Here is a 1,138,983-nt window from a genome sequence, read left to right on the forward strand (position 1 = left end):
TAACTTATGTTTACAATTGTTTCATTTTTGCTTAATGATATTGAATCCAATCATTAAAATCCTTTCAATATTTTGTTTTGGAAATTTCTTCTCTTTTAATCTCTTAATGGATTTCTTGTCATTTCTTTATTACAGTTTTTTCTGTGATTTTCTCGCTTGGAAAAAAATTTCCAGCTACCAGACTTTATAGAGTAGTTGGGAATCTGATGAAAATCTACGAAAGTTTGATTATTTTCAGAGACATTTCCTTGAAATTTCTTTATGTTTTAAAATGTTTAATGTTAAATGATCCCTAGGGAACTCCACTGCATACCTAGCTAGAAGTTCAATTTAGAATACTCAAGTTAACCACATTGGAGGCATGCATCCAAAAGAGAACGAATCACGAAAAGATGCAATTTTTAATCCAGGTCAGTGGGATGCTAGCCCTCAATTCCAAATCCCTCCTCTCCCTGAAAGAGTCCAAGGACGGTTCACACACTCTCTCTGTGATCATTTGAGTCACCCCCCGAGGCTTGTGGCTCTGCTCTTCCCTTCCTCAGTCTCTTGACATAGACAGCTATTGTTCTCGTGGCAGCATAGACCAAAATTAGCCTCTGTCTGGTGGTCGGGCATTTTTCCAGGGACACCCTTGGGGTGACTCGCTAGTGGAGATTTAATGTGAGGAAGTACAGGGAGAGAAGAAGGTCAGACAGCAGCCCCAACTCTGGGCCTCATGGCAAAAAGGAGCATTTTTAGGATGCAACATCACTCCGGCAGCTGTCCCCTACAGAAGTGGGTGTCTGCTGCTTTGTATACATATCTGCAGTGGCCGCAAGTGTTTTGAATTATTCACCAGTGAAAACATTTGAACCTGCTTTCCCCAATGATTGTTTTTTTTTTTAAGATTAAAAAAATTTATTTGAGAGAGAGAGCAAGCAGGGGGAAGGGCAGAGGGGGAGGGAGAGGAAGAGGGAAAGAATCCCAAGCAGACTCTCCACACTCAGAGTGGAGCCTGACCTGGGGCTAGATCTCATGACCCTGAGATCATGACCTGAGCCGAAACCAAGAGCCAGATGCTCAACCAAGTGAGCCACCGAGGTGCGCCAATATATGTATTTTTTAAATGTACATAAATAATAACAACGAAGAAACCATGAGATAAAGAAATGTAAATAGGTTTTCTAATATTTTCTTCTAATGCCTCCGCGGCTCCTCTTGTAAACTTCACCTTGGTCATCATTGCTTGGTTAGGGGTAACTCCATGGTTACGGTGTCTCAATTACCATCTGCCTCTTCCGCTGCTCCCGCAGCTAATAGCGAACTTCCTTCTATGTTATGCCTTCTCCTTACTGTGCTCTCTGTTTCTCTCCACTTTTGCTTTGCCTCCTTTGGTGCTGATTCCCTCTGGGTCACACACAAACTTCCTAAGAAACAGATCCAGTGAGGCCCGTCAATCACTGTCCTGTGACAGAGCTTTCTTGTCAGGCCCCAGGAGAACAGCTGAGCAGCCTAGAAAGCTCTGTGAATTGTGTGTTCAGCCCCAGTCCAGCACCTATGGGAAGCAGGACTACATTTTAGAATGAGGGCCACAGGTGTGGAGGGGTCCATGGGTGTGACGGCTGCTGATGGGGACCATGCAGGCTCCATACATGGTGATGGCTCCCCTTCTTCTCAGAGCCATTCTCCTGTGAGTCACCACTGGGGTTGTTGGTGACAGATCCTGATTAATTCTTTCTTTCTTGTACGGTCTTCCTCCCCAAACACCCCCAAGCCCCTCAACTTCAGAGTCACAATTTACATCCTAAGCCCTCAGTGGTAATGCCCTGCTACTTCTGTCTTCTGATGTCCCCAGTAAAGAAACATTCATTTAACCCACTCTTTGTAAATACAAGTCCCTGTATTGAGGAAGGCAATAATGAGTTTTCAGGACAATGTGGCACATCTCAGGGTGAGTCCTCTTTGCATATTGAACCCTTCCCAGGAAGTATAGGGGTGATTTTTTGCCCACCTCTTCCACCATGTTGGACAAGTTTAAATCTAGAACCAGCTGATAGCAATCATTTGTCTGGGTCTTCTTTCCTGGAGCCTCTGGACATTTGTCAACAAGGTATCCACGGCACTGGGCACAACATGCTTACTTGTCCTATGTGCACTGGAGGCCAAGAAGACAAGGCTGCTTCTGGGCCTCGATCTACCTGTGCAAAACAGCATAGAATGAAGGCTAAGAGCCAGGGCTTTGCAGCCAGACCACCGGGGTCCATAATCCAAGATTGGCCATATATTCACCCTGTGTTGTGAACAAATCACTTAATCTCTTTGAACCTTGGTTTCCTCCTCTGTAAAATGGCAATAATGATAGACCTGCCTCATAGTATAATTGTGAGGAACAGTTGAGTTAGTCCATAAATTCTTATTATAGTTAGCATTCAGTAAATTCAGGTTTTTATCATCTAAAAGGAATAATATAGAGTTGACCCTTAAACAACGCAGGGGTTAGAGACACAGATCCCCTGTGCTGTCAGACAGCCGTGTATAACTACTGATTTCCCCAAAAGCTAACTGCTTGGAGCCTACTGTTGACCGAAAACCTTGCTAATAACATAGTTGACTGACACATATTTTGTATGTTATGTGTATTATATACTGCACTCTTACAAAAAAGTAAGCTAGAGAAAAGAAAATGTGATTACAAAAATCATAAGGAAGAGAAAATACGTTTACAGGACTGTACTATATTTATCGAAAAAATCCATGTATAATTGGACCCACAGAGTTCAAACCCATGTTGTTCAAAGGTCAATTGTACTTTTTGTGACTTTTTAGATTAGTGGGGCTTATTACACTTCTTGCTGAAACAATTGAAGATGAACAAAGTGGATGGTTTCATTACCCGTGAAATGCATGAACAACAAGCGAGTATCTATCTCGTTCACTACTCTGTCTTCAGTACTGAACCCCATCCCTGATGCCATGTAGACACTCAGTTAATATTAGTTATTGGTTTAGAAAATGTTAGAAAATAAAATTATATAAAAGTGAGTATTTTTAAAGGTATTTCAGTACGTTTTTATTTGTTAAAAGAAAATGTGGTGATGTTCATAGACTCTAGGAACGTGCAGCAGTGATCATTTCTGCTTCTTGAAGACTTCCCCCTCCCCCAGCCAGTGTCTTATGTACGCCTCATAAAATTCTCAGAGGTGGTTGTTAGTAATCACATTGTCCATGGGAAACTGATCTTCCCAGAATTTGTGAACTTCATGAAGGTCGCAGGGCATTAAGTGGCATAAAGAGGATTTGAACCAGGGCCTCATGGATGGTTCTGAAGTCTGTGCCCTTTCTGCTGCTCTATTTTCACAGCAGTGAGGACAGCTCAGAGGAAGAGCTGCTGTCCAGTACCTCAAACGTCTACAAACTTGAGAGTGAAGAGCCACTCTGGAATGTAGAGTTCTCAGGCTTCCTAGATGTGTCACTTAAACCACCCTTATCATTCAGTTCCTAAACTGGTCATCAGAAACTGTTCATCTGATTAGAATTAAGAGACAGACAAATTACTGTACTAAATGCAAGTGCTTGATGAAGTTCTCACCAAAGTCTTGTCTTGTTTGATATTTCTTTTTTTTTTTGCCTTATTTCCACATTTTATTTTATTTTTATTTTTTTTATTATGTTCAGTTAACCACTGCATATTACATCATTAGTTTTTGATGAGTGTTCAGTGATTCATTCGTTAAGTATAACACCCAGTGCTCATCACAGCACGTGCCCTCCTCAATACTCATCACCCTGTTACCCCCTCCCCCACCCTCCTCCCCTCTGAAACCCCCAGATTGTTTGATATTTCTCATTTAAAAAAAATGCCAAATCTAGTTGATGTATTATGCAAGAAGGATCAGGAACTCAAAGGCAGATATTTGGGAGCCCGGGGGAAAATTGCAGAGAGTGTGGAATGGGGCAGTTAATTTCAAGCTTTTGTTGTCATCTGCAATAAGAGTTAATGCCTACTTACCTTCTAAACCAAAGGGGAATTTGCAGGAACAATTATTTAATGCTTAAAAATAGGTTTTTAAATAATTAAGATAAATGCTAAAAATAGCGAGGCAATAAACTTCTTTTAAATATTTTACCATAGTATATTGCTAACATGACTTACATTCAGACTATATCCTGATTTGGATATTTCGTGTTTCTACAGTTTATTTTGTAGATCACTAATCAGAATTAAATAGTGACTATGCCTAATTATGATAATAAGTTTTCACAGGCCACAAAAAGAATGACAATTTTAGAAATAAATGCTTTTGTTCTGAATGAATTCTCTCTGAAATAATTTGTTTCTTAGATGAGTAATTTGTTGAGATAGTTATGATTTAAAGGGGTTACAACCAGAAGTAATGAGATGAAATGAAACAACAGAAAACTTGGGGAAAATATCAAGAAAATATAAGGTTTTAAACATTTAGACTGGGTGAAAGTCTTCTTGGGGAACAGGTAAATGTCCTAAGTATTTATATCTGCTAAGCCCCAATGTGATTATGAGGCTGTTTATTCAGCAGGAAATATCCCAGTGCTTCTTAAATACCATTCAAGAATATTATCAAGCACACTTCTAATGTTATCTCTTAGATCCTGAGCAGGTTAGACTTTGGTGTCTGTGAGTAAACAAGTAATTATTTCCCAAAGTAATTTTCTTTAGAAGTATAAATTGTCCTATTCTATCTACTGGGAGGGATGGGGATGTTTATCTTGAGCTATCACCTGATCTGTTATCGGAGTGGAGAACTGAAGGTGGAAACGACCCCTCTAGGTGAATCTGCTCAAGGTTCTCTTATTGGGAATCGTTAAGTGACATAAATGCAAACACCTCCAACCTAGATAATAATGCGGTCGTATTTGATTTGCCTGGGTGTTTTTCTGGGCATCAGGAATTTTTCTACATTCCCCAGAAGTGCTACAGGACAGCCAAGATGGAAAACCCTGACAGAATAGCTGAGATCTACATCCCATCTCTTAGCTCTTACCTACAGTATGAATCTCCCTCTACTCTTGTGATTCTTGTGAGTCTCTGATGGCTGCGTCCATGGTTTTGCCTGAACTCAAGGAAAATGCCTATAAAACCTCTACCACGGTTCTTAACTGTGATGGTTAATTTTATGTGTTAATTTGAGTGGGCCTTGGGTGCCCAGATTAGACATTGTTCCTGGGTGTGTCTGTGAGGGTGCATTTAAACCAGTAGAGTCAGTAAAGTAGATTGCTCTCCTCAAGGGGTTGGGCTTTATCCAGTCTTTTGAGGAATTGAATAGAACAGAAGGCAGAGGAAGGAGGAATGTGTCTCCCTTTGTCCTGCCTCACCAATTGACCTGGTACGTCTCATCTCATAGCCTCCTGCCTTCCAACTAGGATTTATGTCATTGGCCCTCCTGATTCTCAAGACTTCCGACTTGGGCTGAATTACACCACCAACTTTCCTGAGTTCCATATTGTGGAACTTATTAGCCGTAATAATTATGTAAGCCAATTCTTCCTTGTATATATCTCCTACTGCTTCTGTATCTCTGGAGAACCCTGACTGATACAGTAATACTTTTAAATTCATTGACACCTTGGAGAATCTGATAAAAACAATAAACCCTCTCCCAAGAAAATACACATATCTTGGGTATAATTCAAGCATGTTTTAGAACCCCAGAATCCCATCCCTAAAAACCCAAATTAAAGTCCCTATCTTATCTAGATAGTGCCTGAAACCAGATGCCCCATTCTTATCTAATTGGAGTTGTTGCCTCTGAAGTCAGCACTTGAGCCCAGGAGACTACGAAATTGCCATGTCCTTTCACAAAGAAGCAGGAGAGACCACTAGTGAAGCCCAATGCTGAATTTCACTGATGAGGCTGTTCAAATATTATCCGGAACCCTAGAGGTACAGACACAAACATATAATTCAAGACCAGAGCAGAATTGCAAAAATTCGGCCCCATAAATGTTACATAAAAATGCCATGGGTTGAATTGCTTTGGTCTGGTTATCAGAACTAATCTTAGCAGCAGAGCAGATGGGACTGACTTGATTGGTTTATTGGGTCTCACCCCTGCAGCCAGAAGAAAGTGGATGGACACTACAGGGGCCACTGTGGAAACAGCCACAAAGTCAACACATGTTCTCTGTGGTGACACAACAGCTCTAGGGCATGGCAGATACACTGCAGAACCTCTGACCACATGCTCTTGGAGCTTGTGACTCCAATAAGATGGCCACATCTCTAAAGTGTTCATCATTTGTCAGGAATCCCAATGTCTGCATCTACTTTCAAGCGCTTTTTAAAAATTGTTTCTTCATTATTAAAGGGCTTAATTTTTTACTTAAAATTTAAGAAACTATAGGATCAGGACATACAGGTTCATCTCACGCCAATTTGAACACAATTTAGTACTGAGCAAGAAGCATTTGAAACTGGATTGTTTTGTTTTATAAGTTGCTTAATAGAGAAATATGGTTTGAATCATAGCTCCTCCATCTATTCATCCGAACTGGGATTTTTTTTTCCATTGTAAAGAAGAAAGAAACAATGTCATCCCTATTCCTCCCCACACCCGCCCCGGGGCCAAAATGCTCATTGGTTCATTTATTTGAAACATTTTCTCTTTAGTTTTTTGCATACTTGGAAGTACTTAAAGTTAGAAAATCCAGCTGAAGTGAAGGATAACCTAAAAGACATTGGTTCAAAAAAGAGAAAAATTTGTTTAGATCATTAACTATAGTAGATAGTGAAAAGTAGACAAATATCAACATGTCCCAAAAGGCAATAGATCCTGTTTATGGATGAATTCTGCCAAACTGTCAAGTAACAGGTAATTAATATTTTAAACTGTTGAAGAGTATTAAAAAAGAAAAGGAGAGGCTTCCTTATTTACTCTGCATAACTAGTATAAACCTGATTTCAAAATTGGAAAGGCAGGGCATTCAAAAATTACAATCCAATTTAAAAATACAGATGCAAATACACAAATAAAGTATTAAGAAATCAAATCCAGTAGTATTTAAGAAAATGCATGGTGACCAAGTAGGTTTCATCTCATGAATAGAAAGGTGGTTCAACATCAGGATACCTATTAATCTAATTCATGATATAGCAAATGAAAAAAGAGACCAAATTCAACCCTAAATCATGATAATGATTATTTGAAACACAATAAAAAGAATAGAAGGGAACTTCCTTAAATCCCCATATAAACGTGATGATGGAACATTAAAAACCCATTTTCACTATAATCGGCAAAAAAGATGAGGCTAACCACTGTCACTGTCACTATTCAATATTTTTTGGTCATTCTAATTATTGGAATAAATCAAGAAAAAAATCAAGTAAATGATCTGGAAAAAATATTAAGGAGGACTTATAAGAGAATTAAAAACGTGGATAAAAACAAGACATACAAAATTGATGGCATCTACAATTACCAATTAGAAAATGTAATGAATAAAATAATACATCTTTAAAATACCTGATAAGAAATGTTAGAACTATATTAATAAAATGAAAAAAAAGTATAAGACATAAGTCAAGGTGTATATATATATTGTTATATAGAGGTATCTATATAGTTGTATCAAGGCATATCAAAGCATCTATCAATCTATCTATCTATCTATCTATCTATCTATCTATCTATCTATCTATATCCTGGATGGGAATATCCAACATTATAAAGACATCAATTCTACCTCAAATTTATTGATTAATAAATATGACACTAATCAAAATACCATCCAAATTTTTGTTAGAAATCTGAAGTTTATTCTAAATATCACATGAAAGAGAAAAAATGCACAAGAGTAACAGAAAAATTTATGGAAAAGAAGAACAGAGAAAGGGTAGCTCTTCCCTGCCAGGCAGGAAAACATGCCTAGTAAAGCTATTGTAAATAAAACAGTGAGGCAGTGCACAGAAATAGACACAACAATCAATGAAACACAGGAATCCTAAGACAGACTCCTCCTATAAATATGGAGATTAAGTTTTGATATAGATAGCAGTTTAAATAGGAGATAAAGGGCAAGCAATTTAATAAATGGCTACTGGATAATTTACCACAATTTGAAAAAATATAAAGCTATAAAGTCCATACATTTACAAGTTAGGTATTTAAGAAGGAAACAAAATCCCTCTTGGAAGGCAATTTCTCACTTTGCATAAAAAATGAGAAAACAAAATTACAAAGCAAAATTCTAAAATTATTAGGAGGAAATACAGGAAAAAGTTTTTTTAAAGATTTCATTTCTTTATTTTAGAGAGAGAGAGAGAGAAAGAGAGAGAGCGGGCACATACACATGGGGAGGGGCAGAGGGAGAAAGAGAAAGAAACTCAAGCAGACTCCATATGGAGTACAGAGCTGAGGTGGGGTTTGATCTCAGGACCTCAAGACTCTGAGACCATGACCTGAGCTGAAACCAAGAGTCGGATGCATAACAGATTGGGCGCCCCCAGAAAATGTTTTTTAAGTAGGCTCCATGCCCAGCATAGAGCCCAACACAGGGCTTGAACCCATGACCCCAAGATCAAAACCTTAGTCAAGGTCAAGAGTTGGACGCTTACCCCACTGAGCCACTAAAGCGCCCCGGAAAATGTTTTTATAATATTGAGTTGAGGTAGACCTTCCTAGACAAGACAAAAATTTTAGAAACACAAAGTTAAATCAGAGAATCTCTTCTTAAAAATTAATATAAAAAAGACAGTATAAGCAGAATTAAAATATGAACAGTAAGACTAAGAACATATTTACAACATATTTACTAGGTAAAGATTACTATCCAGAACATGTAAGGAGAATATATAAATCAATAAAAAAAACTCAAATTAGTTGAAATATATAAACAATTCATGGAAGTGGAAATAAAAAGGGATAAATGAAAAAATTCTTAATGCCACAGGTAATCAAGGAAATACAGATAAAACCTTAAAATAGATTTTAACCATCCAAATGTCCAAATTGGAGAAAATGCTCATCTCCACTATTTGGTGTGGATGCAGGAAAATATACATTTCTATAAACTGTAGGTGAAAGTATAACTTGATATAGTCTTCTGGAAGGCAATTTGCCATTTACATAAATGATAGAAAGTTCCTAGGATTTGGCCCATCCGTTCTATTTCTGGGATTCAAGTCTTCAGGAATATTTACACTTAAGTGTAGAAACATATGTACAAAGATGTTCCAGTATTGCTTTTTAGCATAAAGAATTGGAAATAATCTAAATCTTCAGCAAAATATGGTATTTCTGCTACTATTGGATACTATGCGGCCTTTGAAACCAACACTAGAAAATCATCAAGTCACAAAATATATAGCTAGTAGATCCCATTTATAAATCTTCCACCACCTAAATATCTGTGTGTGTCTGTTTGTCTGGGTATGTATATCTCTGGGTGGGTGGGTGTCTGTGTATACATTCACAGGAGGGGTTTAAGAAGGATCCACAAATATTGGCAACCAATATTACGTTATGAGCAGAAGAGAGGGAAGATGCATTGTTACATTTTTTCATTTATTTCTTTTTCATTTTAGTTTTTTTAATAATGAGAGTGTATTCATATATTGAGTAATAAAAATATGAACATAAAATAACATGATATGAAGAATTTTAATCATACCACATAGTACGATGACCAGGAATTCCCACCCTTTTCTACTTGAGCCAATAGATACTCTTGACTACCTGGCAGGAGAATGGAAGTGCTTAATCTTCCTCTATATGACAAAATGTTTTGATTGAGCAGCAAAGTACAAGGTGAGCAGCAAAGTGAAAGGTGAGACATGAACTGGGAGAAGATAGTCACAATGCATATATTTAACTAAGGACTTGTATCCAGAATCAATTAAAAAGTTAAATGGAGAAGTCCTATAAATCAATAAGAATTAAAATAAATGGCAGAAACACATCTAGAATGATAGATTAAGGATCTCAAAACATTTACTCCTCCATAAAAGCAGGTAGATTAAAATTGTCAAAATCAAACTTTTTTCAGAACTCTGGAAATTAATTAAAGGATTACAACAATCCAAGGATTATCCAAAGACACCACAAAAAAAGAAAACTATGGATCAATATACCTTATAATATTGACACAAAGTCTCAAGGAAATATAAACAAACACATAAAATTGAACATAAAAAATATAAAATGAAAGCAACACATAAAATGAATTATAGACCATGGCCAAGTGGGCTGATCCCAGAAATGTGAGGTCGATTTAACAAACAAAAATCAACCAATGTAACACACCAAAGTAATACAATAAAAGACCAAGAATCACATGATATTCTTAATAGAAGCAAGAAAAAAAAAAACATTCAACAAAATTCAATACCTTTTCATGATAGAAACACTCAAACACTCAACAAACTAGGAGTAGAAGGAAATTTCTGAAACTGATGAAGTCCACCTATGAAAATCCCACAGCTTAACACTTAATGGTGAAAAAACAATTCTTTCTCCTTTGGATCAGGAACAAGACAAGAATATCCACTTTCATCACTTCCATCCAACACTGTACTCAAGGTTCTAGCCACTGCATTTAAGTAAGAAAAGACAAAAGCCATCCAGATTAGAATGGAAAAAAATGAAACTATCTCCATATATAGATGACACCAGCTTACATAGAGACAATCCTAAGGAGTTACACACACAAAAAATGTTAGTACTATTAAACAGGTTAGCAAGGTTGCAAGATACAAGATATAGAATCAATATGCAAACATCAATTGTATTTCTACTTGTTAGCAATGAAGAATCTGACAATGAAATTGAAAAAGCAATTCCATTTACAAAAGAATAAAATACTTAGGAATAAACTTAACAGAAGAAATGCAATATCTGTACAATCAAAACTAAAAATCTTGTGGAAAGAAATTAAAGAAAACTAAGTAAACAGAAAGACATCCTATTTGTATGGGGTAGAAGTTTTAATCTTCAGATGGCAATACTCCTCAAATTAATCTACAGATTCAACACAATCCCTATCAAAATCCCAGCTAAATTTTTCCAGGTACCAAACTAATCTTAAAATTCATATGGAAATGCCAGGGATCTAGACTAGCCAAGATGATCTTGGGAAAGTTGGAGGACTCACACTTCCCCATTTCAAAACTGACTTCAATACTACTATAGTCAAGAAAATGGGGTACTAGCATAAGGATAGGCATACAGATTAATAGAATAAATTGAGAGCACAGAAATAAACCCTTATATTTGTGGTCAATCAGTTTTTGATAAAGATACTGAGAAAATTCAAAAGGGAAAGAACAGTTTTGTTTTTTTTTTTCAACAATTGGAGTTGTAGCAACTATATCTATAAACAAAATAATGAACTTTGGACGCCCATTATACCATATACAAAAACTAACTCACAATGGATCATAGAAATACATGTAAGAACTAAAACTTCAGAACTCTTACAAGAAAACTTGGGAGTAAATCTTAAGATCTTAAATTATGCAATGGTTTCTTAGGTATAATACCCAAGGCACAGAAGACAAAAGGAAGATCAAATAAATTGGACTACATAAAAATCAAAAACGTGTGTGTGTCAAAGGACACTATCGAGTGACAAGACAACCCACTGAATAGGAGAAAAATATTTGCAAATTATTCATCTGTCAATATAGATATATTGATATATTATCTGTATATAGATATACACATATATATTATATATATATTATCTGTCAATATATAGATTTAACTCAACAGTGAAAAGAAAAACAACCCAAGTTAAAAATGGGCTAAGAATTTGAATAGACATTTCTGTCAAGAAAGTATACAAATGGTCACTAAGCACGTGGGAAGATGTTCAAATCATTAGTCACTGAGGAAAGAAAAGTGAAAATCACAATGAGATACTAGGTCAAACTCTCTAGGATGGCAACACTTTTTTAAAAAAAGACAGGTAATAACAAGTGCTGATGAGCATGTAGGAAGAATTGCTTGTGGGTTTTTTTTTTTAACTTTATTTATTTATTTGAGAGAGAGAGCAGGAGCGGGGTGGGGGGCATAGAAGGAGAGGGAGAAGCAGACTCCCCACTGAGCAGGGAGCCTGAGGGGGAGCTCAAGGGTGGCTGAGCTAAAGGCAGACGCTTAACTGATTGAACCTCCCAGGTGTCCCTGCTTGTGGTACTTTAAAATAGTGCAGTTGCTTTGGAAGTTTGGCAGTTCCCCAAAATGGTAAACATAGAGTCACGATATGACCCAGCAATTTTTCTCCTAGGTATATATCCGAGAGAATTGAAAATATATGTTCATTTAAAAACATGTATACAGGAGCGCCTGGGTGGCTCAGTTAGTTGGGCATCTGTCTTTGGCTCAGGTCATGATCCCAGGGTCCTGGGATCAAGCCCCATGTTGGGCTCCCTGCTCAGCGTGGAGCCTGCTTCTCCCTCTCCCTCTGCTCCTCTCCCCTGCTCACTCTCTATTCTACTCTCTCTCTCTCTCTCAAACAAATAAAGTCTTTAAAAAAATAAAAATAAATAAAAACATGTATACAAATGTCCATAGCAATATTATCAATAACAGCCAAAAAGAGGAAACAATCCAAATGTCCCTCAAGTAATGATAAAAATTAAAAAAGTGACATGTTCTATCTCTTCAACCAGGTGGTAGAGCAGCCGCAGAGATGCAGATCTTTGTGAAGACCTTGACAAGCAAGACCATCACCCTCAAGGTCAAGCCCAGTGACACCACTGAGAATGTCAAAACCAAAGTCCAAGGCAAGGAGGGCATCTCGCTTGATCAGCAGCATCTGATTTTTGCAGGGCAACAGCTGGAGGATGGCCGTGCACTCAGACTATAATATCCAGAAAGAGTCCACCCTGTAGTTGGTGCTTCACCTGCAGGGTAGCATCATCCAGCCTCCCTCCACCAGCTCACCCAGAAATACAACTGCAACAAGATGATCTGCCCCAAGTGTTATGCTCACCTGTATTCCCATGCTTTCACAAGGAGTGAGGCCATACTAGCAAACTGCGCCCCAAGAAGAAGGTCAAATAATGCCCCTCCACCTACTTTTCCTTTGCCTAAAGGAGGCCCAAGGCCCAAGGTAGCTTCAATAGTTTCCCTTTCATTGAAAAAAAAATGTGGCATAACCATATAAGGGAATATTGTTCAACAATAAAAAGGAATAAAATATGGGTACATGGTACAACATGGTTGAACTTTGGGCGCCTGGGTGGCTCAGTTGGTTAAGCCACTGCCTTCAGCTCAGGTCATGATCCTAGAGTCCCGGGATCGAGTCCCACATCAGGCTCCCTGCTCAGCAGGGAGTCTGCTTCTCCCTCTGACCCTCTTCCCTCTCGTGCTCTCATTCTCTCTTTCTCAAATAAATAAATAAAATCTTTACAAAAAAAATGGTTGAACTTTGAAGACATTATGTTCAGTAAGAAACACCAAAATCCTCCAAAACTAGTCACAAAGTGTCACACATGGCATGATTTTTTTTTTTTAAATATGAAATGTCTAGAATAGGGATATAGACTGAAAGTAAATCACTGGTTGCCAGGGGCGGGGGGTGGGGCAGACACAGAGTGACTACTAATGGGAATACGGTTTCTTTTTGGGGTGATGAAAATATTCTGAAATTAGATGATGCTGATAATGGTACAACTCCGTAAAATACTAATACCTAATGGATTTGTACTTGAATACCATGAAATTTATGGTATGTGAATTAAATCTCAGTAAAGCTGTTATGAAAAAAATGGGCAAAAGACTTTCACAGGCACTTTCTAAAAGAGCATATCTAACTGACGGTAAGCATATGAGAAGATGCTTAACATCATTAGTCATGGAGAAAATGAAAATTAAAACCACAACAAGATACCACTACACACCCACTAGAATGGCTAAAATAAAAAAAGATTGACAACACCCAGTTTGGCAACAACATGAACCAACTGGAACTCTCATCCATAGCCGGTGGGAGTATAAATTGGTACAAACACTTTGGAAGATAGAATTCTATACTCAAACTAAATGGATACCTACTTTTGGATTCCCAGTAATTCTATTCCGAAGTCTTTGTCCAACAGATACGAGTAGAAATCTCCACAAAAAGACACATACAAAAATACTCAGAAGAGGTTTTTTGGGGGGCACACTTTTACCATTCTCCCCGTATCTCTCTCACTCCCCAGGTCCTGTCAACCACCTTCCTACTTTTTTCCATGAGTTCGACATTTTTTTTTTTTAGATTCCACATACAAACGATGTCCTATCTGGTTTATTTCAGTGAGTATAATTGCCCTCCAGTTTTTTTCCAGGTTGTCACAAATGACAGGATTTCTTTCTTTTTAAAAGCTGACTAATATTCCATAAATATTTCAATCTCATCTTTTCTTTATCCATTCACAGGTCCATGGACACTGAGGTTGTTTCCATACTTTCTTTGGCTATGTGAATAATGCTGCGGTGAACATGAGAGTGCAGATATCTCTTCAAGGTAATGATTTGGTTTCCTTTGGATCTATCCCCAGAAGAGGAAGTGCTGGATCAGATGGGAGTTCTGTTTTCAGTTTCTGCAGGGATGTCCACCCTGTTCACCACAGTGGCTGTACCAGTCTGCATTCCCACCACCAACGCACGACTGTTCCCTTTGCTCCGCATCCTTGCCAACATTTGCTATTCCTTGTCTTTTTTGTAACAGACATTCTAACTGGTGTGAGGTGATGATCTCTCATTGTGGTTTGGATTTGTGTTTCCCTGATCCGTGGTGTTGAGCTCCTCTTGCATCTGTTGACATTTTGTCTGTCTTTGACAAAAATGTCTGTTCAGGTGCTTTGCCATTTCCTCATTGGGTTCTTTGTTTTTGCTTTCTTTAAATTGTTTTTTAAATTAATCTTTTATCAGGTATGTGGTTTACAAATATTTTCTCTCATTCCAGAGGTTGCAGAAGCTTTTTAGTTTGATGTAGTCCCACTTGCGTATTTCACTTCTGTTACCTTTGTTTTTGGTGTAAAATCCAAAAAAAAGTATTGCTGAGGCCAATGTCAAATAGCTTACTGCTTATGTTTTCTTTTATAAGTTCTATAATTTCAGGTCTTACATTCGAGCCTTTAAACCATTTTGAGTTGATTTTTGTGTATGGGGTAAGAGAGGGGTTCAGTTTCATTCTTTTGCATGTCCAGTTTTCCCAACACCATTTATTGAAGAGACTATCCAGAACAGCTAGACATTCTTTTCTGATTTTTTCCCCAAAAGACAGAAAGAAGAATTTATTTTGGTAAGCTCTCCTACTTTTTAAATGTTGAAACTATTTCATATTTGGTTTTAAAATCACTCTGCCTACCTAAAAAAGCACACTGGGCATGTTCCATTCAGACCCACGGACAGCCATTTTGCAGCAGGTCAGTGACACTATTCTTGTCCTCTTCTCCGGCCTTAAGTAATTATAATAGATTTCTGGATCTAAATGCCTTATTTAAAATGCCTTTGTAAGTAGCTACTTTACAGTAATATATAATTAGTAAAATTCAATAGTGAGAGTTTTAGTTCAGTAAGGTGACATAAAATTAACAGATAATCCATTTGTCTGGGAGTTAATCTATTGTGGAGCAAAGTAATATTCTTTTTTTGTGAAAGATTGTGGTAAAATATGATATATTCTTAGAAGCATTACTGGCAAGCGAAATAGGGAATAAGAAGGAATAATAAGATAGGAATGCATCTAAAATGATAGCACATAGAGAATTAGAGAAAAGATGGATCTAATGACAGAATATCAGACTTGTAAAAAGCATATGAATATATAATCTCCCGAACACAATAAAATACTAATTCTTTCTTGTTTTTACTGATTTCATCTACAAATACTACAGTTTTCTCTGAAGTAGGCTGTAGTTTCCATGAGTGTGTAAATACAACAGACCTTGGCAGTTACAATATATCATGCAGGTAGAATTTACCGCCTGATAAGAAGAAAAAAGTTCTTCAGGGTCACATTTCAGGGAAATGATTGAGTCTGGGATAAACAGAAGCCTCTGGGATGAGGCTGGGTTGGACTTGGACTGAGTTCAAGATTGAGTAAAACTTGTAGGTGCTGAGGAAGATGCTTTCTGACGGATGAGGCAAACTGTTGAAAAATAGTGAGGCTGCAAGGCTGATGAAACTTACTTCTAATTAGAAGAAAGCGAGCCAGTCCTTTTTGTATTTGAGCAGCAGAGAGAACACACTTGAGAAGAGGAAAATGTTGGGTTCCATCACTGAAGCATTCGTGGGTAAACGTAAGGGCTCTAAATGACAGTGCTCTGTATGATTACCTAGAGAAATGAAATCGCCTGGTTTAAGTGACAGCCGCCTTAACAAAGGGCCACGAACTGTGTCACTTAAAACAACAGAATTTATCACCCAGTCACCCCATCCCTCCCTGGGGAGGGTATGTGTTCTGGTAAGCGCTGTGAATTGTGCAAGACTGTTGAATCTCAGATCTGTACCTCTGAAACAAATAATGCAATATATGTTAAGAAAGAAAAAAAGAAGAAGAAGAATGTAGCAGAAGGGGAAGAATGAAGGGGGGGAAATCGGAGGGGGAGAAGAACCATGAGAGACAATGGACTCTGAAAAACAAACTGAGGGTTCTAGAGGGGAGGGGGTTGGGAGGATGGGTTAGCCTGGTGATGGGTATTGAGGAGGGCACGTTCTGCATGGAGCACTGGGTGTTATGCACAAACAGTGAATCATGGAACACTATATCTAAAACTAATGATGTAATGTATGGGGATTAACATAACAATTAAAAAAATTAAAAAAAAAAATAAAGCTAGTACGAGTAAAAAAAAAAAAAAAAAACAAAAAACAACAGAATTTATCATGCCATGGTTCTGGAGGCTAGAAGTCTGAACCTAAAGTGTCACCAGGGCTGTGCTATCTCGGAAGGCTTTGGGAAAGATGTCTTCCTTGCCTCTTCCTAGCTTCTGGTGCCTCCTGGCACCAATTTATCTCTCTGTCTTTACATGGGCTTCTTCCCTGGGAGTGTGTCTCCAAATCTCTGTCTCCTTTAGGGACTCCAGTCTTTGGATTTAGGGCTCACCCTGATTCAATATGATCTCATCTTAACTTGATGACATCTGCAGAGACCCTATTTCCAAGTAAGGTCACACTCACAGGTGCCCAGGGTTGGGACTTCACCATGTCCTTTCTTGGGGACACAATTCAATTCGCAACAATGACCACAGCTGGGGTAACTGTGTAGAAGGCACACAGAAGTGAAATAGCAATCTTGCCCTCAAGGAGTTTCCATTATATGAAAGATGCAACATGGACACGGGCACAATTTAAGTCCAATCATATGCATAAAATATGGAGAATCATCATTTCAGAGCTTGAAGAGATATCCAAAATCATCTATCCAAAGCCCTTATTTTCCATATGAAGGGACGTGCAATAGAGCACTGGAATGATCAGTGTTTTGTTATGATATAGGACACTTTAATTTAAAAACAGGCTAAGTTTTTTATCTTTATTTCCTTTGCTATATCCAGCAAGGTATTTCCCAGCACAGAATTATAATATTATGAATTGATATTACTTTATGATTTTATTTATTTACACTTAAACTTTTGGGTATTTCATAACGTAGAATGCCAATTAATGCTTTTCTCCAAATCACCATTGTTCATCTCATTTACTATATCTATACTGACTATAAATACTACAATATTCTTCAATCTGTTTCTTTAATCTCTTTGTTTTTCATGAATTTGTCTATTCCTGAGTCAGCATCTAATTGTTTTAATTTCTGTGGTTTTACAATATATGATAAAGTAAGTCTTTTCAGTCTTTTTCAAATATATCTTTGCTCATCTCAAGTTGCTCTTCAAGTAGAATCTTAGCATCCTTTTTTAAAGCTCTAAATAGATTTTGTTTGAAATTACGAATGAGATTGCATTACATTTATAGAGTCCTTCCAAGGATAGCAGAGCCGGAGCAGGGTACGGATGATGTTCATATGGCGGGGGGGAGGGGAGTCTGGAGTGGGTTGTCAGGGCGCAAGTAGGGTAAAGAGGGAAATCATGCAGAACCATCTCTTGGTATTAGGTGTTAAAGCCTGAGTAGGGCCTGGGGGACAACCACAAAGGTGGGACAGCCTAGCGGGGGAATTAAAAGCCCATGGTTCATATCTATGGCATTCCTGCTAAGGATGCATGACTTGGATTCCATCATGAGGAAACCTCTGACAAGGCCAAATTGAGGTACATTCTGCAAAAAACTGGCCTATCGTCTTCTAAAGTATCAAGGTCATGAAAGTCAAAGGAACACTAAGGAACTGTTAAGACTGAAGGAGATTAAGAGAGATAACTAGGGCGCCTGGGTGGCTCAGCCGGTTAAGCGTCTGCCTTCGGCTCAGGTCATGATCCCAGAGTCCTGGGATCGAGTCCCACATCGGGCTCCCTGCTCAGCAGGAAGCCTGCTTCTCCCTCTCCCTCTCCCTCTCCCACTCCCCCTGCTTGTGTTCCCTCTCTCGCTGTGTCTCCCTCTGTCAAATAAATAAAAAATAAAATCTTTAAAAAAAAAAAGAGAGATAACTAAATGACATGCATGATTCTGAACTAGATATCTTTGCTGCAAAAGATTACTGAGACAATTGATGAAATTTGATTATGAGGTTTAACAATTAGATGGCAGTAATATATCAGTAATAATTTCCTTATTTGAATGGTTGTATTCACAATTTGTAGAATGCCCTTGTTTGTAGGAAACACACATGCGAGTCTTAGATGATAGGGAAAGCAATTTACTTCAAATAATTTGGAAAAAAAGCAGGTTTTCCATAACTACACAATTACCTCAAAAATAATTTTCAAACAGGAAACAATTATGTGCTGACAATTAATTTATAGACTAAATTGAAAGAGAATTCAGTGTTTTCAAGATTGAATCTTCCCATTTAGGAACATCTAACGTATCTTCATTAATTCAAGTTTTTTTGCTTTTTGCTTCTATATTGTCCAGGAAATTATTATTTCTTCTGTATAGGCCTTATTTTATTCTTCGGCATTTTATAATGGTTTTTGCTATTGTGAATTTGTGAATGGGATCTTTTTTCCATCCCCCCCTTTTTTATGCTGATACATAAGAAATCTATTGAGATTTATATGTTTATTTTTATCTTTGGCACTCAGCAGGCTTCTGACCTTTTATTCCATTTTCAGTTGTTTCCCTTGTATTTTCTTAGTAATAAATCATATCTACAAATAATTTTGGTTTTGTCGCTTTATTTTATGATTTTTTACCTTATTTATTTTCTTATCTTATTGCTGATAATTCCAGAATGAGGTAACATATAGTCTTAAAAGCTGATATGCTTGTCTTAATCATGGCTTCAGTGGGGGTGCCACTAATATTTTACTCTGAACTATGATTTGACTACTTGTTTTTAATAGATTCTCTTTATTATACTAAGGGAATATCCTCTTATTCCTTAATTTGTGAAGATTTTTTTCCCCCTAAGGATTGGATATTGAATTTTATCAAGTATTTTTGTGGCAATATTCATAGGATTTTTCTCACTTAAGCCATTTAAGTAATGAGTTGCCTGAGCAGATTTCCTAAAGTTGACTGATTAATAAATTCTCAGAAAAAATTCAACTTTGGAATTAATATAATGTTGGATTTACCGTGATAATGTTCCATATAAGATTTTACAACTATAAAGTAGCTTTAAAATTTTCTTTTATAACTATTTATTGATAGTGTATCCAATATTATTTTTAAATATATTGATATTAGATCTGCTTAACCCTTGCTAGCTTCCCTTATTAATTTAATTATTTTTCTGGAGAATCTTTTGGCTTTTCTATAGACTGATGAATCACAGACCTGTACCTCTGAAACAAATAATACATTATATGTTAAAAAAAAAAAAAAAAGAAGATAGTAGGAAGAGAAAAGTGAAGGGGGGGCAATCGGAGGGGGAGACGAACCATGAGAGGCTATGGACTCTGAGAAACAAACTGAGGGTTTTAGAGGGGAGGGGGGTGGGGGGGATGGGTTAGCCCGGTGGTGGGTATTAAGGAGGGCACTGGGTGTTATACACAAACAATGAAGCAAGGAACACTACATCAAAAACTAATCATGTAATGTATGGTGACTAACATAACATAATAAAATAAAATTTAATAAAAAAAAGGTGAACTAGGAGTTGAGAGAGTCAAACCAATCTATCACAGTGTAAATCTTTGCCTACTCCATATCCATAAGCAAGTAGTTATGCATTTGGAGCCTTCCAGACAGCCACAATAGCAACAACTTACTCCTACCTAACATGCAACTATGCCTCATGCCAATAAAACACACTCTCTACCCAAAGAAAAGGCACAAATCCCATTAAATGCTCTATCCACCCCTGAAGACGTTCAGTCCTTTTCTAGTTCAGTCACGTACCCATCTTGGTATGCAATAACCTCAAAACTAAATTACAGTTAACCATCACCTCATAGATATAGAAGTGAAAAGGAGACGAGAAAATAGAAAATTGGTTACCACATACAAATACACACATAATAAAGCAAGCAGGAAAAACATGTACAGCTATGGTAGTCCTCCAGTCCTGCAACAGGTCAGAAAAACATAACTGGTGTTTATAACTTTCTTTGTCTACTAACAATCTTATGGGTCACTTTGCTCTCAGTCATCAATTCAATGTTCTATATCTTAGTGGGGGTGACCCGAGCCTTCCTTCCATAAGTGTCTGAGTTTTGTCTGTGTTGTGTTGCTGTGGTCCTCCATTAATCTTTAGTATTGGATATAGAAGTATTAGGAGACACCCCAGGGGATTCTCTGGGTTATAAATACTCCTCCCTGCCCTTGATATGTACCAGTAACTCTATTTCTGCTTTATAATCAAGGTCAATCACTCAAGCTAGAGCAGAAAATCCCTTTTTTGTCTTTGTTCTTTGTTCTTCAGTAGCAAGAGCATCCAAAGGTGGCCAGCTGGCTAACTCATCTTTTAGTTCAGTGAAATCATTGTTGTATCATAGGTGGAAGTAGCCATCCATGGGGAAATAAGAAATTTAAGCCAGCAGAGTTCAAAAATCATGGCAAAGAGAAGTAAACATTTTGCAAGTGAGTTTTATAATAGTGAGAGGAACCACTCACACTTTGCCCTCTTGATTCCCAGACCCTCATATTTTATTGACAGGGGAATCAGCACCATATTATAAGACATCCCCAATATCAGGGAGTTATCTTTCAGCTGATGCGTAGATGAGTTTTCAGTGGGCCATCTCACCATTGTATAAGGTGTTGGGATACAGAGTTAAGATCCATAAATCTTGTACAAATAAGTCCATTGTCTCATTTAAAAATATATAAAATGAATTCCTTGGTCAGAGGAATATCAGGTGAAATACTATGACAACAAAAATGACATCTGGGAAGATCATGGATGATTATTTGTAGCAAAAGCACTTGGACAGAGAAGGCAAATCCATACCCAGAAGTAGATTATTTTCTGAGTTATATATCAAAGGCTAGACCCAAGCAGGTCATGAGAAAAATTTCATGGGCTTCACTTGCTGACTGCCCGCTCACAGACCTGAGCCAGTCTGCTGGCTCACAGAGGTAGGCCATACCTGAGGTCAGAATATTTGAATGCCTCTGTATGGTTAGTAAATACTGCTTCCAGAGCTTCCTTCTCTGAACTCCCTGGCTGCCTCAGCTCCTCTTTTCAGATCTAGGCAGTAAGATGAGGAAAGGTATAAGTGATCCCGCTTTTGATTTTGTTATTGTTGTCTTAGGGACCAAAAAAGAGGCAGGGAAGGACCTTCACGTTTGCTCACATACTATCCTTGGCATTCCAAATTTGGCTGAGATAGACACCTTCTCCTTAATGAGTAATAACCACTACAGCTTTTCCTGCTCCACATCAGTATCTTGTGAATACATAGTACGCCTCACTATATTTAGTTTGATAAATTAAAATGTCTTAAATTAAACTTTGATTTGAAACGTTTCCCCTGTGAGTTCCAACTTGAGACTGAAGTTCAGGACTCAACTTTAACCTTGTCTTGGGTTTGTCCTGGCCCATGTTAATGAGCTTGTGGAGAGGGAAGGGCAGCGCCCCTTAACTGACCTGACAGACTCCAAGGCAACAGACAGCGGTGGGCTGGCCGTGGTTTTGTCTCACTATGTCCCTCCCTGCTTTCACCGGCTGATCTCCCTGAGAAGCCCTCAGTCCCTGCACAGAGGCTGGCCTCGTGCTCTGGTTTATGTCAGAGCCCTGAAGTTTATCCTTCTATATGGCTCCCTCATCCCAGTGGAAAAGTAGGAGAGGGAAGCAATGAGATGGATAGGCTCACGCTGCAATATTTGCCTCAAAAATTCTCTAATGAAGGGGCACCGGGGTGGCTCAGTTGGTTAAGCAACCACTCTTGATCTCAGCTCAGGTCTTGATCTCATGGTGGCGAGTTCAAGCCCTTGTGTTAGGCTCCACGCTGGGGTGGAAACTGGTTTTTTTGTTTGTTTGTTTGTTTGTTTGTTTTACAGTCTCGAATGAAGTTTCTTTAAAAACCTTTAATATTTAGGGGTGCTTGGGTGGCTCAGTCGGTTGGGTGGCTGACAATTGGTTTCTGCTCAGGCCATGATCTCAGGGTTGTGAGATCGAGCCCCGCATTGGGCTCCATGCTCAGCATGGAATCTGCTTGAGATTCTCTCTCCCTCTCCCTCTGCCCCTCCTGCTTGTGCCCTCTCTTTCTAAAATAAATAAATAAATCTTTTTAAAAACCCCTTTAATATTTATTCTGATTATAAAAATAATACACGGTCATTTAAAAATGGTATCATACAAAAATATATGGGAACTAAGATTCTCTTTTATTCTCACACACCCCTCTTCCAGTGATAACCCTTGGTATCAACTTTATATTTTATGCACACACACACACACAAATATGCATGTATATACACCATACTATAATAATTTATTTGTATTTTTACTAAAAGGAGTATTAGTATGCATTTTAAAAATTTTAATAATATATTTATTCATTTATCCTTAACAGATCATCTTATTCATCTTATTCCTTTTCAGCAATGAGTGGTGTGATATTCCACAGCTGGTCTGCATCATAATTTATTTAATCAATGCAGTATGAGTGGAAACTTAGTAGCTTATATATTGTGCTCTTTTATATCTATGTGCCTATGGTGATGATTTTTTAAAAGTAGAAATTTCACCTTTTCCTCCTTGGATTTGGACTCTTTACAAAAGTTTGCAAAATATAGAGGCCACCTAAGCTTATGGATTCACCAATGCATTTGGAAAGCTGGACTTGCTGGTGAGTGCTAATTCAGAATCATTTCTGAGCAAAACAGCCTTCTCTGTTTTTGTTTGGAGAGGAGGGAGTTGGAGCATGAAGTGTTAGTAAATGTAGTTTGTGTACAATTGTTCCTTAAATAAATGTGTGACACAGAAAGCTCTCTAAAGAACGTATGTATCTGTAAGGCACAGTAAAAATAGCCTTTATTTTTGTCTTTAAAGACAATAAAAGTAATCTGCATAATGATATTTTAACTGAGCACCCCCCCACACACACACACTGACACATCCCCACATACATACACCCCAGAAGTTGCAACTGCTTGGATTAGAGAGGTTTTTATACTCTATTTGTAATAACTTTAAGTTTTTTAGTCACTGAACCGTTCTATCATCAATTTTCATTTCTTTTTATTTTACTTTGAGGTGGACTGGCTCCAAGCTGACTAAGTCATGCATTTAAAATAATTAAAAGTTTCATATGGCCGAAGAAAAATATACTCTTTCCTCCATCTTGGTGTGTGTCCTTTTCTCCGTTCATTTATCACTGTAATGCTGAAAAATAGTAAACCACAGCAGCATTTCATGTCTAACCTTCTTGCCTCCAACATCCAAGATGAAACTCGTGAGTCTTTACAAGCTCCTGTGTATGGGGCCTTCTATGGTCTTAGCAAAGACACTGAAACAACTAAGTGGTTTCAAAACTATATTTACAAATAATGTTTGTATATTTGTAATATTTTTAAAAGAGTACTTCATGCTAGAAACGTGACTTTCTACGAACAGTAAACCAAGGTGAACCAGAGAAGTGCTATGTACTGCTAAAGGCTAATGCATCTTATTTGGAGACAGATAGCAATGCCCACTGGTATTAATGAGGTCACACCAGCCTGGGAATTCTCTTCTCTTGCAATCTCCTCTTCCTACACCCCTCCCTCCCCATCTCCCTAAACTGCTCTTGTAGATGCATTGCACTCATGTTTATTTCTCTAATTTTAGGTGATGGAGACTCCAGAATTTCTCAGCACAAAGAATTAAGTGGTGGCCATCGGGTAAGGAGAACTGGAAGCTGGATTTATAGCGCTCTTTACAAAAATCTGAGAAATTATTAATTATATTAAAGAATGCCCTTTCCCCACCTAAAAGCCAACAATACCAGTGTTTTTACCTTATTTTTTAAAGACTTTATTTATTTATTTGAGAGAGAGAGAAAGACAACATGAGTGGAGGGTAGGGCCACAGGGAGGGGGAGAAGCAGACTCCCTGCTGAGCAGGGAGGCTGATGCGGGGCTCGATCCCAGGACCTCAAGATCATGACCCGAGCCGAAGGCAGACGCTTAACCAACTGAGCCACCCAGGTGCCCCAATACCATTGCTTTTAGAGTGGAAAAGGAACATAGAGAGAACCGGTTCTGATTCTCTTACTTCATACATTAGCTGTGCCAGCTAATAGCACAGCCAGTTTCCCGTCTCTTACTCCAGTTTGGTATTTACGAAGCATATTCAAAGTGATAAGTAATTACCACAAACTTGATATTTGGTTTTTGGAATTGGCTTCATACTTGTGTTTAAATGTTGCTGTCCCTGGTTTTTATTTACTGGTGCATTTAGGAATCCACTTTAAATGAAGAATGAAGTCATACAGCCAAGACCGGACTTAGGGGGATACACAGAAGTTGAAAAAAATCACTTGTTTCCTCTTTCTCATTGCAACTTCCCTTGAAATTTTCCTAAAATAGTGTTGCAGTTGAATGTCCAAGTGTTCTTTCTGCTGCATGACAATTTAATCATTTGGATGCACTAAAAACAAAGTTTCAGCAAAGATAATTAGGGAGTTTATTGTAGGTTCTTTTTTTAAAAGCACTGAAAAAAGATTTTCTAAGGAGAAGCTGTAATAAGCTTGAAGGTAAGATGATCGCTTTATCTACAATGACAGTTTAATTTGTGATTATGTGGAGATTTTGAAAGACTGGCACGATGGGATCTAAAAGCCCTTCTTGCTGTATAATGTTCCATCTCCCTATTAGTACATCTTCCTAGTCTTTACTTTCACCCAAACAGAAAAACACATGTGTGCCTTAAGGGTACACTACCCACCCCACAAAGATCGCTGTTAAGAATTTCCATGTTTGTTGGTGACAACACCAAAATTGCTTCTGGAAGTGGATGTCCATAGAACAATATGTGTTGGATGCCAGAGTGAGTGCTGCGACGTAGAAATGGTTGCTGCATTTTGTGTGTGCAAAGAAAGGTCCAGAGATATGAGAAAACTTGGTTCTTTCAAAAAAAGGGCAAACAACGAATCGTTGAGCACTACATCAAAAACTAATGATGTACTGTATGGTGACTAACATAACACAATAAAAAAAAGTGCAAAATGTTCAGTAAAAGTGAACAATGCTGTCTTCAGTGATGGGAGTGTTTTATGTCTGTGTTGTCCAATACAGTAAGCACTTGCCCAATGTGGCTACTAGGTGCTTGAAAAATGACTGGTATAACTAAGTAACTGAATTTTAATTAATTAATTCTAATTAATTTACATTTAGATAGCCACATGTGGCGAGTGAATACGATGTTGGTCAGTGTAGTTCTAGAGCATAAAGGAATGGATGAGAGTGAGATGAGGGTGGAGTAAGCCATGATAGGAAGTATGGCTTTTGTCCTGTAGGTAACAAAGAAGAACGAAATGGCTGATGGCTCAGGGTCCTGAAGTTAGCATGAAAAAAAATAAGCTCAAGGGCACAGGTAGAGAGGTTGGCCATGGACTACGACATCTCATTGACTGGGATGAGAGGAAATGGGGCCAGGGTGGGTGTGAGAGAAGCTACAACTTAAAAAGGCAATGGGAAGGGAAGGAAAATTAAGGCAAGTCATATCAGATTCATTTGTTCCAAGTAGCAAGAGACCAGTTTGTCTACTGAAACTGAGGGCTTGGGAGATGAGTAGAGTGCTAGGAAGATAGCAAGAGGAGAGTAGTGTTGGTCTGAAATATCACTTGGGACTGACCAATGATAAGTGATGGGATTTCCTGGTGGCGGGACTGACGCACAGCTGAGGTTGAACACTGGCTTTAAATAGCTCCAATCTGCAGTTCCAGAAGGGTTTATTCATGTGGGTATGAAATGGAAGAAAGTGTATTGTAGTAGGAATCCAGAGTTGTAGCCCCAAGCAGTTGCTGCCAAAGGCCTGGAGTGCAAGGAAATTAAGTAAGCTGGTGAGGGAGTGCTTCGGATAATAACTTGAGGTTCTGAAAGACCTAGAAGAGTAAGTTAGATTAAAAAGTAGAAGATCGGAGTTGAAGACTTCAGAAGCATGCTTGTAGATGACCACAAGATCCATGGTGTGGCCACGGTGATTGATACAGGGCTGCAAAGGAGTAGGGAAAGGCAATGGAGTTGAGGTGTTGAGGGGCATCTATATTAACAATAAACAATATGGCAAGACTTGGGCTAGGGAAAGATGATGTGAGCCAGATGTCACTGATAAGTGAGAGAAGTTAAAAAAAAAAATGAGAGACATTATCAGGACCTCAGAAATAAACATGCAGAGGAAGGAGAAGAAGGAGGAGGCACTGTAAGGTGACAGGAGCATTAAAGAAAGACTTTTTTTATGTGAAAGTGGAAAAATCATGCCAACTCTGCCTCCTGACTCTGGAGCAACACTGCTGGGAGATGCGAGGTCTCCAGCAGCTAGGTGGGGAAGCAGTGTCCTTCAGAGTAGCAGCAGGTTTCAGTTAAGGAAGGAGATGGAGTGAGTGGTCACCAACTTAATGATGTCAGGGAGCTTATTTACTGGATATGGAGATTCAAGAGGGCCTGTGGGCTATATAGCAGTGAGGGGACCAGTGAGAAATAGGAGAAATGATGGCAGAGGGACAGTCTTTTGGTAGAGTGACAAATTTGCTAGTATGCTATGTAATCATTTTTGCTGACTTTGGAAACGTTTTAGGAAAAAAAACAGAATTTAGACCCTATCACCAGTTAGATACCAGGGCAAACAGCTTTCACCACAGGTAGGGGATGAATAGGTCAAAGATTTTACTTTTTCTTTCATCCAGCTCAGGGCTATGCATTCAAAGAGGGAGGGTGTAATGGAAGAAGTTTGTTGATCTGCTTTTCTGACCATCTTGAGAAACAGGATAAATTCTCATTAGTCTCGGATGATTCGGGTGTGACTGCTTACCTGAAGGAGAAGGATAAATTATATTACCTTACAAGTGCTTTTACATTCCAGTGATTTTGTGAATCTAAGCTAAATTAGCTTAGATTTCTAAATATTGTAAACATAGCAGAATGTCACTACAACATTTTTCTGAGGGTTCATGTGACCTTATTTTATAAACTTAAAATCAGAACATGTGGTCCAGCAATAGATGTTTTCTAATCTCTAGATTGAATAATATGAAGCCACACTTGGCTAAACATTGAATGCACTGCCTTTGTAGAAAAGAATAAAATAAATTTACACTGGAATTGTCCCAGAAAAGCCTAAGATATATGACTACCATGCTTATAAGTGAGAATAATTTATCAGGTGGATATTTCAGTAACTATACCTTTTTGGTTATAGTTTAACAAACTCTGATCTAGGGCACAGAATGTCCCAGTGAGGTTCCAGAGAAGTGGTCCAAATCCAAGAAATGAAAGATATAACTTTAATGGAATGATTTAGACTTTTCTTCTCTACTTTAAAGTCCTCTGGTCTTATCTTTCTCCTGTTTTTCCAAGTATTCATGCCTTATACAGTTTCCTTGTTTAATTTTACTGCTCAGAAACACATTATCTCACTTAAAATGTGGAAGCCAGTGAGAGTAAGTTAGCTCTATTTGCAGCACTGTAACTCAATGAAAATTCCTTCCTCTGCAAATGATAAAGAATTCTCAGCATGTTTAGCCACAGCTAATCCTATTCCTCCGGGTGTAGTGTGGTGCTGTACTTTGGAACATTTTAAGAGCATTACCCAGCTAAGCAATAAACATGCTTTTAAAGGCTTATAGGTAATATGCTAACTCAAAGCAGAAATGATATCATTTTAAGTTGCTACATTCTCATTCATTCTTTCTAAAGACCCGTGTACGCTTTTCAAGGTCTTTCGCCCCCTCTGCGACAGTCTGCTTATGTAAGAGGCGTCTCAGGTTTCAGTTTGTTCTATGATCTTACAACAGAACAAACCAAACACAAACAAGAAAATCTCAATATTCATTTGAAATTTCATGAGGTGGAGCCTTCTCAGTCCAGGGATCAAGGCCAGCCTCTTCTTATTGGTGACAGACCTGGAGTCGCCGACGAGCTACGGCTGGGACTTGCCTATGCTGCCAAAACCACTTTTTGGTGACAAGAACTTTGGTTGGGCTTATAGGAACTGGAGGAGAAGAAAAATAAAGAAGCGAGAAGAGAATGAGAGGAAAGATACCCCATTAGGGTTGAAGTGGGCAAAAGAAGGCAAGGTCAGAGCTAAACTAGGAGTTTCTGAGAATCAGACCATGGGAACAGAAAGGAATTTTCCATAACTTCTAGAATCTGAGGAAAAAGGGTGTTTAAAATATTCTTGAAAACTTGGGAGTTTTTTCTGAAGTTCCCGGATATTAAGAATGGGAGGTAGGAGCTATAGTCCATGGGACCTTGTAAGAGTCTCTGAACCTCATATAATGACCCCAAGTTATTGTTATTACAGTAATACGGTAGACTAGATATGTCAAAATCTTGCAACAACAAATCACTTAAAAATACCAGGAGATTTTTATTTAAAAAAAAAAAAAAACCATATCAAAGGAAAGTCAAGAAAAGCACCGTGGTCAGAGACAAAGGGAGAAAGCCAGTCCTAGGAGAGCAGGGATTGCTGAAACTGCTACAATCCCCGGGAAATCTAGACAGCCTCATGCTTAGCACTTTCCTGAAAGGAGTTTTAGGAACAGTTACTACCTGAGAAAAACAAGAAGAAAATAAGTCTGGAAGACTCAGACAGCAAGGAACCTATCTCAGCCTCAATTCGAAGTAGGGATGAAAAAGAATCTCCCTCAAGATTTCAGGGCCCCCAGCCATGACAATCGGCTTAAGTTTTGAACATGTACTATTTGTGTGATGTATAAAATCCCAAGATAAAGGCGGCCCTGGTTAGACATTACCTCAAATGACCTCAGAAGTAAAGTCAAATTCTTTCTCTGGGAATGCACCCTCCACTTAGGACTTGCACTCCCAAAAAGGGAGTTCCCACAACCATGAGCCCTTAAACACACTCAGCAGAAACAACACGCACAAAACTGCACCCACAAAGAATTATCAGAGGCAATAAAGCAGGTAGGCTTAATACTTTTAAAGAAATAAAATAGTACCTTTTTTTTAATTAGGCTCCACGCCCAGCATGGTTAAGACCTGAGCCGAAATCAAGAGTTGGATGCTTAACTAAGCCACCCAGGCACCCCAACAGAGTAACTTTTTTAAAGGAGTGAGGAAAGAGAGGTTATACAATGATCAGTCAGATTAGAAAAGGAACCAGACTACAATTCTAGAAATGAGAAAAGTAATATTTGAATGAGACACTTAATGGAAAGATTAAATCACCAAATAGACATAGCTGAAGAGAGAATTATGAGGAATACATATTATTAAAACAGCAGAAAATATGAAAGGGAGGTCAAAATGCCCGATAATTTTCCAGGATTGTTGCAAAACACATCTCCAGTCCAGAAGAGCAACACATCTCTACCTAGATAATAGAAAGAAATTCATACCTAAACTCATTTTAGCAAAACTGCAGATGACAAAAAATAAAGAGAAGCAGTAACGGCTGCCAGAGGAAAAAAAGGCAATTTACCCAAAAAGGAATAATAAGCAGACGGAAGTCTGAGTCCCTCCACAGCAGCGACGGGGACTGCAGACGGCAGAATATTAAAATTTCCAAGTACTGACAGAAAGCAACTGTAAGACAGGAATTGTGTTCCTTGAAAAATTATCTTTATAAACAAGAGGGAAATATTTTCTGTAATATAAAACTGGGAGGATTTACCACCAACAAATTGTCACTTCTGGAATTTGCCAAGGGTGTTTTTCAAGTGGAAGGAAGAGATCTCCAAAAGAACATCCGAGCTATAGGAAAAATGGCACATGAATAAAATCATAAATATATCACTGAATCTACTCAGTATTAAGAGTATAAAGCAAGAATGCCTAATTTGTGAGGTTCACAATAAACGATATAGAGCTAAGAGACTGGACAAAAATTGAATGTAAGCTGGGAGATGGGTTGGCAGAGGTTGGAAATAAAATAAACCTCTGTGTATTATTTAGAAAGTTGGTAAGTAGATCCACTAGAAAGTTACAACAGCTCTAAATATATATACACCTAATATAACAGACTAAAAATATGTAAAGGAAAAATTAATGGAACTATAAGAACAAATTGACATTTACAACTGCAGTGGAAAATTTCAACATACTTCTCATTATTTATAGATCATGAATTACAGCAAAAATACAAAAACTTGAACAACACAATTATCAAGCTTGATTTAATGGACAATATGAAATTAAGTTAAATAATATGAATATTCTTTAACAACATGGACATTTACAAATTGATCACATACTAGGGCATAAAACAAGTCTCAGTGAATTTTATTTTATTTATTTTTTTAATTAAAGATTTATTTATTTATTTATTTGAGAGAGAGAGTAAAGTGAGAGAGAGCGCGAGTTGTGGGGAGGAGCAGAGGGAGAGGGAGAAGCAGGTTCCCCACTGAGCACGGAGCCCTACGCAGGACTTGACCCCAGGACCATGGGATCGTGACCTGAGCAAAGGCAGATGTTCAAATGACTAAGCCATCCAAAAGTCCTATTTTATTTTATTTTTAAAGATTTATTTATTTATTTATTTGAGTGGGGGCCAGGTAGGGACAAAGGGAGAGGGAGAAAGAGACTCTCCGGCAGACTCCCTGCTGAGTACAGAGTCCAACACGGGGCTCTATCTCATAACCCTGAGATCATGACCTGAGCTGAAATCAAGAGTTGGATGCTTAACCAACTGAGCGACCCAGGTGCCCCTCAATGAATTTTAATAAACAGTTATCATATAAACCACGTTCTCTGACTACACTTAAATAAGTAAAAAGTTAACAACAAAAAAATGAATTTAAAAATCTCAATGTATTTGGAAATTTTAAATAACTCAATAACTCATGGATCAAGGATGGATCAAAATGGAAATTTAAACATAGAAACGAAATGATATGAAAACCCCATATATTGAAACTTGGACAATGCAACCAAAGAGAGGTTTCAAGAGACATTTATAGCCAAAAATGTATATAAGAAGAGGAGAGAGTTAAAAACTAATGTGATTTCCAATTTCAAAAGTTAGGAAATGCAATAGCAGATGACAGCAGTAAAGATAAGAGCAGGAGTCAATGAAAAAGAAAACAAAGATACAGTAGAGAGAATAAAAAAAGTGAAATGCTGGTTGTCTGAAAAATAAAAACAGAGAAATCTTATTAAAGAAAAGGTGAGAAAACACACAGAAATAATATTCTGAATGAAAAAGGGACACAACTAGAGAGATACAGAAAGATAGAGAAGATGGAACAATACCACCAATAACATTTTTTCCAATAAATTTTAACAACAGATAAAATGGGAAAGTTCCTAGAAAAGTATAACTTACTGAGTGAGTATTGCAGAACTGAGTATTAAAGAGTGAGTGAATATTAAAGAAATTAAAGCAATAGCTAAAGCTCTTCTCAGAACCAGAAAGGTTTTTAGATGAGCTCTACCAAACTTTGAAGAACAGACCATTCCAATCTTCTGCTAACTCTCCCAGATACCAGAGAGGGAAGGACAGCACTCCCAAATTCATTCTGTGAGCCCAGTTTAGCCTTGTATCTAAACCAGATATGAACAATAAATAAGTATAGTTATGAAAATAAATCAAATAAAACACAACAAGCTAGATGACCATGGCACATAAGCTTTGACATCGGTTACTAGACTAAAGCATCCTAAGCCTTTATATTATTCAGTATGCAGCTAAAGATATTGATTACTGTTAGAGTTTTAAATGTAAGCATGTTAGGGTCACCTGGGTGGCTCAGTCGGTTAAGCTTTCAACCCTTGATCTACTCAGGTCATGATCTCAGGGTCGTGAGATCAAGCCCGGCAGTGGGCTCCTTGCTCAGTATGGAGACTGCTTCAGATTCTTTCTCCCTCTCCCTCTGTCCCTCCACCTCCTCAGGCTCTCTCTCTCTAAATAAATAAAAAATATATTTTTTTAAAAAATGTAAGCATGTTAAAATTTCAAGGACAACCACCTGAAGACTAGAAATAAATGTGTATCTTCCGGATCATCGTAGGGGAGAAAAAAAATGAAATGAAAAGAAAAAAATCAACTCAGAAGGCTAGAAAGAGAAAAGGTGAACTTTAGAAAAAAAAATGGACAAAATAAGATAGAAGAAATAAAGCCAAATATATGAAGAACCACAGTGAATGTTAAAAGCATAGATTGATAGTCTAATTGTCCAAAAGTCCACTTACATATTGCTTATAAGTAAAAGTTGATGGAAATTTTCTTCACCTGTCTTGCCTGTGCAAAACTATCCTAATTATGTCTACTCCGTATATTTCAGGTACCTAACATAATAGAAATTCACAGATGTCTGAGCCAACAAATGTCACACGAGTCAGAATTAATTTGCCTCCAAGTTTCTTGGAGACCTTCAGAAGCATGTTTTTATTTCATCAGTCACTGTCTTGGGAGTGTGAGATATTTTAGGTCAGCTCACAGTTCTTTGAATAGTCTCTCTGGATCTCAAAAAATTGACCACTTGACCAAATACTTGTACAAAGCTCTTCGCTATTAGAACACCGTGGATCTTGGCATAGGATTTCAGCCTCAAGATGTTATTCTAGGACCTTTCCTGAGGGCTGAATTCTTTCTTGGAGAGCCTAAGGGCTGACTTTACTAGAATCTGATTCCACATTTTCTGTCTGTAGTGACATTTAGTTATGTCAATTTCCTAATGTCAGGACCAATCTTATTATATAGGCTAGTCGTCAGCTGTCTAGGGCAGCAAAATATTACTGGCATTAAAGTGCTGGGTGGACTATTTATATTGGCAGAAAAAAATTCTCTTTGAAAGACCACAAAAAAGAAAATAGAGTTAAAAAGAAAACTTTAAAATATAGGAGTTCTTATGCTTTTGTTTCCTTTAAAAAAAAATGCTGTAAGAAGATGCAGGTCTGAAGCTTAAGAATCATGCTGTGCTTCTTTCCTTCCCCAGAAGGAAACTCAGAGGGCCAGCTCTAGATCTAGGCAGATTTGAAAAACAGAAAACAGCTTCCCTTTTCTCCAAAAAATATTATCCTGCAGACTTCCACTCTGACATTCTCACTATAGGCAATGGCTGCTAAAAATGTTTAAATTATTTTTTTATCAAAGTAAAACAGGCATGGAGTTTTAAAAAATTAACATGCCCAATCAAAAAGAGTACTCTTTTGCCCCAGTACCTGAGTTGGGTTTCTTAAAAGCACCCTGTTCATTTTTTTCAACTCTTTCTACCAGTAATTACCTATATAACTTTAGATACTACTCTCACTTTGATTTTTCAGCTTTACACATTGTCTATTGACTTCTTTGTATGAAGGATGAGCATTTGGAGCTCTTACGAGACCACTCCCGCCCAGCTTCCTCCTTTCTCTATACTCCCAATATGTTTATATAACACTTTTTAATAAAATCAATAATCAATATTACATTTTGGTGGTTATAAAAGTTTTATTTACTGCTGAGCAAAATCTCGTTCTGATTGTGTTTTTTTTTTTTTTATCAAACTTTCCATTTTCCTTGGAATTGACACTGCTTCATTTTTATTTGCTAGATTATTTTTTTATGTTCCTATCACAAATCCTTTTCAAACTCTTCACAAGGTCTATAATACCTGTGCTACTATTTAAAATACTTTCCTACATGGTAAAACATTGCAGATAATCTATCAATTCCAGTTTGCTTCCCCCTGGAGACATATTTCTTGAATCCTTCTATTCTCCTCTTCTAATCTGGGTGGGGTGATCTGGCTATTGCAGAGATGGGACTCCCCTTTTCTTCTCTTCTGTACTAGATCCCTTGTACCTTAGATTTCCTTTTTTTGTTTTTCTTATTTACTCTCTGATTTTACTGTGTAACATCATCCTGTAGCTTCCTGAGATATAGTGCATGGGAATTGCCATGTAACATTGCTGAGAACTCAGATGTCTAAAAATGTGTTTATATTACCTTTGTGCTTTTGATAGGTTGGCTGGATATGGATCTTAATTTTTTTTTCATAATTCTGGAGATTTCTCCATCGTCTTCTAGCTTCTAATGTCTCTAATAAGAAGTCTAATGTGAAGAAGAAGAAGGAAGAAGAAGAAGAAGAAGAAGAAGAAGAAGAAGAAGAAGAAGAAGAAGAAGAAGAAGAAGAAGAAGAAAAAGAAGAAGAAGAAGAAGAAGTCATCTAATGTCATTCTGATTCTTTAGCTTTTGAAGGTAACTAATCTTTTTTCCTGGACGCTTTTGGATTTTTAAGAAAATCTCTGGTGTTTTCTAAATTTGTTTTTTTTTTTTTTTTAAAGATTTTATTATTTATTTGACAGAGAGAGACACAGCGAGAGAGGGAACCCAAGCAGGGGGAGTGGGAGAGGGAGAAGCAGGCTTCCCGCCGAGCAGGGAGCCTGATGCGGGGCTCCATGCAGGGCTCGATCCCAGAACCCTGGGATCATGACCTGAGCTGAAGGCAGACGCTTAACGACTGAGCCACCCAGGTGCCCCTGTTTTTTAAATTTGTAATGACATGCTTTGCTTAGGTCCTTTGTTACTCATTTTGCTGGACTTATCATTTCAATGCTAGGAAATTATCTTGAATTTTTTTTTTAAAGATTTTATTTATTTGTCAGAGAGAGAGAGAGAGAGCGTGCACAAGCAGGGGGAGCGGCAGGCAGAGGGAGAAGCAGGCTCCCTGTTGAGCAGGGAGCCCAATGTGGGACTGGATCCCAGGACCCTGAGATTATGACCTGAGCTGAAGGCAGACACTCAACTGACTGAGCCACCCAGGTGTCCCTATTTTGCATTTTTTTATTAACCAAAGCTCCTCTCTGTTTTTTGTTGTTTGTTTGCTTGTTTTGATTGTGGTTGTTCTTCTTTTCTGCATTACCTATTATTTAGATGTGGAATTTTGAATTAATCATGCAATTTTCCAAAATTTCCTTTCATGTTTTACTTATCTTTTTCTTAGGTTCTATGTTCTGGGAAGTATTCCTCAATTTATCTTCTAGCCTTTCTGATATTTTTTATTTTGTTGACCCTGTTTTTAATTTCCAAGAATTATTTATTTTTCTCTGATTGTGTTTTTATTATTATTATTTTTTAAAGATTTATTTATTTTAGAGAGAGAGTGCGTGCATAAGCTGGGGGAGGGGCAGAGGGAGAGGGAGAGTCTTAAGCAGACTCCCCCGAAGCTCAACAGGGGTGGAGCTTGATCTCACCACCCTGAGATCATGACCTGAACCAAAATCAAGAGTTGGATGCTTAACTGACTGATCCACCCAGATGCCCCTATTATTATTATTATTATTATTTTTATCAAGTCAATATCTTCTCTTAGCTATTTGTGGATATTAAATGCAGGTTTAAATTTTTTTTCAACTTTTTGCATTTTTTCAATTCCCCTGAATGCCTATGGCTTCTTGGATGTCTCTTTATATTAAGAAGCTATTTGGAATATATGTGTGTACAGGTAGGACATATCTACCGGGGCTTCAGGCAAGCTGCATAGCAGAGGCCCACCTCTTCCAGTGAGTAGTATCAAATGTCAGTATATGCAAATCTTTCCCTCATCCTCCACTCAATCTTTTTATATCTCAAGAGAAGAGTATTATCTAGTCTCCAGCCTTGGGGAATATGCCTAGTTGCCTGCATTCTTGGGGTTGAGTCATGGAAAAGTGGTGGGTGTCTCAATATTCAGTATATAGGTTTTTAAATTTTATTTTTAAATTTACATACAGTAGCATTCACTTTTTTTGGTTTATAGTTTTATGAGTTTTGACAAATGCAAAGAGTCACAAACCACCACCACCATCGCAATAGAAATAGAACAGTTTCATCATCCTCCAAAATACCCTCATGCTTGCCCTTTGTAGTCAATCTCTCCTCCAAGCCCTAACCATTAGCAACCACTGATCTCTTAAACATTCCTAAGGTTTTGCTTTGCCAGAATATCATATTCATGGAATCATTCATTTTTTACCTTTTCATTTGGCATAATGCATTTGCGATTCATCCATCTTATTACACGCATCAGCAGCTCATTTTTTTTTCACTGATTAGTATTCCATTCTATGGATGTATCACTGATTGTTCATCCAATCCCCTGTTGAAGGACACTTGGATTGGTTCTAGTGTTTGGTGATGATAAATAAAGCTTTTATAAACATTTGCCTACAGGTCTATGTATGAAAAATTCCATTTAAATCCCACCTTCTAGAAGTAAGATCATATGGTAAATGCATATTTAACTTTGTAAAAAACTGACAACTGTTTTTTCAAAGTGACTGTACTATTTTGCATTTTTCATGAGCAATGTATGAGTTTCAGTTGCTCCACAACCTCACCAGAATTGGTATTAAGATTTGTTCGATTTTTAAATCATTCTTATAGGTGAATAGTGATATCACATAGTGATTTTAATTTGCATTTCCTAAATGACTAATCATGCTGATCATCTTTTCACATGCCTATTTGTAATCTATATATCTTAGTTGGTGGAATAGCTTTTGAATATTTTGCCCATGTTTCCTAGGATGTTTGTTTCCTTATTGTTGAGTTTTAAGACTTCTTTATGTGTTCTGGATGTATCACTGCTTTTTCAGATATCTGGTTTGCAGATAGTTTCTCCTAGTCTGTGGCTTGTCTTTTCAAACTTTTAATAGTGGCTTTCACAGAGCATAAGTTCTTAATTTTAGTGAGGTTCAATTTATCAATTTTGTCTTATATGAATTGTGCTTTTAGTACCATATCTAAGGTTTCTTTGCCTAACCAATGTCATAAATGTTTTCTTCTATGTTTTCTTATACAAATTGTATTGTTTTACATGCATTTCAATCTATAACCCACTTTGAATTAATTTTTGTAAAGATGTGAAGTATAAGACAGTGTTTATTTTTTTCGTATATGTATGTCTAATTTTTCCAGCAACATTTGTTGAAAAGATGATTCTTTCTCCATTGGATTTCCTTGCCCCTTGGTCAAAAATAAATTGACCATATCTGTATGAGTCTATTTCTGACTTTATGTCTTATTCCATTTATCTATCCTTGAACCAATATCTCACTGTTTTGTTGGTTTATAGTGAAATTTAAGGTCAGATTGTATGTGGCCTCCAACTTTTTCTGTGTCTTCAAAATTGTTGTGGTCCTTCTCTTTTTGTTCTTTTTACAGAAATTTTAAATCACCTTGTTGATGTCTACAAAAGTTCCTCTGGGATTTTGATTGGGATTGCAGTACAAATATTTGTGGAGGACACACGTAAGATACCTCTCAGAGGCTCTTAGATATAGTCAAGAAAATTTTGCAGAAAAGTCCTAAATCAGCATGCATTTCCAACAAATTTTGACTTAGGACTCCTGCTTCTGGTCATGATGGAGTAACAGGAATTATTTCCTGGTAGAAACAACATCAACAAAAAAACTGGAAAAATATGTTAAACAATGGGTTCCAAGACATTGTGCATCAATGAATGAAGAGCAGTTTCCCCTGAGAAATGGGCAACAAATGAGGTGAGCACTATGCATGATGGAGTTCAGTATCTGGGGATGTGAAGTCTGCTAAAATTTGCAGAATAGAATGCTAGAGAGGAGAATGCTGCATTGAGAGGGAAGTCCAGAGATCTCCAGATATTACCTTTTCAGTATTCTTTAGGGTATGGATAAACACATGCATATGAGAAAACTACTCTAGGCAGGGAAAAGGACCACTTAAAAAGATTAAAATGAATGTACTTAGTGTTTACATGGGGCCTGAAATAGTGCCTGTTGCTACCAGCCAAAATGGAAAAACTCAATTCTGGGAGAGATGATAGAACGCTCAGGCAGCTCCTGCTAAGAATTTGGGTAAATAATTAGCCTTAGACTGGCACTACTCTGAACCTGCTAATAAATCAGGAAGGCCAGATCCAAACAAATCTAACAGTTTTGCAATAACTTAACTGCATCCAAGAACAAAGCTTAAGAAGATTTATGGGAATGCAAAAATATCCAGTACCCAACAAGATAAAATTCTTAACACCTGGCATCAAATCAAAAATTACCAGGCATGCAAAGAAGCAGGAAAATATGATTCATAATGAGGATAAAAACCTGAATCAATCAAAGTGGACCCAGAACTGAAACAGATGCTAGAATTAGCAGACAAAGACATTAAGACAGTTATTATAACTGTATGCCAGATGTTCGAAAAGCTAGAGGAAAGATTGAACAAGTAGAGACATGATATAAATAAAAAGCCTAAATCATACTTTTAAGATGATAACTAAAATCTCAGAGATGGAAAAAGTCACTGATAGAACTATTGGCAGATTAGACATTGCAAAAGAAATAATTATTAAACTTGATGACACAGCAATAGAAACTAGGCAAAATGAAAAAAAAAAAAAAAAAAGAAGAGTAAGAGAATCACTAAGATGTGGAATTACTCCAGTAGTTCAATATGTGAACTTGAAGTCTACAGAAGAAAAGACAATGAAGTTGAGACAGAAAATATTTGAAAAAATAATGACTGAAAGTTTTTCAAATTTGAAGAAAACTAAAAACCCATATGCCCAAGATGACCGATGAATCCCAAACAAACTAAAACACACAAACAAAATAACAAAAACTACATCAAAGCACATAAAATCACATTCTTCAAACCATGATAAGGACAAAATCTCAAAAGGAGCCAGAGGGAAAAAAGACATATTAAGTAGAGAGAAACAAAGATAGAGATTGCAGCAGATTTTTTTTTCACAAAAACAACACAAAAGAAAAGGCAGTGGAGCAACATCTGGAAAGTTTACTGGAAGAAAAACTGTCAACTGAGAATTCTATACTCAGTAAAAATAACTTTTAAGTTCACATATGAAGTAAAGATTTTTTCCAATATATGAATGCTGATAGAATTCATCACCAACAGAAACACAGTACAAAAAATATTAAAAGAAGGCCTTTAGACAGAATGAAAGTACCAGATGGAAATATGGATATACACAAAGGAATGAAGAACATTGGAAATAGTAACTATGTTTGTAAATGTAAAAGGACTTTTTCTTGTTTACTTAAATGTCTGTAAAGGATAATTGACTACACAAAAACAATAACAATAACAAGGCACTATGGAGTTTAAAACATATGTAGAAATAGAACGTATGATAAAAGACAGGTTGGCTGATTGGCTGAAATGAAATATACTGCTATTTTTTTTTTTATAATATGTGATGTGGTATAACATCACTTAAGGTTAAAGATAAGTTAAAGGTATATACTAAAGATAAGTTAAAGATGAGTACTAAAGCCCCTAAAGCAAGTGCTAAAATAACAAAGTGAAGAGTAATATCTAATAAGCCAACAAAGGAGATAAAATAGAACTATAAAAATATTTTATTAATTCAAAAATATGAGAAATGAAGAAAATGGGAACAAATAAGCTGGGACAAATAACAAGATTTAAATCTAACCATATAATCAATCACATAACAATAAAGGGTTTAAAAACCTTAGTTGAAAGGCAGAGACTTTCAGATTGGCCAAAAAGCATGACCTACCTTTTGGTGGCCTACAAAAAACCCACTTTAAATATGTTAGAGTCAAGTTAAGAGTAAAAGAATGGAAAAGGATATACCATGCTAATACTAATCTAAAGACAGCTGGAGTGGTTTATTAATAACAGACAAGGTAGACCTCAGAACAAAGACTATTATGTTGGATAAATGATCATTTCACAAAGATAAAGACTTCAATTCATCAAGAGGACATGGAAATCCTAAAATTGTATGTACTTAGTAGAAGAGTTTCAAAATACATGAAGCAAAAAACTGCATAGAGATAGAGACAAATCCACAAATGTAATCAGAGAATTAAATCTAGCTGATAGGATAAGTAGACAAAATATTAGTAAGGCTGTAGAACGTTTGAATAACACTATAAATCAACCTGACCTAACTGATATTTATAGAAAACTTTAGCAGCAACAGAATACACATTCCTTTCAAATGCGTGTGGAACATTTGCCAAGATAGATTGAGTTTTGGGCCATAAAAATGTCTCAACAAGTTCTCAGACCATAGTGGAATTAAGTTAGAAATCAATAACTGGAAGTTTCTGAAAAATTTCGGAATATTTAGGAACTAAGTAACATACTTCTAAATAACTCATGGGTTAATTAAGAGATCAAAAAGAAATGATAAAGTATTTTATACTGAATGAAAGTGAAAACAGAAAATATCAAAATATGTGGGATGCTATTCAGGCAGTTATTAGAGGGTGATTTATAGCACTAAATGTCTATATTATTAGATAATAAATTTCTCAAATCATTGACTTCAGTTTTCACTTTAACAAACTAGAAAAAGAACAAATTAAACCCAAAGTAAACAGAAGATAGGACATGATTAAAGATTAGAATGGAAAACAAAGAAACAATAAAAAAAAAAATCAGTGAAATCAAAAGCTGGTTCTTAGGAAAAAAAATAAAATTCATAACCTTATTTATTAGAAACAAAAAAGAGAAGAAAAGAGAAGACACAAGTTACCAGTATCAGGAATAAAAGAGGAGATGTAACTACAGATTTTACAGATAGTAAGTGGGTAATAAGAAATATTATGAAGAACTTTATGCCAATAAATTTGACAACTTTGAAGAAATGAACAAATCCTTTGAAAGACACAAAGCACTAAAGCTCTTACTCAAGAAGAAATCGTTAACCTGAATAGCCTTTTATCTATCAAAGTAATTGAAGGTATAGTTAAAATCCTCCCTAAAAAGAAAAATCCTATTTTCATTGGTAAATTTTACTGAACATTTGGGGAAAAAACAATACAAATTTTATATGAACTCTTCCAGAAAACTGAAATATAGGGTATACTTTCCATCTCATTCTGTGTGGATGACATGCTTGTACTAAAACCAGACAAATAAATCACAAGAAAAAAAATACGAAGCAATATACCTAGAGGCCATACATGTAAAATTCTTAAGCAAACTAGCAAATCAAATCTAACAATGTATATATATTTAAAAAGATACATTATGACCAAGCAAGGCTTATCCCAGGAATACAGGGGTTGGTTTAACATTTGAAAATCTATCAATATAATTCATCATATTAATAAACTGAGAAAGAAATGCCATATGAATATCTCAATATACACAGAAAAAGTATTTGACAAAATTCCATTTCTGGTTGAAATTTTTTTTTCTCAACTTGATAAAAGGCACATATGACAAATCTATGGCTGAAATCACACTTAATGGTGAACTGAACGCTTTCCCCCTAAGATAAAAAACAAGGCAACGATGAGCAATCTCACCACTTTTGTAGATCATCATATGGAGTTTCTAGCCAGTGCAACCAGGCAAGGAAAAGAAATAAAAGGCATCAAGATCAGAAAGGAAGAAGTAAAACTAGTTTTTTTGGTTTTTTTTTTCCAAACATGATATGGTTGTCTATGGGGAAAGTTTGAGGGAAATGTACAAAAAAGTTACTAGAACTAATAACAACTTAGAAAAGTTGCAGGATACAACACTAATATACAAAAGTCAATGTGTTTCTGTGTATTAGCAATGAGCTATCCGAAATTGAAATAAAAAAAATATCATCACAGCAGTACCAAAATTATGAAATATTTGGGATGAGTCTGATTAGCAAAGTTCAAGACTACAAACCATGCTAAAAAGATTTCTGGGGAGATTTAAGTAAAAGGAGAGATAGATTGCCCCAATATGTTGAAAGACTAAAACCAATCAGATATCAGTTCTCTTCAAATTGATCTATGGATTCCACATAATCCCAGCATAGAACAACAAGGTCTGGGCTAACATTCCACTAACACGTTTAAGCCACACCGTAGAATGTGCTAGAGGAGAAATATGGCCATTGTTGCCACGACACTAGACACCCGACTTGGCAAGGCGGCCTGCAACTTAACTTGGCCTCAACTGTTCCTCCTGCCAGCACTGATGCCACTTGTAAAGACTTTGCCTTGCAATCATAGCTTTGGCTAAAAGCCAAAAGGCTCTGCCACCACACTCTCCAGTAATGGATGCTCTGCACAGAGGTGGTTTCTCACGTTGCTCACTTTTGGACTGAAGTCTCCTGGGGGTGTAACACACTACCAGCACCAAGTTATCTGCCTGTGCTCTAGCTGTGAAGGAGGCTGAGCAAGGGATACATCCACATGCTTAATCTTGAAAAGGTGAAACTCATAAAGTGGAACATTTCCCAAATTAGAAAGGTGTTGGAAAGTTTTGGGAAGCCAGAAACGTGACATATGTCCCATATATAAGCCAAATACTAAAAATAATCACCATAAAATAATTGGACTTTAGCTGTATTTTAAAAGAAACTGACTACATTAGAAGTATGTGAGTCCTTGTGTTAGTCCTCAAGACAAGAAAAGCCTGTATTTTGATCCAGGGTGTATGTCCATCTCCGCTTCCAAGAATGTGTGTGCAGGTGGCAGTCAGAAAGACAGCATATAAGAACAAAACATAGCCTAAGGGATGTGGAGAGTTTTCAGCAAAAATCTAAGAAGGAAAGACCTATTTCCCCTCATCTGATCTACATTGCTTTCTAGGGAGTCATAGAGACAATGGAGACAGGGGACCATATGCAGTTAGCCCATGAGCAGACATGGAAATCTTGTAGGGGGTGTATCTATCAGTGAGCCCTACCTTGAATCCTGAAGCTTAGGTAAAGGAATGGTGGGAAATGAAGTTTGTAGCTTTTCAGCCTCTCTAGCTCTTTGGGGGTGGGATGATGGATGAGTGAGTCAATGGACAGTACCAACCACCAGTGGCCAAGAAGGAACTCATACATATGCTCACCCCATTCTCAGAGAGAGGAGGGGGTCCAAAAGAGCTGCGCTGTAGCAAGGAAGGGGTCATTTTGAGAACCATAAATGTCTATCACTCAGATGATCCTCTTGCCCACGTCCCCTTGTGTCAGTGACTTGGAGAGTATTCTAGTAAAAATGAATGAGCCGTTTCATGGAACCCTCTCCAAGTCCCTAGGCACACAAAGCAGCCCTGCTATAAGCCTCAGTAATGAGGTGTATATACATGAGGGAGGGAACTTCCCTTCACAGGAAACACAGCAGAACTAGGATTGACTACGAACACCATCGGCAAGAGAGAGCACCAGCCATATTTGCCAAGGCAGCATGGCAGATCTGACAAACTGGGAGGTGAGTCCAGCACCATCAACAGAGGTTCAGAGGACACTTCCCCGGCCCCCTGGACCACCCAGGAATCAGGGAAGAGGGAAACCACATGCTCCCCAAGGTAGCTGAGAGTAGCTTTCATGAAGGAACCCTGCAGAAGCTTAGAAATAATTGTGGCATATAGGGTCAGGGACTGCCGATTGGAGGTGGGGGGAAGCTAGGTTCACTGTTGAGGAGCCCGGAACAAAAGGTTTCTCCCTTTCTAGTCACCCACGGGCGAGGACGAGGAAGGGGAGGACGGACCAGGAATGGAAAAGTACTGACTCAGAGTTGAGAACAGTGCCTCAGTTGGAGTCCCCATAAGGAAGCTTCTACATGGAGGGGCTTACACGAGGAATACAGATATGAGGGTGGGCATGGCTGGCCTTGGGGGCCCTGAGTCTTAGATTGCAACTCCTTCTGGAAAACTGCAATGCAGTGGCTGTGCACCCAGTCTGGTGTGGACAGGGCAGCACCCCCTCCATGGGGCCCGCCCGGCAGAGCCTTTGTAATCTCCTCTGATTGGCCCTGCAAGATCCCACATAGGATTTGGGCCTAGAGCTGGACCCCTCAGGACGATGCAAGGAATGCTCTTCAGGTGGAGGATTAAAGTCTTGTAATAGAGTGTGGGGGTGGAATTATATAAATGCTGGGTGTGTGTGCGCACGCGCACCTATTAAGTCTCTACTCTTATGGTGGTCTGGACATACAGATTACGTATTTTTAGACTACATCCACTTAAAGCTATATAAAAAAATTTTTTTAAGCCAAGAGGCTTTTTTAAAGTCAAGATACCCATAAAGAAATGTACTATTCTTTCAAAGCCTACTTGCTTATTTGTTCCCCAAGACTGCCAGTAATGCCTTAAATTATAACAGCGATGTTGACAATGACTCCCATGCCTGAATTTTTTTTTCTAGAACTTCTGAAATCTTTTAAAAACAACAATATCAAGAAACCAGGCAAGGGAAAAGCCCAAAGAGCCAAGCCCTAACTCTTCTTGAAACATGTCCAGAGAGGTGACCCGTGAGCCAGGAGCCACCTTCCTCCCAGCTTTGGGTATTTCTGCTGGCAGGAAAAGGCATGGAAATGACCATTTCCCTGCATTGGCCATCTCCTGCTTTCTTAATGTCCAGAAACACCTGCAGGGGTACGGCAGAGGAGGAACAGAGTTTTGAACTCATCACTCCAGTGACAGCCTCCGAAGTCATGGCTGGCCTGGAAGTTCGGTTCTGTACTTTTTTATGGCATTTCTGGAATCTCAGGTCAGAACTTTTTCCTCTAGATCTTCCACTGATTTTGTGAGCCCCTAATTCCGGACATTGGGTCACTGCTTTCTCAAAACATCCAGAGTAATTTTTGTTTCTACATCCATCTTGTAAGTCAACCGCTGGGATGCAAGTTTAAACTCAAGCTGGAACGTGTTTCACCTTAAACCTACCTATCCTTTGCCACTATAAATATTTCTCCTTGGATATATATACATTTTTTCCTGCCCAGCACTGAGTAGTATATATCCTCTGATGGTGTTGTAAATAAGAGTATATATAGTTTAAAACTTCAGAAGCTATTGCTACCTTTAATCATTTTAATGGGAATGTTCCAGAGGGCATTTTGACTTGCGTTTCTCATTTGCCATGGTCTTTTACACACAAGTTTGAGGATTAGGTCAAGACGGCTCTTTATTATTAAAAAAAAAATTTTTTTTAAGCAGCTGCAAGTGAAGACATACACACCTAATGATTATTTTGGTAGATTGGATAATGTTTCAAATGATAACATCTTCCAAAGCCAGCTCTGTGTACTGTAAAAATCAATGGGTTTTGCTCTGCTGGAGAGAACTTGGAGAGCCAGGATTGTTGAGTGCAGGTTTCGGGGGCTTTGCCAGACAGAACCTCTCAGCTCTGTGGCCAGCCAGTGGTTCTTTCTGGGAACTATGCCTTAGGTATTTCTGCGGCAGTGTCAAAGGGATTTTTACTATAGGGTGCTATATCCAATTAATTCAGAAGACTAAAAATACAGCCCGAGACACTGGAATTTTTGACGGCAGAAGCCTCTGGCCAAGGTTCCCATTCTGGCACATTAAAATAACATTACTGGATTAGAAGAAAACCCCTGGGCAAAAAAGCAAGCAAGGCAGGGAGCTCCCTCTTCTTAGGTAGTGGAATGGTGTGAGGTTTTCAATTTTATGTAGTACTGCTCTTTCAACACTATTTTCAAATGCCATGGGTATTTTGGGCATGTAACCTGTCTGCCTAATGATTGAAGCTGTGGGACTAACTCAATTACCTCAACCTGGTAAGTTTGTTGCAGGAAGAGATCAGCAATGCTTATTGCAAACCAAGAGGTATTTATCAACTATGTTTTCTACAATTTCTTTGCTCTTTTCCTCTGAGTTTGAAAATGCAAGGCAGGGCGCCTGGGTGGCTCAGTCGGGTAAGCATCTGCCTTTGGCTCAGGTCATGATCCCAGAGTCCTGGGATCCAGTCCCTGCTCAGCGGGGAGTCTGCTTCTCTGCCCCTCCCCCAGCTCCTGCGCGCTCTCTCTCAAATAAATAAATAAAATTTTTAAAAAGAAAGAAAATGCGAGGCAGTTCACTGTTTTTACAACAAAGTCAGACTAATTTTCTGGTTGCTGTTTAATCAGACAGTGAAACCTCAAGGAGCTTACAGCTGTGGCTGTTGGCAGTTACCAATGGTTAAAGCTTATAGGAATGCCCCAAGGCCCTAGATTTCCTGCAATAAGTGAGTATGGCAATCTATAACTCTCATCCTGTCCTTTATGTGGGGCAAATTATACATTCCTATCTTCTTGTTCAAGTTACTCCTTTAGGACCCATATATCTTAGCCATACTTAATGCTGGCTGGCTTTTGGGGAGGAAAAGGCTGAAAAGGAGATTACTTTGAATAGTTTACAACATGAATACAACTTAAGTATCACCCTGCCATTTCTGGATCTTAGAGGTGGGTGGAGGAAAACCACAGGTGCATCTCTCTGCCAGAATATATAGGAACATATTTTTGGAAGATTGTATAATGTAGTGCCCATTATACCATTGGTTTCATGAGATAATTATGAAGCACTAAAGCAAATCAGCACACTAGACTGGTTGAATATGTTAACATTCTAATTTTGTATAGAGGGTGATTACTGTTATTATTATTTATAAAGTGCTCTAAGTATACATAATGCTTTATAAACACATAGGCAGACAAGAGCTCTGCCCAGGGGTACCTAAGTTCTAATTGCTTGCATTAGACAATCTAAATGAAAACAAAACAAAACAAAACAAAAAAAACAAAACTACTCTGTGCAAAAGTCGGAGGAGACCAGACAGAAAATGGGGTTAAAGAAATAAGTGCTCTAGCTGTGAATTGTGCAAGACTGTTGAATCACAGATCTGTACCTCTGAAACAAATAATACATTATATGTTAAAAAGAAGAAGAAGAAGAAGAAGATAGCAGGAGGGGAAGAATGAAGGGGGGAATCGGAGGGGGAGATGAACCATGAGAGATGATGGACTCTGAAAAACAAACTGAGGATTCTAGAGGGGAGGCGGGTGGGAGGATGGGTTAGTCTGGTGATGGGTATTAAAGAGGGCATGTTCTGCATGGAGCACTGGGTGTTATATGCAAATAATGAATCATGGAACACTACATCAAAAACTAATGATGTAATGTATGGTGATTAACATAACATAAAAAAAAAAGGAAAGAAAAAGGAAGAAACTTCCCTGGTTTCCATAAGATTAAAGTAATACAAAAATAAATAAATAAATAAGTGCTCTAGAAGTACTGAAGGATTAAAGCAAGTGCACTTTCAGACATAGATTGAAGCTGCTCCACACAGTTCAGGGAGAATCAAAGCACTGTAACTATATCCACTTAAAAAGACTTCCTGACACCTCTTAAGAAATTCTAATTGGTTCTTATAAATTCAGTCCTCCCCTACTTGTCCAGGTACAAATGTTTGAATTCCTAGATCCCAGCATAACTCACAGAGAGTCGCATGGAAAGCAGAAAAGTTACCAGATGGTAGGCTCTTTGAGGGCAGGAACCAAGTCTGATAGGTACTTGACCTTCTAAATCTATTCTCTTGGCCAAGACTTTTCTTGACTTGATACCAGTGATGGGAAAAATGAAAACTGTAGCTAGCAGTATTGTGTTCATATATAAGCCAATCTACATATAAAAGCACCCTTTATAAAAACCCTTAAAACCTACCCTTTGAGGAAGCCCTCCCCAAAATTTGAATGGAAAACAACAAACTGAATCTTTACTATTCCTCATTAGGTTTTATAATGTGACAAAAATGTTCTTTGATGTCAATGTAGTCCATTTAGGATGAGTAGTCCATAATTCATGAAAAAGCAGATCCAGGGGATGGTCTAAATCCTATTTGAAAAGCTATGGTAGAGTAGCATTATAACATATGAACACATGTGTAAGTTAAATGTTATAATATTTTATATACATATATAATACATATAAATATATATTATGTAAAAATACATATATAATATAAATATAATATATAATAACACCAGCCAAATCCAATTTGTATCACAAAGTTATTATTGATCTGCAATAGTACTTTAGAAGTACTATTTATAACTATATTATGCCAACTGCTTGTTTTGGTTATGATATTTTTAAAATTTGAATTTATCAGTTTAGGACTTTAACTTCTTAAAAGAAATCAGCACTTAGATTTTGTTTTTGAGGTTAACTCTACCAAGATTAGAAGGTACTATATAAAACTATACAGTTCAAATACAAAGCTATTAATATATCATGAGGCATAAAATATTAAGAGCAAATCCAAGTCCTGAGAGAAGTTACAGGAAAATTCCAGTGTTTTATAGCAATTTTACTATGTCCTGAAAACAAATGTTTACAATTTTTGATGCCCTTTATCATGGGCTATTTTAGGCTCTTTTTATGTATTTTAAAAATGTATCTACATAATTGGATGGATTTGTTAAAATTATTTTGACCATAATTTCTCTTTATAAATGCATAGAATAAATATATAAGAGCTATATGTGGGTTTTTTTAAAAAAGATTTTATTTGAAGAGAGAGAGAGACAGAGAAGGCGCGAATGAGTGGGGGGGGAGGGGCTGAGGAAGAGGGACAAACAGACACCATGCTGAGCACAGAGCCCAATATGGGACTCAATCCCAGCACCCTGGGATCATGACCTGAGCTGAAGGCAGATGCTTAACTGACTGAGCCACCCAGGCACCCCACAAGATATATGTGTTAACTGGCTTTTTAGGTAAGCCCTATGTGAAATAATTTTTTTTATTTTTATTTTTTTACGTTTTTATTTCAATCCCAGTTAGTTAAAATACAGTGTTCTATTAGTTTCAGGTGTACAATATAGTGACTCAACACTTCCATACATCACCCTGTGCTCATCAGAACAAGTGCACTCCTTAATCCCCATCACCTATTTCACCCATCCCCCTGCCAACCACCCCTCTGGTAACTATCAGTTTCTTCTCTCTAATGAAGAGTCTGTTTCTTGGTTTATCTCTCTCTTTCTCTTATTTTCTTCCCCTTTGCTCGTTTGTTTCTTAAATTCCACATACAAGTGAAATCATATGGTATTTGTCTTCTCTGACTTATTTTCCTCAGCATTATACTCTCTAGCTCCATCCATGTCGTTGCAAATGGCAAGTTTTCATTCTTTTTTTATGGTTGAGTAACATTCCACTGTGTGTGTGTGTGTGTGTGTGTGTGTGTGTGTGTGTGTATCCCACATCTTCTTTATCCATTCATCAAACAGTGGACATTTGGGCTACTTTCATATCTTGGCTATAGTAAATAATTCTGCAATGTTTATAGGGGTGCATGTATCCCTTTGAATTAGTGTTGTTTTATTCTTTGAGTGAATACCCAGTAGTGCAACTGCTGGGCCATAAGGTAGTTCTATTTTTAACTTTTTTAACCTCCATACTGTTTTCCTATATGAAATATTTTTAATCTTCATTCTTGTCCCCTTTTCCCCCTTTCCCTTCCTTCCTTCCTTTCTTCTTCCTTTTTTTTTTTTTGTTGTTGTTGTTGTTGAAGAAAATGAGAAGTTGAATCACAGAGCTTGTTTTGGTCAGGAGATGGCTTCCAGTAAAACAGAATTATGAGTCTCCATAGTTTTACCAACATTTATTTGCTAAAGGGTTTGGTTTAGAGGCTTTAATGGCTACAAGAGTGTGTGATAAAAAGACACTGTTATATTTAGAAAGTGCCCCCTCTGAAAAACCCCCACCCTGACTCCCAACAGAGCTATTCCTTCTTTGTAAACATGATATTCTGCTCTATAATAGCTATGGATTGGTGTATACATGTAGATAATTTTCCACCTGGTCCCTGGACTGTGCCTGATGATTGAACTGCCTGGCCATAGGTGTTCTGTGCTTGAGAGCATGGACACAGAAGCATTGGCCTACAGCCTATTGGACCATACTAGCAGTGCCTGGACCTGTGTAAGCTGTCCTCACACTGATCAGGGCAAAGTCCAGGGCCAGCTGAGCTAACAATTCTTAACGTATCAGAAATGCATACACCCAACTTCAATGATTTGTTGCTTTCTGACCAGTGGGAAAATATTTGTAACGCACTTTGGACAGTGCTTCTGTGCTCCACACACCAAACTTAAAACATGTAAATGTCAATTGACAAACATGAAAGGATTCTCATAGGATAAGATCAGCAAGGAATGTTTCTCTGGACAATTTAAACTCCAACTCAGCCATTGACAGTTATCCTTTTGAGAAATGATTTTGTCCTTTCCTTTTCATTTCATATATAAATATGAAATATTCTGTTTCATATAGCTGGCATGAGACAGTTTGGAACACATAGATTTAACATGCAGTTATTTTATACTCTTTAAAAAGCAGTTAAGTCAGTCAATATGTATTTATTAAGTGCCTATCATTTACCAGGCACTGTGCTGGGTCCTGTGGAAAGAAAGACAAAATTCCTGCTCTGAAAGAGATTTTAAATCTCGAAGGGTGACAGACCTGCAAACAACCAATCACATTAGAATGTGAAAAAAAGTTATCTTGGAGCTGTGAACAGAATATAATAGGAAATCAAGGAAGGAGTACTTAGGCCTGCCCCATTAAATAGCCATTACTTACCTTGGCTATGTCAGCCAGCTTCCATACCTGCTAAGATAGCATTACTAATTAGCTGTTGACATTGAACACTAGGAAGAAAAATTGTGCCCCAACTTAGAAGGTTAATACGTACCAGTTTAGCTGTCACTTCACAATCTTGTTTTCAAACCATTTCCTTTGACAATGACTAGCTCATTCCCACACTGTTAATCTGAATTAACATTTTCAGGAACAGTCATTCCTACTGAGGAATCACTTTGTCTGAAACATGCATAATTAGGATCTAGTTATGTAATTGCTTTGTGATGACAGGGTGTTTTCCAACTTATATATTTAAAAAAAGGACCATTTCAAGAGGACCTGGAGGCTGATACCCTATGTCCTTCTCTGAAAACTTCCTGTTCTTTTAATTAGGAACATGCTGCATCTTTAGTTATTTTAATTATTCTATTTGTTAAATCCGACTCACAGTTAAGAATATCCATATATTGTCTGATTAGCTAGAATTCTGATTTTCAAATGTGGGAATTCCTGAGACTTTTAAATCTAAGGCAGTAGACCAAGATCCCAAACTTTCTTCTATTCTGATAAGCTTCCATTTGAGATTCAAGAATGCAATGAAACTTTCTGCCGCTTCAAGTAGGGCTGAGCCTACTTTTAGTAACTTTAAGAAGCTGAAGTTAAAAAAGTATTTGTGGACAGGGGATCTTTTTCTCCCATTCTGTTTACTTCCAGCTTCCCACCTTCATCCTTTCCATTTTAAACAAGTATTTTAATGAATACCAGGCATCTCAGAAATCAGTGTTCAGGAAGGAAGTCGCTGGCGTTAAAAATCACCGCCACTCAACTGGGGGCAAAATTGCTGGGGGCTGCTGCGGTCACTGCAGTGCGCACCTGACGTCTCCCTGCTGACAGCGGATCCGGCCTCCTTGGAGGGAGCGCATTGCACATTTTGCTCCAGCCGGGAGGCGGCGGGCGGCGGGCACTCCCAGCACGGCACAACCTCGCGGTGCAGAGCGCTGCAGAGCGCTGCAGGCGCACGGAGCCAAGCACTGCCCCAAAGATGGCTGGGACAAACGCTCCAGGGACAACTTCAGCCATCCCAGAACCGCCTGAAGATCCCTCATGGGGTTCCTCCGCAGAAATTGTCTTCTATTTTTGGTCCCCAGGAGAACTTCAGAGAACGGGGAAAGTTGGGTGGCTACTGAGGTCTCTTTCAAGAGTAAGGATTTGGAGTATGGCAAAGACTCAAACTGTGGGCCTAACACTGATGATCTCTAGGATCTCTGCGCAGAGTTCTGACCATCGCAGCCTCAGACCCAGAACCCAAGGGCAGGGTATCGCGCATCTAGAGCCCAGTCTGGGCCTTGACCCCCTTCTCTGGTTCCGGGAGCCTTCGTCCAGCCGTGGCGGAAAATCCCCCAGGTTCACGCAGGGCGGGGAATTCGGTGGAGAAGGCCCGGTCCCTTTGATTCTTTTGCAGCAACTTCTCAGTACACACGGCGGCGGGCTGGACGTCTGCTCAGAGTAGGCGACAGGCACCCTTGGCGGACCAAAGCGGACTCCTTCCTAGGACCTGTCGGCGGGAGTGGAGGACCCTGAGAGGACCCTTCCTTTCCCCACCCCGCCTCCTTCCTATAGGAGGTGAAAATCAGCCCTCCGGCAGGGTTTACTCCTCTCCTTCTCCTAAACCTCCAGCTCAGCTTTTTAAAGGCGTCCAGAGCATCCTGCAACTTTGGGGAAAGAGAGTGCGCAACTCTCGCTCTCCCACGGCCCCATCACGTTAATCCGTTTCCTTCAAACTCGCGGTGGGTAGTATCCTCGCCCCAACCTGGAAGCGAGCGCCCCCGGCTGTTCACGGCAGCCCCTCGGCGCCTGTTTGCAGGGAGCTCGGTTTCTGGCTCGTCGCAGATCCAGCTGCGGTTCTGACCAGTCCCCAGCCTCTCGAGGCACACGGGCGCGTGCACACACACGCGCTCACACTCCCGCTCACACTCCCGCGTCCTCGCTCCCGGCACCCCACCCTCCGAGCCGCTCCTCCGCCGGGTGGGGGTGGGGGGTGGGGTGACGTCAGGACTGCAGTCCCGAGGAGAGCGGCTGGAGAGGGTTGCGCGCTCCTCGCCTAGGAAGCTGGAGGCGCACTCCAGCAGGCGCCGCTCCCGCGCTCCTCCCTCTCCTCTGCACCCGCTGTCACGCTGCCCGCCGGCGGGGAAGCATCGCGAGCCTCCAGGTGAATTGAAAGTCGTTTCCGGGGGAGGACGGAGAGGGGTGCTGCAGTCCTGGCATGCACTGAAAACTGCAACTCGGACAGAAACGACCCGGCGGAGGAGCGGGCGCGCGGCGCCGTGCGCAGCCTCCCCGGGCTGCTGGAGGCGGCCGCTGCACAGCTCGCAGCCGAGCGCGGCGGCAGGACCTCGGCCCCGGGACTCCGGCCCTGGGCGCGCTCGCCCGGGAGAGACCCCCAGTCCTGCGCATTTCGCAGCTGCGCCGGTGTGGGGAATGCGCGCGCGGTGGCTCCAGGTCGCCGCCGAGCAGCTGCCTGTGGGAGAGAGAGGCGAGGCGAGGGGGCGGCAGCTTCGGCCCGAAGTAAGTGCAGCAGAAGTTTGCGTCGTTTTCCCCGCCGCTCCCCTTGAGCGAGTGGGAAGCACATCTCCTCCCCTCGTTCTCTGAGGATACGGAGGGCAGACTTACGAGACAGTCTCGCCCGGGAGAGAAAGTGAGCGTTACCAGAGGGGGGGAGGACCCCGGGAGGGCAAAGGCAGGGAGGGACCCCGATAGGGTGAGGGGTGCCAGAGGAGGAGACCCCAGCTGGGGTGAGGGACGCGAAAGGAACCCGACCCAGGAGATCTCAGAATGGGAGGGATCGGGGGGACGGGGGAGGGGAGTGAAGGTGGAGGTAGTCACGCCTATTCTGGTGACCTTGGCGTGCCCCCCTGGAATGGCGAGCCGGGGGCTTGTCCGAGGTTGCAGACAGTGCGACTAGGATATTGCGTGGCTTCTCACCCGGGGCTGCGCTGAGGCCATCGCGCTTCCGGACGCTGGACGGCGGGGGCAAGAGGAGCGAGAAGCCGGCGCGAGGCGGCGACGCTGGAGGGTGGGGACGCCGGCGAGTCCGGACCCGCCGCTCGGAGCGCGAGGTTTGGGGTCCTCTGAGACGCTCCAGCCTCGACGGAGGAGACCCCGGTCGAGGGAGGAGGCGGGTGTGAAGCTTCAGGTCGCTGCAGTTGCTGTTGGGCGTCTCGGGAGCCTCGGTGGCGAGTGCTCGTAATCGGGCGGCTTCTCCGAGGGCGAACGCGCTCGGAGCAGGCTGACCGGCGGCGGCGGGCCCCCGGCTGCTCCCCGCTGCGCCTCCGCCGGTCCCCCCGAGTCTGCAGGCTCTTCCGCGCCGCGACGAGGGCCGGGCGCCCCCGGGGTTGCCGGAGACCCTAGCTTTCTGCTCGCTCGTTCTCGGGGCACGTTCAGCTCTTTTGGGCTCTCTCATCTCTAACCGGACTCCCGAAGGAGGTTCTGTCCTTTAACGGACCAAACTTCTAATGGGGAAAAAAAGTTCATGGAAGCCGCGCGCCTCCCTCGGCGCAGAGCCCCGCAGAGGGCAGGCGAGGGCGCCACGGGCCGGCTCGTCCACCCTCTTCTCACCTGGGGAGGGCTCTCAGGGAATTTTGTACAAAATGTGATGCGATTATTCTGGGAAGGCAACGGAGGCATCTTCTTCCAGAGTAGGACTGTTTGTGCCTAGGAAACCGGGATCCCACCCAGCTTCTGGGACCAAGGGTAGATCCACTTTGGGGGAAGAAGGAGATGGTTAACTAAATCCCATCTTTTAAAAAGTCATTCCCGATGCATCCTGATTATCCAGTTTCATTTACTCAGATTCATTTATTTATTCATGCAAAACACTTTATGAGGCTCAATGTGTGCCAGGCATTGTGTTAGATGCCGGGGCAATAGAAATGACTGATGTATGGTTCCAGTACTCAGGGAGCTCACAGTCTGTGAGAGCAGTGATCGGGAAAGAAGATGGGAAAAATACATGTCCTACAGAAAAGGGCAGGTGCTACCTGGTTTTCATCACAGTGACTCACTCCGGGCTCATTAACTGTGGAGCCCAGCATCTGCTATATTTCAACCTCCCTGAAGGCAGGGACACTATCATTCATGTTTGATGCTCAGAGGCCAACACTGTGCCAAGCACATAGTAGGTCATTGATAAAGTCTGTTAAATGAATGGATGAAAGGACAAATTATTCATAGTGAAAAGTGTCTTAAAGGTAATCATGCTGTATAGTAGTCCCCCCTTATCAGCAGAGGAGGGGATACTTCCCAGAGCCCCAGTAGATGTCTCAAACTTTGGAGATAGTACTGAACCCTATATATACTGTGTTTTTTTCTATACATAATACTTATGATAAAGTTTGATTTGTAAATTATGCAAGTAAGAGATTAACAATAACATGATAAAATAGAACACTTATAACAGTATACTGCAATAAAGTTATGTGAATGTGGTCTCTCTCTCTCAAAATATCTTACTGTACTGTTCTCACCCTTCTTCTTGGGGAGATGTGAGATGATAAAATACCTACCTAATGAGATGAAGTCATTGTGACGTGGCATTAGGCTCCTACTGACCTTTTGACCAAACCTCTGTGGGTAACTGAAGCCTTGGAAAGTGAACCTATGTGTAAGGGGTGGGAGGTTACCGTCTGGGGGGACATTAAAGAAGAAAAAGAATGAGTTGAAAGGGAAAGAAATCAAGGGAGCTGGGGAGGGCAAGAGAAAAAGATAAAGGCAGGGCTCGTGAACATTTGGAAGTATATATTCTTTAACAAACACCTTTTGTCTTCCATGTTAACCCAGTGGAAATTAGCAGCACCCAACTCATTGCGCTCTCTCTCTGAGATACATGCATCTCTGTGGATATTTGGATTATAACTTCTTTAGAGCAAGTCCTCTGTTAATTACTGTGTGGAGGTCATGATGCCGTGTTCATGTGGATATGTTGATAGTATGGTGATTTGGATGTGTCTAGCATAGTGGAACAGGTTGATGAAAGCATACATTAGAATTACCAAAATAATTCCTTCAAACGTTTTATAATATTTTGCTATTTAATGTGCAAATTTCTACTTGTGTATTTTAACCTATTTAATTTAAACTTGATTAAAATACTTATACATAGATTTTACCAATGAAGATTAAACACATATGCACACTCTCCTTGGCTTAAGTCATTGAACTCATTACACAGGTAGAAGGTGGGAAATTCCCAGGTGAATGATAAGGGTTTTATCCCCATTAATTTAATTTTACTATTTTTACCAGGAAACTAAAACTTCATATTTTTTAATGATGTGTACAACAGAATTACTTACTTTTTTTAAAACCAGTATTTGTCAACAGTAATAATTATTTGTTGATTTGAGTCAAGAGTTTATAGGCAATAATCCTGGATTTAGTTATTGAAACCTTTTTACTGCAATGTGAGTTGGGGCCATCCTAGAATTTTTATAAACTTCATTTTCTCTACTTAGGAAACAAGATTATTTTACTTAAATGATTTAATTAGGCATTTAGAATCAGAATATGTCAATGTAGAGCATGCTATTTTTAGACATTGTATTCTGTGGTTGATGTCATTAATTTAGTATACCAAACTGACAAGCAATTTGTAATTAATAAATAGAAAATAACCCATATTTTCCATTATTCGGTATTTTGAAGGTATTTTAGGACGTTATCAGAGTTCTAGGAAGAGTATTGTGATTGTGGACAATGTACGGTGATTAAAAATTGTATTTTAGAAGTAAATATAAATAAATACTAAAAAAGGGTAGCTCAACTTTGGGATTCTTTAACCAAACACAGAAATGTTTCTTCTGTGGTGGATATCTGACTTGAATTATTATAAGAATTGCATTGTTAGATCAAGTGACTCTTAGACTGAAACTTGCAGATTTGACAAGGAGTACATTCTAGAAGGCAGGACTTTATTTTGGAAATGTAGTTAGGGTACCAAGATGCTGAGGTTACAGGAGTGTGAGGTCATAGATTACTGAGCTTAGAAATTATCTAGCTTTGTTTTCACAGATGAGAAAATTGGGGCCTAGAAAGGTGAAGGATCTAAATTTCCCAGTATCACACTCATATGCCTAGGAGTCCCATATATTGTCCACTGTAGGCTTGACAAGAAGTCATGCCCTCAGGGCATCTCAACACAGGGGCAACTTCATGGGTCTGCTATCCTTGGATTTCCTCTTTTCTCTCCCTCCAGCTCACATCCTCTCCTTGGTCCCACCTCTGAGAGGGGTCCCACCTGCTAACCTCCTCCTTACCCTGTTCCTGCTGCTTTTCCAGGTCCTTCACAGGACAGAGCAGTGAAGGACTTGGTCAGGGGTCCATGACTTCCAGCCTCACACACAGGTCTAGACCCAGACAAAACTGTGGAGTGAGTCAGGTTTGGATTGGGTGCTTCTCACATCTACTTTCCTACATTTTGACCCCACTGCGCATCGTAGATCATAGTTTCAGAGCCAGAAGGGGCTTTAGAGATCATCTGGTCTTTACATAGATGGTTTTATGGATGAGGGCACTCTGTCCTGGAAAAGGTTCTGTGACAGTCCTATCACAGCCATTGTGCAGGACTTCAGGTCGAGTTCTGATTCTCCTTGGCTGCTATGTTCTGTCTCCACTGAACAGCACCGGCTGGTGTTTTATCGCTCGGTTAACATAAGCGTGTGGGCTCTCGAGAGAGACAACTTGCGTTTACCTTCTAACCCTGTCTCTCCCCAGCTCTGCAACTGCGGGCAATTACTTGAGTTCCCAACGCCTTTGTTTATTTATTAGCAGATTTTTGTTTTGTTTTGTATATAGGTATGGATGTTTGCATAATTGTTTGTTTATTGCTTCCACTTTAGGTTGTAAGTTTTATAAGGAATGGAACCAAGTATTTCTTGCTTGCTGCATGTCCAAGACAAAATGTACTGTTTGGCACACGAAAAACACTCAGTAAACATTTGTTGAATAAAGGAATGAATGAATGACTGAGTAAGTGAGTGAGTGAGTATATAATGACAGAGTGAAGGAGGGAGGTATCACTTAGGTAGAATTGGAATTCTTAATATGAGAGCCATGTCCTTCTGAAGATTCTAGATGTAAAATGCCGTCCTCTTTGCATATCACTTTCTGGATAGATGGGACCCTGAAATGCCCCTTCCCCAAGCCCACTTCTGTCCCTCACTCTTTCTTTCATCAAATGGCAGCTCCATTTTCCTGGTGGCTTGGGCCAAAACCTTTGGAGTCAGCCTTGACTCCTCTTTCTTTCCCAGCCAGCATTTAATGCATTCCCAAATGTTGCAGCCGTGCCTTCAAGATATATTCCAAATCTGACCAGTTCTCACCACCTGCCTTGCTACCAGCTTAGATAAAGCCTCTACCATTTCTCACCTGGATTATTGCAGTGGCTCCTTCTTTCTCTGCTTCCATCCTTGCCCCAGGCCAAAGTCTAGGTTCAACACACAGCCAGAGCAATATTACCAACACTGAAGTCAGGTCACGCTACTCCTCTGCTTACATTTTACATCCTCCCATCTTACTCTTACATTTCATTTACACCTTCCCATTTCTTTTAGACTAAAGAAAATGATCTAGCCCCTTCTAGCCCTTCTGACTTCTGCTTCCCCACAATCACAATGTTTCTGCCATACTGATGTCTAATGTCTTCCTGCCTCCTGTTCCTACAACACACCACATATGCTCTCTCCTAAGCATCTTTGAACTTGTTCTACCCTTTGCCTGGAATGCTCTCCCTTAAACACCTGCTTGGCACTTTTTCACTCCCTTCAAATCTTTTTTTTTTTCTTTTTGAGAGAGAGAGTGGGAGAGAGCACGTGAGCTGGTGGCGTGGGGTACAGAGGGAGAAGAGAGAAAGAATCTTTAAGCAGCCTCCATCTCAGCGTGGAGCCCCTCCTGGGGCTTGACCTCACGACCCTGAGATCATGACCTGAGCTGAAACCAAGAGTCAGTTGCTTAACTGACTGAGCCCAGGTGCTCCGCTTCAAATCTTTCCTTAAATTCCTCTTCTCACTAGGGCTTCTCTTGTCTACGCTATTTAAGATTACACCCCTCTAAGTTTCAATCCCTCATTCTTGCACGAATTTCCCTTTAACTTTTGTGACTATAAATACCATATATCCTATTCAAGTATGTTTTGTGTTTCTCTGTGCACCTGGTATGCAGTACATGCTTAATTAGTATAAGACATTATTCTTATGGTGTCATCTATGGTCTCCTGGCCTTTTAGTCTCTCCTTTGACCAAGTCCTTCCTAAATGGGGCAAGGGTCTTCTTTTAAGGGATCACATTGTATTTCTTAAATGGCAGTGTCAGTGGGAGACTGGGAAGAGTGGCATTCCAGGTGTCAAAAGTGGAGATCAGGGCCAAATTAGAAAACAGAACTGTTTCTGGAACATTATTTCTTAATGGAGTCACCTACTGAAGTCAGGATTAAGAACAGGAACATGAGGGATACCTGGGTGGCACAGTCGGTTAAGCATCTGCCTTCAGCTCAGGTCATGATCCCAGGGTCTTGGGATCAAGTCCCAATTTGGGCTCCTTGCTCAGCGGGGAGCCTGCTTCTCCCTATACCTGCTGCTCCCCCTGCTTGCTCTCTCTCTCTCTCTCAGTCTCTGACAAATAAATAAATAAATAAATAAAATCTTAAAAAAAGAACAGAAACATAAGAGGAAACTGAAAGAGATTTCATATGTCATCTAGTTGACCACCCAGTTGGATTTTCACTACTTCTCTTTTTCTTATCTCTTGCTACTGGGTTTTCTTCTTGCTTGTCTTGACAGGACTATTCTCTCTGGTTGTCCTGAGGAGGACTTATGAAGCCATATCAATTAACCAATGAGACACTACATGAAAAAATAATAATTAAATAAAACGATTCCTGTAAAGCTATCCCAAGGGCTAGGAACAGCCTCTGCTCAGTAACGTTCCTTAATTGCTTGAAAATAGGCTGTACCTGTTTAATGCAGTGTTGGCTGAACTGATAGGATACTTTTATGGGTTCTACCAGGATACTGTGAGCAGATACAGTGCCTGTGTGTTAAAGTTGGGTACCCTATTATATTTCTATAAAATTACCATACTAAACTCTGCAGCTTGTAATACCTACTAGCTCAGAGCAGTCTTGAGCTCAGGGCAACTTGTAAAGTTGACTTAACAGGCAGTCTTTTCAGTCCTAAGTGCTCATAATGGTTTTGCTTTAACAGAGAAAGATGTTATATTGTGCCCATTTTTTTGCTCTAGAAATAGAAAGAGAGCCTTGGGTTTAGTGCTTGTAGGTTACCAGTTCTGTTCTTAGCACTCTCTGTGACCTTGTCCAATTTACATTAGTTTAGAGTAGCTTTTCTGGAGCCAGGAAAAGTTACCACAGCAGCAAAAATGGGGCCAACAACCTTGAACTATAGCCATAGGAAATCCATTTTCTTTTAACTATGAAAGATGCAGCCAAAGCAGCTCTTCAGAAGAGACTGTGTATGTGTGTGTGTTGTGGGGCGGGGGCAGTTGGTGGTGGTTCGAACTCAAGGTTAGAAACGCAAACTATCATAACAATGAAAATAGAGAGGGAGTGACTTTTAGCTTTTCAAACAACTGGTATACACCTAATTTTTTGCCTAGCTTACAAACACATTTTGTTCTTTTTTTAAAAATTTTTTTATTGTTATGTTAATCCCCATACATTACATCATTAGTTTTAGATGTAGTGTTCCATGATTCATTGTTTGTGCATAACACCCAGTGCTCCATGCAGAACGTGCCCTCTTTTAATACCCATCACCAGGCTAACCCATCCTCCCCCCCTCCCCTCTAGAACCCTCAGTTTGTTTTTCAGAGTCCATCGTCTCTCATGGTTTGTCTACCCCTCCGATTTCCCCCCTTCATTCTTCCCCTCCTGCTATCTTCTTCTTCTTTTTTTTTCTTAACATATATTGCATTATTTGTTTCAAAACACATTTTGTTCTTAATGGTTTTCATAAGTAGGTTGTTTGGAAATGTTTTTCTCATAGAAACAATGTTAGGTGTGGAATTTAGGTTCCCAGATGCCTTGGGAAAAGCCTATTTAATTCATTGCTAAGTGTTAAAAAATGATAACTATAGTTCAATTTTTTTATATGGGAAAATGAGTATTAATTTCTAATGAACAAAATCCTAATTTCTATCATGTTACACCATGAAGATCTAGGTTGGGAGTTTTTAAGTAGTCTCTCTCTTGGCTCCTTATAGGTTTGTTCAGCAGAACAGAATACAGTTGGCCCTTGAACAATGTGGGGTTAGGGGTACTGACCCCCATGTAGTAAAAAATCTGCATATAACTTTTGACTCCCCCAAAACTTAACCATTTGACTCCCCCAAAACTTAACCAATAGCCCGCTGTTGGATGGAAGCCTTACCTATAACATAAAGTCAATTAACACATATTTTGTATGTTATATGTATTATGTACTGTATTCTTATAATAAGGAAGCTAGAGAAAAGAAAATGTTATTAAGGAAATCATAAGGAAGAGAAAATACACTTACAGTACTATACAGTACAAAATCCATGTATAAGGGGATCCACACAGTTCAAGCATACGTTGTCCAAGGGTCAACTGTGTGTCTTATTTATTTATAAGTTTTTAAAAACAAATTTATAAAATCATGTTAAATTAACAAAGCGTAAATAAATTTTAAAAATGCCTATCGACACGAAGTATGTAGACATCGTTGAGAATTAAGATTCGTGCAAGGCAAATATCAGTGTTGATGTTCTCCTAGCCTCCCACTCTGAGGCCTCTGCTGTGACCCCATTCTGCACAGGATAAGGGTGCTTAGTTTGTTAAAAACTCGTTGAAAGTTTTGATGCCAGTTTTCTCAATCTCACCTGTGTCCTTTGCTCACCAGATCTGTAAGATTGGACGCTGGCGTCTAGGACCCCTTGTAGAAGACATAAAGCAATTATCCTTTTCTCTTCCTTCTCTGTCCTTCTCTCTACTTTGTCCTCCTTCCCTCTGTCCTGCAGTCTTCCTCTCCTTCCTTTTGGCTTCATTTTCTAGTTAAACCTCAGCATCCTGGTCCTTCAAATACCTTTATGCAAAGTGGGATCTGCCCTCCCTCTAGTGGTGATCAGGAAATCTTCCCTTCCCATTGCCTCCCCCTCTGCCCCCAGATTTATTGAGATGTTATTGACATAACATTGTGTAAGTTTCAGATATACAAAGTATAACATCTTCATCATGCCACATAATTACCATTTCTTTTTTTGTAGTGAGAACATTTTAAAATGGACTTTCTTAACAATCCATTGCCTAGGTTAACACCAGGAGCTTGTTTTTACCTACTTCAGTCTTGGCAATGGCTGGGTCCTTCAACTAACAGCAGCGTCCAGAGACCTGGGCCTGGAGATTCTCCCGGCAGACACTCATGCATAGAATGGGTGTCCCAGCAGAGTAGGGGAACGGGGCAGGGGGATCAGAGACAGTCACTGTGAGGACCCCAAACATCACCTTATGTACTTCCCTATCTATTCCATTTCTAGCTTTGTACCATGGTGTCCTACCTACACATTCCCAGTGGACCAGAAAGCAGGTTCAAAGCTTCTTCCTTACCCTCTCTTTTCTGAAAAAGAGATTTTCAGAAGGTTTTCATTTAGACGTGTGCTTGGTTTCTGGAAGAGGGAAAATTGTAAATATTTTTATGATAGTCGACTTCACCATGCTATCAACTGGCTCACAAAACTCTTGAAAATATAATAATTAGCTCCCATGAATCTGTACAAGCTGGCTTCCACAGTCTACTTTTTTCATTGTGAACAGTCATGTATAGGATATAAGTTTTCTTCTTGTCTTCTCCCTCTCCTAACTGCCCCCCCACCGGACCCTTGCCTTTTTCACTCAGTGAATCATAGAAAAAAATTGTATAGATCCAAGAGTCATCACATTTGTTCTATAAAGGTCCAGATAATAAATAAATATTTTGGACTTTGCAGTCCACATTTAGTTTTTGTCACATACTTTTTTTTTTTTTTTTTAAACAGCCCTTTGAAAATGTAAAAACTATTCTAAACTACAGGGCAGGACAAAAACCAAAAACAATTTAAAAAAAGCTGAAGTTTAGACTGGGCCTATGGGTTTTAGTTTGCTGACCCCTGGAATAGATGATCAGGGTAGATCTTTGGAAATTTTAATTTCAGAAATTTGAAATTTATAATTTATAAATGTATAATTTAAAAATAATATATAATGTACATTAGATTGTATATATTTCAGAGAAAAAATCCAGACTGGGTGAAGTTATCCTGAGCATTTCACTATAGGACCCAAGCTTGGGTCTCTGTTGGAAGAATGAGGTCTCTGGGAATTGGGGGTGGGAAGAGGTGAGGACACTGAAGATGGTGAGCTCAATGGTAAATAAGGAAAAGCATGGCCTCTGGGAATGTTTTTTTCTTCCCTCTTTCTAAAAAAAACAAAAACAAAAACAAAACCCAGTTTTTATTGAGATATAATTCATATATTATAAAATTCATCCATTTAGAGTATACAGTTCAGTTTTTTTTAGTGTATTCATAGGCTTATGTAGTGATCACCACCATCTCATTTTAGAACATTTCCATCTCCCCTAAAAGAAATTCATACCCTTTGCCATTCCCTTCCTACCTGCCTGCTCGGCCTGCTCTGCCAGGTCCTGGAAACCACTTACCTACTTTCTGTCTCTATGGATTTGCCCATTCCGGATACTTCATATAAATGGAATCATAAATATGTGGCCTTTTGTGACCGGCTTCTTTCACTTAGTGTAATGTTTTCAAGGCCCATCCATGTTGTATCAATACTTCATTTCTTTTTATTGCCAAATAATAGTCCATTACATGGATAGACCACATTTTATTTATCCATTCATCAGTTGATGGATATCAGGGTTATTTCCAATTTTTGGCTATTACAAATTATGCTGTTAGGAAGAGTTGTATACAAGTCTTTGTATGGATATACATTTTCATTTCTCTTGGATGGATATCTAGGAGTGGAATTGTTGGGTGATATGATAACTTAGGTTTAGCATTTTGAGGAACTGCCAAACTGGTTTCCAAAAAGGCTGCATCATTTTACATTCTCACCAGCAGTATACGAGGGTTCCATTTTCTCCATATTCTCGCCAATACTTGGCTCTTGTTTTTGATTACAACCATCCCAATGGTGTGAAATGTATCTCATTGTGGTTTTGATTTGCCTTTCCTTAATGACTAATGGCAATAGATAAATGTCTATTTAAATACATTATCCATTTTTTAATGATTTATTTATTTATTTACGTATTTGAGAGAGAGAGTGGGGAGAGTGGGCAGAGGGAGAGGGAGAAGAAGGAAGCAGACTCCCTGCTGAGCGGGGAGCCTGATGCAGGCTCGATCCCTCAACCGACCTGAGACCCAGACCTGAGCAGAAATCAAGAGACTGATGCTCAACAGACTGCGCCATCCACATGATCCACATGGTCCATTTTGCAATAGAGTTGTCTTTTTATTTTTGGTTTGTAAGTTGTCTAGATATAAGTTCCTTGTCAGATGATATGATTTGCAATATTTTCTCCTTTTATGTGGGTTGTCTTTTCACTTTAATGATGGTTTAGTTTACAGAAGTTTTGATATTTTGATTAAGTACAATTTATCTATTTTTTTCTTTTGTCCTTCCTTCCTTCCTTCCATCTTTTTCTATTGCCCTGGCTAGAACCTGCAGAACAATGTTAAATAGAGGGATGATATTGGATATCTTTGTCTTGTTTTTGATTTTAGGGGGAAAGCATTCAGTCTTTTGCTGTTAAGTATAATGATATCTGTGGGTTTTGCATAGATGCCTTTTATCAGGTTGAAGAAGTTCCTTTTCCCTTCCTGGTTTGTTGAGTGTTTCCATTATAAAATGGTATTGGATTTTGGGAAATGCTTTTTCTGTGTTTATTGAGATGATCATATGATCTTTGTTCTTTATTCTATTAAAGTGATATATTACATTAATCAGATGTTAAGCCAACATTGCATTCCTGGGATAAATTCCACTTGGTCATGTTGTACGATCCTTTTTATATGTTGCTGCATTTAGTTTGTTGGTATTTGTTAAGGATTTTTGTGTCTATATTCATAAGGGATATTGGTCTGTAATTCTCTTTCCTAGTGATATCTTCATCTCGTTTGGGTATCAGCGTAATAGTGGCCTCTCCTCTCCTGTCCTTCATTCTCAATACTGCTATTCTAGCTACTTCAGGGACAGTACAAATGCAAGATGAGAAGAAGAGGAGGGAGTCAGGGGTGTTGTGGATCCCAGGCAGCAGCATGGATATGAGGAAGAAAACCCCAACAAGATCTACAGAGGACACAGGATTCTTGGTTGCCACATGGACACCAAGCTCGGGCCTTACTTTTGGGAATATCTTATGTATAGGATGTGTTCTATTCTGTTCTCTTTATGCATATATTCACTCAGAATATTAATAGGTGTGAGAGAAGTACATTTATTTATAAGTTTAAATAGGTGTGGTTCCTATCCTATGAGGACACAGAGGTTAAAGGGGTAGGCAGATACAATAAAATAATCACAAATTAAATATAACAGTACAGCTGTATTCAAGACGATGAAGGGGAGGGTTCTGGTGCCTTGAGAGTGGGTAATCAGGGAATTTGGTTGAGTGTTCTGGCGGTTGGAACAATGTGCCTGAGGGCTCCTCTTGGGGAATGAGTGAAGGAGGCCAGTGTGGATGGAGTGCACAGAGCAGGAGGAATAATGGGCAGGAGGCAGGTAGAATGAGCCAGACCACCATGGCCTGCAAGTCCAGGCTGCAGGCCTGCATCATTATCCTCATAGCAAGTGGTATGTTTTCACTTTTTAAATTTCCTTGTCTGGATTCATCACTCATATTTTGGTTTCATGTTTTCCTGAAAGAAGGAGATGCCACTCATTATTTCTGCTCTTTCCATTTATTTTAGGTTTTTACTTTTATGAGGCTCAGAGTGAAGACAAGGGGGAAATGGAATAGAATGAGGGATGGAAAGATGGTTTCAGGCTGGTCTTAGAAGGAAGGGAGAAAGAGAAGATGACAAGGTTATGTTTGTTTAAGGGTAGAAGAAAAAGGATGGGAGCTGGAAGGAAGAATGAGCATGCATCTGGCCCACTCCCCTGATTTTACAGGTGGACATATAGGCCCAGAAACATCGGGTGACTTCCCTGCTCATCTAGCCTGAGGCAGCAGAGCTGGGACACCTGCTCCACCTGCCTGCCTCCCTTTTGAGTGCTTTTTCCTCTGATGGGCACTGTTTCTCAAGCTGAGCTCTAAAGGAAAAGAAGCTGTTGGTCAGGTAGAGAATGCAGGGAAGGAGGCTTCAGGTAGAGGGGCTGATATGCAAAGTCCTTGGGGGAGGAGAAAGCTTAAATGCAGACATCAAAGATGGCCACTCTGTTTGGAGCACAGGCGGGGAGACATGAGGGGAGAAATGAGGTAGGGGCCTCCTCACAAAGAGTCTTGGAGGTTGGTAAGGAGTGTGGATCTAGTCGGAGCCCAGCGTGAATAGTTTTAAGGAGAGGAGTAACGTGAAAAGATTGATGTATTGGGAAGATGACTTGCTACTTTGTGGAGAAGTTAAATGGGGCCAGAGCAGAGGTAAACCATCCAGGTATGACTCTGTGGAAGGTGACGTGGGCAAGAAGTGGACAGAAGAGAGATTTGGTTTGCAGTTAGAATTGATAGGACTTATCGACAGATGAATGGATAAAGAAGATGTGGTATATATATAATGGAATATTATGCAGCCATCAAAAGGAATGAGATCTTGCCATTTGCAACGACGTGGATGGAACTGGAGGGTGTTATGCTGAGCGAAATAAGTCAATCAGAGAAAGACATGTATCATATGACCTCACTGATATGAGGAATTCTTAATCTCAGGAAACAAACTGAGGGTTGTTGGAGTGGGGGGCGTGGGAGGGATGGGGTGGCTGGGTGATAGACATTGGGGAGGGTATGTGCTATGGTGAGCGCTGTGAATTGTGCAAGACTGATGAATCACAGACCTGTACCTCTGAAGCAAATAATACATTATATGTTAAAAAAAAAAAAAAAAAAAAGAAGATGGAAGGGAAAATTGAAGGGGGGGAATCAGAGGGAGAGATGAACCGTGAGAGACTATGGACTCTGAGAAACAAACTGAGGGTTCTAGAGGAGAAAGGGTGGGGGGGATGGGTTAGCCTGGTGATGGGTATTAAAGAGGGCACGTTCTGCATGGAGCACTGGGTGTTATATGCAAACAATGAATCGTGGATCACTACATCAAAAACTAATGATGTAATGTATGGTGATTAATATAAAAAAAAAAGAATTGATAGGACTTGCAGATGTTACCTTTAAGGCATCAGGGAACTTCCCAGAGGAAGTTGAATGTGCTTAGACTAGAGAAAGAGGCAGTGCGGATCCTCCCGAGGGAGCTGGGTTTTTCTGGAAGTAGATGTATGAGCTCTCCCTGAAGCTGCCCCACCAGCAGTGGGGGAAAATTCCCAGGGAAAAAGAAACTTCGGTCCACCTGAAATGCCCTTCTTTCTTTTGTGATGGACAAATGTTTACTTGTTCTTCAAAGCCTGTCTCAAATATTACCTCTCTGTGAAACTTCAAGTTAGTTATGTAACACTTCTATAGCATTTATGATGCCTATCTAGCCCTTGTTACTATGTCTATATAGCTCTTACTGTGCCTAAAGTGCTATCATGATTTCTGTTTAACACACAGCAATATGGGGACTCCTGGGTGGCTCAGTCAGTTGAGTTTCTGACTTTGGCTTAGGTCATGATCTCAGGGCCCTGGGATCAAGCCCCACATCTGGCTCTGGGCTCTGTGCTGAGTGCAGAGTCGGCTTGTCCCTCTCCCTGTGCAACCCCCTCCCCATGCACTCTCTCTCTAAAATAAATCAATAAAATCTTTAAAAAAATACACAGCCATATGAAGCACAGAGAGATTAGTCACCAAGAAGTGGCCTGGTTCCACAGACCCATGCTTAGCCACTTGGCTGTGTTGCTTCTTGCTGGGAGCTCTCTGTGTAGAATTACTGACTCCTTCTCTCGCTTCCAGTGACCTCTTGGCATATTGTGTGAAGAGTTAATTTTTTGAATGTTTTTCTGTGAACAAATTGAAGGCAGGGACTGTGTTATTTACTTTCACGTCTTCAGGTTTGGGCATATAATAGATGCAGAATGAGGGAATGAATGAATGAACGAACATGAATGAATGAATGATGTCTGAGGGAATAAGAAAGTAAAGTAGCAGGAGTAGAATAGGGCCTTTCCGTAACCTTCTGCAGCCTGCATTTTTCTAGGGCAAAGAATCCCTGAGCTGCATTATAATTCAGGCCAGCATAATTTCTGGCTTTTCCTCATATTGTTTTAGAATTTCCATTAATGCTTTGTTGTGTTCTAATCAAATAATGCTATTCTCATTTAAACAGATGATGAAGGTCCTGCTCTGGCAGGTATTATGCTCTTTAAACACAGTTGCTCTGTTGTCACCAAGGACATTTCTGCATCTGATATTGATTTAAATATTCAGTTATGAATGTCATGAAGACAACTTTATTTATAGCTAATGAGGATTGTATTGGCTGAAGAAACTGGCAATGTGAACAATGTAGTGTATGCTTGTTAATTCAATATGAATGAAGAGAATAGCCTCGATCAGCATTCACAGGCTTTTTGTTCTGTACTGATACGAAATTGAAAAATATTGTGTGTTATGATTTTACTGTATTTTGGTGTCAAATAGTGAAAGTGTTTTTGGAAAACTCATTATATTTTGCAGATGATTCATGTTGTGTTGAACTTTCACTCAAATTCAGATTTATACAGATTTATACAATATATATATTTATAAATACAGATTTGTACAGGTTGAACTTTCACTCAAATTCAGATTTATACAGGTGCCTTGATTTTGAGAAGTATGTTTTACAAAACCCGAATTGCAGAATAGATACATTAGAAACAAAGTCTGTTACAAAAGAATAGTTGGGTAGTTCATCAAATATCTATGGAGTGGGTATGAGTTTAAGAGACTGGGTCACCATCTACTCTTCTCATTCTCCAGGATTCTGATCAATAATGCAAACCAACCGGGTAAGATTGCTGGTCAGATGGAAAATAAAAGTAGGGATTTTGTTTGTGTAATCTTCAATGCAGAGTTTTGTGAAATCTGTATTAGAGTATGTGCTTTAGGCTTCATTCCAAGTGGGACTTTTTACTTCTACTCTTTATTAAGAATTAGGCCCCACAAGCTCAAGTGTGCTTGCAGAGGGATGGAGGGACTAGATATTCAGAGCGGACCCTGATACCACCTGCTTGGATGTGGAAGAGACTGACAGGCTCTTTCCAGAGGAAGATGTGGCAGAACAATGCCCCTTCCCTGCCCGCCCAGTGTCCACATCCTAATTCCCAAAAGCTGTGAATATTTTACCTTACATGGCAAAAGAGACTTTGTGGATATGATTATGTTAAAGATCTTGAGGGGGGATATTATCCTGGATTATTCAGGTGGCCCCATTATAATCACAAGGGTCTTTTTAAGAGGGAGCAAGAAGGTCACAGAGAAAGATGTGATGACAGAAGCAGACATTGAAGTGATGGAGGGCCACAAATTGCGTGATGTGGACCATCTATAGGAGATGGAAAAGGGAAGGAAGCAGATTCTTTCCTAGAGCCTCTGGAAGGAACACAGCCCTGCCAACACCCTGATTTAGCCCTCTGAGACTTCTGACCTACAGAACTCTAAGATAATGAAGTTCTGTTGTTTTAAGCCACTCACTTTGTGGTCATTTTTTACAGCAGCGATAAAAAACCAATACAGAAGGTTTGGTGGGGGGGGGGGGGGGGTTGTCCAGATGTGCCTACCACATGGAAGAAGAAGTAAGGAAGAGTCCTCTGGGTCCATGTGAAAGATGATGTACCCCTACCCACTAGTGAAACATTGTCCAGTGAATAGCAAGCTTCAACAGATCAAACCAACCACTCTTCCCTCTTGGGAAAGAATGAGTGAGAAAACGGAAGCTGATTAAGACATCTTAATGGGGACAAATTAAACTCCGGGAATTAAAGACTTACACGACCATTAGAAGATGGGAGAGCCAAGCCCAGGATGATCACTATCAGGAAATCTGGAAATGGCAGATCTGTGGGTCAAATGTCACTTCTGTTGTCTGCCGACACCCATGAGCCAGCCTATGGCTGCCATCCAAAGGCAATACCTCGCACTTTCCAAATTTCACCTGAGGTCCTCTCAGTGGTAAACTTTTCATAGGGACTTCGCAGGCAAGGGAGAAGTGTAGCTTCTAGGCTTTACCCCTCTGAAGCTCAAGGGCTAAAGCGTACAAGGTTATCCACACTATCTGGCACAGAGGGTGAAGGCAAAATGGTGGCAGAAGTTTGTTTGCCTCTGTATAGTTTGAGGGAGGAACGTGGAAAAAGGAGCATAAATATCCCTCCCTCCAACCCCCAGCTCCTTTGTTCTCTTGACCTGTTGGGGTGGGGCTGTAGCCACCATTATGGGACCAGTGAATGAACGGGCTGGCAAATTCTTTGTTACTGCAAAGCTGTGCAGTAAACTCCGTCCCAAAGAGAGAGGAGGTGGATGTGAAATTGAATACTAGTGGGTAAATTTAAAATGATTGTGTTGTAATGTAACCGCAACTTAGCAGGTATCTATTCTGAACCTACATTATTTCAAGGGCATTTTTCTTTGAAGCTTTTAACAAATAATTTAAGCCAAATTAATATTCATTGCAAGTGTCAGAAGCAGTTGAATTTTATTTTCATAGGGCCTTTGAACTTCTGTGTTTACTGTGAAAGATCAAATGTTATGCCATTATTTCTACTTTTAAAATTTGATGAAGTTGCACATGTAACTGTAATCTAATTATTAATAGTTATAAATACCATTTAATTAAATAACGCATGCCTTATTTCTTATTGCTCTCAATCGACTATTTTCAGATGATTTGCATATTACCTATTCAATCTTTAATTGCCTCTTAAGAGTATAGAATTGCTCCTGTTATGCTAAAAGCAGCAAAGAAAGGGGTGGTTGGGGTGGAGGGCAGCAGGTAGGCATTTGGTTCTGTATGTAATCTCTGAGGATGAAGGTGTGGAACAGCCAATGTTAACAACAGGAGGTCAGTAGGAGTCTCTACAAATTGGGCAGGGAGGGAAGCCAAGTCAAGCCAGGGTTTCTAATTGTGGTCTAAGGGTTTGGAAAAGAGTGAGGGAAGGATATATCATGGATTAATTGACATAGCAGATGATAGGAGTGCAGAGAGCAAGCTGCTAGGGGATCACTGAATAGTACTGTTTGAAGCTATCATACTTTGGACTGCGTTTACCTGCTCAGGTACCTGGGATGGCTCTTGCAAGCCCATCGGGCACCGGTTCTGGTCTGTAAAACCATGCTCATTTGGCTTTTTGCCCTTGGCTCTCATACTGAGACATTTCTCCATTTCTAAGACCATGAGGCCAGTATCAAGAGCTGTTGGTTTCCATGCACAGTCACTAATCATTTCAGTTTTATTTTATCATCAGAAATTCTGTTTTTGTACTTCCAGCAGATTCATTTGATTCTTACCCAGGTGGACTATCATGGACCAGAAGGCAGATCCAAATACCATTCTTCTCAAAAAATGCATCAATCAGCAAACATTTTAAAAGCCCTTTTCCTGTTTACCAGCATCATAGGAATGATCATTTCAATAGTCATGACCGTTCTACAGATCATGTTTTCAGTTAATATTGAAGTTCTGCTCTTCTATGGTCTAATTATTAAGGTTCTGCCAGATTTTTCTCCTTCTAGGAGCTTGTGTTGATTTGCATGGTGATATTTTTGTCATTATCATCATTAGCAGTAGGAGTTATTCTTACACAAGGCACCTATTAAAACTCTTCAGTATCTCTAATAAAGTTTGGCTTTAATTCCCACTAGAATATGTGATGTGATTCTGGGGTTGAAAATATTCTAAAAAAATAGTCAATTTAGATTGTTCCAGTCCTCCACAAAATTAATGCTTCATGATCTCCTATGTCTGGTACTTCTAAGCAATTTCCTTTATATCCTTGGCTTCAAACTTACTCTCAAATCTGTTCGGCTTAGAATTCTCTTCTGAAGCCAGACCTGCATATACACTGATGATTAGGTACCCCACCTGGCTGTGTCACAGGTACCTCATACTCAATACATACAAATCGGAAATATCACCCCTTCTTCCGTTTCTCCAGATCTTCTCCCCATTCTATATTTGCTTACTCAGAGACGCCAGCTAGTTGTCCAAGTCAGATATCTGCACTTCTCTTAGATTTCTTTTTTGTCCTTATCCATGTACAACCAGTAGCTGAGACCTGTCAGTTAAGGCATGGGGTGGTTCTTCTATCCCCAGGGTAGCTTCTTCTCATATGTCCTCCCAGCATAAGTAAGCACTTCTAGTATAACAGTTATTTTATTATATTGTAACTGTTATTTGCATGTCTGTCTCTCCCTTTTGATGGTAGAGGAGAGAGACGAGGTCTGTTCATTTTTATCCCTTTGGCGGTTAGCCCAATATTTATTTAGTCAATGAAGTGAGTGAAGAAGTAAATAAATTTGATGAAAGGATTAAGACCAGAGTTTGTACATAGAATGTCCTAAATAATTTATTTATGATGAGCCTGTGATTCCTTATTTTACCTTACTTCCTCTTTACTATTGAATATTATGTGACCTAATGGTAAAAATTGATTAATTTTGGAGTCTCTTCGATGTAGCTATAAGATTTTACGTTTATTTTATGCTTCACAATGTGAATATACCAGGGAGATTTAAAATGAGCGTGAAGCAGATGACCATCATGTAACTTTGGGAATTTCAGTGTCAAAACGAATATATTCATTTTCTCTCCTCTGTAGACATTACCTTTACAAAAAAAATAAGGTAAAACTGATTCTAAAGGAAGTAATCACATTACCTAAATTTTAACATGAGAGGAAAGCAAACCTGACGTGACACTTTAACTTTTACAATATTTTATTTAAAGGATAAATGGCATTATTAAGTTCACCAAAATGACCTTTGAAGGACATGATCTTTAAAAAAAAAAAAGTTTTGTTTTAAAGGGAAACACTTTCCCATAATTTGCAAGTTAATGGTTGTATGTTTGCTTTAACAGTGATAAGAAGGCAGAAATTGTGGCACAAATTATACAAATGGTGTGTTTCTGTTTTGAAAGGCATTATTGTTCTTTTCATTTCTTTTTTTTTTTTAATTTTTTTTTATTGTTATGTTAATCCCCATACATTACATCATTAGTTTTAGATATAGTGTTCCATGATTCATTGTTTGTGCATAACACCCAGTGCTCCATGCAGAACGTGCCCTCCTCAATACCCATCACCAGGCTAACCCATCCTCCCAACCCCCTCCCCTCTAGAACCCTCAGTTTGTTTTTCAGAGTCCATCGTCTCTCATGGTTCTTCTCCCCCTCCAATTTCCCCCCCTTCATTCTTCCCCTCCTGCTACATTCTTCTTCTTCTTTTTTTCTTTCTTAACATATATTGCATTATTTGTTTCAGAGGTACAGATCTGAGATTCAACAGTCTTGCACAATTCACAGCGCTTACCAGAACACATATCCTCCCCAGTGTCCATCACCCAGTCACCCCATCCCTCCCACCCCACCCCCCACTCCAGCAACCCTCAGTTTGTTTCCTGAGATTAAGAATTCCTCATATCAGTGAGGTCATATGATACATGTCTTTCTCTGTTTGACTTATTTCGCTCAGCATAATACCCTCCAGTTCCATCCACGTCGTTGCAAATGGCAAGATCTTATTCCTTTTGATGGCTGCATAATATTCCATTGTATATATATACCACATCTTCTTTATCCATTCATCTGTTGATGGACATCTTGGCTCTTTCCACAGTTTGGCTATTGTGGACATTGCTGCTATAAACATCGGGGTGCACGTAGCCTTTCGGGTCCCTACTTTTGTATCTTTGGGGTAAATACCCAGTAGTGCAATTGCTGGATCATAGGGTAGCTCTATTTTCAACTTTTTGAGGAACCTCCATACTGTTTTCCAGAGTGGCTGCACCAGCTTGCATTCCCACCAACAGTGTAGGAGGGTTCCCCTTTCTCCGCATCCCCGCCAACATCTGTCATTTCCTGACTTGTTAATTTTAGCCATTCTGACTGGTGTGAGGTGGTATCTCATTGAGGTTTTGATTTGGATTTCCCTGATGCCGAGCGATATTGAACACTTTTTCATGTGTCTGTTGGCCATTTGGATGTCTTCTTTGGAAAAATGTCTGTTCATGTCTTCTGCCCATTTCTTGATTGGATTCTTTGTTCTTTTGGTGTTGAGTTTGATGAGTTCTTTATAGATTTTGGATACTAGCCCTTTATCTGATATGTCATTTGCAAATATCTTCTCCCATTCTGTCGGTTGTCTTTTGGTTTTGTTGACTGTTTCCTTTGCTTTGCAAAAGCTTTTTATCTTGATGAAGTCCCAAGAGTTCATTTTTGCCCTTGCTTCCCTTGCCTTTGGCGATGTTTCTAGGAAGAAGTTGCTGCGGCTGAGGTCGAAGAGGTTGCTGCCTGTGTTCTCCTTTAGGATTTTGATGGACTCCTGTCTCACATTGAGGTCTTTCAACCATTTGGAGTCTATTTTTGTGTGTGGTGTAAGGAAATGGTCCAGTTTCATTCTTCTGCATGTGGCTGTCCAATTTTCCCAACACCATTTGTTGAAGAGACTGTCTTTTTTCCACTGGACATTCTTTCCTGCTTTGTCAAAGATTAGTTGACCATAGAGTTGAGGGTCCATTTCTGGGCTCTCTATTCTGTTCCATTGATCTATGTGTCTGTTTTTGTGCCAGTACCATACCGTCTTGATGATGACAGCTTTGTAGTAGAGCTGGAAGTCTGGAATTGTGATGCCGCCAGCTTTGCTTTTCTTTTTCAACATTCCTCTGGCTATGCGGGGTCTTTTCTGGTTCCATACAAATTTTAGGATTATTTGTTCCATTTCTTTGAAGAAAGTGGATGGTATTTTGATGGGGATTGCATTGAATGTGTAGATTGCTCTAGGTAGGATTGACATCTTCACAATATTTGTTCTTCCAATCCATGAGCATGGAACGTTTTTCCATTTCTTTGTGTCTTCCTCAATTTCTTTCATGAGTATTTTATAGTTTTCTGAGTACAGATCCTTTGCCTCTTTGGTTAGATTTATTCCTAGGTATCTTATGGTTTGGGGTGCAATTGTAAATGGGATCGACTCCTTAATTTCTCTTTCTTCTGACTTGTTGTTGGTGTATAGGAATGCCACTGACTTCTGTGCATTGATTTTATATCCTGCCACTTTACTGAATTCCTGTATGAGTTCTAGCAGTTTTGGGGTGGAGTCTTTGGGATTTTCCACATAAAGTATCATATCATCTGCAAAGAGTGAGAGTTTGACTTCTTCTTTGCCAATTTGGATGCCTTTGGTCTTTTCATTTCTTAAGTAAGTTATATGGGAGCATTCTGACTAATGCCGTATATAGGAAATTTATGCTTATACTTCCGTTGGATGAGAATGTATCATTAAAATATATGAACTGTGCACAAAAATAAAGCAAAAGTATGCTCAGGGCATTTGGAAAGTTTCTCCTCATGAAATAAATGAACAATACCTTTATTTAAATCCATCTAAAACAAAACGCTGATTTACGATATAGGGCTTAGTTTGATTATCAAATTCCCTTTGTATTGAATTCTTATGCATACATTTTGTCATGATTCTAAATAGGTAAACTCATCATCCTTTTGCCCTAGGCATCCCTTGTGCTAAATCAACTCAATATGTAAAAATTTTGGATTACAAGTTACAAATTAAAACAAATTCAGTATACACAATTAGGATTTCCTGCCCTTACAGGGTGAACCTGCTTTGTTTTTTCCTGAATGAAATGAAATTTGCTGGACCTTCCCAAGTAGGAGGAATTTACAACAAACTTCTCCATTTGGAGACTCTCTCCCCTCCCCACCTCCAGTCTGGCCCAGCATTGGACACACATAGCAAAATTTGATGTTGTAAGCCAATGGGGAAAGCTGATCTAGCTTACTAGGAGCAGCTTTTTACATCTGCATCTACTGTGTATATTAAAAGGATACAAATGGACATGTGGCTTTTTTTTTTTAATCTTTGACATAATTTGTAGTTCTTTTAGCTCTTATTTTTCATTTTCTTTACATTTTCAACTTCTCATATGTAAAGTTTGTTTATACTTGTTGTCATTGTCCCAGCACCTGTCATGGTGTATATTCATGTTTCACCCTTTTTTTTTTTTTCAGTGGGGGAGAGAGAGAGAGCACGAGCATGGTGGGGGAGGGGCAGAGGAAGAGGGAAGGAAAGAGAGAATCTCAAGCAGACTCCTGGCTGAGGGCAGAGCCTGAGACAGGGCTGATCCCACGACCCTGAGATCATGACCTGAGCCAAAATCAAGAGTCCGCCTCTTCACGGACTGAGCCACCCAGGCGCCCCTCATGTTTCAACCGTCTGAAACATGCACACATGCACAAACACACATTAAACAAATAAACAAAAACCATGCACAAAATAGCATTTCTCCTTCAATACTAAACTCTTTGTCTATTTTGCCCTTCTTTTTGCAACTTGTCTTTTTGAGAGAGTTGCCTGCACTCACTGTCTTTACCTCTTCACCTTATCTTCACCTCCAGATTTCTCTGAACTCAAACACTTCTTGGTATTAAGAAATACTTGGTTACCCCCATACCAGTGCATTTTTAAATGAAGTAAATTGGATTCTGCTTTCAGATTCTTTTTAATTTGCTCTAAATTAAGCTAACAGGAGGACTTGTTAATATATAGTAGCTAACAAGAGCTGGTTTTTTATTGAGCACTTAGTATGGTCCAGGCAGAGTGCTAAACTCTTTGCATGGAATGTGTAAGTTCTGCATCACAACCACATGATGAGGTAGGAATTTTTGCCCACTGATTACTGAGGAAAAATGAAGCCCAGTAAGTTGTGCCCATGCTTTCAAGCTCAACAGTAAAGGTCACCCTAAGATCGCCCCAAACTTGTATCATTATAGATTGCTGGAAATATACCAAATAAGGTTAGAGTCCTAAAATCACAAGTCTGGTTTGGAGTGGGATGGCTAGAGATGCTGATTTCTTTATGTTCTTGCATTCTTCCTATTAGGTTTTAAGTCAGAGCAATAAAGATACATACAATGAGAGCGGAAACAGGAATAAGAAGAAAGTGACCCGAAGATGAGATTAGTATACAAAATGTATGCTCTGAAATCCTCCTCCTTGGATATGTGGGTCAGAAAATTGGGCTCTGAGCTCATTAGCAGCCAATGCAAAGGTAAAAGCATCATCAGCGACATGATTCGCTGTGTCTACAATCTAAAAACAATCCAGTTGTTCAGAAAAGTGCAGCTAATCCTCATAAGACCCAGACCTCCATAGAGGGGATCATAGAGAATTACATGTAAATACCATTAAAATATGTGTGTCTTCTTAAAACATTTTTCATATGGGTTTCTTAACTTTCTTGAGCTGTGTTTTAGTGCCAGAGTCATTATGATCAAGCTTTCCTGTTGGTTAGCATAAATTCTCTTTGTTTCCATTTTAGCCTCATCAGGGTATGATGATTCAGTAGGTGTAGAATAAATGTGAGTGTTCTGTCCTTCCTCACCCAGTATCCTCAATAGTGTGGTGCCAGGAGTTAACATAAAGGACTGCCTCTGAAATGGCCCTTCGTCTATTAAATATCTTTGTATCTAGAAGAACAGTTTTCTTTTTCAAAATAATTAAATGTGGTATATAGGATAGCAGGAAATAGTCTGAAGAGCCATTTGTTTATAAGCAAGTTTTGTTGTCACGGGGAAATATTTTATGATTCAGGATTTGTCTCAAGTTTGTTTTTTCCACGTTTAAATAATTCTTTTTTGCTTGCTTTGTTATTCATCACAAGCTTAAAGCAGTTTTAAAATTGCATTATTTTTTAGTTACTGATAAATCCTTTATCTGGGGAGAAGAGTATGTGGGTGGAGAAGCATCAAGACTAGTCTGATACGGAATAAATGTACAGAGATGGAAAGTAAGGAAAATCTATACTTTTTTAAAACCTGAAATCTGTTTAGCGAAAGAAGATAAATGATAGGATTTCTCTTTGTTAAAAAGGACCATATTGTTTACAATATTTTCTTATAGCAGTCTCTAGGTTTATGTAGATGAAGTAACTATTGAATAAGTAGTTTTGGAGCATCGAGGAAGGTATATCAGGAGCCATATAAGTTGGGGAGAAAGAGAGAGAAGGAAGGAAGGAAAACAAGCAAGAAAATGTAAACTTAAATTACAAATCAGGCCTTCCCTTCAATATATTTAGTTAGAATGTGCACACAAGATAGTGCTTGTGCTTGCTGGTTCCTCCAAAAGCTAAACATAGAATTACCTTATATCCCTGCAATTCCACTCCTAAGTATATACCCAAAAGAATGGAAACAGGTATTCAAACAAGTACATGTATTTGCACAGGTGTATGCAAGCAGTGGAATAGTATTCAGCCATGCTAAGGAGTGAGGTCATGATCCATGCTACCACATGGATGAACCTCCAGAACGTTATGGTAAGAAGCCAGACAGAAAAAGTTATATATTGAATGACTTTATTTAAAGGAAATATTCAGAATGGATAAATCCATAGAGACCAAACACAGATTGGTGGTTGCCATGGACTGGGGCAGGGGGGAGAGGGAATGGGGAGAAATTGCTTAATGGGTAAGAGCTTTTACTTGGGGATGATGGAACTGTTTTGCAACTGGATAGAGGTGGTGGTTGTACAACACTGGGAATGTACTAAATTTCACTCAGTTACTCACTTTACATCCAAATGGCCAACAGACACATGAAAAAGTGCTCAACATCGCTCGGCATCAGGGAAATCCAAATCAAAACCTCAATGAGATACCACCTCACACCAGTCAGAATGGCTAAAATTAACAAGTCAGGAAATGACAGATGTTGGCAGGGATGCGGAGAAAGGGGAACCCTCCTACACTGTTGGTGGGAATGCATGGTGCAACCACTCTGGAAAACAGTATGGAGGTTCCTCAGAAAGTTGAAAATAGAGCTACCATACGATCCAGCAATTGCACTACTGGGTATTTACCCCAAAGATACAAATGTAGGGATCCGAAGGGGTATGTGCACCCCGATGTTTATAGCAGCAATGTCCACAATAGCCAAACTGTGGAAAGAGCCAAGATGTCCACTGACAGATGAATGGATAAAGAAGATGTGGTATATATACAATGGAATATTATGCAGCCATCAAAAGGAATGAGATCTTGCCATTTGCAACAACGTGGATGGAACTGGAGGGTGTTATGCTGAGCGAAATAAGTCAATCAGAGAAAGACATGTATCATATGACCTCACTGATATGAGGAATTCTTAATCTCAGGAAACAAACTGAGGGTTGCTGGAGTGGGGGGTGGGGTGGGAGGGATGGGGTGACTGGGTGATAGACATTGGGGAGGATATGTGCTATGGTGAGCGCTGTGAATTGTGCAAGACTGTTGAATCACAGATCTGTACCTCTGAAACAAATAATGCAATATATGTTAAGAAAAAAAAAAGAAGAAAAAGAAGAAGATAGCAGGAGGGGAAGAATGAAGGGGGGGAATTAGAGGGGGAGAAGAACCATGAGAGATGATGGACTCTGAAAAACAAACTGAGGGTTCTAGAGGGGAGGGGGGTTGGAGGATGGGTGGTTAGCCTGGTGATGGGTATTAAAGAGCACACGTTCTGCATGGAGCACTGGGTATTATGCACAAACAATGAATCATGGAACACTACATCAAAAACTAATGATGTAATGTATGGTGATTAACATAACAATAAAAAATAACAAATAAAATGGTTAATTTTGGTGTTATGTGAAGTTCACCTCATTAAATCAAGAAATAGCCATATATACATATTATGTGGAAATGAGGAGATAAGTAAATGCCAGATCAAACAGCTGAGAAATTCAAAAGTGTTTGCCTCCAGGGCAGAAGAGGGGCGGTTTGGGGAGTTGGTGAGATAGTGTCTTAGCATTTTTGTTTTTAAACCTTGCAATAGCATTTAACCTATTTAGCCTATGCATGTGACTTGATAAAATAAAATTAATATTTTAAAGAAGTGTTGCTTACCAAGATTTTGTGATAATATACAGGAAACAGTAATGAAATATCTAGATCCTGGAGAAGTGTTGAGTAAAGGAACCAGTTAGAATACCGAGGGTTATTTTTTAAAATCTCTTTGTGGAAATGACCTTTGAGCTGGACTTTCAGGGTGAGCTGAATAGAGGGATGAAACAAATTGCTGAATTGCCGGGGGCAACAGAAGGAGGTGGGACAGGCAGAGGGACTGGGCTGAAGTACTATAGCATCACAGAAACGACTTCCCAAAGGCGAAAGTAGAGGTAACAGGAATCCAAAAACCCATTAGCTCCTTTCTACTTTGTGTTCTTACCTGCCCTAAACATTGCTCTTTGCCTTCAATTTTCCATTTGATTAAACAGAAAAAGGATATTGGAATCTCAAAGCTACCTCTTGGACATACTGTAAGAATACTCTGTTCTGGGATGGAAAACCCATCCAAAAATTCAGAGATAAAAATTCAGTGTAAGTATATTAACCACTTTAAGCCTAGAATTATTACACTAGCATTCACAAGTCACTCATATAGAAATGGCTCATGTTCTCTAAGGGATGAAAAACCTGTGAGTCTGGGTTTTGCTTAGAAAATTAAAATGAAAAGGTATGAATTCCACTGACACCTTTTTAACTTATCAAACACCCTAGGAATATTTTTGGATTCAGGGCATTAATAATAGCTTCTATGCACCCAATTTTGTGTGGGCTTTTGTTGTCTTTAAGTCCTAGTTTTTAAGGCCCATTAAAAAATCATTTTTAGGATGAAATGTGTGAGAATTTCATAAAACATCTGGGAAATTAGCCAGTTTCTCTGAGGGACTGCCCTTGAAAAGCCAGATAGAACTTCCAAATTGCCATCAGAATCCACTCCTTCATCCCATCCTGACCACTTCTGCCCAGAAAGTGCAACCATGAGGCAAATTTGAAAGTGGGTTAGGGCTTCCTGTTACCAGTATTATTTTAATTTAATGTCTTAGAGTTGTCACCTTTCACCTGCCTGACTCTGACAGACCCCATGCACTGCCCAGCATGTGGGTAAAATAATAGGTAAAGCATTATTATCTGTTGGAGTCAGGGTCACTATTATAAATAACATCTTTTATTCCTTTTTGAAAAAAAACATGATGAAATCCTGCTATTACTTTCACTGCTGGGGCATGCTATTCCTTTTAGTGCTTATAAGTATAAGTAAATCAATAATCCCTGTTCTTGATTACCTAAACCGATCCAAACCAACAAAGGTTCTCTGAGTATGTTACCTTTAGTATAAATAAAGTGTTAAAAATTTCCAGAAAAATCTCCCTCATTTAGGAATCAGAGTATTTGCCTTCTGGGACAATGGGAGAAATTAGTATAAATCCACCTGTTCAGAGTTGAGAAGAAATCAACCCTGATGCCTAAACACACACAGTGGGTGCTTCTAATAAAAATTTTGTCATTTTCCTTTGCATTAAATCAGGTACACAAGGTTTCCTATATTTTCTTTTATTATTCTTGTTTCTATTCAGATTTCCTATCTTTTTTGCTTTAAAAATATTTTGTCATTGCAACCCAAGTGTCCACTTACAGATGAATGGATAAATAAAATGTAATACACACACACACACACACACACACACACACACACACACAGTGGAATATTATTCAGTCTTAAAAAGGAAGAGAATTCTGACACATGCTACAACAGGCATGAACCTTGAGGACATTATGCTAAGGGCAAGATGCCAGTTACAAAAAAAAAAAATCAATTATAAGGCACCTAGAGTGGTCAGATTCATAGAGACAGAAGTAGAATGGTGGTTGCCAAGGGCTGGGGGGGAGGGGGAGTGGGGAGTTAGTGTTTAATGGGTACAGAGTGTCAGCTTTGCAAGATGAAAAGAGTTCTGGGGATAAATGGTGGTGATGATAACCGAACAATGTGAAGGTACTTGTGTGCTACTGAATAGTACACTTAAAATGGTTAAGATGGTTGGGGTGCCTTGGTGGCCCAGTCAGTTAAGCATCCCACTCTTGGTTTCTTCTCAGGTCATGATCTCAGGGTCTTGAGAGCAAGCCCCACATCAGGCCCCAGGCTCGGTGTGGAGTCTGCTTGAGACTCTTTCTTCTTCTCCCTCTGCCCCCCTCATGCTCGTGCTCTCTCTCTCTCTAAAATAAATAAATCTTCTAAAAAAGTGGTTCAGATGGTAAATTCTGTTATATATTTTACCACAATTAGAATTACATGTATATAAATTTTAAAAAATACGTATATATATAAATAGTTTTAGCACTTGCCATTAAATTTATTATTAGCTCTTAGATTAGGATACTCATTGTAATGTTTAAGAAAAAACTCCCTAGTATTTGTTATTAATTACCTTAAAATTAAAATAAATCTGGATAAAAATATTTTCCAAATGATCTATCTTCTTAAATATAGTCTATTTGTAGTCTTGATTTTTGGGATGTGCCAGCCTTTGGAGGAACACACCTCCATATGATGCAGTATGCTTTCACTCTGTTTTCTCCTTAAATTTTCGCAATGATCAATGAGAAAACTTTTATCAATGAAAAAGCTGAGGCTCAAAGAAATTAAGTACCTTACTCCAAGTCACCCCGTGCTGTAGCCAGGTCTTGAGTTTAGTCTGTGTAATGAGAAGGTTTGGACTGCATGGAATGGAAATCCCAGTTGAAAAAGTCTTCAACAAGTAGATACTATAGTTCATATATTACAGGTCCTGATGGGCAGGTTTTGCGTCTCGTATCTTGGGTCTAGCTGTTCTTCCGTTCCTTGTTTAATTCTGCCCTACCCATTGTGTTTGGCACCATTCTCTGTGACAAATGCAATGAATTCTTGGGGGCACACAGACCTCATCACAGAACTCAGGATTGGTTCACATGTCCATTTTTAGATCAGCCACTGGTCAGTAGAGAGTGATGAACTTGTTATAATTTGGGGTCAAGTGGATATTGAGGAATCCTCCACCAGGACCATCAGCCTGCCTGATGTTCATGGACCATGCCACTTTCTTAGGGCTATTGATGTCTTTGATCTGTTTCTGCACTGAATGGCCCTACACTTTTTTGCCTTTTGATGATTGTATCTGGTTGATTAGTTTCTGACTCTTGCTGTCACTGTTTCTAACTCTTGCTTCCACTTTCTGTCTGTGCACTTGTTGCTGGCACTATTCCCATCACCCCTCTGATTATTTAATTATCTGCTTCTTAACTGCTGTGTCCTGGGAAAATGAAAAAAAAAAAGTCACCTTATTAGGGCTTTATGTACAAATATAAAAATAGACAAATAGTAATGGCACATTGGTGTCTTCTAAAACAAAAATGTGTGAGCTTTAATTTGCATCATCTCTTTTTGCTGTGCACATTCATTTTTGCATGTTTATTCCTGCTTCATAAGTTTCTCAATAGTTGAGACTGGCTCATGAGTAACTTCTAATTGTGAATATTTGAAGTTGTAGAAAGGAGAACATAATACTTGTACATTTAAAAAAATTTTAAAGATTTTATTTATTTATTTGAGAGAGAGAGAGACAGCAGGAGTGGGGTGGATATGCAGAGGCAGAAGGAGAAGCAGACTCCCCGCTGAGCAGGGAGCCCGATGTGGGGCTCGATCCCAGGACCCTGAGATCATGCATGACCTGAGCGGAAGGTAGACACTTAACCGACTGAGCCACCCTGGCACCCCAATACTTGTACATTTTTTACACAGAATTAATAGAATTAGAATTTTTAGCATTCTTAAGATGTTGTCCAAGTTTCTTTCCACAGTGTTATTAGATCTATCTATCAGCTATCTATCTATCTATCATCTATCAATCATATATTACAGGGGAAGATTTATTTATTATAGGGGAAGATACGGTTGAAACGTGGACAATAAGCTGATTGTGGAAGATTTTTATTGTCATGTTGGGTAACTTAGCAGATTCTCTCAAATTTTACCCCTAAGTAAGTATCCCTAAAGGAGGAAGAGAATGAAGGCATAATCCCAAACTTGGGTAGTTAGCCCTAAATGGTCCAAAAATAAAAAATAAAAATTTATTTAAGCCCTTGTGTTGCAACTTAAAAATTCATGTAATTTTGTATTCCCCTCCATAATATGTGTGTAATTATTTTAATATGAGTTATGCTTTGATTACTTGTCATTGAGTTATTTGATGCACCAGAAAGACATGCCCTGTTTATCTGATAACTTTGCCTTCAGACTGTCCCACACCCAGGAGAACTTGCACATCTGGCCATGACCTTGGTCCTGGGTGGAAGTTGAAGCCCTCCAAGTCCATTCTTCCAGCTACTTGTGTCTGCCTCAGTTTAACCCAGTGGGATCCCTCCTATACCCAATATTTTAACCAGCTTTTCTCGCAAAGTGCTTGCCTCCAGCCTGCTGACCTCACCAATCTTCCTTCCCTCTTATGTCTTCAACTATAACTGCTTCTATGTTTCTGGCATTTTTTCTACCCTTCTAAACCCTGGATTTGGACTCTAGCTACCTTGCTGTCTGCACCCTAGCTCAGCCCATTCCATAGAGCAGTACTGAAAATTGAAGGTTTTCATAAAATGGTGCGACTGACTCAGAGTCTTTCTGGAAATAGCCCTGAGAATGGTCTCTGAGAACGGCTTCAGTGGGCAACAGCATAATTAGGGACACCCATTAAAAGGCACATAGAAAACCTCTTTGGCAGGAAGACTGGCATGATTTGATGTTACTATGTAAGGACTATAGAGAGACTGTGAACTAGGTCTTGAATCAGACTTTTTCCCTCTTTAGATTAAAGATGGTTATGTGGGCGAAATGTCGATTCATGTCAAATGTTTAGATATTTCCCTGTGTTTAACTTTATGATTGCAATCATGTATGGATCTATGAGAATAAGACATAATTAGATATAACACAACAAATGAGCTAGTTTCCCTCTTTCTTCCAAGTAGAATAAAATTAAGAACACTGTAGTTAATGGAATAATTAGTGTCCACCACTGATTAGAGTGAATTCCTTGGTTCGGAACAATAAATGTCATTCTGCTTACATACAGGACTTATTTATTCATTGAACTTTTGACTTACGGAAACTAACATTTTACTGTAATAAACACTTGGTTACATCTGTTATAAATTGAACACAATTGGTTATTCCAAGAATAGTGTTCCAACTCTAAACCAAAATTATAAGCAGCTGTCTGCTAATAGATATGCACACTAACTCCCCACCTTTGTGTCCTATTGTTTAAAAATGTGTGTACCTTAAAAGTCAAGGTCGAATGGATGCACTTTCTCATTTGAAAAATATGTTTTAGGGGTTTGTGTTCTTTTCTTTGCTCACTCTGAAAAAATGAACCACTGTATGTGGAGAGAAAAAGTCTGTTGCAACTTTTTTTCTTTGTGTTGTCCTTTTATATGAATTCAAGGAAATATTTCTTTATTAATTTTATCCACCATTCCAACTAAATTTAGCTTTCTTTTTTTGAATTCTTGTGGGGTTTTAAATTCACTTTGTTAGGTTTTCTTTTTATTCTTTATTTTTTGATGTTTGCTTTTTTTTAGTACCAATTTTGATAATGTTCCTATGACTTTGGGGAAGGTTAATTTGTTTGTAAATGGTAAGCCTAATATTTAAGCATTAGTTTTTCATTTTCTTTCTTAAATTAGAAAAGAAATTTAATTCACATACGAAAACCTTGGAATATAGAGAAAAGTGAAAATTACTTGTAGTGTTATCAACCCAACAAAACTAGTGTTATAATTCTGGAGTATTTAATTCCATGACTGTTTATAGGCTTGTTTCTTTTTAAAAGCATAGTTGTCATCATGGTGTGTATACATCCTTATGTTTTTTTCATCTAATGTTTATTAACATTGCTTTTTTGTTATATAATATTCAAAACTGTCAACTTTTATGCCTTTGAGGAGATATATGATGATTTTCTTAATATTGTTTATGTTGTTGAATATTTACTTTTCACTATGATGAATAAACTATAAAAATAAAGATTATCAAAAGTAAGATATTTGGCTTAAAGTGTAAGAATATTTTCAGATTCTAAAATGTTTTGATAATTGACTTTTCAATAGTATCTTAGTATATAAAACTGCCAGGATTTTAAGCACACAATAGAATTATAACTATACAATAGCTGATAATTTAATTGGCAGTATTATGTGGCTTCAAGAGGCAATTTTCTGGATTTTAGGTGAGATTGAATCTTTTTTCAAGTTTATTTTTTGGGTGCACTTCGTCTTTTGTAAATTATTCTTTGTTACCTGGCAATTTATCTACTGCATTTCTAACATTTTTCTTATATATCTATATATTAACTGACTGTTCCTTATCATACTAAGAAATGTAAAATTTTTCTTTCAAATGTTTTTATCATGTAGCATTTGATACATACAAAATATTGAAGCACACATGTAAGTTATAAAAGTAAATCTGTGTTATTATATTACCACGGTAACTGGAACCATGCAACTTAACTGGAACCCAGCTTAACCAGAACATCAGCATTCAACCTAATGGCATCTTACCCCAATCAATCCACTGGTATGTTCTTCCTAGCCTTCCCTTTGTTGGTAAGCACTAGTCTCTGGGACTTATCATTCTCTTAGACTAAGTCAGAAGAAATAGAAAATCTGAACAGCTTGATTACTAGTAATGAAATTGAATCAGTAATCAAAAAACTCTTGGGGCCCATGTGTGACATAGTCAGTTAAGCATCCGACTCTTGGTTTCAGCTCAGGTCGTGATCTGGAGGATCATGGAATCAAGCCCCATATTGTGCTCTAAGCTCAGTAAGGAGTCTGCTAAAGTTTCTGTCTCCCTCTCCCTCTGCCCCTCTGCTCTCTCTCTCTAAAATAAATAAATAAATCTTAAAAAACCAAAAACTCCCAACAAACAAAAGTCAAAAGTCAAAGACCAGATGGCTCTACAGGTGAATTCCACCAAACATTTAAAAAAGAATTAATGTCTATTCTCAAATTTTTCAAAAAAATTGAAGAGGTTGGAATGCTTCCAAATTCATTCTATGAGGCCAGTATTACCCTGAAACCAAAAACAGACAACGACCGTACAGAAAAAAAAGAGTACAGGTCAATATCACTGATGGAACATAGATACAAATATTAGCAAACTGAATTCTACAATCCCTTAAAGGGATCGTATGCCATGACCAGATGAAATTTATTCAGGGATGCAAGTATGGCTCAATATCCACAAATCAATCAATGTAATACATCACATTAGTAAAATGTAAAATGGATAAAAATGAGGGATTAGTAAAATGAGGGGTAAAAATCATATGATCATCTTAATTGATGCAGAAAAAGCATTTGAAAAAATCCGACATCAATTTATGATAAAAATTCCAAATTATGATAAAAACTGAACAAAGTGGGTATAGGGTGAATATATCTCACCATAATAGAGACCATACATGACAAACCCACAGCTAACTTCATACCCAAAGACGAAAAGCTGTAAGCTTTTCTGCTAAGATCAGGAACAAGACAAGAATGCACATTCTTGCCTCTTTTATTCAACATAGTATTGGAAGTCCTGGCCACAGCAATCAGATAAGAATAAGAAATAAATGGCATTCAAATCAGTGAGTAAGGAGTAAAACCATCAGTACTTACAGGTGACATGATGCTATATATATAGAAAACCCTAAAGACTCCACCAAAAAATGATTAGAACTAATAAATGAATTCAGTGAAATCACAGGATACAAAATTAATATACAGAGATCTGTTGCATTCCTATACACTAATCAACCAACAGAAAGAGAAATTAAGAAAACAGTCCCATTTATAAAAGCATCAAAAAGAATAAAATACCCAGGAATAAATTTAACCAAGGAGGTGAAAGACTTGCACATTGAAGTTATTTTTCAAGTTTTGTCACATATGTTTGCATTTTAAAGTAATGCTTTGTTTGCTTTTGCTTTTTTTAACTTTTAAAAATTGTATCCCACTCTATGCAACTTGGTACTTCTTCTGCACTATGATATTTCTATGAATTACCTGTGTTGCTGCATTTAGATATAGTATATCCATATTTATCCTGATAAACTTTTGGTTGAGAGAATATACTATAATTTATTCATCTTTCTCTGGTTGATGAGCATTTGAGTTTTTTCCAATTTGTGACTATTATAAATTACGCTGCTATGAATGCTGCTGTAGGCGTCTACTAATGTGCATGTGCAGGAATTCTCTAAAGTGTGTTCCTGAGAACAGAATTAGTGTGTTTGGGGTATGAAGATCTTCAATTTCAATGTTAAGGCTGCCCTGGTTTTTGAAGTGGCATACCTTTTGACTTTCCCACTGATGTGTAAGAGTTCTTATTGATCTGCATCCTTGCCTATGCTTTGTATTGTTAGGCTTTTAATTGTTTATAAATATACAGAAGTAAAATAGTACATTATTATGATTTTAAAATTACATTTTCCTGATTACTAATCGATTGAGCATCTTCTTATTAGTTTATTTACCATTTATGGTCCCTTTTCTGTGAAATGTCTGTTGTGTCTTTTGCCTGTTTTTCTACTGTATTACTTGTTTTATTCTCATTGGGTTCGAGGAGTTTAAAAAATACATATTGTGAGTACTATTCCTTTGATGGTTATATGTGTTGCATATAGTCTTCTTCCAGTGTTTGGCTAGTCTTTCTACTTTCTTTATGATACCTTTTTTTTAAAAAAACAGCTTAATTTAGTTTCGATTAACCTACAATAAACTTCACATATTTTAAATGTGCAACTAAATAAAATTTGACATCTGCATACATTTGAATTCTTCAACACAATCAGGATAGTGAACTTATTCAGCACTCCCAAAAGTTTCCTTGTACTTCTTAGTAATCCTTCTCTCATTCCCTGCACTCCCCATCTCCAGATACCCACTGATCTACTTTCTGTCACTGTAGATTAATTTACATTTTTAAGAGTTTTATACAAGTGGAATCATATGGTGTCCATTCAGTTTTGTCTGGCTCCATTCACTTAGCGCAATTATTTTGGATTCATCCATGTTGTTGCATATATAGTTAATTCATTTTTATTGCTGAGTAATATTCAATTATATGGATATGCTACAATTTGCTTATCCATTCTCCCCTTTTTAAATAAGATTTTATTTATTTATTTGAGAGAGAGAGAGAGAGCATGTGTATGAGCGGGGCCAGGGGGAAGGACAGAGGGAAAAGGAGAAGACTCCCCGCTGAGCAGGGAGCCCCATGCGGGGCACGATCCCAGGACCCCGGGATCGTGACCTGAGCTGAAGGTAGACGCTTAACCAACTGAGCCACCCAGGTGCCCCTATCCATTCCCTTTTTGTTGTATATTTGCATTGTTTCCATTTTTAAGTTATTAAAAACAAAGCCATTCATAGAAGCCTTTGGATGAACATGTATTTCTTTCTGTCTTAGCATACCTTGCAGTAGAATGGCTGGGTGTATGATCGGTGTACATTTAAATTTTAAGAGAGTGCCCAGCTGTTTTCCAAAGTAGTTGTACCATGTTACACTCCAGCTAGCAGTGTATGAGGGTTTCTTCATGGTATATTTCTATGAACAGAAGTTCTTAATTTTAAGATAGTTGGATGTATTGATAATTTCTTTCATTACCTCTTTTTTCATGTTATTTAAGAAGTTCCTCCCTACCTGACACCATAATGATATTCTCCTATATGTTTAAGTTTTGTAGGTTTTGACTTTTGAATTCAAGTCTTTAATCCTTTGGTGTGGTGAGTGTGCTGTGATGTGGATTCCAATTTTATTTTTCCCATGTGGATCACGAGTTGTTTTAGCATCATATATTAAACATCTATACTTTCTTTAAAGATCTTGGATACCAGCCCCTTATCTGTAGTGTCATTTGCAAATATCTTATCCCATTCTGTGGGTTGCCTCTTTGTTTTGTTGACTGTTTCCTTTGCTGTGCAGAAGCTTTTCATCTTGATGAAGTCCCAAAAGTTCATTTTTGCTTTTGTTTCACTAGCTTTTGGAGATGTATCTTGAAAGAAGTTGCTGTGGCCGATGTCAAAGAGGTTACTGCCTGTGTTCTCCTCTAGGATTTTGACGGATTCCTGTCTCACATTGAGGTCTTTCATCCACTTTGAGTTTATCTTTGTGAATGGTGTTAGAGAATGGTTGAGTTTCATTCTTCTGCATGTGGCTGTCCAATTTTCCCAGCACCATTTATTGAAGAGACTTTTTTCCATTGCATGTTTTTTCCTGCTTTGTCAGATTATTTGACCATAGAGTTGAGGGTCCATATCTGGGTTCTCTATTCTGTTCCATTGGTCTGTATGTCTGTTTTTGTGCCAGTACCATGCTGTCTTGGTGATCACAGCTTTGTAATATAGCTTGAAATCGGGCAACGTGACGCCCCCAGCTTTGTTTTTCTTTTTCAACATTTCCTTGGCGATTCGGGGTCTTTTCTGATTCCATACAAATTTTAGGATTGTTTGTTCCAGCGCTTTGAAAAATGTCCTGGGAATTTTGATCGGGATGGCATTGAAGGTATAGATTGCTCTGGGTAGCATAGACATTTTAACAATGTTTATTCTTCCGATCCATGAGCATGGAATATTTTTCCATCTTTTTGTGTCTTCTTCAATTTCTTTCATGAGTGTTCTGTAGTTCCTAGAGTATAGATCTTTTACCTCTTTGGTTAGGTTTATTCCAAGGTATCTCATGGTTTTTGGTGCTATTGCAAGTTATCTTATGGTTTTTGGTGCTAATTTCTCTTTCTACAGTTGCGTTGTTAGTGTATAAGAAAGCAACTGATTTCTGTGCATTTTGTATCCTGCCATATTACTGAATTGCTGTATGAGTTCCAGTAATTTGGGGGTGGAGTCTTTTGGGTTTTCCACATAAAGTATCATGTCGTCTGCGAAAAGAGAGAGTTTGACTTCTTCTTTGCCAATTTGAATACCTTTTATTTCTTTTTGTTGTCTGATTGCTGTTGCTTCTCAAACTCAACACCCAAAAAACAAATAATCAAGTCAAAAAATGGGCAGAAGATATGAAAAGACGCTTCTCTGAAGAAGACATACAAATGGCTAACAGACACATGAAAACATGTTCATCATCATTAGCCATCAGGGAAATCCAAATCAAAACCACATTGAGATACAACCTTACACCAGTTAGAATGGCAAAAATGGACAGGGAGAGAAACAACAAATGTTGGAGAGGTTGTGGAGAAAGGGGAACCCTCTTACACTGTTGGTGGGAATGCAAGTTGGTACAGCCACTTTGGAAAACAGTGTGGAGGTTCCTCAAAAATTAAAAAATAGAGCTACCCTATGACCCAGCAATTGCACTCCTCGGTATTTACCCCAAAGACACAGATGTAATGAAAAGAAGGGCCATATGCACCCCAATGTTCATAGCAGTAATGTCCGCAATAGCCAAACTGTGGAAAGAGCCGAGATGCCCTTCAACAGATGAATGGATAAAGAAGATGTGGTCCTTGGGGCGCCTGGGTGGCTCAGTTGGTTAAGCGACTGCCTTCGGCTCAGGTCATGATCCTGGAGTCCCGGGATCGAGTCCCACATCGGGCTCCCTGCTCAGCGGGGAGTCTGCTTCTCCCTCTGACCCTCCCCACTCTCATGCTCTCTCTATCTCATTCTCTCTCTCTAATAAATAAATAAAATCCTTAAAAAAAATTAAAAAAAAAAAAAGAAGATGTGGTCCATATATACAATGGAATATTACTCAGCCATCATAAAGGATGAATACTCAACTTCTACATCAACATGGATGGGACTGGAGGAGATTATGCTAAGTGAAATAAGTCAAGCAGAGAAAGTCAATTCTATGATTTCACTCATTTGTGGAACATAAGGAATAGCATGGAGGACATTAGGAGAAGGAAGGGAAAAATGAAGGGAGGGAAATCGGAGGGGGAGACGAACCATGAGAAACTATGGACTCTGAGAAACAAACAGGGTTTTAGAGAGGAGGGGGGTGGGGGGATGGGTCAGCCCAGTGATGGGTATTAAGGAGGGCACGTATTGCATGGAGCACTGGGTGTTATAAGAAAACAAGGGATCATGGATCACTACATCAAAAACCAATGATGTATTGTATGGTGACTAACATAACATAATAAAATTAAAAAAGAAAAATAAATAAAAAAAGAAAAATAAATAAAAATAAAAATAAAAAAATAAACATCTATCCTTTCTCTTGTGATCTTCAATGCCACCTCTGCCATACATCACGTTTTCATGTATGAGAGCTCAGAGTGTCATCTCTGTTCTGTTTCATTTGTCTATCCCTTAGTGCCACACTTTGGTGATCAATCACTACAGTTTTATTATAAGTCCTAAGATCTGATAGTGCAAAACCTTTTACCTTTTTTGTCTTCAAGGGCTGTTCTTGATTTTTGCTCTTCCATATGCAGTCTGGAATTGACTTTCCAAGTTCTATTAAAAAAGGCATTTCTGAGATTTTGATTGAATTTCATTTAATTCAAAGTTTAATTTGAGAAGAAACAAAATGTGTCAAAAAATTGAGTATTCTGATCCATGGACATGACATTTCTTTCTCTTTATTTTAGTCTTTAGTGTCTTTCAAAAGAGTTTTACATTTTTTTCCATGCATGTTTTGCACACGTTTGTTAGGTTTATTCCAAAATTTTGTCTATTGAAGGAAGATAGTCTCTTTTAAATTCTACTAGTACTTATCATTTTAATAAGAATTTTGTCTCTTGCTTTTCAAATTTCCCTCCCATTATCCACTCCCTCAGTGCACACACAGATTTACACTTCCATGAATTTAATCTGGAAGTTAACACACAAAAAAACAAATCTTTTGGAATAACATGTCCTTTTTTTCAATAAATGTATGTTTTGCATTCTGTTCCAGTTACTCTGATTATATTAAAATTATATTTGTTAGACTATATTATTTTTCTCATAACTATTAATGTATTTTTTGAACTACCTCTTGGCAGTTAACCAGTTTTGATATCTACTGGTAATTATTTTCTATTAAATGCCTTCATTTTTTGAACTTAGAGTTTTATTAACCTCTTGGTGAGCTGGAATATATCATCAATCAGTTTTTGTAAAAAAAGTATTGGGTGGTAAATTTATCAGCTTTTTTTATCTGATAGCTGAGGTTTGTTTTTTTTTAATAACATTCCTCATTTGCAGGTGTAGTTACTTAACAGATGTTGTCCTAACATATGAACAACACATAGATATTTATAAAATTCCTAAATCATAACTTTCCTCTTCCATGTGCTGTAAACTGCCTTGTTGTCTGGCATTTATTAATATAGAGAAGATAATGGAAAAGAAGCTATAGTCGATTTTTCCCCCCAGTTTGGTTGATTTTAAGACTCCTTAAACATATTCTTTAAGTTTTAAATTTTTATGAGGCTATGCCATAATATTTATTTCTGCTCATTAAGTTTCTCTGGAAGATGTTAAACTATCAATTTCTGATGTCAAGTTTGCTTTTTTAGGTCTGGAATATTTTGTCCTCTCCTACCTCCTATTATTGCTTCTCATCCATACATTTATTCTTTTACTAGTGGGTTTTCTCTCTAAGACTTGTCCTTCAAGTATGCTATTCCCTTTGTGCATAATTTTTTACAACTTTATTCATTTGGCCTTTATTCTGGGGATGCTTCTCAAGTTTATTCTCTATGATATGAATTGATTTTATGTATACCTACTGATTTTATTTCAGTTACTACATATTTCATTTTGCTATGCTTGTATCTTATTTCAAACAGTTCTTACTTAATTCTTTTATCATATTGGGCTCAAAAAGCAGATACTCTTGAAAATGTTTTTCTGTTTCTTAAAGTCCGTGTGAGGGAGAGGATGAGGAGGAGGCAATAGAGGATTTTTCTTTAAGCCATATACTTTGCTTTTTCTTTTCTTGGGCAAGAGAAATTTGTGGATAGATAATTGATTAATTTAGCACATATTTACTGTGCATCTACTACATCCCAGGCACAGTTCCAGGCACAGGGTATATAGCGGTGAACAAAATAGGCACACACACATCCCCATTGTCATGGAGGTTATAGTCTATCAGGGAGACACAGGCAATAAGCAAACAAAACATTTACACATCAGTGGAGAGATGTGATCTAGAGAAAAAATAAAGTGAAGAAATGAGAGAGGAAGTGTTGCATGGGGGTGCGTGGGGGGCTGCTTTCAAACTAAGAAGGTGAAGATTTTTAGGGAAGACGATTCCAGTGGAAAAAACTGCTAGTCCAAAAACCTTCAGCAGGAGCATGCCTGGAATATAGGAGGACTGACAAGAATGCCAAGGTGACTTGAGTAGAACCAGTGAGGGCCCCAGTAGCAGGAAGTGATGTCAGGAAGGCACCAGGGACCAGATCACACAGGGCTCCCAGGCTTTGACTTTTGTCTTCATGAGATTGGCATGCAGCAGAGAATTTGAGAACTGATGTGTGACATGATCTTACTTTTTTGTGTTTTTTTTTTTTTTTTTTAACAGGATCACTCTGGCTTCTGGGTTGGACATTGAGTGCAGAGGCCAGAAGACCAGCTGAGAGGCTGCTGCAGTGGCCCAGGTAAGGGATGCTGGTGACTCGGGCCAGGTGGTAGCGGTGGAGAAGTGCCAGCTCGATTTTTTATATATTTTGAAGCAGAGCTAACATGATTGGCTGAAGCTTTGGATGTCAGGTGGAGGAGAGAAGAAATCAGGATAAGTTCAAGTTCAAGGCTATTTGCCTGAGAAGTGAAATGGCGTTGCCACCTCTGAGCAGAAGACAGAGAGAGGATAAGGTTTGGGAAGAGGAGGGCTTCTGTTTTATATGTCATAGGTTTGAGATGCCTCTTGGATATGTAAGCAGAGCTGACATGTAGACAATTGGACTCACCAGTGTGAAGTTCAAGGGAGAGGTCAGTCTAGAGAAGTGACTGGAGAGTTATCAGTGGATGAATGGTCTTTAAAACACCAAAGGGGGAACTGTAGATAAATAAGTGTGCTGACATTTTTCACCTGTTTAATTCACTTTTGAGTTTGACTTGTTGATCTTTACTTATGTAAAAAAATCCTGGGAGATTGGCTTTAGGGCTTCTCTGGCGTTTGTGAGCATGTTGGGTGGTTCTGTTTTGTTTTTTGTTTTGTGAACATAGAAGGTCCATCTGGATCTATGTGGGAGCAGATACAGAGTGGGAGGTTTGTGCTCACCTCATCACTGCTGAGTGCAAAGATTTTCTTCTAGACCTAAAGACTGTGCAGGTTGATATGAAAAACATCTATCGTACTTGGGATAAAAGAGACATTGCCAAATCCTGGATTGTTCTACTAGATATGGATTTCCCACTCCTTCAGTTTGGTTGCTTAGCACATTGTCCAGCCCCAGCTCTGTTGCTCTTCAGCTAGACCATGGGGCTGAGCAATGCACTCAGGCTTGTATCCCTGGACAAGGAATTTGTCCAGTGGTGGACATACAGGCCCCTCGAGTCATTCCTGGGATTGATAAAAGGCTCTTGGAAGAAAGAAATCCTCTTTCCACTGGAATTACTTAATTAATACAGTCCTGGAATTGACAGTTGTTACTCCCTTACTGCATAGAGGGAGCATATTTATAACAGGAGAGAATACAGCTTTCGTAAAGAGGAGAAGTGAGGTGAGAGATAGGAGAGAAATGTGCCCTAACAACATTGTTTAAAGATCTTGCTCTGAGCCATATCTGAAGTCACCGTTGGACAGCTGCTTGCTTGCTTGCTTCCTTCCTTTCTTATTCCTCTCCTTTCTTCCTTCCTTTCCTTTCCTCCTTGCCTCTCTTCCTTCCTTCCTTCTTTCTGGAATATGCTTTTTGGAATTGGCTTTCTGTGCATTTGCAATTGGAATAGTAATAGTTTCATGCCTGTTCAATCCTTCAGGCAATCCTCAGGCACAGGTGTGGGAAATAAAGGTCCTTACAAATGGTTCATTGAACTAAAGAAACACATTCAGATGCTCAAATAAACTCTTTTTTCTGTATCTCAGAGATGCCATCACTAAGGAGCATCAGGATATGTTTTTCTGTAGACATATAGGCTGGGTGTGCAGAGGCAGCTCTGGGCAGCTTGAGCTGCCAGCCAAGACTGGAATGGGGGTCAGCGGTGAATGAGTTCGTAGAAATCCTTTCCTCCCTGTTTTTATTTTAGTGGAGGAGACAGATATCAAAGAAATAAATGTAATTTAAATAATAAAGCAGAAAAGGGGACAGGGAGCTCAGGCCCAATTATGGATAGGAAGGGCCACTCTGAGGAGATGTCTTCGAAGATCATAAGAGCAAAGTGTGTGAACACGTGGTGATCTGGGGGGATGCATTCCAGGCAGAGGAAATAAGGCCCTGAGATGGAATGAGCTTGTGTGAGCAACTGCCAGAAGGCTGGTGTGTGTGTGGGGAGAATAGGGTGAAGGATGGGAAGAATGGCAGTCCGAGTTGTAAAGGGACCTGGTCCTGTCCAGCCTCGGGGTGTGAAGGTAAGGATTTGGGATGTTCTGCAGAGATGAACTCCATATGGGTAAAATTAGGGAGGACTGCTGGGAGGAAGCAGCAGGGCCAGGAATGCTGGCCTGAGCTCTTCCCTCCCCATCTAGGCCTCTTTCTGCTTCACTAGAGCCTTGGGGGGCTTGGTGGAGGGAGGAGGGGAATGGAGCAGGGTCTGCAGGCTACAGCAGGATTTTGGTATTTGTCCAAGAGCAATGAGGAGCCACAGAAGGGTTTTAAACTGCAACAGGATATTGTTGGGTCTCCATCTCCATATAGTACTTGGAACCAGAGGAAGGGAGGATTATATAGTAGAAGTGTCTATTATTCCCCCCTAAAAAATATGTTTAAGATTGTCAACAACAAAAATAAAATTCCTTGTAATCCACACCTTCCCCCACCTCCTCAAAAAAAGAAACCAAACCACTTCTGAGTGTAATGAGGAGCTTTAGGTTGGTGCTTTTTTTTTTTTTTTTTAAGATTTATTTATTTATTTGAGGCAGGGCGGGGCAAAGGGAGAGGGAGAGAGAGTCCCAGGCAGACTCCGTGCTGAGCATGGAGCCTCGAGGCAGGGCTTGATCTCACAACCCTGAGCTGAAACCAAGAATTGGCACTCAATTCACTGCACCACCCAGGCACCCCTGGACTGGCTTTGAACAGGGAAGTGATGTGATTCGATTTATGCTTTAAAACCATCACTAATGTTAGGGGCTGACGCCGTGGTCCAGGGGAGAAGCAGTGGTGACAGAGAGTCATCAGAAAGCTGGAGATAAAGTTGATGGGATTTGCTGATGGAATAGTCATGGGGTTTGAGCACATGACATAAGTCTCATATTGCCTGAGTGAGTAAGTCATTGTGCCCCTTACGGATATGGGGAAGTCAAAGGGGCGCATTCTGAGAGAGGATGTAAAAGAGTTCTGTTCGAGTGCTGTTTGTGCTAACATAGTATGATTGCACGGAGCTGCTCCATATGTCCGGCTGGAAGGGGATGTCTGCTGTGTGGATTTGTCTGGAGCTCTGGGGAGAGGCCAGAGAAGGAGATACTTGAAGAAGTCAGTGACGTGAAGATGGATTTAAGGCAGTCGAACTGGATGAGAGGTCCTGGGGTGTGAGTGTGGGGAAGTTGGAAGCCTGAGCCCCAGGAAGTTCTGAAAGAAGAGGCTTCTAGATTTGAGAAGGGCTGCTATAAATCAGGACACTCGGGCAGTGTGGTGCCCTGGGGACCAGGTGCCTGAGTGTTTTCAGGAGAAGGGAGATTTGTATAAAATATTGCTGAGTGGCCAGGTATAATCGGAGTGGGAAATAGTCATTGGATTTACCTTTATCATCATAAACATCAAGGCCAAGGTTTGAGAGGGGTGGAAGAAGCAGCCAGGGACTGATTCTTGACCAAGCATAGAAGGGGCAGTCCCTCTTCTCTGCCAACAGCTAATGCAAAGCAGGACGTACGGAAGCTGCCCGGACCCAGTGCCGCCTCTGGATAAGTATTACGAGTGATGAGTTGGCTTATCTGGTGGAAAAGCCAAAATGGTACCACTAGTGCTGTGGTGGAGAAAAACACAGATTGCTGGGAGTTTCAGTAAGATTAAGATTATTTTATTACATCAATGTAATGTTTGAATGTGACCTGCCCCGGAAACCTGAATGTTAAGCTGGGCACCGAATTGAGGCTGCCTCCCCAGGGGCTCCAGGCAACAGATGAACTTTGCAAAAATCAGGGAGTGTTTATGGTAGTTGTTAGCACAGTCTGTTGGCAGTCCTATCCAACATCTATTTCTATGATTAGCTCATATTTATTGCTTCTTTTGCACATCACCTTTTTTTTTAAAAGATTTTATTTATTTATTTGACAGATAGAGACATAGCGAGAAAGGGAACACAAGCAGGGGGAGTGGGAGAGGGAGAAGCAGGCTTCCCGCTGAGCAGGGAGCCCGATGCGGGGCTCGATCCCAGGACCCCGGGATCATGACCTGAGCCGAAGGCAGATGCTTAACGACTGAGCCACCCAGGCGCCCCTGCACATCACCTTTAAGTTGAGCATGTGATATGTGCTAAAGTTAGCCCGGGGGAAAAAAAAACTTCTCTGGCATTTAAATGGATTTGACATGTGTTTGTTTGGAAAGTTTGGGGGACATTTTATTAGGATATTCCACTGGAATAAATTAATAGCTACTTGAACTATTTTGAAGACAGTACAATTTCATTTACTCTTGATGAAGGATCTAAGGAATAGAGGTAACGAGGGTGGTTATAATATAAACAATTATAATTGTGGAGTTCACACCAGGACTTACCTCGTGAACACTGCACAATAAGTTTTTATATTTTGGAGTTCTAATATTTGAGGGTTATGTCTGATTTATGAACTAACTAATCTCTGGAAAGTAGCCTGCTACTGAGCTATCTGGTGCTGTGAGCCTCTGTTTACAAATTACATTTTTAAAGACTGGTCCTGAGAGAATAGAACAGAACCAGTAAAACTTGCACCTTTTCATATTTAGACTAGTTTTCTCGAACAGCTTTCATTGGGCTGATGTCTGAATATTTGGTTAATATGACCATGTTTTTGAGGTGTCCTTTCTAATCTTCAGAAGAAATTTAAATGTCTCTGGGAACAGAGTTAAAGGAGTAATTAACTTTTCCTGGCAGGGGTCAGGAAAGACTTCAGAAAAAAATGTAGCATTTGAGGCCAGGCTGGAAGAATGGATAATTTTATGGTAGAAAAATGGAAGAAAGCATACCCCGCAGAGGGGAATCATGAGCAAAGTTGAGGCCATGTGGAAGTGCCCAAGGTGCTTGGATCCAGGCCAATCCCAATGAGAAAAAGTATACTTTGGAATTAAGGACTTTAAAGACAGGAGCAGACCTCTGTGGTGTCCACAGTTTCTAGTTAGCAAGTACATGAGCTGCTAGATGGCCTGCTGTCTCTGGGGCAGGATTGATTGCCATTTCCTACTGTGGCATTTTCCTGCTGCTTTGACATTTGCATGAACCCAGCAGAGGATGCACACTGGTGTGGCTCAGAACTAAGGATTGATTTTCAGTCCTGCGAAAGTCTGTAGGTGACCTTCAGAGCCAGCTAAACTGGGTGACCTCTCTGAGAACACACTGGAATGAGTGAGGTTAAGGAGGTACCAGGGGTAGGTACGCAGGTCCGACTTCCGTAGACCCGGTGGGGTTCACACCCAGAGTGTATCATGAAGGCTGTCAGGGGAGAGGCAGGTATAACCAGTTCCGCATCAGCACTGGGAAGTATGTAAGGGATGCCAGCATGGACATTAATATGAGTATGGGTATGTTAGGACTGGAGAGTTTCCCATCAAAATCAGAATACCCCTGTATTAGTCAGGGTTCTCCAGAGACAGAGAATCAATAGAACTGTGTGTGTGTGTGTGTGTGTGCGTGCGCGTGTGTGTATACATATACATATATATACATATATATATATAGAGAGAGAGAGAGAGAGATTTTTAGGAATTGGCTCGTGTGATTACTGAAATTGACAAATCCAAAATCTGCAGGTCAGGCAGAAGACTCAGGACAGAGCTCATATTGTGGTTCAGATCTGAAGGCCGTCATCTACTGCAGGTCCATCTTGTTTGGGGGAGGTCAGTCTTTGTTTCTTCAAGGCTTTCAACTGGTGGGGTGAGGCCCACCTACATTATGGAGGGTAATCCGCTTTACTCAATGTTCAGTGATTTCAGTGTCAATATTTGGGTGCTTGGGTGGTGCAGTTGTTTGAACGTCTGACTCTTGATTTTGGCTCAGGTCATGATCTCAGGGTTGTGGGATCAAGCCCCAGGTTGGACTCTGCACTTAGAAAGGAGTCTGCCTGTCTCTCTACCTCCCCCTCTTCCCTTCCAGCTCTCTCTCTCTCAAACAAACAAACAAATAAATAAATAAAATCTTTAAAAATAAATTAAAAAAATATTAATATTATCCAAAAAACACCCTCACAGAAACATTCAGAGTAATGTTTGACAAAATATCTGGGCACCGTTAACCATCCCAACCTCTAAAGACTGATGTAGAATGAGGATTCTCTAACTCAGTATGTGTTTATCATCTTGTTGCCAACAAAACAGCAGGGATTCTTTATTATTTTTTCCACGTTGCTGTATCCCCGGTACCAATAGTATTCCCTGGTACATAGTACATGCTTAAGAAGTGTTATATAAATGAATGAATAATAGAATAAACATTTGATTTCAATTATTTGGAAACACAGAAACTGATCGTTATTTCCATCCTGGCTAGAGTGTTTGTGCTAATGTAATACGACTGCATGGAGCTGCTCCGTATGTTGGGCTTGAGCCTCTGCATCTTCCCCGACGTAAATTAGGCATCTATAGAAATTGATTGTAACTTTTTGCATGTTGCTGATTACCATGGAGACACTGGGAATAGACTTCCTTGCATTGTGGTTTGGCAGGTCCCATTGAACAGCTCTCCACCCACTGAGAAACCCCAATGAACAGTCTGAGGAATTTCAGTGATTTTAGCTGTGTATATATTATAGCACTTTGAAACACAAAGAGAGATGATCTCTTTTCCTCACCAGCAAAGCTTGTGAAGGCTTTTTGTAACTGTACTTGGCCTGCTCATGGGTAGCCTTGGAACACAAGATGGACGAGGGGGAAACTCTCACAGAGCCCAGGGTAAAATGAGTGCTAAGTTGCAGCCCGTGCACGGATGGTTAAGCACAGGGAGAGCGTGCTGGAAAGAGGAAGTTCATCAGGCAGTGGGTGCCAATGCAAAGGGCAATGAATAAAAACATCTGCTTCTGATTTTGTCTACAAGTGAATGAAGAGAAGACTGATGCATGCTTATATTTCTCTTGTGGTTCAGATTTTCCCATTATTTTACACCCTTTGTCAACACTGACATTATTCTAAGGACTGCACTGAACAGTCACGCACCCTGTTGCCTGCCTTCCATTCATCTACATCCCAGATAGGTGTTTGGGGCAGAGGTGTGTGTTCACCTTTTCTACCTGGTGTGGCAACATTATTTGTATGGGTTAGAATTTGTGTGAGAACTTCTGTGGGAAAACAGAGGGGCTGGGGTGATGGATCAGGGGATTGTTCTCTGCCAGCTGCAGTGGGGAAGGAGGTCTGGAGATGGGGTTGGAAGGGTGAAACAAAGTGCCAAAGAATATTTGTTTGGTTGGAGTGAAGGAAAGTGAAAGACAATAAGCACAGCAGGAAAGCTTGCAGAAGGCCTTGAAGCCACCTGAGGAAGCCACTTAGGAAGCTAAGACTCCAGGGGGCAGAGGACTATCCTGACTCATAAGAATATCTCTTTTGAAGAGCACTTTATAGTGCTCATAGGGATGTGATATGATCAAAATATTTGGCAAGAAAAAAGACCTCTTTGTGTCTCTGCAGATGAAACTAGCAAGAAACAAGGGGGCAGCTGAGGGGATGGCAGTAGCTAGAGTTTTATCTTGAGGAATAAAAGAGAAAAGAAGGTAATGAAGGTGTTGGAGGAAGTATTGGCATTTTATTTCTTCTAGAATTTGGATGAGGATGGTGATGCATCTTTTTTTTATTTTTATAAAGATTTTATTTATTCATTTGAGAGAGAGAGAGAGAGACAGAGAGCACAAGCAGGGGGGAGGGGCAGAGAGAGAAGCAGACTCCCCGCTGAGCCGGGAGCCCTATAGGGGGCTCAATCCCAGGACCTGGAGATCATGATGTGAGCCAAAGGCAGATGCCCAACCATCTGAGCCACCCAGGAGCCCCAGTACTGCATCTTTTATTTTCTGGCCTTCTGACCCTGAGGGACTGGGGTGGCCCTCAGAGATTTTATGAGATGAGCAGTGTGGTGGGCTAAAGATTGTGGTCTTTAGGCAACAAAGAAGATTTCAAGAAAATATACTACCAACACAACTGCAGATCAGCATCTTGGGTGAGGCGAGAACATGTCAGGATGGGGTGACTATTAAGACCATGGTAGTGGAGATAATTATGGGAGCATATTCCTCATTAGGAAAGAATCAAAACTGGATCCCAGAGGAAGAGTCACATATCATGAGGAAAATGATGAAGATGAGCATCAAGGAGATACAAAGGTTTGAAAGATACCGAGGTCAGAAGTGGATTCCTTAAGAACCACAATCTAGAACTGGCTGGCTCTTTTGCAAAAGGTCCAGCTTCCTTCCGAGCACCAGGGCTATTTCTGTAATGGACATTGGGGAAAAAATCCTCATGCCTCCCAGTGTCCTACATTCAGGTTCCCTGGGTCCCCAGTCTAACCAGGTCTAGGCTGGTTTTGTAATGAGAACCAAGTGCCGGAAGCTACAGTTGTGTTGCCCATTTGAATTCCCCAAGAAACCCTATTAATCAGGACCTGCCCATTTGGGATGAATTCCACTGGAGACCCCAAGGCCTATTAGCCAGTTCCTCTAGGCTGCACACCCCTGATGTTCTTAGTTGCTTTACAAAATGAAAGTCCCTAGAAGGGTAGGTTGCCTTTTCTGTGCAGTCCAGCCTGCTCTGTACTTCCTCCTCCTGACCAGACCTCCGCCACTGTCTCCTCCAAAACCTATGCACTGAGCCTTATGAAGAACAAGTTTCCTAGTGAACAAAAGTCCCTTCTTTTGCCATCCTTTTCAATGGAAGCTATTACCTTTGGGTCTTTTCTTTTTTTAAGATTTATTTTTTTATTTGAAAGAGAGTGAGTGAGAGAGAACACAAGCAGGAGAAGTGGCAGGCAGAGGGAGAAGCTCACTCCCCACTGAGCAGGGAGCCCGACGCAGGGCTCGATCCCGGGACCCTGGGATCATGACCTGAGCCAAATGCAGACGCTCAGCTGACTGAGCCACCCACGCACCCCTACCTTTGGGTCTTCACTGACATTTTCCTCCATCTCAAGCCTTCCACATTTACAGCAGCCTCCCTACTGTGGGTTCTGGGAGAGCGGGAAGCATATGTGGTTGTTTATTCAAGAATCTTCCTAGCATCTAGCATAGCCCCCAAAGTTGCAGCTACTCAAGAAATACTTCTTGAATGAATGAATGAAAGAATGAATGTAGAATTTGCTCATTTGCCACAGTGTGTGTTCTGAGACCCAGGAGTGGGGGTTGAGACCCCTTTGTTCCCCCATCATTGTCAACAGCTGTCCTCACTTTGTCCCCCGTGTCATCAAGTCTTTGCTCTCTGGCTCCTGCCTTGCTGCTACACCAAGTCTAAAAAGTGATTTCAGTGCCCCACCGTCACTTGGAATTATGCCACAGCTGACATTTTTGTTTTCATTGGTGGAAATTTCTAGAAGTGGACATTCACAGTTCATGAAAATGTTCTTTACACTCATCTCAAATCCCTCACCTCCAAGTACATCCTAATTCAGTCCAATTGAGCATTTGTACAACCAAGATTCCCAACTCATCTATCATCCTTCTCCTTTTTATTAAATCCACTGTACTTTTCTATTTCAATTGACAACTTGGCAGCACTTGCCAATTCTGACCATGACTGCCTTCTTGAAGTCTTTGTCTTTGGCTTTCTCTATATGTACTCTTATAGTTTCTTCCTTCTCTCTTTGAATTCTCTTCCCGCTGTGCCCATTTCTAAAATGTGGGTGCTTTCTTAGTGTTTAGTCTTCTGTGCTTTTTTTCCTTAACCCTGAAGTTTCTACCTGTGCTGTCTCTGCCATCCCTTGAATAATCATTTGTATTAGAGATGTCTTCCAAATTTAGATCCCCCTTCCACCAGCTTCTGAGGTCCAGATAGATATCTCACTGTTATGCACTGACTAACTATACATTTGACTTTAAATGCAACCAGTTATAAATTGAACACATCATTTCCCAACCATCTCTCCAAATTTGCTTTGTTCCTCTTTTTTTTTTTTTTTTTTTTTGGTAACCTTCCTTGTATGTCTTGATTCTATTTCATTCTCTCGAATCTCACTCCCACAGATTTCTGGCCATCAACATTTATTGCCTGGGCTAGTGCAGTCCTTCTTAAGCTGCTTTCCAGGTATCTACTTCTAACTGCATCCTAGCTGCATCTACTCCTAATATCCAAACTGTCATCTTTCTTTATTTTTATTTTTTAAAATTTTTAAAAAGATTTTATTTATTTATTTGACAGAGAGAGAGAGCACAATTAGGCAGAGCAGCAGCAGAGGGAGGAGAAGCAGACTCCCTGCTAAGCAGAGAGCCCAATGTGGGGCTCGATCCCAAGACCTTGGGATCTTGACATGAGCCGAAGGCAGACACTTGACCAACTGAGCCACCCAGGAACCCCAGCTGTCATCTTTCTAAAATAAAATTCTGATCATGTCATTCTCCTACTTAAGACCCTTCACTTCCTCTGCATTGCCCTTCGTAAAAGTCAACTTTTTGGCCTCACCTGCAACAATCGTTCAAAATCTAACCCAGAGTATACTTGCTGAATAAATGAATGACTAATTTAAGAGCATGAATGAGAAACTATGACGGACTAATGGTGTCATAAATGCAGGAGGGTTCCAGTAGCAGCATCCTGGCAGAATGAACTTGGTCTTGTTTTATATTAACATTAATATGTTCAAGGACTTCCTGAGCTGGGAAATATTTGAGGTTTAGTGCTTCATCAGCAAGCATGCACCTTGTCTTTCTTACCCATAACAGGCTGGGTGTTATTAGAGTGCCTCTTGCAATGCTGTGTGTGGCATCCTGTGCCCAGGAACGGATGTATTGTTTGGGAGGTTTATTCATTCACAGATTTTAATAATTTAAACCAATGAGAGTTCTATGTGCTGAGGCATTTTGAAATGTAAGCGGAAACCGTGTCTTCTAGTTTCCATTTCCCCACATTATGAGTCATGAGGTCCTTACAGGAGCTAAAATGTCTTTTGGATAAGATACCATTTCTCCATCTCTTCCCTAGTGCCCTTGAATTTACTTTCAGTATGAAAAAAAAATACTCAATTTCATCCCATTTTACCATGATTGATGAAATTAATTTGTCAGTGTGGCTAATGGTCTTGCAAATCAAATAATTTCCTTGGTTTAACAAATCTGGTTGAAGAAAAATGTGAAGAAGGAGTTTTAACATCCTGGCTTCCTTTACTATATTAAGAGCCATCTCCAGGGGCTTCCTGTCAGATTATGTGTCTTGAAAGTATTTGTAACTAATTATGGGCAATGGAAACTCAGGTTCAGGTTTTGAAAAATGTTGAGAGGAAGGAACATCAGCAGACCTATTTTATTGTGTCTGCTTTTTAAATAAATTTTCTGGAAAATTGTCTTTATAGGCAAAAAGTGGGTCTGCTGTGTTATTATTTGTTTTGCTTTTGACAGCGGATTCTGTGTTTCCTATCCCTCAGGTTAGAGGGAAGACAGAAGCAGTTTGTGGGTATTTGTGAGCCCTTGCTAGAGCCAGCTGGATGCTGGCTATCTGTGTTCAATTATCCTATGGTGTATGTTAAGCACAAGATAGTTTATTCATAAAGAAACAGAATGAATTTCACTGTGAACATTTTCATCAATTCCTGAAATCTCAGAATGTCATTATTTAGCAGTTGGAAGTGTTGTGTTATGTGTCAGGAGCGATTTAATGAAATGAAATAGTATTAACTTTGACTTTTGTTTTTTGTTTTTGGTTCCTAAGAAATTTACATTTTATTTACTCTTTAGCTGTGGGCTTAAGCAAGCCCCCCCCTTTCTTTTAAGAGTGGAAATCATTGAACAAAATATTTGTTTGCTTCAAAGGTAGGTTTATTTTATTGCTTTGAATTGCATGGGGGGAAATTGTACTTTGATCCAAATGTTAATTGAATGCTGAAGAATTGTTTCTGAAAATTTGACTATTTTTAACCACCTTGATATAAACTCTAATTAAAATAACCACATATGACATTCACCTTTATTTTCGTTAACTCAGAATTAAGAAGCATGTTATAGATATAATTTTCCACTATTCATGCAATATTCCACTTTCTCTATTTCCCTGAGGTATTTTATGTTTGATTACATTTATTTTGAAATGATTTTTCATCCTCTTATTTCAAAAGCATTAGTTATGACATGTTACTAATGAATGTAAGCATAAAGGAGAGACATTTTTATTAAATCCTAAGCATTAGATTTTATTCAGTGCCTTTAGGTTGTTGGCTTTAAAAAAAAACCTCATCATGAGCCAAAGTAAATAGGTTATTTGCTGGGTGCCTTCAGTGGTTCAGCCCTGTGCTAAGCTATGTATGCTACATATATTATTGCATTAAACCATATAAGAGCCCTATAAAGTATTAATCATCTCCACTTTCCATAGAAGGTAGCTGAGGCACAAAGAGGTTGAGTACCTAACCCAGGTTTGCATATTGATGGGTTTGGGGTCATAGAGCTTTGACATTAGTGATAAATGCTTCGCAAACCTATTCACCAGTTAAATGCTTCTTATTTTTTAAGGGAGCTCAAATCTTATATAGAAAGTATTTTTGCTTATTTGAAAAAGATTACAGATTTGATAAACAGTGGTGCCAATGAAGTAGATAATAAAGGAACAATAATAGAGGAAAAACTGGCTAAGACTAGTGTCACTGGTTATAATCAGAGTGCCTATGGTCATCATTTAAAAGGCTTATAGAAATAAAAGGTGAAATCCTCAGTACAAGGAATAGGAGATCATTGTACCCAAAGAAGCATGACCACTAAATTCACAATTGATAGAAATAATTTGAGAGCTTTGGATTGCAACACATTCTATCTATTATGCCTATTTCATCTGTATATTTGCTTGTGAACATAACCAAAAGTCAAATGGCTATCCATCTGTTTCTTGGTTGAAGTAACAGCATAGTTTTAGAAAATTTAGGATGCAAGCTGGGAATTAAATTTGGAGTTTTGCAGTTTGCATGTGCCTGAGTTGACCCAACTCTCTATAATATACTCTCAAAACATTTGAGAACAGGAATTTCATTGATTGAAGCAAGAGTCATCCATGCTTCCAGGTTCTAGAAGAATGTTGGAGAACAGAATGGTGGTCTAATTCATTATAAGCAAATTAATCTTTTTTAAGGATTGAAAGCACCATATATCCAAACTCTAACTAATCTCAACAGCTGATCAAAGAAAAATAATAAAGATCTTTTGATATACCAACCTAACATGAGTTTTAAGATGTCTATTTTTCAGAACATAAAGGAAATCATAGATCATAAAACTTACAGACTTTCAACTTCACCTTTGCAGCTTAATTTTTCTATCCCCTCCTTGTCTTCCTTGCAAACTGTTACTTACCTGCAAGACCCAGCTTAAGTGTCCTCATCTATGAATTCTCTCCCCAACTATTTGCTCACTGTTCCCTCCTCCCTGCCCCCATCAGAGTTAATGCCTCCCAGATGTCCTCTATACTATTTAATGACCAGCCTTCCTGGATATCTCCTCTGCTGAGCTGGAAGTGCCTGGAGAGGAGTGGGATTCATTTCAGAAACGTCAGGGTATGGTACGGTGCCTGGAACATAAGAGGCATTCAATGTTTGTTGAATAAATGAATCAGTGGCACAAGGTAGCCAAAGTGTGTGTGTGTACTGGAGACAATCATATCAAAGAAGAGAGAGAAAAGGAAGGGGAAGTTAGTTTCCCAGAAGAACTACAAAGACAGAAGGATCCCATTACTGATTAATCTCTGTTTTGAAGGATACCTGGTAATCGCTCATGGCAGAGTGCTCCTGGCACCATGTGACCCACGGAAGGAGTTTCTTTAGATTGAAGCTTCTCTAAAATGCAGAGTTTTGATGTTCTGCTCAGGGACCTTCCCAGTATTTTCCCAGATAGCCTAATAGACAGACTCTCCCTCCTTTCTTGTTACGATCTTTGACGAATCTTGTTGGATATTCTGATCCTGACAGCCTTTAATGGGGCACAGTTGAGGCCTCAGGGGGCGGGGGGTAGATGTCAAGGCTGCTGTCTCCATATCCTCCTCCTCCCTCTATCCCTTTCATCCTTTATGTCCCCATGTCCCAAGCATATAACATCCCTCCCCTTGTGATTCTGCTCTCCATCTTCTCTTTGGGGCCCTTAAATTCTGACATTCAGCTTCCAAATGTTCCTTTTTTGTTGCTTTCTCATGTTTCCTTGATATCTGGGCATCCTCTGAGGGAAGGAGCTGTTGGGTCCATTTTACCATTCCCTACAATTTTTTTTAATGAGGATTGCTAATTTTTTCCACTTGTGAGCCATAATAGGTGGTATTTAATGGCTGCATTAAGAGGAAGGATAGAATCAAAGGAAAAGGAATTTTAAAATACCATTGGCAAATGATTTAGAACCACGAAATTATCAAAACAATAATTAAATACAAACTGAATTTCATCCTCGTTATACAAATACTCAGGCAAATCACAGGCTGTATAACTGCCAGGGTTGACACTTCCGATCCAGAGGTCTGCAGCTGTACCACCCCCACGCAGACTCTTCAAGGCCCAGCTGCCTCGGGCTGTGGCCCACATTCTTTCCTGAGCTGCAGAGCAAACGGAACAAAAAAGTTTGGAAAAGAAAATAGCTTGGATCCTTGGAATTGGCTAAGAGAAATTAAAATCCTGAAGAAATCTTCAGAACCCGAATCTATGGATAGAGAAACAAATTTTTAAGTGTATATATGCAGTTCCTAACCTTGGATCTTTTGCCATGATCCAGTGGATGAAGACTCCTGGTGTAGTCCCAATACAGCTGAGTAATTCAGTTTTATTACCCAACTGGCCATATAATTTTATCTGAGTCTCTCAATCTCTGTCATCTTCAGTGATCATAATAGTCCCTAATAGTGCCGAAGTTCAATACCTCTGTGATCCTATTGGTGAGAGCATTCAGAATGTGCAATGTAGAGATGAATGGAGATTACCTTTTCTCCCCAGTGGCCTCGAGTGAGGAGTGAAATACTCACAACCACGTGAATGCAAAGCAAAAACAAATGAAGAATAAAAAAAAAGAGGAGAAACAGAAAATAATAAGCCTAGAGGGAGAAGATTTAATATGTTTTGTAGAAAGTACCAATACCGGCAGGGAAAAAATAGAAAAGTCAATAGTCAACACAAGAAGTTTGGCTGTGCTGTGTGTCACTGAGAGCCTGATGGACTGATTGTGAGCTAATGATTACAAAAAGCATTTCAGTTTGCCTCAAGTAACCATCTACACCTCCTGTCATTTACGATTGTGAAGCAGTATATTAGCACATTGATATTTCTTTTTACTTTCTATTGGTTCACATGGATTCGTATTACCTGTGGTTACTATGTGATTCTGAGGCCTGCTTTAAAGACGTACAAGGTTAAAAAAAATGGAAACATTGTGAATTAGTGTTTTCATTTTCTTTGGCTAAATACCCAGACGTGGAATTACTAGACTGTATGGTACTTCTATTTGAGTCTTATTGCAGCATTATTTACAATGGAATGATGAAGGGACAAACAAGAAGTGGCATATATACACAAGGGAATATTAATGGAATACTACTCAGCCACAAAAAGAATGAGATCATCCCGTTCACAACAACATGGATGGGACCTGGGCTGTATTATGCTAGGTGAAATAGATCAGACAGAAAGACAAATACCAGAGGTTTCACTTATATGTGAAATCAAAACAACAAAACAAATGAATGAACAAACAAACAAAGATATCAACTCATAACTGTAGAGAACAAACTGGTGGTTGGAACAGATGAAACAGGTGATGGGCATGAAGAAGTACAAACTTCCAGTTATAAAATAAGTAAGTCTGTACTTGCTGACAAGTACAGCATTGGGAATATAATCAATTATACTGTAATGACTTTGTATGGTAACACAGATAGTAACTACACTTATCATGGTGAGCATTTTGTAATGTATATAATTGTCAAATCACTATGTTGTACACCTGAAACTAATATAATACTATGTGTCAACTATGCTTCAATGAAAAATTTTAGAAAAGAACAAAAAAGTAGAAACCTGTAGATAAATAGGAATTGGTGTGGGTTAATATTTTGAAAAGTTGTATTGGGAATGCTAAAGATAAGTTTGATGGTCAAATATATGGTGTTTGTAGTGTTTGTTTTTTAAAGGATTGCTGTCGATTTTCAGATTATAAATGTTGAAATTTTTTTACATTTTCCGGTTTTTATTGGAAAATACACATAATGTAGAATTTATCTTAACCATTTTTAAGTGTACAGTTCAGTGGCATTAATACACTTATATTGTTATGCAACCATCTCCACCATCCATCTCCAAAATGGTTTTTATCTTGCAAAACTGAAACTCTATACTTATGAAACAATAACTCCCCAATTTCCTCCTTCCTCCAGCCCCTGGCAACCACCAATTCTACTTTCTGTCTCTGTCGTTGTGACTGCTCCAAGTCCCTCTTATCGGTGGAATCATACGGTGTTTGTCTCTTCTTGACTGGCCTAGTTCACTTAGCATAAAGTCCTCAAGTTTCATCCATGTTGTGGTCCACAGCAGGATTTCCTTCTTTTATTAAGGTTGAATAGTACGCCATTGTACTTACATACCACATTTTGTTTATCTGTTCGTTGGACACTTGAATTATCTCCACATTTTAGCTATTGTGAATCATGCAGCTTGAACATGGGTATACAGATATCTCTTCCAGACCCTGCTTTCACTTCTTTTGGTTATATATCTGGAATAGGAATTACTAGATCATGTGGTCATTCTATTTTAAATTTTTTGAAGAGACACCGTGCTGTTTTCTACAATGGCTGTACCATTTTACATTCTTAACAATGCACAAGGATTCCTTTCTTCATATCCTTGCCAAAACTTTTCTTTTTTTTTCTTTTTTCTTAATGTAATAGTCATTCTAATGGGTCTGAGGTGGTATCTCATTATAGTTTTGATTTGCATTTCCCTGGTGATTAGTGATGTCGAGCATCTTTCCATGTGCTTATTGGCCACTTGTATATCTTCTTTAGAGAAATGTCCATTCAAATTCTTTGGCCATTTTTGAATCAGGCTGTTTATTTTTGTTGCTGTTGTTGAGTTTTAGTAGTTCTCTCTTATATATATGATTTGCAAATACTTTCTCCTATTCAGTCTGTTGCCTTTTTATTCTATTGATAGTGTTTTCTGATGCACATTTTAAAATTTTCATGAAGCCCAACCTGTTTACTTTTCTTTTGTTGTCTGTGTCTTTGGTATCATATCCAAGAAATCTAATATTGTGAAGCTTTTGTTCTCTATTGTCTTCTTTTATTTATTTATTTATTTATTTAAAGATTTTATTTATTTATTTGACAGAGAGAGATAGTGAGAGCAGGAACACAAGCAGGGGGAGAGGGAGAGGGAGAAGCAGGCTTCCCGCTGAGCAGGGAGCCCAATGTGGGGCTCGATCCCAGGACCCTGGGATCATGACCTGAGCCGAAGGCAGATGCTTAACGACTGAGCCACCCAGGCCCCCTGTTCTCTATTGTCTTCCAAGAGTTTTTTTTTCTCTTTTGGGGTCTTACATTTAGGTCATGGATCCATTTTAGGTTGATTTTTATATACAGTTTTAGGTAAAGGTCTAACTTCATTTGTTTGCATATGGAAATCCAGGTTTCCCAGCACCATTTGTTGAAAAGATTTCTTATGGTCTTGACATCCTTTGTCAAAAATCATTGGACCATATGAGTGCGGGTTTATTTTTGGACTCTATTCTATATCCTTGGTATGTATGTCTCTCTTTATGCCATTACCACACTGTTTTGATTACTGTAGTTTTGTGGTAAGTTGAAGTCAGGAAGTATGAGAACTCCAATTTTGTTCTTCTTTCAGGATTGTTTTGGCTATTCAGGGTCCCTTATGATTCCATGTGAATTAGGATGGATTTTTCTATTGTAAGAAATGTCTTCGGGATTTTGATATGGATTGCACTGAATCTGCAGTGCAGATTGACTAGTATTAACAACACTGTTAACCTGTTCAACCCGTAAATAAATGGAATGTCTTTTCATTTGTTCATGTCTTGTTTAATTTCTTTCAAAAGCTTTCATTGAGCAAGTCTTTCACATCCTTTGTTCAGTTAGTAGGAGGGAAATTCTTTTTGATGCTACTGTAGATGGAAATAATTTTTTTAATCTTCCTTTCAGATTGTTCATTGTTAGTGTTTAGAAATGCAACTGATTTTTGTGTGTTGAATTTTTATTCTGCTACTTTGCTGAATTTTTTTTTATTAATTCTAACTTTTTTGCATGGAATCTTTAGAGTTTTCTATATATAAGATAAAAACACGTGAACAGAGATATTTTTACTGCTTCCTTTCTAATTTGGATACCTTTTATTTCTCTTTCTTGCCTAATTTCTCTGGCTAGGAGTTCCAGTACTGTTTTTTTTTTTTTTAAATCCCCCCCTCCATTTTATTGAGAAATAATTGACTTACATCACTGTGAAGTTTAAGGTGTAGAGCATGATGGTTTGATCCAGAAATATTGTGAAATGATTACCCTAATAGATTTAGTTAACATCCATCATCTCATATAGTTACAGTGAAAAGAAAAGAAAAATAAACTTCTTGTGTTGAGAACTCTAAGGATCTACTCTCATAATAACTTTCCTGTATACCAAAGAGCAGTGTTGGTTATAGACACCATTATATCACTAATACTTATTTATCTTACAACTGGAAGTTTGTACCTTTTGACCACCTTCCTCTAATTCTCCCTTCTCCCACACCCCACCTCTGGTAACCACAAATCTGCAAATCTGATCTCTTTTTCTATGAATTTGGTATCTATTTTTTTTTTTTTAGATTCCATATATAAGTGAGATCATGTAGTATTTATCTTTCTCTGTCTGATTTATTTCATTTAACATAATGCCTTCAAAGTCCATCTTTATTGTCACTAGTGGTAGGATTTCCTCATTTTTTAATGGCTGAACAATAGTCCCTTGTACATGTGTACCACAACTTCTTTTTTATTTTATTTTGTTTTATTATGTTATTAGTCACCATACAATACATCATTAGTTTTTGATGTAGTGATCCACGATTCATTGTTTTCGTATAACACCCAGTGCTCCATGCAGTACGTGCCCTCTTTAATACCCATCACCTGGCTAACCCATCCCCCCACTCCCCTCGCCTCTAAAACCCTCAGTTTGTTTCTCGGAGTCCATAGTCTCTCATGGTTCTTCTCCCCCTCTGATTTCCCCTCCTTCATTTTTCCCTTCCTTCTCCTAATGTCCTCCATGCTATTCCTTATGTTCCACAAATAAGTGAAACCATATGATAATTGACTTTCTCTGCTTGACTTATTTCACTTAGCATAGTCTCCTCCAGGCCCATCCGTGTTGATGTAAAAGGATGAGTACCACAGCTTCTTTATCCATTCATCTGGTGATGGACACTTATGTTGTTTTCATGTCTCAGCTATTGTATATAATGCTACTGTAAATGTAGAGGTGCAGATATCCTTTTCGAGCTAGTGCTTTTATTTCCTTTGGATATGTTCCCAGAAGTGGAATTGCTGAATCATATGACAGTTCTATTTTAATTTTTGAGGGACCTCCAAATTGTTTTCCATTATGGGTCTACCAATTTATAATCCCACCAACAGTGCACAGGGGTTACCTTTCCTTCACATCTAGGCCAGCATTTGTTATCTCTTATCTTTTTAATGATGGCCATTCTAATAAGGTGATATGCTAATGAGTTGATATCTTATTATGGTTTTAATTTGCATTTCCCTAGTGGTGTTGGACATCTTCATATACCTATAGCCATTCATATATTTTCATTGGAAAAATTCTATTTAGATCCTTTGCCCATTTTCCACTCACAAAAGATTAACTCAAAATGGATTAGAGACTTAAATGTAAGACCAGAAACCATGAAACTCTAAAAGAAAATATAGGAAAAACACTCCTTGACATGGCTCTTGGTCATGATTTTTTGGAAATCACACCTAATGCACAGGCAACAAAATAAAAAATAAACAAGTGGGACTACATCAAAATAAAAAGGTTCTGCACAGCAAAAGGAACCATCAGCAAGGTGAAAAGACAACCTACAGAATGGGAAAAAATATCTTCAAATCATATTTCTGATAGGGGATTAATACCCAGAATATATAAAGAACTCATACAATTAAATAGCAAAAAAGCAGGACTATGTTGAATAGAAGTGGCAACAGTGGGCATCCTTGCATTGTTTCTGATCTTAGAGAAAAGCTTTCTGACTTTCACCATCAATATGATGTTTGCTGTAGGTTTTTAATGTATGGCTTTTATTGTGTTGAAGTATATTAATGCTTAATTTTGAATGTTACAATGTCTCTGAAGGCCTGATTTCAGAACAGGTAGCTTTACTGAGTAGAAGGCAACAACAGAAACAACAGTAATACTAATAATGATTTGACAATGGTGTAGAGAGAGGATAATTATGTCTGACAGACCATGGGCTGATTCACAACTCTTCTGTTTTCTGGATATCAGATTGGAACAAGGTGCTTAACTTCTGTGAGCCACAGGTTTCCTGTCTGTGGAATTTCCCTCAAAAAGTTGTACGTGTGCTTCAAAAGTCTCCATCCGTACCTGCAATGCATGTATGAAGAGTGCATTACTTTCCTGTGCTTCTTGAGTAGAAAGAGGAGGAAATTATTTCCTTTTATTTGATACCATATTCCCATTTAGCTCCCTTCTCCCATTGCCTCATGAACACCTTATTAAGGAACTAGCTAATTTTATTTTATTCTGAGCTCTGCATATGCTTATGTTGAGGCAGTTTACCAGTTGGTAAGGAAAGAAAAGTTCAAGGATTTGAATAAGTATCCACGTTCAAAGCTGATCTAGTCTCAAATTCAGTCACTAAAACTTTAATGTGATTTTAAAAAATTTAATTGGGCAAGCCATGTACTTTGAACTTCCTTATTAATAGTTGTTGCAGTGTTAGTTGTGATAAACACTGCAGGACAGTTGGATAGAAAACTCTTTTCCTTCTTTTCTCTTTTCCTTCTCTTTATCACTTTTTTCCAACCCCAGAAATACGTATTAAACATTGGAATAAAAAGCATTCACTTGCTATCCTACCTAACATCTGCAACTTTCAAATTTCCATGTCTTATCAGGGTTACTCAGTAATTTAATTTTTTTGAATATTTACAGTAAGGGAGAATTTGAAGGCGACTTGCCGAAGAAAATGTGGCTAATAAGAAGTAGAAAGCAATTAAATTTCTTTAATTAGCAATGATTTCAGTATTATTCTAATCTGTAGGAGATTGGAGTCAGATGACAAGTTGAAAATCATGTATTGTGAAAGAAAACTGGGTCCTTCCCCAAGAGACATTTACAGCTTCTAAATCAAGGGTGGTTTCTAGAAGAAATAGATGCCCTGTAATCATCACTAGTGGTGTGGTAGGGTGAATATGGCAAATACTGGTTTTGCTTTTGTAATATTTAAAGAATAGCTTTTATTTATGGCAGTGATCTTGACATTCAAACAATTACCATAGTTTGATCAAGTTTATTATGATGTGATTTCCTCTAGGCACTGCTTAACAGCAAAGAACAATAATTTATTTTTCAACCCCAATGTTAACTGGAAGTTGATTCAGCAAATATTTAGGTTCGCAGAAGCCATTGACGGCAGAAGCATGGTTATCACTCTGTGCTCATGTGGCCTCTCCGGAAACATGCCATTCTTATTCACATTTCTGTTAGTCATTCTTTCAACAAACATTCATCCAGAGCCTATCCTGTGCTAAGCAGAAGAGATCCAGAGGTAAGCATACAGAATCCTAGCTCCTTAGGACCTTATGGATTAGCCAGGAGATGCAGGAACATTCAGGGTTCTGTGGGAACACAGAGAAGCAGTGAATAATTAGGGTATTGGTGAGCAAGGATGGTCAGAAGTGGTTTCTAAAAAGAGATGGACAAAGAGGGTGGTGAGTGAGTGGGAAGAGGCTGAACATGTGTGTAATGTCCCCCGAAACTTACAGTTGAGAGAGAGAAGATGGGACAAGAGAGGCGTGTCACGTGAAGAAGCTGGGCTTTGCTCTGAAAGCTTTGGGGAGACAGAAGGTTCCAAGCAAGAGAGTGATATGATCAGGTTTGCACATTCCTGGTGAGAGGTGCTAAAGCCCCAACGAAGGAAACAGAAATGAGAAGGACATATTTACATTCTACCAGGAAAGAATTGGAAGGGCAAGGTAACCTACTGAGAGTAAGGGAAAAGAAGGACACGAGGACCACTTGGGTTGGGCACTGGGGAGGCACGGTTTACTGAGAAAACAAAGGGCTGGCAATGAATTGGGGGGGGGGAATGGCATTTTAATGCCCTTCTCCCTTCTGTAGTTCCCTAACATAGAAGTGTATACATAAGGAAAAAATGCAAATGAGACATAAAGCACTGCTTTAGTAATAATCAGGTAAGCAACTTACACCCCAAAGTAAGCCCGGACACGAGGCCTAAGTCTGGGACTCTAAGAAGGACTTTCTCCTTCCTCCTCGAACAGGGATGGCTGAATCTGGGAAGCAGATGCTGGGTCTTCTATTTCGGGAGACCAGAGGAAGTGGGCTGGCTTGTTGCCCCCAGGGAGTACTAACCTTGGGAGAGCAAGACTTAGGAGTAAAGTTACCTCTGAAGTAGAAAGTGATAACGATGTGAATGAAGCCTCATTCTGTCTCCAAAGAACAGAAATCCCACACATCCTCAAAAATGAGTCTCAATTAGTATTTCAAGAGCTGACCAATAAGATTTGTAACTTTTCCCTCCGGGAAGAACTAGTGAGGGGGTGGAACAGTGCAGCGGGGACATTATGTCTTCTACGGTCAGAAGTACAAGCCTAAGGACTGTGACAGAAGCATGTTCCTTTTCATCCAGCTGCCCCCAGCACTGGACACAGTGACTCTGGAGGCTCTGACGAAGCCAAGAGGAAACGTGGCAGGGATTTTTGCTCTGGAGAGAAAGCTGCTTAGCAAGTCATCCAAATGTTCGTCGTAGTGAAGTGTGGGAATGGGAGAGGTCACAGGAGAAGAATGTTTCATGAATGAGAAGGGAAGTGTGTTGAGGGTGGAACATGGGAGCGCCAGTATTTAAGGGACAGACAAAAGTAATGGTGTCTCAGTAGGTAATTAAAAGCAGGAGAAAACATCATCCCTGAATCCAAGATATGAGGAAGTGTCCAAAAGTGTCAAGAGGAAGGGGGCAAACTACTGTCGACAGATCAAAAGTGCCCATTGAAGTTCTCAAGTAGGGGCTACAGGTAACTGTTAGGGTGTGGATGGATAGTGGGAGGGAGAGGACAGATTGTGTGCACACCAAAGGGAAGAAGAGAAGGAAAGGCTGGAAGTGCAGGGGGCAGTGGAGATAAAAGGAGCCAAGTTCCTCGATGCTGGGAAAGATGGATGGGAGCTGGAGCCTCATGAGCACCAGCCTCCTTCCTGCCTCAGGGACTTGACATCTGTGCTCAGACTTCTTTTTATTTTTATTTAAATTCATTTAGCCAACATACAGTACATCATTAGTTTCAGATGTAGTGTTCGATAATTTATCAGTTGCCTATAACACCCAGTGTTCATCACATCATGTGCCCTCCTTAACGCCCATCATCCAGTTACCCCATCCCCCAACCCACCTCCCCTCCAGCAACCCTCAGTTTGTTTCCTATAGTTAAGAGTCTCTCATCGTTTTTCTCCCCTCATACTTCTGATTCTTTACCTGCTAACACCTGCTTATCTTACATGTCACTTCCTCAAAGAACATTCCCCAGAAACCTCAATCTAAATTAAGTATCTCTATTTTTTTTTTTAAAGATTTTATTTATTTATTTGAGAGAGAGAGAATGAGAGAGAGCACATGAGAGGGGGGAGGGTCAGAGGGAGAAGCAGACTCCCTGCTGAGCAGGGAACCCGATGCGGGACTCGATCCAGGGACTCCAGGATCATGACCTGAGCCGAAGGCAGTCGCTTAACCAACTGAGCCACCCAGGCGCCCTAAGTATCTCTATTTTATTCCTTCATCAACACCTTACATCTATTCTTGAATTTCAGAGCACTTGCCACTGTTGGCAATTACATAGTTTTCTCCATGCTTATTTGTTTAATTCTTGCCTCTCTTACTAGACCAAAAGCCACATGAGGGCAAGGATCAGATCTGGTTTTGCTCATGGTTGTGTTTTTGGCTCTTAGGATGGTCTCAGGCACATATTTAATGCTCCGTAAACATTTGTTGAATCTATGAGTAAAGTTTCTTGGACTACTCCTGTCTACTGAAAGATACTTCGATTTTAATTGTTCCAGAACAAAAGTATATTTGTGAACTCTGTATAAGGAAAGCATAAGCTGCCATTTTAAGACTATAGGGAAAATTAGTCCTGATTTTTTAACAGAGCAGTTGACTTTCACTGTGCTCAGTATCACAAGAGATGAAGGGTTGAAAAAAAATACATGAACATGTCTCTTTACTATTTACTACAGCCCAGAAATGGGGTAATTCAAGGATCATTGACTTGCCCATGGGCTGCTGTGCTGGGCTGAACTTGCTGGAGCCGAAGGTGGTGCAGGTTTGCCTGAAATTTCTGGAGTCACACAGAACTACAGCAAACAATCTTCCAGACCCAGCCCAGAGAGGTCAGTGAGCACTGATCTCTGCACTGGGTGGTACCCACTGCTAAGGGCTGGGTATCCTCAGCTGAACAATGCATAAGCCCCCATTCCCACAGAATTTCAAGTCTGGTCAGGACTGAGGGTAATGGAGAAGGAGGTGAGCCAGCAAGTGTGTTTTATCAAAGGAGTGGGATTGAATACTACTACATCATTCTTTCATCCCAGCTCTCTCACAGGTTTTGCTTTAATGACTTTGGAGTCTAAGAAGCTCTATTCAGAACACCAGAGCACATTTGGCTCTGACATATGCAATCAGTGCATGCCATGGGAGCTTGGCTCCCTTTAAACTCAAAATTAATTATAGGCATTTATATTTTCAGAAACCAAAATGGGTAATCAGACTTAATTAACTGGTAATCAATCAATGCTTCTTTTCTTCCCCATGTACAATGGCAAGTAAGTGAAGATAATTTTGATTCTGAGAAGATTAAAAACCCTTTGGAGACTGGGGAGAACTATTCTAACATCATGCATGGGGAACCTGCTGTGTGGGTTTCCACTATTATTAATGACGTATGGTAGAGACATAGCTATCTTTCTCATTGTGCTCCAAACCCTGTGCCAGAGGCTGTACTAAAATTTGCAAATCCCGTTTCTCAAGTAGTTACATGCTGGAGAGTCGTGATACTTGCTATCTTCCTCGTTCAGGTTGCAGTTGAGTTAAATTGAGTTGAGTTTCACATTGTTGCAAAGATCCTTTCATCTAAGCTTAATTTTCACCAACTACTCACTAGAGGCAACATTCAATGAGTTCAGATGTGGCGATGGAAGGGAAAAAGACAGGAGTGGGTGACATATCCCTTCAAGAACAAGAGCAAAATATTGCTGCATTAGCCTTCAAGGATGGAGAAGACCCTTTGAAGAAAGTTATATTTTATCAGCAATCTAAAATGTTATTTTCTAAAAGAAAGTTATTGTATTGAAGCACCAATCTAAAAAGTTTCTAAAAGAAGAGATCTAAAAAGTTCTTATATCAAGAAAAAAAATTGTAACTATGTTTTAAAAAAAAGTCAGTTTCCAATGATCTTTTTGAGAAAATGATAGTGGTTTTCCTCTTATTCACCACTGAGTCAATCTAGATCATCTAGAATCTCCATGATGCATGGGGCTTCCAATTTCCCCAAACAAATGGAAAGACAGGACTAGCTTCTGTGCATAGATTGCCTATTGTGTGTCTCCAGAGTTTTCCAAGAGCCCATCTGTTTTTCCAATGTCGTGGAACTCAGTGGAGCGGGAAGCCTGATAGGATTAAGGAATATACTGGTTATAGAACACAAGTCACCTTTTTATGACTGGCAATATTAGTGCTGCACATTCAAGGTACTTCTAGTCAAGTTTGAGTCACTTCCTTAATATGACAGCATAAATTAGCATATTATCAACCCAGCATTCTTTTGGTGATCAGCCTTTCACTTCTTTCATCGCCTTGATAGAAGTCCTTGAGTTTTTCAAAGTTCTAAGGAACTGTACTCTGTAAGAGCTGAAGTATTACTATTGTAAGGATGCCAGTCCATATGATAATGGTTTTTCTTATGCCACTGTTAGATCTACTCCAGGGATGGTTTCCAAAGACATAGTTTTGCCTCCTACGTAGTGCAGGTTGAATAAAGCTCTCTTCTAATTCAAATTACCCAATTTGTAGAGTTTCTGCAGTGAATTGTAGAACTTAGTTGTACTTCCTCTTCATATAGGGTGCTTTTGAACCGCTTCTTTGTGCTAGAGGTTTTGATTTAGGAAATGCAAGAAAACTTTTAATATTAGCATGAATAAGATAGAGTTGGAAAAATATATGTTTTACTACCAGATCCTCCAAATCATATTACTCTACTTCGGGCCATTAATTTGTGCATCGAGGGTAATGGTGCTTCTTGATGATACTTTGTAATGTTTATGTTATATATGGCAACCCTGACCACTGTACAAAAGATAAAATTGAAAATCTTAAGGGCTGAACAAGATACAGTTTATTTCTCAGTCACATAGTGTGCGTTCCTGATTAGCGGATAGTACCCATCCAAGTAGTGATTTGGAAACTCTGCTTTTTCTCTTCTTGTGGCCATGTTATCATGAAAGAGGAAAGAGCTCAAAGGATTGCATGTGTTCAAGGACCAGGCTTGCAAGAAGCACACATAATTTCTGACTCACATTTCCTTGGCCAGAATTCAGTCAAGTGCGAGGAAAACTGAGACTGGAGTCCAGCTGTAGAAGACACAGCCGCAGTCCGTGACTGGCCTGTCTCTGTCACAATTGTTTCCTCTTTTCCTTTATATCCTCTCCATTCCTTTGCAATTTGTCTTTTTTGCTTCTACAGTGTAAAACTTGGCAGAGTAGCCCAAGTGTTGAAAATTTAAGACAGCTTTTAGAAATATACAATCTGTCAAATTTTATGAATTTTAAACTATGCGAATTTAAAAAGTGTGATTTAAATGTTAGTAAATATTAGCAGAATCTCATTTTATGTGTAAAATTTGAAAAAAACAAAATATACCAAATTTAAAAATAATCTAAATTGTATAATTTCAAAGTTGGCTGGCAAAGCGAATCGTAAAGTATTTCTGCCATTGACACAGTGGATGCTCTCTACCTTATATGGTAACAGAAATATCCACCATCCTCGGCAAGTGTATCCTCAATCACAAATTTCTTTACATGCATTAGAATCTCTAATGATGATTTTAATGACTGATGTGCTTTCATCTTAATGTCCATGGTTATTTCTAATTTAAAATCTTTTTTATATTCTAAAACAATATTAAACACCCATTAAGTGGTGGTATTAGGGGCAGTGCTGGAAATGTACTTAAAAGTCAATACCACTGAAATGGAAAGTGAATAATAGTAATCAGGAGGTGGAAGAGGATAAGAAGAAACAAAGGAAGAACAGAAGGAAAAGATTAGCTAACATTTATGAGCACCTGGCATCGTTCTAAGCCCTTGCATTGTATTGATTCTTTTAATTCTCACACTAACCCTCTGAGGTAGGTAGGAATGTACTATTATCATTCTCATTTTCTAAGTGTAGAAACATACCACTCTGGGTAGAAGGCCACACACTACCATATTGTGCCATTCCACAGTGCTAATTTAGAATGAACATTCTACAAACTATTAGAGATATTGCAGAAAAGAATTCTGCAAGAATTTTGTCAGAATTCATAAGAGAATGAAAGCAATCTTTTTACCCTGCCCCATTCTAGAATTAATCATTTAGGATAATTAACAATTATCTGTTGTGACAATATAACCCTTTAGAAACTCATCTCTGGTATACAAGCAGCTGCCTTCTAACTTTCTTTACATACAACCAAGAAGACACACCCTTGTGAGTTCTTCATACTTTTGGAACTAGAGCCCTAATTTACTTTCTAGTTTCCCTTTCCTCCATGTCCTCTTGTAAACAGCCTGTTTCACTCCCATCAGTGTAGTGCAGTTTTATTTTTCCCTCCTGGAACCCCAGATGGATTTAGAAATCCAAATATGAGAATGGAAATTAAGGAGGCAAGCAACAAGGATGGGCTGAGATAGGGGCATAATTGATCAATTCATTCATTAATTTCCTCTTTCGTTCATTAAACTGTTACCAAGGGTGCTATGTACCAGGCCTTTTGGTAGACTTGGGAGATTCAAAGAGGAAGGAACAGGCAAGGCCTGGGAGTCTACTAGGGAAGAGGACTGTTAGAATATATAAAAAAAGAACTACAAAATGTTTCTAACTTCCTTGGTAAAAGACTTCACATACAGCTTGTCCAGACAGGAAGAAGTGAAAGGACTTGCTATATTCCAGGAATCAAGAGGCTTTCCATGTTGCTGGTGTGTGGGGTGTGCTGGAGAATGGCACTGCCCTTATAATTAGGTGACAGGCACCCTTCCTTGATTTAGGTCTTACACTTTAGAGGGTGTTACTCTGGCAAGAGGTTCATGGGGCTTGGGGTAACCTGCCAACCTGGAGCATGCTCCCTATGCTCCAGGTACTGGGTACCCCAGGATGCCCTGCTCAGACAGCCCATGCTCACTTCCAAGGTCTGTGTAGACCTCTACTGGCAGTTCTCCTGTGGGTGGGAATGTACGGTGGATGTAAGCCTCTCTAGGCCTAGGTGGCTGTTTTCAGGGGTGTGTGGTTGAGCTCTGACATCAGCCAGGGGTGTCCACACCCTGCCCACAAGATCGTTCATGGAGGAAACCCAGGAGTGGAAGCAAAGGGGAATGAAGTGATGGGGTGCAGCCTGGGGGCCCAGAGTATTCTTATGCTGCTCTTTTCCATGCAAGACTCTTTTTCATGTGAGGACTTCAAGCATTCTAAATCCCACCCCCCTGGTCTCCAAGTCCTTTAAGCAGTTTTGTTTGTTAAGATAGAAGCCTTGAGTATATTTAACAGTTTATAAACTTGATTTATAAGTTTTAATCTTCATACCTATGGTGTATGGGCCCCCATTTCTGCTCTTGCCTAGGCCTGCAAGTAGAAAGAGTGGGCTTCTTGCAGAACATGAAGCTGATAAGATAGATTGCTGCAAAATGATGAAAATCTTCTGTATCATGCCAAGTAGCAACAGGGAGTCAACAGACATTTTTAAGAAGATAAATTTTTGTAAAAGACATCCCTGGAGTCCGGGTGAGGTATGGATGGGGAAGACCTTCAGGCAATGAGCCAATTAGAAGCTGTTGCAGTTGATTAGCTCACAGATGAGGAGGAACTGAGGAAAGGCTGTGGGAGAGGCCGGGAATGTGAAGGTATGATGATGCGGAGATTCTGGGTTTAAGGGACATTTATGAGGTGGAATCAGTGAGCTTTGCTGATGGATTAATAGGTTTATGGGTGGAGTGACAGAATGGGAGTCGGGCTGTTAGAAAAACAGCACTCAGGGGGGATTGAGAGGGCCTATTTTAGTTGCTGTCCGGGAAACTGCAAGGATGGCAGTGCCATTGGTGGAAACTGGAAAGCAGAGCAGGTTTAGGAGGAGATATACGAGTTCAGTTTCAGGAACCCCGAGTTGGAGGTGTCGCTAAGACATGCAGGGGCAGGCGTGATGCAGTCAGTGAGCAGTATGGAGCACGTACTGGGGGAGAGGTCAGCGCTGCACCCAGACCTTCATCTTGTCTCGTTCCTTAAACCACATCTACGTTGTTGCATGTGAGGGTAGACCAACATTTCATATAAAACGAATGGCCAGCATTAATGATCACTTTGACTAAATAGACTATAAATGCTTGAGTTAATTCAAGATTTTCAACTTATTTTTTGATGGACTTAACATTTTAGGTCATGCTAGTATTTCATGTTATATGGAGCTTCAGTGTGATTGAATTAACTTTCTATAAGTATTGCATGAAAATAGGATATATCTGCATTTTCTTCCTTTGATGTAACTGATATAATTGATGCAAGGCATTTCCATCACAGACTTTTTCCCACTAATCAGTGGTTTCTCTCTGTATTTTATATAGTCTTAATTTAAACCATTTTATTATGTTAGCTTCTATAACTATAAAACATAATTATCCCTCAGACATATCAGATAATGTTATGAAAGTAACATTGAATCAAAATTACTTTCACTGAGTCAGGTAAAGATCTCTAATGATTTCTTTTAAAATTATAGGGCAGGCCATGTTGGGGAAAGAATCAAATATTAAGTAGAGGAATTACATTGGATCAGTGCCCAGATTTTTTTTTTTTTAAATTTTATTACGTTATGTTACTCACCATACAATACATCATTGGTTTTTGATGTGGTGATCCACGATCCATTGTTTTCATATAACACCCAGTGCTCTATGCAGTAACCCATCCCCCCTCCCTCCTCCCCTCTAAAACCCTATTTGTTTCTCAGAGTCCATAGTCTCTCATGGTTCATCTCTCCCTCCAATTCTTGCCCCCCATTTTTCCCTTCCTTCTCCTAATGTCCTCCATGCTATTCCTTATGTTCCACAAATGAGTGAAACCATATGATAATTGACTTTCTCTGCTTGACTTATTTCACTTAGCATAATCTCCTCCAGTCCCATCCATGTTGATGTAAAAGTTGGGTATTCATCCTTTCTGATGGCTGAGTAATATTCCATTGTATATATGGACCACATCTTCTTTATCCATTCATCAGGTGAAGGGCATCTCGGCTCTTTCCACAGTTTGGCTATTGTGGACATTGCTGCTATTAACATTGGGGTGCATATGGCCCTTCTTTTCACTACATCTGTGTCTTTGGGTAAATACCAAGGAGTGCAATTGCTGGGTCATAGGGTAGCTCTATTTTTTAATTTTTGAGGAACCTCCACACTGCTTTCCAAAGTGGCTGTACCAACTTGCATTCCCACCAACAGTGTAAGAGGGTTCCCCTTTCTCCACAACCTCTCCAACATTTGTTGTTTCTTTCCCTGTCCATTTTTGCCATTCTAACTGGTGTAAGGTGGTATCTCAATGTGGTTTTGATTTGGATTTCCCTGATGGCTAAAAAAGCTTCTGCACAGCAAAGGAAACAGTCAACAAAACAAAGAGGCAACCCACAGAATAGGAGAAGATATTTGCAAATGACACTACAGATAAAGGGCTGGTATCCAAGATCTATAAAGAACTTCTCAAACTCAACACCCAAAAAACAAATAATCAAGTCAAAAAGTGGGCAGAAGATATGATAAGACACTCCTCTGAAGAAGACATACAAATGGCTAACAGACACATGAAAAAGTGCCCAGATTCTTAAGAGAGACCACTGAAGATGATAATCTGGTTTCCTTTGGAGCTTGAATCTAAATCATGTCTCCTTGATATAGCAGTCCCTGACAGCAAGCTTGAGGATGAGTCTGATTCTTCAGATTCTTTTCTAAAGGGTCCTGGTAATAGTGTGGTTTATAACTTGATTCTTTAAGGAATTTAGTCAATGCTAAAGATATGAACTTTGGGGAACTATTGGGTTCCCCCCATATATATATATATATATGTATATATATATATATATATATATATATATATATATATATAGTACACATAAATAAATGTTTATACATTTAAAACTTTTCACCTAGGAAAATGTAGATGATGATATTCCTGTGCTTAGCTCATTATTGCTTTATTCACACATTTATTTCATACACTTATTCATAATATTCTCTTATGTTAGGCTCTTCTTCCAGGTGACAATTATATACACCACAAGGGGCATATTTGGATATAGACATTACCTGGGGCTAGTATCTCAATAAAATATTAATATTCATAAACTCTAAAGACCTACTCGTATTTTAAGATGTATAGATAAAATTACTAGGAAAAATACATTGGAATTACTAGTATGTACACTGAATGGAATGACAATAGGTACTTTTCTTTTCCTTTATACAATGTCCTATATTTTCCAAAATTTCTCCAGTGAACCTACTATTCTTACATTTGGGAAAAGGAAATCTATCATTTAAAAAGAAAGAAACAAGATGCGTAAGGGACACATATGGTTGAGGAACCGAGTGATGAAATCACAAGAAATCATATGAAGGCTCATGCATTCACTAAAAGGAAATAAAGGCAAGAAAAAAAAAAGAAAGAGAACAACTATAAATATCTCACCATCCTTGTAGGGTGGAAAAAAGTTGAATTACAGAAAATACTTGCTTTCTGTCTTTAAAAAGTCACCAACTACCAATATTAACTAAGGATGTATTTGTGGTAAGTAGAAGCATCAATTCCTGCATGAGAAATATTTTCACTTCATGACTGGAAGAGTTACCATTACAATTGCTTTTTAGTATCATTAAAGATTTAAGCACAAGAAAAAGTATAGAGAAAAATGGAACAACCATCAGCCCATAATCCAGCTTTGTCAAAATGTGGCATTTTGCTAGATTTGCTTCAGATACTGTGTTTGCGTTAAGTAAAATATCACGTTTTTATCCTGGGAAAAGAGAGTTCAGGTATGCCCCGATTGGAAACTGTTGGCAGGGGGGGAATTGTAGGTGGGCTGAGTAGTAGTGGGGCACCCTCTGTGATTGGTTAGAGGTGTATATTTGACTTTCTTTGGTCTGTCCTAAGTTGGAAGCAAGACAGAAATTAGAGAAGTTATTAATCAAGTCCTGGCCATCATGGGCTGACTGTTATAGAAATTATTGTGCAGCCTTGTGGATGGTCCCTATGGAGAGCAGTCTGGCTTCCTGAAAGTCTGACTTAAAGCAGACTGGCTTCCTTGGTTGTTTATAGGAGATAAGGGGTTGTTTAGCTGGGTTGTTGGTCAGAGATCTATTTTTATATATGGTTTGGCCATTGTCTCTTGATATGATCTGTCTCTCATGATACACAAGCCTCAAATTCATGCCTGTGTACCTGTTGAATGATAGTTCAGTGTGTGAGTATACAATAATGTTTATCCATCATGCGGTTGATAAATTCGGACCCCAGCTTTTTACCATTATGAATACCGCTGCAATTAATATTCGTGTCTGTTTGTAGAAAGAATGTTTCATACCATGACTTTCCTGCTATATGTCTCCTTTTGGTTTTTGGACATGAAAGACATGATGACTTCTTGTCTTTCCCTTTGGTCAAATCTAATGTTCAGGATCACTAGAATTAGTAAACACTATCTGGGACTTCTAGAGCCTACAGAGGTAGGCCAGCAAATCACATTTGCCTGGTGTTTACATTCTTCTGGTAAAAAAAAAAAAAATCACAGTTTCTCCTCCTTCTGCAAAAATACGAGTCCCACTTTCTCTTCCTCCTTCTCTTCTTTTCATCTGAAATTAATTAGGATGGCAACTCCACCACTTTACCAGCATAGGTATCTCTTTAAGCTAGCCATTATAAATAGCCTACAGTGTGACGAATACAGGACATTATCACATAAAGCTTACTGAGTGTGAATGTTTTCAGTCAAGGCCATGTGACTAGTAGATACTTAACTAGAAGTTAAATTGACTGCAAGTTCTAAGATGAACCCTTTGTACTAAATAATTGTCAACACACTTATTTTATGTTTACCCTCTCCTTGAAAAGCTCTACTGTGTATTGAGTATTAATATTGTATTACAACCTTTTATATGTATATACAGCTTTCTAGGATTTTCATAGTTTTTCTCTTCACTCCAGATAATCGCTTATGTAAACAGAAAATATTTATTTCAAAGAAATAGTAAAAAAATAAATAAAACATACCCGATAGGAAAAATATGAACTTACGATCCTTATTTATGTGACCAAGTTTTAAAAATCCAATCTCTTACCCGACAAACCTGTTCCCTTTTTTATATTCCATTGCCTCCATTATTTCTTGCCTGAATTTTCAAAACAAAAAGGCACTTTATAAGGAATCTCGCTGTCTCTGGGCTTGTGCCCTTCAGTCTATTCTTCCAACTGCTATCAGAGTGATCTTTCTAAAATGAAAATATAATTATTCCCCTACTTAAAATTCATTAAGGTCTTTTATCACCTGTAAGATAAATTAACAACTACTTAGTCTGATATGAAAGGCCCTTTGTGACCAGATGCTTTTTCTGGAAGCTCCCCTTCTGGCACTCTCCAGTGTAGCCGCACACCAGGCGGCCCTATTCCCCAGCTGCACCCCTTGATACCATAGGGAGGGCCCTAGACCCCTTGCCTGGAATATTCCTCTTTCCCCTATTCATCTGAATAACTCACCTTTCAGGACTCACCTCCAGACTGACTTGTTCTGTGAAGCTGTTCCAGAGCCTACTCCCTTGCCCACTGATCAGGATCCCCCCTCCCACTCTGTGCCCTGGGCCTACATGTGCCAAAGACTTTTGTAATTGAGAACGTGTTTGCTTCCCCCAGCTAGACTGTGGGCTCTTTCAGGGCAGAACCTGTCTTGAAATGTTAATCTATTTTTGTTTTTCATAGTTTGGAATTTTAATTTTAAAAATATATACACATATATACATGTATACAAACACACACACACACACACACTCACATACACATACCTGGCTTTAGCTCCTCTCTGCCACTTGGTTTCTGCACTTGGACATGCTACTTAACCTCAAGGCTTCAGTTTTCTTATGAAGAAGTTGAGCCTAGTTAGATTTGGAGACTTTGGAAAAGTCATTGAAAATCTGAACCAAAGATCTACCAAGAATAAGTCCATTTCTCTAGATTCCTTTTTCTATCCATAGCACCCAGGGAATACCTAGCTCGGTAAGTGTTTATTGACCAATCTGAAGGAAGAAAGAAATGAACGAGGAAGAAGAGTGGGGAGGGAAGGAGGAAGGAAAAAGGGAACAGAGGAAGGAGAAGGGGACAGAAGGGGTGAGGGGGTAGGAAAAGGAACATATAACAGTATGAAGCACTTCTTGAGATCTGTACAGGTGAGGGGGATTCCTAACCCACACTGGAATTCTGTTGGAATGAGGAAACTGATGCTGGGTAGGCAACTAACAGTGCCTACACCAAAAATATTTCTGGGATATAAAACTAAATCAGACATGAAACTTGCCCCCGAGGAACTTTCTCTTTAGTAAGGGTGATTAAAACATGAGTCTACACAGAACTGCAAAGCAAGTGGTGAGAATTGTCTGGGGCAATAAGGCCTTCTATAAAAGTCTATTGAATGAATAAATAAATGAGCAAACAGAAGAACAGTTAAAGTTCTTCTTTTAACTGTTCTTCTGGGATTTCAGAGGAGGAATAAATTCCACCTAGCTGAAAGGCTCTGGGAAGGGAAAAACAAACTTACTTGGGCCTTGAGGACGGGGAGGATTCAGAGAAAGTGGGTAAGGGTCAAGGTTTTGGGGTGAACGAGGATGAGGAGGGGAACATTCCAGGTAAAGTGAAGAGTGGAGAGGAGTATATGGGGACTGGGATGAATTCTGTTTGGCCAAACAACTCGGTTTTGATGGCTCACAATGAGGATGGGCATGCCATTGTTGCCAAAAATCCTACAAATTAAACATGCATTATTCTCTCATCTTGGCTTTTCTACTGCTATGGTGACCACCAGGCACCATTTTCACCCCTCCAAAATCTTAAAAATATAATCAGAAGTAACCAAAAGAATAGTAGTCAAAATGTGATAGGTGACTATTGTAACTCCAGCCTTTTTACATGCACCAAACCTGGGGACTAGGAGGAGAGCTCCCAAGTGTTGGCGGTGACAGAGTTTTCATACCCTTGTTGCCTAATGGATGATTGGAAATTCTTTAGCCAGAGTAAACCAAAGGCTAAATGGGGTGCTGAGATCAGCAGGTGCAGCAAACCCAGATAGAGACTGAAATGGGACCACACTTGATCACATGGCATCGCACTTTCTGCTAGTGCTGCTCAGAAGCCTGAGTTCCTAAAAAAATAAATAAATAAAGAATACTTTACCAATCATCAAAGTTTAACCTTAAATGGTCATGACAGCTATGTTTGTGTACCACTCACAGGTCCTGGATAGAGGAGGTTGAGTATGACAATGAGAAAGGAAAAAATGTTTTGTTTTATAGACATTTAAAAAGTCAACATTTAATAGGATGATCTTTTTCTTTCTAGTAACATTTTAAAAATTTGAAATGGATTCCTGAATCATTTTGTACTATAAGCAATTGTATAAGAAACAGTAAAAGGGGAAGTTCAATATATTTTTTAAATGTTAGGAAAGAAAACAATTTCCTGATTATCATGGATTATCTCATATTTCTAAATGTTCAACAATCACATTGATTCTCTGGGGCAGTTTAAATATAGGACTTGATAAATGGAAAATCCTCTTGCTTGACAATAGAATGAGAGTATATGAGATTCTAAGAGATTTATGTTATTCAGCTTTCGATAATTCCGAGTTACCTGCTGCTGTGTCTGCTACTAGGCTGACTGTTGGGGATATAATACTGAAACTTCCCTCAATGTCATGGGAAGGTCAGGAGAAGCAAGCAGGGCCACACAATTCTGGCCCATGCAGGTAAAGAGAGTGGGAAACACGAGTGTTTAGGAGCTTGCGCAAGGGCACGTAACCCAATCTTGAGGGTCAACGAAGGATCCTGGAAGACACCCCATTGAGAGGGAATGCTCTGGGACAGAAGAAACAGCACATTCGGAGGCTCAGAGGTGATAAAAAGCAATATTGTAAGGAGCTGTGAGAAAACCAAAGCAACCAAACCAGAACCCATCATGTTGCCCATGCTCCATGTTCAATGTGCCATATACATATTGTATTTTCTGAAACAGAAATAGCCTTCCTTGACTGATATTTTGCTTCTAAACTAATTGGTGAAGCAATGATTTTTAAAATGTTAATCTACTATAATTCATTCCTTCTGGAGCATATTCTTTAAGACAGAAATTTGTGAAAAGTCAGTTAACTTGTGTTTAGGATTTTGTCACTGGTAAATCCTCTTTTAAACATAGTTGGCTATTTTAGGAAAAATTAAGATCCTTTCCTCACCACTTGTAGATAGCCTGATGGGAGAAACATGGAATATCTGAGCCAGAATTCCTCATGGAATTCACAGGCCTCGGCTCACTGAGAAAGCCACTGAGTTCCAGATGGAGAAAACACCTTGCCCAAGGTCACTCAGTTTCTGTAGCTAGAGTGAGATCCATCTACATACAGCTCAGGGTTTTAAATCCCCATCCAGTGCTGTTTCCTTCCCTAACACCTGAAGTTTAGTCCTAAATGTTCCTACTAAGGCTTTGTAGGGATCTGCTAGTTCTTTTGTTAGGTGTCTATCATGACGTTATTCTTTGCTCCCAACTTCCCTCCTCCCCCATGCGGAGCTTTCAATTAATTAATGAAAGGTCAGGTGACAAATGATTTGCTTTCTGATGGGATTTTGATAGGAATTGTTGAGCATGATTATGTGTGCATATTTTGGGGACAGTGGTTCCCCTACAGCTCTCATTTACATGGCTAATTTACCACGTGCGGCACTTGCCAGCCAACTCTGTCAGGTAGGGCAGGACAGGGACAGGGAGAAACCACCAAGGACATAACACAAAACACCCAAATTATGCTGTTTCATAACTGAACAATCAGAGGCACATCTTAGATAAAGCTGAGTGAATTGTTATTACAATTCTCAAGGTCCTTTTACTTGAGGCTGCAGATGACCATAGAATGCAATGGCATGAAAGAGATGAGCTGCAGATCACAGGGGGCTACTTTTGATAAATTTCTTTACAGTGCGAGGGGGTAAGTGAGCTCTCAATTACCAATAAAATGCAAAGCTCTTTTTTACATCTCTCTAATTCTCAATAAAACTCTTACAGAGACCAGATGAGAAAGACTTGTTTTTTTCTATTTCCCTCCCTCTGATTGCCAAATAAATTTATAAGAGAAAGGAGGAATGACTTAAATTTTATTCTTTTTTTTTTTTTTTTTGGTATTTTATTACACTGGACCTAGTTAAGTCATCAAAATTAGACCTTTGTGATTCTTACCAGTGTTGGTGACTTTTGTTTATAATCTTTGGTGATTAAACTTTTGTATCTTGATTTCTGAAGCAGACCACTGTGTGAGTCATCTGGGATCACACAGTACACTGATCACCTGCAGCAGAAAACTGCCATTTCTTAGCTTCTCCTTTTTATGTGGACATATGGTTCAGAATCTCCTTTGAATGCAGGCTCTGGAATCTGATATTTTTTCATTCCTCTCTGAGCTGAGCTTCTCAACCTCTGAAAGACATTAGGTAAGTTTACTTAAACTTTCTAAGGCTCAGTTTTCCTACCTGTACAATTGGCTTGACAATAGTGTCTGTATTAAAAAAAAAAATTCCCTAGCATCTTTGCTGTCATATGAACATTTGCATGTTGTTACATATAAACACATATTTTATTTTATTTTATTTTAAAGATTTTATTTATTTATTTGACAGAGAGAGAGCCAAGCATGAGCAGGCTCCTCACTGAGCAGGGAGCCAGATGCGAGGCTGGATCCCAGGACCCTGGGATCATGACCTGAGCCGGAAACAGACGCTTAACCGACTGAGCCACCCAGGCACCCCTAAACACATATTTTAAATGAATCTTAGTACTTTTCTAAGCAGAGTGCGTATTTTTAAAAATCTCGGGTTTTGTTTTTTAGTTGGAAAGAATTACATTGTGCATATTCTTTAAATTACTGTAGCACAATATTGAAGACAAAATTTGAATTTGCTTTGCAACTAACTATCAGTCAATGAAATAAAATGCAACTTTGTTTTTCTCTTTGGTTAAAAAAAATAGTGTCCATATCACAGGCTCGGAGGATTCAATGAGATAAAGTGGATAAGGCCCCTCAGCAAGGTACCTAGACAGACCGTCATAAGAACTCAGTAAATGCTATCAAACTATAATGTGACTGGCAAGGTAGAATTTTTAAAACTTTCGAGATTGCATTTGATATTTTAAGCTGTCATAACTGCAGTGACCCTGAATTCCGTTACTGAGAAATGGCCAACTTCAGTTATAAATGCTGAAGCATCTATTTCTCTAACATTTACTAAGTTGTCAGTAAGTGATCATATTAGTGATATTTGTAGTAAATTGTATGCAGAAATTTTGGGGGTGAAAATAGCTCATTTTTATTTTTATTTATTTATTTATTTTTAAAGTAGGCTCCACGCCCAGCATGGAGCCCAACATGGGGCTTGAACTCATGACTCTGAGATCAAGACCTGAGCTGAGATGCTTAACTGACTGAGCCACCCAGGTACCTCAGGGTGAAATAGCTCATTTTTAAAGAATAAGTGATATTTTCTCATTGTACTACCAAGTAAAATGAGGGAGAAAGGACTGCTTGATAAATCTGTAAATCTCTTGATGCATAGCTTTCTTTCAAGGGTCCTGGTTAATTTGTTTTATTGATATAGACATCCTTAAGCTAATAATATTATGACTTCTGCTCATAATAATAATCAAATCTTTTTTTAAAAGATTTTATTTATTTATTTGACAGAGAGAGAGAGAGCACAAGCAGGTGGAGTGGCAGGCAAAGGGAGAGGGAGAAGCAGACTCCCCGCTGAGCAGAGAGCTGGACATGGGGCAATAAACAAATCTTCGAATGCTGCTTTTAAAAACTTTGCAGCATGAAAAGTTCAAACATATGCAGAAATGGACAGAATAGTAAAATAAACCTCCATATATATATCATCCAGCCTCTATAATTAATACATGGACTGTTTTAAAAAATTTTTTATTGTTTTTTTTTCTAGCTTTTAATATTGTGTAGGTTTAACATGTGCAATGTGATGATTTGATACATGCATATATTGTGAAATGACTACCCTAATAAGATTAGTTAACACCTCCATCATGTTACGTAATTATTATTTTCTTGTGTGTGCGTGTGTGTGGGGGGGTAAGAACAGTTAAGATTTAAAAGTCAAGCACGTAATACAGTATTGTTAACTATAGTCACCATGCTGAGCATTATATCCCCAGAACTTATTCATGTCGTAGGTGTAAGTTTGATGAACATCTTCTTGTTTCCCCAACCCCCAGCCCCTGGCATCCACCAGTCTACTCTCCCTTGCTATGAGTTTGGCTTTTTTAGGTTTCACGTATTAAGTGAGATCGTACAGTATTTGTCTTTCTCTATCTGACTTACTTCACTGAACATGATACCCTCAAGTTCCATCCATGTTGTTGCAAAAGGCAGAATTTCCTTCTTTTTATAGCTGAATAATGTGTGTGTGTGTGTGTGTGTGTGTGTGTGTGTGTTTATTCTTTATCCATTCATCTGTCCATGGACACCTAGATTGCTTCTATGTCTTGGCTCTTATAAATAATGCTGCAATGAGCATAGGGGTGCATATATCTCTTCAAGTTAGTGTTTTTGTTTCCTTTGATTTTAGGTCTTGCATTTAAGTCTTTAAGACATTTCGAGTTAGTTTTTGTGTGTGGCATAGGATAGGATTCCAATTTCATTCTCTTGCATGTGAAAATCCAGTTTTCTCATCACTATTTATCAAAGAGACTATCTTTTCCCCATTGAGTATTCCTGGCTCCCTTGTCAAACATTAGTTGGTCCTATGTGCATGGGTTTATTTCTGTTCTATTGGTCTGTGTGTCTGTTTTTATGCCAATATCATTCTGCTTTGATTACTATAGCTTTGTAATATAATTTGAAATCAGGAAGTGTGATGTCTCCAGCTTTGTTCTTTCTCAGAATTGCGTTGGCTGTTCAGGTCTTTTGTGATTCTGTACAAATTTTAGTATTGTTTGCTCTATTTCTGGAATAAATGCCATTGGAATTTTGATAGAGATTGCTCTGAAACTATAGATAGCTTTGGACAGTATGGACATTTTAACAACATTAATTTTTCTGACCCATGAACAAAGGATATCTTTCCATTTATTTATATCTTCTTCAATTTCTTTCACCAATGTCTTACAATTTTCAGTATACAGATCTTTTACCTCCTTGGCCAAGTTTATTTATAAGTATTTATTATTTATATATATATATGAGTGTTTCTGAAAGTACTCTAAATGGGATTGTTTTCTTTATTTTTCAGATAGTTTGTTGTTAGTGTATAAAAACACAACTGATTTTTGTATGTTGATTTTATATCCTGCAATTTTACTGAATGTGTTTATTAATTCCAGCAGGTTTTTGGTGGAGCCTTTAGGATTTTCTACATAAAAGATCATGTCATCTACAAACAGACAATTTTACTTCTTCCTTTCCAATTTAGATGTCTTTTATTTCTTTTTCTTGACTAATTGTTCTGGCTAGGACTTCCAGTGCTATGTTGAGTAGGAGAGGTGAGAGCTGGTACTTTTGTTCTTTATTGCAGAGGGAAAGCTTTTAACCTTCATAGAGTATGGTGTTAGCTGTGGGCTTGTCATATATGGCCTTTATAATGTTGAAGTACCTTTCTTCTGTATCTAATTTGTTGAGAGTTTTTATTATGTAAGGATGTTGAATTTTGTCAAATGCTTTTTCTGCATCTATTGACATGATCACATGATTTTGACCTTTCATTCTGTTAATTTTGTGTATCACATTGTCTTATTTGCATATGTTGAACCATCTTTGTGTTCCATGGATAAATCCCACTTGAACATGGTGTATGATCATTTTAATGTGCTGTTGAATTCATTTCACTAACATTTTTCTTCAGGATTTTTGCATCTATATTCATCAGGAATACTGGCCTATAGTTTTCTTTTCTTGCAGTGTCCTTATTTAGTTTTGGTATCAGGGTAATTCTGGCTTCATAAAATGAATTTGGAAGTGATCCCTCTTCAATTTTTTGGAAAAGCTAGAGAATAATTGGCATTAATTCTTCTTTTTAAAATTGAAGTATAATTAACATACAGTGTTATCTTAGTTTCAGGTATCTAATATAATGACTCAACAATTGCTCATCATAAGTGTACTTTTAAAACCCTTTTAACTATTTCACCCATCCCCCCACCCACCTCTCCAGTAACCACCAGTTTGTTCTCTGTATTTTTGTTTTTGGTTTTTTTTTTTCAGTTTGTTCTCTGTATTTAACAGTGTTTTTCTGTTTGTTTCATTTTTTCTTTGTTCATTTGTTTTGTTTCTTAAATTCCACATATGAATGAAATCATACGGTATTTGTCTTTCTCTGACTGACTTATTTCACTTAGCATAATACCCTCTATCTAGTTCCATCTATGTTGTTCCAAGTGGCAAGATCTCATTTTTTTTATGGCTGAGTTATATTTCATATTTACAAACCACATTTTTGTATTTTGTATATTTTGTATTTTTGTATATTTAAAAATCACATCTTCTTTGTCTATTCATCTATGGATAGATACTTGGATTGCTTTCATACTTTGGCTTTTGGAAATAATGTTACACTAAGCATAAAATGCTGCATATATTTTTCAAGTTAGTGTTTTTGGTTTTTTTGGGTAAATACCCAGTAGTGAAATTACTGGATCATATGGTAATTCTATTTTTAATTTTTTGAGGAATCTCCATCCTGTTTTCCACAGCGGCTACTCCAATTTGCATTCCCACCAACAGTGTACAGGGTTCCTTTTTCTCCACATCCTTGCCAATAACTTGTTATTTCTTGTCTTTTTGATTCTAGCCATTCTGACAGGTGTAAGGTGATATCTCATTGTGGTTTGGATTTGCATTTTTCTGATGATTAGTGATGTTGAGCAATTTTTCATGTGTTTGTTGGCCATCTGTATGTCTTTGGAAAAATGTCTATCCAGGTCCTCTGCCCATTTTTAAATCAGATTATTTTTTTTTCTTTAGTGTTCAGTTGTATAAGTTCTTTATATATTTTGGATATTTTAAAAATATATTTTTAAGATTTTTACTTATTTGTCAGAGAGAGAGAGCACAAGCGGGGGAGTGGTGGCAGAGGGAGAAGCAGGGTCCCTGCTGAGCAAGAAGCCCAAAGTGAGACTCAGTCCCAGGACCCTAGGATCATGACCTGAGCCATTTAACTGACTGAGCCACCCAGGCATCCTTATATATTTTGGATATTAACCACTTATCAGTTACTTCATTTACAAATATCTTTTCCCATTAAGTAAGTTGCCTTGTCATTTTGTTGATGGTTTTATTTGCTGTGCAAAAGCTTTTTATTTTGGTGTAGTCCTAATAGTTTACTTTTGCTTTTGTTTCCCCTTGCTTAAGGAGATATATCTAGAAAAATGTTTCTATAGCCAATGTCAAGGAAATTACTACTTGTGTTTTCTTCTAGGAGTTTTTAATCACATTTATGTTTTTAATCCATTTTGAGATCTAAGAAAGTGGTTCAGTTTTATTTTTATGCATGAAGCTGTCTAGTTTCCAAATGCCATTTGTTGAAGAGACTGTCTTTTCCCCATTGTATGTTCTTAACTTCTTTGTTATAGATTAATTGGCCATATAAATATGGGTTTATTTCTGGGCTCCCTATTCTGTTCTATTGATCTATGTGTCTATTTTTGTGCCAGTACCATACTGTTTTGATTATTACAGCTTTGCAGTATATCTTGAAATCTGGGATTGTGATACCTCTAGCTTTGTTCTTTTTCTCAAGATTGTTCTGGCTCTTTGGGGTCTTTTGTGGATCAGTGCAAATTTTAGTATTATTTAGAAAGCTAAGGCCAATATCTCTGATAAAGATAGATGCAAAAATCCTCAACAAAATATTAGTAAACTAAATTCAACAATACATTAAAAAATTAATTCACCATGATCAAGTGGGATTTATTCCAGGGATGCATGGGTGGGTTAATATTTGCAAATCAATCAACATGATACATCACATTAATAAGAAAAAGGATAAAAATCATATGATCATCTCAATAGATGCAGAAAAAGCATTTGACGAAGTACGACATCCATTCATGATAAAAACTCTCAACAAAGAAGGTTTAGAAGGAACATACCTCAATGTAATAAAGGCCATATATGAAAAACCCACAGCTAACATCATACTCAATGATGAAAACCTGAGATTTTTTTTTCCCTCTAAGATCAGGAACAAGACAAGGATGTCTACTTGCACTACTTCTATTCAATATAGTATTGGAGGTCCTAGCCACAGCAACCAGGCAAGAAAAAGAAATAAAAAACACCTAAATTGGTAAGTAAATAAATTAAATTGGTAATTAAAATAAGTGAAGTAAACTCACTGTTAGCTGATGACATGATACTATATATAGAAAACTCCAAAGTCTCCACCAAAAAACTACTAGAACTGGTAAATAAATTCAGGAAAGTCACAGGATAAAAAATTAATACACAGAAATCTTTAGCATTTCTTTACACTAATAATGAAGTAGAAGAAAGAGAAATTAAGAAAACAGTCCCATTTCCAAATGCACCAAAACAATAAAATACCTAGAAATAAATTTAACCAGGGAGGGGAAAGACCTGTACTCTGAAAACTATAAAACACTGATGAAAGAAATTGAAGGTGACACAAACAAATGGAAAGATATTCCATACTTATGGATTGGAATAACTAATATTGTTAAAATGTCCATACTACCCAGAATCTACAGATTTAATGCAATCCTTACCAAAATACCAACAACATTTTTCCTAGAACTAGACCAAACAGTACTAAAATTGGCATTAATTCTTTAAATATTTGGTAGAATTCACCTTTGAAGCCAGTTGGACCTGGGCTTTTCTTTGTTGGGAATTTTTGATTACTGATTCAATCTCCTTGACATTATTGGTCTCTTCAGATTTTCTGTTTCTTCATGAATAATCTCAATAGGTTGCATGTTTCTAGGAATTTATCCATTTCTTTTAGGTTTTCCAATTTGTTGGTGTGTAATTGTTCCTGGTGGTCTCTTATGATCTTTTGTATTTCTGCGGTATCATTTGTAATGTCTCCTCTTTCCTTTCTGAGTTTATTTACTTGAGTATTCCCTTGTCCCCTAGTTTAGCAGAGGGTTTGTTTATTTTCTTCATTTTTTTCAATAAACCAGCTCTTAGTTTTGTTGATCTTTTCTATTGTTTTTCTGTTCTCTATTTGATTTATTTATGCACTGATCATTGTTATTTTCTTCATTCTGCTAACTTTGGGTTTAGTTTCTTCTTTTTCTAGTTTCTTAAGATGTCAAGTTAGGTTGTTTATTTGAGATCTTTTTTTTATTCTTAATGTAGGCATTTATCAGTATAAACTTCCTTCTTACAATTGCTTTTGCTGCATCCCAGACAGTTTGGTATGATGTATTTCCACTTTGATTTATTTCAAGATGTTTTTTGATTCCCTTTTTGATTACTCTTTTGACTCACTGGTTGCTCAGGAATGTGTTGTTTAATTCCGTATGTTCATGAATTTTCCTCCTGTTATTGATAATAATATTGACTGCATGCCGTTATGACTGGAAAAGATACTTGATGTGATCTCATCTTCTTAAATTTGCTAATACTTGTTTTGTGATCTAACATGTGATTTATCCTGGAGAATTTTCCCTATGTGTTGAGAAGAATGTGTATTCTGCTACTGTTGGATGAAATGCTCTGTATATGTCTTTTAGGATCATTTTGGCCTAAAGTATGGTTCAAGTCCAGTGTTTCTTTATTGATTTGCTGTCTTGATAATTTATCCACTGTTGAAAGTGGGGTACTGCAGTTTCACTATTATGGTATTGTTGTCTATATCTCCCTTCAGATCTGTATCTTTGTCTCTTATTGCCATTTTTTGGCTTAAAATCAATTTTACTTGATATAAGTATAGCTACCCTTGTTCTCTTTTAGTTTCCATTTGCATGGAATATCTTTTCATCCCTTCACTTTGAACCTGTCTGTGTCCTTAAAGCTGAAGTGATTCTCTTGTAGGCAGCATATAGTTGAGTCTTGTTTTTTAATCCATTTGGTCACTCTGTACCTTTTGGTTGGAGACTTTAATCCATTTACATTTAAAGTAATTACTGATAAATAAGGACTTACTAATGACATCTTAATTGTTTTCTGGCTGTTTTGTCGTTCCCTTGTTTCTTTCTTATTTGTTGTTTTCCTTTGTGAATTGATGATTTTTCATATCTCTGCTTCACACATTTTATGTTTTTGATATCAGTTTACCTCTTTTTATATTGTATATTCTTTAACAAATTATTATAACTACAGTTAGCTTTAATACTTTCATCCTTTAACATTTACACTATAATTAAGTAGTTAACACACTGCAATCTTACAGTATTAGAGCACTCTGAATTTGACTATATAGTAACCTTTACCAGCATGTTTTATATTTTCATGATAGTGATTAACATCCTTTTATTTCAGCTTGAAGAACTACCTTTAACTTTTCTTGTAAGGCATGGTGATGAACTCTTTCAACCTTTTACTTTTTTGGAAAACTCTTTATCTCTCCTTCAGTTCTGAAGGACAACTTTGCCAGGTAAAGTATTATTGATTGGCAGGTGTCTTGTTTTGTTTTATTTTGTTTTGTTTTCAGCACTTTGAATATATCATTCCACTCTCTTCTGGCTTCCTTCATTGCTGAGAAATCTGCTGATAGCCTTATGGCGATTCTTGTATGTGTGAGGAATTTTTTTCTCTTGGTGCTTTTAAATTTTTCACTTTGTCTTTGATTTTAATTATGCGTTTGAGAAGATTGTTTTGGGTTGAAATTTTGGGGTGACTAATTACCTTCATGAACATGGATGTTCAAACACCTTCTCAGATTTGGGAAGTTCTCCTTCATTATCTCTTTAAATAAGTTTTCTTCCCCTTTCTCCCTCTCTTTGCCTTCTGGGATTCCAATAATGTATAGATTGTTTTGCTTAATAATATCCTGTAATTCTTAAACTCTAGAATTTCCATTCAAGTTTTTTTTTTTAATGTTTTCGTTTCTTTGTTGAACTTCTCATTTTGTTCATGCATTGTTTTCCTAATTTCTTCTAGTGGTCTACCTGTGTTTTCTTGTAGTTAACTCAATTTCTTTAAAAAGATTATTCTGAATTCTTTGTCAGTTCATAGATCCGCATTTCTTTAGAGTCAGTCATCGGAGCTTTATTAGTTTCCTTTGGTGTTTTCTTGATTATTTATGATCCTCATGGCCTGTGTTGGTTTCTGTTTGAGGAAGTAAGCACCTCTTCCAGTTCTTACAGACTGGATTCAGTAGGGAAAGCCCTTCACCAATCAATGGGCTGTCTGGTGGTGTCTGTGGGCAGGCTTACTGATGGAGTTCTCAGGTGGGCAGGTCTGATGCCTGGGTCAGCAGTTGGGCAGGCCTGGTACCTGGAAGCTTGGAGGCAGGCCTGGAGCCTGTAATTACTAGAGTGGGCCAGGTGCTTGAATCTATGGTGATAGAATCTGGGCCTGTGTGGCTCACCTGGACCCTGGCTCCATGGGGCTGGCCCAGTGCTGGCATAGCCCTGGACCTCCATGCTGAGGCCATAGAGGCTGGTCTGAAGCCTGGGTATGCAGGAGCAAGTCTAGAGGCTAAGTCTGTGGGGGCTGGCCTGGCACTGGGTTGAACTGGGCGCCTGGGTTCATGGGAGCTGCCTGGGGCCTGGGGCTGCAGGAACTGGCCTGGAGCCTGGTCTGCCAGGGCTGGCTTGCAGCTACAGTGGGTTGGGAGCCTGGGTTCACAGGATCTGGTCTGGAAGTTAAGTCTGTGGATACCAGCCTGGTGCTGGGGTGGGCTGTGAGCCCAGGTTGTAGGAGCCTGCATAGATCCTAGGGCCTGGGTCCATGGGAACTGGCCTGGTGCTGGGGTGGGCTGAGAGACTGGGGCTGCAGGAGTTTGCCTGGAACTGGTGTGGGTTCTGTGGTGAAGTCAGGTGTTTACTTCAGTCTCCTTTCCCTATGGGAACAGGATCTCTCTCCACTCTGGACTCCCTGGGCTTGGGGGAGGGGATGGGAGAAATACAAACTCTTTCCTACCCTCTTCAATGCATCTTTTCTTATTTCTGTGCTTTACTCAGGTGCTGTAATCCCTCACTTGGAATACTTAGCTCTTGTGAAAGTATTTTCGTGCATAGATAGTTGTTTAAATTGATGTTTCTGAGAGAAGACAAGAGATAGAAATTTCTATACCACCATTTTGCTGACATCACTCCACTACATTGGGGGCTGTCTTGTTTCATCTAAATCCCCACTCATTTCCCTCCTGCCCATCATACTGGGTTCTTTTGAAACAAATGTCAGATACCATATCATTTCATTCCTAGATAATTAGGAATTTATAACCAGAGGATAAAGACTCTTTGATGGTAATATAATTACAATACCATTATCACACCTTAAAGCCATTAAGTTTTAAAGTCTTTAACATCATCAAATATCCAGTCAGTTCTCAAATTTCTCCAAATTATTTTATGCGTATTGTTTGACAGTTTGAGAATACCACTTTTGAATAAAGGAAAATTTAAAAATATACTGCATAAAAATAATTTTACTGTGAATTTATGTTCATGTGATATACCATAGTAATTTCTGGCAATTGCCTCTTAGAGAGTAAAATTATACCACCTAAAGTATGGAAAAATATATCTTAGTACATGAATTTTACAATTCTATGGAAGGTTTCATGACTTTCATCTCTAAAAGTGCTGAGTATCCTAGGAATGAATTGAACACAAACTCTTATCTTTTGGGTGATTATTTTAGGATACTTTATCTTTGCAAACTATGACACTAGAGGGCAAAACAAACATTTAACCTGTCCAGCAGGGCTAGGAAAAGGGCCAACCTCTTCACTTTCTGCCATAGATATTCCGGAATGGTTGCAGGTAAATCATACTTTCAGAGTAAAGCCATGCTTTCAATGTCTACAGAAGCTGGCTTTTTATGGAGAACTACAGAGAAATCTTTCATGAAGTGAGGAATACATTGTTCTGAACCTTGAACAAATATTATTAATTTAATTCTCTTACAGTAAGCTTTCATATATTAGGCTTTTCCAAATGGATCTTATTTGAATGACATTGCTATTAAATTATTACCCTATTCTTACTGTTTGTCCTGAAGTGAAAATGGATATGGATAAAAATTCTAAGCTTCTATGGTGTTGGAACTGCTCCATCTTACAGAATTGCATTTCCCTGAGAACAGTTTGCTTTCTTTTCTCTGTGCCAGTGATAGACTGTCGTGGCGCCAATGCATGTTCTTTATTTCTGGATGCCTTAAGATGTTAGACCCTTGATTTGAGTGATTGTCCAGAAACCATTACTTCCACATAGGAGAAGTAATGGCAGGAGGGATGCAAGGTCATTTAGGCTCTAGACCAAGTCATGGAAGAAATGAGTGAAGTCTTGTGGACAGTTCTCTTCCACTGTTTAATAACTGTGTGTATTATATTCCCATCAGCCTACATATCCTACCATCAGAATAAGACCCCTAACTCTATTCAGTTGTACCACTGTCGTCACAGAGGGAACCCTTGGGCACGGCTGGCCCAAGGAACGCACTTCCACTCATGGGAAAGCAGCTCACAGGGTGAGCTAATCGGGCATTGGCATCACCTGGAGTTCCTATGCCATCCCCAGATAGCATCTGCCCAATATCTGTTTGGTGCTCTTGCTTGTTGTTTATTCCAAGGAGCTTCTGACTTCCTCGCTAAGGGTTAGATGTATGTGTGAGCCAGTAGCCACATTCCCTTTCATGCCTTCTGTCCTCTTTCCCTTCTTTTCTTCCAGTCGTGGTGCCATTTTCTTCCTTGATGGTATGGACTGCTTCCAGGAGAAAATTCAGTCATTCAGTGAAGGTTTAGCACTGTTAAATGTACTTCTACTGAGAACATTCTTGGCAAGAGAAACAGTGACTTGGCCGGCAATTCACTGCCTGAAACACTCTGATGGTTCCTAACCATGCACAGTTTTGCATATAAAGTGTCTAGTTTGGAAGCACCTGCTTCTGGGTCTGGCTTCTTTGCTCTCTCTGGTGCAGGAGCTGCTGCCGCCGTCTTCTGACCTGCTGCACAGACTAGCCGTGGACAAATATGACGCATAGCCTGTGTGAGCTGTGGTCTCAAAGCCGGCAGAGGTAATTTAGGCTTCTGTCAGTAAAAGCACTTAAAAGCAAAGGAGATTATTTCATTTTGACCTTTTCTCCCCATGGTTCAAATCAGGTGAAATTAATTTGTATAGTCATTCATCAAAGGCATTTTGACTATTATAATAAAATCATTGCTTTTAAAAGTAAGCAAATGTCTATTAAGAGGAAATTATTGGGCTTTCAAAGTCTTCAATTTAAAAACCATCCTTTAGGGGTGCCTAGGGTCATGATCCCGGGGTCCTGAATCCAGCCCCGCATCCGGCTCCCTGCTCGGTGGGGAGCCTGCTTCTCCCTCTCCCTGTTCCCCTCCCCTCTTCTCATGCTCACTCTCTCTCAAAAAATAAATAAAATCTTTCAAAAAATCCCTTAACGGGGCGCCTAGGTGGCTCAGTCGGTTAAGCGTCTGCCTTCGGCTCAGGTCATGATCCCAGGGTCCTGGGATCGAGCCCCGCATCGGGCTCCCTGCTCGGCGGGAAGCCCGTTTCTCCCTCTCCCACTCCCCCTTGCTTGTGTTCTCTCTCTCTGTCAAATAAATAAATAAAATCATTTAAAAAAAAATCCCTTAACAACATAAAATCATAGAACTTCTGGAGCTTCTTAAACTCTGCTTCACAACTTGCTTTTAAGCCATTCATTTATAGTCCAGGGTGCAGAGAGAAATACATCACTTCTTCCCAACTATTTGGGAGGTTCCTTTTTTAAATGGGTGCTTATGCATTGTCCAGTTCTTCTGAGGTGCCCGTTTCTTGTTGATGGTCATTATCACTAATAAAGTACTTAAATATTTAGGGGAATATCCTAACACATATGAAATGAATGTTGGGGGGAGATAAAAATCTTTTATACAATAGCTTGACTTGTGGGTAAGTTGAGTAGTAAGGCATCTGCCTGGCTGGTTCTGCTTTCTACCTCCTTGTGATTATAAGGGACCAAGCAAAGCTCAAGTTTTCACTAAAGAGGAACACATTTTTCCTTAACTTTTGCTTACAAAAGCAGAAAAAGCTGTTGTTCGTGTTTTCATGTAGCTGACAAAATTGCAGTTATCTATTTTAGGGAGTATTTGATTTTTGTTAACAACTGTGAGTCATTTCATATATAATACATGCTTTGGTTTTCATTTTGTCAAATTTCAGAACAAAATTTTAGATTTCCTGAAATAAACATGGAATGCATGATTTATTCAATGTAGTATAAACCAGACATATAAAGGTGATGAAGTTAAAATAAATGTGTAATGACTTACCTTCACCTGGGAACTAGGGATCCCTGGATGATCTGAAAATGCTCTGGGAAATGTGTGCTGATTTTAATGGATATGTGCATGTCTCTTTTGCTGATAAGAATATAAAGATATATTCTTTTATCTAATTGTCAGAGGACACTTGACTATCACTTGATTTTACCCCCCTCCCTTTGCAACACCATGTCAGTGGGGCCTCATACTCTCTGAAGAGCTGCTTATGCTGGCCTGACTCACTCCCCAGCTTGTGACACCCCAAAATCTATGGGAGAGCTGGGAGGCCCTGGGGCTTTCTTCCTCAGGGGACCCTCAGCCTTGGAGCTCCCAGGTTTGTGCAGCAGTTCCTGCTTCACCTGGCCCTGCCTGGCCACAGAACACAGCCTCTTTCCCATCAGGTTATATGAGAAGAGCCCCACTGATAACATTTCCTGATTTGAGTAGCCCTTATTGTGATTTGGGGGAAGTGGGGAGGGATCATTCAAGAAGATCTCCCTCTGTGTCTTCCTGGCTCCACCTCACCCTCTCCCAATCCATTTCCTCTGCTCTTATCGAAGAAGCAGATTCCTCTACTCAGGCCTCACTAGTCCCCTTGAGGTTCTCAACCTCTACCCTTGGTGTTTATCTAGATATTTTCCAAGGAAACATGTAATATAAAATGATCTCCATCTTGTTACATGCTGCACAAAGATATTGGCTTGGGTTCCCAAGGGGCACGGTGGTGGGTTAGGGAAGAGCATTTCGTCTCTCTAATCCTCAGTTTCTCCATTTGTCCAGTGGAGGTAACATCACAGGCTTCGCCTTCCTTAGAAGCTGCCTACCATGTTTGTTTCTCCTGCCCCACCCTCCCCCTGCCCCTGTCCTATATCCTGGAGGGTAGATCTGTTCCAGAGTCTCCTCCTTCAGCCCAATGCCCACAGGATTACAGAACAGCTGTACCCTTGATGTCCTTAGGACAGGAGCCTTCCTTAGAGGAGCAGAGTACTTTGAGTACAATGACTTGAGCATTTTGTAAAGTGTATATTTTAATACAAATACTGGCCATGCTATCATGTATGTCCGGAATATTTTAGCCATATCACCCTTCCCTGTGAGGGTGCTGAATAGACATAAGGGTATTATCAGGCTTGATGGATTGAGAGGGAAGAACTTTGTCCCCCTGGATGATGATAGGGATGTCTTTATTGAACACCCTTGGTGTTACTGGGCACTTTATATTCATTTTGCATTTACTACTCAACAACCACCTTGAAGATAAAATATTTTTATCTCTAGTTCAGAAAGAAGGAAACCAGAATTTCTGAGAGATTAAGCAACTTGCTCAAGGTCACACAATTTAGAAGTATGTCTGATTCCAAACTTATGTATGCCTGACTCCAACTCATGGTCATCTTATTCCAAGTTAGGGTAGAGATTGGCATTCATCTTAGCAGACAAATAGCATCTGTACTTCCTACAGCCACTGGTTCTCTTGAACCACAGAAGGAAATTTAAACTCAGAGGAGCAATATATTAAGAAGACCTTTCAGTTCACACTCACTTACAGCATTCTGAGGGGTTATGAATCCAGTTCTTCAGCCACAAGTTAACCTGGGTGCTCATGAAAGGGATTTCTTTATTCCTTGCTTTGTCCCTTCCTTTAGAACAATGGTCTCTGGAGTGTGACGTGAAAACAACCCATTAGCTTGTGGGAATAAAATACCAGGCCAGAAGAGGAAGTTTCCAGGCTCTTAAGGCCTGGCTTGGAAACCAGCATTCTGTATTCTGTTGGTCAGATGTTCACAGCACTCATTCGGACTCAAGAGGCGGAGGGAGGCCCCACCTGTAGATAGAAGCAGTGTCACAGAACGTCTTGCAGAGAACCATTTGTTGGAGCTACGTGCCGTGCTCCTGTTCTCCACCACCTCCATGCATTGGCTGGAGCAACTGACCCTCTGATCACTCCAGGGTATTTTAAAAAGATGTATCCCAAGTTGTTGGAGCTAAAGATGTAAGCTATCCCTTGAATTTAGCAATTTTCAGCTATGAACCAAACAGAAAACTTAATGGTGTGGTGAAGGTAGGCTCCCTAGAGTTTGTGGTCTATCTCATGATACTGGAAAAAACAGGTACAGATTATGTGTCCCCAAGTCTTCTGAAACATGTAGTGATCCCTGCTGAGCAGAGCATTCTACTTCTATGGATTAACATCATAGTAACAGGTAGCAGATTCTTTGCAGACAGAGTCCTGACTAGGATGTTCAGGTTGGCTAGAATGTAGAGTCCACTGGATGGAGTGATGAGTGATGATGAGAAAGAAAAGAGGGACAGATCATGGGGAACCTTTGTATTAGTTTGCAAGGGCTGCTGTAACAAAGTACCACAAACTGCAGATTACACAACAGAAAATTACTGTCTCATGGTTCTGGACACTACAAGGCCAGGATCAAGGTGTTGGCAGGGTTGGCTCCTTGTGAGGGCCGTGAGGGAGGATCTGTTCCCTGCCTCCCGCCCAGCTCTTGTGTTGGCAATCTTTGGCATTCCTTGCCTTGTAGAAGTGTCGCCCCAATCTCTGCCTTCGTCATCACATGGCATTTCCCCTTGTGTATGCGTCCGTCCCCAGATTTCTTCTTTTGGTAAGGACACCAGTCATATTGGATTAGAGCTCACCCTGTTGACCTCATTGTAACTTGATTACCTCCCTAAACCCCTATCTTCCAATGAGGTCATATTCTGAGGTACTGGGGGTTAGGATTTCAACATATGGATTATTGGGGGGGGCAGAATTCAACCCATAGCAGCCTTGTAAACCAGCAGGGGAATTTAAACTTTGTCATCAGAGCTTTTATTAAGATTATGTAAGATAATGTTTATGAAAGCACTTCACAAACTGTGAAATACAACACAGATGTGAGCTATTGCTATTGTAATTGCTATGTATTTAAGTTTCTCAGCCTATTTCTTCCAATTTTCCTCTGATTTTTGGACATTGCAGAGCAGGCTGGCGCTCTCTAGAAAATGTGAAGAAGGCAAAAATGCTTCTGCTACCATAGGATTATTGAGAGAGAGAGAGAATGCTGCCTTTAGCATATTCTTTTAAGAATTAGGATCTACTAATTAATTTCTGATTTTCTAAGGGAATTCAAGAAACTTCCTCCAGAATTTTTATTGGACTTATTAAGACTCACTCTTATACTCAAGGCCACTGGGCTTATGTATGAAATTGAAATGTTCTGTTAAAGGAAACCTAGCAGCTTCCATTCTCTGCTTAAATGAAAAAGCCTGAGGACCACCTTTTTTATAATGTCAGATTGAAAATATAGGAAAGGATTTATATTAAAAGAAGCAACAAAGAGGATAGTGTTATAGTAGACTAAGAATTAAGAATATATTAGCCCTACAAGAAATGCCTTTCTAAGATATAAACAAGATTAATTTTAAAGTGATTTCTTTTTCTTTGCCTGTACAATATTTTTTTGGGAGCAGTTTTGTTTGCTTTGAAAACTATCACCACCGGGTGTCTTAGAAATTTCTTGATTGCTTTTTCATCTGCTTATAGCCCACCAGTCCTCCACCCTAGCCTCTTATATTTTCACAATAGATGATCCAAATTCATTAAACAGGATGGAGAACACCCATAAAACAGAGCAAATAGCATAATAGGAAACAAGACACTCATCTGTTCTATATAGATTTGTTGCTCTGTTTAGGTGCATAATGTCTTTATTACTCAATAGATTTGTTGTGGTTCATAAAACCACATAAATTACAAGATTAAATAACAACTGAGGTAACAAGGGCCAAGGAGGGAAAATGGGGGATGAAATTATAAACTAGGGATAGGTTTAATATAGTGAAATGCATAACACAGGGTCATGCGTCCTTGCTGGAGCTCCCCTCCGATGGTCCCGGCTTCTCAGAGGTCATGGCATTCATCACAAGGTGGCTGGACTCTTTAAGATAATAAAGCTAATGAGCTCTTCATTGGATCAGCTTCCCTGTTTCTTGGCCTACAGAGAGATTTCTCTTGAAGACGGGCAGGGCCAATAGATAAGTAGCAGGTGCCATGTGGTTGGCTGACAGTATAATTCTAAGGCCTAATTAAAAAAAAGCAAGAGCTATAAGAATATAGTCCAAATCAAAACTTTCTGATGGCCTAACTCCATCAAAGTTTTAACCGAGAATATCCAGAGCAGTGTTTCTGAATCTTTTTGGAGTTATGGACTCCTTCAATAAGAGGAATAATGGCAAATACAAACTGAGCACCTACCATGGTAGGGCATTGTTTGAGGTGGCTCACCCAGATACCTGAGATTATCTTGTTAATTCTGCACAACAACCCCAAGCATAGGTACTATTATTATCCTCCTGTTACAAATTAGGTATTTGAGGCCCTGAAAGATAAGTAACTCGCCCAAAGACACACAGTAGTGGAAGTAGGTATAATTCAGGCAGTCTGAGTTCAGCCTGCCCTTAACCACCATACAGAACTGCCTATAACAAGCCCTTTGATAACCTGGTGAAAATCGTCACTCTGTCTCTCTAGAAAAATACATACATGGACATAAACACAAAAACGCACACCTCATTTTTACGGTGTTCACATATTCCCTGAATTTCCCCCAAATACAGTAAAAGCCCCCACTTGAGAAGACTGAATGATGACTGTCATTCAAATATTTTCAGGAATATTTGTCTCATTAGGACTTTGTAACTGGGGAGAAGAAAGCCAAGGGCTCTGGTCAATGGCAGGCCTCATGAAATAGACATGCTAAGTTGCAGATTGACAGGTCCATGAGCATTTACAGTCAGGTAAGATATGGGGAAGGGGAGAGCTCTCTCAGGAAAGTTGAGGATGGTCATTGAGTGGGTGGTCATTCTTGCTCCATAAGTGGAGATAGTTGGTCCAGGAATACCTGCATCAACATGTGCAGCGTCTTCCTCAATGCATGGATGAAGGAGGAATTGAGGCCTGGCACTTTTTTTGCCAACATAATCATTTTAGCCAGGAAATATTGCTCCAGTAGCACAAGGTGGCCATAAGAAAATTTAAAAAAAAACAGCCACAGTGTATCTTCCTTTTAAATGGTGCTATTTCCTGGCAACCTCCCTAGATAACTCTCTCCAAATTGGGCCCTCAGGTATCTGATTGACTTGACCTGTTGCATAAAATTAGTGCATATGAGCATTCAAGGTTGGGGGACATCTGACAGTGATGATGGGTTTTGGCTTTAAAATAGTTGACCTGATGCTATCGTTTCTTCTATTCTCAATTATCTATTGAAGCCATGTCTCCTGACAATAAAACTAAGAACAGAGGAGAAACTTACCTTTTTTCTTATTAGTGCCATGGAAGTCAACCAAAGGCAGTGTGCAATCATTGGGCTACCACCAGAAAAGAGGTGGGTGGGAAACACATCACAGGAATGTAAAATGCTAGGAGACTGAGCAGACTTCTGACTCTGACCCTTGAAGTGGCTTGTGAAGCAGATTCTGAATAAGCATTAGTAACCATGAAGTGATATTGAGCTCAGAGAGTTTTCCAAAAATAATAATGCTGGTTATAGCTGTGTGACAGGTGCTCTTCTAAGACCTTTGCATGGATAATTTAATTCATTCTGCACACCCCATGAAGTAAGGACTATTATTACCAACCCTATTTTACAGATAAAGGAACTGAAGCCCATTCCACAAAGTGGGCGAGCATTTTATGCCAGTCAGATTTCCCTACAAGGTGATCGAGGGCACTTTTCCATGTGGAAAATCTGGATTACAGTTGACTCACTAATCTAAGAAGCAAGATTATCAAGAAGAAAAATCATAAAGTTTAGGAGGGATATTTCATAGAAGAGTGGACTTATAATTTGGGGTAAGAAGTAATGGCCCTCATAAAAAAGTAAGATGGGGGCACCTGGGTGGCTCAGTCAGTTAAGCATCTGCCTTCGGCTTGGGTCACGATCCCAGGGTGATGGGATTGAGCCCCACGCTGGGATCCTTATGAGGGTGGGGAATCTGCTTCTCCCTCTCCCTCTCCATCTGTCTCTCCCCATCTCATGTGCACGTGCTCTCTCTCTCTCTCTCAAATAAATAAATTTTAAAAATCTAAAAAAAAAAATGAGATGGGCCATGAATGTCTTGTAGTGATGCTGTGGTACACCACCCATGTCTCCCCCACCCCCTTTCAGGCCCAAAGCTTGCATTTTTCCAGCTGCTTGGTGTGTCACTGCCAATGGCTCAGAACTGAGTCAATCCCCAAGCATTGCCAAGGTTGTGCCCCATCACCAAGGACAGCCAACATCTGAAGACTGGCCAAGACAGGGGTGCAGGAACCCAGCCCCCTTTTGAAACTGAATGGCCATTCACTTCCAACCTCTCCCTATCCTGGTGTCTTCACTCCCCATGAAGTGCTACTCCCAAGGGCACTCTGCAGTAAACATCACACAGACACATTTTAATCTCAGAATCTGCTTCTTGGGGAACCTAACCTATGACATCTGTCTTTGTTTACAATACTCCCTTCTTCAATTTTAAATCAATGAAAGATTGCTTTCTCATTTCACATAGGATGTCTCTTAAATCAGTTTTTTATGGATAAATTTATTTTTCTTGTATTCCACTGCTTTGTGGAAGAAATACATCTTCAATTGCAGCTTAATAAGACTTACCATGAGAATACTGTGATTTTACTCGGTGATTTGTACACACACACACACACACACACACACATACACGCACCCCTAAAGGACCAAGACAGTGATACAGATTCATACAAATATATGTGTGTGTATATAAAATGAAAATTATTATATATAACTTCATGAACTAGTGATATAAACATGGACAAAAATATAGACATAAAAATAAAAATGTTTTGCAAACACAAAACCATTGTGTGTGGTTCTATAGACATATAGATGTGATATAAACAAAATGTTGACTTATAAACAAGAGTATTGCCAAGGATATAGATATGGCTTTTTGTTGTTGGCCCATACTCCTTTTTCTCTTCACTGCTGGTACTTCACCTTTATTAAGAGAACAGGTGAAGTGAAACTGTTCAAATATGGCTTAAATCAACTGCTGGGATACTTCAGAGAAGGGTATAATTATATGCGGTAGATATGCTGCAAAATCCTGCAGGGCAGTGAGTAAATCTTCCTGAACCCCTTGTCAAGTGGCTTGGTTTCTGTAGAGGTAAGGGTGATAGGGAGTTGGGTGAGAGGTGCTATTAAACATTCTGAATTTCTTTTCTTTGTGTGAGTGCAGGCCAGAGGAACCAGTCACTCGATGCTTTGTCTTTGTTAACATGACACACAACCAGATTTCTTGCCTATATGAATAAATGTTGGCCTTTTCACTTAGGCAAACTTAAAAAAAAAAAATTTAAACAGAGACTATGTGCTTGGGCACATGAACACGACTCTTGTCCTTGGTGCTCCTGTCAGTTGGCTTTGTGCTCTGAATTACTTTTCCAGGGCAGTGCTGCAGGTATCCACCCTCGCCAGTGTCTCCTGAACTGATGGTATGTGTTGGGAGGTAGCTGTCTGGATGCAAGTGTGTAGTCTCAGACCGTGGACCAGATAATGTCATTCCCATTAGTCCTCTAGTCAACTAACCAATCCTCATGCATTGAATGAAACCTCCGTTTGAACTCAAGACCAGGTCCCTGAAAGAAGACACTGTAAGGCAAATAATTTTAGTTAAATCTCTGATCATCTGGGGGTCCCTAGGTGGCACAGTTGGTTGAGCATCTGTCTCTTGGTTTTGGCTGGGGTGGTGATCTCAGGGTCGTGAGTTCGAGCCCCCTGTCCAGCTCCACATTCAGCGTGGGGTCTGCTTGAGATGCTCTCCCTCCCTCTCCCTCTGCCCTTCCTGCTTGTGCTCTTTCTCTCTCTCTAAAATAAATAAATAAATCTTTTAAAAAAAATCTCTAGTCATCTGATCAGATGGAATTCACCATCTTGGGAATTCCTAAGATTTTCAACCCAGAGATGCCTGAGAGTGGATTGAAGTGTGTGTGTGTGTGTGTGTGTGTGTGTGTGTGTGTAAGAAGAGTGAGAAGGAATGGAATGGAAATGTGTGTTGAAAAGAATCTTGTCATTGATGAGTTATACGACAATATTCCCCCAGGTAAAGAGCATGCATATCTAAGTGCAAATTAAAAGTGTTGGATAAACAGGTCCAAATAGTAAAATAAATAAGAAATGAATGATAAATGGGAATAATTTTTTTACACGAAATTGACTCTACTTTTAGGTAATAGCATAAAACTGGAGCCCCAGTCAGTAATTTTTCATTTCTTCAGATTCTGCTCTAATTACTAAAGCTCTGTTTACCTTCTGTTGACCTTCTATTTTAACATTCATCAGCCTTCCTAAGAATACCATTCTGCATTCTTATGAATCATGCTATGAAAAAAATTCTCAAAACAAACATCTGGGTGTTTTTATTTATTTTTTTTTAGTATTCACATTTCATATTCTATTACTTTCCTCTGTCATCTTTTCTAGGAATAATGATTTTTTGCTGGCCTAGTTGAATCTTCTTAGGTTTCAACCAACTGTCTTTACTTTTTTGAATGAGTTTAATTTGCACTGCTACTTTTTCTTTTTGCCGACTCTTTGAAGATTGCAATCAACTCCTTTTTGGCCTTCACTGTACATTTTCAAGTTATTGATTCACTTGCTATGTGGTATATAAATGAAGCTTACAAATGCAATTTTTTTCTTAAGGTGTTTTTTCCCCCTTTAGTTCACTGATGTCCCAGCATTTCTAACTCCACATTCACAACATCTTGGCCCATTAGCAGCTAGGATTTGTTTGCACACAGTGAACTATATTTCCTTGCTCTAATGAAGGACACAAAATATAACTGCTATCTCCTCAGCAGGCTGCCCTTTCTAAGGAGGGCAGAATGAATATTTGCCGAGAACAGGGAGCTCAGCCCTGAGAACTTAATGAACTCCAAGGTACTGTCTACATGGGACGATTGCATCTGAATGAAACTCAGCAACTCACTTTGGCTGGGTCAGCTGCTCCTGTCAGCTCACCACCTTCCTGGCCTTTTGAATGGACACTCTCACTGTCCTGTTTGGGTTTTGTTTAGTTTTACTGCATTGGTGACCTCGATGACACGGTCAGCTGTGCTTTTAAACCCCAATTTATATTTTCTGGAATGGAAGATTAACAGAGTTTGAAAGTTCACAGTCTCGATGAAGGTAACAAAATATCATTATTAGAAATAGAAATTGGACCTACAAGCCACCCTTCAATGACATTTCTTAAAGATGTGATGTTACATGGAATATTGGGGAATGAGCTCTGGGTTATTATTGCTGAAGTAAGGGGTGTGGGAGTTAGAGATATGGTTGCAGGTGAAGTTTGGGAGCCAGAATCCTACCTGGATGTGGAGTTTTTAAAATAGCCAGAAAAAGAGGTTGACTTTATTCTTCAAACAAATGGGTACCCATTAAAGGCAATGTGATCACATTGTGTTTAGAAAGCTAGGATGGATATGATGCAGTTGATGTGAAACAGCTTCCTGGCCTTTCACTTCAACACACAGGAATCTCAGCAAAATATAAAAATGTAAATAACTAGCCCAGGTTCAAAATCAAGAAATGGAAATCCTGAGCTGTCAAAAATAAAGAACTCAAAGCCAGATCAGTGAGCAGGAACTGAAGCTTAAATGGGCCATGAGAGAAAGCAATAAGGATGTAGGCCTTAACTGTTGTCAACTGAAGTTTTAAGTCCCGTGGAGAGGTAAGTCAGGCCACAGTCTCAGATCGAAGCTACATGTACCAAACCAGGAATCACAAAGGGCTGCCTAGCCCATTAAAAAAGGACTAAGAAAACTGTACACAGTCTCAGAGAATTTGTGACAAAGCTTGCTGTACATTGGGGGGCACAGAGAAAAATATCACCCAAGAAAACTGAGAACTCCAGGCTATTGTTATTACAGATTTACACTATTCATGGGGTAGAGAACCCAATATTGAGAAGGTAACATGAAAACTTCTGGAGCAGGAGGAATTAGTAGACCTTTGGCAGAGGTTTCCACAACCATCACATTGGTATTCTTCCCAAAAGAACTCTGACGGAAAACAACTCCCACTGAAAATGAGCTCATAAAAAGTACAAACCATACAAGTAACAAAGTGCTTCAGAGAGAACTAGAAGACCCAACAAATGGGACAATGTAAGCTCTAAAAACTAGAAATGATAAAATAACCAGGAACATCAGTATAAATATATTTAGAATGTTCAAAGAAATAAAGGAACTCAGAAACACCATAGGGCAAGTACAGAACTGTATACAAGTAGGCCTATTTGAAAATAACCAATAGACTTTCTAAAACTAGAACTGCAGCCATTTCAGTAAAAAGTGGGTTGCATAATCAAAAAAGATACAAAAAAGGGGTGAACAGGGATATTAATTGGAGGAAATCATGGAGAAATTCAGTGCAGAAAGACAGAGATGAAAAATATATAATAGAAGTTTAGAGAAATGGTGGCCACATTGAGAAAAGTCAACACACATTTAATACAGGTACCAGGAGGAGAGAAAATAAAGAATGAGAAAGAAGCAATATTCAAAGTAGGAGTGGTAAGAATATTCCAGATTTAAAGTGAAGGAGCACTGAATATGGAGAGCAGATAATAAAATAAAAATATAAACCCACACAAGTTCCATGACTGTGAAAATACAGAACATCAATAGCATAAAGAGAATTTTATAAAGTTCTAGAGAGAAAAGTAAACATCTAACAAGGAAGGGCAGTTAGAATAACAGGACACTTTGCATCTGCAATAAGACATGTCATAAAACAATGAAATAATGTCTTCAAAGTGCAGAGGAAAAATAATTGTCAGCTTAGAATAATATGCCCAGATAAATTATTTAATAGTGATGGTAAAATAAAGATAATTTCTGATTTACAAAGAAAAAAGCATTTACTACTTTCACTCCACAGTTGAAAGATATCATTCAGAAAGAAGGAAATTAAATCCAAAAAAGATTGGTGAATGAGGAATTTTATAAACAGGCATGCAAATAAAGTAATATTTAAAACATCTAATTATGGGGATTTAACAAAAAAGGTAGACATTGAACAGTAATAACATAAGATGTTGGGGATGGACAGAAAATCAAGTCCTTTGTTACTCAGAAGGGGAGATTTAGAGACACAGGTTAAATATAGACATACAAAGATCAAGATTATATGTGAAAACTTTAAAGGTAAATATTATAAGAAGTAGGATGTATAAATTTGGGAAACAAGATTGTAGCAGAAAAATAAAAAGGAATAAAGAAAAAATTCAACAAAGAAAGAAAGGAAAGAAAAAGCAAGGTAAGTTCAAAACACAAAATAAAATGGCACAGTAAGGCTAAATGTGTAAGCAATCACAGTAACTATACATACTTTAAGCAGACTTTGTAAAATATAAAATCTCTCAGAAAGAATTACAAATTATTAGGACTTTAAAAGGTCACTAAATTGAAGTTCAGTATACAAAAACTGTATTTATATAATACATAATGGCAACAAAATACATTTTGCAAGATAATATAGACAATGGTTGCTAGGAAGAGGACAGAGTAGGGAGCACCGAGACTGTCTTCCCACCTGGACAACAAACTACACTGGCAGGATCTGTCTAATGCAACTATTTTGGGACTCTGGAGTCTGTGGAAGGCTTACAACTTCCAGGGGAAGTTGTGTGATAAAATTTGGTCATTTTTGATCAATTTCAGCTCTTGGCACGGTAGCAGCTACCTACCCGATGGCAGGCATGTGTTCCATGAGCAGCTTGCTTCCAGCTTGTGGCAGCCAGTGTGGGTGGAAAAGGACCCTTCCTCCAAATATCAGGGATCTGTGCTATGATGCTAATTGTTGCTTCTTATCTCAGAGATATAAATAAAGAGGCAGGCAGTCATTGTTCTTGTATCTCCTCTCATTGTTGCAAGCCCTTCCTCTCTGGCCCAAGTGATTTCCAGGGGGTTTAAAGGGGCAGATCCTTTTTATTTCCCTTCCCTTTGTTTTTCTCTTTTTCCCCTTTTGGGAGTCAGACATTGAAGACTAAGACATTCAAAAGTAACTGCATATAGAGGGGAAATTAGAAAGTCACTGTGCTTGCCCATGGAAAGGCATAGGCTCAGAAAAGACCTGAGAAGGCCTTAAATTTCATCTCTGGCTAATCCTCAGCACAGAGACAACCTACAAAAAACAAACACAATAATCAAAAAACAGCAAACCCTGGAGAAGTTTACCCTTGATTGATAAGATGATTTCTAGATTTACCATATTATTAGGTGCAAATGTCCAGTTTTTAACAACAACAACAAAAAATCACAAGACATACAAAGAAACAGCTAAGTGTGGCCTATTCAAAAGAAAACAAAAAGATTAATGGACACTATACCTGAAAAAGACCTGATAATGGATCTACTAGGAAAGACTTTAAAACAATTGTCTTAAGGAGGCTAAAGGTCTAAAAGAAGATGTGGAGAAAGCCAAGAAAATGATGTGTGAACAAAATGGAAATGTCAATAAAGAGAAAACTTAGAAAGAAACCAAAAAGAAGTCTGAAGCTGAAAAGTACAATAACTGAAATGAAAATTTCACTAGAGGGAATGAAAGGCAGATGTGAGCAGGCAGAAGAAGGAATCAGCAACTTGAAGATAAGAATGGAAATGATAAGGGCGCCTGGGTGGCTCAGTCATTGGGCATCTGCCTTTGGCTCAGGTCATGATCCCAGGGCCCTGGGATCGAGCCCCGCATTGGTCTCTGTGCTCCGTGGGAAACCTGCTTCTCCCTTTCCCACTCCCTTTGCTTGTGTTCCCTCTCTCGCTGTCTCTCTCTCTGTCGGATGAATAAATAAAACCTTAAAAAAAAAAAAAGGAAATGATCAAATCTGAGGAATAGAAAAAAAAAATCAAAGAAAAGTGAACGGAACTGAAGGAACCCATAGAACACCATCAAGGGGGCCAATATACACATTGTGGGAGTCCCAGAAGGAGAAGAGAGAGAGAAAGGGGCAGAGAGAATATTTGAAAAAAATAATGACTGAAAACATCCCAAATTTGATGAAATACATGAATATAAACATCCAAGAAGCTCAATGAACTCCAAATAAGATGAATGTAAAAAGACTCACACTGAGACACATTTTAATCAAAATTTTAAAAGCCAAAGACAAAAAGGGGCACCTGGGTGCCTTAGTCAGTTAAGTGTCCGACTCTTGGTTTTGGCTCAGGTCATGATCTCATGGTCGTGAGATCGAGCCCTGTGTTGAGCTCCACACTCACCAGAGAGTCTGCTTGGGATTCTCTCCCTCTCCCTCTGCCCATCCCCCTGCTCTCCCTCTCTCTCTCTCTTTCTCTCCCCCCCCAAAAATAAATAAAGAAATAAAGAAAGAAATAAATAAACAAATAAATAAAGAGGAAGGAAGAAAGGAAGGAAGAAGAAAGAAAGAAAGAAAGAAAGAAAGAAAGAAAGAAAGAAAGAAAGAAAGAAAAAGAAAGAAAGTAAAGAAAGGAAATCTTTAAAAAAGAAAAAGTGCCAATGACAGAGAGAGAATCTTGAAAGCAGCAAGAAAGAAGTGACTCATCACATACAAGGGATCCTCAATAAAATTATCAACAGAGTTCTTTTCCTCAGAAGTCTGGAGGCCAGAGGCAGTGGGCCAATATATTTGAAGTGCTAAAAGAAACAACTATGAACCCAGAACCTCTTATCTGACATAACTGTCCTTCAGAAGTGAAGAAAAAAAAAACGAAAGCATTCCCAGATAAGCAAAAACTAAGGGATTTCACTACCATTAGAGTGCCCTGCAAGAAATGCTAAAGAAGTATTACCAGTTGGAATGAAAGGACACTAGACAAAACCTCAAAGCCATATGAAGAAATAAAGATCCCATAGAGGTAAACACAAAAAAGGTAAAGGTTACACAAAGGTAAAAACCCACTAGTATTGTAACAGTGGTTTGCAACTCTACTTTTCATTTTCTACATGATTTAGGAGACTAATATATTTTTTTTAAAGAAATGTTTCTAAAGCAGTTTCTTCTTCCTTTGGGAACCGACAAATTACACAAATATTTCTGCTTTGTCAGGTTCTTCTGAATCTGTTTATTCCTTCAGCTTAGCTCTCAAATTCCACTGAATTCTACTCCCCACCAAACTCATATCTCTGCCTTCAACTCTTAGGAATGTCCCTGTTTCTTATCCCTGACCTCACTGTATTATAAAATTCTACTTCTTAGCCACCCCTTACATGTGCTATTCTCTTTTTCATTCCCTCTCACCTAGGCAAAACTTACTCTTATTTTTTGTGAACAAAGTTGTTCTGAACTTTTATGCTTTCTTCAGAAATTATCTATTACAAATTTCATCAGTAACTTTCTCCAACCTTTCCTATTAATGACACTGGCCTCCTCTTCTTTCTGTGCATGAAGCTCTGAAGGGTGATCCTAGCCACATTTAGTTGCTTGTTAATGATGAATCCTGATTTCAAATTCATCTCCCCCCATATTTCAGTTTACAGTTTCTTCTGGAAAGTACAGACCCACTTAATAATATCATTGCTATATTTTACATGTCTAATCTGAAGAACCAAAAGCTCTCTATGTGGAGATATTTGCACAACATTGTAAATGTAATTAATACCACAGAGTCATACACTTAAAATAGTTAAAATGGTAAATTTTGTATTATGTATATTTTATTACAATAAAAAATACAAAAATGTTAAAAAAGCCAATTTACAATAGTATCAAAAAATCAAATACCAAGGAATAAGTCTAATAAAGGTATGCTCGACATTCACTTAGAAAACTATTAAACATTATTTAGAAAAGTTAAAGAAAAACTAAATAAATGAAAAGCTATTTCAAGTTCATGGATTTGAAAACTCAATATTGTACAGAAGTGAGAACTTCCTCAACTGATCTATAGATTCAGTGCAATACCAAATAATAATCCTAGTAAGTATTTTTATGGAAATGGAATTAACTGATTTCAAAAGTTATATAAAAATGCAAATGGGAAAGGCTATATAAAACAGTTTTGAAGAACAAATTTGGAGAACTAATAATACTAGATATCAAGACTTTTTATAAAGTTATAGTAAATGAAAGAGCTTGATGTTGACACAACATAGATAAATAGACTAATGCACAGAAAAGAGAGTCAGAAACAGATTCTATATATCAGTCACCTGATCTACAACGAAGGTGCTGCTTCAGTGTAGTGCAGTAAAGATGCACCTGTCTTTGATGGAAAAATAGACATTGATCTCTATTCATACCATATGCCAAAATGAATTTGAAGTCAATCATATATCTACATAGTACAACAATAAAATTTCTTGAGGAAAACAGCCTGATAATATAGATGAAAAGTTTTTGAACAGGGTACAGAAAAACAGCATAAGGAAAGATGGATTAGACGTCATTACAATTAAGAATTTGTTTACTCTTATGATTAAGAAAATGAAAAGTGAGGAAGATGTTTATAATTCATATATTTCTTAAATGTCTAATATCTAAAATGTATCACGAACACCCACAAATCAGTATGAAAAGGAAAACAACCCAATAAATGCTGAGCAAAAACTAGAACAGGCACTTTGCCAAAGAGGATCAACATGGCCAATAAGTATACAAAAAAGTGTTTAATATAATTTATCAGGGAAATAAATAGACCCACCATAATGGCTTTTTAAAAAGGGAGGGGCAATGCCAAATATTGGTTATGATGAAGAGCAACTAGAACTTTCATTTACTACTGTTGGGATTGTAAAGGTAGAAACTGGAGGTGTCTGCTTAACACTGAACATGCATAGACTTAATGACACACCAGTTCCATTCTAGGTCTATGCTCACCAGAATTATATACATATAAGTTTCAAAAGACATGTATAAGAATATTCATGGCAAAATTATTATTATAGTTCAAACTGGGAATGACCCAAATGCCCACCATGGAGTATATACATAAAATGGAACGCTATACAGCAATGAAAAATAGCTACTATCTACTACACTTAGCAGCATGGGTAAAACTCACAGATGTGTTGAATGAAAGAAGTCAAATACAAAAGAGAATACATACACTTTATTAATTTATTTCCACTCCGGTAGCATTCAAAAATAGGCAAAATTTGTCTATAGTTGCTAGAGGTTAAAATAATGGTGATGGAAAGTAATGACCAGGGCCAGGGGCAGGTGCAAAGGAAGCTTCTAAGGTTCTTGATCTGAGAGATGGTGATACAAGCATGTTCATTTGGTAAATTCATCAAGACATACCCTTAAGATATGTACCATTTATTGTACTTATGTTACACCTCAATGAAAAAGTTAAAAAATTTAAAACATACAAAGCAATATATATTGTACATGTATGTGTGTGTGTGTATTAAAAGTATGTACTGGAATTATGCACCCACATTCATAAAAACGTCTTTGGGGCAGGAGGGAAGTGAGGGAGACTGGAAAGGGAGCAAAGGTAAATGCAGTTTTGGCTGAAATCTCCATTTCTTCTTAGAAAAAATATTATTTAGAGCAAAAGTTACATTGGGTTAAGATGTGTTAGTTCTCTGGTTCTTATATGATTTTCTGTATTTAAGTGTGTTTTCACCTTTAAAAAATAAAGTTTACAGAGAAGGGAATTAACTGTTACTGTAACCTGGGAACAAGAATTGGAGGGAGAGGCTAGAATGAGAGGTGTGATTTAGGAAATTGTTGGCCTGTCCTAGGTGAAGATGGGGAAGGCACGAACCAGGCAGTGCGAGAGAGTGGAGCCTTACCTGCAGCAACATTTTTGAGGTAGGATTATAAAACCTTGGTGATGGCCTGGGTTGGGAGCTGAGGCAGTGAGCAGATTCAGGTGATTCTGAGATTTCTAGACCCGATTTCTGGGAGGATGCCATGCCAGGCTCTACCCGAGAGGTAGAAAAGGGAAGAGGTGTGCATTTGGTAGAGCAAGAAGGGGGCAGGAATGGAGAATTAAAATATTGTTTAAAACTTCTGTGTGAGATGTTAGCTGGACACCCAAGTGGATATTTACAGAAGAAAGTTGGAAATACAGTTCTGATTCGGTAGAAATCTACAATAAGTGACAAAGTTATGTATGAGCGCTTAGAAAAAGTGGAGTGAGAAATGATAATCCCCATTCTTTATTCTTTGTAATATTGTGACAACATATGTGTAATCTATATAAGTAGATATATATATATACACATGTATAATGTATATACATATATGTATATGTATATACATTAGGTATATATATACATATATATGTGTGTGATTGTGTATATATATATATATATATATATATATATATATATATATATATCTCATAGCATTATTACTTCTAGCATGGATTAGAGTTAATCATGTAAACTTGAAAACAAAGGGGTTGATTTTATTTGTGAATCTTTCATTGCGTTTAGCACAGGCCGTGGTAAGAGCTTATTGTAGGACTGATGGATGAAATAATGAGAATAATTAGTCTTGCTCCCTTGGTTTTTTAAATCCGTTTTATTGAGATATAGTTCACATATCATATGATTCACTCATTTAAAGTTCAGAGAAATATACAGAAGGAATTGTTGATTCATCATATTTTATGAGGTACTGTGTTATACATGACACTAACATTGTATGTTAATTATACTTGAATAAAAAAATTTAAAATATTAAAAACAATTAAAAATTAAAAGTTCCAATTAAGAAAAACAAAAACCAAAAAAGTAAAGTGCCCAATTCAGTGGTTCTTAATATATTTACAAAATTGTGCAACCATCACTGTCATCACTCTTAGAACTTTTTCATTACTCCCAAAAGAAACCCATACCCATTTGCTCTCACTTCCCCCAACACCCCTTCCCTCCATCCACCTTCCACCATAGTCTTATTAACCACCAACCTATTTCCCATCTCTCTAGATTTGCCTATTCTCGATATTTTGTATAGATAGACTCATGCAATATATAGTTCTTTACAGACTGACTTCTTTCACTTAGCATAATGTTATTGAGATTTACCCATTTTGTAGCATGGATCATTACTTAATTTCTTTTTATTGTCAAGTAATAGTTCATTACATGGCCATAGCACATTTTATTTATCCATTCATCAGTTGATGAATAATTGGGTTGTTTCCCAATTACTCATTCATGAATAATGCTGTTATGAATAATACTGTTATGAACATTCATGTATGAATAATGCTGTTATGAGCATTCATGTACAAGTTCTTGTGTGGATTTATGTTTTTATTTCTCTTGGGTAGATACCCAGGAGGGGAATTCCTGGGCCAGATGGTAACTTACTGCTAAAGCATTTGAGGAATTGCCAGATTGTTTTCTAAAGTAGCTTTACCACTTTACATTCCCAACAGCAGTGTATGAGGCTTCCAATTTCTTTGCATCCTCCCCAATATTTGCTATTATCTGACTTTTTGATTATAGCATCCTAGTGGGTGTGAAGTGGTATCTCATTGTGGTTTGGGTTTGTATTTCCTTGATGGCTAATCATTTGCATATATTTTCATGTGCCTATCATACATTTATATATCTTCTTTGGACAACTCAGTTTCTTGGGCTATTTTAAAAATTGGGCTGTCTTTTTATTAATGAGCTTCAATAGTTTTTTAGATATTCTAGATACAATTCCCTTATGAGACATGATTTGCAAAAATTTCCTCCCATCCTGTGGGATGTCTTTGCACTTTGTTGATGGTATCTTTTGAAGCACAAAATATTGCTGATGTTTATTTTTTCATTTGTTGCTGGTGCTTTTGGTGTTATATCTAAAAAATATTGCCTAATCCAAATTAATTCTCCTTTGATTTTTAAGAAATAAATTTTATTACTTTTGGTTACTTTTTTTAAAAAGATTTTATTTATTTATTTTTGAGAGAGAGAGAACACACCAGCACCTGAGCAGGGGGAGGAGCAAAGGGAGAGGGAGAGGAAAAAAAAAAAGATAGTAGGAAGGGAAAAATGAAGAGGAGGGAATCGGAGGGGGAGAGGAACCCTGAGAGACTATGGACTCTGAGAAACAAACTGAGGGTTCTAAAGGGGCGGGGGTGGGGGGATGGGTTAGCCTGGTGATGCGTATTAAAGAGGGCACATATTGAGGGGGGGAAAGATGGCAGAGGAGTAGGGGACCCTATTTCAGCTGGTCCCCAGAATTGAGCTGGATATCTACCAGACAACTCTGAGCACCCACAAAACCAGCCTGAGATGTAAGATCTGGATCTCTACAAACAGAATATCGCAGGTGGTTGGTTTTGAGGTACGAAGCGGGGAGCCGTGATTCCACAGGCAGATATCGGAGGATAAACGGCAGCGGGAGGGTACCTGGCCGTGGGGATCCTACACCGCAGGTGAGCGACAGCCTCGGGCGCTGCGGAGGGGAACAAATTCACAGACCGGTAGCAGCGGGGAAAGGACTTCAGGGCAGCCCCTGGGGTGGAAACCCGGAGTGGGGGTGGGGGGGTCGCGCCTGTGAACTGCAGCCCCCGGGGCGGAAACCCGGAGCAGTGGGGTCATGCCTGTGAACTGCAGCCCCCGGGACGGAAACTCGGAGCAGCAGGGTCGCGCATGCAGGAACTGGGAGCAGCTGGCGGTTTAAGAAGCACAAAGGGCAGAGATGTGCCCCCACCTGGAGGCAGGACTGGGGCACTGCAGAGGGGCACACAACCCAGGCTGCTGCAGTTTATAACAGTACGGAGAGAAACGGAGACGGTGTGGCCTGGAGAGCTCACTGAAGAACAGACAGCAATCTCTCTGCTCTGAGGCAGAGGGTTGGAAACGGTCTCTTCTGCTCTGACTCTCGGAAGAGATGCAGAAAGCCACCAGGGAAAGCCACCAGAGAACAAAAGCCCCAAAGACTGATTCCCGCTGAGCCCATCCCCACCACAGGGGGGCAGGGCAATTCCGCCCAAACAGGGTTGCCTGAGTAACAGCGCGGCAGGCCCCTCCCACAGAAAACAGGCTGGGGAAACAAGAGGCCAGCAACCCTAAGGTCCCAAGAAAACAGGTGCATCTTGCTTGGGTTCTGGTCAATAATTTCGACTCTATACATTCCCTCAAACACCCATCAACAGAATGACTAGGAGGAGGAGCCCCCAAAATAGAAAAGACTCAGAGATTATGACTTATGCTGCAGATTTACAAATGGAGGCAGATATAACCAAGATGTCGGAGATGGAATTCAGGCTAGCAATCGTGAAGACAATGGCTAGGATGGAGAAATCAATTAATGGCAACATAGAGTCTCTAAGGGCAGAAATAAAAGGTGAATTGGCAGAACTTAAAAATGCTATCAATGAGATCCAATCCAATTTAGATAATCTAACAGCTAGGGTAACTGAGCCAGAAGAGCGAATAAGCGACCTAGAAGACAATATAATAGATAAAAAGGGAAAAGAGGAGGCCAGGGAAAAACAATTCAGAATCCATGAAAATAGAATTAGAGAAGTAAGCGACACCATGAAGCGTTCCAATGTCAGAATAATTGGAATCCCGGAGGGAGTGGAGAGACAGAGAGGACTAGAAGATGTATTTGAGCAAATCATAGCTGAGCACTTCCCTAATCTGGGGAATGAAACAAACATTCGAGTCCTAGAGGCAGAGAGGACCCCTCCTAAGATCAAGGAAAACAGGCCAACACCCCGGCATGTAATAGTAAAACTTGCAAATCTTAGAACCAAGGAAACCATCTTAAGGGCAGTTAGGAGGAAGAGATTCCTTATGTACAGAGGGAGGAACATCAGAATAACGTCAGACCTATCCACAGAGACCTGGCAAGCCAGAAAGGCCTGGCAAGACATATTCAGGGTACTAAAGGAGAAGAACATGCAGCCAAGAATACTTTATCCGGCAAGGCTTTCATTTAGAATGGATGGAGAGATGCAGAGCTTCCACGACCGGCAGAAACTGAAAGAATATGTGACCACTAAGCCGGCCCTGCAAGAAATATTAAGGGGGGTTCTATAAAAGGAGAAAGAACCCCAAGAGTGATATACAACAGAAATTTACAGCGACAATCTATAAAACCAACGTCTTCACAGGCAGCATGATGACAATTAATTCATATCTTTCAATAATCACTCTCAACGTGAATGGCCTAAACACTCCCATAAAACGGCACAGGGTGGCAGATTGGATAAAAAGACAGGACCCATCCATATGCTGTCTACAAGAGACTCATTTTGAAGCTAAAGATACATCCAGACTGAAAGTGAAGGGATGGAGATCCATCTTCCATGCCAGCGGACCTCAAAAGAAAGCTGGGGTAGCAATTCTTATATCAGACAAATTAGATTTTAAACTAAAGTCTGTAATAAGAGACACAGAAGGACACTCTATCATTCTTAAAGGGTCTATCCAACAAGAAGATCTAACAATTGTAAATATCTATGCCCCCAGCATGGGAGCAGCCATCTACATAAGCCAACTGTTAACCAGAATAAAGAGTCACATTGATAACAATACGTTAATTGTAGGAGACCTCAATACTCCACTCTCAGCAATGGACAGATCATCTAAGCAGAAAATCAACAAGGAAACAAGAGCTTTGAATGATACATTGGACCAGAGTGACCTCATAGATATATACAGAACATTCCACCCTAAAACAACAGAATACTCATTCTTCTCGAGCGCACATGGAACTTTCTCCAGAATAGACCATATACTGGGTCACAAATCAGGTCTCAACCGATACCAAAAGATTGAAATTATTCCCTGCATATTCTCAGACCGCAATGCTCTAAAACTGGAACTCAATCACAAGAAAAAAATTGGCAGAAATTCAAACACTTGGAAGCTAAAGACCACTCTGCTCAAGAATGTTTGGGTCAACCAGGAAATCAAAGAAGAACTTAAACAATTCATGGAAATCAATGGGAACAAAAACACATCGGTCCAAAACCTATGGGATACTGCAAAGGCGGTCCTAAGGGGGAAATACATAGCCATCCAAGCCTCACTCAAAAAAATAGAAAAATCCCGAATTCGCCAACTAACTCCACACCTTAAAGAACTAGAGAAAAAGCAACAAACGATGCCTAAACCACGCATTAGAAGAGAAATAATTAAAATTAGAGCAGAGATCAATGAATTAGAAACCAGAAACACAGTAGATCAGATCAACGAAACTAGAAGTTGGTTCTTTGAAAGAATTAATAAGATCGATAAACCACTGGCCAGACTTATTCAAAAGAAAAGAGAAAAGACCCAAATTAATAAAATTATGAATGAAAGGGGAGAGATCACGACTAACACCAAGGAAATAGAAACAATTATTAGAAATTATTATCAACAACTATGTGCCAATAAACTGAGCAATCTGGATGAAATGGAGGCCTTCCTGGAAACCTTTAAGCTGCCAAGACTGAAACAGGAAGAAATTGACAACCTGAATAGGCCAATAACCAGTAACGAGATTGAAGCAGTGATCAAAAACCTCCCCAAAAACAAGAGTCCAGGGCCTGATGGATTCCCTGGGGAATTCTACCAAACATTCAAAGAAGAAATAATACCTATTCTCCTGAAGCTGTTTCAAAAAATAGAAACAGAAGGAAAACTTCCAAACTCATTCTATGAGGCCAGCACTACCTTAATCCCCAAACCAGGCAAAGACCCCATCAAAAAGGAGAATTTCAGACCGATATCCCTGATGAATATGGATTCCAAAATCCTCAACAAAATCCTAGCTAATAGGATCCAACAATACATTAAAAGGATCATCCACCACGACCAAGTAGGATTTATCCCCGGGATGCAAGGGTGGTTCAACATTTGCAAATCAATCAATGTGATAGAACACATTAATAAGAGGAGGGAGAAGAACCATATGGTCCTCTCAATTGATGCAGAAAAAGCATTTGACAAAATACAACATCCTTTCCTGATTAAAACTCTCCAGAGTATAGGGATAGAGGGAACATTCCTCAAGTTCATAAAATCCATCTATGAAAAACCCACAGCAAATATCATCCTCAACGGGGAAAAGCTGAGAGCCTTTCCCTTAAGATCAGGAACACATCAAGGATGCTCACTCTCACCACTATTGTTCAACATAGTACTAGAAGTCCTAGCAACAGCAATCAGACAACAAAAAGAAATAAAAGGTATTCAAATTGGCAAAGAAGAAGTCAAACTCTCTCTTTTCGCAGACAACATGATACTTTATGTGGAAAACCCAAAAGACTCCACCCCCAAATTACTAGAACTCATCCAGCAATTCAGTAATGTGGCAGGATACAAAATCAATGCACAGAAATCAGTTGCTTTCTTATACACTAACAACGCAACTGTAGAAAGAGAAATTAGAGAAACGATTCCATTTACAATAGCACCAAAAACCGTAAGATACCTCAGAATAAACCTAACCAAAGAGGTAAAGGATCTATACTCTAGAAACTACAGAACACTCATGAAAGAAATTGAAGAAGACACAAAAAGATGGAAAGATATTCCATGCTCATGGATCGGAAGAATAAACATTGTTAAAATGTCTATGCTACCCAGAGCAATCTATACCTTCAATGCCATCCCGATCAAAATTCCCAGGACATTTTTCAAAGCGCTGGAACAAACAATCCTAAAATTTGTATGGAATCAGAAAAGACCCCAAATCGCCAAGGAAATGTTGAAAAAGAAAAACAAAGCTGGGGGCGTCACGTTGCCCGATTTCAAGCTATATTACAAAGCTGTGATCACCAAGACAGCATGGTACTGGCACAAAAACAGACATATAGACCAATGGAACAGAATAGAGAACCCAGATATGGACCCTCAACTCTATGGTCAAATAATCTTCAACAAAGCAGGAAAAAACATGCAATGGAAAAAAGACAGTCTCTTCAATAAATGGTGCTGGGAAAATTGGACAGCCACGTGCAGAAGAATGAAACTCAACCATTTTCTAACACCATTCACAAAGATAAACTCAAAGTGGATGAAAGACCTCAATGTGAGACAGGAATCCATCAAAATCCTAGAGGAGAACATAGGCAGTAACCTCTTTGACATCGGCCACAGCAACTTCTTTCAAGATACATCTCCAAAAGCTAGTGAAACAAAAGCAAAAATGAACTTTTGGGACTTCATCAAGATGAAAAGCTTCTGCACAGCAAAGGAAACAGTCAACAAAACAAAGAGGCAACCCACAGAATGGGAGAAGATATTTGCAAATGACACTACAGATAAAGGGCTGGTATCTAAGATCTGTAAAGAACTTCTCAAACTCAACACCCAAAAAACAAATAATCAAGTCAAAAAGTGGGCAGAAGATATGAAAAGACACTTCTCTGAAGAAGACAGACAAATGGCTAACAGACACATGAAAAAATGTTCATCATCATTAGCCATCAGGGAAATCCAAATCAAAACCACATTGAGATACCACCTTACACCAGTTAGAATGGCAAAAATGGACAGGGAGAGAAACAACAAATGTTGGAGAGGTTGTGGAGAAAGGGGAACCCTCTTACACTGTTGGTGGGAATGCAAGTTGGTACAGCCACTTTGGAAAACAGTGTGGAGGTTCCTCAAAAATTAAAAAATAGAGCTACCCTATGACCCAGCAATTACACTCCTGGGTATTTACCCCAAAGACACAGATGTAGTGAAAAGAAGGGCCATATGCACCCCAGTGTTCATAGCAGCAATGTCCACAATAGGCAAACTGTGGAAAGAGCCGAGATGCCCTTCAACAGATGAATGGATAAAGAAGATGTGGTCCATATATACAATGGAATATTACTCAGCCATCAGAAAGGATGAATACCCAACTTTTACATCAACATGGATGGGACTGGAGGAGATTATGCTAAGTGAAATATGGTTTCATTTATTTGTGGAACATAAGGAATAGCATGGAGGACATTAGGAGAAGGAAGGGAAAAATGGGGGGTTGGAATTGAAGGGAGAGATGAACCATGAGAGACTATGGACTCTGAGAAACAAACAGGGTTTTAGAGGGGAGGGGGGAGAGGGGATGGGTTACTGCACAGAGCACTGGGTGTTATACGAAAACAATGGATCGTGGAGCACCACATCAAAAACCAATGATGTATTGTATGGTAACTAACATAACATAATAAAATTTAAAAAAAAGAAAAGGAATTCTAAACACACACACACACACACACACAAGAGGGCATGTATTGAGTGGAGCACTAGGTGTTATACTCAAACAATGAATCATGGAACCTTACATCAAAAACTAAAGATGTACTGTATGGTGATTAACATAACAATAAAAAAAATCTCCAGCAGAGTCTGTGCTGATCCCAACGTGAGGCCCCATCTCACAACCCTGAGATCATGACCTGAGCCGAAATCAAGAGTTGAACGCTTAAGCGACTGAGCCACCCAGGCACCCCACTTTTTGGTTACTTTTATACTTTTTTGTTTTGTTTAATTAGTTTTTTTAATGCATATGAACCTTGTCCTTTTCCCTCTCTGTAATAATCTTTGGAAAAGGTCTTCATGCATACAATGGTTTGTATGTTTTTGTATATTTTGTCACTTAAAATTTTGTAGTGAATGTTTTCCCTACATTAAAAATATTTGGAAAGAGCACATAAATGGCTGTAAATCCTGCTATGTAAATTATACATTATAATGTATTTAATCATTTCCATATTCTTACACATTTATAAACTACTTTCAATGTTGTGGTATTTCTATAAAGAGTTAGAGAACATGCATATAAATATACCTTGGTGCAAATATCTAATTCTTTCCCTAGAATAGATTCTAGTTAAGAGATGGAGTTACTGGGGCAAAGGGCATGAACCATCTTTTTAGACTGAATGCAAATTGCTTTCCAGAAAGTTGTGTCAGTTTACCCTCTCCTAGTCAGTGCCTGCTTCATTGTATCTTCATCAGTATGAATGTTATTTTTAAAAATCAAGTGGTGACTATAGGATACTTCTTTTCTTTGCAGTCCCTTCCTTTATTTAAAGCTGAGAATGCAAGTGCCAATTCCAGTATGATGCAGTCCCCCTGGGAAGCCATAAATTCTGCCAAAGCTTTTACAGTATTTCCGTGACTTTTTGGTGACTTCACACTTCATTTAAAAAGGCATAAAACAATTACCAGGTCATTAGCAAGCACTTTTTTCAAGGAGTTTCAAAAAAGCTTTTCTAGAAATGGCTTGTGAGCTGGTGTTTTATTTTGGAGAGAGAGGTGGAGGATGGGACAGGGATAGTTAACAGAAATGAACAATTTAAAGGCAAGTATTGGGTTATGGCAAGAATGAGTGGATCATCCTGCTCACTAGATCTGGGTGATTCTTCTCAAGGCAGGGGTACTAGTTTACTCTTATAATGAGAGGCCCTTAACAACATAGCCTCTGGGCAGGCAGATCCATGTTTTAGAACCAGACACAACTATTTTCTGGCTGTGTGACCTTATTTTGGCCTTAACTATATACAAAGCGCTTAGCATAGCTAAGCACATACTACCTTCTCATAAATATTAGCTATTTTTTATTATTCTTCATCTCTGTATCCCCAAAAGGACAACAAGCACTGGAGATAGCTGATAACAGTACAATTATTGAATGAATAAATGAATAAGTTATGAAAAATCTAAAAAGAGTATGTATGGAAGAAACCTTCCAATTTCCATATTATAGGCCACTCATAATCCTCCATTCCAAATTTGAGCCATCTCACATTTGAAGCTTCCCTAGGCTATTACCCACTTAGGGTCTGTGATGAGATTTTATTCTTAAATAAACCATTATTTGTAGCCTGTTGTGTTTCTGTTCTTGCAGGGGTATGCATTTTGTTTTAGTTCTTCTATTTTAAATCATTTAACAGTTAACACCAAAAAAAAAAAAAAATCACTTAAGAGTCTGATTTAATCAAGAGGCACAGGATGAAGTGTGAAAAATCCAGTGTTGTTCTGATCCTCGGCTTTATTGAGGACTGCAAAAAGGTATAAATTAAGTGACCTTTCCAGGTCAGGATTTTATGGCTCTGATAAATTCCCCAGGTTTAGCAGTTGTCAGTGAAAAACATGGAGTGAGAATATGAAGATCCTCTCTCCCAACCACATCTTTTCAATGAGTAGTGAGATAATGGATTTGAAAGTGCCTCAAGAAAAGTAGTTTTATAAATTTAAAACATGATTATTATAATGTAGATGATATAAGCACAACAGAAATTTGAAGGAGTTAGAATTGAGGCAAAGTTTTGTTTTTTTTTTTTTTTTTGGAATCATAAGATCTTACAACTAAAGGGATTGTTAGGGGTTTTGTGGTCCCAATATCTTATTTTTATATATGAAAAAAGAGTAAAGTTACTTTGTCAAGATCACATTATGTAAAACTAAAGTCCTATTACTTTATATAAAAATAATGGATGGTAAGAATTAAAATTTAAAGTGTTCCTAAAAGATTATTATTTATCTTCACAATGCAAGAAAATATAAACTTACGTTAATATAGTTTATTTATAATGAGTTTGAGTGCATTTTAAATATTACTGTCCTAAGGTAAATTTAAAAATCTGAAATGAGAAATTTCAATTATGAAGGCTTCCTTGGAATCGATCATTTCAGTGTTTTGCAAATGTTTTTGCTGCATAAGCCCCACAAAGTTTAAGTTTCCAGTCTCCACGCTCATGGTCAGTTAACTGAACAGCCTCTTCCTTTGGAGAACTGCTTATAAGGAGGGTGTGATCTTTCCTGGAGTTAATTTACACTGGAATTAATAAAGGTTAATGAAGTCTTTTGGGAACTCCTTTTTCCTGTGGGGTCCCATATTTAAAGTTAAGCTGCTGTTTCCCTTAAGCAAAAGTTTAAGAAAGTGATTTCCCAGTAGCAAGCATTCACATTACCTTCAGCTATAAAAGTACTGTATGCAAGGTATGGAGTGACATTTTGAACGTACAAAAGCAAACACTAAGTTGCAATTTTATTTTTGCAAATATTGATCCTTAGGAGGAGCAGTTTCCCACACTCAGTTTTGGATGGTACTCTGTTTAAAATACAGCTCTTTTTTTGTCCAGCTCTATTTGGAGGAACTGAAGGGGGGTGGGGGGTGAGAAATCTAAACCACTTTAGAGAGCTCTAGAAAAACTACATTTTACCATTGTAATTTGAAGGATAAATGGACAAGTGATTGGAGGTTAAAGCTTTTGTATCACTTGTCATAACTGAAGAGGCCCTACTCAAGAGGGGAGCACTGAATCATCCAGTTGGGCACTATTCTTTCTGCATCTGAGTGGGGCACTCACAGATTCTGGAAAGGAAGCATAAGCAAAGAAAGGGAAATGGAAAAAAAAAAAAAAAAAAAGATGACTGTGCTCTTCTCAGGCTACCACCTATACTGCTTTCCCTGCTCTATGAACTTGAAATAATGAATGCTGCAGAGTATATATTGCATAAGCGCTTGACATCAGATTACCTTGCATAGTTGGGAAGCAAGATGATTTTTTTCCCCTTGCAAAAAGACAGAGTACTTGTTCTTCCAAAGCAGTACTCTAAGACTATTACATAACACTCAATTTTAAATGATTTGAAATAATTTTAATTGGTACTTACCTGGGAGTCTATATCACTTTCATTTCACCAACTCCCCCAAAATGGCTTCAAGAATTGCCACTCATCAGCAGCTGTGAAAGTATGATAAGACAGGATGATGTATACAAATGAATTCATCCAGAAGAATCGTCAAATTATTTTTAAATGGCTGTAGTTCTTATTGAAACATTGCAAGAGAAGTTTAAAGCTTCACTTGCATTCTGTGACCTTGCTATTTGGGAATCCTATGGTAGAATCGTGGGATATGTTTGAGCCGGGGACTATCTTTTATAAAGCGTTCAGTTTTTGCAAATGAGATAGCATCCAGAGAGGTTAGGTAACTTGAAGACTATAAAGTCAGTTCGGGGCTAAAAGGAACCTTCAGAAATCCGAAAGATCATAGTCACTCATAGAATTGATTGTGAAGCAGATTGAAGGATTTTTAGTTTCTTCAGTATTGACAGGGGGACATTGGAGATGGGAGCAAGAGAGAAAAGGAACCAGGTTGATAGGAGAAAGAGTACTTCATTGATTTTGGTTACAATGTTGAAATAATACTAGTCTCATTTTGAGATAATATTTCAGCAGTTTTTTGGCTGATAATAATGTGGGTTTTCTATATGAAGTATGGGGGGTCAGGCTCTTATGCTGAACAGCTATCTGGGAAGGGCTCAAAGGGACTGATTAGGTCCAATGTGGAAAATATTTTGTTATTTATTTAAAACCTAAATTTTGAGTAACATAGTTTCCAGACCCCTCTTGGTAGTATCCCCAGCATGAGGAATAGGAAAGAAGAATCCAGTCTCAGTCTCTGTAGTTTGGATGTGGACACCAAGACACAGGGCATTCTGTGACAGAGGCAGAAACCAAATCTCAGTCTGTGACTTCTTGCTTTGAAGTGCTTGTCTGATCTGGACATGAGCGACCAGAATCAGCTGAGGAGAATGAAGAGCCTCGGTTGCCTTGGCAATGATTTGGCCTTTGGCAGGGTTGAAGGGAGTAGGAAAGAGGCAGACGAGGTGGGTGGAAGGGGCTGGCCAGACTCTTGAAGAAATTGCACACTCCTGGAAGCTCTCTTGACAAATGTCATGACCTGGTGAATAATTTCTTGCCCTATGAACGATTTTCTAATAGCCCTGGGATTATTTTGCTACTGTTAGTATCAATAAGGTAAAGATGTGAGCTTATAATAATTGCATTCTAATAAAATATTCCTTATGTACTAAATGTGTTTCAAATGATTGTTATTATGCTAGTTCATATTACTTTATCCCTATAAATCATAGCATTCTATTTTAGTACCTGGATTATTTGCATAATATTAAGGTATTCTTTGAATTTGTCAAGAAGGGGATTGCTGAGCAGAAATTCTGTGAAAAAGGATCCTGGTAGCTCCTCCTATTTATTCTTTCCTTCTTGCCTAGTAACAGAACCCTGATATTAGTGGGGCACGTGACCACCATGATAAAAGACTACATGGTCCAGGATCCTTTGCAGCCAGGTGGGGCCACATGACTAGGTTATAGTTAAGATGATGTAAACAGAACTGTTGTTCACGAACTCCAAGAGATCTTCTCAAAGACCGAGGTGTGCCTTTTCTCTGCCCCTTCTCCTTCTTGCTGGCTGAATTTAGAGGACATGGATGAAGCTCCAGGAACAACTGAAGCTCAAGTAAAATATGAGAAAGACCTGGAGCGGAAGGGACATGGCTCAGACCAGTCTTGGGTCCCCTGCTGCTGGACTTCTTTAGGTGACAGAAAAATGAATGTCATTTTTAATTATTACTTGTGGATCTCTGGATATGTTCAGCCAAAGATAATCTAAACAATAAACATCTTAAAATATTATGCAAAGATATTTAGCCCATATCAAAAAATCATCAAGCAAAAGGCTTTGCCAACAGACGCAGAAAAAATCATGACATCATTTAAGTATCAATTTGCCCTAGAGGCTTGAAAGTTTTTATGACATAATATTGAGTGTTTGAACCTGACTTCCTCTTACATGCTGTAAGGGGAGTCTTGAGAGGGTTCAGGAGCCTGAATTCTGTGCCATCTGTGTCACTTATTTGTGCTATGCTCTTGAATAAGACATCCTGACCTCAGTTTCTCCCTCTAAAATAAAAATTCTTGGCTAAGTATTCTCCATAATTCTTCCAAGCTCTGTAAGCTATAAATTTATAAAATTGCCTGTGTCCTTTTAAGTAGCCTCCACGCCCAATGTGGAACCCAACTCAGGGCTCAAACTCCCAACCGTGAGATCAAGAGTTGGACACTTAACTGACTGATTCACCCAGGTTCCCCTTGCTTGTTTCTTTTTAAAACCACTAAAACTGATTGGCCCTAGCTACATATGCAAATATGTGGTAACAAAGACTTACTGATGCTTGGTATATGCCGATGATCAACCAGCTTTGCATTGTATGAGATATGTGTGTGTGTTGTTGGGAGAGGAGGGCCACAAGCTTATTTTCAAGGTATTTACTTTCCAATTGTGTAGAAAAACTGGGCAAACATCAAGCCACAGGATTTTGAATGACCTATGTCTCCTAGCTCCTTGTTCAATGCTATTTCATGCTATCTCATCTCAGGGCTATCTTGTCTCAGTGCTACCTCATCTCGTCTATGTTCCGTCTCTAACAGAACTCCACATATTTAATTGACAGAGGTCTACTAGCTTTGTGGTTTATAGAGCTCTTGTTAAACCCCCAAAATTTTATTTGTGCCACAAGATACAATTCTACTCTGTTATACTCATGTAAGATTGATCTGTTTGCTGTGATAACAGTCATTCAACCTCTCTCTAATTAACATTAGCTGTGCTTTATCTTGCTTATAAAGCTACATGTCAACAAGGGCAAAAGATTCTGTTCTTAACCGGATACTCACGTGTTGGAAGAATTCATGGAACAGTTAAATCAGAAAAAAAGGCTTTCTGGAGAAGGTTAGTTTTGATCCAGAGTTCTAGAGAGGTGACAAATGTGAGTTGTTAGAGAAGTGGTCAAGTCGTTATAAAGGGGCTGCATGGTAGTTGCAAAGAGACTGAGTAAAAATGATCAAGTGGTGTGGGCAGATGGCGGCCAGGTTGGCTGCAGTGGGGTGTAGGATGGATCTGTGAGGAGTACCACCTGAGAATTTCCCTGCCGTTCTTTTTCTGCCCTTACTCTCTTGTTGTCATGAAATACTCCCTTTTAGCCCAGCGTTTGTTTGGAGTATGAAAAGAGCTCATGTAAAAGAGAGATGAATGAGAGTATGACTCTGGTGGAAGTCATTTTAAAGAAACAGAGCAGAGGATGGCAAAATCATCACTGCAAGAATGTGTCCCCTTTGCACAAAAGATATTCCATTTGCATATTTAGGTTTCATGCTTCACTGTGTGCTTATGTGGTGGGGATGAGATAAAGTTGTAGAAGGAACTTAGAATTCCCTGACTTTTGAAAGTTAAGTCAACTGTGACTTTCTACTAATAAAGTATCTTCATGGGCTTAATTTTCTTGAGGGGGTGTGTGTGTGTGTGTGTATGCTATTTAATGAAGAAAATAAGTAGGCAGCTGATTTATCACAAGCAGTGTATTTACCTGGGTGTATCATCACCAAAATTATCATTGACATTGGAAATGGAAAAAACATCATGGTGTTTAGTGTCAGCTCCAACCTCTTCTGTTTGCAGCACAAACCAGCCCAACAGAGTCATGACAGTTCCTAAGCACTGATTTGGACATTGTCACAGGAATAAAGCACATAGCCACATGTTCCCATAACACATCACAAATTGTCTCCAGCAAACTGGATTGGCCAAATGGAAAGGGTTGCATGCACACTACAAATCAATGTTAGAATTGCTTTGTGTTTTCTATCAGAGCCATGGAAGTTTTTCTTCCTTGGTCTTCTTTCAAGCTTCTCTGCAATCTTGTTTGAATGTGCCTAGTAAATATCCATGCATAGCAGCAAACACAAACAACAGAGAAAAATTTGATAAGAAGAAGAAAGCAGGGCCCTTTCCACTTTCCTTTTTTTTTTTTTTAAATAGCTAATTTCTTGGATTCCTTTCATTTACTCATTCTCATCTACCCATCCATGCATACCAACATAGCTGACATGAATTTCTCTGCAATAGTCATATACAAAAACACCACATTGCTTTATGTTTCTATTTCTAATTAAATCTTTGTTTTAGCATCTGTTGGCTAGGGTAGCCAGAGACCCAATACCAGTCATCATTGGAGGCCCCTGCCCCTAATAATGGCCCAAGAGACCAATGGTCTTGTGCAGTTTAAAAAAATTGAGGAGGGCCTCCAACTCTTTAGGCAGTTTTGATTACTGCTGAGATGCATGCTGTTCAAGCCCTTGTGGTCAATTCCAAGGCAGGAGGCCCTTCCCCTGCAGTACCAAATATGGGCATCATTCTCCACTTCAACCAAGGCCATAGCTCCTGTGCTCAGACTCCAGCATCCCAGACCATCCCATCAGACATCCTGGACAGTAAACAGGAATTGGGGGCAGCTCCTTGTACTTACCACTTCCTTCTTTTAGTTTTGATGTCATGTTCACCATCTAAACTCAAAGCCACATCCATCTTTTTAGCTAGTAACAGACTCCAAGGCCTGAGTAGGGGTTCTAGCAGTTTCTGTTTTCATCTCCTAATCCTAAAATCTCTGAAAGCCCTGAATTCAGAACTCAAGAGTTTGTTCTGTTTAGAAAATGGGGGGAGGGTGCAAAATTTGCCTTATTTCTCCTAGGTCCTATTGCAGTAGCAGGAATGAGAATATAAATTCCTATTTTAATAGACTATTTTGCCATATATCTATTACATGAATTTGGGGCAGATGAGAAGGAAAACAAGATTGTTTTTACTAGAGAAAATTGGCAAAGTTTTTGATTTGTTTTTATTATTGCTGTTGATGTTGTTTGATGTTATAAGGCACAAGAATTCTCTTAAGGTCAATGTGACTGAAAAATTGAGTCAATAGACAGAATCAACTAGTTGTTTCTGCATCATGGATCTAACAACCTGTTGTTCTATTTATAAATTTAGGTTAAATATTCTTCCACTTTGGTAGTGTGGTGGAGGATAGTATATCCCTTGAATGCTTGAAGAAGCAAAATGTTTTTCTTACATCTCTTAAAAGTTTGAAGAGATATTTAGAAAAAGCCAAATGAGGAAGTTTTTCCAAAAAAATTTTGTGAGAATGATAATCAACTAAGTGTTGACAGTAATGATATGTGTTTTGAGAATGAGTCCCTTTAGATTACTAAGTTTATCCTTTGATCTGAAAACATGACAGTGATCGTAAAATCAATTAGCACGTGCACCATATGTCCAAACAGCCTAAAATAAAGATGAGAGAGGCAATTCTTTTATTTATGGGAGCCACTAACCATGAGCCACTCCTCCCCAAATTAAACAGGGTAAATATAATGTATAAATACTCTATTAGTTTTCAGTTGCTGCTGTAACACATTGCTACAAGTTATAGTGGCTTAAAACACCCATCTGTTATCTCACAGTTCTTGGAAGTCCTGATACAGCCTGCTTCAACTGGGTCATCCACTTAGAGTCTCCCAAAGCCAAAATCAAGGTGTTGGCAAGGCTGTGTTCCTTTCTGCTTTCAAGCACATTCTGGTTGTTGGTAGAATCCAGTTTCTTGTGGTTGTAAGACTGGGGTCTTGTCTCCTTGCTTGCTGTCAACTGGGGTCCACCCTTAGCTCCTAGAGGCTCTCTCTGGTCCTTGCACATGGCCAATCCCATCATGTGACCGTCTCCAGCAACAGCTTTGAATCCTTCTCAAGCTTAGACTATCTTTAGCTCTCTCTTTTTCTGTGTCTCTTCTGTTTCTAGCTGGAGAAATTTCTCCACTTTTACAGGCTCATGTAAGTGAGTTGGGTTTACCCAGATAATCCAACATAATCTTTTAAAATCTATAACCTTAATCATGCCTGCAAAGTCCCTTTTGCCATGTAATTTAGCATATTCATAGGTTCCAGAGATTTGGGTATAGATATCTTTGGGGGGTCATTCTACCTACCAAAATGCCTTTTTTTTTTTTTAGAAAAAGAAATGTGAAACATTCAATTCAGCTGCTTTCAAGTTAAAAAGCAAAGAACACAAAACTATTCCATAAAAGTGAAAAATTTTAGATACTCGGGGAAAGATGGCAGAGGAGTAGGGGACCCTATTTCAACTGGTCCCCAGAATTGAGCTGGATATCTACCAGACCACTCTGAGCACCCACAAAACCAGCCTGAGATGTAAGAAGATCTGGATCTCTACAAATAGAATAGTCGCAGGTGGTTGGTTTTGAGGTACGAAGCGGGGAGCCGTGATTCCGCAGGCAGATATCGGAGGATAAATGGCAGCCTGGCTGTGGGGATCCTACACCGCCGGTGAGCGACAGCCTCGCGCCCTGCGGACGGGGCACAGACTCGCAGACCAGTAGCAGCAGGGAAAGGGCTCTAGGGCAGCCCCCGGGATGGAAACCCGGAGCATAGCGGTCGTGCCTGCGAACTGCAGCCCCCAGGATGGAAACCCGGAGCGGCGGGGTCCCGCGCACAAACTGGGAGCAGCTGGCGGTTTTAGAAGCACAAAGAGCAGAGACGTGCTCCGACCTGCAGGCAGGACTGGGAGCGCTGCGGAGGGGCGCACAACCCAGGCCGCTGCAGTTTATAACAGCATGGACAGAAACGGAGATGGTGTGGCCTGGAGAGCTCACTGAAGAACAGACTGCAATCTCTCTGCTCTGAGGCAGAGGGTTGGAAACAGTCTCTTCTGCTCTGACTCGCAGAAGAGACTCAGAAAGCCGCCAGGGAAAGCCGCCAAAGAACAAAAGCCCCAAAGACTGATTCCCGCTGAGCCCATCCCCACCACAGGGGGGCAGGGCAACTCCGCCCAAACAGGGTTGCCTGAGTAACAGCGTGACAGGGCCTCCCACAGAAGACAGGCTGGGGAAACAAGAGGCCAGCAACCCTAAGGTCCCAAGAAAACAGGTGCATCTTGCTTGGGTTCTGGTCAATAATTTGGACTCTATATATTCCCTCAAACACCCATCAACAGAATGACTAGGAGGAGGAGCCCCAAAATAGAAAAGACTCAGAGATTATGACTTATGCTGCAGATTTACAAATGGAGGCAGATATAACCAAGATGTCGGAGATGGAATTCAGGCTAGCAATCGTGAAGACAGTGGCTAGGATGGAGAAATCAATTAATGGCAACATAGAGTCTCTAAGGGCAGAAATAAAAGGTGAATTGGCAGAACTTAAAAATGCTATCAATGAGATCCAATCCAATTTAGATAATCTAACAGCTAGGGTAACTAAAAAGGCAGAAGAGCAAATAAGTGACCTGGAAAACAATATAATAGATAAAAAGGGAAAAGAGGAGGCCAGGGAAAAACAATTCAGAATCCATGAAAATAGAATTAGAGAAGTAAGTGACATCATGAAGCGTTCCAATGTCAGAATAATTGGAATCCCGGAAGGAGTGGAGAGACAGAGAGGACTAGAAGATGTATTTGAGCAAATCGTAGCTGAGAGCTTCCCTAATCTGGGGAATGAAACAAACATTCAAGTCCTAGAGGCAGAGAGGACCCCTCCCAAGATCAAGGAAAGCAGGCCAACACCCCGGCATGTAGTAGTAAAACTTGCTAATCTTAGAACCAAGGAAACCATCTTAAGGGCAGTTAGGAGGAAGAGATTCCTTATGTACAGAGGGAGGAACATCAGAATAACATCAGACCTATCCACAGAGACCTGGCAAGCCAGAAAGGCCTGGCAAGACATATTCAGGGTACTAAATGAGAAGAACATGCAGCCAAGAATACTTTATCTGGCAAGGCTTTCATTTAGAATGGATGGAGAGATGCAGAGCTTCCACGACTGGCAGAAACTGAAAGAATATGTGACCACTAAGCTGGCCCTGCAAGAAATATTAAGGGGGGGTTCTATAAAAGGAGAAAGAACCCCAAGAGTGATATACAACAGAAATTTACAGGGACAATCTATAAAAACAACGTCTTCACAGGCAGCATGATGACAATTAATTCATATCTTTCAATAATCACTCTCAACGTGAATGGCCTAAACACTCCCATAAAACGGCACAGGGTTGCAGATTGGATAAAAAGACAGGACCCATCCATATGCTGTCTACAAGAGACTCATTTTGAAGCTAAAGATACATCCAGACTGAAAGTGAAGGGATGGAGATCATCTTCCATGCCAGCGGACCTCAAAAGAAAGCTGGGGTAGCAATTCTTATATCAGACAAATTAGATTTTAAACTAAAGTCTGTAATAAGAGACACAGAAGGACACTCTATCATTCTTAAAGGGTCTATCCAACAAGAAGATCTAACAATTGTAAATATCTATGCCCCCAGCATGGGAGCAGCCATCTACATAAGCCAACTGTTAACCAGAATAAAGAGTCACATTGATAACAATACGTTAATTGTAGGAGACCTCAATACTCCACTCTCAGCAATGGACAGATCATCTAAGCAGAAAATCAACAAGGAAACAAGAGCTTTGAATGATACATTGGACCAGAGTGACCTCATAGATATATACAGAACATTCCACCCTAAAACAACAGAATACTCATTCTTCTCGAGCGCACATGGAACTTTCTCCAGAATAGACCATATACTGGGTCACAAATCAGGTCTCAACCGATACCAAAAGATTGAAATTATTCCCTGCATATTCTCAGACCGCAATGCTCTAAAACTGGAACTCAATCACAAGAAAAAAATTGGCAGAAATTCAAACACTTGGAAGCTAAAGACCACTCTGCTCAAGAATGTTTGGGTCAACCAGGAAATCAAAGAAGAACTTAAACAATTCATGGAAATCAATGGAAACAAAAACACATCGGTCCAAAACCTATGGGATACTGCAAAGGCGGTCCTAAGGGGGAAATACATAGCCATCCAAGCCTCACTCAAAAAAATAGAAAAATCCCAAATTCGCCAACTAACTCCACACCTTAAAGAACTAGAGAAAAAGCAACAAACGATGCCTAAACCACTCATTAGAAGAGAAATAATTAAAATTAGAGCAGAGATCAATGAATTAGAAACCAGAAACACAGTAGATCAGATCAACGAAACTAGAAGTTGGTTCTTTGAAAGAATTAATAAGATCGATAAACCACTGGCCAGACTTATTCAAAAGAAAAGAGAAAAGACCCAAATTAATAAAATTATGAATGAAAGGGGAGAGATCACGACTAACACCAAGGAAATAGAAACAATTATTAGAAATTATTATCAACAACTATGTGCCAATAAACTGAGCAATCTGGATGAAATGGAGGCCTTCCTGGAAACCTTTAAGCTGCCAAGACTGAAACAGGAAGAAATTGACAACCTGAATAGGCCAATAACCAGTAACGAGATTGAAGCAGTGATCAAAAACCTCCCCAAAAACAAGAGTCCAGGGCCTGATGGATTCCCTGGGGAATTCTACCAAACATTCAAAGAAGAAATAATACCTATTCTCCTGAAGCTGTTTCAAAAAATAGAAACAGAAGGAAAACTTCCAAACTCATTCTATGAGGCCAGCACTACCTTAATCCCCAAACCAGGCAAAGACCCCATCAAAAAGGAGAATTTCAGACCGATATCCCTGATGAATATGGATTCCAAAATCCTCAACAAAATCCTAGCTAATAGGATCCAACAATACATTAAAAGGATCATCCACCACGACCAAGTAGGATTTATCCCCGGGATGCAAGGGTGGTTCAACATTTGCAAATCAATCAATGTGATAGAACACATTAATAAGAGGAGGGAGAAGAACCATATGGTCCTCTCAATTGATGCAGAAAAAGCATTTGACAAAATACAACATCCTTTCCTGATTAAAACTCTCCAGAGTATAGGGATAGAGGGAACATTCCTCAAGTTCATAAAATCCATCTATGAAAAACCCACAGCAAATATCATCCTCAACGGGGAAAAGCTGAGAGCCTTTCCCTTAAGATCAGGAACACATCAAGGATGCTCACTCTCACCACTATTGTTCAACATAGTACTAGAAGTCCTAGCAACAGCAATCAGACAACAAAAAGAAATAAAAGGTATTCAAATTGGCAAAGAAGAAGTCAAACTCTCTCTTTTTGCAGACAACATGATACTTTATGTGGAAAACCCAAAAGACTCCACCCCCAAATTACTAGAACTCATCCAGCAATTCAGTAATGTGGCAGGATACAAAATCAATGCACAGAAATCAGTTGCTTTCTTATACACTAACAACGCAACTGTAGAAAGAGAAATTAGAGAAACGATTCCATTTACAATAGCACCAAAAACCGTAAGATACCTCAGAATAAACCTAACCAAAGAGGTAAAGGATCTATACTCTAGAAACTACAGAACACTCATGAAAGAAATTGAAGAAGACACAAAAAGATGGAAAGATATTCCATGCTCATGGATCGGAAGAATAAACATTGTTAAAATGTCTATGCTACCCAGAGCAATCTATACCTTCAATGCCATCCCGATCAAAATTCCCAGGACATTTTTCAAAGCGCTGGAACAAACAATCCTAAAATTTGTATGGAATCAGAAAAGACCCCAAATCGCCAAGGAAATGTTGAAAAAGAAAAACAAAGCTGGGGGCGTCACGTTGCCCGATTTCAAGCTATATTACAAAGCTGTGATCACCAAGACAGCATGGTACTGGCACAAAAACAGACATATAGACCAATGGAACAGAATAGAGAACCCAGATATGGACCCTCAACTCTATGGTCAAATAATCTTCAACAAAGCAGGAAAAAACATGCAATGGAAAAAAGACAGTCTCTTCAATAAATGGTGCTGGGAAAATTGGACAGCCACGTGCAGAAGAATGAAACTCAACCATTTTCTAACACCATTCACAAAGATAAACTCAAAGTGGATGAAAGACCTCAATGTGAGACAGGAATCCATCAAAATCCTAGAGGAGAACATAGGCAGTAACCTCTTTGACATCGGCCACAGCAACTTCTTTCAAGATACATCTCCAAAAGCTAGTGAAACAAAAGCAAAAATGAACTTTTGGGACTTCATCAAGATGAAAAGCTTCTGCACAGCAAAGGAAACAGTCAACAAAACAAAGAGGCAACCCACAGAATGGGAGAAGATATTTGCAAATGACACTACAGATAAAGGGCTGGTATCTAAGATCTGTAAAGAACTTCTCAAACTCAACACCCAAAAAACAAATAATCAAGTCAAAAAGTGGGCAGAAGATATGAAAAGACACTTCTCTGAAGAAGACAGACAAATGGCTAACAGACACATGAAAAAATGTTCATCATCATTAGCCATCAGGGAAATCCAAATCAAAACCACATTGAGATACCACCTTACACCAGTTAGAATGGCAAAAATGGACAGGGAGAGAAACAACAAATGTTGGAGAGGTTGTGGAGAAAGGGGAACCCTCTTACACTGTTGGTGGGAATGCAAGTTGGTACAGCCACTTTGGAAAACAGTGTGGAGGTTCCTCAAAAATTAAAAAATAGAGCTACCCTATGACCCAGCAATTACACTCCTGGGTATTTACCCCAAAGACACAGATGTAGTGAAAAGAAGGGCTATATGCACCCCAATGTTCATAGCAGCAATGTCCTCAATAGCCAAACTGTGGAAAGAGCCGAGACGCCCTTCAACAGATGAATGGATAAAGAAGATGTGGTCCATATATACAATGGAATATTACTCAGCCATCAGAAAGGATGAATACCCAACTTTTACATCAACATGGATGGGACTGGAGGAGATTACGCTAAGTGAAATAAGTCAAGCAGAGAAAGTCAATTATCATATGGTTTCACTTATTTGTGGAACATAAGGAATAGCATGGAGGACATTAGGAGAAGGAAGGGAAAAATGGGGGGGGGAATTGGAGGGAGAGATGAACCATGAGAGACTATGGACTCTGAGAAACAAACAGGGTTTTAGAGGGGAGGGGAGAGGGGGTTTGGGTAACCGGGTGATGGGTATTAAGGAGGGCATGTACTGCATGGAGCACTGGGTGTTATACAAAAACAATGGATCGTGGATCACCACATCAAAAATCAATGATGTATTGTATGGTGACTAACATAACATAATAAAATTTTTTTAAAAAGTGAAAAATTTTAAACTTTATTTCAGTCCCAGGTAATGGCAAATTGGGATGGGCTTGGCAGGATGGAGGCAACATAGAATCTAGAAGAGAGAATTTGTTTTAAAATGAAGAAAAGGGTTGGGGTGCCTGGCTGGCTCAGCCAGTAGAGTGTGCAACTCTTTTTTTTTTTTTTTTTAAGTAAACTCCATACTTAGTGTGGAGCCCAGTGCAGGGCTTGAACTCACAACCCTGAGTTCAAGACTTGAGCTGAGGTCAAGAGTCAGACACTTAACCCACTGGGCCACCCAGGTGCCCCTAGAGCATGTGACTCTTGATCTCTGTGTTGTGAGTTTGAGCCCCATGTTGGGTGCAGAGATTACTTTAAAAAGAATAAAATCTTTAAAAATAAATAAATAAAACGGAGAAGAGGGAAGAATGAGAGAGCTTCATTGATGGAGAAAGGCAGAGCCATGGAAAGAGAGGAGAGAAAAGGAAGGAGAAAGAAAGGGAAAGGAAGGGGTGGAGCTAGAAGTAAAGGTGAAGAGAAGATGAAAAGGAGGGACAATATATAAAGGTTAAGAAAGATACGTAATTATCCAAAAGAAATAAAATCTGGATGTCAAGGACCTATCTGCACTCCTTTGTCCACTTCAACATTATTGTAAATAGCCAAGACACGGAAAAAACCTAAATATCTGTTGACAGATGAATGGAGAAAGAAGATATGGTTTATATATACAATGGAGTATTAGCCATCAGAAAGGATGAATACCCACCATTTGCATTGACATGGCTGGAACTGGAGGGGATTAAGCTAAATGAAATAAGTCAAGCAGAGAAAGACAATTATCATACAGTTTCACTCGTATGTGGAACATAAGGAATAGCATGGAGGACTATAGGGGAAGGGAGGGAAAACTGAAGGGGAAGAAATCAGAGAGGGAGACAAACCATGAGAGACTCTGGACTCCGGGAACCAAACTGAGGGTTACAGAAGGGAGGGGGGTGGGGGGATGGGGTAACTGGGTGATGGGTATTAAGAAGGGCACGTGTTGTACTGAGCACTGGGTGGTATATGCAGCTAATGAATCATTGAACACTACATCAAAAACTAATGATGTACTATATGTTGGCTCACTGAACATAATAAAAAATTTAAAAAGTATTGAAAAAGAAATAAAGAGGAATGAAATTAAAAAATAGAAAAAAAAAAGAAGGAAATCCTGCCATTTGTGACAACATGAATGAACTGGAAGTACATTATGTTAAGTGAGATAAGCCAGACAGAGACAAATACTACATGATCTCATTTATATGTAAAATCTAAAAACATCAAGTTCATAGAACTAGAGAATGGAACAGTGGTTACCAGAGGGTGGGAGCATGGGGTGGGGAAAATGGAAAGGGGTTGGTCAAAGGATACAAACTTTGGTATAGGATGAGAAAGTTCTGGAGCTCTAATGTAAGGCATGGTGAGTAGTGTTGATACTGTATTATATATTGAAGTTGCCAAGAGAGTAGGTCTTAACCATTCTCACCACACCAAAAAAAAAAAAAAAAAAAAAAGGTAACTACGAGGTGATGGATGTACTAATCAACCTGATTGTGGTAATAACTTCACAAACGTATACATACATCAAGCCATCCTATTTTACACCTTAAAAATACACAATTTGCTTTTGTCAATTATACCTCAATAAAACTGAAAAAAGAGAAAGATCATATAAAAATATTTAAAGGAGAAAGATGTCTGAAGGCATGTAAATAAAGTTCAATAGGCTGTAAAGGGAAGGTCAGTTGAAGATCTTTTGGGCATTTAGGGCATTTGTCATCTATTAAGGTGACCGTACCAAGACAGTTCCAGGTTACACTGGTTGTCCTGGCATATTTGCTTAGTAGCATCCCTTCACGCTCATAAGTGTCCTGATTTGGACCACGTATTACATAGTAATCTTCCCTTAATAGGATTCCATCTGAAAGGTACATTAGCTTTTTACCACTTTTTGTAGCTTTTAACATGGTATCAGGACATCTGTTCCACGTGCATTTGGTCTCAGAATTCTGCAAAATGCATGACATTCATTAATGATTGACTCAGGTCCCTGAATCAAGTTTCTAATTCCTGACTTCATCTATTGTTTGTTTGTCTCTAACATTAATAGTCTGTAAGCTCTATTAGTGGTATTAGAAAATGGCTGTGTTTTTTTCTTTAAACATATTTCCTCTCCTCAGTATATCATCGTGTAACACACAATTTACAATGTAATCTTATGCTTTTTGGAAGGAGAAAAATGAAAATTATTATCTCTTAGATATTAAAATATGTTTCTAGTTTTTTGGTTTTTCCACATTAAAATCTCAGCTTTTCCTTAACATTTGGATGCACTTTAAATGATTTAAGTTCTTAGAAGCCATATTCATGTTTGCCTGCTAGTTAATATGTATTGATGAACACATGTATAAATCATGATGATAAATAAAAGAGCAGGTGACCAACAGAAAAATTAACTCTGGCTTTAATGAGGCTGTTTTTCAGGTTGCTTTTGGTTATTAAACAACATATAAAGCTCTTGCCTTACAGTTATTACACTCAGCAAGACTGGTTATTTGATTATGAGATGGTTTCAATATTGGTTTAAGTAAAATTGATTTTTGCAGTTTAGTTATGAATAATCTGGGTATTATTCTGATTTGTAATGTGTTTAGGAAATAGCAGATAAAGGAAATATCCAATTTGCCATAGATTATCATGGTATGCTTTGCCCAGGTCTGGTAACAAGGCAATGTGGTAAAATAAAGCAAACGTGGCAATCAGGCAGATAGATCAAATGCTAGCTTGGGTCCTTAGCAGTTATGTGACTTGAGACTAACAAATTGCTTATCTTCTCTGATACTCAATATCTTTATGTGGAAAATGAGGATATCAGTTTCAACCTGGGCAGGGGGGGTTGATATGGGTTAAATGACATTAATGAGGAATCCCTAGTACTGTTGCTGATAGTCAGGGCTCAAAAATTATTGGTTATCATCTTGTCTTTTGGGGTGGCTAGTATACTAGTATGTTAACTTCTTTTTGTCACCCAATGTGAACTGAAACCCTAATTTTGTGATGAAAAAATTGGTCTATTTAGATTTAATATCCTTTTAATTTAATATAGTTTTACCGTATTTGAATTTTTTCTTTCAGTTACACCCTCAGGGTCTACTAAAAGAAGTTTAAGTGTTTTATATGATCATTTGCTAAATCAGTAAAAAGTGCATTTTTAAAAAGATTAGAAATTTGAAATCTTATAACAGGGCCAGAAACAATAGAATTTTATTATTTACTTTAGATTTGTCAATTCAATAGCAAATGCTCCTCATTGATGTCTTACCATGAAGAGCTTAGCGTTAGTCATTCTTCTGAAGAGTAGCAAAAATCTGTTGCATGTTTTTTGGAATAAAAGAAAATTGTTTTGATTGGTGATTTGGGAGCAGGGCCCTAGTCTCCCTATGTTCTTTTGGTGCCTCTTTTATCACGCCTTTGAGATGCTCTTGTCCATGGTACTGACCTCCAGATAGGCTGTGCTCCAGTTTAAATATTTGCTGGCCCAGAGTGCCAGGCACATAAATAGTGCCCTTAAGTTTGTAGCTGCTGTTCTTCTGTGCTGGGTCTGTTGTCATTTTAAAGCTCTTCTTAGACATCTCAAACGCTCAAAGGGCCCATTTGTTCCTGGTTACTATTTTTTAAACACTCTTATTCAGTGTCTTGATTCGTGCTATGATTCAGAGTTTTTTGAAATGTTTCTTGGCCCAGCTCATTCCTGGTTGTTGAAATTCAAGTCCCCTACAGTGGTATCCATTCATTTATTCCACAAAATTGTACTAATCCCCTCCTATTTAGTAAAATCTCAGTCATCCTCCTGTGTTTCTCTTTTACTCTCACACTACTACTGTACTCACAATGCTTCAGATGCCAAATGCCAACAGCAAATCCAAATTGTCACCTGTGCTTCTGACCAGCTGGCTACAGATCCCAGGTTCCAATGACTCCACTCCTTGGGTTCCATTAATTTGCTAGAGCAGTTCACAGAACTCAGAAGAAAAGTATAGATTATTGGTTTGTTATAAAAAGATATAACTCAGGGATGGCAAATGGAAGAGGTGCATAGGGCAAGGTATAGGAAAAGGGCAGGGAACTTCCATGCCCTCTCTGAGTACATCTCTCTCCAAGCATCTCCATGTGTTCACCAACTTGGAAGCTCTCCTAACCTGTCCTATTGGGTTTTTATGGAGGCTTCTTCACATAATCATGATTGATTAAATCACTGGCCATTGACAGTTGATTCAACCTGCAGCTCCTCTTCCCTTCCTGAGGTCAGGGGGTGGGACTGAAAGTTCCAAACCTCTAATCACATGGTGGGGTCCCAGGCAATTAGTTACCATGCTTGGTTTACCTAGCAGCTTTCCAAAAGTCACATCATTAACATAACAAAGGACACATTTATCACTCTCATCACTTAGGAAATTCCAAGGATTTGGGGGGCTCTGTGCCAGAAATGGGGATGAAGACAAAATATGTATTTCTCCTTATATATCATACCCCTTAAGTAGGCACTATAGGGAAATAAAAGGTGGAGATGATTTGTTAACTGACTACAAGAAGCTTAGAATCTGGGGAGAGGTATGTGTGTTGCAGGGGAATTAGGAAACAGATTCAGGAAAGTGAGGCAAATAAACTAAGTACTGTAGGAGAGATACAAGTGGTGTGTTGTGTGAGCCTACAGTAGTGCCTCTCAACCCTGGCTATCCAGAAGAATCACTTGGGGGAGGGGAGGCTTTTAAAAATCTTGGTCCACATGCTCAATCCCAGATATATTCAGAAACTCTAGGGATGGAGGTCAAGGCATCAGTAGTTTGAAGTCCCCAGGTGATTCCTGTGTGCAGATCTAGTTGAGAAATACTGACCTAAACATGGACCTCACATATTTAATTCTAACTGGCTCTGCAGCAGGACAATATTAAAGTCTTAGACACCTTTGTTTTTGTTGATTTCATGCACCTGTGTTCATGCTTCATATTGGATTTTGATGGCTACCCACTTCAGTGTTGGTAGGACCTTGTATAATTAGGATATGCTTAATAAACATTTGTTGATAGAGGAATACCCACTTTTTAAATGCTCCTGCCCCTTAACAACAAACATTTATTGAACAGCCACTATGTTTGGGCCACTGTACTAAGTGGTGGGATAGGGCAGCAAGTGCAACCCAGTTTCTGCCTGGATACATTCTATTTTCCACACCATGCTTTCCCTTCCATCAGAACCATGTGGGAAGCTTGTTAACAGAGCACACTCTTGGATCCCTACCCAGCCTATTACTGAGTCTCTGAAGTTGAAGTCCAGGGATCTTCTCTGTTCACAAACTGCCTGGATGATTCCTGTGCACACGAAAGCCTGAAAGTGCTAAGTTATGGTGCTTGCAAGGAGCGCTGCAGGTGCCACAACAGAGAGGCTGACTTCTGAGGAGCCAAAAGACGGTGCTGGGATGGGGTGGCCTTTGAAATGGGTCTTCAAGGATAGCTGTGCTCACACAGTGGGAAAAGGAGAAAGAGCATTTCAGGCAAAAGAAGACTCTGAGTCAAGTCATGGAGACATGAAAGAATAGGGCACATTGAGGAGATTGGAGGCCAACTGTGAGCGGCCTTTTGTAAATTTAAGTTAATTAACTTTTATTGATTTCCTACAATGTTCTAAGTATTGAGCACAAAGAGGGTGGCAAACTGCTCAAGGTACAAGGTGTTCCTGGGTCTGGCTCTGAGCTCTTATTTGGTTCAGCAGAGTGGTGCCAAGCTCTGGAAGTCTCCCAAGAGCCCAGAGGCCTTTTCAACTCAGTGTTCTGAAGCCACACCCTGGTGTGGCAGTGTCTCTGCAGGAAAGGCACAGAGTTCTGGCTTATGTAGTCAAGATGACCTCTCCCTGATGCAGCCCTGGCAGGTGGGCAGGGACTTCCCATCTCCAAGCATCCAGAGGCTCTAGAAGGAGGTAGAGTCTGGTCTGGGAGATTGGACATGGGGGTTGGCTCTCAGAGGTAACAGCTGGTGATCCTAAGAAATTGGTAGGTTGTTCTTATAATACTATCAATGCCAGGCTATAAACACTATGAGTAAAATATGCTTTGGTATCCTAACCTGGAATTTTAACCACCACTTACAACTTGTCTAAAGCAAAGAGTAAACCATGTTCCAAATTCTAAAATTTTTTGAGTTACAGTAGTAAATGCTCTGAGTTTTATCTTCTCATTACTACTTACCTACTTTTCTCACCAACCTTCTGAAATATGCCGTATTATTCTAGAATAATCTGCTTTACAGATTGTGTGGCTTGTAACTGGCAGAGTTGGGATTTGAACCCAGTGTGTAGCATTGGAAACCAAGTGTGTAACAACCTTGCTGGGCCATTTTTGGAAGGGGGCTTTTTATTAAATTGATAATTTTCTCTGCTTTCTTATTTTACATACATATCTCATAGTGTCTGTAGAGGATTTGGTGAATAGTTAAGGTAAAACAGATTGAAAATAAATAAAATGCCCCAAATAACTAGGAAGAAAAATACTATCCCCTTTTTTCTATTCTTCTATAATGCTTATTGCTATACATGAAATCCTTCCTCCTGAGTACTTTTGCTTTAAGAATGCCGGATAAAGGGGTAAGAAAATATAAAGCTATTCAATTTGGCAGGAATTTCAGCTAAGGCTGCATATCCGATTACTCAGCTCCAAGGAATGTTTTTAGACATAGTGGCTATAAGATGATTCTGCTTCTGTGAAACAAAACTTAGAAGGTTAGGATGAATTCAACAGAGTTATGAAAACAAGTGTTGGGATTTGCTAAGTATGTTCCTTGGTCATCTACTTTTGCCCCTGATACCTAGACAATTGCATGGGGCTTGAATCAATTTACACCTAGCCATTTGATTGTCCAAAGTACCTGAAGGGAAAGGTAAACTATTGGCTCCGTGGATTCTATTTGAAGGTATCATCTCCACAGGAGAAACACAGAGACTTCTTTGATGAGAACTTGTAGTTCAAATACACAAAAGGGGAGAACTGCAGAAACAAAATGCCTTCACAGCGATCTGGAGTTTCAGTAATATTCAGTTATGATCTATTTGCTCCTTTTTATTCAAAAGTTGAATTATTCACACATTTACAATTTTCTGCATGGCTTGACATCTAATCCAACTGTTTCATGTTTATTCATTGGATTGTCTAAACATGTTCTCCCTTTCTAAACTATTGCTGATATTTATAGTAATTTGATATGATTAAATTATATCATATAATTTAAATAACACTCTATTGAGTGCCTTCTATGTACCAAGTATTGTATTTGTAATTTTTTTGTACATGTGGTGATTTCTGGTACCAAAGGGTTAACAAAGCATTACATAGTTGTTAACATCTCAAAATATTTTTAGTGAAGATATGAATTCACACAACCTCTTAGTAAAAAGAAATTAATTGAACTCTTGCTGTGAAACCAAATAAATCAGTAGGAAGAAAAATGGCCGGGTTTACTAGCGGAAGTAATTAGATCAAAAGAATCTTCTCCATTGTACTAAGTTGCCTCTGTTTGTTTCTGAACGGCTGCTAATGTTTAAAACTCTGGGCAGCCAGATTTTCACTATTTTGCCAACAACATTTTCTCTACTCCAAGTGTTACTGGAAAACTAATCAGATGCAGTAATTGATTTAACGACAGAATGATTCAATAGTTGCAATCTTCTGTAAAGTCTCCCTTCTTTATTCTTAAGGTAAATTATCAATTCATGGGTCTTCACAGAAAAGCAGTTTTCTTTGCTCCCTTAAAAAGAAGAGTTGTCAGCACTCAAATTTTTGGGGGGTAAAATGTTCCACCTATGGAGCCCTGTGCTGGGGTGCAAATTCTTCATTAACGATTGAGTCAAAGATTGTAGTCCCATGTGATAATTAGAGAGTTGTTTCCAATTGCATGTAATCAAAATGATGCAGCCTTGATAGAAAGATGACCTTGTCCAGGGATGTCTGAGAAAAATTCAGTGGTAGAAGTTTGTGTGCTTGCCTGTTTCTGTAATAAAGGGTCTGGGGTTTTGTTTTTGGGAGCCTCCACTCTGTCTGAACACCCATCTGTACCCCTAGTGCCAGTCTTCGGATGGCCAGCATGCAGTCCTCCCCTTACAGGCATGTGTAATGTAAGGTGTATGTACGCACATATCCACATAGATGTATATATGATTCGTATGTATGTATATATGTTTAATGACCAGAGAAAGTACCAAACAGACATGACAATTGCAGATTTCATGTCAATGCTTCTCCATGTCAAGTGTCCTCCAATGTCCACAGGTACTGAGTGTGGCACAGGGCTGCAGTGAGGGAAAGGGGCAGGAGACACTACTCTCTAGAGCCCTGAGCTGAGTTGACCCCCCTGTTTCTCGAACTTGCTTCTGTGCTGATTCCTGGGTAATTTGGCATCTTTTCTCCTGGCAACCAGGGACCCTCTTGCTTTCTGCATGCCTCTACTGTCCCCACAGCTGCTCTTTTATATCCGGCTTGTACACTTGAAGGATTTTATTATAAATGTCATGTGCACACTGATAGTAAAATTTGAATAGTACAGAAACGAGAACACAGAAAGTAAATATCCCTCCCCCAGCCTTATCCTCCATCTCCTCCCATTTCTGTTTTTAGTTCTTCTTGTGGTTAAATCTGTAGTGATCCCAGATAATGTGCTGATACTTCCACCTTTTGATTTATCAACTTTAAACAGTAGATATTGATTTCCTGCTATGAAAGATTACAAATTTAGCATACTTGTACTATTGCTTCCATCTCTTAAGAAGATTTTATTCATATTAATGATCCATTTATTAATTGACTTTATAACTCTAAATAACATACTTAAATCTCTTTCTCCTAATGCACCCACCTTAGGCACTATATCTAGACTCCTCAATGTATCTGTAAAATGGGGATAATTATTTTATAAGGCTGTTATGAGGATAAAATGAGAGAATACATTTAAAGTATTTAGCAAGAGCCTGGCACTTAGTGAATTCTCAGTAAATTTGGCCAGTAGTGTTCTGTGAGGACAGTTGCTAACTTTCAGCTCTTCACTACCTTCACTAAACATCTGCCTTAGTCAGCCAGGGAGCCTGACTTACACGTTATCAATGTGAATGTCATTTACATTGCAAACTGCAGCATTTCTTGTTGACATAAAAACAATCAGCTGCTTTCACCTGATTTCTAGCATCATCCAGCTCACTAATAGCCCAGTTTGTTACACCTGAAGACATTTCCCTTTGGGTCCTTTGTTTTCCTACTGGAGTTTGGACTGGTAACTTTCTAGGTCTGATAGATGGTCCTCATCTGGTTATCTTAGATAAAATGCTTAGGGAATACCTAATTAGAAAAGTGATATTTTGAGCAAAGAACAAAGGAGGGAAGAATTCTAGGCAGAGGAAACAAGTAAGACGCCCTGGGGCAGGAGCACTTTGTCTACTTGGGGCACAGCAAAGGGGTCAGTGTGACTGGAGTGAAGTGAGCAATCAGGCTGGAAGCAATGAAGGTAAAATGAGAAGTACATTGAAGACCAAACTAAATGGATTAGATGTAGAAGAAGGTAGAGAGGAATCCAGGACAACTCTAATAATTGTGTTCTAAGCTATTGGAATGATTGGGTTGCTGTTTACTATGAAAACTTTGGGAAGAACAGGTTTGGGCCATGTGAGGTTGGGCCACATGAGACAGGAAGGGGCAGAGAGCATGAGCTCCATTTTGGAAATATTCATTTAGAATGCCTACTAGATATCCAAGTGGAGATGTGACTTGCGAGGCTGGGTGTGTGCCCTGGAATTCGAACATGTGGTAGTTAAGCCATGAGAGGGGTGAAGCCATGGGAGGGGAGAATGAAATCAGAGACGAGAGTAACTAGAGCTGAGGGTCAAGCTCTGGGTTATGCCTAAGTGTAGAGGTGATCAATGAAGAAGACGAGAAGGAGAGGCCAGTGAAGTACAAGTAGGAAGGGGTGGTCTTTTGGGAAGTCAAGTAAAGAAAGCATTTCAAGAGGAGAGAGTAAAAGAATTGCAAGGAAGATTAAGTATGGAAGAAGTAGAAGAAGAGAGAGTGATCAAACAGATCGAATGCTAATAATAGGAAAAAGACTGGGGAGTTTTGAGAACTGACTGCTGGATTTAGTTAAGTGGAGAGCTCATTGGTAAACTTCATAAAAGCTAAGTGATTTTTTTTAACTTTTCTAAGGAGAGGAAGGGGACCATCCCCAGTCCTTGGAGCATTTTTATTCCCAGAGGTGATGAACACCCCACTGCCTGCTAGCATCTGCATTAGCACTCAGCAGGGCTGGGCTTTAGCCATTGATGTTTCTGTTCTGTTCCTGGTCCAGAGTGATACTTATTTCTTTAAAAACCTGCCTGTGTTGTCTTTGTTTGCTCTTTTTCTATTTGATCACATTGGCATGTGTTTAGAGAAGTGGGAGTGTTAGAAAGTATGAACCTACTAGGCTATTTTGGCTGAAATTTCTTTCTGCTAAATCTTTAACTTCTTTACTAAATATCCCTTTCATCTTTTGGCCTTACCTGACTCACCATTGAGGATGTGATTTTTGTAGTCACTTTCTCACTTTTTCTTCCCCACTCCATGTACAATTGGATTAGTGAAATTTGTGTCTCACTCCACCACAGTGCCGCTAAAAGTCATTTCTCCTTCATTTATGCTCATCTCATTTGATACTGCCCCCTCTGTTCCTCCTAGTTTTTGTCACTTATCAACCTCCTGGTCACTGCCTGTTATGGGCTGAATTATGTCCCCCTCCCCAAATTCAAATGGTGAAGTCCTAACCCCAGCATTTTAGAATGTGACTGTATTTGGATATAGCGTCTTTAAAGAGGTAATTAAGGTTAAATGAATTCATTCAGGTGGGCCCTAATCCATATGACTGGTGTTTTTCCAAGAAAAAGAAAATAGGACACACATATACAAAGAGAAGACCATGTGAAGATCCAGGGAGATGACAGCCATCTGCAAGCCAAGGACAGAGGTCCCAGAAGAAGCCTGTCCTGTCAACACCTTGATCTTGGACTTCTAGCCTCCAGAATTGTGAGAAAACAAATTCGTGTTTTTTAACCTACCCAGTATAGGGTACTTTGTTATGGCAGCTCTAGCAGATTAATATACCACCCCCCCTCCCCATTCACAAAAGATTTTGGCACTTAGTTCACAGACCTTCTTAACACCCAATGTCCTGCCTTCCTCTTGGCTAACTACAAGGGCAGTAACAATGGTTCATTCAATTTAATCATCCTGAGGCCACTCTTCCACTCTACTGAAGCCAAGTACTACCAAGGTAGTCCATGACTTCCTCCTTACCCAGCTTAGACTCCATGACCATTCCTTCAACCAAGCTCTACTAGCAGCCCTCACCCTCTTGTTCTGTTGTCTTTCTGTTGCACCTGCATAGCAAACATCAAACATGGATGGATCTGAATGCCCATGTTCTCTATTTTGGCAACTGAGACACATTATAATTTGTTTAATGATGATTGAACATACGGAGATTATTTCCCTTTTTACTATTAAATGAGACTATGGTGAGTATCATTCATTGTACATATATCTTTGTGTATTTCTTTGATTACTTAAACTAAATTCCTAGAAGTGTAGTTATAGGATCGAAAGGTTTAAGACTTTCAAAATAGATCTGATTGCCTCTCAGTGAGTTTGTAATGATTTTTCATCATTGATGTATGAAAATACATATTTCACTATAAATTTCCCAGAGTTGAGAAAAGTGAGTTTAAATTTTTTTAATCAACTAACTGAATGAAAAATAATACCTATGAGATATTATTTTCTTTTATTGCTAGGAAGATAATAGGTTTGTATGTTTATTGACAATTCATTTTCTTGGGTTTTTTTTTGTTTCATTCTATTTCAGGTGTGTGGGTTTTTTATTGATTTTATGAGATCTTTTTCTCATTAATTATTTGATGTATTGGTGACTCAGGACTTTCTTAAATTCATAAATGTTCTATTCTAGTATGAGTTTGATTGTTTCAATAATCTATTATTTGCTTATTGCATCTTTAGGACTACTGATTGTACATACATAAGGGATTTTTTTCTATTTCATATTTGTCATACTCTTTATCAGTGTTCATCTCCATCCTTTTCCTCTGTATTCTGGAAGATCATCTCCATTTTTTTTTCATGTTACCTTGATGTTTTTGTATTTTTTAATTCTTTTTTTTATAATGTCACAAGCAGATTTTTAATTCTGCCAATACATTGCTAGTTTTCTTATAACATCTCCTTATTTTATCTAGTCCTCTTTTCTTTTCTTCTTATGTCTTAAAGAGCTTCTTATTAATTTCTCGATGTCTTACTCATTTCTTTTCTTGTTTCACAGTCTGTTTAAATTTTGGCAACACAAAGCTATATTGCTGGAAATCTTGTGAGTCTTATAGCTGACCTTTTTCTGAAGTATGTAGTTCCTCTTGATTTTAAATAGGACATTGCTCTTATTTCGAGGTGCAGAATTTTTTATTCTGGTTTTATTCTTTTCCTGTTTGCTTATGTTTAATGAGGAGTTCACTCTTTAGGTCTGATTTTGTCAAGACAGGGTGAATGAGTTCTTTTTGGTGTCTCGCACTGTTCACTCTGTCAGACTTAGAATTTCTCTGTCACATAATAATAGCCTGGATATTTTACACAGATCCTTTCCTAATTTCCTGAGTTTGGTGGTCATTTGTATACAGTATGATTGTGCTGCACTGCAAGAGGATCTTCTGTTCTCCCATTGTCTATTAATGTGCAGAAGAATTTATTCTTAGATTCTCTGGTGATCATCCCTTTCCAGAAATAGTGTGAGAAAACTATCACCTCCCCAGTTTGCATGGCTCCTGAAAACTCTCTCTTCTCCTTGTACAATAGATTTTGTATCCCAGGATTGATGCTCCGCAAATCTGTCCTTTCCATCCCAGTCCAATAGTTTTATTGAAAATGCATGTGTCCAAACAAGTGTGAAAAGCTGTACTTTTAATTGATAGAAATGGGTGGGGAAAGGGATCCTGGGGCTGCACACCACAGCTTCTGCATTTAGCTGATGAATTCCCTCATTTTGTCCAGAGAATGTTCCTAAACCTGAGGCAGTTCTGCTCCATGGGCAATGGCGGAAATCACCTAATATCTTCTCCTTGGGTTCTGTCAATGCTTGGGCAGTATATCTGATATATTATTGACCAGTATTCCTTACTGCCAGTGCTCTTGTAATGATGTTTCTTACAGTGTGGTTGCATTTCAACAAGAAGTTTTTTTAACATGGAAGTCTGTTTTTATTAGAAGTTATAGAATTTGTTTTTATTTTATTTTATTATGTTATGTTAGTCACCATACAATACAAAAGTAAGTTTAATAAGAGAAAGAAACATAGAATGAAGAATTAGTGATCATTTTACATTAGCTTCCATGTAACAAAAAACTTAAACATGATTGAACTTTTATGGATGAAAGTTTTTCACTTATTAGTACATTTTTAAAATTTTATTTTAATTCCTGTGTAGTTAACATACAGAGTTATATTAGTTTCAGGTGTAGAGTATAGTGATGCAACAATTTTATACATTACTCAGTGCTCATCATGCTAAGCTCATCTCAATCCTCTTAAAGTACATTCTAGATTTTTTTAGTTGATGAAGGTACATTTATTGTAAGTTATAATACATTATCTCTAATTCTTAAGTATTTGCAGACCATCTTCAATCTGTAAGGAAATTCATGGGAATGGACATAATCATTAAGACAATATGAAATATTTAAGTTTCCTAGATAGGAAGAATTCAAGAAAGCTGATAATAGTTGACTTTCTTCATATTACTCTACTGGTAGTCACATTTTAGCCATATTTCATTTTAAGAGGAAACAGCATAGTAATCAAGAGCATGAACTCCAGAACCAGACTCCCTGAATTCAACTTTCATGTCCCCCAATTACTAGCTATAGGTCCTTGAGCAATTTTACTTAACCTGTGTGTATTTCCATGTGCTCATGTACAATGTGGAAATAATAATGGTATATGTACATAAAGTTGATAGGAAGATTAAGTAAGTACGTGGGTATAGAATTTAGCTATGGTAAGCACAATGTACATGACTTTTATTAGTATTAGTTCTTTGTGATAAATGTAGGACTATTTAACAATTCTTATAAATGTAATTTTTTTCATAAGGTTGAGTCATTGAATATTGGGAAGGAGGCTGTAATATGAGACTAGAGGGAAAACCATGTCTAGAAGAAACAACTGCAAAGTTTCAGGGATAGGGGTGAACTTGCCAGGTTTTTGTCTACCATGTTCTTCAGTGTAGGATAACATTAGTTGACATTTTTCCTTCTGGAAAACCAATGTCAGTTTCTGTGGGCTTTTTTTCATGGGCTGGGCAGATTTCCCAAAGAAGGCTCAACTAATCTCTTCCTAACCACACGAGCCTGGCAACAATATATAAATCAAGGAAGAGGGCTTTCCATAAATTTTGACTCAAGTCTTCTTTTATTCAACATGGTACTCTATTTCCAGTTTTGAGTGGAGTCCACCAGTCCAGAGTTCTTGTTTTACTCTGCAGAGAATAAATATCTCCTTGTGTGTTGGCATGGGGAAGGGACAGCTGTATAGCTACATGATGTGAAAAGGGCAAATGAAGATTTAATTGCTTTTAAATTATTTTCCACCAATTCTTCTATGTTTAGCAATCCTTTCATCCTTACTTCCAAGGGGACCCAGTGTCATAATTTCTTGAGACTTCTGGCATGATCTGAGATGTAATTTCTGTTGCTATTTTGCTTTTCCTACCAGGTTAGGGTCCAGATTTTTAGAGTATCCAATGGTTTCTATCTTCTCTCCTTTTCTCTTTGTGTTTTATGCCTTTTAAAAAAATTGTTTTAGGGGCGCCTGGGTGGCTCAGTTGGTTAAGCGACTGCCTTCGGCTCAGGTCATGATCCTGGAGTCCCGGGATCGAGTCCCACATCGGGCTCCCCGCTCAGCGGGGAGTCTGCTTCTCCCTCTGACCCTCCCCCTCTCATGCTCTCTGTCTCCCATTCTCTCTCTCAGATAAATAAATAAAACCTTTAAAAAAAATTGTTTTACTTCTGTTTTAGTGGGGTTTTGGAAGAGAGTGGGATAAAAGTCTGTTTCAACCCACCACCTTTAACTGGTGGTCTCTCACTCTCTTTCACCTTATTCAAGATACCATTTCTGTCTCCATTATACCACTAAAATATCCCTTGCTAAGTTACTAATGACTTGTGTCATATCAGAAATGCAGACCTAATTCTCATTTTACTTGATATTTTAGCAGCATTTAATTATGTTGACAGCTCTTCTTTGAAAGAGTCTATCTTATGAATTTCAAGATAGCACACTCTTCTGGTTTTCTCTCTTTCTTTGCTCCTCTCCTTCTCAATATCCTAAGCTAATAAATGTTGGAGTGCCTCAAGGCTCAGTTCCAGGCCCTCTTCTGAGCTCACTATATACCATTTCCATAGACATCCTAATCCATGATTCTGCCTTTAGTTTTCTCCCATTTCCTCATGACTCTCAAATTTATCTCTCTAACTAGGTATCACCTCAGAACTCCAAATGCCCACCCAGCATGTCTATTTGAATGTCTCAAGAGAACCCAAAATCAACATGTCCAAAACTAAACTTAGCATCTCTTGCAACATGCATGAAACACATGTACTATCTGTCAACAAATCAAAGATGTCTTGTAGCTTTTCATATTTTAGTAGATGACAATATCAGCCATGTAGCTTGACAAGTCTCTGGGAGTCATCCTTGACACCACCCTATTTCTCACCCTGCATGTCTAATACATCTCCATTTTCTCTTGTTTTACCTCCCATCTATATAGCGAGTTGCCATTTAGAGGACACTTGTCTGCCTGGAGAATTGAATGGTTCCATAGCAGATTTTTGTGAACAAGAAATTACCTTTGTTGTTGCAAGCAATGAGATATGGAGATTGTTTGTGGTCAGAACATAATTTAGCCCATCCTGACTAATATGATACATGTCATAGTTGGTAATTATACATTCCTTTTAGTTATTAACCTAATGTCTTCCTCCCTTTCAATTGTTAGCTTGAGTAGGGGAGAAATTGTGTCTATTTTTTGTATCCCCAGTACAATCCTAGCACATAGAAGGGACTCGAAAGTATATGTTCATTAAAAGACACTAAAAGACAACATAAAGCCTAACGTTATTGTTGATACAGTTCCTCAAATAGGTAGCCATAAGTATTGGTAGAAATGCTATAATTTATAGCATTTTACAAATGGAAGCCTTAAAATATGTAAATTTTAAATCAAGAAGTAGAAATTAATGTTGGAAATGAGCAAGAGCCAGGCTTGAGTTGAATTTTCTGGGAACCAGTTCTCATTTACACATGCAATCGGCATCCATCTAAATTCTGATGTTTAGGGAACTTCAATAGCAGCTAGTTCTTGTGAAAAATTCTTTGCTCACCCTCTTCTCAGGACAAGCACTCTGGGTCTGTGTTGAAATAAGGGGAAGTGAGGCATTTGTTCTAAAATCACCTAGGGTAGCACTTGGTTAATAGCATGTTACTCCATCAATCCCTCATAAGGGATATTCTGAAAGTTCATATCAAGATAGCATTCTCTAAAATACAGCTGAGCCTCACACCTCACTAATGCTTAAGAATTGCTCTTGCTGGCTTTTCTTAACCTTCCAGCTCTGCTAACTCCCCTCTCATTCCCTAGATCAGTCAGGAGGCTTTCTCTTCAAATTCACTCTCTGCTATGATGGCCTAAGGTCTTCTGATGTGACAGTCTCTTCTTAGTTGGTCTTTCTCTCTTCTCTCAGGAGTCTTCTGCTAATTTCTAGGCACTTATGAACATTCATGCCTACAACAGACACATTGCAATCTTGCTTGCTTTCTCATCTGAAGGGCCTGTATATCCAACCTTCAGGGACTACTGTGATTTTTTTATTGTGTGCTCAAACCTGGAAGCTATTTTTAAACACAATTTACAAATTGGACTTTGGAAAATGAGGTGGACCAAATTTTAGAATTTACCCTAAGTAAATGCCTTAAAGTCCATTCCATTAAAGAGTTTTTAATTAAAAAGAACAACCCACAGATGCCTCATTGTTCTAGCGTACAGGATCATTCAGCAGCCTTTGGAGGAAACAGAAGAGTTGGCTCCATGGTTAATGTCCTCCTGACAGAATTAACCCTAGGAAAGAGCTAGGATGGCTATTAGAGGCCAAGGTAATTTTGTTTGAAGTGTTACCAGCTCCTCACTTTCATTTCTTTAAGTTTCCTAGAATAACAAAGGAAAAAGTAATTATGGTCTCAATTCTTTTATTTTCTCCAGACACTATTTTAATATGAATCTCAAAGGACACCAGCTGACAATACCACCATAAGAGAAAACCAATGCAAAAGTGTAAATAAAAATATGAGCCTTCTTTTTACTACTAAGCTGTGATCTTCATGAAGGAGGGCCAAAGATTAACACACCTTATACAGTACATCAAATGTAATAAGCTTTCAATCAATATTTGTTGAATGAAATTCACATAAGATTTTGCAATGTTTTCAATTAATAAATTATGATCTCAGATGGATAAAGTCCCAATGCCTTATTAACTTATGATGGACTTCAGGGATCAGTAAATTTTATTCTTCAAGCTTTGAGAGTTTCCTCTGTCACTTCTACTGAACATATTGTCCAATAGAGTCGATCAGCTCACTTTATTTATTAGAGGAACAATGACAGGACTGAATTCGGGAGGCCAGAGATAGAAAGGAGTGGGAATCAAATGACCAACTAAAGAAGGCAGTTGCTGGAAACAAAGTTCTGTCATTAATAATGATGATCTTTATTTGATCGAAACTGCTTTGTAGATTTATTCACACCTGTGTGCTTTGGAGTAGAGGTCCCCAAGCCTGTGTCTGTATCAGAATCACCTGAGGAGTGATGGATTCAAGTAAAAGATGCTGAATCAGAAGATCTAGTGCTAGGACCCAGGAATCTGCATTTTATAAGTGGCTCACATGTCTCTGATGCACAGCTAGTTAGGAAACTCCATGCCTCTAAACATATCCAGTATGAGTGGAGTGCCATACCCTCCCCTTAAGGAAAGGGTGGTGAGTCTTTCCTCAAGAACTTCACATTGATGGATGAATGAATAAAGAAAATGTGGTTATATATACACAATGGGATAGTATTCAGGCATAAAAAAGAAAGAAATCTTGCCATTTGTGACAACATGGATGGAACTTAAGGGCATTATGCTAAGTGAAATAAGTCAGGCAGAGAAAGACAAGTACCATACAATCTCACTTATATGTAGAATCTTAAAAAAAAAGGTCATGGGGATGTAATGTACAGCATGACTATAGTTAATAATACTCTATTGTATATTTGAAAGTTTCTAAGAGAGTAGATCGTACGTCACAGGAAAAAATGTAATTACGTGAAGCAATAGATGTTTAACTAGACATATTGTGGTGATCATTTTGCAATATAAACAAATACCAAATCATCATGGTGTACACTAACTAATATAATGTTATATGTCAATTATATCCAAATAGAAAAAGAAAACTTCACAAAGAATCAATTGTAATACACTGAAAGAGAAAAGCAATTTCATGATTGATTGAGAGAAAGCTATGCGTATGGTAAAAATTCTTCTGATGTAAAAGTTCAGGGAAAATAAAAATTTTATTAAGTTTATGTCAAAGAATTTTAAACTTTAATCTGGTTGAAGGAAGGCAGTAGTTCAAAAGACTTCAAGCAGGAGGCAGTAGAGATAAGACAGGGCAAGACAATCAGGGAGTGCCACTGGTAGCTTTTTCTTGGATGCAGCAGGAAGAACGATCAGAGAAGGATCTCCCTGACCACTCACAGAGGGGCAGCCAGGGCCAAATCCCCTTCTTCCTCTGACTCCACCTATGATGTAGTGGGACAAACTGGGCTCCGTGACAGCTCAGACTGTAGTTTGCCAGATTGTTCAGGGAAAATAACTTAATCTTGCCAAGTCTGTCTCCTCTCCTAAAAAATGAGAGGGACTGAGAAAAGCAGTGATTTTCAATTCAGCATGAGAATCTGTTTTTCCACATCATTGTTTTTATGTCCTCGTGAGGAAACCAGCATGATGGTCATTGTCATTTTAGTGACAATTGATTGAAAAATTCACAGTATTGCAGCCACGCTGGAAAACAGTATGGAGGTTCCTCAAAAAGTTAAAAATAGAGCTACCTTAGGACCCAGCAATTACACTACTAGGTATTTATCCATAGGATACAAGCATAGTGATTCGAAGAAGCATATGTGCCCCAATGTTTATAGCAGCAATGTCCACAATAGCCAAAATATGAAAAGAGCCCAGATGTCCATCAACAGATGAATGGATAAGGAAGATGTGGAGTGTATATATATATAATGGAATATTACTCAGCCATCAAAAAGAATGAAACCTTGCCATTTGCCATGACGTGGATGGAACTGGAGGGTATTATGCTAAGCGAAATAAGTCAGTCAGAGAAAGACAAATACCATATGATTTCACTCATATGTGGAATTTAAGAAACAAAACAGATGAACATAGGGGAAGGGAAGGAAAAATAAAATAAGACAAAAACAGAGAAGAAAGCAAATCATAAGAGACTCTTAACTATAGGAAACAAACTGAGGGTTGTGGAGGGGTGGAGGGTGGGGGGATGGGGTAACTGGGTGATGGGCATTAAGGAGGGCACTTGAAGTAATGAGCACTGGGTGTTGTACGCAACTGATGAATCACTAAATTCTACCTCTGAAACTAATAATACAGTATATGTTAATTAAATTGAATTTAAATAAAAATTAAAAAAAAAGAAAAATTCATGATACCTGAAGAATGACAAACATAGCACTTCTTTTAATTAAATTTCATTTCATTTACCACAATATCATCTATATACATTGTCAGAGAGGTTGTATAATGTGTTTATAGCAGATACCAGTATTATTCCAAAAACTCTGGTACATATGAAATGTCACTTTTTAAAAACAACTTAAATCTGGCTCTGAATATCACAAAAATGATTTTTCCAGAATAGTAATTTATCTAATTTCAGTCATTGTTGGGGCTCCCCCCTCCAATCCTAGGATCCCTCCAATCTTTTACCATACTGGTTACCACTGAAGTCTCAGTGTCCAAAACCACTTAGTCCTCTTACAGTTGTATCATTTGCTGGTTCTTGGGAATGGTCAACCTTGCCAAGCCTAAAAGTCCTGGTTGTCAGTTGGCATGCCTTCCCAGACACACCAGCCATATTAGAAAACTAGAAAATGTCCCTACCACATTGATTCTATTGCTCTCCCAGTCTACTGTCCAATCTCAAAAGACGTTCATATCTTTATCAGGATAGAAAACCTTCCTTTGAGTTAAAGCTCCCGCCTCTCTCCCCTGCTTATAACTTAATTCATTCAGGGAGCTTAGGGTTTCAGAAATAAAAAACCTGGAAGAAATTCAAACCTATTCTGAGCCAATGTTGTACAAAGAGCCTGACTACCATCTTGGAAAGAAGAGAACACAAATGATTTCAATGTCTTGTAATTGAAAATGTAATAAGTACGTGTGGATGTATTTGTGTGTGCGTGCGTGTGTGTGTGTGTGTGCTCATGTGCTATGTATATATGAGGCTTGTTGCATTTATAGATTTATAGTTCCTTTCTTATGATAGCAGCTGGAAGCCCATGGACTGGGATCCTCTGGGTTAGAGGATCTTAGTGCTCTTAGGATCTCTTTGCCCTTTGTCATTGACCTTGACTGAGAGCTGCTGCAACCTACCGCTTCCAAAAATAAGCACTGAGCTTTCCATGTGTAATGACAGGAGCAACTTTGGATAGAATTGTCATTGTTGGTTGGTTGAATGGTTTTCTAACCTGAGGTGAAATAAAAATATATTCAGAATGATATCTGGAAAAATAATGGCAACAACCTTCCACTAACCACATGCCTTGGGGCATTCTTTGCTCCCATACCCAAGGGATAACCACTGCCTACAACAGTCAGACTGTGGCTTAGTGCTTCATGGGTTCTTCCACATATAAGCAGCTGTTTAATATTTCACATTTAAATCTGAACTTTATTACTTTTGGTCATGGCATGTTGCCAGGCTTTCAATCCAAAAAACAAGTACAGTGTGTACTTCAGAAAAGGTTATATGCTTACCGCAGCATTTCCAAAGACACCTATTTACAACATTTTAGAGATGGGTTTATTAGCCTCATAAAAGCATCACTGTGGTTGGACTGAAGTGCCTAAAATGACTTTACTCTGATTTTTTTTGGCAGCCAGTACGAAAACAATTACTCAGGGTCACAGACGTATCAGGCTTTTGCTTCTGATTTAGAATAGCATATAGACTTTCAGCAGCAGATATGCTCACCGCCATATGCTCATTTGCCTAATGGCACTCACAGCCACTGTGCTGAGTGTCATTCGTCTAAGGATAAGAAGGGGGAGGGTGAGTGGAGGCCTGAGGCACACAAGCAGCCCTGCCTCTCCCACGTCCCCACTTCCACGGCCTTTTCCTTTCAACCTAGGGAGAAGCACACACTAGGTCTCACGGCCCAGCACAGGGTCCTGCTTGCTTTAGTTCTCTGTTGCCTGACTTTCTTCTCTTTGGTGCAGCTGAAGTAAGTGCATGTTTTTATCTTGACAGTAAACTCTAACTGACCTTAGTGGTGAAACCTTTAAAAGTTTATGCCTCTGGTTTCCTAGGTGATAATTTAATATCATTCCTCCTTGTTTCCACCCTACCTGGAAACTATTCCCTTTCACTTTGGTCCTTTTTTTAGTGTGGTTTCCATGATATTACCCTCTTCAAAGCTGGCAGGATTCCTTTGCCACCTGTAAGAAGTATATCGTTTAATGACATTAATATTACACGTAGTAATGGAATGTCTATATGCAGGACTAACCACGTATAAAATAAATAGATTAAACAAGTAGAGTTTTAGGGTTAAGAATTCTTATTCTAAGTACTCTGGATGTTCCTTTATTTATAAACAATTTAGGCATCCATTTTTTTTAACTATTCAAATACATTACAGCTATAGTAATTAAAGTAATAAAATAGCACCAATCATGCAGACTATAACTATCTTTATGGTTTGCTTTCAACTTGCTATGGGCAAAATAAAGGGCAAGAAACATTAATTTTTTTAAAAATGTTCTTTCTTATCTCCCCCCACACCGCCACCCCCCAGGTAAGTGTTCACTATTCCTGTGTTATACAAAGAATCTGACTCTTCAAAGTTCTTGGTAGGATTCATAGATAGAATGTTTGTGTCCTCCTAAAATTCATGTGTTGAAACCTAATCCCCACTGTGATGGTATCTGGAGGTGGGGTCTTTGGGAGTGATCCCTCATGAATGGGATTAGTGCTCTCATATATAGACTCCAGCGAGCTCCCTCATCCCTTAGTGCTCTCATAAAAGAGACTCCAGAGATCTCCCTCCCCGCTTTGGCCAGGTAAGGACACAGAGAACAGACGGCCATCTATGCAGGAAGCAGGCACCAGATCTGCCAGGGCCTTGATCTTGGACTTCCAGCATCCAGACTATAAGAAATAAATGTTATTTAGGCCGCCCAGTGTATGGTATTCTATCATAGCAGCCCTAGCAGATGAACCATGGAATGGATCTTGTCTGATAACACAGGCATGAAACCTGCATGAAGGAAGGCACACTTTGCAAATTTCAAGTTAACTGGAGTTGAGTGATGACACACAGAGACACGGGGTGGGGGAGGGACTATGGTCATCATTTATGGGCTGGAGCAGTGAGTAGGCAGAATCGATTCCAAAAATGTCCATGCTCCAATCCCTGGAAAATGTGAATATGTCCTATTACGTGACAATGCAGATTTTGCAGATATAATTAAGGTTATAGACTTTGCAATAGGGAGATTCCCCTGGATTATCTGAGTGGGCCCAATTTAATTGCATTAATCTTTAAAAGCAGAGGACTTGATCTGGCAGGAGTCAGAGAGACGTTGCAGAAGGGAGAGTCAAAGTATCAGGAGAGAGCCTGGGGCACCTGGGTGGCTCAATCGGCTAAGCGTCTGACTCTTGGTTTCGGCTCAGGTCATGATCTCATTGGTCCTGGGATCCACCCCCACGTCTGGCTCCCCGCTCAGTGGGGAGTCTGCTTAAAGATTCTCTCCCTCTGCTCCTTTCCTCCCTCCTCTCAAATAAATAAATAAATCTTTAAAAAAGATAGAGAGAGAGCCTGCTGTTGCTGGCTCTGAGATGGAGGGGGTTTTATGATGGGGGTATAGCATGGAAAGGAGGGCCCTAATCCTGCAGCCACATGGAAATGAGCTCTTCCTATAATGGGAATGAGCCTGGAAGTGGATTCTCCCCCCGCCCCCAAGCTTCCAGGTAAGAGTCTAGACCAGCTGACACCTTGATTTCCACCTTTGGAAACACAAAGCAGAGAAACCAATCAAGCCACTAGGATTTCCGACCATGAGCACCAAGGGAATCAAATGGAACCGTAAGAAACAAACTGTGTTGTTTAAAGCTACTAAAGTATCGTCATCTTTGGGTGCTCGGGAATTCCATTTGGGGTGAATGCACTAGCCCTGTGGTTCTCAGTCTGGATGCATTTTATTAGCATCTGAGGAACTCTGTGAACCTATTGGTGCCCAGACCACACTCTAAGTTTCTGAATTAATTGGGTGGGGCAGGGCCTGGCCATAAGTATTCGTTAAAGCTCTCCCAGTGACTATAAAGTGAAGTTAGAATTGCGAAGCAGGGGCTGAGCCAGGAGCTAAGGCATTAGGTGACATGAGAGTGACTTAGATGGGCTTTCCATGCCTCTTAAGTACAAGCGATGGAAAACGTCATCAGTGTTTTTTAAATCACATCAATGCTGAATGATCCGCCGTAAAATTTCTTGAAACTTGTTGGAGGAAAACATATATAAATAAAACTAAAGGGCAAATCCCAGTTTTGCTAGAGGAATTTCTTCGATGTTGTGTGTGTGTAAGAGAGAAAGAGAGAGAAATATCATTAATAATGTATTTTGAGCCCTCCAGAGAATTATCTCCACATGACTTTCTCTTTTAATCTTCCTTCACCCCCTGTCTTCAGATAAAACATTACTCATTCTTCACTTATACTTCCCTTCTTGCAAATGCAACTTCCTGTCTTCTTCCCCCTAAATCTGACTTGAGCCCCATTACTGGTTGATCTCAACCTACTGTCTATTCTATGAGACTTGTGTGCTCTGTTTTTGTACTACATTAACTTGTGGTACTTCAATATTTTGTGTGTGTGCACATTATATACACACAATTAAATTATGGGCTTCCTGAAAAGTACACAGTCTCTCAGATTCATTCAATACCCCTAACAAATCTTTATTGAGCTTCTATCATGTATTAACAACTGTTTCAGTTGCTGAGGATACTATAAGGAACAAAGTCCCTCTTCTCATGAAGCTCATATTTGGTGTTGGAAGGCAAATGCTAAACAAATAAATATATGGTAATGGTGATGAGTGCTATGAAGAAAAACAAAACAAAAAGAACAATGGAGGGGCGCCTGAGTGGCACAGTCGGTTAAGCAACTGAGTCTTGGTTTCGGCTCAGGTCGTGATCTCAGGGTGGTAAGATCAAGCCCCGAGTTGGGCTCCACACTCAGCACAGAGTCTGCTTGTGACTCTCTATCTCCCTCTGTCCCCACCCCCACCTCTGCTCTTGCTCTCTCTCAAATAAATAAATAAATCTTTTTTTTATAAGAACAATGGAAAAATGATGGGATAGAAGGAATGCTGTTTTGAATAAGTTGATCAGGGGAGGTTTCTGACAAGGAGACATAACAAACATCCTGGGGAACAGTGGTTCAGGCCAAGGGGATAGTGGAGTGTAAAGCGTCCCCATGACAGGAGGGTTGTGTGTGCCAGGAGCAACGAGGAGGCCAGTGAAGCTGGAGCACAGTTGGTCAGAGGGAGATTGGCAGGTGATGGAACCAAAGAGATAGGGGGGGGCCAGATCAGACAGGACCTTGTAGGCTAATGTAAGGATTTTATTTTATTCTGAGGGAGTTACGGAGCCTTTGGAGGGTTTCGGGCAGAGGCAAGACATTATAACTGCCTTCCTATCTAGCTTCTGTCCTTGGCTGTTATATTCTTTGAAAAAATTAGTCACTATTAACCATTTCCTTTTACGTATGCTCTGCTCTTAAAGCTATCGAACTCAGACCCTAGTAAGGATAAGGTTGCCTCCCAATTGCCAAATCCAGTGTCTTTTTTCAATATTTTTTCTTCCAGACTTCTGGCAACCCTAATGCCTTTGACTATGGCCTCCATTTTGAAACTCTCATCTATTCATAACCCAATTCCAGGGATTGTTAGTTCTGTGACCCTGAGCAAGTTGTTTAATGTCTCTGTTCTTCAGTTTTGTCATCTGTGAAATGGGGAAAGTAATTGTAACAACTGTGTAGAGTGTGGTCAGGGTCATAAGAAATAAGCATTCAATAAATATTAGTTATCATTGTGTCCCAAACCAAACTTTTTTCTTCTTTTTTCTTTTCTTAAAGATTTATTTATTTATTTTAGAGAGTGAGCAAGGGAGGGGCAGAGAGAGAGAGGCATGGAGCCTGACACGGGGCTGTATCTCATCATCCTGAGATCATGATCTGAGTCAAAATCAAGAGTTGGTCACTTAACAGATTGAGCCACCCAGGTGCCCCCCAAACTCTTTATCTTATACCCTTCTCCCAAACCTGCTTCTCGTCCCTTGTTAACAATGCTATCTACTCCAGGAACCTCGGCGGCATCTTTAATATTGAATTAATCTTGCAGATTTTGCCTCTGAGGTCCTCCCTTCCACTCATTCCCTCTGCCACCACCTCTTCCCTCTAAGTGTGTTGGCTGTGTGTACACACACACATACACACACACACACATCCCTTTCCTTATGTAGCTCTGGCTGTATTGAACTACTCTACCAACCACTGAACTACTCTTTGCAAATTTTGATGGACTCTTTCCATGGTCCCCCAGTAATCTCACACTATCTCTAATAACAATAACAAAAGCTATGGGAGTAATAAAGGTAACTACTTTGTGTCAGCATACAGCATACTGAGTGCCTTTCATATATAATCTCATTGGATACTCACCCACAAAGGTTTGTGAAGGAGGTATTATTATTAATCCCATTTTATAGATAAGGCACTGGAATCATACACAACAGATCACACTCAAGTAAGTCTGCTCATTTAAATGTTAATCACACCTAAAAAAAGATCTTCACGGCAATGTCTAGACTGCTGTTTGACCAAATATCCAGGCACCATAGCCTAGTCAAACTGACACAGAAAATTAACCATCACAGTGCATTTCTTTATAACTGGATCTTTCTCACAAACAAGGTCTCATTGGCATCCTTCCATGTCAGTAGTTACAGATCTCACTTATTCTTCTTAATAACTACACAACATTTCATGTTTTACATATTTTTAACAATATCATGCACCATAATTTATTTAACCTTCTGTCAGTTGATGGATATTCAGGTTATTTTAACTGAGTACGTTCCTCTATTTTCAGGGAGGGAGTTCACTACAAATAATGCTACACATTGCAATTATTTTGCTAGATGTCATCATTTTTTTAAACTATAGTATCCATGTTTCCACCAGCCATATATAAGACTGGCACAGGGGATTAGTGTTCTTTGTAATTACTGCCAATCTAATGGATGGGATGTGACATCTTGCAGTACATTTAATTTGTATTTTCCAGACTATAGTGAAGTCGAGCATTTTTTTATGTTTATTAACCGTTTAGATTGTCTTTTGTGAATTGTATTTTGAGAATTGCGTTATATTCCTTTCCCATTTTTGGACTGATTTATATGCCCTTTTAAAAATCAATTTATATACTATAGAATTGAACTCTCAATCTCTCATGTGGTTTGCAAATAATTTTTATAGTCTGTCATTTGTCTTTTGACACTGTGGAATCATTTATCATCCCAAATATTTTTTTAAATTTCTTTTTATAATCAAAACTGCTTTTATAGCTTTGGATTATAGCTTTGGAGATCCCCGTGCTGCTGAAGAACTCTAAGTTTCATCTTCCTTTTTTTTTTTTTTTTTTTTTTAAAGATTTTATTTATTTATTTGACAGAGAGAGGTAGAGACACAGCGAGAGAGGAAACACAAGCAGGGGGAGTGGGAGAAGGAGAAGCAGGCTTCCCGCGGAGCAGGGAGCCCGACGTGGGACTTGATCCCAGGACCCTGGGATCATGACCTGAGCCGAAGGCAGGCGCTTAACGACTGAGCCACCCAGGCGCCCCTCATCTTCCTTTTTAATTTTTAAACATTTAAGTCTTTAATTCATCTAGAATTTATTTTTTTATTTGGTGTGGGATCAGAACTAAATTTGTTTTCCTCAAAATGGTTAGTCATTTATGCTAGCCAAATTCATCAAAAAATTGAAGTTCTCTGAAAAGAAATTATTAAATTTTAACTTAGAGGAGACAAGGCTAAGTAAGCCATCCTTTCTCCTCTAAATTAAAATACCATTTTTGTTCCATGTCAATTTCCCAAAGATATTCAGATCTTTTTCTGGACTCTCTATTGATTTACTTGTCGCTTCTATGTTGGTTTGATCAAAGAAACTTTAAAATAAGTTTTATAGCTGGTAAGGCAAATCAACAATTTCTTCAGCCTCAAACACATTATGTTTTATTTCTATTTCTTTAATTTCATAATACTATCGGAGGTTTATGCCTCCATGCAAACATCAAATTACTTCACCCAGTTCCAAAAATAAAATAAATAAAATAACCCTTATTCTACTAAACCAAACATGCAACCCTCTAGGATTCTACTTAGAATTGCGTTACATGTTATTTCAGGGAGAAACCCTACTGTCTTCATGATATTAAGTTTTCTCATCTCAATAAGAGTTGCTTATTTGCTGAACCAGTATCATAATAGTTACTTCAAGTTGATCAAGTCTCAAGGAGGACTACCCCATTGGGTCTGGATGATTCTATTTCACTGATTTAAAAGCACTAAAATAAAAATAGGTGAAATTTAGTAAAATAAAATTTTATATTTTCACAAGTTTCTCTCTTTGCTAGGTAAGGACCCAACATTTCCTGCCAGTATATCCACTCTTTAGTATTCCAAAGAGTAAGAAATCCCCAAGATGTCACAGGATATCAAGGGCAGGGGTGGGGGTGTGTGGGGGGAGGCTGCTGATTTCCTCTGTGCAGCTGCACCCTTGCCCCAGGCATGTCTTCCTCCAGTGGGAGGGGACCCCACCCTCCTGTGTACCCTACCCAGGCTTAGAAGGGAAGGTGCCATGAGAGGTTCTTGGATGCTGCTCTCCCTCACCTTCCTGGTTCACCTGAGCCTCCTGGCCTGGCCACACTGTTTTCAGAGCTTTGCGTGCTGTAGGTCCTAAGCCATCGTGCTGCAGCAGAGGCAACGGGAGCAAGCCTGGCACCCCGGAGCTCCTGTCCTTGGTGCCATCTTGGTATGCACTTCCTTGTGTTTCCTCATTTCCCTCAGGTTCAGGCCCATTTGTTTTTGTGTTCTTTTTACCCTTTCTCAACCCATAAAATAACTTCGGACAACATGGTTTTCTTCGTCACTGAGAAAGCAACCAGAGAGATGGCTGCTCAGCTAAAACCAGTCTTGGCATGAAGGATTCCAAGACAGACCAGCAAATAGTCTGAGCAAAGCCTAGGCAAAGATTGCCCTGACCCAAGGGCACCATGACATTCAACCCACTGCTTACATTGCGCCCGAGGCTCTGGGAAGAATGGGCAAGAGTATTTGCCTAAATCTCTGTCCTTGTCTGTATTCTCTTTTTATGGATATTAAAAAAAATGTCCATCTGTCACCAAACCATGCATGGCTCTCCTGGCAGCCTGCCTGAGTCAAGCTGCAGTGGTTACTCCTTGTTCCTTCTGCAGGTTGACATTTTCTAACATCTGCAGCCTCGATGTTGAGCAAATAACTGGCTGTCAATTCACTCAGAGGGAATATCCTTCATTTCTCTCGTGACCTCTGTCTAAGACACATGGCAGGGCCTGAGCTGTCTATCCTCATTATTAGCAGAGTCTTCCAGCAATCAGGCCTGCTGCATGGTCCGGATGTTTGAAAAGGCACTTTACTGGATGTAGTAGCTAATAAAAAGTTAGCTCTTGGTATCACAAGTTGGGGCTACACTTTGAGTGCATATTTTTGAATAACATTTGAAAAAGCGTCTTTCCTTTGGAAAAGCTAGAATGCCTTTTATAAAAATAGACCTATTCTAATGTCAATTTTCTGCCTGAATAAAAGTGAATGAATATTAAACATTGCTGCAGGCCATCTTGTCATTGAAATTAAAGATTCTCTGTTATAATAAATAATTCTGTGAAAACACAAATCTTGTCTAAGCAACGTTCAGCCCCAATTTTTTGTAAATGTATTTTCAGTCCAGGGTACATATATTTGCAACTTAATGTATGAACATGAAACGGACGTTTTAGCATGAGTAGCATATATTTTGAAATAGTTGTATAGCCCTGTAAAAACGTGGTTCACTGGCTTAATGGAGAGTTAGATGATTCTTCCTAGTGGGAAGGAAGTATATATCTTGGAGGAACAGTGAGTCACATCCAGCACTCCTAAATGGTTATTCACTTGAATAACACATCAGGTGTGTGATGAGGGAAATGTGATGTGTCATGTAAAAAGAGCATTGGACTCAAATCATCAGCTTTGGTTTCGAGTGGGTGGTGGCTTTGTTACTTGCTAGCTGTGTAACCTCGGGCAACTTATTTATGCTTTCTGAGCATCACTTTTATCGACTACAAAAGGGAAGAATCCGACTATGCGGGAGCTCTAAACCACATTATTTTACACATTGGCATGTCTCAGTCGATTCTGAGGTAAGTAATTTATGCTACTAGAAATAAAGTCCTGACGTTTGCAAACAATTTATGGTTGTAGCACAGATAAGTTTAGTTAGCCCTGTGATGTCATTCTCACCAACGTGGCTTCTGAAGTGGCTTCTTGAGAGAGAGAAGAGTGTGAGTTGTGGCTGCCACACTGGTAAGACAAGTGTTACTGTCACCAGAAACTTCCAAATGGCCAATTTCATTATTTACATGCCCATAAAATGTTTTCATGGAATCCACACCCATAAAGTTTCGGGTCATCTGCCTTGCTTTCATACAAATATTTCTTGTGCATGTTTTCTCAGTATTTGTCAACATCTGGGCACAGCATGAGGAGGGCAGCGCCTCTTAAATGTGGTCCACCGTGTGTGGACTTCTGGGCTGGATTCTCCCCTGTATTCGTTCCAGTTAACTACCCTCTACACAGTAACAAGCGAGGACTTTCATACATCCAGAGTTGGGTGGCTGAGGGAGAAGATGCTAACTAGGTCCAGAGGTGGGAATGTATCTGGAGGCAGACACATCTCTGGAATGTTTCTGCTGCTCTGATTCTGGGTTTGAGCTGCTGGCTGCTTGATCACAGACACGGACTTCCTTGCATTTTAGTACTTTCAGTTTCACATTCCATATTTTCACATTCTAGATTTTCTTTGCCTCGAGGCATCATCATAAAGTTATGTGATATGAACTGAACCGTGATGAATCTCCTTCGTACCCCACCCCACGACACCCCTAGCCCACCTGCTCCCACCAAATACACATACTTAGAGAAACAACAGTAAAGGGACACGACAACACCAAGGAGTGGTGCTAATAGCCAGCATAGTGAGAACTCAGCCCAAGTTGGGCCAGGGCTTACTTATTGCTTCTTCTGTGCCAGACAGGGGGCTAAGTTTTTCCATACATTAATTCATTAATTTGCATAACTCTGTGAGATAGGCATTAATAGCCACATTTTATAGATGAGAATTCTGAGGCTCAGAGAATTTAAGTAACTCACCCAACAGGTGGCTGTTGGCTGAGAGTTACACTCAGTCAGTCTGGCTCCAAAATCAAGGCTCTCGACCACTCTTCTCTGCCACATCATCTGCACTATAAGTTAACAGCATTTCTGCAACTACTTTCACATCACCATCCCATGAAGTCTCTCTTATTATCTCAGTGTTCTCTTTGAAGAAGCCAGGGATCAGTGAAATTAAATAATGTGACTAGGGTCTCATGGCTGGAAATAGTGACAGGCAGTGAAGGAGCCCGGATTTGAATCATGATCTCTTCGATCTAGGAAATATAAGAGGAGCATAGGAAAGTGAGCATCAGTACCTTCAAAAAGGCAAACACGTCCCAGGAGCAGATGAAAGGAGAAGAACATTCTTGGAATGAACCTGGAAAGGACTACTAGATTTAGTCTAGGAGAAATACTTAGGAGAAGTAGATAGAAAATGAAAGGCATTTAAACATTATTACTAATCCTCATTCTCAACTTATAGGAGAAAAAGTTTGCCCTCAGCTTCTGGAGAGCAAAAGCTGCAGGGGCCGACTGTACCATCAGCCTCGCGGGGACAATCCCCTCAAGACTGTGTTGTGCCAGCCTTGCTAAGACCACAGAGAGCTTCATTTACCACTGCTTAAATACCTCCACTAGCTAATGTTCAGATTAAGGGAGACAGTTAGCGAGTTAATTATTTTTTTTCCTGGCTTTTCTATTTTCAAAGCTGCTTTGCCTTGATCAGTAGCCTAAGCACTTTTATATGCTCACCAACCTTGATTCCAGGGTTCTCAATGCAAGGTTTGTGAAAATATAGCATTGCAGAAAAAAGCTAGTCAACTAAAGTGAAAGTTTAATTTCTAAAGACTGTACTCAGTGGAGGCTCTTTACACATGTACTCACAATTAATTTTTAGAATAGAAATGGAGTCATATTTTCAGTTGTTCTTCCTGGAGTTTGTCAATGACATTCAGTATTCGAGATCAGATTTCCAGCATTTGCAGAATGAAGCAAACCAGAATAAGCAAGTGAACAGTCTAAAGTGAAGTACCAGTAAGTGACAAAAATCTGTTAAAAAGCTCATGCATTTCATCCCACCAGGAATGTAGAGCCTCTTATGGGTTAGAAATCATGTAAAAGAAAGAAAGAACCAAATTAAAAGCAGGATATTCTGATAGTGGAAATCAGGATCAGAACAACACAGTATAAGGACAATAATCTGAGGCCATTAAATGCAAGGACAAATAACTTTCCATACCTTAACATCCTTTCCGAGCACCACATCTTTTAAATAAAATAATTGCTAATCATACTCTTCTCAAGAATAAAATCAAATTAGGTTTAGCATAGACTAAGAAAAACAGGGTCATGATTAATGTTCTTTATACATAATTCAATAAAAATAATAATATTTTTCTGAAAGATTACTTAAAGGTATAAAATTTATCTGAAAAATGGATTTGTGTGGAATAGTTCTGTGAAGATGCTAGATGATGCATTAGGATATATCATGGAGCATGGTGCATCCTATCTTATAAGTTAGGTATTATACTCCCAATTTTAAGATGGGGCAATGCATTTTCGTAAGGTGAATGGACTTGAGCAGTGTTTGAGCATGCCAGGACCAATCCAAGATGTCAACCCCTCTTCTCCAGTTACTAATCTCATTCTATGCAAGTTCAACCTAGAAGGTTGGAGGGAAAAAAGGGAGAGCCCCATTGCTATCCTCTTTTGGTCCTCTGACCGATCTTTCTGTCTCTTTCTTTTTCTCTCTCATTGCTCAAAATTGAATTGAAAGTTAAAATATTCTTTGCCTTAGGTCAATGGAGATTACAAATTTTCAGTCTTATGCCACTGTAAGGCAAGAAAACTTGGGTACATACCCAGTATGATAGTAATGCTTTCCAATTATATGAACTACCACCATCCAATTCAGTTGGATTTTACATAGTGGTAGCAGTGAAGTGAAGCAGCACCTATCATTAATTGAGCACTTACTGTATGCCAAGCACTACACTGTACATGGTAAGATCATATCCAACATGACCTTTACTTACATGGTGAGAAAATATGCAAAATTTATGGAATCATTTTTGTAATTCATCCAAACCTGTATTCTGTTTGATATATTTTTTTTAAGATTTTATTTATTTTTCCACAGAGAGATACAGTGAGAGAGGGAACACAAGCAGGGGGAGTGGGAGAGAGAGAAGCAGGCTTCCCGCCGAGCAGGGAGCCCGATGCGGGCCTCAATACCAGGACCCCAGGACCATGACCTGAGCCGAAGGCAGACGCTTAATGACTGAGCCACCCAGGCGCCCCAAAACCTGTATTCTGTTTGATATTAACCAAATCATGTTTGGTTTTTACCTTGACTTTCACCACTCATAGTTTGCTATCATATGTCAAGCCCCCAGCTTCTCCTAGGAGTCTGCTGTGAGCCATAATGGATTTATCTAATAATATATCCTTGAATGGTGTTATGACGGTCACCTCTTGATTGCCATGTTTTATATTTTCTGAGTAAAGCTATAACTTCCTTTTATTATATTCTAAATGTTCTCTCCTAGCTGTCAAGGAAGATCTCTTCACTGTTTAGTCAGTTCATGAGGTCATGTGACCAGAGTTCGGGCTATGCCACTAGTTTTGAGATCTTGATTTTTTTTTTTTTTTTAGACAGAGTGTGTGCGCGCATGCATAAGGGGTGGGGGCAGAGGGAGACAGAGAGACAGATCTTAAGTAGGATCCATGCCCAGGGGGAGCCTGAGGAGGAGCTCAATTGATCTCATGACCCTGAGATCATGATCTGAACCAAAATCAAGAGTCAGACACTTAACAGACTGAACCACCAAGGTGCCCCTGAGACCTTGACTTATTCAGTTAGTATCCCTTGACTTCAGTTTCCTCATCATTATAATAAAGGGTGGTCCTTAAGCCTCTAATGTCCCTTCCAGCTCTAAAATTGTGTTATTTTATGGTTCAATTCATACCCATCATGATTCCATAATCCCTGCTCATATTTCCTTTATCTAGAAAAGTGTTGTAATTATATATACCAACATGTATATGCGTGTGTGTGTGTGTATGTATATATATATATATATATATATATATATATATATACCATCATTTGGAAAATACCTGATACTGGGCCCCCACTCCAGACCAATTAAATCTGGGGATGGAATCCAACATCATATTTTCAAAAATTCTCCAGATTATTCGAACATGCAGCTGGAACCAAGAACTACTGGTCTTCACTAAAGCATCCTGATTTTATCTTTGATGTCTCCACTGGTCACTACTACAAATAAACAGCCAGAAGAGAAAGGGGAAGATGTCCTCAGATCCTTCTTTATAGAAGTAAGGGGCCAGGAGTCTGAAAGGAGGAAGGTAGCCAATAGCAGAAGAGATCATGGCTTCATATAAAGGAGCCATTATTATTTAGGTACAAAATATAATCCTTCAAAGGCTTGGCTGGTGGAGTTCCAGAATAACCAAGAAAAAGAGTGTTTGGTCTCCATTTTAACCACTGTTTAAATTTGAGTATTCCCCATGAAAACACACCTCTGGTTTTATAAGGCACAGTGGTGGACATGGAGTATGCTTTATGAATATGTTATGGGGTCAACATTGTTGGAACGGAGCTCCATAAACATGAGGCATGCACACATCTGTTACAACACTGACCTGTGTCCCATGTCGTATGGCCTCCCCTTTCATAAATTCCACTTCCTTGGAAAGCCATCTTGTAGCACTTGAACTGGGATCTATAATTCAGTGCTTTTTTTCTTGACTGAAACGTTTACCTTTCTTCCCATAAAAAAGAAATGGTTGGATTTAAAGCAATATGGGCTCAGGGCTGAGACCATCATGAAATTCTACAGCTATATTTGATGACAACAATAAGGGGTGAGTTATGAAGAGTTAGTTTAGGGTGAGAGATGGCATAGAGCAGGAGACACTGGCTTATGCGTCCCTCTTTCTGGAAATTAGACTCACTCTGCCACTGAGCGATTTGATCCTGCAACCTTCTTTTTAACTTGTAAAAGCTCTCCATTTTCAGAACTGTGGAATGGGAGCAGGTGACACGATCTTCTCCAGGGTCCCTTTCATCAGTCAGGTTCTACAGTTTTCACTAGCTGTGTTTCTTTGGCTAACAGATGAATTGTCTAATTTTCCTCTTTAATTGGTACTGAACTTTCTAAGACTTCTATGAGATGGGGTCACACGGGAGGCAGAGAGCCCAGTGACTGTCTTCCCCAGAGCAGGCATTAGACCAAGGAACTTAATAAGTCCCAGCCATGGTGCTGCATCCTGATTGATTCCTCACTTTAATTTCATATAGGCTTCTGTATCTACAGGACAAAATTTGGTTTTTATATGGGCGCCTGGGTGGCTCAGTTGGTTAAGTGACTGCCTTCGGCTCAGGTCATGATCCTGGAGTCCCAGGATCGAGTCCCGCATTGGGCTCTCTGCTCAGCAGGGAGTCTGCTTCTCCCTCTGACCCTCCCCAGTCTCATGCTCTCTCTCTATCTCATTCTCTCTCTCAAATAAATAAATAAAATCTTAAAAAAAAAATTTTGGTTTTTATACGTCCTGATGTGTGAAGTTCTATTTATCATGTTTAACATTTCTAGGACAGTTCCCCTTGACCTTCAGTCTAACATTTTCCATCCATGAGCAAAACTTTTCATAGCTAGAGATATTGAATCTGGGTGAGGGAGACAACTCCATATCGACATGTTTGTATAACAATGTGCATGGCGTGGTGTCTTGAGAAGTTAATATATTTTTGCCTAAAGTAATTACAGTTTCCCTATGAGTACATGGACAGGTTTCCATGATCTGTGTATCTTTTTCCCTGTCAGATATGTACAATTGTCTTTAAAAATTAGGAAGCTAATTCTCTTTGATAGCTTCTGAATAAATGTTCACTATGAAAGGCTTTAACATTAGCTATAAATTGACACTGGAATATAAAATAGGCTTTAAAAATTTCTCTTCTTAGTCGGCTATCATCTGTTTTGTTACATACCAAATAAACACGGGTATATAAAAGATTCACATTGGGATGCCAGTGTTCCTGATAGAGGGGTTCACGGAGACAGAGAAATCTTGATTTGCAGCCACATAAAGGCACAGGTTTTCCACTGTTTCTTGTCCATCTTCTGCAGAGGCACCGTGGGAACCAGATTGCCCAGGGCACACAGTTCAGCTGCATCTACAGCAAGTGCAGGGGAGTTACCGTAACACAGATACATATTGTCACAGTAAAGAGCCACATTTGCCCTTTGCTTTTTTCCTGGCAGGAAGGCTCTAAAACATGAAGACTGACTTATGAGACAGCTTGGCTCTGAGCAGCGTGAGACGTTGAGTCAGATCACAGCAAGAAAAAACCCAGACATGATTTAGATTGAAATAACATACTCTTCACATATGACATTTTTTTGGAGGAGGCATTTTTACGTGCCAGAATGTTTATTTGGTATCTCCAAACCACTGGATGGCATCAAAAGGTGGTGTTCCAACCACAGTTTGGGTCAACTCTTCCTTCTTGCTTAAAATGATCACACTGTTTTTCTCTTGATTTAGTTATAGAAGTTTATTTCCAGAGGGGTTTGTTTGCTAGGATATAAAAGATTCAATGGTTCATTCAACAAATATTTATGTTCATGTTCTAGGTTCTATTTCGGATGTTGGGCCCTCTTGAGTCTGTATTTGAAGAGAGTGACAGAATTAATAAACAAATAAATAAAAGATGTGGTATGTCACATTGTGATAAATGCAATCGAATAAAATAAAGCAGAGAGCAGGAATAGGGCATGCAGGGTGGGAGAAGGTGCCTTTTAAAACAGAGTGGTCAGGGAAGGTCTCCCTGAGTAGATGATATTTGGGCAATATGCTGAAAGAAGTAGGGAACAAGCCACGTGCATGTCTGGGAGAAAGTGATGGGGTTTGGAGCAGGGTGGTAATAACAGAGGTGGTGGGAAGTGACAGGTTCTCCTACTATTTTGGAGGTGAAAATGACAGAATTTCCTTCCAGATTGCATGTAGGGTATGAGAGGAAAATGATCAAGGATAACTCCAAGGATTTTGGCTGGAGCAACTGTAAGATGGAATTGTCCTTTACTGGCATGGAGAAGACCACAAAAGCAAGTTTGGAGAGGGTAGGATTAAGCATTCTGCTTTAGCTCTATAAAGTTTGATATACTTATTAGACATCCAGGTACAGAAGTCATGTGGGCAGTTGGATACTCAAGTGTGGAGTCCTGGGGTAAGTTCTGTGAAGACATATATTCCAAGGTATCAGTTCTTAGATGGCATTCAAGGCTACGAAACTGGATGAGATCATCTAAGGTAGTGATTTTCAATCAGTGCCTACCTCCACCCTTAGAAATTCTTCCCTAATTGGTCTGTGATGGGTCCCAGACATTGTAAAACCTCTCCAGATGATTAGTATGTGCAGAGTAGGTTAGAGAATAAGTGTGGCTAGAGAAGGTTAAGACAGAGTCCAGGGCATGCTAACATTTAGAGTCCAAGGAGATGAGGAAGACCCAGCAAAGAGAAGGAGCTACTATGAGGCAGGAGGAAAATTGGGAGAGTGAGGGGTTCTGGAAGCCGAGTGAACAGAGTATTGAGGAGGAGGGAGTGACCAACTTTATCAAATGCTATGGACAGTGGTTAAATTAGTGAAGACTGAGACCTGACGATTAGATTTAGCAATATGAGGCCACTATGGCTTTCATAGGAGCTGTGTCAGTGGCTCAGCAAGGGTGATAGTTTGATTGGAATGGATTCAAGAAAGAAAAGAGGAAGAAAAATTGGAGTGAGTCCTTATAGACTGCCCTTTTGACAAGTTTATCTGTAAAAGGGAGCAGAGAAGTGGGGACTTAGCTGGAGGGAGAGATGAGAGTAAGAGAGTTTTATTGTTTTAAGATGGGAAAAATAATAGCACATACAAATAGGACATTTGTATGCTCTTAGAAATGATCCAGTAGAGAAGGGAAATGATGATGTAGGAGAAAGAAGGAAGAATTGTTGGAACAATCCCATTGGGTAGGGAAGAAGGGGATGTTTGTGCAGTGGATGGTTTACTCTGGATGGAAGCATGGCTGGTTGCTCCATAGTGACAGGGAATGTTAGAGTTTGTGGACCATTTGCAGATAGGTGGATGCTTCTGGTGACAGGTGTGAATGACATTGTCTTCTGAGTGCTTCCATTTTCTCAGAAAAATAGGAAGCAAGTTCTTCAGATGAGAGAGGGAATGGGAAAAAAGGATAAGAGGCTTAGGGAGAGAGCAAAGCATGAAATACACGTAGGGAAAATAAGTCAATGGACAAGGGAAATGACTAGATTGGCAGTTTAAGGATCACAGGTTGGGGTAAGACCAGAAACATGGCAGCGTGTGTGTTTTCCAGCCATATTCAGCTGCTTGCCTGATGCAGATGACCTGGAGCACTGGACTCAAGTAAGGTGGAGTTTTTGCCAGATGAATAAAAAGAAGAGACAGTGGGCCACAAAGTTGAGTTATTTGTAATGGTGCAATTATAATGATGAAGCCTCCAAATTAGGCTAGTTGGAGTAAAGTGAGGACACCATGGAGAAGTATAATGAAAATGAGGTAGGATTAATGGATTAGAGGTTTGAATAGGGTCAGGAAATTGCTGAAGACATAGTTCTAGTAGTTCTTTTATGCCACAAAACCACTGTCTATTTTGATGGAAGGTAAGCACATTCATCACTGAAGCTGATTTCACTTTGAATCTACTTAATTAAGTTTTCAACCATTAAAATTAGTTAAGTTATGCAAAAGGACCACAGCTTTGAACATTAGTATGCATTCTTTCACTTACAATTATGAAATGAATATATTAGTGTATAATCTAAAAACAATTAGTGATTGCTAGAATACATCTCAGTAATCTGTCTCTTGTAAAGTAATAAATTGCCAAAGACAGAATTAAACTATCCTGAGCACTTTTTAAATATTTATGCTTCTTTGTAACCCCAGTGGTTTGGGAAAATGATGACAACATAATGTATCTCTCCGTCTATTTTGTAAATCACTTTAATTTTGCTAAATTGCTGAAAAGGGATTTACTATGGTTAAGAAACACTTTTCAAAAATGTAATTGATGAAATTGTGTTATATAAGACTGATGCCAGAGCTATAAAATGCTTGACTTTGAGAAGAGTTTGTCCATTACACTTCAGAATTTTTATGTGTGAATGGGGATTTAGCCGTCAGACAACCTAATCTAATGACCTTTCACTCCACTGACTGGAGAGGGTGGCTTGGGGGTTTTGCTCCATGCCCTGCTTCCCTGATTGGATGAAGAGTGCCAACTTCTTCTACATGAGGACCTTGCATGGTGGGCCCATGTACAGCTGCCCTCCTGTGACACAATCTTGTGGCCAGGTCAGTTTCCACCAATTCTGTGTTGACTGGTCCTGGCTTATGTTCTCACGTCTGCTACTGAAACCGCCCCCCACCCCCATCCATTCACCAAGATATAATCACCTGACAGGTGTGAGGGAAACATGAATTTGTGCTCTTTACCTCTTTCTTTAGGATAAAATATGGTTTCCAATTCTGAAAAATGAAATGCTTCTTCATGGTCTCAAAAATGTTGTAACTTTCACCCCCATCAATATTAGACAAAAACTCTGAACACGTTTTAAAACAATAACATCACATACAATCCCCACCCCCCCCCCACACACACACACAATTTTGAGGTTTACTGGATTCCTGGCTAGGATGAGATGACTCATTGTTTGCTTGAGATGACTCAGTGTTTGCTTCTGTTTCTCAATTTTGGAGTTTTGTGCCCTCCGTCTTCTCCCACACTCATTTTCTTGGCCCATCCATACCAATGGCACTATGTTCGAGATGAAATTAAAAGTACTCATTATTGTTCTCCAGATTCTCAAGTCCAGGTCTTTTAACCATTCTTTTGTCTTCAAATAAGATCAGTCTGGAGCAGCAAATGGCATTTTGGAGAATTACTCCCAGAAATATTTCTCATGCTAAGTATTAAGTACTGGAACACCTCCTACTTCATTTTGGGCTTAAGCATGTTTATAAATTCTTCTTTGTGAGGCATCGTATAGATTGGAAAACATCTGTGTGATTCTTCATGACAGTGGGCTGAAGAATAAAAAACTGTGATGAATGCCACAATTAAAAAATTAATTAGAAAATAATTCAAAAAGTTTGGGCAGAGACGATGAGACAGAGTAACAGTCTCGTCGGTAGAGTTTACTCTTTCAGAATGGATTTCTCTGATAAGCCATATGATGTTTTTACCGACAGTGTTTTGCATTATAGTAATAGCTGCTTCAGCTCATGTTCCCTTTAAAAAAAAAAAAAAACATATCAAAGCATCAAAGGCAGGGACAGATGTATTCCTTGAATTATTATGGTCACTTCAAGAGCCAATCAAATAATACTATGCTTTATTAAAATCACAGAATCTTGAACTGAGCCAAATTAAGAGGCACAGTCTGTTCTAAGTTAAACTTTCCAGCAACGAGTTGAAGATGGAGTGCTAGGGTTAATGAGTAACTGTGGAGACCTGGGATTATTAGCAACCTGGGGAAACCAGCAGATGCCAAACCCTTTACTATTCCAATTCCATTGTCATTGTCATAGTCATTGTCCAGTCATTGTCTTAACTCATTTTTGACCTCAGGCAAATAACCTAAAGGAAGGGCATGAGACTAGTTAATATTTCAGATTCTAACTTTTACATTTTAAATTGTGCAGAATAAAAGGTAGGAGGCAGGTGAGCCATTTTTACCTCTAGCTTAAAAAATTAAATTAAAGTAAAAAAATGTTGTACCCGAGTATCGGTTGCTAGATACAAAAGAAAATATTGGTGTGCTTTTCTTACCCATTTTTGATTACTCTGAAGCCTTAAAGTGTCTCTGTCGGTGATCAGAGATGCCTGACCATTGGAAACACGTTGACAACAGGAAAGGGGAATGTGCTGTCAGTCTAGTGACTGCCTACTTGTCCCTTCTCAGAGCAGCAAAGTGGGCATGCCATAGCTTTCATTCACTTGGTCATCTTTTAAACCAATTTACCCTGGTAATGCATTGTCAGTTCTATAGTCTCAGAAGCAAAATTATTTTTCAAGGTAAGGAGGCCTCTTTCTCACCAGTGGCCAGGCTGTTATCCAGGGAAAAATAAAATTCAGCCACTATAATACATAATCTCTTGCTTTTGCAATTGCCTCTTTAATTATCCTATCACAGACACTGATACGTGGTAGAATTAGAGGAATTATTCCAGCAGATTTGCCCTTCACTGCAGGCTTCAGGTTTGTTCCAAGTAATTCGTATATTTTATATCCTGTTCTTTGGAATAGTAAAGGGTCTGGCACCTGCTGGTTTCCCCGGGATGCTAATAATCCCAGGTCTCCACAGTTACTCATTAACCCTAGCACTCCATCTTCAACTCATTGCCTGGAAGTTTAACTTAGAACAGAGCTCTTTAGGGTGGGTCACCCCTGCCACCTTTCCCTCTCTCCTCTCTGTCTTATCATGCCACACTATTCTCTCCTGGTTGCTTAAATTGCTATTTTGTGGAAGAAAGCATTTCTGCTTCCTCCTGTCAAAGAAACTGGGTGGTTTTCTGAGTTTTATACTTCACAGTGTACTGTTTTAAGCACCTAAGCTGAAATTTCTAGATGAGGACAAGGATGGAAAGTAGACTTGAAGATGAGGGACCTCACCAAGGAGGAGGGTTAGGCGGAAGCAATATAGGGAGCAAATAAGAATGACAAATGCTTCTCTATAGACAGATGATCCTTTATAGACTTGACCTCCGTAAGTTCAGGAAAAGTGCCTTTTTCATTTTGTATCTTCAGCATGTAGTCCTGTGTTTGGCCCTTAGGAAGTACTTGATAAATATTTGTTGCACTGAATAGAACACAAATGCACACAGCTGAACCAGGCATGGTGGACAATTAGTGACTGAGTACAATTGAAAATGGAGCGATGGGAGAAAGAAGGAAATAAATTTCTCATCCCGGCTTCTGTCTCCAAATATCTCTCTGCTGTATCCCTGTTGGAAGCTGTGTGCTTATACAACCCATTTGCACAATTAGCTCTAAATTGAGTTGTCTTTCAAATCATTGAGATATTAGCAGTTGTTGTACCCATGTTTAGTGGATTATTTGTGTAACCAAAGGGGCTCAGACAAAATAGCTATTTCCTGTGGTCGCTTCACAAATGTGAAGCATTGCTGCTATTTGAAATGTAATGACTTGTATTTCTGATTCCACTCTGGATATGTTAGCAATGGTGAAGCCTGTGCCGAGGGTGGCTGTAGCGTCTGTGGCTGTTAGTAGATAAAGCATTATTGTGATGTTGGCTCGTGTTTATCATCTGCCTAGATTTTACAAAGAGTCAAAAAAAAGAAGAAAAGCTGACACTTTAGTGACACTGTAGTGAGTGTTCCTGATTTCTAATAGCCGGGAGCAGCAAGTGTTGCTTTTATAGTTTTTATTGCTTACTGAGTGGATGTCAACATAGGTATCTTTGTATTTGAATCAGAAAACGGTATTTCTCTAAAACACATTTCTTTGAAAATCTGGTGTCTCATATTTCATTCAAAAGCATGTCACCAGTTTACATGGGTGCCTGAGTCGACCAGTCATTGTTATTTATTCAAAGCCCTACCCGAAAGACAAAAGCTCTGTGTTAAGCATGGTTGGGAGAAGTGATTGCAGGAGAAGCCCTATCAGTCTAGTATTAGGAGGTCTGACCAAGGAATCCGCCAGGCTTTGGTAAATTTAATTCATTTTCACCGTGCTCGCTAGGGTGCAGCAGTGAGAAATTGTGTGCGTTCCCTGGAACTGATGTTCTCCACCACTGGAAGCCAAATAAATGACTTAAATCAAGGACAGCCGAATGACTGGAGGAGACTCAAAGTTCAGATTCAGATTCATGTTACATGTGTTCATTATCTGAAAAGATAAGTCTTCTGTTACTAATTTCACTTCTCTGAGATGGGGCGGTTATATCTTTGTTATAATTTAAAAGTATTTTTCCCCCTAAAAAGGTGATTTGTTAACAAATTAGTTGTTATTAGGGTACTAGGAGCTAGGAGAACTTTTTAATTTTTTTTTAATTTTGTAAGAAAAGTGTAGCCGGAATGTTAACCACCTTGAATTTTCGACTCAAGTTCCTCAACTGCTGGACCAGTAGAGAACATGTTCCAATGCCTCATCTTATAAGTCTACTAGTAATGGAAGGGATTTGAGGTCCCTCCTAACTTAATCTTTGCCATTAAGATATTTCTGGTTATATCTGAAAGAGAAATAGATTCAAATTCAGGAGTCCTAGATTTTAGGCTTGGTATTGCCAGTTTCTAGCTTTCTTGCACTGGGGACATCATTTAACTCCACTGAACTCAGTTTCCCCAATTGTAAAAGACAGAAGGATAATGGTATCTCACCCATTGATGATCACATCCAATAAAGTATGTCAGAGTAGTTCTTAAAAGTATAAAGCATTATGTAAGTGTTTCTATTTAAGACAGGATATGGATGCAGAAAATACATTGTGTAACTGATGGGGGGTGGTGTTTGTTTTTAGTCTCTACATCACTTTCCCTTCAAATTTTTCCATTACTGATGTTCTTACAACAGAGTTTCAAAAAAACAAAGTAAAGAAAGAAAGAAAGAAACACAGCTATAGGCAGCCATTAGGATAAATTAGAATCTGTGTCTCAAGAATATAAGGCTTTCGCATCTCTGTCCTGAGGGGTCAATATCTAGTTACCCAAGAAAAACAAAATTATATCTGTGAATATAAGGCAGTCCTGAAATTTACTTATACTGATTATAATCAGGATGTAAGAGCACTCATTTTTGGTTATCTTTTTTATATCACATTTCTTAGTTTCTGTTAAAAAAAAAAAAACTACCTTGTCTGGCTTCCATGAAGATCCAGATGTTGTATGTGCACACCTGCTTGCTCTCTTGCTCTCTCTCTCTCTCAAAAAAAAAATAAAAAATAAAAAAAATCATCTGGGCGCCTGGGTGGCTCAGTTGGTTAAGCGACTGCCTTCGGCTCAGGTCATAATCCTGGAGTCCCGGGATCGAGTCCCGCATCGGGCTACCTGCTCAGCAGGGAGTCTGCTTCTCCCTCTGACCCTCCCCTCTCTCATGCTCTCTGTCTCATTCTCTCTCTCAAATAAATAAATAAAATCTTTTTTAAAAAAATCATCTGTCTGGATTTTGAAATTTAGGGATAATATTAAGTATATTGTTTCACATTTAATTTTCAGCTAGGCTTTTTCTTACAATTTGAGTATAGAAAGCCAGGTAATGTGCAGAGGCAGATGAGAATGAGACTATTTTTAAGTGTATAATTTAATGAATTTTGCCAACTATATAGGTCCATGTAAGCAACACCCATATCAAGATATAGAATGTTTCTATCACCCAGAAAGTTCTTTCTTGCAGAGTTTCAGTCAGTCAACTGCCTCTCCCCACCCCCAGCAATTACTGAACTGATTTCTAGCACTATGGATTAGTTTTTCTCTGTTTTAGAGCATCATGTACTTGGAGTCTCACAGTAATGTACATATTCAACTATGTCTGACTTCTTTTAGTCAGTATTACTCTTTTGAGATTCATCCATTTTGTGACATGTATCACTAGTTTGTTCCTTTTTATTGTTGATTAGTTGCTATAGATTGAATCTTTGTGCCCACCCCACCCCCAAAATTCACAGGTTGCAACCTAATCCCCAAAGTGATGCTATTAAGAGGTGGGGGCCTTTGGGAGGTGATCAGGTCATGAGGGTGGAGTCCTCATGAATGGGATTAGTGCCCGTATAAAAGAGGCCCTAAGCACTTATCACTACCTTCCTACAGTGTACGGTTGCAAAGAAAAGACAGTGGTCTGTGAACCAGGAAACAGTTTCTCACCAGACACAGAATTTCCCCAGTGCTGTGACCTTGGACTTTCCAGCCTCCAGAACTATAAGAAATAAATTTCTGTTGCTTTTAAGCCACTTAGTCTATGATAATTCTGTTATCGCAGCCTGAAGAGACCAAGGCAGTAGTATAGCTGTCCCCACTAATCTATAGTCTTGCTTTCTGGGATTTCAGTTACCCACAGTCAACCACAGTCTGGAAGCAGATGATCCTCTGTATGACTTATTGCCAGAAGGTCAATAATAGCTAATGCTACATCATAATGCCTATGTCGTTCACTTCACTTCATCTCATCATGTGGGCATTTTATCTCATCATCACAAGAAAGGTGAATACAGTTCAGTAAGATATTTTGAGAGAGAGAGTGACCACATTCACATAACTTTTATAATAGTATATCATTATAATTGTGGTGTTTTATTATTAGTTATTGTTGATAAACTTTTATTGTCCCTAATTTATAAATTAAACTTTATAATAGGTATATAGGTATAGGAAAAACATAGTGTGTATATATATATATATATATATATAGATAGATAGATAGATAGATATAGATATAGATATAGATATATATATATGGTTTGTACTACCCACGGCTTCAGGCATCCACTGGAGGGGGGAGGCCTGGAATGTATTTTCTGCAGATTAGGAGGGGGACTACTGCATTCTGTCTTATGAAAATACCACAGTTCACCTTTTCTGGACATTTGAGTAGTTGACAATTTGGGGCTATTATGATTAAAGCCACTCCGAATCGTTAGCGCAAGCTATGGTTTTGACGTGTTTTTACTTCCCTTGGGTGAATACTCTTGGTCATAGAGTAAGTGCACATACAACTTTAAAAGAAATTATCAAATTGTTCTAAAGTTATGATACCATTTTACACCCCTACTTCTAATGTATGAGAGTTGAGTTGCTCTGCATCCTTGTCAACACTTGGTATGATTGGTTTTTTTGATTATAGACATTCTAATGAGTATATACTGGTATCTCATTGTGGTTTTATCTTGCATTACCTGGTGACTAAAGATGATGGGTATTGTTTTTGGCTATTATCCATTTAACAAGCCTTCTTTTGTGTAATGTCTTTTCTCATCTTTTCTCCATTTATCAGGTTGTCTTCATATTACATATTTGTAAGAGTTCTTTATATATTCTAGATACAAATTATGTGGTAGATTGGGACACCTGGGTGGCTCGGTCGTTAGGCATCTGCCTTTGGCTCAGGTCGTGATCCCAGGGTCCTGGGATCGAGCCCCGCATTGGGCTCCCTGCTCAGTGGGAGGCCTGCTTCTCCCTCTCCCACTCCCCCTGATTGTGTTCCTGCTCTCGCTGTCTCTCTCTCCGTCAAATAAATAAATAAAATCTTAAAAAAAAAAACACAAATTATGTGGTAGATGTGTTTTGCAAATATTTCATCCCAGATTGGGATTTGCATTTAATTTTCTTAAAAATACCATTTGAGGAGCAGAAGCATTTAATGTTAATGAAGTCCACTATATCAAGTTTTCTTTTATGGTAACATTTTATCTTATTTTTTTTCCCTATCTAAGAAACATTTGTCCACCTCAGATTAAGTCAAAAGGGTTTTGACCCCTTTGTTTTGTTCAGAAATACAATTGTTTTTTGTTTATCTTGTATATATACTTGGAATCACACAGTAATGTACATATTCTTATATGATTCAAAGCTACAAAATTCAATAATTAATTCTTATTAAAAATTTTTTGGGGCGCCTGGGTGGCTCAGTCGTTAAGCGTCTGCCTTCGGCTCAGGTCATGATCCCAGGGTCCTGGGATCGAGTCCCACATCGGGCTCCCTGCTCAGTGGGGAGCCTGCTTCTCCCTCTCCCACTCCCCCTGCTTGTGTTCCCTCTCTCGCTGTCTCTCTCCCTCTGTTGAAAAATAAATAAAATCTTTAAAAAAAAAAAAAAAATTTTTTTGGCTTTTTATCTTTATGATTAAAGATTTATGTGATATTTTATGTGATTTATCTTTATTCTCTTCTTTGTGATTCCAATGACATACTATTTTATATTGTTCCATAGGTTCTTGAAACTCTGTTCATTTTTTTACTTAAATCTTTTCATGCTCTGTTCCTTCAGTTGGATCATTTCTACTGGTCTCTCTTCAACTTCACTAACCCATTTATTCTTCCATCTCCAATGCTGTGAATATTTCATCTGGTGAATTTTTAATTTTGGTCATTGTATTGTTCTGTTTTACAACTGCACTTAACATATAATTTCCATTCCTCTTCTGATATTCCTCTTCAGTTGACTTATTATGATCATCTTTTTCTTATGTTCTTGAATGTATTTTTAAAAAGTGGCTATAAAATCTTTATCTGCTAATTTCAACATATAGGTGGCCTGAGGGTCTGTTTGTATTGGTTATTTTTTCTCTTGACAATGGGAGCCATTTTCCTCTTTCTTCAATAAATTCTGACTGATACTGGAAACTGTAAACAATATGCTGTAGAAACTGGATTCTATTTTCTTTCTCTAAAATATATAGATTTTTGGTCTTGTACAAAGTTTAATTTCTGAATAATCATTTTGGACTTGTATTAAACTCTCTTACACTCTGTAAGATTGGATCTTTGGAAAGCTCAGAGTGTTTCCTAAGTTCTTCAAATTGGCAAACCTCTGAACTCTGTCTCCCCTTTGGATCTTGATGAGTTGTAGTTTTAGTTTGTAAAGACAGGCATAATGGAAGCCTTATTTAAAGTTTTGGTACTTTCTCCTAAGACATAGCCTTTCTAGTGTTTCAGCAGTGTCAATATTGTACGTCAGGGTGTCACCAAGGTCTTTCTCATCTGATTGAGCCAGAATAGCAAAATTTCCCAGCACTGCTTGATTTCACTGTCTGTGTTTGGCTCTCAACTTGGTAACAACAGCCTTCTGATAAGCCTTGAGTATTGCTCTGTGCATGCACAGAGCAACCCTGATCAAAGAACTTGTGGGAAACATATATTTGGAATTCTGAGTCTATTTCCCCACATCCTGGCAGTTCTCTGCCCTCCAGGACCCAGCAATTCAAATTTCAACAGTTTAAACAACCTCAAACTCTGATCTTTGCCTTCTCAGATCAGCAGAACTGCTGTGCTTTCCTTGGGCTTCAGCCCCTCATATAAGTCAGGAAATTGTTCCCAGGCAGAATCCCAGGGTAATTAGGGGCTCACCTCATGGGTTTCTCTTCTTTCAGGTATTGCATTCCTGTGATTCCTACTGTCCATTGCCTAGATATTATTGCCTGCGTATTTTGGCTAGTTGTTTGTGGAAGAAGACCTGGTCCTGTTGAGGTTAGAAGTTGAGGTCCTTAAATTTTTCTATAAGTTCCTTTTATCTGTTTTCCCTTTACCTCTACGTGTTATTTTTCTCTTATGTATTACTTTTCCATTGTTTTTCTATTCTCGGAACTATTTATTTTTACACTTCTTAACTTAAAAATTTATTTCCCTCTGAATTCTTATTTGCTTGATTTAAAAACTGAAAACCATATATATGTGTGTGTGTGTGTATAATTTGATATATATAATTTGATTTTTGGAAAGTAAATGTCATTCATTTACACAAGTCATTAATCAAAATATAAAGAAAATATAATCATTAAATGCTTTAATGTCTGTTCTATTTGAAAATTACCTTTTAAATATTGCTTGTCAGGTAACAATATATAAAGGTTTCTTTTATGAGAAAATGGGTAACATTTAAGCAAATAGTACCTTTTATGAGATTTTCCTTTAGTCTGGTTTCTTCTAACTAATGGAAATAAAATTATCATTACAGTAAGCTGGAAAGCTGTTTTTAGTCCCCAATGGCATGCTTCAGAAGCCTTGTTGGGTTTTGTGGTACATCTGGTATAGCCAAGTGAGTCATCTTTCATAATATGTTCAGTGTCTGTTGGCCTCAGGACTAGGAGTCTGCTGACAAATGTTAGCCTCTCAGTAACAGAAATCAGCCTTTGAATTAAGAGTTATTAATGACATGCATTAAGCATCAGTTTTCATTTCCTCGAGGGAGGAGAAATCTCATGGACAATTTCCACAGTGTACCTCATTTATTGTGTTAAATGTCTTTTAATAATGATGGCTTAGTTTTTAATTTTATTCATTTGTTCAGTGTTATAAGTAAAAGAAAAGATGCCTCAGTTAAGAATTTTAATAGAACTGGGAAAAAGAAAATAAACCTACAACTTAAAATAAGTAATGCCGTCATCAACAAACCATGACCTTGCAGTAAAAGAAATAGAATCCCTATTCCTCCTGACTGATTTATGGTATAGAAAACATAACATGACATTGAAGTCTCTTTGAAAAGTGGAAGAATAATCAAAGACAAATGACTCTATATATCTTTATTCAATTTACAGGACCATTTGTGTCCATTTTCCAATTCACTTTGTGTTGTTTTTGTTAATGGTATAATCATCATCCACACTATCCAGTGTACATTAGATGCAACTTTAGATTTTATTTCAACAAGTGAAAAAAATACTTCTGAATGAATTTGTCACACTTTCATCAGCACTCATACACCACATACTGTAAGTTCTTGCTGTACACCTATATCCTCTTCCTTCCCCTACCCTCATCTCACCCCAAGAAAGTCATTACCTGACTATAATGTCTTAGCTTCAGGCTGTGAATAGTGCTCTTGCTGGTGACCTCCACCGTGCTGTTTATTCTTTGAAAATCATATCTGATTTCATTTTGGCCTCTTGATATCTTTGACCTAATATACAGTTTGATGATGAGGACTTGTGAAGAACAATTTTAAAACAAACTCATGTTTTAGTGCTGCAGTAGATTATTTTGGGAGTAGCATCCTAAAGATTGGGGGAAGCCTTGAGTAGCTGAACCTGGACAACACTTGCATCTCTGCAAAAACATCTTTGGACTTGAGATGTTTTCCATGATCAGTTATTATTTTCAAATTTTTGAGGTTGCCCCAGACCTGGGTTTTTGTTTTATTTTGTTTTTGCAAAGTTGAATCAAATGAGAATAGACTTTGTACATTGAAGCTTTGACTAAGGGTGGGTGGTGATTTATAAGTTAGAGGTTAGAAACTCATAACTAAGAATTATGCTGCTTTAAGTTTTTGACTGGCCTCTCTCCATTTTGATAGAAACAGTTGTGGTCAGTGTAGTACTTTAGAGACATTTCTACATTTCCTTAATAACATTTTTGGAAATAAGTGGTGAATTTTTGGAAGGTAAGTATATGAACCTTCCTAGATGTTCATGTAGTTAAAATTTTCAGGATTGATTTTAAGACCTCATTGCTAGAAATAAAGTTCTGATGTAAATAATACCACTCTTTATTAACAGATACCATAGATTTAAAATGACCTGGTCAGCTCATCAAGTCAAGCATGTGATCTGGGGGTTTCCATCAACTTCTTTCATTCTCATTTTACTTATAAATGAAAATAAAATTGTTTTGCTTCTTTATTTGCAACAGTGGCCCAAGTCGTCTGACATGCCTAAAATTTTCTCAATGTCACTTCTTGATTTGATTTTCCCCTTGTATATCTGCTGCCCTGTCTTTCTGCTCTTGGCTGCCCTCTGAACCATCCACAGGCTTTGTTAATGCTCATCCATGTAGGAGGAACAGCGGACTTAGGTTTCAGCTGATGAGGCTTTCATGGTGGCCAGGGCCGAGGGTGGAAGTTGTGAACCCTTGCAGATTTGACCAGCTATGGAGCCAGGGTGCATGGGTGGATCGCAATCCTTTCTATCTTGAAGAGGTTTCCCATCAGGCCCCTGGAACCAAGAGGAATGAAAGCTAACTGGCAGCATGGAGTCCTGCCATTGTCTTCAACCTTCACAAAAATCTGAATAATAGTAGAGCAATGATTTTTAGTTTTATTTGACATGAGGACAAATCACTGTTCTATGTGTAACCAAAAGGTTATTCTTTTCTAAGTATACAAACTCTTTGAATTTCTATAGAGTATTACAAAAATCTAATTTACTAAGAAAAATCTGACATGACATTTACTGAATAGTAAACAGTCTTTAAATTGTTTTTTTTTAAAAAGTTCCTCTTGGATCCTCAATTCCTCTTCTTTTACAAATAGAATTCTATTTTGGGTTAGGCTAACAGTAATGGTTTAGAAAGAAACTGCCAGAGCATCTGTGATATGGCTGGCTTTTTGTTTTTTTGTTTTTTTTTTTCAGTGCCAGTGCTTAGCTGTTGCTAAGCGAGTATAAGAAAACAGTGGCTACTCATATTTTATTGAACAGGCTGCACATAAATTCTGACTCTAACCAGGAGATCGGGCACTTTATTGCAAATAGAATGACTTTCTAACCTGGAACTTGGTTTCATATACTCCATCATACTGATCTCAATTCTGACGTTCAGACCAGAGCTTTCTGGCTAGGAAAAACTTTATATATTCATAAGATGTATGTATGAAATATGTACAACCATAAAACTGTATCCAATACCCAATTCAAGGGTTTGAACACAGCAATCATCATTGAAGACCCCATGTGCTCTTTACTTTTTATTATAGCTTTACCATGAATGTTTGTATCTCTAAGAATTATATGGTAAGTTTTCAGGTGTTTGAGATTCATAAAAATCAAATTATACCCTGTTCATTCTTCTGAAACTTACAAAAAAATTTAATTGTGGTGAAATACATATAATGTAAAATTTAACATTTTAAGCATTTGCAAGTGAACAGATCAGTATTCTTAAGTACATTCTATTCATATTATTGTGCAACTGATCTTCAAAACTTTTTCATCTTGCAAAACTGAAATTCTATACACATTAAACAACTCCTCATTTTCTTCTCCTTCCAGCTCCTAGAAACCATCATTCTACTTTCTGTGTCTACGAATGAGACTACTTTAGATCGCTTATATAAGTAAAATCATATAATATTTGTCCTTTTGTGACTCACTTATTTCACTTAACCGTGATATCATCGAGGTTCATCCACATTGTAGCCTGTGTCAGAATTTTCTTCCTTTTTAAGGTTGAACACAACTTTATTTTGGTCCACTCAACATTATATTCATGGGCTAAACCGTGTTGATAAATATAGTTCCTCTTGATTTATTTTCACTGCTGTATGTTATTACGTTATGGAACCATTCCATAACTTATTTACCCATTCTCTTTTTTCTGGACTTTGAGTTGTTTCCAGAGTTCTTAAAATTTACTTTATAACCAATTCCCCTGGAGCCATTTGCTCATGGCATCTTGTTCATGTTGTGTGTGCCTGTGCAAGACTTTCTCTAAAGTATAAACCTAGGGAAGTGCTGAGTGATAGGGTAGATGCATGCTACCTTTACTAGAAATGCCATATTGATGTCCCAAAATGTTTATACTGATTTACAATTTTATATGAGAGTTCTTGTTGCTTCATATCATTGCCAGTACATGGTATTGTCAAAAATTTTAGTATCTGCCAATTTGATGAGTGGGAAATAACCTCATTTTGGCTTTATTGTGCATTTCCCTGATTGCTGATGAAGTTGGGGTATTTTTTGTATGTCTAATTTGAATTTTCGAATTTATTTTTGGATTAATGGAGAAGAAATACAAGTCACGGGAGAAAAAGTAAGTATTCTATATCCAAACCTTAACTCTATAACTCCATAACTGACCATAACTCTGGCAGCTTTGTTCCCCATTAGAGCAGTCTACATATATAAAATGAGCACTGCCTCTAAGTCCCCTGTTGAATGACTTCTTTATTTAATTGAGATATAATTGACATATAAAATTATATTAGCTTCAGGAATAGAGCTTAGTAATTCAATATCTGTATATACTGTGAAATGATCAGCACAATAAGTCTAGTTAACATCCATCACCACATATAGTTACAAACATTTTTTTCTTGTGATGAGACTTTTTAAGATTTACTCCCTTAGCAACTTTCAAATATGCAATACAGTATTATTAACTATAGTCACCATGTTGTACATTATATTCTTATGACTTATTTATTTTATAACTGGAAGTTTGTACCTTTTTACCCCCTTCACCCATTTCACCCTTCCTCCATGCCCTCCTCTACTTCTGTTCTTCTGATGCTGCTCAGAACCTTTGAATAAAAAGAATCACAATGGTTTACTAGGCAGGCCATGAGAAAACTCAGAGCATCAGAGTGTAACTTTTTTGACTGTATGTGAATGTGTAAGTGTGTGTGTGCAAATTTATGTAAAACATGTAGAAAAATAACACACAAAATAAAACAAAATTTCATAAAGTAATACATTTACTAAGTATTATATATTTTGATATTTTTACTTTAATTTATTCTAGCCTTTCTTTTTTTCTTCCTCCCTCTCTCTCTCTCTCTCTCTCTTTCTTTCTTTCTCTCCCCCCTCCCACCTCCCCCCTCACTCCTTCCCTCCTTTCCTTCCTTCCTTCCTGGTTGGCACCAACTATATTGATTTCACAATCCAAAAATGCAACAGTTCTCAATGAGGACAATACTGCTTCCAGGGAATGTGTTGGACATTTGTGAGGGCTTTCATGCATTTATTGGCCAGGAACCAGAGATGTGACGTATGTCACAGTCCCAAACAATGAAGAATTATTGCAAATATCACAGAACTTTTGATATTGCTACAGGTGATCACTGGATATTCATGTCGGTTTACAAAAAAACAAAAACAAAACTGTTTACCTAAGAACTTCCTTTCACAAAGTTCATTTTGCATAGTTTTAGTATGTCAGTCTTATGTCAGACATAAGTTGGACTTATGTCAGTCTATCTTATAAAATTATGAGGTCTGCCACCTGCTGAAGTGGAAGCTCCTTGAAGGCAGGAGTGGTGTAGTATTCATCTGGGTAACATCTGCAAGTGCTTGACAATGGGCCTTATGTCTAGGAGGTAGGGAGGAGTGAGCGCACAGGCCTTGGTTAGAGAAAGATGTGGTTTATTGTTAGTCACCATACAGTACATCGTTAGTTTTTGATGCAGTGTTCCATGATTCATTATTTGCTTATAACACCCAGTGCTCATTACAACACATGCCCTCCTTAATACCCATCACCGGGTTACCTCATCCGCCTCCCCCCCCCTCTGAAACCCTCAGATTATTTCCCAGAGTCCATAGTCTCTCATGGTTTGTCTTCCCCTCTGATTTCCCCCCTTTCAGTTTTCCCTTTCTTCCCCTAATGTCCTCTGTGCTATTGAGAAAGACATGGCTTAAATTCTAGCCATATCATGTCTGGTTGGTGTGGGTAAGTCACAAAGCTTCTCTAACCATCAACCAGTCCTCTGCAAAATGAATCAATAATGCACATATCATGAAATTTCTGTGGGGGATTAAGTAAAATAATGTTTGTATTATTTTAACTATTGTGAGTGGTAACAATTATTTTCATTGAAGAAATATTTGTTCCATTTTGACCCATCTTGTTCTAATACGTTTTTTTAACCATGATAATGAGCACTAATATTTATTGAATGCTTGCTTTGTGTCAGACATAAAAGCTTTGTAGGATATTGTACTTCAGTTAATATTTGCTACAACCCTGTAAGATAATTATATATATCTAGTTGAGGAAATTTAGGTAACTTGCTCAAAATCTAACCACAGTGCAGAAGGGTGTGTACCCAGGGAGTTTGATGTCTTAACCGTTTTGCTATCTTGTTTGTTAATATAAAGAACTTTAAAAAAATTCCACAAGACCATCTTCACTTCAACTGGTTTCAAGTTTGATAAATCTTTGATATTGTCCTTCAGAAATTAAAGTGTACTGATACAAAGCAGGAATAAAAGCCTGTGCCCAAGAACACAAACATGAGAAACTGTATGTAAGTGTTGCAGAACTAACATGTTGGAAATCAAACCTCTAGCTCCAAAATTTAATGTACGACTTAGGATTGAATCTATTATAGAACCTTGTTTCTCTAACTGTGCTATTTCACTAATCAACTAAGAAGGGAAATATTAAAGAGCTAGCGTATTTAGGTGCAATTCAAGCTAATGGAGGCAACCATAAGGGTAATATGGTTATAATAGTAATATTATATATAATATGATATAATTATAAATTTATCTCATATTAATATTAATACGATTTAATAGGGTTTATAGATATAGATTAATATATAAGGGTAAACTTCAGGTGAATATAAAGAGTTTCTGTACTGAGTCATGAAGTATAGTACTTGTGGGCCTTACCTATCTCTTCTCAGTTCTCTGTGTACTGGTCTACAGCCCTCTGACCCATGGCCGTGAGGGAGTTGTATTTTTACCTGCAGCTAAGTATCAAATGTAAGCCTCTAATCTCGTAGAGATGGAGTGAGAAGTCAGGATGGGTTGGCATGAACATCTCGCCGTTACTGGAAACACAACACAGAGCACCTGGCCATCCTGGGCTGGGGTCAGCTGATGCTTCTTGTTTATGATGTATTCTCTGCATATAATGAATTTATACATGAGTGTGAGAAGGAGGACATGAATGCCATGCTGAGTTCCTGAAGTTTATAGCATTCCTTAAGAGGCTGCATCAGACGGCAGACAAGGCTTTGCCTTACACTCAGTCCAACAATATTGCAAAAGAGCTCATTTACAATTTAATTTTGCTGACAACAACACACAACCAGCTGTTGAAGTGCGGTAGAGTTAAGACAGGAAGAAAGAATCACTCAGCAGAGCTAGGGTCTGGGTATAGCTGCAGAACAGCCCCACTGATTTGACAATATGGTCTTTGAGCTCAGCTTCATCCTAAGGCACAAATGGCCCATAGATGAGAGGATGTTGTGGAAGGAGGATGTTAGCAGAACAGCTGAGGAAAAGACTGAAGTTGTGCCAGAGAGAAAGCCTTGAGGGGCAGGGGCGGGGGTGTTAGTGACAGGAGGAACCTTAAAGTAATGTGGAGCACTTGCAATTGGAGCCAGTTTCTATGTGGCTTTGAAAGAATATATGTGCACAGGAAAATGATGACCCTCATTTTCTTACCGTAAAGTGATTTTTGTCACCAGGCCACACAAATGCCAGAAATAAGGAATGAAGATAAGGAAGATCGCTCTCCCAACCCTTTAGTTTGTTGCTGTTTTTGTTAATTTATAAAATGGAGTCATTTTAAGTTTTGGTGTTCCTTAAAACCTTCACACATGGTGAACTTAGTTTCTATCAGGTGTGGGTGATTTGATGGATATTAGGAAAAAACTTCCAGAAACTTTCTAGTCCTGGGATTTGGGGACATGGTGTATGGTGCCTCCTTTAGATTAAATGAAGGAGAAATAACTCCATACAAAATCATCCAAATATCTTCAAATTATCAGAAGTTGTCAGACTAATTTGTTCAAATAAAGTTTAAAATTCCTGTGCTAGAATATACAAATTCATTTCCACGTAGTTCTTGAAGGACAATGTTTCTGTATATTCTGAAATATTTTTTTCAGCTCTTCTCCACCCAACAGTAACCTAGAATGTTCTACAAAGTGAAAGTCTTTTTAGTATGAGTCTTTTGTTTGAAGATGCACCATCATTATGTTTTCAAAAGGTATGCCAAATGTAAATGCACCTGGTATTTAAGACATTTTAAAATCAAAAATAAAATATTGCATATATATTGCCTGGAATAATATCAGAAACATGGTGGGTGCTTTATAGACTTTTGATGATGGCAATGAGATGATGAGAATGACCTACTTTAGCTATAGTCCAGATATGTTATCATGCTACCATGCTATCATGTTATGATGTTATGAAGCTATCATGTATGTTTTCTGTTAGTGTTTTTAACATCATCTTAATAGATACCTGTAATAACCGAATTCACTTTTTTTGAGTGTGTTGTATTTAGCAAAATTTTTCTTATATGTATTTGTCAAGATAGGGTAAGTTTTGTTGTACATATAACAATCTCCAAAATATTCTTGGTTTAACACAACAAAGATTTACGCCTCATTCTTGCAAAGTCAGCTGCAGGGCGAGATGGCCCTCTAGACAGTTGGTCAGGACTGCTTTTGCCTGGGGCACTCCCATATCCATGTGTGCTACCAGAGTCCTACCAGAGTCGTCACAGCAGGCAAAGAGAGAACATGAAAAATCATGCATTGGCTTTTGAATGCTTCCACCTAGAAGTGCCACGTGGACTTTCTATTCAGATTTCATTGGCCAAAGCAAGCCATGTAGCTACATCTAACCTCATGAAAGTGGGCAAGTACCATCCTGTGACACAGAAGGAAATGAGAAAATGAAATATTAGCGAGCAGCAGTAACATCACCACACCTACATCATCTTATATGTCATGTCATCTTTCAAAGAATTCTATGAGGTTCAAAATTTTGGTAATCTTGTTTTGCAGATGAAAGAAAAAAGAATCAGAAAGGTGAAGTAACCTACCCACAGCCAGCCAACTAATAGAAATGGGCCGGCATTTGACCCCAGCCTTCAAACTCCATAGCTCTTATTTTTCCCATCCAATAGACAGTGATGAGTCTATGGCTGAGAGAGTGTGTTTAGGAACAGACTTCACATCACTTTGGGTTTTTTGCAGAGTCACCACCATATTGCCAAGTATGTAGTTGTACCTGAAACTGATGTCAGGAAGGGGCTGCTTACTATGTTGTTGCCGAGAAAGTTCCTAGGTGGAGTGGGAGAAAATGTGCCCAGGTCTCTGGAACACATGCACTGGCTGCTAAGGGTCTGAGTAGAATGAGTCTCTGTAGGTCTCCCCACTTAGAGACTGGCTTTCTAAGTGTCTTGTGGCACCTGTTCCACTCCCACAGCCTAGGATCCTGGATATGAAGGAGTGCAGTCATTAGTTGACCTCTCTTGACCTTCCTTCAGGGGCCTGAAGGGTGCTTTCTACTTTACAGATAATGATAGCAGGTTCTTGAAAAGGTGCAGTCATTAGCCCAAGGTCAAAGAGCTAAGGGGTTGGGGAGATCTCAGGACTCCACGAGCTCAGGGAGACTCTTTCCATTTGCACCACAGGGGCTCTTGAAAGGGGCCCCACAAAATGCTTTGCCACAGACTTCTGAGAGCAGATAAGAGGTAGAGGCAGGGTTACACCCATCAGCTGGAAAGAGCCTATTCTTTGCTGAAAATGGGGAGGAGTTAGTGACTATCTCATTAATTAGATAGCAGTGTCATTATCAGCCCCCAACAACTTTGAAATATTGAAAAGCAAATATGAGCCATTCTTCCAAAATTCCAAGACAGATCACCACGGCAGGGAAGTACCAATAAATGTGCACATGCACACACACACACACACACACACACAAACAAAACATGTAATCAAGGCTTTTCTCATGATCTCTTATGTTCCTAATCTCTTCATTACTCACTACTTTCTTAGAATAGCCACATGTGAAATGGAGTGTGCTTAAACAACAAATGGAAAGTGGAGAAAGAAATTACTTTTGTTGATGTTTGGGATTTTTTTATGGTTATGTATGATCTTAGTTTTTTTGTTTGGAGTAAAACCATAATTAGGGTGAACTTTTATTTTGATTTGTGCAAAGTAGTCCTACTACCAAAAATATTTCATAAGCTCCCCACTTTACAATTTCTTATAGAATTGTGTCTAGGAAAATAGTTCTGGGTGGACTCCTTAAGAAAATTCATCTTCTCCAGGACTAAATCCCAGCATGCATTTCATTTCATGATTGCTAAGAGGTAATGAGCCTGGAGTGTATGAGAGAGCATGTAGGAGAAGATAAGAAAAACTGCACACAGTTCTTGTTACTGGAGCCCAACAGGTGTGTGACGTCAACAGAGGAGAGAAGTCTTGCTGTAGGGCTGATGTCAAATCCCCCCACCCTGTTTCCGTTTCTTTGTTATTAATGATCATACACACAAGGGCCACCATGACGGTGTTCTCTTACATTTTATGAATACCTTCCTTGAGAACATGTGCAATGTAATGGGATAAATTCTATTACAGAGAGAATGTTTATGAGGAAAGAAACCTGCCTTTCTCAATGACTCAAATATTTGTACACTGAGGTACTGAGAACACCAGTGTATATGAAGCCGTCTGAGGCAACGTAAAGCCCTTTATGGATTTTTATATATAAATAATTGACATGAAAACTGCACACCATTCTCCCATGTGTATTTAAGCAAATGGCCTAAGGGCCTTTTATTGGGCTGCTGCTTTGCTTGAGTTCTTCAGCAAATAGGCTGCATCTATATTCTTTTCTTCCCTTTTTCTTTTCTCCTTACAGCTTTCCTCCTTCCTTCTTTTCTTCAACAAATAATTACCGAGGGCTACTATGGGCCCTCCCCTCTTTTAGGCCCTGGGGAAACAGCCATGAACAAGGTGTAACTCTCTTCTCATGGAGGTAACATTTGAGGGTGAAGGGGAAGCACAGCATCACATGTCTGAAGATCATTTTAGGGGGTGGGGAGTGCCGTGTGGTTGATGACTTAGGGCTTGGCAGTGATGCCAGGTTGGTTAGTCAGGGAAGGAACCTCTGAGGAGTTTGCATTTGAAATGTGAGCCAAGACCACAAGAAAACCTGGGGAAAGAGGATCCCAGGAGGAGTGAAGAGCAGAAGCAAAGGCAGAAGGCAGGGGACAAGATTAGTTGAGACCTGGAGCAAAGACAGGAGCAATGGCAGGGCCAGGATGAGGGGTGGGCAGGATCCATATCACATGGTGGTATCCGCTGCTAAGGAATTCAGGTTTAAGAAGTTCTTGGTATAATGTTTTGTTTCAGCATTTTTTCACAATTTGGATTTCATCTTCTTAGCTCTACGTCCTCCAGTTTCAAAAGCCAATACTCTCCCCTTCAGAACTGGTCCTACCCCCCGATGGTGGTGGCATCATTCTCTCCTTTTCTTCCCACCTCTCTAACTCTTTACCTCTTCTTCTTCACTGACTCTCTTCCTTTCTCTAAACACCTTCTCTGGGTGACCTCTTTTGAACCATGGTTTCTACACCATTAGTTCTCCAACCCAGTCTTGACTTCTCAGCTGCGCTTATGGGCCAGCTCCACTGGGAGATGTCCACTCTTTTCAGTGTCAACCTTTCCAATGTCCTCCTACTCCTAAAGGAGCTAGAGCTCCTGAGTGACCCTTATGCTCTGTCCTTGCTTCATCTCAACCATATACCTGCCTCTTCCTCCCAAGGCTGTGAGACACAAGTAGGGCATCTTGTGGGTTACTGTCACCAATCCAGCTCTTCCCCAGAGGTAGCTTCACTGAAGAGCTTGTTCTAAGAATTTGGCCACCTGCAGTGTGTCAGATGGTGCCCTAAGCTCTGCACATGAAGGTGAATGGGACATCCTGGATTCACCCTCAAGGTGGAGGAAGTCCAAGATGAGGATGACAGAGTTTGGGACAACCAACAAGCACTCAGAGGAAATAAGTGAAAGTGAAAAATGTGCTTAAGATTTTTTAAAGGTCAAATTTTTTTAAAGACAGGAAAGTGAGCAAAGGTATGACTTGAAGGGATGGGGAGGAATAGAAAGCCCCTACAAGCAAGATGCTCTAATCTGATGGGTCCAGCAGCACAGATTTGCAGATAGTAAACTTCAAGACTCCTCCAAAGGTCTTTTGATCTGTACTACTTGGGATCAGAGTTGGAAATGTACAAGTTAAAGATGGTCAAGAAGACTATTCAAGAGAATTATTGCAGTGGGGTTTTGCAGTAGAAGGGGAGAGAGGGGGTTCAACTCCAAATACAAGGAAAAGTAGAGATTTATGCCTAAGGAACAGGGTAGGGGTTTGGTGGATGGAACATTTCTTGTCATATGTAGCCTAGAATTTCAGGGATATGGATGGCCATTTCTGGGCCCTGACACAATGTAGATAGATTCAACCAACACTTAAAGAATATCAAAACTAGTGGCGCCTGGGTGGCTCAGTCGTTAAGTGCCTGCCTTCGGCTCAGGTCCTGGGATCGAGCCCCGCATCGGGCTCCCTGCTCGGCGGAAAGCCTGCTTCTCCCTCTCCCACTCCCCCTGCTTGTGTTCCCTCTCTCACTGTGTCTCCCTCTGTCAAATAAATAAATAAAATCTTTAAAAAAAAGAATATCAAAAATATGCAGGGTACTATGTCGAGTACTTCCACAGATTATTTGATTTCATCTACACAAGTATCCATCCCTGTGATGTATCAGGATCCCATTCAAAATTGAGAACATTGGAAGTTGAAGAAGCAACCAGCCCACGGTCATATCTCCGAATAAAAAGCCAGGAGTCAGGTCATCTGACTTCAGGTTCAGAAGTATTTCCATGGCTATGTAACTGTCAGGGCTGACCTTACTATTTGCCTGCCTCTGGGCCCTTTATCACTTTTAAATGGTAAGAAGGCACCCCAAACAACTTCAGTTCTCCGCTCCTGCCCAGGGGGTATTTCAAATGAGAACTGTTTTAATCACTGTCAGCTTCACAGCCTCTACCATTGAAATGCATAAGACTCGCCCTTTTCATTTTACCTTCACATGTAAGAACAGATGCTGTAAGAAACAAAGGTGTGTGTGTGTGTGTGTGTGTGTGTGTGTGTGTGTGTGTATTTAGGCGTTTTGTTTCTCTGTCACACCATTCTCTTTCCCACCTGCCCCCTAGATTAAAAATAAATTCATAGTAAGCTTGAGAATGGAATTTTATTACAGGTGTGGTAAAACTGGACTGCCATCACCTGGTGGTCCAGCAAGGCTGGTCCTGCCTTCCACGGTGAAGGTGAACATCGAGGCACAACGTTAATGATGACCCAGGAAGGTCAGTTGAGGCCTTCAGCTCTGACGTCTGTGCAAAACAGCACTTTGGAGTCGGTGGGTAGCTGGGACAGGATTTCTTTGTCCATAACCACCTAGCTCTGCGCATTCACAAGCTGAGTTGCAGTAGCACTGGCTGCTTCAGGTAATGATGAACAGTGGGCAGGATGGGCACAAATCAAACCCTCCACCACGCCACTCCCATCTTCATAGGAGGTAGCCCTTTGCTCCCTTCTGGGAGGTGTGGTTCCTTGCCAGGCTTCTTCCCCCATCTACTTTACTATTTACTATTTACTATCACTGCTTTAAGTGCAGATGCCCTTGAGGAAGGTAACACATTGACCTAAATTGACAACAGAGGTGATGGTTCCCAGAGGATTAGGCCTCAGGTTCTGAGCCTTTGGAAGCTGTTGCCCACCTTTCTGCATCCAGATGGAAATGAGCCCATTAAAGAAGGTCTGGCAGCACCAGGATGAACTGCTATGAGTCTTTAAGGTAAAGTTTAAGGCAGTGCATAATAAAATAGAGAAGACTTCAATGTGATTGGAGGAACATAATACACATTTCGCTGGAAAGAATTTGAGAGGCAGAAACACAGAGCAGACATTTAGGCACTGGCAGCAAGAGGAGACTGGAATGCCAACCCTCTTAGATCCCCTTTGCTGTCCTTCATAAATACAGTGACACCGTCTCGGCCTGCTACGGCCAGTGTGTCACTGGTGTTTTCCTTAGAGCGTCACTTTCTCTCCTGAGTCGTCTATAGTGCATCCAACACAGCATGACCAGCAGGAGAAAAATGAAAGCAATGTGATTTTTATTCATTTATCCTCAGAAACAAAGGTCACCCTTGGTAACTGTTCTTTCTTAAGACAGCTTGTGTATTCACAATGACTTGTGACAGTCAGCCAGAGTCTTAATGTAGACCTTCCTTTTACTGAGGAGTACTCCCCCAAAGGCTCCGCATTAGCCTCCTTCACTACAGGGCAGATAAAGGAGTTGTCATACTGAATCATGCCCAGAGAACAGACATCCTATCAAGTACATGAATTTACACTGGCAAGGAAGACTAACAAAGCTCCGTCGCACTAGTTTTTTTACCCAATGCCTTTTTGTTCTTGCATAAAGAAAAGGAGGCTCTCCCCTGCTCCATTATTACCCCTGGCCCCACAACCTGCCTTATGAACTTGCATGGACACCTGGAGGTTCTTCTTAGATGACGGTGGGGTGCAGGGAGAGTGGGGAAATGTATTTAATTAGAAGACTAGGGGCTGGAATGGAGAGATAAGTGAGGGCATATCCAGAGGCTGCTGGAGAGTCTGGGGTTGATAGAGCCTTAGGCAGGCTGCCAGGGAGATTCCAGCTTCCAAAATAGTGCTGGCACTCTTGGTTGGCATACACAGGCGTACCTCAGAGATATTGGGGGTTTGGTTCCAGACCACCGTAATAAAACAAATTGATTTTTTTTGTCTCCCAGTGCATATAAAGTTATGTTTATACTGTACTGTAGTCTATTAAGTGTGCAATAGCATTATGTCTGAAGAAACAATGTACATTCCTTAATTAAAAATTACTTTAGGGGCGCCTGGGTGGCTCAGTCGGTTGAGCATCTGACTCTTGGTTTCCGCTCAGGTTGTGATCTCATGGGTGGGGGATTGAGCCCCGGATGTGGCTACCCGCTCAGCAGGGAGTCTGCTTGAAAGATTCTTTCCCTCTGCCTCTCCCCTCACTAACTTTCTCTCTCTCTCTCTCAAATAAATAAACAAATCTTAAAAAAAAGTAAAAAATACTTTATTGCTTAAAAATGCTAACCATCATCTGAGCTTTCGGTGAGTCATAATCATTGATATCAGATCACCATAATGATATAATAATAATAATAATAATAATAATAATAATAATGAAAAAGCTTGAAATATTGGGAGAATTACCAAAATGTGACACAGAGACACAAATTGAGCAAATACTATTGGAAAAATGCCTCTGAGCGACCCATTTGCTTCAGGTTGCCACAGACCTTCAATTTATAAAAAACACAGTATCTGTGAAGTGAAATAAAACGGGGTATGCCTGTACTCCAAGAGAGAAAAAAAATCGGGCAGATTCTTCAAATAGACTAAAAAATATATTATTTCTATCCCTCTTCTAATTCTGCCTTTACACACTTGGGAGGCAGATAGGCCAACAGACAAACATCTTCAGGATTGGGGGGAGGAGATTGCTGCTTCTGGCTCCTTTGGTCTGTTGTCCTCACCTACATGGAAGGCAGAGCTGGCCAGTCTGTACCCACCCATTTTGCCCTTCATTCATTTAATCAAAATTCACTAGAACCTCCCCAGAGCCCCAGACACTTTGTAGCTGCTGGTGACATATCAGTTAACATGGAAATATTCCCTGCACTGCTGGAAGGCTGGGACCCAATGCTAACCTGGAAGGAGAGCTAAGTTAGAGGAGAGGGGACCCAAACTAGCCTCAGGACTTAAGACTGCCTTGGGAAGGAGAAACTTGGGTCAAGTTCTGTAGGATGGGTGGGCCTTGGCCAGGATTCTTGATAGGGAAGATCTTTCCAGATGCAAGAAAACTTTTTAAAGGCAGGATGCAACTTGCATGAGGATGTGACAGGCCAGTCACCAGTGTATAGACTTCCACATTTTTCTTCCATCATAGTACAAAACCCTGATGTCACCTCTTAGCCACCATGGCTTTGAGGGCATAATCAGATGCCACAGCAAGTTATCCACCTTTGCCCCTCAGTGACCCCAGCCTGGGCTTTGGACAGTGTGAATACCTGTGCAACCCTCTGTGCTTAGGTCCAGCATGAGTCTCCTTTTGGGTCAAATCCATTCAGACAAGGAGGAAATAATTTCCTGGTGAGCTGCCTGTTTTGTTATGTGTGGCAGCCACTGTATCTAACTTAGATACAATCTAAACTCCCAACCCAATGCAGGACAGGGCATGGCAAAATATCTCAGTTTAGGGGGCAGTGGGACTTGGACCCAGGAAGGGAGCAGGCAGATGAGGGGGCAGAGCTGGGCCTACTTGGAGAACAGGTGGGGTCTATGGAGCTATACTCTGATGCCCTGATGCTCAAGGGAGATTAGGGGTGTGAACTAGGTTTGAGTCATTTGATCTATTTATTAATTGGAGAATTAAGGAAGTTCTTGCAGCTAAAATGAGTTGAGTGAGAAGTAAAGAAATTACAGATCCGACCTGAGATAACCAATACTGAAGGGAAGGCAGGAGAAGAGGAACCTCACAAGAGAAAAGAGAAGGGAAGGGAGGGGTGGCGGTACTGGGGAGGGGAGACAGAGAGAGAGGAGGGAAGGAGAGAGGAAGAAAAAGAAATACAGGTATCCCCCATTTTTTCAAAGTTCATACTGGGCCACTTTGTTTTCACAAAAGAGTTACATTAGTACCATTTTCACTAACCAAAAGAAATCCGAAGAGGATTTTTGCTTTTACGAAAAAAGGTGAAAAGCAAAAATAGCGTTCAGTGTTGGTTTTGCAGCAAGTCATCATAGAGGTACCATGCACCCTGGGCACTGCTAAGCTCCTTCCCCTGGGAACTCCACTCAGCATGAACCCACCACAGCTTTGACCAGTGTCTGTGAGCATCTGTGCTTTATCTCGGTATATTTTATGCATCCATTAACGAAATGTGTCCTAAGGTATCAGAAAAGCCTCAGAGACATTATTTTGGGGGTCTGGGAATGCTCAAAATTTTTTTTCATATAAGTGAAAGGTAATTGTTTCTTTGCTTTACCCCATTGCAGTTTACCGAAGTTTTCATAGAACGCTTTGCTTTCTGGATAGCAGGGGAAACCTGTAGCTGGAAGGGAGGATGCAAATAGCTAAGGGAAGTGGTCCAGGCTGCAGAGAAGTCATGTAGCTAAGGAAAAGGGAGCGTTCCCTGGATTTAGAAACACATGGGTCATCCACAACCTGGGAAAGGCCATTCGTTTGTTTTAGCGGTGGCAGTGGGCCGACGTGTGAACAGCAGTTAATCTGTGAGGGAGAAGGGAGACAGGGCCATAACCAAAGGAAGTCATGGATTTGGGACAGTTTTTGTTATTTGTTTTTAATATTGTATGGACTTGGATATGTTAAAATGCTATTGGGGGACAGAAAAAAGAGATGAGGGGAGACTGGCGAAATCGGAGTCAAGTCTGGAGTTTAGTTCATAGTAACAGACCAATGTCTTCAGTCCCTTAATTTTGACAGGCATGCCCCTGTAATGTAAGATGTTAGCATCAGGGAAAGCGGGGTGAAGGGTATGCGGGAACTCTCTGTGCTATTTCTGCAACTTTCCTGGAAATCTAAACCAATTTCAAAACAAAAGTTTATTTTGAAAATGAGCTATTGGGAAGTTGCCTCTAATAAGAGACCAAGAAGAGAGAAAGGAGCAAGACCAGTAGGAAGGCAGGGCCACGAGCAGACAGAGGAGGGAGGTCTGGGCAGAGGGACAAGTGCATTTATAGAAGTGGGAAGTTCAAGGCCATCTCTAGATGGCATCTTTCTCTGACAAAGGAAAGGTCCTATTGTTGGCTAAATTGAGGGAGGAAGGAAATGGAAGATTTAAACAGTGGAGATTCTTTTAAAAGCCACAGAATATAATGGGACAGAAAGAATGCCTTGGGCAATGTGGAGAATATCTGAGTGCCATGGGTGGCTTTTAGGAACTTTATTGTTTGCCGATTACTGATACTCTATTCTGCCACTTAAGAATATTCAGGCATTGGTTGTATAGACCACAGTCCAAGGTGCTGCTGTCAGATTGTGGACTGACTCAATTCTAATGAAAAAGTTCACTGAAAGTAGCTTTTAGAGAAAAGCAGCATTATTTACATTAGCCATACGATGGGAGCAGCCCAAGAGCCCATCAATCGATGAATGGATAAAGAAGATGTGGTCTATATACACAATGGAATGTTACTCAACCATAAAAAGGAATGAGATCTTGCCATTTGCAACGACATGGATGAACCTAGAGGGTACTATGCTAAGTGAAACAAGTTAGTCAGAGAAAGACAAATACCATATGGTTTTACTCATATATGGAATTTAAGAAATTTAAGAAACAAAACAAATGAGCAAAGAAAAAGAAAAAGAGAGAGACAAACCAAGAAACAGACTGTTAACTATAGAGAACAAACTGGTAGTTACCAGGGGGGAGGTGGAGGGGGATAGGGGAAATGGGAGATGGGGATGAAAAAGTACATTTATCATGATGATGAAAAAATAAAATAAAACGATAAAAAATAAATATAGTCAATTATAGATTGACTAATGTCTAATGAGGGTGAGCTAAACTTTCAATTGTCTGGATTCATAGTAACTGGTACAGAGTGCATCTATTAAACTTCACTAAAACTGTGGGTTTGAGGAAAGTTAAATTAATGCTCATCATCCCTTGCTTTCCTCTTTGGCTCTGAGCAGTTCTGACCCAACCACACTTAGAGGGACCCCCCGCCGCCCAACCTCCCCAACATCCTACCCAGGCAGTGTTAGTCACTTTCTTCACTGAACACCAACATTTATATGCTTCAATGAGAAGTCACATTATCTCATTGCATTGCAATCACATGTTTATTTAATACTTTGTAGGTAGAATAAAATAAATACATCATACCTTTCAAAAGCTCAATATAAAAGCACTTCCTTATAAAAGTTACTAGAAGTGGTGCCTGGAGAGTTTGTTACCCATGTAGCTTAAAACCATATCCTTACACCCTAGTAAAGTAGAATTGGAAATCTTTGGCTTAATATTCCTTTTTTTTCCCTCTCTCTCTCTTCTTATAGAATAGAATATGTGTATACTAGTGGGACCCTAAATTTTAACATTTAAAAAATTTAGGTCATACTTCCAGTTCATTTTAGTATGTTAATGATCATGTGGTGGCTATCATGCCCAGATTAAGCAGGAAATACTGGAGGAAAATGCAGATAAAGACAGCATTGCACAGAGACCCTAAAATTAATTCAATATGCAGAATGAAAGTTGTTGAATTGCACTTTCCAAAACCACTGTTACTTACCAAAAAGGAGCCAGTATGATTTCAATCCAGCCAGTGGCTAGATCAATAGGGCTCCCAGGACAGGGGGATACATAGATCCTTATTTCTCCCTGTACAATTCTTAAGAGTGCTTTTCCTGTGAGAGTACTTGCAACAAGCCTACAGTCTGGTCAAAGGAGAACAGTAGAAACAGGAAGTGGAGATTCTGGCTTGCCCAGAAGCGGGGGCAAGGAACAGGTGTATTTGAGAGCCTCTACCCACAGAGAGAAAGAGGGGCAGCAAGACTGAGTAGCAGATTGGAGACTGTGTGCGAGTGGTAAGTGACTTGAGTTTTAGCTGTGAGATGTTCTTTCCTAGAGCTTGTCTGTCACAGCTAATAGGAAAGGTCAACAAAAAAGAGCCAGCTAGAGAGTCCCAAGGAGGTAACACAGGACTCTCCCCAACTGTCCACCCAGCTGTCACTGACAAGTGATGTCTGGCACCTGCTCCCGAAGCTCATCCCAAGTATGATCAACAAGAGAGGATGAAGAGGCCTATTCCATTGCCTAAAGCTAAGGGGGCCTGTGACTCTCTCTTGCCTTTGGTGAGGTTTGATCACTTGACTACTTTGTTTTTAGGTTGAGGTGTGTATTATGTATACCTGTATAGATAATGTGTACATATAATCAGCTGGATCAGTTTTAGTTTGAGTGTTTTTAAATAGGATTTATTCTTTTCAGTTGAGAGACAATATGCTTTTTTTTTGAGAGAGAGAGAGAGAGAGTATGCTTACGTGAGTTGGGGGAAGAGGGTGGTGTAGAGGGAGAGGGAGAGAGAGAATCTCAAGCAGACTCCCCATTGAGCATGGAGCCTGACTCGGGGCTCCATCTCACGACCCTGAGATCATGACCTCAGCCAAAATCAAGAGTCGGACTGTCAACCAACTGAGCCACCCAGGCGCCCCTGGATATGCTTTTTATCCTGCAATTAGAGAAAAATCCCAAGAGGCTAAGGAGAAATTGGCTCATCTCATCCAAGTGAAAAGTAAATGGAAGAACAACCAGCTGTAAATGGATCTTGTCATAATAATGTAGCATAAATGACCCTTGGCCAGTCCCTTCAGGAAGCTGATTTAAGCCATGGTAACCTTTGCATATGGTCTGCTCCAGTGCTGGGTCATGGCTGAGACCCCTTGGGAAAGTCACCATTCCCACTGTGGCTTCAGCAGGAAGGCCACCTGAGTCCTTCTCCATCGCAGACCTACTGCCATTATGAGGCTGCCATCAGCTTCCACTCCTAGTTCCTTCATGGCTTCTCCAGGGCAGAACTCTTTCTAGAATTTGCTGAGCTCTCAGAAGCAGGGAGTTTCCTGGGACATGTCCAGAATGAAAGAGTTTCCAAGAAAGAGCAATCCAGGGCTCTGTCCTCCAAGAGAAGACTCCAAATGGAGTGACCTTAAGGAGGCCTTGCCACATGGACCAAAAGTCATTAACCCTACTCCACATTCAACAACTCTAGCACAGGAAGGTACTTGGTTTTGACCCTGCCTCATGAAGTGCTCCCACTAACATGGCCATTTCTGCCTTGATCCACTTTTGGGAGGATTCACATGAGGAGGAGAGGGCCTACATGTTCTCTTCCAGGATCTCACTTGGGCCAACCTTGGGGATGCAGATTCAGGTGTGGCAACTGGACCCTTTCTCTGTTAGCCTCTATCCACTTTGTCCCACCGTATCCTCTCCCTTGGGAAGGTCCCTGACTGGCTGGATTGCTAAAGTGCACTCTCTTTCTGGACCTATAACATTTTGCTTTGAAGGCACCTTGAGCTTTTTGGCTGACTGCAGAATTCACTGGTCTCTCTGAGGTCTTTCAGGTTGATACTAAAAATGAGTCATCAGACCCCTTTAGAGTCATCCTTAGAATAATTAAACATCAAGCTTGCAAGAACCTTTGAGAACATTAAAAGCTGATCGTCTCCTCCATCCCCCTATTTGTCGCTTAAATCACTTTCCAAGAGGTAGTGATTTGGCTTCTTTTATTTTTTTTATTTTTTAAAGATTTTATTTACTTATTTGAGAGAGAGTAACTGGGAGGGAGAGGGAGAGAGAATCTGAAGCAGACTCCGAGCTGAGCGCAGAGCCCCATGCAGGGCTCGATCCCACGACTGTGTGACCGTGACCTGAGCTGAAATCAAGAGTTGGACACTTAACAGACTGAGTGAGCCAGGCACCCCTGATCTGGCTTCTTTTGAACACAGTCAGTGGTGGCGACTTTTCTACCTTAAGAAGGCCCAATCCACTGATAGCTCTAATGTAAGTTCTGTTGTTATGGGAACCCAGTTTCAGTATATACTTGTTTCCATTTTAATGACAATGCACCTTCATCTTTATGGAGGACCATTTTAGCAACTGGCCCATTTGTCTCTGGTGAAGTGCATGTGTTAGGATTCCTGCACCCCACAGGAAATGACTGATTTCTCTAAGGCATTGGGTCAGAAAGACAGAACACTCCTTCTCGGCAGCTGGAGTCCAAAGCAGTCAACTCTGGGCTCTTTTTTGGCCCAATTTTCTGATCCAGTGAGCAGATGCCATCAGAGAGAGCATTTTGGTTTTTCCTGGCTCCGTCTGCTTGAAAGATTTAGTTTGAGATGCATGCACCTTGTCGTCACTTCCTTCTCTCGTGGTTGGAATAGTGTTGCCTATTTGCTGTTCTATAGATATTTCATGCATAGTGCAAGGAGACCTCTTAAACTTTGCCAGGGAAATCAGAGTCCAGGTGCCAGAATGTTCAAATAGCCTCTGTTTAAAATATGTGATATTTTGAGATGGATGCCTAGCATAGTTTTTGTGGAGTTCAGTGATTTTCTTCTGGGGGGGTGCCTACAGAAGAGCAGATTTTCCCAACTGGCTGTTTGGTTACAGAGACATGCCTGCTCCTTATCAGAACAGGTGCCAGGGCATTCAGTTTATAGCTCTACTCCTAACTTGTTATTAGCTAAATGTTGTTATTTGCCAGGTTGTGACTATGTGTATCCTTGACTCAAGAGATGAGAACATCAGAATTTAACAGGTACTAAAGACTCTAAGGGGGTTATTTTAACGACAGAAGTTGCTAAAAATATGTCTGGAGGGGACAAAGTAAAGATAAACAGCCAAAACTAAGGGTGCTACCTACAATAACAAAAATATCATAAACTAGGTTGGCTTATAAAGAGCAGAAATTTATTGCTCACAATTCTGGAGGCTAGAAGTCCAAGATCAGGGTTGCAAAATACTGACTTCCCCTTGTGTCCTCACATGGCAGAAGGGGCAAGGGAACTTTCTTGGGCCTCTTTTATAAAGACACTAATCCTATTAATGAGGGCTCTGACCTAATCACCTCCCAAAGACCCGACCGCCTAATATCACCACCTTGGGGGTTAGGATTTTGGTGTATGAATAACAGAATAAGCAACAATACTTTTGAAAATAGTGTAAAGCACTTATTTTTAATGCAGACTATCAGGTAAACTGAGTAAGTCTTTTTAAAATAAGAACCCTGCCCAGAATAATGAGAACAGCATACTCTGGTAGGCTGAATCATGATCTGTACAGATGTCTACACCCTCATCCTAGAACCTGTGATTGTTAGTATATATGGCAAAAGGGACTTTGCAGCTATGTTTAAATGAGGGATTTTGAGAGGGAGAGATTATCCTGGATTATCTGGGTGAGCCCTAACTGTTATCTTGACAGTTCTATAAGAGGGAGACTGAGGGAGCTGTGACCATACAGAGGATGTGCAGACATGGGTGATATGCTTTGAAGATGGAGGGAGGGGTTACAAGCCAAGGAATACAGGTGACCCCTAAGAGCTAATAAGCAAGGAAATGGCTTTTCCTCCAGAGCTTCCAGAAGAAACCAGCCCTCCTGATACCTTGACTTTAGCCCAGTGAAACTGATTCCAGCTTCTGACCTCTACAGCTGGGAGATAATAAATTGGCATTGGTTTAAGCTACTAAGTGTGTGGTATAATTTGTTACAGCAGCAATAGGAAAACAATACACATACCTTCATGTACTTTTTTCTGGTGATCAGAGGAAAGTTAAAAATCTTGGAGCCTGATCAGAGAAAATTAATTACCAGAAAGACCAAATGGAAAATTCTAATCATGAACATAAGATGTGCTAAGTGAATTAAGAAACGTCTGCATGAGAAGACACTGTAAGATTGTTTAGTACCTTACACTGTAAGAGGAAGGTGTAAAGATGATACACATTTTGTGACAAAGCGAGACCAGAGAACAGTGGTAGAATCAGAGTATTTCAGAAGGAAAGTGATCTTGAAGGTCCAAATTCTTCAACTTTACCTTGAATGTCACTTTGTTCATCCTCCTGTACTGAGGATGAAAGAATTTGGACATGGAGAGCTTCAGGAAATAGTCCAAAGTTACACAACCAGGCCACTGTGAGCTGGGACCACACTTCTGCTTCCTGACTCCACATCCCTCCAGGGACTTCGTTCCTGATCCATGACATTTGAAAGTTTGCAAATAACCTATAATGAAAGGAAAAATGCTATAGATGAGTCAGTGCACAGTGCTCGGTAATAGTCATCACGTCTTCATTATTCTTGTCTTCATTATAACTGTTATTGGATCTGAAAAAGGGAGTGGCAGGACATTATTGCCCTTTGCAAATGCTACTAAATCAGGGTATGAAGTTGGGCTGTTAGGGGAAAAGTGAATAGCAAAGAATTTTGAAATATTCTTCAAATTTAGACATTTAAAAAAGCAGATTTACCGAGAGAAGACTTTTTTTTTAATCCAGTAGGCATAATAGCATTATTCTGAGAGATCTGGAAACTTGACATGTTTTTCCCATTCTCTTGACCTGAAATGTCTTTGGGGTAAAATATCTCTCAAGGTTTTGGCCCCCAAAATGTTAAAATTATTTAGAAATGTGGAAGAAAGAGAAGGAGAGGGAGGGAAGGAGGGGCAGAGCCAGAAGAAGAGGAGGAAGAAGAGGAGGAGAAGTAGAATCAGTGGCAGCAGAAGGAGAAGGAAAAGAAATGGAAGGAAACAACTTACAAAGAATGGTATGGCCCACTTTCTTTCTTCTCCTCCAGCAAACACAGGCACGTGCCCTGGGTCAGGCCCTGGGGAGGCATCCATGAGCAAAACTGCTGCAGCTTCTCTCCATTTACCTGCAATAAATCACAGACGTGGTAAGAGAAGCTAGACACTAAGTCCTTCCTTCCTCTCCCACCCCACCTCCTCCCTACCTTTTGCCAGGATCAGTATCTTCTGACTGGCTCTGGCTTTTTCCAGTTTGTTTAATCATTTCCTAAGTTTTTGAAAGAACTTCTTGAGTGAATTGTTGCTTAACATTAGCCTTGATGCTGTTTCATGTTTCATAGGCATAAGCATTATCTTCTCAGGAGCCCTGGACAGTCTTTCAGAATTTGTCATCTCTGATGGCAACTCTGCCCTTGCCTAGCCCTGGAGTGAAAAAGCAGAAGGAACCCTGGGCGAGTTTAACCGGCTCGATTAATGTCTGATCCCTCTCTATTTCTAGCTGTGTGAACTTGGGCAAGTTATTGAATATCCCTAAGCCTAGGGCTTGGGATTTGAGGAGGGCCCATAAAATAGCACTCCTCTTTTCTGCCTGAGTTTTTTTTTTCTTAACTTTATTTATTAATTTATTTCCTAGAGAGAGAGAGAAAGTGGGGGAAGGTGCAGAGGGAGAGGGAGAGAGAGAATCTCAAGCAGACTCTGTGCTGAGCAGCGAGCCCAACACGGGCCTCAATTCCATGACCCCGAGATCATGACCCGAGCCGAAATCAAGAGTTGGATGGTCTGGGATGCCTGGGTGGCTCAGTCGTTAAGCGTCTGCCTTCGGCTCAGGTCATGATCCCAGGGTCCTGGGATCAAGCCCCGCATCGGGCTCCCTGCTCTGCGGGAAGCCTGCTTCTCCCTCTCCCTCTGCACCTGCTTGTGCTCTCCCTCTCTCACTGTGTCTCTCTCTGTCAAATAAATAAATAAAAATCTTTATAAAAAAAAAAAGAGTTGGATGCTCAATGGACTGAGCCACCCAGGTGCCCCTCTGCCTGAGTTTTGATCAGTTGAGAATTGAAACAAAGTGGTAAAGCAGATGGGTGTCAAAGCAACACCTAAGTTCTGGATAAAGATGATACAAGATTATTTGGCTTATATCTTCGGGCTGGGAGACTGTCTGGTATTGAATCTCAGAATGTGTCTACTTACCCACAACCCATCACAGCAGCGCTGGACCCAGCCAGCCTCCTCCCCCTGAGACAGAGCCTGCTCCTGGGCAAGAAGGGTAAAACCTGTGCTTAGGCACATCAGTCCTCAGGAAAGAGAAGGAAGAAGGGGCGGATCCAGACAGGCCTAGTGTCTCTTCCCTGCCTCTCAATTAGCCTGAATCACCTCTCCTCCGCATGGCCAGGTGAGGGATGGGGCGTAGGGGGAAGGGGTATTCACAAACCAGGAGAGTAACCATTGTAGTTTCCTGCACATAGAAGGAAGCAGAAGTCCACAGAAATCTAATACCTGAGTTTCTCATCTTTAAAATGAGGTTAATACTCATCTCCCAGGGATATGATGACCATGAGGCACCTAGGAAATACTCCCTATTGAAGTACCTGAAAAATTGTCACCTGCCTGTGTCCCTTCCCCACTCCCTCTGCTCTCCCTGTTTTCCTTCAATCCCTCTCTTTCTTCCTCTCTGTTTAGAGGAAGTTATTTGAGAAAAGAATTTTTCCTATTTATTTTAACTCCCTGGAAATTTTTACTCCAAATTTATTTCTGCTCTAGCAATAGTACCATTTTCTCTTAACTGGCTTTCCCTAGCAAGTCACAAGAAAGGGGTGTGTGTGTGTGTGTGTGTGTGTTTAGCCAAATGTGATCTGTTAAGTTAAGGTTCTCCTCTTGTAATACTACTGATAATTATTTTTTTAAAGATTTTATTTATTTATTTGAAAGAGAGAGAGAGCACGAGCTGGGGGGTGGGAAGGGGCAGAGGGAGAGGGAGAAGCAGACTCTCTGCTGAGCAGGAACATGGGGCTCCATCGCAGGACTCTGGGATCATGACCTGAGCCGAAGGCAGATGCTTAACTGACTGAGCCACCCAGACGCCCTGATAATTATTTTATTTAATTTTATTTTTATTTAATTTTATTTTTTTAAAGATTTTTCTTTATTTGACAGAGAGATAGCGAGAGCAGGAACACAAGCAGGGGGAGTGGGAGAGGGAGAAGCAGGCTTCTGGGCGAGCAGGGAGCCCGATGCGGGGCTCGATCCCAGGACCCTGGGATCATGACCTGAGCCAAAGGCAGACGCTTAACAACTGAGCCACCCAGCCGTCCCCTGATAATTATTTTATTTAAGGTGTAACATGGAAATCATCTGAGAATTAATGTTGTATAAAACTTCTAATAAATTAGAGATAGAATTTTGAGGCATCAAAACCAAATTTTACTAAGAAAGAAGGATGGTACCATGCTGAGATGCTCATATGTGATCCACAGTGAGTATGAGTTCACGAAAGTAAAATCCAAGGGAAGATAAAATGGTGAGGCACTAAGCTTTGGGGCAAAGCTTTTCAAGATGGGATTTACAAATCCTCTATATTTTGCCAGAATAAATACTTCTGAATGTTTTCTTGCTTTGTGTCCCCTGAATGTCTCCTGTTTTTGGTATCGTGGGTTTTGTAGCACAGATGCAGGTATAAACAGATGTGTTGTCCTGGCCTCTGGAGACTATGAGCTCTGTATTCAGGCTTAGTTCTGAAACTAGTGTGCAATCGACCAAATGTCACATTTTAAGACTGGGAACTCACATATGAAAATGAATATCATGATAACCACTAATTAAATGGTAAAAACAATTTTTTTTTAACCATAAACCTGCATAATCCAATCACTGAGGACTGGTGCTGCTGAACATTAAGGCAGATGCAGCAACTGGTTCCCAGCAAACCAGCCACACGAGTTCCTGGCATGGTGTCTTGCTCTCTGTTTAAAAGCATCACTTAAAAGAAAAAAATGGTTCAACTGTCTACCTTTGTAGGCTTAGCTGGCTTTTGCATAGTCATCAAGCAATCCAGTGCCTCTTTGAGACACTGTGCTTTTGTATTTCGCAAACAAGCCACATCTGGAATCTCTTGCCGAGCTGCACAGGGTCCCATGGGAGCAGGTTAAGCTTGGGAGGGCCACGATCCAGATCTACGTGGTTGCCAGCTCTTCATTTTCGAAACAAATGACACATTCTAGTTGAAATCATTGCCTTGAAAACCAGATACCTGATAAAGTAGCTTCCCAGAAATTGCAGTGCAATTCTAGTTTTCATTATCCCGATAGAGCTTTCTGTTCACAAGTGGCCACATATTTAGTGGTCAGTTTGTTTGTTTATTAATTTATTTATAAAAATGTATACAGTTTAAGTTAGTAAGTAGTTATGCCTACTATGTGCCGGCATTATTCTAGGTCCTGGGGATAGAGTATTGAACAGGACATAAGAAGGTCCTTGTTCTCGTGGAACTTAAGAGCCTTCAGGTGTAGAAAACAGTCAATGAACCATGAATTACACACACACACACACACACACACACACACACACACACACACACAATGCTTGCCATGTGTCAAGCTCCCAATAACCTTATGAGGTAGCTACCATCATCATCTGCACTTGATAGAGGAGAGAATGGAGGTCCTTGCCACTCAAGGGCTCACACAGGTAGTAAGGAACTTGAACACAGGTGTGGTGGAGCTTCAGACTCCCATTTTCTTCACCTCACATGGAAAATTGAAATATGGTGAGGCAAGAGCCCCTGAGTGGCCCTTTTGGATTGAGAGGTCTTAGCAGGCTTCTCCACCTGAGGAGCTGACCTGTCAGCGGAGGTCTGAATAACAAGAAGTCAGCTGTGCAAAGCCCTGAGCACAGAACAGCATGTGCAAAGGCCCTAAGGCACTAACAGCTCAGCACGATGGAGCACCAAGAAGGTGGCCCAGTGTGGCTAGCAAGTCGGAGGGAAAGAACACAAGATGAGGGGTTTATGCAAAGGCCAAAATCAGATAAGGCTTTGTAAGCCAAGAAAAGGAGCGTGAACATTTTTTTTTAAAAAATTGCTATGCCTCCCAAAATAAAATAAACTTGAAAATACAAAAACCTTTCATTTGTTGTTGGTTATTCATACAGTTTCTCTTCATGGCTAAGCACTATGAAGTCTGCACCAGTGAGAAAGGAAAAAAATGGACACACTGAAATAAGGCATTTTATTTATGTATTTATATATTTTTAATATTTTGTTTATTTATTTGAGAGAGAGAGTGCATAAGCAGGGGGAGGGGCAGAGGGAGAGAGAGAGAGCATCTCAAGCAGACTCCTCTCTGAGTGTGGAGCCTCATGCGGGGCTTGATCCCATGACCCTGAGATCATGAACTGAGCCAAAATCAAGAGTTGGATGCTTAACTGACTGAGCCACCCAGGTGCCCCTGAAATAAGGCATTTTAAAACCAACCCCTGGATCTTTCAAAATAAATACAGAAAGATGTCACAGAAGCCTGTGACGTCTGCTTCCACGTCATCTTACATAGTTATTATCTGAACATTCCCACCAGAGAATGGTTGGCATTCCTAGTGCACGGTGGAATGCCTCATAAGAGCAGTTGTTCTGTATCGTACACTCTCTGCTATCAGTTCTACGGCAGACGTTTTCTCACATTTGAATGTTTTTGAAATTGGTTTGCATCTTGCAATCAAGACGTGTATGTAGATGCCACCAAAATAACTGTCAGAGTCTTTTAGAAGTTGCAATTTCTGCAATCTTGCTGGGCAGTATGAAAATTGAGCTCTTCACAGTTTCAGCAGAAGCCAGAGTCGGTGAAATAGATCCTTCCGGTGTATGCATGGCTCCTTGGGAAGGAGTTAGACACTTAAAGATGTTCCGCCTTTTTCTTCATTACACTTTCGCTCTGTCTGATTCCTGCAAGTTAACTCAGTGTGAAGATGGTGTTCCTAAAATTAAAGCCTGGATTCCCTGCCTTCAACAGTCACTTGCCCTTGGGCGCCTGGGTGGCTCAGTCGTTAAGCGTCTGCCTTCGGCTCAGGTCATGATCCCGGGGTCCTGGGATCGAGTCCCACATCGGGCTCCCTGCTCGGCGGGAAGCCTGCTTCTCCCTCTCCCACTCCCCCTGCTTACATTCCCTCTCTCACTGTGTCTCTCTCTGTCAAATAAATAAATAAAATCTTTAAAAAAAAAAAAAAAAAAACAGTCACTTGCCCTGTGTGCTTCACCGCCATCCATGGCCCCTTGGGATTGACCCTGTCCTTCCCCAGATGTGTCCCTCCCTTTGTTCTCTGAAGGATCCAGCCAATTATATGGAACTTCTGCTTCAAATACTTCACTCTCTTTTTCAAAATTAAAAGGCAAATAAGATGTCTTAAGTCTGGGGGGGAGCATCATTGCATAGAATGTAGCAGCAGGGGGTGCCTGGGTGGCTCAGTCGGTTGGGCGTCTGCCTTCAACTCAGGTCATGATCCCCGTGTCCTGGGATCAAGCCCCACATCAGTTCCCTGCTCAGCCTGGAGTCTGCTTCTACCTCTGTCCCTCCCCCCCGTTTGTGCTCTCTCTCTCTCCCCCTCTATAAGTAAATAAATAAAATCTTTAAAAAAAAAAGAATGTAGCAGCAGAATATTATACTAAATGCTTTTCTGTACTTTTCCATAGTCCTTATTTCTAGGCTGTGAGATAACCCACTCCGCCTACTCCTATTAGGTATCACTTATAACAACAAGTAGCATTTATAGTGTGCTTCTTAAGGGTCAAACACCATGTTAAGTTCTCTTCTTGTCTGCCTTGAGTAATTCCTACAACAGCCCTGGATGACTTTAGCATCTATCTCCATTTTATAGATCAACAAACTGAGTCTCAGACAGAATGAGTAACTTATCTTTGGTCACATATCCAGTCAATAGCAAAGCTGGGATTTGAATCTACACAATCTTATTCACCTAATGTTCTTGCCTTTCATCCCTGTTCCTAGAGATACTAAAAGAAAGAAGACTCACTGCCTCAAGGCTACTCTATCTAACACTTACCTAGAGCATCAACTAGACTGTAAACTCCTTGAGACAGAAATTATGGGTTATAGTTTTTCTGTGCCCTGCCCAGTGCCTGACACAAAATCTGTACAGGATAATTATTGGTGGATGGATTATCTCTGTCCAAGTATAGGAAAGGTTATCAGACTGACCTGAAAGTATTAGTTTGCCTACAAAAAATGAGCACCATTTTCCTTTCTTACTGGTGATCTGAGATTTATCTTCTAATATTTTATTTGACTATATGGCAGATTTGCAAAGTCTTGCTTACTCAACCAGAATAACTGAGGACTGTTTACTCAAGGGCTCTTTGCAAAAGGGTGGGCAGGGTTTCAAGGAATACAGTGAAGGGTCATGCAGTCCTCCAGAGCTAGAGGTTTGAAGGGGCTGTCATCACCCCTTTGCCTGAAAAGGCACCAGGGGAAGAGGGCAGGTGCTAGACTCCAGAGAGAGAGCTGAATGGAGAAGACGAGCTGGCAAGAGCCATGGCTGGCCGTTGAGGGAAGAAAACCACAGGGAAAGAGCAGACGGATGACCACTTTGGCCTCTTCTTTCTCCCGCCTCTGTCTCCACTGCTCCTCTTATTGGCTGAAGGTAACTGGAAGCCAAGGCACATGGGATCCCTTACTGCAGCTCTAAAGTCAGTCTTCTGGATGCAGATAAGGTGCAGAGAGGTGAGAGTGCAGAAAGCAGGGCCTGTACCTATATATTCAAAACTGTGCTGATGACATAAGATAGCTCTCGCTTACTCCATTCAGTATTCATTCATTCAACAACCAGTTGTCGATAGTCTCCTATGTGCTAGGCAAAGTATATAAATTGAGCCAGATTCTTCTGGTCTTTAAAGTGCAACTTAAGAGAATTTTGGAAACATTAACTTTTCAAAGATGCTTGAGTCATATAATGCATCATCAATTCCGGGAACCTAACATGCAACTTTGAAGAAATTTATACGTGGGGAGTGTGGAATAACTGTAAAATTTTACACACACAGAACTCCGTCAGAGACCATTGAATCCTACCTCATGGAGAATTTTCTTTATGATTTTTAGATAGTAATATTTTAGCATCATTTTTACCTTTTACCCTTTATATAATTTTTTTCCACTAAAAAACATGAGTTCTGAACTCATTAGGTGTTATTTTTCTTCAAAATAGACAAATAGATGGTATTAACCATTACTGTCTGGTTCACAGGTTGTTGCACATTGAAATGATTCCCTTTAAAGTGTGTTGGCCTAAATTAACACTTGTGATAATGATGAAGTAAAAATAAATAAGTGAATATAGTTGTGTAGAAGAATTAATAAATATTAGGGTAAAATTCAGGCTATTTATAAGTAATGCCCTTGTTTTTTTTGTTTTTTTTGTTTTTTTTAAAGATTTTATTTATTTATTTGACAGAGAGATAGCGAGAGCAGGAACACAAGCAGGGGGAGTGGGAGAGGGAGAAGCAGGCTTCCTGCCGAGCAGGAAGCCCGATGTGGGACTCGATCCCAGGACCCTGGGATCATGACCTGAGCCGAAGGCAGACGCTTAACGACTGAGCCACCTAGGCGCCCTGCCCTTGTTTTTTTTGATTGTTACTTTGACAAATTGAATATCATAAGAAACTGTTACAAACAATTAGTTAGTCAATTACCTAGAACTACTGGCGACTTATAATGGAAGTGCTGTAGAGACACTGTATTAGCATTTCAACATTGCTTATGATTGCTATTATTTGCCCATTCCACTTCCTGTATAATAAAATCAGCATATTCTTTGCTGAATATTGTGGAGCTAGGGTCTGTTAGCACATATTCTGTGTTTACATCTTCCCTGAAAGCTGTTTAATGACACTCTGAAGGGAGAGCTGATGACTGAAGTTGATAGAATTTCAGACTAAAGGATATTGTTTGAAAAGCCTCAAAGGGCAACAGTCTCTTCAACAGGATGGCTGAGTTAGTTTCTGAAATGAACATTCTGCTTTGGACTGGGGTTCTGGGGATACAGGATATGCTCTTTGCTAGGTAACCAACTCTTGTGCCTAGAGCAAGTCTCTCATCTCTCTATATTTCTTCAGTTGTAAAATCATTACACTTTTAATGATCATCAGGTTTCTAAGGACCTAAAGTTCCATAAATTTCTGCTCACCAAACTATTAAGTCATCTTTGAATGTATTTTTTGAGTTCTCTAGGATAAAACATATTCAGAATGAATGCACATTAATCCATCCAACCTCCAAAGATAATGTCTACTGTGAATATTGACCAGAGTATGGAATTGATTACTCTAAGAGTCCATGGACTATTCATATATTCTCCTGTCACATTGGTGGCCTATCTTGTTAAGATAAGTAAGGTCTATATTCTATAAGGAAATGAGTGACAGTGCAGAGAGGGTGATGATACCTCTTGTGTGTTGAATTCTTGGCCTGTCTCAAAGCTGAGAAAACCAAAAGATAGATAGTGCGACATTTAATGACTATGGACTTATTGCTAATTATTAATCTGACTTCAAGTTGATAGAAATGGATATGTTTATCCAAATATCAGACTTCTATCAACCCCAGGCCACTGAGGGAAAAACGTCTGAGCATTCAGAATAGTTGCCAGCAAACCTCTGCATTAAGCTTTACACTTTATTTTGTCTGCCTTTACTCATCATTTCTCAGATCAAATTTAACCTGGGATTCTCAAATTAACATGTAGTATAACCTGAAATTCTATAAACTAGGTTATTTGATCCTTCAGACCAAAGTATATTAGCAACAAATTAGGAGCTAGGTAAAGGGAGACCCAGAAATAACCATAATAGAGGCAAGGGAAGTGAGTCTTCAGAGCCTGGATGCCAGGAATAGATAAAATAAATAAAAGATAGAAAATTATATAATTACAACTATGACAAATATTCATAATAAAGTTCCTGTATTATTAACTTTATTAATTGTACATTAATTATATATAACATTATTATATATTATAACAATATTATATACCATTAATTATATATTAAGTTTTTTGCACCACTACTCATTGAAGACGCAGTACATAACATTATTTCTACAGGTTTTCATCAAAATGGTTAATTTTTTTTTATGTTTTGGTGCTATAAGAGATGAGTTACAAACACATTTTAAAAAAGTAATCACTAGTTTAGAAGAACTGAAGCCCAACTGATGTCAGGGTCTCAACAGGAAACAGATGGCACACACAAATTAGGATAATTCTAGATGGCTTGTTAATAAAGGGACTGATTACAAAGGAGACTGTAAGATAGATTGCAGGAGCTATCAGAAGCCAAGCCCTTGGTACAAAGAGCAAGAGGAAGAGTTTACTGGAGGTGGGAACAAGCCAGAGTCAAACAGAGCAGGTGGCCTGGCAACCTTCTGTCAAGGTACACAGCAAGGCTGGGATCACCTCAGAGAAGGGAACCAGGTAAATAAATTCTCTGGCCTTACTCTTCTCAGTCTCTCCAATCTATTTCTGGGGGCCCCCATTTCACTGAACCCAACTAGAAGCCAGAGGTTATGGGAATCCATTGATGTAGCCCATATAAGTCAGCCTCCAGGGTCTGAGAGAACAGTAAAGGATGGAGTGTAGAACTGAAGGTCAAAGGAAGATATCTGACACACTACATGTAGTGGATTGAATTGTGTCCCCCCAAAATGTATGTTAAAGTTCAAATCCTGGTACCTGTGAAGATGGCCTCATTTGGAAACAGGGTCTTTGTAGGTGTAATGCTCCCTTACCCAGCAGCCTTGTGGCACATTGACCAGCCAGCTTCTCCTGGTTTCCCTGGGCCTCACTCTTAGAACCTGTCCTCCCATTTCTTGTGGCTGACCTGGCTTATACGTGTCCTTTCATATTCCACCCTCTTCACCATAAACATCAGGCAATAATGCCTCAATTCTGTTCATCAGAGTCTGCATCTCACCCAGCCTCACCATCGAAGGTTTCATATGTTGCTTTGAAAAAAACCGAAACAAAACAAAAACCCACCACCAACAACAAAAACCAAGTTACAAAAGACTGCTGACAGGAAGATCCATGGAACAGCCAATTAATCCCTTCTTTGCTTCCTTACAGCACATTGCTAAATTTGGCATCATCATAAATAAATAGAAACTTCTGCTTTAAGCCAAATTGGAGTAACAGGGCCCAAGTTTTCCTTCTCTTCTGAAACAACAAATAAACTGAAAAAATATAAGAAACAATGGTTTTCAGACATTGAGCAGGAGGCAATGTAGGGCAGTAATTCCTGAGAGAGAGGAAACAAAGAAATGAGCCCTATTGTTGCCCCAGTTTGTTTATCTCCTGGAGTGAGTTTCCAGACTCCAGCATGAATTCCCGAGGAATCCTTGAGGTGAGAAAATGGAGTTGGGAGCTCAGGGCAGACAAGGTGGTCAGTGTTTCCAGGGCTGAGGGAAGACCTGCTCAGAGACAGAGCACTGGAGATCTGGAGAAGGTCCTTCCCAAGTCAGCACATATGTGTGAAGAAACTTCCTAAGACTGGAGAATGAACCACTCAAAACAGCAAACAGAATTTTCTTCAGCACTCACATAAGACTTGGAATAGTTGGTGTTTTACCAGGCAGGGTAGGAATATTTCATAACACATGGGAAATTAGATAGAGTACTTAAAGGAGTATTGATTCAGTACTGGGGAAGAAAATCAGCCCTAACTGAAGTTTGCCTTGATCCTATTAATTAATCTTAAATGTAAGTCTGAAAAAAATCAAACTGTTTCCAAATAACTAAAATATATCCTTAAAGGTCGTACATGTGTGTATAAAATATGTGTAGTACTCAACCCAGTAAAATTACAATGTGTGATATTCAATCAAAAATTAATAGGCATACAAGAAAGTAGGAAAATATGACATATAATGAGGGGAAAAAAACCATTTAAGCTAACCTATAAATGACACAGATGATAGAATTAGGATAAGGATATTAAAACAGTGATAGCTGTGTCCTGTAAGTCTTTCTGATGACTGTCATGATATTTCAATTTCTTATTTCTATTTCTGTTCAAGAATATGCCAAACTAAATGAAACAATGGAAACATAATAAGCCTCTAAAATATAAGTAAGCAACTTCTCCTAAGGTTTTTGACAAAGCAGATACATATTTCTGCAGGTTTCTGCATATGAAAATGGTTCAGGTGCCTACAGTCTTGCTGGAGGTATAAGCAGTTACAGCTCTGTTATTTAGGCATAGACAAAAATCTGGAGGTGAAAACTTCAAATTTTTAACGATTGTTGTTTGGGGTAGTGAAATTATAGATAATTTTTTTTCCTTACTCTATTTTTTGAATTTCAACATTATTCCATAATAGATTGAAAATATATTAATAAAAAACAAAAAAGGGAAAAATCATCCTTATTAAACATATATATGGAAGACTTCTAGAGCTACTAATGGTGGAATGAATTAGATTGGACTAATCATACAGTATATTAACAAGTTTAGCTACTGACAAAATATGAACAATAGCTGTTCAGAGTCCTTACAGAGAGACCAAAAGCAGGCAGAAACTGGAGGAGATTTGATCTTGGATAAAGGGAACCATATTGAACCAGATCAACATTTATACAGCTTTTGGCCTAAGGCTACTCCCCTGCCTGTATAGCATTAGACAACTGAAACTCAAATTTAGCTGTATTCATACTGGCTTGATTTGTCACAGAGTTTGAAAACAGAGAGAGAAAATTCCAGGAGGAGGCAGTCATAGGATGTGCAGCTTGCATATTTGTGTATAAAATCTCCTTAAATTCTTGGTTGACTCCGAACCTGAACATGGATAAAGGAAATTCCAAGTATCCCAGTGGAAAGTAACAGTGAAAGGCTGAGTAGTTCAAATACTTCCTGGCACAGAGGTGACAGTTTGTGACTTAAATTCAGTTATATTAGAGGGTTTTGGTAAACATAAAAAAATTCTACTGAGAGACGCCTGGGTGGCTAAGTTGGTTGGGCACCCGACTCTTGGTTTTGGCTCAGGTCATGATCTCAGGGTCATGAGATCAAGCCCCATGATGGGCTCCACGCTCAGTGCATAGTCTGCTTGGGATTCTTTCCCTCTTCCTCTCCTTTCCCCTCTGCCCCTCTCCCCATTTATGTGCTCTCTCTCTCTCTCTCTCAAATAAATAAAATCTTTTTTAAAAATTCTGTTGAAACTCCAAAAAAGCCAAGCTTTAGGAGTCAAGTCTATATCCCAAGACTAAGGAATCATCCTAAAAGTAAGGGTAAAAACTAAAACAAACCTTTCCTAAAAAAATGAAAAAACAATGCTTCATAATGTTGACAGTCAACCAGTAATGTAACTGCCCACTAGAACAAAGATCTACCATCTTCAGAGGAAGAAAACAGAATTCAGATTCTCTGTAATATGTCTTTGGCAATGCCCAGTATATAATGAAAATTTTTACTAAACACATGAAAAAAACAAGAAAATGTAGTCAGGAATCAAGAGAAAGGGTCATGAATAGAAACAGTCACTGAGATGACATGGATATGAAGATTGGCAGAAAGGGACAGCTTTTATAAATATGTTAAAGAACATAAAGGAAAAGATGGTAATAATGAATGTGTAAATGAGGAATATCAGAAGAGAAAATGAAAACTTAAAGAAAACAACCAAATGGAAATTCTAGAACTGAAAACTATAATAACAGAAATAAAAGAATTCACTGGATAGGCTTAACAGCAGATTGGAAACTGAAGATGAGGTCTATTAACTTGATTTCAGGTCAGCAGAAATTATACATTATGAAGAGAAGAGAGGAAAAAAAAAAAACTTTGGTGAGAGAAAAAATGGAGCAGAAACAGTATTTGAAGAAATGATAGCCAAAAATTTCCTAAATTTATGAAAAACATTACCTACAGATCAATAAATCTAAGGAAACTCAACTCTGATAAATCAAACACATGCATACCTAAGCTCATCATAGTACCAATGCTAAGTATCAAATACAAATATCCTAAAAGCAACCAAAGGAAAATGATACATTATATACAAAGGAACAAGAATAAACAAGAATGTTTATTGTGCTGGAGACCCTAGCCAAAGAAAATTTATTTATATGTATGTATGTATAAGGAAAGTAAGGGAAAAATAAGAGAAGGGAAAATGAGAAGCAAAAGCTGTCTATATTTACAGATGATATGATTGATTTTTAGAAATTTTTGAGCACTATACAAATCAACTGCTAGAACAAATAAATTTATCAAGTTTTCAGAATTCTAGGTCAGTATATAAAAATCAATTATAGGGGCATCTGGGTGGCTCAGTCGGTTAAGCGTCTGCCTTTGGCTCAGGTCATAATCCCAGGTTTTCAGAATTCTAGGTCAGTATATAAAAATCAATTATAGGGGCATCTGGGTGGCTCAGTCGGTTAAGCGTCTGCCTTTGGCTCAGGTCATAATCCCAGGGTCCTGGAATCAAACCCCAAGTCGGGGCTCCTTCTCCTTCTCCCTGTGCCCTTCTCCCCCCATGTTCTCTCTCTCAAATAAATAAATAAATAAATAAATCTTTATAAAAACTCAATTATATATCTATATAGTAGCAGCAAACAGGTGTAATGTGAAATTTTTAAAATAAATATAAAATAATTAGGAACAAATTTAATAAAAAATGTATAATACTTATATACTGAAAATGTAAATTATTGCTGAGAGAATTTATAGAGGATCTAAATAAATGAAGAGATATACATGTTTGTGGATTAGAAAGTCAATATTGTTAAGATATCATTTCTTTCAAAATCTATCCATAGGTTAAGTGCAGTTCAGGTCAAAAGCACAATAGACCTTTTTTGAGTAGAAATTGACAGGTTGCTTCTAAAGTTTATATGGAAAAGCAAAGACTCTAAAATAGTTTAATACATCTTGAAGATCAAAGTTGGAAGAACCATAATACCTGATTTCAAGACTTCTATAAAGACAAAATAATCAGGACAGTCTGGTACTACACTAAGGATATATAAATAGAAAATTGATCTCATTACAAGAAAAAAATTGTTAACTATGTATGGTGATGGATGTTAACTAGACTTAATATTGTGATCATTTTACAATGAATGCAAATATTGAATCATCATGTTGTACATCTGAAACTAATATAGTTATATATCAATTATACCTCAGTAAAAACTAATGAATGGAATAGAATAGTCCAGAAATAGACCCATACATATATAGTTGGTTGATTTTTTTACCAAGGTGCTAAGATAGTTCAATAAAGAAAGAAAATTATTCACATATAATGTGGGGAAAAACTGGATACACAGTGGAAATTATACTTTGACACATACTTTATCCTGCACAGAGGAAGTAATATTAGATGTATCTAAAAATAAAAGCTAAAACTATAAGAATCTAAAAACAAGCATAGGTCAATCTCTTTACCATTTTGTTTGGCAAGGATTTTTTTTAAGAAAAGACACTAAAAGCTCTAAATATGGAAGACAGGAAATTGAAATTAAACTTGTGCTCCTCAAAAGATAACAGGTATTAAAAAATGAAAAACTATATTCCCAATATATAATAAACTCTAGAAAATGATAATAAATAGACAAAAACCCAGTTACAATGTTGGGGAGAAAAACCTTGGACACATAACGTCATCAAAGATGGCATACAAATGACCAGTAAACACATATAAAAGTAGTCAACATTGGGTCATCAGGGAAATGCTGAATGATTCCACAGTAAGATATTATTTCACACCAACAAGGATTGCTAAATTTGGAAAGATCAATGATACCAGCTGGAACTGGCATGCTTTGCTAATGCACACTGGGGCAAGGAGTTTGGCAGCTTCTTATAAAGTTAAAGGTCCATCTAGTCTATGATCCAGTAAGTATTTAACCAAGAAAAACAACATATATCCACAGAAAACATTTCTATAAGAATATTCATAATGGCTTTATTCATTATATCCACAATTATTAGTATTTTCATTAATAAAAGAATAAACTAACAAATTGTGATATGCTCATACAATGGAACACACTTCAGCAATAAAAAGGAATGAAATATTGACACCACAACCACATGGGTGATTTTCAAAACCATTAAGTAAAGAAGCCAGGTACAAAAGACTGAATCCTATATGAATCCATTAATGTGAGTTTCCAAAAAAGGACAAAACTAATTTGTGGTGTAGAAATTAGAACAATGGTTGCAGGGTGCCTGGGTGGTTCAGTCAGTGAAAAGTCCAACGCTTAGGTGAAAACTCTTCAGGTGAAAAATGAAGAACTGGGAAAATATGTGCAAATAAAATATGCAAATAATGTATTAATATTCCTGACATATTGAGAGCTCCTACCAATCATTAAGATAATGCTGAATAAGGGCACCTGGGTGGCTCAGTCATTTAAGCGTCTGACTGTTGATCTCAGCTCAGGTCATGATCTCAGGGTCATGAGATGGAGCCCTGCATCCGGCTCTGAGTTCAGCTCAGCGTCTGCTTGAGATTCTCTCTCTCCCTCTCCCTCTGCCCCTCCACATGCTTGTGCTCTCTCTCAAATAAATAAATAAATAAATAAAACCTTTTAAAAAAAGAAATTAGAACAGTGGTTGCTTATGGGGAGGAGGTGGGGATTGGCTGCAAAGGGGGCATAAGGGAATTTCTGGGGTGATGGAAAGGTTTCATATTTCAATTGAGAAGATAGTTACAGGAGTGTAAACGTTTACCAAGACACAACAAATTTTACATTTAAGATCTGTGCAATGTGAATTTTACCTCAAGAAAAAGACCCCACAAAACCTCATCTCATGGAACTCTAAGAAGCTATCCAAAATCTTTCATAATGCAGGATATATTTTTAAAATTACATATTTCTGAATTTAAAATAAGTGGTGCATTTGCTGGAATTTAGAAGTGATTCTCCTGTATATTTAGTTTCTAATAGTAGTAGGGATAGTGATTATTTTAAGAGTCCACCTCTGTAAGATTCCACACATACGAAACGATAGGACTATTAGCAAGAAAGAAGTAGAATGTCTTTTGTGACGGATGAAGGCTATTCGCAGCTGCAGAAGGGCTCTGCAAATCCTTCTACATATTTTTAGCTCTTGGGTAAATGTAAAGCCTGATTTTTACACCCCGAGAATATTTGACTATGGAACTTCGTCTTGTAGTTAGTAAAGCTCTATGTAGATAATAGTTATAAACCACACAGAATTCATTTTGGCCATACCCATTTTATGAAACCTGACTCACCCTTCTCAGCAGCTTCCCATCCTTCTCCACTGGTTTCTGTCTGCAGCCTGTGTGCTTCCAGTGTCTGTTCTGTTAGAAAGAAAAAAAAGGAAGGAAGCTATTTGGCATGTAGACGAAAAGATCATGTAGGAAAACAACCTGACTAAAATCTCATTAAGGCTTACTGATTTATTTCAGGGGCTCAGATTGTGTAAGTGTTTCCTTAATTATGTATGTATTTCTTTTAAATTCCTATTTTACCCATACACGCAGCCACTGTCAAGTTTAAATTCACTTGCCCATAAACAAACAACAAAGTTTCAAGCAAATACAACTGATGTCTTCACCTTCCGGAGAAATGAAAAAGCAGTAATGTAGAATAGAATGTGGAGAAATGATCACGGCTAAGTATTGTTGTTGATGTTTTAAGATTTTTATTTATTTATTTATTTTGAGAGAAAGAGAGAGTGCGCCTGTGCAAGCGGGGGAGGATCAGAGGGAGAGGGGCAAGCAGACTCTGCATGGAGTGCAGAGCCCACTGTGGGGTTGGATCCCACGACCTGAGATCACAACCTGAGCCAAAACCAAGAGTCGGCTGCCCAACCGACTGAGCCACCAGGCGCCCCTGCGCCTGGTGTTGTTTTTATCTTTCTTTTCTTTTATTATTCTAATGCTTACCTGCAGGACAAAAGTATCATCACATAATCACAGGCTATATATATAGACTCTTCAGGAGTCCATAAGAACCCACCTTGCCAATGGATAAAATGTTGGGATAATATTCTAGTTTGAAGAGATGGGTGTAGGAGGAACTTTAGAAAGGCCACTTTCTTTATTCCTAGTAGAATTAAAATAGAAGGATCAGAGTGTAGATACGTATCGTGAAACATTTATGACTGGAAAAAAATGTAGTTAAATAAAAATATTTCAAAAGACCCCTTGTTTAGCTGGCCAAAACCAGGATTATGACTTTTATGCAATGAATAAGTGCAATGCATAGATGAACATTTCGAACTTTTAGCCAATCCTATACATTTCATCCCCTACCAAAGCTTTTCACCTAATTACTCAAGGCAGTAAAAGTAGACTTTTTGCATTTTATGATCTTTCTTCTCCTCCTGTCTTTTTTCACCAAGAGATATTAATAGCTGGTGACTGTAGTAAAGTTACAATTGTAAGATTACCATTAAATTCCTCCATTTATTCAGTAAGTTTTTATTGAGTGCCTTACTATGTGGCAGGCGCTGTTCTTGGCAAGGAGGTAGAGCAGGAGACCACATAGACAGAAATTCTGCCTTCGTGGAGCTTGCACTCTAGTGCGGGGTACAGACGATAAGCAAGACAAGCACGTAGATGACATCATAGATGGTGATGATTAATAAGAGGGAAAGTTAGGAGGAAACACCTAGATATGGGGAAATGCACCTAATCCAGTTTTATAGAACAGAAATTCCTGCGTTCTCACCAGCTCCCAGCCCTGACAGAAAAGAGGATCATTTTCCTTAACTCATAAACTTAGATCCTTCCAACCCTGGTCATTTCCTGAGTTAACCTTTCACCCATTGCTGTGTGAATGCAGAGACTTTCCAGCATGTCTGTGACTGATCTGGTATCTGCATCATGTATATTTTATATACAAAGTTATGTATTGCCGATTTGCTTGCCTTTGGGAGTTTGCTTGGGCTGTTTGCTGGTGGGGCCAATGGCAACCTGTAGAAACGGAGGAAGTTAGTTTGTTAGTAGATAAGGGCATAGACTCTAGAGAAAACTGCCTTTGCTCAAATCCCAGTGCTCACAAGCTGTGTGAACACCACAATATACTGAACTTCTCAGTGCTTCATTCTCTTCAGCTATAGAGTGAGAATGATAATGGCACTTACTTCATAGAACTGTTGTGTTAATGTATACATAAAGCACTCAGAACAGTGTCTGGTAAATTCTTAATTAAGTAAAACAATACAAAGACCACTTTTGGCATCTGTTCCCTAGGGTTTCAGATTTAGGTTGGGTTGAATGTTGTATTTGATGCCACACCCACTCCTCAAACATTGCGGGTAAATGCCATTTTGTTTAAATACCTTGCAGTGACACTAGATTTAGTAAAGTTTTCTTTGAGACTCAAAGAGAAGGGAGAGGTTGTGTCTCCTACGTATGCTGTGGTTTTGAAAAGAAAACAGAGTCCCTGGGGCACCTGGGTGGCTCAGTCGTTAAGCGTCTGCCTTCGGCTCAGGTCATGATCCCAGGGTCCTGGGATCGAGCCCCGCATCAGGCTCCCTGCTCAGTGGGAAGCCTGCTTCTCCCTCTCCCACTCCCCCTGCTTGTGTTCCCTCTCTCACTATGTCTCTCTGTCAAATAAATAAATAAAATCTTTAAAAAAAAAAAAAGAAAGAAAGAAAACGGAGTCCCTGTATATCAGAAAAGCTGCATTTGTTGTTTACTCTTTATTGTCTTTGTCTTCCACTGAAAAGCAAGCTCCGTGAGGGCACGGATTTTTGTTTTGTTTTGCTTTGGCTTTTGCTTTTTGTTGTTGTTGTTATTTTTGTTGTTGTTTACAGATGTATTCCAAGTGCCTAGAATAGTGTTCGGCATATGGCAGGCATCCAATACATTGCATCAATAAGTGAACAAAAGAATGAGTGAATGAATGAACGATGAATGAATGAATGAATGAATGAGTGAAATACAATGTAAACAGAAGTCTCAGGAGCCTGGTTTAATTCTGGCTTAGTCACTAATCCCAGTAAGGTTTTGTGACTTATCTATCTGTAAAATTTACTCATTTTTGGAACTTTTATAGAAGGCCAGTCTATGTAAGGTAATCTGCTCAACTATGAGCCCTCAGCAAGTTCACAATTTGGCAGCATAGATAGGAAAGGGACATAAATAAATAACACAGAGTAAAAAGAGCTAGGTATTCTGAAAGAACAAATAGAATGTAGGAATTGTAAAATGAGAGAGAGACCTGGAAGAATCAGAGATTTCTTACCGGTCTTTTACCTTTTAGGGTTACTTGGGCTGATTCAGGCAGTCCCGCCATGAAGTATTCTTACACAAATCTTTTGAAAATTAAGATATTTGTCAAGTTAACAAACCCTGTGAAACCCTGACAGAGAATGCATGGGGAGTTCAAGTGTATTAAGATGCCCTCGTGTACAAAAGCAAATAAGCAGTGAGAGAGGACAGTTGTTCTCCAGGGCCCTCTGATGAGATTTTGTAAGTCTGATTATTTTTTAGTTGATTCATATATATATTTACATTTCCAGTTGCTTTGTTACTTCTCAGAGTTATGTATGTTATTTAATTTGTAGAAATACAAAAGATTGTTTGATATATGCATAGTGAGAATTTTTTTCTCTGACAATGATTACTTATATTTGTACGGAATAACATTACACATGCATTAAATCCAGATACCCAAAAGAAATTGCAGCTATAAATTTCATTTACCAGAAAAGTAGACATCAACAGTTCTTTATTTTTTCCTTTTTTTAGATTTAATCTTTATAATATTGAAGACAAGATCGTCTAGTTTTTTTCTTAAAAGCAATTCTACTGAAAGTCATTTATGATCATGATAATGCAAGTACTGTGAAGGAATTTTTTATTTTATTTATTTTTTTTTTTAAAGATTTTATTTATTCATTTATTTGAGAGAGTGAGAGAGAGAGAGAGAGCACATGAGAGGGGGGAAGGTCAGAGGGAGAAGCAGACTCCCTGCCGAGCAGGGAGCCCGATGCGGGACTCAATCCCGGGACTCCAGGATCATGACCTGAGCCGAAAGCAGTTGCTTAACCAACTGAGCCACCCAGGCGCCCAGGAATTTTTTATTTTAAAAAGCTTTTTGAAAAGTGTTCAATTTCATACATATAAAGTCATCGAGAAATACCAAAATGAGAAAATAATAACTTCTTGATAATTAAAATTCTCTAGTTTGTTTGCTAAAGCATCTCCAGTCTCATTATGAAGGGCGTAAAGTGGGACAGCATGACAATCTTGAATCAGAACAATAACAGCCAACCTTTACTGAACACCTCTTATATGTCAGACACTCTTCTAGACATGTTTTAATTCACTGGATCCTTATAATAACTATGGGAAGTTAATGATTTGATTATCTCAATCGTAGAGATTAATAAGTCCAATGAAAGGCATGAAGGGAATTGCAATCTTCAGGGCCAATAATTGGCAGAGCAGAAATTTGAACCAAGCCCCTCTCCCTATAAAACCCCACCACCCTGAAGAACCCTGGACCCAGTCTGTTGACCCACCAGGCAGATAGTGGTTACATAGTAGTTGTAAGCATGGCAATGATCCAGGCTATGTCCACATGTCTTGGGGCTTATCCCCCATAAGATTACCAGGATTTTTTGGGTAATCATTACATTTTTTTAAAGATTTTATTTATTTATTTGTCAGAGAGAGAGAGAAAGAGCACAAGCAGGGGGAGTGGCAGGGAGAGGGAGAAGCAGGCTCCCCACTGAGCAAGGAGACTGCTGAGCAAGGAGCCTGATGCAGGACTCGATCCCGAGACCCTGGGATCATGATCAGAGCCGAAGGCAGATGCTTAACCAACTGAGCCACCCAGGCGTCCCTGGTAATCATTACATTGAAGAGCTGTGAGAATTCTATGAATGCTCTATGAGAAAATAGCAGCTAAGATAAATTCAAATGCTGAATATTGGAGTCTTTCAACAGTTTTTTCTTATATGTTTTTATAATGTTAGCTTTAAACCTCATTATTTCTGACTCCCTGAAGGCTTTTAAGAGGTAAATGGCAAGACTCAATCGCAGACAGGAGGATGGGGAAGGGGAGGGGACATTTATTGAGTACATAATAGGGCCAGGCCTGTGCTGGAGCCTTTCCTAGCATTAACTCAAACAACACACAAAATAATTCTGTTATTCATTCATTCATTCATTCATTGGTTGGTTGGGGATAGTGATGGAAATGAATTTCAAATTGGAGAAGTGTAGATGAAAATGCAATAGGGTTAGAGACTGGGATGGGGGCTGAAGTTGGGCCCAAAGATGTGGAAAAGGATGGGATGGAGATGGCTTTGAGTTGGGGTGAAGATGGAATGAAGTTGGAGACAGTGTATCACCATCTGACATACTGTGTATTTTACTTATTTGTTGATTGTCTCATTCTCCCTACTAAAATGTAAGCTTCCTGAGGGTTCAGATTATTTGTTTTCTCATTTTTTTCTTTTTTGAGAGAGAGAGAAAGAGCAAGCGAGCTGGGGGAGGGGCAGAGGGAGAGAGAGAATCTCAAACAGACTCTGCGCTCAGCACAGAGCCTGACACGGGGCTCAATCTCAGGACCCTGAGATCATGACCTGAGCCAAAATCAAGTTTTAAGACGCTTGACTGACTGAGCCACGCAGGGGCCCCTATTTCTTGTTTTCTCTACTGTTAACATTTCTAGGATCTAAAACAAGGCCTAACATATAGTAGGTATAAATACTGATCTACTGAATGAAGGAAGGAAGGAAGGAAGGAAGGATGGAAGGAAGGGTTTCTTAATATTCATTTTGCTGTGCCAGTCATTTCACTAGTGCTGGGGTGTCTGTGATGAATGACACTGCCCTTGCTCTTAATAAATTTGCAGTGGAAGGATGAACACATAAGCAGGATACTACCATTGATGTGAAAGGTACTACTGTGAAGGAGGAATTCAAGAAGCACCTGTGTGATCCCGTGAACCTAATCCTAGGGATTAGGGAAGCAGTCCTAGGGAGGGAGAATGGCCTTCCTAGAAGAGACAAGAGCATCTAAGCCGAGACCTAAAGCAACACAGGAGCAGCCAAAAAGTTGAGGGGAAGGATGTTCCAGGCAAAGGAAACAATGAGGAAATATATAACTGTCCGTAAGTCATGCTGAATCAAAAGTCCAGCTCAGTTCTGTCTGCACAGAATGCCACAGCTCCTCCAATCTGCCACATGTGTGTGACCTCATGGACCAGAGTCTCCTCGTGTCTCAAATGCCCTCCTCCTGCTTATGTAGCAATAGTTTTCCAAATGGAAAACATTAGTCTCATTTCTTACTATTTAACATATTCCTCAGAGAGCCACAAAGTTAATAACTTTTCTGTTTTTTCTCATGTGCTATAGACTGGGACCAAGCTAAACATACAGGAAGTTGTGTTCACTTTCTTAGGACCCCAGAGATTTACTGTGTGGACTGGTATGTCCATTTAATGAATGTTGCTTAAAAGGATAAAAGAACTCATGCACCATCCAAAAAGCTCATTTTCTCCTGGGAAATAGTTTGTACACAGGGATTACCATCCCTGTTCCAAGAGAATAATTGCTTAACAATTGTTGGAGCAAATGCCATACAGGCATACCTCAGAGATATTATGGGTTCACGTCCAGACTACTGCAATAAAGCAAATATTATGATAAGGTGAGTCAAACGAATGTTTTGGTTTCCCAGTGCATATAAAAGTTATGTTTACATTATACTGTAGTCTAGTAATTGTGCAATAGCAGTATGTCTTAAAAAACAATGTATATATCCTAATTAAAAATACTTTATTGCTAAAAATGCTAGCCATCATCTGAGCTTTCAGCAAGTTGTAATCATTGATCAAGATCCCCATAACAAATGTGATAATAATGAAAAAGTTTGAAATATTGTGAGAATTACCAAAATGTGACTCAGAGACACAAAGTAAGCAAATGCTGTTAGAAAACGGTGCCGATAGACTTGCTTGCCACAAACCTCCAATTTGTAAAAAATGCAGTGTCTGCAAAACGCAATAAAACAAGATATGCCTGTAATAAGCAGAGACTAATTGGTGGAAGTTTGGGCGTGTGTCCAGCCACTATCATCTGTATATACAACACTCATCATACGTTACCTGTTAGCCAGCTTTGCCTTCTTCCGAAGACTTTATTTGCTCTTGCCCATGGAACCACATTTTTTTTTTTTTGAGTTGGAAATATTTCTACCCTCTTATTTTACATCTCTGCCTTAACTGTCACCTCTCATGTGCTCTAGACTTTTCTGTCTCCCCTTCATCTTTGTGCGCTCAGCAGGTATCTCACAAAGGTAGACCATAGTGAACTTCAGGTCTTTAGAAGGCAACCCTATTGTGATCTGTTCCTGAAACCGTGGGGTACTGTAATAACACCCACTGCTGGGACAAGTTGCCTCTGACCAAATGCTACAAACAGGGCTATTCTAAATATGTGGAGTAACCTGGTGGTGATTCAAGAGCTCTTCTATTATGGCAGTATTAACAAGACTCTTCAGTACTCTTCTTGGCCATTTTCACCTACCTGGGAGCAAGGTACTAGGGTTTGGAAAATCAGAGTCTCAGCTTTAGCTCTGCAGTTCAGGATTCCTTAGACTTTTTAAGCCTCAGTTTCCTGATCTGTGAAATGGATATAGTAACACTGGACTTCCTACTTCATAGTGCTGTCATGAGGAAAATAGGAGATAATGTGTGAACATAACTTGTAAGCCACAGACATTCTGTAATCGTAAGCTGTTAATATTATTATTGTCATCATCCATCGCTTGAGATACAATTAATTGAGTGTTCTCATTTAAAGTCCTCCTTTCAAACAGGAGGACTTGGTTCAATGATGTAGAAATATATTGCAGAGTGTCAGTAATACCTCCAGATCACTTTGACTGCCTTAATTCACAAAAGTGAAGAAGGGCAACCACACTGATTCCAGTGATTTCACGGGAGGGGTTCCATTAACATCACTTCTTGTCTACTTTCTTTTTTTTTTAAGATTTTATTTATTTATTTGACAGAGAGAGACACAGCAAGAGAGGGAACACAAGCAGGGGGAGTGGGAGAGGGAGAAGCAGGCTTCCTGCTGAGCAGGAAGCCTGATGCAGGGCTCGATCCCAGGACCCCGGGATCATGACCTGAGCTGAAGACAGATGCCTAATGACTGAGCCACCAAGGTGCCCTTCTTGTCTACTTTCTGATAGGCGATGCATTCTATATTCCTATTCAAGCATATCTTAAATATTATTTAAAAAACTAACTTTGGGACTGGGCTCTTGACGGACATGAGGTAAGTGGTCCAGAAGGTATCACATAATGCTTGAGAGTTTGGGCTGGGAAGTCTGCCCAATGTTCTAACGTGATGTTTTAGCTGGGTTTGTACTAACTTATACCTACAGGATATTTCAAGTTAACCTTGAAATATCAGTGGCTTAACATACTGTAAGTTTATTTATCTTTCATGTAAAGTCTTTTTTGTACAATCATTAATGGTTTTCCATTCAATGTCTCAGGAATTCAGCTTAAGACATTGCCATCTCAACATGTGTCTTCCAAATGTGCCAGGGCAAGGAACAGACTTACTGGATAATTGACACTCCAGCATGTGAATGCCTTGGCCTCCATGTGTCACCCAGCATTTTCATCCATGTTTCATTGGCTAGGAAAGTCTTGTGGCTTTGCCTAACTACCAGAGTTTGGGTAGTGTAGTCTTTCCACGCCAGAAAGAAGGGGAGAGCCAACAAGGAGAAGCATTAGGGGTCTCTACCATACCCAGTTCCACCCCCTTCTTAGCCAAGTGAGTTTTGGCAAGTTAGATTTCCTTAGGTATAAAGTAGAAGTAAAATAGTTTCTACCTTATGTGACTATTGTGCAGATCAAATGAGATAATGTACATAAAATGCTTAGCATAATGCCTGGCCCAGAATAAGTACATAATAAATGTTAGGTGTTATTATTTTTGCTACTGATTAACCTATTGACCTATTAGTCAACTGTATTTGGAGTTGATGAAGACATTCCATAGCTGATCTCTGAATTACATGATGGAAAGCCTTCAGCACAAGAATCAGTTTATTTCCAGGAGGCTTTGAGTTCTTTCCCCAACAACTGTTAAAACGTGATGAGGGGCGCCTGGGTGGCTCAGTCGTTAAGCGTCTGCCTTTGGCTCAGGTCATGATCCCAGGGTCCTGGGATCGAGTCCCACATCGGGCTCCCTGCTCGGCAGGAAGCCTGCTTCTCCCTCTTCCACTCCCCCTGCTTGTGTTCCTGCTCTCGCTATATCTCTCTCTGTCAAATAAATAAATAAAATCTTTAAAAAAACAAAAACAAAAACGTGATGAGTTTTATAATGTCTAGGCAAAATTCTTCTCTTGCTGTGAAACCAATGCTCCCTAGGTCAATTTTATCCAAAGGCCAGATGAAATTGCATTTGTGTGATAAGATGTCAGCTATTTGAAGGGTTGGTCATTTTTCTACATCTATCTAACAAGATCACGATGGGACTTTTTTTTTTTTTTTCCAGATGGCTGTTTTGTTTGTAGTTAAAACCATCTGGATCTTCTTCTAGTGAATCAATTGCCACAAAGATTAAGCAGATATACACAGCAGGCAGGAAAATTCTTAGGAGACCTGGTCACTGGCTCAAGAGCCTCAGTGAACATATACTGATTACCTGCTCTGCACTGAGCACCTGACACGTTCTTTCATTTAATCAGCATAGCAAATCTGTGAGATCAGTACTATCCCTCAGTTTAGACATGAGAAAAAGTCTCAGGAGGGTCCAGTAACTCGACCAAAGTCTCAAAGATAGTAATTGGCATGGTTTAGATTTGAACCATGCTTTTGAGGGAAGGGAGGAAAATAACAGAAAGAATATATACTTTGTAGTAAGAATGAGCTGAGTTTGAATCTTGGCTTTGCCACTCACCAACACAGCATCTCAATTAACTTACACAATCCAGTTTATCCACCTGTATAATGAAGATAATAATGCTAACAATAACAACTAACACTTACGTAGGACTTTGGGGCAGCGTTTTTTTCTAAGATTTATTTATTTATTTGAGAGAGGATGAGAGGAGGACGGAGGGGCAGAAGGAGAGGGAGAGAGAGCCTTAAGCAGACTCTGTGCTGAGTGCAGAGCCTGACACAAGGCTCAATCTTACCACCTTGGGATCACTACCTAAACCAAAACCAAGAGTCAGATGCTTAACTGACTATGCCACCCAGGTGCCCCTGGGCAGGGATTTTTACATAGAGCTTACTATGTCAAGTTCTCTGCATGTACCTTATGCATATTAACCCACTTACTCTATACAACTATCTGACTGAGATGGTGAACATTATTATCCCTATTTTACAAAAGACAAAACCGAAATACTCAATGATTAGGCAACTTGCCCAAGGTCACACTGCTAGTAAGGAGCAGAACGTGAATTCAAACCCAAGCATTCTGGCTACCCAGTCTGAGTCTTTAGCCACTAGCTGTGCTCTCCTCAAGGTAATAATGCTTCAAGGAACGAACAAGAGAACTCTTAAAGTACAGTGCTTGCTCATGCCAGGGCACATTATCATTATCACTTTTGTACTCTGCAATACTGAGATGGTACTTCTAAGGGGGTGTCTTCTCTCCAAGAAGGGGTGATCTAGCCCAAGGACCTCTGACCATTGGCTCAACTATGAATGACTCCTCACTCCCTTTTTCCGTCCAAAGGCTCCTCTCCCACCCTTCCTATTGTCTTGGATTCTATTCTTCCATGGAACAGGCATTTGCAATTTCTCTAATCTAAAAGAAATCAAATTTGGGATGAGACTGTCCAGTCTCCATTGGTCTGTAGCAGGTAAATTGTCTACTGTGGGAAGTCTGTGGGTGATGACATGCAAAGAGATTAGAGTCAAAGCATGGCATTTGAGAAGACCATCCATCAAAGGGTAAGTTAGCTGGATGGTATAATTGCTTAAAGATTTTATCATATATTTGGTTTTTGCTAATAGAGAGCTTAACTATAATTCCCTTAAATTGATTAGCCTTTTATTCCTGTTGTTAGGCCAAGTTGTTAAGAGTGGTTCTCATTTCCTTTCTGTTCATCTTATCACAGAAATCTAAGAGATGAAGAGAAGGTCTATTTTCGGATGAGCAGTTAAATGGTCAGGAACAAAGAGAGAAAATGTGAAAGGCCTGAAATCTTTAGATTAGATATGGCATATAATGAATTTGGAGGAAACACTGAAAGAGGGAACTAGTTGCTAGCTGAACAGAAAGATGATGAACTACATTGACTGCAGAGAGCAGTCATGGTAAGTTACTGCGAAAATATTTTCCAAACCTCCAGGCAAAAGCGCAGACTCAGTAAAGACAAATAACTCCCAGAGTCATTTTGTTAGGTGAATCCATAAGGGAGCTACAACTTACCAATGTTCTCTAATGGCCCCATTTTAATCTTCTTCCTCTTGAACACTGAATAAAACAAGTAAAAGTTGGGGTTCGGTGAGAAAGCAGTCTTTCAGGATATTTTTGTGTTCATATATCTTTTGACATGTTCTTACCCCAAATTTAAGACCTAAAAATATATACAGTACACACATGTTCATGCATGCACACACGCACATGTTTTTAGCATAATTGCACATCATATGAATTGCTGGGTGCCCTTGGTAACTTATGGGAACATTACAGGAGTTTAATTCAGTATATATCACTGAAGATGTATTACGTGCAAAGCAGTAGGTTAATTACCTCACTGCATTAAAAAGGATGTCTGCAGCAGTCACCTTGATTCTCTTTCTAAACCCCATCTAATCTGTTACCAAATCCCGTGGACTCTACTAAGAGGACCCCTGCCCTCACCCGCTGCCACCCCACTGTCTTCTAGTTGTCACCATCATCCCAGGTCTGTAGCACCCCACCAGCTTCTCACCTGCCTCCCCATGCCTTGTCCCTTCCTTTAAATAGCAGTCTGTCCTTCAAGATGTAAATCTCATCCTGCTGCTCCCCCATTGAGAACTCAGCTGCTCTCAGCATAATACCCAAACTCACCTCCTACCCCACAGGGCTCTGCATACGCTGCCCTCAGCACCCCAGCCAGCATGCCTATGTTCCCTTTCCAGCTGCACGGTTCTCCAGATCCATTGCTCTTAGTCATTTCCCGCCAAGAGCCCCTGCTTTCTGCCCCATAGCCTTCCACATCTGCTGCTTCTGCATGCACAGCTTCGCACCCTGGCCTCACCTGGAGCACTCTGTACTTTTTCACCTATGACTCTATGCTCCCAGTTTATTTACATACTTAGTTGTAGAAGGAAATTGCAAGTTCCACAAAAGCAAACTCACAAACCTTCATGAGAAGGTGGGGATTGCTGTATTCTCGTGTCAAGCGCAGTGCCCCCTACACAGAGATGCTAAATATCTGTTGAATTCTTAGAGAGAAGAAGAATATTTGCAACTAACATAAATCAGAAATAAAGAAACAATGTGGAGGAGAGATAAGACAACCATTCATTCCTTTAGTGGGGCTGGAGAAATCTCCATAGATTAAAATGGATTTTTAAGGATAAGCAAAATTAAGATACACAGAATTGAGGGAAAGTCCTTCCCATTCAAAGAAAAGCATGAGGCTTAAGACAGACAGCCCATGTCATCTTAAGGAATGGTGAGAGGGCAAGTAGAGCTCAAAGCTAAGGGGCTTTGGTGGATATAGAGCAGGAAGGGAGTGTGGAATGGAAGGTGGCCTTGAATGACACACCAAAGAGTAGGAGCAAGCCTGTAGATAAAAGGCTTCATTGTCTTTGTGAAGGAGAACAGCATGACCCCAGATGATTTCAGCAACACTTTATGGGTGGGTAGGAAAAATCTAGGCAAAAACATTTAAACCTGAACCAGGCAAACTGTGAGAATAACAAAAGCAGGGAACCAATTCAAGAGATAGTGCAAAAGTCATGTGTTCTTTTCACATTGAAATCAAATACAAGTTTAAAATAAGAGCTTTTTTTTTTTAGAACAACTGTAACTTTTCCCTTGTGAACGATTCATTCATCTGAAATGGCTCTTCCTAACTTCTATAGGAAATGAGAGAAAGAGAGAGAAAAAGATTGTTTGGTTGATTGTTCTGGTTGCAAGAGAGATGACCTTAACCCAACTACTTTAGGCAAAATTGGGGATTTATTGGCTGTCATGCCATATAAAGGCCAGTTCACTGCTGGAGGCTCTCTTTCCTTCTTGTCATCTTTCATGTTTGCTTTACTTTGGGTATCAGTTTTACTTTCTCAGACAGGTACTTTTTGAGCTTTTTCTTGCAAAGGTTGTCACCATGCTAACTGTAGATGCTATTAGGAAGGGGCTAAAGACGGACTCTCAGCGACACAGCTGGGCAGCACATTCACTCCTGGGGCCTGGAAGGTGTTCTGTGCTAGCTCCTCCCTAGGACCATAGACCTGACGTTGTCTGCTGGGGTGGACCTCTAATAAAAAGCGGTTCCATTATAGAAAGAAGGAAAAAGTCTGGTCAGACAAAACAATAGATGTCTATTACATATACCATGGGCATATAGTATCTGAAGTGCTGAATGTTGATACATATCTGGTGACCACACAGAGCTATTCACATACCTCTTCTTGGTATTCATTCCCTTGTCTTCTAATAACCCAAAATATCATCTCCAGCATGCCCTGCTTGCAACTGGAAGAAAACAGACAACTTCTCTTTTTTCCCTCTTATGGATCTTGGGTTTGGTTAACCGAAAGATTATGTTCTTTTAATGAAGTTGGAGAGCACTCTTCATTCCAGAAATAAAAGAATATTTGTGTAGAAAAGGAAATAGCTGAACACAATGTTTCTGCTTCTTCTGATTCTACCTTGCTTCATGGTTGAATAATGTCCTAGCTAGCCAAGGGGAAATAAATAAATGGAACCAATATTTCTCTTAAGAAATTTAAACAGAGCAAAACAAATACCCATTACAGTTCTGGGAATCTAACTCAGTGACACACCCTAATGGCTTCATTAAGTCTTTGTTCCAAAGAAGTTCAAAATAATCTATTAAAAAAAAAAAACAGATGAATATGGACTAACTGCTTAATAGTTCATCTTACGTTTCCTGTAACCACTCTTACATTATTTATTTTATAATAGTAAAATAGGGCTCAACAGCTGTGGATTTGAGCAGCTATAACCTGATGGCAGATCATGTAAAGCAGATTATATTTAAAAGAGATATCTTGATATTCTTAGGAAATCAAAGCCACTGAAATATGAAATTACAGTGCATTAAGAATGTTCAAATTATATTTTTATAGAGTATAAATTGTAAGATTTTTACAAAGCCTCCGGGGAATTTTAGAATTTGTGTTGGAAGCCACTCTGTGGAATTCCATAAAACATTTTAAAGGTAGGAATTTTCATGGGTCACTAAGGACTTCTGTAGAGCCCCATAAAAATGCAATTTGTATAAAATATTATATTAATACATTTTAGTTTATTTATGTTTGTGCCTTTCCTCTAGCCATAACCTAACAATCATCTCATCTTTTATTTTTTATGTTACTTTCTTAGGGTTATATTCAGATATAAATCTGCACATTCATTATATTTCATGTGGCCTTTTGAGGACCATGTTATCCAAAAATAATATTTGAAATGGCACGGAGAAACATTTTTGTGAAGCTATCAGCCAACCATGCCCTGGGTTGAGAGCAGGTTGAAATGGAGACTTTCAAACATTTCTAAATAAGACGATTACATAGCAACAAATCTCATGACAGCTTCTATAATTTAAAAAAATTGGCAAGCATTGCAGTCCTCATTCTCCCTGTGTGTACTGCAGGTTGGCTGGTAAAAGCACACTTTCTCACGTGTTATTATACCTATAACCTATCTTAAAAATAACCCTTACCCTTCTTATTTTGACATAGTGAATCAAATTAAACGGACCTAATTATGCCTAGAAAAACTATACAATTTGGCAGCAGCTGAGCTAAGATGGTGTATTAGTTTGCTAAAGCTGTATAACAAAGTAGTGCTGACTCGGTGGTATAAACAACAAGAAATTTATTGTTTCAGCTCTGGAGGGTAGAAATGCAAAATCATGGTGCCAGTGGGGTTGGATCCCTCTGAGGGCTGTGCCTGAAAGGTCTATTTCAGGTCACCCTCCTTGGCTTGCAAATGGTCGTCTTCTTCTGTCTCTTTGCATTGCCTTCCCTCTGTTTGTCTGTCTCTGAGTCCAAGTCTCCCCTTATTATAAGGACACCAGTCATACTGGATTAAAGGCCCCCCTAATGACCTCATTTTAACTTGATTACCTCTGTAAAGACCTTATCTCCAAATATAGTCATATTTTGGGCCACCCAATTAGATTCATAATAGATAGGTTGACCTGCCTGTCTGACCCTGTAGGTCTGCACTGGTCAAAAATCTTGTTGCCATTACTCTCATGGACAGTGGTTAAGAGTATAGGTCCCAATATTATGCAGCCATCAAAAGGAATGAAATCTTGCCATTTGCAATGACGTGGATGGAACTGGAGGGTGTTATGCTGGGCGAAATAAGTCAATCAGAGAAAGACATGTATCATATGACCTCACTGATATAAGGAATTCTTAATCTCAGGAAACAAACTGAGGGTTGTTGGAGTGGGGGGTGGGGTGGGAGGGATGGGGTGGCTGGGTGATAGACATTGGGGAGGGTATGTGCTATAGTGAGCGCTGTGAATTGTGCAAGACTGATGAATCACAGATCTGTACCTCTGAAACAAATAATGCAATATATGTTAAGAAAAAAAAAAAGAAGAAGATAGCAGGAGGGGAAGAATGAAGGGGGGGAAATCGGAGGGGGAGATGAACCATGAGAGATGATGGACTCTGAAAAACGAACTGAGGGTTCTAGAGGGGAGGGGGGGTGGGAAGATGGGTTAGCCTGGTGATGGGTATTAAAGAGGGGCACGTTCTGCATGGAGCACTGGGTGTTATGCACAAACAATGAATCATGGAACACTACATCAAAAACTAATGATGTAGGGGCACCTGGGTGGCTCAGTCCTTAAGCATCTGCCTTCGGCTCAGGTCATGATCCCGGGGTCCTGGGATCGAACCCCGCATTGGGCTCCCTGCTCCGCGGGAAGCCTGCTTCTCCCTCTCCCACTCCCCCTGCTTGTGTTCCCTCTCTCGCTGTGTCTCTTTCTGTCACATAAATAAATGAAATCTTTAAAAAAAAAAAAGATCTTTAAAAAAAAAAAACTAATGATGTAATGTATGGTGATTAACATAACAATAAAAAAATTTTTAAAAAAGAGTATAGGTCCCAGAGTTCCAGGGCCTAGATTGAGCTATCGCTTCTGACACTTGTTACCTGTCTGATGGGAACTAATACTTAACCTCACCTGATCTCAGCTTCCATATCTTTCTAATAGGGGTGAAAAAGAACCTACCTCATGGGGTGTTCTGAGGCTTACATAACATAATCCATAAAAGTGTTTAGTAACTGGAATAAATAGCCACTCATATAAATAGAGTACCTCCTCTTATGATTTTTATTATCATGTTGTTTGCCTATTGTTAATGCTGCCTTCCTTTATTGGAAATTTTCTATGATAACACCTTTCATAATTGTGTTAACAAAAAAAAAAGGGTCCGCTTCGTCTGTTTCAGTATTTGTAGCTTGGATGTGCCTCAAGGAACTTTGAATGAAAGGTACTATGTACAGTGCCTAAAATCTGATGATATTTAGAAAACTAGTGGCAGACCCGATGGCTTCCTCCCCCACCCCAGGAAGTACATATAAACAATTCTGATTCCATCTATGACTTAAAAAATTATTTTGTGCACACAAGATTGGACCATAAGTTAATTGGACTAGATATTCTAGTCTAGATTCTACTACTTCTCTGTGCCTGTTATCCCTTCTCTGTGTCTGTTACAAAAGAAGATGCCTGGCTTGAGGTTAAGATTTTGTCGTTTAGATCTGAGAAACAATGGATCCCCTTCAAACATGGCTGCTAGTTGCCTGTCATCAGACAGGACATACGAGGAAGTGAGTCCAGGCTCAAATCTTGCCTTGTTTGTACTGAGTATTTTACAGACAAAATTTGATTAAAATATATCAAAAACTAATGATGTGCTGTATGGTGACTAACATAACATAATAAAATTAAATTAAATTTAAAAAATAAAATAAATTAAAATATATATATATATATATATATATATATATATGTAATTTCTAAAGACAAAACAGAAAAGATTTTCAGGTCCCAGGTAATGATCTTCTTCATTTAAGTAGTAACTTGAACTATAGTGAAACTTAGAATAGTTGACCTCTTTTGACCTACAACAATTGCAGTTTCATGGTTACGTGGGATCACTTCTTTTAGTGGCAAAGGGACAAAAATAGTTTCAAACCCACCTCTGTGTTAAAGGGGGGGAATACAGGAACATGAACTCTCACTGTTGTGTTTGAAACTTCCTCAAACTGAGACTTTTAAATATTGTAAAAATGATTTCTGTGATTAGGAACAACCTGAATTAGTAAAGATAAAATGACTCACACACACACATTTATAATTTTAGAACATCTTTTCAGGAAGAACTTAAACTGTGCCTAGAAGCTTGAGCAAGCATCATGCCCCATCCAGGAAAGAGCCTCTGCGCATGTCGTCTGGTAACCTGTGACCTGTAGATGCTGGGGACTGTACTGACGTATGTCCCATACCTACCTGTGTGTGTTCTCATCGGCACAAGCTCTACAAGGCCTCCTGCTCCTAGGTCAGTCAATGGCAGCAGAATAGAGGTTGGTTTAGTCGTTGTGAATAGAAGGGCTTGTGTTTTGGGTGCCTTTCCTTGTTTCCAGCTGATTTCTAGCTTATCACCTGGGCCTGGATATCAACCTATAGCTGTGTGTGAAAGAGGCTGGGATTGCACTGAGGTATAAGCAGCCAGCACTCTTCAACGTATGGGCGTGATCTCATCAGAAACTCACAACAAGGGTGCTTATGAGGGAGTAAAGGAAGAGAGCAAAGGCAATAGTAACAAGTGGGCTTTTAAAATAATCCACAACTGCGGCGCCTGGGTGGCTCAGTCGGTTAAGGGTCCAACTCTTGATTCTGGCTCAGCTCATGACCTCAGGGTTGTGGGATTAAGCCCCACATTGGACCCCTCACTCAGCGAGGAGTCTGCTTGAGATTCTCTTTCTCCCTCTGCCCCTCCCCCCAAATAATAAATAATAAATAAATAAATAAATAAAATCTTATAATCCACATCTAGACATCTTCAGCACAGTGTAGGTGGGAGTGCTGCCTTCCAGAGTGACTACAGTTACATAGAACTAAAAATATGTGGGAAGGAAACACCCTGCTTTGTGCCCACTGGACCTCTGGAGTATTTGTCATCTGTTACCCTAATGTCTTTAAAAGATGCCCATTCATTTACAGCAAGGGCAGGTAACAGTGTCCTAGTAACAGACATTGATCTAATGGCTTATCGTGGACACACCAGGATCCTTTCTGAACCTTGGCATCAGGGCATGTTTTAACCAACATGGTTCCTAGGACGTTGTTTGTTAGCAGAGCAGGTGGGGAGGCCTGTGGCAGCAGAGCTGGCTTCCTAGGCGTGTGATCTGAGCAGTCTCACAGAGCTCTGTGCTTAAAAAGATCCAGTGCCTGGTTTAATGCTCTGCTGTCTCCATCTGAAGATTCTTAATTTTTTCACAAGGGTCTCACGTCCTCATATCCCACTGGGGCCTGCAGATTACGTTGCTGACACTGACTGACAGACAACAAGGCTCTGCGGGGACCATCTCTAAGGAGGTCTGAAGAAAAGCTGGAAGCATTGTTTATGGAATTGAAATGAAGCTCAGAGATGAGGTGTGTGGATAATGTGACTCTGAAGTCTGTCAGAGGGGAGTGTCTTGTGGAAGCTTCACAGAAGAGCTCATGTGGGAAAAGAAGTGTGGTCAGGGTACCCACCCAACTCATCAGAGTGGATTGGGGCCAGCAGGACCCCCTCGAGCCTGCTCTGCCTTCTCAAGAAGTAGCAGTCAGACCACCCTGATTGTCTTCAGCTTATGGCATACTCTCTTCTGCTGCCCCGCCCTGCTGTCTGTGGCCTCCATTCTTGTTAACCGGGAGGTGAATGTTTGAAGCAAGAGAATCAAAAAGGCGCTCTCGTCCCTTCTCATATGCAGTAATGACCATTGACCCATCTCCTTTCTTCCCTAGCTAGACCTTCTTGAGGCTTCCAGAGAAATGTGAAGAAGGCTGGACATTATGGTGAAGTCCTCTCAACAGTTCATCCCACTGAAAGTGATGGTGTAGTAAAAACTTATGAAATGACCACATAATTACATAATGAATCCTCGCAGGGATGGTAGTGAATTGAATAATATTAAACCATCACCAGCAGTTTCTTTTTTATTCTTTTCAATAGGCAGGCCATGTACCTCTTTAAAAGATGTATAGTACTTGATTTTGCAGATGACCCCTCTATTTTAAAACTAAATAAATATTGAAAAAGTTGTCAGTCTGGTGTTTTCACAAAATCTGATTTTGTGGAAAGCAAACAATCATACATTTTTAAAAGAACAACTACTTGAAATGTAGAAAACCCTCTTGCAAACAACTGTTCAAAGAAAAAAAAGAAAACAAATTACAAAATAGGTAGAAAATAAAAATCATAAAGACATTTATAATCCTAATGCTTACACATATATGTCAAGTAAAGGAAAATAAGTGAATTAAGAGTCCAAATCAAAAAATAGAAAAATAACTATAAATGAACCTAAGAAAATGGTAGGAAAGCAGAAATGGATGAATAAGAAAACAGAAAATAATAGAATTAATAAATAAGCCCAAGAATAGATTTTTTAAAAAGATAAAAGACAAGGATAAAGCAATGGCTGGCCTAATCAAGAAAAGAAAGAAAGATGTATAATTGAAAAGATTAGAAATGAAAAAAAGAGAAATAAAGCACACAGAAAAATAACCAGCTAATCAAAAAGTAATTTACATGACTTCAAATGGTGCTTGGCTGGCTCATTTGGTAGAGCATTCGGCTCTTGATCTTAGGATCATGAGTTCAAGCCCACATTGGGTATGGAGCCTACTTAAAAAATAGAATAAAATAAAAAATACATGGCTTCACAAATAAATATGAAAGGTAGGATGAAGTTTTCTAGGAAAATAAATGCTACCAAAATTGACCTCAGGAAAAATAGACCAACACACTCAGAAGAGATTAATATTATCCAAGCATCTCCCTCTCCTCCAAACACATGAATATCATCACACTAAATTTGAATGAATTCACACTTATGTTCTTCAAACCTTATAAAAATATGTAATATGGATGCTCTATAAGTTTTTTTAAAGCATAGAAAAAGAACTACCAATTCTTCTCATAAGGACAAGAACTAAAACCTGTACATAATGTCAAACCCCAAAAAGAAATCTGTAGACCATTTATCTTTATACACATGAATGTACAATATGAACTACAATCTTACCAAATGTAAGTCAGTGGTGCATTAAAGAAATAACTCATCACGGGAGGCCTGGTTGGCTCTGTGGGTAGAGCATGTGACTCTTGATCTCAGGGTTGTGAGTTCAAGCCCCATGTAGGGTGTAGAGATTACTTAAAAATAAAATCTTTAAAAAAAAAATAAAGAAGAAGAAAGAACTCACCAGAACCAAATGAAATTCATCCCAGGATTGCAGGGATGGTTCAATATTATAAAACCTAAGCAAACAAAACTTAGTTTTGCCTTTTATCATATACATGAAAAGGTTATAAGATTTTTACTGAATTTAAAGGGTATGTTTGGGATTCAGATGACTACACTATAAGCTATATACTTCCAGGGAGATACCCCAAGGAGAAGGCAGTCATCTTCCAGAACAGTTGTAAAAACAAACAATGGTTTCAAAAATATGCCTTACATCAATGCAAAGGCATGAGAGTGAAAGTTATATCTCATAGGGCAACTTTCTCATGTTCTGCAGGGTGAGAAGCTGAAGTTTGTATAACAACAGTTGAAGATTTTCCAGAACAACACTGATACTAAGCTGATTTTATGATTAATATAAAATGTAGTGGGATTTTTATCAAAGACTGAAACAATTCAAGAAATTCCATACTACTACTACTACTTCAGAAAAATTAGCCAAGGTAGCTAGACCGAAGAACTTAAATATTACATATATATGTATATGTGTGTAAATAATGTATAAATATGTATATATGTCATCTATTATATATAAATAATATATATATTAGGATGGAGAATAATTCTTAATTATTTAATGGATGTGTAGTATATGACTATAAAACTTGATTACACAGAAAATCAACAGAAAAACATTAACATCAATAAGGTAATTCAGAAAGAGGACTGGTTGTACATTTAACCTATAAAACATTAGTTTGCATGTGACTTCCCCATATTCAAACCAATCACCAGAGGATAAATATAATGGATAAATGGAAAATATTTCATTTGCAATAACAACAAAAAAAATAGTTAAGAACAAACTTCAAAAGAAATATGCTGGATTTAGAGGAAGGAAACCTTACCAATTCTATTGAGGGTTATTTAAGAAAACTTGAATACATGAAAGACACAACCTGTTTTTAGGACAAATCATTATTTAAAAATATCAATTCTTCTCAAATACCAGTATACAAGCAAAATATTTTTCTGGGACCTTAACAAAATGAATCTGGAGAAATAAACATGTGATCTTAGCTAGGATATCTTCGGAAAAGAATAATGAGAACAATCAAATAGTCATATTTGGAAATCAAGTAATTAAAGAATTAAAACTAATTTTACTTAATTTGCTTAATTTCAAAATATGTAAGTAATTAAAATACTTTAGTGCTGAAAACAAAGTTGTTAGAAAATCATTGGAATAGAATAGTTGAGAAATAGAACCAAATTTATGGAGTTTATGAAATGTTCTTCAGACTAAAAGCAAAATTTCAAATAATTGAGTAAAGTTGAAATAGACGTTAAGCATTTTAAAAAATAAATAAAGCTAAATATCCCATTTATTATCTCACAGCAAATTCCATATGCATCAAAGTTTTAACTATAAAAAGTAAAACCACAAAGTATCAATAGAAAGTTTAGGTTTGTTTATTTCTAATCTTGAAGTGGAGAAACCATTGTTAAAGAAGATACAAAACTCACAACCATAAAGGAAAAGATGAACAAAAAACAAAAAACAAAGTTTTAGAAATTTATATGGCAGATGACAAAAAAAAAAAAATGAGACGTATTTGCAATGCATATATCAGGGAATGCATTAATTTCTTTAATTTTCCATAAAAATTAATTAAAAACTAGAAGTTCACAAACAAAGAAATACAAACGGTCAGTAAATAAGTGGAATGATGCTTGGACTTTTTCATAACTAAAGAAATTCCATTTAAAACAGAAATATATTGATTTCACTTATTAGAATTCTAGATAGTATTGGCAAAGATGTAAGGAAATAGGCATTCTCCTCTATTGCTGGTAGGAATGTAAATTGGTGCAACCTTAGAGGACAATTTGGCACTATAATTCCCTTTCAAAGAACTTATCCTATGGATATACTCATAAATAGATGCTGCCCAAAGTATACCAAAGTATGTATGTATAAATGTATAAATAAATATGAATACAAGTATATATACATATATTTACTGCAACATCAAATTCAAGGCTGGAAGCATTCCATGTCCATGACAAGGAAAATAGTTAAATATATGATGATGCGCTTATAGACAAGAATAACAAAGCTGTTTAACAATGAATGAAGCTGGTATGTAAATGCCTAATGGGGAAGGCTCTCCAAGAGATACGGCTCATTTCCTTTCATTTCTTGGCTCATGTAGATTGGCCTTAGGTAATTTGACTTCTGGAAAGCACCCGGCACTATCTTCTTTTTTGTTGTTCTTTTTAATAGCTTTATTGAGATATAATTCATATGTCATACAATTCACTCATTTAAAGTGTACAATTCAGTGATTTTTAGTATATTGACAAAATTGTGCAACCATCACCACAATTTTTGTCTCCCTTAAAATAAGCCCCATAGCCATTAACAGTCACTCCCATTACCAACCAGCAGCCCTAGACAACCACTAATTGACTTTCTGTCTCCATAGATGTGCTTATTGTGGACCTTTTATATAAATGGAGTTATACATACACACCTAAGAGTGGAATTTCTGGGTCACAAAGAAACTCTATGTTTTGAGGAACTGGGAAAATGTTTTTTCCAAAATGGCTATGCCATTTTACATTCTCATCACAATGTATGAGTGTTCTAATTTCTCCAAATCCTCACCAACACTTACTATTTGTTATCCTTTATTTTGATGATCCTCTTGTGTGTGAAGGGATAGCTCATTGTGGTTTTGACTTGCATTTCCATGATGCATGTTGAACATCTTGTCAGGTGCTTATTGGCCATTTTTATATCTTTTGGTTAAATGTCTAATTAGAACCTTTGCTCATTTTTCAATTAGATTATTTATCTTTTCATTATTGGATTGTAAGAGTTCTTTATATAATCTGGATATAAGTGCCTATCAAGCATATGATTTTCAAATATTTACTCTTATTTTCTGCATTGTCTTTTCACTTTCTTCATGGAACCATTTGCAGCACAAAAGTTAGCTTTGCTGAACTCCAATTTATCTATTTTTTTTCTTTTGTCATTTATGCTTTGATGTTGTATCAAAGAATGTTTAAACCCTGGTCAGAAAGATTTGCTTCTATGTTGTTTTTTTTTAGATTTTATAGTCTTAGCTCTTTAGATCTATGAACCATTTTAATTTAAGTTTTACTTATGGGGAAAGAAAGGGGCCCCACTTCATTCTTTGCATGTGAATATCCAGTTAATCCAACACCATTTGTTGAAAAATCTATTCTTTCCCACATTGAATTATCTTGCCAGTATTACCTACTGAATATTCTAGAATCAAATGTTGATTGATAGTTGATGAATTTTTATGACTTTTTCATTAAACAAAATTTTTCTTCTTTGTGAGTGAATTTACATAGAATTTACATTACATTTCATCAAAAATTTACCAGTTAACTTTTTGTTACCCTCCAGTTTTCAGACACATTTGTCAGTTGTAAGGTTCTGTTCGAATTGAAAAGGCTCAATTTGAAAGGCTATATATGTTTTTGATTTTTCTCTCTTGTAAAATTATGATATCACTTTGTTAGCTGATGATGATGACTTAAATGTTTTTTTAGATCCTTGTCATTTAGGTATTGGAGAATTAAGTGGAGGGGGAAAAATAGCTCTAGAGAAGGAAAATGGAATTATTGAAGAATTTTATCCTGATTATCAGATTATCGTAATCACAGCTACTGTTTATTGAGCACTTACTCTTCACTACTTTACTACTATCTGATTTAGTCCTCGAAGCAACCTATTTTACAGTTTAGGAAACTAAGATTATAAAGAGTCAGTAATATCCCCGAAATCACACTATTTATAGATGGTAGAGCTGGGCTTCAAAGCCAGGTCTACCTGGATTTCAAGTTCAAAGACAGTTCCATTCCTGGAACGGTGCCCAGCATTACGGATGACTCATGCTGAAATTCGATAAAATGACATCATGTCCTAGGAGAATAAATTCATGTATTTGTCCAGATAAAAGACAACTGTTTTACCTGATCTAGGCAGACCAGTTAGCAAATTCATAACTTGTTAAGTGCTTCAAACAAGCACACTTCTCCCTTCCGCAAAGCTTTTTCCTTTTCCCAGGCAATCAGAGGTAACGAGAAACTGTGATTCATGTTGGCAGGCTATTTGCTTCTCAGCCGAATCTCAGTCAGCATTTTTTTTTTCCTATGAGACCAACTTCTGATGAAGACAGAAAGCATGACATGGAAAAAACTCCTATTTCAACTCTGGAAGGGAATGCAGTCCCATTTCCTGTTGGTTTTGCATATTCAACTCTATGGAACAATCCTAGAATCAGATGTTGATCAAATAGTCTCTAAATGCATAAGCAATTTTTTAAAAGTTGAAAATGAAAAAAGATGTGACTGAATATAGAAGGTAGTTTGGGGTTAATTCATTGATGAAAAGACAGAAAAACATTTTCATTGACTATGTGAATGAGACTGAAAACCACAGATTAGTGTCAGGGCTTAGCCCTTGGCATTAAGGCATCTCAATTTTAAGTGTACTGCATAGTGAAGATTTTATATTGTGTGGAGGAGTAAAAGTGTAGGTTCTGAAGGACTGGGCTTGAAGTCTATGTTTGACAATTTCTAAGAGGCTAGCCTTGGAGAAATTACAAAACTCCAAATTTCAGTTCCTTGTCCATAAAATGAAGGTGATTTAACTGTTAAATATGTAGTCTGATGCAGAGATCAGGGGCCTGGGCTTCACACTTATTTATATCAGGGTCCAAATCCTATTTCCTTCCCTTATCAGCTGTGTGATATTGGATAAACAGGTAGCCTCTCTGAACCTCAGATTTTTCTTCTACAAATGGGATTATTAATATGAAGGGTTTGTGAAGATTAAGTGAGATAACATGTATAAAACACATAAAAGTGAACTTGGCTCATACTCTATGCTAAAAAATATATGCACCATTTGTTCATTATCATTATTGTACCTACTAGGTGAGACACCTACTATAATGCCTACCATGTAGCAGGAATTCCGTACAGATTACTCCTCTCTCTTCACTTTTAGTTTGAAAGAATATTCATGTTTAATGATTATCCTTCCCCACGAGGACAGGCATTTCCCCTCTGGCCATAATGTAATTGTAGAAAACTTCTGGCTCCTTTTCATGAGTTCCGGGTGTAGCTGTGTTATTACTTTCTGCTTAGAAGTGTTTCAGTTTAATTACTCAAAGCCCATTGCAGAAAGTATGCCTTTCCTGGGTCAGTGACTCTCATAGCTGATACACACAGAAGTAAAGGAGCTGGGGCAATGGCTTGCTAACACCCCTTCTCCCTACATGGAAAATGTGCATTTTCAATTAAGAATCTCCTTGGAAGCCACTGGTTCCAGAGGCAGAGACTATGTTTATCAGGAGAAGTCAGCCCCTAAAACTTTCTTTGCCAGCTGATTTTACCAGAACTTCACTCCTCTTGTCTGGTTCCCCACATCCCTTTCCAACTGGAAATGAGAACTACTTTCAGGGAAATGCTTGGAGGCAGGCAGGCAGGCAGGACATGTTTTATAAAAAGCAAGTATCTGAAATTACAACCTGCTGTCCCTGCAGCATCTCCTTCCAGCTTTTACTTTCTATCCCAAAATGAAATAAGAAATACTAAAAGTTCCCTGGAAAATAAAAAGGAAAAAAAATGAAGCACTTCCTTGGCTCTGATTAAAATGCACAGGCCAATGCTTCTTTAACTTCCTTGTATGAGTCAAAAGGAACTCAGATCATTTATCAAGGTAGAGATGACTTCCCGTGGAAGGTGCTGTTGGTGGGAGGAGATGTGAAGGTCAACTATCCTTAGCTAACTTTGAGACTCCAACGATGATACTCAGAGCCTCACATGTGCAAAGGCCCCTACGCTACCACTGAACAACACATCGTATTGTGTTTGAGCTCCTGGAGTAAAGAATTTCTGTTCCTTTGGCTTTCCTTCACTTTTGAAAATGTTACAGTGGATCCCTGTTAATATGAATGACTTATCTGGAAATAGAGATGATTTCACATGATTGTTAGAATCCCATGCCTGATTCCTTCTTCGATCCATTGCACCCACTTCCAGACAACTTATCAGAGCTAGCCATGCAGATTCTGGAAACTCTCCTGTCTATGTAGAGGCTGCTCCCACTAGCATTCTCTGCCTATCTTTTGACTCATCATCCACAGATCTGGAATGACTTCAGAGGCTCCCAGCTTAATGTCAGAATTTAACCAGATCACCCAGTTGCACCCACTCATTTTTAGATGAAGGATTGAGTTGAGGATTCGGGAGATAAAGCAATTAATCCACAGTCACCCAAGCAGCTTGTGGCAAAACTGAGACTAGAAATCAAGATCATTTTTCATCATTCCAGACTGTCCCTCTTCCTGTTATGAAGCATTGGGAGTTTACTGAGTAGCAGTTTAGCTGGACGTATTCTTGCTCTACAAGACTGTAAATGGTCTATTCTCAAATGAACTGCAACTGTTAAATTGTTAATAACAATTTAGGTATATTAAAATATGATAATTTGTGCCCAAAGGCACAACTCCTATTTCTAGGCAGATGACACATACATCTATGCCAAAATTCTCCCTCTTGACTTAGGCTCACATAATATTTTGTATACAAGATAATATTCCTTAATACTCAATCAGTGCATATTTAATGAGTATCTCCTGTATGCTCAGCACTCTTCTAGGTGCTGTAGAGATTAGAGGGAAAAAAAGTTGTCAGTACAGATTTAGAAGACTAAAGATGCCTATGGAGGAAATATACAAAAAGTAAGTCCAAAGGCTTTGGCTCCCAAAGACATGCTGGATCCTGAAGTATCAGTGGCTGTGGGGGGCAGTGGGGGACAGAGATTTGATGTAGAGTCTTACTGAAACAATGTTATATCACACTGCCCAGGTCAAGGGAAAACTCTTGATGTTTCCAGATGAAAAATGCTTTACATTGCTTAAATCAAGACTCTGTGTGTGGGTTTAATTTGTATGAAAGGAGTACGGGAGCTAAGTCATTTGTAGTCAGAGAGCTAATAAAACGCCACGAGACACCACTTTCTTTCTTAGCAGAATAATAGCTGAAAGTTAAAGATGATTATGACTTTTAGTCTGTGAGCTTTTCTGCTGACAGAGATCTTTTTCACATGTGTGTTATATCTAAATGGAACGATGGATGTCCTTGAAAAAAAATGTTGCCTCTAGAATTAGCTTCTTCTTGGTTCCATAGGGATGATTTGTGACTCGAGGTTTGAAAAGAATTTTGAGGTAGTTGTAAGAAGAGAAGCACATCTTGAAATGGTTTCCAAGTTTGTCAAACTTCTTTTCTTTAATGAATTAAATGCCGTCTTCCAGCCCTAGCTCTTAGAATGTTATAAATTTATATAACTCTGAAGTTTATAAAGGACTTGCATTCCCCTGCTGAGAGAGGAAGAGGGCTGGTATCATCATTGTGTTCATGTTATAGATGAAGAAACTTCAGAGAGGTTAGGTGACTTACCCAAGGTTATACAGCTAATAAGTGGCAGAGTTAGATGAGAAGTCTTCACTGATTCCATCCAGTGCTCTTTCTGTCACACACTAATGGTCTAGCATTAGAAAGAAGGAAGGGGAAAGTAAGTAAGATGAAGGCAAGGGTTAGGACTGATGAGATACTTGCTAAGGTAACCCAGCTTCCCCAAAGTAAAACAGTTGGAAAAGAAAATTGACTCCATTTTTATATGTTTTAAGGCCCTCACCAGTGTTATATAAAATGAAAAATTAATGAACACCTGTAAAAGATTTCATTGCCCCACTCTCTGGGGCCACAATTTAAAGTTAATGTTATTTTCTGTATTAATAGCTGCTCCCAGTGATGTTTCCTTTTAAATTAATGCAGATGCCAGGCAATTTGGAAGAGACCAAATAGACCAAGAGGAGCAACTCACATTGCTCACTCAGCAGCCCTCTCATTTGAAAAGAGAGCTTCAGGAGCAGTTACTACCTTTGGGACCTTGTTGGCGGTCATTAGATGCACACAAGCTACTCCTTAAGAATAACATCCTCTATTTCTCATCCTTTGGAAAACTTGTGGGCTCCTAGTAATTGTAGAATAGAATTCCATTATCACAATACTCCCACTGAATTTCTCTTCCTCTCTTCATTTTTTAAACATTTTCCTTAAACATGACTGCTTGTTCCAGCACCGATAAGGGAGTGGGATGACACGTTCTGCTCATAAAATGGTAATGATCATCATCAGGGTGATTGCAGATGAAGAATGATAACATCCTCAGTCTGAGAGCCTAGGCTTAGTATTCGGAGGCATCCTCAAGATTTTGCAAACTCTCCAAGTCATGTCTTTATTCTGGAAGAACTGAGGCTGCAGCCCACCCCACTTTAGCCTTCAGCCTGACCTCCCTCAAGGAAAGAGAACCTCCTAAATGTTCCCAGGTTCATGGCTAACCCCCTCTCATGAGAGACATAATTATTTCTCTGGACAGGAAACAAGGGAAATGTGTGGGTGTCTTTTTGACGCTGGTTTTAAGTTATTCTGATAAATTAGCTTAAAGTAGAGTAGAATTCCTCAAGTGCAGTGAACATTTCATGTTGAATTCGTGTCGGGCCTTTGTATGTGCCTGCTCCCTTTCCTGTTAATCTCTAAGTTTGCTTTTGAAGCACAACAATATGGAGAATTAATGAAGTAGCTGTAGAAATAAGACTCCAAATATTACCAGTAATATATGCACTCCATATACATATATAATATACACATGCTACTGTATAAATATATACTAATACACAAAAAAGCATTTTATTTTTTTTTTTAAGATTTTATTTATTTATTTGAGAGAGAGAGCACAAGAGGGGGGAGCGGGAGAGGGAGAAGCAGACTCCCTGCTGAGCAGGGAGCCCGATGCGGGACTCGATCCCGGGACTCCAGGATCATGACCTGAGCCGAAGGCAGTCGCTTAACCAACTGAGCCACCCAGGCGCCCCAAAAAAGCATTTTAATCTATGCATAGAAAATGCAAAGCAAAAGTGAGATAACTATAAATAGGAGTTGTATTTTTCCTTTAAAAGATCATCTTAAGTCTTTCCTTAACCAAGGTTTTAAAGTGTTTATGAGGTCATTGGACTAACCATTGTGTTCTAATTGCCGTTTTCTCTCTAATGACCCTGTTGGCATATGGTAGGGAGAACAATCTTAATGTGCTTTATAGACAGTCCCTGACTTAGGGGATGGTTCAACTTACAATTTTTTGACTTTACATGGAATGAAAGCAATACACATTCAATAAAAACTATCCTTCGAATTTTGAGTTTGGATCTTTTCCTGGGCTGATAATGTGCGTTATGACATTCTCTTGTAATGCTGGGCAGTGGCAGGGAGCCTCAGCTCTGTCAGCCACGTGAGCACCAAGGTAAACAACCAGTACACTCACAACCATTCTGCACTCACACAACCATTCTGTTTTTTCACTTTCAGTGCAGTATTCAATAAATCACATGAGATATTCAAATGCTTTTTATAAAATAGTCTCTGTGTTAGATGATTTCACCCAACTGTAGGCTAATATAAGTGTTCCGAGCAGGTTTAAGGTAGGCTAGGCTATGATGTTCAGCAGGTTAGGTGTATTAAATGCATATTTGACTTAATATTTTCAATTTACAATGGGCTTATTGGGACATAACCAATTGTAAGTCAAGGAAGATCTAATCTTGAATTTCTACTTGCTTGTTACCAGAGTAGCAAAGGGAGCTGGGCACATGAATGGCGGCAGAGCCTCATGTTCCCAAATGCCTGGAATGTCAGGCAAAGAACAGTGGGATTAAAGACCCAACTCTCTTTCCTTCAAAGGCACGTCTCAAATAAATGACTACACATCTTGATTAAAATGTTCCTATAAAAAATCAATTTCAACCACAGAAAATAGAAGAGGAGAAAAAATATTATTCTTCCCAACATTCTCTGGAGTTATGGACTCATTTTAATGGAGTCATAGAAATAATTTTATAGGTGTTCTCACTGAGTCTCAGAGAGATGACATGTTATGCCCAAGTTTACATAGCTGGTCCCAGTGGGTGGCAGGTCTTATGCTCAAATCCTTCTATGCTCATTCTCATTCTAGAAGAATTTATATTTTAAGATGGAGAAGTGTCGGATTCCCAGGGCATGAACAATCTCACATTTTATGCCCCCTTAAGTTCTTCTTCTCTTCATGCCTTTCTTAAGGGAAAATGTACTGAAGTAAAGTATCATATGTGCCCTTTTTTTCTGATTTAAGATGATTTTTTACCATTTTATTGTAAAATGAAATCTAGATGCAGAAAACCACACAAAACACAAGAAGAGATTTGGGAACATTCTTGCCGGACCCTCAGCAGATTAAGTGCAATTGCCCTTCTCTGCCCTACTTCTCTCCCCACACTTCCCTGTCCTCTCCCAACTGATGCTTTACTGAAGATTGCTATGAACTCAGAAGATTGCTATGAACTCCACTCCTTCCTGGGCCCACCAACCCTAATGTCTCTGCATAGGCTCTGTGAAGCTTTCAACCTGGGACATTCCTTTGTTGATCTCAACTGATTTTTTATTTTTTAAAAATATTCTTTGTTTCTTATTCCTCATCTCTTTGTTCTGCTTTCTGGAAGGTTTCTTTAACTTCATCTTCTGATTATCAATTTTTAAAAAATGTTGACTATTTTAATTTTATTTTTCCAGGAATTATTTCTTACTCATTGATTGTTTCTCTTTTATAGTATCCTGTGTTTTATAGATACGTATTTGCTCTTTCTGTCCGGTGATAGGCTCAAACATATTTCAATTTTCCTCCATGCTTTGCAGTTTCTCATTTTCCTATGTGATCTTTCTTCCTGGTGTTTGTCTTGGTCTGTCTCTTTCAGACAGGAGGCTTTGCTCAGTGTCTGATGACCTTTGCTGTCTGTCCTGTTTGAGGGGGTTGGGGGCTGCAAACTTAACTGAGGGCTCATGTTGGGAGGGCTGGCTAGGCTGACAGGTGATCTGCACTGCCAGGTGATCAGGGGACTAATCAAACAAGTGACAGATGGCCTTATCTGGAGACTGTCTCTCTGAGGTCTTAAGTTTCCTCAGAGCAGAATCATCCAACTTAACTGGCTGCCAGCATTCTGGAAGCAGGACAGGGAAGGTGTCCAAGGATTCTACCATTAAACATGTGGAGTTTCACTTCATCCTGTTTTGAGTTCTTCTCTCTCTGACAGTCCTTCAGTCTGCCTGGTGCTCTGAGTCCTGAGTCATCCAGAGAGTATACTTCAGCTTTTGTGTGGGCAGGGTGTGTTGTGGGGTGGGTGGATAGAGAAGGAAGGGGATAGACATGTTGTAAGACATCAGAGAAACCCACTGTTCTTTCAGCCATCCCCCAGCTTTGGCCTTGTTCCCCTTCTGTACCTCCCCACAACCCCACTTCCGCCCCACCTTCCTGCTTGCTGGTGCTTCCAAGAGCTTCATGGTTTTGTAGGGAGAATTAGCGGGCTGCTTATTGGCATGCCACTCAGTGGGCACTTGAGCCATAATTCTCCTCTGCTCAATCTGTTATTACTCGTCCATCCTTTTCCTTTCCCCAATTTGTGTTAAAACTTCTCCTCCGTTGCTGTATCCTCCAATTTTCTATGTCCATATGCTTAATGTCTCTTTAGGTGTTAAGAAAGAAGGGAGATAAACAGGTGTAGCTATCTTGCTATTTTTAAATCTGGTATCAATAGGCTACATTTGCCTTCTCAGTATCTCCATAAAGTAACCAGTTATATGGTTCATTGTTCAAGGTTGCTTAAAATGTTTAAGTAAAATTATATTTAGACCAAAGTATAGAGAAATTTTATTTATGCACCAGTGGCTCCTTAAAAAAAAAAAAAAAAAGAAGCCGAGAATTTATTACTTGCTGAGACAGTAATGATTTTAAACTGAAGACATTTATCAATAACATTTATATGAGATTTGTTTTGCCACTTTTTAAAATCATAAGGAAATTTTATTTAACTCAGAGAGTCATTTTGAATTATAGCATTTTATATTGTCTTTGCTTTAGGGCATATTTTCTTGAAATAATTTTCTTTGAAGTTTTAACAACTTCATCTCAGAATTATAGCCATAGTTTCCTCTTTAGAAAGCCTCCACTAGATTTAGTTAGCTTAAACTTTATCTCATGCTCCTTATACATAAAAGGGCTATTGGTGACCTTTAATTCAGAGGTTAATTTTGATTCTGCAAGGCTTTGTCACACTTATAAGCAGGTGAGGGTCATTTTCAGAATAGATAATAATTTAATAAGGTAAAAAAAAAAACTGTGTTATTCTCTACAAAGACTGCAATATTCGTTTTTTATAATTCAGAGCTAAGGATTTGTTATTCTGCCTGAATCACCTACATTTTCCTCCTGGAAATTGATGTCTTTCTTTTTATTTTATTTTATTTTATTATTTTTTAGGATTTTATTTATTTATTTGACAGAAAGAGAGCGAGAGAGCATAAGCAAGGGGAGTGAAAGAGGGAGAAGCAGGCTTCCTGCTCAGCAGGGAGCCCAATGCGGGACTTGAACCCAGGACCCCGAGATCATGACCTGAGCCGAAGGCGGTCGCTTAACCAACCAAGCCACCCACGTGCCCCTGATGTCTTTCTTCACACAACCCAGGACCAGCTCTATTTGTAAGCAATCTGTCCTCTAAGATACTTGCAGGCCTCCTAACCCAGCAGAGAACTGTACATGGCTCTGAACTTTTCATTACAAGTCATTTCTTGGGTTTACTCGTGAAAGTTCCAGTTAAAATGCAAACATATTAGTAACATTTTCAGCTACTGCTATCTTGGGGTAATTAGGACAACTGAATTCAACAGGGCCATAGGATAGGTAAGTTGTAATGGGATCAAACCAAAAAGCAATGATGGAAAGCACTATCTAGCTCTTGCAGAGGTGAGAGGTAGAGTGGAAGTGGGAATCCCTCAAAGCTGCTTGTGATGAAAGGGGCTGCTTTTAAGGGTAGTGAGCCATGCTCCTGAATTATTCATGCAGATGCCAGAGGAAATCTGGCAGAGATGCTATATTAACTATATTTCCCCTATAGTTATGTAGCACACAACTATTTTCAAAATGTTTTAATATCCATTATCTCCTTTCCTTGACTGTCAATAATCCTCTGAATCTTGTGAAGTAGAAGTTATAATTTATAAAGAAGGAAACTGGGTACCAGAAAAACAGTGTGACCATTCCCAACACCACACCACTGATGATAAATATGTGGAACCAGCATTAGGATCCAAGTTTCCTGACTCTAGGCTGGGGCTCTTTGCTCGACAGTGTTTTTCAAAAGATCCCCTAAAATACCCATAACTACAATGGAAATGGCCAGTGAGCCCCAAGGTCGAAAAGTGTAGTCCCAAGAGTCCCAAAGTAAGTGTGACATTTTCTTGGAAGTCTTGTTTTATCTTAAAAAATAGTGAAGGTTTGTGCTTCACTGTGTATTACTGTTTCTTCTTTGTAACAAGCAACTTCAGTGATCTCAGGGCTTAAGATCGTCAATTTCTATTCTCACTTATGGGTCTTTGGGTTGACCATGACTGTGTAGGCTTGGCTAGGATAGACCCAACTTGACCCTTGGCTGTGTGTGGGGTTCAGCTCTGCTCCAAAGGTCTTCTCATTCCCTTCAACCAGCAACTGCCCAAGACAGATCAGAAGAACAAGTGGAAAGAAGTAATGCCTCGTAAGGCAGCTGTCACCCCCCCAACCTCCTTCTGATAGCTGAAGCATGTCATATAGCTGAGCCTAAAATCAGTAGGGCAAGATGTATATTCTGTTTTCTCTACTGTACTGCAAAGTCACAAGACAGAGGAAATGAAAAATTGAGAAAAGTAATCCAGTCAACCACAGCTGTCCCTCTTGGCCACAATTATTTGCCCCACCTCTAAAATATATTCACCTCCACCCTAAGACTCCACAAAGTGTCTTCTGATCCCAACAGTAGACTTAAAATCCTGAATCTCATGATTGACATTGGTCCAGATGCAACTTCACAAGTTATGGAGACTTATAAACAAAAAAGACAAGTTACCTGCCCATCCCCTGTGCCCATATGCACACTACATAATCAGTATGTAATGGTGGAAGAGGCAAAGCTTACATGCCAAAAACATTCAGCACGTCAAGAATGGGAGGCACATAGCAGTTACTAATTCACCGCAATTCTGAAATCCCACTGGGAAAATTTGCCAGGCCATACATAAGAGAGTGTTCCTTGATTTGGCCTGGTTTTGCTCCCTGGGAGCAGCCCCCAGTACATTGTTGTCCATTGCTCTTGGCTCTACCTGCCAGAAAGTCCTTCCTTCTCGATCATCTTTCATGGCCACATTTGAAAAGGGTTGTGGTGAAAATGTTCTTCCTGGTGGCTGAGCAGCTTTCCCTGCCTGATTCCTGCCTATTGACTCTTGGTTGCCCTTAAGTCTTTTTATAACCAATTATAGGTGCTTTTAATTAAGTCTGACAGTAGTTCTGCCAATATAATTATCTCAAAAGCTTTGCAGTTTTCCATGTAGTTGATTCCAGTCAATCCCATGTGCCTGAGCCACACCCACCATTCTTTTTGGACATAGATCTTTCTATAGACTTAATTATAAGTCCTTTAAGCTTAATAGACTTCTAGGGGACCATACCTTTAATCTATGTAGAAACTATTTTCTAGTTAAAACCTTCCCTAGGAGGCATTTTAATCCTTTCAGGTGTCTTTAAAAGGTGTGACTACTAGAGTCTTGAGTCTTGAGTTAGTGTTTGCCTCAAGGGTTCATTTTAATGACAGTGCCCTGGATGAGGTCTTTTCCTGAGGCAGCGTCTTAATGGCTTCATCTTTGATTTGATAGGAAACAGTTTCATTTTCCAACCCCTCAAGTCCTCAAATCTCTGGGCTCTCTATTCTATTTTGCAAACCGGCCTTTTCTGAATTCTTACCTTTCTTATAATACCTTACCAAAGGAGCCAGCTCATTCTAGCAATACTTTGCCTCAAAACTCTCACCCAATGCCACAGGTTATTATGGATCTTTTCTGAGTTCTGAGTTTTACCATAGAGGACAATCTGACCAAACAGTTTGTCAATTACATATCAGAGGTCACAGTTTTTCCATTCTCCTATGATGATTTCCTTACTTCTGTCTCCTGATCTCATAGCCAGTGCTGTAGAGATTTGTTACTAACATTCTACTTTTAGCTACCAATTCCTGTATTATCAATGTTTGCCATATAACAAACAAAATCAAAATCTCAAGGGGGTAAAACAGCAAGTATTTTTCTTCCTTATGGCTCTCCAGTTTTGCTTGATGTGGCTCCTGGCGTTAGGGTAGGTTCAAGCCGACTTCACATGTCTCATTTCCTTTGGACCATGTGGCAGAAAGAGGGGAAGAATTGAGACAGTCCAATTTATCATGCATTTCATAAAGTATCTTTGTTTTAATGCAGTTATTAAAATATTGTTATCCTGAAGACTTCAAGTAAAATCAATATTCTAGGATTATTCCTTCCATTTATTATGGCTTTAAATACTCCTGACACTCTACCAAGTGCCTCTTAGAGGTACATGTTGTCCAATTTGGAAAGCAGAGCTTCATAAAACTGTGCCTCAAGCATTGGAAGGGACAATGGTCCAATAAGGATATTCTGATTCTATGACAAGGGATGGAGTGGAAGGGTGTGAAGGACACTGAATACTTTATTCAATTCATAATTTTGCCTTAGGCTGGTCTGAGTCAGATTATGTCACTTCTGAAATGTGGCCTCACATGCTCCTTGTCTTCTAGCAACAAAACTACAAGAAAGACAAAATGAATTCAAGAGAAAGTCTTCCTTTGGAAACATGTACAGATTGTTGCCTACATGTACTAGAAAAAGAACAATACAAGAATACAATGTCCTTTTACTCTCATTCAACAAATATCTTTGACATATCTATTTTGTGTCAGATAATGGTGCTTGTGGCTAATGATATGATTATACAATGGCTAACAAAGTGTGGTCTAGGGACCCTGAGTGTCCTGAAAAATTTCCAGGGGGTCTTCAAGAGCCAAACTATTTCCATGACAATACTAAAAAGTTATTTGTATTTTTTGGTCTTGTATTTAGTATCTTAATAGAAGATAGAGAAGCTATTGCCTATTATGCTAGACATTTAATAATATTTTCAAAAATGTAAAACAATACCACTCTTCTCACTATTTTTAAAAAAAATTTTTAAGTAATCTCTATGCCCAAAGTGGGGCTCAAACCCACAACCCTGAGGTGAAGAATCACATGCTCTACCTCTGAGCCAGCCAGGCATTCCACTATTTTTTGCTTTATTTTGGAAAAGTACAGTCATTTTTTCCTAAGAAATATTATATTTAAGTTAATATGTAAGATTTTATTATTGTTACTTTTGAATGAATTAATAAATTAGCACCGTTAAGTGTTCACAATTTTATTTTTCCACATGGTGAATATTGATGGATAAACAAAAGTTCCCATTCGTATCCTCAGAAAGTTTTAAGATTGTAAAGGATCCTGAGACCATTTACCATGAGGGTAAATGAAAGCGGCATGGCTCCTTCCCATTTGAGCTTGCACCGAATTTTCTGCAGACCGCCCAGCAACACTTACTCCCTCTATGCACCACCTACTATCACAGGGGCTGGAATCCTGAGAACTCATTTCCTAGAACCCCTTGCCAGGAGGGTCCCAGATTAGATTCTGCCAATGAGATGCATTCTCACAAAATTTGGAAACTACAAGCCAAATCCTTACTCCATGGGCAGGTGTCCAGCCTGCAGCAGATGTGAGCTTTTTCAGCAGCTCTGGGTATTGCTATAATCACTGGTTTTAGTTATTCATGCAGCTATGATTATCACCAGTAGTTTCAGAAACTTCCTGACTTTCTTGAAGCTAGTGGCAAACTTTAATTGTTCTCCTTCTACCTTTTTGACATTTTTGTAACCATGAAATTCCCTTTTTTATGTCCCTTTCGGCTCAGAACACCTGGAGAGATTTTGTCTTCCCGAACCAGTTTACTTTGTAGTTAGAAAGTCAAACAAAGGGGCGCCTGGGTGGCTCAGTCGTTAAGCGTCTGCCTTCGGCTCAGGTCATGATCCCAGGGTCCTGGGATCGAGCCCCGCATCGGGCTGTCTGCTCCGCGGGAAGCCTGCTTCTCCCTCTCCCACTCCCCCTGCCCCTGCTTGTGTTCCCTCTCGCTGTGTCTCTCTCTGTCAAATAAATAAATAAAATCTTTAAAAAAAAAAAAAAAAAAGAAAGTCAAACAAAGACCAAATCAACAAATAAATTATGAAAGACACACACAGACTATGATAAATACCATAAGAGAAATAAATGATTATTGTAATATAGAGTAAGAATAGAGGCTTTACCTTAGGTTACAAATGTATACGTGAGAACTATATAATCTGTTCATTTATGTTGGTGATTACAGACATTTATTTTCTAAAAAGTCATGCAGGTTTTTTCTTTAAGTTTCAAGGCATGAGGAAATAAAATCATAAAATTATATTGGAAAAGTGACATCGATTTTAAGAAATTAATACCAGTGTTCCTTGTCACAATGATTTGTGAATGTGGTACAGAATTTTACAGATTTTACCATATGGAAATGTTTTACACAGAAATTTTTGGGAACATAATTTAGAATCTTGTTACATAATAGCTTGATATAAAACATTGATTTGCTGATGTGATTAATGAAAAGCAAAATTTCCATTAATTTTTATTTTCATCTCTGAAAAATATTCTACTTCATTAACTCTTCTAGAAATATCAGCACAATCTAAGTCCTATGAAACACAACTTGTAGTGACTGGGGCAGAAACCTGAGGTTGCAGCAATGAAATATATCATACCTCAGCTCTGCAGAAATGAGCAGTGTTCACCACCAGTAATCATTTAGTTAAAATATTTTACCAAAGTTGTAAGGAAGACATAAAATTTGCAGCTATATTCATCAGATAAGATGGTTGTGTGTGTGTGTGTGTTAGAACTGAATATCTCTGTGACTTAAAGCTGTCTTTTAAGGTCTTTAAGATAAAAAGAATGTGACACAGAGGTGCACACATTTGTCATTAGAAAGAGCAATAGAAGTCAAATACCAAACCAGTTCACTTTCCAGATTTCAAAAACTGATAGGGCTAGTGACTTGTTAAGGACAGACTGATCCAGAATGCAACTACGGCCTTGCCTCTAGGGCAGTTAATGGAGCCCAAGACCCACTGGCCATGGAGAATTCCCAGAGCTCAACTCTCTGGAATTTTTCTTATGACAACAATAGATTTTTGAATCTTTTCTTGAATATAAACTTTAGTATAACATTGTAAGTACTTTTAAATAACTCTACATTTTTTCTCAGAGAGGGTTGCAAGTTCTTCCCATCCCAATCTCACCCCTCAAGAGAGCATCTTCCCCACTTGAGACTTTTAGAGGAAACGGCGTTTAAAGAAAGTGAAGATGAAACTTAAAAGTGTTTTTCTTACGTGTTTAATTAGAGATTCTTATTTAGGAAGGCCGTAATAGAAGGAAATCTGGTATCAGATCTACCTTCACATAACTGTAGTTTACTAAGCAAGTAACTCATATCCAATTTGTCCTATAGACCTAAGAAGACAGTGCTAAGCGTCAGGGAAATCTAATTCTATTATACATACGAGTAACTGCCAGTTACTCAAGCTTGTTGAGCCTCAGCTCTTCCTCTTCTCCTTCTTTTTTTTTTTTTTTTTAAGATTTTATTTATTCATTTGAGAGAGAGTGAAAGCGAGAGAGGTCACAGAGGGAGAAGCAGACTCACCACTGAGCGGAGAGGCAGATGTGGGCCTCCATCCCAGGACCCTGAGATCATGACCCGAGCTGAAGTCAGATGCTTAACTGACTGAGCCACCCAGGCGCCCCGAGCCTTAGATTCTTAATCAACGAGACAAGGATGTCATACCTAATGGCTAGGACTGTAGCAGGGGCTAATCCAGTGAATGAATGGTACATGCCTTGGTCAGTACTGGCACACAGTAGGTACATAAAAATAGTAATTCTTTCACACACTCACCTTGGGCACAAGCTCTGAAAGTAAGTTGATTCTATGTCCACCTTCTCATTCTGTCACATATAATGAGGTTTAGAAGGTACTGAGGAGTTGGGCATGTTGCAAATTTATTTATTGGTATTAATTCATTGGTTATGAGCAATACAAAGAGAAGAGCTATTTGATTAAACGTATTGTCTCCTAACCTCAAGAATGAATCATGGCACATATTTCCCAACTAAGCAGGCTCTATAAAAAGCACCATACAAAGGGAAGAATGAAGGGGGGGAGATCGGAGGGGGAGACGAACCATGAGACACTATGGACTCTGAGAAACAAACTGAGGGTTCTAGAGGGGAGGGGGGGGAGGGGTTAGCCTGCTGATGGGTATTAAAGTGGGGAGGTACTGCATGGAGCACTGGGTAAAAAGAAAAAAAAAAAAGAAAAAAGAAAAAAAAAGCACCATACAAGTCAAGGGATTGGATTTTCCTCTTTTTATTTTTAAATTCTGCTTAAATCTTTCCCTGTTCAGCTTTTTTTCATTAAAGCCTTAAAAAACCATTTTTATCTCTTTCCAGTAAATATTAATATAATATCCTTCAGCATTATTAATAACCTTTTTAAAAAATGAGGTGGTCTTTTTGTTTATATTCAATCCACATTCTTTTCTTCGTTCAGTTTCTATGGGTACCTTTATCCTCTTCTAATGATGAGTCATATCTGTGGGCGCTGAAAAAAGAAGAGGTTATCTAAAATATATTTGAGAAAAGCACATACTTCATTTTTTTCTGAGTTTTCTTTTTCCCAAAGGAGGCACATTTGTTTAAAGTACCACTAGCTTTATAAAAATTAAGTTACTTGAGGAAGAACACAGAGCCATGATCAAATGAAAACTAAGGAAGTGTGTTTTAATTATTTTTAAGTTGTTGCTCTATATCTTTTTTACAAGAGGTTTTGACCAACAGGTAGGATGACTGCTTTTTTTTTTCAACCTGGTGCAGTGGGTGTTAATGGGTGTTAAGTGGGTGTTAATCAGTTTATTAACTGATGAATGGAGTGAAAGCCAGAGAGGAAAGAAGGGCCCTAGGGAAACAAAGTAGGTTGTAAGGGTGTAGGAAAGGGTGTTATAAAGGTGGAAAGAATCTTGGAGAACAATCTAATATTCCAGATCCTTTGCTTTATAAATGAGGAAGTTGCAGGCAGGCGAGATATAGTGACAATAAAACTGAGACCTGTCCCTGAAAATTCAAGAGTTACCTCTGACTCCGTTTGCACATGAAAAGCAAAGTGAGACATGGAAGTCTGCTCTCTGCTTAAATTAGGGTTAGAAGCAGAATTTTCAAGTTGTGCTGTCTGTGTTGATTGGGTCATCAAACTAGTCGGGAATTTTCCTAATTTTTAGCAATATTGTGCTTTTGGAACCCAGTGTGTGTCTACAGGAAAGTGAAGGTCAGGCCCTGCAACCCTGCGGCTACCTTTTAAGAGCACACACAGCTCAGTTTTGTGTTGAGGAACTACTTTCCTGCAATCCCATTTACATGGGCTTTTCTTGTTTTTCCTGTAGTCTGAGATCTAGTCACTAAAGCATCCAAGAGATGCATGGCCCCGGGTTCAGTGTTTAATGGGACTACCAAAGTACACAGCAAGGTCCTTTAGGAACTTACAATCTAACTAATTAGGAAATAAAGAGTTGAGTGAAAAAATGCAGTGGCAGATCATGTGCTTGCATGTGTACAAAGCTCTGATTCAGCAAAAGGAGTGAATTCATACACTGACTGCCCCGCATCTGAGCTCGACCGGGAAATGTGGATAGGTTCTAGATGTGTGCAGAAGACAGGGAACTGCATTTTAGGGAAGGAACAGCATGTGTACCCACTTTAAGTTTATAAAAAACATCATATATATCAGGATCAGAAAGGAAAATAATCTGATGGGGGAACAGGGATTCATGATGAAGAATTGTTAGATAGGTCTGTTTTACAGGGGCTTGAATACCAACCTGAAACCCTGGATATTTGTCTCCTTAAATACAACAGTCCTACCCATCATAAGCCTATTATGAAACAGCCTATCCATGCTGGAAAATAGAGAAGATAAATTGCCTTGTGATCCATTAACATATGACATGAAGCCAAGTTGCCTGATTTCCCCCAAACCCAATTTTATGAGCTACTCCTCTGGTAAAATTCTTTTCTGACTCTGCAACAATATAAAAGAGTGCTCTTTATACCATAACATTGAAACAGATGAGAGCTAGTGCTTTGAGTTGCCCTCCTCGTGTGAATTTATGTCTTTATTTTTATTTCATTGTGGAAATTGTTGAGGCAAATACATATTCAGAAGCATGTTCAAAAAGCAAAAGCTTATGAAAAGAAGAAACTAAAAATGTAGTGGATCTGACAGAACAACAGAGAAATAGAAACGAAGAGGCTTGAATCGCCAGTACATATATCCGTATTTTGTGTGACGGGACCAGAAGGAGACACAATACCTTGCCTACCCCTTAGCCACCTCTTGAAGGTCAAAATGAGACCTGAGAAAAACAGGAAAATAATGAAAGCTGACAAAGGAAGGGAACTGAAGGAAGTCCCTTGGAAGATGCACATGGCCTCAAATCAAACATGATTTGAGGTTGAGAAGCCACCAGGATAAGGGATGGTCCACATGAGATACATTTATGTGGCAGATAACAAAGGTCAAGGGAACCTAGTTCCATCATTCTTTCTTGGAGGCCCTCATGCTGCGATAAGAAGGAGCATGTCTGAGCCAACGGTCTGGAAGGAGCCTTTGATGTCAGGATGTGAGTTGTCGTGGGGTCCCATCATTCCCTATCACTGCTAGGCTGGACGCCCCGTTGGCACCTCCAAATGGACCAGACGAGTCTGTTTGGGTGTTGTGGCCAGGTCACACAGGTTGTCCTACTCCATGGAGCTTGCAACTCCAGAAGCGACACATATGGAGTGCAGAGGGCAGTGAGTCAGGGGAAGAAGGGAAGGCAAACGCACTTAACCAGCCAGACCAACTGAAACCACCCTGCTGGACAACAGAATCTGGAATGTCACAGCCATTTACAGCCACTTTACCTTGCTTTGTGTGTGTGCCATTTAAGAGCCACTTGCAGTCACTCTTCATGGATTCTGAAAGCTTCGTTCTGATACCCACCTGTGTAAGTTGACTAAATAGCAAGCTTCAGGGATCCCTTTAGGGCTTTTTCTCTTTTCTTGTCCTGAGCTATATGCCCAGCCTCCTCGTCTTGGCTAGAAGCAGTTAACACCTTCACGAACTCCTTGTAAGGCTCTGGTACCTGGATAGCTATCCAGTCATTTCAGCATCTTGGGGTTCAAGTGTTTGGCTATGTGTAGGCAGCCTTTTCTAAAGAGATGCTGGATGGAGGAGAGTCTTCTGAGTTTACCTGGGTCTCATCCCAGGCTCCTAGGCATTCAGGAGACCAAAGAAATTGTCCTGAGGTTAAAAACCCTCCTGCTTTTCTCGATCTGGTGGATGGAGACATACATCAAGTTTAACAACTGTCCTAGCTCTTGAGCAGATCTGGGGATACTTACAGGGAAAAGGAGCGATGTGAGTGGCATAACCAGTGCCCTTTGGACTAGCCTAGTAATGAGTGTGTTGTGTTCCCAACCCAACCTGGCCTAGACAAACCCTCACCTCGAAAACGCTTTTTTTGATTTCTAAACCACAAGTTCATGACTACTGAAGCTAAACCTGACTTCAGTGGTCTTTCAACTGCCGTGTCATAGCTGGGATGGGAGTGTGGCTGTGTGGGAGTCTGAAGAATGAGGGCTCGGGGATGACTGATGAAAGGAAACTTCATTTGTGCTGATTTTCAGATCTAGGACAATCCCACTGCTCAAAGCCATCTCACACACGGGCTATTAGGGTTGCTGGGTTCTCCACTGGAATCCTAACACCCCCCTCATGAGTAGTTTGCCTTCCTCCCTGCTACCCAGGGCAAGCTCCACGGAATGGAACAGAGGCAATATATGAAAGTTGAGGAAGGGCCTGAGACTAAATGTTTATAAGTCTAAGCTCTTTCTTGAAGGTGTTGCTATGGAAGCCAAAGAGAATGTCCAAGACTGATGAAGTTTCTGAGCACAGCTGAGCATGACACCACTAGGGGGCAGTATGAAGCTATGTCCATTACTCATTGTTTCAGTCTTGACCAAAATCAAATCCAACCTTTCCTGTCCCTGTACAGGAGCTTCACGGAAAGCCCTTAGTGGCATTTAAACCTCAAAGCTGTGGGAATGTTTAGTAAATCTGACAGCATCATTAAGAGTAGGTTGGATTTTTCCCTTAAAACCAATACCAAATTCAATTTTACTGGAAGTATGTCGCCATTCATTTTCTCATCTGAAATGGCCCTTTTTCACTGGTTTCACCATCTGAAGTAAGAATGCATTATTTAAAATTATGTCATTCCCTGCCCTAAGCTGTAAAACAGAAAACTTGCTTTCCTGTGTCTTGTAAAGCCTTGCCTCCAATCCATGTTATTAAAATTTAAAAGTATACAAGGATAGTATGATATACAAGAGACGATTCAGATTCAGATTAATTTTTGTTCAGCTCTTGCCCTCAAAGAGCTGATGGTCTCCCAGGGGATCAGACAAAATAGCAGAAGGGCCAGTTTCCTAGCACTCTGTTAGCTTTTAGGGAATAACTGGTCAATTTGGAAAATGGAAAGAAGAAACAATAGAATCATTTCCGGAACCATTACAGCTTAGAGAACCTGACATGTTCATAATCTCAGATTTGGGGGTAATATCCGTCAAATGCCAAATGTATATTGTATATTAATATACTTTATATATATTATACGTAAATATATATACATACATACCAAACCATCTTATATATATATGTTTGTGTGTGTGTGTGTGTGTGTGTATAAAACCAAATTAGGGTAAATGGCTTCCTCCTTACTAAGAGAACATTTTTCCTCTTTCCTACAGTTTTCATTGTTTCCCAAGCAATATTTTCTTAGGGCAGGTTTGCAAATATATGATGCATGGGAATAGACACCAGTTGAGTTGATAATCCAGGAACTGTCTCATAAAAGCACTGAGGAGTTTGGAGGAACATTGAGTTTTTAGATTGAAACAGCAATAAAATAATGTCACTGTGTTATGAACCAGGTGCTACATTCTTGCCTAATGTGTCTTGATTCTAATTAGTTAAACAGCAAAATTGAGCCTTTATTTTTTGGCAAGGTTAAGTGTATGGTTGAGTGCGCTCAGCACAGGTTAGGGATTTATAAACTCTTAATCCTGGTCCCAGGTCTATTATTGACTTTGGGAAAGTCATTTAACCTCTTGTTTCTTATTTCTGTGGAGTAAAATGGAAGTAATAAAATGGACCATCTCACTGGGATGCTGTGGTGAATGTCACAAATGGTGGAAATACACTTCGCAAATTCAGTTGTCTTGCAGTGCTGATGTGAACCTGTAGCAAAGAGCACATGTCTGGTTTCCCAGAGAAAGAACCCCTCCACTTCACTCTTGCTCACGTCCACCTTTGAATATGTCCAGAAGGTCATCCAGCCCTTCTTGCCTTTATGTGAAGCAGACACAATCATTTCAAAGATATTCAGAAAATGTCTTATCTTTATGTTCTTCAGGAAACAAGGACTGCTAAAGTCAAATTATTATAGTTTTGCTTATACCCCCTTCTTGCCTCAGGCTGATTGGGAAGGTATAGGGTTTGGGGAATGTAGGGACAAAGTGGCTTTATCATGTAGGAAGGAGACAATTTCTTTATGGGAGAAGGAGAGCATTGGGCCAGTACTTCTTGCAAGAGGTTTCTCCTCACTAAACAGCATGAAAGCAGGAACTAATTTTCTTTTTTACTACCAGCAACTGGCACGGTGCCTGGCACAAAGTAGCCACGCGATGGTTTGTTAAAGGAAAAGGGGAGAAAAAAAATCAGCTGGTTCACCTGAAATGCTTAACCAACTGAGCCACCCAGGCGCCCTCACCTGAAATGCTAATAGCCACACCAAAGTGCTTAGAAGCTGCATTTTCTAGGAAGATCTAAGTAATAAAATAATCACGAAATAAAAGAAAGTAATACTAATCAATTTTATCTCAATTTGCACATAAAATAAAAATTTAATAATTAAAAAATGAATTTTAACTTTCATCTTTGTTGGTTTACTGGATTTTTTTTTTAGCAGTCAAATTTTTCTGTAAATCTGAGTGCGCAGAACACACAAAAATGAAGAGAGATGCTGGTTTAAACTTACATTGTGGAATTTCCAACTAAACCTAAGTTGCTCACATGGGAAAATGTAATTTCGGCCTGATGGACTTTATTCCTGTTTACTCCAAAGCATCCCAAATATTTCAAAATATAAAGGTATAAAGAGTAGATGCAAATGCCTTTAAAACTTACTGTTATTTTGTAGAAAGAAGCTCAGTGTTACTTGAGAACTGAAAAGCAGCATAGCTCAGTGGTCCAAGCTTTTTCAAATCCAGAAGGATTCCAGAGGCTCACCTATAGATGGTTTGTACTGGGATTTCAACAGTTTTGTTCTTTCGGTGCTCTGGTAGGAAGAAGCAGCCACATTTCTTAATTTTCTACCAACGTAACAGAAAGTTCTAGCTTGAAAGAAGGAAAGAAGTTGGTATTCTTTCAGGAGAAGAGTTATATTCTCTCAGATTACCACATGTCCCTAAAAAGCTATTGTGGAAGGGAACAGAGATTACTGCTTAGAAGAAAATGTAGGTTTAAAGCCATTTTCAAAAAGAAATGCTTTTTTTTTTTTTACATGACTTGGATCCATATTCAATAAAGAGCTTTGTTAATCATTTTTCCTAATTACTTTGGCTAACTCATATTTGATGAAAAAAATATATTGTGAAAACTGCAGTGAAGTATAAGTTGCTCTCCCATGTAATTAGTTTGTTCTCGGAGTTCATTTTTATTATGAAAATAATTTGTGGTGGTGAGTTATAAGGGAGAGACTCAAGCTGGAAGGCTTCAGGATAATATTTCCTCCATGAAACTTTCTCTACCATGACAATTCATTTTATTCCTTGGAAGTCAAACATATATTTTACATCTAATTCCTGATATACAGACTAAATAGGCCCAGGCCCTCGACTGTCTGACAACATTTCTGGGGCATTCTTTCATGGAGGGAATGAAAGACTTCAAGCATCTGTAGCCATGTATTTCCTTTCAGAGAATCTGCTTCTGGGGCCCTGTTTCTCCGTTCTGCCTTTCTTCCTGCCCCTGCAAATTTGGTTGCATGGGAGATACAGGGGCTAGTGGAAGAGGGAGGGAGGGGAAAACTATGCCCAAATATGCCCGGAGTGACTGCCCTTTGGGGACATTCACTGGTGTGATTCATGGTTCCCTGAAGGCAAGAGGAAAAGTGAGGGGGTGCTTTCATTTTCTTTTCTAAAATCAATCTCTCTGCCAGTGCTCTGGATCCTGTCCATACCGGTCCCCCAGGAACTTTCTCTCAACTATTTTCAATTTTATCCTCCTTTGCCTCCAAACATGATGAGTAAGTTCATTTGTATCAGGGAAAAAAAAAAAAACAAAAGACTTAACCTTACCAAAGTCTTCAGACAAATGTTCTTTCCCTGGTGCTTTTCTTTCTTTGTGACCCACTTCCTGACTTTTATGTACTTTGCTCTCTGGCCCAATCCTGTAATACCTTTATTTCTAAAATGTTAATTCAATAAAATCAAACTTGAAGTCTGTACAGCAGAGAGAGTTTCCCAAATATTTCAGGGGCCTCGGATTTTGGACAGCCTCCCCCTGCCACTCAACCCCTCCCTCCCATATTCATTATAGAGGGAAAATGTATTAGAAAACCCTGGCTAATAAAAATTCCACGTGCCCTCTGTTGATTTATTAAGGCTACTATAGATTTCATAACACTGCTGTAAGCATGGTTAATATATTGTAATAATTTCTAGCATTTTTTAAGTACAACTCAGTAAAATATTCCTTTATACAGTTGGCATCAGGCATTGAGGAACTACAACTTGCATGTTGGAGGGGATGATGTCATTTTTTTCAGCTTTAGATCTCTCCCGTGCTTCACATGAAACCAGCAATAACTAGCAAAGGATTTACATGCTTATTTAATAGCAACTAAATTAGTAAGACCTCCTGACCTTTATACTCTTCCAATGGTATTTCTTTAACTCAGTGTCATCCACTATTTCATAGTTAGGAGAAATCTCATTTTATATTCTTGAATTCAATCAAATTATGCAGCCAGTTTGGATTTCTCAAATGAGAAAATCTGAGTGGTAGCCAGTGGACCAGAGGGAGAAATTCTGTTGCAAAAAGGGACAAGTTTCACAATTGCTTTTCTCATAAAGATGGTGCTGGTATAGGATGACCAAGGATTAACATGCCACTCAGAATCACAGGGTGTTTTCCAAAATTCTGCCACTAATAGGAATTTGCAGTAGTCAAACAAGAAAATTTCACTCAAGCAGACTTAGTAGTTTTTATATTCCTCTTGTCTCAAAATCTTTAAATTTTGAAATATTGGAATTCAGCCAGTTTGAAGTTAATATTCACCTACGTAAAATCTCTCTTCCAAAATCTTACAAACTAGGCAGGAATATTCAAAATATTTCAGAGGCCTTTTAATCTTATTTGAAGATGAGATTTTTCAAGTAACACCAAGTACCTTCAATGCATTCATTTACTCTTTTAACAACCAAAATGATTGCAACTGTTTTTATTCATTCATTACAAGAAAATCCATTAAAGGCTTCTATTTGGCCATATTTAATAATGTAGCTGAAGTTACCTTGTGTACAAGTAATAAAACTATATCTATTTAGGGGTGCCTGGGTGGCTTAGTCGGTTAAACATCCGACTCTTGATTTTGACTCAGGTCATGATCTCAGGGTCGTGAGATCAAGCCCCATGTTGGACTCCATGCTCAGCAGGGAGTCTGCTTGAGATTCTCTCTCTCTCCCTCTGTCCCTCCCTTTCTAAAAAAAAAAAAGTTCCAGATGGCTGCACGCAAAACTAATAAATGTGGTTCCCTGTTAAAAAAAAAAAAAAACAACTATATCTATTTGAAAATATGCTATAATACACTTTTTAATTACCTGCCCCAATTAGTCTGAATTCACCACATCTGACCCTAGAGAACTTTTCTACAAAGATATCTAAGCAATGGATGATGATGATGATGATGATGATGATGATGATTACTTCCCAACAATCCCCAGTGACCAGCAAATAATTCAGGATGTATATTCTTGTTCTGTTGCAATATCTACTCTGTTTACACACAATTTGCTTTTTGGGAGGAGGAGCAGAGAAGACTAATACAAATGTTTGGAATTGGGCAGATCCTGAGGGAAGGTAGGGCTGCAAGCCTTAGAACCAGGGGTGACCTCGAAGCTGGTGTGGTGTCATGGGAGCCAGACTGGGGTGGTTGGATGACAAGATGTAAGAAAAATGGAGAGCCTGGCAATTTTTTTCCCAATAGGACATGTATTCACACCGAATTGCAAACTATGACAAATACAGAAACAGTAACCATTGAGAGAAAGGGCTATGGAGTTAAGCTCATGTGGGTTTGAGATCAGGCTCTGCCACTTACCATATGCTTTTTGGACAACTTACTTAACCTCTGTGAGCCTCCATATGCTCATCTGTGAAATGAGGCTGATAATGTCTCCTTGCTCATAGGGTAGTGATGATCACATGAGCTAATGTATGGGGAGCAGTGCTTGGCACTCAATATAAACTAGTTCTTGTCTTTATTGTAATAAAGCAATCAAGTAGCTATGTTAAAAATGTTTTATTTGGTAAAACAATCACTCCTTGGCTTGCCCATGGTTTATGTAAGTGGAAGGATCTCAGATTTTGAAGTCAGACTGACCTGAGTTCACATCCTTGGTCCACTACTCAAAAAGAATATAATTTTTAATGTGGAGACTCTTATTCCTTGTGAGAGTGGGGGATCCGTTCTGCCTTTCTCAGATAGCTGTTGTCAGGATTAAAAGTGATACTAGTAGACTTAGTAGGATTCTTTATTAAGGTAGTTGACGTAGTGATTTTCAATTCTCAGCATTTCATAATTTTTGTCATTCAGCGGCTAACAGAGCCTAGTGTGGTAAGTGGAGCAAGTATTAAAAGGAAGAACCCAGACTAAGTAAGAATGTCCATAAAGTGTCATGATAAACTGGTAGTAGATTCAGCATTAGAACCTGGAATGTAGATCAGCAGAGTTGGAAGACTATTCTCCAGTATATTAGCATTTATAACTACTTGAACTCAACACAGGAAATAATCTAAATGGTATGGACATAACCAATATTTTAAAAGTTTAATAACACGGCTATTCAGGGTCAAAACTCAACAATGTTTGTGATCTAGTTTAATTGTGGCATAGTTCAAATTTTAATAACATAGCTATTTTAGTGTCAACACTCCATCTGTCCATGACACATTTTAATTGTGTTCAATGACTTTTCTCATAGTTTCATCCATGATTTTCTTTCCACTTAGAAATGTGATTCTCTGGATCTTAATAAGGGTTGATATGAACAGATATCCATTTGGGGAAATGTTCTAAAGAGTTGTACTATCCCGTGTGCACTCATTTCATGGACATAAACTAAACTCACCACAGTTTCTGGAAGCATAAGAATCTGCTCACTGCAGGGGAAGAGTGCAATGTCAAGTTTGATTTTCTGGGGCTCCTCAGTGATCCTGGAATAGTCCTTCACAGAAGAAGTGCCTCTTGGCCTTGTCCATGATTTCAAAATCTCTATGTAGGGCAACTCGTGTTCTTTGTTGGAGTACTCACCCCACTCCCCTCTGCCACCACCACCCCACACCCTCCCGAAGTCCCATGGTTATTTCCCACTGGGCACAGCAGGACTAAGGGAATCCAAGCATCTCTACATAGTAGGCTCTTACAAGGATACAGCAATCATGCCTGACCATCACCTCCCAACAAAGGGAGCAGAGGCAAATCAGAGGTGGTTCTGCCTTTCATTCAGCCACTCTGATTCTCAGTTGGCTTTCCCTGATTATCTTCTACCCCCAACTACATAAACTTGCTCTTATTTTCATGGCTGATCTAGCTTTACATGTGTACCTTCCTTTGTAGTGTGCACCTAATGTTTTGTGGAAAACTGGAAGTTAAAACCTCTAACTTGGGATATATTCCAAAGGTGTATGTGTGATTACAAGGCATTCTGTGCTACACATTGTATTTGCATCTTACTCTTTGTTCTTCCTGTATTTTTTAATCAGCATGAATTTCTAGCTACTAGCAGTTGCTTGGTGGAAACAATGACATTATTATTTGTATTTTTCAGGTGGAGAGACTGAGGTCCTAAATTTGTACTGATCTCACTATATGCTGTGTCTCGGAGACAGTTGGAGCCCAGATCCAGAGCCCTTGGGTATTGCCTCAAAAGATTGCACTACTTATCAGTGGAAGACCCCTCTTCATTTTCTTTTTAGGTAAGGTCTTTCTTTCTATTAAATCCTAAAAGAAACATTCATCATCTTAACAGTGAATGAATTATGAACTAAAGGCCTATCTATAAAACTTGGTTTCTTGATTTGTTCCTCCCTGAGCGCACTGGAATAAAATGTCTGTGTTGCACCTTGCAGTTTCCCTCCAGTGTGTATTTGCTCTGATATGCAGCTGTTTTATTTTTTTAACCATTCTTTCTTTGGGCTTGCAGGCAGTGCCATCGATATACGTGTTGTTTTTCAGGGCATGTTTTATATTCACTTAGATTCCTGTCTTTGTGTTCAGACTCTGGCTCGAAGCCATCATAATAACTAAAAAATGAGAGAATATTAAAAGACCATGAACTTTTGACAAATGATATGTGGTCCTGGGTAGGTATCTGATAACTTTGTCTATGGACTGAATAGAATGAATAAAATGTAAGAGTCCCTTTTGGGTCTGCCCCATAATATGACGTTGATCAAAATCAGGCTCCCACAAAGGTAGCAAAGTAAATGTGCCAATTTCATTGAGGTCTTTTTGCTTTGCCCAAGACAGCCTCCTGTAGGTGGACTTGAGTGTCTGGAATGAGTGAATGGGATGACCAGATTGAGCCCCAGCTTTGGCTGTATTTATTTGGTCCAAATTCTGATCATAAATCCATTAGTTCAATATTCTGCACTAAGAAAAGCAATTTCCATTTTGAGTTTTCCCCCATTACAGAGGTCCTCATACAGCCCTCCCCATTCTGACACCACATTGTAAAATTTTGGTAGTTGATCCAGAGGGAGTTAGAAAAGAGAATAGATATATCCTATCCCAGTACAGTCTTGGCTCAACTTGATTTTTGCTTTATTGTGCAGTGTGAATCAATACTCAGCCATATTGCAGAGCCCCTAAGAACATCATGATCTGAGAATCACTGACAAGAAGTCATTGAACTTAGCTTCACCAATGCCTGAATTAGGAATTCATGGCTTCTGACACAGAAAGTACACTGAGTACTTGCAAAATCGCCTTTGAATTGAAGGAACCAAAGCAGGCATTTCTTTTCTTTCCATAGAGTGACAGTGTCAGTGGAACACTGTCAGTTGAAAGAGGGCATGTGGATGCTGGATTTTGTGCAGCTAGAGAGCTAGTTCGTAGGTCCTGTTTTTTCTTGGCCAGAAACTGAACTGGCCTCAGAAAGAGGATTCAGAAGTCCTTTTAGCTCCTGGTGATTTACTCCGATTTCCCGTTGTAGGCATATGGATTCGATTTTCTACTGTCTCTATAAATACCGTTGTGTCTGTCTCCCTGCCAAACCAGCTACCTTTCTCACCCCAGAGAGAAGCCAGAGATCAGACATTCCTATACTATAGCCCCATTAGACACCATAAGGGGAGGGAGCAGATCTGGCCGTCAAAATGATGTGTGTATTTGAATCTTGAAAGAGCCAGGCTAAACTTAGAGTCAGTGGGCTCCCATAAATAACCTATGTCCCTCTCTCTTTGTGTGGTTTGGACTGGAATGCCTTTCTCTTTAGAGTTGTACAAGCAGCCAGAGATCAAAGAGTCAACCGTTTATGGATGCATAGTTCATTACAAAGTCATCGTGCTCAGCAGGAGGACTCTGGCTAAAGCACAAATAATTTTCTCCCATTACTATTTTGTTGCATGGATTGGGGTTGGAGGGCACAAAAAGACCTTGCAATAACTTTAAATAATGTAAAAAAATAAAAAGAGAGAGAGAGAGAAATGAAAATTCACTTTCGAAGGATGGTTAAAACTTAACTGGCATCTTTTTAGGGTATGGTATGTGGTAGGAGGAAAGAGGAAGTAAAGAAATTGACCCATTACCAAGTGGAATGTGGTTCAAGAAGAATAATAGAAGGCAGAACAGTGTCCTGTGTAATTGACTTACCCTTGTGTAAGCATTACAGAGAGCCTTTGATAAGCAGAGCAGAACATATACAAGGATTTTTTTTTAAAGCCCAAACTAGATAATGTACTTGAAAAACAGGCTTTGAACTAGTTTGCTAGAATGTGAAGAATACATGTGTTTTAAATTATAGCATTGGTGGTGTTAACAATCCCAGGACTGTGGATAATCACAATGATACAAAATAATAACTACTATTTATTCAATGTCTACTGTGTGTCACGTGCTGTGCAGCATATGCCATATCTTTCCATCCTCCCAATCACGCACAGAGAGGTGTTGGTATCCCCATTTATGCACGGGGAAATGGGACTCCACAACGTCTAAGTGCTTTGCTCAAAGTCATGCAGTCATGGTGAGCCCAAGATTTGAACTGAACTCTGGAATGAAGCAGAAACTTAGCTTGTAGTTAGTGTGTCTGGCTCCTAACCCCTCTCCTGGCCTCTGTCGCAGGAGTTGTGGGAGCTCTTCTGATGGCCAAGCTTGGGAGTTTTGTTCACAAAAGAGCTATCTCAATCCATGATGGCCACTCTTCTGGCCAGGGTAGATCATCTCCATCCATGATGGCCACTCTTCCGGCCAGGGTAGATCACCTCCAAGTCCTGCTTTCCCGTGTTCCTATTCCCCTTATCCACACTATCCTATTCTGGCTTCTAGAATTGCCACTGACCATACACAGGCCTTCTGCCAGGAGCGTGATGAAGAAATTGCTTAGGGGAAATACTTTGTCAGGTCTTTCGCCCATTTCAAGGGCAATAAAGGACCCTTGCTGGACTTCTTGTTTAACTTGTATAGAATGTGAAAAATACTTTCTTTGAAAGAAAACTCAAGGCACTGAATGAGTTTGTCCATGTGAGGGCCCTGTCACTGTGCTCTCGTCCATAGGTAGTCTGGGTTGGTCGCTGACACCTCACCCACCCATCAGTAGTAACACTTGATCTGGTGTTTTCTGTATGGATGTTAGGGACTGTGTATCTTGTAAAAGATCTGTCATGTGCCTGACCAGTTACAGTGATAACTGAAGAACATTTCCTCAAATGTATTATTTTAACAGATATCATGTTCTACTTTATGTTACTTTAATTTTAATCAAAGCTGAGTTGTGTGAATCTTAAAGAGAAAAAAAAAAGGCATGGGATATAATGCAAAGAACCCCATGCCTAGAGTCAATAAAATCCCAGTGGCTAAAGTCTCAGTGGCTATGTAATCCCTGGGAGCCTTTGTCCTTGTCACTGATAAAACCTGCATCACTAGGAGGCCATAACATCAAATAAGTAAGATGAATGGAAAACCACAATGCTCTACAAATGCTACCTTTTTTCTGTTCTTCTCAGTGATGCTACCTTTTGTTCAACCCATCTCTTCATGCTGCTTTCAGTAATAGTAGTTTAAAAGAGTCAGAGGGGTGCCTGGGTGGCTAGTAGTTGAGCATCCAACTCTTGATTTCAGCTCAGGTCATGATCTCGGGGTCATGGAATCGAGCCCCGCGTCAGGCTCCATGCTCCAGTTGGAGTCCGCTTAAGAGTCTCTCTCCCTCTCCCTCTGCCCTCCCCCCACCAACTCAATCTCTCTAGATATAAATAAGTCAGAAATAGAAGCAAATAATCAATGAATTCTTTTTTACCAATTTAATTGAAAAGCAACTGAGAGTATCATCCAAAGTCCTATGGCTCTTCCCCGCCTCCACATTTTCTTGAAAGCTTTCACACGTGCAGTGTAAGAAATTGTGAGTCAGCCTTCTCCAATCCTGACTTTAAGAGTTGCAGAAATCAGCTGCCAGGCAGCACATATGTTCTGAGTTCCATGAGAGGAAGAAAACACATTTGCTGAAAAGAAATGGAAACCTTAAAACCAGTTGAGTTGTAATAAAGACACTTTGCATTTTGCTAACTTCTTTTCCCCTCTGGTCCTTGGATGTCTTTCTGACCCTGGACAAGTTCTCTTGCTCCTGAGGCATCTGTCACCCCAACCACTCCCTCCCTGGGATGTGGGCTCCATCTGGCCATGGCTGATGGGGAAGGCACAAGAAGTGCAGAATGACCAAAAGGGGATTATGATGCAAAAATAATATATCAACTGTGAGTACTTCTTGAATGCAAGGCACTCAAAGGCTGTAAATCCATTCTCTTATTAAGATCTAGTAACAATTAAATGTGGTAATAAACTTTGGTAATAAATTCCAGTCTGCAATTGAGGAGATGACTTTAGAAGTCTAAGTCACTTGGTCAAGGTCACACAGCTAGTGAGCCAGGCAGAGGTGAATAATAAAATCTCATAGCAGCATTACATATGGGACCTCCAGACACTGGAAAGGCATTTTCTCCTGGGCAGTTGTCTTCAACAAGCATTCCCATGAGCCCCCAAACATCCAAAGGGGAAGGCTGCTAGCAAGTACTCTGCCTCTATGTTAACATGGTAGAAACCAGATTCAAACAGGTTGTGGGTTTCTCTTGGAGCAAAAGAAATCAACTACAAGGAAAATGAAACTCTCTACTTAGAGCTCTACTTAAGACACTTTCAACTCATTTCATGATGTTTTGCCCTTCTTCACCTCTCCCTGAGGCAGTTCTGTTCTTAGTAATTGGTATTCGGTTGTTCTTGTGGATTGCCGGTCAGTGTGTTCTTATTCATTAAACTGTGTGAGTAAAAATTGATGTGATGGAAGAACCATGGCAGCCTCAGCCTCAGAACAAAGACTTTTCTAAACCAGCATTTCTCCCATAACATCTGGGTAAATGTTTCATGTGGGTTTTCTTTCCCCAAGTATCCATGACTCTGTGTTCAGAAAGAATTGACAGTGACACTTCATTTGACCAAAAAAAAAAGTAAAGAAAAAGAAAGAAACGCTTCTACACTTAACAAAACCCTAAGGCAACTTGAAAAACACTTTGAAAACTTATTTTCATTTTGCGATCTAAAGCAGACTTCAGGTATTTCGGCAGACAGGTGGTCCTGGTTGTAGTTCTTCTGAATCCTTGTGATAAAGATCATGTTGACTTTTGAGAATATTCTAGGATTCATCATCACAACAGACTCTGAAACATGATTTTAAAGTCCCATTGAAATGGGACACAATGTAAATCCTAAAGAAAAAACCCATTCAGGTAAACCCAGGATTTTGGCTCCACACCAAACCTCACAATTTGAAACCCCAGCTCATGCCTCCAGAAGTTCTCCAAGGCAAGACTTACCTATACGCATTCTTGCCACAGACACCAACCCTGTGGTTTCCTCGACCCTGCTAAAACTCAGTTCAAAGAATGTCATTTTGCATAAATCTCTCAGGATGAAGAGAAATCCATGAGAATGGTATCCTCCGTCACAGAAAGCTGTGGTGTTTGATGGTAAGATAGTTGTCTTTTTCTTCAGGATTGGTGGAAAGAATTCTACCTTGTGCCTTTGAATGAAGGATTTCCCTAAAGACAATACTGACCTCTATGTTTAGTTGCTGGAACCCTGCAGGCTTGGGATATAAAGAAAGGTCAGGGCTTTCAGAGGAAGCTGGAATATAATGCCCATTATGATGAATTGTAACTTAGAAGCACTCTTAAAGACAGGAGAATTCAAGGTTTTTTAAATGCAGTTTTAACAAAAATTTCAATTTTGGTTGGATTGAGCTGTCACTGATGTCCAAATGCCTCAGTCAACAAAAAAATGTACCTTTTAAAAATGGAACTTTTTCTGGGGTCACTGAGAGCATCCTAGCCCATAACATTTGTATGATTTAAGTACAGTCGATCTTCACAGATTCTGTATTTGCAAATTCTCTAACTCACTAACATTTATTTGTACTCTCAGCATCAATACTTAGAGTGCTTTTGTGAACATTCACAGAAAGCACAGAGTGGCAAATAATTTGAATTTTCCCCAGCTGAGGTCAAACAAGATGATGCTCTGCTTCCTTGTTTCAGCTCATACCATGCACAGGTGTCCTTTTCACGGTCTATTTAGTGCTACATTTTTCTCATTTTTGTGCTGTTTGTTGGTAGTTTCACTGTTTAAAATAGCCTCAAGCACAGGGCAGAGTGCTCTGTTGTGTTCCAAAGCACAAGAAGGCTGTGGTGTGCCTTATAGAGAAAATATGGATGTTAGATACCCTTCATTCAGGCATGAGTTACAGAACTGTTGGCGGTGCATTCCGTGTTAATCAGTCAACAATATATATTAAATAAGAAGTCCTTAAACAGAAACACACATAAAACAAGGTTGTATATTGATCGGTTCATGAAAATGTGACCGGATATTATAGACTATAACTATCGTAAATAATGAAAATTGGTTGTATTTGACTGAAAGCTCGGTACCATCTGCTGACTTGAGTGGTTTTGTGGTTTGTAGATAGTGTCCACTTCTCATCTCAAATGTGACTCAGAAATGTCCTGCTATGTTTAGGATGCAGTTTCAAATAAGTTCAAGAGTTATGTAGACTGGATGAGGATCCCGTGAATTTCACACATGGGACAAAGAAAGGGAAGCTGGTTCTGGAATGTAGGGAGAGAAGGGAAATTTGGCCATGGGCATAGCAAGGGAAGGGAAGGGAGGTAGAGATAGAGGAAGAGGCTGAAGAGAGACATCTGAACCTAGAGGAGAACGTGAGTGTGCTCATAGTGAAATTGAAAGACGGCACCCAAGATAACGCTGTTAATCTTTGGATATGGCCTAGTCTGAGAGTAATCAACATAATTCTCCCACTGAAGTATTGAACAGGCAAATTAATGTGCATAAAATGTCATTTCATATATATATGAATATATATATATATATGATTTCATATATAATTGGAGAGGAGTAGATGAGATACCACCACATTCTGCAGAGCTTAATGACATCATTTTTATGTAAATTGAGTTCTGTTTCTTTGTTTTTCCTTCTTCATGTAGGGTCATGACTCTTTGTTTCATGGCTACCCAGAAAAGACAATTTTGATTTTGGATAAATAGCATCTGTGGAAATGTTTTTCTTAAGCCAGAGGCACTTGCATGCACTTAAGTTAATGGAATTTAATACCTTTTTAATACACTAAGGCAAGAGAGAGATTTTTACCAACTAAGAGAAACTGTGTGTTCTCATATGTGTTCTCATATTCATGCAAAAGGTAATTTGTTTTATAGGCAGAAAATAGAGTTTACAGTTTGAAATAAACAAATCATTGCTTTAAACAGTGTAGAAGAAAGTACACTACTTCAAAAATAATTGCTTGTTTACATGCATTTGCTTGTTGGAAACAAAAGACTGAAATGAGAACCCCTCTATAATCAGTCTGTTATGTAAGGAAATGAGAAAATATATACAGGGACCCAAAGCAGTAGAGAGAATTTCCCATAATCCCATGTGAACATGATAAATTGTACTATTTTGCCACTTAATGGTATATTAGATCAATACAGCATCTAACTCATGAGCTTCAGTTACAAATCTCAAGTCTGATAGAAAAGTATTTTTTTTAGTATTTCAGGAAAGATTCTCAAAACTTTAGCAAAATCAGTACTGATGAAATATGGCCAAGTTATATCTTCACACATGAAAAATGTACTATTTTTTTTTCCAGAAGTTTGAAAATCATTTTGAGTACTGAGTTTTTTTAAGCAATGTTAAAATCACACTGAACTGCTGCTAAAGAGTAATAGTCGTGCCCATCTTATATTTTTTTGGAAAATTGAACAATGTAAGTCACGTAAAATACATACAATAACAATTAATACAAATTGTTCAATGAGTATTAACTGTTATAATAATACTGTTGTTATAGTAAATGTTAACCTTAAAATAGTATATAATTATCAAAGTTACCTTAAACCAAGTATTTTCTTTTGACTATCATACATTCAGTGTCACTCTTGAAAATCCCCAGAACCAACAAAGAAAAAGATAGGAAGCAATGAGGCAAAAGGAAATTCTGAGGGTGACAAACACACTTTCCTGAATCACCCAAGACATTTCCTATAAGGTAGTGTGCAATGATTTTGCAGATGAGCATTCATATGTTTCATTAGTCAGGGTAATTAAAACTAACCGCTATAACAATCAACCTCCAAATCTAGGTAGCTTAAAACAATAAAGATTTATTTCTTTCTCAGGTCATAGTTACATAACAAGTGGCTCTTCTGGGGGTTCTCTTTTAAATAGTTTCTTTCATCTTATAGTTTCACCAGTCTCAGTGGAAGGGATAGAATTTGTGTATTTGGGAGGTTTATGGCCAGGTGTAGAAATTGCAACATAACTTCCACTCACATTCTTTAGACCAGAATGTAGTCCCAAGGTCACAGTGTAACTTCAGGGTGTTCTGGGAAGTGTTGTTTTCCTGTTTACATGGGGAAAAGAAACAGGATATGCTTTCTTGATTCTTCAGAGATAAAAAAGTTTAAACCTTCCAGTATGCTCAGTTTATTTCTTAGCATGCCATTAAATGGGGTTACCAATTTATTAAAAGAGAAAAAAGGCATAATTGGACATCATAATTTATGTATCTCAGCACACAGTTGAGGTTAATCTTAAGGACTACTTGAGTTCCAAGTCTTCCAGAAGCTTCCCTGACCATCTCACCACACCCTGTTATAGTGAGATTTAGCAAATATTTCTTCATATTCTTTATTCTTTCTTTTTTATGTATTGTATCAGTTATCTTCTTATTAGACTCTAAGCTTTCTTTCTATGATAGCATAGTATACTGTAATGTAGTATAACATTACATAGTATCATATCATATAGTATGGACATGGGCTATGCCTTCAGATTGCAAGGATTTAAATCTTGCTTTCATTACTAGTATTTACGTTATCTAATTATTTAACCTTTTTGTACCCCGTTTTGTCATTTAAAAATAAGCATAGTAACTAAAGTACCTATCTCATATATTGGTTATGATGATTAACATGCTAAAATATATAAAGCACTGAGAACAGTAAGCATTTAAGACATGTAATGAGTCCTTGGGAGAGGTTTAATATAATTACTGATACAATCAAGAACTATGACCTTGTTTTCTTGAATTCTTTACTGCAGCTAGTATAGAATTGTCCACAGTAGGTCACAACAAATGTTTACTAAAAGAAGTAATGAATATTTTTTGATTAATGAAGTAGAGAGTCTTTTACTACAATGTAAAAATCTTTCCCAATATATTTCCTCCAGTTCACACAGATCGCAACATTAGTTAAGAGAATAATATTGGAGCGCCTGCCTGGTACAGTCAGTTAAGCATTCTACTCTTGGTTTCCTCTCAGGTCATTATCTTGGGTGGTGGGATCGAGTCCCATATCGGGCTCTGCATTCACCGCAAAGTCTGCTTTAAGACTTTCTCTCCCTCTGCCCCTCCCCACCCTATGCTCTCTCTCTTTCTCAAATAAATAAATAAGTCTTTAAAAAAAGAGAGATATATTCTCAAGGGGCACTTGGACGGCTCTGTCAGTAGAGCATCCAACTCTTGATCTCAGGATTGTGAGTTCAAGCCCTGTGTTGGGCATGGAGCCTACTTAAGAAAAAAAAAAGATAATCTTAATACAGAAATAGGAATTCTGGGGGGAAGAAACAACTATTTATGTAGGAAATCCCAAAGAAGGAACAAAAAATTATTGGAACTAATAAGCAATTATAGCAAGGTCACAGGATACAAGATTAATATTAAAAAGTCAGCTGCTTTCCTATATACCAGCAATGAACAAATGGAATTTGTAAATAAGAACACAACACCATTTACATTAGCACCAAAAAACTGAAATACTTGGTATAAATCTAACAAAGTATGTACAGGATCTATATGAGGAAAATCTGTAAACTCTGATGAAAGAAATCAAAGAAGATCCAAACAAAGGAAGAGAAATTCCATATTCATGGATGGGAAGATTCGATATTGTTAAGATGTCATTTCTTTTCAGATTGATCTATAGATTCAATGTGATACCAATCAAAATCCCATAAGTTATCTTATGGATATCAACAAACCAATTCTATGTTTACATGAAAATGCAAAAGACCAAGAAGAGTCAACACAATACTGAAGGAGAAGAACAAAATTGGAGGACTGACACTACCCATCTTTATTACTTACCATAACTTCAGTAATCAAGACAGTGTGGCATTAGTGAAAAAACAGAAGAATAAATCAATGAAACAGAATGAATGGCCCAGAATTAGACCCACACAAATGGTCAACTCATCATTAACAAAGGCAATTTAATGGAGAAAGAATAGTCTGTTCAACTTCTGGGCATCCATATAACAAAAAAATGAATCTAGACCCTAACCTCACACCTTTCACAAATATTAACTCAAATTGGATCATAATCCTAAATCTAAAACCCAAAACTATAAAACTTCTAGAAGATAACACAAGAGAAAATCTTTTAATTATTTAAGATTAATAGCACTATCAACAATAACCAAATTATGGAAAGGGCCCAGATGTCCATTGACATCTGGATAAAGAAGGTGTGGTATATATATAATATGGATTATTACCCAGCCATCAAAAAGAATGAAATCTCATTTGCTACGAAATGGCTGGAACTAGAGTGTATTACACTAAGTGAAATAAATCAGTCAGAGAAAGACAAATACCATATCATTTCACTCATATGTGGAACTTAAGAAACAAAACGAACATAGGGGAAGGGAGAGAAAAATAAAATAAGATAAAAAAAGAAAAAGAAAGAGGCAAACCATAAGAGGCTCTTAACTATCAAGAACCAACTGAGGGTTGCTGGAGGGGAGTGGGTAGGGGCATGGGCTAAATGTTTACTGGGCATTAGGGAAGGAACGTGTTGTGATGAGCACTGGGTGTCATATGTAGGAGACGAATCACTAAATTCTACTCCTGAAAGCAATACTACACTATATGTTAACTAACTTGAATTTATATTAAATCTTGGAAAATAAATAAATAAATAAATAAATATTTTAAAAAATAAAATAAATAAAAAATGTGTTTTCCACATATAATTTTCAATCCAGTTAAAGAAAAATATCTCAAGAAAAGATTTCTTTTCTAACAAAAGAAATTCATATTAAGGCACTCTAGGATACTATCCTAATTCTCAGCTCTTTGCAATTATACTTGGTTTTTGGGGGGGTGGGTAGTGAAACAATTTCATTCATTGGTTTACCTTCTATTATTTTTTAAATAAAGCTTGGCTTTGCATATATCTCTTTAAAAAAAGACTAAATCTTAATTAAATCATTTAAGATAGAGCACTAAAAGCATGGTCCATGAGGAAACAAATCATAATTTGTACTTCATTAAAATTAAAAACTTCTACTCAGTGAAAGACACTGTCAAGATAATGAGAAGACCAGCCACACACTGGGGGAAAATATTTGCGCAACACATATTTGATAAAAGACTTGCATCTGAAATAAACAAAGAACACTTAAAACTTAATAAGAATATAGGCAACCCAATTAAGAAATGAGAAAAAGATCTGAACATACACCTCACCAAAGAAGATACATAGATGGCAAATAAACACATGAAATGATTCTCAACATCATTTGTCTTTAGGGAATTGTAAATTAGAGCAATAATAAGATACTAGTACACACCTATTAGAATGGCTAAAATTAAAAATACTGACAATACCAAATGATGACAGGATGTGGAGCAACAGGAGCTCTTATCCATTGCTGGCGGGAGCATGTATGGTACATCCACTTTTGAAGACAGTTTTGCAATTCTTTACAAAATTAAACATAGTCTAATGATGTGATCTAGTAGTCACACTTATAAGTATTTTCCCAAATGAGTTGTAGATTTATGTCCACACAAAATCTTCACATTAATTTTTAATTTCTTTTTCATAATTGTCAAAAATTGGAAGGAACCAAGACGTTCTTCAGTAGGTGAATGGATCAACAAATGTGGTATACATACATATATATATATATATATATATATATATATATATATATACACAATGGCAAGCAATAAGAAGAAATCAACTATAAAGACATGGAGACTGTTTGAAAAGACTGTATGGTTCCAGCTGTATGACATTTTATAAAAGGCAAAACTATAAAAACATTAAAAGGATCAGTAGTTGCCAGGTTCAAAAAGGGAAAGAAGAGGAGACTCGGGATGAATAGGCGGAGCACAGGGGATTTTTAAGGCAGTGAAGTTATTCTGTATGACACTGTGATGTCATATATAACATTATGCATTTGACAAAACCCATAGAACTGCACAACATAAAGAGTGAATCCTAATGTAAATTGTGGACTTCAGTTAATAATAATGTATCAATATTGGTTCATCAACTTTAACAAATGTACTACACTAATGCAAGATATTAAAAATAGAGAAAAATTTAGAAAAATAATAAAGTGTGCAAGAAACAAGGGGTATATAGGAAGTCTCTGTAGTTTCTAATTTTTCTGTAAACTTAAAAATGATTTAAAAATAAAGTCTTCTAAAATGTTTTTTAAATACTCAAATGAAAATTCTAGATTTGAAAAGTAATCAAAATGAAAAGTATTCTGAGTGGTTTCAACAGCAGGTTTGAGGTGGTAGAGAAAAAAATCAGTGAATTTGAAAATTGAGCAAAAGAAATGATTCTATCTAAATAGCAGATAGAAAAAATATTTAAGAAAAACAAAACCTCAGTGATCTATTATACTGACATACGTATAATGCAAATCCCAGGGAGAGACAAGAGAGTGAAAAAGGTAGAAAATTAAAGGTCATTATTTCCCAAATTTGATGAAAACTATTAACCTACAGATCTAAGAAGTTAAATGAACTCCAGCTAGATGAGAGAGAGAGAGAAATCAATCCACCTTGACCTATCATAGTCACACTGCTGAAAATGCCAAAGTTGAAAACTTTGAAAGCAGCAAGAGAAAAATAACTTATCACATACGGTAGGACTGACAAAATGATTGACATATGACATCTCATCAGAAACAATTGAGACCAGAAAGTAGTGGAATGACCTTCAAAGTATTGAAAGAAAAAAATTATTAGGCAAGAATTCCATATGCAGCAAAATTATCCTTCAAAATGTTGGGAAAATAAAGACATTATTAGATGATCAAAGACAAAAAATGTATTGCTCACAGATATCCATTATAAGAAATAGTAAAGACAAATTTTTCCCATCTGAAAAGAAGTAACACCTGATAGTAATTTAAATTCAAAGGAAAAAATGAAGAGATCGAATATGCTTAATATGTGGATAAATATAAAAATGGTTAAAATATTTTCTTTTTTCTCTTAATTTATGTAAAAGTCATAAAATTATATGAAATAATTTAATGCTCTATAATTGGGACTATAACACATATACAGGCAATATATTGACAATAATGGCTCAAAGTCACTGGGGAGGATAAAGCTATATTGGAGCAAAATTGCTGTATTTTCCTGGAACTTAATCAGTATTAACCTGAAGTAGATTGTGATAAATTAGAATGAATATTATAATCCCTAGAGCAGTCCCTAAGAAAATAACTTGAAAATAAAGTTTAAAAATAATCAAGGAATTAATAATGGTATACTAATATTTCTTAAACAGTAAAGATAGTAAAGGAGGAAAATAGGAAGAAAAAAACATGAAACATTTAGAAAATAAATAATGGCAGGCATAAACCTAAACCTATTAATAAATACATTAAATATGAATAGACTAGACACTAATCACAAAGTAAAAAAAAATAAGGATCCAACTATATGCTGTACGTAAGAGACTCACTTTAGATTCTAAGACATAAATAGACTGAAAGTAGAAGAATGGAGAAAGACAGACCATGCAAACAGTAACCATAAGAGATTTTAAGTGACCATAGTCATAAAACACAAAGAAATGCTACTAGAGAAAAGGATGGTTATTTCATAATAATAAAAAAGTTGATCAGGAAGATCTAACAACTATAAATGCACAGTCTTCTAACACCCAAAACCAAAAATATGTGAATCAAAAAATGGCAGATTAAAAGGAAAAAGAGACAATTTAACAATTATATTGGCAAATTTCAAAAAGAAATACAGTGGCATATTTAATGGAAAAAAGATCACCCAAAAAAAATATTTAACTGTGCCTGATATCTCAACAATGGGAACCATAAACAGTGGAAAAATATCTTTAAAGATCTGAGAAAAAAATAACTGTCACTCTAGGATTTTGTACTCAGCAAATAAATCTTTCAAGAATGAAAGTAAAAGCACTAAGTGAAAAAGAAAGAAGACTCAAATAAATAAAATTAGAAATGAAAGAGAAGACATTACAACCAATACCACAGAAATACAAAGGATCATAAGCGACTACTATGAACACTTATATGCGAACAAACCTAGAAGAAATGAATAATTTTTTAACAAACTTCCAAGACTGAATCATGAAGAAATAGAAAATCTGATGATACCAATTACTTGTAAAGAGATTGAATCAGTAATTAAAAACCTCCTTACAAATAAAAGTGCAGGAGTAGATGGCTTCATAGATGAATTCGACCAAACATTAAAAAAAAAATTAATACCAGTCCTTCTCAAACTCTTCCAAAAAATAGACAAGGAAGAAATACTCCCAAACTCACTTTATGATGCTAGCATTACCCTGATACCAAACCAGACAAGGTTACCACAAGAAAAAAAAATTACAGAACAATGTCCCTGATGAACATAGATGCAAAAATCCTCAACACAATATTAGCAAACTGAATTTAACAACACATTAAAAGACCCATACACTATGATAAAGTGGAATATATCCCAAGGATCCACAAATCAATCAATGTGATACACCACATTAACAAAACGAAGGATAAAAATCAGAGGATAACCTCAATAGATCTAGAAAAAAGCATTTGACAGATTTCAACATCCTTTCATGATAAAAATTCTCAACAAATGGGGTATAGATGGAACACACCTCAACCTAATAAAGGCCATATATGACAAAGCCACAGCTATGATCATACTTAACAGTGAAAAGCTGAAAGCTTTTCCTCCAAGATCAGAAATAAAACAAGAATGTCCATTCAGTCTACTTTTATTCAACATAGTACTGGAAATCCTAGACAGAACAATTAGAAAAGAAAAAAAGAAATAAAAGACATCCAAATTGGAAAGAAAGAAGTAAAACTCTCTCTATTTCAGATGACATGATATTATATATAGAAAACCCTAAAGACTCCACCAAAAAAAACAAACAAACAAAAACTGTTAGAACTAATCAATGAATTCAGTAAAGTTACAGAATACAAAATCAATTTAAAAATCTGTTGTATTTTTATACACTAACAATGAACTATCAGAAAAAGTATTCCCACTTACAATAGCATCAAAAAGAACATTATCAAAAATAACATCAAAAAGATATTCCATGCTCATGGATTAGAAGAATTGATATTGTTAAAATATCCAAACTACCTAAAACTATCTACAGATTCAATAAAATCCCTATCAAAATTCCAGTGGCATTTTTCACAGAAATAGAAAAACAATCCTAAAATTTGTATGGAGCCACAAAAGACCCCAAATAGGCAAAGCAATCTTAAGAAAGAAGAACAAAGCTGGAGGTGTCATGCTCCCTGATTTCAAATTATATTACAAAGTTATAGTCATCAAAACAGTATGGTATTGACATAAAACAGACACATAGATCAGTGGAACAGAATAGAGAGCCCAAAAATAAACCCACATATATATGGTCAATTAATTATAAACAAGGAGCCAAAAATTTACAATGGGGAAAGAACTGTCTCTTCAATAAATGATGCTGGGAAAACTGGACAGCCATATGCAAAAGAATGAAATTGGACAGCTGTCTTACACAATACACAAAAATCAACTCAAAATGGATTAACGATGTGAATGTAAGACCTGAAACCATAAACACTCTAGAAGAAAACATGTGGTAAATTCCTTGACATTGGTCTTGGTGATGATTTTTTAGATTTGATCCCAAAAGCAAAGGCAACAAAAGCAAAAATAAACAAGTGGGATTACATCAAAATAAAAAGTTTCTGTATGGCAAAGGAAACCACCAACAAAAAGAAAAGGCAATGCACTAAATGAGAGAAAATATCTGCAAATAATATATTTGATAAGGGATTAACATCCAAAACATACAAAGACCTCATGCAACTCAATAGCACAAAAAACAATCTGATTTAAAAATGGGCAGATGGTCTAAATAGACATTTTCTAAAGAAGACATACAGATGACCAACATATGAAAAGATGCTCAACTTCCTTAATCATGCAAATCAAAACCACAATGAGGTATCACTTTACGTTTGTTAGAATGGCTATTATCAAAAAGATAAGAAACAGTAGGCATAGACAAGAGTGTGGGGAAAAGAAAACACCTCTATACTGTTGGTAGGAATGTAAATTGGTGCCATATATATACACAATGGAATATTATTCCATTGAATGATTATTCCATTGAATGAATATTATTCAGCCATAAAAAATGAAATCATGCCATTGGCAACGAGACAGATTATGCTAAGTGAAATAAGTCGGACAGGAAAAGACAAATACCATATGATTTCACCTATATGTGGAGTTAAAACAAACACAAAAACAAATTCATAGAAATAGAGAAAAGATTGGTGGGTATCAGAGGTGGTGGGTAAGATGAAGATGGAGAAAAATGGTAAAAGTTGTCAAATGGCATGAACTTCTAATTAAAAAATAAGTCATGAGGATGTAATATACAGTGTAGTGACTATAGCTAATAATACTGTATTGCATATTTGAAAGTTGCTAAGAGAGTAAATCTTAAAAGTTCTTATCATTGGGGAAAAAATCCATAATTATGTATGGTGACAGATATTAACTAGACTTACTGTGGTATTCATTTTATAGTATCTACAAACGTTGAATTATTATGTCACACACCTGAAACTAATATAATGTTGTATGTCCATTACATTTCAATTTTAAAAAATAGTTACAATGGTAAATTTTATGTTATATATATATTTTACCAGAATTAAAAATAAGCAATTTTTAAAAAGCAAAAACAAACAAAAAGAATGAGAATAAAAGGAAGACTTTGTTTCAAAATAATAAAAAATTCAAAACATATTCTACCAACAGGATGTCACCAAAGGGATGCACTTTGCATATCTCAGAATGACAATATGTGATATGAGAATTAAAATTTGCTTCTTTTATTATGTGTGGTTGACTTTAGGAAGTTTGAAAGTCAATTATATTTCTGTATAACACTAACAAATAATATAAAAGTGATATCATTCTCTATAGTATATTTAATATAATTGATCTATGACTATAATAAATGATGCATAATATAAAACACGATTAACAGATTTTAAGTCTTAAATTAACGTGGACATCATCGAAAAAACAACTGTAAACTCTTGAACTGACAATTACAATGACAGTGATGTTTATCTTGTAAGTTTTTTTTTAAAGGTGATGGGATAATTAAATCTTGGACCTCACTAGCATATGAGTAAGGAAGGGATGATTGAAATTATATTTTCTGTGGCTTTGTACTTGTTCTAAATAAAGGGGAGGGGAAAACATTGATTAATTTTAGAATTTTTAAGGATAAACATTAAATGTCAAATGTATAAGGTAAACATAAAAAATAGAATGCATATTCCTAAACTTAGAGTAGAAAAGTTTACAAGAACAGACAGGAAAAACGTTAAGCAAAGAAAAAGGAACAAAAAAAAAAAAAATCAAACTAAATAAAAAGGACAATATGAAAATAGAAATAAATCAAAATATATCAATAATCGCAATCAATACAAATGAACTATCAATGTAAATCATTACATTAACAGCTTAAAGGGGAAAAACTAGATCCCAAAAGACTCAAAAAGAAAAATAAATCAAAAAAGCACATGGTAAATATCAGTAGTCATTCATGGTCAAAACTGTTAACAACTGGGAATTAAAGGAGGAAATATATTTAAGTTGAAAATAGAGTATCTATAAAAAACCTATAGCAAATATTTTAATGACTGTTGAAATATTAAAAGAATTATCTTTGTAGTGAAGCACAAGACCAAATGCTCATTATCACCATTTGTTTTCAACATTGCACTATTGGTGAGCTTAGCTATCACAGTAAGACAGGTGTAAGGGTTTCCAGAGAGAGAAACAAAAATGTCATTATTTGCTTGTTATCTACCTAGAAAATCCAGATGAATCCATAAGTTACTAGAGTTAACAAAGCAATTTAGTAAAATTGCTACATGTGAGATCAAGCTGCAAAGTTAACTTTTAATACCAAATACAGTTGAGAAGGTGAAGAAACTGTCATTCTCATACTTCGCTGAGTAAAGAATAGAATTTTACAACCATTCAGGCAAACTAATTGTCAGCATCTGTGAAGCTAAATACAGTAGTCTTTCAACATGAATGTGTTAGCTGTAATATTTTTTTTATCAATGTCTTTGATCAGATTGAAGAAGTTCTTTTTGATTCTTAGTTTATTAAAATATGTTATTATGAATGAATGTTGACTTTAGTCAGATGCTTTTTTTTCTGCTTCTATGGAGATGATTTTATGGTTTTTCTTTGTTAGTCTGTTAAAACCATGAATTACATTGATTGATTTTCAAATGTTAGAGTACTTTGCATTTCTGGGATATATCTTTCTTAGCTATAATGTATTATCATTTTATATATTGCTAGATTTAAACTGCTAAAATTTTCTTAGAGACTTCTACATGTATGTTCGTGATAAATTTTGATGTATAGTTTTCTTGTCTTATAGAGTCGTCTGGTTTTGGTATCATAGTGATTATGGCCTCATAGAATGAGTTAAGCAATATTCCCTCTGCTTCCATCTTCTGGAAGACTGTGGGTAGAATTTGCGCTCTATTTTCCTTAAATATTTGGTATAACCCACCAATAAAGCCATCTCCAGCTGGAGTTTTCATCATGGTAAAGTTTTAATCACCAATTCGATTTTTTTTATATGTATATGACAATACTGCTTTATATCTCTTTGTGTGTGTTCTGGTAGTTTGTATCTTTAAAGCAATTTGTACGTTTCATCTAGGGAGTTGAATCTGTTGGTATAAAGTTACTCATAATGGCTGTGAATTGTGCAAGACTGTTGAATCACAGATCTGTACCTCTGAAACAAATAATGCAATATATGTTAAGGAAAAAAAAAGAAGAAAAAGAAGATAGCAGGAGGGGAAGAATGAAGGGGGGGAAATCGGAGGGGGAGACGAACCATGAGAGACAATGGACTTTGAGAAACAAACTGAGGGTTCTAGAGGGGAGGGGGGTGGGGGGATGGGTTAACCTGGTGATGGGTATTAAAGAGGGCACGTACTGCATGGAGCACTGGGTGTTATATGCAAACAATGAACCATGGAACACTACATCAAAAACTAATGATGTAATGTGTGGTGATTAACATAACAATAAAAAATTAAATTAAAAAAAAGTTACTCATAACAGTTCCTTTCTATGGTGATGCCCTCTCATTCCTGATATTGATAATCTGTGTAATTCTCTTTTTTTCTTGATTAGGCTGGCTAGACTATTACAAATTTTATTGATCTTTTCATACAACTAACTTTTGCTTGCGTTGATTTTTCTCTGTTGCTTTTCTCTTATCTATTTCATTGATTTTTGTTCTCTATTGCTTTTCCCCTCGTTCTTATGTTTTACTTAACTTTTTGAAGGTGGAAGTTTAGATCATTCTTATTTTCTGGCAAAATACCTGTAATATAATCCTATATAAATTCTATAATACTATACCATTCCCTTTAAGCTTGCTTTAGCAACATCACTCAGATTTTTATGTCATGTTTGCACTTTTATTCAGTTCAAAATGTTTGTATAATTTTCCTTGTTATTTCTTCTGTAAGTCATAGATTATTTAGATGTTTATTGTTTAATATCCAAATGTACTGGGGATTTTTCAAATATCTTTCTGCTGTTGATTTCTAATTTAATTCCTTTGTGATCAGAGAAAATATTCCATGTGTTTCCAGAACTCTGTGTTGCACCATCCTGTGATTTTTTTTGCCCTGAAAATTATGCCTTTGCCTCCCTGAACTTTGAACAGTGTTTCTTAAACTCAGAGACAGCCAGCCTCTATGTGAGTGTCCCTTCTTTTCACTGCGGACCGGAAACTCCCCCAAACAGTACCCTGGGTCATTTGTTGTGCTCACCACATTTGTTTTTATTCTCTTAAAAATCACTGTCTTGTGCTGTCTATTGTACAATGTCTGAAAACCATAGGTTCATATATTTTGTCTGTTTTCCTATGTGTTTGGAAAAGAAGGATAAATCTGATTCCTTTTACTCAGTGATTGCCAGAAACTAGCCAATGACTGTTTAAAGCCAATTCTGTTTCCACACAAAGCAACAAAAAAATGTAACTTTGAAATGACACTTTAGTAGCAGAAACAAGGTAAGGTATCTAGGAATATATCTAACAAAAGACGTGCAATTTGTAGACTATTATAAAAATTGATGAAATACATTATTTAATACCTAAATAAATGGAGAAAAATATCGTGTAATGAATATGAAGACTCAATGGCATAGATCTATCTGTAGATTGAATGCAATACCACAAAGGGAAAAAAAAATTTCCAGCTTTACTGAGATGAAATTGACACATAACATTGTGTAAGTTGTGTATACAACATGTTCATTTGACAAACATATTTTGCAGAAAGATTACCACCATAGCATTTCCTTTGTTGTACAGAGGCTTTGTAGCTTGATGTAGTCTCACTTGCTTATTTTTGTTTTTGTTGCCTTTGCTTTTGGGGTCAAATTCAAGACCCGTGTCAAGGAGCTAATACCCTGTTGTCTTCTAGGAGGTTTATGGTTGAAGGTCTTACATTCAAATCTTTAATCCACTTTGAGTTGATTTTTGTGCATGTTGTAACAGTGGTCCAGTTTCATTCTTTTGCATATGGCTGTCCAGTTTTCCCAGCATCATTATGGAAGAGACGGTCCTTTCCCCACTGTATATTCTTGGCTTCTTTGTCATAAATTAATTGACCATATATGTGTGGGTTTAATTTGGGCTCTCTATTCTGTTCCATTAATCCATGTGTCTATTTGTATACCAATACCATATTGTTTTGTTTACTCTAACTTTGTAATACAGTTTGAAATCAGGGAGCATGACGCCTCCAGCTTTGTTCTTCTCTCTTAAGATTGCTTTGCCTATTTGGGGCCTTTTGTGGCTCCATACAGATTTTAGGATTGTTTCTCTATTTCTGCGAAAAATGCCACTGGAATTTTGATAGGGATTTCATTGAATCTGTAGATAGCTTTAGGTAGTTTTGGATATTTTAACAATATTAATTCTTCTAATTCATGGGCACAAAATATCTTCCTATTTATTTGTGTTCTTTCTTAATTTTTTCATCAGTGTCTTATGGTTTTCATTGTGTAGATCTTTCACCTGCTTGGGTATATTTATTCCTAAGTATTTTATTATTTTTGATGCTGTTGTAAATGGGATTATTTTCTTAATTTCTCTTTCTGGTAGTTTATTGTCAGTGCATAGAAATGCAATGGATTTTTTAATTGATTTTGTATATTGCAACCTTACTGAATTCATTGATTAGTTTTTAACAATTTTTGGTACAGTCTTCAAAATTTCTCATATATATGATATCATGTTGTCTGACATAGAGACAATTTTACTTCTTTCTTTCCAATTTGGATGCCTTTTGTTTCTTTTTCTTTTCTAATTGCTCTGTTTAGGACTTCTAGTACATGTTGAATAAAAGTGGAGAGAATAGATATTCTTGTTTTATTTCTGATCTGAGAAGAAACACTTAGCTTTTCACTGTTGAGTATGAGAGTAACTGTGGCTTTGTTATATATGGCCTTTATTATGTTGAGGTATATTCTGTCTATACCCAGTTTACTGAGAATTGTTATCATGAAAGGATGTTAATTTTGTCAAATGCTTTTTCTGTATCTCTTGAGATGATCACATGATTTTTATCCTTTATTTTGTTAATGTGGTGTGTCACATGATTGATTTGTAAATGTTGAACCATCTTTGCATCACATGAATATGTCCCACTTGATCGTGGCATATGATCCCTTTAATATATAATTGAATTTGGTTTCCTAATTTTTGCCTCTATGTATATGAAGGATATTGGTCTATAGTTTTCTTTTCTTGTAGTGTCTTTGTCTGGTTTTAGTATTAGGATAATGATGGCCTTGTAAAATAAGTTTGGGAGTGTTCCCTCCTCTTCTCTTTTTTTGGAAGAGTGTGAGTTGAATTGGTATTAAATCTTTTTCAAAAGTTTGGTAGAATTTACCTATGAAGCCCTCTGGTCCTGAACTTTTCTTTGTTATGACTAATGAAAAATGTCATGGTTTTTGCTTTGTGTGGAACTTGGCAAGATGTTTATAAAATTTGCATATTAGAGCAAAGGTCTAAGAATACCCAAGGCACACCTTAAGAAGACCCGTTGTCCTAAATTAAATAAGTCAGATGGAGAAAAACAAGTTTCACTTATATGTGGAATCTAAAAAACAAACCAAATGAATAAAACAACAAACAAAAGGCAAAATCAGATCTATAAATAAAGAGAACAAACCAATAGTTGCCAGACGGTAAGGCAGCAGGGAGATGGCCAAAATGGGTGAAGGTGAGTAGGAAATATAAGCTTCCACTTTTGGAATGAATAAGTGAGGGGAATAAAAAGTAAAGCATAGGGAACATAGTCAATGGTATTATAATAGCGTCGCATGATGACAGATGGTAGCTATGCTTTTGGTGAGCATAGCATAACAGAGTTGTTGAATCACTGTCTTGTACATTCGAAACTAATGTTAAATTCTGTGTCAACTACACTCAAATTTAAAAGAAAAAAAGACTTATTGCTCAATGAGATATCATGATTTATAATGAGTCAGAGTTGAACAATCCGTGGATAGATTGGGTTTCTCAAGCTACCTAGATACCTATAATTTATTTCTTTGAGCCTCAGTTTTTTCATCCATATAATGACAGTGCCCACTTCACAAGGTAATGATGAGGAATAAATTGGTTACCATGTGAAAAGTGCTTAGAACAGTGTTTGGCTGTCAGCATGTATTAGTTATTTTTATTATGATTTAGCTCTGATTATTATGACAGCCCAGCACAGAGATGCACAAATAGATATTTTTTAAAATGTCCAAGAACCCATTAAAGACTAACACAAAAATAGAAACTAATAAATGACAAAGCTGATTCTTCAGATCCATCGGAAACGGTAGATTGTGGTATAGTATAATTGATAGATTGATTATCCACATGGAAAAAGTGAAAACAGATCCTTTCCTCACTCTAAAACAAACAAACAAATGTTCACTAACTGCAGAATGTGTTATGTTCATTCATTGTAATACATTCATGTCATGGACCACTATCCAAAGTGAAAGTGAATGAATTACAGTATATTCGATACATACATATAAATCTCAAGAAAAATAATGCCGAACCTCAAAGTAAGTCACAGAAGGGCAAATTCTATTTGAATCATTTACATAAAGTAAAAGCAAAACTAAGCAATATATTGTCTAGACAAAGGGACACATTTGTAAAACTACGAAGAAAAACAAAAGAATCATTGAAACTAAGTCCAGGGAAGCTGTCACTTCAGGGTTCAAGGGGCATGTGGCCAATTGGGAGTATGTAGAAAACTTAAGAATTTTCAAAGGTAGTGTTTTATTTCCAGAGCATGGCAATGGGTACATGTGTGTTCTTGTACTATTTTGACCTATACACTTTAGTATATATCCTCTTTATACTTGCTGTACTTAAAATTTGTTTTTAGGGGCGCCTGGGTGCCTCAGTCATTAAGCATCTGCCTTCGGCTCAGGTCATGATCCCAGGGTCCTGGGATCGAGCCCCACATCGGGCTCCCTGCTAGGTGGGAAGCCTGCTTCTCCCTCTCCCACTTCCCCTGCTTGTGTTCCCTCTCTCGCTGTGTCTCTCTCTGTCAAATAAATAAATAATATCTTTAAAAAAATAAAATAAAATTTGTTTTTAATTATCTGAGGAATACAAAAAAAATCTATATCATTTTTGGCATATCAGTAGTTTGCTGCTTCCATCATTAAGTGTTGTATTTGTTATTTTAAAATTGCCTTAACCTAAAAAAATATTCTAAGTTATAAATTTCCCATGAAGAGCCTTTCCAGAAAGCAGGCTTTCACTGGGTTAAAATTAGGGGTCTCCTGAGGACATAAAAAGAGATGTCAAGGAAGAAGCAGGAAGTGAAAGGGGCCCAGGGCTATGAAGTGACATTAAAATATAATGGAAAATAAACTTGTATTTCACAGTTTTCTTAACTGCCCATAAGTGAATACATTTTTTTTTGTCTATGAGTTGTTTTAGGGAGGAAAAGAATCATATGAGCAATCCTTCCTTCAAATGAAGATGGAAGACACTTCCAAAAGAGATCTTTGGAACCTCATCTGGTTTTGTAAATTAGAACTGTTAAAGAGGAGAAACATCAAACTTCTCTTTAAGATAGATGCTGCTCTGTTTCTCTACATAAATATCTATATTGCCTTGTTTGCAAGCACAAGTCTGCAGAGATATGAGGGTTATAGACTATTCCCACAAAACATGGAGTAAATTCTTCCTTTCATTCCCTCTAAAGAGTGTTCAGGGTCTGGTGCGAACTTCTTTTGTTCCAGAAAAACAAGTGCAAGGTGCTCAGTGCGTCTTTATTTATTTAGAAAAAATGAAAACACTCTACTGCAGGAGCTTCTATTTTCTAATTTACTGCAAATTTTGGAAAACAGCAGCCAAAGGATTTGCTAGGAAGGATTCTGAAGCTGTGGGGATAATCTCTCTCTCATTTTGAGGAGAGTTTGCTATACCTTCCAAGAAAAAGAGATGCTCTCCAGGGAGAGCCAAAGGCCAGTGCCAGAGAACCAAAGAGCCAGGAGATGAGTTCTGGAAAGGTGGCTTCAGAGTCTTTTTGAGACAAATCCATCTTTAACCTTTCTTACTCATTGCTATTAGAGTGGTAGTTTTGTGTTTGACTTTTTCAATACTGTTGGGGAGAAGGAATGGAATTAAATGTCCTTTCAAGGGTTTGTATTACCTGCTTTGCAGTGTGACTGGTGTAATAGTGCAAGGGGTCATGTTGGGTCTACCAGGCAGCCATGGTTAGGCCACAGTGAGAAAATCATGTCTGTCCTCTGGTAGCAGGATGACTCTGGACATCTCCTTAAATCCAGCTTGTGAAAAAAGAATTTGCATTGCCCAAGCTACAGAAAGTTGGAGAGACAGACAAGGTAGACTGTTGTCTAGCCCTAGGTTCACAAAGGGGAAATAGAGTATCAAATGTGTGCAAATAGGAATTTGAATTATTTTTTCTTGCAAGAAAATATACATAATATTAAATTTACCATTTGGGCCACTTTTATTTTTATTTTTTATTTATTTTTAAAGTTTTTTTTTTTTGAGAGAGAGAGAGCATTCACGAGCAGGGGGAGGGCTCAATGGAAGGGGGAGAGAGAAAGAGAGAATCTCCAGCAGACTCCCTGCTGAGCATGGAGCCTGACATGGGGCTCAATCCCATGACCCTGAGATCATGACCTGAGCCAAAATCAAGAGTCAGACACTTAACTGACTGAGCCATGTGAGCGCCCCCATTTTGGCCATTTTTAAACGTATAGTTCTGTGACATTAAAGTGCATTTGCATTGTTGTGGAACCATCAGCACCAGCCATCTCCAGAACTTTCTCACTTCCTCTATTGAAACTCTCTACTCACAAAATGCTCACCCTCCAGTCCACCCGTCCTCCAGCCCCAGTGTTCTTCTTTTCTCTAAGTATTTGACTACTCTAGGTACCTCATGTAAATGGGATCATGTAATATTTGTCCTTTTATGACTGGCTTATTTTACTTAGCATAGTGTCCTCAAGGTTCACTCACGTTGTTATAGCATATGCCAGAATTTCCTTCCTTTTTGAAGGTTGAATAATATTCCATTATTATTATATGCATGTACCATACTTTGTTTATCCACTCAACCATTGATGGACACTTGGGTTGCTTCCACCTTTTGGCTACTATGAATAATATACTGCTGTGAACATGGGTGTATAAATATCTGCCCAAGTTCCTGCTTTCATATCTTTTGGGTGTATCCTCAGAAATGGAATTACTGGATCATATGGTAAATCTATGTTTAATTCTTTGAGGAACCACCAATACCATTTTCCACAGTTAGCTGCACAATTTTATATTCCCACCAATATTGCACAAGGATTTCAGTTTCTCCACATCTTTGCCAACACTTATTTTCTGATATTTTGGCCATAATTATCCTAACGGTTGTGAAGTGGTATCTCTTTGTGGTTTTGATTTACATTTCCCTAATGATCTGTGATGTTGCATCTTTTAATTTTTAAAGCTATGTCATCTAATATTCAAAGAAAAGAGCCATTTCTTAATTTTACTACTTTTTTTGATGCCAGGTTTCTTTATTACTTTTCCATAAAATTTACTGAGGTTTTAATAAAGAGAAAGAGGAAATGTAATCTTTAAACACATTAAAAGCCAACAATGTGTGTTGCCTTTGTTGGTGGATCATAAGACTTTCATGTTTAAAGGATGTACTTTCTCTGAATTCACCCTTCATCAAAAGTTAATTGAACATCGGACGCCTGAGTGGCTCAGTAGATTAAGCATCCAACTCTTGATTTCAGTTCAGGTCATGATCTCAGGGTCGTGAGATCAAGCCCCATGTCCAGTTCTGTGCTCAACACAGAGTTTGCTTAAGACCTTCTCTCTCTCTCCCTCTGCTCCTCCCCCACTTGCACTCCCTCTCTCTAAAATAAATAAATAAAATCTTTCTTAAAAAGTTAATTGCACAGAACACTAAGATTTTATTTTATCTTCATATTTTGATTAGAAGTTATTAACAAATTTTTTAAAAAGCTAATTGAACATGTAGAATTTCCCCAGATGGTTTAGCACATTGTTAATTTTATTCAATTTTGCTCTTTCACATCACGATTAGTTCTACCCCCTTACTGCCACTAAATCAAAGCCTATGGGAACCAGAAAGGTATCTCAGAAAAGCATTACTCGTCTGTTGAACTAAATGTCATTCCATATTTGCACAAGTGCCTACAAGTTCTGAAATAACCTCTTCTTACTTTTTTTCATTTTTAAGATTTGGCTTTAATTAACCTCAAAATTTGGGGTGCCTGGGTGGCTCAGTCGGTTGAGCAGCTGCCCTCAGCTCAGGTCATGAACCCAGGGTCCTGGGATCAAGCCCCGCTTCGGGCTCCCTGCTCAGCGGAGAGCCTGCATCTCCCTCTCCCTCTGCCTGCCTCTCTGCCTACTTGTGCTCTCTCTCTATCTCTCTGTCAAATAAATAAATAAAACCTTTAAAAAAAAAAAGAAATTCAATATGTTGGATGTTTCATAATAATTAAGAACCTGAGCAAGATAATTTGAAATTATACAAATGAACACCCATCACCTTTTTAAGTTATAGCAAGAGACTTCATAAGCTCACCCACTTGTCAAATAATCATTGTGATGCTGCTTCTCTCCTTGAAGTCTTCAGTTTCCTCTGTTGTTTTCCTCCTCAGAATGACATAGTTCTAATTAGAATTATCTTCAAAGGAAGGGGGTGTGGTTTTCTATCAGCATTGCCTTGTTTGCAGTTTGGAGTGAGTAAAGGGTACTACTCATTAGAATTACAAGTATTTAAAACCTTGTGGGTACATCTGAATACACTATTATTACTAAGTTACTCATAAGAATGACTTTTAGATTGTCCAACATTTTCGGGTGGTTATATCTTAAGTTGTACCTTCAATAATGTCACTGAAGGCCAGCCTAATAAGAAATGGTTTCTCTTTACTTCAGGATTCTAATCTTAAATATAAAATTTTAACTTGCACTTAGAGCTGATACAGCTCTTAAAATAGAACATGGAAAACCTTCTGTGACTACAAAATTCCAGCCTCCATCACACAACCTGGCTGTCTAACACATTTTTGTACAACTTTTCCAAGCTGCTTCCAAATCTACTGTTATTTCAGTAAGTCATTCAGTCTTCTATGTATGGGAGTGTGTTGCAATAAAACCCAGAGAAGTTCTTCTTGGCATTGACAGTCTTATAATTTTGAGACTCTCTTACAATACAGAAGTACAGATGGGTGACATCATGGTGTAAAGCAACTTTTATTGGACTCATAAGAAATGCCTTTTAAAGGATTCTTAGAAATTAGAGTTGTTAAATCAAGAAATCTTTGTAGCATTTAACCAGGAAATTGAGGAATCTCAACTTATAAGCCTTTGTCTTGAATCTATGAAGCAAGAAAAATTTTACAAGTAAAGTTCAGATTATAGATTTGGTTACCCTTGCACTCAAACCATGCCTCCCTCCATGTGGCAACCTATGTACATTAACTATTGGTAGATAATGGCAAAACATGATATAATCCAGCTAGCCAAAGGGGTGGGTGCTACTCCTGTCCTCCTGCATTTTGTAATTAAATGAGAATCAATATTGGGTGTTCATGAAGTCCATCTGAGACTCTCCTCAAGTCCCTGAATGTGATGTAAGTTCCAAATAGTAGAGTGAGGCAATTTGAGAAATGGTTCACATCTATTTTTGAGCCAGATCACAAAGTGCACTCATCTAGACATAGAGGGAGGCAAGGGATCCATACAGCAGGTTTTGGTCAAGGAGACAGGATTCAGAATGGTATTGTCATTCACGAATTGTTGATTGGCTGCTATAGAGGAGGGATCAACAAACTATGTTTAACTTTCTCTGGCCAGCTGTTTTTGTAAATAAAGTTTTATTGGAACATAGCCTTGCCCAATCATTTCTGCTTTCACACTCTGAGAGCAAAATTGAATAGTTGCAACAGGGACCATATGGCCCACAAAACTGAAAATATTTACTGGCTGGCCTCTTACAGAAAAAGTTTGCTGATCACAGCTATGGAAAGATTTTGCTAGGATACCAAAGCAATATTTAGTCAGGACAAATAGGAAAATTGATCATTTATAACCATACAGATTACTACCTTTAATTCATGTGTTATTTTACAATCGTCCACGCACTTTCATATTTATTATCTCACTTGATTGTTGCAATAAACAGAGCAAATACTATGATCCTTCTTTAAGGTGATTTGGTCTTGGGAGGTGAAGTGACTTCTCTGTGGTTACACAACAAATTAAGAGTATCCATTCCTAGGCGTAAGAACATGGTGAGCTTAGAAGTCAGACGGATCTCACCAAGTTGTTTTGCTTGACACCTGGCCAGAAAGCCAGATCAGGAGGCAGGGATGGGAAGGTCAAGAGGCCTGGGCGAAGCTGAGGCTGAGCCACCTGTAGTGCCCAGGAGAGCATCGCCACCACTGTCAAGCTCTTCCACTGAACTTGACCTCCACGGGCTAGTAGGCTCCACATGAAGCTGCTTGCTCACACCCTCCAGACTGCCACTCTCTCCATCTGCTCCTCAACACAGGATGTTGTGCTTCTAGACTGGAGTTGCTTGATCCCCATGACTCTAAACTCAGGCAGACACCCTATCCCCAGCTCTCGTGGCTACAGGGTGGCAGCGCATTTGGGCGTCCGGCACATGACATCTGAGAGGGCAGAGGCATTTTTCCCAGGTATGGCTGTAACTGAACAATCACTGAATGTCCACACACAGTGCGTGGTATGGATTGCAGCCAGACTTTTTGATTACTAGAGAAGAGAGCGAGCAGAGCCTGGGGTCAAAATAACTGAGTTCAAATCCCAGCTTTGCTATGAATTATACGTGAGATCTTGGGTGACTTTCTGGGCCTGTGAGTACTTCAGTTTATTCATCTGTAAAATGGGATCACAATAGTACCTCCCTCCTAAGGTGGCTGTGAGGGTGACTTCGAACAATTTGGGTATGTAATAAATACACAGTGAGTGTTAACCATTGCTATTCACGATCATCACTATCTCGAGGAGACCTGGGGCCCTGTAGCAGCCTATAGTTTTCATCTTGAGTGACATCTTTATTGTCTTTATGGTACTCGTTGCTTCTACATCCTTAAATGCATGTGAATTGTCATGTGCATCTTCTCAGTCACCCAAAGGATATCCTGCAGGTTGGAAAGAAGATAGAATTTAGGAAAACCCACCCTCTGTCTGCAACACCAAGGTGCTGGCGCTGGGAAGATACCGATCACTCTAGCTTCTAAGGCAGAGTGTGGCTGACTGTGAATCTTTGGAAAGGCAGGGGAAAGAAATTCACATTTATTGAACGCTATCATGTGCCAGACAAGGTGCGGATTTGTCACTTCGGTTGAGTCACTGTCTCAATTTTATTGATGAGAATAAAACTTGTCCAAGGCTGAGCCCCACTTAGAATTTAGAAGTAACTTCATGTCCAATTGGTTCCAAAATGTATACTCTTTCCAGCACATAATTCTGCCTCCGATAAAGTGCTAAGTAGCTGTGCATTTATCAACTATAAATGGGGAATGGCATGGTATTTGCACTTGGAGTAGAGTCGTATGATCACATATTCACAGAACCTTTTTATAGTTCAGAGATAGTTTGTGTAGACTCTCCCTAAGGGAACACAGAATAATTGAGGTTGGAAACAGCTTAACCTCAAGTCATAAAAGCCACTGACAGGGGAAACCAAGAGGAAAATGGTTACCTTCAGTGGGGAAGGGGTTGTGTGCTCCTGGACCAGCTATGTGTTCAGTTGGTGGAAGGAATGTTTTCATCTTAGAAAATATGACCCCTTGAACGCTTTATTTTTATATCACTATTGGTCTTTTAGAAAGCATGGTCATTACAAGTATTCATTTGCTCACTAAAATAAAGTCTGAGCTCTTTAAAAAGTAAAATAATTTATGGGGCGCCTGGGTGGTGCAGTGGGTTAAGTGTCAGACTCTTGGTTTCGGCTCAGGTCATGATCTCAGGGTCATGATCTCAGAGTTGTGAGATCGAGCCCCGCATCAGTCTCCAAGCTCAGTGGGGAGTCGGCTGGAGATTCTCTCCCTCTCCCTCTGCCCCTCCTTTCGCATTCTCTCTCTAAAATAAATAAAAAATTGTAAAAAAGGAAAATAATTTATATCTCTTCCCCAGACCCCCCCCACCTCACCACAAACACATACACACAACTCACACACATACACACACGTCCAATGTCACAAGGACACACAACTCTTCTTATTGATCCGTAGGTACCCCGTGGTAGCCCAGACAGGTATGGAAATTATATTCTTCTGTTTCCTTCTTTTCCATGGTGCTATGCATGTTCTATAAACAGCAGGAGAAGTAATTATGTAGGTGGGCATTCGCTACACCATCAACTTCTGGAGTATAATATAAGAATGTGCTAAGGCGAGGAAATATTTGCTTGAACTAATGCCTGGAAACAGAATGTGGTATGTACTTCATAGTAATATAAACCGCACATCTGGTTCATTTTTGTATATGGTACCTGAGTGGGTGGGGTAGTATTTACATTCATTTTCCTCTTCTAAGCTGTCCATCCGGTGTCTAGTCTGTGAACGCTAGGAAGTTCCATGTATGTGTGTGTGTCTTTTACTTTGCATATTCTAGCATCTGCCGTTCACTCCGACTTGGAGCATTTCCCGTTGCAAAACTGCCACCGGGGTCTTCGAAACACACATTTACATTCCACAGGTCTAGTAAATGGGCTATGTGGCTGCATGATGCCTTTTGTTTAAAAGAAATCCAGTGGCAGCCCAGCACTTTCTATACAGCTGCACTTTCCGCTGTTAACTGTGGCAGTTGAAGAGTGAAGCTCAAAGGAATTTTTAGAATCTGCTGCCCCAGCAGGTAACATTCTGGGGTTGGTTCTTTTTATTGTTGTGTGTTTTTTTTTTTCCTGCTGTTTAAAATGTCCAAACCTTCTCGCTTGGCTAGACCTTTCTTTGCTAATGCAGCTTCTAAGCTGCCATCACCTCGAAGGGACAATTTGAACAGCAAACAGAAAAAATCCAGCGTAGGTGAGAAGATTTTGAGAACTGGAAGTGAAGGAAATTTGGTCAAACAGCAGCAGGTGCAAACGGCAGTCACTCCTGCTCAGCGGAAGGCTTCACCACACAAAGGTAATATTTTAAATCTGCTGCTTTTGTCAGCTTATGCTTAGGTACTTCTTTCTTAATAATACTGCCAGATAACTTAAATGAGGGAGACTTGTTACGGTTTCAAAAACTTATCCGATGGTGTGAGTGTGACATCTTCTAAAATCCTGGAGTATGTTGCTAAAATAACCAATAATGAGGAAGATGGAGGTAATAGAACTTTCCTTCATTAATTAAGGAATGATAAAAGAAAAACTGAGTGTTTTCACTTCTTTTTGAGGAGGACGGATTTTATTCTTGGTTGTGTTTCATAGTCTGTCATAGTCCAGTTAATGAAGTTTCTTTTTTTATTGCTTGTCTATATGAAAAGAAACAAAAAAAGAAGGGACGTGTCGTAAAACCACATCATTAACTGGCCAAAGAATTTTTGCATGCTTAATTTTTTGCAGTCTCTTTTAAAAATGGATTTGTGTCTGAAATGATAATCTAACAACATGATTCCCTGCCAGGATGACCAAAATCTCTGCTAACATTGTTACCTGGAACATTTAGGTGGGGGTTCTGAGCTGCATATCACTTAGCAAGAATATTATTGACTATTTGACCTGGAATTGAGAAATATGGTGACCAAACTATTATTATTTTAGGGTCCATAATCACAGAGGGCAATGAATCCACAGCTTAAAATATAATAATAATTTTCTCCATTACACCAAGAGCTACATATTAAATCACCAAGCAACATTTATATTAGTTATTTTTTTAAATTACATTTTGAACTCTCACTCAGAAATGTAATTTTTGACACTGTGATTTTATAGTAAAATTAAAAAATTGTTTTAATATTCTCATTCTTATAACTGGAAGCTTTTACTTTATAGAAAATAATAAGTTCATTTTATAATTTTAATCCTGATCTCTTCTCTATTAAAAACTATTACAAATGAATATGCAGTGATACAATTTTGTGCCATGTACTAGTTCAAAGATACAAATTTATGTCTGGAAATTTTTTAATTTTTTTCTTAACTTGGCTTATTATTGTTTTATCCACTTTGGTCAATGGAATGCTTGGACAATAACTATTTTATTGACCAAAATACTTTTTAAGAGATACATATAATGAACACTGAAGACTTTAGAAGTATTGATGATAGTTGCTTAATAGAGTGAATTTTGACTACTTAAAAGAAGTTCTCTTTGATATTGTAATGTGTAAAAGTCTGAAAAAAATTCTTCCAAAAAAAGAATTTCAGCCGCCTCAAGTTGAAAAGTATCCAGACATTTAATGGTGTATATATCCGTGTCTGAGTAAGGTATGCTCAGGGAGGGACTTTTTAAACAAACAATCTAAAACTAGATGCTATTCCAAAGATTTTTCAGAATTCCTTCTTTTGACAACCTGTGAGGGTATCTTTGAATAGACTTAGTGGATGAAAATAGTGTTTCTTTAAAAACAGATTTTTTGGGGGGTTAGTTAAAAGTCATTAGAAACCAAGGATGATTATTGAGTTGCAAGGTCAGTATAGATAATGCATATTTTTGTTTAAAAAAAAAAATGAACTGGGAGCAGATTACATAATAATAAGATGGTGTTTCCTTTGCATCTCCCTGAGAGGATTCAGGCTGTCCAAACGGAGAGTTCTACCACAAAACTCCTGAAATTGGCAGCAGGACTGGATCCTTTTGAAAGACAACACTCATCAGAATATGTATTTTATTAACATTTTAAATATTTATTTTTAATCAGAATTCTTTTTTTTCATAGCCACACACATCATATCACACAGTACGAATAGAAACCTTTCATTGTTGGAGAACAGGACGAAGACTCTATAGGATAGCCCAGTCTTGTATTAGGCTTTTACTTACGGTGGTGGTCATTATGATCAAGAAATCCAAACAACAATCGTGCCACCTTAGGCTTGTGCTGAGTTTGTGTGGGTTCTTGCCCATCACATTAAGATCTCAGTGTTGGTTCTTTAGAATGCATATTTCATTTGGCCGACGGGGTTTAATTTAGTCTGTACAGTTTCTCACGTATCTGACTCTCATTTTTCCCCCCTTGTGTCATTTGTTTAGTTGTATAAGTATATTCTGGTAATTTTAAACTTTATTTTAAGTTTGTCTTCATTTAGTTTATTTCATAAATTAATGCAGTGACATTTCCCTTCACTGCTTTTCCACATCTCCCCCCTCTTAAATTTTGTCATCTGTACTTTTGTTTCCATATTAAAAAGGTTAATAGTAGTTATTTTTTGGTTAACATAATTAAGTCTTCCATGGCTTATCTACAGACAAGTAATTCTATAAGTTGCAAATCAATAAAGTGTATAGCTCATGAGGCCCCATATTGTTATTGCTAAGCCAAAGAGGTGTGCTATAATCATTACTCTTATAAACTTTCCCTCCTCAGCGCTTCTAATTCTTCCAAGGATGGTATAGATATGATCGTATTCACAGAACTCCCTTTTCTTCCAGGCACTTCTCTCTGTATCCCTCAGTCCTCCTGCCCTCCTCTGTCCTGACTGATTTCTCCAACACTTGGACAGGTCTCTCTTAGATTACTTCTTCATTTAGCTGAAGCACATCCCCAAGAAACTTCCTAAGAAAAGGAAAATGGGAACTAAACTTTCTGAGTGTTTACCTGTCCAGCAAATATCTTGACTCTCTTTTTTTACATTTTAGTGATAGTTGGGATAGGATCGATTTTTAGACAGAAAATAATTTTTCCCTCATAACATTAAAGGCCTTTCTCCGTTACCTTTTGGGATCTAGAAGTGTTGACGAGAAGTCCCATGTTGTTCACACGTTCACACATTGCTTTGCAGGTGACTTTTTCTCTCTTTCTTGAAGCTTTGAGGATATTCGCTTTATCCTTGATGTTCTGAAATTTCACTGATGTATGTTAAAGTGTGGGTCTTTCCCATTTATTTTGATAGAATACTTTGATGGGCACTTTCAGTTTAAATAGTAATGGCCTTCAGTTTTGTGAATTCTTTTTTATTAATTCTTTGATAAACTCTTCTTCTGTATTTGCTTGGATTTTCTCATTACAGTGCTCCTATGAGTTGGCTTTCCAATAGACTGCATCAATTTTCTGATCTTTATCTGTTCCTTATTTTTTTTTTTAGCTCTATGTTATCTAGATTTTCTTGACCTTATCTTCCAACTCTTTTGTCGAATTTTGATCATATTTTTAATTTGCAAGATTTTCTTACTCTGATTATTTTGAGACCAAAACACATGGTGTTATTTTCAGACTATAAGCAGTAGATCTGTGTGCTTTATTTACCTGTTACAGTTATATTTGATGGTACCATACATTTATGTTTAATGATGCAGCCACATCCCTGTAATGTTGGTGTGCTTTCTATTCTGAGCCATGGTCTAAATGAGTTCCTAGAACCAAAGACACTGTCAATCAATAAACTTTAGGACAACAGATTTCATATCTAATTTTCACCCATGAAGCACTCTCTTCATGATGAAAACCCACCAAATGACAGATGAATGTTGAAGTGTGTGTTGATGTGTGCCAACAAATTTTATTCAGGACGAGGGTCTAAGTTGACATTTGAGAATGTGGCATTTCTTCCTGAGTGTTCTCTATTCTCCTGAATTCTGTTTTAGGTATATTTCTGCAAAATTAGTTTTGTCCTGGTTTTATCTATTTATTTCTTTGACCTCTTAACTGTTGTTCTAAATAAAGAAAAATACATTTTTTAAGAAGTGGGCATGAACACTGCCCAGTAGCTTAGTTTGAAAATATAGTTTCCATATCTTGTATATTTGTAATGATGATGGTAATGATATCTGAGCTCTAACGAGCTCTTCCTATGTGCCCAGCACACTTCTTTTTTTTTTAAGATTGATTTATTTATTTTAGAGAGAGAGGGAGGGAAAGAGGGGGAGGGGCAGAGGGAGAGAGTGAGAGAGTCTCAAGCAGACTCTGTGCTGAGCCCACACGCAGGGGTTGATCTCATGACTATGAGATCACAACTAGAGCCGAAACCAAGAGTCAGTCACTCAACCAACTGTGCCACCCAGGTGCCCCTGCCCATCACACTTACAAGCACATTATAAATGTATTGTCTTATCTTGTATAATCCTTACAGCAATCCTATGATGGAGTACTATGACTATCCCTTTTAGATGAGGAAACTGAGACAGGGAGCTTCAGTTATTTGCCCAACATCATGTAGACAGGAAAAAGTAGAACAGAGTTCTAGCCCTGGAAGTTCATACTCCTGAACTTGCACACTTCACCACTATGCTAGAGCACCTTTCTATAAAGAAAAACAATTCGTCTGTCAAAAAAGTTACTATAATTTAAAACTTTCTGATTGGACAGTCTGGTCCCTGAAAAAAAAAACATCCGGTGACATCCTATAGTTCAGAAAATGCTCTTCTGGTTTCTGCCTTTTTACTTATTGCCCCAGATTTCTGTTTCTTCAACAAAAGAAATGAAAAGGGAAGAGAACAAATTTCAGTTAATCAATTTATCACAATACTATAGATGTTTTTCTAATAGTGAGAAATGAAAGGATACATTGAATACAGGACCTTGCAATTCCAATATGTATACTCATGCCTACAGACTTGAGTGTGCACGGGTACGTGCACACACACACACAGAGAAACACAAATAGTCTGCATACAATTCAAGAGAGGCTCTTCTTCCATTACACATGACCTGGTGGTCCAAGTACAAGCCTGTAGGCCAAAAATCATGCAAGTCTCATTCTTTTCTAACACAGTCTCCCTCTGTGGCCTTGAGCAAGGCCATTATCCTTCTTGACTGAGTTTCATTAACCATTAAAGAATAATACGTGGTTTATGGGGGGAAGTAGTCGTGAGGATTAATGACTTAATGTGTATTCAGTGCTTTCAAGAGCACATGTACTGCGTAGATACTCTAAGTTAAGCACAATGTGGTCTCTTTTTACCTTCAATTGCTGTGGAAGGTAAACACTTACTCTCTCACAAATATCATGCACCTACACCAGGAAAACTCCACAATAAACCTCTGATGCTTGCTCTAAACTATTCTTTATGCACAAGGGTAATATCACATGTGTCCTATTTGCCATCCCACAGGTTGATTGAGATTGTCTGTGAATGCCTGGAACTCAATTGTCCCCATCTATAAATGAAAAATATTAATAACTGGAGCACAAAAAGTATGTTTTTTCTCTCTTGTAGGGCTCAGTTTCATTCTGGATACTACTGATGGGATATAGTGACATTAGGCCCTTGCACAGTGAAGTAGCAAGGAAGGTGATTGTGGCTATAGGTAGGCAGTGCCTCTAAAAGGGGTACTCACTTTACTGCTTTTTCCCGTAACAAACTGATGATACCAGTAAATAGTCAATAGCCAATGGTAGGGCCTGCACTTTGTCTAGTATTTTCCAGAGGCAGCAGTGGATTTGTACTGATGATGCACATTACTTTATCTGACTGCCTTTGTGACCAATCGACTCATTTTTGAGGAGAGCTAAGGTGAAGGGCGTAGTATTTCTTTAATAGAGCAATGGTCTGTTATACTTACAGTTATTAAATTCATAGTTTTGGCTCATTGTTGATACCAGTTAGTCCAGAGTCACGCATTACACATCTGTATAGGCCAATAAGTTTCTCTCCATCCTATTACCGAAACTCACATGGCTTACCCTGGAAGTTGTTTTACAAATAAAAATGAAACATACTTAATGCTGCTTACCAGTATTTAATGAGAATTTTTTCTCCAGCTAGATATGGTATGAGCTATGACTGTGTGAATATCGAAAATTAATATTTATTTCTAGAGTTCTCTTTATTTTCCGTTATTAATCTTATCTATATTTGTCTTCTACCCAGTAATAGCTGAGAAGAAAGAAATATAAGTAACGTGTGTTCTCATATTTCTCATATTGCTTACTCGATTCTGTTAAAATTCAATGTGTTGGGAAAGGAGTTGAGACTACCTCTTTAAATTAATCTGGGGTTTTCTCCGAACTAATCTGTGTACTTTCAGTTACTTTGACATAGTCCACTTAGCCAAGAGAGGTCAATAACTCACAAGTCTGCTGAAAAATTAAATGCACCTGCATCAGAGACACATGGGCTGCTGAGGAAAAAGAGAATTCACAGTCTTAGAATTTTAGAGTGGGATAAAAACTTAAAGATCATCTAATTCATCTCTCTCTTTTGATATATATGGAAAAAGCCTAGTTACTTCTTTTGATCAAGACTAAAGGTGCACAGTCTTGAGCCAATGTCTTCTAACTTGATGCTTTTTATCCTTCCATATATCTTAAACAAAAGGGCAAAAACTGTTAGAACACATTCAGGTTTCCCGTCAAATGCTCACCTCCTTGGCACGGACTCCTACTGACCTGTGATCCATAGCGTCTCCTGTTCTGTGCCACCCACCCTCCTGGTACTCCGTTGTTACTTGCCTACTTACTCCAAGTTCAAGATCCCTGAGCAGTGCGTAGTGCAGTCACAACTCACTTGTTGTATTGATTCTTTATCAGATTTTATCTTTGTAACTAAATTACAATCAGAGTTCGTTTAATGCTGGAAAGTTGTGAATAGTGTCTCTTATTATGTTTATAATACAGAGTTTTGCTTTTGGTTGCTTATCTCTAATGGGCCTGATAAAAGAATATATTTCTTAGCTCAATAAAGTTAAAAATATCATAAAATGGTTTTCTGTCTCTCCTTTAACTAGAGTTGAAAGTTAAAGTAACAAACTCTATTTGTACAAATATTTTTCTAAAATCTGTATTATTCGGTACCTTCCAAAATTTCATCTCTGTGCCAGTGAAAACTTTCCTCTATAAAGAACTTAGGAGATTGTATACAACCACAAGTGAGGAATTTTGCCCACCTGAGTGGAAGATTTTACTACCTGAACTACTTAAACTTTCATTCCCGTACTCAGATTTTTACTTTGCTATGTATGTTGCTTCCAATTTTAAGTTTTTACGTTAATGAGCCACCTTTTCTTCAAAATATTTCTATTCTGTTGGATTCATTTAAACAATCAGAATTGGAGCATTTGAAAAATAATCAGAATTTGTATCGATGAACAAATGTGTGGTTACCTTTTTATTTGGGGATATTATAATAATTCTTCCAAGCAAGTAAATCATGTCCATGTATCATTCTAAGCTATATATGTTCTTAAGAATAATTTCATTAATCTTGGCCATTTAGGAGCAAACTACCATGAACCTCTCCACCTGTCTGGCTTTCTCGAAGGCTACTTACCTCTTGTATAATCACATCATACCAATCTTCTTAACTCATGGCCAGATAAGGGAAGGATAAGTGTCTGGGAATTTGAAAATCTAGACAGAAGAAAAACCTTCTTCTTAATGATGCTGCTGTGCCAGGTTAACTATTATGGTTTCTTGAGTTAATGATCTCCAGGGTCTTAATTTAAGTCAAAAACTCTACCTCTATGGTTTTGTCCCCTTTTGGCAAGAGGAAAAAACTCAAATGGGTTCAGATTACCTTTACCTTCCATGTTTCTAAAATGTATAATGACACTACCAAAATAAACTGGAAAACACCACAAATAGGTAAAGAATCCTTTCTTATATACAAGAAACATCAGTCAAATATATGCCAAGGATACAGATTTTTGTTGTTTTATATTTCTTGACAATTCATATTTATAGATACATTACACAAGATAAACTTTAAAGGAAATTCACTTTTAAACAATTATTTATTCAAAGTACAGAACATTGTGTTTATATCTGACAGTTTATCATATACATTATGATATATATAATATACTGGTATGTTGCCGATTATGTATATTCGTTATTTTTAAATTATTAAACCTAAGAAGTTCCATTTGAATATAAGTTAAATATACATTAGATTGATTTTTTTTTTGAGCCAATGTTTTAATAATTGATTCTGGTGATGAGGTTGTTTTCTGAAAATATAATTGCTATCATGACTTTACTGACAACCCCCCTGCTCCCACCCCCGAAATAACTCATTGACTATCTGCTATGTATCTGGCATTTTGCTAAATAATAGAAAGTTTAAAAAATTAAGTAAAACATGGTCTTTATCCTTGAGGAGGATTTTACAGGAGTGGGATATCCTGGTTATCTGGATGTCTAAATATAATTTTCCAAATGATTTATGTACAAAATTGTATGAGTGCATAGAAGAAGCAGAGCAGGCTATTTGCCCCAAGTAATGAAAGTTTGCCTGGTTGGGCAGGGGGAGAGGAAACATCATAAAATACCTTGTTGCGTTTAAGAAATGACAAAGCAGAGCAGTGCTGATGGGGTAAAAGAAAGCTGGTGAGAAAAGACGTGGAGGTGGGGAGAGGTCTATTAGGCATGATTTCAAAAGAGAAAAGTGTGTTCATTTTCTTCATACCTTCAATGAATAGTTATTGGGCCCCTACTAGGTGTTAGATGTTGTTCTAGGCTCTACGCAAGTTGAAGCAAGTTCTAGGCTCTAATCAACCATGGTAGATGAAGGCTGTGGCTCTGTGGGGCTTACCTGTTAATGTGGGTTCTAGAACAAAAATTAAACAACACGAAGTGATACAGAGTAATGGAAAGCAAGGCAGGAGCAGGTTCTGGGAAATGAGAAAGTCAAAAGATGTGTTTGTGATGTGAATGTGGTCCAGCTATTAAATATTCAGGTAGGAAATTAGAAATGTGGATCTGGAGATTAAGTTAAGGTGGAGGCTACTGATAACAAACCAGTAGGTCACCAGTTATAAATGCTGTTTTAAGCCATGGGACTGGATAAAATCACCTAGGGAGATGGTAGGATGGAAAGTATAGAAAAGAGAATGTGGCCCATGTCTGAGAACCCTGGGACACTGCAACATTCAAGGGTCAAAGTGGGAGGAGGGGGATGGCCAAAATCTTAAGGCATGTATACACCAACTTGAGAATTTTATTTTAAAACTCTAGTCCAGAGTCTTCGAAACATTCCCTCCCCACAGAAACAAATACATTCATGCCCCTTATGTAGTTGCAAACAAATACTCCAAATATAAATTTTGTTTTAAAGCTTTTATATTTAAAATGATGCAAGTCTTGTAATCTAGCCCATAACATTTATTTAATATAACATCATGTTTAACTGAATTATCATCAAAATTAAAATGTTTCTTCTTATGTTTAATTTGAGCTTCAAGTATCCACAAAAGCTTATCACATATCACTGGAGGTAACCCTTCCTACTCCAGTTGAAGAAGAAAGTCTCAGAAATGGGGAGCTATTAAAAGACTTTCAACATCCTTCTGTTCTTATTTGTAATTTAATATTTGCATCACATAACCATTTTACATAGTTTTTTAGTGTTTGTTTGGCTATCCTTCATGTATCCCTGAGAATGGAGTTTTCTGGTTTTGATTAAGAACTTCTTTCTCAGGAGGTGAGGACTAATTTGTTACTGCAATTTCTAGCACAACATAATGTGAATTTTTTATGATGAAACTTCTATTTACATTCTTAGAGATTCATGAAGAAGCATCTTGAATATTTAAAGATAATACACTAGGAGAACCTCAGATCTATTCTATTTGTGCCCTGTTTATTAAAGTTACTTCACAAGGATTTTTAAATAGCTATAACTAGAAGAATTGTCAACAACATAATAGATGTTCAGAGAACACCCTCCCAGGAGAGCAAAACAAAAAACACTAGATTTTTTTAAATTATATATATCTTTTGAAATGCCTAGTTGATTTGACAGTAAATTAAAGAAATTCCCCTGAGGCAAAAACAAAAACAAAAAAAAACACCCAAAAAACACACACACAAAAAGCCAAACAAGAAAACTTTAACACAAAAGAATAAGTAAAAGTTAGAACCATGATTTGTATAGTGGTCTTTGTCAATTCCTTGTGGTCTAGGGAATTTTAATAGATACATTCAGTAGAGAAGTGACTCCTGATGCCAAGAAGAGTGATAGTCATATTAAAGCCCTCTGCGTTCAGTGGCTAACACAAGGAAGGCTGCCCTGTAGAGGGACATCTTGGAGAAAGCTCTTGACTCAACCTCAGTTCTGGGTGGAGATGAATAAAAGGAATATCCTGAGAATGTCTAACCTCATGTCTTCACTCACGTGGTCTTGGGGCTTAAAGTCATATTATTGTGGAATAGGGAAAAAAACCCAACCCCCCCCAAAAAAAGCCGAAAATATCACTTAATCATCCCAGATCATCGGAGTCTCTGCCTGCCTCATGGCAGAAGACGAAAATGCTCTTACAAATAATGTATTTTATAAACAAGCCTGTAAGAATTCCCACAGATAAAAGTCCAAAACATGAGCTCACAATAAAAATTCATTGCATACATAGGGAAACAAATGACCATAGACAAAAGTCAGCAAAGGAAAAGAATCACAGAATGAGATCTACATAAACTGCCAATATTAGAATTATTAGATGCAGAATATGAAATAAATGCATTATATATGTTTCAAGAACAGATTCTAACAATAGCAACCTGTAATATTTGAACAATAGATTTTCTAGAGATGAAAAATATAATAACTAAAGGTAAAAACTCAGTGTATTGTTAAATGGCAAAGTAAATACAATGAAGAAAGAACTGGTAAACTGCAAGATAGACTCGTAAAATTCCTAATAATACAGCACTAAGAGACAAAGTGATGGAAAAGACAAAAGAGAGGTTAAAAGATGTAAAACAGTAGAGTGAGAAGATCCAACATAAGTCTAACAGGATTTCCAGAAGGAGAACATACAGACACTGAGAGAAGCATTATTTGAAAAGATAATGGCTGAGAATATTCCAAAACTGATAAAAGGCCATTAATATCTGAAGTCAGGAAACCCAACGATTCCCAAGATACACTGAAAAAAATTTAAACAAAAAAACCCTATACCATATAGTACTTCATTAGTTTTTGATGTAGTGTTCCATGATTCATTGTTTGCATGATGTATGGTGACTGACATAACATAATAAAAACAACAACAACAACAAAAAAAACCCCAAAAACCCTACACCTAGACATATAATAACAATAAATAATTACTCAATTTTTGTCTATATGGAGGGTTGTGATCAAACAGCAGTTAATAGATTGGTATATTACACATCAATTTTGATTTGAACTCTGTAGACATGTGTCTGGATTATGTAAATCAGTTACCAATTCTTGTTATAATTCAGGCAAATACATTTGAGAAATGTGAGTTTTATAGCCACATCTTACTTCTTAAACCAACCAGAAATACAATAGTTAAAATTCTCAGCATGAAGTTTAATAGCTATTACCTGTTTTCCTAGGAAGGGAGAGGGAGGATTATCAGTGCTCATTTGTTCAATTTTTGCTGAAAATATTCAGCTTACTTCCATTTGCATGTCAGTTGAGAGAAAGGTTGAAGAAAAAGAAATAATTATTTAGAGAATGATACTCAAATGGGCATTAAAAAATAGAATTCTAGGAGATCATTGTTTGATATTTACAGCATGTGCAATGGTCCCCCCTTATCCATGGGGGGATATATTCCAAGACCTCCAGTGGACATCTGAAACTGTAGATAGTACCAAACCCTATATATAGTATGTTTTTTCCTATACATACATACCTATGATAAAGCTTAATTTATAAATTAGTCACGGTAAGAGATTAACAACAACCAATGATAAATAAGAACAATTATAACAAAATACTATAATAAAAGTTATGTGAATGTGGTCTCTCTTTCAAAATATCTTACTGTATTGTACTCACCCTTCTTCTTGTGATGATGTGAAATGAGAAAGTCCCTACATGATGAGCTCAAGTGACATGAATGACAGGCTTGGTGATGTAGTGTTAGGTTACACATTGTCAGAAGGAAGATCATCTACTTTTGGACCAGGTGGCCATAGGTAACTGAAACCACAGAAAGCAACACTGCAGATAAAGGGGGACTACTATATATTTACCACTGAAAGTATGTCTTATGGGATTCAACCAGTATTCATGTTGCTTGGATGACTTTGTAGTCTTACTACTATTTTCAAGGATATCTCCATAATCATCATTTCCTGAATGTTCAAGAAAGTAGGTACTGTATCTACTAAATAAATCACTGTATTTGTTAGCATGCCTAATGAAACCAGTTAAAGGGAACATAGTGTCATGATCAAGGGAATTAGAACTTCTTCATTTGATAATCCTCAATTACTGAAGATAATATAAAACTTGTTTCTTTTCCAGTTATCTATTTAAACTGCTAGAAAATCTAAAATCTATGCAGATAGTTATATAATCCTCTTCTCTATGAGTGAATCAGGAGTGGAAAAAATAATGTAAGTTTTGTTTATAAAACCTCCTTCAGGGAAAATGTAATGGTTTGAGTAGTACCTTTGCGCTGATTCATTTACATATTTAAAACTTCATACGGCTAAACTTAATGCACGTAACACTGGCTATCCTAGGGCTAGTTTTTCTCTTTCCACTTAAACACAGATAATCTTAGTATTTCTCCAGGTCAGAGTCTTAATTGCTCAGTGAAATCAGCAAAGAAAGAGAAGAGGGCTAGTATTTTGAAGTCTGTCTTTATAACTTAATATTTAATTAGATGCTATACTTAATGATTTCTGATTTTGAAGCATGTTTAAGGAAGTCTCATTTCTGCTCCATTGATCTTAGAATGCCAAACGGTGAGTGAAAAATCAAGTCCAACCTGGTGTGGACTTACATAAGATGAAGAGTATATTTGCACCATGCTGAACGCTTAACTAAATGCCATCGGTTATCAGATGACAATAAACATGAACTATGACTGCAACAATGACCATGGAAAGGCATTACTGGCCATCATTGTCGGAAAGTAGGAGAAAAGTATAGCAAGTGTTGAGGAAGGAATGGGGAGTATGTCACAGAGGGAGAAAGAGAAGAGAGATGAGAAAAATATATTTGGAAAATGACAAAAAAAATGGAATATTACTCTGCTTATTATTTCACCACCTTTTAAGTCAGTCTACAGAATCCTTGATTATGAAGGACTTCCTCAGCATTATTTTTAATGAATGTTACTGAAAAGCAAAAAGGGAAAGTGCTAATCATGTTTTAATAATAAAAACCCAATTCCAGAGGAGAAGTATCTTGGAAAGCACTGATTTAGTGCAGATATTTTAAATGGAAGCTTGGTCAATCCATCAGGAAAGAAGAAATAAATATTGTTCTTTCCTAAATGTATAAGGTAAACATAAAAATAATCACATTATCATTTTTGTGCTACTAGTTAGAAGTTTAACTCAGGTTCTCAATTATGTTTTGTCTTAGTAGGATCCATTGAGGGGCAGGGTGTGTAGCTGACAAATGTGGTCAAATAACTTCAAGGGTCATTATGTCAAATGGCAAGGGTCATGAATGAGCAGCCACCACCTCAGAAGCCAAAACTAGGGTGAGAACACTGATAATCCAGCAAGATTTGGGGGAATATTGAGTAGGGAGTGAGTGACACGATCAAATTTACACGACCGAGGCATTTTGGAAGCAGCTTCAAGAAAGGGGATGGAGATTAAGAACACAGGCAGGGAGGAAGTGAACCTAAGAAAGACAGAATCCGGTCCGAAAGAAGACTGTTCCTCAAAGGTTCAGCAGCCTTGGGCAAGTAAAATCAAGCACTCCATAAATGTTCAGCAGAGGGCTGAATGACTGAACGAGCTGCAGGTGGAAGAGAACTGTAAGGAAGACATAGTTGATGACTTTCCACAATGGGAGATGGGATACGGGAGGTGTCTGCCTGGGGCAACCAAGTGGGTGGTGAGCCATTCCCGCAGCCATGGAATAGGAAGGACCTCGCAGCTCTGTGGAGGAAGGTGCTAGAAAAATCAGGGCATATTGAGTTAGAAGTGTCTGAGGAGCTCCCAAGTAGATGTCCAGGAGCCAGCTGGATATATGGAGCTGAAATGTGAGTGTTCTGGGCTACATATACAAATTTGGGAGTTGTCAGCTTATTTGCGTTTTGGATATAGATAAAATTGCCCTGTAAACATGTTGAGGGCTGAGGGCTGGAGGCTGGGGATTTGAGATGGTCTTATTCTGGCTGCTACACTTTGGAAGAGGCAGTGATAAACTGGAGCAACCTTGTGATATGGGAAATGGTTGGGAGGACAGGAGAACTGAGAGGTGGATGCTACCCTAACATGAGTGTGATCCATAAAGTCTGGGCTCCCCTACTTCTGGTGCAGAGCTGGGGCCAAGCAGGACGAGTTAATGGAGGACACTTTGAGCTTAATACGAAAGAAGCCAAGTGAGTAACTGGACTGCCACAACAAACAGGCCACCTCACCAAGTAGCGAGCTTTGGGTCCCTCTGCCAGATGGGGGACAAGGCAGAGCAGAGTGTAGCTGGGAGCAGAATTACATGGGTTTTCCTGCTTCTTTCTACTCTCAGGTTCTGGGATAGATGGTGTTCTCTAACAGAACGGAATACAGCAAGATCTCAGCGTAACAGAAAATAAGTGGACTGTCCCTATAAAGGAGTGTTTGAGGTGTTTTTTTTTTTTCTTTTAAACAGACTTTTACAAACGCTTCTGGTTTTCAATTTTCATTTTCTGTCTGTATTTTCCTCCGTTACCCTATTCCTTTCTGATTTCTCCTCTCCCTACGGCTCTCCGTAAGAGCCTGTCAGTAACAAACTCAGTTTTTGTCACAAAAAATGTCAAAGAAACCAAATAAGAAAGATAAGAGCGAGGAGAGGCAGGTCATATGACATTTCTTTGAGCCCTAATGTCTTTTTTTTTTCTTTCTGTTCATATTATCTGAAATTCTCATTTCATCTCCTGCACTGCCTTTTGGGTAGCACTCTGCATTTCTACCTCAGCTGTCTCAGGGCTGCCTGTCCTTCCTGTGGGCCCAGGGAAGCTGAGAATGTCCTTCCTCTCCTCCTAACACACACACACACACACACACACACACACACACTCTCATTCACACACACACCCCTTCCTCATGTGCTGAGTACAGCCTGAAATCTCAAAGTGGGCACTTCATTAAGGCAGTCCTCCTGCTAAAACACACGCCATCTTGGATGACACGACATTCCAAATTAATACTGGTCTTTTATGCCTTGTGTGAATGAATGTTCCATGTCTTTAAGAACTGTGTTGTTGGGGCGCCTGGGTGGCTCAGTCGTTAAGCGTCTGCCTTCAGCTCAGGTCATGATCCCAGGGTCCTGGTATCGAGCCCCGCATCAGGCTCTCCGCTCCGCGGGAAGCCTGCTTCTCCCTCTCCCACTCCCCCTGCTTGTGTTCCCTCTCTCGCTGTGTGTCTCTCTCTGTCAAATAAATAAATAAAATCTTAAAAAAAAAAAAAAGAACTGTGTTGTTGTTGCTTTGTTTTACACGGGAGATAATCCAAGGACATTGAAGCTTAAGGAGGGGGAAAAGAAGGACGTCAGGGATACAGGATTGGAGCTTCTCTGCCCCTTTCCTGCTGGTCTTCAAATGCCACCACTGCATATCTCCTAGGATTTTTGCCTCTGGTAAGAAGATATGTTACCAACGTTTTTACAGCTTACTTTGAGTTTATCCTGTCTAGTTTCTTCTTCCTCTCCTTAATTGTCACCATGGTGAGTCACTTCAGTCAGAGATATATTATCTATATTTATTCAACAACGTAGGTCCTCAGTCTGGTTATTTTATGCTCGTATTAATGTCTCTTTCATGGTTTCTGTAGTGATTCAAAAATTTGGTTCTGTCCCAAATCTTAAGGCATTCCATCCATTCTCATTACTATGCTTATTAACCAACCTTAATTTTTAAAAAAAATTCTGAGAGGTCATTACTAAAAATGGTTCTACCTTCTAAGAGAAGCCTGGGAATTCTTCTGTTCTTCCAGGAGACATTTTCCATGGGGAACCACCTGTGGGAAGCAGGGCCTTGGAGGGCAAGACTGGCAGTGAGTAGGACCTTGTCCATGTACTGGTGTCATCGAGACCTGAGACAGAGATTGGTAGCCAGCTTGTGGTATCCTCCAATCACTCCAGACTAGCATGGCTGGCCCATGAGTCAATAACAGGCTATGTGCTTATTTTCCCGCTGAGCTCATCTGAAGATTGATACTGAGTAATTATGCCATGTTTAATCCTGAACACTCAGCATCTACTGCTTAGAGAACTTACTGATATTCAGCAGAGTAGAAACATAGGGGCTGCCCCGTTACTTGGTGTGACTAACAGACATAACAGATACCTTTAAATTGTGGCCATAAAGAAATAGCACTTACCCTAGGGATTTGTCATCTTGGCTTCTTCCCAGAGCCCAGCCAGCTCATCCTTGTGTTTCTGGAACTGAAAGTCCAAGAACCTTGGGATGGTGGTAGGCGAACCTCTCTTTTTCTCTCTTAGGGAACTGTTTTTGCCTCCTGACAATTCTAGGAATATTCACTTCCATGTGTACAAAGTAGGTCTTTCCATCCCCACAACAACCCCATGTACAACTGAAGCTTAGAAAAGTTAAATGCCTTATCTAAGGGTCTCAAAACTGGAAAGGTGTGACCCAAACTCAGGGACTTCTGTCTCCAGCATCCATGCACTCCCCTGCCCTGACCAATAACATAAAATAAAAGCCTGTTCTCTTTACTATGCTAAGAGAATACTAGAAAAAGAAGTAGAAAGACTTAACTTCTTGTGTGTTCAGAGATTTTTAAAAGAAAAAGATGCTATTATGCTCTCAGACCTAATAAGCTAAAACCACCATTTAAAAACTAATAGCAAAAATACTATTTAAAGAAGATTCAGATGTAAAGTACTAGGAGAGTTAAAGGAAAAAATGTCATTTAGGGAAGATGTGGCCCAAGGATTTGAATTGGCCTTGGGGTTTGGGGGCTGGTGACTATGACAGAGGAGAAGCCCGGATGGAGTGGTGCTCTGAGGACCCTGAGAAGTCATGGCGTCTGAAGAAGGAATGAGCGATCAAGTGGGAAATCTTCTCACTACATAGCTTTAATTTAGACCAACAAATTTCTAGGATTTCTCTGCAGCAAATCCATTCACTTTAGACAGCATTATTTCTCTCTCAACGAGAATTTTCACACTGAACACTCACCAGTGATGCTGATGTGTGAGCAAGTGCTTGAGCTCTAATCTCAGTATTTCCCCTGACTAGCTGAGTGACAGTTCACCTCTCTGAACCTAAATTTTCTCTTATAAAGTGCAGGAACACAGTAGCTAACTGATTTCTAGGTTTCCTTCTTCAGGTTTCTTACTCCATTAGTGGTCAATGCCAAGGCACTTTGGGTTCCTTTTGCATATGGAGCACACTGGAGAGTTACGTTAACCCACTTCACCCTTCCGTTAATGGATTGACTCATGAAAGGATTTGTCAAGTGTCCATGATGTGCAGGGATTGTGGGGAAAGACAACTGTGAAAGATACATGAGTAAAGAAAACAAACACTGAAAGCAGAGAAGAGGAGATCTTCTGTGATGTGTAACTGTGAGGTTTGGAGTTGAGGCACAGTTTAGGGGCAGTGGGAAAGCAGCAGTCACCCTCGCTCCCATGGGGGGCCATAGGAAGCTATCATAGGGCCATGAGCTATTCTGAGCACCAGAGTTGGGTTTGGGCACTTTCTGGCCACACCATTAAGCTCTCCTGGCACACTGTTTATCAAATGGCCACCTCTTATCATTTTCTCTCTCTATGAGCAGGATAACAATCTCCATTTCCCTTAGAAAATAAATGGAATAATACCATCTACCCCTCCATGGTATTATATCATCATTAAAAGGAAATAAGATAAGCCTATTTAAATACAAATAAAGTATCTGATTATTCCCAGTTCTTTGAAATACTGACACATGCCTCCTGTAAAAGATCTATGGTCGATCTTGGATAAGAAATTACCTATTCCATGACAGAACGTTTTTTTGTAACTAGAAAATCAGTCATTTTTTGAAGAAGAATGCGGCCCCTGACACAGGTTGTAGATAACATTTGGGACAGTGGCGCAACCACATCTATATCCCCATCACCCACAGACATGGCCCCCTGAAGCAATGTTTGCACCTGCAAAGCCAGGCTCTAGATGGGCCAACTATAACGAAATGCTCATATAACAGATACTCTCTTCTGAAAAGTTAGAATTAGATCTAAGAGATGGTAGGAAGTTTCTGTTGGTACTTAAATCAGAACATCCTGGCATGTCCCTATTTGGCTCAGTGCATAGGGAATCAGATGACGTAGTTTATAGGGAGAAAACATTAAGAGATGTGCAGAGAGGTGGAGTAGGGACAGACAGGTGAGGCTGCTGAGTCCAGACAGTCACGTGGCCCTTCGTGCTTCCTGCCTGTGTCTTGAACGCCATACCCCCACATTCTATAAGTTCTCCTTTTTTGCTTAAACAATTGTGAGTGGATTTCTGATACTTAAAACCAAAAGGTCCCTAATGAAATATCCTGACTTCCAAAACTTCTTTCCCTTTCTGATTTTTGTCTAAGGCTTCTTGTAGGTGTGTTGGATCTGGTGAAATTTTAGCAGAGTGGGAGATGAAAGCAGGTTCATTTTACTAGTAATGGCTGCTGCCTGAGCAAGCTCCTTCAAACTCTGATGATACCGTAAGCTGTTTGGCTGTTTATCTGGTCCTCCTTGGTCAATGTTTATCCTCAGTTTTATTTAAGAGGATGGAGGAGGAAGAAGGGACAGTCTGTCCTTGGCATGACTGGTATTGCTCAGTGGCCCATCTGTTTACCTAAGTCATTAAAGGGGCCTTCCAGAAGCAGCCAATCCTTCCTCAAGCGTTAGGTCAGCAATCTTGATTAGAATCAGCAGCAACCACCCATGAAACTAGAAGCTTCCCCCATGATTTACTGTTACAATAAAACCTCACTAATTAACCATAATTGGAAAGAAAAGCTTGTCTCAATTTTAAAATTCTAAAAGAAACATTTTCATTTCTTCCAACTTTGCATAGTGATTTAAATTAGGTTAACCAAGTATACTTGACTTAATGTATAAATAAAAATTATTTCTAGATAGCACATCAACATAATATGTGCATTTTTGTTATGTAAATGGTCTTTGGAACAGCTTGGTCTTTCAGGCAGGCAATTTAAGCATTCTACTTATGTTCTTATAGTATTAATAGTTTAAACCCTGCTTTTCCCCATTGAAAAAATAATGATTAACCTAATCTTAACACTTGTCAAAATTATTTTTAAACAAGTAGGGTCAGAATTGCAGATATTATTTTTATTTTTCGATCAATATGACAATGATTGGGGGAACAAATGGTATGAGTTAGAGTGTCATGAAAACCTGTCTTAAAGCTTCCCACATCTTTCCTAGGGATTTACGCCGCAGTTGAAAATGAAGTGATTTGTTTAAGAGTCTAGTGGAATGATTGTGTGGTAGATGTGCTGAAAATCATTTCTCCTGCATGTTTGATGATGCTGTGATCTTAAGGCCATGGTTCCAACTTATAAAGAGATGAGGGTACATGGAAATAAGCCTGTGACAGGATGTTCGGTGCCCCAAATCATTTCTCCTGATTGTTTATTTGCTGTTTGTGAAATCTAAAGAAAATGAGCTGGGAAGCCGAAGCTGATGTTGTGAATAGAGATGTCTTCTACAACTACACTAATTTCAAGCCTACAGAAATCTCTTTAGATCACCTGATGTGTGCTGCATTGGGCTATCGAGGCACAGAGTTTTTATTTTCTGGGGGGAAATGGAGAGAGTCTGACTCACACTGGCCATTCATCTTCCAGAGAATCCTCCTCCCACCTGGTTCCTCTCCCTTCCTGTTGCATTGGATGCTTTCAGCTTCCTGCCTTGCTTATCACCTGAACCCATAAAATCATCTGCACGGTCCAGTAGGATGGAGCATGCCTGAAAACTAAGGCAAGTTTTTAGAACCCCTTGGAAACTGTGTGCATTCCTGTGTTCCTTCCTGCAGAAGTAGAAGCTGCAGCTGTGCCCAACTGGGCCCAGAAGTACATCTTTGACTTCATGGGGTCAAGTCTCCTAGAAGCGTGCCCTTGGCAGATCTCCCAGGTGGTCAAGACGGTACTAAACATGGCATTAACATGGCCAGTTAGTAAAGGAAGATGAAAAGAAGCTTTCTGTTGTTGAAGGCCATGGTGCTTTGTTCCCACTTGAAGTTCAGCCTCTGGACAGGAATGACTGATGGGCGTGGGTAACTTCACCCACCAGGAATCTATCGTGCTAGCCCAGGGCACCAGACTTTGTCCCAGTTCTCATGGGCTTCAACATTGTCGAGTGTGTCTGTCATTTGTTTGGCACCTTTGTTTCCTTTTTGCAATATTTTATCTTACATAAAAATGAGCATGTGTGAGAGATACCAAAATCAAGTTTTCCTAAAGAAAGATAGGAAAGAATCAGGAGCTGGTGGCATAAGCCCAGCCTCTCCCTCCCCCGCCCCCCAGCCCAGTGACAATGCTCTTCCTGTGGTGCCACAGTCGGCCTCTGTGCTCCCCTCCAGTGGGGGCCTCCTGATCACAGTGGGCACGTGGCTGGTACAGAGTGCTGGGCGTCACTCTGCCTCAGTTCTCATCCAGACCCCACTATTGACTATTGGTACACCTTCAGGAAAATTACCACATCTCTCTAGGCCTTGGTTTTATGAAAAATAAAATTAAATAACGTGCTCAATAATCACTAGCTAGCTTCATGACATTAGCTTTAGGGCAATGTATGGACCCCTATGTATCCTGGAAGAGAATCAGTCTCCATGTCTTGTCTAGCATTTCTTTGCAATAGAGGAATAACACTTTACATTTTGAAGTATGTGGACACACATCTCTCAATATTTTGTCCATTGAATGTTAATTAAATGATGCTTGCTTAATAGGTGAAGTGATGAAGTAAATTGGCAGCCAAATGTAAACCTAAAATGACTAGCAGTTGCAACAGTAAGAAGTTGCAACTAGGTAGATAGAGGGGAGAGGAGGTGAGTGCAGTTGAAGTTGCCCTGAGTTTCTGCCTTATGCAGTGGGTAGATGATGATACTGTTCACCAGGAAGGGATCACAGGCGAAGTCTCATCACACTGCTTGATGATCAGTCTACAGGCATACTTCATTTTATTGTGCTCTGCCTTATTGCACTTTGCAGATTTTGTGTTTTTTACAAATTAAAGTTTTGTGCCAATCCTGCATTAAGCAAGTCTATTGGCCCCATTTTTCCAACAGCCTTTGCTCAGTTCATGTCTCTGTGTCACATTTTGGTAATTCTTGCAATATTTCAAACTTTTTCATTATTATGATAACCTGTGATCAGTGATCTTTGATGTTACTGCTGTAATTGTTTTGGGGCACCAAAATGAAATGATTAAGTTAAGCAAGGAAGGCAAGTCAAAAGCTGGGATAGGCTGAAACCTAGATCTTTTGCACCAGTTAGCCAAGTTGTGAATGCAAAGGAAAAGTTCTTGAAAGAAATTAAAAGTGCTACTTCAGTGAACACATGAATGGTAAGAGAGCAAAACAGCCTCATTGCTGATATGAAGAAAGTTTGAGTGGTCTGGAGAAAAGATCAAACCAGCATAACATTCCTTTTAGCCAAAGCCTCATCCAGAGTAAGGCCCTGCCACTCTTCAAATCTTCAATTCTATGGAGGCCGAGAGAGGTGGGGAAGCTGCAGAAGACAAGTTTGAAGCTAGCAGAGGTTAGTTCATGAGGTTTAAGGAAAGAAGTCGTCTTCATAACATGAAAGTTAAGGTGAAGCAGCAAGTGCTAATGTAGAAGCTGCAGAAAATTATCTAGAAGATCTAGCTAAGATAATTCATGAAGGAGGCTTCACTAAACAACAGATTTTCAATGTAGACAAAACAGCCTTATAGTGGAAGAAGATGCCATCTAGGACTCTCATAGCTAGAGAGGAGAAGTCAATGCCTGCCTTTAAAACTTCAAAGGAAAGGCTGACCCTCTTGTTAGGGGCTAATGCAGCTGGTGACTTGAAGTTGAAGCCAATGCTTATTTACTATTCTGAAAATCCTAAGAGCTCTTAAGAATTATGCTAAATCTACTCTGCTTATGCTGTGTAAATGAAACAACAATATCTGAATGATAGCACATCTGTTCACAAACCACATCTGTTGTTTGCTAAATATTTAAGCCCACTTTTGAGACCTACTCCTCAGAAAAAGAATTCTTTCAAAATATGACTGCTCGTTGACAATGCACCTGATCACCCAAGGGCTCAGATGGAGATGTACAATGAGATTAATGTTGTTTTCATGTCTGCTAACACAACATCCATTTTGCAGCCCATGGATCAAGGGGTAATTTTGAGTTTCAAATCTTATTATTTATTATAATAAGACTTATTATAGAAATAGATATTTCTATAATGTTTCCTATAGAAATATATTTTGTAAGGCTTTAGCTGCTGTAGATAATTTCTCTGATGGATCTGGGCAAAGTCAACTGAAAAGCTCCTGAAAAGGATTCACCATTTTAGATGCCATTAAGAACACTTGTGATTCATGGTAAGAGGTCAGAAGATCAACATGAACAGGAGTCTGGACGAAGTTAATTCCAACCCTCATGGATGACTCTCAGTAATTCAAGATTTCAGTGGAGGAAATAACTACAGATGGGGTGGAAATAGCAGGAGAACTAGTATTAGAAGTGGATCCTGGGGGTGCCTGGGTGGCTCTGTCAGTTAAGTGACCAAGTCTTGATTTCAGCTCAGGTCATGGCCTCAGGGACATGGGATGGGCCCCGCGTCACTCTGCGCTCAGTGGAGAGTCTGCTTCCTCTCTCTCTCTCTCTGCCCCTCCCCCACTTGCATGATCTTGCTCTCTCTCTCTCTGAAATGAATAAATAAATCTTTTTTTAAAAAGTGGAACCTGAAGATGGGACTGAATTGCTGCAATCTCATGATAAAACTTGAACAGTTGAGAAGTTGCTTTTTATGGATGAGCAAAGAAAGTGGTTTCTTGAGATGGAAACTACTCCTGATGAAGATAATGTGAAGATTGTTGAAATGACACAAAGGATTTAGAATATTATATAAACTTCGTTGATAAAGAAGCATCAGGGTTTGAGAGGACTGACTCCAATTTTGAAAGAAGTTCTACCATGGGTCAAATGCTACCAAACAGCACTGCATACTACAGAGAAATCCTTTGTGAAAGGAAGAGTCTATTGAGGCAGCAAACTTCATTGTTGTCTTATTTTAAGAAATTGCCACAGCCACCCCAACCTTCAGCAACCACCACATTGATTAGTCAGCAGCCATCCACATCAAGGAAAGACCCTCCATCAACAAAAAAAGTATGACTTGCTCAAAGCTCAGATGATGGTTAGCATTTTTTAGCAATAAAGTATTTTTAACTAAAGTATGTGCATTATTTTTTTAGACACAATGCTATTACACTACAGTATCATGTAACATAACTTTTCTATGCACTGGGAAACCAAAGAATTTGTTTGACTTGCTTTATTGTGACATTGGCTTTATTGTGGTGGTCTAGGACCGAACACACGATGTCTCCAGGGTGTCCCTGTATTCGAGGACCTGTTGAGTGTCCTTTGTCCATGGAACATCTAAAAGAGATGTGTAATTTGAGGCTGGGCCTCGGGAGAGAAATCTAAGAGCTAATAGGTTATAGTTAAGAATTGTCAGGTCTTTATACCTGCCATCCCTCCTGTCTGAAACACTCTGCAACTACCTTCTGCTTCACTCCCCGTCTCCCTAAGATCTTTGCTCAAATGTCAGCTTTGCAGGAAGACTCTCCTGGCCACCTAATTTTAAGTGGCAAATGCCTCCTACCGAAGCACTTCCTGTCTACCTTCTCTGTATCATAACTGTCCCATAATACGTAACATTATCTAAATTACTATATATTTTACTTACTTTTATGTTTTTATTTCACTTACGATGTTCTACCTATTAGCATGTATGTATGCTCCATGTGGTCAGGGATTTTGGTCTGTTTTGCTTACTTCTGTATCCCCAGCTGCTAGAATGGGGCCTGGTACATATAAGCACTCAACAAATAGTTTCCAAGTGAGAAGATGAGCCCTTATGTATGCCAGATACTAAATACTTCACATGTAGCATCGCAATTGATCTAGGTGAGAAAACTAAATTTAGGAGATGTAGGTGTATAGTTAGTAATAAGAGCCAGGAAAACGAATGAGATCTGCAGGGAGAGTGGTTAATGAAAAAGAGAAGAGGATCTAGGACAAAGAGCTAAAGCACATCATCGTTTTAGACACAGGAAATTGTGGAAATAGACCCCACATAGGAAAACAAGAAAAGCCAGTCAGAGCAGGAGGAAAAACAGGCTGCTATAGGTCAGACAGACCAAGAGGGAGGAAGTGTCCAAACTGTCGGATGCTACAGAGAAGTTGGATTAGGTAAGGAGCCGGAAGTGATTGAGAGAGATTGTAGGTGTCTGGCCACCTTTGTCTGCTGCACCAGATCCAGATTCACAGCTGACAAGCCTCTTACCAAAATAAGTATTGTTCTATAATAACTAATTATACCGTAATAACTGTTTTTATTGCGATCTCCTTGGACAAAGCATATTGCAAGGATATAAATGGCAGAGTTTACTTTTAAGCAAAAAGTAGATGATTGGTATACAGTTCAGTGGTGCCCAGACTTTGGAATGTCGAGAACTGGTAACATTTGAGGGGAAGAAATCAGTCACTGAAATATTAGACTCCTCGCAATCATCTAGTCATTGTGCTCAATTCAGAAAGGGCAGTCCAAGCACAGGGAATGACTAAATTAAGAATCATTTAGGAGAGAGGAGGGTGGCTCAGTCGGTTAAGCGTCTGCCTTTGGCTCAGGTCATGTTCTCCGGGTCCTGGGATCGAGTCCCACAACGGGCTCCCTGCTCAACGGGGAGCCTGCTTCTCCCTCTCCCTCTGCCTGCCGCTCCCCCTGCTTGTGTTCTCTCTCGCTCACTCTCTTTCTCTCAAATAAATAAATAAAATCTTAAAAAAAAAAAAAAAGAATCATTTAGGGGACATGAAACCCAGACAACAAGATCGCTTGTGTTGGTTTGGCTTGTGGTCCTCAGTGCAAGTCAGAAATCTTTTTGGAAAAGGTATGGCTTCAATCCTTTGCCACCAACAACTTGCCCCATTATGGACACTGTGATTTGCCCTGCTGCTCCCCGCTCCATTTGCCATGATTCACTTTTCTGAGAGTCTGGACTGAAGCAGAGAAAACAGCTCTCCCAGTGGTGCCAAAGAGTAGTCTGAAAAGTTTTTAGCGCCTTTGGTAATCTTCATCAATCTCCCCATCCCATGCCACAAATAGATACACAGTCATACTATAGCAATTTTAAAATGTGTTTGTTAGGTTACTTTCAGGCAAATCTCTTGGCTGCCCTCACTGCTGCCTCCCTTCCTCCTGCCCAGGACACACACACCTGACACCGGGCAGGTGAGTCTCTGTGATATGGTATCTGGTGTTGGTTGTTAATAGAGTAAAGCTTTAAAGGGAGGAGATTACTAAAAACAGGATGGAAGTAACTTTAAAAAGTAGCTTCAACAAAGGAGGCTTTTTTCCCAGGGCCAACTCTGCCTTTGGCGGTTGAGCAAATTAGGCATTCCTTTTGCTTCTGACAGTATTTCAAAACTGGATAGCCTCCCTCAGTTATGGAGAGTACAGATACTCATTCATTATCAGATTGACATTAGCCAGAATATTTTAATGTCAACAAAGACATTTGAATGATTTTTAGCCTAATTATTTCTTATATCCTCTTTGGAAGTTCCCATGCGTACAAGATTTTAAATAGGGAGTATGTCCAGATTGATTCTTTTTTTTGTTCCTGTAAGAATCCTGAATTTTATCAAGGATGCAGTCTAATTGAACTTGGAATAAAGCTTTAGTTTCATATTTTCTGGCTAATGTTCCATAAATGTCATAACTTTGTTGTTTAACGGGGAGTGTGTTTTTATGTAATGGATATGCCAAACATTAATGAAGGGAAGAAGAGAGAGAATGACTGAGAAATGCCATCTCAAGCTTAAAAACATCAAAATTAGCAATAAAAATAGAAGTTTCTTATCCCCGGGAATGGGAGGGAGATAGTCACAGACGTAAAAACAGACGCAGCCTGATTCTTGCTTCCAGTTTCCCATGAGGAACTCACAGTGCCCTCGACCCAGCAGTTCAACTGCCTCATGCCTGGTCCCTCCGTGTGTTCCCTGGGGACTGTAGCACTCCCTCGTCTAAGTGGCATGGGGGTCTCCTGTGGGTGTGGGACTTTTGTGGCAGTCCTACAATGCCACGGGCCTGGGTCCTTCACATCACCCACTGTCCCCTAAGGCTTGGGATAGAGGCCTTCATCGAATCTGGAGATTAGTGCAGGATATTCGTGGTATCCAAATCAGCAAATCTGTTCATCTCTAAGTGAAAAGGTTTAATATCAACTGTCACTTAGGGTGGCAGAAAGAGTCAGCCTGATTTAGTTGGAAGTATGAATCATAGAAAATTTTCAAGAAATGTAGTTTTATTAATTGGAAAGATGTATAGTAACCAGGATCAGGTTAAATCTGGGCCTAATGGCCAGTCATTAAGAAGCTACTTGGACAAATCTTTAAGAATAGTCTGTTTTTAATATATTGTTTATATGCTTTTCTAAAGGTGCATCTAAGGTGAGCATTCTTGGAAAGTACTGTCTTACAGTTTGAGTATTCCTCTACAACTGTATGTTCTTCACTGATTTCTTAGGTGTTTATTTCAATGGTAAATTTTACATACTTTCCAAGTGATTCTCAAATTCCTTACTAAAGGAGTCCAAATATATGACATTTTCTGATTGTTACATTTGACCCCAGGTTTTCCCTGCTCACACACTGGTTGGCAAGCATAACACATGTTTGAATGAATGAATTAGCAAATGAACGAATGACCAAAGGCCAGGGATTCAATCTTCATTCCCTTTAGTTGGCCTCACTTTATTCCAAGTGTGGAGACAGATTCTCTAGTTCTGACTGTCTCCTTAATGGCACCTGCCAAGGCCCATTTGTACAATCTCAGACACTGTCTCAGTCAGTTCAGGATCCTATAACAGAATATCACAGACTGGGTGGCTTATAAGCACCAGAAATTTATTTCTCACAGTTCTGGAGGCTGGAAGTCTGAGATCAGCCTGCCAGCAAGGTCAGTTTCTGGTGAGATCCCTCTTCTAGGTTGCAGGCTATCTCCTTTTCATGATGTATCTTTCACTCGGTGCAAAGAGCAGAGAACCCTCTGGGGTCTCCTTTAGATGGACACTAGTCCCATTCATGAAGGCTTCATTCTCATGATTGGGTCACCTCCCAAAGGCCTTACCTTCTCTAATACCATCACCCTGGGGCTTAGGATTTCAACATACGAATTTTGGAGTGACACACACATTCAGTTCATAAGAGCCACAAAGGAAAGCATATTACGCTATGCGGCAAGGGGTTTACCCCATCCTGGCAGAGTCTTCTTGCTCACGGTGACAGATCTCAGCACTCTTTACATCTACACATTTAGGAGTGAGAAGGTGACGAGCTTCCTGGCTGCACGGGGGTTAGAAAGAGTATATTGTGAGTAATTCTCTCTTTCTAGCTGACCAGAGCTGTGTCAAAGCTCCCAGGGCTTCCCATGATGGGATGAAAACAGAGCAGGGCAGCTACTGGTTTCCCAAGGCGAGGAAAGGGACTGTCCACCATTGACAAGATGGCCGGCATGTCCTTTCCCTGGGCTCACTGCTCTATTTCCCATTCCCTGTCCTTCAGCAACCCTGCAGCTGTGTTGCACCTGATAAACTCCAAGGATTAGGTAGAGAGTGATTGTTTTTTTTCCCTGGAGAAGAGGCTTCTGGCTTTGGGAAGTCAGGGATGTCAGGCTTGAGGAGTCATTTCCCAGCCCGTGTTCTTGGCTTCTGTGTGTCTGAGCACCATCTTGGCTGCTCTGTTTTTGCCTTGTTCTCTGCCTCCTCCAACAGGAAGATCCTGCTCATTCACTGAGATTCAGTAGACATAGAATACTTTCTTCAACAGGTCTTCTCTAGATTTTCTAAACAGAGCTAATCTTCCTTTTACTGTGCTTCCAATGCCATAAATCACACTGGTTTCTAACCTCTGCTTTCTGATCTCTCTCAGAGAGCATGTGTGGGGAGGGATGGTAAGTGTTTCGATGGAAGGGACATCTCTAATCCACACTGGCTCTCCAGTCCCCAGAGTAGAGTGGCTGTTCTCTAGAAGTCTGTGAGTGATTCAAAATCAGGCAACAACTTTATAATCACAAAGCTACTTCCTAACATTCTTAGCCCTGCTTTAAAGATGTTAAGTATTCTAGAAGGAATTTCTCAAAAGTACGAGCGAATTTATTTATACTATGGCAGCCCTGTGATATATAACACTGTGGCTGAAAAAATCAAAACAATAACCAAAAGTCATTAAAACACTAGTCACCTGTGTAGATTATTTCTGGATTCACAGCCCGACATGCCACCTGCAGAATATGCCCCTGATTATATTAGACTTATGACTGTCTCCAAGCCTTTTTCCAAAACCAAGAAATTATGTTTCCTGACTTTAGACTCCTGGCTTTTTCAGGTACATTGAGATGAGATTACCAAGGCAAGTTCTTTTGTATGGAACTATTCCACAAAACATTTATTGGTTCCTGTGAGTTTTTAAGGTATTAAATCTGATATCCAACAACTGACTGTGTGATTATCAGTCTTGGCTCAGAAATTGCTCTGCTGCATATCAGAATGAGGTTTTCTAGAATCCAAATGATTGGCTGAAGTCATTTCAGGTATTCCCTGGAGGTCTTAAAACCATAATTTCCTCAACAACATGCTCAGCAAACTTGCATTGTAATCATTTAAACTAACACAAATGCTGTTTTTCTTATTGTGTCATTACCATTACCAAGATTTTCTTTTTTTAAGAGTAGAAAAAAGTCTCTCCTGCTCTACTCATGAATGAGTGAGAGAAAAAGTCACCAGAGCTTCTAATTATCAGGGGTCAATGTCAGGGGCCATAGGAAAAAAAACACGTTTATGTTATCAAGAAAGCTAGCTAATATGCCAGATTGTACAAACTGAGGGGAATTTTTATGACCAGGTCACCTGCCCCCAAGTCCTGTGCATACTCAGGTTTTGTGACCCAGGGGCTATTTGGTGAATTGGGGGTTATTTGTGACATGTAGATCAAACTTTGCAAATAAGTGCATTTTGGTAGAAAATAAAGCAAAAATACCTCTGTAGAGAAATACTAACAGTCTGCTGAACTGGGAGCTTGGCTTCTTGTCCTGAGCACCTGCTCCATCACGGCTGGACTGGCAGAGGTGAGGACTGCTTCCTCCACACGCTGACTGGCTCTTAAAGAACAGCATGAGCAGGGTGTCATCAGGACACTATCTGGTGAGATCAGGGTTTATGCAGGCAGGTGGTTTGAAAGGTCTGAACTTGTCTTCTACTGTGCCCTATGAGGTCACATTAAGGTCAGACTAGGGCTTTGAGAGGCTCACTGCTTTCCTACTCTCTCAGTAAAATGCAGGGGCTACTTCCTTGTACCCAAAAGCCAGTCCCTCCTACCCTCTCAGAAACCTGATTACCCCTCCCTCCCCCACACTCTGCTCTTTCCTTTATCTTCAACCTCTCCCTGTCTGCTTTCTCCTTCCCGCCTTCATTAACCATGAGCCAGTCTTTTTTTTTCTTTTTTCTTTTTGCCAAACCCTCCCTCCCTTAACCTGGTGGCCACCTCCAACCACAGCCCAGTTCACTATCTGCACGTCAGCCAGAATCCTCCAAAGCCCTGCTTTCACATAATGCACGCACATCCTCACCTCCCTCTTACTTTTTTTTTAAGATTTATTTATCTATTTGAGAGAGAGAGAGAGAGAACGTGAGGAGGGGGAGGGGCAGAGGGAGAGAGAGACAAGCAGACTCCCTGCTGAGTAGGGAGCCCCACTTGGGGCTCGATCTCAGGACCCTGAGTTCATGGCCTGAGCTGAGATCAAGAGCCAGACGCTTAACCAACTGAGTCACCGAGGCACCCCACCTCCCTCTTACTTTTAACCCTCTCCAATCTTGTTTTGATCCTACCACCTCACCAAAACTACAAAATCATTAAGAAGTTAGTGATTATAGGGGCGCCTGGGTGGCTCAGTTGTTAAGCGTCTGCCTTCAGCTCAGGTCATGATCCCAGGATGCTGGGATCGAGCCCCACATCAGGACTCCTTGCTCAGGGAGCTTGCTTCTCCCTCTGCCTACCACTCCCCCTGCTTGTGCTCTCTCTCTCTGACAAATAAATAAATAAAATCTTAAAAAAAAAAAAGACATTAGTGATTATAAAGTTAAACATAGCCTTCCTGCACAACCCAGAAATCACACTCCCAAGAGAAATGACAACTTGTTCAGACAACACCTGCATGCAGATATGTGTGTCAGCTCTGTTCATTATCAACAAACACTGAAAGTAACCAACATGTCTTTCCACCTCTGAACGGATAAACAAATTGTGGTTATAGCTGCACAATGGAATGCTACTTAGCAATGAAAAGGAATGAGCAAATGATTCACGTAGGAATCAATAATAACATCAATGGTCCCTAAATATATTTTGCCAGGCCCCAAAGGCTGCATAGTGTGTGATTCCGTGTATGGCATTTAGAAAAAGACAAAACTCTCAGAATGGAAATAGATCAGTGGTTTCCAGGAGTTGGGGAGAAAGGCTGAGCTAATGGGACAGCATGAGGATATTTGGGGGGGCGGCGGAGATGGGACGGGTCTGTATCATGACTCTGGTGGTGGGTGCATGACTATGCGTTTGTCAAAACCCAAAAAACTCTAAAGCACAGAGTGTATCTTACTATATATAAACTTTTTTGAATAGCAACTAGGATGGGGGGGATCCCCCCAAATGGAATCCAGACTAACACATGGAAACATAAAATGGTACTCATGGCTTCCTTAGCTCCATGGGGACTTAGTAGTCTTTAGCGTGCTGCATTCAACACCATTTAACACCCAGGTCCTTTGGCATACCTTTTTCCTTTAGCTCTCCAGGTCATACCTCCTCCAACTTTCTCCTACTTGATTAACTTCCCTTTCTCAGACTCCCTGGCAAGGTCTTCCTTCTTTACTCACCATTCTACCTCACAAGTTCTCCCTGTCAACCTCATCCACTCCCATGATCACAATTACCAAATATTCCAATGAATGTCCAATTTATGTCTCCCACGGGGACCTGTCTTCTGAGGTCCAGACTGACATATGCTGCCACCTACTAGAAGTATCCACTGTGGACTAAATTATCCCAAACTCAATTTAGCATACAGAGCCTTCCCCACGACCACACCTGCTTCCTCTCCTGGGCCCCCAACTCACTAAAGACTGAGAACTTGGCCATCATCTTTAACCTCCTTCTGTCTCTACCCTCTCTCCCTCACTGCTGCTCACCACATCTCATGCTCTCTTGAATCCATATGTTTGCTCCTTTTCCACTCACTTCTGTGGCACCACATTGGTCCAGGCCACCACCAATCTGTTATCTCTCCCACAACACTTCTGTTGGGTCACTGACAGCACCTTCCTCCAAACTTCTGTGCCGTGCAGCTGGGGTGATCTTTCTAAAACACAGTAAGCTGCGTTCCCCTGCTTCAAACTTGCCTGTGGTTTCCCATTGCTTTTATAATGAAGTCCAAATTCCTCAACACATCCTACCAAGCTCTGCATGGCTTGGCCCCAGGTGACCTTTATTCCCCACTGTGCTTCCCCACTCTCCGCATCCAGCTACTCAAGCCTTCTTTCTTCCCACAGACGCATCAGGCTCTTTCCCACTGCAGGCCCTTTGCATATGCTGTCCCCTTCACCTGCCGTCCACTAGCTAATCAAGGTGAGCTTTAGGCCTCACCTTCAATGTCCTTTTCCTCCGGGAAAGCCTCCCAGGACCCCAGAGACTAGCTTTGCTTCTCTCATTACATGTTTTCATAGTTTTTCATTCTGAGCATTCATCTTTAATATCCACCCCCTTTTCTAAAAAAGCAAGCAGGAAATGGACCTGGCTAGTTCATGGCTGTCTCCCCAGAGCTAAGGATGATGTGGAACACATTGCAGGTACTCAGTCAGTATCTGTTGGAAAGAAATAAAAACCAAGTTAATAAGTGTAGTAATGCACAGCACAATACATAGTATATAGGTAATGGGGAGGGACTGAAGGCATCAGTGCATGCAAAGACAAGGAGAAAATGTGTTAAATGGTACTAATTTGGTAGTCATGTGCAGGGCAGTTTGGGGAAACATGGAGATTATAGTGGAATAGGCCAGGCATGGAGTCATAAGCGTCAGGATTAGAATGGTGACAGTAGGAATGGGGAGAAAAAAATATATAAGATTTGATGAACAATTGTATTTGGAAGTGAGAAGAGAAAAAAGTAAATTCAGAAATTAGGTCCTGCTGATCTGCGAAATAAAAATAAATTAAGAAAGACGAACTGAGTTGCAGAGGAAGCTAATGATGTCAAGTCAATAAATTGTCATGGGGACTGTGAGGCTTACACAGAAGAATTCCAAGTGGCCGACAACATCGAAGTCATATTTCAAAGACTGTCTGCATACCTTTTCCAAATCGGGACCATCTGCAAGGGAAGCTGAAGTGACATCGTTGTTTATGTAGATCATTTTCTCTGCAGGTGGTCTCCTTGTCTTGGGGGGGAGTTGTGTGAAGCCAGACCACATTTCATACACCGTTGGGGGACTGCCTGGGACTGTAAGCTGCAGATTGTCTTATTCCAGGGACAGCATATCTCTTCTGCTTGCATTCCCTCGGGCTGCCACCCATCCCTGGCAGAGGTGACCCAGAATGAAGGACAGTTAGCCCCAGACAATAATGCAGTGATGCGTGAGGGTGTGGCTTACAGACCTGGTAAACTCTGCTTTTCTGAGCAGCTATCAATAAGGTACATGAGATTCTATGGACACAGAGAAGCTGGGACTGCAAGAGAGTTTCCAGAGACATGCCCTGCTTAGGGGCCGAGATCTCGCCCAAGTGTGGAGGAGATGGAACTGTTTTTGCCTAACTTAAACCGAGCAGAAAAGTTAAGAGGGGTTTTAGACTCCAAAGCATAAAGGAAAGAAGATGTTCTGAGAAGAGGGGATTGCAGCTGCTGACACTCTCACAGACGGGCATCATGGGGACAGCCCTTGTCTCTGTCCTCTCCTTGTCTGCCTCATGCCAGCAAACAACCTGCCAGGTCTCTGTGTCTTATTTCAGTGGTTTTCAAACCTTTTAGGTTGTCTTCATCACCCCACCAGGATTCAGGGGCATGAGGGTGCTGTTATGGTAGTTATGTTGGTAACAAGCCCAAAGTTGTTACTCTACTTGGCCAATAACTTCTGAGGGCAACAGGTGCACATTCATCTCACGGACGAGGAATAAAAGATTTCTCTGCACGTGGCAGCCTTTTGGGTGAATGTTCTAATGGCACCCAGAGAGAACTCTGTAACTACTAGTGCTAAGCTGGGGAGACCTCCATAGTGCACTCATAATATGGACAAAATTCGCTTCCCCCCAATATATGCCATACTTTGGGCCTGAAAATTATCCCCAAAAATACCAACAACAAAATTAACATAATTTGATGTTGCCACGCTATAATGTAGTCTTTCTCTAGTCTACGGGTCCTCAATTTTTACTGTAAATAGGATGCATTTTCACTCAGTATCTTACATAAGGCTAGCACTTAATATATAAAGTGAATATTGCTCTTAGCAAGCCCATTATTTAGTTTGTGTCCTGGCCCAGTTTAGAAAGTTGCCTTAAAGGGAAGAAATATCATTAACTCTTCTCTTCCCAAACTATTTTTTAAATATATTAATTCTCAGGTGCCTGGGTGGCTCAGTCAATTAAGCATCTGCCTTTGGCTCAGTTCGTGATCCCAGGGTCCTGGGATTGAGTCCCGTATTAGGCTCCCTGCTCAGCGGGGAGTCTGCTTCTCCCTCTGCCTCTCCCCCTCATTCTGCTCTCTTTCTTTCTCTCTCTCTCAGATAAAAAATAAAAATCTTTTTAAAATATATTAATTCAGATAACAAAGGATATATTTCTAGCAAAGTGCAGTTTATATTATTCAGATGTCAATTATCCCAGATATTTTGCTTTTCCATTTTCTCCCTTTTAGTGTCAGTTTTAAGCAAACTGTTTTTCTGACATTTTCTTCATGAAATGGCCAAGGAAAAGAATGTTTCAGCTAGGTGGCCCTGTTATTAGCTGCTCTAAGAAAACTCATGCAAAAAACATGTCCGAGGGACCTGGTGAATGTTTAGTATCAGGAACTTCCTGGCCATTTGCTTGGACATTTTAGCCCTTCTAACAAGCATTCTTTAAGTTTTCATGGTTTTTCTTTCCCCCCCCCAAAAAAAAAAATCCACATAATAACTATTGCTCAAAAGAACTAAAACAAACAAACAAAAAAATGCAGTCCGTCCAAACAAATCGCAATAACAGCCCAGGTCAAAATATAGTCACAGCTTGGTGAAAACAGCACCCGGGTGTTCAGAGCATACATTGCTGCAGAAACCCAGCTCACAGGACGCCTGAGGAGGAGATGCCTAGCCATGGGCACACGGTCCTGGCTCAAGTCCCATGCTTCTTTTCCCTAATGGTGATTAGTGGAGTTTTAGAATGCATTTCTGAGTTATTCCTGAAATTCTCTGACAGGCGTAAATACTGCACAAAAGTTTTGTTAAAATTAGTTCTAAGTAGGGTCCCTGGGTGGCTCAGTCGTTTGAGAGTCTGCCTTGGACTCAGGTCATGATGTCGCGGTCTTGGGATCAAGCCCTACATGGGGCTCCCTCCTCAGCGGGGAGTCTGCTTCTCCCTCTCCCTCTGCCCCTCCCCACAATTTGTGCTCTCTCTCTTTCTCTCAAATAAATAAATAAAATCTTTACATAAATAAATAAACAAACAAATAAATAAAATGATTTGTAAGTATTTGGATCCCCTTTCTGTGCATGTTTAGGAAACTGTCCAAGGCATCTACTCTCATAGAGTTAGGTCAGCAGCACTGGAGGATACTTAAATCCAGGACTTGAATGTGATTTTTAGAATGTTTGCAATTTTCATTTATTTATGTTTTGCTTACACATTATTGTTGCTATGCTTGGGAATTAAGTTAAGGTGAAGACTATAGTTGTCAAGGCTATAAACAATTCAGTGATTCAAGTATACCAATGCAAATATTAGGTTGAGTCATATGAAATTGCCACCAGTAGGCGATTTTGTTTATAAAAATGACAATTTCATAATGTTTAGCTTAGTGTTTTTCACTTGGAAATTGGTCATATTGTGCTTTGAATTGTATTTTGTTTGCTTTTTCTTTTTGTACTTTTAAATTTTGTCACAGTAGTTTATTTATCTTGGATGTTGGGTTCCTTATGTAAAATGTGATTCATTCAGGCAGTGGGGAATGAGGTGATTATTCATGAGTATGGGGTTTCTTTTCTGGGTGATGAAAATGGCCTGGAATTAGATAGTGGTGATGGTTGCCCGCTTTGTGAATATACTAAAACCTACTAAATTGTACAGTTGAAGAGGGTCAACTTTATGATACATGAATTATATCTTCATTTTTAAAAATTATCCAAAGGTATACAGATTGGGAAAGAAGAAAATAAAACTCTTTGTTTGCAGATGGCATGATCATCTGTGTAGAAAACCCAAAAGAACTAACAACAACAACAAGTCTTGGAACTAATAAGCAATTATAGCAAAAATGCAGAATACAAGGTTAATATATAAAAGTTTATTGCTTTCCTATATATTATCAACCAACAATTAGAATTTGAAATTAAAAAAACACAATGTCACTTACCATTAACACCCTAAAAATGAAATTCTTAGGTATAAACCTAACAAAATATATACAAGGTCTATATGAGGAAAATAACAAATTCTGATGAAAGGAATCAAAAAAGATAAATAAATAAAGAGATATCCCATGTCTACAGATAGGGAGATTCAATACCGTCAAGATGTCAGTTCTTCTCAATTGATCTATAGATTCAATGCAATTCAAACCAAAATCCCAGCAAGTTATTTTATAAAGCAACTGATCTTTGACAAAAGAACAAAGGTAATACGATGAAGAAAACAAATGGTGTTAGAACAACTGGACATCCACATGCAAAAAATAAATTTAGACACAACCTTACACCCTTCACAAAAATAACTCAAAATGGATCATAGACCTAAATTTAAACTGCAAAACTGTAAACCTCTTAGACTGTAACATAGGAGAAAATCCAGATGACCTTATGTTTGGCAATGGCTTTTTAACTACAACACCAAAGGTGTGATCCATGCAAGAAATAAATGATAAGTTGGGCTTTATTAAAATTAAAAACTTCTGCTCTCTGAAAAACAAGGTTAAGAGAATGAAAAGACAAACCACAGACTGAGAGAAAATATTTGCGAAAGACACATCTGATAGAGAACCATTATCCAAAATATACAAAGAACTCTTAAACTCAATAATAAGAAAATAAACAACTCAGTTTAAAAATGGGCAAAATATCTGAGCAAACATCTTGCCAAAGAAGATATACAAATTGTAAAAAGTATATGAAAAGATGCTCACGTCATATATCATTAGGGAATTGCAAAATAAAACAATGAGACGCCTACATACCTATTAGGATAGCAAAAATCCAAAACACTGACAACATCAGATGTCGGGGAAGATGTAGAACCACAGGAACTCTCATTCACTGCTGGTGGGAATGCAAAATGGCACAGCCACTTTGGAAAACAGTTTGACAACTTCTTACAAAACTAAACATATTCTTATCATACGATCCCACAACTGTACTGCTCACTGTTTTCTCCAATTAGTTGAAAGGTTTTATCCACACAAAAACCAGATGCTTATAACAGCTTGGTTCATAATAACCAAAACTTGGAAACAACCAAGATGTCCTTTAGTAGGTAAGTGGATAAACAGTGGTATATCCATATAATCGAATATTATGCAGGATTAAAAAGAAATGCACTATCAAGTGATGAAAAGACATGGAGGAAACTTAAATTTTACTAAGTGTAAGAAATCAATATAAAAAGGCTGCCTAGTATATGATAACAATTATATGACCTTTTGGAAAGGGCAGAACTATGAAGACAGTGAAAAGATCAGTGGTTGCCAGGAGCTGAGAAAGGGAGGGATGAGGAGGCAGAGCACAGAGAATTTTTAGGACATTGACACTGTTCTGTATGATAAGATAGTGGTGGTAATCATACATCTGTCCAAACCCATAGAGTGTACAACACCGAGAGTAAACCCTAACGTAAACTGTGGACTTGAGTGATAATGATGTGTCAGTGTCGGTTCATCAGTTGTAACAAGTGCCCCATTCTTATGTCACTGTTGACTGTGGAAGAGGCCATGCATATGATGGCAGGAGGTATATGGGAGCTCCGTACTTTATGTTCAGTTTTGCTGTGAACCTCACTGCTCTAAAAAGAAAGTCTATTAAAAATTTATCCATACCCAGACAGAAAATGGTAAGCTTGATTTTTTAAATTGGCAAAGTAACATTTTGTTGAGGGTACTGTGTATCTCACTTTACCCACTGCAGAGTCTTGCCTAGAATAATCAGAGGGGCTCCCCTAAGACACATTCCTTTCTGTTTAAATTTTTGGAATAGTTTTCTACTTGGAATGTTATGAAGACACCAAAGAAAGTATTGACAATAACTAACCTCTTGCCATCATAGGATGACAATTATACACATTTTATTTTATAGTTATGTAAAAACAAATACACATGGCCAACTAACTAGAATACATCTATGAAGTTCTAGATTCGGGTCCAGGTTGAAATTCTAGGGGCTCACAGAAGCAAAAAAAAAAAAGATTAAAGAGGGCACATTCTGCATGGGGCACTGGGTATTATACGCAAACAATGAATCATGGAACACCACATCAAAAATTAATAATGTAATGTATGGTGATTAACATGACATAATAAAAAAATTTTTTTTAAATGATTAAGTAAGAGGAAACCCAAGACAGAGTTCCAGAAAAACAGGCTCAGGAAACACTGGGGTGGTACAAAGTATCACATCCCAGGGAACACTAGTGGACAGCCAAAATAGAAAATGGCAGTGTAGGGGTCAGCCAGATGGAGTGGGTTCAGGAGAGGGAAGGGCAGGTGGGGCAGGGGTTTGTGCTCAGAGACATTCATGCACCAAAGATGGCAGCTTTTTAATGAGACCTTCCTTCAGCTTATCCCATAGGTGAGGACAGAGCCCTTAAGAGAGGTGAGCTGGGCCAGATGGAGATAGGCTTCTAGTTTCCGCCTGCCTGAGAAACCAGTAGTGTCTGCTCTCATCTAGGACCGAGACTTTTTATTCCAGCCCCACTGAAATCTGTGCTTGCAGCAGCTGCAGATCTGCCTGTTTCCCTCTCAGCAGGGCTGCATTGCCTTGTGCAGAATGGTCTAATTTCATTCTTCATGAGTTTCCTGGAATACCTGCTATGTTCCAGGTGCTCTTCTAGGATGTGATGGGGAAGAAACAAATGAGAAGACTAAATCCCTGCCTTCATGGGGCTTTCAGCCTAGGATGGAAGCCATTGTGGCCATCAAACCATGAGACACATGCACATGTGGAAAACTTGCCCTGGGCAGAGCCCGGGGAGAAGGGAGGGGCACGGGGCTTTGCAGTACAGAAGGAGGACCTCCATCCAGGCGGAGAAGACCTTCCCAGGAAAGTGGTGAGGGGCTGAGGCCTGAAGGAAGAGTAGGAGTCACTAGGGAACTGGAGACCAATTCTTGGCCCAGGGAACATGATGAGGGGATGGAGCTTTGTGCCAGAGTTTTAACAACATCTTCATCACCCATCAGGCGATGGCAGCTTATGTAACATGATCTTTGTAACCACTTCCCATACACGAGGGTGTCAGGGATGTTAGTGATCTATCTATCATTGTATTTTGCCTCCTTGTCAACAGAACTCTGTCTGGCTCTTGGCTGAGCATAATGGCATCTGGAGAAGAGATTCCATTTTTTTAGCCTTCCTCGAAATGAGTTATGGCCACACAACTATAACCTAACCAATGAGATATACATGGTGTATTGTGGAGGACTTCAGGAAAGCATCTTTAAAGGTGGGGGGAGGAGGCCAAGAACATCTTCTTCCCTCTCTCCTTCCTCCTGCTTAGAATGTAGATCAAATGGATGGAGCTCCAGTAGCCATTTCAGACCATGAGACAATTGGAGGCTGAAAGCCCACTCTCAGATACTAAATTATAAAGTGTGACTGTGTCCCTGATTGTGTGGCTCTCCCATTCAAGCCCCGAATTGCCTATGAGCTGACATCTTTCATATGCCAAAATAAAAGTCTTGTGTGTTTATGCTCCAACTATGGGGGTGAGGAATCTCAGTTACCTTTAGCTTAATGAGAAGCAAGGAAATAGATTGTCACTGAGTATCCCAGCTTGTCTTGCCTTTCTGTTATCATGTACTCTGTGCCAGATGAACAACAGAATACATCCCAACATCCCTGTGACCAGTTTACATATTTTTCTGCCTTGATGTAGAGAATGAGGCCAAATCCTCTTAAAGGGTCCACCCAGCTATTTCATCTGTTCTTGAATAGTATATTTTGCAAGTGAATGTCTTGCCACATCAAATCTCCCAGCAATAGTGAACAACATCCCAGATTTTTTTCCTTCCAACTCACACAAGGAAGGAAGAATATTGCTTAGTGTTTCAAAGGGGAAGGACAGTACTGGCAAGGTGCTGGCTGGGGTATCAATCTATAAGTTGCTTTCTGCTAGTCGTGGAGCTAAAAAGTAAAAGAGAAAAAAGATAAACAAAAAATTAATGGTTTGATCACCTATTCCACAACATAGTAGCTCGTGGAATGGAGTTCCCCAAGCAAAGACGAGTCTGGGGTTCATCTAGGAGCAGGTTCAGAGTCTCAGCATACCTCACATATCAAGGCAGGGAAGCAGGAAGAAAAGAGAGAGATGTTGTAGGTATAAACAACTAGGAAGATTCTGGAAGCCTGCAGGTGTCAGATTTGACCTCTCATCCTAAGGCAGGATATTTTAATTTATCTACTAGGTGTGAGCAACTATGTAACCAGAGAATTGTATACATATAAAGGAAATCACACATCTTCGGAAAAATACTAACCTTGATTGAGGCAGGGATGGAAATGCTAGGATTACCCCATGGCCAAAAATATTTAGGTGGCAAAAACGGATAAGGACATCTGACAGTCATGTTATTAACTAGAATTCAATGACTGAAGGGTTCTTAAGATTAAAAAGACATAGCGTTTGGATAGTAAATAAGAACTGGAGGGAAAAGAAAAAATGGTATTTTTAGTTTTAAAAGATGTTAGCAAAATACATCTTAGAATTTACTGCCCAGAGAGTGTAGCTTAAATCCATTGTGAAATAGTTTAACAAATGTTAAGAGAAGAGTAACCTTTAAGCCAACTAAAGGTTAGAAAAATGAGGAGCAGATATCATGTTTTACTAACTCAATTGCTTTTTTATGGAATGATAAAATTAATGGACAAGGAGAATACAGTGGATGTAATACATCTGAACTTTCAAGAAGCCATTATTGCCATGTCAATGACTTTTACTCGGTAAGTCAATTCAAACTTGCCACGATCTAAATATGTTCCCTAGATTAAAAAGTAGATGAAAATCTAAGCAACATCTAATGAAGAATGATGTGGGAGGCTTGAGAGAAAGTGAAGTGCTCTCAAAACTGGCTGTAGCTTGAATTTCACTTTGAAACTCTTTTCATTAATGATCAGAGAGGTGGCTCAACACCAGGAGAAACAACAAAGTAAGCAAACAAAATGCTACTATGGGTGTTTAAATTATTTAATGTCACAAATAGAAAGAAACTTACTCTTTTGTTTATCTTCCCAGTTGCCATTCTAATTTTTTTTCATTGTGATAACTACAAAGATTTTATTTTGGGGGCTGCTTAGTGGCTCAGTAGGCTAAGCATCTGCCTTAGGCTCAGGTCATGATCCCAGGGTCCTGGAATGAAGCCCCACGTTGAGTCAGGCTCCCTGCTCAGAGGGGAGTCTGCTTCTCCCTCTCCCTCTGCCCCTACCCCCCACTTGTGCTCTCTCACTCACGCTCTTTCTCTCAAATAAATAAATATTTTATTTATTATTTTATTTATTTATTCTATTATTTTATAATATTTATTTATTTGAGAAAGAGAAGGAGGGAACAGGGGGAGGAGCAAAGGGAGAGGGACAAGCAGACTCCACGCTGAGCACAGAGCCCGACATGGGGCTCGATCCAATGATCCTGACATCATGACCTGAGCTGAAATCAAGAATCAGACACTTAACCGACTGAGCCACCCAGGAGCCCCCATTCAAAAATTTTTTACATGCCCATCCAGTGCAGAATGGCTCTGGTCTCACTTAAATGAGAGCTGGGCTTTGGGACTGTCTTACTGGAGCTCGTATAAGAGAATTATGGTGCACAATTTGCCTTGTCAATGTTGGCAAATCAATCCATCTGTGTCTTCCATATGAAGATGGACTAGTTGTGTATTTGTATTAACCATAGGAAAAGTGAAGTATCAGCCCAGATGTTCAGAGTCCTCCTTTATCCATGTAAGAGAGCTATTAAGTAGGATCGTCTGTGATTTTATTCAGTGCCCTCAGGAAGCAAAAACAAGAATTAAAAACATGAAGAATTATTTTCCAAAGGAGTTTGTGTTCACTATTAATGATCGCTATGTTTAGACAATAAAAACACACAAAATTAAGGTCTTTGGCATCCCTTTACTGGTGAAATCAAAGGATGTGATTACGTGGCTAGAGAAGACAAATATATAGATTGAGGCGTATTTATGCAAAGTTCTCACCAATAGCTCTTTTTCTGTCTTTCTGTGGGGCTGATTCTTCTGTGGACCTAAAACACAAATCTCAAAATGTTTTTTTGTCTTAATTTCTCCACCAAAAGCAAATGGATTATGAAACTTTGTTGAGAAGTGTTGTGAGAAATAATTCATTGATAAATATGTAAATGTGGCTAAATGGCAAAATGGCATAGGTTTTAAGTGCCTATTTTACCAGCAATGTTTCTGCATCGTAAATTTGAATTTTAAATTATATGAGGACAAATACTCAGATTAGAACAATGCAAGTTTTAGTTTCCTCAGCATGTGTATTAAAAATGAGCTAATTTGATAGCTAATCACCAAAATCTATTTCAAATTATTTTTTTCAGATGTGACATATTTTGGTAATTTTGTATGCATTCTTATTACTTAAATATTCAGATTTTTTTGTAGCTACAAGGGCTATTATATTAATATTTTCAATGACACATTAATGTGTGCCAAGAGTGATTGTGTTATGTGCTTTGTTTATACCAGTGGTTATTTTTGATGTTAGCTATTTGGTGCAAAATATAATTCGTACATGTTATCGGAACATAAACTTTATTGCTGTCTCATTACCATGCAGAAGACAAATATGAGCAAAAGAATACCATCCTATATTAATCTCCCAAAGATTGGTTATGGGTAACCCGAGTGATTGTATTATAGTTTAATTAATGGAATAAGAAGGGAATAAATAGCTTTCAGTGCTGCCTGATAAATGTAATTCTCTCCTGGAAAGATATGTACAGTGAAAAACGATAAAACAGTTCTGATGGAATGGCTTTTTGTCTAGTTCAGTAATGCAATTTTCTTTTCTGTGCCCATAGAAAAAAGATATCTCCATCCTTAGGCTATATTTTGTAGTGTCATTTTAGGTATTCATTTTTGGGGGGAAATGCTTGCTTCTTCAGCTTTAAGGAATTAGACGCCATTGAACTAGAAAAAAAAGTATCTAAAATAGCTTAAATTGTTTTTTGATTTGTGAAATGTAAAAAGTCGTCACTGTACATGAGTGAAGCAACATTCATTTCAATGACTTTGCCTGACTTTTTCTCCTCTGTACAAACACTTGTCCTTTGCTAACGGTACCACAGAAATTTCCCTAGGCAGAACAAAATCAGAGAGGTGTATTCACAGAGGGAAAAAAATTTCAGTTGAAGGGGTTGATATTTTTGATGGTTTCTTTTGGGTAAATTATGGACATTTTTCTGTACCTTTAAGATGTTCTGACAACAAACGCATTGGAAGGGAGCAAGTTGTCACCACATATACAGAGGTACTGTGGATGATAGGACATGTCTGAAGGTAAAACAAAGTGCAATGTCTTTCATTTTCTTCCACACCAGCATGGTTACCTCCAAGTCCCTCTAATCTCACATGCCTGTGGCTGGTTCATTCAGCTGGCCAGGAATAGACGGCAAGAAGGACAAGATGTTTGACTTCTATGTGGATCAGATGGCCTTATTTTGTTCCATTGGCTTGAAAGGTGTAGTGGGTTGAATAGTATCCCTCCCCCGAAGTTTACATCTGCCCAGAACCTCAGAATGTAATTCTGTTTGGAAGTAGGTATAATTAGGTTAAAAGGAGGTCACAGTGGATTAAGATTGGTCCTGAATCCAATGACTAGTGTCCTTATAAGAAGAGGAGAAAACACAGAGACGCACAAAGGAAAACACCATGAGAAGACCAAGGGGGCAGAGATTGGCGTATGGAATGCCAAGAAAAGCCAAGATTCACTGGCAACCAAGAAGCCAGGAGCGAGGCATAGAACAGAGTCTCCTTCAGAGCCACCAGAAGAAACCAACCCTGCCACACTTTGATCTGGAACTTCTGGCCTCCAGAACCATGGGAGAATAAATTCCTATTGTTTTAAGCTACTCTGTTTGTGGTAACTTGTTATGGCCGCCACAGGTAACCAATACACTTGGACAGACAGCTTGTTCATGTTCCTCCTGTCACACAGGCATCGAAGTGAGCTTGTAGACAGGCTGATGCTCCTCAGCCCACCAGTGGGAAATCAACAGTATATCTGTGAGAAAAAGAGCGCATCTTCACAATTTAAGGGTGTAACTAATGTGTCCAAGTCCACCAACAGCTCAACAGCAGCTCAGGCTCACCACCTAATAAACAGCATGTCCAGAACACAGAATCTCAATATTGCTGCTAAATTCTGCCATCTCAAGAGTACAGAGTCTGATGTCAAAACAGGAAAAAACCTCCAAAGGAAGCTAGGTTGCTCCTCTAAGTGTGTCCTTAATTAGGTGTGAGTAGTGTTGAAGATAATGGCTTCCACTCTATTGAAACAGAAAGGGAATTGTGCCCACAGCATCATTCAAGTCTGGAGGATCAGGATCTAAGCTGGGACTCCAAAATTGGCTCCCGAGCTAACTCCTGTGTGCCGAGCTGGCCTGCCAGGGTCTACTCCCCAGACGTTGACTCCTGAACCAACCATGCCACCTGAGGTGACATCCAGGGTACTGGAAGCTGTTGCCACATCTGCTGGCTCTGGGAGCACATCGCCCCAGGAAGGGAGGAGGCTGAGCCCAGAACTGTTGGCAGCACCGGCTATGTGATCTGTGTGGCCCAGTACAAAATTAAAATGCAGGCCCCTTGTTCAAAATTAGTAAGAATCAAGACAGTGACCACAGAGAAGCAGACCCAGTACAGAGCCCTTGTAGGCATGGGGTCCTGTGTGACCACTCCGGTCACAGCCCATGAAGCTGGCCCCAGCTGTTGCCTGCAGAGCAGTGTGCTGGCCTGCTAATCTGCACCTGCAAAGGGGATACATCCTGTGCTGTCTCTCTTCCCCACTAACAGGACCGAGTTCAAGTCTATGAGAGTGGGCAAGACTGGCAGAACCCTGGCTGCAAGGGCAACTGAGAAATGTCCTTCTCAGGAGCCCAGGCTTTCCTGTTGAAGGAAGCACTTTAGAAGGAGCTAGAAAAGGGGCACCTGGGTGGCTCAGTCGGTTAAGCAGTTGCCTTTAGCTCAGGTCATGATCCCAGGGTCCTGGGATCAAGCCCCACATCTGGCTCCCTGCTCAGTGGAGAGCCTACTTCTCCCTCTCTGCTTACTTTTGCTTTCTCTCACTCTGTCAAATAAATAAATAAAATCTTAAAAAAGGAGCTAGAAAAGATGCTAAGTGAGCCAAGGACTGTATCCACCTAGATGTTCAGGCCTGCAAGAAGTAAAGGAAACCTTGTAGAGCTATGTGTTCTCTTCTCACTTTGTGGTTTCAAGACCCACCGAGCTCAGTCTTAGCTTCTCATACCTGACATACAGCAGGCAGAATAACATGCATCCCTTCTCTGGGTGGCGCACCTGCTGGGTGTTGGGGCTACGGTGGTAAAGAAAGAAGGTGAGGTCCCTGATCTCTGGAGTTTTCTTCAAGGGGGTGGAAATGAAAAATTAACATGTAGACAACTAAATGAGATTTTTTTCAGATGATCATTTCCGGGGGCAGTGTTGTTATATTCCAAACCCTTCTCTTCCCTTGAACACTGATGATAGCATTTTATCCCAGCCAACACCTACCTCTCACCTGATGTCCTGATTTTCACTCTTACCCCCTCCAAACCATTTTCAACAGCAAGGTTAGAGAAATCCTTTTGAAAACATAAATTAGATCACAGACATTCCTGGGCTTAAATCCTTCTCATAGTTTTGCTTGCCCTTGGAAAAAATCCAGACCTCCTCATTATTCCTTACAAGACCACACACCATCTGGTCTCTTCCCATCTCAAACCCTTCCCCCACTTACCCACTGTGCCACACCAGTGTCCCTTCTGCTTTCTGGGACATGCCAGGTTCCTTCCTACCTCTGTCTTTGAACTCACAGCTCTCATAGTCTGGTATAGCTGGCTCCTTCTCCCCTTCCAGCTTTGGCTAATGTGTCACCTTCTCAGAAAGTTCTCGGGCCACCGTACCTAGGACAGAATCCCCACCCCACCCCACAGTTACTCTATATCATAGCATTTTCTTATTGCTCCCAAAACCCTTATCATGATCTGAAATTATTCAGTTTATATGTCTGGGGGTTTTCCTTCCTCTCCATGAGACTAGAGACCTTGCCTATCTGCTTGAGTCCTTAACCCCAAGCTCAGCACAGTGCCTGGCACATACTGGCAGCTCAAGAAATACTTGTTGATGGGCTGACTTACTGACAAATCGATGGATGAAAAAATAGCTACATTCACCAGGCCTAGAAAGCTGGGTCGCCCATTCATTATTTAGGCAGAAGGAATTAAACTTAAAACCTGAGCAATATTTTGGGATGGCATTCGAGTTTGGGAAAATTAAAGCAGGGAGTTCAAAGTAACAGGCAATAATCAAATCATGCAGGTCAGCTATTCTGGAAAAAATTCAGGCTGACTTTAGGGTGAAAAGGCCAGGGCAAAACTGTCCAGTAGGAAGGATGATCTCATACTTGTTTACGGGTTGTTTTGAGGTTATCCCCTTCCTGTTCACATGGTGTGAGCTCTCCCAGCGAGATCCCTTATGCAGAGAACAGAGACCCTGTCTTTCTCCAGTGGCCCGTGGTGGCCCCCAGTAGCACCAGAGTGGCCCCCTGTTTCTTACCAAAGCTCTCGAGAGTCGGGAGGTAGTAAGCAATGGGAAGGCATGGCTTTCAGGTTTTTCTTTTCCACTTGCCTTCCCTGGGCTTTCTGCATAGCACTAGCAAGTAGGACAGCCAACTCTCCAGATTCCTTGGGACTGAGAAGGGTGTAGATGAGTCCAAATTGGGACACATTAGTCATCTTTGCACCAGGCCACCAGAAGGAAAATGTCCCACATCCTTCCTTTTTGCTCAAGGTCTTAGTCCTGACAGCTTCTTCCAGTCATTTCATACTCCATATCCTGACATGTAACCAATCTTCATTATTTTCCCTTCCATTTATGGCTTTATTGTGCTTCTCCGTTCTCACTCTGGGCTCTGCTTCTCTGGCTTCCCTCCCTGATGATGTCTGAATTCTGCCTCCGACTCTGCCATCCTACAACACTCCAATACGGCCTGATCCATTCTGTTTCCTGGGAGCTTGGGGTTCCACCCACTCCCCATACTCCCAAGCAACTCTCCTATCACATCCACTCTGGGAGTGGGGGGAGGACATTTGAGTGATCAGCGTTTCCTTAAATATGATCCTATGATACCTCTGACTGCACGACTCAGGAGAAAAAGCCTAAGGATCCATAGTTATCTAGTGGCCCTCAGTTCCATAGAAGAGGGGTCTGCAAGCTTTCTCTGTAAAGGATAAGATAGTAAACATTTTAGGCTTCGTGGAACATACAGTCTCTATCATAACTACTCAACTCTGCATGAAAGCAGCCACAGATACTACAAATGGATGAACACATGGGTGTGCCTGTGTTCCAATAAAACTTTATTTACAAATACTGAAAGTGAACTTTATTTTGGCCCATGGACCATAGTGTGTGGATCCCGAATGTGATAGATCTTTCCAGATGATATTGAAAGTTTTTTTATTAAGCCCCCCAAAGCTTGCTTTGCCTCCACCACCCAGAAAGGCCAGAGCACCAGATACAACTTACGCATCTGCATACCCATCTTTACTGCTTTTAATCATTCATTCTGTCACTCAGCTGGGCTTCTGGAAACATTTGCTCCACAAAATAAATGCTTGCATAAAGGCATTGGAATGGATAGAAAGATCATGTGGAACTTATTTTTAGAGCATGTTTAACACCAGTTTGTAATATAAAAGATGGTTATGGAGTTAGAGTGAATTATTAGGATAATTGAGGTTAACACATGGTTAAAGCTTTGACAATGGGATTGCTAGATTAATAGGAGAGAAACTCCTTGATGGGCAGAAGTATCCTCCCTCCCTGTTGGTGATGGGTAGAAAGTAGCCCAAATAGTGCTTTTAAAGGTAAGTTCTTGATATTATCTGCCTTTTTATTTTTGTATTTCAAATTAAAAAGCATCAACTCATGGAGTTGGTGGACAGACCTCTGTAGTGGTGAGTGGCCTCCATCAAATGTTGTTTTCATCATAATTGCCATTTACTATCTCCAAGACTTCAGAACGTATTTTGAAATGTGCCATCCTTAGAAGTGTACTTAGAAAGAGCAGAAGGAGAAAAGAAAAGCATCAGTAACATTTTAAATTAATTTTCGGGTGCGTCCTCACATAGGGCATGCATCTGGACACTGCTTTTCTCTGATAAGAAATCAGGAGGTGACGGTGAGGAGACAGGGAGGAAGCAAGTGGGAAGAGAAGCCTGTATTCTGGCAGAATGCCCTTCCCTACAGTTATCTGGTCCTGGAGGTAAGATGGGACTGAACCACGGACGGGGACAAACAGGGCACTAACATACTGTTGACCTGCTCCCTACAAGTCATCTGTGCCGGAAGGGTTCCTGCAGAATCCCAGAGCTCTCTTCAGAGCAGCAGTGGTTCATGAGGGCTCAGTGCTGAGCAGATACTGCTGAGTCTAGAAAACAGAGAGCCTTAACAAGTAAATTCCACACCCCCTCGAATTTGTGCTTCAGCAGGGAGTCCTCAGCAGGAAACCCTCCATATGTTTTCCTTTACTACAAGGAACTTCAGAGCATGAGTTCATGTCTCTTCAAACATCCTCACATTGCTGGAAAACAGCACTGGCTGGCCGATGAGAAATGTCACCAGGAAGACGAGGGGACTCATTCAAACAGAGATAGGAGAGCAGTTACCCTTCTGAATTAGATACTAGTTTTGGAGAGGTTTTCTTTTTCCTTTGCTGCTTACATTCTGGATTTTGTGGGGGTTTTGTTTTGTTTTTAAGGACAGTCTTTGTGTTTTACTACTTCTAGTAGAGCTTGACTACTTGGAGAAATAAATAGAAAAGGAAGATTTCTGAAAGATGTGTCCTATGGAGGAATGGAATATGCTCTGAGGACCCAAGGATTATAGCTCAGATCAATCTTTCTTCTTAAACAAAAAAAGCCAAGTTTGAAATTCAGGAGTACTTTAAAAATATCACTGCAAGTAAGTACTTTGTCTTTGTTGTTCTCTTCTCTTCCTTCTTACTCCCCTAATAAGCATCTTTTGCATATTGTAATCTCAATGAAATTATCAGTTGGACTACTTGAAGTTTAAGTGAAAAGATTTGCCAACTTATAAATTAATTGCAAGATGAGATAGGGCGTGTCCTGCTCTTAACACCATTTAGCAGATAATATTTACAGTAATGTTTATGGTTTTATTGCCGGGAATCATTTAATTTCATTAATGTTTCAGGTGAATATCTTTTGCTTCCATTCCTCCAGTAATATAAACTGTATTTTAGATCGGAAAATGAGCACGTAAAATTTTCTTCTGAAAAGAGCGTTGTTGCCATAGCAAACAAATTGCAAATCAACTTCTGCCGACTTCTCTGGAATACTTAGGTAGATTTGCTGACGAACCTGTAAATCCCGAGAGTAAAATCCACTAAAACTACAACTTCTTGTGAACCCCTTTTGAAAATGCCATGAAATGGTGTTGCAGATCTGGGGGAAGGAAAACCTCACTCTCTGGCAAAAGGGCCTTGAAACATTAAGACATTTCAGCTGCTCTTACCTTTCCTTGGATTATACTGTTAAATTGAACGATAGCCGTGCATATGTTGGTACCTGCTCAGGAATCTAGAGCTGTCATGCTGATCTAGCTGGATGCGGTTAGACAGTGCACAAGTAATCAGGGAGACGGACTAGAAGTGGCCAGTGTTCTTTTCCCCTCCAGACTCCCAATTTTCACCCCCATGTCTCAGTCCTCTCCTCCTTCTGTGGTTCCTGTAAATCATGCGTTTACTACCAGAGGGGTCGTGGTATCTTTCCCAGCAATCTTTTAGGAGAAGAGCTGGATGCTTCAAAGTGTTATTTAGCTGATATTTGGGCAAGACTGAACAGAGGAATGATCTGGACCCCCAGCCTCCCCACTTCACCACTAAAGTCATCATCCAGACTACAGCTTTCCGCAGACCAGCTGATCTGAAATGATGCATTCAGAAGAAAGAGAGATCATCACTGAAAGCCTCTTCCTCGAATAGAGAGTTGCATTCTCCCCTCTGACTTCCCCAAGTCTTTAGATACTGTCTGCCTTGTCCTCTAAGAATCATGATTGCTGTTCGCCCTGGCAAACATCATTCCTGGTTGCCAGCCCAAGGGCTCCCAGAACTGGCCCTGTTACTGTTTAGCCCGTCAGTTAAAGATCATTATCTGCCAGCCCATCTGTTATTTTCACTTCGGAGAGTATATGATTTCAGTGCTATATGTGTCCTTTAAATTCTCCCCTACATGTTGTGTAGGAGCTAGATGTAGTCCAAGGCTGAAGTCCTGTTGTGAACAACGGGAATCCGTGTCCCACTTTTGAAAGCATTAGCGGTAATGGTGCAATCTTGGATGGCCCGAGAGGGAGGGGGTGATCCCGGAACAGTGAAAAATCAAGCCAAATGAAAGTCTGGTCTTTGCCATCCTGGATGGCCGTCGCTTTTAGAGGAATTACTTGCTCTCTGATTTAGCTGTGCTTAAGGATTTGTGCTTCTTTCTATCAGGCAACACTGTGTTGCCCCAGCAGCCCCCTTATGGTTGCTGGCTATTCATCAGCTATGGCAATTTGGGGTCTCAACTCTTAAAAAGGACAGCCATGAAGAATACGAATTTCACTTTGTGTCATTAGTTAAGTAAATGTTTGGTAGATTTTGCCTTTGTAAAGTGGCCTGTTATCTACCTGCTAAGTGAGAGTGAGCCTCCACGACTTCATTTTTCCCCAGTGGAAATTATATTGCTGACTTTCAGAGTATCAGGTCATCTCAGAAACCTTGGACAACTCTCCTTTGTAAAGAGAATGGTTACTTTGAACAGTTCTTTTATAAACCTATGTCCCAGAACAATTGGAGGTCCCATAATCCTCTGGTGCTAAGAGGTGGTGGTGGTGATGATGATGATGATGTTGACATTTAGCAAATACTGACTGCCATCTTTTGCCACGTGTGATACTAAATATTCTATGACGCTTATGACATTAAATCTTCCTTACTTAACCTGTAATGCAGGTAATGTAGGCAGCCTCATTCACTTATTTTAATCGATGAGGAAGAAAAAAGATCCAAGAATGTGCCTCTCAACCAGCATCCAATATTCTTTTTGTTTGTTGTCGATGTTTCTTTCATTCAAGTGTCTAACCAAGGTTGTGGCGTGTCCAGAGTCCTTTCTGTAGTACTTTATTTCATGGGCAGCATTTCTAGCAGAAAATTGGTAGCCTAGAATGGGTAGCAGGCTGGCGTGCAGTGGGAGGAGAAATTAAGACTTCAGTAGTGAGTTTTTGTACCTCTATTGGAAATGGATTTCATTTTCCTCTGCTCTGCATTAACCTCTATGTAAAGTGTGACTTCACCCCCACGTCATGCTTCTCTGTGCTTCACTTCTGCAGGGTTATGGAGATAATTAAATCTTGTTGGCTAAAAGCATTGAAATCCTGGGAGAAAACAGTGTATTAGTGAGCAAATAAATGTGTTTATTTGTTTGTGTTGAGCCAGTTTCTCACTGGAAGCGAATAAGATAAACAGAAGACAGAACAGTTAATTCAAGGTACCAGAAGGTGGGGACCATGAAAGGAGAGGGTTCAGGTTTTTTATACTATAAAACATATATTTTAAGTAAAATTTACCATACCATCTCCTATTATGAAATTTTTATTAACATATGACAAATTGGGAGAAGCTGGTTTGTAGATGATCACTGAAGACATGGCATATGAAATCATGAGAAAATTAATAAAGAACAATACATTTTTAAATTTGCAAATGGTAGGCATTGAAGATTTAATAACATTTTCTCTTTGTTTTTCTGTTGTTCCTAATCTGGGTCATGAGAACATTTTAAGCTAATTTGCCACCTTTATTACATCTTTGATTCAATGATGGTTTACTGAATATCTGTTAGGGCAGCGCTTTCTAGAATGGTCCACGAGTGAGTATATACTTTGAAGATGTTATCCAAAAAGAGACAAATTAAATTCAGGTATACTATCCTCCCACAACTTTAGATTCAGAGAAATTTGAAACTAGACTAGATTTTGGATCATCTTATCCAATGCCTTTACATTATGTATGAAGAAGCAGAAGCCAGTGTGGGGAAATGATTTACACATCTTTAATTAGCTGCAGAACTCGGATGAGAATTCCTAGCCTCTAGCCTCCAAATCCAGTGCCTTGTATGTTTACTTTTTAGTTCCATGTTTTTAAAATAATTTTTTCAGTGATTAAGAATAATAAAGATATGCCCCCATGATCAATTGCATTGCTCTGTTGCCTTTGAAATATGTTAATATAAAATATCTAAAACAGGGGCGCCTGTGTGGCTTAGTTGGTTAAGCGTCTGTCTTCTGCTCAGGTCATGATTCCGGCGTCCTAGGATTCATCCCCACATAGGGCTCCCTGCTCAGCGGGGAGTTTGCTTCTCCCTCTCCCTCTGCCCTTCCCCTCAACCCCCACCCCCACTCGTGCTCTCTCTCACACACTCTCTGCCTCTCTCTCTCAAATAAATAAATAAAATCTTTAAAAAATATCTCAAACATACAAAAATGATATATTAGTTATCTGCAAACCCACAACTTCAGTTCAGATAACTTATAAAATAAAATGAAACACAATACAAATACAGTTAAAACACTACTTCCTTCTTTTCCACTCCTTGCCTCACAAGAGATCATTATCCTAAAATCACTTTGTCATCCCCATGTATACTTTAGTACTTTTACTGTGTGTGTATGTGTTTGTGTTGTAGGGAGATCCAGACTTGAATATATCTATAGGTGCTTATATCTCTTTGTGGTTATACTATTACTTTGTGTTCAAATTTTAAAGTATATAAAGCATTGTCCATATTCTTTCATAACTTTTTTTTTTGAGAGAGAGAGAGATAGCATGAGTGGGGGGGGGAGCAGAGGGAGAGGGAGAGACAGACTTCCCGCTGAGCAGGGAGCCCTACACAGGGCTCCATCCCAGGACCCTGAGATCATGACCTGAGCTGAAGGCAGACACTTAACCAACTTCAGCCACCCAGGGACCCCCATAACTTTTTTTTTAATTCAACATTGTTTTGGAGATGTATGCATGTTGATACGTAGGTATTTAGTCCATTTACTGTAACTGCAGGATAGTATCACATTGCATAAATAATCCAAGGTTGGTTTATCCATCTACTAAGGGAAATTTGGGTTGTCCTTGTAATTTTGCTATTATAACAGTACTGCAGTGATCTTTGTACATGTCTTCTTACATTTGTGCTAGAATTTCTCGAAAGGAGTTACCTTGGAAGGGAGCTGAATTGTTGGATCCTAGGGATGCACATCTGCACTAGGTATTGCTGAATTGCCCTCCAAACGGGACTGGTTTGTTCAGCCATCAAACATGTTGAACAGCAGTTCTAAACTCTGGCGGACAAAAGAATCAATTAGGGAGCTTTTTCAAATTACTAATGCCTAAGTCCCACCCTAGACCAATTAAATCAGAAACTTTGGGGATGGGATCCAAGAATGCTATTTGTTTTAAAGTTCCCCAGATGAATTGTAATGCACAACAAGGGTTAAGAACCATTGATTTAGCATTTCTGTTTTCCTACATCTTTCCCAATAGTTGGTATTGTCAGACATTCTATTTTTGCTCATACCTTGGATATAAGGACTTTCTAATTATGGGTGCAGCTGAGTATATTTGTATAATGTTATTGAGTACTCCAGCGCCTTCCATGGAGAATTGTAATATATTTTACTTGTGTTTTCTCTTCAATTGTCTCTTATTGTTGATTTGTAGGCACTTTATATATATATATATACTTATAAATTAATAAATAGATGAATATATATATACTTATAAATTAATAAATAGATGAATATATATATATATATATTCTGGACAGTAATTGGGAGAGGGGCTATATGATTTGCAAATATCTACCCCAGGCAGTAACTTACCTTTTCAGTTACCTGTTGTATCATTTATTACATAGAAGTTTAAAATTTTTAATGTTGGTTAAATCTGTCAGTATTTTCCTTTATGGTTTGTATGTTGGGGAATCTTAAGAAATATTTTCCCACATGACTTAATAAAACTATTTTTTCATCTTTTCTTCAAAAAGTTTTACAGTAATACTTTTTCCCTATGAGATCTTTAAACTACCTAGGATTTATATTTCTGTATGGTGTGATGTACTGATCAAATTTTATCTTTCTTTTTTTGTATGAATAAGCAATTGTCCCAGTACAATTTATTGATTAGTTCATCTTTTCCCAGTCACATTTAATGTTATTGAGCCTCCATATGTCTGTTTTCCAATCTATCCTTGTATCAATACCACAGTTTTAATAGTCTTGTAATAAATGAACCCTTTTTTACTATTTTTGTTCAAGTGTGTCTTGCCTATTCTTAGATATTTACTATACCATATGAGTCTAAGAATCACCATTTCAGGTTTTCATGAAAAACAATGTTGGGATTTTGTTTATAATTCCATTGAATTTATAGATTATTTGGGGTTAAAAATAAATAAATAAATATAAATAAAAATAAATAAAGGAAAGCTAGATGATTTGGGGATGATTTCTACATCTAAATATTAAGTCTCCCCTTTCACGGATATGATCTAGCTCTCCATTTATTTAAAGCTTACTTTCAGGGCGCCTGGATGGCTCAGTCAATTAAACGTCCAACTCTTGATCAGTTCAGGTCATGATCTCAGGGTCTTGAGATCCAGCCCTGCATCAAGTTCCACACTGGGTCTGGAGCCTGCTTAAGATTCTTTCTCCCTCTCCCTCTGTCCCTTATTCCACACTGTCTCTCTCTTTAAAAAAAAAAAAAAAAAAAAAAAAAAAAGCTTCCTTTTATGTCTTTCAATATATTTTATAATTTTCCCTACAAAACTTTTCCACAGTTTTGTTTGAGCTATTGCTAGGTACCTTCTATATATAGTTGAAGTGTTTGTTTTTGTTGTAAATTTTATTTTTTTCTTAAATAGTCTATTTATTGGCTGGTAGTTTATAGAAATAGAGTAGATTTTTGTTTAGCTCTTATTTCCAATCATCTTGAACTCCTTATTAGTTTTAAGTTTGTAGATTATAGCAGGAGGGGAAGAATGAAGGGGGGAAATCGGAGGGGGAGATGAACCATGAGAGACTATGGACTCTGAGAAACAAAGGGAGGGTTCTAGAGGGGAGGGGGGTGGGGGGATGGGTTAGCCTGGTGATGGGTATTAAATAGGGCACGTACTGCATGGAGCACTGGGTGTTATACGCAAACAATGAATCATGGAACACTACATCAAAAACCAATGATGTAATGTAGGGTGATTAACATAACATAATAATAAAAAAGAAAGAAAGAAAGAAAGAAAAGAGAAAAAAATATTTAGATCTTCTAAATAAGCAATCATCATATATGCAACTAATGATAATTATGTTCATTATTTTGTAATATTTATATATTTTATTTTATTTATTTTAGTATATATTCAATATATTTATATTTATATATTTATTTCTTTTCCCCCGGCTTGCTATTACAGTTCGCACCTCTTGTGCATTGTTAAACAGAAGCATTGACAGCAGGCATCCTACCTTGTTTGGATTTTAGATGAAATGCCTTTGATTTGTTGCCATCGAGTGTTATATTTTCTTGGGTTTTCAGTGAATAATATCTTTTATCGGGTTAAGAAAGTTTCTATTTTTGATTTGCTCATAGGTTTCATCAGGAAAGTGTTTTGCATTTTATAAACACTCCCTGCATCTATGAGATGTACTTACGGATTTTCTTTTAATGTGTTAAATGATGAATTAATCAATTTTCTTAAAATTAAACCATCTTTCTAATCTGAGATAACCCCTACTTGATTACAATTTTTAAAATATTCATTCAAAATTTAGTTTACTAATATTTTACTTAAAATTTTTATATTCATGAATGAGACTAGCCCATAATTTTTCTTACTTATTTTATATCAAGTTTATCTTACCTCATAAAATGAGTTTTAAGGAAGATTATCAGTTTAGGGGTGCCTGGGTGGCTCAGTCACTTAAGCCTCCAACTCTTGGTTTCTGCTCAGGTCATGATCTCATGGGTTGTGGAATCAAGCCCCACATCAGATTCCTTGCTCAGCAGGGAGTTAGCTTGAAGATTCTCTCCCTCTGCCCCTCTCCCCACTCGCTCTCTCCATTACCCTCTCTAAAATAAATAAATAAATCTTTTAAAAAAAGATCATCAGTTTAGTCTCTTCTATGGAAAAGTTGATACAAGATTAGAACTACTTTTACTCTGAAAATTGATAAAACTTGTCTGAAAGAATCCTGGGTCTGGGTGTGTGTGTGTGTGTGTGTGTGTGTGAACAGACTTTCGCTAATGATGAAGTTTCTCTCATTAATTTGGTCAAGTCAGGTTTTCTCTTCCTTCCTGAGTAAATATAAGTTACATTTACAGTGAATTGACCATTTTGGTTAGATTTTCAAGTGCACTGACATAAAAAATGGTTCTTGATAATTCTCTGCTAAAAAATCTCTACCTTGCTGTAGTTGTGTTTCTTTTTCTTTGTACTAATATAGTCATTTCCCTTTCTTTCTTTCTAAATTAATCTTGCACAAATTTTTCTCTTTTATTGGTTGGTTTTTCTCAAAGAAACAATTTTTTATTTTCTAGGATCTCTCTGTCAGTAATTGGCAAATACCCTTGACAGTCAAACAATAATTTAGGTGGGTATATTATTTTAGATTGGCATTTATTTTCATTCATTCCTTTAAAAATAGTCCATTAATTTCTGTTACTTATCTTTGCTTTTGATAAGTCTACTGTTGTCTAATTGCTATCCCTTGATAGGTAATTTGTCTTTTCTCTCTGGTTGCTTTCACCAAAATGTATCTCATCATGGATTTGTCTTTTATTTATCTAGATTTTGTCTTAACCCATAGAAATCATATATTTTATCAGTTCTAGGACATATACAGGCATATATCTTTGAGTATTGATGCTTCCATAATTCTATTCCTTTACTGAAACTTATATTAGACATATTGAGATTTTTTAAAATTTTATGTTGTCTCTTAACTTTATATTTATCCCTTTATCTCACAGTGCTTCATTCTGAGTTGTTTCCTTAAATCTCTCTTTCAGATCATTGTTTATGTCTCATCTGTGTCTAAACAGCTACTTTGCCTATGCATTGAGGTTTTTCATTCAGTTGCTATAGTTTTTGTTTCTAGATGGTCTGTGATCATTTTAATACTGTGCTTTCCTTTTCATACAGCTTATATTCCCTTTCATTTTAGTAATTTAAAACAGTTTAGGGGTGCCTGGCTGACTCAGTTGGTAGAGCATGTGCAACTCTTGATCTCAGGGTTGTGGATTCAAACCCCACATTGGGTGCAGAGATTACTTAAAAATAAAATCATTAAAAAAAAGTTTTAAAATCTGTTATTTTGTTCATTCATTCAAATTTCTTAGGAGTCAGAGTCTTATTTATTATGTCTATGATGTGATTCTTCTAGTGGATCGTTTCTTCATGTGATTTGTAATTTAGATTATGAGTTCATCATCAACAGGGAACATTATAAAAATATGTAACCAGAGTGGATATAGCCCACCCTTCAGAGACATTTTGCATTTGTTTTTGCTTAGTATCTTACAATGTGTCCTTAGGCTAATTTCTTCATTCAGGTTTTCCTGGACCATACATACACATAGCCCTAATTATAATTCTGAGTAGATGCTATCTTTTCCCTTCACTTGGCATCTTGATAGAGACAGACAGGCATCATGACTGTGTCCATTTGCTCCTACATAGGAAATTAAACCTAAGCTTCTAAGTTACTAAGACTTGCAAGCCCCTTTAATGCAAATCAGAGTCTATTTGTGTCCTTACCACATTGCTTGTTAGATATCTCTCTCTTTCTCTTTCACTGTTGCTCTCTCTCTCTTTTTTTTTTTTTTTTTTTGCAAGCTCAGTAATGCATTTGAAAGAATGATGTCTTTGTATCTGTTATTTCTAAGCATTTGTAGTGGCAAAATGGCCAGGTTTTCTTGAGGAAAGTTTTAGAACAAGAAGTTTTACTTTGGTCTTTTGGCATAAAAAAAAAAGTCTAAGGGTGCATTTGGCTGGCTTGTTCAGTGGAGTATGCAACTCTTGATCTTGGGGTTGTGGGTTCAAGCTCCACATTGGGTGTAGAGATTACTTAAAAATAAAATCTTTAAAAAAAAGTCTAAGAATTTCACAAATCGTATTCTTCATGCAAAGTGTTCTTGCTAGCTTCTATAGGAATGCAGACTGTCCAAATATCAGCTCAAAAATTATTAAACTAATGTAATCCTGACGTTTTGCTATATAACTGCTGAGGAATTGCATTCCTTTGAACTTCTACCATAAACTCAGCCACAATTTGGTGTGTTGGGAATAACAAGCTGGTGGTGAGGAGGGGCTGTATTCTACTTTGAGAAAATTTTCAGGAAGTGTTCTATAGGGGAACAAATAATATTTTCTGAAATAGTACAGATGTCTTTTGCTTTTCCTTATTGAGACACTGGGAGGTCATATTTTCTAAAAGGTTCTAATTAAAAGCCCAAAGCACTTTCTAGCTCTAAAGTTCTGTGATTTTTCTACTACCTTGAGACATTTTTCCAACAAATCATGTAGCCTGTTTGCAGCTTTGTAACCAAATCTTAGGTATCAAAGGTTTGCGATCTTCTCAAGACACTCTCTGGTTCTCCCTACCATTCACCACTGTACCCCAGCAAGTCCATAGATATGAAGTGGATCATATTCAAAATTTTTTGTTGTTAATATTTCTTGATTTTATTTGTCCACATATAATTTTTATGACATGTCAAAGACTACACTCCCAAACAAATAATGAGTTGATTAAAGAGAATGTTGGTTATTAAATGTTATCTAAACATGACATATTTTGAAATATACACTGTTGAAAGTTTTTATTACTTCCACTGAACATGCTATAATTTTGAGATATTTTGTCCCAAAATTCTCTTTGGAAGCAACAAGCTAGTAATAAGACACAGTTGGAATTAAAACAAAGGCTTCATTTAAAAAATATAGCAAATATTGTTTCAACACTCGATACCCAAAGTTATTTCTGAAGCTTCACCATATTATTTTAGATTAAATATCTAAAGCAAATTATTACAAAAATAAATCCATCTCTGCTGAATTTTATTCTGTGTTTGGATTGAGGTGGAGTCAGTTGTTAGCTGCATGATCAGAGCACAGACGCTGAGTCTTTTTATTTTCTTAATTAAGAATTACCATTCCAAACCCTTGTCAGTGGTTTACAATGGCAGTAATCCCTAACAAAACAGTTGTTCTTCTAGATCCCAAGTGATTTGCCAGAACATTAACCTCGACTTGACCCCTCATAGTCACAGGAGAGAGAAACGAGGGTCAATAATCATTTCTAGAAAACTATAGACCGTGGGTTGCCTTCTAGATTATGTAACTTGTCTTTAAAAATAATTAGAATGTGTTTGTCATTTAAAATGAATGGGATCAGCAGGGCTAATGAAAATGTTTAAAGCCTTATCAGTCGGAACGCGAAGGGCTGGCTCCAGAAAGAGCTGACCTCGAAATTTTTGTACTGCTTTTGTTGATCCTGTCTGCTGATGCACACGATCTACTGATGTGTGGCTTGGCATGCCATAGAGACTTATTCATCCATGATATATGTGGAAAGGGCTTCCGGGCCTCTACATGTGCTCTGCCACATTTCTCCAGTTCTCTAACAAAGCTTTTAATTGGCGGCTGTGACTAATGAGCATGAAGTCCCGGGAGAAATGGAGCCCGGTCTCCCACCACCCATTAAGATGAGCTCAAGCCCCAGACTTATCAAGCTTGAACCAGGAGAAGCTAAGGCCAAAGGCTTGAGATAAAACAGTCACTAAGAGTTTCATAAACTGCATTAATAATCCTTGGCCAAATTAAATTGCACATTTAGTGTTATTACCCGACCTATCGTAGCTAAGGTCCTTCCTGGCCCTGGTCATTAAAGGCGACATACCTCTTTTCAGGAGAATCTGAATTAACCCTGCTTTACCTGAAGTGTCTCTGAGGCTATTTCTCCAAGTAATCGCCCCTGTCTTTGTGTAGAGAAGCAATCTCATTCTTCCTGAGGTCATGTGGGATGAAGTCAGTGCTGGAGGTGGGCCATAGTGAGTGAGCTGGTGAGAAATGTGCAAAAAATCTTGATGCAGATGGTTCTGCCTTAGGATTTCTGCTATTTTTTTTTTAATTTAAAATTTCAATTATGTGCCTTGCCTGCAGTGTAATGGAAGAATAAGCGGATTAGAGGAGAAGCAGGACAAAGAACTCATAGCCATTACCTATTATTTACTCTATTTGGCTGGGAATGTCAAATAAATTAGGTCATTAAAAATCAGTAAGTTGCTGGGACCAGGGAGGGGCTTATGTTCCTTTCCTAAGACCTTAGCACTGATGTTTGAAAGGACAGCTGAAGGTCTCATTTGGCCATTGGTATATAATAGACTTCATACTTCTAAGTGGCGTAAGCGACTCTGAAGGCATACTCAATAAAAATACTTTAAAGTCTTTGAAGTATACAAAAATTAATTCTTAATTTTAAAACTGTTATATTCTTGACACTTTAATTGTTGATTTTTATTTTAAACAGCCATTTCTCTACCATATGACTCTACTATTTCTTGTTGTATATATATCCATATTCGATCATTTCTACACACCCATCTCATTTACTTTTTAACTCTGTTTACACATTCCTGGAAAATTAGCTTGAATGTCCTTTCATCCTGTCCGGACTGGCCATTCAGTTCTCAGTTTTTCACGGAGCTCTTCTTTCTTTCCCCTTTTGTGGCATTCATTTGGCTCACTATTGCTCTTAATCAAGTCCAGATTCATGATCACAGACCTCATGAGTCTCTGCCCATATACCCCATCTCACATTACCTTTGACTCCCCCTGCCTCCTACACTCACACAAAAGTGTGTCTCTTCACATTGCTTCCACCTTCAGTGTGTAAGTTACAACTCAACCTTAAAAGGAAAACTTCCTTGATTGAGACTATTGGTTATTTGAAGTGTTACTGGCTTCAAAGATAATGATATAACTTGAGCAGTTATTTCCTATACAAAAACATGGATAATTGGAATGTAATAGGAAAGCTATGTTTCATTATTTTGCTGGACACCAGATTATTGGCTATTTTAAGGCAATTACCAGGTTTCATGTCCTGTAGCATCATGTGTGAACCCATGAACCCTTAATTTACACAATCAATATCACAGCAGTTAATGATGGTGGTGGTATCCAACTCTCTATGTAAAATGGACTTCTAGCAAATAGATACTTAGAACATAGAGTTGGCAGAATACCATGGAGTCCCTGCATTATACTTAAAAAAAATCAAAAATTATACAGAAATAGGTATCCAAGAACCACCCAAAACAGATAAATCACCCAGCTGCTCATAAAAATCAGAACAATATCTGTTGAAATTACCTTTTTATGCACCTAGTTACTGGCATAAAGTAAGTTCTCAATAAATATTAGATGTACTGTCATTGGACTATGTTTTCAACACCAGGTGATTAATCACCTTCATTAACTTTTCCAGCAATTTTTCTATAAAATCTCTAGCTATTTTAGGGTTACTTTAAGAATCCTAGTGGCCATTATGAAATCAATACAGTAATTGGAGGTCACAAACTTTAACAAAAGTTGAAGTTTTTCAAGACTGATAAGGCAGTGACTACAGTTCTTCCTCATAGAGAAATGAGAGATTACTAATGAATGATTTAGTTAAAACATAAAGAATTATTACAGTTCAGTGTTAGTGAGTATTGAAATAGATAATAGTGGGAGATACGCCATCACTTTTCTTATATTTTATTAAAAATAGGAGTACATGCCGAGGTCCAAGGTGGATTTGGAGACTGATTTAAGCTCAATGGACTTAAGATTTTATACTTATCAATAATAGTTACCTTGTTCTTTGATTACATGGTGTTTCTCTTGAGTTATTTTTAATTTGAGAACATTGAAGCAAAGATGTTCAAATTCAACCTTGGAGCTTAATACATCCTATCTTCTGCCAGAGGCATTTTACTGATCCTGTGTTATTTAAAGGCCAAGTAGAACTGTTATGGTGAAAATCTGAAAAGAATGTCAGAACTAACACAGTATGGAGATCACATTTTCACAGAAATAATGATTCCAAGTCTTGTAATTTAATTTGCATGGTTGAATGAACTTGTCTTGTCTTTCTCCTACTCCGGAAATACAGCCTACCACATCCTACCACTGCAGCCCTTCAGAAAAGAGGCCAAGTCCCTAGGTTAGAATTCCATAATTATGCCCACTCCACACCTTCATACCCAGTAACAATTTTTTAATTAAAAATGAATTCTAAGCCTGCAAGCCCATTCTTTCTGAGAAAATCATGGGAGAGAGAAAGATGTGCTCTACATTTCTCTTAACTAAAAATAAAGTCACTTAACCTAAAAAGCAGTGAGACTTATATTTCAGGTGGGGGCATGTGAACTGTCACAGAAAGGAAAAGACTGTGTTACCTGGAACCCAGAGAAAATGCATTTTTGGCACTTTCTCGGGGGAGTTGAGAAAATTCTTCCTAGGAGAATTTCCCTAGCTTGATTTTATGAGTATATTATTATACTCTAGCCCTCTATGCTAGTGGACTTAGATCTATGATAAACACTCTCCACATTTCGGTGCCTCATCACCATAAAAATGTGTGTATTACCCACAACATAGTTCAATGGCGTGAAGATGAAGATGGTGTAAGGGCTGTACTCTAGGCAGTCCATCAGGTCAGAACCCAGACTCCTTAACAGTGTGTGGCTTTGTTAGCTTCTAGAACCCTTCCCTTCTCTGCATTCAGCTGACCAAGTAGAGAAAAATCTCAAGGGACTTCCCAGGAGGTCTTCAGGAGCCAGGTCTGAAAGTGGTATATGTCACCACTGCCTCAGCCCGTTGGCCAGCACTCAACCGTATGACTGCCACTAACTGCAAGGGAGACCAAGAAATGAAACGTAGGTGGCTGCCTAGAGGAGATAGAGTAGGATTTGAGGACCACAGAGCAGGTTCTGTCACATCTTTAGTAGTTGTGAACTGGGGTTAATTGACAGGGTATGAGAAAATAGCTCCATGGTTGGTCCTGGGCGCTACCAGCTATAAGAAAATATAGGACCAACATGCCCATCCCAGAAAGCTGTAGCTTTATGCTGCCTATTAAAGAGAGTGCTCAATTTTAGATGCTGTGAGAGAAATAAGATGAATTGGAGATTATCTCTGCCCCCCAGGCAGTATACAGTCTCCTAAAGGAGTAGGCTATCTGTATAACTAGCTATATTTTAGCTTGTATAACAGGACATTAAATCGGAAGTTTCTACGGACGCCCCTCCTTCTCATAGATAGGAAATTCCAAAGTGGAGTATCAAATCAAGGTGCAGATTTTCAAAGGAAAATCAAGAAAGAGTTCTATGATCTAAACTTTTACAGCTACAAAGAGGATAGGGAAGGTCCCTGAGAGTGAAAGTTGAAAAAAATTTCATGAGGATTTCTATTTTAAAAAATTAAATTAAAAAAATTTTTAATCGTGCTATGTTTTCTACCTATATCCCTAAGGATGAGGGCTGTGGGACCATCTGCTACCTCATCTAAATTTCAGTATGACTGACTTCAACAGGATCATTTTGAGAACTTGACACCTATTACCTAAGGTTGAGGAGGGGATACAGTAGACTGATGTCTCTCTGTAATCTGAGAAGCTTGAAGGAGGATACTGCCTACCATTCTGATGGCAGGAGCAAAGGAAAGTTGTAGTGCAGTTGAAATCATCCTGCCTCTCGAGTTTGTTCAACCAAAGGATGCACTGAGGACTTCTTAGATTCTGTCCAATATGGCTACTCAGATGGGTCCTCAGCAGAGAGAAGCTGAAGGTGGACCGCTAGATGCCCAGGGGTTGGGGAAGAAGTCACCAGCTGAGCTAGAGCCATACTGCCTGAGTCAGCAAGTCAGGAGAACACAGAGTGGGGAACCTCTGAAGAACGCATAAAAGTGGTCTTAGAAAGTTAGCTTTAAATATTAGCTTTAGGGGCACCTGTGTGACTCAGTCAGTTAAGTGTCTGACTTCGAGTCAGGTCATGTTCTCAGGGTCCCTAGACTGCCCCCGGTTGGGCTCCCGACTCAGAAGGGAGTCTACTTGTCCCTCTCCCTCTGCCCCTCCCCCTGCTCATGCTCTCTCTCTCTCAAATAAATAAATAAGATCTTTTTAAAAAATATTACCTTTAAATATTAAATATTTAAATATAAGCTCCCTTATGATTCTGTGAGTCAAAAAGATCTTTCTTGTCCCTCTGATCTCTCTTCCTTACTTCAACTATGAGGATGGAGGTTGGTCAGAAAGAGCAGTAAGTAAGTGAAGAAGGATAGGAATGAAAAAGATAGAGGACACCAAGTACACTCTTTATGTTGAAGACTCTTTATGTTGAGGGCAGCATTGGCTGGGAGGTGGTGAAGAAGGGTTAGCTTTGAGTGATGGTTCAAGTGCTCATGAATACTGGGCTGGGCATTCTCATTTCTGAACTGAGACTGTGTTTTGTAATCTGCAGAGAACATAGAACGTTTTCTTAACTAGGAGTGATCATTTCAGAGTTTTTGTCAGGGGCAGGGGAAGAGCTAATCCTTTTGCTCAAGCTTAAAGAGACATTGACAGGCAAAAAAAAATGTTCTTTTATGATTACAGCTGACAGAGCTGAATTGTTGAATGTGCCATTTATTTTTGAATTCTGGTGGAGTGCCCCAGGAGAAACACAAATAAAGTGCTCTGGGAGGTCAAATAAAAAGTGCTTGCTTCTAGCTGGAGTGGAAGTGGAGATTTGGGATGAGCTAGGGAGGATTGGTTGGCTGATGGTGCTTTGTTAAAGGCATTTCTAGCAGAGCAAACAATGTAAAAAAGCAAGAAATGAGTCATTGTAGGTTCATCCTTGGTAAAAAATGTACGGTCCCCCGATAATGGGGGACACTATGTGTGTGTGTTGGAGAGTATCGGGAATCTCTGTACCTCTCTCAATGTTGTTGTAAACCTAAAACTGCTCTAAAAAATTGTCTTAAAAAAAGGTATGGAGACAGAAAAAACACAGCAGATGAATATAAAATAGCAATTAGTTCCATTTGGTTGAAGCCAAGCATGGGGCAATAATAGAAAATAAGATAGAAAGTGTTGGCTTCCAGCTTGAGTGAAAGGCATGAGGCATGCTTGAAACCTCTGCAGGGAGTCTGCAGAAGAGGCAACGCATTAAGGATGAGGCAGGTGACCAAGGCAGAAGGCAAATCCTTGTAGTTAGGCTGACCTTCATGGGAGGTAGCCAAATGTCTACCATACAGTGTCCAGCGAGGTATGGGGCATTAATTTTTACCTAGACAGACGAGGCTGATATCCAAGGGGGTACTGATGTGATAAATAGGGTGTGAAAACAAGGAATTGTAGGCAGTAGGGATGATAAATTCAGTAAGTTGTACTTGAGGGTAGTCATTTCATCTTAGAGTAGGTTTGGGAGTGAAATCTATATAGAAAGGAAAAGCTTCTTTTCAAACAGGAAGCTCCAACACACCAGTTCTGAGACCTCTGACAAGTAATTTGTCTTCCCTAAACCTTGGTTTCCCCATCTATGAAGGAGTAGTAACAATATATAATAATACAACCCACACACAGATCGCTCAGCAGGGTGCCTGGCACATTTATAGAGACCAAGAAAAGCTAATTCCTTTCCCTTTCCTTTAAGGTGAGAATAATGGAGATTCTTGATAAGCAGATTGCAATTCAGATGATGGTCCCTGCCTCAGCGAGGGAACTAGAGAAAAAAATCCAGAAGCCACAACAGATGCTTTTTCTTGGACCAAGCCAACAGAGAGAGTAGGGAGAGGCTGTAGGTCAGGATTTTTAGATCCCCTCAATATCGAGCTTAGGGCAAGAAACATCCACCCTATGGCAATTCTGAGTCTGTTGGCCTTGGGTGGGATTGGCTAAGGGACTGAGTGGGGCTGAGTTTACAGGTCCCAGATCCTTAGTGTCTAGGAGGTGGTCTGGGAGACAGAGGTAAAATGGAGAGTGGGGAGATGTGCAAGCCAAAGAATTTGAACATTATTCTGATGCACTCACAGGCTTTTAAGGAGGGCAAGGCTGGGAGAGGGAGAGACCCAAGATGTTGTGTGCCCATGCAGCTGTGTAGTGCCAAGGTGAGCAAGTGCGGCAGCCCAGGGAGTGAAACCAGCATGGTACAAGGCCTGAAGGCAGGAATGGTTAAGAGTCAGGACACAGAGGCTTTAGGCATGACTCTGCTGTGAGGCTTTCTGAGCCTTGGTTTCTCCATCCATCGAATGGGCTCAGGGTGACACTTTACTTACCCATAGTCTGTGATCTGAAACTTGGTCCACCCAAAATTCAGCCAAAACAGAAGAGTAAATAAAAATGGTCCTTGGGCAGCCAGTGTCAACGTTATTCCAAGCTTCATGCTGAAAACATGAGACAGTAAGTACTCCGATTCATCAGGACTATATACTTAGATGGACATGATTTTAATACATCTGACATTGTAGTTACTCTTCCCAGAGAACTCAAGATGCACATCGAAGAGGGATTAGAGTGTGAGCTGTTCACAGGAACAAACAGGTGGAGAGCCCACTATAAGGAGGAGATTTTTAAAAAAGCAACCGTTATTTTTAAAATAGCAATGTGGATCCAGTTAGTGTAGGGACAAAGAACGTATACATCTCCATGTGCTCTGGGGCCTACCTGTATTGTGCTATAGTTTCTGGAATCTGCAAACATAATGAGTAATTGATGCCTGCAAAGATAATTCTGAGTCATCAATAAATGGATAAATTATGTCCAGAAGCCTCTATTTGTAAACAAGGCAGGGAGGGGACTGGAGTACATTTTTTAACTTCTATTCAAAATTATAGAATTTTTAAAATTTGGATCTTTCCAGAGGCAAGTCTTCGTTCTAAAAACATTCGTTTATCCAGTATTTGTCTTTTGTAGGTCACAGTATTCTTACACAAGCCCGCTGTGACTATAAAATATGCAGGCTGCTTTAAAAAAGAAAGGAAACAGATAGATTAGTCAAATGAATAATCAGTTGCCTTGGAAGGCTATTAACTTGTACTTTAGGATCCTGCTATTGCTGAAAATATTTTTGTGGTTTGTATATATTTTCTATATGGCCTTTTTCATGAGTTTATGATGATACAAAGGCCACACCCTCCTTAATTTAGAATCTCGAGTTATTATTTACAAAGAAAACCACCACCACCAATGACAACATATGTTGAACCTGGTTCTTCTAGAAACATTGGCTGAGCACTTAACTCTATACCATAAGGAGACACTGATTGGCTCTTGAAATTAACCCCAAAGTGAGGCTGAATTATCCATATTATTCACTTTTCAATGGCTTATGAAAACATTAGACCTGTCCTACAGGTCAAATCACTGGCCACCATTGAGAAGACTTTTTAAAATGTGCCATAAAGGGGTGCCTGGGTGGCTCAGTCATTAAGCGTCTGCCTTTGGCTCAGGTCATGATTCCAGGGTCCTGGGATCGAGCCCCACATCGGGCTCCCTGCTCTGCAGGAAGCCTGCTTCTCCCTCTCCCACTCCACCTGCTTGTGTTCCGTCTCTCGCTGTGTCTCTCTCTGTCAAATAAATAAATAAAATCTTTAAAAATAAATAAATAAATAAATAAATAAATAAGTAAGTAAATAAACGTGCCATAAACCCTGGTGTCAGGGTCCCAAGTGGAGTATCAATGGTGGCTTGAGTGATGACAGCACCATTAAGAGAAAGTCACTCCTTTGAAGGGGACGGCACTCATTTACTATGTAAATTCCACCATACTCGTTTTTAAAATGCATGGCATAGAATCACATTTGAGGGAGCATTGACATTAATCCCTCTGCAAAAGTAAAAATATTGCTGCCACCATTGTTGTATTGGAGGCTACGGTGAAACCTGAAGATTGCAGAGATTCAAGTTCACCTTCACTGTTGTGGGCAGGACCATAGCTCTCGGCTAGGTGGGTCGAGACTGAATCCTGCTGAGACCCAATGACTGCAGAAGCCTGGGCTTGCAGCAGAGCGTTCCTAGACCCTCAGCAGAGTTCTCTCCCAGCAGTGATTCCGAACAGAGAATGACACTTTGCAAATAACATTTATCTTCTGCTTCCCTTACACCTTTTTTGAAAGCCTCCACATTTGAGCAAACCTGCTTTTCTTGAGATGTTGAGCATCACGAAGGTGGGACGGGAGCCAAAACTTTTTACCCAGACTTTGTTTTAAATTGTTATGAGCTGAGTTCATCTTTTAAGCATGTAGTTTTAAAACATTGAGTAAAATCATATTATTACAGAAAGTATCATAAGTCATTTATAACTCTACTGGGATGTGCTAAGCCTGAACTTGAAAACAGTGAAGACAGTATGTTGTATTTGGAAGGTTTCAGCGCCAAAAATATCCTATTCATCCTAATAACTATGAAGCATTAAGATTTAATTATCTATTTATTCCCTTATTAAACTGACGGCATGACATCTTATTAAAAACACTCCTTTTCTACTCATGATCTTAAAAAACAGGGTTTAAGTAGACATGTCAGGTCATATTCAGCAGTTCTTTCAAATGCACAAATGAATTCTGTTGGGAATTTTTTAATTGCAAAGGGCATTCGTCCTATTTTAAATAATGCAACTTCAAATATGAAAGTAATACATTCTTAATGTAATCTGAAAAATGCAGAAAAATAGAAGTTAAGAAAAAATCTAACAATAACCACTATTAAAAATTGGACTTTATCAAAAATTAAAACTTCTGCTTTGCAAAAAATCACTGTTGAGAGAATAAAAAGGCAAACTGTGGACTGAAAGAAAAGATTTGCAAATCACGTAGTTGACAGAAGACTTGTATGCAGAATGAATAAAAATCACTTAATGCTCAATAATAAGAAAGCAAACAACCCAATTAAAAGACAGGCAAATGACTTGGACAGACACTGCACCATAAAGCATATATGGGTGACAATAAGCACATGAAAAGGTGTTCAACATTAATTAATGCAAATTAATTAATGCAAATTAAACCACGATAAGATGCCATAGGCACCTTTTAAAATGGATTAAATTTAAAAGGCTGACAATACCAAGTGCTGGTGAGAATGTAGGGCAAGTGAGACTCTTACTGCTGGTGGGAATGCAGAATGGTATAGCCACTCACTCTGGAAAGCAGCTTGGCAGTTTCTTAGGAGGTTAAAAATACACTTACAATATGACCCAGCAATCCCACTTCTAGGTGTTTGCCCTAGAGAAATGAAAACTTGTGTGCACACAAAAACTACTGTACAAATATCCATAGGAGCTTTATTCATAATTTCCAAAACCTGGTGACAACACAATGCTTCTTCAAAAGGTAAATAGTTAAACAACCTGATACAGACAGGGGGCTAGTCCTCCATAATAATATGGAATAAAGTTTTGATACATGCAACAACTCGTGTGAATAGTAAAATAGTTATGCTAATTGAAAGAAGCCAGATGAAAGAGTTCACCTACTATATAATTCCATTTGTAGGACATTCTCCAAAAGAATAGTGACAAAAATACAGTGACAAAAGTTCAGTGGTTAGGGATTAGAGGACAGTGTGGCTACAACTGGATAGCAGGAGAGAATTTTCATGCCTGATATGGTATCCACGTGTTTAAATTCATAGAACACACACATATTCACCCCAAAGTCAGTTTTAGTGTATGGTAATTAAAAAAATAAAATAAATATTGGAGTATACATAGGTACCAGGATGTTTATGAGAAAAATTAATTTTACTATTAAATTATGACAGCATAAACAATTTTAAAGGAGTTCTAGAATTTTAGTTGACTTCATAATATAGGTCACATCATATCTGAGAGCAATATCCCCAATTTCACAGGAAAAAAAAATTGTTCTCCCCCCACACCAGGCTTTCCGACTTAGGAATTTTTATTTTGTAGTATTCAGGAGATCATAGAATTCGTCTAGTCATTCCTACTAATCTTTTTCATGTAGTCACTGAAGAGTGCCAGCATGTAAAATTTGGTGACAGAAATAGTTATTTAATTAAGAAATTAAGTTCTTTTCAAGGGTCTCCTGAGGGTTCCTTCAGTAATGGGAATAAAAATGATCCAATGCACAAATGGGTGGAATGTTGCCTCCCCAGATTGTAAGTGGACAGAGGTCTGTGGACAAGGTAGAGCAATGGAGTGGGTAACAGTCAGCCCCTTGGAACTCAAGGGGAATGATTTCTGTGCCAAGAGTATCCCATTCAAAGAAGAGGTTTCCATAGTTTTGAAGAATGATCCCGCCTGTTTGGTGCAGAATTAGATAGAGGGTGGATTTTCAGAGAGAGAAAAGATGACTTAGGTACAGATTCTCACATTGAAGTGAAATGGTTCTCTGCCCTGGCTGTGGACTCGAGCCCACAGACTATTTAGTGGGAAAGGTGGTTCCAAATCTCCACTGGAGTGTGTTCTAGCTGGAGGACTTGGCTTGGGGGAGGCATCTGGTGTTCTCTGAGTTCTGGCATGGGCAACTCCACGCTCGCACCTCTGTGATCTGTGTAGTCTCCAGGGACCTCTGAGACTTTGTGGCAGCCACTCTGAGAAATGAGAATTGCTTGATGTCTTTGAGGGGATGTTAAACCTTTGGGTATGGAATTTTGGCTTATTTTTAAAACCACAAATATCTCAATGAAAAAAATGAGCTTTAGATGTGTAGTAGACAAGAATGGAAACATCTCCTTTTCCCAGAGCACAAGGATTTTTATTTTTACGATTTTATTATTTATTTATTTATTTATTTATTTGACAGAGAGAGAGAGAGAGAGAGCACAGGCCGGGGGAGAGGCAGAGGGAGAGGAAGAAGCAGGCTCCCTGCTAAGCAGGGAGCCTGATGTGGGGCTCAATGTGGGGCTCGATCCCAGGACCCCAGGATCATGACCTGAGCCCAAGGTAGAGGCTTAACTGACTGAACCACCCAGGTGTCCCCCACCACACACAGAGCACAAGGATTTAAAAAAAAAAAAAAAAAGAGGAAGGGAGAGTTAACATTGATCTTGCTAGAGCATTTAAATATCCATGTTGGTTGGGTAAAGACTTTATTAGCATTGTTCTTAACCCGCAAATGGTATTAGCATTGTAAATTAGCATCGTTCTTAACCCTCAAATGATTGCAGTTGCAAAGGGGCAGATCATGACTGCAGAGGATTTCCACTAAATTGAGTCCAGTCACTGGATGGAACAGCTGTGGTCTAATTACGTTCAGCCATGGCTCTGGGCTCATCGAACTTGTAGTGCCAAAGAAGCATAGATGATAAAAGCAGATTGAATCGGTGTCTACTTTTGATCATTTGGAAGGAGCCAAGATCAACAACCGCATATAGTACAAGCTTACATATCTGTTACATTTACTTTTTAAAGGTTATTTTATTTGACCTATTAAAACTTAGAACCAAGTAACCTGTAACAATGATGTTAACATAAAAAATGATTAGATTCTTAGGCTATCCTTAGAGATTGTATTTACTCCATAATATAGCTGAACCACTGAAACATCACCACTCACAACCTTATTTCTCTTGGATAATGAATTCCAGTACAGAAGGCACACATCTCTCCATCCAGGCAGCTAGAGAACGGCCCACTCACACACTCACTGGGATGCCCACTGGACAGACTACACATTTTCTGAAGGTAGAGACAAAGCAGAAACACTGAAATCTTTGCCAGGGTCTGAATATTTGTACTGCCTTCCTCGAATTAATTTATTGAAATCCTAATCCCCAAGGCCATGGTGTTAAGAGGTGGGGTATTTGGGAGGTAATTAGGTAATGAGGGCAGAGCCCTTGTGATTGATTAGTCTCCTTATAAGAGAGACCCCAGAGAGCTAACTCACCTCTTCCCCCACTAGAGATTACAACAAGAAGTAAGCAGCCCAGAAGAGGGCCCTCACCAGAACCCGACAATGTTGGTGCCCTAGTCCTGGACTTCCAGCTTCCAGAACAGTGAGGAATAAACATCCATTGTTTATAAGTCACACAGTCTCTGGTAGTTTTATTATAGCAGCCCGAACAGACTAAGACAAACTTATTTTAAAATAATTTGATTAAAATATTACATATATGTGTGTGTGTGTGTGTGTGTGTGTGTGTGTGTATGATATAAAGTTTTGAGACACTCAGGGAAAAATTAAAATTTTGCTGAATTTCTTTAACTAAGTTTAGCATTACTTTCATATTGAATCATACATAGATATCACTAGGGTCTTGGTCTTAATCAGGACCTGTTCCCTCCATCCTGTCCTCCTACTCCTTATTTTATCCATTCCCACAACGTTGGTGCAGCAGCAGAAACTGAACCTGAGGGTGGTTTCTTCAAGGGCCTTAGCAAGCAGTGAGGACTGGGGCAGTGGAGAGTTTTATGACATGGAGTGGCAGGTGGGGGACAGGGTTTCTCTCCAGCTCTTCTGTGACCTGGTACTTGTTGTAGGGGTTCCAGTAATAGTGGAGCCAGTGGGGCTTTGGTACGTCTTCATGAGCTTGCATGGTTCAGAAATCGGGTCCTGCCTTCCTAAACATCATATATTTTATGTACTCCAGGGTGTTATGGCCATTTCAAAAAGTAAGAGTGTAGGAACTGTTTTGTTGTTTGTTTGTTTGTGTTTTGCATTAATGGGGAGGACTCCATAATGAAAGAGGACAATCCTGTGGGAAGGCCAGATGATAGAGAATGAAACTGGATGCAGGTGATCTTGAAAAGTTTCGGCAAATGGGAACCTGACAGAAATCACATGAGCCTGAGGGAGAAGTAATCTTTGTTCAAGATTTTGAGTTTGTGATAGCAAAAATACATAAATGAACCAACAAGCCAATTTTTAAAATGGGCAAAGAATGTGAACAGACAGTTCTCCAAAGAAGCCATACAAGTGGACAACAGGTATATTAAAATTTTTCAGTATCACTAATCATAAGGGAAATGTACATCTAAATGACAATGGGATATCACCCTTAGCACTGCTGGGATGACTATTATGAAAAAAAAAAATCAAAAAACCCAAAATAACAAGCGTGGGTGAGGATGTGGAGAAAAGGGAATGCTGACACACTGTTGGTGGGAATGTAAATTGGTGCAGCCATCGTGGAAAACAGTATGGAGGTTCCTCAAAAATTTAAAAATAGAATTACCATATGATCCAGGAATCCTACTTCTGGGTATTTGTCTGAAGGAGATACAATAAGGAACTTGAAGAGATGTCTGCACTCCCATGCCCATTGAAGCATTATCCGCAATAGCTAAGATATGGAAACAACCTAAATGCCCATCTACTGAAGGAGGAATAAAGAAAATGTGGCCTATCTATCTATCTATCTTGTTGTTTGTGAGCATATGGATGGACCTGAAGAACATTATGTTAAGTGAAATAAGTCAGATACACAAGGATAAATACTGTTTGATCTCACTTATATGTGGAATCTAAAACAGTCACACTCATAGAAGCAAAGGGTAATGGTGGATGCCAGAGGCTGAAGGGAGGAGGAAGAGGGGAGGTAATGGTCAAAGGGCATGTTAGTCAGCGTTCTCCAGACAAACAGAGCCAGGAGAGTCTGCGGTGTAATCCAATCTAAGCCCGGGATGCTGAAGGGCAAGAGCAGGAGAAGATGGATGTCCCAGCTCAAGCAAAGAGGACAAATTTGCCCTTTCTTTACCTTTTTGTTCTCTTCAGGCCCTCAATGGATTGGATGATACCCACTCAGTCTACCAATTCACATGCTAATCTCTTCCGGAAACACCCTCACAGACATACCCAGAAATAATGTTTTAACAGCTTATCTGGGCACCCCTTGGCCCAGTTAAGTTGACCCATAAAATTAACCATCCCAGCATACAAAGTTTCAGTTATGCAAGATAAATAAGTTCTGGAAATCTATACAGGCATACCTCAGAGATATTGTGGGTTTGGTTCCAGGCCACTGTAATAAAGTGAATATCGAAATAAAGGCAATCAAATGAATGTTTTGGTTTCCACTGCATATAAAAGTTATGTTTACACTATACTGTAGTCTGTTAAGTGTGTAATAGCATTATGTCTAAAAAAGCCATGTACATACCTTAAATAAAAAATACTTTATTGCTAAAAAATGTTAATCACCATCTGAGCTTTCAGCGAGTTGTAATCACTGATCACTGATCCCCGTAACAAATATAATAATAATGAAAGAGTTTGAAATATTGCAATAATTAACCAAAATGTGGCACAGAATCGCAAAGTGAGCAAATGCTGAGAAAAGAGCATCCATAGACTTGCTCTAGGCAGGGTTGCAACAAACCTTCATTTTGTAAAAAAAAAAAAAAAAAAAGAAAAGAAAGAAAGAAAGAAAGAAAGAAAACCACAATATCTTGGAAGTACAATAAAACGGGGTATGCCCGTACAGCATAGTACCTGTAGCTAACAACCCTGTATTGTAAACCTAAAATTTGTTAAAAGGGTAAATCTTCTGTTAAGTGGTCTTACCACACACACACAAATAATAATTATTAAAATTATTAAATTAAATTTTTATTAAATTTTATTAAATTTAAATTATTAAATTATTAAAATTTGGGAGGTGATGGATATGTCTGTGGCTTTGATGGTGATGATGGTTTTATGGTGTATACTTATACTCCAGTTCATTGAATTGTATATATTAAATATGTACAGCTTTTTACATATAACTAACTCCTCAATAAAGTGGTTTATTGGGTTTGAACTGGAAACTGACCAGGAACAAAAGTGTCATCCTAGATATTAAGAACTAAGGTTTGGTTTGGGAGTGTTCAGAAACTAGCCTATTGAAGATAGCAGTGATTTGATTAGGAAAAAAAAAAGTGAGAGAGAGAGAGAGAAATACACACACAATTTATATATTGAAATTAAAATTTGGTCATAATGAATATTCTTCCATTTCTCAGGACTGGGTTCAGTTTACCTGTCAAAGAAAGGAAATTCCCATTTAGGATCAGGTAGATCCTCTGCATGTACAGTGACTTTCCTATCTTCTCAGTGTCGATAGTAATATAATGTGAGCCACATGTTCAATTTAAAATTTTCTAGTAGCCCCATTCAAAAAGTAAAAAGAAACTGGTGGAATTAATTTTAATAATATCTTATATTTAACCCAATATGTCCAAACTATGAGTTCAGCATGCAATCGATCTTAAAAAGTGTTAATGAAAAATATTATTTAAAATGTTAATGAGAAATATCTCATTATCTCTACTCTTTCCAAAATCCAGTGTGTATTTTACATTTCCAGCATAGCTCAATTGAGACATTAAATTTTCATCAGAAATACTTGATCTGTATTTAGATTTCATAAAATTCGCAATTTAAAACAGATACACAGAGGCAAGTCGTTCCAAACAAAGCTCAAAGTTTTCCAATAAGTTAATTGAGTATCAGTTTTTAGATAGAGGTTTATAAGTTAAGGGGCCTGGACTAGTTGATCTCTTCCTGGTCTAATAGTCTGTGGCTCTATTTTTTTGCTCAATTATATAATTCAGCATTCGTAGGCATGGTCTTCCCATGGTGAGAGGCAGTCAAGGCGTTGCTGCAATGTAGATAGCGGTTCCCCAGTGTCTAGAAAGATGAGAAAAGAAATAAATGGGACCCACAGAAGAGCTGGAGAAGAACAGAGACTTTGCAAAGAAGGTGCTAAGGGCTATTGTTAGAAATAGAAGAAAAAGAAAAATACTACTGATGGGAGGAGACAGAGTGGCTGTCAACCTTGAACACTGCTGGGAGTTTGAAAAGGATAAACCAGTTTGGCCTCCCATGGTGTCATGTGACCAATAAGAGTTACCAAGAAACATCATAGTTGTCCCTATAGGTTTAATACCAAAAAATGACTGGGGGTGGGGGGAACACCTGAGCACTGTTCTTGATACTAAAAAAATAGGTATATATACAGGGAGAGAAAAAGAATTGATTACTTATGTCAAAGATTAAAACCACAATAATTCCACACCAGGGGAAAGACATGAGTCTCTATCAAGCTGAAACTGTTTTCTTACACCAGGACAAAGCAGGACAGAGGGGAGAAATAGCAAGGAGCTCTGATCGTAGACCCGTTAGGGTTACAAATGACAGAGAGAGGTTCAGTTTACCTTCGTTGAATAAAGTTTGAAACTAAGTAGAGAAATAAGGAGGGAAGTGTCTCGGTAGCTGCACAGAAACCTCATGGAACAGGAAAGCTATGCAGGACGCAGCCGGCCTCGCAGCTCCGCTCCGGACACCCCAGCTGCAGTGACCTGGGTGATCTTGTCATCCCCTCAGCAGCGGGCATCCGCTTCTCCTAAACCTGTGCCCTACCATTCTGGGGACTACCTTCTGCTTCTGCTCCTTACTTTGCTGTTATAGCTTATTAACTAGCCTTCCCTATGAGCCCCTATTCAGTCTCACTAAGAACCAGGGTGTGATTGGTTCAGCCAGTCCCCACTGCGATGGGTGGCCTTGTTCACATATCCGGCCTCCTCCTGGGCTAGCAGCAAGCCTTCCGATCAGGAACTGATTCCTGCTGAAAACAGCTCTGGCCAGCACCTCAGGGTTGTGGGGTGCAAAGCATCTGCCCTTTTTAAAGAACTATCAGTGTCGAAAACAATGGATTGTGGATCACCACATCAAAAACTAATGATGTATTTTATGGTGACTAACGTAACATAATAAACTAAAATTAAAAGGAAAAAAAAAGAACTATCAGTGTCATCAGAGGGGAGTTCTGGGCATGGTAGACATTCAAAGGATCATGGACATCTCAGCCAATTTAGGGTCAAGTCTGTTAATCCAGCTCTGGAAAAAGTAATGTTGGCTGTCTGCTTCATTAGGCTCGATGGAAATCTCCATAATCTGGATAGAAAAGTGAGAAAACAAAGGGACTGGCAATAAATAACAAGAATTAAATTGATCAGAAGTGTTATTGCATAAAGGGTTTTGTATTTATCGATACATCCATTCAAATCTTAAAGTACTTTTTAATATTTAACGAGGGACTCTACTTTCAAAGTCTGTGTCTCATTTTATCAATCATCTAGGATACATCAGTCATTCAGAAGCTTTTAATTGATTAATATTAAGAAAGTGGACCAGGAGAACAATTTTATAGCATCTCTTGTAGGAAAGCAAAAGGCAGTGGCAAATAAAAGGAAAGACATTAAGCAAAAAGTAGTGTAAAGTGAGCCCTGCTGAGAGAAGGGATGCATGATTTAAATGTGTTTGCAAGTCTTGCATTGTGTAAATTCACAAAGAGAAAGCGATGTAACATGTGACTAACCTTTGAAAGTAAGACATTAAGAAATCCTGGCGTAAAGACCAAGAAGCGTAAAGCAGGATATGTAATCAGTATTTTTACTGAATAGCAAGGAAGGAGATGATGCATTTTTAAAAGATGCCTTTTATAGATCTGAACTTGAAGTAGCAGGATTTGGAATACAATGGCAGACAATATCTTTAGGACCATTTCCTACAATCCCGCTATTTTTAGATGTTTTGTGCTTATTTCTTCCTTGGGTCCCGGAGCCTGCGTTTTAGTGTCCTCCAAGTTGCTCTGTGTATCTGCTTTTCTCTCTTTAAGCCCCTCTCCTTCCCCACTCACATTCTTTATAATTTATATATCCTGCTTCTCTGTGAGGTTTTCAATCCTAGACGCAGTGTTATTTACAACTGCCAAGTGGTCACCGTGGTTTTGTAAACAGGGAACTTACTCGAGTTAATGATTATCATCTTATTTGGGTTTTCACTGCAGATCAAAGAGCACTTTGGAACACTTTGATTTGGTATGAGATTGAACATTTTAGAGGCTGTATTTTGGAGTCGCGCAGGGAGAAGAACGCAAAGTCACCCCACATGAACTGGCTCATGTTCTAAGAGCCTACCTCTGTGGTTCACATTTATTTTATCTCTGACCCATCTCCAGCAGTTACACAAACAGGTCTTGAATTGCTAGAAAATCGGGATAACAATTTTAAACAATTTGGTCAAGAATAACTTGTTACATTCTTCCTTGTCTGTCTCACCGTGACTTCGAGGCCTTGCTAATAAACAGGTCTAGGTGCTTAAATTATAAGTATTATACACACCTATGTATGTGAATCTCCTACAAGAGCTATTCAGGCAATTAATTGTTATAAAAGAATTGTATAAACAAGACCACAAGGAAGGCAAAGCCAGAAAATAAGTATCCACTGAGTAACCAGCATATGAATTTTTTTATGCCTTTGTAAGAAATTTAGCATTTACCCAATGAAAGGAGACAAGCCTCTGCTTGTAACAGAAATCAACCATTATACATTTTGCATTTGTGACATCTGGTCGGGAAAGATGCAATGACTAGATCATATAAATGCTCCTCTGCACGTACACTTAAAAAAATTTTAACACTTCTCAAAGTATTTGGTATGAATAGCCTTTGAAATCTGAAGAAAATTCAGAATCGCTCATTCTCATTTATGGGCTAAGTTTCAAAGTTGTATGAGGTATGTAGAGAAATACTGTCTTTTTAGAATCCAAGGCACAGAGACTATCAACCTGGTCTGTAGAGGGACAGAGTCCTTAGTTGGACACGATCTGATCATTACCAAGCATTTATTAATTCCCTGACGGGAAATACCAAACAAGAAGGATAGAGTGGTCCCAGCCTTTGTCGGCTAAACCCTCCTCAAAGGAAATAGGCCGGGTTGACCCACCTCTCTACCTCCCAGACGTCCCCCTACCCCATCTCCCGAACGTGGAGGGAGAGAGGAGACATGTAGGGAAAGAGAAGTGTCTGAGAGAGTTAGTTGGAAAATATTTGCTGCTTCTATAGGATTTGAGGGCTGCTTGTCTCTTCAACATCATAAGCTGTGGCTTGCAAAATTCAGTGTATCTAAGAATCACTTAGTGAGCTTATTTAAAAAAAAAAAAAATCCCCCCCAGAGATTCTGATTCCAGTTCAGAAGTTTTGGTGAGGCCCCAGGATCAGCATTTTTAATTACCCTTTCTCTGTAGTCCTGGAAGGGTCTGAGTAACAGCTTCTGCAGGTGGATAAATGTGGAGCATCTTGCTCTTTTCTGCAGTGTTTTCATTGCAGAGATCAGGCACACCCTTGTTTCCTTTTGACAGTTGGTAAATTTAATATTTTTATTTTTGTAATTCAGGGAGGGTGAAGAGTGACTTGTCTTTATTTCTCTAAACACATTTTGTTTTGCAGGGAAAGAAAAACTCTTCAAAGTGATCTATATTGTCGATTCCTAGAGAGCCTCTCCTAACCTTGAAAACACTACTTTGGGAATTCTTGGAAGGGTCCAGTTAATGTATCAGAGTTTCAGAGAGTAGGTTGTCCAAAAGCTGCGCCATGTCTAAACAGTGGTAAAATATTCATAATGTCAGAAATGCATGGCCAACGAAATCATTTAGTCTTTTGAAAAATGAACTTGCTACTCTGCCTGGATTCACTTTTCAGTGATGTATTTTCAGAAATGTAAAAGGAAAGCTATTAAACTTAGCATATGTATTATCCAAACACTAAGTTTTTAAAAATATAAAGTTAAAATATTGTTTTAAATATAGTCACTTTTGAACATATAAGTCCAAAAGAGCTAGAAGGTTTTTTTCCCCAACTTCCTAAAAATAAACTGCCTTTGACTTAAAACCATATATGGAATATTTATCTCTAAAGGAGACTTTTTTCTCTCTTGATTTTAGATTACCAAGACTATTTTGCATTCTTAACTACAGTATTCATTACTACGAATAGATTTTAATTTTTTCTTGTGCATATTTGAGCTGAGTTTTACAGAATACTTATGTAGTATTATGTAGAAGAATTGCTACTTCTTATGCTAATCTTTTACATGTAAATAAAAAGACAGTTTCCTAAAGCTAAGAAGAAAAAAAACTGAAGTTAAACTTAGTATTTTTCCCATGTACTTATATTTAATTGTACTAGGAAAAGATGTATTCTGTTTGTCTGAATATATGTTTTCATTTCTGTAAAATGTTCATTCTTGACCCTCTGGGCTGACTCTGTTTTATGTGTCTTAAAATAGTATGGAAACTGCTGAGGGTTTTTAGTTTTGTTGATAACAGATAACCTCATTCTGTGCTCAAGTGAGAATCTTCGGGTTTCGTATACACCCCGTTTACTGCCTGGCATCGTGTTCCCCCATGGAATCATAGTTAAAGCCTCCTCGATTTGATCGACGCATGGTGTGAATGGTTTGATAGAACTGACAGTTTACAAAAGGGTATAGTATCAACAACTAAATGTTTCTCCTCAAGAACAGTATTTTTTTTTCGTGTAAGAAACTAGAGGCAGTTTGTTTATAAACAGATCCTGGATTTTATGTGTGTGAGTTTGAAGTGTCTGGAAGTATGAAAAAAAATATATTAAGAACAGATTTTTCTCTTTAAATAGAATTGCAAGATATTCTGTATTTTTCTCAAACATTCGTAAGCATTTTTGAGAAGGCAGTAAGATCTCATTCACCAGGGTGTCCCTATTTAAGAAAAGCCAACACTGAGGATTGAAGGGAACAGTCAAGTCTCACCCTCGGATCCCCAGGGACTGCTATGATTCTAGTTTCGCTGGGGAGTGTGGGCCAGCCCAGGGAAGTTCAGTGGGCATGGAAGGGCTTATTTAGAAGTAATCCACTAATTCCCAGATCTATCTTTTCCTCCCTCTCTTCCTTTACTCCTCTATGCAGTCTTTCAACTGTCAGGATGGAGGTTAAGCTATTCAGGGCTCTCTCACTTGCCAAGAGCAGAAATCAGCACAAATTGGCCTGGTTGTGCGCTGGGATAAAGTTAATCAATTGGTTATGCAATAAAACGAGGAGGCCTATATCATCATCAGGCCTGGCTATCTCCAAGGTCACTGTCATCGGGAATCTCTTTTCCTGTCTCCATCTGTAGGCTCTGAGTTTTTCCGGTGGCTTCATTCTCAATAACTGCATGATCCAATAGAGCTGACAGTTTAAAAAAAAAAAAAGGTCATGACGTTTTTAATAATTAGAACTGAAGAGTATTATTCCTCTCAGGAGAGGGAGAGGGAAGATTGGCCTGGTTGGCAGCCGTGTCAATTCTGGGTTCCAGCGCACCCCTGAAATAGAAGCGCGTATTCCAAAATGGCTAGGAGTAAGATGACCTAGAGAGCGAAGCTTGGAAGGCTGGAGAAGCTGAGATCAGACTTCCAGTTCTAGGAGACAAAGCCAAAGGGTCAGAAGACAGGGGGTATCTGGAGCTGACCAGGGAGAGATAATAAATTCAGAAGGAGGCTCATTGAAGGGGATTACTGGAACTGAGTATAGAAATGTCCCAGTTCTTGTATCTGTTGTTTGTTGGCTTTTTGGTTGTAGAGAGTGGGAGCAAGAGCTTACTTAGAGACAGATACCGCATACTTGACAATTTCACGGTAGCCTGGGGCTACTCAGACTGAATTTCATGTTTATCTCATTGACTAAAAAAAACCTTAGAATTTTCGACTGTTACCATTATCCCCATGTTAAGGATAAGGAGACTGACACTTTAAGGGACTAAAAAAGTTGTCCACTGTCACTGGTCCCAGACAGGGCTTAGAATCTGGCCAGAGGACGGAATTGCCAGGAGTTCATTCGCTGAGCACCTAGGGCGTGCCAGTCATGTTTGGGCCTCTGTGATGCACGCCAGGAGGACGCCCTGACAATACGCTGCCGTGATATGTCCCCAGAGGCACCAGCACAACACTATAGGAAGTGATGTTATTTGGGTGTGAGTGCTTCATGAGGACTTAAAGTCTCCCTGGAGAGAGAAGGCTCTCTTATCTCAGGAAAGAGTATGTCTGCCTTCCTCCCTGCCCGAATTCCTCCCTAAATTTTGCTGAGTTTTCTAGCATTCATTGAGGGCCCCTTGCTAGATGCACAACCAGCTTTCTGTGTTGCTTTACCAGAGAATCACAGCCTATGAAAGCTACACAAACCCAACAAAAGCCTGGAGAGGCTAATCCAGTCCCCTCATCTTATAGGTTAGGGAACTGAGGCCACGGGGCGGGGGGGGGGGGGGGGGGGGTGCCTGGATTACTCAAGGTCACGCAGCGCGTTAGCGGCAGTGCTAAAACTTGAACCTAACCTAATTCCAAATCCTGTGTTAAAGAACACACCTCAACTTTTCAAGTTTCACGTTTAAATATCCAAATAAAACAGCAGTGACTTGCTGTGAACCAAAGTAGTTCCATTTTGTGACCATAGCTCAGACCTAACATTGGAGGTTAGAATAATTTTCAAACTTCCTTTCTCTCTTCCTCCCTCCCTCCCGCTTTCTTTTTAGCCCTCCTTGTCTCAAGAATGCTTTGCTTCTTGGAATGGACAATAAACTCTCATTCTCCGGGTCTCTCACTCCCTCAGCCTTTAGTGTATCACGCAATGAGTATATGATTTTCTTCTGATGTGATTTTATGTATTTTAAACTCCAGTTTGACGAGTAGGCATTTGCTGTAAATGCCCAGATTGCAAATGGTAGTGAGGTGCTATAAAAATAAAATGTGGTTATTGTAGTAAATATCCACAGATAGAGAATGAGTGTCTGTTCCCACCTCCATTTCCTTTCCTTCTCATTTACTGCTTAAGTACTTAGCCTTTTAAAAACCTTTCTGTGCGAATCAGTATGAAAAATATTTGCTGCATGTGTCCAAACTGAAAGTTAATGAATTGCAAAACATTCTTATTTTGTGAAATAGCATTTTCAATCCCTTTATGCACGAACTACACAGCAATACACAGTGGCTGTTAAGTGTGGTGATGGTCTTTACAAAGCAGAGATTATGTTACTTCTGTGAAACTTCCAAATCCTGCTCCACATCCAGTAAATCTCCCTTTGGACTAAATAAAGCAGAACATATTACGCCTTTTTCATCCATTGCCTAACAACTTAAATAAACTTTACTATCTTGTACTTTCTGTTCTCTTAAAAAAGGTAAAAGTTTTCTTCGTAAAGAAAGATCATATTGATTTATCTTAGACACAATGCCAAATCTTTGAGCAAGAAGGGACGACTCTAAAGTTGGAATGTGTTTTTTTTTCTCCTCATTTAAAACAATCTGCTCCTAGAAATTGTGGAGTGCTTTCGAGATTCTTTAATAATGAATGCGTAAGTTTCCAATGACCAGTATAGAAAAGGGAAGACATCCACTCATTTTGGAGTTGAGAATAAACCTAAGAATAGTTTTGTTTGGGAAAAAAAAGAAATCCTTGAACGTCCAAAGGGCTGCCTTAACTCAGACTGTGCCTCTGCAAATGCACTGTGGTCGGGTTGCAGACCCCGTCGTCAAACCAGGAACTGTGAGCCTCAAGTACTGGCCCATTGTAGGCCTTTTATCCTTTCCACCATGAAGTCTGGCGGTGGGGCTGTCTGGTTCACTCTGGGGTTGATTGACTACAGCTGGTCTTGGGAGCAAAAGTCCCTTCTTGTAACAGTAAGGCTTGCAAATTCCTACACCCTAGGACTCACCAACAGCTGAAACAGCAACCGGGAAGGGGTTAGTTTATGCTTTTGAGGGTAAGAACACAACTTGTGGTTATGTCTGTCTGGAATCCTATTCTGTGTTTTCTAGAGACTTTTAACTCTAAATGCTGCAAGTAATAAAACCGTATACTGTGGTTGCATGGAACTGTACTTCTTTCGGAAGGAGCTTGGAGCTTTACACACTGCAGATGAGATAGATACTCATTTTATTTCACCTTGGTTTTGGGAATGCAGTAGTATAAATAAACACACACATGATTTATAGAGATGGGGACACGGAGCCACTAAAGGTTTAAGCAGCCGATGATAGCCAATGGAATCAGGACTGGGTATTGAATGAATTCCACTGACCTATCTATTGTTCTTGGACTTCTGTCCTCCCTTTGCTAGGTCACAGACTTTTCATTGAATGCACTGTTATCCAGTTACAGGAATGGAAGGATCAGGGCTTCGGAACTAGCTGATCGATGTTTCAATCCTGGTCCAGTGATTTCTTCGTTGTGTGTGTAGAGCTCCCCAGCAAAGCCTTAGTTTGTATATCATTTTGGGGGGGGGAAGGATAATCCTTCTCCCCTGGCCTATCAACAGGATTAAATGAGATAATAGAAGAGCCCTTAGTGCTGCATGATGTCTCTTATATGAGGCACCTAGCGTGGTCAAATTCATAGAGACAGAAAGGAGAATGGTGGTTGCCTGGGCTGGGGGAGGGAGTTAGTGTTTAATGGGTACAGAGTTCCAGTTTTACCAGATGAAGTGTTCTGGAGAGGGATGGGGGGATGGGTGCACAAGAGCGTGAACGTACTTAATGCCGCTGAACTGTACACTTACAGATGGTTTCGGTGGAATAGTCCGTGGTATTGTATTCTACCGCAGTAACAACAATAATAAAAAGCACTAGTGCTTTGAGGCAACTTTGGCTAATCCGCCACTTTTGCCTCCCTTCCTAGTCTTCCTTGTTGCAGTTGGCAAAGGGCTGACCGTCGCTGGAGATCTGACCAGGGGTTATCTGAAGCTCTCTGAGGGGGCAGATCCACAAACCCTACGTAGTGAAGCAGTACCCACTGTACCCACTGGTCAGAAGCACAGAATCACACCTTATCAGAGATGATATGAGCTCAGAGAACATCTAAATCCCACACTGTTCTATGATACACAAGAAAACTAAGGTCTGGAAAAATGGAGGTTTTTGCCTAAAATGACACAGGGAATCAGTGGCAGAGCTGGAATCAAAATCTAAGGTCACTAACTCCTAGTCCAGTTCGCTTCCCAAGAAATCTTGGATCTGCCGGTGCCCCGGACCACTCTGTGACCTCAAATTGGGCTAAAAGTTTTCTGTACTCTGATCAGATCATTTCAGAGACTAGAATATAAAACATTCCCTCGACGGGCAGTTGTTGTAAATGGCTTTATGGACGAGGTGTACATGGCCTATAGGAACTGCACACATTCCAGTTGTGCTCTTTGAAAACATATGGAACATTCAACTCTTTAGGCAGTCAGACTCATCAATCTTTTCTGCGGTGATCTGTTCTCCCACTTTGAAGTTCAGAAAGTCTTTCTCGACCAGAGGTTATTAAAGATACATTTCATCATCAAAAAAATTGTGCTGTTTGATAAGCCTCGACATATGTATCAACCATGAAACCATCATCACAATTAAGATAATGAATGTCCATCACCCCCAAAAGTTTTCTTGTTCCCATTTTTTTGTGTGTGATGACAACTCTTAGGATTTACCGTCTTAACAACTTTTCTATATATCATACAGCTTTGTTAATTATCATGTTGTGTATCCCCAGTACTCATTTATCTTATCACTGTAAGTTTGTACCTTTTGACCACCTTCCCCCAATTCCCCCCACCGCCGTCTGTCTCTGCTAACCTCAAGTCTGATCTTTTTTTCTATGATTTTGGTTTTTTGGTTGTGGATTCCACACATAAGTGAGATTATACAGTATTTTTCTTTCTCTGCCTTATTTCACTTAGTATATAATGCCTTCAAGGTCCTTCCATGTTGTCACAAATGATAAGACTTCCTAATTTTTTTTTATGGCTGAATAATATCCCATTTTATATATATCCACCAGGGGAGATTTAGGTTGTTTCCATGACTTGGCTACTGTAAATGATGCTGCCATGAACATGGGGGTGCAGATATTCCCGGGTCATATGGTAGTTCTATTCTTTTTTTTTTTTTTAAGATTTATTTATTTATTGAGAGAGAGAGAGTGCATGAGCTGGTGGGGGGAGGGGCAGAGAGAGAGGGAGAGAGAGAATTTCAAGCAGTCTCCCCACTGAGCAAGGACCCCACGTGGGGCTCGATCTCACAACCCTCAGATCATGACCTGAGCTTTGGCTCACGGTCAAGGCTCAGACACTCAACCGACTGAGCCACCCAGGTGGCCCTGGTGATTCTATTCTTAATTTTTTAAGGATCCTCCATACTATTATCCATAGTAGCTGCACCAAGTTATAATCACACCAACAGTGCACAAGAGTTCCACATCAACACCAGCTTTGTTCTCTCGTCTTTTTGATGATGGCCGTTCTACAGGCATGGGGTGATGTCTCCTTGTGATTTTAATTTGCATTTCCTGAATGACTATGAATGTTGAGCATCTTTTCATCTATGTGTTGGCCTTTTACATTCTTTTCTGGAGAAATGTCTATTCAGATCCTTTGCCCATTTTTTTAATTGAATTATTTCTTTTGTTTTGAGTTGGATGATTTTATATTTTGGATATTTTTAACCCCTTATCAGATATATGGTTTGCAAATATTTTTTTTCCATTACATAGGTTGTCTTTTCACTTTGTTGATGGTTTCTTTTACTGTGCAGAAGCTTTTCAGTTTGATGTAGTCCTACCTGTTTATTTTTTATTTAGTTGCTTGTGCTTTAAATGTCATATCCAAAAAAAGCATGACCAAGACCCACGTCAAGGAGCTTTATTCTTTGTTTTCTTCAAGGGGCTTCATGGTTTCAGGTCTTACATTAAGTCTTTAAAGCATTTTGAGTTAATTTTTGTGAGTGGTATAGGATGTGGGTCCAGCTTCATTGTTTCACATGTGAATATCCAGTTATCCCAGCACCATTTATTGACAAGTCCATCTTTTCTCCATTAGGTATTCTTGGCTCCCTTCTCAAATATTAGTTAACCATATGTGCATGGGTTTACTTCTGGGCTCTCACTTCTGTTCCATTGGTCTGTGTCTGTTTTTATGCCAGTACCACAGTGTTCTGATGACTATAGCTTTGTAGTATAATTTGAAATCAGAAAGTGTGATGCATCCTGCTTTATTCTTCTTTCTCAGGATTGCTTTGGCTATTTGTGGTCTTTTGTGGTTCCATATAAATTTTAGGAATATTTTTTCTACTTCTATTAAAAATGCTATTGGAATCTTGATGGGGATTGCACTGAATCCATAAATGGCTTTCATTAGTATTGACATTTTAACAATACTTATTCTTCTAATACATAAACATAGGATACCTCTCCAATTATTTGTTTCTTCTTCAATTTCTTTCATCAATGTCTTATGGTTTTCAGAGTACAGATCTTTCACAACTTAGTTAAAATTATTCCTAGGTGTTTTATTGTTTTTCATGCTATAGTAATTAGGATCAATTTCTTTATTCTTTTTCAGAAAATTCATTGTTAGTGTATCCTTGTTTCTTTATTTAATGTCATTCTCTATCCTACCTCATCACAAATAACCACTGATCTGTGTTTTGTCACTATAAATTAGTTGGTATTTTCTATAATAAATGGAATCACACTCCATTTTTGTCCCCTTCTTTTACTCAGGATAATTATTTTGAGATTCATCTATGCTACAATACTCCATTCCTTTTTATTCCTGAGTAATAGTCCATTGTTTGGATATGCTGTAATCTGTTTATCCATGTAGCTGTTAGCATGTTAGCGTATTTGGGTTGTTTTCAGTTTGGGGCTATTACAAACAAAACTGGTATGGTCATTCATGTGAACCCTTTGTATGGACATGTGATTTCTGTATTAACCAGGTGTGTTCAAGTGCACCTTTTATATGCAAACTAACCAATACAGAACCCAGACTCCCCCAGCTTCCTCTCTTATGGGGCTCTTATACTCCAGACCACTATCCACCTGCTCTAATCATCCAGGGCTATGTATCAGATAACTAGGAGAAGCCCCTACACCCTACAGCCTACTAAAATCATTCAAACTAGGGCGCCTGGGTGGCTCAGTTGGTTAAGCGACTGCCTTCGGCTCAGGTCATGATCCTGGAGTCCCGGGATCGAGTCCCGCATCGGGCTCCCTGCTCAGCAGGGAGTCTGCTTCTCCCTCTGACCCTCCTCCCTCTCATGCTCTCTGTCTCTCATTCTCTCTCTCTCAAATAAATAAATAAAATCTTTAAAATAAAAAATAAATAAATAAATAAATAAATAAAATCATTCAAACTAGCAAATCCTAATCCTGTTTAGCTTGCTTACCCTGACTCCCCATTCCTTCCTGCAAAAACCACAGTAAAGGCTCTTGCCCATGTTTTCCCCTCACTCCCTCTGCCTCCTAATTGACCCCGGTGCTTCCCCTTGTGGTGCCCCTGTGGGTGTGTCATGCCTTCTGTTTCTAGGGAACTGTGAGTAAAACTTCTTCCTTCATAACAGTCATTTCTGTGTGTCCTATTGTACCTAATTAAAACAAATCCTAGGTGCATTTTAAAGATTTATTTATTTACTTGAGAGTGGGGGAGGGGCAGAGGGAGAGGGAAAGAAAGCCTCAAGCAGACTCCCCGCTGAGCGCTGAGCCCACCACAGACTCAATCCCAGGACCCTGAGATCATGACCTGAGCTGAAATCAAGAGTAGGCTGCTTAATCGACTGAGCCACCCAGGCTCCCCGCCTAGGTACATTTTAAAATACCTTAATTGCTCCTGAGTATATCTTAGTTGCAGAACGGCTAGATCACATGGTAGATATATGTTTAAGTTTTTAAGAAACTACCAAACTGTAGTCCAAAATGTTTGTGCCATTTTACATTCTCAGCGGCAACATATGAGAGTTCCAGTTGCTCTACTTCCTACCAACACTTGGCATGATTGGTGTTTTTTATTTTAGCCATTTTAAGCAATATGTATCTCAACGTGATTTTACTTTGTATATCCTTAATGAATAATTATATTGAATTTTTTTGTGTGCTAATTTGCCATCCTTATATCTTCTCTGGAGATGCATCTGTTCAAATCCTTTGTTCGCTTTTTTACTGTCATTTTTCTTATTGCTGATTTTTGAGAGCTCTTTATATAATCCAACACAAATCCTTTGTCAGATATATATGGCTTGCAAAGATTTTCCCCCCAGTATCTGGCTTATCTTTTGGTTCTTTTAATAGTATCTTTTGAAGAACAAACATTTTTAATTTTGATGAAGTCCATTTTGCCAATCTGTTCTTTTACAGATCTTATTTTTGGTGTCAGACTTTGCCATCCCAAGGTCACAAAGATTTTTCTCCTTGTTTTCTTCTAGAGGTTTTATAGTTTTAGGATTCACATGTAAGTCTGTGATATATCATAGCATTACTTTTCTATCTGGTGCAAAATACCAATTGAAATTTGTTCACTTTTTTGCATATGGATATTCAATTCTTTCAGCACCATTTGTTGGAAAAGACCATTCTTTCCTATAGAATTGCCTTCTCACCTTTGTTAAAAGTCAATTATCCATATATATGTAGGTCTATTTCTGTATTCTGTATTCTGTTCTAATGATCCGTTTGTTAATCTTTCTGCTAATTCCACACTGTCTGGGTTGCTACAGCTTAATAGTAGTCATGAAGTCAGATAGTGTTAGTCCTCCAACTTTGTTTTTTTTTTTTCTTTTTTATAGCTGTTTTGGCCATTTTAGGTCCTCTCCATTTGATTTGATAGGTCCTCTCTATTTTGATATCTCCAAATGATACAATCATTTTGTCAATTTCTGTCAAAAAACTCTCTGGGATATTGATTAGAAAACATCAATTTGTGAAAAACTGGCATCTTAATAGTAAATATCCCAACCCATGAAAATGGTATATACTCTCTATTTATAAAGGTCTTAACTTTTCTAAACACTATTTTATAATTTTCAGTGTACATGCTCTGCACATTCATTTGTGAAATTGATCCTTAAGTATTTCAAGTTTTTGATGCTATGTGAATAATAGTCTTTTTTAATTGCAATTTTCAATTGGAAAAAGCCTTGTTACATCAAACTTGACTGCTCTGTTTCCATAGAGAACAGACAAACAATGGTTTTCCTGTTCTATTTTGGCCCCTATCTCTCTCAAGAAGTTTTACAAATGGATTTTCCTCTTGGCTTTTCAAACTAAATGCCAAGAGTCCTTTAATGAGACTGAAAATGTAACCACATTGCCCTGAAGGAACTAACTGTGCTGTCCTCTTTTGTAAAAGCAACTCAGCAAACCGAGTATATTAGAGACACAAATTTCTAGGGCTTGTACGAATTCTGTCAAGAATGTATAATGGGGATGAATTACTCTTGCCATGAGAACTTCAACTTTTGCACTTCCTGACTTTACTATGGCTTAAATTGAAATACTAAAGTGGTCCCCAAAGTGCTTGAATTTAATAACATTAATTACCAGGGCCCCCCAAATCTATAAATTCTTATTTAAAAATTCAACTATTCCATTTGTAATCCCTGGAAGTGCTTCACATTTAGTGCCTTACCTGTAAACTTTTCAAAAAGCAAACAATCTCACCTCTGACATCAAATCCCTATAGGGAATGAGCAAACAGCTCTGTCTCCCCAAAGAAATAGCTGTCCTCAGGAGGTGTCTCATGGTCTAAATTTGGCTGGATCTTATCTCTTTCTCTTCCATAAAACATTTATTCTCTCAGAACCCTGAGGAAACATGCCTGGTAAACTATTTCAGCATAAAATATTAAGAACAGAGAACAGGTAACACTCTTAAGAGTATTTGTATTTCAAAAGCCTATAACGCAAATGCAGGGACTTCTATTGTAATGACAGATTTCAGGCATTGTGGGAGGGAAAGAAATAGGGGAACAAAAAGCCTTCTGACATCCCCACAGATCTCCTTGTTTATCATACCTTTTGGTCCTTCTGATCCAGCCCTTACCTCTCACTATGTGAAGGTTGGACTCTAACTCCTGAAAGACATTACTAATGCACACAAGAATTTTTTGACTTTAAATCCCAATGATGTAACAGCGGATCATGGATTAGTGGGGGGTTTTTTCTTTTTTTAAACTTCTCTCACAAAAAAAGTTGAGAATATAGAACATGATATGCAAAGTCACACTAAAGAAAGTTCATGTCTAGGTTGAGTTAGTCTTATCACCATTATCTAGCTCCTTCCTTACCATGCTAGCCTCTTAGGCACTGACACCTTTTGGTGACATTTATTAAGTCTGTTCAAAGTCTTGAATGTCCTTCAATTCAGAGAATCAATGTGGGGAACCAGGAAAGACACACCCAGAGACAAGGGAAACATTGACCCACGCTCAGTTGTACTCACACATGAGGACTAGTGGTGAAAAAGTGGTGGGTAAGAAATGATACTAACTCAATAGAATCACCTTAAAGATGCTTTACAAATCTAGTGAGCTCAAACACAACTCTGAACAAGGAGAGAGAAATAGTCTAGCAGAGAAAAAAAGGTGGGATGACTCATGTGCCAAGTGGTATCTTTAAGACTCAGGCACACCATCGTAAGTATATCCCATACCTAAGTCACAGGTATTTTAACGAGTCCACATCCTTAGAACTGGTTAAGAAAATATGAAATTTGAGTTCACTGACATCTTCAAAACTCTTCTCTACCAAATCCTGGCCAGGGAAAGGGCATCCTCTGAAAATTTCAAGTTCTCCTAAAGCATGAAAATAGCAGCAAAGATTGTGCATGTTTAAAGGAAGTCTGCCTAAAGCCATGCTTTGTATTCACTCCTCTCTGTGAACATCAAACTACCACCATGCCTTTGTTCTAGGTTTTCCAACAAAAGTTTAACACAGGCTAACATCTGCCATGCATTATCCTTGAAGAGGCATTGTTGGCGTTTGGCAGGGCCACCCTCCCACCTCTTCATCCCTGTTGGCAGAGACTGAGCTGAGACAGGTCTTTGAGCAGAGCAAGTATCTGTCTCTACCCTGCGTGAGAAGAAGTGAGAAGATGGAGTTGTCTCTGAGTAATGCAGCTCATCACATGGTACCAAGGGTGATTTAGAAGAATTAAAGCACTGTGCCTGTATTAGTTATCTCTTAATGCACAAAAAAATTACTCCCCAGAATGCCAGCCTAAATAATAAATAGTTATTATCTTATAGTTTTTCTGTATTAGGACTCTCTTTAGCTGGGTAGTTCAGGCTCAGGGTGTCTTGGGAGGTTGTAGTCAAGCTGTCGCCTGAAGCTGGATTCACATGAGGCTGGAGGATCTGCTTCTAAGCTTACTTCTGTGCTTGTTAGCAAGACTCAGTTTCTTGCTAGTTGTTCGTTGAGTGTCTCATTTCCTCACCATAGGCTATTTGAGCATCCTCACAACATGACAGCTGGTTTCCCCAGAGTAAGTGATCCAAGAGAGAGAAACGAAGATGGTAGCCACAGCTTTTTATAACCTAATCTCAGAAGTGACATACCATCACTTCTATCATATTCTATTGGTCATACAGACCAACCATGGTATAAAGTAGAAGGGTACTACACCGGCATGTGAATATCAGGGGGCAGGGATCATTGGGGGCCATCTTGGAGGCTACCAACCATAATACCTCTAATCTAACTGTGCTGAGAACATAGTTGGCTCTGGTCTTCAACATAATGTATATCAGGTAACATGTCTTAGCTTAGAGGTTCTGAAATGTAGTGGCAAGACTAGTAGACTTGGAGTAAAGAGGTTTGGATTAAAGTTCAACTCTACAATTAGGAATGTTATGTAATTTTGGAGTGCTTCTTAACCTTATGGATATCTTATCTCACTCAATTATAAAATGAGAGGGTTATTATTAATGATCTCAAAGATATCTTTCAGCTCTAAAATTCCATGCCACTAAGAAATATGCCATTTGGGGCATGAATGTTATACAGGCAATTTTGTTTAACAAAATGGGCAATTCCAATGAGCTTTCTCTTATTTCAGAGTAATAAACCAACGAGAGAAATGGCACCCTTGAGCTTTCTTGGACCTTATTTCTTTTCTCTTCATTATACATATTTTATTCTAGTAAGTAAGCCTCACAATAACATATTTTTAATTATATAAGGCTTTAAGGTGTAACACACACATTTAATATGCAAGTGAGCTCATCTATAAATCCCATTAGGAAGAAATTGGACATGGGAAGCCTTCTAACTCTATTTTTCCATTGCCTGGTGGCTGATGTTTCCATGGGTGGCAATTTGGCCAGAGTTACAATAGCTTTCTGATAAGAAAACTCCCCGGTACATGACCCACATAAATGAATTAAAAAGGCTCCTTCATGTCTCAAATCTTTAAGGCTAGAGAGACAGCTGCAACAGCCTAGCATATGCAGTGTGGACTAGCAGCAGAATAAGCAGTGGAGATCTTTATCTCATGTACTAGCCTGGAGCAAGCAGAGGACAAGAAAAGCATCTTGGGAGGTTCCACTCTGAGACAAGAATGGAAAAACCACTCATTTGTTTATCTTTTAATTCCTTGAACATGCCGAACAGGCTCCCACTTGAAGGCCTTTGCATGTGCCCTGCCTGGGAATCACTTCTTCCAGTTCAGTGATCTCCCCTTCAGATAAGCCCTGTCCAGCCATCAAGCTCAAGTGGTGGCCCTCCCTCGCAGTTATCCTACCCTGCATTCTACTATCTCGGAGCACTTAGCACCATCTCAAACCATCTTGTCAGCATGCCTGTTTAAGGTATGCACCTCCGATAGAATGTAGACTGAGAAATGAAAGCCTGTCTGTCCTGTTTGCTGCCATATCCCCAGTGCCTATAACAATTCCCAGTACTGAGTAGGCCCTCAAGAAATCCTTATCAAATGGATGAATGGAAAAGCTTGTGGTTTGGTAGAGGTCAATTTTAAGAGATGTTGGGAATTGGCAACTAGGGACTGAATCTGAGGACAAAGAGGTTGCAGGTACTCCACACATTGAAGATAACCCCCAACAACTGGGGGCAGACACTGTCCCCAAATCTCTGAGAGAATTCACCCTGCTACTAGAAACAACAACAGTGCCCAGGAAGGCAAAAAAAAGGATAGGAGTCTTTTGAACTAATTGGCACCACTCCATGAATGCAGTGCTCACTGTTACTGGGAGTCTTTTTGTGGGGATGGTAGGGGTGCTCTCCTCTCTTAAGGCCAAGGGAAGATTGCCTTGATGGGAAAGTGCTAGCAAGAGGAGAACACTGGCACATCTCTTGCTGGCCGGACCTCTGCTCAGGGAACAGACCAGCAGATGGACTCCTGTGCCCTGCTGATTCGGGGAAAGGGAATAGGAAAAAGGAATGGCATGGCAAAGCAAAGAACTGGTTGGGAAGCTGGAGGTAGTTAGGGGGCATGTGGTGGCAAGGATGGATGAGATTCTTGCATGGACCAGGGGTGGGCTGGCACCATGTTGAGAGTTCTCCACTAGCACACAAGGGCTCCTGAGTTTCTAAGAGAATGCTTGGGCATGGGCTGGGGGAGAGTGCTTCTGGTAGTGGGAGCTGTGGTGCAGTCAGAGATGTTGACCAGGATTCTGATGGCTTGCCTCCAAGAACTGTGGAGATCCTCCAAAACCAGCCAGAAAATACAGTCAGGCACCGACGAGCCACATTTAGATCCTGTCACATAGTAGATGCCAAGAGCTTATCAGCGTTAACCCAAGAAGCAAAAAAAAAAAAAAAAAGCACCCAGAGAGGATTCACCTGATACCTCCTCACTTCCCCAAACCCACTGAGGAGAGAGATTTTGGAGGAGGGCGGGGAAAAGGCGTCCAGAGGCAGATGAGGTCGGGTCCCAGTGGCATATCCCTAGAACCACAGCCCATGCTGGGGGGAAGGAAGGAGATGAGATTTAAATCAGATATGAGATTAAAGTTTAAGGGCAGCCTGGACTTTCATAACTGAACGTGACCAGAAGTTTACAGGATGTAGCTGAGATGCCATTAAGGGATGAAAAAACAGTATTTGACAGCATGGCTGAAGGCAGGAACTGGGAAAAAGAAATTAAACCATTCGGTGCTTTCAACACGGAGTTCACACTATCCAGTCACCTAGTTACAGGAGGAAAAATTCGGTGGCCTTTGAGTACGTGAGTTTCTCAGGCATTTGTTTTTCCTTTGGGTGAGCTATTGCTGGTTTTTGTCAGAGGGTAATGTGACAAGACAGTTCATAAAATCCACGATTCAAGACTCACACTGAGTACTGCAGACACGGTTGCCCTTTTTTCTTCTTTGTGCTCTCCTCCTATGAGAAGACTCAAGGCTAATTTTCTGAAACTCATTGTCTTGCAGCTTCAAAGGATTTTTTTAAACCTTGGGGCAAATCGTTTTTAAAATTTCAAAGCTACTTTTTACTAAAACTGAGTGGCTGGATGAGAGAAAAACACCACCCTCCTATCCTTCTTACTTGATAAATAAATCACTAGGAAAACGTGTGAGACTATTCCTGAATGGGTGGACAGCCTGGAAGGGCATTTTCTGTTGCTTCTGAAAGCTAGCACACGGGAAGACCTACTGAAATCTCTGTTCAGTTCAGAAGAGCCTGCGTCAGAAGAAACAGTTTAGGTGTTGATAGCTGGGGGGGAAATGTTTTTGGAAAGGAATGATGTTGATTAAGTTAAAAGTTAAGACTACAGCTTTGAGTTTTATGTAATCTATTTTTAAAGAGGAAGTATGGAGCACCTGGCTGGTTCAGTCAGGGAAGCAAGCACCTCTTGATCTTGGGGTCATGAGTTCAAGCCCAACATTGGGTAGAGAGCTTACGTGAAAACAAGAGAGAGAGAGAAAATACATTTCTTGAATGGTAATATAAAACAAAACAGAAAATACACTTACTTTTAACAGAAAAAAAAAGATATCTAATGAATAGTAAACCAGTAAAACCCCGCCTTGCTCGGACTTCTCTAACCTTTGTTTAATGGTGGCTCTGCTCTCAAGAACTCCTCCCATCTACCTGATCAAAAGCACTGGATAACCGAATAACACCCACCTAGAGATATTAGAAAGGCTGTATGTGTGTGTGTGCGGGTGTGTGTGTGTGTGTGTGTGTGGTGTGTAGGTGTGTGCATATGTGTGTATGTTACTTTAGGTATAACATAAAGGTAAAGCAAACTAAAGCCTTGTATGTGTCCTGAAGATAATTTTGTGGAATTCATTTGTAGTCATTTGTTGATTAACATCGCAAGCCTAGAGCATGTTTATCTTCCCTACAGTTCTAGACAGCCTTTGTAAGACCTAGCCTGAGATGGGATGGCCTTCTGACCCTCTCCAGAAGTCACAGAGGGGCAGTCTTGCAAGGGGCCAGGCCAGGCCATCTCACTTCCGGGGCCTGAGGCTTTTTCCACCTTTGCCCAACATTGACAACTGTGGAAAACTCACTGGCCTTCTATTATATGATTATATCCATCCACCAGCCCCTTTCCTCACTGACCCTACTCCCTTCCCTTACTTTACAAAAACACTATTTTCTCATCATCATCATTTAGACCAACTATAGGAATTGGGCTTTATCTCCATTCACAGTTGCTATCTCTTGTGAAAGGGTACCGGAGGTACTGTGTTGAGAAGGATTCTGAGCAGGATTCTGGTCAGGATTCAGTGGTAAAGAGGAATATGATGGATCGACAAGGTCCTAGAGCAGAGTGGCAACAGGTTTACAAAGCATTTGTCTTTCCCTGTCTAGACACTATCTCTTCCCTTAAAACCATGACCTTTGTTATAAAGATGTGGTATATATACAATGGAATATTATTCAGCTATAAAAAAGAAAGAAACCTTGCCATTTACAACAACAGGGATGGAGCTAGAGAGTATAATGCTAAGCGAAATAAGTCAGTCAGGGAAAGACAAATACCTTATGATTGCACTCATATGTGGAATTTAAGAAGCAAAACAAGCAAACAAAGGGAAAAAATGTGAGAGAGAGAGAGACAAACCAAGAAACAGACTCTTCACTCTAGAGAACAAACTGATGGTTACCAGGGGGGAGGGAGGCGGGGGGATGGGGGAAATAGGTGATGGGGATGAAGAGTAACATTTATCATGATGAGCACTGAATAAGGTATAGCTGAATCACTATATTGTACACCCGAAACTAATATAACACTGCATGTTAACTATGCAGGAATTAAAATAAAAAACTTTAAAAAAAGGAACCTTGACCTTTGTTAGTAGATAGAACATCAGGATCCTAATTCTGGCAGATTCTTCACTCTCAGACTGCTGCTGAAATTGGATCCTGGGGGTTTCTGGGGGTAGGTGGCACACAACTAAAAATTATAAGATTTGAATTCCTAAAAATAGTAAAAAAAAAAAAAAAACCTACGACCATCACTAATTAGCTTCCGACTAGAAGCCAGGTAATATGCGGACAGAAGTATAGATACAGGTGCAGGTGGACGATTCCCAATCCTTAAAGCATGCTTATGAGCATAATGAAAAATAATCATAGATAACATTAAAATGTTTTAAATTAAAAAATAATCAGGAGGGAATTATTATTTTTTTCAGATGAGGAAACAGGCCTGAAGAAAGTATGTCATTTGCCCGAGGACACATGCAAATAAGCAGATAAGTGTCCCGAGCTTGTCTGCCTAGAGCATGGCTTCGTTCCAAAGAAAACTTGTAAGCAGAAGCTGAAATACTGCAGGGCCATTTCCTCTGTGCCACGGAGACCTTTGGCGAGGGGTGGGGTTGTGGAGAATTCTTTCCCTCAAAGATCCCTGCATTTTGTGTTTTGGGGAAACATGACAGAAGAGCTGATTACTGGAGAATTGGGTTCTCTTCTGTGCGATAAAGTGAGGTGGGAAGAACGAGCAGACTCGCCCGTATGTCGGAGGATTTAATATGTCAGAGGATTTCCTGACATTGCCCCACAGCAGCAGAAGGGACGGCCCCCGTGTAGTGCCCCCCGCAAAGCTAGTCTCGGGCTCTCCCTGGCCACCGCTTCACATTATCAGTGCTCACGTGCATTAGCCTCAAAGGACACCCTGCTTTCCAGGGCACCCCACCTCTCCGTTCCTGGAGAAATTGTTTTTCATTTTCGAAGCAAAAGAAAACCCCACAGTAAAGAAACCATTTTTCATCCGGATCATCCAGCCGCAGTTCTGAGGGTGTGTTTCCACACCGGGGTGCTTGCCAAGCGTGCGATCCAGGGGCTGGAGGGGCTCCTTCAGGGGCGTGATTTACGAGGTTCCAGTTGCCAACAGGGCCTGGTGAGCGAGGCAAGAAGGCTGGCTGCCCGAGTGAGCGGAGTTAACTCCAGAAGCATGAGGTACAGCAACATTACCCAAAATCTTCCACACATCACATTTTCGTGCTGTGCCCACTATTATCTTTATTTGTTTTTAAATTACCAAGGGCATTGAAACTCAGAGCTTTGAGGCAAGATGGCTCTCAGTAAACATGTCAGCACTTCTCATCACACTGGATATAAAATTGTATAAGACCCGCATGGTTTGGCCCGTGCCAGCCCTTCTTGACCATGTTCTAATACTCTCCCCTTTATTTCTTCTGTGCTGTCTCTTCTAGAGACTTCTTGGTGCTCTGAGTATTCATCAAACATGCTTTGCCTCAGGATGTTTGCACATGTTTACTGATCCTTCTACCAGGAATATTTTTCCTCTGGGTAACCACAGGGCTCTCTTTATCACCTCATGTAGGTCCCTAAGCATCAATATTACCTCCTCAAAGACACCTTCCCTGATCATCAGTGTTGAAATAACACTGCCATCACTCTCTACCCCTTGTCCTGCTTTGTTTTTTATTTCACTGCATTTACCAGTCTTTGTTTACTGTCATCTATGCCACCAGAAGCCTAGCTCCATGAGGATAAGAAATTTGTCTTGCTCCTGATTATATCTCAATCCCAACTTATTCAATAAATCCAAAAAATAATGATAAATAAATAAATGAAATGTAGATTTGGAAAACATGGTGGTAATCAATCAGCAAGTCAGATTTTACTGAGTACTTAACCTGTCCTGGGTTCACTGTGCTGAGAATGTACGGCCTTCAGGCATCCCAGGATGCCAAGACCCTTCCAAGGGAAAGGGTGCTTCTCACAGGATAAATTTCTCTTCTAGTTTTGGTCGCCATCTTGCTTTCATGGCAGCCCATTTATGGCGCTTGTGATGTTGAACAATTTATAGAAAATAAAGTAACCTACACTCCTAAAACAGTAAACATCTAAGCTCACTGCACTACTATTTTGGAGGATGATTTACTAATATTCAAAAAGTTTTAAGGGATTTTTTTTCCAGAAACAAGCTATATTTAATAGCAATAATTGAATATATTATGCCAGTTCATCTCTTTGCTACCCACGGAAAATGCACAGATTTTGTCCTAGTATAGGGACTATTGGGTCTAATTATCTACCTATATCCATGCTTTATACAAAAACACGAATTAAGAATAACATTTTTTAATGCTGATTTGTCTCTGTCCTAAATACAGCAGCATTGAAAAGACTCTATTTCACGTTCAGTGTCTTGCAGCATTTACTGCTCCTTGCCTGGTGCCAAGTTGAGACTTCAGAGCAGGGAAATAGAGTCTATCCTGAAAACAGGAGAGGAAGGTGGGAGTCCCAGGGGGAACAGGCCTTTGTGTTTGATGAATGAGTCTTTTTCAGGTGTCTCTGTTCTTTGGTTTTTAAAGGAAACAGAGACACTCTTCTATCTGTCCCCACGTCCATTGTGTGAAATTTGCCTCGTTTGGGGACTCCATTATTTTCCTGGCTGTGAAATGGAGAGTCCGTGGGGTTTGCCGGAATGCACTGCCTGGATGTTTTCCCAGGGGAGGCTCTTCTTTGGCAACCTTCCTCATACTTCAGTCTGGGGAGGAAGACTTAGTAAGTAAATCCAAGTTCTATAATAGAGAGAGGACAAAGGCAGTGGTGAATGGATATGGTGGTCAAAAGACCCTCACCACTTCTGACTTTTTGTTCATATCCCTTCCACCTGTACTGTCTGTGTAAAAAAAATGGAAGTTGGCCCCATCCATTTCTATTCTGAATTGACTGGAGTTGCATGACTCTAAAAGACGCTCTATAAAGTTAAAGTCTGTATGGATTGAAAGTTAGAAAAATTAAAAATAGTATGGTTTGTAATTGCAAGATAGCCTCACTGGAACTACCTTGTGGGTAAAGAGGCTTCATGTCCTCTGGGTGCTCTGGCTATAAAATCCTCCCCAGGCGTTTCCAGATGGACGTGCTTGTTACAGGGTAGTGTTCTGCCCAATAATGATTCATGGAAAAGCAACGTTCCAATGTAGTTTTATAAACACTCTCTTTTCTCTGAATGGCATCAGCAAAACTGAGCCTTACCAACCCATGTGGGATAGCTAACAGCTCAGATCAGCAGGCTCAATCTGCCAAGAACAAACAAGGCATAAAGCATTTCATTCACTCCGAGACTTCACTTCATTCCATCGGAATTATCCTCAGCCGAATTAGGCACTGTTGGAATGTGAATGCTGCAAGTGATAAAGTTGGTCATGGGCATCATCATCATCACCATCATCATTTTATAGTGAACTTATAACACCAAAACATACATCCCTGACAAGAAACGTTCCAAGAGACATTTCCATTGAAAAGATCTCATAAATAAGGAATATGACATGACTGCAAAGGACTTCACTACTCTAGATATTTATGAAGACCTCATGGCATTTATTTTTTAAAATAAATGACCTTTAAAAAATCTTAATAAAAGGCACTGAAACTATTTACAATAAAACATTGTTTTCCCTTCAGTGATGATCAACACCACAATCCAAATCATAGAAAATAGCTAGGAGTTGCTGAAAGCTTCCTCCAATCTAGTAGTTATGAGGAGCAGTTTACATACTTATTTTCATATAATCCTCATGACATCCTGTGAGATCAGTGCTATTTTTTTTTTTTTGAGAGAGAGAGAGATAGAGAGCTCACATGTGCGTGCAGGGGTTAGGGGGCACAGGGAGAGGAAGAGAGAGAGAGAGACTCTTAAAGAAGGCTCCACGCCCAGCGCAGACCCCGATGTCCAATGCGGGGCTCATCTCACAATCCTGAGATCATGACCTGAGCCAAGACCAAGAGTCAGACACTTAACCTACTGAGCCACCCAGGCGCCCCGAGGTCAGTGCTACTTTTATCTCCATTTTACCAAAGAGGAAACTGAGGCTTTGAGAGGACAAATGACCTGACAAAGGTCATGTAGCTGGCACATGATAGAAACGTAATTTAAGCGGCGGGCTGCTGTACTGAATGTGTAATTCACACAGTGGGGTACAGAACACACCTGAGTAAATCTGAAATTCTTGATTTCTACTGAGGCAGCAGCCATTGGAATGGGAGCTAAGGCTTTGCTGTGACTTGCCCTGAGGTAGTGAAAAAGGAGAAAAACTTTGAAGGAGAACTGTCAAATAGTTGCCATTTCTAGAGAAGCCATTTTCCTACTACCACTAGACCAAGAAGGTATTTTCTTTCTGTCCAGATTCAGAGACAGGATAAAGAGACTGTTCCAAGATTCTGAAAGAAGACAGCTCAGTCCCAATTTTGAGAGGCAGTCTGTATAATTCTTTTTTTTTTTTTTTTAAGAGAGCGTGAACAAGGGCTAGCAGGGGCGGGGGGAGGGGCAAAGGGAGCAGGAGAGAGAAAATCTCCAGCAGACTCACCACTCTGTGCAGAGCCCGACACGGGGTCTTTCTCACGGTCCTGAGATCATGACCTGAGCTGAAATCAAGAATCGGACATTTAACTGACTGAGCCACCCAGGTGCCCCTCTGTGTAGTTCTTAAAAGCACAAACTCTGGAGTCAAACTCTCTGAGTTCAAGTTCTGGTCCTAATACATACAAGGTGTGTGACCTTGGGAAAGTTAGCTTCTCCATGCCTCTGTTTACTCATCCATACAATAGACACAATTATAGCACCTATTTCTCTGAGCTGTTGTGAGAATTAGAATCAACCTTTGTGCGTTGGTTAGAGCACACTTGGCACACCATACAGTTGGCCTTTGCACAATGTGGGGGTTAGGAGTGCTGACGCCCACACATTCGAAAACCCATGTTTAACTTTTGCCTTCCCCAAAACTTAACTACATTAGCCGACTGTTGACTGGAAGCCTTACCAATGATATCAACAGTCGATTAACACATATTTTGTATATTTGCATGTTTATATATACATAAAACATACAAATAATATATAATTATATACTATATATTATATACTGTATTCTTACAATACAGTAAGCTAGAGAAAAGAAAATGTTATTGAGAAAACTATAAAAAAGAGAAAATACATTTATAGTACTATACTGCATTTATCACACACACACACACAAAATCCACATATAAGTGGACCCATGCAGTTCAAGCCATGTTGTTCAAGGGTCAACTGTAAGTACTTTATAAAGTGTTGTCTATTACCAGTGCCCACATGGGAATAATCCTTGTCTAAGACCTAATAGTTGACCAAAGACGTCAGTGCTATCCGTGCTTCGCTTCCTATCCACAAGTTCAAACTCAGGCTCTCATGCACCTTGGTCTAAAGGTACTTAAGGTCTATTGTTCACTCCTGTTTTCCCCCTTTGATGTGATGCTTCAGACCTGCTCTCACCTTCCTGGCTCACTCTTAAACGAACCATGGAATTTTACTTTGTTCTGCACCCAAAATAGTAAGTTTCAGTAAAGTCAACTAACAAGGTAATTCACAGATTCCAGCTTGCTGCCTTGTGACCTGGCCAGCTCACCCTTCACCTCAGGGTGGCCCCCAGGCATCTCTATGTCTTAGAATCCACACCATACCACCAGACCCTAAGGAAGAGGAAGGTGTCCCTCCCCACCACCTTCATCACATGCCTGCACACACATGCACACCTACATACCCAAGACTAAAGCTATACCTTAAAACCTAATTTCCTATTATAGGGGAGGATTCTTCCAGGAGACTGAAGAGTGAGAAGTCCATGTCCTTCTTAGGGAAACCATATCGTTCCAACAAGAGGGTGTTCTTGCCTCTTGGCCATCAAAGAAACAATTTACATGAGAACATCTTGTTCCGACATAGTACATTTGGGGTCACAGCTTGGCTAAAATATTCAAGTTATGTATTCAGGTCACCAAACACCTGAATCTGAAATATCTGCATTCAGGCACTACTGTAATATGTTCTCTTTCCCATGCTTACATTTCATTGATTAAAAGCCCGTTATCTGCCACAATTAAATTCAAGTCTCTAAGGAGCTGTAAAGGGCTTATAACTTTAATTGATTAAATTAATTTGATTATTAAAGCTTAGGATGTAGTCTCAGGCAAACCCTTTAGAAAGAACAAACTGATATGTACCCACCAACATGCACACATACACACACAGAATGCATAAATTAGGGAGAGAATATTGATGACTTGGCATGATATTCTTTACAAAGGAGTCCCTATAAACTTTTTCAGAGGGACACAGATTACAGGCTCTTCCAAAGGTTTACGAGGGAAGAGATGGTGACTTTGACAAGGTGAGAGCAGTGAAGAAGGAGTCAGATTTGGGATCTATTTTTAAGGTAGACCGAAAAGATCTCTATAAATTGTACTCTGTAAATTGGATATGGAGTTTTAGAGGAAAAACGTGATTTGGGTGGACTATTATTCAGCCATAAAAAAGAAGGAGCTATTGCCATCGTGACAACATGGATGGACCTTGAGGGCAGCATGCTGGGTGAGATCAGTCAGACAGAGAAAGACAAATACTGTATGATCACTTGTATGTGGAATCTAAAAAAGCCATCCTCAGAGAACCAGATTACATTGGTGGCTGCCAGGAGTTGGGGGGATGGTGGAAAGGGGCAGATTTTAGTCAAAGGGTCTAAACTTCCAATTAGAAGATGAGTGAGTTCTGGGGATCTGGTGTATAGCACAGTGACAGTAGTTAACAATACTGAATTGTATACTTGAAAGTTGTTTAGAGAATAAGGCTGAAATGTTCTCAACACAACAACAAAAATGGTAATTATGTGAGGTAGTAGATGTGGTAATCATTTCCCAATATATCTGTGTATCAGATTATCACACTGTACACCTAAAATGTATACAATGCCAATTATATCTCAATAAAGCTGCAAAATTGTAAAAAAAAAAAAAAAAAAGTAATTTAGGGCCTGAGTAGCCCTGTGAATGGGGGCGTCACAGACCTAGGTGGGCTTATGCGTAGACCAGGTTTGGAAGGAGAGGGGCTAGGAGTGGTAAATTAGGAATTTTGTTTGGGGCATGTTAAGTTTGAGGAGCCCATTAGATACCTAACTGGAAATTTTGAAGAGGCAGATGTGCAAATCTGGAGGTCAGAGGAGAGTGAGCAGAGGAGCCTGAGAAAGGGATCTGCAAGGAGGAGGACCAGGAGAGGGTGGTGTCCCAGAAGCCAGTAAAAAGAGCATTTCAGGAGAAAGGAGGTGATCAAGCATCTCAAATGCTGTAAAAGGCCAAGTGAGACCAGGGCTGAGTTGACTATTGGCTTTGTCAAGGTGAGGTTCGTCACACCGTCCTTAAATAAGAGGGCTTTCAGGGGAAAGGGGTGTAGAGATGAGAGCCTGAGGGCAACACTGTAAAGGGACCGATGCAGTCTTCTTAGTGGAGATTTTCCCACAGGCTCCAACTGTAAATGGGGACTGAGAAATCACACGGGGTCTTAGTGTCTTTCTGTAATATAGGTAGAGTTTTTATTTTTATCTTTTTAAAAGATTTTATTTATTTATTTGAGAGAGAGAGTGAACATGAGCTGGGAGGAGGGGCAGAGGGAGAGGGAGAAGCAGGCTCCGCATTGAGCAGGGAGCCTGATGAAGGGTTGATCCCAGGACCCCGTGATCATGACCTGAGCCGAAGGCAGACGATTAACCAACTGAGCGACCCAGGCACCCCTGGATAGAGCTTTTAAACATCTCATAAAGGAGGTAGTTTTGTTGTCATCAAAGCACATGAAATATATAATTTTCTGAAATGTCGGGAATGAACATTATTCCTGAAATCTCAGAACTGGAGAACTTCGGGGAATGGCCACGAGGATGCTGTTAACCCCATCACTGTACACATAAGCATTGGGATAGTGGACTCAGAGAAGCCCTTCAAAAGATAATCTCCCACCTGCCCCCACCCCTCTCCACTGCACTGCCCTCACCTGGTTAGGGCCTGGCTGGTTCACTGTGCACAGGAAGGAGTGGATCTTATACCTCTCAGAGGTACTGGCACAACTCGGTGCATTGGGGTGGAGTAGGGGACTGGGTTTGTTTGGGGTCTGGTCGAAAAGCTGAGCTGCAGCCCAGTTAGGTGGCACTAGAGAGAAAGAGTGAAGATACGCTGAGGTCGACCATAGAGGTAAGGACTGGGGACTGAAGTGGACAATTGGAAGGAGAGCCAGAAGCTAGGAGAAAAGTGGACTCGAAAAGAAGAGATGGTGAGAAGAGATTCCTGAGAGGGGAGGGAGATGTACAAAGAAATTATTTATTTATTTATTCATTTATTTATTTGAGAGAGAGAGGGAGCATGAGCAGGGGGGAGGGGCAGAGGGAGAGCGGATCTCAAGCAGACTCCAAGCTGAGCGTGGAGGCACACGTGGGGCTCAATTCCAAGACCACAAGATCATGACCTGAGCCAAAATCAAGACTCGGTTGCTCAAACAACCAAGCCACCCAGGCGCCTCAAAGAAGGGTTTTTATGAGCATCAGGTCCATATTTGTATGAGCCAGCTGGGCCCACTTCAAGGAACCCAAGGAGGACTGTCCCCTACAGCAATAGTATTGGGAGAAAAAGCTCACAATTGCCTAATAGGATCATCTGATGGGGTCAGATTTGTGCTGTTTAGATATTATGTACTCAAAAGGATATGTTGAAGTCCTAACCCCCATCCAGACCTGTGAATGTGACCCTATTTGGAAATGGGATCTTTGTAGATGTCATTAGGTTAAGATGTGGTCATACTGGAGTATAGTGGGCCCTAATCCAATATGACTGGTGTCCTTATAATAAGAGTAAAATTTGGACACAAATACAGAAGGAAGGTGGCCATGTGAAGGCGAGGCCAAGACTGGAGAGATGTGCCACAAGCCAAAACAGGCTTAGAGCTGCCAGAAGCCACAAGAGGAAAGAAAGGATCTTTCCCTAGAGGCTTGGGAGGAAGTATGGCCTTGCTAACAGCTTGATTTCAGACTTCCAGCCTCCAGAAGTGTGAAGAAATAAACTTATCTTTTTTTTCTGTTTTTTTTTTTTAATTTATCTTTTTTTAAGCCATTCCGTTTTCCATACTTTGTTACAGCAGCCCTAGGAAACCAATATAGGAACTATAGACATTTTTTGACAAATACATATATCTATACACATAAATCTGTATAAAGAAGATTTTCTACTACTTTTACAAATGTCTAAGAGGATGAGGTTTTGAAAATCTCAACTCAGGAAAAAAAATGCATAAAATCCAAATCAATGCCTATATTTATTTTTTCCCCCAGTAATTAAACAAATGTAAGGTGGTGGCGGAGGCTAGTTTCACTTGATTTCCAGTGAATAGTGTTGATGAGTCAGGACCATTACTTCTCTCAGAAAATGCCCTGTAAAAAGCAAAATCTGAGTGTTGTGTTTACAAAAGTGATACCATATGTTGGTTGATTAACAAGTTGTCAGAATATTAGAAGTTCTTGGCTGATTGCAAGAAGGAGCATCTGTTCGCTGAGTCTCTTATCTAATGTGTGTACAGATATCTCCAGGTTTGGCACTCTTCCTAAATATCAGACATAAATTCCTGCAGTATTTAGCCTTTGGAGAGTAACATTGATGTACTGCTTGGGGTTAAGATGTTTATTCTCAGGAAAGCAAGGGAAGTGAGGCCAAAAAGATGACATGTATACATAAGAATGTTATGTACCATTCAGAATCATTTTACCATTACACCTTGTATCATCTACCACAACTAACGTTTACTTGCATGTAACTTGCATAGAAATTTAAGAAGAAAAAAAAAAAGATTAAATCAACTCTAGAGCTATTTATTGCTTTTTCTATTGATAGAATTTCACAAGGCTTTCTATTTATAAAGTCACTTACAGTTCACAAATGCTTTCACACTACATCCCTACAACCCTATAAAGATGGCAAGAAATTGTATCTCTGTTTCACGAATGAAGAATCTGCAGTCGAGCTGAGGTAAATCCAACTGGCATTGAAGTGTTGGGACCAGGACATAAAGCCAGCTCCTTTCAGTTCCATCATGGCACCACCTACAAATCCATATATTCAGGAGCTAGTTGTAGGTATTCTGACAGAATCTAGTCAGGGTGAAATGCTGGAGTTTTCCTTTGTTCCTTTTTTTAAAGATTTTATTTATTTGGGGGGGGGGCATGAGCAGGGGGAAGGGGAGGGGCAGAGGGAGAGGGAGAAGCAGGCTCAATCCCAGGACCCTGAGATAATGACCTGAGCTGAAGGCAAACGTTTATCCCACGGAGCCACCCAGGCGCCCCTCCTTTGTTCCTTTCCACAATCCCTGTTAGATTCAGTCAGCCACCATATATTGGGGTTGTGCCATTTTGGTTTCAGCAAGTAGATTCTGTTGGGGAGGAAAAGCTTTCTCTCTAGCCTTCGGTGTATGGGGGCCTGACAAATTTAGCTGAGAAAGAACAGATTAACAGGAGAAAAGGAAAACAAATTTTATTAATATTTTACATGGACGAGAGTTCTCAGGAAAGAAATGAAACTCAAAGAAGTGGTTTCGTGGATTTATATATCATTTTCACAAAGGCTCTTCTTTGGGCTTTGAGGGACAATAAATTGTGTGAAAGTGACTAGAAAGTAAATTGGGAGGGGGGATCCTGGTTGGCTCTGTTGATTAAGCATCTGCCTTCGGCTCAGGTCATGATCTCCGGGTCCTGGGATCAATCTGCGCATCAGGCTCCCTGCTCAACAGGGAGTCTGCTTCTCCCTCTCCCGCGCCTGCCCCCTGTTTGTGCGCTCTCTCTCTCTCTCTCAAATAAATAAATAAAATCTTTTTTTTAAAAAAAAAGGAAAAAATATGGAGGGAACTAATGAAAGATAAGGGTTATTTTAGTAAGATGTGTTTATGCAGACTCATCTCAGTGCTGACTCTCTACAGTGATAAGAGTTGTTCTCTTCTTCCGGGAATAGGGGGACACCTTCACAAAGGGAAATTTATGCCCTGCTTTTAAGCAGAAAGGAGGACAGAGAGTCTCTCCTGTGTCTGCTCTTAGGGTTCTTTAATTGCTTTCGGCTCAAAATAATCCTTATGCCAAAGTGGAATATTTTGGGGTAGAATATCCTGATCCCTTTCAATCCCTCTCCACTGCTCATCAAAGCAGACATGAAATAAGTAAGGTGGAAAAAAGGACTCCTCTTATGTTAACTGAGTTCACAGTTAGACTTAGATTTCAGTTGTTCCGCTTCTTTTGAAATTCCTCAGCACTCATGGTCTTAGAACTAAGTGCCTCTTTGACATGATATACACACCACCTTCTTCTTTAGCCTTGATTTTTTTTGTCCTACATTTTTACAACATACATGAAGCCTACATTATGGAGAAGTCTTTTGGTACTTCAAGAAAATGGGGAATATTATGAAAACAGAGTATTTTTTTAAGTATCTCAAACTGTAGCCTTTTATTTAAATTGCAAGTCAAGTATTACCTTTGGGAGTTTCTGGCTGTCATTCCTTTGCTTAATGTCAGAGAAGGAAAAAATTTCGCCTCTACCCTCTTACCTTCAGTGACTGGGACCTGTGAATTAAAGTGACAAGAGGCAGAGTCACAGGAGAAGAGGTTTATTTCCTATGCACATAGGGGACCTCACATAAAAGAGGTGAAAACCCTAGGGCTCCGTGCTGGCTAAGTCAGTGGAGCATGCCACTCTTGATTTCAGGGTTGTAAGTTCAAGCCCCATGTTGGATGTAGAGATTACTTAAAAATAAAATCTTAAAAAAAAAAGGAATTGAAAAACCCCTAAAAGCCAGTGGACCTGGAAGCTTATACTATTTTAACAAAAGGTGGTAAATTGTAGAGAGGTGACAGGACAAAAGAAAAGAGGTTTGGGTTTCTACAGGAGGTGATTGTGGAAAGGTAAGTAAATATATGGGGGAAGCTAAGGGAAGATACGGGTTGAGTAACGGAAGGATTTAGTAAGGTCTGTTATGCAGACTCATGTTGGTGCCGTCTTCAGTGATAAAGAGTCCTCTCGACTCTTCCTGGTAGGAGAGAGGGGAGGCAGGACACCTTTACAAAGAGAAATGTATGCCCTTCTTTAAGACAGAAAAGAAGCGGGCCGAGAGGTTCTCCTGCATTTGCTGCTTCTCAGTTGCCTTCACCTCAAAATAATCTTTATGCCAAAGTGACATATTTTAGGGTGGCACATCCTGACCCCCTTCATTAACTTCAAGGACCTCTCCAGTCAGGCCTTTCTCTATGTTTCTAATCATATTCCCAGCCACTCAATTTCTGGACTGTCTTTCAAGCAAAGTGCTTCACTTCTTACCTTCTACCCCCTTCCTCTGAACTCATGCTCCTATTGTCTGTCTGTAATACCATTTCTCCCCCCTTCTCCCTTCCAACCTTACCCTCAAATTTCTTTTCCTATTTTAACCACTCTCACCACCCCCACCCCCCAGACCTCCAGCCACTCTTCTTCTCCTGAGTGCGTTGGGCTCTCATGGCCTGAGGACTTGATTTGACAGTCTATCATTTAGTCCTTCAGACGTTCAGCGCTTGTTTGAACAATTACATAAATCTACTATTTGCTCCGTTTGTCTCTTTAACCTCAATTCTGCTTCTCTCCCCCTCCCACCCCCACTCTTTGTATCATGCAGTATTGTTCTTCAAAGTGTGAGCCAAGGAAAATCTGGACCAAAATCCTCAAGAGCTCTTGTTAAAAAGGTACATTCCTGGGGCGGATCATGGATCTGCTAAATTGGCTTCCCAGGATTCTTCTGCATAGAGAAATTTGTGAATCATTGATTTATACAGCACATGTCATTCATTCATTTATGTGTTCATTCAACAATGATTCAAGCACAAATTAGGTGCGAGGTACGTGGAATCCAGCACTGACTGAGGCAGATGTGGTCCCTGTTAGCTAGGAATTTCTAGCCTCCTTTGGGAAACTGACAATGAAGAAGGACTTAAAAGTATGATGTGGGTTACAAGGTGAGATGAAAAGAACTGTGGGAGTGTTGGGGGGGGCCAGATGTGGCAGTGACAGGTATCAGAGAATGCTTCCCTGCTGAGGTAGAGTTGAAACCTGAGGAGGAGGAGGACTTGGCTAGGAAGGGAGAGTGGGAGGGAAGGAGGGGCAGAAGGAAGAGCATGCATGAAGCTCTGAGGTGGGAAAGAGTATGGCCCCTTCTTTAGAGGGACAGGGAGCAAGGTCAACAGGACTTGAGCCTCCAGGCATAAGTGAGGGAAGCACAGTTAGAGAAGTAACACGTGGTCAGATCGTGCAGGGCCTTGTGGGCAGGCTGAGGAGTTTAGAACGCATCCTAAGGGCAGCCATTAGAGGGAAGCAGCATGATCACTTTTGTCTTCCGGATCATGTCACCTCTAGATTGGAGCAAGCATGTACCTGAGAGACTAGCTGGGAAGGCTTTGTAATTGTCCGGGAGAGAGGTGATGATGGTTTTGTCCAGAGTACTGGTGGGATGAATTCAAGGGATACATAGGAGATTGATGAGGCGGGCTTTAGGTATTCATTGCAGGTTGTGGTGAGAGCAAAGGTGGGGTCAAGGATGTCTTTCATTCTTGTTTTGGTAACAGTGGTTGGAGCCATGGAACCCTGAGAAAGGACCAGATTGTGAGGACAAAATTACAAGTCCATTTCTGTATGCAGAGATTTTGAAGTACCTATGAAACATTCAAGTGGACACGCCATGGACTTTTTCATAATTCTCATAGAAAAAGTAGGATTTAAGTGGGCTTTGAATGAACTGTGAAATGTAGATTGGCACCAATGGGGATTCCATTAGAAGACCACATATATGCTGGTCCATCTTGGTGGGGTTTTTTTCTTATTTACTTGATAAAGCTGAGTTCACAGTTCTGTGTTTTTAAAACCCATCTTCAAAAGTGACTCTTTTCTATAAGGAGATGATGATGGCTCTGTTTGCTTGTTTGTTTGAATTTGGTTTTGTTTAGGAAGTAGGTTGGGTCAATGGGGTTCTTTGCATGTATTTATGCTTATCTGGAGAGAGGGGAGCTTAGTGGAGGTATGCATGTTCTTTCAAGTTAATCTGTAAACACAGCTTGTGTCATCCAGCTATGGATGAGCTCAGACATACTGGAAGATACCAGAGAACTTCCATGAAGAGGACAAGTGAAAACAAGAACTCTGTCATTCTGTACGGACATTGCAGGGCTGCTGGTGAAAATTCACATCCAGTGAAAAATTTTAGAACTATTTGCAAGGGTGAATGGGTCTTTGATGAAAGTGCACTCTAGGTGTGCCATGGTTTACATTTGATAGGACTCTTCCAATGTAGCCTAATTTCCAAGAAAGAGCAGATCATAGAAAGCTGTGGATTCTCTTCCTACCCCTCTTCCTTTGATTTTCCTTCCATTTTTTCTGTTCATCACCTGCTTCCCATTCATCTCCCCAAAAGAGAATAATGAATAAAGAAGCAAAGCGGCAAAATCACTGTGTCCTAAAAATAACTACTCCCAGTCATTGTTCTCAAAGTTTCAAAAATGATACAAAAAGCTTTATAACCAAGCCCGAATACAGAATGTAAAAACATGGCCATTGGCTTGGTCCTACATTTTAGTATGAGAAACCTCTCCCCACAGTTCCTGAGCAATGCTCAGCTGGACTCTACTTGGTTATTCTTAGTGGCAGGGAGCTCCCCCTCAATTTTAAGAATCAACCAATTGTGTTACTAAATCTAATTAGACAGAATATCTTTCCTGCAACAAATCAAAATGAGCCCACTCGCCGACACTTGACACTTGTTTTGCACCTCTCAGCAACACAGAATAAATCTATTCTATATTCTGTGTGACAGCCTTTCAAATGTATTAAGACAACTGTCGCATCTCCTCAAGCATTCTCCTCTGCAAACTAAATGTCTCCAATTCCCTCAGATGCATTTCTTATAGGACATATTTTCTGCATTCTTCACCATCTTTCTCAAAACAAGTCTCCCCTGGGCCCTCTCAAAAGGCAATCGCCCCTTTCTGAGCGACACCCACACCGACCAGAGCCCTGCACGGCAGGGCACCTGCCTCTTAGCAGGTCTTGTGTTTCTTTCCATGACAAACACTTCATTTTAAACAGAGGACAATGAGTAGGGACCAAAGGAAGTGTGGGATGTGTGTTGTGTTTAGAGCTCTGAGACATTCCAAGCTTGGTGGAATATTTATATTTGGTTTATAACAGAGCGGTTTTTCATTTGTGGCTCTAGACATGGGCTGAATCCCAGTGAAATTACTGGCTAATAAATGGGAGGTGTTTTAAATTCCTTCCGAGTAAAATGGGAAGATGTTCCCCTTTTTCACTTTTCATGTGACAGTTGTACCTTAATCTGTTTTTAGGAACAGCTGTGGTAACAGATGTTCATTTTAGATGGTATAGTTTTCGTGTGTGTGTGTGTGTGCGCGCGCGTGTATGTGAGAGTTTGGGTTTTGTTTTTTTTTCTTTTGTAGTATACCTAGCAAAATCCTTCTCACCAAGAGATGTTTATGAAAGCCCAGATCTTTTTGCTAGTGCAAATGGGCTACCTTTTGTATAGTACGTTCACACTGTCACCCACACTGCTAAGCACCTTCCAAGGGCATGGTCCTCTACTCAATGTTCTGTATGGTTTTGCATGCAGCCGACACCTCTTTCTTGCCGCATGAGGCTCCCAGTGCAGGCTTACAGCTAACATGGAGGTCACTGGTCAACAGAGAGTGTCTGATAGAAACAGGAATGTTGACCCCATAGCTGGCGATATTAGACTTAAAACCAGGAGCAGCAGAAGATTGCTCTTCTTCCTGTATATCCTCACTACCAGGTTTGGGGCCCGGGCCCCCCAGATAATCATTCACACTATGAAATCACAGACATGCTGGTGGCGAATCCTGGTCTTGGCTAATGTGGGGGCGAAAACTATTATCTCAGAAAAAAAAGTTATTTCTCTTATTACATGGAGTTTATAATATAGATATCTGTAGCATTTCTAAAGTAAGTGCTTCTGTATGTAGAAAGAGAAAGACACACAACACCGAAGTAGGAGTTTTCACCATCTTAAAGCTTGACCTGAAATGAAAGACGAGACCCTCAGGAAGAGGCTCTCCTTCCAATGTCTGTTTCCATTTATCATTGATCTGAAAGGGGAAATTCTTTGCTAAAGAGTGAACTCTTGGGATCACCATTTTCCCAACTATCACTGTTGTAAAAGTCTTCCTCCTTTCACTGTGTACCCTATAAAACCACAGGTAACATTCTGATATCTGAGTAAGTATTGATGCTCCAAGAAGATATGCCTCATGTCAACCCTGCAATATAAGGAATTCCAGTTGAGCTAAGTGACAAGTGCGTTTACCAGGTCACCACTCCTTTCCACAGTTTGGTTGATCAATGCTTGATACGAATCTCTTCCAAGACATGCTCTATAGTATCCTCCTTGTAAGACCTCTTCTTTTGTTGCAACTATCTGTTATTTTGTTATTCTTTTTTTTGTTATTTTTTTATTCTTCATTTATTTTAATAAGTAACCTGCACACATGTTTAAAAAAGTGAGAATACTAATTTGTACTTCTATTACCTGATTTACCACATTTCAGGAATGCCTTTTGACCCCCCATTTGAGGAATTAGGAAATCAACATAACTAGTCTAACTTCTATTCTCTATTCCCAATACACGTTAGCAATATTGTTCTATTTAAGTGGCCATTGTTCATAAAATTTAGGTTCTGAAATTATAATTTCTGCAATTGTCTTTGTTTTAGTACTAAATGTGTTCTGTCCTCAAGGCAGCCCTTTTCCTCCAGCTTTTTATTTTTTTATTTTTAATTTTTTTAAGATTTTATTTATTTATTTGAGAGAGAGAGACAGAGCACAAGCAGGGGGAGGGGCACAGGGAGAGGGGAAAGCAGACACCCCACTGAGCAGGGATCCCGACACGGGGCTCGATCCTGGGACTCCATCCTGGGACTCCAGGATCATGACCTGAGTGGAAGGCAGACGCTTAACTGACTGAGCCACCCAGGCAACCCCTTCCTCCAGTTTTTTAAATCCTCTCTTGGCTGATTGGGGTTTGGTCTCCCAATATTTCTCCAAAAGGTCCAATATTTCTTCCAAAGGGCTCATAGAAATTATTTTTCTGAGTTCTTAAAATTGAAAATCATTTTCCTTTTTACTTGAATGACAATGTGAAGTGTAAAATTCTTGAGTCACATTTGACCTCTCTGAAGACTTTTTACTGTTATACACTGCCTTCCAGAGTTGACCTTTTTCCTTGTAGTGATTTGACCTGTATCCATTTTTGTCTTCGTCTATATTTCAATCTGTAGATTCAACTCTTTTATTTTAGGAAAGCTTCCTGAATTAGCTTTGGATACAATCATATCTTCTTCTCTTACTTGGGCTTCTCCAGAGATGCCTATTATTTAGAAGTTGGATCTCCTTCGTTTTCCTTGGCTATGAGTTTTACTTATTCAATTTCACTCTCCCCCACCCCCAGCTCATTTTACTTGGTTTCCCCAACTATACACTCTCTGACTCAGACTGTGCTTCCAGCATCATCTCTCCTCTTTTCCTCTTCCAACATTGCCTCATATCTAAGCTGTTTTTATTTACGTGCCTTTGAAACTTTCATTACACCCCTGAACCACCAGCCCAGCTCATGTCCTTAGGATCTGTTCATAAGTGATTTCTGAAGACTTCATTAGGGATCCAATCTTTCACTCAATTTTCCTTAACCTGAGCTTCCTTCCTTGCCACAACATCATGGGTTCATCAAGCCCCTTTCTTTCCTTTTTTCCTCTTTTACATTTGTTCACATAACTTGTGTAGCTGACTGACTAACCGTAAGTGAGCTCCTCACAGTTTCACCCTCTACCCTGCCTCCTAGATCATGTTTCCTTTCTCAGTTTCTAGAAAATACCACTGTCTATAGGTGTCTGTCTCCCTTCACTAATACATTCTATGCTTTTACCCTGTCCCTACTTCATTGTGAAGCAGCCTGTTATCAGCAGAGAAAAGGGAACAAGTAACCTTGGGAATTCAAAGGGGTAGCCCTGAGGGGGTTGACCTCATGCATGCAATTTCTTTGAAGTCCTGTGTTTTACCTTTAAAAGAAGGCAATATTTTTATTCAACTCCATGATTTCTGTGTTTGCTTTAAATGTTTGTGGCAAGTGGTCTAAATTACTTAGCTATCATTACTTAGCTTAATTCCCCCACCTTACCTCCAATCTTTGAGTAAAACTGAAGCCTCAGAGAAATAAGCCATAATAATGTTTCAAGTACTTTCTAGCATGCCAGTGGGGATCCTCAGGGGTCTGAGGATCTCAATCTTGAATAAACCACAAGTTTAAAGGGCCCCTCATTTGCATCTCTGAATCTCCATATGTCTGGCACAGTACCAGATGCCTATTTGTCATTACATAATTGTTTGTAGAATTGACTAGAACTGAAGTTGGGAAATTTCTTCTCCATGTTCCATAGGCCACTGCCTATTTTAGCTTATTCTTGGTGCATTCTAACTAAAATGCAATTGTTCTTTGTACTGAAGGAAAGATTGAGGTGAGGGCTTAAGGAATCCACTGTAATGTGTGTTCATACAGTGATCGCCAAGACTCAGCTCTTGAAACAGGTGTTTCAGGTCGTCCCCTCCAGCCTCAAGGAGACCAGACATTCTTCTTGAGCCTCAGTGAAGGAGTACAACAGACTGTCTGGGAGCACAGGCTCTGTAATCAAAATGCCTGATTACAAACCCTGGTATCACCCTTGACATTTGTGTGTCTGTGGACTTGTCCGTTGACTCACCAAGGCTTCATTTCCCTCCTCTGTTACAAGGGGATAATAAGAATAACTACCTCGGCGGGCTGTTCAGGGAATACATGATGTCATGTATGGAAGTGTTCAACACAAATCCCGAGACAAAGTATGCCCTCGTTAAATCACAGCTGTTCTTACTACTAGATGCTTGACTGAAGGACTAGAGAGATGGTGAGATGAACCCAAAATATTTCGGTTAAAAATACTTTGAAAATGTGACCCAAAATCTAGGTAGCAGCTCTAGACAATAAGTAACTGCCTTTGTGTGAAACTCCATAATTTCCACAACGAATATAACGATTAAAAATCTTGTCCCATCTCTCCCGTACACACATGCATATATATTCCCACCCAGAAATAGTAAAATAGTTAGAGGAGGAAGGTTTGGCCTACATGTCTGTGCTGCAGTCATTTCTCCTTACTTCTAAAGCCTGAACTTCCCCAGTAGCTTCGTGTGCATGGGGCGCTGAACCACCTACCTCAGAGTAGAATGGTAAGCAGCCTTGGACTCCCACTGAGCTTTAGAAGTTAGCTTTCCAGCTTTCCCAGAGCAGGATTGCCCTGGTTGACAAACATAAGGAGCCCAGAAGTTTCTCCTACCCACAGATTCCCTCATTCCTCCATATGTCCTGGGAGAGCCCAGTGCTATCTAGGAATTCCAGAATTAGAACAAGCCATTGAGAATGTCATGTTTAAGGGTAGGCAGGCTGCTGACTAGTTATTTTCTTAACATCTTCCCATCCTTTGGCATCTACTCCAGGAAACGCCAGCCAGAACTCTCCAATTAGCTACCATATGAATAGCATCTATAAGAAAACAATGTATAATCTATATCAGTTATGTGCTCTGATGAACACAATTTCATGGCCAGGAAAGTGTGAACAAGGAAGTAGGTCTGTCACACTGTCCTCTTAAAAAGTTATCAGGCAACCTTACACCACGGAGTCTATTTTTTCAAAGCACAATTTTACTCCATTTAATGTGACTTAAACACCCGCATTCTTACCGATTGGTTTGGGTGAGAGTTAGAAACATTTCATGGGCAGAATAAGAAAGTTCTCCATCTGGGAGAAGTATTTACGGTTTTGAAATTCCCGCAAAAGAAGTCCAGATGAGGATCAAAGTCCAAGGCATGAAATAATCATTGTGACCTTATTTTCCAAAGCTATTCCCACAAGGTTAAGTGCTCCACATCCCCCTTGTTCAGGGCCCAGACTTCTAAGAAAGAGAAGCACATTTGAGACGGATGACGTGGGGCCGTGCTAGGGTCCTCTAACCCCGAGCTAAATGTCACACCCAAATTAGGACTAGCGAGATTTCTAATGGACTGGAGAAAAGCATAAGGTCCAATGGGGTCGTTCTGGGTTCGTGACCAGAAGTGACATGAACAATGGCTGGGGCGATGCTTACAGCAAGAACTGGGAAGCTTCTATTGAAAGTGGCTAAAAAGTTCTGGCTTCAAAACTCCCCTCAGGTAACTTTTTGTCTCAGACAAATCTTAATAGCTCTGGTCTTATCGGAATCCTGTGACTTCTCTGGAGAGAATATTTGCCTTGAAGCAGTCAATGTCTGATACCAGATTTTATGCCAGGGTCCAAATGATCCAAATGTTGAGTTCCTGTGCACACAGTAGGGTCTTTGCTGTCACATCCTTTGCCATCTGTCCTGCTGAGTTATAAACACAGTATTAAGGACTTCTTCATCTTCTCCATGGCCAGGTCACCTAATAATGCTCGTCTTCCCTTAGCTAGAGGGGAGAATTCTCTAAATTGCTGCTATCTAACCTGAACAAGAACGATAGTTTAAATTGTCTCTCCTTGAGGAAATAAGTGAGCCGCTAAGTGCACTAATCCTGATAGCTCTATCTATGTCAACAATAGATGAGAAAAAGTGTTCGATTCTTAACATTTGAGGTGTTGGAGCGGATCTCGGCTCTCAGCAAGGGCATGGTTTTTGTCTTGGTGTTTTCTCCTTCAGCGTTTATTTAGCAAAAAGAATAGTCACCCACATGGACTTTGGTCTGTTGATCTAAAGAGAATTTAAAATAACTTGGCTAGAAAAGCCTGAGAGGATTATACCACAAAACAAAGCCTTGCAGAGGCAGCAAAGCCTAGAGGTAGTTCCTGGGCTCAACAGCCATGCAGTGAGTTTGAATCCTGGCTTCTCCCCTCCTTAAATGTGTGACCTTTGCCAGTGATGAATGTATTGTTTTCTCATCTGCAAAAAAATATGATAATAATAATGGAACTTTCTTCCTACAGATGTAGTGAGAAGTAAATATGGAAAGAATTTAGAACAATGATCCCCACATACCAGGGGATAGGTTGTGGTTTTAAAAAGGCCCCAGATATAATACTACTTTCCCTATCTCCAAGTTCCGAGCAAATTAAGAGGTAAACTAAAGACAAAGAAAGAGACTAAAACATCAGTTTGGTTACTTGATAAAGTCAATGCTAAAACATAGTTTAGGGTCAGGGGAACAGTGGGGTACACCCTAGAATTAGGCTAAGTTTCTTTTCTTTCTTTCTTTCTTTCTTTCTTTCTTTCTTTCTTTCTTTCTTTCTTTCTTAAATTCTATTTATTTATTAGAAAGAGCACAAGTGGGGGAAGAGGCAAAGGGAGAGGGAGAAGCAGGCTCCCCACTGAGCAGGGCGCCAATGACATAGGGGGCTCTCCCCATCCCAGGACTCTGGGATCATGACCTGAGCCAAGGGCAAACACCCAACCGACTGAACCACCCAGGCAACCCTAAGCTAACTTTCTTACTTGTTCCAGACACATGTGGACCACTACAGGCCTCCCAACCTGGGGGCCCAGGGAGACAGAAACAGAGAGAGAGAGAGTGAGTTGGACTGTGCCCTTCTTGGAAAGGGTAAGGGGAGGGGTAGGAAGGTTTGGGGGGAAATCTGTCCTTCTGGAAGGTCAGGGAATGGGAAACGAGTGCCCCCCTGCCAACTCGATCATTTGTTGTGAGCAATTACAATTAAACTGTGGACATTTCATGCTTGACCCGCATCATTCCCTAGTTGACCTGGGACATAGGACACCCTCAACAAATGTTTCTGAAGGACTGAAGGAAGGAGTGCTATGTACTTGGCTATTTGTTTTTATTAAAAATCATCTCCAAGGAGACTATAAATAACTTGCCAACCCTTCTGTGAAACTTCCCTGCCAATCCTGGCCTTTCACCTTCTGCTCAATTCTCAAATGTGGTGTCTGTCGAGCTCACTTGGTCCTTAGCACAGGCAACCTGTCTGTGTTTTTTTTTAATTTAATTTATTTATTTGAGAGAGAGAGAGTACAGAGGGAGAGTGAGAGGAAGAAACAGACTCCCCACTGAGCAGAGAGCCCAACGTGGAACTCAGTCCCAGGACCCCAAGATCACGACCTGAGCCGAAGGCAGATGCTCAACCCACTGAGCCACCCAGGGGCCCCAGTCTTAACATACCTGTTGTTTCTCTCCACCCATTTTATCCCTCCGGGATCATCAGCACCGTGTACACTATGGGCTTCACAGCATTTCCCAATTTTGTGACTTCCCGCTCTCTGCAGAGGGCAGACGGAGTGGAAAACCTGATGACAGCAAGTCATCAAACAAGCGTTCTCCTCCATGGTGTAGGTGAGGAAATGGCGAAGCAGGGAGGGCAAAGGAGGAGGCGGGTGCAGCGGTAAGAGTTAGGGCTTTGCAAAAAATACGTAACTGTGCTGGGTTTCTGCTGGGAGCTAGTCTGAGTCCTAGGAAGAGAAGACACAAAGAAGAGCGACAAACACAATCCAGGCCCCGCCCCCAAGGGGCTGGTAATCTGGAGTGGTGGTTTCCAACCTTGCTTTTGCTTTCGTGTAGAGGAACCTTCGGAGTGAGCCCCCCCTCCCCAGCAGGTGATTCAAATGTGTCCCCTCCCTTCTGGCCCCCTCTGAAAATCACCCATCCCATCCCACACACACCACACTGGAATGCTAGAATATTCCAAACACGGGAGATGGCGTGAGGGAAGGCGGAACCGTGAACGTCACCGGACGTTTTCCAGGAAGAGTAAGCACCCTAGTGCCCCATGCAGGGAAGATTGCCAGATTTTGCAAATAAAACTAACAGATTACCTCCCTGATTGGGGGAGATTTATATTTAAAAATTATTCATTATTTATCTGAAACTCAAATTTAACTGGGCATGCTGTATCTTACCTGGTGCCCTTACCTGATGCATGGGGACTCCAGGCATACCCCCTGGCTGCTCTAAGCTGCGCATCTGGACTCACAGCCTTGGAGCGAGTGCACAGGTGCTGCCAGCTCAAGGTAGCGGCCTTACCAAGTCCTGCTTGGTCAGTCTTGGGAAATTTGCCTGCTTGTTTTCTGTCTTCGTTTTAAAATTATTATTAGAAAAAAAAAAAAGCAAAGCACTGCCAAAGGTGGACATTTCCAATTTTTCAGGGGTGAAATTGTACTACTACAAGTCCTGCTGTACCAAGGATTGGGGGGACTATTAGTAAAAGGAAATGCTAAGGATGCTACATAGGAAGCATGGAAGTTTCCGCCCTACGGAGCTGCATAGACATTCAGAAGCAGGCTTTTGACTCTCTCGCCCTCTAGTGGCCGAAAGCCTAAACAGGCATTTGAGTTCCTACTTCAACTCTGTCCTCCCCTGGGACTGCTTTGACTTTCAGGAAGTGAAGTGATTAAGAAAGAGACTAGAAAGGGCAGGTGCAGATGCAGGTAGATCCTAAACCCAGCCTAAGAGGCACTTGGGTCCAGGAAAGAGATGGAGAATGCCTGCTGTTCTCCTGTGGCCCTCTTGCTTCTTTAGCATGCTCCAGGGCCAGGTTTCCAACACCCACCCACCCACCACCCACCACCCACACCCCCCACACCCCCCACCTCCCCGGGACTGAATCTGCCCATGGTTACCTTTACTTTCATTCATTTACTAGCAAAAGTTCCTGGAGTGCCAACTGTGGGCCAGGCACTGTGCTGGACGCTGGGCATAACACCCAAAACATAACAACATATTTCATGATGATTTGGAGTTAAACCAAGGACTTGGCAGAATTCTAGACATTGTACCTAAGGCCAACTGAACACATCGCTAGGCACAGGAATTTTAGATTTGTAAAAGGTTCTACATGAGTAATACAGTTTTAATTTTTCTGCCACATCTTTGCTTTATTACTCATACATACAGTGTCTCTTTGATAAATGGTCATTGGACTTCTTGACAACTCTTTACAATTTCGCACATAGTAATCAATCAGATTGCATATAATACAAAATTAATGCCATGGGCCTAGAACCATTCATTCCTAACTTTATGAGAAAAAAGAGTGGCTTGGCAAAATACTAACTTCTTTTTGTTTTCCTAGAATGTGCAATGTCATTCCTGACATTGAAAGAATATACCAACAGTAAACTGTTTGGGCAACGAAGTTGTTTTGGAAATAGTTTGGTCTATTTGCAGTAGGACTGACCAAACTAAATCCGCCTAAAAACCTCGGTGGGATGTTGATGTGTCATCTGAGGCTGTTTAGCTGCATGGGGTCATCTTCCCAACTTCTGCCACCCCAGATTCTATTAATCTGTACACTCTTCCAAGCTTACCTCCCGAGTATTTCTCAAATCTGCCTCATCTTTTCATCTTCCCTAACTCCTTAGTTCAGACTCTCACATCTTTTTTCCTGAACTAGGACAATGGACACTTGAGTGTAGTCCCTTTTCCTGCTTCTTTCAAATCCATTCTCCACCCAGTTAATCTAAAACACAAATGCGACCACACCATTGCTGTTTTTATCCTGCTCATGACTCCACAGTGCTTATAGGATAAAGTTCAAGCTTTCTGTGCATCGAATGCATAGGACTGTCACCTGTCTAGCCACGCCCCCATCACGCCATCATCCATCTCCGCATGTCCCTGCCAGTGTCTTGTGGGTGCCCCAAATTGGTGTGTGCACCTGTTCAATGACTGTCCAAACACATACATCTACTTCTGTGCTGTCTTGGTTTTCGTTTTCTCCTTCATAAAACCCGAGCCCAGAGGATACCAAATCCCATTCTACACATGTCATGAAGCTGTATTGTCTGTAATATGCTCATCAGATTCCAGAGACTTCCTGCCCACCCCTCCCCCCATGCCTCAGCTGTGTAGCATTCTCTGGCTAATTCCCTTTGGGTGTTGTATTAATTGGATTTTGACCTCCACATAGAAGAAATACTTTGGTTACAAAGGTTCACTCATTCATTCACTCACTCATGAAATGTTACTGATGGGGTGAGAGTGGGGATTCCCCCCACCCCCGTCTTTCTGAGGGAGCAAGATCTTCCCTGGCCAATGCTTCCTACACTTAACTTTCCCAACCAGTCTTGCAAACTTCATGCCACTGAGCATGCCTCATCCAGATCTATTATGTTTAGATGACTGAGGTCACTGCATTTTATTTTCGTGTGGAGCAGTGCACACATTGAATAAAAGTGCCAAGATAAATACCCTGTGAAGTGGAGAGGACATATCACCGTGTGGGAGTGAGCTGATGAATACTAAGGGGCCTTGCTCATCTGTCCAGCCATGGCACTATCGACTTACGTCCAACAGCTTTAATCACACGTCTGGATCCCTTAGAGATCATGATCCACATTGGGATAGTAGAGGGTGGGGGGTCATGTGGTGACCGACATGGATAAAACCGCCTATCCTTTTATTCTTTTTATTCACTCACCACACTTACACGGCACTTAACGATGTGCTGGGCATGGTCTCCCTTTCCTCCTCCTGGCAACCCTAAGATCTTGGAGGCCAAGATTTGGGCTTGGACTCCAGAGTCTGTGCTCCCTCCACACCGACATTCTTTGAGAAATAGTAGCAGCTCAAAGTGGCTAAAGCATGTTTTTCCCCTGACCTTAAAGCATAGACCTTGTCTATGCAGTCAGGATTTGTATGAAGGAAGAACACAGAATAAACACAGGTAACCCTCTTTTCCCTTCCGTTAGTGAGGTTGGGGTAGGGGATGGCAGCACTGTTTGGGGAGGGAACGGTCCCCAGCCTGGGTTCCCCTGCCTGACCCATATGGACCGGGCTCCTCCAAAAAGCTCTAGAAGAACCGAGACAGAAGGTTATAATTGAGAGGAGTGTCTGAGTGTCTGTAGCCTAGAGACTTCATTTCACAGGTGAGAAACCCCAGGGCCCAGAGAAGCCCAGAGAAGTTAAATCACCACTCATCCAAGATCACACAGCTCGAGAGTGAGCATAAGGTGGCTTCTGCATAAATTGAGAACCTGAATGAAACAGCACTTTGTTAATTCCTAGCTGCCTGCCTCTGTGTTATCTTTTTATTTTTAGCTCACCAGGCCACATGTGATGTTATTTTTTCCGCTAATTGGATACACATAGATGCTGGTTTGATCGTCCACATGATTTCTGTGCAAAAGTGACTCGAACTTGTGTGTAAAGGATAAGTTTGAACTTAGGAGAATATTTAAACCGGGGTGGCAGGTTGCAGGGCACCTGCCCTTGTGAGCAAATACATGGGGAAGGCGGCAGGGAGTAATGGAGGGACATTGACCGTGACTCCCAGCAGACACACACCGTGAAATACAGTGCGTGTATCACAGCTCCTAACTAAAGGCACAGCTGCTCACCTCCAGCCCTCCCCCTGCCCCGCATTCAGTACAGCCAACATTATGCCAACAGAATTGTTTTCCTAAAGCACAGATTTGGTCCATTCATTCCTCGTCGCCTACTGGATACAATTTCAACTTCTCATTTGAAATGCAAGAACCCTCAAAATTGGCCCTTGCTTATTTTATCCATCTTCTGCCAGTTCCGATCCCCATCATCAATTTTTTTTTAAATGTCTTTACTTTCTGCCATCATTTGCCACCACCCATCACTCCCCATACTCCCAAACACATATGCCCCGCTCATACTCTCTCGAGGTATTCGCCCTTGCACTTGAGGTTCCTTGGGTTGAAACGCTCTTTCCCCAGTGATGCACCTGGTGAAAATCTATTCGTGCTTTGAGACCACACGTTACCTTTTCTCCTAAGCTTTCCTGTTCTTGACCAACGTGGCCGCTCCTCCTCCTCTGCTTTTTGTTTATATCTCAGCTAGAGCTCTACTCTTCTTTCTTTGATTAAGTGAACATAAACATTATCTTCTTAGTCTACATGGTTTCATCATTCCTTCATTGATGCCACCAGGCAAAAAACATTTACTCAGCATCTCAGTGCGCGTAGGGCTGTGGTAGGGGCTGGGGTTTCAAAAGGACCAAAGCTAGTCTTACTCCTTTGTGACTTTACAATCTCATGAGAGGGGCTAATGCATAAGCCGATAAATACCACACCGGGCAATGATAAACATTCACATACCTATGGCTTGTCTTATTAATGTCAACATCCTTAGCATCCCCACATGGCAAATTGGTGCTCAGTAATTTTTTTAAAGATTTTATTTTTAAGTAATGTCTGCATTCAACGCAGAGCTCGACCTCACAACCATGAGATCAAGAGTCACATGCTCCCCCAACTGAGACAGCCAGGGGCCCCTGTGCTCAATAATTGTTTTTTAAAAGAAAGGGTGAGTGAATGACGGGATGGATGGATTGGTTACCAACACTAAACCAATATTCTCCAGACAGCAGTGTCTTATAAAGCAATGACAAGAACAAAATATTTTACTTTTTAAAAAGAGTTATGTACTTCCTATACTATAAGAAAAGTGAGAAGATATATCACTATTTTATCAAACCCACAATTTTAACAATACTATCAAGGAGAAAAAGCTTAAATTTTTTAAGTGAGTCAATATTAAGTCAATCCTAGTATAAAGTGTCACAACTTGATATCAGGAAACAAATTGCTGATGTTTGAGAAACACTGACCTGAACAAGATAATTTTCAGTTTCCTTTTCCTTAGTTTTTTTTTTTTTTTCCTTTTCCTGAAACCAGTCTACATTAATTTACCTTTAGAAGTTTTGGAATGTGTTGAAATAAATCATTTTACTGCAAAAACCTGCAAGCAAAGGCATTTATGAACTATTTAGTTTAAATCTTGAAAAGGGTAGGCCAAAGAACATTGTGTTTTGAAGATGAACCATATTTATTATTTATCTCAGAAGTGATTCTGCAAACTGTCCACTTGAGTGTCCTGCTTTTCACAGGCCATGACCTCCTCAGATGACAAGGACTAGGCCTACCCATAGGTTGGATTATTATTTATATGAGGAAGCAGGAAGATTAGGAAATGGCTCTCCCAGACCTCTTGAGCAGATGGGCATGGTCCTTTGACATTGAGGATAGAGCTGGAGCCACTCTGGGAAACCAACAGAAACCTGTCCTTGTCCCTCATTCAGCTGCTCCATCCCTGCCACTTTCGTTCTCTGCTGTTGCTACTGCTCGCTGGCTCGCACTCTCTCTCCCTCCCTCCCTCTCTCTCGCTCCCTCCCTTTCTCACCTTCCCTTCCCCCATCCCTTTCTCTTGCTGCCTCTTGGCTAATATCTGTTTGTGGGGCTCCGCTTTGGCTGCCATACTATTGGCACCTGGGGTGACCACCTGCACCTTCTCAGGACTTTCCTGGTTTTAGCATAGACATGTCTGCATCCAGGGGCGCCTGGGTGGCTCAGTGGGTTAAGCGTCTGCCTTCGGCTCAGGCCATGATCCCCGGGTCCTGGGATTGAGTCCCATATTAAGCTCCCTGCTCAGCAGGGAGTCTGCTTCTCCCTCTCCCTCTGCCCCTCCCCTCCCCCTGCCTCTGCTTGTGCTCCCTCCCACCCCCCCAAATAAATAAAAAAAATAAAATCTTAAAAAAAAAATAAAGAAGTTTCTGCATCCTGGTAACACCCAAAGTCCTGGGCAAACCTGGCCTGTTGGTCACCGTAACTCCTTTTTCTCTATACCTCATTCAAATTCTGTAAGAAAGAAGAGGGAAGATCTGACTGGTCTCTGAGCCCCTCTCCAGCCCAGAGTGCCCTGAGCTCTCTACCAGGGAGCTCTAGCTCCCCGCTCCCTTCCTCAGAAGAGGCTTGTGAGCAGGGCACACTGGGGATTTTATCAGTTCCTCAGTGGCCTACTTTACTACACTACTTTTGCCACTTATTAGGGTCTTGGGCTCTTTTTTTTTTTTTAAGATTCATTTATTTATTTTAGAAGGGGGGTTAAGGGCAGAAGGAGAGAGAGAATCTCAAGCAGACTCCCCACTGAGCGTGGAACCTGACGCGGGGCTCGAACCCACGACCCCGAAATCATGGCCCGAACTGAAATCAAGCGTCAGATGCTCAACCGACTGAGCCATCCAGGCGCACCAGGGATTTGGGTTCTGAAGCACATGGGTTGGGGGTGTGTGTGGAAGGAAGGAGGTGTGTGTTGGGGTGGAGGAGCAGGTAGAAACTACTTACCATCTTATTCTTTTGCTTTCATGAATTCAATCGCTTCACATAAGCTAGATTCCTCATAGAGTGTTGTGGAAAACTTGGCCCAACCTCTAATTAAATATTTTATCCCATTAAAACTTTGCCCAGTTGAGCAATTATAAAGTTTGAGAAAGAATGTGTTTCAAAAGCAAAACAGTATAATCCGGGATAGAAAATGTTAAGCTCTAGTAGCACATGGGGGAACACAGAATGCACCTTGTGGGGGGGGGGGGCGGCGAGAAGCAGAGCCACAGGGCAGTTGGTAAATGGCCCCAGTCTTCTTCCTCCTCTCACTTGGCTCCTGAAATTAGGTCCTTCATTATTAAAACTGTTTTATTTCATCTGCAAAGGAACATAACTTATCCCCTCTCCTTAAATGGGGTGGGAAAAAATGAAATCACTGTAAAAATACTTAAGTTCTGAAGCCCATGATTGGTTTTCAAGAATTGCCCATAAAACCTGAGGCTGAGGGGGGCTTGGTGGAGAAGCTGGAGAGTGGCCCGCCCTCCGTGCACCCCCGCCCCTGCAGCGCCCCCCTCCCCAGCACAGTGTCAGCCTCCTGCGGGTGAGATAGAAGAGCAGTGGGTTTGCACCGACCCTTCCATTCTTTGTCGTCTGCGGCTCTCACAAATAACGTTTGTGGCTATTACTTGCTAAAACGAAGAACTGAAGAAAACGTGAAAAAGCAAAAAAACTAGGTGCATGATTGAAACAAAGTCTAGGTCAGTGTTTATTTGGCAGAAAAGCATATAGACACGATCAGTGCAGGTGCACATGTTTCTCCCCTGCCTGGTAGGGAAGGTGAGCAGCTCTGAGTTTCAGGGGTGGGGGGCAAGGAGAGCAAAGGCTCAGGGGGCAGCAAGAAGAATAATCCCCCTTCAGGCCCCTAGGAGGCATGTCTTAGACCTCTCTGCTGTACCAAGGTCAGAGCCCCCACACCCACCTCTGCTGTACCCCAACCCCCCCAGCCTACAGGACCATGCCTGCACCCCCACTCACCTCACAGGCTCTTTCCCCTATCACACCACGTCCAGGCTCGCCTTCATTATCTCCGCTGGCTGGTCCCAGCCGCACCGCCTGGAGGAAGCCCTGCCCCCCCCGGGATGTCCCTGGGATGATAGAACCAGCACACGGGTAAGCGCACACAGCGCACACAGCACATGCCGCATCTCAATGAGCAGAGAAGGTACGAATGCCTAATGCCTTGTGGCCTGTCCAGCAAAGACCCCCAAACAATACCAGACCCAATCCTGTGGTTGAGGGGAGAGGGATTTTAGAAAATACATCTAGTCTCCCCTGGACCAACCCTGACTGTGTTGTCCATTTCAATAAAGCAAAAGGAATGAGAATAATTGAGGGGTCCCCTAGAGTAGTTGTGAGAAAAGAGTACAGAAGATCCTAAGCATGAAACAAATTCAACAGAGTGATGGCTGACGAGGGAGGCTGACTGGCGTTAACTCTCCGGGCCTCAGTTTGCTCATCTGCAAAATGGGAGAGGGCAATAGAAGCTAACATTTGATCCCAATTTTCTGGCTCTGTGATTGGTTCCCCATAGTATCTGCTCCCCCCAACAGCTCACAAGAGCTTTGCAGGGCATGTGGAGAAGCCCAAGGGCAGAAGTAGGCCCGGAAATGCCTCCCCAGTGAGGCCTCACCAAATACTCTCTAATGAAAGGGTTCACTCTAGCACCACTGGGTAAAGCAAGGAACAAGCAGGGTGCTGGTATCTGTGGGAGTGCTCACATTTTCGTGGGCTCCACCCTGGGCCTTTAAGAACTCAATAGAATATGTCATGGTTTAGCCAGCTCTGGGATGCAAGGGGTGAACCTATACAAGTTGCAATTTTCACTTAAAAGTTGCCACCTGGGATCCAGACTTGGTCTGCAGTGCCCACCCAAGTCAGAGCTGAGCGCTGGTTTCTCCATGACATGCTTCACACGTTGCAGTTCCGGCTACACTGTTTGGCAGACGTGGTCTTTGCTTTCCAGCATCTTCCAACTTAAAAAAGATAAAAGAAACCCCGATAAAAATGAACATCAATGGATTCTCTTGAAAAGCAAGCAAATACGTTTAAAGCATTAACACATTGGATCCGAGGGTAGTTCCTAGTTATAACGGCCTGAAGAGTTTTATGGGGTAGGGGAAGAAAGTTCCAAGACATCGAAACAGACTGGAGTAGTGGGGGAGGCTTTCGGCCGACTCACTTCTTCTTCCTTGTTTGGCCCAGTCTCCTCAGAGCAGCTGGGGTTTTAAGGACTCCGGTAAGATCAGGAAGATTGGTTACCCTCTGGAGAGAATGCCGGAGGTATAAATGGTTCTCTGGTCACATCTGTGAGATCTTTGCCCTAAACGCAGAAAGGAAAATTCTGTTTGGATGGATGAATCATACAGAATATCATATGGTGGAATTTGTATTCTCTGATGTGAGATTGGGGATGGTGCTTGTGAAACAGCTCGGACGAGGTTCACACCTTTAATTAATGCTTAAAGCTCCTCGTAGGGAACCTCGAACAGCATTACTTATGCTCATTTTGCATTTGGAAACCTGAGGAGCACATGGGGCTTATCCTGGGCCACGCATAGGTGACCATCTGTGCTGCCTAGCCAGGGACAGTCGTGGTTTCTGCATCTTGTCCTGTTGCGATTATGAATAGTGTCCCCTTTCCCTGTCACAAGTGCTCTGGTTTATATTTAAAGAATAAGGTCGCCCTCTCCAGCTGACACGTTGCTGGCAAGAGTAGGATGGGAGAGCCTACATTTCATTCACCAGATCATCCATTTAAGCAAATGTTTTCCCAATTTGCAAGAGTCTTTTCCTTCTGAACTCCACGGTGACACACAGCAGTGTTTGCTTAGGAAAGGCGATGTGTAACAACACATCAAAGCCTGGGGGGCTCGGGTTGAAACATTTTTGGTTTGTTTTTCACCTGACTTTGTGTCGTTTTCCATTCAGTTACCAGTGCCTTTGCAAATTACATGTTATGGCTTCCGCAAGCATGAATTATTTCTTTCGTGTCCTGATTGTCCGATCAGGGTAGGCGCTCTTGTTCTTAATAGGGTTTAAAATAAAAAAGAATTTGAAACGTATCAGCGCTATTCCACGAACGCTGGATGCTAGCAATTCCTCTCTTGAAGAGCTTACATCAAGGACATTGACATGCTGTAATTAAATAGGCCTGCTAAGAAGTCACATGCAATAGTTTCTGACCCTTGTGAGGAATGCCCATAGGGCGGCTGTCTAACTTGCGTTATCAAAACCAGTAGTGGTCCAGTTCTGTAACAGGTTAGCTCCGCCTGCAAAATCACCATTTGCCCCCCTTATCTCCATCACTTGTCTTTCCTTTGAAATGACACTTTTTGTGTGTGTGTGTTAGCTCATTTTGAGGCATGAATTGCCAACATATGGAGCCATTAACCAATAAATAGTCTTGCACCTTCTCTGGTTAACAGAAATGGAGTTGAAAATTTAGCCCCCTGGTATCATTATTGTAGCTCTCTGTACGACTGCAGGAACATTTCAAGTTCCTCCCGCTTTCCTTCTGCCTATCACAGCAAATTTCAAAAGTACGGCAGTCGGCAGACTGGTTTGTAATAGCAATTTTTAAACCTAGAAATTAAATTAAACCTAAAAGCACGGTGTGCTTCCAGTTCAAATAGGGTTTCTTCCAGAAAGAACATTTCCACAGTAACAGCAATGACAATAATAGTATTTTTCATGAAGATCTGAGTTACTGAGCTTACGGCGATTGCAGAAAACAGTTAGTGTTTTCTAGAGACCCCTCTCAGAGAAGCTGACAATCAGCTGACAATCAGGTCCTAGTAAGGTCTGTGTGCTCTGGAGAGAGATGTACAGAATAGCCAGTGCCAAGGCATTAATACAATGTTTTCTCGAATTGTTTTCAGTTCTTGTTCTCAAGGAGAAGGAACAAAGGGCCAGTAACTAGTCTGGTAGAAGCCTTCCCCCATAGAACGGTCAGAAAGTTTAACTATTCAAGAGAACATGATTTACTATAAATATGTGTCTAGATTTCATGGTCCTTAATGATTTATGTTAATTCTCTTCACTGGTAATGCCTTTTTCTTTTGTGCATTCCACAAAGAGTTTCGCTTGGAGGACTATCTACACCGCCCGCCATCCGCCTTGCCGGTGGGGGAGGGGAGGATCCCAGCCCCTCGAACACATGGTGGGCAGAAGGGCTTCCTTGGGCCGCCTGGAAACTAACCAGAGTTTAAAACTGGTGGGAAAGCGGCCCCTCTTTTGCCTACTTGGGGATCAACAGGGCCCTGAAGGGCTGCCCTCACACTTTCCAAACAGCCCCAGGAAAGCAAAATCTACGTCTAAAAATGGATTTTTTTTTTTCCAGCCTGGATTGAAAGGCTTCCCAGCAGGCTGGGTGCTGTTGGTTGTTACGGACTGCCATTCAAAGTACGCTGTTGTCTCCTGCATCCTGGGGCTTTTGACACTATACCGTGTCGAGTGGCAGGTAGGAGCTGCTAGGAATTGGCTCTTCTCGAACGAGAGCAAGTTAGGTTAGTGTCAGAGCCCAGGGACGTGTGGTCTAGACCTGAGCTCTGGCTGCAGTGTGTCTCTCCCTCTCCCCCTCTCCTCCCCCCGCCCCAATCATTTCTGGCATTAATAATTTGCAGACAGATACACAACAGCTACGCAAGGATCAGGATAATCTGGACCTGGGGGCCTGAACACAGATCCCTCCTTCCTGAACATTTTGTATCTGAGAAAACAGTAAGGTTAAAACAAGATTCATCTGGCATTTGCCTGCGGGAAACCAGTACAGAAACTGTGTAATATTAGTTCCTCCTTAAAGCAAGATTACCAGGTAATTCTGTTGCAAAGTCGCGGAGACCTTGAGCTCTGTCAACTCAACTGCCTGTATGAACGCTGCCAGGTGTGGCTTTAACTTTCTAGAAGATTCACCACCTCCTGGATTTCAAGAAAAATCCTCTGAGGGGTTTCAAGGTCTCTTCTTCCCTTCCTGAAGTGAGTTTGGCTCACTCTCTGGCGTGGTCATTTTCCTTTTGGTCTACATCCTTTGTCCTTTAGGGGCTTCCACATCGTTTTGCCCTAAATGGCCAAAATATGTCCCCCACACTGCCAAAACACACAGGTGACTCAAGGTCAGAATCTGGAGGATAGGCCAGCCATTGTTCTGGTAGATTCTTGATCTAAATTAATCTAAAACCCTGCCCGAGTGGCCGGTTAAACTGGGTCAAGGTATGGTCAGCAGGCTAATCATTGTTCTTTTTTTCCCTTTAAGTGATGGGGCCGCTGTAGATGAAAATACCACACTTTTCCTACTAGTGATTGTGTTACTGTTAGATGGCTAGGATGGCAGAGCTAATGTTGCTTAGATTATTTTCCCATCCTTTTTTGTGTGTGTGGACATTGTGCCTCCTATTTTCACTTTCTGGGAAATTTGCCAGTTTTTCAAGGACTGGGTAAAGAACAAAATAAATATTTGTAGATAGTTTAAAAGGAGAATGAGTATATTGGATGCCACTCTGCCCATCCAAAGAAAAGCAATTTTATTGCCTTTCAGATATTTTAAAGTAATTCACTTGAGAACTTCAGAAGGTTGATTTTACTAGTTTACTTTTCAGATTTGTGACGTGTGTGTGTGTGTGTGTGTGTGTGTGTGTGTGTTGGGGAAAGGGGCGGAGTCAAAGCCTAGGCAAATGAGCACAAACTTTTTAAAGTTCAGTTGAAGTGACTGCAATTGTGTGAAAAGTAAACAACCTCTTTGTATGTGTTAATCAGGTTCTAAACAGTTAGTGCCAGAAAGTGTTTACTTAACAACATTCAGCATACACGCTTTGTTTTTCTTTCTTTCTTTTTTTTTAAGGGATTTCTCCGAAATTTGCGATGTTCAGCAGTTGGCTGTTTAGTAATGCGTCTATCAGCCTATTTGGGAGGCTCATTCTGTGTCTGAGATTAAAGAAACCAGAGACCCGGCGTTCAGTGCCTGCCGGTGATCCTGTGTGAAATGTTTTCCTTCCCCCGGCTGCGGAATCTGGGCGGTTTGCAGCAGTGCAAACAGGCGGTCTGGGTCCTAGGTCGGAAAGCCCATCACCTGTTGGGGCCTCGGGCGCGCGCGGCGCAGGGTCGACCCGGGGCAGGGGCAGGGGCAGCGGGCGGCTCGGGGAGCACGGCCTTCCCCCCCCGCCCCGCCCCTGCCTTCCTCCGGGACAGTCCGGCGGGCGGGCGCGCGGACGCGGGGACGCAGGCACGGAGGGCCGGAGGGCCGGGGGGCGGCCTGACGCTGGAATGCAGTTTTCTCGGGCGAGAGAGACTTTGCACGGGAGTGGAGAATAGTTTGGGGTGGGGTTTCGCACGGTCCCCTCCTCCCCACCCCCCGGGCCCCCTTCCAGGCGCTTTCTGGGAGCTTTCCGAGCTGCGCTCTGAAGTTTAAAGAGCAGCGAGGAGCTTGTGCCGCAGGCAGGGACAATGGAAGAAAATGAAAGCCCGAAATGTGAGCCGTGCCTTCCTCACTCAGCAGACGGCAGACAGAAGCAGGGTAAGTAACAGACTCATTCAAAGATGGAGTTACAGTTACGCGGGCTCCTCGCCGCTGGCTGCTTCTTAGAACCCGAGACGCGGCGCAGGGCAGAGAGAACGCGCATTTCTTGGGGGGTGGTGTGCGTTTTCAGAACTGCGTGGAGAGCTGTGATCTCTTGGGTCTGACTTTATCTCAGGCAGGCTTTTCTTAAGCAGCCAAAGAAGTGGCGTGGGGATGCCCCATGTGTGGCACAGTGAGCAGTCCTTATGTGTTCTGTCTCTAGGCAGCGACAAAATACAGATCGCTAATAGCAGCTTTTCGTACTCGCTGCTCCAGCCGTGGGAGAAAGGAGCTGTTTCTGGGAAGCTGTCTCTGGGACGGCAGCATTCCCATTCATTGGATGGGGGATCCCATGAGGCAAAGGCATGCTGCTCGCAAGTTTGGCGGAATTTTAGGGTTAAATTAGAGTTTAGGGATGTTTCATTTTACAGATCGGAACAGCAGGGGAGCACGGGTACATCCGGATGATAGATGGGACCGTGTGGATCTCTGCATGCTTTAATTCAAAAGTTGGGAGTTGTTAGACAATTTTGGTAAATTTTCTCTAGGCAGTTTTCCTTTAATTGTGTTTGTGATAGACTTGTCTTTTCCGTAGGGAATTTCCAGAAGCTTATGTTGTTCCAAAGAAATTTCACAGTGGCGTTGGGTGGAGAAAGGACTTCTCTGCTCTCCAGTCTCTGACGTCTATGATGCCAGAGCCTATCATATGGTATCATATAGGCAGCATGTTCCGAAACCCGCACAATCCGAAACCATCCCCGCCCACCCTACCCCAGGTTCATCCAGGGGCCAGTTAGGAACTAAAAGAAGCGCTTGCGGGGCTGCAGTGCTGTGCGTGGGAGTAGGGATTATGCACAGGGGAAAAGGTGTGTGTGTTTTAAAAAGGCAAAAAGGAAGTAACAAATGACTCATCCACACTGAAAATGCAAAACTAAGCTAGACTGAAGAAAACGGAATTACAAGAGAGAGAACACCCCAACCCCCCTACCCCCCTTACTCCCCCGCCCGGTGAAACTCAGGAAACCTTAGCTTAGTAAACCTCCGAGAATCCCCCATTTTACAGCCATCAGTCTAGGTATCTGTGTTTGTGCTTCTAAAACAGAGCACTCTTCCTTGAGGGCGCCTGGTCGGTGGGGTCCGGTGGGAGATAAGGCTTCCTTCCCTCCCTTAATTGATAGGACAGGATCCTACAGCAGGGATTCAGTCTTTGGGCCTCTGTTGAAATAAATGACACAGAATCTAGAGGAGCAATTAGAGTGGGACCAATTTAAGAAATAACTTTCAAACAACCACGGCAAATCAAAGATGCTTCAGAGGCTGAAGATAGTTGGGCTGACGGAGTGTGATCACTTTATTTACTTACTCATTCAATGAATATTGAGCATCTGTTAATGTAGTAGTTACTGTTTTAGCTGCTGGGGACCCAGCAGTGAACAAAGTAGATGGAAAATACTTGCCTTCATTGAACTTACGTTCTAAGAGCCGTGTTTGGAGGGAAGGGGGTGGGAGAGAGAGACAATGAACAGATAAGCAAAATATATAGCATGTTAGATGGAGTGTTGCCAGATTTAGCAAATAAAAATACAGGATGGGGGCGCCTGGGTGGCTCAGTCGTTAAGCGTCTGCCTTCGGCTCAGGACATGATCCCAGGGTTCTGGGATCGAGCCCCACATCGGGCTCCCTGCTCAGCTGGGAAGCCTGCTTCTCCCCCTCCCACTCCCCCTGCTTGTGTTCCCTCCCTCGCTGTGTCTCTCTCTGTCAAATAAATAAAATCTTTAAAAAAAAAAAAATACAAGATGCTCAGTTAAATTTGAATTTCAGATAAGCAACGAATAAATTTTTTTTGTGTGTAAGTATATCCCATGCAATATTTGGGACATACTTATGCTAAAATTATTCATTGTTTACTTGAAACTCAGTTTTAGCTGGGCATTTCATATTTTATCTAGCAACTCTATTAAATGGAAATCAGACTATAGGCAGGGAAAGGGAACAGGGAGTACGTATGGTTGCGGGTGAACCTGTAGATAGGGTTATCAGGGAGAGCTTCACTGGTGTATATTTGAATAAATATCTGAAAGAGGCAAGGGAGGGAATAGGCAAGAACTTGTTCGAAGAACAGCAGGGACATGGGAGAAGGATGGGAGAAAAGAGGTTAAGAGGTCATCCCAGGCCAGATCACACAGGGCTATGAGACTCTGGCAGAGATTTTAGCTTTTTTTTTCAAAGGAGGTAGGGAGCCTGTCTGACTTGTCATATAAAAGGGAAATATTGGGTGCTATACTGAGAATAACCCAAGTGGGGGTAGGGGAAGGGCAGGGGGGCCATTTCAGAGGCTTCTATAGTAAACCATACAGAAGCTTGGACCAGCGGGTAGTAGGACAGGTGGTGATAAGAAGACAACAGGTTCTAGATGTATAATGAAAGTAAAGCCAAAAGAATTTGCTGAGGGATTGAATGTGGAACATAAGAGAAAAGGAGTCAAAAGATGATTTCAGAAATGTTGGTCTGCCTAGCTGGAGGAATGGAGTCGCCATTTACATAAATGGAAAAGCATTTGAGTGCAGCTGAGGGGAGAGGGTGTTTCTGGTTTGGAAATGGAGGAGGAGAACAGGAAGTCCTTTGGATAGATTAGGATGGAGATGTTTATCTCACATCTAAATGGGGATGCTGAGTGCTGCATGGATATTCTCCACTGGAATTGAGGAGAAAGGTCTAGGGTCTATGGCAGATCTGCTAGGATTGGGTCTGTGTGTACAGGTCACGGGGTGCTCTGGGGCACTTGAGCATTTAGAGGTCAGGGAGATTGGGAGGGGTGGCTGGAGAGATTGTAAGGGTGAGAAGTATTCAGGTTAGATGTGTAGGGTCCCATTGAGTTCTGGGTGAAGCAAGGCTGTGAAGGAGGATGGCTTCCGTTCCAGGTCTTCGGTCAGCATGAGGACCATACAGGGAGGCCAGGCCTCTGCTCACAGCACCCATAATAACCCATGCCTACTCCTAGCCTGGCACTCTTGATGGTATTCATTTCTGTATCTGTTTCGCTCAATTACAGCATAGTATGCCAGGGCAGACCAGGTCTTCTTCATCCTTACATTCCCTGCACCTAACAGAGCACCAGGCACGTAGAAAGCACTCAATAAATATTTCTTGAACAAAAGGCTAATGATCCCACTCGAGGGCTTGGAGTTTTCCAATCTACTATAGATAAGGATCCCCTGGGTGATCATGTAAACTTACCGTCTAGACCGAGACACTTTTGAGAGTGAAAAGGCACCCTATAAATAATTTCGCTGGGACAGCAGTTGTAACGCACAACTGTTCAGGCAAATTGGGGCATATGGTTGCCTCAGGAATAGCTCTAATCAATGAGGCTTCCATGGCTGAATAGGCAGCCTGCTTAGATCAACAACAGTGTGACTGTGTACCTCGATGTGCACCGTGCAGAGTAGGCACTCAGTAGTTACTGGCTGAATTGCAGTCTAAAAATTTGACACTCCCTTTGAAGGCCAGGGGCTTTTCAGAGTGATCCTGGGGTGTTCCTTGGGATGTATCAGCCCACAGCAGCCCCGAGGTGTGTGCTTTTCCTCAGGCCCTTAAGCTCTTGAAACCCCTGGGCGGGTCAAGTGTTAATCAGTCCACCTGCTTGCCTCCCCCAACCCCTGATTCACCAGTGTTTCAAGATAGTATTTGCTTTGCCGGGGGGGGGGGGTGGTAATCATTTTGCAATATATAAATGTATCAAACTGTACACCTTAAACTTGCAAAAAAAAAAAAAATAGCATTGGCAGCCCCCACGGAGCGCAAGCTTGGGGAGTCCCCGATACTCAAGTCTTTGCTCGGAACTCTAAAACTGCCCCATCAGTCTCTACCCCTTACCTGTTTTATCCTCCCAAGCACTTATTACGTATTATTTGTTTGTTGTCTGCATCCCTAATTATAATGTGGATCCTCTGGGAGGCAAGGAGATTATGTCTATCTTGATCACAATTTCATTACATTTCCTAACTCCTTTTAGTGTACGGAGCTGGCACTCATACATATTTTCAAGAATGAATGAATGAATCATCTGACCAACACTTGAGATGAGAATACTTTTCGGGGGAGCAGAGGGACTGTTCCTCTTTTGTCTAAAATCTATACCAGAAAGCTTCTTTGTCACTTATTTAATTTTTCAGGCTTTTTAGGTGAATCATTATCATGGTCTGATTTCAGCTGCAATTTCTGTGCCAGTTCGTGTATGGTGGTGATCTGTAGGATATTAACAAGAGAACTGGCCAACCAAGGAACCCTGTGGGTCCCCAGCAGAATATGTGATATATATTAGTCAGATAGGCTAATTGTAACAACCCTGAAATATCTGTGGTTTAGCACAGTCAATGTTAATTTTTTGAACACAGTGGAATGCGGACGTTCCTGGCCAGGTGGATCTCCTGGGGGCCCATCTTTAGGCTGACTCGGGGACCCCATTCCCCAAGGCTTTGGCAGCTTCCACTGGAGCTATTGCATTCAACGAGCCAAAGACGAAAGAGAAAGAGCATGGACGATTATTCAGGAAGTCTGGGGGCCCGGGACTAAAGGTGTCTCACCTGACTTGCGTGACCAGAGGAATTAGTACGAGGCCCCATCTGGATGAAGGATCCTGGAAAATACAGTCTTTCTGTGTGTGCAGTGGAAGGACGTTATGGTTTGAAGATACAGAAGGACAGAATGGCGTCACTGCCAGGGTAGGTCCGAATAGACAGCCAGACAAAACAGCAGCTCCTCACAATGGTCCTATGACCAGAGAGGAACTTGGCACAATTTTAAAAGCTACCCCTTAGAGATAGCTAACCAGGAGCCACTATAAGGAAGCGAGGGACTCCTTCTCCAAGAGGCTGAGGCTAACCTAGACTTAGCTCAGGAGTAAAAATCTCGGAAGTGTCGTTGCTGGCTGTCAGGTAGAAAGCGGGCGTGGAATGTCCGAATCATGCAAGGTTGCAGACCCCTTGCTGGAAGTCAGCGGACCTAGCGGAAGCCATCGGAGCTCCCGTGGTCCCCTGCCTGCGGGATAACTCGCTGCATCTCAGCCAGGAAGCCCTTTGAAATTCTCTCTCGGGGGCGCTTCTGCCCTCCTCACCCCTACTTCTGCTCCAGGGAATGTCGGAGGGGCTGTTCTCTGCGCGGAGCTCCTGTTTTGCTCTTTGCCCTGCTGCGAACCAGCTACAAAGGAGGAGTTGCCCTGGGCTGGGCAGAGGCTGGGAGCGGCAGGAAGGGGAAACTGAAAGCCATGTCTTCATGCTGCAGCTTCGTTATTTGTTTGACACGGATTCCCAGAATAGCAAGCCGCTAGACACACCCATACTTAAATGTTAGCACCCAGGCGCGTTCCAGACAAGAAATAGAGCTGTATTTCTGTGCTGATGGCATTGCGGGTAATGAGAATCGGCCGGGACTCGGATCTCTGGCTCCACGGCTGTGGAACTGTGACTGAGTGTCCTTTGCCTGGTTCCCTTGTTTGTTTCTATCCCTGCTTAGTTGGTCTCCTCAGCTGAGAGGTCACATTCTCCCCGAATGACTGGAATGGTGGAATTGTCCCCTCTACTTCCTGCTCGGGAGTTGGCAGCTCCCAGGAGCTGAGCATCCCTGAGTAGAAGGCTCCAGTGACTGAGATGCGTGGTCAAGTGGCTTCATGTGGAAAGTGGTGGTGGGTTGTGGTCGGTGGTGCCTGTGAGGGCAGAGCAGGTGCCTGGTGGTGGGATGGGAAACAGATGGGGCCCATAGCTGAGGGCGGTAGAGGGCAAGAAGGTGAGACACGGAGAGGAGTGAGCCCCACCGGCGACTGGATGTCCGCCAAGGGACGGTGCATCTGGTCATTGGTGCATTAGCCATTGGTGCTGTTGGCTGCTTTCCTCCAAGTCACATTAAACCTTGTTAAGCAACTGGAGACATTTTAGAAGAATCCACAAGAGAGGAAAAAAACGGCAAAGAACCGTAAGGTTGACATGACCTTCCAGTGCAAAGTGTTAGGAAAAAAATAGGGGTTTAGGGCCCCTGGGTGGCTCAGTTGGTTAAGCGACTGCCTTCGGCTCAGGTCATGATCCTGGAGTCCCGGGATCGAGTCCCGCATCGGGCTCCCTGCTCAGCAGGGAGTCTGCTTCTCCTTCTGACCCTCCCCCCTCTCATGCTCTCTCTCTATCTCAAATAAATAAATAAAACCTTAAAAAAAAAAATAGGGGTTTAGAGAGTCAGCAAGTCGGAGCTGCTCAAAGGTGAATGGTGACAGAAGATGGACTCTGAACGCCACCCCTCCCCCTCCTGTTCCTTTCCCAATTTATCTGAAGGAAGAAAGTGGAAAACTCTTTTCAGTCTCCACGGGGCTACTGTTCTGGCTGCCTTGACCTATTCTGAGGATCCTTGGATGAAACAAAATAGTTCCTGTGAGTTTGTGTGGCAGAGCAAGGCAGAATGGAACTTTCTGCCCCTGCTGGTATGAGAGGCGCCATCTGGAGGTCTGTGTGTACATACACCCGTGTGAAGGAGTGACCTTTCCAGAGATTCAACCCTGCTAATTAATCTAGCTGTCCTGGATAATTTTAAAAATATGTTAATGATGTCAAAAGAAACCGTAAAAATCTGTATAAAAGTCAACAGTGTTATATCAAGTATACAACAAGTTTTTGGCTAATATAAGACTCATGTGCACACATACGCGCTCCAAAAGCTAAAGCTAAACCAGATTGCATGCGTATTTACCAGCCTGACATATGGCATCTTTTGCATCTAGCTTCATTGAGCGGATCCTGTTACTCTGTTTTATTCAAGAAGACACCACAAAAAAAAGGTAGCCGTCCTGTGAGTCCACATAATGAGAAGGCAACCTAAATAAAGGATACAGTTAATCCCTCAATATCTTTTTAATCAATGGTTTCATCTTCTTCCCCTTCTAAATTTACTGCTGAAACTAATGAAAAGTAGGAGAATTAACCAATTTGGCTATTTTTTCCTCCCTTTCCTCATTGGTGTCTGATGGAGATGCTATAATTAGCAATGTAATGAGAAGTGAAGAGTAAACAAGAAGAATTATTCCCAGAACACTCTTCTAGGGATGGAAAACCAGCCTGAGTTTAAAATGTTTTCTATGCCTAACCAAAGCGTGTTGTACCTAGAGTTCTATAGAGAGACGTTTCTAGACAGTGAGGTGGGGCATGCGTTGGTGGCGTTGCCCTTAGATGAGCTACTTTATGCATAAACTGGACACTCTGGATATCGCTGGTGTAAAGTCTTGTTTCTCTATCTGAGACTCCAATCTAGAACTTTCAAATACTGGATCTCTTTTTCTGCACATAACTTTTCAGGATACATAGTTAGCAAATGAGTACTTCTTGGAAACTTCTTTAAAAAATAAGTTAGAGTAGATTTTAAAGGATTTAGAGCTAGAAGACTCTGCATACCTATTATTAGATCACCATCCTCATTTTATTAATGAAGACAGTGAGGCTGAGAGAGATCTAAGTCTAGGGTGAAAGGCAGAACTCCCGAGACCCCCACTCAGTGCTTTTCCCCGGGAATTCAGTGAACAGGGACACTCTGTTCTGCCTGCATCTGTGTAAGATGTAAGAACTATTCCTCATGAAGAGAATCTGAATGTTCATAACATTCTCTTTCTATTCTCGGTTTTTAAGAAGTAATTGCCTTTTTTTCAGTTAACTGGAATATGTAAACCTGACACCCCATTTGCCAACCATTGAGAATGAGTAGAGATTCCCTATCCAGGTCTTGCAGGTGAAACACTGTCATTGCCTGGCTCACTTGCTCCCTTCTAGGTAGAAATCAACTTGTCCCTTAAAGGCCAGGTCAGAGGCAGGGTCAAGGCCAAGGGTCTAGGCCAAGGCCGTCCACACATATCATTATCTCTTCCCTTTTCACTGTGTGTTTTAAAGTCCACTTCACATAAAATGTGTCTAAGCCTTCACATCCCCTCCATTCTTACCTGATGATAATATTAATTTAATAATAGTCTAATGCTTGCTTGCTTTATTCTAATGGCGGGGGGGGGGCTGGAATTTTTAGGCGGCTCACATGTCAGTGATTATAATAGCTATTTTTGGCCTCTGGGATGAAATAAGTGTCTCAGAAACCACCTTCAGATTGTAGAAATATAAAGGTCCTGTTACCAGCATGAAATTGTAATTAAAAATAAAGAAATAATCAGAACCACTGGAGTTAACTTTTCTATAATTACAGATGAAGGTAAGGGGTAACCCAGTTGCCTGCAAACTAGTCTGACCACATGTTCTCGTTTTGAATAACCTCAGGGAAAAAGTCAGAAATAGCTCACTTTTTTCTGCAACTTTTCCTTTTAGTGCGATTTTTCGTATTTCCTTTGATTGTTGATTTTTTGTTCCCTTCTTGCCTAAAAAAAAAAAAAAATCTGTTAGGTTACACTTACACATTCACCACCGCCACAAACCCTCTTGGTGTTCTGTAAATGAGATTCTAGTGAGATCATTAATTGTGAACTGTATTTTGTTCTTTTTGTCTTTCAGAACAAGGAAAAAGCAATCTACATGTAACGTCATTAGAAGATGCAGAATGCCGCAGAACCAAGGAGCGCCTTTCTAATGGAAACAGCCGTGTTTCAGTTTCCAGGTCTTCCCGCAATATCCCAAGGAGACACACTCTAGGTGGGCCCCGAAGTTCCAAAGAAATCCTGGGAATGCAAACGTCTGAGATGGACAGGAAGAGAGAAGCTTTCCTGGAACATCTGAAGCAGAAATACCCACATCATGCTACCGCAATCATGGGCCACCAAGAGAGGCTGAGAGACCAGGTAGGAACATGTCGCCATTTCACTGTGCACAGCTCATTCTGAAATGAATACGAGGGAAAGCAAAGTGACCGGATGTTCAAAGGGGAAGAAATAGTTGAGTGGATTGTGCCTGCCTTTGGGTTGTTCCAGATTTCTTTTGGGCCTTGGAAGGAGAAGGCAGCCTGCAGTAAAAGGTTTGACCTGAAAGCTCAGTTCTCTTTGTCGGAATGTCAGAGAGGAGAGACCCAGAGAGCATGCAGTTCCCCCAAAAGGAGTGTCCCGATGTTCAACCACAAATACATCTGACGTGCAAGCAGTGAGGGGTATTACTTTCCCGAGTGAAGCCTAGGATCAATTACTGTGCACTCAGATAGCACTTGAGTGCTTAGCACAGTGAATGAATGCATGGATACATACATACATCAATACATTTTCAGGGTAAAGTGGAGCACAGAGGGATAGACTTATGGTAAATGCCTTTTCCTTAGGAAGCTGACATTAGGGTTCTGTTTTTGCTCTCTCTCTTTTTTTCTTTTAATCACAGATGTTTCCCTTTTGCATTCTTGGCTTTCTGCTGCCATTAGCTACCTGTTTTCTCAGGTTATCTTGACAGCTATACATATTATCACCCAACTGTGGCTTGGGATGTTTTTGTTTCTCGGCTGTGTTCAGTGACTTTTTAGCAGACAGTGCAGTTTGGGGGTCACGGGATGGGAGGCCTCCTCTGTAGCCCTCATGGGCATGTTATCAGATTGACCTTTGAGGATGGAGAACATGGTAAAGGAAACAGAGCCCACTCGGGAATAGATGTGGTCGGGGAAGAGGGCGGGCTATTACTGATTTCCACACTCCAGGTAGAGAGGCACATTCAGTGTTTTAAGTCAGATGACTTGCCAGTTGACTGGCTACAAAAGTGATGTCTAACTAACTCAGCTTTTGGTCATCCGTGGAAATGGAAATTGGCATTAGCCTGAATAGTTTGAACTTCTCCTTCATCCTCCGTCTCATTTTATGCATTTAAATTCAACCTTCTCTTCTCTGAAATCTTTATTAGAGTGCCTAAAAATATAAAATGAGCTTTATGGACTGTATGTTGGCTTTTTGTTCACATTACCAAAAGGCAGCAGACCCAGAAGAGGAGAGAAGAACCAGGAATCCTGGTTGATGTACAGCAGGTAAATTCTTTAGTAATTAAGAAAAGGATGACTGTTTTCGTTTCAAGTGTATATAGAAATACACCCTATTTTATTTATTTACTTACTTACTTAACTTTTGTCCCACAGTTTTATTAAGATATAATTGACATATATAAAAATATCCCTATTTTTTAGTTGTTAGTAGGGTCAGTATCTATATAAGTCGTGTGTCATGTTTTTATGAGGCACCATACTTTATCCAAAGTGGTTCAGATGGAGGAAACTCAAACTTAGAATAGTTACAATCACGCAGTTTTCTAAGGAAACGTTGGAATTTGAATCTGGTTAAGTCTGAGTTCAGAACCCTTGTTTATCCCACAGCTCTGTAAGTTGATCATCGCCTATAGAACAGATAGTATGGTGAAAAAAAAATTCCTTCTACTTTTCTATGACTCATCTAATAATTAAATTGGTATAAGACAGATTAACAGGAGAAAAACAAACAAAAGTTTAATAATATGTATACCTCCTGAGTATACATGGGAGAGACCCAGGAAAACTGAGTAACTCCCCAGAATGGCCAAAGCCATCACCTTAAATACCATGTTCAGCTAAAGACAAAAGATGTTGGGGGTGGGAGTCAGTTATGGGAGGTTACCAGGAAAAGCATAATAATCGAGGATAAAGTTGTTATGACCTAAAATAATTTAGATAGTGTGCCTGGTTCAAAAAAAAAGCTATTACCGGAGATTACTTTTTCTCTGAAAGACATATCTGTACAGCAGGGCAAACATCTAATTATCGAACATCTCTTCTTACTGTCCTGTGAATCACCCTCCTCCCCTTTGAAGCCCCAAGCCCCTACCCCATCCCTTAGCTCAGGATGGCATATAACTGACCCTCATGTCCTTGGGTCTCATATTCTTATGGGGCTCCCATACGTACATAATTAACTTTGTTTTTTCCATGTTAATATGCCTTATATCAATTTACCAGCCAAAAAACTTGGAAGGGTAAAGGGAAATTTTTTCCTCCCCAACAGTCTGTACATGGGGTGTAAGGGACATGGTGAGGGTGTGTGTGTGTGGGGGGGGGCAGGGGTGAGGGTAAAGGAGGTTAGGACATTGATAGTGTGTTGAACGAGGAGGGAGAATGTATTTTTTTAAAGTGAGAAATATATTCATTTTGTTGAGAAATTGAGAAATTAGTACTTCAAAATGGTATATTTTCCATGTTAAAAATATTTTAGTTATTATCATTATGGTTATTATTCGTGAGCTCATAATTATTGCTACTGCCGTGATGATGGCTTTGGCTAAAACTCTCACATGGGGAGCCTAAATATAACCTGAAGGGTGCATGGGATCAGATGACAGGGAATAATGACTGTGGCTTAGTGGCCTCAACCTCTGATCTCCTATCACATACATCTCCGCCACAGGTGTCTTCTGACCATGGCTGGTCAGCTGTCCCTTTACTGGGTAATTCAGGATGAACTCTTGGATATTCCAAGCTGACCATTTAAAGGGGGAGAGATTCTGATGCGTGGATTTGTGTTTACGTTTGTTCCTTCCATTGTTGTGCCGCAGATGAGCCCTAATCAGCATTGTGAACATCAGAGATAAGCTCAGGCAGTTAATGGTTTGGGAAATTCCTATGGACGGCCCTTCATCTTCTGGCTTTTCCATTCTTTTTCTCCTAGTGTCTGTTTCCTCTTTGCTGTCTTCTCCAGGACACCCTTTGTTCCTCCCTGACCTTAAAGTAGATTATTCTAGGCTTCCTTTGCAGGAAGATCGTATGACCAGCCATAAGGAGGAATTCAAATAGACAGGTCCGACCACTTTAATCTAATATTGAGGTTCTTAATACCACATACTCTTCTGGTGGCTGTTTTCCTGGCTGCCTCCCAGAGAAGTGGCCTTAATGAAAAGAATGCCGCTGGGGCAGTGTAAGAGTAAGATGGTAACTGTGCTGCATCTAGCATTTCACATGAACTATCTGGGTACTAAGGGAATCTAGATTCCAATCCCTTGGGATTAAACCAAAGAAAAATTTAGAGCATACTTTACATTTCAAAATCTGAGTTCAAGCACTGGGAGAGTCATGGTTGAAAACTTGTATTTGAGCCTTTGAAAGTAAGTCAGTCAAGAATTTTCTCCAGTCTGAATTACTGAAAAGAGGTTTCCTTAACTCCCTTCTACTGTCTTTTAAAAATGCAGATGACCTTTATTGCAGCATGATGCTTATCTGAATAGTAGGAGCTGTAATGGTACTGACCCCCCAAAGTTGATGCTTGTGTGGGGCAATCAAAGTATGAAGCTACATCACCTAGCAGCTAGGTGTTTGACAATGAGGCTAGGCAGGGCTGGAAAGGAATCCAGCCTCCACCATGGGCTAATTGTATGATTGGAGCTAATGGCTTCTGTTCCAGTTCCCTCATTTGTCAAAGGACAGTAACACCAATATCACAGAGTACCGAGAGAGAAAGTGATGGATCCTCTTACTGTTTCAGTGGCAGCTCCCAGCATTACAGTATTCTGGTTTATGGTATTTCAAAAGAAGAGTCTCAGCGGTTCTTCTTTGCAGACTAGTATTTAAATTCATTTTACATTTTTACCAACACGTATTTGAATACCCGATGATTATTTTTTCCATTGTCAGAGCATAATTTTATTATATTTCTGAAACGTATTTGTATGTTTCTGTCATTAAAAGGTTAAAATTTGGACTTCTTTCACTTACTCATCCCATATATATTTCTTTGGCACCTACCATGGTAAAAGCATGTTGAGGCGTGGTCCCTGACATCAAGTCAGTAAAAGAAATAAGGCATTCATGTACAGATACTGATCTTTCAAGATCTGGCCCAAATGTTACACCTTCTGAGTTGGTCATAACATCTTGCAGTACCTATATTGTAGTATCTAATCATGCTTTTTATTGTACTTCTCTTTGTGTTTCTCTTTCCCATATAGAATATGCCTTTGGAGGGCAAGAACCCTGTTTTAATTACTTTTGTGAAGTCAGCATTTAAGGCAGTATGCAACCTAAATGAAGCATGATCAGTTTGTTTTGAATGAATGAATGAATGAATGATGAGTGAGACAATGTATTTCTAATACAATTAGAATGTGATAGGTACCATTTGAGTGATAAAGACGGGTGGAGAATCCAAGAATTAAGAGATCATTTGCAATTTGGGAAGTTAGAAGAGACTGAGCCTAAGAAGCTAAGACAAGATAAGTAATTTCCCTCAAGTCAAATGGTGGCATTTGAGCCAAGGTCACAGTTCCTCCAGTCTGTGGTCTTTCTATTTGTTACTGACTTTGGTGTTTGTTTCCTCCACCTTTAATTTTTCTAAAGTTTTAGTAACAAAATTACATAGATTACAGTAGGTCAAGCAGTAGAGACATTCCGTCACCATTTCTTTAAAAAAGATAAATCTTGGGGTGCTTGGGTGGCAATTGGTTGAGCATCCGCCTCTTGGTTTTGGCTCAGGTTTGAGCCTGTTTCAGCTCCGTGCTCAGCGAGGAGGCTGCTAGGATTCTCTTTGCCTCTCCCTCTGCCCTTCCCCCCAGCAAAAGCATACACACACACACACACACACACTCGCTCTCTCTCAAATAAATCTTTAAAAAATAATAAAAATTAAAAAGATAAATCTTACTCAATTCCAGAGCATATGAGATAATCATAGAAAATAGATTGTTGTATATATTTTACATTGAAAGGCAGTTACTTTTTTGAAGTAGCTCTGAGTTCAGAAAGGCCTTTAGTTCAGCAAGCTCTCAGTCATGGTCACTGTGTAACTACACAATTTGGAAAAGCTCTTCTTGTATGTCTTCACTAACAGACAAACGTCCGTCTAGCTGTCACCGACAGAAACCAGCTTTCCACTCCTAGTCTCAGAAACCTTTCTGGAAATAATATTTCAATTTTTATTTCCAGTTACACATAGAATTTCTATAGTACCTGCTTTGTGGTCACAATTCGTTTGTGTGTAGTCTTAAATCTAATGTGGTGGAACTTGAGGAGGAAAGAGTAATACGTTTTAACTTGAAAGTTTACTGTGTTCTTCCATTCAATACGGTGAGTAAGCAAGAGGTGAAGGTAGATTTCCCTTTGACAAAACATTGTGGAGGGCTCAAATAAGGAGATAAGAACGTGAACAATAAAACTATCTGATATGGGGTCAGTAAGGCTGGGAGGTCTTCCCTCAGGCCAGGGCTGTCGTGCTGTCTCAGTGCCCCTCAGGGATCCTTGGTGCCTCCTCATCAACCAGCCTCGCCTTTGTGCTTGTTTGCAAATAACACTGGAGGTGTTTTCTCAGTACCTGGCTCATTTGGCCCCACTTACCATTATCTACCACAGTCCAGGGCGTCTGGTGCTGAAATATATGCCACCAATTGTGAAAATGAAAATAAGGAAAATATTTATCAGTCTGTTTATTCATAAATACCCCAAGTTCTGGTTCACTCTACTCATCTTTTTAACAACTTCCAAGAAAACTTGTTGTTCTATGGAATTTGGAACTGTAGGCTTGGAGTCAGACTCAACATTGTCTGTTCTTGTGACTGACATCTCCTTTTCAGAAGGTATAGCCTTGATTTTATCAAGAATCACGGAAAATTACCCAGTTCAAGACAGAGAACAAGAGAAGTCTTAACTCCATTTGGAATCAGAAGAGCAGGTCTTAAGAATCAAACACTCAGGAAGCAAACACTACCTCAAGTTGGTAGTATAAAGGCATTCTTACTCCTGTTCCCTCAAAAGTCACTGAAAAAAAAGTTAAGGGTATTAACAGTGGAAAGCGAGAGGGAAACATACTCCATCTTGAGTGAAGCAAGGAAATGATCACGACCCATGGAATGGCTTTGGGAGACTAGGGAATGTCTTTGTGGAGGCCCAGTGTAGACAGAATGTAGAAAGTAGAAGCAGAGTTGACTGAAGGTTTGCTACCGATAGTTCGTATGATCTTGACCTCACCTTGCACAAGCGAAGCTTTCCAGATGGAAGACAGAAGTTAGTAGAAGAGAGGAGACAATGATTACCAGATCACAACACATCCAGTCACAGAAGGCCTGTGTTTTAAAGGGCTTTGCTGGGGCACCTGGGTGGCTCAGTTGGTTAAGTGGCTGACTCTTGGTTTCAGCTTGGGTCGTGGTCTCGGGGTCGTGAGATTGAGCCCCGAGTCGGGCTGAGTGCTTAGTGGGGAGTCTGCTTGAGATTCTCTCTCTGCCCCTCCCCCCCCAAAATAAATAAATCTTTAAAAAAAAATAAAATAAAGGGCTTTGTTGTGTGCCCCACAGCCATTGAATGCCACAAACCGAAGAGTGAGGGTGACACACTTTTAGGGCAAAGCAAGTAACATATTTTTGTGGAGAGGGCATTGGATGTCACAAACCAGAGACGAGGGTGCGAGCTGCCTCTGCTGATTCCTCCCTTGCTCGTTTTCAGCTCGTTTTTTCTATCACATTTGTTCTAACCCAATCACCCTATGTAGGTGAAATGTTCAAAATTCCCAAATATGCATCTACTTTCATGGATATGTGTGTCAGTGAAGGCTGGAAAGTGAGGGGAATTAGAATTAAAGGTGCACTAAGACCATAGACCGTCGTTAGTGGAAGCCTTCGGCCATGGTGAACGTGTGGATAGGAGGCTAAAGTTGTAGAGGGGGCAGGTTTTAACAATTATACATGTTTGGTAAATAGGTAAATACATAAATGAAAGATTTATAGATTATCCTAAAGTAATGGACCTAGCTAAGAAATTCCTCTTTAGAGCTATTAATTTATTCTGATCCCAAAAGGAAAATGGTGACAGTATAGCCACGTTCAGTAGCAAGAACCAGTTAGCTGTTTGAACCAATGACGGAGTATGCATTTACAGACAAATTTCTTGCCTAAACCTTAAGGGAAAGGAAATAATTTCTTGGCAATTAAGAAATCTGATAAAATATATACGGAGCAAGTACTCACAACAAGCCACAGTAGGATGGGGGCAGAAATGCCCTTACGCAGATGGCCGTGAACGTGGAGAGTGTTAGCTAGATGTTCAGCATTTCTTTAGCACTGTTTGCTCAAGCACTATTTATAGTGGTGAAAAAGTGGAAAAGGCTGCAAGGAGAACATATTATTGGCATTAGCTAAAACTGTGACACTATTGCTCTTTGCACATATTGGCGTGTTTCATCCTCCCAACAGCGCAGCAGGGCAGGCGATATTAACCCTCCTCAACAGAATGGGAAACTGAGGCACAGTGTAGTTAGCTCTTGTTCAAGGTGACACAGCACGTCAGTGTGGCAGTGCTGGGATTTAAATCCTGTGATCTGGCCGGCGGCGGGGGGGGGTCTTGCTTTTTACCTGCAGGTCACACCATCTCTCTGATGAATGGCAGAACTGAAGGACATTTATATAAAATGTTGAGGAAGATGGGGAAGGACTAGAATGGGGGGACCAGTTTGGCCCAGTGGCAGGAAGTATATGACATTTGGTGGTGATCCTAGAATGGCTGAAATGCCTGCCTCCTAATTAGATTGTTCTTCAGTAATTCCAGGAAGAAAAGGCGTTTGGCACCAAAGAAACAATGAGGTAAATGGTGATAAGGATCTGTGCCACGTAAATGTTGAGAAGATGTTACTACTGGGAGAGCCACACCTCCGAATGGAAGGATCATGGCGTAGTAAGAAAGTTGCAAGTTGCCTTTAGAGGATTTATATTAGTGTATCTGTGAGTGTGTGTTTAATGAAATGCTAGAGTCTGTGAATAAAGACCATGATAAGATTGAAAGAATCGGTATAAAAAAATCGTCCTCAGAAGTTCCAAATCTTCACTACGTCTAAGAGAAGTCAGAATAGGATCAGAAACAATAGTCATCTGAATTTGGGCGTGATGAAAAACAATGGGAAAAAAATAAGCAGAAAGAACGGTCTAATACTTAACAGATGATGTTACTCAAGGGACCAGATGAAGGAGCTAGCTGGAAATGTTTCCCAGAGATCTGATATTTTGAATTTGTGTCTTAAAGGGGAGGGAGGTGCGTTTCCGAAGATTTGGAATATTACATAGTAGGACATCTTGTTGGCGGGGGGCACTCCGTGATCAAAAAGACTAAATTCAAGGGGTTGCAGTTTACTTGCAGAATTGACTTGAAGTTGACATTAATCATAGAGGATACAGAAAAAGAGAAAAAGAATCCTAAATGGGGATCATTCATAACACATGGCTTTTGATCCATGTTTAATTGGGTGCCACCAACCTCTGCATTAGCTTTCATTTTAATTAGTATTATGGAAGAGCAGGAGAACAGTGCTATATTAAGAGGAGCTCTGAAAAAAAATCAAAATAAAATTCTGCTGGAAAACCTGTTAAGGAGTGTCTGGGAGTAGGTGGACAGCAAAGGGAGTCAGAAACCAAAGTGTAGCTATGCGGTGGCAGGAGACATCTGGATCAGCAGAACCGAAGAAAACTGCCACCTGATTAGATGGAAATTTTCAGGATTGAGGAATCCAAAAAAGACCAGTGCGATTCAGTCCAGGACATTGATGCAGAACTCAGATTGCAAGTGTCTAAATTGTCCTTCCGCTTCTCACGATTCAAGCTTACGTCTTTGCCATTAATCATCCTTCCTGCAGGTGTTTTCTTGCATTAATTCAATCGGATGGTAGTTTATCATCGACCGACACTATGAGCTCGACATCAGGCAATATGTATAGAGTGCACAATACCTGGCCAGCCAAGGATACATCTGTTTAGTGGGAAGAGTACCAACTTTGGGTTCCGATATAACTGAGTTTTTTATATGCTGGGACACTCTTAGCTGTGGAGTGTAGGTGAATCATCTGTTTTCCGGAGGCTTTTTCGTAACCGCAGAAATGAGCCCAACAATACTATTGTGGTGAGGATTACATGAGATGATACATCCTATCAAATAGAGAGCAGCTGTGGAATGCCTGTCAAAGCCCTTTTCATTAAGGAGAGCCTTATCACTGAGAAATGAGGGCCGTACCCATTAGGGCAGCATGAAACAGGGTCCGTTCTAACTGGCAATGATCTAGACCAGCATTTTGTAAAAATATGCTCCGTGGAATCCTAGGTCCCCAGGCTGTTAGTAGCTGGTTGGAAAATGGAGAGAGGGTTTCTGATTTGGGGATATTTTTGGTTAACCAAAGTTAAATGAATTTCTACACTGTAGGGCCAATCAGATCTTTTAATATGCTAAATAAGGCATTGTAAATCTCACTTGGAGATTTGGGAGCAGGTGGGTGAGGAATGAAAAGTGTAATGCTTCCCAAGCCTATTTGGCCACAGAATTATTGTTCTGGGGACTCTTCTTTTGTGAGACACACTAGGAAATGGCAGTATGTACCTCAGAACCTTGCTGGAGTTCAGGGGAGCCTGGGTGGCTCCTTTAGTTAAGCATCTGTCTTCGGCTCCTGTACGATTTCAGGATCCTGGGATTCAGGATCCTGGGATCGAGCCCAGCGTCCAACTCCCTGCTCGGTGGGGAGTCCACTTTTCCCTCTCCCTTTGCCCCCCCCCCCCCACTCTAGCTTTCACTCTCTCGCTCTCAAAATAAATAAATAAAATCTTGAAGAAGAGGAAGAAGCATCTTGCTGGAGCCCAGAGCATTGGGAGAGCAGAGAGGGAAGATCTCACATGGAGATCAAAATTCAAATGGTGTCTCTTGGAAAGATAGAGGTCTCCTGGAGGCAGGAGACTTGTCCTGATGATCTATTTCCTCGTTGCCCAGGTCACAGTAAGTGTTCAGCGAGGCTACTGATGGATTATGATTTGAATGAATAGGATGAAGCCATGGATGCATTGTGATGGAGGAGGGGGGACAGGCAATGTGGAGACAAGGATAGGGTCCCTTGTGAATCAGTGGGCCGGCCAGGGGAAGTGAGGTGGCAGTGTCATTCGGAGGAGGGGGAGGTCAGTGACCAGTGACGTCAGGTGGAGGAAGGCTAGGTTGTGTTGGACCTTGAAAGTCAGCAGAGAGCTTGGACTGGCAGACGCAGAGCAGCCTTGTAGGCTTGAGTTCAGAAGCAGAGTAACAGCAAAGTCAAAGGCTAGCTAGCTGCTCAGTGCTGTGTAGGAGGGACTACGAGGAAGAGCCTGGGTACCAGCCTGGAAGTGGTTGCCGAGTCCAGGACGCAGGGCTGAGGCCCAGGGTAGTGGCTTCGGGAATGGAGCTCAGCCAGCATTGAAGGATGCCCCCTCAGATATTCGAAAGAAGAATGCGAATGAGGGGTGGGTGCCTGGGTGACTCAGTCGGTTAAGCATCTGTCTGCCTTCAGCTCCTGTCATGGTCCCGGGGTCCTGGGATCGAGCCCCACGCTGGTGGACTCTGCTCAGCGGGGCATTTGCTTCTCCCTCTCCCTCTCCTTGTGCTCGCTGTGTCTCTCTGTCAAATAAATAAATAAATAAAATCTTACAAAAAAAAAAGAAGAAGAAGAATGGGAAGGACTTGGTGACTGATTGGAAAGGGACGAAGGTACAAAGGGCTGCAGCTGGGGTAGTGGGAAAGGCGAGGATACCCAGTGAGCACCCCACGTACTCACTTAGTTCCTCCCTGCACCCGGACCTTGAGCAAGTCACTAAGCTCTCTGTGTCATCTGTCCGTCTCTGTGGAACTACTCAAAGACTAGTGGACGGCCACGGAAGCACATGAGTCATTGTCGCAAGAGGAGTGAGTGGAAAGGGGCACCGCGGTGTTAACTGTTGGGATCAGCTGATAGGGATGGAACTTGGAGGAAAAAAATCTGGTGTGGAGCTCAGTGGGTTTTCCATCAAAATTCTGTAGGGTCTTCCTTTTGAAATGCTCTCAGAGGTTAGCACCAGTGTCCTTTTGCATTCCCCTCCTGGCATCTTTGTTTTGTCAGGCGTGTCCTTTCCTCTTCCTTCCCCTAATCCGAGGTGTATGCAACAACCGCTGTGCAGGCGCGGAGGTGGGTCGTGAACAGGGGGTCACGTTCAGGGGCTGTCGCCTGGGACTTTGAACCGAGGCGTTGATTTTGACATCGTGGGGACGGACGCAGCTTACTGCAGTTAGTTGGTGTCATAACTCAAGGAGTATTTTTGGGTTAATGGAATATGCGAGCACTTCCTGAGGTCACAGCTGGGGCAGTCACCGATCTTAAACAACACCAGGATGCTGAAGGGAGAGGACCATGTGGATGCGGTGGTGCGGGGATAGCGTGTGGTCTGGAGACACGAACGGGCTCTACGCGCTGTCATTACTCCTGACTGATTCCATCGTTGGGGTCCTTTGTCTTCCCTCTGTGCCTCCCCCCCCAACTTTGTTCCTTCTTCCTTTCCTTTTTTTTATGATTTTATTTGTGAGAGAGAGAGAGAGTACACAAGCAGGGGGAGGGAGCGGGGCTTGATCCCAGGACCCTGGGATCATGACCTGAGCTGAAGGCAGATGCTTAACCCAGGTGCCCCAGCGCTGTTCAGTTTTAAAGAAAGTATCACAAAGTCTCTCACTATCAACATATTTTTGTCCTGTTCTTGCATTCCTAAGAATTTTTCTTTATAGTTTTTTAGTCGTTTTATTTGTTGCAAACAAATTTATGATGATCATTCCTTTTTCATAAATTGTCTTTTTACACTACCAAATGACCTCTGTATTCCATTTAGTGTTTTTTTTAACTTCTCATATTATTAATATTGTCACTTTTGCTCTATGTTTGTTTGCATTTGTCTGGTATGTCTTACTCATGTATTTTCAAGTTTTCTTTATTAATGAGTATGTTGATTAGAAATTACATATAAGTTGGTTTTGCTTTTTTTAGCCCAATTTATTTGTCTCTTAATGGAGGAATTCAGTCCATTGGTATTTAGTGTAATACTCAGTGAACTGGATTATATTTCTTCATCTTAATTCGACAGCAAGTATGTTTCAGTTAATGCTCAGTAAAATCTAAACAGTTACTCAAGTTTCAGTCTTGACAAGCAGTATTTGAAATGACAGTGGGGGCTCCAAGTAAAAATGAGTGTCAGACAACAATATGGAGGTAGGAGAAGACTGGAGATACGTATTGGCGTTACCTGGTCTGTTAGTTGGGGCTGTCCAGAGAAACAGAACCAATAGGTTGGAAAGAGCAAGAGCAGGAGTGAGAGAGAGACTTTTAGTTTACTTTAAAGAATTGGTTTACACAATTGTGGGAATTGGTAAGTCTGAAGTCTGTAGGGCCGGGCCATCAGCCTGGAAATTCAGGGAAGAGTTGATGTTGCAGCCTTGAGTCCAAGATCTGATCTGCAGGCTGGAAACTAGGGCGGGGTTTCTATGTTATGGTCTTGAGGCAGATTTTTTTTCGGGGACTCTCAGTTTTTGTTCTTAAGGCCCTCAACTGATTGAATGAGGCCCACCCACACTCTGGTCAGAGTGTGCTGACTCAGAGCCTGCTGATTTAAATGTTAATGACATCTAAAAGAAATACCTCCACAGCAACATTCAGACAGGTGTTTGACCAAACAGCTGGGTACCCACAACCTAGCCAGGCTGACACATGAAATTAACCAGCACCGTAGCAAAAGCTGACCAAATGTGGATGGGTAATTTCTAAAGCAAACAATGACTACAAACAAAAATAGAGCCAAAGTTCAAGCTTTAGGGAATTACTGCACTTGGTCTTCATTGTTTCATTCAGAAATCAAAGTGCCCTTATTCTTTTGGTGATGCATCCAGTCTGTGCTTGACTTGTGAAATGGGCACTTGATTTTTTTTCTTTTTAATATTTGTCAGTTTTTCTTTAGACCAGAGCTTTAGGTTGCAGATCCTTCTTGAGAGTCTGCTGTTTCATTAGCCTTATCTGCGTGCTAGTGGTCTGTTTGTCCTGGGGTCGACAAGTTGTGGTCCATTAATTCTGCTCTGGGCAGTCCTCCACACAGCCTGAAGCTAAATAAATGCATCTCTCTACCAATGCTGCTGTGTTGATGAGCCACCCAGTCTGGACCCTTCCAGCGCCCAGCCGGTGTATCTGGGAGGATCTGCAGAAGGTCTCTGTCTACCCTTTGTGGTCCAATATGTACCTTCAGGTCAGTCTACTAAAAAAAAATCCTCTTAGCATGGCTTAGGTTAGTTAGGATTTTAGGACGCTAATTAACCATCAGGATGCTAAATTTTATTAAACCAGGATGACAGTGCCTAGCAGTTAGGCACATGTGTTTTGGATTCTGATCTTGGGTCTGCCTGCCTGGATTCAAATGGACACTCCCACACTTAGTAGGCGTGTAAACTTACTCAGATTACTTGAACTCTTGAGGCTCCCTTTCTCCATTCATTAAATGGGGCTAATAACCATTCTTATATCATCTTTTGTCATGAGATTTAAATGAGGTAACGATTGCTTATTTTAATGATAAAAGTATTGCTTTTTCTACCTAGAGAAGCATCCCTTTTCCAAGTGAAACTTCTCTTGTTTTTTAAGAAACAAAAACTCAGGCCATAACCCAACCTCTTCCACCTGTATTCTTATATTTTCATGGCCTTTTTCAGCAAGCAGTTTCTATATCTATTATAAAAGTTTTCTTGAAACAAATTCAAGAGAAAGAATCTTATTTGCTATCCAAATGAATCATGGATACCTCTGATGTGGCTAAATTTAGAAACAGAATAGCCCCTCTCCATGCCTTTACTGAGCTCTGACTGGGTCGGTGTGGTCCTGGGTTGCTGTTGGGCAAATCATGATGCTCTTCCAGTCCAGCTGGACATTTTCCTCATTTGGGGACAGTAGGAAAAATCATTTCCGGATTGGTCACCTCTAAGCAAGCCTTGGCATTTCTGCCCAGCCCTTGTTGTCCTTATTGCCGAGAGTATTGTGTTCCAAACTTTACCCGCCCTAAATCTGTCACAATTCCCCGTGGTCGTGATGATGTCGTTGCTGGTTACAGATTCTTCTTTCGGTGCTGACCTCTGCCTGCCTGTGGACCCTCGGGTTAACCAGGTTGCTTTCACATCTGAGTTATTTCTGTGACTGTCTTCATTTGCCTGACTCTCAGATTCCAACTCTTCTCACTCACTCGCTTTTCTAAGCTTGAACTCAGTAAGTAAAAGCTGAGATACTGTAATTTCCTAAATAACCCAAAGGGAAGCTTTGGCATAATTTAGAACCTCTCTGACTGCTGAAGCAACTTCCGCACGCTCCCCTCTCTAATGGAACTTTGAGGAATGACTGTGATTGAATAGTGCCTCCATCCCATCCCGTCTACAGATTTCACCAAATAGAGCCTCTATCTGGTTATATTTCGGTTTTGTTTGTTTCACATTGTGTTTGTGCCCTGCTGGGTAGAGCACAGGCATGGGCTTCATCTGGAGGTATTTTCATCTTACAGAGGCAGTAATTGAATCTCTGACAATAGTCTTGCCTCCAAGGAGTGTTGCAACTCAGCCTGCTATATTAAACCGGGGTAGCTCTTGGTTCCCTTGGAAGGTAATGTCCCATCTGTTGACTGTGAACTATGGCAATGCAAAACTCTCAGAATAGTCAGAGGACGGGATCGGGAGCATTTACAATTCTTTCTAAGAAAAGAGCCATTCGGAGTGCTTTTACCTATGAATGCTCTCTCTGCAAACATCTGGGTAGGCTCAGCCATGTGTGGGGGTTAAAGTATGCTCTCTGACCTTTCAAAGATGCTGCTGATTTTCTTGTACCTTGCAGCAGGCTCTGTGGCAGGTTAAAGCAGGCTGCACTTTCTTCTTCCCTCTGCTGCTGCTTATGGGATTCTGCAGTGTGGTAGGGGATTCTGCTGGAGGCCACCTTCGGATGCTTCCCAGCTCCCTGCCCAGCCCCGCTGAAGAACTCTCTGTGGTAGCATTTGACCTCCATCTGGTAACATCATTGTGAAGTGTCGTAGGTTTGGACCAAGTCCCATTCAAACCTTTCTGGCACCTCAGGGTCAGCAATCTTAGACTTGGGATTTCAAGGTGTGTCTGCAGTAAAGTTAGAGGTGAGAAGAGTGCTGAGCCCAGGTCACCAAGAGGGCTGGGCACAAATTGGGCAGAAATTTTTCCACAGCTTTATGCGAACGTTATGGATTCTATAAAATTTGATTTGATCGATTTCGATGTTATTCTGGTAACTTATGTAAATTAGAACAAATAGATGAAAGATACGAGTATGTTACCAAAGAGTTAAAAAATGCTCAACACCTCCTACCTCCTCTGCAAACATGGAGGCCAAGAGAAAATGCAAACACACACACACACACACACACACACACACACACACACACACACACACATTCCAGCAAGGAACCTGTTTTGCAAGTTTTGCTGGTAAAAAGTAGGAAGGGGGTTGCTGGAGAGTGGAAAAACCTTAGAAGTATCAGTTGAAAGTGTTTCAAACCCTCCGTTTTCAGCCTAACTTCATTCTGCAGAGAGAGGTATATGGGCCACTGTAGGTTTTTCTTTAACCGATTAAGTGCATTGTTAGACAGGGAGGGGCAGATTAACGAATGCCTATAATTTTGATCATTGTTTTCTGCAAAACAGCTCAGGCTTTGAAAATGAAGCCATCATTCTTGGCTGAGTTTCTGCCAACAGCACAAATTATACTGTGCAGAGATCCAAAGCCCCTAAAAAGGTTTCATTAATGAACAATTTCGGAGGATTGTTTAAGTCTTTGCCTGACAGGTAACGTTGGCATGTAGGCAGGTGGGGTTAAGGTTTCCATGGAGATTTATGATGTCATGCTTGAAAGAGCATGTCAAGACAACCAATTTAACAAGTAGCTACTCAAAAAGTCCTATAGGCTAGAAGTAGGCTTTATGCAAATGACAAGAGTTTCACTGGGAAAAACTGCAAAAGAAAACAGCAGAGACATGGAGGGGGGTTTACCTGACAGCTCGGAAGGATGACCCTGGAGTCCATTAGAGACGGAAGCTTCCAGAAGACGAATTAGATATTTTTACTTTAACTGCTGCTTCACCTGTGGAGCTCTGGGTACAGGTAAATATGAGGTTGTTTTGTTTTTGTTTTGTTTTCTTCTGAGTTACTGCCAAAAATTATTTGGAAGCACCTAGCTCTATTTCTCTGCATTGTTCTCTTGGCAGGAAGAACTAAATCAGTAAGTGCAGCTTTCCCACACCGAATTTTCGTGTTTCAGGGCTGTGTTTTCAGGACATTTTTATTGAATGAACTGAGGTTTTTGAAGAGGTCTGAAAAACAAGTGATGCATTATGCATTATGCTGATTGTGACGTGCAAATAATGCTATAAAGTCTGTAGATAAGGGTTAGAAGGACGATCGGAGGTACTCTCTATTTGTGGATTAGTCCCAGATGTTGGTTTCTTTTCTTTTTTTTTTTCTTGTTTAACTCTTAGACCAGACCTGAAATTGGGATTATGTGTATTTCTGCATTTTCAAGTTGTAAAATGCCAAAGATAAAACCTATGGAATATTACAAAACTTTTCACGAACATTGCACTTTTTCATTTTAAGGGTGTCTGTGTACCTTTCGCACAGAGGCGTTTTACAAGACTAGAAAAATATCCTGTTTGAGATATCAGAGTTTCTGGACTTCAGAGAAGCAGGATTTGTAAATTCTAAGAAGACAGGTAAAGGTTTCCAGGGTAGGGGGAATGGTTGATAAAAGTAGTTTTGAAAGCATGCTTTCAAAAGGCAGCCTCGCTCTGGTGGGACGGGGCTTTTTCTGTTTGCATCGGTTCCTAGTGAGACAGAGTCAACAGTCTTGCCAGAGATATGGATGTGATAGTGATCGCTAAAGGTAGCTGGATTCCTGCAAAGTTGACCTACAGGGTTTAGTCTGGGGACACCAGGCTGCAATGTGAGTAGTCTGGTCCACCAAGCTCAAAAAGAAATGAAAAACAATTTGGAAGGTTCAGGTGCAGAGTTGAGAATAAGTGAAAGATACCTGTGATTCGGGAATTTGGGCTTTTGAAACCCAGACTACTTAGGAGCAGATGGGCAGGCAAAATCTTTTTCTAAATGCCAACCTCTTGAGAGTTTGCAGCCCGATCATGTGGATTAGACCCAGAGCTGCTCTTGGCGGTGGATGGTGGATGGAATCCCTTGACAAAGAGCCATGCCCCTCACATTGGAACGCCTGGCTTTTGACTCCTGGCTTTACCACTTACTCCCCATGTTAACTTTGGGAAAGTAAATTCATGTCGTTCAGCCTCAGTTTTCTCCTCGGTAAAATGGGGGCGATAACAGCGGCGTTGTGAGGACTGACTGACAAAATATGTAGTGTGGTTCTCAAAATTCCCGCTCCACGTGTTAGCTGTGGTTTTTAGTCACTGCTTATGTGGAACCCGAGTGTTCATTAAGTGTTTTTATAGCCTTCATCGTATTGCAACAGTCCAGGAAGATTAGCAGAATCTTTCTAGTCCTACTTTACTCACGAAGAGATCACAGCTCAGAGAGGTGCGGGCATCTACAACACAATGAACTATGCTTCTACGTGTTCTGCTTTTTTTTTTTTTCTCATCCAAGGGGTTTGGGAAAAAGTTAATGTGCTACTGAGATAAGCCCCAGATGCAACAATTATTTCTATAAATGAATTAAAGTAGAAAATGTGAACATATCAGAGGAGTTGGGATATTCATGTTTTTGTATTAGTTATGTTTGTGACGCTTTTTCTAGCCAGGCTAGAGGAGTTATATTGATCTACTTTTTGCTGGCACCTGTTGATGGGAGCTCAGGTCATTTTGAAGACTTACAGTTGTAACTCTTAGAAGCTCCAAGAAGAGTCAGGTTTTGCTGTCACAGGTATATCCTGAGCAGGAAACCAAGTCACCGAGGGGCTGTGGGAATCGCCACAGGGAGCGAGGGGTTGGACACAATGTCTTTTCTCCTTTTGTATTCTAGACTTTGGCAGCTCTCTCCCTTGCCTATATCCCAGACCAGAACAGCCCATAATTATGTTCTACATCCATTGTATGTTAAGAGACAAATATGTTTTTCATTGTGTTATTTTTAGCTGCAGTGTTTCTAGCCAGGGAAAACACTCTATTAGTTCCAGGGTTTTCCTAATGACTTTTCCAATTTTTCCAAATTTTCCACATCAGACTGCTCAGGATTATTCAGGTCCCACACTCCTGGAAGAGGGTTCTTAGCAGGAATGTTGGGTAGCTCATCCAGTGGGATTCTAAAGGCGTTCTGATCTCTGAGCTGCTGAGGCTGAGCTCATTCTGTGCCAGACAATGAGTAAATTAATTAAATGTGGTCATCAGACTGCATTGTGGCCTGCAGTTCCCAGCACTGGTTTGGGGCATCCGGAAAAGCTCTGGTTATCTCAAGGGCAGATCTGTGAGTCTGAAAGCAAATATTTATTTCATTCAAAGTTTGTACCACAAAGCAGCAAGATGAAGGTAGAAAAGAGTCATGAAATCACACAGCTGTAGGGTGCCAAAATTCCAAATAGCCTCAGAATCACGAATACTTATTTTTCTACATTTTTCTACCTATTTTTAATGAACTCTAAAAAGTCAATTAAAGCTTTTTATTACACTTAATTGTTGTATTGTTCAGAGATTATCTGTTGATTAAGAAGCAGTGATTACATCTAGAAGTGTGTTTTACATCTCGCGGGTTTAGTAAAGGTCTGTTGAGTCAGAGGGGCTGGGTGAACAGGGATTCAAAAGCCACGTTGCCTGGATTCGAGTCCTGCCTCCATTACTTATTAGTAGCACAGATTTCCCTCTGAAGAACATACATGGGCCTATTCATATTCCAAATAAAGTATAGCACCCAAACTTAAAAATCCTCTTAGTAAAGGAATTAGTGGTCTTTAAATAATGTTTTTCTCTTAAAAATTTTTTTTTGGAATTTCCATGGAAATCATTTGTTCAGAAAGAAAGACACTGCAAGCTCCCAGTTCAGGAAATGGAGGTAGAACTTCCTTCAGCCCTCATCCGTCCTAGAGTTCTCCTCAGTGAAAGGGAAACTCTATCCAGAAGCTGTTTAAAGCTCAGGCTTTTGTCACTGCTGTATGTCAATATAACGTCATTGGAAATGCTCCTGTTTGAAACTGGCCAGGAGCAGTTTTCAAGCATCTATTTTTTAAAAACCTCAACCTGAGGACTGGTGCCCTCTCAGATGACGTGGCTTCTCTCCAGATGTGTGGCTGCTGAGAGGTGAGCACGTGGAATGGGAAAGGTGCTTCCCTCTTCCAGGAACCAAGCTCCCCTTTTGGTTGTCTTTTCTTAACTTTCTCTTAGGCAGGTAGAAATGTAATTTAGTGGAAGCTGAAATTCCTCAGAGAACCTGAGTTTGGGATCTCTTTTGGGACCCCCCCCTCGGCCGCCAAATTTCAGTGTGCATGAGAGAGAGTGTGTGCGTGTATTTAGTTATTTATTGAAGTATAGTTGACACAGGATGTTCCGTTCGTTTCAGGCGTGCAACGTAGTGATTTGACACCTCTATCTGTTATGCTGTGCTCACCACACCACAAGTGTAGCCGCCATCTGTCTTTATTTATGTTTTTTATTATGAGTGGTGAAGCAGCATGGCTGGACTTTGCCTACGAATTTTGGCCATTCTGTATTTCAGGGTGGAATTTCCTGCACGCTCATTCCAATATCAATCACCTTCTGAGAGCAGGATTTTTGTTTTTGCTTTTGCTTTTTTTTTTCCTTTTTGAAGTCTGGGGTTACTAAATCTGCCATCCCCTATAAAACCAAAATGAGTTCTCCTTGGTTTGTGATGACCACTGTGTGGCATCTGAACAACCAGAGGCCATGGTACCTGTGGAATTCAGGGCAAGCGCAGATAGGGGGAAGGACCAGGGAGGAACAAAAGATGGAGCCTGGGATGAACTTAATCCTAATGACAGGGAGCTCTGCTGCGTTAGCTTCCAGACGACAAATGTACAGGTAGCAGGAAGAATTTTGAACGACTTATCTGCCTCAAAAGAGCGCACGTAGAGTATTATCCATGTAGAGAATAGAGATCATCTGGAAAGGAATGCACAGATGATTTTTTGTGAGGGCATGAGTACAGTCAGTCCAAAGTGAAGGGAAGTGGTGCTAGCTTTTGTGGCCTCCAGCCCCAGGAGTCTGCAGTGTGGTTTTACTTCACACCCCTGTGGGCCTTTGCCCGGTACTCCTCCGCTCCTGTCCGTCCGCTGGCTCATGATTAAGTAGCGGAAGTGAAAATGCTGTTTCCCACCATTGGTTTTACAGAGGTTCATAAATGCACGTGCTCACGTTGCCCCCATAAACCCAGTAGTGGGACTGTCCTCAGAGCTGTGGATCTTCCCTGCCTGTTTGCCTTGCTCTGCGCTTGGCTCGGATGGTACGAGATGGAGCCAAGTCCCCCCGCACGAGATGTTGTTATTGGTCCATCGTGTGGCACTGCACTCTTTTCAGAAAGGACCTTCTTTGTCTTACTTCTTGCCACTCCAGCAAAGCAGGCTGCTGCCCCACGTATTTTTTGGAATAGCTAAGAAAACAGCTATTTGGATGGATCCTTGGTCATTTTCAGTCTTTGACATTAAAAAGCTTTGTAAACGCCCCTCACAGTGACACTTGGATGTCAGATCACCTTTCCACAGTTGTCACCCGTATGGTACACGTGCCGCCGCCATCATTCAGCCTCCTGTTTGTTCCAGAAGAACGATTTTTTTTTTTTTAAATCATCTGCTTGAATTTTGTGCAAGGATAGGTTGCATGGGCCCCCTCCACCTTTGTCGCTTTATTCGAATCCCTTTTCAGGGTAAGTTTGAAGACCGCAGAAGAAGGCAACCCTGGCCGACCGCCTCATAAAGGACAATTTTCAATTTGTTCTTCGTGGAGTGTGTGTGCGTCTGTGTGTCTCTGTGTTTGTGATGAGAATAGCACAAACTCTGGTTTAAAACTCCTCTCTTCAGAGCAAAGATAGTAGTGGCCCCGTAATACGTTAACTTGACCCCTTTAAGCAGCTGTTTCGGTTGCTTATTTTTTTTTCTCTCCCTTTGATGAACAGTGCTGCCGTGGTCTTCTCTGTATCTGTGCACGTGCCAGCAAATACGAAGAACAAACTCCTACCTGTCAAATTACTGATTTACTACTGCTAGTTTACTAGGATTACTAGTGTAGAAAGGTATTGTCTAATCTTCTCTCAAAAAGACTCACCAGTTTATTCTGTCAATAGGAGTCTTTGAGAGTATGTTACGGCACATTCAGATACTACAACCCACTGTAGTCGTGACAGTATGTGAAATAGACCCTATGTGCCAGTGTGAACACATTACCAAGTCACGTTAAATAAGCCGTGTAGTTTACAGAGCAGTACAGAGAGCATGATCCCTTTTATTTTAAAAAGGCTGGATCCCATTTGTGTGAAAAAGCATATGCATTTCCTGTGTACTTATCTATACATTAACAGTTTCTAGAATGATGCCCAATAAATCAGAGAGGGCAACTAGTGGGAGGGGGGAAACTTTTATTATTTATTTACTTATTTATTTAAAGATTTTTTTTTATTTGAGAGAGAGAGAGAGAGAGCACACATGTGTAGGAGCAGGGAGGGGGCGGAGAGAGAGAGAAACACAAGCAGACTCCACGCTGAGTGGGGAGCCTGACGAGGGGCTCGATCTCACTCGCGACCCTGAGATCCTGACCTGAGCTGAAATCAAGAGTCAGATGCTTAACCGACGGTGCCACCCAGGCACCCAAGGAAGCTTTTATTTTGAATTTCTGGACCTCCCTACTATTCATATTTTTATCATACACATGTATCACACTTTACCATTAAAAACCAGTTTCCAACAGAAGCAGGGTTGCCCCACAGCGTAGCTTGTGTTCTCCCAGAGGCAGCCGGCAGTTTCCCTGTAGTCTGAGAAAGTGACCTTTTGCGTCTCATACACCAGCCCAGGAGCATATTTGTGTTTTGATGTAGTTGTCCCTTGAAGAAGGAAGTGATTTCCCTTTTTTTTCCTTCTTTATGGGAAGAGGTCTCATTTCTAGCGGAATCTTCCCTAAACGAGTTTATTCCAGTCAGGATCCCACCTTTCTAAATAAATGCTGTTTTGGGTTCTGAGCTATCAGGTGTATTTGGATTAAATATATTTAAGTTGCCTAAACTTTTCAAAGTATATTTATTTATTATGTTCAGGTAGCCAGCATACAGTACATCATCAGTTTTTGATGTAGTGTTCAACCACTCGTTAGTTGCATATAGCTGAGCATAATACAAAATAAATAAATAAATAACACATGTTTGGGGTGCCTGGGTGGCTCAGTCGTTAAGCGTCTGCCTTCGGCTCAGGTCATGGTCCCTGGGTCCTGGGATCGAGCCCCGCATCGGGCTCCCTGCTCCGCGGGAAGCCTGCTTCTCCCTCTCCCACTCCCCCTGCTTGTGTTCCCTCTCTCGCTGTGTCTCTCTCTGTCAAATAAATAAATAAAATCTTTAAAAATAAATAAATAAATAACATATGTTTATTTAAGTAATCTCTACACCCACCATGGGACTCGAACTCAAAACCCTGAGATCAAGAATCAAGTCACATGCTCTTCCAACTGAGCCAGCCAGGCGCTCTTGAACTTTTCAACAAAAGCAGTAAATTCACACTCCTGGGTCAGGCCATCCTCAGATCCATTGTCTAAAACATTGACTTCAAGTTCACATGAGTGTACTCTATAACTAAACCTCACCCCTAGCCGAGTTGCTGGGGATCAGTTTTGGATAAAGGGTATTTCAGCTTTCATGCTAAGTCTGTAACTATAGAACTATAATTCAGTTTCCTAAGTGAAAAATCTACAGAATATGTAGATTTGTAAAGACTTCTTTTACCGCAAGACAAGACTAGAAGAAATACTGTCACAGGATACCTTTTGAAAGAAAAGAAATGACACTTTTTATACTCTCAAATCATTGAAGAAAACTTTAGACATTAAACTCCAAATCCTTTTTAATTCAGATGCACACAGTGCATTTAAGCCACAAGGGTGGTAGATTTATGTGTTCCTTTTGCACAAATTGGTGCATATCTTTGGTAATTAGATTTTTTTCTTCCTTTCTCCTTCTCAAAAGCTGCTTTTGAAACTTCACTTTTTCCTAGATACAATCTTTTTTTTAAATTCATGAAATATCTCAGTTCTGTAGCTAACAGCAAATGTTTGCAAAAGGGAACCAATATAAAACAAATGCCTCTTAATGTGGTATTTTGTGAATAAACAAACATCTGACATTAGTTGGTTAACCTAAAAAAAATAAAGAGAAATAACTATGCTAGGAAAAAAAGTAAAGAGTAGGATCGTGGCTGTGATGTGTAAAACAAGGAAAGCTGTGATTTAAGCAATTTCTTTTCTTTCTTTCAAGCAATTTCTTTATAGGTAATATAATTATTATAGCCTCCAGGTGGTGGCACGTCACTTATAAGGCTAATTGAACTTTTTCTATAGCATTAGAAAAACGGACCAAACTTCCTATATCATGGGGTAAATACAGTATTCCCTTCTTCCCCAAATTTAATGCCCATGGCTTTTTAAGACATACACGGTACCTCCAGGTCCCAAATGTCATCACGTATCCTGACACAGTGCAATAAGCCATTTGTCTGTATGCCTTCAGAACCACTGCAGATAAGAACTAGAATGCCCAAGTGTGATTACTTGCTATCTGCTGGAAACTTTCACACAAATTATCTCGTATAATCCTCCCAAAAATCCCTTAGGAAAGCATGCCTAGAAATAAAGAAACCAAAGCTCAGAAGATTCTAGAAGCTTGGCTCTCCAGGCAGCAGAGCACTCGTGACTCAGGCCGACGGCATTTTCCTGGGATCCCTGAGGTGATCACTATGAAAACTGTTGTTCATTTTATGAGGGTGGATTTCCAAACAACATAATCATGCAGGGAGTGATTTACTTCTTACTTCTGTCGCCTTAGGTCCTCGTATGTACTTCCTCCCTTTCTTTCTTTCTTTCTTTTTTTTGCCATTTCAGTGTTACCCCAAAGGGTGGACTCGAGGACATGGAGGAGGCTGGAACATCAGGTTTGCTCCTCGGGAGCAATACCTCTTAAGTCAGGCCTGGAGCTAACTTGTCAGGAATGCATTTATTAAGCAGCCTTCTTCTAGCATCAGGAAAAAAGCTGCATGCCTTGATCACATCTCTTTCCTCAGTGTGCTCTGGGAGCAGACCTTTAGAATTCACCCCAGAGAAAGAATACTTAGTGGTTCATAGAAAATGCTTCACAAAATGCTGTTCTGCATAATAGCCCCCAAACGCACTGCACTCCTGTTGCCGTTATTTTTCCGTGTGACTGCAAAAGGTCTTACGAGAATTGAAGGGACAGATTAGGCAACTTTCATAGCTAATTCCTTGTGCCGGCCAGAGTAAGTATAGATCAGAGGCGCCAGACCTGGGCGCCCACTCTCCAGAGAGACCTGCACCGTGGCCTCTGCATCTCTTGATAAGCCACCAGAACTTTGTAGAATCAGGAGTTTTTACAGAAGAATCAAATCTCTTACATTTTGAGGGAGGAAAAAAAATCAGGTGACCAAGAAACACTGGGCTCCAGGTTCTTCGGTAAAAGTTGTATGAGAGATAAGTTGCAGCTGCCCCATTAAGATGGCGGGGTTCTGGTTCTCAGGTTCCCCTCGGCCCCCCCCACTGCCTATCCCACACCTGTCTCCCTTACCCGCCTGACTCCTGTGGGAGCTGGCCCGGCCTTGTGTGTAGGCCTGCTCTCCATGAGGCACTGTGGTGAGGAGGCCGCCATCTGGCCTTTGTTGTTGGACAGACTTAATGTTCCCGAACTGGTTCTACCACTTACTATTTCTGTGGTCATTGGGCAAGTCACTCAGTCTAAAGAATCTTCCATTTCTGCAGCCAGGTAGTTTACAGGTTGGGGACAGAATATGAGAAGTACTTAACCCACTATCTGGCTTGGTATGCTCCTTACATGGAAGCAGCTATCATGGAAACATCTCCTAAAGCATTTTGTGAGAAAGGATCAGTGTCTGCCAAGCAGGGTCTTAAATGTTCGTGGTTGTTCAAGGTGGGAGGGGCCTTGGACCTGCGGCTGGAAACACCCTCGTTTTCTGGAAGAGCAATCGAAAGCCAGGAGTTGACGAGTCCAGGCTTACTCAGTGACTTAAAGGCAAACAGGTCCAGAGCCAGAGACTTTCCAGCAACCCACGAAAAGGCGTCAGAGTGTAGTTTTGAAGATTAAGTCTGTGAAAGTGCTATTTGAATTAAGTGTGAGCAGAAGGTAATTTCGGTTAGCATAAGGGGTGTACAGCTGCGTGGGGTCACCAGAGTTAGAGAGAAGGAACTGCCGTTCATCACTGCGCCCCGAGAGGCTCTGGTCTGGACGGGTCCTGGCGGGGCACTGGGGGGACAGCCCTGGGCCAGATTCACAGCCCCGCCGCCTTCACGGAGCTCGGGTGCTAGTTGGGGAAACCAGGAGAAAACTGACGTCCAGATGACTTCGGACTGAAACACGTGCCATGAAGGCAATGAAGAGGATTTCGTGAGAGGCAGCCAGTCTCAAACAGCCAGGCAAACAAAGCGGAGGCAGCATGCTTTCAGGAAGAGGAGCAGTTAAGCGCAGGGAGCCCAAGGGCAGGAAGGGGCTTGTTCGCTGAAGGACTAAGACCCAGGTGGCCTGGGAGAGGTGGCGGGGAGGGGGAGGGGGGTGCTTAGTAAGCCACTAAAAGGAATTTGGATTTTATTCTTAGTGTAATGCGAAGGGGTTTAGAACATTTTAGAATATTTTTATCTTTTGTTGAAACATTGTTTTACATGGAAGCCCCTTTGCAGGGGTGAGGCAGGGGGGTTTTAACTGAGCCCTCAGGCTTCCTTCCCTCCCTCCCGGTGACCGTCCCTAAAGTGTCCTTTGTCACTCCAGGGCTAGATGGTCACTGTGGAAACCCCCAGTACAGGCAGTTTACAGAATCCTGAGAATCTGTGACTTGCTCACCAGGGGTCCCACTCCTGGGGTCCAGAAAAATCCATTGTGCTTGTCATTAACCCAAAGGCCAAATGCTGGTATTTTTCTTCTTTTTGGTTTGTTGTGGTTTTTTTTCCTAATTGTTAACGCTTCCATTAGGTCTCAGGTGTTCAGAGTATCCACTAAAATGTTTCATCTTGACCACAAAAAAAGGTCTAAGTCAATGCAACAGTGTCTGAAATGGGATAAGCATGTCTTAAGTCCCCAAGTTGGGCTTTTCCCAGCGGCATTGTGATACATGTAACCTTTGCTTTTCATCTGCTCGCAACTCACAAAAAGAAATCATTGATTTATATTTCAGTACAACCCAGTGTTTTTCATTTTGTGGTCGTTGATTCGAGGTCAGATATTGTCAGCAGGTGATTCCAGCAGCTCCCACGGGGAGCCCACCGGAAGCTCCCCCCTTGCTCGGAGCCCGGGCTGGGCCTCCCCATCACACCCGGCTGAGGTTGGCTGCCCGTGGTGTGTACAGGATGCTGGTCCCCCCAGCACCTTTAATGCTGGCCATTTGTTCAGTGTGGGCTTGCTTGCAAAAAACTTCGAAAATGCCGGAGAGGTCAGTGGATAGCACTCTCCTTCCTCATTTTGCCAGTGAGAAAACTGAGCTTCAGAGAGAGGCTGTGCTTTGGGTCAGCCTCACAGCTTATGAGGTCCAGAGCCGCTCTGCAATCCAGGCTTCTGAGTCCCGGTGACCCAGTGACCTTTGCACACCAGCACGTGTTCTTTGGAGCCCAGGCTCTGAGGGCAGTCCCGTGGGGCAGGTGGACACAGGCTGTGCCATCAGGAAATTGGAGGCATGTTCTCTGGGTGGTTCTCAAGCATTCGGATATCGTAGCCCCACCCCCACCCCTTTCTTTCTTCTTCTGTTCTAGAAGCTCGGGCCTGGTGGGTTATGGGGCAGAGAGGCGTTCACCATGACTTCACTCTCTTCAGGATGAAGCAATTTGAGCAAACACTGGTGTTGAGACAGCAGGCCGTTTGGTCTTTGCCTCATGATGTGAGAAATAAGTTTTGGTATGAACTAAGCGGAGATCGGTCTCTTTTTAATCTGCAAGTGTACGGGGACGTCAGCCACCCAAATGTCTGCTGGCGCCTTCTCACCCAGGGCGACTTGAGTTTCCTCTAATGAGAGGTGCGGGGGGCCGCGTGGAATACACAGGAAAGAGGAGCATTCTTGCCCTCCGTTTCAGTGTCCACATCCGGATTTACCTAAACCCCACCCAGGCTGCATTTGCGTAGCAGTGAAAAACCGGTATTTTCTATCCATGAATCACACTGCACATCCTGGGCCTGTGTCCTTCGGGTGCGCCAGGCCAGCTTCGGGGAAGGATGGGCCCAGCTGAAGGCAAGCTGAGCATGGAGGAGAAAGGTCCCTCCACCTGGGGGCCGAGCAGGTGACTGCTGATGTCCACCTGCCCATCTGGACATGGAGCTGTCTGTCTGCCCTCCTGGAGAAAGACCAGGAAAAGAAGGTGGAGCCCTGAGTTTCTGCTGTCGGGGGCTCTGCGGCGCAGCAGAGAAGACCAAGGTATAGCAGTGGCATGATTCTGGGGGTTGCCGTTCCTCCCTGGGGTCTCTCACCTGCTGGCCACCTGCCCCAGCAGCTCCTGGCCACCGATTGCCAAGTGAGGGCCAGAGAGGGCTGTGGGTCACTGTGGTTTCTTTTAAGTTAAATTATGCTTCAGTGCAGAGGATGATTGCCCCCAGCAGTTAAACATTGTTTAATGATAATTAAATTGCTTTTCTTTATTCTGAAAGACCTCTTCATTTTCTGGACAAAGGCAGGAAGCATTTTTTTTTTGATTATACAGAACGTCTCTAGGTAAGGTATAATCCATCTTACTGCGCCGGGCCCTCAAATAATGAGTCCCGGGGATCCTGATTCGGAAGGGGCACAAAGATTAGAAAACCAAAGTGCTTCCAAGTTTAAGAATCTTGTCAGAAACCAAAAAAAGCTGCCTTCCCCTCCTGCCTCCCCCTTAACACGTTGGTTAGGAGTCTCTTAACAACACGCAGGGCTGCTTCTGAACCGGTCTGGATCACCTTTTCAAAGCGTGGAGGAGGTTTGGCATGTCCTGTCGTGTTCCTTCCTGGCTTAGTTCCTCCTCAGAGACATTGTGGGCCTGCCCAGGGAGTCTGCAGCGCTTTGCCGGGAGAAAGCTCCACTCTTCTCAGGGCTTGAGAAGTTGACCAGCTTTCTTCCCCGGGAGGAAGACATTTTCAGACAGTGGGGGGAGCATAGAGACGTGGGCTGGAGCCCACTGAAAGAAAAAAGGCTTTAGAAATGAAAAGCCCTAGGACAGGATATTCATTTGATGAGTCTTTGTATCTGATCTGTTATTTCATGTGCTGATGTCCTGCCGCCAGAATTAGGATGTTCTAAAAAGAGACCTTAGGGAATGTATCACAGTGATTGAGTTTGGTGTAGGAATAAAATGGAGGAGAGAAAGGAATTTTCCTGAAAGAACTGAACCAACTGTGATTGCAGAAAGCCTGCGCTTTAAATTTTAATAGAAATGATGGGCAATATGAGGATTTGGGTCGGGGGGGTGTGTATTGTTTTGTGTGTGAGCCTTGGAACATTTCGGCTTAGACTACTTCTGCTTTCTCAGTCTTGGACGTCGACTCCCTGGCCTGGCGTGCTTCATTCAGACTTCTTTGGGCTGAGGTGATACTGAGCTGACAGCAGGTCAAGGTTTGGGTCGGTGGAGAATGACTACAGGACGAGACACACAAGCTCCCAGGCAGGAGAAAACAGATGCTGGTCATTTACATGAAGTAAAATTTGGACTGGGCAGAACAGAGGTGTCTGGGTACATATAAGTGTATTTAACCAAGATGGTCAGCAAAAACTTTTTTTCAAAGAGGGTGTGAGTGGAGGAAGGTGAGGAAGGGCACAGTCATGGCATTGGTGGCATGATAAGGAAGGACAGGGTAATGACCTCCACGTGGAGACTTTAGTTCTGTCCCTCCCAGAAGAGAGGATGTAAGAGCATTACATTTTAGAGAGCCTCCTTCAGTTTCTACCTGGTTTTCTTTTCTTTCTTTTTTTTTTAAGATTTTATTTGAGAGGGAGAGAGAGAGCACGCATGCGTGAGCATGAGCAAGGGAAGGGGCAGAGGGAGAGGAAGAAGCAGACTCCCTGCTGAGCAGGGAGCCCAATGCAGGGCTTGGGTCTGGGGCTCGATCCAAGGACCCTGAGATCATGACCTGAGCCAAAGGCAGACGCTTAACCAACTGAGCCACCCAGGCGCCCCTCTACCTGGTTTTCTAGTGGCTTCTTAAAACTTGGGTCTAGGAGGAAGTGAAAAGGAAGATCTCATTTATTGGAGAAGTGGCTGGCAAGCAGTTGCTAGGCTCATTCTTAGGGAGGACGGCGTGGCATGGGGTGGGGAGCACCCTGGAGCCACACCCTGAAAATCCCCTGAGCCAGTCAGAGCCTGGACTGGGTTCCTGATGCCCTCACACATTCCCAAGACCCTTTCCTCTTGAGTTACCACCTGGTTAATCTCCCTAGTCTTGAGCTGCGAATCAAAACTAACTCAGATCAAAATGTAACTCAGAGAACACAGGAACCGCGGGGTATATCCAGCCATCCTCAAAGGACACGTGAGATCCCTTGGGCCAGAAAACGTAGGTGACTTATTCAGGGTCACATCAGTCTTCCTGAGAGTAGCCTCCCCGCTGCTGGTTTATGCTGCTTTTTTGAGGAAGAGCAGAAGGCTCTGGGTAAGGCAGGGTAAGTTAGGAGTTCTGGGTAGCTTGGGCACACACCCTGACAGCTCTCCTACATCCCGGTGTCCTGATTTCCAACATGCCCAGCCTGGCTGGGCTCCTGACTCGTCTTCTTGCTCTTCCTACAGTGGACCACGCCAGGTAGCCTAGAGGAGATGAGTGGTGTTCCCTCCCAGGCAGCATGTTGCCCAGTGCCCAGATAGCACTCCGTTAAAAACTCCAGTGATGAGTATTACTTCTGACAAGTGCTATATGCTAGACAGTTTCGGGATGGGGAAAGGAAAGTGATTATCGGTGAAAAGGAGAATGTTATACCTGATTATTTACTGTGCTGTCCAAACTCCAGATGCAGAGACCCACACAAACACACATAGACAACCATGGGACAAGATACTTGAAATCCTGACTGGCTTTGAAAAGCTGGGGCCAACAGTGGTACTAAGTGAAAGCCAGTTGAGAAAAAGCTAATTTGGGAAAGATCCAGCTGACACTGGGGACCTGTGCCTTAAGTACGGTCTGTTGAAGTCAGGCATTCTGGAGACTAATATTGGAACCAGCCCAGGTTGCAAACAATGCTCAAAAGCATTTCCTGTCATCCGGGGGCTTACATTTTAATGAGCCTGTAGATGCCTATCAGCACTGTGTCATCATGAAGGTGATAGCTTTTTCTGGCAAGCTGTTTTCCCCCTTAAAGCCCAGGGCTCAGGGGCAGCTCTTAAAGATGAACCACTGTCTGTTTCTAGCAGATGCACACGGTGGGGGGGGATGTTAAGCTCTCTCTGCCATGTTCAATTGCGATGAGATTTCCAGCTTAAGTCAGTAATCAAGGTACTGTGCTTGCAAGAGATGCTGGTATTTTTTAAAAATACAGTAGTCTGTCTGTGTGTGTTTGCAAGTATGTCTTTCAATAGGAAAGCGAGAGTGCAGATTTTTTTCACAAATTAGACTTTGGCTGTTCCATAGCCCTTCTTAACTGAAAGCATGCTTGCCAAATCACTTGGAATTACCCTAATAGGAACTTGGTCAAACTACTTAGTGCTAAAAATGGGCCCCACTTGGGGGCCCCTTCTGGAAAGTCCTGGAGTCTGGAACTGAACTCTCTGTTACCCTCACTCCCTTCTTCCAAGAGCCCGCGCACCCCTGAAGATGGTAGACTCACGGGGTAGCCTGGTGATGGCCCACTTGCTGGGGTCCCACCTCCAACCGCCCTGTATACAGAGGGGTCACTTCCAGGCATAAGGCAGAATGTTCTCAGTGCTTCCCACTGCCCTCAACATGAGAGGAATGAGAGCATGGGAGGAAAAGCAGACAAACCTCCACTTCCTTCCCTGCCCCCAGGCCCAACCCCCAGCACACGTACACACACACTCACACCCTGGTGTTGAGATTCTTTCTCCTGTGAAACTGGATTCTGAAAGGCTGAACCATTCTGTCTGTGTTTTGGCTCAGTTGCTCAGCAGGGCTCAGGTGTCTAAATTCAGAATTTTCCCATGGCTTTAAGATTCAACCTGCAGCTCTGTCCCCTGCAGGAAATCGAGGGGCCTTCCTCGGGTTTGTTTTTCTCACCCTGTAAAGAAAGCTGAAGGGTTTAGGCCTCATTGGCTGTGAGGGCCGGAGCGGGAAGGAACAGTAATTTAAATCAAAGTGCTCTTATTGTAGAATCCTAGGCCTGGATTTCACATGTGTGCTGTGCGAGCTGCAAAAATGAAAATGAGAGTCGTTTCTCTGAAGGATTAGGAGGGAGATGCAAAGAGGAGCAGTTACATTTTAGGCAGCATGTTTGCATACATGTTCCTCAAAAAGGCTCCCCAAAAGGAGTCAGGAAGCCTCGGACTAGGAAAGATACCATGAAAAATAAAGTCCTCGTTAGCTCCAGTAATATTCATTCAAGCCACAATCAGCATTTGACTTGCATAGTCGGCACGCACAAAAGACACGAGCATATTTAATTTTTAAAAAAATTTTTGTGATATAGGGGCGCCTGGGTGGCTCAGTCCATTAAGCATCTGCCTTCAGCTCAGATCATGATCCCAGGGTCCTGGGATCGAGCCCCGCATCGGGCTCTCTGCTCAACGGGGAGCCTGCTTCTCCCTCTCCCTCTGCCCCTTCCTGTGCTCGTGTGTGCACTCGTTCTCTCTCTCTCAAATAAATAAGTAAAATCTTAAAAAAAATTTTTTTGAGATATAGAATAGTCCGCCATCAGCTTTATCTAGACTACTACCTTCCTCTAGACTCGCCAGAAATTGTTGAATACTGGAATATCCTATTATTTATCTTGCCTCACCTGTTCTGTGAATAGAGATGTCCACCCTTTATGTAGTTTGCAGGACTCTCATGAGGAAAGATGAGGTAATAATAAATTTATGGGTTCTGGGTTCTAATTCTGTTTCGGGACTTAGTGAGTACTTGTCTCCCAGGCCATGATGGCCTGAGAGAGTTTTCTTTCGCCTGTGCTGTGGGTGGAGAGGCTGTGTTCCTAGCAAGGGCCTTCCTGGGATGTACAATGGGGCAGGAAGAAGTTTCTCAAGTGGTCTGTGAGGGGTTGTGGGGAGGGGTCGCAGACTCTGCCGGTGAGAAGGGATAGGTGGAGCTGTTGTGTGGAGGTTGGGGTGCTGTGGAAGCCTGGTTACTGTAACCAAGACCCTGAAGATCGACTGAGGGGCAGTTGGTGGCCGGGAAGAGTTGCAGGTTCTGCTACCATGCATACTGCATGGAAAGGATGTTTGCCTGAGCTAAGCCATGGGAAAAATCTAAATTGAGAGACCTGAGCTCCTTCTGGCAACTGAGCCTAGACACAGCAGATAGAATGGTTTGGCCCTTGAGAATCCAGTTTTTGACACACAGGGATCCAGGTTCATGGGAGAATGAAGCTCCCCGAACTCTTGTGTGTTTATGGGGGAAAAATCAACATACAAAATCATTAGAACGTATTAGATCTTTGTCACTGTCTTCAGGCCCATTGTAGTTACCACAGAGGATTCAGGGAGGAAAAGGTGACAAACACTAGAGTAATAGTAGGGTGAAAGAGATGGGTTGATGCTGAAGAGAAGGCTGACGGTGGTGGGTTTGTTGTCTGGAACTACATAAAGCATTGCCCTGAAGAGGATTCTGACATTATTTCACAGTACAGAGCCACGCAAAGAGAACAAGACCTTAAGGCAAAATATTGGTTGACCAAGTTGTGACGAAACAGTGACTTCTGTTACCAATTAGTAGGTAGGTGGTGGCTGTTTTAGAGACTGGGTCGTTATCTGTCTTAAGAGTGCATGTTCGTGGAAGCCCTAATTGAAGGGGCTAGGGAAAGTAGGAGCTCTTCCTGTGGCTTCCTTAAAGATAGAACACCTTACGAAAGTACTCTTGAGTAACTTCCCATATCGTGGACCAGGGCAAAGATCCACCCACATAAAAAGTGCTCCCGAGAGGAAGACTCTTCTGTCTGTGTCTCAGCACCTCCTTGTGCTGAGGTCACCCATTCTGGTCTTCCTGCTTCTCTGCCCCAGACATACGTGATACGCGAGTATACGCGTGTGCGTGCAAGGGCTTCACCCAAAGCTGAGAATTGAAAATGTGCAAAATGCTAGGCCATTTTGGGGGAGGGGGGCATGGCTTGGGTCATTCCACTGTGCTTAGCTCTTGTGGGACGCGCTTGCCGCATCAGGCTACTGCATCGCCTCCTGCTTGGGTTTCGGTCCCTCCGGGAGAGCCTGGATGGCGTCTTCAATGTCATATAGGAGGGATTCTGGGTTTTTGAAGGCCAGAGTCCTGCCACTTCTGCCATCACTGACTCATCTTGACTCTGATAAGCCATTTTAATCTCTCAATACCTTGTTTGCCAGCCAAAGATAGTTCGTTTTTTGTTTCCCATGTGTGTTTGTGAGACTAACAACCACTGAAGTGCATTTAGTTCTTGAGGTTTGAAAGGCTGTTTCTCTCTGAGATTGGAGTTGCTGACTGCCCTTACCTAACTGAATGAACGTATGTTTACATTTCTGTGTGGAGTCTCTAACATTTTTATTATGAAAATATTTCCCTTTTTTTGTCCACTGAATAGTAGGTTTGGGGGGAGTATTTATAATTTTGTAGGGTAATTATAGATCTAGTGCTAGCTGCACTCTCAATCATGCACCTCAGATCCATAGGGCAAGTATAGAGTGATTTTTCTTTCTTTGCTCTGAGGCCAGGTGGAACATACACAATAAAGCTCTGGGCCAGGTAGAACATACACGATAAAGGTCAAAACTGTGTTGGAGTGCTTGAAATTCAGTCTCTCCCTATTTTGTTATATTTCTGAGGCATAGAGAGGGACAGGAAAAAGCTGCCTTGTGGAAGGACCTGCTAGTGAACACAAACCCAAAGGGTAATTTGGGAAGGGAATAGTCAAGAAGGAACCAAAGCAGACGGGTTCAGATTTTATCAGATTTCCACAGTTGTATAAGATGAAAGTTGAGGTTTGTATTAGTGTGTTGAACTAGTAATACCAGCTTTAGAGTTCAAGGAAGAAGAACGGGAGGGGGCGGAGGAAGGGGGCTGAAGGGGGGAGGAGGGGAAGAGGAGGAGGAAAAGGAAGAAGAGGAAGAAGAAGAAGAAGAGGGGGAAGAAGGAGGAGGAGGAGAAGAGAAAAGCACACACAAAAAAGGAGTGCCGCAGAACATTCCAGGAAATCACTGAACTGTGGGCGATAACATGTTTCCTTCTCTTCCTTCAAAGGTTTATTTCACAGGATAGCTGGGACAGGACTTGTAGTATGAAAACAATGTGGGGGGTTTGTAAAGAAGAGGGAAAGCGGCAGGGCACCTGGGTGGCTCAGTCGGTTAAGCGTGTGCCTTCGGCTCCGGTCGTGATCCCAGGGTCCTGGGATTGAGCCCCATGTCAGGCTCCCTGCTCAGCGGAGAGTCTGCTTCTCCCTCTGCCCCCCCACCCCCCACTCATGCTCTCTCTCTCTCTGTCTGAAATAAATAAATAAAATCTTAAAAAAAAAAAACCACGGAAAGCGGATATCTGACACATGTATCATCAAAGTTTTTCTGAAGTTATTTTAATCTGGACTTACTACTGTGTTCTTGATAATTTAAAATAAAGACATGTGCCATGGCCTTCATCATTTATCTAAACTTGAAGACTTCATGTCTTTGACCGTAAGCAATGCTTAAATCGGTCCTATACATGGTCTCAGATCCACCTACATTGCATTCGGGTCAAATAACCGTCATCCTGGTAAAGCCACTATGTGTGAGTACGGTCCTTTAGAAAATACTTACAAAATCTTTTCTAACTGACAACACCGTGACCTTCCTCCTCGTATTAGCCCACACTCCTTAATCCCACAACATGCACTGCTGCATGTTCAGCCTTCCCCTTAGCTTGCTTTCTTAAGCTCTCGTCTTTATCCCGAGACTCTCTGAACAAAGACTTCTTTGGTGAAGCAGCTCAGAGTCGGAAGAGCGGAGGGTGAGGAGCACTGAGCCACCAGCCATAGCTGTCTGTTTCCCACCTTAATGTCTTTGTCTCACCTATCTTCCTCCCTCTGAAAGGTATCTTTTCCCTCCTTCCCCTTTTCCCTGCATTCACTGAACAGAGAGATTGAGTATGTACTTTTTACTGGGTACGGTGAGAGGCGTGGACATTCCACAGTGAGCAAGATGGTTTCCATCTCCTTAGGGGGGAATCAAATATGAAATAATTACAACTGTGGTGAGTGTTAAGGAAGGATTAGGGAGGTTAAACGTGGGGGACTGACACTGTCCGTGCATGGGATAAGGAGTTGGGAAAGTATGAATAAGCAAAGCCAGAGAGGAAATCAAAGGACTCCAGAGTTATCTTTAGAGAACAGGAAGGAGAAAGTACAAATCCAAAGGGAAAAGGGCAAAAGATGCTTTGTTTCATGCAGAACCTTGGAAGCCACATTATATTCAGTTCTGAATCTGTGGATATGTGAAGACTTGAATTTTTTTTTGGAAAAAATATTTTTATTATGTTTTTAATTTTAGTTCACACACAGTGTTATGTTAGTTTCAGGTGTACAATGAAGTGATTCAACAATTCTATACGTTACTCAGCTCATCAGGATACTTGTACTGGTTATTTATTTTTTATTTCTAAAGATTTTATTTACTTGACAGAGAGACATAACAAGAGAGGGAACACAAGCAGGGGGAGTGGGAGAGGGAGAATCAGGCTTCCCGCGGAGCAGGGAGCTCAATGTGAGGCTGGATCCCAGGACCCTGGGATCATGACCTGAGCTGAAGGCAGACACTTAACAACTGAGCCACCCAGGCGCCCCTACCTGTACACTTTAATAGGACTGATCATTTTCTTTTTAATTTTCACTTTTTTTATAAAGATTTTATTTATTTATTTGACAGAGAGAGAGACACACAGTGAGAGAGGGAACACGAGCAGGGGGAGTGGGAGAGGGAGAAGCAGGCTTCCCGCTGAGCAGGGAGCCCGATGTGGGGTTCGATCCCAGGACCCCTGGATCACAACCTGAGCTGAAGGCAGACGCTTAACGACTGAGCCACCCGGGCGCCCCCAAGTTTTATTCTTATTATTGAGATTGCATTGTTTTTTTGTTTTTTTTTTTTTAAGATTTTATTTATTTATTTATTTGACAGAGAGAGAGAGACAGCAAGAGAGGGAACACAGGCAGGGGGAGGGGGGGAGGGAGAAGCAGGCTTCCCGCGGAGCAGGGAGCCCGATGCGGGGCTCGATCCCAGGACCCTGAGATCATGACCTGAGCCGAAGGCAGACGCTTAACGACTGAGCCACCCAGGCGCCCCTGAGATTGCATTGTTATTTGTAACATCATGCTCCTTCACTTGGTTTTAAACCGTAGCACCCAAGGGACCTCCTCAGTTCTGAGCAGCCTCAGCCTCAGCTTCCTCATCTGGAGAATGATGCCAACACACATCTGTGGGTGTTCAAACTTGGTCCCAGCTTGAGTTGTCTGGGGCCTTTCTTCTTTTGGAGAATTTCAGAGCAGAAAGGTCACTTGACTCTCTCCCCTTCCTTTGTGCAGATGAGGATGATGAAACTTGCTGCAGAGGGAATGGGGGGGAGGTTCCTCACTGTGGGGAAGGAGGGTGGAGGCAGGTATGCCAGAAGGCAGGGAGGGCCGGCTCAGAGCATCACCCTGACTGCTGGGTCACTTTAGATAACCCCACATTATTAACACTGCATCCGACAATAAAGGGGTTTGTTTATAATGAACACCAACCTAAAAGTGATTTCCTACCTTATTAATAGGATCAAGGACTGATCATTTTTTATTGATTGTCCAAATATTTCCTTCATCTTTTCTCTTCTTCTGATACCACTACTTTAGTGGATTATGCTGTCCATCGACAACTCCCCGCCCCGGGGCTGGATGACAGGAATCAAAACAAACAAACAAAGGAAAACCCTGGTAGGATGCTACTGTGATCCCGTAACTAGGTGTATTTGGAGGTGAGAAGTTTGGAGTAGAAATTGTCAGTTTTGATTACAATGACATTGAATTATTTAAACTTTATGCTCTTCCTTTTCTTTATAAATACAATAATCAGTTCTCATTAAGCATCCAGTAAGAGCCAGGAATTCACGAAGCTCATGAGAACATAAAGATTAATAAAGATGGTTTGTGTTCTTAAGGATCTCCAGTCTAGTGGCAGACACACACACACACACACACACACACACACACACACACACACACGACAGATGGAATAAATCTGCGGGCAATATGGCTAAGGCATTATAGGAACCCAGAGGAGGAGAATTCTCCCCAGGTGAGAGAACCTGGAAGCGCTTCAGGGAGCAGGAGTATTTGAATTGATCTTAAAAGCATGATAGACTGCTAATATAGCTAAGTAGGCTTTTTTAAACAGTCCAAATTATTTTCGTAGTTAATGCTTAATATGCTTGAGAATGATTTAAAGAGAGAAAAAGCACCTGTTGAAGCAGACCTGTTTTCCTTTCATCTTGGCATGATACTTGGCATGTGTTGATCTAGAAACAATATTCAGTGCACGCCGCTGAATGGTCTGCCTAACATTTCGCAATAGAGGGAGCCTTGAAATTTGGATGTAGGTTGAATTTTCATAAATCAGGCGCAATTCCCATTATCTCACATTGAATTAAAGAGGTGGTGTGCTTTCTGGGTACCCTGTAATTGGCAGGTAGCTCACCCTTTAGCTGTCTTCTCCTGCCCTAAAGCTTCCTTCGCTAGCAGTTAGTTAATCATCAGTGCACTTAGTCTAACAGTGTGTTACCAGGGGAGACACAATTTAAAAAAAAACAAAAGCAGAAACAAGATGCTGTCTGCGAACAGGGAAGGATTCTGGGGCAAATCATCACTCCCTAGTTCATTTGGGAAGAAAGGTCCAATTTCCTATATTGGATTTTCATAAAACTGGGCAGACTAACAGATCCCTGTGTACAATATGTCAACAACCTGTTATAATTGAAATTTCTCTTTATTTTATTTTATTTTATTTTATTTTTTTTAAGATTTTATTTATTTGACAGAGAGAGACACAGCGAGAGAGGGAACACAAGCAGGGGGAGTGGGGGAGGGAGAAGCAGGCCTCCCGCCGAGCAGGGAGCCCGATGCGGGGCTCGATCCCAGGACCCCGGGACCACGACCTGAGCTGAAGGCAGACGCTTAACGACTGAGCCACCCAGGCGCCCCTGAAATTCCTCTTTAAAATGAGGTGTAAAACTGCACTATACTTTCTCCCTGCCAATTAATTGACTCACTAACCTCCTGCCAAGATTCATCCCATTTATAAAAAGGACTGCTTTAAACATTCATCAAAAAAGCGTATAGCAAATTGTACTTTGGCAGAAATATAAAGGCTAATATTTGGGTCTGAGCACCCACTCACTCAGGGATTATCACACTGAAGGCAAAATGCATGGTGTTGGTTTTCTCTCAAAGAAATTAGGACAAAGAGCCCTTGGTCTTTTTGTTCTGTGCAACCTACCACCAGAGGTTATGTTTAGTTACCTCACGTTCTGTGATATGTTCAGACAATGCAGATACTTATCAAGGAGCCCTTTTAGGAGTAGCAGACTGCCAAACCATCCCCCCCCAAAGCTTGGGGCCCCAAGCTATGTAAAATACTAAATAAATCTCACTTCTGTGGTTGTAAGAGATGGTGAGAGTAGCCCTTGTCTCTTCCCTTCATTTCATGATCTGCCATAGACCCACACCCAAATCAGCAAGTAAGGAAGGGTGTCCCCCAGCTTGGGGTGTTGCAGTGGGTGGGGGGAGGAGAGCAGCGGGTGATGGAAATAGATTGCCGAGCTCTGGTTCCGGGTCTACCCAAGTCACTGGTCTGCTCTGTTTCCTTCACTCCAGAAGGAAGGTGTTGGTAATGGAAAATCCTTAATACATTCCTTCATTTCCAAAAGAGAACAATCAATTTGCATCATCTTTCTGAGTAAATCTTTCACGTTTTGAACGGTTATCCTGGATCAATACCCAAGATTGTTGTTGAGGTAAAGAGTACGTGTGGTCGCTGAGCACCGTCTCTTCCAGCTCTGTGACACTTGCATGAATAGGTGGTTCACATTTACCCACTTACCAGGTTCCGACGATGCTCTTCTCCTGTTACAGGCGGGTGCTAAAATACTTACGACTGTTCCTCCATCACTGTGAAGGCAATTCATGTGCACACATTCCATTGAAATAGAATACACTGTCACTAAATTGCACGAAGAATGGCATCTTTGTTATTTTCATCTTTTCACAAATTAGCAAGCATGAAAAATAAAGGGGATAAATGAAGCTACTGCATTGAGAAGTGTAGCTTAGATTTCTTTCTTTCTTTCTTTTTTTTTTTTTTTGATGGTACGCAAGAGAATCCTGGCATGTGCCACCCCCCCCCACCGCCCATCTCCATTTTAAAGCCATATGTCTTTGAACTACAAGCCACAACGTATAGCTCTCTATTTATTCTTCTGAGGGAAAATGGGTGAGATTGACAGATTTCTATGAGAATTATAGGGTTTTCAAGTCCTCGTGGAGAAAATGACTGAGGTTCAGTGTCATTGGAAAAAGCATATTCTTAATTTGCCTATCATTTTTCCTTTCATTCGTACTTTGGTTCCACTCAAAGCACTTTGAAGCTTTCTTTTTCAATTTGGTATCAAAATTACAAAAAAAAAGCCATTTAATTCTAGGATTATTATCTATTTTGATTGACATAAAAATACGTCATTCTGAAGGGAAAAATATTAACACATATTTCTGTGAGGCACTCCAGTTAAATGGGGTTTTGTAATCACTTCTCTAAGAATGATGTTTAGTGGTAATAGATATTGGGAAAATCTCTCAATATAACCAGCACGCTGCCTGAATCTTGGTTGAGATTCCAGATCACAGGTGCTAATTTTGGTGCTAAGGATAACCATTCCATCAGTTATTACTTGATTCTGATTAAGGTAATGAAGAATAGGGATAATGAAATTTTTCGCACAGAGTCCTTTCAACAAACTTTTCCCCATGCATATCTCATTCTAACTGTATATATTCCTTGGATACCTCCCACCTCAGCCTCTTCCATGAAAATTTGTTTCATTCAAAAACGTGACCTGCCCTCATACCAGATAAAATAGTATTCATTGTCAGGTTCATGCAGAGCTCACCTCTGTTTTAGGCTGGCCACAAGAAACAGAGAGAGACCAGGGTTTGTGGGGACACTCACAAGAGCGAAAAATATGGTGGTGATGGGTATGTGGAGGGGTCTGGGGTGGGGAGATAACCTGGCATTTTTCTACCTTAGCTAAGTGGTGACATTAGAAGTTCTCTCCGGCCTCCTACTCCTTTCTCTCCACACGATTAGGGTCCCATTCCTGTTACAGATGCAATGTGTTTAGGCAGTAAAATTAGACAGGGAGGAACCACCAGGAAAGTCACTACCCACTTTGGGATGGCAGCAACGCTCATTTCAGGCCCAAGATGGCGCTAGGAGCCCCAGGCGGGGGGCCGGGGCGGGGGGGTGGCCTCCAGTCTAGCCCAATCCTATTTCCAACTCGATGTGTGACCTCAGTCCCTTAATTTTTTTGGTTTTGGTAATCTTATCTTTTGGAAAAGATGCTCAGGTTGTATGCAGGATGAAACGATGTCTGAGATTTATTTAACTCCAAAATTCCTTGAGTGAGCGACCCATTGAGAAGAACATGAATTTCCAGAGCCACGTTCTGGGAAACCCTGCCTTCACCAAGTCGCTCCATCGTTGTTGAGAATAAAATACTGAGGTTGATTGTCCAATTCCAGTCAAATTGAATGTACATCCACAAGGTCTCGCCACATTCTAGCCAAATTGAGATAGCTGTTACGATAGTAATGGATTTATTTAGTAATTGTCTTTGAAATTTTTTTACTTATTTTTTTTTTTCAAGGCAACCATTAACAGCCACCTGGAATTTCATCAGAGATCTGTTTCCACACCCTCCTCAGTGATCCCTGTGAAATAAATCATGTTGAAGGGGTTTTTTTTTACCCTTATGAGTTATTTGCCTGGAGGAAAAATTCTTAACTTTCCTCTTCTTCTAAATGCACATTCAAATAAAGTGTTCTTTGAAAAGTCTTAATGAAAAGAGCAAACATGGGAATAGCTTTCAGTCTGACTCTTTCTCTGGGATGAGGGCTCTGAGAAAGAAGTCTCTGACTGCTGGAGGAATGTCAGGGGACTCCCATTGTGTAAAAAGTCTACACCCTTCTGCCCCTTAGACAATTGGTCTGTTAACTATTTATGGAGAGCGGCCTTTGTGAAGCAAGAAATATTAAAAATTATTTCATGTTCAGTGAGTTATTTTAGCCACACTAAATACATAAGAGAGAGAAGCTGGTATTTTTGTGTGTGTAAGATGCCTCGTTTTACCCAACTCAAGGGAGCAAGACAGTAAGAATTATGCTGAGAGACTGGTAAAGTTCCCTGTGGTTCCTATCAAGAGATCAGACTCTTATTAACTTTTGCAAAGTGTGAACAGGGAAGAACACTTGAAAAATAAACATCAAATTAAGTATTTTTCTTTCTCCCATTCCCCTTTCTCTAGAGGCACTCTTAGGCGAGGGGAGGCATTAACCGTCTATACCCTTGCAACTTCCCTTTCGTGGTTGCTTTTAAGTTCTTCCTTTTGGAGTCCTTGAGGCGAATGACATGGCAGAATCTCTCACATCCAGCTTGCTATCCCAGTGCAGTGAGGATCCCACATAAAGACCCTTTGCTTTTCTCTGGGTACTACTGTCCCACACCACATCCTTAATTAGAACCCCACATTGTCTTTGAGGGTGACATGGGGTGTCTCTTCCTTATCTCAATTTAAGAATGTGGATAATACTCTTAGACATAAAAATGTAAGATCTTGAGCTCAGTTGGAGCAGGCACTTAGTGCAGCATAATTTCCAACACGGTACAAATGAGTTAGAAGTATGTATCCTAAACCAAAAACAATATATATTGAAATCTCATAAATAATAAGGTAATGGCTTGTGTGCCACATAGCATCAAGAGTCATTCTGACAGCTCACATATCTGTGAATTAATCTTATGTAAGTAACTAGAAACTTTAAAGTCAGGAGAAGACCTGAGGTGACTGATGCTTATTTTCAGATTGGTCCAATATAATTGGGTAATTTGGGGGGAGTAACTAATGTTTTCTAAGACATGGTGATAAGAAAATCCAACTATTGCTTTCTTTTAAAAACCTTGGAAATCGATTGAACAAAGCGGTACCCAAATCAGACAAAAGTAAATGGCGACAAAGGTGTTAACATTGTGTTAAAGAACTGATCCTTAGTCTACATCAAGAGGATTTGTCTGTTTTTCTTCTAATAACCTGGTTGTTGAAGTTTAGATTTCCATGAAAAAATAGGCCTTGGATCACAAAGGCCATATATGGCCTAGACTGGATAATAGATGGAATAAGCATAATGCTCCTGGTTGAAGCAGCGGCCTAATAACATTTCCTATTGCTTTAGGTAAAGAGCAGCTTTGCAGAGTGAGCATGTCCTAGTCTTCATCTGCAGAGCAGGTAAGACTGGATTTGAGGTCTGGAAGCCTTAACTCCCCAGGGACTATGAGTATCACACCTGTGAAATTCTCATTTCGAGGAAGTCCATTTTACAGGTGGTTTAAGATGAAAATATACTTTATGTCTAGGCGTTAATCATAACAATTATGACTGATTTCTAATAAAACATCACAGTTTAGAGTATCCAACATAAGCCAGTGGTCAGCAATTGTCAAATTCATTAATCTGCAAAAAAGTAAAAAAATGGCCCCGCTACCTGTAAATATCCTTGGCTTTTCTCCCTCCAAAAAGAGCTATCTTATATATTGGTGATGTTTTTGCTATAATTTGAAGACACAGTGGATTCTCGTTATTTGCAGTAGTTATATTATCTTGTTATCTGTAGTGGTTAGCTTTATAAATGGCTGACAACACTGAATAGGTGAATACTGAATTTATTAGAGAATACTGGATTTCCTAGGGGGAAATACAAGGTTAGGTTCCTATGAACCTCTGGTCGCAACATTCTTGTCAACCAGTCGACACAAAACCTTGTTTTTTATGTATTTCTGTTTAAAACCACCTTATGTCATATGCATTGGTGATTCATTAACATTGAACCTGTGGCCGACAGCACTATAAATCATGCCCGAACAAAGCTTATCGAAGACAACTTTCTTGTCTGTATACACATCACAAGCCTTCTTGCACGTAGGAACCCAGACAGAGCTGCAGCACGTTTGGGGGCCATTTTAAATAGTGAAATCGCCAAAAAGAAAAAAAATGTGGGAAACACGGCACTAAATGGTCTGGGGGAAGGATTTTTTTTACAGTATGAGAGCTAAAACAAGAAGGCGGAATGTGGCCTCGTTGGACGTCAGCTAGGGACGTGCTCATTCTTTGCATGCCGGCGAATGACTGCAGAGGTGCTGGGGTTATTAATGTGGGGAGGGTACAAATAAATTTCAGCAAGTGGGCGACTTTGCAAATATGGAATCTGTTAATAATGAGGATTGATTGTATAATAATACAGTAGTTTCTAGTAGCTTTCCTTCCCATTAAGCCTTTGCTTACGATGCTTACGATGAATGATGTATACATTTTAAATATCTTAAAATTTTATTTGTCAATTATACCTCAGTAAAAAAATTTTTCTTGACCAGAAAAAAAAAAATACAGGTGAGATTGATGCTATTGGTCTTGTTGATTTTTAGTATCAGTGTAATTTGGTTTTTGATTGAATTTTCCAAAGTAGAGTTTATTTGCAATTATGATGTGATGGGAGCAGACCACAGCAGGAGCCTTGCCCATCACTTCTGCCTTCTTGGCTTTTTTGGATATTCTTTTCTAACCTGTTCTTCCAGATTCAACCCTCCGGTGAACTTGACAGTGTTGCCATGAATATTAAGGGGGAGGCAAACGCTGCCCCAGTACTCACCATTTCTCTGTCCACCCAGGACCTGCTCCAGTATGGAGGAGAGGTTGAATCTAATTCATAAATTCTACAGCTTGAGTGCTGTCGATTTTGTTCTCCTTTAGTGAAACTGTGATTGAATTGGGCTTCAAGGTCATTGGAATCAGGGCTGTTTCATTTCATATGATTTTACATGTTATTCTAATAATAGTACAAAGGGAGTTAGATGCTATTTGCTGATCATCCATCTTATTGATGTCATTGAACAGATCGCAGAAACACAAAGGAAATCACATGGCATTTCAGCTTTGATATCCTTTGAAAAAAGAAGGTCTTTTCAGAAATGTAAAAGACAGCACGACTTAAAATTTCATCTAGTTCTGCTTGGTTTGAGAGCATCCCTTACTGTTCCTGAGATAGCTACTAAATCCTATGGGAATCTGGGTTTGAATTGTTCAAAAACTTTTTAAACCAATATTCAAACGTATTGTTCCCTTACAAACCCATCCCTAGTTTTGCGGATTGGGAATCTTTGTTTCCCCCAAACCAAGGCTTAACTCTAACCTGATTAAAAGGGGGTGACTTTTCAAATAGAGGCTACGTCCAGTCTTAGCCTGGATTTGTTCATTCCAGGAAATGGCCTTTTCCGGATTGCGGAATTTATTTATTTATTTTTAAGGAAGCCCTATGCCCAGCATGGGGCTCGAACTCATGACCCCAAGATCAAAAGTCGCATGCTCTCCGGACTGAGCCAGCCAGGCGCCACTGAATTTATGACTTTTCATATGTTTCTGAGGTAGACCTGGAGTGGATCCCATCTGCAATGGAGCCAGCCCGTCAGTAGCAGGTCTCCCTTCTAGAGGGAAGCCTCGTCAGCAGAGTGGGGGAGGCACTGCACTCGGCAGGCGGAAGCCTACCTACTGTCTCTGTGGTGGCTTTCTGTGGTTTCTGCCTTTTGTCCTGTTGATGCATGGTCTTGGCAGTCAAGGAAGCTGACATGGGTGAGATGCTTTAAAGCGTGGTGATGCTGTCTCTTCGGCTCTGTGTGAAAACAGCCAGGAGAAGCAGGACCCTGATGAGCCACTCTGGGGAGGGCTGCAGGCACCATGGAGAAGCGTGGGGGTTCAAGCCACAGTGGGGGTGCGAAGGGTCAGCCTAACCGGCAGCTTTTGGGAAGTCTTCATTTGTGAACGACTGTCAGGTAGAAGATGGATTAGAATGACCCCGGGAGGCCCGAAGCATAGAACTCTGGTCATTGTGCATGGGCTACAGGGAGAGGCAGTGTTTGCAGGGAGATAAGCAGGAATTTTTGAAACTGTGCAGACCTGGTTTGCAATTCACTTATGAGCTACGTGACTTAGAGAAAGCTGTTTAATTCTGCTGACCTTCATGTGTAAAACTTTCAAAAATAATACAGAGCTTGCAGAGTCATGTGGATGAGAGATAATCTATTCAGAGCATTTGGCAGGTTGCCGCCATGCAGTAGGCATTAGGTAAATGGCAGCACCCTTATATTAGGTCTCATTCATCCTTTCAGTGAATGTTTGGCTGCTAACTCTGGTCTGGGTGTTATGTTAGGCAGTAGGGAGACAAAAAGAATAAAAGAGACAGGGTAACCTGGTGTTTACAGTCTAGTGGGACAACAAACAAACAGGTAGTTAAAATAGACTGTGAGAAGTTCTGGGATAAAAGAAGAAGTTGGCAACATGAGGGCACATAGAAGGGGTTTCTAAGCCATACTTGTGGGGTAGGAAACTTTTCCTTGAAAAAGAAACATCTTCACCGAGCTGAGAAAGATGGGGTAGCCAGGCGAGGAGAGAGAGGGCTGGGCTTCTAGGGACACAGGCACATAATGCAGAGGCCTGGAGGGAAAAAAACGGGGGTCTTCAGTGGAACTGAACAAGGTTCAAGGCACTGAGCACAGGTGTAACAGGATGTGATGGGTATCAGGGCCCTGTTGGAAGTAGGTAGAGAGAGAATGGAGGTGAGGGAAGAAAGAGAAAGAGGAGTCAGGTGACTCCAGTTTCTAGCATAGACATCAGGATGGATGATGGTGTCTTTCACAAATGAGGGAATGGTTTGAGAGGTTGAAGTAGAAAAGGAATTTGGTTTTGGCTGCTGTGTTTGGGATTGCATAGGACATTGGAGGGGAGATGTCTCTTAGGCAGTTCCACAGCACAGGGTAAATGCCAGGAGACAGATGTGAGCTAGAGGGATTGATTTGAGAGTCACCTACATATAGATCATCTGAAGTCCAGGGGGAGTGGGTGGGATAGCCGAGGGGAGTGGGCAGAGCAAGGAGATATGGTCGTAGGACAGACCCTGTACACAGTGAGGCACCACCAGAAAAGTTGAAAACTTTCTCAGAGATCTCTTTGCATTCTGCTTAGTTACACTGATCAGCCAGGAAGGGTAAATAGAAAGGTTAGGGAATTTTCTACATTTTTTTGTTGGCTAGTAAAAAACCAAAAACTATATTTCAGTAAAGCAAATATTCATGAGTAGAAACAAAGTGAGGAGGACTTTATAGAGACAGAATATTCTAAGAAAGTAAGACATTTCTGAGGGAAATTATTTGCAGAGATCAAGGCCCGGCAATAGCAAATCTAACGTCTAAATGCCAAAGAACTTGGCGATCAAACATTGTTCTTTAGGGGATTGTGAAATTTATCTCTCAGGGTGTATAGTTTGAGCTCTCCTAGTCAAGCCTCACTTGCATCTCTTACTTTGCAAATAAAATAGAACCAAAGGGCTTTATTCTGTAGGTAAATACAGTTGTTTTTAATTGTATAAGTGTTCTCTTCGATAATATGAAGGACATTTTAATTTAAACCTCTGAGCTCTCCAGGTTTGCAGAAAGGGTACAGGAACCAAAATTAATGTTTGGGATTCTTGGCATTTATGTTCACCTCTCAGCTTTGCAAAGATTTCCTGTATGATTAGCAACGAGGATACGTTCTCTGTGTGCACAAGAAAGGAGACTTCTTAGCATTCACTGGTGTTCAGTTTAACATTTTTAAAAGGCTGCGCTGCAGTCCCTGGGTCAGGAAAGGCTATACAGAGCCATTCAAAATGCACATTGGGAAAACTATGTTCCGTCTTTGGAAAACTGACTCTTATCTTATTATCTCCAAATTGCATTTCTATTTGAGACACTTTATTTAAAGTAGTTTCTGCAGAGGAAATTGGCACAGTTAATGATCTAGATCTCACAGAGAAAGCCGAGAATATACAATGAATGCTGTGTCCAACACACCCTTTAATTTCTTAGCAAGGTAACTGAGGCTAGAAGGCCCTGTGCCCAAATCCCCCACTGTGCCTCAGTTTCCAAGTTAACGGCACCATGACACGAGGGGATTTAACATCTTGCTAATTTACAGTGCCTGTGTTGGTTATACAATTAGAGATTAATAAACAGGTTGGAGAGGAGGTGATGCTACATCCTTTACTTATGTTTGAGGCTCTGGTGACTAAGAGGCCATGCACACTCTTTCTAGAGCCTTCGGCAGCTTCGTGGCCTTCTCTAGGATATCTGTGCTCGTACATCATAGATGGGAGCAATTCGCCAGTTCCGTCTGTTTGGACAGAATACTGAAATGCCATGGGCTTTCTTGAAAGCCATCAATCATCTTACCAGCATCTGCCTGTGCTGTGGATGTGAGGGTTTGCATTTTGACCCTCCCACACTCTGTATCTAAGTGTGCATCCTTTCTATTCTGATCCATCCTGCCTAACATAATATGCCTTTCAAAGGGAATTATACTAAATCCAAAGGGTCAGTTTTGTTAGGGGGGCACATCACTAGGTTTCGTGGAATGGCATAAATACTAATTTTTAAAATTTTCTTTATTCTGGTTAAAATGTTGGAAAAATAGGAAAACTATTCCCTCCTAGTCCCATCCCCAAGAAATAATCCACTTTAACATCTTTCTTTGTAATTTTCGGTATTTTATCTATGCACAGGTATTTTTAGACAAAAGTGGGATCTTTTGGCACACTCTAACCTTTTAAATTTGTCGACATTTCGGGACGCCTGGGTGGCTCAGTTGGTTAAGCAACTGCCTTCGGCTCAGGTCATGATCCTGGAGTCCCGGGATCGAGTCCCACATTGGGCTCCCTGCTCAGCGGGGGGTCTGCTTCTCCCTCTGACCCTCCCCCCTCTCATGCTCTCTCTCTCTCATTCTCTCTCTCAAATAAATAAAAAATATATATATATTTAAATTTGTCGACATTTCTTAAGCACATCCTCAGGTCATCAAAATAAGGGATACACTGTTTTAACTTCATTCATGTCCTCTTAAAACAAAGTTTGTTGTATTTCAGCTCATATCTCTTTGCTGGTGCCTAGCAAACCCCAACTTTAGAGACTGTCTTTGAGTAATGACTATACAATAACCTTGCCAAAGCACCTTTAAGAACAATTATAATTTTTTTTTTTTTTTTTTTAAGATTTTATTTATTTATTTGAGAGAGAGAGAGAGCGCAAGAGGGGGTAGGGTTAGAGGGAGAAGCAGACTCCCCGCCGAGCAGGGAGCCCGATGTGGGACTCGATCCCGGGACTCCGGGATCATGACCTGAGCCGAAGGCAGTCGCTTAACCAACTGAGCCACCCAGGCGCCCAAGAACAATTATAATTCTTTTATTTCACTTACACTAGAGATGCCAGGTTAACTTGTGATGGACAACTACATTGTTTGTTTCCATTCAGTTCAGAATCCCAGCTGGATATGTAGCCTTGTCATAACTGTCACCATCTCCATCAGAAAGCATTAATTAGGCACGTAATTTATAAAGTACCCATGATTCCCTGATCAATAGGAAAACTACTGCATGATCTCTGCCTTCAAAGATTTACCACTGTAGGTGAATGAGCTCCTGGTTTTACTCCCTCAAATATATGACTTTGATAAAACAGGAACCAGTGCAACACGTGGCTGCATCACACACAGGTGGCCACTGGCTAATGTAAAACACGAATGCCAGCTCAAGCTATGACATATGTTTTAGAAGATCAGGATTGAACCAGAGCGCAATGATTTTTGAGTCTGCTAATTCCAACAGCCAGAGTTCCCTTGTAAAATGAATTGGGTGTTAACCACCAGCATGCTTTACAATGTCATACTAGATAGATACTCACTCCCATCAATTGGCCACCAACCTATTTGTTTATAAATTAAAAAAAAAAAAAAGAGGTTGGAGATTGCTGCATGCAAAGGCATCACTAATGAAGAGTTGAGACAGTTGAATCTGCTGGGGATGGGCTCAAATTCATGGGGATGATTGGGGAAAAGACAGGGTTGGAATTAGGGACTTAACCTTTCTCCTTCTGGTCCCTTATGTCTGTGTTTTGTAGATGTGCCAAAATAAATTTGCAGTGTCCATCATATAGTTTGCTGGAACCCAGAGCATAGTAGCATCCTTGATTTCAAAGTCCTTTGGCATCGGTGGTGTCTGATTCAGTCATAATTGTCTTTAACACATCACTATACAATCTACAATATTAATCAAGTGGAGATGTTACCATTCAACCGGGAGGAATTGCTGATTAATGAGTATGTGGAAAATTTTATCTAGAAAATTAAGTGTCTGTGAAAGGAATGAAGGATTTTTGCAAAACAGCATATGAGAAAGATATTCCGAACCAAAGGAATGTTATGAATTCTGCATATTAAATATAAATAGCTATTAAAATATTTACTTTATTACAATTAGACAGTCATTAAATTAGAGTCTATCATTAAGAATCTGAAATTTATGTGAAAACTCATAAAACTAAAATGCAATAAATCTAAAATAGAAAAAAAATGAAATGTCACCAATTAACTCCAGTTAAAGCCTTTTGCTTCTTTTTTTAGTGCCAGAGGGAAAAAGTTGTGTGCTAAACATGTTATTATGGTAAAAAAGGGAAAATAATATTATTAGTGGACAGAAAAAATGGTAAGAGGTATTAGAAGGCTCAAGTTCATCTGGTGATTACAGCCCTCATGTTCTAAGGAAAGTCTGTCATTTGAGTCTCCAGGTTTGATGTTTGATTTTTTTTAAAATCTAATTTGAAAATTCATGGTATGCAAGGCTCAGTGAAGACTCATCTTGGTGAAGAAATGACTCCCTGAGATAAAATGGACACGTGGGCCCTTATCGTTTTTTACATGATGGAGAGTTTGGGCTCACGGGGATAGGTTTGAGGAGGTAGATGTGGTTTCTCTGTGCTCAGGTTGATCATATTGACGCTTCTCTAGAAAGGAATGCTTTTTTTATTTGTTTGTTTTTAACTCATTGGATTACCAGTTTAGCACAGAGTATATTAAAAGCTATGGATCAACAGCCAGATGAAGAGATCTAGAACAAAGAAGCTCTGTCCCCATGGAGTTTGGAGCCCTGCACAGGGACAAGGGGGAAGGGTTCTGGTTCACCAACCCGGAAGCTCTCTGGACCCCCTCCTTTTGGGTTTTTATGATTTGATTTTCTTAGGGAGGCTTCATTAAATGGCATGAGCGATTAAATCATTGGCCACTGGTGACTGACTTGGAATGTTGAAGTCGTTTACATGGACGTTTACACATGTCAAAAACAGGCAAATATCTGCAGTTGCATGTGGTTCGTGCTAATGAATTTTTTTTTTTAAGATTTTATTTATTTGAGAGAGAAAGCGAGCGAGAGAGAGAGCACAAGGTGAGGGAGGAGGGAGAAGGAGAAGCAGACTCCCTGCTGAGCGGGGAGCCCAGTGCAGGACTCTATCCCAGGACCCCGGGATCATGACCTGAGCTGAAGACAGACACTTAACTGACTGAGCCACCCAGGCGTTGCATCATGCTAATGAATTCTAAACAGGACTAAGACCATGACTTCCCTGAGTTGGCAAGTAATGAGGTTCCATGTTTTAAGGACAAAACAATGTCTGCAAAAAGGTAACAAAATCAAAAGAAGCAAAATATTTTTGCTTTGCTGCCATTTCTGGAATAGTCTGGGGTGCAAAGTTGGACTTCGGTTGATCATGATATGTCAGTGTAGATTCATCAATTGTAACAAATACACCTCTCTGGGGGGTGCTGTAAAGTGACAGGATGCTATGAAATAAAATGAAAGGTACTGAACTCACCCCTTAAGTTGAAATTTGCCTGCTTTCTGGGTTGAAAATGACCCCCCCATGAACTATTTCAGTAGAAGAATGAATCTAATTGTAATCTTTCAATTTAGATGTATATTTTTCTGTTTAGGAAAACAAAGTTATCAAATATTTGAGAGAAATTTGTGTATAAATTCAAATAGGATAATCTCAATACATTTGAAGGACAATATTCCTTAGATTGGTATATTGATAGCTTATTTCAAATCAACATTTTTAATTTATTAAAACTAGACTGCCAATAAGCAATATTTGGTAGGAAACAAGTAATATTCAAAACTTGATTTCTATATATTTTTAAAAGATTTTATTTATTTATTTATTTATTTGAGGGGGAGGGGCAGAGGCAGAGGGAGAGAGAGAATCTCAAGCAGAGTCCCCACTGAGCATGGAGCCTGATGCTGGGCTCGATCCCACAACCCTGAAATCATGACCTGAGCCAAAATCAAGAGTCAGACACTTAACCAACTGAGCCACCCAGGTGCCCCTAAACTTGATTTCTATATTTTTTAAAAACTTTTTTACTTTAGAATAATTTTGGATTTACAGAAAAAATTACAAAGTACTACAGCTCCCATATGCCTCCCACATGGTTCCCCTTATTATTAACATCTCACATTGTACGTTTGTCACAACTGATGAACCAGTGTTGATATATTATTATTATATTATTATCTGTAGTCTACAGTTTATTCAACTTTCCATAGTTTTTACCTAACATCCTATTTCTGTTCCAGGGTCCCGCATTCCGGTTAGTTGTCATGTCTCTTTAGTTTGTTCGTGGGGTGTGACAGTTTCTCAGACTTTCCTTGTTTTTAATGACTTTGGTGATTTGGAGGAGTACTGGTCAGGTATTTTGTGTACTCTCCCTCAAACAAGACTTGTTTGATGCATTTAAAAAAAAATTTTTTTTAAGACTTATTTATTTATTTGAGTGGGGGGACAAGGGGCAGAAGCAGGAGAGAGAGAGAATCTCAAATAGACTCCCAGCTGAGCATGGAGCCTATGGGGCTTGAACGGCCCTGAGACCATGACTTGAGCTGAAATCAGGAGTTGGACGCTTAACCGACTGAGCCACCCAGGCGTCCCAAAATTTGTTTTTTTCTTATGAAGACAATTCTTAGAGCAGTTTTAGGTTCACAGCAAAATCGAGAGTAAGGTACAGAGATTTCCCACATCTCCCTCACCCCCACATATGCACAGCGTCCCCCAGTGTCAACATCCCCCACCAGAGTGGTACATTTGTTACAGTTGATGTACCTGTAGCGACACATCATAATCACCCAAAGTCCACACCTTACATTATGGTTTGCTTTTGGTGTTGTACATTGTAAGGGTTTGGGCAAATATATAATGAAATGTATTCACTATTACAGGATAATATAGAGTATTTTCCCTGCTCTAAAAATCCTCTGTCCTCTGCCCAATCATTGTCCTCCCTACTTCCAACCCCTGGTAACCATTGATCTTTTTGCTGTCTCCATAGCATTGCCTTTTCTAGAATGTCATATATTTGTAATTATACAGTATATAGCCTTTTCAGATTGGCTTTTTTCACTTAGTAATATGTATTTAAGTTTCCTTCATGTCTTTTCATAGCTTGATAGCTCAGTTTTTTTTAGTGCTGGATAATATTGCATTGTCTGGATGTCCCCCGGCTCACTAATTCATTCACCCACTGAAAGACATCTTAATTACTTCAAAGTTTTGGCTTCTGTATGTGTCCATAACCAGGGTTTTTTTTAGGTTTTATTTATTTATTTGAGCGAGACAGAGAGAGAGCGCACACGAGTGGGTAGCGGGTAGGGCAGAAGGAGAGGGTGAAGCAGACTCCCCGCTGAGCAGGGAGCCCAATATGGGGCTCCATCCCAGGACTCTAGGACAGTGACCTGAGCCCAAGGCAGACGCTTGACTGAGCCACCCAGGCGCCCCATAAGCAGGTTTTTCTGTAGACATAAGTTTTCAATTCCTTGGGGTAAATATCAAGGGGTACACTTGCTATAGTGTATTCTAAGAGTCTGTTGAGTTTTATAAGAAACCACCAAACTGTTCTTCCAAAGTGGCTGTACCGTTTTGCATTTTCACCAGCAATGAATGAGAGTTCCTGTTGCTCCACATCCTCACCAGCACTTGATGACATCAGTGTTTAGATTTCTGCCATTCTCATAGATGTGTCATGGTATCTCATTGTTGTTTCAAATTGCATTTCTCTGATGACACATGAGGGGGCACATTTTCTCACAGGCTATTTGCCATGTGTGTCATTTCTTTGGTGAGATGTCTGTCTAAGTCTTTGGCTCATTTTTTATTGGGTTATCTGTTTTCTTACTGTTGTTTTAGAAGTTCTTTGTATATTTTGGATAATAAGTACTTCATTCAGATGTGTCTTTTGCAAATATTTTCTTCCGGTCTGTGGCTTGTGTTCTTATTCTCTTGACATTGTTTTTCACAGAGCAAAAGTTTTTCATTTTAATGAAGTCCAGCTTGTCAGTTATTTCTTTCATTTATCATGCCTTTGGTGTTACATCTAAGAAGCCATCACCATGCCCGAGGTCATCTGATTTATCTATATAAATTATTTGTACTTCTTCTGCATGAGAACTTTGTCTCTTCTTCCTCATTTACTTAGTCATTTATTTATATCCACTTAGACCAGGGATATTTATTTATACTTTGGGTTTTAATCTAATACTACCTAGTGTTGCTGAAATTGTTCCAACTTTGGCCACTGGGAGCTCTTTCAGTTGGTCTCTGCATTCCCTTGATAGACTCTTATCTGTGTGTGTGTGCGTGTGTGTGTGTGTGTGTGCGCGTGCGCTTTGAGAACTTCTTTATATTATGGCACTAAAAGATGCTCCAGATTCATCTTATATGTTTGCTGCCACAGTCCTGGAACCAGCTAAGGAATTCTGGTTCCTTTTATTGGAACATAGTATTAGAGACCAAGATCTGCTTCTTTGCTCCTGGGGGGTACTTCTTTTAGGGTTTCTTCATGACATAGCAGGGAATTATATGTGTGGATATTAACCCATGAATATACACATATCTCTGGCGTTTCTGTATGTAATCACCTATGTAGATATTAAGGTAAACATGAGTTCATACTGATGTTTCCAGCTGTCATCCATTACCACATGGATTATTCTTCCCCTTGATCATCTATGAACCTCCCACTCCAACAGGGAGAAACCCTCCTCCCACCATCTGTCATTCATTTACTTGAACATTCACTTCCAGTATACATGACTAATGGTATCAGAATGTTAGCCAGTGCCCCAGGGAAATGAATTTATCAACCAGAGTACAGTGCTTATGTACAGTTTCTTCTGTCTTTAGTTTTGTGGATTTCACTCTTTCCCAAAGTTAATTAGGTTAGCACCTCCCCTCCCCCTCCCCCACTCCCTCAGTGAGGTTGTTTCCTGCATTTGTAATGCAGTTAGATTGTTTTGTCACATTCTGTATTTTATCCTGGGGTCTCCCAAACTCCTAAATGATGTTTTTAAAGTTTGTACACATTAAAGTTTACCCTTTGTGCTTTAAAGTTTTGTGGGTTTTGACAAATGTGTAGGGTAATGTACCCATTATTATAGTATCCTACAGAGTAGTTTTACCATCTTAAAAAAATCCCCAGTGCTTTACCTGTTCTGCTCTCCTCCCTCCTGGCCAAACTCCCAGCAGCCACTGGTCTTTTTTATCATCTCCATAGTTTTGCCTTTTCTGAAATGTCATATAATTGGAATCATACCCCATGTAGCCTTTTCACCCTGGCTTCTTTCACTTGCCAGTATACATTTGAGATTCATCCATGTCTTTTTGTTGCTTTGATAGCTTTTTATTGGTAAATAATAGTTTATTGTTTGAGTGTACACAGTATCATTGACATACTAAAGGATAACTTTGTTGCTTCCAGTTTTGGAGATTATGAATAAAGCTCTATCATCGATATTAGTGAGGAGTTGTTTGTACAGTTGTTTGTAAGTTGACAAATCATTTGTGTAAATGCCTAGGATCGAGAGTGCTGGGTTGTATGGTAAGACTGTGTCTAGCTTCGTAAAAAACTGACAAACTGTCCTCCAACATGGCTGTACCATTTTGAATTCATGAATGAGAGTTTTTGTTGCTCTGCATCCCCTTGCTGGCAGTCGGTATTGTCAGATTTTTGTGTGTTAGCCGTTCTAATAAGTGCACGGTAGCATCTCATTGTCGTTTTAATTTGCAGTTCCCTGATGACAACTGTTGTTGAGCGTAATTTCAGTATGCTCATTTGGCATCTGTGTGTTCTTTGGTGAGATGTCTGTGCGGATCTTTCCCCCATTTTTAATTGTTTTTCCTTAGTGTTGAATTTTAAGAGTTCTCTGTATAATTTTACTTATTTTTTACAACCCAAATACCCTGTGTATTTTTTTAAATTTTTTATTGTTATGTTAATCACCATACATTACATCATTAGTTTTTGATGTAGTGTTCCATGATTCATTGTTTGCGTATAACACCCAGTGCTCCATGCAGAACGTGCCCTCCTCAATACCCATCACCAGGCTAACCCATCCTCCCACCCCCTCCCCTCTAGAACCCTCAGTTTGTTTTTCAGAGTCCATCGTCTCTCATGGTTCTTCTCCCCCTCCGATTTCCCCCCCTTCATTCTTCCCCTCCTGCTACATTCTTCTTCTTCTTTTTTTCTTTCTTAACATATATTGCATTATTTGTTTCAGTACCCTGTGTATTTTAAGAGACCTTAAGTTCTATCATCAGCTTCTTAATTTTACAAGATTTCTTACCAGTTTAGAATAAGGTTTACCCTTCTTCCATTAGTACAGGTTAGAAGATTTATTCACTTAGTTTCAACCTTAGTTTCAACAAATATATATATTTGCACACATCAAGTGGGCCAGACAACAACCCTACTTGTAGAAGTTTACAATTCAGGAAGGAAGATTCAGTGGGAGGTATTATTATAGATTTAATTTGATGGGAAATGAGGCAGAAGGTTTCAAGGACATTATCCCCTTAATATCCTCTTCACCCTTTGCTGATTCTGGCTTTAGAGACTTTAGAAGTCTTTCTGAGACAGTTCTGCATTCTCTGAGGGAATGTTAAAAAAATCTTAATTTGGGGTAATTTTTTGTTACTCCAGACTCTGAGCACTAAGGTTCTGTTATGTAGTTTCTCACCAAGTCATTCTGTTCTCTCCAGGAAGGGAAGCACTGATGAATAAAAACCACCCACGCTCTCTCGATTTTTCTACCTACCACCAGTTGAAAGACCTACCTGGTCAGCCTATTTATTTCACTTTACGCTAAAGATCGGGGGTTGTATTTGATTCAATCAAATAATGCAAAATTCCCCAGTCTGTGCCCATGGATTTGGATTTAATAGCAGCCTGTACTTTACCTCTCCGAAGTTTTTCTTACTTGGTTTCGCTTAGGATGCTTAGGTCACTAACAACTTTTGTGAGTCAAAAACGACCACATTCATATTTGAGAAGACTTTGGCTGACAAATCAAGTTTTTAATTACAGGAAATAATCACAACTACTGTAGATGCAATTAAAGGCATTTTTCTTTGGGGGAAGCTTGTTTGTCTTCTTTATTTTTCCCCAAGCTCATTATAAAAAAAAATTACTGTACTCTTCCATGCTTATAGCCTGAACTCTGTAACTTCCTGCTGTGAATATGGAAATGGATTTTGTTGAAATCAAAGAAATTAGTTAATAGGATTTTTTAGTCTGTTAGTAGAAGTGGCTTAATGTTTTTCAAGAAAATATTTGCTTTGTTCATGATTTAACTGAATAAGACATCTGACCTCTGATACCTATCATCTCACATCTCTCTTTCTGTCATCAATGAATCGCTTTAAATTTTACGAGTAGCGAATTTATGAAATAAAACCATAATTCGATTCTCCGAACTGTTTAGAATTCAAATGTATAAAGTGTATCTCAGTAATGTGAGAAGTTTTTTGTTTGTTTGTTTGTTTGCTTTTCTTTTTAAATGTGACCTCTGGCATTTAGTAGCCATCAGAGAAATACCAGGTTTGGAGGGGTATTTCAGGTCAACTTTGAACACCTGCAGAAGAAGTGAGTTGGCAGAATATAATCCTGCCAGTTGAAATTTAGCCAGCCTTTGGCATTTATTCTCATCTAGAAAATAGTGCAGGAGTTTTAAATAATATAATAGGCATGTTACTTAGGAGCCCAGTCCCCATATTCCTCTCATTACTTATTTGCCAAGTTGGCTTGTTTATTTGGAAGATACTGGGTTGGGGGCGTCTGGGTAGCTCAATCGGTTAAGCGTCCAACTCTTGATTTCAGCTCAGATCATGGTCTCAGGGTCGTGAGATCAAGCCCCGAGTTGGGCTTCCCGCTCAGTGGGAGTGTGCTGGAGATTCTGTCTCTCCCTCTCTCTCTCTGCCCTCCTCTGCCTCCCACCCCCACTCTGGTCTCTTTCAAATAAATGAATAAATAAATCTTTAAAAAAAAGAAAAGAAAGATACTGGGATGGAGGTTGGACCACATATATTGGTCCCTTTTTTTCCTGTGTATCATTTCCTTTGAAAATGTCAAAGTATATTACCAAGTGTTTTCTTATTTCACAGATTTGTAAACTGAGGGACATGATTTTGATGGCCTTAACTCCCAGGGTTAGGTCACCATTTAGCTTTACCTTCTAATATTCACTGAAATCCGTACAAGGCAGCTGACTCTACAGCGTTTTCTCCAAGTCCTATTTCTGTTTACCATTCCTTCAACAAATGTATATATTGGACAGCAACCACGGCCCTGCAAATGGAACTGCAAATATGGACAGGGATCAGCCTGTGGGAGAGAGAGCACAAGATTGTTATGTAGGACATGGTGCTGACTCAGGGCACAGAACGTGCAGCAACACCCGAGGGGTAGGGCACCTAACCCAGGAGGGAGCAAGGAGATGGGAGGCAATTTGGATCAGGGAAGTTTGCCCAGAGGAGCTGACCCTGAAGCTGACTGTTGAAGAATGAGTCAGGGTTTGCCAGACACAAAAGAGTGAGCTGGAAGCAAAGAGATCATGGTGTGTCCAAGGGGCCTGTAGTTTAATGAGCAGTAGTTTACTGGGACGTGAAGGAGCAGGGGCTGGGTCAGTGAAGTACAAGTTATGTCAGGTTAAGAATCTTGGACTTCATCCTGTGGACAATGGGAAACAATGAAAGATTATCATTAAGAAAGTGACATGATCAAATTTGCATTTTAGGCAAGTCCATGATGAGGGTTTGAGGTTCATTTTACAAAAATTGCTTCTAATGCTCTTCACACTTACATAGCTGCCATGTATTAACCCCCTACTGTTTGCCTAGGCATGTCTATATACTCTTTTTTTACTCTTGACCCCTTTCTCTCCACTGGCTCTTATTTCCCTCATCCCTTTCCAAGTTTATAAACAGGATTAAGCCTGGCATTAATTTATTTATTACAAATATAAATTAATATTTAATAAAGTGAATTACTTATAAATTAATATTTGTTAACATAAATAAAATAATATTACAGCGTTAAGGTGAAGATATTGCCATCACTATTGGGTTCAGCGTTGGTGAAGTCATGCAACCGTGGGAAGAGCCATTTTAGTTGAGGGACAGGGGCAGTGGGTCAGGAATTGATGGACATCTCCAGGGGAAGGTGAAGTGGGGAATATAGTTGCTCTCTCTGGATGCCTCACTGTGAAAGGAAGGAGTTCACCAAAGGAGACAGGAGAAGTGTGTGGTCCCCAAGGAAGCCTGGGAAGAGAGAGCCTGAAGGCCTGGAGAAAGTTGGCAGGTGGACCTGCTTTCAGGGGCGGAAGGAGGAGGAGGAGGGATGCAAAGATCTTTTCCACTGTCAGTGAAAGAAGACTGGAGGTTGGGTCTGAATATAGATGAGATGGTCTGTGGCAGTGTGGTGAGTTGGAGAAGGCTTGCTGCCTGCCTTGGATTTTTCCATGAAGATCTTCTCCTGAGAGTGGTAGAGGATGTCGGTGAGGAAGGATCTTGAAGAGAATGGACAAGGTTTGAGTGGGGTGTGTGTGTGAAGGAGAGAGGAATGTGGAGAAGGATTATCACCAAGGCGCCGGGTGAGCCCAGCCAAGGTTAGAGACCACAGGTAGGTGGTGGCACCTTGCAGCAAGCTGAGGAATTTTTTTTTGGCAGTGGCCAGGAACAGAGGAGGTCGATCCAGAACTGAGTGGAGGCAGAGCTGTAGTTGTGTTGCTTTGGGAAAGGATAAGAGGAGTTGAAGGTTTTGAGAGAAGTGTGGGGAAGTGATAGATCATGACACGCGATCTGCTTGGGAATGGGCAGGTGACAGCAAGGGGACAGAAAGACAAGATATGGGTAGAGTCGGGGTTGTGAGAACTGGAAGCTTGTGATCGGAAGTGAGGAGTAGGGCTGAAAGTTTCAGACGTGGAGCAGCACTTGTGAGCAATGCCAAGCTCCAGGGGATGGCTGTTAATGCCGGTGGAGTGCAGGCAAGGATACTCTGAGGTAAGCGGCCAAAGGAGGAGTGAAAGACACGTCCTCAGGTCCCTGAAGCTGGGTGGTGGCAGAAATCAGAGTAAAGACAGAGGGTAGGAGGGGATCTCCCAGGTCATCCATCTGTGAACAGTGGAGTCAAGATCAGTGTAACGTGTGGAATGTGCTCCTCTATAGAAGAAAGCTTCTTACTTAATCACAATTTCTCAGCATGGATTTGAGGATTTTGGAAAAGGTCGAAAGTGCCCCAATTAAGAGCCTATTGGAATTCTTAAAGTATCCTGAAAACTATCCCTGTAAATATTCTGTCATTCATCTCTCAGGTGGGGTTTTATAGATTCAAAAACAAAAACAAAAAAAGAGATGGTTCTTTCTCCTTTGCTGAGTTTCAGCTTACCACCATAATATAACAGAAAGAAAGCTTTAACCAAGTATAATATGAACAGGTATCTATCTCTCCTAAGATGTTTTTTGGGGGGTTGGGGGAGTACAATATATCTAGCAGGGATAGCAAATTGTTTTCTCTTTTTAAAGCTTGTTTTCCATCTGTCACCTATTTAGGTTCTTCTGTTATATATTAAGTTTTGTCATACCCTTCCTCCTGCATTGACTACAGTGGTTGTTGGGATAGGAAGTATAGCTCCCTGAGGTGGTCTTCTGGACAAGGAGACCCAGTCTACTTTTTCTTGCCATATACCTTGGGCACTTTCCAGAGCCTCATCTCCCATGGGAGATTCCCACCAGCTTTTATCTTAGAGAACTTTGGCCAGCTATTTCACTTCTGCTCCTCCCGTTCCTCTTTGGTGTGTGGGTACATTTCTAGGGCAATCTGTGGGGACAGTGACTTGTGTCCCTGTCCACTTATAAGCTTTTATCAGAAGCATGCTTTTGGTCAAACGGCACCATTTCTGTGTCCTACCACAGAATTGACAAACAGTATCAACCTATTGCATCCGGCTTTTTGACCACAATTTGAAAAAGAATCCTATTAAGGATTATGTTTCCTTTGCAGATTTTTCAAATCAAGAGCTATTATTTAAACACAAGGGATGCGAAAAGTCTAAGACTCTGGCTACATGTCAGATTCCCCCCCACACACACGCAAGGCCTTGGGTAAAACAGTAAATACGTGATCTCTACCTCTGTGGCATGCCTGGAGAGTCTATATCCTGAAATCAACTGAAACAACATTGGAGGATTTTGTTTAATGACTTAAATAATACTTGAATCACTGTCCAGATCTGTCACAGAGATGCTTTGATGAGTTCTCTGGCGCTTTTCTAATCACAAACAGCTCACTGGAAAATTAAAGGAGACACGTGTGAACAAATAAAACAGTCAAAACAATGCAAAATTGTTCTGGATTATTATGATGATATCTAAAAAGGGGGATCTCAAAGGAGTAAACTGAATAGTTTGGAGTTAGGGCTGAAATGTCACCAGGGTTAGCTATAGACGTTGTTTAAACTGATGGAAAACTCCAGAAGATGGGCCCAGGAACTTAACTGGACCAGTCTGTATCAATAATAACCTGAAGCTCAGTATCAGCCACTGTATTCCTCTGGTCACAAACTCTGCCGGTGCCCAAACCCCTTCTTCTGCTCTTGTAGCTCAGGCTGGTTGCAAGCCCCTGTGGTTCTGGCTCTAAAGGAAGTCCAGTGCCCTGACTTGTCGAAAGTAAAAGGAGTTTATTCTGTGTAACTGTGAACGAGGCGGTGAGTGTTCTTACATTCTACCAAGAATTAAACATACCCTGTTAACGTCTTAAAACCCTGGCAGCGGGGCGCCTGGGTGGCTCAGTCGGTTAAGCATCTGCCTTCGGCTCAGGTCATGATCTCAGGGTCCTGGGATCGAGTCCTGCATCAGGCTCTCTGCTCTGCGGGGAGCCTGCTTCTCCCTCTCCCCCTGCTCTTCTCTCTCTCTCTCTGTCAAATAAATGAAATCTTTAAAAAACAAAAACAAAAACAACCCTGGCAGCATTTGCCCCAGACTATTTATGGCGACCTTCATATCTACTACAGAATTTGCTTTGTAGCTAATGTGCTGACTCCAAAAATAGGGAAACCCATTGCACTGCTTTATTTTTTCTTTTTTTTTTTTTAAGATTTTATTTGTAAGTAATGTCTACACCCAACATGAGACCCGAACTTAAAACCCTGAGATCAAGAGTCGTGTGCTCCACTGACTGAGCCAGCCAGGCATCCGTGCTCTATCTTCTTGATAAGGAAAAACTATGGCTCGTGGTTGAGGCGGACTGTTTAAAGAGATCAAAGTCTGAGTCAAGTTAAACATTTAGGATTTGCAGCCTGAGTGTGAGACACTGCCTAGTGCAACCACTTCTCAAAGTTCTTCATGGTGGATGGAGAGGGGATGCATGGGACGTCCTTGGGTTGAAAAACAAAACAAAAAAAGGTGGTCTAAAATACTCTTCTTTAAGGAATCTCTGGAAATATACAGACATCTAGGTCTTCAGTTGTAGCATCTTATGAATCAGAAATCTGACTCCTACTTGCTTCAAGCTGTCCTTCAGAATGCACCCGACTGTAGATGCTCAGGAAGTCTTTTGTAATGGCGGCAACCGGATGAACTCTCTTGCCTTGGCTAACCCTGAACTCACAGCCTCCTTGCCCCCCTTCTCCTCCCATTCCTGCCCACACATCAGAGGAAAGCACCTGGCATTTTGCATCTTTTGTTCTATACCCAGGAAATGACAGACATACTCAGGGACTTTTTCTCTAACTTGTAACCAAGTGTGTTTGCCGGGCTTGGCAGCCATCAGGAGCAGCTTAGCCTGAAAGCTTCTGTCATTGGTCTCCACTCCCAGCGTGTGCCACCGGGCTTAGAGCTCCAGAAAGTTTTGTGTGTGTGCTTCAAACTCCGAAGCCCTCTGTTGTCCACTCTTTGGTTAGACTGCATCATCATCAGCAGTGTCTTCAATTAATAGCTTAATGAAACTAACATCTGGGACACAGAAGCCCATGTGAGATCTGTTTTGCCAGCATTACTGGCCTGTCATGGCAAGAAGAGTCCCCCACAGCTGCCCTTGCTATAATCCCCTTCCACCAAAGGAGAGGTGGGACTGGCCACGTTGGGGCTCCACATTTGCTAACTTGGCCCATGTACATTTCACTCTTTGCCTCCACTAGTTTCCCTCAGCTCAGGTCTTAATGTGATTGCCTCCGCAGCGCTATACTTCTTTTAATAGTCAATCAGCTAAAGACTCCAGTTTTCTTGTTTTTTCTTTATATCAATGAGATCAAGACTGAGTAACTGACTTGGCACATTCCCCATCCGTCAGGGGGTGTGACGTTTGCTGTGCACGTTAATGGCCGTTATCGACACGCACCCCGAGGAGAAAATAGACTACTGAATATGTATTTCGTAAACAGAAATGCAGTCGGTGCATCTGTTTCCTTAACAGAACAAAGTTCTGCTGCAGTGTACAATTCACCAAACTGCTTTGGAGTGAAATTATTCCTTAGAAGAATTTTCACTTAATTAGGATTCAGAAAGGAACATGGAAACTTTAAGACCTTCCATTTGGTCTGCTGCATATACTTCAGGGGCTTCTGCTGTCTCCCACTGAGATGGGGAGAGTCAGGGGTCTGAAACTTTTAAGATTCAAAAGGTAGGCACAAATTGTATGTGGCCCACAGTATTAGGGTATCAGATCACTTAGACCCTGCCTGATCCCCTACCTGCATTGGGGTATTTAAACTTGTACTATTTTCCACCTTGGAACACCTTGCATTCTACCACTCTGTAAACTAATGTCTTGGAGGCTGCCTCTGGTAATCTGTTTCAGAGCCAGATATTTTCCTCTGGAAATAGATGTCTTTCTGGGGTGACCTAAAACTGACACAGCACCCAGAACTGGAGGAAGAGCAAAGGTGGCTAATGACGCTAAGACCACCTCTTCTGAAAATGAAGAATGAGTATTTTGTGTAAGGTGGGACATTATTCATTTACAGCGAACTTAAATTCAATCTAACGTCTCTGAAACAAATTACAACAGAATTCCAGAAGTGAGCACTCCGAGAGCATCATGTTGTAACTTTTAATTACTATATCAGTTTTTTTCCAAACCTTTTAAGAAATGTGTGTACCTTTGTACACACATTGTCAAATTTCTGATTGTCAAATCAGAAAGTAGATCATTATTCAAAGTAAAACCCAATCTAGGTAATTAAGGTATAAATGATTCAGCTTTCTTTCTTTTTTTTTTCTTATCAAAGATTTATGACTGTCTCTATTTCAGGCTTTCATGTTCTCTATCCTGGACTCTTCTAGTAGCCTCTTCAGTGGTCTGTCAGCCTGTTTCTCTTCCTCTGCCTCTTCTTTCTGTCCCTCCTGCTGCTCTGTGGGTAGTTGGCCTAAGCTCAGTTCTCCATTTCCTGACTGGGTATTGTAGGGAAGGAAGAAAATTTTACTCTACCCTTCTGGATTCTTTTGGCTGGTCTACTAATTAAATCGACATAAGAAAGATTAACGGGAAAAAACCAATTTAATAATGAATGTATGGGAGCCCTGTGAAAAGTATGAGACCCAAGGGCAAGTTAGGCAGTGGAGGCTTGTATGCCATCCTGAGCTAAAAAATGAGATAGGGGCTCTGGCCTTCAAAGTGCGGGTGGGTGATTCACAGGACGATAAGAAGAGCAGATGTTTGGTAATTAGATGTTTGTCCTGCCATACAGATAGGTCATTCAGATAAAAAAAAAAAAAAATTATCTCTGGTAATAGCTCCTTTCTGGTACAGGTCCCCTATCTGAATTCTTTTAGGTAGTTAAGGGAGGGGTAGAAGTTTTTTCTGAGTCTGCTGGGTCTTGATTGCCTTCAGCTTAAACTAGTCCACATGCCAAAGTGGCGAATTTTGGGGTCACATATTCTCTCCCCTCAGTGTCTTGGGTGCTTCCCAGACTTCTCTCAGGCCAACTTCTAAACCCCATCTCCCACTGTTTTATTCACATCTATGGTCGTTCCTTCCAAATGAGACTTCTCCCTCTTCACCTGAGCAGGGCACACTTTTTAATTCTCTCCATTAGTTGACACTGGTCCGTCTCCCTCCCTATGGCTGCATGTCCAATCTGCCCTCCCTAAGGAAGCAGCCAAAAAGTCACCTTCATCATGTCTTCCTAGACACCCACCCACCCCCCCAGCCAAGAGTCAGTCTTTGATCTTGAATCACACTTTATCTGTTACATTGGTCTTAACAACACATAACTCTTCTGTTTATTTGAAAGGCATATATCCCCTTATCTAAACTGTAAGTTCTTTGAGGGCAGAGTCCATGTTTAATTTAATTATTTTATTCTCCGAAGTGCCTCGTTACTCAAAATATGGTCTGACCAGCAGCATCAATGTCACGTTGGGAGCTTGTTAGAAATCCAGAATCTCACTACACATCCCAGAGCTGATGAATTAGAACTCACATTGTAACAAGGCCCCAAGGTGGTTACAATGCACATGAAAATTCCAGAAGCCCTGCTATGTTACATGGATATCTGTTGAATGACTAGTAAATGAATAACATTAAGAGCTGACGTTATTATCATTGAGTTATGGGAAGATTATCGCATAATCAGACATAGAAAATGTAACCTGGCATACACTCTTTTTCTGTGACCATTTTCAGTCTTAAATCAATGGAGACCCTTTTCTCCTTTTAAAATCTTTGATTTGCTACTTCCAGGTCATCTTCTGTAGTTTTTTTCTTTTCGTTTTTGTTTTTGTTTTGTTCCATCCCCTCGTAGGTCAGTATTGGGCCTTACGGGAAGAAGTACAGAGGAGAAGCTTGTTAATTGGGTCGAAATATAGATTATGTGCAAAAAACAATTGCTAGCTTCTGAAAATAAGCACTTGTATGGCATGTAGCTTTTGTCATCTTAGCAGCTATGATCTTTGGGACCAAGTAAGTGGCAGCTACAGGCTAGGAGGATGTTCTCTGTCATTGCCTGGAAAGCTGAGCGATCCAGTTCACACATACTTGCTAATAAACACAGAAGGAGATGACAGTATAATATGCTGGGAGTATTCAAGCACTAGAAGACTTGATTCTACAGTATCCTTAGCTGTCCAGGAATAAAAGGGGAGTAGGGAGACCATGTAAAGGAAGGAGTCGTCTCGCCTACAGCTTGGAGCAGTCGGAAGTACCACCCACTGTGGCGCGGGGTGGAAATTTGCTGGGCCACCATTGTTTGTCAGAATAATTGGGGGGTAACACTGTCACAGGAGTACAAGCGAGGGATGCTGGGTGCCCTGCAACGAAGTGCATTGTCTCACACTGGGAAGAGTGGTCTTGTGGGAGGCCACAACTTCAGAGCATCCAGCTAGACATTTTTGGGGTAAAAAAAAGATTTATATTCCTAGAATCTAATTAAACACACATACATATATATGGTTTCCTTTCTTTTTTTTTAAATACATGCTGAATTTTCCAGGAATGCAACCATCATATTAATTGAGAAGATATCGTTTCTTTTTGTTTTGTTTAGAATTTTACCGTATGTTTATTTCAGAAAAATAATGTCATCGCTCCTATCAGTCTGCCTGCGTAGCTGTTGAATTCGCTCTGATCTTACCTAGAGGTTCAAGCATCTGCCTTCTTACGTCTTCTGGTGTAGTTGTATCTGAGTATTCGTGTATCGAAGTGCATCTTATTTGTTATAAATTACCCTTTTGTTTCTCCTTTATATAACAGTTAGGACATGATCTTGATTTTTTTTTTAAATGTATGTGACTAGGCAAGTTTTTTATTAATTACATCTCAGGATATTAAAAGAGGTGTCAGGTTGGATAGGTTTGAGAACCAGCCTTGTTAGTTTTTGTCTAAAGATAGGAAAAGTAAAGGCTCAGGCTCAGGGTGTATGCATAGGAAGAGTCACAACCCATGTGATGAGAAGCGTGGATTGGGGCTACTGTGCAGGGGGTGCATGTGTTGGGCTGGGCAGAAGGGATGGAGCTTGAGCTCTAAGGTGACCACACTCGAGCACCAAGTTCTCCCCTGCCACTTACTACTGGGTGGCTTTGGTCAACCTTCTGAACTCAGGCTCCTGGGGATCCTTGCAGGGTCGGAGTGGACATTAGCGATAATGACCTTGAAACACTTGGCATAGAGGTGCAAACGTGTTCAAATTATAAATAATATTCTATATTTATATATATTATTTATAGATAATTTTATTTATATTTGTAAATATATATGTATTTGTAATTTTTATATAAGTCTGTATAATATAAATAACCCTAATATGTGAAAATGGAATAATAAAGAAGCCATATTACTGGCTTCCAGAGAATTTGGCCAGGTTTTCTATGATTCGTCAGGGCTTGATTGGGCCGGGGCTCGCAAATCCAGGTCCTTTAGAATATTAGGACACTACCAGCCAACTGCAGGCAAAACTCCTGATTTGAACCACTCTCTCCCCCGAAAATCCCCTAGACTCTTGCTTTGTTCATGTGGGACCCTTCTCTCAAATTCCAGCAAACATCACACAAATCCTACAAGCCCTCAAGAAATCCTGTGACTTTTCCAGGGCAGCTTCAGTGTCTTCGGCACAAGTTAGTTGGTTTTTTTTGTTTTGTTTTGTTTTGTTTTACCAGTCCCTGCAGTTGTATGCAGGAAAAGATGAGAAAAAGTAGTCCCCCCCCCCCCCCCCCCCCCCGGCGGTCTCTCTGGCAGCCCTCAATCATCCCAGAACCCCCTGGGTGCCCGCGCTCCATCCTGCAGCTCAGCTTGCTTTGTCTTTGGATTCCACCGGTCAGCTCCTTAGGAGATGCTTCCTCCCACCCCAGCTTCCCTCCCCCACCAAGGCCTTTCTGTTTCCCTTCTCTTTATGCCCCCAGAACCTATGCAAACTTTGAATCCAGTGCCAACTTTTCTTATAGGGTTCTTCACTACTTTAATGTCAGGTACAAGAAGGATGGACTTCCCAACTATTTCAGGTCTTTTTAAGAATGGATTTATTTTTAACAGGGTGGGGGTGGGTGGGGGAGGGTAGTCACCAGCTCTTTACTGAGGCCGCGCAAATAGGGATCTGTCACCACCTATTCACCTTCCTCCCTAGGACATGGTGGGGGGAGGTTAATGGAGAATCTTTGTAAGACCATGTGAGTTAGGTATTTTGCATTAAAACTCCTTTTAAATGGTAAGACTGAACGGAATCCTTGCTCTGTAGTGCAAAGGGCTCGCTGCTTAGTCAGTTTACTTTTGAAAGAATTAATTCAGATTTCTTTTGAACTTTAAATGCTTGTCATTAAAAAAAGTGACCCTGTGGCCACTTGAGTCTATTCTGACCTTTTTGTCCATCTTCCCTCTCTTCTTCTCTGCCTCCTTATTCATTTGTCCCCAAGTGGTTGCAGAAGTTCCTCCCATTCTTGTCTTTGGCATAATTGCCTTTAAGCGTGCTAGAAATACATCCCTCTTCTGTTCTGATGAAGGCCGCTCTTAGCATTTTGTGCATGGTTCCCTTAAGCTGTTGTGTGCGTTTTGGGAGGCATCTACCTTCTTGAGGCTGCTTCTAAGCTTCAGCATCTTGGACAGTAACATCCAGTGCATCTGGGGCAGACAGTGCCCTCTACTCTGACATTTCGCTTTGGTCTTGGTGTGTTAAAGTTAGACCCAGGTCATTATTTTTTTATCAGTGACATTTTCATAATGCACTAAAGTGTTAAGAACACCAAAAAAAAAAGGGCCCTAAAAATGACCAGAACATTTCCCAAAGTATTTAATATTAAGGGTATTAACCTTTCACATCTCTTTCTTAATATAAATTGGTTGTAAAGCAGATTGAGTGACTCTAGATCTAGGTATTCAGTATCTGGAAAATTGGAATTTAATTGCAGTCTGCACCAGAGCACCACGTGCCCAGCTGAGCCCTCAGTGCTGTAAGCACCTTCCACTCCCACTCCCCAGATAGTCCTAGGTCTTCTCCACACTGCTCCCCAAAGCCCTGCCCTCTCCACTGCGGAAAATGGAGCCAGCCGGAGATGACCCCAGCCGGAAGTGATTTGCCCTTTTCTGAATTCCCAGAAGCCTTTTTGCTTGCAAAAAAGGCAACAAAGTTTCCACATTCAGTCCTTTATATTCATGCTTTATCTTCCTGAATATAATGCAGTATAGACTTCTTGAAGGCATAGGAGGACTGGTTGGTTATCTTTCCCTCCACTGCGTGCCTCGTGCACTGCCTGTCAGATACTACAGAGACTTTGGAATGATTAATCAGGTATCACTCAGGCACGCGCTACTTATGGAGTTGCATGTGAGTTCTACGAGAGAGAGAGACAGAAAGAGCGACACAGAAGAGAGAGAGAGGTAATTATTATTGTTATTTTATTTTATTTTATTTTTTATTTATTTATTTTTTTAAGATTTTATTTATTTATTTATTTGACAGAGAGAGAGAAACAGCTTGAGAGGGGATAGGGTCAGAGGGAGAAGCAGGCTCCCCGCCGAGCAGGGAGCCCGATGCGGGACTCGATCCCAGGACTCCGGGATCATGACCTGAGCCGAAGGCAGTCGCTTAACCAACTGAGCCACCCAGGCGCCCTATTGTTATTTTATTTTAAAGAAACTTCCAGGGGAGGCAAAGGATTTTTTTTTTTTATAGCATGAAGAATCCCTACCTAAATAAAGTACTTTTGCTCTGCATTACAATTATTATGTGCATTACAGTTATTATGTACACGTCTTGCTTCTTCTCCAGCCTCTCATTTATTCAGCATGTATTTAATAAGGACATGTGTAGGTGCGGACACAACAAAGTACCTGCCCTCCTAGCACTAACATTTCAGTGAAGACAGGCAGACAATAAACAAATCTAAAATGGTACGTGTGGTCTCAGGGCTGTGAACAGAAATAAGGCAGGGGTAAAGGACGTAGAGAAATTGGGCTGCTTGCCTAGAGAAGATCTGAGCAGAGCCCAGGGAGAAGGGAGAGAGGCAGGCGGGCGTGGGGATGCCCAGGCAGAGGAAGAGACCAGTCTGCAGAGGAGATGGCAAAGGCCTGGAGGTGGACGTTCCCCGGGGGGCGTCTGGGGGACAGGGTGCCGGAAGGCAGTGTGGCTGGAGCAGACCAAGGAACTGGTTTGGGGCAGGGCTGGGGACTTAGCTGGGCAAGGTCAGGGAGGGCCTGCAGGCAGGGGCAGATACTTGAGTTTTTACTTAAAGAAGGGAGGTCATTGGCGGTTTTGAGGCCCTGCGTACTGTTTCTGAAAAGAATGACTGTGTAGCAGGTAGGGAAGCCTGGAAGCAGGAAGACCCATGAGGAAGCTCCTCAGTAGCCCAGTGAGAGGCAGCAGGGTTCCTGACTAGGGTGGTGGTCTCAGGGGCGAGAAGCAGTCGCGGATCTTGTTCATGGAGTTGGCGGGATTTGGTGCTGCCCTGACCATAAAGGGCCTTGAGAGAAAAAGGGCATCAAGAACGATTGTAACCAAGGTTTGTGGCCTCGGCAGCTGACAGGTGTTGTCACTTAGGGAGATGGGGAGGACTGAGCGGGGGCTCGAGTGTGAGGGGACAGGCTCCAGCTGGGTTTTGGACGTGCTACCTGTGAAGTGCCTGTTGGACCCCCAAAGCTATTGGCTGCGAGCCTCCCTTTCAGAACCACGAGTCCTTGAGTTTAGGGTCATGGCTGGCTCATCTCTGTCTTCTCCGCTTAGTTGGTGGAGGTTCTTGCTCACAAGACACCCCACACTCGTGTTTGATTGAACAGAATTCAGATTCGAATGCGGGGGCTTTTCAGAAAGTGGCCTTCGGTCTCGCTTGAGTCTCCATGTGCTCGTTCATTGTCATCCGTAGAAGCGGAGAAAAGACGACTGGAGGAAAAATGCCAGATGAAAGTCGCTGAAAATGGATAGGACCAGAAATGATGCTGACAGGAGGTTTGGAAGAGCGAACTGGAGAGTACTCAGACCAAATACAAGAAAATTGGCCTAAATCATCGTTCCCTGATTTTCATGTCTCTCTCGCCCGAATTGGCTGACTCCACAGCTGCTTCTGTGGCTACAGCTGTGTCATCCTCCCCCACCCCCCGTTCGTGCGCGGGAGACGTACTGCAGTTTGCCACGGCCCCAGCACTTGGGATTTTATATTAGGTTCCCGTTTTTTTTTTTTTTTTTTTTTGGTTTTTGGCCTGCCCATATGGTTAAGAAAAGTCTTGCAACTGTCATCCATTCTGTTCATTCTTTCGTTTGTCTTCACGTAGGGTTTTGTTTTAGGTCCACTTGGGGTTTTAGTATCAGCTTTGGGGCCCTCCAGGCAGCTCCTCTTAGAAGTTTGGAAATGCTTCTCTCAGGAGACTTTTTTACACCAGGTTGAGCCGCACAGGATGGAGGGGGTCCCGGGTGAAGAAAGACCTCATGGGTGGAAGGAAGAGAAGGCAGGTGGCCACTGGGAGGGCAGGTGTCTAGCGTGGTGTGGCTGCAGCATGGGCTCCAGGGAGAGCGTGTGAGAGCTGGGGCAGAGCGAATGGGTGACAGGCAGGTAGTAAAGGTCGCTGTGGGCTATGCCAAGTAGTCTAGAAAATGGAGAGTGTCAAAGGGTCTGAAGTACTGTGACGAGATAGGTTTTTTAGGCAAAGCTGCTATGGCTGCCATAGGAAGAACAGATGGAAGGTGAGGGATACTGGTGAGAGGGTTCTTGATGAAGGCAAAAGATGATGAAGGTCTCATTAAGTTCTTAGAACAGTGACTGGCCCAGTCAGTGCTATATCAATGTTTATAAAATAAAATTAACTAAATGAAAGCAGAAACATTTGTGACGGAGAGGAGAACCCCATATTAGAGAGATACCTTACAGGTAAGATTCCAGCATCTACTTGGATGAATGACGATATCATTCCCAGGTGAGGAGCAGGTGGGGTTAGGTAGAGGTTGACTAGGGGCCATCGTTCTGTCTGGACATGTCCTCCTTGTGGAGCCCATGGAGCATCCCTTAGGCAGCTGGAAATATAGCTCTGGGGCTCAGCTGAGACCTGTGGGAATACATTTGGAGTGTGTTTAAAAGTCTTCAGCATCTAGATAGGAATGAAAGAGATCACCCCAGGAAAGGAAAAAGCAAAACGAGGACATAGTCAAAGATGGCGTCCCGGGGAAGCCCTCTACATGGACTTGAGAGTTTGTGGTGCCACTGGTTTTACCAGTGATGTTGAATTTCACAAAGAGAAGAGAGTTGCCTTCAAATTCTGGTTGTTTTACTTGGTCGTTAAAATTTTCTGGCTAACCAACTCGTGACTGTTCCAGGAAGGTACTATGTTAGTTGTGTTTTATTAAGAAAAAAAAAAATACCAGCTTTGCTCACCCTTCAGGCAATGCAGCTGGCATCCTGTCCCAGGGGTTATTCTCTGAAGCCACAGACTGGGTCAGGGAAGGCTGGGCGCATATCACCTATGTGATAGAACTTTCGGCGGCAGCATCTTCCAAGTGATAAAAATAACTCGGCCTTAGTCAGTCGCCCTGATGCCAAGTTTCCCCTTTCACTTCCTGTTCTCTGCTGGTATCCTACAAAGGAACATCTTGTCTTCCACAGTTCGGAATGTGACGTTTCTGGTCTCGCTAATCCAGCTGTCTGTCAGTCTGTCCCTTGTCGAAATGTTCTGAGCGTCCTTGCCCCTTTGTGCACTTGGTTTTGTGTTCCTCCTGCTTGTTGTCCAAACAGCGGGAGTTTGTCAGCCACCTGCCAGGTACCAGGCGGCATAGATTTTATCATTTGATTTCTGTTGTTCCCCTCCCTTTTAGGCCCACGCTGTCTAATTGCTGGGCAACAACTTTCATGTCAACGACTCTCTTAAAAGTCTCACTTTATTTTATTCTCTTGTCAGTGGAAAGTTCTTTCAGGTTCTATGTTCTGATAATAGATGCATGTCCTACAAAATATCAGATCACCTTTTAGATTTTAGAAGTTCTTCACAAGTCTCCTGCGTGAAACCTTTACTGACTAGTGAGTATAAGTTCTGTCTCATTAGCCTGAGGTGGAGCTCCTTCCCGAGTGCTCTTACGTTATAAAGCCTACATCCGTGAGCATGCAGGGGTGGATGGTGGGTGCTATTAATCATTGAAAGATGTGGCTGCCCGTGGTGTTACTTCCTGTGTCAAGCTTCCCACTGTCAGACCTGGCCAAGAGCTGAAGCGCTGTGGGGACCGCCTTCGTGGAAACATTGCATGACCCCACACTCCCTCCTCCCCGCCGTGACAGAATGGTGTACATCTGTGCCCAGCACGCCGGGGCAGGCGGGCTTTCTCCCTCACAGCAGAGACACACCTCCCGTGTACCTGACGGAGGAACTACTGAGTGGTTTGATAGTGAGGGAAACAAAGCAACGTTAAGTCACCTCCTGAGCCATCGGAAGGCCTTCTTGCTCTCGGCAGCCATATTTCACTGTCCAATTACTTCTAAAATCGTCAGAGAAAACTATAGCCTAAGATAATTGGGTACAATAAACCAATTTATTGTATCTGTTATTAAATGTAAAAACTGTTGTTTGGGGACTATGTTCTTTGTTGCTAGGCAGTGAGGAGCCTTCCTTTTGAACTCTTGGCTCTTCTTCCCCATCATTTCCTCCGCCATGTCCCTTCACAGCCTCCTGTGCTAACTGATAGCACGTGTGGTTCAGAAGGGAACCTGGAGAAGGAATGTGTATGGCCCTTGTGTGGAAATACCATTCCAAATTCCATACGCTGTGAGATAATACACTGGCTAGACCGTCCTGAGTCTCCCCAGAAAGGGGGAATTTAGATTGGAAAGGAATCAAAGGAATTGTGAAGCTAATATAATTGACTCAGTGAAGCCATAATAGGGTGGTCTGGACAACTGGACGAAGGCCAAGTTCAAAATCACAGGCAGTTCCCCCTACCCTTTTAGAATGAGGTGAGGTCTACTGAATGGAGAACAGGGCAAGTCATCAGCTTTCTTAGGGTTTAATCCAAACATGGGCCCTGAGCTTTGTCTTTTGTTCTCTGAAAAGGGTAAAGATATTGAATCCAGCCAGAAAAACCTGTGCTTATCCATCGTAAACATCCACACGGTGACTTCTTTTATCCCCCTTGTCCTTCTCTTTCAGAAACAGGGTTCTGAAATAGTTCTTGGCTGTGTCTGATAAATGTCAGTTGATGCCTGTGACTCCTTCATTTCCTTTGTCTTAGGTATAATGTCTAGGAGAATGTATTTGTTGAATGAATGAGTCAATGAATGAGTCAATGAGGGAATGAGTAACAGTGGTGTCAAAAAAACAGGGAATATGTTAGTTATTGGAGGAAAAGATGAAAACAACAAATCCTAGTTTTAAGAGTAAGGAATAGGGGTGCCTGGGTGTCTCAGTAGGTTGAGCATCAGACTCTTGATTTCAGCTCAGGTCGTGATCTCAGGTCGTGGGGTGGAGTCTGACGTCGGGTTTGCTTGGGATTCTCTCTTTTTTTCTCTCTCTCAAAAAAAAAAAAAAAGAGTATGCCCTCAGTGCCCTGGGGAAATCGGTGTGGTCTGAGTGTGGGGTTACCAAACTCTGTATGATCCCCTAGAGCAGTGGACCACGACAGATTCCACACAAACACATGCACACACAGGCTTCTGTGATCTGACAGGTGTTACACACTGTATCACACTGTGCGATCCGCAGTGTACATGTATATACACACACCCATAACTTGTATAGAAATATGTTTATATTCTAGTCTGAAGACCAGCAGGCTTGAGACCCAGGAAGAGCTGATGTTTCAGTTCAAGTCCAAAGGCAGGAAAGACCAATGTCCTGGCTCGAACAGTCACGCAGGAAGTAATTCTTTCTTTCTTAGGGGTGGGTCAGCCCTTTTGTTCCGTTCAGGCCCTCAACTGATTGGATGAGGCCCACCCACAGTAGAGAGAGCAGTGTCTACGGATTCAAATGTAATCTCCCCCGGAAACACCCTGGCAGACACACCCAGAATAATTTTGGAGCAAATATCTGGGCACTTTGTGGCCCAGTCATATCAGCACATAAAATTAGCTATCACATACCCCAAAGTTACAAATCACAAATTAGGCATCTTCCTCTCTGGTTTCTGTGTTTTCAAGCAAGGTCACCAGAACCCAGTGGAGTATTCCTGAGTTCAGGGACCTCATTCTAAAAGTTCCTCCAAAACTCAGCCCTTTTCATGAACTAGGGCGTAAGTGAATATTGTCAAATATTCACACGTCAGTTACTATTAACAATTTAAATATTTGAAGTTTGAGCAGGGGTCTCTTTGAAGTCAAAAACTGCTGTTTTTCCCAGTGCCAGAAATCATAACAGGGGACCCCAGGCTCTCTGGGGGTGGTTGTACAGTGAGTCCAAGTTCAGAGCTCTGGGCTCTGTGTGCATAGTGTGGCCCCAGGATCAGCTATGTATTGGGTCCTGGCCTGTGCCCTGTGACAGTTGGGAGAATGGGTGAGACTGGCTTGTATTGGGAGGGGGGACAAAGGTACCTTTCTTTGGCCAGCTATTCTCCGAGCATCTCGAGGGCTGGAAATGGGTCTTGGACTCCTCTCTGAGCTTCACACTTTGCTGTGCACGCAGGAGTCCAGCAGGAAGTATTGGAGGAGGGCATGAGCAGATGTTTGAGTAGCCGCTGTGTGCTTTCCGATATTTGCTAGGGAACCGGTGATAAGGTGGAGAAAAGACCCAAGGAAGCCGTACGGAGCTGCTCTCTGAGTGGATCAGTGACACTGACAACAGTACTTTTCTTAGCCCGTGATTTCAGCTCTATGCAACTATTTCTGTTTATTACCTGGGATAATTGCCTGCAAACCCTGATAACTCATCCCTTGTTGGGTGGTACTGCAGTGGTGGCCTCTGTGTTTGAGTTCGGATTCCTTATCTCACTAAGAGATATGGACAGATCCAGAGACAGGGTGTCATAAATCACTCGGGGACTTCTTGTCAACTGGCAAAAAAAAATAAAAAATAAAATAATAGCTCTTCCAGAAAGTTACAGAAGAAAAAAATTCTCTTTACTCTCTGCAGATGAAAGAGAAATGCGGTTGGGAGAAGCGGGGGCTTCTTGTAGACTAGAAGAGAGAGAGGCTTGACAGGGGGACGCCTGAACTCGGCTCGGCAGCAGAGACGGGGGGAAGAGAGCAACTCCACAGCTGGTTTTGTGAGACTCTCGGGCCCTGTGACCCCCGGATAGGAAGCTCCCTGCCCAGCAAAGTGGACTCTTTGGCAGCGGGATTTTGTTTTCCTCCTGGGCCGGTGTTAGGTTCTCTGGATACATAAGGTGACACGAGGAGAAGCAGATGACGGCAGCATGACAGTTTATTTGTGGAATCTGGGCCCCCTCTTCAAGGACACTTACCGATGCCCGAGATGCCTGCTAGCTCTCTGAGCCTTTCTGCACAAAAGCAAAAAGGGGAGGAGCACGGCTTAGTGGGGGGAAAGGGAGGGCATCCATAAGTCATTTCAGGAAAAATGGATATAAGTAGAAATACCTGGAAGGCTGAATGTATTTTCTGCTGTAGGAAGATGAAAAAGGAAGCTCAAATCATAGGTTTGATGAAAATTACCATTTTGAGTAGACACCAGGTATGGAAACTGGTGAACAATCCATTGGTTCAAGAACATATGAAGAGGAATTTTGCATCACCATCGCCCCCCCTTCGCTCGCCCCCCTTCCCCTGTGACCTCCTCCGATGAACCTCTTGAGAAAAATCAACAGGAGAGTGGGACATATTTTGCAGTTTTGCTCTGGATGCTTAGGGGACCTGGGAAGGTGGCCTTGTGAATGTTTCTTTGGAGATGGTGACAGGGCCCAGGTTGTCAGCAGAGCTAATGATGAAGTAGTTCTGTTCACTGACAGCTGCTGACATGAATAGGAGACAGTGAACTCCCATGGGTAGGTTTTGGGAAGAGTAGCCGGGTGACCAAGTGTTCTTATTTGAGACAGAGCAGTGTGGCTGTGTGCAGAAGAGCCCATTATGTGGAGTGTGAGGCTCATCAACAGTCAAATTAAGAGGAAAGGGAGGGTGTCTGTGGAAATACCAGTGGGTTGTGCTGCTAAAGCTGTCTGGGTTTAGAGCCAAACGGGGCTTTTCAGTATGAAGTCGATATGAAAGTCTTGTGTGTTTTCGTATCAGATGCCCTCCTATAGAGGAGGGTGGTTTTAGATAATGATTGTTTTGCCTCTTTGGGATACCACCTGCAGAAATGTGTTTATTTTGACTGTTTAGAGATTGCAGAAAGCTGGTGTAACTGTCTTGTGAGAGAGGATTCTTTAGATGGGTGTTTTCCCATCTGATGACAGCGCCTGGCTTAGAATTGCTGACAGACTCAAGATAGGCCATGATATTAGAGCTTGGTGTTGGCTTATAGAATTGCTGGTAACAGTTTTGGTGGGCATCCTTGGGATCAATGGAGTGGATCTTTTTTATTTTATTTTATTTTATTTTATTTTATTTTATTTTATTTTATTTTAATGAAAGAGAGCGTGAGAGAGCACAACCAGGGGGAGCAGCAGAAGGAGAGGGAGAAGCAGACTCCCCGCTGAGCAGGGAGCCTGACTCGGGGCTCGATCCCAGGACCCTAAGATCATGACCTGAGTCAAAGGCAGATGCTTAACAGACTGAGCCACGCAGGCACCCCCATGGATCAAGGGAGCCAATCTTACTCACTTCTGAAAGACAACTTAATCCTCAGCAAGAGAGCTTCCAAAACACCTATGATTCCATTCTTTCATTTAAAAAAGAAATCTGTGTTGCCTTGTTAGCTCTTACGAAGTTCTTAGTGTAATTCTATTGACATGTTGTAAAATGAAGAGAACCAATTCCATGGCTTTGCCGAGGACTAGCCCCATTAAGGCTCTGGTAACAGTTCTGCCTAAAATTTAAGCATCTTCAGAACATGGTGTGGACTCATACAGCAGTGGCCAAGGACCATTTTGCTGAGGAATAACCTTCAGCTCAGCAAAGTTGTGTGCTCTGTCCAAGGCAGCGCTTGAACAGGTGTCGTGAGCATAGGTGTGGCATGAGGAGCTGTCCTAGAGCATCAGATAGTTCCTTTGGATGTGATCTTCGATGATGACTACTAGCTACCAAATAAACCCCTTGTTGGCCCAAGACCCCATGTATCTTTTGGGTGGCCCATATATCTTTTGGGTGGCTCTCCACCTAGCCTTCGGGGCTGACAACCTCTAGCACGGGGGTCTTCCATGGGACCCAGGATGCCCTGAGACATCTCGGGAAAGTTGACACAGAGAAAGGAGGGGCGTGGAAGAGGTCGGGGGGATAATGTACCAGAAGTTTACAAAGAGGAGGTGGTCCATAGCAACCAGGAGCACTGAAATGCATCTACCTTAAAACAAAGGGAGGATGAAATTTGAGGCCCAAACTGAGTGGAAAGAGCCTAAGAATTTCCCACAGGATTTCCCCCACAAATAGGAGGTCCCTGTCTTTGTCTGATCTTTGGCTTCAGAAATGGAAATCCTCTAGTTCAAGGAGATAGAAACACGGGGCAAGCTACATGACTCTGCCTGTTTGCTGGAGAGGGATTCTGAGTGTTGGAAGTTACCTGAAAGGAAAGAGGTGGAGTTTTGACTAATCATGAAAATAGCACTTTTCTCCTTCCAAAGGAGACAGACTCACTCCTGTCCCTGGCTGGTACAGTACATCAGCCAGATCTCCCGCTACTGGGCCCTGAGCCTTAGTATGTTTTCAAGTACAAAGGTCACTGGTGGAAGTGATTGTAATTCTCACTGTTGTCAGAATGAGAGCTAAATATTTTTAAGACGAGAACGGTGAAATGCTATCCGTTTATACTCACATTTTTTTGTTATTTATGATGATTCTGACTTTTGATCATTTAAAGTAAATGGATGGAAGTTTATCTTGATATTATCCAGTTTTGGTGGGGGGTGGATAAAAGAGCTTATCAAGGGACACCTGGGTGGCTCAGTTGGTTAAGGGTCTGCCTTCAGCTCAGGTCATGATCCCAGGGTCCTCAGCTTGAAGCCTGCTTCTCCCTCTCCCTCTGTCCCTACCCCCCCGCTTATGCACTCTCTCTCTCTCTCAAATAAATAAATACAATCTTTAAAAAAAAAAGAGCTTATCAGAAAAAGATCTGATATAATGAAGATTATAAAGAGGATAGTTAATCTGCTAAGCTAAAATCTCTTTCTTTATATACTTAAGCTGTTCCTTTCTACCTGGAAGATGAACTTGGAGCCCAGTCTAGAACACCTTTAGCTATGTTTTTAATATGTTCACTAAACACCCGGATGATGTTGGAAACACCAGATTTCCTTTCCCTGCATCGGGTGATGTGTCTACCCCCATAGGTATTCCTCACTCTGGGTATTTATCTCTTCCCAGATTACTGTGCTTTGAGTCACTTCAAAGTGAGATCACCTGCCACATATTATAGTCTTATGTGGACGATAGGGTAACCAACTGGCCTGTCTCCATTTGCCAGCACAGAGGGGTTCCAAGACGAGGGACTTCCAGTTTTCAAACTGGGGAGGCAAATGGGGATGAATGGTCACTCTCTGTGGGATAATGGATTTGACCATAAACTTCAGCATCACATTTCAGACTATTAAACGGTTGACATTCTGAATGTTTCTAAACATATCTTACCATTTGGAGTTGACTTGTTTCCAAAATCCTCCGTGTCCATGCCTAGGTGACTTTATCCGCTCTTGAAATTCTGCTCCTAGAAAGGAACACCAGAATGGTTTCAGAGTGTGTCTTATTCCCCTTCAGTGGCTCTGTGCTCATGCAGACCGGTACCGAGGGCGGGCTTAGAAGACAGGGTCCTCACCTCTGTCCCCTGGCCTGCCACCTTCTTGTTTAAGCAGGGTGTCCCGCACTTTTATCTATCAGGAGAAAGGCTTTACAACTCAAATTTTAAAAAATAGTATATTTCCAAGCCAGTGACTAGATGCCCGCATACCCCTTTTGGTTCCAACGTTCTGTGGTCTTCCATGGAGAATTGCTAATTTTCTGAAGGCTTTGAATGGAATGAATTTAAAGAAAGCCGCCTGTTCAAATAGTTCTCATGATAGTGAAAGATATTCACTGGGTGGTCCTTTTATTTTTAGCAATAGTGTTGGAAAATTCAGGTTATGTTTATTCTGACTGGGGGGGCTGGTAAGATTGTGTAGTCTAGAAAGTGCTGGAATTAGAAATTATTATAAACGTTGGCCGGTGGGGAAATTCATGTACCAAAATTACAATATATAAGTTAGCCTATAGATTTTCCCCGAGTTCGTTGCCCCAAAATGTATACTCTGAGAAAGTACTCTCACAAAGAAATATAAATACATTTAACTGTGCTGTTCTTTTGTCAAATGTATTTTTAGATCAGATTTCTTGCTTGTCCCCAAGCCCCCAATTATGAGTTTATTTATATTTTGTTACCTTCATTGTCAGTCTCATAGCGTGGACTTGTTTTTCTGTTAGATAAATACGTTCAAATCATCATAGTTGCTGGTTTTTAGTATTAACCAGATATTGTATGGACTTTTCCTGAGCTGTCATTTTTTTTTCTAGCCTCTTGATGTCTGTTTTCACTAGAATCCTGAGTTCTCCGCGGGGCTGCGGACACCCATAGGTACTGGAGGGCTGGTGATAGCAGCATTCACTCAGCTGGAGCTGGAGGCCCCGTGTGAATGGGCTGGCTTCTTTTTATGGCAAAGCAACTGCCCTTAATGAATAACGAGTTCCCCTCCTTGAGAGAGAAAAATCACATTGCCTCGGTATCTCAGGAATACAGTTCCATAAATATTATTCTGCATGATGGAGCAGCATCTTTATTCAATAGAGCGGATACTGCCAACAAAAATGAAATAATAGAGGGGAAAAACTTCTAGCGGTTTCCAGCTTTAATTACAAGAAACAAGTGAAAAAGAGAGTTGGCAATCAAAGTGCTTTGCACAGTGATCGCTGGCTATCTGTTACTCTTAGGGGCATGTGTTCTTGGGGGGAAAATAGATAACGTGAAATTTTTTTTAACATTTTCTGCCTCTGGTTTTTGCCATATAAGGTCAAGGGTACACTTGTCTTTTAAGCCAGCCACACACCCTGCTCTTTGGGTGGGATTGAGCTCATCATTAGGACAGAGGCTGGCTCAAGTTTATTATGATGGGATGGCCCCGTCATATCAAGACTTATTTTAATGCAACGTCTGCCTACAAAACGTTTCATTATAGAAGTGTTGTATTGTTCTGTTGTTTTTTTTTTTTTCAGATCAAGGAGAATTTCCCTTATCAAAACATACTAATTTATCCATGGGCTGTGTGCTTTTCCTAGCCTATCTTGACTGCTTTTTCTAAATATGAAGACTTGGGAGAAGTTAAAAATAAAAACATTTCCCCCTGAAAAATTATGAACCCGTAATTTGTGACAAGGGCTTTAATCTGTCTACATATAATTTATTTCTATAATAACATATATCACATGGGTAATAATTATTGTATTATGTTTCAGAGGAGTTCCATGGTAGGGTGGAGGGCAGTGGTTAATGGGGAGGAGGGGTGGGTGAGATTAAAAATACATTTCTGGAAATCAGATTGAAGTAGGTTCGGTGGAGAAAATAAGAAACTGAGTTTGGAACATTTGAGGGAAGGTAACTGGGAATTTCTCTCTTTGGAATATATTGCATTGGAATATGCATGCATATTGAAATGCATTTAGAATAGATGCATATTGACAAGCATATAGAATGTGCATGTCAAGAATTTGGGAATAAAAAAATAGAAAAGAGAATTTGGGAATACAAGCTGGGCTGCAGTCATCAGCGTATAGGTCAGATGCTCTTAAACTTTTTCTGTTCATGGCCTTCTCAGTGCCTGTCGGCCGAAGGAAATACCTAACAGTTCCATTTATTAAGTAGTAGAGTCCAAACAACTCAATAAATATTTATGTCCTAACAATTTAGTAGCTGATTAACAATACAGTTGTATAAATTGGGAAGAAAAAAATACGTATTTTTCATTCTTAAGTGATGGATAATTTTAGGAGTCAACTTCGCTCGGCCGTAGTAACTGGATATCTGATCAAACATCAGTCTGGATGTTGCTGTGAAGGTATTTTTAATTTATTTTTATTTTTTATTTTGTTTTAAAGATTTTTATTTATTTAAGAGAGAGAGAATGAGAGCATGAGCAGGGGGAGGGGCAGACTCCCTGCTGAGCAGGGAGCCTGCCGCCCTCTGGCTCAATCTCAGGACCCTGGGATCATGACCTGAGCCTAAGGCAGATGCTTAAACGACTGAGCCACCCAGCGCCCTGTGAAGGCATTTTTTTTTTTGATGAGATTGACATTTGAATCTGGACTTTTGAGTAAAGCAGGTAACTCCATACAGTGAGTGGCCCTTCTTTAGTCAGCTGAAGGCCGTAAGAGATAACTTCTGAAGTCTGCCAAAGGGGAAGGAATTCTGCCTCCAGATTTTCTTCAGATGCGAGCTGCAAAAATCGGCTCTTCCTTAGGTCCCCAGTCTGCTGGCCTGCCTTGCAGATTTTGGACTTGCCTGTCCCCATTAATGGCACGAAACATCATCTTCATACCATTATATTGGACCCAAAAGCCCACTGGTTCCAGCCACATGATTCTCAGAATCACTGCTTAAAATCAGTCTCTCTCTGTGAACACACACACACACACACACACACACACACACACACACAGTTGGTTCTGGTTCTCTGGAGAACCCCAGCTGATACACTTACAGAACATGTGGGTTGTACGCATATGCTGGGCACTGCACAACTTCTCGAACCTTAGAACCAGACTGGACCCCATTTCCTGTTCCACCCTGATTTTTGTACAGTATTTTATCATGACTGCCTCTGAGAACCCCACTTTGTAAAGGCGATATCTTTCAAAGGAATGTGGGTGATCTCATGTTGACACTGTGAACTACCTCAAGCTAGTATTTTTCAGTGTCCAACAAGAATCAAATATAGCCGTGTTTCCCTCAGAAATTTAATATATCCCTCAGTGCCTCTGTGAGTTCGCTGTGGCATCCCAGGGCACCTCGGCACACAGTTTGGGAACCGCAGGCACAGGTGGTGGCAGTTGTCACGGGGATAGATGAACTCGGGCAGAGAGAGCAGAGATGAGCTCCAGGGAGAGGAGGCAGCACAAGAGGAGACTAAAGGGAATCTAGAGACTTGGGGGGAAAAATGGGATACTAGCTGAGCAGAGCAAGGGAAGTATGCTTGCAGCTCAGAAATCAATCTAGATGAATCTTACATTGTTGGAGTTGGGACGGTGGGGCTGAGGTAATACATTTACCTTTCTCTCTTTCCCAATTTTTAAAAATCTGTATCTCCTCGTTATATATATATATATATATATATATAAAAAATGCTGTCTAGCTCTTCCGTGACTCCACACGGCTGATCTTTTTTGTTGGGTTGGTTTTCCTTTCACTGGCACTGAGCTGTGGAAGGCAGTAAAGGTAGGGGCAGATACTAAAGCAAGAGTGTGACAGAAAATACGTCTTTCCAGGTTTGCTTTTCTTCATGAAACATTCGGTGGAGTTGGGGAGGTATAGCGTGAAGTGGGTTTGCACAAGGCCCTCTCATGAGGCGGTGGAAAGAAGCCAAGGCCGGCAGCCCCGGAGCAGAAGGTGGAAGGGACGTGGGGCTGGAGCGGCCCTGGGGAGGGCGTGAGATCGGCGCAGGTGGGCCGAGCCAGGACGAACACCCCCATGAGCCTTAGTGCAGCGCTCAGCCAGGACCCCAGCAGCAGGCCCTCAAGAGGGGCCTGCCCTGACGGCGTGTGGCCCTGCTTTCATTCAGAGCCACAGTTTCTCAAGCCAGCCCCAAAACCCCTGGTGTTGGCCAGAGCCCTGAAGGGGCTTGGCATTTTGAAATTAATTTACCTCCAAGGAGAGATATCCAGCTTTGTTAACTGTACATCCAGGCAAAATGTTTCTGTGTGAAAACTAAAGCCCATATTCGGGATAGAGCGTGACCAAACGAAAAGGCGACACAAGCATATGGAACTCCGGATTCTCTGCAGTTACTGTCATCTCGGATCTGGTTTGTTTCCTCAGGTAGAGGCAGTGATTCTGAGGGTCATGTGGCTGGAACCAGTGGGCTTTTGGGTCCAATATGAAACACTGGCATCCATTTTTATTTTAAGGGAAAACTTAAGGACAAGAAAGCATCCTATATTCCAAGTCTCCAAGAAGGTTATGTTTTTAATTCCGCACCACAGCGAATGCAAACAAATTTGTAATTACACTTTATGCATGGAGCCCTGTAGAGGAAAAATAAATTGGTATCCATCTACCCAAAAGCCATAAATCAGACATAGAATGGCTAATCATGGATATAAATTATATGCTTGGTGCTGATTACTTTCTCCTCAGTCTGTTGTGTACAATTAACAATTTAGATCTTAGGCTGGCAGTGCCGTTTTTGAAATATGACTCCAAAAGCATATGGCTCATTTTAAAATTTTCCCTAATCCTAGTGTACACTTTCTGTTCCATTTTGGGTAAAGTATTGTCTTCAGGAGGCTCATATTAAATGGTAAGTATGCCTTGGGGCAGTTTTCTTTGCACCACAGCACCTGTCCATTTACTGGAATAACCAGAAGCGCTGGATGACTGAGAAAGCACAGCCATTTTTACTGTGTAAACACAAAAACATGGAACAGTGGCGAGTGTCCATTCATTGACTGAATGGGGTGGAGATGGTTCCAGTGGACCCAGCACTGGTTCTCTACATTCTCATTCTCGCCGGAGTCGTTAAGAATCATCTTAGTTACAGAGGAAATGGTGCAGCTGCTATGAAAACAGTGTGGTGGTTCCTCAGAAGAATTAAAAACAGAATTACCCTCTGACCCAACAATCCCGTTTCTCGGGATATAACCAAAAGAATTGAAAGCAAGGACTTTTAAAAAAGAAATTGAATGTGTGTTTTTATTTTATTTTATTTTGTTTTGTTTTGTTTTTTAAAGTCAACTCTACAGTGCTCTGCTGACTGAGCCAGCCAGGCATCCCTGAAAGCAGGGACTTGAAGAGATATTTGTAGACCCGTGTTCATGGCAGTATTATTCACGGTAGTCAAGAGGTGGACACAAGCCATGTGGAAGGGTGGATACGCCAGTGTGCAACATCCCTACTACGGAATAATATTCTGTCTTAACCAGGAAGGAAATCCTGTCAAATGCTGCAACACGGGTGACCCTTGAGGACCTTATGCTAAGTAATAAGCCAGTCACAAAAGGACAAATACTGTATGATGCCACTTACATGAGGTACCTGGAGTAGTGAAATTCAAAGAGACAGAAAGTGGAATGGTGGTTTCCAGGGCCTGGGGGGGGAGTGGGTAAGAGAGAATAGTTATTTAATTGGCATAAAGTTTCAGTGTTGCCACATGGCAAGAGCTCTAGAGATGGATGGAGGTAACGGCTGTACAACCATGTGAATGGATTTCATGCCACTGAAGTGGACGATGGTGATGATTGTATATCAAGTGCCTTTTACCACAGTTGAAAAAGCAAAACTATAGAGGAATGGGCTCCACCACAGAAATTCAGTCCCATTTAATCTGCAGCCAGTGCCAAGTTGCAGTGACTCTGGCCAAAAGCCTGGGGTGATCTCCAGAGCGGTCAGACCCAAGGGTGCAGTCAGTGGTGGGAGGCCCACTCTGCCAAGTAGTGCGAGGGGATTGCCAAGCACTGGAAAAGACAAGATGGCAGTGCAAGGGGCTGGGAGAAGTTTCCACAACAAATGAGAAGAGCCCACACCCTGCCTTGGCCAAAGACTCCAGTGAGGGAACTTTCAGGTGGTGTGAATAATTTGTGTCCATGGGCCGAAGAGTCTTTCAGTCACACTTAGGCTGCCATCCTACAAATCACCCAGAGTCCAGAGATGTCCGTCATGCCCCCAGGAAGCACCAACTCCATCCCGGGTCTTGTCTGGCTGGCCGTGCCGAAGAATCTCGACCATAGTGGATACACATCTGCTCTGGTGAAGGAGAGATAGAAGGGAGGCCCCACATGAACAGGCCATAGTGCTTTCCATCTCAGCGATTCGGGACTCCATAAAACAACTTGTTTCGATGCTTACAAGAGCAACTTGGTGATGTGGCTTATAAGTGGTTCTTCCCTCTTTTATTTATGACATGTGGACGTGGTTTCCGTCCTTTTGTTTCTCCATGAGCCTGGACTTCTCCTGGCCCAGCAGCACCTTACTGAACATTGGATTAATGGAGTGACCTGTGTATCCATTGAATTGATACCCCTGTACAGAGAGTTTTATGCATGCTTCAGTGGCTCACCAAGTAAGACAAACCACAGTTCAATTGAGTAAATCCTTCCATGCCCTGAAAAATACCTCACAAGGCGGCATTTCTTCTTTTGCGAGGAATTTTATGGCAATCAATAATAGCCCTGGTATCCCTACCTCTTTATCGAATGCAATTCATTTTGAGTGACCTTTACTTTTCAGTAATAGTCCTTTATTTGTGACATACAGATTGCAAACAGTCTAATAACCCTCTGGCTTTTGGTCACTAGCCTTCTATCTGCTTTAGAATGCTATTGTAAAATCCAGCTGTGCGAGGAAGGAAAAAAGTATAGACTGAATGTTTTTCTCTGGAAGAAAAATTTGTGTGGCATCAAGATTGTAAAATAATAATGGCTTTTTTGCTCACGTGCACGTGCACGCGTGTGTGGTATTTCTTAGTACCTAAGAGTTCATGTGCCTTAGTTAATATTAGAATTATGAACAAAAAGTTTCTAAGAACCAAAGGGGGAATAATGGTTTTTGTCATAAAATGTAAATAATTTTATTATAAGTAATAAAATGTCATGAAGTTAAGCATTAGATCTTGGGCTAAGGAGCCACTGAAAATATGGGAAGGAAAATATGGATACTTTGGGGCCCAAAGTGGGAGTGGTAGTAAGAATTCTTGGATTTGACTTCCCAAAACGTGGCTCATTAGTTGTTTGTTTTGTAGTTCTGCTTCTTCGGTAATCTCTGTGTCTCAGACCCTCACTTCTTAAAAAGATGATGTTGATACTTGTTTGTATGCTGGTCTTGTCAGGTCTTGCAAACTTGTAGTGCTCTTGTGCTAATTTCTTGGAGAGGAGCCTAAGATTATCATGTGTTCATAATAATGCTTACACTTGTTTTTATTACAGGCTTGTTTAAAAGAGCCTTGCCTTCCTGGGATCATGAGCTCGACCCCTGAGATACTGACTGTGTGGAACTTGAGCTAGAGAAGGTATAAGCAGTGACCGCTGAGGTGCTGGTCGGCTGTTACCTTCTCCGCTTCAGAATCCCATTTTCATTGATCGAAGAACAATGCCAAAGCCACCTGGAAATAAGCAGTACATTTAAATTGAAGCTCAGTTTTCTGACTTGTCTTCATTCTTTCAACATGTGCGGGGCAGTGATTTGCAAGTTCTTTGAAGGTGGTGTTTTGTATTGGGGATTTTCTTTTCCCTTTTGGGTTTGGAACTTAGCTCTTGGATTCAAGGAGGAAAGCTCAGGCAGACTATGGCATCTCTACTCTCTCTCTTGGCATCAGTTCCTGGAGTTATGGATAAATTGGGAGTTATTAGGGGGAATACATGGAAATAAGATGAGTGGAGAAAGAAGGGTGTGTTTGGTCCCTGGGTGGGCATCTAAGCATGAGAGCAGGAAGGTCATTTCGGTCTCAGCCCTTCAACTTATAGATGAGGCCCTGGAGAGAACAGAGTGCTCTCAGCCAAGGTCTCAGCTAGTTAATGGCAACTTAGCCTCCAGACCTCTTATCAGCCACCGTTTACACTCCAGTATGGATGGATTCTCTTAAACCTCTCAGGCAAGACTAATTATAAGCAGCCAGTAGATCCTATAATTCACTGATTTGTCTGATCTGGCTCTAAGATTAGAGAAAATTATGCTCTTGATGCAGAGTGAGGAAAACAGAGTAGAGGTAATGGGGCGGAAGTTTTGCTTTGCACCTGGGTAAGCAGGGACAGGTATGAACGCGTTTGGACACCTTGGAGGGGTGATGAAGAGAAGACAATGAAGAAATTGGCCAATTTGCCAGTTTCTCTCCTAAATTCAGTTTCGATAATTTGTTGTCTTTGTACCCTGTGCCATTTTCTTATATGAGTTTACGCTCTTTGGATTGGGTTCTGTAGGACTAGATTTAGGGTTCTTGTTCCTCAAATCCAGAGTTCATAGAATGATTTGAGCTTAGTGGTTAAGTCTTGTGCCCACTCTAGTTGGTTGCATTGCCGATTTACAGCTGTGGCTGTCCGTAACAAGAGTAGGTTACTGCTCACCTCCCTCCCCAGCACACTCTTGGATTACTTCTCGGTACATTGCTTGAGAAAACAGGACCCTTGAAATAAAAAGCAGCATGTAGTAAATAACAGGTGTTATTTGTAGAACTTGTTATACCGAGTTTACATGTGCCTGAAAAACTGGCTCTAAATTTTAGTGATCCTTTTATTAACAAAAGCCATTTATCCTAGCAATGAACGTTATAATCCCTAAAGTGGAATTTGGAGGAGTTGGCATAAGGATGAATCCCAGGATATGAACTTCTTCCTCTCGTCCCTTGTCTGGACTGCAGGTCTCTTGTGTCTCGTAAGTCATGGGCTGTCGCCTCCAGTCTTCTTTTCAGGCACACTCTGTACACCAGGATCTTCCAGGATTGTCTCTCTCCCAGGCGTCCTTAGGGGGGCAGGCAGGTCCAAATCCCAAGCCTGCTCAAGAGGTTTTCTAAGAGAATACCACTGTTCCTTTTTCCTAGACCCATCAACCCAGCATGAATAGAAGGTGCCTTTCCCAGTCTCCCCACTGACTTGTCCTGCCTCCTTCTCAGAAGATTTATCCATCAAGGCATCCATGCATTTGAGAGAGAACTGCTCTCTCTAAATGATCACACCAATGAACCTGAAAGGAAGAACTTCCTTTGGGAACACCAAATAATGACACTCCCATTTTTGTTTTAAATTTTGTTCATACTGTATGCAGCCTCGTTCCATTTCTATGTTACATTGTTCATGAAATAGCATATTCTCCAGCTAAGTAATTTTCTGAAAAGTGCTTGGTTTTCATGTAGTTAGAGCTAGAGCTGAAGGGTAGGTCATCTTCAACATAGCTAAAGTTTCTAGGTTTCACTTAATCTATTATATATATATATATATATGTATACATATATATAATTGCATATATGCACATATATGTTAATATGTTATTGCATCATATGGTTAAAGGGAAACATGAACATAAAATGATCATTTTTGGTATTTAGATGAGCAATATTAAGGCAAGCTTGTATGCTCATGATAATGATCTAGAGAAAAGAGGGGGACAAGTGTGGGAGGGAAGACAAAGGACTGGACAGTGGAAGGGCTGGCCCCAGGAGCCATCTTAAGAGGAGAAAAGGCATAATACCTAGGTATGTAAATTTGGTGGATTAGAGGGTAAGAGGATGAGGTAGTTCTTGTCTGTCAGTGACAAATGGAGGAAGGTGATCAGCTGAGAATAAGAAAGAAGAGGGTGTTGGAAGTTTGAGGAGAGAGGGAAAGCTATGAAATAGTTGGTCATCCCAGAATATTATAAAGTGAAATAACAAGGAAAGTGTAGAAGAATCATCTTGCAGAGTTGAGTGCTAATTTGGGATTTGTAGTAACGAATTTAAGATAAGACCACGAAGCTGTGGATTGTGTGGAGTATTTTCCCTCCTGCAATTTTAGCTGCTCTGTTGCAAATGGTTAGTTAGGCTGAACCTATATTGATTGCCAGGTTGGCACAATGGTGGAAGAGACAGGCAAGGCAGATGAAGATATTTGCAAGGAATTGATCATAAAGTTGGACCACAGAATCTAAGTTAGGTGTGAAGGACAGTGAGCCCATGAAGTGGAAGGAGACTGGGATTGAAGGGTAGGATTGATATGGGATCAAAGAGTCATGGAAAGGGGGTGTCAGGTAAGTGGTTTTGACTGGCTTAATCTTTATGCCTTCCATCTGACTGTATGACTGTACATTGTTTAAAGTCTGCCCTATAGCCAACTGTCCTGAGGGCTCATGGTGGGGTGGGGGGGCGGTGGGAAGGATGCATGTCTATAGGTCCAATAGCCAAACTCTCATATGTGGGGGAAACTTGGTAGCAGGATTTTTATTTAATAGACTGTGTTAGCATTTGAAAGAAGTCAGAAGGTTTTTTTTGTTTATCAGCCTTTATTCAGTTTGAGGTTAATAATAATTTTTTAGAAGCTCAGTTGTTTTTAATAGATTTTTCTTAAAAGTCCCTTTTTAAAATTTCTTTTTAAACTGATTCTGAAAGTAAATCATAAGTAAAGATGAGGATTAATATTTAGTCCTCTGGAGATAATTTTTTTTAAAGTAAATCACATCCATTACAGGAAGTTCAGAAAGCATTTTTAAAAACCCTATCCTACAGACAGACAGAAATGTCTTTCATTTTTTGGCAGATTTTTGTATAGTTCTATTACTTAATGTCTTGCCGTTTTATTTTTAATGGCTGTAAGGTATTTGTGTTAATTTTTTTAATATATAAAATGATTATTATTATTAGACATTAAAATCTTTTCACATTTATATTATGGATAACTCAGTAATGAACCCCAGAAAAAGACTATCTTAAGTTGTATATAAACCAGTTAAAGGGGCCATGACCTGCCCAGCTAAGACTTTGTTGGGAGCAATGTTTCTGTTACAGAAAGTTCCAGAACTGTCTGGAAGAAAGTGCCATTATGAGGGCTTCCGATACCTGGAAAAGTAGATGTGTTGATGCTGTTAAATGTTGTAAGTTGTAAAGGTTCCTACAGGCTATCATTTTACTCATTATATCTCCTAAGACCATTCATTTCACCCACGGTATTGAAATTAACATCTTACAGGAGAAAACCTTAAATCACAAAAATTCTGCTTGCTTCCTTTGCTCCCTCACCCTCTACGAATTAAAAAGAATGCTATTTTGCAATTTTGGTGGCACAATACCTTGGCCTAGCTCATGAAATACAAATATTTGAAGTAACCTAGTTTGAGAAAAATGGACAAAAGCTCTTCAGAACCCAGGTGTTGTTGTTGTATAATTCATTATTTCCAGTATGCTCTAACATTTCTCAAATCTGAAGGTGTGGAGGACTTGCTTACCAAAAACAAATAGATGTGAATGGTGCTGTGTTATTAAATGTCATGCTTCTTGATTTGCCAGTCATGTATTATCTCAAAAAAAAAAAAAAAAAAAGGATTTTCCTACTCTTATGCTTTTGCATTTTCTCAACTGGGATAGCCACTAAAAGGCTTGTAGCATTCTTATTTTCCAATAAAGAATGGAGATCTAAATTGCTTTTGGTCCCTTTTGCAATTATACGAATTAATACTGGCCCTTAAAACTCTTCTGCAGAGGAAAGGACTGTTGAAGTAGAATGGTGTTTTGATGCTAACTAGGGAAGAGAATGATAGGAAACAGATGATGGTTTATAAACGATGCTTCATCATTTAGGAAAAGAAAGGTGATAAATTGTTGTCCCTGTTGGAAATGTTTTGTGCATACCACGTTTGGTTTTCTTTTCATCACATTATATTTGCTGCTTGTAATTTTCAAAAGACAGCATAAAATATTTGTTTTTGAACTGTTTTCTGGAAGATAAGATAAAAAGTGCAAACTCATCACATTTATATTGGAATGGATGCAAATTAGGTGTAGTCTTCCAAATTGGTATTGCTTATCCTTTGTTGAGAACTAGCCTGGGTATTGTCAGCATTTTAGAAAACCATTTCATGGGTGCTGTCTTCGCAAAGTCAGATAAGATGCCAAATATGGATATTTCCAAAATATAAGTTCAACAGGCTAGCATCACTGTGATACTCAGACCGGTCTTGGCATATCACATACATGAGATGTTTAACAGTCTCTCCCCAAGTTTGGTTACCTATGTGATTTTAAGTGTTTTTGCTCTTTTATTAATTGATGTAAAGTCTACCCTTTGTGTGTAAACTTGGAATTGCTTATTGAGTCCTACATGTTTTACATGTATTAATGCCTCTCAAATACCCTTTGAGATACGTAATTCGGTTTTTATTCCCATTTTACTGATGAGGAAATAGAGGCATAGAGGATATGTATGACCTGCCCGGGATCACAGCTAACAAATGGCAGACCAGGATGCAAAGTCTAGTTCCAGGGGCGCCTGGCTGGCTCAGTCAGTAGAGCATGTGACTTCGATCTTGGGGTTGTGAGTTCAAGCTCCAGGTTGGGCACAGAGCTTATTTAAAGAAAAAAAGAAAAAAGAAAAACAAACTCTAGTTCCAGAGAGTGTAATCTTGTATGCTGCTGTTTCCTTCATCCCAGGATTCTGGGCCTAGTGTTCTTCATCTGCTAAATACTATCATGGTGCACCCTATTTTGAAGGCGGAGTGTTAATGTTGTGTCTGTGTGTGACCCAGACTGGGCCACAGAGCAGTGAAACAGCCCTATTAACAGAGATGTCAATGTATCTATTTATTTTTTATTTACTGGGAATCAATTAGTAATCGGTAGGTTATGTTTTGATCATTAGTAAATGACCGTAAGGAACTTGAACAGGTTCGGAGAATCCACCGTTAGCAAAGAAATCATAATGGCAGGAGGCTCTGCAGATGCACTGTTTTATGAGTTTGCCTAAAATATAGGAAATAAGGAAAAATGGGGGCAAGGAATTCCTTCTTCTTGACTTAAACCCTGCTTGACTTGTCTAATGTATAACTTACCTAAGAATTCAAAAGTGTGGACTGTTGAAGAATAGGTGGGGACTTGAAAAGTAAGGGTGTGTCACCATTCGCACAGTTCTTTTTGTCATTTAAGAGTTCATAAAAGGAGATCATTAGGAAGTTTGTGATTTCAGAAGTAAAAGCTTAGAAAGAGCAAAGGGAAAATTACCCCAAGTAATTTTTATGTAGATCTCTCATTTAAGAGAAGCCATGGGCAGACTTTCTGACCATCTAACCAAGTCAAAGACCTGGATGGTGTTAGGGAGCTCCGTGCCCTCTTCTACCTTCTAGAAACAGATAAACTGCCAGAGAAACTGTGGGGATCATTTTGGAGAGGACAGCAAGAAGATTCAAAGAGGATGGAGGCCATATTTGAAATTAACTATTACACATGTAGGAATTCAGTTGGTATCAGTTGTGAAAGATGGTAGTATTTCTCAGGATCTTCAATGGCAAAAAAGATAAAGTTGAATTAATGAAGTTGAATTTGTGAAAAGTGACTTCAGGTATCTACAAGGAAAGTGCTGACTATGCTTTCATGAAACTCGGGTAAAGGAAACAATGACAGGCCATTCTAACTAAGGTAGGGAAGGTAGGAGGAAACCCAACAGGAGGAACAAGGAACTGCTTGAATAGTGGAGACAAGAACAAGAATGCTACAACAAAGTCCGGGGGGCGGGGGGGCATGGCAGAGGGCCAAGGAGGAGGACAAAGAAATAGCAGCAGAGGAGAATCGGGAAAGCTCAAGCAGGAAATGAGAAGCAATCTTCAAAACACATCAAGGGAGACATTCTTTAAATACATCAGAAGCGACAGGACAGGGAAATGTCTCTCTCTGTTGGGTAAAGGAGGGAGTTGATTTTAAATGACAGCAATAGGTCAAGTTGTCTGTTTTGCTTTGTTTTGTTTTTTTCAAAAGCAAAACTTCTTTGTTTTAAAAAAAGTCTGGTAGTGTTGACTGGGAGTAGGGGGAGGAAGCAACATTGTGAGAAGACCTGGCCAATTCTATTTTAGCAGATTGCTTAGATTAAAATCTGTAGGCACCGATGAATATGGAAGCAGTTGTTCCGAATGAAACCCTCACAGAGCACCAGTTGTAGAGAGAATATGGAACTGGAACAGAAGCAATATGTCATTTCTTCTTCCTACCATGGAGGAAGAAGAACCTTGAGATGACACATCTGAGAGTGTTTATGACCTGGAAGAAAATGGGGGATTCGGGGAGAAGTATCGGATAGCATCAGCAAATCAATTTGGAAACACCTTGCAGGCTGAAGGGCGGCAGGTATATATAACCAGTGTGGTTTGAAAGAGAGTAAGTTCTGTCAGTCTGATGCAGTCTCTCCGTGTGACCCAGCGGCAGCCCAGTACACTGAGGGAAAGTGGAAGAAGTGATCTAGATTGATTTTAGGAAGGCTGACGATAGTCCTCCACTGATCGCACTTACAGGACCTCAAACAAGTGATTATACTGTAAAACTCTGTGAGGGGCTACCTCATTGCAACACGTTGGAAGTATGCTTAATTAGGAATTGATGTTACGGTCTAAAGGGTCATCGCAAGAAATGTTTTTGAAGTGATCAGCACTAAATCTGCTGCTTAGTCACAGTGTTCTAGAGAATGTTTTATAGATGTGCAGGAAACACACACAAAAATGACCAGGCTGTTGGTGGGGATGGGGAAGAGGGAAGGATTTAAGTCAGAATGATTGTGGCTGTTTGGAGGCGTGGTCAAAAAAGTAGTAGAAGGTGATGTCAGGGGCAGAAGGATGGGGCATAAGAGAATACTTACATTTTTATATGTAAGGCTCATGATGATATGATCATAATTGGAATGCATGCTCAGAAGGCATACGTTTTGAGTTTATCTGATAGTGGCATTTTTTCCCTAAAGCAGTATTGAGTTGGTTTCTTTCTGGGACCCTATAAGTTGATCCTTTCTAGACCTACTGTCCTCTAAGTAGAGTTAAGAGAAGGCCGTGTGGGTATAAAGCTCAAAATCAACAGGCCAATCTACAAGGTCAAGTAACCAAGTACTTTGTACTAAGTTCTGGCCTTATCCTTAAGTAAACAAGAATCTAGTCTTAGCTCTGCATAAAGGAGTGGTTTGAAATACTGAAAAGCATTGTAAAGATGGTCAACAGGTTGAGAAAATAAGACTTCCAGGTAAAACAAAACTTGAATTCAGTGTGGAAAAATGCTGAGTGGTAAGTTATTAATGTTAAGTATCAGAAGGAATCCCAAAAGCACATTGGTGATATCTGCCCTATATTTCTTTTAATGACAGACTAAGAGGGCAAAGACTTACCTGAATAAAGGATTTGGAAAAGATTTAGAAGAAGATAGGTGACCTTTATTAAACATTGAGGTAAGGTAGTGAGGAAGGATGTGTGTTTCCTTCCTAGAGATCTTTAAAATTATGAGCAATTATGTTTTGGGGATGAATACATTTTAGACATTTATAAGATGTTTGAGTTTGGACTTAGAGTAGGCAATGAAGGAGATGAGCCTTCTGTCCTCTTTCAGCTGTATGTTGAAACTTGTATTTGTCTTGAAGGACTTAGTCTTCTGTAAAAAAGTTTTAATTGGCATTTTCCTCTTCCTACTACAACTGTGTGTTTAGCTCTTTTCTAATTACCATGTAATTCCTTTATGGTAGTGTGTATAAGTTTTTATTATATTTGCTTGCTTAATTAACACTCTCGGGGCGCCTGGCTGGCTCAGTCGGTAGAGCATGCAGCTCTTGATCTCAGGGTCATGAGTTCGAGCCCCATGTTGGGCATGGAGATTACTTAAAAATAAATAAATAAAGATTAAAAAATCAACACTCTACTCTCAGCTCTGTAAACAGACCATGTCTATCTTGTTCACCATTGTAACTCCAGTTCCAACACCTTATCTGGTACACACTTGTAATATTTGTAGAATGGAATGATAATATTGAAAGAAATATGGTTTAGAAAGCTGTCATTTTTGGAATGATTTGTTGGGGACTGGAATAGCATCATAATGTATTTCTCAATCTTGGGCATTTTATTGAACTCCACACTGCTGGAATGGTGTGTCATTTGCATCAAAGAACTTCCTCTGTAATCATCTTCTTTTAAAATGCAAATGGAATCCACAGAAAAACTTGTACATGACTATTCACAGCAGCATTATTCGTAATTACCCAAAAGTGGAAATAACCCAAATGTCCATCAGCTAATGAATGGGTAAACAAAAGGTGGTATATCCATACAATAGAATAATATTTGGCAATAAAAAAGTCAATGAAGTGCAGATACATGCCACAACATGGATATATTTTGAAAATATTATGCTAAGTGAAAGAAGGCAGTCACAGAGGACTACATATTATATGATTCTATTAATATGAAATGCCCAAAGCAGGCAAACCCATAGAGATAAAAAGTAGATTGGTGATCATCTAAGGCTGAGGAAGTTAGGAGGAGCTGGGAAGTGACTGCCAGTTGGCATGGAGTTTCACTGTAGGGTGATAAAATTTTTCTGAAATAAACTGCCATGTCAGTTGACTATCAGAGGACTTTTATAAGTCAATTGACAATCCTATGAGTATACTAAAAACCATTAAGTTGTATGCTTTAAATGTGTACGTTCATGGGGGCACCTGGCACCATGGTGATCGGCCTCTAACAAGAAAAAGAGCATATGAAGAATATGGAGGTCAGACAGCACAAAATTCAAAAGTTTTTCTACTGTCTAATTTTGCCTTTTTCTAAGTGTATTTAAGAATTGTATTTGGCAAATGCCTTTTCTACAAAACAAGCATTGTAGAGTGTTGCTGTTTCCTCTTAGAATGTGTGCAGACTTCTTAATCTTACATTTAGCACAAAAGATCTTAAGTGTGGGTTTTGTGTCTGTCTCAACCTTCACAGCATGAACAAGAGTAACTGTGATCTCTTGTTCAGCGCTGTGTCCATGTGGATTTATCCAGGGCCTGGTTCATGGTAGGAGGACCACAGATGCTTGCTGCAGTACCTATACTTAAATATCAAGGTCAGGGGAGATTTTGCTTAAAGAAATGGTGCAGACTCTATTATCAGTTTAACAGAGTTGCTTGCTTAGAAAATGCTTTTTAAGAAATTGTTATTCAAATGATTTTCAAAAAGAGTGTCAAGACTATTCAATGAGGAAAGGACAATCTTTTTAACAAATGGTGCTGGGAAAACTCAGCATACACAAGTTGGGAACCCTACCTACGCCATGTACAAAAACTGACTCAAAATGGATCAAAAACCTAAACATATGAGCTAAAACTGTTAACTCTTAGAAGAAAATGTAGGGGAAGTTTCATGACACTGAATTTAACAATGATTTCTTAGATATGATGCCAATAACACAGGCAACAAAAGAAGGAATTGGACTTCAAAATTAAAAACTTGTACAGCAAGGGACACTATCAATAGAATGAAAAGGCAACCCATGAAAATGGAGGAAATATTTGCAATTCATGTATCTAAAAAGTGGTTGATAATCAAGTATATATACAGAACTCCTACAACTAAACAGCAACAACAATTAAAAAAAATTTCAAAAATGCACAAAGGACTTATAAAAGGAAAAACACTTTCTTCTCAATACTTCATTCACTTCGGACGCCAGATGTGTGGGTTTTTCTATATCGAATTATTCTGCAATTCTCAGATTCTAAATGCTTGTTCTACAATTTCACTCAATTCTGACACTAACTGCCTAGAGTTAGTGCAATTCACACGGATTAAGGACTCAGTCCCACAAAACTGCCCCCTGCTTCAGACTCCAATCACAAGTAGTGGGTTCCAGATTACCCACAACTTCTAGCTGACCTTACTACAAATCAGAGGTTCCCATGCTCCCCTCCTCAGGTTTGATAATTTGCTAAAATGGTTCATAGAATTCAAGGGAACAGTTGACTTACTAATACCAATTTGTAATAAAGGATATATTAAAGGGCACACATATGCAGACAGATGAAGAAATGCACAGGGTGATGTCTGGAAGATTCCTGAGCACAGAAACTTTAATCCCTGTGGCGTGCCACCCTCCTGGAACATGAGTGCATTCTTGTTCACCAACCCGGAAGCTCTTCAGATTCCTTTGCTTCGGGTTTTTATGGAAGTTTCATTGTATAGGTGTGGTTGATTAAATCATTGGTTTTGGTGAAAATTCAACCTTCAGTCCCTCTTCCTTCCATGGAGGTTAGGGGTGGGACTGAAAGTTCCATTTCTCTAATTGCAAGGTTGTTTTCTTTGGCAGTCATCCTAGGGGATTTCCAAAGTCACCTCATTAACATAACTCAGGTGTGGTTGAAAGGAGCTTTTTATAAATAACCTTTATTACTCTGAAGCTGATTTGGGAGCTGGGGACACAAACCAAATATTATAGCGACGGCTTTTATGGTTCTTATCACTTAGGAAATTGCTCTAGCCAGAAGCAGGGGGAAGAGACCAAATAGATATTTTTTACTATTTTTGTTGTTGTTTTTTTTTTATTATGTTATGTTAATCACCATACATTACATCATTAGTTTTTGATGTAGTGTTCCATGATTCGTTGTTTGCGTATAACACCCAGTGCTCCATGCAGTACGTGCCCTCTTTAATACCCATCACCAGGCTAACCCATCCCCCCACCCCCCTCCCCTCTAGAACCCTCAGTTTGTTTCTCAGAGTCCATAGTCTCTCATGGTTCGTCTCCCCCTCCTATTTCCGCCCCTTCATTTTTCCCTTCCTGCTATCTTCTTCTTCTTCTTTTTTTTTTTAACATATAATGTATTATTTTTTACTATGTTTTAAGTTGAATAGACATTTCTCCAGAAAAGACATACAGGTGTCCAATAAGTATGTGAAAAGATGGTTAACATCATTACTTGTTACAGCAATGCAATACAAAACCACAGTGAGATAGTACTTTACACTCATTAGGATGGCTATTTAAAGGAAGGGAGAAGGGAAAGAAGAAAGGAAGAAGGGCAGGAGAGAGAGATGGAAGTGAGAAAGGCCGGGAGAGAAAGCACACAATCATAATACTGTTGTTGAAGATGTGGAGAAATTGGAACCCTTGGACATTGCTGATGGGGATGTAAAATGGTGCAGATACTATGGAAAATGCTATGGCACTACCTCAAAAAATTAAACATAGAATTACCATGTGACCTAGCAAAGCTCCTTCTGCGTATATACTCAAAATAAGTAAAAGCAGGGACTCAAACAGATATCTGTGCACCCATGTTCATAGCAGCCTGATTCACGGTAGCTAAAAGATGGCAGCAACCCTAGTGTTCATCGCTGGGTAAATGGGTAAGCAAAATGTGGTGTGTACCTACAATGGAATATTATTGGGCCTGGAAAAAGAAGGAGATTTTGACACATGATAAAACATGATGAACCTTGAAGATATTATGCTAAATGAGCCAATTACAAAAGGACAAATATTGTATGGTTCCACTTTATGCATTTTCTGGAGTGGTCAGACTCATAGAGACAGAAAGTTGAATGCTGATCACCAGGGACTAGGGGAAGAGGGAATGGGGAAAATATTTTTTAAAGGGGAAAGAGTTCCATTTGGGAAAGATGAAAAGGATGGTGGTGATGGTTACACTTAATGTGAATGTACTTAATGCCAGAATCATATACTTAAAAATGGTTAAAATGGTAAATTTTATGTTATATATTTTTACTATAATACAGAACTATTATTTTAAAATAATAGTGTTTATTTATATAGACAGAAGTCTTCCATAAAAGGCCCCTGTTACCCACCTAAGCATAACTGTCTTCAGTTGCTTCTTCTAGAACATAGCAAACACAGCAAGCATTGCCTCACCTTGATTCTTTTATAGCTTTTACTTCAGGATTACTGAGTGAACCAAGCAGTAATTGAAAACATTTTCAATAGTGCTTAATACACTATTGAAAAACTTGGGACTTGTTAATCGTCATCTGGGCCAAACTCTGAGATTTCATAGCGTTATTTTGTTCTTGTTGATCTTCTAATAATTTTTAATATTAATTTATTTGACTCAGTAACTTAAAAATGTATTTACAAATAATGCATTTTTGAAAGATACTACTATGTCTCATGACCTACTTCTTAGTGGAAAGCAGAGTCTTCTTGATAATAATGGAATGCAGTTTTGATGCTTGGAAAGGGGTCTTGAAAATTGAAACTGTGTACACATTATTTCTTCTGTGACCTATGGCTTACCACCTTGGGTTGGACTGCCCATGCGTACCTCACTTCCTGGGAGCATGACACATCACAATATGTTAGTCTTCAGACTGAACTTTTTTGCATTTGCCTCTTTGCTGGACTTATTGCCAGTTTCAGCAAAAATAGAGGAGGCATTGTAATCTCTGAAAATGTTTTTCACTTAAGTGAGTTTGTAGTCTAGAAGGCAACTGACAAATGCCCAATCCGGCATAAGTCTCAATGTCCTACCAGCTTCATTCAATTCCCCTGGAGTCCCTTTCTAGGCCAGAAGTCAGGAATAGTATTTGTCCCAGTGTGGGTAATTATCTAGTTTCTCTGTCAAGGCTTCCTACAGGGTACCTTCCCCAGTCATCCTGGTGTCTGTAGTGCGGGGCCTTTGTACCTTTTAGAATACTTAACATCCCATTATGGAGGATCTGGACCTTAAGCAGTCTTCTCAGCCCAAGTCCCCCAGTCCTGGAGGATCACACCTAAGCAGCCCCGAAACAAATGGTATCAATGGGCCTCGTCCTTCTAAAAGACTGACAGGTATTCTTCAAGTCCTATAGGATGTGGACATGCTGGAAAGAACCTCATGAAATTACTCATGTGTTTGAGGTGGGCTGAATTTAATCTTTCAAAGAGAGGCAGCTGTCAAGTTTTTAAAATGTGGAGCATATTTTACAGTTTTGACCTTGACGTTCAAGATATTGCCCTGTTCGAACCTAAAATTTGTCTGGAATGAGTTTTCTTTTCATATTAAATAAATTTATATGTTTTTTCCCCCGATTCTAGAAGTAATACATGTTCCTTTTGAAATATTGTCAATTGAAGGCATTTTCAGGTTATTTCCTTGGTTCTTTTCTTGTGGCTATGAAATTTAGATACAATTGATTCTTTTAATACAGATGACTCTTAAGAAAGAGGAATTTCATCTTAGCAGAATCATGTTGAAACTATCTTATAGAAGGACACAGAGAAAAATACAAACTAACGTTTCTGGAATAAATTCCATTTACATAGAGAAGGAAAACACTGAGTCAAAGTGACTCCCCTGTAGATCCAGATTTATGCCTGAAGCAGCTTTTTAAAACAAGTTTTTGAAGCTTGTTTTCCTTATCTGTAAAACTGAAGATACCGTATTTTTCTCAGTGTCAATGTGCGGATTGAATAAAATGCTACATGGGCGAGGACCTGATGAGTATCTGGTACACATAGCTTCAAATAGCTATCTTCGGTACGTACCTTCCTATCTATCTCTGCTTCACCTCTTTTTCTTACATATTATCTCTTTTTAGATATCCCTTTATTAGCACAGAAAATATGTTTCTTTTGGGTTGTAATCATTGCAGTTCAGTCACTGAGTATATTTTTCCCCCTTGTGGGTATTGTCACCCACTTTTTGGCCATTCGAGTAAGTCCTCATTTATAATTCATTCGGTATTATCTAATTTCAGTCTAGACAAAACCTGCCTTCGAAATGGAAGGAAATCTCACGCCATTCGTTGTAAGGGACTTACTCTCTTAGGGTCAAAGTAGCATGTTTGGGCCTTGGACCCAACCTTACATGGATCCACTGAGTTACCAGATGAAGAGAAGAAGATGGCAACCTCTAGGGTGAGGAGGTGGTAGTTAGGAATTTGGGTCCTATTTGTTTAATAACTACTGTGGGCTGGGAAAGAGGACAGGTGCTTTACATCCGTTTCACATTTTAATCTTCATAACTCTTCAGTGGGTATTATTATCACTGTTTTATGGGAGACGAAATGAAGGCCTACAGAGGTTGGTTAGCTTACTCGGGATGGCCCGCTAAGAAAGTTCTGGTTCAGTGTCACACTCAGGCCTGTCTGCCACTCTTAGTATTTTCCACAGTTTAATTGCACTTAGGGGTCATGCTTATGAGGTGACATCTCTCAACATATGGAACTTAGTATCCCGCCAAAGCCAGCATTAAAGTCTGTCTCACAAAACAGATTCTCTTTTCCCCCTCTGACTCCTTTTTCTCTCCCACTCTCCCTTGCTTGCCGGAAAAACAGGTTGATTGTTTAGAGTTTGTCGTTAAGTATAGCTAACTCCAAGGTATCTTAGAGTCATGATGTCAGGGAAGAAAACCTATTGCAGGCTGTACAGTTCTACGTAGAAGGAAAGAAGAAGCAAATAGGGACTTGATCTCCAGGCATTTGGGATCGGGTCGGTAGGAGGACTGCCTGCTTCGGCCTCTGCCCTGGAGGCACATGAAGCCAATACTGCCAAGATTGCTGTCCTGTCCTTAGTGCCGCCAGCCCCCACCTCTCCCTGCCCGTCGCTGTAGTGCCCATCCCCCCACCCGGGGGTGGGGGCCAGGGAGGGCACCTCTGGCTAGAGCAGACTGACTCTTTGTGAAGTCTACTCTGGGAGCTTTGGCCGGAAACGGCCACCTTCTGTAGTCGACTACCTCGCATTGAGTTGAATGCTCTTCTCTTCTGAGAGATCACCCTCACAAGGAATCATAGAATTTGCTTGGAAGTTATTTTCAAGTAAGCAGAAACACTTCAGCCTTCCATCCAGCTTTCTGGTGGTGGGAAATTCCTTGAGTGTGTGTGCAGTGTGGGTCTGTCAATGTGTCTGACACATGTTAGGTGGAGATAGTTCTCTATTGTGTCATCCTGAGAAATGCAAATCCTTTTCTCTGGTTGCTTTGCTCTTTCCTTCCCCGTAGATACTGTGCTGTGCTCAATAGGCTGCCAAGTCTATATGGATTAGAGCTGCTTAGTCCCTTTCCACCGCTCCTGTCAAAATCATCAACCATCTCAGTGTGAAAGGAAAACCAACAAATGCATTCTTCCTGGGTGAAAGTGGGGCTCGGTGCCTCAGCCTGCAAATGAACTCTTCTCTTATGTCTTTCTGGAAGCGTCCTGCAGTTGTATGTCATAAGATTTCCTTTTTCATATCTTCCGCATGTAAGCAAAATCTTTACTAAACCCCTTGTCAGGGATGGTAGTCGGGATCATTTGGAAGGTTGTCATTGCCAGGATGAGCCCTTCTTTTCCATTCCTAAAAAAGAGACCTCACAAAGTTGTTTTCATTTAAATTCGTTGTTTTGTTCATCACAATCTGGACTTGAGTCTTCCTTTTGCTTCCTTTTCGGTGGAGATTTGATGTTTATTTCATTACTTCCAGTTCTAGATATGTGTAGCATCTCCCCTATGTGAACCCAACTTGGGAAAATTTTATGAAACTGAATCAAGAAAACAAAGTATATTGCCTCTCATACTCTTTGTCATGTCATATGGCTCCTTTACTATTTATTTTTGTGAGCTGAGGTTGTAGTTTATAGAGTTCCTCAATGTGGTTTTTTGAGCAAAAAGCACGAAACTGGTATTCAGGAGATCTAGGATTTCCCACTGGCTGTATCAGTTGCTAACTGGTGACCTTAGGTAAGGCAATTAACTTGTCTAGCTCTAATCTCTGCAACATGGGGATCGAACTGAAAGGCCTTGAAGGTTCCTTTAGCATCAGCATTCTGGGACTCTGAAAACAGGTAGTTGATAGAGTAAGAATACCCTTATTTATTCCTAAGAGATTGTCCTTTATAATAATGATGTTGTTTGAAAGCACTGCCAGACACAGATCTTCGACAGATAATTAAAATTTAAGGAGGTCTGCCAGATCACTTTTGCTAGCATGAAGTTATGTTTCAAGGCATAGGACTGTGGCCTTTTCAGGCAGTCAGCTGGTTTTGAGAAACACCACCCACCGTGGACATGCAGGGAGCTGGTGGGCTGTGTATACAAATACGCGTCAGGCTGCAATCACAGAGAACAACAGCCCAAAACATCTGGAATATAGCCATAAATCCAGATGTGGGAAAAAGACCGTCCAGAAACAAATGATTGTCATTAAGCCTAAGCATTTCAATTAGAGAGACAACCACCTACCCCACATACTTGACGAATTTTGTAGAACATTATGACGACAGAAAAGATGGTTGAAAGGGCCACTTTTTTTTTTTAATTAAAAATTTTAAGTTAAAGGTAATATTTGTATGTGGTAGAATCTTCAACTCATACGCCCTACACACACCCACAAAATTAAAAGCTTCTACCCTAAATTCTCAGTCCTTCTTCCTAAAAGTAAGCGTTGTCAATAGTTACTTGGCAGGTCCTTTCCCAAAATGGTAGATACATATTCCAGTAGAACTATACGTAGCTTCTTTTTACATTTATATAAATGATTAGAATGTACGGGTGTTCTGTGCCTTCCTCCTTCTTTAATGATGCGTCTTCAATACACCCGTCAGGTCATACAGATCTAACTCCTTAGTGACTATATTGTGTACCACTGTAGAGATTATCATACTATTAAATCCGTCTCCTATGCAAATCAAATAATCGTTTCTCTTGTTTCCACTTTTCTCAACCTGCAACACCTGCGTTTTTGTCATTGTTCTCTTTATCAGGAAGGCAAAGCTGCTACATCGAACATCCTGTTCATATATCTGGGTTTTTACCCCCAGCTATTCTACCAGGGTTAATTGCTGTAAGTAAAATTGACTGTTCAACATGTTTACAAATTCTACCAGAAAGGTTGTGCCAATGTCGACATCCCTGCAACATGTAAGAAGGCTATTTTCTCTATTATTGCTACCCTGGATACCAATTTTTTTAAAAAAAACTTTGTATATTAGTAAGTGAAAAAAAGACACTCATTGTTTTGATTTTTTTTTAAATAAATGATGTTAAGGTATAGTTTCCTATTAATTATAGTTGATTTTTGTATGTGGATAAGGTTCCAGTGTGTGCTTTTGCCCATTATGAATTGGATGATTACTCTTTTACATTGATTTGAGAGACTGCATCATAAATTAGGGATTAACTTTCCATCACACCTGTTGGAAATATTTTTTCTAGTCTGTCTGGAGTTTGTTTGTGAAGTGTTTTTTTTTCCCTTAGAAATTTAAAATTTTCGCGTAATCAAATTTAGAAATCTTTCCTTTTATATTTCTGCCTTTTAGAGTTGTGTTTTTCGAAAGGCCCTCTGCCTTCAAATATTACATATTACAAAATTGTTTGTGTTTTAGTCTAGCACTTTCAGAGTTTAACTTTCTTAGGCTGCACTATTTGATCCATCCGAAGTTTATTTTGGGGGTCAGGAGTTTGATAAGGTTTCAGCTTTATTTCTTTTTCCAAGTGGCTAGTCAATGGTGTCATTACCACTGACTGAATAATTAATCTTTTCCCCACTGATTTGAAATGCCACCCTGTGAGACCCAAATTTCTGTTTGTATTTGAGTTTATTTCTGAGCTCTGTGTTTGGTTCCATTGAACTGTGTTTCCCTTTTCCGATTCCAGTATGTTTGAGGTACTGTAATTTCAGACATGACTCAAGCAAGGGGAAGATTAGCCATTGTTCTGCTCAGTTCATAGGCACACTGGTTAGTGCCTACTTAATGAAGGCACGTCTGTTTTCAGTTTTCTCTATTAACTCATGTTCATGATGACAGTGTGTCATCTGAAAAAATTAACTTTTGCTATTATACTAAGCTTAAAAAGATTGACTGTATGCCAAATTAAAAATAAACAAGATGATTTTTAAAATAGCATGCAAAAAGATATGTTTTAAATCGTATCTGGAAATCTCACTTCTGTGACACCGTTCCATAAATAAGACATTATGGTATCTATTCATGTACGCATTTATAGAAGATCAGTCAGAAAAGTATTAGTATTTCTTGTGCTCTGTCTTTTAGTATGTGGCACATCAAATAGAGTTATGGGTTGTCCTGATCTGATTGATTTCATATAAAGGTCTTTGCTTTGGCAGCAGTTGGGACCTATTCACTTTCTGAGGTAAATCTTGTAGAGCAGGAAGTTGAGGTTTTGGGGTAGAATCCAAGAGTCTGTTCTGATCTTATTGTTGGGGAATGTGGAAACCTAAAGCCTTCCTTTAGTTAATAATGTGAATAGTGGAGGATCTTTTTTTCCCTGTACTAATTAAGTATTTTCTAAAAGACGATGAACTTTTAACAATAGGAGCCTAACTTGTTATTTTTCACAGATCTGTGCTTAAACACGGTCAGAAAATGGTCTCTGTTTTAAAATCTCCTTATTTGTACATGTTGTAGTTCAAAGGAGGAACCTCACTATTTATGTGGAGAGAAAATAAATGAGATCTCTTTCTAACTGTCTTCATACGTTTAATGGTAGGATTGTGTCTTGGGTCCTATTTTGAGTTAAAACTGATTGTGGATTCAATGAGTTGCTACAATTAAGAACCGTTTTTACCTCAGAATCAACTCCGCAGAGTATCTCAGAAAATCAGTTATCAACTGTGCAGGCGGTAGATCCATCTTGAGCTGAATGGGCAGTTTGATTGTTTCTTTTCAATTGAACAAACATAGGCGCTATTTGTCCCAGATCCTGTCAGAGAAGCAATGTAGGTGTGTGAAAAAAAAGGTATATTCTACAGGCTTGTCTTCAAATATGAAAAAAGTTTTTGCAGTCCTACTCACTTGAGACACCAAGCATAGTGGTTTCTTCACTGACATTAAGACGTAAAATGAACAGCTATGTCTTCCTCCAGTACCTAAGCAGGGGCTTGGGAAAAGCCATGGCAGAAGGCACTGGAGCGAAAGTTGGAGTGCTTGGTTGACCTTTCCTCAGCATCCAGCCTCAAGTGGAGCCGCCCACTTGGTAGGAATACAGCAGTGCTTGCCTACACATAAGGCTCTCCCTGAACAAAAAAGACAGCCTAGACCACCTACAGTCTACCTCAGCGAGCCTTCCAAAGGGCATCTGTATATAGTCCAGCATTTGAGGTTAAATAGCTCAAGGAATCAAAAGATTGGGAAAATACCAAAGGAACCATTAGGGAAAATGAAATGTGGCAAAGATCTTCATTCAAATTTAATTGAGTCCAAAGCCATTCCTCTCTGGAGAGAGCTGTTCGGATAAGACCTAGCTTTGACTGAATACCCAAGCCAGGTATTACCCTCACACCACAAATGATATGCTAAAAATAATTTGCCGTTTGAGCCCTCCTTATATCTTTAGATTCTTTGTAGAGAACCCAGGCTAGGAGTTGTTCTTCCTGCTCACTTTATTTTGCTCTCTTATTTGACTGTTGACAGTATTTTATTAATTTCAATTTTTATTTTAAATTGTGGTAAAATGAACACAACAAAAAATTTTACTGGCGACCATTTCTAAGTGTACAGTTCAGTGGTGAAATCATTATGTGAAATCATACAGTATTTGTCTTTCTGTGTCTTACTTATTACCTCACTTAGCATAAGTGTCCTCAAGGTTTAGCCCCGTCCGAATGTCCTTCCTTTCTCAGGGCTCCTTTTAAGGGCAGAGTGCTATTCCATCGTGTGGATATACCACATTTTGTTTGTCCAGTCATCTGTCAATGGACTTTGGATTTTTTTTTTTCACTTTTAATCAATACAATGTACACATGCTACCATTTCCCACATGAGTATGCCTCAACAAAATAGTTTTAAAATTTGAAAATACTTCCCGGTTAGACTTCTACTGTTGTTGATAACTGTGATTTGGCTTAGTGAGTGTTAATAGTAGTAGAAATGATCACTTTAGAAATGAATTACAACAATTGATCGCTAGTCTTGAGACTTCACATCTTCCTACTTCCAAGTTCAGGCAGCTGCAGGATCCAAAAAAAAAGGCTGAAGGACAAAGGTGGCAACCACTTGGTGAGAGATGTTTGTTTTCCTGAATTGATTTCCCTGTACCCAGCGTCCAGAAAGGTGTGTTTTTCATGGACATTTTCAGTCCTCTAAGCTTGGGATGTGGATTTATTTCCTTAAAGACACAGTACGTGATCTTTCTCACCAGACTCTCTCAGAGGCTCCGCTGGATAAACACTCCGAGGTCCGGAAAATGGGAGTAAGGGGAGTCATTTAGATTATTTCACATCCTCTCGCTCTGGAGTACTTTCCTTACTCAACACTTTCCTCACGTTTCTCAGAGGAAAAAAGAAATGGAAACTTGGTACATTTATTTTTTACATACATGCCAGCTTTGACCACTCTTGGCACTAGGTGAGCAGGAGATGAGTGATTGGGATCATGCCATGGAAAAAGCCATAAGGCTTTACATCACAACTTTTTTGTTTTTAAAACATTTTGTTTTCATAGCTGGGGATTACTCCATTGGCAGAGGGTAGGGAGAATGAAAAAAATAGAGTAGAATAAAAGAGAGAGTACTGATTTTTTAAAAAAGACACAAAGATGCAACCAAATTCCATTTCAGTTTTGTGAAGAAATGCTTTGAGTTTTGAGGCGAATGAACAGGATGCTATCCCTATGCATATGCTATTTGCATATCATTCCTTGCCTGAAGAAAATGACCATATAACGAAGATATACTTAGAGTATGATGGTTCTTATCCTAAAAGGATCACCTGTAGATTTACTTCAAAACTCAACTTATTTGACAGCTGTACATTAAATGGTAAAACCTTAACTGAAGATAAATTACAAAGGAAAATAAAAGCATTAGTATAATCCTAATATTTAACCAATTAAAAAATGAAAAAAATATAATTCCATTAAAATTTGTTTGACTTATATGTAACTTTGGGGGGGGCATAGCGGGTAGCCTGATGATCACAAATAGCTACAAGTATGTAAGTGCATGGCCATTTTTTTTTAAAGACTTTTATTTGCTTGGGTTTTTTTTAAAAGTAATCTCTATACCCAAGGTGGGGCTCGAACTCATGACCCTGAGATCAAGAGTGGATGTTCTACCAGCTGAGCCCACCAAGCGCCCCACCATTTTTATTGTTAGTGGATGCAGTAGCTTTAGAATAGCGTCATATCTAACAGAGTATAGCAAATGGATAGATTTTTAGCTCTGAGTATATACTTAACAGCAGCTATCTCTTTTTTTTTTTTTTTTCCATATCTCTTTCTTTTTTACTCTGTATTTATGGTATAAGAGATCTTTTAAAAATTATCTTGAATTTTTTGGTAAAAATTACCTAAAGATAAAGGGAGTTATATTTTTTTAAATGAGACATTAGTGAGGTCTTAGAGTAAAAGAAGAGATACTGTATACGTATTACGAAAGTTACCTCCTGCATGTTCTGTAGGATCTTGTAGATAATGGAAACCAGAAAATTCTAAGTTAAGAGATCTCAGGAATAAGCAGACTGAATTCTCATACCTGTTCTGGGAGCAGTGAGTTCAGTGAAGAGCAATGATTTGGGGGAGAAATGTGAAGCTCTGGCAAAGAGAAGGTGGTGTTCTGAGCAAGTTAGTGCTCCCACAGTGTAGACCCAAGCATGCAGAGTAATCTGGGGTCTCACATTTTTATAGGAGCTTGCGTTGATTATCACTAGGTGAATATTAACTTTGCATTTTGTGAAGGACATGTAACCTTGGTCTTTGAAAGAAAAAAAAAATGACTGCCAGAATCAGCCAGTGTGTAATATAGAAAACAGCACCCCCTAGTCTGGGGAACCCTACCATCTATCTGTGTGTATTCTAGGAGGATATTTGAAGAGAGGTTGGAGAATGAGCAAATCAAAAATATTTATTGAACATGGACCATGTGCCGGGCATGGAAGTTATTGTAAGAACTCCTCCCTGAAATGCTACGTGGTGGTATTCCCATTTTGCAGATGAGAAGACTGAGGCTCAGTTGGGCTGTTATTTGGTAGACAATATATCTAGCACAAGCCTGTGCCCTTTCCAAAACAGGCACCTGCTCCTGGTCAGCTTGCTCTTCCAGACACACTGATACGGAGCGTCCCTCGTATAACCTGAGACAGTCTTACCTTCTCTGCTTCGCGTATTGGAATGTGCACGCCGATGTCTGAAAGCCATTAAGGAAAATGAGTCACTTGCTGGACACATTGAACTTCTTTTGATTAGGAGAGCTTCATGGAGAAATAAAGTACCAAATGATTTTTCTTCTTAAAAAGAATTGAATCACTCTTCTGAGTAGAGATTGTTGGCAAGTTCATGTGCATCATGGTCAGCAGAAAAGAAATATAAGCAGTAATGAAGTGCTTGTGGACTCAGAATGCCTTTAGCGCCCCGGGCTGAAGAGCAGGCCTTTGGGGAATGATGTTGAAAGGATGCAGAATGGGGGCATGAAAAGAATTCTGGTCCTGGAGGAAAAGGCAGGGAACAGAAAATGAAGAGATGAAAGGCAGGCACATTGGGTGGTTACCCTTCACCCCTGGGTAAGGGTGGTGGAAATTGCTTTTGTTTCACCCCTTAGCCCCCAAATAATTTTTTTTTAAAGAAAGAGAAGAAAATATTTTTGAGGTAACTCATTACCTTTTGGCTTTAGGCCTAGAAACCTCAGAAGTTAAAAGTAATTTTATATGCTGCAGATGCTTCCTGGTTTTAAAACTGTGACCTGGCTTCTAAACAATGATGACATCAACACTGAAGGATATTATTCTTCCATATCATGTAATTCCAGTAGCAGCTGTGGGGGAGTCTTCACAAACTTAGGGGGAGGGGAGGCAGTCCGATTTAGATCATGAACTAACCAAGAAAGATATTTAGTGTGATTTCCATCGTATGTAAAGATTGATTTGTATTGTGTTCTAGTTCAGAGACAGTAGAGTAGATAAACCTGTCTTGCCTGTTCGTATTTTTAAAAGGTCTCTTGGTGTTGATTACAGACTTTTGATGTATTTTCATGACCAGTTCAGACTACCCAAGCCATAAAACACCAGTAATTAAGAAAAACTCTCCTTCAGAGGAGAATCAAGGGAACTCTGCTTCCATTATTTAATTTTTGACATCTCTGGAGGGATGGAATAAGCTCTTTTTAGCCATTAGTAGTTGACCTTGAAATAGGATATGTATTTCCTCTAGTATGCTAGTGAGTCTCAGTTTTATTCATGTGAGCATGAGGTTAAGTGATAGAAACAAAAGGAACTTCATAGAACCAAATCCCATCCTCCAATATTCATTGGACCTAGCTGACAGTAGATAGGTGATTTTATGGTTGATCATACCTAATGGGCCATGTATTTCAACTGTTACTTTTTGGAAGAGTGGATATGTGAGTTTGGAATCCAACTCTGGCTTCCTGTCTGGCTTCCTTTCTTCCTCTCTAGAGTCTTCATTTTCTTCCCTGCCTTGGGCTTCATTCTTTTCTAGAGTTCTTGAAGTCTCTATAACCGTGCCCTTCCCAGCACAATCCAAGGTCATTGGATGTGTCTTCATGAGTGCTTGGTCATTTGACAGTGTTGGGCGAGTGTAGGTGTGCTCCGCCACTCTTACCCAGGAGACACACCAGCAGAGTCTCAACCACAGTCTGAGCCTGTTGCCCAGTGTGAAATGGGAGGTTCGTCCCGTAGGAGAGGGGGAGCTGGGGAGCCAGTGAGAATAGAGGATTTTTCCTCACGTTGTGCCTAGGCTCATGAACTCATGAAAAACAATGAGGTAAGGAACAGTTGCCTTTGCACAATTTATTTCATTTCTGGATCCCTTTTCTTGCATCCTATCAGAATCTCCTCTCTACAAAGGCTCTACTAAATTATTGATACTAAGCCTATATGATAAGCCTGCTGCTATATCTCTCCCAGGGGTCTCTGCACTTTTAATAATGGAGTCAGCCATTATTAGTTAAGCCCCTGCTTAGCTAATGAAGGAGCTGTGGATTTGCAGGGGTCAGCTGGCAGGTTGGTGTAGTGTTCCTGGAACAAGATGGCTCCTTAGTGCCCATGAAATCACCCTCTTCCCCCACAGCCCAACCACAAGCTACTATCCTGTCTGCTCACAGAGCTGACCCTGTCCTTGTGGTTAATAAAAAGGAAGAGAGTCTACACATGCTGCTGGCTGGTAACATGGAAGACCTGTGCTCTCCTGCCTGGGGGTGTAATGGAGCCCAGGGCCAGGAATGGGCCTTCTGGTCGCCCTTGGGATGGATCGCCTGCCCAGCTGGGCTGTTTTGCCTCATCCCAGGGTGGCGAGTGCTGGCCATCAGCATGACTGTTCTGTGTGGACAGTTAAAGCCTGCCTTCCCCCTCTGCAGCACCGTTTGCTCCACTGGACTGGGAAAGAGGACAGTAGACGGATCTGCAGCGGAGCCAAACATTGGATTACACTTGCCCCATAAGTCTCTTCAGCTGATCTATGAATGAGGGAGGAGAGGTGACTGCATTATGAATGGGGAGGAGAGGTGACTCACTGAGGTAATGCTTGAAAGAGAGATTGCGTCCATAGAAAGTCGGCCTTCTTTCCAGCGTTCCACACGGAATAATCATGGGCCACATCACAGTTTTGCATTTCCATGCCATTAATTGCAAGGTGTGTGTGTATACTTGAAGTATGAACTTAAAAACGGTGCTTTACCCTTCTCAAAAACGGGCTCTAATCTGCCTATTTTATATCATGGTGGCCAGAGCACCACCATTCCATTGAAAATATAATGCTTTCTTATGCCAACCAGTCAAATACTCTTATCTGTTTAAACTCTGTCCTCCATGCTGGATCTGAAAGCTCTTCAGTGACATCTCAAAGTCAGCCTTATATTGAGAAGGTCATTGTCAAAGTAGGAGTAAACGAAGAATCGAGGTTATTCTTGCTCTGCACTCTTGCCTTCCAAGAGTGAGTTCCATTCCCAAAGGCAGAGGAACTGTGCTGTGCTTTTGTTATGCATACATGCGAGTGGGATTTATTAGCTTTGGGAAGGAAGGAGAAGGTCATCATGATACTTGGTAAATTATGAGAGGGGGGTCAGAGGGTCAAAAAGAGGGAGCTTCCCTGCCAGACCTTGCTGGCTAAGAGTCAAAACACCATGGAGCAAATAGTTTGAAAATGATGAGTAACCTTCTCAACTTCGTCCTAGACCCTCATGCTTGAGAGCGCACACCAAAGGAGGGAGTATAGCTTTGCAGGGATTTGGGGGTGGGAGGTTGGTGGCTGGCCAATTTCTTGCGGGGTTCCACAGTGAGTACTAAAGGGTGAAAATAGTGTCAAGACCTCCTTGAAAGCTCTAGAACGATCCTATATTACCTCTGCATCAGCCTCAGACCCACAGCGGCCTCCCGGGTCTTCCAGATGGAAGAGGAGAGTGATGTTCCATGTGGGCTGTGTTCAGACCAACAGGGAGGGGAGTGCTCATCTCAAGTGATATGGTTTCCTCTTTGCTCCCTCACAGAGGGTCGCTCCTTCCCCTCACTCCACCTCACAACTGCTGACCCAGACGTCTTTCAGAGGAGGGAAAAGAAAGCCACTGCACCCCATGGGGTTGACATTCCAGTATTGCACCTGCCTGCTGGTCTTTTAGGACCTGAGATGGGACCACCTAGGTAGACGGTCCAGTTGGAAATGCCTGGTAACTCATAGTGCCACCCCAACACCCATTTGGAGCTTGCTTCTGGTGGAATACCGCCTTCACAATGGCACCGTAGTTTGCTTGTGAGGTAACAATTTCCGTTTTCCTTTCTCTGTCAACGTCTTCCTCACTGTGTGGGTTCCGTCCTATATTTCCAGCTTACCTCTGTGAAGTTTTGATGGGAAGAGTGTCCGGGAGGTTCTGCAGGAACTTTCGTTTGTACTTCTCCTGGAAGGGCAATTGATAATCTTAACTGGTTTTTGAGAGCCTTGTAATGGCCCCAGCCAGTGCCCCGCTGATCATTTTTGAACTGTGATTTGCACCGCAGCTCCAGAAATTCCGTCCTGAGGATGGTAAACAGGAGCTATACGTCTTTTAATTTTGCTGAGGGGTTCATTTCTCTCTCTTGCTCTCACTCTCTCAGTTTTTCAGTGTAGGGCCAGAGGCTGTTCATGTACTTAGAGACTATTTGCTAAACTTTTTGCTCCTGCTCTTTCCAGGCAATTAGCAAAATCTGTTTAGCCTTGAATTGTTAGCTGCACACATTCTATTTTAATTCATTGTTATCAGAGGGATGCCTATTACACGAACTCCTAGAACCCAGCCTGTTGTTTCAAAAGATTGAAATCTTTACTTTATGAACAAAAAATTTACCTGGATATTAAAAATGACAACAAATAGTATTCTTCCAGCTGGAAGAATGTATGAACTCTAGTAGCTTCAAAATCAGGCTACAGAGCTATAGCTGGGTTGTTTTCATTTCTTTTCGCTCCGCCACAGATTATTTTCCTTAATTGCAATGTTAAAAATACTAATTTGTAATTATGGCCCCAGTTATGTTGTATTAATTATAATTATAATTATAATGTTTTATCACACAAGCTAGCAACTGATGATGGCCCTTGTCTGTTTAAATAATATCAATCCATCTTTGAATTTAAGAAATGGCACCACTTGCTTATTTAATTGATGTTAGCAGTGAATGGAACTGTCAAGAAGAGTATTTGTGTATGAAGGCATTTTTATCCCAATAAAACTTAGAGCTTTCACAATAATTTTCAACCCCAAAAGTATATTTGGCTGTTTCTGGGGGAATGATAGGCCAGAAAGTGAGAAGTGAGGCCAGGCTCCAGCACTGAGCTCTTGGGTAGCATGGGCTGAAGAGGGCGGGCAGGTTGGCTGAGCCCCGTGCATGGAGCTCAGCACACCTGGGGCAACAGAGGTTTGGATATCAAAATAGCAATGTGCCTTGGGGTCAGGGACGTGGCAGCCCCATAGGCAGGTGGGCCTTAGGGCCTCAGGACAGTAAGTCTTAGGGCCCAGGCCTCCAGCTGGGGGTGGGGATGCTGACATTTGCTACCATAATTCTTATTTGCTCATCAATTGAAGCTGCGTGTTGAAGGTCTTCCATCCCTGCAGCTAAGCGTCCTGGAGAGCACAGAGCCAGACCTCATCCTTTAGCGATAGAACATTCTAGGAACTCAGATCTGTGTGTGCATGCCTGCAGCTCCTTCTCCTTAAGAAAAACACCACTGCTTTATTATTACCAGAGCTTCACACTCAACAGTGCTTTTGTCTGATTTACCTCCTTTGCGCTTCTTGGTGACGTTGTGAGGGAGGCTCCGGGATGGTTGTTGACATTTTGCAGGCATGGGAAGTGAACCTTAGTGGTTTAACGGGCCCAATACAAAGCCTAATGTCAGCCTAAGTAATTCATTCAAAGCAGAACAGTGAACGAGTGCTGAACCTAGGTTTTGTACCCAGGTTCTTCCCACCCGTGCTTGGAGCTCTGGCCCTACCCGCTAGGCCTTCCTCAGTGATGACTAGGAGTGGAGCGCTCTGGCGTGGCCAAGGATGTTAGCAGGCAGTAAGGCCCTAGGGCAACCCAAAACTAAGGTCTGCCATAGAGGTTGAATCTAACTCTTCATTTTACACATAAGGAAATTGAGGACCAGACAGATGCCTAAGTTACATTGAATGCCCGGAGAAACCTCTACAACCCAGACTCGGACTCTCTGCCCAGTGCTCTCTGGACCACTGAGCCTCACATCTCCCTCATAGAGTGATGTTAGCCGTTATTCTGCAGACGCCCCATTCGTATCACCTCCAACCATTATGGAAACTTCTGGAGTAGATGTTGTGTGAAAAGACTAGTACTTCCCCATTGTAAGTGGGGGAAGACAGGATGCTCAGAGGCATCCTTCAGCTGGTCTGGGTGGTGTGAATCACCTTGCTTCGGGGGCAAGTTGGTCGAGATCTAAGAGATTCTAGTCTTTGTGATGATTTTCTCTGGGAGAAGAGGGAGAATCTGAAGTGCAGTGCATTCCTGGCTGGTTTCAGTAAATGATCCCATTTTTTATCCTACCTTCTTCTCTATTAAAATTCAATTATCCCCCCTCCTCCCTATTAAAATTCGGACCTTTAGTTACGTCTCAAGTGCAACAACTTCTGCTTCTAAAGCAAGGCCTGGTCAGATCATGGCCTGACTGAGGCAGGTGTCCTCGGGCACTGCCCCTCCCCCCCCCCCCCCCGCAGGAAGTGTCACTCCCCTGCCCAATAGCCTTTGAAGCAAGGGTGGGGTGTATCACAAAGGTTCGGAATAATGAGGAAGAAATAGAAATCTGGGTTCAGAAGCCCCTTGTTTTTTTAGTTTTGACTATTTTTGTTTCCCTTGAGTTTAGTGTTCAGGGGAGGAGGGTTTTGGTGGAAACTGAAGGGAAACCCTGCCAAACAGAAATTCCATATCAGATGGAGATTTTCCTCCTTCCAAGAAGGTGTGAGAGTAGCCAAGAAACATTAAAGCATGGGGAGAAGTCAGGGTGATGGGTTGGAATGCTCTCAATGGAGCATGAGCAGGGGCTGGGGACAGTCCCACGGGTTGGCTGAAGAGGCTGATGTGAGCTTTGGGGAGTTTCTGGGCTGGCTCCTCGGACCTGAGATAGTTTAGGGACAAGAGGTAAGCCCTCAAATCAAGCCGGCTGCCAAAGCCAAGGCTCCCTGAGCACCAATGCCTCCTTCCAGCCTTTCTGTTCATTCTGGAAGTGAAATCTGAGCACTGGAGAGATATATCCCTGCCTTCCTGGTGCTTACTTGCGGGGTAAAGGGGCACAGATAAGAAACAAGCACGTAAGTGAGGTATCTAGTGTGTCAGGTAGCATTAAGTGCTATGGAAGAAAAATAGGCAGAATTCTCAAGGAACTGGTCATCCCGAGGTCCAGAGATTGCTTCTGGTTGGGGCAGTTCCAAGATATCTGTCACCCTTGCGGAGCTGACCTGGCTTAACCCTCCCCAACATTTTCTCTAACACCATGTGGGGCACTGCGCTTTGCGCTTCCTTTTCCTTCTTTGTTAAGCGGGAATGTGGAGGGAAGCCCTCTTAGGAAGGCCCTCTGAGATCTGTTAGTGAGACATCGGTCATCTTACAACTGGTAGCCGCTGCATTTGTTTATCCTCACCCTACTTTCCCTTTGCATGAGACCTAATCTTTGCAGATCTCTCAAAGGTCTGTTGTATTGTTTCGTCTCATATACTGTGAGTTAAGAAGGGTGGAGTTGGAAACTCCAGAACTGAAGAATGAGTAGGGTTAATACTACAGTCTTTCACAGCTGCTGGGCCATGGGCTGCCCCATTCGGAACACTGGCCACAAACACTTCGGTGTGGCTGGAGCACGGACTGGCCGAATGTCTATCTGGAGTGGGTCAGGTTTCCTTGCTTACCTTGCAGCCTGCTTTTGCAGACCATGGCAAGTTTGTAGGAATAACCGTGTAACCGTGTAACCAAGTAAACCCACTATTTTGAAAGCCAGCACTCCATTGTATGCACAAGTCCACAGACTCCCTCCCTCCGTTGGAGTGCTGAGAACACCAGCACAGGAGGTGTGCCCGTCCTAATGCGAGGCTCAGATTTCACGTTTTTCAGGACCTAATCTCATTTCATACAACAAAACTGTAATACAAATATTATTATTACTATTTTTACCACTTTAAGGATGAGGAAACTGCACATGACCCATGACCACGGCAGCATTTCCAAGGTGAGGTGCCCAAGACGTTAAGAGTTGAACTTGAGGCTCAAGGCTAGTTCTCTCTTTCCAAAAGTTATATCCCCTATCACTGGCCTAAATTCACTGTAGAATTGCTTGGAATTCTCAGGAAATTTGAAATTCCTAGGATTTCCACCCTGAATCTTTTTCTTTTTGAGATGTTGCAGCTTTTTTTTTTTTTTTTTTTTTGGTCTGTTTACTCTTGAGAGTCCCTCAGACCTTATCTTATGTTTTATGGTTATTGTTAATCAACTGTAACACTGAGCATGACTCACAAAGTCTCACAAGGCTACCTGCTTTTTTTTTTTTTAAAGATTTTATTTATTTATTTGACAGAGACACAGTGAGAGAGGGAACCCAAGCAGTGGGAGTGGGAGAGGGGGAAGCCGGCTTCCCGCCGAGCAGGGAGCCCGATGCGGGACTCCATCCCAGGACCCTGGGATCATGACCTGAGCCGAAGGCAGACGCTTAAAGACTGAGCCACCCAGGCGCCCCAAGGCTACCTGCTTTTGTTCCATCTTTAATATTTTAAACATTTTTAGAAAGGAATTATGTTACAGTTGGGTCTCTCAACTGAGTTAACTTTTTGTTTTTACCCCAGATAACCTGAAATTGCTTTGGTCCCCAAGTTACTGGTAGAACTGTGTGTCTTTAGGATAGAATTACTTCTAAGACAATTACCCCAACATTTGGTTTTGTTGTGTTCTTTAGTATTGCGTCGTGGGGGCTACTCATTTTTCTTTCTTCAGTGGCAGCTTCATTAGACTTGCAGAAATCAGCTCTCTGCTGTCATTGGTGTTAACAACACAAAGGGTCACCCCCTTGTAGTTTTTTCTGACTGGTTGCATACAGCCGAGGTGCGCTCTACAAGGGACTCTGAGGCATTTTGAAGAGATGAAGATTGAGTCAAAGCCATTCAGTGTGGAGTGTGTCTTGTTTCCTCCCAAGTTTGGGATTTCAGCTGCTTCCTTCCCTCATGCCAGGGACTGCATTTATGGTACGCCTTAAGTTCACGGTGCCCCCTCGTGGTGCGACTGATACATAGTCAGCATGAGAAAAAGTGCTGACAAGCTTACAAGTGAGAAAAAGGCTGTGCGTTTAGATATGTTCTTACTGTTCTTCCCGCCTTTATCCCACTTTTAAGGCTATCAAATGAATAAAATCTTGTTTTCTGATTTTGTTTTAAATTTGTCTGTAGCTATTTATACTATATTCAGTGCTTCATGTTGGGGGAAGGAGAAACGAATCAGAAAAGCAAGCACAAATCCCAAATCCTGGGTGATTTGAAAAATATTTTCTTTTTTTTTTTGGTATGAAAGTAATACATGTGTATTCTAGAAATGCTAGAAGAACAGATAAAGAGCGAAAATCATGATCTGACAGCCCACATGGATTAACATTTTGGTGTATGTCCTATTTTTTTCCAGGAATATAAACTCAAGGAAAACCAAACACATGCCATTTGCCTACCATGATTTTTCCCACTGAATTATATGTATGAACTTCATTCTGTGTTGTCACAGGCTCTGCTCCTTCATCGTTGTTTGTACTTGCTTAGTTTGGTTGGTTCCATTGTGGGTTATTGTAGATTATTTCCTTAAAGTCAGTTACTTGAAATAGAATGGCTGAATCAGAAGGATATGCACAGTTTTAAGGCATTAGATACTTTATTGCCTCATTATTGTCAGTAAAGCATCTTTGGGGGAATGCAGTTGTTTTTAATAAAGGTTTCAAGTTCCCAGCATTTGCATTCTTGGCCTGTGCCAGAAATTGTGCCTCTTGATTTCCGTGTCTTGATCTCATTTGATCCTCATAACAACTATCTGAAGTAAATACTATTATTGTCCTCACTTTCCAGATAAGCAGAGTAAGGCTTTTACAGAAATGAAGTAGCTGCTCTGTGGTTTCAAAAGCAGGGAGACAGAAGGCTTTCAGAAATTAGATAAAAATAGCCCTTTGCATCCCTTGAATCTCGAACTAAGTGGAAACTAATACTAACGATTCTCCATTGGTAAAATAAAGAACAAGGGTGTTGGCAATAAGAGAGGAGGAAGAGGAAATATGGGTCCATAAATTTAGAAACATGAAGAAAATTCTAAGTTAAGGCTCTGGCAATTAGATCTTCTTGTTAGGAGAAGATATAGTGGACAGCTCAGTGATTACCGTATAATTACAAACTCTGGGGAATTCCTAATACAGACATGTTTTCATGAGATCTTGTCATTTTTTTTCATGAATACATTTTCTTTGACCACAGTTAGTCTTCAGACTGTTTAAATTGCTCCCGAATAGTCGACAGTTGACTAGAAGGAAGGTGTATCAGAAAATCTTCAATTTCTGGGCAAAACCAGAACCTTTTGCGAGCTTTTCAGTTTTGGCAAATCTCCAAAGTCCTTTATGGTTTCTCTCTCTCTCTCTCTCTTCCTCTCTTTCTCTCTCTCTCTCTCTCTCTCTCTCTCTCTCTCTCTCTCTCTCGTTCTTACTCCCGAGGGACCTACATTTCCCTTTTGCCACCTTTACCAATACTCTTCTCTTTTCCTATTATTATTATGTAATTATCGTTACTCTAGAAAACTCAGAAAGACACAGAGCAAAAAGCATCTACTCAATATCTGCTATTCCTATTTGCCCTTTTCAGGCTCATTAGCACTGTCTATATTCTTAGGGAGGGAACTTTTGAACCTCTTTCTCTTCCTGCTGCACTTAGCCTTTGGAAGAGATCTCAAGCACCCTTCCTTGGAGCAACCCCCTCTGTAGTCTCCCTTGACCATTTTCCTCTTTTATTTTTTTTTAAGATTTTATTTATTTACTTGAGAGAGAGAGAGAGCCCTAGTGGGGGGGAGGGGCAGCAGGAGAGGGCGAAGCAGGCTCCCCACTGAGCAGGGAGCCCCACTTGGGACTCCATCTCAGGACCCTGAGATCATGACCTGAGCTAGAGGCAGTCGCTTAACCGACTGAGCCACCCAGGCATCCTGACCATTTTCCTCTTAATGATAGCCATGGGTTTATTAGGAGTCTTGGAAATAATCAAAATGTCCTTCTGTTTAATTTTTGTGGCATTATTATGATTGCTGCTACAGCTTTTTCCTTGAGGTGGTGAGGCTTGCGTTTTCCCAGGCACATTCCCCTAGCTTGGTGTAGCCTCCTGATGTCCATAAACGACTGATCACCATTAAAATTCTCCGAAGTGGCTCGTAGACGCTCCTTCCCCACCCACATTGATTTTTTTTTTTTTTTTAGGAACAATTTTCTGTTTTATGGTCAAATCTATAAATCAGACTTCCGAGCTCTACACACTTGATTTAACCGTAGTATGTGAGTGGCCTAATAAGATCCGGTTTTCCCTCTCTGCTTGCTTACTGGGGGGGCTCAGAACCTGTAGGGCTCCAAACATTTCACACATGTATGGAGCCTGCCGAGAAGTGAGGAGGTTTTCTGTGAGTTTAATTTTGTAATCCTGGGAAAATGTACCTGTCATTCCAGAGCTCGAGTTCCTGTGGCCTCGAGTTCTGGAGCCCTTTTCTGTAGGAGCTTCTGCATCTTCTAAGAAAGGAAGGCTTCCTGCCGCTCTGGCACCCCAGGGTCCTTTCGTGCTCTGACACAGAGGGATTCTCCTGGCTTCTGTGTTTCCTTGACCTCCGTCAGTCAAGGCAGGAAAAGATGCAACTGGTGGAGTTGGTGTTCGTCCCAAGTTCAAAGCCTTTGACCTCTCCTGTGTTTCTCCCCCGCCTTTCTTGAGTTTCAGACCGTTCTTGCCTAGAGCAGCTGCTTTAACAACGGTCCTTGTCCGCTTTTGTCCGAGTATTCTGTTATTGCTGTGGCAGGTTCCTCTGCTGAGAGTCCCCCTCCGGAGAGAGCTTGGGGTTTCTGCCCTCCTGGCAGCCTCTTTGTCGGGGTGCCGGTCTCCCCCACCCTCTCCCGCTCTACCCCCCCCCCCCGCCCCCGCGCTGAGCAGGGCTTTCTCTCTCTCCTGGGTTCTCTGCCCTCAGCCCATTTTATTCCCCATGTCCTTGTGCTACCAGCTCTGGTTTTTTTTGCACCCTTTCCCCTTGCTTGTCCACAGCAGCTCTTCAAATCTATCATCCTGTTTTTATCTTGCGCATTTATTTATCCTGCACCTACGGGGCTTTATTATTTGTGATCTACTTCAGGAGATTTCTTTCATAGTTGATGAAGCTTGTAAAGAATCGGAGGCCCTACAGCAAGCCTCACCTTTCTAAGGAGAATATATTCACCCAGCAAAGGGCTTTTATGAGGTCAGTCCAGCTAATAGCTCTTCTCATGGTGTCACTCTTCTTTTCTCTTAAAAGTCCCTTCGAGTTCTTTTCCTTTTTATGTCCTACCTCTGAATGGATTCTGGGTAGACTGCTTTAGTGCCGTTCTTGTCTGGAGACCTGTCTTTTGGCTTTGGGATGTCACCATCTGTATTCAAATGTTCTTTTTTTTTTTTTTTTTTAAGATTTTATCCGTTTATTAGAGAGAGAGTGCACGAGCAGAGGGGAGGGGCAGAGGGAAAAGCAGACCCTCCGCTGAGCAGGGAGCCTGATCCCAGGACCCTGAGATCATGGCCTGAGCAAAAGGCAGACGCTTAACCAACTGAGCCACCCAGGCGCCCCTGTTCTTTTTCTTACAGAGATTTGTGTCTGATATGTGCAAAACTGGGTTCTAAATAATATAAAATTATTCAGAAGTAAAAGAAATACACATATTATGTATACATATTATCTCTGTATCTACAACAGTGGGATGGATCACGGATACTATGTAATTCAATTATGACGAGGTTTAGAGGCTCCATATTGTTGGTCGTTCATACGGAGATATCTGTAGGTACATGCAGTGATGGATGATGGAGCCGTCAAGCCAGGAAATCTCATTGGCCGATTTTTCCCTTTTTTTAAATTTTCTTTTTCTTTTTTCACTGTGGTATGATATACGTGACATAAAGTTTACCATCTTGGCCATTTTTAAGTGTATAGTTCATTAGTGTAACAACACGTACAGGGTTGTGCAACCAATCCCCAGCACTCTTTTCATTCTGCAGAATTGCAGCTCTGTCCACATGAAGCAACACCTTTCCATTCCCCGCTCCTCCCAGCCCCCGCACCCATCATTCGACTTTCTGTCACTGAATTGACTACTCTGGGCACCCCCTATAAGTGGACTCTTAACTGTGTTTGTCTTCTTGTGTCCAGATTATTATACTTCATCTAGTGTTCTCAAGGCTCATGCATGTTGTAGCATGTGTCTGAATTTCTTTCCTTTGTGAGGCCAAATAATGTTCTGTTACGTGTATATACCGTCTTTTGTTGATCCACTCATCCATTGGTGGACACTTGGGCGGCTTCCACTACTTGGCCTTTGTGAATAATGCTGCTGTGAACATGGGTGTATGGATATATGCCTCTGAGACCCCGCTTTCAACTCTCACTGGCTGATATTGGATTCAAGAGTAAGTTATTTGCTCATGAGGATTATGGAAATTTTCTTTTTTTAAAACACAAAAAATATTTTTCCACCATGGTCTTTTAAAAAAAATAAAGTCCAAAAATTAATCCGTGGATCAATGACAACTGAAATATTTAAATACTGGCCCGGGAAGCAGAGTAAACTGAAGACACATACTCCAGGATCACCCAGGTTTCAGTGACGGAATTGGTTCCCTCAGTCGTAATCCTGACCTTCCACTCCTGTAAGTACTCATACTGGGTCTAATCATGAGAGTCTTGTCATCCTGCGTCGCAGAGGACAGGCGCAGAGCACTGTGCTCACGGGCCAGTCTTTGTAGAGAAGCCCAGTGGCCAGTGCCAATCAAGATGGCAGGCTGGGGCGCCCCACCCACCTGCACTCAGACTAAGGAAGGTATTTCAGTCTGGTTCGGCAAGCTCCCGTAGCTCCCCCCAGCCTTGGGACAACCTCAGGACAATCGGCCCAAGTGACATATTCTCAAATGACAAGGTGAATTTAGATATGCCTGTTGCAAGAGATTTTAGGGGAAACTCATTGCCAGTCAGGGCTCGCTTTCAACATTTCTTTCTGAAATATAAGGATGGGACTGCCACCGTTTTCTCCTTCCTTGAGGGGGACGGGAGTTAACTGTGCTACATTTTCCTCATGAACGAGTAGATGGTCAGTCCATTTTGGTCCACCTGTTCTTTTTCTCTTCATGTTTTCACCCTTTTTCTTTTCTGTCTTTTTCTCTCTCCCTTTTTCTCCTGTCATGCAGGCTTTGCAGTGCATGCTGATCTCTCTTCAGGCAGAACTTGACATTCAAAGGTACTTGATGAAAATTGAATCATCTCAGCGAGTTAGTACTCCACCTTTTCTTTCTCTGCATCGAGTTGTACCTCACCTCCTGCCTTTTTGTTCCCTTGCGTGTGGCATTCTAATCAGCGTCCGCCACTAAACCCGATCGGCTGTCCTTTTCCCCCGCTCCCCCAAGCCCTGACTTAAACCCATCACCATCAAAGCCAAATGCTTGCCGCATTCAGAAACGTGTGTGTGTGTGTGTGTGTGTGTTTTAATTGTGAGAGTTAATATTAAGGTGAACACTAATTGCATGCTTGCTTCCAAATATTTCATTTACTTTCCACAAATTGAGCTGTGGAATGGGCAGTGATGCAGTGGTAAGTCAGAGATCATGGCACAGTCCTCTGAAGAGTGGGGCTCTCCATCAGGACCCCCTCCTCCCCAGCTTGCTTGAGGCACAGTAGTCATGGCTGTCGAATAGAAGCTATATCATTCGGATTACCTCAGAGCACTATGGCTCTTCCTTCCCTCAGCTCCACGTCCAGTGTCGGCTCCAGACCATTTTACTGATGTGCATCTTAATAATAAAAATGAAAGGAACAGACACATTCATTTAGAACTTACTACGTGCCAGCCACTGTTCTAAGTGCTTTACAAGTACGAACTTCTCACAGCAACCCATGGGGTGGGCATGCTGTGGTCCCCATTTTACAAATGGGGAAACTGAGGCACAGAGAGGTTAAATTACTTGCCCAAGGCCACATAGTTCTAATAAATAACAGAGTTGGGATTTGACCCCAGGCAGTCTGGTCCCAGAGCCAGCTTTCAGCATATTCCTTATTTACCCACAATGCTCTTGTCCTCTAGGTCATGATGGGTCAGTTTAGAACTGAAAAGGGTGGGGAGAGTTTCCAGTGCTTACATACTTAGCTTGGTGTTGGACACTGTGCCGACTCACCCTTTGGCACATCACCATCCACATCCTTTTTGTCCCCCCAAACGTGGCCTGTTTCTTTCTCGTCTCCTGAGCATGCACAGGTCTGAAGCGTTTGTTCCAGGCTGTGAGGCCTTCGACTTGCAGTGCTTAGGAAGACTGGCCTTTGTACAAAAGCGGTCTCCTTCCCATTTAGTCAGCCTTCAGTGACCACACTAACTTCTTCACCTTTCCTTTTTTTTTTTTTAAGATTTTATTTATTTATTTATTTATTTATTTATTTATTTATTCGTCAGAGAGAGAGAGAGAGCGTAAACGGGGGAGTGGCAGAGGGAGAGGGAGAAGCAGGTTCCCAGCTGAGCAAGGAGCCCAATGCAGGACTCCATCCCAGGACCCTGGGATCATGACCTGAGCTGAAGGCAGATGCTTAACCTACTGAGCCACCCAGGCGCTCCCGTTTTCACGTTTCTATAATTTCTGTAGCTCATCGAAAAGAGAGGTAGCTTGATTCTTTCCTTGCATGCATGTTGTGCACTAAATAGGGGTGCAGACAGGGAGGAGAATGCCACGTGGCTCCTCCGTACGGTTTTATCGGCCACCATTTTTCACTGTGCCTTTCTACTTTCAGAACAGAGATTTGACTTCACGATGTGGGATTCTCCATCATAAATCGTGCAGAGTTTGGGGTCCACCTCACTATTCTTTTTTTCTTACACTTAGAACCAATTTTCAGCACCAACTTTTTTTTTGATGTATCAGCCAATAATGGGATATTTGAGAATTTTTTCAAGGGCTTTTTTTTTAAGCATTTATACACAAGTTATAATGACAGTAGTGTATTTTGGAGGACCGGGATGTATAATAAGTTTGGAAATTGATGTTCTTCCTCTCTGGTAAAGGAGTCACGCTCGGCCTCTGAGGATGTCAAATTCTCCATTTGGAAATTGGAAGTAACCATTTACCCACATCAGGCAGGGTGGACACAGAAAAAGGTTGGTCGTATTCTCTCATGCAGAGCCCCACAAGCCAAGGGACCCCCGCAGGACCGCATCTAGAACCACCCTCATTTATAGTTGACAGATTCCTGTGTATTATTTTTCAGTGACCCCTCACCGCAACTACATCAAGTAGATATTCTGATTATTTTGTAGAAGAGAGAGCCTTCACATGGGGTTGCACTGTCCATGCATAGCAGGATTAGAGTCTGCGCAGATTCCGTAAGAATAGTGTGATAAAAAGGAAAGGGGTCTCATGCTAAATCTTGTCTTCCATCTTCCCAAACCCTGATGTGCTCTCCTAGGGCAGCTCTAGAGGAAAAAAAGAACCTTTAGCCTGAAGCTAGAACTTTCAAAGGTCTTTTTTCATTCCAGGTGTGGTGGTGGTATGATGGTGTATGTTTATGTGTGTGTGTGTGTGTGAATGTCAGTTGGAAAGTTTCAGCAAATCCTCCTTTCAGGATGTCTCAAGAGGGTCTGGCCACAGGCGCAAGCATGGCGGCCTCAGGCACCCCAGAGTTCTCCCCCCACCCCCCTCCCCGCCCCGGCCACCTGGGGCCTTCCTCACAGTGGCAGGGGCACCTTCAGATCTCCCAGGACAGGCCCAGGGAGGGGCCTCGGCTAGCAGGGAAGGCCTCTTTGGTTTCCTAACAGCACAGCTCAGCTGCAGGGGCCCCCTGCAGCCTGGGCCTGGGGATGAACTTACAAATGGCTTTGTTAGGAGGCCTTCTCTGGGGCCTGCTTAGCACTCTGTGTTGTGCTGGTTGTCTTTTACTTGCAATTTCAAAGCCTGCTAGCAGGCCCCTTCCCTTTCATCACCATAATAACAGCAGACCTGACTTGGAGACCTTTTATCCTGAAGCCTTTTAAGTGCATTCCTGGCTCTCGGAAGTGTAATGGCATCTGCTGCTTCACTCAGGCTTCTCCTGGTAAGGACAGCAGGAGCCCCAGCCTGTGAAACGTGTGTATTTATAAGGCACACCTTCTTGTTGCAAAATAAATCGGGAGAGAGAGAGACTGGGTGATTGATTCAAGGCTCAAGGCGGCTTGCGATAAGGAGACCTCTACCTTAGGTGGAAAAATTAAAATCCAAAGGCAAAACCTCAGAGGAGGACGAGACAAATGTAGGCGTACAGCGAACTGTGATTGGCTTGAACATTAAATTTACCGTCAGCCTTTCTGATATATGCGACATTTTGTATATGTTCTACATCCTTCTCGTTATGGCGCAGAGTACTACTTATTACTCCTTCAAGAGGTGAAATTATTTTCCTTGTTTGAAATTGTAGACGTACCATGCTTTCGGAAGAGGGGCATCCATCCACATAATAGACAGGGCCCACAAGGAAACAGCCGTATTCTTCAGTTAGCCTTTTATTTTCTGTCAACTCCTTCACGAGGAAAGCAGGACACTGAATAAGAATTGCAGGAGTGTGTGTCTGAAAGGGGTTGGGGGCTGAGCTAACGAGATCCAGATTTGGAGCTTGCTGATGGTGTAACTTTCTATCCCCATGGAAGAACGCGGAAGACACAGGGAGGCCAGCTCAGCCTTATCTTCTTTCAAAAGTTTTGGTCTCGTTCTGGCTTTGGAGGGAGGTCTGAGAACAGCCAATTCAAGGCGTTGCTTCAGAAAGTGAGTCTGGGTCATATGACAGGTAGGACACCGGGCAGGCAGGTGGCGGGTTGACCTCTAATCCTGAAAGTGGAAAAGGCTGCCCCCCACACTCACCCGGCGAGGGGCCCATGGCCCATCTGTGGGGTAACTGGTTTTAGCTACTCCTCCTAGGCACAGACAGCTGTCTTCAAGGAAAAAAATGAGAAACAGATCATCTACGTACTGTGAAGGGGTTGAAATGTAGAAAATATTCAAGAGACTGTAAAACATGGCTAAAACTTCACATTTACCTGGAGTCACATTTTAATCAGAGCTTTAAAGTTAAGTTATGGTAATGGTGTCAGAACGACAGATTTGGGTGGGGGGGGGGGAGCTAACAGATGTGAGAATCTTGTCTCCTTAAAAGGTAAAGCGCATTATCTCCATGTCCAGAATGTAATGGATGGCTTTTGGCTCTTCTTCCTTAGCTGTAATCTTTTTTGGAAGTGGAAATCCATGCAATTCTGGATTCCTGCATAATTTTGCATGGCATGAAAATGAAAATGTGTCTTCATTCCCTGTGTTTCCCCCATGAATTCCTGTCCTAATTTCAGGGGCCATCTAGAAGGATGAGTCCTTCTACCTGGAACCTCATCATACGGAATACGCTTGAGAAGACAGGAATGAGCAGGAGTATCTTCGGGTCACCACAGACAAGAATCTTTCTGGATTCTAAATGTTTTGTGAAATAGTCTTCTCTTTCTCTGATCTGCTCTTTAAAAATATGCTTATTTAGTAATTATCTGATTTGCAGAAGCAGTCTATTCTCATTTTGGAGAAGTAAGGAGGAAAGTATGTTACTCGTGATACTACCATATAAAGAAATCCAGTGCTAATATTTGGGTATATTGCTTCCATTTCTCAAGTTATATGTAAAAAAAAAAATCCTTAAAAGACCCTGATTATGACTGTATAATAGTCCGTGGTTTGGTTCCATGGTTATTTGTTAGGCTTCTGTGTGACTCTGGGTTTACTTAGCCTCTATTTCCGATGTCATCTATACAGGTCTGCTCCCCAGCCCTCTCGTGCAGGAAGTACCACCTTTCTAATTTTTGCAAATCAACTTAATCTGGCTTGGCTTCAGCAATTATTGAGAAATTTATTCTCATCACTTTGGGGTCATAAATCCTAAGGAGAGCATGTAGTCCCATAAAGCTGGGTAAGGTTTCGGAGTCTCCTGGGACTCAGTAAACGGCCTTCTAGCAGTCCGTCTGCAGGTGGGCTCATGGGGCTGTCTGCCAGGCCTCCTAAGCGTGGGCACCGGTTTCAGCCACTCTAAGCATGCCACACATCCATCCTGCCCAGTGGGGCCACTCCTTGTAAACGGAATCCAGGTCTCCACAATTTGAGGAACACCATGGCCATCACCACCACCACCACCAGCAACAACAAAACTAGCATTCTCTAGCTGGCCCTGCAAAGTCATTCACTCCCTTTCTCCTGCCCAATTAGCAACCTTCCTCCTCTCCCATTGTGGGGTGGGAGGACCCCACCGTATTTACTTTCCAAATGTCTTTACCTCCTAAGCCTAATCTAGGGAGAGGGTCTTCCTGGTGGCCTCCGTAGCATAAAGACACTGTTAACAGACCTTCCCCTGGGAAGACCTTAGGACACAAAGGCTTGGCAGTTGTTTCAGGAAATAAGGGTTAGGATTAGAGGTTCCGTGATTTTTTGTTTGTTTGTTGCTGACAACTTTGAGGACACGATAAATTAATAATATCTCAAAAGAGTCATCAGACACAGAAATAGCTTGAAAGTGAGTATCTATGTGGTGTGGTGCTTCCTTAAATAATGAAGAAGCATCCTTTTCTGCACCGGGTGCCCTCGTCCTTTGTTTCTTGGTATCTGTAGAAGGGGCTTTGCATGGTGGGAGGGGGTTGGCGGAGGGGTTCCGGGTGGCTCGCCGCATGGGTGCCTGTGGCCGGCTCCAGACCGGAAGGCAGCGGGCAGTGACTACTTGGCATCACTGATCACTGCCTTTTCACCTTTCTGATCTGATAATGAAGTAACACACACAGGGAAGGAAAATGTGGAAACAAAAAACACAGTTGTACTTTGCTCAACTGCTGAATCGTCTGATTTTCCTCCAGACCAAACAGCTTTCTGTTTTCACAGGTGAAAATCATGAAAAATGTCTGGGTACTCTTTCGGTGGAAAGAGGGAGGAAGGGGCTGAAATACTACCCTTGTAGAAACAGGGTATAAACTGAGTTTATCAAGGGGAACTCATCAAAATAGATCCCCGAGAAAATGCTGTCCCCCAGTGTCCAAGCTGAGTAAGGGAAATACTGATTTTCAGAGCTAAACTTGAGACAGGAGAAACTTCTGAGAATCTCAGGTATGCACAGTTGGGTGTTGGCATTAAAGTAGGGTTTGTGCCGATCTGTCTTTCTGGTTGTGAGGCCCAGGAGTTCCTGATCACGGGTAAAGCTGGGGTGTGTCCACACACGCCTTGCATGGGACACAGGTATGCACTAAACAGTCAATTGTGTGTGTTTATACTCATAGCAGGACCATGTACTGCTTGCACTCAAGCTTTCTATTAAAAATAAAAGCTGATTTCTTCTCCTCTAAGTCTTTAACACCAGACCCCCCCAAAGGTTTCACCGTTGTTATAAAACCAAGTAATTCTCTCTTAATTTGTATTCTGGTGCTTACATCCACCTGTCATCTAGAACAGTGGATGTCCTCTGTCTGTTCCCCAGGTTGGCCATCAGCAGAAGAATGACCCTGAGGAGAGAGTGGCTTGGGTTTTGCTTTTCTGGCCATCTGCCACAGAAGTGGTGGGAAGGAGCCAAGGAGCCTTGCGGAGCCCAGGGCATGCTGCTTCTGAAACGCACCTGGCTGTGGGTCCCAGACTCAGCTGAGAGTGGCAGGTGGGCCACCTAAAGGGAGAGGATGTCAGCCTAGACAGATGCAGCCACCTGCCTTGGGTTTATGTAAGGACGGAGGCGGGATGGAAGCCAGATATGCTTAGGAGAGCTCTTGTCATTCTCCCCATCCCCAGGCCCAAACCCAGCAGAGGCTTTAGAATTTGGAAACAAGGAGGGGCGCCTGGCTGGCTCAGTCAGTGGAGCCTGCGACTCTTGATCTCAGGGTCGTGGGTTTGAACCCCATGTTGGACATAGATATTACTTAAATGAAAGAAAAGAAAAGCATTTGGAAAAGAAAAGGATTTGGAAATGAGAGGCAAAGAAGAGAGGCAAGGGACTGCACAGTGGTTTGTAGAAAGGACTCTAAGCAAAGGAGACGCTTAAACTTAGTGACAGCCCTTAATTCTCCTGAGGCCAATGTGGAGCAGGGATGGTGGAGTAAACAGAAGTCCAGGGACGATCCATTGTTGTTAACTTCTAATATTTTGCTCCTTGAATCTCTCACAAGAGTACCGAACAACTGGAAAGTTCTCTTCAGTTGAAGTCAGAATTTTAACTAGATTTGAGTCGAAAGCTTCCTAAGTACAAGAAATGGGATTGAAGTGTCTGACTATCGTGATTAAATTAACCGTTTCAGTTAATGAGTACGGTTAATCCTTGAACAACATGGGGGTTGGGGACGCCGACCCCCCACACAGTCAAAAATGAGTGTATAACTTTTGACTCCCCCAGAACTTAACCACTAAGAGCGCACTGTTGACTGGAAGCTTTGCGCTAGCAGTCGAGTAACACATATTCTGTGTGTTACATGTGTTATATACAGTGCTCTCACGATACAGAGAAAAGAAAATGTTGTTAAGGAAATCCTGAGGAAAAGAAAATACACTTACAGCACTATACCATATTTATCAAAAAAATTCGGGAGTAAGTGGGGGTCTGCCTTTGGCTCAGGTCCTGATCCTGGGGTCCTGGGATCAAGCCCCACTTCAGGCTCGTTGCTCAGTGGGGAGTCTGCTTCTTCCTCTGCCTGCCACTCACCCTGCTTGTGCTCTCTGTCTCTCTCTCTCACACACAAGTAAATAAATAAAAATCTTTAAAAAAAAAAAGTCAACTGTATTAGGATAATGAGTCATCCCAGATGCATTCGCATGTGAGAAGCGTCTTATTTCTGAATCCTCTGTGGAAATTGGAAATTAATTAGAATGAGGCAGAACTTCAGTAAGGCAATGTTGAGTTTTGTTTTCAAAAGATAACATAATTTGAAGTGAAGTGTATAAGCTGGCTAACCAGACACCTCACGGTTCCCGACAGCTACCATATTACGTAAAGCTACGTTTGCAGGCTTCGTGTTTTGGACCTCAGTGTTTCAATTTTCACTTTAAGGGTTCCAAAAAATGGGAATGGAAACACATCATCAGTGCCTCTAGCCTAACCTTCCTTTTCTCTTTGGCTTTGGTTTCCAAATACCAACAGCGTTGCGAAGAATAAGAATAAATTTGATCTCCTAGTACAGCATAATGTTAGCTCATGGCAAACATTTCAGCAAATATTTGTTCATGATGATAAAATGCAAGTATGGCAGTCTTTTAAAAATTAATGCTGTGCAACTATGTTGCATGCACTTGGCGGATAGAAATGTAGAAACCTCGATCCTCATGCTATAGCTAAGCCGTATATTTCTACCAAGCAAGTGCAATAGGGTAGATAATTTGAAAGAAATACTACGACCTGGGTCACGTGGTTTTTTTCTTCTTTGTGTGGTGTGTATGTCGAAGTTATGAAATCTTTGTCCTTAGTCCGTAGACTCCCACTTAAATAAATGACTTTAACACTGACTGTCAGCTCTGGAATCCTACAGACGTGGCCCCAGTTCCTTCACTTGCTAGAATTTCAGGCAAGTTGCTTAAACAATCTGTTTTCTCATTGGCGACCAGGATTATGAGTTGCGGTGAGGTTTAAATGAGAATCCCGTATGTCAGTCACAGAGCGGCAGGCTCTCTCCCCTTACCCCTTCATTAGGAGGAGAATCTTCCGAGAGGACCAGTCCGCACATGCTGCAGATGAAGCAGAGGGGAGACCTGCATGAGGCCTATTACCCCAGCATCTCTTGGTGGTAGAAAGCCCTCTTGGAAGAAGGGAAGGCTGGAAAGGATGAGGGGAGTTCAGGTGGCCTGGTTTACACAAACCACCCCTTGGGGTGCATGACCTCAAAGGAATTCCTGTTTGGGTTTATAGGTTTGGGGGTCACGTGGGGATTTGGGGAAAACATCTAGAAAGTTGTGATGGAAACAGGAGATGGGTTGGTATCCTGGGTCCCCATGAAGCGCGGAGGGAAATCCAGCCTTCCAAACCCTTGAGTCCTGCTCCTATGGCTCACTTAGCATTGCCACCATTCATGGTGCCACATGTTTTCCCCAGGGAGGGGCAGCTCTCCGCTCAGCAGCTTGGGGCAAAGGCTCCAAAAGCCATGCTGTAGACAGTGCCTGACGGAGAAAAAGGCTTCACCTGAGCCAAAATGAGAATAGCTCCCAACGTAAAGACTTTTTTATTAGACCAAATCTGAAATTGTGTGAGTATCCCACCCCCCTTTTTTGCTAATTAAAATATCTCTTTTCCCATGTAATAGTGATACCATACACAGTAAAACTTTCAGTAGAGAGGACATAATTTGGGTGCCCCCAACTTTGCGAAATACCATGTTAGTAACCCTACATCGTCATTTCCCCCATAATTTTTTAAAGAGAATTTCATCTGTGAAATACGTGTATTATTGCTAATATTATAAATGTGCCAGCATCATAACAGCCCAAGGCGGGGAGCTGTTAGAATTGGTCTGTGTCAGTGATGACTTGCTTACAAGGCACAAAGTTATCTCAAACCAGTTTAAGAACAAAAATGGAATTAATTGGAAGGAATTAATGGGAAATGCCCCTCAGTGTGCTGGAATCAGGAACTGGGCTGCCCAGTGGCCCAGGTAGCTGCTCTCCATCTTCCGGGTCATGGGGATCTCTCATCTCTGTTTTCCTGAACAGATCTGCTCCATCCGTCCTCTGTATTCTTTCTGTTTCACGTTCCCTATCCATATCAGCCATGACTTCATATGACCTCACATAAAATAGCTCCTCTGTCCCAGGTCTCCATTTTTCAGGGAGACAATATAATGGGTCCAGTCAAGATCAGGTGTGGCCACTGCTTGGTCCAGTCAGCTCCAACTGGGCTGGGCGCGGGTGACTTGCACTTAACTGCTCAAACCAGTATACGCTTGAGAGTAAAAGGGGATCTCTCCTAATAATGGCCCTAGGACAACAGGTCCAAAACTAGGAGTGTCCCGGGTAGCTGCAATGTATGCCCTCCCCCCCACCGCCATATGGGACATGGGGCTTCAGGGGTTTATCCAAGTGGGCAGGGAGGAATTCCACAGAGAAGGAGGACATTGGGGGCGGGAGCTCTTTGAAAGATTGCTGAGCATCAATCAAATAATAAAAGTGAAGCTTTTTCACGTATTCAGTATTACTAAAGAGGTTAGCAGGAGGCAAAATCCTGCCCCAAGGTTGCCTATAGGAAGAGACAACTTGGTATTCCACTGATTTGGACGATGTATCTGTTAGCTCAGCTGAGAGACGGGGAAAATGTCCCTTGAGAAGCCGGCAGTTGTCCCACATTCTCCTCCTGGGTGCCCCCCAGTGCACAGAGACCTGAGAACATGGGTGTGTGACTGCTCAGTTCACCCATGTTCTCCCCCGCTCCTGATCCACCCTTCAGTTCCAGCAGTCCTGCCCCCAAACCCCTTCTGTGCTCACGGTGACACACCTCTTAGCTCTTTTGTCCAACTGTTAATGCGTGTATTATCCTCGGCCCCAAAATATACCTTCAGTGCATTAGGAGCTCAAGAACCCTATGCAGCGCTTCTAACCCCGGGAGCCTGGCACTGTGCTGAGTGCAGAGTCCCTGTTGCAAATGCCTTTTGCATTTTCTTTTCTCATATAGCAAATCACAGGGTAGCTGACATTCGTTACTATCAGCAATTTCCACTGTCTCTTCTCTGCACTGTATGATGTCTCAGCAGCAAGCTGGCTTCGGGGGATGGGACCCTGTGAGGAGACTGCTAATCTGCAATGATAGTTTGCAGGGGGAAAGTGAATGACACGGAAAAAAAGAGGGGAAATTTATATTTGGAACGAAGTAGCTGTGTACAGGAAGTTAAAAAAAAAAAGATTAGCCAGTACAACTCTATTTTTATACATATTACCACCACGGTGACCCTGAACTAGAAGCAGAAATTTGATTCTGACTCTCTTCAAGGATTATTGCCTTTTGCAATGGAAAATGACAACTCGTCAAATGTATCATATCTGCCGTGGGCTGCAGAGATGACCAAAACGGCAGAGGCCAGGAACGTGGCCCTGTTGTTTAAAGTAATATTATTTCTTGGCTATTTTGCTAAGATGAGTGCGTAGTCTTTTTTTTTTTTTTTAAAGGCAGAATGAAGACATCTTCCCTTGATATTCTGCTGAATGTAGCAACCAGGTAGCTGCTTCATTGAAGACCCTGTGAATTTATCTAGATCTCGATGGGCCAGGCAGTGATGGAGGGATTTTTCTAGTCAAGTAATATGTTCACCGAGTGCCAAAGCCCAAACCCAGTCTTTATTACAGAAGCAGACTTAATGGAAAATAAATCTGAGAATCAACCAGTTTTGGGGGCTTGTACAGAAAAATTAACCCGAAGAGACAATTTAACTGTTAATGGGTGTCCTTTCTGGCATGTAATCTGAGCTGAGAGTTTCCTAAGGAACAACTAGGTTCTCCCTGAAGCCACATCCCCCACTTAAGGGAGTGCACAGATCTATGCACTGACGCTTTTCCAGTTTTCCTCTGTGGAAAGGTCCTGAGAGCTGTAGCCAGGAGCGAGGTTATAGATAATGCAATAGTGCTCCTGCCAAGAGGGTCTCCTTGTACTCTCAGCAAGAGAGAGGGGAAAGGAGCTGATCATTCTTTCCTTAAAAGGGTTCCCTGGTATATCAGGTTACATATTTTTCAGTGTGCCTTGTTCCAAAAATCGTTAAGAATTTCAAGACAGGGGCTCCCGGGTGGCTCAGTCGGTTAAGCATCCAAATCTTGATTTTGGTTCAGGTCATGACCTCAGGCTTATGAGACTGAGCCCTGCATCGGGCTCCGTGCTGAACATGGAGCCTGCTTAAATCCTCTTTCTCTCTCCCTCCCTCCCTCTTTTCCTCTCCCTCCCTCCCTCTCTCCTCTTCCCCTCTCAAAATGCCCCCCCAACCCCAAGTACTCTCTCACTCTCTAAAATAAAAAGAATTTCAAGACAGCCCGAGTAGAGCCTGAAGCCAAGCACGGAACCCTTTCAAGCGTGGGGCATAGGTGGTGCACCCACAGAGCTCCTCCTGCCTTGAGAGTTAAATGGTGCTTAACTTCAAAATGCAGTGGCCTCCTTAGGAAGACCTAAAGGAAATTAAGGAATGCAAACAAACCAAAAAACTAGCTACCATGGACTGCCTGTAGCCCAGCACCAGCCCCTCAGCACCTTTGGCATCTTACTTAGTAAGAGAAAACTCACCTGCCTGATTCATTCCGATCAGTTTGCCTTCCAGGAGGTGCCTGGGATCAGGGAATGCCAGTCACGGTGGGCAGTCCGAGAGGGGAGAGCTAAGATCATGTGTTCGTTCAGCCTAATCCCCTACTTTCGCTGACTCCCTTTCTCTGACCTTCCACAGGTATAATCTCCGACCCCCACACAATAGCTCAAGTGATCCTCTAAAAAATGTATCTGATCCTGGCCGCCTCACCTCTTGCCCTGCCTCAGATACCTCCTTGGAGTTCTGGTACCTTAGAATTCAATTGAACACCCTCACCTTGACTCCCAAGTCTGTGAGATCTGATCTGTGTTGGACAAGCCCCTGCAAGCCTCCACTGCTTGCCACTTCTTTATGCATCGGGGACTTTGCACTTGCTGTCCCCCCACCTGGAATGCCTTTCCCTCTCTTTATCCCTACCCTCTGGCTTACCCCCTCCTCCTAGCTTACCTTTTTCTTGAGAACACAGTTTCCGGGTCTTCCCAACTCTCCACTCAAGCACCCCACCCCCGCCAGTCGGGGTTAACACACTCTCACCACACCTTCGCTTTGTCTTCAATGTTGGTCCCTTGACTAGACTGTGAGCACCAGGAGGGCAAGGCAACGCCTGTTTTTTGCATCTTTCTGGCCCCAGTACCTAGTGCAGTGCCTGGAACATAGTGGGTACTCAGTACGTGTCTGTTGGAAGGATGAATGGATGTACCCACACAGTCCCTACTTTACACTTCTTTATCCACTGTCTTGTGTTATTTTGTGCTCTTCACTAATTGCACCAATTAGTTCTGAAACTCGTTGCCAGCAGGCAACCTGTTGTCTGTTTTTCTCCATCTCCCACAATGCTCGACCAGTAGTCCATGTTCAAGGAATGTTCTTGACGTTGAATGATCTTGACATGAATGATCATGAGCATTTTACACATGAAATTTCTTGCCATTACAGTATAGATAACTTAAGAATTCAGTTATGTGTCGTGTGTGTGTAAGTTATTCTAGATACTTTTTAAAATTTTTTTATTGTTATGTTGATCACCATACATTGCATCATTAGTTTTAGATGTAGTGTTCCATGATTCATTGTTTGTGCATAACAAGCTAGACATAATCTTACCTATGGGATTTCTGGCTCGAAGGAAGAAATTCAACTGTGATATAAATGTCTCCGTACAATCTTCGTTTACTGATTTTGGAAACAGTCTTGATGTAAGACTTTGAAGGACCAGTTGTATTCAGTTTACTGTGGTGTGAGTGCCTCATCCATTTAGGTATATATAAACGTGCACAATCCCATCAGTTGTCATAACAACCGTTAAAATTTGTCGGGCCAAAGGAATTGATTTGCCATCATTCTTTCCTATGGTGTGGCTTGTCCTCGACTGCTTGTTCAAGCTGGTATTTGTACAGTAGATGCGCAGTGATGAAAATCTTAATGGAATACTCAGGGACAATATAGGTGTTTTTTTTTTTTTTCCAGTAACTTTCACAACTGATACTTTGACCCACTGGATCTTCAGTTTTCTGTGTCCAGTCCTTCCGACGGATTTTTCCCCTGCCATATTGTTTGCCCAGATTGGCAGAGCTTGATGGCATTGAAAATAATTTTCAGCATAATTCATAGTCATTTATTTTCCTACTTTTCTTTCACATGCCTTTTGCAGACAAGAAGCCCCAAACTGTCTCATAGTCCCCAACCTCCCAATTTGGGCGACCCTGTCGAGCATTTATCAGAGACGTCTGGTGATTCTTTGGAAGCCATGTCTGAGGGAGAAGCTCCAAGTCCTTTTTCCAGAGGCAGCCGAACTCGAGCGAGCCTTCCCGTGGTGAGGTCGACCAACCAGACGAAAGAAAGATCTCTGGGTAAGCCTCAGAGGGCAGTTTCTGATGCCCCTTTTTTACTGCATGTATGTATTTTTATTCCCCTGCGTCCAAATGTTAATTAGATCTTGTCTTGTGAAAACGCAAGTACTAAGAAATTTGACTAATTGAACATCACGCTGAAGAAACAGCACGTCCAGGCTGTCTGTGGGGCTGGGCCCTGCTACTGTTAGTGAAAACCATAAACACAGGGCTATTCCCACCACCCACAGAAGGAGAGAGGGGCTTGGCATGCAATTTGCTACAGCTTTTCCTTTCAACAAGCTTTTAAGGAAAGCAGAAGGATTCTGTTGTTCTGTCATTACCACTTACCATTTTCTTTTTTTATATTGGAAATTCAATTTCTAGGTCACTTTGCTTTTAAAAAAATGTTTGGGCCCTTCAACAGAATGTACAGATCATAAGGATTTAGATCTCTCTGCCGATTTCATAAGCTTAACCTGCTGTTTCAAGGTTCCAGACCAGTACTTGCTGTTGCAGATAGATGGGGTCATGGGGTAGGAGGGGACAAGAACAGGATCAACCCACAAAAGGCTTCGGGGTTTGGCCCCTGTGCAAGACAGCAAAATGATGCCACATAAAACCTAGCAAATGCCTTGCTTGAAGGGAAAAAGAGCAGCGAAAGCTTTGGGGGGAGGAATGCTGATTTTGTTCCCTTGGTTGAAGATGACAAGAAGACTGGTTGCAAACATTCTCCTAGCTGACCTTAAAAAAAAAAAAACAAAAACCCAAAACCAAGAAACCCCTAAACTATTATTATTTGTATTATCAATGTGACATTTTAACATTAAATTTTATATAGATCCTTTTAGGTTAATAATCCAGGGTCCTCGAAGACAACCACAAAGAAATCTGCTTTTTTCTTTTCTTTTCTTGCTTTTTGGTTTTTTGGTGGGGGGGTTTGTTTTTGTTTTTTGAGGTCACATAGTTCGATGGTGGAAGTGGGCCTCCAGTTTCTCTTCGTCTCCTATACAACTGAAGGAGTAGGACACACGGGTGCGCGATACCCCCGAGGAACATCCTGGGCCAGGACAGGGTCAACACCACACTAGCCCCAGGTTGGGGCGTTCCATCTGGATTCCAGAGCTCTGTGCTCTCTTTGCCCCACTCAGCTTGCGAGAGCAGGAGCCAATCCGGGAGGGGAATTTCTCCTTTGTGCTTTGCAGGAAATGAGGGAGCTTTGGTCCCTGAAAAGATTGGCTGTGCTTTGCAAAATAAAATGAAGATAAGAATAAATGCCCGGGTGCCTCCCTCCATCCCTGGGGATCACTGAGCTTGTGGGATAACGGCTCCTTTGTCTTGCCAGCAGGAGGTTCCTCCAGCAGCCAAGCGCGGCAGGCCGTGCAGGTAGATCAGACAGTTCAGGAAGAAGCCTGGGGCAGAGAGGCTGCCGGAGCTGGTCCCAGCCTTGCCCTCGGGATTGCCGAGGGTGGCTGGTGTTTTCTCACCAAGTGGCTGCGCTTCTGCAGAGCCCTCGAGTTTTACTGAGCACACCTTGCTGTGCAAGTTCTGGTGAGCTCAGAGTCACAGCAGATTAAAAAAAAAGTATCCAAGGTGTTTATTCTTCTAGCTCTGCGAGGCACTTTTGGGCCTGTGATTTTTATAACTCTTGGGTAGAAACGAAGGGATACGGCGGAGCAGAGAGGAGAGGAATGAGAAGTTTGCCCACACAAGAGGATCCATGGTTCCAAGAAATGAGGCTGGTGCGGGACCAGTGGGGTTGGCGCTGCCCTTGACCGCCACTTTGTGGCCAACTCAGGAATGTCCTCCTAGCTGCACCTGGCCTTGTGGCGTAATTCAGTTGAGCCCGGATGGGAAATAAACAGGAAAGTGTGAGCCAGGGAGAGTCTAAACACAGTCTCCCTGCCAGGGGCCCTTGCTCAGCTTTGTGTTCTGGAAAATCCCGAGTGTGCCTGCGTTTATTTAATATGCACACGCAGGCTCTGGAGAAGAGCAGGCTCCCCAGAGAGCCCAGAACCAGGAGCAGTGGGTGCCCCCAGCAGTTACAGAGGAACACCACTATGACTCCACCTGCCCCAGGAGGGGGACTGAGCCGTGACCTCCTGCACACCCACTGTCGCTGCCATTTGGAGGCCCCACGTAATTTTTGGGATCTGGACACTGTCGTTTTCTGTTCATCGGCAGAATTGTAAGATCTCCCCCGAAGCTCTGTTGATCCTGTCTTTATTTAAAACTTTAATAGTTTGTTCATGATGGATTTTTGGCATTTAATTAAAAAAAAAAATCACATGAAAATACTATTTAGCTTGATGACTCACTTTTGGGAGGCCCCCTCAGTTTTGCACCTGAGACCGTGCTGCACTCTCCTCCCGCCAGTGGCTGACCCGTGTGTCACCCCGGGGGTAGCACACACCACCTGTATGGAGAAGGCGGTGCAGGGGGAAGGGGGGAAGGTGGGCACAAGGCGTTGTTCAGCACAGAGAAGTTAGACATCGCCGGTGTTTGTGTGACACTGTCCCTGCGTGCAGGATGTGCGCTGCCCATCAGGGAGGGGACTCTGGGACCGCAGGTCTGGCCAAGTGACAGCAAAACCCACCAGTCCTTTCCCAAGCCCAGGGCAAAGTTAGCCACTCTTGGAGGTTTACAAAGCAGAGAGCGAAGAGAGAAATGTGCTCAGGGTCTCCGATTCATAACATGAGCAGCTTCCAACGCGGTGCCAGCTCCGTATGCTCACGTGATCCTGCCGTGGTGGCTTCCCCGCCCGCGCGACCCATCCGGAGCCCAGATGAGATCTCTCTCGGCGGAACTGATGCTGCATCTCCTTCCTGCTCTCTTCAGTGAAAATAGAGAAGATGAGGCGAGAGGAAGTCTACAAAATAAAGTCAAAACCGCTTTGCAGTAGAGTTTGGTTTTAGAAATCATTTCCATGAAAAAAAAAAAAGGTCCCGCTGCTGGTAGGTCTGAGTCTTAATGATGGAGTCGTTGCCTTTTCATCATGGCCATCTTGGAAATGCCCGACTAGAATGCCACCAGCAGCAGGGGCTGGGGTCTGGCTGCTCCACAGTTGGCTTTGGGGAAAGGAGAGCCACAAGATGTTCCCACCCTTCTGTGTGCCCTCAGGAATTTGAAAATAAAACTCCTGTGAAAACAAGAACAGCAGTAGCAACTTCCTCCTGGCTGCAGCCAGATGCCTTTGTTGACCGGATTCTGAATGGTTCGCTCTAGAAAAGAGACCAGCCCATACCAGCCCGGCAGCCAGAGGTGGTGCCATTTCATTTCTATAACAAATTGCTTCTTAAAGACTTAGCCTCGACAAACAAGAATGACTCTAAATGGCTCTGGAGGAATTCTAGACTAATTGAGGGAATATTTTCTCAGTACGTGTGAATTACTGAGCATCTCCGTTTCTGTTCTTCTATTCCAAAATGGTAACAGTGAGGGTGATCATTCTCTGAGAACGATTTGGGGGGTGGGGAGAAAGGTTCATGCTTGCCACAATCTCCCCTCCTGTGCACAAGAGTGAGTAGGAGGTACGAGTAAAGGATTGAGGAAACCACCCCTATCCTACAAAGCAGAAAGCCAAGAAGAGCTGGGGCAGAGACGCTAAGACTCGCATTTGAGGACTCAATGATTTGAGCATGAAGGGTTAGCCCTTGGACAGTTAAAAGAGAAATAATTTCAGACAAATGAAAAGAAACATTGCTCTATGGAATAAGTGCAACATTTATGGAATGTGTTTTCCTAAGTGCCAGGAGTGATTGAAATGTAATATAAAAACAAAAATTAACAGAAGAGAGTTTTGTAGCAGGTCAGTAGGTTTGGGGCACATTCCTGATCTTTTTGGCGTGTGAGCACAGGAGAGTATTTTCTCTAGCATGGAACCAAGTGGACAGGCATGAGTGGGTCCGGTGGCTGACTGGCATTGCTCACTGCAGCCTTCCAGTGTGCCTTCCCTTCACTTGTGGAGCTGGAATGCAGAGTCATTCTAGAATGTCAAATGCGCTGGGTTCCCAAAGTAGGGACCAAGGCATTTGTGGAGGCTTTTGGATTTTCTTGGTCATTGTCCTAGGGTGTAGTCACTAAAACTAGCGTTGAGAGTCAAAGTGCAAGGCACCCATTTTTCTAGTGCCAAGGGCACAAGTGGGGCCTGATTCTCTGACCCTAGAATAGCTTCCTGCTCAAGGCAGCAAGGCTTTGGAGTTACAGAGGTCTAGGGAAGCAGGAAGCTTCCTCCTTGTCACAGGTTCTGCCCTGTCCCAGTTCTATGGTGAAAAGTCACCCCAATGATCGTGCAAGCCATTTAGCAAATCTGTTTTTGCTTAAAGTAGCCAGAGTCAGTTCAGGCTCTGCAACTGAAGCCTGCCTGATCCAAAGGAACTGATTGCCTGTATTTGTAGACAATGTAGTTCCACCTGTTCTGTGTGTTTCAGGAAATACAAAGACCGGTAGGTACAAACTGATGACTTCTAGAGACTTGGCAGTGAACTGGAGAATGACCTGGAGATACGGTTTTTCGACTATGTTTCTTAGAAGTGTAGAGTTCTGTGGTGTTTTCTCACGAAATAGTGCAGTTTTATGTAAGATTTCATTTGAAAATGAGCTATGCTAAACTGCTCACAAACACACACACACACACATACACAGGGTAAAAGCGTTAAATAGAACGGGGGCATGGGGGAAGGGAAAAAGGAAGGAATGATGAAGAAATTTCCTCTATACAACAGAAGTCCTCGAGTACTTTAATTTGGCGGTACTGCGTGACTCACAAGGATTGCCTCTTAGTTTGTTTGCACTCGATGTAATGAATGTCACGAAAGGTAGTTTTTTGTAAACTGAATCGATCTTTAAGGAAAAAAAATGGGTTTGGGGCTGGGAATTAGCCACAGAAAGGAATATTTCAAGAAATCCTCTGGTATAGTGAAGCATGGTTTTGCGATGCAAGTAATCACTCCCAATTTTCCTTTATAAGCTTGGGTTTTCATATATGAGGTTTTCTGAAAGAAGGGAGTACACTTATCCAAGTTTACCCTCTTGGCTCTCATTTCATCCATAAGAAAGTATGTTTTTGCAAAACATTACTGTGTAGATTCATGGTTGGTTTGTGCTTATTTTATTTTTTAAAAGATTTTATTTATTTGAGAGAGAGAGCACGCGTGCATGAGCGGGGGGAGGGGCAAAGGGAGACGCAGACTCCCTGCTGAGCAGGGAGCCCAGTGTATGTGGGGCTCGTCCCCAGGACCCCAAGATCATGACCTGAGCCAAAGTCAGACGCTTAACCGATTGAGCCACCCAGGTGCCCCTTGTGCTTATTTTTAAAAAATAAAGTTCATCAGATGTCTTTAGAAATCTCTAGCTATTAACTCCTGGGTTGAAACCCTGTAATAGATTTCTCAGACTTTGAAGAAAGCATTAGTTAATAGGATACCTGAGGAGATTTAGGCCCTTGAACAATATGTTGAGGGTACTTTGCAGACAGGAGGCTGGTAAGAAAAACATCAACGGAGGTGAATAGAAGATGTGATTGCTTCTCAGGGTCAGAGCCCCCCCAGACCAGCGCCACCATGATTCCATAGGGTCTGTCGTTGGTTAGGTCATAACACTGAGGGGTCCTGCAGAAGACTTGGGATCTGCTGTTTCTGTTTCCCCCTGTACAGCTGGGCTGTTGCTAAACCTGGATTTGGCAGATCAGCTTCTTGTAACGTTTACATAAAACATTTCGATACTGCAGGTGGAGCTATGGGGTTAGATCACTAGAAAGGTGCCTTCAATTTCCAGAGCTATTTCAGGAACTCAGCCTGCCAGTAAGCCGGTGTGCAATCTCTCTCTCTGCCACAGCCGTGATACCCCAGCCTAACCCACACACCTACATGATGTTTTTGCTTTCTTTTCTGATGTAAAAAATACTCTTAATAAAAAAAAAAAAAAAAAACCTTCGTCAAGTTCCATAAGGCAACAGAAGAAAGTAAGGCATGTTTTATCTGTTATTTATACCTCTCTACATCCAAAATAGATTTGATTTGGCTCATTCAAAGACAATAAAAGTATATAAGAACCATTAAAACAAGAATTAACACAAGTAGCAGTTGGGCTCAGTATGTGTGCCAGAAAAATTAAGATGGGGATAATTGCCATAATTGCAGCCAAGACAAAAAAAGAAGATAAGAGGGGAAATGTAATGAGTCAAATGGATTCCATTATTTAAGAAGAGGTTTATACCAGCTCATTAGAAGGAAGAGTCTAAAGCATTATAACCCGAGAACTCCTGCATCTTAATGTTGTTAACAACATATTATGTAATAGACAGTTGTATTTAATAACAGTTGTTTTACAAAAAGGTTTTTTCATATAGTGACACCTTTATGTAAAATTTCAAAATCCCAGGACCCAGTATGAAGCCATGTTGTTAGAAGGCACATTTTCTCGGACTCTGTAGGTTTCTGGTGATCTAGTGTGATACACAGGGAGAGTGATACAGTCTTGATAGTTGACCTTGCTCTTAGGTGATTGGCTGTTGACTACTCATTATCTCGTCAGGGTGGGTGACTGCAGCTGGAGAGGAAAATTTGAGGGGCAGGTCATTGTCGAAGGCTTGAATGACAAATGAGACTTAGAGAAGGAATCTCTCCCATCACTCCCATGGAGACAAAATTCCAAATTTTTAATGTGTCCTAATAGCACTAGCTGTTATTCCATATTCTCTCCAGGAATGAGTTTGGGAGTATCTGGATTCAGGTGATGTATTCCAATGTGCTCTGCTATGGTTTGGTTGGAATAAGAGATGAGCCGTTCAGAGATGTTGCCTGAACTATGTTTGGGGGAAAAGATTTAGTTAATCCGTCTCTTTTGTTTTCCTTTGCCGTGAAAACTCGATGTAAAAATCTGTAGGCTCGGTCTCGCTATTTTTTTGGTAAATGCAAGATTCATTGCATACTTAAAAGTTTCTTGCCAAGTTCATTGTTCTTTAAAAACTGACTTTAAAATATAACCCTTTACATTCATCTCATTCTATAAGAATTCCCACACAGTTTTTTGCACCAGCCTTTAAAGAATATTCTATGAAATACTAAAAACAATATTAAGATGCAAGCCAGCTTTCTGTCATACACCCAAGTAGAACTCCATCCTTGGTGCTGTCATTCTTGAAGTGGCCTCCAGAGGGCTGCCCGCTGACATCTGGAAACAGATTTTTGGCAGCTTCTTATATTTCAGGCAGTGTAAGAACATAGGAAGGTACCCCTTCTGCATCTAGCGTAGACGTATGTCTCCTTGGGCAAAGGAACTGGGGAATTCCCATCCAGATTTCTTGAGTTAGCTCTGGGATATGGGATTGCAGCTAAACAGCCTCAAAGTCTGGAGATGATGTTCTGTGTGGACCACCAGTGGACTCACTCTCCATCCAGAAGCTGCTTTGGAACATGACAGCCAGCCCAGCGAGCCCCGAGGCACCACTATGATGATCTTTAGCTTCTTGTTGGTCTGAACCACTTTCCTAGGGGCTGTTATTGGCCGAATCGCTTCCCTCCCTCCCCCGCCCCCGACCCCCTATATAAGAAGGGAAGGTAAGGACACAGACATAGAGGAAGACCATGCAAAGACACAGGAAGAAGGTGTCATCTGCAAATCAAGGAGAGAAGCCTCAGAGCTCTGCGGACACGTTGATCTCAGACTTCCAGCCTCCAGAACTGTGAGAAAATAAACTTGTATGGTGAAGCCCCCCAGTCTGTGGGACTTTGGGATGGCCGCCTAGCAGCTGATACAGGGGCTTGGGAAACCCTTCTCTCCTTCCTACTTTTTTTCTCATTTGAGGGGACAGTCAGCCTTATGGCAGGTACCACAAACTTTGTTTCTTTCTTCAAAACAGAACAATTAGGTTTGTCAAGTTTCCTGTTTTAGTTCGGTTTTATTTTAGCCTCTCCAACCTTTGCACAGTGCATTAACTTGGTTTCTCAGCATCGTCAGGAAAAATTGAAAAACCTTTGGTACAGTTCAACTTATTGTTATTACTTTTCTGTTTGGCGTCTCCCGAACCCCATCCTCCAGTTTAGGAAATGAAAGTCGTTTGACATCAAACTGATTTAACTGTATCTCATCAAGAAAAGCTCCTAATTTCATCACACTGAGTTTGAGTGCTTGAAAATTTGGCGAATGTCATTAAAAAATGTTATTCCCACCAACTTTCCACTTTCAAAATTTTTCTAAGGTGTTAATTGGCTTTCAGACATCTCTGGCTACATGTCTCCCAGTAACATAAAGCTAATCATGATCAAAATAAATCTTTCATTTTTTTCCCCCCACGAGTTTTGCTCACTTCCCAGTTTTTTCCCCCTTCCATTTATGTATTTATGCATTTATTAAGAATCTATTCAGTTTCTGGCACTGTTAAAGGTATCCTGGTGAGTTATTTAGAAAATATATGAAATCTGGTTCTTGTATTTGAGGGAATTTCAGTATAACTAAAGACACATGGTAACCATGTAAGGACTTTAAAATATACATGCTGCCTCCCAGCGGTCCCAGCGGTCCAGTCTCCCTCCTTAGGAACTATGCCCATGCTACTCTCTCTGCCTGGGTCCAGTTCCTCACTCCTGGCACCCCCATATCTGCACGGCCCCCTCCACACTTCACTCAGACCTCTGCTCAAATGGGGCTCATCAGAGAGCCCTCCCCCGAGTAAGAGAGCACCCCCCCCCCCACGCTGGTCTCTATCCACTTACCCTCCAGCATTCTTTCTCATGACACTTCTCACGGAGGACAGTGGTTCTCAAACATTAGCAGCGACCTTGTGAAAACACACAGTTCTGGCTCTACTTCTTGGGTTTCTGTTTCAGTGGATCTAGAGCAGGACCCCAAAATTTGCAGCTCTAAACAAGTTCCCAAGGGCTGCTTCTGCTGCTGTGGATCACTGAATGAGGGTCATAGGGTGCCCTAGGAGAGGTGGAAAGCATCATCACAGCGTAGCGCCACATGAGAGCATTTTTTTTAAGCAGGCTCCACACCCAGCATGGAGCCCAACACGGGGCTTGAACTCAAGACCCTGAGATCAAGAGTTGGCCACTTAACTAGCTTGAACCACTCAGGCGCCCCACATGAGGGCATTTTAATCAGTCCTCAATAAGGGATGGGAAGTAGTTGTTAGGAAAATATGGAGGCTTGCAGTATCTCTCCTGGATAATGTCCTTAAACTAGAGTATCTAATCCCAGCACACATCACCAGCATGGCCCCACAGGAGGTCTGGGAATATACATCCTTCCTGCCGTGAGCTGCAGAGCAACCTGTTCACTAGGTCGGCTTCACCTTCTACTCTCTGCCATTCTCTATTTTTGATCCCTATTTGATCCCTGAACCATCTTAACTATCCTGTCGTCGTCCCCCATCTTGACAGGCTTGGGTAGACTCAAAAATGGAAGGGTGGCTGGCTTTTTCATATGACTTCACGCCCCTTTGTACACACATCCCATTTCTGGAATTCAGGTTTTTCCCTTGCCTGTGTCCTGTCCTTGTCTGCCCCGGGGGAACTCAGCCCCAGCCGTGGTCAGTTGGCACCCGGATACTGATACTGTTCCTGGTGGACAAGGCAGAGGCAAATGAATGAGGCCAATGCAGCTGAAGATTTTCCTGAGGAAGTGAGTTCCTTTGAACAAGATGCTTTATGCTTTGGTTCAGCAGTTGGGTTGGTTTTGCATGATTCTGGAGTTAATGTACTCTCCTATGCTTCCATTTGCCTTCCTAAGAAAAATCAAGTAATATAGGAGCCTTTTGTAAAAGAGTTCAATGTAACAAATACATTTTAATTACCTACAGGGCACATGTGCTATATTAGGTAGGAAGAAAGAATATCATTCTTTTAATAAATCCTTACTGAGTTCCTACTAAGGCAGTCTTGGATGCAATCAACAAAATGGTCACAAGCCTCTGATCTTCTGGGGCTCTTATTCTGTTGGGGGAGGCAGATGATAAGCAAATTAATATCTGTAATAGGTGGTATAAATGCTATGGAGAAAAATAAAATGGGTGCATGGGTACAGGGAGTGTCGAAGAGATGAAGTTGCGAGAGCTGCCGTTTTTAAAAAGGATGGATAGGGAGGCCAACACTGAGCAAATGGCATTTGAGACATGACCTGGAGTGTGTGAGGATATCAGCCACGCAGGTATCCGGGGGAGGAGAATTCCAGGCAGAGGGAACAACCAGTGCCCAGGCTCTGAGCAAGAGCATGCCTGGAGCCTTCACAGAACAGCAAGGGGACCACTGTGGTTGGAGTTGCAAAGTAACAGAGGAATAGGGAATGAGGTTGGAAAGGCAATGGGGACTGCATAACGTAGGGCTTTTACAACAGCGAAGATTGGGCCATGCTGTGGCCACATTGGAATGGAAACGGCCATATTGGAGAATTATGAGCAGTGACATCACTTCAGTTTTAAAGATTGGATTCTGGTTACTGGGTTTGGCACAGACTAAAGGGGGCATGGGCAGAGTTGGGGGACCAGTTAGAAATCTTGCAACAATCTAGGGAGATGAAGGTGTTAGCAGAAGAATTTGGATCCTGCAGGTGTTTGGAAATGAGAATAAGATGGCTTCCTGCCATCCAAGAGTTTGTGCTCTAATGGAGGTGGCACACGGATAAGAAAGCATGAACGCAGATGCCATCAGAGTAGCTAAAACTTGCTAAGCACTGACTCTGTGCCAACCAACACTTCCTCTCTGCCAGGCCGTATCTAATACACTGAGCAGCAAAGCCAGGGTTTGAACCCCGCAGGCTGTCTCCAGCACCCACATGCTTAACTACTACACTATACTGAAAAGAGATAGAAAGGAATTCCAACTTTGGTAACTTGGGAGGTTTCTAATGAAAAGTAGCCTTTGAATTGGACTTTGAGTGATAAATAAAAGTTGGGCTGTTTGAAAAAAAGGATGGCTCTTGTATGAGGGCAGTAACCAGAATAATAGATACCCGGCCTTGAACACTCTTACTCCTCTAAAAGCTGGGCTGGAGCCCCAGGGGTGGCTTCTGTCTGACGTATTTAGCATTGTCCCGTGCTATTCAGAGCTGTAGCTATGGCGTCCCCACCCCCTCAGCAAAGGACACTGAGTGTGACAGAAGTGGCTGGTGTGGTGAGGGGCCCACCTCATCAGGACTCCACTACTTACCTGGTATGTGACTTTGGGCAGGTTATTCCATCTCTGAGCCCCTTCCCTAAATACCTACCTGTAGAATAGTTGTAAAGACCAGCTGAGATCACATAGGTAATGCTCTTGATGTGGCACCTGGCACATAGTAAGTACCCTACCAATTAACCCTATGTTCATAATGGCGAGGTGAGTAATAAATCAGAATGCCAATTACATCTTTTGTTTTCTCAGGTAGGACATTATGGATTTCATTTAGAAATACTTACATCAAAATGGTGAAAATCAAAACATTTCCTGTCAGAGATATATTAGCGTCTGACTTGATTTACTCACAAAGTTAAGGAAAGGGATCACCTCAACTTTTTCCTAATCCACAAAAAATGCCCCACCATTGCCCTTTCACATTGTATTTCCCCTTACCTGGTTACAAGTTATTTTTACAGTAAGGACATTTTAGGCTGGCTGATTGTTGCTACCTGCATCAGTCACATGCCTTTGTTTTTGTTTTTTTTTCTTTTCAGCTTTATTAAGGTATAGTTGAAAAATAAAATTATAAATTATTTACTGTGTGTATCATGATGATTTGATATACATATAAATTGTGAAAGAATTCCTCCCTCCCATCTAGGTAATTAATACATCTTTCACGTCACTTATTTATCTTTTCGTGTGTGTGTGAGAGAACATTTAAGTTCTACCCTCTTAGCTAATTTCAGTTACACAACACACTGTTAACTGTAGTCGCCATGTTACACATTAGATCCTCAGACCTTATATATTTTATAGCTGAAAGTTCATACTTTTTGCCAATCCTTCCCTATTTCCCTCACCCTCTGCCCTTGGAAACTACTTTCTACTCTGTTTCTATGAATTTGGCTTTTTTTTTTTTTTTTAATTTTTTAAGATTCCACATATAAGTGATACCATGCAGTATTTGTCTTTCTCTGTGTGGCTTATTTCAGTTAGCATAATGTCCTCAAGATCCATCCATGCTGTTGCAAATGACAGGATTTCCTTCTTTTTTATGGCAGAGGAACATTCCATTGAGTCACGTGCCTTTAAATTACACTTTAGTCTATATTATTTCTGGAATTCCCCTGCAGACAACTACCCCATCCATGGTGTTCCCTCCTTATTTGATTGTTAGACATCAGTCTCTAAATTCTAATCTCCCCTCCAAGTTGATTATTTATCTGGATCCATCTCTTTCAAGTCCTCTGTTCCACAGCTCAAAGGGTGTGACCTAGGCATCTCAGCAGGAAGACAGCTGATGTGAAGTTGAATGTGGGTAGTGTTTCAGAAAGAGTCCAGAACATGTAGAAATTATGTTTATAGGGAGATTCTTAGGGAGATTTCTAGCAATATGGCAAAGGTTAAGGAGCATAGAATGCCAACAGTCCCCTTCTTCCTACAAACACATGGAAGCATAAGATAAAATATATTAACAAGAGAAAATTAATACATAGCTGAGTTTGCAATAAAGGACATCTCTAGGTTCCAGAAGTGAGGAAGGATATCAAAGTAGAAATGACAGTGAGCATAGATATTTCAGAAGTGGGTATTGGTTGCAGGCATTTGGGCTAGGACTCTGATATTTACACAGCAACAGGAAAATGAACAGAAAAATAGACTAATGGCCCCTACAAAACTAGGCTAGAGGTTCAAATAGGTGGGCATTTACTCAAATGGGATGGGGGTAGGAGAAAACCTTCCTTGCAGCCCAGGAAAGCAACAGAGAAGTTTGCCTTCTGACCCAAGCATTGGGTGAGAAGGAAAAAGTTGTTTATGAACCACTCACATGGAGGGAGCTTGAACTCAATAGCTTCATCTGAGAGGAATCCCCAAATATATCAGTCAGCATAGGCTACGTAATGCTGCAGTAACAAACAATCCCCAGATCTCAGTGGCACTTATCACTGCCAATGTCTGTTTCTTACTTGAATTGCATGTCCAGTGCAGAATTAGCTGCCGATCATAGCCACTCAGGAACTCATGCTGATAGAGGCTTCATTTCAGTGCATCACTAAAGCAAGAAAAGGGAGCATGACACGTCCTACTCTGGCTCTCAAGGTTTCTGCAAGCAGGGATATTTCAGCTAAAAGTCAGCACAAGGCTGTGCTCAACTTCAAAAGGGACAAAGGAAGTGCAAGCCAGCGATGTGCCTAGAGGAGAAGTAGAATATTTCTGTGGAACAATACTAGTGACAACCATGCCAAACCTATAAATTTACATAGAAATGATCAGGACCACTGAAATTCCTAAAGCAGATTATTCAACTGAAGAGAAAAATCATCAACTAGAATATAAATCTTAGGAAATTTCCCAATCTGAGGAGAGATTAAAAAGAAAAGAAAGAAAGAAAAAGAAAACGTTGAAGGGTAATTCAGAGACAGGATAAGACAACCAAGACCACCTGTGTCTAATAGGAATTCCAGAAGACAAGACTAGAAATAATTGGGGGAAGATGATAGTAGAAGATATAACAAGTGAGAATTTTTCTAAAATTGTAGACAGACCTGAGCCTTAAAATTAAAACACAACACAAAATCCCAAGCAAGATTTAGAAAAAAAATCTACACATAGGCCCACTGTGGGGAAACTTCAAAACATCAAATGTCAAAAGAAAATCTTTAAAGCAGACAAAGAGAAAGGACAGGTTATCTAAAAAGAAAAGAAAACTTGACAACAGCATACTTTTATAAGCCCAGAAGTCAGAAAACAATGGGATCATATCTTCAAAATCCTGGGGGAAAATCACTTTTAACCAATATTTCTTTAACCAGCAAAATTATTACTTGAGAGAGGGCAAAAAGAAGACATTTTCAAATAAACAGAATGAAGCCAATTTAGCATTCACGGAACTCTGTCTGAAAGAACTAGTAGCATATGTATTTCCCACAAAAATCCTCAACAGAATATTAGAAAATCAAATCCAACAATGTATGAAATTAATAATATGCCACAACCAAGTGATTTATTCCAGGTATGCAAGGCCATTTCAATATTTGAGATTCAGTCAATGTAATCTACCGTATCAATAGGCTAAAGAAGAAAAATCATATGATCACATCAGTTGACACATCAAAAGAATTTGAAAAAAATCTAATACCCATTCATTATTTGAAAAAATAAAACTCTCAGCAAACTAGGAATAGAGGGGAACTGTCTTACAAAGAGAAAATACAAAAAACCTATAGCTAACATCATATTTAATGATGACAGGCTGAATGTTTTCCCTCTAAAATCAGAACAAGGCGAGAATGTCCAATTTCACTGCTCTTAACTCAACATAATTCGAGAAGTTCTAGCCGGTGCCATAGACAAGAAAAATAAATAAAAGCCATGCCATTTTTAAAAAGATTTTATTTATTTTAGAGAGAAAGAGATAGCATGAGTGGGAGGGGCGGGGGGGGGAGAGAGAGAATCTCAAGCAGACTTCATGCTGAGCATGGAGCCTGATGCTGGGCTTTGTCCCAGGACCCTGAGATCATGACCTGAGCTGAAACCAAGAGTCGGATGCTTAACTGACTATACCACCCAGGCATTCCAAAGCCATGTCATTTAGAAAGGAGAAATAAAACTGTCTTTGTTTCCAGATGACATTATCTACTAGAAAATCCCAAAGAATGTACCAAAAAAACAAAAACAAAACCCACCTCATAGAAATAATAAGTGAGTTAGCAAGGTCAGAACATACAAGATCAACATATAAAATCCATTGCATTTCTGTGTTCTAATAGCAAACAAATGGAAGGCAAACAAAACAAAACAAAACAAAACAAACCACGATACCACTTACAACTGCTTCAAAGAAAATGAAACACTTAGGTATAAATCTAGTAAAACATGTATGTTGGAAATCTGTGTGCTGAAAATTACAATATGCTGATGAGAGAAACCGAAGACCTAATAATTGAAGGTACATACTGCTTTCATAGATTAGAAAGCTCAACAAAGTAAAGATGTTACTTCTCCCCCACATGGATTTATTGGTTTAAAACAATTCCTATCAAAATCACAGCAAGATTTTTTTAGATAATTCTAAAATTTATATTAAAAAGGTGAAGGAACTAGAATAACTAAAACAGTTCTGGCAAAGAAGGATAAAGAGGGAAGAATCAGTTTACCTGATTTCAAGTCTTACCATAGAGCTACATTAATTAGGATTGTGTGGGTTGGCAGAAGGATAGACACATATATCAATGAAATGGAATAGAGAACCCAGAAATATACCCATACAATGATGCCCAAGTGATTTTAGCCAAATTGCAAAATTCAATGGAGGAAAGATAGGTTTTCCAACAAATCATGCTGGAGCAATTGGACGTCTGCAGGCAAAACCCAGGACTTTAATCTAAGTCTTGAACCTTATACAAAAATTTATTTGAAATAGATGACAGGCTTTAACATAAAGTTATGAAACCTTCTAAATAATAGGAAATATTATTTAGGACCTTGAGCTTTGTGAAGAGTTGTTAGCCATCACCCCAAGAGCATGATCCATAGAAGGAACAGTTGATAAAATGGGCCTCATCCAAAAAAGACCCTGCTAAGAGGATGAAAAGACAAGCCCTAGTCTGGGAGAAAAATCTCTGTAATCACATAACCAAGAAAGGACTAGTATCTAGAATATATAAAGAATTCTCAAAACTCAGTAGCAAAAAATCGAACAATCTAATTGGAGAATAGACAAAAAATCAGGAAGAGACGTTTCCCTAGAGAGGATGTACAGATAGTAAATAAGCACAGGAAAATATGCTCATTATTTGCCTTTTGGGAAATGCAGATTGAGACCGCAGTGAGATATCACCACACACATGTCAGAATGGTTAGGATGATAAATAATGATAACACCAAATGCTGGCATGGATGCCGAGAAACTGGGTCACTCATATATTGCTGGTGGAATGTAAAATGGTACAGCCACTCTGGAAAATAGTTTTACAGTTAACTTTAAAACTAAAAATGGACTTACCATATGACCCAGCAATCGCACTCTTTGACATTTATCTCAGGAATATGAAAACTTATGTTCACCCAGAAACTTGCACATGAATGTTCACAGCAGCTGGAAACTACCCAAGCATCTTTCATTGGGTGCATAGTTAAACAAATGTGGTACGTCTATGCTTTGGAATTCTAATGCAGTCAAAGGGACAAGATACTGATACATACAGCAACTTGGTTGGACCTGAAGAGAATTATGCAGAGAAAAAAAATAAAAAGCCCCCAAACTCTAAAGGTACTGTCCCGTTTATATAAAACGCCATACAGATAAAATTATAGAGATGGAGAATAGATTAGTAGTTGCCAGGGGCTTTGGGGGTGGTGACTACGAAGGGGTAGCATGGGGGAGCCTTGTAATAGTGTTATAATTACATAGCAATGTTGGGGTAGTAGTTACATGCAGTTCAGTATTACAGGATTACACACACACACACACACATCAGTGCTTCTGTAAATCTGAGTAAGCTCTGTAGGTTGTCCCAGTTTCAGTGACCTGGCTTTGTTATTGTCTATAGTTATACCAAATGTCAACATTGTTGGAAGCAGGGTGAGGGTGCATGGGACCTCCCTGTACATATTTTTGCAACTTAGTGTGAATCTAAAATTATTTCCGAACAAAAGGCTACCAAAAATACATATTTTACTAAGAAGTGTAATGAACCTAGGAGGGAGGAGGTCAAGTGTGTGCGGTGACGGTGAGGAGATAAACGTTAAGTGTGTTTTTTTGGTAAAATCTAAATAAGCATCAGTCCTAATGAATCATTTAAGGGAGTTAGAAGCAAGGTAACATAAAAATACCAGCTGGAAACCATTTAAGACCAGAGAGGGTGATGAGAGTAAAAGCATTCTAAATCTTCTTATTGTCTAGGGAGGAGGATAGAAAACCATATGTTTGAAATGTCTTTGTGATAAAAAAGGTAGAATGACATCTAAGCCAACCAAAGTTATTTTAATTCATACTAAAATCATCTGTGGAACACCTGGTCTGTGTCTGGAAACCTATCGATATCACTAACTGCTCCTATAATCCTGAAAGAAGGCAGTGTGATCCCCTTTTCACTGATGAAGAAACAGGCTACCTGGGGGTGCATCACATCCGACAGTCATGGCAGTAAGCCTGCATTTGAACCCACGCTCGCTGACACCGTAAGCCTGTGTTCTTTTAATTCCACAATGCCCTGCGATGCGAAATGAGTATCGAAATAGATTAATTTTCTAAGGAGAATGCCTGCAGTGTGTTTTGAAGGTGAAATATTTTTACCTTATATGGATTGCAATATGTATCCCTCTCCGAACTGTGGGCAAAACAGAAAGCGTTTGTCTTACCCTTTGCATTTCCTTGTCCAAGCTATGGGCAAAATTTACTGCAAAACAGAAAGCTTTCATATCTTGCCTTTTCCTTTGTCAGCCCTGAAGAGTCATCGTGAAGCTGTGTGTCACAGGAGCTCGTCCAACTAGTTAGGTTACCTGGGAGAATGAAGGGCAGCAGTTAACATTCAAGTTTAGTGTTTTCTTAGGAAAGCAATGAGCTTAGAGATGAATTTTTTTTTTCATTTTATCCTATGTGGATGGGAAAAAAGGAGGTAACATTTTGAAGATCAAGGAAAACACCAGCCTCTCCAACTGTTAGTTAATTTCCCATCTGTAAATCTTGTTTCTGTTTCTCCGGATGCTAAAAAGATCTTGAAGCCCATGTCTGTCCTGATGCATCCTCACATACCCATGTTCGTAGAGCAGGCCAGGAGAAGGCACGGACACACCGGTAATAGGTGTCCGGGCTTTGTTGCTTGTGTTTGTTGACAGGTTTGAATAAAAGAAACCTGAGGATTTGTCTCTGATCTCTCAGGCTTTTTCTCCTTCTTTTAGCCAGGAATAAATGACTAAAGCTCTCCATTTTATAGGATTGAAAAGAAGGAGTACTTTTATCTTTACTTGAAACATTGTGCCGCGGAAGCTTCTATTTACTGGCTCATAAAAGATTTTATGTCTCATCTGTTGTACTGAGGATGACTATAGCGGATGTTCTAGAAAAAGATGTGAAATGTGTTGCCTCCTGAAGTTAGAATTATAATCAGGTGTATTACTGAACAATCCAACTTTCCCTAATGTGTATAGATTTCTGCATTGGCAGGAAGTATTGAAGTACGCCCAAATAGAGCAAAATGTAGCCCGAAACCCTAAAAACATGTGTGATCGCCCACCCCTCTGTGTGCAGACTTCACAATGTGTTTGCCCAGCTCTTGTACAATAGACTCATCTGATGAAACAGCAGAAGCACCTGTCCCGAGCTGAGCTCAAAGCCTTCTATAAAAACATGGGGAACATTCTGATCTCAGCTTTACCATCCCAGCTCTGTTATGGAATAACTCAAGAGACCCTAGACAAATCTCATATTCTTCCTAGGCCTCAATTTCTTCATCTGTAAAATCCAGACCCGTTTCCCAGGAGACCTGAGAGGAAGATCCAGCACTCGAGAAATAGGAAAAGCAGAATGTCTCCCAGAAACTCTTAGTGATGGTGAAGTAGGGGACCATTGGCTCTTGATAAAGTGAAGATAGCTATTCTTATACTAAAGAAAAACCAGAAAGGAAAGTACCAGAAAGAAAGAATTTGTCAGAAGGCAGACAGTTATGGCCCTAATGCTCTGAATCCTGCATGCCCAGCCCCCGTTTTATAGTCGGTGCTTTTCCAAATGCTTGGAGTCGAGTGCCTTTTCAGGGCAGCCTTCAACAGTGCTCACCATGAATGTATTTGTGGTTGTGAATAGTGGCCAAGTAGTTTGACCTTATCCAAGTGGACCTATGAAAAGTGGCTTATCTTGCTCTTAACAAAAGATAAAAATGTTATTTCTGAAATTTTTGTTTGAGACCCTAAGCTTTCAGTGAATGACCGTCGTAATATTTGTTTCTCAATTTTTTGATGAGATGAGGTTCATCTGGATCAAAATAGTTATTATTTCTCTTACACAGTAACCTTGAGAAGTCATATAACATGTAGTTAAAGTGTCGACTCTGAAGCCAGAGTGCCCGGAATCATATAGCAGCTCAGTCAACATACCATTATGTGATGTGGGTCATGTTCCTAACTACTCTTTGCCACAGTTTCCTTATCTATAAATGGGTATAAAAGTAGGAACCTACTTCATAGTGTTGTGAGAATTAAGGTAGTTAATGCGTGTTAATTGCTCAGTATTGTACCTGTCCTGTAGTAAGTATTACATAAGTTGGGAACACTGTCATTATGAAGCATTCATAAAGCCGCTGTGGGGAAAAGAAATCATGAGCTGCTGGCCCACTTTCAGAACGTATCCAGACCCCAGCCACTTCTTACCTCTTCCATTCTTAATGTACCACCACCTCTTGCTTGGACTACTGCAGTCGCTTCCTCCTGGTTTCCCTGCTACCCCTCTTGCCCCCAACATTCTCCATAGAGCAGCCTGAGTGGTGATTCCAACCCTTAAGTCACATCACAGCACTCTTCTGTTCCCTGTGCTCCATGGCCCATCACTTCATTCAGAGTACAAGGCCATCCACCATCCTTTCCTTTTCGGTTTACCCTTATCTGCCTTATTTCTCTACAGTGGACTAATTACTGCTGAACATAGTATGCAATCACCTGTTTATTGACATATTCTTGTCTCTCGCCTACTAGCATAAAAGGTCCATAAGAACAGGTGTCTTATTTTGTTCACTGCTGTTTTATAAGCTCCTGATACGGTGCCTGCATATAGTAGATGCTCAATAAATACATGTTAACTACTTAACTGGAGGGGATGATACAGTAGTTTATATGTGACTCTCAAAGCATTTTTACTATCTTATCAAATCCCATGAAGTAGGAATCCTGGCAGGGGAGGGAACGGTGGGGGGGCAAATTTCTTTGCTTACACTTACACCTATAAAGAATGGGCCAAATCCCAAAGAGATTTCTGTAGCGACAGAAGGCAGGTCAGTGGTTGCTTAGGCAATGGTGAGGACTACCAAGGGCACACGGGAGCATTTGGGGGTTAAGCAGATATTCACTATCTTCACTGCAGTGATAGGTTCATGGGTATGTGCATATATGAAAGCTCACAAAATTTCTACATTTTAAATACATACAATATATTGTGTGTTCTTTTACCTCAATAAAGCTGTTCTAAAAAAAAAAAAAAGAAAATGGTCAAACTTGGTGCTTGACCAGACCCCACACCAGTGGGGTTCTTCCGGTTCCCTGCACTGCCCACCAGGTGATGAATGAAAGTTGGGTGTTTAACAGTAACAACACCCGATTTACTATAACATTTATTTATGTATGCCTCTCTGTTGAAAAGGGAACTTTTCATTCTGCCGTTTGGAGGTACTTTCTATTACTTATATGAGTTTCCATCCCCTAAATTCAGTAAAAATCAAATTACCAAAAATAATTGGATAATATTTGAGGACTTGCAGGTTTACAGATTTTTAGATGAACAAATTGAAAGAATTAAATGATTTGACGGAGGTCATTGAGAGCAGCAGTTTTGGCACAGGAATGAGAAACTGGATAACCCCAGATTTTGTTTTTCAGCATAAAAGCCACATTTCTCTTGCTTCCATCTTTTATTGGCAAATTACAACTCTTTTTTTCTTTCCAGACTAGCAAGAGTATCTGTTTCTCAAAGTCCTTTGTGCATGTTTTCTTTTCCTGTCTTGTGAATGAGGTACTCTAAAATGTCTTCTGACCTATACAGGACTCACTGTTAATGCCCTTTTTCTGTTTATTTTTTAATTTACCAGGTAAGAGGAGCACCACCTTTTGAAAACAATACTGATAGACCTGAAATCAGTAAAGATATCAGCAAAATGTGCATGTCAGGTTAAGTTAGGGCTGAAATTCTATCTATTGTGGTCAAACGGGCCACATCTTAATTAATAAGTCTGTTCCTGACAAAGCAGTTGCTCTCAAATTGATCAGTATTTTTCGGTTCAAAAAAATTTCCTGCTGTGTGCTGCTGAGTACCTACTTAATATCCGTTGACACAGAGGGGTACAGAGAGAGGTCAGCCTAACTTTCGAATAAACAGAATAGAACAAATGCACAAGTATTTTGTAATGCAAGGAAAGCATACTACTTTTGAGATTCTTAAGACTGTTTTTTTGTTTTGAATTATTACTAAATCTTTACCTTTTCAATCTATTGGTTTATCCCCTTTATTGCACTTATATTCCCAAGACCCTTGGTCAAATAATTTATAATTGTGAATCTAGGTGCATTTGGATACTAACTGCTGCTTAAAGAGTATGCTTGGTGAATTCTTTCATAATACTAATAATTACTCCTTGGTTTATCCATTATGAGAAATTATGTGTGTGTACATGCATATGTATGTATGTGAATATATGTGTGTATGTCTATATATACATATATACATACACATATATGATTTTCTTAAATTGGGACAACCTTTTTCCATTATATTTGCAAGCATCACTAATTTTAGGCAAGCTTATTCTGGCAGAGAGAAAGAAAACAATGGAAAATTTAAACTCCGGTGTGATCTTTTTTTTTTTTTATTTGCAACTGTCTCACATCTCAGTAGACACTAGTATGTTTCCTTGCGTCTAACTGTGGATATTGAAACATTTTCGTTTTTCTTTGGAATTTGGAGACTAGATACTATCAGTAGGAAGTTGCTAATGGAAATTGGTGCTTTTGCTCTGACCAAGCATAGCACAGAGACCATGGAAGGACCATCCAACTCATGCACAGAGTGTGCCTTATAAAGCCAGGGAAATCATTGTAGTGGATGGGTTACTAATGTCTGCAAAGGAACAAGCTCGAGCTGGATTGCTAGACATCACTGTGACCAAAATTTATTTGTGTCTGCAGAATTCTAAAAGAAAGATCCTGTGCAATTTTTTGTTTGTTACAATTTTCCATTCAGATTGGAAGAATACCGCAAAAACACTTGGTCAAAGAAATCTGAACCTTCTAAAAATATTTCTATAATTACTGATGGCATTTGAGCTCTGCCTCATCTGACTTGCTTGTCAGTCCTCAGCAATCATTTGGGACTATTTTGAGACTGGATTACCCAATGCTTTAGCTGAAGCTCCCCATATTTGACAAATCCCCTTCGGGCTACTGTTCCATTATGACAAAATGACCAGAAAGAGTTGTCTCTAAGCACTGTCTCCAGTTTCTCTCTTGAGGTTTCTTTTGGACCCACCCATTCAGATCTTCAGTCCCATCACTCCACAGAGACAGCTCTGGTCAAGGTGACCAGGAACCCCACATGTGAATGAGCCCTCCTTTGATTTGTCAGCACCTGACATGCTAGACCACTCTCTGTCCTTAAGGCATGTGCTTTCCCTGGTTTCCTGGACACTTCTCACTCGGCAGTCTTCCTCCCTCACTGACTTTCCCTGTTAAGTCTTCTGTGTTGGTTCCTTCTCATTTTCTCACCTGTAAGCATTGGCCTCAGCCCCCAGATTTCATCTGTTCTCAATTATACTAGTGCCCTAGGTGGTCTGGCCTAGCCCCACGGTGCCAGATGTCCCCTGTATGACTGACTTAGTCAGCTTGGGCTGCCATAATAGAGTACTGTAGACTCGATGGCTTAAATAATGGAAATTTATTTTCTCACAGTTCTGGAAGCTTGGAAGCTTGTCCAAGATCAAGCTTGGACAAGTTTGTCCAAGATCAGGCTGCCAGCATGGTTGGGTTCTGGTAAGGTCTCTCTTCCTGGCTGGCAAATGACCACCCTCCCTGTATGTCCTCACATGGCCTTTCCTTGGTGCCTTCACATGGAGAAAGAAAGGGGCAAACTCTTTGGTGTCTCTTCTTATAAGGGTGCTAATCCCACCACGAGAGCCCCACCCTCATGTCCTCATATAAACGTAATCACCTTCCAAAGCGCCCACCTCCAAATACTATCACATTGGGGGTTGGAACTTCAACATATGAATTTGGGGGGGGGACACAAACCTTCAGTCCACAGCAATGAGAATGACCCCTCTGGCTCAAACCTCTCCCCTGAAGTCCAGATTAATATGTCACATCATCTGTTTAACATTTCCCCCATGACAGGTCCAAAAATGAGCTCTTTCTCCCCAGTAAAACCTAGTCCTTCCAGCGTCTTCCCCATCTCGGTAAATTGCATCCCCCTCCTGCCAAAACCTTGCCATTCGCCTTGACTCCTCTTTTGATCTCATTTCATACCTAATCTGTCAGGAAATCCTATTCACCCTACTTTCAAAATATATCCAGCTATCTGATCACTTCTCACCATCTCTAGTACTCTGCCCAGGTCCAAACCACCACCATCTCTCTCCTGGCTTACTGCCTGTTAGTCTTTGTCCCTGGTACTCAGTTCTCAACCCAGCAACTCTGGTAAGTAAATCTCATCTGCTTAGAGCCCTCTGTCAGGCTCCCAGCTCACTGAGAGTGCAAGGGTCCATGCGGCCTGACCACTTGCTTCTTTTCTAATCTCCCCTCAACCATTTCCCCGTCTCATTCATTTTCCTGCAAACATACTAGCCCGTTGCTGTTCCTGGAACACACCAGGTATGCTCCTGCCTCAAGGAAACTTGTTGTTCCCTCTGCCAGGATTGTTCTTCACCCAGATATCTGCAAGACTGCCACCCACATTTCTTTCAAATATCTTACCAGTGGGTCAGCCAACTACTGTGAATAAAACAGCAATCCACCCACGCCCACCCCCAGGCCCCCTGTCCCCCACACCCTGTTTTGTTTTGTTCCCTGTTACTTGGCACACTCTACCCTTTCCTATCTATGCGCTTATTGTCTCTCGTACCTCAGTAGAAGCTAAGACCTCTGAGCTTCCTGTTAGATCCCCAACCTTCAGAACAGTGTGTGGCAGATACCCCATAAATATTTCTCGAGTGAATGAAATCTCGTTTATGGTACTGATTGTACTGACGTGAGCACCGTGCCCCTGCTCTGTAAATCTCAAACGGCCCTGAGCTTCCTGAATCTTCTCTATTCCTAAAGCTTTCCCTTAAGGATCAGTCTGCTCCACTTTTAGTTGTTTTAACTCGGAGAAGCGCGCTACCTAAGTTGAATCACTCGTGCTGTGGCAAAGTGACAGAGTCTCTTATTCTCTCCCTTTTGTTCCGATTGTTTTAAAGCATAATGTTTATATATCAGGTGAATTGCTATTATAGAAAATAAAGCCAAGAGAACGCCCGGGTGCCTGTAAGTGGTAGTAATTTGGGCTGGGTCTTGTTTCTCTGGGTTTCTTCTAGCAAGCGGTATGTTCCAGGTGTCCAGTGCATGTTACGAGGAGGGCAGCCCCAGACAGCGACTTGGCTTGATTGATTCCTTAGCTAACCAAGCGGGTATAGGTGCTACAGGGCTCATGGCTTCTTTCTGGATGCCTTTAGTAGGAATATTAACAATTGGCATTTTGATCTTGAGGCTTTTAGGGAGGACTCTTACCTGTGAAAGTGGGAAGAGAGGGTGAAGGGTTATTTATGGTGAATCTGGAAGCAGGCATGATATTATATGGGCAGTGGCCCAGGAACCCCGGGGATAGGGATCTGAGCAGGGACGCTTTGTCACCGCGGCCAGTCCCCACCCACCACTCCCAGAGCTGCTTTAGCCACCCTCAGACGTTTGTTCTTTATTGTGATCTTGTGGTTGAGAACAGAAGCTGCTCTTAAAAGGCAGCCCTTGCAACTTCAAAGGGAAACGGGGAGGAAGAAGTAGCCCTGTGTGATGTCTCTTCCACGCCTCTTCAGAAAGTACCAGAGGGGAACAAAAGGTAAAGATACAATAAAAAGTCTTTTCGGGGTCTTCTGAGGGCAATTAGAAAGCTCAGTTGTCAGAGCCCGGTCCTGGAGATGGACGTCATGGCCCCTAGCACCCAGTGCCAGTCCCTTCCTTAGAGGCCCTGCGCGCTGGGGGCTGGGCAGTGTCGGGGGCGGGCCTGGGGGGGCGGCGGGGAGAGCGTGGCCTCATCTCCTTATCCCTGTGCACCTGGAATTCCCCCAGCAGCAACTCTGTCCTTTCCCACTTGCTCTTAAAGCAGAAAATGGCATATAAGGGTAGCCTGGGGAAAATGAGATAAGCCTGACAAACACTTTGAAAAGCCCCCTTCCCCACCAGGGCAGGTACCACCAAAGGACCTAGATCCTAGATCAGTAGACCAATCTCAACCGCTGTCCCGTTTCTCTCCCACTCATGTACCCTGTATGCACAACACTGATCCTGAGCACTCATCCCCAGCCTTGGGGGCTTGTTTGGGGCCTTCGCACTGCCATCTTTCTGGACTCTCCTAAGCAATAGCTCTCTTGGGGGCCCCTTTATTCTTCTGGCCGGAGCTGAGAGGACATTCCAGATCTCCCCATGGGGGCAGGGTGTGGAGAGGGGCAGGACAGAGGCTTCCAGAAGATCCACACCCTCTGGCGTGGACCCGAGGACACAGGAGGAGCGATACTGGAGCCGCGGGGAAGACACTGGGAGGAGGAGTGGGCAGGAAGCCAGGGACAAGCCTCGGAACAGACTCACCCCGCCTCCTGCTGTCACTGCCCACTTGAGGCTGGAGCCTGGCTGGATATGTCTCGGAGTGTCCACAGGACGGCTGTGACCTGTCGTGGTGGAGGGGACCTTTACGGCCACCCTGGCAAAGTCGACTGAAAGCCCAGAGGAATCAGGTAGCGAACGAATAACAGAATAACTAGCGTGTAATAGTAATAGGAAACATGTAAAGCTTAAATAGTACCCAAAGCAGTTCACCGATGCATAAAATGTGCAGATACTAAAAGCAGCTCGGCGTGACTCCTTTCCAACCAACATAAAGCCAAAAATAAAGTAACCAAATCTCTGGAGAAGTAAGTAGAGGGCACTCGGGTACCTGCTTCCATTAGGGCTACTTAGAAGATAAATATAAAATCATCTGTTGATAGAGTGGATGGCATACCAACTTGAATGCCAGAAGGTGGAGAAGGCCCTGTTCCTCGCTTCGAAGCTGATATTGGGGAAACGGGTCTCATCTTTTCTGGGTCACACTCCAGCCTGCTTGGGGCAAGAGCAGAGGGGCTCATAGACCATCTGTCTAAATATTTTTAAAGCTGTAAATCAAGCTGGCAAACGGTTAGATAAAATATGTTCTATCCTCCTACTTTGATAAATATACGTTTGTGACCACAGAGAAAGCTAGATTGGATTTTAGCATTCTCCGAAATGCTCACAAGAGTTCTGTGCTGGATCACGAGATGGAGAAGGCCCTCCCCACCTCCAGCCCGTAGCAGCCCCCGCCTCGGCCTCGTTGCCACAGTACAAACGTGAGCCATGACCCAACCCGCGTGGATAAGTGCCCTCCATGTGCCCTGCACACAGCCGAGCCTCCATCACCCCTCCATACTTGGGGTGCATGCACCTGTGTTGGAGCTGGAGAAGCTCTAAAGTATAGTGCCCGGGGCAGGGGCATGTAGGCACATAAGCCCTGCATTTCCGTGGAATCTGATCACAAACATGAAGGAAGTCGATCATTCCCATGAGAGTTGGCATTGGGTGGCTTGCCTTATGTTTCTCATAAAGGAGAAACAGCAATTCTGGGTTGTTCTTTTTTTTTTTTTTAAGAGCTCCAAATGAAGGCCAGTGAGATATGAATTCCCCCAAACTGCCCACACGCTCTTTCTCACCACTTTCTGGAAAAGAATTCTGAGCCTCCCCCTCAGACACCTAAGAAGAAGCTGAGAAAAAGCAGCCCAGAAGAGGAGCAACTTCTCTGCCCAGTGCATGCCTCGCCCTCCTACTTGGCCACACGCCCTGGTCTGCCTTCTCCAACGGACCTGGGGAGCCAAAGGGCAAGGAGGAGCATCGCTGAATAGCCCTCAATGGCTGCCTGTGGCCAGAGCGTCACCCTTTGACTGAGGCAGCTCCCTCTTTTTGGGCCCGGTGACATGAGCGGATGCACCCTGAGACCTCAGGGTGGCAAAGGCTAATTTACTGATATATCTGATGGTCATTTTTCCCCCAAAATATTTCCCTGAGCTGGTAGAGAGTGGATGAGTCCATGAGAGTCACAGACCGACAGAGACTAGCCTGGCTGGGGACGGGAGCCCCTGTGGAAGACTGGACTTTAGCAGGAGACCAAAGGGTGCAGCCGGGGAAAGGGGGCCAGCAAGGGAAAAGACGTGGGAAGAGGTGGCACCAGAAGGCAAGGCTCTTTGGGGTCCGAGCATCCCCCATTTCCTACTTATTAAACATGAGTTTCAAAAAGGAGGGAGTCTGCCCTAGGGAATGGGATCCTAGAGATTGGGTCTACTGGCATTTGTTTATGAAATTTGTCATCAAAGGACGGTTTTTATTTGATTGCCATTAGCATGTCAAAGTATTAAGAAGCAGCATTGCTCCCATTTACCTGGAAAGTTTCCTCTGGAAATTCCTGGTGATCCTGGGTTTTGCTTATGAGGGGAGAAAAGAGGCTCATCTTATCAACATCTTGCAATGTCTTTCTCCCCGAGCTTGAGGACCAAACAGGTTGTTACCTTTTCGAGCAAAATAATATTCACAGAAAATAAAAGAAATTCTGAATAATAAAAGTAACACTATATATTGGTGGGTTTTTTAATCTACATGTAGATAACATAAAAACTAGAATTTCATACTGAAAACTTTTCTAAAGATATATTTATTCATCCATAATAATTACTAGTTGTTATTATGTAAAATGTTAATAATTTAGCAGAGAAGAAAATAAGTTTCAGATTAACTCAGATGGTTTCTTGCTAATGTCCATGATCTCTGTGCCTATGATCGAAGAAAATGCAGGATCTATAAATCTCCCAGTGGAGTGGTTCTAGGCTTTTTTCTGAATTATATTTCTGATCCTTTGAAAACATGCATTGGAAACTGTAAAAGTTGCATTTTTTCATATCCCTGAAAGGTCAATTAATTTTTTTCTGAGACCATGATTACTATCTTTTACACTTTTGTTCTTACCTTTAAGAAAATCTCCTTTTTCCTTTTGTGGCCTTTATCCTTTGCTTTGTACTGTAGAATTTCCATACCCATTATTTTATTGCAAGTCAAGGAAAACTTCCCGAATTCCCATAACTACATCCAGGTATAAGCTCCTCTGTGCTCTGTGGAAAGGACACTATTTAGACAGCATTATTTGGCATTCTTATATTTTAGTTTTTTTGAATGGAAAAGGGCAGAAAACATAATATAATAAACATTACCAAAATTAAACAGATACTTCTGCTTAACACTTGAGAGACAGCATAATACAATGGTGTCGGTCATTAATAGAGAGTCACACAAGTTACTTCTCTTGCCTGAGTGCTCCTCATCTGTGGAATGGGGATAATTACAGTAGCACCTCATAGAGAGGATTAAAGGAGTTAATATTTGAAAAGGTCAGGGTCTGGCACATGGCAAGCGCTCTATAGGTTTCTATAAAAAAATTTTTTTAAGACTTTTTAAAAGATTTATTCATTTATTTTTTTGAGAAAGAGAGCACATGCAGGAGGGGCAGAAGGAGAGGGAGAGAGAGAATCTCAATCAGCGCAGAGCCCGACGCGGGGTTTGATCGCGCAACCCTGAGATCATGAGCTGAGCCAAAACCAAGAGTCTGACACTTAACTGACTTTGCCACCCAGGCGCCCCAGTACCTGTCAAATTTTAAAAGGAAACCTATCTTTTTTTTTTTGAAGTTTTTGTTTGTTTGTTTGTTTGTTTGTTTTTAGTAATCTCTACACCCAACGTGGGGCTCAAACTCATGACCCCAAGATCAAGAGTCACATGCGCCTCTGACTGAGCCAGCCAGGTGCCCCCAAAAGGAAAACTCTCTTTCTGTAATTGCTTCAGCCCTCTGGCATTTTTAAAAAACTAAAATGTAAAATTCCATCTCCTTTCCCTCCCCTCCTTTCCCAGAGCTAACTCCATTCTGAAGTTGGGGGATGTGACTGTCCTGAGAGTTCTGGTGCTTCTACTGGTATTATTCATAAATAGTATATATTATTTTTGTGTGTTATAAAACTTCACATAAATGGGAACATACTGTACGTATCCTTTGTAAAATTATGTTTCTGTATCCCCTCAAATTATGTTTCTGAGATTGATCCCTGTTGATAGATGTGGTTCTAGTTCATTGTAAGTGCTGTTTACTGTTCCATTGTATGAATAAACCACTGAGAACAAATTGGTGGGAAGTGGTGTTGCATCGAACATCCTAGAACAAGGGCTTGCATGTGAGATTTCTCTCTGTGATGGATAATTTAAAGAAATAGCCAGGGGACGGGATGCACGTCTTCAGCTTTACCAGGTGTCCCACTAGCACTGAGTAGCAGACTACAGTTTCCGTGACCTTGCCAGTACTTAAGGTTATTGGGTTTACTGACTTTTGCCTCTGGGTTGGGTATGAAATAGTATGTCATTGTTTCCATTTTTATTTCCATAATGAATAGTGAGGCTGAGCACTTTTATGATTATAGGTTCCTGGTGTTCTTCCTCTGTGAGTTGCCTTTCTGTGTCCAGTTTTGGATATCTATTTTTGCCCCTTCCATTTTCTATTTTCTTATTGATTTATAAGGTTCTTTAATTATTCTGAATACTGATCCTTGGTAGAGCATGCGAGTTGTAAATGACTTCTCCCAGACTGTGGTTTGTCTTCCTTACTTTGTTAATAATGTCTTCTACAGTAAAAATACTCATTTTAATGTAGTGTCATTAAGCAGTATTTTTTGCTATGGCTTTTGGTTTTTATTTCTTTTAAAAAGTCCCTATACTGATGTGCTGGGAGACAGCACCATGTTTTGTTTTGTTTTGTTTTTCAAATCTCATAGTTTTAACTTCTCACATACAGGTCTTTAGTCCATCGGCAATTTATTTTACTTATGGTGTAAGGAAAGGTTTTTGTTTGTTTTTGGTTTTTTGTTTGTTTTTTACTTTTTCCATTTGGAGAACCAGTCTTCCTGATACTATTTATTAAACAGTAATTTGTTCACTGATTTGTTTTTTTTTTCTTCTTTTTAATTGTTATGTTCTCCACTGATTTGTACCACCCCTTCTGTCATATATCAAGCTTTCATAAAACCTGGGTCTTTTTCTAGGCTGTTTTGTTCCATAGTTCTGTTTGTTCTATCCCTGTGCCCAAACCACAGTTTTAATAGTGTTGATAGTTGGTAGAGCAAGGACTCCCTCTTACTGTTGCTCTTCAAAATTGCCATGTTGTTGCTCTATATTTTTATTAAACTGCATTCTCTATTTTTTTCTGGTATTTGGGGTTGCTCTTGATTCTATATATTGATCTTGTATCATTCCGTCATATTGAATCCTTATTGGTTCTAACAGTGTCTGCAGGTTTCCATGGATTCTCTGCTAGATCACCTGAAAATAATCACAGTTTTGATTATCCCTTCTGATCCATATGCCTTTTATTTCTTTTTCTTGTATTAACGGTGCTAGTCAGACTGACTTCAGATGCAGCAATAACAAAAAAATCTGAGTTTAAAGATTTTATTTTTAAGTAATCTCTACACCCAACATGGGGCTCAGACTTAGAACCCTGAGATCAAGAGTCACATACTCTACCAACTGAGATAGCCAGGCGCCCCCCCAAAAAATCTAATTTAAAGAGAATGCTTTTCATGTTTCATCATTAAGCATTACCCTTCCTTGAGGTTTTTGGTTGGCTGCCTTTCACCAAGTTAAGAAAGTTCTCTTTAATTCTTAAATTTTTTTTTAAATATAAATATGTTTTGGATTTTTCTTAACATTTTTCTGACACTGTCAAGATTATCATATATAGTTTCTCTTTACTTATTTCCTTTTTTTTTTTTTTTAAGAGCGATAGCGCGAATAGGGGAGGGACAGAGTGAGAGAGACAATTTTAAGCAGGCTCCATGCTCAGCACGGAGCCTGACTCAGGGCTCGATCCCACAGCCCTGAGATCATGACCTCAGCTGAAGTCAGGAGTCAGGTGCTTAACTGACTGAGCCACCCAGGCACCTCTTTACTTACTTCTTATTGCAGACTATATTAGGACTAGACTGTCTAGTCCTTATATTCCTGAGATAAATTCTTCTTGGTCGTGATGTATTTTTTCATACATTGCTAGGTTGGTTTTGCTAATATTTTATTTAGGGGTTTGCATTTAAACTTGAAGTTTTTCCTCTTACTACTTTATTATTCATATTAATACTAGCTTATAAAATGAATGGACAACGTGATGTTTAATTTAACTGACAGCTCACCTTAAGTGTAAGAGAGAATTCAGTTACAGTTGTACGGTACCCATACTCAATTATAGTGTTTCTCAACAGCATTTTCATACACTTTCTGCCTTAATTGCTGAGTAACCTTTAAGATTAAATGATTGACTCCGTTGACATTGCTGCAAGTTCTTTAGTGACTTTGCATTATAGCTTCTTCACAGACACGTTTGTAACTATCCATGGAAAAGGGCGATAAGATCCCCTGGGAATGAATACGGCCCCAGTACTAGAAATCAGCATCAGACACATTCATGACTTTAACACAGTTTGAATTCTAGAAGTCATCAACAGATTCTTCAAGGCATTTTTTTTAGAGAAATGCCTTGGGATGCTCACTTCAATGGTATTATCATATCACATGCTAACCTAATAAGACTTTGTGTCGAGAATGAGTGCCTCTGAGCAGAATCTCTGTCCAGTGACTGCTGTCTGTCAGGTTGTTGAGGGGGCAAGACTCTATCATTCAACTTGCAACAAACTTATTGCTTTAACATGTTCTTCCATGATGCTAACACAGGTGGGTCCACAATTAAGGGTGTTTAGAGCACATTCCAAACCAGAATTTGGCATAAAATTGCAACTTATTTCCCTGGAATTTTTCAGCCTTTCATCAAGATTCTCCCATAGGGACTCTCAGAGGGTCTCCATAGTTCCTCAAGTGTAACTATTAGAAGATAAATTAACTAAAAGACTTAACGAAGTCTCACATTGCCTTCAAATATCAGGTATCTGGATGGAATAAGAAAAGGTTTGATTGATACCATCCTTTTCAAATAACGATGCAAAGATTTGGTGTTTACTCAAAACAAAGACACTGAAATCTGAGAGTCAGGTTATTCCAAAACTAAAGAGCATCCAGACTTTCTATAGAGAATGAATTTTCTATTATCTTGTTCGTCCTCACAAGGAACTGTCACCATCCTGCTTTGTCACCTCCTTGAAAAGCTACTCCATAGGAAGGGACATAGCAGCATGGGTCTTCTCCGGGATGGAAAAAGTTACATCTGAGGGCATGCTCGAGCTTTTCAAGGAACACATGCGGACTTGTCTTAAAATCGCTGCTGTGTCTGAAACAGAGTGTCAGCTGGTGTGAGGTATGAATTGCTAACTTCTAAAGAACAGTGTCGTTTATGGAATGGCTGGAGGGGTTAGAACACAGAGGGTGACCAGAGGGTTACCGGTGTACCTCCCATTCCTGGTATAGGACCTGGCACACCGTAGAGGCTTATGTAGTGAATGAATGAAGGCTTCCCTGCAGGTCCCCCTCAATTCATTTTGTCTTAAATCCAAAGACTCTTGAATTCAGTCTCTTAAGGGTACACCAGTATGTTAACTATACTGGAATCTTTTGTTTATATTCAGTACCAATGTCTTTCCCATTTCAGATGCCAATTTACATTCTACCAACTCCACTGGAAGTTTCTATAGGAACAGCCTCCCATAGCCCATCTCTTTTGGCTTAAAAAAATTACTCAGTTTACTGAGTAGGATCCCTAATTGGCCAGTCGTTTTAGATCTGTGGAGGTTATCTTTTCAAATGATCAAATCAAAGCATACTTATTTTAGGAAATGTAGAATAGAAGATACAGAAAATCGTAGAGAACATTATCAACCATGAGCTTACCACCCAAAGACAATCAGTCTTGTCATTTTGGTGTACAGTCATCCAGCAGGTAGACTTACCATGAACCTGATGGAATCAGGCAAATAATTAATTTTCATACTGAATTTTATGTTTCTAACTTGTACTGTTGTTCTTAAAGAGGTCCCTCAAAACTGTGTAAGCTTCAGACCATACAAAACCTGGACCCATCACTGCCATCAGGGGGAAATCGAGTTCCTTTCTGTTTTGTAGTACGCTTTATCACTTAACAAAATACAGTTTTTCTCGTATTCTTCTAGAATTGCTTTTAATAACAGTGGTAGTGTTCAGTCAATAGATTTATTAAGTGAATTGATTTATTAAATGAATCCCCTAATGTTGGGATTCCCCCATACTGTTCTTAGAGATGATGTTCTATTGAGCATCCTCATCACTATATCTTTGTGCATAAATGTGTAGAAATGGAATTACTAGCTCAAACCGTATGTGTAATTTGGAGGGCTTTTGACATATATTAACAAGTAGCCCTTTAGAGAAGTGGTGTCAGTTTATTTTCCCCAACAGTGGTATGTGAGAAAATTCATTTTCCTGACCCTTGTCAGCATTGTTTATTGTATTGTAAAGACCTCTGCCAATTTGATGAGTATAAGAAGGTATCTTAATATTTTAATACATGTGTTTTTCTTAGTAAGTTGAAGAGTGAGTTTCCTACCAGAAGGTACTATAAGAGCTCTTAATATTTTTAAGGCATTAGCCATTTGCAGTAGTCGTAATGCAAATATTGATCTGCATTACCTTAAGTTGTATTTGGGGAAACTGAGGAATTTAAGTCATTTGGAATTGTCACCATCACCTACCTGTGGAAAATGCCATTTAGGGGAGGTGGTAGAAGGCATGCCAGAGGCAAGCACACATCTTAGCTTGGCCACATTACAGGGAGAATTGAATTCTTTTCGGCTAAAAGATACGTGAGCATCTACTTTGTGGCTGACATTCTACTATCTTCCCATCTGATGAATACAGCTAATCATACTGTGGAATTAAAAACTATGCTTGCAATTTCAGGAAAACACAATGTGAGTACTTAATGCAAGAAAAATTAATTCCTCAATTCATAGTGGAAAAGTGATGGAGGAGTGGTGGGGGAAAAGAGCTCAGAGGAGGTCGTGTGCGTGCCAAGCAAGCTGGTGGAGAGATCACCCAAGGTGATGGCACAGAGTGCAGCGTTAAGTGTGCCTGCTAAGTTCCCAGGGCAGTAGGATTCCCAGAACAACTCTAGTGCCATGGGAATGTGGCATGGTTTGGGATAATAAGGCAGGAATAGGAGACAGGTCCATTCAGGCTGGTATAACAAATTAACTAGACTGAGTATCTTTTTTTTTTTTTAAGGATTTATTTATTTATTTTAAAGTGAGAGAGAAAGAGAGCACGGATGGGGGGAGGGGCAGAGGGAGAGAGAGGCAGACTCCCCACTGATTGTGGAGCCCGATGCGGGGCTCCATCTCAGGAACCTGAGATCATGACCTGAGCTGAAATCAAGAGTCGGACACTTAAACGACTGAGCCACCCAGGCACCCCACCTTAGCCTGAGTATCTTAAAGCCATTTATTTCTCACAGTTCCAAAGGCTGGGAAGTTCAAGACCGAGGCATCAGCAAATCTGGTGTCTGGGAGGTTGACTTTATGGTTTGCAGATGGCGGTTTTCACTTTGTTTCCCCACATGGCAGAGAGCAGAGAGAGAAAACAAACTGTCTTGTGTCTCTTCTTAGAAGGGCACTAATCCCATCATAGTGCCCCACCCTCATGACTGAATTACCTCCCAGAGGCCCCACTTCCGAAAACCAACCTAGGGGGTTAGGATTTTAACATAAGAATTAGGGGAGGGGGAGGGACACACAGACATTCAGTCCAAGCCAGGTGACAGTGTGAAAATTCTTGCACACCATATCAAGTAAAGAATATTTGAGAAGATGTCCCACGTTCTGGAACTGATTCTGAGATCCAAAAGATTCTGAGGATGTGTCGCACAAGCGTGACCTGCCAAGTGTACTTTTTTGGTAAAATGTGACCAAGAGGTCTTGGTGAAAAATCCACATTGCCTGTGCAGGGCCATTGAGGTGGAAGAATTGTTGAATATTCTGGCTTCTCAGAGGGGCTCCAAGTGTCCTGAGGTTCATTTCAACACTCTGCTGCTTCCAGAGCTCTGTGCCTTCCCCACCCCCCACTCCCCTCAGCGTGTGGATTGTTTCTAACCATGTGTCCGCATTTAAGCCAATTTAAAGACGGGCATCTTTTTTCCAAGCTGCCCCGCTGTCGTGCTTCAACATCTTCAAAGCAGACGGTCAGGCAAAAAGTGTGAGGACAGCTAAGAGCGTCCAGAAAGGGAGGTTGGAGGAGATGGATGTGGCTCAGTGCAGGATTTCAGAGGCCACAGGCTTCAAGGGGGAGATCCTCGGTTCTGTGCATGGACAGAATGGGATATATAAGCTAGTTAGCGATCTACTAGCTTTTACTTTAGGCAAGTTACTTGGACCTTCTGAGCTTTGTTTTCCCTCTCTGTGAAATGGGGCCATAATACCGACCTGACAGGAGATGCCGTGCTGATTAATGAAACCCATGCATACCCTTTCTGACACATAGCAGACATTATAAATGCATTTCCCTGTCCCCTTCCCTTCTTCATAAAAAAGGAGTGTATGAGCCAAAGTCCTCCAGACTTCCCCTGTAATCTGGAGCAGGCTGCACCAGTCAGAGCTAGGAAAGAATGCCAGAGCGAACTGAATCTCATCACTGAGCCAATAAACCGCCATCATATATTAAGAGATTTCCTTCTGAGTTTAAGCATTTCTAAATACCTCTCCAGAATTGAGAAAGCAAACTGAAGCAAGTGTAGAAAGACTGTTCTCCTCTGTTCGTAAAGGCATCTTTCCCATCTTCTCTGGATTTTCATCATCTGTAACTGGACTTGTGTGCCCAGCAGGCATCTGTACCAGCCAGACCCCGAGGTAACCGTCACTTCGGCCCTTTTTTTTTTTTCTTTTCACTCAGAGCCTACAAATTCTATTTCAAGCACACGCATGCAAAGAAGGCAGATGCAGGAATGAAACCCAGGCCCTTTGGGTGAATGAGGCTGTGATATTTGGCGGTAGTGAGGCCGTAAGTGGCCCATCGGCAGGGGCCTCGCCCAGGCGTGGTCGGGGCCCAGACCTCAAGAGTGGTTTGGGCCGTTAGCTGTGGCATCGCCAGTCACGTGGGACAGTCCCCGCACCTCCCATTTGGGGCAAAAACTGGCAAGATCTGTGATCAGACAGACCTGAAAGGATTTTTCTGAAGTCTGAGGAATGTGTAACAGTGTGGATATTTTGAAAAACTAGCTCCCTGAAGAAGCTGAGGATCCGAATTTCCTCCGAGGGGAAATTTAGCTGCTTATGCTCAGTGCAAAAGGACGACTCCACAATCAGAGAAAGACATGTATCATATGACCTCACAGATACGAGGAATTCTTAATCTCAGGAAACAAACTGAGGGTTGCTGGAGTGGTGGGGGGTGGGAGGGATGGGGTGGCTGGGTGATGGACACTGGGGAGGGTATGTGCTATGGTGAGCACTGTGAATTGTGCAGGACTGTTGAATCACAGACCTGTACCTCTGAAACAAATAATACATTATATATTAAAAAAAAGAAGATAGCAGGAAGGGAAAAATGAAGGGGGGGAATTGGAGGGGGCGATGAACCATGAGAGACTATGGACTCTGAGAAACAAACTGAGGGTTCTAGAGGGGAGGGGGGTGGGGGGATGGGTTAGCCTGGTGATGGGTATTAAAGAGGGCACGTACTGCATGGAGCGCTGGGTGTTATACGCAAACAATGAATCATGGAACACTACATCAAAAACTAATGATGTAATGTATGGTGATTAACATAACATAATAAAAAAAAAGAAAAGAAAAAAAAAAGGACAACTCCAATCAAGGAAACAGCCACTTCAGAAAGTATTTCTAATGTGTATACAAATCAGGAACAGGATTACCAGGCTGTATCAAGTAGCTTGGATAGACCCCAAATGAACACTCCTTTTGGCTGACTGATAAATCATTCATTCTTTCATTCACTCAACAAACATTTATTGAGAACCCTGCTGTGTAACAAGTAGTATCTACAGGTGCTCAGGGTACTGTAGTTGAACAACAACAACAAAAAAGTTAAAAAAAAAAAATCCCTGACCTCATGAAGCTTACAGCCTAAAGGAAGAAAGTGATGATAAGCAATAGCAAGAGTTAAAATGTGAATTATAGTATATGCGAAAAATGCTGAGGAATAGAAATGAAACAAGAGTGGGGGGTATGAAGTATTTGGAAGAATGGGTGCTGAAATTTTGACAAAGGTAGTGAGGGAAGGCCTCGCTGAGAAGCCGACTTTCATAAATACCTGAAGGATGGTCTGGATGGATATAGATGTAGATCAAAAATATTGCCGTCTGGATTTTCGAAGCTATTTCTCATTGTCTTCTGGTTTCTGGGTTGCTGTTGAGAAAACTCATGCCTTTCTGGCTCCCACTCCTTTGTTTGTGACTTTTCTGCCCGACCTTTTGGGAACTTGGAGGATCTTCTGTTCTCCCCGCTGCCATCTGGATGCCTCAGTGACCAGCCTGATTATGTTGTGCATTTTGTAAACTTTTTCAGTCTCTGATCTTAGGCCCTTCAGTTTGGGGGGAAATTTTTTTTATAATGCTTTTTGTAAATCTTCTGTTTTTCCTGATCTCTTTTACCCAAATTCCCAATAGTAATACTTGGGTTGCTCTGAAACAATTCTCTGAAATTGTTTTTCTTATTGTTTTTCACTCTCTCCTGTCTTTTTGCTCCACTTTCTCAGATTTCATCAACTTTTTCTTCCTCCCTGAATTTTTTTTCTAGTTAAGTAAACTCTATGCCCAACCCCAAGATCAAGAGTCACATGCTCTACCAACTGAGCCAGCCAGGCACCCCTCTTCCTTCCTGAATTTTTAATTCCTGCTCTCACGATTCCCAGAGCTTGCTCTTGCTCTCCAAGTGTTCCCCTTTTCTTGGACTCTCTCATCATTTCTGAGTTTCTGTTTTCTGTTTATTTTGGTGTCTCATGTTAGTGACTTGAATGAAATGTCAGTTAATTCTGGGTAGTCTGCAAATGTGTGAGTGAGGCATGGTCATACTCACTGGAAGCTTTCATATATGGGTTGGGCCACTTCACAATGAGGATCAAACAGAACTTGAACATTAACCTCAACAATCTATTGGTCCTTTCTCACAGGCCAGTCAGCTTTCCTAGAGGGGTTCCTCCAGTTTCTTGACTGAGGGCCACCCCTTTGCAAACATTCTGTGAGAAGGCACCTCACCCACCCTGCCCTGTGCCTGGTGAGCCAGAATCTAGTCTGTTTGGTTCTACCTCTTTGGTCTTCTGTGGATGTGGAGAGTCAGTTGGCTGAGTGGGATAGAAAGCTTCGGACAGGTTGCAGCCCCATTAGAAAAGAAGGTTCAATCAGGCCTCATGGTTTCCACTCAGTCTGCATTGCTCCCCTCAGAGGGATCTGGTGTCTTGCTTCTGGAGGTTCCCTAGCCCTGCATGTTTTATCTGGAATTCTCCCCTTGAAGACTCAGGTGTCGGCCTTTTCTTGTCTGGTACTGTTTCCTCTTTCATTCCTTTAATTCTTTGATTTATGCTTTTTTATTCTTCATTGTCACTTTAATGGAATTTCAGGAGGAGATAGAGACAAATTTATTACATAAATTGCCTTATTGTAACCAGAAGTCATATTCTATTCTTTTTTGAGTCTCTCCTCCCAAAGCTTACTCTAGTGATACTAGTCTGTTTTCAGCAGATTCTCACAAGAAGTGGATTCGAATTAAATGTCAGGATCTTTGATACCCTGTTTCAGTTATACATTTTTGAATAACAAGTGACCGTAAACATAGTGAATTAGATCAACACTTACTGGCTTTATTCTGTAATTTGGGCAGGGCTTGGAAGGAGACATCACATTTTGGTTCCATGTGATGGCAGCTGGGGCAGGTCACCTGAAGCTGGGGGTTCTCCTCCCAAGGTGGCTCACCCACATGACTGGCCAGTGGTGCTGGCTATAGAATGGAAGCTTAGTGGGGGCCGTCAGTCAGGGCTTTCATTCTTCTTCATGTGGCCTCCTCATGTGGCTCAGATGGACTCACAGAAGCTTGGTTCTGTGAGGGAGCATCCAAGACCACACATCAAGAGGTCACGGTCTAGGGTGCAAGCACTTACCAAGCCTCCCATTTTGCATCTTACTTGCTGATGTCTCATTGATCAAAACAAGTCACATGGCCAACCCCAGAGTCAATGTGGGAAGGGACTACACTCCCTAGGGGCATGGATACTAGGTGGTATGGTTCATTGGAAGCCGTATACCCCCCGGAACTCTAAAATTCTACAATGCTGTGCTTCTGTTTTTCTTTATGTAACTGACTTGTTCCGTTTTCTTTCTGAAACATTGCGGTGTCAGATTCTTTTCTTGTAGATAGTTTCATTTGGTATAAACATTCAATAAATATGTATTAGAGCCACAGAAATATTGTAGCCTTTCCACTTAAAACGTCTCTGAATGGACGATAAAGACTTAAACTATATAGCTTACCCATCGCTATAATGATTGTGTTGTTAGCTAATGAAAAACATGGGCAAAAGCACCCTATGGGGTCAAATTCCTAAATATACGTTTCAAGGGAATAAAGTATTGTCTTTTGCTTTACGCTACCAGAGGTTAGCTTCTTGTCCTTTTGGTTTTAAAATAGTTGGAAATTAGCCTCTTTAACACCTGCCTGGACTCCAAAAAATAAAAGTGAGTATTCATGTGATAACCAGAAAGTGCATTCCTTGGAAATTCCAAACAAACATCTCTTGTTACACGCTTTCCAAGCTTGTCCTGACCATTGCTGCCTATGTTAAGACAGAAGTGGCTAAGCTTTTGCTGCGTGTTGCATGAGTCTTGATCTGGGACTGATAACTGTGTTCATTTTGCGTGCAGGGGTTCTCTATCTCCAGTATGGAGATGAAACCAAGCAGCTCAGGATGCCGAATGAAATCACAAGTGCAGACACAATCCGTGCTCTCTTTGTAAGTGCCTTTCCACAGCAGCTCACCATGAAAATGCTAGAATCGCCCAGTGTCGCCATTTACATCAAAGATGAAAGCAGAAATGTCTATTATGAACTAAATGATGTAAGGTAGGTAGTTATGTCGTGTGTGTGTGTCCACCATACTGCATTTAGCATTGCTACAGTGTGTACTGAGTCCTCATCTCTCCATGTCCCCAACAAAGGAAGCACAGCTGTCTATTACCCTGATTGGCAGGCTTATCTCACCCAGGTGTGAATTCATGATCTGTTTTTCTATAATCCATTTACAAGGTCTGGTTTACAAAAATGAGGACAGACTTCTCCCACATAGATCTTTGCTTATTACCTCTGAGAAGAATATAAGAAGTAACCAATCCACTGTTTAAGAGTTGGGGAAACTGAGGCGCCCAGAAGGTGGTGACGAGACTTGATCAACATCATAAGGCCATGTTTGTGACTGGAACTTTCCCAGCTCCTTCTCAAGTGCTTTTTCCCTCAGAGACTGTGAACGTGTTAGGTAGTGATCCCACTGGGCCATTATTTACACCAACAGGTTAGAGTAGAAGCAGGGAACCCTATGCTGTTGTCCATAAGAGAAGAGGCTGAGAAGCATTCTCCATGTCCAAGTTTTCCTTAAATAGCTGGCCTTACCAAAAAATCTCACTTTCTAGGTGGGCTTTCTCTGGGGCCCCTAGGAGAATGTACCCTCTTATGAGGCCAGGTGGATTCATGCTACTGCAGGGGGCACAGAAATAAAAGCATCTGTATCCACCATGATGGTGTTGTGTCTAGAGCAGACGGGACCCATCCGATCTCTCCCAGCCAAACAGCCTGACAAACCAGACTTGAATTAGCACAAACAAGGCGTCGCTAGTATAGCTCCTAGACATTTTAGAACTTAAAAAAGTATTGAGTGACTAATTCAGCCCTTTCATTTTATGGGACCAGAAACTCAGATGCATAAAAGTTAAGGGACTTATTCAAGACCCCACAGCTACTTCACTTCCAAGCGCAGCCCCAGACCTGACTGTCCACATCCTTTTGTGAAGAGTGTTTTTTTTTATCCCCTCAGAACGTTCCCGCCCAACTGATCTGGTCCACGACTTGGACTTTGGGATCCCTTCCCCATGGGGAGAGCAGGATGCCCTGTTTCTTCATTAGGAAATTAACAGAAACCACTTTTAAACAGTATGCCTCCAGTGCATAACAAATGTGAACTGATAAATACCTCACAATGATCGCAAATGACATATTTAGGCGTGTGCCAAGCTATACGAGTAATTTAGGGCTTTCGTAGTTTGACGCGTGCCCTAAGGAACAGGTGCTACCTTTAAAAAGCGTGTTTAAATATTCATGGGTATCAGAAAATTCATGTTTGTTTTTTGAAATAAATTATTAATCAGCCTGTCACTAAAAAAAAAAAAAAAAAAAAGAATGGAATTTACAGAGCATGAACTTAAACATGAAGTCATCACATTGTGTATCTAAAGAGTATGTTTGTGGTCATATAGCCCCATGTAGTGTTTTCACATGGGCATGCTGTTTTACAGCTATCTTCTTGAATTTCCATGTTTTGCAGTGAGAGGACTGGAGAGAAATGGTAATAATAAATCCGTATGAAACTACATAAAGCGACTTTTGATTTTGGAGCTCAAGCCTGATGAGGTTATTAGGAACAATTGGACCCCACTGTCTTGCAGCCCATGCAAACATTTTTACTTACTTATTTTTTTCATGCAAGCATTTTTAAATTGTATAGAGTCATGATTTTCTAGATCCTTTCCCAAACCTCAAAGCGTTACTGCTAGGGCTCCCTTCACGAGTTCTTCCCGAGTGTCACGAGGAAGTTGCAGAGAGAGAAATGGGAGGGAGGACAAAGGGGAAAAGGTGCCCCCAACTTTCGAACTGAGATGATTCTCCTTGATGCAAAGTCAGTTGATAAAACAGATGAAAATAGTGCTTGAGAGAAGACAGGATCCTTTCTTTCAACATCAATAATTTTCAGTTAATATGTTTACGTTTGTGAAAGTCGTTTTTTAAAATCTAATTTAAAATGTTTAATGGGAAAGTCATTGATTTATAAGTTTGTCGCTAATTTTACTTTTCAGTATTTTGATTTACCTATAAAAATGGGTCTAAAAATATTTAAGTGGATAAAGTGTTTTATTTGGTGATGAATATAATGTTTATGCTAGGTAATCCTATGTCTGTCTTTTCCAAAGAATTCTTCTGTCTCTTTGCTTAATGCATAAAATGTCTCAGTTATATTTTATATGAATGGTAGAATAAATTCTCACCAACAACATTATATAGATTCTCTCTCTCCCCTCCAAAAATGGACCATGTAGATTGTCACTGAAGACAATGGCTTCAATATTCTGAGCCAGAGACAAATTTCCTTTCACATCCAGTGTTTTTGAAGTGAGAGTGTATTGGTTAAACATTTAACTATTTCGTCACTGGGTTGGGTTCTTCGTATTTTCCTTAGGGAAATGCTACGGAGCGTTCAGGTTAAAATTCCGTGTTGTAAATGTTGCCATGGTAAATGCAATCTGGGCCTTTACTGTTGGTTCATCTTGGATGAGCCTGTTTCTAAATTAATCATAAACCAACTTCATGTATTTTAAATACCTTTAGAATCACACTAAGTTTTGTTCACTGCTCAAGTAAGGTTTTCATTTGGTTCATATTGTCACTTGTAACCCGCCCCCCCCCAAAGCCACGGCGGGGGCTGGGGGGGTCCCTTTAGTGAATCCCCATGTCCTCACCTTCTGTGAGCTCTTGCCTTCATAGTAAGCTAGCCCCTTTAATAACAAGGGCTGCATGCTCCCCCCTTACGCCGGCTCGTAACGAGCTACTTGAAGTCTGGAGCAGCCCTGCAAGCTTGGGCTAGTCATTGCTTCAAAGCCATTACTGACAGATACTTAAAGAAGGGAAGCAAGACTAGTCCAAGAATCCTCCACTCCATTTAAAACAAAACATAACCCAGTAATCCCAGAGATTGCGATCAGCCCACAGAACGTGTGGCTGCACCTGGAGGAAAGGAATGCATCTCCCTGCACACACGTCCCCGAGCTCCGCGCGCCGGCCTTGGAAGGACGCAGTGTAGACGGGGCTGAAAGTGCGTGGGGTGGCCCTTCTACTGATGAAAGCTGAATGTGGAGGGAGAAGGACTTCGTAGACATTCCTGTGCTCTTAAATAATTCTAAGGTAGGCTCTGAGCAAGATGTGGGGCTTCTGTCCTTTGTTGCGGTATGACTGACTCCCGGGCTCTAAATGCCGGGCTCAGAAGGAGAAACAGACAAGCAGAAGACTCGATCTGCTGCTATTCCTTCTAAACACTCTGCACGTCCAGTCAGCCCACTTGTATGTAGATGAGTATTTTTAATAGCCACTGTGGAAGGAGAAAAAAGGCATTGTAAAGATGCTAGTTTTGATCTTGGTGGTACTTTTTTTTTCTTCCTGGACTGCAAATAACATTTTCTGTTCCTTGCCGAAAGTGTTTGAAGGAAAAACCATTTTCCTTTGTGTGCATTCATGAGATAAGCAGAAAACCAGGTGTTTGGGCAAAGTAAACTATTAAATATTTAAATATTAACCAAATCTCTTTGAACGTCATGTAAGGATTGGAGCTTTATTGTCCCTGAAAGTGTTAGCTTTCCTTGCTCAGATCTTGAAAGAAAGTCCACGCTAACCGATATTTGTGGGTGGAGGACTGCAGGGAAAGATGAATACTTTCCTGAGGAACAAAAACGGGCAAGAAAAGCTGGAGTCACTTTTCTCCTTTTCCTTATTTATTTTTGCCCATTTTATGGTGAAAGAACTTTTTGCCCAGTTGACTGTAGACAACAGTTGGATTGTCTGTTGGTGTCTTTTACCTGATTCTGCAGGGCAGGCAAAAGAAATGGCCAAAGTAAGGCTCCTTTCATCTGCCATAGTCATTGATGTTTTTGATTCCAGGAACATTCAGGACAGATCGCTCCTCAAAGTGTACAACAAGGACCCCGCACATGCATTCAACCACACACCGAAAACTGTGAACGGAGACATGAGGGTAAGTGTTCCTGTTCTATTTTTAATTGTATTCGATAGGTCAGGCCATCCGTTTTTCTGGCACGGTCTCCTGATAGAGTCACACCCCACCACCGGGTTTCAAGGCTTCTCACCGCTCATCTTGTCTGATGACTCATGATTTGTGCCTTTGTAAAGAAATCAGATTTCCCGGATATTTGGGGCAGATGGGCTGAAATAGGGCCTGATGCATCCTCATTTATCTCTAAGCATGGAGTTGAGTTGTGTCCTCACTCCAAGGGGATCCTGAAAATCTTTTTCCTAAAAGCATCCTTGGTCCATATGCATTAACTTATTCAGAGGATCTCTTGCTATTTTTTCTGTAATGAAAACAAAACTAACTTACAAACACCAACAACAAAATCCCCATGTACAATTCCATGTAGAATCTATTAATATTCTTACATCAGCTCTTCCAAGCAAGCCCTAGCATTCTCACTAAATTATTCACCTTCTTTTTTTTTTTTTTTTAAAGATTTTTATTTATTTATTGAGAGAGAGAATGATAGAGAGAGAGCATGAGAGGGAGGAGGGTCAGAGGGAGAAGCAGACTCCCTGCTGAGCAGGGAGCCCGATGCAGGACTCGATCCCAGGACTCCAGGATCATGACCTGAGCTGAAGGCAGTCGCTTAACCAACTGAGCCACCCAGGCGCCCCCTAAATTATTCACCTTCTAATTCACGACCGTTGTATTAAATATTATCAAACCTTATCTGAATCCCGTCGAAGGCATTGTCCAAAATCTGCACGATGTGGCAGCTGAAATTCTCTAGATTTAGATCATCTCTGAAGATTATCCAAACATTCAAAGCACCCAGGGGTGTTTTGAAGAGAAAAGAACAGGGAAACAGAAAAGACAGATTTTTAAAGTCATATTAAGGCAGGTTCGCTAAGAAGGGGACTGAGTTTCTAACAATAGAGCTATTCCTCTCCAGCTGTACCTCCTCCCCACCACACACACAAATTTAGACGATGCTGCACCATTTTATAACCATCCTTTCTGAGGACTAGCACTCTGCTGGATGCTGGAGTTTAACTAGGAGAAAAGTAAAAGAATAGGTCTTCTTGCTAAAGAAGCCCAGGCATTGCCTATCCTAGCATCGTAGTTGCATTCCCGAGATGAGGTTGTCTCTGCCTCCCGGACAGAATGTATCGGTTTGCTATTGCTGTTGTAACAAATTAATACACGTTTCCTGGCTTACAATGACACAGACTTACTGTCTTAACAGTTCTAAAGGTCAGAAGTCCCACATGCGCCTCAGTGGGCTGTAAACTCAGGGGGTCAGCAGCAGAACATCAGCTTTCCTTTCTGGAAGCTCTAGAGAGAATGTTTCCTTTTTTTTCCCCCAGCTTCGAGAGATCACGCAGATCCCTTGCCTTGCGGTCCCCTCTTTCCATCTTCAGACTCAGCCAAATAGCATCTCTCTCACCCGGCTTCCATTATCACATCTCTAACCCTCCCTCTTCCACATTTAAGAACATTTGTGATTATGCTGGGCCCACCCAGTGCCCCAGAATAATCTCCTTATCTTAAGGTCAACTGATTAGCAACCTTAATCCCCCTTCCTTGTGTAGTCAGAGGTTCGGTGGATTAGGAAGCAGACATCTTTGGGGGACCATTGTTCTGCCTACCCTACACGGTGTGTGAGTTTAGGACCAAGAGGCCAGGAGGTCTGATAGAAAGTGCTGGAAGAATTTCTAGGGAATTCTAGACTGGAATATGAGTGATGAAATTGTGGGATCAGAGCCCACACTTTGGGAGGAAAAGGCCTCTTACGTCCTCAGTTGCTGATTTTTTTTTTTTTATGTCAGAAATGATGTGTGATTTGAAGTGAAGGCTGTGTTGCTACTTGAGAAAATCTAGGATTTTGAGTCTTATTTTTAGTTAGTTACACTTTAAATGTAAACCAGCACGACGTGAAGACAGATTGAGTCATGCTGATCATGAAACATGGACTGAGTGTTACAGGACCCTCGCTTTTTATTATTTCGTTATTCTTTCTTAATGACAATCTTAAGAGTCTTTGTTCTCCTGGATATCTTTATTTTTTTGGTTTTGGTATGTTTAACTTTCGAACTGGAGTTTCATGGCACTCAGAGATCTGTTTCTGTTACGTAGAGCCCACACAGGGGCCCCAGCATCGCCTCTGAAAATCTTGTTTATGGCTGGGGAGGACACCTGTTTTAACTCTTAAGCAGATGTGGTACCGACATAAGGACCAGCAGTGTGCACGTAGAGACTCAAATATCAACCATATGGACAAAGCCTATTAGAATTCAGAACGTTTGCTATGGGTTTCTGTCAAGTTGTTCTGCATTTACTTTTAGACCAGACCCTAGCGATCTTTCTGTGTTGCCCACAGCCTCCTTCCGGCAGCATTTTTTTGTGTGAGGACATCAACTGTTGTCCCCAGATGACAAGACAACAAATGTTCACCATCCAACTCCCAGACACGCTTTTAGGTTTCCCAGAAGACTACTTAGACACGAGAAGTAGAATGTGGTTTTTAAAACCAACGAGGTGTGATCATGCCTGCAATTTGTGACTTGGCCCCTAGTCACAGATTCCAGAAGCTAACAGACATGGAACTCCTTCAGCCTCACCTTTTGGCTGTGGAGGTTGAAATTCTCTCTCCTTCTCCACGAATGTAGCTGCCTTGCCTTTAAAGGGAAGGAGGCTTGGCTGAGCCCGGCCTGGAGCCCAGCTGCATTCCCCCATCACTTATGGTGAACAACAGAAAGAGAGAACAGAGCAAGGATCAATGGCTGTAGACTAAACCAAGCCACATGGTGGATTTAGGGAGCTCCCTCCTTCCGTGTGTTTGCAATGTGCGCGTGGCCGTGAAGGAATTTGATGATAACTACTAGCTTGAGTCAGGGATGCAGCCTCGCGCCTGATGTCATTCGCCTTCAACCACCAGCCTCCAGACGCAGCCTGGGACAGCCCGTCCTGCTGCCCACTCGTTACCCATAAACACGCATAGCAGGAAAGACATTGGTTGGATCGAGCAGAGACGCAAAAATGGCAACACCGGAACTCTTCGGTGGCCTCCGAGACTGTCCTTAATGCATTTAAGATCTTAACCTGTGAAACCAAAGAAAATGGGAGACTCTGAATCTACAGCGGTCGGTTGACCAGAGCAGTTTAATGATGGCAGTGGTGTTACTCAGGAAGCCTGTTAGACGAAAGTATTACCTTGGAGGTTGTGGGCCCCAAAACCTGCACCGAATACATGCCTGGTGGGGAAAACCTGTGTCTAGGTTTTCAGGTAGCGTCTAGCTGAGCCCTTCGGAGGCTCGTCTGTGGACGGAGACTTGTGGTTCTCTTCTGGAACGGAGCACACCCGGCTCCTGATTCTTTGCAGGTGGGTGCAAATCTCCCCGATCTAATTTAATCACGTGACTTTTGTTTCCTTACAAAATTAGATAGTAGCTTTGAAATTTAGTTCCCAAGGGACTGAGCTCACCATATGGAAGAGGCCCTCTTGCAAAATTATGTATGCACTCACAGGGCCTGTCACTCACAAATGTACAACTCAGAGATGAGCTATTCCATTTGGGGGCTCTCAGAGGGTACCAGGGACTTCCTGTTCACTAAACCCAGTGGCTTTCTCACAGTTTGGGGGCTTTTCCACCCTCCAACACACTTTGAGATGACTTCCTGAGATTTTCTGCTCCCATCATTCAGTTCTTTCCCTCTTGTATGTCTTTCATTTGTACAGCTCCCAGATTTGCGTCTAGAACACCCTCCCCAGACCTGGCCGTCCATCTTAAATTACGTCCTAATACCACAATCAGTCTCTGCCTCCCAGACCTCTTTTATTTCAGCTCTGCCTTTGACACCCATGAATGGTCTCCTTAGAAACCTTGGTTTCTATTTACACTGCCATTTCTAAATGCCTTGCTTACGTTCAAACACATCTCAGCCTGCTTCATTCACTAAGTCTTCTTTCTCCTGCCCCTAAATGGTCGTCAGTGTGCTCAGGTGGACTTCACCAGTGCGTGTGTGTGTGTGTGTGTGTGTGTGTGTGTGTGTGTGTGTGTTTCAATTTGCTTTTTTTTTTTTTTAATTTGCATCCTTTCACTTGTGGTTTTTATCTTACCGCTGACTTAACCATTACATCAATGTGGATGACCCTTGAAACTACAACCCCAGCCCTGCCATCTCTCTAGACTTCAAGAGCCCAATGTTCATCTTCCAAGTGGCTATCTCCACATGGATATTCTTCCAGTGTTTCCATTGTATCCTGTTGAAGAAAAAAAATTCTAATCTTTCTTTTTTTCTCTTTAAAGTCCCTTTCCTGCTTGCTTTTTCTATGTTTAGACAAGGTAGAGTGACATTGATAGGGAGTGTGTGTGTGCATTTTGAGGGGTGGGGAAGAAGAGATTTAAAAAGTTGAGTTATCAGTGATTCTTTGATTGCCTAACTCCTGTTTCTGAACACATCCCCCAGTCACCAGAGCTGGTCCAGGCCATTGGGCAAGGCCTCTTACGGATGCCCCTTCTGCCATCCCTGCAACACTGTTCTCATGACAGCTAACTTTTTTGAGTATTTTACTAAGCACTCTTATGAGTGATCTCATTTAATCCCAAAGTCAACATTTTGAGGCAGGTATTGGTTTAAGCCCTCCTGTTGACAGCTCAGAACACAGTTGCTTAGGTATGTTAAGAAATTTGCCCAAGACCACACAGCTAGAGAGTGGCAGAGCTGAGACTGAACCCAGGCAGGTGGGCTCCAGATTCCCGGCTCTTAGCAACACTGCTCTGCTGCTCTAGTTCTAGCACTCAGTATTTTTCTAGCTATCAGTCATGCAACAGCCTTTAGCCAGGCTGCCAACTCATCTTACCCCAGTCCAAAAACCGCTTCCCAAGCCATCCCCCTAAGCCCATCATCCCAACGCACAAAGAATAGCACAGGCTGATGGTCAGTATCATCTGCATCCCCACACCCAAGCAGAGCCACTTCACAGTTCTTACTCCGGATTTCTGAAGTGCCTTCTCCCTCCCCACAGATCTGCCTTTCAAAATCCCTTCCATCTAACATACAACAGGACAATTGCCCGATTCCTTCAATAAACCGCTGACCTGAAAAGAAAGTGGGCGGAGACACTGTACATTTCCCAGGTCATGTGCACCATGTTGGGATCCTGTCTGGAACAACCAACTGTCAAAGACATCTTTGAAACTCTGGGAAATTTGAACATGGGTTAAGAATCAGGCGATGTTGGGGCACCTGTGTGGCTCAGTTGGTTAAGTGTCCGACTCTTGGTTTCGGCTCAGGTCATGATCTTGGTCATGGGATCAAACCCCGAGTTGGGCTCTGTGCTCAGTGTGGAGTCTGCTTTACATTCTTTCTCCCTCTCCCTCTGCCCTTCTCCACTCATTCTCTCTTTCTCTCAAATAAATAAATAAAACCTTTAAAGAAAAAAGGAATCAGGTGATGTTAAGGGATAACTGGTCATTCCATTGGGTAAAACAATGGCTTGGTGGTTATGTTTTGCAAAATGAGACTTACTAAGTATTTAGAGGCTAAATGACACAATGAACGGGATTTGCTTAAAAACACCCTAGCAGAGTAAACCAAAAAAGCGGACATAGGTGAAACAAAATTGGTAAACTGCGGAAAAATGTCACAGATGGATGATGGGAGTTCATCAGATTTTCTCTTCTGTTTCCGAATGGTTGAAAATTTCCATATCAAGATGATAAAACATAAAAACTTGTTTTCAAGGCCAAATAAAAGACCACCTACTTGAACGAAGCTTCCCCTAATGCTCTGGCAGAATTCATCTTTCCCATCTGGGGGCACGTGGCACGTTGTTCTGGTGTTATAACCATTTAGATGCATGTGCATCTCATCGGCAAGACTGTAAATTCTCCAAAGGTGCAAACCGTCTCGTGTTCATCTCTGTATCCCTCCCAAAGTCGGCTGCAACGTCTTACCCACGGTGAGCGTAAACCCAGCACGCACGGACTACTAAAACCGTAGTGCCGCGATTGCTGTATTATTCATTTTCCGTCATTAACGAGAACCCACTGTAAAAATATCTCTCTGTTCTCATCACCAGAAATAGTTGCACTTTTCCTGGTTTATTTCTGTCATATGGACACTTTGAATCTTGAAAGTGATCATTTTCCCTCTTTGTGTTGCTACTCTAAAGCTTAGAATTAAATGTGTGGCCCGCCCACAACAAGCGTATAGGCCTTCGCGGTGCGTATTTTGTGTGTTGGCTTCGTTCCTGGCCTCTCTTTTTGGTTTTCCTACTTTCATCTTTTTGTCAGATGCTCCACTTTGACTTGGGAGGGGGGGGCAAGATGGTAATAATTTCTGTGAATTCTATTCATTTCTCTGTAGAGTCAGGAGGCAGAGTACAAATAGTATTCATTCTAGACCATTGTTTTTCTGGATGTAAGATAACAGCCCTTTTTGTATCTACACAGCAGGCAATGTGTTAAATACTTTATTACATACTGATTAGCCAATAACTCCACCAAGGGGGTATACTGACTCCATTTTTATCGATGATGCAGCTGAGGGCAATGAGTGTTTCCCAGGCCCACGCAGCTGGTAAATGTCAGACATTGGAATTGAACCCAGTTCTTTCTGATTCTCTCTATTCAGCTGTAGCCTCCCTTCCTTGATATTTCTATTAAAGTTTTTCAAGTTGTGAAATGATGCTCCTAATGAGATTTTAGAGCCCATAAAATATCCTTTCTTAATATTAGTTTCACTTAACTCTGTTACGTGTCTATTTCATAGCAGCTTTTTATATTTAACTTTGTTCCATTTTGTTCTCTTTTGACCAGGCTAAAAAGATACCTCCAACCCCCCCCTAAAAAAATGAAAGAAGAAGAAGTATATGTCATTTAGTATGTATATCTAAATGTCTATGCCTTAGAGCTCTTTTTTCCATGGGTCAGTGTTCTGGTTGAGAGGAGGGTTCTGGGATTTGGGGAGGGATAAAGTAACCCTATAGAAATGGAAGAGAAGAGGAGCGCCTCTGTGGCTCAGGTGGTTAAGCATCTGCCTTCAGCTCAGGTCAGGATCCCAGGGTCCTGGGATTGAGTCCCGCATCAGGCTCCCTGCTCAGCAGTAAGTCTGTTTCTCCCTCTCCCTGTGCCCCTCCACCTGCTTGTGCTCGCTCGCTCTCTCTCTCAAATAAATAAATAAAATAAAAAGAAATGGAAGAGAAGAGAATCCCATAGAAATGGAAGTTTCTGGAAATACTCCTAGCTAATCCTCTTTCAGTCATTCACGGTTCTTCTCCTTGACCCGCCACCAGTGACCGTGGTATTAATGACTAGCATTCAAAATATACCAATTCCAGGCCAGGTTCTGCACTGAGCATTGTGCTTGTATTCATTCCCATTTGATTTCCAAAACAACCCAGTGTGAGGGGAATTCTTGTTTTCCCCGGTTTTAGATGTGGGAGCTAAAGATCAGAGAGGTTAGGGAACTTGCTCGAAGCCACACAGCTCTTCTGTGGTGGAATTGCATTGGGAGCCAGGCAGGCCAACTCCAAGAACTGGCCTACTTGCTCCCTTTGGTGGTCATGACCGTCCTTCCCCACTCTGCTGCCTTCATCGTCAGTGTCCGTGTTCCACCCATGTGTGAAGACCTAATTCAAAAGCTACCATCTTCATCAAGACTTCCTTACCTCCTCCCTTTTCCAAGCCTCTCTGAACCTCCCCAGAACCTCGCCTGTCTACCTCCCTCCCTTGGCCCACTCACCTTTTCCTGCCTGCCATGGACACACCTTCAGTTCCTTTTCAACCCTTAGCTTCTTTTGGGGTGAAGTTCCCATTCAGTTCATCTTCCTGCTCCCTGTGTTTCCCTCCAACAATGAGGAAATTCTCCTTAACTGTCTGGATAAAAATGAGGTTCAGCTTCAGCACTTTTCCTGTCACAAACTTTCAGTTAATGCCCTCTTTGCTGAGATCAGTACAATGATTTGTAAATATAAATGGTGAACATTTGAGTTTGCAACACATTCCCGAGCTTATCTCAGTGGTAGTTCCTGACCAAAATGAGAAATAAGAATATCTGTCTGTCCTAACAAATTCCCCATCCTATCAATATAACTTTACAGCAGTTAGTAACCCTCAAGTTTAAGATGAGAATAACAGATTGGTCAGATTGAAACAAGTGATTGTCAGAAAAGCATACATATCTGCTTTTTAAAAAATTTCTTTTCAGGAGTTAAATTCACCTGTGATACAAAGTAAGCTAACCTCTGGATACTAAATTAAATAAGACAGATCTTGTTTTGCTGTATTTATAACTCAGTTGGACAAATCTTACTTGTAGATTGAGTTTAGTCAGTGTTTTCCTATTGGATACTCCAAATACTCCAAACTCACAAAGTAGGACTGATGACTTTAGACCAGTTAACGTAGCTCCGAGGTTCACCGGTTCACTCACCCAAACATTATGTTCCCACACCCTTCCTCTGATTCTGGCTCTTGTGCAAGATTCTGAAGATACAATAGTGAGCAAGTGTGGTAACTGCCCTCACACATCTTCGAATCCAGCAGAAGTTCCGAAGTCAATAATCCACAAGTGCATAACCAGTCGTGATACAGACATCTGGATGTTTCCACATCAGTTGCAGGCTCTGTGAAATCCTTGCCTCCATTCTATTATTTGCTTGAGTTAACACAAGGGAACTCACTTGAGTGATGTATCTAATTATGCCCCCTTTATATCATGCTTTTCTGACAGGCAAAAAGATGTTTACGTTACCATTGGTAAGGAATTACTCGTCTTGAAATGATTAGCGAGGCAAACACATTTGAATACAGTGGCTATCCAGGACACGGGGGATATTTTCTCCCTCCCTAGCTGCTTCCAGTTAGACTTTATTTTATTTTCTAAGAAGCAAGAAAGGCTAATATACGCACATCTGATATGCAGCTTCCAAGTGATACAAATCTCATCTTTCCTGCTGTGTGGCTTCTTGCTTTTCCTTGCACTTTTTTTTTTTTTTTTTGTCATTGAGAGGTTATGACAACATGAGCCATATTGTATTTATAAACATCACGTGTTTCCTTGATATGGCTTGCAGTTTCTGCCAGACGGAACACATGGAAGAAACATTTCTCGTTAGCTAAGCATTGGTTTTAGTTATGCTGATTTCCGGGACAGGAAAAATGCCTTCCTACTCAGATTTAACTTTCATAGAGTAGAAACAAAACCTCTGAATGTCCGTGAAATGGTTTTAACAAGGGTGGATACTGCTCCTTTAAACCACATATTTTGACTAAAAGCTTCCTTCTGTAAAAAAAAAACCCAAGCCTTGCATTTAGTCACCATAAAGACAGGCAGAGCTGGAAGCCTTCGAGAGATGGGTGGTTTCAAGGTCTCTGCAAGTCTAGAAAGTTTCTTCTAGAAGAGAAAGGGTCACAGAAGATGTAAGGTAAGAACTGTACCTTTATAACAAAATACAATTTTCAGACTGTTTTTGTCATGCTGTGGGACATTTGCCTTCAACTGAGTCAGGTCTTCCGTATTTCAGTTCAATTCAGTGAGGAATTAAAATTCCAGGTTTTTAATTTTCACTTCTTAACACACTGCTTAGAAGGAAACTTCTTTGTGATTGGAGATAGTCTGTTTTTTAAAAGCCATTTAAATTATGTTCGGCTGTCTTCCATCTATAAATCCTGTGATAGTTTCTGTGTAACCTTATAATTTAAAAAGGATTTAAGGTGTCAGCATTATCCGCTAGTGCAGATCTCACTGATGTATGTGTTTTGTGACCATTTTCAGTGTTTTCATGAAGATGTTGACTTCACATTTAGTTTCTGAAACAAATGTAGAAAATTTGAAGATGTGATAATGGAGGGGGACCTGAGTATGTGTCCTTCAACATCCTAGGGAAAATTATTTATTGTTTTTTCCTTATGAAAAGCACTTTCAATTTTAAATTACAAATAGCTCTTGTGTTTCGGTTTTGACTTTTTTAAAAGAAATATCATTGTAAGCTTTATGAGTAACATTTAAAACTTCTACAGTTTTATATAACAGATATAATCCTATTTTATCAGGCTTAATGACTGCTTGAAAAAAGGCTTTGGCAGAAATTATATGTACTTGAGATGACTATTTTGTCTTATTCTTGCAATAGTTAGGTCACAATATTTTGCATTTTTTAAAAAGGAATTCTGTAGAGCAGTGTCTTTTTAAATCAGTCTGTTTCCCTTTAAAGGTTCACATGTGCATGGATCTGCTTATCCATATTCCTGTGGATACCTTTATCCCAATTCGGAGATGAGTTCATGTGCATGAAAAGTTGTTATCTAATGTGGTCTCAATAATATGTATTATTTCATGTAGTCATCAGAATAACTCGACTTCATAGGTACAATTAGACTCATTTTTTGACTGGAAAACCGAGGCCAAAAAATTAAGTAACAAGATCACACAGTAGCAAGTAGCTAAGCTGGAGTTCAAACCCAGACCAACTCTCTTACCAGTAGCCAGGAACTCCAAGTCTGGAATCAGATACAACTTAATTTGAAAGGAATAATTACAAATAAGCAATGTTTTTTTGACTCAAGAGAAATTATTTTGTACACTTTTGGAGGGTTTTTTTTTTTGGTTGGTTGGTTGATTGATTGGTTGGTTTGTTGATTGGTTGGTTGGTTGATTGGTTGGTTGGTTGGCTGAGATACAGTGTAGCATCCAAAACCTAGTATCAGACTGGTTGTCTTTCCAGAGACTTGATGACAACTTCCCCGGCGTGAAATAAGAATGGTAAACAGTACATAGCGTGGGGAGAGTTTTAGGCAAACTACCCTTACCTCTTTCCTCCTTCCTTCTTTGCTTCATGTGCTGTGTCGCTGGAAAACTGTTTTCGTGGCCCCAGAGCAGGGAGCTTATTCGTGAGCTCGATCTGGAAGTGAGAAAATGTCTTTGAATAGAGAACTGCCTACATGTCAGGCTCCAGCCTGTCAGACTTTCGGCAGAGCCGTTGGGAGGAGGACAGGAAGAACATGGAATAACGTCGAAGGTGGAGGATTCTGGAGTTAGCGCAGCTAGTGGAGCCCCCTCGGGACCAGGGACTGGGGCTCTCCCCACCCCCTCCCGGAGACTGAGGCATCCACTCGGCCACAGAAACATCCCAGTGACTTGTGATGCGACGTAATTATTGCCAACAGTCAACAGGAGATACAGCTGCTCATCGCAGCCCTGCGCTTGGGCTTCAGGACTAACACAGCTAGCGTCCAACCCCATTTCTGCATAAAATCCAGGGCTGGCGAACAGCCAACTCAACTGAAAGTCCATTGGAACAGGACCTTCCTTTGGCAGGTAGTGGGGTCATTCCCAAAGAGTTCTGTGCCAGTGCTGGAGAGTTCGGGAGGGGTTTACCCTACACTCCCTGCCCTTTGATATCCAAACCACATCCCTTTTCTTGGCTCTTGTAAATACGCATGTTAGCAGAAATTGCCTTTGACTGGGAGCATATGTCCTGGTATTTTCAGGTTGTAACCCTTGCACCTACATGCTGTTTTCTTCCTGGCGTTTTGCTTTTCTCTCTTCTCTGTGGGTCCCCATCAGGGTAACTCAGACTCTAGGAAATTGTTTCTGATCCCGTTCAGGCAGGCTCCCTCTGTCCAGGGTCTTGCCCTATAGAGGGTTTCCAGGTGACTGTTCTTCTCTTTACACTTTTTCTAAAATTTCTCAGGTGAGTATGTGTTACTTTTATTTAAATTATTTTGGGGGGGCACACATTAGTTTTTTACAGAGAAGACAAATGTTTTTAAGGTACATATCACCTGGTGGTAAGATGTTTCCTCTCTGCCCTGCTTTTCTCCCCATCAGGTCAGCGATTCCTTTGCCTGCGCATAATTTGCAGGAGCAAGACTCTGTCTGCTACTGTACATTTGTGACTAGGAGGTACCTAGTTGGTGCAACCTCAAGAAACAGGCCTGACTTATTTAGAATCATGGGGTTTCAGAGGTGGAAAGAAGACCCTAGACATCATCTTTTATAACCTCTCGCCTGTCAGTGAGACTCAGGAGGCCTAGCATGGTTGGAATGACTTGGGATGACAAGATCACAAAATAAGGATGGGACAAAGATAGGGCCAGAGCCCAAGCCTGCCTGTCCCTCAGGCCAGCCTTTGCCCATCTCCAGTGCTTCCCTGCTTTCGTTCTGGCCCCTCTGGGTCCCACTTGATTGATCTCGGAAAACGTTGTCTGTCTGCCTTCTCGTAGCCAGCCATTGTTGTAGATGAATAAAGCTGGGCTTCACCTCCTCTCCATCGCAGCGCATGTCTATAGTGGGACCAGGGCTCATTAATTGGAAATGCATGGGCCTGGACCAAAAATAAATGGATTGTGAACTAACCAGATTTAGATGATCCAATATTTTTATTGAAGGAGAATAAGCCATCAAGTCAACTGAAAAACAGCAGCTGCTTCAAATTATGAGATGCTTTGAATAAAACAATACATATTGGCTTAAAAGGCTTGTGTAGTATTATAACATCATTTTTAAGTCAGCCTCCATGCTAAGGAAAATGGCTCCTGCCATGACGTTGCTTGAAACACTAACATATTACTGCTCAGATGACTTTCAAAGTTGTTTTTCACTCGGAACCAGTGATTTTCGGTGGCATGTAGAAAAACAGGTTTTTAAATTATAATAATTATGTAATGTCTTCCTGAGTAATAGAGAAGTAAGCAGCACAAAGAATTGAGAGTTAATGAATATTACTGCTTCATCACAGTAAGTAAAAGAAAAAAAGTCAATTTAAACTTGACTTAAAGAAAACCATTAAATGTGTAATAACACAGTTGGTGTGAGGAAATGGCCAAAGTGGTGAATAGTGTAAAAAACAAGGCTTTAAGACAAAAGATCAGTCAGGGGCTTGTGAAGACAGAGCAAAATGTCATTAAAGATTGTGTCACTGAGAAAAATGAGCCGTTTCGACATCAGAATCAAAACTAATTCTTGTTTAAGGCTTCTCAAGAACTCCAGCACCTTGTTTTTTGGCCCCAAAGAAGAGCTGTTCATTAATTATTTCTGTGCAGATTTATTTATTTGAGGCCTCTCCAGATAAAAGGTGTGACTGTCCAGTGTGTGTTTAAGCCAGAGGATGCCTTCTCATCGTGGGGCAGCACTAACTCACTCCATATTCCTGAAATACAGAAAATATGTTTCCCTCAGTTGGTTGATCGACACATGTACTTGATTTCTTTCTTTACATTTTTTTTTTCTTTTCCTGTGAAATCAAAGTTCATGCTTTTCCTTGTTCTGATTTAACTCTTTGAACCGGTACATTTTCATTTGTCCTTGATATCACAGGAAGAGCCGCTAAACAAAAACCCAAACAACAATAAGAAATCGTAACGATGTCAATGATGAGGTAATTCAGAATTAGCAGGGACCGGTTTAAACTTCAGTGCGTGTTTTTCATAAAGCAAGCCTCCAAAGCCTTGGGTGTCATGGTCAGCGTCTGATAGCTTCATCTAGAGTGAGCATCTAGGACTGTTCCTTGCACTGACTTACAAGAAGGAAGGCGACGGAGAGAACATTCTGTACATGGTGGACTCCTCGCAGTAGGGACTGCGGGAACATTCTGGATACATATCTACACAGTGGATACCATTTTTGCTTGCCTTTAAAAGCAAATCTAAAAATATATTTCCTAGCAGCTGTGTAACAGCAAAACAAAAAACTCTGTGCCACTGCGGCGCAAATTACTTACTAGATATCTCCAGGGTTCCGATCTTAATGCTTCGGAAATTTGCTTTAGATTTTATTGTATATATTTAGACCAAGGAGCCTATTAGCTTGCGATCTGGGAGAACCTCTGCATTCTCATGAAAATGAGAAATGTGCCACTGTTGGCCACCTAAGGCTATAATTATGTTAATCTGACCATTTTAAGCCCGAAATATGTTGTTTTAAAATGTTTCTGTATTTTTATTATTCGTAACAATGATCTGAAGAAATTTAGTGAAATGCTAATAAGTTTCTATTATTCAGTATCACTCTGTGACTAGAGCATAAAAATTAGTCAAATGTGGTATTCTGATATATTTTTTTAATTTTGACAGAAAATTTTTATCCAGACATAGGAGCTTCTATATATAACGCATCTTAATACTAAAAAAAACACCCAAACCTTTTTTTGCATTTTAAATGTAGATACAGTGAACGTATGTGTAAGGCCATCTCGACATGTAAGTTCAATAACAGCATTTCTATATTTACATTAAATCACAAAAAACAAATAAGTAAATTGCCACACTTCGCTATACCAAAAAAAAAAAGAAAGAAAGAAAGAAAGAAAAAAAGGGAGAGAGAGAAAAGCCAAAAACTATTTTTTGAGCAATACGGCAAGATAAATGTTTTAAATGTTTTTCTATCAAAGAGCTATCCTAAAGCACACAGATTTTACTATTTTTAATATAAATGTGGGACAGGACTAGAATGGACAATGTAACTGAAATTCTAAGAGCATCCAGAAACTTGTGTTTAGCTAATTGGTTCAGCCTTACCCTCATCAACCAAAACTTTAATTCTGGCGACAGGCGCGCTTCATTCCTGGAGAGAGGCACTTGCAGGTGGTAAGATGGGAAGGGAAGGAGAAGGACCTAAAGCAGAGATGCGGGTAATCGCCCATCCCATAATTTTTAGAAATAAGTGATATTTGAGTATACTTGTCATATCCTTATAAAGTGGATTGGAAATCTTTTATCTAGCCTGATCTGGCTTCAGAATCGCCAATTCGGGAATGGGAATGAGGAAAAGCACTTTCTTACATGGGAGCCCCCAGCATATAACTGGACCTTTTTCTCAAGGATATGTCTTTAGAATATAATACAGCATGGCGTTCCTACTTTCAGAATCCGTTCTATCTTCCCGTGAGCTCTTGCCTCTCAAAAGGAGAGTGTGTCCTTCTCATCACACTCCTATGAATATATTAAAGTGAATATTATCCATTCTATTCATTTTGCCCTAATTTGAGTGAGCCCATGCACGCTTGTGAGCGATTTTAATAAGAACCCATGCCGATCACATTTCTCCACATGCGAGAGTCATACAAGAATGATTCAGCTCACTTGAAGTTCACAGAACGAGGAGGGTGAGCACAGAAGGTGTTCCTGAAGCTGCATAGCAGCAGAACCAGAGGCTCAGAAAAGTCCGGAGGCAGAGCCACGGTCATGGCAGTGAGACCACAAACAAGGAGCTCCTCAGAGGAGAAACAGTCTTTTCATTCATAATCCAGTGCTCCTTCCTCCACAACCCACCGCCTTCCTTGGCCGCCATGGTGGGGAGGAGTGCTGATGGAAGAGGATGATTCGACCTTTAAGCAATTTGAGGGGGGAAACCAGTTTGTAGACTGCAGTCTATTGAAGGAGAAGTTGAGGATGATGAGGGTCATCAGAATGAAGCCAGTGTCTCACGGTGCGAATGGGAAGAAACTCCCTCTGTCTGTTTATTCACCCATGTCTTCCTATCCTGTCTGGGAGAAAGTGTGTCCCCGTGTCACTTTTCAAAGAAGGAAGACAAGTAAGGGAAAGGCTAATACAAAGAAGAGGAAGAAGAAGACTGAGGCTGGGTCGGGCTGTGGGGGAAGATGAGCTCCTTGGGGGTCAACCTGGATGGAGCCTGTTTCTCCTTGAAGTGAGTTGGACGCTCTGGCCGCTAGTCATGATCTTTGAAAGGCTCCACAGATTACAGAGCATTTTCTTCACCTGCCTTGCCTCCTGTGTGGCAGAGGATTCTTTCCTTTCAGTGTTTTGGGGGAGGGGGGACAACTAGACTGTGTCTGCCCCCTTGCCCGAGGTGGGCACTTTGTCACCTGGACGGTGACTTCTTTACGTGGGGTCACTGAGCTGGTAGCCCTACGTTTGTTTCTCGGGAGCTACTCAGATTCAGGAATGCAGGGCTGCCCTCGAGTGTAGGAATGCTCCGAGTCCGGCCGTCCTTGGGACACGGTGGGAAGCAGATCTCATCTCCGAGGAGGAGGCTTCGGGCAGCGTTGGAACCGAGTGGGGAAGCTGCAGTGGCTGGCTAACCTCCCCCAGCTGTCGAGCAAGGGCAAGGCCGGGCAGGGCTTGGGCGGAGAGGCTTGCCAAGCCCAGCCTCGGGGTATGCACGACTCCCAAACTGCTTGTCTTTGAGGCTGTTAGTTCTCCAAATAAGGAGAAGTGGTGGTTTTGCTGACCATCTCAGATTTCCAAGCCATGTCCACTGGCTTCCTGGCTGACCGACTGGATATTTGAACTGAAAACACGAAGGTATTCCTTTGAAATGGAGCATGTTACTGTTCTCTTGTGTCTCTGCAACCTTCAATACTGACGACTCTGTTCAGGTATTTCTGAACCTGATTTGAGATGGAAAGAATACTGATCTTAGTGATCCTTGACCCACTGCCTTCCTTTGAAGAGGGTTCAGAGAAGATCAAGCCTCTACACTGATTTCTTACCGCTACAGTATAATATTTTTCTGGCCCTTCATAGATCCTGACCCTGTTATTTGCCTTTGGGTAGGACTCTTGATGTCGCTGGGCCCCAGTTCCTCATCTGTAAAATGGGGGTCATAATGTTCATCTGGTAGGAATCTGCTGCGAATTACATGAGGTAATTGCGGAAAGCATTTGGTAAATAGGAAGTCTCCAAACAGTTCCCTTGCTATCTTTCCATCTTCTCTGGGCAGATTTAGATGAAAATATTTATTTATAGAGAAATGCTAGGTAATTATCATCGCCACCCAAAGTTTAGTAAGGTCAGTTTTCGGAATTAGGATTTAACCAAACCCACCGTGGAATGGAGATTTTGATGTGAGCTTACCACTCCCCTCTGCTCCCTAGAGCTGTGGTTCTTAAAGAAGTTCCGGGGACCAGCAGCTCAACAGCACCTAGGGACCTGTTAGAAATGCAGATTCTGGGGCGCCTGGGTGGCTCAGTTGGTTAAGTGACTGCCTTCGGCTCAGGTCATGATCCTGGAGTCCTGGGATCGAGTCCCGCATCGGGCTCCCTGCTCAGCAGGGAGTCTGCTTCTCCCTCTGACCCTCCCCCCTCTCATGTGCTCTCTCTCTCATTCTCTCTCTCAAATAAATAAATAAAATCTTTAAAAAAAAAAAAAGAAATGCAGATTCTCAGACCTGCTCTATCAGACACTCTGGACATGGGGCTCATTCGTCTGTGTTTGAGCAAGTGCTCGGACTGATTCTGATGTATGTTGACTTTGGAGAACCCTTTGCTGTATGGGTGAGAGGCCTACCTGTTCCCCCAGGGTACTTGGCATCCACCACTCTTGTCTCTAATCGTGCCTTCCTTCCTGCCTGGAGTACCTAACAAAGCAACCTTTTTCTTCCTTATCTCCTGAAATTCTACTCATAATTTATGGATTCATTTAAATCTCACCTCTTCAGAGAAGTGTTCCTCAACTCTCCAGCCAGAAGAATCTTACTCTTGTACAGATTCCGAGAGTATTTGTGTATTGTACTCATTTAACACTTGCCAGAGTTATTCTTGCTTGTCTGATTTTGAATATTCATGTACATGCCTCATAATCCCTACTAGAATGTAAGCTCTTAAAAGGTAAGAAGTCTGTCTTAAAGATCCTCGTTCCCTCGTTGACCTTAACTCCGGGCTTTGTATGCCTAGGGCTGTTCAGTAACTATTCCATGGACGCACAGAATGGGATAGTTTAGAGACCATCTAGATCAGACTTCTTGTTTATATATATATATATTGTGAACCTGATGTTAACATCTGGATCAGAAGGCAGGTCCCGCCATGCTGCATGAACTGCGGGAAGACACCCCGAATTGGGGGCATTCGGGGCCACTGGCTTGGTCCAAACTAGCAGGTGCTCTCATGTTCTCTGCCACAGACTCCCGTCAAACCCAAGGAAAACAGATGCATTTTCAAAGGTCTATTCATTTAATTTATAAATCTGAAATCTTTTAGATTTTTTCATAACTACTGAGAACTGGGAAAATGGATGAGCCTCTATAACTGTGCAACAGATGGCGTCTATTTTCAGTCTGACACGAGAGAAGTTTCTCAGTTCAAACACTCAGTACACCTGGAATACCCATGGAGCCTCTTCTGGTTTTGAAACCAGAAGCAAGGAGAGCAGTTGGCTCTTCTGAACCCACGAAGAATTGGCACACGGGCTGTTTTGATCTGGATCTGCATTGTTGTTTTTCATGTTTCTTTTGAGGGCGAGTTGAACTTGGTGGATTTGTGAATTATTGTCCTTCAGCGTAATCCTCTGGGGCTCTTCCCTCCCGTGCTCCTTGCTGCTTTTGACACATTAGCTAATATTGTTCAGCCGAAGGTCACAATAACAGCACAACTAAAAAACTTCTCATCAGAGGCTACCTATAAAATCCCCTTTTAAACTGGAGCTCTGCTGACATAACTCACCTCATATTGTGTGTTTGTTCTATTACTTGGTCACAGAGCCAGCACGTGTCCTGCTTTGATTGACATGAAAACAGGTGGGGGGTGATGCCGTGAGAGGGGCCATGATTGTAACCTGGGTCCGCAGGGTCGATTTCCAGAAAAGCTGTGAGGAAAGAAAGAGAGGTGCAGAGGGACACGGAGTGGACCCCAAGAGGTGACACCTACCAGGGAACACTGGGTGTTAGGACACGAGGACTGCTCAGACACCACCACGGGAGTCCCAGGATGTGACAGGACAGTGACAGACCGGGAATGAAGGACCATTCGGTTTCCAGCTCGACATCCCCCACTCATCAATTTGTTCACCACCATTTTCTCTACTGAAAAATACCTGTCATTAAGCTGTGGCTGTAGGGCCTAAAATCCTACATAGATTGTCATCACTTTGCTGTTCAAGTTGAGATGTGGTGAGGGGGTGTTATAACATCAAACTGAAATATTTTTTTAAAAAACTTCTTACACCGTTAGGACCATCCTAAAGCTATGGAGTGTTGTATCAACTTTTTCCACCTGATAACATAATCAACTCGATCAGTTTCCCTAGTGAAAGGTTAGGGGGCAGAGGATACAGTGACAGGAAACTTAGTGCATCTTCCAGTGATTACTGCACCTCCTGAGAGGTGTGGTCCCAGGAATGGCGCCCGGCACTGGGGTGGAAGTCAGAGTGGTGAGGAATGTTAATCAAATGATGCCTAGACATTTTGTCTCATAAGTAATCTGGCGTCTGTGACTAATGGAAGTGTGTGTGTGTGTGTGTGTGTACATATACGTGTGTGTGTATACATGTTTACATATATATAACTAGCGGCATAGTGATATCTACATAGTGATAATTAGCGATACAGAATATATAAGTATATGGAAGTGTAATGTATATAAACATAATATATACTAACATGCATGTAACTAATTTTTTTTAAGATTTATTTATTTATTTTAGAGAGAGAGAGAGAGAGAGGAGAGGGGCAGAGGGAGAGGGAGAGAAGCAGACTCGCTGCTGAGTGGGGAGCCCGACATGGGGCTCGATCCTACGACCCCCACCCAGATCGTGACCCGAACCAAAATCAAGAGACGAATGCTTAACCAACTGAGCCACCCAGGCGCCCCTACGTGTAACTTATTTTGAGGCAAGTAGATAAAATCTAATAGTAATCAAGAGAGCGTCTAGGTAATTAGATCCTAAGCCCACTGAGATGCCTACTGTTCTTTTCCTTTGCTGTGAAAATCTGAATCAGAGAGTGACGCCGGTGAGGAACTTCTCCAGCAGAGTTCAGCATACTGCACACTGAAGGTCAGAGCTCAAGCAGATGAACCCTTAGTAGTCCCTGCAAGGAGGGGCTCGGGGGGCGGGGCAGGATTCCTCTCAGAACAGCTCGCGGTGTCCTGGAGGACATGGGATTTCTCACTTAAACTGTGAAAGAAGGAGTGACACAGTGGCGAGGCTGAAGATGAGCATTCTTGTTACTTCTCTGCTTTGTCGCCATGTGACATTGGGCAAGTTTTGCTTGCTTGCTTGCTTGCTTGCTTTTATTTCTCTTAAGATTTTATTTTTAAGTCATCTCTACACCCAAAATGGGGCTCAAACTCACAGCCCTGAGATCAAGATTTGCATGCTCCACCGACTGAGCCAGCCAGGCGTCCTTGGACAACGTTCTTAACTCCTTACACTTCCATTTCCTAACCAATCAAACGGGGATAGGAACACCTGACCTATGTATTTCACGGAGTTCTGAGGCCCTTGAAATAAAATCACAGTTGAAAGCCCTATGTGAGCTGCAAACTGCCGGGGGATTATCGTGTGTATGTGTGCCTCACCATCTAAAATCCTTTATAGAACAAGAAATGCTGTCTGTAAACAGAGCAATGTCTTACATATTGCAGAGTGCATGTTGACAAGCTAAATAGGAGTTTAGAGAACAGTCATAAAAGGAAAAATAAAGTCGAAGGCACTGGAAAGTTATATTTGGGTGACAGAAACGACTTAACCACTAGCAACAATCTAGAAGCTCCAAAAGGGAGTCCTGTATAAAAGAATAGTGTCCATACATTACCGAGGGGATGTGCAGAGGCCTGGAGATGAGACTCGAGAAGTTATTTGCACTATCTGTAACAAGTGGTAGAAAGAAGATACCCCTTTACAAACTGTAACTATTTTAGGTACAAAAGGAGGGTGTCCTTGGCCTGGATGATACAGGAGTATCCCATACAAGATTGAGTATCGGTGAGAGAAGCACATTTTTCTTTTATCTGTCTTGCAGCTCCACATAGTTACTGACTGTGGCTTGGAAGTTAAATGATTTATTTAACATTACTTTAGTCCGTTCCAGACTTGGATCTTTAATCACCATTGGGTCCAGTGTTAAGTCAGCCAGGTCTGGTATACTGGAGAGCTCAGCAGAGTTTCCCGTGTCAAAATATTTGTGGGAATAACACTCATCTTAAATATAGCCATCAGCTAACCACTGACTGGACCATCTCTTTCCTGAGAATTAAATAATTTTGGCAACAGTCTGTCTGTCTCGTGTCTGGGAGACATTCCATTTATGATCAAATGAAACATTAATAGTTCCGCTAAGACCTCACAAATGACCGTCTGTCCAATTTTAACAGTGTAAGCAAGATGAACTTGAGATTTTCCGACATCATAATTACTTCCCTTCACAATGCCACCTTCATGCTTATAAGCACATTTTAGATTTCCTTTTTTCGTATGTAATTTTTAAAAAGCCAATAAAGAAATGAATGAGAGAGAGGAAATAGAAATAAATTTCACAAGACTGTTAGCCTTACCAGAGCATAAAAATTATTTCCTGTTGAGGTAATGCTGAATATTTACTAGCATGTTCTTTTTGAATACTAACTCAAAAGAAATAAATTGCTTCCACTTTGCTTATGGTGCCAGTTAATGAAAGGAAGAAGGGGAATCGATAGTAGAACACTTAATACACCGCTGGGAAGAACAGATTCACAGAGGCTGTAGCATCCCAGGGTAGGTCATGCTGGGGAGGGTCTGGTGAAGAGAGGGCCCAGCGTGCGGGGAATTAGTGGTGGGCCGCACCCAGACTGAGCCAAATTTCCTGGGGAGTTAGGCTGAGTGAGCTGTTCTCTGGAGAGCACGAGCCAGACAGGTGAGGCCGAGTCCCGCCCAGCACCAGCATATGGCCCTGGAAATTAGCCTTCCTGGTCCCCCAGCTGGGACTCTAGGACCTCAGGATGGTGACCCCTCTCCCCCCGCCCCCGGCCTCTAGCGTGACCTGCGTGCTTCTTACCAGAGGGCGTAACTCATCCTGATTCACCACAGGATTGGGCCCGCTTTCCAGCTCCTGGCCTGGAATTACAGGCCTAATGGCGAAGCCCCGCATGCGGTCTGCAGACCGTGCCCCGAAGCATTGAGGAGGTGAAAGGAAATTGCTCTGAACAGGACGGGAAGGACGAGAGGGATAGGTGAGCCGTACCCTCTCTGGCCTTGCAGCCCCCTGACTTGCGTGGCAGTAGGGTCCGCGGAAGCCCCCAGTCTCTGCCGCGGCGGGCCTGGGCTCCTGGGCTGCGTCCGGCGTGACGCGCTTGGTGAAACAGCGGTGGGAGCACGGTGCGTCTGTTTTCGGGGGGCCGGCGTGACCCCGGCGCTGCACGTCTATTAATTCATTCTTACAGGCAGGTCGATGAGTACGAGAGCCGTGCCGCTTAGGACGTCTTAGGCCATAAAACAGGGTCTTTGGGGACGTGGTGGTAGGGGTGGGATGGTGGCTGAATCAGACAAGGGAGACAAGCCCCGACATCCTCCTTTCCTGGAAAGCGTGTGTTTGACTGAAGAAACCACACGGGCCGAATGCATGCCAGATGCGTCAGGGGCCGAGGGTGTGTGCTTGCTGTCCTCTGGTGAGAAATCACATAACCCTGGCTGATGCGACTCAAAAATCCAAACAAGGGTTTTCACCTTCCTTCTGCTCTTTTCTCACCTCTTCGGTGGCATCCGTTACAACCACCTCGTCCAAATACCGTTTTTAAGGAGACATCCTAGGAGGGTGGGGGTGTCCCATGCTCCGCGGTCCCCCTCCCTTCGTAACCACAAAGCAGAGCCAGTGAACAGTTGCTGAAGAAGGCCCGCCCCCCCCCCCGCCGATGGGATTTGAACCTGGGAGACGTCATGGAATTCTTTGGGGCAGTGAGAACAGCCTCTCAAAGCCTTAAAATATTTGAAAAATGCACGGGCTTCCCAGAGCGTGGTCGTGGGCTCGGGCGCGAGGCCAGTGGGAGCCCAGCCTCGAGAGTCTCCCGGCGCTGGCTCCCCACTCGGTCCCTGAAGGCTCAGAAGGCTTGGTGGTGATGGAGCAGAGCCTGCCCCCCAGCTACGGAAATGCTTTTCCTCCCTCACCTTTGTTAACAATGCGTTAATACCTGTCCTCTGCTCAGCACGGCACAAGCCACTTCTTGTCGGGCACACACACCTTCTCGCACCTTCTCGTGCCCGCCCCCCTTCGATGGAACGGCTGCATTGACATCAGTGGTGGGGGGGGTGGTCCCTGGAGACGGCTCCCAGCCTGGCGCATCACGCCGGACCCACCTTGTTGAGGGTGGGGCCGACGGGCTCTGGCCTCTGTTCTCCTTCTCGAATCCCCTCCTGGCTGCACCCCCCCCATCTTCCTTTCCCTCTCCTTTCAGGTATGCCTCCCAGAAGGATTGCAGTAGCTACTGGCGTGGTGCTGTGTGGGACTGCTGCATGGCTGCCACCCAAAGTTCAGCTTGGTAGAACCAGGCTGGTTAATTAATAGCCTCCTTCATCACCCTTCTGTTTTCTTTCTGCTCGTCTAAACCAGGGGGAGAGGCTCACGTTTCCTTGGCTCGCCAGTCCGCCCACTTCAAAAGTCTGGCCGCGGGATGAGTGTTGGGGTGCTGGTCTATCTCGATTTTCCCAGCAGAACACAATCTGAGAGGTGGCCCAACGTGGTAAGGAGCATACTGGGGTTTCTGCCGCCTTTGTGGTGGCTGCTTGTCTGCTTGGGAAGGATCCTGTTTGCCTGGGTCAAATCTAGTTTGTAGTATTTCCTTCACTGTTAACCCATTTACCTAGGCCTCTCAGAATTTGTTCGTTGGTGTGTGTGTTTTCCATGTAAGCAATTGTTAAAGGCCTGAGTCACCCATGAGGTAGCCTGTGGTTGGATGTGAGCTGAGGTTACTCAGTGACTAATTTCCAAGGGGAGGAGAAATTGGCTTATCATGGGGAGGACTACTTTTCATCCACGCCTGTGACAGTCTCACTCGGAAGACTGGGTAAAACAAAATGGTCTTCACGGGTTGTAAACACTCAAGCTGGGAACATTTGAGGATCTGTGGCCTTTGCGATTTCTTCCCTGAAGAGAAAGCTGTCTAAAATACCCAAATGTGGAACTGAGGATTTAGATGAAGCCAGCAAACAAAGGACTCGCGTAATTGGGAGCTGAGCCAATGTGCTTTTTTCACGGCGTTAGTAATACAGGTGATTTCCTTAAGACAAAGTAAGTGGCTTTAATTCTCTGAGGATGAAAGAGTCTCATAAGAATCCTTTTCAGTTTTGTCCGGTTACTTCATTGTGTGGTCTGATTGAGTGGTATGTTTACAAATTCTAGACTTGGAAGGGTGGGGTTTGAAATACAATAAACTGTGCATAATACTCCCTTTCCGCAAAGAATATATATATTTTAAATAGTCCACAAAGAGACATGATTACATGAGACAGTTTCCCAAAATGATTTGAAATAAACATTTTGCATGCTAGGTTTTTTTTTTTCTTTCCAGAAAGAATTCTAAGATTTTTGCCCCTTCTTACCTTACATTCAAGAAACTTCTAAATGAGCAATGTTTGATTTAACTCACTGGGTTTTGGAGAAATGAAATATAGATATGTGTTAGGATTCCTAACTCAAATTTCAGATAATTAATTTGAAACTGCCCCAGATTTTATCTGGCCTCTAGGAAGTATGGGCCAAACAGCTTACTGAGGTCTGTGCTGTGGGCAGGGAGAACGACTCTCAGCCAGGGGCACAGTGCTGAGCTCCGGGAGAAACTCTGCTGGTTACAAGAACTGGAAGCGCTCAACCAAGAGGGAGCAGGGGTTTGGGCGGTCATGGTAGGAGGGAGAGACCATGCCCACCAAAGTAGGAGAATGAGAGAGAACAGTCTAGTTCATACGTTGCCATTGTGTCTAGTGTAGATAATGAGCATTTTCTTTGTCTGGGCCGAGGCACAGGCAAATAGAGATCTGTGTTGGATTCTGGTAAGGTGTTAAAAGAACCTTTATTCTTGGGTTTAGGTTCTGTTTCTCTTGCTGTAAAATGAAATTCTTCAAGGCTCACGTAAAGACATTAGTGTTGAAACCTTCTGGGACAAAAGTGTGAGTGACATAACGTATCCAGATATTTTGAGAGAAATGATGGAGATTAGTGACATCAGAGACACTAGTGGGAGAAGGGAGGCAGATATATTAAGGTGGGTAAGAACTGTGTGTGATGTGTGTGTGTATGTGTGTGTTTTGCTAATTTATTTTACCTTTAAAGTTGGATATTAATTTTCTCCTAAGAGGCCTGACTTTGAGGACTAGTGCAGGAAGAACTCAATATGCATTTAATGCCATTTCTGTACTCATTGGCCAAAAAAAAGGTTAAACAACAAAACAGAACAAAACTGTGTGGGTGCCTGATTCCAGGAAGATATGTCCATGGGAAGAACACTAGCATATAAGGCTGAAACTTTTAAAAACTATGTATCATAGAATCTTAATCATCATCCTAATTGTCAACGAGACAGTGAATAGCTCCCAGAGTATATGAATGAAGTCTACTTTTTATTAGAATAGCAAGTGGTCTCCTTGGGAAATCACAGTGAAGACTTGAAAAAGATTCTCTTTTCATCTTGCATCTTCCCATCCCTTCTGCCTTGTTTTAAGAGTGACCACCTTTGGTCGACCCATGTCCTTTAGCGTATGAACCGAGGTTTTCAGATTTTAAAGGTTCACTGTCATTGTAGGTTTAAAACATTTTCCCACTGTATAATGGAAACATCGTGTCATTCTCTTTCTGGGCTCTCTGTAGAGCTGAGGATGAAATTATCATGGGTTCTTTTTAAAACTCAGTCCTGGAAAGTCAGTCATAGCTTGGCAAAGCAAGGTAAGAATCTTCCAAAGGCTTCCAACCTCCAAGTCACTCGGATTGATGGAGATCTGCCTGTTCTGTCATAGCTGAATGCTTGCATTCACGTCCATTGTGGATGACTCAGGTGGACAGTGATTCTTTCAGTGACCCTATTGGGTGATGGCAAGATTAGTTTGAAGTGGACCAGGCAAAGGCTGATACATGATGCTGATTATGTACGGCTAGGATCCATCTTTGTTGGCTGAAATCCCATTCTGCTCGGTTGGTACCCATGTAATACTAGCTACTGGATGTTAAATATCTTGACTATCGCCCGCATTCCCGTATGACTGCACAGTGTATCAAAATTATTGTTAATTCTTCCATTTCTTTCTGAATTCATCTATACACGACATCAAGAAAGTCCAATGAGATTTTTTTGTGTTTTATTTTAAAAGTTCTATAACGTACCTCCTAGCCATTTCTTTTCACATCATCAAACCTTTAATATCTATGCAGGCATCTCTGTTGTTTTAAAAGAAATGTACTCAACTTTTCATTAATTAAAATCAATTTTACATTCCCCTTTCATTAATATTCTTTATCCTTCTAGACAGTTCTGTACTACTCAGATTCTTGATATGTCTTCCTACTCTTTTGCCAGAAAAGGTGGGGGGCGGCATTCACTGTGTGTTAATTGGGGTCAGGATCCCCCAAATCCTGATGTAATCTGAAGCCAGATAAAGAGGACTAGCAGTTTGGATTATTGTTTATCCCAAGTGGGTTCTAGACATCTGAAACCCTTTTTTTTTCATTGATATCAATAATGACAATAATACCTACCATTTGTTGCACTTGATTTGCCTTGAGCACTGTGTTATGCTTTATACACATGTATGAATCTGTATGAATTGATCTTTACCTTCGTTTGGATTGAATCTTGCATTGCATGGTCTGATGGCATGGGGAATTTGGCCAAATATGTGCTGCCGCCTAAGCCAGTCCCTCTTGTATTTTATGCTCTGTGAAGCCCTGCCTTGTTACCACATTTCTTTTCACTGAGCCTTGCCTTGTGGAAGATAAGAAGGAATAGAGGATGTGTGTAGAGGATCTGTGCAGATCTGCTGCAAAGCTTCTGTCATATGGTTGCTCAGCCATTGTGGGAGGAGAATCAGGTGTACCATCACACGCTGACCTTGGGACTGCCCTCCTGGTCTAAGGCCTGAACATCTGAGTCATGAGGGTGTCAAGTGAGTGAGCAGAGAGAGGACCATGTGGGCTAGAGCCTCGGGGCTGGGCCGTGTGGAGCAGATGCACCTGTGGCCCAATCTTGACCCTCAGCCTTGGTTTGGATCCACAAGAGCCAGGATATAGGGAGAGAGTCCCAGGGGTGACAGCCTAAGGATGGCCCAAGTTTGATTTAGAGGGGGGGACAGACTAGGCTATTGTGGGAGTGCATGTGTTGGGAATGTGGGGCTAGTGAAGATAAAATTGTAACTGCGCGTGAGGAGCGTGCATACTCTGGGGTCCCCGGAAACAGTTGGCCTCCCAAGGGGACAGGAGCCTATTCAATGGTGCTCAGGTAAAACACCCTGAAAGGTTTCCTTTTGGTTGCTACGTATTTGCATCTTGCTTGCATTTTTTTTTTTAATTGGTCTTTTCCATGATGAAATCCACCGTAATTTGTAAAACTCCCAGGTTAGGGATTCTACACTTCTGGAGTCTTCCAGAGACAAGATAAGGAAGCTGTGGGATTCCTGAGGCTTCTTCCCCTACATGCATCTAAGAGATGTACACAGGAATGTGCCTTCTCAAGGGCAGGAACTTGGGGTCAGAACTGTATCCTAGATCAATTCGTGGTTCTTAGCAAGTGCATGGTAAATATTGCTTACTAAATGAATGAATTTATAAAGTAAGGAATTGGTTTGTATTCAGAACATTGGGCACTGTTTCACTTTCAGCCCTCTCCTGTTCCCCTCTTTTTCTTTTCTCGTTGCCCATCACTCACACCATGGGTCTCTTGACTGCTTGTTTCAGTTTTTGTCCATTTGAACCCACCTCCTCTCTCCTCATGCCCTTACCTCACCCCCCCTCCCCCCACCCAACCATTCATGCCCTCTCTGTCACATCTCCCAAAAGTCTGGATGGGAATGTGGGTTCCTGTTACAGCACAAATAGAACTTGAAGACTGGGCTGTCCATCCTTTCTCCTGCAGCCATTTGGAGAATCTCAGTGAGTTAGTTATTACCCTCCTGGGTTTTAACCAAAACAAAAAGTATCAAATAGTCACACTTTGTATTAATCTGTATTTCTTTATTCTGCCCCTTGCTACACACAGTAGTGTAATTGAAAATTAGTTTCCCCTTGCCGCATTAACTTGATTTTTTTTTATTGAGATATAATTGACATATAACATTATATTAGTTTCAGATGTACAACATAATGATTTAATATGTGTATGTATTGCAGATGATCACCACCTAAGTCTAGTTAACATCCATCACCATATATAGTTACACATTTTTTTCTTGGGATGAGAACCTTTAAAATCTACTCCCCTAGCAACTTTCAGATATATAATACAGTATTATTAATTAGGTCACCGTGCTGTACATTACATCCCTATGACATTTTATTTTATAACTGCAAGTTATATCTTTTGAGCCCCTTCACCCATTTCACCCAACCCCAATATCCTGCCTCTGGCACCCACCAATTTGTTCTCTGTGTCTGTGATTCTTAGTCATTGATTCTTTAGCCATTGTTTCTTCCAAAGGATAGCTAATGAAAGACCCAGTGGGAGTCCTCACTCTCTTGAACTGGATGCTAATGACACAGCCCAGAAGTCACTGCTGCCTGGGCAAGAGGTAGCTGGCTTATGACGGATGACTCCATCAGGCTCCTTATGACATGGCAGCCCCAGAGAGGCTCCTTGGGTTTCCCTCTCTCCACCATGCCTGAGATTTCCTTCCTGTTTTTCTCTCTTGTCCTCCCCACTATGAATTTTTCCTCCAATTGCATTCTTATCTCCCAGATCATTATTGTCTCCCAATGTCTTGGAGCTGGTTTCTCCTAGGCTCAAGTAAAGAGTCGGTGAATGAATGAAACTTACCTCCAAGTTTTCCCTATGCATCTTCTTACCCTCCCTGGCCATGTCCCTAGATTGTATCTGCTTGGAAGGATGAGAAAGATGTTTTTAACTATTTTCCAGGGCTCATGTTTGAAAATGTGCCCAGGAGAAATTTTAGAAAATATAATTTTGGCACTTTTCATACATTAGACCCACATTTATTGAGTGTCTCAGAGAAGCTATGACCTGAAAAATTTAAACCCCCGCACTATTTTTCCCCCAAATCTCACAATGTGTCGAGCTCTTTGTTGGGTATTTCTTGTGGTTGCTGTAACAAACGACCACAAACTTAGTGGCTTAAAACCACTATCATACAGTTGTAGGCGTCAGAAGTCCAGAGTGGGTTTTACAGGCCAATATCAAGGTGTCAGCAGTAACCACACTCACTCTGGAAGCTGTCAGGGAGAGTCCATTTCCTTCCTTTTCCAGCTTTTAGAAGCTACCTGCATCCCTGGGCTCCTGGGCCCTTCCTCCAGCTTCACAATCAGTGGTAGAGCATCTTTCAGTCTCTCTCCAACCCAGCTGCTGTCCTCACACCTCCTTCCTCTTCCACATGTTAGCTTGGTAGCATTGGGTCCATCTGGATAATCCAGGATAATCTTCCTGGCTCAGTCTTCTTACAAAGGAATATCTGCAGAGTCCCCCCGACCATGGAAGGTGATGTAGTTATCGGTTCCAGAGATCAGAGTGTGGACATGCTGCCGAAGGAGGGGCCGTTCAGCCTCCTGCCGCAGGAAAGCCACACTGTCACCCCGGGACATCTCTAAAAACACGAATATCAAAGTAGATTTTCTAACTTCTTGTTTTATTTTCAGATGCAGAGAGAAATTGTTTATGCAAGAGGAGATGGCCCTGGTGCCTCTCGACCTGGATCCACAGCTCATCCACCCCATGCCATTCCAAATTCTCCACCGTCCACTCCTGTGCCCCATTCCATGCCTCCTTCCCCATCCAGAATTCCTTACGGGGGCACCCGCCCCATGGTTGTTCCTGGCAACGCCACCATCCCCAGGGACAGACTCTCCAGCCTGCCAGTCTCCAGATCCATCTCACCCAGCCCGAGTGCCATTTTGGAAAGAAGAGATGTAAAGCCAGATGAAGACATGAGCGGCAAGAACATTGCGATGTACCGGAATGAGGGCTTCTATACTGATCCTTACCTTTATCACGAGGGACGGATGAGCATAGCCTCTTCCCATGGCGGGCACCCGCTAGATGTCCCTGATCACATCATTGCGTATCACCGCACAGCAATCCGCTCGGCGAGTGCTTACTGCAACCCTTCTTTGCAAGCGGAAATGCATATGGAGCAGTCGCTGTACAGACAGAAATCGAGGAAATATCCAGATAGCCACTTGCCCACTCTGGGCTCCAAAACACCCCCCGCCTCTCCTCACCGAGTCAGCGACCTGAGAATGGTAGACATGCACGCCCACCATAACGCCCACGGGCCCCCTCACACCTTGCAGCCAGATCGGGCCTCCCCGAGCCGCCAGACCTTCAAGAAGGAGCCAGGCACCTTGGTGTATATTGAAAAGCCGCGGACCACTCCAGGATTAGCCAGCATTGTGGACTTCGGCCCTCCTCTAGTTGAGAAGCAAGTGTTTGCCTACAGCACGGCTACCATACCCAAAGATAGAGAGACCAGGTAAGGTGGTGAGGGCAGCCCAGGGTGGTCTGTGCCTGTGAGTGATTGAGGGCTGATCTGCAGGGTCAAACCAAGGGAACAGCCCCCCGGGCAGCACGGAGAAGCCACAGAATAGGATCAAAGGCCATCCCGGTCTGCAAAGAGTTTCTGAATCCATGGGGGTCAAGTGGCGCAGGCCAATACCCATGCCAAAGGGGGGCAGACACACACCGCACTCAGTGTAGGCCTGCAGAGTGTGGGTCAAACAGCGGCATCGTTAGTGTAAATCCGAACAAAAGGAAAGAAAATTGTGATCAGCAGAAAACATTTGGACAAATAGATCAGGAGCTCATGATAATTGATCTGCCACTGAAAAGAAGGAGTGAGTGGTTCAAGTTTTAACGTCTGAAATGGCAATTTGTGTTTTTCCTTACAGAGTGCAATTTTGCTTTCTCATCTGGCCTTGGGAAATGGAAAGAATGTGTCACTCTCTGTCATCTAGGGTGATAAATATGAATTTGCATGAGAATAGGATGGTTTAGATTTAATACCCACTCAGGAGTGGTAACTGAGATCAGCAAAAATCTTCTAGGGAATGAGACACTCTGAGTATTTAAATTTATTTTCTAATACACACTTTTTTTGTGTAACTTACCAGCCCAGTGCATTTTAAAGACCCTCCAAATTTCATATAATAATAGGAGAGCTAATTTTGATAGAGGAAATTTATCTAGCCTAAATTGGTTGAAAGAAGCCAACATAATAAAAATCTAGTCAAAGAAACTGAGTCTGAAAGAGGTTAGGCATTTTACCTGTTGTCATCTATGAATTCAGAAGGGATGTAAGAAATAAGATCTGGATATTCAGTGACTCAGCACTTTATTAGAACCACTATTCCCCATTTCTTGCCAAAAGGATAGTATCGCCTACATACTATCATCATCCCGATTTTTTAAAGATTTATTTATTTATTTGAGAGAGAGAGAGAGCAAACACATGGGGGGAGGGGCAGAGGGTGAAAGAGAGAGAATCCTGAAGCAGACTCCCAGCTGAGCACGGAGCCCAACGCTGGGCTGGATCCCAGGACCCTGAGATCACCACCCGAGCCAAATCAAGAGTTGGCCACCCAACCAACTTCGCCACCCAGGTGCCCCTCATCATCCCTAGTTTACAGATGCAGAAACTGAGGCTCAGAGAGGTTAAGTACTTCCTCAAGGTCACAAAGCCAGTAAGTGGCATAGAATGTCCATATCTATTAAAGAATCCATACTTTTTTACCACTGTGCAATATTCTACCTGATGAGGGAGACCTGTGAGCCACACCTTCACCCAGCAGAGAAGTAAATTTAGGGGTGAATTCTGAGCACTTCAACCAGAATTCTTAAGAAATTGTTTCAGGACTCGATGCTAAGTAGCTGCTCCTGAAGGATATTTACAGTCATAAACATGGTAGCATTTGCATAATTATGCTGCTAAATATATACAGGCCATTTAAAGTATAACTGCCCCAGCTAGTGTATTAGCACAGTATGCAGCAATGGGGAAAGAAAGAGCATCTTTGATAGATTTTATTTCTGAAAAATGAATGCAAATACTATGGCAAAGAAAAATTTTTCAAAACAAGAGCTCCAGAAACAATTACTGAAGCACAAAATCCAAGCCCATTGTTTGGCCTATGCTGTTATCTTAGATACAGTTAATCGGTGTATTTTAAGAGTTCAACCCCTAAAAGTCTACATTTTGAGTGCGGAGCCCTATAAAGCGCCAAACCTATTTCTGTCGCCCTTTCGTACTATTAAACAGCAAATAAATCTTGAGAATGCTTTTTCTATGAAACTCTCAAGTGAAATTTTACATCTAAAATGTGAAGCTGCAAAAATGCAGGAGGGGGACTAAGAAATCTGTATCACAGCTTTCTTTTGGGCCCTGCTGGATTCAGGTGCTGTTCAGAAGAAATAGCCCGCATAACTGCAGGATGTTTGAAATCAGAGAGGAAAATTCTTTCTTTCCCATCCGTACTTAGGAAACCTCCAACGGTAGCTTTTTTGGGGGGTGGGCGGGGCAGGGAGCATGATTTTATAACAACTCTGTTGACTTGAAAATGAAGAGTTAAAGATGAAGTAATTTCATCTTGGTCCTCGTATTTAGTCATGTGCCTTGATCTAACGCATTTGACTTCTCTTGTCTTACAAAGACGTCTCCACAAAGCATCTAGTGATGACAAATTATATATAGACGATCTGGGAAAAAAATCATGTGTATAGTAGAACATAGAGGACGGTGGGGCTCTCCTCCCAAGATGGCCATCGATTTGGGGGTTAAAGGAGCAGATTATAGCCACTTTGACTTTTTCAATATAGCAATTCTCATATCTGAGCTTCTAGAAAGAAAATGATCTCAAGTGAGAAGGTGGCTTTATCCAGATGGTTTTCCTTCAGCTGGGACAGCAAGAAGAGAATGCCCCACGTGGCTGTGAGGGAGTGCTGGGGGTGGGGGGGTGGACAGTGTGTGACAGATGACTCAGTGTGTAAGGCTCTGTCTTCCCTAGGTTATAAAATTCCTTCATTAAATAGCATCGTTATTTCTATTCATGGCACATAAAACAGCCCTTAAGAATCGTAAAAATCTAGGACATTTATGTTTTGCTACTTTCTATTTATAGTTTGGATCCTATAATGTAAAATATCTTTATCGAAATTCAAGAATGCTCATTGCAAAGTAACTAATAGCTCCCTTTCCAGATGTATAACAGATTCCTCCTAATGTAATGTTGTTCAAGACATGGTAAACTTGAAGTGAGATCATATTTTTATATCATTCCACATCTACGATAGCTAAATTCCACAAATGAGTCAAGAGTCCACTGGGGAGAGCAAATTCTTGCCTTGCCTCGACATCTCTATCTGGCGAAAGAGAAGCCATATGAGATGACATCATAATTTCTAAGAATTCTCCAATTTAGAGAAGCCCCTCAGAAGAGGAAAGAAGCTTCTGTATACAGGAGGAAGCCTGCGTGCTATTGTTGTTCATCAAGTCACTTTCTTACTGGAGGAGGATTACATGTTATTCTGTTGGTAGCTTTGAGGGGTGGGATGCATCCTTGGTTGAACAATCGACTGAATGAAAGTCTAAATTCAGATTTATGTCATTGAAAAATGTTCACAGTGACTGGCAGACCTTTGAAGATTTTCAAACAATGCTTTATCCTAAAATTAATGATTTTTTTTTTTTTCCTTTTCTGAGTGTATAGTCAAAAGTGAGCCACATCAGAGGCCTCCTAAGTGGTTAGACTTGGGATCTTTCTAGAACAAGGTTTCTTAACTTCTGCACCTGTTGATATTTTGGGCCGGATAATTTATTGTTTGCCAGGCGGAGGGGCTCTCCTGTGCTTTGAAGTATGTTTAGTGGTGTCTCTAGCTTCTTCTCCACTAAGATGCCGGTAGCAACCTGCCCCCAACCCTGCCCTAGTCATGACAATCAAAATGTCTCCAGACATTGTCAAATGCACCCCCTGTGGTGGGGGGCAGACGCAAATGCTCCTCTTTGAGAAGCATCGCTCTAGAGGAAATTTGGACTTTTCTACTTAATGAAGTAGAGAAGTGAAAGAGTACCCCACACTCAAATAATATAAATTGTGACATTCTTAAAAGATGGGTCTTGACGATCGTTACCCGAATTGTGCCCTTCACCTCTTGGTAAAGCAACTTCATTATTCTGAGAACTTGCTATTATTACCTTTGATTCAATCCATCTGTGATCAACCATTTATTGAGGGGCAGCAATGTGCAGTGTTTATGAACGTGAACTCCAAAGCCAGACTGCCTGGGTTCAAGTCCCAGTTCTAACATTTGCTAGCAGTGGAGACCTTTGACAAGTTACTGAATCTCTGCCTCAGTTCGCTTATCTGTAAAATAGGTATTATAATAATAACACCTACCTCATGGGCTGGAACAACTCATTACAATTAAGTGCCGTATGTTCCATATGGTAAGTAGTTGTGTGTTCCTACTTTGAGCAAAACACTCTACTACATGCTACTAAACAGAGATCAGTACAGAGAGATGGCTAGGACCAGGATCGTACCTAAAGAAGCAAGGAGACAAATTGTCAAGTGTACCCCCAGGAAGAACATAAAGCAGGTGGGGGCTGTGGAGAGGATAAAACTAAGTGTGAACAGAGAAGAGAATTAGCTGGGCTTAAAGATCCAAGGTAGAATGCTTAGAATATCAAAGCCCCTTTAAAATCCATTTCAGGAGAGCAGTCAGAGTGACATTTCTTCTTGGGTCCGGGAGGAAAAAAGACAAGCCAGGATTACGGCATCCTTTTAACTGCGCCTGAGCTATATGATCGATGATAGGGCTGCCTAACCAGGTAGCGCTGACATTACTAGGTCATCCGTTTTGCTGCCTAACAGTGCCTGACTGGTTCAGCTCTTGTCTGAACTGCTTTCCCACGTAGTTCTAATTATGAATCAATAAATGTTTATTGAGCCCCTCTTAAGTGTTGAGCTGTGGGCTGGATGCTTTACAGCGTAAGAGAAACTCGATGTGGTCCCCATGCACAAGGGATATAAACTGGGAAGATAGTCATAAAACATTAAAAGCATGATACAAACCTATAAGCAATGCCATGGTTAAGGACAGGAAGCTTCTGAACTAAAAATGCAGGCTAACAGCTGTTTCGTAGGAACAACCACAGCAGTAGGATTTCATTCATGGGTGAAGCCCAGGGATGCTCTTCTTGTCACCGTCTCCTAGCAAAGCAGAGAGAAGGGAGGACACCATGCCAGGTCACTAAGCGGGGGAAGTGTCCTTCCCTGAGGCTGGAGCTCCAGGGGGGAGATCTGTTCTCCACATCTCCACGTCCAGCTGGAAAGTCAGGACACGTTTTTTCTTGAAAACAATGAGGAACAATGATTGCACTAATAATACACTGTAGGTTGAAGAGGCTTCCGTGGACCAGCTGGAAACCCAACCACCATTTATTCCAAGTTCTAAACAATGAAAGTACAAGTAAACTTTTCAATTACAAGGCTGTCATAATCTGGGGACTGCTTGTACATAATTAATTCAAAAGAAGTGATACAGACAGTAATTGCTATGAATTCAGAAAAAAAAGAGCCCTGTCCCGAACTTGCGCTGGTCTGGGAGCTTTCATGAGAATGTCGGAATGGACTACAATTCAAGGGATATACACAATGAAATCAAAGGATGTCATTTGGAAAGACAGACCGATCTCCATCCCAAATTTGCTGTATTTCTGCCATTCTGGTACTCTACACGTGGCACCTAGATATGATGCTCTGCTGGTCTCAGAAGTCAAATCAGTGCTGATAAATTGAATTATTACTTCATGCCCAGGAATCTAACTTTATGGTCAAGTAATATTCACATGTCATTCCTTAGACTGCCGGATTCAGGCAAGAGCTGACTGGTAAACATGATACTTAACCAACTGACAAATTTATGAAGATAGCTCTGCTCTTCCACAAGGGATAGTCTATCGGAAATACCGGTGGAATGAATGCCACAAGGTCTGTGTTACTTTAAACAAACCAGTTTCTTAAAAGGGAAAGCCATCATCTGTCACTAATTAGATGAAATTAAAATGCACCCCTGTATCTCCTTTGAATATTCACGAGGTGCTGTCAATCCAATGCCTTAGGTCTGAAGCCAGCAGCAAAGCCAGAGTAACCTAAATACTGTGCGATTCAGATAATCCCCTTCCCTTGCCTTCTTCAAAGAGAAGAGGAATAAATGTTTAGGGATGGGTTCTGCCTCCTTGAACTATGGCAAGAGCAGCTCAGTGTAGAGTCTGTGTGGTTACCGCCCGGCCCGAAGATGGGGTTCCTCTCAGTAGCCCGATGGCCCAGGAGCTGGATAATCCTGGGTCCTCATGATGTCCAGGCCATGTTTTAGCCTCTCTTGGGATGGAGATTTACACTTGTCTTTACTTGAGTTTTCCAAGTTTTATTTTTCATGAATGAAGTGATTCAAAAATATTGCCAGGTCTAAGCATTAATTCAAACTTCCAAAAATTGCGGGTCTTCAAAAGTCTGTATTGCCCACTACACTCGTGTAGGGCCAACTGGTATGAGTAGTAAATACTTCCTCTCCCTCCCCGGCCATCTTCAGAGCTGACGGGGTCTTAGAGACCACTGTGCTAATCGCTCACTTTAAAGGAGAAACAGACAGGAGATTTCCCAAAGGCCCAGTGTCTGGAGCTCCTCCAGCCGAATGATGTTTTCACTATCAAACTGTTTCAATATTTTCTCTGTCTTTGTAATAAAAACAATATGTCCCTAACTCCTCCAGTAAACCCAAATATCTAAGAAGACAAAATACAAAAGGACACGAGGGAGGCCAACTATAGGAAATGTCTTCCTTCTTTCTCCTGAGTCGGTATCTTTTGAGTTCACACTAAGGTTTTTCCAGATCAAAAGCAGGTGGGAGTGGAGAGCTTATTTCCATAGCTCCCATAGGACCACTCAAGAGACCATCTCTCCATCACCTCCGACACCATCTCTTGTTGGAAGGTAAATGACGCCCCTGGTCAGGTAGCTGGAACATGAATGAACGGCTATTCATACTGGTTTGTACCTGTACAAAATCCACGATGTCACTTCCAGAGCATGAATATGAAACATTACCCTCGGGGAAGAGAAAGCAGATGCAAAATAGGTGATTGCACAAGCCAGGGTGTAGGCTCATTCTGGGGAGTGAAGGTTCTCATCTCCCGGGAAATGGAGCGCCTCTCCCCAGATGGTGAGTCACTATGTGAGGCAGGGAGCACAAGATGCGGGGATTTGCAGGTGAACTCGCTGTGTGTACTTGGGAGAGCCCCTGCCTGGCTAAACCTCCATGCCCTTCGCTGTAACAGGGGGACGGTAGTATGACCTCTCGATGGTTCTGCTTAAATGAACATGGGTGTGAACTGGAAAGTTCTATAAATAAGAGCAGTCCATGGCTCCGTTCTGCAGGACCATTGGATCTGGCTGTTGGGATCTGAGAGACTGTGTGTCTTTATGCCTGACTTGGGACTGTATTCTGGTCCCAGCCAGAATAGCCTACCCGGAAAGCAAGTTGTGAACTAGCTTTGAGGCTACCTGGAGAACTCCCAGGCCCATTTGCTGTGCTGGGCAGAATGCTGTTGGAACAGCAAGGCATGATTGTTCTCCTGGGAGCATGGAGCTGGGTGCGGCTGAGCTTAACGTGACCCGTGGGGCCTGCCACGCCTTTTTTTTTTTTTTTTTTTTTTTTGCTTGTCAAGATCAGTAACCCAGAATGGAAGGCAAACTGTGGGGCCTAAATAAGTTCCTTCCAACCAGAAAATTCTGTAATTCTAGAATCCTAAGTCTGGCCGCATTTCAGACATGGTATACTCTTGGAGTGTTGGGCGTAAGAAAATTGGCACCTCTATTTAACAAGGGGTGCCAACCTTTGAAGGCCCCGGTTCCTCTGCGTGCCAGAAGTTCATTCAGCCTTTCACGTAACCGGTCTCAAGCTCCTCATTCCCTGGCTTCCTGTGTTTGAACGTGTTGGACCTTTCCTACCTCCAGGACTTTGCACTTGCTCTTCCTCTGCCTCGTGCCTTCTTCTTCTGCCCGCTGTCTGCCTGATTATTGGCTTCTCACCAACATCAAGGCTTTTACTCCAACAACATCAGCTCAGTGAGGCCTTTACTGGCTGTCTGCACACACACGCACACGTACACACATGCACACACAAAATGGTATAATTAAATACCTATTTCTATATAAGAGCATACACATATGTTTATATGCTTACATATATGTAATTCTCCACTTCCTTCATTTGCTGTACCCTTCCCCTCACCCCCTGGAATGTAAGCTCCATGAGGGCAAGCCCTTCGCTTTATTCACCGCCACATCCCCAGCTCCTGGATCTGTGCCTGGCACACGGTCGATGCCAGAACAATATTTGTTGGACGGATGAAGCCCAGGGGAGGAAAGGAAGCCTTGCACATCCCTCTTGTCCCTCAGGTGACAATATACTTGGCCGTACACTTTCTCCCTCGTCCTCATTTCCACGCCTCTGTGGGAGGACAGCCCCATGGGACAGGGAAGGCTGTTGTGATCCTACTTGGACGGTTGAGGAAGCGGCGGCTTGGAGACATTCATGAAGTGGCATAGAAATGCAGCTTTGTCTCTCCCTGTGGCCGGCTGCGGGTCCGCTCGAGCCCCACGTGTCTGGAGAAGCTATCTTCTTGTCTCGGGTATGCATCTCAGACACGACGGCTTCGTTCATCCCTTACTTGGGTCAGAAGCCTTGGTGTCCTCTTGATTGCTGTCTCTCACACTCCCCATTTGGACACCCAGAGAATGCTGTCCCTGACTCCAGCCCTCATTCTCGAGCTCCCCTGGTGCCACATGGGTGCAAGCCACCACCCCTCTTACCTGATCTGCGACTGTGGCCTCCTACCTGGTCTCCCTACCCTGTCCCTGCCCACCTCTGGAGCCAGAGAACAAATCTAGATTAATTCCTGCTCCAGAATTGTTGCTCCCATTAAATGTTCTTAGTCTAATTCCTCTGCCCTTGCCCTAGGACTCCCCTTAGAGCACTGTTCTCTCTTCTCCTCCCCCTTCTCCCTCTGCTAAATCCTATCCTTTTTGGCTTCATTCACATGTCTGCTTCTGGGAGGAGTTGCTCTTCCCCAGCTGACTCTCTGTGTCCGTCATCCAGGGGCACCTGACCACTAGGAGTACACGCACCTCCTAGAACCCAGCCAGCTGTGCCCAGCCCCCACCCCCCAGCCGGGTCATCCGAAGCCTGGGGTCAGCAAGAAAGACTGGTAGCATTTGCCCTCAGTGCCCATCACAGTGCTCACACACAAGTGATCGCTGAAGTTGTTGGCAGTCAAATGTCACATGAGTCCTTTCGGGGAAACAGCATCAGATACAAGCTAATATGTGAAGAACTATTTATTCCAAGAACACAGCATTCTCTTCACATCTCATCATGAACTTTCATTTTCTTAGTGCCTCAGTGAATTTATGAAGAAAGACTAGAAATAGCTTTTTCTCCCCGAATCCTTATAAATGGGGCTCCATTTTTCACCTGTTTCTTTACAGACGTCATTGATGTGCTTATCTTCAGTAAAATGCAGACCATTCCAGGTGAACATCTTTGCTTTGGTCATTGTTTCTTTCTTGACTCGGGGAAAAGCTGGACTTTTCAGATCTAGGCAGTACAACCATACCGAGTAAGAATTGAAGGTCAGAGTATGTCTGTGAAGAAGAGTCGAGGGTCTTGTAATGGTCAACTTTTGAAAGGGTTACCTGAGCGGATGTTGAAGCTCTAAGAGATGATGAATTGGAATGTGACAGAGCGGAGGCTGGCTTTCCATGCTGAAGTCCTCCAAGGATGTGGGAATAACCGAGATGCTGGTAGGGCATTTGCAGATGAGTAAGTCAGAATTCAGAAGATGGCAGATGTTGAGCGGCCGGACAGAACAATGGGCTGAAGCGGTAATAGGAAACATAGAACATACCCAGCCTTCCTTCTCCATGAGCAGAGGATGGGGGGGTGGGGGGGCTTGGGGTGGGGGGAGATAGCAGCCTTCAAGGTCAGTGTTATCAATGACATTTCTTTTTTTTTTTAATTGTTTTATTGTTACGTTAGTCACCATACATTACATCATTAGTTTTTGATGTAGTGTTCCATGATTCATTGTTTGCGTATAACACCCAGTGCTCCATGCAGTACATGCCCTCTTTAATACCCATCACCAGGCTAACCCATCCCCCCACGCCCCTCCCCTCTAGAACCCTCTGTTTGTTTTTCAGAGTCCATCGTCTCTCATGGTTCGTCTCCCCCTCCGATTTCCCCCCTTCATTCTTCCCCTCCTGCTATCTTCTTCATCTTTTTTTTTTTCCTTAACATATATCAATGACATTTCTTCGTGCCCCTTTGTATACAGTTTTTATCTAAGGACTGAGAACACAAGAGAAAGTGCCAGACGTGGTCGCATGCGACCTTAGTGCGTAAAAAAAACATGGCAGCCGCAGTAACTGCCCACGCCATCAGTGTCTCCTCAATAAATCTAGACGTTTCAGTGAGAAGTTAAATTGATTGGGAGTTTTCGGAGGAATGTTTTTAGTTATACAGTTCTTTCACCAATAGGTTAACATCGGACAGAAATAGAAAATTCATTGCTCAGAGTCCTATTTGAAGCTTTACCACAAATTCAGATCATTTGAATTCCAGTGTTCTGTTGAACTCTTCTGAAAACAGTGACTTTAATTACTTTGGTTTTTTCTTTCCCCCCCTCATACCAGAGAATCAGGGCATGAGCAAACAAGGGCATAGCCTAGCTGTAAGCCTGTTAGCTACTCAATTCTGGAAAATGCCTTTGGCACTGTCAAGACTAAGGGGTTTTAGTTCACTTAGATTTTCTCCCAGAAACGAACACAAAAAAGTGACTCTGAGAAAGGAATGATGATACTTTATTCACTGCCGTGTCCACAGTAGCTTATTCTGTGCCTAGCCACATGGTAAGTGCTTTAAAACGTTTGCTGATGACTTGTCGGCCATTTATGACTTTCTGGGGGGAGAGAGATGACAGGGAATGAGCAGGAGCTAGACAAAAAAAAAGAAATAATCACAAAATATCAGAACTGGAAATGAATTGATGGGCCCCCTGGGAAGCACTCCCTGAAGGCCAACCCCCCGAAACCGTCGGCATTACTGACTATCCTGCACCAGTGGGTTTCAGCGTTGGTAACTGGTTTGGAAGGCGAGTGCCGCCCCGCCCCAGGGCTGATCACAGCAGCTCGGCCGAGTAGTTTCCCTCAGCTCCCGGACACTTCTTCTGGATATTTAAAAACATATCCTTAGGGATTCATTATAGAATTATCAGTCTCCTAGTTGTTATGGCGCGGACTTGTTTTTTAATAGCCATTAATTTACTTAGATATTCAATGATAAGGACTTAATTTGGGTTTAATGAGGCCTTGGTCAGCACAGAGACAAGTTCCTAGTCAAAAAATGTTGAAGGTGAAAACTTGAATCCAAAAGTTGGATAAATGGAGTTATTGGATAAACATATTCCCCACAAATGCAGACTCTTTCCTTCCCTGCACTCTGAAGACAGCAGACCATGCATCACAGGCGGACGCGGGCTTGCCAGGAAAGCTGGTTGTAGCAGAAGGAATTCAAATACTGGAATCAGCACTTTCCCTGGATTGCACTTGAATTTTTTATTAATATTATACTTGGGCCCCAAGAAGATGCATTCAGCCGGGCTGACTTATGGCACTAAATGACTAGTTAACCATACATACTAATCACATAAATATGGTTTATGGAATGATACAAAATGGCTTATGAAATCACTTTCAAACCATCTTTTCAACAGTAATTAGACCAGTTCTGAAATACCTTAAGCCAAGCAATATTGGCAAGAATTGGCTGAAGCACCTTTAATATTCTGTTGGTTATCATACAGGATTGCCACTGCAACAAAAGACAGGGTCGTATTTAATTTCTCGTCTTCCGCTGCATTTCTCTTTTTTCCTTTTCACATTAAAACGTACTTCATAACATTTCATCATGGGAGAAGGCTGCATAAATTTCCAGTTGCTGTAATTTAGTTAAACCATAAAATTGTTTCCAGATTACCGACCATGAAATGGAAAGACAATCTTATTTATGAATTTATAAATCAGATAATCTCCCTCAAATGAATCCTGAAACCAGAAACACTTTGATGATTAAATAGGAGGGGAAAAGATTTCTCATTACCATGTGTCAAAAGAATTGTATTTTTGTCAGGTGGTTTTGGCCGAGGCAGTGGAACATGCGTGTATGATCACATGCCCCGGTCACGTGCCGGCCGCACTGTTCCCTGGACAATGGGGGAGAGCTGGCCCCCCTCGGCCGTCAGGCTCAAGTGTTCTGAACTCTCAAGGCTCTGACAAATCATGTCTCCTTCCTGGTGGCCCCACCAGTGACATAGCCCAAAGGAGGTCACACAGGGAGTGTTCACAACCGTCCTCAGAGAGAGAAAGGGAGAACCAAGTATGTGTGTATAGGACCGAGTATAGGGCTTCCCTCCAGAGCATTCGAACTCTTATCCCAGGCAGTTCTGTGATTATGTCAACATCATGTCTGATGAGGAAGGAAGAGTGGAAGGAGATTTGGGTGTCGTGTTTGTCTGCATCCTAAAACCACTGTCTGGGGAAGCTCAGTGAGAAGCCAAGTACCCATTGAGCTGAGGACAAAGCCAAAGGCATGTATGAAGCCCTATGGACGCCCATATGGAGAGGACCCATGGTGATGAGTCAGTTTCAAGAGCAGTGTTCCGACCCTGGAATGATTCAGGTGGTTTGCTTGGTTTTTAATGCTGCTGCCCTCCTTTGTTAAACTGGGTCATGAAAGCTGTTGACCAGAGTGATCAGAAAGACCACTGACTGAGCCCTAATCAAGGTTGCACCTCGAGCCAATGTTGGAATCCCTTCTGCCGTTTCCTCCTGTCGGATTCTCATTGGTTCTCTATAGTTGTAGATTTACCTAGTTCTCAACATTGCTGTCGTCTGTGTCTGGTTAGGTTGTCACCGTGCCTTCCTATCCCACACTCCAGCTTCACAGACTCCTTTAAGCCTCTTCCTAACCAAAGCTGCCTAGACTCTAAAAATGTCATGCCACTTAAGGAAGGAAGGGATGAAGGGAGGGAGGGAGGGATCCTTTGCATTTGCCTAGGATTGAATAAGAGCAGTGAACTAGTACCATCTCAAGGGCCTCCAAATGCCCCTCCATGCAGGGTCATGAGCTTGACTCCTGCATTACCGTGGGAAGAACGGGGGCACTGGACAACTTCCTTCTGGTGCTCAGCAGATCTGCAGGGGTGTCATTCGTTTCCCAAGAGCCCATTTGTCTAAGTCTGTGTCTCCCACGTGGCAGGCAGCATGATCGACCACCACCATCTTTTCTTTTGCCCCTTGGGTCTGATAAACTTGGGATTTCCATTGGAAGTTTACTAACCTGATTTCTTGATTAGAATTTCTTACTAAGTTCTCTGTTCGGCACATGCACTGTCTTATGGCAGAGAGGAGGCCAAAAGCACAGGTAAGACTCAAAACACTGTGCAGCTCAGAAGTTTAGCCTTTACTACTCTGCCTGGAAACAACTGGAAAGTCACTCCATGGAATTTCCACTCTATTTGCAATTTCTTCTCCCCCGACCAGTAGAACAGAGACATCATACTATTTATTTAGCACATCAGTTGAATATTTTTTCCTTACTGTGTTCACAACCTGTAACTATTCAGACTGCATGACTTACATCCAAGAAACTCAGGATTGTGTCAGACCATCCATTTTAAACTAACGAAAATGCATGGAATTGTGAAGTCAGAAACTCGTAATTGTGAAATTAAGCTGTGTTTCATATGGCGCTGAGGGTTATACTCGCAAGGCCAAAAGTTTGTGTACAGACAAAATTACCCTTGAGAAGTTTGAGATACATATACGTCATCTCTCAATTAAGTCCAACTTAACCAGTTATTTTTTTTTCTAGTGAAAGAACAGACTGCCATGATTTTTTCCATGGGGTACCAGATAAAGAGGTTGGCTTGTTTTTAAAAGCCACGATGTCTGAATATACTCTCTGTAGTACAGGAATCACCATTGCTAACACTCCCAGGGGCCTGTGGGGTGGGGACCCGCGGTGAAGAGTGGGGTCACTTCTCTGTCTGGAGCCGACCCCTGCCGTGACACCTGCTGAGGGGATACACTGGCAGGCGAGGTCCCCCCCCCCATTCAAACTGTTCTCCGCTCTCTCCCTTGTCTTGTTCTAAACTACCACATAAGTGTACTTGAATTCACATGCAGTGACATCCGTGCTGCCCACTCACCCTCACTCAGGAGAGTCACTATGTTGTGGTGGCGTTTTTATCACGTGATGAAAATAACGGGCATAGTTCTGCGAAACTGCCATTGTCCGGGGCACAGGAATGTGAGCCTATTTGAAAAGCCAAACTAATTGTGCTTTAGCCTCAGAGAGCCCTGAACAGAGAGGCGCAGAGAGCCCTGAACAGAGAGGCGTAGTATCTAATTGGAGGGATTTTTTCCCTTGTGTCTTGAGATGGTCAAGTTGTCAGGGATATTTGTCTTCCCGCTGGATCCTGTGAAAGCCCCCAGGTTAAGGTTCCTACGACGTTCGATTGAGCATCTCCTTCCCCCAAGTCAGACAGTGATTCCAGTCCTGTTTTCCCTTCAGAGACACCCATTTGCATCGCTCTTGGGCTGTGAAACAGTTAGCACTCCACACTCGGCAAACATCTCCATCACTGACACCAAAACCAGGCGGCAGCCTCCCTGCCAACAAGGACAGCTTGGAAGTCTGGGCCACCGGGCCACAGCTGGCCTAACCTAGGACACTGGTGCCAGGGAGAAAATTGCGAGAGCAGGGCAGAAAGTCACAGAAACGCTCCGGGCAAACAGAGTCCTTTCCGAAAGAGGCACTTTTCAGTTTCCCAGGAGGCCTGTGCTCGCTCGTCTGTCTGGTGTTTTTTTTCTTTTTTTCTTTTTTCAGGGAGATCATTGGGTTAATATTAAACTCTGATCGTCGAATCTTGAACCCAGCAGAGTTTGTAGGCTCTTCACATTCCGCGAGCCAGGATGGGGTGAACTTTGGCAGCCTACCGGGTGGTGCATTTTATAACCCTCAGGTGATCATTCACCTAGACAAACCAGTCTGAAAGTCAATATAGCTTTAACAAACCATTCTCTTGTTTTACAGAGAGAGGATGCAAGCCATGGAGAAACAGATTGCCAGTTTAACTGGCCTTGTTCAGTCGGCGCTTTTTAAAGGGCCCATTACAAGTAATAGCAAAGATGCGTCTAGGTAAAAAGAAGAAAGCAAACCAATGAAAAATAATTCAATCTGTTTCTCTTTAATCATGACGATAATCCATTCATTCAAATCCGTTCTTCTTGTAATCATTTCAAGGCTGACAATATCCCCATCTCTATGAATCATGGTTTGTTTGTTTGTTTGTTTTTTCCTTCTGGTAATTCTTGGTCGAAGGTAACACTTTGGCCCAAGAAGGGTAAACGGGCTTCCCAGTGCATGTGGCTTCACGGACCACCGCGCCGTGCCTGCGAGCGCCATCCACCCGTCTCCACGTCCGCCCCATCTGAGAGTCATGAGCGCTGCTCAGCTGCATTCCACCCGCAGTGGTGGGAAGCCTCTTCCATCCCGGCCAATAGTGATGCTGATGCTTAAAATACCCTCATTGCTCGATACCATCACTAGCTGCTGCTAATTGCTTAGAATAGTGAATGGAAGGGGCAAAAAAAAAAAAGGCATTTTGTAAACTGTCTAGCTGACTCTCTTTTTCTTTTATTCAGCGAGAAAATGATGAAAACCACAGCCAATAAGAGCCACACAGATAGTGCAGGTAAGTGTTCTTCCGAGCCCCCGCGGGCTGCCTTTGATTCGCTTTGACTGGTTTCCGAGCATTTAACCTCTCTCTAAGTCGCCTAATTGGTGTGATTGCAGAGGCTTTCTGGATAACTCCCCCCACCCCACACACACCACCACACCTTTCCTGCTTAATGCTGAAATTCTAGATTAGTCATTAATTAATTCAGAGGGGGCGGGGGTGTGGCCTAAGCCCTTTGGTCCTCTCCATTCAGTCTTTAGTCATTCATTCACTCTTCTTTCATTTATTCACATATATGGCCCTGCATCCAACAACTATATATGTGCCTGGCACCGGGCAAGGACAGTGAGCACCATTCAGACAGGGCTGCCTGCCTGGAATTCCTGAGCCTGCGGGGAAAACAGATACAGAACAAATAATTATATGTGGTAAGAAGGAGTGCAGGGTAAATGTTTAACTGACAGATCTAGCCTAGACCGAGACATTGCCGTGAGGAAGTGACAGGCTGAGGCCCGAAGGATGAATGGGACTACTTAGGTGAGTGAGGGAGGAGGGGACGGAAGGAGGGAGGGAGGAGGAGGAAGAATCACGGCGGGGTGGGGGGGGGACAGGGAGGCGTGTGTAAATGCTGTGGGAAGGAATTTAGATATTATTCTAAGTGCAAAGTGAAACCATTGGAAGGTTCTACAGTAAGGAAGGACCTCAGCCCACCTAAAGAATGGGAACGAACCAGAAGGGAGACAGTGGTCGAGGTGGGAAGAGAAGGTGTGCTTGGACCAGGGCCAGCTTTTTAAATGCCAGCATTCCCCCCAACCCCCCGCAGAAGAAGCCCCAATTATATTCCCAGTGGAGTTCACCAATATCCAGGTATATTTGATGTCCATCTTATGTGGCAGGCTCAAGGCAGGCCTCCTCTCAAGAATATGAGATCTTCCCTTGTGTTGGATTAGAAATAGAAATCATTACCAAGGACATGTTCAGCTACTGAATTACACAGGAAGCATGTGGCCAGTTGGGTGAAACCCCTAATTTGGGGAAGCCACAGCATGTTACACAGCACGGTGGAATGGACAGAGCTTGGGGCTGCTGCTGAGACCTCTGGTAGACCTAGTTCCGCCCTAGCTAAGGACAGTCGGTTCAGCTGTGAAGCCAGCAGGGCTGGGCATCCAGCATTTCCAGTCCTCATGGGGTTTTTTGGTTTACTTAGAAATCAATCAGTGACCTTGGCTGCAGCCAGAGAATTATTTCGCGGAAATTGCTAAACTTGGCTTCAGACCAGTTGCCAGTTTGGGAGATGTTTGTTCATTCATTGATTTTCTCATCTATTATGAACGTAAGAGGGCGGGGGAAGGAATCTATTGAACTCATAGAAACAGAGAGTGGAAGGGTGGTCAGCCAGGGCTGAAGGTTGGGGGAAAAGGGTCAACTTCCAATTAGAAGATGAACACGTTCTGGGGGATCTAATATTAGCACAGCATTGTGATTATAGGGAACACTTCTCAACTCTATACTTGGAAGTTGCCAAGAGAGTAGATCTTAAATGTTCTCACCACAAGAAGGAAATGGCAATTATAGGACATATGATGGGTGTGTTAGCTAACGCTACGGTAGTAATCATATTGTAATATATAAGTATATCATCAATCAACACATAGTACATCTTAAAGTCGCACAGTGCTCTGTGTCAATTACACGTAATGAAGTGATAACAAAGGGTGCCTACTGAAAGCTACAACTTTCCATGCCTCTGGATTCTATTCTAGGAATGCTAAGTACCCATACCATTGTTCTAATCAAGATGCACACACTCTTTTACATTCTCCTTTTATTCCTTTTCACTTTGGGTGACGTCATCATCATAATCGAGGGAAACATTTCGTGAGTGTCTCCTATATGCCGGGCACTGTTCTGGGTGCTTTTCATGCCGGAACCCATTAGCTCCTGATGCATCTTCCCTGGATGGATACAGTTATTATTCCCATGTCCAGATGAGAAGACTAAATGCATGTCCGCACATAGGACACACACCCACGTGGTCCATACCCCCAACCTGTCACTTTACCTCAGTCTTTTGTGTTAAGGGCCCCAGTCTCTTTAAAGATATGTAAGCTGTTTCATTTCTTTGTTGTGAAAAATTTTGTAATTGTCTCTTTTGGAGCAAGGGGAAAGGAGCAGGTGTGATGTCCTTGGGATGTAGTTCCCAAAGTGGAATCAATAAGTCCAGAGGGATGAACTTGAGTAGCATGGGCAACATGCTGCTGGTTTTCTCCTCCGCAAGGGCTGAGCAGGTCCATGATGCCATCAGCAACGGCACGTGTGTCGTTCCCCACGTCCCTGCTGAGTTTGGTGTCTCTCGTTCTCATGTGTCATGGCTAGACGTGGTCCACAGGGCTTTCGTTGCCATAGCAGCCTTGTACAGTATGCAAAATGTATTAATTTTTCCAGAATCCTAGGAAGTAAGCTACCAGACTGATAGTATTAGCCCCTCCTGAAGACAAGTCCATGGAATTATAGAGAAATCAAGGAGCTCTTTGGGCCAAGGGTAAATAAAAAAGGGAAAACCAGATTTCCTGTGACTTTAGGAATATTGGGTTTACGGTGGATATAAGAGGACAGAAGAAGCCTCCCATTTTGAAGACATACCATGTGTCTATATAGTAGATTATCATTTCACACACATAATCCTGTAAGGAAAATGTGAGCCACACCGCTAGTAGGAGTGACGGCTAGTCCCGCCAATTCCCGAGCCTGTGTTCTTTCTATCATGACAGGATACATGAAATTCACATCAAATTTGCATTAATAAGATTTCATCTTACAATATACTTGACCTAAGGCAGATCTGGGGGGAGAGAGGGGGAAGAGCGACGTGCGTAGAAAGGAGTGAGGTTGTGCAGACTCGTCTGGGCATGCTGGGAGCAGAACACGAGCGCCTCCCGTGTGGGTGTGGAGAGCACATCCCAGCTCCCGTGCATCTCGTCTGAAGGGGAACTCGTTTCACACTCAGGGTTCCCACCCACTGAATTCAGCTCTGTCCTTAGATTTCAGGGCCCCTGCCTCCAGACCTCAGCCCATTGCCGCCAGCCTCAGCTTTTCCACTTGCTGACACTCCCAGGTGAGGACAGGAGGCTGGCTGAGGCTCCCCCTGCCCATTCTGCTCAGGGAAATAATAATCACAGTTACCTGCATTGGCCAGGTTCTCCGTGTGCAACTGGGATGAGCAGTTCACAGGTGTTAGTTCCATTGGCCTACATAATAGCCCATTGACCCACTTTACAGATAAGGAAACTGAGAAAGAGGTCACGTTACCTACCCAAGGTCACACCACTAGGAAGTGGATCCTGAGAATAATTTCCAAGATTCTCATTTAAATAATTGAGTGGATAATAGTGCCCCTGGCTAAAATTAGGCCTCCAGAGACAGCAAGTGGGTTAGGGAAGAGCAAGAGAAATAATGACTTTGACCTGCTTATAGAGGAGCCCCGGATCAATGTCAAGGTCTTTGTATGTGCATCTGAAGAGACCTGGATGCTGGAGACAAAGATGTGGAAGACGTTTGCAGTGGTCGTAGTAGAAGCGACCTCCCTGGAAAACATGTCCAGTGAGAGAACAAGCTTCCCAGGAAAACACACCAGGATTTAAAGGATTGGCTGAGGAAGAACTGACAAAAGACTGTGTCCAGGATGGAGCAGCAGATAGGTAAAAAGAGAGGAGATAGGAGAGTTTAAAATCAACTGAGAAAGAAGGGAGTGAGGGACAAAGCCCGGCCTCACACCAAGGAGATGATGTCATGTAGGCCCCGCATCTGTTGGGTTGACAACTGACCGATGGCCGTCTTACAAAGAGCCAGCCAGTGAATGATGGGAGTTAGCAACTAGATGTAGTAGATTAGATGGTGAAGAGATTTGACAAATGAGTGTAGATTCCATAAAGAAGTTTGGTGGCGAAAGATACTTTGTAAAACCAGTGATCAGCATTCAGCTCTAACAGATGGTATGTTAGACTCAGGCCTCTTGTTCACGCGGAAGGTCCGCAAGGTGCCCTGTTGCTCTCACCGTGTGAAGGAGAAAAGGGGAGGGGCGCTTGGGTGGCTCAGTCGTTAAGCGTCTGCCTTCGGCTCAGGTTGTGATCCCAGCGTCCTGGGATCGAGCCCCGCATCGGGCTTCCTGCTCAGCAGGAAGCCTGCTTCTCCCTTTCCCACTCCCCCTGCTTGTGTTCCCTCTCTCGCTGTGTCTCTGTCAAATAAATAAAATCTTAAAAAAAAAAAAGAAGGGATATAGAAGAAATATGTGCCTTTCTTCGGCTGAAGAATAGCAGAACAGTTCTTAATACCAAATGGGAGGTAGCTAGTGAGCCCTGTGTAATTTTCCTTGGAGAGATACCTCGATGGTCTCATTTGTGGCGCACCTGATGTCGTATGGTGTCGGTGCGTGCGTGTGTGCAAGCATGCATGTGTGTTGGCGTGCACGTCCGCGTGTGTCTCTGCCTGTGGGCGTGAAGCGACGCTAAAGTGGCCTGACTGATTCTGAAAGGAAAACTTCCAATTCATTGTGACCGCCTTCGGAATCCTTGATCTCGAAGGTGCTTGTTAATTTTGACATGCTGCAGTTACTGGGAATGTTACTGGATGTTCTCTTACCAAAAACCTTCACAGTTGGAGAATATTCTTTGGGACCATTACAGAGATGGCAAATCTTGCTCTTCTGGGGGTGATTTCGAATTCGGGGGAACAGCCAAACGTGGGTCAGAGCCGTGCCCTGTGATGATAGGAGTGGCCAATTAGCTCGTACAAATAACAAACAGCTCTTTGTCTGCCCTGCTGGGGTCCCTTTGGAAATCCTTAAAATGCTTTCGGTTCTGTTCTCCTGACTGCCCCATGGGGGCTGTGAGAGGGCTGGGAAGCTGGTTCTCGGAGGGTGAGGAACTTGGTGTACCATCGGCGCCCATCGACATTGCTGGGAGCCAGCAAGAGGACAGCTGTGAGCACTCCCTGGCTCGCGGGCATGCCAGCTAGCCCCCGGCAGCAGGTCCACTGAGGCTGGCTGGGCTGTGTGCGCAGGGGAAGGATTTCCCTGGGTGCCGAGCCCAGATGGAAAGAGAGGCCACTGTGCGTCTCCACTTCAGAGCGTGCAAAGCAGCCACGGGGTTCAGTCCTGGAAGGCCTGCCCACCCTATTGCAAACCTTCCACTTTGTCCTTTACAGAAAAGAGAGCTAACCAGAAGAGGGTGTGTGCTTGTGTGTGTGTGTAATGTAAATTCAGAGTCTACTCTGGAGGCCTCTTCAGAGAACCCCACTGTCGTATAAAGACAACGGCACTTCCTTTTGATACCTGTACCTTGCCGATCCTGTAAGTGCTACTTGGGATCTTCTGGAGGCATTTTCTGAAGCATACTGGGTCAAATCAGGCCCTTCCCGGATGGACTTAGGAAATCCATGAGGCTTGCTTAAGTTGGACCCAAGGAGCACAAGTTTATGGCAGCTAGAAAACTATTTAGGAAGAGTTTCTTTCGGCTGCCTTTTTTGATTCCTCTCCTAGAGAGTTTCTGAACCATGCTTGATTTTCTCACTAAAGGAGATGTGAGCAGAAGTCCTGCTTCCTTTGGTCTGAAAACCCGAAGGGATTCATGAGAGTACCCCATTCTTATTACTTTCCCCTCGGTGACTGGGCTGAATCTGCCCAGAACTAAGTGCACGTTCTCCGGATACATCGCCTGCAGGAGGTTGTCGTGGAAGCACCCTGTGTTAGGTCCTAGACTTAAAAAATTTATTTTTCTATTATAAAATTACAGATATTTGAAGTGCAGATTTAACAATGCAAAAAGTAGTAATATAAACATATAAAACTCGGGACGCTTGGGTGGCTTAATCAGTTGGGCAACCAACTCTTGATCTTAGCTCATATCTCGATCTCATGGTCATGAGTTAAAGCCCTGCAATGGGCTCCATGCCCAGTGTGGAGCCTACTTGAAGAAAAAAAAAAAAAAAAAAAAATATATATATATATATATGTATGACTCATGAAATACCACCAGCTAGAAAGAATGTTAACACTTTGTTATATATACATCTAATCTTTTCTCTGTGCAAACTTGGATAGATAGATGATAGATAGATAGATAGATAGATAGGTGATAGATAGATAGATAGATGATAAATAGATAGATAGAAGTTAGCTTCCTTAATGTGGCATACTGCTCTGTGTTCTGCCTTCCACAACATGACATTTACAGACTGCATACTATAACCTTGCATGAATGTTCCATAATTTAAACCCAATTCTTTTTCTTTTCTTTTCTTTTTTTTTTTGGCTATTTAGAGGACCAACGTAATTAAAAATCTTTTTTCATACTGAAGGAGTTACCAGTAATCTGGATCAGGATGGGACTCAGAGCTTACACTTTCTGGGACACTTAGGTTCTTGGCTACTCTTTTCTCCTAGGAACGCTCCATGTTTCTGGAGGCAAGACTCTCGGCGCCCTGGAGTCCTCGGGGCCACCCAGCCAGCCCCTGCCTGCCAGCACCTCGGCTATACACATGAGCCTGCTCGACATGAGGCGGAGTGTGGCCGAACTCAGGCTCCAGCTCCAGCAGATGCGACAGCTCCAGGTACCCACCAAGTTCCGTGTGGACGATGTCCTTTGTCTTAGTTCCCCAGAGTCTGCTTTCTCCCCCCGTTCACCTCCGCCAACATCCCTAGCCCCTCAGCACCTTCCTGGGGCTCTCTCTACCCTTTGTTCCTAAGGGCAAACTGAAGACCTAAAGAGGAGCCCCATAAAGGCATGGTTTCCTCTCTCACATACATAAAATTGGTCTAGAGCCTTCCACCACAACTTGAGTCGATCTGTAACCACTTCTTGAAGCTACGCATGCTTTTACAAATGAAAAAACCATTAAACATCTGTTTTTTTGGAGTAGAGCTGGAAAGAGAGGAGCCTGTGGAGCATTCCAGTAGCCAGTTAAGACTTCCTGCTTACAAGTGTTTTGGCTCCTTGTCCTCCTCAGTGAGTGTGCGCGAAGGTGTGACAGGCAGCTATGCTGTTTTTGCAAGGAACTATGATGTATTTAGAAATAGTTTAGACTAGAAGATGAATTCATAAGGAAAAGAAGCCATCGTGGAAGATTTGTTGAGAAACACATCTGCATTTTATCTGGAGAGTGTGTTGCATAATATTTTCCTTACTTTTTCCATTGTTGGGGAATATATGAACTGCATGGGAATCGAAAGGGAGGTTTTGAAAATGACCTTTTCTGTCACCAGTCTTGGTGAATCCGTCCCATCAGTCTGATGAAGCAGAAAAATGTATCACGTGGTTCTGGGTATAAGGAGCTGGGGCTGTGCATTTCTTTATGAGATCGCTTTATGAGACCTTTATGAGATGCTTCCTGTGTCAGCCTCATGCCCCCTACCTTTGGGGCAGGTTGACCATCAAGGATGTAGTGCTGGCCTAGTCTACACCCGGGCATCTTCCTGACTTCAGGAAGCTCATCATCTAAGCAGCATGGCGTCCTCAGCTCCCTTCCACTCACTCATGGCCTGAGCCCTACATTTTTCACCACCTAATGAAAGCTAAGATGGTGATTTCCTCTTGCCCTCTACGTACCAGAGAACAAACAGAAAGGCAGCAGCTTGAGGGCCCTGCCCTGGGGCCCAACCATGGATTGTGAGGGTCGTCAGAACACACCACACTGCTCAGGGCTCAGGTCCACAAAGGCTACTGTCTCCCAGGCCACGTCCCAGCTACTTTAGACATCCCATGCAAAGCCATTTCAGTGCTCTTCTGAATCGCGTCATCTCTGACGTTCCTCATCCTTAGGCATTTGCTTCTCCCTGCTTTGCATTTTCAAAGACCCTCTGCAGTGAAGGGAAGCGTACAGATCGGGCTGAGGGTGTGTGCCAGGGTGACAAAGTCCAATGCCCACAGTGTCCAGGCAGCAACTTAACAAGTGAAGGAGGGACAATGGCAGGTTGGCCCTTCTCAAGGACAGTCACCGCTTGGCTCCAGCCAGTTCACAACCCGACAGCATTGGAGCTCAGGGTTTTTCTGGACATAGAGGTTTTATATGAAATTTTTGTATTCTTTCTAAAAAATGTTGGGAAGTAATTTAAAAACCAATGACTTAGTACCCTGCAGGTCAAACGACAAATGTGCTGGCCGGAATGGGTCTGCCGGGTCCCAGGTTCTTCCCTGGGATTTTTGGAGGGTAAGCCCCTTCTCACGCTGCTCCTGCCCATTAGTGCCACCTGCTGGCCATTTGGAAATCATCGCTCCTCACTGGACCCTCACGAGAAAAAGAATTCCTAAATCTCCTTTGTGCTTTCCAAAGTGAGCAGGTGTTGGTATGGGGGGAGAGGTGGAATTGATTTAGCCTAAGTACCAGGTTTCCTTTGAAGTGTGGCACATTCGATATGGAGGCTGATGTGTGTGGCCGTAGCAGCACCCTGGCCTTATTTGGTTTTCTGGCCGGCGAGGGGGTCGGGGGGGTTCCCCACAACCCACCACCCTGGGCAAACCTTGAACTGTGGTGGCTCAGTTTCAGAATCATCGCTCCTCAAGCAGTGCGGGTTCTTCGGTCAAGGTCTGAGAATGCTATCTTAACCACACAGGTTCCTTTATTGCCCCAGGATTGCTCAGCCTCTCTCGCTCTGGGGGTATAAAGAACAAAGCCAATGTGCTCTTGAGCTTTGAAGTTCGTGCAGTTCTAAAAGAGCAGAGGCATAGGGAAAACTTAAACACTTTGTTTCCCAACTGGTGGTTGTTGTTTCTACCTTGGTCTTTGTATTTTCTGTGTCCCCATCAGCTTTCCCGTCTGGCAGGCCTCTGTCTTTTCAGTCAGGGGAGTCTATATCTATTTAAGACAAAAACAGTGTAGAATAATTAAGCCATCTCAGCACCAGTTCTCCTTCGGCATATGTGTTATACACTGAAAAAGAAGTGCAACTCCAAAGTGATTATAAGTCCAATAATGGAACTATTAGAGATATACGAAACTTCGTGGAAGAGTCTCCACAGAACAAAAATTGAATTAGAAATTCAAATGTTCTTTGAACTGTGTTATACAATAGTGAAACTGAATGAAATCTTTTGTGCTTGGCAGCCGGCTCCAGTAATTAGATAATTAAATCACTGGAAAATCCTAGACTGTAGAGCATATCCTATTTGAACATTCTATTTTCAGAATTGATGGATTATTCTCAGGAATAGAAATTTGATGAGGACACAGTGGGATGGGTAGTTTATAGGGCAAAAAGAATGTCAAGGGAGGCAAAAGGAGCCTAAGCAGAAGATGACGAAGACCGCTAAAACTCTCTTCATGTAATTCCCTGCTCTCCAATTTCACATGAATTATTGGTCTAAGAGAATGGTATTCAATCTTGGCTACCTATTAGAATCGCCTGAGGCCTTTAACAAAAATATTGGTACCTGAGCACCACTGCTAGAGTTTAACTTCACTGTTGTGAACCAGAGGCCAGGCACTGGTGATTCTAGAATGTTCTGGGATAAGAACTGTTGCTCGTGGGTATTATGAATGCTCAGTCCTTTGAGATGCCTCTTAGAAATATTGAGATCTCAGCTATCACAAGGGTGAAGCAGAAACAGATGGGGTACCCACCACCCTGTAAGCATGAAAGACACACCTGATGACATCAAAACCCTGACTTCAAATGATGGACCCCATTCCCAGTGGCTAAGAGAATGTGTTCTCTCCTTAGTTATAATAGATACAAGAGCTATATAGAACTTCCATATTGTCATGTTCCCATTCTAAGGTAAAAGTTGGGTCAGCACTTAGCTGGCAACAATGGACAAGGGACAGGTGAAGGTCTTGTACCTAATAATTGTTTCTTTCAAAAGATGATTATCTTTATCCATTACCTTTTCTTGTGTGATTTAGAAAAAGCTTACTTTTCCTAAATGATGAGCTACATCTTTTTTTTCCAAAATGCCACAGTACTTGGATTTTCCCAAAGTAATCCCATATCCACCAAAGTGATTGCAGTTCTGTCCCTCATGTGGGCTGAGGAGAGAGATAAGCTTCTAGAAGATATGATAGAAGTTCTGTGAGGGCCAGATGAGACTTGGCCTAAAGAGAGAATGGATATATCCTACTTCTCTAATTCCCACAGTTTTTTTTTTTTTCCCTTGGTTCCTATTTCCTTATTCTGCCTCCTGATAAATAAAAAAAAAAAAATGGGGTTATTCTGGACTTAGCATTCTATTTTTAAGACTACTGAGAATTTACTGTGCTTTCCTAAGAGAGGAAGGAGGTAAAATATCAACATAAAAAAGAAACATAACAATACACGAAGACCTCGTATTTGAAATGATATGATTCAATACAGTTATCTTAAGGTGTCTTTTTAAATAAGATAGTGCCTCATAAAAATGTGCCAGAGTCTCATTTATCTTCTGACATCCAAAAAAGATGATCATAGGACTGTGTATCCCTGAGAAAAGCATGCTAGGGTTTGGCCTGTGCTGAGCAGATCTATTTTTGCCTACTGGGCAGAAATAATTAATGGGACTAGTTCAGTGTCATACAATTTACCAAGCCCTAGATAGACCTTCACACAGAGGCTGTCTAAGATGGGGAGTCATCTCTCAGATAACATGTGGTTGTGACCAAGTATCTTATACATTGTTCCCTGCAGCCCAGAAAACTTAACCAGGTAGTCAGGAGTCATTCTGGGGTCTGGCTATCATCATGAAACTTCCTGATTTATGGTACAACTACTGTTCAGTGTCACTGCTGGACAGAAAATCAGTCCCATTATATGACACTGTTATAGTCTTAGGTTTTACCTAAGAAATCTTAGGTTTTACCTAAGAAATCAGGATTTAGTATGTGAGGTACATGTCCATTTTGAGGTGGGTGGAATTAGTTTTAGGTAGTTTCCTAGTCTCTGGACGTTGATAGGGATAAGTTATTTAATTAAATATTTATATGGCCAAGAACATTGTTCCTGAGTATTTTTATAAAAATGTCAAGGCATAGCATTTACAATAAATTAATGTTTCCTGAATGAGAGGGTAACTGTAACTGTACTTAGCTTCCCACTGTTGACAACTAGAAAACTGAAAAATAAATATATATATTAAATAACTATTTCCAGGCATTGGATAACAGACAACACAGGATTGTAATCCCTGGGAGAATAGAAGCAAAGAAAGTGAAACCTACACTTGACTCAGCTTTCTGCCTGGGGGCACTTTCGGATCATGATGTAGAAAGGAATGACCAGGCAGAGCACTGACAGCCTAATTGAGAAGACAAGATCAAACTTTAGAGAGCTGAAACAGCTAGAATTTGTGGAATAGAATACCAAATAAGAGGAAGCTCTGCAGAGAAAAGACTATATAAATCTGTGGTCTGTCGTTGGATGATAAGTGTGTGTAGTGAGAAAGACCACCGAGCCAGGCAAAAACAGAGTGGGAGGCTCTAAGCTAAAAAACCCCCAGAGCTCACACAGGGCTGGAAGATGTTCATACTTTGACAAGCAAGAGTCAAGAGGCTTCACTGGTCACCTGGGGCATTTAATAGAGATCAGGGAAGAACCATGTTCCAGTCTTGGGACTAAACTAGTCCCAGAGTAAACACTACCCTAGATTCACCCTAACAAAGCTTAAAACCAAGTCCCTAAAGACCAAAAATGATCCACAAGTAACTGAACCATCTGCCAGAGCAACTCCACCAGTAAAGGAAAACAAAATCCAGAACTGCCTGTCCAGCACTCAATCAAAAATTACTAGACATGTGATCTATAACCTTAAGAAAAATCAGTTGATGGAAAGCAACCACTAATGGCAGGGCTAACAAGAACAGCGCAAGGACTTTAAAGCAGCTATAATAATTATTCTCAAGGATTTAAAGAAAAACATGAACACAATGAGACAAGAAAAGGAAAGATATAAAAAAAATCTAAGTGTAACTTTCAAGGGCTGAAAAACACAGTATCTGAATGGACTTAATAGAAGATTTATTACTGTCAAAACAAAATCAGTCAATTTGAAAACATAGCAATAGAAACTGTTCACACTGAAGTATAAAGAAAAAAAGACTGGAGAAAAATGAATCAAAACTTAATGATTTGTGGAACAATGTTTAAGTGGTCCAGGGAAAAGAGAAAAACATTAGAAGAAATAGTGGCTGGAATTTTTCTAAATGTGATGAAAGCTGTAAATCCACAGACCAAAAAAGTTCAACAAACCACCAGGGGGGAAGAAAAGGAATTAATAGAAAAATTTTAAAGGCAGCCAGAGGTGGGGAGGAAAAAGACACCTTACTTATAGAGAAATATAAGTAAGAATTAACACGCACTTCTCCTGAAAGACAAAAGTTAAGTCTGGAAACAATGGAATGACATCTTTATAGTATTGAAAGGAAAAAAAAAAAAAACTCCAGAAAATACAGGACACTTCCCAACTGGTTTTATGAATCCAGCATTACCCTAAGAGCAAAACCAGTCAAAGATTTATTATAAGAAAAGAAAACATAGACCAATATCCCCCATGAAAATATACATCCCCCATGAAATTATACATTACCAAAATATTAGCAATTGAATCCAGCAGTATATAAACAGGATAATATATTATCCTGGTTTTTATCCCAGGTATGCAAGATTGTTTTAATATGAGAAAAAAAAAAGAATCAATGTATTTAACCCTATTAATGGGAAAAAAAATCCTATCATTTCAATAAATACAGAAAAAACGTGACAAAATTCAGTGCTGATGATAAGAACATTCAGCACTCTAGTAGAAGGACACTTCTTAACCTGATAAAGGAAGTCTGAAAAACCTACAGAAAACATAGCTAATGGTGAAACACTACACACATTTCCCATAAAATCAGAAATAAGAACAAGGAAGGCTGCTCTCACTTCTATTGAATACTGTATAGAAGATCCTAGCCAGTACAATAAGGCTCGAAAAAGAAAGTAGGAAAGTAAAATTGGCTTTACTCACAAATGACATGGTTGTCTATATATAGAATCAAAAAGACTACAAAAATTGCTACCAGAAATAAGTGAATTAAAGCAAGATCACCAGAATCAAGTCAGTATGCAAACATATAAAAATGTTAGTACATACAATATAAATCCATGTAGTTAATTTATCCACACAATGGAACACCATGCTGCATTAACAAAAATGAACTACTAAAACACTCAACAACACACTGGATCTCAAAAACTATATACTGAAGGGAGAAGCCACACCCACAAGACTACATATTGTGTCATTTCATGTATATGTCTGTGGAGAAGAAGAAGAACTAATCTTTAGGGACAGAAAACAAATTGGTGGTTTGTTGGGGCTGGGGGCTGTGGGGGACTGGTTGCCAAGGGTCATGAAGGCGTTTTCTAGGGTGATCAAAAAAAATGCTGTCTGTCTTCTTTGTGGTGGTTACATTGGTCTATACATTTGTCAAAATTCACTGATGTATGCCCTTAAAATGGGTATATTTGATTGTAAACTATCAAATATAGGGGTTTTTAAGTTAATTGACATGTAGGTATCATTGCTAAGCAAAAATACATGTGATAATATGAACTGCTAATGACTAATTTATTTGAAGCACTTAGAGAGAGATGTGGATCTGCATCTTGCCTCAGCTTGGCATTTCACACAGTGCCGGATGAACAGGGGCGTCCTGAGTCCTGGGGACAGTGGCCAGAACACCAGGCAGGAGGGTGGGGGCTACAGGAAAATAGAAGGAGAACCTGTGCGTACGCTTATTCCTTCACGATTAACTCATCATTGCCTGGGGGGCCGGCACTGTGCTATTCCCTCCAGCTAGCTCTGGTGAGCCCCTCTTTCTGGAAGGAGGATCATGTAACCCAGAATGCTAGGCAAACCTCCTCTTCAAGTGGAATAGTTTGAATGCAATCTGCCATGTTACCAGTCCAATAACTCAAATATTACATACAGTTGTGTTCTTCTGCTGTGTCTGTAGGCTTATGAGTAATGTTCGATTGAGATTCATGTGTACGGCCAATATGTGTTCGGTACTTACTGTGGGCCAGAAACTGGGCTTGTGGCTGGGAATAAAACAGACACGTCCCTGCCTTGTGAGAGGAGCAACTTGGGGTGCTGGAAAAATTACCAGGTTGAATTCAAACACTTGGTTCTTACCCTGATTTTACCCTTAATTACCGAGGGACCCAGAACAAGTCACGTAACCTCTCAGGACTTCACTTTGCCCATCTTCCAGATTTCAATTTTAAGAATTTTAAATATTCCAGTAATAATTTCCAGCGTAATAGCCACTGTGAATACCCACTGCTAATGGGACCATAACTTTTTTGGAGCTTGTCTGTGAGATTTGGCGGGAGGGTTCGGGACAGAGAGCTGTCTACAGAGCTCATGGCATGGTGACATCATCTATCCACTCGAGAGTCCTTTTCTTAGGCCGTAATGCTTACCCTTTGTGGCACATCAGAATCATCTGAGAATTTGAAAGAATTCCCCATGCCCAGGCTGCACAGTAGACCAATTAAATCAGAATCTCTCAGGGGGATAGGACCCAGGTGTCAGTCACTTTTCAGCACACTTAATCATCTACTTATTTATTCCATGCATACCTGTGACCCTGCATCCCCCCACCTCTTCGAAGGAAATAGCTCCGTGGGATTTGACCCATGGCACTGAATTTAAGCGTGTCATTTTGGTAGCTGTCAATGTTGCTGTCAGAGCAGGGCAGGAGTGAGAGCTGAGTCCAAGTCATATCTGAGCCCATGGGTCAGCCCTTACGTCTACCATCGAGGAAGGAATTTTGGATTCTTCTTTGTTCATTATTATCAGCATTAGTGCCTAATTCATGCATTTATCAATATTTATCAAGTACCTGCTGTGAGCGGCCCTGGGTCCTGGAGACTCTGTGGAGAGCAAAAATTAACGACGTGGAGGAAACTGCAGGTGCAAAGTCCCTGTGGCAGAAAGGAGCCTAGCCAGTCAGAAGGACAGAAAGGACGATGGTGTGGCTAGACCAGGGATTGCCAGCTACCTGTAACGTGCGGACACGGGTGATGTGGGAAAGGGCCAGACTTCCCTGTGCTTTGTAGGCAGAGCTGCAACTGCAGAGAGCAAGGGAGGGACTCACCCTCCGTGCATTGTTTCCATACGTGGTGACTTTCTGCAGTATCCTGGCTGTTTTTAAGACCACAATAAAAAGACATTATTAGCAAAAGCAATGAGGGCATAATTATGAGTCATTCAGAGGAGGTAACCCAAGAGTGGTACATTTTTATTTGGCTCCCTCCCAGACAAAACTGCAGGCCCACCCCCGGGGCCAGGTTTGTGCCAGACGCTGTGATAAGCACTTTATTTCCTCACTGAATCTCCATTACTGGCCTATGAGATATGAACGATGATTGCCCCTTCTTATGGATAGACACAGAGAGATTAATAAGTTGCCTGCAGTCACATGGCTACTAAGGGGTAAAACTGGAAACTGAACGCAGGCAATCTCTTTCTGGATGGCCAGGTAATCAGTACAGAGCTGGTGCTGGAACAGGATGGTGGCTCTGCCTGTTGCTCGTGTTGAAATGTTTTATCTTTATTCAGCAAAACCGGATGACATGATGAAGTGTTGAGTTGAGGGTAGCATGAGCATGGTCAGATGGCATTTGCACAAATAATGAACAACTGACAAAGACGTCACTCCCAGGAGGTAATATATGATAGTTGTCCGACAGTCCATGAAACCAGAAAATAAAACAAAACAAACCAATAACAGCTAAATGAAATTTCAGGGAAACTTTAGGTAGAATATAATAGGTATAATGTAACTACTATCTTTGAGGCTGACTGAATAAATTCACTTGATGGATATGCTATCAGAAAACTGTCCTGCCCCAGAGAAATACTTAATAACAGGACTTAGAAACAGGATTCAGGTATTTGACTAGATTCTTGTGAAGCCAGATGCAAACCACAGATCATATACTCTCTGGGGTAAGAAACAAGAGTGCTCTGGAAACTATATGGAAAATTATATGGATATTGTGATATTATGCATGCAAGCAGCCTACATAAAATCCAGGGAAAGATAGTAAATTGCCAAGAGCCTTGAGCTCATCTGGAATCATTATCATTGCAACCATCAACATCAAGTACTATGTTTTAGTGGCCTGTGGTTACATGATATTGGGTATATGGACCTGTATAAACAAGACAGACACAGATTCTCTTTTAGCTGATACACTGAAATAGTCCAGAGCCAAATCTACATTTGTTGAGTACCTATTCTATATCAAGCAGTATCTCCTTTAATCCTCAGACTAGCTCTGGTAAGGGAGGTGAAGCCTCATCCTTAAAGATAAAGAAATGGAGACCAAGTGAGGCTAAGTAACATGCCAAAGTCTCATAGTAGCCAGGGTTTGGGTTTGATCCAAAGTGGAACCACAAAAGGCCCTGAATAGCCCAAAGCAATCTGGAGAAAGAACAAGGCTAGAAGCATCACACTCCCTGACTTAAAAATATATTGCAAAGCTATAATAATCAACATAGAATGGTATTGGCATAAATACAGACACATAGATCAATGGGACAGAATACAGAGCCCAGAAAAATGGTCCCACATATATATGGTCAATTAATTCATGATAAAGGAGCCAAGAATATACAATGAAGAAAGAACAGTCTCTTCAATAAATGGTGCTGGGAAGACTGAACAGCCTCATGCAAAAGAATGACACTGGACCACTGTCTTACACCAAACACAAAAATTAACTCTAAAATGGATTTAAGACTGTAACATAAGACCTGAAACTATGAAATTCCTAGAAAAAAACATAGGCGGTAAGCTCCTTGACATAGGTCTTGACAATGAATTTTTGAAGCTAACACCAAATGTAAAAGCAACAACAAAAACAATGGGACTGCATCAAAGTAAACAGCTTCTACACAGCAAAGGCGACCACCAACAAAATGAAAAGGCAACCTACTGAATGGGACAAAATATTTGCAAATCATGTATCTAGTAAGAGGTTAGTATTCCAGAGTATGTATAACTCAATACCAAAAAACCCAAACAATCCAGTTTTTAAAAATGGGTAGATCTAAATAGATATTTTTCCAAAGAAGACACAGATGACCAACAGCTACATGAAAAGATACTCAACTCTATTAATCTGGGAAATGCAAATGAGAACCACAATGAGATATCACCACACACCTGTCAGAATGGTTAGTATCAAAAAGACAACAAATAAAAAATGTTGGCGAGGATGTGGAGAAAAAGGAACCCTCATACACTGTTGGTGGGAAAGTAAATTGGTGTAGCCACTGTAGAAAACAATATGGAGGTTTCTCAAAATAAAAATAGAACTACCGTATAACCCAGCAATTCCACTTCTGGGTATTTATCTAAAGAAAGCAAAGACAGTAACTCAGAAAGATATATGCACTCCCATGTTCATTGCTGCACTATTTACAGTGGCCAAAATATGGAAACAAAAGTGTCCATCAATGGGTGAATGGTGAATAATATTGTCACAATAGTGTACGTTGACTACACTTACTTACTGTATTGAGCATTGAGTGTATAGAATTGTTGAATCACTGTGTTGTACACCTGAAATTAATATAACATTGGATGTTTACTTCAATAATAAAAATTTAAAAATAAAAAATTAGGTGTGTATATACCATGGAATATTATTCAGCCATAAAAAAAGAATGAAATCTTACCATTTGTGACAATATGGATGGACTGTGAGGGCATAATGCTAAGTGAAATGAGTCAAATACCTCATTTGAGTCAAATTGAGAAAAACAAATACCATGTGACCTCTCTTACAGGTGGAATAAAAAAAACTCATAGATACAGAGAACAGATTGGTGGTTGCCAGAGGAAGGGGTATGAGAAATGGGTGAAGAGGGTAAAAGGTTTAAAAAAAAGCCTTGGGGGCGCCTGGGTGGCTCAGTGGGCTAAGCGTCTGCCTTCGGCTCAGGTCATGGTCCCAGAGTCCTGGGATCGAGCCCCACATCGGGCTCCCTGCTCCACGGGAAGCCTGCTTCTCCCTCTCCCACTCCCCCTGCTTGTGTTCCCTCTCTCGCTGTGTCTCTCTCTCTGTCAAATAAAAAGATAAAATCTTTAAAAAAAAAAAAAAGCCTTGGAGATCTAAAAGACCAAGTAATAAGGGTATTTCAGTCACTATGACGGGAGGAGGCTAGAGTAGGCAGGAAGAAATATTTTGGTGCACGGAGTACCTCTCCTAACGTTACAGATGTTCTTCTCCTAACACCGTAAACCATATTCCTAAAGGTTCCACTCTTGCAGCTGAAGTCTTGCACAAAGGAAGAGAAAGTGACGTTTCTAAGGTCACATGGGTTCAAGGAGGGAGGGTGGGTTGGGCCACTGGGTTCTGCATTATCACACGCTCAGTTCTGTGTCTCAGTTCGGGGCTTGCAAATGATCCCCAGGCGCATCTACAGATCTACAAAACCATCAAAAACAAGTGGCTCCAAAGCTGGTGCTTTCAGCTGCTCCCTATAAAAACATGTCAATGAGAGTTTATGCTTGATGTCCATGAGGCATTGACCAGTGTCTAGAAAGGCTCCTATTTTTTTTTTTTTTTTTTTTTTTTGCAGACATCGACACGAACGTCTTGTTATCAGTTGGCATCCAAACCTCAGATGGCGGTTGAAGTAACGATATATACAATCGTCCCTTCCTTCCCTTTCTCGCTGAAATAAATACTCAGCTGCAGGGCTGTTTCCCCAGACCCGCCTCTGAAGACTCAGGCAGTCAGTTGTATACTCTGTCAGGCAGGCAGAGCCAATTGAGGTTGATTTCTTTTGTCCGACAGCTGCAGAACCAGGAGATGCTGAGGGCGATGATGAAGAAGGCTGAGCTGGAAATCAGTGGCAAAGTGATTGAAACAATGAAGAGGCTGGAGGACCCCGTACAGCGACAGCGTGTCCTGGTTGAACAAGAGAGACAGAAATACCTACACGAGGAGGAGAGGATCGTCAAGAAGCTATGGTGAGTGCCAGGCACTTGTTACGTGTTGCCGACGACAGGGCCCTTCCTCGATGGTGATCTCTCCTGCTCTCTTTATTGAGCACCCACTGTATACAAGTTAGAGTTCTGCCCATTCTGGGCATCCATAGACCCTTAGCGCCCCTCCATCCAGACCCAGAAAGTTTACCTGCGCTGGTCTCTTTAAAAGCCCGAGCACCATGCTCCTGTGTAGGGCTCAGCGACACATCAAATTGAAGGAAGTAAATGACAAGACCCAATAGTAAATGGGAAGTCTGCCTTTAATCTCAGTAAATGAAAACTAATAGCCAGAATAACAGGGTTAAAATTATCTTCCTATTATTCAACTGTAGTTAGAAGCACAAAAGAATAATTCAGAGGTAAAGTATGTCTGATCCAGGAATGAAAGATCCTTCCTTGAATGTTATCAATCTTCTGTGAGGTTCTTATTGAAAGCATCTATCAAGTCCCACTATTGAAATGAGTAGTTTAATTACTCCCCAGTCACTAGGGCAGGTCCATCTTTTATGGTAATATATGTTGTTATGCAATGAAGATTTATCATAGAATGATTTCACCTTCTAGTATCATGAATAGTAATTTTTCTGGGTTCTCCTGCTCTCGGTAATTCACTTCTTAAATCTCCCCAGTTGGGACTATAAAGAAGCAACGTTCACATTCTTCTCATGAGCAGAAGGTCCAGAAGTCTCCATGATGGAAAGTGTTATTTTCTATCACCTGTTTGATACTTGAGCTTGTACCACCTCAGATGCCAACCCAGCGTGTCTCGTTAAAAATAGAACGTTCCTCTCAGTAGCAGTCCAGAGGGGGCAAAAATCAATTAGAGTTCTTACTTTCCTAAAAAATGGAATTTGGCCACCGTTCACCGACATCTCAAAATCGCTTCCAAAATTTTATGTAGTTCATGCATTTGTAGACAGTTGATCACCCACTGTGAGGCGATAAGGTCGTTTTGTCGGAAATGTTTTTGTGACAGCCCAGTTGTCTAAATCTCGGTGTTAAGATTCTTCTTGAAAACTTCTGTAAAAATACATAGCCTTTTAAGAATATTTCATCAATTTTCCAATTAAATTATGAAAAAGGAAATTTTCTTCTTTTAAAAGTTGCGTTTCTTGAGGAGCCGAGGTGAGTCTTGCTTCTGGCCTAGAAAAAGCATCTTTAGTATGTCAATACTAGCCTGAGACTAGTAGCCCCACCCGAGAGTGAGGTGGGAGGCAGAATGGGGAACGTCTGGTGGGGAGGACTCTGTGGGCAGGCCGCACACGGGTAAGACGTGCACAGCACAGGGCAGACGAGGAGCTCCAATCTCACGAAGCCAAACCTATGAGTATGTGTATAGCACAAAACAGATGACTCCCAGGTGCCGGTGAACCTACACAAAGGAGAGATTCCTCTGGGCCCCAGGGATCAAGAAGATTTAACCTGAAATAAGTTATTTTTCATGTGCTCCCAGGCCCAGGGCGGGGCCATGTGTGTAGTGGGGTCTCAAATGGTTTGTTAAACTGAACCAGGATGGCCTGGAGGACAGGTGGGGTTCCATCAGTGGAGGCTGGCAGGGGGTGGGGGGCTTCCGGGCAGAGGGAGGCTGTGAACCAGCCCGTCTCAGGAGCAGGAAGGCGCAAGGTGTCCTTGGAGAATTGCAGATCATCCACTTTGGCAGGAGAGTGGGGTGCAAGATGCTAGATCAGATCTCATTTCTGGGTAACGCCATTCCCGCTTGTTTGGTGACTGCCCATATCTGAGACCACACTCAGCCCGGCATGCCTGCTCGACGTCTGTGGGGCCTGTATTTACCGAGATGGGAAGATCATGTAACAGAAACCTGGATCCCTGGCTTTTCATGGAAGCTCCTGGGTCCAACCCAGATTCAGAACTTCTCTGGATGGAGCTTGAGAATGTGCGTTTCACAAAGCTACAGGGGGAGACTCTGAAGTGTCTTCACATTTGACAGTTACTGCCAGCCTGATGAGGAGACCAGTGAAGTTTTTTGATCAAGGACATAGCAAAGTCAGAGCTCTATTTCAGAAAGGTCCCTCTGGTGATCACGTGCAGGACTGATGGAGGGGGAAACATCAGGGAAGCCATATTGGAAGTGCAGTAACAGTCCAGTCCAAAGTCAGTAAGGCCTGAATCATGGAGTAGAAATAGGAAAGGGAAGAGAAATTAAATGCAAAGGGATCAGAGTAGCGATTGAGAGCGGGTTACAAAAGACAGCCAGAAATTTCAACTCTGGGACATTAGGAAAACAATGATCTCCTCTCTCTCCCCTCCCTTCCCCTGCTCTTCCCTTACACACACACACACACACACACACAAGAAAATAAGTTCCCTTGGGCGTCATGCTAGGGTAAGTTACTGGTGAGCCATTCAGATGGCAGAGAAATGAAATTTGGGTCTAGAACTGTGGAGAGAAATTGAATCAAGATCATTCCTCTTCCAATAATAGTCAGATGAAATATATTTCAACAAATTGATGCTTCCTTTTAACTAAGGTAGAAGAAAAAGCATCCTACAGAAATAGATTTACATATAAACCACAGCATCCGTGAACATCTGGCATTCCTTTGAGCAGAGTTCACATCTCAAAAGTCATATTGATTACGTAATACTGAAAATTTGTTTTCAGCATTCATTTTAGCTCGCTGATCTCGGTTACATTGTGAATGAACAAATTTGATCCAACTGCTTTCTAACAGATATCATAAGCATATGAACAGAAGTGACATTGTTGTATACAATAATATCAATACACTTTTGTATATATTCCTTGACCAACAAAGGAAAAGCTGTGACATTTAAGGGTCTCCTGTGTGCAGAGTTATGAAATCCAAGAGGCACGCTGTGTAGAAGAGATTAAAATAGAATTTTAGGCAGACTGACTTTGGGTCAGATGATAGCTCCTAGGAGTATTAATTACAGCCTGGCAGGCTTTGGGGTTGTTAATGGAGCCGTGATAACATTTGGGTCTTAGCTCTTCCCTCAAAACTTGGAAGGACTGGACTGCACACTAAAATATTTCAGTTTGGTAATGAAATGGAAAATAACTTTTCCACACAGAGGTGCCATTTTTAGAGCTCTTATGAGGGATGGCACACATTCTCTCCTCAGGGATGTGGTAGCTGTAGGAAATTGCTGTGGGTGGGTTCACAGAACACCAGCTACCTTTCCATAGTTCACAAATGTGGACAGGGAGCAGATGAGGCTTTCCCTTTTGGTTTTGAAGTTGCGTCATTTCTTCTGAAGGGATCACAGGCAGTTTGGGTCCATTTGCCATAACGGAATGAAAGACCTCACCAAAAAGCCCACTTCTCTACGGCGGATGAATTTGTTGTTTGCCCCATGGTCCTTGTGAAATATACATCGCATCCTGCCTGAATCCCTCCCGCAGTGGCTGTGCCATCCGTAACTCCCGTCTGCACGCCCACTTAGCGGGAAGGCTCTGGGCAGGCCATTTTGTTTTGCAGATGCACTGTGTCATCTTTCTCTGCTCCCCACCTGCTCTAAGCCCTGCGCCGCGGGCAGGTGGAATGCTGTTCACCTGCTGCCACCTAGTGGTTTTTCATCTCTCAACATCCTTTTCCTCCACCTTTAAGAGACGTTTTCTGTTGTCAGATTTACAGGCAAATTGAAGTGATACAAACGTGTTTAGGATGCAGTTATTAATGTGCCCAGGAGACAGGATATTGTCGGTTTGGTTGGTTGGTTGGTTGGTTGGTTTGGAAGACCTTCATTCAGTTCTGTTGGAGCTCTAGCAGTACCTTAGGGGGTGTGTGTGTGTGTGTGTGTGTGTGTGTACGCGCATATGCGTGCACGTTTCTCTCACATCCTCTCTCTTAACACACACATACACACCAGAAATCAGATCTGTGATCATCTAACCTCTGTAGCTTAGAGCAGAAAGTCAGTCCTTACTGATGAGATCTTCAGTGTACGCCAGAGGTTCTTGACCAGGGGCAAGTTTGCTTTCCTCCCCTCCCCCCCTCCCCCACGGACATGTCCCAGTGTCTGGAGACATCCTTGTTTGTCACAGGCTCGGGGCAGGTGCTATTAGCGTCTGGTGGGTAGAGGGCAGGGGTGCTGCTGAACACCCTACAATGTACAGGACAGGCCCCTACAAGAAAGAATTATCCAGCCCAAAATATCAAGTTCCAAGTGGAGAAGGCCGATATAACCGGACCAGGACCCTTCCTTTTTCCCCGCTCCAGCACGCACACTCCATCCCCTCTGTCACGTTACAAAGTGCATATACCCCTCCCTCAGTTGGCAGCAGCATCCCCACTGAAAAGAAAGAACGGGCCCTTTGTCAACTAGCCACCATCTTCCCTCTGGCCAACCTGGCCGTCCCCATGAACAGGGCCTGGGGAAACTTCCTTGCACCTGCCTTACACCTCAGCAGAATATTTAAGCCAAACCAAGCTACCCTCATGAGCTGCCATCTTAGCAGAAGGCCAGGGGAGGCTGGGACGAGCCCTTTGCTACTGCAGCTGTCCTTTTTGGGGACCTCGGTGTTCACTCCCATCTGCTGGTCTGCTTCTGCCCTCCCCCTCACAGTGAGCTGGAAGACTTTGTTGAAGACTTGAAGAAGGACTCTACATCAGCCAGCCGAGCGGTCACTCTAAAAGATGTGGAAGACGGGGCCTTCCTCCTGCGGCAAGTGGGAGAAGCTGTAGCTACCCTGAAAGGTGAGCCTCCTCCTTGAAGGGAGAAGTCCGAAGCCTGTCTCCTGGGGTGTTTAAAAATCTGTCCAGTAGTGAAGGATTCATTCATTTATGCATGTGTGCATGCAAGTAGTCATCAAGCGCCTATGTGTGCTGGGCGCTGTTCTAGGCACTTGGGATGCATCACTGAACGAAATAGGCAAATATCCCTGTCTTCTTGGACCTTCTATTTTAGTGGGTGCTGGGAGACTTAGGATTAAACGATACTAATGACAGTTTTTCTCCACTGGGCTCTTTCAATGTGCCAGGTGCCAAATTCATTACAAATGACCCTAAGGGACAGTTGCCTTTATCCCAAATATGCAGACAGGAAATGAGGCGCAGAGGACCCCTGCCCTTGCCCGAGGTCACCTGGAACCCAGCTCTGTCTGACAGGTGTCTGCCTCCTGAAGATGTGTGTGGAGCACGGTGGCCGATGAACCCCACGCTTCCAAGCCTATCCAGTGTGCATGCAGGGTGGGGGCTCCTCATTCTGCTTCTTCTCCTACAACTCACCATCTGTTGTTCTTGGCCTGCAGGAGAATTTCCAACCTTACAAAACAAGATGCGAGCCATCTTGCGCATAGAAGTGGAGGCCGTGCGGTTCCTGAAGGAGGAGCCCCACAGGCTAGACAGTCTCCTGCAGAGAGTGCGGAGCATGACCGACACCTTGACCATGTTGCGGAGGTAACTGGGACTCCCCTGGGGGTGGGGAAATGTCCTGAGGAGAGACAGTGACTCCTTCCACCCCAAATATTCTTTTGCACTATGACTGGAGGTCCTGATTCTTCAATACAGGCTGGCTGCGATGGGCACAGCCTAGAGCTTAAGATTAGTAAACTTAGTAAACATTTCTTTAAAAAAAAATCGTTAGAAGGTGGTTCTTTTCAGGAACACTTTAAAGTTGAAGAATGGATCACAGTATTTTACTAGCCATCTTCACTTCAGGAGCACAGATGCCTTCAGTTAGAAGGAGAAGTGCACACCGAAGTTCAAGAGATGGCATTATGGACGCGGTGCTGCCTAACTCAGGGGCGGAGGGGGCAGGTGGGAGGAGAGATTTAGAACTGGAAGTTGCCTTCATGAAGATGACTGGTGGCAGTGAAGGAGAGGGCATGAGACTGAAAGGGGGGAACAGATCCTTGGGGATCTGTTTTACTGATCCAGCATCGGTAAAAGAAACAGAAGTGAGTAGCAGAGGAGAGTCACCAAATGCAATGTCTTCTTTTCAAAACAAAAAAGAGAGAGAGAACATTTTAATAAGAAAACGAGGCACCGATTAAAGATTATCTGTCAAGTTTGACATTGTCTGACATATAACTACATTGATCCTAACAGTAACCCCCGAGGAAGGCATTAGGAAGCATTCTCATCCTCCTGCCCTCGTCCTCATCATTATTACACTCTATAGCAAACTGTCTGAGGCTCAGAAAGGTAAGGTTCCCAACATCATAGCCAGAACATGGCAGGACTGATGACATTCAGGCACAGGTCTGGCTGACCCCAAAGCCGTGTCCTTTCCACTGCACCATGGGTGGAAATCAACAAATAGCATCAAATGACCCCAAAAAGCAGAGGAGGATGAGGACCAACCCAGCTGCTAGATTTGAAGTCACTGTTGACCTTGCAGAAAGGCGAGGTCGAGTCCAGGTGGGGAAGCCTGATCACACAAGGCTGAGCGACATGATGAGCAGGCACAAGGAATTAGAACACAGTTGCCCCTTGAACAACTCGGGTTTGAACTGCACGGGTCTGCTTGTGTAGGAATTTTTTTCGATAAATACAGGGCAGTACTCTAAATGGGTTTTCTTTTCCTTGTGATTTTCTTAATATTTTCTTTTCTCTCATTATTGTAAGAATACAGTGATAACATACAAAATATATGTGAATCAACTGTTTATGATGTAGGTAAGGCTTCTCGTCAACAGTAGGCTATTCGCAGTTAAGATTTTTGGGGGCAACGAAAGTTCCACATGGATTTTCAGCTGTGTAGGGGGTCAGGACCCCTAAGCCCCACGCTTTTCAAGGCTCAGCTGTATGAACTGCCCTCCCCGGGGGTTCGGCAGTGCAAGGAGGAGAACGTGGAGGGCTCAGGAAGTTTTGGGGGTTGGAAGTGAGCCTCTCTGAGGGGCTGTCCAGCCAGGATTGGGTACAGGAGTTATTGTTAGAGTCCCATGTTCACTGTGCGCCGCCACACAAATAGTGACAGGACGGCATCCGGCTGGGCAAGACCACGCTAGTGGAAAGCAAGAGACAGACCATCTCGCGAGGGAAGGACTGAGAACGCAGCTATCAGAGCCAGCTGGGAGGCAGCTGGAGGGCATTAGGAAGTTGCTATGGAAACCCCCAACCCTGAGCTGCAACTCTGGGTTTTTGAACATCTTAATTTTGCAAGAATAGCTTGCCTGGCTTTGGGATAACACAGCGTTCGAGTTCATGCCATAAAAATAAAATGCAAGCTACCCATTTTAAGAGTTAATGTTGCTGTGCCTGGTTTCTCCCAGACATGTCACCGACGGGCTCTTGAAAGGTACAGATGCGTCCCAGGCCGCTCAGTATGTGGCGATGGAGAAGGCCACGGCCGCCGAAGTCCTGAAGAACCAGGAGGAGGCACCCCACGCCTCGGGCCAGCCCCTCCCCGTGGCAGGAGTCCCCGGCGACGTGAAGTCGGAAGTGGTGCCCTTGACCATTCACCACGCACAGAGCTCTCCTGTGCTCATCCAGCCCTCCCAGCTCTCGGCCGCCCTGCTGAACCCGGCTCACCACCTGCCTGCAGGGACCGGTCCCCACCCGGCCAGCCCTCCAGCCGCCGCTCAGGAAGGGACCTCCGCTCTGCCGTCCGCTCAGGCTCCGCAGTCCCCACAGACGCCCATGAACGGTTCCACCATGCAGAGCTTGTTCATCGAGGAAATCCACAGCGTGAGTGCCAAGAATAGGGCAGTGTCTATTGAGGTAGGGTCCTATTTCCCTTTCTCGTAGCCCCATAAAGGAATAACACCTGGTCGTTTCCCTTGAAGATTTATCGTCTGATTGTAAAGATAATACATATATGTGTATATGTATCAAAGATAGATTTTTGTCAAATATATATAAACATTTATCTCAAAGACAGCCCTATACATGGGTTTCAGTGGCCAGATTAAGAGAAAGGTCATCGGATTTCAAGAAGGGTAGGAAGGTGAGGCCCCGCTATGCTGGGTAGTGTTTAACCACCGGCTCTCTGGGGGGAAAACGCCCTGATTTGTAGAATTTGCCCATTTCTGTGGTGTATTCTCCCGTGATCACTGATTTCGAGTTACAGCAGGATGTCAGGGAACGTGCAGCTGGGGAGAAGTGTGAGTCAGCGCTCCCCAGCCAGCGCGTGCAGGCCCGGGCTTACCCTTGGTGCCTGCAGGCCCGCGGAGGGTTTGCCAGTGGTCTCGGAAAGTCAGTAGACTCTGGGTGAGCCGAGCAGGGTGGTGAGGGCAGGCTGGGGCAGAGGACAGCTGGAGCAAAGGGAGACACGAGGAAACCTGTGTAATGGGAACAAGACGGGGCAGAGGAACCTGGCAAGACAAGCTGCAGGGCAGTCCGAGATGCCTCAGGGTCATGGTGTGGGCATCCAGAAAAATGTTGCTGCTTGGACCGGCGATAAAAAATAGCATCTTCAGAAAATCACTCTGAAACAATGTACAGATTTGACTAAGGAGGTGGGTCTAGGATTAAGGGTGCGGGATAGGAAGTAGTTAGCCTAGTCTCGGGATGAAAGGCAGAGACTGTCAAAATGGAAAGAGAAAACTAGGCCTTAACGTCACAGAACAGAGAACAGGCCATGTTTTTAAAGATTCTTTTTATCTAAGAGCTGGTGTCCATGCCCGAGGAGCACAGCTTGCTTCCTCCTTCTTCCTGCCCCCTCGTGTCCTCCACTCCTTACCCCAGACCCTGGCGCTGACCCTCCTGCCTCTCTCACAGGTCAGCAGTGGATAATGCAGGTCTCAAGAGAAAAATAACCTCTTCAAATGGCCACGGCCGCGGTCCTGGCAACCGGGCCTCTGAACGCTAGGTAGCTTCTGCCTGCTCCCAAGTCATAGCTGTGCCCTAATCCAAGCCAGCCACTCACAAAATGCATCTCACAGGAGGGGTGAAATGTGATTGCCTCACGACGATTCGATCCTCTCCTGCCCCGCAGGGCAGGGGCGCAGCCTGGAAACCTGTTTCCTCCTGAGAATGAGTGGATCTGCCCCTTCATATGTGTCCATATGGAAATGATGTCAGTAGGACGACCCGTTTATTTAACAAACATCTATTGAGAACCCACTGGGCACAGTTATCATTGATGTGTGTGTATTTTAAGTTTCGACTTGCGAGTCATCTCTAAAAATGCCCCGATCCGCAGAAAGGAGGCCTGGGCCTTTCTGCCCACTCCATTGCTGATGAATGAGGGGGAGCTTCCTTCACAACCAGGTCCCTACAGGCTCTGGGGCAGGCAGTGAACTGAAGGGACAAAGCCCGTGCTTTCACGAAACGTACCTGCTTGTAGGGAGAGATCGAGAACCAGTGTATGCCAGACAATAATAAATGCTAGGAAGGACAAAGAAAGCAGAGGAGGGGTTGGTAAGGATGGTGATGGTGGAGACTCGGGTTTACACAGCGTGACTCTTGGACAAATCCTCGTCTCCCTGGGCCCTCGCATCTCCTGTGTAGAGTGTGCTAAGAAAGCGATCTCCTCTGTCTTTTCCCATTCTTACATTGTGGGGTCCTAGTAATCCTGCTGCAGATTTCCCCGTGGCCCATCTGGAATGATTCCTGTGCTGCCCTAGAATCACAGGAAAATGTTCTTTTCAAAAATGTACGGGTATTTAAAAATGCATTTCATGTATTTCTCCCTACTGTAGAACTTGGTGGAGCTTAGAGGTAATCTAAATAACCCCCATTTTATATGTAAGAACGTTTGACCCAGAGGCCATATAGCAATTCTTAGGCAAACGTGGACTGGAGGTGTAGGAGTCTTTGTTCCCAATGAATGTTTTGGTTTTGTTCTTGTCCGTTTGCACATCTCCTCTATGACGAAAACTCAGTTTCACGAACAGAAACTTGGTTATGGGATGCATACTTTTGAAAGCATATCCCTGTGTCCTTTTTAATACTATTGGGAAAGTAGCAATAAATGCTCAATAATCAGTTAATGAATGAATTTGGGTTTCTGAGCTTGCTTCTCTGTGAATGAATATCAATCACTTGGGCTTACGTGGCAGCGAGCACAGAGGCAGGTTTGTCTGAGGTACAAAAATGTCCCTCAGCACGCACACCAGAGCCTTATTTTATCAACATTTTACCTGTGTCACACGTCCCCCTACACCGACATGAAATCCCTAATTAGCTTTCCCTCTGGTTGCTAAACTTTCTTCACTTGCAATTTTCCTTCAGAAAGCAGAAAGGAAATGGGAAGAGAAAAGGCAAAATCTGGACCACTATAACGGGAAAGAGTTTGAGAAGCTACTAGAAGAAGCTCAGGCCAATATCATGAAGTCAATTCCAAACCTGGAGATGCCACCAGCCTTGGGCCCACAAACAAAGGGTGATGCCCCAGGAGACAAGCTCGAACTTTCAGGTGAGGCGCTCACCCAGCTGAGCAGGCTGGCTGCCCACTTAAGCACATGCTGGCCGACAGGACCAATCTCTCACTTCTCAAGAATTTTATAAAATTGTGAAACTGGAAGCACAAATCCTCAGGTATCACTAGATTCTCACTCTTACATATTCACCAAAACCATAGTAGGGAAACTGTGTTCTGCGTTAGGGCACTAGAGTAGTGCCCAGTAAGGTAAAATTTAGATCCCTAGCTTCTACATTTCCTATGAATTTATGACACTTCACAGCACCAGCTGGGAGACTATGAGGGCTGCATTTAAAATAAGAGCTTTTCATGCGCTGCAGGAAGAAAAAGCCAGCCTTTATGAGCTCCCAAGGGGATATTAGATCATAAGGCAAAATGGCATTTTTTAAATCAAAATTATTAGATTGTATATTGAACCAACTAAACTATGAAAGTTAAGCATCGATGTGTCACTAACAACATAAAATAACTGTTAGAAAACCCAGCCTACTAAATCTCCAACCAACAAGCACCACGCCTTACTCTGATTTCAGAGCTGTGTACAAAGACACGATTTTACTTGCAGCCCAGTGTCTCGGAGCCACATTCACTGACGCCTCATCCAGGAACTAAAATTAATTTGAAAAGGAATCACCATCCTGACTTGCATGTCCAGGAACATGAAAGTAGATACAGTTTATAACCACTGAAACCCTGTCTCAGGTTTTCCTTCCCCAAAGCTGCTCTAAAATCCCACTCACGGAAACTCTCCCCATCAGTCCATGCTAAGTTTTTCTACCTCCTTTCCCCACCTGCTGGCTGTGTGAGGCCTGTTTAGGGACCTGGAGGGTGAAGCAGCATGTGCCCGGGAAGGAGGGGGCCTGGGAGGGGCGGCTCTGCTCTCCCCAAGACAGCTTTTCTCCCAGAGTTCCCGTGAGGAATTTCTCATGGGTAAGGATCTACCCCCTTCCATTTCTATCTGGCCTAATCTGGCTTTTCCCATTATTAATTTTGTCAGATAGTCCCTGGATGTTTTAGAATCATAAGTAAATTATAAAAAATAGTTATAAATTAGAACTGTTCCTTCTCCATGATTATACAGCAAAAATAATAACACTACATTTTGTTAATTTACCACGTTTGGGCTTCTTATTCCTTCAGATTAAAAAAAAAATTGCATGAAGTATTTTTTAAAAATTAGTCTCCAAAGTATTTTTCACTCAGTTAAAATGTTCTTGTTGTTCTTTTTGTTTCTATTTTTAAGTAAACCCTACACCCAGCGTGGGGCTTGAACTCACGACCCTGAGATCAAGAGTCGCACGCTCCACTGACAGAGCCAGCCAGATGCCCTTGTTTTTTGTTTTTTTAACACGTGGCCTGATTTCTTGTCAGGAAGAGTCCACTAATGTACAGGCTACCAGAAATGCATACGAGTACAAGCCGTTACCTGCAAATGTTGGTTTCTATCATTTTTACTTATTTGGCATGGACGTTATTTTTTTATTTGTGTTTACTAATGAGGTAAAATTCTACACTGAGGGTTTAAAAAAAAACTTTTTTGTATTTCCTCTTGTGTGCGCTGACTACTTTGATAAAGGGGATGGACCGAGAGCTCCTAAACATCAGTAGAAAGTTTTAGGGACTATAGCCTCATTCTGTGTTGAAGAAAAATTATTCTCAGAGCTATGTGTTAAAAAGAGCAAGGAAGACTTGATTCAAGACCACTGCAGTGGGTGAGAAATTGAACTCGACTCTGAATGCAGCATATCAAGGATAGGGAGGTTCTTGCTAAAGGCTTGGATGTCCAGGGTGGGGAATGAAGAACCCAGTCAGATGTCAAGAACGGGGGATTCTTGCTAAATTGACTTAGTAGAATTCTTTGCTAAAACTGGGCTGAGCTGACCAAGGGCAAAGCCTAATGGAGAAAAGGGCTCAGAGGAGCCTCACCAAAGCTGGTCAAAGAGGCAGTCTTTTGGGGGCGCCTGGGTGGCTCAGTGTTAGGTTAAGCGTCGGCCTTCAGCTCAGGTCATGATCCCAGGATCGAGTCTGCATCAGGCTCCCTGCTCAGCGGTGAGCCTGCTTCTCCCTCTCCCCCCTGCTCGTGCTCTCTCTCTCTCTCTCTCGATATTTCTCTCTCTCTCAAATAAATAAATAAAATCTTTAAAAAACAAAACAAAACCAAAACCAACAACAACAACAAAAACAAAAACAACAAAAAAAAGAGGCAGTCTTTGTCATTACACAGGAGAGGAGACCTGGGCCCACCTGCAGGGCCCATCAGCCTGTGCCAGTCCCTGGAGGGACCCACAAAGCTGACGAGGCCATCCCCAGGCTGGGCTGCTGGCTTAGGCACCAGCCAGGTGGCCCAGTGCTGCTTGGGCCTTGTAACCGGCACCCTCAGGCATGAGACTAAAACCGGCCACTACACGTAATCGTGGGCATTTCACCCCGATGATTTACCCACATCCTTATTATAATTTTAAGTAGAAACTCCTCAAACAGCTCTGACTAGGTTGCTCAGAAGAGACAAGCACATTCCAGGGAGGGCACCTTGTTAGAGAGAGCTGGGGCAAAGCCCACTTGGAAGCTCCGGACTGTGAATTCCTGGCTCTCCCGCCTTAGTGAGCTCTTGGGTTGAGTGCTGGTGAAGGGCAGAGGTGAGGAATATTGATAAAGGCAGGAATGGGGCCCACTGTTTAAATTTTATTAAGTGCCTTTTGGGGGCAGTTTTCTGAAGAACGCTAAGCAGATATCTGCATTTTCTAATCTTTGGTGTCTATCCTAATTTATACTTCTGCAGTTCTGTGTTTACTGCCTCCTTTTGTTAGCAAAGAACCGTTTCCAATCACACAACTATGACCGAAAATCCACTTCTCCCTGACTTCGTTTTCTGTTCCATCTGCCTCCCACTTGCCTTCTGGCCCTTCAGTGGCCAGATTCTTCTAGCATCCCCTGCTCCAACCCCTCCTGCTCACACTGTCTTTCAGACTTGCGGGACGGAGGCTTTAGAGGCTATGCGGGGGGCTCTGGATTGGTCTTTTTTTAAAGATTTTATTTATTTATTTTGGAGATAGGGAGCAGGAGGAGCAGAGGGAAAGGGACAAATAGACTTCACGCTGAGTGCGGAGCCCGATGTGGGGCTCAATCCCACAACCCTGAGATCACGACCTGAGCCAAAACCAAGAGTTGGCTGCTTAACTGAATGAGCCACCCAGGTACCCCTGGATTTGTCTTTAGGCTCCAATATTTCATCTCTCCAAGTAATACCCAGACTTTTTGTTGAATAAGGATAGCTTGTACTTGCATTGCATTTACAATAAGCCAGTAAGCACTGTTCCAAATGCTTCACGTATATTAAGTTATTTCATCCTCACAGCACCCCAGTGGAGAAGATCATAATAATACCCATTTAACAGATGAGAAAACTGAGGCAGAGAGAAGTTAGTTAACTTGTGCAGGATCTTTCTGAGATTTCAAGTCAGTCAGGCTTCAGGGTCCATACCTTTAATCATCACACTAGGGAGAGACTAGAGAAATGTTTAAGTCAGATTGCATCGAGTTTCTAGAAATACACCGTTCTGGACGTTATCTTACAAAGATATTATTTTTCAATGATACCCTGTTTTCCAGAAGACTCTCCAAATCCAGAACAAGACTTGGACAAGCTGGGGGGTAAGTCCCCACCTCCTCCTCCCCCGCCCCCTCGGCGGAGCTACCTGCCAGGATCAGGGCTCACCACCACGAGGTCCGGCGACGTGGTCTACACCAGCAGGAAGGAGAACACCACCGCTAAGGTCTGATGGGTTAAGCGCTGGTAAACTGGTCTCTGGATTCAAATGATACCCTTAGACAAGGTTCTCTCTATTCTCCTTTAGAACACAACAAGTAGTAAGGCAGAGAAGGAGAGAATTGACTAAGCTACATCACAGGAAGGCCCCACAGATGGGAAAATGTCAGCTGGTGTTATTGGACTAGACTCAGCGCTACGAGCTTTATCCTTACTTGACTTCTAGCTGCAACAATGTAAAATGCAAATCACAAGCTACTTCCCCAGCAAGGCGGCATAAGATTGAAAATGAGGGGTGAAGAGGAAGCCAAAGAAAGACCATCTTACAAAGCTAAGTGAGATTAGCTAACATAGGTGTGAGAGTCTGCACAGAAAGATGCTCAATGAGCTTCAGCTTCCACTTCACTTGGCAAGTTCTGTCTTTTGTGCTAAATGTGAAATACAATTTCTGAGGATATGTAGCATGGGCAGGCCTTTCTTAAAGGCACCGAATGTTGAGTAGTTACAGTTTTATTAAAAATCTTCAATCTATTCACCAAAATGACAGCTTGTACAAACAAAAAACCCAAACTAAATGCAAGGGGATATTGTAGTCTTTGAACTCGATTTGAAGAGTTAGGAAGCCAATGCACCAGACAGTAAGGGAACATGTGTTCTCATGATCTGGCCCTCTTTTCACCAGCACCTGCAGGGGTTAAGCCAGTATCTGTGATTTGAATCTTCCACAGGCAAGCAGTGAAGATGCTGTACCAAGCCCCCAGGCCAGAGCCACAAAATGTCCAGAGGAGCCTGCTTCTGCCTGGACCCCATCCCCACCATCAGTCACTACCTCCTCCTCAAAGGATGAGGAGGAAGAAGAGGAAGGAGACAAAATAATGGCAGAACTCCAGGTACGTGGATGAGGTGACTTGACTATGGCTCCTTGCCTTCATATCTAGGACTCTCTGGCTGTGTCTGTCACAGATGCATTAGCTAGAGAGGGTTGGCCAGGAGCCTTTGGACTTAGGCCCCAAAAGCTGCATCTTCTGGCCTTGGCTTCCACTTTTCCAAGATGGCGCTGAACTAGGCTCTCAGGGTACCTCATGACATGTGTAAGGAATGATCATTTCACAAAACAGCTCGGGAAGTTTATACAGAAGATCAACTGCAAGTTTTCCTAGCTCTGGCTGAGAGGATTTGCTTTCCTTGCTTTTAATCTTAATACTCGGCTTCATTTCACAAGCAATTAAGACAGGGATCAGAAATACCAGCCATTGTCTTGTCTTCATAAGGACTGACTAAGGCCCACTTCAGGTGGGGTCCCATCCTTTGGTTTTAATACTCGAATGGCTGCCCTTAGGCCTTCTGCTCTCCATACCAGGCTCCCATTCGGTGTCAGTGTCATCTTTTCAAATATTCTGACAAGTTGAACGATTCCCATTTTCTTTGGCCTGTTTGAGAAATGATACTTTATGTATTAGTTTTGGATTTTTATTTTTTAACTAATTGACAGAGTCCATCCATAGGATTAAGGATGGGGTACAGAAACTAGACTCAAAGCTTATCCCACATTCAAATCATGGCTGTGAATCTACCTTGGTTGTACGTTCTAAGAACTTTTCGAACCAGAGACATATGCACAATTCCCAGACTAAAGTCTGTTCGTAGAATATTTCACTTTGACCCATACTTATTGTAGGATTTTTCCCCCCCCTTTGGATGGTCAGATGGTCAGACCACAACCACATGGGGCTCCAAAACATGTTGCCTGTTCACCAGTGTACTCATGGTTTTGTGAAGGTCCCACAGATCCGCATTCTTCACGTGGAGTAGAGAGACTTGCAAACCATGTCATTTCTACCACGGCAGTTCTGTTTTGCCTTCCTTCGTGGTAACTGCCAAAATTGGGCTGTTTGGATTCACAGGGCTGCTGGGTTGATTTATGAATATGGGTGAGCCCTTCCGAGCCTCACTAAAACTCCCAAACTGGCCTGGGACATCCTTCCCACCAATCAGCTTGCAGACAGCTGTTCCGAATGGTTAGAGAGTGTCATTCGTAAGAACCGTAGATTGCTAAGGTTAGGGACGCATGCAACAGTTGAGAGCGTGGAGGTGTCCGTCACTCAGTGATCCAGTGAGGACCCCCTGGCTGAGGACACTGGCAATGACAAGCCTGCTGGTTGTTGGGGGATCGGGCCTTGTCCAAAGATGTGGAGGCAGGTTCTGGGACCATTCATTGTAGCATCTGCCCCAAAGTGTGGTAAGAATTGATCATGGCCCAGTTTGGTTCAAATGGATGACAAAGCACTAGATGATTTTAAATCTGCGCAAGGTGAGCAGTCACTACTAATCCAAGAAGCAGAGACTTTAGGCTCGTGAATAATCCTGCACTAGCCCCCAATCAGAAGTCATCTATTTGTTCCAGCTTCTTAGAGCTCTTGGCTTGAGAACATTTCCCTCCACTGAGGCCTACATACCGCGGATGCTTTCTTTGACTGAAAGTTTTCAGAGGCTGGAGTATTTGGCTCCTTGTTGTAGTATTGGTGGTTAGGTAATACTGGTGAATAAAGTGCTCTAAGCCTAACTTAGCCAAAGCCAGGCAGCTCTCCTGCGGGCGGCAGGGACCCAACCTGCTGCCTCAGAAGGTCAGCCTCAGGCTCTGGACTTCGATGTCCCGAGGCAGGACAAGGAGCAGGTGCAACCTCCAGAATGAAACTGTGGGGCACCTGCCTGCTCCAGGGTACCAGGCATCAGAAGAGGCCACAGGCTCCCAAGTCCAGGGTCTGACAGCCCAGTGGAGATGGCAAGTGGCTTTAGTGGGCATCCCCAGGGCTAGCAAGGACTGGGGTGTCTGAGGGACTGCAAGGGGGAGCCAGCGCTTCAGGCACGGGGAGTGAGTGGAGTAGGGGGAGAGCAGGCCGGCAAGGCCCCAGGCATCAGCTTCATTCGTATTTTAGGACCCGTCCTGAAATGGTCAACTTGGTGCGGGCATGGGTTATTCTTTCTGCCTACAGAGTTTTTCCAAAGGAGCATACTTGACATTAAGAAAATATGACGCAATTATTTGGGATTTTTTTCGTTTAAATAACTGGTCTTTAGTCCCAGGTGCGCATTCGAATTATCTGGGGGAGTGTTTTAAAAAAGAAAAAAGGGCCTCTGAATGAATTCTGAATGAATTATTCTCTGGGTGATGCCTGGGTAACAGAATTGTTTTTTAACAAGGTGACATGTAGTTGAGTTGAGAACCACTGATTTCAAGAAGCTGGACACTGGAGTCCTTCATCTTTCTTGCTTTCACGATCGTATTGTCCCTCCCACTCTCTGCCCCAGAGACACAGTCTATGCTTTCTGTCCGTCTGAGAACTGGCCTCCCTCACCCCATGTTCACGTGAGCCGGCGTGGGTTCCTAGAACCAAACCTGATAGTTTTCAGGGACAGGGCTAGAGGCTCGGGTAACCCCGAGGCTGCTCAGAATCCCCCCGGGTGCTAAAGGGCATCATCACTTTATTCTAATGCACTTCAGAACCCCTCAGAGGATGGGAGTCCCTTACTACCGCAGACAGTGAATTGGTAAGGATTACTTTTGTTGTACGATTGAGAGGTTTGCAGTATCTTGTGCCCTTTTTCCTCTGACCTCAAGAAAGCTGGTTAAAAAAAAGAAGAAGAAAAGAAAGAAAATGACCGAGAAAAAAGAAAGATAGCTTCTTGTCTTAATTCATTTACATATTCAACATTTTTTAAAGGTCAAAGCAAGAAGCCCTACTACATGTAAATCAGGTTCTGGAAGAAAGGGCATTCCTTTCAAGGCTTCTGTCCATTAATCCTGCCGGGCACACATAGGAAGCCTTTGCCCCTGGCTCAGCATTCAGCTTTGCTGCCTGAGGCCCAAATGCGGAGCCCGTTTCGCAGACGCTGCCTCCCTGGCCCCGTGTGACCTGCATGCAGGCCTGGGCTCAGGTCTCCGTGTCTCTGGACTCTGCCTCTTCCCTCCTTCCTCCTCCCTGCACCTGGATCCCCGTTAACCTCAGTATTTTAATCCCTCAGGCATTCCAGAAGTGTTCCTTTATGGATGTAAATTCAAACAGTCATGCCGAGCAGTGCCGGGCTGACAGTCACGTTAAAGACACTAGGCCGGGGGCCACGGTCCCACCCAAGGAGAAGAAGGTAACGTGGTGGTGACACATTTGCCACCCAGGCCGATGGTCCTTCTTTCCTTGTGCTGACACTAACACCACTCCTGCGTTTGTCCTTCTATGCCCTCTCTTTTTTTCTCTCGCCTTTTTTTTTTTTTAAACTAATGGAGACACAGCCTTAGGTTTAATCAGAGATTAATCAGTGACCTCAGTGTTCCTGCGCACAGCACGCAATAGTCTGTGCAGCATTTTAGGCATTATCTTCCCAAACCGAAGAGTATACGTAACGCCTTGCAAGATTTTTCTAGAACTCCAGGAAAAAAATAGAAACATCGATCGAGTGTGTAGCACTTTTTCTAAGTTTTAACAGGTCTTCTAGGTCCAACACACCTACATCAGAAGTAGCTGCAAACCTTGGATTCTGGGAAGAAAACACACGGCAGAGCTGTAAGCCTGCCACCATCCACAGGTGTGTCCTCATGGGAACTTACACATATGTATTTGCACACATGTTCGAGAATGCCAGACAGAATTTTTGTTAAGTACTACACATTCTCAGACTATACCTTGCAAGACAGTAAGTCCAGTCTGGGTTTAGTGCTAATATACATTGTGGCATCCTAATGGCTTCAAGACAGATGTCCAGGCTCTGCAACAAAATTTGCTGTCGTTACCTAAGTACTTTAGGGAAAGGACGTTGGCCTGATTGTCTGAATGTCAACTCTTTAAGTCGCATCTAGATTTTTGGATATAGAGCCATCTTATCTGAAGGAAGCCTCTGTTTACACACCAGGATTGAAAGCTTATCATGACCAACTCAAGTCCTAGCATTTTTCGCCAGGAACGTTTATTTCAGAAATCGAAGGTTCTAGCATCCCCTAGATAAAGTCAAACAAATCAGCCACCGTGTAGCCTACTAGCGACACCAGGTGGCGACCTCAGTCCCTGTATAAGAAAGCTCAGTGATGGGAGATCGAGGCTCCCAAGTCAGGGGCTGTTCTAACATAATCCTTCAAGAGAGACAGTCCTGGGGCTTATAGCTCCCAGCCGTGACGCTCTGCCAGGGAGGCCGGGCTCCTGCTCCCTGTCTCACAGCCATCGCAAGGCCTCCTGCAAACTACGTCTGCCACATACCTGACATATAAAACTGTTACAGGCCGGGTGAGGGGAATTTCTGTGCACCAGCAGAGGTTACGAGACTATTATTGATAAATCTTTCTCATGAAGAAAATCTCCTGTTCATTTGGATTGAACCCATGACACCATATTGGAAATATATTGCTCTTTCAGTCTGTGGGATTGCCCTACGTGGCCTTATTAAAACCAGCTCATGAAAGGCCCCCAGAGACCCTGGTCACAGGGCATGCCTGGGCTAATGGGACTGTTTCTGGCCAAAACGCTGCCTGGGAACAGGGAAGTTCTGGAAGATCCCTCTAGAGACAATCATTGTCTCGTAGAATTTTGCTAATTGGCGAAAAGGTTGCATGAGATTTCTTGCCCTGCAATTAGAAAGCCATATCCTTCTGGTTTCATTCATCTCAGTCGAGTTCATCAGATAAGCAGGTCTGTAGTAAGAGCCTTGTAGGGACGTTAGTGCTTATTGTAGATCATTATACTCAGTAGATTGACCTATTTCATAATAACCATGAGTATCGGACTGGTACCCAAATTTGTATCATTATTAACCTCTCCGTGGTCTATTCATCTACTCTTCTATAAGTCAAATATTTCTTTAAAATTTTCTCCTATCGTCATGAAGCGCTAGCCTAGTACTGCACTTGTATGCAGTTTTCCTCTAACTATGTCTCTGATGATTTTCGTTTATTGCCCATATGCATTTTGAGCCTGCTACACAGTTATCTGAACAATCCAAATCTAAGGGCCTATAAGCAGATATTAAGAGGCTTACTTACCTTTTACACAGAGTCTTGACCATCTGAGAGCATATCTAAGATGTCATTGTGAGATTACATGACATTTGTGACCAAGCTACCCTGGATAAAGTTAATACACCTGCTTTGATACACTCATTCTTTTTTCTAGCCCAGTGACAAAAATGACAGGTCATGTGAAACCTACCCTTGTGACATCTTTATCTTAGTGGCTTTCATCGGAGTATGCCTGCTACTACATCCGTTTTAAAATACGTATGTTCCTGGGTGACATTTGAAATACTTAACAATGGATGTGGTGTGGGCTGGGACCGATCAGAACAGAGGCCAACACATGTCAATTCCTTGTCCGTTCCATGGCTAACTTCTCACCCGAGTCCTAGCAGGGTATGCTAGCTCCACGTTTGGGCGCAAGACCTCATTTATTCTTCTTCAGACCTTTTTACTGGATGTGTTAGTTGTTTAATAACCCAAGTTTAAAATCCCACATTAGACCTGACATTGTTCAAGCACACCAGCTGAATCGTTGCACATATTTGGAGGCCTTACCGGGAGGAGGGCAAGTTAAAGAGGAAGGTGTTGGGTAGCTAACGTACCTTGTATCCTGTACGACGTTTCCATGTGATTAATACTGACTCTGTTGTTTGTGTGTTACTCCTTGAAGGTGTATGGATGCTCTTTCCATTTGTAACAGGGTGGTGGGATTGCTCGGGGTTGACTTTGGCGGGGCCTGGTTATTGTGCTTTGTTATGGTGTCGTTGCTTTAACCAAACAACTTCCTTGGGATTGTGTTCCATCTATCACCGCCTCTTCCTCTCGGGCTTCAGCAACAAGAAGAGAAGGCAGCAGTGCCTGGGAAACGATGAGACACGGCTAGTGTTAGTATCACGGCAGGGCCCGAGGGGACAGACACACACGTGCCGGAAAAGGCCACGCTGCCTGGTCAAGCACTGTCCACACCCGGCCCTCACCGCTGGCTTCTCACGCCCTGAATCTTGGTGAGAGCCTCAGAAATGGACCTTCGCTCCATGTCGGAGGATTTAGAGACTAAAAGCTGAATTACGATGTCACGACCATCATTTTAGTCTCACGTGTCTGCTTTGGAAATGTTTAGACATTTTGGCAACATTACCATTCTGAATTTGGATTTGATGATCGCCTTGGGTATTGTTAGTTTGAAGGCTGTTGTGACACGTTACGTGGCGAGTCCGAGTAAAAAACTGCAAGTCCCTTTTCAGTCTGTCCTTTGACCGGGGAATAATTATGGGGTATTTTTTCATCTCCAAGTACCACACCCAACAAATGCAGAGTCCTTATAGGACAATTTCCATAAGAGAAGCAGAGATAGTACTGAAAGACCTAGCTGGAAGGGACGTGAAAAATCTCCTGGTCTAGTTCCTCGGTTTATAAGCAAGAAAACTGACGCCCAGAAAAGTGAAGGTAACACAGTTAAGTGGCAGGTCTGGATTAGAGTGAGAATCTTCTGCCTGCCGAGATACTGTGCTTTCGACAGCGCCACACCCCTCTTCCCGTGTTAGATTCTGCTAGGCTCACAATCAGATGCTGGAAAGAGAACGTGTTGATACAGAATCGGTCCCTTTATTCTCTTAACTGCTCCCTCACAGAATTCGAAATACTTAAAACACTTTGCTAATTGAGATTTTCGTCTTGTGCAAACACAGGGCATTTTTGGAAGTTGGAGAACAAAGCAACCCAAGGTAAACAGAGCTATATAGGTTTTGGACTAGTGTGTAACAAATGTGCTTGGCCCGCATGGTTTGGAAGTATTAAATTAAAGGAACAATTTAGTGATAGTCCACCTTGGGGGGATGTGGTTTTGTGGAGTAACATGTCCTACACTATTCTACCAGAATTTGGAATTTTTCCAAGAAGACGTACGGAAATCTGATGTTGAATATGAAAATGGCCCCCAAATGGAATCCCGAAAGGTGAGTTTAGCAGATCTGTGTTCCAAATGATACCGTGCAGATTAATTACCTTCTCTTGCAGATCCATTTCTGATTAATGTGTGTGGTTTCCCTCCTCCGTTGTCCCTCTCAGGTTACTGCAGGGGCTCTAGCACCTCTTGACCATCCTAAGTGGGAAATAGCAATGGGGAATGGTATTTCTGATGCATCAAGAACCTTAGAGTACAAAACAGACATCCAAAAGAAGGAAAATTCCATATCCAACAAGAGTTTATTTAGAGACAGTAGAAACTATTCCCAGAAAAATGTGTCTAAGGTGAACTCCAGCTACCCTGGCACTAGTCCGTCGGAAGTTGAAATAAACAAAGGACCTAAGAGCTCAGGACCGCAGCACCCTATATCTGACACTGAGCATCAGAAGATGAATTATGGAAAGACAAAGGAGATGATGAGTCTAGAAGGACCGGAAAATACAGATAGGTGTGACCTTCCCTCTCCCTCTAGGTCAACTGAATTGAGCCCGTGTGATGTGAAAACTCAAGATCAAGAGGTTCCCATGACAGAGTTCGGCCAGGTCGTTCTGAGACCCAAGGGGGCACGGCATGTGAACGTGAACCTCAGCGAGGACGGGGAGTCGACCCCAAGTTCTCCCACTGAGGAAAATGCGACCCCCGACAACATTGCCTTCATGATTACCAAAACCGCGGTCCAGGTTCTCTCCAGTGGGGAGGTCCGAGACATAGTGAGCAAAAAGGGGGAAGATGTACAGACGGTTAATATTGATGCCAAAAAAGAGACAACTTCCAGACAAGGAGGAACTGAAAACGAAGAGCCAGTCGTGTGCCTGGACAAGAAACCAGTTATCATCATCTTTGACGAGCCCATGGACATCCGGTCCGCGTATAAGAGACTTTCGACCATATTCGAGGAGTGCGATGAGGAATTAGAGAGAATGATGACAGAGGAAAAGATAGAGGAGGAGGAAGAAGAGGAAAACGGAGACCCAGGGGTCCAGAACAATACTTCCCGAAAGTTCCCCGAGGAGATGGCCTCCGGCAGCCCCGGACCGGCATGGCAGGCTGACCGTGAGTTACAGCCACACTGCCCGTCGGCCAAGGCTGACACATCAGGAGGACAGGAAATGAATAAAAGGGAGTGGGGCAAGTTCAGCCAAGCAGATTCTCCAAGTTCAGAAAGCAAGGGCGACGGGACAGATGACCAGTTTGAAAACCCCAAGAAGAAGTTTAAGTTCAAATTCCCTAAAAAGCAGCTGGCAGCTCTCACTCAGGCGATTCGCACAGGAACCAAAACGGGGAAGAAGACTTTGCAGGTGGTGGTCTACGAGGAGGAGGAGGAGGACGGCACCTTGAAGCAGCACAAGGAAGCCAAGCGATTTGAAATAACTAGGTCTCAACCTGAAGACACCCCCAAAAGCATGCTTAGGAGACCAGAGCCACCCGGTCCAGAGAGCCCAGCTCTGATTTCCAGAACTGATGAAATTAGGAAAAATACCTACAGGACGCTGGACAGCCTGGAGCAAACTATCAAACAGCTTGAAACCACCATCAGTGAAATGAGTCCAAAAGCTCTGGTGGACGCTTCATGCTCTCCCAACAGAGATTCTGTTGCAAGCTCACCCCACATAGCCCCAGAGGCCTCTCCCCGCTCCCTGCTAGTTCTGGATGAAGCTCCCACTGCCCCAGAGCCCCCCTCGTCCGTACCTTCGGCTTCACGTAAGGTATCTTGGTCTGATGGAAAGTGAAAAGACCCAGCTGCTTTCTTACATCTGCCATAATCACCATTAGCAGCAGGTGTCTTGTGATTGACTTGCTTCCTTTCAGGTGGCTCATTGTGTTTTGTTTTTTGTTTTGTTTTGTTTTTGTCTGTTCGCCACGATCCCTTTCTCTCACACTTTCTCCCTCACCTTCAAAACAACAACTAGGTGTCTAACAGCTAATCAATCCTCTTTTTTACCTCTGTTGCTGATTGGTGTTGGGTAAACGCAAGGACGCTGGGCCGGTCATTTGCTGTTGAAATGATTGCTCTGATACTCACATTAAAATCCGTTTGATCAGTAGTGGAGCAGTTTATTCTGTTTGATTCTTCAAATTAACCCCAGTGGTGTCTCCTGATGTCCGTCTCCTAGATCTGTCCTGCATGTAGGGCTGTGGCTTCTCACGTTGACCTTCTCTGCACACGGCGGGAGATCCTCGGCGATAACCCACTCATGTGCTTCTCCTTCTCTTCCCCCATGCTGCTCCTTCCCCCAGGGCTCCGCTGGGACCCCGCAGACGAGCAGGATGCCAGTCCCCATGAGCTCCAAGAGCAGACCCGGAAGCCTGGACAAGCCTGGCAAGCCGTCCAAACTGCAGGATCCCCGCCAATATCGTCAGGTAGTTTTACCTTAAACCCAATTTTGGATGGACGCTATTGCAGTTAAGAAGCAAGTCGCTGACTTAGTTTATACCAAATCTTGTGTTTTCTTTGTAAGATATGGTTTACATAGACATCTGGGATCTGGGGCATGAAGAAAGTCTAAAAAAACCTTTGTTAAACTTTCCACCACGCTTTTGCATGCTCACAATAAAACATCTTTCACTTTGTGACTCCAAAGTTTAACTGTTAACGCAAGGTGCCAGGCCCATTGGCTTTTCTTTGGTGAAGGGAGTGGTTCATCAGAACCCCTTGGGAAACCGAGACAGACCTGTCCTTGAGCTGCCCTGAAAGTCACCAGTACTAACGGATATGCTGACTGCATTGCATTCGAGGCACATTAACTGTCCATCACGATGCCCCAGCCCCACCCCCACCCCCGTAACCACCCAGACGCATGGCCAGCCTAGCACCCGGGAACGGGGAGTGGGATGATGTGCCTGTTCTCACCGACGACACCTGTTCTTCCTTTTTCTCCCTCTTCTGCACATCCTGCGCTCTGTACTTTGGGGGTTTCTGCCAGGTCCAGTACAGCACAACGGGACTTAGCTCAGGCCTTGAACTGGTTCGGTTTGGTTTGGTCTCTGTGATTTAATGATTCTCAGAAGGGCTGTGTTGCCAGACCCTGTGGATCGATCGTGTTACCAGCTCTCTGACAAACTGTCTCCCGCCATCTTTATTCACAGGCTAATGGAAGTGCTAAGAAAGCTGGTGGGGACTGTAAGCCTACTTTCCCCTCCTTACCTGCTTCTAAGATTCCAGCCCTTTCTCCCAGCTCTGGGAAAAGCAGTTCTCTGCCCTCTGCTAGTGGCGACAGCTCTAACTTGCCTATTCCACCTACTACTAAACCATCGGTTACTTCTAACCCTCTCAGCCCCCAGACAGGACGATCCGCCCCCTCTGCCTCCCTCATCCCCTCTGTCTCTAATGGCTCCTTAAAGTTTCAGAGCCTCACTCATGCAGGTAAAGGCCACCATCTCTCATTCTCGCTGCAGACTCAAAACGGCCGAGCAGCCCCTCCCTCCTCCTCCTCCTCCTCCTCCCCACCCTCCCCCGCCTCCCCCACGTCACTGAATCAAGGTGCCAAGAGCATCAGGACCATCCATACACCCGGCCTCACCAGCTACAAGGCACAGAATGGAAGTTCAAGCAAAGCCACCCCATCCACAGCAAAGGAAACCTCTTAAAGGCCAAATCCTGTTAGGCACAAGTCGGAGTTACATTAAAAAAAAAAAAAAAATCTTTTTTTTTTTTTCAACAGTCTTCAACAACTGTTTTCACAAGAGAATGTATCATATTGCTGTACTGTTTGAGGCTTAATGCTAAGTATGTGCTAAATACTGGATGAATAGATTTCAGTAAAGCTCGTTTGTTTTTTGTTTTTTTTTTTTTTACTTTGTTGCTGTTGTAATTACACAGTGTTTACTGTCTATATTCGATACCTGTTACATGAAGTAAGCATGTGTTACAAAAAGAGTGGCTGGCAGGAAAGAAGGGTGAGTGTGAGACTGTGGGGGGCGGGGAGATGTATTCAGCATGTAAAACATGTATGATTCCAGAATTTTAGTATGTTTTGTACAAAAATATTTTTCATTACGGAGACTAGACGTGAACAGAGAAATACACAAGTGTGACTATACAAATTGTAAAACAGATACTATAATATTTCCTTTTATTTTAGTGTTATTTAGCTTTATTACAGATTTCTATTTTTGTCAAAACTTCATGGTTCCTTTCGAGATCCTTTTTGCCAAAAACATTTTGATACTATAGCATTGTACGTGTGAAAGTAGTATGCTAGACAATATGCCCGTGAACTTCTGCACAAGCCAACCCAGAGGCGCGTGTAGAAGGCAGTTTATCAATCCCGTTGCACTGCCATGAAAATTAGGTATGATGATTTGCAGCCCAGGCAAGCGAGCTTTCTTTACTTTTCTTTCGTTCTCTTTTTTCTCTTCCTTTCCTTTTTTTTTTTTTTTTTTTTTCTTTTTTAACATATTGGGATTCTCTAGTTGCTTTCTTTGCAGTATCAAACCCCTTCCTTTGTTTTCGGAGACCTGGCAACCCACACTATTGCATTGTGGATTTTAACACGTACACTTCTGTACGGTTCTGTCAACTGATCAACTTTTGTACATATATAAATAGACATCAGAAATACTGGATGTGACAGCACAGAGTAGTTTTCCCACACCAAAGTTAATTTTTATGCATGCTTTAAAACTCTATCTCGGGATGGGCAGAAATGGGGACTCCCCGTACGTTTTTAAAAAGCAACGAGTTTGCACAGCTGGAGTGTTTTTTGTAAATAAATGTATTTGTATAACACAGTCATGTAATATACAGAACTATAAGCAGAGACTTTGCAAAACTAAATAAAGGGCTGCATGCTTATTATTTTTTTTGTACCTTGTCCCTCGAACTACTTCCTAGTCAGAGAACAAATGTAACTATCGCCGAGTTAAATGGTTTGGGTTTTGAGGACATTGTCGGTGACGTGTAACCGGACACGAGCTGGGTTTCTGAGTCATGATGAGTTCCTGATAAATGCATTGCCAGCGTGGTGCCTTCTGGTGTAACCTGTTGACTCTCGTCTCTGCGGCTTACCCACGGCTTGCCTACCACAAAGCAAACCTGGGGACAAAGCTTTCACCCTCATTGGCCAGAGGGGCTCATATTACTTTCTCTTTTTTAATTTCCAGTAGAAGTAAAGTAGAAATAAACCATCTTTGTCACTATCTTCTTTTGGAGTTCTCAATTCTAAAAAATATCGTTGGTGTAGAGAGACCCATGCGAGCCAACATGACACTCTTATGTATTCATTTGAAAAATGGGAAGAACAGTTAGTGCAAATAACACCAAAATTATGAATCACAAACAAGAACAGTCTCAGGGAGCTGCCTATTGTTTTTTGCCTCCAAAATATTTAACTTGGTTTGATGTAAAGGGTAAATTATTATTACTTCAGCACCTGGTTGTTAGTGATCCTCAGCTTCAAGTGTACAGAGCTGGGATGCCTTCATCAGGAATAGTATATTCTGTCTCTACTCCTATTAACTGTAATCACAGGTCTCAGGGAGGGCTCGGGAAAGTCGTCATCTTAGAGTTTTTAGGCCTAAAATGTTGCAACACCTCAATCATGTCCCATCACAACTCAACAACTATGTGAAAATACATACAGCAACCAGCTGACTCGTACCAGTTTATTTGCTCCTCTGTATGGACAAGCTGAGAACTCTTTGTAAGCAGCTAACCACAGGTGGGGGCTCCCATCCTCAGTTTGCCCTCAGACTTCCCAGAGTGCTGGCAAGGCTAGACCGGGGATGGCCAATTGCAGCCGACATCATGAAGGATGGGGCATGTACCCCGGGGAAGGAACGACTCAACACAGCTCAGGCATAACCCTGAGACCCAGCAAAGTGCCGCCTGCCTCCTCAGGACCTTGGAGGGAAACTGAGTCCGGGTGTATGCGGGCTGCCTCTGACAACACGTAACGGAAAGGCACCTTGGTTCCTTTAACAGCTAAAATGGGTGGTGCTAGATAGGAGCTGCTAGGTTTTCAGATTTTGTTCAACCACTATTAGACTCTCACTACATTATCTTTGAAGCTCATCATTCAACTAACAGATTGTTGCCTCTGAAAAAAATACTCTTAGAAATAAACCATAGGGGCTTATCAGATTCATCCAACAATCCATCAGCCCATGCTGTGTGCTGGTTGTGCAGCCTTGGGCATGCCTCAGTTTCTCATCTGTGAATGGAGAATAATAACAGAACCTACCTCATAGGATTGTTGAGAAGATTAAATTCGATGTGTAGAAAATTCTTAAGACAGAGCCTGACGGGCGCCTGGGTGGCTCAGACGGCTAAGCGTTCGACTCTTGATCTTGGTTCAGGTCATGATCTCAGGGTCATGGGATTGAACCCCTCATCCAGCTCCACATTGGGTGTGGAGTGTGCTTAAGATTCTCTCTCTCCCTCCGAAAAAAAAATAATAATAATAAATATTTTTAAAAATTAAGAAAAAAAAGCCTGACACAGATGCACACTCGATAAAGGTTAGGACTGTTGTCCTTACCACTGCTACACTGATAACTGCACACTGTTCCTGCTCTTAAAAGGCTTCCGTCTAGTTGTGGAGGGGATGGCACAGACATGGGCAGGCGGAGAAGTCAGACAGGTGAACCTAACGGTGGGCAGCAGGAGTCCAGAGGAGAGGTGGTTCGCCCAGGTGATGGCATTTGGCCCTCCCTGGTACAATACAGAACTTTTAATAGTCCTGCAGCATTAAAGAGACTGCTTTTCTTTCAATGCTACCTGTGACTCCGACTCTTTCCAAAGAAAAACAAAAGATTGACACAGTCTTGGAACAAAGCCAAGGTCCTAGAATCATGGCTACGAAAGAGTGGTCCTTTTGCGAGGTTGCGTTTTCAGGATTGGGAGAAGGTGTACCCCCAAATCACCCCAGCCAGACTCCCCAAATGGTGGGAGGAGTTGATGATGTCCATCCCTGAGCTGAGTACCAGGGGCAAGACCCGTGAAGAAAAGTAGACACGTCCTCTGGGCTCCCAAAGCGGCTTTGGCCATGCCTGTCCCCAGTCTGCTTCCCGAGTGCCCCACTCTGTAATTCAAACTAACTTCTTCCCCTCTCCATGGCTCTGAAAATGCGAAAGCATCTGAGAGCAACCGAGAAGCTTTTTTGGAGGGAGTGGAGGAATGCGGACTGCTTCAACCAAAAATTCCAGAGGTCATTTTGCAGAAGCAAGCAGGTGACATTGTTGGGGAAACACACCCCGGGCCACAGGCAACAGTGAGCTCTGATCTGTGCTCCTGAGAAGATAATGTCCCAAAGAAAGAAACTGGTCATGTGAGCACTTTTGAGGAGGGAACCCCAGATCTGCCAGGGCTCACGGCCATCTCGCTTGAAACAAAAGCTCATCCTGATGACCTGGAGGTTAGAAGGTCAAGTCATGCTCAACACACTGCACAGAGAAGGCGGGGGAGCTTACAGTGCATTCCTAGACTTACACAAAATGCTTAATTTGTTTAATTGCCTAGCACTGATGGGGAAGTCCTTGGTCCTCGCGCCTGTGGACACATCAACAATAACTGCCATCTGCTGCCTATTATAGGCCAGGTTATGCTAAGGGGTTTTACACATATCGCCTTTTAATCCTCACAAAAACCTTGTGGAAAAATTACTGCCATTATCTCTTCCCGGTCGTGCTGTAGAGAACGGGCTGAGTAAGAGAGAGAAGGAACAGGGCGTGCGTCTGGGATGAGGCGGAGGTAGAGACACCTGGCCGTTCCGCTTGGGATCGGGGACCCTCAGGGTGTCTCTGAAAGGACTTGCCGAGCAGTTTTTCATTCCTGGACCAAACGATAGAGCATCTTTAAAAAAAAAAAAAAAAAACTCGTTCATTGAGGCGTCATGACAAATTTTGGCTGCCTCACCTTCAAAAATGGGCAGGTAGAGAAGCACTCAGCTTAGGGGGTTAATATTCTCATCCAGCGTCACTTGGAAGGCAGGTGACGCTGGGTCGTTACCTGGGATGACCAATTTCTTTTTCCCTAAGCAGGTGGACGAAAACCCGAAGGCACCAGGGCCAGACGGCAGGGAAATCAACCCACCTGCCAGAAAGGCCCCGCCCCGACCACGCCCACTCAAAACCGCGTCCCTGCCCCGCCTACACTCCGCTAGGCCACGCCTCTCCCTCGCCCTCAGTCCTCTGCCCAGAACCTGGTTGCTACAGCACCTTCTCCACTCAGTCCCGGGCCGAAAGGGCTCCCAAGCGCCCCTCAAAGGCACTTCTAGGAGTTTTATTTCCCGACACATCCCAGGCACCAGGCACGGGACTTGGCGAGTGGGCAGTTCAGCCCCTCAGAGAGTCTTTGAAATGCGACGATGAGGGTCTCAGTCTTATCGGATCCTGTGCTCCCTTTTAAATTACAAATGCTTTGTAGGAAATAAAATTCATGTTGATACATCCTACCTACTCACGTAGTTCCAAAAACTAAGCAAAACAATCTAGTGCCCTACTGGTTATATAACGAAGCCATCACGCGGCCACACGCATGAGCAGAACACAGCAACAGATGCATTTGCTTCATTTGGAGACTCAAACCCAAGAACACTTTGTTAATGTGACTTCTCCCCCAGAGAGTGAACGACTCTGTTTGAAGCTTCAAAGCAAATTCTCCCTCATTTTACACCTTCTTGGAAAATTTTTTGCATATTTTGAGAATGCCCAAAAGCTTATTTGTAAAGCAGAATTGGCCTGTAGGCTCAGATCATTGTAAATAGGTTCTTCACTCACATGAATGTTTGGTGGGACGTCACCAAGTTCTGCTGGAGGGGACAGTTCCTGGCCGACCACGGCAGCCACACCCACGCCACGCCTCATCACTGGGACAACTTCCAAGCTCTCCACAAATAACCTACACTTGCCTCCAAAGGGCGGAACTTCTTTGGCTGAGAACCACTGGGCATAGAGTAAGGAACACACACTTCATTGCTGAAAAAGTCCGGGCAAACCCCAAGGGTGGTAAAGATCCAGCCGTGAAGTTCCAGCCCAGTGAGCCCTTCTCCACAAGATGGCAACACTTAGGGGACACACTCGGGGCTCGGGTCCACTTGAATGGCCTGCCATTTCTGGAACTTGTTCCCGAAACCTCTAGCCATATTCACATTTATGCTCTCTCCATTCATGCCTGGAAGAGCAAGTGATTAACAACAGAAGAAACCCAACCTCTAAGCATTTGTGAGGAGGAAAGGGGCAGGAAATCTTAAGAAGATGGGTGGAAATGGATTTCTCTCTTCTAAATGTTGAAGCTCTGGGATTAGCAAGGTGCTGAGTCATTTAGAACCAGAACTCTGCCTTGCCACAGACACCATCTCCTCCCCCACCTCACGTTAAGGGGGGGGGGGGCAGGGAAACAGTCTGATGGCCAGTGGGATACACCCTAGCAGCAGAAGAACCTAAGAAAGCCTGATCTTGCATTTGGGATAAACTCTCCTCGTGTTCCAGGTTCGCAAACTTGGCTGCCCCCTGTGATCACAAGGCTGGGACCCGGGTCCCACCCAGAGAGAGTCTAAATCAGGGAGGACAGAGGCTCTGTCTGTGCAGGGGATTATTATCAAACCTTTCCAGGCGATTCTAATGGGAAGCCAGGGCTGAGAACCTGGGTCTCACACTAGAAAGCAGCGGCCCCAGAAGTAATGAGAAGATGTTGTCTCTTAAAAATAAAAGGTGACTATTACCCCAAGATAGCAGATTCAAACTTGGAAAGTATTTTAATTTTTTTTTTTTCAAACTTTCCAACTGTTTAAATTAGAAAGTCACCAGTACTAACCAGTTCACTACTGGACACCGTCTTTCCCTCCCAACCGACAGTGTGGCTCGGTGGATCTAGAGCTTTGCTCGTGTTTTGACCCTTCCAGTGCTGCCGGGTTTCCCAACACTGGCTGCACTTAGGGTTTGTTTGCTGGTAGCCAACAATTTGAGTATTCAAGTGCCTTTGGAGTGGAAATCATTTAAGGATCTGACACTGTACCTCCTCCCTTAGCCTCTGGAGATGCCCGGAGTCCCCACAATGGTTCCTAATAGTTGGTTAAATGAGACATTTCAAGTGCCCTTGTTACAGAGGTCCCACCTGATGGTGAATTCCAATTTAGTGATGTGTTTCAAATGGTGCATCTAGGTCTCCGTTTGCAATATTATGAACGTATAATATAAGCAAAAAGAAAAGCAAAAAAAAGTGCAGAACCACTCTTTTTGGGGAGGAGACCCGTGGGAGGGTGACCCACGTAGGTATGAAAACTATTTGAGTGATATGGGATCTGAGGACAGGGCGGAGAGTTCAGAAGCCCACGGTGAGCAGACGAGGACCAAGCAGGAGAAGCCTATCTCCGACTTCCACCTCGGTCCAGTGAGAAGGTCAGAGGGTGGGGTGTAGGCTCCCAGATTCAGGTTAGAAATGTAGGCGGAGGGACGCCTGGGTGGTTCAGTCGTTAAGCGTCTGCCTTCCACTCAGGTCATGATCCTGGGGTCCTGGGATCAAGCCCCGCATCAGGCTCCCTGCTCGGCAGGAAGCCTGCTTCTCCCTCTCCCACTCCCTCCGCTTGTGATCCCTCTCTCGCTGTGTTTTTCTCTGTCAAATAAATAAATAAAATCTTTAAAAAAAAATAAAGAAATAAAGAAATGTAGGCAGAGCTAGGCCCACGCCAAGAGGGCTTCTCCCCTCCAAGAGCCCCTAGTCCGTCCCTGAAGGGTGGCCCAGCGCCTTAGCCCAGCTCCCGGCCCCCAGTTTCTCTCTTTCTTTCAGAGAAGACCTTCTGCAGGGCCCCATCTTGGTTGTCACCCCCCACCCCTCCAAGCCCACCGGCTTCCACTCCCTTTCCTGGGGGTCTTTCCCCGGCTGATCTAGTGTTCATCGGACTGCACTCCCCAGGGCCAGAGTCTGGGGCCTCAGCGCCTCTTGCCTCCACATCCCTGGTCTCCTCTAACACAGAAAGGGCCTCCCAGGCAGGGTCCCTGTTCTCTCCGAAGCAGAGGGCCCTGTCTACCTCCTGTACCTTGAGAAGTGTTTTCTGCCCCAACGTCTGGAGAAAACCAAAGCAAGAGGGTATATTTTACTCATAAGAAAGAGTTCACTAGGGGCGCCTGGGTGGCTCAGTCGTTAAGCGTCTGCCTTCGGCTCAGGTCATGATCTCAGGGTCCTGGGATCGAGCCCCGCATCGGGCTCCCTGCTCCGCGGGAAGCCTGCTTCTCCCTCTCCCACTCCCCCTGCTTGTGTTCCCTCTCTCGCTGCATCTCTCTCTGTCAAATAAATAAATAAAGTTTAAAAAAAAAAAAAAAAAAGAAGAGTTCACTAACCTGGATGTGGAGTCAGGGAAGGAGACTTCCAGGAATAAATAGATCATTGTACGGTGATTGCAATCAGACGTTCTTCATTTCCACAGAGGACTAGAATCACACAGTGGAAGGGCTTTGCCAGATCTGACACACTTTCCACATTGTTTGGAGAAAGAATGTTCTTTCAGAGAGTGACTCCAGAGGAAGAGGCCATGCCCTCCTCTGCCCTTCTGCAGGGCCCCTCTCCGGGAAGCCTGGATCAGGGCTCCTGCTAGGAGCACCCTCTTCTTCATTGCATTTAGGGGAGTCAGAATTATACGGTGGTGTGAGCGGTCAGCACAATCAGTAAGTACAGGGATTAATGTCTGTGCGAACACACGGAGGGGCCCAGCGCTGGACCTGCTAAAACCCACGAAGGACCATGCTCCTCTGTGGAGACACAGCCTGGTGGAGAGGGAATGGGAAGCTCATGCTGGTCCTACCGTTCATGTCACCTGGAGCGAGGATGTAGTAGTCCCGGAGTCTGCAGGGTCTTAGCAAACTACTGTTCACCTGCTGCCACCTGGTGGCCATGTCTGGAACTTCCTCTAAGGGACTGACGAGAGCTCTGCTTCTCACCCCATCTCTCCACCTCTTCATGTCTTGGCCACGGTTTTAGAAATGCACAACCCACCAGCAGCGTGCAGCCGTGGCCCCGGCGGGAAGTGTGAGGTAGGTGGCATTTGTCCTCATCGCAGAGTCTCTCCGAACCACTAACGACCTCTCATTGCTCCTCTTTGGGGGGAAAGTGATGGTCCCCTAAGGAACGAGAAAATTCACTCTCCCTTCCTAGTACTGCAGGGGGAGAGGAAGAGGGCAGCGGGGACGCAAAGAGCCCAGCATCCAGGGGCCGGCTCCCAAGCCTCGCAGGGCAGGACCCGTGGACTGAAAGTGGGTGCCCCCCACTGTTCAGAGGTTGAAGCCTGAACCCCCCCATGTGAGGGTGGGAGAGAATGAAGTCAGATGAGGTCATGAGGGTGAGGCCCCCAAATGCACACCAAATGTATCCCTGTTACATTTCCGCCTGTTCGCCTTCACAGATCGTTCCAGGTACATTTAGATAAAATCCAAATTCTTTAGGGGGGCCCATAGGGCTCTGCTGAGCGGCCCCTGACAACACCTCCTACACCCCCCCAAAAGGACACGTTTTGCCCCGTGGGGGAAAGCAAAGACAGCCTCTGTGGATCAGTCACTCCCAGCTTGGTAACTCTTATCGTGAGAATGGCGGGGGAGGTGCGGGAATGTCCCTCCGTAACAAGGGCTCACGCGCTACCAAAAAAAGGTGGACAAATTCCGCCCTGACATCGTTTCGAAGTGCCGCTGTCAGCCCTTGGCCCGTCCAGGCCCTCCGATGTCCGCGCTCACGGTGTGAAAGCCAGGACCCCTCGGCGCCTGCGGTGTCCCCGTCCCGGCCAGGTGGCCTCCAACGGCGGGGGAAAGAAGAGGGGCGACGTTAACCGTGGGGCGTGGAAACCTCACAGGCCGGGGGGAGGCCCGGCACATGCGCGCTGGAGAAGCTCCCCCGAGAGGCCGAGCGCGGAGGTAACGAGGGGCCGCGCTACCTGGACGGTCCACCAGGTGGCACTGCGCCCTCTGCCGGGCTCTCCCGGCGGCCTGGGGTCGAAGCGCGAGGGTCTTAACTGGAACCTCCGGCCTCCCTCACCAGCCCGGGGTGGGATGTGACCTGCCCTTCTGAGTCATGTGTGGCCGGGAGTTGAGGGGCAGGTGACCTGAGAATATTCCCTTCGCCTAGAAGAGAATCATCTCTTCCCAGGGTGACCTGGGGTCTTGAGATCTCTCCAAAATGCTGTAGGAACCCCGAGATACAGATACTGCTCCATGGAGAGGGGCAGTAAGCAGAGTCTTGCTGGGTGAGCCGGAGGTCATGAGGCGAAGAGGTGGATAAAGTATCTCAGGCTACACGTGTGGCCGAAGGGCGCTATCTTGGGAGGACTGGTATGGCGGAGCCGGGGGAGCAGCCTGTGGGGTGAAGGGGAGTCTGGATCCTGGACACTGTGCTCAGAGGTTTTGTCTAATAATTAGTTCATCTCGACCAGCCTCCAGTTATTCTGGCTCTTTGCCCTTGAGGAGGCCCTGGCCACAGCCCCCTAAAATCACCCTTGGGACTTTAAGAGTGTGTGGCCTCCCGCACCGCTGACCTGCCTCAAGGGCACAAAACCTGCAACGTCACCAATTCTGTGGTGTCCCTCCTTGTCTGGCAATCGTGTGAGGTCCTATGGGGGAAAACTCAAGGCTGTCCTCAGAGAACTCAGCATCCGACAGGAAAGGTAGGACGACAAACAGACACACACCACCGTGTGCGGGTTCGGTGCATGGGGCGGTGGGAGCACGGGGCAGGACGGCCCTCGCCCACCCACAGGGGAGGAAAAAAAGTGCCCTTGGAGCAGCGAGGCAAGGAAAAACTGTATTTGGCTGGGCTGGTGCCTTAGGGAGGGAGCAGAGGCGATGTCATAAAAGTAGGGTGGAACCGTAATGAGAAAGGTCTTGCATACTAAGCAACATAATTAGTCATTCTCTTTGTGGGCAAAAGGAAAGTGTTCGTGGATTTTTTTTAAGGCGGTTTTTTTTTTTTTAGATGTTTATTTATTAGAGAGACAGAGAGAGAGAGCGCACGAGCAGGGGGAGCAGGTAAAGGGAAAGCAGGCTCCCAACTGAGCAGGGAGCACAATGTGGGATTCGATTCCAGGACCCTGGGATCATGACCTGAGCCAAAGGCAGACGCTTAGCCAACTGAGCCACCCGGGCGCCCATGTTCATGGATTTTAAACAAGAAAGTGACACAATTTGCATCTTGAAAACCATTTTGGAAGTGGGGTAGGGATGGATGAAAGGGGGTGGAGGCTCAGTCTTTCGAGGGCTCATGACAACTAAGGGGACAGATCGCAGAGATTAATAGGAAGAAGGACTCCATCGGTGCCTAATTTGATGTGTGGAGACTGTGTTTCCATGTGGCCCAGAGTCTCACTTCTCCTAACCCTTTGTTCCACCTCTGCCTTCTGCAAAATTAAAATATCCTGCTTGCCCGTGGATGAGATTCAAAAGAGGAAAATCTCTGAATCCCATCGACAGTATGCACCAAGCACATTTCCCCTCATTCTGTTGCCATAGCAAGACCAGATGCTTCTAGCAAGATGCTGGCACTGAGAAAAATTGACAATATTAAAAAAAAACAAAACACTTTTATTTTTTTTACCTGTAGACCAAGGTTTTGAAACATTAACTCAATTACTTTCTCAAGTTCAGTCACAACAAAGCCTAAAGGAGGACAGACCTCCCAGCAAATGCCTTGACACTTTCCCAGCTGTCTCAAGGAACCGCCCTTCTGGGGGTAACCATGCCATCTGCCAGCCCTGAGGTCTAGCTGCCCCCCTTCCGGTCACTGCCAGAACTGTCCTTTCCTGGTAAGCCCTGTGGTGCTGACAACCAGCTTGTTCTGGGAAGAAGAGCACAGACCCTCGCAGAGACCTGTGTGGCAGGCAGCCCAGCTGACAAGCAAGCTTACACGCGTGTGAGGGCAGTGCACGCCGCCGGGAGCACAGGCTCCCCCCCCCCCCCCCCCCGCTGCCTCTCAGTGACAGCCACTGAAGCACGGGAATAGAAATGGATCTCTGCCCAGCGATCTTCCTGCCACAGAATTGGAAAGACCAGGCATTGCCTTGAGTAAGGGACCAGATCAGCTTACTTCCCCCCAGACCTTTCCTCATATCCTTCCCAGTGGGAAAAGGGCTGGAAAATGGTACCTGAGGGGCGGTGGCCATTATTCCAGGGATGGGGGAGAGGAAGGAGAGAAGGAGGCTGAAGAGAACAGAGACGCTGGGAGTGATGTCATGGTGGCCAGTGTGGCTCTGAAGTCAGGAAGAGTGGCTGCAACGTCAGTGGTGGCTTCCAGAAGCTGAAAAGCACCAAAGAGGAAAGAGAGGCGGAGTCCAAGAAGAATCCAGGGGACATCTGCAAAGCTGGAGGATTGTCAATGAAAAAGCATTGAGGAAAACAAGAGAGATTGTCCTAGAATGTGGCAAGGGAATGACAGCCCTGGGCTCACTTCTAATCTTTACGGATTGTGGCACATTCTGTCTGTCTGCCTTGTTTTTAAGAAATTGCATGCACGAAGTGATTGTTTGGATTTCAAATAGGGATTGAGCTTGGCGGTATTGTGTAGTTCGAAAAATTGCAACTAACTAAAGCAGTAGCAGCCAAAGTTGCAAGTAATTAAAATCATGCTTAAATTTCGTATGTTTGAAAGTATTTAAACAATCGAAAGTTGTGTTCTGTATGTTCTCTATACTTCCTTGACACACTTCATTCACCCAGCAAATTCCCTCATTTTAGAAAAACCTCTGATAATATTACAATCTAAAATCCTCAAGTGGCTAGCAGATTTTATTCAGACATGTAATACTAACGTGATGTTTGCATTTACTTTTGTGCAAATTATAAAGGGTTAGAAACCTCTGAGGTTGTTTTTTAAAGATTTTATTTATTTATTTATTTAGAGCATGAGGTGGGGGGAGGGAGGGGCCGAGGGAAAGGGGAGAGAGAATCTCAAGCAGACTCCCCGCTGAGCGCAGAGCCTGATGCAGGGCTCGATCCCATGACCCTGAGATCTCATGACCTGAGCCAAAACCAAGAGTCAGATGCTCAACCAACTGAGCCAGCCAAGCGCCCCGAAATCTCTGAGTTTTATAACTTCTAAAATTCTGTGTTGCTAAAACAAAAACCAGAACCACCACGGTTGACTTGATGTATTGGAATGCCACTGCTAGGTATTCGAGCACACTGGGGGGATCTGACCTGCATGGAATACCACTTGTCATTCCTAGCTGCCTACTCTTAGACCAGTGACTGAACGCCTCTGCCTCCGTCTCCTCACCTGTAAGAGAGGAACGGGATGCTCCTGTATCATCTAGGAGTAGGTTCAGCTGCACGTAATAGAAAGGCCCAAATAAGATGGCTTACACCAGAGACAAGTCTATTCCTCTTGTGTCCACGCTGCCCAGACGTAGGGGCCACGGTGAGTGTGGCAGTCCACAGAGTCCCGTGGGCAGCCTCCACCACGCGAGGCTTGCTGTCCCGGGTTACCTGGTGGTGTAAGAGGGCTTCTGGAGCTCCAGACTTCTGACAGTGGAAAGAGGAAAGCTTGTAGAAGCACCGGCTGCCCCTCCCTTTAAAGACACTTGCTGCAAGTTGCGTAAACCGCATTTTCTGGACAGCGGGCGAGAACTTTGTCATCTGGCCACCCCTGGCTGGGAGAGGGGCTGGGAAGTGCCGTCTGCAGACGGATGCTGGGAACTAAGCAAGACGGTGTCACAATCTGTTTCCCTGGGCAACTGTGAGGATCAGTGTGTTCATGCATAGAAAACATGTAGAACGGAGTTGCCTGACCCCCAGTCTCTGCTCACTTCGTGTGAGCTCTTAGCTTCGTGTGGTGGAGACAGGCGGTTTGGCTTCGGGGAAATGCTCGTCAAAAGAGCTCCCTCTTCAATGGTCTTTTCTATTCTTCTTCTTCTTCTTCTTCTTCTTCTTTTTTAAGATTTTATCTATTTGAGAGAGAAAGAGAATGAGCAGGGGGAGAGGGAGAGGGACAAGCAGACTCCCCAGTGAGCGGGGAGCCCAACACGGGACTCGATCCCAGGACCCCGAGATCATGACCTAAGACAAAGTCAGACCCTTAACTGACTGAGCCACCCAGGCGCCCCTTTTCTATTCTTTCTTATCCTTGATTAGACTCTGGGATTGGGGCTGGAGAGAGAGGCCAAGGCGTTGTACCTTCTTTATTCAGGACATGTAGTTGACCCCGGAGTCAGGGTGGTAACTCGGGCTTCCAGCAGAGACTGCAGCACCGGCGGTGGGACCAGGCAGGAGAGGGGAGCAGGCAGTGGGGCCTGGGTGGGCCGGAGAGCACCAGCTCCGTCTATAGGTGGCAAGGACCCCGTCTCTAGTCTGCTGGAATGTGGGACTGGTGGGGCCTTCCAGTTTTCAAAAAAAATCTGGATGTTTATGTGATATCTCTTTGTTCACCTTGACCTTTCTTATTATGGCCACAGGCTAGCAATCAGTCCATTAAGACCACATGAGATGAAAATAATTAGGTAAGGGGCAGGCTGAGAAAGCAATCAGGAGCCGTGGCTGGAGGGCACACTCTTGGAATGGGAGGCAGGCTTGCACAGGAGGAGAGCTCAGGGGGACAGCTCAGCAGGGTTGGCCTTGGCGCGGTCCTTCGGTCTGCAGAGCCTTCACAGCGGGGTAAGGAACCCAAGGAAGTTTGAGGGCTAAAGCGACAAGGTCAGGATTTAAGTTTTGTTTGCATGATGTCTGCTCAGGTGGGCTGGAGGAATGGGAAGATTACTGTTTCCCAATACTAAAAATGTTATCTATCCTAGAAATATATTATAGCATTCATTTAAAAAAAAATAGGAAAAGAACAGTCACATTTCTGTTTTTGTGTTTGAGTCTGCAAAGCTACCTGGTTTGAGTTTTTGTTCTGTTGCTCCTGGTGAGAAATCTAGACGCACAGGGAGGTTACCTTGTTCATTCCTTTTTCAACTGGGGATGAATCCTTCTCTGTTCGAATATGTTTTCCCAGGATGGGGATGGGAAGTGGTGCTAATCAATACTAATCAACCACTAGGCACCGAGAGCATCTGGAAATCAAAGCCCTGGTCTCCGTCCCTCCTGATTCCACAGCAAAGGGGTCCTGACGGGCTCTATTTAGCTTTTCAGAACAGGTCATCATGGTAAATGGGAAGAAAATAATTGGATATTTCTCCTAAGAATTCATGCGAAGGAAAAGTTTGAAATGTTAAAATGTAAAAGTGTCAACGCAGCCTAAGGAAAACTTTAATAGGTTTCTTCAAATCTATCACTTTGGCCAAAATGAATACAGATAATGAACAAATTACAAATTTAAAGCTCTCTCCAACTGCTTGAAAAATGAAATGAGGGAGCCTGATTTTGTTGGTCAACAATATAGTCTAAAAATGTCAAGCTCGTTGCCCAGGTTAACAGGTTTTGATTTTTTTGGAGTCTGCGATTAACTACAGAAAAGTGAAATATTAGGTCATTTGGCCTCACAGTGGCTCTGGCTGGTTTTAGTTATTGATAGACTTTTATTCTCTGATTCTTAAGGTAAGGGCTCCTCTAAGAGAACTCTCCAGAGGCTCCTGTGACTCTATGAGCTCCTAGGAATCTTACATTGACCTTCAAAGCCACAGAGTAAGTGGGCATCAAAATGCCTGATTCCTCCTCCTCCATACTCAGAAAAGCAGACTTTGGGAATTCTCAAAAATAGCAAAATATCACTTCGGTATATTGAACTGGATGCACTTCGTCAAATGTTTACCTTTTGGGCACAAAGACCATAATGATAAAATTATTAATCTATTATTGTGATTTAGATGAATAGAAATTATAAATGTATGCTTTATCATATGAAAAAACAATCACTGTAGGCAAGAGTCAGATTAAAGAATCAGACCTAAAGTTGCTGAGAGTAGATCTTAAAAGAAAAAAAATTGTAACTATGTGTGGTGATAGATGTTTACTGGACTTATTGTGAGTATTTCACAATATATACAAATATCAAATCATTATGTTGTACATCTGAAGCTAATGTTATATGTCAATTATATCTCAAGAAGAAGGAAGAGAAGGGGGAGGAGGAGGAAGAAGAAGAAGAGGAGGAGAAGAGGAAGAAGAAGGAGGAGGAGGAAGAAGGAGGAGGAGAAAAGGAAGAAGGAGAAGAGGAGGAAGAAAAAGAAGAGGAAGAAGGAGGAGGAGAGGAGAAGAAGGAGAAGGAGAAGAGGAAGAAGAAGAGAATCAAACCTGATGGGGATTATTATTTCCTTCATTCCACATGTGAGGAAACAGACACAGAGAAGTTAGTTAGGTGCCTTGTTCAAATTCATCCAGATTTGAAGCCAGGGAGTTCGGTTCCAGAATTCATGCTAAAATAAATGTGCTTAATAGTTTATAGAAATAAAAGAAAGCATAAAATGTGATTCAAACAAAAAGGGAGTTCAACATTGTGTAGGCTGTTCTGGAATTAAAAAAAAACAGAACTTCTAAAAATGAGAGAAAAGTGAAATTAAAAACCCAATGGACAGACAACATTGCAGATTAGACATTGCTGAAAGTAACACAATGAGCTAGAAAGTAGCTCTGAAAGTAGCCTCTTACCCGGATGCAACAGAGAGAAAGTGAGGCATAAAATATGAGCAAGAAGGCAAGGGACAGGGAGCATCGAGTGAGTTCATTCAACAGACATTTAATAGGAGCTCCTGGAGGAGATAATAGAGCAAAGGGGGAGAGCAAATATTAAGAAATGACTGAGAAACTTTATAGAATGAATGAAAGATGTCAATTCTGTTTCAGAGAACCAAATTCTAAGTAAGATGATAAAAAGAAATCCATACCTAGGTGTGCCTGGGTGGCTTATTCAGTTGACCGTCTGACTCGTGGTTTTGGCTTAGGTCGTGATCTTCAGGTCTTGGGATCGAGACCAGCATTGGGCTCCATGCTTAGAGCAGAATCTGCTTGAGATTCTCTCTCTCTGTCTGGCCTCTGCCCCTCCCTCTGCTCTCTCTCTCTCTCAAATAAATAAATAAATAAAATCTTTTTAAAAATAATAATTAAGATAAAAAAAAGAAATCCATACCTAGACACATTGTAGCAAAGTGTCAGAACACCAAACACAAAAGGAGAATCTTAAACTAGTGAGAGAGTAAAAATAACAGATTACCTACACCGACCCAGACCGACTGCTGATTCCCAACAGCAACACCAAATCCAAAGAGAATGGGTTAATGTCTCATGACCCTGAGGGAAAATACTGCTGTCAACCTATAGTTGTATATCCAGCAAAACAATCTCTCCTGAGTGAAGGCAAAATAATTACACTTAAAGATAAATAAAAGCTGAGAATGGTCATCACCAACCAACTCTCACTACGGGAACTTCTGAAGGATCTAAATATCTAACTCAGGTAGAATGATCCCAGATGATAGGCCTGCAGTGCAAGAAGGCATAGTGATCAATGAAAATGGTAAATATGGAAATAAATCTCAGCATTGCATTGACATTATAAAACAACAATAATGATGTCCACTTTATGGAGTTAAAAATAAAATTCTAGAAAGTGGTAAATTCTGGAAAAGCGTATATAAGTTGGGATAGGACAACTGGAAATAAAGTATACTTAGATCTTTGAATAGCTCAGGAGGAAAGTACAGCTGTTGATTAACTTTACATTTATTTAGTATGCATATTAAATATTTATTTAGTATTTAAATTTATTTAGTATGCATATTTCTGGGGAATCCACTAAGAGGATGTAAGGGGAAAATTGAAAGAGAGGAAAATATTATTCAATCCAAATTAAGGTGAGGATATAAAGGTAAAATAAAACAAGAAAAAACAGGCAATTCAATAGATGATTTAAGCCAATCAAAACCAACAGATGATAGAAACAAATCAATAAGCACCATCAATGTAAAAAATACTAATCGTAGAAGTGAAATGATAGAGCTCATCAGACTAATTTAAAAACAAGAAGAAGGGAAGGGAAGAAAATGCACTGTGTGCTCATTATAAGGACAGACTTAATAGAGGCATAGAAAGGTGAAAGATAAAAGGATGGGAAAAATATACCAAGCAAATACAAACCAGAACAAAAGTAGGGTAGCTATATTAATATAAAACAAAATACAAAACAGGCTTTAAGTTAAAATAGAGATGACAAACATCACAAGGAAATGATAAAATTTTAATTGTTGTATAATCACAAATGTCCTTCTGAGGGAGAGGCAAGGAGTTATAGCAATACTAAACTTGTAAGATGACACAAAAAGACTCCAAGAGTAAAACCAACCAACCAACAAACAAAAGACCCTAGAAGGAGAAAGTGACAAATACATCAATGCAGTGGGCAGCCATCTTGGGTAATTGATAGAATTCCCCAAACCGGAAATGGTATAGATTTGAAAATCTCAATGGACATACATAGAATGGTGTGTGCCTTGCAATTGGAGAGTACACGTCTTTTCCAGGCACACATAGAACATTAATCAAAACTGATTGCATACTAGCCTCAACTAGTTGCAAAGAACTAGGATCATATAAACCACATACTCTACCAAATGCAATTAGATTTAGAAAAAAATTACAAAAAGGTAAGTTAGACAAACTCTATATCTTTGGAAAATTTAAAACATACTTCTAAACAACCCATGTGTCAAGAAGGAATCATAATGAATATTTAAAAATACTTAGCATTGGGTGCCTGGGTGGCTCAGTCGGTTAAGCATCTGCCTTCGGCTCAGGTCATGATCCCAGGGCCCTGGGATCAAGCCCCGCATTAGGCTCCCTGCTCAGCGGGGAGCCTGCTTCTCCCTCTCCCACTCCCTCTGCTTGTGTTCCCTCTCTTGCTGTCTCTCTGTCAAATAAATAAATAAAATCTTTAAAAATAAATAAATAAAAATACTTAGCATTAAAATGTATTTGATATAGGTTATATCACTTTGAGAGGAATTTACAACTTTAAATGATTACCTTAGAGAAGAGGAAAGACTGAAATAAATGAGCTAAGCTCCCTAGCCTAAGCATTCAGCTTGAGAAATAAAAAATAGAATAAAGTATCACCCAATGAAAAGAAAGGAAAAAATGAAAGACAACACCACATTGAATTATAAAACTCATGCAGAATCTCATAGTACCTCAAATAGCCTGGATAAGAGGAACCAGGAAAGGAAACTTTCCTATCAAGATTTATAAAGTATGTAGGAGTCAGGACCTATGGACCAGAGTAGACCAATGGATGGATAGTGAGCCCCAAACAGTCCCACACACACATAAGAATGTGATATATGGCAGAGTTGGTGTTGCCTATCAGTGGGGAAATGGGGCTCTCTATTCAGTACATGGTACTGGGACCATAGGATAAAAAAATATAGATCCTTACTTCACAACATGCACAAAAATCAATGCCACATGGATCAAGATCCTTTACTCAGAAAAGTGTCCAGCATTGGATAATAAATTACATGATGATCCTACTTCTAACCATATTTTTTCCCTCAGTCTAAGCTTTCAATAAGATCTTCATTCATTTAACAAAGATTTTATGTGTCCACCTTGTTCCTGCCATTGCTCCAGGCATCTGGAACACAACAGTCAACCAAACAAAGACCTCCACCCTGTGAGGGTTAGTTTTGTAGATAACATATATGGCACTTTCAATATATCAGGCACTTTCTAAGCCTTGACGTTAGCTCATGTAAGGCTTGACGTTAACTCACGTAATCCTTGGTAGATGCTATTATTATTTGTAAGTGGCAGAGCTAGGACTTTAAATAAGTCTGCCAGGGGGTGCCTGGGTGGCTCAGTCATTAAGCGTCTGCCTTCAGCTCACGTCATGATCCCGGGGTCCTGGGATCGAGCCCCGCATCGGGCTCCCTGCTCAGCGGGAAGCCTGCTTCTCCCTCTCCCACTCCCCCTGCTTGTGTTCCCTCTCTCACTGTCTCTCTCTCTGTCAAATGAATAAATTAAAAAATCTTAATAAATAAATAAATAAATAAATAAAGTCTGCCAGCCCTCAGAATCCCAGGCACTAACTTCTACATTATACTGCCCTTTAGCCCTGTGGCCTTGGTGACAAGTGTGTTGTGCCATGTTTTTGCTTAAATACATATGTGTGATTGGGGCACCTGGGTGGCTCAGTTGGTTAAGCAACCGACTCTTGGTTTTGGCTCAGGTCAGAATCTCGAGTCATGATCTCGTGGTCCTGAGATGGAGCCCACCTCAGACTATGTGCTCAGCGTGGAGTCTGCTTCATATTCTCTCCCCCTCTCCTTCTGCCACTCCCCCCGCTCATGTGCACATGTTCTCTCTCTCTAAAATAAATAAAATCTTTTTTTTTTTTTTAAGATTTTATTTATTTGACAGAGACAGTGAGAGAGGGAACACAAGAAGGGGGAATGGGAGAGGGAGAAGCAGGCTTCCCGCGGAGCAGGGAGCCCGATGCGGGGCTCGATCCCAGGACCCTGGGATCATGACCTGAGCCGAAGGCAGACGCTTAACGACTGAGCCATCCAGGCACCCCTAAAATAAATAAAATCTTAAACTGTGTGTGCGTGTGTGTGTGTGTGTGTGTGATGAACCTAAGACATCCGTAGTGCATAATGAATTGACTTCTTTTTTATGAATCTAGAATGGTACGGACATGTACCATCCAACCTTGAGAGAATTGCTACTCAACCCATTTTCTGTGTTGTGTGGTTCAGATGAGAAATTCTGGTTGAGAAAAGCTGCAAAGATCATCGTATGGGCCAATAAAGTGCTGAAGAAAAGCACTATTGAGCTGGAACTCTGTTTTGATGCTGCCCATTAAGTTCTTCCCTCCAGAACTGTCATACTTGCTGCCACGGTAGCAGGTTATAGAGATTTAGCTTCTTAAGCCTAATGGAGAAAATAGGCATGAGTCAAGTTCTTGGCCCCTGCCTCCTTATGTTAGGTACATTTAAGGTTAGTTGATACTAGAAAAAAAAGTATGTCATTAGAATATAGTCATTTAAAACCTTCTGGTCGACCACAGTTGTGGTAGGCTGAATAATGGCCTCCAAAGACATACAGGTCCTAGAACCTGAATGTGAATGTCACCTTAATAGGGCAAAAGAGATTTTTGCCAATGTCATTAAATTACGGATCTGGAGAAGAGGAGAGTATCCTGGATTTCTACATAGTTCCTAAGTGTAATCACAAGTGTCCTTCTGAGAGAGAGGCAGGGAGACTGCCGGAGAAGGTGGTGTAACAGCTGAAGCAAGGTGCCATGCCCCTGGCTTGGAAGGTGGAGGAGGGGGCCGTGAGCCCGCAGATGCAGGGACTACAGCTCCAGAAGCTGGAAAGGGACCAGGACAGATTCTCCCCTAGAGCCTTCTGAGGGCACAGCCTCACTGCCACCACCTTGATTTCAACCCAATGAATTCTGACCTCCAGAAATAGAAGAGAATAAATGCATGTTGTCCTAAGCCACCAAGTCTATGTTGATTTGTTACAGCAATGCTAGGAAATTAATACAGCGGTTATTTCTATTGAAACAACCTCAGGCTCGGAACTGCACTCCCCCTTCTGAAAACTCCGTCTCTCATAGGGCAGGTGGGAGAATTAGCACCACGGACGGGGATGTAATGAGCTAAACAAGTCAAGCGCAGAGAGCGGTAGAGTGTTCAATGCCCCACTTGGAGATGAGACCCCTTCGCCCTGTACAAGCCAGGAGCACTTCTAGCTTTGACCACTGAGAGCGAGGGCCTCTCCAGCCGAGGCAGTTTGCCTTGTTCTTTTTTCTGCTGACACAGTGCCTTGCTTGTGAGCCACTGAGCTTTTATTTGCCACTTGCAGCCTGATCTAGCTTATCCTGAGTGGTCTAGCAGGCAAACCTTCTTAGTTAAGTCACACACCTTCACTGGATCCGCAAAGAGATGGGGATTACTGAGGGAAATTGCTTCCGGGATCCTTACTTGGCTTTCAGTTTTGGAAGACGAAAACAGAACCAACTATGCTTATGATTTTAAATGTGTGAGTGGGGGAGGAGGGGCCTAGAAGGGTGATTCTGGAAACTGTGTCTGTCTGTCTTGCTGCTTATAGAAAATACCTTTTGGGGGTTCAAAAATAGGAATACTAATATTAAATAAGTATTTGAGGAAATCAAGGATATAGGTAGGTGAAACAGTAAAGCAAAAGTGAAACATTAAGCCAAAAGAATAGCAATGCCATAAGCCAGAGATACGAATTTACACACAGAAGTGCCCACTAGTTTCGATTAAAAAAAGCCACAAAACCTTTGCTGTCCTTTGCCTTGAGAGGTGGCGTCTGATTCCCCTCCCTTTGCATCTGGTCTGGACTTGGTGCCTTGCTTGACCAACAGAATGCAGCAGAAGCCATGTTCTGGCTTTCTGAGGGTAGGTCACGAGTAGCCTTGCAGCTTCTGATCCATTGTCCTGAGAGCTGCTTGCTGTCTGGATGCTCCTGCTTGGAACCCAGCATCCATGCTATGTGAAGCCCAAGCCACTTGGAGAGGCCATGCATAGACTGGTCCCTATGCGCAGCTGAGCTCCCAGCCAAGAGCCAGCTCAGCTGACAGCCGTGAGTGAGCCCTCTCGGATGTGGAGCCCGGTCAAGTGTTCAGAGGGGAGCAGCCCCAGCTGACGCCGGCCGGCAACAGCCTGGCTGAACCTAATCAACCCACACAAGCACACAGGAGCATCTTGAGCATTGTTATGTTTAAGCCGTGGCATTCTGGAGTGGTTAATCATTCAGCAAGAGATTACTGGAATACATATGCGGTCCTTGAGCTCTATTGTTAAAGGGAGGCTTCAGAGGCTGAAGTCCGAAGAACTGCCAGAACGCTAGGAAGCTCACAGCCAAATCAGGGGAAACTCATAAATATTACAAGAAGCATGATGCAGCGGATGTTCTATTGCCTTACACAATGGCCAGCATGTAAGAATTTAAATTGGAATTAGATGTCTTTCTATGAAAGAAAGTCAGGTTAAATTAGTCCCTATGGATAGAAGAAAACCCTTACAGACTAAAGGCAGTAGTAGATACGATTTTTTTTCGGGATGTTAGAATTTGCTTATTTCTTCAAGTGAATAAACATCCTTGGTAATGACCATTAAGGTACGCTTCCCAAGTTGCTCAGGTAAGATCTAAGCAGAAAGGGGAGTGTAGGTCCTGGACTGTCCGTGAACAACATTCAGTAAGGAGGATACAGCGTCTGTGAGAGCCTGCTGCCCAAAACCTATTTCCAAAATCCACTTTCTACTTAACTGTCAGTCCAACAACCAGAACCTGAGTGGAAACACAATGGAGAGCAATCCGGCATTGCTAATGCACCCGAACATGAAGGGTTCGAGGTGGGAGACCCGAGTTGCTGTCAGCGGTGGGGTCAGCTTTATACTTTGTCAAGTCAACTCAATTCACCTTTAAACAATTAGAACTGGTTAGAATTCTCTTCCTCATATGGACATAATATCCACCTCCTTTTAACTTTTGACCACTATTCCATGGTAAGCAGTTAGAAGACTTAAAATGGAAAGAGATAAGGTTTGGGAGACATGATAAAGATCTTCAAATATTTGCTGGGTAATTCTGTAGAAAATGTAGATTGATTTCAAAATATAAATTTAAAAACCCACCACGAAACTGTGAACATCACTGTAAAATTACCCAAACATCTGTATAGAAATAGTACAGTCAAGAACTGGGGCATGGTAATTTCACCTACTGGAAAAAAATGGATCCGCATCTCAAAATCTAATGCTGACTAATCTCTGTGAAATTCAGCACCCGGCATGTGAGCACCCTGGTGTTTTGCTCAATTCTGTCGGTAAGTTCTCATACCCGTCATCTTTATCCTATCCTCAAAAGGTACAGGCTTCAAGACATCTTGTTTTGCTCACTGTAAGAAAGCATCTTCAGGAACCCCATAGCCAAGCGGGCAATTGATAAACCTCTGTCTGCATTTCCCAGTATTTGAACTACGCTTTCTCTCGTTTTTTTCTATTTCTCTTTACTCTCGTAAAATACCGTTCTAGCTCTCACCTTGGTTGTCACCGTGAGGCCCGGGGGTGGGGGGGAGCAGGGAGCAGGTGTTCCCCGCCCCCCAGCTCTACTTCTTTTCTGAACAGCCAGCTGAGTTGCCCGTGTCACAAATAGCTCCTACTGTTCACTCTGACATAAAACAAGCTGCTAAATCATCCCTGCTGGTGGGGTGCAATTTCTTCACCTCGCAACAGTGACGTGACCAGTAGGGACATTTTGTTGTCTTGTTTAAGAATTCCTAGATCTACACCTGAAACTAATGTAATACTGTGTGTCAACTATACTTAAAAAAAAAATTTAAAAAAAGGAATTCCTGTGGATCTGGAGTTTTGTAGCAAAAACCTCAGCAATAACTACCATAGGAGAAATAATACGTCATACAACCCACATCATTCATTAAATAAATCTCAGATACCTAAACCCCTAAAATTGAAAACCACAGGTTAAGCCTATCCGAAAACAAAGTCAGCTGATGCCAGTGGGTGTGGAAGGGTTTCTTCGGTGGGGCTCAACATGTACATATAAAAGCTAGTAACTCGGATTAAATAAAACAAATTTAAAATACACAATCCACTACCTTAAAGTTTAAAAACTGAAACCGAAAGAAAGTATCTGAAATCTACACCACAGGTAGAGGGTTAGTATGCAGATTACATTAAAGATCTCTGAGAGAAAGCCGACAACAGAAACACCCTCTTGACTAGTAACGTAGGAAAAGCACACCAGTCAGACATCACCTCACACGTATCTGTTTCCAAAACAGCACAGTTAAAACCCCCAAAATATCTAGCATCCAAGAGGAGGTGAAGAAACGAGAAAACTCATGCTGCTGATGGCGTCGACTTGGAGATTAATTTGACAAAACCTCGTGAAGTTGAAAAGGGGCACAGTAGCCACCCAGCGGCTTTAAGACTCTCTGTATGTGTGCATAAGGAGGCGGGTACAAAGAAAGCCCTTCAAACACCAGGCCCACCCCAAGGAAAATGGGAAAATAGAATAGAGCTACATGGTTCAATAAAGACAGATCTCAAAAACATATGAAGTGAAAAAAAGCAAGTTAGATACTATGCTATGGTTTATGTAAATTAAAAATATAACACTGTGTCATAATTATGGTTATGTATATAATAAAAGTAAAATGTGCCTGGGAAGATATGCTCATGTTTGTCTACAGGGAGAGGGGAAGGGCAGGGGAGTAGAAAGGGTAAAAAAGTGGAGTAAAAACTTAACAGAAATATTTATCCTGCTAAAAAAGAGCTGATGCAAATATTACAAAATGTTAGTATATGTTCATTCCGGGCAATATAAACAGTGTCATATTCTTTTTTTTTTTTTTTTAAGATTTTATTTATTTATTTGAGAGAGAGAGAGCATGAGCAGGGGGGAGAGGGAGAAGCAGGCTCCCTCTGAGCAGGGAGCCTGACCTGGGACTCGATCCCAGGACCTGGGGATTATGACCTGAGCCGAAGGCAGATGCTTAACTGACTGAGCCACCCAGGCGCCCCTTATTCTTCTGTTTTCAATATTTTTTCCTACTTCTTTTAAAAATAAAGAAATGTTGCTGTATCTACAAGGTTCTAGCATTAGAGTCTCCAGAAGAATGAAAACGGCAGAGCTGAAATTACTTGAGGATCATCTGTTCTAACTCGTTTTTACAGATGGGAAAACTGAGGCTCAGAGAAGTAAAGTAACTTGCCTAAAGTCGCACAGCTGGCCAGCATCGGGTCATGACTATACGCTGGTACTCTGAACATCCAATGCAGCATTCCAGGTAGGTTTGAAGTAAGGCTTAAAGAATATGATCTCATTTAAAAATCAAGAAGTAGGAACCTTCAACATCTTCATGGAATTACGTATTTCCAACTGTCTACTCCATAGGAGGGCAGAAACTGCAAGCACTTCATCAGTCTCTCAATAAACGAACCCAAAACAAATGCTTTCAGTAAAGAAGCAGTATAAATTACTTTCAAAATGAGACCAAAAAAATCCGTAGAACTGTTTCATCAAAAAGTAGAAACAAAATTTAGACACAATACCTGTCAGATAAGCTAGTCTAACCATTACATTTTTACTGAAGTGAGACCAGAATAACTTAGGTTGAGGGCACTTGGAATGACTATAAATTGCTGAAAATCAGATTAAGAGGTGCTTACCTGGTGATCTGGGTGCTTTTAGAGAATCCACTGTTTCTAAGGCTGTAGAAAATACTTTGTTTTACTATTTCAGTGTATCAGTATATATTCCTCTATTGTTAGAATAAACGTAACTTCATCGTGGAGGCTCCAGTAAGACAAGTGTCAAAATTCACACACGATAAAGCGTTAGCTCGTATCTCACGCGGGTTTTATCGTTCCGGCTGACACTGTGTAGGTGAAGAACCTATGTATAATGATTTGAGTTTAGGGTATATCTATTTCCAACTACAGTGGAATAGCTCATAGCTGACAAAGACCCGTATAGAGAATAATGAGAAAAGCCGGAGAAAATACAATCAACCATTTTGTCAGTCAATAAGCAAACAAACTGGAGAGCTGTCAAGGCAGTTAAGACAGGGAGGCAAAATGAAAGTCGAGCATTGGGGGACAGGGGCTAAGAAGCTGGCTTTCCTCAATTTTCCTGGGCTGGGGTGGGGATGGCAAAGTATATAAGTAAAAAGGTGTGCAGGGATGCGGGATGCCAAGTAGGCTAAGACTTGAGGAAACAAAATCTCCAAGAAAAGTGAATCATAGAGGGGAGAACGCTATACTTGGTGGTTTTACCTTTAAGGCATCTGCCAATACTTAAGCCATTCAGGGCGGAAAGTTAAGAGGCTGAAAGCAAGTTGCAAAACAGATGGGTGCATCTGGTACAGTCTCAAACGGCTGAGGTGACAAACAGCGGTGTTCAGGACATGCCAAGGAAGAGGGGCTGTAGGAAATACCCTAATACTGAGATACTGAAAAGTAACACCTTAGCGAGAGGGGCTGAGCCAGAGATACACCCAGTCTCAGGGAGACTGCGATCCTGCCTTAACCAGCTCTGTCCCTGCCTGCAAGTGTAGGGTGACCCAGACAATTACCTTCCAAGCAGCAGAAGACTTGCAGCTTCCTTCTCAACAGTAACGACAGAAACCAGACGAAAACAGAATGACATCTTTAAAGTGCTGAAAGAAAATCCCAGCACTCTATAGGCAGTAAGCACAGCCTTCAGAAAAAGAATGCAAAATAAAGGCATTTCCAAACACACATAAGCAGACAGACTTCACTAGCAGATCCTCATAATAATTAGAGTTCTTCAGGAACGAGAGAAAGACTGCAGATAAAAACATGGAAACACAGGAAAGAATGAAAAGCAGTAGAAATGGTCGTTGTTGGTAAATGCAGATGAATATTCAAGTGTATAAAGTAAAAATAATGTCTTACAAGGTATGGAGATATATATAATTAACTATAATAAGCAGTATGTGGAAAGCAGTAAATGGTTAATTTAAATTAGGTTCTATTAGGTGAAGAACGTCTCTAAAAGAATAGTAAAAGAATAAGTAACCTGCTAATAGAAGGGGAAAATGGTATAACAAAAATATTTGATTAATTCAAAAGAGGCAAGAAACAAGAGAAAAAGGCACATAAAACTTGTGAGACAAGTAGAAAACAAATGGTAAGATGGCAGCTATGAATCCAAATACATCAGGAATTTCATTAAAAGTAATTGGATTACGTATTTCAGTTAAAGGACGAAGATTATCAGACTACATTTAAAAAAACTATATGCTGCTATAAGAGAGAAAAACTCAATATAAACACAAAAGGGTTGAAAATAAAAGGATGAGAAAGATTTACTATGCAAACACTAACCAAAAGTAACTGGTACAGTCACAATAATATATAAAATTAAACTTTAACACAAGCAGCTTCGGTAGAGAGAATGACGGGCATTTCATAATGATAAAAGGGGTCAATTCACCATGAAGATAAAATAATTCTAAATTTATGTCCACCTAGTAAACTAGTTTCAAAATATATAAGGAAAAAATTGACAAGAGACATATAAATCTGTAATCATAGCATAAGACTTTATCACCTCTCCGGAAATGATGAGAGCCAAGTAAGAAATCTAATAAGGATATAAAAGATCTGAAAAACATGATTAAGAAACCTGACCCAGTCAACATAATAAAGCAGCCAGTCACAGAGTACATATTCTTTTCAAGTGGGTATGGAACATTTATAAAAATTGGCCATATGCTGGTTTACGTAATGGATGTCTCCATTAATTTTTCTTTTATTATTATTATTATTTATTTGTCAGAGAGAGAGCACAAGCAGGGGGAGCGGCAGGCAGAGGGAGACGCAGGCTCCCTGCTGAGCAGGGAGCCCTATGTGGGACTTGATCCCAGGACCTGAGCCGAAGGCAGACGCTTAACCGAGCCACCTACCCTTCCCTGTCTCCATTAATTTCAAACAGCTTAAAATTATCAGTGTATGTTTGACAATCACGTGAATTATACTAAAAATAATTTTTTTAAAGATAAACTAGAAAGCCTCCAAATGTTTAGAAATTAAGCAATATACATCTAAATAACTCACAGGTTAAAAAAATGTCACAATTGAAGTTAGAAAATGTTTTGAAATAAATGAAAATAAAACAAATAGCCTCTTAAAAAGCAAGTATCAAAAAACAAAAAAAGGCTGGAAATCAGTGACCTAGGAAATGTCTCAGGATCCAAAGAAAATTGAAGCTAACAAATGTAAGAGCAGAGATGAATAAAATATAATTATTTGAGCCTTGAACCTAACTTTTTTTACATATAAGAAAGTATTTTTGATGATTTTTTTTTTAAAGATTTTATTTATTTATTTGACAGAGAGAGACAGCCAGAGAGAGAACACAAGCAGGGTAAGTGGGAGAGAGAGAAGCAGGCTTCCCGCCGAGAAGGTAGCCCGATGTGGGGCTCGATCCCAGGACCCTGGGATCATGACCTGAGCCGAAGGCAGACGCTTAACGACTGAGCCACCCAGGCACCCCAGTATTTTTGATGATCTTAATAACACACTGGCTTTTCCAGTAATGCACCTACCACGTAAACTAGGAATTTACCATCATTTAAGAAAATCACGTCGCAAAACTATTCATGGGACATGAAGTTATTGCACTGTTAGTGACTCTGTATATTGGTGCAAATATCTGACTACTTCACATATTAAAATATTACTTTATTATAAATCACTTTCCTTTGATTTCTTTTCTATAATAAGACAATTATAGACATCCTATACTATATTGAATAAAGTATATATTATACATGTAGATTTATTATACAGGTAGGTTATATTATCTGTGAATTTCACTTCAGAATAGTAAAGGAAAAATTAAAAAATAGCCTTTATAGAATGAGAATATTGGGTCTGGCAGGGTTGAAAACCACTAGATTTGATGATTTTCAAGGCCCTTCCAGGCTTACCATTCTGAGATTTTAAGTACCCATTATTTCTTAGAACAGGTTTGACATATTTTGCAAGTCATGTGTGGCAGGCACTATATCTGGAACAGTATCTCATTTAAATCCAATAACCCTTATAATAGATACTATCATTATTTATATGAAAGAATAAAGTCAAAGAAGTTAAATAATTTGTCCAAGTTTACATATCTAGGAAGTGTCAGTCAGTCTGATTCCCAAATGCATGTTCTTTTCACTTACTATCTCCAACAAAAAGTAAACAACACATTACTTCAGCTAGATAAGTTAAATATTAAAAAAAGAAGATAGCAGGAAGGGAAAAATGAAGGCGGGGAAATCGGAGGGGGAGACGAACCATGAGAGACTATGGACTCTGAGAAACAAACTGAGGGTTCTAGACGGGAGGGAGGTGGGGGGATGGGTTAGCCTGGTGATGGGTATTAAAGAGGGCACGTTACTGCATGGAGCACTGGGTGTTATGCACAAACAATGAATCATGGAACACTACACCAAAAACTAATGATGTAATGTATGGTGATTAACATTAAAAAAAAAGAAAAGATAAATATTATCTGTATACAGAAGTGAGGTTGTCCACTGTAAACATTTATAAGAGATCCCTGCCCAGCCATAGCAAAAAAAAAAAAAAAAAAAAAAGGAGAGATGGAATATACAAATACAGTAGGCAATTTTTTTTTTTTTTAAGTAGGCTCCAGGCCCAGCCTGGAGCCCAGCTCAGGGCTCAAACTCATGACCATGAGATCAAGACCTGAGCAGAGATCAAGAGTCGTACGCTTAACCGACCGAGCCACCCAGGTGCCCCCAGAGTAGGTAATATATATTTTTTTTAAATCAGGACCAATTAAGGCAGTTATAAATGGATGACATTTAAAAATATATTACAGTAAGTCTCAAGCCACGCCAAGTTCACCAAAACAATTTTTATTTCCAGTGTTTAATTGGGTATGCACACAGGCATGACACAGGTTTGGATTCATTAAGTCCTCATGCAGAATTATATTCTTCTCGATAAAGAAGCCAGTTCCATCCAGGTCACTATCTACACACCTATGTTACAACATTTATATCAAATCTGGTATCTGAAGAAAAGATACACATATAATATGTTCATTTAAGTTACGTATTTTACAGAAAGATTAAAAATTCAAGTCACACAAAACTCAAAAACTGTATTAAAAGTTTGAATATAAAACTCAGAGATCCACCTGGAATGACGAGAGAATGCAAGTTCCGTATCCACCTGTGTTAAAACTGGTAAATGTAATGAAATTTGTTACCAATAAAATGCATTCATTTATTCAATGTAAGTCATCTAATTTTAACAATATGGCACCCTAATAACCAAATGGATGTTTATGATGAGGCACTTTTGTTAGTGATGAAACCAAAAGAACAAATTTGCTGCACACTTATGCCAGCTATTTGCTTCAGTAATCTTGGGTATATACTGTGTAGTAAGTTGCAACAAATACCTTGCTCATTTGTATACAACGGTATCTAATATATTTTTAAATATATATATATATGTTCTTCTGGCTGTAGTAATGCACTGTAAAGCTATTCCACAGTGCAAAATGATGAAACCAGCCCAAATGAAGGCTGCATAATAACAATTCTGGTACAAGAAAATATTTACAGAGTTACTGGAACGTGTAACAGTAGCTTTTTATTTGCTATAGTGGACATGCCCCAGTTTAAAGACAGGGATGAAACTGTGCTTTAGTGCCTGGGGCTTCAGACAAGTTTATGAGGCTGGGCATTATAATGCTGCAGAACTAGCATTTTGGCTCATGTTCTGGAAGCTTTCTCCGTTGACTTGGTCGGGTGACTGTGGTGGTATGGAAAGAAGGGGCCTGGTGGCTGGAGCCAAGGTGCCGGGAGAACCGCCCGTGGCGGGCTGAGAAGACCAAGGTGCGTCGGCCGTGGCTCTCTCGATGGTGCCGGTGTTCTCGGGCGCGGGGTCCCCCGTTTCTGCTCTGCTGAGGTCGGAAGCACTGGTGCGTAAACGCTCCCTGGCAAGCCAGTCGGAGATGGAGAGGTCCTGGGCGGAGCATTTCGGCTTTAGCCGATTCACGGCGGAGAGCTCGGCTTCCCTCTGCCCGCCCTGCTCGTGCGCCTTCCAGAAATTCAGAACGCTGATTTCGGCCACGTCCCTGTGCCCTCCGAGCGTGTGCCGGCGTTTGATGTTTTTGCGCTTGGCTGCCTCCCCGCTGGCTTTTTGGGTTCCCACGCCGAACATGTCGTCGGCCGGCGCCCTGGGCCTCAGTTTTAACCGATCTGCGATTTTCGTTTTCCAAGTGGGTTCCTGTTTCTCTGCCTCGCTTCTGGTGGGCGTTAGCAGACTCCCCGTGGACTTGCCCTTCTTCATGACGTCGAACACCCTGGTTATGGCGGGCGTCTCCCGGTCGCTCCTGGCGTCCCCCAGACTGCCGCTGTCGGACTTGAAGCGGGCCGACTTCTTCCTGGACAGGGTGTCGCACTCGATCAGCTTGTGGGAGCTGAAGGGCTGTCGCCGGCTGTCCAGGCTGGGCGTCAGGCTGCCCTCGGTGCAGCTGACCTCGCTGCCCTCCGAGTTGCGGCGGCCCGCCTTCCTGGCTTCTTGCAGCTTCCCTCGGAAGAGCCGGTCTGAGGTCAGCGCCGTGGGGAACACAGGGAAGTCGGTCTCGCTGTCCGTCTCCACCGGCCGGCCCTCGCTGATGAGCTCGCTCCTCTCGTCGTCCGCCTCGTCGCCCCTGCTCTCGGCCACCGAGCGCACGTCGGGGCTGAGCCGGCTGCCGTCCAGGCTGGTCGGGTAGGCGGTGGACGACGTGGTGGAGTAATCCGACGTGATGGTGCTCACGGCGGCCAAAAACTCGCCGCGCCCCGTCTCCGGACTGGTGCATTTCTGCGTGGAAAACCTGGCCAGGGACGCCTGCGAGGAAGTGCTAAGCAAAGTGCCGGAGTCGGAGCCGGTCTCTTCGAAGTGGGAGGACTTAGGGGTCGCGGGCGACCCAGGGCTCTCTCTCAGCGCCGGGAAACGACAGCTCAGCGTTGGTGACCGCCTGTGTTTCGCCCTGTGCGGCGGCGAGGGCTCTTCCGACGGGGCGCTCTCCTTTCGGGGCGGGGTCTTCTCGTCTTTCGGGGCACCGGGGTCCTTCTTGGCATTGTTTTCTTTGGAAATGGTGATCCTTTGTTTTCTGCACAATGTCTCACTCTCTTTTGTGGATTCTTCTTTAATGTCATTGTGACTCTGTTCTGTGTTTTCTTTCTTAAAAAATACATTGTCCAATTCGTCTTCTGAGCTGCTGGGTTGTGCCTTTTCTTTTGGCTTTTTCCTCTTGCGACTGGCGGCTGCAAAGATGGAGGACACAAGCAGTTCCCTGCTATACTGATCTTTTCCAGATCCCCAAGAACCCTGAGAGAAATCAGAGAAATGAGACTGTGAACACAAGGACATTATTGAGTTCCTCTTCTGAAAAGGTCCTTCCCCAAACATTTCTTACTGAGTTAACTCTGCTAAAGCTCTAGAAGCACGGACAGAACATAGTTTTTTATACCTCCTTGTAACCTGTTCATGAGGTAAATTGTTACTTCCATTTAACTAGTTCCGTTTCTTGGCAGCTGGTGGTATTTAGCTGCTATGTCACGGTTCATACACATCCGTTTCTCGGAGACGTATTTTGTGCTTGGAGCTGTCTAGCACTTCTATTCTTGTTAATTTCCCTGCCATCTACTGACTTCCCCTGCCTCTGTGATGCTCCACATTCTTCAGGTTCCTTAATCTGGAACACAGGTTTAGGAGTTAATATCCTGACATAGCTGAGTATAATACCCAGACATAGGTTAGTATAATTTTATGACTGACTTCAACTCTCTAATTACAGACACCGTATGATACACATATTGTATCAGATAAACTCACTAAGGGAAGTCTCTGGTCTTCCATTAGTTCAGCCAGACTGGATCTTCAGACTTGCCTTAGGCAAATCAGGTTGGTAATGGGTCATTTATCTCAAGGTAACAACAAAATCAGAAAATTCAAAGAACATAAGGTCAATTAAATATCTTAAATCCTTACCACAGAAGCACTATCATTGATACAGTTGTAGTGCAGTCTACTGGCTTCGTTAGCTATGCGTAATAGGTTCTTGATCACAACTATTTAACTCGTTTGCTCATGATGCCTATCTGCTAAGTGAATGGTGGTGGTGGGAGTCAATAACCACTTGCTCGTTAACCACAGACCATGTAAGACAAGCAGGAAGTCAGGAAGTATGCTGAGTAATAGAAGCAGAAAGTAGATTTCTCTATGGTCATAAACCTCCTAGACAAACTAAAACTACTATTTTGAAGTCTTGAAAAAGTAAAAACTTAAGCTGTTGTAGTAAACAGGATTCACCAAAATGAAATTGCAGATTAACAGAACTTTGTTTCTACAAGCAGGAAAGGATTTCCTGATTATCCAGTACACTGCTAATTGGTTATCACATTTTAACACCTTCTGCTGAAGACAGACTAGGACATATTAAGAAATACACATCTAAAAAGAGGGAAGGAAGAAATTTCAAACAGGTCTGAAATCTCAACTCCAAATCTACATTGAAATCTGAAATCTTATCTTCTGACGCAAAAAAAAAAAAAAAGGAAACTGTCCCAGATTAAAGCAGCCCTAAAGAAAAACGACAATAAAATGTAAGGAATGATCCTTAATTTCATCCTGTATGGGAAAGTAAAAAACAATTTACATTTACATTATTGGAACAATTGGGGAAATTTGTGTAAAAACTCCATTACAAATAGTAATGTTGTGTACTCATGTTAAATACCTGGGTATGATAATTACACTGTGATTATACAGAATGCCCTGTTCTGAAAACCGCTACTTAACCAGACATTAGGGCGGCAAGAGAAAACAGAAAGAAAATGTCAAATCAGGTCAACTTTTACTGTGACATCTATAGTGACAAATAATATACTGTATTTATGAAAATGGTGCCCAAACTCAATGTATGCATGCTGAAGCATTTAAGGGTAAAGTGTTATCATGTCTATAAGTAATTCTCAAATAGCCAACCCCCCAAAATTATATATATCAAGATTTACCAAATGACAAATCTAAGGCAAAAGGTTTGGGTGCTAACTATTATTCTTGTAACTTTTCTCTAGGTTTAAAATTTTTCAAAATAAAAAGCTGGGGCAAAAAGCCAGTAAAAATCACAGGGTAAGTGATAATGAATGATATGATATGATTGGAATATTTTGTAAAATTTCCTGCAAGAATTATAATTTAATCATATACAACCTCATTAAGATATTTATGCATGATATGTATGTCTCATTTAGAGACATGTAGAACGAAGTTGTAAGAAATTTATTGACAATTCTAGCTGCTCCTGTCTCAGCAGATCAAAGTTTGGACAAATCGGATTAATAGAAAACTTTCTAAGAGTAAGAACTTCTCAGAACTACTCAAAATGTGTAATTGGTAGTGTCAACGGAACACAAATTATGTAAAAATACTGATTTTCCTGAAAAGAAGGCAAGAATATATATTTTCATAAGAATGTGTAGTGGTAACGAAATCTGTACTAGTATTGAAATATTTACAGGTGAAGTATGATGCTTGGGATTTGTTTCAAGGTAGTCCAGGGGGAGGGAACTGAGGTGAAGTGTACATGAAACAAGATGGCCCACCCACATATTGTTGAGAATGGATAATGGTTCCATGGAGACTCACATTCTACCATTTTCTCTGCTTTTGTTCATATTTAAGAATGAATAAAGCGTCTACTCGTATTAGGCTAAACTATGCGGAGAAAAAACCTAACATTCCAACTCACAATCCAGTGTTCTACCACAGTCTAAGAATTCATTTTTCCCTCTCAAAGACTTTGTTGAGAGGGAGGCACTTGTAGCCTAATCGTAACAATCAGCCAAAAGGAAACTCCCCCACTGCCAAATAGTTCAGAATTGTATGAGACCATTTACCTTAGATTTTGTTGAGTCACTAGTAGCTGAGTCTGTAAGAAGTTAAATAAAACATGGTCAGTATTAGTCAATCTTTACTGCTTTCAACAAACAATGCAAAACTTATGGAAAAGACAGGCACAGAATGAAATGAGAAAGCAAAACTCAAACAGAACAAGAGAACACAGTGGATAGTCAGAGCTCACAAAGATGCAAGCTGCACCACAGAAAGCCACCGCCATGAAAGGATGCTGTGAATTGTAGGCAGAATCAGCTCAATGAGAGGAATGGCAAAGGAGCCCTGTACTAAACAAAAACAGAAACACTAGTGTTTATCAAGATTTCTAAATATTAAATCTAGCCATAAAGAAGCTTGAAGACCTTTTTAAGAATTGTACTATGTACCACATCCTGTATCTGAAACTGATACACAATGTAGAACTTTCAAAGATGGTTGGTTGTCCTAGCTACAAATTGAGACACTCATACTCGGTGTGTTCACGCTGATTTTTGTCAGACTGTCAAACTCAAATTTTATAAGCATATACTTGCATGCATCTGGATGCATTAGGTAACCCTGCTTCCAGGTCACTTTGGTTTTTCAATAATGTTGATCTTTGCGCTTTAGACCCCAGTTTCATATCCGTGCAGGCAGGGATCCTTTTGACTAGTTTGGTTAAATTGCTACCAGTTTTGTAGTTATCTATCACAAATGCTATTATGGAAATGGAAAAATGGAGACCATAATTTTCACTGTCTGGCAAAAACTCAGATTATACAATTATAAAGAGGGTAGGAAGGGGCTAGCACTATTCAGGAGAAGACCAATTGTGGAATTTCGTCTTTCAACTTGAGGGAAATTGATTTTCAAAATTAATGAGCTGAGCCCCATGCCACGCCCCTTTGAACACATGGCTAAATGCTTTATGACTTTAAGAACTGGTAGACCATACCATGCTATTTCTCCTCACGGTCTGCTTCAGAAATAACAAGAAACAGCAGAAAAACTTTTAAGAAAGTAGTATTGATCTGTTTACAATAATCTTTAAGAGAAAATTTACACCACAGATCAACCGTGTTTGCATTTACAAGAATCGGGGGTTTCTGCAGACAAGGCAGCTACAGTGTGGACAGCAATCCTCCTTCTTCCTACAGCTCCAGCTGTCCATCAGGGCCACCACAGAATCCACTAGCGACATTACCGTGTGATAGACTCCTCCCACTTCGCCTGTGCAACATCAGTATAGATTTGCCTGTGTCAGTAAGTGCTGAAAAAACCCTTTAGGACTCAAACAAGAACTAGAGACAAAGGGAGAACAGCGTGTGAAACAACATGCTAGATTTAGTGCAACAGTTCGGCAGGAGAAAATTGTCAGCAAAAGAGCCTATGAAAACCGCTACTTAACCAGACATTAGGGCGGCGAGAGAAAACAGAAAGAAAATGTCAAATCAGGTCGACTTTTACTGTGACATCTATAGTGACAAATAATATACTGTATTTATGAAAATGGCGCCCATTAGCAGTTCGACATATTTCACTTGCTGCTTTTAAACAGAACATCTAGCTCAAGAATAAGAACCACTTATACAGTCTAGATCGTACTTTCTGCCATCACAGCAACCACATATTCAGTAGCATATATCTGTTTTACCTTGTGATGACTATTACATGGAAACTGTGAATTAAAAAAAAAAAAAGAACAGAACAGTGGTTTGCATGCTCATTTCCCTCAGATTTCCATTCTGACAAGCAATACAATTCCATGCACTGCCAATGGCATTAGTCACTGGAAGATAATTAAGATCAATCAGAAAAGGAAGGTTCCGTTTTTTATTAGTAGAAAGGAAAAAAAAAGAAGAAGAAGGAGAAGAGAAGGAAAAAATCACAGTGAATTGTTACTTATGACTGATTCGTTCTTTCATGTTACAAGAATTTAGCTTCACCTAGAGATCAATACTGCCCAGGCAAGAGTTACCTGATACGTCTCCCGGGGAGACTCCTGTCCTTCCAATGTTGGTGAGTAAATGATCTATGTTCGGCACTGGCTGCGAGTCTACTGTGTTTTCCTCCTGCACTGCTGTCTACGGTTAATAAACAAAGATCTCTTCATCATCTCTTCAAAGACACTTTCTTTAAAATTCAAACATTTAGTAAAAGACACATTTACTGAGTGGAACACAGTTGCTTAACTTTTTACATGGTTTACATGTCATTAATTAACTACAAAATAAGCATCATACTTGTATTTTCATTCGACCAGAAACTGAGGAGCTATAGACCTGCTTCCGGGGTGCAAAGCGGACAAGAGCATACAAAGCAGGAAGTTGACGCTGTTGGAGCATCAGGAGGTATGTCCCGAATGAAAACAAGTCAGTACGAAGGCTGACGGACTATACTTACAAGAGGTTCTTCCACACCTTCTTCTGTGAAAAACCAGTCATGCTAAAATTTAAAATAAAAAAAGGTGAAAAGAGAAACTAAAGGACCCCCTGAATATATCTATATTTTGGAGGATAATATAGGAAACAAAAAAGTAGTTTTCTTAGAGAAAAAAATTGTAACCAAATTCTGTCCTACCAAATACCAGCCACTCACAAAAAAAGTATTTTCTTGGTGAGACGAAGCCTGAACTTACATGCTGGATGAGTGTCTCTACGATCTTGTACTGGTCTGGCATGTGAGTGACCATGTGGGTCATGTTGTCTTCAGATGTTCTCACAAGAGTTGGACCAAAAACTATTGCTAGGTTTCTTGGTTCCATCTGGAACAAAGGATGTTATTGAAAGATATCAGAATTTTTCTTAAGAAAGTAGGCTTAAATTCCCATTGGCGTGTCTGGCATTTTATTTCTGAAAGGTTCTTTTGATGAAAAAGAAATCAAAGAAGAACGGTTGACCGATTGTGTATAAAAAAACTAATGCTTCCTAGTTAGGCTTTCTATAAGCTAATCTACACCTAACATCTTTTTCCTGCTTTAATGACAATGTACCATGCTTAACTGGCATTCATTTTTTCCATGAAGTCTTTCGTTGCAAGCAATTGATCTGGTAGAAAACGAGTATTGCAAGAGCTGCATTAACTGACAAAAATATTAAAATCAAAGGGAAAAAACTCACAAAAGACTAGGGCAACGCTCTTCCCCTCAAAAGCTAAAAAAAAAAAACCCCAAAAACAACTAGAAAAAAATGCTTAAAGACACATAACATTTTCCAAATTTGCCCCCATAGTACATCAAAAGTGCTAATAGTTAAAAACCTAATGTCCAGAAATACTCTTTTTTGACCAATTTTTACTTCAATAAAAACTTCCAAAGCTCTGTGCTTAACCTTGTGCCAATCTGAACACCTCGATATAACATGCTTCAATGTTTGGACATTCATTTCCATGGTATTTTGTATTCCTTGTTTAATTACACAATTATCAAAAGTATAGATCCTTTGTTTTCCTTTGTTGTATCTTATAGTGTCTGGTATAATATTTTGAAGTCAGGATTTGATTAAAATGTCAAATAACTTCAACCAACCCTGAAAATATACCGCGGCGGGGGGGTGGGGGAGCGGGGATCACTGCAGAACTCAAAAAGTCAAACTGGTTTAGGGAACCACACTACTATACTATTTTGGGAGAGCCATGCACATGCTCACACATGTGCACACACACATTTTAGGTATGGTGCAAAGTGGAAAATGCACAGATCTCCCATTCTGAAGCAATCTAGTGTGTTAACTATTGTAATACATGAATCATTACCCTACAAAATAAGCATCATACGACAGAGATATAAGGAGAAATTGTGATCAAAGTCATTGTATTTTCACAGAAAGTTGACCTAGTGGAAAGAAAATGTGACTGCAGGAAGGGCTGACTTGAACTGGGCACACAGGCATGTTTCTTTTTCTCCCTTTGGAAGATGTCATCTTATTTCTACATCTGTACTGGTAAAAGTGGCTCACAAAATCAAGTCCATCTCAAAGTTCTTATGCAAAATTTTTACTAGGTTCTTGTCTACTATGATTTTATTTAAGTTTGTAGACTAATGATCACACACATTATTATTTATGTGTATACAGTCATATTTATTATGTGGGTATAACCGAGTTTTTAGCTGGCTCCTACATAAAACTAATAAATAGTGCACCGTTTATTTATTCATTAATTACTTAAGGCAAATTCTGTATTTTTTGAAAGACGTTCCACAAGTGTAGTCAAATAGGTCAGGGAAATGAAATGCCCTTAGCCACCTCCTCAAGAGTCACAGTGTTAGTTAATATTGTAAAGCCACGAAAAAAATTCTCCAGTAAAGAAACCTGTTACATGTTGTTTGATTCACCATTTTCTAAACTAATTAGACCATCAGACGCTATGTCCCCTGTACTGCTAACATCCAGCAAAAGTGATGAATGATGTAATGCGCTTTGGGAAATGCTGAAATAATTAGAAAATATTTCAGCTATAATTATATTGAGAATTTTTTGGATCCTACTGTATGAACTTCTGGAAACAGTACAATTAATTGATATAGGGTTTTTTTTTTCCTTTCTTTCTCTCACTCTCTTTTTTTCCTTTTTCCTTTTATGCCCTATCACTGTTGAGGAAATTGAGAATCTAAAGGATATTATAACATTGCTTGTAAACTTCTCAATCTGCAGGTAATAGGGGCTGATCCCGTTCTCATACTCTAGCCTTACTACAGCTATGAGCAACTGTCTTCTGGAACATGACAGACACTAAACTGAGCCGAATGAATGCATTTTGTTCAACCTTCAGCAGGCATGACCCTTAGGAAAAGGTGACAGCAGTGTTCCTGAGCTTGTGTGACTGTTTTTTTTCTTCTCCAGAAACCAAAATGACTTTGTTTCTATATTTTTAAGTAATGCCTGAGATTTAGAAAATCACTGTTTTGCAACCTCTAAAGATATCACAGGTTTAGGCAACAATCATCAATGATGGATAAAAATGATATAAAGTTAAGATTACAACATATCAACCAAACACACTGTGTGGACATTTAGACACTGATTTAAACAAACATGGATGAAAAGACATATCTTGAAATCAATCAGGAAAAACTGAACATGAACTGAGTAGTAGATAATATTAATGGATAACAAATTTTGGTGTGTTTGACTAAGGTGATGTGATGCTATTAAACAAACAAGAAGATCTTATCTGCTTAAAACTGAAAAACAAAAAAGAAAATGTCTGTCAGTTTTCCCTGTATACTGTTTGGTACATTTTGATTGTTGTATTGTGCAAAAGTATCGCAAATGTACAGATGAAAAATAAAAGTAAAATTTTTTACTTTTCATTTTTCTTGCTGGATAAATGTAAAAGGAAATGTCTTTTAAAAATGGTGGCAATTGATAATTTGGGATCTTTTGCTATTAAGAGTGATCTTTAGAGGGGCTTATTGGCCAACAGGGTGTATTTTAGAGCTTTTGTTGAATTATAACCGTGATTTTAACTGACATGAAGCAACAACACGTATCTTTCAAACGAAAGCCCCTGAAAGCACACCTCTTCAATATGTACTTTACACACCTTATTTTTTTCTGAATTTTCTGCCACTGTCTTCAGATGAGCAGAAAGGAACTTCAGAGTTTCATAATGATGTTCGGGCAAATCGTGAATCTGAAACATATTATTTTCATTACGGATTTAGAGGCTGAATTTCAGTTGCACCTCCAAAAATATAAAATAATACCTACTAGTCTTTTTAATGTTTTCAGACGGTCTAGAGGATCTTCTTTACGATTGGCCTCAATAAAGTCGGCATATTTATCTGACAACAACAATAAGAAGAATAAAACAAGTTTATCTTAAATTGCTTAGGTGAGTTGTGATCGAGATTTCCTTTAAGTTTTGACTTCAAAACCCAATACAAAAACTTAAATGTAGTGATGACCCCAAATGGCCTTTGAAATGTAAGTCTCCAAAACAGCTATCATTTTTAATGACCCTCCAAGCCTTATCATCAAATAAAATTCCCTAAAATGTGAGTTCTCTGAGAGTACCGTCCTATATTTATAGTCTCCACTCTCTTTTGTCCCCCAACCACAACATCAAGAACAGTGTCTTATATAAGTTAAATATTTGGCTTGACTGAAAAAATGTTTTTCTACTAACTGTACTTTATTATGCCTGAAGACTTTTGACAGAGAATAATACTATATTTTTAACTTGACAAGCAAACATGGATGAACAGGATAACTTATATTTTACTGAACCTAAATAATTTTATAAATTCTTATTTTTCATTGAAATTTATTTGGAGGGAAAAAAAATCTGAATGACCAAAAAATAGCCATAATTATGCTTTATAGAGAAGTAACAACTAAACAAAATCTCCTGCATTCTTTGACAAAATATTAATATTTTATGGCTTTCCAACAATGTAATTTTAAACTGTTTCAACTGGTATCTTTTGTGGGAGTTCACTCACCATTTGTGAAAAGAGGTTCAGGGAGTTTTCTGAAGAAGGATTTTAGTAAACTGCTTATCACATTCAAATCTCGCCATTTCTAGGTGTACAGAATAGAAACATGGCATTTTTGTAGTCAATACCACCAAAGGGGAAAAAAAAACCCCCACCAATCAGGTATTTGAATAGAAATAAACACACTTACATCATCTTGTATGTCAATATCAGCCATCCCCTTATTGAGTTCTTCTTGCATACTTGAAATGGCTGCGTTATTTCCGGGAACTCTATAAATACCTGTATACTCAAGACCTCTTTCTTCAACTAATTTGCAACATATGTCAACTATTAATGGAATATACTGCAAAACAAGAAATAAATATTTTATTTAATGCAGCACAAATGTTTATATTTGTTAGTAGATGTATATCGCAGCTAAGAGGCCCTTTCCATCCAAGAGAAAATACATACATTGCTGCTATTTGATAGAGAGAAAATGCAGAATATAGACATTGCAGAACCAGGAATAGATTAGAAGCAGCAAGAGAGATCTGGGACAGCAGGAGGAGAATAGGTCAAGAGAGAGAGAGAAGGGTCCCCAGGGAGACGAACGTCGAAGAGGAAACGAGGCAAGTCTGAATGAGAATGTGGGAACAGCACAGGTGAATAAAGGGAAATAAAGTCCAAAAGAGAAGAGTGGGAGAGAATAACATCAAGCAACTCATGACACGAATCCTAACATGGACGCTATACACACACACACGCACGCACGCGCACGTGCACACATGCACATTTACATTTATTACACTTTCTTAATCAGGTTCTTGTTCTCATCCTTCTTTTAAGGTGCTAAAAGCAGAAACACACATGATTTGAAAATGAACTCTTAGCATTTCAGATACATTCCTAATGGATGAATCATTACTCTATTTCAGAGTCAATATGTTAGAAAAAGAGCATTATAGATAAAATTATTCAACACACCCTTACGGGTCAGCAATGCTTAGGGAAGCTGGGTGGGCTATGAAGAGGAAGATACTCAGCAGATTAACGATACTCTGTGTCATCTGAGGGGCTGTGTACTCAGGTTCTATAATGCCTACAACTGAACTAATGACCAGAGGGGAGTCCGGGCGGCTGGGGTCTCCTACCCGATTGGTATGTGCTGGTGGGCAGTCATCCAGTCTGACACCGAACGTTCCTGTAGCAGTGGGCTTTTTTTCAAATGTCTTTCTCATAATACTTGGAATGCCTTTTCTCCATGTGCCTTTGTCTTTTGGGGGACTGGTATCATCTTTTGATTGTTATGCAAAAAAAAAAAGACAGAAGAAGAAAATGGAAACAAGCATGTTTAAATCATGACTTTAAAAGCCCTTTATCGAGATTGATATACATCAGAGTCCTATACTATAAATGATAGGTCCTATATTTATCAAAATACTGTATTATATTCTCTTCCTAATATAGCATTCCTTTTAACCTCCCATATAATTTAATGGGAATCAGTTATGCTTTTCTACCCTTTTACAATCTGTACCATGGTTTTCTTTAAAACAGTCAAGAAAATAGGATCAACGTGACATCTTAATAGTGAGATTTTAGCAAAAGGAAACATGATGGTTTTACCTCAAAATAACAGTGCCTCGATCCTCTGCATTAAATTTGTAGTGTCTTTTATGTAGATGTATATTCTCCTTCACTTCATCTTTATTATAAGACAAAGACTCATCTTAAGGGAAAGCCCCATTAGCCTAGACCGGGCCCAAGGTGACCTCTGAGCTAGCTCACAATGGGCTGAGGTCAGCAGAAACGGTACAGAAAAACATGGAATACTTTCTTTCTTCTTTCTTTCTTTCTTTTTTTAAATTTTTTTTACAGAGGGCAAGAGAGAGGGTGGGGGGGAGACACAGAATGGGGAGCAGCAGAGGGAGAAGGAGGGAGAGAGCATCTTAAGCAGGCTCCATGCTCAGCATGGAGCCCGACACAGGGCTCCATCTCATGACCCTGAGATCATGGCCTGAGCCAAAATCGAATCGGATGCCTAACCAATTGGGCCACCCAGGTGCCCCATGAAATACCTTTAAAATCCCAACTTTAACCCATCATCTTTGTTAAATTTATCCAGGAACACTAACATCAGTACCTTTACTGAGAAGTTTCCTCTCTGACTCTTCCTTGGGAGAGTGTGGACTTTGGGTCTTTGGCTCTGATTTAGCACCAAGCAGAGTCTGCCGAATGCTGAGACTCTGGCGAGGTGTTTTTGGCAACTGTTCTGCTTTGCTGCTGAAAGAAATGAACATTTCTTAACAACTGTGTGTTTTACATCCAGAATTAACTTGTAGGCGTGGTGGGATTCTCACCTCATCAGACTGTTATATTCTTTTATTCTTCGGCTGATTAGATCCCTGTTAGTCACTCCAGTGTCCTACAGAAGAAATAGGAGGTAAGAATACAAAGTCAGCTTGAAACATAAATCGGGATCCCTGCTTTTTTGAGGCTCTCTACTGTACTGCGCTGCTTAGCCAGGACAGTTCCTATACTCTCAGTGGGTATGTTTTAAAATCTCTGTTCCCCATCACCATGCAGTATCACTGTGCAGGAAATGATCCAAGTGCCCCCCCACCACTGCCAAAAGAGCTTTCTGTTTATTTTTTGTACCCCTACAATCTCTAGAATAGTACCAGCAAGCAGCAGGTGCTCAAACTTCCTGATGTGACATTTTTTATAAACGACTGGGAAGCAGCGGGCCAGTTTTTTTCTCTAATCCCAGAAAGAATGATCAGCATTTCAAAATAATACAGTTGGATAAAAGATGGAAAAATACTGTCAAAATCTGTTAATGATGAATTTATAGGAGTAGTGAGACAGAGGGTCATTTAGTATCAGAAGTGGCACTTAGATTATCAGAAGAGAAAAAGCTCAAAACTGGGCTTTTCAACCTCAACAGATTAACTTCTATAACGCTATATGGTAAACTCGGATTTCACCATGAACTGATGATTTTTTTTCTACCAGTTCTAATTATACACTGACATGTATCCTCAACTTTTTTTGTTTGTTTCATTTTGATTATAATGAACAATAAAATTTACAAATACAGGCTTTGGAGTTAAACAATTTCGAGTTCAAATACTCTTCCTACTTACCAGGTGAGAGATTAATATCTAGGGTGAGATCGCAGGCCCGGGTTTAAATCCCAGCCCTGACACTTACCAGCTGTGTGACCTTATGGAAATTACATAACCTCTCTTTGCCACTGTCCTTGTTTGCAAAATGGTGATGACAATACTAGGACACATTCATATGGTTGCTGAGACTTATTCATGTAAAATATTCTTACTGTCCCTGTTTACTTTGAAGAAATTCAGCTCTGATGCCCTCTTTACAGTGCTGGTTATAGAACAAAGATTGTATTGACACGGATCTGGTGTTAATTTTTTAACCACAAACATGGTAGGGTGTAAACTATCAGAGAAAAAGGCACAGTCATTTTTCCTGTGACCTAAGTTTTCATAATTTGAATTGGACATAATTGGAAATGACTATATTAGAGAACATACTCTGCATAAACTTACAGTTAATAGGGGCGTCCCTGTGTCTCGTGAGTTAGGGGAAAAGAATGTTGTGCACTTTTTTTGTCATAACAATGAGCACAAAAAGTGAGAACAACATGTAAGAAAAACTGTGTTAATGATATGAAAAGATACTCTTGAGCAAAAGCTAGACTTAATCACTGCCGAATTTGCTCTGTCAAGTTTATAATTACACTAGAAATACTACATTATCAATGAAATTCCTGTTGTAAAAAAATACCTTGATGGCTGTGAGCCAGAAACTCTCAAGTCCCTAAACATTCCCTATTAAAAAGAAAAACTGGCTTTTCATATGATTTCTGACAATGCGAGTTTTCTTAGAAGCCAATGACTGTACTACAGCCCGTTCTATTATATTCTCAACTGAGTATCTCCATGAAGGAAAATCCTCATATCTGTTATCTCTTTGCATTGACACGGTAATTTGTTTTGATAAGTATTTTCACTATAACTTAAGCCCCACAATAATCCTGTCTTTGAGACAAGGAACCAGTTCTGGAATGATTTAATCATAAAGGCAATGACCAGGACTAGTACCTAAGATTTCCTGATCCTGCTTCTGAGAAAATAGGCAAAATATATGAATTATCTATTTTCGTAGTTCAGTAATGGTGATTTTCAAGTAAGTGAAAATAATATAAAAGAGGTACACCTGAGTTTTCCTTTTGATCAATTTTTCAAGTGAAAATAGCATATTTTAATTTTTTTCAAATGTATCAGATTCTTTGAGTCTTCCTAAGAAAAAAGTGATGAAAGAATCTGGTTTTATCAACAGCATTTTGAGCACACACCTCCTCGTTGAGGTTGCTGCTCTCCTGGATGGTCTTGATCCATGCTAGCATGTCGTCTCTGTCTTCAGCCTGAAATAGGCATTCACAGTCTGATGTGGTAAGTCGAAACACATTTTTCCTCTTGGTCTCACTGTAAGAGATGTCTATTAAGCACGCATTGACGCTGATGGGCTGCTCTTCTTCAGATGGAGTCATCTGTTCTCTTTTGTCTTTGTACAAGTAAAGCGAATGGCCCCGAAGCACAACGTACATCTGTTTCCACGGCCGAATACTTCCACCAACTCGCTGGAAAACACGAAACAGTTCAGGGATAGTTGATGTTTGTCTAATTCTTGGTGACATGATAAACACATCAAGCAACACTGTTAACACACACACGTGTACACCCAGTGGATATAGTGGGTGTCTGCTTCACGATCATATACGTTTGTTAGGAGAGGAATGACAAACACTGGAGCATAAACCAAGCTAGGCAAGGTATTCTTATCAAAATCAAGGATGGTGAAATCTCAACTTTAATCTGGTTGGGGGAAAAAAAATGTATTGTTCATGAGCAAAGTAGTTAAGATAAACTGAATCAAGTAAGGTAAAAGAAGAGTAGCAAAATTTATAAAATACATAAAAATGCTAATAGAATAGAAAATAAGAACAAAATCTGTCTGAAAAATCTTCTGAGTGAGAGTAAGGCTTAAGACAAGTCCCAGATCATGCAAATGACAAACAACTACATAAGGAGATCCCCAAAAACAGGTACGAGTAATGAATGAAACAAAATTGATCAACTTTATATGATAAAGCAACAATATCCATATGCAAGGTGGGTTTTCTTAAAAATTAAACTCTTTTGACAGTATTAAAATTTTTTTATAAATAATCTGCCCAAATATTTTAAGAAATTTTATGGCAAAGTTTTTATTGTATTGAAATCTACTTAATGAAGCATATAAATATTGTGATACTCATTTATATAACCCAGTATTTATAAAATAAAGTGAAAGGAGGAAATTATAAAGGCAATTTAAATGAAAAAACTGGGAAAAGCTAAATTAAAAATTTTAAATTATTAAAATAAAAAAAAAATTTTTAATTATTAATATGAAGAACTGCCACTCCTAAAGGAAGACTCTGTGAAAATCTATGGCTAAGAAACTATTTAAGAAAAAAAGCTGAGTTCCTTCTTAAATACCTTGATTTCTCTTTTTTGTTGGCAAAATATAAGACTGTATATTCCATTTACAGTTGAATACACAGGACTAAAAAATATAAAATTGTATCAGTGATTACAATTTTTTTAAAAAATAATTTTTCCTTTGTGTAGAAAAAGCTATTTAGAAGTGATATTTTCCGTTCTCTCTTCTGGGTAATATGCCATTTTATCTGTACAGACCGTATGTGCTATTTTGTGGGGCTGCATTTCATACACCCGCAGCAGCTGAGAAAACGCACTACCTTGCCCTTGTCAGTGATAAGTGGTCGGAAATGGAGCCACCCTTCCTTGGCAGCATCGCTGAAAACCTCTGAGGAAGAATCTTTCCTGGACCCAGAGTCTTCTGACGACTTCTGGCTGTCTGTGATCTACAGAAAAGACCAAGAAAATATAGTAAAACACCAGCTTTATCAACATTTGCACTTTGAAATTGCTTTGCTGAAAAAAACACCTTTAATGTTCCAAATGAAGGGTTATTTTCGAAAAAATACTACCTTTATCAATTACAGTAGAAAAATTTCTGGTCTTATTTATTTTTTTTTTTTTAAAGTGAGTTGACTACCATCATTTTTTAAAAGTTGTCTCCCGGAATTTTTAATCATTAAAAAATAACAGAAATAGTATAATTTTCTGCTTTCAAGAGCTCATATTTTAGTGAGAAAAGACAAATCGGAATAAAAAAGACAAGAAAATGATCAGACTGATTAGTACCATTTGGGAAAGGAACAAGGAGATGCAGTTAACAAATGACTGAGTCGTGGCTAGAAGTTGGGGGTGCTGTGGGAGAATATTTAAGATGAAATGTGGAGGAAAAATTTTAAAAAGGGGCCATCTGTGAAAGGTCAGGAAAAAGAAAAGTTCAGGGAGAATGTATAGCTAATGAATTAAGTATGTTTACCATTATCATTTTATTTTATTCATTTTTTTAAAGATTTTATTTGAGAGGGAAAGAGCATGAGCGGGGGGGGGGGCGGAGACAGAGGGAGAGGGAGAAGCAGACTCCCCACTGAGCAGGGAGCCCAACATGGGGCTCAATCCCAGGACCCTGAGATCATGACCTGAGCCGAAGTCAGATGCTTAACCGACTGAGCCACCCAGGTGCCCCTTACCCATTATCATTTTAAATGTTCACTGTTCAGTGTGAGAGAAACAGCTAATGAATAGATTGTTTAGGGTCTTTCAGGACACAGTAGGAAGTGTGATGGGATGCGATTAGGTGATGAATCAGAGGAGTAACATTATCTGGTCCCAGTTCAAAGGTCACTCTGCGAGCGCCTGGGTGGTTCAGTGGGTTAAGCATCTGCCTTCGGCTCAGGTCATGATCTCAGGGTCCTGGGGTCGAGCCCCGCATCGGGCTCCCCGCTCGGCGAGAAGCCTGCTTCTCCCTCTCCCACTCCCCCTGCTTGTGTTCCCTCTCTTGCTGTCTCTCTCTCTCTCAAATAAATAAAATCTTAAAAAAAAAAAAGGTCACTCTGCTTGCCACCTGGAGAATGGATTCTCCAATGTGAGAAGAGGTGTTACTGCAGGAATCCAGGTGAGGCTTGATGGTGGCCTGGACTAAAGTTAACTTAAGTGAAGACAGGGAGGAATGTAGAGCTTCAGGGTGTGTCCTGAAAGTAGAGTGGATAATACTTGATATGACGGAGTGGGGGGAAAAGAAGCCACAAGGCTAATGCCCAGATCTGGGGCTTGAACACCTGGGTGAAGTGAATTTAGTGAGATGGGGAAAACTGGTGGACAAAGATGTCTGGGGGCAATCCAGATCTCTTTGGCCATTACCGTGATTGCTTATTAAACACCCACATAAAGACATCAGCCTACATGAGCTGCAGCTTGGGGAAGAGGCCAATGCTAGCAGTGTAAACGTTGGGAGACCCCTGGTTAAGATCATGTTGGCAATGACGGTAGATAGAGAAGAAAGAGGGTCAAAACCAGTTATAGACATTCCACCATTTTAAATATTAGGCAGAGGCAGAAATGGAAACCAGCAGAAGAAAATGTTTTAGGAAGGGAACGGGAAATTGTGTTGGAGACTACTGAAAGGTCAAAGAAGTGAAAAATCGAAGATAACCATTAGTTTTGGAACCTGAACGTCCCTGGTCACCTTGGTGTGAGCAGTGTCATTCTGGTGTGTGTGGGTTGAGAAAGACGGGATGTGAGGAAGTGGACACTATAGACAATTTTTTGAAGGAGTTTTGCTGTGAAAAGTGGAAGAGGAAACAGGCGTAGGAAATAGAGGGGGATGTAGATTCAAGAGAGGTTTTTAAAAAATAGATAGTACATAGTGGAATGTGCTTCTGGGATGGTGAATGAGCCGCTGGCAAGAGCGATTTTGCAGAGGGGAGATGGGTCTTGAAAAAGTGAAGTGATAGAATCAAAGAAATGTGGATGTAGGATTTTTACAGGACCATGTTCCAAGTACAGACACTTATGCTAAGAGTAAGGAGGGGAGAAACTGTGGGCACAAATGAAGATGGCTGACATTTTTGGAGAATGTAAAACAAGGAAATTCCTATCTAACAGCCTTTGGTGTATGTTTTCAATGAAGTATGAGGGAGGACTCGATGGGAGAGGACAGGGGTGGACTGCATGGAGAAAGGTGGAGGGGAGGCCTGAAATAATAATTTTGAGGAGAGAAAACAAGCATACAACAAATACAGGATTGCTGGGTAGTCAGATTTTTGGCCATAGACTGATGAAGTGAGAAAAATCAGCATTAATGTATGTTAAGTATTATATACTTGATGAATATGTTTAGAAATTAGAAAAGAACACTATTGGGCGCCTGGGTGGCTCAGTTGGTTAAGCGACTGCCTTCAGCTCAGGTCATGATCCTGGAGTCCCGGGATCGAGTCCCGCATCGGGCTCCCTGCTCAGCGGGGGGTCTGCTTCTCCCTCTGACCCTCTTCCCGCTCGTGCTCTCTGTCTCTCATTCTCTCTCTCTCAAATAAATAAATAAAATCTTTAAAAAGAAAAAAAAAAAAAAACACTATTTTCCAAATGCACCTAAAAATTGACAGAATATACGATAATAGAAATAATTCCCTATAATGAGCCAAAGTAATAATCTAAGGTAAATAGAAACATTTATCATTTGCTGATACTTAAAAAATATTGAATACCAACCTTGATTCCTTTCAGGCTAGAGACATGCTTGAAGGACCTATTGGAAAGAAGTATGTAAGTATTTGCAATAAGTGTATAACACACCTTAAAGAAGTAAAAACAATTTGAACATTACAAGTAACCTGTCAATGATAAGCTGACATTTCACCATTACCATGTTAAATGTTCACTGTGCCATGCAAATGAGAAAAGCAACTAACTGTATAAGTACTTAAAGTTTTGATTCCACGATCGAAGCTTCCTTAGTGGATCCGGTAAATTTAAACTATCTCTGCACGAAGTGTGAGATTTTATCCTTCCTTTTAGATGAAAGAAAAAACTACTCAGGCTAAACATGGAGCTTTAGAATAAATTATTAGTTAACCATAGTTGCAATGCTCTATTAAAGGGCTCCCACAATGTTAATAACGATGGATAATGCTGTAGGGAGAGCGTAGTGAGGGCCAGTCTGGGCCCACCACTCCTCCTGCCAACCACACTCAGGATGCTTTGGTATGAGACCAGCTGCTGCCACTGAAAAGGCTTAGGGCTTCTGAAGATAGGTTCGCTTTAACTATTCAAAACAATTTAACTGTAGGGGACAAAGATTTATTTTTTTAATTCAAAATTCAGTTTAAGGAATTTAGGATTGCAAGATGAGACTGAATATGGCACTGCCCTCCCCCTTCAAACCACCCCAAACAAGACAGCCAGAAACAGATATGCAAACTCCATCTCCAGCACTATCAGGAGACACCTGTAACGCTGACCAGCAATGGGTGCATGTACATGAGGATGGGTGGTTAAATGCGGTGAAGGAAAGGATGGATACAGGAAGAGGGGACACCACTGGTTGCATATCTCTAGACAAAACTGCAGTGCACTGCCCTCTGAAGATCAAAATCTTCCCCTGTTTGGAGCAGTGGGAAACAGGGTGCTGGAGCTGGTGACAGGAGCCTCACTCACCACCACGTCTATCAGGGAGTATGAAAACGAAGGAGGAAACACACAGTCCTGTCATCTTTGCAAGAAGCATGTGCAGTTGGTGCAGGGTGAAGGAGACTCTGAAATGCGGCAGTTATGGTATCTTTTTAGTGAGGAAGAAGTAAAGGCTAAAAGAGCTCACAAATTCAACTCTGCATCATCAGAACAATTCCTGCTAGTCTGGACCACTGCCATGGACACACCCCACACACACTTCCCCCATGTAGCTGGTCCAGGAAGAACTGCTATTATTGGAATATAAATAATCATTGAATGGAAGCTTCAGAGAATCTATACCAAAATACTGATAAAAAAAGACAAATCGTTCTCTGAAGGTTCAAAATCATAAAATGGCAATGTTCCTTAATTGTATAAATTAAAACACTGCGTCACTAACACTAGCCATAAAAATTTAAGAACTAGAAAACTGACTTTAAAAAGTTCAAGTAGTAAAATAAACAGAAATAGCCAAGAGAATTTAGAAAAAACATAAAGTAATGAGAGAATGGTCCCATTGATGATAAAAACATTATAAAACCACTACAATGAACAGAATCTGGTGTACGTGAGTAGACAGATAAATCAACTGAACAGAATGGAGGCTAAAAATAAAACTAAATATATTTAATAATTTAGTATACAATAAAGATGAAATATCAGTGGGAAAAATGTAACATTCAATAGATGCTTTGGGGACAACTGAGAGACATTGGAAAATACAAAGCTGGCCCTTTATCTCACTAATTGGAATAAAATAAACTCCAGATGAATCAAAGTTATAAACACACACAGACAAAAAAGACAAAGAAAAACATAACATTGAGAGGGAAACACAGAAGACTTTTGTTGTAATTCTGGAGGAAAGGCTTTTTCAATATGACTCAAAATCTGAGGCCGTTTAAAAAAATATCCTAAATTTACCTGCAAAGAAAAAGTTTAACATTTTTGCACAGTTTAAACTGAATTGGGAAAAGACTTGCAACACTTATCTCAGAAAAGAGCTAGTTTCCTTTATATAAAGAGCCCCCAGAAGTCAGTAAGGAAGAGCAGTAGGGAGATGGGCAGAAGATATGAATAAGCAGTTCACAGGAAAATATAAATATCTCTTAAATATATATGAAACGATATTCAATTAATAAGAAATTTTCAAAAAAAAGAAAATCCCCACAACGTGATACCATTAGATTTACAAAAAGTCAAATGTTAAATAACATGCTGGGCCGGTGAGGGGCAGAGACTTCTGTGCACTGTTGGTGGGAATGTGATTTGGTATAAGCTTTATGGAGAGTGGCTGACAATGTGTATTAATATAAAAAATACACACCCCCTTGATGTAACAATCTTTCTTCCAACCATACTCACTCATATACTAAATGGACTATATACAAATATAGTCACTGAAGTACTGTTTGCAGTGCCTAAGATTCAATCAACCTAAATGTCTACTTATAGACTATGGAATGACAGATATATTTTGGTAAACTATTCAGCGGAAAATGAAACAAGCATGAAAAAGCTGAGCCAGGAATACACACACTGGATGATCTCCATGATCAGTGTGCACAGCATCTATCATTTGTTTATAAAAATAATTAGAATACGTACACCCACATATAAGCCTACATAAATGTGTACACGTGATTTTATGCAGAGAATAGCTAGAAAACAGTAACATAGTTATGTTTGAGAAGAGACCTGGGTGACCAGAAGCCTCCAGTAGCAGTCATTGCTTAATACAAATATTTTTTGCATTATGTTTACTGATTTTTAAATATTAATTTTAAAAATTCACCTGAATATATTATGGAATAACAACTTTATTTTTTATTTGCATTTCTAATATAAAGTTAAAAGTATAAAAGAAATCATTAAAATTCAGTATTTATATGTCAAAGTCATGCTGAGCACCCAATATTTAAAGTGATATGCTCGAGCGGCGCCGGGGTGACTCAGTCGTTAAGCGTCTGCCTTCGGCTCAGGTCATGATGCCAGGGTGCTGGGATCGAGCCCCACATCGGGCTCCCTGCTCGGCGAGAAGCCTGCTTCTCCCTCTCCCACTCCCCCTGCTTGTGCTCCCTCTCTCGCTGTGTCTCTCTCTGTCAAATAAATAAATAAAATCTTTAAAAATAAATAAATAAATAAATAAATAAATAAAATGATATGCTCGAGACTTACAATTTCCCATCTTCCCGGTAATCATCGAGACCCTCATCATAAGATTTTGATCTTTCGGTCTTTGAGCTGGGCTGGGCATCCAGGCTGGGAGGTCCGACAGATTCTGTAATTAAAAGCCAACATGTAGACCTTTGCAAGTGATTTCCAGATCGTTTTCATAGGGAGGAGATCCCAGTGTGTCACAGCGTTCTAAGTGGAAAACTGAGAGAGAGATGGTTTGCACAGCCACTCACTGAAACGTACCCTGGTCATGGGAGAGCTGGCGGCGAATTAAAGGAGCCGACGTGGTGAGGCTGGGTGGGACCATTGCAATGGAAGGTGCCTGGGGTGCCTGGGGGGTGGAGGCTGAGATGACAGCAGAAGCGGGGATGTGTGCAAGGTCATGATCAATGCTGGGGCTCGTTGGTTCATCTAGAAAATAAAATGAAAATAAATATTGGTGGTGCGCCTGGTGGCTCACTCGGTGGAGCACGTGACTCTTGATCTCGGGGTCGTGAGTTCAAGCCCCACACTGGGTTTATAGCTTACTTAAAAAAAAAAAAAATTAAGAAAAAGAAAAAGAAAAACAAATCAGAATGCTAAATGACCTAATTATTAATAATCAATATTCATTGTTTAAAAAAAAGATAGAGATTTTAACACTTAGCCACTAAAGCACCAATAAATAACATACTTGTCTGTTAAAAATCTTACACAGTTATTACTCTAGTAAATTCCAAATAATTCTGAGAATGTGGTCCAAGAAATTAAATAAGTTGCTTCTTCTACCAACAATTAATAACTTCACTAACAGATAATCAAGATACCAAAGTTACAGGTATTCAGAACCTAAACCTATAAAAGCAGAACAATAATCACCCTAAAAGAGTTACTTTCCCAATTGTAAATGTCTTCATTTCAGGAAGCTAAGCAAGGTGACTGGGAGAAATAAATGGCTATTGTTTAAGCCACCCGGTCTGCGGTATTCAGTGGCCCAAATGGACTGAGACAACCACTGGTAGTTTGGAATACGTGACCTCTTCCCCAAGCAAATGTCAGCCCTCGCCCAGAGGAGAAATCCCCACTTGCCCCCTTGAGCAGATGCCCTGGTACCCCTGTAGAAATATAGACGTTTTAGATGTTATGAATTTTAAGCTTCTCAAAAGTCTGTCACAATCTGTCAAGAGCAGAAATGCCATATGCATGCATACGTAATAACACTAGCTAACATATGTACAGAGCTTAGTAGGTACCAGCACTGTTCTAAATACTTTAAATATATTTTTCATTTAATTCCTAAGAAATCCTATAAAGTAAGTACTATTTTACAGATGGAGAAGCCAAAACAGACAGGTTAAGTAACTTGTGTAAAGTTCCCAAGCCATAGGGACAGCATGTGGACCCAGAGAGTCTGATACCAGAATTTTTGCCTAGAAGTATAAATTATATATGTTTTCCAAACTGGTGAGTAATAGCTCTGTTCAAAATTCTTACTCTTATAAAAACATCAATGGTTTAAATTCTAATATTCTAGGCCAGGAGAGTGTAATTTAATAGAATGCCAGAACTATATTCCCTAAAATCAAATGCCCTAAGTCTTAGAAAATCATAACAAAACCCTTTATAAAGAATATACTATAATGATGAAACAGGCTTTTGATTTCTTGATTTAAAAGATTAAACTATTTTAATTTTGACCAAATTCTAAGAATGCTCTATCATTTTAATGGTTAGCATTTTCATCAAGATGACTAATAATGATACAAAGTTATAACATTTATAGCTAAAATCTGTAAATTTTATTTTAAGCTTATTTTATGCTTTTACAAAGTTTTTAAAAGCAGCTCTTTATATTTTAGTACTAGAAAACATTTTTAAAATTTCTCTATGAATCAAGTTTACTAAGTACATGACAATTAAATATCCTGTTAGTGAGCATGCATTACTCCTTTTTTCAAAAGAAGATAACTAATTTTAAATCAACTGAATAAGGATAAAAATTTAATTTTATTAAAGATTATAATATTCTTTAAAACTGTCATTATGATGTAAATTACCACAAATTAACCAACTTTTTCAAATGATACATGTGTATGAAGTAAGTTGGGTCTTCTGGGGTCTGCTTGGGCCACCAATCTGTTATGAATTCAGATGCACGGTTATGAATGGGAAAATACTGTATTCTTTAGAAATCATCTGGCGTATGTAGTACTGAGAGTATTAACAGCAGGAAGAAATTTCCGTAGAGAAAACATTTGCAACAGTGGTGGGTAATATTTGTGTCAAATAGTGCCTAGGAGATGCCGTGGGAGAAATCTTTCAAGACAATTTTAATAAAACCAATTCTTCATTCCCTATAAAAATGTGAGAACTTTTCTATTGTCTTAAAAATACCATTGTTGTTGTAGTATTAGTAGGAATTTTAAAACCCTAATTTTAACATATGCTTTCATTATTACCAATATGTAGATTATGTACAAACAAGAATAATTCAGGCTTATCTCATTTTCCACTGTAAGAAAATGTGTACTATCTAGTTGTCCAAAGAGAAAACCAGTGTGCTGTCAGATTTTCAACGAATTTCTATATTTTTAATAATCAAACTTAAATACTCTGCCAGATGAAAATTACCAATCATCTTTGTCTGAGGCATGTCACAAACAACATAAAGATGTTAAGTTATGCATGCAGAACACATTTATGAACTATCAAGGCTGCAGACTTGCTATTATCAAGTGGCATAATCCCTCATGGTAAACTGAACTACATAATCAAAAGGATGACTGAACATTTGAGGCCTTAATTTACTTTAGTCACTAAAAGCCCCATAGCTCTTGACAATAAAGAAAAGGTGGAGAGGACACTGAAATTGTTATATACTCAAATTCAAAGTGATCACTGTTTCTTAATCTGTAAAAAAAATCAGGCCTAAGCACCCCAAATTTTTATTTTATTTTTGGAAAATACTGTTTTCCAAAAATAGATAAAGAACTAATTCTCAAAGAAAATACACACTCCATATTTCAATTTGGATTTTTTCCAAAGGGAGAATACAACTTATTATGTTTAAGCTGATGATTCATATCTGAATAAAAAATTTTCACTGTTATCTCTTTCAACTAAAATTCTAACAGAACATCTCTAAGATTTCACAAATCAAGAAAAATAGGGGCACCTGGGTGGTGTAGTCAGTTAAGCGTCTGACTCTTGGTTTTGGCTCAGGTCATGATCTCAGGGTCCTGGGATCGAGCCCTGCATTGGACTCTGCTCAGCGTGGAGTCTGCTTGGAATTCTCTCTCCTTCTCCCTCTATCCCTCCCCCCCACTCTCTCTCTTTCCCTCAAATAAATAAATAAATCTTAAAAAAAAAAAAAAAGAAAAATATAGACAGGTAGAAAATCAATTAAGCATATTGTGAAACTTTATGTATAACTCTTAGAATTACTTTTCAAACAACAAAGAAAAAAATGGAAGCCCTAATACATATTGAGAGCTCTTATAAATAGGAACAACTAAAATCATAACAGAAGAGGAGCAAAATATATGAAAAGACAAATCATGGAAACCTAATAAAAATGTGGGAAAAAAAACCCACCAAAAACCTTGTGAAAACCTACTAATGAAATAACACAATGAAACCAAGTAAAACCAGACAGCTGTTTTTCATCTCATAACCTGGCAGATATTTTCATCTCATGATGTTCTTATCCTCTTTGTTCCTCTTCATCTTCTGCATGATGACTGCAGAGAACGTATGCTGCTAGCTGCTCATCTCTATCTTTGGGGTTCGGTGGGGCCACCAGAGGGCTCGCCCTTCTGTGGATGGGCATGCACGCCAGGTCTGACCCCTCACAGGACCCTCACACACTGAGTCCACGGTGACTGGCCAAGGGCAAGGAATCTGATCCAGTCAGGACCCGTCATAGTCTCTCCATCCGATTTCATATATGGATACTGAAAAAAGTATGGTCTTTCTCTTCTCTTCCCTTGGGGAACAAAAACTATAAAAATCAGTAAACTGAGCTGCCAGTGGCCATCTTTTCTACCATGTGGAGAAAAAGTATCCGAGAATGAAGAAAGCAAAACTGAGAAAAAGATACACAATCTTGATGCCAAATCACTTGAGTATTCAGATCCAGCCATGCACAGAACTAGGTCTACTCCAAAACTTCTTCACTGTGAGCCAACATTCCTTTTTAGCATGAGCTAATAAGAAAAAACTCTGTATCATTTGTAACCAAGAGAATTCCAATCAGCACAAAAGTAGAACACAGTGTGTTTCTAGCCCCCCCTTCATAAACAAGCATTACTCCTCAGGAGACCTACTGTCCAGTGCTGCAGGTTAGAACAGAGCACAACAGGCCTCTTCTAAAATGAGCTGGGTTATGACGAATTTTTTTCACCGTTCAAATAATTACTCAAAGAAAGCATGACATCAATGTAGTTTGTATTTTAAAATTATAGTTGAGAATAATTTTATAAAACTCGGTGAAATTACTGTAATTTTTGGCATAGACTATGGCTAAACAGTCTGTTCCTTGAAGTACCTTTGCTTTTTATTTCACCTCTGCTAGGAAGAGGTAATCCTAACCCCTCCCCAAATTACACTATCATTTAAGGAATGTTAACAGCATAATATTATAAACTGTACATTGCAAAGGGAGGAGGAAATCTGTATAAGTTGGAAGAAATGGTGGCTAATGTAAAAGTGTATATGGAGGGGTGCCTGGGTGGCTCAGTCAGTTGAGTGTTCGACTCTTGATCTCAGCTCAGGTCTTGATCTCAGGATCATGAGTTCAAACCCCGCAATGGGCATATTTCCAAAATAGCATGAGTGTGTGTGTATAATTTTTACTAAAAATATGGATTGAACAAACTGCTTCTGTTCCAAGTCCACAAGAAGGGACATTCACTACAAATGACCTAGAAATACATGTTTAAAAATCTTTTGAGATTTTTCCTTGTCCTTAAGGAAAAGGAGAATAAAATAATGCTAATGGATTCTTTGTCTTAAAAAGAAATTCAAATGGGAAAACTGTCCTTTCTTTTTACTTGTCTTCTGAGATACTTATACTCAGTTTAAATCAAAGGAGATGGACAGGAGTTATATCAGGTTGAATTCTTTTTCCAGTAGGCAAGCATAAGCTCTTTCTTATGTATTAATAAGTAACAACTGATTAATCTTTGTAATACCACAGGGTTTTGTTTTGTTTTTTATTTATTTATTTATTTATTTATTTTTTTAAAGATTTTATTTATTTATTTGAGAGAGAGAGAATGAGAGAGAGAGAACACATGAGAGGGGATAGGGTCAGAGGACGAAGCAGACTCCCTGCCGAGCAGGGAGCCCGATGCGGGACTCGATCCAGGGACTCCAGGATCATGACCTGAGCCGAAGGCAGTCGCTTAACCAACTGAGCCACCCAGGCGCCCCATGTTTTTTTTTTTTAATCTAATGTAACCACAATGAAATAAAGTCATTCTAAAAAACTGAACTACCTAGGCGAATTTTACTTAACCTTACTAATAGCAATACCAGTTACTGAACATCAGGTGGAAAAGTTTTGGGGTTGATAAAGATGACACATTCAAGAAACTCCACATACCTTAAATTTAAAAGGTATGGTTAGAAAGAATGCTTAAAAAATAAGCCAATAATATATTAACATGTACTTCTCTCTGATCATCAAGTGACAGATCTCTACTTACTGAAACTCTTCATTAGTTATAAACAGAGCTCTGGAAACAGTAGGTCCTATTAACTTTTATATAAACTGATAAGGGGTACCATCACCTGGTTCAAACATCCCCATTTTTTATAGTAATTCAACTCATTATCATAATACGACTTATTATGACCAAGCTTCTTTACTAATCAGCTCCATAACATGCATTTAGGTAAACATTTGGCTTTGTGAAAGTCATTTTGAGATTTGGTTATTTTCATCACCAAAAATCCAATGCTCTATCTTCCTAGGAGAGAGATGATTTTTTTAAAAAGATTAGGAAGTAAGGGAATTTTGAATGCTCTATGCCTGCTTGCCATAACCAGTTGGCAGTTGGTGCTGAGGTAAAGGGAATGGAGCTGTAAATCCAAGAGGAACTGTTGTGACAGTAGAGACTAGGAAGGAAGGAGATGAAACTGGACCAGAAGCAGGAATGTGTGCAGTCACGTGGTCAGCGCTGGGGCTAGTTAGCCTGATGGCAAGACAGCATTAACCATATTCGCATAGCAAGTGCTCTACATTTAAAGAGGGCAAGTGGGAGCACTACTTTTAGATTTACCAAAGATAACGGTTCCAGTTACTTTGCTGAATTTCTGCAGTCCCAGAGATGAGACGAGTTAACTCAAGGTTTTAAGATTTTGTGGGTTGGGGGGGAGGGGCACGTGGGTATGAAAACGGACCCCGCTTGCTAGCTGACAAATGCTGGAAGTATTCATTTCAAGAAATTCAACAGTGACTTTAAAAACAGTCAATAAGCATGAGGCACCAATTCCACCAATCTTTCTTTCAAATGATTAATATTCACGCAGAAAACAAGCAAACTATTAGGAATAGGGAAGATGAGCAGGGGGTCCTGTCTTGTTTGACTATGTGAAAACCACTTAGTTTTCCTGGATATTAAATTCGTTACCTATAAAGTACAGAATCTGGGCGAGGATTATCAGAAGGGTCAATTCTAATCAAGAGGCCTGAAATAATAAATCCACTAAAGGTGCAAAATTATCATTTGTGTAGTAATTTAAAATACCTTTAGGTTTTTCTAAACCAGGGATTTGTTAGGGGGCTTTTGAGGTTTGGATTTACCTTAAAAACTGCCAGATACAGCTGAGAGTGTAGTTACTATTAGATCTGTTTTCAACATTAAAGAACTAGCTGAAAATCGAGAAAGTCTAACTTTAGGGAAATAATTCTGTAGTTTTCATAGTGCTAAGTTAAATTTTTTTCCCCTAAATTAATCAGTATTCTACAAGGTGTGCTGTAGATAAATTTGAAATAGTTTAGGCTAAAAGCTAATGCTATCACCAAAGGAAGGTAAATGGGCATCTAAAATTATTCCACGATGAACAGTATTGTGAACCAACTTGGACCACATACATTTATTTATTGAAAAGATGCTCATTCAATCTTGGAAAGTCTGAGTTAAGAAGAATGTAGAATTATTTCTTAAAAGAGTAAAAGGCCAGGATTTGAACTTTAGCACATTTTTGGGGCATTGTCCAAAGAATATGAGATTCAGAGCCAGCAGATAATCAACTCTTGTCAGTTACCTGCTGAGAGACCCTGAGCAAACGACTCAACTTTCCTATCCATAAAGTGGGTTATCTACTCCTGACCTAAATTCCCTACCAGGCTGTTATGAGGATTGGTATATGAAACACTTGTTAGGTTATAAAGTACTACAAAAGTTTGGGGATTTTGTCATTGTTGTTATATTTAAAAATGAACTCCCCATCATTACTCAATAGAAGCAAAAGTCTCTAAGTTTAACTGTCAATAGAGTCACATCTTGCGGGAATGCTGGTATATGAAAAAGACTGTAAGATGGTGAGCATAATTTTGTCTTTACAGATCAGTTGCTTTGTAGAAACACTCAATACGTATTAGTATAAAAGAGGGGCTGGGTCCTCGGTGCACCGCCTATAATACCATGGCCGGCATTAGGAGACTAGAGCCTCCAGAGGGAGAAGCTGGGAATAAGGGGACAGTCACCCACTCCCATTGCTGTTGGGTAAATTTCAGACACTGTAATCTGGTATAAATCTCACAAACTTTAAAACCTCTAAGTTGGTTTAAAATGGCAGGACCAATAAGACTGTACCAATCTAATTCAATTTTACATAGGCTGACACTAAGTACATGCATATGGGCCAACTTTGGGGTGAGAACAAGAAGGACTATTAGAAATATGGCAAGAAAAGAGGAGGAAAATGAATTTGAAATGAAATCTGAGTGTGGGTGATACAGCTATAGTTTCTTTATATTAATAATTGTAAGAGTAGTATAAAGAAATGTAGGAAGTTCACATTGTAGAATACATCTTAAATCCTGCTACTAAATGTCAAATTACTTATGAACTCATTACTCATTTTGTGTTTTGTGTTTACTCGTAAAAGAAGTAAAAACTTATTTTCAGTGCTTACTATGACGCTTTATAAACTGCCTGTGGGGGGTAAACAAAATACTGTCAATGACTGATATTCCTAATTTAAAAACAAGTAAAATGGTTTATTTTCTTCACTTCTTTAAATCTTTGTGAACCAAAAGAAATATTAGACATTAAATGTGTAACAAAATGCTGGAAAATTGTAAGACATACCATTTGCTCTGTATTATAAATAACTAAACAAATGAATTGGCTCCATTCTCTGGTGTTTTGGGAATAAAGCCAAGTACTTAATTCTTTTTTTTTTCTGCATTAATCTAGAATGTTTTCAAATGACAAAAAAATAATTATTAAAATCATGGAATATAAGATTCTGGAATGTGATAATACAGAAGCAACCTTATTTCTTTCCTTTTAATTTAAATGTTCCATGTGATAGCATAAGTATATTCTCTGAAGTGTGTTTTATGATATATTAAACAGAGATCCTCTAAATAAAAGGATTCATGGTCAAATACTTCCGAGAAGTCAATCAGAGAAAGACATGTATCATATGATCTCACTAATATGAGGAATTCTTAATCTCAGGAAACAAACTGAGGGTTGCTGGAGTGGTGGGGGGTGGGAGGGATGGGGGGCTGGGTGATAGGCACTGGGGAGGGTATGTGCTATGGTGAGCACTGTGAATTGTGTAAGACTGATGAATCACAGACCTGTACCTCTGAAACAAATAATACATTATATGTTAAAAAAAAAAAGATAGTAGGAAGGGAAAAATGAAGGCGGGGAAATTGGAGGGGGAGATGAACCATGAGAGACTATGGACTCTGAGAAACAAACTGAGGGTTCTAGAGGGGAGGGGGGTGGGGAGATGGGTTAGCCTGGTGATGGGTATTAAAGAGGGCACGTTCTGCATGGAGCACTGGGTGTTATACGCAAACAATGAATCATGGAACACTACATCAAAAACTAATGATGTAATGTATGGTGATTAACATAATAAAATTTTTTTAAAAATTTAAATTAAAAAAAAGAAAAAGAAAATATACCTACAAAACATCTAGTAGCATGTTAATAATTCTAAGAGTCCCATGGTAAAGACAAACAAAACTTATTTATTTAAACCCAGCATTTCTCAATTTATTTGATCACTGATTTTTTTTTCTCCTTAATCAAATGGAATTAATGTTCCTAGAAAATACACTGGGAAACATTGCAAATAGTCTCTTTTACTCCATTTCAATGCTGATGTCTATCCCACTTTTATATATATATATGTTATATATATAATTAAATTTCATATATATATACAAAATTTAAAAAATAGACTGGGAAGAGAAACACCTACGGGTCAGAGAACACTTTGAAGCTCAATAATAAAAGGATTTCAATATTGATTAAATTATGGAACTTATACTTAATGAAATCTAAAAGTTCTTCTATTGACTGGTTGTTTACATATTCAACAACACAGTGTCTAATTAAGTATTTTTTGGACTTCAAGGTTAGAGTAAAGGATTTTAGTTAATCAAAGAGCTAAAAGCTTTTCAGAGTAAAAAGGCAAGTATACTAAAATTCTTTCCTATGCCTTTACTTCAAATGGCATACAATTTTATAAGAGCCATTAAAATGCTGTAGTAACTCAGGAGGCATGGCATTATTCCACCTGAGGGCCTAGAAACTTTTAAGAATGCTTACATCAATGGACAATATTTACATATGGAAACAGAGTGAAAAAATTCTGTGTTTGTATTTCAGTTTTTTATCCTGCCCTATTCCACTGGTTATGGTATAACTGACATACCACAGTAATTACATGCTATATATGAAGGTTTTAGGAGGTATATATGAAATTGTCCTGAGAAGTACTTAACGTAGAATCTGATCAGAACTAGGAAGTGAGCGTTTTTATTTTTAGTGAATAAACAAATAGTTTAATCATTTCTCTAAATCTATACGGATATAGAATTAGATACATTTTTACTTTATACTTTAGCTAATGTTCTCTCTTTAGTAATGATCAACTTATTGATCTATTCAAAGAAGAGATAGATAACTAGGAAGAAATATTAACAGATATAGTTAGCACATTTTTTTTATTACTCCAATATAATCTGATTATATTGTTCTTATTAAGCAGGAAGAAAATATGATGCCATTATTCTGGCAAGATCTCATAGGCTTATCAAATACAGTCACAAGTTGTAGGGACTTTTATGTTTAAAAAAATCATAGAACAATCATTAGTCCTCAGTTACTTTCTATAAAATATCTAGATGATGTATAAGATTCCATTTATGGCAAAGTTCTACTCTCTGAGCTTGGATTTAAGGGTATGGATATAAATACGAGTACAATTTAGGTTGAGATTCCCCACAAATGTTTACAACTTGAATATATCATATTTATAAAAAACATAAGTTACATAGAACTTTCTCAAAAGCTGACTCTGATAGTGTTGCCTGACAGTCCAATAGCTCAGTAGATTTAGAAAATTTCTCTAGGAAAGAAAAACCTTGAAATGTTGCTCGAAGAGAAGCACACTATACTATAAAATTATGGAGAATCCTGCATGAACTCATGGGGTAATGGGGTGAGGATGAGTATGGCCTTGGCCTCAGAAGAAGGCCCCTGCATCCCACAACTCCGGGGGGCGATCTTCACAATGCATCTATATTCATGGTGCCCTCCGGAGCTGTGCTCTGTGAGGAGGCTGAATCAGCGGGCCAAGTGTCAGTCTCTACTGTTTATTAACTGTGTCACTTTAGGGAAGTTATTTAACGCCTCTACAGCTTAAACTTCTCATTATTAAATAAAGGCAAAACTAAGGACACATACGATAATCCTGTTAGTGGATTATGTGTTGGAGCTACATAGTAACTATGATGAGAACTCTTCTTTTGATTTTGCTATACACTTAACCATCATCTCAAAAATTATCATTAGCCTATCATTTCAAACAATATTTACTGAGTGCCAGGCAGTGTTCTAGGTATTAAGGTTATCGAAGTGGACAAAAGATCTAAAAGCCTGGCTCTCGTGCAACTTATATTTTAGCTCTGCAGAGAAACGTGTAATAAAAAATATAAAACACGTCAAGCGGAAACAAGTGATATGAAGAGAAATAAAGTGGCTGAAGGGGACAGAGAATGTCAGGTGCCATGCATGTGTGTGGGGTACCTACTACAGATAGGCTGGTGAGGAAAGGCCACCTTGATAAGGCAATACTTGAGCACAGACCCAAATGCCACGAGGGAGAGTCTTGTGACTCTCTGCAGAATGTGTTCTGGGGCTGGGAACCGGCAGTACCAGGGCCCCGAAGCATGCTTGGCAGGCTCCGCAGGTGCAAGCAGGCCAGGGCGGCTAAAGATGGGCTGAAGACGGGATGCACAAACAAGGAAGACAGGAGACAGGCTCAAGAGGTGCAGTGGGGTGGGGGGTGGCAAGTTCATGGAGGGCCCCGCAGGCCACGGCAGAATTTGGGATTCTATTCTGGGTAACGGGGAAAGTAAACAGAGGGTCTGGTCAGAGGAGCGGCATGATCTGATTCCCATTTTTAAACCACCACACTGGCCGGTTGTGGAGAATACACCTGGGTTGTGTGGGAGCAGTCTCAGGCCTCAGGAAACATACCAGCTGTTCTGCACTGGGCCATAAGCTTGTAATTTGAGCGATTTTTCCAACTCTATCCCAAGATTTACTCTAAGACAAAGTAAAACTTGACAACGAAGAGGTCTATTCATTCAGCCCAAAGAAACAGGAAATAATAAAGTCAAAAGCACTGTTTAAATAAAAGGCTGATTACTAATTATTAAAACTGTTCGACTTGGCTTTTGATTCAGATGGATCATCAACTAGGTACCATTTGGTTTGCTGGGTCCCTTGGCCCCAGACAGTGGAAATTTGTTTCATCCAAAAAAAAAAAAAAAAAAAAGAAAGGAAAAGAAAAGAAAGGCACTGAGTACCTAACATTAAAATAAAAAAGGAAAACTGTCACTTGAAATAATCTTTGAGGGTAAAAGCTTACAGCTCTGGCTTTAGCCCAGTTCAGGAAATTGAGGACAAATGTTTTAAGATCAGTGTAAAATTTTTGTGCCTGTTGCCACTAAAAATAATACCTTACTGGAAAGATTTGTAACATATTTGACACAGTAGCCACTGACGACACATGAGCTCACCTATAAAGGGGATGGATGCCAAGGAATCCCCAGGTGGACTGGTACTTGAGGCCTTCCTTTCCTCCATCCGTTTTATATGGACCTCTCGGCGCGCATCATTGGGCAGCCAGCAGGTGGTGTCTGATCCAGTCTCCTGGTCATTTACGGCCAAGATGTAAGACTGATGCCTTAAAGGCTGTGGTGTCTGGCGACCGGATGGAGGTTTTTCTCTTAGGATGACAGTTTCTCTATTATCTAAAGTATCTGACTCCTGAATTTCAGCCTCTCGTAGATTTAAGTCGTGATTTCTCTGAGTGACGGATAATTCTAAATCCGAAGCGCCAGAGTTGTCAGTCGTCTGAGGGCCAGGCTTGACAGGAGCTCCAGATAAAGAGGGGGGTTTCCCAGTCTCCACCTGGTGATCAGGGGCACTTTCGGTTCTTAGCCATGTCTGCTGATTCAACAGGCTGTTTTGATGCAAGTGATTTACCGGTCTTTGGTCTTTGACAGAAACAAATGAGTTCTGGCTAAATGATGGTTTTGTGACATGTGTAGAAGGCGCTTTCAGAGAATTACTTCGGACTTTCACAAGAGGTGACCTGTCTTGCGAAACACCTCGAGGCAGTGACATTCCACAAGTGGTTGGAAAGTTTCTGCTGGACTGCAGTGTTTTTAGATCTGGTGGCACTTTTTTAAACTGAGACACAGATCCCACTCCTCTGCCAGGCACTTGCCTATTATCGGAATTAACAACGCTCGGAGCCACGGTAAAATTTGAACCTCGAAAAGACTTGTGAATTTCTTGCTGCCTAGGTCTTTCATATATCCCTCGTCTATCATCCTGTTCAGTAAATCCACTCCACTTGTAGGTCTGCTTTCGTTCTCCATTTGAATCGGGTATTTGACTCTCAGAACTGACGTTTTCTAAGGTTTCACCCTGTCCCTCGATATAATCCCAGGAACGAGTTCTATGATTGCTAAAACTAACAGGTGGAGAGGTCAGTGCTCCTTGAGATGCACTTCGTGGACAATACTTCATTAACACAGAATCCTCCAGTCTCTCCTGGGACACACTGCGCTGCCGGATCTGAACAGACTGGGGCACTCGATCGTGAGAGGTGCTTCGACGTCGTACCTGCAAAGTAGTGCGGTTTGGTACCACCTGGTTATAATCTGTTGTGCTCTGAGATGCTGCTCTTAAACTATCTAGTCTTTCTTGAATTGTCCGACAACCTATGTGCAATCGTCTGTTATCAATATACTCTTTGTAAGTTTTATAGTTTTTCCAGTCTATGTGCTGATGGGAATTCGGAGAATAGTGATTAACAGATACGGAAGGCGAATCCACAGCCTGTGGTCTACTGCTTGAGATTCCCTCCGAATGTCCACTGTAATTGCCAGATTTAAGTAAAATTCCCGAAGGTTCCAATGACCTGGAGCCTGCAATCTGATGAATTAGATGGGCAGCGGGAATCGAGGATGATGGTGGTGTGGTTCTTGACACTGTTTTCAAAGAGGTCTGCTCGTTGATGCCATACCTCACCTCTTCGGTTCTATGTGAAGGAACTGTATGGTTGTTTCTATTAGTTAACAAATCTACAACCTTCTCAGAAGGTACAATGACAGTCCTTACACTTTCATTGCAAACACACACTGCCGTGTTGGACTTCGCAACATCTGTTGGTGACGGAGGCACTTGGATTTCCATTCTATAGGCCCTGCCTGGTTGCGTCAGGACTGGGGTACTGGTCTGCTGTTTGCTCGATGATGAATCTGGAGGAGATATTTCAACTGGCTGTGCCATGGCTGAAGGGGCAGATGGCAGCCAGGGGTAGCAAACTGGTGGAGGTTCGGGGATATTGCGGGCATTACCACTGTAGGCTTCGTTGCCTTTCAGATAGGCATCTTGAGAATACGCCTACGTGGAAAGCAGAAAAAAGTGTCATTTGAGAGTCATAAGAAGAACAATTTCCATTCTTGAAATGGACTGCTGTTTTTTTACTGTGCCCTACCTGATTCCTAAATGACATTCGCTAAAACAAGCATGCAAACACAACATAAGGATGCTCCACACGTTTAGAAAAGGGCTAGTCTTTCAGAAATCAAATACACTGTAGAATTTGCAACAGAAATAAATTACAACTGCCTGTTTTCTCAAAGGATTGAAACACACCAGTTTTTCCCCCAGCCAATTAGAGATAGCTTTGACGCTTCTAAATCTTCCCCATTCAAGTTTTATGATCTTTCAGCATTTGACAGGTTAAATGGCTGCCTGATAAATCCCAGCAAAAGAACATTTTGATCTTCTGCCAGAGTGAAGGTGAAGATATTAAAAATCTTAACCAAATACATTTTTACTGCAAGCGCTACTGCTGGCATAAATTAAATGTGACATATTGAGCAGTGTCTTGTCAATTAATGATTACTGAGTCCTTAAAACTAAGCCATTTTGATAAATTAAGTCCTAAGCCATGCTAAATATTTTAATATTTAAAAATAAGAGAAAACATGCATGTTTAAATTAAGCATGAAAATTAAAGGCATGAAAATATGAAAAAAAGTAATTCATCTTGCTGTATATAATTTTTATTTTTTATTTTAAGCTAATGCAAAATTATATTGCACAAATTTATTTGGTCTCTTTTACTTATCAGGAGGAGACATTTCTCTATAACTAACAGGCAGGCATGCAGCTCAAATTCTTTTTTATCCATTATTTATGAAACTATCTAGCAATGTATTTCAAAACTTCAAAATAACTGAAATTAAAGACAGAGACGCAATAAAACAGAACTAATTGATAGTAAATGAGGACAATGTCAGCATCTGAGACAGTGAGGTGTGGTATCATGTTACATATCCTCCCCTAATCAAAACAAGCTTAATTCACATCTATCATCATATCCTGTCTTTGCATTAGACAGCCTGCAAAGCTCAAGTGCAGCCACAAACATATCAGCAAAGTACCAGGGAAAGAGGGGGTGAGATACTTAAAAAATAAATAAATAAATAAATAAAATCCACATACAGGTAGATGTTATGTTTTAACACCAGTTATGCACAGGATTCAAAAGAAACCAAACATGAGAACAAAAAATAAAGAAAATCAGGTATCACAAACACAGTCTGCAAATTAGTAAGATTAACATCACATTATGGAGGGGTTTCTCTAAGCAAACTTATAGTTTTAATAGGTTGGCTTATTACAAATCTCTATAGAACAGAACTTAAAAAGCAAGGAAATGGCTTCTGTGCATTTCTTACCAGAGCTGTGACATCCTTTGTAAACTGTAGCTAGCAGAAAATAGGAAAACATAGTAGAAGCTGCTTACTGATATAAAGACAGAATCATGTTGTCATATTGATGCTGGAAACAGCAAGCTAAAAATACATCTATACTGATTTCTCTGGAAGGTACCAAGAGAAGTAAAGGGCAGTGGAGCATAAAGAATAACTTCAGTATCCTTCTGAGCATCTTTTTCTCGGGCTTTTATCTGGTTCTTATTTGGGCTGTCTACCATTTCTGAAAGCAAAATACATCTGGTGACAGGCTTTCCTAATGGTTATTTTCCTCACTCTGCACTGCTGTCTGATGATGTGCCCCAAAGCTTCCCTTCCACAAGAGCAACATTGATGTCTCTCATTTCCCCTGAGCTTCTTCCATCTCTGCTTCCAGATGACGAACCGAATGCTCTATTATGCATTTAAAATAGTACAACCTCCTCCTTCCCCTGTAAATCAGAGCACAGCCACAAGCTGTCAGCTGAATGGAACCGTCTTTACACTATGATTTGGAGAGAAAGGATGACTGTTCGATTAAATATGTTTCACTCAAAAATTAAGATCTTTTCCTGTACCTTTTGTCCTGTGTTACTGGCTCAAGAAAATGATGACTGAATGGACATAAAAATATTACTTCCAGAGGAATTCTTTAAAACTTATACTGAATACTGTAAAACATAAGCCAGAATGCGGTGGAAAAGCTGAATGAGTAGATAAAAGAAAACATGCATGCCATAATATTTTTACGGCACGAATACAGTCAGTCAAAATATACATGTTGGGTTACATGCCACTGACATAACAAGACTATCTTTTTGATGCTGATTATATTCACACCAAGACTTTTCCACAGCAGGAAGATTGTGTCTGGATGAGTGAACACTCTGGTACAGCATTTCCCACAGTGTGTTTGTGCAGTTTTATTAAGCATCGCCCAAAAGGGAGGAGGAAGAGAGCATTCTCTATGCTCAATGATGTAGCGAAGAGCTGATTGGCAGGCTTCCTGACTTCTCAAAACCTCTACTACATTCACGTAGGTTGTAAGATTTAAAGGGAAATGACAAGCTTATTCGGCCATAGAACCCATTTTTTTCGAAGGGGTTTTAATACAACTAGAAATTTCTGCTGGGAAGTACTGTTTTAGAACTAATAATTTAGAGATACCTCTTTTATTCAAATTTGGGGATAATAAAAGTATATGTATGACAGGAACTATGAAAAACTTGAAAAAAATATCTGACATACTTCAAGCATCTCTAAGATCCCTATGTAACAGCTCTAAATACTAAATGGCCCATATTCATGGGGCCCCACTTCTGAGTAAAGTTATGCTCAATGGGTGCTCACATACATACATACACATGGACCATGCATTAACAGCAGACTAAACAGAATATCCTACGCAGACAGTACTGTTGTCTAACGTAAGCAGATATACTTGAGATGAATAAAACATGAATTCATTCAAGAGCATTACTGAATTTCCTTACATGTTCTCAGAGTTCATGAACACTAAAAAAGCTTGCTTATCTAATTATTTAAAAATTCCTCATTCTCAGGGCACCTGGGTGGTGTAGTCGGTTGGGAGACCGACTCTTGGTTTCGTCTGGAGTTGTGAGATCGAGCCCTGAGCTGGGCTCTGCACTCAGCGCAGAGTCTGCTTGAGAATCTCTCTCTCCCTCTGTACCTCCCCCCTGCTCTTGCTCACTCTCTCTCTCTAAAAATAAATAAAATCTTGGGGCGCCTGGGTGGCTCAGTCGTTAAAGCGTCTGCCTTCGGCTCAGGTCATGATCCCAGGGTCCTGGGATCAAGCCCCGCATCGGGCTCCCCACTCAGTGGGAAGCCTGCCTCTCCCTCTCCCACTCCCCCTGCTTGTGTTCCCTCTCTCGCTGTGTCTCTCTCCGTCAAATAAATAAATAAAATCTTAAAAAAAAATAAATAAATAAAATCTTTAAAAAAAAATAAGTCTGACTCTTGATTTCGGCTCAGGTCATCATCTCAGAATGGTGAGATGGAGTCCCGGGTGGGGCTCCACTGGGTGTGGAGCCTGCTTAAGATTCACGCTCTCCCTCTGCCCCCCTGCCCCCCCACTCACATACTTTCTTTCTAAAAAACAAAAAAAAGAATTCTGCATTTGCAATTAAAATTGTAAAGAGCAAATTAAATAAAATTTAATATTAACAGTCTGGATCTTGATTGTATGTATAGTATCTAACAGTAATTTAATCCTAAAATAATCTTCCAGTTTAGTTTTAGTAGAGTTGCATCAAAATCACTATTACCATGCCTATTACTATTATAATACTATTATTATTACATAATTATTGTCTAATAAAGGGTAAAAACAAAAAACCCCACAAAAAAGACCGTGCAGAATAACTAAGTTGGTGAGATTGAAATTCCTCCCTACCATTTCACCTTTAACAGGATGACCCATTAATTTAATACCATTACTTATGATAAAATAAAAAATAATTACATGTCTGTCGGTATAATAAAATACATGCCAAACATGACACAGAGGGGTGTGGGAAAAGGGGATGGTATGCCTACTTTATAGCTTTCTGAATTATTTGTAACTTTTCTATCAAGCATGTAACTGTTCTTATAATTATTTAAAAATTGATTTTGAAAAAGAACAAAGTAAATGCAAACTCACAAAACATGAAAGAACCCTCCAGAATTCCTACTCTTGCTTCCCTACTCTAGGCAGGATCACCTTCATGCACACTCGACAAATGGCGACCTAATTTTAAATACAATATTATACTGATTATGGAACATATTAAATAATTATTTTGAAAGTAATTCTAATAAATCTAAAGAAAAACTTTGATCAAATTACATTTTCCAATTTATGTAACATATTCACAGAGTGGCAGAACACTGGACTCAAGAGTCCAGAGATGAGTTAGAACAACAGCTCTGACACTAACAGGGTGACTGGGCTAAGGCACTTAACTCCTCGTCTGCACCCGACGGCAGTAAAGGACTGTGGTCTGGTTGAAAGTACAGGCTTTACTCTCAGACCCGCCTCGGGTCAAGTCCAGGTGCCACTGCCTTCTTCCCTGTCATCCTAGAAAAGCTGTTTAGCCTTGCTGTGTTTGACACAGAACAGCACAAAGGAGGTGCAGAGTGCCCCGGCCAAACACTAGACACACCCAACAATCTCTACAGCTCTCAGAATTCATCAACTGAAAATTCAACTTTGAGTCTATTGAGCCAGTTGCTTAACAAAATACCGTGATGCATCCACTGAAAAGAACGGCCACATCTTCTTCTATCGTGAGCCCATTCGAGGAAGGGTTTTCTTTAGTCAGCATCACTCTTTGGGTGACTTGATGGGTGGTGGCTATTTTTTTTAAAGATTTTATTTACTTATTTCAGACAGAGAGCGAGAGAGAGAGCATGAGGGAGCGGGGGAGAGGGGCAAAGGGAGAAGCAGACTCCCCGCTGAGCAGGGAGCCTGACATGGGACTCGATCCCAGGACCCTGAGATCATGAGCTGAGCCGAAGGCAGACGCTTAACCCCCTGAGCCACCCAGGTGCCCCAAGATGGTGGCTATTTCATTCATGCACAGCCAACATTTGAAAGGGTGAGGAAACCATTCTGTTTCTTTGAAAATGGAACAGAAAGTGTTTTTTATTTTGTAATAATACCTTAAAAACATGAAACTGTCTAAGATATCAGAGCCTAAAATATTGTTATAAAATACTGTCAAAAATGACTAAAAATGAATGTAACACTACTCACATTGTTAATCTAGAAAATATATGTTGGTTTAGCAAATGAAGCTGCCAAGTACAGGAGCACTATTACCAGCACTAGTTTAGTACCATAATGAATTATTCTTAATTTTACTTCATGTTTTTCAATATTTTATCACTATCATCTGTAATTAGAAATTTATTATTATATACTTATCCTTACATGAGTCAAACTTTAAACCAAATTAAATTCTCCATGTCACCTCTCAAGGACAAGCTGAGCACCTCTAGAACAGTTTGGTGCATACATCACTCAGGAAAAGAAAAGTCCATGGACACATGGTCTCGCCATTGCCCAGACTAAACACATACAAACTACGAGAAGCCTCCACTTGGGTAAATAATTTTTACAATGGCTGTAAAAATGTTCATGTTTACTTTTTCTTTACAATGAATATTCAACCTCACAGTCTATGTCTTTAAAAGCATATACTATGGGTAACAGACCAACATAAATACTTAAGGCCCTTACAGAACATTTTAACCCTAGAATCTGTTAGAGCGAAGAATTTCTGCATATGGTTTTGGAATTCCCACATTCTCTTTGTGTTTTATAATAGCTTTAAAAAATGACACTCACAGATGTCCCAGCTAAAAACATTGATGCAGAAAAGAAGTTGCCAGGTCCTAATGTCCTTTAGGAACAATGCATAGTAGGCATTAATTATATACACTCCTTTGATTGTCTCATGAATTATAGTGCATTCAAATATGAATGAAGGCTGGGTTTAAAAGCGAGGTTTTCTTTTATCATTAAGGGCATATGCTTGTAATCTCTTAAGTTTAAAGTAATTCAAACAACATGTTTGAAAAGCAAATTTTGTTACAATTTTACTAGAATCCTTTACCAATGAACTCTGAAGATCTGTGTGCTCATGCCACTCGAGTGAGCCGATTTTTTCCTGTGTTTGCAACACTTTGTATTTTGCCTTTGTTTTAAATATATGTATCTTAACTAAACTATAACATGACAGACGAATTAACCTTCTTTCCCACTGATCATGAAATGAGACAATGATTGTTTCCAGGGCCGCTGCTCTTCATCAACCACACAGCGGGCAGTGATGGCAACCGCTCAATTACCAGGGCAGGTACTCTACAACTAGCTCTCTATGCCTAGGAAAACTACCCCGGAGAGTTGCACCTTCCTTGTTGAGACGCCCCAATGCCAAAACAACTGTGTACTTAAGAAGGGTAATCTGTTAGCACTAAAAAGCCATTCCTAAATAAAATCCACATGCTTTGAAAACACAAGGTGGATCTCCATGGATTTCAGTTAATTATACTTTACATGAATACACTGAATCATGAGGATCAGCTTTAGTGATATTTCTGTGAAAAAAATGTTTACAGAAGATTACTTAGGACTTATGTTGAATTAAATTCAAACTAATGCCTTACAAATGAAAAACATGACTACCATTTCCATTCCAACCACAAAGATTCCATGAGTTTCCTGTTGTACTCGAATTAAAAAACAAAACACAACAATTATTTGCTAAAAAGAATTTAAAAAAATACAACTTTCAGTGGCTACTGCCATTTCTTAGATCGAGTGGTCAGCTTTCATGTGTTACTTGAAAAGTTTTGCTCATGCTGTCTTATTCTACTAAACTACAATGTCAACTGAGGAAAAGTATTATTTTCTTGAATGAAATTTATATATGTTACCTTCTTTTTACTTTCAGCAATGTTTAAGCTCAACAAAGGAATAAAGGATTCTATTCATTTTCTTTCTAAAAATGAGGGAAAATTTTAAGCTAAATGCTAAAGTCTTCAATATAGTTTCATCTCCTCTTGAAGACCCTGACATATTTCTCCCTTAAGGTATAGACTCCATTCACTGTGAACCTTACTTCTAATAGAATGAATTGATACTGTTCCAAAACTGCTTGGTGGGTTAATTTACAGTCATACATATTGAAAAATTAAGAAATGGCTTTCATAAAATTTCTGTTCTCATAAGAAAAAAAAAGATTCTAATTCCTGGGGATATACACTTGTACCCTGAGCTTTGGCTTCTGGCCAAAGGACTACCTAGGATGCAACATCGGGGCAAACTCTTTAGGAATCTCATTCTAAATGGCAACAACAGAAGTTCACTGTCAAATCCATAAAATACTCTTATGTCACTTAACTGTGAAAACTGACAAATAGTTTTTTTGTTTGTTTATTTGTCTTTTGGTAAAATGTCAAGAATCCCAGGCTCTGCTAAATGAACCAGTGGGGGCTTTTTGCCCCCAGAATCTTATATGCAGTCCCCCTCCATCTTTAAAGGATCTTTATTAACATTCGAGACTACAGAACAATGCATATTTGAGTAAATAAATCTTACCACTTGGAGAATGTCTTCATCTTTTGGCATAACACTAAGTTCCAATGTTGTATCACTGAAATTGAATATAAAAATTCTTTTAGCGGAGGTGAAAGTGTATCAAAAAGACATAAAAGAAAGATAGTTAGCTCAGAAATGTTTTTTAAATTTGTTTATGAGTTTAATTTTTGTTTTTTTTTAATCTTTACTTTTCAAGCCCAAATCATTAAGAAGTCACTTTTATATATAAAGCTAATTATGAATGAAAGAAGGCATCCTGACATATGTTTGAGCTATTCATAATCAGGCAAGTCTTCTTTATAATATATTTCTAATTTAGGAACATGAAGTATATTACTTGTATTATACTCCTGGAACAAACTCTTCAGTATATATTTATTTATTATTTTAATTCAGGTCACAGAAAAAATTATAAATTTTTACCACATATTTTCACTATTTATCAAGTTAAAAATACATTCACATGAAAATAACCGAAGAACGCTCAAATTTAACATTTTAAGTAATATTAAACATCTAAGTTTTGAAATATTCCCTCTTGGCCTCAGAAGTGAAGGAAATCGGAGTTCACCAGCACAACTATCAAAATGACTCATTTTTATAAACTATATAGCATCTCAACTATTTGCTTTCTTCTCTGATTTAATTTTAGAGCCTTTACAGAAATAGCTCAAAGTCTCACTTTATTTTGGTACTATAAATGTCCTGTTAAAAATGATAGAGAAGTTTCTCTAAGTTTAAAAAAGTACAAAGGGATAAATTATGCTGAGTCTTGTGATCTGGAGTTACATTTAGAAAAGGCAAGGATAGTGGACTATCCCCATCAAGTGATTCAGTATCTAACCTAACAATATCAGATTTCTTCTTCCCCCAATACAATCAAGAGATTAAGAAACAAACAACAAAAAAAGAAAACAAAACCTAATAATTTTACTGGTGTCACTTTTTGTTAGATTTGAACCTTATTATCAGGTTCATAAATGCTCAGAATAGTAAACCGTAAGAACCACAGGTTCAAATAAATTTTATTAATAAAATATGTAGGTACTTGTATTTCAATATTTAGAGTTGGTAGAAAATACATACTGATGTTTAGATAAATTCTTCTGCAAGGATACATTTTTACATTAATACACTGCAGAATCTCAATGGCTTTGTGCTGCATTATCCATTTGCTACCAACTGCAGACAAAAGGAACACAATTTTTTAAAAGAAAATAAGATGATGAAAAAACAGTATTTCTCTATTTTTCAAATTGCTTTATCAGCTGAAAAATCAAGACTGTCATTCCCAAGTGTTATTACTCCAAGAGATAAACTGCACCAGTAACAAAAAAATTAATGTGGATTTTGAGGAAAACAAAGATTAAGTTATGGTTACTTGGGAAAATACTGTTTTTCAAGAAGAGATGTTAACAAATACACTAAAAAATCCTTAAATTACAGGTTGATAAACATATCGGTGTATCTATGATGATCTAAATTATTTTAAGGGAATAAAAATTTAGGTGATCTCCCCACTGCCTCTGGAGTGGCTCTGAATTCTTCACCAGTCCCCTGTTCTCTCCAATACTTAAGATCAAATAGGGATCACTGTCAGGAACACCTAGAATCCAACATTAGAGGCAAGATTTAAGATTTGCTTTCTCTAAGAATTTCATTATATAATAAAACAGTAAGAAGAATACTCAGCAATAAATCACAATCACATCATCTAATTGTAAAAATGACAATGCATTAGGGCATTAGTGTAAGTAACTTAGATTATAGCATGAACTGCTTTAGACATAGTTACAGGAACTTGATAAAAGTCTTCAGAAAATAATGAACTTCAGTTTAATTACAAAGGGATGATCTGGACAATGGGACTCCAGTCATTGCCTGCTCTTGGCAGGACTTCAATATGGTAACCACTTTGGCTTTCAATTTCTTTATTTATAATTAAGAAAAATTTTCTAGGTGTGTGGTAGACAGAAAGACAGTAGGACTAAGTTATCTTTAAGGTCTCACAGTTACTCTGTACATATTTATTTGCCTTGAGAACTCAAAATGCATCACTCTGTAGAACATAGGCAGACAGATGAATTCAAAGAGAATTTTTTGCTGTCTTTGTTAAAACAAATGAATAAATTTGAGCCAAGAGTATTATTCAATAAGGTATTTAAAGATATCTGAGTAAGAGGTTTTAAAATAAATTATATATGCATTTATTTATATTTTTATTATAAACAAATTATAAATTTCATTGTCATTTCAAACTAAAGTGAGGAACTTACAGTAAATCTAAAATGTGTTGCTTTTAGATTCTAAAGGACTTTAATCACAAATCTGATAGATTTGCCGAAGCAAAGCACCAAGTAAGCTATAATCAGGTAGTACATCCTTGGCAATTCTCAAATTATTACCCACTTGAAGGGAAAGTCCCACAGCTCCCCATCCCATTACAGAATATAGACAATACTATATTGAATCTACTTGCTCCACTGATTTATAAATACCCATCTTTGGCCAAAATTAATCATATTTTGAGAATCTTACCTGTTCTGAATTAAAGCAATTACTTGGGAATAGGTCTTTCCAATAACACTTTCTCCATTGACTTTTATAATTCGATCACCTTCAAAGAAGAGTGAAAAAAAACACATGAGGAATTCCTTAAAAGGTTATTTCTGATGACTTTTGAAATATTTCTTGAGTAATGTATTTATTTTTTATATATTCTTGCTTGCTGTTTTTCAATGTATCTTTCACAAATATGAATCTAAATTCTAATATATACACCTTCTGATGAAATATAGCTATGTCTTAAGAGCCCTGGACAATGATGAATTTAGAAACTCCAAAAGGTATAGTCACCAAGTGACCATAGCTATACTATTTATGCCCCTATCATTTGTTTTCTGAGTTGCAGAACTCCTGGTTATTCCTCTGTCTACCCTGTCATTTCTGATAGAAAAGCATCATTCAACAGGCTTAAATAGTTGATTGTTTTTATTAAACCTTGGTGTCTTCTACTGTTAGTCCGGCTGATTTCCCAACCTATTTAGTTTATTCATTAGTGCTATATTACAGAACTGAAATATGGGCATGCACACGGTTTTGACTTTATGCATATTAACTTGTTCTTCATTTTAATAAAGAAAAGGGCATTTGGATTACCAATAAGAACTCAGGGCAGAAAGGAAAAGACTGAGAAAGAAAAGATAATGAAAAATTGGAAAGTAGAAAAATAAAAAGTATTTTCGGTGTGCTTATCACAGCATCTCTACATCTTCCTGCCCTTGTGAGGCTTAGAATATGAAAAGTGATACAAGCTAGGTAATGGAATCCCATATGGACACCAATATACACATTATGTAATGTTAATGAGATTGGAATTAGGCTTACGTTAACCATGACAAAAGAGATAATAAATAGCACATCCTCGTAAATCTTAGCAATGACATCCGCTGCTTTCAATATTTATCACTGAAAACACTACATTTTATTCAAAAGGCAGTAAAACATAGTTTTTCACTAATTCCCATTTTAAATTATTTCATGTTCAAATACAAAAGAGTAACTATTTTAGTGTGTGCATTAAATAAACTAAATCTCTACTTAGATTTTATTAAAATCACATATCACAAAATATTTTAGAATAGCTACCAGACCACATCCAGGGATACCTACAGATGAAGCAGAGCTTGCCTTGTGTTGTTAGAGACTTAAGTTACCCTTCACAGTGCAAATTAATTAATTCACCTCTGGCAGATAAGGCACTTCGAGAACTTGGAGATCCAAGATTATTTTAATTATGTCAATAAATATCTTCATCATTTTGCTATTTGGTAATCCTTGTCAAAATTAAATGTATGTAAAATAGGTGCTTTTAAAAGGGCCTCCAAGAGTCCACTCTCTAAGTGGTAACCAAAAGTGCTCCTAATTTATAATTTATTTTAAGTTATTTCTGTCCAAACCCATCCATTTGGGTATCAAGAAACATACAGCTAACTAGGTCTCAAAAATAGTAAAAACTGATGTGAAGACACAGGAAAAAAACATACAGAAGGAGATAAAGAATAAGGAAAATGAAATATGAAAGAAGGAAGAAATGAAGTAAAAAAGAAATTCAAAGGTATTGTTTAAAGAAGAATATCAGCACCTGTGCATAATCCAGCTTCAAAAGCAGGTCCTCCTTCTTTAACCTGTTTAACAAATATGGTATCCATTGGTTCCAAGCGATTTCTTTGTTTTCCTATGGGAGAGAAAAAGCCCAAGGCATGATTTTACTTCACACTATTTCATTAAAATACCAAAATATAAAATGATATTTTAGACAATTAAGCAAAGATTTTTAATGAACTGCTAAACACATATCCTGAATTTGTATGGTAAAATCATAATTTAGGAGTTTTCATAAATTCAAACATTTTGTTTCTTATGTAACACAACCACCACCACAACAGTAATGGTGTCCATTTGGTGGGAACATTCTGTATGTAAATTACTACACTAAAGACTATACAAACCCTGAGAGCTAATTTCATAGCACATATGTGTTACTACCACTATTGAATGAAAGGGGAAACTGAGGCTAGGAGAGATTAAATCCTTCAAGGTCACATAGCTAGATTACACAGGCAGTATTCACTCTATTGCTTTTTAACACTGCATTGTGCTAAGCCCTAAGTTTTAATTATGACTAAGACACAGTCCTTTTCCTTCGGGGACTCTAGTGGGAGAGAGACATACAAACAAAAAATGGCACTACAGTATAAAAAACAATCACAGGCAAATACGACATACAGTCATAGCCATGACGAGCGCATATCAACTCTGTAAGCCAGTATTTCACAAATTGCTATCCATGGATCACCTGCATTAACACTGAATGCACTTGCTAAAAATCAATGTTTCAGGGTTCAATCAGAAATCTGCTTTGTCAACAAGTCTCCCAGGTGGTTCTTATACACACTGACATTTGAGAACAACTAACAGTTTCAATAAAACAGAAGTCAAGGAAGGATTCCCAGATGAGAGGGCATTTAAGCTAAGTGATAAGCACCAAGATGAGGACTGTGGTGGGAGGAAGGGCAAAGAGGTAGACAGTGGTTCTCAAAGTGTGGTCCCCAGACCAGCAGCATTGATAGAACTAGGGAATGTGTTAGAAATGCTAATGCAGGGACTCCATTCAAGCTCTACTGAATCAGAAACTGTGGTGACTGTGATGTGCACTCATGTTTGGGAACCACTGAAGTAGGAGACACAGCCCTAACTCTTAAAGAACATGACTGAGAAAATAAAGCAGATATATGCAGGGAATAATATAATAATACTCATTAAATTGCAATGCTGGGCAGAAACATGGTATATCACAAAGGTGGCTCAAAAGAAATTTCTTAAAAAAGGAATATACATCAGTAGCTCCTTTTATATACTTAACTATTTACTCTGAAAGAAGTCCTCTAAAGTAGTGAATGGCTAACTCAAGTCCTCTAAAGCAGTGAATGGCTAACTCGATCACTTATAATGCAACAGGATATAGTGAAATTTGCTTGTTTTTAAGTTTTTGTTGTGTGTGTTGTTGTTGTTGTTGTTTTAACTAGGCTCCACACCCAACGTGGAGCCCAACACAGGGCTTGAACTCATAACCCTGAGATCAAGACCTCAGCTGAGATCAAGAGTAGGACGCTTAACTGACTGAGCCACCCAGGCACCCTAAATTGCTTGTTTTTAGAAGCCAGTAGATATGGATCCAAATCCTTGCTTTGCCACCTGATAGCCCAGTTGCAATTAAGCAAATATTTTTACTTTACTATTACTTTTTCTTCTATATTAAGAGATAATTATTCTATATTTTTACATTCTTAAAGAGTTTCCATGAAGACTAAATGAGATAACATGTGAAAGTACTCAGCATAGCACATGACTGGTTACTCCAGTTGTAATTCCTCAGTAAATGTACATTTCCACTCTTCATAGTGCTTAAATGAAAACTAGTGCCATATTTTATGTCTTTAGGAATTAAAATCTTGAAAGCTAATAAAAACACACTTGCAAAGTATCTATTATCTAATTTAAAAAACTATAAATATGCATCAGATATCTTCCCAAAGAAACTTTATAGAGCCTTCTATATTCGGATGACATGAAAATATTATAAATCCTTTTGTCTTTTCAGATTAGTTATGACAGACAGCCATGATTGCTTTCTCCATGAAGCTTTGGAGGAAAAAGAGAACTGATATTAGTTAAATCCCTACTGTAAACAAGAATGTCCTAATTCTTAAGAGATGTTTGTTAAAGTAATTAGAGACTAACTGTTATGATTATATTACTGTATTATATTATTATATTTCTATAATTGTAATTATATCCGCAACTTAAGTTTCAAATGGTTTGAGGGAAATAAATAAACCTAGATACCCACATCCCTGGATACACACACATGTGGATAGAAAGATAAAGCAAATACAGCAACATGTTAATTGTTGAACCAAGATGGACAAGGACTTTGCCCTACTTCGAAAATTATGATGAAAAGCTGGGAGAAACTTCTTGTATGTGCCAGGCTTTATTTTTCTTCATAGGATGTATCACTCACTACTTAAAATTGCATTTTTATTTGCTTGCATTTTGGTTGTTTGTCCCTCCCACTAAAATGAAGAGCAGGGATTTTTGTCATATTCTCTGATATCCATAGTACCTAGAATGATGCCTAGTACAGAACAGGCATTCAATAAATATTCAATGAATGAATAAATTTGTTATTTAGTTTAATTCTCATAACAAGCCTTCAAGATGGGCATTAGGATCCTAAGATTAACATTGTAAGTAGGAGGAAACAGACTAAGTAACTTATGAAGAGGTGGAGTAGGGATTTGAACCCAGGTCTGAATCCAAACATGGTGTTCCCAGTAACTTCAAAAATAATTTAACTACTTATTCATTTGTCAAGCTTTATTAAATAGAAGTAGACAGTCACTTATAATTACTATGAATAGAAAAAAAGTTTCTTTTCAATATTAGTCGCTTAAAATGCAATTACTTTTGGTAATCAGGCTAGGTCTCTCTGTAGCCAACTCACCATTTACAAGAGTTGGCATTTAAAGAAAATCGTCTATTTTTTCTAAGCTAGAGATTTGAAGGTTTAATAAGTTTCATTGAATCAAGTCATTGCTTTCATGGATTTATATAATAATAGATTTATATAATAAAAGAGAAGAAACACTTTCCTCATTAATGTCTTCTAGTCTACTATGTCCGAAAGGTGATTATAGCGTACCTATATTTAAAAATATTAAATGTAAATGACATTAATGAATTCTATAAAAAAGTTAAAAGTTGGCTGGGTGGCAATGCAGTAAATTCTGAAAATTTCACTTATACAGAACAGACATAGTCCAAAATAATTTTGTTTTAATTTCTATAAAAGAAATATTAATTCTGCAGTGATTGCCATTATAAAATCAGAGACAATCTGCCATTGACAAATCTTTCAATACACTATGCCTGAAAACATATGAAGGTGGAACAGATTAAAATAGGGGCCAATCTTACAGCAAGAACTATCACATCTGCTGAGAATTATACTTTTGATTCTTGTTGTCACTTTCCTTTATGAACTTTCTCTAAAATCTGACTTGCTATTCCTGCTTAGATATTATCCAGTTCCTTCTGGACAACAGAAAATTGATACCCCTTAATTATAGGCAGGTTTCACCAAAAAATATACTGCTTTTTAATTTTCATATTCCTTGACCCTAAATCTTGAGTTAAACACTCGGCTCATTAATTTTAAGGAGTGTCTTCTCTTAAGGAGAACCCTCTTACACTACTGGTTGGAATGCACACTGGGGCAGCCACTCTGGAAAACAGTATGGAGGTTCCTCAAAAAGTTAAAAATAGAGCTACCATAGGACCCAGCAATTGCACTACTAGGTACTATCCAAAAGATACAAACATAGTGATTTGAAAGGGCACATGCACTCCAAGATTTATAGCAGCAATGTCCACAAGAGCTAAAATATGGAAAGAGCTCAGATGTCCACTGACAGATGAATGGATAAAGAAGATGTAGTGTATATATACAATGGAATATTACTCAACCATCAAAAGAATGAAATTTTGCCATTTGCAATGATGTGGATAGAACTAGAGGGTATTATGCTAAGAGAAAAATAAGTCAGTCAGAGAGAGACAAATATCATATGATTCACTCATATGTGGAATTTAAGAAACAGAACAGATGAACATAGGGGAAGGGAAGGAAAAATAAAATGAGATGAAAACAGAGAGGGAGACAAACCATAAGAGACTCTTACCTATAGGAAACAAACAGGGTTGTTGGAGGGGAGGTGTGTTGTTGGAGGGGAGGTGGGTGGGGAGATGGGGTAACTGGGTGATGGGCATTAAGGAGGGCACATGATGTAATGAGCACTGAGTGCTATATGCAACTGATGAATCACTAAATTCTACCTCTGAAACTAGTAATACACTGTATGTGAACTAAACTGAATTTAAATAAAAAATTTTAAAAAAAGAGCGTCTTCTCTTTATAAGTCAGAGAAAGACAAATACCACATGGTTTCATTTATATGTGGAATCTAAATAACAACAAACAGAAAACATAAATTCAGAGATAAACTGGTTGTTGCCACAGGGGAGGGAGGTTGGGGGATGGGTGAAATAGGTGAAGAGGATTAAGAGTCAGAAACTTCCAGTTATAAAATAAGTAAGTCATGGGGATGAAAAATACAGCATAGAGAATACAGTCAATAATATTGTAATAACTTTGTGTGGTGACAGATGGTGACCACACTTATCATGGCAAGCATTTCGTAATGTATGTAAATGTCAAATCACTATGTTGTACACCTGAAACTAATATAATATTCTGTTAGCTATACTTCAATTAAAAATTTTTTAAAAACTTTTAAAGAAAGGATAATTTTAAAAAGTGTCTTCTTTTCAATATATTCTACTGGAATTGGAAGTCAAAAATATCAAATTTAAAATGTGTGTTATTCCATTTCCTGGGTCTTTAATTTTTTAAGTCAGTAATTTCTGGATATTCAAAACTAAAAGTCTGATCCTGAACTGTGGTAATTCACAGGGAAAAACGATTCCTTACTTTCCTGTATTATCGTCTAGCAGGGCCAGATAGCTTCCCTGGCAATTCTTAGTTAAAAGCCTCTTTTAATTCTACATCCATGTTTTATAATTTCTCATTTTTTTGAGAACACATAGGACATGCTTCAAAGAACACATAGGACGTGCTTCAAAGAACTGTTAACACCTTATTCAAGTGTCATTTCCTTGACCCTGTCAAAAGAAAAGGAAAATGTGTCTTTTTTAGCACATACAGATAAATCTTTCTATATTTGAGAAAAGGAAGTAAAGACAACAATCTGAATACTCTAAATGGCTAAATGACAACAGCTCAAATGACCAGGTACAGAACACGTTCCATTTTATGTTACTTAACATACAATTAGTAAAGACTTAAACAAGAGGACAGAGACAGCATATATGAATTTACTTGAAGTTGAATATTACTTTGAAATCAGAAAAAAAAAGCACACTTTTACATTCTAGTAAATATAATCAGTTGGGAGAAAAATAATGCATAAAAGACAAATAAACAAATAATGTGTAGGTAGTAGTTGCCATCCAAATACTGGATGAATATCCAGGTCGATGTGACTTCTATTCTCCATATCCAGGATTATGCTAACAACTTGGGCCTTTTAAACAGATTACATGGTTTAAAATCCTAGCTCTGCCATTTATTTTCCAAGGAAGGTTATCAAATGTTGCAAAAATTAGTTGTCTCTCAGAAATTCAATTTAATTGGGCATCCTGTATTTTATCTGGCAACCTTACCTCCAAGTGATTTTAAACAAATGATTCACTTGTGTTCCAGTTAACTCCCCTGAACAATGAGGATGATGGTAGTATATTCCCACCTGGAAAGGTTGTTATGAGGATTAAGAGAGATAATCCATTAAAATGCTTATATAATGTGTAATACAAGTAGGTATTTAATAAACGTTATTACTGTGCTCATCTGATAATAAACTTTTAGGAGGTTTACATATGGATCAGGGATAAATGAGGCCGGGGTGCTTGTCACTCTGCAAATGCATAATTAAATACTGGTTGAAGGAGTATCTCTACAAATGTAACTGTCATAATATGAGGAAACTGAGGAATATAAACCAAGACTAAAGAACTCTAAAGAAAAGAAGGTAGACAAAAGTAAGAAACGGTACTAAAAAATTTCCAGTAACTCTGACATGAACTACATAACCTGTTTTCAAAGAAACCGGTGTCAAACCCAGAGGGCCTGTGGGCTTTGTCAGTTAACAAAGATTATTTAAATCTGTAAGACCCTCTTCTATAGAGAATGCTAAAGCCAAAATCATTTGCAACATTTAAATTATTTCAAAATCTAAACTTAGAATAAAAGCAGACTCGAGCAAATGGATTATTTTAAGAAGTGACAATTTTGGGGCACCTGGGTGGCTCAGTCAGTTAAGTGTCTGCCTTTGGCTTGGATCATGATCCCAGGGTCCTAGGATCCAGCCCCGTGCCTTGGCATGGAATCTGCTTGTCCCTCTCCCTTTGCCCCTCCCCCAAACTTGTGCTTGTGCTCTCTCTCTCTCTCTCTCAAATAAATGAAATCTTTAAAAAAAAAGGGGGGGGTGAGGGGATAATTTTGAAGTATGCCACTTATAAAGAGGACCCTGTAATGAATATCCACGGAGAAATAGATAGGTATAAGTCAGAGAATCCTATAGTTCTGGGACAAGAGGAAAATATTTCTTAACAGAGTGAAAAAAATATATACTTTATACAAATAAATACCATCCCATGTTTTAAACAAAAACAAAGCAACAGAAAATAATGGCTGTCACTGAGATTAAGCTTTTTAAATTTTTCTGAGTTCTTGAAGATGCTACTGAACAATTTTTGTAAATGGAACCAGTCTTCTCTTTTATAATGACAGTTAATTTTTTAAAGTATTCTTTTAATTGATTTCTTTGTTGTAAAAAAAAAAAAAAAATCTATATAAGAGAAAGCCATTGAAATTAAACTGTGCTTCATAGGAAAGTTATATAAGGCTTGGAAGAAGGATACTCTCCACAAAGGTAGAAAACTAAAGAGATACATCACATAATGGAGCATTAAAGCTCCAAGCATTAATTATTTAAAGAAAAATCAATTAAATAGCTTATTGAAATGGATGTTTAGTTTTCAGACCAAAAATAAGTGAAACCACAATGTAGATTGAAATAGATATCAAAGTTAAACCTAAATAATGAAAAATGACCTCAACTTCTTTTTGATGGGTAATAGACTGCCACAGGAAAAAAAAAATTAGGGCATGGAGAAGAATTTATTGAGCAAAAGTTAGGAATTATGACTCTTTTAAGGCAGAAAATAAATGGAAAGAAATAAACACCAAACTCAGGCTAGTGATTACCTTTGGGAAAGGAGAATAGGGAAGGAGTGGTATAAAATGGCCCTAACCATACTTATAATCATTTATGTCTCGGGTGGGGTGGGGGGTGGGAGGGATTAGGATTGGGGGGAAAGATGTAAAATATTAACATGATAAAGATAGGTGGCAAGCATTTGGAAGATACATTTTCCTCAATATTTTGTTTGCCTGAAATATTTCATAACTGTTTTTAATTGTTGGAAACAGACTTCTAATCTTTATTTTGGGGGTTTGGTTTGCTGATGGCATACAAAATTATCCTAAGAGCCTAAGAGACACATTGTCTCACAACCAAAAATCCATATATATCATTGTGAAGCAGCATCCAATTTAAGAAGACTGGTATGGCAGATTACTGGGTACTCCATTTCCTTTGATTATGGCAGAAGCACTAATTAAAAAAAATAAATATATGCCAGTTTATTGAATCTAGGTATTCCCAAATTCCTACTAAAGATGCTCTCATTTCCAGAGTGATGGCTAATACTTTAAAATTACATCTCCCAAGCCTCTAATCTATAGCTCCAACAATTATGAGCTTCAAACCCAAAATTCCAATAGCCTCTGGACATTGTAGAATGTCGCCTATTGGATCTCAGTCAAATTCTATCTATTATAAGAAAATGCATATTCTCTACTCAACCTGATCTTCAAGTAATATCAGATGGAACAAAATAAAATTTAAAAAATATGTTAAATATTAAAAAGCAGACCATATTCTAACTTAATCATGATAAGCTTTCTTCCCACACCCAGCTAATTATTTTTGCTTACTTCTTATTACGGAAAATGTCCAGCATACACAAAAATAGACAAAACAGAATAAATCCCCATGAACATACCTTAAATAATTACAAAAATTTTGTCAATCTTGTTTCACTCCTACTTACTTTTTCCCCTAAAGTGTTTTAAAGCAAATCCCACATATCATGTCAATTCATTCATAAATGCTTTAAGATTTCTCTATTTATTTGAGAGAGAGAGTGTGAAGGGGGGAAGGGGCAGAGGAAGAGGGAGAGAGAAACTCAAGAAGACTCCATGCTGGGTATAGAGCCTGATGTGGGACTTGATCTCATGACCCTGAGATCAAATCTGAGCTGAAACCAAGAGTCTGATGCTTAACTGACTGCTTCACCCAAGCACCTCCCCCACTTTTTTTTTTTTTAGATTTATTTATTTATTTGAGAGAGAGGGGGAGTGCAGGAACACTCATAAATACTTTAAATACTTCACTATGCATCACCAACAAACAGGAACTTTACTCTTTCTTAAGGAAAGATAACAAAACCCTCCCATAGTTCTCCATAGTATGTGGTATTCTCCACAGTGTGGATAAGTATAAACTGACAACAAACGCAATCTTGCCTTCTACTTTCATCTTCCTAAATGCCTACTTAACATTAATGAAAAGCAGTATGTCACAACGTAGAAATGATAGCACCAAAAGCTATAAAATAAATTTAGAAAGGTTTCACATGTGAAATCACAACAGAACCCTAAATTACGTTTCCCATCAAGTTAACCATTCCCAATGGAATGCTCTGCCTACGTGTTCAAATTCAGTGAGGTCATACGTGCAGGAGAACGTAGACTACGTGAAAAACTCCAGCATACAGAACAGTGCCTGGCACACAGTAGGTGATCAATAAATATTTACTGCCGACCTATTCAAATGACAGCCCTGGAAAATGTCAATGGTAAAACTGCCCAAAACCAAGTTGGAGATTTGTTTTAGGAACAAAGCTATTGTACTGCAACTGAACTGCAGAGTCTCCCTCAAATAGTAGAAGGGAAATGGGGCTGCTTAATAGTAGTTTGAGGAAAATACCACTAGGTGTCAGACATGAATCAAAATTTTCTGGCAGGATAACCTACTTGGGCCAGAAAGACTCTGCAAGAGTGTTATTCATTCAACAAGTATTTACTGAGCTCGTAAATGTGCCCGGTGCCGATTATCCTGCAATGAACAAAACAGTCCTGGGATCTGCCTTCTGGAGTATTTGAAGTTTATGCAGCATCATTTTTTTCTCTCTCTCTAAAGTTTCAGGAATTTCACAAAGTATGTCTCACGTGTGGATTCACAGCCCTGCCATTCCTGTTGTGCTGGATTTTAACTTCTCTGCAAACCCAGGAAAATTTGTTACAGTGTTCTGACCACAACTATCTTTCCATCTCTGTTGGACCCCTTAATTAATTCAATTCGCTCCTCACTTTCATCAAGACCTTCCATCTCCTTTAGCCCTCCCTATTCTTCAAGCCTATCAGGCTCCCTCCAGAAATCACTTTCTTTCTTACTAAGATTACCCATCACTCAATATTTCAACAAGATCCACCAGCAACCTCAACCTCCTTCCTCCCTCGACCTTTTAAAGCATTCAATTTGCCAATCTCCCGACTATGGAGAATTTCGTCCATATGCCCACTCTGTTGCTCTTGTCCTGCTATTTTAGTTGAATAAAACTACATAACCCCTAACCCACTGATTTATAATTTCCAAGTTCAGCTAAATTCTTGATACTGCTCACTAAAGTCTCTTGCTTTGTTTTAATCCCCATTCCCTCAAAGCAGCTGTTTCAAACTTCGAATGATCTTCTTGACCTCGCTATTCCATCTTGATTTTCACACACTCTTGGGATAGCCTTGTCTCTGATGGCACTGTACCTCCATTGCTGTATCCTCATTTTTTTTATCTTTGCCCATCCTTGCTTCCTTTTGTTCTACCTCAAGTAAGGATTTAGTTACTGGCCTTCTTCAGGACCCTGTTTCCTCACGGTCTCCTCTCATGTGTAAAACTCAGTCAATCTCTGTTCTTCTCTCCACTGGACAGGCATACATGTTCTGAGAGACAGGCAAAAGCTTCCTGAACTTAAAAGAACAGCAAAACTCCCTGTCCTTCCATGTAGCTGTAATTGCTTATTCTCCTTTCCTTCCTTCTTGAAGAATGGTCTATACTCTCCTTTCTTTACTTCTAAATTCAGGGTTTCTCAGACACTGACAAGTATCCCCTCCAGGGCAAAACTTCCCACCCGCCCCATTCCCATCCTCATTCAGTTTCCCTGCTCTAATGTATGTTCCAACCCACCGAGACTTGGTTTCCATTGCCCCTCTCTGCTCACTGTACTGGAACTCTTCTCAGTAACTTAACCAATTTGCTACTTGTCAAATTGGGTCTAACAGTACCCTTTTTAGTCCCCATCCAAATGGAATTTCTATGACAAATGATAAGTTATCCAGTCCCCCCTTAAAAATGATCACTTCTTACCTAGCAGGTCATCAACTCCCCCTGGTTGTTCTCATACCTGCCAAAACTTATTCTCAGACTTCCTTTCTGATTCTTCTTTCTCTGACCTTCTTAGATGTTATCTTCCCTAGGGTCCTATCTTTATTCTATGTTTTCATGCTCTCTGGGCATGGTTTCATTTATGTCTAGGACTTAATTATAGCATATCTAATAATGACTTCCAAATCTATTTTCAACCCCACTTTTCCCTATGGGATCCACATCCAAATTTTTCACTAGGTACTGAACATTCTACAGGCCATCAGAAATACAACTTACCCCAAACTAATCCTGTTTTCCCCAGAGGAAGGAGGTGGGTATGTTTCCCCTCCAGAACCCCACAGTTAACAGCCTCTCCATCTATCTACTCATTCTTGCCAGAGAAGCTAAGCATAACTTCACAAATCATCCTGAGTTGGTGACACAAAATCCATCCCTGAGCCCGACCAGCAATTCTGGGCAAACATAACTTCCAGATATCTCTGAAATCTATTGTAGAACACTGGTTTTCCTTCCTTCTGATGAAATCCGAGTCGTCTGTCAACAGCACAAAGACATCCCACCTGAGACCCCCTTCCCTGGTGCTTAGGTGATGATTCTCTGTGCTGTGGCCCACCATCAATGTACTCGCCTCTGCTGCTGAACATACGTGATTATTCAACACTTTCATCCTCCATCAGGGTGGGGGCTTCCTGAAGCCGGGGCCTTCACCTTACATAGACGTCCGTTAAATGTATACATGCCAGGAACCATTCTGAGCTTTAAGCCAAAATAATAAAGTTCCTGTTCTACATTCCAATTGAGGCAGATGATGTTCAAGAAGAAATAAGTAGTATGAGAGGTGGTGATAAGCGTTAGGGAGAATAATAAGCAGAGTGGGAAGGGGGGAAGAGTGAAAGGCAGGGCTGTAGGACTATTCTCATGACACGGTCAGGCAAGTCCTCTCTAACAGGTGACACGTGAACAACTACCTGAAGAAAGCCAGGTTAAAGGCCCTCCTGCTCCCTTCCCAGCAATGAGATTAGTGACTTGCTTGTGGCAGTGACTCAACAAATATTTGCTACGTGAATGAATTAACAGGAAACATATTTCTAGATTTAATGTACGTAGCATTCCTATACAAATATTTCTATTCTGGAAAATTATGTTAAACTTCGAAAGCAGGGACCATAACTATCACAATTAACTTAATAACTGCATCTATGAATCACATACTTTGAATGTGGACTAGCTGGAGAGCAATCGGGGAAAAAAAAAATGGGACTATCCAGCCAGATGGTGTCTGTGATCAAGGTCTTAAGTCATACAGCAGCTGGGAAAAGAGCTCAAAATCACCTAATTACAGGGTCACCTCTGCAACATTTTCTGTAGAGAAGTTTTTCCAGAGGACAGCCTAGAATATGACTACTCCAATCATGTACTTTCCTTGACTTTTTCACCTTTATAGCCCTATCTCTAATTAGCTCTCTGAGACCCTAAATTTCCTATTTCTTAAAGGTTTTAGAATGCTTCCAGAAACTCTTAAAATTGCATTTATTTTCTTGACTGCCGAAGTAACTTCATGCCTTTCAAAGTCTTAAAACCAACTCCAAAAAATTGGATTTCTGACAGTGCCTACTTAATCCAATCAAATTCCTTTCACTTTAGATAACTGTGAAAATGGTTTCCTGGAACTTTAAAAGTGAAGTTAGATTTTTTTTTTAAAAAGATTTTATTTATTTATTTGAGAGAGAGAATGAGATAGAGAGAGCATGAGAGGGGGGAGGGTCAGAGGGAGAAGCAGACTCCCTGCTGAGCAGGGAGCCTGATGCGGGACTCTATCCCGGGACTCCAGGATCATGACCTGAGCCGAAGGCAGTCGCTTAACCAACTGAGCCACCCAGGCGCCCTAGATTTTTTTAACTCTCATCTAACTTGACCACCTGACCAGTGGACTTTACAAAGAGGTTTCCCAAATTCCTACTGAAGTCCAGGATTACTATATTTTTGTTACTACTGCCCCAGCTTACACACTTAGCAGCTACGTGAAATAAGCTCTCTAAAAACTTTGTGTTAAAAGGGAGGAAGGTGAAAGAAAGGAAGGAAGGCAGGTAGGAGACAATAATTTTCTTCCTCGAAAGCGGAGGCACAGACATGAACATGCTGAGTTGTGCAGCTTTGGGAACAGTCATTTTGGAACCGGGCCAAGTTAAGGTGGTGGTGCCTCCCTTTATTCAAAGCATTGACTCAACAACATTTGAGCTCCTCCCAGGTACTTACTAGGCACTGAAAATTCAACAATTAAACACAATTTCCTTCCTTAATGATCTTTGTTCTTAAAGTAATACATAAAAACACTGTTTTCATAAATGCAATGAATAGTCTGCGTATGGGGGAAAACTTCAGTTTGCATACTCTAATAACGAATTTTTGATAAGGGATATAATCGCGCCTCTTATTTCTGCATTTTCCCATATCAGATCTGTGTTGCTATCATCATCTCCTAGGATCAGGTAGAGGAGGAGGCAGAAAGTCTCTGCTTGTTTATCACGTAGCAGGAACAATCACTCAGATTAACTGTCTCCAAAATATGAGCAGGGATTTTCCGGAAGAGAATGAGTGAAATTAACCATGAAGCATCAAACAATCTACTTATTCCATCTTGTACAAAGTATGCTTCCCAACATTTTGAGAATAACTATCACTTTCTTGCCCTCAGCATCTCTTTGGCAAGCCAAAGTTTCAAGTTCTTTCAATCTTTTCAAAAACTACACATCATAGTTTTAAAATTTACATATATCCTTGCCATCAATGTCCTTTATTTCTGGGGTTCCCCGGTGTTTTGACCGTGTCCTATTTAATCAGAAGAAGATCCAGGAGCCCTCATTTCCCGTTTTCCCACCTATCAAATGGAGAGGAATAAAATAAATATATTGAGGTTAAGTTGTTAATAGCGAAATGCAGAATCACTTATTATCTTTGTGTGTGTGTATATGGGTGTGCATGTGTATATACATGTGTGTATGTATGTGTGTGTATATGTGTATGTATATAAGCTTACACATATTTATATTAGGAAACATTGCCCATAATAGTAAACTGCAAATAACTTGGTAATTTTATTTTATCTATGTTGACAGGATATAAATGTATTTGAATAAGACAAATATGTGGGCAGCAAATCTTCTAATGAAGTATCAATGTACTAACAAATTGAACTAGTACAGGGGAATGCATAATTTATATCTGAACCACAGTGCATATACATGTAAGCCTAGCTGCTAGAAAATTGATCCCAAAATACTATTAATATCAATAATATAATCTATGTCCAGGCTACTGAACATGAGCTCCTTCCATTTTAAGGGTTTCTCCACCCAGCAAGCAGAAGAAAAACCCAAGTCCTATCTAGTTATGAATCTATTAGGAGATTCTCCCACATTAATAATAAGGGTAACTAGAAATAATGCTCCCACCAACCCAAAGGCTACCTGGGTGCTAAGAAAGGTAAGGGGGAAAAGGGAAGGAAACCAATCTCTACTAAGTGGCTATGGACCAAACTTCACATAGATTTGTAGGCTAAACATATAATAGCCTGGTTCTGTATAAAAACAAACACCAATCTATTTGAAAACAACTTTTTCATCCTAGATCTCAAAAAATTCCCAGTAATAATTTTTGAAGGTCAACAAAGGCAAAATAGTCCAATATACAAACAACAACAAACAAACAAACCCAAAACAAAACAAAACAAAACAAAAAACTTACTCTGACCTAGAACCAGCAGGGAAAAAAAAACCCAAAAAAACAGAAAGGAGAAACAGACCCACAAAAGTTCCTGATAGTGGAATTACCAGACGCAGATTATAAAACAACTCTGCATACTATATTTGAAGAAGAAGAAGAGGAAGAAAAAAAAAGCTTAAACATGATAAAGAGAAATCTATAAGAAGCAATCGTGTATAATTTGGTGCATTACCCTAAAGAATTTCTAACAATCAAAATTTAAAACCCAAACCGCTAAGAAGAAAATTATTAGATATGTATTGGAAGAAATTATCTAAATGCAGCTAAGGAAAAATTGAAAAAACAAAAGAGGAAAAAATAGAGAATTTCGGAGACATGGGGGACAGAATAATAACACCTAACATTTGTTTAATTGAATCCCAGAAGAATTGAAGGAAGCACTGAAAGACAGATAATATGTGAGGAAATACTAGCTGTAAATTTTCTAAAATTGATCATAGACACCCATCAACAGACACAAGAAGCCCAATGAACTGCAAGCAAGAAAAATAAAATTCTCACCAATCACATTATTACAAAATGGCCAAACACCAAAGATATGGAGAAAATCTTAACAGCAGATATAAAGTTTGCCTTCAAAAAACCAATAAACCAAAATATGAATTCGTACTAGCAAGAATATAAGCCAAAAAAGAGCAGGATATTTCAACTTCAATATGTTGAAAGAGAATATCAACATAGAATTCTGTAGCCAGCAACAATCTCTTCCAAAAATGAGAGCAAAACAAAGATTTTTCAGGAAAAAAACAAAAAACAAGCAAAAACCCCAAGAGAACTGCAACATAACATAAAAGTAACTTACAAGTAGGGGGGAGATAAGTAGAGCTAACATGTCCTAAGGTCCTTATATTGTTTCAGAGGAGAATAAAATATGAATTTGCACTAGACTTTGATAAACTTGCATATTATAATTTCTAGGATAACCACTAAAGAATTGCAATACATTATTTATTCTTAAAAGAGAAAAGAAATATAAGAAATTCAAAATAAAACAGAAACTTCAAAATAAAGGAGATTAAACAATAAATGTTATTAATTATATTAAACGTAAACAGACAAAAATTTCCAAATCTAACGATGGTGAACTACCTTCTTTCAGAATCAGCTTTTTCACCCATGAGCAACAACCAGAAAAGCTGGACTAAGTACAGGTAACATTCATGTGAAGGCACAGAAAGCCTCCAAGGCACGAGGACTCAAAGGGACAAGATCCCAAAGAGAAGGAAGTCCAGTGAGGTGAGCTCAATGTTTTGCACTGCTTTTCACCTTGAGGTTCTTTCTGCTTCCAAAGTACTGGCTGAGAGACTAAGGAGCTGCACAGAACTTCCATCAGTCTCAAAGGGCCAGGAGGACACAAATGGGTATCTGAGGCCAGCCAAGGAAGAGGGTCTGGAAAACACTATATGCTTTCAGATGGGGCCTCCAAAGGACTACATCGTGTGAGTAGGGGTGAAAAAGAGAAAGCCCAAGCATGTCAAGCGTGCAGGTGTGCTGCACAGATTTCCTTTGAGAGAACGTGCTGTGGCGAGCACAGCTGAATGACAGCCCCAGCTGCCACACCTTTAGATCCACCACCATGTTCGCACAGAGGCCACACTTCCCCACTCTGGCCCAAAGCAGGATTCTGCTCAAGGGCAGTGTTTGCTTGGGAGCTCCTCAGTGGCCTCACAGAGACCTCCTTACATTGTGCTGCAGTCTGGCATCTTTCCTACCAAATCCTCCCTTCCCTCTCTTCTTTCACATATGTCAGACCTGCAGTGTGGTCTGAAGTCTTCCCCTGCATCTCCCTGCTCCCTTCTTTTTCATCCTTCACACAAGCATTTCTCCCAGTAAATCTCTGGCATGTCTAATGCTGTCTTGCCATCTGTTCCTGTTTTGGCATCTGTTTCTCAGAGAACTCGAACTGTTAAGTCAAGCATTAAAGAGACTAAGGCCTACCTTTAGGTAAAGGCAATCCCTGAACAGAGATGCAAAAATCCTAAATACAACAGAAACCAAACCTGGCAATATGTGAAAAGTTTCATATATTATGAAGAAGCTTGGTTTGGTCCAGTAATGCAGTGCTTAACAGCTGGAAAAATAAATCAATATAATTCACTATATTAACAGATTAAAGGAAAAAAATAAAAGATTTATGCCAAAAGATGCAGAAAAATTCAACACTTACTCATGGGAGAGATAGACAACATTCATGGATTAGAAGATTCAATTATTTCACATGTTTTCAAATAATCAAATACGGTAACTAATATAAAACCAATTAAATTTCCAACAGAATTTTTTTGTAGGTGTAGAAACTGAAAAACTGATTCTAAAAAGGTTTATGGTATTGCAAACGGACAAAAATAGCCAATCCAATCAGGAAAAACTGAAAGACCTACTCTACCAAATAGCAACATTTATTTTATAATAATTAGAGTAATTAAGATCACAATCTTGCTGCAAAGAAAGTGACCAATGGAATAGAACAGAGGTTGGCAAATTGTGTGTGTAAAGAGGCAAACAGTAAATATTTTAGGCTTTGCAGAACGCATACAGTCTCTGCCACATATTCTTTTTTTTAAACAACTGTTTAAAAATATAGAACCGTTCTTAGTTTGGAAGCTATACAGAAGTGAGGCACAGGGGGCGCCTGGGTGGCTCAGTCGTTAAGCGTCTGCCTTCGGCTCAGGTCATGATCCCAGGGTCCTGGGATCGAGCCCCGCATCGGGCTCCCTGCTCGGCGGGAAGCCTGCTTCTCCCTCTCCCACTCCCCCTGCTTGTGTTCCTGCTCTCGCTATCTCTCTCTCTGTCAAATAAATAAATAAAATCTTTAAAAAAAAAAATTAAAAAATTAAAAAAAAAAGAAGTGAGGCACAGGACAACCCCTAGAATAGAGGAAAAGTCCAGAAACAGACCTACACATATACAGATACTTTATGATCAAGGTGGTATTACAGAGCAGTAAAAAGAGCATACTTTCACTAAGTAGTGCAGGGTTAAATGCATATTCATATGGGAAAAAAATTAATCTTGACTTCATACTACATGTAAACATAACCAATTACAGGTAAACTCTAGGTTTAATTGTGTATGATAACACAATTCAGCATCTTGTAGATAACAGGGAAAATATCTTTGTGACCATGCAGTAGAAAAAATTCTTAAGTAGGACTCCCAAGTATTAGCCATAAAAGGAAAGACTGACAATTTAGACTACATTAAAATTGGGAACTTCCCTTTATCAAAATTACTAATAAGAAACTGAAAGACAAGTCACAGCTGGATATCTGATACAGATATAACTAATAAAATCCTCATCAAGAATATTTAAATAACTCTTATAGATTTTCTTTAAAAAGAGCACTGATACCTAATAACCAAATAAAAGGTAATCAAGCCCGTTAGTTTACAAGAAAATTAAAATTAACCCATATTCCATACCATTGTACACCTACTAGAATGACTAAAATTAAAAAGACTGACAAGTGCTAAATGTTAGTGAGGATATGGCATGACTGGGACTCTCACACCCTAAGGTTGAGTACATAAATCAGTACAATCACTTTGAAAAAAGACTTAGCAATATCTACTAAATGTAACTGTAAGCATACCTATGACTCAGCAATGTCACTCCTGGATAGACATAACCACTAGAAATAAGCACATTTGTGCCCAAAAATACATGTATAAGAATGCTCATAGCTGCACTGGTTGAAACAGATTTGTGGGAAAATCTAACTAAAGCTGTGTATGTTCTCTTTGTTCTACATCAACTTTGATGAGGTGTAACTTACATATGATAAAATGCACCCATTTTAAGTGCTCACTTCCTAAGTTTTGACAAATGTATAATCCCATGTAACCACCACAGTCAAGATATAGAACATTTCCATCGTGCCGGAGACTTCCCCTATGTGCCTTCCCAATCAATTCAGGCAACCATGAATTGGTTTAGATTTATCTTTCCTCTCATACAAATGGAATCAGACAGTCTGTACTCTTTCGTGCTTGGGTTCTTTCACTCATCAAAATGTTTTTGACAGGAAAAGCATGAGCAACAAAAGAAAAAGTACAGAAATTAGATTTCATCAAAATTAAGAACTTTTGTGCATCAAAGGACATTATCAAGAGAGTGAAAAAACAATCTACAGAATGAGAGAAAATATATGCAAATCACATATCTGATAATAATCTACTCTCTAGAATATATATATAGAACACTTACAACTCAAAAACAAAAAGACAAACAACCCAATAAAAAAAAAAAAATGAGCAATGGACTTGAATAGACATCTCTCCAGAGAAGATACACAAATGGCTAACTAGCACATGAAAAGATGCTCACCATCACCAGTTATTAAGGAAATGCAAAGCAAAACCACAATGAGATCCCACTTCACATTCATTAGGTTGGCCATAATTCAAAAATGGAAAATAACAGGCGTTGATGAAGATGTAGAGAAATCGGGGCCTTCACACACTGCTGGTGGGAATATAAAAATGTTGCAGTTGCTGTGGAAAACAGTTTGGCAGTTCCCCAAATGTTAAACAGAGAATGACCATAAAACACAGCAATCCCACTCCTAGATATATACCCCAAAGATATGAAAGCAGGGACTCAAACAAAAACTTGCATATGCAAGTTTGTAGCAGCACTAATCACAGTAGCCAAAAGGGGGAAAATGGTCCAAATGTCCACCGACGGATGAATGGATAAACAAATTGTGGTATATACATGCAAGGGAATATTATTCAGCCAGGAATGAATTACCGATACCTGCCACACATGGACAAAACTCAGAAACATTACACTAAGTGAAGAAGCCATTTGAAAAAGGTTATATAAAATACCAGAATAGGTGAGTCCAAAGGGACAGAAAACAGACTGGTGATTATCCGGGACTCTGGGGAGGGGAGAACAGTGAATGACAGCTTAATGGAAATGTGCTTCCTTTTGGAGCAATGAAAATGTTTTAGAACTACATAGAGGTGGTAGATGTTCATACATGTCCTTTAATTCTGTACTAAATGCCAGTGAATTGTTCACTTTAAAATGGTGAATTTTATATTCTATGAATTTCACCTCAATATAAGAAATGGTTTTTGAGATTGATCCAGAAGGCTGTGTGTATTCCACTGCATGGATATATCACAATTGGGTTATCGATTCATATGTTGATGAATACTTAGATTGAATCCAGTGTTTGCTGATTATGAGTAAAGCAGCTACGAATGTTCCGGTATAAACATTTTTGCAGGCAAATGTTTCATTTATCTTTGGTAAATACCTATGAGTGCCCTTACCATTTCGTAAAAGTAAGTGAAAAATATCAAAAACAGTTCTATCAGTCATAAAATGCATAGGTATCAAAACTATTAACCACATCAAAGATGGAAATCAACTGCAAATAATAAAGCAATAGTGCTGTATCCTTTGCTGCTGAACAGACTTAAGCCAATAGGACATGTTCAATTAGGAAGATGAAGAAGAAAAGTAAAGAACAAGTATGAAATGCTTAGCCATTTAGCTTAGCCAAAACTGTATCTGAAAGTTGAATTATGATCTTTTCAGACTCTTTACCTTTCAGGGGAACAGAACCCTCTTTCTTACACATTTCCAAGGATGAATTATGAGAGTAAAGAATTGTCTGAGAAACCATGGTAGAAACCAGGAGGAAACCCTAGAACTAGATGGCTTGAGCCTGTAAGTCCAAGACTGTCCCTTGCTAGTTACTTAAACACTTCATGCCTCCGTTTCTGGAGGTGACTATCCACCCCAGAAGGCTGATGAGTTAATCCGCACAAAATCTCAGGACAGTGCCTGGCACATTGTAAGTCAGCTGCCACCACTGCCACCAGCTCCTCCTTCTCATCTTCTTCCTTCCTCAACATCATCACATCTCTACTTCCTAAGGTATCTTCAAGATAATGTTAAGACACCTGTGGATGGTCTACTGAATGGTATTAAAAATTATTAAAAATACATAACTAATTAGTATATTTACCTCCTATCAGAGACACTCAAATCGTTTAAACTGTCAACATAGTTAAAAATGGGCCCCAAGCGGTTTAGTTAATGCCCAAAGACATCAGCAGAGAACCAGGGAACTCAGTATTGCTACAGTTTAGAAATAATGAAACACGCTTCTATTGCCCTATTCCACACTACAGACCATGGACCTGCCCATAATAAGAATTTCCTCTTACAACAAATTTTCAGGTCCATTTTTTAGTGTTATATTATTCTGAGGGAATAGGTTTTCAGCCTATTAATGGAAATTAGTGGCATAAAATACACTCAATTTTCTCAGCTTTCCAGAATTTACCTCTTCATTAAATGGAAGAATGTTGGTCTCTAAGCATTTGGGTACTGTGTAGCTGGCATAAAATGATGAACTGGCCCAATTAGATTTTACTCTCAGGAAGCTGGAAGTATTATGATGAGAGAGGAAGGAAAAAAGAAGATACAGTGAGGGCTGTACCTTATACAGATGTCGGCTCATGAGAAAATCAGGTATAATCAAAATTAACTATGAAAGTCATTTAGATCCTCCAGTAAATACCAGAGTTTGGCTCTTTGGAAGATCAAAGCCAAGATTCTGTTATTGTTACTCTTGGCATTTTGTAGCTCAGGTCCCAATTCTGGTGCCTGGGGAGCAGTTGCTCTTGACATTGAATTTGGAGATGCCCTGTTGGTTTTTTAGAATTAATACATCTTTCCTGAGGTGCTTTGCAGAAGTTTCTGTTTCTTGCCACCAGAAGAGCCTTGGTTAAAAAAATCCCAAACACAGGCTACAGAGCTGTCCAGTCAGAAACAACTACAATCACAAAATACAAATTTTTACCATACTGAGAAAATTTATCATATTCCCAGTTACTTTTTTTCTACTTTAATGCTTAAATATAGACTTTAATCCCAAAGTAGAAATCCAACAGTTACTTAAGCACCTAATAAAATGTTAAACACATTTTAAGATACTGGAAATGTCCCCACAATTAAACTGAGATAGAATTTTTACTCATGGAGTAAGTAGAAAAGAAATAATAGTAATTACAAACCTTCAATTGTTCTTATTTTGATTACTTATGAATATCTTCTCCAGAGATTTAAGGGACAGCAGGGCAGCAGCAAGACAGCAATTATCTACGAGCAACTATTATCACCGAAAAATATTTTTCTACTTTGATGGCCTTTTTATTGTAAATATTACTTTCATCATAATACAGAAAGCTAATCAACAAGAAAAAAATAATTTTAAAACACAAGACGGTACACATATACAGTATATAAGAAACATAATAGGATGGGAAAGTTGGGTAAGGAGAATAATCAGAAAATTAAGTGGCAAAAGAGATTCCACTAAATTGCCAAAAGGAAAGAACACTAAAACAAACCCTTCCCACTGTTTCACAGAATTTTGGCATTGTAACAGGATCTCTTAGGAGTCTGAATAAAATTCTGGCAATTACTTCCTCTCCAGTGATTCTAGGCTTTGACTTGGATCATTACACTGGAGGCTGGGATTCTATTTCATTAAAACAAAATTTACATAAAAGGATTTTGTAATCTCACTAGGCTTGAAAATAAGTTTTAAGAGAAAATGAAACTGTAAAATAAAAAACATAACATTTGGTTGATTAAAATGATAAACTAAATGTCATTTGTCTCTAAATAGGTTGCATTGTCAAAAATGATCTATAAAGGAAATGTTTTCACATAAAATACGTTCTTATGGTTGGTTGATGGGTTCAGTTGGAATGGTATTTTTTTTTTCAAGATTTTATTTATTTATTTGACAGAGAGAGACACAGTGAGAGAGGGAACACAAGCAGGGGGAGAGGGAGAAGCAGGCTTCCCACGGAGCAGGGAGCCCGATGCGGGGCTCGATCCCAGGACCCTGAGATCATGACCTGAGCAGAAGGCAGACACCTAACGACTGAGCCACCCAGGCACCCCGGAATGGTATTATGAGTGCTATACTTTGGTGAACTAGGCCTCTGTGGACTAACCCGTGACCCCACTACCAACTGTGATGACAAGAGCAAACCTCGGTCCTGGGAGGCAAAAGAGGCAGAGCACTAGGCATTCCTTAAACTCAATGAACTTTCCGAGTCCACTGCTAGCCAGGTGTTCAGAATTGAGTAATAAGTGATGACTGCTCCTATAAATGTTCAGGGCTTCTAAACTTAGGATATCCCTGACTTTTATGTGAATTCTTTGTCCTTAGGTATCCACAAATATGACAAATATGGAGCAAGCGTCCTTTTTTTTTTTTAAGATTTTATTTATTTGAGAGAGAGAGAGGGAGAGCAAGCAAGAGAGCACAAGCAGGGGGAGAGGCAGGCAGAGGGAGAAGCAGACTCCCCTCGGAGCAGGGAGCCCGCCGCAGGGCTCGATCCCAGGATCATGACCTGAGCCAAAGGTAGATGCCCAACCAACTGAGACACCCAGATGGCCCCTAAACTTCTTTGTTTTTAACTTTCTCAAGGCAGAGAAATATCACAGAATAATTTCATAACATACTAAATATATCCTATTTCATCCACTAATTCTTAACTTTACATAAGTCAAACAATTTTTTCAAAGACAGCATTATTTATTTTAAAGATTATTTATTTGAGAAAGAGAGAGACAGAGCGTGCACGTGTGAGCAGGAGGAGGGGCAAAGGGAGAGGGAGAAAGAATCCTCAAGCAGACTCCCTGCTGAGCATGGAGTCTGACCCATGGCTTGATCTCACGACCCAGAGATCATGACCTGAGCCGAAACCAAGAGTCGGACGCTTAACCGACTGAGCCACCCTCGCGCCCCAAAATACAGCATTATTTTTAAACAAAAATAAATGAAGAAAAGTAATAAAGAGAAGTAAGATGGCAGAGTTAAATGCAGATGAACTTAGACACCTGGTCTGGAAGCCCAGCTCTGTTCCTCAGCGGTGTGATCTTGGGCAAGTCATTTCACATCTTTCTCAGCCTGGGTTTCCTCATCTACAAAATGGGGATACTATCTCACATCTCTCAGCATTATTTTGAGTATGAAATAGGATAGTAACATATACTATGATGCCTGGCATGGATTAAGTCTTCAACCAGACGATGAATAGAATTTATCCTGTGCATTACAGGATGTTCTGCGTGTCTCTGGCCTCTACCCTAGATGCCAGGAGCACCATCCCCACTACCACCAATCGGGACAACCAAAAACATCTACAGATACTGCCACGTGTCCCCGGGGAGCAAAGTTGTCCCCAGTTGAGAAGCCCTTTATTTAAAGAGACTGGACCTTGGGGTTTTGAAATCACCTTACACTGAAGATACATTAAAAAACAGTCATCTGAAGGAATGGTATTAAGGATATTATCTACTGTACTACTCTTTTGTTTTCCATTACGAGGGCGCATGCGGGAAATTTGTCTCGGCTTCAGTGCTAACAGGATGCTGTTTTCTTACAGATAATGTGAATCCTTAACTAACCATATTTTTGTTTGTTCTTTGGCCACTAGAAAAGCTCAAAAGCAAATTTATAACCCAGTATAGGATCTACAGCACACATTTATGTATAGTAAATCTCCCCAAAAGTCAGTTTAATTCATTTTTTTTTCACCAGGAACTTTTTAATCTTATTTTTTAATCTTATTACAATACATGTATTTCTCCATGTGGACACAAACCCTTTTTTGAATGAGGTTAGGTAAACATTAATAAATAACACAGGTATTTAAACTGTAATATTCCCCCAGCAGATCACTCCTGTCCAAATATGCTTCTGTTAGACCTAGATCTAGTTTTCCCTCCAAGTGTTTCAGTCTGTTCTCTCTAGTCAAAGCAAGTAACTAAACCCACTCACTTCGGTGAGCTATGTCAGATACATACTCTGCATAAAGTTTTAGAACTGTTTTTCTACATTTATTAGAAGAAAATTTCTCGCAATGGAGAGCAGAACAAGACAGGCATGAGATTCTAGATGCTGTGTGTCATAGGCTGCCCAGGCACCAGCACATCATTCTGCAAGATGATGGGAAGACAGAGGACCCTCATCCTCTTTTCTCTTGCTGATGCTGGTTTTGTAAGTTTTCCCTTTCCTCACTAACACCTGCTTCTAACCCGTGCCAAGTAACATTTGGAATTCATCCTGAACCCCAGCATATGACAGATGGTGACGCAAGACTGGCCCTTCTTGCACAACAGAGACAACTCTGAAGGGTCCTACACTCACAGATGACTTCTGATAATGCTAAAGGAAATGGCTTTCCTCTCATTTAACCCTCAGCATAACCATTCTGAGACTTCAAATCAGATATGGGTATTACCAAGTTGAGTGGATGAACAGGTGAGCGGATAAACAATCTGTGCTATATTCAAACAAGGGAAAACTACTCAGCAAAAAATAAAAAGATAGCACTGTTAGTACCTACACATACAATGTGGTGGGACCTCAAAAATACTATGCCAAGCAAAAGACACAAAAGAGTACATCTTGTATTATTCCATGTATAAGAAACTCTCAAAGAGGCAAAACTGATCTACAGTGATGGAAAGCAGATTAGTGATTGTCTAGGAACAGCAAAGGGGCACAAGGAAACTTTATGGGATGATGAAAAGGTTCATTTTTTTTTTTTTTATTGAAGCATATAGTTAACATACAATGTTACATTAGTTTCAGGTATAAAACATAGTTTTTCTACTGAAAGGTTCTTTTTGGTATCATATCTTGATTGGGATGGTGGTTTCACAAGTTATATATTTATCAAAATGCACTTGAGGTATAACTATACACTTAAAATAGGTGCAAATATGGTATTCTTGTTAAAAATATGTAACTTCCAGCTAATGATGAGAAAACACCAGGCAAAGCCAAATTGATGGGCAATCTACGAAATCACTGACTGGGACTCTTCAAAAGTGTTAAGGCCATGAGATACAAGGATAGACTTGAGGCTCTGTCACAGACTAGAGGAGACTGAAGAGGCAGGACAACTGAATGCAAAGTGGAATCCTGAAACAGAGAAAGGACGCAAGGAGAGACTGGTAAAACCCAAATAAAGTCTGTAGTTTAGATAGCAGTATTGTACCAATGCTAATTTCTTAATTTTGTTCACTGTGCCACGATTATGTAAGTTGTTGAACATTAGGGGAAGTCAAATGAAGGATATATGGAAACTGTGCTATTCTAGCAAGTTTTTTTTGGTCTCAAATGATCTAGAAATAAAAGTTTTTAAAATGGGTGCATTTTATTGTATGTAAATTTTAGCTTATTAGAGTTCACATAAAATTAAAACAAAAATACGTGGACGTTATTAAGAAATATCCCTATCCCCAGTCTGATTCTCCTTTTAAACTCATTAAATATAATGCTTAAGTCAGGAGTAAGACTAACTACAAGAAGACCCCAAATGCTTTACTTCTCAATATTTGAGTCAATAAATCTACCAGATAAAACACACAGCATTTCTTACCTAAAAGAATTACTAAATTTAGATTACTAATTAAATAAAAATATCAGAATTAGTTTCCTCAGAATCATTTATGTTCCCCCACATAAATACTAATAACAATAAAGTCATCGCATGTTCAAATCATGATGAGCCAATGGGATCCATAGAACTCTGAAGTTGACAGTAAAATTATTTGATTTCTATGACTCTCGCATCTAAGAGTTATACATTTGGACTCCAAAAACTGTATCAGCTCATTTATTATTACTTAAAGAACAGAAAGATGTGTAGAAAAACATTCAGAGAAAAATTAAAACTTTTATAGCATACCTCCTCTGTTGCCATTTTCTTCATCCTACAATATAAAAAAATATATCCATATATGAATACTTATTTATAAACTCTAGTGAAATCACAGCAAGGCTCAATTCAATTCAAACCACCCTCCCCAAAGTGTGCCAATAATAATCTCATTAAACGCCCTTTCCCAGAAGGAGGGAGCTTTCCTACACAAGATAGGAGGGGAGGCTGAGAGGAAGACAAGGAGACAGGAACTATTTTGTGGGTTTTTTTCAAGTTATTTTAATTATTTCTCTTACCTTATATGAAAATTGAATTGCAGACTCTGGGGGATAAACAATAAAATGCCTTAATGTAAAACCAAAGCCTTGAGATGTTCTTTTCAACATAACTGTTTTGGGACCTGGCCAGGAGAATGTTTCATCTTCGGACGGTGATACAGTTTCACTTTGTTCTTTTCCATCTTTACTTTTTGATACCTAAAATAAAAAGATATTTAAAAGTTAACTCGATAATTCAATACACTTCGTCACTTAGAAAAAAATGACATGTAAAAATATAATAACCTGAGCGCAGATACAAACCGAAGGGAGAAAAAAGAATCAGATTCTTTGTATTATAACAAATCATGGAGATCATCAAAAACTAAATTTTTTTTCTAGAAAGGGATGCTATGAAAGTTAATCAGAAGCAAGGAAGAGCTCTTGGAAATTAGAAATATAATGGCTAAAATTTAAAACGCATTAGAAGGAATGAAGCTAACACCACAAAACAGAAACTATGAAAGAAGAGACATGTAACTCTTACTAAGTAAGAACACTAAGACTGTTATCAGAGTCCAACAGAAACAAAAGATAATTAGAAACTAATAGACAAGGCCTTCAAGTTCTGAGCACAAATTCAGTATCCATGTAGATAATCCTTCCACTCTCCTGGCCACCCAGTATTTTGATCTCCTCTCCTCCACTCTTGGTTTTCATCTGATCATAACTGAAAGCCCTCTGCAGTTTCAAATCAAAGATCCCACTCTTCATTCCCTCTCATTCCTCAGCTCTTCTAAATCTGCAATCTGGGGCTGCCCCTCCCACCTCCTCCTTGTCCCTCACCACCCCATGTTCTCACTTCCCTCGTAAGCTAGCTTCAATTCACTCCTTTGCCTTTCTCGTACTTCCACAAAGTCGCCTGACAAAACCTAACGCTGGATAAATAATTAACATTGCCTACTCTGGACCTGTACCTAGGCACCCGAACATGAGTGGAGTTTAAAAAAAAAAAAAACGAAGCTGTTTTCACTCTAAGTTCATAACCGCTAACCTCAAGGGAGCCTTTTAGTGTTGTCTGTCAATAATAATACAGTTCTCTCCAGCCCATTCATGCTAGATTACTATTTCATCCCTTTTCCTCCATCCTCACTCTTAGCTAATGACCCTGCTTTCTATTACACTGAAAAAACATGAGGCATGAGATGAGAATTTAATCACTTGCCACATCTACCCAACTACCACCTGCACCAGGGTCCATGTTCTCTTTACCTTCCTTCCCGTGACAATCCTGCTCCAATGGCCCTTTCTTCTAGGGCCCCTCCCTGTGTACTAGATCCCTTTTTTTTTTTTTTAATTTTATTATGTTATGTTAGTCACCATACAATACATCATTAGTTTTTGAGTTGTATGCCAATATACAAAAATCAACTGTATTTCTACATACTAACAATAAGCAAATGGTACCTGAAAAAATTTTAAAATATGGTTCAAAATATGAAAAATAAGGACAAATCTGACAAAAGATTTGCAAGGCCTATTAACTGAAACATGTGCTTAATTTAACTTTATTTTTGATGTAGTGATCCACGATCCATTGTTTTCTTATAACACCCAGTGCTCCATGCAATATGTGCCCTCCTTAATACCCATCACCAGGCTAACCCATCCCCCCACCCCCCTCCCCTCTAAAACCCTGTTTGTTTCTCAGAGTCCATAGTCTCTCATGGTTCATCTCTCCCTCCGATTTCCCTCCCTTCATTTTTCCCTTCCTTCTCCTAATGTCCTTCATGCTATTCCTTATGTTCCACAAATAAGTGAAACCATATGATAATTGACTTTTCTCTGCTTGACTTATTTCACTTAGAATAATCTCCTCCAGTCCCATCCATGTTGATGTAAAAGTTGGGTATTCATCCTTTCTGATGGCTGAGTAATATTCCATTGTATATATGGACCACATTTTCTTTATCCATTCATCTGTTGAAGGGCATCTCGACTCTTTCCATAGTTTGGCTATTGCAGACACTGCTGCTATGAACATTGGGGTGCATATGGCCCTTCTTTTCACTACATCTGTGTCTTTGGGGTAAATACTCAGGAGTGCAATTGCTGGGTCATTGGGTAGCTCTATTTTTAATTTTTTGAGGAACCTCCACACTGTTTTCCAAAGTGGCTGTACCAACTTGCATTCCCACCAACAGTGTAAGAGGGTTCCCCTTTCTCCGTAGTCAAAGATGTGGTTCCTACAATTCTCCCTTCTCTTTCACATCATCTATTTTCTCTACTATAGTCCTATCAGCACACACACATTTTATAAGTTCTTTAATTTTAAAACAACAACAACAGAATCGTGGAACCACATAGCCCTCTCCAGCTACCACCTTGTCTGTCTACTGATCCTTTAGAGCAAAATTCCTTGAAAGTTGACTATGGTTGCTCTCTCCAATTCTTTTCCTCCCATTTTCTCTTGAATCCCCTTGAATCAGGCTTTTGTCTCCACAATTCCCTGATACAGCCCTGGTCAAGGTCACCAATGGCTTCCACACTGCTAAACTGAGCAATCAATTTTTAGTTCTTGTCTTGTGTGACATATCAATTGGCTCAAGGATAGCTCTGTCCTTTTTGAAAATTTTTCTCCACTTGAGTGTCCACACTGATTTTATTCCTAACTCATGGTCTATTTCTTCTGTCTTCCTCGTTACTACTTCACCTGCTAAACTTCTGAACTTAGGAATACCCAGGGCTTAGTCCATGGACTTTTCGAGCTCTACTCTGTCTTTTGGTGATTTCATCCAGTCTCATGCTTTAAACTCCATCTATATACAGGTGACCCCCAATTTCCAACCTAATAGGTATCTCAAACTTATGTCTGCATTGCTACTAAGATTTCGTATTAAATTACAACTCCAAGTTCATCTCAGCAGTTTTGAAATGTCACCTTTATCAAACAGCAAATACTTGAATGTGCTTAATTTAACTTTATTTTTTATTATGTTTCACTAGTGAATCTATCTATTCCTTCACAATGATTTGCTTCACATGAAGGTGTTAAAACTTAAAAATGCTCCCAAAAGCAATTTTTGCATGAAAAAAGATTTATGGTACTACGAGAAAAATAAATTCAAGAGACTTCTAAATCCTGAATATTTTCATCACATAATCAACATATGGACTGTTACTAGTTATCTATTAATTTCATTTTCTTTTCTTTCTGGAAAGATAGCTAGATAGTAACATTCTCCAGCCAAACTTGCAGTGAGGGCAGTGGTGACCAAGTTCTACTCAATGGAATGTAAAGGAAAGTAGTATGCCAATATACAAAAATCAACTGTATTTCTACATACTAACAATAAGCAAATGGTACCTGAAAAAATTTTAAAATATGGTTCAAAATATGAAAAATAAGGACAAATCTGACAAAAGATTTGCAAGGCCTATTAACTGAAACTCCAAAACACTGCTGAGAGATTAAAAGAATATCTAAATAAATGGAAAGCTAGACCATGTTCATGATTCAGAAGATTCAGTATTTCTATAATGTCAACTCTCCCCAAATTGATCTAGAAATTCAGTGAAATCCCAGTCAAAATCCCAGGAGATTTTTGTTTAGAAGTTAGCAAGCTGTTTCTAAAATTCACTTTAAAATGAAAAGAATCCAAATAGCCAAAACAAATTTGAAAAAGAACAAAATTGGTGTACTTACAGTACAAGACTTCAAGACTTATACAGCTACCATAATCAAGACTGAAGCCATCTATGAAGCCTGTGCATTTGAAGCTAATTTATCATAAATGAATTTTAGTTTATCCTTCCTTCTAGGAGTTAGGGATTTTGCTAGAAAGAGGAAGTAACAGCAAACATCAACATGGGAAAGTCAAGCTGAGTCTCAAAGTGATCATATGATTAGGTAAAATCTTCAGGATAAAGGTTATTATTTGGGGCTGAATTACCCAAATAGTTAAGATTTAAGTGGTGACTGGATCCTCCTTTTGTGAATCAAATGAGAGAATCATTTTACACACGCACACAAGCCGTCCCCCAATTTATTCAGTAAATAAATATTGAGCTCCTACTACGTATCCAACACTGTTCCACCCAGTGAGGATATGAGAGTAAATAAAATATACATAATTTGTTTTCTAAATTAAGCTTCTTATTTTGACATAATTATAGATTCACGTGTGTTTGTAAGAAATAACACAGAGGGATCTCCTTAATCTTATGCAATTTCCCTCAAGAGTCACATCCTGGAAAACTATAGTATGTATCACAACAGGATAATGACATGGATACCATCCATTCGTCTTATCCAGAGCAGTTTTACTCGTATCCTGTTTATGTTTAGTTCTACGCTGTAGTTTTATCGCTTGTATAGGTTTGTATATTCACCGCCGGGTCAAGAGAGAGAAAAGCTCCATCACCATAGAATCTCTCCCGTGACCCTTTCATAATAAGCAAATCCCCCCTCACCCTTCACCCCTCACCCAGTCCCTGACCCTATGCAACCACTACTCCGTTCCATATTTCTATCATTTTGTCATTTCAGGGTTATATACATGGAATAACACAGTCAGTAAGCTTCTGGGACTGCTCTCTTCACGCAGCAGAATTCTCTGGAGACTCAGCCAAGCTGCCACACGTGTCAACAGCTCATCCCTTTCGCTGCCGAGTAGTCCTCCGTGGTATGGATGTCCACAGTTTGTTTAAAGGACAGCTCCATTACTTCTAGTTTGGGGCTACTATGAATAAACAGGTTATGAACATTCATATACAGGCTTTGTGTGAACATAATTTCCATTTCTCCGGGATAAATGTCCAAGAGCACAACTGCCGGGTCACAGGTAACTGCAATGGTTAGCTTTGTAAGAAACTGCCAAACTGTTATCCAGAGTGAATATACGATCTTATATTCCCAGGATGTATGAGTGATCTAGTTTCTTTGCTTCCTCAACAGCATTTGGTACTGTCATTATTTTTTATTTTAGCCACTGCTACAGGCGTGCAGTGATAGGTAGTGTGATTATAATTTGCATTTCCCTAATGGCTAATTAATCAACATCTTTTCATGTGTTGCCATCTCATTATATAACTGTAAAGCACAAAAGACTCTTCGAGACTTAAGATCAATAAACCCTTTCATGTTACACATGGGGAAACTGAGGCCCAGATTAGTTAAATGATTTATCTGAGATTACTGCTGGTTAATATTGGGGCAAGAATTAAAATCATGATTTCCTGAATCTGAAGCTAGAATATCTCCTCTATGTCATATTATTTTTCATCTCTTTTATTCTGTAGCCTGCACAGATTCTTTTACCCAATAGCTCTCTGATCTAATTTATTATATTTTTAAATTTCATTTTCCTGCAGGACTCCGACTTTAGCACTTTAAAAATTGTACATGTATTAATTTTATATTGAGTGCATTATTATGTCTTGGCCCCACAGCTCCCAAATATATTCAAGTTTTCTTTTCTTTTCCTTTGAATATAGAGATAACCCTCTTGTATTATGATTTCATGCTTCAAGTTCTGAACTAAGCCTGCTATGTCTTGTTCTACTGAGTTCTTCACTAAAATGGCGAGGACGAGACGAAGAAGAATAAGCAATTTCTTTTTTGATGCCTACAAACTTTAAAGATTTTTTGAATGCAACACAGTTCTGTTGTTTCTATTATTCCATCTTCCCAGAACATGACACTGAATCCTCTCCAGCCTCCTATCTTTTCCCTACAGGACAGAAGGGAGGTTATACTTCTTTCCACATAGAGAAGATGAAAAGAAATACACATATGTGCCTTCTCTACTCTTTCTTCTACTTACCCACAGAGCCATTTGATCTGTTGCATTTTATAAGAAGGGAAAAAACGGGCACACAGTGAAGGACACAGCAGTTATAGATCCTTCCACTAAGAAGACCCCTAATCCATGCCCCTCTCCACATGTCTCACCTCCCCACCGTGAGCACCAATCCAGCATCAGATGCAAGAAGTAAAAAAGCGACTAGAACAATAGCAGTTAAATTCCTGTGGATTAGGAACTGTCATTTGATCCCCTTAAAAGACTTCATAACAAGGTCACTTGATTGAATAAATAATAACTCAAGGTTAAAAGAAGCCAAAATAAAGGCCAAAAACTAACTCCATAAAACCCAGATATAACAATTAGACAAAGCAACCTAAAGGAGTGAAAGAAGGTACACGGGGGAAACAATCATATAACAATAAAGGAAATTAAAACCTCACACAAGAGAATGCAAACTGGCACGAGGGAACTTTTTAGGATAACGGAAATGTTCTAAAAGTAGACTGTGATCAAAGTTTCACAGTTGTATAAATTCAGTACAATTGAAATGTACACTTACAGTAGTAGGTAAATTTTATAGTATGTAAATTACACTTCAATAAAGATATTTTTAAAAAGCTCAGGTAAAAAGTACAAAGTCTAAATGTTATCCTGGGCTGTCATGAAAGTAAACATGAGAGTTTTGAAAGAATGCCTGTACACACAATAAATACATAACCCCTCAGCTATCTGTTGTAACTACTTGTACTTTAAGTAGAATAGAGATAGCTTCCTAGTATATTCCAGGAATCATTCATGATAAAGCATACAAAAGCATTCATATTGTGTTCACCTTAGAAGATTCTAATATTGACTCTACCATATACCTAAGATTATGAGCCCTACTCCTACTTCTTTGAAAATGTTTTATTTCATCTTACCACCAAAAATGTTACTAGTACCAGTTGTTTAAAGTAAGATTTTCTTCCTTATTTTAGGGCCAGACTTTTTAAAACTGAAGTAAAGCCTTTTTAAGATGTCACTTGCTGAGAAAACACAAGATTTGAATGTCTGCGTCCTTAGATTTTTTTTTTCCTTTTACATATTTGAAGCATTCTCACAGTTATGGCTGTCATCTGGCTTGATGTTTTTTCTTTCATCACTTAGGGAGATGGCATGTGTGTGTGGGGAGGGGGGGAAGGACTCTGGAGCCAGTCTACCTGGGTCCTTGATTCTCTAGCTGTGGACCTTGGGCAAGTTCCCTAACATATCCATGCCTCCGTGCCTCATCTTCACTATGAGGATGATAATAATAGTGCCTATTTCACATGATTCTTAAGATTAAATGAGTTAAAGTTTATAAAGTGTTTAAAACAGTACGTCACACATACTAAGCACGAGATAACTGTTTTTAAAAAAAACCCACAGAGGTGACCAATAAGTAATGGCTTATTTCAAAAATGTACATGAAAACACTTTTCAGATACTCAGGAGAACAGTATATAAAACAGTTTTGTCTGAAGGGAAAAACAAAATCTTGAATATCCACTAAATTTCCTACTAGATTTTTACATACATCACAGCAAGTCTGATGGAGAAATGGGTTCACAGTGGTTGAGTAAACGGTCAAAAACAAACAGCTAGTAAGTGACCAGCTAGCCTACTCTTTCTGCTCTATGTCATGAGCAGAAAGGAAACCACAATGATCATTTAGATATTGCTTATTTTTATTTATTTATTTATTTATTTATTTATTTATTTATTTATTTATTGAGAAAGCGTGCAAGTGGGAGAGGAAGGGGCAGAGGGAGAGAGAGAATCCCAAGCTGGCTCCATGCCCAGCACAGAGCCCAACTCGGGGCTCAATCTCATGACCCTGAGATCATGACCTGAGCCCAGCCCAAGAGTAGGATGCTTAACTGGGTGAGCCACTCAAGCACCCCTAGATATTGCTTATTTTTAAAGTATTTCCTCTATAGTCTCAATACCAGAGTTAATCTTATACCGAATTATTCCTCACATATTGGGCTTCCTTGACATGCAAAGTTTTTCAACATATGTGGAAATACGATGTTTTTAGGGGTTTGTTTATTTAAATTCCAATTGAGCTAAAAGACTGGAATGGTTTTTTTTATATGCTAAGTATGCTTGCCAACCCTTTACTTGCAGCTTCTGTTTATAGAGTTCTCCTAAAGTTGTTTTGTTTTGTTTTGTTTTTTTGCCAATCCAGGATAACTGGAACTACTCTGATGTTGAATATTAGATGTATCTAGATGTGATTTTCTAACAATTAATTCTATTTTTCAGTAGATATTTTATTATTTCAGAGATAAAAGATGATGGCCAAAGAAACTGAAAAATCTAGATGACTTTGGTCTAAAATATTTCAAATTAAACACTTGGACTTAGTTTTTAAAATATAACTCTTAATTTTTAAGTTTATTATTTACTTGGACATTCCTATAGTATCTTCTATCTAGGCTGACTGTTGATATGGGTCCTCTCTGCTGTTGTGCCTAAATGGTTTCATTTATGATTATTTTGAGTCAGCTAGTATTTTTTTTATGTGATTTCCTTTCCTATTCAGAGTTCTGGTTTTTAATGTAATTTTTTACCTAGATGCACTTTTCTCACTTCTGTTTCTTTCTCTCTGATTTTCAGATCCCAACATTTCAATGATACAAATTCTTAATTCCTCAATTTTACAACTTCGCTCTCATAAAAGATAGCTATTTTAAAATCTGAAATAAATTTAAAAAGTGGAAAGAATGTTGTGAAATTTCTAGAAATTTTTAATAGCTTAAACTATTATGACTTTGAAAAGTTATTTCTAATTTACTTATAACACATATAACCTGGTAACAATAATATCAGTCTCATAAAATGACAAGATGGTAAAAATGAGAATATACTTCTCTTCATAACCAGTGACCCATTCAGACCCATTTCCTGGGTATATTCTCTGGGTTGTTTTATCAGTAGTGCTGATGGGTTTAGATAACACTTAATTTCCCCCCTTGGTTCTCCTTGTGACTAATAAAAAATGTCTTCATGATAACAGGGGAAAAGTCTGAGTTCCTGTGCTAAAACAGAGAAATCACTTTCAAAATAATACCTGGAACGAAAATTCTCATATGTCACCTAGCATTTGTACAACTTTCCTTATAATTTGAAGGAATTCCTCCTTACTACTCTGATTCCAGAAGCAAGTATGACTGAATCTAACTGGCATGTTCTCTGCATCTATTTTTTTCTTCTTCAACAGTCTCTGACATTACTTTCTAATTCTGTTATTTAAAATATTCATCAAAGTAATTAAGGGAGGCTGGGGAATGTGACTAAACTATTGGCCAGAAAGAGGAGGAAAAGGGTTGATGAACAGCTACCCAATCTCTGATGTGGTTCACTGATTTTCACTGATGTATAAAATTCCATTGTGAATATAGCACATTTTATTTATCCATTATCCTATAAATGGAAATAGGGCTTTTCCCAGTTATTTTGCTGTAACAGTTAAAAAAAAAAAAAAAGCCTCCCCATTGGAAGGACATCCTTTATACCATAGTTTCTTTAAAGTATTTACACAGGATTTACCTGCTTTCTTTTAGGCATTTACATAGGTTTACATACTATTTAGATGGTTTCTTTATGGTATTTACCTTTATAACTTAATGCCAGAAGATGGCTTGTTATTAATATAGTAAATTTCAATGTGTAATTCAGAAATCTGATCTGGACAATGGTCATAAGCAGACTACCATAGCTTATTCCTATCCGCCTACTTCACCAAGAGGGACGTATGGTTTAGGAGACTATCTCCCTTTGAACACACTCAGACTTTGTTCAGTATTTCCCCCTCAAAGTTTCACTCGTACTCCCCTAGTGCTATCTTTGGAAATATTTAAAACTCATCTCTCATTTAAAAAAAAATATTTATGGCTTCACAGTTTGAGAGAAAAAGAAATCAAACGAAAAATGTTTTTATAAAGTGTTTTTGTATACACTGCACACATTGCAGGGTTGTTTCCTAAACAAATGAAAGCCTAAATTCCACTTTATAGAGTAGAAACAGTTCTACTTCAAGATACATCTTTGGAGCACCTGGGTGTCTCAGTAGGTTAAGTGTCTGACTTCAGCTCAGGTTGTGATCTCAGGGTCCTGGATCAAGCCCCGTGTCCCATTGGGCTCCATGCTCAGCGGGGAGTCTGCTTGTCTCTCTCCCTCTCCCTCTGCCCCTCCCCCTGCTTGCGGGTACATGTGCTCTCTCTCTCTCAAATAAATAAAATCTTTAAAAATACATCATTATACCAAAAATTCTTCAAATATTAACTACAGTTAAATATGAGAATAAATGATGCTAAAAGTTCAACTAACATCTAGTGAGCATTTACAGAGCCTCACCCACATGTCGTCAGTGTTGCCATATTTGTTAATACAACTCTGAGAGGCATAAATTTACGTTTTTTAAAAATGAAGCTCAGAGAAGTAAAGTGACTTTCCCACAGTCATAAAACATAAAACTCCAATTGTAGAGATCTTTTCTCTAAAAAACAGCTCTCTATCCAAAAATGTAAAATAACCCGATCTGATTCTTATACATTCTAGTGAAATTTTGAATTATTTACCTGGGACTAAGTTTTTCATATAAAGAGTGTTTGCTAAACCTTAAAACACTCAGGACTTCTAAATAATATTTCATTTTTTAAAAAGTTCATCAGTCCATTTATTAATAGCAAATAAAACTAAGTACATATTAAACTAACTCAAGTATTTATTTAATCTATTAAAATTTTCTCCTTATGTTACATGGCATACTTAAATCCATACAGAAGAATGACCTGCTATATACTTCAAGCATTTTCTTTTCTTAAAAAAAATATTTATTTGAGAGCAAGAGAGAACAGGGGGAAGGGCAGAGGAAGAGACAGACTCTCAAGCAGACTCCCCACTAAGTGCAGAGCATGATGCGGGGCTTGATCTCGGGACCCTGAGATCATGACCTAATTGAAATCAAGAGTCAGAGGCTTAACCTACTGAGCCACCCAGGCACCCCCAAGCATTTTCTTTTTAATAAAGCCTTAGATAATTTAGATTTTACAGAAAGCAAAATTCCAAACTGAATACCCAGGAAAAATGATACTTCACAGAAATTTATCAGTTTGACTGTTGAACACTTCTGAGCATAGTATGAACAGATTTATACCAAATAATGACTGATAACTGGAATGCCAAAATTATTTATATATGCTTTACATAAACTTATTTATTTATTTATTTAGGCTAAAAGAGCACAGAATCATGTACTTCTCCTAAAATTTCTGCTTGCTTTTCCCTTTCCTGCATTTTAATAAATATGGAACTCCCTAAAGGCAGGAGAGAACCAAAGAATGGAAAGAAATAAATCATTTACTAAATGCACAGTTAAAAGAATACGGTAGTGGTCAATCACATTTAGCACACATCCAAACAATAAAACAAGAGCATTATATCACGCAAATATTCGCAGTTTAAAACAATTTATACAAGGACCAGCATTTTGCCCATACCATCAAAGCCTATCTGAGCTCTACTGAAAATTTATAATCCATTGCCTTTTAAACATATCTACCAAAATCAAGGAACATAGTTTTAGTTACATTCCTCATTTGCTGCTATTTTGCCAGAAAATATCTATTAATCATAAATATGCAAGGACAGAATTGATCATTTAGGGCAAGAAACAAACCTCTCTCTTTTCCAAATACAGTACTATACTGCTAGAATTGTCTTCTTAAACATGAAGTTAATCAGTTATTAATTCTCATTTCACGAGATTTTCAAATCATAAAGGAAAGATCCTGAATTTCCAAAACACTTTTCTGCTAAGGATTTCTGATGGGAATTACTTTACTAATCTAAAGTTTAGTTAAGACTCTTATTAACAATATTCTCTCCGCATAGAGAAGGACATGGAAAAAAAGATACTACACTAAAATTGATCAGAAAAAAAACTAAAAACAGGGGCGCCTGGGTGGCTCAGTGGATTAAGCGTCTGACTCTTGCTTTCAGCTCAGGTAACGCTCTCAGGGCCATGAGATCAAGCCCCATGTCCGGCTTCCCACTGGGCGTGGAGCCTGCTTAAGATTCTCTCTCCTTCTCCCTCTGCCCCTCCCACCTACAAAAACAAAACAAAACAAAACAACAACATGCTCCTACAGTGTTATAGTAGATGGAATCAAATGAAAACTCCCATACACTTCTACCTGGGAGCACAACCTTTCTGTAAACCTACTTGGCAATATTTATCAAGAGATTTAAATTTTATACCTTTTAACCTAATCACTAGCAAAATAATAAGAGACAACGGCAAAGATTCATATAATAAGATGTTCATTCACTCAAACTGCAAACTAAATGTCCAACAAGAGTGACAGAAAGGTTCAGTGAAATAAAATCATGATGTAGCTACTGAAGTCATGATTATAAAAAACTGTTAATGGCATAGGAAGTGAACGGCATGCCCTAAAATACATTAAGGGAAAAAAATAAGATATAAAAAAGTCAGAGGATGATAAAAATTATTTTAAACACACACACACACACACACACACACACACACACACACACACACACACAATCTTTGGAATCTAGGGCCAGTTTCCTCTTGTTTCTACACAGCTCCTAGATTTTCGATAATGAACATGCTTGTGAGTGCTAATGACTTCTCCCAGATCAGCCCTCAATGTTGTGTAGCATGTACCCTGCTGACAGGTTGTATTCTGAAAATTCCATCTGTGCCAAATGGTCCACTCCCTTGTCAGTGCCTAAGTACCCTGCAGCAGAACTCCCCAACCAGTGTTCTCCAGTAATCTGAAGCAGTTTCCCAGGCTCTTTATCCTACAGAGCGCCCTTACTGTAGAGCATAGCCTACCATGTTATAATTGTTTATACATTTGTCTTCTTAATCACTGAGCAGCTTCCTGAGGAGAGGGTCTATGTCTTATTCCAGTACCCAGCAAAACCTGACAGAAAGAATGAAATGAGTAGAGTTTACATAAAACAAGAACAATATAAAATAAAATGATTACTTTAAAATTTTGCTGTGGAATTGCTCCTGTTCACTTTTTTCCCCGTATTTCTCAAGTAAGACAGTAAATGCACACAGCTTTATTTCATATCAAATAGACAAAGATAGAGAAATACACATAAACTCAAATATAGATGTCTATTTTTACACATATTTTCTTATAAAGAAGCTTTATTAACATGAGTTATTTTCAGAAGCTACTTATTTTTTGATATAAATAAAATCTTGTTTACTCTGAATCAGAGAACAGATTTTATTTTTAGGTTAAAAACAATTATATCCCTTCCCTTTGGGCAGACAGGAATCTCCAATTTAAGCTTAAATTTCAGTTTATTTTAACTACCAATGAATAATGCAGTCCCCTCTGAGCAGATACAAGTAATTCTGAGCATGTACACAGGCTAGAGAAGACATAGGTATAGAAGGTCAGACCCATATCATGTGATTCTACTATCTGAAGCCCTATAATGATCTAGAATGTCAGGGACTCACCTTGTTAAATGTACATACAAATAAATTTTCCAAATCTAAGTTAATTTAGGATTATCAATGATACTACACTGGCAACGAATGTTAGTAGGTGACTCAACTTCATTAGACTGAACTACGGAGACTATATAATTGCACAAAATTTGATGGGGCTCGAAGGAAACATAGAGATAATATAATCCAACTTGGTCACTCATCATATTTCATAAAATAGAACACTGAGTCTCAAAGGGGTTAGGTAACTTGCCAAAAGTTACACAATTACTGGTGACCCGAACTATTCATTAGGGTCCAAACTGAAGTAGAGTAGGTCAGGAAAAGAGTATCACATCAGACATGAAGCATTCATTTCCTCACTAGCTCTCAATGAATGTAGCCTATCATAGTCTGATATTTCCAGGAGCACAAGGGCATCCTGATACATAAGGTAAGATCTGCCCTCCAAGAACTTGTACCCCAGTGAATAGGAAGATGGTGTGAAGCATAAAGGAAGTAGCATAAAAAGTACTTAGAATTACTGAATCTTAGAAATAGGGTACTTTTTTTCTTTCCCTTACCTTTGGTTGAAAGGTAGCCTAAAATAGAGTATCAAATATATAGAGCTGCTCTGTTTGGGGGAGAGGGGCAGGGAGAGTTTGTACAGAAACCTGCTCCATTCTGCTAGTTCTACAGAAACTACAATAGTCTGTTAAGGAGCTTATAAATCAGAGATCTAGTTCAACCAATTTATTTCACAAATACAGAAACTGAGGCCCGGAGAGACTTGCCAATGGTCTCATAGCTAATTAGTGACATAGTTTGGACTAGAACCTATGTTTCCAGTCTCCTAATCCTGGAACTTTTCCACTACACTACACCATTAATAGACTGTTTTAGCAATTTGGGGATAACAGCTAATGGGTAACCTATCTTTCTTTTTCCTTTCATAATTTATGTCTATTAAACACATAATATATGTTATGTTCACTAAAGACAATTAGAAAATAAAGCTAAGCAAATGGAAAATAATTTCACTCATCTACCATTCCTCCTCTAGAGAAAACTGACATCCATATTTTGGTGTACATATTTCCTTCCAGACTTTTTCGTATGTAAATATATACAAATATACACTTTAGAAAAATGTTCTTCAAATCTACTTACTTTTATTTAATACGTTACGAATGTCTTTCCATATTAATATATTTATCTGCACACTGAAGGCTGCATAATATTCCATTACATGAATAAACCACATTTTATTTATTTATTATTTATTTATTTTATTTATTTATTAGGTTTGTATGCTGTTCATTAAACTTTCTTATTCCACTATTAGTATTAGCATTATTACTATTACAACCACTTTATAGACAATCCCTATGAAAAACCATGAGTAGTTTTTAGGATAAATTTCTAAGAATGGATTTGCTGGCTCAAACAGTTTGATTTAGTTTTATATAAAAAATTTCAAAGTGCTATCTATGCAACAGAGAACAAAGTCACAAACCCACTGACAACATCTGAGCTTGCAGTATCCATATTCCTGCGTACGATGGGTAGTCATTTTTTAATCTTTGCAAATATGCTATGATGAAAAATGTTTCTTATTTTAATTTTTTGTTTCTTTCATTAGTAGTAAGACTAAACATCTTTGCATATAACATCCTATTCTTAAAGACCTATAATATAAATAACAATGGAAAAAACATACAGAATCTCTAGCTTAAGACTGAATTACAAAAGAATATGTCGTCATTGGAGTTCAGAACACATTTCTCATACAAGATTATAAATGAGGGTTGACAGTAATAGCTTAAACCATGGTTGTAGAAATCAAAGCCAAATCCCTGGGAACTAGAAAGAGAGCTTAAAATACATAGGAACTCAAAAGCGACCATGTGGGGAAACAGACCCCAGATCTCAAAGAGTAGACAACAAGACGCTCAAGGAAGGAGGGCCAAACTATCTCAGGTTCAGAGCAATCTGAGCACTGGGATGTACCCTAACTTCAGGCAGAGACATCCAGCTTTGAGTTGCAAGGTCCAGCAAAGGAAACAAGATGACGTGATCTAACAGCATCCATAGTCCCCTGGGGAAGACAGGGCTTAGAGATGGAGCAAGTGGGCTGCCATCCAATTCCTAATGTAGTAATGTACATTCTGCATATGCCCATTCAAATGCATCACTATTTCTTGGTCAAACTCAATTGTGTTTTATTTATTTCAAAAACACAGCTACATAAAAAATTCCAAATGCAAGAGGTCCTTGTTTTATAATTTGTTCACAAAAAGTTATGATTAAATATTAACAAGTATTTTATCCACATTTTAGAGGCACTGGTAGAGCTTCCTATTTAAAGGAACTCTGGGATAAAGTCTTTTGGAAGGCAATAAATTATTTTAATCACTCCATAATTTATGACCTATAAATATAACTGCCTTTCAACATATTTCTGGAAACTACATTATAAATTGGATCATTTTTAATAGATAATATTTTCACATAAAAAAGTCCTTTAATTAGCTAAAACACAGAAATGATTTAACTGTATATCAGAAAAGCAAAGATAAAACAATTTAAAGCCTCTAAAGCCATTTAAAAATACAAACTGTTACAATTTTTAAATAGGCATATACACCAGCTGCATATCATACAAGGAGGATCTTAAACTATTATAAAATACATACAATACTCATAAAAAATACAAATCCAACATACCATACATTTTACTAAAAATTTATGTTAGAAATAAGAAACATTAATCATTCAGATTGGCCTGAACAACCAAAAAGGAATTATATATTAAAAGAAGGCCTTTCTACTTCCTTTACACTCCTTTGCTTTGATTATAATGCAAGTATTTATAATTGCATTGATGCCACAGGGCATTTCTTTAAATACTACCTGGCTGGACCATCTCCCAAATCAATTTCCAGATTTTTGTTGATGATATTGATACTGTTGTTGTAGAATTAATTCAAATTTTGACTAAATAATTATAATTTCCACAGGAAGAAATAAGAGTCTATCTTCTTATAAACTAGTCCTATTTTTTGAAAACTGATTTTCCACTCACTCTCTGTCAGGATCTTATACTCAAATAGATAGTGTCAATGAGTAAAGTATTTAATAAGTGGTTCTTAAGGGGGCGCCTGGGAGGCTCCATCAGTTAAGCATCTGCCTTCAGCTTGGGTCGTGATCCCAGAGTCCTAGGATCAAGCCTCGCATCTGGCTCCCTGCTCGGTGGAGAGCCTGCTTCTCCCTCTGCCCCTCACCCTGCTTGTTGCTTGCTCTCTCTCTCTCTCTCTCAAATGAATAAATAAAATCTTAAAAAAAAAAAGTGATTCTTAAGGACTTCTGACAAATGAAGGCCTGAGATTGATACTAACTTGCTTTGGTTATTCAAATAGAAACTACTCAAAGAACTGAAAATTGGATGACATTAGTCCATTTTTATGGATTTTTTAACAGTACACTCAAAGATATTAGGTAACAAGTTCTCAGAGCTAGTGCATGATGGGCCAAAGATCTGAACAGATACTTCCAAAAGAGGGAATCCAAATGGTCAATAAGCTAAGAAAAGATGCTCAACCTCATTAGTCATCAGACAAATGCAAATTTAAACCATAAGATACTACTAACCATATACCAAAATACCTAAAAGAAATTTTTTTAACTGACAATCAATTATTGGCAAGGATGTAGACTAACAAGAATTTTCAGATACTGCTGATGGGAGTATAAATTGGTACAACCACTTAGAAAAACTGCTTATAGTATCTGTTAAAGTTTGGCCATAAAATGTGTATATCTTGTGTCCCAATAACTTCACTCCTAGATATAGATTCAACAGAAATCCACACATATAAAACTGTTCAAAAACATTTATAGCAGCATTATTGGTAAAGGCTAAAAGTTGGAAACAAGCCAAATGTCCATCAAATGAATGGATAAATAAATCATGGTATATTCATACAATGAACTACTATAAATAAAATTTTACAAATTTACAGCTAATGCAACAATATGGATGAACTTCAAAGATAATACTAAGTAGGGGTGCCTTGGTGACTCAGTTGGTTAAGCGTCTAACTCTTGATTTCGGCTCAGGTCATGATCTCGGGTCATGAGATCAAGCCCATGTGGGACTCCGTGTTGGGTGTGGAGCCTGCATAAGATTCTCTCTCCCTCTGCCCCTCCCCCCAACAGCCCCCCCCCCCACGCTTTCCCTCTCTCTCTCTAAAAAAATCAATCAATCAAGCAATAAAAAGATAATACTAAGTAAAAAAAGTCAAACACAAGAGTACATACAATGTGACAGCATTCATAAAATTCAAAACAGGCAAACCAATATATGTTGATTATCTTTAAAGGAGAGAAAAATGACCCCAAGGGACATAACAGAGGCTACTAGGAGCTGATAATATGCTATAGCTTGATCTGGTCAATGATCCACAGGTGTGATCACTCTGTAAAATTCATCAAGCTATGTATTTATGATTTATGCATGCTGTGTATTGCTATATTTCTTTTTAAAATGTTTACATGTTTGTGAAAACATAAATCTGATTGTGTTATTGTCATGCTAAAAACCCTACAATAGGCCTCCCATCACACTTGGAAAGGAAATCCAAAACTCTTACAGACCCTCCATGACCTTGGTCCTGGATAGGACTCTGACCTAATTCCCTACCTCCTCTCCCCCCTGCTCACCAGCTCCTGCCACACTAGCCTCAAACACACCAAACTCTTTCCCATCTTAGGGGCTTTATCTTTGCAATTCCCTCTACCCGAGTGCTGATATTTATATGGCTTGCTACTTAATTCCTTAAGGACTCTGCCTACACATCATCTATTCAGAGAAGTTACTCTGTTCAGAGGGGCTTTTCCTGACCACCTTATCTATCTCTCCATCACTCCATTCTCCTTTATTTTTCCTCATAGCACTTATCCCAATATGAAACACGTTTGCTTGCTTGCTTGATTGATCGACTGACTGATTTTCTGTTCCACGCCCCCACCATTAAAATGTTAGGTCCATAAGAACAGGAATTTTGTTTTGTTCACACCAGAATAGTAGCACAAAGCAGGTACGTATAAAAAAACTATATTGAATCAATAGAAAATAAGTATTTTCTTTTCCCATAAAGGAAATTTTATATTTGTAATTACTTATTTTTTATATTTGTATTACTTATTACTTATTTCGTTTGTTTACATCTGTCTCCCCTACTTGATTATAATCTCCGAGAACAGAGATGTACATGCTCAGCATTTTATAGCTAATATCTAGCACAGAAGCCAGGTAAAAACCAGGTACTCAATAAATATTTGTGGAAGCAATGGATGTACATCAATGCACCACTGAAACTTCATTGTTTTCTAAGCTGGCTACACAGTAGGATTACTGCCTGAATTAAGGTCCTTTAATTTCAGGGCCCGAAAAAGCACCACTTCTCCCTCACTGCTAGGCGAAGGCCCAGAATCATCAATTTAACAAAGTATTTTGACTGATTACCATTATTTATGGTAAGCTTAACATAAATTCCCATTCCCTCCTGTGCAGAAAAGAGTTAACCCAGCAGGCCTGAGACTGCCATCCTCAAGAGAGGCCTGCTTACAAGGTAGGTCCTGGATTGTCATCTGAGTATTTGATTCCAGGAGAGGGCTCCCACCATTCCCTAACTGATAAAAGTGGCTCACTGTGTCTAACCTGTGTGTGCAAACAGCACGGCTTATGCTGAATACCTGTTTTCCTTCTGGGAGTCTGGAATTTGGGTCCATGCCGGGCAGAAGGTCGTTTATCTTAAATGCGTTTCCCTGGTAGACAACATTTCACACATACTATCACATTTTGATGCTGGAGGAATTAAGTGTATCGTGTGTAACTCCACTGGGGAGACTCCTGGAAGCTTGTGTGGTTTTCTCTGAGCTTTGTCCCATATGCCTTTTCCTTTGCTGATTTTGCTTTGTGTACTTGGCTGTCATGAACCATAGTTTAGTACTGCAATATGAGGAATCCTGTAAGTCCTCTGAGCACATCATCAAACCAGGAGGTTTTTGGGGGGATCCCCAACATACTTACCAATTCTGAAATGGATTATAATCAATCCCAACTATAGAAAGACAAAAGAAGAAAGAGAACTGTGATCCCCACCTTCTGGCGTTCTTGCCTACAGATAACCCCTTCCCCTTGAGTGTGGGCTGGACCTGGTGAATTCTAATGAAAGGAATTCAGCAAATGTGATGGGATGTCACTTCCAAGATTAGATTACAAAAGACTGTGACCTCTGTCTTGCCCGCACCCTCTCTCTGGCTCTTCTCCCTTGCTCCTTCTTATGAAACAAGCTGCCATCTTGTGAGCTGCCCTCTGGAGAGGCCCAGGTGACAAGAAACCAAGGACAGCCTCCAGCTAACAGCCAGCAAAGAACTGAGGCCCTCACAGCCCAACTGCCTGTGAGAAACTGAATCCCACCAGCAAGCACGTGAGTGAGCTGGAAGCAGATCCCTCCCCAGGCAAGCTCTGGCTGACCCTGAGCGTGGCCTCGTAAGACACTGAGACACTCTGGGCCAGAGGACCTGGTGAAGCCACGCCTGGAATTTTAACCAGCAGAAACTGAGATAATAAATGTTGTTATTCTAAGTCACGGAATTTGGTAGGTAATCTATTTCTCCACAGTAGATAACTAACACATTCTATTACCTAAAACAACTAAAAATCTAGACAACATACATGAAACAATGGTTTCCAGACACTGGACATCAGACAACAAAGGACAGTGATTGCAGGAAAAAAAAAAAAAAAGAAGAAGAAATAAAATGAGCATTACTGCCCTAGCGTACCACACAGAAAGTGTCAAGGCCGTGGCACACCTGGTGGCCTCCCTAAGTTCACTGTAGCCACGGTGGCCAGAGGTCACAGGGAGGAGTACAAGAAAGTGGCACAGGGAGGGAGCTCTGAACATTCGCCGGGAGCTAGCTCTGTCCGGGTCCTCTCCACCCAGTCTTCAGCTTAGGACTAGTGAGCCCTTATGAGGAGACTAGCCAGGAGAAGAACTGGAGGGACCAACCTTGCAGCTCCCACTGGGATAGGAAGAGCGCCAACTCCCACCAGACAGAGCAGGGAAAACCCCATAAGTCACGGGCACCAGGTAAAATACTCCCAAGTATATTGTCTCACCAATAGGGCAAAATTAGCTCTAGACTAAAGCTGCTCTGGTCCCACTAATAAGGCTTAAAAATAAGACTCAAAAAAAAAAAAAAAAGGGGGGGGGAAGGAAAAGAAAAGAGAAAGGATTATATGCCAAAGGAGCTACAGGCCAATATACATGGTTATCCGGGAGAGTCGAGCTGGGTGTCAGATCAAGGGTAGCATAGGAAGCTGGATAATGGTTAAGATGAGGCATTTTACTTGACACAGGATTTAACACTGAGGCAAGGAATAAGACAGGAGAGGCTGGGATACACTACAGGGATGGCTCCAAAAAGCTTGGCGGACGTGATATCCCATATTAAATGAAATATAGATACTAGAACCACTGATTGTGACAGAAGGGGTGGATCTCAAGGCCAGAGAACTGGGCATGCCAGACGGGTCTAATGGGTCAGACCAGAAAACCAACCAGCTGACCACGGTCCTCGGGAGGGCCCGAGGACACTGCATTTACCAAGGCAATTGAAACGGTATTGATGCAGGTGGATCATCAGCTCCTCGGGGCAGCACGGTGCTGTCTGTCCCATTCAGGCCGCACTGACAGCAGTATCTTCTGTCTAGACCTGGGCTTCTTAAGGAGCAAGGAGGATGACAGGATCACAGAACAGCAGAGCCCAGGAAGCAGCATTTAACTTTGAGAGTCAAGGTAGAAAAATTCAGGAATGAGTATCAAAATTAGAATGGCATCCAGGGGGCCTAACCCAGAATCTGCAAAGATAGGTGATAAAACAGGTTGTTCCTTGGGGCCATCCGTCACTGGCTCTCACCTGGCCCTGCAGAAGACAGGAGTAATGTCCCAGAGACACAAACCTCACTAAGGCAGCAGAGGGGGACAGCTGAAGCTATTAGCTCCTGGAAGATGGATGAAGGGGCAAGAGGGGGTGTGCGACAACAGGGGCAATAAAGGAAAGGATGCCTTCCCACAAGAGGAAAAGAAAAGAGAGAGACCCTACTCAGCTTTCTGTTTTACTTTTCTTCCGTCTCTCTCCCCACTTTCCTAACCCACCTTTTCTTCTCCCTGCTCCTATTAGTCCCTGTTCAGGCAACATTTTCTCCAGTACTCCCTAAATCAGCCATCAATTGGAAGTACGCTTTTTCCACATTATGAATGCAGCTTTATAATTCCCATTTTAAAAGCCAAAACGTTGAACACTATATTCTTCAACCTAGAGTTTGAGAGGATTATGTATTGCATTTTGGGGGAAAAATTCTAAGGCACTATGTTGATAAAACTAGGAAATTCTATAGCTCCTACATTTGTTTCTGTTTGGACACCCTTGGGCAAAGTGGGTACTGCACACTTCAACGCACCTACCGTTAAGTTTGTATTAAATGACAGACTTTCCCATTCATCACCTAAACTGAAAGTCACCATGAATGGTACCCTACATAAGCAATGTTCCCCCTCAATCATGAATAAACCTGGCACAACACAGGAGCTAAAACTTCATTCCTGAAATCTATAGCGGCATGTAAGACATATCTTGCTTTTCGAAAAATCACTTTTTGTTAGAACTGGAAGAAAGCAGCCCTGGAATCATCTAATCGTCTGCAGATAAGAACGCTAAAGTCCAGAGAATTAGCAGATTTGTTCAGAATCACACAACCAAGCCCTGGCAGAGCACATCAAGCATGCAGTAGCCTCTACTCTTAGTCCGAAGCCCGCTCTTTGCACTGGACCATCTGACTTCTCAAGCAAATGGTTTCGCCCAAAAGTGGGGAAAGGTAACATTCAAAAGCTATTATTTTTAGTGCTTTTCTCCTTGTCATCAAGTCCAACTATCATCAAAAGGCCAAAACAGATGAGTCCGCCATTCCATTCATCCATACACCATTTAGTCTGTCCTTTACAAATGTGTCTTTTCCTTCAGAGAGTTCTATTTTGTCTTTCTTATTCATTTAAACCTGAGTTGACCCAGCAGCCAGAGCTCCCAGGCAGAATATCTAGGCCAAACGTGGGCATGACAGAGTTTGCTTCTGGGCCCTCTAGTTACTGATCCAGAGGCAGCTGGCTCAATGTTAACCATCTATATGAACTACATAGTTAAACTAATTGCTTACCATTCCATCTTAACCACTTTTCAGCTCAGAAGCAATTACGCATATTGTTAAATGACATCAATGATGCTGCTTTTTGAAACTTTATTTCAACATTAAGCTCTGCTCACATAGGCTCAGTTTATAATTACCTCGCTTATATAACATGATCACCAACTCAAAGTATAGTCATATATGTATATGCATATTAGCAACGCTAAAGTTTCAGTATCAGAACAAAGGAAGAGCTAAGTGACTCATCAACTAACCCACATTACAAAAGGCACCTAAAACTCACAGCCACCAATAGTTATTGCAAAACCCAGTTCTCCCTCCTTCTGTTTTCTTACCTGTCTTACCCTGCTCTCTTCAGCCTTTTATCTCCCCCTCAGTACCGTGTATCTATCATTCCAGACATTCCTATCCCTTTCTTCCCCTCTCCCTACTCCTCTTAGCCCTTTTTTTTCAGTCCACTCCAGTCCATCACTCCCGAAATTGGCCATCAACTGAAAATATATACATACATATTTTTTGTCACTTATTCTACATTCTTAATACAGCTTTAGAGTTACCAGTTTTGAAAGCTGATGCACTGAACACCATATGATATCCTTCAGGAAAGAGGCAGTCGAGTGTGGGCGTGAAGAGCAAGAGCTCCAGAGTCTGACTCCCTGGGCTGCATCCTGCTCTGCGCTTCTTAGCTGTGTGTGGCCCTGGGCAAGTGACTTAACCCCATGTTTCATCTGTTTCCCGTAAAGTGGGAGTGTGAAAATCATATCTCGACAGGGCTGTTATAAAGATTTACAGTGGGTTAACTATGTAAAGTATCTGACATACATACGGTAAGTATCCATTAAACATTAGCTATTTTTATCTCTCAAGAAACACTGAACTAAAGCTCCTTCTGACACTGTGCAGCATTTTAGGGGCTCGGTGTTACGGAGCTAGGCGTAGGGCATAGAGGTGTTTTTTCCCTTCTGTGCCTTAGACCAATAATTCTGACAGTCACAGTTCTGAAGCTTTAGGTCAGTGGTTCTCCAGTCCTCCTGACGGAAATGTAGCCGTGGTCTGCTTGGATTTCCCCTCACGATGACTAAGAGGCCTCCTTCCTTCAATTCCCACCCTCTACCTGCACAAAGTCAGCCCTCTGTGCATTGTGGCAAGGTGAGTGTATCCCGACACATGGAAGTGTTTCTGCTAATCCCCTATTCCTCCCGCCAGCTGACAAGTTTCTCCCGGGTTACTTCCGGGCTGATAGCACCAACGCACCTCTAGTACAAGGCCATTTGTACGGACGGGAGCAGGGAGCATAATGAGGACAGAGATGACTCAGACGCATGACACAAAGCCGCACAGAGGGTTGTCCTGGAGGTCAAGCCGAGACAAAAGTCAATTTACACTATTCTGCCTAGCAAAACTAAACCCTCGGGGTCCTTAACCAGGAATCCGCATTTTCAGGCTCCCTGGTTAAAAAAACAAAGAAGGAGCAATTAACCACTTAGAATTTTTTATAACTATAATTACTGAAATAATCTAGTAAGTGATAACACCATAATACTTTACATTTCCCTTAATTTTTAAAGGAATATACAACATAAAGTAATATTGGAAGAAAAACAGTTAAATTAAGCATCTCTTAAAAAAAAGACATTTAACAAAACAAAACCACATTTAACTCTTCCCATCATTTAAGGCAGAGCTTTAATGTGTAGGAGAATCACCAGAGGATCTTGTTAAAATGCAAATTCTGATTTTATAGGTCTGGGGTGGGACCTGAAAATCTGCATTTCCTACAAACTTCCCAGCCATACAGATACTATAGATACTACTGGTCTGTGGATCACACTTAAGAGTAGCAAGAATTTAAGGTACCTTAAGTGTCAAAAAGCCTATTCCCAATTTCCCAGCTTATCAATTTAAACTCCTTCAACTGGTGTTAGAAGCAGAAGCTTGTTCTAACAGCTGGAAGGAACAAAGTGAGCCGCAGCCTACCAACTGCTTCTTCACAATAAAGGAGCAAGGAGAGGAGCTGGAGAAGAGGAAGGAGCTTCAAGGGGGGAGCAATAAATAAATAAATAAATAAATAAAAATAAAAAAGTTCTCTGCAGCCTCTCTTTCTGTCTTCCATTTGGTTTCCCCAAGGAAGAAATGAAAAATGTACACCTGGGTCATCAGTATGGCCATCTCCTGGTTTCTAATTCAAAGAATCTAATCCAAGATTCCTCTGGCTCTTCTTTTCTGAAATGAACTTACACAGAATGACTATTTCTAATAAATAATTAAAGTTTCCAATCATTTTTACAATCTTCTTTCGAAGAAAAAAATGTATCTTCTTTAACAGTATGGTTATTTTTCCCTTTGTAACATTTTACAACGAATTTGAACAGAACACTTTGTTGAGAAGGGGACACTGAGTAAAAACCTCAAGAAAATGAAAAGGAGTGCCATGCAGAGGCCTGGGAGTAAAGCATTTCAGGAAGACGCAACAGCAAGCAAAGGCCCTGGGACTGAAACAGCGAGGAGTCCAGTGTGGTTAGGGAAGACGGGGCGGGGCGGGGGGGCGGGGCAGGTGGGCCATGTCCGTAGAAACAAGGTCGTGGAGATGATGGAGGAGGGGGGCAAATCACACAGGGCCCTCGGCTTTTATGCTGACTGACTCAGGCCATCTATGGGGGGCTTCGCATGGAGTAACATGTTCCAGTGTTTAGCAGGATCAGACTGGCTGGTGAGCTGAAAACAGACTGTAGGCTCTCTACAAATGTATACAGAGAACGATAATGCCAGGGTCTTCTGCATTTGGCGCTTCCCAGTAGTCCTTTGGAGTTCCCTAGATATGTGGCCGTGCAATATCAATTGTCACAGGGTCTGAGGGAAAACCAAGAACTGGGTTATCGGATATGTCATATACGTGAAGACTTACTGCCCAACTTCTTGTATGACTGAGCTCCACTATCACCCAACATTCTGCCTCTGGTTCTAAATCCTGTTTAGAACATCTGAAATTTCAAACACCAAGGCAGAAAAAAGAGAGAAACACAGGGTCTGCTCTTCCTAATGGTGTTGTGGGAATTGACAGTATTATAATCTATAAAAGAACACTCTACTCTCTAAGATAATATATCTCTTAATATAGAAATGTATTTCATAAAAGTTATCCTTTAAAAGTATTATCACCCTAAAAAATAAATAGACAAATACATAAATAAAAGTATTATCACTCTGACCCAGTAATTTCACTTCTGAAATGGTATCCTATGGAAGTAATCCTAAACAGGAAATCAGTTTTAATCACAAAGGTATTCACCATATTTTATTTATTACAGCAAAAAAATGGAAGCAATTTAAATGTCCAGCAACAGTTACATGACTAAATTATTGACAGTGTAATACATAAAATATTAAATACATTATAATGATAATGTACTATTATATAGATAATAAACATTAAAGATATTTTAATGATTATACTAGATACATATTTTTTCTCTAGCTAGCATATTATGCAGCCATTAAATATGATGTCACAATTTGTGCATACTATGATTACAACCTGTAAAATACACACGCACAGAAGAAAACAGCATTATGCGGGCAGGAAAAAAACTGCAGTAAACATATCAAAATATTAACAAGAGTTGTATTTGAGTAATTGAACTAGGTAAATCAATTTATATTTTCCAATTTTTATAATTTTTGCTTATAATTTAAAAAATTAAATTAATGGGACCTCTTTACTCCCACCTTTTTATTTCCAATATGGATCTCATACGATATCACCCTTATACATATGCATCAGCCTAGAATATATTAATAAGAATAGTAAACATTATTAAGTACCATGGTGCCAGGCATTGTGTTAAATGCAGGATCCAGGTCATCAGATTAATCCTCACAGCAGTTTTAAAGATTCACCGATGAAGGTACTCAAGAGATGAAAAAGAAGAGGTGAGTGAGTAATGCCAGGGCCATCAGAGAGCCAGGGACAGCACCGGGCCTTGAATCCAACTCTTGGGCATGAAAGTCTATATTCTTCCCCATAGCACTATGCTGCCTCCTACAGCAGTGCAGAAGTAAAGAGACCCTCAATCAGAATTCCCCAGCAGTATGCCCAAGAAGTGCCAACTAAGAACCGTGCCCACTGTGGCGCCCTCCCATTCCCATCACATCACTTATGGGGTCTGCTGCTCCTTCGGTCTGCCTCCCTTGCTCCTTACCCTGCCGCTTCCTCTACTCCTTATTTCTCTCCCACACTTGCCTACCTATATCATAAACTTTCCAGCAGCATCCCTGGGCACTGCTTAGCTTCAGTAGTAAAACTCAAATAAAATCAACTTCTGCCCTAAAGTTTTCTGGAAACCAGAAGTTACACACCTGGAAGCCTCATGCTACATTTGGCAATAGATGTATTTTGCTGAGATCTCGGTATTTTGAAAAATTTGAATGAGTCCCCAACACTTAAAAATTAGGATGAAGTCACAAAAAAAATTTAAGTTCCTCTTGAAAACTAAATGATTGGACAACAGGAGGTCCAACAGGGCATCAATCTCCCGAAGCTGATTCTCCACTTTGCCACAGTCTCCACCAGCCCCTGTTGTTTTATACCTGATTCTTTTCAATTCTCTTCACTCTTATGGAACCTGCCACCTTGCCCCCAAAGCACTGAGTTTGTGTCTTCCACCAAATATTTTAAGTGCTGGCATAAAGGCCCCAAGAGACGTGATCGCATGCCATTTTTACTTTATGCTAAATTCTGCAAACTCTTCTGAGTGATGTCAGCAACTAAATGGCCTATTGTTGAATGTAAACCACAGGGAAGGCAGCCACAGCAATCCTGCAAAATCCCAAGCCAACGCAGGTCCAAAGGCACTTTCTACTGCTGGCTCACTGGATCAACTTATCCTTAGATTCTGTCACAACTCAAATATTCCTTTGGGATTAGCCAGAACGAAGTCTTGACAAGGTCCTAGACCTCAAACTAGAAAGTTTTCTAACTAATAAGTTTAGTAATAACTGCAAACCAGTTCCTAAGTATTCGATTTTTTTTTAAGTTTCAGCTTTGGTAAGTTCCTGATATTATGAATTTTACATGCAAAGATAATTGCAGTATCTATCTTCTTTTATTCTCTAAGTAGCCATTCAAAATCCATATTTTTACGGTAATGTAAATCCATTAGGAGAGAACTAGAAAGTGCACTGAGGAAATCAATCTTATGCTGGAAGAAATAGAGACTAAATGACCTTCTCCATCTCTAATTTCTGATATGTTAGTTTATTGTACGCAACCTGAACTATGAAAATATCCTTTCACCATTCCTGAATAGACAGAATAGGACATAAAGTAAAGTACTAGAGACCCAAAAGTCCCACTTGGAACTAAATCCATGTCTCATAAACTTCTGTGCATGCCGTGGCTATGGGAGAACTGAGAAACGGTGCTGTGTTTCGGGGGGGAGGGGGTTACATTTCATTTATCATTCACTACTTTCAACACTTTAGTTTTTCTTCTAAATTTCAAACAATACTAAAGAATGTTTTTAAAAGGAAAACGAATACCCACAAAGTGATTAATAACCCTACAAGGTAATTAATTCATAGTTTTTAAAGATTCATTGATAACTAGAACAAAGCTACCATTGGGTATCTGTTTTGTGAGAGAAGCTATTATGCTGAATATGTACGATGTTATTTATGACTTAAAAAACCAGTCTGCACCTGATAATAACAATGTTGATTGAAGGTTGAAGGGAGAAATAAGAATTTTTGCTTCTTAGGGGAGGAAATTCAAAAGCATATGACAACCATCATAAAAAAAATATACCCAGCAAAGTTTCTCTATTGCAAAATAACTATTTCCTAAAAGCCTGTCCAGGAACAGAATAAGTTAAAAAATGAACTTCCATTTAATCCCATAGTGAAAGAAATCGAGAACTGTATTTCATTTAAGATGAAAAGCTGGCTAAAAAGCAACTCTTCCAAAATCTTGCCTACCTTCCTATAAACAGAATATGAAACATCTCTAAAAATATAGAACATTTACTTTGTTTTACAATTTTATTGCTTTAATTTTTCCTAGTTTTATTTTTTAAGTAATTCATTCTAACTACCCCTCCCCCACCACTTAAAGCTCTACAAAGTCTCATCCGTGCAACTGAAGAGTTAATTCTTGTAGAGAAATTCAGATGATCAGAGCCGAGATACGCCATGTTAAGCAAGTATTTCAACAAAAAGTAACAGTCTAAAAGATTACTTTTTCACTGGTATAGGAAGGCACTGATTTTATATCCAGCATTCTCACTGATTTCTTTTTTCTGGTTTATACATTATAGCAGTTTTTAATTGAAAAGCAAAAATACATATATATTTATATATATATATATTTATCAAACGAACCTGACCACTCCATGCACAGTACAGATTGCACAATAAGCTCCAATTGTGGTTGATCATACAGTCGAAAATCCTGAACTGGGCCATGGCTGCCTATAGCACAGTCTGCATGTCTCCTCTGACTCAGCTCCTGTCAGCTCCGTAGCGCCGTTAACCAGAGCCCTGCAGTGATGGGAGCCGCAAATCCGATCTTCCCCTCCCTTTCCTGTCTAAGCGGCAATAACTCACGGGCAGAACTACATCATCTTCCCAAACACTGGTACATTTAAATTATGAGATCATGAAGGGAAAACTTTTCACAAAAGCCTTACTCTATATTTACTATCATCTGGTTTTTAAAAAGATGATGGCTCTCTCCTTTCTGGAAACCAGAGGCTAGCACTTATGTACTCAATGAAGACACAACTTGGGAAGGTGGTATAATAAATCAGTGTTGGCCGCATCCCACAACAAACCAGCTCCTGATGCAAAGCTGGCGTAGCACCCGTGCCCCTCAGACTTTGTTCAATCCGAGGGGTATCCCTGAATCCTTCATCGCTCGGTACATCTCATAGGCTAACAACTCCGTAAGGTCCCTCTCGTCCTGGGTACCTTTTACGACTCTCTTGGTTCTCTCCCTACTTCTCTAACCATTCCTTCTTGAAAGAGAGCCTAGACTGTAATAAGACAGACTTCACTCCTCAACTGCTACCTACCAGATGTATGACCAGGAGCTGACCTTAACTTTTGAGCTGCACTTCACTCATTTGTAAAATGGAGGTAACACCTGTCCTCAGGGGGGTTTTAGTATGAAATAAAATAACATTAACTGAGGCACCTGGGTGGCTCAGTCGGTTAAGCATCTGCCTTTGACTCAGGTCATGATCTTAGGGTCCTGGGATCAAGCCCTGCATGGGGCTCCCCGCTCAGTGGGGAGTCTGCTTGGCCCTCTGCCCCTCCCCCCACTCGTGCTCTCTTTTTCTCTCTCTCAAATAAATAAAATCTTTAAAAAAAGAAAAAAAACAGTGTCTAACAAATACCTGATAAGTGACAATCATTCATATTCTTAAGATGGGCTTCCTTTGCTGTCCACATCAGAATTCTACCTCTCATTTCTTATGCTGTCCCTAGACGATGTCACCCTCCAGACCCATGATTTTATAATTATGAATTATTTCCAAACCTTTCTTTGGCCCCACCTTCTCTCCCAAGCTCCAAATCTGCATGTCTAAACTCTTGTTAATAAGCACATTCACCTCAGTACCTTACACCACATGTCCCAGTTGAACTCACCTTCCCCCCGTCACAACCCGCACCAGCTCGGTAGCCCCTCCTCTGCAGAATGGCAGCACAGTTCAGCCCCTTATTCACCGAAACAGAAACCAGTCATCCTAGACTCCTTCTTCCTTACCTCTCACATCCGTCACCAAATCCTGTCTTTTCAACGAAAATGTGGAGTGAACCTGTCCCTTTGCCAGTCCCACTGTCACTGCCTAAATTCAGACCCCCATCAACTCTCTCCTGGACTACCTCGAGGGCCTCCAGCTGGTCTCCCAAACACCCTGTCTCGCTCCTTTCTGGAATCTCACCTCCAGAGGACTACCAAAAGAATCTCTGACAGTACAAACTAATCCGATGACTACCCCGCCTAAATCCCTTCCTTGCCCCTTTCTGCCTATGGCAGCATTTCCCAAAAAATGTTCCTACTTGTTCTATAGGATACAGAATGTGAATCAGTTAAGTGAAAAAAGTTTTTCAATGCAAAATAAGTTTGCGAAAAGCCGGGCTAAACAAAAAACAAAGTTGCAAGACTGCTCAGAGTCCAAGCATGGAGATTCAAAGGTTCCTGGAATGCGTGTTTTTAACTAGTTCTTGAAATCTTTAGCTTGTTCTCCTTCCTCTATCTTTCCCTTAATTGGTGGTGTTCCCTAAGGTTCTGACCTTGGCCCTCTCCTCTCATCTCTCTCAATGAGCTCATCTATTCCCCAAACTATAATTATAGTAGACATTGGCTTAGTTGACCTCTGCCTAAATGACTTGCCAAACAAACCAAAATTCTTAATTCCTGTTGCATAAGGAATTAAGGCTTGATCCTAGGACCCTAAGATCATGACCTGAGTCAAAGGCAGTTGCATAAACAGGCTGAGCCCATGGCAAGCTCAACTCTTGATGTTTGGGAAGACAGTCTCTAGCCACTTATTTCTGCTGCCACCAAATGAGACCCAACTTGACACAACCAGTTTATTTTTGCAAACCTCTTTATGTCGGTTTTACTTGTGTTACTGTTATCATGTAGCTTAGATGATATACAGACTGATGAAATATGAGTAAAAATGAGAGATGGTATTTCTGTGAAAACCTGAATGCTTTGAAAAGATTCAATAAAGCTGCTGATCACTTCTACATTTTTTCCTTCCTTGGTCTTGTACTTTTTTCTCCAGTAAAGATACTAGAAATTCACCCCAGCTGTTGCCACTAGGCATAATCAGAGACTAAGGTTGTTCCTCTGCCAAAAGATCCTTCTTTTTATCCAGCTAACTCCTACCTGACTTAGCTCAACACAATCTTCCCAGGAAGACTTTCCCTGATCCCTACCCTAGGTGAGATCTGTCTGCTCTATGTTTTCATAACTCCTTGCTCTTCTCCTAAAATAATATTCATTGCACACTATTAAAATTATGTGTTCAATGCTTTGACCTTCTCATTATTCATGTAGATCCATGAAGGCAGAGACCAGACCATGTCCGTATTTCTTCACTGGTGTATCCTCATGTCTAGCACTTAGAAGGTACTTAATAAATATTTTCTGAATGCGTTAATAAAGTGGAAGGACAATTCTAAGCATAATAGTAATCTCTGAAACTGGAAACATCAAATGTGAATCATTTTAAGATAGATGAACTTTTATCCTGGGAACGAAAGGGCCATTATTATCAATTGTGAGCAAAAACACAAATTGCTTCCTTCCTCAATGATCCTATTAAGCTGTTGGAGCAGGCAGGATTCTAGCAAAATCCCCAATACTACACTGACACCATCTATTCTATCCCCACCTTGAGATTCTGAAAAATTCAGAATTCCCCTTGGAGAGGGGAAAGAAAGGTTTCAGGCATCTGATGTTCAAAAGTTCCCAGGTGAGTGACAGACCTTACTAGTTAAGAACAACTGCACAGGGCGCCTGGGTGGCTCAGTCGTTAAGCGTCTGCCTTCGGCTCAGGTCATGATCCCAGGGTCCTGGGATCGAGTCCCACATCGGGCTCCCTGCTCGGTGGGAAGCCTGCTTCTCCCTCTCCCACTCCCCCTGCTTGTGTTCCTGCTCTCGCTATCTCTCTCTCTGTCAAATAAATAAATAAAATCTTTAAAAAAAAAAAAAAAGAACAACTGCACAGAAGTACATACCAAAAATAAATAAATAAATAAGACTCAGAGACTAAAGGCCCAACTATAATCAAGCTTTTATAAATCATTCCTATAATCAAGCTTCTAGAAATCATTCTTAAACACAGTGTATAATTCAATAATAATATTTTAGTAATATTAATTTCCTGGTTTTGATAATTGTCCTGTGGTTACTTAAGATGTACATTAAAGAGGGCGCCTGGGTGGCTCAGTTGGTTAAGCGACTGCCTTCGGCTCAGGTCATGATCCTGGAGTCCCTGGATCGAGTCCTGCATCGGGCTCCCTGCTCGGCAGGGAGTCTGCTTCTCCCTCTGGCCCTAACCCCTCTCATGTGCTCTCTCTCATTCTCTCTCTCTCAAATAAATAAATAAACTCTTTAAATAAATAAATAAATAAAAATTAAAAAATTAAAAAGTTCATATAAAATGGACCATAAACAACTGCAACCCAGTAGCAAGGAACACCCCTAACATCCAGATGTGATCTCGAAATAATCATTCGCCACTAAAAGAAAGCAGGACTTCTTAGAGAAATGGCTGATTGTAAGTCCTGGGCAGGAAATGTACATAAAAGATGAGCTAGAAAACCACACTTGACAGTAAGGACAAAAGACAATCAGGCTCATGTCTAAAGGACTCAGTTGAAAACGTGAAGAGGCTGCCACTGGTCAAAAATAGGAGAACTGGAGCTGCTCTAAGAATCGAAATCTCTGACATAGGTTTGCATCTACAAGCTAATAATACTAGACAGATAGGCAGACAAATACATAAATACATATACACACACGCAGACCACCTCTGAAAGGAGGTGGAACTCCTTTCCCAACATACAGTTTATGCTCCTAAAAAATTAGTTAATACCCGTCTATAATCCCATATTGACACTTCTGAAATTCAAACATCCCTGAAAGTCAAAACATATTTTTGTAACTCATTGATGGCAAAACCTGCCCTGACCTGAGCTGACACGAAGCTCTGTCTAAGCTTTTATTTATTCCCCAGAAGATAAACAGTCATACATTTTCAGCAGAAATTACTGAAAAAACCTGCATTATCTGACATTTCTAAAATCTGAAAAACCCAAGAATTTTGGATAATAGATTACAGATCTGCACAAATAGCACTGGAAATAAGGGTAACGAGACAGCAGGAATCCAAAAGAAAAAAAGAACGGGGGAAGAAGACCACAGAAAGCAAGACCATCGACCCTGAACTGGGACCGTCTTTTTCACCTCAGGTCACTAAGGTCAAAGAAAGCTTTACAAGCGGGTAAGATTTGAGCCAAATTTTGAAAGAAGTGTGGGATTTACATAAATGACAAGACATGATAAAAGCATTTCAGGCAAAATGGACAAGAACAGACATGAAAACACTTCAGACTTCACATATATTCAAGGGACGATGGACCTGTCATTTGCTTTGAGTCAATGTTCCATGTTGGACAGTAAGACATTATGTGGAAGAAGTATATGTACTTTAAATCCCATCACAGTGATTCAGCTTTAAATGAACTTTTTCTTCAGAAAAACATTTCTTTTTTATATATGATATACGGTGGCTGTCAGGATTAAATGAGGTAAATAAAAATTTTAAGGTATTTAATAAGGGTTCAGTGTTCTCTCTTAAAACCCTAAAAAGTTATCTAAAATCTACTTCTCTCACTGTATGTTTCCAGGAAACAGACATTACAGCCTAGCACTTACCAAAAGTATATTAAGATTAAATAAAAGGCTAGTAAATGTCAATAGTATAAATACCTAAAGTGCAACAGGAATAAAGAATATTAAAAGACTGTGACACTCAAAACTAGAGACAAATAAATATCCCAAGCTAGAAATCAAAGGGCTACTAACTAACTGTTTATACATTTTTAGGCAAAAACAAGTATAAACTATACGGCTCTTTAACAACCATATCACCCTTTGCGAAGACTTAATTACTCTTTTATTTCCAACTATTAGGAATCTATTCTGATGGTCTATATTTTTGCTCTAAAACCAAAAAATCCAATTGGCCTCTTTTCCTACTAGAAGTTTGAGACCATCTGGCAAACAAAGTCTTCTAGAAATATACACAGTTAATCTAACAGAAACAAATTCACTTTTTTCTGAGCTTGCCTGTTAATATTATCCGGAGAAAAGCAAAACCACCACCATAAAAAATATGCAATGGGAAAATGAGAGTCTCTTCAACAAGTGGTGCTGGGAAAACTGGACAGCTACCTGCAGAAGAATGAAACTGGACCACTTTCTTACACCATACATAAAAATAAACTAAAAATGAATTAAAGACCTAAATATGAGACCTGAAACCATAAAAATCCTAGAAGGGAGCACAGGTGGTAACTTTTCTGACATTGGCCATAGCAAAGTTTTTCTAGATATATCTCAAAAGAAATAAAAGCAAAACTATGGGCACCTGGGTGGCTTAGTCAGTTAAGTGTCTGACTCGGTTTCAGCTCAGGTCATAATCTTGTGGTCATGGAATCAAGCCCTGTGGCAGGGCCCACGCTCAGTGCAGAGTCTGGTTTGGATTCTGTTTCCCTCTCCCCTTCCCCCCACTCGTGCTCTCTCTCTCAAATAAATAAATAAAATCTTAAAAAAAAAAAAAAGTAAAAATAAACCACCAGGACTACATTACAATAAAAAGCTTCTACACAGTGAAGTAAACAATCAACAAAATTAAAAGGCAGCCTACTGAATGGGAGAAGATATTTGCAAATCACAGATACAGTTAAGGGCTAGTATCCAAAATCTATAAAGAGCTTATATAACTCAACATCCAAAAACCAAATAATCCAATTTAAAAATGGGCAGAAGACATCAACAGACCTTTTTCCAAAGAAGACAGACAGAGAGCCAACAGACACATGAAGAAAAATGCTCAACATCATTCATCATCAGGGAAATGTAAATCAAAAGTATAATCTGCTATCACCTCACACCTGTCAGAATGGATAAAATCAAAAACACAAGAAATCACAAGTGTTGGTGAGGATGTGGAGAAAGAGGAACCCTGGTGCACTGCTGGTGGGAACGCAAACTGGTGCAGGCACTGTGGGAAACAGTATGAAGGTTCCTCAAAAGCTTAAAAATAGGGGCACCTGGCTGGCTCAGTTAGTAGAGCATCCAACTCTTGCTCTCAGGGTCGTGAATTCGAGCCCCACATTAGGTGCGGAGCCGAATGAATCAATGAATGAATGAATAAATAAATAAATAAGGTTGAAAACAGAGCTGCCTACAATCCAGTAATTGCACCACTGGGTATTTACCCAAAAAATACAAAAACATTAAGTCAAAGGGATACATGCACTCCTCTGTTTATAGCAGCATTATTTACATTAGCCAAATTATGGAAGCAGCCCAAGTGTCCATTTATAGATGAATGGATAAAGAAGATGTGGTGTATATATACAATGGAATATTATTCCAGCCATAAAAAAGAATGAAATCTTGCCATTTGCAACAACATGGATAGAGGTAGAGTATAATGCTAAGCAAAATTAGAGAAAGACAAATACCCTATGATTTCACTCATACATGCAATCTAAGAAACAAATGAGCAAAGAAAAAAGAAAGAGAGAGAGACAAACCAAGAAACAGATTCTTAACTATAGATAACAAATATATGGTCACCAGAGGGGAATGGGGTGGGGATGGGTGAAATAGATGAGAGGGATTGAAGAGTACACTTTTCACGATGAGAACTGAGTAATGTTAAAAAAAAAAAAAAAAAAACAATAACAACAATGAAACAACAATAACAACAAAGTTGAAAGACTCACACTCCCCACCTGAAAAACTTACTACAAAACTGCAATAATCACTACAGTATGCCACACTGTAGCACAGTATAGACCTATGGAACAATGGAATATTTTAGAGAGCCCAGAAATGAATTCTCACATATATGGTCAATTGATTTTCAATTCAGGTGCTCGCTTCGGCAGCACATATACTAAAATTGATTTTCAATTCAGTGCCAGGACCATTCAATGGGGAAAGGATCGATTTTCAAACAAATGGTACTGAGAAAACTGGATATCCACAAGAATGAAATCATACCTGTATAGAAAAGTTGGCCCCAAATGGACCAAAGATCTAAATTTAAGAGCTAAAACTATAAAACTCTTAGAAGATTACACTGTGGAAAATCTTCATGACCTTGGATTTGGCAACCGTTTCTTACTTATGATGTCAAAAGCATAGGCAACAAAAGAGAAAGATAAATTGGGCTTCATAAACATTAAAAATTTTATGCATTAAAGGACACTATCAAGAAAGTGAAAAGAAAACACACAAAATGGGAGAAAATATTTGTTAAGTCATATATCTGATAAAGGATTGATATCCAAAATACATAAAGAACTCCTACAAGTTAACAACAAAAAACATACCCAATCTAAAGATGGGCAAAGACCCAGCAAGCACATAAAATATATAGATGCTCATCATCAGTCATTATGGAAATGCAAACCAAAACCACAGTCAGATAACACTTCATACATACACCAGCTGGCTATAATTTTAAAAAAGTATTTTTTTAAATGGAAAATAACAAGTACTGATGAGGATGTAGAGAAACTGCAATGCTCATACACTGCTAGTAGGAATATAAAATAGTAAGCCACTGTGGAAAACAGTTTGGCAGTTCCCCAAAATTGTTAAACACAGAATTACCATGTGACCCAGCAATTCCATGTCTGAGCATATAATCAAAAGAATTAAAAACAGGGACTCAAACAGAAACTTAGGTATAATACTTATAGCAGCATTATTCACCATAGTCAAGGTGAAAACAACCCAAGTGTACATCAACAGATGAATGGATAAGAAAATATAGTATGTACAAACAAAAGAATATTACTCAGCCATAAAAAGGAATGGAGTTCTGATACATTCTCTAACAGGTGAACCTTGAAAACTTCATGCTAAGTGAAATAGGCCAGGCACAACAGGACAATTATTGTATGATTCCACTTATATGAGATATCTACTATAGGCAAATGCATATTAAAAGCAGAATAGAGACTACTAGGGGTTAGGGGGAATGGGGAATTATGACTCACTGAGTACAACGTTTCTGTTTGGGATGATGAAAATGTTCTGGGAATAGTGATAATCATTACACAATACTGTGAATGGACTTAATACACTTAATTGTACATGTAAAAATGATTAAAATGGTAAATTTTATGTTATGTGTATTAACATAGCATAATTTCTGAACCAATAAAAAAATATAATTACTTGTCATAGTTAAGGGAAATGTTACAACTTTTACCTACATAAGAATCTAGTACCATAGTAATTAAGTATAATACTTTCATAAGCAAACAAATCAACTACCTTTTTTTTTTTTTTTTTACAAACTGTATTCAGAGAAGTTTACTTATTTAGGTAGGCTTCCAAAAGAATCAAAGGCTTAGATAAAATTAAATTGCCTAGTAGTTGTATGCCAGTCTCATTAAACCCAAGACATACCAACATTTTGTAACTTAAAATCTATAGAACATGTAATTTTTGAATTATTTTTCATATTCAATTATTTATAAGTTTTCAATGTTACCTACAATTAAGGAAAAAAATTAAAAATGTTCTCTATTGAAAAACAAAACTTAAGAATTTTGCTAAACTACTTAGGAGGATAAGAGAAGTCCAATGATATGATCTAACATATGATATTAGAGCTATAAATTAAAGTTTTAAGAATTCAACTTTCTGAAAGGTACAGCAACTCTCTCCCTGACTGTTCTCAAAAAAAGCTTTGAAATCAGATCTTAGAAATCACAGAAGCTAAAAGTATTTTGATTACCTTCTTTTAAAAAAATATAGTGGGAGGGGGGCACATGGGTGGCTCAGTTGGTTAAGTACCTGCCTCTGGCTCAGGTCATGATCCTTGGGTACTGGGATCGAGTCCCACGTTGGGCTCCCTGCTCAGCGGGGAGTCTGCTTCCCCCTCTCCCTCTGCCCCTGTCCCCTGCTCGTGCTCTCTCTTTCAAATAAATAAGTAAAAATCTTTAAATATATATATATATATATGTGTGTGTGTGTGTGTGTGTGTGTGTGTATATATATATATATATATATATAGTTGGAGGATTTGAGAGTGAGAAAAGACAAAACTAATATTCCAGTAGTGGCCAAGGTGTTTAATGTCAGCCATTACTTAGTTTTGTCCATTGTTTCTCATTATATTTTGTTTTTTTTCCTTGTTTTGCATTAAAAAAAATATGAATCACTTCACAAATTTATGTGTCATCTTTGTGCAGGGGCCATGCTAATCTTCTCTGTATTGTTCCAATTTTAGTATATGTGCTGCTCAAGTGAGCAGTGTTTTATATTTTTAATTCATATTTTTCATATATTTTAATTGAGGCATAAATATTTACACACAATGTTTAACTCTTATAAAGCATAGCTCTTAAGTATACAGTTCATGATATGTTACAAATGCATGTATCTAAGTAATTCACCCCAACCTCAAGAGACAGAACATTTCCATCACCCCCAGGAAGTTTCCTGTGTGTCCTCCTAGTCATTCTGGAAGTCTCCTCCCTTACCCCCAGAGGCAATATTCATTTATCTTGCTATTGATATTGATATTCATCCATATTGCTGCATGTAGACATAATCTTCTGCTTTTTATTGCCAAAAAGTATTCCACAGTAGGAATATATGAAAACCTATCTATTTTCCTATTAATACACAATGAGTTGTTTCTGGTTTGGAGCCATCATGAATAAAGCTGTTATGAACATTCCTGAACAAGTCTCTCGTGTGAACATGTATTTTATTTCCCTTGGGAGTAATTATGTAGGAATGAAAATGCTAGATCATAAAGTAGGTATATGGTGAACTTTATAAGAAAATGCCAAAAGATTTTTTAAAATATTGTACCACTTTACACTCCCATCAGCAATCTATCAGAGGTCCAGTTGCTCTACATCTTCACCAAAATCTGGTGTGGTCACACTGGTTTTTTTTTTTTTTAATAAATTTTAGTGAAGTTTAATTTATATATGAGTGTACCCCTTTAAAATGTACAGTTCAATGAATTCTGGCCACTGTACACACCCACAGAACCATAGCCACCATACAATCAAGAACATTTTCATCTCCCCAACTCCCTTCATGCTTCTTTGCAATCAAAGCCCTCCCAGCTCCAGGCAACCACTGATCTACTCTCTCTCACTACAGATTAGTTTACTCAGTTCTGCAATTTTTATGTAAGTAGAATCACGTACTCTTCCAACTCAGGCTTTTTTCTTAGCATTTTGAGATTCATTCATGGTACTGAGTGTATCAACAGTTTGTTATTTTTAAATTTCTGAGTAGTATTCCATTACATGGATATACCATAATTTGTCTGTTGATGGATTTGGGGCGGTTTCAAATTTGGGAATACTATGAATAAAGCTGTTAATGAACATTCATACACAAGTCTTTTTGTGGACATTGTTTTCAACTCCCTTAGTAAGTCCCTAGGAGTGGGCCACATAATAAATATATGCTTCACTTCTGAAAACTGCCAAAATATTGTCCTAAGTGGCTATGTCATTTTACATCCCTCTCACAATGTTTGAGTTCAGTTGCCCCACATACCCAATAACCCTTCGTATTTTTATTCTTCTTAATTTTAGCTATTCTAGTGGGAGTACAGTGGCAGTTCATTGTAGTTTTAATTTGCATTTTTTCCCCTACTGGCTGATGCTATTGAACATCTTTTCATGCGCTGATACACAATTCATCTATCTCCTTTTATGTAGTTCAACTTTTGCCCATTTTAAAAACTGGGCTGTCTGGAAGCAGGTCCTTGATCAGATATATGTTTTACAAATATTTTCTCCCCATCTATGGCTTTACTTTTCATCTTCTTAATGGTGTTTCACAAAGAGCACAAGTTTTTAATTTTGATGAAATCCAACTTATCCTTTTGTTTCTTTTCTGGTTAGTGCTTTTTGTGTCCCATCTCAGAACTCTCTGTTTACCCCCAAAGTCATATATATTTTGTTCTTGACTAGAAGTTTTACTGTCTTCGCTTTTACATGTATGTCAGTGATCTAATTGGGGTTAACTTTTCTGTGATGTAAGATAGACATAAAGGTTCATTTTTGCCCATATGGATATCTACTTGTTCAGTACCACTCAAATCACCCCACTGAATTCAAATGATCATGTTTACATGAGTATCCCAACTCTCCACTGCCTTCCATTATTATATGTATCTATCATTAAACCAATTCTATACTACCTTGATTTTTGTAGCTTTGAGTAAGTATTATAAAGTAATATAAATAATATAAAATTAATCTTTTTCAAAACTGTTTTGGTTACTCTGTGTCCTTTGCATTTCCAAATAAATTTCAGAATTAGCTTATCTATTTCTAATTAAAAAATGTGTTAAACCTTGCTGGAATTTTAATTGGAATTGAGCTGGATTTATACAGCAATTTGTGGCTAAGTCACATCTTAATAATACTGACTCTTCCAATCCATAAACATAGTGTATTTCTCCATTTATTTAGTCTGTCTTCAAGCTATTAAAATAATAAGGGTATTATTTTTATTTCATTTCCCAGTTGTTTTATAGAAATACACTGATTTTTGTACAGTAGCCTTGTATCCTTGTATCTTATGAAAAATCTGCTAGTTCTAAAAAGTGTTTTTAGTAGATCCCTTACAGTGTCTATGTGCACAATCACACTGTCTGCAAATAAAGTTTTACTTCTTCCTTCCCTTTTCCCTTCCTTCCTTTTCTTTCTTTTTCATGATTTATTACATTAAGTAGAGACTCCATAATATTGTTGAATAGAAGTATTGAGAGCGGACATCGTCACCCTGTTCCTGACCTTAGCAGTATTCAATATTTCTCCAAGTATGATTGGATAAATTTCTTTATATTCCCAGTTTTCAGAGAGATTTTATGATGAATGAGTGTTAAATTTTGTCAAATGCTTTTTTCTGCATCTACTGAGTGGATGATCATATGAATTTTCTCCTTTATTGTATCTTGTAAAACTGTTAAATATGTTAATTATTAATATGTTAAAATGACAATCTTTCACTTTTGGGATAACTTCAAGTTAATCATGACATTATTATCCTCTTCATATATTGATAGATTTAACTTGCTAGCATTTTGTTAAGAATTTTTGTATCTACAACCATGAGGGTTATTGGTCTGAATTCTTTTCCTTATAATGTTCTTGTTTGGTAATTACCAGGCTCATACTGGCCTCATAAAAAGGCGATGGGAAATGTTCCCTCCACCTCGTCTTTTGAGTTCGTATAGAACTGGTATGATTTCTTCCTCAAACACGTTATAGAATATGTCAATGCAGCCATCAGGTTCTGGAGTCTTCTTTGTGGGGAGGTTTTTAACTACAAATTCAATTTCTTTAACCTATATGGCACTAGTCAGATTTTTTTTTATTTCTCCTGTGGCAGTTTTGTATCTCTCAAGGTGTAATATTGTGATTTATAGTAAGAAATACATATTTGGTCTTCATCCCCATTCCCAGCACAGAGCTCCTAAAACCCTTGGAATTTCCTAAGTGGTAAGAGTAACAAAGGTGTCTTTTGTTGTGTTAATGAGGTGACTTTTGGACAGCACCTAAGGATAGGGGCTGGTTGCCAAGAGAACCAAACCTGTGATTAGAGAGTTGGAACTTTCAATCCCACCCCTCTGACCTCTGGGGAGGAGAAAGGGGCTGGAGCTCAAATCATTTGCAATGGCTAACCATGCAATCAATTATGCACATGTAATGGAGCCTCCATAAAAATCCAAAAGGATGGGGTTCAAAAGCTTCCAGGTTGCTGAACCCGAGAGGATTTGGGGGGAGTGGTGTGCCTGGAGAGGGCATGGAAGCTCTACACCTTTCCCAGTACCTTGCCCCATGCGTCTCTCCCATCTGGCTGTTCCTGAGTTATATTCTTTTGTAATAAACCAGTGATCTAGTCTGTAATATGTTTCTCTGAGTTCTGTGAGTCACTCTACCAGATTAACTGAACCCAAGGAGGGGGTGGTTGGAACCTCCGATCTACAGCCGTCTACAGCTGGTGGGTCAGGCAACAAACCTGGATTCGCAATTGGTGGCTAAAGGGTGAGGGGGCAGTCTTATAGGACTGAGCCCTTAATCTGTGGGATCTGATGCTATGGTGTTGTCTCCAGGTAGACAGTGTCAGAACTGAGTTGAATTGTAGGATACCCAGCTGGTGTTGGGAGAACGGCTTGGTTTGGGAACCCACTCCCCCCATATACACAAACAGATCTGAATGGGTACAGAATCCTTACACAAAATCTGCTCATTTCATCTAAACTGTCAAATTCACAGACATAAGGTTGTTCATAATATTCCCTTTCTATCTTTTTAATGTCTGCAGGCTCGGAATGATGCCTCCTCTTATTCCTGATTATCGGCATTTTATATTTTACCTCTTAATCACACAAACTGGTTTCTAAAGTTTGAAATCCTTTTCAGAGACTGAAATAAAGTCGCTATCTGGTCGGCTGTCAATTCAAAGCCAACTAGAAAAGACATACTGTCAAAAATATGCTAAACAGTTCACCACAGTTTGGCAAAATCAAGTAGTATCCACTTTCTAAGCCATGTGTTTTTGGTATCCTTATGCATCCTGAATATATATGAAAAGTTCAGAGCCTTAAGTATCTGCCTACCTTTTCCCTAGAGATCCCACTTGATCCAAACACAATGTTTCAGTAACTAGTTTAAAGTAAGAGTTAGATACAAGATTATGATCAAATAAAGACAGCCAAGAGTGGTGACAGAAGCTAAGGATTAAATAGGGAAAAATGATTCTTCTTCCAAATTCCTCACCTAAACTGAAGACAATTTGCATTATCTCTTGTCTAGAGCAGATGCAGTTCTAGTAACCATAAACTACGATTACGATATGAAGTTCTGTCACTATCTTCATCTGGGGATTCTAGTTTGGCTCATACCACCCCAAGAAAGGCTCCAGGCATACCTAGTCTCTCCCACTAAGTCTATAGTGTAACTGTACCTACTAGTATGATTTTTAATCAACTGCACATTTTGCTAAGGCATCGCTGGTGCTCTAGGCAGCCAAAACTAGTGAGAGGCAGAAATGAAGGCAGCTAAAAAAACAAAACAAAACAAAAAAGTATATCAATTAAAAAATGGGCAAAGGACCTAAGCACACATTTCTACAAAGACATACAAATGGCCAATACGCATGTAAAGGGTGCTGAACCTCACTAATCATCAGGAAATTGCAAACCAAAACCACAGTGAGATATCACCTCATCCTGTTAGAATGGCTATTACTAAAAAAAAAAAAAATGCAAACGGTGTTAGTGAAAATGGGGAAAAAAGAGAACCATGGCACACTGTTGCTGAGAATGTAAATTGGTACAGCCATTACATGGAGGCTCCTCAAAAAATTAAAAATAGAACTATCATATGATCCAGCAATCCCACTTCTGGGTACTTATCCAAAAGAACTGAAATCAGGATCTCGAAGATAATATTATTCAGACTTAAAAAAGAAAGAAATCCTTCCATTTGTAATAACATGAATGAACCTGGAGGATATTATGCTAAGTGAAATAAGCGAGTCATGGAAAAGTAGATAAATACTATATGATCTCACTTATATGTGAAATCTGAAATAGACTCACAGAAGATGAGAGTACATTGCGAGGGGCTAGGGAGTAGGGGAAATGGGAAGGTGATTGTCAAAGGGTACAAAGTTTCACTTATGCAAGATTCTGGAGACCTACTCCAGAGCTTAGTGCTTATAGCTAACAATACTGTATACTTAAAATTTGCTAAGAGGATAGATCTTATGTTAAGAGCTCTTACCACACACACACAAAAATTGCAGTAACAATAATACAGGGGCAAGAGGAAACTTGAGGTCATGATTAACGTTCACGGCCTTCATGGAGGGAATGGTTTCATGGTGTATACTTATCCCCAAACCCACTGAGTTCTCAGTACACATTAAATATGTAAGCTTTTTACATATCAATCATACCTCAATAAAGGCATGTAAAATATTCAGAACTCTAAAATATTTGGGTATCTAACAACTGGTATAACAGGAGGAACTTTGAAGAAGCAGCGCTGGACCTCTGTTTCAACAGCTTTATATCAAAGTCAACTAGGGAAGCTGGGATTTCCTATTAACTCAGAGGCACCGTCTTTATCCTAGGAAAAGAAAGCAAAAGAGAAATCCATTCACCACTGCCATTCCTTCTTCTATTGATATATTCATACCCGCTTTTTAGTGTCTCTTGAAACAGAGATTCAAGCATGGGGTCTAAACTAAACCTCACTTCCTAGAAGACAAGAAATACATCGCATATACGCCATCACAGTTTTCTCAAAGGCTTCTCTTAATCCTTTGAATTCAAATCATTCTCTTTTGAGATGCCTATCAACCTCGGTTATGCCTTCTTCATTTGCTTACTGGTCTCACTCTGCCAGATCCTCCTTATCTTGTCGGTGGCTTTGCTCCTTCTCCAACACCACTTTCGATGACTTCAAGAAATCCTGCTTCTTTTGCAGAATTGGCAATTGGGCCCTGTGATTAGCTTACATTGTATTTGCATTGTGTTATCCAGTGCATCTCACATTCCGTAAGATTGAAAGACAAGACTGATTCAACAGACAGACAGTATAGCCGCTGGTGTTAAATGAGGAAGGGTATGTAGACAGAATTCTTCTGTTGATGATTTGTTTATTATTATTATGTTAGAATACCTCCTGAAACCCTTCATGATGTATACTTAAGAGCACCACAGATATATATATGAATGACAAATATGAAAGAGCCCATACAGAGAGAGAATAAGTATACACATACTTTATTCCATTGTAACTTTTCCTATTCTTGATAGCTAATACGAACAAATGACTATAAGATGCACAAGAGAAATTATTCTAACAGTTATTTGCTTAAAGAAAATATACCCTTCTGTAAATGACACTAAACAAATTACTTTTATAATACAGCTAAAAGGTAACTATAGCTTCAATATGAACAGAACCAGAGCTCTATCGTTTTAAAAATGTTAACTTTTGATCAACGTATAACATACACAAAAAAATGTGTGTCACGTATCACTGTTGAATTTTAAAGTGCTCTTTGACATAAAGTTTATTTTATCCGAAAAGAATACTACTTCGGAATACTAATGACATGTAGAAATACATATGATTACAAATAGGAGAAAAATAATTACAATTTTAATCTTGAAATTTTCACTTGTTTAGTCATTTAAATTTTCTCTCCATATTTTTGCCTGTTTTCTTTACACTGATTTCAATTTGGTCGGAAAAATTCCAAAATCAGGGTACATTAGAATTCAGACTTTGGAAGGAGCTATGAATGTCTTTTAGTCCTGTTTTTCTCAAACTTGGAAGGTCACCAGGGGATCTTTTTAAAAGTTAAGGCTTTTCAGTCTCACTTCCAGGGATTCCAATTCATTAGCTTAATGGTGGAAAGAAGAAATCTGTGGTTTTATAAGTTGTCCAAGTGATTCTAATGATCACTCAGATTTGCCTGACTTAAATTCCTACCAACACAGGAATTCTGTCTGTTATTCCCCAAGTGAAGGTCATCCTATCTGCAAAGAATACATTCAATCTCAGTTACCTTCTATTAAAAATTTTTTTCTTCTGAATACTGAGCTGAATATTGGCTCATCTACCTATCCACTGATCCTAGCTCTGCCCTCCATAGCCATACAGAATAAATCTTATCTCTTTCCCATATTACAATCCTTAAAAATACCTTTGTACAGGGGTTCCTGGGTGGCTCAGTCGTTAAGTGTCTGCCTTCGGCTCGGGTCATGATCCCAGGGTCCTGGGATGGAGCCCCGCATCGGCCTCCCTGCTCAGCGGGAAGCCTGCTTCTCCCTCTCCCAATCCCCCTGCTTGTGTTCCCTCTCTCGCTCTCTCTGTCAAATAAATAAATAAAAATCTTAAAAAATAATACCTTTGTACAGTGCTTTCTAAGTTTCTTTTCCTCCATTTACAAAATTGGTAAGATATATGTATGTGTGTGTGTCTAAGTATGTATATGTCTATTTATCCACTATCCATCTACATAGAGAGACCCACATGTACAGAAGGGGTGCTAACCCCCACATAGTTCAAAATTTCTCTATAACTCTCTATTCCCCAAAACTTACTGTTGACTGGACCCCTTACTGATGACAGAAACAGTGGATTAAAACATATTTTGTATATTATATGTATTATATAGTGTATTCTTACAGTAAAGTAAGCTAGAGAAAAAATGTTATTAACAAAATCATAAAGAAAAGAAAATATATTTACAATACTATCTTGTTTTTGTCGAAAAATATCCGCATGTAAGTAGACCCACACAGTTCAAACCTGTGCTGTTCAGGGTCAACCGTATATATCTTCCCTATGGGCAGAGAACGGTGTCTATAATATATCATTAAATGAAAACAAAAGTAAATTGAAAACATTTCCTAAAAGCATTATAATAAATATCTGATTTAAACTGGGTGCCCAGAGCATTTCCTTCCCTTCACATTCGCTAGATAGATATGTTTCCAGAAGCCAATACGCAGAACCCAAAGGAGAAAGTAAGACTCATTGACAAGCTAACACAAGTTCTTTTAAATATAGAATCTTTACTTATTAGCAAACTTCTAGGAATTAAAGATGCCTAGGTATCTTGAGGCTTAAAAAAAAAAAAAAAATGATACCTATTAATCCCCAAGATCACAGGAGATAAGACATATCCAGGAGAAATGTGATCACAAATCCAGCTTTCTAGCTATTGATATTTAAGGATACTCTCCACATTGTAAGAAAAAAGAACATCTTGGCACCTGGGTGGCTCAGTTGGTTAAGCGACTGCCTTCGGCTCAGGTCATGATCCTGGAGTCCCAGGATAGAGTCCCACATCGGGTTCCCTGCTCAGCAGGGAGTCTGCTTTCCCTCTGACCCTCCCCCCTCTCGTGTTCTCTCATTCTCTCTCTCTCAGATAAATAAAATCTTTAAAAAAAAAAAAAAAGAACATCTTGATTTTCTTAAGAAGTTCTTAAGAAGTTCAAGATATATGAAAGATTAATGAAGTGAACAAGAGTGTAAGTCAAGAGACTAAGACTATGTCCTCACTTGGTTATAAGAAGGAAAAAGAAGTTGCAGGATCAGGAGGAGCACTCCATATGTAGCACTATTCCTGAGTGCCAGATGTGGATCCAGAACAGGGGTGTGCGACAAGGGGAAAAGGCAAGAAGAAACCAATTCTGAATCAAAAACATGTCCAGTATCAAATAGAAGACTCAACAGCAGCCAGTGTGACTAAGGAAAAGTAAATACATTCTTTAACTTGCCAGTTTTTGATAATAATAGTTTGCTCTGGTCTGCCTAAAAACTTTCCCAAAGGTAGGTGAGCATTCAGAAATATCAGATTTGGGTTCTCAATCTATTCCCTTATTCACAAATCTACACAAGGGGATTCCTTGCATATTAATAGATAACTAGAAGAAAGAGGACTTACAAAAAACAATTTCCATCACATTTAGTTTTTAAACCAAAGTACAGTGTATCCATTTGTCTCTCAGATTATTTTAGAAGTACAAAAGGCCATCTTCCAGATTTTATTGTGAAATAACCTATTTGCACAATACTCAATTTTTTTAAGAATATGAAGCTTCACTCAAAAACTATTTTGGTGGAAGCAATCCAAAATGAAGCTTTTACATGAAGATGTCTTCCTACTCCAAACCAACAGAACATATAGAAGGCTCATAAGATTTAACATATTTAATTCTTCATGGTCAATTAAAATTAGATAAATAATAGGACAATCTTTAAGTCCAATAACCTTTTTGTTTACTAATCTAATCACATCAACCAGAAAGAAAAACAAGTGCCTCCCATATGGTCTTTCTGTAACAGAAAGTAGCTGCATTCAGTAACGCATCTGTGCGTCTTTACCCACACTAACATTGCTCACGCTGAAATCACCATATTGTTAACTATCGTAAGATGACAGGTCCCTTCACAAAGCAAAGAACAAAAGAAACGGATTATCACTTTTGTACTAGAATTATCTGACCTGGTGAAAACTAAAGAAATGAAGAAAGGATCAGAGATTCCGTAACCAAGGAATAAGGACTTCACAAAATGTTTATCTTAGAAGAAATGAATGCTAAGGAACACTGACAATGTATGGAGAAATTTTCTGCAGCCGGGGGGTACTCATTTGTTGATGGCCTGTATCTAGTGATAGGGTCCCACCCAATCCATTCAAATCGGGACTTCTGCTGAAATGTCACTTCGTACCTGCTGCTGCTTCTGCTAGTCTGAATTCTGGCAGGCTTTCCCTTTAATCCCAACCCGCAGCATAAAGCTTTTGACATGCAATGGTATTCTGACATACAGACTCAGGTATACAAAGGAACACATGTTTAAAGTTAAATAATAGTGTTATATTACATGGTAGTACAATGAGCCTAGAATGAATCCTCGGCCTCCCCTGAAAAAAAACACATGCTTTTAAAAAAATACTCAAGTATTGTTTTGTGTAGTGTGTATCCTTCTGAAAGAGTATTTAAGTATTATTTTAAGCAGTGTAGGTTTTCTAGAAACCAGATTTCCACAAGACTAGTAACATATTGCCCATTTTAAAAAAATCTGTAAATGGTGTCTTTTTATCATAGTTTTGGAATTAAGCAAAAAAGAGAAAATACAAAAATAATATAATCCCCAAATTCTCATCATCTAGAATTAACAACTGCTAACATTTTGCCATAATCAATGTCGTGATCATTTTTAACTTGTAATGAAATGTTTATATTACAAGATATTTAATAAAGAACACCACTCATTTTAAGAAAAAAAATTTTACCAATACAGGCGTACTGTCTTTTTATAGTTTCCCCACCAGCCTGATTCCCCATCCACTGGTGTGTTAATTACCATTATCTCACCTCTTAGTGCAAATTATTTCATACATGTGTGCTACACACTGGGTTACTGTTACTTGGTTACCAGCTTCCCAAAGGGAGGAAAGATGCAAAGAAAAAAGGCACCAAGATGTGAACAGCAGTCCTAATGGAAATGGAGGTCTAGAAGACAAAATACTCATACCCCACACACTTCTGTACAATCTACATTAAGTATTCACATGTTATGTACCCATATACAAACTCAGTAACATTTTAGAATTTTTCTTAGTCTTGATTCACTCATTCATTCACTCATTGGAAAAAATATTTGTGGGCCAATAATGGGCTAGGCATTCTTCTAGGCACAGAAAATACCATGTGAACAAAACAAACTGCACTTAACACTTTTATTTTAGATATATGATCTGCCCGAACAAACAAGCAAAATCAGATGGATAAGCATGTTACATGGAGAGTAAGTGACAGGGGAGAAAAACACAGCAAGGAAGGAGGGCAGGTTGTGTCATGGGAGAAGGGGAGAGGAGTTCAATAAACTCAATGGTCAGCAAAGGCCTCACTCAGGTGACCTCAAGGCAAAACCTCAAGGAGATGAGGAAGCGAGCCCTGGGGACGCCTGAGCGGGGACAGTGCTCCAAGTGGACGGTACAGCTAGTGGTGGGAAGGCTCTGGGGAATGCCATACCCAGTGCGTGTGCACAAGAGTCCAGAATGGCTAGTACAGAGTGAGGACAGTGAGAGCAGCAGGAGGTGAGATTCGGGAGGTGGGAGGGCAAATTGTGCAGGGCTTTGCAGGGCACAGAAGAACTTCGGCTTTTAACCCTGAGGGAAACGAGAAGCCTCCTGAGGAATGTGAGCAAAGGAGTGACATGCTCTGATTTACAGAAGGTCCGCTCTGGTTCCTGTGTGGAGAACAGACTCGAGGCTGGCAAGTACTTGAAGCTGTGAGACAGTCAACCAGATTTGCATGGTATGCATGAGAGAGATCAAAGATCACTCCAAGAAGCCTGACCTGGAAGGCAGGAGGGCTAGTGCTGGAGAGGAGGAGAAAACTAGGAAGGTGGGCAGGAAGAGATGTAGAGAATCAGGAGTTCGGTTTTCGATATGCCTCTTTACTATTCAAGTGGAGACTGAGTGGTCAGGTGGACGTAGGAATCTGAATTCAAGGGATATAGAGACCAAATGGGTAGAGATAACACACACACACACACACACACACAAATATATAGACATAAGTATGGATTATCAGTATATACTTGATGTTTAAAGTCATGAAAGTGAGCACAGAGAGAAGAAAAGAGGGTCAAACTCTGATGTATATGAAGATTTAGCAGGCCAGAAAGTTGAGGAAATCCAGGTACTGAGAAGTGAGAAGGAGGGATCAATGAGGTAGGCGGATAATCAAGACAGTACAGGGTACTGAATCTAAGTGAACAGTGAATAAAATTAAAGCCCTTCCTACATATTCATTAATTCAACACTATTTACTGAGCACCTACTATGAGCCAGACACAGGAGAAGCAAACATGGTGCCTGTTCTTACGGGGGTTGCAGTCCAGGGGGGAATAGAGATAAATAACTTGCAAGCACTATTCCTGATAAAGTACAGGGTGTTTTGGGATAATGCTCTGGGGCAGCTAATCCAGTCTTGGAGGGTCAGGAAAGGCTTTCCTGAGGAAGTGATGTTGAAGAAGAGACCAGAACGATGAGGAAAATCAGGCATGGAAGAGAGAGGGGTGGAGGAGGGGCAGGTGGAAGGAAGGGTGCAAGGACCCAAAGTGGAGAGGCTTGTGGAACGGACAGCATAGGAAGCATAGGAAGTGTGGGAGAAGGGCGGGCCAGATTATTTACTGTCCTTGTAGACTTCTCAGGAGTTTGAACTTTATCCCAAAGGCAATGAGAAGCCAGAAAATTGTTTTACACAGGGGTACGTAACAATCGGCCTTCGATTTCAGGAGGAGCACTGTGACTATGGCAGGGGTAGAGTGCTGCTCAAGGCTGGGCAACTGGGAAAGTAGTTAGGAAGCCTGGCTGGCCGGTGGCTCAACACCGAGATGCAGCTGACCTGAACTCAGGTAGTGGCAGTGGGATGTGGAATGCAGACTCGACAGGACTTTGGATAGGAGGAATGAGGAGAGAGAAGGGTCAAGGATGATAACCTGGTTTTTGACTGGGACAGATAAGGAGATAGCTGTGCTACTCACTAAAAGAAGCAAGAGGGGAAGGTTGCTGGTAAGAGTAGAATTTGTTAAGTTTGAAATGCCTGTGGGCAATTAAAAAAACCCCACAAAACTGTTTAGTAAATAGGCAAAAGGCTACATAGGTCTGGAGATCAACTACAAAACCTGGGATTGAGCTATAAATTTGGAGTCCCCAGCATGCAGATTAAAGCCATGGGAGAGCGTAAAATGAAACCCAGACAGTGAAAAAGAGAAGAGAAGAGGAATGGCAAAAGCCTGGCTCTATGTAAAGCCCACGTGAAAGGGGCAGAGAGGACGAGGAACCCCAGGGAGAGAGAGAGAAAGCAGAAGAGCGCCTGAGAAGGAACAAGGGAGTCTGGGATAAAAACAAAGTGCACAGTATTCCAGAAAGAGGAGCAAAAGTATGAATCCTCATGAGTTCACACACAGAAAAATGCCTTGCTGTATTATTTACATTATTCCAAAATCAACCTACAATTATCTTTCATCAGCTGTAATACTCAGTCATAGGATAATCTTAGTCTAGATGAAGAAGCCAGACATAAAATGAAATAAATTAATAAATAATACTGATTAGCATCAGTAAACACATTTAACAACAGGCAATGAAAGTGCTAAAAATTCTATTACTGGGCAATACTATTGCCTACAGATAAAAAGTAAAATAAATATTAGAAATAGGAAAAATAGGGGCGCCTGGGTGGCTCACTCGGTTAAGTGGTTAAGCGTCTGCCTTCGGCTCAGGTCATGATCCAGGTCCTGGGATCAGCCCTGTGCAGGGAATCCCTGCTCAGAGGGGAGTCTGCTTCTCCCTCTCCCTCTGCCCCTCCCCCTGCTTGTGCGCTCACTCTCTCTGTCAAATAAATGAATAAAACCTTAAAAAAAAAAAATAGGAAAAATAATGTGGTCTAAAAAGCTGAGGAATAAGTTTTCACCTTTGGTTAAAAAAAAAAAAAAGAGGCAAGCTGAACCTTGAAGGATGAGCTCTATAGGATATGAAAGGGGTGATCACATCATCAAGGATTCAGGGTCTAAATTAAGCGATTCTGCGAGCAAAGCCACTCAAGGCGAGATGTCAGAATAGTTCACAGACCAGGCTGTACACAGACACACACCAAAACACACTTACCAGCTCAGAGTGAGTGATACGATTATTTGCAGACATGCAAAGTCTATAACTCTGCATGAGTAGAATTGTGCCACCCTTACTGTACAATCCCAAGATATAGTCTACTGAATTGTCACAATTCATTATTTGAAGAGGATTGTTTGTTAGTTGTTTGGTTTTTAACCTTCCAATATATCCTTGGGGAGGGGTGCTTATATTTATTCATGTACCAACTCAATTAGATTCTAACATATAAGATGAACAAGTTTCTGAATGTTCTTCAACAAAGCAGTAGCCCTTATTTATAAAAGGTGGAATTAACTAGATAAGTCATGAATCAGAGATTCCTATTAATTTACTATATCAGTTTCTTCTGTCCTGCACAGTTAAGTTTTTTGGCTGATTAACAACATTAATATTAAGACATATATGCTCGTGTCTTCGTTAGGTAAAAACACACGTAAATTTACAAACGCACATTTAGCTATTGGTTTCTAAAAGTTTTTAAAGAATGACCGTATACAACTCTAGAATGTAATACTTCTAATAAAATTAAGCACAAAAATTAAGTGCAGTGTTCAAAGACTTGAATATATATCAACCCAAAGTATTCCAGTGGCAACTCTCTCTTTATTACTAGTAAATACTCACAAGATTTAAAGTGCATCAGAAGTATCAGTGAGAGCTAAATACACAACAATGAAACAGGCAATAATTACTCCTTAAGCTGAGATTTTAAAATGCCGTCTGACAGCATACAGCCCCTTTATTTCCATTCCCACATATTAAGCAAAAAATACCTACCTATTCTTTAAAAATCGAAACAATATGATAGCTTAATACCAAACTCAAGTTCTGTGTATAATCTTTAAATGAGCAAAATACAGGCAATATAATGTTTTCTTGGTCCCCAAACTGCAAATAATATGCCTATGCCAGCAGTAACAGTCAAATGAAAACAAATTTCACAGCCCTTAAAAAAATACCTAACTGTCAGTGTTAATGTAAGCAAGTTTGCAACTGGAAACACTGCTCCCTAGCCAAGGACAAGATGTATCTATTATAAATTCTTGGTTTTGGGAGATCCCTTAAATGATAAAAACAAACAAACAAACAAACAAATAATATTAGTTTTTGCAAATATAATGCAAATAGCATGCTAATTAAAGTATTCACAAGACAAAGACAAATGAGGCTTTGGGACCACAGTACATATTATTATGTAACTACAATACACATTAAGCAATCTCCAAGTTGGAGGTAGGCCTTCCAAAAGGAGTTATTATGGTTTACCATGATCAGAGGATTGTGGTGTTATACTTAATCACGTTTTCACCTGCAAGCAGGTGTTTACAGGTGTCAAAAAGTAAAACACTGATTCTAACTGTAAACTTCTAGTTCTAAGGAGTTGTACAGTACCCACCTCCCTGTATTTTCTGCATAAACTTTCTAATCCAGTATGAAGTGAGCTACATGAAGCAAGTTTCTCTGCATGCTTTAAAAACAAAAATTTAACTTGACTCATTTTTATTAAAATGCCAAACTCACACACTCAAGAACTAGACCTTGTTTCGATGGCCGTGAAGTGAAAATTTAACACTTACAAGGTACAAAAGAAATAGTGAGAGTAAAGCCTCTTTGGGGGATGTTACTATAATCTATTCAATCCTTCAATAAAAATATAGACGGCTCAAAAGTAAAGTTTAAAGGGTAACAATATTCAGTACATTTAGCAAGCAAATTACAGAAACCAGTAACCAAGTAAACACAATACAGTCGTTACAGAATGAAATATAACATATAGAGACTATATATATATACATATATAAAGAGAAGAAAGAATGTAAGAGGCAACAGGGCATATGGGTGTCATAAATCAATGGATTTTCTGATTTCTGTCCTGCCTGCTCAAAAAATTTCAGGAAGCCTGGCATATAATCATCTGAGCCTTCCCAAAGATGATGGTCTAAAGGCAATGCAAGCCACCTGACACCCCAGGGCAGCTCACAGAACTTCTGAGCAGTGAAAAGAAGGGCATAAATAAAAGAACAGTAATGTCAGGAGATTTTTCAGGGAGTTGGAATTACAACTCTATAAATCTGTTTTTCAGGGCTGTGCTTAAACTGTCCACGGGAAAAGACTTGTTTTTCTACCCAGAGCAGAGATCCGCATCAACAGCAAGCCAGAATACTCATCAAAGCCAAAGTGAGTGTGAGGTCCCGTTACAACAAGCATACCGGCTGCCCTCTCTCCACCTCTGGTAGCCAATCTTGCATACATACCCACAAAATGCACAAAGGCATCCCCTAACCAGCCCAACTCCAAAACTACTGGAGGATGGGAACTGAAGGAAAAGAGAGACACTTGCAGTATGCCCAGTCACCTGAAATGGGAGAATTCCCTACTCTGAGGTGATGCATGGGCAAGATGGGGAATTTCAAAGTGAAGAAACCCTTCTTGCAGAAGAATCACTGGAAGTTCCTGGAAACAAAAATGGGCAAGGTTGCACCGCCCTAGGGTCAAGCTGGGACACTCCCACAGATCAGCCCAAAGGCCCCAAAGCCTCTCCTGAGGCCCATGGCAGCTGACCCACCCCCACCCCACTCCACCCCACCCCACAGGCAGGACACCTTGTAGACAGTGGCCCAAAGATGCTGCCTCTGTGCTTACCTCACAGGTGGGGGACCCGCAGGCCTTGAGCTTGTCACCATCTCCCTCCGGTAGACCAGTCCGACGTGTGGCCATCATTTCATTTCAAATTACAAAGAAGGGACCAACCCTTTGGAGTCCACATTGGGGGGGTGGAATGCCACCACACACCAAAAAGGGAAGAATTCCACACCAGGCTCCGAGGAGGTGCAGGGCTGGTGAAACAAGTAATGTGCCTGGGGAATGAAATGTTTTTATGAAGCCCCTTCAAAACGCCCTGATGGATTTCTTCGGACTTCAACTGACTTCACCGTCTTCGTCCATTTCTCGAGACTTAAAAAACAAAGAAGACGGGTCTTCTTGGCAGCTAATGAGGCCAACTGCAGAAAGCGGTCCCCCTCCTCCTCCCAGCGCTACTCCGTGACCAAGAGGAATCTGAGTGGGTCGCGAAGGCTCGAGCGTCAGCTCCCAAAGAGATCTCTCCTGGAACAGGGAATAGTTAAGGGCATGAACTTTCTCCGGACGCTGACCTTAGCCTTGCCACAAGTCTACACCAAGTTCGCGGTTCCAACACTTAGAAAGATTATTCGGTCCCTGCTGATGAACCTCACGCACGAAAAGAGGAAATAGTCCTCCCAGACAAAACAGAAAGAAAAAAGGAAAAACCTATAAATCAGGGGAAAAAATGAGAAGCATCGGAACTGCACGGTGGTTGCGTCAAACACGCCTGGTTGGTGTGCAGCCTTCAGGAAAAAAAAAATTCCCTTTTCAAGTGCATTTTAATTAATGTATTTTCTGGGCAGAAGAGAGAGTGTATAGGCTCTTGGGCATCACCCAGATACGTACACTTAACGGAAGTTTTCTCCCCACGAGATTAAAATGTAATACTTTTCAGAAACCCTGATCGCTCCCCTACACCCCCCACCAAAATAAAAACAAAAAGCCAGCCTCGGAGGCGGGCAGCGCCGGCTCGGCCGGCGTTTGCTGGCGGGCGGGGTAAGTCTGGGCGCCCGCAGCCGTGCCCCTGCGCCCCGAGGCTGCCCCCGAGGAGGCGGCTGTTTTGCTTGGCCCGCGGCGGGGCTGGGCGGGGAGGTGTGCGCGGCCGCGGGTGGGACCCGGGCGCAACTCCCTCTCCGGGGCATTATTCTGGAGCGACGAAAATGAAGCCGCAGCCCGGGCAACTTTTATTTACTTGCTGCTCCCCAAACTACCATTCGACACACTATCTTTCCCTTTCCCTGGGGCCACCTAGGGAAGACAAAAAAAAAAAAAAAGGAAAAAGAAAACCACCACCCACCTACCACTATTTCCTCCGCCCCTTCCAGAGGCGGGTCGGTAATCTCGATCTCCCGGGAAGGGAGACCCAAATATGTACTTTTAAAACAAGGTGTCGGGAGACCCGGGGGAAAAACAAAAAACAAGGGGCTTACCCTTCCCAGCCCGCTTGGCCCAGCTTCCGAGGCGCGGCGGCGAGCAGGAGCGGGGACGCGGGCCGGGCGCCGGGCCCGGCCGGGACGCGCTAGGCCGCAGGCTCGGTTAATATTCATGAGCGGACGGGAGGCGCCCCTCCTCCACGGCCGGCCGGCCGGACCCCGGCGCCCGCCGCCGGCCTTTGTGCCCTTCCCTCCTTCCTCCGGCCCTCCCTCGCTCCGCACACGCGGGCGCGGCCCCTCCGCCCCCGCCGGGTGCCCGCCGCGGGCTCCCTCCGGCCCCGCGCCAGCGCCGGGCGGGATGGCCTGAGGTGGCGGGAAGGGAGGGAGCCCGCGGCGAGCCGGGCTCTCCACCCGCCCGCGGGCGCTGCGCCCTCTCGGCTAAGGCGGAAAGTAAAACAGGCACGCACCGGAGAAAGCGGGGGCGACTGGATCCGCTCGGGGCTGGCTGGCCCCAGGCAGCGCGCCCCGCACGCCCGGCGCGAGCCGGACCGAGCGGGAGGACGATCCGGCGCTGGCCCGCCGCCGCCGCGCTCCGAGGCCGCCGCCCCCGGCCGGCCGCTCCCAGGCACCGCCGCGACCTGCCCCGGCCGGCCCCGGGCTCTCGGCCGCCGCGGGAGGGCGTGGGGCGGGGCGGCGGCCGCCGGACTCTCCCCTCGCCTCGCCGGGCCGGGCCGGGGCCGCGCTCGGGCGCCCGCGATCGCCAAGTGACAGAAGTGCCTCGCTCCGCTGCCGCGCCGAGCTGTTTCCCGGGGGCGGATTTCTCGCTTCTTCCTCCCTGGATCCACCTCCTCCCACTCCACCTCCTTCCCCTCCCCTCCCCAGGGGAGGCTCTGAGGCTGAATATTTTCTGTCTTGAATAATACGGTCCCGGGAACCGACGCTGGAGAAGGGGGATTAGCCCGGGTAGGGGGTACTCGCCAACCCCCTCCCAAGGCGTCTCCGACCTACAAGCCCTCAGTGGCCCGCCGGCACCCCCCCCCCCCCTAAAATCAGGCACACACAAAACCTCCCCTGCCTTCTCCAGTCTGCCGAGCGCAGAGCGGGAGCGGCCAGGAACCGCGGTTTCTCCTGGGGAAGAAGACTAGGTGCTTGGTTGTCAGGGGCCGAGAGGGGGACAATGCTATGGCTGGGTTCGCGAATTTGAAGGGTCACAGGTCCCAGACTGCGGGGAACATATCTTGGCGCTGTATTTTGTTTTTGGCTTTTTTTTTTTTTTTGGCTGCGGGAGAGGAAAGAAGCGGCGATGCGACGTGCCACTTCAAGATAATAAGGGAGTGTCCTTTCACGCCCAACAGCAAAATAGTTTCTCGTGTTGGGGGAAGGGGGTCGCAGCGTTGTTCATTCAATTATTTTTCCTTTCTAAATCTGCAGATAGTTGAATGAAGTCGGCGCGACTAGCGGAACCGAGGAAAGGTGGCTGCGCCGCTCCACTCTACAGGTCACAGCGGCTCCGGGACCAGAGCACAACCGCAGCCCCTCCCCACCCATTCCGAGGCCTGCCTCAGACCCCGGGCGGCTCGCTCCGCCCCGCCGCGCCTCACAACATCTCCCGCTGCAAATGGCCCAATCCGGAGACGCGACGAGAGAACACGAGCCAATCAGGGGCTGCTGACTCAGGCTTCCCTCCACCCTTTGCCCCTCCCCTGGTAGGAAAAGCCACCGCCCCTCTGTCTCCCCTTCCCACCCCCCCACCCCCGCCCCACCACCCCCGGGGAGGTGGCTTACCGACCGGCTCGCATCCTCCCGGGGCTGGAGTGGGGTAGCCCGCTGAAGCGGCGGCGTTTGTCACCTTGTCACCCTCATCCTCACCCTCTCCCAGACACACCCCTACTCCCTTTCCCAGTCCTCCTGCTGGTGCTGTTGAGGGTCATTTGTATCCTCACTCCGGCGGAGGACTGCCAGCTATTGTGTCTGATCAGCTGCCACCACCATCCTGAGGGAAAAAAAGGAACAAAACCAAGAAGCTACGGGGTCTGCTTACCTTTTCCTTCTTTCTTACCACACTACCCCCTGAAGATTTTAAGACACCTTCCCATCCCCTGCTCCCCGTCCGCTGCCTGGGGTCCTGTTTCTCCATGAGGAAAAAACCAAACAAACAAATAAAAACACACTCCCTGGAGCCTGAATACCTGTGCCTTAATTTTTAATATTCCTCAGAGTGGAAGGTGCCAAGAATCGAGAATATACAACTAAATCCTCAGCCTCAATTAGAGGAAAGATTTGGACTGGATCATCTTTATATGGCCATGAAATTTGCATGTTCGTTACAGCCCCTGACAAAACTAGTCAGCCAACAACAAACAAAGAAAGAAAGAAAGAAAGAAAGAAAAGAAAGAAAGAAAGAAAGAAAGAAAAGAAAGAAAGAAAGAAAGAAAAAAAAAAAAGAAAGAAGAAAGAAAGAATAAAATAGAGGGAATGCCTACCAGTCATTTGGTAATTTACTGAATAGCCCACTGGACTATAGCAGTATCCAGTTCTAGATACTGTTGAGTAAATTAACAAGAAGTGAATAGAAATGCAGGGTTCAAGTAGTGTACCTCTAGTGGGCTTATAGAGTATGTCCAGAAAGAAAAAACAATTTCAAGCACAAAACAACTCCTTACAAATGCAAATGTGCATGCATGGCTAAACTGAGTACTTCATAGCTGAGGACATCTAGGGTTAAGATTTTTGCAATGGAAATTTTTATAAATGTTGATTTTGAAAAAGATTTTCAGTTTGGTAAAGGAGAGTAAATATTGGCCATGGAGGGAGACATGAGAGGAGGTAAACACATTTTAGAAACTGTAGGAAAATAACATAACCTAGAAAGACATTTCTATAAAAGGTAAATGGAAGCATCAAGATTACAGTCTAGCTCCATCATTTACCTTGTGACTTAAGGCAAACTATTACTTCCGTGTATAAGTATTAGAGCTCTCAAGTAATAATACTGACTGCCATCTAGATAGCACCGCCTCTGTGCTAGGTGTTCCTCCAAGAGCTTTACACACAACTTCATGAGATAACTAACTGTGTGACAGAGCCAGGAATAAGCCCAGAGGGTCAGCTCCAGAGTCCATGCTTTTCTCCACAACACTATACTACCTCTACCATGGTTTTTAACAATAATAACAACATTAACTAACCTTTACTTAGCTTGTTGTGTCCTAATTATTGTGCTTTGTGGGTAACTAATTTAATCTTACCTCTGGGTTAGGCATGATTATGATGTTCCATATTGGGGAATGTTTTTAAGAGCCATTGTGAGAAGTTACTATTATACGTATCTTATTTCTGTTAGGATGGGAATGATCATGATGTTCTAAAATTTGGGGATATTTTTAAGAATCACTATGATAAATTGCTATCATATGTATCTATGTGTATTAGGCTATCTGAATGGACAGGGACAGTAGCACAGAACGAAGATTGGGGAAATCTGGGCCCTAATCCTCTCCTGGGACCTCTGTGACAGCACCTTCCCAAGCTAGCTGGGCTGTTGAGAGCATCAAACTAGATAATACAAGTGAAGGAGCTTTCAAAATGTAAAAACATTATTCTGATTACAGTCTTATTATAAAGCAGGTGTGTATCCTGTTTCCCCAACTAGGAACTCTTTATACTCTTTATTTTATTGTTATTTACTAGGAACGTTTTAACCCAGCTAAAAATTAGGTCAATTCCTTTCTGAAGGCATGAGCTATAATAATATTTTATTAACGGTTTGAGCTCTCATTTAGATGTATTCTAAACAGACCAAAGTGGACACTATCTGGGCATCTATAAAGTGGCAGACATCAGCGAGTCATTCGCCATTCCAAAGGCTGATGGTGTAATTAGTGGAGAATGTAAACCCTTGGATCCAGCTCCCTTCAGCTGCCCATCTTGGGCATTTCACTCATTAACACCTCCACCAGAGGGAGGGCAAGAGAAAGGAAAAGGAGCCAAACTTAAATCCTGTGGCTACTTGTTAACTGCTCCAGTGAGATATTTGGTAAAACAATGGGTTTGGGGACCGCTGTAACTGAAAGGAGGTTTGGAATTAACTGTGGGTTTCACAGTTGATATCTTGATAGTCTTCTTCATCCTAAATATCATGGATAAGCAAGAGCTAACAGTAATTCTACCTTTGTTTTACTTTGAAAAGCTAATATTTTCCTCTTTTGAGCAAAGCTAATTAATAATCTAGCTTCTTGGGATGCCTGGCTGGCTCAGTCTGTTAAGCGTCTGCCTTCAGCTCAGGTCATGATCCCAGGGCCCTGGGATGGAGTCCCACATCTGGCTCCTTGCTCAGCGGGGAGCCTACGTCTCCCTCTGCCTGCCTCTCCTCCTGCTTGTGCTCTCTCTCTCTCTGACAAATAAAATCTTAAAAAAAAAAAATAACCTAGCTTCTTAGAGTTTCCCTTGAAATAGTCTCAGAAATTAATACAGCTATATTAATAACAACTACAAGACAATCTTGTACACTATGATTCTGACAAGGTAGGCAAAACATTTTTAAAGATGCAAACTATATCCTTAAAACATAACTTTTGACTTTGTTAATGACACAATAATACTGTTTTGGTGAACCACAATCAAGGAAAAATGTCGAAGCCAGAAATAGAACCAAGTGTCTTAACCCCCGGTCTAATGTCATTCTGTTATAAACTATGGATGATTTCTACTCTGAATATAGAAGTTGGCAATTCTAAGAGGCACAAGTGTTTGCCAGTGAATTTCACAGATGAAATGTGTAATTTGGGATGAAGCATTTGTAAAACTATGTGTCTGCGGCAGTTAAGACCAATGACCCTCAGAAGAGTTAGCATTTTTTCAGTTTTAGGACAATACTGTAGACTTTACTTCTTTTTCATACAACAGTAAAAAGACACATTACCTGCTAATATTTCTTGGAAAAAGACTTTCATGTTGAACTGAATAGTTCCAGAAAACACACCTCTCTAGCAAGACATTCACTACTGTAATCAAGAGAAATAATAAATAAGATTTCTAAGATTCTTCTTTCTTCATCACCTATTTTACAATAATAGGTTGTCATCCATCCCACTATTTTGGTTGTCATCCATCCCACAATAATAGGTTGTCATCCATCCCACAATATTTTACAAAAATATTATTTACAATAATAATGTAAATGATTTACTAATTTAATGTTCTGCATTGGCTAGATATATGACATTATTTCTGTCCCCAGGATGATTATCATCAATTATTAATTTTTAACCTAAAGGGTAGTGACGCTACTTAATTCAATGTGTACAGGGCCTAGCAAACTGGCACACACAATAGATATTTTTGAATAATTTCCCTGCCCTCAGCTTATTGTGGTCTTTTCCTCCCCTGGGCTAGTATTCTGCTTGGGATTTTCTTTTTCGTTTGTTTGTTTTTTGCTATGAATTACTTACTTGATCATAAACAATCTTATGTTATCATTTAACTGTAACTGAATATTGTCTCCCTTTCTATCTAGATTTTAAACTTCTTTGGGGAGGATTCCTGGGGCTTTTACTTCTCTTCAGACCCCCCGTAATACCTACTACAGCTTTCACACACAGAAATCACTATAAAATGATTCAAGAATGGAATGATGATTGTGTCATTATTATTGATAAATAGTGGTACCTCAAGAAATTCCTGGCTGACCAGCAACTCTCTAGAGTGCAAGAAGATGTGTGTACATGTCTGTGTGCATATGCTTAAAATGGAGAGTATAAATTATAAGAGTTGTCCAAAAGAGAGTTCTTCCCTCAACTTCCAGAAATGCTACATCCTATCTCTACTTAACTTCACTTCTGGTGACTGAGATGCTTTTTTGGCCACAACACCATGCCAAAAATTAAGGTCACTTGCATTTTGTCAGTTACTATACAATATTAGCCCATAGTTTATCAAAAATCATGTATCAAACATTTTCTTCTAGATTCAAATTCTTTTTCAGCACCAGCATCTCCATAATTAAACTTCAGTGGTACAGTAGCCATATTCATCAGCATTATTAAGATTGTATTCCTATATTTTAAGAAAAACACGCATAAAAATATAAAAGTTTTTATTTTATCCTAAGAATCGTGATTTTCATTTAAAAGCATTCCAGTTTTCCTTAAAATATGAGACACGTTTTTTAAATGTCTCCACCCACCCAACTACTTATGAGTTAGAACATCCTGTGAAAACACCGTGCAATCTGGGTAGAAAGCCATATTACTGGAAAATTGAAATATGCTTTTATTATCTTGGAATAGAAAGCTAAGTCCTAACCATTCTAAGAAAGTGTGCTGGCAATTGACTTTGATATTACAGACCTAATCCAGAGCAACCAAACCTTTTTCAACAGAATGAAAAAAAATGAGCTAGCTTTCACTTTCATCTTCATGGAGCAGAAGTTGGAGAGACATCTAAAAACCTCTCCATTACTTAATTCAGTAAAACTCTGCGTGTCCTTTAATATTCTCTAGCACTGTAGATTCCATTCCTCTATTCCTGTAATTGCCTGCATTCCCTACTAATCCAAAAGTCAACTAACCAAGAGTTCTTCCTCCAGATAGGAAAAGATTGAAGGAATATGTGGCAATTCACATCTGGGCTTAAGTATGAAAGATGCAGGCTTGCATAACTTTTCTCCTAAAAGATTTTTTCAATTAAATTTTAATTTTAAAAAATTGCCACATAAAAGGAAAAAAAAAATAGACTTTGCAACCATGAGAGCCCAATCTTGTATTACATTTCATGAGTCCTCCTCTTGCTTTCTTCCAAGCTCCTCATAGGCTGGATCTAACAGGAAGTCCAAGGTACTCAAAAGTAATTCCTCCACTCTCTTTCATATAAACAGAAAATCTAAATAGCAAATCCTGATCAAAGATGGATGGGAAGAAAATTAAAAGACTGATGTAAACATTTTTAAATGGGGGGGTGTAGAGAAGATGAAATAAAGGAGCATATTAATCAAATGAGAAAGAAAGGATATACTATAGAAAACAACTCACCTCTTATAATAAATAGAAAAAAAATTGCAACAAATGTTTTACACCCTGAAGGAAATAAAATATATTAAAAGTGAAATGACAAGAGAATAAATGAGATATAAAAGGAGTTGGAAGAGCTAAGGAAAGACATCGAGAAGGAAAAAATCATACCTTTGTAGAAGTAATAAATGGATTAGAAATGAGAAAGATAAAGAAGGGATATCTGGCAGAAAAATAGTGGGATGGATGACAGCCTTATTTTTTTTTTTTTTAAGATTTTTATTTATTTATTTGACAGAGAGAAAGAGCACAAGCAGGGGGAGCAGCAGGCTGAGGGAGAAGCAGGCTTCCTACAGAGCAGGGAGCCCGATGCTGGGCTCGAACCCAGGACCCTGAGATCATGACCTGAGCCGAAGGCAGATGCTTAACCAACTGAGCCACCCAGGCGCCCCAATGTTGATAACCTTTTTAAAACCACATCAGATACAAAGGAAAAGGACAACGAGGTTAAAGTAATCAGACAAGAGATGAGAAACATGGAGGACAAAGAACGAAAATCAAATTTAGAGAAATTGATGTCTCTAGCAAAGACTTTACATCTAATGAAACTAGAAAAGTATTTGAAGATATAACTTGGCAGACTACTAAATGTCCCCTAAGAGCTGTTCTCGCCTTCTTCTGTAACAATACCATTTTAGCTGAGCACATGATCAACAAGCTAGACTACATCTCCCAGGCTTCCTTCTAAGTAGGTATGGCCACATGTCTAAATTCTAGGCAATGAAATGTGGGCAGGAAGGAGTGTCTGCTACTCTGGAGGTCTTCTCTTAGAAGGACTGGACCTGTGTCTTCCGAGTCCTTCTCCTCCTTCCTGGTGGTTGTAGATAAGGATTGCTTCGATGCAGCAAATAAAAACAGAGTACCCAGTTCAACTGGAATTTCAGATCAACAGTGAATAAATGTTTAGTGTAAGTATATCTCATTTATTGCGTGAGACATATTTATACTAAGAAAGTGTTCATTGTTTTTCTGAAATTCCAGTTGAACTGGGTGTCTATTTTTTATCTGGGAACACTCCCATATGCTTTTGACCCCGAGAGGAAAGTCATCTGTGGCAGATGGCAGAGACATTGCAGCAGGCCTCAACTGCCTACTGCACTGTTACCTAAAAAAGGCATAATTTTGTATGTCGCACCTCCTTTACATAAGGACCATGGTATTTTTAAGATCTTTTTGGTATAGGAACTTAGCCTTTGTTCTAACTGATAGGTGAAAACTTTCTTGCAATTCCAAAGATGAGAACAACTAACCATGTTTCCAGAATTATTAACAGAGAATAAGTACTTGGGGGAAAGTTCTTAAACTCTGAGTATAAAAAAGAACCTACAAGCAAATCGAAGTGAATCATCCAAAAGCAAACTATGGCACACAGACTGAATCCGGTCTGCTACCTATTTTTGTAAATAAAGTTTTTTGGAGTACATTCACACTCTTGTTTACACATCTATAGATGCTTTAACACTACAATAGCAGAGCTGAGTAATCGCAACAGAGACCATGGGGCCTGCAAAGACTAAATAATTTCTATCTGGCCCTTTACAGAAAAAGGTTTGCTGACCTCTGACCCAAAGGAAAAACACTACTGACCTCAGAACTCTTGTCAGCATTAATTGACTTGAGAAGAGTTTTGAAAAAAGAAAAGAATGTGACTTAAAGATCACGACCATGTAGTCATCCACATTTAAAAGAAGCAGAAAGACAGAAAGACACTCTCAAATATGTAGAGAGCTGGGAAATATATCACCTGTCCTCAAAGCAATTATATGATATGATTGTGTAAACAACTGAAGGGTGATTTAGAATAAGTATGGAAGGGACAAGCTTCAGCTGAAAGAATCGGATTATTGTGATGGTACAAAATTTACATGTCATAAATCTTGAAAGAAAAGTACTACAGTGAGAAGTAATAATATGATAACTATAGTATACTAGGACAAAAATGAGCATACAGAAACATTTGAGAGGTGGAACAGGGAGAACTGGAAGAAAGTGTTAACTGCTCTAATTCCTTCACTGGTTATGGGGGTTTATAGAAATAATATTCCTATGTTATTTAAGACAGGATGGTTGAGTAACTAATTAGAAATAAAGTGAAAAGACAAGCCACAGACTCGCAGAAGAGATATGCAATTGATAGAACCTACCAAAGATTAATATTGAGAATTTATAAAGAGCCCCTATAAACCAATAAATAAAATTGAAAAGATAAACAGACAATTCACAAAAGAGGAAACACATGTGGCCACTAACCATAACAAAAGATGCTCTATCACTGGAATCAGGATAATGCAAATTGAAATGATAATGAGACCATTTCAAACCCATCAGACTGGCAAAAATAAGTCTGATAACATCAAGTGTTGAAGTGTTGATGAAAACAGAAGCTCTTACACACTGCAGGTGGGAAATAATAAATTCATAAAACCAGTCAATGGCAATACTACTTGCTCAGGTCCCAAACCCTGGATTGTCTGCAAAAATTGGAAATGACTGTTCTCTCCACCTCAGTATCCAGTAGGGGTCTCAGATTTAAGACCCTAATCTACTCCTCCCACATTAAGTGGTAAGTCTGTTCTTTCTGCAGCTAAAGACTAAAACATCCAAGGCAGCCCTGAGCCCTTTTTCTCTCACTCCCCACCTCTGGTCATCAGTAAACCCTGGCAGCTCTCACATCAAATTATATCCAGAATCTGATCACCTCCACAGCTATCACTCATATCCATCTGTCCCCTGGATTATGATGACAGTCTTCTAGGGCTGTTCAACACCAGAGCCAAGGTCACCCTTTTAGGACCTAAGTCAGATCCAGTCACTTTTTCTTCTAGAACCTTCTACTGGCTTCCCATTCCACTCAGATACAAAGCCTAAGTCCTTACCGTAGTTTACATTGGCCCTGTTTGATCTACCTCCTGGCTATTTGCTCCTGCAGGGTACCAATTTCCTTGCTGTTCCTCAAACACACCAGGCTGGTTCCCACTGCTCCCGCAGCTCACCTACTGTTTGCACCTGCTAGTCTCCCAGCCTAGACTATGGTTTCTCCAAAGAGGCCCCCGGGTCTCTCTCCCTCATTTCATTCAGGTTCTTGCTTAAACTTCACTTTATTGGACAGGTCTTCCCTGACCACCTGCTTAAAAATAGTGCCATGTTTACTCACCCCACCCCAGCCCAACTGCTCTCTGTCCACCCCTTATATTTATATTTCTTTAATTTTTCAAAGCCCTAATTGCCATCTGGTGTTTTATATTTTTATTTATTCTCTATCTTCTCGGCTTAGAATGTAAACCTCAGAAGGACAGGAAATAAGTCTTCTGTTTATTGCTATATCCCTAGAGCTTAGAACAGACCTGTCATATACTAAACACCCAATAAAATATGTGCTGAGGAGTAACTGAATAACCACTTTGGAAAAACACATTTTTTTAGGACACTGGCTCAGAAAGTTGAGGATGCCCATATTCTACCATACAAAAAGTCTGCTTCTGGATGTCCAGCCAGAGAAGCTGTGTCTATTGTATATAAGCAGACATGTATAAAGTACACCTTTCTAGAAAAGTAGAAATGACCTGTTCTTTAGTAGGTGAATGGATAAATTCGGTTTTATGTAGGCAGTACAAATCTATTTAGCAGTTAAAATAAATGACTAACTACATCAATGTATAACAATTTATATCAAAAGAATGATGTAGGGTAAAAATCAAATTGTCAAAGGATGGATAATTTGATGGTGTATATATGGTATACATATGTAGCCATACATGCAACATATATTGTTTTTGAATATATAGATATGAATTAAAAGTACAAAAATTGGGGCCCCTGGGTGGCTCAGCGGGTTAAGTGTCCGACTTTTGATTTCAGTTCAGGTCATGATCTTGGGGTCCTGGGATCAAGCCCCACATCAGGGCTCTGTGCTTAGCAAGGAGTCTGCTTGTCCCTCTTCTTCTGCTCCCTCTCCCAGCCCCCGATCTATCTCTTTCTAAAATAAATTAGTAGATAAATAAATAAATAAATAAAATCTTTAAAAAATAAAAGTATAAAAATCATGGAGTGATATACATCAGCTTCAGGAGGAGGGAAGAAGGAAAAAAAAGAGAGATGGAATGAGGGCTTGGCTGCAAAATTTTAGTTCTTTAAAATGAAAAGATAAATCTGAAGACATATAGTTATATATTTTATACATAATGTAGCATACAATTTATTTATCTATTTCTACAACACATACTAAAGCCAGAAACTGTTAACAGCATGTATCTTTGGGTATGGAACTGAGAATGGGAGAGGGAAGGAAAAAAGTACCACGATTACCATTTGGAGTTAAAAAAATTATTTATGAGAATGCATTACTTTTATTTTTGAAGTGACAAGTTTAAAATGCCTTTCTTCAGTCCTTGTCAAATCAAGCAGACAGAAAAATAGAAACATTGAGGACCTGAATAATAGAAATAACAAGCTTGAAATAATAAACGTCTGTTAAACTCCTTCTGAAAATAAAAGACTACCTTCTGCCCAGGCTCCCATGAAATAGTAATAAAAATTGATCATACATTAAGCCATAGAAAAGATCTCAACACATTCTACAAGGTATAAAGAGCATAAAATATTTTTACCATGTACAACTAGAAGCAGTTGTTTGTTTTTGTTTTCATTTGTTTTTTTTTTTTCCTCAAATGGAAGCAAAGCCTTCAACCCTTTGGAAATGTTCATATGCTCCTCTGAACAACTCTGTATCAAAGGTGATCAAAGCCAAAATGTCAGAATATCAACAAAAGAAGGATAATGAGAATAGTAGTTATCAAAGCCAGAGGAATGTGATCAAAACTGTACTTCTAAGAAAATTCATAACCTCATATCACCTTATTACTAAAAAAGAAAAAATGAAAATAATTATTTTAAAAAATTAAGAAATTAGAAGAAAGAGTTAAACCTAAGGAAGGCAGAATGAAGGAATTAACAGAACTAAAATATGGAATCAAATTATTGGAAAGCAAAAAGCAGTGGAAATTACAAGTAAAACTTTTGTAATACAAGCAATAATATAAATTATTTTGTTATTTAATAAGAAAAAAAGGGAGGAAATATGAATACATGGAAATAAGAATGAATAAAGAAAATAACCACAGATCTGGAGGAAAAATAAGAGAAGTAAAATAAGAACTTGATAATATATCTGAAAACCAGGAAAATAAAAATGTCAAAAGTTGGCTTAAGACAAATCATGCTTAAAGAGACCAACAATACTGGAAGAAATTAGGAAAGTTCTTGAAGAATTATCTTTTAAGAAAGTGCCATAACCAAGAGGCTTCTAGGAAATAGAATTTTTTTCTATAGATCTTTAAGGAATAGTAAATTCTTATGCCATGTAGTTCTAGGGCACCAATAAAGAAGAAAAATTTCCACAAACAATATTCTAAAGACTGAAATATAAATATATGATAGGAAAAGAAAACTCTGAGCCAATTTCACATGTGAACATTGATATTTAAAATCCTAAATAAGATATTAGTATTAGCCTTAAGCAAAATATCACATAATATTTCATGATTGGAAGAAGGGTTCATCACATAAATGGAACTATTGTTCAAAATCAGGAGATCTCTTCATTTTAGCACATCAAGACAGAGGCAGCTGAACCATTCAGTACTCAGTCCTAATAAAATGTCTTGGACTTCTGTTCCTGGGAAACTGGACTAAATGTACTTTCCCCTATTCCTTTCACTAAGTACAAAAAAAACCCCACCTAGAATATATATATATATAATAAGGAATATCAGAAAGGTAGAGGGAAGGAAGAAGACTGGCTACTAGGAATCACACAATGATGAACCCCCTGGATTTCTATTTCTTTGGCTTCATATTTCCCACAAGTGGAGCTTAAGAAGCTGGCACCTGGAAAGGGCAACAGATGCAGACCAAAAAAAAAAAAAAATCCCATGAGAAGCCTGCTCTCTCTATCCAGAGGACCAGGAAAGGGGTAGCCTAGCAACAAAGAAAGTTTCTAAACAAACTCTCCAGTGAAACACCACAGAAAACACTGTGACCCCATGACATCGCCACCCAAAATGGCAAAGGTAGTGTAGAGAGCCTAGAAGTCCACACTCACCAGGCTATAATGAGTACCCTCCTCACCACTGCTCACAATGTCAGTGGGGATTGATTGGGGAGGATGGAATTCCATCCCCACCCTGCAGTAAAGAGGTGGCATTTCCTCTCCTCCCTAAGGTGTTGTCTAAGGAGGTTTTGGAGAGAATCAGGACTTCAGTACTTCCCAGTGGTAATGAAGCCATTACAACATGATGCCAACTGAGACCATGTAGGGGGCAGAAACAAAGCACTCTTTTACTACTCCCAGCCAGGAGGTATCAGTGAAAGCCTAATATGTATGAACCAAAGAACAGAGCTCCAAAATATATGAAGCAAAAATGGATAGAAATGAAAGGAGAAAGAAACAAATACACAATTTTTGTTGGAGATATCAACACAAACTCAACATTTGCTAGAACAACTATACTAATCAGCAAGGATAAAGAGAACTTAACAACACCGTCAACCAACAGGATCTAATCAATATTTAAAGAATACTTCATGAAAACACAGCAAATAAACATGCTTTGCAGGTGTTCACAGAATATACGCCAAAACCTCTCCTGGGCCATAAAACAAACCTCAACAAATTACAAAAAATTGAAATTATACAAAGCATGTTAATCATAGTAGAATCAAACTAGAAATCAACAATAGAACGATCACAAGAAAACCCAAACATTTGGAAAGCAAACAACACATTTATACATAATGCATGAAACAAAGAAAAAGTCTTGAAGGAAGTTTAAAAATACATTTAAGCAGATGAAAATGGAAATACAGTCAACCCTGCAACAACACAGATATGAACTGGATGGGTCTATTTATATGCAGATTTTTAATATAAATACAGCATAGTATTGTAATTATATTTTCTCTTCCTTATGATTTTTTAATAACATTTGCTTTTCTCTAGCTTACTTTATTGTAAAAATACAGTATGTAATACATGTAACATGTGTAATATGTGTTAACAAATTGTTTATGTTATTCCAGTCAACAGTAGGCTATTAGTTAAGTTTTGGGGGAGTCAAATACATGGATTTTTGACTGTGTGGTGGGTGGGCACCTCATCCCCAGGTGTTCAAGAAACAACTGTACAACAAATCAAAATCTGTAGGACACAGCTAAAGCCATGCTGAGAAGCAAGAAGCATAGCACTAAAATGCACATATTACAAAAGAGGAAAATTCTCAAATCAATAATCTAAGCTCCCACCTCAAAAACCTAGAAAAAGAAGATCAAAATAAACACAAACAAGCAGAAGGAAGGAACTAATAAAGGCAGGAGCAGAAATCAATGAAATTGAATCAGAAAAACCAAAGAGAAAAATCAATGAAACAAATTGGCTATTTCTTTGAAAGATCAATAAAATTAACAAACCTCCAGCAAAATGATAAAGACAAGAGAGAAGACACAGATTACAAATATTAGAAGTGAAACAGAAGGTATCATCACTACAGACCCAGCAGACATCAAAAGGAAAAGCGGATGAGGCTAGGCTACCAGAGCAGGAGAGCAACTGTATCAATGTGTAGAGCCTGGTTGTGACCTTGTGCTGGAGTGTTGCAAAATGTTACTAGTGGGGAAACCAGTGAAACGGTACAGTGGCTCTCTCTATATAACTTTTTACAACTGCTTTTGAATCCCCAGTTATCTCAAAATAGAATTTTAATTTAATGAACTCTAAAACAATCCCATAGCAAAGTATAATTAGAAGCTTCCTTCTTCAACATAACGGTTGTCATGATATAATGAGACACTAGTGGTCTCTTCATTAAAGATAGGAACACGATAAGGTAGGTGGCCTACTTCCTCAACTATATTTTATATTGTTCTAGAAATTCTAGCCTAAGCATTTTGACAAGGGAATGAAATAAAAAGCATAAAATATTGAAGAAGAGGAGATAAAAATTCCAATGTTAGAACTGATAAATTATGCAACTGGAATATCCAATAGAAACAAATGGCAAACTATTAGTAATCAAGGAGTTTAGATAGAAGGCCAGTCATAAAATAAAAATATAAAGATGTTCTCATTTGAGATTGTCAAAAATAGGAACAGTTTGAATGTGTATAAGTAGGGGTTGATTAAATACAACATGGTGATCCAAAGAATGCAATCCCATGCACCTGCTTAAAAAAATGTGTAGAGCCATATGTGTTTATATGTAAATGTGTTTGTATCAGTCAGGGTAGGCCAGGTTGAAGCTACCATAACAAATGACTCCCAAATCTCAGAGGACTTTTTCTTGCTCACTTCACATATTCTCTGTAAATCAGCTCTACATCATTTTCTCTACACCATCTTAACTCTAGAACTCAGCATGATAGAACAACCTCTATACAAAATTTTCTGATCTCATGGAAGAGGGTAAAGAGAGACATGTCGAAAGTACAAGCTAGTTTTTAACGCTTTTGCTTAAAGATGATACATATCTGCTCACATTTCCTTGGCCAAAGTTAGTCAGTGGCCATGCCTGAGACCAACAAAAACAAAATTTATTATCTTCGCACAGAAAACAACACCTTAGAAAGGAGCACCAGATGTAGATGGACCTAATATCATCTACCATAATATCCATAAAATATTATCAAGTAAAAACCAAATAAAACAGGTTGGAGTTGGGAAGAGTATTCACTATAAATATTGGCTTTTTTTGGTAGGGTGGGTAGGATTAAGGGACAACTCTACTACTATTTTCTGCTTTTTATATTTTTGTAATGTTACAGGATTTTGTAATAGATATTTGTCAATTTCAGATTAAAATAATATTTGATTTAAAAAGTGAAAAAAGGAGAAAAATCTGATCTTAGTCTCTTCTGCTTTAATTTAAAACACATGCATTTTATGTGATAAGGAATCAGTGACACCAGGACTGTAGTTCGTCATGAGTAGGTACAAGAGAGGAAACTGAGTAATAAAAATATACAATGGAACCAAAAATTAAAAATTAAAAATTAAAAAAAAACACATGCATTTTTCCTTTTTCATTTGTGGACATGGAGAATAGGTGTCATCATTCACAGAATAATGCTTGGAAGCATTTATTAAATGAGTTGGTAGATTAAAAAAACTAATTTTTTTGAACCAAACACACAATTGATTAAGTAAGAGGTTCTATGTACTGCATCAGGCTATAAGAAATTCAAATCTAGTCAGATAAAAAAATACCCTTCCATCCTACATTTAACAACTGCAGAGCATGACCATATATGCAATACGTGGCAGAATGTTATTCACCAGAACCAAAAACAAAGGAATTACAGTAGTATTTCCTAGGGGGTTTTGTGGACTTTCCCTTACGCAGAGAAAGAAAAGAGAGGAATGGTGGTAACACAGAGCTGCCTGCTCTTGTGGCCAATGAGTGCCTTGGTTCTGCCATCAGGCAAGAGTGCAAGTCCCAGTGACCATTTTCAGCTGGGAGGCTGGGTGACATGGAGGCGACAGGGGATGAGAAAGAAGTTAAGAGAACGAGTGGTGATGAGGTTGTGTATGGCTGAAAGAAGAGATATTTTTAGCAAATTTCCATAAAAGTGAATTAGAAGGGGTGCCTGGGTGGCTCAGTTGGTTAAGCAACTGCCTTCGGCTCAGGTCATGATCCTGGAGTCCTGGGATCGAGTCCCGCATCGGGCTCCCAACTCAGCGGGGGGTCTGTTTCTCCCTCTCCTTCTGCCCCTCTCCCTGCTCCATCTCTCTCTCTCTCAAATAAATGAATAAAATCTTTATAAAAAAAGTGAAGGAGGATGGGGCAGAGGGTGGGGTGTTCTTTCTGTGTAATGTACTGTGTAAACCCCATACCACCCCCCATGAAGAAAACCTGCTGTAAAGAGTTACAGGCACTTGTCCCAGAGGTAGGGATCCTCCCTATTCTTCTGTGACATCAACACGGCAAACCCTTGGCATTCTTCAAAAATATCTATTAAGAGCTCCACCAACCCCCAAATCCTTAGGTGTAACTGGAAGTACCATATGCACTTGCTGCTATGACCTCTAGGGGCTCATGGGATGGGGCGGGGATGGAGATGAGGGTAGCAAAATACCTTTTTCTACAATTCCTCTCCTCCTGACACAATTAGCAGGGAGCGCAGTTTTGAGTATAGTAAAGAAAAACCCATAATTTCAAAACCCAGGCAGTTGTCCAATTAGCCAAGGGGTTGAGGACTGTATTGTTTGGAAAGGCATCATAAGGGACGGCATTTTCTATGCCCAGCAAGGCCCCTTGGCATGGCCCAGGGGAAGAAAATGAGAAGAAAAGGTTTGAAATTGCTCTGGGGTGTAATTTAGAATGTGCTCTCCACTGTGAGAGCACATTCTAAATGTGGGGCAGCTGCACAGATTTTGTTGCTTCTAGGAAACTGTCTCTTTCCCTTAGTGTGGATGTAGACTATTGTCTGTCTCTGAGAATTGTTTGTCCTTGGGAGAATGTGTGAATGTGTGTGAGGGGATGTAAGCGGGTGTATCTGTGTAGGAGTATGTTTGAGCATGTTTCTGCAGTTACTCACAAAGACGGTTAGCCTCGGCGAGAATGAGGGCTTTCACCTCACTTTGGTACAAAGATCGCAAAGACAGGGAGCCTTTGAGTGCGCAAACCAACCCTGGACTGTTCTGCCTGTCAGAGCCCACCTGGATGATTCTGCAGATGCCTGTAAGTGGCCTTTTACGTCAGGTTATTGTCTAAAGCAGGAGTTAGCAAGCTAGCACCCAAGGACAAAATCTGGCCCACTACCTGTTTTTGTAAATAAAGTTTTATTGGAACACAGCCATACCCATTTATCTACATTTTGACTATAGTGGCTTTCATATTATAACAGCAGACTTGAGTAATTGGGACAGAGACCATATCGCCTGCTAAGCCTAAAATAGTTACTATCTGGCTTTTTGCATAAAAAGTCTGTTGACCTCTGGTCTGAAGTCAGCACTTCCAAAGAGAAAATTGCATATAAACATTACCCTTGAAAATCCGTTAGGAAGTGAAGATGGATATTTTGTCACCCAATAAGCCCCTATCAGTGTTTTCTGCAGGAATAGAAGAATAGTGTTTCTTAAACTGAATGCCGAATAAACGATTGGCATGTGTTTAGGAACCGTGATGTGTGAAAAACACACATATCTAATAGCAGAATTACCCTTAGCACAGTGAAATGAGAAGCTCGGAGAAATGCTACCCATAAAGGGCATGCAGATTCATGTTTCCCATCTCATTTACACTTTTGGTCAAAAGCTTTTTAAGAAGAAAGTAGGCAGCATCACCTCCACTATACAAATTGTCACTGCTTGCTATTTTTAAAGGAGGAGTGTATAGTTGAATTTGAGTAAATGAGGTGGATGTATGCTGCAAATCCATTTTGGGAAATGTACTCTGGAGGGTTTTGGGTGCTATGTATAGCCCCGGTTGGGGGAAAGAGTTATTTCAGAGGGAGGGAAAGGTCTTTCCAGTACTGTAAAGAATTAGAGAAAGGCTTTTCTGCACAGAGAGATAAGTAGGTAGATCTCACATAAGGAAGATAGGTCAAGAACTGGAATGTGCCAGGAGAAGGCTATAGGAGAATTGTTTCATTTCATTTTCTTTTGCCTTAGCCTGACAACAGTCATAGTTTGCCTCCTCCTTGAAGTTCCTTTGCCTAAATTGTAATTCCGTCCAGTTAGTTGCAAACCTTCAGGAAATCTCACGGGCTTAGGTTGTACCCCATGAGAAACTTTCCAACTTTGGAAAACCAAAGGTGGGAACAGTAAATGGACATTTGCCCTTCCCCCCAAATCACCCCTCTGACCAGCATGACAATCAAAAGGTTGATTAAGAGGTCCTCTCGAGGTTTTCAGCAGCAACCAGCTGCAAATGAACAGAGGCTTAGTACAAAAGCAGGAAGCCTTGGGAGAGAAGAGGGGATAATGGAACCACAGTTACATTGTTGCATGATTTGGGGACAAACATCAACTAACTATTTCTTTTCCCCCAAATATGCTATAGATACATGACTGGCTCTTGAAAATGGTGGAGAACATACGTGCGCGTGTGTGTGTTGGGGGGAGGTTGACACATGAGTTACATAAACATGGAATGTTTTGATGTATATCTTCATACCAAAAGTCAATTGCTCTTTTCACTGTCACCAACATGTTCTTTCTCACTTGGAGGCCATTTCTAACTGGGAGAAAAAGGTGTCACGCCCTGAGCACCCCCGGAACAAGCAGAGTACTAGGAAACTGAATTGAGACATGGATGCTCCTGCTCTCCAACCTAGAAGCACATCTCATTCCAATTTGTGCTTCAGCCAAATTACAACCTGCTACGTGTCAGAGACCTCCAGTTTGCGCACGCATGTCCAAGTTGCAATATCTAATTTGCTAATTTTCTTTTACTAGTAAAACTTAGAAGCATTTTAATTCTTTAACTTGATTGAGGAATAACTGACAAGTATAACTGTGTATATTTAAAGTGCATAATGTGATGATTTGATATACATATACATTGCAGAATGATTACCAAGACCTAGACAACTATTTTACTAATTTAAAATTGAGCTGTCTGATCACTTGAAGAGAGAACTTAGAACTTGGAACCAGAATGCCAAGTGCGATTAAAATTCCAGTGACATTTTTCAACAATGCAGTTTCATTAGCCTAGGAATTGAGTTGATAAAAATGGCAAATTCAGTTGCCCTTAGATTTGATCAAAATCATGAAACTTTGTGCTTCTCGACCTAGGCCGCATTTGAAACTTCTGGGAGCTTTAAAAACTCCTGAGGCTCAGGCCACATTGGAGCTAGTCATTCACTTCCCTGGGGGCTGGGGCGGGGGGGTGGGGGGAGCCATCAGTAGTTTTGAAAGCTCCTGGAGGGAGGCGTCCCATCCTGCAGTCAGTGCTGGGTCAGTGCTGGTAATCAGGACTCCAGATGCAAGGAAAAGGTAAAGGGAATGGCTACCTCCCAGAAGCCTCCAGAAACTTGACACGTCGAAACGTGTAGAAGGCTTTCTTGTATTCTAGAGCAGAAGACATTTTAGGAGTGCTTATTTAGTCCAGAAATGGGAACTGTTCTGTTTAGACTTCATTAAAGCACATGTGGGCGATGTCACCATGAAATCACTTCAGCCATCTGGCAACACAACAGGAAGTTATTCTGGTTTTGAATAAAGTGCAACAAGGCGGGTGAGGCAGCAATTAAAACTTATCAAAATGGCTTTGATTTTCTGACTGGTACAGAAGGGGATGCAACATTTCCAAAGGGATTTTTTTTTTCTTTCTCCCTTATTTCCATAGAAAATATTTCTAAAGTGAAGATTCAATTCAATTTAATTGTACTGATTATATTTAAAAAAATCAAATAAACTCTAGTACTTCAAAGGCTTTACTGAAAACATAAAACTCCGTTTCTCCTGGAGAAGAATGTATAAATCCCATTAGTGGGCATTTGAAGTGAATATGGAAGCACTATTAAAACTAAAACAACTTTATAATGTAAGAAGGACTTGACCAGTCCAGGACTAAATGGGGAGCAGCGAACATTAATCTGGGTAGTGAGGTGGGTGGGGGGATGTTCTCGGTAATATGCTTTTACTGTCCCTTAGATGTGGTTTTTTGAGGTAATCATCATAATATCCACTGTCTAGTCTTAACATTGCTTTATTTTATTATATTGTTTTTCATTTGCTTTTATGAGTTCTATTTTTTTAGACTCTAATTTGAAGAATATCTTCAAGCCCCATCATCACCCCACCCAATCTTGCCCCCTCTGCTGTAAAAGATATTAGAGGGATAAATCTGAGCCTATCTTTTTATTGCCCTTGAACACAAATATGGTTTTCTAGATTTCAACACATTACTTATTTCCTTTTATTATTATTAGTGAAGGATAGTCAACAAGGATGTCTCATTAGTTTCAGGTGTATGACATAGTGATTGGACAAGTCTATAGGTTATGCTATGCTCACCACAGTGTGATTACCATCTGTCACCGTATTATGCTATTATAATCCCAGACTATATTCCCTATGCTGCACCTTTCCTCCCATGGCTTACTCATCCCATAACTGGAACACATTACCTGTTTCTTATTTAAACTTTTTATTTTGGGAAAATTGGAGATTCACATGCAGTTATAAGAAATGATGCACAGAGATCCCACGCTCCCTTTACCCAGTTCCCCCTTAAAGGAAACATCCTACAAAACTATGATACAACCAGGATGCTGACATTATTGCAGCAACGATGGAGGATAATTCTTTTACTGAAAGAATCTCAAGCTGCCCTTTTGTGAGCGACCCCCCCCCCATTTCTCTCCCACTCCCAATCCCTCCATTATATAAATGGAATCACGTTGTCTGTGACCTCTTGGGATCACCTTTTTTTCACTCAGCATAATTCTCTGGAGATTCAGCCAAGTGAATGCATGTGTCAATAGTCTGTTCTTTTTTATTGCTGAGTAGTATTCCGTGGTATGGCTATATCATACTTTGTTCTACCGTTCGCCTGATGAAAGACATCTAGGTTGCTTCCGGTTTTTGGCTGTTACTAATAAAAACATTTGTGTACAGGTTTTTGCATGAATGCAAGTTTTTATTTCCTTGGGATAAATATCCAAAAATGCAGTTGCTGGGTCATATGATAATTACATGTTTTTCAAGAAACTACCACCATATTTTCTGGGGTGACTCTACCATTTTACATTCCTTCTAGCAAAGTGTGAAATCAAGTTTCTCACATCCCTGCCAGCATTTGGTATTACTGTTTTTTTGTTTGTTTGTTTGTTTTTGTTTTTATTGTAGCCACTCTGATAAGCATGGAGTAATAGCTCGTTGTGGTTTTAATTTGCATTTCTGTAATGGCTATTGATACAGAAATCTCTTCATGTGCTCTTCTTCTGTTTGCTTTATATATAATATACAGGATTGTATTTAGCACCAGCAAGAGGAAAGTTCCACATTATCTTTTATGATGGGTCAAAATAGAATAGTGGTTAAGAGAGCAAGTTCTGTTCTCACATGGCCAAGGTTCGAGTCCTGGCTTAACCACATCCGGGCTTTGCAAATTTGGGCAACTTCTCTTTTCTCAGTTTCCCAATCTGTCAAATAAGGATAACACCTACCTTGTTTTGAGGGATTAATGAGCTAATGCAAAGCACTTCAAACAACATGTTTGATAATTTTTATTTAAATAGAATTTATAATGCATTTCATAAAATTAATAACAGTAAAAAATAACATAGTTTTACAAAATTGTAAGATTTGCTTAATTTTCCTCTGGCATTTCACATTACAGAAAATTATTTTGATGCCGTCCCCATTTTTCCTTTTTTAAGTAACCTTTCTTGGGCATATCCACCCTGCTTGGGGGATTTTATTTTTCCTTGCAATTCCCAGCTGTCATCAGTCTGTGTATAGGGAAGCGTCTCTTCATGCTTGATAAATATTTGATAAGCTCTTCCAGTCTCAAAGTGCAAGTGTTTCAGCAATTCACAGAGTCATGGGTAAATCGGGTCCAGATTCTCTGAATTTCTAAGCATGTGCAAGACAGGCTTTCTTTACTTAATATTAAATTCCTACAGTCATTTCCAAGATTAAGAAAAGAGGGCTATATAGCAAGGGGAGAATATTTTGAAACCTGATTATTCTACTCAAAACCCAAGATATAAACCAGGTTTTCTAGTATTTACTCTTCTTCTAAGGTTTTTAGTAATATTCTACTATTCTGAAAATTTGTATATCTTTTTAAAGATTTTATATGTATTTATTTGAGAGAGAGAGAGTAAGTGCACAAGCTGGGGGAGAAGCAGAGGGAGAGGGACAAGCAGATTCCACAATGAGCGCAGAGCCCAATGTGGGGTTGGATCCCAGAACCCTGAGATTATGACCTGAGCTGAAACTGAGTCAGTCGCTTAACTGACTGAGCCACCCAGGCGCCCCTACAGTATTTTTAAAACTGTAAAATACATCCTTAAAGTGTAAAGATGGAAAATGTTCTCTTGTGAGCGACAAAGAAGGGACCATCAAATCACTGGCAACATAATAATAATTTTATACCACTTCCCAATCATTGACTAATCTTTAAAGGATATCTACAAATGATGTAAGAAGTATTTTCATATTTTTTTCATATTTATTATACAACAAATAGAACACAGATTCTGAAGTGAGTTTGATGAAATAGACAAAGCTCTCCCCTATAAGGGGACATTTGGCTAAATAGCTATAACTATGGGATTGGTTAAATAAATTACGGCACATCTCTAAACTAGAATATTATGTGGTTGTTAAGATGAGTTAGACAAATATATATGCACTGATGTGCAAGGCAGTAGTAGATACAGAATTATCTCAGGAGGAAAATAGATTATATACATATATATGGGGGTATGTGATTTACACATCAAAACATTTATGAAAAACATTTGTTGGCAGAAGACTATAAAACACTGCAGAGTGGGACTAGGTAGTGAGGTGGAAATTTATTTTACATCTTTCTATATTATTTGAAAAATTTTAACATTGCACGTTACAAAAACAATTAATTTTTTCAAAAATTGATGCATCACCGCAAAGAATATTGGATGTTTGGATGTTCATGGACAAAGCACACCGTTTCTGTTAAATAAGGAGAAAAAATAGGGATAGGGATGTCAGGATCTATCTGAACACATAAATAAGCCATGGTATCGAATTTTGTATTTATCTAAGATGTTATTTTTCTTTGTATCTCTTAACAACAAGCTCCGTCCAGGAGAATAATGAGGAAAACAAGGAACAATCTTGGCTGTTATTGTAACTGAACACTGAACCCACAAGATCTTTAATGTATTTACATAGCTATGCTTGAAATCCTTTTTTGCTGACTGATTTTAAAAGAATTGTAGGCTTCTTTGATGAGACAGAGGAAGTGCTGAAGAATAAATTAGTGAAGGGGAAAGAATCAAGCCCCAGGAAAGAGACAGTGGTGATGTCCTTAGTGCTACAATATTCCAGAGAGGAATCCAGGTTATTTCTCACTGTTGGGACAGCCACCATGCAGACCATGAAAAGAACTATCAGGACAGCCGATAAGGTCTTTTCTGAAGTGGCCATGCATTTTGTATTTTATCTTTGGGTCAACATGTCCTTGAGGCTTTTAAAATTTATATTCGTAAGTACTAGCCTGTCAATCAAAAATATACATATGTTAACTTTCATTTAATATTCAACATAAAATGTCATGTAATATCATAGCTCTGGGGCACAACTCCAATTATGTATCCGATGAACTGAAGACACAATTTAATAAGTTATAGTCTTTCGGGACCCTAAATCTTGGCAAGTCTTTCTTTTTGTAAGCTATTTAGAGTAGTTGATGACATTCACATGGTATAGAATAAAATCCATCAGTCCTTACAGATATACGTTGATCATATTTACTTTTAAGCATAAACTGAAATACTACATGAAAGTACAACATTATTTTTGTGTATATAAAAACTTTGTAGGGGCGCCTGGATGGCTCAGTCGGTTAAGCGTCCAACTCTTGATTTCGGCTCAGGTCATGATCTCAGGGTCGTGAGATGAAGCCCTGGGTTAGACTCTGCACTCAGTGGGGAGTCTGCTTCTATCCCTCTTCCTCTCCCTCTGCCCCTCCCCCCCCGCTCACGCTCTGTCTCTAAAATAAATAAAATAAATCTTTCTAAAAAAACTTTTTAAAGTTATAATTCATTAAGGCTGACATTTTACAATGAAAGTGTTACAGCCTTTTAAAACAAATATCTTAAAATAGACATGCATTAATACAAATACTATCACAATGCATACAAATAAACTAGAAGTGATGGCAGATCAATGGCAGCTGATTCTAAGGAATAAAACCATTTGAAAATTGCTTCTCCCCTAAATAAACAATTATGTTTGAAGATACTAACATAAAAATGCTTAAAATATGTTTCCTCAGCTTCTCTAAAAGAGATCAATAGAGGACCTTGAGAATAACTAGAGGGATATATTTCTTTTTCTTTTCTTTTTTTTTTTTTTTTTTTAAAGATTTTACGTATTTATTTGAGAGAGAGAGAGAGAGCATGAGTTGGGGAAGGGGCAGAGGGAGAAGCAGACTCCCTGCTGAGCACAGAGCCTAATGTGGGACTCAGTCCCAGGACCCAAGATCATGACCTGAGCCAAAGTCAGATGCTTAATTGACTGAGCCAACCAGGCACCCCTAGATGGATATATTTCATAAAGGATCATCTCAGTCTTCACAAAATCATGGACAATAGGAAGAAGCTTGTTTTGAGCAAACTTATTTTTAAAAATTATGAAGTCATAGAATTGCCATGATAGGACATTGAACCATTTCTTGAAATGTGAAAATTCACAGGGGATTTGAATCTTGGCCCTTCTTAGAAGATGAAGCCTCCACAATACCCCTCTCAGTTGCGACTGTTGAGATCAGTCGACAAGGGAGATCCTTGCAAATCACAGAATAGGAGCAGACTGGCTGATCAAGAAACCCACTCTTACTACAGGGTAAGTCCCTGCCTTTCCTGGGGGATATAATGCAGGGTATGAATTGGCAACTCACTACAAAAATGGTGCCAATTCTCTACCCTTCCCTCTATTCATGTCCCTTGCAAGGTGACTTTGCAATTCTCACTGTCAAGAGACGGTGTTGGTTTCTTCATCCATTGACTCTGACCTGACCCTATGACTTGTTCTGCCAATAGCGTGCAGGTAAAGTGCCAATGTGCCAGTTCTGAGTCTTGGCCTCAAGAAGCTTTGTGTGCTCCTACTCTCTTCCTTGGAACCCTGCCATCACCATACGAACAAGTCCAGCTCACCTACTGCAGGACAGCAGACATATGGAGCAGAGATGAATCGTCTCAGCTGAAACCATCCTAGACCAGCCAGTCCCCAGCCTACCTACAAGCCGACAGCTGATGCATGAGCTAGCACAGCCGAGATCTGCTGAGCGTGATTTAGATCAGAAAAACCACCCAACAGCCCTGCAGCCTGGTGAACTTTTGGTATTGTCACTAGGTTTTGGTGTAGTTTGTTATACAGCGATAGCTAACGGAGGTACAAAGTAAGTATCTTCAAGTCTTCTATTTCAAAACAAAATTAAATGAATCCTTCAACTATTTATTTACTCTCATCTTCTCTTCAAGTTTCTTAAACGAATAGTCTATGTATGCCTCAACTTCTTTTCTTTTCAGTTATTCCTTGACAATTCTAAAACTGTTCTTGTTAAGGAGTGCAGACTTTTTAATTGTTAAGTCCAGTGGGCACTTTCTTTCTTTCTTTTTTGAATTATATAGCTTTTTAGGTCATGGTATCTGATTTCACTGAAAACTGTAATTGATTTTGCTATAACATATCCATTAAAATTACTATTTTAATGCTTAAGTAATTTATTTTCTTATAAATTTTTTTCGATCCAGATGGGTGATTATTTGCTTTTTTAATTGAGATAATACTGACATATAATGTTACATTAATTTCAGGTGAACAACAATGATTTGATATTCATGTACATTGTGAAATGATCACCACAATAAGTCTAGTTAATATCCATCACCACGTGTAGTTACAAATTTTTTGTGTGATAAAAACCTTTAAGATTTTCTATCTTAGCAACTTTCCAATATGTAATACAGTATTATTAACTATAGTTGTGGTGCTGTGCCTTATATCCCTTGGACTTATTTATTTTATAACTGGAAATTTGTACCTTTTGACTACCTTCTGTGGGCATTTTAATTCTTATCTTACTCAAGTTTCTGTACCATTTGACACTGTTGATGACTCCTTTCTTGAATCGGCTCTGCTGGTATTTATGACACTACTATCATATGATTTTCCTCCTGTTTCTATGGCTATTGCTCTTAATTCGCTAACATAGGTCCATCTTCCTTTGCTTCCCCATGAAGGCACATGATCCCCACTGATCTGTCCTCAGCCCTTTTCTTTTCTCAGTATACATATGTCCCTTGGTTGACTTCATCTAGGTTCACAGATTCTATCATCAAATCTAGATTCATTTCTCAGAAGTAGACTTTCATACTCAATTAACATAGATCCATATTGTAGATGGATCAGTTTGATGATATTGTGGAGGATATATTTGAGGGGAAGCTGGAAGCAGTTATGAGGACAATGCAGTAATCCAAAGGATAGAGGAGAAATACTTTATCTTGGTCACAAAACAAGGACGGGATGTTGAGGAATACTTCAAAGGCAAAATGTACCAGATATGAAGAGTAAGGGATAGTGAAAAGTCTTAGATGAAACATTTCTTGAATTTTTCTCCTCTTGTCTGTACTAATTGAGATGAGAAATGAGAAAAAATACGTTTCTTTCTGTTAATTCTGAAAAGTAAAGAACATCTGTAGATGAAAAATCAGAGAGTTAAAGTTGGAAATACAAAAAAAAAAAGGTTTAACACACTATACAAATAAAAACATTTTTGAAAAGCCACAAAGTAAAGTTTATTCAAATGTTATTATTGCTTGCAAGTTCTATTTCTAGTCTTTTTGAGCTTATAGCTCAGTAATATGTCACTCACTCTTCTCAAACTAAATATTTGTTAAGCTTACAGTTGAGTGAGTTGTATTATGTTTATTAATTAATTTGTTCAATGTATGAAACGATTATCTACTTTTTGTCAAGTACTTTGACGGAAGCTATGGAACACACCAAGTGGATAAGCAATTTCCTACAGGGAATTCATATTTTCGTAAAATAGGCTAAAATTTGTCTCTAAATACTCATGCTTTGAGGTATAACTTGAGGTACCAAAGGATCAACAGAGGGAAAGAAAACCTGTAGGTATAAGAAATCAGGTGAGATTAAAAGGTGGAGTAGATTTGGACATGTAGAGGTGGGAGGAAAGAGCATTCTAGAATTGGTAAAATCACAAATGTAGCAAAATAGAATGCATCCTCAGTGCCCATTGAGTAGCCCCAACTGGGCCACAGATTGAGACAGGAGGTTAATGAGAGATAAAGCCAAGAAGACAGGTTAAGGGCTCAAAGTATAGGACCTTTGCCTAATATAGTCTGAACAGTTTAGACTACATTCAGGAGACGACTAGGGGGTGGCTAAAACTTTTAAAGCATGTGACTAGGACCCCCTTTAGAGTGATTAGTCAGATAACAACAGCATGGTTCGAGGCTGAACCACTGGCCTGGAGCCTGAGTCTGGAGAAGGCGATGGAGTCAAAGTGATCGCTGTGAACACCACCAGGCAGTAGCTTAGGGATGGGGTAGTAATCCTAAACCTGACTTAGATAGTAAGCAGTGGAAATAGAAAAGAAGTATTGAACTTTTTGAATCCATCTGATTTGTGACTTAATTGGCTATATGAGAGCAATTTAGGGAAGGACATATTTGAACATGTTGATTCCAAATTTCTGGCTGGATTTCAAAGTCCACCAGGCATTTGGAAGGCTGAGAACCAACTCAGAGCTGAATTTTTTTTTTTTTTTTGAGAGAGAGAGAGAGAGAGTATGCACACGCAAGAGAGAGCAAGTGGGGGAGGGGCAGAGGGAGAGGGAGAGTGAGAATCTCAAGCAGGCTCCACGCCCAAGGCAGAGCCAGTTTCGAGGCTCCATCTCACTACCCTGAGATCATGACCTGAGCTAAAATCAAGATTCAGATGCTTAACTGACTGAGCCACCCAGGTGCCCCTGAAAATTTATTTTTTACTTGTATTCTCTATTAATGATAATCTGTAAAAGTAAGCCTCTTCCCTAAGTGATATTTTTCTTATCTGTTTTTTTGGCTGTTTGTGTTTGGTCATTGCAAAAAACCCCATTACAATTTTAATTGAAATAGTATTAAATGGATAATTTAATTTGGGAAAAATTCACGTTCAGTATGTAAGAATAGAATATTATGCTTTCCTATCCACGAACACAGATTTTTCTCTTCAGTGGTTTGTCTTCTTTTACCTCCCTCAGTGAAGTTTTGTAATTTTTTTCATATAATTCCTGCCTATTTCTTATTCAGTTTATTCTTAGGTATTTTATAATGGATAGTGATTTGTGATTAGGATGTTTGCCTGCTATGTTTTCAAACTCTTTACTGGTATACGGGAAAATGATCCATTTTGCATGTTGATTTTATAATTGGACAACTTATGCAACTCTCTCAGCTCTAATAACTTCTGTTTCTCTTCCTTTCTTATATTTATATCTGTTTATTTTTCTTGTCTTATGTCATGACTAGAATGCCCAGAGCAATCTTAAATAACAACAATGACTAAGAGCAGAAACGCTAGATATTTTCTTAATCCTTGCAATTTCAGGGAAGTCATTATGTTATCTTCATAAATGAAACACAGTTTTATCTGTACTATTTATTTTTACTTTATCTTATTTTACCCGTTAACGTTTGCCTTTGCCTTTTTATCCCATCCTGTCATCTTTTTGTCCTTTTCTCTCCTCTTTGGTTTTTCTGCTCCCATTCATTGTGACTGCCTCTTTCTGCACTCTATTGAGGAAGTGAAAGAGATTCCTGAAATTCTTCAAAACTTTGTGGAGATTACTCTTTCCCCCTAGTTTTATACTATATTTTTTATAGACCTTTATTTACCTTCTGTTGTTCATTCTTGAGTAAGTTGAAATTTAGTCATCCTTTTTTGTTAACAGATAGCAGTGGGGACTGCCCTGGCCTCTCTCTCTACACATTTATGGGAAGATCGTGTTCCCTTCTTAGATCTATTGTTTGAAAGTAGGTAAAAGTGCTACGTGTTCAGTTGCCAGTTTTTAGAGTATTTGCACTTATTGTGATTCTACTCGTCTTATCTCACCCCTTGTACTTTGAAACTATGGCGTGTTCAAAAAATTAGTATCCCCACTAGGTACCAGTGATGGTTAATTTTATGTGTCAACTTGACTGGGCCATGGGGTGCCCAGACATTTGGTCAAACATTATTATAGATATGTCTATAAGGGTACTTCTGGATAAAATTAATATTTGAATGGGTAAACTGAGTGAAGCAGATTACTCTCCCTTATGTGGGTGGGCCTCGTCCAATCAGTTGAAGGGCTGAATAGAACAAAAAGGCGGAGTAAGAGGCAACTGCGTCTGCCTGACTGCCTTCAAGTGAGAGCATTGCTTTCTTTCCTGCCTTTGGACTCAATCTGAAATGCTGGCTCTTGAAGCTTGCCAGCTTTTGGACTGGAACTACACCATCAGCTCTCCTGAGTCTCCAGTTTGCCAAATGCAAATGTTGGGATTTCTCAGCCTCCAAAACTGGGTGAGTCAGTTTCTTATAAGAAATCTCTTTCTATATACATACTATTGGTTTGTTTCTCTGGAGAACCTGACTAATACAGCACTCCTACTGGGATTCTCCAATCTTGGCCCTCCACCTTTGGAACTTTACACATGGATTCTACACCTGTGATATACTACTACCAGCTTTCCTGAGCCCTACCTTGTGTCTAATCACACTCTAGAATTATGATCAGCTCTGAGTTATAAAAATAAAAATGATAATAAAATGGCTAACATTGATGAGAACTTATTCTGACTCAAGTACTATGCTAAGGGCTTATCCATCTCAGTCAATGCAAAAATATAGAAAGAAGTGGGGGGAAGGAGAGTGATGCAAAGAGCAAGAAGGAAGAATGAGTACTCTGGCTGCTGCATTGGTCAGGATCCACCTGCCCAATGTTCCAACTGATACCAATACAGGTACAGGAATAACAAGGTTGATAAAAATCATGTTCTACCTCTTTTCAAGTGGTTTAGATATACTACAAAGCAAAGTCTGGGAGATTATAATCAGTTGAGCTAGACTATAAACTCTGTAAAGACTGATTCTCATTTTATTTGTTTATGATGTATTCCCAGTACTTAGCACAGTGCCTCACACACGGGAAGCACTCAATATTTCTCATTAATGTTTGCCAAATCTACTTTTCAGTTAGTCAAGATTTCCCCCAGATTCTGGTAAGTCGTATATCTGTCTTAGTTTTCCTCGTGATAATTTTTTCTTCCTCTTTCTGTAGTTTCTTAGCTATTTTAGGGGACAATTGAGAGAAATTTTTAAACCAGAAGTCACTTTAATGAATTTTAAATGATATAGTATTAAAACTGAGGAATGGATCTACTAACAGCAATAATACTACACATTTCATTAATTGAAGTAGGTGATTAATGCACAGGAGTCAGAAATATCAAGGAGGAATAAGATTTTGTGGCTAAGTAAATTCCTTCATTACTCACAGCTCATTTCTTTATCTGTACATGAAGATAATCGCAGCCACCCCTCTTGTTTGGTGTGTGTGTGTGTGTGTGTGTGTGTGTGTTTGGTGGAAGAGGGACTACACTGTATGTAAAACTGCGGATCCTATAATATATTTTAGTTGCGATTGCTACTATAGTTTTCTGTGTTTCATGCTAATTTGTGTACAGCATCTTTTCCGGACCAAGATTCTAACCACATATTTTATTCTGTCATTCCCAGAAGCAACAGTACAGTATTATACTCAATTTCTCTACCAGATTCGAGGGTCATGCTCTCTTTGGCAGGGAGAGAGTTACTGTCAGGGAAATCTTACTGTTGGATCCAGGACAAATCGTTACAAAGTTGCGTAAGTCTTTGTCAGCATTACGGCTGTGGTTCTGCAGGTGTTTTGCCATGTTGACACAGCTCATGTTTGCCCTGTTTTATTTATTGCTCTTTCTTTTGGAGGAAATCATAGAGAAAATAGGACTCATACCACAAATGGAAACAGTTTATATATTTAGCTGTTGAACTCCTTGGGAAAGAGGGAAGAAATAAGTGAGAAATGCACGAATGAATAAAAATATTCACATGTTCACCTTCAAAACACACTGAAAAGAGCAATGAAGGATCCAGATTAGAAAAACTCATGCCAGAGACACTGGAGCTCCTGGAAATGGAGAGGGAAACATGAAAAGCAATTCCATTAATTTTAAAAGAGTAAATGTTAATCCGCAGTCGTGTTCAAGGCTCTGAAGCTGTTACATAGGTGAGTAAAAGCAGCAATCCCTGTCCTCCCCTTGCTTATAGCTGAGCAGAAAATAGAGCTAGCAAATAACTCTGATATAAAAGCAAACCATAATAAAATGGCTATAGCCAGCTAGAATGGGGGATCCATTCTAGCAGATCTTAATAATTGTTAATTATATTAACACTTATTTCTCAAATTATATATTTTATGATAAACTCATGTAAGTATTTTATTCTCAAATACAGCACATAATGAGTCCAATGAATAAACCTTCAGAGAATGATGTAGACTTGTCTGGGAAGAAATAAAGGTTTTAGAAGATATAAGTAGCTTCTGTCCAAATGTCTGTCTCTGCGCTTGTTGATGGCCATTGGAAAGGCTGAGCATATAGGAAATAGTCTTCTTTCTAATATGAAAGGCATATTTGTGTCCATGGAATGAGAGGTATGCGTGGTATGAGAACAGGACCCAAGGTCATTGCAGGGCTCACAGTTGTAATGCATATTTCCTGAGTTACGATCCTCCACACGGATCATTGCTTGTTGGTTATTCATATCCATTCCTTCTATTGGATCAGTCCTAGGGTGTTTAATTCTTGTACTAATTTTTAATCGTTTTTCCCTGTCTTCATCTTTCTCTATCTTTGTTATTGTGCAGTTTCACTTCTGTCTGGAAGCCCATCTGATCTCATGTCCATCGTTTCAACAGCATTTGTTTTACAATTTCTCGGATTCTTTACACATGGCTCAGCAATTTTTCACTTCTTAAACCTTTTAACTCTTCAATGAAGTAAAGGCTCGGAAATACATACAACGTGTGTATTTCCAAACACATGTATGTCTTTATAAACACATGCATTTTAAGTTTGAAGAGATGACATGAGTTTAATGAGAGTAGAAATTGGAAGGCTACTTTAAAAAATTAAAGAAATATTCAGGAACACAAACAAGCTTTATAAACTGTCACTCATCATTCATATGTTACATGACAAAGTTAATATTTGTTTGATTTTCAAAGCAAGATTCAGGTAGAATAAAATACAGAAGTATGAAACATACATTTTGATAAATTTTGATAAATGTATACATCCATGAAACCACCACCCCAATCAAGACAACTAACATTTCCGTCACCCCAGAAAGTTCTTTCGTGTATCTTTTTCCAGGTTAATCTTCAACATCCAGGGGCAACCACTGTTCTGATTCTAGTCACCATGGATTAGTTTTGCCTCTTCTTTAACTTAACATGTGGAAAGACAGTTTTTATACCTTTGTGATTGTCTTCTTTCACTCAACATACTGTTTTTGAGATTAATCAATATTGTTGTATGTATTAGTACTTTCTTTTCTTTCTGAGTATAAACATACTCCATTGTATGAATATATCACAATTTGTCCATTCAACTTTGATGGATATTTGGGTTATGTCCTGTTTTCAATTATTATTAATATACATTTACAACTGATCCAAGTCCCCTTTCCAATAATACTATACTACTTCATGAGTAATGTGAGTGCCTTATAATAAAAAAAAAATACCCTAATTCTTCCTCCTGTCCTTTGTATCATTCAGGTTATTCATTTCATTTACTTATATATAAGGACACATAAGCATATATATGTGTATATATATATATGATATATACATAAGCATACATAATTGAATACATTGTTGCTATTATTATTCTCAGTAAGCTATTATCAGATCAATTAAAGATAAGAAAAAAGTTTTTATCTTATCTTCACTTATTTATTCTTTGATGCTCTTCCTTTCTTTATGTAGATCCAAATTTCTTACCTGTAATATTTCCTTCTCTTCAACGAACTTCTTTTAATGTTTCTACAGGCCACAAATCCCCTCAATTTTTGTTTTTCTCCTTCACTTTTGAAAGAAAATTTTGCATGGGGTGCCTGGGTCGCTCAGTCAGTGAAGCACCTGCCTTCAGCTCAGATCATGATCCCGGGGTCCTGGGATCGAGTCCCGCATTGGGATCCCTGCTCAGTGGGGAGCCTCCTTCTCTCCCTCCCTCTGCCCCCTGCCCCCTGCTTGTGCATGCTCTCTCTCTCGAATAAATAAATAAAATTAAAAAAAATAATTTTGCAGAATACAGAATTCTAAATTGGTGTTTCTCTCAACATTTTAGTTATTTCACTCCACTTTCTTCTTGCTTGCATGGTTTCTGAGAATAAGTCAAATATAATTCTTATCTTTGTTCTTCTATAGATCAGATACTTTTTCCCTCCGGCCTCTTTCAGGATTTTGTCTTTGTTTCTTCTTCTTTTTTTTTTCCCCCTCTTTGTCTTTCATTTTGAATAGTTTCTATTGCTTTATCTTCAAGTTCCCTAATTTTTTCTTCTGCAATGTCTAATTTGTTGTTAATCCCATCCAGAGTGTTTTCAGCTCATACATTGTATGTTTATCTCTACAAGTTCAATTGGGTCCTTTAAAAATATCTTCCATGTCAAAAAAAAAAAAAATGCATCTTTCATGTCTCTGTGTAACTTTTTGAACATATGGAGTACAGTAATAATTACTGTTTTAATGTCCATGTCTGCCAATTCTCACATCTATGTTGGCTTTGGGTCGTTTGAATTGAGGGATATTTCTTCTCATTATAAGTTCTATTTTTTCTGCTTCTTTTATGCCTGGTAATATTTGATCAGATGCCAGACATAGTAAGTTTTACTTTGTTGGGTGCTGGATATTTTATATTATTATAGATACTTCTGAGGTGCAGTTAATTTCCTTGGGAAGAGTGTGACTCATTTGGGTCTTACTTTTAAGTTTGTTAGGAAGAACCAGAGTTGTGCTCAATTATTCCTCACTATGGAAGCCAGAGCCTTCTCTCCATATATACTCTACCCAATGCCTGCTGAATTATGGTGTTTTTCCAGTTTGTCTAGTGGGAACAGTCACTACTCCTGGTCATGTGTATGCAAGAGGTTCTGTTCCATCAACCCTTTGGATGGATCTCTTCCCAGCATCAACTAGTTTCCTTACATAGATCCATTGATCGGTACTCTCCTGCATACTGGAGGGGCACCTTCTTTAGATAAGTGGATTTCTCTTTTCACGCAAAACTCTCTTCTCTGTTACTCTGTCCTGAATACTCTAGCTCTCACAATCTCTCTGGACTCTCACTTCCATCTCCTCAATTCAAGGAGTCTACTGGGCTTTGCCTGGTTTTCTTTCTGTATATGGAAACCTAGAAGATCTCCGACTTTCTCAAGGTCATATGTGTAGGCCATTGTAGCACTCACCTTTTTCATTTCCTGTTTCTCAGGGATTATTGTCTTCCATTGCCTAATACTCAGTGTCTTCAAAGTCATCATTTCATATATTTTGTCTTGATTTTTGGTTTGTTTGTATTTTGTTGTTGTTGTTGTTGCTTCTTGGTTGTTTTAGGTGGAAGAGTGAACCTGGGGTGGAAGCAGAAGTCTCTATTTTATATTTTTTGATGGTATTTTAAATGGACTTCTATACATTTATTTTCCAATTGTTTTTTGTTAGTACCTAGAAATACAACTGATGTTTGTATCCTCCAAGCAAGTATGGTTTTAACAAGATCATTGGATTACTCTCACACACATTTAAAGAAAGCTAAACATAAAGGGATATGATGGATTAAGGGAGCAAGAACTTGCAGCAGGTTGGGGAAATTACTAGAAAGGCTACATGGAGGAGGTGGGATTTGAAAAATATGTGCAATATATTATAAATAAAAACTACAGCATGAACAAAGCACAGAAGAAAGCATAATCAGGGATTCTGAGTAGTTTGATTTGAGTGAAAGATTGATTATGTTAGAGGACATGAGGAAATGAAAATCTCTCTGCACATGATCCATACACATAAAACTTCTGTAGGAGAGCCTTCCCTGATCTTCCAGACCAGGTGAAGTCATCTGAAATGCACTTTATTTCCCTTTCATAATGTGCTCACAATTCTAATTAACTTTTTGTTCACTTACTCATGTAATGTTTGTCTTCCATACTAGACTGAAAATTCAGTGAAGGCAGGAACTATGCCTGTTTTGCTCACTGTTTTATTTCCAGTATTTAACAATAAATATTCATTGAATGAGTTAGTAAATTGAACCAGGATCAGAAGTCTGAATTTAATTACATGTGCAATTGGGAGTCTTTAAAAGTGTTTGCTTTGGAAGAATGATATGTCCAGAGTTGTGCTTTAAGAAGACTTTTCTGGTGGCATGTAGTGAATGAACTTGAGAGAGAGGAGCTAGGCATGAGGAAAGATGTGAGGAGGCTACTGGAATAGTTTAGACAGGAGGTAAGGTGAGTGTGAGCCATGGCAGTGGCATAGAAATAGGACGGAAATAAATACAAAAGAATCTGTAGAAGGAAAATCAGCAAAGTATAAAAATTGAGGATGAGAAAGAATAAGGGAGAAAAATGGTGTCATTCATAGAAATAGGAAATCTAATAGCAAGAGCTATGTTGTGGTAGTAGCTGTCCATCTTGAGTGTCAATTACTTGTGAACTTTCTAGGTAGGTCTATTGATTGATCAGGCAATTGGAAACTGTGGATTCCAGAACAAAATTGTGTATTAGGGACGTGAAAGTGAGAATTGTCCATCTAAAGGCAATACTTAGCCCTAGGGAACAATGAGATCAGAGAGAGAGAGAGAGAGAGAGAGATGTACAAAGAGCAGAGAAGAAGCCCGAAGAAGCCCAAGGAGACAATTTCAGAGGACATTAATTTTAGGACACAAGAAGAAGTCAACAAAGGATATGGATAAGAAAAATTTTCTAAAGTTGGAAGCAGAACCAATAGAATATTATGTTATACAAAGAAAGAGTTTGAGGTTACTTAACTGAGTATGTAGACAGTTTGAATAGCACAAAGACAGAAAAGGCCATTGACTTTGATCATTAGATCACTAGCAAACTTCAAGATAATTTCAGTAACTTCATTTGATTCTTAGGATAACCATAAAAGAGAAGAGGGGTATTATTACCCTCATTTTATTTTTTATTTTTTATTTTTTAAAGATTTTATTTATTTATTTGACAGACAGAGAGAGAGCACAAACAGGGGGAACTGCAGGCAGAGGGAGAAGGAGAAGCAGGCTCCCTGCAGAGCAGGGAGCCCAATGTGGGGCTCAATCCCAGGACCCTGAGACCATGACCTGAGCTGAAGTCAGAAAACAAATGACTGAGCCACCCACGTGCCCCTCACTTTTTTTTAAAAGATTTATTTGTTTATTTGAGAGACAGAGTGCAAGTACACCCGTGTGTGCCGAGTGAGGGGCAGAGGAGAGAATCTTCAAGCAGACTCCCCACTGAGCACAGAACACAACGCGAGGCTCGATCTCATGACCCATGAAATCATGACCTGAGCCGAAATCAAGTTAGATGCACAACCAACTGAACCACGCAGGCACCCCTATCCTCAATTTGTAGATAAAGGAACCAGGTCTCAGAGAGTTCAGTGGCTTTCTCAAGGCCACACAAACATGAAACTTGAGAACTGGATCTTTACGCCGATGTCATCCCCAACATTGTCCCCCAATACCACCCTGCATGCTATTCTTTCTAACATTCTTCAGAAAAATATATTTGTTCTCAGAACTATACTGTTGTTATGCATCTCATTATTGTCCATTTCCCTAAGAAATGTATAAAAACACTTATCTTGGATACTGATAGTATAACAATTGATATTAGTAGCTCCTGTCAATAATGTAGAAGGAGTAAGGGCTCAGAATGTTTGTTTACCATAATAAGATGTTGTGTGTTGAAATGAAATATGTAAATAAATATTATTAAGGGGTTTCCCTTTCTATCAGAGCAGTGACACTAATTCAGGAATATGTCAAGTTTCCCTCATCAATTCTATAAGTAAATTAAATATGCTCCATATTTATTTGAGTTTAAACGTGACAAAAGACTCATATACGCATTCACCTACTTCATCTAATCAGTGACTTACTGTTATTATCTGAAATCATATAAGAGTATTTAACTATCAATAACATTTTATGAGTATACTATAATACTCTAAAGCCCAGAACAGCCTCCTGTCCCAATGTTGTTAAACATTCATCCCAAAAGGCACAGGTATGTGATGAGGGATACAGAAAATGCTCAGGGGATTTCAACTTACTAATTTACTTTTTCTTACCTCAGGAAAATAGGAAGACATTGGAGATAGTTAAGCTGATAGTCTCAATTGCTGTCTTAAATAAGGAGTTAATATGGGACAACAATATGGGCTATTGTCATCTTCGAGAACTTCTAAGACAAATAAACAAGAAAATAACTGTTTTGTAGAAGCTATTGTTGGAATCTGTGAGTAGAATATTAGGTTTGCTGATTGCTATGGTGGGTATTTGTACATAGGAAGAACTGACCCCATCATAATCAATAGTCATTAAAATGCTTTCTTTTAAACCAAAGAGTCTGGTTCATTTAGTTCAGAGAAGAATTGCAATTATTGTCCTGAAAAGACTGATGTCTGGGCCTCACAGAAACAGAGTAGTCACTCTGAAGGAGCAAGAGCTCTTTCTTATGCAGCTAATAAAGGTGAGAGAATGTTCTGAGTGTAGGGTTAGTTGTCTGACTACTGCCTCAGAGCATGATGCTAACACCGAAGTTTTGGGTAGGTTGATTCTTCTTTGAGAATCTCTATTCAGTGGGCATGCTGACCCCTTGGACTAGGATTCAAATTTACTGTATAAATTGATACCATTTTTCAGAAGAAAATAAGGACAATTTTAAGAGCATTTCCATGGATATTCACTTTTCCCTTGCCAAAAAGTAATGACACAAGCCTACAGGCTTGGTTCCATTTTGGTCAAATTGCAAATATGTGACATTTTAGAAATGTTGGGCTGTTTTACTTTTCACACCCATTTAATCACAGTTTGGTGACTGGGGCTTGATGGAATAAGGGAGTTCTGTAGATTCAGTGCAGTTGTGTTTCTGGGATTATGTAGCAACTATGGTTTCAGAAGAGAATGGAAAAAATAAACATACTTAGCAACTCAAGGGCCAGCTGCCTTAAAAACTGGCTTGGACATTCTGGACATTCTGGACTCATCACCATGTCTTTTTCAATCTTTGTCGTTGTTGTTCTAAATTGTAAACAGACTTGTATGGATACTCCTTTTGTATATTTATATTTGGGGAAGGATCAGGTTGGGTCATTTTTCTTTTCTACATTTTTATAACCTTTAGAAATTTAAAATAATAAGACCCAGCTTTTATATTTATTAAAAATGGAGAGAAAAGACTTGAAAGAAATGTAACTAATGACTATTGGCACCATTTGCTTCCCCTTTAAGTGAAACCGGATAACTATTCTTCACCTAATAACACTTTCTAGTCTAGTCTGTCAAAAAGCTTTAGAAAACATTCATTTAGACTCAGAGACCTCTACTGTGTGTGATGACTATTGTACTGACTTGTGTAATAGGGAATGCAAGAGAAATGTGGTTAAAAGCTTAACTAGTAGAGGTTAACTGAATTGCCCGTTTACAGAGTAGCATAGTTGGGAGGTTACTCATTCACTGAAGTCTCTCCTCCTTTGGTGTGGACAAAGCTCTTGAAATTGAATTCCCACTACCGTGGTACATCTAATAATTTTATACCTTCTATGATACTTACCCAAATATATCCATCATATGTATATATATATATACACACACACACACACACACACACATTATACATATATATAATGTATATAATATACGTTATATATACATATGTAATTATATATAAATATATAATGATGGGATGCCATCATAGTATAGTGGAAAGGGTGCTGCTCAGGAATATAAAAACTAAATCCAGGCTATACTATTGCCTAAGTTCTGTGAACTCTAGTATGGCATTTTAACACATCCTTAGACATCATTTTGGAGAAAGAGTAAAAATGAAGGGTGTAGTGGATATTTTGGGGGTGACTCACTATAATCTATTCTTCTCTTCTTTTGCTTAAAGTACTCTGAGTTTTTTGAGGGGAATCTCTTTGCAAATCCATTGTCCGTTAGTCATGAAATTTCAGTTAATGCAGTGGGGTTGACCCAGACATGGGCCTGATTGATTAGGCCTATCTTAAACATTCTATCTTTCTCACCATAAAGATTACTCAGAGATAAACATCATCAAATTTGGGTCAGTGAGATATAACTATATGTATTCTGAGGCTTCTGAGAAGTTATTTCCCTCACTCTTCTAACTACCCCAAAAGAAAATTCTTCCTCTGGATGGGGTGGGAAGGTCTAGAACTTTGTCACCATGAACACCAAGAACATTGTCACCCTGAATGGAGCTGGCCTGAAGACAAAGCTGAAGCATTAGGGGGTGGGGAGGAAGCGAGGAGAGAGTAGACATGAAAGATGAGCAGATAACAGGAGGAGGAGCCCGAATGGTCCAAGAACCTCTGGATCAAGGCCTGGACTATTCCATTATGTGAGCCAATAAATTCCCCACTCTTTTATTCTTTGGTTAAGTCAGTCTGGGCCAGGTTTTCTCCTACTTGTGATCAAAGACATCCTAATTGCTACAAAGGGGTTGAATTAGAATGTAGTCACTAAAGCTACACTGTCCAAAAGAAATGTCTGTGATGATAGAAATAGTTTTATAAATGTACTGTCCAATATGGTAGCCACATGTGTCTGAGGAAGTAAGTTTTTAATCTGATTAATTAAAATTTAAGTTTAAATAGTCACATATGGCTAGTGGCTTTTTTTTTTTTTAGATTTTATTTATTTATTCATAAGAGACAGAAAGAGAGGCAGAGGGAGAAGCCCGATGCAGGACTTGATCCCAGGACCCTGGGATCATGACCTGAGCCAAAGGCAGACGCTTAACCATATGAGCCACCCAGGCGCCCACTAGATGGTCTTTAAGACCCCTAATTGTTCTAATATTGTAGGATTTTGTGCATAATTTAGTACACATAACACCCGTGAATGGATCCAAATGTTACCTAAACTAAAATCTTTGGGAACTGCCAACACACACAAGACAACCGATTTCCAGTAAGAATGAATGTACTAGATTTATGTTTCCATTCAAAGCTGCCATGGCAGTTAATTTAATAGCAGATGATAAAAATATCAATATTCACTACTTCTTTCCCCATTAAGTATTTTATAGCTGGGAAGACTCAGGCAAATTACATAAAAGCTCTAATGATATTTTGAGGGTTAAGTGAGTAAACGCATGTAACGGACCTAGCATAGACTCTTGCCCACAGTCAATTTTCAATGAATGGCAATTGTGCCTCTTGCTACTACTGCTATTTAAGACTAACATAAATGACCATAAATGACACTCCTTAGTGTCTAGAAGTGCCAGTGTCTGACCGAGCAGACCCGCGATCGGTCGCTGAAATACGGGGACATACTGAAGTTGGAAAAGACTTGGAGAGCAAGTAAGATATAGTTGCAGAAAGTTAAACTAAGTCTCGGTCATCAAAATGACCAGGTCATTAGTATAGGAGAGAGATTAAAACCAAGATCTTCTGGCTCGAAATTCAGGGTCCTGATTACTCTCCTACACTGCACTTCATTTTGTTGCACCTTTTCCCAGATTTTTCAAACTGCCTGGCATTGTCCATTCAATTTAGCAAACAGGTTAATCCTGGTGACTTTTAGAAAATTCCATTTGTCTCCTAGGCAATTTTACAATGGGACAATCTTCTCAAGACCATTTAACCTCATGGTTGACTCTCGATTCCCTCTTCAAGAAGTAATGGGAAGACTCTTGTTGTCAGTGTTACTGAATGTCTGGAACATAGCTGTTTAAAAGATTACTGTTTTGATCTCTTTCTCTATTTCTTTTTTTTTTTTTTTGTAGCAGGGAAATAATCTTTTTCTTGAGTTTATAGCACTATTTTAATATGGTGAAAGGCAGAATCATTCCCTATTGAGTCAGAGATTTTCCTCTTTACTTCACTTTCTTGTTTATGGGCTGCCATTTTATTGCCTTCAAAATGGAGCAAACAATGCCTAAAAACAAAATCCCTGCTGATCCAATATTGAGTTAGCTCATCTTTGGGTCAAGGTGGTAGGACTAGAGCCACCTACAATTTATCACTAAATAAACAGATAATATTTGTTTCACATCTCCAAATTTAGAATTTCAAAGTCATTCCAATCCTCTCTGTGGCATTGTATGGATGGGCTGGTTGAATTTTGTAGCTGCATTATTTCACTAAAAATTATTATTAGATCAGTATTCCTATTAGATTGTGATTAGTACTTTATGGTTGGGAAATCAGAATGAGAAGGTAAGACCCTATTTGAGTTAATTTTGCATTATATTGCTTCTACATGGGTCTATATCTTTTAAGCTACCACATGAAATTAAGTATGAGTATTTTGAAAGAAATATGTGATTTACAAAGACTTTTTTTGTTTTACCATCCATCTCAGGCTATACCCGATGTTCTAAGAGGCTCACCTAAGCTACCTGAAGAGGAAGAAAAGATTCTTATGCTTTTATACTCAGGAAAAAAAAAAATAAGTCAACAGACTGTTGTTTCCATAGCTGTAAGAAAGAGAAGAATGTGTTATTAGGGTGGTCACATTTCTTCCCTTCTCATATGAAAATTTAAGGGAACAAGTATTTTCTCCAAAAAAAATGTGTGTCTTTTTTTAAGCCAAAGAGTTGGCTTTCCCAAACATTGTTATATATGATGATTAGACATCTAGGATGATCCACACATAAACACTTAAAAATATATTTCTACTACTTTAGGGATTAAGTTGGCTTTGGGTGGCTAGGGTGGGAATTAATCATGGATTTCAGAATTTTTTCAGGGAAATGTCACCTAAGCTCCCAAAAGCAGACTATAGATTTTTAGAACATAACCCATGCAGAAGTTGGGGACTTCCTATACTCCTATCAGATTTAAAGTCTGAATGATATGAACTCAAACATTTTAACAATATAGTTCAATTTATGGGCAACAATGCAAAATAAAATAACAGATTGTGAAAATATAATAATGAATATGTTATACAAAAAATTTCAAAATGTAAGGTATCAATGCAAATGAAAGAGGACCAGATATATTCAGGAAGGCATTCTAATATTGGCAGCCAAAAAAATAAAATGCCTTGTTTGAAAAATAAATGTTACGGTTGATATATACATAAAAAAGATGCAATAGGTCGATGTTAATCATATCATCCATTGCATTTTTTCACTTTGAAAGCACTGAGAAATCCAGTAGTGACTCATAACTGTTCTTCCAAACTAGATCAATTTTGAAGGAGACCTAGTCCTGAGACTAGCTGATAAATGTCATTTGTAATGGGAAACATTTGCTTTCTGGCTAGTTTAGTGCATTTAGGTAGACAGTAATGAGTTGCAGCTGAAGGGTGGAGTTCCTCTAAAAAGAAGTATATTTTTTCTTTGCCAAATATAATGAAGAAAGTATGATTTCCAACTGCCCCACTATTGATATTCATTCAAGAAGGATTCTTGCAATGTGACTCGTTCACAGCAAAACCCCCCAAAACACTGGAAAATCAGAAGAGAGAACTATTACAGCTCAATAAACTGTAGGGAGACATAAGAATCAAGATTTATCACTATAGAAACAAAGACACAAATTAAAACAAAGACTAAGATGGCTTGAAGTACAGGAAAATATGTGAATGATAAACCACATATTAGGATGGGCTAGTTTAGGTTTTAGTTACAAATAAATCCCAGATCTCAGGTGCTCAAGACAATAAAGGTTTATTTCTCACTAGGCTCCATGTCTGAGAGGGGTCTACAAGGAGGTTTTGTTCATCCTTGCCACTAGTATTTCCCTAGTCAACATGTGAAGGGGATTGCAGCACCAAAATACCTAGCACTGGCCATTAAATGCTTCCTCCTAGAAGGGACACACATCACTTTCAGTTTCATTTTATTGGCCAAAGCAAGTCACATGGCCATGGCTAGCTTCAAGAGGGTGAATTGCTATTCTATCATGTGTCTCCCTGGGAATATGTGGTGTGTGTGTGTGTGTGTGTGTGTGGTTGAGACAAAAGTTTCACAAAATACAAAACACCTTTACTACATGCAATAAACTCTGATATATTCTTTTCTAGGCTATTTTTTTTAGTGCCAATTTCAACTCCCTAAATTGTTTCATGATCCACTAAAGGATCACCACCATAGTTTGAAAACACTGACCTGAGGGAAGTTTCTGTTGGAATGCTACAGGGATCTAGTCTGTTAAACACTTCTCCTGGTGGTTTGAATTAGGGTATTGATTGAACACTGATCATGTTTGCAGATGATATCAGACTGGAAGATGTAGCTAATATGGCTTTAATAGGCTGCAACAATGGGTCCAAGAAAACAAGTCGAGGTTTCAAAGAGTTAATGTATAATCCCACACTTGAATCTAAATGATATAAACCATATATACCAAATAGGAGAAATATTTTAAAATTTATTTTTGTCTTGCTGGAGATGTGGCTTAAACATAGAACATATGGAAAATATTTCGAGATTTTAATTTACTCTAAGCACAATATGAGTCATCCGTGTTAGGTGATTGCCAAAACAACCAGGTGAAACTGAGTTGAAGAGCAATCAGATGAAGAGTCCCTGAGAGCCTTTTCTGAGGCCAGAGCTTACCTGGAAATTTGTGTTTCATTTTCAGGACCACATCTTAATCAGATGGTCAATGGCAAATCAAATTCCATAAGGACAGTGGTAGAAGAATCCTGTCACATGAGGGAGAGTTGAAGGATCTAAGGCCATGGAGCCTGAAAATAAAAGACTAAAGGAATAGTGGTCTTCAAGTATCAGAAAGTCTGATATGAAATCCCATGAAAGAAAGATGATACTTGCTCCCTCTAATCCAAGAGGGCAGAGCCATTCATGTGTTCATTCATTCATTTGTTCATTCATTCAACAAATATCTGCTGAGCACTTACCACTATTTACCAAGGTAGGTTTTAGAGGTACAGGAGTAAAAGCAACTCTGCCTGCCCTCAAGGAGTACACAGGCTAGTGGGGAAGAAGGACAAGTCCCAGCTTTCTGAACCTTGTGTTTTTGTTTCCATGGGCTGGCATGGGACTCTTTTATTGGCAGCCCCACTGTACCTAACCATGTCACCATCCAGCAAAAATCTTTCAAAGGCCCCCAGTTACCTTCAGAGTAAAATCTAAAATCCAAATGGCACCCATGGCTTGTTTTCAAAATCTCTATATATTTTCATCAATATTGCCCGCCACTCCCCCCAGGATACCTACACCTGGCACTCCAGCCTTTCTGAATTAATGTCAGTTTTCTGAATGTGCTGTCCTTTCTCACTACTTTCACAACACTGAATGCCTTTCAGCACTGTCAGCCCCTGGCTGACTTCAGCTTGTCCACCATGACAACTCAGTCACTGCCTTCCTTGTAAAACCTCCATGACTCCCATGGACCCTTCCCCTTGGCTCCTGCGGCACATGATGCCCCTTTGTTACTTATCCTAGTGAACTACCACTTATCTGTAAACTCCGCGAAGACAGGAGTGTTTCCCATCAGTACTTCTACACCAGGTGCAGTGTGTGTGTGTGTGGTGGGGGGTGGGCGGGGTACAAAACTGGTCCTCAACCAATGCCTGTTAAACATATCAGTGAATGAATGGTGCAGAATCGCTCTTTACAAAGATAAAGCTGTTCATTGGCTTTCAACTTTTGAAAATTAATCTGGGCGCCTGGGTGGCTCAGTTGGTTGGGTGACTGCCTTCAGCTCAGGTCATGATCCTGGAGTCCTGGGATCGAGTCCCACATCGGGCTCCCTGCTCAGCAGGGAGTCTGCTTCTCCCTCTGACCCTCCCCCCTCTCATGCTCTCTCTATCTCATTCTCTCTCTCAAATAAATAAATAAAATCTTTAAAAAAAAAAAAAAGAAAAAGAAAATTAATCTAACTACAGGAAATATGGCAGAGATCCCTAGAAACTCACTTCTAATTTCAAGACCACTATTGTCTGCTAAGAGTCACAAGTCAGTCAGGTGACAGGAAGGACTTCCCCAAACTTGCTTCCTTGGGAGCAAAAGAGGAGAGTCATCCATCAGAAGGTGCTCTCCATTGGCTGCTTTGCAAAGTGCCCTCACATGGCGGGGGCACCCAGCATTTCTCTCCTGCATGTGGGCTGGCACCGGCAGTCCGTGCGTCGGGAGGGTAAAACAATCTCGCATGAAGGGCAGCACGTTGTCTGTGGGCCATGCCAGCCCAAGGAAACAGTGCTGCCTTTGAGAGACACAAAGAGCCACTGTCCTCGCCTCTTTTTTTCCTTCTTCAAAAACTGTTAAGAGTCCAAAACTTGCTGTGGCGATAACAAAGGCTCCTCGCAGGAGGATCAGGAGGCTGCAGTTATTCACCTGTAGAATTCCAGCCAAGACCAGCCAACAGGACACAGCCCACAAGATTGGGGTCCTCAAGCATCCTTTTCACCTGGGCTGTAATCTGAAAGAAAAATAAACTCTGCAGAAAGTAGACGATCCGTTTTTTCTCAGCACCTCTCTGTTCTGGGCTGCCCTATCCTCAACGGCACAACAAATCTGCTCCTGAATGCCAGGAGCTCTTCTTGGTAACGTTGACCTCACATGCTAGAGTCTTCCATGATGTTTCCATCATGTGCACTTCCTATAAGAGCCTTAGGAATTTATTTCAGCAGAGACTGAGTGACCATCCATCAGGGTGAGTCCTGCACTAAATGGAAGGTTGGATGGGCCACTGAGATTCTTTCCTGGCTCTGTAATGCCGGAACATGTGATTCATTCAAATCCGTGGTCACCTGGTGGTCACGTTACCACCCAGATGGCTCACCTATGGACAGCGCTGCCATGCATTCAAGCGCAGAGGGCAAGGGTTTTAGGGGAGGACAGAGGGAAGAGGAAGGCTAAGAGATAGGGCTGCAGTGAAGAAGAAAATTGACTTAACAAATCTATACTGGGCACTTGCTCTGTTTTGGGAGGGGGCTGGAAACGCAGAGCTGAAACTCAGATTTCCTCTAGCCGAGCAGTGAAAACAGACCTGCACCCAGGCCATTATAATACAGTGGAATACAGTTCCAGGTATAGATGACAACATATGCAAAGCCATAAGGGGAGAAAACATGGCAGACATGGTTCGATGCCAGTGGTTCCTTGGCATGGCTGGCCTGGAGGATACATGTGGAAAGATGATCGGAGACATGTTGGAGAAATAGGTAGAGGCTAAATGGTGAAAAACTTTCCCACCATCCATAGCAGTAGGGAATCTACTGCAGTGACGGGAAGCAATGGGTTCCTGAGCCATGGGGAAGAAGAGCTGCTTCCTGGTAGTGACCCGGGGAGGGGGCAAGACTTCAGACAGGGAAAGAGACCACACGTGCTGGCCTTTCCAGCCTCATCACACATGCCCTCATCCCAGGCATGGCAGGAGGGTTGAATGAAAGACCCCTGTGGGCCAGGGCAATAGACACCTCAAAGATCGACTAGAATCCCTTACCCCTCACCTCTGACCACATCCTGGTACTGTGTAAGGCTTGGGAACTCCGTCTGGGGATGTGTGTTAAGAAAGCTTCTAAGGTTCAATTTCCAGTACCCAGGGGGTTAGGGCTCAGAGAATATGTGATTTAAAAAAACACATCAGAATTTTTGAGTTGAGATTTATGCCTACTGCATGTAACATCTCATTTAAGACTCACAATAGGGGCACCTGGGTGGCTTAGTTGGTTAAGCGTCTGCCTTCGGCTCAGGTCATAATTCCAGGGTTCTGGGATCAAGTCCTGCGTCCAGCTCCCTGCTCAGTGGGGAGCCTACTTCTCCCTCTCCCTCTGCTGCTCCCCCTGCTTGTGCTCTCTCACTATCTCTGTGTGTGTATGTCAAATAAATAAATACAATCTAAAAAAAAAAAATGGCTCACAATAACCTTAATGTGTGAGGTATTATTGTCCCCATTTTTCAGTAATTAAAATGGAGGTTACATAAAGAAGGAGAAAATAAAAAGACATACTCTCATTCGAACACTTCATTTTGCAACTGAGGTCATGGAGGTTTTGGAAAAGCAAAGTGGGTCTTCAAGTTCACAGACCGAGCCTGGAGGAAAGACTGGTTATACCAACTTGATTTTTTTTAACTTGAACCCTTTATGAGGCAGGCCCATTTGAAAGTCAAATTTCTTGGTGATTTCCTACTTTTGAAATATTAATTTTAGCCTAGCATGGTAGGCATACGTTGTAGAGCATAAAAGCCCTTGGGTCTAGGAGGGATAACCTCTTCCTGAAACTCCTCCTGTTGTAAGTTTCCAAGACAGAGGCAGCAAATACGAGGAAAAAGGAGAGGGAAACTTCTGGAAGAGATGCTGCGGGCTGCGGCTGCTGGGGCAGGGCGGGGAACCAAGGGGATCCAGCCGACTGAGCCACGCCAGTACCACCAGTCAGGTGCCAGTACGAACAGCTAGCCCAGTGGTCCAGGGCATCCTGGTTAGAGGCAGAAGTTCCAATTCTGCTGTCAGCCTGCTCTGGGCGTCAAGAAGACACTACTGTTTCTAAGAGCCTACTGTGTGCCCGGAACTTTTACCTGCGTTATCTGATTTCATCATGAGAACGATATTTCCACTTAGCAGGAGACAAAACCAAGGATCAAAGAGGTTAGGGATCTCGACAAAGTCAGAGAGCTAGAAATCGGAAGGGCTGAGATGCAAGGCGAAGTCTTCCTATCCCCAAGCCCATCTGCTTTTGTTTTTGCCTCCCCGGTCCCCATCCCTCAATACATACCACCCTCCCTTACTGTTCTCCATTTATAAAAGGGGTTTAGAGAAGGGTCATTACCTTCCTGAAAATTGAGTGAACAAATGTGAAAATATTTTGAAAGAGAAAGATGTAAAATACATGTCAATATATGTATGCATCTATGTAATATATGCGTATCTTCGCATATATATTTATACGTAAAGATGGGTATGTATCTTGTAGTAAAAAGACACGTGGATTAGGTTTTGCATTACCCTGTGTTGGTGTAAGTCCCCACGCTTAGTCCCAACATACAAAACCCTTTTGATTCCATTACTAGTATGGGAGAGGCAGGGAGAAGGGCAGACGCGCTGTATTTCCTAAGGATTGTTTCTGGAAAGAAAAAAAAAAATCCTTGGTGCTCTAATCTTGAACTTGAGGAACTGTGCCTTTGTTGTGCAGCTGCCGCCTTAGGATCCTGTGTTTGTGTTATGGACAATCGCCACGGAAGTGTTTCATTTCATTTATTTATTATTCATATCCCTCCAACTTCCAAAGATAAATGCAAGGCATGGAAGGGAAATTTTGTTTTTGTTTTGTTTTTTTCATTTTCATACTCTAGCTCATACCACAACCACTCTGGTTTGCTGAGGCGTCCGTTCAAAAAGTATGGAGCTAAATACAAGCACCCGTCGGGAGGGCTAGGGGTAGTAATTACTCTAAAATTTAAATATTTGGATCTGACACAGAGGTCTAAGGGCTAGGACGTGCTGATCTGTGATTGAAGAGCTAAAGCATGAAAGCCCCAACCTTATTCTCTCTCCCGACTATGTCACAGGGGTGCACTGTGGATTTAATCTCTTTAATCTGCCTTGATGCTTCCAAAGCCACAATTATTCGGAAGCCACGCAAGGGCTGAGGCGGCGAGGAGCTGGTCCCGGAGCGCAGTGCACTGCTGGGACCACAGATCCCCGCCGACTCTTTGTTACCTAGGCAGAGGATTCTCTCGGTGGCCAGCTGAAGGCCTTTCTTTGTGTCGTGATTGACAGACATGAATTAAATATCACCCCACTGGGCTCTCTGATTGGTGAATGACTATAGATTACAAGAATGTCTTGGGAAAATGGCGTTTCATGATAGGGGGACGGGACCAGAAAGGCAGGGTTTTTTCAGCTAATCCTGAACTTGACAACGGCAGAGACCTTGATTCTGGGCTGTTTTTTCAGCTTGATCGGCCTTTTCAGGCCCCGCAGAGAATAATCCTAGAATGGCCTAAGAGATGAGGATGAAGCCAAAGGAAGTGAAAATTTGGGGGAGAGAAAAGGATGATTTTCTCAAAATGACTGGTGTTTCTGGAGATGTGCTTTAAGGATTTCTATTCTAAAATGGGTCTGGCATTTTCCCTGAGGCATTTTTCTGTCTCAGTTTATCAGAGTGGCAATTAGTGTTCCTTATGCCAATGATATGCTCTGCGGAGTCCACCCTATTGGCAGGATGCGATGCACAGCCTTGGGCATAAACAGCTCTGCACACATGATCCTCTGCTTTTGAACCAGCAGAAACGGTGTGATAAGAAAGCATGGAAAAATGGAAGAGCAAAGAAAGACAGCCCAGAATTCTAGGCGACACGGTGTGTACGTGGTTAACTAGAAAGGGAAGGAGGGAATGGGGGACAGTATGATAGAATGACAGAAACAAACCTGCCATCTAGTCCAAGAGCTGGTGGAGGTTCACATGAGTGTGGATTTCAAAGAGACGTGGTGAGGCTGATGAGCCCCCAAGACAGAAATGGGTGCTTGTAATGAGAGTTCTCACAGCCGTTGGGCGAGGCATGATTTGTCTTAGTTTAGGTTTTGTGAATATTTTTTGATCCATCTACCATGCATTCCAAAGTGAAAGTAGCCTGGTTCTTAGGTCAGCCACACAGATTTGCTATCAGTAAGACTGTTGGAAGAGAGCGTTAGGGAGGAATCTTTTGCCTGGCTTCCATAAATACCGAATTTGTTTGGCTATTGAATTGGGTGCAAAATTTCCTTCTACAAGAGGAGAAGAAGGGAGAAGCAGTTAAGTGTGGGCCAGACTTCAGGCAGTAAAAGGCAAAGGAGTAAAGAGGTGACAAGCACTAAGAGCTTGTTCTTGGCCTGGAGTTCTCACGAGGCACGGAAAGGTTGGGTTCATATTAGACTGATATGAGGGACAGGCTTATAACCTCAACTAGGAAAGCTCACGGGCCCCATCCAGGTGAGCAGGTGAGAATTGGACAGTCATATCCAATGGTCAGGGCTGCTGCTGAGTCCACAATCCAGGCAGCTCAGCCATGGACTAGCCTGGAACAAAGGTGGGGGGGGGGCAGATTAAGAAGCACACTGCGTACATGGCCCAGGAAATTAGGGGAAAAGCTGGGACAACCGTTCAACTCTTGGCAAGAAAATTTGGGGAACAGGTGGAGTCCATAGCACCGGAAAGATGCTTGAACCAGAGCTGTCTCTGCCTGGAGTCTCTAATGTTCCCTTAAAGAAGCAAAAGTGAATGCTGGCATGGCCAGGCTGAGTAGGCGGTGTGACCATATGGCTCCTGTGGGGGGTGTCGGAGGTGGTGGTGAGGAAGTAGCTCAAAGCAGACACTTTTGGAGTACAAAGCCAATGAGCTAACCACCTACATTCTCTGACTGCTGGAAATGGCATCCTTCTTTTGGGATTAAAGTTTGGGGATTTTCATATTCATGTAAATCACGATCAAAACGAGGTCCTTATTTAGAGACGGCACAGTTTGAGGGAAGTGTTTGTGACTCTGGTAAATGGAAGCCTGGGCGCTGAGCTATTAATACAGCGATGCCAGCCCCTGGGGAGACTTCCTAAACCGGAAGAGTCCTCCTCTGGGAGGAAATGGGAGTAATAACAAATATGCTTTTTCAGTAGGCCAACAGCTTGCTGAGCTGGAGCATGGTACATCCCTACCCCCTCCCACCATGTTTTTTTTCTTCCTAAAGCACACTGTGTTGCTAGGAAGATTTATTAGCTGTGGGTTTCTTAGGCTCCTTCGTGAATCCAAACAGTTCAATCCTGACGTCTTGCCTATGATGTCACTGAGGGCATGGGATTAAGTGGGCAGAGAAGCGGACTAGCAATGGTAGAGCATACTAGTTCACTCGGGCGGCCATAAACCACATACCACAAACTGGGCAGCATAAGCAACAGAAATTTATTCTTTCACAATTCTAGAGGCAAGAGGCCCCAGATTAAGGTGTTGGCAGGGTCTCTCTCTTTGGCTTGTAGAGGACTGACTTCTCTCTGTGTTTTCACGTGATCTTTCCTCTGTGTGTATCCATGTCCTTATTTCCTCTTCTTATAAGGACACCGGAAATACTGGGTTAGGGCCCATCTGCAGGAACTCATTTGATCTTAACTATTTCTTTAAAGATCTTATCTCCAAATATGTTCTGAGGTCCTGGGGTTAGGACTTCAACACATGAATTTGGGTGGTGGGGGACGGGGCACATTTTGGTCCATAGCATGTCACTGGTGGCCTCCCTGAATACTCAGAAGATACAACTGCTTTGGGGTTTATAAGATTGTGGTGAAGTAGTTTTCATATAAAAACAGAATGTTTATGGACCTATAACCAGTGGATTTCCATTTAATCAATCACCCTATTATTATCACACGCCGCCAAATGATCATATCAATATCAATAAATATTTATTGAATAAATGAATAACTCTTCTTTCTTGAAAAGACCCGCCTTTCCCCTTTAGGAGGATCTGACAGTTGAGAGTTAGGCCAAAGTCTCACATTACACTGCCGATTGCCTCCTATTGAACGAGCTGTGGGCAGTCTCCAGTGGACTATAAAGCATCATAAATAATTCAAATTAAAGAACCTTTGTCAACAAAATTAATAAAGTGCTCTTTATGACACAGTCATTTCAGTTTTTTCAAATCTGTCAGCTTGTTCCCTAACTTGAAAACTTCAACAACACCAGGTGCTGTGGCTGCCCCCCCCCCCCCCCCCATGAGGATGAGGTCCTCTCCTGAGAATGGAGGAGAAATGCTGGGCAAAGCCTCCTTCAGAATGAGTTTCTGTGGAAAATGCCAGATTGGCCTGAACGTGGATAGGGATCCTTCATGTCAGGCTCAGTCCAGACTAGAGCCAAACCAGCTCTTGGTTAATTAATGGGCCTGCTCCATGCAGGTTTGAAGGCAGATGAGCCTCTTGAGTGGCGTGTGAGTCTTGCCCTAGAAGATTCTAGAATCTGTCTGTTGGCTGCAGTCCCTGCTCTGGGAACACAGTTTTCCATTTGCTAACATTTTGTCACAGGCACAGCAGCTGTCTGCACAAGGAAGGGCAAACACAATACACAAGGAAGGGCAAAGTTGTGGATCAGATCCAGGAAAAGGGGTGAAGAATTGAATTCTGTAATATCTAAGGGCCACGGATAGACTGATTCTTTTTTTTACTGTGATAAAATATATATACATATATATTTTACACACATATTTTAAATATATTTAATATGTATTACATACATATTTTAAATATATAGTATATATAGTTTATCATGTATATATATGTATATATATTTTATCATTTTAACCATTTTTAAGTGTTCGGTTCAGTAGCACCGAGTACACGCCATTGTGCAATCATCACCACCATCCATCTCCAGAGCTCTGTTTATCTTGCAAAACTGACGCTCTGTAGCCATTAAACACTACCTCCCTATTCTCCCCTCCCTCCAACCCCTGGCAAGCACCATTCTCCTTTCCATTTCAATGAATTTGACTACTCTAGATACCTCATATAAATGGAACCATATGACATTTGTCTTTCTGCTGCTGGCTTATTTCACGTAGCATAATGCCTGCAAGGTTCCCTCCTCCCATAGCCTGTATGAGAATTTCCTAGCTTTTTAAGGCTGAAAAATATTCCACCGTATGTATATAGCACACTTGGTTTATTCACTCATGCATCAATAGACACATGCGTTGCTTCTACCTTTTGGCTATTGTGACGAATGTTGCTGTGAACATGGGAATACATATATCTATTCAAATTCCTGCCTTCGATATTTTTGAGCATTTACCCAAGCGCGGGATCCCCGGAAGGTTTCGTTCTTAAAGCCAGGCCTCTCAAACCCAGAGGGAACAATAAGAACAAACAGGGACATACACCAAGCACCGGGACCGGGACGGATTGGGAAGAGACAACTTGGCAAACAGGGTCCAAGTCCAGTCAAAGAACCTGGGCAGTAGGACTCTGTCCTACTGAGATATTGCTCATTAGGAAGGATTTCTGCTTTTAGAGGATGCATCTCTATTGGATCCGTAGCTCTGCATCTGTACTATTCTACCATCTGGTGTCCCTTTCCTGCTGCTACATTGTTATTTATGCATGTACTTTAAGTTCCCTACTAAACTGTAAACTTCCTGAAGGCGTCTATGCTTTGCTCATCTTAGGAGCCCCACCAGTACCTAGTACAGTCTCTGGAGCATAGCTGTAGTTAATAAATATTTACTAGATAGATGAACCTAATATTCAACATTACAGAAACAGACCTACTTACTCATTTCCTGGAATTCTTCAAGGAAAGCACCACACTCATGTCAGCTTAGATGTTATTAATAGCAGTTGAGTAACCAGAGGAAGTAATAATACCACTGTGGGAAAATTAGGCCACATCTGAAATACCATGTGCAAGTTCAAGCCTGCCTTAAAGAGTCTCTCTCCTAGGTATTGGGGATAATCTAGAAAGAGCTCAGGGGAAGGGACAGCAGAAGCATAAAGACTCTAGAAGCTGTCAGGTGGAAAACAGTTGAATAATTGACTGTTTAGCTTGGAGACTAGAAGAGATGTAATAAGTATTTGTAAATATTGGAAAGGTGTTCTTGCGGAAGAAAAAGCTAAATTTTGCTCCAGAGAAAGATCCAGAACCAACGGATTTGAGAGCAAGATCAGATTCAATATAAGAGAGAACTGTTGAACTTTTAAATTTGAGCTCTCCAACAATGGAATGGACTGATTGATAAGATGATGAGTTCCCTGTTAACACAGAGATATTCAGAAATGCAGTAGAAAGGGATATACAGACTAGATCCTGTAGATTCTTCTTTTGACCCTCATAGTTTTTATTCCCAAGCCTCAAATAGTTCCCGTTTTTTTAAAAAAAGTCCTGTGCAGTTTCAGAAATGCAATATCCTCTCTTATCTCTCTGAGAATATTACCCCTGTGTCCTCAGGGGAAAAAAAAAAGCTTCCATTTACTGAGTTTGGTACAACTCTTTGGGGTATTAGTTTTTCTCAGATGATTGACCATTCTTAGCTGTGAACTCATGGTTGTAGGTGGAATCTCTTTGTAGTCTGTCTGCAAATGTTTTCTCTGCTTCCTAGCATTCTCATGCACAAGTGTCAGCAAGGTGAGCCGGTGGTTAGTCTTCTGGGTACAGGGATTCCCCTTTATTTCTGGATGTTTCCAAAGCATTCTTCCAAAAGTCATATTCATTGCCCCTGCCTGAAGGCAGAGCCTCTATTTGGCAAGAAGGAGTCAGACCTTGTCCCATCTGACTGCTACCGTCATCCCTAGCTTTGCCTCTGGGCTCCCCTCTTGCTTCTCATCACTGCTACTTCCAAGCCTGGGGTTGGTGTCTTGGAGAATTCCAGAACGTTTTCTTCCCTCTAAAACAGGCTTTTATTTTTTTGAAAAACATCTTCCTCTATAATCCCAATCCTCTCTGCCTTCTCTTATTTAGGAATTCCTTCTTATTTCTGGTCCACCGAGAATATCTCTTCTTGTTTTCCAGTTATATTGTGGGTTTATTATTTTAAACATGTAACCACTTTCTGTCATTTTTAGGCATCTGTGCTCAGTTAACCATCTTAATTCAATCTCCTGTCTCTTCCAATTCTAAATGTTATAATTTTATAAATTCAAAAGGAAAAGTAAACAGAAAACACTCAGTAATTATAAAAAGAACTCATTTAAAAATGGTTTTTTTCTAATTATAATAGTAACAGCAGAGATGAAATCCAAGATCATTCACAATACCAAATTCAACTATTATAATACAGATCTCTGCTAATATTTTGAAATATATGTAGAATATACATATATATGACTTACAATAAATATGTATATAATATGCTACTTTTATTACATGGATATATAAAATGAGAATAAACTCTCCAAATTACCCTGTCTCTTGAATTCCCTCATAAACTGTTATGTGATTATTTCCATAATTAAGCCACATATAAATTTCTGGTTACCTTTTCTCTTTAAACTCTTTTTGTTTTTTTCTTTTTTGTGCCTTTCCTCTTGTAATTAAGTGTTACTCTTTCACTGGCTAACCACAAGAGCTTTGTTTTTTAGATATTTTTGTTTCCTTCTCTATGAATAGCAACCTCTGCAAGGTTTAGCAAGTACCAAAACATGGCGTCTACCATGCTAGATGTCTGGAATGGTGCGTCCATACTGCCTTTTAAGGTTAATTAATTTTAATTTCAATTTTAATTACCGTAACTCATGAACATAATTTTAGAAATCTAATCATAATTCCCATTCTTCCAATTTATATCATAATTTTTAAAGATTTATTTAATTGTTTATTTGCGAGACCGAGGGAGAGTGAAAAAGAGCAGGGGGAGGGGCAGAGGGAGAGAGAGAATCCACAAGCATGTTCCCCCCGCTGAGCCTGGAGACCCACATGGGGCTTGATCCCAGGACCCTGAGATCACGACCTGAGCCAAAACCAAGAGTCAGTCATTTAACAGACTGAACCACCCAGGCACCTCTATATCATAATTTTTGAGTGAATCGATATTCAGAGTTTGCATTATTATGACTGTGTAATTTTTTTTTTTTTTTTTTTGGTTGAGATAAGTAGAATATCAGGATTACATTCCTTTTCTTATTCAAATTTAAACAATGTTTCTGGAGTTAAACTGAGTCCTGCTTGGGAAGCAGGCTGGACCGACGAACAGACAGACAGAGGTGCCCATCCCTACCCTTCCAACGTGGTCTAGACCCCACACCAAAGTACTGGCTGGTCGGCCTCCAAGCTGCCCCTGCTCCCCGCCCCGCCCCCCCCCCCCCCCCCCCCCCCGCAGCCCACAGACTCCAGCCCCTCTGACGGTCTCCTGTTGCTGCTTCTGCCCATGCTGTGGTGAAGGGAGGCTCCAGCCCAGACTATCCCTCCAGGGTCCCCCACCTATCCTAACCCCATTTGAGGCCCTGGCTTTTCCAAGGGAGTCGGGTGCCTCTATCCCCCCGGGCCTTTGCAGTTGCCCTGGCTCTCCTCCCTTTTCCCCCTCGGGGTGGGGGTGGGGTGGGATGCACCACGAGAGGCCCCATGGGGGCGGGCCACCCTCCAGCTTTCACCTGTCCCCGGTCAGTTCAGTAGCTGTGTAACCCTGGTGCCTGACGTGTGGAACGTGTGCTGTGGGGCCGTCGCTAACCTCTCAGCGGCGCGAGTCTGCAGGAGATTGTGGTCTCCCGGTCCCTGGTCCCTGCCCCCTCCGCAACCCTCCGCAACCCTCCGCAATCCCCGGGGCCCCCGGGGTGTGTGGGATGTGCTGCTGCCGCTCGCCTGCCTGCCAGGGCCTGGCCAGCCCCCTCCCTCCCCCGACCAGGGCTGTGCGTCTGGCTCCAGGGACTTGGGGAAGACCCAAGTGCCAACACTGAAGTCGCCTCCACTCCTATCGGGGCGGCCGGCTGTCCTCACGCCTCTGCGGGCAGTCCCAGCGGGGTGCTCCTCCCGAGCCCAGGGCCCCAGCAGACACGGCCCAAGGCGGAGCCTTACCTGTCCCACCTGGGCCTGCAGGCCCGGGGCCCAGGGCATGGCCTGTTGGTATTGCTTGCGTCCTCTGGGCCCGCTGGTCTGCCATCTCTGCCCCAGCCTCGTTGCCACCGTCCCTGGCAGGCCCTCCCGGACCCCAGCCAGGGCAGCCGGGAAGAAGCACATGCCTTTGCGGGGGGGTGGGGCGGGGTGGGGGGTGCCCGGTGTGCATCCCTCCTGTACAGGAGCCGGGAAATAAACTCCCTTAAAGGGGAAGATATTATTATTAAAATTAAAATATTATTATTATTAATTGACTATTTTTTTCTTAACTTGTACAATCATTAATTCTAAATATTCCAGTAGCTTGGTAATATGCCTCTTGATTCTATTTTCCTCTCAATCCAGTACATTAGTTTTGTTTTTGTTTCTGTTTTATCCAGAAGATCGCCCTGGAGCCGTCCCTTCTCATATTCCAACCTGGACTGGTTGGTTTCTAGGCCTCCTGGACAGATGTCATCCTGGGTTAGGTCTTCTTGTTTCTGTAATTTCTGTTTCATGGTTTTCTCCCATATTTTTCTGAAGAACATCATTCAGTATTTTTCTGACAAGGAGCATATGAAAGGTAAAACATTTGAGGATTTAAATATCTAAAAGGATCTTTTATTCCATCTTTGTATGTGGTTAATAATTTGGCTGGCTATAGAACTCATGCCAGAAAAAAAAAATTCTGATTTTTTGAAGGTAATGATCTATTGACCTATAGCTTCTGCTATCCTGATACTTTTTATGTGAACAGCTTTATTTTTCCTCTCTAGACATTTTTAGGATCTCCTCTTTGTTTTTGATGTTCTAAAATTTCCCAGTGATATTTATGGTTTAGGTCCTTTGTGGTAGATGTTCATCAATGCCCTTTTAAATCTAGAGAATCAGATTGAAAATAATTTTTTGTTTCCCACGCACGTGTCCATGTGTCTGTGTGTGGGCGGGAGGTAGGCAGTTTGGCTGGCTGTAGGAGGAAAGGACAGAAGCTGAACCGTGTCTGCATTCTTTTATCTGCGTTTTCTTTGTAAGTCTCACACAACCTTCCGTGCTACTTGGTGACTCCAAGACCTGAGTCTTTCTAGGTCTCTGGGGGTCAAACTGACTCCCTTCTCTTTGTTGTCCCCCAGGAAGCCATTTTGGGTGCCTGGGTTCTCCTTTCTGTGTAAAAATCTCATCAAATTTTTGTCTTCTAAAGAGATATGAACATATTCGTTTGGTCTCTTGGACCTTTTACTTTTTTGTTCCTGACATTCTGTTATTGACATTTTATTAGATTTATTAGGCTGTGTTAAACCCACTGTATTTTACTAGAAGTTTAAAGAGCTTTTAGAGTGAGTCTTTGAAGGCAAAAATGGCCATCCTTTTCTATCAAAGGAGTTCCTAGGGAAATGTTTCCTGGCAAGGCAAAGAACAGGGATATAGTGTTTCTCTTTTCTTTAGTAAATTTAATCTCTTGCGTCTTGGCAGCAAATGATATAAATGACAGATGTCAATCAATTCTAGCCTTCCCCTCTTGCCTGAAGTCTTACCCACCCCTGACTTCCCCAACTCTTCTTTGGTTGCTAACAAATGAGGGATTTATTGTTTTACACTTGGACTGACCAATGAATATGGGCAAGGAGTCATTTAGAGGGCTCTTCTGCAAACCTGACCTAAACTAAATACAGAGGTTGTTGGAGTAGTTAGTCCTAGGGACCAGATGTTACTATATCTGAAGGGTACTAGACTCTGAATCCCCCTCACTCCCCCCCCCATTTTTTTTAACAAAAGCAAAGGCAAGAAGAAAGTAAGATGCTGAGCCGTGATGTCCATCACAGCTGTTTTGGTATCTGATGTATTTCTGATGATGCATTTGATATATTTTCTATAATAAATATCCTTGTAATTCAGCATAGTATCTCTCTCCTAGAGTTGTTACAAGCCCGCACTGGAGCCAAATTGCATAGGTTTGAATTCTGGCACCATCACTGCTTAGACCTTGACCTTGGGCAAGAGACAAGTCTCTCATACCTCAGTTCCCTCATCTGTGAAATGCAGGTGCAAAAAGAACAGCCTCATCAGGTCACTGTGAGCATAAAAGTAAAATAAAGTCTCAGGCATTTTAAGTATTATGTGTTTGCTATGATCATTGCTGTTGTTATTTCAAATGACAAGATGTTGAGGTTGTTACTTTGATTTTAAAGAAGCTCATTAGAGAAGGAACACAACTGAATGATCTGGAGCAGCTGCTGTTGATCAAATACAAGATAGGGAGCCAATTCCTTAGCAACCAAACCTCAAATGACATTCCGGAGACTCTTTTTTGAAGACCCATCATATTCCTTTTCTGTGTTAGCTGTTTTCCAAGGTGAGAAAGTTTGAGTTTGCCTAATAAAGCAAGCACTCCGGATGTGAATAGAGTGGGTCAAGGGGACGCCTCATGTGCTCACGTGACATCCCTAGGTTTCCTCTTTCCTTCTCTTCAGGAAATCTCCTTTCTTATCTGATTCTTTCTCTATAAATAGATGCAATATGTTTGGAAGGCCATGACTAGCCTGGGATTCAGATAGGAAGGTCTGTGAGGAGGGAGATCCTTTGCTCTGGCTTTTCTGCAGCAGGGAGCCCTTGCTCAGTGCTGAGGGAGGCGAGGGTCTGGGGGAGGGAGGGACCTGCACACAGGGGCCAGGGTGAGCTATCAGGAACAGACCCAAGGAGGGTTCTCTCAATAAGGAGGACTTGTGGTGCACTGGAAAAAGCTCAGGGCCCAGAGTCAATCAGATCCAACTTCCAGTTTTATCTCTGATTCAATTTCTCAAAGCTTTATGAACAACGATGTCCTCATCTGTAAAAGGAATACTTCTCAGTGTTGTAATGTGGAGTAAATGAGTGAGTTTACGTCTATAAAATGGCTTGGCACATCACAGAACTCTCTCTATTTGCATTCTTCTCTCCTTTCCCTATTTCACATGTTTATCACTCTCAAATGCATCTCCCAGATTTCCACGGCAAGACAGGATCTGGCCAGGCAACACCAGGATGCACAGTGCCTGGTGATTATCCTCTAGGACATTCACTTAAAGGATCTGCAGAGGTCGGATTTTCAAGGCTATCCTAAATTATCTCTGATAATGGCTTGTTTCCCCTCAGCAATTGAATCATGTGTATCCAATCAATTTAACAGTATATTTATTAAGCCCTGTCCTGTGCTCTAGGTACTACAGAGGATATAAAGGAAGAAGAAAGGAGCTTGCAATTTCGTGGACAAAGCCAAACAACTAGATAAGTAATATAGAACTAACCCAAGTAATGGACTGTGGAAAAAGTCTGTGACTCACTGATGTTCAGAGTGGGACACACTTGGCTTTGATGCCTCATTCACTGCTCCTATACAATAGAATCAAGTGTTGGGTAGGGATGTCCTCACTTCATCCAAGCTGAGGGGGGTTTAGGGAGTTACATGCCAATATGGGTTGGGGTCTGGGGGGGGAGCTGTTCTGGGAACATGTGCATCTGCTGATTTGTCTTCAGGCGCCAAAACGCTTTCCCAGCCCAGAGTTGTTTCCGTTCAGGATTGTTTTCTCAGCTTCTTGGGGAAAAAAAACCAAAGGGAGAGTGCTGATGGACACAGAAAATTCTTTTCAGAACATGTTCTAGCCAGACTTGGCTGCCTACCGATTTTTCATTTTTGGTGATTTGCTAGAAGCAAGGCCTCTGTTTCACAGCATGGAGTCTTTTTTAGAGGACAATTCTCTTCCTGCCTGTTCCCCTCCATTTTGCTCACAGATGATGGAGAGACTCTTGTCTTCCGCATCAGTAAAATACTTGGCACATCTGTGTTACTTCTCATTCATAGAACCTCAAACTCTCTGAAAACACAACTAAAAGCAGTTACTCGGTGCGCAGGTCATGGTTATTGGTGGTCAGCATTTTCTAGGCAGGCACTAGGATTGATGATCAGCAAGAGCCTCTTTTTTCCCTCATCTTATATAAAAATTGGAAGGTAGGCCTCCCCATGCTAACTTCTGCTTTTCTTCACTACCTGTGCCCTTTGCCTTGGTTTGACCGAAGGTAATACTGTTTCCCCTTAATTTGACTGGGTGGTCTCCCATATCAGAGAATTCCCAGTTTATGCCTTGTAGAGTAAGTAAAGGTAGACCAACTTCGGGTTAAATTCAGATGCCATCCTGGCACGTCCAGTCTCGGAGTCTTCTGTTTTCCAGCTATTGTTTCTCTTCTAGTGATGGACTGGCCCGTTGGAAGTTCCAGGGAGATTCTGTTCCGACCTCAACTTTGCCCAGGTCACAAGGGTCTGAGGCGAAAACGGGATTGCGTTGAGTGAAAAGCAATACTTTCTCGCTCCTGGCTTCCCTTTGCTAATGCAGTGCCTCTGGGAATCTTGAACGTTCACCCCAGTTTTTCTGAGGGGTGACCAGTTGGTGTTTCACATGGGTTTGCAAATAAGTCTTTCCCGTGTTGGTCAACTGTTAGCTCTCCCGCTTTGGCTCCTTCAGGGGACATTGCCCTGGAGGTCCCAGCAAAGCCCCTCATCTGAGCAGAAGTGCTGACACCTGGTCAAGGTCGCCCTCAGCTGCTGGTGAAGTCACCACCACCGCTGAAGGCCCTGCCGCTCTTGGGATGCTCTGCCCAAAGCCGGGCTGGGTCTGCCCCGCCATGATGAGGCAGCCGGTGCTGGCCTGGGGGTACAAATGCTGATTCTGTGGGCTGCTTTCCGGGGTGGCAGGCGCCTTCTATAGAGAAGAGGGCTAGAGCTTTCCTCCCACTCTCAGGGCATGCGCTCACGCGTCCGGCCCAAGTAGTGCTGCTTTATGCTACCAGAGTCTTATAGAGAGTTTTGCAAGAGAACCCACTTTCAATTTTTATGTGCCTCCCCCCTCTCATCCGTGAAGACCCTGCTGCGTGTTCACTGGGGATGAAGCCATGGAAACATCCAGGTCCCAGGCATGGGCTATTTGCTCCGCCCACACTGAGCATTATGTTGAATCAGGCTGCCGAGTGCTTTCCGAGGGGTCCTTCAGGCCCTCAGACCATAAATCTGTCTCCAACCCTCCTTCCGCATTCCAGCCAGAAACGCAGTCTGCAAATCTGTCTTCTTGCAGAGAAGCATGAGGGCATGATTAATAAAAGACTCTCAAGGATAAAAATCAGTATCATTAAGTTACAAATAAGTGGAGAAGGGGAAGGGATATAAGTTCAAGGAGGAAAAATAAAGGCTATATCATTTCCAAATACTAAATAAGAATCTTCCCGTATTTGTGAGTGGATGAAAATGAGTCATTAAATTGTCCAGATACTTCGATTCCATCAGGCACATTTAAGAGTCATGTGTGCTTTTAGTCTAAAATATCAATGTTTACAATCTGCTGGAAATTATCTCCTTGGCAATTATTTAAACTTCTGTTGAAAAAGTTTGCATGTTATCTTTCAAACAGCGCAGAGCGCTTCAAAATTATTTTTTGGAGGGGTTGCTGGGAGCAAACATGTTGGAGAGCCTCCCATGTAAAGTGCTTTGCAAACATGCTCTGACCAACTGACTGATTTCTATGAATTTTATGTCACAGATTACTTTTTAATTTGCAATATTTTATGTTTGTTTAGATTTGTTTTTCACCGGAAGCCTTGAAGACCAGTAATGATGTTAGACGGTTAACTTAATTTGGCTCACCCTCCATCTTCACATGCTTGCTTCCCGGTCTGCTGCCATCCAGACACTCGCCCAAAGCAAGAGACCTCCGATTACTGATCACCAGACGAGGAACACACCTTGCAGGGAACCACGTTAACACTCCCATGTTAAAGCCTTATCTGTTCTCATTCTCTGCTGCCTCCTTCTGATTTTTAAGGTTCAAAAAAAAAAAAAAAGTGGCAAAACTCGAGATGGCTTGGCAAGGAAGATGAGTGGGAAGGGAACGTAATTAGTGAGTAATCCTTAGTTTTCCATGTGAAGTTACTTTTATTCCCACTCCAAGCCTCAAATATCAGCAGGGTGGGAAGAGTGGAGAATAAATCAGTAACTTGATTATCAAGAGAACTCTTTCCTGATTGGAAAAAGAATAACCGTCCCAGGAAAAATTGGCTCACAGGGAAGGACCTTCCATGAATGTCTTTCTACTCTGCTCTGTTGCTTACAAGAGAGACGGCATTCAGGGGCTGGGAGTGGGGAGAAACCTCTGGCAGCTGTGCTCCTTGTGGGCAGAGAGACAGGGATTTCCTTTAGCAAAGGAACTGCAGGGCATTGGGGTCCTTGGGATTGGCGGTCAAAGACAACATTCTTTGGCCAGGACAGCGAGAGTCAGCGGGAGGTCAACTGATGGGAGCAGGGAGAAGAGTGTAAGGGTTGTAATGCCAAAGCTGTTGCACAGAAGCTGAGCATAAGCCCCAGAAGATTCCAGACTCAGAAGAGTCTAGAGCAAGTTCAGTTCCTCCTTTGCCCTGGGAATGAACATCAGAGTCATGTTTAGTGGCGGAAACTGGAAATTTAGCCAGTGAAGAATTTCAAGGACATCTATGTATTTGTATGTATTTAAGTCACGTTATAAATTGCATCCACTTTGAAACTCGTAGGCAAACTTTGATAAATGGTGTTTGTTAGGGATTTATACCGATAAGTGTATGCATACAGTTTTATATTTATATGTACACAGACATATCCATACACATATATGTCTTATGGGAAATGTTTAACTTATGGCTCCTCTTTCTAAATGTTCAGATCAGCACTGCGATCCTAGGAAAAGCCCAGATGGTTGGTTTGCTTTACACAACCAAGCCTTCAAACATCAGGGTTTCTCAACCGAAATTGCAGAAATCATGCCCAAGAGGAAATGAACAGTTTCTAGGGCCACCCTTGCCAACCCAAGCCTCAAGATGAGGGCAAATAGGCCATCAAATCCAAACCCGCAGGAGTGACAGAGCCCAGCAGCAAATGTCTGTCTGGGAGTTCCCTGCGTCAGTCTTCCTTGACGCCCATTTCTAGCCCAGGAGCCAATGTTTCATGTTCTGATGATTTATTTGGGTGGGGGGGGAAGGGGCAGAAGGAGAGGGAGAGAGAATCTTAAGCAGACTCCACGCCTGGCGTGGAGCCAGACACGAGGCTCGATCTCACAATCCTGAGGTAATGGCCTGAGCCAAAATCAAGAGCTGAGCGCTTAACCGACTGAGCCTCCCAGGGGCCCCTTGTGTTCTGATGATTTAAATATGTGTTCTCTGGTGGGTGGGCCAGAAGAAGCCTGAGAGTGTTCACAGAGTCACATCTCAAGTTGGTCTCACGGCTATCGTGGTGTTAATGACCAGGCTGGACATCCCTCCTCTTTGTGGGTGGGGGACGAAGTGCTTGGTAGTCATTAGACTTTGTTGCCTTTGGGGAAAGCCAGGGCCTGCACCTGGGCACCACCTTTCCCTGCTCTGGGAAAGCTGTGAATGGAGACTCCACCTGGAGATGGGAAATGCTGATCCGAAAAGCTCCCCCTCTGAATAGCAGCGGTACATACGTTACATCAAAGCGGGCCTCTCTTTGCATGAGTGCCTTGGCTCGAGTGGGACGGGGAAGCGGAGAGTCCAGGACGTTCCCACAGAGAAGGAAGGCCCTGACTAGGGATGTTGTTCGCAATGCCTTTCGGAGTGAATCCGGCTGCCGCTAAACTGGCTTGGGCACAAATGTTCACAGCTGCATGAAGGATGTTGCAGGGGACATAATGGGTGCTGTGTGTGTTGGAGGACAAACAGTCCCACGCAGGCCTGGGCCTGAGAAACAATGGGCCAACAAACAGCCTTCAGGACAATGCATTCATTTCCTGTCATGACACCGGGCGCAACGAGGCCCAGTAGGCGGTTCCACCTGACCGAGACACACTGCACTTGATGCCATGATTTTCGAGGCCTGCTGTTCATTAAGAATGAAGAACACATAAAAAGAAGGAGCGATGACAAACCTTTGTGGTTTTTTTCCCCTGCAGAGCAAGATATAATTACAACTGTTTTTTTTTTTTTTTTTTTTTTTTTTTTTTTAATGCCCAGATAAAACAGTGCGGTAAAAATACTGGAGAGGTGTTGGAAGCTATTTCAATTTTAAGTCTTTTTGACATTAAATGAGTGTGACTCACTATCACCGCTAAAAATACTGGTGTGAGGCACCCGGGGCTTCTCTGCTTCCCAGCAAGCCTGCTGGCTCTGCCACGAGCTCACCTCTTGCCTGAGCTTCCATCCTCATGCAGATAAAAGTCCTGTTGGGAGCTGGTTTAAGATAGATCCTTAATAATGGTAACGATAGTCATGATGACTGACACCTACCGAGTACGTGCTATGTAGCAGGCCCAGGTTTAAATGCTTAAATCCTCATGAGAATCCTATGAGGTGGGTACCCTAATTAGCCCCATTTTACAGAGGAAGATGCTGGGGCATAGAGAGGGTAAACAACTTGCCCAAGGTCATAGTCTGTCTTTTCAATATATACCCAGGGCCTCCCGTGGACCCACTTTGCTGGGCGACATTCCACCTTGGCAGGTACTTGGCTCACCCCACGTTTGCAATGAAATAGCATCCACACGGCTCGCACGAGGTAGGCATGCCTAGAGGGGACAAGGAGAGGGCTTCCGGGGTCAGAAGTGTTTTGAGGAGATACAGGGGAGGGATGGGGAAGAAGCAACCTCCACAAGGCTGCTTCCTTCCTCAACCGATAATTAATCAAACACCAGGAGCTTCTCCATGGATCTGCTCAGTAAGCCATGACTGGCATGCAGAGTTCTCCTGATTTTCAGGCTCGTCGGGCTGTCACTGAGCATCAAATGTGCCCCTAGACTTTTTAAGATGTTGGAGAGTCTCGGAGGGGTCAAATGGTGGTGGTGGGAAAGGATGGGGCAAGCTGGTGGAAACAGCACCAAGATAGAAATAAATACGTAGAACTTTGGAATGGAAGGACGCTAAGGAGATCATTCAGTTACTTTCTCATCATTGAGGAGCCCTGAGGGCAGCAGGTGAAGAGCCCCGACGAATACCACTCATGTGGCTCAAGACAGAGCCAGGAGTACAACCGAGGTCTGCTTTCTCCACCTGAATAAAAGAGCAAACCCAGTTACAACCACTTGCCAAGTGTGTCCTGAGCACTGAAGGCCGTACTACTAATGAATGGTCTTGGCAGGGATGTGACAGGAAAGAAATGGGAGATAGGATTCTTCCCCTCCTGAGGCGTACAGCCTCCCTGGGGATTCACATGATACCTAAGTGGAAACACCGACGGACGCATCTCGCCATTTCCCAAGTGAATTTGGCTCAGATGTAAGAACAGAGGACTAAGGACTTCAAGGGATCAATAGGGTGGTAGTAACACAGGATGGGTTTCTAGAAATGCACCTTGTCCTATATGGAGGTCGCTAAGAGGGGTGTGAATTGGTAGAGAGAAAGCAGGGAGTGAGAGCCGCAAGCATAGGCAGCCAACAGGTCTCTCTGGCTGGCCCGGAGAGTCTGTATCTACAAGGAATGAGAAATGATGTCGCAAAGAGAAACCAACTTTAACAACATTCCTGTCATACCTCGAGGCAGCAAGCTGTCTGACATTTGAGACGCTGAAGAATCTGCCCTGGTTTGATAGCTAAGGAACAAAACTAGTTGTAGCCAAAACAATGAAATGACACGCCTTGTTTCCCTAGAGAACCACATTAACAACCAGTCAGTGATCATAATGCCCTTACCGAGCTCCATCAATGAACCAAGAGTGGTGATGGGGCTCCTCACTATATTCTAGGTATGATGCTGGGCTCCAGGGATACAAGGAACAAAATTGGCTCAGTCTTGCTCTGGGTGTTCTTTATAAATGGTTTTTGTTAGAACAGTTCTAGCAGAAAATCAGCTCTTTTTATGTCTTCCAAAACTAAGGAAGCCCAGCAATTCTCAGAGGCACTGAATAATCAATACGTTTCATGGATGTTTAAATGAGTGAATGAAGTCACTGGGTTTTTTCTGCCCGGCCACCTACTCAAGAAGAGAAATCAGGCATCCACTTATACTCTTCCTGCTCTTCTGGCCACAAGCCAGTACAGAATTACCCCTTCTCTAGGCATACTCTCTCCCTGGAGAGATGCAAGGCTGTTCTCTGATCATTGGGCTGTTCTCACAGTGGAGGCTGCTGGGTAGCACTTTGTAAGACCACATGGCTAGCGAACTCCCGCTGGAACTAACCTGGAGAAGCCCCGCCCAAGGGCTCCTGAAGCAGAAGGACTTACTTATTCTCCTTCATTTGCCCACTCTCCTTTTGATCAGACAGGAACCAGGCATTTCCCTCAAGCTCTAAACTAGAACCGACAGGAAGGAGCTGAGATAGCTGAAAGAGGGGGCAGGTTGAACAAGGAGAGGGTTTGCATTTTCATAAGGAAGCCATCTTGTCTTTGCTGAGAGATGGCATGGACAGGATTCCCTCCTGTTGAGAGAGGGCAGGGGAGGAAGGGGTGTGTCTAGATTAAAATAGGCTGGACTGTCAAATCAGTTGATTTTAAGTAAAACAACTCAATTAAATAAACATTTAGAAATGTCTGAACCATTTATTAGTGCATCTGGAGCACCTTAATATTCTTCTCTAAAAATGCATTTCTCACCACCAGACGCTTGCAGTTTAGATATATTTAGAAACAGGTATATGCTTTTAATTCTTTTTCTTTCTTTATTGTCATCCTTTAGGTTTTCATTAACCCTGTTTTCTCCCAATGTCAGCTTGGCTATACTATGGAAAGCAAAGGAGTTTAGATGGGGAGGGGGGTGGGCAGGCTCTGTGGCCTGCTGTGGGGCCACCAGCAAGAATACAACTCAGGGAACATTCAGGATATTGTCAGACTGAGGTGTTGAAGGCAGTGGAGCAAATGAGCCTTCCCATCTGCCTCTTTCCTCCTCTCTGCTCATTCTGTCACAGTTTGTAGGTTCACAGCTTGGGGTTTGTGTTCATCTGGGAGCTCACAGTTCTGAAAAACCATTGCTTTCTAGGACCTGAGTGGAAAAATCACTATGGAGAGCTCTTGGTTCTGAAGAGATTATGGCAAGAGTGGAGGGAAAAGAGAAGAAGGTGGCTTCTCCTCCGAGGGAAGAAAGTGTTGTTAGGACAACTCAATTAGCCCCAGCTTAAAAGGAGCTGATGACAGCAAGGAGGATATGGGCCACCCAAACTGAGATGTCCTACCCCCAAATCTCTGTACCATGAACTGGTCAACTGGGCATCAGGCTAGGAGGGATCTAGTTGCTACATTACACAAGGCTTTCTAAACTGATTTCAGACTAGAATCAGAAGGCTCTGGGTCAGTGGGGAAGGAAGCAGGGAGAGTCAGAGAAAAGACGGTATTAGTCAGTGGATGATGAATCAGTTTGGGCACTGCCACTGATCAGTTGCGTGGTGTTGGCAAATTATTTAACTTTTCTGAGTCTCAGTTTACTCATACAGAGCAGTCTCTGGAGACAGACAAGTTTAAAGTTTTATCACCTTCTAGCTGTTTGACCTAGAGAAACTCCTTTCAACTTCTGTGAGCCTCAGCTTCCTCTTGTGTAAAATGAGGGAGAATAATTATTACCTACATCAAAAGGTTATAAGAATTAAATATAATGCATGTTAAGTATTTAGGACAGTGTCTAGTACATAATGTTCAAAAACCATTCGCGCTGTAGGATGTTAATGTAGGATGGATGTGAGGATTAGAGAAACACATGCAAAGCACTTAACATATTACCTGACACATAGTCAATGCCCCATAAACATTAGGTATCATGCGACTTTGAGCAACCAATAAATATTTGTTGGACAACTTCCCCAAGGAAGAATGTGTCTTTTCATCTTTGAATCTCTATTATCTAGCAGCAGTATATAGTAGGTATATTAGTTTCCTATTGCTGCCCTAACAAATTGTCACACATTTAGCAATCTAAAACAATATCAATTAATTACCATAGAGTTCTAGAAGCCGAAAGTCCAAAACAGCTTTCCCTGGGCTAAAATCAAAGTGCTGGCAGAGTTGTGTTCCTTTTAGAGGATCCAGGGAAGAATCCCTTTTTTTGCCTTCTCAGTTTCTAGAGACTTCTTGCATTTTTTGGCTCTTGCCCTCTTTCTCCATCTTCAGAGCCAGAAGGGGAGCACCTCAAATCTCTCTGATCCTGTCCCCCCTACTTCTGTCATTGCATCTCCTGCTCCTCTCTTATAAGGACCCTTGTTACCATGGGGCCCACCGAGACAATCCAGGATCATCTCCCCATCTCAAGATCCTTAATTTAATCAATCCATGAAGTCCCTTTTGTATGGCATCATATTCACATGCTCTGGAGATTGGGGCGTGGATATCTTTGGAGGGGTCGTTATTCTGTTGACCTCAGTAGGAATGAATGAACAGCGTGTGGCACATTAGCAATTTCTTCTAGAACCTCTGCTTACCGTGTAAACTTACCCAACCTGTCTTATACTGAAACAACTCTGCCCTGGATTTTATATCAATTCAAGGACATTTCATTTCACAGTGAGCCTTTCCAAATCATGGAAATGATCCATGGGTCCTGGGATTGAGCCCCACAATGGGCTCTCTGCTCAGTGGGGAGTATGCTTCTCCCTCTCCCACTGCCCCTCCCTGTGCTTGTGCTCTCTCTCAAATAAATAAATAAAATCTTTTTAAAAAAATTGGAACTTTCTTAAAAAGTGTTTAACTATACTCAGTTCAAAGATGGTCACCAAAATAATTTGTACTTAAAAAAAAAAAAAGCCATCAGTTCAAGTTAAAACAGCACCACAATTATTTTAATCATAATTTTGTTAGGGTAAGTTCAAAAACTAAGACTTTTGTACCTTTGTAACAAAGTCAAGGTTCAGGCAAGCACTACTCCGCTATGGAAATAGTAATTATTTAAAATATGTTGAGATGAAGCTGAAGGGTATGCTTGGAGGTGAACAACAAGAAAAATATCAGCATTAAATATTTACATAAGACTATATATTTGTACGTTGTATATAGTTGGGTTAATACAAAGTGCTTGGAATTTTAGATATGTTATCTTATTTGATCCTCAAGACAACCCTAGAAGGTATGTATTGTCTCCCTTTAACTGTATCTCAGAAAAGTTAAGGCATTTGTCCATGGCTCACAGTTAGTAAAGGGGAAATCTGGACTCAAACACAGGCCTATCTCCAATGCCTGAGATTTTACCCTCATATTCTAGTATTATACTCAGAGGTGGAGGATGGGGTTAGGTCAGCTCCTGCATTTTAAGTATAAGTTCTAGAAAAGTAAAACGATGTGTTGCTAACAGAGAGGGTAAGAGGTGGGTCAAACTGCAGGGTGATTTCTAGGAAATTTTTGCTACCATTTGTTTCTAAGGATTAGAAAGGACATTTATTTCTCTTTAGCTTTTACACTTTAGGAAGCGAATGCACAATCTAGTGTAACTTTGAGGTTGCTGGGGCTGGGAAGAGAATGCCTTTGTTTGAATAAAACCAGCTCAAATGAAGTAGATGGGATATCATCTTGGAGCTGAAAGGATGACCTGCCCCCTATTAGTCCCAACTGTCAAGCTTGGGCTTGAGCCCCAGTGGATAATGGAGGCAGGGCACGAAGCCAGGAGCAGGCTGGGAATGTCAAGAGGTGGCAGGGCCTGTGGCCGTGGGGTGAGCTCAGGTCCAGAAGTCATGTGAGAAGACTGAGTCTCTGCAGGCCAAGGAATGGTGGACAGAAATCAGCTGAGCAGACAGGTTTGACATTAGCCCCTGAGGCCCCAGCACCCCGCAGGCTCGGTCTGGAGGCCCTGCACTTAGCTCCTATCTCAGGCCTGAGCACGGATGGGGGCCCTGCACCAGAGCTGGGTCATGGGGGGCCGTGTTCAAGGCCAGTGTAGATTCTTGTGAGCAAGACTGTGTCAGCCCCTCCATATGCATTTCAGAAAATATCACACTTGAAACATAACTGGTTTGTTTATTTCTGGAAATGAAGCAAGATTCTGTGTAATATTTTTAAACATGCCTCATAGATATCTAGCATTGTGTTGGTGGTCAAGATCATTCTTTAAACATAGAGAGTCATTCTCAAGATACTCCACCGATTGTTTTTTTCCCACTGATTTTTAAAGGGCCCAAATCTAGGATATTAAAGGCCCATATTAAATAGAACATGCATGGTAAAGAACAAATGCTTACTATATAATAAATAATAAATATTTGTTAAATGAATGAATGAGTCTGCATCGACAACAAAAAGAAGGCGTCTCTTTTTTGGAACACTAAGAGGAGGTCTGCACAAACCCAGAGAAACTAGGAACTAATGTCCAGGTGAAATAGTGTATTTGGAAAGTGGAGAAACCATCCCCCTCCCCACAAAAGTGAAGCTTAGACTTAGGAAAGAGATCTTGGACAAGGGTAGATAATGGAGTGAGAGCAGAGAATCTTCCACGAAGGTCCCATTCAGCCTTCCTGCCTCTTACGTTCTTCCAGACTTCAGTGCAGAAAGGGCTTTAGTCAGCTGCCTGGAGTCTATGTGTACGAGCCGCAGGTCCGGCAATGATTTGAATGCCACGTAGGAGCATCTGAAACCGAGATTTTAGTCACTTGGACTCTGCCTTGCACGCCCACACAACAGAAATGGACCACAGTGCGTTGGCTGAGCACAAGAGGTAAGCAGACAGACTAGCAGATACTCTGGTATTTGTACCATATGCACATTCCCTGCGTTCCAGGTCCTGTTCTCCTTACCTAAAAACCAATCTCCTGTGCCCTTTGGTGTGAATAAAGACTTCTCTAGGGAAGGGAAGGTACGAACTGATTGCAAGTTTCAATGCCTCTTAAAATAACACAGGTCCTGGGCGCCTGGGTGGCTCAGTCGTTAAGCGGCTGCCTTCGGCTCAGGTCATGATCCCAGGGTCCTGGGATCGAGCCCCGCATCGGGCTCCCAGCTCAGCGGGAAGCCTGCTTCTCCCTCTCCCACTCCCCCTGCTTGTGTTCCCTCTCTCGCTGTGTCTCTCTCTGTCACATAAATAAATAAAATCTTAAAAAAAAAAAAAAATAACACAGGTCCTTTCAAATTTCAGTTCTAAAAAATCCTCCTGCCTGAAATCTGGGAACTTCTCAAGCCCCATCAGATTTTGGCGGGATGAATTATTTAACATCTTTGGAGCAAGGGAAGAAGAAATAAGTGCATCTGGTATTTTTAGGAGACTCTGAGATAGATAGCAGGTTTCCTTTCTTCTCTCCCCACAATGGGCAATTTTAAAGCAAAATAAACTTTGGGAATTAAAAAGCTTTCTGAAGAAAGAGTAATATCTTATTCATTCATTCATTCATTATTGTGGTAAAAAACACAGGACATAAAATTTATCATCTTAATCATTTTGCATGTACAGTTTAGTGGTGTTAAGTACATTCATATTGCTGTGCTATTGTCATCACCTTCCATCTCCAGAACATTTTTCATGTTTGAAAACTGAAACTCTATACCCATTAAATAATGACTCCCTATTACCCACTCTCCCCAGCTGCTGGCTTGACTACTGTAGGTAACTCCTATAAATGGAATCACACAGTACAGTTGACCCTGAACAACACGGGGGTAGGAGGCACCCACCTCCCACACAGCCAAAACTCTACATCTAACTTTGGGTTCCTCCAAAACGTCACTACTACTAGCCTCCCGTTGACAGGAAGACTTAACGGATTACGTAAACTGTGAATTAACACACGTTTTGTATGTTATATGTATCCTATGCTGTACACTTACAATAAAGGAAGCCAGGGAAAAGAAAATGTTCTTGAGAAAATCAGAAGGAAGAGAAAATGCATCTATAGTACTGTCTTGTTTTTATAGAAAAATATCCGCATCTAAGTGGACCCGCAGAGTTCAAACCCATGCTGTTCAAGGGTCAACAGTATTTGTCTTTTTGTGATTGGTTTATTTTACTTAGCACAATGTCCTCAAGATTCATCCATGTAGCATGCAACAGGGTTTCCTTCCTTTTGAAGGCTGAATAATATTCCACTCTTAGTACAGACCACATTTTTATCCACTCATCCACCAATGTACAACTGAGTTGCTTCTACCCCTGGGCTATTGTGAATAGTGCTGCTATGAACATGAATGTGCAAGGAAATAGTAATTTCTTGACCTGGCTACTCTGGTATGTTGTTCAGAGAAGAATCAGTGGATTTAAGGCCTCATTAAGGGTGGAGACAGGGGAGGGGGCATACTTGTGACCCTTTGAAACATCAGCAACACTTGAAACTGTGCCAAGACCTCAAGGAATTCTGCTGTAAGTATATTCAAATGTGTGTATTAATTTCTCTTCCAAATTATTTAAAACCAAATTGTTTTCTTCTTGGGCTTGATGACAGTATTTAGTCTCTAGTGAAAACAGGAACATAGCTTAAAAATGAAATGAGAAATATCACATTTATTAAAATCATCCAAACTACCAAATATTCAAGTGAACTATCTAATTATTAGGAAGCTAGAATAGTGTCATGCAAAGATTAGCATAAAATAGCTCTTGTTGAATAATACCTTATCTATAATCAATATTAACCTATATTGGGTGTCAACATTTTTTTTCTAAAATTCATTTTGATAACTCTTAAGTATCTGGAGTCAATAATTACCTCTTCGTCTGTTCAATTTGATTACCGTGTATTTTTTAACTCCTGGGGCATTTTTCCCCTGGCAAAATGGAAACGCAAACAGATGGAGAATAAGTGGCTTGAGCTAACATTTTTCTTTTCGTGAAGAAACAGCAGTAGAAAATTGCAAAAGGATCTTGTTTAAGTGAATGTAATTCCTGTTGTAGACAACAAGCCTAGTTCCCCACTCCCATTTCAAAGATTAATAAAAAGACTAGACCAATGCAGGAACATTTAAAAATCCAGGGACATGTTTCAAGAACATTGAATAGCATGAATATCACGCATAGTTTATCTCAGTCTCAAGGACTGTGAGTCAAAAAGGATGTTAAAAACATCTGGATAGAAAAAAATAATGTGTAGCTAGGGATACATTTTGCAATTTCCGATCTTTATCTTCTCTTTTAGTGGTTATCAAAGAGGCTAAAAGGATTTCTTAATATAAAATCCCTGAAAAGAAATACTGTTTGGCCTGGTTTAAGTGTCTAAGACTGGTATTTTTGTTTTCTTCTAATTTGTTCACAATTATCCCTAGTTTTCTTTTTTTCAAGTTTGGGCCAATTCAGAACAAATGAATGGAAGGGATTTAAGAACCAATCATTATAAGAATTTATTGTGCAATATTGGATCAAATTCCTGCATGTTTTTTTGAAAAGATTTTATTTATTTATTTGATAGAAAGAGAGAGAGAAAGCACGAGCTGGGGGAGGGGCAGAAGAAGAGGGACAAGCAGACTCCATGCTGAGCAAGGAGCCTAAGTGGGGGGGGGGGGAGCAGCTCAATCCCAGAACCCCGAGATCATGACCTGACACTTAACGGACTGAGCCACTCAGGCGCCCCATGCATGTTTTAATCTTTAGGACAAAATTAAGATGCCAGTGTTAGACTACATGGAGAGAGCAACTCAGAGAAAAATGGAAGTCTGCCAATTGCAGAAACACGTTGTCCAGAAAAATCACTGATTGTAAAGAACATCCTCTCTCCTTATATAAGCTACCAGATGTTGTTGAATTGAATTTTAAAAAGAAAAAAAGGAAAAAGCTGATGAGTCATAGGGTGCAACCACAGCTAAGCAAAGTTTAGCAGCTCTTTTAATTAAAGCATGTTGCGGTATGTGTAATAAACAATGGTACAGAATGAGAAAACATAGGTTCTGTACCCAAAGGAGATTTAAATTTAAATACCTTTTACACTTGCCCATTTAGAAAATCTTAATAGCGTCATCTAGTTGCAAGGACTTTGAGAGGTCCTAGCTACCGCTTCTATGACCTTTCACTTCCCCCTCTGCACCCCCAAAAGCACATTTCAGAGAAATCTTTTTTTTTTTTAATGTCAAAGGTATTATAGTATCCGCTAGAGAGAAAATTGAGAAAAATACCCTCCTTATATCAGAATCCATTCAAGTGCCACATTGGGCTGTGTCTTTTCTTCGATCCCAGTGGAGATGGGAATCACTTGCATGTGATTTTCATGAGTGGGGGGTTAGCCCTTCACCTCCAGAACACAGCTCCAAACCTCCACCCTAGCCCGAGATTTTTCTCTAAGCTTCTTTATTCTGTCTTTAGAAACATAATCTCACCTTTTTGCGATTTTTTGCTCTTTCTTTATCTTCTACATTACCCTTATTCCCAGAACTGGTGCTGGCACTCTAGACAAAGTCAGATTAGTCCTCCAGTCAACAGGACAAAGCTCCACCAGCCCCACTTCATGCAATCAGCAGGTATTTATCAACTGCTTCTGTGCACCCGCTGTGTCGGCACTGGTGACAAGGATGAGGCGACTCCGTTCTTGCTCTTCCCATCATTTATGTAGATGTCTGCCGACTTGCATGTTCATATCTCCAGATGGACACACATGATTCATTCGTGGGCAGGAAATACTAACACTTCTATTTATTTCTCATTTTTAATCTAAATATAAGAAGCTAAACCCTACTAGCATTTACCATATGGATTGTCATGGGAGCCCTCACGTGGGCCCATATGTCAGATGTCACATTGCAGGTACAGTGTTTAAAATGGCCTGAGCCTATAATATCAAAGGGTCGACAATATAGTGTGCATGTCATACATAATATATTTCTGATTGGATTGATTTGAGATTGTATTACCTGGTATTATTTTCTCTATCAGCTTTATTAAAGTATAACTGATATGCAATAAATTGCCCATATTTAAAGTATACAATTTGTTCGTTGTTAACATGTGTATATACGTGTGAAATCATCACTGCAGTCAAGATAATTCAACACTGATTAAAGTTTCCTGCTATACCTCTGTAATCTTCTCTTCTCACGTCCCTAGACAACTACTGATCTACTTTCTGTCATTATACATTGCTTGGCATTTCCTAGAATTTGATGTAAAAGAATCGCATAGTATTTTTTTTCTTCCTTCCTTCCCTCCTTCCTTCCTTCCTTCTTTCCTCCTTCCTTCCTTCCTTCCTTCCCTCCTTCCTTCCTTTCTTTCTTTCTTTTTTTTGGTCTGGCATTTTTCACTTAGCATAATTATTGTGAGATTCATCCATACTTTAGTGTCTCTTAGTAGTTCATTCTCTTTTGTTGCTGAGTTGCATCTTAATTGTACGGATATACCACAATTCTTTTATTCACCTACTGATGGATATTTGAAACTTTTCCAGTTTGGCCTATTATGAATAAAGCTGCTATCAACATTCGTGTGCCTTTTTCAAGACATACACTTTCATTTCTCTTGGGAAATACCTAGGAGTGGAATAGCTGGATCATACGGCAAGTGTATATTTAACTTTTTAAGAAACAACCTAACTGGTGTCCAAAGTGGTCGTATCATTGTAAATTCCCACCTGCAGTGTATGAGAACAATTTCTCCAAATGCACGACAATACTTGGTATGGTAAGTCTTTTGAATTTTAGCTACACTGATAGATCTGTAGTATTATCTCATTGTGGTTTTAATCTGCATTTCCCTAATGACTAATGATGTTGATATCTTTTCATGTGCTTATTTGCCATGTGTACATCTTCTTTGGTGCAGTAATTATTCAAATGCTTGGCCCATTTTGAAAATTGGGTTGTTTGTTTTCCTATTAATCAGTTTTGAGAGTTTTTACGTATTTTAGATACAAGTCTTTATCCAATAAGTGATTTGTAAATATTTTCTGCCTGTTTGTGGCCTGTCTTTTCCTTCCTCTAACAATATCTTTCAAAGATTAGAAATTCATAATTTTGATAAAGTCAATTTATTAATTTGTTCTTTTATATATCTTACTTTTGGTGTTTTATCAAATACATCTTTGCCTACACCAAGGTCACAAAGGTTTTATCTAGATTTTATAGTTGGTTTTTTATATATGGGTCTATAATCAATTTTGAGTTAATTATTTATATGATGTGCAGTACAGATCAAAGTTCATATTTTTTTGTATAAGCAATATCCAATTATTTTAATACCAAATGCTATACTTTTCCCTCTGAACTACCTTGGCATCTCTGCTGAAACTCAGTTGTCCATGTATAGGTAGGTTTATTTCTAAACTTTTTACTGTGTTCTATTGATCTGTCTATATTTATACCAATACTATACTGTTTTAATTACCATACATTTATAGTAACTTGATTTCAGATAGTCTTAATCTACAACATTATTCTTTCTCAAAGTTGTTTTAGCTATTCTAGGTCCTTGAATTTTGATATGAATTTTAGATTCAGTTTTTAAATTGTTGCCAAAAAAAAAAAAGTCTTGCTGGGATTTCATTTGGAACTGTGTTCAATTTAGAGAGTAATTCAGGGAGAACTAACATATTAGCAGTATTGTATCTTCTGAGCCTAGAACACAACAAATATTTCTCTCCATTAATTTAGAACTTCTTAAATTTCTCTCAGCACTTTTCGTAGTTTTTAGTGTACAAGCCTGTCATATCTTTTCTCAGATTTATCATTAAGTATTTCATATTTACTGATATTGTAAAGGATATATTTTAAATTTCAATTTCTGATCGTTGTCACTAGTATTTACATTTGATTTTTGTATATTGATCTTGTAACCTACAACCTTATTAAACTTATTAGTTCTACTAGCTTATTTTATTTCTAGGCATAGGAAGTTGTTAATATCTCCTTATTATCCTTTGGATATCTGTAGAATCTGTAGTAATGTCAGTTTCCTCATTCCTGATATTGGTAATTTATGTTTTCTTTCTTTCTGGTCAGTGTAGCTAGAGTTTATCAATTTTATTTATCTTCTCAAAGAACCAGTTTTTAATCCATTGATTTTTTTCTATTGTTTTTCAATTTTCTATATTACAGATTTCAACTTTGACATTTATAATTTCCTTCCTTCTATGTAGTTTATAATTAATTTTATCTTCCTTTTCCAGTTCCTAAAGGTGAAAGATGAAATTATTGATTTAAAACTATTCTCCATTTTTAATATATGTGTTTAGTGCTATAAAATTTCCCTAAACATTGCTGTAGCTGCATCCCACAAACATGATATATTGTGCTTTCATTTTCATTCTGTTCAAAATACTTTATTATTTTTCTTTGGTCTCTTATTTGACCCAGAGTTTATTTAGACTTCTGTTAGCTTCTAAATATTTTGGGATTTTTCAAGAGATAGGTCATTCTGTTATTAAAGATTTCTACTTTTATTCCCTTGTAGTCAGAGAACACATTTTATATAACTTGAATCCTTTAAAAATTTTTGTGACTTACTTTATGTCATAAAATATGGTCTATTTTGGTAAATGGTCTACCTGCCCTTGAAAAGAATGTGTATTCTGTTGTTGGATGGTATGTTCTATAAATAACAATCAGGTCAAGTTGATCAACAGTGCTATTCAACTCTACTATATCCTTACTGATTTTAGTCCTAATTGTTCTATCAGTTATTTAAAGAGGGGTGCTAGAACCACTGTCTATAATTGTGGATTTGTCTACTTTTCCTCACAGTTTTCAGTTTTTGATTTATGTATTTTGAAGTTCTGTTATTATGTGCATAAACATTTAGGCTTGTCATGCCCACTTGATAAATTGCTTTGTCATCATAAAATATATTTCTTATCTTTTATGTATTTCTTAATATTATCTCTGATAATATTCTTTGTTCTGAAGTCTACTTTAATAATAATATAGTCATTCCATCTTTCTTTTGATTAGTATCAGTGTGTTGTGTCTTTGTTCATACTTTACCCTGAACCTACCTGTGTCTTTATATTTAAAGTTTGTTTCTGATAGATAGTTAGGCCTTGGATTTTTATCCAGTTTGGCAATCTATTCCTTTTAATTGGGGTGTTTAGGCCAAGGGGTGGTGAACTACACATCCTGGACTAAATGCTATTTTTGCAAGTGAAGTTTTTTTTTGGAACACAGCCACAATCATTCATTTACATGTTGTTTATGGTTGCTTTTGCATTCAAAAGCAGAGGTGACTTATTACTCCCAAGTCCATATAGCCAGCAAGAATAAAATATTTACCATCTGGCCCCTGACAGAAAAAAAGTTTATCTACCCCTTCTTTAGGCTCTTTCGACTTAATGTGATTATTGTTGTGGTTAGGTTTAAGGCTATCATGTTGTTTTTTAATCTCACTTTTGCCGCAGGTGTTTCTGTGATCAGACGCCTACCTGGCCCCAATCCTGGGCTTTCTCTCCTGTTCCTTACATCTTACAAGGCAATAAAAATGAAATCTCAGGCGCAGGAAGTTTGGTGAATACTCTTGTGTTAGCTTGGGTCCTCTGAGAAGCAGATGCCACGATGAGATTAAATGTGCAAGAAATTTACAGTGGAACATTCCTGCGAAAGAAAGTGGGGAGGGAGCTGGAAAAAGAGGATAGAAGCATCTTAGACTGTTGTACAGTTCTAAGGAAATTTCAGCAAGACCATCAGGGAGTCTTGGAGACAAAGATGCCTGACAAAGGACCCCCATGTTCTCTAGGAACAGACCTGGCTTAGTATACCTGCTGTGCTCAGTCAGCAACCAGGAGCAGCGAGCGTGTGGGAAGAGTGACTGCAGGGCAAATGCAATGATGGTTTCAGAGTAAAGCTGAAGCCCCCAGTCTCTGAAGCCCAGGCTCCCTGTTGTTGGAGGTCTGAGGCTCATTCTCATGGCCTTCACAGTCTTAAGATGAAAGCTGGCTTTAGCAAACTTCCTTGTCTGGGTTTCTGCTTTTACTCAAGTTTCAACTTCTGAGCAATTTGTACTTTTTTTTTTTTGACAGTTCATGAATGCATTTAAAATGACCTTAAAAAAAATATTGTAGGGGCGCCTGGGTGGCTCAGTCGTTAAGCAACTGCCTTCGGCTCAGGTCATGATCCCAGGGTCCTAGGATGGAGCCCTGCATCAGGCTCCCTGCTCAGCGGGGAGTCTGCTTCTCCCTCTGACCCTCCTCCCTCTCATGCTCTCTGTCTCTCATTCTCTCTCTCAAATAAATAAATAAAATCTTTAAAAAAAAATTTTATCCAGCAATTTTTATTGTTTTCTGCAAGGAGGTCAGTCAGGTTATCTACATTTTCACAAGTCTAGACACTGAATTTATCTCATTCATTATTTCATAATGTCTATTTTTGTATATATTTTATAATGAACATAATGTAACTGTAAATTTATAAGTCTTGTTAAGGGAATAAAAGGTGATAAACATAAACAAGCATGGACTGCTGGATCCCTCCCCTCAGAAAAGCTCTAGAGAGGCTACAGAAGTGAGAAGAGTAGGATGGGCTCCATCAATGAACAACAGCAGCCCTCAAGTGGAACAGCAGGAGGCTGCCTTCAACTGCTGCATCGGGAGGTGGGTAACTGAAGCCTAGAAGTGGAGTGGGGGCTGGGGAGTGGCTGGAGGTGGCAGAGAGAGTGTGGTTGGAAGATGCTTTTGTTTTTGCCTCCCTCCCTTAACCCCATTGTCCTGAGCCTTCACCACAGAACAATAGCAAGAGCCAATTCATTGGCCAGGAGGGTAATATTAGGTAGCACAGAAAGCCACAGTATTGGGGAATTGATGAAAACAAGTATAGGTTGAGCTGCCAGACTCATGCATTCACTCTGGGAAGTGAGGGAAATTTTCCCTGTAAACCCCTAGGACTGGTGGTTGTAACCAAAGGAACTTGCTTTCTCCCAGCGCTGCCTCTAAGGGTTTAAATGGAAAGCTCCTGCGAAAGCAAGGGCATGTCTGCAGGAATGGCGGCAAATAGCAACAGTGGTTTTGTGGTATCTGGGATCATCTTTTCCCCTTACCTTCAACACACTTGGTTGAGCACAGACTAGGCTTTGACCTTCTGCAGTACACTTTATCAGCCGAAGTAGCTGATCCATCCAGGGAGAGGTGAACTCACAAGTCAAAATAACTAGATATGCAAAGGATACAGTGATTGTACAGGAAAAACTATGTGGAACATTTACCATCTGAAGGAGAATTACTGAGCTAAACACACCTGAATTTTAAAATAAATATGAAAAATTTGCTCTAGGAGGTGGGGGAAGATAATCAATAACAAGAAGCCATTAGTAAAGACCAAGTAAAAATATTAGATAGGAAAAATATAATAGTTATAATAAAAAACACAATAAATGAGAAAGACAGCCAGATGGTTATGACTGACACATGCATTAGTGAGTTGCAAGATCCTATTGAGCAACTTTCCCGGAATGTGGCAGGAAAGAATGGAGTTAAGATAGAAAAGTCAAGGAGAGGCTAAGATTGAGGGGAAAGTGCTTATGTCTGAATCATAAAACCTCCGGGAGAGAAAAAAAGAAAAGGAGGAAATAGTGGAAGAAATAAAGGCAAGGAATTTCTCAAAACTAAGAGATGGAGGAAATAGTGGAAGAAATAAAGGCAAGGAATTTCTCACAACTAAACGAAGAGAAGAAAGGCTTCAGATTATAACGTTCAGTGCCCAAAAGGAGAGAAAGCAACAAATTTCTTAAAACGTGCAGAGAGCGAAAGCAGATTCTCTTCAAAGAAACAATGATCAGATTGCTCCCAAGAGCAATAGAGGATGTAAGAAGATCAACAAATAATGTAAATTAGTCTTGAAAGGAAATAATTTGAAACCTAGAATTTTATATCCAGCCAATTTTTCATTCAAATATGAGAACACAATAAAGAAACATTCACATACATATGAAGGCTTAGAAGGTTTATCATAAACACACATTGGAAACTTGCTTGAAAGTAGTATTTAAATAGGAAGAGAGACAAGGTCAGGATGTATAGGAGACAGAGCCAATAAAGGTGGTCAAACACCTTGGCAAAATTTATGTTGTCTTAAGAAGATAAGATAGCTAGGGGCACCTGGGTGGCTCAGTCGGTTAAAAGCATCTACCTTCGGCTCAGGTCATGATCCCAGGGTCCTGGGATCGAGTGACGTGTCGGCTCCCTGCTCAACAGGGAGTCTGCTTCTCCCTCTCCCTCTGCCCCTGCTCCTGCTGTCTCTCTCTCTCTCTCTCTCTCAAGTAAATAAATAAAATCCTTAAAAAAAAAAAAGATGATAAAATAGCTAGAACTAAAGAATAAAAGAAAGGACATACACAGTACCTTAGAACTTAACTTCTAGACAGGAGATAGTACTTATCATATTGAGGGAAAATAGATATTAAGATTTTAAAAATCTTGGACATGAGCATGGGTCTTAGTAACCTAAGGCCAATGACCATGAGAACAAAAATTGAAGATATAACTTTCAAACCAGCATAAGAAATAAATCTTTCTTGAAAATCAAGAAATCTAAGAAAAAGAGAAAAAAGAAATAAAAAGTACTATAAATGAGAAATATGATCTAAAATGGTGGAAATTAAGTCCTAATATACCAGTATTTACAATAAATATACTGAGAGAAATCTGACTTTAAAGATCTTTATCAGAAAGCAAAAAGTTAGAAACCAAAAAAAAACCACTAATAATTCAGCTTAAATAGTTGTTCTCTTTTTTTTTTTGAACAATAGAGTAATCTAAGACCAGAAATAAATGAAGTAGAACATAAAAGAATAGGGAAGTATCTTAAGTCAGATTTCCTAGAATAGAGGTCTGCAAACTTTTTCTGTGAAAGGCTAGCTAGTAAATATTTTTGGTTTGGTAGGTCACATAGGATGTTTATTGTTTTTTTTTTTCTTTTTCTTCCTTCCCTTTCCTTCCTTCCTTCCTTTCTCCCCCTCTCTCTCTCTTTCTTTTTTTTACAATCCCATACAAATGAAAAAACACTTAGCTTAAGTGTTAGCTTGCAGGCCATATCAAAACAGGCTGCAGGCTGAATTTAACCCGTGGGTTGCACTTTGCCCTCCCAGAAGCAGAGCTGGAGAAAACTGTTCAGGCACGCACATTCTTCGGTGTTGTCTTGAGGGAGTGCTCTGAGGAGGAAGAGACTGAAGAAAGCAAGAAAGCAGGCGGGGACAGAAGAGGCTAAGCAAGGATGTGCAGAACTTCAGCCTGATCCCCCAGGGAGTTCTAGAGCATGAATCACACCAGAGAGTCCCACTTGGGCTTTAGTGGTGCTCACATGTCTGCAAGTCATTGGCTGTGATTACCTTGGGGAGGGTGTAGACCTCCAAGAAGCAGGGAAGGGGCGACGGGGGACTGTAGCAGCCAATACTCAATGGAATCTGGAAGATGGGTACGCCAGCCTGGAAAAGAAAATCCACTAGAAGAACATGAACAAAGTTAAAGTGGTTTCTTTGGGGCGGGGGGAAGAAAAGTATTAGAAGCAAGTAAAATATGGAATAAAAAGAAGAAATGTCTATATACACATTGAGAATTTTTAAGTCCTAACAATGTCAATATACAGAGAACTCCTATCTTACGCAAGTTGTTTGAGAAAATGGAAGAAAAGTAAAAGTTGATGTCACTTTTTGAAGCTAAAATAATCCTGATTCCAAAACCACATAAAAAATAATAGAAGAAAATTATTGGACTCTTTCATATTTGAATGTAGATGCATAAAAATTGTAGCGAATGAGAGCCAGTTGCATAATTACCCAGAGGTCCGTGCGCAGGGCTGGAAGTTCCAACCTTCCAGTCACTGGTCTTTCTGGTGACCAGCCCCATCCCGAGGCTATCTAGAGGGGTCCCACTCTAAGTCACCTCTTTAGCATAAACTCGGGTATGATAAAAGGGGTTTGTTAAGAGTAACAAAAGATCCTATCCCTACTTTGGAAATTCCAAGGGTTTTAGGAGCTCTGTGCCAGGAACCAGGGACAACGACCAAACATATTTCTTATTATACCACACCATTCTTTCTTCAGATTGTCACCTGCAAGTCTATGGACGCACTTTCTACACGGTCCATGAACTTGGCCCTGTGTACTGAGTACTGACTCAGCAGTCTAATAACACGGGTTCAATTTCTTGTTTTGAACACAGTTCTGTGACCCTGGGTAAGTGATTTAATCTCTTTAGTACTCATTTCCTTATCTCTAAAATGGAGATGGCAGTTCCTACCTCTGGGTTTCATGCTAAATACTAAATTGGGTTATCGTCAAGTTTTTGTATAGCGCACGATACACAGTAGTTGCAGGCAGATCTTTTGTGAAATGTCAACACACTCAATGTCTGGGCTCCAGTCTTTCACAATGTGTTTTGTTATGCTCACGTTAGAGCTCTTTTAAATACAACTGTAAAGATTCGCGCAGTCACCCAGTAGCTAGGTAGTGTAAGTCATTTTCCCAGGCTATTGATGAATATTCTTCACACGGCTCAACCAAAAGCGTTGTTCAAATAAAGATAAGACAAATTACAGTACTTCCTTTTTCCAGTCAACCAGCTCTGTCATTCAATATTAGGAGATTAGATAAATCGGACAGAGCAGTTTTCATCGTAAAGCCCTGTTGGTTAGTACTCAGTGATTTGTTGTTTTTAATTGATTTGGTGAGTACTATTTCCAGCATAATGTTATATAAATATATATAGGAAGTCCCATTCTGGATTAGTTTCTTGGCCAAATTATATGGCAATTTCTTCCTATAAAAATGGAACTACTCCTAAAGTTTCAGCATGAATTTACATTTACAGAATACTTGGCAAGCAAAAACTATTTTACTATGGTTTTTATATTTCAAATTTAAGCACCTTAATAATAAAAGAAATAAAACCACTCTTTCAAAGTCTTCTTAATCTGGTCCAAACACTATCAGTGGGAAAACATGTATTTCTACCTTTATAATCAAGGGGGGTGGGCTACTCTGGTGTTCTTTTTATCGTTTCATATTTCCCCATGTGGCTAGGTAGTAGTAGTCTTTTTTTTTGAGGTGGGGGAGCAGCCGGGGGTGAGGAAGAGAGAGAATCTTAAGCAGGCTCCACGATGGGGGGGGCTTGATCTCACAACCCTGAGATCATGGCCCGAGCCAAAATCAAGAGTCAGACGCTTAACCGACTGAACCACCCAGGTGCCCCAGTATTCTGTCATTCTTAAAAATCTAGGCAAGCAGGTGTGTTTTCAATTATGCATTATGACCACTGCATAATCGGCTTCTTCACTAATCTCATTAGTGGAAAATGTGCAGGGGAATAACCTGTCTGTGCCAGATTTCATCTCCAGCTTTCTGACAATGGCCAGAGACATATACATCCTACCCCACTCAATTGTCTTACAATGTTCTTCCATCAAGCGGTGGCCGTCTATGTTCTCTCCCCTTAATGTCAGACAAGTCTTTGTAACTGCTTTGACTAACAGAATGTGGGGGAAGTGAGCCTGTCATATAGGAGGCAGTATGGCTTTCGCCTGCTTCTGTCTCTGTCTCTGTTCGCACTTGCCTTTGGAACCCAGCTGCCATATTGTGAGGAAGTTCGAACCGCATGGAGACACCACACAGAATTCCAACTGACAGGCTCAGCTAAGGTTCCAGCGAGCAGCCAATATATCAACCACCAGGGAAACCTTCAGATCAGAGCTACCCATAGAACTTTCTGTGATTGGGGAAATTTTCTAAGTTTGTGCTAATACGGTAACTTACTCCCTTATGAGGCTGTTGAGCAGTGGTAATGTGGCAAATGCGAACAAGGAAGTGGATTTTAAATTTTATTTCATTTTAGTTAATTTAAATTTAAACAAGTACATGTGGCTAATGGCTGCCACACTGGACCATTTATCGTCACTTGGTTGTAGCCCTTGGCCTTTGAATCTTCCAGCTGAAGCAAAAGACATCATGAAACAGAAACAAACCATCCCCATAGTGCCTGCTCCATATTCCTAACTCTCATAAGCCCTGAGAAATAATAATTATTGTTCACTTAAGCTACTCAGTTTTGGGAATGGTTTGTTACAGAGCAATCGATAATGAATACGCTGTTTCTACTGTTTTGTTCACTTGTTTTTTGTTTTCCACAGTAAATAAAAATGTACAAGTCTTTCCCCCTCTAGCTATGGTTATGTGTCTCTGGTCTTCACAGCCAGGTTTCTTGAGTGAGTCGTCTACACTCACCATCCTCATTCGAAGCTTATTCACTAGTCAACACGCATTAGGCTCTGGATACAAACAAAGTCATAGTAACATTAGTTCAGGCTTATTTCTCCCACTTAGAAAATGCAGGACTTCAGTATCCCACTCTGTCTTCTCGGTCTCTCCTACTTATCTCTGAGCAAAGCCCACCCTGAAAAAGTCAGAAAAGGGGGTCCTTTGGACTGAGACATGGCAAAAACATTTTTTTTTTTTTTTTGGAATGGACTATGCATGACCCTCAGTGAAATGTGAAAGGCTTGTCTATCCTAGTGTGTGGCCCAAAGGCTACCATGAAAATAGCTCTTTCAGTCAGGGTCTTTGTCTCCTTCTCTCCACGGGGTTCAGAACCAATCCTGGGGTATGGTTTGGCCAAGAAACAAAGCAGCCTTCTCCACATACACCTTCTGTCCCTCCTCCACATGCACCCCAGCATCAACGCACAAACTTCCCTTCCACAACCCCTTCGCTCCCCTCCTGAAACTAGCCTGTCCACCAGCCTTCAAGTGTCATCTAGGGATCCCAAAGGAACTTTGTGATAGCAAATAATGACAACTCCCAAACGCTATTTTTGCCCAGATTAGCCAGACATCTGGGTGGGGAGTGTGATTTAGTGTTTCGATTTCCTAGAACATACTACCTCTATTACAAAAGTGAGGAAATATTTCCATGATACCAGTTCTCTAGAAGTGGGATAGGTCACCTTCTCTCTCCACTGGGAAAACACAAGTTCATCCCATGGGAGGCTGAAAAAAATACCTGCTTGTGCTCTGAAAGCTGTGTTTTGTTTTGTTTTTTAAATAGTCTCAGCAGGGCTGAAACATGGTAAACCATGTTATATCCAAAGACATCCAAAGGTTAAACAAGGTGCATCAAGATTTGACTATTTGCAGTTCACATTGGGAGTGCATGGTTCAATATTGGATACATTCCAATCTAGTAAGTAAGAACCAATTTATAATGAAGGATTCTAATTTGTTTGGAATATCCAAAGTATTACTGATTATGTTATTGTATTACTGTAGTAAAAGTATTACTAATTATTGTTACTGAATCCAAATAAAACATATCACACACTTGTCTCCCCCTTCCCCTACCAATCAGCTTTGGAACACCAAATTAATAAATGCATCGGTTGCTAATCTGGTTATGAGTTTTCACATTTTTGGTCTGGATTGAAAAAACTCAGTGGTATTAAATAGATTCGAGTTTCGCAAGAGAAGAGGAAATACTATTTTTCCCAAGATGACATTCTTGGATATCACTGTCAAAATATTGTGTGATAGGAAAAAAATTGCAGGAATGATTAAACTTCTTGTGTATTTAATGGATTTTTCTTTTTCAGCATTAGCTAGCACAAGTCCTCCTCAAAATCTTGTGAAGTAGATCAACTTCCTTCCTAATTCAAATAAACATACAGTCCTCAAAAATTACACTGATGTTTGTTAAAATTCAACATTCTAAAGAAAATATTTTAATAAAGATTATGGATAATTTTATATTTATAATCAAATGTATCTGGGTTTTTCTAGGTCCCTCATATAAAGGTGGCATAGTGGAAATTGTATTTAGAACACGAATTTGATGAATCAAGAAACTGGCCAATTAGAATTATCAATCTCTAACTTGGATACTGATTCTTCTATGGAACAAAGCTAAAAGGAATTCCCTTGGCTGGTTTCTTACTTTCTGGGTGTGGTTTATTTTCTTCTCTGCCTGGAACAAAGATAGTCAGGAAAATCTTTTACAACTAAAATTCTTTGTCTTACAAGGAGAGAAAAAAAGAAAAGCAGTAGATCAAGTCTGGCTTAATTGTTTGCTTATACTAGCGCATATATTGGATTTTTTCCAGGTTAACAAAAATAAAGCCCCAGGAAAGATACATGCAGTAGTATATTTAAGCTACTGGCTCACACACATTTTAAGGACTGAAAGTATATAAAAAATATGAAGGCAGAAGAAAAACAGTAAGCAGTTATGAAACGTAACAAGGTTTTTTATTCTTTATTAGTTTAAAGGAAGCTAGAACCTGATAATAATACGTCACAAATGGTTCAGAACCAAACAAAGGCTGCTTAGCTATTTATTTTGCATTTTTTCCTTTTAGGAAGTGAGAAAAAAACAGTTCTATTGGCACTCGAGTTCATTTTCAATTAAAATCCCCATAAATTAGAAAACATCTCATAAAACAGTGGAAATGGAAAAATGTTATTCAGAAAACAACTTTCTTAAGTGTGCTGGTTTTCTGTGGTGCCTTGGGCTGTCAGCTGTCAGATTCTAAGACACTCAAAAAAATAATTCAACCTCTGTGTTCGTGTTGATGATAATATATAATAGTGTCTTGTCCTTTGATGTAAATAAGAGGAAAAAGTCATACTTGCTTAGTTTTGAATTGAACCCCCCGCCCCACGAATTCTGCCATTTGCTCATGTCCCACACGAATAAAAAGATGTAGCTTAGAAACGAGGGCCTTGCTGCCATTGTACTTTTTCTAATTAAAATTCAGAGTATTAAACACAGTTGAGTACATCCATGCATACATGACATACCGTTATCACATACCGGAAGCTCCGATCAACAGCACTGAGCAAAGGCTCATTTCATAACATCATTAAGATTCATTATATGCTACAGTTCAAAAAGGCTTTGTCAAAGCAAATAGTAATGGCCTGCCAGAAATGCACAAACAGAAATTTATATTAAATTGTCCTTTCCCTCCTTTTTGAGTATGGGAATCTAGTTGCATTCCCAGGATTTGCGTTCAGAGCTTAACTGAAAAGGCTTCCAGTTTCTCCAGATTGCAAAATATTACCAAAATGGAATATTTAAAAAAAAAAAAAAAGTTGAGTGAAAAATATTTGAGTAACTAGGTGGGGGTATAGTCATCAAGCATAATAACTGTATCGGAATAAAAGAAGGTGCAGTTCTGGAGTGTAAAGGTAGATAGAAAGCATGAGTCACAAGGCGGAGTATTTAATTTGGAACAAGTCAAATAAAAACACTGCTTTATTTTCCTTAAGAACCTTTGGTACTCTTTATGTTATAACCTCAGAAAAGAAAGCTCTCTCATTAAAACATTTTTTTTTCTTTTATCTCCTGCTGAGTGAAGATGCCTGGGGAGACAAACTTTACATGCTGGCTTTCCGACTATAGTCGTAAGTATGATGTTATCTGGAGATTCGTTGGTGAGAATTTACTCCTTTAGACTCGATACTTTTCTTTGCCATGTTCATTGATCACACATATGTGCTGAAACAATAAAGGATTTAAATAAATCGGTTTCTTAACCAAATAGGAGGGGTGCAGAAAATGTAATGCAGTAATAATAGAATGTCATCTTATAATTGGTTATTGTTCATTCAAATATATGTGTGTGCATTTATGTGTGTGCATGTATATAAAATCTAAAGACACCCAATTGAATGCTTGAAAAAGTTTCTTCATTGTTCTAGTTTTGAGCCCTATTCCAAATCTGGCTCCCTAGGTCTGGAACAACCAGAAAGGCTGAAGGAGGGTATGGTCAGCCATGGTGGAGATAGAAGTCTCCACTTGGTAACATTATCACCTCTAGGGAGAATGGAGAAATAGCCATGGTAAACACAACATTGACTTAATCGATCCTTTTTGGGTAGCAAGAAATGTGTCGGGAATATTTTGATTGCAAGGCACAGAAGTGGAGTCAGGTTAATATAGGCTAATATAGCCTACCAAGGCTAATGAGGTGGCTCACAGAATCCAAGGAAGAGCTACACAATGAAGCAACTGGAAGGCTGGAATGGGGTAGCTCCTGACTTTAGCCCATGGTGCTTGTGGATACTCTCTCTGGGGCCCTGCCATTCAGTGGCTTAAGACCAAAACCTCTTGATTTCTGTGACTTTTGGTTTAAGTTTCTAATTCTTAGGAGAGAGAGACACACACACACATGATTGGTCCACTTCGGGTAAGATGTCTACCTCTAAATCATTCAACATTGGTCAGGGTCACACAGCTGGGGGGTCTACACTGGAAGTCCATGTATATATGTTGAAACTATTTCTCCAAAAAGGGAATAGTTATGAACTGCATGCAACTGTAACTGGGATTATGAATGCAAAGTGCCCAGAATATTCCTGACACAGGAGATATTCAGTAAGTGGCAGCCATCATGACTACTATTTCAATAATTTGTTAAATTCATATAGCTGTTAAGTTCTTGTGAAAGGAGGCTAGGGATTTGCATGCATGACTTACGTTCAGATCTCTGAAGTATTCATTGTAATCTAAGGCATAACCCACCACAAATAAGTTTGGAATCTCAAATCCAACATCTGAGTAGAGAGAGAGAGAGAGACAAAAAAAAAGGAATAAAATGTAGATAACATGAGTAGAAAGCCACCATATGCTATTGTTGGCACTTAAACTGTGAGGACCTTTCATTTAAGCAGAAGCAAGTGAGGGGCACCTGGGTGGCTCAGTTGGTTAAGTGACTGCCTTCGGCTCAGGACATGATCCTGGAGTCCCGGGATCGAGTCCCACATCAGGCTCCCTGCTCAGCAGGGAGTCTGCTTCTCCCTCTGACCCTCCTCCCTCTCATGCTCTCTGTCTCTCATTGTCTCTCTCGCAAATAAATAAAATCTTAAAAAAAAAAAAAAAAAAGCAGAAGCAAGTGAGAAAAATGATAAGCAATGCATAGGATGAGCCCAATAGGACCTGGACCACAGTGATTAGGCAGGGAGACAAGGTAGACAAGCAAACATACAAGGAAGAATGGCTGTACTCCTACCATACAGAGCTGAGAAAGGGCTCAGCCAGCCTGGGGGAGAGCAAGAGATATGCATGAGTTAGTCATGTAGCCCCGCAGTTCCAAAGCAAGCAGTATCCAATGTTATAATGCCAAAGGAAATACTTGGGAAGCATAAAGTGCAGTTCCGACAGAAGTATTCTAATCCTGTACTACATGACTAGGTGCACAGGCTGTTATCACTAGGAACCCATTCTCCCACTGCACTCAGTGTCCTCAGCTGGATAAAGGGCTGGGAAGCCAAACCTGGGAGACCAGATGATGAGATATGGGATTGTTCAGTTTGAGGAACAGAACGCTAAGGGTTATTCTAACACTAGTCTTTGAATCCAGTAGACAGATGACATTAATTAGCTCTCAATCTCTATTGCGGGAGGAATGGGAGTAAAAGGATTTAAATGCAGTATGAGGTACTTAGGTTAAATGAAGGAAAAGTTTATTGAAAGGAAGATGATTTTTATGGAAAAGAATCTTTAAGGAACAGACAGTAGTGCTCCTTCTTCAGAAGTCTTGAAACAGAATAAATGTGCCTATGGTCCAGTGGTTTTTCAAACTCTTTCTACTTTTTTTTGAATCTGTTTGTTTATTCCAGCATTGCAGATGAGAGGTGTACTCGCTTACTTTTATGAAACTGTTCTTTGGTATAGCCAATGGACTTATAGCATGGAGAGAAAGTTATCCCTCTGGTGACTACTCCCCACCATTTTGATTCCTATGACCAAAGATGCTTTCACATGGAGTAGGCAACTGCTTCCTTCTTGCAGAAAGTGCCGGAGGAGAGGGACTTACTTTCTAGAGGATTGCATTATATGTCACTGATAGAAACGCCCTTTGGTCCCTCCACACTGTACCTTGCTTTGAGAAAAATAATCAAAGAGGAGAAGTAAGAGCAGAAGAAAAGATGTCAGAGCATATAAAAGATGTCATGGAGCATATGGGAAAGAATCAATTATGAGAAAGGAACCAAAAGTATCAAGCATCAGAAGTCCAGGGAGAAGAAACAGAGATTCTGAACCAGCTAAAAGGATATTAGTAAATCCCAGAGAACCCGGGTTGTCACCACAGTAATGACTTCACAGTGACCAGAGCAATGCCTACTGTAGGCATGGCACCAGAGACTGGGCAAAGCCAGTTCAGAAGGTCAAACCTTTAGAGCTGTTAGGGAGTGAAAGAAGGACACTGGATCAGTAGATCAGGGGGACGGTTAGGAATCAGAGTGACCTATGTCTAGCTGGAAAATGAGTGCATTTACTTGCTGATGTTACTTACAGATGTAGTACAAGAGTAATTACTCTTGTACTACATCTGTAAGTAACATCAGCAAGTCACCAGACTGCCTGGGTTCAATACTGACTCTACACTTACAGCAACGTGACCTTTGAAAACCATTGAACCTTGTTGTGTTCAATTTCCTCATCTGTAAAATGGGCATAACAAGAACAACTACCTTGGATGAAGGTTGTAAGGATGAAATGTGTTAATCTCTGTGTCGCTCTTAGAAAGGAGTGTAGGGCCCATCGTAACCTCTTACTAGTGTTACCTACCATTATTTTATTCATGTTGTTGCTGTAAGTGACACAAATAATCTGTAATTAGTTGGCTATGTCTGAAGTGAATCTTTCAACTTCAGTTAAAATCTTATCTCTATGGGATCTTCCATGATTTCCTTAGAAGATTTCTGTTCACTAACTTTGCCTAACCTTACTGCATCCAGATTATATTCCCCATGCCAGTAACTGGACGGGGACATGCTGTTGGGTCTGTCTGCCCAGCACTGATGTTGTCTAGATTTAATACATGAAACTTGTTTTTAGGATAAAGAGTCACTTGCGAAATGTCACTGGCACATTAGCCGTCCATAGTGTGCTTCCCTTGCTCTGATGTTTTTTCAGCTTGCTGATGAGAACTGTAGCCAAATGATCCCAGAGGCTTTAGAGCAAATGTAAGTTATAAAAATCAAGCTGAAGTCTGCCTATGTGAGTGAAAAAAAGTCGCCTCTAGTGTTAGAATAATGAATAATCAAGCTGCTTGTTTATTCTTCCTGGCATTGGAACTATTCGTATTATGGGGAGGAGAGTAGCAAAGTGCCCTGGATGAGCCAAATCCTCCAGAACATAGGAAGTCAAGCACAAAGATGGTATCTGAAGATATCTGCTCGGCCAATTCTCTGTGTTACTGAACTTTTCTTTGGTCGGCATCGAGCATTGTCTGGTGATGGTTCCTGGAGACAGTATGAGAATCCCTCTAAGCCTTTACAGTGCCTTCCCAGGTCTGACTGACAGGGGCAGCGGCCAAGGCAGGGAACTTGCGTGTCAGCCAGTCTGGTGGGGTCAAGTCTCCCTCCACCCCCTGAAACCCATTAGCTGAGTTCTTTGGCTTTAAGGTGCTATGGAAAACCTAAACACAAAAATATCCAATGCACATGACAGAATTTCCATGAACAACGCAAACTGGGAAATGAAAAACCCTCGTTGTAAAGGGTTCTATCCTTGTTGAAAAGGGTTCTATTGGCAAGGCTGGGGAGACGTCTGTGGGACTAGGAAACCTTTACAGCTTCTGCTTCACACAGAATGCCAGCAAATAGGAAACCAGAGATTCTTCAACGTGAAATGACACCACCAGCCACCCAACCAACCAACCAACCAACCAAAACCAAAACCACTTACAGTCGGGTCTAAAGCCGTCACTTCTAGGTGTCCTCTTCACCAACAAACTACCATTAAAAAAAAAAAAAAGTGTTTAGTGATCCAGATAAAACTTCTGTGAATTGCAAATAGAACCGAACATCATTAAAATATGTATTCCCCCCCGCCCCGGCATGTGGGGCACCATCCCGGGCCCCTAATTCACGCTCCTGCTACCGAGGCACCACATCAGTGATTCTAGATAAAAGGCAGGGAGAGGGGCACTGGCACCAGCTGGAAGCTACTAATGGAGGCACAGTAACGAGAAGCTCAGACACCCGGCAAAGCATGTCCTCTTCCCCTTCCTCTGTCTCAGGCTAGCAATCAAATGGGCTATTTGTTCAGTGTGGTCAAGCCATAACACCCCGGGGCACAGGGTCACTGGTTTGGAATAGACTGCTCTCTTTGGGGACAACATCCTGTGTTAGCATCCCTCTCGGGCTTATTTGGACACACAGAAGCAACAACAATGACGTGGGAATGTCCTACTCACCTGGCTACCTTAATCATGTTGGGCTTGTATTTCTCTATGCTACTGAGCAGCGCTCGCATGGTCTTCCCGGTTCCAACAACATCCTTTGCAAAGAGGACAGACACATTCAACTGAGCGCATTTGGGCAGCATAATAGACTTTGCATCCAGACAGATGATTGTATGTCTTATTAATAATGCATCATAATTAGAATTGCCATCAGATGGAGTCAAAATAGGAAGCAGGGTTTGTTACAGTTTTTAGACAGGTGCTTCTCTCGGAAGCTGGGTTTAGGGGAATATATTGGTGAATGTTTCCTCTTGGAATCCTTGAGCTGTGTTGAAAGCTAAGTTCGGCCTTTGGAGAGCATGTGGGGCTGCTCACTGAGTACATTGGGACTCGTGCATGCACATTCAAGGACCAAATTTGGCCCTGAGGTTATGCAACACAATACGGAACGCATGAATTTTCATGGACATGGGATGTACATCTGAATACACTGAATGGATAAACACCTCCCCCTTGCCCTCCCCACTCAATAGGGGATTCTACGGCTGGGAAGTGAGATGTGTCTGGACGGCAGCTGGTGACAGCCTGTGAATTCTGCGGGTGCAAGGCTGCAGTGAGCCTCGGCTCGTCTCTGCTGATGAGCTGCTGTACAATTAGAGGAGAATGGGCAGCAGAAATGTATTGTCCTTGGGACAGAAATCAGCTGTCAGGAGCTGATTATCAAAACAACAGGTCTGAATTTAGCCAGGGTTGGGCAATTCGTTTGGCTAGAGGGTCTACTTCCTGGGTTATGTCTGAGCCGGGAGGACTGCAGATACACATGGCGTACACGGGCATTTGTGTAACAAAAGCTTGAAACAGCTCCCTTGAATTCTTGCCAGCTGATAAGACAGGCGTGCTCTCGAAGGAAAAGTGGCCATGTGCTGTATTAAGTCCACTGCTACCACAGGGCCCGTTCGCTCTCATTTTTTTTTTAGCAGAAAAATTAAATTAAATTATAACCTTTTCTTGGATTGCCATTTGAAAATTGATTGTATTTATGATTTCGTTGCTGAAGGTAGAATTGTTTGAAGTCCTTAGGGGTCATTAGGAAGAACACTGAATCAAGGGTGAAAAGAGTTCAAACCTTGCTTTTACTATTATATATATTTGGTTCTGTGGGGCTAGTTTCCTCTTCTGTAAAAAATGCCTGATTCACAAATAGGTATAAGAACCAATTTAGACATGCGTGAGATTAGACATAAAAACGGATAAAGTACCACGAAACTATTATTGCAAAGCTTTTATTCTAAATTGTTTCAGGCCACTGATTCTAGTTAGCTCTTAGTAAATTTGTAGAGCCACGCGCACAGTGGAAATTCAATAAATCCTTGACCAATCTGATAATAAGTGCTATCTCAAAACTCACCATTAGATTCTTTCAACTTCCAAATATGGATAAAGAAAAGTCAGCTTACCTCAACAATGAGGACATTCTGAAATTAAAAAACAAAACAAAATAACAAAACACAACAGTTATTTAGAATACGATGCAAATCTGATTCACAAGATAGACCCACGTTTTTGCTTACAGTTAGAAATTCCACAATTTGCTTAGCTGGTCCTCCCCCATCCATCTAACTCAAATGCTTGGAAGTAATATAGGTATTCCAGATTTATGCTAACAGTCTCTCTGCAATTACTGGGTGCTACAATATTGGTATCTACATTCAGGTTAGCAGCAGGGTCATGTCAGATCCTAGACCTGTCTGAAGAGCTATCCACAAGGTCAACCCACATCCCTAATTCTGGCAAGCACCCCATCCAGCTTTCTTTGGCACACAAAGTTTACTAAGAGTTTACCAGGAAAATGAGCCACATAAACTACGTTGTTAACGGAGACAGCACTCTGCAGAAGGATCATGTATTCAACTGTGACAGTCCTGTATTCCTGCGTAGCCACCAGTCATTGGGGATTCTGCGTTTACTCTCGGATTTTCAACCCTGAGGAAGGGGTGGGCTAGAGAGAGCTCTGCGAAGCGCCTGGTTGATATTTTTAGAAAATGGTTGTGTTCCTTGCTATGTGCTCTCGAGGCCTACCTCTCCTTCTCCCCTAAAAACACTGATTCTGTTTCATTTCAATTCCTGTTTGATAGCTGTCTTCCTACTAGAATGTAAACTCCATGAGGATGGGGATCATGCTTGTCTTGCTTACTATTGTATTCTGAGTCCCTAGCATATATATACCTGCATATAGATGCTCAGCAATTATTTACTGAGTGGAGGATTAGTAACTGATGACACTGATTAATGAATTAAAACCAACCAATTAAATGGATTAGTAGTTACATGTCAACATTGTCCCACCACATTAAAATACGACTGTGTTAATATGACATTGAAATGAACTGAAGGGTGTGGCTATAATGTAATGTTGTCTTTCTTTAGATGACCCTTCATTTCTCCCTATGATTCATATGATACTTTTAAAAATTCTATCAAACCTTACACCTTAGAAAGCTTACTTATGTCTAATGCAAAAGAGACTTAAGTAATGAAAGTGTTAGCCAACCAACCAAAACCATATTTACTTTATGTGTCACATGCTTCTTAGGCGGAAATATCTTTCTGGAAGTATTTTTCTCTCTGGTATAGTCATTAAATAGTCATTTAGTCATTAAATACATTTTATTTTATTTTTTTAAGATTTTATTTATTTCTTCTTTGAGAGAGAGAGTGTGCGAGCGAGGGGAGGGGCAGAGGGAGAGGGCCAAGCAGACCCTCGGCTAAGCACAGAGCCCAGTGTGGGGCTTGATCCCAGGACCCTGAGATCATGACCTGAGCTGAAGTCAGATGCTTCACCAATTGAGCCACCCCAGGCGTCCCCCCTCCCCGTTAAATACATTTTAAAAATATTAGTTTTATCATTGAAATGTAAGCTTATCTGGTCCATTTTTAAAGTAGGTCATGCCCACAGTATCCCCTACCCTAAGAGTCACAGAGACAGAGGGGTCCCCTTGGTATTCTGAACACATTTGCTATGTTCTTAACCATTATCCCACAACAGTTAGTTAGGATGTGCATTTTTAGTCTGACTGAGGCTTACCAACCATGCCTGTTAACCAACCCGAATACTTGGTTAATTTAATTCCCTAGCTCATAACCTTTTTTTGTTTCAATCTTATAATGAAAAACTCTTTAAAACTCTGTTAGTCTGCATTCTTGCCTAATTAAATAAAGTGCACTGAATATAATTAAATTTGTTTTTTAAAAGCTTAGAATCTTGCAAAACAAGAGTCATCTTTGAAAAGATTAATTTTAACTATAAGATACAGTGGTGGTTGAGAAGCAGGACTTGAATGTGTACTAATCCAGAGATATATTATCAAAATTACTTCAACACATTTTAAAATCAAGGAATGCATATACAGATTCAAAATCAAATAGAAAAGTCTAAAGATTTTCTAAATGTAGCTGTGTATCTAACTGTAAAGTATTTAAAAATCCTTATGTACTTTATATTAAAGTTATCATGGTATTCTATATTATGCATAGCCAAAATATTATCACAACTAACAAAAATGACAACAATCCATTTTATTTTATGTTTCTCATTTTTTCTAGTTTTATTGAGGTATAATTGACATACACTGTATAAGTTTAAGGTGTACTGCATAATGGTTTGATTTATATATATTATAAAATGATTACCTCGATAAATTTAGCTAACATCCATCATCTTGTATAGCTACAATAAAAGAAGAAAGCAAAAAAAGACCATTTTTTCCTTATAATGAGAACTCTTAGGATTTGCTCTCTTAACAACCTTCATATATATCACACAACAGTGTTAGCTATAGTCATTGTATTGTACATTTCATCCCTAGTACTTATTTATCTTGTAACTGAAAATTTGAACCTTCTGATCACCTTCCTCTGATTTCCCTGTCCCCCACCCCCTGCCTCAGGTAACCACAAATGGGATCTCTTTTTCTATGAGTCCGGTTTTTGTGTTGTTTTGTTTTGTTTTATATTCCACATGTAAGTAAGATCATACAGTATTTGTCTTTCTCTGTCTGACTTACTTCACTTAGTATAATGCTCTCAAGGTGCATCCATGTTGTTGCAAATGGCAGGATTTCCTAGGTTCTCATGGTTGAATAATATTCCCTCGTGTGTGTGTGTGTGTGTGTGTGTGTATCACAACTTCTTTATCTGGCAATAATTTCTTAATATCATATATAAAACCTAGGACATACTTAGATTGCCCTAGTTGTCTTTAAAATGGCCTTTGTAGCTGGTCTGTCTAATCGAAGCCCATGCGTTGGGTCTTTAATTCCCTTTTAATTTAAAATAGTCCCTTTTACTGTGCTTATATTTCTCAATTTAATAATTTTAGACATCATCTATTTACTATATTATATAATGATAAGAATTTTGTTGTTTTACACTATCTCACTTCTTTTTCCACCCCCCAGGGTAGATACTCTGTTATGACTATATCTTCTTGTACTGGTCATGTTTTTTTCCCACTACAGAGTTAAGTAGTATATTATAATTATGTTCCCTTTTAGTTTGTTTATTTCGTTGAAATTCCTAATTGTTTTCCCTGTCATCTTTCAGTGTCTTAGACTGCAATAACCCTCCTTTTCTTTACGCTTCTTTCTTTCTCTTTTTCTCTTTCTTTTTTTCTCTCTTTCTTTATCTTTCTCTCTCTTACTCTTTCTTTCTTTCTTTCTTGGAAGGATTATTATGAAGAAAACATTGGTTAATTATGGTTTAACTATATTTCTTAAAGGATTTTGGAGGATTAAGGAGGCTAAGTGGGTTGATAACATCTATAAAAGCACAAAGAACTTTCTGAGTTGTGTACGGTATTTAAAAAGTAAAATTATTTAGTGGGTTCATAAATGATGGGCAAGAGAATACTGATATAAAAAACCCATCTGCTACTGAAAGGGAGCTATGCAGAAATCTAGAGTTCTTCAGTCAGTTAGAGAAGTCAATACAGGTATTTCTTTTCCTTTACAGAACATCACACTATTTTCAAATTTTTTCCTAAATAATATGTGGGTTTACTGTCCAGATTGTTAGCAGCTTACCTCCAAAAAATCAATGCCTTTAGTACCTTTGGAAATTGCCATACAAAAGAAATAGCCCAAGAGTACAGAGAAAGTGACTACCCCAACTTTGGAAGCATTTTCATTACTGTCTAAGAGAACTAATCTCTTTACATTTTAATATACCAGGATTAGCTTCACAAGCTAAGGGACAAAGACAAATTCATCTTTATACAATCAGCATATAACATGGAGACCGGTATGTAGTAAGTGCTCAAGAAATGCCTTTGGAACAAATCAACAATTTTGACCTCATTTCTTTCTCTAGTTCGTTATACTTTTTTTTTTTTTTAAAGATTTTATTTATTCATTTGAGACGCAGAGATACAGAGAGAGAGAGAGCATGAGCAGTGGGAGAGGCAGAGGGAGAGGAAGAAGCAGACTCCCCGCTGAGTCAGGAGCCCGATGTGGGGCTCGATCCCAGGACCCTGGGATCATGACCTGAGCCGAAGCCAGACGCTTAACCATCTGAGCCACCCAGGCGCCCCTCGTTATACTTTTGACACATCCCCTCCATTTTGTTTTCCTCAGCGATGTACAATTCCCCATTAACTGAGCTATAGTTAATGTCTACTGCTTTTAATTTTGCACCAAGAAATCTTCCAAAATACATCCCCCTCCTTTTTTTTTTTTTTTTGAGTGGGCAACCTTAGAAATTTTTTCAGGACACGCTGTGCCTCCTAAACGCTTCCAATCTGATAACTCCCATCACTGAATCTGAGATGTCTGCCAGTTACTGTCTTAGTCATCTCATCACACCTAGCTCATTTCCTACCGGAAAGTAAGTAAAATTTGCAACCTGGGGGCCACAGGCAAAAATTCTATGGGGAGTCTCTGGAGTGTGTCTTTTCGTTGCTATGGTACAATCCTGATGGAAGCTAATCACCTCAAGTTTCTTGAAGAAAAAGAAAGGAAAGAAGAAAAAGAAGAAAAGAAAGAAGGAAGGAGTTATACAAATCTAAATGATTTTCTTAAATAGGTTATTCCCCTTTTCAGTCTTTTAAAATGCAGAATGAGTAGCATGCCACAGTCTAATCGGCCGCAGTATAGTTTTGCGGCTATGGTCTCGCCAAGCAGAGGGTTGGCAGTAATGATGATGGGCTCATTGTGGGTGCTGAGCATGGGTAGGAGTGTGAATATGAACCCCACAGAGAAAGGAATGTAGTTCAGCATTTCACTTTATGTGATAATTCACAAAATTGCCAGAATCATCAGTCGGTGGGCATTTCCATTATTGTTCTCAGCCTAGTCAGATGCAATAAAAAGGAATGATTTAAATAGTTAAGGCAGCCAAGGAGGAAATTTGGCAGGTTCTGACGCTTCATTCTGGCATTTGATTAGAAACTTATTTGGTGGGGGAAGGTGGCATGTCTCCTGAAATCTTGCATTTAACCTGCACATCTGTGTTTTCCCGTTGCCAGATTTGGGTCTGTTTCCATGCATTTGGTTTTATTCCACCCCTTTCAGAGATTTCCCTTGAACATGAATAAAATCTTCTTGCTTTAATGGATACACACATTTTATGAAGTGCCAGGATTAAATCAACTTTGAAAAAAAATCAGCCAGAGATCACGTTGTGCAGACAGCTTGAACACACCGAGGAAAATGCTTTTAAATATTGTGAGCCGACGAGGCCATTTAACTTAATCATTGAGGGTTCCCTTTATTCAACAGCCATGACCTATTTAGAACCATGACTCAGCCAGCTTCCCTTATGAGCTTCCTTTTCTTTGCTTTAAAAAAAAAGAAAGAAAGAAGGAAGGAAAGAAAGAAAAAAAGAAAGAAGGCAGGCAAGAAAGAGAGAAAGAAAGAAGAAAAGAAGGAAAGAAAGGTAAAAAAAAGAAGCCATGAAAGAGACAGGTCCATGGGGGCTATAGTCTCTTTTCTGGATATTTTAAACCACACATCTTTAGAGAGTTTAAGAAGTTATGTACTACATTTATGGGGCTTATAATGTGTGGACAATTATATAGGTGAGCTGTCCCCATGTTTTTAAAAGTTCTTTTATAAACAAATTTGATTAAAAAAAAATCTTTTCGGGGGCCTGTGTGGCTCAGTCGGTTAAGCATCCGATTCTTGATTTCAGCTCAGGTCATGATCTCAGGGTCGTGAGATCGAGCCCCCCATTGGGCTCCACATTGGATGTGCTCAGCCAGGAGTCTGCTTGAGATTCTCTCCCTCTGCCCCTTTTCTCCCCCACCCTCACCCCACTCACACATTCTCTCTCTCAAATAAAGAAATAAATCTTAAAAAAAAATTTAAAAAAATCTTTTCTAACCCTCCCTCCTTCATTTCATCATTTAGCTCCGCTGCTCCTCCTTCGGTCAGCGCGGTGCCTTCTGCAACACTCCTACTTAGCTCCTGTGGTTCCGGTGCCCGTGCGTGCTCCACCTATATGGCTTCCTGACTGGTTTCTCTGCCTGGAGTCTCCTTCCCATCCTCGACCCTCCTATCAAGTTCATTTTCCCAAAACACAGCTTCTTGATGTCACTTCTGCTCAAAAACTTTTGCAACTCCTCTTTGCTTTTCTGAGCAAGTTAAACTCTTTATTGAGACATTCAATATATTCTACAAACCAAACCCAATTTACATTTTCCGTGTTTTAAAGTATTGTTTCTCTATTTTGAGCTGATTTCTTTCAGTCACATGGGCCTGCTCTTGTCCTCTGGCTCTCCTATTTCCCTCCTTCATCCCTCATTTCATGATGCTCTTCCTCCCTTTTCTGGGTTATTCCCAGGTTTTCTGGTCCCAAGTAAAACCTCAGCCTCCTCTTGTGAAGACAGTCACAGTCCCAAGGAATCATTTCTTTAAGGGCAAGGGACTTTTCTTGGGATCGTTAAAAATAGTTCCCACTAATTGTTGGGTGCCTTTTCAAATTTTGTTTGTTTGTTTGTTTGTTTTTTCCCTAGCTGGCGTACATTCTGCATGATGGAAAGATTCTGGAGGGCCTCTGAAACTTATTTTTAAAGTTCTCTCAAACTCTTAATGCAAAGCCTTTCTCTGAAAGGCTGAAGGATGGGTGAACAGATCAAGCCATATGAATGCCTTCATCTGTTTAAGGAAAAGGAAATTCCAAAAGTTAAGTGACATTATTTTCACTTGTCCACCTTCAGGTGTGCGGCATTCACCAACCCAGTCCCCGCTTGGACTCTCTTGTGACACCAAAGCCCTTCTGCTTCTCAAAGTCAATGTGCCCTCACTCGACACCTTTCTCATTCACCTTAAACCCAACCTGCTGGCTGATGTGTCCTTTGGTCTGGCTAGATGGACTTCTATGTACCTTTTCCTCTGCCATGTCCGCCCTTTCCCACACTTCATTGAAAACACCTTTCTGATTTCTTTCTAAGAGAAAGAAGAACCTGCATTCACTCAGTCACCAAATATTTTTTCCAACCTGTCAGCTAGGCACCATGCACGATGCAGGAGATAGAATGGTGAATAAGATAGGCAGGGTCCCTGCCCACCTTACACTGACATTCTGGTGGGGGAAATAGACAAATAAAAAAATTAGCCTCAAAGTAAACACTGCAAACTGTGGAAACGGCTTGACTTGAAACAGGGTACTGATACAGAGATGAATGGGGAAGGTGAGGAGCATGCAGGAGAAGAATGTATGCCCATTTTAGACAGAGAGTCAGGGAAGACCTCCCTAACACAGGAGGCTGAGACCTGAAGGATAGGAGGAAAATGGATTCCAGGTTGGAGGCCACAGCTTGTTTGGAGCTTAACCAGTGTGGTGATAGCACCGTGAGGAGGGGTGAGTGGTGTATGATGATGGTGGGAGGGAAGCACGGCCAGATCACATAAGTCTTACAAGCTGTGAGAAGGAGGTTGGATTATAATCTCAGAACACTGGAAGTAGGGTTCCCAGATAAAATATGGAACACCCAGTTACATTTGAATTTCAGATGAATAACAAATGATTTTTGAGCTTAAGTATGTTCCAATTATTGCATGTGACATGCTTATACTAAAAATGCATTCATTGTTTATTTGAAATTCAAATTCAACTTGGCATCCTGTTCTCCGTTTTTTTTTTTTTTTTTTTTTTGCTAAGTCTGACAACCCTAATTGAGGGGCCGCTGAAAGGTTTTCAGTAGGCAAATGAGGCGATCCAATTTGTATTTTAAGAAGATCCCTTTGGCTGTTGTTTTTTGGAGAATGGTTTGGAGGGTAGCAAGAGTTAAATGAAGGCAGAAGTTCAAGGAGACTAGTCAGGTTACAATAGCATCCCAGAGAAGGGATAGTAGTGGTCTGGCCCTAGAAGACCAGTGCTTCTCAAACTTCCGTGTGCATAGGAACCATCTAGAGATCTTGTTAAAAGGAAGACTTAATTCAGAAGATCTGCAGTGGGATCTGAGATACTGCATTTCTGATTAGTTTGCAGATGGTGCTGACCTTGCTGGTTCCTAGATCAAAGGTCATCAAACTATGGCCCATCGGCCATTTTTATAAATAAAGTTTTATTGAAACACAGCCATGTCCATTTGTTTCCCTTTTATCTTTGGCTGTTTGCTGGTTTCATGCTATGATAGCAGAATTAAGTAGTTGCAACAGAGATTGTATAGCCCTCAAAATCTAAAGATATTTACTGCCCAGCCCTTCCCTAAAAAGTTCACTAACCCCTGCCATAGACCACATTTTGCTACTGTAAAAGTCTAGATTCAGGTGATTGCCGTGAAGATGGAGAGAAGTGGGCAGATTTAAGACACATTTGAGAGCACTGAGTGTGGTCTACCCTGGTTCATTAGCACTCGTCTCTGATGGGAGCCCAGGTACCCTGAGCTGCATAAAGATGCATAATCTCTAAACCTAAGCTGTTGTGACAGTTGAGAACCTGGCTAATCAATATTGATTCATCTTAGAAATATTTACCCCCTGCGTTCTAAGCTCAAGGGGTTCTACTCAGCACACATTTAAGCATATATAGAAATCCATCGAAGCACACACATAAATGTTAGCGTAAAGATACTATGGAATAGCACCTGGAAGAATCATTTGTCATGTAAGCAAAAAATTGAAGCTGATTCCTGCTTGTACTTACTGCCGGCTGATTTTCTACCTCTCCCACCTGAACTTCCACGATCTCTATTTTCTCATGGCGGGAGGGTGTCTTTGTAGTAATTCTGGGAGGGGATACTGAGGCAGAGTACTATCACCCCTCCTATCACTCCATCCCTTAGTACAAAACTAGCCTTTCCCCACCCTCCTCTCTATCTCTTAAGGGAAGGGAATATCCGATGCTCACGTAAGAGGGAGATCACTTTAAAATGAAATAGAAGATGATTTTAGGAAGCAGAAGAGAAAGACCAATTTTATGTGCAACTTTTTCTTTGGCATTCATTTAGAATTCTTAGAATTCCCACTCTGACAGACCTCCCCCGCCCCCATAATAGCCCATGGCAAGAGGCTTGTGTAATACCACACAAGGTATGGTATTTCTCTTGTGTCACACACCTCTAAGGCAATGTCCTCCAACAAAGTCCCAAAATGACTTGTCGTTTAAAGGCCACTCCAGGTTGTTAAAAGTTGTGAGTTTCTGGAAATGGCTTTGAGTATTTTAGTTTTCTAGGATGTTACTTTTATTTTCATTATTTTTTTAAAGTAGGCTCCACGCCCAGTGTGGCGCCCAACACGGGGCTCGAACTCACAACCTCGAGATTAAGACCCGAGCAGAGATCAAAAGTCCGACGCTCAATGGACTGAGCCCCCCAGGCACCCCAAAGATGTTATATCACGTACTGACGTAGTAACATCAAATGGTGGCCTAATGATGCATTAACATCAGCCAGTTAATTCCAATTTCTGTGGAACATAATTGACATCTAGATCACAATGTCACATGTAGATGGCTACCAGGCTTTCTAAAGAGTAGAGGGAAGGAAGCTGGTTTGTCTAGTTAGAGCCTGTGTGGCTCTGTTGTGTTCCTAATGTTATTATACATATTTCTGTTAAATGTGCCTGCTATTCCTATGCCCACCTGGACATTGCATAACAATAACAACCACAAATATGAGAGATTAAACTTGTGGAGGAGGCTGATCCATTTGACTCAGAAGGCTGAAGTTGTTCAAGGATAATGAGTCCAAGAGGACCTGGGCTGTTGCTTGCATTCACAGCAAAACTTGAATCTCAGACCCCATTTCCACAAACGCCAGGTGCATTAGGCAAAACTCTTCCTTCCAATGGATGAATTTATGTCAGAATCCAAACAAATTTTCACTTAATTATTGAGCATTGGCAGGTTTGGAATGCCAAGTTGAAAGTGGAGGTGTTCGCCCCATGATCTAATGGATTACATTCTTTTGCATGGGAGTGAAAAAGGCATAAGGCTGGAAAAAGTGCTCTCGAGCTTTTAATCCCTTCCTTAAATTTTAGATATTTCAACAAACCTGTTTAAATGTCTTACTGCAATGCCTAGGTGCTGAGGCATAGATGAGAGATAAAAAAGAGACAAATAAAGGAAAAAAGCTTCCTTTTCTGGAGGAACTGCAAGAGGAGAAAAGGAAGAAAGCAAGAGTGCCAAGGGATTTTGAAATACAGGGTTGTCTGAAAGGAGATTGGAAGGAAGGTTGGAGACGAAAGATCTGGTCGGCCTCAGGTCCTGGAAGCTTTATGAAAGGAGTGTTTTATAAGGAAGAAATCATTAAAAGGATTCACACATCCATTTGCATGAATTAGCCAGCCCGGGAGAGTGTCTGAAATGCATTTCGAGAGCTGACCTGAAATGAAGGTCACTGATTTCCCCATGACATCAGTGCAGCCCGAGCGGAGTTACATTAACAAACCTTTCCAGCCAGTGTTGAAAGATCATCGCCTCCAATTATCTGCATCTCGCCCATGGACTGGTCGTTCTAAAAAAAGCGAAGATAATATTTCACTGTACAAGAAAACCTTTGCAGCACATTTTCCCCGTCTACCCAGCTCGCGGCTAGATTGCGCCTGACAAATGCGGCACAAATAGCTGGTACAGATTCCTGGTTGCCCCTGGTTACCGGGAGCCACTGGCCCGCTACTGTGCTGGAGACAAAGCATTCTGACGGCTCCAGGAGGGGAGAGACTCTGCGGAGAGGGGATGATAAAAGGAGTGGAGAGAAAACCAACAGACCTGATTTTGGAACACAGAAATGATGGGAGGTGCCTGAGCCTATCCTGAGGCAGATGGAATTGGGGAAGGCAGTCATACTCCCGGACCTCCCTGGGTGGATGGGGTTACGGGAGGGGCCCCCAGAAGTGGGCCACGCATTTGTCTGCTAGGCCACCAAGCCCCAGTCCTCTGCCCCAGTGGGGAGCAATCAGATGGTGGTTCCCAAAGAAATTAGGCACCTCCTCTATTCCTACCAACACAGGTCCAGCCCCTCAGCTGATGTTGAGGGCAATTCTAACAGTTCACACAGATCAAGAACTATTGCACTTAGACCTTCAGGGGTGAATGAAGAAGCCTCAGGAACTTTCTGCAGGCCCAGGAATGTGTTTAAGAGACTTCTCACACCAATTCCATTAGAAGTCACGAGTATTCACTTTCATGATGGTTATATATCATACATCATCCTGTCCTAATTAAACCACACACACACACACACACACACACACACACACACACACACACACACTAAACCAAATATGGATTGTTACATAGTGCCTATCACAACAAAGTAACATGGAGGCAGAACAGGAAACAGAGGGCAGGCAACTTGTTTTCTGGCCTCACTGGGGAGACACAGCAAAGGGACTGATGCAAATACCCTGCAGAGTGTGGCTTCAGGAGCAAGCCAGACCTTTCCAGCAATAACTTGAGGGAGAAGGTGATGGTGCAGGCACTTTGTGCAGGATGTGCTGAACCAGGAAACATCTTAGGTCACCACTGTGGCTTTTTTTAGCTCGGGGCTTTCCTCTCTTATTCTGGCAAAAAGGCTCCTCCTCTTTCCTGGGGGCGTGGGGCGGAGCGAGTGTGGTTCATTCCCTAAGGGCCAGGTGGGGCCAGGCCTTACCTAGATAAACCAGCTACGCCTGAAGCTACATTCCGCCTTTGACTTTCCAGCTACTGAAGCCAATTTGTTCCCTTACGAATGTTCTTGGGTTGGTTTGAATGAGGATTCTGTCACTTGAAACTGAAGTCTCTATCTCGGCATGGAGCTACTTTGTCATAGAACTGGTTATCTAGGAAGGTAAAAAGCAGCCAAATAACCAATATAACAGTTTCACCAAGGAAGCAGCTTTTGTCTTTTTACCTTACTGCTCGAGAGGGGGAAAATAATGACCTTAAAATGTTTTCACTTCCACTTGGTAAAGCATTCACTCTTTACAGCAATGGAGTAGAGAGGATGCCCACCAAGTAGGTAAGTCCAATAATTTTCTTCTTGTGGGAACTGATCTCAAAAGGAGAAAGTCAAAGAACATCCGGAATTCACAGATCTCTTGCTGTTTTCGAACGGGCATTTATAACCATACATTCACAAGCAGTCCTGCAGTAGGTTAGGAACTTGTCAAAAATGTCAAAGAGGAAGATTTTCTTATCACTTGTAGAGGTGCTGAGATATAGGAGTTAACATAGGGGCCATGTCTGCATATTAGACTCAAATGTGTTGTTAATAGCAACAGAAAAATAAAATTTCAATACCTCCAGAGGATGGAGGTATGCAGAATTGGATGCAACTACTAAGCCACAAAGTTTAACGTAACAAACGAGATTTACCCACTGCCAATCAGAGTAAACTTCATAATAATTCTATTGTCATCTTCATTCTATTGATTAAAAACAAAAAATACAATATATCAGAAGGCTAAATAATGTGCTGTAAGTTTCACCTTCAGCGTGTTGCCAAGCAAGTCTTAGTTCAGAAGACCTTACTTAGAGTCCAAGTTTATAACATGTTTTTATTATTAGATTTGTCGTTAACTCATCTGGAACTTATATCTTCCAAGTGTCTGTATAGTCAATTGTCCCAATATCACTTACTGAATTGTTTGGGTTTCTTCCCCTACTGGTTGGAAATGTCATTTTTATCGTATCTTTCATTCTCGTATGTGAGGTCAGTTTCTATACTCTTCTGTTTCATTAGCCTAAATGTCCATTTTAGCATCCAAACCATACTGTTAAATTATTATAGCTTTCTAGTGTGTTTTAGTATCTGGTAGTGTAAGTCCCATTTTTGTGTTCTTTTTTAAAAATTGTCTCGGCTATTTTTGTACATTTATTTGCCTATTTGCTGGACTGTTACGAAGATCAAATGAATTAATATATACTGATCATTTAAAACAGAGCCTGGCACATGGTAAGTACTCAGTAAATGCTGGATATGATTCATTTCCCTCCCTCCCCCTCTTCCTCCCTCTCTCTCTTCCCTACTTCCTTCCTTCCTTCCTTCCTTCCTTCCTAGGAAATGGTCACTCCTCAGACCTCTTTGGTACACTGGAGTCTGGAGCTCCCCTGGTTTAATGACTCCAGCAAAGAAGACTTTCATGTCTTGCTGGGTTGGAGAAGGGAACTTATAGGATCATCTTCTTCATTCATACCCTCCCCATCCCCTTGCTGCTCTTAGCACATTCCTCCATCACTCCATCTTCTAAGAACCTAGTGACTAACTTGTGAGCCTTTCAGGAGTTCTGTGGCACAAATCCTGTACTTCTCATCAACAGTTCCCTCCATAGGCATTTAGAATTTCACTTTCTCTATTCTGCTGAGTCAGTGCCCTTCCTTAAACAGTTTTGCCTCCCAAAAACCACTGACATCTCTTGCCCACTGAGGTTTTCTTCCCATCTCTTTGTCCTTGCACATATATACTTCTGTTTCTTTCTTTACTGGCATTTTGGTGGGGTTTCAGGAGGGAATAGAGCTAATTGTATGCATTCAATCCACTGTGTTTAACCATGATATTTTTCTAATGGTTCAAAAGCATCCTTATATTCCTAGGATTGATGTATTTTTTAAAACATCATTGGTTTTTCTTTGATAATATTTTATTTGGGATTATTCATCTTCTTCATAAGTCAGATGGGTTTATAGTTTTAAAGCAAAGTTATATTATCCTATACAATGCATCGAGTGGTTACTTACTTTTTTTCTATGCTCTAGAAGAGTTTGTGTAGGAATGGATTGATTGGTTTTGCTAAGGTTCAGTAGAGATCAGTATAGGTATTATTTAACTCCCAACTTACAAACCAGGAACCTGAGCAAGGAGCATGTACATAACTTGCCCAAAGAGGAGTTGCTAATAAGTGAAGGGGTCTAGTTCAATCCTAGAATTGCTGGCTCCATGTTATTCTGGTGTAACCTACCATTGCCCTTTATGCCCAGTATTCCTACAAGAGAGAAGCACATAATACGTTTTTGAGAGGAATCTAGAGAAGGAATGGGTCCTGCTTATACTCATGAAGTGAAATACATAAGCTCAAATGGCCAAGAGAAGTTGACAACTTGGTAAAAATGCTGGCAGCGGTTATGTAGATTTAAAGAGCCAAGGAAATCTCTGGTATTTAGTCCAGGCTTCCTTGGAAGAAATATTTTGGAAATTTACTAGTTTAGGTGACCTGATCTCCAGGTACCAAGGGGCATGCCCAAGCAGCCCCACAGGTGTGACAATTCCTCCTATGGAGACTTTGGACTGCTTAGATAATGTTTAGAAAAAAACAGTACTGAGCAAGAATAAATATCCTGAGTTCCTGTCCTTTTGAGGAACAGGAAGGGGAAAAGTAAGGAAAATAAATAAACAGAAGAACCACTCTCTAAGCCATTCGTTTTCAAAGTCAGACAGTTGCTTCAAAATCTGTACACACAAAAGCTTTCTCAATATTCTCAGCCACCACAGATCCCTTAACTTTGCTTTTCCTCCCTATTCGTCTTATCTTTCCTCTCAGCTATTCTGTGCTTAGTAAGGTCATTGATCCTATATTAAATGGAGATGCAAAACAAAAGCCAGCAATACTTCATTATAAGGAGGTTTAATGACCAAACTGGAGAGTTTCTGATTAAAATGGTGCAAACCACTAATTATTATTATTTTTTTTAACTCTAATAATCTGATGCCAAATCAGAGAACAAGGACAGGTGAATGGGTTCCAGTATCCCCGGTTTTCTTTTCAACCAGTGGTTGATGTAAGACAGGACTCTTAATTGGATCCCTTAGTCCTTTAAGCTGCCTGAGGTCAGAGAGGAGGGCACGGTGTGGTCAGAGCCTGCGTGGCTTCTGGGCCCCTTGCTTCAAGCAGAACAATTCCACTTGTCTCTCTTATGTCAATTGGATTCAAAGTGAGATGGTGCAAGCAAAAAAAAGTTTGAAAACCATCGTGTTAGTGTTTTCTTCTTTGAAATTGACTGACTTTTTGGTTTCCTGTTCATTTAAATACCCATCTGCTTCTGAGATCGTTTGTTTAGGAACTCATTCTTACAACCTATGGGGCGGTGGGGGGGGGGGGGTGAAGGATATGCTGTGGAAAGAAGAATGTGGAGATTAAGCGACCAGGTGGCTGGGCTCTCCAGGTCCCCTCAAGGACCAGACTGCCTGGGTTCCACTCACAGCCCCACCTTCTATGAGTTGTATGACCTTGAGGAAGTTACTTAACATCTCAGTGCCTCAGTTTCCCTATTTATAAAAAGGGTATATTAATCATTCCTACCCCTTAAGATTATTGGAGGACTAAAGGAATTCATGTGCATTCAGCACTTAGAAAAGTGCCTGGCATGTAAAAATTAGCAGTACGTAAAGTAGGCCCTATATTCTCCTAAGAAACTTGCAAATCTTCCTGGTGTCCTAGCGTTTGACTTTGTGATGTATTCTTTGTTCAGTTCACTCAGCGTATTACTGCTCCGCAGATGCCGTGCGCTCCGTGGTTAGGGTTTCCTGAGGCTAACTGCTACCCATGAGGCATGTGGGTAAGGAGGACTCATGTCCTTGCACTGCCACTTTGTATCCTGGCTGGAGCTTTGGTTAAAAACGACCTCATATGTGTTTTCTTTTGGGGTTTCTCAATGACCTCCCAGTTCCCACGCTGTGGTGTCTGACACTTCCCAGTGGATCATTTGGTGAGCATAGTTTCTGTCATTCCACTTTGCTGTTTTCATCCTTCTCCTCAACAGGCAGAAGCCACTTGGGAGATGGTGCTCTGACCCACTTTTGTACTTAGCTCTCATTAGATCCTTGTGGGAGACATTTACAGTCAGTAGAGCAAGGAGTTAACATTGAAACTCCCTTACAAGATGGTGGCAGAAGGTCTGTGGTAGAACATGAGAATGGAAGGCTGGGTTTCTGATCTCTTTCCAGGCCCAGCTGCATTTTTACCTTGGGGATCATGGGCTACCCTAATTCCTTTCTATGAATCCACCATTTTAGCTTAAAGTAATCTAAAATTGATTTTTGTACTACTGTGAACAAAAGAACCTCAACTAAGATACCCTACTAATTTACAGGACAAATCAGTATTTGCAAATTTTGATAAATAGTACTAGTGACAAATTACTTGTGACACATCTCATCACTATTGATGAACACCACTGCTCTGCACTGAGACTCCAGGAGTTCCCGGCACAGAATCTACTGCATTATCCTCCATGTCTTAGCTCATGGTTGTTCACACCACATTTCTCCATCTTTCTTCACATGGGTAATTTGTACTCTTTGATCAAGACTCAGTTCAGGCATCATCTCTTCTAGGAAGCTTTCCTAGAGTCCCCTGGACTTTACATGTGTCCCAATAACATTCTATACAGATCTGCATGTTAATAGACCATATCCAACCAGAGTTTTTTTGTGAATGTAGCAATCGCCAATAGAATGGAAATTCCTTCAGCATAACAGCCTTACTGTCATCCTAACTGTACCCTCTGTTGCTGGCACATTGTGGGCATCCGGTGTTTATGGAGCCATACTAAAGCATCTGAGTACATGGGTTAGCTATATTTTTAATACTTCTTCTCCTACCCACTTAGACAGCAAGTGTTCTTGGGCAGCACTTGGTTTCTATTCCTTTAGGTTCTTTCTCCAGCTGTCCAGAAGCCTGAAGGACCTTATTATTCAATGGGAGTCAGAGAAAAATGAAAACCATAAACAAACACATGAGAAAATATCTGTAAAGCTCAACTGAGAAGGACTTAAATAAAGCTGATTTGAGTAACTTGAAAGATGGGACGACTGGAAAAATGTAGTGTAGACCTTCCTCTGTTATGTCTGATTCTCATCCAAATGATATTTCTTTATTCTCATACTCTTACTATCTCAGTTCCCAGTCTCCTCAATATTTTTAAAAAACTAAATGCCCATATCTGTGTGAGTTCTGAACACTAGAAATATGAAAATATGATTTATTAAGATATCTTAATAACAGGAATTCATTTCATGATTAGTAAAAGATACATTTTTAAAGCCAAACTAGTGTTTTAACCAGGAAAAAGACCATATAGGTTAGCATGTACAATTTCACTCATCTGAAAGTACACATGTATTTTGCATTTCCTGAATTTGGTGTGTCTAACTTTGCAAACATGATGTGACTTTATTCGAAGACAAAATGGCTTTCTGCTTAATGACAATGATTTATTACTCCATTGTGATTGGTATTCTACTCCACCCAGTCTCCAAGAGGGGTACTGGTTAGCTAAGAGTACTCTCCACCCAACAGAGAAAGGCTCTTTTCTTTATGAGAAATAAAGGGGAGCTGGGTTGGAAGAAGGGGCCACAATGATGTGAAGAATCTATAGGCTGGGAGGAATAATGAAGGGTCACCAAAAAAACAAAAAAGAGAGAGAGAGAAAGAAAGAAAGAAAAGAAAAGAAAAGAAAGGAAAAGAGAGAAAAGAAAAGAAAGAAAAGAAAAAGAGACCAGGGAGAAGAAAATGGACATTTATTTTAATTTAGTTATAAAGGACCCAAGGAAGGAGGAAACACAGTTTGAAAACAGATCCAGTGACTTCGCTTTACATGAACTCTGAAACCTTGAAGCAGGATATCCTTCTGTTTTGAATCTTGGTATGGACTGTTGTTTTGGTTTAAGTTATGTTTTTAAATTATGGATCAGAAGGACAAACAAGTGGAGCCTCTTGAAACATCTGAGTGACCCCAAAAGACTTCAGTAAAATCTGTGCTTTAAAATGTGGATGGCCAGGGACGCCTGGGTGGCTCAGTCGTTAAGCGTCTGCCTTCGGCTCAGGTCATGATCCCAGGGTCCTGGGATCGAGCCCCACATCGGGCTCCCTGCTCTGCGGGAAGCCTGCTTCTCTCTCTCCCACTCCCCCTGCTTGTGTTCCCTCTCTCGCTGTGTCTCTCTCTGTCAAATAAATAAATAAAATCTTTAAAAAAAAAAAATAAATAAATAAATAAAATGTGGATGGCCATATCCCAGTGGTTGACTCTTCCTTGGAAGACCATTTTCTCCATACAATTTTTTTCCTCCTAAATAACCCAGGGAAGACTTATAATTATATAATAAAATAATATATTATAAAATATAATAAAATAATATATTATAAAATATATTATAATAAAATAATATATTATTAAAAAAACCAATTGAAAATAGTTGGTCAACAGTAATGAAATCTTAAACCAGCTCTCATGAACTAGTTTTAGATTGCCAGGGGAAGGAATGGTGAACAGGAAGGACCAAGGGAGAGAACAGATAGCAGATAGCATGCCAGAGAAACCTCTAGAACCCACACCGATTTTGGCATTAAACTTGGATCTATCTTCTTTCCCACCCAATTGTACTCTGGGTCCAAAAAGTTCTGCGATCTTGTGTCACTTCTCAGCTCAAAACATTTCTGAAGATGCCCATGCCTGCAAAATGGTGTCTGATTTTTTTTTTTTGCCACCCTCAGAGCCAGGCAAGAGGCCCCTGCATATCACAAACACCAAAACACAAAGACGTTTGCTTTTTTCTTTTTGGTCTTGTAAGGAAATCTCTGGAAAATTCTGTAACCGTTTGAGCTAATGAGAATTATGCAACAGGGACATGTGTGCTGAACCGGGCTTTGCCCTCTACCCCCTTATAGGGTCAAGTTTGTGGGGGGGGTTCAGAGAGGATGGTGGTGGAGAAAACACAGCCTTATCTTGGGAAACCAGAAAAAGAGGGGCTGATATTTTTTCAAGTTGGCCATCCTAAATCACCCAAAGCAGGTGTCTCAGAGGCCAAACTCCCCAAATAACTGTGTTCCCTCCTACCTCTCTGCTCAGAAGGTATCATCTTGGAGGCACCTGAATCAGGAAAAAGAGGCACAAGGGAGAAGAGCCTAGCCTCCCCCAAGTCCCCGAAGAGCTTAAGTGGGTCAGTCTCATGCAGGTTTCAGGCAGGCTCAGTCACCACCCAGGAGTTGGTCCTGAGCCCAGCTTATGCCCTGCCCTGCCCAGCAGACACACGGCTCTGCTCAGGCTTGCAGGCTGAAGGGATGAGTACAGCTCCTTTAGCCTCCAGCTCAGGTGATCTGGGTAGACACATGAGCCTGGCCATGGACAAAGCTATAAAGCTTCAAAACCTTAAATATTTAGAAATATGGTATGTGACTACATTTATAATTTTGCCTGGGGCCCCGTAAATATTAGAGGCAAGGCTGACTTTGAGAACCATTTACTGAACATTTACTAAGTGCCAGGCACTACTCGAAACACATCATGTACATGAATCCTAGCAAAATCCCATGAGGTACCATCCAGCAGCCATACTCCTTGGTATTTACCCAAGGAGTTGAACATTTATGTCCACACAAAAACTTGCACTTGAATGTTTCTAGTAGTTTTATTCATAATTACCAAGACTTGGAAGCAACGGAGATGTCCTTCAGTACGTGAGAGGATAAATAAACTGTCGTACATTCAGACAATGAAATATCATTTGGTGCTAAAAAGAAATGAGCTATCAAGCCATGAAAAGACATGGAAGATGGTTAAATGCATATTACTAAGTGAAGATGCCAATCTGATGAGGGTATATACTCTATGATTCCAACCCTAAGACATTCTGGGAAAGGCAAAACTATGGAGATAGTAAAGATCAGTGTTACCAGAGGTTGGTGAGGGTGCGGGGAATGAATAGGTGGACCACAGGTGATTTTGAGGGTAGTATAAATACTCTAGGATACCATAATGATAGATACATGTCATTACACATTTGTCCAAACACATATGGGTGTCAATGTAGGCTCATCAGTTGTAACTCTCTGGTGTAGGATGTTGATAGCGGGGGAGGCTGTGGTTGTGTGGGGTCAGGGGGTACATGAGAACTCTCTGTACTTTCCCCTCAATTTTGATGTGAACCTAAAACTGCTCTAAAAGTCCATTTTAAAAAAATCCTATGGGGTAACAGGCACTGTTATCACCCCAATTCAGTAACTTTTCTAAGTAACACTGCCCAAGGTCGCACAGCTGGAAAGTGATGGAGCTGAACACAGGATAACCCTCTGTCTTGCTCCAAAACCTCCACTTAACCAATACATTCTACAGCTTTTCTCTCGGGTCTGATCAGAATCTACCTTTTCATGTGACTCCGCACTAGACTTCCTCTCCCCCAGAGGTGCTTGTAATACGCACATGAATCCCCCCCGCAGACCATGATCCCGCCTGGAGTGGGACCTGAGAGTTGGCATTTCTAGCGAGCTTCCAAGTGACGGGGGCGGGGGGGAGGGGGCAAGTCCACAGGCCACACTCTGAGTCCTCGGGGTCTATGTTCCACCTGCTGGCCAAGTCCAGCACACACCTTGCATTTTATCATCGTGTGTCTTGTGGATGCGCCCTCCATCCAGAATGTCTTTCGGCCATGTCTCTGCTTGTCAAAATCATAACTTCCCTAGACATACAAATTAAAAATCTACTCTCATTATAAGCCATCACCTGATCCTCATTCCACCACCACCGTCAGCCAGAATTGATTTCTCCTGCCAAGATGCTTCCTTCGCATTAAGCACCGATTCCTACCGCCCTTGTTATACTCCTCCTCCTTGCTCATTGTCTATGCATCTGTTCACTTCTGCTATTCTAAAAGCAACTTGAGGATAGAGACTTTAGATCTTCCATCTTTGTATGTTCTTTAGCACTGAGCAGGTGCCTTGCATGCAGAAAGGAACATGATGTGTTCCCCTTTTCTGTAAGGTGGGGACAATAACACCTACTTGTTTGGATTGTTGTGAGATTTAAGTTAAATGTCATATGTAGAGTGCTTTGCCCACAGTAGGCAAATACTTATTTAATGAATTGAATTTTCCTTTTCTGTTATCCATAAAAGGGAAAGGGGAGGGTGTGGGAGTGAATTAATGACAAAGCCAGGCCTACCCCAAAGTAACTTTTATTCGTGTGATTTTTCCACTTTATCAAGCTCTACATGTAACTAAAATTTATCAGTATTTATAGAAGAAACCTGGAGTATTATTTCCTGGTTCACATTTTCTATGCAAATCATTGACTCAAGTTCAACTAGGGCTTACAGATAAAAGGAATAAATGTGTCCTTAAATCGTGGTAAAGTATAAGGTAATGCACATAATACATTTAATGTACATGTAATGTACATATGTAACTGAGTTACATAGACATACCACTATTCAAACAACCAAATTTAAAATTAGGTAATGGTTTCCATGTAACAGGATCGTACAAGAAGAAATGATTATGACCACACAATGATTGCCTTAACCCATTATTCACCAGGACACCTTGGCAAACTCACTCGATTTCTCATTTACTTCATCTGAAAAATGGGGATAATACTGCCTGCCTTACTTGCTTCTCAGAACTCATGTCAAGAGCAAGCAGATTGTCGATACATGCAAACGCTACGAAAAAAATGGAGCAAATGTTTTATGTGCAAAATTGCATTAACAATATCCTCGGCCTAAGACAAAGCTGGAGGGAAAAGGCAATTTATACGGACTACAAAGAAAGTAGAATACCAAATGTCAAGCATTTCACCTACTATTACTGTATTTTAGGTTTACAGTTTTGCTCCAACTTCTCCAGGTATTTGATGAGACACGAGTGTCACGTGAGAAGGTCCGAGAGCAGAATGCTTCTAGAGCCACCTTTTATTTTTCAGAATAAGAGAAGATGGTTTATGTGATGTAGGCATGTTGATTGGCAGTGCAGGCTTGCGAATTCCTTCAGTATTAAGTCACGTCTTCAAAACTGGGTGGGGCGCTGAGTTATTAAATTTTTTCTTTGCCTCTGGAGGCCAGGGCTTGGAAGTAGCTGGAGACTACATGTGAACTGAGCTGGGTGGTCTCGGGAAAATTCTGTGTAAACAGCGTTGCTCATCTAAAAGTAGCACAATACACTGCACATCTGTCTGTCCATATTATACAAACAGAATCTGGACTCCATTAATGTGCCTGAGGAATAAATTATTCTCTAATAAATGTTTTTATAATCACAGTGGAAAGGAAGGTCCAGGACAGCAAAGGAAATGAGACTCTGCCATACCAATTTGTTGGCGGAAGCCTGGCAGGGGAGTGGGAGAAGGAAGTGGACCACAGCTGTGTCTGACTTAGAGCGGGCATGCGGGAAAGGTGGGGTTCCATACAGACGAAGGTACAGGAGAGCACCTTATTCTGTACTTGCCAATGAGCAATGCCAGATCGCCCAGGGAAGGTGGCTTTGCTCTCAGTTCCTGCCAGATGATCAAAGAATAACTTCTTAATGACGCATCCAACTAAGGGTGTAGACCTGACAAGCTCAGTGCCCCCAAAATCAGAATGTCCACATGAGGCGACCTGACAGGGCCAGCAGCTAAGGAACAGGGCACTTGGGCCATCTGATTGCTCATGCATAAATACCTACTCTTCACTCTTTACCCCCATCAAGTATCTGTTGTCATTGTTGATGACACGAGGGCCTTTGCTTTGTAGGGGAAGCAGGAGAAGTTGTTTGAGTCAGAGGTGGCAGGGAAGAGAGAAGAGGCGGCTGGAGGTTTATACGACCACTGTTCTCCGCCTGGTTCCTTTAACCGCATTTGAGCCCTGATGTTGGAGGACTGAACTGCTTCCATTAGAGACTAAGATTCTGGGAGGGGTCAAAGATCCGCAGCTGGGCTCGTTCACAACTGTTTGGGGCGCCTGCCTCTGTGGGCAACCTGGCCCTGCCCCCCGCTACCTGCAGGACCAGCAGTTTCCGGAGCTCCCCCGGCACGGACACGGGCACTCACAATAGGCACTGTTAGCAATGGCCTCGCTAATGACCTCAGAAGGCGCTTCTCAGGCAGAAACATGAAAAGCAGGACCTGCAGCGGGGGCTGGCGGAGGAGGTGGCAGATGCCCTGGAGTAACGCCAGCTGATGGACTGACTTAAAGACGTGAGGACCCTCTTGGGAACTCTCAGAAATAACTGAAGAGTAAATTCTCGATCAGGCAGGTGGGAAAAGTGTAACCCCAATTCAGCATACTTTGGCATACCCATACCTGGATCTACTTTTGTAGTTACGGACGGGTAATGCCAAAGGTGAAAGCTGCATAGAAAATGACATTGGCATTTCAGAGACTTCAAATATTTATTAGGCGTTTATATAATCTTCCCCTGATCACATCAAATTCATTTGCTGTAAAGTTCACGATGTCCTTAACATCATGGAGTTCATGAGACTATTTCCTATTACGGCACCTCGGTTTTTACTTTAAAAATTTTAAGGGGATGATTTTTCTTGTTGTTGTAGTTTTAAAATTTCATTATATTTTGATAAGTCCCCGTGACTTCTGCTTCTTGCCAAGATGGAATAACAAAGACCAGATTTTAAAAAAAGCAAAACATAAGCAACAACAGTGTCAAGATACTGGATGTCAGGCAACAAAGAAGAGCAATCCCTAAGACAGGAACAAACAAAGTTGGCCCTATGACTGGCTGGCTAACTGTCTTGGTAGAGTTTTCAGGCCACAGCATAGGGAAGGAGAACCCTGGTGGAGCCTGGGAGACGGAGTGGAGGGGATGGAGCTGAGTGTCCTGGGAGAACCCGACAGCTAGTTCTCAGGATAGGATATTGGAGAGAAGGGCTGCAGAAGGAGAACCAGCAGAGCATGCAGCAGATCTGCAGATGCAGTTGAAGAAACTGCCTGTGCCAAGGAAAGAACCATCTAAACGGATTAGAGAGAACAGTGCCCAACATAAGCAGAGCCAAGACGAGTGCCTGCCCCAGCAGAAGGGTTAATCCCACGACCGACGGGGAGTTGGGTAGGGTACTCTGGAGGGTCTTGCCTCCGTGGTGAAGAATCACTAGCCCTAGCGTGAGGTTTGCTCTGGACCCACCTAACAAATCAAAAAAGCAAGATCTGAAATGATCCAACTGCTTCCAAGTAACAACTGCATCTCAAAACAAGGCTCAAGAATATATAAGGGAATAAAAAAAAAAAATTACCCATCCACAAGCAAACAAAAAGATGCTCACCATCACTAATCATAAGAGAAATGCAAATCAAAACTACAATGAGATATCACCTCACACCCATTAGGATGGCTACTATCAAAAAACCAGACAATAACAAGTGTTGATGAGGATGTAGAGAAACAGGAACCCTTGTACACGGTTAGTGCAAATGTAAAATGGTGCACCCTCCTTAGAAAACAGTGTGGTGGTTCCTCAAAAAATTAAAAATAGAATCATGCAATTCTGATGTGATCCAGCAATTCTACTTCTGGGTATATATCCAAAGGAACTGAAAGCAGAATGTCGAAGAGATATTTGCACACTGAAGTTCAATGCAGCGTTATTCACAACAGCCAAGGGGTAGAAATAACCCAAATGTTTGACAGGTGGATAGATAAACAGAATGTGGTATATGCATATAATGAAATATTATTCAGCCTTAAAAAGAAGGAAACTTTGTCACATGCTACAACATGGATGAACCTCGAGGACATTATGCTAAGTGAAATACGGTTGTCACAAAAAGACAAATACTGGTATGCTTCCACTAATTTGAGGTGTCTAAAGTAGTTCCAGTCATAGAAACAGAAAGTAGAATGGCAGTTTCCAGGGACTGGGAAGAAGGGGAAATAGGAGAGTTGTTCAGTTTCATAGAGTTTCAGTTTTGCAGGATAAAAAGTCCTAGAGGTCTCTTGCACAACAATGTGGAATACTTAACCCTCCTGAACCGTACACTTAAAAATGATTAAGATGGCAAGTTTCATGTGTTTTTTATTTATTTAAATTATTTTATTTATTTAAAAAATCCATCACACAGTAAGGTACAATTCACAATGTTTGACATCTAATTAAAGATCCTCAGGCACAGAAAGAGTCAGGAAATTGAAGAAAATAAGAATCAGTCAAAACTGATCAAGAACTGACACAGATGTTAGAAGATAAGGACATTAAAACAGTTCTTAGAGTTGTATTCTATATGCTCAATAGTTAAGTAGAGACATGGAAGATATAAAATTTTTAAAATACACAAATGGAGCTTCTAAAGATGAAAAGTAAAATGTCTGAGATGAAAAATGCACAGGTGTGGGGGGCAGAATTCTAAGATGGTCCCAGGACTCCTGTCCTCTGGCATACACATCCTTAAGTGTGAAAGGGACCATGAATATGATGGAATATCACTCCCACTCTTAGGTTACTGTATATAGCAAAAGGAATTTTTCAGATGTAATTAAAATCCCAAATCAGTTCATTTTAGCCAACCAAAAGGGAGATGACCCAGGTAGGCCTGAGAACTCAGGGGAGTCCATCAAAGAAACAGGAAGCCTGCTGGCTTTGGGAAGCAGACACACGTATTGTGAACTGCTATGCTGTGGAGAGAGCCAAGTGGCAGGGAATGGGGGGCAGCCTCCAGGAGGTAAGAACTGCCCTCAGCTGATAGCCAGAAAGAAAGTGGGGACCTCTGCCCACAACCTGGAGGAAATGAATTCTGCCAACAACCTGGAGGAGCTTGCAAAGGTATATTTCCTGAGCTGGCTTTATAAGGATGCATCCAGTTGACAACCTTGGGAGACCCTGAGCAGCGGAGCCAGCATCCTGGCACCAGACTCCTGACCCATGACAATGTGAGATCACAAATGTATGTTGTTTTAGTCTGCTAAATTTGTGGTGATTTGTCATGAAGCAATAGAGAAGTCATACAAGTGACAAAGAAAAATGGCAGATGAGATACTGCAGGAGAAATGATTAGTAGCTCAATGACAGCAATAGAGAGTACCTAAAATGGAACACAGAGGCAAAAGACAATTAAGTAAAAAGATCAGCAGTGAGCTGTGGAGCAACTTTAAAATATGGCCTAACAGACATGTCGGTAGAGTTCCTGAAAATGGAGAGTGGTGAAGAAAATTATTAGAAGAAATAATGTCTGAAAATTTCCAGGTTTAATGAAATGTATACATCCACAGATCCAAGAAGCTTAACCAAAGCCAAGTACAAGTAACATGAAGAAAACGACACCAAAGTATGAAAATAATAACAACAATGTAGCTCTGGTTAGAAACAATTCAAGTGAGAAGATAATGGTGCAACACATTTAAAGTACTGAAAAAGGACTGCCAACTTAAACTTCTGTACCTAGCAAAATTATCATTCAAAAACCAGGGATGAGGGGCGCCTGGGTAGCTCAGTCAGTTAAGCGTCTGACTCTTGATTTCAGCTCAGGCCATGACCTCAGGGTCATGAGATTGAGTCCCTCAAAGGGCTCTGCACTGGGCATGGAGCCTGCTTAAGATTCTCTCTCTCCCTCTCCCTCTGCCCCTCCCTGCCATGTGTTCTCTCTCTCTTTCTCCAAAAAAGGGGGTGACATAAAGACAGTGTTAGACATACAAAAGCTGAAATAATTCATCAGCAGCAGAACTACACTACAGAAAAAGTTAGAGGAAAAACTGCAGGAAGGAGAAAGATGATCTGAAAAGGAAATAGGGATTTGGACAAAGGAATGAATGTGACCAGATATTGTAACTACATAAATAAACAGAAAAGATTTTTTACATTTGGAATTGAAATATTGGTATTGAAATCTTTTTAAAAAGTAAAGTGTCAATTTTGGAATAATTGCAGATTTACAGAAAAGTTGGAAAGTTAGTAGAAAGATTTCTTGCATACCCTCTACCGAGTTTCTTCTATTGTTAACATATTTGATGGCAGTGGTCGACCTGTCACAACTAAGGAACCAGTATTACTACATTACATTGACTAAACTCTGAAGTTTATTTGGATATTAGTTATGTCCTTTATCTATCCCAGGATCCCATCCAGGATACCACATTGTATATAGTCATCATGTCTCTAGCCTATTCTGGTCTGTAACTATTTCTCAGACTTTCCTTTCTTGATGACCTTGACAGTTGTGAGGAGTGCCAGTTAGGTGTTTTGTAGAATGTTCCCCAAATGAGGTTTGTGTGATATTTTTCTCATAGTTAGATTGGGCTATGGGTTCTTGACAAGATGATCACAGAGGTGAAGTGCCATTTTCATTATATCACACCAAGGGTACATGCTATCAACATGACTTGGCACTCATGATATTAACCTTGACCACCTGGTCAGGGTAGTGTTTGCCAGGTTTCTCCACTGTACAGTGACTCATTTTTCCTCTGCTTTCCATATTCTGCTAAGTCACAAAGCCCAGCCTACACTCAAGGGATGGGGAATTAATCTCCTTCTCCTTGGGAAAGGAGTATATACATAAATTACTTGGAATCTATATACATAGAATCCTTGGAATCCATCTTATTTGTTCAAATATGGTCGTGCATAGGAATGAACTGCATCAGAAAAAGTAACTATAATTACATGAGTGTACATAGAGACTTAATTTCTTATTATTTACATCCCTTTAAAAGATAATTATCTTTAAACAAAAATAACAAAAAATAGTAATATATTGTGGTATTTATACCGTATGTATTAGTAAAATGCATGACAACAATAGTATAAAGTCCAGAAGGGTAAAAATGGAAATGTACTATTATGAGGTTCTTATACTATAGGTGAAAGGGTATATTACAACATCAAGGTAGACTGTGGTAAGTTAAAAATGTTTCTATAAATGCTGGAAAAACCACTAAATTAAAAAACAAACAAACAAACCAGAGTTTTGGCTAGTTTTGGTACCTGGGTAGCTCAGTCGGTTAAGCGTCTGCCTTCGGATCAGGTCATGATCCCAGAGTCCTGGGATCGAGCCCCCGCATCGGGCTCTCTGCTAAGCAAAGAGTCTGCTTCTCCCTCTGTCCCTACCCCTCTCTTGCTCTCTCTCAAATAAATAAATAAAATCTTAAAAAAAAAAACAACCCTGGGATTTAGCTATCAATAGATAATAAAATCCACCTAAACTCTGATCATTATAGCATCTGTTTTTGTAATGGCACATCTGACTCCCAGGAACATGGAAATAGCACATAACAGAGGAGATATATTGGAATCACACACACACAAATAATGAATTGAAAAGAATGCAGAAAATAGGAAATGATGGGAGAGAACACATGGACAAATAGAAAACAAATCACAGGATGACAGAATTGAACCATACTGATAATCACATTGAATATATATGGTCTCCACATCACAGGTAAAAGGCAAACAGGATCACATAGGCTATATGCTGCCTTCAAGACACCAGCTCTGCATATTAAAAAACAAATAGGTTAAAAGTAAAAAAAAAAAATGGAGAAACATATAGCATCAGTATTCATTAAGGAAATACAAATTAAAACACCATGAGACACCTTGATTCCTTTGAATGGGAAAAATTAAAAACTATACCAAGTATTGGTGAGGATGTAGGGAAACTGGAACTCTCTTACTTTCCTGGAGGAGATGTAATATGGTACAGCCACTTTGGAAAACAGTTGAGTAGTTTTTTAAGAAAATTAAACATGTGCCTACTATAAAGTCTAGCCATTCACCACTAGGTATTTATTTACCCAAGAGAAAAGAAAGCCTATGTCCATACAAAGACCTGTTACAAATATTCATAGCAGCTGTATCTGTAATAGCCACAAACTGGAAACTACCCATTTGTCCATCAACAGGTGCCAAGTAGGTGGGCTCAGGGGAGGGTGCTGAGGTTGGAACACTGGTAACTGAATGAATGAATGCCCAGGAAAGAACCCTGGGCTACGCATGCTGTGCCCACGTGTGCCTATAACGATGCTTACTGATTGGCTGTTTTCAAAGATTGACTTTCACATCAGGTTTAACTATTCAAAAATGTTTTTTAAAAAAAAGGCTCAGTTTAAAAAAGAGTCAATACACATATTTAATGAATGTTAAATAATTTATACTCTACTGTAGCTGAAAGTTCTAGGAATTTGCTCCAAGTCTTCTCAATCCCATTGCCACCTTAGAGACCAAGTCAAACTTCCTTCAAATGTGCCTTTTAAATCTGCTTCAAGTCACTGGTGTTCTGATTAAGTCACTTCTTATGTAAAACTTCTAACCTCCTTCTCTTTACCCACCACCATCTGTCTCTTCTGCACATTCACCCCTGACTCTTCATCTGCTCAGATTGGCTATGCGCTATTATTTTTACCCCTGCAGTCAAAATAAATCCTCTTCTCTTCCCATTTTTCTGCTGCTGGGGCCAATTAGTGATGGAGCCTTGGTTCTGTGCTCATATGCCCTTCAAGCACCCCTAATTCAACAATTGAAATGGAATGACATATTGTGGGTACTATAAATATACCGGTCCACAAGTGGAAAAAGACTGAGGTATTTCAGGAGGCAAGTGGCATTGAAAGCAAATTCTTCACTAGAATACTGACATTTCAGGTTTTATTAAAGCATTAGTTATTTCTGGAGCACTAAAGACCTAAAAGCAAATTTTGCTACCACTGGAAGACATGGCTACATATTAAGCATGCATTAATGATTCTCAAACCTGCCACACAGAAGTTTGACTTCTATAACTCCAGTTTTCATTTGGCTGAGAGGAATGGGAAAAGGAGTTTCCAAATTCTCTTAAAACCCTGGGATTTATTGGTACCTGGGTGGCTCAGTCAGTTAAGCGTCTGCCTTCGGCTCAGGTCATGATCCCAGGGTCCTGGGATCGAGCCCCCGCATCAGGCTCTCCGCTAAGCAGAGAGTCTGCTTCTCCCTCTGCCCCTACCCCTCTCTTGCTCTCTCTCAAATAAATAAAATCTTAAAAAAAAAAAAAACCCAACCCTGGGATTTAGCTATCAATAGACAATGAAATCCACCTAAACTCTGATCATTACAGCATCTGTTTTAGTAATGGCACATCTGACTCCCAAGAACATGGAAATAGCACATCCCGTGTGGCATAATATTGTATATTTGAGAAAGAAACCTCACGTAAAATTCAACCACAACTTTCAAATATAAAATACGGTATTATTATTAACTATAGTCACTGTGTTGCATATTACATCAGGTTAAGAGAGTAGATCTTAAAAGTTCTCATCCCAAGGACAAAAAATTTGTAACCATGTGTGCTTATGATGTTAACTAGACTTATTGTGGCAATCATAAAAACAAAAAAATTCAGATGCAATTCAGAAGGAGAGTATTCAAACCAAAAATGAAAAAAAAAAACAAAAGTTTTTAAAGGTTTATTTATTTATTTGAGGGAGGGGAGGGGCAGAGGGAGAGAATCTTCAAGCAGACTCCCACGCGGGGCTCCATCATCTCATGACCCATTAGATCATGACCTGAGCCAAAACCAAGAGTCAGATGCTTAAGCAACTGAGTCACCCAGGAGCCCCTAAAAAAAAGGTTTTTAATGAGAGGAGTCCATCTTTTAATAATTAGATTACCATATATATTAATAAAGTTTTTGGAAATACTGATTCTTCTCGTTTTTTTATAACTAGAAGAATATGTTTCATTAACTTACAGTATTAATAGCTAACCTTTATTATGATAGATATTGTGCTGGGTTTTGCTTACTTTATCTCATTTTCTAGACGAGAAAATGGAATCGTAATTAAATAGCTAGTCCAAACCCACTCAATAGTTGGCGGGGTCAGAATGGAAACCCAGTCCTGCTCATAGCAAAGTCCTCACACTTGACCGTTGTGTTGAACTTCAGGAAAATGATGGCAATGCTAATGGCAGTGGTGCTCAAAAATGAGAGCCCGAAGGTTCCTACTATCATGTCTATTAAAAATGTGATGGTGTCTTGACTCCAGTGCAGAAACTGCTTGTCTCCTGACAACGTTTTTGTGGCCCCCAAAGGAAATATTAAAATAGGGCTGCTCTGCTGGCTCTTTGGCTATTGGAATCGCTGCTTACACTGTGAGTCATGCTCTTGGGCCTCTGCCTCTGTGGACACTGACTGCTCGATCTTCACCCAGAAACTCCGGAGAGGAGACAAGGTGGGTGTTGCCCTATCATGGCCATGAGTAGTCATGGGAGTGTCATGGTTTCTTTCCCATGTCATGCAGTTCAGAGTTCTGTGAAAGCACAGTGGGGCCAACCTAGGCTTGTAGATGAGGCAAAGAGGCCAACACCCACATTCCCACTCTACTTAACCCAGAGCAGCTCCACTTTTGAGGTTTTATGGAAGCTATCACTTGAAAATCACCAGCCTACTGGGAGACAACATAGCATGGTGGTAAAGATCATGGCTTTGGAGCTTGACAATGTGGGTTCAAGTCCAGGTTCTACCATTCCTGGACCATGTGCTCACAGAGCAACTTAATCCACCCTTCTGAACCTCAGATGCATTCTGGCTCAAAACAGGCATCAGGAAATGGTAGTTATTAACACTACCATCTGGTCCCATTAGAGGGTGATGAGCTAGAGGGGAATCAGGTTAAAATCCAGAAAGAGAAGGGGAAATTCCTAGTGCTTTATAAAAGAGAAACTTGGGACCTGGCTCCCCAGACAGGTCTGCCTGTGTTATATCTTCTAATTGTAAAACTGAATACCACTGTAGAGAATAGTCGATCCCTTTCCTGTTATAAATGTGAAAACTGAGATCCAGGGAAGTTGTGACTTTTACCAAGGTTAAATTTAAAAACCTATAGCCTATAAGCCATTCTGTTTCTATCTCCATACAGGTTTTTTTCTTTCTTCTGGAAATCTCTAAATTTTCTTATTCAAATAAATAAAGTCTTTTTCTGTACGTGGGGGTTGGTGGTGCTGATGTGACCTTAGGGAAAAGGTACAGCACTGGGCAACAAGGGAAAGAAAAAACCTTAAAACTTAGGAGGGATAGAGTTGGGGCTGCACACCTACCATATAGATATTTAAATATCATTATTATTGATGTAATAGGTTAAAATAAGATTGCATCAAGGCATATTGATTTTCACTTTTAGATCAGTCTGTGCTTTTCATAGATATGTATAAAAATATATACATATATGCATATATTTTTTCATGTATACAAAAATATAGACTAATTAAAAATGTAAATCAATATACCTTAATGAAATCTTTTGATATATTAGGACAGACCTAACTATATTAAAACTGTTTTTCATATGATAATTTTCCAACCATTAAAGCTAGGTCAACACATACTTAATCAAAAAATAAAATGAAAATAGGTCCCTCCTTTCTTTCTTATACTGCACGGACATGGTGAAAATCTCAAGCATTGGCTAACTCTTTGGCCACATCACACTCATGCCACATATGCACAAAAGGAGCTTTTGGTCCTGGACAACAGCAGCACAGAAGTCAACAGTGTGTGCTCTAAAGGATGCTTCCCAAAGTTTTTAATTGTGAAACATGCCCTGTCTTCACTTGGAGACTCTTCTCGAGAATCCCAGAGTTCACCAAGTTCAACTTCTGACAATGTAATGCTAGTTTTAGCCTGCTGCTAATGGAAGGGAGTGCAAATGCACCCTATTTGGAATCACTGCAAAGGAAAGAGAAAGTGTGTCATTCAGTCCGTTGTGAGAGCACTGGGCGGTCAAACACTGCAAATGCTTTGGAAAAGGATGACGTGGAAGAGTTCTGAAAAGTGCCTCTGTGAAATCCAAGGTCATTCCAGCTCCATAGCAAAAGAACAAACTATTGTGAGCGCACTAAAAAAAAATTGAGAGCAATATGAGTGAAAAGAAAGTCTCTTCCTTAGGGTCAGTTTCTCTGCCAGTAAAAGGGCTTTCCCATCCCCCTCAATCACTAAGTCTAAATGGAACAAAACCCAACAAAATAAAGCAAAAGTGCTCCTGCCACCTGCTATCATCTCTTAGGATGTTTACTCGATGACTTCTCTTCTCCTCCTCTCAGCACGAAGAGGGTTGTTGGTATTTTGGATCAAAATTAGGCAACGTGATATTTTGACAAAACCCTCCGATGGCAGGAAACTCTGTTAACATTTTGATAGAGTGAGTCAGGCAGCAACCGAGGCTCAGTGCAGTGATAAGAGCGCCACCAGCATGATGCTCTAAAATGTGATGGAAACCCAGGGCTTCTTTATAAGAATGACCTGCTTTTCCCAAGAAGTGCAAAGTGAAAAAACAATGAGTTAGCACTTTTTGCTTAGAAAATTGAGAAACATATTAAAGAAACAGAACGATCATATCCCAAGGTGGTGACAGCGTGAGAAAAACAGACACTTGCACAGACTGCTGTTGGAAATGCACATTAAATACAAATGTTTGTCAGGGAAATCTGGTGCTAATGTATCAAAAGCTTCCAGAGAAATGTATAGAGAACAAACTGGTGGTTGCCAGAGGGGAGGTGGCTGGGGGGGATGGGCGAGATAGTTGAAGGGGATTAAGAGTACTTTTACGGTGATGAGCACTGAGTAATATATAGAATTGTTGAATCACTATATTGTACATCTGAAACTAATATAACACTGTATGCTAACTATACTTGAACTTAAAAAAAAAGCTTTTAGGAAGATCTGGTGACAACATATCAAAAGCTTTCAAATTATACCCAGTTTTAGGAGCAAGCCTAATGAAACAGAGATGTGTTTAACATTTTATGAATAAGGAGGTTTGTTTTTTTTAAAGATTTTATTTATTTATTTGACAGAGACAGTGAGAGCAGGAACACAAGCAGGGGGAGTGGGAGAGGGAGAAGCAGGCTTCCCGCTGAGCAGGGAGCCCAATGTGGGACTTGATCCCAGGACTCTGGGATCATGACCTGAGCCGAAGGCAAACGCTTAACAACTGAGCCACCCAGGTGCCCATGAATAAGGAGGTTTATCACAGCATTATTTATGATGCAGGAAGACTTTAAGTATCTAAATGTCCAATAATAGAGGATTATTTGAAAAATCTGTGAATATATGCAGATGGTGGAATCCTTCCCTACCATGAAAAGTGATATTATAAAGTACTCTTTTTGATATGTGTCCTACTCAAGATTTTCTCAAGTGCAAGTGACAGGTACCCCATTTGAACTAATTTAAACAGAAAGGTGATTAATTGAAAGGAAGAGCTGGACCACCAAGTTCATGAAGGCTGGACACAGGGCAGTTTGAGGAATGGTGAGACTCTAGAACCAGGGACTCAGGATTCTCCTTTTCTCTTGTCTCTTCTTCCACTCCATCTCTAGCCTCACATCCTAACAACGTCATCATCCAAGAGAAAAGGATTTTTCCTAAACTTGAGTGTGAAAAATTCCATAGAAGACTTAAGTCGTCTGGCTCAGATCACATGTCTGCCCCTTGGACCAATCATTATGGCCAAGGATACCTGAGCTGCAGTGATTAGCCTGGTTTGTGTCAGATATCTACCCTTAGGTCAATAGCTGTGATCAAGGGGGCAATTTGGACCCTCCATGAGAGTAGCAGGGTGAATGGAATAGCACAATCAGGGCCATTGGAGCAATTGCTGGGGGCTGGGGAAACCACTCTAATTTGTCTCCCACAACTTCAGTTGATAATATGATTTGTCAGTGCTTTCCACAGTAGTTGGTCCTAGTCTTTTTGTGACATTAAAGAGTACCTTTGTCTTATTTTATTTCAAGAAAAGGGATTCCTTTGTGACCATGTGGTTGGGAAGTGCTCTGGGATAAAGGGCATCGGGTAGGGGTTGCACTGTTGGAGCTGTGCAGAACTATCCCCAGCCACGTTGTGTGAGTGGGATCGGACAGATGAGCTGCCATCACTGACAAAAGACTTCATATCCTCCACAAAACTTAGCAGGTAAGAAATGGTCATGGGAAACAGCTATTTATTACATAGAAATCCAGTAGAGCATTCCTAAAACACACTAATTTCTAACTAACCAGAAATGAACTCTATTATGCTATCATAGAGATACCATATTTGAACCATATACTTGAAAGAGAGAGAAAGAGAAATAAGCATGAGCCTTTAAAAATCTAATATCTCAAGACAATAGAGACAGATGACTATGACACATGATGGTTATTTTAAACATGTTCCCACAGCAGTGAAATTCTCTAATTCTGTTTGAAAAGAGCCAACAATATTGTGAGAAGTATTCTGAATGAAACAGCAATGCTGCTTTTATAGATTTTTTTTCTTTGGTATACTGTTGTAGATATCTATGGACTCTCATCTACCGGAACTGGGGAATTTAAGAAGTGAGCAAAAGATGGATTGGAAATGAACTCACAGATTTTTTTTTTTTTAAATGGACAGAGTAGTAAATGTGTAGAGACTGCTAGCTGGTGAAGGTTTGAAAATCAATCAAAAGAAATTTAATTGTTGCTTTTTGTCCATCACTAGGCAGAATTCCACAGCACACCTAATTGACCAATGCAACCTAGTTCTCCCTTATGAAAACCACACCATTTATTTTATATCATTTCTCATATTGTTAAACTGAGAGAACTTCAATATTTGCCTCTTTAGAATTTCTTTCCAAATATAAATTCCTGTGAACGCCTAGGCCAGTATTGAGGAGATGTGAGAAACAACACGGCAGAGGTACTGGTCCAAAGACCCTTCAAACGCTGGTAGTTCACACACCATGTCACACCAAGGCTCAAAGAGGAGCAGAAACCAAAAAGCCAGAAACTCTGAGGCCTTGGCTCTGTAGCTGACTTTTTACATAACCTTATGTAACTTGGTATTTTTGCAACTGAATTTTTCCCATCAACTTCTGCAGCTCTAGAGAAGTTGCCCTGTTATTCTGGCCAATTAACAGAAAGACAATACCTCAGACCCTTCCAGAATCTTGAGTGGGGGTAGAGAAGAATGTGCTAACCAATTTGTGAAAGAGAAATTGGGTGAAAAAAAAATATGCTCTTTGGCATACACAGCTCCTTAGTCTTTTAAATATTCTCATCAAATCCATTCATTGGATTTAAAAAAAAAATCAATTGTTTCTCCCAATCAGTGTATCTAGATAACATTACTTGCAAACCCAGTGAGTTTGGATTCTAGTTGCTAAGTTTTGTGCATGTTTATTTCCAGAATTAAAAAACAAATAACTTGGGTAAATACTGTTTACAAAGACTCCAGATAGACATTTTATATAAATAAGATCTATGCAGGAAGACTGTATTTAAAAAGGAAAAACCCTGCTTCCTGTGTCTGGCCTTAAGAAAGGATACTCTTTCAGGGTCCCCTGTCACTGATCAGTGTTTGAAATTAGAATTTGAAATCTTTGGTCTGAAAGTCGAACCTCAAACTATCAGATTTACAAAGTAGTTATAACCCGGAAATCATATTTTAGCATCAGACATGTGTCTAGGCTTGGAACCTGCTTCTGAATCATATGCCTCAGACACCATAACATAATTTAGTAGACAATTGTATCTCGGTTTCTTTATTTAAGAAGGCCACAATTAAAATCCTTCAGTTATCAGACTCTCGTTTCCTGAATGGCCGAGCAGGGTAACATCAGTCAGTAAGAAAAAAGGAACCTGCGACTGTGTGAGAAAGAAACTGAGTGCTTCTTTGCCCACATCACGTCAACAATTAGAAGGGTAAGGGAAACCGGCAGGGGTGCGCGCATGCGCAAGAGAACTGACGACCCATGGCCTAACCTCACTAATACATGCTAACATGGGTTTTTTAAAAGGCTGAAACAGAGTATTTCCAATTTTCCCATGCTCTTGATGTCTTACTGCTTGTACTGAATCACTCGGCATCAACAATGAATTTCTCTTCCTGGACATCTAGGAATACCCACCCACCGCAGTGGAGATGGTGTAAAGGTGTGGTGACTTGTCACAGGTATCCGTCTACAAGGGTCAAAGCCGCGGAGTCTTCCCCATGACTGTCCTTGCAATCCTTGTACCATCTGTCCACAGAAGAGTGTTAGGTAGGTGAGATCTGCACAGTTGGGGTTGCTTTGGCGGTGAAAACTCTTGCTTCAGCAAAGTGGGTGGAAGAACAAAGCTGATGGCTTGCAGCAGTGGCCGCATTGCTGATGGCAGAGGGATGGACTGCCCGGGATTTTTTTCCCCCCTTAATCTTTAAATTGCTCTTTTGCAAGGCAACAATTCACATTCTAGTTAGGCATTCATCTCTGCCTGGTTAGTTTGATCAGTCAACTCATAGAACCATGGACCTATGCTAATGGCTCACTACTGTGGGGTCCGGGTTCATTTTCATCTGCTCTATGGGCGCCAGCCAGTCATTATAAAGAAGTGGGTGTCCTTGGAATCTTAGAGCTGGAATGAAGTTTAGCAATTGTCCAGGTCTGCCTTTTTACAGATGAGACCTGGTCCACGTCCAAGACCTTGTGATTTAGTAGGTCCCATCCTAACCGGGAGTAGAATCTCATCTTCATAAATTCTGATCCAGTGCAAACTGCGGGAGATTCTTCTAGAAGCCCCAGGGGAAGTTGACGTTCACATTTTCCTTCACACTTTGGACCAAAGAGAGTGGCAGTAGAGCTTAAAGGCCTTTCTTCTCTCACCACACAGTGACACGGTGACAGGAAATAGGAAAGCAAGCAAGATGTAGTCTAACAAGATTACAGTTAGATTTTTTTCTTCTTCGTTATCTAGGTGCTTTGCCATAATTGTTTGCTTCCATACTCATTCATTTATTCTTTCAACAAATATCTGCTATTCTCCTAAGACCCTAAAAGACTGAGTGGATTATTCAGCATAAATTCCCCACTATGAATAGAATAACAAGGTATAGAGACTGTTGTGAGAAAAGATGATTGGGTCATCTTCATAAACTAACTTGTTATTTGCTGAGCATTCCCTGTAAGCAGAAAACTAATAAAGCAAACAGTTGGTAACATTGTATTTGTTGTTAGCTGGTAATGATTACATGAGTGCATTCATATTCATTGGTGAAAAATTCATTAAGCTGACCACTTACGATTTGAACACTTTTCCGTATGTAGTTATACTTCAATTAAACATTTCTTTAGAAAGATTTATTTATTTATTTTAGAGAGAGACAGAGAGAGCACAAGTGGGAGGGGCAGAGGGAGAGGAAGAGAGAATCTCAAGCAGACTCCTTGCTGAGCGCAGAGCCTGATGCGGGGATCAATCTCACAACCCTGAGAACACGACCTGAGCCAAAACCAAGAGTTCACCACCAAAACCACCCAGGTGCCCCACAATAAAACATTTTTAAAAGATGCATACTTTAGGAAGCAATTAACAGACACAATCCTAGTTCTCAAGGAGCTCATATTTTAATACAGTCACCCTATGATACAGTAGTCCCCCCTTATCTGCAGTTTTGTTTTCTGCAGTTTCAGTTACCTGCAGTCAACCATGGTCTGGAAGCAGATGATCCTACATCTGATCTATCTGAAGCCCAGCGTTAGGCTACGTCACCCTATGTCACTCACCTCACCTCATCTCCTCATGCAGGCATTTTATCATCTCACATCATCACAAGAAGAAGGGTGAATATAGCACAATGAGATTTTTTGAATGAGACCACTTTCCCATAACTTTCATTACGGCATATATTATAATTGTTTTATTTTGTTATTGTTGTTAGTCTCTTACTCTGCCAAATTTATATTAGACTTTACCATAGGTATATCTGTATAGGAAAAAATAGGGTATATATAGGGTTCAGTACCCTCTGTGGTTTTAGACATCCACTGGGGGGCTTAGAATGTAATCCTCCATGGTAACTGGGGACTACTGTTTTTATGGGGAAAAAAAAAAAGAAGTTCTCCTCTTTCATTTTACAAAGGAAACTACTAAAACCTAAGAAAGGTCACATGGCTGGTTTTGGTAGAACCAGGGGTAGGACCTGGTTTTCCTGGTTGATATTCTCTCCACATTCTCTCTTCAACAGTCTGGCCTTCTGTTTTAAGGGCCATCTTTGAAAAGGGTCACTCAGAAAAATGTATGACTTCATTTCTTCTTGGCCTTGTTCTAGCCTTTCTAAACTGTAAGCTGAAAGTTTTCATCTTTATTCTGATATATTACACTGTAAATGCCTGAAATTTGATAGGGTTACCTCCTTTTGATGAAGTTCATTTGATAGAAACAAAGGAGGTTGCCTCTGTAGCCCAGTAGGCTGCATATTTAAACCACTCAGATTCTCTTTCATCTGAAGGGTTTATTTTTTTCCATTTGCAAGTCTATGATTCTCTTTATCATTTCTGAAGTTGACAAAAATGAGTATGTGACAATTCTCCACTTTTGAGGAACCAGTCACACTATTATATATCTTCGCTGAGATATCTCTTCCCAAAAAATTTGCACAACCAACTGTTCCTCCACATGAATAGTGAGTGGTACTGAAGGGCTCCTGCAAGGCTGTGAGGTAGGTATGCCAGTGATTGTGAGAGCATGTCAGGGGGCATGCCAGTCAGCTGTAGGGAGGGCTTGGAACACGTCAGGCGCACGGCACTGGTCATCTTCTATGCCATCTCTGGGATCCCCTCTCCCAGAGCCATGTCTTCTGGAAACCCTAAGAATACATCAGGCCCTCTAGGGACCTCTAATTATCCCAGAAGTAGCCACAGAAGACTAAACAATGGTTTATAGAGCCCACTCTTACTTGGTCCTTTCCCTACACTACTGACCCTTCCTAGTGTGGGCTCCTTTTCCTCACCCCACCTCTTATTACATAGATATTATCCAAAATCTTATCCCCCACGTTCAACGCATATTCACATTCTGTAGGCAATCTCTTCCATAGTCTCAACTTCCATCCATATACTAAGGACTCCCTGTTTTATTTTTGCCTCTTGCTAAGGTATCTTTGTAGTACCAAAGTTCATATTCCGAACAGTCTACTGGAACTCTCCACAGGGGTGTTCCATGGGCCCTTCAAAGTCAGTCTGCATAAAAGTGCCTGTTGTCTTTCCTGCTGAATGGTTTCTTCCTCCTATGTCTCAGTGAGGATATATTATCCATCAGATATTCAAGCCAGAAGCCAAGAGTCATAAACTTCTCTTCTCTTCCTTTTATCAGCCATATTCAATGTTACCTATTAATTTAATCACCTAGAGGAATTGGTCACTATTGATTACCTATTTCATATTTGTTTCATTCTGTTTTTGGTTTTCTTGGGGGGGGGGGCAAAGGGAGAGGGAGAAAGAGAATCCCAAGCAGGCTCCACACATAGTGGGGAGCCTGATGAAGGGCTTGATTTCATGACCCTGAGATCACAACCTGAGTCAAAACCAAGAGTCTGATGCTTAACTGACTGAGCTACCCAGGTGTCCCTCATTTATTTTTTTTAGAATTAAATGAGAAAGTCCATGTAAATCACTTACATAGTGTCTGAGTAGTAAATATTCAATGAGTTATGATTATTAGTCTTAGCAGTATTATCACCACTACTATAGCGGCTTTGATCAGAGAGATGGGTGGGTGGATGAATAGAAAGATAGATGGATAGATACAAAAAGTGACAGGATTCAGGTATATGACATTTTACATTCATTCAAAATATTTGTAGTCTGCTGATACCAATCCCAAGGTGTGGGTTGTTTCCCCACACCCAGCAATTCTCTGACACCTGCTGGGGGTCCTACAATTCAACTTAATTCTGACGTTGTCTACCTGGATATAGCATCAGATTCCATAGGTTGAGGGTTCAGTCCTACAAGACTACCCTGCATTTCAGACGCCAATTGCAAGTTCAGGTTGTTACTTGTGCTCTAACCATCTGTTTATAGATCGGAGAGGCTCCTACAAACCCCACCTTGGGTTCCATTAATTTTCCAGAGTGGCTCATAGCACTAAGGAAACCAGTTTACTCACTTGATTACTGGTTTATTACAAAGGATATGAATCAACAGCCAGATGAAGAGATACATAGGGCGAGTCCCTGAACACAGGAACTTATGTCCCTGTGGAGTCTGGGGCTTAGCACGGCAACACATGGATGCGTTCTGGTGCACCAACTCGAAGTTCTCAGAAGACTAGCCTTTTGGATGTTTTGGGAGGCTTCATTACATAGGCCCGATTGATTAAACCATTGGCCATTGGTGATTGAACTCAATCTCTTGTCCCTCTCCCCTCCTAGAAAGTCAGGGTATGGGGGTTAGAGGTTGGGTGGGACTGAAAGTTCCAAACTTTTCATCACATGGTGGGCTCCACTGGCAACCACCCCCATTCTTAGGTGCTTTCCAAAAGTCACTCATTAACAATAAAAGATACCTTTATCACTATCATCACAGGAAATTCCAAGGGTTTCAGGAGCTCTGTGCCAGGAAGTGGATGAAAACTAAATGTGTATTTCTTATTATAAATCACAATATCACAACCACTATTTGCTAGAAACTCTTCTAGGTTCTGGGGACACTAGGGAACAAATAAGTATCTACTCTTATGGGCCTTACATTTTAGTGAACAAAGACAGGGATTATGTACATACATAAATACATAAATATATCTGCAGTGATAAGTTCTATCAAAAAATAAAGCAGGATAAGGGGAATGATGGGTGTGGTAGACACTATTTTAGATAGGGCAGTCAGAATAATATCTCTGATGAGGTGACATTTAAGAAGCACCTGAGCCGGGGGAGCAGTGGTTGGGGTGGCTCTGAGTGTGAGTATACAAGGTATATTTCAGGAAACACCAGGAGGCCAGTATGACTGGCATGGAAAGCAGAAAGAGGAAGGGCTCATTGGTGGTGAGGTGGTGATCTCATCTTACCTGATATAATTTTTCAAAGTAAGTGTTATCATATTGAACTCACAGGTTAGAAACTGAGGCTCATAAAGATTCAATTATTTGTCCAACTGCCTTCAAAATACTTCCACAAAGTCTCAAACTAAGCCTCTTCCTTCTGCTGCTTCCCCTCTGTCTTTGCCCTAGTTCAGAGCCTCTTTCTGCCTCGACTGGACTATGGCAGTAGACTCCTAACTAACCTCCCTATTCCTAGTCTCTTCACCTCTAATGCTCCACACCACCCTAAGAATGACATCACAGCTGAGTGTATCACTTCCCTGTTTAAAATCCTCCCATTGTTTCCCATCCTCCAGACCAGAGGGTCAGGGTCAACTCCAGAGGTAGACCAGGCTCATCTCTGCTGCTCATCTTCCTATCATGGCCCATGCACGTGGTCCTCCACCCATGCCAGATTAGGCCTCCTCCTATCTCTGTGCAGTTGTAGATGCTGCTTTCTCAGCTTCCCACTCCCCCTCTCCTCCTGTTTGTAGGGAGAGCCCCAGTCCACATTCATGATCCAGCTGAGGGAGCCTCCCCTCCCTTCCCTCTGCTCCCATGCTTTATATATATGCCTCGTTACACTTCTGATTACATTGTGACTGCCCGGCCCTCTCTCAAGTCAAGAGAGGCCTGGGCCACCCATCTTATGAGATCTAAAGATACTGAATATGAAGATTAAGAGTTACAAAAATGTGCAAATTTGAATACTTACGTAACACACATATGTACACGCATGCATGCGCGTGCGTGCACACACACACACACCCATTGCTAGATGAAGATGGACTACGCTGAAACTTGGAACAAATGACTCATATGAATGAATGAATGAATGTGTCTTACCATGTGGAACAAGGAGAATAATATCTTCCTTGGTAAATGGTCAGAATACAGACCACACAGAAGGCACACAAAAGTCTGTCTTTAATTTTTTTTTTAATATCCTTGGCATTTCTGCTAAGAGGCCAGTGAACTGGAATATTCTTATTTATCAGGGAAATAAAAGTAGGATTGCTACAAGGCCTCATTTCATGGGAGCAATTGTGACCACAAGGCTCACACGTAAGAGGTTCTCCTCAGCTCTCTTGAAAGCTGGCTTGAGGGCTGCTAGCTGCTTGCTCCCATTTGAGCACCACAGGCTCTGGTTCTGAAAGGCAGGGGGTCAAAGGAATAGATAAATGGACATGTCAGGAGATCTTGGTACTCCTCCTGGGCTTGCTGCTGGTTTATCTTTCCTCAAATGGAATTCTATGGAATATAGGCATATGGATACGCTATAATTATATCCATTGAGGATATAAAGCAGCTTATGTCTTACTTTCCTAAATATAAAAGTCACATGAAAACACTTCAGAAAAATGGGGTAGTGTAGGGCGCCTGGGGGGCTCAGTCAGTAACAGTGTCTGACTCTTGATTTCGGCTCAGGTCATGATCTCAGGGTTCTGAGATGGAGCCCCATATTGGGCTCTGCACTGCGTGTGGAACCTGCTTAAGATTCTCTCTCTCCCCCTCTACCCTCCACCTCCAAAAAGAAAAAGAAAGAAAGAAAGAAAAATGGGATACTGTAGATAAGTATAAAAATGGAAAATTACCCAGGAAAGGGAGACTGATAGTGAGTTGTATGAGTTAGAATTTCCACAGGATAGGGGCACCTGGGTGACTCAGTCAGTTAAGCAGCTGCCTTTGGCTCAAGTCATGATCTCAGGGTCCTGGGTTCGAGCCCCGCATCGGGCTCCCTGCTCCATGGGAAGCCTGCTTCTTCCTCTGCCTGCCACTCCCCCTGCTTGTGCTCTCTCTGTCAAATAAATAAATAAAATCTTAAAAAAAAAAAAAAAGAATTTCCACAGGATAAAGGTATCTGACTTCAATCCCTTCCAGGCTAATTCTTTGGGGAAAAAAAAATAATGTCTTTGAAAATAGCAACATAATCATTTTTGGAGTTACTACACTTCACTTGGGTTCTGAAAATCCCGCAAAGCTCTACCAACACCATGGAGGAAGTTATATTTTTTCAAATATAATGTCTAACAATCAAAAAATATTTGGAGCAATTGTCTACTTTCTTTTTCTTGCCATCCTCTTTCATTTTAAAACTACAGGCAAATGCATTTCAAAGTGAAGTATTCTAACCCAGTATAAATAGAGGACATGGAATAAAAGACTATTTCATTCTGGAGTCAGGCAACAAAATGTCATAACCTTTGCCCTAAGAGTTTGATTTTCAGTAAAATTTCTTTACAGAGTTTTCTAGCAACCAAGTGTTTTGAACGTTAAATGTGGGAAAATTTTACTTGAGGGCAGCACTGCTTTCTAGGATTTGGTCCAAGACCTTTAAAGTGAACGTTGAATAGGGCCTTTTAGAATAGTTTCACTGACTACTGCTTGATCTGCAGCAAAGGCCCCTGAGGCCCAGGGATACATCACACGCTTCGATCACCACCACTGAGGGACAGAAGACCCTCAGTACATTTTTGTTGAACTGCATTTAATTGAACACGCCTTCTAGCTTTCATCAAATAAAGAACTGGAAGACCACCACATGGTATCTCAAGGCAGTGTTTCTAATGCCCGAACAATGTTTCTTTACACATTTTGATGTTTTTTCACAATCTCAGGCAGGAAGAAATATACCACCAAGTGACAAAGTGTCCTCCTCCCCCCCCCCCCCCCCCCCGCCGGAGGACTGCCGACAAACTAGGGCTTGAAGGGGCTAGAAAGAGCTTGAATGCTGGAGCTGTCCATGTGTTACTGGGTACCTCACTGGATCTAGACCTAGTTCCACTCTGGCCTTGGTAACTCAGGTGGGGTGTGGAGGCAAGGGATGAACATTTGGAGTTAATCCCTCTTCTAAATAGTCCCTTGGATTCCAGATCCTTTGAGAAATACAGAACATCTCTGGCTGGGGTGAGTATTCGGGAAAAGAGGCAGGCATTTTAAACATAAACTCCCCTCCTGGGATGATCAGCCTTAAACAGGGCATCTAACCTTCCCCATATGTTAAGATTAGAGAAAGAGATTGTAGGACTTTCAGTAAGTAGCTAGGGTGCAGGTTCCCTTTTTATTATATAAAAGTATCCATTACCCATTATCTCACTGTTCAGCACTCATTTGTGGGAACATCTGTTTCCCTTACTAAGCTGTGGGTCCGTTTAAGGACAGGGATTGTGTACGATTGTGTAATGTTTTCCCAAATTTGCAGGATCTAGCAGAATCATTGATGCACAGGCTTTCAGCAAATCACTCAAGTGGACGAATTTTTAAATACTGCATGTATTTCTTTGTAATTTGTCAGCTTTGTATAGGGGGAAAAATGTCCCTTTCTTCTAATAGTGGAAGACTAATATGCTGCACCTGGGATTAATTTTAGATTTCAAAATGTTCTCACTCCATATTTTACCCTCTATATTGAAAAATGCCACTTTGTTTCATCTCGCCTCCTATTGAAAGTCTATGAAGCACTTAGCACCTCAGTGAAATTAGGTGAGGAGCTAAATTAGCAGCACGGGGGGGTCTTTCTCAGGGCCCCTGGCCAGACCTTACTGACATGGCTGGGTTCCTATGCAGATATAGCCTAATAAGATGCATACATTTGTCCAATATGCTGAATAATGGTGGAGGCTGGGGATTCAATAAGTTAAGGCCAATTATTATCCTGACAACTTACATGTATTTTAAGGACTAGAGCAAGAAGGCAGCTTTGGTTGAGAGAAAAGCATAAAACCAGAAAACTTAAGATTTAATTCCCATTTTACCAATTACAAGCTGGGTGACCGCGAGCAAGTCATCTAGCAACTCATAGATTTTTATCTCATTGTAGGCATATTGGGGATAATGACACCTATTTCAAAGGGCTGTGGAAGATTAGATAATGTATCTGAAGATGCAGTGTATGATCGCAGTGAATACAGTAATCAATGTTAGTTGAGTGTGAACCACCCACGAACCTAGAATTTCTGCTTGTCCTGGGGCGCCTGGGTGGCTCAGTTGGTTAAGCAACTGCCTTCGGCTCAGGTCATGATCTTGGAGTCCCTGGATCGAGTCCCGCATAGAGCTCCCTGCTCAGCGAGGAGCCTGCTTCTCCCTCTGACCCTCCCCCCTCTCATGTACTTTCTCGCTCTCTCAAATAAATACATAAATCTTTAAAAAAAAAAAAAAGAATTTCTGCTTGTCCATATGAGAGCAAGCATTCGCCTCCGCCTCAGGATTATATAATTATAGATCCATCCAGTTTTACTCAAATCTAGTCTTCAAAAATACCAGTCTACAAAATAATTCACACCCACTTACTTTACCACAAAAGGATACTTTACAAAATGAATCACCACTGGATTCCAATAAATAAAAACTGAACTTGAGGCAATTAAAACTCAACACAATTTACAAAAACAGTTCTTATACCTGACTTTTCAGATTTAAAAAGTCACTTCATCAGGAAATATGGTCTCCAATTTACAGCTGAGGTGACAGATGGCTAGAGAGGGAAGTCTATTTTTCAAGAGTGCTTAGACAATGTACACCTGTGCGTTTATTTCTCGAATCCCAAACAATTAACATGTGCTAACCATATTTAGCACTACTTAAAAAAAAATCAGCTCTTTTGAGGTTTAATTTACATATACCAATTTTAAGCATATAATTCAATGAGTTTTGACAAATGTCCACAGTCATGTCTCCATCACTATGATCATGATATAGAATATGTCTGTCACCCGAAAAACCTCCCCTGTGGCCCTTTGTATCCCTCGCCTCTGTCCACAGGCTCTGGCAAACATTGTTCTGCTTTGTGTTCTGATAGTTTTGGTTTTTTCTAGAATTTCATTTTACACGGAATCATTCAGTATGTAGCTTTTTGAGTCTGGATCTCTTACTTAACATAATGCCTTCAAAAGGTGCCCATGTTGTTGCATGTATCATTCTTTGCATGGTGTTCAACCCTTTTCGTTGCTGAGTAGTATGTTCTATTTGTGAATATACCCCAGTTTGATGATGCCTTCTCTTGTTCAAAAGTTATATGTGAGTTTTTGACTTGGAGGGAGGTCAGTGTCCCTAACCCTTGCATTGTTCAATGGTCAACCATATTTAACTTTATAAGTTAAACTGCTAGAGTTTTTCAAAGTGGTGATATCATTTTACCTCCCCCCCGAGCTGTGTAAGAGGGTTCCAATTCTCAGCATCTTCTCCAACACTTGTTACTGTCTGGCGTTTTGATGATAGGCGTCCTAGTGGGTGTGAAGTAGGAACTCACTGTAGTTTTCATTTGCATTTCCCTGATGACCCATGATGCTGGGAATCTTCCTATGCTCTCATTTGCCATTCAAGTATCTCTTTGGTGCACTGCCTATTGAAATCTTTTGCCTACTTGTAAAAATTGGGTTATGTGTCCTCTTATTAATGAGTTAGAATAATTCTCTATGTGTCCAGGTACAAGACCTTTATCAGATATGTTTTGCAAATATTTTCTTCTAATTGGTGCCTAAGTCCCACATCTTATCAGTCTTGACGTACCTCGTTCCCATTCACTTCACAATCCAATCCTCCTGGCTCTACATTAAAATGTATCCAGAATCTGATCCTTCTCATCACCTCCGATGTTACCACGTGGCTCTGTCACTTCCCACCCGGGTTACTGTGGTGACCTCTTAACTATGACCTCTTAACAGGGCTCTCTTGCCCCTTCACTCTATTCTAAACAGAATCCTGAGTGATCCTTTTAAACCATACATCACAACACGTCCCTTTCTATTCAAAATCTACCAAAGGTTTCTTTTTACTAAGTTAAAAACTACAGGTGATTATTAACAGAGAAAATGCCATTTTCACTTTCTGAAATCAGCTACGACAATACAGTATAATAAAATCTTTTCAATAAATCAAATATAAAGAATTTCAAGTACAGCATCTAGAGGTCCTAATACCATTTGCCATTGAAATTTCAGCCACTTTAGGGAGAAAACACTAACTTTTCTAGCGCTGCCCAGTTTCCAAGGCAGAGTCATCTAGTAGAGTAACTTTATGTTGAGAGATAACCCTGTAATTGGCTTCCTCCTCTTGATTCAAAATTAGGTTAGCTAAGAGAGGGGTGTAATGTCAAGCAATCTTTTTGTTCCTTTTACTTGACACTTTAAGTAACTTCATGTGTATATGTTAGGTTTATGAGATGACTAATTATGTAGTTTTTAATTATAGTAAAGTTCTCTGTTGGATGTTATCATTCACATGCTTGTTCTCTGACTTAAGGTATCTTATTCTATGGCAGGCCCAAACTGACAATTCTTTATGCCCAGAAACTTGTTAAGTAAAATTCTACTGTGATCTTCACAATAAAGAGAGATGAGAATCAAATTAGGCTTACTGTACCTAATCTGGGTGTTCAGGAATTGGCATTTCTGCCAGAAATGTCCCTTTCAAGTTAGCCTAAATGGTTTTCAATGCCCCTATTAGAATGTGTTTTCATTCAGTTAGAGTCAGAGGTTAAGAAGGGTAAGGGCAACTCAGGCAATGGTTCTAAAGCAATTTTTAGAATCTATTTACCTCTAATATAGGGACTAGAACTCATATAAGTGAAAGCCATGAAACACACAAAGCAGCTGTACATTCAAGATGCACAAACAAATCTTTCTTTGAGTCACATGTGAAGAAATAGGATTTCCACGGTTATTTTTAAATAGCGTTAGGATTTTTAATTTAGAAACTAATGAAATTTTCTTTTCCCTCTGGGAGGGAGTCAGTCCCTCATGTGCTGATGAACCCACTGAAAAATTGAAAATATTGTTAAGTCAAAAACGCGTTGAATACACCTACTCTACCGAACACCATAGCTTAGCCTGGCCTACCTCAAATGTGCTCAGATCAATTACATCAGCCGATGTTTGGGCAAAATTATCTAACACAGAGACTATTTTATAAGAAAGTGTTGAATATCTCATGTAATTTATGGAATACTGTATTGAAAGTGAAAAACAGAGTGGTTGTATGAGTGCAGGATGGTTGTAAATGTATCGGTTGTTTACCCTTGTGATCGAGGGGGGCTGACCATGGGCTGGGTCTCGCTCGCACCCAGCCTCATGAGAGAGGATTGGACCGTATGTCACTAGCCCTGGTAAAAGATCCAAATTTAAAGTTCAAAGTACAGCTTCTACTGAATACATATTGCTTTCACATCATCTACAAAGTCAAAAAATCCTAAGTTGCGCACTATCTGTACTTGACTTCTGGGAATGTCCATTTTGTTGATTTTTTTTTTTTATGTTGAATGCCCATGAACTGTAATACAAAACCGAAATACAAAACTAACACCGCCCTATGAATCTCTTGGCTAAAGTGCTTCAATGCCATAAAGTTTCATAGTCAGGTCAGCTAGAAAAAATAAATCATTGCACCGGGACTCAAAATTACATATTTAAATAAGAAAATGAAGTTAATAATAGCTACAAGTAAACATTGTTTTAGGACATAGAATCCCTTTGCTAAATTTCCAAATATTTTATTCAAGTGTGAGGAATGTGACTATTTCTACTAGAAATATTCCAGTTTGGTTTGGATTACTACAAAAATAAAAAAGTCATCATGTACTTTCACAAAAATATTTCTTAGGCATTTGCTATCTGCTTTCTATTTTGTGAAGCAGGGAGAATAAAACCAACACCCATGTGTACATCGTGTTCTGAAGTAAAAATACATGAGTGAGAAGAAAAACATAGGATGAAGGTGAGCTTACGGCCACTTAGAGCCTCACAAAGATGTACTTCTTGGCCTGGCAACATTCTTAGACAGCAAGGTGTTCTCTTTTCTGCCCTCAACATCCCAGGGGTGTGGTATTATCTTAACCTTATGCATGCTATGATCTAGTTTAAAGAGTAGAGTTTAAGAGAAGTCAGTGAAATTTATTTTGGAATACATCAAGAAAATATGGCCTTGTGCCCTGCTCTGCTTCTTACAAGGTCTAGGCCATAGTAAATGCCTCTCAAAGAATTTTGTTAAAACTGCAGGCATAGCCAACCCTTTTCGAATTACTTTCGTATCAACAAATGCTTCATCTTTTCCACATCAAAGCAAGCGGCCTCTTGTCTGAGGTCTAACTAAGATGTAATACAAATCATCATCATCCTCCTCATCAAGATCAACACCATAGTTGTTATTTATTGATTATTTGTTTGCATGATTCTGTACTGAATCTTCCCTATGTTATCTGATTTAGTACTCATAAAATCTTCTCATGAGATAGGCATGATTAGCTTCCTTTTACAGACGAGAACACTAAGATTCAGAAAGGTCCAGTAACTTGGTATCAAAAATTAGTATATGATACTGGGATTTGTACCAGATACATCCTTATCTGAAAGTTTGTGCTTATAACTTCCATATTCCTTTTTATGATGCTTGCCTTTTCAAAGACTCCTAACATTTAGACAGGGAAATGGGTCATCTGGCTTCCTTTACAATGGTTCCAAATAAATAAGAGTTGCAAAGAGCATAACTTAGGTGGTAAAATCAGAGCCTCTTGGTTTCCTTTTAAAGATCCTTTCCCACGTTGGGCCATCATACCCCATAGGCAATGTCAGAATTCCACACACCTCCTAGACAAGGACTTATTTTCAGTGTCCCCTCCACTTCCTATCGGTTGTCCAGGTTAGCTGCTATTGCTGACAGATCATCATTTGCCAAACCTGTCCTCTCTTTGTTCCTAAAGACACCTTGTCGAGCCACTAACGAGCTCCATCTTGCTAAATTTGGTGGTCAGTTTTCAATCTTCTTATGTGATCTATCAACTGCCTTTGGTGATTAATCGGCTTCCCCTTCACTTGGATTCTAGAAGGACATGATTCCCTGACTGCTGTTCCTCAGATTCCTTGGCTAGTTTCTTCTTGTCCTCCTCATTTCTAAATATCGGGATGTCCCAGGGTTCAGTCCTTGGATTTCTTCCCCATCTATCCCGACTCCCTGGGTGACCTCATCCTTTATAATTGCTTTAAATCCCTTCTACACATTGACCACCTTCAAGTTAATATCTTTATCTGCAACCTCTTCCCTAAGCTCCAAACTGGTATATCCCATGGCCTGCTCATCTTGGATGTTCAAAGGGAAAAAAAAAAGTTCAAAACCGAAGTCTTGGTTTCCCCTTCCAAATCTCCTCTTTTCACATTCTTCCTCATTTGAGTCAATGGCAACTCAGTTCATACTGTTGCTCAGGCCCCAAACCTTGGAGTCATTCTTGAAAAACAATGTCAAATCCCTCAGCAAATCTGGTTGATGGTTTTGGCTTAACTCTAAAATATGTATAGAATCTAAATACTCACCACCTCCTCTGTAACCATTCTGGGTCAAGCTATTATTATTATTTCTCACTGCGATTACTGCAGGGGCCTTCCAAACATCTCTCTGCTTCAACCTTTACCCCCCTTCATTCTATTCTCAACACAACAGACTTCTTTAAAACATAAGCAAGATCATGTCACTCTACTCAAAACCCAACAAAGTCTTCCGATTTATTAAGAGTCAAAGGAGAAGTCCCTACAATAGCCTGCCAGATGTTACATGATCTTACTTCTCATTACTTCTGAATTCATCTCTTATTAATCTCCTCTTACTTATTCTTCTTCTTATTCTCTGCTTTTCTCCAAATGTGCCAAACAAAGCATAATCTCACCTAAGGGCTGTTGCACTTGCTGCTTCCTCTGCTGGAATTTACTTCCCCTATCCATACGATTTACTCCCTTTTTTCCTCCAAGTCTCTGCTTCAAATGACCCCCTTGTTACAGACCATCTTCTCTGACCACTCTTCCCACAACCCCTTTAGACCTACCCTCTCTCTCCCACCCAGCTTTATTTTTCTCTATAGTATTTTTCACCATTTGACACATTTCATATTTTCTTATTTTTTTCTCATTTTTTATTTCCTGCCTATCTAGAATGTAAACTCCAGGATGGCGAGGAATTTGTTTTGTTCACTCTTGGATCCCTAGCACCTAGAACAGGGCCTGACCCATAGAACATAACTATTTGTTGAATTACCAGGCTATGGCAATTTTGTGCTCATAGAACCCCCAATAATGTCATCTCCTATTTCCTGACAAGACTGTCTCCTCCACCTAAATTTAGACTTTCCCTTATGGCCCACTTGCCATATATTCATGTCTTCTTATTGCCCTATAGCTCCGAGTTAGTTCCTGGACTCCACAGGGCCATTGTAGACCCAGACTCTATCTCTCTTTCCTCTCTGCCTCCTCAGTAATTAGCTGAGTCCTAATACTTGTCTTCTGGTGGGCCCAAGAAGACTGCCACAATCTTTATGACAAAATAAGTCTTACTAAAAAAAGAGAGAGATTTCCTCATTAGGGAAGTAAACCATTCCCTCTGGGAAGACTTGCAACAGGCTTCCCTTTACTGTGTCAAATGCCCATTTCTTAAGTGAAAGAGAGGCTGAGAAAGTGAGTTGCCATGAGCAGCCTCTGTCATGGAAGACAGAAAAGTTGTGGTTGGGAAGAAGGACATCTTTTGGATAAGCAAGCAAGAGTGTCTGCTGCACTGCAAATATTTTTCACTTCTAAGAAATTTTTCTTCTCTCTTTTTCATCTTCTCTTATTCTGTTACAGGGTCTTGTTCTTGCTTTAGAGATACTATATCTTATTTTGTCTCCAAGGGAATGTTAAACATAATATTTTGAAGTTTTCTTCTGTTCCCTGTTTTATTTATATTTTCTTGATGTTCCCTTTTATTTTGTTGTATTTTTGTGTGGTCTTTCTCATTCAAGTTAGAGACAGTTCCTCTTGTTTGTCTTTTCCTATTTAAAAGAGAGACACCAAACAAACTGATTGGAAAGAGTTATGTGTCCATCAAGGGGCAGAGAGTAATGACAGATGGATTTACTAGAGGATTCCTTTGGGGAGAGATGTCCTTTTCCATGGGGGACTCCCAAATGCAATATGTGGAGGTCTTTTCTTTAGGGCCACTCAATTTCTTCAAAGAAGAGCATTCACTCTCAAACCTCAATGCTTCATTGGTGGTGGGGAGTGGTAATGTGCCTGGCTGCTAAGGAAGGGGGCTGATGTTCCCACAATCTCATATAGAAATCTTAGCTTAATCCCCCCAGGCATCTGTTTTACTTGGTGTCCACAATTTTGACACCTCTTTGGTTCAGTTTTTCTTGCAAAATTAAACTTTACTTTCCTGTAATAGTAGAAAAGGGAGCTAAGGGTGGGTTGGGAGGGAAAGGAGAGCAGTCACCTGGTTTCAAACAAGGAAGGTGAGGTCAGGGGACCAGGAAATGCAAATGGTCTGGGCAGACATCAGCTCACTAACTGCTGTACATGACTCAGTCTCTCAAGGCCCTGCTTGACTTGCTCTTTGTTGCTCCTTGGTGTCCTCCTGCATGCACGTGGGTCTTATGCACCTCCATGACATTATGTCCATTATCTCTGGCACTGTTATATGCCTCTCCTATTCAATTTGTCAATTGAGGTTTCATATATATACATATATGTATGTATATATATACCATATCATATATACTTAATATCACATATAATTAATATATTAATGTCATTTTAGTGGAAAATGTAAATCAAATGTGTGGGGTCATTTTTATACAGATATTCAAAGATTTTAAAGATGATATCAATTCAAATATGCCAGGACCCTACCAATCTTGAAAGCTGACCTTGTCATTTCACATAAGAAGAAAGGAAAGCCCTGAGAAATAAATTCTTTGCCAAAGTGAACTGCAGTCATGAGGTTCTTCTGGAAGGCAGCATGAAGATGTTGTCAGGCTTTCATGCTGCTGAGGCAGGCTGCCTGGTTTTGCATTTCAACCCCATTCTCAACCAGCTCTGTGATCTTGAGACAGTTTCTTAAACTCTCTGTCACTCACTTTCCTTATATGTAAAATGCAGATAATATCAGTTACCTAACTGCTAAGTCATGGTTGGCATTAATGCATTAATATTTGTGAAGAACTTAAAATAGCACTTTCACATAGCAGTCAAAGCAGTCCATTAATCAACATTACTATTATTAGTTTGGATAAATCTAACTCAACTTTTAAAAACACCCATGTATAATACTATTATAGTAGAAAGAGATCTTAATCTAAGAATTTGTACAGATAGTATTAGGGATAATTTATTCTAGTGTCTATGTTCTATATGTAGACCTAAGCCTAACAAGGCTGCTGACAGAAGAACCACCCTTGGAAAAGTCTGCATGAACCCATCCATTTGAAATATGTTTAAGTTCATCCAATAAAAGAAATGAACTAGATTACATGATGGTTTTCAAGTTAAAATATACTCATTAATCATCTAAAATTACTAACAATTCTAATTCTTACAAGAACACTACCTGAAAACATGGAAAATTACCTTTTTTGCTGGTCCCAACTCATCTGCATTAAAAGGGAGTGGATTTTCTTTTAAATAATGAATAAAACCAGGACATGTTTCTTTCAGAGTTAAGGGTTTCCCTGCCTGTAATTCAACAACAGTGAAAAGTGATTTAAAGAATTGAGTATGGGCACAATTAATATCTTCCTGTGACCTGGGCTCAGAAATCAGTGGAATAAGGGAAAACCTTATTTTCATCTTAAGACATTTTCTTAACAGGGGGAGGAAGGATAACAGTGTACATTTTCACTTCTTAGATGTCTTAAACATAGGCCAAGAGGAACTTCAACCAGAATTACTAGAATTACTAGAATTCTAGTTGGGGCAGCTTCTGAGCGTCCTTTCCATCTGCCTTTGCTGATTAGGAGAGGCTCTGCTACAAAACAGACAAGAGGTTACTAGGGCACTAAAGCCCCTGCCAGTATCTCAGCAAGAGCTCGTGAGAGAGGAAGGAGTAATTCCGGGATTTTACACATCACATGACTACCAGTGCTTCCCATTACTGTATTGGATTAGCAGTTTTAGTAAAGGTGGTGCTGACTCATCACCAACTACTGGTCTACCATGAGCGCTGAGTCTCTTCCTGAGACATTTCTGCCTAGTCATTTCTGTCCGTGGCGTGAGCTTCGGGGCCCTTGACGTATTGTTATGCCCTTTTGCTCACTGAGAGTCATCCTGTTTTTGTGTATTATTCTCTAATTTGTCAATGTCTGTTTGGATTCCATTTCTGTTCTCGAGGAGAAAAAAAAGGTTAGGCACACACAAAAGAAATATTTTCAAAACTATCCTCCAAATAAATGCCAAATTAATAAAAAGAAAGTTAAATAATTCCTGTCCTTGAAAGCTGTAAGCCTCAAGCATTTTCGTATATGTTGAGATTACCTAAATTGTTAACAATAATATTGCATTTAGTAAGGGCAAACTCATGCCATGAAGTAACACATACTATAATCTAAAATGAGAATAAAAGCATTAAATTTGAACTGTATTATAGCACAATGACTATCATAAAAGATATTTAAAGAGATTATTTTCTCATAAATATTTCCCCAGGTCATTTCTTACATCTATTTCTCCCCCTCCAAATTCAAATTATTTCTTGGTATCTTACCTAGCATATAAAGTCCATGTGTTTTATAAGATACATATAGCATATGTAATTTCATAAACACTTTTATAGCCTTGATGCTAGGTTTTATATTCTACATCAGTTACAAAATGTTGATAAAAGTAATCCAACTTAATAAAATCAGGGCAAGGATTTTTGCTGCCTGCAATTATTTTTTGTGCTGAAAATTAGACATTCTCTGGACATAATTTTTTTTAAAGATTGTATTTATTTATTTTTCAGAGAGAGAGAGAGAGACAGAGAACAAATGGGGAGTAGCAGGCAGAGGGAGAAGCAGGCTCCCCACTGAGGAGGGAGCCCGATGCGGAACTCGATCTCAGGACCCTGGGATCATGACCTGGGCAGACGCCTAACCAACTGAGCCACCCAGGCGTCCCTCTCTGGACATAATTAATAAAATACCACATTGCATCTTTTTTGGAACAGGTCAGATACAAATAAATTAAAATGATTAACAGCATGCTTATATAGCATGCTTAAGTTCCACGGGTCCGGAATGTATGGGAAAGATAAATGGGACAAAAGCAGGGACATACGGTACAATGGGAATCCTAAGGCATCTGATGTAGTCAGTACTCCTAGATCCCACACCTGCTGGGCCAGGCCTTGCCTAGTTCCCAGGTTCTGTGGCCTTCACTCCTAATAGCTAAGTCATTTGACCCCCACGCCCACTTCACCTACTGACTCAACCTCAGTGAATCTCTAGGAACAAACCCAACCTTAGATGGGATTGGAACTCTGGAACTGCTGGGCAGGCAACTGGAGCCTAATGCCTCATGACTCAGTCCTCTCCTGCTGGCTTTGGCCTTCTGCCTGTTCTCAAGATCCAGTACCCACTATGTGTTCTGGATTTATGCCTTGTCCTGTTTTCTGTGCCCAAGTCCCTTCCTGGAAACTCATGCAGTACTCCTAAAGAACTAGGGAGCTCCCTTCTGCCTACCTGCCTCCTAGGCATTGGGGTCCTTTTCCTCACCCACAGATCCAAGAGGCAGCCATGATGTTGTGGTTAATAGTCCTAATTTAGGAGCTGGACAGAACTTGGGGGGTCCAACTAAGCTCTCTGGCCTCCATGTCCTAACCTGTGTAAAGGGGATGTTAGTAGAGCCAACTTAATAGGGGTCTTGTAGGGGTTTAATAGTTAAAACATATACAGTACTTGGAACAATAGTTGGTCATAGTATATAAGTGCTCAGTGAATATTAGGTTTTATTAATTGTGGAAGCAATAGTAGAATACAAGCCAGCTGACACTATCAGCCTAGTGCATGGAGCTCTAAAGGCTGTGGTCTTTACATCCCATTTTTCTATCACCTGTTACGCTTGCTGCACTTGACTTCAACTCACACTGGCAGCAGAGTCCATTCCTCAGTGCATGCCACTGCACGCTGGGTCCTGTTTCTTACCACGGATTCAACCCCAGCCTGTGGCAGTCACCGAGTTAAGCACAGCTCTGTCCCAGAGTCACCTGAAAACTTGGTTGCCTCTATAATTTAATAATTACTTCTGCATTATTCTCTTATTTGCTCTCTCAGGGTTTGCTTTTCATAAGGAAAGACAAATCCTAATAAGCATCTCTGCAGAAAATGAAATTTGAACACGAAGAATGTACACCAATCAAATGCGGAGTTATTTACAAAATAAAGACCGTAAGGGAATGACAACTAAAAATATTGCTGGAAACCTACCATTACCCTTTTTACACAATGCGCTTTGGTTTCATTTTTTAAATATCTTTTACGTGACAGAATTGGAAATCTCAAAGTAAACTTGCCTAGAGCAATGTTAAATTATTTCTTTTAAGGTCAGATTAGATATTTGGTTCATGCTGAGTTTCTTCATGCATGCATGTTGAAAGCCAGTAGTAAATACATCTAAAGAGTCGAAGGTCAAAGACAAAACAGGTAATGTCAACACTCTGTTTCAGTAAACGTATGAACATGACAGATGTTCCAGCGTATCTATCCAGAGGTCACACAGAAATTATGCTCTGGTTTTCATAAATGCTTTTGGTTAATTTTAAGGATTTTGGTGGATGAATTCAAACCACCCAGGCCTCTTCCTGGTTTATTGTTTAGTAAATTATTCGCCCTTTGAAGTCTGCAAAAATGATCTGAGGATATTAAAAATATTTCAAATACTAAGGTGGAAAAAATCTGCAGCTTCAGAGAAGTATCTCGCTATTTGCAAAATGGTATTGGAATAGTATCACAGGACCCAAGATACAGAATAACCAAAGGGTAAAGACAATGTTTGCTGCTACATTTCAGCTATTCAAACACTTGCAAATGGTATTGCAAAAAAAGGGAAGACCACCAACTCATCAATTCCAAGTGGTACATTTTTTTCAGGTTTTAATATATCCTAAATCAGGATGCATCACACAATACATGTCATGTCATGGCTTAATTTATAGCATTTTTCCTTTCTTAGTGGTACATGAACTAGTGGTGTCCTTTACAGTCTATGATGTCTTAGGTTTAATGAAATATGGTAAATATTGGAATTTCTTTTGTCTCTCACCTCTCCTTCTCTGGAGTTTCCCTCCTTTCCTTGCTTAAAAAGATATATAGATATATATATACACAAATTATGTATATTCATATACACTCTACATGCACATCTACACTAGGCTTGGACCCATCCAGCACCTCCAGAGAACTGGGGACCTGTCTTCTCCACCTGTTCATTGCCAAAGAACTGAACTGGAATCCTTTTCCTCAAACCAAACCCAAGATGGGACTCTGTAAAGCTGGAGTTCCTGTCTCAAAAAGAAAAGGGGTATTTAACTCAAAGCCTCCTTACCATGTATGGAAAGTTCAGTGAAAAGCTGGCTATAGGGAAAAGTGAAAACTTCTCATTGACACTAAGGATGCTGAATCTGGTTTATCTATCCCATCCCCATTCCTCACCAGCATGGCTAATAAAAGACTGACCTAAACCCTTTGTTCTGAACTCTGGGAATGAGAGAGAAGAGCCGTATTTTAGTTTTTCTCTTCTCTCATGGGAATAGGTTTGTGGCCAACCCCTAGCTCTAACGAGCCTCTTTAATAAAGATGCCAGCTTCCCCAGGGGCCCACATGCCCTGCATGGCAAATCTCGGGATTGTATTTTATCTCCAAAAAGCTTTCTGTTGGTGCTGCCAACACACAGGAATTATTAATTAATACAGAGCAGTGTGCGTTGAAACAGCATGGGGGAAGGATCTTGGGAAACTCCAGACTGCCTAATATAAAGTTCTTGTCATTTTTTAAACCTCAAAGTTTGAGGTTTACTTTGCTCACAGGTTAGCTACCCAAACTAATGGAAAACAAAAAAGTCAGAGAATTACATTTTAGCCTCAGGTTGGGTTGTATGTAAATTAACGAACCTTTAAATCAGGGCAATATTTTGGAGGGAAAAAATGCTTGGCAAATAATACATCCACATATAAAAAAGCTGGCTGAAAAGTCATTTGCTGGCACCCACCAATACTGCCCACCAACTTTTCTTAATTCTTCCTATGTTTCTCTACTTCTAAGCCCCTTAGAATAGATATTCCAAAAGTTCTCCCACCCCAACCCCAACGGAGCTTTCCCCACACACTAAACTGGGTATGCTGAAGTATGCCTGTTTCTCCTTGATTCAAGTCTTTATAAACACCCTCAGGAGTTGGTAGGGAGCTTGGTGCTCAAGGCTCTTTTGCAATTCTGCTGGATTTGGCTTCCCAAGAGCATCAGCTTTAAGTGAATCCAGAGAGCAAACAGGTATAGTGAATGTTCAAATCTTTTGGAAAGTCTCCATGGCGTAAAGGGGAAAGATGAAAAGAAAAATATAGTTTCCCATAATTTACAGGAAAACCAAGAGTCAACATTTATTATTCATTTTCTTGGAGGGTACTTTGTCATAGTTTATTAATATCACGTATAAAACTTTTCAAAAACTACACAGTTAATTGTCTATTTATAGACATTGCCATTTTCCCCAGCAATTATAGGAGCTGGCTTAACCTAGTTAGGTAGCTGTTAAAATAAACCTCAGAAAAAAATAAAGTTGATCCCTTTTTAAAAAAATATTTTATTTATTTATTTTAGAGAAAGAGAGAGAGAGCACGAGCCAGGGGAGGAGCAGAAGGAGAGGGATAAGCGGACTCCACACTGAGCACAGAGTCCGACTCGGGGCTCAATCCCGGGACCTTGAGATCATGACCTGAGCTGAAATCAAGAGTCGGACGCTTAAAAGACAGAGCCACCTAGGTTCCCCTAAAGTTGATTCCTTTTGGTGAAATTTTTAGCCTACTACATCTCAACACATCAACACATCTCTAGAGAGACAGTATGTCTCAGTGGTCACAATCTTGGGCTTTGGAGTTAAACCTGAGTTTGAAGAGCAGACCCTCCACTTACAAGCTGTTTGACCTTGGACATGTTACTTAACATCTCGGGTCTTAGTTTCCTCACCTGAGAAACGGGTATCATGTTACCTAATTGTTTCTCATTTTCTGTCTACTATCACATCAATCAAGTTTTGAGTTGTCTTTATTCCTTCTCATCCTCTCCACTTCCTGGGAAGTTATCCATGGTATACACAATATTCCTATTCTTTCAATGGTTCTCCCTAAATTTTAAATAGGCATAGCTAACTTAAAGTTGGCAAGTCATCAACATCTCTAGGCTTCCCCTAAACAATGTACAACATTAGGATGCTTTCACTCTGGTCATTTACAACTGACCGTGGACTGACATTTTAGTTCCATCCTGTTTGTTTTACCACCAAAAGGTGTCATCATCAGTATTTTTATTTCATCAATTATGTTAACAAATCAAAACTTTTTTTTAGAACCAATGTTCTTCTTTTTTTTAAGATTATTTATTATATGAGAGAGAGGGAGCATGAGAGAGAGAGAGAGAGACCACAGGCAGTGGGGAGGGGGAGAGGGAGAAGCAGACTCTCTCCTGAGCGGGGAACCCTATGTGGGACTCCATCCCAGGACCTGGATCATGACCTGAGCTGAAGGCGATGCTTCACCAACTAAGCGCTCCAATCAAAACTCTTTTGATTTACTTACATGATTGTCAGTTTCTTCACATCACATTTATTTGTTTGGGTTCAATTTCCTTCTCACTAAAATACACCCTTTCAGAAGTGCTTTCAGCATTTGTTACTGGGAAACTGTCAGCACGTGATTGCTCATGTCTCCAGCCGGCACTGACACTTGAGTTAAGATTAACAGGGAATGAAAATTATGGTGGACAATTATCTTCTCTCAGAATGTGGATGATAGGACTCCATGTCTTTTGATTTCTGTTGTGGCTTTTGAGAAGTCTGTTGATCCTATAGTGGTGATTCCTTTAGAGACAGTTTCTCTTTGTTCCTCAGCTGCTTTCACAATCTATTCTTTGACTCTGGTGTTTTGTTTTTCAGTTTCATGATGACGTGCTAGGTGTGGTCTCACTGTGCTTCCTACATCTGAATAGTCATGTTCCTGAATCAGCTCTAGAATATGATTAGGCATTATCTTATCAAAAATTCCCTCTACTCAATTCTCTCTAAGGAATAGTCTTTCCTTCTGGAATTTCTAGGTGACATATTTTGGGCCTTTTCCTTCACTCTTTTATGTCCCCTAACTTCTCCCTCTTATATTCCATCTCTATCCGAGCTACCTTCTGGCTACTTTTTTCTGATGTATCTTCCCACTTAGAATTCACATCCATATCAACATTATGCTATCATCCGACTTACTATCTTATCCATTCAGTTACATTATTTTTCGCTGCTAGACATTCTATTACTTCACTTCTAAAAGTTTTCATTTATTTTTTTTCTTCTCATGCTGTCTTACCTTTTCTTTAAATCCTTTCGTTTATGTCTTCAGTCATATTAAGTATAATTATTTTATATTCTCTTTCAGATCGTTTGTGTCCCTATTTCTGCTATTATTTTTGCCAGCTGATCTTGCTCATGGTGGATTATTTCTGTGTATCCTTTGTACTTAGGGTTTGTGCACTCAGCTTAAGTACAGCTTATCTGAAAGAATCCGGCCTACGTGGAGGTACTCCCTTGAGAGAGGTTTTCAGCTGCCTTCTACCCGGCACCTTGGGGCTATTGTGGTCTGAGCCCAATTTTAATATTAAATTCGCTGGTTGCACTTTCCCAGACAATGCAGGTAAAGTAAATTAAAACTTTTAACTCACATGTGGTACAGACTTGAATTTAAAAATTCCCACAGGATATTTTACTTTCCCTTTCCAGGCCAGGCCAAAAAAGACAACCTAGTTTCTTAGGGTGTCCCATTACTGAAGGGTGGATTTTGTCACCAAGGGCATGCATCTTTGAGGGCACTGGCTTGGCTAGAGGGTCTCATTCAACTTCCCATTTTTATATTGGTCCAAGGCTTTATCATCTGTCTCTGCATGGGGGCGACAATCCAATGCTGAGACAACAACTCCTCTTCCCTCCACAACGCCGGCCCCCAGTTCACCTCTGGTCCGATTCTCAGACTTTTCATTTCTGTTTCGTGGATACCCTGTACCTTCTTGTGAACTCCAGGAAGCACTGAAAAGGGTTTTAAACAATTATTATTATGCTTCACCTAGCATTTTTAGGTGTTGGTAGCAAGAGGATTTTCAAGTTGTCTGTTCCATAAAACTGCCACAACCAAACTCTCTGGTCTGTTAACCTACTTGAATGTATTACTTTGAGAAAAAGAAAATGTTTTTAAAATGTGTCACTTATTGGTATAATACAAATAGATGAGATGTAGTGTTTCCTTGGATTAGATATGCTGAAAAATTAGGCCTCACAGGTGAATAAATTCTTATGAGAAATAATTGATATTTGATTCTTTGTTAAACTGAAAACTTCCACAAATTTTGTTGATCTTATAAGAGAAGCCACAAACTATAGCTACTTCTGTGCATATGGGATGTCATACACATAATAAGTTCTCTCTCTGATGCAACTTCTAGATTTTCTCAAGTAAAGCCACTCTTTCTTTCTTTCCTTTTTTTTTTCTTTTTTAGAGAGACTGAGCATGAGAACAGTGGGATGGAGGGGCAGAGACAGAGGGAGAGAGAGAGAATCTTAAGCAGGCTCCATGCTCAGTGCTGAGCCCAACATGACCTAAGATCATGACCTGAGCCGAAAGCAAGAGTTGGGCACTTAACCAACTACTGAGCCGCCCAGGCACCCCAAGGCACATTATTGCATGATGATAATAATTGTATATATGTACTTAGTATGTATCTGACATATATTTTAGGAGAAAAATATAACTAACTTCTTCATAAATGTTGGCAAACAAATTCATATCTCATGAAACAATTAAGTTTTGTGGAAAACCGTAGAAAAACTTGTGGGAAATGTGGATATGTTGCAGAGAGCACAGACTTGAGAGACAGATGGGCCTGGGCTCTGGTGCCATCTCTTCTATTTATTGACTGTGTGACATTAGGTGAGTTAAGGAACCTCTCTGAGCCTCCTTTTCTTCATCATTAAAAGAAGAGATGAGAGATAGCTGGCAGGGTTGTAGTCAGAATTAAATGAGACAATGAATTCACATAACAAGTGCTGAATGAACATTGGTGGAAAGACAAGGAAGGACTTAGAAGGGAAAAAGGGAGGGAAGAAGGAAGGAAAACTGGAAATCCAAAAGAATTAAGGTTGCCAGTGTTCCTCTTTTCATTAAAGAACAGGAGTATGTTGGCCCTGATTTCCAAGGAATTAGCCTAATGCTAATTTCTAAATAATCTTTGGCTAGACTGCTATCATTCATGCAAATTCATTCCATGTCTTCTGGGAAGTTTCATGTAACAACAAAGACAAGCAAATTGCCCGGAACCTGGGATGTTTGGAGCCATCCACCCCTCAGGAAAGTCCCTCAGTAAAGAGTGGAGGGCATCCCGCAATGAGAGCCCTCTTGGGAAAAGAGCCCCTCAAGTGACTTATGAAAGCAGATGGCTGTGACAAGGAGAAACATGGCCTCTGAGCAAACTGGACTTTCAACTTTTCTGTCTCAAATAAAAATCTATAAAGAATCACAGAGCAAGAGGCTAGGAGGAAGTAAAACTACACAATGCTTTTGATCAGCATCCACAACTGTATAGAGTCCTGCTCTCCCTCCCAGAAATTTATAAAGGAATAAAAGGAACACTTCATGGTCACCGTTTCTGCCGAGATGTTTTCGAGATGTCTGTTCCCTATGAACAGGTTTAGAGGTATGTGGGAACACCAAACACCCTCAGAGGAAAATGATGTTCCAGGTCCTGTTCCCCTTATCTGGTGGTGTTTATTAGTTTTTGGTTTTTAAAATATACGTCTCTGCCCTCAGGAATGTTGAAAGAACTCAAGTATGTAAAGGGATGGTCAGCTCAGGCCTAACCTCACACAGCAATTAGTTCATCTCTGGATGAAGACAGCTTGTGTGCTACGAGCAGAAAGCTGTTCACATCACACCTCAGTCTATGAATATGGTTTTTCCATTCATTTCTGAGGATATTTAGTTAGGGGGAAAGCTTGCTCTGACTGAGCAGGTAGACTTTTACATTTTTTGTGAGGTAGTTCCTCAGGAGATGATCTGTGTCACCTTGTTGGTAGACATTAGGAAGAACAGTTAGTAAGAAAAGAAGAGACATGGCAATCGTCCTCAGGTCCTATAGGACTTAAGCGTGAGATGAAGGCAAAAATACGCAGTGTGTGAGAATGGATGAAGGTGGTGAAGATGTAAAGTCTACCATTGCCTTCCTTTTTCATCAGAACCCTAGGCAGGAACCCCCACATCCCTATCCCCGGGAAAAATATGTTGATTTGAAAATAACTGTGTAGATGCAGCAATAATGGCCACAATGCTATTGTAGTTTTAGAAATGCAAATGTTTGCTTTGAATTAGTATCACATAAATATAAGTTAACATAATATAAGTGTTAGAATGTGTGCCTCTAGGTTAAAACATTGATCAAATAAAGAGAAGATGTCCAGAGAAATGGACAAGAGATAGATAGCAGTATTGCTTAATCTGACCTGGATTACAAAACTGGTAGTTTCAGCAAGATTGACCATATTCTGGGTCATAAAATAAGCCTCAACAAATTTAAAAGAATTGAAATCATACAAAATATAGTTACTGCAAAAGAATTAAACTAGAAATCCTACAGAACTATCTCTGGAAAATCCCCAAATATTTGGAAATTAAACAAGAAATAATCCATGAGTGAAAAAGGAAGTCACAGACGAAATTAGAACATAGTTTGAATTGAACGAAAATGAAAACAAAGTATCAAAAATTGGGGGATGCAATAGTCAATAGCATACCAAGTGAGAACAAGGCAAGGATGTTTTCCTTCACCATTCCTATTCAGAATTGTACAGGTAGTCTTAGCCAGTGCATTAAGGCAATACAAAGAAATAAAAAGTCTACAAATTAGAAAGGAAGAAGTAAAACCATCTCTATTCACAGAAGAAATTACAAGAAATTCTACAAGAAAGCTGTTAGAACTAGTCAGAGAGTTTTGAAAAGTCATAATATTCAATATACAAAATCAGTAGTATTTCTATATACGAGCAGTAAACAAATGGAAATTGAATTTCAAAGAAAAACTTACCAAATACAACAGGACCAAAAACATTTTAAATATTTAGGTATAAATCTAACCAAAGATGTCTAAGATCTGACTTTTGAAAATTAGACACACACGGATATTAAATAAGATCTAAAAAATTGGGAAATATATCCTGTTCATGGATTGGAAGACTAAAGAGTGTTAAGATGTTAATTCTCCCCAAATGGATCTATAGATTCAAAACAATCGCAATAAAATTTCTAACAGGTTGTTTTGTACAAATCAACAACATGAGTTTAAAATTTACATGGAAAAGGGTGCTCAGTTGGTTAAGTGTCTGCCTTCGGCTCAGGTCATGATCTCAAGGTCCTGGGATTGAACCCTGCAACAAGCTCCTTGCTCAGCAGCCAGTCTGCTTCCTCTCCCTCTGACCCTCCTCCCTGCTTGGGCTCTCTCTCTCTTTCTCTCTTTCTCTGTTCCAAATAAATAAATAAAATCTTTAAAAAAAAAATTACATGGAAAGGCAGAGAACTAGAATAGCTAAAACACGTATGAAAAAGAACAAAGTTAGAAGATATGCTACCTGATTTCCAGACTGATTATAAAGCCACAGTATTGACAAAAGGATAAGCATATAGGTGAACAGAACTAGACAGAGTGTCCAGAAATAGACCCATACTTATACAGTCAAGTGATTTTCAGTGAAATAGCGAAGACAATACAATGGGAAAAGATAGTCTTTTCATCAGATGATCCTGGAAGAAACGGACATTCAGTTGCAAAAAAAAAAGGTACCATATTAACAAATTAACATGACATAGATCAGAGACCTAGATTTAAATTAAAACTGTCCTGCATCAGCCTCCCTTCTCCCTCTCCTGCCCCCCTGCTTGTGCGCTCTCTCTTTCTGTCAAATAAATAAATAAAATCTTTATAAATGTTTTTTTTTTTTTTTTTTTTATTTTTATTTGAGAGAGAGAGAGAATGAGAGACAGAGCATGAGAGGGGGGAGGGTCAGAGGGAGAAGCAGACTCCCTGCCAAGCAGGGAGCCCGATGCGGGACTCGATCCCAGGACTCCAGGATCATGACCTGAGCCGAAGGCAGTCGCTTAACCAACTGAGCCACCCAGGCGCCCCTTAATAAATAAAATCTTTAAAAAAATAAATTAAAACTATGAAACTTTTTTTAAGATTTTTTTTTATTATTTTTTCATTTGAGAGAGAGAGACAGAGAGAGCACAAGCAGGGGGAGAGGCAGAGGGAGAGGGAGAAGCAGACTCCCTGCAGAGCTGGGAGCGTGCTGGGGGCTTGATCCCAGGACCTGGAGATCATGGCCTGAGCCAAAGACAGATGCTTAACCATCTGAGCCACCCAGGTGCCCCAAAACTATGAAACTTCTTAAAGAAAACAGAAAAGAAAATCTTCGTGACCTTGAATAAGGCAAAGATTACTCAGATACACAAAAAGCATGATCCATAAAAGAAAAAATGATAAATTAGGAGTTTATAAAAATGTTTAAATTATGCTCTTTAAAAAAAAGAATACTATCATGAAAATGAAAGAACAACCCACTAGCTTGAAAATATACTTAAAACACATATCTAATAAAGGATTTGTGGCTAAAATATATAAAGAACTCTCAAAACTCAATAATAAGAAAACATAAGACCCAAATTATTGAAATGTGCAAGATATTGAACAAACATTTCAACAAAGAACCTATATGAATAGCAAATAAGCAAATGAAAGTATGCTTGATATCATTATTCCTTAGGGAAACGCAAATTAAAACCACAATGAGATAGTATCACCTATTTGAATGGGTAAAATAAAGGAAAAAATGGGGAAAAGGAAACTAGCAATACCAAGTGCTGTGGAAAATATGGAGGAACTGGAATTCTCATCTACTGCTGGTGGAGATGCAAAATTATTCAATCCTTCTAAAAACAGTTTGGTAATTTCTTATATACACTCACCATATGACTTAGCAATCTCAAGAGAAATTTACTCAAGACAAATGCAGATACAAGTACACGCAAAAACTTGTATGTGAATATTTATAGCAGCTTTGTTCATAATCATCTTCAAGAAGGAGACAAACCAAATATTCTTCAGCTGATAAATTACTTTATTTTTAAAAATTTTTTAATGATTTATTTATTCATTTTAGAGAGAGAGAGAGTGCACAGGGGGAGGGGTAGAGGGAGAATGGGAGAGAGAGAGAATCATAAGCAGACTCCGTGCTGAGTGTAGAGTCCATCACAGGGCTCTATCTCATGACCCTGAGGTCACTACCTGAGCTGAAACCAAGAGCTGGACACTTAACCGACTGCGCCACCCAAGTGCCTCTGATAAATGATTTTAAAACTGTGATATATCCATATAATGAAATTGTATTTGACAATAAGAAGAAATAAACTTCTGGTATACATAACAACATGGATGAATCTCAAATGAATTATGCTAAGATTTATAGATGTACTAAGGCTACGTGGTATATGATTACATTATATGACATTCTGGAGAGAGCAAGACTCTAGGGACAGAAAGTGTATCAGTGGTTTCCAGGAGCTGAGGAAAGAGTTGACTGCAAAGTACAAAGGGACACAAGGACATTTTTTATGGTGAGGAATGTTCTATATCTTGATTGTGGTTATTTACATGACTGTATGCAATTGTCAAAACTTACAAAACTGTAAACTAAAACAGATAATTTGTCCTACATATAAATTATACTTCAACACATCTGACTTTAATTTTTAAAGAGTTTAAAAAGCTGTTTTCCAGGGGAAAATCCAATAAGGATCAGAGCCAAGTAAATGAGAAAAAAAATCTTATACGGAAGCATAGCGACTTAATCTAGGATGAAAGGAACCTAAAGAACAGGTTTCCAAGAGAAGATGAAATCAACAATTTAAGGTTAAGATGTCTGTAAAAAACAGCTTAGAAGTCATCCGGAAAATACAGAGTGTCTTAAGAAATGATAAATAATTCGCCAACTGCTCAAGAGCTGAAGTAACTGAATCACAGAGAGTGGTAGGCAGAACCCTAAGGCACATGCCCATCTGTTCCCTGGTGTACACACCCTATTTAATCTCCTCCACGTGAGTGTGGGTGAGACTAGTAAACCGGGGAATGCACTCCCACGGGAGAGAGATAGAATCACAAGCAGACTCCGCACTGATCACAGAGCCCGTGACGGGGCTGGATCTCACAACCCTGAGATCATGACCTGAGCTGAAATCAAGAGTTGGACGCTCAACCGACTGAGCCACCTGGCACCCCAGGTCAGCTTTTAAAAGAGGAGTCAGGCCCTCACTAGATGGGAAGGTTCTGCTGTGCTGGGAACTGCCCGGGGGGAGGGGGGACCATGGGGCAAAGACCCAAGCGCAGCCTGTAGGAGCTGAAAGCATCTCCAGCAGGGAAGCGGAGACTGAATTCTGCCAACAATGAGTGGTCTTTTGCCAACAAATGATCTTGGAAAGGTCAGTCATCTGCAAACCTCAGATGAGATCCCACCCCTGGCTAATGTCTTAATTTCAGCCTGGGAAGACTCTTGAGCAGAGAACCCAAGCCTGGATGGCTGACCTAGAGAAACTGAGATGACAAATGTGTGTTGGCTTAAGCCACTAAGTCTGTGGTGATTTTGTCACACAGTAATAGAAAAGTGAAGAGTGAATTAAATGTGTCAAGCTAGTTTAATCAGAAAATACTTCGTGATTTTGACTCCAACAGTTCCTCACCAAATCAATAGTAGGCTAGTTTTAATGATTTACTATACATTGAATCAAAAAGCATCAGAGAAGGTAACATCATAGAAGAGGGAAGACCAAGGGGATGACATCTTGGGAGGATACTCTCCCTCAGTTCTGTCCAGGGTGGGCCAAGAAAGTCCCAGTACAGACTGGTGGAGGGGCCTTCCGCTGGAGGTTCTCTGATTTGGGCTCATTGCACTTGGTAACTCATTGTCCCACAGACTTCCTTTCTCCACTTCCAGGCCGAGACTTCCGCCACCCCAGTACTAATAACTGTCCTCTCTGGGCTGGACACCCTCCTACAGGTCTCTAGGGCCAACGGTGACATCCAGACCAAAAACATGTCAGCGCTCACTGGACTTTCTTAACACTCATTGTTAACACACTCATTTGTGAGGCTAGTCACCAGGAAATAACCACTCAGCTTTATAACCATAAAAGAAAGCATGAATCATTCCTGAAGCATCTTTCCATATATGTGATAACAGAAAGAGGGTTTCCCCCCCAAACAATATTATTTCAATTATAGGTTGCAGTATCTTGCAAATTTAAAAAATAACATTCTTCATTTTCATCGGATTATCAATTGTTTTATTCTAGAAAATTCTTTATTCTAAACATTATATAATGAAAATGGAATTAATAACTTACCTTGTAACTTTTTAGTCTGATGAAATCAACCTTCATAGAGACAAATCTATCTGAATTTTGACTGATGTTCTTAAGGTGTTCTACAAGATCCGCACAGAACTTGTAACCTCCTTTAAGCACACACAGGATCATAATGTCACAGTATCCTATGTCTTTCATAATATCCTTAGCCAGCCGTTCAGTTCTGAAAGAGGGATTAAAAGATATATTAAAGCATAAGTACTTCTGAGTATTTTTTTCCTTTCAAAAAAATGCATGATGCATTACCCATATTAGATTACACAGGGGATTGTGGAGGAGAGCTTGAGAGACAGAAGCCTACAGATAAAGAAGCTTTGTTAAGACTGGACAAAGAGAGAGTGTTCAAAACATATTTCTGATAACCACATCATCCCTAGTACATTTTTGCTCCTTGGTGTCACAAACATGAGTAAGGTATAAAATATATGTCAAAGATCATGAATGCTATTATTTTACCACTACAGAGCCTGGTTGTTAGCAATGCTATGAAGGTATCTGGTGATGTTATGCTCACTTTATAGCAAAGAGAGAGGACATGGAGAATGACTCACTCACCTTACAACATTAGAAGAGACTGGAAGAAAAGTCAAGCACACAGAAACTATCAAAAGAATCACCTCTGTCTTTTATTTGACAAAGATGGCACATTACCTATGTGAAAGGTGTCCAGGGTACAATTCCAGGAGGCACCATTTACATGGAGCACCATGTGAATGATGCCTTCCTCGAGCTAGGTAATGATGCAGCCTCGGGCTGACACCCAAAGCCTGATTTGGAACTGTCACTGTATTTTTTCTAATTGTTTCATGTTTAGAAGTCCATTGCCCATGCATCCATACAACATTAAAGCCTCGAATGGAGGCAGGAGCTCAGGTGCATATTTAAAAAAAATTCCTACTGGCATTTCAGATAGAATTAGATTTAAAATGTGTTAAATGAATGATCTGAATATATATATATATATGTGTGTATGTGTATATATGTATATGTATGTATATCTCTATATATAAAGCATTATATTACATATGTTCTATATATCTAATATACTACATAATATATTTTATATGTTATATATATGTGTGTATATGCATACATATGTATAAACATATACATATTAAATGGCAACCATGGTTTCAGACGATGTTTCTCAAAATATGATCATCAAGAAAATGTACATCGGCATGCCAGATAGTCTGTAAAAAGGGACATTTGTTTTCAGCATAATGGAGTGAGGTGGTCAACACATTCTCTCCACAAAAAAGTAACTATAAAGCTAGATAAAACTGTCGAAAACAACCAGTTCAGCACTCTGGGAGTTAATCAGAGACATGTAACAAACTGAGAATCATTTATTCATGAAAACATTGAACAATGGGTAGAAAGAGCACAAGTCTGTGGTATCCTTGCCAGAGAGTGCTCCCATCTCCCTGCGCCCCACATCGGCTCCGTTGTTCAACCAGGTAGTTCAGCCAGGGTGGGGCACTGCCAGAGGGAGCTCCCCTCGCAGGGAGCAGTGTCAGTTGGTATGGCTATCTTGGTAGCCTGTGAGCAGGGAGAGCCAATGGCCCCATTATTGTGAAGTTGCAGTCCTGTTTGAGCAACTAACTGGCAGACTAGTCTAGTCGGGGATTTGATAGGGAGTTCTGGGAGGTTAGCGTCACAGGAGAGGGATAGACAATATACTCTTCACATATCTCAAGCTGACCAGAAGCTATGCATATGCCCAGCAGAGACCAGCATGGGACCAGGTTACCTATACATTCCTGAATGATGGAGCCTGTAAGTGTGTGCAGCAGAGACACAAGAAAGCACAATGAAACAATAAAAGCCGGGAAGACTTGAAAAAGGCTGGAAATCTGAATGTGCTTGACAGTCCCCACACACATTCATCAGGGCTTAAGGCGCTTGAGTACAATCTCTACCAATCTTAGACTGAAGGCTAAACTATTCAGACACAGGGGTGAGTCCTAGTAAGTGAGGCTTACAATGTAAAAACAAGAAAAATAGACTGCCTATCATCAGAGGCCATGCACTGTGGGGGATACAGATTCCATAGAGTGGAAAACAAAACAAACAAACAAACAAAACCCAAAAAACAAAACCAAAGAACAAGGGCAATGAACAGAAAATAATTACAAATATGGTAGATATGAAACCAACTATATCAATAATCATTTTAAATGTGAATGATCTAAATATACCAAGTAAAAGACAGAGACTGTCAGAGTAGATTAAAAAAAAAAAAAGACCCTAACATATGTTATCTCTAAAGACACTGATAGATTAAAAGTAAAAGGATGGAGACGGGCATATTGTACTAACACTAATCAAAAGAAAGCAGGAGTAGCTTATTGATTTCAGACAAAGCAGATTTCAGAGCAAGGAAATTATCAGGAATAAAGAGGGCATTATATTCTAAAAAAGAGGTCAATTTTCCAAGAAGACATAACAATCCTTAATGTGTGTGCATCTAACAACAGAGTGTCAAAAAACTGACAGAACTAGAATCCACTACTGCAGTTGGAGATCTCAATACCCCTCTCTCAGTAATTGACAGATCCAGCAGTCAGAAAACCACCAAGGATATACTTGAACCACACAGTATCATAAATCAACTGGACCTAACTAGCATTTATAGAATATGTCATCTAACATTCTTCTCAAAGATATAAATAAGAAAATGAAAAGACAAGCCACAGATGGGGGGGTGGGGTATTCAAATATCATATATCTGGTAAAGGACTTATATCCAGAATATATAAAGAACCCTTACAACTCAGTAAGAAGACAAACAACTGACCCAATGTAAAAATGGCAGAAGACTTAAATAGTCATCTCTTCAAAGAAAACATAAATAGCTAACAAGCACACTGAACAATAGGAAAATGCAAATTAAAACCACAATGAGATACTTTTATATATCCACTAGAATGGCTATGGTCAAAAGGACAGACAATACTAAATGTTGGCAACCATGTGGAGAAACTGGAATCCTCATCCTTGCTGGTAGAAATGTAAAATGGTACAGCCACTTTGGAAATAATTGGCAGTTTCTTAAACTTAACCATAAAACCCAGAATACCACTCCAAGGAATCCAAGAGAAATGAACAGGTATATCCACACAAAGACTTACATGCGAATGTTCATAGATACGTTGTTCATAGTAGCCCAAAACTAGACATCCAAATAACCACTGATTGGTAAATCAATAATTAGATATTGTATGATTTAACTTATATGAAATGTTCAGAAAAGACAAATTTATAGAGAAAGGAATCAGACTAGTGACTGCCTGATGCTGGAAGTAGGAATAGGGACTGACAGCAAACAAACTTTTGGGGATGATAGAAATACTGTAAAATGATGGTTGTGCTTGCCCAACCATAAACATTTACTAGACATCATTGACTCATTGACCTACAATGGGTGAATTTTGTAGTATGTAAATTACACTTAATAAATTCATTCCTGGGCCCCACCCCAGGATTTCCAGACATAAAGCATAAGAATACACATTTTATGGGGTGCCTGAGTGGCTCAGTGGATTGAGCGTCTGACTCTTGGTTTTGGCTCAGGTCATGATCTCGGGGTCATGGGATCGAGCCCCGCGTGGGGCTCTGCACTCAGCACAGAATCGCTTGTCCTTCTCCCTCTGCTTCTCCTCTCTCTCTCTCTCATGAATAAATAAAAGCTTAAAAAAAAAAATACACATTTTAACAAGTTCACTGGTTAAGTCTCCTGTACTGGGAACTGGCCTTGGGTAGCCTTAGCAGCCCAATCATGTATTAGATCAGGATGCAATTAACTAAAGTCATAAAATTCAGGTGAGAAAAGCAAGAATTTGTTTAAACCAGGGGGTTCCCAAACCTTTGTTAAGGGGAAAATGCCTCTGAGTTATTAAGAGGTGAGCTGAATACAAGGACTCCACTGCACAACAAAAGTTGGTTTAATTGTTAAAGTCAAGCAGGTTTCTTTCTTTTTTTTCTTTTTTGCAGGAATTTCTGTATCTTCAATTTGAATTGCTAACAGGGAGATTTGGCCATTTGAGAGATGCAAAATTTCCCAAGTTTATTTGATCACAGAACATTTTGTTCCCTCTGAGGATTGGGACTTGTATTCCATGAAAAGCCATCTTAGGCCATGAGAAACTCCAAACTAGACCTTATTTTAATAATATACTATAGTTGGAGAGGACGTGGACTATGCAAGTCTTACCCAATGGAAAATTCTTAGAGTGAAAGAATGACATTTCCTTTTGGTATAGACAGGAATTGATGGAAAGATAATATCCTGGGAATAGTGACTGTCCAGTGTTTTTCAAACTTTAGTTTGGCTAAGGACTTGTTTCATAAAGTTAAATATTAACTCAGAAGAATATAATAGATTTAAAAAAATAGAGGCAGAAGTACTATGGTTTAAGAAAAAAGGTAGCATGGGAAGTCCAAAGTTTCAATTTGTTCCTATTCCCCAGTGCCTCTCCCACCCCCATTTCTGGGTGTCTGAAGAATCTCTATGTTCCTGGGAGTGCACTGTGAGGCTTGCTTTCCATGTAAATGTGAAGGCTTAAGTATTTGATCTTTGTACAAGAAAACAGAGAGGTACATGGAATGATTATAGTCTTCAAATTAGGCAGTTTTGTGAAAGGGGTATGACCTTTAAATCCTGATGCTTAGGGTGGGCTCAAGTGGAGGATGCTCTCTGAAAACCAAGAAACAAATGGTGACTTATGGGCTTAGAACAGGTGAGAAAATGTTGGCTTTTAGAAAGCCAATTGGCTAGGAAGGAGCTAAAGGACCTCTATATAGACGGGTCAGAAAGAACTAGAAATAGCATTCTAGAAATAGTTCTGTGCAGATATTTTTAAGTTGAAAATATGCCTATTCCCAAAACATTACCACTGCCTGGAAACCATAACCAGGCACAGACTGGCTGATCTGTGATACATTGCTTGATCCGAGATATATGCCAAGTTGCAGGAAAAGCCAGGGCTGCAGGGGTGTGTCCCATGAAGGTAAAGTTCACCTGTTAATTATCCCTGGTTAACTCAAGCGTCTGTGAAAAATGTAAGACAGAGGTCCTCAGGTAAACAGCAATGCTTTCCCAAACCCTGTTTTTATCAGTTTGTGCGGGACATTGTTATTTTGAGGCTGTTACATATAATTATATATATATATATATATATATATATATATATATATATATATATATGCACAGAACGTAAAAATATCTGCATGGAACTATTTCTAGAATATATATATATATTCTTATCATTTCCCCTGAACGAGTGTCCAGGTAACCAGTTCAATTAAAGCAGAGATTCGTTTTATTCCAAATTCTCTGTCCTATAAAATTTCTGTCTATTTCTATATAAGGGAGACTCAGGAATAGGGTCGTAAAGTGTATTATATGATTTGCACAAGAGGGGGCCAGCCAGCGCAGAACCAAGACTGACACAAGAAATAACACTTACCTGTCCACAATGATGCCATGAGGTATGAGGACATACTCCAAATCTCCATAATAGTGCTGTGGGTATGTGAATAAATTCAAGTCATATCCTGGCCAATCGTCCATAATCTGTAAATCAAATTATTTTGTTTACAATAATTTTCATGGGGAATTTATTTGTAAAATGTAAGTAAGCAAAAATGGGTATCATTTGAAAAAAAGAATAATATGGAAAACAGAGAAGTGGTCTGATGATCAATATGACATTAGATTATATTCTATCAACCTATGAAAAGCTCCGTGGGGGAAAATAATTTGTTTCATGAAACCTGATAAAAGATCTAGTACTGAAATGAACAGAGAATTCCACTCCTAACTTTTGGCATCATACAAAGAAATATCCACTTGATGTCTTATAGCTAACCTGATAGTATTGTTTGTAATGTTTGTTATATCTAAATTATATAGTATCATGAATATAAGTAACACTATGTTCATAAGTATATTGGACTTATACTTATGGACTTAGAAATATGGACAGTATCATCATACATTATTATAAATGTTATTACATATACTATTACATTTCTATGCATTGTAAAAGCCTCCTCTGCCTAGGAACGATTACCTATTAAAGTACACGTGTCTTGGGATTAGTGTAGACACAAACTTCTGAGTGGTCTAGTCATTACAGTAAACACTTCAGAACGATATACTATGGTGGGAACTTCCGTCAGTCCTATTGGGAAAAATTGTTCCAGAAAATTGGCCTATTCATGTAGTGAATAGAGTACTAGCCAGTCTTTCCCTTGCTTAGCACTGGATGTGCAAATTTTATGGTTAGAACAGTAAAGATGTGGGAGAGAGAATGAAGGTGAAGAGCGAGTTACTTTTACTTTCAGATCACCGAGAAAGGATACACCAGGGAAGTGTTAGCACTCAACTCATTCCATAGCTGTCTTGCCGGTTCCTGTTCTTTGATGACTCCTGCACACTTCCATCAGATCCGCTATTCAGCTTGAACCTTTCATCATGCAGAGCTATCCCAATTTTCCAGCCCAGTTCCCTACATCATTGCCTCCCCATCCTCAGGCTGGGCTTCAGTCCAGTCGTGACCTTTCCCAGCTCTGTGTTCTGTTCATTTGTCTTTCTTGCACCTGCACCCTCTCCTTCTCCTTCCCTCTCTCCCTCTGTATCCCAAGCTCAACCCCTCTGCAGAAGCTCAGGTCAGGCCTCACTTATTTCTGGAGGCCTTGCTCACTGCTCCTACTCTCTGATCTTCTCTCCCAAATTCCTCATAGATGGGGCCCTCGTAGCTGTCTTTTCAAAGGCTCCCAGACAGGCTCCTTGAAAAGACTTCTGCCACTTCCAGCCTCTGGCTCACTCTGTCTTATCTGTTATAGGACCCATTTGTACATCATTTAATTCTGGCACGTCCCCCAGCTGTCTACCCTTTCCTCATCCAGGACTCAAAACCTTAGCTCAGGTTTTGGAAGTGCAACTTATGGTCCAGCTCCCACCCAGGCCCACCCCAGTTCTGGGTTCTGGAATGCCAGCCAAACCAAACTCAGGGCATTTTCTTCCAAATTTATCCCGTTCCTATCTCAGCAAAGGACAACATATTTTTCTATTTGCTCAGATCAAAATGTTGGAGTTGTTGTTGCCTTCTTTCTTTCATTCCCTCATGTAACCCATTGGCAAATCCTATCATCAATTCCTTCAAAATTTAATCAGGACCACCTGTCAGCATCCCAACTGCTACCTCCCAGTCCGTGCCACCATCATTTCTCCAGGGACCATGCCATAGCTGTCAGACTTGCCTCCCTGCTTCCACCCTGCACCCCCACCCCATTCCAACATGGCAGCCGGAGCTCCCCATTTTTGAGTACAATCCAGAGTCTTCACCGTGGCCCACGGGGGCTACCTCTCTGACTTGTCTGCAGGCATTCTCCACCTCCTTTACTCTGCTTTAGCCACGTTCTTCTTGCTGATCCTTGAACATGCCAGGCACGCTCCTGCCTCAACAGCTTTGCACCTGCCCTTTCTCTTGCCTACAGTACTCTTCCCCCAGATTTCTACATGGCTTACACTTCACTTCCTTCAAGCCCCCACTTAAATGTCACCTCCACAGAGAGGACTTACGTGATTACCTATAGAAAATAGCACCCCCTTCCTTCCTACTCATCTCTATATCCCTTTTCCCCAGCTTTACTTTCCTTCCCAGCATGTGCTCCCACTGGATGTGACACATGTATGTCTCTCTGTGTGCTTTGTCTTGTCTCCTCCCGCTAGAATGTTAGTGCCTTCTGACAGAGACTATGTCTGAGTCACTGTGGAAACCCCAGTGCTCAGAACACTGATCTGGAATACAGTAAGTGCTCAAAAATGTTCAATGAGTTAACGAATGACACATTCTCCATCCACAGACTACCCAAGACTACTTGAGCTCCAGCCCAAACTGATTTGTCTCGATTTGCCTCCTTGCACAAAGAATACTGTTGCTCAAGGCTCTGGAAATTCATATCTACCAGGGGCAGATTGTTCGCCAAATGGTGTGTGTCATCTGCCTCTTTGAAAAATATCACATTTGCTCTGCTTCTATTGGCTGGGTGCAACTATTGAATTTGCACAGAGCAACTCTGTTTTCCAGCCCTGAGAACTCCCTGTGCCTGCTGTAACCATCAACACCACAGTTCCCTGTCAGAGCCTGAACAGCAGCTGTACGTGAGGAGCCTCCAGAAGATCCTCTGGCAGGCCACGGTAAAGGCCAGACAAGAACCCCAACCCACATGAGGCCCCAGGGAGATCATTCACTTGAACAGCATTTTCTGGCTCCCCTTCCAGACCACACACACACTCCCCACTCCACTTCCTGGAGCCCTTCCAGGTGGTGGCATCATTAACTAGTGGTCTTCTGAGCCCATTCTTCCTACCATGCAAATCCCTTACTGCCCCCTTCCCCCACTCTCCCCCTGCTCCCCCCCCCCCCCCCCAGCTCTGACTGTATCTCAGAGCCTACATTCCTCTCTGTGTTCTAGAGCTTAGCTCTGACCCTTACTGGCTGTGATGCTAGGGAAAGTACTCACCCTGCCTGAGACTCAGTTTCCCCCTCCTTTAAACAAGACACAATAAAACCTATGGTTAGGGTTGGTGTGAGGATTAACAGAGAACAGAGAGTCTCCAAAGCAGGCAGGAATAACCCCATTTGAGGATCTGCTGCAAGGAAATGGCCTCTACAGTGCTATGGACTGAATTGTGCCCCCCCCTAAAATTCATATGTTGAAGCCCTAACCCCCCATTGTGATGACATTAGGAGGTGGGGCCTTTGGGAAGTAATTAGGTCATGAGGGTGGAGCCCTCATGATGGAATTAGTGCTCTTCTAAGAAAAAACCAGGGAGCTCTCTAGCACACTCTCTCTCTTTTTTTCTCTCTCCCCCATCTCTCCCCCCTTCTTCCTCTCTCTCTCTCTCTCTCTGCCATGTGAGGACACAATGGGAAGAATAAGGCAGCTATCTACAAGCCAGCAAGAGAGTCCTAACCAGGAATGAAATCAGCCAGCACATTGATCTTGGACTTGCAGCTTCCAGAACTATGAGAAATACACGTCTATTGTTTAAAACAAACAAACAAAACAAGAGAGAGAGAGAGAGAATTTACTTAGAGTTCCTAGGATATTTCCTGGTGTATAATAAGTGCCTAATAACTGATGTCAAAAAGAAGAAAAGAATGATAAGCATATGGCAAAACCAACCTATTGATAACAGCCGTCATGGTAACCTGTAGTCAAAGGCGGCATGAAGTAGTGGTCAAGCACTCAGACTTAGAAGCCCAGCACCTGTGGGGGCGGGGGAGTGGTTATAGCTGTGGGACTTAAGTTGGGGCTTTAACTCTCTGTGCCTCAGTGTGTTCATCTATAAAATGGAGTCAGTGCCTGCCTCGCATGGCTATTGTGAGGATTCAGTAAGATATATAACGGAAATAAGACTCTTACAAAATCATCATCTAGTCTATAGTACGTCCAGGGTAAGTGTTAACCATCTAGGTGTGTTGAAACAACACGGGTTAACTTGCAAATTAAAGGTCTTAATTAATTTACAGAAGGGCCTCAAACCTATTTGTCAATGTATTGTTACCCTAAAGTTACACATTTAAAAATAGAAGAAATGTATTTCTCTAAAACTATTCTATAATTCAAACTGGCCTTTTCCATTGAGTCTGAAATAGTGAGTTTTCCTTGTTGAGATAAAAAAAAAAAAAGACAATTAGAGATAAAGGAACTACTGGTTTACAAACAACAGGTGTTGGCGAGGATGTGGAGAAAAAAGAACCCTCGTTCACTGTTGGTGGGAATGCAAACTGGGGCAGCCACCGTGGAAAACAGGATGGAGGTTCCTCAAAATATTAAAAATAGAACTACCCTTGGGGCACCTGGGTGGCTCAGTTGGTTAAGCATCTGCCTTGCCCTCAGGTCATGATCCCGAAGTCCCAGGATCGAATCCCGCGTTGGGCTCCAATCCCGCGTTGGGCTCCAATCCCACGTCAGGCTCCCTGCTCAGTGGGGAGTCTGCTTCTCCCTGTGCCCCTCACCCTGCTCATGCTCTCTCTCCTCTCTCTCTCTATCAAGTAAATTAAAAAAAAAAAAAAAAGAACTACCCTATGATCCAGGAATCACACTATTGGGCATTTACCCCCAAAATACAAAAACACTAATTCAAAGGGATACATGCACCCTGATGTTTATTGCAGTATTATCTACAATAGCCAAACTAGGGGAGCAGCCCAAGTATCTATCAATGGATGAACAGATAAAGAGGATGTGGTATGTATACGGAGGAATATTATTCAGCCATAAAAAAAGAATGAAATCTCACCATTTGCAACAACATGGATGGAACTAGAGAGTAGTATGCTAGGTGAAATAAGTCAGAGGAAGACAAATACCCATATGATCTCACTCATATGGGGAATTTAAGAAATAAAACAAACATGCAAAGGAAAAAAAGAGAGAGAGAGAGAGAAATCAAGAGACAGACTTTAATTATAGAGAACAAACTGCTGGTTACCAGATGGGAGGTAAGTGTGGACCGAATGGGTGGAATAGGTGATGGGGATTAAAGTGTACACTTATCATGGAGAAAAAAAGTACTATGCTTTTTTTAAAATAAAGGAAACTACCGTTTAGTCCTTGTAATTCTTAATGGTGCATGCAAATTGCATTGCAAATAAGTCCTAAAGCTGAAGGAATGCAGGCTACTATGAACTGTAGATAATTATGTTATTCATCTGCTTTTTAAAAAATCAAAACAAGAAATCTTCTTTAAATAGTTTCAGTATCACAGATAATATGCTCTAAGTTTAGTCAGAACAATGCTTTCTCTGTCCAAAGACACAAAAAACATGGCTAGGCTGGGGAAGTGACAAACACATTAACTGAGCCATTTTCTACAAAATTCAAACCCTAGAACTCATTCAGCATTTCTTTTTTCCCGTTTGAAGATGTATTGAAAACCTTCTTTCTAAGCCATTAAATATAATTTTTTTTGCTTAGCATATTTCTTGCACCATTTTTCAGGTTTTTCCCCAGGGAGAAAAGTAGTTTGGAAACACATACAAAAAGCAAATCCCTGCTCCTCTCTATCTCTGAGCCCCACACGCTGGGCCCCACTCTCTCCTTCAGGCAGTGACCCTGGTTGCCACCACTTTTCAGGCTCACATCTACCCCTCGACTGTCAGGGAGGAAAGGAGTCTCATCCCTCAGCTCTGCTTCCAAGAATTCCCACACAGGAACATCCAACATCGACTAGCCCAGGCAAGGAGGTGCCTCAAACCACACTTTGAATCAATGCGTAGAAGCAGTTTCCTAAAAAAAGGCTCTAGATTCTGCTCCCAGAGGAATAAAGGGGATTCACCAGACCAAATGACACCTTGTATCACACAGGCCTTCCTCTTCTGTGGTGGGTTCGGCACCCAACCTGGTAAAGTTGTGTTTTAGATGGATTATCTGATTACTTATCTCCAATACTGCCCCAATTCTTGCGGCGGGGGGGGGGGGGGGGGGACCCATAATAGAAGCACAACAATTATTTTAGATTTTTTTCTTCTTATTCCTTCTAAACCCACTGTGTAGGTACTAGCTATGATTCTCTTGATAATGCTTTAGTAGAAACAAAACATATCTAAGAACCTGATCCCAAAAGGCCAGATGAGCAGAGAGCTTTCTCTCTCCCTGAGAAGGAACAAAGATGTACCAATCATGGGCTGGTGACTTTACTGGCTCCAGATCAAGGGACCAATCAATCTTGAGCAAAGTTTCTGAACTCAAGGTCTACAACTCTTATTTGGCAATTAACATTTGCTACCGCTTACTGTTAATAACCTACCAATGTCCTACCTCCCCTATTCAACGGAAAGCCATTTGTAGGCAAGCGCCATCTTCAATCTCGTAATATTCCCTTCTCTTGCACAAACCAGGCTTCTTGTTTTATGCTTACATCATCCGGTTCTATGCCCCCCTGCCATCTTCATCGCAAAGTTTCTACCAACTCGGAATTTTCTTCTGCACCTCATTTCTGGACAGCCCCCAAACCTGCCTCCATCATCCTGTTAGCCACTTCATCCTGTGGCTCCTTCATCTGCCTTAACCCAAACTACTTCATCTTTATGCCACATCCAATCTTCCAGAGCAATCCCACCTCAGAAGGACTTCCCTGCAATCACAGCTTTCTATGTAGCACTGTGAGTAAAACCTGACTTCAATCCTGCTTCTGTCATTTGCTAGTTATGTGACCTTGGGGATTTTCTTAATCTCTCAGGGCCTCCGTCTCCTCTTCTGTAAAATGGAGATTATATTCCTCTCTCACGGATTTGCAAGGAGTTAATGAATAATTCAGGGAAACCACATAGTAAGTGCTCAATAAACGCTCACTATCAATACCTGCCCCCTTTTTCCACTGGTACTAAAACTTCCCTTTGGTGTTTTTGCAACCATCCTTAAGCGTTCTCTATTTTCCCTGTATAGGTACCTTCCTGAGCTTTGCCTTTCCTCTCTACCGTAGATGCCATGGGCTTCCCCAGCATGTTGAACTCACTCTGAATTTGCCTTCCCTCCCTGTATCCAACTTGAGTTCGTCTAATTATGCCAAGCTCTACTGGAGAAAATAGTATGAATGCAGGGGCCATCCCATGACACATTGTTTCCAACCTCTCATGAGGTCCTCTCTCTGCCTCACACCGTCTTTCTCAAAAAATTACCTTGCTTCCCAGAGAACTTCTTTTGATACTAATAGATTGGGCTATTCATACTGTTCCATCATTTGCTTTTTAGACTTTAACAATCTGCCTATCTTATTAGTCATATCAATTTACCTAATTCCTTTCTAAGAGCATGTATTATTAAAGAGTAGTGCTATATTGTAGCCATTCTACTGATGGGATGGTTGTTTAAATGATTCTCACGGCTAATGGCTTTGCAATTGTTAAATACAATGGCCTCTTTTCCATCTTTGTCCTACTTGCTGTTCTTGCAGCATCTGACGCTCTTAATGGCCCCTCTCGCCCCTCCACAAAACTCTGTTCCCTAGACACCTACCACACTGTCTGTCCTCTCCGGCTTTGCTAGTCATTCTTGGTCTCTTTATCGGATTTCTGCTGGACATTCTGCCTCTTCCATGTGGGGATTTCCAGGTTTCTACCCATAACAGCAGTTTATAATTTTTTTCCCATTTTCATGGGGCCTTCCTATCCAAGCCAAGCATCAGATATTTTTCTATTTTCTGAAGATTTCCAAGTCTATCCAATCACTCTCCTCAATTGCAAATACAAATTTCAAATTGCCTGCAGTGCATCTTGACCTGGAGGCCTCACAGACTCAATTTGTCCAGAATTGAACTTATTTCCCTTTTTATATTTTCATTCCTCCCCCACCCCCAGGCTTAAATGTTCGCTCCATGGCAACTGGAGTTTGTTTGTTTGTTTTTTTTTTTTAAGCATAAATTGGGTGTGAGGATTTCTTCTCAGGATACAATGATTTCTTTGCAATCGGTATGGCCAGCACCTCTTCTTCCGAGGGTTCACATGGCTACCTCCTACTCACCCTTCCGGTCATGGTTCAAATATCACTGCCAAGAGACCACCCTGACCACCTGAGCAAAAGCAGTACTGCTCTGCTCCCCAGGCCTCCTCCAATCACTCCGTATCTCATTACTCTCTTTTCTTTTCACTGCACACGTCACTATGTGAAATTTTCTTCTTTATTTTCTTGCCTCTGCCCCTTCTCTAGAATGTAAGCCCAATGAAGACAGGGCTTTGTCTGGTTCCCTGCTCTATCTGCAGAGCCTAGAACACCCCCTGGAAACCCGGCAGGACAGTCAAATGAAGTCCTCGTTCTTGAAGATGGAAAGGTCCTGCCCATAAATTAAGAACTGAGCAACACATTTCAACCTGATTAGTTCTGTCTGAGTGTGTCGTGTTTCCTTCCCCAAACCCCATACTCCAGTAATCCATGCATAATCACACAGGTTACCTGCGAATACCACAGAGCTCTGAAAAAAGAAATGTTAATGCAGCAAGTTAGCCCCACTCTCCACCCTCACCTCTGTTAAACCTGATACAGTAATAACCACCACCTTCTATAGAGACCATTCTGGACAGGAGCTAGGAGCCGAGGCCAGCGGCCACAGGGCAAGAGCAGATTTGATTCCAGGACACTGACAGATGGGTACCCTCTGATTGACTCTTTGAGGGATTCCCAGGGATAAAGGGGCTCTGGTCTGGGAACCCATCATCCCACATCCTCCCCTCCGGACACACTACTAGACAGGTATTTTACAATCTCTCCAATTCGCTCAACGGGTCAAGCACGCAGTGTTTCCCTTTTGCTGACAAGGAGACTGACGCTCCGGAGGCACTAGCCTGTATCCATCTTGTGCAAAGACCCCAGGGTCCCAGCCCACGTTTCAAAGCTTAAACTCCGTCCATTTGAGCTACTTTATTTCCTAGCTGCCCTGGAGAATCCTCAGTATCTTTTTGGAAACCAAACTGGAAGCCTGCGCTGGAGGGGTCAGGGAGAAGCACAAAGGGAGGGAGGCCCCCAAGAGTAGCCCGCGAGGGTCTTCACAGACCCGCCCTGCTCCCAAAGGTGACTCGTCGTGACCACACAGGGTCAGCGCTGGGGTATCCGATTCCTGCCCCGGGAGGGGCTGGGAGGGGCGCGGAGGAGATACTGAGAACACGGGGTGCAGAGCTGTTAAGTGTTGGGTCAGGTCGCGCGCGGGGAGGGGCGGCTGGGAGGGGAGTATGGAAGCCATCAGCTCCGGGACGGGAGAACAAAGCAGTGGCCCGCCCGCATTTCACGCGAATGCATTTCAGGCATTTAATCTAAAAGGAGGGTGCCAAGAAGGGAGGGGAGGGGAGAGAGCGGGGAGCGCACGACTCAGCCCAGAAATCGGGAGTTTGCATTTACCACGACGCCTCGCCCGTAGTCTGGCGCCTCCTCGCTGCTCCCGGCCATGTTTCTCCCGGGGAAAGCGGGAAGGGAAGAAGGGCGCGGGAAGGATCTGGGAGGGCGAAGGGCTGGGAGGGGGATGGGACTGGGGACCGGGCCGCCCCGCCCCGGGCCAGCCGGCGGGGAAGGACCGCGCGCCGCAGACCCCGCGCCTGGCGCGGCTCCAGCGGCTCGGCCGCCGCGTCCGCCTGCCCGGGCCCCCTCCCCCGGCGGGTCCTGGGGCGCGGGCGGCGATGCGGGCCGGGAGCGCAGGGCGGGCGGCGCGGGGCGCAGCTGCGGAGCCGCGCGCGCTCCACCTGAGCGCAGACCCGGGGCGCGTCCCTCGCGGCCGCCGCCCGCCAGTCTGCGAGCCCCGGAGCCCCGGAGCCCCGCCGCCTGCTCCCCGCTGGGACTCGGGAGGACGTGGCTGCCCGCGGCTGGAATTTTACAGCAAGAGAAAGTGTTCCCATGGCCCCCGCCTCCCTAAGGCTGTGGTCCCCGGCTTTCAGGCGAACAATGTCTTTGAATCCTGCCTGCTAATGTTTATGCGCTCTTTATCCCAAGTAAAATCCGTGACAGAGTCTGCGCTATGGGATGTTCTCGAAGTATGGCTGTGGACGAAACTCTTCCGAATGGGTTTTTTTAAATCGTCGAACCGCCCGGCCCGCAGTTTGAAAGAGCCCTCTGATTGCTTTTATCCCGGCCCAAGCCCGCAGTTTAGGATCTGGAATCTGAAATAGGGCCTTTCCTTCACCGCGTTCAGGCGGGAAAAGAGAGAGACATTTTTACAAATTATCAACTTTACCACTTTTGTGAGACCCTGTGGCCAGACTTTCATGGTTTCGGGTTGCAGTTTAAAGCAATCGCTCTCAGATTCGAAAGTCTCTTTTATGAATCTTTTGTTAATTGAACCCCTAATGCAGCCTTCCCCCCACCGAATGTGCCGGTTCTTCGTCCATTCCTCAAGGCCCCGCTTTCCTTGAGTATATGTTCATTCCCCTGCTCGCTGTCGTCCCGTTGCATTCTTTGCAGCCCCGTCCTGGGTCTGCAGCCCCGAGCTGAACACCGCTCTCGGACTCAGGCCTCTCTTTCCACAAGACTGTTTTGTTCGTGTTTGGGTTCTGGCACACGGCAGGGAGAGGAATGCTGATTTTGCTTGGTTTGAGGGGAAAATAGCCACCAAGCAGTTAATGCCGCTCTAAGTTGGAAAGTTACTAGTCATTCAGACGTGGCCGTGCTCAGCACTGTTGATCGGCTTCCCCAGATGCCAGCGCAGGGGAAGGAAGACAGCTCCGTGGATCGCGGAGACCAGGCACGGTGCTGGACACTGGGTGATCTTGTTTCCTGGTGTGCAGGTAAACATTTTCTCCCGTCCTTGTCAGAGGTCCTTGCTCAGGGCCATTTTTATAGTCTGCCTCTCACCTCTTTTCCCAAAGGTGAAAGTCCATCTTCCACTGACGTTATCAAGAACCAAGCCCAGGAAGTATCTTCACAACCACCGTCACTAAAACTTCCAGGAACTGAAAAGTACCATCACTGGCGTGTGATCAAACTATAGGGTTCACGACACTTGCTTGTGGAGCTGGTGAAAGCAGCTTCCGGCTACTTTAACCCTACCCCGCAGGTTATGTGGAGAAGCCCTGGGGTGGGACATGGAAATCCGTGCTGCCAAGACCTCAGATGAGCGAAAGGCAGGTGGTTCTCAAACCACTCTGTAAAGTATCCCACGTTATCTCTTACTGCTGCAAAATCAAGCTTACCCCTAAGAGGCTCGGTGTGGGTCATGGGTCAGTCAGATCAGATCTGAGGCAGGGGCCTCAAAATAAATGACAGGTGTAGCTGCTAAACAGAAATCAAAAAGCAACCCACTCTGGGCCCAGCTCAGGCACTGTGGAACATGGAAAAGAAACTCTGGGTAAATCTTTCCTTAGAAAGGCCATTAATTTAAATGCAGAACCAAATGGGATCACAATGAAAAAATATAACTTGCTTGAATGACAACAGGAATCTTATGAATGTATGCTCAAGAACATCCTGTCTAGACCTGTAGAGGACATCCTAAGAAGACCACAGAATGATGAACAAATTTTTTTTAATTTTAATAATTCACTTTATTTAAACCAATATAGGAAAAATATCACTTCAACATTTATTGAGATGTTTATTCATTTTTTCATAATAGATCTTTGAAATCTAGTGTGTTTTATGCCTACAGCACATCTCAGTTTAAAGTAGCCACATTTAAAGTTTTGAGTGGCCACCTGTGGCTAGTGGTACCCATACTTGGGTGTTGCAAATCTAGAGTACTCTAGAATTTATTGCATTGACTTAAAGATCTTGGGAGTGAAAGGAACTAGAGAAGAAAAGGATGAGATTTCAAGTATAATTGATCAATGAATTTTCCAAGAACTTGATAGAAATCATACTAGCAATACAAAAGTTGACACCAACTAGTTGGATTTTTGTTCTAGTTTTTAAATATACCTGTTTTTTTTTTAACAAATCATTTTTAAAAATAAATTTATTATCTTGTCATATTTGGATGACATTTTGTGTGATCTAATTATACTTCGATACTTTGGGCAGCATTAAAGGAACGCAATGTAACACTTGATATCATGAATAGTAATTGCAAGGACCAGTATCCAAGAATAACAACTCATCTGGCCAGGCTTATTTCTTAATCTTGCGTTATGAGAACTTAGAGGCAAAAATTCTTTTAAAATCTCAAATTTTAGTTATGTGTCTAGTGGAATAGCTTTGCACTAGAATTCTGATTTTTTTTTTTTTTTTTTTTTTTTAGTAACAATCCTTATGGTCTTAGCCAAAGAGGCTAAGCCAATTACATCAATCTAATATGCCACAATTTTCTCATCTATAAGAGGGGGCAATACATTACTGCTCTATTGCATATAATGAATGAGATTAACATAAGATAACAGGCAAGAGAATCCTCAGAAAAATCCCATGAAACTGTAAGGTATTACTAATCTGAGATACTGCGAAAATGTATGAGCAAATGATTGTAAAGTTAGTTGATCTGAAAATGACAGGGTAATTGCCTTTTTAAGATGGGTGTGATGGACCAATTGGGAGCAGTTATAGTCTAGGGACAAGTTGGGGCTGGTATGAGAATTGATAAGGAAAATGAGAAAATTATTAAAATAATGGAATTTTCTACACAAAAAAGGGATATTTGAGCTCAGAATGTCCATTTTCTGATACTTCTTTGAAGGGGCTGTAAGAATAAAGAGGTATCTCTTTGCTAAGTTAATAACCAATAAATATACTGGAGTTTTTCTGTCATTCTCTGTATTACATTTTAGTGGTAGATTCCCTGCATTTTATTTCTTTTTTTTTTTTTTTTAGATTTATTTTAGAGAGAGAGAGAGAGTGCACACAAGCAGGGGGAGGGGCAGAGGGAGAGGGAGAATCCTCAAGCTGACTCCCCTCTGAGTGAGGACCCCAATGCAAGGCTCAATCCCAGGATCCCAAGATCATGACCTGAGCTGAAATCAAGAGTCAACCACTTAACTGACTGAGCCACCCAGTAGCCCTGAGATTCCCTTCATTTTAAATTCTGAGATTATCTTGTGTCATTACCATGGTAAAATCACAAATATTTATATTTACCTGAATTCTCCACCAGGCCAAAAGACTTTTGTCCTAAAAATGCATACTGATTTTTTGACACTTTGGTAGTTTTTAAACTTTTGACCATACTAATCTGTTACTGAAGGAGCAATTCAATCTATGTGCTGAGTTGCTCAGTCTGTCACTCAGTAACACTGGATTCAAAAATACAGAAAGGCATTTATTTTTTCCTCAGCCCTGAAACATGAAAATAAATAAATAAATAAATAAAACTCTCGGCCTGGGAACTGTGTTGAAATACATAAACATATGAAACTTAGTGACTCAGATTGTTAGTCACAGAGTCACTGGTTAGAATCTGGATGAAATCCACTGTGGACAAAGGCCAGTAATAATGATGATGATATTTTGCTTTTCCTTAGTGCTGAACAAAACCCTTTACAAATGTTACAAGTACAGGAGAAAAAGTGGCAAGATACTTTCTTCTAAATATTCAGGTGAAGTGAGAATCTTGCTACATTTGAGTATTTTGTCCCCTGTACGTATGTACAGAAGAAATATAGTTGCAAATAATTGTAACACAAAACAACTTAAGCAAAAGCCTCATTAGTATTCAGTTAGCATAGTAAGCCCTCTTTCATGGCCTCTTGTTTGAAACAGACTGGATCCAATGTGTAGTCTTAGAATAAAGGAAATAGTGGCCCCATAGTAGTTCTTACAAATAAAGCCAGGAGCTACATTCAGAATTATGTTTTGTATTATTACACTTTCATTAGTAATTAACCTTCCACTGAAGAACACACTATGGGTAGACTTCAGCCTGCTTTTTTGCAATAATGTCAGGCATGAGTAATATCATCAACACTAAGTGCTGGGCTGTTTCAGAGATATTCTCCTACTATCTCCCCATCTGACCGGAACAGGAATTGGATAGCTTCAGAGTAAAAGAATAATGCGTCCATGTGTTCCTCCAGATCTCAGAGTCCTGGCAGCCGACCTCAACTCTCTTGGCCACCATAAAGCAGTCATTGAAAGGACACAGCTGCAGGAACTAGAGGCTAAACACTAAATAAATCCACAGGGCTAGAGGCACAAGTCATGTACATGACCCCAACACAATACCTTGTGGTTATGAATGAACGGATTAGCATCTAATGGTGCTATGGCAGCTTATGCAAAATTAATTGGTACCTCAGCCAGTGCCGAGTTTCTAATGGAAAGATGTCCAGTTCAAAAAACAAAAACAAAAACAAAAAAAACCAAGGAGATCTCCTTAAACTTTGGCTGGGTTGGGGAGACGAAAGACTAACTAGAGTGGGGATTGAGCTGCTTATTCTCTTAGCTGTACATAGATTCTGTTCAGATCAGCATAGATGTACTGTTCTCACTGACAACATCCCAGGAACTAGTCGGTATCGCCAGGTCTGGGTTGTATTCTAGATAGGAAGTAGGCGGAGCTTGGGAAAGTGGTGGGGGAGACGTGGCTTGAGGTCTGGAGTTGTCTCATATGAGGGAAGAGACTAAGAAAGAAAAGGAGATTGGACACTGGGGAACCTAGAGCAACATTTCCCAAGGTGTGTTTTGTGTCGCTTTTCTTTATATTTGAAAAAGATGGGGTTGTGATTCATTAGGTTAGACAAACAATGAGATAAGCAAAGTTAAACACACTTCTATCTTGTGGGACTTCTAGGAGCTTGTAATATGCCGATACACACTGTCAATATTCAAGAAGACGGTAGCAAAATGCAATGTTTCCCTAACTTTGTTGACCATGAACACCTTCGTAGGGGGTGTTTTATAAAAGTTTTTAAAAATTACACTATCGTGGAATATTTTAATTTATATTTTTAATATTATCTCCCAGGAAGAGGTTTCATATTGTCTTAAAAATGCACTAAAGAATTCAATCTTTAAATATAACATTATTTTCATACTATGTATTGCTATGTTCTTCTTTTTAAAAAGGGGGCGCCTGGGTGGCTCAGTCGTTAAGTGTCTGCCTTTGGCTCAGGTCATGATCCCAGGGTCCTGGGATCGAGCCCGGCATCGGGCTTCCTGCTCAGTGGGAAGCCTGCTTCTCCCTCTCCCACTCCCCCCTGCTTGTGTTCCCTCTCTCACTGTGTCTCTCTCTGTCAAATAAATAAAATCTTAAAAAAAAAAAAGTGCACTAATGGGGCAGCTGGGTGGCTCAGTTGGTCAGGGATCTGCCTTTGGCTCAAGTCATTACCTCAGGGTCCTGGGATGGAGCCCCACACAGGGCTCTCTGTTCAGCGGGGAACCGGTTTCTCCCTCTCCCTCTGCCCCTCCCCCTGCTCGTGCTCTCTCTCTCAAATAAATAAGTAAAATCTTTAAAAAATATATGCACTAAGAACTTAACTGGACATGACTGAGGCCTTTCTCCATCTCTGTATGGTCCTTCAAGTTGACATGAAACTTTGCATGTCCTAGAAGACAAGGAATTTATTCCCACCCTCATTCATTCTTTCCCCTTTCCCCCCAGCTTGTGAACAAGAGCAATCTTCTGAGTAGCAAGAGAGATGAAAGCCATCTCATTGTATGGATTCCCTTTGGTCTCTCTCAATGACAGTGCGGTGGCTTTCAAAGGCAACTGTTTGTAGACGTCTCAGCATAGAGAGTATCCAGGTGAACCAATAAGCATACTGGGTGTGGGCATGCTGGGCTCCTGGTATTTCCAAGGAGATCTCTATCATATCCAGGACAATGGCCATCTACTGGAGCACCCACATTAATAGTCCTGTGGTTCGTACTTAAAGGAACTGAGCTCTTTGTCTTTTCTAACTAGGAATCTCTTTACCATACTCACTACCTCAGCTGTACCTGTAGGATTCGTGGCAAGTCAAACCTGATTCCCAGAGGGTGGGTGTGATTCCTCCCATAGGACCAATGCCAAATGGGGCTGTAGCAAGTCCACAGGCGCACAGGGCTACTTCTGGGTCTGGAGCCGGAACATTGTTGTTGAGTCTACCACATGGGGATGGGCCTGCTTTTTCCAAAGGGCTCTCCAAATGGGCTCCACCAGGGTTTCACATCCCCTAGCCTGGATCTAGAGCTTCCGCAAAGGCATTTTTATCCCAGGATATCTGCCAAATTATTGTTGTTGTGGGGGGACAGGAGCGAAGGACCTCCTAGTCCGCCATCTTGCTGACCTATGACTTTTTTAAAAAGAAAATTCAAATGTATTTTTCCATTTTAAATGTAGTATGTGCCAATAATTTTAAATCAGAACATTTGGAAAAATAGAAGTAAAATAGAAAGGCATTTTAAACATGTTCTGGGGTCTTCCAATTTTGCAACTCTGGAAAGTATCTTACACAGTTGTGACTAAAGGCTTGCTCTGTATTTCTATACTTCTCTGTCTCACACTCTAAGCAAAATAAACATATCACACAAGTATTTTTCCATGGTCTAATAAACTCTGTACAAACATCACTTGAAATGGCAATGCCATCATTTATTTAGCCATTCTCCACGTATTTTCATTACTTCCAAGTTTTGATTTCATAAATACATATAAATAAATATGTTTTTAATAAAATGTTTATATGCATTTTAACCATTTCTGGAGGATAAATTCTTCAGAAATTGAGTTTCTAAATTAGAGAGTATAAATGTTTTAAGGTTCTTGACATATATTGCTAAATTTAGCTTACAATATTAATGGCTCTCTTTGATGGAAAATTATAGTAAATTTTATACAATTTTTAACTGAAATTGAATAAAATTTTACTGCAAAAACACTTTAAGGTTTGAGAAAAAGGGTATTAGTTAACATATGTTAAAAGCTTAGTAATTGGAACTAAAAGAAAAGTCAGTTTGAATTTGTGATTAATTCTTAACTAAAGATTACTTTAAAACAATGTGCTTTTATTGTTGTAGTCCATAAAGTAATACCTAGACTAATGAAAAGTTTATGGTGCTCTGTTTCAGAATTTTGGCTCCAAGTCAGGGAAACTCAGCTTTAAAATTAGACTTCACCACCTACTGCCTGACCTTGGGCAAGTTTCTTAACTTCTTTGCCTTAATGTCTGCATCTGTCCAATGAAGATAATGTTAGTTCCTGCTTCTTAAGGTTGTTGTGAGGCATAGATAAAATAATGTACTCAGAGGGCTGAGTACCTCAGGAGTGTCCAGCACATTTCATCTATTATCAAAATAGAACAATTTTATTGTTTATAAAAGATTTTATTTATTTATTTTAGGGAGAAAGAGAGAGAGAGAAAACCAGCACCTGGGGCAGGGGAGTGGGAGGGAGAGGGACAGAGCAGACTTGGACATGGGGCTCAATCTCATGACCCTGAGATCATGACCTGCGTGGAAATCAAGGGTCAGACGCCTAACCAACTGAGCCACCCAGGCGCCCCTAAAATAGAATAATTTTAAATGGAATTTCTGGTCAGTTGGAATTTCTGCATGAATAAATGGATCTGAGTTTTGAATTAGTAAACCTACAATCTATAAAAGTTTCTTGATGTAAGTGAGCTAACATTTTCCTTGAAATCATATTGTGTTACCAACTTGTTTTATATATATGTATATAAAATGTTTTATATATATAAATATATATAAATGATATATACGTGTGTGTGTATGTATATAGTGTGTGTGTATGTATGTGTGTGTGTAAAGCAAAAATAACCTACAGGAAAAGGGTCTGTTTAATTAGTACAAATAATGATGGATTCTGAATTAAGAAGTCTATTTTTTATATTTTTAAATTTTACATTAGAAAGAAAAAAAGTAACTTGATTTTAATGCTTTTAATGTTTGAAATATGAAGGACAACAATAAAAGTTAACTTCCAAATGTATTAAATACACTTCAGATAAGCTTATATCAACCATAAATACATCAGTAATCTCAATATGTATAGTTTATATCTAAAGAATAAGTATAAATGGACCAAATTTAAAAATCATTTAGGGACGCCTGGTGGCTCAGTTGGTAGAGCACGGGACTCTTGATCTCAGGGTCATGAGTTCAAGCCCCATGTTGGGTATGGAGCCTACTTAATTAAAGAAAATAATAACTTAACATTTTTCTCAGGGTCTCTGTAAAGAACAACTGTGAAAATTTTATAGCAAAAAGTTGTCCCTTGATGCAGAAATGGTGCTTTGCCAAAGCAGCCTGCTGCCATTTTAGATGCTAATTGGTTACTGTGGTCAGTGGCTTTCCTGCTTTAGCACTCACTTTACCTCAAATTCTCCACGATTTCTTAGCTCAGCAAAATGACCACGAACCTCTTGAACTCGAAGCTCGCGCCAACATTGATATTATTTGACTCTGTTCTTGGCTTGAGAAATAACCTTCAGACTCTCTTTGGTTCATACCAGACACAGAAATGACAGCCCGGAAAAGTGACAAAAGTGAAAATTTTTAACACATCTTTAAATTAAGACCATTCAGAGGAATTGGAGACCAGAAAAATCTAGTTTGTATGGTAAAGGCCAAATACTTACCTGAGAAATAATTTCTTTCTCATCCTACAATTGATGCCAGTGGCCTTTTATGCTCAGATTTCTCACCGTGTTCTACACATTCAGCCATAGAGCATTCACCCAGGTCACTTTGTACAGAGAGTAAAGGAATGAGAGATGGGTGACTCAGGCTTCTCTGTGGGTCTAGGGATTTTGCCAAAGCTTAAGTGAGATAGACAGTCTTCAAAATTATGAATGTCATACTTGGACTTTGTACTCATTACCTTTTCACCTTGATAGTCAAGTCATATTACCTTTTATGTTATGATTTTTTTGTTACCTGGGACCTTTTTGCCTTCTTTCTCAACATTTTTTTCTAGGTCTTAAAACTAATTTGTGTTTCTAAGTTCTTGCTTTGGGCGCATTTCTTGGATTCAGTTGTCTAATCAACTAGATGTATTTTTTAAAGAAGCAGACTTTTAAAAATGATAAATATTGAGAATGGTTACTGAGATTGTCACTTGGGTAGTTAATCAGAAGCCTCTTTGTGTTAGAAAAGTTTTTCTGAATCTTCTTCCATATTTTCTGCTCCTTATTAAAAAAAAAAAAAAAGGAGGAAACTCTGGCTTTAAAATCAAGCTGTGAAAAATGATGTACAACAGACCAGCGACAATTCTCAAAAGCCAGTTTACTTTTGTGTAATGAGAAAAACAGAGAAAGGAGATGGTAGAAGTAATTACCTAAGCTCATTCGATAAACTTTGAAAATTAATAGAGAATATGGGAAAGATGTTCCCTCGCCACCTGTCAGAACACTCTAGGCAACTCCACCAGGCTGAGGTTCTTTAGGTTTGAAAGCCTAAAAGGTGGCACCCAGTGGGTAAACTCCCATGCATTTCATCTGGTCTTAGACCAGAGGTTCTCAACATGAGCAATATTGACATTTGGGGCTGAATCAGTCTTTGTTGTGGGGGCTGTTTTGTTCATCACAGGATGTTTAGCAACATCCTGACTTGTACCCACTAGAAGCCAGTAGCAGTCCCAGTTGTGGTCATTCAAAATATCTCCAGGGGCACCTGGGTGGCTCAGTTGGTTAAGCATCTGACTCTTGATTTCAGCTCAGGTCATGATGTCAAGGTTGTGAGATGGAGCCCTGTGTGGGGCTCCACTCTGGGTGTGGCTGCATGGTATTCTCTCTCTCTCTCTCCCTCTGCCCTTCTTCCCTACCCCCGTGCATGCATGCACTCTCTATCTCTCAAAAAAAAAAACCCAAAAACTTCAGAAAGTAACAAATATCCCTCCCAGGGGGTGGGGGCAAAATTGTTCCCAGTTAAGAATCACTGTCTTAGAGTGACAGCTGTTATACTGGCCTCAACTGTTTCCTACTCTATTTCAAAGACGTAAAGGAAACTGTTTAGCCCGTAGCCAATAGACCCATAGGCCATTAGTAATGGCCACAGTAATAGCCCTCTTGGCTATGGAATAATGCTAGAAGAGTTTGAGAGAGGGTTTTCTTTCTTTCATGCATCCTGGAATAGAGAAACATAATTAAACATAAAGAAAACATTGACTATGTTTCAAACACAGAAAAACAAATCAAAGTTCAGGTCAAAAAGCAAAACCCAAACTTGGTTTCTACACTGTCTTTTTCTTAATGATGCAATCATTTTTCATTTTCTCCTAGTCCTTCAAAATAGGGATTTGAGTTTACACTATTTAAGAGACCTCTAAGGTTCATTCATATTCTTTCCATTTAATATAAAGAAAGGTAAGTCTCAGGGAAGGCTGATGAGCAATATACTTAAGACTGCCCGAAGTACTGATATTTTGGATTCCTGAGGCTTACCGCAGAAGTTGGAAGTGACCTTCCCTTCTTAGACCTGTCTTTAATATAGAGCTGTGCATGCTGGGCTGAGCAAGCCACTGCACAGGTGAGCCCACCTGATCTCACGGGCAAACCCCAAATCAGGAGTCAAGCTCTGAAGTCTGTGTCCTGCCTCTGCCAATTAATGTGACCTTGGGACTCATGAGCCTGAGATTCAGTTCCTCCTCTGCAAATTGAGAACTCCCATGATGAACTGATGTGATTGCTGTGATGATTACATTAGCATCATGATCATGGTCACTCGTGTTACTCTAATTTTCCTCCCTCCCTTTCTTTTCTCTCTACTATGTCTATTCCTTGTACATGCCCAGGCCTCAGGATCACAGCCCTTCCATCCTTGCTCGGCCCCAATTCTGAGTCCCAGCATTACAGAAAGCTCACCACCACCTCTCTGGCTTTTAGAAAACCAAGTTCACATGCTTCAAAAAAATTAACAGAGCTGTCTCTCAATTTCTTACTATTTGAAATGGTTTCATTAAATGTCCAATGCTTAGATGTCCATGCATGTAAAAAATTAAGTTCTCTGTTAAATGAATCAACAAAGTCCTAGAGCTGGGGCAGGAGGAATATTGGCAGTCATCTAGTCTAGCAAGGATTCCTTGTATAGAGCTCCTGGCGTGTGGTCAGGATACTTTCACTGAGAGGTAACTCAGACCCATCTCCGTAAGTTCTAATTCTTGCTACTGCCCTACTTTGTATGTTTTGTGTTTTCTTCTGGAACAATACTGGTTGCATCTTCTTCCTCATTCACTAATGAGCTACATGTCCATCGGCAAGTCATGGGCCTCTAAGTTTGCTGCATTTAATGGCTTTATATGTGAATACATCAAACACAAAACAATGAAACTAATTCTGCAGCCACACAACCACCTGAAACCTAGTCTCATTTCTTGCATTTAGTGGGGATTGTATAACTTGGAAGATGACTGATCTCCCAGTGATCTGAACCTTCAGACAAAAGGTTTACAGAATACATTCAGATTCACAGTCTTCCTCCAGAAGAATAAGTTTCAAACACACTCCAAAGGGAGTATGAATTAAAACCTCCAGGTATGTCTAGAGAATAGAAAAAGAAACTTGAACATGACTTTTATGCCATTTCTGTATTGGCATTTATGTCACACTTGTAATTGGAGAAGAAAAATGAAGTATGGGGGCGCCTGGGTGGCTCAGTTGGTTAAAGCCTCTGCCTTCAGCTCAGGTCATGATCTCAGGGTCCTGGGATCGAGCCCCGCATCGGGCTCTCTGCTCAGCGGGGAGTCTGCTTCTCCCTCCCCCTCTGCCTGCAGCTTCCCCTGCTTGTGCTCTCTCTCTCTCAAATAAATAAATAAAAATCTTTAATAAAAAAAGAAATACGAGGTATGTACAAACACAGGGAATATAGTCAGTGGTGTTGTAATAGTGCTCTGTGGTGACAGACCGTAGTTACATGCTTGCGGTTCATCACGTACAGAGTTGTTGAATCACTGTGTCCTATACCTGAAACTAATGTAACGTTGTGTGCCAACTGTATTCAGATTAAAAAAAATTTTTAAATGAAGTGTATGAAAAGGCTTTACTACTAACACGGCTAATAAGGGGGAGACCCCATTACGTGAGGTATGTGCAACTTTCTCACTAAATTTGAAAGCAGGGCCAACACTCTCGGGGACCGTAACACCCACCGGTTTCCTTTCATCCTTCCTGCCAGTGCCGTAGGGCTTTTTCTGGACACCAGAAACACCTTCCTCTGAGGCACCTTCCAGCGTCAGCTGAGCAGCCCGTGTTACCAGCCGGGTTCCCGGACGCCCTTTCCATTACGCAATCTCCTTCTGTTAGAATGCGCCACTCCACATAACGTAGGCATTGAAGGGAATGGAATGTGGTACAGGAAAGATGTTAGAGATTAAGTGAAATCTTTGTGAGATGTACTCCAGGTGCCCGAATATATAGCTTTACTTATGGACATCCACACTCTCCTATCAACACTTCCAGTACCAACCACTAATGGTGGGATCTTGAACAATTACCTAACCTATCTGTGCTTCGGTTTCCCGATTAGTAAAAGAAAGTGGTAATCATACTTACATCATAAGGTTATTATGAGGACTAAGTGTTTAAGTTAAGCACGTAGAACAATACAGACCCTATAACTACTGTATATGTTTGAAGTTCTTATTGTTACAGAGAAGAAAATGTGGCAATGTCTCTGTTTCTCATTTAATTGGCTATTCATGGCTTTGGAAAGTCATATAATAATTGAGTTATTTTTTGCTTAATTTAATGAGCAGATTTTGTCTCCACGATGAGCAAGACCCACTGCTTTGCTCATCCTAATAGAACAGAAGGTTCTAGATTCCATGGGTACCAGGTTCAATTCCTGCCTCTACAAATTCAGAGCTTCTGAAGTCTTCTTTTTCTGGAGTATGTGTATGTGTGAGTATGTGTGTGTGCCCACACACACCGAGAAAGTGGCAGAGATGCATCCAGCTGGTCTGGACTACCCATTCTTCTGTCATTCCTCTTCATAATGAAACCATGTGATTTCTTTCAGCAAGTGCCCCTTGCACCACCTGGCCTGCCTTTAATGGATGCCATGCCCAGAAATGATGAAAGGCTTTGGCTCTTACAAATGAGACTATCCCTCCAATCAAGCTGAATACTCACCATGGAGGTAGGGCAGGAAATATCATGAATTGTATATTTTTTCCCCTCACCCAGTGAAGCCCTAGTATTTCTCACTGCATTATTTTTTGCTTAATTCAATATTTAGATCCTTGAATAAAAATTCTACAAGAGACTTTCTAGCAGTCTTACTGTGATCCTGACCTTTCTTTATGTCCTTACTTGGATAGTAGTAACACCTATATGTATATAGGTGTGTAAAAAGTATAGATATTTAATATATTTACATATGTACATATATATATATAATTTTGACCAAATAATTTTGGCTCAACACACCCAAGACTGAAAGATATTAGTCATCCTAAAGATAAAAGGAAGTAGTAAAGCAATACATAATGTTTTAAAAAAGATCTTAATATATTTCCATAGACAAGGCTTCCGGTATTTCTGGTTAACAGCAAAATCAACATTGGGACACCAAAAGAGTGGAAAATATTGGTGGAAAATGTCGTCACCTGGTAGTTTTTTTTTTAAGCCTATCGTCAAGTAAGATCTTGCACTATACCATTCCTTCTTCCTTCTGATTCCAATATAGGGAGTGGGGTTTTCCCATGCCCAAGAGGAAAAAGAATCCTGTTTCCTTTCTCTCTGACAATAATCTTGTTGCAGGACAGATGAACAAGGCAAAGTGTAAGCCTAGCCTTGTTGAAGCTCCTTCCCATGAGGTACAAGACCGCACAAATTTGGTGTCTTGCAAGGCAAACCTAGCAAGCAGGAAAGTCTTGTAGGTCCTTCAGCAATCTCCTCTTAGAGATGCCAACACTCCCTCACTCATCAAGCAGCTAATGTCCTTCACGATATCCTTTGTTGTCCAAGCTCCCCCCAAGGTCCTGCCCCCTAGACCTGCCTTGCATAGTATGCTCCATGCCCATGGCTTCTTTTCAGCCCCCTAGGCTGCCCCTACTCCCTTATGTGCCTTCTGACTCCTTCAGTTGGGGCCCTTCTACCTATTTGGATAATCTAATTCTGGAGGACCCAATGAGACTTGATGGTGGAATTTCAGACACTGCAGCATGTTGATAAGGGCAGGCAGGATGTTTGGAATCCCATAGAATCGCCTAGGAACGCTGTATCTTACTCTGGGTTGACAACCACACAGGCACTGCTACCTTTGGAGGCCCCAAAAGTTGAGTCATGTATAATCGCTCACTCTCTTCTCTCCCAACCCTTGTATTTTGGCTTCTTTTTTCTTTTCTTTTCTTTTTTTTTTTTTTAAGATTTTATTTATTTGACAGAGAGAGAGAGTACAAACACGGGGAGGCAGCAGAGGGAGAGGGAGAAGCAGACTCCCCAAGAAGCAGAGAGCCCAATGTGGGGCTCCATCCCCTGGGATCACGACCTGAGCTGAAGGCAGATACTTAACTGACTGAGCCACCCAGGGGCCCCTATTTTGGCTTCTTTATAAGTAGCAAGATGGATGCTGCCAATCCTTAAGTAAACCCATGCTGCCCCTTTAGTTATGAAGACTCACCGTTTTAGAGTCTATATGGGTCATGTATGCTGAGGATGGGAGTTATGTGCTTAAGATCCTATGAACATGTTTTATAACTCCTCTTCTAAAAGTCTATCACAGAACTATAGAATCCATAGATCTCTCTTTCTCGGAGTGAGCTCTGAAGAAAAATTCACACACATACCCACAAAAGAAAGATAAAATGAAAAGGAGACCATGATGCTAATTTTTCTAACAAATGCTGAAGTTGTAGTTTTGGTGTTTTCTTTTCCTTTTCTTTCTTTCTTTCTTCTTTCTTTCTTTCTTTCTTTCTTTCTTTCTTTCTTTCTTTCTTTCTTCTTTCTTTCTTTCTTTTTCTTTCTTTCTTTCTTTCTTTCTTCCTTCCTTCCTTCCTTCCTTCCTTCCTTCCTTCCTTCCTTCCTTCCTTCCTTTCTTTTCTATTGTAGTATATAATTTTTAAAGGGAAAAATTCATAGAGACCAATGAATTTGAAGAAAAAGATCAGGAGGGCCTTTTGTTTGCAAAATACAAAGAAGAACCCTTTTCAAAACTGTGGCTTAAGTGATGTCAGTAGTTGCAAAGTCCCTGGAACTGATGAATGACATTTTAAGCCATTATTGACATTCATCCTTTCTTATCATGAGCATTCTTAGATCATTCCCCAGGGAGTTCTAAAATTTTTCTAAGGAACTTCTGCATCATTCTAGAGTAGCATTTGCTAAACTTAATTGCCTTAGGAAAAAAAAAACACTCTTTTATATCATTTTGCATAGCAACATCCCAAACACAGAAAACATGATGATGCATGGAAAATATAAAGTCTGGGAGAAATACAGCTATGGAGGGACTGGTCATGTGTTCCCAGAAATCACTTGAGGACTGTTTCTGCTCTCTCATGACAACTGCCAAGGGCCAGGTTCATCCATGGTTCTTTTTTTTTTTTCCCTGAAGCTCTGCCTTAGCAATTCTTACAAACAAAGCTTTATTTTACTCGGAAATTAGGTGAAAAGGAAAAAAAAATCAATGCTTATTGAAGGAATAAAAAAATCTTTCAAGATGATGTGTACTCCCATAAGGATGGGTTGCATATTTTAGAAGTATAGTAAGTATGCACTGGTCTGAAACAGTTACCATAGGAACAAAACTTTTTCCCCATTAGAAGGAAGGGTAGTCACTGTAGTAAATTTCCACACAAATATCTAAGCTACACCAATTGAGCATCAGTTGGGAATCAAATCCAACAGACTGTGGATTTAATAGGCTGATGTTAGAGGGGGAGGATAAGGACTCTAATATAAGGAAAATTTTTGCACATCCAATGATCAAACTAGGTTTGCTAAACAAACCATCAAAATAGGCACTTTGGTGCCCACTGCATTTTTTATTCTGCTCTAATTTCCCAGAAGGGCATCACCCTCTCAGCTAAAAGCTGTGCCAAGCAATATCAAAGAGGAGTCTTACAGCATGGTTCATAAGAATTTATTCTGAAAAAGAGAGAAAATGTGGCAGAGCACTACATAAGAGGATACATAGGGTTCTGGGAGCAATGGGAAGTGTCGAGTGGGGTTAGAGTTATGGATGCTTCCACAATGAGCTGGATTTGAGTCTAGCTCTAAATGTAAAGACATTTTAGGACTACCTTAACCTTAATCTCTTTATTTCACATAAGAATACATGAAGAAATCTGCATATTAAGTTGAAAAAGGCTCTTTTCCTATAAAATAAAAATTCTAAGTGATAAGAAAGCACTGTGACTGTTAAGATTTTTTTTTCTTAATGGTACCAAAAATGATACATCTACAATGACATCTTAGATTTAATGAGATATGGGCATAGGAAAAGGATGAATAAGGAAAATATGATCTTGAGGATACGTAAGAGGAAAGCAGAAGTTCAATATGTGAGGTGGAGTGGGGGTGAAAGATCATACCACATAAGACCCCCAGAAAAATATTGGTTAGCAAATATAATAATTTTAGATTTAGTTTTCTCTTAAATATTTGAATAAACCATCTAGCACATGTGAATTCTGATGACTTTTAAAAGAAACTAACAATTTAAAATAGTTTTAAAATCTAACTATTTTAAGAAAATTAGTCTCAATGTGTGTATTAAAAGGATTGTAATAAGAAAATATCAATCTAGGGGTACCTGGGTGGCTCAGTCAGTTGAGCGTCTGACTCTTGATTCTGGCTCAGGTCATGATCTCAGAGTCGTGAGATGGAGCCTTGCATCAGGCTCCGCACTCAGCTGGGAGTCTGCTTGAGATTCTCTCTCTCCCTCTCCTTCTGCCCCTACCCTCTGCTGACATGCTTTTTTTTTTCTCTTTCTCTCTCTCTCATTCAAATTAATAAATAAATCTTTAAAAACATATATCAATCTAAACACTCATTATAATTGAATTGAATTGAATTTATGTGAAAAATACCTCAGTCTAAAAAAATCCCCAAATACCAGATGTTGAATCAATGCCAGGTAATTACTTAAAATATACTTAAAATTCTGAGAGAATACTAGAAACCTAAGACTAAATGATGATAGAATAATGTATCTTTTACAGAGAGCATATTCTACTGAAGGCCCTTGGCTTACATTTTACTTTTTTAGAATTCTCCATTTCATTTAATTTTTGAAAGCATAAGGGTCAATTGTCATGAATTTCTTGGCTTATACTGGAGTAACTAGAAATTTTGAACCCTTAGAATCTTGGCATGTTCTTTATTTCACTTTTTATGCTATAAAATATACTTAGAAGGCTTCTTACCAGAGTCTTTTAGGCTTTACTACTATATTTTAATTCTCCAAAGGGTGTGTCAAAGAGATTAAAAAAAAAAAGCTTTGGGTGCATTACAAAAGAACTCCTGCAGTTAATGCTGTAGCAAGTTGGTGATCTAAAATCTATGATAGGGGCCCCTGGATGGCTCAGTGGTTAAGTGTCTGCCTTCGGCTCAGGTCATGATCTGAGGGTTCTGGGATCGAGCCCCGCATCGGGCTCCCTGCTCCTTGGGAAGCCTGCTTCTCCCTCTGTCCCTCCCCCTGCTTGTGTTCCCTCTCTCGCTGTGTCTCTCTCTGTCAAATAAATAAAATCTTTAAAAAAATAAATAAAAATAAAATCTAAGATAATGTTATGATTTCAGGCTGAACTCACCAGTCTCACTTGCTTATACCACCTGTACCTTGTAAGGCCCTTGGGTTAGTGCCGAACATCATCTTACTACGTGGGTGGCAGGTGTCTGTCATCTCAATAATTCTGCAGAAAAGCCAGGGAATTTGTTTGAAAGTATTTGTCCAGATGAAACCACATGTGGCCTCCAGGGTGCTCTGGGCCTGAAGCCTAAGCCTGCTGGCTATGGAGAGCCACAGAGCTCATCCACAAGAAAATCTGATGTCTCCTCAAAGCCAGTAAAGATAAAAGAAACCTGCATTAGTCCAAAAGAGCACAGCTCATGTGTGGGAATTGCACAAGATTAGGGTTTGTCCTTTGTTGGCCTTAGAAAGGCCAGGGAATAGAAAGGAAAGTAGACAGCCGCTGAGTCCTTCTGTTTTGTTGTTTTCCTTGCTTACGAGAAACTTTTGGACAGTTAACTTTGCCTTGATTAACTCTATTGGTGGGTAGGGGGCCTTGATAGCAAACTCTGGCTATTGTGTCCCCTTAGGTGATATAGCCACATCATTGGAACAGAATCCTGTGAAAGGTAAGACTTGACAGGCTTTCTGTGCCTTAGAAAGGTCTGATTCCTCTTAGTAGTGATTGAACTGCATGACATATAGATGATAGGAGAGATTCTCGGGCAGGCTGGAAAGCTGTTGACCCTTGTTATCCCATGGCAAAATATTTGGTAAAGTTGTCACTTGAACTGTCATAGAAGCGAAACCACTGGCTTGTCTATCCCCTCGAGGGGTACTCTTTGGAAGAACTCAGAATATTGCGGTAGGTTGACGGCTCCTTGTTGCTTTTATCAAGATATGATGAGAGAAAAGTAGTCAGGCGAGGGCCATGCAGTTTGCATGGAGAGATGGAAGCGAACAGACTTGTGTTAAGGAGGGCTTCTTGGAATGCAGCTTGCCACCTAAAGTCCAAATGTGTAGCCCTCCAGTGTTGGAAAATGCAGTCAAGAAAGAGAGAAACACAAAACAAAGGGGGCAGGAGACCCAACACAGACTCTACCACTAGGAAGATGAAAGCAGATCTCAGATGGTTGCAGCGAATCCAGATTGGAAAATTCAACCGGTACCCATCGCTTCTCTTCCTTCCAGAATGTACACATAGGCATAGTGAAGGTCAGAATTCCTGATGGAATCCACAATGTTGCTGGTGTCTGGCTGATAAAGAATGACAGGACAATAAAAAGATCTTTTCCTTACTTGAACACTTACACTGATCTGTGATGCCTCTCTTGGCATGAGTCTTCTGATCCCCAGACTGTGACAGAAGAAAACTGCGTATCTGTCAAACTGGAGTACTTCTCCTATACATTCATAGATGATTGTGTTTATATTATAGATACATAAATGCATAGAATAGTATTTGGAAACTTACACAGGAAGCTGGTCACAGTGATTGCTTCTGGGAAGGGGGATGCAGTGGCTGGAGGAAACAGCATGAGGGAGACTTCTCTCTTCTTCCATTTGGGCAAATCACTGGTCCATGTATATACATCTCCTATTCACAAACACACACACACCACAAAGTAAAAAAAAAAAAAAGTTTCTAATAAAATTATAATTTGCATACCTTTTAACCTAGTTATTTCTCTCCTGGGAATGATTTCCTACAAATAGAACCTAATGTGTGAAATGATGTATGTTGAAAGTCATTAAATTGTAGCCTTGCTTTTAATAGTAAATATTGAAAACAACTTAAGTGAAATCTTAAATGTCCATCGATAGGGCACTGGTGAAGTGTATTATATACAGACATATGATTTAATACCATACATCCACAAAAAGAAATAAAGAACAGTATATATTGATAAAAATGAGCTCTACAATATTACTAACTGAAAGAAGCAAGTATTGTATACTCTCATTTGAGTTAGCAAAATGAGAGGAATATATATGTGTATATATATGTGTATATATAGTTATGTATGTTTTTGTATATACACATACATATTCATTTGTTTTGATAAAATATTTCTGAAAGGTACATAAAAGTTGATAACATTGGCTGTCTCAGAAAAGGAGAACTTGGTAGCGGAGGTTCAGCGGTGGGATAGATAACTTTTATTCCAAAAGAATTCCATATCCATATTCCATATCAGTAACAACATTAGGTAAGTGTATACCCTTGCTTCATAGACAACATTCATTTGAGTGCCTAAGTGACTTAACTTGTCTATTAATACAGCCCACATTAACAGTTGGACCACCAAAGACAAGGATACTTTTCAACAGCTCAAGGAAATTTTTCAGTAGGAAAGAAGGCCAATACTGGTTAATAGCATAATTAACTCTGAAGAGGGCAATCTAACTTCTCTCATTTCCAAGTTCTTAGTAACCCACAGAAGGTGATTTGTTCATAAACACTGGTTCTTCCAAATAAAAGACAAACATAGATAAGAGACAAAAAGAGCGAGATAATTTTTCTGGAGGGTTTGTTCCTTCCTGGCTGAGACCTGCTATGGTGAAAAAAATTTGGTTCCGACGGTTAAGTTATGTGACCTTTGGGAAATCACTCAGTGTCCCTCAACCTGTATAATTAAAAAATTATATATATATATATAATTTATATCACTCATCCAATCTCATTTCCTTATATAGGCAACATCCTGTAGAATAAAAAGTCTGATTCTAAAGGCCATATCTGCATGTACCATTTAAAAAATTAATATGTGCATGGATTTTTTACACCGATCTTGTGAAACGGTATGTTCAGTTTCCAGGGATAATTAGCATTAACTTCGTCTGTTGCTAATTTTAGTTATTTCTCACCAAGTACATTACGACGAAAAAATGCTGCTGTCACCTTTGATGTCTTTCACCAATGAACGAATGAATCAATGGTTTATCATAGGTTCCTTTTTCCTTATTTATTTTTTTTTCACAGGCCTTGTTCTAAGAGCATAGAGTCTGTGGCATGGTCAGAGAGAATGTTCTTCTATAATGAGAACCACTCTTTCTAGCTAAAAGGACATATTCCCTTTCTTTTTAAAATGTGCTCTTCCTGTCCCTGTTCCCTTCCCTCCTTCTTTTTGTTCTCCACTTCTGTCCTTTCTTCCAGCACTGGTTTCCTAGAGAGACCATTTATTTAAAATCCTTGAGTAAAGAACACCTTTAGAGTAGTTGAAAACCTCAAATGACTATTATTATAAAGTTTCCTTCTAAAAAGACCTAAAAACTAGCAAAGAGTTGTGCTCTACTTAACATTCTTTCCAATATGTCAAATGGCAGATTGAGCTGGTGAGTGTTGGTGCCTATTATTGGCTCTGGATCTTCTAGTGCTTTTCTGTGTCCTGATGAGTTTCAAGAACAAACTTCTGCATAAGCTAAGTTGAAAATAGTCATATACTTTGAGAGCGACGGGCCATTAGAACTGGAGGGAGGGTTGAACAAAACCTACTTCAGTTTTTTCGCTTTACAGATGAGGAGACTAAGGTTGAGGGACACTGAGTGATTTCCCAAAGGTCACATAACTTAACCGTCAGAACCAAATTTTTTTCACCATAGCAAGTCTCAGCCAGGAAGGAACAAACCCTCCAGAAAAATTATCTCGCTCTTTTTGTCCCTTATCTATGCTTGTCTTTTATTTGGAAGAACCAGTGTTTATGAACAAATCACCTTCTGTGGGTTACTAAGAACTTGGAAATGAGAGAAGTTAGATTGCCCTCTTCAGAGTTAATTATGCTATTAACCAGTATTGGCCTTCTTACCTACTGAAAAATTTCCTTGAGCTGTTGAAAAGTATCCTTGGCTTTGGTGGTCCAACTGTTAATGTGGGCTGTATTAATAGACAAGTTAAGTCACATGCTAATCTTGTGACATTGGCCAATGACATTAACATATCTAGAGAGATAAGAGGATTTCAGCATAGGAGTTTGAACAGCAAATATAGAACAGGAGCAGGGGAACCAAGGTAGGAGTTGACCCGTATCCTGGTCAGAGCAGGGTAGAGGAAAGCCCAGCTGGGGTGTTGAGAATTTCATTCCCATTGTCCAGCATCTCCCTTAGGAAAAGGGTCCTTCTTTTTTGAATTTCCTTGGCTTCCTGGTTTTCTTATGACCTCTCAGGCCACTCATTCTCTCATCTACTTGCTCCTTCCTGCTCTCCCATCTCACTTCTACATGGTAGAGTCATTGAGATCTCATTTATGGTCTTCTCACTGGATACTTTGTCCCAAAGTGATCTCATTCATGCTGATGAATTCTCAGATTTATAGCTCTATCCCAGATCTTTCTTTCTTTTTTTTTTTTTTAGAGACAGAGAAAGAAAGAGAGAGAGAGCATGTGCATGGAGGAGCAAAGGGAGAAGGAGAGAGAGAATCCCAAGCAGGCTTCATGCACAGCGCAGAGCCCAACCCTGGGTTGGATCTCACAACCCTGAGATCAAGAACAGGCTGAAATCAAGAGTCAGACACTTAACCGACTGAGCCACCCAGGCACCCCTCTGACTCAAATTATCTATCTATTGATCGATCTACCTACCTATCTGTATCATCTATCTCCAACTAGATGTCACAGAATTGTCATAAATACATGTGTAAAATTTTATCTGTCACCATCATTTATCATCATCTATCTCCAACTAAATGTCACAAGATTGTCATAAATACAAAGGTCGAAAACTATATTCTTGATCTCTTTACCTATCCTCCCCAGTCTGGTCCACCTTTAGATTTCCCCAACTCAGAAAATGGCACCTCCATTGCTTGGCTGCTAAAATCATAAATTTGGTGGTCATCCTTGAAATCTCCCACCTCCTCCCCTTTCAATCCATCACCAAGTTACATTTTTATTTTTATATATTTCTTGAAGCCAGCAGCTATGCTTCGTCTTCACACTACCGTGGCACTGGTATACGCCACTATATTCTTTACCTGGAGGACTATGATAGTCTCCTAGTCTCTCCACATTCATTCGTTCTTCTACTTTAATCTATGTAGTGAGTGATCATTTAAAAATATATTGTATTATGCCCCGTCTCTGCTTAAACAGGTTAATGCCTGTTGCTTCCCTCTTCATCTTCAGCTTGAATCCTTCTCCCTTCGCTGTATACCCCAGCCCCAATGGCTGCCTCCCTCCTATGGGTTGAGAGTTCCCTGCCCCATATCCTTTATACGTTACATTCTGCTTGGAATTTTTTACTTCCATAATCCTTCTTTTCCCCTTCTCTCCCAACTTCTATTAATTCTTTAGTCTATTTTTAAGTGTCATAGAGACAGAAATTAGAATGGCAGTTGCCAGGGGCTGGGGGATGGGGGAGAATGGGGAGTTACTATTTAGAAGGTACAGAGTTTATTTTATAAGATGAAAAGGCTTACAGAGAAAGATGGTGGTGATGGGTGCACAACACACTGAATGTATTTAATCCCATTGAACTGTACATTTAAAAACGGTTAAGATAGTAAGTTTTGTTATGTATTTTATCATAATAAAAAAATCAATGTTCAGGAGGCAACTCAGATTCATGTGCCTTTTAATTCATGTGCACCAGTCTCTGAGGTCCTGAGAACAATGAACCTATGGGCCCTCAGACTTGAGCTCAGGCCCTGGACCACATTCATTCACTAATAAATATTACCCAGGACGCTTTGTTGGAGACAACCTTGCAAACCTTTTTCCTTAGTGACGCTTGGCAGCATTACTGACTTAAGCTTATCTTTTGTGTGTGTGGGGGGGGATATCTGTGCTGAGTAATTCAGGAAGTATTGCCAAATTTTTGCCAGTTATTAAAGATAGCTGTTTCCAAATACAGTTATCATCTGCATGTGCCACTAAGGAGATTAGCCAGACTAGGGTAATTTCAGGCTAGGACTTCAAAACTGTTCAATCAGGTCCTTTCCTGCAACTGGATTTTATAAGCTTGGGAAGTTCTATTGATAGTATGCTAATGGGCCCAGAACCAAATGGACAAAAGTACTACAGAACTGAAGGGTTCTTTTTTTTTTTTTTTTTGAGAGAGAGAGAGAGAGTGTGAGCTTGACCAGGGGTGGCAGGTGGTTGCAGAGGAAGAGAGAGAATCTTGAGCAGGCTCCATTCCCAGCATGGAGCCTCACACAGGGCTCAATCCCATTACCCTGAGATCATGACTTGAGCTGAAACCAAGAGTTGGACACTTAGCCGACCAAGCCACCCAGGTGCCCCAGAATTGGATTCTTAATAATAAACCTTAGTAAGGAATGTATTGTCTTTCTACATGCCAGGGACTATGCTGTTGTACACATGTTGTTTCATTCCATTCCCATCACAACTCTATAAAGCATGGCTATAGGTTATCAACCCCATTTTATAGACTGGGAAAACATATCTTAAAAAGATTCTGAAGCACAGTTAATAAGTGCTGGGCTGGGATGTGAACCTGCGTCCACCTGACTCCAGAGCTTGAGCTCATAAGCACTACAAGAGGTTGCCTTCTCCTGACTTGCTCATGCAGCTAGTTGCTGCGGTGTCAACTGCCTTGTTTAGTGGCCCAAATCCCTATCCTCTAAGTCTGATTTATGTCGTGATAATAATGCCAATGGGTCATCAAAATATATGTTTGGACATTATTCATTAATTTATTCAACAAAGGTTTTCTGAGCACCTTCTATGATGTAGATTCTAAGGAATGCAGACGAAAAAATACAGCCCCTTCTCCCCCAGAAGCGAGCAGTTTTGTGGGAAACAGCAGATAATCACATATACACAATACAACATGAGCAATGCTGGAAGAGGAGGACTGAGTCTGAGAAATCAAAAAGGGGTGTCACGGAAATGTAATGTGATCCAACTCTTGATGAGCAGATTTTCTCCAGGCAGATATGCAGGAGGAGAAAGAAAAGGGCAGAGGAAACAATGTGCAAAGACTGGGGGGAGGGGCATCTATATCTCAGGATTATAGGAACACCCATCACCGTGGGGAGGGGGCAGCATTTCAAGGAGCCAAGCCAAAGAGGTCACAGGCAAAGGGCCAGACCACATCGGATTTTTATTCTACTCAGAGCTCTTTTGAATAGGAATAAAAACCAAGTCAAACTAGGTGCAGGAATGAAGTTTGACCTTTTAGGCTCAAGTGCCTGCTCCCAAATGACTGTGGTCTCTGTGTCTCTTAATGCACATTCTCAAGAAAGAGAATCTGATCAGTCACTGATCAATCATTGAGTCAGGTGTCTGTCCCTCTGCCTGGTAGAATGACCCAGGTGTGTGTGTGTGTGTGTGTGTGTGTGTGTGTGTGTGTGTGTGTGTGTGTTTGAATGTGAATGTGGGAAGCTAGCACTGGAGATTTTCAAGGTTACAATCCCACGGTAGGAGTGTAGGATAATGTCTCAGGAATAACGGATGGGAAGGTTTCCCTAAGAGGCCTGTGAATGAGAAAGGCAATAAAGTCAATCTAGAATAACATCGTGGGCCATGGAGAAAAGTCTATTCTTCAGTAGACATACAGGAAGAGAAAAACCATCCATTAAAACCACAAAGATATGTAAGGCAACTCTCATTCATGGTCCCTAAACCTAACAACCATGAGGCCGAAATAATTAGAATATTTTTGCATCACTACTGATTTTGAATTTTTTTTAAATTGGTTATGTATAGGAATCATCTCACAAATAAAATACTAACCTAAACATCTTATCCTTCAGCGTGGCAGAGAAGGGCCGCTGTACCAGCAGTCTCTGAGTGACTGCATGGAACAGAGTACCACCCCCCACCCTCATTCACATAGGACAGTAACGTAAATGAGAAATTTATGTTTACCAGACAAATAAGATTTGGTGGTAGTTTGTGTTTAGAGGTAGTATGTGCAACTAGTATTCCTGACTTAGAAAATGCAAAGAGAAATGATGTGCACCTTTTCTAGTCTTGAACTCTGGAGAGAACAGAGCCTACCGCTCCATAAGTCTGGGTCCTTGAGCAACTGTGTGCAAAAGAGTTCTTGCTCATGTCTTTGCAGCACAGTACTGTTATGTGAGCAAGATATGAGTTT

At 40.5% G+C, this 1,138,983-nt stretch overlaps 4 protein-coding genes, 2 long non-coding RNA genes, 1 other non-coding gene and 1 pseudogene across 21 annotated transcripts; 3 read left to right on the forward strand and 5 right to left on the reverse strand.

Moving 5' to 3' along the window:
• Nucleotides 1-12,374: 12,374 nt before the first annotated feature.
• On the forward strand, nucleotides 12,375-13,019 carry LOC144382102 (ubiquitin-ribosomal protein eL40 fusion protein pseudogene; annotated as a pseudogene).
• Nucleotides 13,020-52,967: 39,948 nt separating this feature from the next.
• KIAA1217 (KIAA1217 ortholog) lies at nucleotides 52,968-772,725 on the forward strand. 12 transcript variants are annotated; one of them, XM_078075245.1, is made up of 24 exons: nucleotides 52,968-53,463; nucleotides 94,656-94,731; nucleotides 326,148-326,295; nucleotides 358,057-358,241; nucleotides 499,324-499,607; nucleotides 636,536-636,734; nucleotides 676,692-676,890; nucleotides 680,743-680,836; nucleotides 710,336-711,168; nucleotides 725,907-726,011; nucleotides 726,518-726,567; nucleotides 732,992-733,158; nucleotides 745,370-745,545; nucleotides 750,115-750,245; nucleotides 750,800-750,947; nucleotides 752,765-753,212; nucleotides 755,667-755,850; nucleotides 759,466-759,629; nucleotides 760,351-760,512; nucleotides 763,646-763,765; nucleotides 767,498-767,575; nucleotides 767,688-769,292; nucleotides 769,825-769,947; nucleotides 770,674-772,725. In XM_078075245.1, exons 3-24 carry the CDS (start codon nucleotides 326,189-326,191, stop codon nucleotides 771,172-771,174), a joined length of 6,063 nt encoding a protein of 2,020 aa, XP_077931371.1. In that variant the 5' UTR covers nucleotides 52,968-53,463; nucleotides 94,656-94,731; nucleotides 326,148-326,188; the 3' UTR covers nucleotides 771,175-772,725. The 12 variants fall into 12 exon arrangements, with proteins under 12 accessions (XP_077931371.1, XP_077931372.1, XP_077931373.1 ...); XM_078075246.1 differs by lacking the exon at nucleotides 763,646-763,765; XM_078075247.1 differs by lacking the exons at nucleotides 767,498-767,575; nucleotides 767,688-769,292.
• LOC144382181 (uncharacterized) lies at nucleotides 258,324-278,407 on the reverse strand. Its single transcript, XM_078074138.1, has 4 exons — nucleotides 278,357-278,407; nucleotides 275,392-275,460; nucleotides 259,145-259,260; nucleotides 258,324-258,612 (listed from the first exon to the last, which is right to left on the reverse strand). Exons 1-4 carry the CDS (start codon nucleotides 278,405-278,407, stop codon nucleotides 258,381-258,383), a joined length of 468 nt encoding a protein of 155 aa, XP_077930264.1. The 3' UTR covers nucleotides 258,324-258,380.
• On the reverse strand, nucleotides 766,340-780,352 carry LOC118523231 (uncharacterized). Its single transcript, XR_004910998.2, has 3 exons — nucleotides 778,864-780,352; nucleotides 773,769-773,965; nucleotides 766,340-766,478 (listed from the first exon to the last, which is right to left on the reverse strand). It is a non-coding gene; the product is annotated as an uncharacterized LOC118523231 (long non-coding RNA).
• Nucleotides 780,353-800,862: 20,510 nt separating this feature from the next.
• Nucleotides 800,863-933,630, reverse strand: ARHGAP21 (Rho GTPase activating protein 21). Its single transcript, XM_078075252.1, is given in 27 exon segments — nucleotides 800,863-801,699; nucleotides 801,701-801,718; nucleotides 801,720-803,351; nucleotides 805,925-805,956; nucleotides 807,880-807,985; nucleotides 808,305-808,346; nucleotides 808,540-808,665; nucleotides 811,446-811,535; nucleotides 811,613-811,686; nucleotides 812,347-812,425; nucleotides 812,531-812,686; nucleotides 813,477-813,619; nucleotides 814,469-814,605; nucleotides 814,686-814,750; nucleotides 816,710-816,994; nucleotides 818,159-818,284; nucleotides 821,043-821,079; nucleotides 824,181-824,283; nucleotides 824,424-824,591; nucleotides 836,446-838,342; nucleotides 839,689-839,718; nucleotides 845,810-845,864; nucleotides 848,348-848,426; nucleotides 849,954-850,046; nucleotides 876,109-876,133; nucleotides 876,378-876,557; nucleotides 933,417-933,630. Coding segments are annotated over 26 exon segments (5,736 nt in total). The 5' UTR covers nucleotides 876,468-876,557; nucleotides 933,417-933,630; the 3' UTR covers nucleotides 800,863-801,651.
• LOC118523243 (U6 spliceosomal RNA) lies at nucleotides 914,902-915,008 on the reverse strand. Its single transcript, XR_004911006.1, has one exon. It is a non-coding gene; the product is annotated as a U6 spliceosomal RNA (small nuclear RNA).
• LOC118523235 (uncharacterized) lies at nucleotides 933,046-935,135 on the forward strand. Its single transcript, XR_004911000.2, has 2 exons — nucleotides 933,046-934,094; nucleotides 934,381-935,135. It is a non-coding gene; the product is annotated as an uncharacterized LOC118523235 (long non-coding RNA).
• A 69,668-nt stretch (nucleotides 935,136-1,004,803) lies between these two features.
• Nucleotides 1,004,804-1,112,965, reverse strand: PRTFDC1 (phosphoribosyl transferase domain containing 1). 4 transcript variants are annotated; one of them, XM_036072705.2, is made up of 9 exons: nucleotides 1,112,809-1,112,965; nucleotides 1,103,370-1,103,476; nucleotides 1,097,878-1,098,061; nucleotides 1,039,376-1,039,441; nucleotides 1,028,946-1,028,963; nucleotides 1,027,501-1,027,583; nucleotides 1,026,990-1,027,036; nucleotides 1,023,774-1,023,850; nucleotides 1,021,519-1,022,792 (listed from the first exon to the last, which is right to left on the reverse strand). In XM_036072705.2, exons 1-9 carry the CDS (start codon nucleotides 1,112,854-1,112,856, stop codon nucleotides 1,022,745-1,022,747), a joined length of 678 nt encoding a protein of 225 aa, XP_035928598.1. In that variant the 5' UTR covers nucleotides 1,112,857-1,112,965; the 3' UTR covers nucleotides 1,021,519-1,022,744. The 4 variants fall into 4 exon arrangements, with proteins under 4 accessions (XP_035928599.1, XP_035928598.1, XP_077931380.1 ...); XM_036072706.2 differs by lacking the exons at nucleotides 1,021,519-1,022,792; nucleotides 1,023,774-1,023,850 and adding an exon at nucleotides 1,004,804-1,005,062 and having other exon boundaries at nucleotides 1,112,809-1,112,957; XM_078075254.1 differs by lacking the exon at nucleotides 1,039,376-1,039,441 and having other exon boundaries at nucleotides 1,112,809-1,112,957.
• Nucleotides 1,112,966-1,138,983: the final 26,018 nt, after the last annotated feature.

This window comes from Halichoerus grypus, chromosome 6 (genome assembly GCF_964656455.1).
Source record: "Halichoerus grypus chromosome 6, mHalGry1.hap1.1, whole genome shotgun sequence".
Lineage (NCBI taxonomy): Eukaryota > Metazoa > Chordata > Mammalia > Carnivora > Phocidae > Halichoerus > Halichoerus grypus.

What these genes read in the sequence shown, in the direction of transcription:
- LOC144382181 (XM_078074138.1), bottom strand. Translation starts at nt 278,407, where the DNA reads ATGGCGGGACTGCCTGAATCAGCCCAAGTAACCCTAAAAGGTAAAAGA. An exon ending in CCCTAAAAGGTAAAAGACCG is followed by an intron (nt 275,461 to 278,356) that starts GTAAGAAATCTC and finishes TCTTTCTAACAG; the next exon opens with AACAGACACTGGAAGCACAC. An exon ending in ATGGGAAGCTGCTGAGAAGG is followed by an intron (nt 259,261 to 275,391) that starts GTGAGTCAGGTT and finishes GATTTATTGCAG; the next exon opens with GTAAATGGAGAGAAGCTGCA.
- KIAA1217 (XM_078075245.1), top strand. Translation starts at nt 326,189, where the DNA reads ATGCTGTGTCTCGGAGACAGTTGGAGCCCAGATCCAGAGCCCTTGGGT. An exon ending in ACCTTGACCATGTTGCGGAG is followed by an intron (nt 750,948 to 752,764) that starts GTAACTGGGACT and finishes GGTTTCTCCCAG; the next exon opens with ACATGTCACCGACGGGCTCT. An exon ending in ATCCCCGCCAATATCGTCAG is followed by an intron (nt 769,948 to 770,673) that starts GTAGTTTTACCT and finishes CTTTATTCACAG; the next exon opens with GCTAATGGAAGTGCTAAGAA.
- PRTFDC1 (XM_036072705.2), bottom strand. Translation starts at nt 1,112,856, where the DNA reads ATGGCCGGGAGCAGCGAGGAGGCGCCAGACTACGGGCGAGGCGTCGTG. An exon ending in CATGGCATCATTGTGGACAG is followed by an intron (nt 1,098,062 to 1,103,369) that starts GTAAGTGTTATT and finishes TCCCTCTTTCAG; the next exon opens with AACTGAACGGCTGGCTAAGG. An exon ending in TGACGGCTTTAGACCCGACT is followed by an intron (nt 1,023,851 to 1,026,989) that starts GTAAGTGGTTTT and finishes CTCTCTACTCAG; the next exon opens with ATGTTGGATTTGAGATTCCA.